Source organism: Lepidochelys kempii, chromosome 13 (assembly GCF_965140285.1).
Source record: "Lepidochelys kempii isolate rLepKem1 chromosome 13, rLepKem1.hap1, whole genome shotgun sequence".
Taxonomy (NCBI): Eukaryota; Metazoa; Chordata; order Testudines; family Cheloniidae; genus Lepidochelys; species Lepidochelys kempii.
In genome coordinates, this window is record NC_136392.1 from 18,264,813 (window position 1) to 19,418,245 (window position 1,153,433).

General features: G+C 42.1%; 9 protein-coding genes, 2 long non-coding RNA genes, 1 pseudogene and 1 gene segment (V, D, J or C); 9 read left to right on the forward strand and 4 right to left on the reverse strand.

The window, feature by feature from the left end:
• Positions 1-28,451: 28,451 nt before the first annotated feature.
• On the forward strand, positions 28,452-276,767 carry SULF2 (sulfatase 2). Of its 3 annotated transcripts, XM_073309507.2 has the most exons (22): positions 28,452-28,695; positions 97,692-97,801; positions 172,440-172,684; positions 186,457-186,696; positions 204,833-204,984; positions 209,242-209,411; positions 214,057-214,207; positions 217,238-217,413; positions 223,705-223,833; positions 224,777-224,833; positions 225,834-225,963; positions 236,906-237,113; positions 246,486-246,729; positions 249,263-249,359; positions 250,778-250,872; positions 254,985-255,044; positions 256,750-256,919; positions 259,127-259,269; positions 260,106-260,229; positions 262,634-262,664; positions 262,945-263,001; positions 264,744-267,502. In XM_073309507.2, the coding sequence occupies exons 3-22, from the start codon at positions 172,510-172,512 to the stop codon at positions 264,772-264,774; spliced, it is 2,640 nt and encodes an 879-aa protein (XP_073165608.1). In that variant the 5' UTR covers positions 28,452-28,695; positions 97,692-97,801; positions 172,440-172,509; the 3' UTR covers positions 264,775-267,502. The 3 variants fall into 3 exon arrangements, with proteins under 3 accessions (XP_073165608.1, XP_078704301.1, XP_078704300.1); XM_078848175.1 differs by lacking the exons at positions 28,452-28,695; positions 97,692-97,801; positions 264,744-267,502 and adding exons at positions 163,743-163,841; positions 276,716-276,767; XM_078848174.1 differs by lacking the exons at positions 28,452-28,695; positions 97,692-97,801 and adding an exon at positions 163,744-163,841.
• NCOA3 (nuclear receptor coactivator 3) lies at positions 265,410-435,594 on the reverse strand. Of its 16 annotated transcripts, none has more exons than XM_073309497.2 (28): positions 435,421-435,591; positions 430,549-430,594; positions 420,788-420,861; positions 373,773-373,814; positions 371,627-371,821; positions 371,366-371,421; positions 324,963-325,038; positions 305,431-305,557; positions 303,386-303,558; positions 301,364-301,464; positions 299,027-299,201; positions 297,163-297,351; positions 296,826-296,927; positions 295,889-296,029; positions 291,463-291,610; positions 290,391-290,779; positions 289,136-290,016; positions 287,188-287,323; positions 285,375-285,569; positions 284,606-284,842; positions 281,217-281,343; positions 280,243-280,414; positions 278,786-279,082; positions 277,114-277,218; positions 276,384-276,612; positions 274,392-274,566; positions 271,692-271,833; positions 265,410-270,358 (listed from the first exon to the last, which is right to left on the reverse strand). In XM_073309497.2, exons 8-28 carry the CDS (start codon positions 305,517-305,519, stop codon positions 270,347-270,349), a joined length of 4,215 nt encoding a protein of 1,404 aa, XP_073165598.1. In that variant the 5' UTR covers positions 305,520-305,557; positions 324,963-325,038; positions 371,366-371,421; positions 371,627-371,821; positions 373,773-373,814; positions 420,788-420,861; positions 430,549-430,594; positions 435,421-435,591; the 3' UTR covers positions 265,410-270,346. The 16 variants fall into 16 exon arrangements, with proteins under 16 accessions (XP_073165598.1, XP_078704295.1, XP_073165599.1 ...); XM_078848169.1 differs by having other exon boundaries at positions 371,366-371,459; XM_073309498.2 differs by lacking the exon at positions 373,773-373,814.
• Positions 435,595-436,034: 440 nt separating this feature from the next.
• On the forward strand, positions 436,035-455,374 carry LOC140897145 (uncharacterized). The gene is made up of 3 exons (XR_012154687.2): positions 436,035-436,444; positions 454,056-454,168; positions 455,034-455,374. It is a non-coding gene; the product is annotated as an uncharacterized LOC140897145 (long non-coding RNA).
• Positions 445,465-494,736, reverse strand: LOC140897144 (translocating chain-associated membrane protein 1). Of its 6 annotated transcripts, XM_073309510.2 has the most exons (11): positions 494,504-494,736; positions 475,792-475,852; positions 468,341-468,459; positions 467,087-467,203; positions 466,939-466,997; positions 466,231-466,315; positions 465,923-465,993; positions 461,443-461,547; positions 458,331-458,474; positions 450,871-451,031; positions 445,465-448,960 (listed from the first exon to the last, which is right to left on the reverse strand). In XM_073309510.2, the coding sequence occupies exons 1-11, from the start codon at positions 494,621-494,623 to the stop codon at positions 448,887-448,889; spliced, it is 1,116 nt and encodes a 371-aa protein (XP_073165611.1). In that variant the 5' UTR covers positions 494,624-494,736; the 3' UTR covers positions 445,465-448,886. The 6 variants fall into 6 exon arrangements, with proteins under 6 accessions (XP_073165611.1, XP_073165613.1, XP_073165615.1 ...); XM_073309512.2 differs by lacking the exon at positions 475,792-475,852 and having other exon boundaries at positions 468,341-468,452; XM_073309514.2 differs by lacking the exon at positions 468,341-468,459.
• A 370-nt stretch (positions 494,737-495,106) lies between these two features.
• Positions 495,107-615,422, forward strand: ZMYND8 (zinc finger MYND-type containing 8). 8 transcript variants are annotated; one of them, XM_073309526.2, is made up of 23 exons: positions 495,107-496,071; positions 499,125-499,216; positions 532,747-532,817; positions 552,837-552,985; positions 558,008-558,226; positions 559,110-559,223; positions 562,281-562,373; positions 563,468-563,555; positions 564,239-564,294; positions 565,323-565,400; positions 566,623-566,738; positions 567,969-568,447; positions 583,665-583,805; positions 590,071-590,223; positions 591,173-591,679; positions 594,140-594,511; positions 598,559-598,749; positions 600,955-601,035; positions 602,725-602,803; positions 608,147-608,386; positions 608,546-608,703; positions 610,044-610,133; positions 613,965-615,422. In XM_073309526.2, the coding sequence occupies exons 1-23, from the start codon at positions 496,009-496,011 to the stop codon at positions 614,064-614,066; spliced, it is 3,732 nt and encodes a 1,243-aa protein (XP_073165627.1). In that variant the 5' UTR covers positions 495,107-496,008; the 3' UTR covers positions 614,067-615,422. The 8 variants fall into 8 exon arrangements, with proteins under 8 accessions (XP_073165627.1, XP_073165628.1, XP_073165629.1 ...); XM_073309530.2 differs by lacking the exons at positions 495,107-496,071; positions 499,125-499,216 and adding exons at positions 522,108-522,189; positions 522,371-522,593; XM_073309527.2 differs by lacking the exon at positions 610,044-610,133.
• A 9,494-nt stretch (positions 615,423-624,916) lies between these two features.
• On the reverse strand, positions 624,917-779,899 carry EYA2 (EYA transcriptional coactivator and phosphatase 2). Of its 8 annotated transcripts, none has more exons than XM_073309539.2 (17): positions 779,755-779,899; positions 719,712-719,830; positions 717,715-717,756; positions 714,154-714,199; positions 713,026-713,168; positions 709,227-709,343; positions 687,126-687,193; positions 683,565-683,742; positions 681,646-681,773; positions 681,048-681,131; positions 650,533-650,622; positions 641,293-641,351; positions 637,325-637,485; positions 635,033-635,147; positions 634,282-634,403; positions 631,154-631,254; positions 624,917-625,676 (listed from the first exon to the last, which is right to left on the reverse strand). In XM_073309539.2, exons 2-17 carry the CDS (start codon positions 719,818-719,820, stop codon positions 625,596-625,598), a joined length of 1,644 nt encoding a protein of 547 aa, XP_073165640.2. In that variant the 5' UTR covers positions 719,821-719,830; positions 779,755-779,899; the 3' UTR covers positions 624,917-625,595. The 8 variants fall into 8 exon arrangements, with proteins under 8 accessions (XP_073165640.2, XP_073165636.2, XP_073165641.2 ...); XM_073309535.2 differs by lacking the exon at positions 779,755-779,899 and adding an exon at positions 779,522-779,676; XM_073309540.2 differs by lacking the exon at positions 779,755-779,899 and adding an exon at positions 778,948-779,122.
• A 144,656-nt stretch (positions 779,900-924,555) lies between these two features.
• On the reverse strand, positions 924,556-936,699 carry SLC2A10 (solute carrier family 2 member 10). Its single transcript, XM_073308998.1, has 5 exons — positions 936,156-936,699; positions 929,505-930,887; positions 927,187-927,309; positions 926,282-926,417; positions 924,556-925,004 (listed from the first exon to the last, which is right to left on the reverse strand). Exons 1-5 carry the CDS (start codon positions 936,157-936,159, stop codon positions 924,908-924,910), a joined length of 1,743 nt encoding a protein of 580 aa, XP_073165099.1. The 5' UTR covers positions 936,160-936,699; the 3' UTR covers positions 924,556-924,907.
• Positions 936,700-940,849: 4,150 nt separating this feature from the next.
• Positions 940,850-944,534, forward strand: LOC140897160 (uncharacterized). Its single transcript, XR_012154688.1, has 2 exons — positions 940,850-941,378; positions 943,006-944,534. It is a non-coding gene; the product is annotated as an uncharacterized LOC140897160 (long non-coding RNA).
• Positions 944,535-955,646: 11,112 nt separating this feature from the next.
• On the forward strand, positions 955,647-960,304 carry TP53RK (TP53 regulating kinase). Its single transcript, XM_073309554.2, has 2 exons — positions 955,647-955,925; positions 959,672-960,304. The coding sequence occupies exons 1-2, from the start codon at positions 955,688-955,690 to the stop codon at positions 960,148-960,150; spliced, it is 717 nt and encodes a 238-aa protein (XP_073165655.1). The 5' UTR covers positions 955,647-955,687; the 3' UTR covers positions 960,151-960,304.
• A 5,735-nt stretch (positions 960,305-966,039) lies between these two features.
• LOC140897164 (Ig mu chain C region-like) lies at positions 966,040-987,243 on the forward strand. The segment is given in 8 exon segments: positions 966,040-966,503; positions 973,609-973,950; positions 974,902-975,231; positions 976,524-976,643; positions 977,536-977,895; positions 978,026-978,334; positions 979,266-979,580; positions 980,522-987,243. Coding segments are annotated over 8 exon segments (1,824 nt in total).
• Positions 987,244-995,069: 7,826 nt separating this feature from the next.
• Positions 995,070-1,037,542, forward strand: SLC13A3 (solute carrier family 13 member 3). 4 transcript variants are annotated; one of them, XM_073309550.2, is made up of 13 exons: positions 995,070-995,235; positions 1,007,060-1,007,325; positions 1,007,798-1,007,961; positions 1,014,647-1,014,713; positions 1,015,490-1,015,675; positions 1,019,226-1,019,351; positions 1,022,826-1,022,921; positions 1,025,630-1,025,734; positions 1,026,859-1,026,956; positions 1,027,855-1,027,967; positions 1,028,305-1,028,466; positions 1,031,233-1,031,370; positions 1,035,834-1,037,542. In XM_073309550.2, exons 1-13 carry the CDS (start codon positions 995,125-995,127, stop codon positions 1,036,017-1,036,019), a joined length of 1,818 nt encoding a protein of 605 aa, XP_073165651.1. In that variant the 5' UTR covers positions 995,070-995,124; the 3' UTR covers positions 1,036,020-1,037,542. The 4 variants fall into 4 exon arrangements, with proteins under 4 accessions (XP_073165651.1, XP_073165652.1, XP_073165654.1 ...); XM_073309553.2 differs by lacking the exon at positions 995,070-995,235 and adding an exon at positions 997,225-997,317; XM_073309552.2 differs by lacking the exon at positions 995,070-995,235 and adding an exon at positions 1,001,648-1,001,741.
• Positions 1,037,543-1,058,355: 20,813 nt separating this feature from the next.
• On the forward strand, positions 1,058,356-1,064,202 carry OCSTAMP (osteoclast stimulatory transmembrane protein). The gene is made up of 2 exons (XM_073309547.1): positions 1,058,356-1,059,459; positions 1,063,834-1,064,202. Exons 1-2 carry the CDS (start codon positions 1,058,356-1,058,358, stop codon positions 1,064,200-1,064,202), a joined length of 1,473 nt encoding a protein of 490 aa, XP_073165648.1.
• Positions 1,064,203-1,136,168: 71,966 nt separating this feature from the next.
• The window catches only part of LOC140897049 (thyrotropin-releasing hormone receptor-like), a 22,424-nt pseudogene continuing 5,159 nt past the window's right edge, over positions 1,136,169-1,153,433 (forward strand).

A 1,153,433-nucleotide genomic window follows, 5' to 3' on the forward strand; every position in this document is an offset into this window, starting at 1 on the left:
GGGAGAGCAAATATCTATAACATTTACTTAATGAAAAATTTAGAGATGTAGAATTTAGATTTAAATATTAAGAACTGTAAACTGGTATTGGCATTAAATCAGAACAACTTTCTCCCTGGAGACAAAGCAAAATTTGGTCAGTTACAGCTGGAGAAGAGAGCTCTTGCAATTAAAGCAATGAAAGACTGGTGGGACACAGCATCATGATTTCAACAATTTCCATCCCACCATCAACCTCAGCCTGGTCCAATCCACACAAGAGATCCACTTCCTGGACACTACAGTGCTAATAAATGATGGTCACATAAACACCACCCTATACCGGAAATCTACTGACCGCTATTCCTACCTACATGCCTCCAGCTTTCACCCTGACCACACCACACGATCCATCGTCTACAGCCAAGCTCTGCGATACAACCGCATTTGCTCCAACCCCTCAGACAGAGACAAACACCTACAAGATCTCCATCAAGCATTCTTACAACTACAGTACCCACCTGCTGAAGTGAAGAAACAGATTGATAGAGCCAGAAGAGTTCCCAGAAGTCACCTACTACAGGACAGGCCTAACAAAGAAAATAACAGAATGCCACTAGCCGTCACCTTCAGCCCCCAATTAAAACCCCTCCAACGCATTATTAAGGATCTACAACCTACCCTGAAGGATGACCCATCACTCTCACAAATCTTGGGAGACAGGCCAGTCGTTGCCTACAGACAGCCCCCCAACCTGAAGCAAATACTCACCAGCAACCACATACCACACAACAGAACCACTAACCCAGGAACCTATCCTTGCAACAAAGCCCGTTGCCAACTGTGCCCACATATCTATTCAGGAGACACCATCACAGGGCCTAATAACATCAGCCACACTATCAGCAGCTCATTCACCTGCACATCCACCAATGTGATATATGCCATCATGTGCCAGCAATGCCCCTCTGCCATGTACATTGGTCAAACTGGACAGTCTCTACGTAAAAGAATAAATGGACACAAATCAGATGTCAAGAATTATAACATTCATAAACCAGTCAGAGAACGCTTCAATCTCTCTGGTCACGTGCTTACAGACATGAAAGTTGCGATATTACAACAAAAAAACTTCAAATCCAGACTCCAGCAAGAGACTGTTGAATTGGAATTCATTTGCAAATTGGATACAATTAACTTAGGCTTGAATAGAGACTGGGAGTGGCTAAGTCATTATGCAAGGTAACCTATTTCCCCTTGTTTTTTTTTACCCCCCCCCCCCCAGGCGTTCTTGTTAAACCCTGGATTTATGCTGGAAATGGCCCACCTTGATTATCATACACATTGTAAGGAGAGTGATCACTTTAGATAAGCTATTACCAACAGGAGAGTGGGTTTGGGGGGAGGGGAGAAAACCTGGATTTGTGCTGGAAATGGCCCAACTTGATTATCATACACATTGTAAGGAGAGTCATCACTTTAGATAAGCTATTACCAGCAGGAGAGTGGGGTGGGGGAGAGAAAACCTTTTGTAGTGGTAAACACCCATTTTTTCATGCTTTGTGTGTATAAAAAGATCTTCTGTACTTTCCACAGTATGCATCCCATGAAGTGAGCTGTAGCTCACGAAAGCTTATGCTCAAATAAATTGGTTAGTCTCTAAGGTGCCACAAGTACTCCTTTTCTTTTTGCGAATACAGACTAACACGGCTGTTACTCTGAAATGTGTCCTTATGAAGAATCTGTCCCTGAAAAGGCCACAACCCAGAAACCCATCAGATCCATGGTCAGCATTCCACCACTTGAGTTAAACACAAATCTCCCCATAAGCAGTTGGTAGCAGCAGCATCTATGTCAGTCTTTTAGGCCTCTAGTCCCTAATACAGCATGAAGATACTAACTTGGACAAGTCATCTTGCTCCACTGAAAACCTGAGCAACAAATAATGGAAAGGTCATGAGTCATGTATTGATCACATCTGATTTCAGTGGTGGAAGAAGTCACTGAAACCTATAAAGGGCTTCAAGAGTGTAGTAGTAAAATAGTGTCAATTTTCTAGTAGTAAGCAAGGTACAGTGAAGATCAAACTCTGAAGGACTGAACCAACTTGTAAAGTGAATCCAAGATACAGCAGCAGCAGCTCAGAGGCAGAGACTACCAGAGGACTCGGAACTCCAGAACAAGTGCTGAAACTTTGCAGCACTGTGAAAATGAAAGCTTTGAGGAAGTGGGGTGCGGGAAGGAATACAAACTTCTGGGCATCCCTAGTAATTGCCGTTGCTGATATTCTGCCCATGAAAAGGAAACCAATGAAATAAAGTACGGCAAGCACAGCACCTAGCACAATGGGGCCCAACCTGGTTGTGGCCATTAGGCAATACCACAGTATAAATGACAATGCCTGGGAGTAGGCTGACGGTTGAGAGCAAACAAGATGGTAAACATCAAGGAAGTAATAAAACAGGGCGGGTAAAGATGTGAAACAAGTTACCAGACAGGGAAGTAACTGGACAATAACCACAGTCAAAGGTGGAGCGGGGGAATTGAAATGATAAACCATAAATCAGATGACCAAGAACAGATTGAAAAGTTAATGACTTCAGAGGCTCCTAGTTAATCAGACAATCAACCATCCTAATAGTTGACAGAGAATAAAGAATATTGTTTTGACCTAATTCTAAACTCTCCACTTTGTACTGTAGACATAACATCATTGGCCATTATATGATCTGAAGTGAATAATCATCCATCAAGAGAAACTGCAGAATTGTAGTAAGGAGGACATTGGGACACACCAACTAGTATACGATTACTGACAGAGTCAAACATCTTAAACCACAGGACAAAGGGTTAATCTTATCATTTAAAGACAGGTTTCAGAGTAGCAGCCGTGTTAAGTCTGTATTCGCAAAAAGAAAAGGAGTACCAGTGGCACCTTAGATACTAACCAATTTATTTGAGCATAAGCTTTCGTTCGTCTCTAAGGTGCCACTAGTACTCCTTTTCTTATCATTTAAATGACCCAAAGAGAAGAGAAGCTATAAAAACGTGTTATAACTGGTGAAAGGTAGGACTTTTGCTATGTTCCCCTCCATCCTTCTTTGTAGCAAAATGACAAATAAGGAACCCAGAGAAGAGGAAGCTGTATTTAGGACATTCAAATAGGGAGAAATATTACAGAAGAAAATTTAGAATGGGACAAAGACCAACATGTGACTAAGAGAAAGCATTTGACAGCATTAGTTGAAATTTATTTTGGACAATTTGTGACGGGTCATGTAATCCTTCCAAGATCATTCTCCTTTAAGGAGTAGCATGAAGTATGGTTTGATGATGGCTCTGAGTGTTTCAACATTACCGATGTATTTGGACAAGGATGCTTTCTCAGTCGAAGCCTACTATATATAGCCTGGGCTGTAAACTTGGTAATAAATTTAACCATGGGAAAACATTAAAACCACAGATTCAGATGGGAGAGGGGCACATTTTTGTTATACCTTTTGCTTTTCTGCTACACGATTCCAGTGCCTAATATTCAAAACTGAGTCAAATCCCAGCCACTTTACTCATGCAAATAGCCCCAGTCAGGTCATAGTATGGCATGCAGGGCTAGATTGTGTTATGGACTACATGTAATATAGCAACGGACTACATCTCTGAGCAGTCCACCTGGACCTTGCATCCAGTCAAGTAGCAATAAACAAGGTCACTGTGTCTGCATACTACCCATGCGGCAGGTGATTTGAGGATTGGGAGGGATGGGTGGAGCATTTGATCCAACGTTCCCTTACTGCTGGCCAGTGCAGTGGAGTCACCGTGCGGAGGAGGAGTGTTGTAACTTCCTGCCTGTAGAGGCACAGAACAGATAGCTACCCACACTCCATCCCCACCCTCAAACCAAGAAGGAAGCAAAGGGGAAGGATTATGACACAGAGGGGCCCAGTGTTGACAAGTCTGTCTCTTTTATCACAAGTTTCACATTTGGCATTTTTCTTAAGTCTTGTGATTATATGTGACTCTCTCACCTTACACACCCACTTGAACACCTCATAACTGCAGAGAAGTTTGAAAACATGAACCCTAAAGGCGCAAACACCAAAAGTGAAACGTAACACCAAATTTACTATTTTTTAAAAACTTTTTTTTTTAAATGTTTGGGATTGGCAATACTGGAGATACAGCCAAGTCAGAATGGGTCCCAGAGCCCCTCCTGGGCTGGTTTCTTTATTATTTCTTCCTCAGACCTGTGCCTAAAGTAACAATCTAGCTCTGTATGAGCAAAGAGAATAGCATTTGGTCCTAAGTAGTTTTGTTTTAAAATTCTATAACTGGCCTCAAAATTGACACCAAATTATTTAGGGGCAGATCCTGCCACCCTGGCTCACTCTGTTTAATACCAACTTATTCCTCAGGTAGATCTACTGAAATGAATGGAACTACTTGAAGGATAAGCTGGTATTAAAACAAGCAGGGTGGCAGGATCTGCCTCTGTGTGGCAATAAATTAAGATGACTTCCCCAAAATGCTACCAACGCTTTGCCAAAGGACCATGACTGTTTCACTTTCTGTGCATTCTCAATGTAGAGCAATAAGGGCTCTAAAAAGGAGGGTACAAGGAATGCATCTTAAAAGCAAGGGCAGCCTTGCCATCATTTAAAAGATTTTTTTGAAAAATCAGCAGAGACATTTATCAGCAAAATCACTATTAATAATGTAAGCTACAAGTCCTCCTTAATAATCAAATAAGAATGGGCATATAGGGTCAGACCAATGGTCCATCTAACCCAGTATCCTGTCTTCTGACAGTGGCCAATACCAGGTGCTTCAGAGGGAATGAACAGAACAGGTTATCATCAAGTTATCCATCTCCTGTCACCCATTCCCAGCTTCTTGCAAACAGAGGCTAGGGACACTTCAGAGCATGGTTTTACATCCCTGCCCATCTGGCTAATAGCCATTTATGGACCTATCTAGTTCTTTTTTTGAATCCTGTTATAGTCTTGGCCTTCACAACATACTCTGGCAAAGAGCTCCACAGGTTGACTGTGCATTGTATGAAGAAATACTTCCTTTTGTTTGTTTTTAAACCTGCTGCCTATAAATTTTATTTGGTGATCCCTAGTTCTTGTGTTATGAGGAGTACATAACACTTCCTTATTTACTTTTTCCACACCAGTCATGATTTTATAGACCTCTATCATATCCCCCCTTAGCCGTCTCTTTTCCAAGCTGAAAAGTCCCAGTCCTATTAATCTCTCCTTATATGGCAGCTGTTCCATACCCCTAATCATTTTTATTGCCCTTTTCTAAACCTTTTCTGAGTCCAGTATATCTTTTTTTGAGATGGGGCTATCAAATCTGCACTCAGTTTTCAAGATGTGGGCGTACCATGGATTTATATAGATGCAATATATTTTGTCTTATCTATCCCTTTCCTAATGATTCCCAACATTCTGGTCACTTTTTTGACTACTGCTGCATATTGAGTGCATGTTTTCAGAGAACTATCCACATTGACTCCAAAATCTTTCTTAAGTGATAACAGCTAATTTAGACCCCATCATTTTATATGTATAGTTGGGATTATGTTTTCCAATGTTAATTATTTTGTATTTATCAACATTGAATTTAATCTGCCATTTTGTTGCCCAGTCACCCAGTTTTGTGTGTTCCCTTTGTAGCTCTTCACAGTCTGCTTTGGACTTAACTATCTTGCGTAGTTTTGTGTCATCTGCAAATTTTGCCACCTCACTGTTTATCCCTTTTTCCAGATCATTTATGAATATGTTGAATAGTACTTGTCTGAGTATAGACCCTTGGGGGACACCACTGTTTGTGTCTCTCCATTTTGAAAACTGACCATTTATTCCTACTCTTTGTTTCCTATCTTTTAACCAGTTACTGATCCATGAGTGGACCTTCCTTCTTAACCCTGCAAATTTATCACAGTGCTACTGGTAGGAAAAATATTTGCCTTATATGACTATTCCACTCCCTGGATGAACATTAAACTCAGTTTATTCTTTCAGGTAAGAAACAGTAAAACTGATATGTTTGCAAGGCAATTAGTGGATTATTCAATTTTAATTGAATTCCAGCTTGAAATCTCAGTCTTTGGGGTGTTTATTTTGTAATCCTAGGCTGAGATTCTGTTTTATCTGATCTTTCCTATGCTGGAATGTTGCAATCTTGGCTTCCACATTCCCAGCCCATTAAAAGATCTAAACAGATGATATGAATGTTTGTCCCTTTTTTGAAAAAAGAGATACAAGTTGTGATCTGTATTTCCAACTTTTATGCTTTCAGAAAAATTAATAGTTAAATTAATGTATTGAATTTACTGTTTTAAAAACAATTCTCAAAGCAGAATGATATGTAGCAAAACAGACCTTGTTTATTACTTCATTATTATTCACTGAAGGCAGACAATGTGCTCAGTGTTACACAAACACACAGCGAAACAGGATTCCTGCCCTAAGGAGATGATGATTGTGTAAAGAAGTTAACAAGAGTGTAGACACATAGGTCCTAATTCTGATTTCACTTACCTCTGATTTATAGATGTTGAATCAGAATCAAAGCTAGTCGGTTCTATAGTTCATAGTTTATTAAAACTGATATTTTACACTTCTTAAAAAGTATTGAACTATTCTATAGTAGATCCAAATCACTACAGTTTAAAACAATGATACTGCACTGTTTGGGGCTATCACTGTATGATGCTGTTGAGATTTCTTTTGCAGCAGGCGGCGGAGAGGTGAAGTGAAGGGGCAAAGTGTTTTTTGAAGGTTACCCAGTTGAATGGGGAAGCTGTGGCAATGTCTCAAAAGTAGATAAGCTGGCAGATGTGATTATGATGATGATCCTGGCTTCTTTCCAATACTGCTTCCGATTTTTCTTTTACAAGCTATAATTTTACTCATATGATTTTCTCCAGTACCAGTAAAAGTGCTAAAGTGTCATTTAATGTTATAAATTGAAGTATGTCAGCTGGTATCAAAAGGGACCCTAAAAATAATGTAAGGGAAAATGGATCCTCTGATATAAATTCCAAGAGAGTTTCAAGCTACATAACATCATATTGGCAATTTCTCTAGACAGTTTATAGTCTTCTCAATATGATTTACATTCTAATATTCCTTTTTATGTTGCAAAATATGCTTACTGCTTACCTTCTCCCGACATTGACCTGTCTGTTTTGCAATTTCCAATTAATTTCAAACCCGAGATTGATACGTTCCTCTGCAATGAGTCACTAGAATGGGAACAGCAAAACTTGCAACTAGACCACAGATATTTGGTCCTGAACTGCTAGCAAAACAGTGGAACTCAGCACATTCTTAAAGAGATTTGAAAGAGTCACATATATACCAAATAAATCTTAAATCCGTTCAAAGACATTACCAATATTTAATGTCTCATCTTTCCCCTGCTACTTTCACTAAGTTATAAAAGTCTGTCTTGATTTCCACTAAGATTCTTCTACCCCCAGCTCACCTAAGCCAGACACTCCTGTTATAGCCCGAGTTTGCTCTTATTTAACTACTTTTTTAAAAATTTAGCTGTGTGATCTCCCATTGATGTTGATCCTGTCAAAGGGATATGGGCATTCGTTCTACAAATGCAATTTGTCACATACATTATACTGCCCATAAATTTAGCCACAGATGGGAAGAAGTTGGTGAATAATTTATTAACAAATGCCCTAAGAAACATCTGAACAAACTAGAAAGCCCCTTAGAGCCAGTCTGGGTCATGCACTTGCAACAATAACTAAACGTACAAACATGTATTTGCACACATAAAATGGATATTTGAACTGCAAATGTACAAATTCTTGTGTTGTGCATACTAACATGTTTTACATGTAAATTCCTCTTTACAACTGCACCCATTTTTAGGATGCCATTTACATACCAATTTAAAAAACATGGCTCACTTTATATGTTTAGTATCTGATTTGCAGCACCCATCTATGTGCTCCACAATGCAAAAACAATTGGGATCACCAGAGCACAGTAATCTCTAGCTATGCCCTCCTCATTCACCCACCATGCCCCTAACATAAGAATGGCCATCATCACAGCAATGCCTGTCATACAATCCCCCTCATAAACTTGTTTCACAAATTCATAGTAGAGAGGGGATCAACATTACAAAAAGTACCACCACAATTACAGCTCATTAATGCCCTTACCGGCAGTCTCCACAAAGAGGTCAAGGATTCAGTGAGTCATTGAGTTTGAATTCTAGTGATCCTTCCAGCTCAGAGTTCAGGCACATTCCAATGCCTTGCTCTATCGCTGCGTGGTTTGAGCATTGGCCTGCTAAACCCAGGGTTGTGAGTTCAATCCTTGAGGGGCCATTTAGGGATCTGGGGCAAAAATTGGGGATTGGTCCTGCTTTGAGCAGGTGGTTAGACTAGATGACCTCCTGAGGTCCCTTCCAACCTGACTATCGCTGCTTGTATTGTAACTAGAGTAACTGGGCAGAAAACAGTTTTCACATGAGAATTTTCAAGATTGTGAATTTTTCCCCCATACTAAATCGGGATGAAAAATCAAAATCTTGTACATTTTATCCAACTGACAATCCAAAATGTTTCTTGGATCAGTCCAACTGAAATGCTGTTCTGATCGTTTTAAAATGTTAACTTTTTTAGTATAAATTAAACTAAAATTTCTAAAGGAAGAAATGGTACATTTTGACATCAAAACTTTTTATTCAAAAAATTCACAAATGGAAGGATTTATCAAAACTGACCATTTACTGCAAACAGTTTTGGTCTTGACTAATTAGCATTTTCCAATCAAAAATCATTTCCAATCATTGGAAAACTTCTGACCAATTCTAGGTGTACCTGTTCTACAGATAAACAGAAGACTTCATCCTCCAGACCTGTCAATCCAGCACCTTTCAAAGGCAATATAAACATTCTTCCTTAACAAACAAATCCATCCTATCAGTTTTACATTATTTTCATGGAAGGCTCTATCTGCACCTGAGAAAGCTGTAGGATAAAAATGTCTTTGCACCAGAAATCTTTTCAGTACATATGTAGTAGATGAAATCACAAATCATTCTATAATTAGTATTAGTTCCTCTCAGCATGTGATGGAATTGATGAACTAAAATGGTCAGCAGGAAAATCTTTGACAGTGGGCAAGATTCCCAGATATAAATCTGGACTTACACCCATTTGCAGCAGAGGAGTGTGTGACCCCACGTATTTATGTGGAGTAAGTGTTTAAAACACGCCCCTTCTGCAGGTTCCCTTCCCCACCACTCTAAAGCTATCCACAGTACAAATTCATTTATCCAGATAAAAACTTAGCAATAATGTCACAAGATATAGAAGTCTGTAAGATAACACATTTTGAGTTAGTTCATTTCTCAACAGCCTGGCCAGACTGGTCACTGGAGAGCAAAAGCAGTATAACTAAATGGGTCACTTAAGAGTACTGAAAGGTTAGTGGTAAACCACTAACCCAAACCTACAAACTAGGTTAAAGTACAATAGTGCCAAAGGCTAAACACAGAAGGAAGAAGCTTTGATTAAATCCACTTGGCCAAATTCATCTCTAACGTAACTGCACTGACCAAATTCAATTTTGGTATAAATGCATTGCCAATGCAGTTACAACAGGATTAAGTTGGCTCCGAATCTTTTTTATATATGGACATTAAGCTATAGCAGAACACTCATGTTTCTATTTTTCAGCATCACACTAGTTTGGACTGTAGAATGTTCCAGAAAGCTAGAAGTACTGTAGGTAAAACTATTTTCTATTACTAATTCCTCTTCCACATTGGAATGTGGCACAGAACTAGACGTGCATCTCCAACAAATTATTTTTGTTTATATTACAATCACATCTAAAATGTGCTAGGGGTTATGCATTGTACAGGCACACAGGAAGACACAGTCCCTGCCCTGAAAAGCTCAAACACTATAAACATATGAAGGGATATAAGCAGAGTGGCACATCTTGTTCATTCCATGGGGTATTATTTTTACTAAGAGAAGGGCAGTGATGACTGTAAGTAAAAATAAAAAAGTTGATGTTGACCAGTTTTTTGCAGGTGACAGGATAGAAATCAGTCGCCAGCAGGTATTTCAACAAGAAGGCATTGCCCCTTAGATAATGAAGGGCATATCAAGCACAGTATGGATAAAGCACAGAGAGGTTTGTTGGAGAAGCAGACTGCAACAGCCATCCACCACAGAGAATATGGGAACACAAGAGGGAGCCCTACAAAAGGGTTCGTGCAGTAACATATATTTGTTAAATAAAACAAAACCCTTATTGGATTCCACAAAGTTCTCTATGGGCGAAAGAAAAAAGTAGAACCAACTGCAGGGTTAGCTCTTCTGGTCCCCCTTCTAATTGCCCTTATCTTAAAAAAAATAAAAAAGACTCGCCTTGGTGAATTGTTTGTGGTGTGATCTTTCCTCTGGAGCCAGGGGAGGCCAAGCCATAGCATTGACTGCTGCCTGTGAGATTCCATTTTGCGTCACTTGTACAGACACTGCTCTTTATACCGCACCATCTGGTGTTAGAAAAGTAATATTGCAAGGGAGGCAGCACTGTAGCTTCCCACTAAAACGGTCTTGAGTAAGGTGAATGGGCTGATTGGCTAAAACCAATAAGGGGTGGAGCCTAAGAATTATAAAACTGGTCATTAGGCATAGGAATGTGCTGTAGTCTAATGGAAAAAATGAGTTTACTCTAGCCTAGAAAGGATCTGACCCAGCTGCTGTCTTGCCCTTTAACCTGAAAGTGAGAGTTATGTACCCTTATCAGCTCCTGGAGCTCCACAGTGAGTGTCTAGGGGATCCTACCACCAGTACTACAATGATAATGGCTGCCAAAGCCCTGTGGCTGAATTCTCAGCATGCTTAGAATCAGGGATGGGGACAGAACAAAGTACAAGCCTGACTGAGGCCAACAGGAAAGCTTCAGCATGAGGTGATCTGCCCTGAGTATGTACCTGTGGTCTCGAATGCGATCATACTCTGGATAGCTAGCCTCTTTCACTGCTTGCATTACCATAGGTATGCTTCCATTTTTGGCATTCTAGCTTGATCAGAATTAGTGCAGGTATGTCTCATTGAGCTGGAATTTACACTTTCCAGCTCCTCATGTAGACATATCTTATAACTCACAACAGCCTACAACTGTAGTGTGATTCATGTGGATGGGTTATCAAGACTTGCAAGTATACATCTGGGATCTAAGTAAAGCCAGTAACAAGTATCTAAGGCCTGGGCTACACTGGGGGGATTCGAACTAAGATACGCAACTTCAGCACGCTATTTGCGTAGCTGAAGTCGAAGTATCTTAGTTCGACTTACCTGGCTGACCTCACAGCGGCGAGTCGATCACAGCAGTTCCCCCGTTGACTCTGCTTACTCCTCCTGCCGAGGTGGAGTACAGGCATCGATTCAGGGATCGATTTATCATGTCTAGACGAGATGCGATAAATCAATCCCTGATAGATCTATGACTACCTGCTGATCCGGTGAGTAGTGAAGACGTACCCTAAGCATTGGAAAAGAATTAGCTGTTCCTATGGGTGCCCACACAAGGACTCATTACTGAGTTAAACATTCATCTACAGAAGAGGAAATAAGCAATCACTTCAGAAGTGTGAATGTGTAAAATGTGAAGTACTGGGGAGGTCCTAGCAGACTGTGTCCTGTTCCTCTGTACCAGATACGGACTATTCACAGAACTTGCTTATCTACACCACCATGGGTGGTGGGTATCATAGGCCAGGAAAAGCTAAGCCTCCCTTAACCCAGGCCATGGCTCTGCCTCATGGCCCTCCCTTGCTTGCCCTCTCCCCTGAAGTTGGCAGGGGCTCAGCTCCAGCCAGTGGTCTGGAGCTCAGGGCTCGGGCCAGTGGCCAAGGATGGCTCGGGCCAGCAGCCCAGGCTAGCCTCCCCGAATGAGGGGTTCATCCACCACCCATGCACACCAGATGTCTTTATCATAAGATTCTTTAATGCACTGCTAGGTATAGCTGAGGTTCAGTTAAATAAGGTATTTTATACACAGTGCCACCTAGTGTCTGAACAGTATAATATAGTTTAGCATCCATTACATCTCCCCCTTTAAGTTCTACATTCCTACCATTTATAATATTTACACTATCATGCTGTCTTTGAAATTCAGTACGTATCAGTTTGTTAAGAGTCTCTGAATCATTTTCTAATTACACTACCCTAACATGTAACAACTTGGTCATCTAGCTGTTCATTAGTTGCAAAGACTGACTGTGGTTGGTCTGGAATCCTTGAGTTGTTCTTATTCTGCAACTGCCATCCATAGAGTTTGCTCTGTTGATTGTTTTTTCTGAGGAACAAACAGTAGAGGTTGATGGTTTCTGTTGAACTCTCCACATTCGGTCTTGATCACATATGATCAGGGTTCTGAATTCTTTCTCTTTTATGACAGCTGGAGTTGTCCGTCCTTTTTCCTCCATCCAATTTGACATGAACACAGTCACCAGGTTCTAGACCCAGCAGTTCATTAACTAAGCGACATCTGTTATAAAAGGGTTCATAAGCTCTTTTAGCTTTTCTGTCCGATTTGGCTACTCTCTTCATGTCTGGCCACTTTGGAGATAGATGCTTTTCCAAACTTGGAACAGTAGATCTGAGTTGTCTTCCTATCAGGACTATATCCAGTAGCTCAGTGGTGGGCAACCTGCAGCCCATGGGCCGCACGCAGCCTGTCAGGGTAATCCACTGGTGGGCTGCGAGACAGTTTGTTTACATCGACTGTCCTCAGGCACAGCCGCCTGCAGCTCCCAGTGGCCACAGTTTGCCGTTCCCGCCAATGGGAGCTGTGGGAAGTGGCACGGGCCGGCCACTGCTTCCCGCAGCTCCTATTGGCAGGGAATGGTGAACCACGGCCACTGGGAGTTGCGGACGGTTGATGTAAACAAACTATCTCGCGGCCCGCCAGTGGATTACCCTAATGGGCCGTGTGTGGGCCACAGGCGGCAGGTTGCCCATCACTGCAGTAGCTCCTATTGGTGTTGATCTGTAACTCAGAAGAGCAAGGAATGGATCTTCCTATTGTAGGATTCTCTTAGCTGTCTCTACAGCTCTCTCAGCCTCTCCGTTTACTTGTGGGTAATGTGGGCTGTTAGTAATATGATCAATATCATATTTCATTCTAATTGTGGCCTGTTCTCCATCACTTGTTGCTCTGGAATACAAAGTCAGAAAAAACACACTGCAACATTTTGTTTTTCAAATATATTATTTCTATATACCTGGAAAAAGAATCCATAGTCACCAGTGATGTCTTTTGTATTTGCATAAATCTGCAGCTAGTGTCTTCCAAAGTCTCTCTGGTAGAGGTGCTTGTACACTGTATGGGCTCATCATTGTGTCTTAAGTTGATTTGTACTGGATCTCCTTTCAAAAGTCCAATATCGTCAAATCCTTCATCATGTTCTTCTAGTCCCATCCTGGCTGCCATGCTGCAGCTGAGGAAGTTGCTGGTCTTTGATCCTTTGATCACATGCACTCTGAATGCATAGCTTTTGTCTTCTGTAAGTTGTTTCTGTGGCCCATGCAGTTCAGAATACCTCCAGTCCTAGTCAGAGCTGTGTCAGGTGATTTCAGCTCTGGGAAGGGTTGAAAAAGGGCGATTGTAAATCCCTTCTTAGATGACCATGACAAGAGCTCTTGAGTCAATTTTCAAGTCCATAGTCTTGACATGAATATTTAATTTCATTCTTCAGGCAGGCTGTATGTCAATGGTTCTCAAACTTTTGTACTGGTGACCCCTTTCACATAGCAAGCCTGAGTGAGACCCCCCCTTATAAATTAAAAACACTTTTTTATATATTTAACACCATTATAAATGCTAGAGGCAAAGCGGGTTTTGGGGTGGAGGCTAACAGCTCGTGACCCCCCATGTAATAACCTTGCAACCCTGAGGGGTCCTGACCCCCAGTTTGAGAACCCCTGCTCTATGTCATCATAAGTGATAGATCCCAGAAATAATGGCTCTTAATTGCCTGTAATATGAGTCAACTGCTTGACTGCTTTGGTGCAGCAAACAGCTGCAAAATGTCCATATTTCATGCATTTATTTTACTGTGTACCTTTGGCTGGACATGCATCATCTGGGTATGTGACTTTTTTTATATCTTGTGCACATAGGCTGGAATTTGTACCTCTTAGTCTCGGAGTTTTCTCTCTTTGTCTCAGGGTTTTTTTGATAATGACTTTTAACACTCAAGTGTCTGTTTACTGCTTCTAAGTTAGTTTCAGGTTTTTCAAGTTAGTCAAGTTTCTCTAGGTTTTGCTGTTTTACCAGGTCAGATTGTTTTGCAATTCGAATAGCTGTGGCTAGGGTAAAGTCTGTCTTCAGTTGTAGCTTCTGTGAAAAGTTTTTATCTGTTAACACAATAACCTGTCTTCTCTGATATTGTCATGTTTTGCATTCCCAGAATCACAGTTTTCAGCCAATGTATGGAGAACTCTCATAAAACATTAACATTTCCCCCTAGTTCTTCAATTTTCTGATGAAAACATGTTCTTTCATAAATCACATTTCTCTGAGGTATAAAGTATCAAAGTATCAAGTATCTCTGAGGTATCAAACATAGCCAGAACCCTTTCATAGTCATCGTTGTGACTGTCTTCAGTAAAGTCAAAGGCTTTGAAGATATGCTCTTCATGCTTCCCCATTGCATCAATTAAAGAAGATACCTGTATATCTCCAGTTTCTTTATGGAGTTTGTTTGGAATTCAAAACCTTGCAAAATAGTGCTTTCAGTCTGTCCCCTGTGAAGGTTTGTCAAAGCTGAAGTTATTTGGGGCATTGAAGAGTGGCATGTGATTCTATGTTAAACTTTGTTGCAGTTCCTTCTGTCTGCAACCTTTGCTGCTGTTTTCCTTTTGTTTCTGTTCTTAGTTAACACTCCTTACACCTTGTCATGTTCCTCTGTACCAGGTATGGACTGACTACAGAACTTCCTTATCCACACCAGATGTCTTTATCATAAGACTCTTTAATAATGCAATGCCAGCTATGGCTGGGGTGCATTTAAATAAGGTATGTTACACACAGTGCCATCTAGTGGCTGAACAATATAATAGTTTTCCATTACAGATTTGGTAACAGGGCTATAGAAGTCCCCTTAAGTATATGAAAGGTGCAGCAGCACTGTTTGGTGTGGTTGAACAATATGGGTCCTAGTCTACAGTCCTTTTATTTAAATAATCTAAGATTGTTTGTTTGTTTCTAAGGGAGACTCCATTTTAAAAGACAATGGCTGAGATCCTCAGCTGTGTCTGAGCTGGAGGCCAAAGGTGGCTTTAAGCCAGCTCTACACCAGCCAGGGATTCCCTCAGACTGGGAGTACTTGTGGCACCTCAGCTGCCAATTTAGGGAAGCTTTATAGCCCCTTCTCAGTGCAAAGGAGTTGGCACGTGACCCTGAATGTTGCTCAGTATTTTCTTCTAGCTAAAAGAATATTGTGATATGTATTAGAAATAAAAGAATCTTGGTGAAAGGTAGCCAGGCACAAGTTGGAGTTCTATGTACAGGTGAATCATTAGGGGTCTAATAATCCCTTCTCTTGAACTTTTTATAATATTTTACATCTGTGTGTAATGGACACAGAATGCTACTATTTTGATTAGCACTTCACTTACCCTTTGTGCTAACTTTGAGCTCGTGCAAGTCAGCAAAGAATCCAGATTAAAATATTTACTTTAACAAGAAATTTTATTTTTCCTCTTCTTTCTTCTTGTTTTTATCACCCTTGCTATCTTTTCACTCTCCTCTTTCCTGTTTTCATTGTGTGCTGCTTTTGTTCACAGTCTCACCTAAGCTAAATGCAAACCCAACACAGTTACACTATCAGTGGAATGGAACCCTTTAGGTTAAATGGAATCAAATTAAGTCTGTCCACTCTGGAAAGAACTATGTCCAGCCCTCCTCTGATGGAATTAGAAAATCCTTCAGGAAAATCCTGAAGGAGGCTGATAATTTGTTCACAGCATAAACATACAGATCAGGACTTCTCTGGTTATGATATTAGATCAGGTGTATATTGTTCACAAACACAGATTTATGGCCAGCAACAAGATCCTGTTGCAAGTTAAAGGGGCAACAAAAAACATGCCGTGTTACCATTAAAGAAGAGAATGGAGGGAAAAATTACATGAGCTCTGGAATGGAATGATCAAGTACTTTTGGTGCCATTGGGATTTCTCCTTTAACCTTATATGTTCTTTACATGAGCAAGACTTTATTATACGGAATAAATAAGAGGGAAATGAAGCCACTGCACATGGGCTTGGATTGACCTGAAGAGCCTACCTCATGTCAAACCTCAGGAAGCTTGGAGAAGAGATTTTCGGCAGTCAGTTACACTGACACAGTGTCCTGCTGCTATAAAAAGACAGTATTTTAAAAAAATCGTAGCGCACCAGAGCATAGAGAAGCTGAAAGCTCAGACACCTGAACTCCAGAGTACAATTGACTTGGCTATAGTGACTTGGTGGTGCCTAACGTTTCAAATGCCATCTGGAAAAATCTTTGGATTATGTTACTTTATATTATCCAGCACTGAGGTACCACAGTGGATGTGGCATAAGAAATAAAAGATATCTAGGCTTTTAAAACCACATTTTCAAAAGAGAATCCAATAGATGCAGCTCAAAAATGCACATGTACCCACTGAGTATGTTCAGCCAACCATTGTCAACGTATATTTGCGGGTTTTTACAGGTGTGCTAATTGCACATAGATTTTTGCAGGCACACCTTTTGTACCCTGATTTTAACAGTAATTGTTTAAGAATTGATGATCATGACTTTGGAATTCTAATGATTAAAGAGAAGCAAGTGTGGGAATGGGGCAATTAGCTTTTTAAGTCACTCTTTCCCATGTTATATTTTTGCCTGTCACCCACAGAAAATACAGAGGCAAGCAATGTAATATACCTGACTGAAATATAATGCAATATTGTTTAGATGCAATTCACCATTGTGTGTTCTCTTATGCATGGTTCTCTGAAACAGTTAAAAGAAACCTGTATCCAGGCTGGTCAGGCATAAGGCTGAAAATTCAAAAAAATAAGAAGTACTTGGCAGAAATAAAATATTATTGGAAACTTATTTTTAATTACTATTGTATGCTGTATTGTGCAGTTTTCCTTCAAACTGCCTGTCACAAATCAAAATGCTTCATTTATGTAACCTTGTGATTTAGTGTTTACACACCCAAAAATAGTCCAGAAGGTGTCACAAGCCTGTATGAGATCCCTGAATAATGGATTTGGCATTTGTGTCTCTTCAATAGCTGAAAAACATATAAAATCACATGTAACTAGATAGCTTCCTATAGGCTACACATCTGAGAAGGCTCAAAATCAGGGCATGTTAGGAATGAACTTAAATCCCCCTTCCAGTTGCTCCTAAAAACTTGTTGCTTTGTTTGGCCAACCTTCCAGAAGTATATTATGAATTGGGTAGTATCCTTTAAATAGTTTGTAAGCCATCTAGGGGCCCTCTCTGTCTTCTGTGTTTCAGAAGTCACCTTAACCCTGCCAGAGCAGTACTGTATGTATGTAGCTAGGCCTTGCATGTTGTATGTAATTAATAACCATAATTATTTGGCCCAGCTGTGCCCATGTGGTTCATTCATATTACATATTTGTTGTGTAACAAAAAAAAGAAACAGCACTTATGTGGCTGACCTCCACCCCAACCTTCTTTCCAGACACTGTCTACGAAGAGTAATACGTTACATTTAGTTTTATTTTAAAAATTTACAATATAAAAATAACCAGATCTGTATGTTATCACAAACACATCCCATGACTCAACAGTGCTGCAACTCCCTGGTTCTCCCTTACTCTTCCTCATTCTTTTTTGTTATTGCTGTTATTGTTATCATACATTGCTGTCTTTTGTCTTATTTTAGGGACCAATCCTGAATATGTGGACTCCAGTACAAGCAATGGGAGCTCCTGTCTGAAAGGACGCTCAGCACATTGAATGATGGCCCCTTGTATTGTAATTTCCATCTGGTAAGGACTGTAATTTTCTGTTTGTCTGTAAAGCCCTACATGCTGCTATAGCACTAAGGAGATAAATACGCATTATTACAAATCATTAACTGCTTTAGGTTCTGCCAGGTTGTGTTGGCTACATAGGAAGAACTTAAGAGTTATTTTTAAAGGTAAAAAGCAAAATTTTAGCCAAGTTATGCTTCCTATAGGTGCTGTGTTAGTGCAGAGAATGTGCGGAACTAACTCTCGCTGTGTAACTTTTGGAGGATGGCAGAATACTATTCAATAGACTATGCAGTATGTTTATGACTATAATATTTTAAAAAGGATCCCATGTAGTAAATAATGATTGAGGAAGTAGCTGAACTGGGAAATACAGCAGAAATTTGTAAGTTTGCAGGATGTGCTAGACAAAGTGACATTTACCTGCTTCAAACCCAGATTTTGCTCTGGGAAACTTCCACCTATTTCAGTGGGATTTTGCTTGGGTGAGGAATGAGTTAAAACTGAACAATGTCCGAGGCATTTAGCCCACAATGCAGTTTCTTTCATAACAACCATATAATGGAAACCTCCGGGTGGTTTCTCATTTGCAGCTCCTTCTTTCTAGAAGCAGCACTGCTAAGCCTCTTCTCCCCTTCCCCCCACATTTGTAGACTTGTCTTCCTGCCAATACAACATTAAAACAATGCTTTAAAATTCATACGGTTAAGGCCTATAGCATGTGATGTCACTGCAGTGGGAGCAGAATTCTTTTATTATCATCTCTTTAAACGAGAAGAAAGCTATTAAAATCTTTGATCATTTTCTGATTCTGCACATCAACATGCCATGCAGCAAGAAGAGCCCAGCATGGGATTGTACACTTACATTCTGCCTAAAGAAGAACGTACACAAAAGAGGGCATGTTATTATGGTGTCTCATTTGTGCCAGATATTTGTTTTACACTTGGGAATCTGACTTATATCCAAAGCTGGCTTGACATAAACCCAACACTTGCCCATACTTTTAAAAGACATGTTTATATGGAGACATATTCATTAACATAAGAACTGTTAACAATATTTGCATTTATACTATCTATCTATATCTATCTATCTAAAGGCCTTAAAATCCATACCAGAGTATCCACCTGTTTTTAACTTCTGGCCCCTACCAAACAAAAAACAATTTAAATACCCCCCAGCCTAGGAGATTCAAAGTTTGGATCCCTATATACAGTAGAGATGTGCCTAAGATACACAGTTCAGGTGTGGATCCTGATTTTAAGCCCACACATGTTGTGGATGGGTGATTTTTTTACTTGAGTTTTTGGATTGCTAGGGGCCAGCAGCTAAACACAGATGTGATCCTAGTTTGCATTTCAAGCCCCTTAAATCTCAGGGGGTGTCTGGATTTAGGGTTTTGGTTTAGGCTCACTGCTAACAAATGCACCTGAAGTATATAAGCAGGATATGCCTTGGTAACACAGGAGGCATAATCTTATTTATTCTTGTTTAAAAGTTTAAACTCAGTTTGAGTTAGGGCAGCTAAAAATAGGAGCTTACTGATGGTGGGCAGGAAGTTTGGCATTAAACACAAATTGCCCTCTTTATGCTGATGACTCCAGGTTCTATCCAAACGTAAACCTTCTATCTAAAATTTGGTCTGTCTCTGTCATGTCCTTCTGAATATCTAGCCATCAGCTCAAGCCCAACATGGCTAAAACAGATTTCCTAATCTCTCACACACCCCAAGCCCTTCCTGCTACCTCCATTCTCGATTTCTGTGGACACTACCACCATTTTGTCAGTCACTCTGGCCTGTAATCTGAGTGTCATCCTTGACTGTGGCATCCCTCCAAGTCCTCAGATCCAGGTTATATCTAAATCTTGCAAATTCTTTCTGCATAACTTCTCTAACATATGACCTTTCTTATCCAGACACACAGCTAGAACTCTTGTCCAAGCTCTCATCATCTTGCACCTCAGTTACTGCAGCATCCTTCTCTCTGGCCTTGACAAATGCAATCTTGCCCCACTTATATTCGTTCAGAATGCTGCTACAAAGATAATGTTCATAGTCCATCGCTTTGACCACGTCATCCCTCTTTGCATCAATCCACAGGCTATCACATCAAACATAAGCTGTTTATATTTACTTCCAAGGTCCTTCACAGTCAATCTCCACCCTGCCTATCATCTCTCATTCTCTGACAAGTTGTCGACTCCTGCCTCCGATTAGCCTATAATACCAGCCTCTGTTGCCCACTTCTTAAATATTCAAACAAGCACCTTCATGCTTTCTCCCATGCTTCCCCTGACAGTTGGATGGTGCTCCCCTTAAAGATTCACAAAACTTCCAGTCCCTCCTTAAAACACTCCTTTTCAGTGATGCCTACAAAAATACTTGACAACCATCAGGCTGCTACTGTGCTGAGACCACTGTCTATCATGCTGGTCAGTATTGTCTCATTGTTTCCTTGGGCTCCCCCATCTGTCTGTCTCTAACCTCTTGTCTTAGACTGTAAGCTCTTTGGGGCAGGGACTGTCTCTTTGTTCCTGTGTTTGTATAGCCCCTGGCACAATGAGGTCCTGGTTTATAACTAGAGCTTCTAGTAATACAATAAATAATAATAAAAGATGAGGAATATGTTGTTTACTTTAGTACATTTGCAGATTGCATTCTATTGGTGAATATATCAGGTGTAACTGTAATGGCATCAGAGTTGTGGCAGAAGACTTATAGGTTAAATGAGAAAGTTTCCCTATCTAAGACCCAATCCTGCATGCCCTCTGAGCACAAAAATCCCATTGAAGTCTGCATATTGAATACTGCAAGATTGGTGCCACTGTGGAAATAGCCAAATAGTGGGCAAGATACATGAATTTGTAACATACAGATATACTCCGTGCATATCCAATAAATGCTGTACATATACACATAGGTATATATAGCGGGTGAATTAGAGTAATTTCACAAAAAGAAAAGGAGTACTTGTGGCACCTTAGAGACTAACCAATTTCTCATGCAGTAATTTCACAATTACTGCATGAGACCGCAGTAAATCTTGTGATATGGTTTGACAAGACTATTTCAGTCACCTTGTGCAAAAGGAAGTCATCAATCATGAGATTTTAAGATTTTGTGGCAAATTTCAAGGTGTTATTTGACCTTTCTCATAAAAACCACAATTGAAGCATGTCACTCCTGCATGCACGTTGTGTATGTGCACAGAGATATGATCTATTGGTACTATCATAACTTTGTGACTCTGGTGAAATTACAGAACATCATTAGAATGAAGGAGACAGTGCTGAGTGTTTTTTCAGTCTTTAGGGGTTCATTTATGCTGTAATAAATTCCATATTGCCATCTGAAAGGTGGAATCTAAACACTGTAATACAGTAATATTGAAGTATTTGTTTTGCTTCCTTTTTTCCTTGGCTGAAATGCCAGCAAGGGAGTATTTTTCTGCTTGGCAGGCAGCCAGCAGTTTCCCAGTAAATAATATGAACCCTGTCCTGCAGACTAAAGCTGTACATCACTTCAGAAAACGTTCAGGCCCCTGGAGAGCTCAAGGAACCCTGGCTTACAAAGTGTGTCTGGAGAAGATTCTTTTCCCAGCAACTTGCCACATTTTAAAACTGTGTAAGGTTTGCTTTCCTCACCTCTTTCTTCCCTCGCCCAAAAATGATTCCTTATGCGCCTCATCCTTACTAATCATTGTGATCTTTTCCCTCCTCTTCCAGTGTGAAGACAGAAAAAGATTGGCCACTAAGACCCAGAAAAAGAACCCTCAGTAGCTGCATCCCAGCAAGGCTGGGCCAAATCTAACCCCCATCCACATTCACGTTGGTACCTGTCTCTTGTGGTGACAGGTACCAACTTAGTAGCTGCAGGCAGCCTGCCTACCCACCTGCTCAGTCAGTCTCAGACAGTGACATCGGCAGGGACTGGTTGCAGTTGATGTAGTTATTTTGGGTTTTGGTAATTGTGGTGTCATGAGTAGACTCCTAACATATCTGAGAAAGTCTTCATCATTCAGATCATTCAGATCATTCAGGCCATTCCTCTGCAAAGGCAGGGTAGAGTCCTTCAGCAGAGGGTATACGAGTACTAAATTGATATCAGAGCAACACTAAAGGTAAGGACATGAAAGCAATCGATTCTAAACCTCTATCCCTTACAAGATGAAATATATATATATATTGATATCAAGGCTGACAATCCAAGTGGCTACTTACATAAATATGTGGATGCCCTGGGCAGGAAAAGGGAACTCCTACACCATGAAGGTCACAGTTACGTGTGACTTACGCTGCCTTCTGTTTGAAAACTGACAAAAGAAGCTTCAAGTTTAAGATGGACAGAAGTGGACAGATCCTGTCTGCTTCTACACAGGTGCAAAAGTGGGGAGGGGAAGAGTGGTGGTGTATGTGCAGGGGGCAGCAAGAAGAAGCCTGGTGCTTGTGCTCCTTGTTTGCAAGCTGTAGGGGAGCAATAATTTTGGCCAGATAGGCAATACACCTCAAAGAGAGTTGGGCTTATTGAGGTAGATAATCAGGCTGATATTCACCTCTGGCACCTCCAAAAAGATTTAAGAGCCACTCCTAAGTCTATTCTCTGCAATTTCCCAGGCAAAATGCTTCCAGCAGCTGCTGCTTCAGTGTTGCACCTCTCCACACATTCCCAACCCACAGCATAGCTCAGACTTTAAAAGCCACAAAAGAGCCCAACTGTTTAGTGAAAGGATTGCATGCTTGCATGGACTTGAACACAGAATAGATTAATTAATCAATGTTTGCAAAGCCCTTTGAAACTGAAAAGTGCTGTAGGAGTTACGGATTGTTATTACTGAACACTTCCCAGTTAGCACTGAAGTTACAATGCCTTTCCCCATACATGTTCCCAAGAACTAGATGGGAAACATGAGGCTGCAGTTGCTGACAATCACAATCATCAAAGGATATGTGAGGGCAGAAAGTGTCCTATAGCTGTCCTTACAAGGAAAGACTTATCTTGAAGTCAAGTTGGCAACTGTCTTATCCTCCAAGGTCTGTAGACAGCTGCTTCCTCATGTACTTGTAACATGTTGTTGTTTTTTTCAGCTCGCATACAGTTACCAGTTGCCAGAAAGTGATGTGGCCCTATGGGGGGAACACAACAGTTCACTTATCTACTGGCACTTTCAGCAGTTAGCACTGTCCATCAAGCATTTTTGCCTTCTCAAGGGTGTCAGGACCCAAATGGCATCCCATGTTGTTTCCATTCTGCTTTCTCTGAGAATGAATTTGCTTCCTTAAGTAAACTTACTACACTAGCTAAATCTAGGCTAGGGTCTTGCAACACACCAAACACCTTCACTTTCTTTAACAGTCATTACTAGTGTGAAAGGAAACTTTGTTTCCCAGTTTACAAAAGGCATTAGGTTTCCATAAATCTGCCTTATCTTCACAACAGAAGCATAGTTCTCTTAGAATTGGGGTGTTTTTCTGATGATCAGTATACTAGGTTTTGCATTTGTTCTTCTCTCTCTATTTATACAGAAAAGCCTGAGCTGCAATAGTCATACATCTTCTTCCCTCACAAAAAAGTCTGGAAATGTTCAGATCTGGTGTTTTAGGTTGGCTCAACCTAAAAAAAGCCCGCTGTAAAATTCAGAACTGAATCCAAGTTTAGATTCCAAAATGCCCCCAAATTTGGTGGGGCATTTGGATCTGGGTTTTTGGTTTGGGTTCACTGCTAATACCCAGTTTCTGTAACTTGATAGTATATGGTCAAGGCAGTTGGCAGGTACAATCATATGTGAAGACTTTAGAAAAACATTTGATTGATATAGCTGATGCATATCAATAATTCTCTTCAAATTTACAGAGAAGTCATCAGTATCTTTCTTTGCATTTCTGTGAACTCTGTATGAACTTGAGATAGGGGAACTTGTACAATGACTACATAAAACACACACACGAATCCCTGTTGCTGCTACTGACTTTCAAATGCCCGCTAAAAACAAAATTCCAAATGCTAAGATTTTGTGTGTGAATGTGTGCATGAATGGCAAGAGGTGTTCTGTTCCTGATGACTGGGTCTTGCAGAACATCTGCCGCACATGGAAACAACACCAAAATAACACTTGCTTGAATAGTTTTCTTTGGAGATTTCAGACTCTGTTCTCTATAAGATGCTATTAATTAGGCACAGAACTCTTTTGAATGAACAAAATATAAAGCTTTTCATCGATACATTGCTCTTTACTCTGAATACCGGGGAGGACTGTTTATTCTTGCTGCACAGTCTTTGGTCTCATGAACTGTAATTGCTTACAGCTTTACCTCTGTGCTTACTGATAATGCATTGCTTGACCAATTAGTGAAATCAGCTCATTCTTCACTCTAAGAGACTTTCAGATAGGATCTTAGATGTGTCTTTGAAGATTTTGAGATGTTTGTTAAGAACGAGGATCATGTTTAACATCCCTTTTAACTCTCTGTATGATGGCTTAATCAGAGCTTTTAAATAATATTGATTATCAAGTGTTTGCTGCCCACAATGAATCAGGAGATAATTAATATAAATTATGATTAACAATGATTAGTGATGTATGAAGAGATTATTTACTAGTGCATATATGTCTAAATACATTAACAAGATTATTAATAATACTTTGCACTTATATGCACTTTTTCATTTAAATAGTTCTATTTCCAGTTTCACAGATAGGAAACTGATGCACAGACAGGTTAAGTAACTTACCCAAGGTCACAGCAGTCTAACAGAAGAGATTAGCCACTGCATCAAAGAGCTCTAGTTTTACTCTGCCTAGCATGGTGATGTTGTGAGTTCTCCATGCCTGGACTGCATTAATACAATATGTGATACTGATGAATTATGCAGGGAGAAAGTTCATATTTCTTCATGCCACATGTTTTCAATCTTTAAAACTAAAGAGCTGTAGAAACCTAAGTAAATGATCATGGGGAAAGAACGTACACTGAAAACAAGCTAAGAAACTAACTTTGCAACAAGCATTTTACTTGCTTGGTGTATGGCTTTTTAGAGAAAAAGTTTAAGTCATTAAGCAAAAAGCTTAATAGAACAGTAGATTTGTGGGTAAAACAGTGGATTGGGACTCTACATATCTACTACAGACTTCCTGTGTATGACTTTTGGCAAGTCATATCTCATACTGTCTGTATCTCAGTGCCCAGTCTTCTGCTTGTATGTTCTATCCTTTTCTTCCCTCCTTTGTCTGTTTTGTCTATTTAGAATGCAAACAATTCAGGATGGTGAGTATTTCTTACCGTGTGCATATCAGTACTTAGCCCAATGGGGCTCTGACACAGTAGTAATAGTAAAAGCTATAGAGTGGTAAGACAGACTATGGCACCACATCGGCGCAGCTGCACCACTGTAGCGCATCTGGTGAAGATGCACTATGCCAGTGGGAGAGCATCTCCCATCGACATAGTGCCAGTGTGGATAGTGCTTAAGTTGATGTAACTTGCATTTCTCAGGGGGATGTCTCTTTCATACCCCTGAGCAACATAAGTTACATCAACTTAAGCGGTAGTGTAGACCAGCCCCATGTCTCACAAGATAAGAAGAGGTTAGGTAAGAGAGGTATATGGGAATAATGAACAATTGGGAGGGGGCTTGCAAACTGCATGGAAGACATTGATATTTTGTAATTTTACTAACATAATACAAAGCCAATTTCTGTTCTCAACTGCCAAAAAATCAACAGGAATTTGCCATGCATATCTGAGGACAGAATTTCGACATTCGGAGTCTCACCAAATAAACGCAATCTATTTAGTGTCTCTCAAAATCACAAAGGTATTAGTAAACTTCTAAATGTAATGTCTGCTGAGACCTTAAGAACATAAGAATGGCCATACTGGATCAGACCAAAGATCTATCTTGCCCAGTATTCTGTATTCTCACAGTGGCCAATGCCAGATGCTTCATAAAAAATGAACAGAACAGGTAATCAAGTGACCTTTTATAGCAGTGGTTTTCAATCTGTGGTCCGTGGAACCCTGGGAGTCTGCAGACTAAGATCTCCAAAGGGATCCACACCTCCATTCAAGTTTTTCAGGAGTCTGCAAATGAAAAGAGGTTGAAAACCACTGTTTTATAGCAATGTTTCAGCCCTCAGTAGGTAACAGGTACATGCCACTTTGAGAAAGTGCCTGCCGACCAGTAATAAAATATTATGCCTATTACTATAAACATTTCTGCAGTAGAGTGAGGATTGAGTAAACCATTTGGCTTAGTTTCAGTCATGATACTTTTTCTGCTAAACAGGACTGAAACCTGTTGGTCTTCTAGACAGAGTGCAGGCAAGAGCTGGGATAATGTGGGTGTCAGTGAGAGTGAACCAGCTTTAAGATGTAGACTGGTGTCACTAGTACAGGACAAAAAAGCATTTTAAAAAAAAGAAGGGGGGACATTTTTGTATGCGATTTGGATCTCACTTGTTCTGGTTGTAAAATTTAAAACCAGAGTCAAAGTCAATTAAGTTGCTCTGGATTTCCACTGCTATAAGTGAGATCAGAATCTGGCCCTTTGTTTTTAAACATTGCACCCAGGACTCAATATCTTTTGGTAGTTGTGTAACATTTATAATATATATTTATTTGTTTTGCTTAATTCCACAACAGGCATCACAAGGAAATACAAGCCTGTTTTATTATCTTTAAATTGTTCAAAGCTGCAAAGAATTTGCATAATTCTCTTGACCGTTCTTTTGTAAATAACTGAACCTAGTCCTGTGTAAGGGCAAAATTCACTGCCCAGATCCCATGGGTTCTGTGTGGAGAAGCAGATGGAATGTAGGGAATGGCATGAAAAAAAATCAAAAGAAGTAAAGCCCCCCAAACTGGGGCAGGCCCCTTAAAGTAAAACTTACTTAAAGACAAAATTTTAAAAGATCCATTTTTCTTTGTGTATGTTTTCTTCTTCTCCCAGTCCTCATACAGTTAATTTCTGTAAGGAGCATGCATTAAAACAAATGAGAAGCCAAAGAGGAACTAACAAGGGAGAGGGCTTACATACACACTTGATATCTGAACCTGCCACTGCACTGATCAAGACAAAAACCCAAAATGAGGGACTCTACATAAATTATGCAGCCAGCTTTTTTTTAAATGGAGGATTTGTCTTCTAAAAAGTAACACTTTCTCTGGACTCACTTTTCATCTCTCCAATAGAATTAATTTGCAATTAGGGATGATAGTAAATATGGACTGACTGGACCTTTGCTCAAAACTTTTGAGGTTAAAAAATGCAGAAACCCTTAATGCTTTGTGAAAGGTACTCTTGAAGCAATTTTACCAGTACTGCAGAATCCTGAGATTTTGGGAGCATCCTCTCCACATGAAATTTCCCACACCAAAGAAGTCTAGTTATGTTTAGATAAACTTTTGCTGTGTGCTTATTCAAACCTAGGGTAAATCTCTGCTCACTCTAATACCAGGTGTTGGTCTTTGACACATGATATGGGGCCCCATGGTTTTTCAGGGGTAGGGAATTTAATTAGTTCAGGGCCTGGTTCTTGTTCTCTCTGGAGTAGAGGGGGTGAGGCGCAAGATACAATTCTTGTTTAGTCCCTTTCCCCCTCCCTGCCCTACACAAGGCTAAACACTAGACTAGCAGAACAAGTGATCACAGGAGGCAGTGCAATTAGGCCAGCTGACACTAGTGAGGACTATGATTTCATTGGCCATTCCTTCAGGTGATTGCAGTTACTAGGTGCATATTAGCACAGGTTTCAGAGTAACAGCCCTGTTAGTCTGTACTCGCAAAAAGAAAAGGAGTACTTGTGGCACCTTAGAGACTAACCAATTTATTTGAGCATAAGCTGTAGCTCAGGAAAGCTCATGCTCAAATAAATTGGTTAGTCTCTAAGGTGCCACAAGTACTCTTTTTCTTTTTGCATATTAGCACAGGCTTCCTCGTACTTTTCATTGCCCTTCCACCTGCTAGGCTTCTTCTTCAGTCCTCTGTCCCTCATGTATGTGCATGTTCAGAAAAGTTCCTACCCCAAAGCATCCCGGGGAGGAGAAAGAAGGGTGATAAATGGGAAGGGGAAGTAGACACCAAGTAGGGTAGGAAAACAGGGTGTAATGGGGGGGCAGAGTGGAACTCGGGCGTAATGGGGGGACGGGAGTGGAAGCGGAGCAGCTGAGGGAAGAGACGTCTGGGATAATGAATAGGGGAGGAAAAGCCGGCGACAATGGGGGGGAAACGGGGGGTCCTAATTCTACAGCCCCGCCCATGCCCTCTCCCCGCTGCTGCAGGCCGGCCGGGCGCTAGGCTGGGGGGCCGGGGGCGGGGATGTGGCCTCAGCACCCCGGGCGGGGAGGCAGCGCTTGGAGGAGGCGCCTTGCAACAGATGGGTAAAGCCGGCTCCTCACTGAGTCCCGCATTGGCCGGCGGCGGCGGCCGAGCGAGGCGCGTGGGAGCCCCTCGCAGGGAGGGAAGAAGGCGAGCGCGGCAGCTGTGTGGTCCTGCAGGCAGGCAGCGGCGCGGACCACCCCCAAGCCCGGCTCGGGGAGGTGAGGAGGCTGCCTGCCCCCAAGGTCCGGGGGAAGCTGGAGGTCGCTGTTCGCTGCCCTTGCTGCTGCTGTGTCCCTGAGCCGCTCGGGGCCATCGCTGGCCGTCTCTCCTCCCCCGGTGCAGTAAGTAACCTCTTCGCCTGCGGCATTGGGGCCGCAAGGGTGGGAGCGGGGTGAAGAAGTTGACGGGTCTCTCCGCGTCTGGGGACCCGGCTCTTAAACGGCTGCATTTGCCTTCTGCGTGCACTGGAGGCAGAAGAGTCAGGGCGGCTGATTCCTGTGTCCAGCGCTTAGCTGCTTCTGGCGGCGTGACCTGCAAAAACGGGGGAGCAGCAGAGCCCAGTCAGGACCCAAACCAGTGCAGTTCCTTAGGCTGCAAGAGGGTCCCCGTCAAAAGGACGCTGGCTTCTGATTGTGAAGTATCGGTGCCTGTTGTAAGTAATTATTCGCCGTTCTCTTCCTCCAGCGTGCTTAACAGAAAGGGAGGGAGGTTTCTCACATGGGGAAACTGAGATGCAGTGAAGGGACTCACCCAAGGTCACACGGCAAACCCCGGGGGTTGAGCTGGATTAGGTGCTCAGGTAGAGTAATGTGGACTGTATTGAAAACTTTGATTCCCAGTTCTGTGCTCTAACTGTTAAACCACACTGTGAGATGACTGCTGGAAGAATACATTTTTGTGAGGTAGTTTTCTTAAGCATTGTGTATAGGCATGAAACCATGGACAGAGTGCAATGCCAGTTCTGTGGCTCATCTCCTCAAGGTTTGCTCTTTTTACTGTCTGGTGGTAAGTATTAGGCTCCATAAACAGGGACACAAGCCACTGAAGAAAGAACCAATGTTTTTTCTTTCTTACTCACTATCACCAGGCATTTTAGTGCCTCTTATACTGAATGTTTTTTCCCCAAACATTTTAAAATACCCTAGAATTTAATACAACCAGGAATTCAAAGACCATTACAAATGACAATAGTTTCCTGTTGTTCATAGCTCCCTGGCCATTTGCACAGTAATTCAGACAAGCCTAAACTACAATTCCTTAATCCTGAATCTAGCTATTTTATGTCCTCAAGCTGCCAATTTCTGATCTCCTCAGTTAGCATTTACTCTTGGTATGTAACCTCGTCCTTGGCTTCGGTTTGGACCCTTGTCACATGGAAGCAAAGCTGAGCCCTACTGACGCTTGGAAGAGTGGTGTCTCCTTTTGTTGAAACTTGCTGTCATGGGCACTCAGGCCAGTTTGTGACTCTAAATGTCCAGGCTAAAGTGGCTACCTGCCAGAGCCCAAGTTAAAGATGCTATGGCTCAGTTGATGATGCTGGATGCTTCAGAGATAGGAGGAAAAAACAACACAAGACAACTGCAAAGGCTTTTAACATGAGGGAGAAAATATTCCTTTCAGATCTTCAAAGGTGGTGATGCAACACACTGGAGCATGAGATTCACTTGCCTTTTTAGCAGTCTTAGCTTGCATAATGGCCACGACTGCAAATTTCATTCTTGTCCTTAACAGAATCCAGCCATTACCCTTTATTTCATGTTGTGGGATAAAAAGCATCTAATAAGATTTCATTATATTCATTATTTTGTATACCTCAAAGTTTCCTCTGACTCCGCCCTTATTCAGGCTAAATAATCCTAGTCTACACTATATAAGAACCCCTACCCCCCCCCCAAACTTCTAACTGGCCTTTCCCTTTATCTAGTAGTAATTATTTATCTGTCACAGTAGATAGGTAAAAGATGGCTTGTACAACGAACCTTACTTTTATAATATAGAATATATTTTCATAGAATTTTGTGGAATTCTTTTAATGTATATTCTCCTTTTGTCAAAATTTCTTGAAATAATTCACACACTCCCTTTACCTAGCACTAGGGTTCTCAGGTACTTCCCATCTACATCTAGTGGGTAAAATCTGGCTCTAGAGGGTCGCATACTGTTCTCCGATCACTGCCTAGCTACTATTTGCACCTTATGGTTGGCATGTGTAACCTCAATGGTGCAAGAACAAGAGCTATTTTTGTTTTCTTATTTCTCAACTTTGCTTCCCCCAACTCCTCAGGAAGCCGTTGCTTGCACACAAAAAACAATGCCAGAGCTAGTATACAAAGAGCAGAGAAGTCACCACCATCACCTCATCAGCTTATGTTCCTGGTACAGAAGAGAATGGGCAATACAGAATGGCATGCTCATTTAAGTAAGGGCATTAAGTTACTTACAGAACCAAGGGGGAAGAGAATTTTGCTCAAGTGTGCTGGGGAAACCCATGGTTATGAAAAGTGCTCCCTGTGACTTTTAATGACTTCTACATTCTCATCTGCAGTATCTTTAATTGTAGAGATAGGAACTTTTTGAAATACGTTCATAGAAATATTCAGTTACATCAACACCAAAACATTTTGCAAAGATATCCATTTCAATTAAGGTTTTGTCAGGACAGTTTCAGGTCCCGTGTAGACTTTTTTTGCGGGGGTGGTGGAGAGAAGACTGACCTGTTTGATCTGAAAACAGACGTTTTGACACTTTAGTTTCCCAAAAACCTTCTAATGGAATGGAATGAAAATGAATTTTGAAACCGTGAAAGTTGTTGTGAAAAGGATTTGTTCTCCTGCCAGCACTACTTAATAGATTTGAAATAGTTCTTGTTTTTAAAGTGTAGCAGTTTCCAGTGTTCTTTGGTCTCCTAGTGTGCAGAAAACATAGTGTATAGAGAAACCTGCAGAGATGAGGCAGGTTTGATAAGAGAGCATTGAAGATAACTGTCAACTAATAGTCAGTCTTTGTATGGGGGGAGAAGATGTAATTTGAGGTGATTTATTTTACAATCTGAGTTGCTTAAATAAAATGTTACCCCTTGAAATTAGCTTCAGACTTGTATTGTTAGTTTCAAAACTTTTCTGCAAAGACTGATATTAAAGTTATGTAAGTCTGAACAACAATTGAGAAAAGAATTATTGCATTCACTTCTGAATAAACAGGAAGGTGTTTGCTCCTATTATAGTTTGGTAAATTAGAGATTTTATTACAATTTCTTGTAAGGAATCATGCCTAACTTCCAGTGCTCACAAAGGCACATGAAAAATCTATGCACATTTTGAGTGGTCCCAAGTGGATGCCTGTTTGGGATCCTGATCTGTGTGCACTGATGCCTACATTTATGTGTATGTTGCCATAGTCATTTGGAGCTTTGGAGACTCATCTTGTTACAAGATCACAAAATAGAATCATGTGAGTGGCACTGAAATTGTGCCCTAGATGTCAATTGAACAGCTTAACTACTCAACCCCGAATAAAACTTTTATGTACTTAAACAAACAACATCCCACCAAATATCTGGTCCAGATAAAAGTTACTTTTCATTTGCTAAGCCCCAGTGAACAGGATTTTCTGTAATGATAAATATTGATGAGCTTGCACCTCACCAGTCTGGAACAGTGGCTGGCTTCTCTGTGGGTTGGTTCTGATGTGAATTTGGTTTTGATGCCTAGCAGGAATATGTGTGAGGGGAAGAAAAATAAATAACAGTACTACAAAAGATCTAACTACAGATCCTGCTTGTAGGGAACATAAGGATAGAGGGAACTCTGTTTAAAGCAGGTTGAAAGTTATGAAGCTATTATTTGCTTATATTTTTGGTACAGCTCCCAAAAGTGTGCATGGTGCCATTGTAGTACAGATAGACAGTTCCTGCCCTGGCTTTAATCTAATTTTAATTTTTAATCTAATTTTAGACATGAACAACCAATTGGAGTAACAGAACGGTAAGTGGCAGGAGATATTAGTATATTGATGTCTCTGCACTGAAATTTCAGTTATAACCACAAAGACATTCTGTGGGAGATGCAAAGAGTCTCTAGTAACATTCTCTTGTTAGTAATGAGTTTGTTTAAATTTTGTTGCTGTTGGGGGATGAGGGGAGCAATGGAAAGAGATGGATGCTCCTTTGCTAAAAATAGGGAGCAAGAATCTCCAAAGGGAGACAGGAGTGACCATACTGCACTCGTCTCCCCAACCCACTTGCAGTGCTCCTTTGTAGAAACTCTGGGCAGTTAAGACTATATGGGTTTTAGAGTGGGGAGCAGCTGGTCTGAGTGACTTCCTGCTCTGGCCAACCGGGGATTTCCAAGTGGGAATCCATTCAGTAGTTAATATCTGTTCATTTGTACATTAACTATCCATAGCTTCCCCCCTCTGTAGGCATTCTAACCACTCTCATGAGCCAATTTGCCATGGATTAAAGGAGGGTTAATGAGAAGCAGAGTGGGGCATGCAATCTGCCTGGACTCCCCAAGATCTGTTAGGTAGGGATGAGTTTTCCCTGGGAATTCTCTGGCTCATCACAGTGAGAGTGCCACAGTCCTCTACTCGCTTTGTATGGGTACATACCCCTCCTGAAGGGGATTCCATCAGGTTCTTTGCACAGCCACCTAGGCAGAGTTCTCCCTGTATGTATGTATGCAGCTTTTTCCATAGAATGGTAGAATCGAGGCCAAAGTGATCAATAGTTCACGTTAATATGCCAGTAAGATTTTTATACTCCACATCTTTCAGCTTTATTATTGGCAACCCTCCCCAGCACAATCCGGTGGGTGGGCATGAATGGTATAAGAGGTGTGGTTGTTGTCGCAGAACTGCAGCTTGCCCCTAGGAAAGCTTTAATGCTTCAAAACCAGGAAGCACAAGATGCGGAGTTAGGGATTGGGCACTAATGTGTTTAGTCCTAAAGGACCCAATTCACTGCTGACCTGTGGTCTCTTTGCACCACTTGGTGACTTCCCCCTATTAGTTGTACAAGGTGTTTGCGGGTGGAATGGGGCAGAGGAAGGAGGTGGGGTGGATCTGAGGCAGGTGGAGGCATGATGGGATGGATCTATGATCCAGCAGTTATGTACTCCTACCATAGGCCATATGGGTCGCTGAAGCTGGGCTGTAATTTTGAACAGTCCTCAGGAGTGCTTTACTCACAGCCGGCCCTGAATAGGGGAGGAGGAGAGCCTCTCTCTCTCTGCTGTTGGTTCTGGCCCAGAGACTCAAGTGGAAGTACTCAGAGGAATGAGGGTGGTAGGATCAGGATCTTATTTTGCTAGAGCACTGAACTAAAACTCCTCTTTATCCCTTCCCTTGCACCCTGTTTCCCCCTACCCAAACTAAGTTAACATATTAATGTTGGTTTATCTCTATAACAAGGTGTGGATTTTTAATTATGGTGCTGGAATCTATTTAAAATAAGAGGACTCATAAAATGTAAATTGAGAGAAGGATTTTTTTCATAGATTTAGTTACACAGCCTCTGATCTGCATTTGAGGATAGTCATTTTGCAGGAGTGCATGAGGCTTGGGATAGGACAGAATTTGCCTCACTAGTCCTTGTATATTTGTGTTGCTATATGCTCTCCAGTGTGATTAAATATTCCACTGTCTATTGTCTCCTAGATGATACATCCACAAGCAAAGCTGTAGGTATCCCTAAACTATGATTAATTTCTTCATCATTTCAATGTCCCCCCCACCCCTCACTTAGCACATATTGGATTTAAATAAAATTGCTCACTTATCTGCCTTGCAGGTTGAGTATTGTGTGCCTACCTCCTAACTGGTTAATGGGGACCATTCATAAATGGATCTAGTATGTGTGTTTAAAATCTCATATTCTTGAAAGTGCAGCCATGGTCTGAAATATGTCTTGTCCCCAAGATTCCATTTTTTGTGTATTAGGTGTTCGTAACACCAGTGTCAAAATAAATTGTGAAGTAAAGATTTTTGGGTCAAATTCTGGCCTCCGTTTTGCACCTGCAACCCAATGATTCTGCAAGGAGGACACTGCCTGGAGCATGAAGTATAACCGAATGGCAAATTTTGCCTGTGGTGTAGCAAGTTCCTTTCTTTTCTCTCATAATTGCATAGGTATTTCTGTCAATTGTTTGTGCATACTTTTTTCTTTTTCCCCATCTTGGATCAGTTACACTGGGCAAAGAGATGCATTCCACATTGATTCCTGGAATTGTCCTAAAATGACTCCCTTTGGGTTTAATAATATCAAATTTTAGTTTTTGTATTAAGCTATCTAGTTTAACACTATTATACATTGTGATCTGCGTATTTGTTGACATATATGAACTAAACTTTAAAAGTGGAAAACTTTTTTTTTCTTTCTTCAGCTTGTTTCTTTTGCCTAAAGTCTCTTGGGGGCATGAAGATCTATATTTAAGGCATAAGGAGTAGTCACTCTTCCTTTGGAGCAAATTGAGTGTTTCTCAAGATGCAAATAGTTTCTAGATTGCTCTATGCCAGGCAGATTGTTGTTCTTTCATTAGCCTGGGGTTTGAAATCCTTTTAGTACCGCAGATCTGACTGTGCCAGGTGCATGGTATGTGCCTTGAGGTTACACTGTTGGGAAGACAGATTTGTTAATGCAGGAAAGATAAAGCTCTGTTTCATATATGGGTGGGCTGGGGTGGGTGACAAGAACAGACTAATACAAAACTAGATGGATTATCCAATGAGACATTTAGTTCCTTTGGCGCAGACTTCAATACTGGATGTCTGGAATGAAGTCAGTGGGATTCTTTCAACTTCAATGGGTGCTGGATCAAGCCCTGAATAACTGCCACCGCTCAGCAAAAGCTTTGGCGCATGAAGACTTTCCTTTGTGATTTGTGAGAAAAAATGGGTTCTGATGTATACATTTGGTCCTAAAATAATGCAGAATTTGATCCAGAATGGTTTATGTTCTTTTCAACACTATTGAGATAAACAGAATAGCGCAAGTTGTAAATTAGGATAGAATTTGGCCCTTTAAATACAAATGTCATTATTCAAGTGGGGTCGGGGAAGGAGAGGAAGCAGATATCAAGGTCACTAATTGTAACATACTACTTTAGTATCACCAACTTGTTTGTCTTACAAACAAATATATTGCAGGTATTTCTGTTAGTGATCAAGATGCTGTTCATATCCAGCTGTGAACGGTTGTTAGTTCCCATTGCTGCAAGAAAAGAGTGGGATTTTTCCTCTCTAATTTTGTGCAACAGCTAGTTGCATACATTAATAACTATACATTCCCACAGAGTTGGGTGTGCATATCATTAACATTTTTTAAATAGATGTGTTTAGTTCATTTCTTTGGGCAGAATTAAAAAGAAATTTTATTTTTCCAAACTGTTTTGTTCAGTAAATAATAAAGCCTTTGTCACAGCACTAGCAGCATTAGAATGAGGGACTTCAACAAAGATTTGGTTCTACTACATCACTCTTTGTTCCAGGTGAGAAATAGTACAAGACTTCAGGGTTTTGTGGAAAAATTACACAGTATTAATACCTAGAAAAGTTTCACAGCTGGCAAGCGTGTTTCAGATATCACTCATTATTACATGGCAATTTCCATTTGAAGCATATCTCAAAATTTGGATGGAAGGGTGAAAATACATCGCTGGCACTGGTGGTGACTTTGCAAACTTACACTTTAGCCATGTGTATCATCTGGTACATCTGTGAATTCCACTGTATCTCCAGAAAGTAAAACAGAACTAAAATATTTAGGGCTGTCAAGTGATTAAAAAAATTAATCGTGATTAATCGCACTATTAAACAATAATGGAATACCATTTATTTAAATATTTGTGTGTGTTTTCTACATTTTCAAATATATTGATTTCAATTACAACACAGAATACAAAGTGTACAGTTCTCACTTTATATTTTTGATTAAAAGTATTTGCACTGTAAAAAACTAAAATAGTATTTTTGAATTCACCTAATACAAGTACTGTAATGCAATCTCTTTACATTTGTAAGTTCAACTTTCATGATAGAATTATATACAAAAAACCTGCATTCAAAAATAAAACAATGCAAAATTTTAGAGTCTGCAAGTCCACTTTTTGTTCAGCCAATCAGTCAGACAAGTGAGAACACGCATTCTCATGGCACTGTTGTAGCTGGCATTGCAAGATATTTACTTGCCAGATACACAAAAGATTCACATGTCCCTTCGTGCTTCAATCACTGTTCCAGAAGATATGCACCCATACTGATGATGACTTCTGCTCGATAACAGTCCAAAGCAGTGCAGACAGACGCATGTTCATTTTCATTATCTGAGTCAGATGCCACCAGCAGAAAGTTGATTTTCTTTTTTGGTGGTTAGGGTTCTGTAGTTTCCGAATCAGTGTTGCTCTTAAGACTTCTGAAAGCAAGCTCCACACCTTGTCCCTCTTAGATTTTGGAAGGCACTTCAGATTCTTAAACCTTGGGTCGAGTGCTGTAGCTATCTTTAGAAATCTCACATTGGTACCTTCTTTGCGTTTTGTCAGATCTGCAGTGAAAGTATTCTTAAAATGAACAACGTGTGCTGGGTCATCATCTGAGACTGCTATAACATCAAATATATGGCAGAATGCGGGTAAAACAGAGCAGGGGACATACAATTCTGTCACAAGGAGTTCAGTCAGAAATTTAATTAAAGTTTGTTTTTTTTTAATGAGCATCATCTGCATGGAATCATGTCCTCTGGAATGGTGGCCAAAGCATGAAAGGGCATATGAATGTTTAGCATATCTGGCACATAAATACCTTGCAGTGCCAGCTACAAAAATGCCATGCAAATGTCTGTTCTCACTTTCTGGTGACATTGTAAATAAGAGAGCAACATTATCTCCCTTAAATGTGAACAAACTTGTTTGTCTTAGAGATTGGCTGAACAAGAAGTAGGACTGAGTGGACTTGTAGGGGTGGGCAAACTTTTTGGCCTGAGGGCCACATCAGCATTGCGAAACTGTATGGAGGGCCAGGTAGGAAAGGTTGTGCCTCCCCAAACAGCCTGGACCCCACCCCCTATCCAACACCCCCGTCCTGTGACTGCACTGACCCCTATCCACACCCCTGCCCCCCCCACCGAACCTCTTCCCCATCCAACCGTCCCAGGAACCCTCTGCCCCTTATCCAACCCCCCCTTCTGCCACCTTACCATGCTGCTCAGAGCAGCAGAAGCTGGCACCCCCGCCGCCTGGCTGCAGCCAGCTATGCCACCCGTGCTGCCCAGCAAGAGTGGTGTGCCATGCCACCAGTGCTTTGGCCCGTTGAGGCTGCTGGGTAGGGGGGACAACAGGGTCAGGGCAGGGGGCTAGCCTCCCCGGCAGGGAGCTCTGAGGCTGAGCATGACGGTCCCGCGGGCCATAGTTTGCCCACTTCTTCTCTAAAGATTTACATGGTTTTGTTTTTGAGCACAGTCATGTAACAAAAAAAAAAATTGACATTTGAAAGTTGCACATTCATGACAGAGATTGCACTACAATACTTGTATGAGGTGACCTGAAAAATACTATTTTTTATGATTTTTACAGTGCAAATATTTGTAAGCAAAAATATACACTTTGATTTCAATTACAACACAAAATACAACGTGTATGAAAAAGTAGAAAAATATCCAAAATATGTAATTTCAATTGGTATTCTATTATTTTAAAGTGCAATTAAAACTGTGATTAATAGCGATTAATTTTTTTGAGTTGATTGCATGAGTTAACTGTGATTAATAGACAGCCCTAAAAATATTATTCTATGATTCTGTGATCTTCCAGAGGGATATATCAGGGTTGGAAGGGACCTCACGAGGTCATCTAGTCCAACCCCCTGCTCAAAGCAGGACCAATCCCCAATTAAATCATCCCAGCCAGGGCTTTGTCAAGCCTGACCTTAAAAACTGCTAAGGAAGGAGATTCTACCACCTCCCTAGGTAACGCATTCCAGTGTTTCACCACCCTCCTAGTGAAAAAGGTTTTCCTAATATCCAACCTAAACCTCCCCCACTGCAACTTGAGACCATTACTCCTTGTCCTGTCATCTTCTACCACTGAGAATAGTCTAGAACCATCCTCTTTGGAACCACCTCTCAGGTAGTTGAAAGCAGCTATCAAATCCCCCCCCCCCCCCTCATTCTTCTCTTCTGCAGACTAAACAATCCCAGTTCCCTCAGCCTCTCCTCATAAGTCATGTGTTCCAGACCCCTAATCATTTTTGTTGCCTTTCGCTGGACTCTCTCCAATTTTTCCACATCCTTCTTGTTGTATGGGGCCCAAAACTGGACACAGTACTCCAGATGAGGCCTCACCAATGTCGAATAGAGGGGAACGATTACGTCCCTCGATCTGCTGGCTATGCCCCTACTTATACATCCCAAAATGCCATTGGCCTTCTTGGCAACAAGGGCACCCTGTTGACTCATATCCAGCTTCTCGTCCACTGTCACCCCTAGGTCCTTTTCCGCAGAACTGCTGCCTAGCCATTCGGTCCCCAGTCTGTAGCGGTGCATTGGATTCTTCCGTCCTAAGTGCAGGACCCTGCACTTATCCTTATTGAACCTCATCGGATTTCTCTTGGCCCAATCCTCCAATTTGTCTAGATGAAATGATGAAAACAATTTTGATGCAATTTACTCAAATTTTCTTATTGAGCCAAATGTTGGTAAACTGATAAAAATGGAGGCAACTACAAGAGGGCTTGATAATTAGCAGATCTAAATGATCAGGTTTTGGTCACACTAGGTACTTACCCAGTAGTCTAGATATGGAATAAAAACATCCTTTTTAATCTCATATTAATTTGCTTGTGTGAGATATTTTATGGGTTATCTTGTCTTCAGAAATCTCTGCTGGGTAACAAATTTGCAACCAGTGGAGCTCAGTTATGATGTAAGATACTGTAGCTTTTGTAGATCTTCACAGTGTGACATTAATGGTATTAGATTAGCAGCATCAGCAGTATTAACTAATTTCCTCATTGAAACCATGACATTTGTTTGGTAAAAGGATCATTAAACATATGCAAACATTCCCTGTGCCGTATAAGGTCTTTTGGCCCTGACAAATGATAAATGAGAAAATTATAGGTTGCAGGAAAATGTAAATATCATTCTTGGTAAATCTGTCCCCTGGCAAGAGAGAAATGTTCCCTTCCAAGCAGTGAAGCGTTCATTATATTCTTTTCACATCAGTGAAGAATGCCCAGACTATTTTACATATTTATACATATCTTGATTTGCCTCTTACTTTCTTTTGAGCACTGCTGTTGTATTGGGATTTGTCTTGGTTTTGTTAAGCAAGTACTCCAGCAGTGCACTGCAGAAAGAAGTACCCTGGCTTCAATTAACTCCTTCCATAATCTTTTGAGCAATCCAAGGGTCATCTCATTATGTTTTTCTTATTAACAGTCATGAGTCATTCATCAAACATGCCATTAAAGAATTACACACTGGATTAAACTGTAAACTCACATTGTGGTTACTTTTCCATCAGATGACTATACATAACTACAAACTTACGTTGATAGACACCTTTATCATGAGGAAATTTAGTTAAGTCTAGCTCCATTAAGAAAAAGTCACTATAGCTCTTTCATTTGAAAGTGTAATGTCCAGCCACTGATACATAGAATTTGCAATACCAGATCACAACATTAATGCCTCAAAATCTAGTGGTTCAAAGACACCAACATCGTAGCATTCCTGCGGTAGCTGATTGTCTAGTGCTGTCCATGGGCAGGGTTTTCTTTCTAACCTTTATAGTGATCACCTGACACCTTGAAGCATGACACAGTACTCCAGTTTAATGTCATTCAGCTCATTATAACTGCGGCTAATATTTGTGATGTTATCACATAATCAAGCATCAATTGTGATTTCTCTGATTTTTTTTTTAATACCTGCAGTTTCAAAACAACTTGAGCTGAAACTTATAAATGAAACAAAGTGATTTCATTTATAAAGTTTTCAGATGACTTCAGATACTTTTGCCAAACTCTACAGGAAAAACTGTTTTATGCAAGCAAATTTTTCAGGACGTTAATCCCTAAAACGGACCTTTATAACAATTGACACACACATCTTGGAACGGCTGAGATACTTAACTTTGCATATTAGCTACGGAGCATATTTCTCTTCCCTTCCTCCAAAATAATTATCATTGCTAACAGCATCCCCATTGTAGTGAATGTAAAAGAGGGGAGAGAACCCTAATCTTTCCAAAAGGGTACCATCAATTATATTGCCTAGAATGCCTGCCACTTCTGATCTTGATGAGCACACAGTCTTGATACTTGCTTATGTTTATCTTCTAGGATATAACTTTTTTAAGTAAGCCAGGCTTGTAGTATGCACAACTATCATGATTGATCAAAAATAGGTAATAGTGTGCTTAACTAGGTATGGACTTGCACTATCTCATGTGGTTAGCTGATCTGTGTGTGCAGTCTAGCAGGAATCCTAGGTAAATAATGCTGCCCACAACTTGTTTGAAAATGAGGAAATAGAATCATTTATCTGAGCAAGGGAACTAGGATCTTTTCTAAAAGTCCCATGAAATATTTAACTTCCAAACTGTCACTTCCTAGACTAAAGGTGATAAGGGGCTGGAAAGGAACCTCCGTTTAATATCTCCTCTAATGGTGCAACACCAATCTCCTGGTGTGGCACTGTAGCATCAGTGCTGAATTAGAGTTAAAGGAACAGGGATGAAATCCTTGCCTAACTTAGGTCAATGGCAAAACTCTCTAGACTTTGATAGAGCAGGATTTCTCCTTAGGTGACCACCAAAAATCTATCCCGAAGTTGAATTTACATATTCCTGTGCAAGAGTTAGGAGTGCTATTAACGAAGCTAGATTGGCACTTCCGTAGTTGCATGCAGAAAGTCTGTTTTGTTAGCATCTTGCATTGAAAATTCCTGATAGCATGACATTTTTAATTAAAATTTACTGTTGTCTATAATTTTTTATCTTTCTGTCAGCATCAAAGCAGTTTAAGAAACAATAGTAATATATATTTGTGGCGCGGTTGCCAGGTCCTGTACATTTTGCAAATTGTGGACTAAATTACACCCTCTTACACTTGTGCAATCCAGTGACAGGCAATAAAATTGCACTGGTATGATTAAAGGAAAAATTTAGCCCTTTATGTTGTGATTGCTTCAACACGTTTTAGAAATGCATCTATATGTGGGGTGGAACCAAATATCAGTTCTATGACTGCAACGCAACAGTATTTAATGAGGGGAAGTGAAGAACAATGTATCCATTTAAATGTTTGAGACTATAAGTTACCGGAATTCAATTACAAGAGAGTCATTATGTTTACAGAAAAGTTATTCTTTCACTAGATTTCTGCAAATAACTCTTTGTATGACTGTTCCCTTGGAGTCATTTTTAATAAATATCTTTACCTGTGCTGGTTACATAATGATGTATAATTTAATTTATTTCCAGTTACAAGCATGAAAAGGGGTTTTACACTTTGAAATTGCATATGGTTTTTACTGAATGTGACATTTGAACCCATCCTGAGTTCCTCTGCCTCAGTTGTAGCCATTTTTCTGAGAATGCCACTTCTAATTATTTTAATCCAAAGATGGAACTTCGGTGGTTATTTTTGTTATTTTATAGCATTTTAGGAGGAATGAAACTCTGGTGTTACTCCCTCCCTTTAATATGTATAAAGATAACTATTTTACAGAATTTCATGTAGATTATTCTCCTCTAAATTTTCCTTAATATTGCTATATTTAAAAAAAAATAGAAATCAAGCTTCAGAAAAAAGTGCTTAAATCGTACAGAGAACAGTAATTCTGTCTAATTCTGAGTTAGGTACTCTTAGAGAGGTTTATTTACCCATCATAATTTTAATATCAGAAATGTCTGAGCATCTAAAAATATTAGTTGAATTCAATCAATGTATTAGAAGGTTTTTTGTTTGCTTGGGTATGTTTAAATGAGGTGCCGAAGGACTGAATTCTCAATTGGAAATTCCCCCTAGCTTCCAAAGGGTGCTTTTTACCCTCATGTCATTTTTGTTGAATAAAGGAAGTATGAGGGTGACTCATTTTCATATACTGCCAAAAACACAGTATAACATTCTCTGATAATAGATTGTATTGCATGGGCAGATTTTTAATTTATTTTATTAAAGCATCCTGTTGTCGCTTACAACCTTAAAATAAGGTGATCAGTTTCTTAATTAATGATATTCTAATGTCTGATGATTGGGCGTCATGGTGGAAATTATCATTGTTTTCTTTGTCATCTGTGTGTTGAACTCTGCTTATCTGTCTGTGTCCGAGGCTGCTGGGAGCTGTAGTTTCTCTTGTCTTCACTTCTATTAACCTTGGTACATGAGCCTATCTACTTTCAGCAGAAACAGCTCTTTTCTTGAGTGTGCACTTGCAATTGGTACAGGATGCTTATGGCTTGATAGGAGATGAAGGAGAACGGCATCTCAAGATCTCTTCCTCGGGGCCTCATCTTAATACTCAATAAGAGTCTTGTCTGAATGCCAAGTAACTGGGAGTTTTGCCTGTGAGATGGAGACTGCTAGATGGAGTCCTGAAAAGTGAAGAAGAATATCATCATTGGTTTAATATAGCTAAAAGCTACATAAGGCTATGAAAAGAGCTAACTCTGGGATTTTTCATGGTCTTATTGCTGTTATGGTTAAAGTTAAGTGAGATCTTTCAACTCTAAACCGTTGCTATTTCCTTAATAATGGCAAAAACCCCTTTTTGGCTCTAATTTCTGTTTATCAAACGCTAGACAAACAGATTAATTGTAACGGATACAAAAAGATAGATGTAAAGCATAAACTATCATCTCTCCAAAGTTATTCTGACATTTATTTATTCTAAACTTTGCGGAACGATTTAGCACACTAGAGTAACTTAAAAGTCCGTTGGCATTAAACGGTTATGCTGAAAAGATGCCTTATAGGCCTACTTTTAATACTGCTGTGGCATTTAACACACATTTATGGTTTTGCAGGTAGTGGTCCTTTCAAATACACTTTAGATCTTGGTGCGGGGAACCTCTTTTTTGTTTTATAAACATTAAGTAATTGGCATATCTAGACCACTCCTCTGACGGAGCTTGAAACAGGATACAACGTGTAGCAATAATCTGGGTTTTTTTTAACCACACTTTATGGGAACAGCATCATCAACACACAAAACCCCACACATTTACTGTAACTCTCCATGAACTGATTGCCTGGAAAAGTGCAGATCTGGGGAGAGGCTTGTGTTTGAAAAGACAACTGCAAAATTTCATAAAATAAACAAGAATGTTTAGATAAAACTCAAGATTTTTTTCATTATGCAAGTGCTGTACAAACATTAGCTAATCCATCTTCACAACAACTGTGGGAGCTAAATAAACATTTTTAGCTCTATTTTACAGATGGTGATTGAAGGCATGGCGGGTAAGCCAAAATTTTTTCTAATGTGGCACCTAACTCTGTTTATAGGCCCCATTCTCCCTATGGTGAAATCCATGTGGGTGGACCCTTACCACCCACTGGGTCCCATTGTTTTCAGTGTAGCTACAAATGGGTCTGTTTGCCTGTATGCATCTGATTGCAGGATACGGGTCTAAGGCATATATGTAAAAGTGGCCTGATTTTTTCAGATGTGCTGAGCACTTCCAACTCCTGAAGTTGATGGGATGCACAAATACGTTCCTGTGGGAGTTGCAGATGCTCAGCTCCTCTGAAAAATCAGGCAACCTTACAAGTCTGGAATCTGTGGCGTGTGCCTCTCTTAAGGGCATGGAAAGGTGCCAGTGTCAGAGCTGGAACTAAGACTCAAGCGTCCTAGTTGTCAGTATTGTGCTTGGACCATGGAAAACCGTCCTCCGCAAGCTATCGTTGAAGTTAGTGAGAGACGCAAGCGCTCATCACCTTTTGGGATACGGCAGTCTCTTCTTTTTTGAAGATCCCACTTTGATAACAATATGCAGATCCGCTGCCTCTCACTTCATCCCACGTTGCAAATTTGGGACACGCAAGTCTTGCATCGCTTTCATTCCTCCATAACATCTGTCCATTTCCCCATTCCCGGTATGCTCATGGTTTGTTTTTTGTCTAGGGTGCCCCATACTTGTTGCTGTGCAGTGATTTCTTAAATAACATTAAGGCAGAAATTGCCTCTATTCATTTTAAACTTGCTTAAAATGTGAAACTGTAATGAACTTAAAATAAAATAATTAAAATAAAATCTTAAGTATGAAGTGGCCTGAGTATAGCTTGTGGAAGAAGGGCCTATATTTATCCCTTTACAGAACCTTTGAGTGTTCAGTTTGGAGAGGGAGCTCACATAATACCTAATGACAGACAACAAAGGTTGCTATACAAAAAAGAGAAATCAATAGTATGGGGAGTAGAGCTACTGGGGAATGTTATCAGGGAAGATGAAAAGAGAACTTGATGCACTGTACTCAGATCTTAAAGATGGCAGCTGACGTCATAAAGGACCATAATAGAGACAGTTGGTCTTAAACATCCTATCTCTTTTTCTTTTATTGTAAGGTTGCCGCTTACCAGCTAGCTATTTTGAGGATAATAATGACATGATGTGGTGGATGTTGACTTTCCAAGTAAGCTGTTCATTTCTCCCCCCCTCCCCATATGTTTTCACTGTTCACAGTAGAATGTTTTGTATGAATCAATTTAGAGATATTACCAACCAACTCTTCTGCTTTTCAAATAATGGCAGAATGAAAGAACTGTACAGAAAAAAATTATCTGATTTCATATTAAGAATTTACAAAATGGGATTGCTAAATATAAGTTGCTTAATAACTGTTGGATATTTTCTACAAAACCAAACATATGCATGATGGCTTAATTAAAAGAAATAACTGGAACTTAGTAATAGTTGAATGCCTCTGTATGTCTTTATTTTTAAAACACATTTACATTAATACAAATAGTGCTATTCTGTGAGCCATTTCTGCCTCACATATACCCATATAATTCCCAGTTTGCCTTACTTTTGGTCCTGTGGGTTTATGTGCAGCAGAATTTTGGTCTATGTATCTCAAAAATCTCAAGTTTTCTTTAAGTTAAGTGAGTTGTGTTCAGGTGATGATTTTTTTCTTATTATTCATATTTTAATTTGCATCAGTGGCCTTTAAATGGAGGGATATGGTATAACATTACCTGTTTCTTTATATAATTTTCCTCTTCAGCCCAGTAATGCCAATGTGCTTTCCTATTTTGCAAGGAGTGGAGATGGATATGGAGGTGGATATGTATATATTTTAGCATTTGCTAGATTAGCGAGGTAATGTAATCCAATGGATAGAGCACTGGATTGGGAGTTAGGAGACTTCGGGTGAGATCTGGGCCCCAACAAAGTCAATAGAAAAACTCCTATTAATATAATCTGGGTGAAGATTTCACTCCATTCTATTCCTTGTTTTGCCACTAAATCATGGAGTGTGACTGTCAATATATCACTTAACATCTCTCTGCTTTATCTTAAAAATGGGAACAATGACCTTCACCATATTTGCAAACATAATGTATGTTATATATGATTTTTATTTATATATAAAAATAGCATCAATACTAGATAGAATCTTTTATAAGACCATATTGTGTAGGCTTGATTATTTTGGGGATGATCTATAATGCTATTTTCACCCATCCTTGGATAGCCAGTCACAAGAATCCAGATTGATATTCAGATTTTCCTAGTAAAATTGCATCTCAGAATCTGTAGCTACCCTACAGCTGTGCCTGAAGACATTGTTCTGTAGTTTATCTTTACAATTAGTTTGAGAGTTGGTGCTAGATCACACCATCCTGCTATTCTCAGCCCTATCTCTGTTGAACAGTCCTGACCCTGGAGAGGTTTGTCTTTAGTCTGTCAGAAGGTGCAAAGTGAATGCCCTGTAACAGTTCCAGGGAATGAGCAAAGTGATAGTTGGTTCTTTCCCCCTCTTTTTTGTACGGATTCTTATATCTTGGTCTTTAGAAAGAACTACTCAACTTTTCAAATGCTAAATGGTCCAGAACTGAAAAGGAGGTGATTAATACTGACTAATACAGAAGAGTTTTTTAAGTGCAGATGATCCCTGTTAGGTTTAACCGAACATGCTTAGAGTGCTTTGCTTTTAATGTTAAGAGGCACACAGCACTTGTTTATAGCATCCCGTTATTCACCTTCACCTGGAGATTACCTTTAAATTGATTAAAAACTACAGAACAGTGCTAATGTATTTCTAGACAGGGAAAATAAGTAGAATTATGGACATGCAGCACCATGTGATTTACTGTCCCCATTTTGTGATTATAAAAAATCTTGCATCTTGAAAATTAAAAATTGTGACAGAAAACCAAAAATTTCAATGTCTATAACTCAAAGTGCAAAAAAGAGAGACATTGATAGTTCAGATTTTTTTTAAGTAATAAGGCAGAAGTTGTAATTCTACAAATAGAGTACAACCCGAATGGGTCTATTGGGAATTATTCATGTATCAAGAGGAGATGACTCTCCCACTGACGTTTGTGGTAGTTCTACTCCAGGCTTCAACAGGAGCAGATCAGGTGCTGGATCCCCTAGTCTTTAGTGACAGACAAGAACCAATGATGCTTTCCTAGGATATTCAAAGCCTGCAGGGCCTTAAACATCCACTTCTTCCTATTTAGCAACTAATTACTTCATTTCATAAAGGTTCAAGTCTCCAGTTTGGAAAAAACAATTAAAAAGGGGCTTAAGTCATACTGACATCAGTGGGTCTTAAGCAGGTACTTAAATACTTAGACGAATTGAAGTCCTACATTTTAAAACTTTGGCAGTTAGGTTGATTCTGCATTATGGCCTCCATTCAGTCAGGTACCTACCTTTAGCCACGTGAGTGGTCCCATTTACTTCAGTCAGCCTAAAGTTAGGCATATATTTTATTTCTTGCAGAGCATATATACATACATACCTGTTTTGCATGTGTCTGTGTGCAAACGAGGTCTTACATGGTCTTGCAGGTCTGCTCTTGGGTAGATCTTGCTTTGTGTATGCAGCTCCCTGGTTCTATGTGAATACGTTGGCTTCAGTTTTCAGCCAGGACTCACGTAGTTTTGCAAGAAATTTGCACCTGCCTCCTCCACTCCCCAAAAAGCACGTTGACATATTGTGCCTTCATTTTATATGCCTGCAATACGTATTGAGTGAAATTCACTATTTTGCAGAGAGCCAGTACAATGCCTACATGACACATAAGTGTGCTAAATTTCACCATTGGCAGTTTTCTGCCTAAGTCCTAATATTATCTAACTACATGATTTGCTGGGAGGCTGGTTTTCTGAAAATGCAGGTGCAGCTTGTGAGCTTGGAAAATTTGGACCTGAAACTTCTAAAGTGGAAGTCTCCACTTCCCTATGCTTTAAGCTTTGTATGATGAATAATCACATGTTCCTCTTTTTTAAATTCTTCCTGTCACTGGTATTTTAACTGAGACTTGTCTTGGGGGGTGGGGGGGTTTCACTGCCAGAAGCAGAGCTTGATGGAATGAGGAGAGACAGGCACCTGATTTTTGCGGAGATTCTAGTGTTTAAATATTTCTAAAATAATTACCACTAGACCAGATCCTCTGCTTTTTTTGTCCCATTTCTGCCACTCCTTGTGTTAACATAAGGCAGCAGGTAAGGAGACCCCTAATAAAGAAATATCCCTAGCATAGGTCTGGCATCACTAACCCAATACCAAACACCCCTCTTCCTTTTCCCCCTTCTTTCCCCCACCCCCACACTGGCAATCCAACCTAGGTGATGGTCTGGAATAGGCCGGGCTGTCTATGGGATGGGGCCAGCATGCAGTCTGCTCTGGTGATGCTGACTGGTAGAGAGACCCCTGCTGGAGCTTAAGGCTGTGCTTCCTTGCATGGGGGTCAGTTTGGCCCAGATAGTCCCAGGATCAGGTAGATGGAAAGGAGGCATAAAAGCACCGCCCACACTATTCCTTCCCCAAATGTGTTCCTGGTGCACCTAGGGATCTACTCCTCATAATTTTTTTTACTGCTAGAAGTTGGATGCTACAACTGGAAGGTCCAATAGAGCAGTTAACGACAAGGTTGCAACTAGGATAGATATCGCAAAAGCTCTTTGGGTTTTCAGAGGGGGGAAAATGGCAATAATCTGCAATGAAATCTTCTGAGTTCACTGGTTGCTGCTGGGTGCCCAACACCTCTAAAAATTGGGCCATTTATTTAGGTGCTTAAATGTGGATATAGATGCTGAACTTCAGGCACACCAGTTTGAAAATGTTGGCTTTAACTTCTTTATCTTTCTTTCCTCATATTTAAAATAGGAGTTATTACGGATTGCCTCCTGCGCCAGGGTGCCACCTGATGTACTGGGGTACCACTGAGCCCACCTGTTCCATTACCCTGGGCTTTTTTACACTCTCCTGCTGAGCCAGGCCCTTAAGCATCCTCCAGCACACACACACAGGAAGGGACACACCCAGCCACAGTAAGACACAGACACTGAATCAGCTCTGCATGGGAAGACTCCGCTAGGGAACTGCCCAGCCTGCAAGTGCACACCCCCTCTGAGTGTAAACCCACAATTGTATTGTCTTGTGCTGCACAGAGAACTGTACAGTGTAAGCTCATAAAATTCTCCCCCTCCCTCAGGGTGGAGGAAGATGTGCATGGCTTTTTGCCCCCCAGTTATTATTTCTACAAACTGGTTTTAGAGAAGACAAAAACAAGTTAGATTTTAAGTGATTATAAGGTTTAGCAAACAGATCAAAGCCGATTACCCAGCAAACGAAACAAACACTCAAGCTAAGCTTAATACTAAAGAAACTGGTTACAAGTAGTAATTTCTCATCCTAAATGTTGTTTTAGGCAGATTGCAGAGTTTCTTGAAGGCAAACTGCTCTTGCTTGCAGCTCAAAACTCCAGGTATTTTTCATAGCCCAGGCACCTTCCCAGCTCAGACTCAGTCCTTCTCCCCGTTTTGTCTTTGTTTCTTAGATGTTTCCAGCAGTCATCCTGGGTGGGGATTCTGTGAAGAACGAATCCTGATTATCTCACTCCCCAGCCTTAAATAGAATTTACATGTGGCAGGAATCCTTTGTCTTTCAGTGTGATTCCAACCCCCCTCAGTGGAAAAATACTGGTATTCTATCATGGAGTCCAGTGCCAGGTGACATGATCACATGCCCCTGCAATGTCAAAGCAGCCATGAGTCAAAGGCCGTCTGTAGCATCCCAGGAAGGTTGAAGAGTAGCATCTTCAAAGACTTACTGATTTGTCCCCAGCTAACCAGCCAGACTGGTTGCGTTTTGTTTGGTGGGAGTTCGCCAGGTGCAAACGCTTTTGTAGTACAGATGAATAGTCAATATTCCTAACTTGAGATACAAAAATGATACATACATACAAATAGGATAATCATATTCAGTAAATCATAACCTTTTCAATTATATCTCACATCACCCATCTTGCATCAAATACATCTTAGATATGGTATAATCATATTATAACAATATTTCTATGAAGAATATGGGGAGTAGTGTCACAGGAGTAATTACTACTAACCTCCCAAGAGAGGGCAATGAGGCTTATTTAAGTAATGTAATGTTTATAAAGTATTCTGAAAATAAGCAATATAATTTCCTTAATACTCCTGTAAATGCCACTCTAAAAGAAATCTTTGTTGAGTCGAAGTGACAGGTTAAAGTCCATTGACTTAAAACTGAGTTGCTCCAGATTTTCACCTGCATAACTAAAGACAGAAATGAGCCCCTTCTATCACTATAGTGAAGAAGCTAGCTAATCATTATGTAACAGATGATGTAATGTTATAATGGTTAATTATTAGACCCTCGTTTACATTCCTAAGGTTTTTTTTCCTACCAGAAATAATTGGCCATGGTAGCTTTTAACAAGTGAGTGATAGGACAGGATCCAGGCTGAAAGAGCAAGTGGGGAGAATGATAGATCTCAGAGCTCAAGGAATGTTTTTAGTACATTCAGGAATTACCTGAAGAAAGAGATAACAATGGGCTGTGCATGTTATTGCCCTCTAGAAATTAAAATTGTGAATTAACTTTTAATCTATTCAAAACCCAAAAGTATCTATGGAATGCGGAAAGAAAATGGAGGCAAGCAGAGATATGGAGGGTTCGGATTTCTGTTCTGTTACTGAAATCCGAAGTAATTTCACTGATGCTCTGAGTTAGTCTGGATTTGCAGTGAGTACAGGTTCATGCCCTGGAATACCAGCATAGGGGAGACTTGATCGTTTTATCTAATTTAGTAATTTGCCTAGAAGGCTTTGTTGTTTTCCACCCCTCCCTCCAGAAAAGGCAAAAATGTGTGTTTAACAACACATCATTCAAAGTTAAAGAAGTTCATTAGGAACGTCAATTTCCTATCCTATTGCCATAAAGTACAATATTAATTTGGCAATTCTTTAGCAGAGTTGAGTAAATAGTTTGTTGTGGGTAATTTTTATAGAAACAGGCTCTGCTACTTTCTTCTTGCTCTCGCTTGGAAGTCTTTGAGATTCCCAAACCACTCCCATTCCCTTGTGGTTTATGGAAAGTTCCTGTTCGTGGAAAACCTTAAAGGGTGGTACATCCTTCCCTGATGTGTCTCTTAGAATTTTTCATTACACCAACATGCAACAGAACCACAGGAAAAGAAAAGAAGGGTCTCCTCTTTTCCTTTTATGTTGGTTCTATTAAAATAGAAATACTGCATGAATGGCTAAACTATCATTTATATTTCAGTAGTGCCCCAAAGCCCTGATTAGGCCTTGGGCCTTATTTGTGCTAATTACTGTACTAACATTAAGGGAGACACAGTCCCATGTCATTAGGGGCTTACAGTCCAGCCTGAGTTCATATTTGCAGCATTTTTGACCGATCATTATGGAAGGAGGGAGCATGGCTTGCAACTTTGCAATCAGGTTCAGGTGGTGTGCCTGATTTCTAAAAAGGGACTATGGATTAGCATGCATAGGAGCAACAGAATCACTCTGCAGACATGTAATTGGCTAGGATACCAGGCCAAGTACTGGAATAAGGTCTGGATGCCAGGGTGTCGCTAAGCTCCCCCCCCCCACAGGGTACAGGATGTTCAAGACCTGCTGCATGTACCCACAAAGACTTTGGAGAAAGATCTGTGTATAATATAGATGATTTAGTCAATATTCCTTTACAGGCCCAAAGAGGTTGGGGTGACACTCAGGACCACTGTCTCTCTGCCCAGACCCCTTCTACATCAGTGGCCCAAATAGCCAAGTGGGGCTTCTGTGGGATTGGAGAGAGAGTGAGTGTGTGAACCCTGATGCAAAGCCCAGTAACATCAGTAAGAGTGCTTTCATTGAATAGGTTTGAATCAGGCCCCTGTTTCTAAAACTGAAGCCCCGTACAACAAATTCCAGTATTTTACAATCTGACATGCATGTTCTGATTTTAATTTTCTTTATAGCATGATCCAACCCTTGATTTTTCTCTACTTGAAAGTTTTTGTACTTTTTAAAAGCTTTGGTGCCTATTTAGACATGTTATCTGCTTTATCTTTTTAAAGTAGATATTCAGCTGTACAAATAGCTGTGATATATGTTCCTGGAATTGAATATCCTCTTACTTAAAATGTTATGTACACAGTAACTTGGTAAAATATATAAAATTTCTTAATTAAATGAAGAGCGTGCCTGATTCAAAACCCTTGTTTCACGCTGAATGTATTCTCAGGTTTGCTTCTATTTAAAAACCACTTTAACACAGATTCCTCTGGCAGTCTCTAAAAACAAATGCACTCAAAAGTATTTCATCACTGACAACAGCAAAAATGTTTCAGAAGTAAATTAATGTAATAGATTAAGAAGTAAAGGGATCATAGACGAGGATCATAGATTTAAAATTCCCTAGCTGCCCTTAAGAAGACCATAGCATCTTAAAAGTGGAAGAATGTAAAGTATAGTACTTTGTTTTTCACCACTTGTGTTGATGCATAAGGGCATTTTACACCCATTTTGTACACATATAAACAGTGACATGGGATGCCAGGCAGTGGAGAATTGGCCCCATATTGTTCTCTGTGAACGGTGTGCCATATCTTTTAAAATTCCTGATGAACAATTCCTAGGAGAAAAGAGTCCTGACCAAAATTCTGGAGAATGGTGGACTTTAGACAAGCTTGTAGCCAGTGAAATATCCAAATTCAGATGCTAATTTCTTCCTCTATGACTGGCAGATCTCAGATGTGAATCCAACATATTTGGAAACCAGAAGGAACCTGTTTTTTATAAGAGCATGTTTGAGAGAGAGAGTCTACCAGTTTTTAGATTTTCAGTTTCCCTTTTTTTTTCTTTGCATACGGGGGGCGGGGAAAAAGAGCTCTGTCTCCCCTGAGCTGGTTTGTATTGCGTAAAATAAGCTTGTTAAATCCTAGCCAATTACGATGAAATGTCTGAGCATCTGTCAGCTTCCCAGAATAATTTTATTGTGTAATCCACCATTTCACTGTTCTGACTGGCTATAGAAGTCTGACTCCTTCATTAGAAGCAATCAGATGAATCATCTTTTACGTAAGTCAAAAGTAAAATGAACGAGAAGTCATGTTTTTGTCTAAATTGGGTTTGAAACTTCCTGTCCATAAATTAAAATAATATCTCTTGGTACCGTAAAACAATGGCTAAGAGCCTCCCACTGTTAACAGCTAAAGGAGTTACTCCCTTAGTTGCATGAGCTTTTGGTCCCAGATTCACTTTCTTCTGATTAATCTTGGCAAGAGTTGTTACAATTTCACTTACAGTAGTCTTAAGAAAAGGAATTGTTCATAGTAAAATACAAGAGTTTTCATGTTGCCTTTATATTTTGTGATAATCCTCCCAAGTTTTCTTTATATAAAGTTGTCAAAGTTAAAATTTAGATGTTTGAAAAAGATGCCAGCAATTGTTTGAGAGTTGATATTGCTTTTCGATGAACTGGACTAACTTCAGATGTACTTTAAATGTGTTCCACTAAATTGTGTCCCATTTACACTAGATATAAATTTGGCCCATTATCTCTTACATGGAACTTAATCATTAGACGTTTTAGTAACCAGGTTTTAGTTAAATCAGTGCATGGGTTGATATCTTTAGTACAGAAATGTAGAATATGCAGTTTTTTTGGACAGAATCAAAATTATTTCACATGCAACATGGTTCACTGCAAGTTCATCTGAAACATTAACATTTGGGCTTTGAATTGTGTTTAAACCTCTTCACTCAGCTTTGATCTTTTGTAGCACTTTTTATCTTTCATTGTTGATAAGCTTTTCAACTTTGCCACAGAAGGGCATGCCAAGGAGTGACAAAAACCCAGGGAATTAGCTATAACATTACTTACTCTGTGGCTATTCAGCCAAGACAGGAAAAGCTACCCATTCATGCCATAATGTTTCACTAAAGATGGTGGAGTTGGCTGTATTGTACATTCTACTGACTGTAAACTACACTATCAGTTTTTATTTGCCATATAATGACCATGACCAGCAGTGGCTTCAAAACTTTTTATGTTTCTGGGCTCTTTCAGTATGCATGTTCTGTTTGACTTGGGCCAAAATTTGATCAAATTCAAGATGATGTCAAAACTCCCCTTGATACTGATACCAACATTTGGCCTACAATGGCCTATTGTTACAAAGGAAAGCATATGTCTGCTCTACATTCTCCATGGGAAATAACTTGTCATATTTTGCTTATTTCTGATACTAGTCTACTCCAAGGTGGACTGGGTAGGAAATTCAAATGTAAAAACAGAATCAGAACCACAGAAGATGGGGGAAAATACTTATCTAGTAGTGAGTCTAGGCCCCTTCAAAACAAGCTGTTGTCCATCAAAAGAGGATGTATTCAATCCCCTATTTTCCTTTACTGCCTCTGTACCATACTGTGTGTGTGCGAGAGAGAGAGAGAAATTGGCATTGGGGGCGTGGGGGGGGGTTTCCATGTTCATTGACTTTCATGGATTTCACAGAATTTAAGAACAAAAGGAACCATTAGATCATCTGGTCTGACTGCTTTGGTATTACAGGCCATTAGATTTCATCCAGTTACTCCTATATTGAACCTAATAACTTGTCTGAGTAAAGTATAACTTGTGTCTAGTTAAAGGACATCCGATGAAGTGAGCTGTAGCTCACAAAAGCTTATACTCTAATAAATTTGTTAGTCTCTAAGGTGCCACAAGTACTCCTTTTGTTTTTAGCTTCCAGAAAGACATCCAGTCTTGATATCAGTGATACCATTTCAAATTTAGTCAGTTCAACAATTCCACTGGGGATGCATGGGCCAAAAGAGAATCCCAGTTCATTCTGGGTATCCCTAGTTCTGCAGTGGGAACAAGTGTTGTTCTTTTTTTTAAAAAGATAGTAAACTTGTTTTTGCCTGTAAAGTAGCATCTATGACTCAGAATAAACTCTGAAAGCTGATGTGTTGATGTAAGTAGGTGCTATTTTTATGTGGCCAATTTGCTGGCTTTAACAGGACTTAATTTGAAGTATGAGAAATTAGTGATTGGTACAGCAGGGGAAGAAACCAGATGCCATTAGGGCAAGATGACTGTGGTGTAGAAAAAAGGAATGTCACAAAGAGGAGGAGGAGGAGAAATTGCTTTCTTTAGGCAGCAATGTTAAGTCAAAAGTTAATCAATTTACAAAAAACCAAGAAATATTTGTATACTTAGAATTTCTTTTAATTTGTAAGAATGACAAGGGATTCAGAATCAATTTTCAAATTGGCAGTATAATAATAATTTCTTAATTTGGGGTCATAGCAAGCATCTGTTGGTAATGATAGAGATGCTTTTGCTTCACAGAGAGACAAACAACACAGTGGGACATGGATTACATAATTTCCAGGCCTATTATTTCTATGATTTTTGGAGGATTCATAGTGACTGATGCTCAAGATTATTAATGGATTTTCCTTGAAACTGTGGAGCGTAGACCATCTTAATAGTAGATGTTGACTAAATCAATGGTAGTAATCAACAGATAATCTTTCCAAAGCAATGTGCAGTAATGGCAAGTCAGTATGATCTAGGTGACCAAATATGAGAGCAAATTTCAACTTAATCGAAGTGTTACTTCAGACTGCACATCTTAGACAATGAACCTGCTTTCAAAAAACAGAAGATGAATTTAAAACACAAGATGGGGAAACTATTGTATATTTTAATGTGTGGGGAAGATTCAGCTGGTGGCAGTGCTGGTGGATTACATGCTGTTGTTTCATACATATTCTGCTCTAGGCACCACTTCACTCTTTCTACCAAGGAGTCTGAATCTTCATATGGTAAGAAGGGAGGAATGAACATCATGCCCTCTAAAGGCTAGTACAGAATGAAACTAAGAACTAGAAGTTTTTCAGTTTCTGTATTGGAGTTTTGATGCGAGTGTCAACACAGGAAAACATAGATGAGCTTGAAACAAGGCTCTGAGCTGCATTACTGCTCTGTAGTATTGCAAGAAGTGATTCAGGACAATTCTGGCTCCCAGCTTCTAACGAATGGGTCCTATTTCTGTCCAGGAAAATTTAGCACTCAAATTAGGTTATATTTAAAAAATAATCTTGGTGGGGAAAGTAACTGTAGGTGAATTTAAAATTATTTTAATGGAATCTTAAAACGGCTGTGTCAATTTTGTGTATCCTATTTGGTCCAATTTTCAAATCTTTAATTTAGTGTACCAGGCTGAAGCAAAAATACAGTATTGCCATACCCACACATTTAGAAAATCAGGAGTCCCCTCCTCCTGCCTCCCCCAATCATTAGTTTGGCTTAAAAACTGAGACTTTTAAAAAATGAATGGGGTTCTTTTTATTTGCCTCCTATCTTTGAGCCTTTAGGATTTACGTTTTCAAGCTTTTTTTCCCCACAACCATGTTGGCTAGAAATTTATTTAAAATTTTGTGTATATATACTTATTTAATTTTAAATACATTTTCTAGCCCACGTGTTGTGGAGAAAAAGGCTTGTTATATACACATAGATTCTCACATAACTTGGCTCCAGGAGTTGGAGCTTTAAGAAAAGTATCAACTATTCTAAGGTTTGGCTCCACTGACACCTTTAATTGTAACATTGTGACTGCTATTGCTGATAGTTAATGCTGGCATACACCTTGGCCCCTGCTCTCCAGTGATGTTCTGCATCCCTTGATAAATTGGGTGTGCAGAAATTTTACTATACAAAAAAACCCAATGAGAAGCCTGAGGCATGTACAAGCAATTTTTTTTCTTAACAAACTGCACCTTCGGTTTTTGTCTTCCAGTGTGTACAGCTTACTGTTCTATTCATGACCACAGGAAAGCTTTAAGTAGAACGTGCCATTTGTGCCCCTCATGAATCATGCATTCATCAATGTGTGAGATACATTATTAATCTCTAATCTGAGGAATTCAAGTGTTGTCACTGAGAGCATGCATCTGAACATATTTTAGCAATTCTAAGGTAGGAAAAATGCTTAAAACATTAATTACACTCATTTTTCATATCAGTGGTTTAGATGGAAGTCCAATCATTCTGTTCATGTATTTAAAGCTTATTTACTGGGACCTAGCTAAACAAATAATATTTAGCTGGGGGGGAAAACAGACACCAGCATATTATCAGTGCTATTCTGATTTTTAGAAATGCATACTATTTGCTAAAGCTTGTGCTCACAGAGCAAGCATTTTATTCCCTTTGGTCAATACAGCACAGTCAGCTTTACAGAGGGACAAAGAATACATCCGGATGTCGGAGGGACAGAAGAATACAGTGTCGTCTTGTGGTGTACTAAGAAAACCATCAGTAACACTAATTAATTGATATTTCCATACTTACCATAATTCGGTAAAGAGCGAAGGTCCTGAAAAAGGAAAGCTTAAAACCTACAAAATTCCGGTAGGCTTTTCAAATGAAATGGACCCTTCTCCCTGATTTTTAACTACGACCCTTTTCTACCCGTCCCCACTAGCTGCATGCTGGTCTTCAGAATTGCTGTGTATAGTTACTTCTATTACAACTGTACTGGTTGGTTGGCCTGAAAACCTGGTAATTTATACTTCTGGGTTATGTGGGCTGGAGGTTGAACTTTCTAATTCAAGTTAGCTTTAACTGCAATTCTGCAATTCTTTATTTTATATTGGTGTTTAGAGGGCAACTTAACCCCCACCCCCATGTTACATAGTCCAAGAAACTCTATTCATGGCTCATAAGGAGACTACAGAAAAAAATTGTGTTTGTAGCTGAGAGCAGTGACATATGGTCCAGTCCTGAAAAGTGCCAAACTCCTCCTGTAAGCTGCTCCTGCTGATGTGGTGAGTGTTAGTTGAGATGCCTCACTCAGCAACTTGCAGGAGGAACCCAACAGTCTGCAAGATTGGGCCAATAGAAGAAATCTACATCGCAGTTTGAGAACTAAGAATAACTTTTGAGAATCGGAACTTATTGCAGAATGCAAGTGATGGAAGATCACAGTGGATCTTGATGTATGGAGCTAGTCTTCTGCCATAGGGCCCACATTAGTGGGGGATGGAGGTCAGTCACCAGGCTACTGGAGGCACAATGGTGAGATGCCCAAAAGGTGATGGTGTCAGAACTTGAAACTCAAGACCTGGACATGGCCTACACTAGTAAGATATTGGACTCTGAATTGGCATGATATGTTTTTAATCTGCCTTTCTACATGCAGGCAACATGAAGACTACAGGGTGGGCGAATTATGATGGTACAGGCTCACAGCAGTGGGAAATGTCCACCAGCATTCTGAGCAAGCGGTGACACAGAGGAGCTCTCCTTGTCCATGCTCTGTGAAAGGGGTAGTGCAAAAATTGTACCTTGTTTTTATAACTGCTGTTATAAAATAAGGGCTCAGCTTGCACAGATTGTGTTAAGTGTGTGTGTGATGGGGATGGGATAGCTTTTCCTCATCCAACAGCGCAGGAAAGGGCATGTCCAAAAGTGAGACCAAGATTTCTAATCTGATTTTACCTCCTCCAAAAGAAATCCCCTCAAGAAGCAGGGGTACAGAAGAGGAAATGTTCAAAGTCTGAGCATTTCTACTTTCCTGGGGCTCAAGGTGAGGTAGCTCCAACACCTCTAGGTGGCAGGGTTGTCATCCAGAGTAAGGACAAGCTTGAAGGGTCTATGGAACAAGAGAGATGAGAGAGATCATCTGAGGATACTCCACCTTTATGTTTTAGAAATGATCTTGCCAAGAGTCCTGAGATCTGTGTTGAATCAGACTGGATAGATCCTTGAGTGACGCTGCTTTTCAAATCCATGGGAGATGAGTCCTTCTGTATTGCCAACCAGACGACATTTTGAGACCCCCTAGATTGCCAAAGCAGCAATCCATGGTCACTTGCATCAAAAACTGCTGAGAAGTCCCAAATGGTTCTCATCTAAAACCAGCAGAAAACCATTCATGATCCTTGCAAACATGGAGCCAAACCGGAGCCAGACCCACCCAGGATGTCACTGGCATACAGATGTACTTAGATGTACCTTGAATATTCTCTGCATTCCTAAGCATCTTCCCCAGAAAGAGGAAGTTTAAAACAGGATGACGAAGGGTAAGCACTCCCATACCAAGAGATGATTCCATTTTGAGGAAGGGCCATACCTCTGCTTGTTTAATTATAATCAGTGCTAAGTAGGGCATTGATACTGCCTGCCAGTAGCAGTGCTGAAGACATACTGCTTGCTATAAGTAGCTAAGAGGCAAAACTGTGGATGGCAGGCCTCAGGGAATCTGGAAGGTCATGGATAACCTGCTGATAAACCACTGGAAGAAAATCCTTCAGAAGCCTACAGTTTTCACACACTAAAGTGGCCTAGAGAGACCAGAAGATCAATCTTGTCCATGAAGACTAACAAATTTGTCATAGTGACCTCTGGAAGGAACTCCTGAGTGAGTGAGGCTACTTCAAAGTGTTCCACTAGACAAGTTCCTGGTAGTGTCTGTGGCTGACAAGTAATATCTATCCATAGGTTCCATATACACCTGAATAAATCATCGTACAGACTCCAGGAAATCTCCTCTCTCAACCTGTGTCCTATCTGCTGCAGCTTCTGGAGATCACTGTTTAACTGCAGTGGCTTCCAAATGCAAGACACAGCCAAAGTGCTGGAATGAAAAGTCCCCTTTTTAACAGCTGATTAAAGCTATTGGTGAGCTGGAAAAATCTCCTTGTTGGAAAGAAAACATATATGCCTCGGCACCAATAAGGGCACCACAAAAATCCATAGGATTCAATAGTCTCTGAGGCTGTGCAGAAACAGACCAGCTCTTGCTGTAGATATAGATGTAGAATAGATCTAATGTAAGATGTAAGAGATGTTGATTGGAACATGTCTGTTATTCTGTTTCTTTGATTATTGGTTGACTAAAGAGGAGTACCATTTCCGTTGAAAAAATGTTGCTATGTCACTTTGAAGAAGTAGGGACCAAATGGCCTGGCACTTGAACAGCAGCACTGTTCATTCCCATGACTAGGGCAGCCAGATCACACACTCTTTATCTGTAAAGAATCTCTGAGAAAACTTGTCCCCCTCCAATTCCAACCTCTTTATCCAACTGAACGGTGAGAGCAGAAATGGCCAGAAGATTTGCTGTTGAGCAATAGGAGATGCTCTGAATGACGAGATTTTTGTGTAGCTCAACCTCTTGTGCAAGCCCAAGAACTGAATCTAGGTTTTCTGCAAAGTGTCTTACTTGCCACTGGTTAACTTGAACAAACCATTTGTGTGCAATGCTTTTAAAATACGGGTTTATCTTTTGTTTTAGCCCTAATGATCCATTACTTAAATCCAGATTAGTACCATAAAAATATGGTTATAATTTAGCCATTTCAGTATAGTTGAAATATGTACAGTTAATGCATCAGGCCAAATTGTTCAATTTTCAGTTGTGAAGAGATGTGATTCCCATTACTTGAGAAATATCAAATGAAACTGGACAAAGAATATGCACCAGGGGACCATTGGATGCGGGGTGAGCTAGATGAACTAGAGCTTCAATCTCCAGTTTCTCTGAGAACTAGCTATTTTGTGTCTTGGTAACAATCACATCCTGTTATGCATTAGCATAACCTGCATTTTAAAAGGCGAATCAAATACACCTGTTTAAATTTGGTGTAATGCCAGTAATGTTAATTTGCTTGCTTTACTCGTAATACTAAATTGTAATGAAAAATAAATAAAAAAAGTTGTGTGTCCAGTTCTCTGCTCTGCTAGGGACTCATTTCACAAGTCTCTCTAAAACCAGAGGATCTGCCGCTCCATAATTCCCTTCTACCCCCTCTCTTCCCTGTGTATTGGAGTTATCCGATAGATGTCCTAACAATTTTTGCATCACTGACCTAACTTTCTGTATACGGGAAGTATCCTGGGGAAAGGATTCCTGTCTGCAGGGTCCCTATGCCCTAGCAATCCCTAACTCCTGAGAGTCTGCCAGCTATATAGTGAATGTTACTGCTGCAAGAAAAAGAAATGTAGTAAAGTTTCAACAAGATGAACTGAGCCTCTAAGTGTGTTTCAAGTCTTGGAGTGCTTGTCTGCCTCCCAGATTATAGGACAACCACAAAGCCTTCAGGGGGAGGAAGTGGGAATAAAAGCCAAGCCCCTTTCTCAGTGCGGAAGGAGTCACAGCCTGCTGTTGTGGATTTCCAGAGGGAAGGTAACTGTGGTTTGGGAAGGGTCTGCACTGGGATTCCCAGCTGAAAGGGGCCCGGGAATGGAACTATTGGAGAGCATGCAAAGTAAGGCAGGGAACACCCCTGGGTAAAGCAGAATAATGAAGATGGAATTGATGGTGGCTGCTCTTCTCAGGGCACAGGACAGAGGGAAGGACAAGGCTCCCCTGTACCTCAGTTCCACCACCAGAAGTTGGTGAACAGATGCCAAGCCCTGGATAGCAGGGAAGGGACTGCTTGGAACACTTGCAGTCAAGGGGGCAAAGAAGATGATTCAGATGATGGCTTTCCCTAGCAAGGAAGACTTCTGTTCTTGACGATAGGACTCAAAGCAGCATATTGCTCATTTGCTAAGCAACCAACTTCCTGAGCTGAGGGGGAATGGAGACAGTGACTGCACCTGACACTAGACTAAATAGGTGGACTTGGCTTCTGTCTGGCACGTTAATTTTTTAGTGCAATACATAGTTTAAGAAAAATTAGATGTCAGCTTGAAGCTGGCTGAAAATTTATATCTAAATGACTCCACTGGTGAAAGGCTCCCAAATGGGTATGGTTGAGCTTGACAGTAGTAAAGGATGCTACAAATAGCTTGTTATATTTTTGTGGCATTACAATACCATAGTTTTGAGTGGACAGCATTTCATAAGTTAAGTTTTTCTCATTCTATCTGCCTTCTCCCCATATTTAATAAACAAATTGCTTATTTTAACAGATGAAACTATGTTCGCTCTATTATTCCCTCAATTCAAGCTGATTAGCCATATGCAGATATAAAACTATAATTCGCTGCAGTCATGGAATACTGTAGCTCTGGTTACACTATGAGCATTCTCAAGAAATCAGTGTCTGGAAAGAAATGTCTGGCTTACAATACATGTTACTGTAGTATGAATTACTTGGTAGGAACTCAGATCAGCTAGAGCAGCTCTAAGATACAACCGCATTTGCTCCAACCCCTCAGACAGAGACAAACACCTACAAGATCTTATCAAGCATTCTTACAACTACAATACCCACCTGCTGAAGTGAAGAAACAGATTGACAGAGCCAGAAGAGTACCCAGAAGTCACCTACTACAGGACAGGCCCAACAAAGAAAGCAACAGAACGCCACTAGCCGTCCCCTTCAGCCCCCAACTAAAATCTCTCCAACGCATCATCAAGGATCTACAACCTATCCTGAAGGACAATCCCTCACTCTCACAGATCTTGGGAGACAGGCCAGTCCTTGCTTACAGACAGCCCCCCAACCTGAAGCAAATACTCACCAGCAACCACATACCACACAACAGAATCACTAACCCAGGAACCTATCCTCGCAACAAAGCCCGTTGCCAACTGTGTCCACATATCTATTCAGGGGACACCATCATAGGGCCTAATCACATCAGCCACACTATCAGAGGCTCGTTCACCTGCACATCTGCCAATGTGATATATGCCATCATGTGCCAGCAATGCCCCTCTGCCATGTACATTGGCCAAACTGGACAGTCTCTACGTAAAAGAATAAATGGACAAAAATCAGACATCCAGAATTATAATATTCAAAAACCAGTCAGAGAACACGTCAATCTTCCTGGTCACTCAATTACAGACCTAAAAGTGACAATACTACAACAAAAAAACTTCAAAAACAAACTCTAACGAGAAACTGCTGAATTGGAATTAATTTGCAAACTGGACACCATTAAATTAGGCTTGAATAAAGACTGGGAGTGGATGTGTCATTACACAAAGTAAAAGTATTTCCCCATGCTTATTTTTCCCCCTACGGTTACTCTCACCTTCTTGTCAACTGTTGAAAATGGGCCATCCTGATTATCGCTACAGAAGCTTTTTTTCTCCTGTGGATGATCACTCTTATTATAGTGTGTATGGCAACACCCATTGTTTTCATTGTGTATGTATATATAACCTTCCAACTGTATTTTCCACTACATGCATCCGATGAAGTGGGTTTTAGCCCGCGAAAGCTTATGCTCAAATAAATTTGATAGTCTCTAAAGTGCCACAAGTACTCCTCGTTCTTTCTGCTGTTTCAGACTAACACGGCTACCACACTGAAACCAGCTAGAACAGTGGTTCTCAACCCATGGCCCAATTAGCACAAAGCTGTGGCCCAGCTATGTGCTAAAAAAAATTCAAAATTTACCACTCTGGTCTGGCAGGGGGTAGGCAGCCCTGCTGGAGTGCTCCTGCCAGCAGCAGGCTGATGAGTGCCACAGGGTGGGCAAGATGCAGGAGACTGGGTCTCTGGGGAGGTTTTTTTTTTGGGGGGGGCCTCTGGGCAGTGAGGGGGTGGGGGGTACTAGGCAGCATAGGTGCAGGAACTAGGGGTGTACAGAGGTGCTGCAGCACCCCCAGGTTTTATGTTGGCTTCTGCTCCTGGCCCCATTCAGTGGAGGGGTCTCTGGGCGGGAGGTGCTGGGCATCGGGGGTGATGAAGGATTTTAGCGGGGGGGAGGAGAGGGAGCTCTGTGGTCTTCAAACTCTGGCCTATGTAATACATTGTGGGCCTCATATGTGGCCCACAATTATCCATAGATTGAGAACCACTGAGCTAGAGTCTAGATAGCCACTGGCACCAGCAGGAGAGTGAATTTGTGTGGGGGGGTGGAGGGTGAGAAAACCTGGATTTGTGCTGGAAATCACTTTAGATAAGCTATTACCAGCAGGACAGTGGGGTGGGAATAGGTATTGTTTCATATTCTCTGTGTATATATAAAGCCTGCTGCAGTTTCCACGATATGCATCTGAGGAAGTGAGCTGTAGCTCACGAAAGCTTATGCTCTAATAAATTCGTTAGTCTCTAAGGTGCCACAAGTCCTCCTTTTCTTTTTGCGAATACAGACTAACACGGCTGTTACTCTGAAACCTGTACAAATACAGTACATCTGCTGCTGAACTAGGGCAATTTGCCAGATGCTTAGTTCTTTAGCCAACATACCGGCTTATTAATAATGTGGTCTCTTCTGTCTAGTTTTGGGGTTTAGAATGCTGAGTAAGAATTTGTCATTGTTTCTAGCCCAGTACTTGCTTGTAGTTTTTAGCTGAAAAAGGATGTGGTGGGTTTTTTTTGTTTTTTTTTTAACAAACTAGTTAAAGGGACACAGTAAACGTAAATCTTCTTCTGCCTCGGAGGAAGTGTTACCTATTAATGTAAGTTACATTTTTTCCTTCTGCTTTGTCTATTTTGTTCAGTTTGTTTACTTTGTGTGTTTAACAGCGCTCTTGATATAGTCCCTTTCACTATTTACCTCATAGTGAGTTAATTTTCTCTGTTGGGTGTGGGTCTCTTAACCAGAGTGAAGAGACAAGCACTTCTAAGAAATAGGATAATAGGACAGATTGGCATGGGGACTAAGAGACATGTAGTACCTGAAACTGTTTGACTCATTTTGTAGTTGACTAGACTTTGAGTTGACAGTCCCTTTTAATTAGATGTACCAGAAAGCTTGCTTTTTATTTGTGTGTGTGGTGATATAACTCACGTAATCTTCTTGTTTTGTTGTCTGAGTCTCCATCTTTAGTTCACTTTTTATTGAAATGAAATATAAACTGAAACCATTGATAAGATACCAATCATAACGGTTCAGTTCAATTAATTCTGTTGATTCCTTCAGTATTTGTAAGGGTTGGTATTGGGCTCTTCCCTCTACAGCTGTTCAATTTTGGTCACATTTTGTTTTATGAAGAAAAGTTACAATATATAAAATTCTCTTGGAGCAATACTTACACAATTTGTCATTTAGGAACTGGTAAAAGCTTATATTTAAACCAATAGGAGTCAATTCAGCTATGTAGTTCATAGATAATTTCTGTTAATGGTTTTCTGGTTAAATATGTACCATCATCTGGTTTTGGTCATAAAATATATACCATAAACGGTATACAAATGCAGGATGTGCAGTTTGCTATAAGAATCTTAACATTTGCAGATCCTAACATATTTTATTTGACCTGTCTAATATAATGATGCATTTATGTCATTTTTAAAACTTTTTATTTTCTTATTTTGAGGGAGAAAGGAAGGAATTGCCTGTGCATAAATATATTAATAGGCATGCTATGTGCTGTGGAATATATTGCATATTGTATTGAATGCATATATGTATCTTCATGTTTGCATACAAATTACCTTTGAATGTGTGTACCCGTGCATGCACATGTTTATATACTATACAACTTTGCATCAGAACAATGTCAAAGGAGTTAAAGGTGGTATGAATCATAATGACAGGCTTGATGCCTGGTATCCAAGATACTTTAACATGCTGATAAGTTACTTGTTTCCCTGCTGTGAGAACTGGTTGCTGTATTTGATTCTTTGGTTGAATACAAACTAAATTAAATCTGCAGTGACCTGTATTGTGCTCCAGTTAATGACCCAGTCAACCTCTGGTTAATTTTCTGTCTCTTGGTGTCCTGGGAACAGGGACATGTTTATCTCAGTTGTGAAGAACCTTTAGAAATGTGCCACTGGCATTTATTATTCTAGAGCAGTGTGTTTTTAACAGAAATTAGCTAATGGGCCATGGGGATCTGCAGAAGTTGCAGACTGCCAGTGGGGGGCTGTCTTTCTGTTTTCCTCCACCCTGATTTACATGACTAAGCTGCTTGATTTTTTTTGTTTGTTTGATTATTGATCTCTCTCTCGTGCAGGAAACAAATGGTTTGCTTAACGTGCAGGACGTTAAAATCGGCAGCTTCCCAGAATCTGCCCCTCTGCAAACTGAAATTAAACAAGAATCATGCAGATATTGTCAGAGAGGGTTGCAACGGCAATGAATGTGATCATTACAGGGTTGTGATATGTAAATAAACCTGGATTTAATCATAAAATAATGTTGACCTTGGCAAAGGGTGGACCTCCTTAACAAGGAATAACCTCTCTCTCCAATGGGAATTTGATTCCGCTCTAGCTGGGAGGGCCTATATGTGACAGTTTGACTTCTTCGGGAAATGACAATGGACTCTGTGCCAAGCACAGTAGACAGGGGAATGGGGTGGGGATTTCCCAGATATATACACTCGTGTATGCTGAAAGTGCTCATCCTTAACCCTCCATAGCCTTCATCATACTTAGATCGTAAACAACTCAAGGAAGGGATTGGCCCTGTTTCTGTATTCCTGTGCCCTGTAGCAGAGAGGGGCATTGAGATCTTTCTCACTTCTCAGTCCCCAGTGTAAGTTATAGCTGCATTAGAGACTGGTAACAGCCCCTTAGAGACCATAAGCAGTCAAGAGTAGTTGAAGTACCTTGTGTCTCTGCTATGCTCTCTTCCCATCCCCAGCCCACCTCCTACCCACTCCAGGTATAGTCCTATGCTGAAGTCTGTAAGGCAGCAGAGTAGAACCGTTCCACCAACTGGCAGCCCCGGTGCTAGGAGTATTTGTCTCCAGTTTCCTATGGCCTATTTACTTTCTTGTACAAGCTGAATCAGAACATCAGTTATTGCACACCCTATACAGCTACAGTTCTGACCCAGAAGGGTTGCTGTCTAAATTTCCCCAGGTCACCTCTTCTGTCTGGCTCAGTACTCTGTTAGATCTTCCTGAACGCACCCGTGCTGTTTTACTCCTGCTTACCCATTACTGTAATATGTTAGTGATTCATTCTCAAACTGTGGCCTACGAGCAATTGGAGGTTTGTGAAGTGCATGCTGATGGCCTGTGGAGTGCTGGTTAGTCACATGGTGCTGAGTCTTTTTCCAGCTGCTAAACTGTATTAAAATAACTAACTTTTAACAGAGCTTACATGCTCTCTTAATGTTACATTTCCACATAGGCAATTGCTGTAGATGGCACAGGGATGTTTTCCAGTGGTGAATGGGAAGGGTCTGCACAGTCATGAATTGGTGGTGAGGTGTCCATGAAACAGTCTCCTTATTAAGCCCATGGTCCCCTCTATTTAAAAGTTTGAGACCCTTTGAATTGGAGACTTAAACTCACTCTTGAATTCTGTATTATTAGACTTGGGCTGGATTCAAACACACACTTAACTTGGGAAAGGGCTGGATCTAGATCTGAACTTTGCAACTATCACCTCTCTCTGTAATATGTAAAACGTAATCCTTAGGTCTGCACTGACTAGCACTGAACTCTCAGGGAATTTGAGTTTGGTTCTGGAACTGACCTTTGCAGTTTAGGCTGATAAGCTACAAACAGAACTGCTCAGAACTGTTCATAATCTCACTGTAAAGTTTTTCCAGAATTGTTTCAAACTGTAGTAGCTGCAAGGTTAATTTTTAGGTCTGTCTTGAGGTTGTTCCTTAAGGATCCCAGAGAAATAGACAGTAAAGTATACATGCAATAGTTTTTCATCCAATGTTCAATTCAGCAAAAGTCCACCTTCTCCAAATGTTTTAGCATTCAATTTTCAGAACAATCTTGCTGTCTGAATGGACGTATCTAATTGCAGTGAGCCCCTTACTCAGCCTGTTTTGTCAAGGATCTGTTGAAAATAAAACACTTCCCTGAAACAGCCAAACGTTGGCAGCATGTGGGTCACTTAATGGTTACAAATTGAGGCTCTGGGACACCGCTGTCCCAGAGCTGATCCTTTCTGTCATTAACACATTGCCCGTCCACTGTAGTTCTTACCTTTGGGGGTGAAATGCTCCATTATTTTTGCTTTGCCCAAGGCAACAACAGGAATAAGTGCAAGCAGCAGCTTGTGTGCTCAATCGTTCTGCAGCGGTATAGCTGCTGTGCAGATAATGGCATGTGGAAACATTTTTATAGCAGAGTTTAGTTCTGTGCTGGCCACACAGACAAGGACTACACTTGGGTTTAGGGCAGAACTTTAGCCACTCATGTGCAAAACTGTAGGACACCAGTTGAGAGGTCAATTTTTAGACCTAAGAAATTGAGCTTTAAAGCAACATTCACTCCCTCCATATCCCCCTCTACTCTCAATCTCTGTGAGCATTGCCTCCTAGAGTTTGTTCTATGGCATTTTCACCCCATGCAGAATGGGCCATGGGGCTGACCCCAAAACGCACAGATCCTGCGGGTTGCTGAGGAGGCAAGGGTAATCTTCACTAGCTCTGGAGCCTTGGGATTCCCTGCCCCAATTCCCTGACCTGTCTGATCCCATTCCCCGTATTTAGAGGGGTTCCACATTGTATAGGGATATCCTTGGAACTGGACTGTGTATTCTTTCACAGATAATCTCCATAGTCCTACCTGCACCCAAGCAGGGCTGTGCATGTGTTCTCTACCCTTGTCGGGCCCAGGCTCAACTTCTCTGTTGATTTCCCCATTGGGGGGGGTTGGTGCCAAAAGGGCACAATATGGCCCTACAAAATTATTAACCATCGCCATATGGGAAGTACATTCACTGACTGTGTAAAAGCATCTGTGAAGCCTTACGTGAGTTAAAATAATAAAAGGTGTCCTGAAATTTACCTGTTTTAAAAGAGGAAAAAAAACCTAGTTTTTATTTTGTTTTAGTGTTTCTGAAATACTGTTTATCAGAAAATAAATTGTGTAACAATCTATAAATTGCAAAAGTAATTAAGTCCCAAGATATTAAATCTCTTCCGCTTTACCAGCTGGAGTATCTTGAAAACAGGAGCTTTTTTCTGTCAGTCATCAGAATACAGGGAATTCTGCATATGAAGGCAGCTACAGTACCCCACAGCTAAGTCCCTAGTCTTTTCTGTGTATGAGCTTATTCTGTCAGGGTCTGTTAGTTTTGGTATTGTTAGAGGTTTAACAGGATTTCAGACTTCTTGGTGGTCTCCATGGGTCCTTTGCCAATTTCACCTCTCAGTATTCCTTCTGCTGGTGGGGGGAAAAGTAACTGTGACTGAGAAGATTTGAATTACACAGGGTGTAATTCCTTTATCCATAAATTTATAAGGGATTGCTTCTCTCTTGGTTAGTGGTTTAGAGAAAAAAGACCCAAATTCTAAGGTTTTGTCAGAAAGAGAAGATAGACTTCAGAATTTGCAATATGAGATTGGTATTTGGTGCCTCTTCATTTTATTGGTTTTTAACAGACAACCTAATAAAATATGTATATTTGTATGTGAATGTGGTACATTAGTAAAACATAGTACTATACAATATCATATACATGTTAATAATTTTGTGCACACACTTATGACCCATGTTACATATCCACAGAACTGAGCTGGTATGGAGGGCAAAGATATCTCTGTCAGAAAGGGCTAGCACAAATTACTTCCAAGAACAAGGGAGGGCCATATTGTGACCAACTGTAGAATCCCTGGTGAGCGCCTGAGGCAGTGCAATTATGCACTGTGCATCTTACTTAAGACTCATGATGAAACCACAATCTAGCCTTTGTTAAAGGTAGGGGCAGTAGATGAATTCTGTTGTCTGGGATTATATGTATCCAACCAAGGAGGCTGTTCTAAAGAAATTTGAAGATGACTAGGGATGGCTCACTCAGCTATGGCCTCCCCTTTTAAAAAAAAAAAAAAATGCGCGTGAGGGAAAAGTGACATCTCAAGATGTATGAAGATGTGACTGAATACCGGATTTTTTTCCAAAATGATTTCTGGATGTGAATTAAGGGAAGTTGATGCTGCTGGCAAGAACAAAAATTAAGCTTATGGAATATGATGTTGGCAAAGATTCTTGCAAATCCCCTGGATGGGGAAAAAAAGATGAATGCCTACGTTAGAAATATTATTGGAGGGGAGCAGGCCCTGATGTTGGAAATCAGCAGTTGCAACTGTATGTACTTGGGTCACATCAGGCACGGAGATGGAAATAACCTTGAGAATGTTATTGGGGAAGGTGGTTGTCATAGGAGATGATCAGCAAGAATATGGATGGATGGTGTGTGGCAGATCATTGCGGAGTGTTCAAAGTTAGCCAGGGGTCATGAAGGCTTTAAAAAACTGTTCTATAATGTTACCGATACTGAGACATGAGTAAATGGATTGACTGACTTTACTTAAGAGTGTGTGACTGACTGACTTATGTACTGGCATAGTTCCTAGCACATCGGCACCTTGCTCCATGACTGGGGCTCCAAGGCTCTGCTGCAAATAACTAACAATAATAAATTAAAATAAAAAATATCAATAAATAAAAATTTGTCATTCCTGATTGACACTGACCCATCAAATCATGTACTGGCCAATACCTGATGCTTCATAAAGAGATTAAAGAAAACATGAGACAGCTTTTCAGAAATCTTACTCCCTGAAGCATGGGGCTTGATTATCTTTATTGTTAGCTTGCATAATTACATGTCTGATTTATGGTTTTGATTTTATTTAAAACAGTGTGGTAAATTACTACAAATAAAAGAATATTTCCTGAGATACCCAGTGCTCACCTTCGTAAATCACACTTTCAAGATGTTTTTGATTTAGGTAAAACAATATAATTCTCTTCCTAATATTTAAGTTCTGCAAGGCCACTACTCTTTCTGCATTTAATTTCCTCCCAGAGATGCACTTCTCTGGTAACCCAAGAAACTAACTAAGAAACTAGCTGATTATGTCTAAGTTGTAAGTACTGGGGAACAATTTCTGTATATTTACAAAAAAATAGACTTTTATCTCCTCATAAATGACTGAACACATTTTGTTTTGACTTTTCAGAACAGTTCATCTTGGTACTGAGGATTTCATCCCAAAATGTGAATGTCTGGGAAAGTTATGACTACATTAAAACACGAGAGGGCAAAGGTTCATATTTAATTTTTTTGTAGTTTCGAAATCAAATGTATAAATTGGGGATTAGAACCTGATCCTGAAGTAGTTCCATTGACTAAGATCATAAGTCCAATTATTCTTTTGTACCAACAGAGCAATATATATATTTAAACCAAAACTTGAAACTGAGCTGTTTTTCAACTTTAACTGTATAGTGGATACAACTGACTAATAATGCCTGTTGTAATAGGCTCAGATTTAGATACCCTTATTTGCACTGAGTAGCACATTACTCCACTAAGTGAGAGCATCAGTATGTCCTTCCACATAATGTAAATCTCCCCAATATATTTCCTTGTTTATAGTATGTTTTCATGACTATACTATTCTAAAATTTTGTTCATGTGTGAATACGTAGTAACGAGTGATACAAAAGCAATATTTTATTCAGAATACTTACAGAAGAATGTTAAGCATGACTTGCATCAAATTTTCAAAGTTTCAATCCTTGAATATAAATCAAGTGGTTTTCTTTTTTCCTGCAGGTTACTCAAAAAGCCTGACATGTCACCTTTATCATGACACCTCTCTGTCCAGGTGAAACACAATACTGGCAAATACAGTACATGCAAATTTTCCTTTTAAATTAACATGAAAGTGAAGGAAATTCCTCATTTGGACATAGGATAGCCACAAACCCAGCCAAGTCCACTCATGCAGCTCACATTGGGCTGTATTACAATCTCATGCAGATATTAATTTGAAATAACTCAATTGATTTCAGTCAGTGTAACAGAGGAAAAACTGGGCCCTTTTATGTATTTTTTTTCCTTTCTTTATTTAGACTACTACTAGTTCAATAGGGTCCTTTTTACACCATCAGAGAGGTGTTTGCAATATTAAAAAAAACAACTTGCTGGGTCATCATTCGAGACTGCTATAACAGGAAATATATGGCAGAGTGCAGGTAAAACAGAGCAGGGGACATACAATTCTGCCTCAAGGAGTTCAGTCAGAAATTTAATTAATGCTTTTTTTTTATTGACCATCATCTGCATGGAAACATGTCCTCTGGAATGGTGGCCAAAGCATGAAGGGGCATACAAATGTTTAGCATATCTGGCACATAAATACCTTGCAATGCCGGCTACAAAAGTGCCATGCAAATGCCTGTTCTCACTTTCTGGTAACGTAAATAAGAAGAGGGCTACATTATCTCCCTTAAATGTGAACAAACTTGTTTGTCTTAGAGATTGGCTGAACAAGAAATAGGACTGAGTGGACTTGTAGGCTCTGAAGTTTTACATTGTTTTGTTTTTGAATGCAGTCATGTAACCCAAAAAATTCTACATTTGTATGTTGCACTTTCAGGACAGAGATTGCACTACAGCACTTGTCTGAGGTAAATTGAAAAATACGATTTCTTGTTTTTACAGTGCAAATGTTTGTAATCAAAAATAATACACTTTGATTTCAGTTACAACACAAAGTACAATATATATGAAAATGTAGAAAAACATCCAAAATATTTAATTTCAATTGGTTATCTAACAGTTCAATTAAAACTGTGATTAATCACGCATGAGCTAACTGTGATTGACAGCCCTAATATAAACATAATGAAGTGCTTTGAAATTCACTGATGAAAAATTCCAGTATTGAAATACTAAATTAACATACAACCTTATAAACTCTTAGAAGACAGAACTGAGACTACAAAATGCTTATTACTGACCTACACACTTCTTGCATTTCATATTTTAACCCCAGTCTTGTATTCTATCTCTTTTCTGACACTTATAGTAAGTAGAGCATGAAGGATTTTCTATATTTTGAAAAAATTAAAGATTTTTATTAGACTTCAGGCATAACAAACTTTCCCAGAGCTTAAGTTCAGATATGACCTGGGCATGCCTTAGGTATTAGATACACATCAGTAGAGAGAGAAAGGAGCCATGTTCAATATAAATGTAAAAAAGCTTTAGACACATGTGATTATCTGTCGCTTTGCCTGAATAACTACAGCAGCTTGCAAATAGGAAGAATTTGGCAGGGAGACCAAAATTGCAAATCCTTTGCAAAAGCACTATGCTGAGATTAAGTTCCTGTGAAATATTTTCTCAGTCGCTCCAGGGACGGAACTGTGAACAGTTTACAGCATATAAATCTCATTTTAATAACTGCTTCCTTGAGCCTTATTTTTTGGGATAGTCATTACCTTTTTTGATAAGAAAATGTTTAATTCTTTTACAGTAAATGTAGTAGAGATTGTTAATCTTTTATTTTATAATTGTAGACATTCTGTGGTAATTTTGGAGAACGTTGGGAGAGTGAGGCTTGGTACATCATATTCCCTATTTACATAATTTTCCAACGGTGCAGGTTCTTTTACTGCAGTTATGCACAGGAATAGAACGTGGAGTATCTTAACATCTGTTTTGCCTTTACTCAGAAAATAATACTTGGCTTTTCAGGGCATTTTGTATGTGAATGGGAAAGGATACAAAATAACGTATTTGAAACCTGAAGCACACCATATGAATCATTACATAATAAATGGGCACTGCGGGCCAGCTTCTGTTCTTATTTACACCAACACAACTATGATTGGAATCTGGCCTAAAATTTAGTAAGTGAAATTATGCTCAAAATTAAGATTATGAATTGCTCAACAAACGTAGCCTTAAAATTGAGAAAAATACAGTAATTTCAAGACCAGAAACATGAATCATAAATTAAAATTGGAGTTGGAGAAAGCTTAAAAAAAAATTTGTTTTGGAGGGTGTGAAAGGGAGAAGGTTTGTTTGTTCTTATGGACCTGAATTCATTTATTTCACTTCTCCCTATTGGAAACGCAGTACTGTGTCCTCCCCAAGGGCAATGCTGAGACTTTCCTGCTGATATCTGATGATTTAGAGCTGACGTCGACAGATGAGAAGCATTGTTTCTTAGAGAGAATCCATTTCCTTGCTTCATTCTCAACCCTGCTTCTGGGAAAACTTGTAAAACAACGCTCCTAGGGGAAGTGGGTAGATTGCCACATGCAGTGTTGCAGCTTTTTACTGGGGTTGAAAGAAAGCTGCCACTTTTTAAATGAAAGCCCACCTTGATTATCAGATTGCCCTGAACATCAGCTCTCTAATAGTAATTATGAAATGATATTACTTTGCACTTCATTGGCAACACTTATCTGAGACTGTTGAGCACTTTGGAAACATTTAGGTAGTGAAGCTTGGCAGTACCCTTGAGAGGTAGGTAATCTCATCGTTCTCATTTTCCAGACTGGGAAGGTTGAGGCGGTGAGAGATGAAGTTGCCCAAGGTTACAGAGGAACGTGGTGGTAGAACTGAAAATAAAACTCAATAGTCAAAACTTTCAAAGCAGTTCATGGTAATTTAGCATTAATTTTTAATATACAGTGGGTAGCTAAATTCCCCTACACAGCTTTCAAAATCTCAAGCAGGAGTTTCTAACTGCACGTGACCTGCGTAGACAACACTCTCTCTGAACATTTTCACTGTTGAGAAGAAATTGGAGAGGGGAGTTATTCTTTCTTTCCAAAGCAGAGAGCAGGCAAGGGATTTTTCTAAAGCTGGTTTTATTAAGGGCCACTGGCACTCCGTAAAACTGAACCTGTAAAATTGAAGCGAATTAATTAAAATATGGCATTTTCCTTTTAAGCCAGTTGCTTTTTTAAAATAATACTTGTGACAGAAATGAAGGCAAGGAGCTTGAGGAATGTAAGAGTGAAAGTAAAATTCCAACTTGATTCCTAACTCATCTAGTTGTGCTCCTCTAGTAAAAAGTTTTTTGGATTGCTGCATGGCTTGAGCCAGGTCTATACTACTCCAGTGGTACATGGGGCCCATAACCAGACCCACTGTGCAGAGGAACCCTCAGGAAGGTCCCTAGATGATCTAGAGCTGATTTAGTGGCTACACAGTCTTTTCCCCTCTCCTCTTGTCTCCAGTGCAGGGAATGTGGCCGTGGGGACAAAAGGTATAGTACTTAGGTCCCAGCAATCCCTAGCTGTTGGAAGAGCCTTCTGATGCTATATGCAGCTGATTTGCAGTGAAGATCAAACTAGCTCCCAGTCTCCAGGTTTCATATTTGGGGAGCTGAAAAGGTGGCAGAAGGGTGATGTAGCAGGACAGGCCAGAAAATCTGGCTGTTTTATGTGCAGTAGTTTGGAGCAACAACTGGGGGGAGTTCAGAGTGGAATGGCAGTATGGCCTTTTGGCTTTGACTTCAAATTTGCTGACTTTGGTGGTGGTGGTGGTGGGGGTGTTTATCATTACCTGAACATTGTTAATATGCCAACTTTTAAAACAGAATTTTCAGTCTATTAAGAATATTACCAGAAAATATCACTGGGAACGATACAGCATAATGAAGCTCATATTTTTTTGAGAGATGTGGTCCCTAAATCTGTACTCTGTTATAATGCATGGGTGATAAATTTTAATGTTACTTCTATTAGCAGCTGTTAAACAGAAAAAAGTGTCATAGAGAACTGCACATTACAGTAGAGCTTTTAAGGTTTACCACTGAGCATGACAATAACCTAAAGAAGGATTTATTCTAGACTCCTCAGTCTCATGTTTGCATTTTTATAAACATGGATGTTAAATTGATGGGGCGGGGGGAGGGAAATGTACTAAAGTGAAGAGACTCTGTCTGTAAAAGGACACGGATAAAAGCATGACTGGTCCAGAAATGAGGCACAAAATGAATGCAAGACCAGACTTGGTCAGGATAATGTAACTTCTGACTATCCTACTGGAGAACTGACCCAAAGAGATAAAAATTAGAAGTATGAATGCCCAGGCAAACAAGTTAATTTTAAGCACGTTCTAGACTCAATAGCAAATTTTTTACACTGAACAACTTCATGTAAATAACCACCTAATACCAGATGTGATACAAAAGCAGAGGCAAGGTAAGTTTTAAAACTATTGTATCTTTTATCAAAACAGTGGCAAATATTGAGAACCTTTCTTTGAGCAAAAGAAGGTGTTTATAGGTAGGGCTTAAGGAAAATGTTTATTGGAATGTTTACTGTGAGGGATACCCTAAGTACTCTTTGTTTTGCTCCTAAGTAAGCAAGCATTCACCTTTTCTGCATTACAAATTTAAAAAAAATTATTTCTAGATTATTTTCAGGGAGTGTCATTTCATGTGAGTGTCTTGTGAGGATAAGGAGACCTGTATAGTGATTGTATTTATCCTGCTCTCCATTAAGAACTAGGCTTTCAAAGTTGTCTGACATGTTCGTGCAATTGCAGGCAATGTACTACTCCTTATGTTACTTTGCTCATCATCAACATTTGTGGTGTTAAACACTCCTCATATGATGGGAGTCTGGCTAGTCAGGGCAACCCTGTTCTGTGACAGCTGTTTTTTTTTTTTCCCCTCTCTGGGCAGATCACTCATTTTATGGAATTAAAATATCTTAACTCTGTAAAGATGGCCACACTGTAGTCTCTTCCGCATCAAGAGACACCAGGCGTAGATGATGATTACAAAAACGTAGCATAAGAGTTGCAAGATATTTTCATGGTGACATTTGAAATACACTTAAGCTAGTTTCATTTGGAAAAACAGACCATACATGCTTTACTTCAAAGCTCTACTAAGAAACAAAGGATAATAAAAACAAATGGGCAAACTAGAAAAAAGAAAGCAAATGTATATTTTAAACTTGCAAACATGTTAAGGGCATACTTTAAAATTTGCAGATATGTTCAGGCTCAAAAGATGGGGAGAAATGGTGTACAACATAGGAATTATATTTAAAATGTAAAATAAATTCCTGTGTTGCACACCATTTCTGCCTTTCTTTTTGGCCTGAAGGTGTAATGTCTGTTTTAGGTCATATGCTCATTGAAGAAGGGTAGTGTTGCCGACTCTTGTGGTTTTATTGTGAGTTTGATGCTATTTGATTGCTTTTCTTAAACCCGTAGAAACTAAAATCATGTATACATAAGGATTTCAGCTTTTTTTTTAAATGAAAGTGTCTAGCCCTCATTGTTGCAGAGAGAAGCTTGAAAATGTGACCCCCTCAAGGTGCAAAAGCCAGAAAGCAAATAGAAGAATTATAAATGCATTTTTTAAATACAACGATTTTTGGGAGGTTGAGGGGATGGCACAGACTCCTAATTTTTGAATGTTTGAGGTTTGGCAGTACTGGGAAACAGTTCTCCTATTGGTCACTATATTGGCTCACCTGATGATTAAATGCTTCCTAAAGGCATAGAAAACACTCATCCCACAGTAAGAAACCCTACTCCCGCGTGGGACCTCAACCTTGTTCTGCGCGGACTTATGGGAAAACTGTTTCAACCCCTTGCAATTTGCTCTTTGTTGCACTTATCCATGAAGGTTGCTTGCCTCGTTGCCATTATGTCTGCAAGATGGGTGGGAGAATTAGGTGTCCTAATGGCACACCCACCTTATACAACATTCTTTAAAAATAAAGTAATACTATGACCAAATTCTAAGTTCATACCCAAGGTCGCCTCACCATTTCATTTAAATCAATCCATTTACTTACTTACTTTTTTTTTTTTCGAAGCCATATGTGGACGAGAGGGAGGCCTCACTCCACATGCTGGACGTTTGCAGAGCATTTTCTTTCTACACTGAAAGAACAAAAACATTTAGAAAATCACCTAAACTATTTGTTTCCATAACAGAATGCTCAGTGGGTCAAACCATCTCAAAACAGAGACTGTCCAAATGGATATCTAGATATATCCATTTGTGCTACCAAAACAACAATCTACAACCTCCACTGAGAGTTCACACACACTCCACCAGAGCGCTGGCAGCATCTGTGACCTATCATTGACATTTGCAGAGCAGTTACCTGAGCATCAGTCCATACTTTCACTAAATACTATGCTTTAGAACAACAATCAGCAGCAGATGCTCACTTTGGACTTAGTGTTATCCACTATCAATAGACCAACTCTGAAGCCCGTCCACTCCACTGAGGGGCACTGCTCAATAGTCTCCAAAAGTGGAGCACGCACAGGGAAACTCCTTGAAGAAGAAGAGAAGGTTACTTCCCTTGTGCAGTAACTGAGGTTCTTTGAGATGGTTGTCCCTGTGGGTGCTTCACAACCCTCCCTCCCTCTTGCCCTCTACTTCAGCATTTCAGGCAGTTTTTCTGAGGTAGAGAAGGAACTGGGGGACGGTTCTCTGTGCACCACTTTGTAAACACTCAGAGCGGCGCAAGACAGCTACTGCGTATGTGCGGCCCAACCAAGCACTGCTACCACAAATCTCCAATTTACAAGCACAGGGCATCAAGATACCTAAAGTGGAGCACCCACAGGGACAACCATCTCAAAGAACCTCAGTTACTACACAAGGTGAGTAACTGTCTCTTACAGGGCTGGCAGTTACAGAACCCCTTACTGGTCTGAATGATCCACAAACATGTCATAGTCAAGTCCAGCCCCCTGTGCTAAGCAGACCAAGTAAACCTAGACCATTCCTATCAGGTCCAATATGTTCTTAAAAACCTCCAATGATGAGGATTCCACAACCTCCTTTGGGAGCCTGTTCCAGAGTTTAACTACCCTTGTAGTTAGAAAGTTTTTCCTAATATCTAACCTTAAAACGTCCTTACTGCAGATTAAGCCCACTATATCTCATCCTAGCTTCAGTGGACATGGAGAGCAATTGATCTCCATCCTCTCTATAACAGCCCTTAACATATTTGAAAACTGTTAACGGGTTCCTACCGTGGTTGTCTTTTCTCAAGACTAAACACACCCAGGTTTTTTTAAATGTTTCTTCATATATAAGGTTTTCTAAACCTTTATCATTTTGTTGGTCTTTTCTGGACTCTCTCCAGTTTGTTCACATCTTTCCTAAAGTGTGGCACCCAGAATTAGACACAATGCTCCACTTGAAGCCTCACCAGTGCCGAGCAGAGTAAGACTGTTACCGCCTATGTCTTGTATATGACACACCTGTACAAATAAAGGTGATCTGTCTCTAAGAATTGAGAGAACTTATGCCATGAATTAATGTGAGTATTTCATTTGAAATTATCTGTCTTTATTTAGAGGAAGAGACCTTTCTCCTGTTAAAAAGTAGAAATAATTTCTGGTTCCAGGCATGAAACAAGTGTAATTGCCACTCACAGATCAGCAACAATGCTGTGAAAGCTATGTTAATGAGAGACCATATTCGGAATGACCTTGGTCCCATGTGCAGCTCCATTGTAGAATACTGCCAGTAGGAGTACGGTAATTTGCTGAGGGGAGGGCTGCAGGAGGTTAGATGAGAATGTGAACATACTGATTGTCACTCTGACCACAGACCTGACCTGGAATTTACTGGTATTTCAGCAACCTTGCAGAGTGAGTCCTCTGAGAGTAGTGTGGTGAGGTTTTTTTAATGGGACCAGGGGTTCGGTGTGGTCGGTTTTTACCCTGTGGATCCTGCCCTGCTCATAGCTTTACAGTCATATGAGATGTGTCCTGGACTTAGTTTTTCCTTTTAAGATGACTTACACTGAGAAAATGATCCTCAGTAAGGTGGCCCAACTACAAGAAACCCACAGCTCTTTATGCATAGGGACATTGTAGGCCTGTCCTCTTTCATGGCAGCATCCCTTCACGTTCCATGTGGGTTACCCTCAGGTGAGCCCACAGGGGGCTAGATTTAACACAAATTCCTACTAGGAGTGCTGCAGACAGGATTCCTGCCTGTGACATAAGAATTGCCATACTGGTTCAGACACGGTGGAGAGGGAACATCTGGCTCAGTATCCTGTCTGTAACAGCAGCTATCACCAGCTGCTTCAGAAGAAGGAACCCTGCAACAGACAGTTATAAAGTAACCTGCCTCCAGGGAAAGATTCCTTCTGACTCCCACCCAATAGTTAAAAGTTGACATACCACAAGAAATGAGGGTTTGTATTCCTCTGCCTTGAGTAGCTAGGAGAAGAGTGCAACACAGGTATGTATACTCTGTTATGAGCATGCATGCCTCTGTCACAAGTGCAGTGCCAATAGCTGATGGGTTGCCCATTTGAATAGCTGCAATTTTAATACTGTTGTAGCCTTTAAAGGGACAATTTTAATGGGGTTTGTTTATTAAATTGTCCTAGGGGTAATGGAGAGTTATGCTCATGTTGGACAGTGATGCTCTATCTTAAATTACTAATATAAATTTATAATAGGCCTAACAATGGGTTAAAATAACTTTTTATAATCTAAATTATATTCCATAACACCCAGACTCTAAAATTGCATGTAAAATGTATGTCCATTTTGTTTGCCACATTTGCATATGCTGTTACTCTGCCTCCCCACCTAAATGCAGTAGGTAATTACACATACAGAAGAACAGAAGCATATCTAATTTGCCATCTGTGTGTGAAGCTACCACATTTGTGAACTCTCAAAGTTATTTGTCCTGTTTAACAGCCATGGATGCAATTATCCCCTGCAAAAAGAAAACCCACCTATAGGGCAGAAATCATGTGACAATTTCACCTTGTAGCGATTTATTCCTATTTGTTTCTTCAGAGAGCACATCGTGACCGTTTTGACTTCTCCTCTCCAAAAGGTGCCACAAGTACTCCTTTTCATGTTAGTGTAGTGGTTTTCAACCTATGGTCCCCAGACCCCTGGGGATCCGCAGACTATGCCTAAGATTTCCAAAGGGGTTCACACCTCTATTTGAAATTTTGTAGGGGTCTGAAAACGAAAAAAGAATGAAAACCATTGTGTTAGTGGAGATGAGAACATGGCCCAGTCTGTATGGTGATATTGAAATGTATAAAGCATTGTCTGACAGGAAACAATGACATATTGGTTTCCAGTTTCAAACAAAAAGCTAAGAAGAATGGTATTTACTTCTTCCTTTAGTAAAAGCCTGAAGCAAATTCCATCTGTAAATTTGTGATGACACGATATAATAAAAGAAGCTTCCGTGACATGTCTGCACCAGAGCCCCTATCGGATTTTTCATGTTAATTTTGCATATTGTTCCAAACCTTACCCAACAGGTGTCTTTCATGCTGGGTTATGAATGTGCATATGATCTGCTTCCTGTAATTCTTATTTATTTAATCAAACACACAGAAACGTAAAAGGGGAAATGTTTTCTCGGTGACCATAACTCTTCAGAGTTCCCCCTGGGCTTTTTAATATCACACAGATATTTAAAACAATCACAGACAAAACTGAATAGACTAAACTGGAAATAATTGACTTAAAGACTTTCTAAGGTTGCAAATTAAATTAGTCCCCAGAGAAGAAAAGCAGCAATTTTCTATATCTTAATTAAAAGATAAATAGAAAATAATTAGAGATTGGCATTAAACGCATTTTTGTTTGTGTTTTTAAAACGTGAACAATATACAGTAAAATATAACCAAATGAAGGCACTTAAAAATGTATTGTAAAGAGGTCAGAGAGTAGTCTGTTTCAAAGCTTTAAATTTGTTTTCTTAAATTGGGTTTTGGCTGTCCCCTACAGTGAATGGTGGGTTGTGTACTATAACTTTCAATGGCTTCATAAAAAAAAAAAAAAACTGGACTAAAACTTTGAGATGATCTGATCTATAACAGCAATAAAATGTGGTTAGCAGATTTGGGGGGAAAACACCTTAACTACTTAATTTAAAAAAATTCTTTAAAAAAATCTGTCTTCTATAGCATCAAACTCCATAATATCCCCAATCTCCATCAGGAATTATCAACTATTTTTACTAATGCTAGGGGAACAAAACTAAACAAAGTGTGTGCCGAGTTGTCAGAGAAGTAGTAAAAGCCCACTGATGGGGTCATATTTAACAGAACTGGATGAAACCCTGGAGCATAGTTCTGCATTGGGTAGTGGTGGAATAGGTGATAGATTTTTCCATGGAAATGATTATGCATATGGACAGTGATGAGCTGCCAAAATCTTTACAACCAGTTCCCTCCTCACCCCACGAGGGGGTCGTGGCCCACCCCCGCTCCCGGGGACTCCTGCCCCATCCAACCCCCCCATGTTCCTTCATGTCCCCTGCTCCTGGAACCCCTGCCCTATCCACCCCCCTCCCCTGACTGCCCCCAGAACTGGGCAGGAGGGTCTCATGGGCCACTGTAGTGGGTGCCCACCCTGCCTCTAAGAGCCAGAGGGACCTGCCGGAGGGCGAGGTGGGGAGTCCTGGTGGTGCTTACCTGGGGCAGCTCCCAGGAAGCATCCGACAGGTCCCTCTGGCTCCTAGGGGCGAGGGAGCGTAGCTGGGGGGGGAGCAGAGGGTGCGGCTGCTCCCCCTACTGATCACATCAAAAGTGGTGCCTTAGGTGCCGACTTCATGGGTGCTCCGGGGCTGGAGCACCCACGGGGAAAATTTGGTGGGTGCAGAGCTCCCACTGGCAGCTCTCCGCACCGCACCCAGCCCTAGCTCACCTCCGCTCCGCTTCCGCCTCCTCCCCTGAATGCACCGCCCCGCTCTGCTTCTCTGCCCCTCTCCTCCCCTCCCCCCCAGGCTTCCCGCGAGTCAGCTCGCGGGAAGCCTGGGAGGGCTGAGAAGCAAGCAGCGGCTTCATGCTCAGGCCCAGAGAGGAGGAGGTGAGCTGGGGCGGGGAGCCATTCCCTTGCATGCCCCCCTCCCGGGTCACCTGCTGCAGCACGGGCAGCCCTCCTCGCGCCCCCCGCCCTAGCTCACCTCTGCTCCACCTCTGCCTCCCTGGGCCTGAGCACGAAGCTGCAGCCTGCTTCTCAGCTCTCCCAGGCTTCCCATGTGAACAGCTGATTCGCGGGAAGCCAGGGTGGGAGGGGAGGTGGAGAAGCAAAGCGGGGCGGCGTGCTCAGGGGAGGAGGTGAGCTGGGGCAGGGCGGGGAGCTGCCGGTGGGTGCTCTGCACCTATCAAATTTTCCACGTGGGTGCTCCAGCCCTGGAGCACCCACGGAGTCGGCGCCTGAGGTGCCACTTTTGGCCGGTTGTTAAATTTAGAAGCCCTTTTAGAACCGGTTGTCCCTCAGGGGACAACCGGTTCTAAAAGGGCTTCTAAATTTAACAACCTGTTCAAGCAAACCTGTGCGAACCGGCTCCAGCTCACCACTGCATATGGAAATACAATATTGCTACTAAACAGGATGAGACTGTTTGATTGTTATACTTTGGGAGCCCTTAATTTATGTTCATTTCTTGGGACTGATGGAAATTTTTTGTATTGTATGAAATCTTTTATATATTGATTTATGCATTACATAACACAGTAGGTGGTTTTCATTCCACAAGATTAAACATGCTGGCAGTTCTTTAACTGGTGAAAAAGTAACTCTCTCTTCCCCCCCCCCCCTGCCCCCAACCCCAAACTATTTTTAATATCATACACTTGTAGATTAAACTTAAAATGCAAAACATCATGGCATCTAGCCTCAACATTTAAAAAAACCCACCAGAGTTAATTATCTACTGGAATCCTACAGAGCTACAGAGTTGTTCCTACAGAGTTGTTGGAAGTGTGGAGCCCACCATGAGATTTTGTCTGTTCCCTTAAAGTTATACAAATACTTAGTACTTTTTGTAGTCTGCTGTTAACATTGACATGTTTTTCCACCGATAGCTATGTAAATAGGGGAAAAGTCTATCAATCTGGGGGGGGAGGGGCGACATTCAGGGGGGCACAGTGTGGCCTGTGCCAGCCCCCTGGGGAATAGGAAGGGAGCACCACCAGCTCCACTTCGGTGCTGCCCCCAGCCCCAGCCTACGGCACCACTCCCAACCACAACTGGAGCACCGCTCCCAAGGGCGGGGGTGACTTAAGTTTGGGGATCTTTGATATAAATTGATGTAATGACCTTTTGACTAAAAAGCTTTTCATCATAATTCATCAACTCCCCACCTCGCCCTCCGGTAGGTCCCTCTTTCATGGTCAAACTATAAGCAGTCCTTGTAAGAGATAAGGCCCTTCTGGAGCATTATAGGACTGCCCTGTCAATTTTCTCCAACCATCTCTACTTTTAAACATAGGCATCTCTCAGTCTTGCTGCTTTTTTGGTTCTTTTGAGAGATGCTTTGAGAGGTAGGAGATCGCAGCAGGTTATAAAACTGGCAAGCGTGGAACTCTTCTGCAACATATATAAGAAACTGTTCTAGACTCATGAGCTTCTGGTAGAGAAGGCTCCACTTCCTACTCCCTGAAGTGTACATGGTGCTCTATTATTCTTAGTGTCTCAAGATGGGTCCGTGAAGGAAAGGTGGTCTTTGAGATGGTTTGGCCTGATCCCATTCCAGGCTTTGTTAAGCTAATATAAAAAGTGGAAATGGATCTGGTAGTCAACTGAAGCCAGTTTAGGCTGCGGGACACCATAATAATGTGTATTCGTTGGCTTGTCCTAGTGCAGAGAAGGTGCTATGTTGTGAATCACCTGAGAGGAGTGGATTAAATCATCTTGTCTGAGGTAGATGAAAAGAAAATACTTCATGTGATTTGATGTCTGGGTTTCAAGGATGATGATGAAACTAACATGAACCCAAGGCTGTGCACTTTCATGACTGTGGTGAGGCAGATGCCTTCAACTGAGGATGTGATGGTGGTAGTGTGTCAGTTCCTAGAAAGGCTTACTTTTTCCAGTTGGCTTTGCTTCAGTTTTTTCCTGGTTCAGTTTGAGTCAGCTGTTCTTCATCCAAGCAACTTTTTACGCTGGGCTAATATACACATGGAATGTATTTCATCACTGGCTGCAAAAAATAGATATCTACTATAGAAAATGTGGTTGACAAAAATTAAAGAATGAAGAGAAATGGTGCGACTTTCTTCCTGTACTAGATTATCAACTGAGAAGAGGTTCAGTGAGATTAACTGGTTTAAAAAAAAATCACTTTCAGAACTTCTTATAATGGCTTGCATACATTTTGTAATCCATGACTTATTCTCGCTGACTCTGCTGTGTTCCCAGTCTTGTGTATATTTGCATCCCCTCCCATTTTTTTTTTTTACTGTTTATTACATAACTAGAAACAACTGTTACATATAATGCCATGCAAACACCTGTTCTCACTTTCAGGTGACACTGGAAATAAGAAGTGGGCAGCACTATCTTCTGTAAATTGTTTGTCTTAGCGATTGGCTGAACAAGAAGTAGGACTGAGTGGATTAGTAGGATCTAAAGTTTTACATTTTGTTTTTGAGTGCAGATATGTTAAAAAAAATTGTAAGTTGCATTTTCATGATAGATTGCACTACAGTATTTGTATGAGGTTAATTGAAAAATACTATTTCTTTTGTTTTTTACAATGCAAATATTTGTAATACTCCAAAGTGAGTGTATTCTGTGTTGTAATTTAAATCAATATATTTTTAAAATGTAGAAAAATATGCAAAAAGTTATAATAAATTTAAATTGGTATTCTATTATTGATTAACAGTGCAATTAAAACGGTTTAATTGTGACTATTTTTAATCTAGTTAATTTGTTTTGTGTTAATCTCTTGAGTTAACTGTGATTGACAGCCCTACACAGAATATAAACATTTTCTTAAGTTGTAATCACAATTACTGTTGTACAGAGGAGCTGCTTGGTAAAAGTAGATATGCATGTGCTAATGTCTTTGATACCATTACATAATGCTAAAAGAATGTTGAAAAGTAAGCAAATTTGTGAAAGGTTTTCACAAAAGCAATATTATACTCCATAATTGTACATAGATGTCAAAATCAATATGCAAAGCATGTGATCAAATGTCAACTGTGCTTGTCTTTTAAACATCAGTTTTAATTGAGGCTGCTCCTACATTCCGTATGCTACAAGGCAATTTAATGGTGGTGTTGCAACCCTTCAAGAAAAATTAATTATCCCTGCTGATTCCCAGTCCCTATACTTCCTTCCTAACCCTGCACTCTTGTACGCTAGCAGGTTTGGAGTGCAACTGTTTACACATACAGAATATTTCATTGCCTAGAGCAGGGTGTGGGCATTTAAAAATTTACCAGCTGTTTCAGGTCATTTACAGCATAGCCATCTCTTTCCTTTTGAATGATTTATTTAGATGGCCTCTCATTGGGTTGTCAAGGGTCTGCAGAGACTAACCATATGAAGAAAGGTTTCAGAGGAACAGCCGTGTTAGTCTGTATTCGCAAAAAGAAAAGGAGTACTTGTGGCACCTTAGAGACTAACCAATTTATTTGAGCATGAGCTTTCGTGAGCTACAGCTCACTTCATCAGATGTTTACCGTGGAAACTGCAGCAGACTTTATATACACACAGAAATCATGAAACAATACCTCCTCCCACCCCACTGTCCTGCTGGTAATAGCTTATCTAAAGTGATCAACAGGTGGGCCATTTCCAGCACAAATCCAGGTTTTCTCACGATCCCAATCTGTCAGCTCAAGAGAAGGGGAGTTGTTTGTAGTCAGAGGGAGAAGGGAATTAGTTCATTTTTTGAGTGTGACATGTAGGTTCTCCCCAGGTGCAATACAGAAAGAAGGATGGTTGTCAGCCAGGCATTTCCTGATTAGAGATGGAAGGGAGATGAAGAAAGAGTGAATGTGACACATTAGGAGAAGGCAGCAGAGATTGGAATAGTTTTTCTTTTGTGTTCAGCAAGACATGTGAAATTGTGTGTGCAGAGATGTGTGCATGCTCTGTGCTTCTGAGAGGGGAAACTAGTGGAAGTTGTCAGAACTAAGAACATAGATGAACAGGAGAAGTGATGGGACTCGTAGCCTGCCCCATGGCCTAAGTAAAAGAGGACACTTGATGAAATGAAAGAGAAGTAAAATTAGAATGATAAAGGGAAACATCACTTTATACACCTCATAGTCAACCCACCAGCCGTAGCAATTCGTGGTCACAGGAAATTACTGAGACACATCATGCAGCTGATTTTTAATTTAAAAAAAAAAGTGAGATCAGGTTATGACCATTAACAACATTGCAGATAATATGAGGGAAATCTCATGCTTCAGGGTAGAAGTTGATCATCTGCAGAGATCAGAAGGGGTTGGCATGTAAATTTCTGCACAATTGGCTGAATGCAATATCGGGAGAGGAAGGGATTTCACCTTCCTCTGAAGCATTAAATCTTGGCGACTGGAGGGGGAAGGTTAAAAGATTGGCTACAATATCAGACAATCTGCTAAACCTAATTCGGTGTTACCTTTTAAAAGATTAAATGGGTGTGATTATCTATGCGTTCAAAAACAACCACAAAAAGTTGACACACTGGAGTTGGCAACTTTTTGAAGGTATCCCTTTTAATAATGATGTACAATTCTATATTTAAGTAGTGAGTCAAATTCTGTTTTCATTTGCAGCAGTGTAAATCTGAAGCATCACCACTCTAGTTAGTTTTTGGTACACTTTGTAATCTAAAATAATTTTTCCACTGTAATAATATGAGGTATATGTCTGTAGTTAGCTTGTTTAAAACATTGCTATTTAATTCTGTACAGTACTTGCTATTTACGATTTTTGCTTTGATCAGTAATAGAATTTAATTTTTCAAACAGAGCTTTTCATACAAGTATCTCAAAATGTTCAAAATAAATGGCTTCTCTTTTGAAATTTGTGGGGTATAAAAAGCACAGTATGAAATCAAATTCTCTACTCCCCTGTTATGGAAAGACATGGTAAGTTTTTAGCTATTTGAATACATTGTAAACACTATTTTATTGGATGTCAAAAGATCCAGATTTTTTTTTTACTTATTGATCTAAAGTTTCAAAAATTGGTTTTGAATTTGTACTGCACAAACTTTATGCACATGAAAAACTCCCCATTGATATTTACAAATGGCATTGAGGGGAATAGAATGGGTAGAAATCTAAAACCTGATCTAGCAGATGCTGTTTATAGTACAAAAGTGTTTTTTTATAAAAACAGAATTGCTTGACACATTTCTTTTAAAAAGCAGGAATTTCAGGTTTTTTAAGAGACTTGGGTCACTTAATGTCCATCTATGCTTATAATGGTATGTGAACACCTACTAGCATGGGTTAATTATGAGAACTGATAATTTATGTACAGTAACTTGAGACTATTAAAATATAGAGCCTGTTTTTAAAATTATCTCATGCTCATTGTGTTGTCTGTGATCTGTATGGGGTCCTGAAAATATGGTATTTCTACATCTCAGAAAAAAGACAGTTGCTGAACTTGAACTATATTCTAGGCCTTCTTTAAAATAGCCAGTAATTAAATCAGTCAACTAGGTGTTAATATACCATAGTCTTATATAAACCTTTATTCTTTAGTGTGATGCTTGAATATATATTCAGCTGATCATGTCGCTGCCATAAATCATCTTTTGGTCTCTTTAGAGGTTTCCCCTTTCTTCTGTTCAGTCTGTAATCTGTTTCTGTAATAGAGTTCTACTCAGCATGTGCACTGTATGTTTACAAAATAGATTTCCAAAACCAAAAAGGTCCTGTAGGCTCCTATTAATGGGTATTTTTTGGCTTACAACAGGAAGATGCTAATATAAGTAGTAATATAGCCAATTGTTTTCCATCAAGGTGATTGAAAGCTTTCAGAGTTATTTTCTTTTGCCTGTAGGGAGCATGTAGGAAACTCCATCAGTCACCATCAGGTGTTTGAGCATCATACGCTTCTCTGGATGTTAACCCTTCATGGGTGAATAAGAACTGGATGGTGCTTCATTCCTGAACTCTGCACAGAATCATAGTATATTTGCATAATCATAGGAATTCAATGAGGTTGTAGAGTGGTTAGGCACTCATCAGTGAAAAGGTTTTTACAGTATACAGGTGCACAAACAACTTATCTGAATTGCTATTGATTTACATGTTTGTTGGCAGCCTTGGCATGGAGGTCAGGAATCAAACGGGCTATGAAGAGCTGACTTACTCTTTTCCCCCTGGGGTGCTCTCCCTTGTTCTTCCAAGACTGGTGCTCTTAATCACTACTAAATTCACCTTAAAAATAAAGACACAGACTTTCGAAATTGCACTCATGCAAAAATGTGCATGCATGTGCACTTCCCTATCCCTCCTTCTGCCTCACCAGAAAAAAACCCCACTTTTTGGGACACAATAGCCCTTGTTTGTTGACCTTGGCAGTGTGTTGCGATGCACATCTCTGTCGGGCGTTTGAGAGAATTAAGCTTTGGATAGAGTGGTTCAGGTGGTTGGATTTGGATTGGGGAAGAGATGAGGGGTTTGTGCAAGCTGACATGGGAAAGAGTGCGGTGATTTTATTATTATTATTTATTATTATTTTTTAATGGATTTTTTGGCGCAGATAAAGGCTGGTGGTTTGTTACTGCTGTCTTTTGTTATAACTGGAATTGTATTTTAATTATGTTTGACCTGGGATAGGAGTTCTTTTTAGGTTTTGCTGGACGGTATCAAAATAGATAAAATAGTTTGCTTGTGCAGTGACTGTGACTGACTGCATGAGAACATGTGATGGAAGCATACAGAGATGGCAGCTAAACATTGAACTGCTTGCATGCATTTGTTGCAGTTGTGCATTTAGTCATTGTAACTACACATGTAGCTGAAGACCATAAATGAAGCTTTGACAACCTGGGCCAGAACATTTAGAAAACATACTATGTTTTTGTAACAGCCAGCAAGAAATGGTTTTATTTACTGTACTTATCTCATCCGTGATACAGGACAAGGTGCCTGTTACAAGGCATGTAGATACTACCTGATGAAAAGACAGAACAAAACATCCTTCCAGATACAATGTAGAACAAAAGCAGTGGCCCTCAGGCAACCCCACCCACCATGTCTCCCTACATAATTAGGTGGGAAAATACAATGGTCTCTCTCTCTCACTTGCACGCAAATATAAAAGGGCGAGGGATTTCCAAAACACTCAGGCCAGCAGAAATCAATGGCTGGCAGTGGGCCTTGTTATTAATTTAGAAAGCCTTGAAAGACTTGGGCTTTGGCTTATCCTGACCAGTTTCTTTCCCTGTGTTCCACCATTTCATTTGAAATCAGCTGAGCCTTTTGTTTGCTGTCATTGCATTTGAACATCTGGTTCGTTGAGGTGCTAAATAAGAGGGCCCTTTGCTATGAAATTAGGTGCTCTTCTTAGTTCTCTAGAGCGGTTGACTGTCAGGCCTGGTGTACTGCCTGTCCTTTCTCCTTGTGAGAAGGAGTGTTTCACTGTAGTCTTGTTTTGTGCAGGGGTGGGAGGAACATTTTTATTCAGGTAGTTGTGTTTATAGTTTGATACAGCATGCTGTGACTTTGTGTTGGGCACTTCCATAAAAAATAAAATAATCAGCAAGGGACTGCTATGAGCTCACTGAGAGGCCTCAGCAGCCAAAACAAATAAAGATCTTTCTGGTCCATATTTAAGGAAAAGACCAAAAGCAAACTAGCCTTAGTCAAGGTCACCTGCCAGGCAAGGACAAGTGTGTGTAGAATTTAACTGTGCAGAGTTTTAAGTTGTCTTTAGCTCTTATATTTGTCCATGCATAACAAACTCTGAAGTAAAGCTTTTGAGTGTAACTACTATATGGAGATTGCTGCTTTCTGAAACAACCATGCATTTGTTTTTGTTCCCATTAGAGTAGAGGTCTTTTCTAGTCTTTTTGTAATAGGTTGCTCTTTGGTGGAGCTGCTCTGGAGTAAAGAAAAAAATAAACTGAAAGATAAATAACAGTTTACAGCCAAACCAGTCTAGAAACTGCTACATATCTGTCTTAATCCACATCAGAAAGGGAAGGGAAATTAGAACTGTAATATATAGAGAGAGAATATGAAGTGTGTTACTCTTCATATCTTGTATTTTTTTGAAAGCCACAGTTCAACTTGATGGTAGTTAGAGTGACCAGGCAACTCTCTTTAGCTGTTCTCCTGAGCAAATTGCTGTGTGGGTCTCCAGCCTGGGGCATAGTCTGTACCATGCTAGCTGGTCGTTGGAGGTGCCAAGCTTCAGAGCACAGAGAAGACTCCTTTGTGAATTCTTTAAAAATTGGCTGTGACTAGTCTGTGATTTTTCCAGATATTCACCATAATAAAAGCCACTGCTCCAGTGAAATGGGAGTGACATTATGGGCCCAGTCCTGCTCACCTTACATGCACAGCTCCCAGAGGGGGTTTCAAAGAAGTAAAAGGAGAGGAGGATTTTATTCTGTGGACGTGCACTGTAATGGAGAATCACCTGGCCCAAACCATGACAGAGAAATGGCTACGTGTGTGTGTTACACTTAGTCTTTATCTACAATTATTTTATTAGAGCAATTCTTGTGCACAGAGCAAATATCTCTTTTCAGTTGTTTTAGCTAAATTTTGAAATGCCATAAAACCCATCGCCATACAGGATTGCCAACTTTCTAATCGTACAAAACCAAACACCCCTGCCCCTTCTCTAAGGCCCTGCCCTGCGCTCTCCATCCACCCTCCCTCCGTCGCTCGCTCTCCCACAGCCTCACTCACTCGCTAATTTTCACCAGGCTGAGGCAGGGGGTTGAGGTGCAGGAGGGGGTGCAGGCTCTGGGGTGGGGCCAGAATGAGGGGTTTGGGGTGTGGGAGGAAGCTCTGGGCTGGGATAGGGGGTTCGGGTGTGGGAGGAGGTGAGGGCTCTGGCTGGGGGTGCTGGCCCTGGGGTGGGGCCAGGGATGAGGGTTCAAGGTGCAGGAGCAGGCTCCGGGCTGGGGCAGAGGGTTGGAGAACAGGAGAGGGTTTGGGGTGTGGGCTCCCTACCTGGCTCCCCACAGCTCCTGGGAAGCATCTGGCATGTCCCTCTGGCTCCTAGGTGGAGGTGTGGCCAGGCGGCTCTGGATGTGATTCCCAGGCAATGGGAGCGGCAGGGACGGCGCGCATAGCCTCTGTGGCCATCCCTATTCCTAGGACCTGGAGGGATATGCCAGATGCTTCCCAGGAGCCAGGTAGGTTCCCAGCACCAACCGGACTTTTAACGGCCCGGTCAGCCCTAGCAACCCTATTGCCATGCTGTGTATGTAGACCATAAGAAAAGCATTGAGCTTATCGTTTTATATTGACTTTATGCTAAATTATAGGGCTTTCCTGGTCTTGGAATAATACTGTAGTGAGATTTATCATGTTAAGATTTTTCCCTTCTAATGTCCTACCACTTCCTAGTTTTGTTCTTTGTTTAGTGGGCTGTTGACCTCTTCTTGTATTCCAGAAAATTGGTTTTAAATTTTACTTTAAATGTATCCTTGTCCATAGTCTCCCTACCCAGCCAGACCCAGTTCATCTACTCTTAGCATCTCAAACAATCTCTCTTCTTCCCACCTCTGGCCTCCAGTCACCCCACTGTCTTCCTTCTTATTCTACCTGCTATGAAATGGAGGAAGGCATACAGGTTAGTCTTTGAGAAAAATAAAACAATATATTTTAAAAACCCCTAGAGTTAATTTACCTCTGTATCAATGAAAGGGAAATCATGAATAATTCCTCTGAAGTCTATATAGTTACACCACCACAAGACAGAGAAGAATCAGATTCACATTCTAGGATAGTGGCCCTTAAATTTTTATCATTCCCCATTTCACTCAGAACCTTCTGGGAGGAAATCACAATTTCTGGATTTGCTAATCAGTTCCTCCAAGGTTAAGAAATTGTCTCTAGGGGAGCATTTAGAGTTGTCTTCTACCTTCTCAATCTCAAAAAGGAATCTAATTCTCTGAACTAGAATTTATAAAGCGAAGGATCTGAAACAGAATGATCCACATACTAGAACAATTCCTCTACAGTTCTAAAGGGATTTCTCAAAAGTGTAACATTTTGTCTGAAGAGCCACAACAGATTGTGACTGATGAGAGTGAGGAAAACAGAGCTTGCCCCAACAAGGGAACTAAACAATTTATTTTTAAAACCTCACCAATTTATTGCTTTGGTTGGCTTCAAAGCATTGAAAAATGTTAGATGAAACAACAAAACTGATAGTGGCTAGGGCTAGACTGTAACTTCCCCATGTGCCCTGAATAAGAGGTAGCGCATAGCAGGAGCAGAGCAGAGAAGGAACTGATGTCAGGATAGATTTACTCTGCACTCACGGGATGCAACTGCAGCTCCTGTAGACATACCTGAGCTAGCTTTACCCATGCTAGCATGGTGAAAAATAGCAACGTAGATGTGGCAGGATGGGCTTCAGTGTGGGCTCTATAAGCCTGTTGGGGACACACTCGCGTTGCTGAAGCCAAAGCTGCTGCATCTACAGTGCTGTCTGTAGCTGTTCTAGCTGTCCCTCATGTGACAGTGGAGGGAAGCAGGCAGAACCGGGGCTCCCCGTTCCATTTTCTCCTCACTTGCACGCAGCAAGGGGCACTAGGCAAGTAGCACCATATGCCCCTCACTGCAGCAGGAGTCACAATGTAGCCAAGAAGAGCAAAGACGGGAAGCTCTACTGCCCTGCTTGGCCAAGTGTGGCCTGTGACAATCTAGCCCACAGAGAATGAACACAATAACCAGTGCACAAGTCTTCTCTGGCCTTATCATCCCCCCCGCCTCTTTGGGTGGCGGGGATAAAAACACAGTATACTGCCTCCACCACATCATTCCCCCCCTCCCTTGTCTCAAGGAAAGTGTCTATTTTTAGTTCAGGCTGAATAGAAGGACTTCAGTGGGATTAATTATTGTAGTACCTTGTACATGTTTGCTTGATTCAAGCTCATTGACTTCAATAAGAATTTTGCCTTAACAACAACTAAGTAAAAACAGTTTTGTGTAAATACTTTTAAACACACACAGTCTAACTTGGGGTTCTCTCTGACTTCACTATGTCCCCCTTTTACATCCAATACATTAAAAAAATCCATCTTACAAAAATTTACACTTTTACAACATTCAAGGGGGACCCTTCCCAATGCCAGTTGACTAGAGAACATCAATTCTCTATGTAAAAATATTACATCTGTCTCAAACACCAATTTTGTTTCCTTGCTAGAGGTCTCAATACAGAGAGAGAATCTAATCAACATTTTTCTTTTGTAAAATGGGGATAATACCATCTCCATCTCCTCAACCTACATGTTGTGAATATAAAGTAATTGAATATTTGTGAAACATTCTGATATAGTGATGATGAGCAGCATAGAAAAGCCATGAGGAAATTAATAATACTGTTGCAGGGTTGGAGTATTGTGCAGTAAATAAGGCATGAGGCCACACATTGAATGAGGAGGAGCGGAGAAACAAAATACTTAATGAGCAGCTATTCAATAAGCACCATTTATTCTGTGCACTCCATAAGGCAGTGGTCCTGTGGGGGGAAAAATAGTATATGATTGTGTAATTAAAAACTGCATTAGAATGTGTGTGCATGAGAGGGCCAAATTAAGGTGGAACTGGCAAACTTAATTCTGATATTTCCTAACTTTTGAGTGCTTGACTTTGCAGCCTTAATAGTGTTTGTTTAATGTAAATTATGTGCGTAATATAAATATATGGAATATTTGGAGTTTTAAATAACATTTTATTGCTCTTTGTCTTGCTCCTAAATATGAACTTTTCAAAAAGCATAGGGAAAGTTTGTATAGCCTCTTTCAGTCATAAGGATGTCTTATGCTCTGTAATATGTTAATTACTGATTTACGGCACTCTTAATGTGCTCACTAAAATATTTACTGGTATTTCAAATGCATGTCCATGAAGTAATTATTATATGCAAATAGCCTGGGAAGCTTTAAAAACAGTCTGCATTCTCTTTAAAGCCATCCCAAGACACACTTTCCATTTTGTTTTACAATGGAGCCTCTCTAATTTTCTATTTACTAAATTGCAAAACCAATAATACTCACAAATAAACCGTTTTGTAGTCCCATTCTCATGAAAGATTTAAGAGCAGATGACAGATGTTATTTCTATGGCATTAATACTTTATCAAATCTACTATTGTACTTTTGCCAGTACTGTACTGCTATAGTTTGAGCTCTAATTAAAATCAAACTACTTTTTGCAAAATAAATTAATATAGCACATTTCATAATGTGGCATCTTTGATTATTTTTGATCATTTTACTCATTTAGTTGCTAATTTGTAAAGAATCTCCCATTTATTAGTGTGAATTAGTGAAGTTCTCCTGCAGCAGCTGGCATAACAAAAAAATGGCTTCACGTCAAGATGTTTTAACATCTGCCGAATAATAATCAATAAGACATTCTAAGCCTGACATCTGGTAATCACAATGGTCCAACCTTTTTACGCCCAAAATTACTTTTTGAATTTAAGGGCAACCCAGGATCTACCCCGCCCCACTCACTCTATCCCCCCCCTTTCTCCATCACTCGCTCTCACTCACTTTCACTGGGCTGGGTTAGGGGTTCAGGAGGGGGTATGGGCTCTGTGCTGGAGCCGAGGGGTTTGCAGTGTGGGAGGGGGCTCTGGGTTGAGCCTGGGGGAAAGGGTTGGGGTGCAGGAGGGGGTGAGGGCTCTAAGCTCTGGGAGGGAGTTTGGCTGTAGGAGGGGGCTCCGGGCTGGGGCAGTGTTGGGGTGCAGGAGGGGGTGTGGGCTCTGGGAGGAGGCTCAGGGCTGGAGCAGAGTGTTGGGTGCAGAAGGGGGGTCAGGCCTGGGTCTTGGGGTGCAGGAGGGGGTATCGGGTGCTGGCTCTCAGAGGTGGGTCAGGGCTGGGGCTTGGGGTGCAGGAGCAGCTATGGGGTGCTGGCTCTGGGAGGGGGCTCAGGGATGGGGGTTGGGGTTCGGCCTCCCTTTGGGCAGCACTTGCCTCCGGCGGCTCCCAGTCGGTGGTGAAGCGTCACAGCCGCTAAGGCAGGCTCCCTGCCTAACCTGGCCCCATTGCTGCTCCTGAAAGAAGTCGATGTGACCCGGCAGGGGCGGGTTGCACATGGCTCCTCGTGCTCCCTCTCTCTGCAAGCACCACCCCTGAAGCTCCCATTGGTCACATCTCCCCATTCCCAGCCAATGGGAGCTGCGGGGGGCGGCGCTTGTAGGCAGGAGCAACGCATGGAGAGAGACCCCTGCTCCCCACCCTGGCCGTGCTGGCCGCTTCCGGGAGCGGTGTGGGGACGGGGCAGGCAGGAAGTCTGTCTTAGCAGCAGCCTTGCTGTGCCGCCAGAGATCACGATGGATGGGTTGGTGACCACTGATCTAGACCTAGTCAGCCATTTATAACTGTGAAGAACAATATGTGCAAGCATTTGGCAATTGATAACCCATTTTGGCAGCGGTAGGAAGTAGTAGTATTTGTGTATCTGAATGATATAAATTCTTCCGCATGTCAAATTACAGAATTGGAGAATGAATGCAATAATTGTAATTAAACATATTATTTATAATTCTGTTTTCCACACGTTGCTGTCAATGTATTGCAGCTTGTAAAGAAAAAGATATTAAATATTTATTTTGCTGCAACTTGTTACTCTGTCTACATAAATACTCAGTGAAGAGATTCTGGGGAAAGACACTTGAAAATGTGGTGAATGTTGCTGAGGTTTAATTTTTGGGATGACTATGTACAGGGAATAATTCTGAATTGTGCTTCACATTTCCCAAAGGCTTACACTTGTGACCACATAAGTGGCAGAAACATTTGTCATATGCAGGCCTTACTTCCACAGGAACTAATCACAGAAGTTTGGAAGAAAATATGCATTTATTTTTCAAATATGCAATTTCTTTTTCTAACAACACCTCTTTTAAAAGGTAGCTGGAATCTTAAAGTAAAATTCTTAACAATGTACATGAGACACTTTCTAGTCACTGGAAAACCCATGGCCATACAAACATGATCAAGAGTTTGTTTTATTTCCCCAGTTCTGCACCTATCACTCCACTGGCTGGGAGATTTATCAAGTTGTATCCAAGCTGGAAAAGTTAGCATTGTGTTCCCTGTTCATCACAGGTGTTATCTGCATAGATTACATACGACACATTGCAAACCATCTATCTATGGGATTAATGTACTGTGCTGTGCAGTCCTAAAGCAATCAACTACTGTAATTCAATTATTGGCTGCTAAATTTTTCATATTTCTGAAAATCTTAGCCATATATTCAGATTTTTTATTTCTCAATACCATAGCTCATTCACATAGCAGTAGGTGTATTGAATGATGGACAGTTGATCGACATGAATTAAAGCAAGATACCTTGTAAGCCCCAGAGCTTTAAAATTTATAAACAGATGCTAAGCAAGACTAGGTTGCCATGGAGAGATGATGGACCAATGCCAGTATTTTACTCCAAGGACTTTCAGCATTCCTCTGATTAGCAGGATTAACCAAGTCTTGGCTGTGAGGCAGAAGGGTTGACCATCCTGCTGCCAGGTTGATGTTTTAATGATGCTTGTTTTTATTTATTTTTTGCATCAGTGTCTCCAAAATTTATTCCATCAGCTTTAAATCTCAGTAAAGCTATCAGAATGCGAATGACAACCTTTTAGCATGCACGAGTGCAAGGTGGTTTCTGACTTAACAGTGGAAACCTGTCTGATCAAGGTCCAGGCTAAGGTGTAAATAACACTCTCTCAAAGATAAGCTTAATGGTTCACTTGAGTGATCAGATGCTAGAGAGGGATAATTATATATTTGAAAGAGAAGGCTTTTTTGATGCCATGCCTTTTGACCTTTGTGATAGGCTAAGGAGAATCAAGAATGTTATTCAAAACAATGTTTTCTCAACCTCCATGTCTGAGTGTACTCACAAAAACTTAACACAAAAAATAGTACCAGTTAAATGTGTGGGCTAATGCAGAAACGTGCTTTAAGCAATATGCTTGAATTTGAATTTGCTGGAATTAATGGAGGGTTGAGCAAATCTCCTCTTTCATGAAAGTTACCAGAAACCCATGATGTGGTCAACAAGGCCTTCAAGAACGTTGATCCTTAACAGGCCATCCTCTGAGACTGCAGAACAAATGAATGCAGCTCATGTCCTTATTTTTTCCATTGTGTTGAAGTTTTACTTTCCCGGTTTAGATAGTGGGGGGAAATAAGAACTTGACCTATAATTTGCAAATCTTGTGCTCCCACGTTTGGGGTGGTGGATATCAAAATTTATATTCTGGGTTTCACACACTTTGTGGTTTGTTTCCTTTTCAGGCTCTGCCTTCCACCTCGAGCTCCTATCTCAACCTGGAAACAGAAGTTAAGACCCTTGTCTTTTCCTGCCTTCATGCCAGCCAAGCTACACCAGGGTACTCCTTTCTTGAGTGAGTTGAGGGTATGTAAGGATAACAAAACCTGTACCAGATGAAAAAGAAAAGGGACCTTCTGTGTTAGAGGATGTTTGTTTTGTCTTATGACAGCATGCAGTGTTGCTTGGAAGTGTTTTGGATGGGGTGGGAATAAAATCCTTCTACTTTGTTAGCTGGGGGGATTAGTAAATTAGTGGTGGGATTGACAGCAAAAAGCAACAGGTTCAGTAAAGGCGTGATCTAATTTGGGATTTAGAATGTGGCAGTTTACCATACTGTTCCTGATTCACACTTTTACCTGACTGGGCTTACTCAATATATACATATTCTATTGTCCAATATATTGAGAGGTAGCAGATCTTTCTTCTGAAAATGGCTGCTTGCCTCCTTTCACGGCTGGACTGAAGGTCTGAATGAACCTGGCTATAGGAGCTATCTGGAAAGGGTAAGAATATAATAGAAATTATGGACTGAAAATACCAATTAAGTCACCTAATTCATTACCTTGCTCGGGTTCCAATCAACCCCCTGATTACAGTCAATTTTCCTAGTGCTTTGTCTAGCGTAAAGTAGTTTCAAATGTCTCAGGTGATAGGGTTTCCATTTGAGGGGTCTTTTCCACATTGTGCCCTGATATTCAGCCTAAAATTCCTATTCCTTGATTCCCTCTCTTCATAGGTCAGAGATGGATCCTGCACCCCATTAAAGCCAGTCACGGTTTTTGTCAGTGTTTTCAGACAGAGCAGGAGGTGGTCCTTGGAGCTTTAAGGAGAGCAATGACTGATTCCTGGCCAGGCTGTCTTCTCTGTAAGGAAGCAGAAAGTTCCTTGTGCCCTCTCTCTCACCACTTTGGGCACTTGTACAGAGCCAGCCATGGTCTGGGCCTAAGTCTAATCAGCTCCATTGATTGCCTTAATCACCTTTTTAATTACCATGCTAAGGTAGTTAGTCACTTTGTAAAGAACAGATGAATTGTCCTGCTGAAATTTGAGATTACTCATGTGAGTAAACTACTCATCAGTATGTGTAAGGAGTTCATAATTTAGCCAACTGGTATTAATGATTTCAGTGGATACCAATGATATAGAGCCAACAGGACTCTACCTGCCACAAATACCAAACATAAAAATGCACATACCTGCCTGTTGCAAATTTTATCTCCTGCTTTGCTCTCATAGCTGAAGTTAAATTGGAGCAAAGGGTTTCCAGGTTTGTTTCAGAAGGTGAATTAGAAACTCTGCTACACTTGTATAAGATGGAAAGTCTATAAAACATTCCTCCTAGCTATTGATAAATCTATTAGCAAGGGAGAACCATGGAAAACTCTGCTTTTGGATTAGAGTAAGCTGTCAAAAAATAAATAAAAGCTGCAAATACGCTGATGCTAACACTCCAAAAGAGCCCTGATGTGTGAAGCTGATGAGAATTTTTGCTACACTCCTGGTCTAGCAGTGGCTTAGGGGATAACCAATTACTGTAGAGTATACTGGTGTGGGAGTCTTGCACTGAATAAACAAAACACCAAGGCTGGAGTGAACCACAGTATTCTAGATAATTCGCTGGGGAGAGAAGTAGTATCACTGTGGTGTGGGCAGCCAATTTGCTTCAGCTGTAACTTGTATTGAAAGTGAACTAAACAATAGCCTATATAAACATGCTTTGAGCATCCTGAGAAAAATGTCTGTTTACCAAGTGCTGGCTTCAAAATGTTATCTGGACCAAATCCCTTTTTTGGAAGAATTGTTTGAGAAGTAGATTACTCAATAGATTTTTTTTTTTTTTGCCAGCACCGATACCATCACTTTGAAAATTCTGCTTTCACTTAGGGTTATCAGACACTGCTTAATTTCTGTTTGTATTATTTCATTTGTGAATGACTGGAAATGCTCTTTACATCTAGCAGAGATCATTTCTAGGTCTCTCATTTCTTCAAACAGCCTGATTTCTGTGCTGCACTGTACAATATGTCTCTTCAGTAAGAGCATGTTACACGCTGTGAAACCAGAAAGTGAATGCAACGTCCTGACTGGAGTTTGTTTTGTTGCAGACTTGGATGAAAATGAAAAACACACCTGTTACAGTGGATACATAGACTTCATGTGGTTGAACCCTTTGTTGAACTCAGTCTTGCAGTACTGGCTTTTCATAGGATATTTATTGCAACCTACGAACAAACTTACCAAACATCCTAATTCATTGTAGTCAAACACTTGAAAAACCACAAAACCTACCTCTGAAGAGTAGTCATTAAGGGACTGACCCTGCAAACTGAGCACTCTCCATTCTCATTGAATTCAGTACTCATTCCCTTGCAGGATCAAGACCTCATTGCCTAATAGTGAAAGGGCAAATATATAACCATCCTAAATGTTTAGTACAATAGGTTAATAAACCACTTACTTCAGAACAAGACTATTCATTTTAAAGTTTTCAGCATCTTCGTATATTCACTAGGCTGCTTTCTCATGGCATCTGTTTCCATTGTACTAGCATTTGAAATACAGTTTGTTGTCCTGAGTTGGATGGTAAAAGCACACTGATATAGATAACACTCTTAACATCACATTGAATAAATTATCTGTTCTTGGAAAAATGTAATGGATTTTATATTTTAGCATATTTGATGTCTTTTAACCAGAGTTTTCTTTAAAATTATCTCCCACTTGTACGCACAATTTAATTTATTTGTAACATTGTAATAGAGTTTGAAAGTGAGTTCATCATACATATTGTGTTAGAGGCACAAATATATAGTGCCTGATACTCAGGTGCTCTAGTGGAATGGAAATTAGAACTAAAAAGTGTGTATTCTAGTATGAAAACAAAAGATAAGTGGATGTGAAAAATGCCAGAAAGGTACATTAGACAGCACTTGCTGCCACCCACCAATTCACCCTTGTTCTGTTCCGGAGGAAATAGAAGACAAATCCTATCAAACAATGATGAAATTACTATTGGTATAGCATCACTGAGAACGTTTTCTGACAGCTACGGTTGCTCCTGTTAGTAGCCAAGAACAGATGGGATGGGTCCAAATAGATCTTCTCCTTTCTTTAATTCCTATGATTCTGTGGCGCAGTGTAAAAAACAAGAAAACACCATTACAGCAGATAGGTTTAAAAAATCTTTCCTTTTCTAAGTTTATAATCTCAAATTGGGAATGGAGCACACATAAATAAAATTTAAATCAAAGGTTTTGAGAAACTTTATCTCCCTTGCAGGGTTGGTTGCATGTTTCCATGAGCAGTTGATAGTATTATACATCTTGTTTCCCCTGCACTATTTAAGTATTGGAGCTCCCAAACAAATGTGACACCTGAACTAAGGACTTATTAGTGAAAGAGGAGCTGATGTGAGACCATTCTTAGGGTTGCATAAGAATTTTTTCTATTTTACAGGGTCCCTACAACAGTGCTTTATGTTTTTCAGAGTCCTTCTTTGTAAATATGCCACGGGGAATTTGAACCAAATTCCAGCCACTAATTTAATGTGTATGTGAAATGATCTCCAAAATGATTTTATGTTGTTGGTTTTTTTAGGAATTTTGGAAAGACTGGAATGTCCAAAAAAAAAAAAAAAAAAAAAGCTTGATTTTCCTAGTTTTACCCCATGCACGTTTACTGCCCCTGCAGCTGCTCTGCAGAAATATTGTGACATGAGAGCTAATCAGCCACTCATCACGCCCTCCTTCCATTTCATTTGCATACTTGGGGAGAGTCACTATTGCCAGTTCTCATGGCAGCAGCTGCCTGAGACTAGGTTATAAGAAGGGTCACGAGGAACTGTAATGAAATCATACTGTTTTGATAAACTCCTTCTGTGGTCCTTTAGATCTGTCTGTAGTAAGTTATACTGTTCCTTTTCAAATGGTAATTGTTACCTTCCTGAAGTGTTATGGGAAAATAAGATATAATTTTGTATTGTTAGGTGCTTCTTACAAATAGGGGACTGTGGCTTTCTGAAAATTTACCTTTTTAAAAAAGCAAGAATTTATAGATGAGTCCCTACTCAAGTTTTCTGTTATACAGTTTTTAAAAGAGAGTCATTTAGAAGCTCCAGTAAAATTGAAGTTACAGGGAAAAAACACACAAACCATGTTTTGTCTTAGTACAGTTTAGTTTAATTACTGTCAATATATTGGTCAACATGACACTGAGTGGTGAAATATGGCATTTCACAAACAGAATAGAGAATAGGTATGTTTTCTGTAGACATCTGCCTCATTTGCTGCAGAAGTTGGAAGGTTTGTAGTGAATGAAACCGGACTGCAGGAAGAGAAAGTATGGTCTTGTGATTAGGACAGTTGAATGCCTTGCCCTGGAGTCTAGAATTCTATCCCTGCTTCTGTCACCGATTTCCTCTGTGTTGCTGGGCAAGTCACGTACACCAAACTTTTTTCAGGTAATCACTTCTGCGTGTAATTAAGTGCTGTATCATAAATGCATACACACAAGAAGGCCAAATTAAGGTTGAATGGGCGCTGTTCATTCTGGTGTTTCCTAACTTGAGTGCTTGACTTTGCAACCTTTTAATCCTTAACTTTGTATTGCCTTGTCAAGGTTCCTCCCCCACTCTGAACTCCTAGGGTACAGATGTGGGGACCTGCATGAAAAACCTCCTAAGCTTATCTTTACCAGCTTAGGTCAAAACTTCCCCAAGGTACAAAGTATTCCACCCGTTGTCCTTGGACTGGCCGCTACCACCACCAAACTAATACTGGTTACTGGGGAAGAGCTGTTTGGACGCCTCCTTCCCGCCAAAATACTTCCCAAAACCTTGCACCCCACTTCCTGGACAAGGTTTGGTAAAAAGCCTCACCAATTTGCCTAGGTGACTACAGACCCAGACCCTTGGATCTTAAGAACAATGAACAATCCTCCCAACACTTGCACCCCCCCTTTCCTGGGAAATGTTGGATAAAAAGCCTCACCAATTTGCATAGGTGACCACAGACCCAAACCCTTGGATCTGAGAATAATGAAAAAGCATTCAGTTTTCTTACAAGAAGACTTTTAATAAAAATAGAAGTAAATAGAAATAAAGAAATCCCCCCTGTAAAATCAGGATGGTAGATACCTTACAGGGTAATTAGATTCAAAAACATAGAGAACCCCTCTAGGCAAAACCTTAAGTTACAAAAAAGATACACAGACAGAAATAGTTATTCTATTCAGCACAATTCTTTTCTCAGCCATTTAAAGAAATCATAATCTAACACGTACCTAGCTAGATTACTTACTAAAAGTTCTAAGACTTCATTCCTGGTCTATCCCCGGCAAAGACAGACTATAGACAGACACACAGACCCTTTGTTTCTCTCCCTCCTCCCAGCTTTTGAAAGTATCTTGTCTCCTCATTGGTCATTTTGGTCAGGTGCCAATGAGGTTACCTTTAGCTTCTTAACCCTTTACAGGTGAGAGGAGCTTTCCCCTGGCCAGGAAGGATTTCAAAGGGGTTTTCCCTTCCCTTTATATTTATGACATGCCTATTTTTTTATTTTATGGGTGAGTTTATTGTTGAGAGCAACCTTAACTAACACCAAATGAAGCTCTTTGTCTGTGGATTGTATTAAAATGCATTTGCAATTTTGAGGCATGATTTCAAGGAAGCCTCTACCAAAGCACCCATAGATACCCCCAGTGAGCCCAGTCATATCATCTTCATACACCAAAAACTCCCATTAAAGCCAACAGACCTGAGCCAAATGTTTAGGAACCAACCTATTAGGGCGTGGAGTATGAAAACCTATCAACCAAGAAGTCATTTCACAGATGTGAAAAATGCCAGGCAGCCTTTGCTTATATATTAGAATTTCCTCATTTAAACATATTTGCCCTCGATTTCTGCCAGCCTCAGATGAAGAGGTTTGCCAAATATGTATCTTAAGCTTTATTTTCAAAGTGCAGCCTTTAAAAAGATCTTTTCCTAAATACTTCCCAGGCCAGCTTTTAATAAATGTAATCTTGTCAATGGATCAACATAATTAGTTCTTGATAACACTTCAGAATGACCTCTCCCATGCAACAGAAACAAGTTGGATTTAATAATCACAAATAGACTATGCTCTTGGGCTGTGGCACTGGAAATCTCCTGGACATGTTTGCATAATTTATGCTACTGTGAATAGTAATTCTGGAGGGGTGGAGGGAAGGAATGATACCAATCAATGGCCAGAAACCTAATGAAATTAGACCCTCTATTGTGCTTAAAGGTTATTTATAAATATTATTTATACAACTTCATATCTTTATCTGGAATGGAGGAAAAAGCTTGATAACCAATTACTCTTAATACTGAAAATGTTTAACAATGATTGAGTTTCTGCTGAACTTTGTGTTGCAAGTCACTAGCAATCAGTATGGATATCAGCACAATTAGACTATCTATAGATCAGAAACTATCCAGTGTGATATTGCTACACACAAAGAGGAAACTGACCTAGAAAAATGGAACAGTCAGAAATCATTACCTCAAAAGCAGAGGGGCAGGTGTGTGGGGTGGGGGCGGGGGGAGAGACTATTCTTCCACTGTTACAAGAAACCGAAATTAAAGAGAAACACTATAGGTTTAGCTGGGAAAGTTCATCCCTACATAACTTAAACTAAGAGAAGTAGTCATGGTCACAGAGATTATTCTTTCATACTAAGATTTTTCTGAAATCCTAGGATTAAGAGTTAGGATTTTCCCTAAATTAGCAGTCATTGCTACAAAGCTTAAAAAATTCTGAAATAAAGCAAACTATGACCACTTGGGGGGAGCAGAGGGAGGCAAGGCATAGCAACAGGTTTATTTTACATTTGGGTTTAGTAATGGAATTTAGGGTGATTAACTAGAACCTGAACAAAACCCATTTTGCCTGGGCTTGTGTATGTGAGCGCATCAAGGAAGCTTATTGACATTTAAATGTAGCTCTGCATACACAGTATCAAGGCAGCATAGAAAAAGGAAGTCGGTGAAAACCAATTAACTACAGGCTGATTAGAAAGTGCTTTTCTGCTAGAGAAGTATAAAGATGTAGTTAACCATTCAGTACATTTTAAATTTGTGTTGACCTTCATTGCAGTTAAATAGAAAACTGTATTTTTCTCAAAAAGAAAAGGAGGACTTGTGGCACCTTAGAGACTAACCAATTTATTTGAGCATGAGCTTTCGTGAGCTACAGCTAATTGGTTAGTCTCTAAGGTGCCGCAACTACTCCTTTTCTTTTTGCGCATAGAGACTAACACGGCTGTTACTCTGAAACCTGTATTTTTCTCATCTAATAGTTTTTCTGCTCTAAGTCTGTTCTCAGTAAGTGTATTCAACTTCCTCATTTGTGTTCCTCTTTCAGTTTATAAATTTGTGGAAGTATTCTTGGTCAGACAGATGCATGCTCTAGTCTGTATCTGTAACATGCTTGCTATCAATGTTGGAGATGGAACATGGAGGCTCAGATGGAAAGTTTCACTCTGATATAAAAGGCACCTTTTTAATGTGTCTTTGATATAAAAGAAAGCTCTGAGGACCTGAGAAATAAGAGGGTTAGAATTGGTCTTAATTACATTAACACTGATTGAATGTTAATTCTTCAGAGTCTTCAGATCTCCCTGTATCTTCTGATGGTAAATGCTGCTAAGAAATATCAATTTTATCCTCTAAGCTCTTTCTTGCGAACAAAACTAAGGGTTTTTAATGCTGGGAACAAGTTAAAGAACATAAACAAAATTTGTAAGTGTGCTTAAGTAATAAGTTGTTCTTGCGTGTAAAATCTGCTTGCCAGAATTATCTATTATGTTTTTACCAAAAAAAAAAAAAAAAAGTTACAGTATCCTTGGTTTTTTCATTTGCCAAAATAATTTAGCCTCCTTAGCTCGTATGTTGTTGACTGTGTACACTACATTTGTTTATCTACATTTGCCTTGCCACAAAACAACTATTAATCTTCTAAGGAGATTGTCCTTTTTTTAAAAATCTTGTCCTAGACCAGCTGCAGTTTCTGTAGATAAGGGCCAATGATGCACAGTAAAAGCAAAATCTTAGACCTCGTTCATCAGGTGCAATATATTGTTCATCAGGGGTGTCACCTCAGTAGACTCAGGAATGTGCAGTCTCTCCTGGGAGTAAAAGACAAAAGGAACAAATATTTAGAAAGCTGTTTTGCTTACAGTTCCCCTTTCCAATTTGCTGGGTTTGTTTCTCAAAGCATGTTGCAAAATATAATTTAAATGTTTTTAAAGCAATACTTTGCTGACATTAGTAATCTCTTAGGGTGAAATTCACCCCTGTGCTGAGAACTAGTACAAGACCTATGCACTACTGAAATCCCACTTCAAACCATCCTTTGAGGAAGTAAGGGATGCATGGGCCATGTGCTGATTCTATGCACAGGGCAAATTTCACCATTAGTGCTCACCAGGTTTCAAAAGCAAAGTAGATTGAGATCCAGCCAGTACTGGGATGGAGACCTCCAATAATACTGTAAGAAGTCGCTTTGATCCAGCAACTGATGCAGTCAGTATTGAGTTGGTGGCTATGTTCGATGCCAAAGACCACTATGTTTCTGCAGATGCAGCTTTGGGAGTAGCATGTTAACCTATGGCTCTGGCAACTTAGAGTAATTTAAAACTTGATAGGTTTCAGAGTAGCAGCTCTGTTAGTCTGTATTTGCAAAAAGAAAAGGAGTACTTGTGGCACCTTAGAGACTAACAAAAGCTCAAATAAATTTGTTAGTCTCTAAGGTGCCACAAGTACTCCTTTTTTTTAAAAAAAAAACTTGACACTTTTCACATGAATTAGAGAGTGGGTCTTGATGTCCTGGCTCAGTTAGAATTGGTTGATTACATGATGCTGTCTAAAATTCCACTCTATTTTCCTTTGAATGTGGTATTCATCTCTTGTCCTGAACTATTGTCACTTTGCTATGATGTGTTAAATTACTGACCTTGAAATGGCAAGGAAAACAGGAAAAGAAATTTTGATAATTTTCCCCTTATGTTTTAAATCCATTGTAGCTGCTACCTGTCATCCAAAAAGTGACTGCAATTCAGCAGTGAGTGAAGTGATCCAGACATGTAGGAAGCCCACCCCTTCCTATTCCTACCCTGTCCCTGCAACACTGTTGGTGCTGTGGTTTGTAAAGGGGTACTCAAAAGACAGTCTGTGTCTGTCTTTGACACTTGCTTTGCTGGGAAATTCTCATCTGGCCAGATTTGGGGTTTTAGGTCCCCTTGATGCTGCTCTGACCCTTTTGCTTGGTGTTCAGGGGCTGAAGCGGGGATGAGAACCTCAGTCTTTCAGACTTCCTATCAAATACTCTAGTAAATATGGTAAAGTACCCTACTCTAGATACAATGCCTACATAATCAGGATACCTGAACACTGGCAGTTTCCTGTGTACCTGAACTGAGGCATGACTTTTATTTTAGGTTAACTGAAGAATACACATCAGGAAAGAGAAAATGTGCTTAACGCTTATTTCTGGTGATCATTAACGTTTACAAGGTTGCTTTATTATCCTATGCTAATTCTCCTACACTGGAGAGGAATGATAAATACAATAAACAGGCTTAATCCATGAACTGAAGAATTTATGGAACACTAACAGTCATGAGCATCAATGGCAAAGCCCACCCCTTGCCCGATGGAATTTATTGTCTTAGTACGTGCTGCATAAGATAGCCCATTTGTAAGCTATCTGCTACATCTTTAAAATAGTAAATGAATAAACATCCTTCTGCTTTACTGAGTTTTATGGAAAGCTCCATAAAGTGGTAGCAATCCACAAAGAATATAATAATGAAATATATGTATAGATTATTACCATTATCTCACTGTTACCTAAAAGCCACACTTCCCCTCCCAGTTGTGGAATGAGAAACTATAGGAAATTCTTCATTACATGTGACTTCACTGAGGGAAACCCTGGCTTCATGAAAGTCATTAGTTTTGCCATTGACCTCAGTGGCAGACCTCAGTGTTTGTCCCTTAGAGAGTTCAGGAAGAGGAGAAAGAAATGTCCCTTCATAATCAGACCAAAGCAATAGCCTTTAAACCAGCGACCAAAGATGCAGCTCAGTGAGATTGCAGGTATCTTTTGCAGCATACTCTGGCTTTTTAAGTACTGTTTTCACCATAACTTTTTCAGAAAGAGAGTGGGAAAGACTTGTCCCATCTCCAGAGCTTTAATTTAGTTAGGCTAAAACCACCCTATGCCATCCAGAGACTTCTCATTTCAGGACAGTTAAACTTTTTAGCACACTTACCTTTTAAAGGTGTGTGTCTTCTAGATTTGCAAGTTGGTAACCAGAGTTATGAATATATAAATTGCTTTATGCAGTGCATAATTACCTGGACTGAGACCGGTAAATACTTTCCTCATAAATTGAGTCTAAACTCTCATCCAAGAAAAGCAAATGCTAGTTTGCCTTGTGAAGTGCAGGGAAATTCAAAATGCTGATTGAATTTAGATTACATTACTAGGGTTGTTGAAGCATTGTAAATTTTAAAATAAATAGGTAATAGCCAGGGCTTTCTTTCCTATGCCTCATTAAAAAAAAAAAAGAAATCACCTCCTCTTACAGGCTTTAGTGTATCTCAGGATATGAAAAGGACCATAATTTACTTTGGGTGTTCCGTATAATAAATATTGTTTACATTAGGAACTGTAGATTCTGTTCCACTATGTCTAGACAGCATGTATAGTACTGTAATTGTACTTATTAAAATCATGAGTTGGCATTTTCATTGTCATGCTATAAAACTTTCAGTCCATCTCCCTATTATAAAATACACTTTTCTTTAACTTGTCTGACACCAAACTGAGGTTTTTTATAGAAACAGTGGAAGATTTCTGTACTTCTGTGTTTGCCATTCTTTTATTGGGATAGCAGACTTATCACTGTTACTTCGTATTATAAGAACTAGATGAATGGGAAGGCCTGTGAAGAATAAGTCATTCTAAACTAAATATTTAAAAAAACAAACAAAAACCTGCCATGCACCTTGTTTTGTTGTTCACATCCCCTCTACACAAGTGTCAGATACTGCCCAATTAGCATGGCAATATTTAATCCCATTTTCTGCTCATTTCACATAGATGCAAATGATTTCTTATCTGTATGTTGCACCTACATGTCCATGTAGGTCAAGCCCCATTGTGTAAGCGGTATACAGAGTAAGACAGTTCCTGCTCCCAAGAGCTTAAATTCTGAAGGATACAAGATGCAAGACAGTGGGGAATCAGCCCATGATTATGCTAAATATAAAGTACTATAGTATAGGATCTGTTTTAAGACTTTCCCTTCCATAGTATTTTTTGAAAACAGATGATTTTAATGAGTCATAAGGTAACATTTTCCATAGCACTAAACTGATTAGGTGCCCCTCCCCCAAAGCTTGACAACGCTTTGCCCTGTCCCAGTTCTGTCTCCTCTTCACTCTGGGCTCCTTGTCCCAGTCCTATTCTTGCTGTCCCAGTCCTAGGCTTGCTGTCAGAGTCCCAATCTATCCCCCCTCCCCATACCCAGTCTCTTTGCCCAGTCAGTTCCAGTTGCCCCTTCCTGGCTCCTTGATGATGTCTGTCCCCTGCCACCCTCTTCCCCTCCCTCCCCTGCCCCCTGGATCCCATCCTAGTCTCTCTTCCCAGGCTCTTATTTCCATCTCATTCTTTCCCCCTACTTCTTCCCTGGCTCCTTGCCTCGATCTCCTCCATTCTGGCTATTTGTTCCAATCTTTGTCCAGCTAATTCAAATTCTCCCCTCATACGCTAGCTTCTTGTCTGATCTATCTCTTCTCTCCTCTCTCCCCCCCCCCCCGCCCCATATTTTCCCAAATACTGATTCCTAGTTCCAGTCTCCTTGTCCAGCCAATCCCAGTCTTCCCACCCTTTCCCCCCAGTCTTCCCTCCCTCATCCAATCTCAGTGTTCCCCCACCCACCCAGGCAACTGGTTTCCAGTCTGCTTCCCATCTTTTCCCTTACTGATTCCTGGTCCCAGTCTCCTTGCCAAGCCACAATTTCTCTCTCCTTTCTCCTTACAGTCCCAGTCTCACCAGACTCCTTATCCCAAATTCCTCTTTTTCCCTCTCCCCAAGTCCAATTTTTGTCCCCTCTGCATTGGAATGAGAGAGCTTCCTCTGCTGCACTGAACGGGTGGAGGTCATGGAGAGAGGCTCCCTGATATCAGTTCCAATGCATATGGCTCATGTGCAGTCCTGTCATGTATAGGAGCTGTGAGGGTTTGGAGCTTGTTCAGTTACTGTTGGGATAGCACATGCACAGCCTAGTCAGCACTAAGAGCTGTGAGAAGTTCAAGGGTGCTCAGTGAGGATGGTATCTTCAGAGATTTTTAAGCTGCTAAAATCGAAGTCTCTATTGAGCATGTGTGAACTGGAACTTTTAAGGCTTATAACTTGGCCAAATTTTGGGGGATATTCATGAGGACTACCAAAGGCACACATCTCAGACAAAGGCACCTCCTGTCAAATTCCAAGCCCCTACTCCAAAGGATGGGGACAGTGGAGCTTTCAAATGAAAGATCAATGGAATTTTTAACGTGGGCAAAACAATGCATTTTTCTCCAGCCTGGTTCTTGGAAACGGCTGAACCATTTTGGTTGCACTCTTCTTTTAAAAAAAATAAATAAAATGTTTAAAAAACCCACCTACAACATATCAACCTGAGTCAGACACCAAGCATGGAACTTTTCAGCCAAATGATAAAAGTTTGGCAAAGTTATAAACAACTGAAAACATGGTCTTATAATGGGAAGTGTCACACAGCCTCAATAATAGGCAGTATTGTCAGCCTTGCCTATAATAAAACTTCATCCACTGTAGTGCCTTGCCACACTGGGTTCAGAGTGCTTCTAATAACTGAAGAAAAGAAAGAGGCCATATAACTCCTAGTCGCTTCTTCTGCCTATGGGCTAGATTGTCACAGCCCTTATTTAATCTGTGCAGGAGAGAGAGGGTGGATAAACCCCGTCCCTCCTCTCTCAATTATTCCCTTGTTTGGCCCTGCTCAGATTATGACTTTACCTGGTGTATGGAGAACAAGGCCTGCTCACCCCACTGTGAGCAACTGGTAGGGAGTGGAGGTCAGAGGGTCAAGGGACTGGGAATAGCTCTTATTCCACATTATTCTCTTCTCCATCCCACAGCAAGAGGGGAACAGGGAAGAAATTGACTCTGACCATTCATTCTCTCTCAGCTCTTGAGGGAGTGCAGCTAGGGACCTCCTCTTACTCAGGGCAGGTGGTAAAGTTACAGCCTAGCCCTGTGTGTCTAATGTTTGCATCTTGTAATGGTTTTTTTTTTTTTTTTTTACTGTAGCAGCTTAGCAGCTGTAAAAAAGAGCGAAACCTCAACGCTAGGCAAAAATGGAAATTGGTGTTTATTGGCTAATCAGTTTACATATTTTGTATCATTGTAAGAAAATTGCTGGATATAATTTATCAAATTGCTCATAAAAAGCAACATGGACACAGTAAAACCAGGAGAGAGAGAGAGGGCTAGTAAAGTGAAAGCCAGGAGTGAGCTGTAAACTGTTTACATCCTCCTCTGATTGCTCAGACCAATTACTTAGTGTAGTAGTTAATTTTTATGGCTTGCAGCCATGTTGCCTCAGCCTGTGATCTTGTCAGATCTCAAAAGCTAAACAGTGGTTGGCCTGGTCAGCCCAGTGCTGAGGTCACTGCTGCAGAAAGTAGCATCTTTGAGGAAGAGATGCATAACAGAGGGCTTGTCCACTTGGTGTTCATTTAAAGTCCCATGACTCTCTTCACTAGAGTAGGGATGTTAGCACTGTTGTTGTGGCCAGATTCCAAAAAGATTAATTATATTCTGTCTCCTTAAATTCCCCCTCTGGTTTAACTGAACACATTATTCATCCCTTGTCCTGAACTGTTGCTGTTACGTTGTGCAGAAGTTCTTGCTGAGAGAATGTTTACTGTCTCTGTAAATTCTTTAGGTCCTTTTAGGATATAAGGTTCCATATAAATAAGATTACTAGTAAATAATGAAATTTTCTTTCCCTAGAAACTGCCATCACATGTAGTTCACATAATTAATTGTTTTCTTTTGGAAGCATTGTTGTGAAATAAGTGAGAAAGCTGCTGATGTATTTTTACTATAAAATTTAACTCACTCAAACATTCCAGTTGAGTGAGTTTTTACATATATGGTTCATGCTTTGCAGCACATAAGAAGCACCGTCAATTGATGACTCTGCAAGTGCAACATAGTTTAATCAGGATGAACAAAATGTAATTCATATAGGAAGCATGCAGTTTTTGGATAATTATGCTGACTTGAATCACTTGTGAATTAAACCATTTAATACACAAAAAGGAAAAAGGCCTTTTTGAATGAGGCATGAAATGGGATCTGTGATACTGCCTGAAGTCTGAAGAGGTTAGCATGGCTTGGTTCCAAGATTTTTTTTTAGGAGATATTAGAAGATTTGCAGTAGTTGCATGCCTTGGGGTGTGGCTGTCATAATTTTCTGCAAAATAACAATGTATACCTGAAAACATCTCCCATAGTCTCAGTGAAAGTCTTCGAAGCTGAAGTCCTTTTTGAAAGTGCTATTGAAACATGTCTCTTTGCAAACATACTATGTACTTGGCCAGAAGGAATCACTTTTAAGTAGAAGCCCAAGGCAGTCAATTCACTATGTTCAGTGTCTGTAGTCACAGCTCTTTCTTCAGCAAAGACTGGCAAATGCTCACTCAGGTTCAGAACTCATCTCTGCTCTAAAAGAGACTTCAGTGAAAATAGTAGCTCAGTAGATTATATACAGTTTCTATTTCTGTGGCGAGAAATTCCCATTATTTCAGCAAATGAGAACTGTTGAGGTGAGCTGTAAAACTTTCATGAAATAAATACATATTGTTTTAAGATCCTAAACTAGGGACAAAACAAATGCAATGGACATAGAATCATAGAAGACTAGGGTTGGAAGAGACCTCAGGAGGTCATCTAGTCCAACCCCTTGGTCAAAGCAGAACCAACACCAACTAAATCATCCCAGCAAGGGCTTTGTCAAGCTGGGCCTTAAAAATCTCTAAGGATGGAGATTCCACCACCTCCCTAGGTAACCCATTCCAGTGCTTCACCACCCTCCTATTGAAATACTGTTTCCTAATATCCAACCTAGACCTCCCGCACTGCAACTTGAGACCATTGCTCCTTTGTCTGTCATCTGCCACCACTGAGAACAGCGGAGCTCCATCCTCTTTGGAACCCCCCTTCAGGTAGTTGAAGGCTGCTATCAAATCCCCCCTCACTCTTCTCTTCTGAGTGACAAGCCCAGTTCCCTCAGCCTCTCCTTGTAAGTCACGTGACCCAGCCCCCTGATCATTTTTGTTGCCCTCTGCTGGACTCTCTCCAATTTGTCCACATCCTTTATGTAGTTTGGAGCCCAAAACTGGATGCAATATTCCAGATGTGGCCTCACCAGTGCCAAATAGAGGGGAATAATCACTTCCCTTGTTCTGCTGGCAAGGCTCCCCAATATGCCATTAGCCTTCTTGGCAACAAGAGCACACTGCTAACTCATCCAGCTTCTCATCCACTGTAATCCCCAGGTCCTTTTCTGCAGAATTGCTGCTTAGCCAGTCGGTCCCCAGCCTGTAGCAGTGCACAGGATTCTTCCTTCCTAAGTGCAGGAGTTTGCACTTATCCTTGTTGAACCTCATCAGATTTCTTTTGGCCCAATCCTCCAATTTGTCTAGGTCACTCTGGACCCTATCCCTACCCTCCAGCATATCTACCTCTCCCCCCAGCTTAGTGTCATCCGTGAACTTGCTGAGGCTGCCATCTATCCCATCATCCAGATCATTAATAAACTTACATAACTTACAAGACATCAAACACCTGGTTTGCCATGTTGATCTCCTATGCAACACTAAATTAAACCCCCTTTCCCCCACATTACATGACTTATCTGTAATAATCTTCTCACATAATTGATACTTCTGTTGTGTTCCTTAAAACTGTATTTGTAGCATTTTAAATCTTTTGCCTTTTCCAATGCCCCTCAAAAAGAGAAAATGTTTTTCACAATTACAACTGTTCATTTTCACAGAAGTTAGTTGCTCTGTGGTGACTTGGTTTAAACCTACAAACTGGATCAAAGTCGGTGAATCATAGTCACAGTAGCCACTGTGAACTGTGAACACAATTTTCTGTAGTGCTGATCACTTGTATTCCAATTCCTCATCTGCATTTGTGGGTGCTCAGTACTTTCGAAAAGTACACTCCAAAAGCACAACTCTCAGTGCTGGAATCAGTGTCCGCATACACAATGCTATGATGCTAGCACTGGTGTCACAGTGGCCTAGTTTGGTCTATTGCTCCCTGAAAGTGTACACCTGCAACACCAGTGACACTGTTCTCAAGAGTAACAGTGAGATCTTCTCAACCCTCTATGCTTGTTCTGCAGGAGCAGCAGGATTTGGAAAAGCTATCCTGGTATCACATCTGGTGATTACCCCAGTGGGAATAGTAGAGAAGTAAGGAGTACGAACCCAGTTTCAGGAAGACTTTATGAATTAAAGCAATTGTGTTATGATTCATTGGTGTGTGCCTACAAAAATAGGCGAGACTGCACATGTCCAATCTAGAGTGCAAACTTTCTTTGGCAAAGAATCTCACTTATTTTTTTTCTTTTAACTTGTATAAACAACTAGTACAATGGGGCCCTGATCTCTGTTTGGGGGTTCTAAGCACTGCCATGATTCAAATTATAGTGCCTAGTTACTGTGCTGAGTGCTGGTTAACTGTGAAAGTGGACAGTGCTGACCGCCAGTCCCTCCATCATGCAGAACCCATCTGACATGCATGTCTTACACATGTTGCATAACAGGCAGTTAACTTGTACTGTGAACTAATTTTTCTTGGTGTTTTGAGGGGGGAAAGTGTGCTTTAGGGCTCAAGGTAATAAGCAACCTTTTAAAACGATCTAAAATGGGGGAAGAGAGGGGGATTGTTCCTGAACAGTTTTATTCCCATCTTTTTCACTGAAACTTAAGCCCCCCCCAAAAAAGTCTAATTGCACAGAGATTTTATCAGCTCTAGTTAATGCCTGTATGGGAGTTGTTCCTGCAGGTGCTGTGCAAAATGCCGCTGGTGATTCCATGGATGGAATTCTTCCATTGGAGTCAGGACTGAATCAGTGTCTCCACATGGCAGAACTGCTCTTTTTTGGACAAGACATAAAACTAAGACTTGTCACCTAGGACCTGATTTTCATAACTGAACTTAGGCGTCTATATGTGCATATAAGGACAATTACAGTTGCTCTCAGAATGCTTAACATTCATGCTTATGAAAAACACATTCTTAAAGCTCTAGTGGCCATTTCTATAAGAGTAGGGGTGATAAGTGGCAAAATTCCAAGTTGGGCAATTACCTAAAATCCTTTTGCACTTTCAGGAAGAGAAAAATATTTTTCATTTGTTGTCCTAAAATGTTATGCCGCTGTCTGATGCTAAACAGGTGCTGTTGCACCCCAAAGGGGAAAGCCTTTTGTTGCTGAGTGAAATCCTTGTTTTAACTTGTAAAGCAGCTTCTGCAGTGTTTTGGGATGAAATATGCAATGCAAATGCAAAATCATCATACCAGTGTAAAGGATTTGAGGAATAAGTAAAGACTGTGTACACCCCGACCCCGTTAGAGCATATGCTTTCTCCTTATAGTTTATTTTTGGTAATATTTTACAGCTGTTGCTGTTGGATTCTTGTCCATTGCGCTTTTTGGTGTTGGTCTATAGAAGACCAATTGCTGATCTTTGTGAGTACAGAAACCTCTTGTACTATGTTAATTGGCACTTGTTTGCTGCTAAGGATCAGATTCTCAGCTGGTGCAAATTAATGTAGCTTTACTGAACTCAATAGATCTATGCCTATTTACCCCAGCTGACAATCTAGCCAAAATTGTTTTTTATATTGGGAAAAAATATTTCAAATAAGAGAGATAATTCATTGATATTGTAGCTTTTTGTAAAATGGTAACAAACTGTCATTTCTGGACTATGTGAAATTAGGAGTTAAGGAAATAGTACAACCTTCTGTGAGCCAGCTACAAGTGTCAATGCTATACCTTTCCCACCATGAGGCCAGCCAACAGCAATTCCAGGCCCCAGGGCCAGGGCTGTCCCTAAGTGGGTGTGGGCCCTGGGGCAGAAGTGATGAATCCATCACTTCCAGGACTGACTGCGCTGGCCAATCATGCTGGCTCATGAAAGATGCAATGTCAGCTTGTACTTTGAATTTGTCTGGGTTTTGTTTGGTTGTTGGGGTTGGTATGGGGGGAGGGAGGTATCCCCACATTAGGGTATAAAAATTATTCTCTCAAAACTATTTTATCGTACAGTTAGTAACCAGATATGTGTTGGATTCTGATTTCAGTTATTCCAGTGCAAGTTCATTGATATCCATGGAGTTGCTTAATATTTACACTGAAGTGAACTGGGAGCAGAATTTGAATTCTGTATTTAGAAATCATCTTCACCTTCCCTTGCCTTCTGCATCCTGAGATCATGGCTTTGTTTTCTCTGTGACAGGTGACGATATTCAAACAGCTAACACGAGGAATGTTCTCAAGACTTCTATCCATTTTCCCACCTCACTTGAAGTCTCTTGCAGTCTGGGGCCATCCATCACAGAAAACCAATCCCAAAACAATACCCCTTTTCCACCAACATTAGTCTTTATTACCTGCCTACCTCCTCAGATTCTTGAGTAAGTAAATCAGCTATGCCGTGTGCTGTGAAGGTCGACAAATTCAGGCTGTTTTGAGCGAGGATGGGAGTAGATTACAAAGCTTGCCATGCATGCCTTTTTTTTTTTTTTTTTTTTTTGAATGAGCTCCAGTTTGGGCATCTTGGCTGATTGCAGCTGTGGTGGTATGAGATGTCGATAAAGGTCACCAAGTTTCGGCTGTTAGCCATCCCAGTGGGACTGCCAATGTGCAGCACCTCCTTCCAATCTGCTTTTTTTATTTCTTTAAACAAATTTTGCCTCCTTGCAGAGAAACTTGTCTATGTAGCAGGGTGGGATGGACAATTCTGTAATGGACCATTTTTTCTATTCTTTGTAGATTAGCCTTGAAATTAGAGTTTGTGACAGTAATGACATTTATTGTCATCAGTACTATGATTGCAACAAAACATTTTTGTCATTGGAAACTTCAGGGGGAGGCTAGCTGGAATATCTAACTGTAGATGACCAGGCCCGTTGAACAGTTTGCATTAATATTTTGATTAGGGCCATGTGGGTTATGACAATAAATAATGAAGAGTTTTGAAATTGTGCCTTTGGTGACTTCAATGCAAAATGTTATGAAAACTCATTTTATAGATGCAAAGTACATGAAAATTTACATTTTCACATGTTTCAATACACAAGGTAATCTTTTTATAAAGTATTTCAGTCCAAAAGAGGATCTTTTTCTTTGACAAATTATTTAATACAAAAAAAAACTCTACCATATTGTTGTGAAAGTTATTTTGCTCAACTTTTTTCATAAAATTGGGCTAATTTCACAAAATGGAACAGAATGAGGAAACTTCAACTTCTAAGGCTTTCACCTTTCAGTGTGAATATTTTGCACAACAAGAATTGTTATGCTGGAGCTCAAGGAAGGCAGTTACACAGCCACTGAGCTCACTCTTAATCAGATTCAGAGCAAATGCCAAGCACTGCAAAACTTGCTAATCAAAATAAAATGATTTACAATGCTAACAGCTGATAGTAAGAGAAGCTGAGAGTTCCTTTTATTGCTGTTCCGGCATAAGGAATTTGGAGCGTGTAAGACTCGGTTTTGCTATGGCTACAGGCTTTGGCAATATTGTAGAGATCGTGCTCAGTCTTTCAGAAACTAAAGAAATAGAAAGCAGTTTTTGACATAAAACAATGTTAAGTGTTTTCCTCGGGTGAAGTACTTATTATTGACCCTAACGCTGATGGAGGGGAAGAAAAAAAAATCATTGCTTAGTAACTCACCATTGTTTAGAGAGAGAGCTAATGTGGGTTTAATTTTAAATGATTCAGAGGCACAACTCCACTGACCTTCCCATTGCATGTGACTTTCAATAGAATTGCACTTTTTGTCATGATTGTTTCCTCAGCTGCCCTAGGAGCCTGCTTCCCTCTCTCTTTCTACAGAGCTTTAATGGAAGTCAGTGGTACATTTGGCTCTGGTTCTTGGCTCTTCTCCAGCTGTAAGTGCTCTTAGCTGGCGCTACCATTGTGGAGTGTGGCATGAGCAAATTTAGCACCATTTTTGGTAATATATAAAACTTTTCTAGCAAATGTAAATATTCTGTTCTTATTCACTGAAAAGTCAATGGTTATCCTAGAAAAGATTGTGATAAGTTTCATGGGGAACTGATTGGCTTGGGGCGGGGGGCGTTAATGGTGTATGCTAACTTTTATGTCTGGGTTACCGGTTTGAATTTGGGCTCCTGGAAGTCATTAACATCTCATGGTCTTTAACAACCAACATACAATTATATTAAAAAAACAAACAAAAAAAAAAAAACACCAAACCTACATGAACAGAATGTTCTGCTTGTAAAATCAAGTTAAAAACACCCTCATTAAGGTAGTCCAGGCAACTGTGCGTATGCATTATGACAGCCTTTAATGACATGCTTACATACTATTTTGTTTTCACAAACACCCTTCCTCATTCAGTGCACAGGATGGATGGTGCAGATGATAGTTATTAAATATTTCTTTTTATTCTCCTCATTCAATATGTGACTATAGGCCTTATTTATCATACACCATCCAAATCATGTGCTTAATGCAGAATTATCAGTGTTTTCATGTTTTTTTGGTCACTCATCGCTATAGCACCTGAATGCTTCAAAAACACTAATGAATTCATCTTCACAATAAGTGAGGTGGTATTACTAAACCCATTTCAAAGATGGAAAATTGAGGCATGAAGAAATTAAGGTCAGAAGTGTCAGTTAATTTTGGTGCCCAACTTAAGACTTCTAGGACTTGATTTTTAGAGTACTTGGTATTTTTTAGCACTTCACATGTTCAAAGCATGGTTGTCATTGACTTCACTTTCAGATAAGTGTGCTGAGCACTTCTGTAGATCAGGCCCCAGTTGTCTCAAGCTGAGCACTGGAAAATGAGGATGACTTAATTAGTGGCAAAATGTGAAAAATATGGCTTAAAGTGTCTTGTCCAGCATCACGTAGGAACTCTGTGGCAGAGGCAGAGTTAGAATCCAATTTTTCAGGACAATATTAAACTATCGTAACTAGGAGGCCATCCTTTCTGTTCCTGCAACCCCCTGCTTCATCACTACACACATTCCAACTTCTGAAAGAAACAAGGCAGAGCGTGTACTGACAATAGTCCCCTTCACTACACAACCTTGATTCCTTCCCAAAGCACCAACTATCCTGTGCACTGAACAAGGCAAGGGTTCGGGGGGGATGTACTTGTGTAATTAAAGACTGTATAATAACGAATATGAACAAGGGGGCTGAATTAAGTTGCACTGTGATTTCTAACTTTTCAATACTTTATGAACACTAAGGGTGTGAAATTTGACCTATATTTTTCTTAATGTAATTTCATAGGTTTTTTTAAAATAGTGGACTGGAAAAAACAGAAATTCCATATTGACTTGCATATGGATTATTAGCAGAGTTGGAACCTTTAGATCCAGAGCACTACCTACTTCCTGAGCTAACCCATCAGTGGGTTTCACAGGTATTTGCTGACGGGAGAGAACTGTTGGGACTTAAGAATTCTGGGTTCAATTCCAAGTTCTGGAGTGGCGTGTGAACTAGTGGTTACAGAACCTTCTATCCCTCTGCCCTCCTATACCCCACACCTCTTATTCCTCTTTGTTCCTTGTGGCTTCCTAGTGGTGATTAACAGCATAACAAACTAAAGCTTCACTCCTGATGGAGATCAAACAGGTTAAAGAAGTGCACTGTTTCGGCTCAGTGCCAGTAAATTTATGGAGCATTTCAGATCAGTTCTGAGGGTAGCATATAACATATAGTTCACTAGAGACTAGTTAAAGATCTGTACTATTTTAAAGCTTCATTAGTAGGCACTTGGAGGTTGAATGATGATAGATGCATTGCAAGCCACAATTGGAGTTGGTTTTCCTTCCCTTTCTTTTTATTTGCTACTACTGTATATCCTTAGAAAACCATGTCATGATTAAAGAAAAGTAGTTAACTAATTGAAGATTGTTAGATTGAAATGCATCCTCAGTTGCACTTGTGCAGGCCATGTCAATTTCAGCGTAATGGAGAGCAGATCCGTATCTTCAGCGATGACCATTATTTCTATGGAACTAAAGTGTCAGAGGTTAACAATTATTACTGTTTCTGTGCAGTCCAAATCTCTCCCCACCCCCCATTTCTCTCTTGCGCGCACACACATTAACTTCACGTCATTAGAAGAAATGCTAAAATGTAAGGTCTAGTTCTTCAAACACATCCAATTTACATCCTTGAACATAAGGGAAGTTAGGTAGCGTTCAATTAATACCTAACAGGGCTATGTCCTGCTACAGCTCCACACATGTTACTCTGTTTGTAATTAGTGGGAATTTGCTACTCAGATAGCAGCCAAGATTTGGTCCTAATTCCTTTTTTAAAGGTGCATTTGTTTGTTGCACAGCAGTTTCTGACAAACTGTTTTAATGGCCTCTTAATCTCAATTGTGTTGAATCTGGAACCTTTGGGAGGGGAAATGTAAATTTAGATCTGGACAATATCAGTTATTAAAAAAGGAATATTTATGAATATTGGTAATTTGTTGGACAGACAGTATCCTTTGTACTGTACAGAATAAAGAAGATACATAATCCCTGCCCCAAGGAGTCTACAATGTAAATTATCAAACAAGACAGAACATCTAGAATATGCAGAATGTAATTAGATGGCGTAAATGTTGTAACAGGATGCAGAGTAAGAAGCTTTTTTTTTTTAAATAACACTTCTGTGTGCGGAGGACAAAGAATAGTAGGCTTATGGACAAAGTGTGTTTTGAGGAGAAATGTGAAGAAAACCAGGGGAGAAGCATGATATGCTGAGCCAGGAAGATATTCCTAGGAAGAAGGAGCTCCATGGAAGAATGATGGAAACAAGAATGGGTGAACTTTGCCCAGATGCCAGCAAGCCTGTTGTGTGCTCCACGTCGTCGTCCAACTTGTCCTTCTCGTCCACAACTTCGTCCTTGGAGTTGGGTCCACTGTCCACCACCTCCAGTGCCACTGAAGTATCCACGGGGCTCTTGGTGAGTGAGGTGGAGTCACCGCTAAGGATGCCATCCAGCTCCTTGTAGAAGCAGGAGGTCTTTGGTGCAGCACCAGAGCAATGGTTTGCCTTCCTTGCCTTCTGGTATGCCTGCCTCAGCTCCTTTATCTTCTATGTGTGTACCATTCATAGCCCTTATCCATCAAGCCACGAGAAATCTAACTGTTGGTATTGAAGTTCCTATGGCTGGAGCAGAGCTGGTACTGTACAGTCTTCTCTTCCCACAGTGCCAGCAGATCCTACAACTCAGGTGTGCTCCAAGTGGGAGAGTGTTTGCAGCATGGAGCTGCCATCGTCAACTGAGAAGATGCAATGTGAGCTGTCCACGCTGAGCAAACAGGAAGTGGAATTTCAAAAATTCCCGGGCCTTTGCCGTAAATGTCTCTCGTCGAGGTGGTTTTGTTTTGTTAGCAAAGTAAGAGTTTTGTTGGCAGAAGGAGCATTGCAGTGTGTACAACTGTTTTGTTGGCAAAAACTGACTTTTGTCGACAAAACTGTGTAGCGAAAACAAGGCTTGAGTAGCGCCATGAAGACAAATAAAAGCTGGACTGAATGAAGCACTAGACAGTGTGTTCTATAGAGCAATCCTCCATTGCCAGGAGAATGCATTGGGTGACCTAGTAGCATAGATAAATTAAGGCAGCTGGGGCCTTAGACATAATTTAGATGGGGCATCCCTGGATGGGGAGCAAGTTTCAGAGTTGAGTAGATGGGGCAGTTCACACCTCCTTTGGGCTTGTTGTTTCAGACTGCAGACTCAGGCAGGTATCAGTTATACTTGGGTTGTACTTTTTCAAGATTTTCTTTGTATCCATGACTTCTGGAAACATGTTATCTTTTTCAAAGAAAGCTAAAGTTCTGTTTTCATGTGACATCAAATCTGAAGCTCAAGGCATGAAACTATAGTGCTTTGCCTTAATCCACCTCTGCATGGTAGGTATGTATTTTCATATAGAATTATGGGCCTGTAGTTGGTCATGTACTGCAGAAGCTCTCTAGTTGTTAATTTGAGATTGATTTTTCCTATCTTCGCTTACTCAACTGTTAGGTTTAGGGGAATATCAATAAAGTGCTGTTTCTGTAGCTCTGAAGTTCTAATTAATTGCCAAAGCACTAATGATGAGGTCCATTCTGTTTCAGAACATAAAAACAAACTGTTTGTTACCTGTAATGTCATGGCTTGTTTCCTTGAACAGTAATTGATGTCAATTGCAGATGATGTCCATGAACTTGGAATTGTGTTGTTTACTTGCTAGGGACCTTGAGTGTGTGATCTTCTAACTCAGTCACAGCAGTATAGATTACATGGGTCGTGCAAGTATTGTCAAGGGACATAAATTACAGCAATTAAAATTAGCTAGAGGAGAGAGAATGATGCATTATTAATTGCTGTGGTCATTAAAGGGCTGCACAGAACCTAAAAGAAATGCAATGTCAATACTCCAGCACCAGAAGTGACAGACTGTGTGCACAAAGACCAACGATTGTATTTGGAGCCTGAGGTCATTAAGATATGGACAATTATACAGAGCTTTATGACTCTGTGGGTGGAGTGAAACTCATTCCAACATAGTAACAATATGTTGAAATGGAAATTTTATTATTTTTCAATAACAGTTATTTTCAGATGCCTACTCCCAGGGCCTGAATAGTACAATTTATTTTCTCCGAAAGAACATTTAGATTTTTTTTTTCTAAAGAAGTTTAAAAAAAAAAAAAAACCAGCAACAACCAAGAAATATCCCCCACACATCCCCTACAAGCAATCTGGCTAATTTAAGCAGAAAATGAACATTTCATAGAGTAAATATTACAAAGTTTACAGTAACGTGAGCCTATATAAACAAGAATAAATCTTCCCATATTGAAGAATGAAGATTTAAATAAGAGACTCTTTATACTAGAGAAACAAAGCCAATATTGTGCTGAGAAATGACAATCTGAACCGTAAGAGTCTCGTGGTAATATAGCTGTACATCACCCACTTAATTATTCATAAACATGCTTGTGAGTGAATTTCAGTGCTTCACTTATTACAAGTGAGTTCTTTTTATTCCCAATATTGTTTGTCTTATCTAATAAATAGTGAATTCATTGTGCCATAAATGTAGATAAAACACTGAAAAGGAAATGTCTTACGTCAGAGAGAAGTTTAATAATTGATTCACAAAGCAAAATAAATTGTAAGTTCCAAAGGTTTTAGGGCAAGGACATGTGTGTTTTGACACATAATGGAAAAATGTACATATGGTAGTACTGACTAGTGAATTAAAATTCCTAAGCAGCTGTTTGCTTTTTCTCAGTGCTAAATAACACCGAGGATTTTTTTTCAGGGCTTACAAATACTTTTGCCATTATAGTTTCCAAGAGTTTAGATTTCCAATTAATCTCATTCCCCTCCCCCAAAACGTCCAGCCCCGGAAGTTTAAGCACTGTATGTGATTAGCTTTGCTGTGCAGTTCCCAAGGTGAATAGTGTCTGTAGCTTCAGAGAAGCTGAGTAATGTCAGAGTTCAATTACTGTGTTTTCATTAAGGCCTCTTACTGCCAAAGGGTCTCCTCTCTTAGCTGGTTTATTTTCTGGGGGGAGGGAGGGCAGGAAATGTGCCAAATTCTGGATCAACATGCAGTTGCCTCAAAATGAGCATATATGCATAAACACTGAAAAAGCAGCATAAATGTGCTTCTATGTTTAGCTAGAAGCAGCCACCTACACGCTAGTCCTTCTGCAGGTAAATAAGGGTTATCATTTATATGCCTCTATTTGGCTTTGTTATATTCTTGTTTGTTTAGCTAAACCCCTGTGACAAGCAAGTGCCCTTCTGGGAAAATTAACGTATCTGAGAAAAAATATCCAACCTTATACCCCACTTTCATTTATGCTTGGAAGACCTAAGGCAAAAGTCTGTGATATAAGATAACCATTCTCCCATTGGGTCAAAGGTTCCCTATCCTATATGTCAGTGGGAGAATAGTCCCTCTAATCTTGTTGAAAGACAAAGAGCAACACAGAAGAACCAGAAGGTCAATTCACAAGGGAGATATGTTCCCATCATCTCTGAGATAGTTCACTCTGATCCTTTTATCTCAGTTTCTCTGGGTCACTATGTAATATTAAATCAAGCACTTAAAAGACAAGATAAAAGGTTTTGCCATCTTTTTTTTCTCAAGTAGTCCAGGTGAGCTGGCTCCACTGACATTTGCTGCTTTTAGTAGTATGAACACTGAACATTTGTGTTCATAATTATCTTGCTCTTACATTTAATAAATTGACTAAATGCTCTTCTTTTGCAGCAGAGTGTACCTCATGACTTCTGATTGCAACAGAATCAAAGAGCATCACTACAGTAACAGAAAAGCAGCTATCATAAAGAAAATGGTTGTCTCTTAGTTTTCCAAAGTTGCCTCCTCTTCCACTGTGAAGATGCAAAATCATTTAGAGCATGAATGTGGGGTTCTGAAATACGGAATTGTAATGGTACACCCAAATAATTTTTTCATTTTAAAATTAAATCTCTAAAATTCAGGAATTTACAACTGTTTGTCCAGAAACATCCATTTTTGAAAATGAGGAAAAAATCTTAGTAAATGGTGCAAAATTCTCTGTGCTTATGCCTCACCTACCGCTCAGTAGAAGAATAGCCATGTGGCAGCGTTGTGTACAGCAATGGAGTCAAAACTGTTTATCTCCACACAGTCTCTATGCTGGAGCAAGTTGCAGCAGCACTGTCAGTCAGTTGGAATATAGACACTCCAAGTGAGATGCTGTCATAAATATAAAGGGAAGGGTAAACCCCTTTGAAATCCCTCCTGGCCAGGGGAAAGCTCCTCTCACCTGTAAAGGGTTAAGAAGCTAAAGGTAACCTCGCTGGCACCTGACCAAAATGACCAATGAGGAGACAAGATACTTTCAAAAGCTGGGAGGAGGGAGAGAAACAAAGGGTCTGTGTGTCTGTCTATATTCTGTCTTTGCCGGGGATAGATCAGGAATGGAGTCTTAGAACTTTTAGTAAGTAATCTAGCTAGGTATGTGTTAGATTATGATTTCTTTAAATGGCTGAGAAAAGAACTGTGCTGAATAGAATAACTATTTCTGTCTGTGTATCTTTTTTGTAACTTAAGGTTTTGCCTAGAGGGGTTCTCTGTTTTGAATCTAATTACCCTGTAAGGTATCTACCATCCTGATTTTACAGGGGGGATTCCTTTATTTCTATTTACTTCTATTTTTATTAAAAGTCTTCTTGTAAGAAAACTGAATGCTTTTTCATTATTCTCAGATCTAAGGGTTTGGGTCTGTGGTCACCTATGCAAATTGGTGAGGCTTTTTATCCAACATTTCCCAGGAAAGGGGGGGTGCGAGTGTTGGGAGGATTGTTCATTGTTCTTAAGATCCAAGGGTCTGGGTCTGTAGTCACCTAGGCAAATTGGTGAGGCTTTTTACCAAACCTTGTCCAGGAAGTGGGGTGCAAGGTTTTGGGAAGTATTTTGGGGGGAAAGACGTGTCCAAACAGCTCTTCCCCAGTAACCAGTATTAGTTTGGTGGTGGTAGCGGCCAATCCAAGGACAAAGGGTGGAATATTTTGTACCTTGGGGAAGTTTTGACCTAAGCTGGTAAAGATAACCTTAGGAGGTTTTTCATGCAGGTCTCCACATCTGTACCCTAGAGTTCAGAGTGGGGGAGGAACCTTGACAGATGCCTGTCAGAGCCAATGTCCGTTTGCATTGAGAGTGTTCCATCCTCTCTCAGCCCCTCGGTACCGACTGGACTGCACATGTGCTCCCCACAGAGAGACCGACTCTGGCCCATCTCAGGGCAACAGGGTTTGAGCAGGACTTTCCTGCAATTGCTTCCCTCGCTGCTGGGGGCCACTGTGGAGCTAGGCACCAGAGCTGAGAACAGGGGTACAATGGTCTCTCCTGTGCTCTCAATATTCCTCCTCTTGGAAGCCAGGCAGTGTGGAGGAGGAAGCAGTTCAACTGAAATGCAGAGGGATGAGAAATGGATGTGTGTGGGGGGAATACTTGAAGTAGAATGAGAGGGCATGGGGGGATCACATGGAAGGGAGGCAAATAGTATGAGGTTGTATTATTAGAGACAATATCATAATGCATACGCACAAGGAGTCTGAATTAAGATTACACAGGCATATAATTCTGGTACTTCCTAACTTTTGACTTTGCAACCTCAGCATTCCTCTACTGTAGGGCTGTTATTTAAATGTAATTACTAATATAACCTGGTTGGTGATCATGGCAACAGTAAATAAAATAATAATGCTCCTGCCCAGAGCAGCTCACAGTCTAGTCCACCACAGTGTGAGTGACTGACAGCAGAAAGAGAAAATGTAGGGGTAAGCATCCAAGACTTTAGAAAATGACTAATGATTTTAGGTGCCGCAGTTCTGATGTGCTCAACTTCTGGTGCCTTTTAAAGGAAGCCTGACTTTCAGAAAGTGTTGAGCACCCACTCTCTGAAAATTGAGCTCTCCCCTCCACACCATGTATATGTATCTAAAGATTCATCATTGCTGATCTCCCCTTCCTAAATATCTGTGTCGTATATCAAATTTTAAAAGATAAGAGCCTTCTGTGTACAGAACTTGGCTATGATCTTCATTTCATTATGTAGCTTTATTGTTCCCCAGTAACATCCCCACCCTTTATCTTGAAATTTTTGTTTTCTCTTTCTTTTTGTCTTCCCTGCATCCCTAGAGCCAATTTTTCGGCTGCTCTGTGGCTGACACACCTTCATTTATTCACTCCCATCTCAAATGTGGAACTTTGTCAGAAATGTTTGTCATTCTAAATAATTTGCAGTTGAGTTCTGCCAAAATATTTTAATCTCCAATTGGAGACGTCAAAATGGGCTCTGGCAGATGACATGAATTTCCTCCAGCAGATTAAATCTAGAATAAACAGCCGTTGACAGATAATTGGTGTAGACTAGTACACTTGACTGAAACATTATGGGTAAAAATTAGTGACTCACACTTTCCCGCCCTAACCGGAGGTAATTTTTGCAGTTTCAAGAATAGATTTTTTTCTATACCCTGAAATATCCAGTGATTAGTAGGGTTTTTTTTCCCCTGTTTGTTTTGGCAGTTGAGGATAAGAGCTGATGGGGAGTTGATGTACTAAACAATAAGATGGGTTGTTATTGGAACTATCCAGCAGCATTGCATTGCATAGCAAAGCATGTGCTGCTGAATTAGTGGCTTGGTTTATGTCCATAGTTCTTGTTTGATTGCAGGCAAAATATGTTGAGTTGAAGCAAAGTTATTGGACCTGATTCTCCACTGCATCATAGCAGTTTTACACTAGCGTGTTGCTTTTGTCAGTGGAGTCACCCCATTGTAGAACTAATGTAACACAGTGGTGTATTAGGCCCATTGCCTGTCTCCCATTTTACAAGCTGAGAACACACTATGTTATCTGTCTTGGTAGTAAGAACTCTGCAAAACTTAAGACCTAAGCAGGCCCCAGATAGAGAAGATGCTGAGAAGGAGAAATATCATTGTACTTCAGTGTTGGGAGAGGTGTGTGTGCGTGGGAGGGGGTGAGATGTAATAGTGTTTTCTCTCCCAAGTTCCGAAAAATGTAGAGCAGTGCTTCATTGAATTAGGACAGAGATAGAGGGCATACCCTCAACTGGTGTGAACTGTCATAGTTCCATTGAACTCTCTTCAGTGGAGCTTATGTCAGTTCACATCAGCTGAGAATCTGCCTCATGAGGTTGAAGGAGAAATCTCAAGCTCTAAGTTTTTGGAAGGAGTTCTGTCTTTATTCTTGTTTTCTTAATATTTGGAAATGATCCATTATTTCATTGCAAGAAAACAATCTTTCAAAGGAATAGCAGTAGTAGTAATATTTAGGCTTAATAAAGCAGTTCACATCTTCAGTTGCTGCACAAACAATTCAGTAGGTGATTATTATTGTCCTTATTTTGCAGATGGGGAAGCTGAGATAGACAGGTCAGTGGCTGATTTTTCAGAGATGTGGTGTTATCTTCAAATTCAACTGAGTTTAGTGGAGTTCTTAGCACACCTGAAACTCAGGCCATGAATACCCAAGATAACAGAAGGAGTTGGTATTAGGTCAAGACTAGCATTCAAAACTTCTGGCTTCCAGACCTTCCTTTCTGTGTAAAAGTAGGTCCTTTAATCATTATTTTATTAACTATTTTTGAATTCCTCAGTGTGCTAGTCCCCAAAAGGTGCTATTTTGCTCACTGTCGTTGTGGTCGTCTTTTCTTTTCTATTATTTTATGCATTGTTACTGTGTTCACAGCTGTACTATGCCAATGAAAATTTAAAAGTAAGCTGGCCAGAGAACATGTCCTTATTTCCTTTTTAATGAGAGAAATATCAAGAGCTCCTTCTTTTGAGTTCAGGTCATTTGAAAACTGCAGCTAAAAAGAGCATGGGTACCACTATGGGCAATAAGGATGGGCTAACTTTGTCCCAAGTAATGAGAATATGAAGCGACTCAGAGAAAAGTGCTGGCAATGATTTAATTATCTGTTGGTGTGAATGTTTAACCTTGTTTAACTTTGTTCAAGAATTTGTCATAGTTGCGGTCAGGTGGCTCATTCAAGCCAAGCTCTATCAATAAGAAAGTAATTTAAAGGTGCTTGTTTGAGGCGATTGTTCCTCCCTTTGCCTGGTCTGAACTGTGGCTAATTGGATGACTACGGTGATAAGGGTTATATGCTAAAAATGTGTCCAGTGGGACCAAAGATGATATGGGTACCTGAGACCATGGGATTATCAATGGAGCTATTTTTAAAACAATTGAAGCCAGTGCAAGTGAGATGGACTAAAAGGTGACCATTGTACCAGCAGCACCAGTGCTGTGCACACAGATTACTCTTACTGGGTGGGAAGAGATGAGCATGATTTAGGGAACTGAAACCTACAGAGTGAACTCACTCATTGCATCATAATTACAGGCAGACCTGTGCTACATTTCTTTGTGGTAACCCACTGAAAAACCATAGAATAGACAGATTTCTCATTTTGTGCCTGGGAATGTTCAGCGGATCCACAGTGAGCTACAGAACCTCTTTGGTAACTGGTTCAAGAACTTCAGAAAAGGGCTTTGTGAATGTTGTCTGTAAGGCACATCTGCCTCACTTCTAGCTTTTGATCTGTTTCTCCATTGCTTCTGACAAGGGGCCACATTCTATCAGTTATGCTGCTATACTCTGCTGAAGTCAACAGAATAATACTGGTCTAACTGAAGGCAACAGCAGCTAAGCAATAACAAGGCAAAGGTTATTCAGCTGGCAAAGAAAGGGTAGTGAGGATTCTAGGAAAGAATTATATAAACAAGTTGGGTCCCTTTTTATAATTTGAAAGTCAACAAGTCTCTCCTTTTTTGCCTTTTGGGGAAAAAAAACTTGCATAACTGCAAAAAAATTGGACATATTTAGCTACTGTTGGATATATTTTCACTTTTTTCCTTCTGTGTTGTATGAAGTGATATGCGAGTGGTATTGCTGTGTAACACATTGATTTGGGGTTGAATGTGTAGTATGCAGGTTTGTCATAAATAAAGGGAAGGGTAAACCCCTTTGAAATCCCTCCTGGCCAGGGGAAAGCTCCTCTCACCTGTAAAGGGTTAAGAAGCTAAAGGTAACCTCGCTGGCACCTGACCAAAATGACCAATGAGGAGACAAGATACTTTCAAAAGCTGGGAGGAGGGAGAGAAACAAAGGGTCTGTGGTCTGTCTATATGCTGGTTTCTGCCGGGGATAGACCAGGAATGGAGTCTTAGAACTTTTAGTAAGTAATCTAGCTAGGTATGTGTTAGATTATGATTTCTTTAAATGGCTGAGAAAAGAATTGTGCTGATAGAATAACTATTTCTGTCTGTGTAGCTTTTTTGTAACTTAAGGTTTTGCCTAGAGGGGTTCTCTGTTTTGAATCTAATTACCCTGTAAGGTATCTACCATCCTGATTTTACAGGGGGGATTTCTTTATTTCTATTTACTTCTATTTTTATTAAAAGTCTTCTTGTAAGAAAACTGAATGCTTTTTCATTGTTCTCAGATCCAAGGGTTTGGGTCTGTGGTCACCTATGCAAATTGGTGAGGCTTTTTTATCCAACATTTCCCAGGAAAGGGGGGGGTGCAAGTGTTGGGAGGATTGTTCATTGTTCTTAAGATCCAAGGGTCTGGGTCTGTAGTCACCTAGGCAAATTGGTGAGGCTTTTTACCAAACCTTGTCCAGGAAGTGGGGTGCAAGGTTTTGGGAAGTATTTTTGGGGGAAAGACGTGTCCAAACAGCTCTTCCCCAGTAACCAGTATTAGTTTGGTGGTGGTAGCGGCCAATCCAAGGACAAAGGGTGGAATATTTTGTACCTTGGGAAAGTTTTGACCTAAGCTGGTAAAGATAAGCTTAGGAGGTTTTTCATGCAGGTCCCCACATCTGTACCCTAGAGTTCAGAGTGGGGGAGGAACCTTGACAAGGTTTATGGTAGAATGCTTTGCTTTACCAGGTGTCATGTCAGAAGTTACGGGAAAATTATAATTTTAGTTCCTTCTCTCCCTCCCACCCCCACCCTCCCCACCCATATTTTTTGGACCCAAGAACAAAGGCCAGAATTGTTTGATTTTTATCTACATTATTGGATTATAAGAGACAAGCCTGTTTGTTAAAACATGACAATATGTGCTGCCTTATTTACATAGGTTTGCCTATTGAAATGCTACAGTGAAACCCTTTATTTTGGGTGAAAATTAATTGTAGACAAACAAGAATACATTTCAGTTTGAATTAAATTGTCTAACACTCCATTGGCAGAAAATGCCTTCCATTTTTCTTGTTGAAGTTTGAATTTGTAAAACTCCCTCCATCACCTCAGTCTCATCTTTCCCAGAAACATTTGTTGCTAAGCAGAGCACTGCTTCTTATTTTATGGTCTCCCAGGGGTATCCACTTTAATTTTCAGTTTATTATAATTTGCTTTCTTTGTTGACTTTTCGTTTAATCATAACTTGGTTCACTGTCTGGCTATTTCCCAAGGTCTGCAGCCCCCCTGCCCTGTGCATGTCACTTTTGATTAAGCAGTTACAAAGCCCTTTACCCACCTTCTAAAGGGTAAAAGTCAAAAATCAATAATGTGCCGGTCCTTCCCAAGTGCAGTAGCAGTCAGAGGTAAATGAATGATTAAACATGATGAATAACAGTGTAATGGAAGACGCAAAGTAGGGAAAAGTGCTCACTTTAGCCTAAACTCTGAGATTTATTGCTGAGTACTACAAATAATGGAATCATCAATCTTCCAAGGACTAAAAAAGGCATCCACTGCAGCAAGTTTAAAAAGCAGAGTAAGAAATCTCATCTTCTCATCCTTACCTGCTGTGGTCCAGTTACTCTGCAATATTGCAGTACCCATTGCATAAGTAACCAGTGTGTAAGCTTTGAAGTGAAAACAGAATGCTGTTTATACCATTTCCCTAGATAGGTGGTAAGGGGATTTCTAGCTGCAAACAGGGTTTTTTCCCCCGATATTTTTCTTAAATATTTGTGTTTCAATTTAACTTGTACTTCTCTGCTTTAAGTTCATTAGTTTTTTAGACCGCACAAAGGCCAGTGGCTGCTGTTTTGCCCTCTATTATAACGAACACTAAATAGACAGCATTTAAAATACAACACCTAATTTATATAAGTATATTTAGCAAAACTGCATATTGAAAAAAATACCAATAATTTGTAGACTCTCGTTCTTCACTTTTGCTCTGTGGCTGATTTAAGGGGTCACAGTGCAGTATGCCATCTGTGGCATGGCAGGGAGGGGTTCACAATAGGTGCAATAAAATGGAATAAAAAAACCCATAGTGTTTCCACAGTCCAGTTTTTATTTTCTAATTCCAGGGTATTTAATGCACACTGACTTTTCTCACTTTTGCTGCTGTAGTTCTGTTACACTGGTGTGACACTTTTGAATTCAATGGAGTAAGTGAGGAGAGAATTGGGCCCATTATGGGTTGAATTCTGATCTGTTATCCTTGCCTAAATTCAGAATTCCACATAAGACTTCAAAGGATTTACTCTGATTTTAGCCCGCGGTAACTGAGATCATAATCTGTCTTAATGAAATTTAGTTTAAAACTAAATTGCTATGAGTCTATTCTTATGTGCAGCTTGTACGGATATTATTCATGGGAAAATATTATTAATAAAAATATTTCAGTTCAAGTGCATGTTCAGAGTATGTTCGTTGGGGTAGAAGAAGTTAATATAAATGAAAATGCATAAAGGACCTGGAGATATGCAAAAGGCATGAGTGATACCAAATGGCAAGCATAGAGTAGCTCTTGAACATGAGGCTGAGGCAGGGTAATATATATATTGTATACGTCAAAGCAGAGAAGAAATTGAAGATTGCCCAGGAAGTAAAGACAAGGCATTTTTCAAGGCTGTATTGTGTAGAATATCATTTAAAAAATTAGCAGAGCCTCTAAGAGATAGTGGGAGTAATTTAGTAATAGAAGTGCTAGACATTACTGAACATCTAAATTAATTCTCTGCTTGACTTTTCACGAGGGAGGATGGAAGACTATTACCAGAGACAGAAATATGTTTTCTGAAAAAGAAAAAAAAACCCTGAAGAAACTGAGAATGTCAAGAATGCATGATAAATAAGATTTGTTGAAGACTGTAGACATAGCACTTCAGGCTGAGATCTCCTCAAATCTCTATAGTCAAACACTGTCTGTGCTGGGATGGAAGACTTCCCAGGAGTACCAGCTGCTACAGGAAATGCTGTTGAGGTAAAAAAAAGGCACAACAGAGAACTCACAACCCAGGAGGAGAAGTGTCTAAAGTGGCTTTAAGCTGACCTGGGGGCCTGTCTGTTACAGCAGCCTGTTCCTGACCACCCATAGGGCACGGTGCTGGCCAGAATCTCCACAGCTCTGTGGACCCCACACCCTTTCTGCCCCAGCCACCCTTCCCACCATGCCAGAGCTTGAAAGGGAGCCTCAGGCTGTCTTTTGTAGCCCCGACACTGGGGGAATTCTTCCCTGGCCAGATCCAGGATTTTTCAAGCCTCTTCATGCTGCTTCCATCTCTTTTACTGGCTCCTCCCCTTCAGTCAGTTAAAAACGAATAACCAGCATTGTTCTAGGGATCACTGTGCTTCTTCCTGGAGTTGTTTTTTGGATGAAAACTAAAATCGCAGTTCCCTACCACTCTTAATCATTAAAGAGTCCATGGCACTTTTTGATAGTGATGTCATGTTAGTTTCTGCTTCCTAGTCAATTTCTGGCTTGGGCACTTGAATCTTGTCTGCTTAAATTCTCCCTGCACTTTTAATTGGATACAGCATTATTATGTAGGTACTTGTTACTTCCATCCCCATGTCTCCTCTCTAGAGACCACTCAACCCCTTACATCTTCCACATGGAAACCCTTTCACCCCAAGGTCCTGTTATCCTTGTCTCTCCTGACCTATTAGCCCCTTGTGAACATCTCTGTAGTGATCCATTAATTCTGTTTCCCCCTCAGCACCTTTATGGAGTCCTATTACCTTTTTCATATCTCATCTGCAGTACTCTTGTCTCTTCTGTGAGGTTTAGGAGATAGGCTATACATTTAATTTTGTGCCATGGTTCTCTCAGTTTAAATCTGTTTCTCCGAGAGGTCAGAGAGCTAGTACAGCAGTGGGCTATGGTCTGTTCTCTAGGTCTCTCGCACAGTAACATTTCCCAACAATCTGGTAAGGACTTCTGCCATTTATTGCACATGCTATTAATTTGCCTTGGATTCTGGTATGGATCCTCCAGTCCCATTAAACACAGCTGTTTTTATCCCCTGCTCCTGGAAGAACAGAACAGGATCCTGAAGTATTTTCCAATTACTGCCTAGTGGCTAATCTACCCTTTCTTGCTAATGTGCATGAGAGGGCTGTAGTCCTACAAACATCTCACCACTTTCCTGATAAGTCTGTCAGGATGGCTTTCCAGTGTTGGAGAAGGTTGTGAATGACTTAGCTCTTAAAGCTGCAGAGTGGGTGTTTATCTATTATGTTACTGGTCAATCCAGTTATGTTTGATACGATCAGTCAGGCTGCATTGTTGAAATTTTAGGTCAGTGTGATTGGATAGAAACTGCTTTGGATTAGTTTTAGATTATATGCAGTCTGTTGTTTCTTGTTGGCTTTCATTCTGTACCTGATTCTTCCATCCTTTCTGGTCACCAGTGGCCTATGCCAGCTGTTGTTAAGCATTTACATGAGAAGTGATCAGAACTCATGGATTTATATTTCCAGTCTTACATACATAGACAATATAGATTTATATGATGATTAACTGTTCCTCCACTTCTGACATTTCAGAATATCTCTGCGACAAATATGTTCTAGCAACTTCAACCCTGCTTTAGCTTTGTTGCAGTAAGTGCAGTAACACCAGACATAAACGTGACCTATGTTTCTAAAAAAATAAAATAAAATGCAGCTAAATCTGAACTCTTAATTACCAGGCAACAACTTCTGTTTCCTTTCTTGCTACACTGCTTCTTTCCTCATTCATCACTAAAGGATAATGCCCTCCACTTCTGGAATTTGGAGGTGGTCAAGTGTTATTGCTGGAGGCTCCACCCTTCTGCTCAGACCACCAGATTTTTCTGCCTCGGGTGGTGGTACAAGTTAGCAGTTCAGTTTCTCTCGACCATTTTGCTTTATAGCTTTATTTGTTGTCATGCAATTGTGACAGATCAGATAAGCTCCTCTCCCTCTCTCCCGAGGTGAGGAATCATTGGGACATTGAAGCTCTACCCCTCTAGCTCCTCCAGTACAGCTCACTTCAAGCAGGACTCCCTCTGCCCCTTGCTGCAGTACCCAAGAAACCCTGAGCCAAGTCAGAGGTGCTATAGGTGGTTTTCCAGGAGCCTCGGAGGGTGAGAGAGGCCCTGCTGCCACCAGCTGCATACTCTCACTCTGCTACAGTATGGGACTTGAGAGGGTGAGCTATATACCCCGCTGCTGCAAGCTGCTAACCTTTGATCTGCCAAGGCATGGGCTCAATTGGACGGGGTAGAGGGCTACAATGGCACTATGGGAGGCTCAGGGGCACGAGGAGTCCCACGGAGAGGAGAACTCCTCACAGTCTGCTCAGGGGTAAGTCTTGCAAGCTCCAGAGACTCCGGGTGCCATAAAGACCAAAAGCAAGCGTCACCTTCATAAGGCAGCGATCCATATTGTTAATGAGCAAGTGGTGTAAAAAGGGTGTTTAAACCCTTTCTCCTTTGCCTTGCCACCCAGTGGGAAGTGTTCCCTGCAGCTTTTCTCCTCACAGAGGCTCTTTTGCTATGCTCTGTATCAGGATCACTGCATCTCACCCACCTTGCCATATGTCTGGGCAAACGGGGGAGCCTGTCTCTCCTGTGCAGCTCTGCCTCTGGCTGCAGTGTAATGGGAACTGGCTGACTTTCAGCTCGTAGAGCCTTGCTCTGTCAGGAAAAGAGTCTCAAACTCTGAATGTCGGGGGTAAGGTGTCTCTACCCTTCCCCCTCTCCATGCACTGGCTCCACATTAAAACATAAGGAGCAGTTCAGGCAGTCTGTGGCCAGACCAGAGGCACACAAGGATTTCATTCCCCGCACAGCTGCACCATCATGGGATTACAGAGGGGTATGTTCAAAGTGACACCTTACTTACTGAGTAAAGCGCTGAGTGGTACTAGGTCACTCCTTAAGCACTAACGTGGGTGCTGGCCAGCCTGGGGGAGCAAGGAGGCATCCTTTCAGGCTCCTAGGCACAACTAGCCCATTATTCCCACAGTCAGGATATTTGGTCCGGTACCCCTGCTTGGTTAAGTGCTCCCCAGGCCAGGACTAATAGCCTGCTGCCTCTGTCCTGTAAACAACCACAGGAAGTACCCTACATACACCACCAAAACTTGCTCCCAAACCTTCCAGGACAGGATTTGAGTGGATTGCAAGAAACTCATTAGTATTCATAAAATATCTTCACTGTCAATCATGATTAGATATGTGGCTTTCCATAGACACCTCCTTAGAGGACATCTGAAAATCCGGTGTAGACTTTTGATTCAAGCCATCTAAAATGTTGTGAAATTTCTTTGTTTTTTCATATAAGTTTGGGGAGCCTAAGGTTGGTGCAGAAGTGGTCCAACCAGTGAAAGAAATAGTCACACCTTAGAAGGAGACTCCCAACAGATCCTGTACCATGGGAATGAGGAGACACTGCACAATGGTTCAAAGCCTCAGATATAGTCACTCAGATGAAAAAACTTTCTTATATTTAGTAAAGGAAAAACTTGGTGAGAAGCATGTGGCTCATCTTGGGGTATGATCCTTGCTTGGAGTGAGGCGTCTCAGTTCTAACCTGGTCAGATCCTGGGTATGATTTCTGACGATCAACGGCTCCTAACTCAGTGCCTACAAGGATGCTGTGTTACACCCTTGAGTAGCAAACAATAATCCTAAACCAATACCTTGTTCATTCAAATTACCGGGTCAGAGACTTAAGAGAAATTAGTAGCTGACATTACAGAGCGGTGTTGAGCCCTCACTATCAAACTCAGCATAGCAATCCATTGGTTGCTATTAATACCAAAGGTGTTTGATAAGAGACTGTTTCCTCAGCAGAGGGGAAAATTTGGAAAAGCTTCCAAGGACACCTAGATACATTTTCTTTCTAAACCCACAAAGTCTTTAGTATGACAAAAACAAAATGAGCATTTGTGTATGAGAGCTTACAATTCCTGTACAAGAATCTTCTTTTTGATTTACCCTCTGCACCCAGAGTCCTAAGATATGGCTGACAGTCATAGTAAGGCAGATGTTGGAAGTTATGTATCTGTACCCATGCATAAACCATATACCAATTCATACCCACAGTTCTTCAAAATCAAGAAGAACTTTTAAATCCAGTGGAGAGAATTGTTCACTCAAGGGTCAAAAACTGGCATGGCTCTGGCCATAATTTTACCAACCTGGTAAAGATCCAAAACTTCATTGCATCAGTTATTTCCTGACAGCAGTCATCAGTAGCCAATTATCTCCAATGACAAGGATTGCTGGAGCTGAGCATTAGTTGGATTTCTCAAAATGTGCCCCCAGAAATTTCTTCTCAGGATGTGGAATCACACACCTGATGTAATGCAAAATTAGATTAGTACACCTGGAAGATAAATTTTAGTTTACTTTGACAGCTCAAGCAGTGGTGTGTCTGAACAAAATCATAGATATGACCATATGGAATCAGACAGTGGTCCACAGAATCCAGTATCCTATCTGACAGTGGCCAGCGTCAACTGCTTCAGAAGGAACAAGCAGGTAGAAGGCAATTATGGCGCTCACGGGAAGTTTCTCCTCCTACTTCCCGTCAGAGGTTGGCTTGTGACGGAAGCATGGGTGCTTATATTCATTCCAAAACCACAGAGTTAACAGAGGTCAGAGTTTCTTTGTGGCAGCACAAGTAATGTTCTAGGCAGAGAAGAATCTGCTTCCTGTCAAGACCGTTCACATAAAGGACATAAAACAGAGAGAAAGGGAGAGTTAAAGTCCTCCTCCTACTTCTCCACTGGCCCAGATTAGTGGTACTTTAGATTTGGTAGACAGCTAAGGAACGGTCTCCGGTGCACCTGCAAAAAAGACGAGAAGTGTAGATCAGTAAGGATTCTCCACAAACCTCATTGATGCATTTTGGCATCCAAACCGCACTCAATCACTACATTTCATTCACTGAGCTGGTCAAATTACATTTCTGGTGTGAGCGAAAATGGAGAGCTCGCTACTCCAGGGACTGTGTCTTTACTTGTACATTGCCCAACACAGTGGAATCCAGGTCTCTAGATGCTATAATACAAATAATAATCACAAAGTTCCAGTGATATCAACTACATTAAAGTTTCTCCAGGATGGTTGATTGGAGTCCTACAATCAAGCACCATAGAAAAGTGGGTACTAGCCCTAACAGTCTTCTTTAGGCAGGCATATTGGTCTCCCCATCTGAGAACCACCCAGTGTCAAGAGTAGTCAGAATGGCAGATAAGACAAGCCTGTGGCTGGCTTTTGTCATCATACCTACAAAAGACAGGGCTTGGAATTAGTCCTTTATCTATGCAAGAACCACAGTGATGTTGTAATGAGGAAAAGGTTATTCTTCTAGTTCCAGAAACATTTCTGTTCAAATTAAGTTCTTTCCACAAATCCTGGGAAGTCATTCTCCCATCATTTTGTTCTAATCTCCGCTTGAAGCTTGTGACATAATTGAGGCATTCATAGTACTCCAAAGATACATCCCAAGCACATGGAGTGCACATGCCAGTTGTACCTTGTCCATCTCATTCCATCCAAAATGCCGGGTCCTCAGACTTGCTGCAGGTAAGAAATTAAAATCCTGCATCAGTTGGCATGCTAGGCATCTGGAAAACTTTCTGTGAAGTAGGAATCAAGGCTCCCTTTACAAGATCCCTAGTGGTGGTGTGGGGAAAAGTGTACGAGCCACATCTGAGGAAGATTTGCAAAGGAAGGTTCCATTCTTCTGCAAAGGCATCCTTTTGGTAGGACTGTTCTAGTGGGTTGGTTCTTGCATAACTTAAATTACAAAACTCCTTTATTTTGGGGGAAACTTCCATTTTCTGCCTATTATTCTGCTATAATAATTAAAACTCTACTCCTACTCTGCCCCATACTTCTGTGGTTCACTGCTTGATAGTTCCCATTAGTGATAAATGAAGAGAGAAACTGTGCAACAGAATGAGAAATTTCTTATCTGATAATTTTCTTTCTGTTAGCAGCTTCTCTCCTCTTTCAACCCATCCTAGTAGCCTGGTCATTTACCAGAATACAATTTGTAACATTTTTCTCTCTCTATGGAGCTTTAGACATATAATTGCCTTAAGATTAATATAGTATATCAAGTTGTGTTAATTCTAATAACCAGTGTTGTTACAGCTTCAGAAGAACTCTACTCGTGACTTGAGCTGAAAGTGAGGGCTTAGCCCAGCAGCATTTGACTGCATCCAAGTTCCACAAGTGGGAACGTTCTCCATTAATGATGAATGAAGAGAGAAACTAGTAAGAGGAAAAATTAAAAGGTAACAAATTTCTCATTCTCCCTACCTGGCACTGATATAGTCATCTGTGTAAAGGTTCTTGAAGTTATGATTGATTCAGGCATTATTTTCACATCTATCTCTATATAAGTGAAATCAAAATTTTTATTACCTGATAAACATGAGCAAAATTCAGCCTCTCCTTTCCTGATACAAAGATCGCTACCTATATCCTTTTCTTCTACTAAATAGATTACTGCAATCCCAACATATGACAGGAATCTTGCTACAGATACTCATTGCCAACCAAATTTCATTTCTGTATGTTTTTATATTGATTTACAAAGTCCTTCACAAACAGGAACAGAGTTACTTCTTCCTCTGCTGAATACCAGTTGTAGTTACCAATATGTCTCCTTGTGTCTTCCTGGCTGCTGCAGTAGTTTGTAGGATTTAGTTGATTTTGTTCAGCCTGACCTCAGGTGCATAACACTTTAGAATAGATGTTGTTGTTTCAGAATTCCTTCATGATGACTGCACTTCTGCACGAATGCAAGGTCCTTTAATCCTGAGATGAATGTCATCTCAACACCAAGGACTTGGAAAACATGGTCATGCATCTTCTTCATCATTTATTTGTCAATATGCTTGTGTGTGCCAACACCAGTGGATTTTACCAGACGCTCATCAGGATACCTCTGCATATGGGAGGGGAAAGCTCTGTTTCTAAACATTTTAGTTATGGATACATAGTGGTTTATCATTAAGTTAGCTTGACAGGTTCATTATTCTTTCCACAGAAATATAGACAAAAAGAGTTAGGGGTTCTGATCCTTTGAGCTGTATTTAGTGAGTGCTTAATTCATGTTAAGATATTTCAAAAGTGTGCTTCTGAGAGCTTAAATAATTAAGGAAAATCATTTTAACACACACCTATTGACGTTCCAGCTACTACCAAATGACTTGAAATAAATAAATCATTAAAACTGTCTGATACTTCACAACGGTGTGTGTGTATTGACAAACACGGTGCAAATTAATTCAATTAGGGTAGCAATGAGCAATATTGGGTTTGACAGCTATGTGCAGAAATGCACCCTACCACATTGTAGAATCTGCCAAAATAAAATATCAGTACATTTCAAAGGGCCTTTGGCATGGACTCCCAGCTCACAGGTGTACCATTTATGGCTGTTACTGTGATTTTTACACAGTTCTGTTCTCCAAATGATGATCATGTATATTTCAGTAGAGCCAAAGAGGCTCCAATTGTGAATGGGGTTCCATGATGCTAAGTGCTGTACAAATACACAGGAAGACATGGTTCTTGCCTGGGTCTACCTGATGAAAGATAAACATAGGGGTCATGAATCAACCAGTGAAGGCTGAATTTTAATTACTTTTTGTTAGTGCTCGCTGTCTGCTATACATACCCAACAAAGCTTCTGATGAGGTATTTGCTAACCAATATTTTTAAGGGAACAATGCCTCTAATTACAGATGCACCAAGGAAGGAAGGGAAGCTGAATCCATATGTGAAAAGGATTTGCTACATAAGCCCAAGTGTGGGAAATAGTCTATCATGTAGGGCTTCAGAGTTCCCTCTAAAGGCCAATACATATACACACTGTTATGCTTGTGCACAGCAGGATGGTTTATATGAATCTAAACAGATTAGTGTTTTCTCTGTAAAATAACTGGCATGTGTTTGCTATACAAATCTCTGGGGTGCCTCATAAATATGCAGTATCAGGCACGTTTCTTAAAGAAACATTGGCATTAATTCAGTGCCTTTTTGAAATTAAAAAATCTTTCCCTTTAAGCTGTTTTTCAAAAATGCTGTTAGTTTTTTTTTAAACTTGTTTCCCTCCTCCTCACTATTCTATGGCTTGTGCCTCTTGTCCTTGACTCTATTTATGTATTTATTTTAGAAATTAACAATTTTACTAAAGGTTTCAGTTCTTTTCCAGCTGGAATTTTCTAAGCTAGAGTTTCACAGAACCTCTTGCATATAAACTTTGGCTCATTTATTGAGCTTATCAGGGCATATTTCCTTTGAAAGCTCCAAAAGGGCTTGCAGATGCCATATTTCTCCTTCAGACAGAGCAGTATGTGATGACATTTGTTCCTGGAGAGGTTCACTGGACAAGCCATGGCTCACTTTGTGTAGATTCTAAGCTCTTGTTTTTCACAAGAGGTGTACAAGATGGTGAAATGTGTTTTAACTCTTATTTTACATAAGTCCAGTCACAGACCATGTACGCTTTTATGTCATGCTGCTTCTGAAGTAGAACAGTGTTACAATCCATACACACATTCATCCATCCAGCTGCTTATGGCTCCATGTGATGTTCCAGAATAGAACAAACAACCTGGGGCTGTGAAAACACAATGCTCGACCCTGTGACCTAAATGAGCAGCTGAACTAACTGAGACAGCAGACGAAACTGATACACGCTTGCAGTAGAGTTTCTCGGTTGGGTTTATGGCAAAAATGCTGCAGGTGCCTAACACCTAATCCAGGCGTTAATCTTCATTGGTAATAGGTACAGTAACACCCCACTTATTGAATATAATCTAGTCATCCTGGACACCATTTAAAAAAATAGAATAACCCTCTCTAGATGCTCACCTTGCTCAGCTGAATTTCTACTGGGTCCTTGGGTAAACTCCTATTGAATCAAGATTGTAAACTGAATTTAAACTGAGTTAGTACCTGAGATTTTTGGCTTGTAGAAACATTGTTATTTTTAATTTTGGTCTTTCTAAATCTGTGCTTAAAAGGGACTGGTCTGCTATATCCTATTGCTGTTCATGTTAGTGTGGCTTTCTTTACACCTCTCTAGTGGCTGTACTATTCTGCAGCAGCAGATATTTAGGTGAGCAGATTCCTGTCTGCACTCAATCTTTATATCTGATTTGATCCTACAGTGCTTAGAATAAAATACTAATTATAGCCTTAGTACTTGCAATCTGTTATGTGCTAAAAATATGCTGTTTTACATTTTCTCTCATCCACAGGTGCTACTTAGTCTGGAAAATAAATGGTGGGCTTTTTTTTTAAAGCCATAGTGTGAGTTATAGAAAAGGTTTGAAAGTACTCAGTTGTGAGAAATAATGGCTATTAATGAAAAGGCTTGATATTCAGTAACAATTTATGTAATCAATAAACATGTTTTATACTCAACTAATGGTAAAAAAAGAAGTGTTTTGTAATGGTTAGAGCATCTTAGAGTGCTGAACAATAGACATGCTTGTTAGATCAGTGGCAACCAAATCTTTTTAAACTGTAACCTAGCGGCTTCCTAAGATGCTGCAGTTTTAAATCAAAGCCCTACTGGAATGCAGAATAGGAGCTAAATAAACTTGGTCTGTGAATATGGAACGGACATGGTCTTTTTTACATGGAAGCTCACAGAGCAAGCTGAATGAATCTCAGGTATTTGCAGAACTCTTCTGTAGCATACAGCACATGTAGGAGAATAAGGGGACTGAATGGAAGAGAAGAATGGAGAAGAAATGTAAAGGTACATAACTAGGATACAAATGAATTCCTGCTGTGAGGGTATTGTGATAAGGGTATCGCCTTGTGAATGGAAAGGGTGAGGGAAAGCAGGGTGAAGCTGAGTAGATCTGGCATCTCCACAAAACAAGAGGGGTCCCAAAATAAGTTATGCTATAAACTTGTTTCTTGACTTATTAGAAGAGTAGAGCAGGTATGTTGGAAAGACACTGTGATGTACTCACTTGTGCGTCACATCTGTAACAAATATGGCAGCGCTCTGGCTTTGCTGGCAGTGGATCCACCCAACTGAGGAGCTAGGATTTTAAGTGTTGCAACCAGACTAACCCTATTCCTGTTTCAGTTGTTATACCACCTGCATCATTGTATTAGTTAAGCGCCTTCCAGTAGCGTGGGTAAGCAACATAAGTAACATCTTTTATGTGTAGTTGATTCTGCCTGTCATCCTCTCCCCAGGTAGAGAATTGTTTGTGTAGTGCAGAAGTTTATTTTGGTGGGATTTTGTTTTGAGGTGGCTGTTTTAATGTACACGTAGCTTTATATTTTAGAAAAGGCAAGGTGAAAGAAGTGTACCTTCCACTCTGAGCAGAAGGTGGTGATGTTTGTGATGGGTCTAGTGAGAAGTGCTGTCTGGAGAAATATGGTGCAATGGATGGAGTCTGGGACAAGGAGTCAGGAATTCTTGGATCTGGTCGTTCATTGCCCTGCACCTTGTATAATTATTTACACCACTGCATAGCTAGTGTAAAATGCTGCTATTCTGATTTTACGCTGACTTTTCACCGGTATAAATAACTACTCAAGGTGCAGGGAAAGTTCTTTTGCTACATCCTGGCATTGACTTCATCTGTGTCTCAGATTTCCCATCTGTACAAAGGGGATAATAGTAACTTGCCTTCATCCTGCGGGTGTCCCGTGGATTGATGGTTAAGGTTTGTAAAGTAATTTGAGAATGAACAGAAACTATGTAAATTATAATTTTGGAGACAAAGGCTAAAATTGTCAAACTTGAGCACTCTGTCCATATTTAGGCACCCAAACAAGAGGTTTGGATAGGGGAACCTAACTTACTCGGGTTTGATAATTTTGGCCCAAGGGATTTTTTTTCCCCTCTTTGTTATCGGTGATGATGATTAGTAAAACTAGGTTCAGTGAAAGTGTAAGCTTTGTTGGGACAATGTTTCTTAAATGATTTTGCTGCTGTAGTCAGTGGAACTTGGCAGCCTCCATTTAGGTACCAATGTGCAGCACTGGCATTTTAGTGGTGTCCTACCAGATAAGCTGGGGCAGCATTAGTGAAGGTGTGAGGGAAAAAACTGGTGTTTTTCCCTCACTGGTGGTGAGGGAAAAAACAGAGTAATAAAGACAAATAAGAATCAGGATGTTGTTTTAATATACCCATCCACCTTTCCCTTAGGCTCAGTGCTCAGGTTAAAAACATTTGAGTATATTCTTGGTTCTGAATCTATTAACTGAATCTTCCCCTTAGCAGAGAACTTGGATTTCAATGTAATATGACTTCTTTCCTCCTTTCTGCTTTACTCGTATTTGCTGATGTCCCCTTGACTGGCTAAATTCCAAGCATTTGGGGAAATATAAATATTTCCTGAATATATGCCTGACAGGAGGATTGGTTTTCTAGCCTCTAGTTTTCTAGGCTGCATTTCTTGCCTGTGCTGTTCCAGTTGGCTCTACCTCTCCCCTTCTGGGAGTGCGCCTTTCTTTCCAAACTGGCCTTCCCATTGCATCCGCCTCTCCCAACAGGCTGCAAACCAGGACTGGAGCAAGGATCAGACAGTCAAGCTGCATTAGTGCAGCTCAAGGAAGACAAATATGCAAATTTTGAAGTAACATCTGGGAACATCCTCTCTGACACTGAAACCACTGAGTGCCACACAATGGGAAAGTCGAGTGGAAGCGATAAAACCTATCAAACACCAAACTGGGAAGATAGATGATGCCATAGTTGCCATTATGGAGGATAATGCTATGACAGGAATGGTTTGTGGGAGAACAGTGGCAGAGGGAAATGGAATCACCAGAAACATACATAACTTCACATTTCTGTGTGGCTTAGTGTTGTGGCATGATATACTGTTTGAAATAAATGTTGTAAGCAAGGGATTCCAAAGTGTTGACCTTGATATATCTAGAGCAATGGAACAACTGGACAAAGCAAAGTCATACCTACAGTCTTACCAGTCAGAAGAGGGATTTCAAAACGTTCTGAAGAGTGCACAGAAGTTGGCAGAGGAACTTCACACTGAAGCTATTTTCCCACCCATTCAAGAATACAAGAGTCACCAAAGAAGACGTCATTTTGATTACGAGGCACGGGATAATCCCATAAGAGACCCCAAACAACAATTCAAAGTTGAATTCTTTAACCAGGTGCTAGATTGTGAAATACAGTCAGTTGAACATTTCATGCAGCTCAAGGAACACAGCAGTATATTTGGACTCTTGTATGATATTCCAAAACTCCTCACTATACCAGAAGACCTACACCAGCAATGTTGGCACTAGAGACAATGTTAACACATGACATGTGCGATATTGATACGAGTGATTTAGTGATTTATGAGTGATGAACTGAAAGCCCTTTCAAGATACATTTCAGCAGGATCAACTCCAAAGGCTGTTCTGGAATATATGTGCACAAATAAGATGACCACCCTCTTTCCAAATGCTTTTGTTGCTCTGCTCCTACTTCTAACACTTCCTGTAACAGTTGCCAGTGGAGAACACAGCTTCTCCAAGCTGAAGTTAATAAAAGCACATCTATGTTCCACAATGACACAGGAGAGGCTGGTCGTCCTTGCAACCATCTCAATAAAGTGTGAGCTGGCCCAGACTGTGGACCTTCAGGAAGCAGTTCAAAACTTTGCAGCCAAGAAGGCACGGAAAGCACCACTTGGATTATTCAAACAGATAAAAGTGCCAGTGTTTGCTATGCAGACAAGAAAAGTTACGTTCGCTGTTCAGGAGTTTGAAAGTTAAGTGTTACTTAAAATTTTTGAACAAGGCATTTTAAGTTTAGTTCTCCTTTACTGGGGTAGGTAGCAGAGCAGTACCATTAGAGGAGTAAAACAGGAAGAAGGCAGAATTGAGACCTTTAGAAGTTTTGGCCCAAGCGAGGGGGCATGGGGGCATCATTTGAGCTCCCTGCCTCAGGTGCCAAAATGTTGTGGGCCAGCCCTGGGGCTGAGCCCTGGCACCTTTAGACTTGGCATTTCATAGCCCCAGCACTTCTTGGCTTGCCACATCAGTTCTGAAAGTGTAAAGATTGCTTGACCCCTGGCACCTCTTTCATTACAAATTAAGCACTGCACTCACTCCTTTGCTTTAAGGGGGCACAGTGGGTTCTTGATACAAATTAAGACTGGTCTGAAGTATTCTAAATCTGTTGACTACCATACATGCTACAAGACTCATCTTTTTAAGGAAGCATTTGGAGATGAAGATGTTGTTTGACGTTTGATGCTTAGTGAAGGATGGGGGTTTTCCTTTTTATTTTAATGTCTGGTCCTGCTTCCATTGAAGTCTGTGGGAGAACTTTTATTGATCTCAAAAGTGCAGGATCAGAATCCTGGTTCCCATTATACTTTGTGGGTTTGGTGCTAGTTCTCTTCCATTTGTATTGACTGTATATTTAATGAATTGTCGGGGTGCCTAGAGTGAGAGAAGTGTCTCTTGAGGTCTTAAAAACCTGAAGTTATATTTAAAACTCTTAAATATTCAGCACACCTAACTAGAAGATGGCCTCTATAAGCTGTCAACAAGCCACCCGCCCCTATTTCACCCAGCTTTCCCAAAACTATAGTTAACTTAATAACCCACTTGACCATTACACACATGGTAAGACAGTTCCCATGTGTACAATTAAGTCAAAGTAGATAAAGAGAAATATTTAATAAAGCTGTAGAAATCAACGGTGTTGGACAGTGCTTATAGGGTTTTGATGATGCATCACAGTTGATTTATGAAGCTATTAAAACTTAGTACTTGCCATGTAAACACAATGTTGTCCAAGTTTGTGAAAATCACAGCCTTATTGAAATCAAGGTAGCAAGAGATACGAGGACTCTCCGTGCTTATGTCAACTAACTTTGTATGTGTACAATATTGCAAGAGGGTATTGTCTGAATATTTTGGTTTTCTAGGAAAGCACAAGATGATGCAAGTTTCACAAGATACAAATTTTAATTGCATTTGAAGGATTTATAATGCTGTATGTAATTTGTCAATTATATCAATCTTTAGAACAGACAGTGCTGCAAAGCTATTTGTCATTTATTTTTAGCACTAGGTCAGCAAGAGGACTTCTGTTACCCAGCTGTAGCAGAGATAGAGGTGGTATGCTTTATTGTAGCTACCAACATCAATCTCATATGCAGCTAATATTATGCTCCTAGGAATAGCCATCTTTGCTGTAATCCTCAGACTTTGATTGTGTGTGAGGATGAGAGCAAAATACTTCAATGTTTAAATTACGCAAGGAAGCTTCTTATAAACACAGATGTAGAATGACCTGTGAGACTATTTTTAAATGCAGTACATTTCAGGTTGTAAAAACTACTGAGCCTGATTATTCTTATCTTTCTTTATTATGCCACTAAACATAACCCATCGTTTCATGAGCATTGCCCGAGACCAATGTAAATGGAGCTTATAGGTTGCGCAATATATTTTAACAAAGGTCGTGTAGTGTGCTGGCAAATGCAAAGATAAATGGGCTGCTTCAAGCTCACAGGTTATTAGGATATTCATGCAGAAAGTATCTGGAGAGTTGTCTAAAAATACAGTGAAAAGAACCTAGATGCCATAGGCCCAAAAATCTAACTTTAGTAACTACTACTAGGCATGTGCTATAAGTTCTTTGCCATAGCATTTTAGTTTTTCCTCTCCATTTATATTGATCAAACACCTCTCAAGTTCCGAACTCGCTTTGGTTAAGCACCACTGAAATCACTGGAGGAATTCTGATTAACTTTCTTTTCTGAGTTCATGTTTGTCTTAACTTATGTAGGGACTAGATTTGTTGCATGTATCTGGGCCCAGTATAATGCTTCCAGAATACAGGGGGGAAATAGGAAAATAAAAAAGAATTGAAATGTTATTTAGCTTTATCCTTTCTGAGAGGCTTGAAGTGCTATTTAAAAAAAAACACAAAAAACTATGGCTGAACTTAGTTACACTATCCTTTGTCTAACACCAAAAGAAATTGAAATCGTGTTTTTCTCTAAATGTATAGAGGTTCTCACAGAGACAGACACAGTAAGTACTGAAGGTATAACCGCAACAACAGGTTAAGTCCTGTAAGCAAATGCCAACTGTGCCACTCCCTTGAGCCACCCCAAAGGCAGAGAGAATGTTAAGACTGTCTACAGCAAAGGTTTGCCTCCCCTTGTGTCGGAATTATACCATAGAACTTGTCAACCAAACTGATTGCAAGGGAAAGTGCACCAGCTACCCCTCTGTTGACACCCGCCCCAAAAAAAAAATTAGTCAAGATTTTTGAGAAAGTAAGAAAAAAATGTGTTGAATTAAAGAAGAGAAGCAAGATGAGGTTTAAAACAAGAATAAAATGTGTTTACAAAAGTCAGTGCAAGCTCTTGAGATTTTTTTATCTTTAATGTTGATCACCAGGTAAAAAAAAATGTACAGAAGTTGACAACTTTCATTAGCTGCTGTTAGCAACAGTGGCATTTCTAGAGTACTTGATAAAAGGCTCCTGACACTTAGGCATCAAAACATCCTCAGGACATTTGGTTGTCAGGCAAAATTTGTGTGTAGGTATGCAAATTTCAGTGAGTTGTCGCCACTCCCTCTTAGCAGCAGCACAACAGACAAATCTGCATTATGTTTAAGTTTAATAAATGTTTTATAGTCTGTCTCTTAGGAGCTGGTAAAATGAAGATGCTAATTACAGACTAGCACTAAAGGAGTTCAATGAGTGAGAACATGGTGATTCTTCCTTCTATACCTTGAGAGCCAAACTGTAAATTCTTTTCTTATGTCTGTTCTTTGTTCTTGGACTTGAATAGCCCCCATGATCCTTAATAGATCAAGGCAGATACACTGGTGATTGATTGGTATAATAAGAACCTCAGTCACACGTTTCCATCTGAAATGTGTCTTTTCATAATTGCCTTCTTTGTAAGATGGACAGGGCTGGAATAAGACATAGATAGCATATGCCTATGCCCCCAGGTCCTAGAGTCAAGTGATTACATCAGAATCTCAGCTTTCATTTAAAAAAAAAAAAAGTCTAGCTCTGGTGATTGTGAAGAAAAACCTTGAAAAAGTGACCAGAGTGTCACCACTGTGGTGATATCTGCCTGAGTCTGCAAGCAACCTAGAATAATAAGTCTGGGAAGTGTGAACTACTCCAAGGGTATGTCTATGCTGCCACTGGGGAGGGTGTGATTCCCAGCACAATTCCCAGACCTGTGTTAGCTTGGCTCGAGCTAGCACACTAGAAACAGCAGCATGGACGTTGCAGCATGAGCAGCAGCTGTGTACCTTTGCTGGAAATGACACTTCTCAGTTGCAGAGTAGACACACCCTCAGTAGTGTGTTAACTCCAAGACCCACTGTTTTTGGTCAGGTTCCCTTTCAACCTAACCCCAGCAGGGGACTCTGCATAGCAAGACGGGAAGATGTAGTGGGCCCTGCCACCTACCCAGCCAAACAGATGCACCCTGGCTACTGGAGTAAATTCTGGGGAGCCCCCTCCCTCTGTTTGCCCCCATTCCCTTTCCAGGGTGGAGGGAAGCCTCAACAGTCACTTCTGTTGTGGAGGAGAGCCTCAGACCTCTGTCTCTGCTTCTCTGGGAAGAAAGGGTGGGGGGCCCTTCCACCACCCCTCCAAACAGCGCGCCTAGCTCTGGGTTGCCTTAATCTAGCTTTGCTCATGGATTTTTATCCTGTTCTGTTATGCCAGTTATTTAGACAGGTGAATATTGTATGGAACATAAGGAGCTGTATTCTTATCAAGAAGTGCTGAACCAAAAGACATTTTCTATGCTAGGATTTGAAGGGGTGATGTTGACACACAACAGTTTCTTTAATATATGCTAATTTGGCGGAGTTGAAGTCAAAAACATACTCATGGGACTTATAGACTTTAAGGCCAGAACGGACCATCACGATCATCTAGTCTGACCTACTGCACATTGCAGACCACAGAACCTCACCCACCCACTCCTGTAATAGACCTCTGGATGAGTTACTGAAGTTCTCAAATCATGATTTAAAGATTTCAAGTTACAGAGAATCTGCTGTTTTACACAGGTTTAAACCTGCAAGTGAAGCTGCAGAGAAAAGCAAAAAGCCCCCAGGTTCGCTGCCAATCTGACCTGGGGAAAATTCCTTCCTGACCCCAAATATGGCAGTCAGTTGGACCCGAAGCATTTTGGCAAGACCCAACAGCCAGGCACCAGGGAAATAATTCTCTGTAGTAACTCAGAGCCCTTCCCATCTAGTGTTCCATCACTAGCCGTTGAAGATATTGGCTACTAACAGTCACAGATTGGCTACCTACCATCGTGGGCAGTCTCATCATACTCCATAAATTTAGCAAACTCAGTCTTGAAGACCGTTAAGCTTTTTGTCCCACTGGTCCTCTTGGAAAGCTGTTCCAAACTTCACTCTAATAGTTAGAAGTCTTCATCTAATTTCAAGCCTAAACTTGATGGCAAGTTTATATCCATTTGTTCTTGTGTCAACATTGGCGCTTAACTTAAGTAACTCCTCTCCCTCCCCGGTACTTATTCCTCTGATGTATTTATAGAGAGGAATCATATCTCCCATCAGCCTTCCTTTGGTTAGGCTAAACAAGACAAGCTCTTTGAGTCTCCTCTCATAAGGTAGGTTTTCCATTCCTCTAATCATCCTCGTAGCCTTTTCCTGCACCTGTTCCAGGTTAAATTCATCTTTCTTAAACACGGGAGACAAGAATCGCACACCATATTCCATTGTAACACCATGTCCTTAAATCCTAGTCTAGACAAAGCCAAAGATTTTCGGGTTTAAATTAAGGCTGTCAATTAATTGCAGTTAACTCATGCGATTAACTCAAAAATTAATCACTATTAATTGCAGATTTAATCACACTGTTAAACAATAGACTACCTATTGAAATTTAATTTTTGGATTTTTTTTACATTTTTCAAATATATTTCAATTACAACACGGAATATAAAGTGTACAGTGCTCACTTTATATTTTTGCTTACAAATATTTGCACTGTAAAAATGATAAAAGAAATGGTATTTTTCAGTTCCTCACACAAGTACTGTAGTGCAATCTCTTTATCATGAAAGTGTAACTTACAAATATTTTTAATGCTACATAACTACACTCAAAAACAAAACAATGTAAAACTTTAGAGCCTACAAGTCCACTCAGTCCTACTTCTTTCTTGTTCAGCAGTCGCTCAGACAAACAAGTTTGTTTACATTTGCAGGAGATAATGCTGTCCGCTTCTTATTTACAATGTCACCTGAAAGTGAGAACAGGCATTTGTATGCCAGTTTTGTAGCCGGCATTGCAAGATATTTACATGCCAGATATGGTAAAGATTCATATGTCCCTTCATTCTTCGACCACCATTCCAGAGGACAGGCTTCCATGCTGATGATGCTCATTTAAAAAAAAAAATGTGTTAATTAAATTTGTGACTGAACTCCTTGGGGGAGAATTGTACGACTCCTGCTCTGTATTACCCACATTCTGCCATATCTTTCATGTGATCGCAGTCTTGGAGGATGACCCAGCACATGTTGTTCGTTTTAAGAACACTTTCACGACAGATTTGACAAAATGCAAAGAAGGTACCAATGTGAGATTTCTAAAAATAGTTACAACACTCAACCCAAGGTTTAAGAATCTGAAGTGCCTTCCAAAATCTGAGAGGGACGAGGTGTGGAGAATGCTTTCAGAAGTCTTAAAAGAACAACAGTCTGATGTGGAAACTACAAAACCCGAATCACCAAAAAAGAAAGTCAACTTTCTGCTGATGGCATCTGACTCAGATGATGAAAATGAACATGCGTCTGTCTGCACTGCTTTGGATCATTACCGAGCAGAACCTGTCACCAGCATGCACACGTGTCCTCTGGAATGGTGGTCGAAGAATGAAGGGACATATGAATCTTTAGGACATCTGGCATGTAAATATTTTGCAATGCTGGCTACAACAGTGCCATGCAAATGGCTGTTCTCACTTTCAGGTGACGTAAACAAGAAGTGGGCAGCATCATCTCTTGCAAATGTAAACTTGTTTGAGCGATTGGCTGAACAAGAAGTAGGACGGAGTGGACTTGTAGGCTCTAAAGTTTTACATTTTTATTTTTGAATGCAGTTATTTTTTGTACATAACTCTACATTTGTAAGTTCAACTTTCATGATAGAGATTGCACTACAGTACTTGTAATGGGTGAATTGAAAAATACTGTTTTTGTTTTTTACAGTGCAAATATTTGTAATAAAAATAAATATAAAATGAGCACCCTACACTTTATATTCTGTATTGTAATTGAAATCAATATATTTGAAAATGTAGAAAACATCCAAATATGTAAATAAATTGTATTATTGTTTACCAGCGTGATTAATCGTGATTAATTTTTTTAATTGCTTGACAGCCTAGTTTAAATTGACCACAAAGTTCAGTGATCCCAAATTTGAACTGCATTGCAATCTGATAATATAATGTCCTGATGTAAATGTCATCCTCTTGCAATGTCAATTGAACACTCTGGTTCATTTGGATTGCAAGAGCAGGTCAGCTGTATGGGGAAGTGCCTGGCCATATGCTCCTTACGCTCTTGAATGTCAGTCCAGAGCAGCAACTGAGTCTTCAGAATCCAAATTCAAGACATTTGGGTTCACTTGGCAGATCTGACCAGGGCATGTTCCAAAAGACTGAGATTTATTTTTGTGAGGCATTCACACACTCTTTACTCCAATCCTTTAACTTTGTCTATAAATAAGAGATGGGCTCAAATCAAAACCCTGGGTCTGAACTATGGGACTGAATCAAAACTTCCAATTCCTTTGACTGCAGAAGAAGGAATTGTAGATCTGAACAATACTGATCTTGGGATGTTGAATCCCAAATCAAACCTTTGTCATGGTTCGAGGTGTTTTGGAATTGGCCTGTTTTAGAAAAAGTTTTGAGCTGCAAACTCTGCCCCAAACCCAGCTGGAGCTCAGATCCAAGGTTTTGTTTCAGGTCCATTTGTTATCTATGGTGGAGGAAGAAGGGGGAGTTACCTGTAGGTGTTGGGGCACGCCTTTGTGCTTTTTGAAAATCTTCTCCACAATAAATACAATTAATGTGTGGTGTTAATCTCTGGTTTGATGTTGTTTCTTGTACTGACATCTAGGTTTTATTTTCAAAACCCCTTTTAGGAGAACAGTTTGTATCCACAGTTGAATTGTGGGTACAGATTTAGGTACACATGCCACTAACTGCATATCTAAAGGTGCATACCCAAGGCAAGTACCTAGAGGCACAAGTTGCTCCTGTAAGAAGGGAAGCTGATACTCAGCAGTCTGAAAATATACCCCATGAAGAGCATGAGATAAGTGTAAAATGACACCAAAGGCTTTCACATCCATTTCAAATGATAACATAATGTGGGGTCATAGTCATTCTTTTTGAGGTTTTTAAAACACTGTGCTGAAAATAAATGCACTGTATAGGTGTATAATTTGAAAGGAAGATAATAGATCCACTCTTGCTTTTCATCAATGTTTAATATGGGTCCAATAAACATGGATTTTATGGCATGCTTTTACTGTATTGTGGTAAACTATTAATATCCACAAAAATGTAATTCTTTACTTTCCTCCGTTGTTGGCATATGAAGTATCAGTAACTTCTTTTCAGCAGATTACATACTACTTTAAAATTTAAACGTCTACTAACTTATACAGCATTTAAAAACAAACATTCTGGACAGGTAGTACCTGATATAATTCATTGTGCTTCTGACTCAGTCAACTAGAGATTAGGACATTATTTGCATATATTTCTCTATCTAGCATGTAGAAATGAGACCTGTATGTTGTGCCCCACATTGTTTTTTAAAAAATTTAAAATTGCTTTAAGCATTTTATAGGTTTTTAAATCATAAAACTGGACTCAATCTTGAATATATTCTCATTTATAGAAAGAGAGAGCAGGAATCACGGTATTTTAGTGAAATGCATACTTCACTGTTCGAAACACTTTATTTTTGGAACGTGTACTAGGGTAATGTAGTTACTCTGGATTTACCATGGTGTAAGTGGAAACAAAATTTGGCCCATCTTTCTTTTGTGCACCTTAGGTATGCAAGCCAAAAATCTGGAAATTTCTGGTTAAATTACATATTGCCACATAGCAACATTCATGTAAAATGTTCCACATAGGCTCCCCAAAGAGGCTTTATCACCCTCTATTTAGATGAAAACTGTAATTTTTTGAAATTTGTCTTGACCAGTTTCTGTGCAGAGAGATCAACCAAATGAGCCTCCATTTTCCAACTCATGACTGTACTTTCTGCTGTACCATAATACTTTACAAAACAACCTTTAAGCAACACTCAAATAGCAACAATAACATAACAATCCTAAACTTAATTTATGTAACCTTTAGATAATTGCTTGATGGTGTTTTCGCTTTGGTTATTGCTTACCAAACCTATAGGCCAAATCTTCAAAACCAGATTCTCAAAACGGCATTCTCCCATGATTTGTACCTACAGATCAGGCTGAAGAAAGAGGCATGTCTGGCCGGGACTTGCTTCAACCAAAAGTATCAACCCAGCCATGTCTGGTAGCAATGAGAAAATCTCCCTCATCCCTAAATTATAGGAACCCAGTTTCCACAGGTCATAATTGTAATCAAGTAGGAAAGTGATAAAGATGAAAGGAGGAGTCAAGCTAGCTGAAGCGAAAGATATAAGAATGTGTAGGGCCAGATTTGAAAAAAGCTCAACTATTTAGGCACCTAAACTGAAGTGGGTAGATTTTCAAAACTGTTCCAAGTGGGTGGTGAGCATCTGTCCATCTGTTCATTTTGGTGTCTAAATGGGACCTGAGTGTATTTGAAAAGTCTGGCTCAGAATTGAACAGATTTCACAGGGAACGCACAAGACTTTTTAGTGATAGAAATATGGGCTCTGATCCTGCTCCCATTGACTTCAATAGTGCAAGATCAGATTCATGGTTCTCAAGTAATAACTGGAATCTGAAATAAGACCTATTGCAAGCCAGGAAGGGCAGTCGTGGTATAGAATAAAATTTAGAAATCAGCAAAATCATGTTTGAAAGGACTAATCAATCTCATTTTTTGGCCAAATACAGTTGCAGTCATTGATGTTCCCTCTAATGATGATGAGTTACATTTTTTAAATAGGCAAATAAGGAGACTGCTCATAAATCTAGAGAAATGACTTAGAGCTGAGTATCACCTTATCGAATGAAAAGAGAAATTATCACTACAAATAACTCAGTGACAATGTAGAATAACAAAAGGGCTCAGTTGGAGTCTGTAATGTTCCACACATTAAGAAAACCCAGTTAGCTATAAATCACCCAAATGGGTCATTATGCAATAAAAATAATAAAAGGTTGGAAATAAGATAATTAATTACATGGAGGATCAGGATCTTAGTCAAGGCAGAGTATAGGAATCTGTATGACTGACTATTGTCACATATGAAAGAAAGATCTAACAGTATAGGTGATAATGCTGTACCCTGATCAGAGAAGGTGCCCGAAGACTTCTTTTTAGTGCTTTGGACAGTTTTATAACCAAACTGAAATTGCTTGTGAAAGATTAAAAAAACGCTCATTCACATGACCATCTCAAGCTGCTGCTTCTTCCTTTTCTGTTTAAAAAAAAAAAAAAGGGGGGGGGGGTTGGGGGAGAGATCAGGTTTACAATTAAAATGTCAGAGATCACCAAAGGAATGAATACTTTATTAAATAATAATGTAATCATAGCATGTCATCTTTATTAAAAAGCAAACAACCTTCGTGATCACCTCCCAGCATAAGGAAGTAAAAGTGTGATTACCCTAGTTAGTGGTTTCCAAGAAGGTGGAAATGAGTGCAGAACTCCAGCCTAATGTCTTCAGGCTTTTTAAAAGATGATACAGAGGTGCTCCAAAGCTCCTCAGGATCCAAAAGAATGTCCCAGAGCAGAATCAAAACGATTACTCTTTTGTAAGGCCAAAAATACCAAATATAGTTTGTGGGCCAGGGTTTTGAAAATGTTAATGTGCAATTGTATAGCTACCTTTGCTGAATAATTACACATTACTATGTACTAAGAGCTGTGTAATTGCCATGATTGTGTGTGCAATTTTATGGTAACTGCGCAAGAAAATAGCTTGACCAGATTTGTGCACACAAGAATTTGTGCGCACACTTCCCTAGAGTTTGTTAGTTTGGTGCTTTAAAGTCCAACTAAAAGCTGTAAACCTTTAAACAGGCCAGAATGTCCATCTCTGTTGCTGTAGAAGGAAGGTATGAAGTATCCTTTAACTTTTTGGGGAGCAGGAAAAGGAGAAGGGACAGTTAACTTGATCAGAACACATGAGGGTAGGCTATGAGTAAATAAGAAGACATAGCTTTCCTCATTTGAACAGAAAGAAGACTCCAATTATATGTTTGTTTAGGGCTAATTACATAAGAAATCTCAGCACTTGTCTACATCACGCAGCTTTTAGTGACAAGGCTGTGTTGACACGCTCTTTGTCGGTATTTTTTCGGCACTTTTGCTGACAAAATACTTCCAGCCCTGCGAGCGGCATTAGCTTTGTCGGCAGGAGAGTGCTCCTGCTGAAAAAGCCGCGTTCACACTGCTGCTTGTGTCAGCAAAACTTTTATCTTTCGGGGGGGAGGGGAAGCGGGGTTTAAGTACCTGCGGAAGGCCAAAGTTTTGTCGACAACTTCACAGTGTAGACATACCCTCAGAGAAATGTAGAAAGAGAAGTGAGGATCAAATGTTGTCAGTGGCTTACGCTGGCAAGTGAAGATGTTAAAAAGCATGTTGGAATGTGGTTTTGCCGTTACTTGAACAGATCAAGGAGATGAAGTCTTGTATGCAAAATTGTATATTGCTTTAGTGTGTGATGATTGAGTCCCCCTCCCCCAATGGGAAGGGTTTTGGTCAAAACAGCAGGGATGAGACAGTGCCCAGAAGAGAGGGTGATGTGAGAACTCATGCTTGGCAATGAAGGAGCTGGGCCCCTCCTCCTCCTTGGACCCTCTGCCCCCCTTTGGTCCGTCTAGGGGGACTGGTTGGGCTGATTGGCTCTCATATATTCCCTTCTTCCATCTATTTACATTCTTCCCCAGGTTTCTGAAGGGCCTCTTGCCCATTTAGCTGCCCAGCCTCCATCCTCTTAGTTGTAGTATAGGAGATGTTTTTTTCAAGATTTTGTGGGTCTGACTGATTACCTGTTTTGGGATCAGGAAGGAATTTTTCCCATTGTGCAAACGGGCTGAGGTCAGATGGGTTTCCTTGCAGCATCATGGAGGCATAGTTGGGTTAAATAGAATAGGACTTGAAAGTTTAATATGAGGAACGATAAGACTGCTTAGCTTGTCCTAACTTGTGGCTGATGTCTAGTGAAGATAAAGGCTAAAATGGTCAGTTTCCAGAAGTGTTTCAGTAAGAGACGGGGAGACCTGAAGTCTTTGCAGACTGAAGACTCTCCTTAGTTCACTCTATCACCCCACCACCACCATCTCCTGCAGCAGGAAGGTGAGAGGATTCAGAAGTGAGGAGAGTTGTAGGCTTAGTCTGAACAGGCTCTGCTCTGAGTTATTGGTTGTATGGTGGGAGCTCTGTAACCCTGCACTGGACCCAGTTAAATGCCTAGTATGTGAGAGTGGAGGGTGGACACAGAGTGCCTCTACCCAGTGTTAGTTAATAAAGCTGTGGACTGCTGCTTAAATCCATCCCTGGTTCTGTCATTCATTCAACTATGTGTCCTGATTAATTCAAATCAGTCTGACACTTGGTATCAGAGGAGTGCAGAGCAGTGTTGCACTAAGAATTATTTATTATAATTTTACGTAATTTGCATGCTTAAATAAAGGTGCCATTATGGGCCTCTCTATTGCACTTACTCTAACAAAACATCCTTCTCTTAAATGCTCCTACATCTTGCAGTCATATGCCACCAAGTGACGAAGCAAGGAATTGCAACTAATCATTGCCCATCCATTAAATGGTTTCAGAGTAGCGGTCGTGTTAGTCTGTATTCGCAAAAAGAAAAGGAGTACTTGTGACTAAGTCTCTAAGGTGCCACAAGTACTCCTTTTCTTTTTGCATCCGTTAAATGACACATCCATTAAACACTCTTGGTCCACTGTTCCATATTTGCAGCATCCAAATGTCAAAATAATAGGTAGAATTTGCACCCCGCTGGATTGTGTTAAAAATAAAATTGGATTCAGCATTTACAAGAAAATCTCCGTTTCTTTATCAAATCATCACATGTTAGCTAGCCTGAAAATGACTCTTAAGACAATTTGCAAAGGAAAAGGAAAACAGTACATACACAGAGAGATCACTTTTTTGCAAATGAAATACCCCCTTTTTTTCCCTTTAATGAAGCTATTGGACCACCAACAGCTCACTGAATCTACATTCTATGTAAAAATTGAGTATGAAACTGATCAATATGGCTCAGAGGTGTATCTGTAAATTTAATGTGTGTGTGTGTATACCAATGTTTTTGTATTTAATCACAGTAATGTTTTACATTTTTTATTGGATTTCTAGAAAAGATTTATCACTGATTTGTTAAGCAGCTAGATGAATTGTCATTTTATCTATGTTCTTAGTGATTATAGCTTTTATTGTGATTATGGTCTTCCCCAACACCTTCACTATCTGATTATGATTAATCATCAACATTCCTTGGAGTAACCTATGCATTATTGTGGGTTATCAGCATTTATATTTGCTTAATTATGGCTTTTACCTTGCAAACTAAAAATATATTAATGGAAATGTTTTCGGTATCAATATCTGAATTGTACTATATAATTTGCAATTAAGTAAAAATATTAACAGTATATAATTTCTATGTATGTAGAAGATAGGAATGCATTATGTCAGAGTGCTAAATCGGTAGAGCAATGTGAAACTTTTTCCTTTACTCTTGTTGGCTGTTTTGGTTTTCCATTTTCATAATACCTCAAGACATATAAACAGATTTTTTTCCCTAATATGATTGCATTTCTACAAACAGCACAATCTCAGTCTAAATGATAATACTAGAGCAATTGACCACAAAATTATATGTAGTGGGATGATCTTAGTCCACAGTCTAAAGCATATGTAACACGTGGGATCAAGGAGCTGAGCAATTAGCTCTCAACTCATTTTATTTTTCTTTGTAAAAGCATTCTGACTTGCCAAGCTTCTGATTTATATTAAAGCAATGTTTATACTTGCAGACCACATATACATTGTATTCATTAGAAAAAAAGTAAAACTCTATACAGGACCTGATTCTGATCTCACTGATTCTAGTGTAAATCAAGAATAATTTCATTGAAGTCAATGAAACGACACTGGTATAAAACAGGTGTGAGATCAGAATCAGGCCCCAGTGTTAGTTTTTTAGTGCAAGAAACAGAGGGGAGCCTGTAAAGGTATAGAGAAGGGTGACCAAAATAGCTAATTGTTCATTGGGTTTATGTATGATGAGTGGATAGCAAAGAGAGGGTAGATCACCCAAGATGGAGAAAGATTAGAAGGGAATTGACTGAGGTTTTTAAAATGTGGAGGTCAACCCTTACATTCTATCTTCTTACATAATGTGAGAAGGCAACATTCAATGCATTTAAAGAGTAACAAATTTGTGAACAATGAAAAGTAGATGCTTTGTATCAGGGATTCCCCTTCCTCACTTGCTGTCCATCCTTTGTTTGTATGACTTCATAGTTTTTTGGTTCTCCTCTTACTTCCCTGCTGATGCTTCTCCATCTCCTTGGATCCTCGGCTCGCTCACATGGTTCCAACTGTTGTCTCTATGCCGATGTCCAAGAGAGAGGGCAGTTCTATCTCAGGTACTTACGTTAGTATCTGAGCATCTCTCAAAATTTAATGCATTTACCCTCACTGGTGAAATAAGGTGTCACAGAGAGAATTAGGGACAGATTGCTAGAAGTGTTTGGGTTCCGAAAAAATGCTGATAGCCTACTAGGTTCCTATGTAAAAGCTCATATTGATTTCATTAGGAGATAGACACCTAGGTATGTCTGAAAACCCACCATACTTGTATCTGCATCTTTAGATGTCTAAGTATCTTTTGAAAAACTGGCCTTAAGTGGCTTGCCCAAGGTCACAAAGTGTATAGCAGAACAGGGAACTAACCACTGAACTATCCTTCCTCTCCCGTAGGAGAGGCTTTTTCACCGCCAGTACCACCCTTGTCTAGTGTTTCATCTTCACAGAGATGTCCTACTATCTTCTTAAATATAGAGGCAAGAGAGCCTTCTCATTCTAACCTTCTCTACTCCCTTCTCCTCCTTCACTGTTGAAAACCCCACCATCTGACCCGTCACCCAAACAGGGGTATCCCATTTGAGTGTTTCCTGTCTTCCAGGATCTTGCTAAAAGTCTTACTTGTTCTTTCATTATAGGACAGCTGAAGTTTAGATTTCCCTTTCTCCTTTCCCACAACAGCCCCTCTGTCCATGCCTTGACATCTCTCTTGTGGACTGTTGTAACCTCCCACTTTCTGGGTTACTCACATCTCATCATGCAGCCTTCAACTTCAAATGTACTTCTGCTGCTGAAAATGGCTCTGTCACTCCCCTCTTTGAATCCTCTTCCTTGCTCCTTCTCACATTCAGGTCTCTCATCCTAATCATCAAGTCCTTGTACAAAACTGCCACTACCTATATTTCTAATTTCAGTTAATTTCTTTCCTCAGCTCCTGCTGCCTATACACTACTCCTGTGCCTCCAATGCTGTGGGTATAGTTTATAATGGACTAAATAATTTTTAGATAATTAGTAACTTGCAGCTAGTCAAGCTACAGTAAAATAATGACAGGCAGTCTAATTAGAGACTCAAGTTAGGTGGGGTAATATCTTTTATTGGACCAACTTCTGTTGGTTGGAGAGACAAGCTTTCAAGTTTCAGAGCTAGAAAGCTTGTCTCTCTCTCACCAACAGAAGTTGGTCCAATAAAAAGATGATATACACACACCTTGCCTCTCTGGTATCCTGGGACCAGCAGAGCTACACAATGCTGCAAACAGTGTAATGGCATACTACACGAAGTAAGTCAAATCTTTTTATTCTGTCCAGTGTTCCACAATGAGATTAGGTGCATTATGGGAGCAGGTGTAGGAGATGTTGCTCTTTTATTTTTTGAACCATCAAGTATTGGCTACTTTTGGAGGTAGTATAATACCAAAGTAGCTGGATGAGGGTCTGATCGAGTGTGACCATTCTAAATCACCATGAACTATCTTCTCCAATTGGTAAATGGAGAGAAATTCTTCCACTTAAAAAAATGTGTATAATTTCTTCCCCTGTGCACCTGTATGATAATAGAGACCATTGTTTTACCAAGTATGTGGACTTTTTGTTCCTCGAAACTCCTGATAAACCGTTCTAAATTCCTTTAAAACCTTAAAACAATCTAAGCTCTTTTTGGCAATGAAAAAAATAATTGAAATCACCAAAATGTTTAACTTTGGAAAACTGTCCAGTCTGCACGTAGCTTTTCCATTGTGGTTTGTAACAGTGCCAACACAAACTCCTTTTGAAATATGAGATGGAAGCACGATCCACTTCAGGGTTGTCACAAACCAGAGGATATATTATTCTCTTAATGCACTTTCATAACTCCCAATAACATTAATGGGAATTACATGCAATCACTGCGAGGAAAATATGCCCTTTTGTTAAATTGGGAGATCCATTATGACAGATTTTCTGATGATGTTAGATCACATTCAGATTATATTCACATCATCACTTTATTATTATCCTTATTATTTTGAACCTCTTTATTGGTCACCATTCTATTTTAATGAAAATTCCCCTCATGAGCAACTTCCCTATGTAAGATAGGGCAAACTATTATTAAAAATAATAAAGTTGGTTTAACGTCAGCCTAGTCTACACACAGTTTTAGTATCTGCATAACTGGTGGTTAGGGGAATGATTTTTGTTATTAATTGATATAATTATACCAGTACAACCCCTAGTATGGATTCAGTTATGCTGGTTATAAAGGTGCCTGCACTGGCATAGCTTAGTCCCCTTCCTGTATGAGCATTAGCTATATTACATTTACAGCAATATAACTACATCTACAGGAGGATTGTACCACTTTAACTGTACCAATATAGGAAAATGATATCCTGTCCATTTTCAGCTCTACTGGTATAGCTTAAAGCAGATCAACATCCTGTAACAGAAGGGGCGTGTATCTATTAAGCCTACCAAATAAAGTCTGAGTTAAGGCTGTCACCAGGTTAGTGGGTTGGTGTTTGGGGTTGGGGGGAGGCAATGCATTTGGTTTATGTACGGTTTGAACATGAATCTCTTGTTAAAACCCTACATGGCTTTAAAAATATTTGATCATCTCAGTCTCTAGTTCTTTCTGTGTCTCAGGGTTTTGAATGGCCAGCTATCACCATAGTATTTTGAGCACTTTCTATATAGAATAGATTGGCACTAGTGAAGTTCTTGGTAGACTTCATGGAATGTATGGGTTAGTACTACCTAGACATTTTCTTTGAGACATTTGTAGGAAATATCACTGTTTTCTCTCAGCTTGATCCTGCTTCCATTTAAATTAATGCATGTTTTGCCATTGATTCAGTGGGAATAAGATAGGGTCGTCTTGCTCTAACCTGTTACTTATTCCTGTTCTTTCATTAATTGTTCTCTTTGAACAGGAAAATTATATCGTGCCCATTTTCAACCACATAAAAATCGTAAATGTAGCACTATTTTATGGGAAAAGTATGGTAGCATGTTAAAAATGAACACAGAATGTCATTTTATTTTCAGATGCATATATTTGATGCAGTTTTCAGCTATGAATGCCAGTTTAAGATAGTGAAAATTTATTCACATATAGGTTTGAGTTTCGGGTCTGGTCTCATTTGCAGTGAGTTCAGGATGAGATTAAGTAGCAAATGCTATATTGTTTTGAGATAAACATATAACTGTATACATTGCAGCATAGGGATGCTTGAAGGCCACTTTGAAAACAGATTAAAAGAACATTTATTAACACAGCGGATCTATAGTTAAGAACAATTCATCATGGGATATACAGCATATCCAGTAAAAACTATTTAATATTTGTCACAGTAGCGTCCAGATATTCTTATCAGAATAGTGTTTTCAGTGTTCATACAGTGCCTGCTGCATATACTATCCTACCTGAACTATTTTACTCAGGATTTTTAAAAATTTACAAACATTGTTGGGTACCTTAATTTTTACATTCCCAAAATGAGACGCTCCAGAAAGGCCTGAATTTCAGAAGGTACTCTTTGAAAATCAGGCCTCTTTCAAAGGGCAATTTAGGCATCCTAAAGTGCTAGTCATTTTGGAATATTTTAGACTAAGGGTTCTGATCTGGGAAATACTTACTCCTGTGGGTATACGGCCGTGAGCAGTCCACTGAACTTAACTACTCACGTGAGTAAAATTAGACGCATGGCTGTTTGCGGGATCAAACCGTACCTAGTACATTTTTGAAACACAAAGCAGATAAAAGTAGGGCAACGTGTTTAAATAGCCTCTATCTTTTTTGTGCAGTACCATTATCCCTGGGTGCCAGACCCAATAAACTCCATCAGTGCTTCGACTACTCGACTTGTGCTAAAGGCTTTGTCTGGGGTGCTGCATTAACGCCCTCCCACCTCTCTCCTTCCGAATGGAAAACGTCTCTGTTTAAACTCTAATTCGGCCGCGTGGGTGGGTGTCCGTGCAGAGAAACGGAGACCGAGCGAGCAATCGTGTCTGTTGGGTGAGACGAAGCCAAGTCCGACAGAGCTGTGAGCGGCTGGACTTTGAACAAGTGCTGGCGGAACAGGTTTCCTCCCCCTCTGAGCCGCTCGGCGATTGCGTCAGTGCGGGGAGGAGGATTCTGGAGCTAAATGAACTTTTTAAATAATTTAAAAAAAACAAAACACCCCACCCGCGCCTCTTCCCCTCAAAGGTTGGTTTGGACATGGGCTCTAGCTGCTGCCCTGTGCCGGGGTTAATCACCTTCTCCCTAGCCCTGCTCAGCACCGCCAGGGCCGTGGCAGGAGGACAGAGCTGGCTGCCGCGCCGGGGACCTGGCTCTGCTGCGTGTGATATTTAAAGCCGGCTCTGTGCAGCAGCCTGGAGCGTAGCTCAGCCGAGCAGCCGCCCCGCATCCGGCGCAGCGCGTGTGTGTGCGCGCGCGGTCTGGGGGGAGCAGGCAGGAGGCAGCACCGGCGTGGGGGGTGGAAGGAGCCTAACCTCCGGCGGCTGGGGGAGGCCATGCCCGGCACTGGGGGCTCCTGGCGGCCGAGCCCAGCTGCTGCGGCGGGGGGGCTGAGCTGCTCCTGAGGCGGAGGAGGCGCGGGAAGGGAAGGGGACATGCAGCACCCAGCCGCCAGCTGCTGCGGCGTTTTCACTGCCCGGGTAAGTGGGGCAGGGGGGTGGGTGAGGGGGAGCTGCCCAGAGCCTCCCTTCAGAGCCGGGGAGGGGGCGAGCCCAAAGTTTAGCGGAGCTGCGGGGGGGTGGGGGAGTAGAGGGTTGGAGGATGGAATGGGGAGCTTGGGGACAGGGAGGAGATGAGAGCAGGGGTTGGGTGGGGGATAGGGGAGGAGATGGGAGGGTTGGAGAATGGGGCAGGGCGGAGATGGGAGCAAGGGGTCAGGGTGGGGAAGGAAATGGAAGCAGTTGTGGGGTGAAGGGACGGGAGGGGGGAGGCTGGGAGGTACTGCCAACCCTCCAGGATTGTCCTGGAGTCTCCAGGAATTAAAGATTAATCTTTTAATTAAAGATTATGTCCTGTTGAAAGCTCCAGGAATATATCCAGTCTATATTGGCAACCTTAAGGGGGAAGATGAGATATAGGGGTAGGGTGATGACGGATGGGCTAGAAGACAGGTAGAGGCTGGCAGGTGAGTCAGACTGGGTAGGCAGGGAGCAGCCTGGGCACTTGACCCCAGCCTAATGGGGGCAAGAAGAGATGCTGCTCTGCCTCCTTCGGCAGGGTGCATCGGCTTCCCAAGGGCTGGGGGTCTTGTGCCCTGTAGAGCAGGGGTCTGGAGCTGTGGGCTCTCTGCACAGCCGGAGGGCACCTGGCTAGCGCTGTTGGGATGCCTGTCACCCTGCTCAGTGCGGGTGGAGTGTGGTTAGCTGCACGTGGCAGTGATGGGACATACTTAATCTGATCTGCCCTTGATATGGCCCTGCTGGGCTTTTATAAAAGCCTAGTGTCCTCAGTGATTAAAACTTGTACTGAAAGGGGGCTGCACAGCGTGCAGGTCTGCATCCTCAACACTGGGGAACGGCTGGGGCGGCAGGAAGCCGGGCAGTTTGTTTGCGCTGTATTTATCTAAAGATTCCACGTTTAAACCTTCCCTGGTTTGGGATGAAATACCAGATGTTGGGAGGTATCTGTGCAAGAAACAGTTGTTTGTAAAACAGCTGATGCCTTGACACTTAGTTTTTCATTTAATAAATTCACATGTGCCTTGGGGTTTAAAAAACCAACCTTGCATTGAAAATCTAATTTTTCTGTATACAGTAATATAAAATCTTTAGTCACTGAATAGATTTGTCTCTGTATGTTTGTTTAGTTTTTTAGACTATATTTTTTGTGGCATACTGGTTCTATATTCGTTCACTCTTCCCTTGTGGTATTTTCAAATCTCCCGTTAGCTGCAGTAAATATTAATTTTTTAAATTTATTCTTAAAAATCAGCCTAAAGTTGTACTTAATAAATATGCAAATATGGGTGTATTTAGGGGAGAAATAATACTCATCCTCTCTGTTAATTTGTTCTTGGGACAGAAGTGAATGTGCTGTAGAAAAATGTTTATTATAATGGACTTCAGTGGACAGGGGAGCAAAATAAAACTCTAACCTTATATGAGGACTAGCTCATAACAGAGAACCTTAGTGTGAGTTCTTTATATTGTAGCTCTACTGAATACTAATATAGAATAATGTGGTATTTAACAGTAAAGCACTTCTTACAAAAAATGTAACTGAACATTAGAGTCACAGGAAATTTTTATTTAAAATAAAGGTTAGTGTGTGGAGAAAGATTTCCCCTTGTTAAATGCTTAGCAGTTTGAGCCCTGGTTGCCATGCTCACCAGCAGAACAAAAGTAATTCAAAACAATCTGTTTAAATATGTAATTTAATGTTCTAATAAGCATTTGGAGCTGTGACAATGTCCTGGCTCTCTAAGGAAATGTTTTCACAGAGAGGTCAGATATAGAGCGATCAATCAGTCCTCATCCTCAAAGTAAACCTGCACAAAACTTTCAAAAGCCGAGCCTGGGAGCTTAAATTCATAACTTTGCTAGACACTAAAAATCATGGTCTTAATAAAAAGAAAAGGAGGACTTGTGGCACCTTAGACTAACCAATTCATTTGAGCATAAACTTTTGTGAGCTACAGCTCACTTCGTTGGATGCATCCAATGAAGTGAGCTGTAGCTCATGAAAGCTTATGCTCAAATAAATTGGTTAGTCTCTAAGGTGCCACAAGTCCTCCTTTTCTTTTTGTGGATACAGACTAACACGGCTGCTACTCTGAAACCGGTCTTAATAAAGAGATGATTTATAGTTTATTACAACAATCTGCAACCCACTAACCCCCCTGTTTGTCCTATGACTACAGGTGTGTTAGTGGGCCACTTCACCTTGAGTGGTCCCTTAGTTTAGAATACGTGTTAAGGACTTACGCTATCTGTTCAACCTTGTATTTAGCTGCATTTCCTTTCCCAGACCTCTGTGTAACTCAAAAGCTTGGTCTGTCTCATGAAGAGAAGTTACCTCACCCACCTTGTCTCAGGAAATGTTAGACATGTAGCCATAGTTCATGCATGTGCTATTGATGTAACCTTCAACAGTCAAGGTTAGCACTGGGTTTGGGCTTTGGCTTTTTGTACCCTCTTTTAAATTTAAATTCATGACTTTTTGAAAAAATATTTAGAAAATGTGAATCTTAAAAAAAAAAAAAAAAGGTAGTCTGATGTGTTGTGAGATTACAGCACAAATCATGATTCGGTAGGATTTTTTTTTTTTTCCGGAGCCTATTTGAATGCAAACAAGAATCCTCCCTGTCTAAGTGTAAAATGGAATTTTATATGTAGGTGATATAACTTGCAAAACATGGTCTTAAATAAAAATTGTAGCTGATTGAAGGCATCAGTGAGAAAGAGTTGTTCTGCATGAATGCAAGGATCTGCAACAGTGGTCCAAGAGTTAATAGACCAGAGGTACAGTTGAAACCATTTAAATGGCAACCTGATAAACAACATGCTTATTTAATTGGGAAGGCAGGTAGGGAATGGATCCCACACAATGCATTTCCATGACTCTAAACACTGAATAATGGAACACTTAAGTCTGCTTAAATAACATACCTGGTGTTGGCTCCAGACACATTCAGAACAGTTATCAAGTGTAAGTTACTGTTTGCTAGCATATTTTTCCCATTATGCAGCTACTCTTTGTTCCTTACACGCTGTTTCCCTGTTTATGGCTGCTAAATGAGTCAAACATGCCTTAGCTGCTTTTTTTTTAATTACTGTTTTGCATTATGCTCATTTTTAAAGCAGTCTAATAAATAAAAGTGAATCTGAGATGCAGTTACTTTATAAATCTGCTTCTAGTTATATGTCAAATTAATGGCATTATAAGCTCAAAGAATGGTTGACATGTATTGTTTCTTTTTTCATAACAAAATAATTTGTTCCATGTTGTATATTATGTCTTTGGCAGTACAACATGAGCCAGATTCTGTTCTTAGTTGTGATGGGGGTAAATCCAGATTTGTGTTTGGTTTTTTTGTGGGGTGTTTTTGGTTTTTACTTTACTGGAGTTACAATAGTGTAATAGAGTATTTATGCTAGGTACAGTTGAAATATTTCCCCCCTGTCTCTAAGGCTGGTTCAGTTGCACCATTGGTAACTGCATAGAGAGTGCTAGGTGCATATAGCCCAGAATTATCCACTACAGTTTTCAGCAGAGTAGCTGTTAGACTTTTGCAAAGTAATTTTAGTCAACGTGGTATAAAAAAACCCAGCATTTGAAGTCAGAGTTAATACTGGTGCTCTCAGGACTGCCGGGTTGATGATTGTGGTGGAGGGACATTTTTCAGAAATTTCTCTAGTGGAGGCAGCCCTCAAGAGCAGAATTTGGATCTGTGTTCTGTTAATAGAATAAACACACTAAAAGAGCCCCTTCCTGTCAACATTTATAAATGTGACTTAGTGCAGGTTCTCAACCTTTGTCTTTTTGAGGCTCCCACAACATGCTATAAAAACTCCTGGGCCCACCTGTGCCACAATAACTGGTTTTCTGGATGTAAAAGCGAGGATCGGCAGCAAGGGGTAGCAAGCCGGGCAATTGCTGGGGGCCCCATGCCACAGGGACCCCCACAAAGCTACATTGCTCAGGCTTAAGCTTCAGCCTGGGTAGCAGGACTCAGGGCCCTGGGCTTCAGTCCTATGCAGTGGGGCTTCAACTTTCTACTCTGGGCCCCAGTGAGTCTAATGCTGGCCGTGCTTGGTGGCCCCCCTGAAACCTGCTCGTGGCCCCCCAGGGGGTCCTGGACATCTGGTTAAGAACCACTGACTTAGTGGTAACATTCTGCATTTCCAGACGGGAGAACTGAGTTTGCCTGTAATCTTGCTCCCCAACTGGCAGGATCTTAAGAACAAGGGAGGCATCTGTATCCAATTCAGTCTATGAAGGGAGGGAGTGATTTGTTACTGCAAATAGGGTGGTGGTGAGGGGAGAACATTCTTCTTCTTTTCTTTTCTTTTCTTTTCCCCCCTGGGCCTCTCTGTGTTGGAGATGCTCACAGACTTACAACAGCTCAGTTAGCTATCTCTTCTGAAAGAAAAACTTTTAGGATTTTGATGGTACTTGCCTATAAACAGAGCTGATCAAACTTTGCTACATTTGGATGGGTAATTTAGGAGAAACTAGGAGGCACACCTAATTTCATAAGAAACAACACAGATTAGAGCTGTCCCCATCTGTTACATGGAAATGTGGCCTGCAGCGGCTACAGGTCTCAGCACATAGAGAACCAGAACACCTGGGCTGTTGAAATAAAAATGAATCGCTACACATAGATGCACCATATTAATGATGAAGGCAGACATGGCAGATGAAGGCAGACATTGTAGAATTCCGTGGGCCCCTCTTTGGCCAACATTGATACACACAGTAAACCAAACCTCCAAACAGGAATGGGAAAGAATTTTAATAACTTGCCTTTGCCTTTGACATATTGTTTCTTTTACCAAGTTCACTAATAATTGAAGAGACATTCTCAACTGTGACACTTTGCTAAGTATTGTCACAACTCAAAGACTACATCTGACCACTATGAATGTGAGACACTTCTGCTGCCATTTTATAAGCTACTTAAAGCTGTTCACGCCACACTTTCTGTGAAATCTAATTAGCAGTGGCCTATCTGTCTTGTATGAATACACACATTTCAGAAAATAGAGGATTATTTTGTAAATTGCTTTAATTTTTTTACCCTGTTATGAATATGAGTTTTGGACATAATGGTATACTTTGAATTGGTTCCAGGGGGTATCTATGAGGAATTCTTATCCTGATAACAACAGGGACATAACCTATGAGAATAGTTTAAACATCTGGAGCAGAGAGGGGCAAAGATGAAAAGAATTATTTTGGTAGAGATTGCCTGCTGAACTTAATATGCAGTATTTTTCATATCTTCTTGGAGATAAGGGTAACTTTATAACTGTCAATACATTTTTGTAGCTAGAAAAGTTGTGGAGACACCTCTGTATTGGTTTTTTTTCTCCCAGGGTCCCAAAATATACTAAGAATTTTATAGGAAGACATAGTTCCTGGCCCAAAGGGCTTACTGTCTCATTTTAGAGGTGATGCAATGAATGAGGGTAATAAATAGTAGGGAGGAAATGGGCTGGGGAGTGGAGGAGGGAAGAGGGTACAACAACGAGGTCATATGGTTATTCCCATGCATTTGTTTTAACGAAAAAAGAAAATGCAAGATACACTTGTGTATAAATCCCATATCCAGTTACGGGGGAAAGGGAAGCATGGTCAGATACAATAGTAACAGACAGCCTTCAGTTGGCTAGTCCCAAGGAAAAAATGAAATGATCCCTTGTAAATCCCATGTCTTCAGAAAAACACTGGCTGTATAATGGGAATGGACAGATCATCAGTTTTGTTGTGGGGGTTTTAATACACATTTCTGTTTGTTAGAATTTTTATGTGTCTTCAGGAGGGAATATCTCTACTAATGTGCACCTCCCAACCTTTTGATTCCTCCTCCCCAGTGAACAGCTCTAGGGTCTGCCTCTATCACTGCTCTTGACTTTCCCAAGTAGTAGCTGCACAGTGAAACTGGCATGATTCTTGCCTGTTTCACTGCTGCAGCAGAATTCTGAACATGAGCAACGAAAACTGACAAGAATGGTCAGTGTGTACTCTCATAGCTTGGCAAAGCTCTGCGTGGAGCCAAGGTACTAGAGCTGTCAGCCTGCAGTTTTAGAAGACTTCCCCCCTCCCCCCCCCACCACATGGGCTAGAATTTGTTCTTTTAAATAAAATCTTAGATTCTGCAGAAATTGATTTTAATTCACTCATAAATCCGTAAAGAAACTTGCTGGGGTGAATAATTAGGTTGACTTTTCAATCCTGGTCTATGTATATGAATTGGGAAATAGCCCTTGCTAAATATTGCATCAAAGTACAACTAGATATCTGCTGGTTTAAATATAAGAATCTTGTGCTTTCTCTCCCCCGCCCCCCGAATATAAAAACTGTGTGTAATTTCTCAGACCAGTGGTTTTGTCATGGCTTGAGAACAGTCTTAATCAAGGTTTATCCCAAGAAACAAATTCTGGTAGTGATGACTTGATGATATTGCTATGCAATAATCTGCTCGGAGGGACAATTTCTAACTTGCTTTATGGACAGAACATTAAGCTTCTTTCATTGAGTAAAGCATACTGTGCTGGGCTTTCTCTACTCAGCCACTTCTGGTCTTTACAAAAGGCAGATAGTTTCTCATGTGTTACTTTTAATTGATTTCCACTGCATTATGTGAACTCACTGGCACAAGTCCAGAGAAAGCCAGTACATAGGGAATTAATCAAAAATTGACTCATTGATCACTTGATGGGATGAAATAATTAGCTCTTAATATTCTCTGTATAGTTTCTTATGGGTGCTTTGACTTCCATTAGCAAAAGAAAATTCCTTTAGGCCAGAAGATTATCAACCAGCATTGAAATTTAAGAAATGTCTCAATGTTCATTCATCTAGGGCAGTGATTCTCAAAGCCAGTCGACTGCTTGTTCAGGGAAAGCCCGCTTCCCGCAGCCCCCACTGGCCTAGAGCGGCAAACCACGGCCAGTGGGAGCCGCAATCGGCTGAACCTGAGGATGCGGCAGGTAAACAAACCGTCCGGCGTGCCAGGGGCTTTCCCTGAACAAGCGGCGGACCAGCTTTGAGAGCCGCTGATCTAGGGCATGCCCCTGCTTGCTTAGAAATCAATGGGAACTGTGCTGTTGATTCCAGTGGGAGCAGGATCAGGGTCTTAGGAACCAATCCTGTAAACAGTTTACCTCTGGGCATAATCCTTACTGCGTGCCATGAACAGTTCTAGGCAATAGGACAATTCTCAGTGTGTCTAGTGATAAGAGTTTGCGGGACTAGGCCCTTAAATTGTAAATACAGAACATGCTTGTTTAGTACTTTAACAGAAAAACAACAATGGCAACAAATTTCTGTAAAACCTCCATATCCATTTTGAAATAACACGACTGCCACCCACAAAGCCAGGAAGTTCAGAGTTAGTGCTGAAACACTAGCCTGAAATCATCCTGTCATTTCTAGGCACATGCAGCCAAATTCAGCCCTGGTATAAAGGGACATGCTTTCCAGTTGAAATCTGTGAGTTGCAGCAACTTGTGCCAGATCTGAATTTGGCTTGTAGATCATGACTTCACAAGACAAACTTATTGTTCACTCAATAGGTTTTACTACAATCTTGGTAAAAATCTCTATTTAGATAAATTGTTCCTTTAAAGGTGGTTTTTTTTGACTCAGTAAATAAAATTACATCAGTCAAAAGTACCCAGGGGCCTTAAATTTACATTAGGGATAAGTACCCTGCACTGTTGTAGCTCCCAGATCCAGTACTCTCTGTATATCGTTTTAATTTCTGATTAGTTGCACCTGGCTAAAACATTTTTAAATGATTTTGTTTAAAAAAAAAATGTTCTTTCCCTTCTGGGTTCCTTGAACTTTTTGACAACTTTCAGCACTCAGCAAAATGTCTCAAGAAATTTAGATAAACTCTTGAAAATTGTGAATGTTTCTACTTCTAACAGGTACCAAGGTGAAAAACTGCAAGTAACTTGTTTCTCATTTAGAGGGTTTAGGGTATTTTAGGTATATGTGGCTTAGCCTTTTAAAAGGAACCTCCTTGTTCATTTGAAAGATTTTGATAAATGGGAACATTTTTTTTATTTTATTTTTTGCATAAATGCTTACCTGCTTTCCCTCTTCCCATGTTAGATCTGCAAGTAAAGAGGAAATAGAAGACATTAACCCACCTGGTTTGGAGAGAACGCAAAATCAGCACAATATGGCACAGTCTAGCATTGTCCTTGGATTATTCATAATGACTGTTTTATCAATGCTGGATGGAAGTTCAGCTTTCCTATTAAATCAGCGTCTGAAGGGAAGATTTCAAAGGGACCGCAGAAACATCCGTCCAAACATCATTCTCATTCTTACTGATGATCAGGATGTAGAACTTGGTAAGAGCCAAACAAAGGGTATTTTAGTTCACAAATATGGCATTGGTTTTGCTTGGGGCTAGATTCTGCTCTCAGACACTCTAGTGTAAATAGAAAAGGAGTACTTGTGGTACCTTAGAGACTAACCAATTTATTTGAGCATAAGCTTTTGTGAGCTACAGCATCCGATGAAGTGAGCTGTAGCTCATGAAAGCTTATGCTCAAATAAATTGGTTAGTCTCTAAGGTGCCACAAGTCCTCCTTTTCTTTTTGCGGATACAGACTAACACGGCTGCTGCTCTGAAACCTGTCTAGTGTAAATGTACATTTTGACCAGTGCAGCAGAGAACAGGATATAATCCCTAACCTGCAGATGAATTTTTTTCTCTGTGAAATGTACAATAGAAGGAACAAGTGGTGAAATATTGTGAAAATGTGTGTGTATATGTAATATGCTAACTCATTGACAGCAAATGTAACATCAGTTTAAGATTTGATACATTCTGTCTCTGGGGTTATATCCTGCTTTGGTGGGGAAACAAATCTCTGATTTTTAATGTTTATCTTCAGTTTGCTTATTACAGTTCTGTGCACAAGCTGGGAAGTTGCACACAAAGATGGTAGGTTTAAATACATAACTGGCTATTCATGTAATTACCCAATTTCCTTGTGAAACTGCAGTATTTGGAGTTTTTTTAAATCTCTAAATTCCATTATTAAATAGTATTACAAGAAATTAAAACTAATTTAGGGATTTTTCCCATGAAGATAAAGTATTTGATTACTGCCAAGATCATTTAGAATCATAAGAGTCTACTCTCTTATTCAGCTCTGATCATCTGTTCCACTAGTTGAAGTTGTAATTGTTGAGGAAAGAAGATTAAGCAAAGAAAGTTTGTTTAATCTTAATGATTTGGAATAACGATTAAGTTGAGAAGCTTGCTGAAAAATTAACCTATATCTTTGCAGAATCTTGTGTATAGTGAGAAGCAATTACCAGAAAGGAGTTTTATATGAGTAGTTTTTTAGGTACATTTAAAAAAGGGTTTATAAAGCCCATATCTGTTTAAAAATTGAGGGGATAGAATCTGTTTTATGTTTCTTTGAGCACCATTAAAGCAAATTTCCAGTATAGTAGACTAGAAAACAAATTGTGGGGAAAAGGTGGAGCATCATAGTAAAATGAAGGAGCTTTGATTTATGCAGGGACAGCTGCTGTTCTAAACCAAAAGCGTATGATGGCATAATGACAACGCTTTTATAGATACTTTCTTTTTATCTGTGTTTCTGCATGTCATAAGCTATATTCCCAATTGTCACTTGGTTCAAAAGGTAACTAGAAAGTTTTCCGGTGTGACAGGATAAGAAATAAAATATTAGTTTTAAGTGAGGCAGGTTCAGAAGTTTGTTTGTTTGTTTGTTTGGAGTGATGGTTATGTTTTTCACAATTAGACAGACCAGTTTCAATAATGCATATCCAAAAAAGCCAAGTACATTATCTCTCAGTCTCATGTGACCAAAATCCAGAGGGTCGTCCTAAAAAATTTATCACTTTCTATTTTATGCTCGCCTGCCCGTCTCTGATGCAATTGTTAATGTCCTCTGGGCAGTATACTTCTTTTCTCAGGTAATCTGATGTCTCTTTCCAATTTCAAGCACAGTGGGCAGCTGTCCACACAAATTAGGGTTGGGCTGGAGAAAATGCATTTGATGAAGCTGAGATTTGATATTTATCATATTCCAGTTAATGGCTTCATGAGACCATATGTATGTTTGAGGTCATTTCTTATTCTTAAATTGGCCAACTTTATCTATCCAAACTGCTGTTTGTGAGTATTGGAGTTAATGCATTCAGGAACATGGAAACAAGATGTCAGTTGCAGTTTGGTCTACACATTGCAAATGCAAGCTAACAAAAATTTGAAAATTTTTAGAAGTGCAGTTTAGAAAACTGAGCACTGCAAAAATTACCAGTATTTCTGAGGAAATTCAGAAGGAAGCTGTGCTTTTGGTGGGCAGAGCTGGCATGTGACTTCTCATTTTGTTTTTCTGCTGAGATTGTTTTGTGGCTATTTCTGATGTGAAAGGAGAGAGGATACAATCTCAGGCTCTCTAACAGCCCTCCCCTTATTTTAACCTAAGGTGAGTTTAACAATATAGCAATAACAGGTGTGGATGCATAGCATTCAGGAAAGAGGCTTCACTTCCCTTTTATTTGTTCTGCTGTTAATCATGAATTTTACTCAGGAAACCAAACCCTAACCATGGATTGAAACAAGGGAGGATCTGATAAAAAGACTGCCCGATGCTTGGGTCAAAGGAGTTGGAGTGTGCTGTGCTGGATATAAACGAGGAAAGATAACTGCTTTCTTCTGACCTCTCTTTACCTGAAGACCAAGAAGAAGTTTAGTCAGCTATTGGAACAGGCATGCTTAGTGGCTTGTCTTCCTAATTATGAGAATTGTACTGAGTAGTGAACAAGTTGGTACATGAGTAAGAAGAGGCAAAATATACTGATGGTAGAAAAGACTTAAATTACACCCAGAGATTAATTTTCCAATTAGATTAATGAGAATCCAAGCTGTCCTAGTGCTGATGTCCAATGCATTATAAATCCCAGCATCTCCAGTTTAAATTGGACTGAAGTTTGGATATCCTATTACTGTAGTTACAGTAGGTCAGCGGTTCTCAACCTGCGGGCTGCTTGTGGCCCAATTAGCACACAGCGGTGGCCCATGTGATATCCTCAGGGCCATAAATGGGGTGGGGCAGGAGGCCAGGGTGATTAGTACCTTTCACCCTGCAGGATCATGGATCTAGTGACCTCCACTGGAGCAGGCTCCCCGGCACTAGGACTGCAGTGGCAGGCAGGCAGGCAGGGTAGGTTGCATACCTAGATTCATAGATTCATAGATATTTAGGTCAGAAGGGACCATTATGATCATCTAGTCTGACCTCCTGCACAATGCAGGCCACAGAATTTCACCCACCACTCCTAAAAAAGACCTCACACCTATATCTGTGCTATTGAAGTCCTCAAATTGTAGTTTGAAGACCTCAAGGAGCAGAGAATCCTCCAGCAAGTGACCCGTGCCCCATGCTACAGAGGAAGGCGAAAAACCTCCAGGGCCTTCCAATCTGCCCTGGAGGAAAATTCCTTCCCGACCCCAAATATGGCGATCAGCTAAACCCTGAGCATATGGGCAAGATTCATCAGCCAGATACTACAGAAAATTCTTTCCCGGGTAACTTGGATCTTACCCCATCTAAAAACCCATCACAGGCCATTGGGCCTATTTACCATGAATATTTAATTACCAAAACCATGTTATCCCATCATACCATCTCCTCCATAAACTTATCGAGTTTAATCTTAAAGCAAGATAGATCTTTTGCCCCCACTACTTCCCTCGGAAGGCTATTCCAAAACTTCACTCCTCTGATGGTTAGAAACCTTCGTCTAATTTCTAATCTAAATTTCCTAGTGGCCAGTTTATATCCATTTGTTCTTGTGTCCACATTGGTATTGAGTTTAAATAATTCCTCTCCCTCTCTGGTATTTATCCCTCTGATATATTTATAGAGAGCAATCATATCTCCCCTCAACCTTCTTTTAGTTAGGCTAAACAAGCCAAGCTCCCTGAGTCTCCTTTCATAAGACAAGTTTTCCATTCCTCGGATCATCCTAGTAGCCCTTCTCTGTACCTGTTCCAGTTTGAATTCATCCTTCTTAAACATGGGAGACCAGAACTGCACACAGTATTCCAGGTGAGGTCTCACCAGTGCCTTATATAACGGTACTAAAACCTCCTTATCCCTACTGGAAATACCTCTCCTGATGCATCCCAAGACGACATTAGCTTTTTTCACAGCCATATCACATTGGCAGCTCATAGTCAACCTATGATCAACCAATACTCCAAGGTCCTTTTCCTCCTCCGTTACTTCTAGTTGATGCGTCCCTAGCTTATAACTAAAATTCTTGTTATTAATCCCTAAATGCATGACCTTACACTTCTCACTATTAAATTTCATCCTATTCCTATTACTCCAGTTTACAAGGTCATCCAGATCCTCCTGTAGGGTATCCCTGTCCTTCTCTAAATTAGCAATACCTCCCAGCTTTGTATCATCTGCAAACTTTATTAGCACACTCCCACTTTTTGTGCCCAGGTCAGTAATAAAAAGATTAAATAAGATTGGTCCCAAAACTGATCCTTGAGGAACTCCACTGGTAACCTCCCTCCAACTTGACAGTTCACCTTTCAGTAGGACCCGTTGTAGTCTCCCCTTTAACCAATTCCCTATCCACCTTTCAATTTTCCTATTGATGCCCATCTTATCCAATTTAACTAATAATTCCCCATGTGGCACAGTATCAAACGCCTTACTAAAATCTAAATAAATTAGATCCACTGCGTTTCCTTTATCTAAAAAATCTGTTACTCTCTCAAAGAAGGAAATCAGGTTGGTTTGGCACGATCTACCTTTTGTAAAACCATGTTGTATTTTGTCCCATTTACCATTGACTTCAATGTCCTTAACTACCTTCTCCTTCAAAAATTTTTCCAAGACCTTGCATACTACAGATGTCAAACTAACAGGCCTATAATTACTTGGATCACTTTTTTTCCCTTTCTTAAAAATAGGAACTATGTTAGCAATTCTCCAATCATATGGTACAACCCCTGAATTTACAGATTCATTAAAAATTCTTGCTAATGGGCTTGCAATTTCTTGTGCCAATTCTTTTAATATTCTTGGATGAAGATTATCTGGGCCCCCCGATTTAGCCCCATTAAGCTGTTTGAGTTTCGCTTCTACCTCAGATATGGTGATGTCTACCTCCATATCCTCATTCCCATTTATCATGCTACCATTATCCCTAAGATCCTCTTTAGTCTTATTAAAGACTGAGGCAAAGTATTTGTTTAGATATTGGGCCATGCCTAGATTATCCTTGACCTCCACTCCATCCTCAGTTTTTAGCGGTCCCACTTCTTCTTTCTTTGTTTTTTTCCTATTTATATGACTATAGAACCTTTTACTATTGGTTTTAATTCCCTTTGCAAGGTCCAACTCTACTTGACTTTTAGCCTGTCTCACTTTATCCCTACATATTCTGACCTCAATAAGGTAGCTTTCCTTACTGATCCCTCCCTTCTTCCACTCCCTATATGCTTTCTGCTTTTTCTTAATTACCTCTCTAAGATGCTTGCTCATCCAGCTTGGTCTACAACTCCTGCCTATGAATTTTTTCCCCTTTCTTGGGATGCAGGCTTCCGATAGCTTCTGCAGCTTTAATTTAAAATAATCCCAGGCCTCCTCTACCTTTAAACCCATAAATTCTTCAGTCCAATCCACTTCCCTAACTAATTTCCTTAATTTTTGAAAGTCAGCCCTTTTGAAATCAAAAACCCTAGTTGCAGATTTATTTTTGTTAATCCTTCCATTCAGTTTGAACTGAATTAGCTCATGATCACTTGAGCCAAGATTATCCCCTACAACCATTTCCTCTATGAGATCCTCATTACTCGCCAAGACCAGATCTAAAATGGCATCCCCTCTAGTCGGTTCAGCAACTACTTGTTGAAGGAATCCATCAGCTATCGCATCTAGGAAAATCTGAGCCCTATTATTATTACTAGCACTCATCCTCCAGTCTATATCTGGGAAGTTAAAGTCTCCCATGATCACACAGTTTCCATTAGTATTTACTTTATTAAAAACATTAAAAAGGGCTCTATCCATATCCAAATTAGATCCCGGTGGTCTATAGCACACCCCAAGCACTATCCTAGGGGAGGCTCTAATAGTTTTCCTGAGCTACCTGCAGCCGAGGTAGGAAGCCACGGCGAAGGGGGTGCAGCCAGTGCATGGGGGACAGACTCTAGGTGGATGGCTGGGGGCAGTGCCTGGATGGGGAGCTAGGTACTGGGGCATAATCCCTGGATGGGGGGGGTTGAATGCTGGAGGGGGGGCTGTTATTGGAGTAGGCTGGGCGGGGAGGGGGGGACCAGTCCCTCCGGGAAGAGAGTTCTGATCTGGACAGAGCACCCTGTCTCTGCAGGACAGGCACCATGAGTGATATGTAATGGAAGCGGCAGGAGGCTCAGGGGGAGCCGGAATGGGGTGGGGCTGCTGGGAAAGGGCAGAATGGGGAGGGGCCATGGGCGGAACAGGGGAGAGGTTCCAGGTTCACCGCTCCAGCCAGGGCCACACCCCACATGGCCTTGGGTTTGGCTGGAAGAGGTGGGACAGGAGGCTAGCCTCGCTAAGAGGAAGCTTCATGTGCTGCCCGTGGCAGGCACGTGTGCCAACCCAGTGTTGGGGTGGTCTGGATGCTGCAGGGGACAGTCCCAGCGGGGTTGGGTGATGGGGTTGACATTTCCTGGCTGGGGGACAGTCTGGGGAGACGCTTGGGGGCAGCCCCTGGGTGCAGATGCTGAGTGCATGGGGGACGGTCCCTGGCTGGGTGCATGGTGGTGCTGAGTGTATGTGGGATAGTTCCTGGCTGGGGGGCACCCCACACCAGGCAGGGCTTCCCATCTTTTCAGGCAGGCTCCATAGCCACGTTCTCTGGGCGCTCAGCCCAGCTGCACTGCCAGCAGCAACGCGGAAGTGATGGTGGCAATACACCATGCCAATCCACCCTTACAGTAAATTAATTAATTTTTAACAGTAATGTTTTGACTTATTTTGCTAATTTAAAATGCTCTTGGTAGACATTTGCTAGTGTTGAAATGAAAGGTAGTATATCGATTTGAATCATATTGCTGCCGTATAACAAATACTAAACCTTATTTTTGTGTGTGTGTGTGTAGAGTGTGGCTATGGCCCACGTAACACATAGCTGCATATGTGGCTCACAATGGTAAATAGGTTGAGAACTAGAGCCCTGCACAGATACAGATTTATATCTGTGGTTATAAATCGGTATCCATGGGACTGCAGCAGTGAAAGGAGAGAAACGTGGGGCCGTCTCTCCCAGGAGCCAGCACTGTACCGCCCCAAGCCCTGCCCCATCCCTTCCATGTAGCTGTCTGGGTCTCCTGTCTGGGGAGCGGTGTCGCTGGAACACAAGAGCACAACCAGGGACAACTGCCAGTGATCCTGGTGCCCGCCCCGTGGGCAGGGCTGGGGGCGGTACAGCCGCGCTGGAGGAGCTGCCGGCGTGGGACGCTGGCTCCTGGAAGCTGCGGCCCCACGTTCTGCTCCTTTCGCCACTGCAGTACCACAGGTATGGATTTATATCCACGGATATAAATTTGTATTCATGCAGGACTCTGTTGAGAACCACTGCAGTAAGTCATTCGGGTCAGCTTACATAACTATCTCATTCATAGACAGAAGTGACCTAGCTGCCTGGGAGATGCTTCATTTATGTTAGTGAGATCGGAGTAACCTGTTGATATATGATCCATTGAATAAGTACAAATCTGGAGCAAGAAGACAATGTGCTTGGCAGTTTTCCTACATAGAGAGGTGACCTGTTAGCAGCTTTTAAAAGAAAGAAGTACAAAGAGGGAAAATTGGGGAAAAATAGTATGTAAGATAGAAATAGAAAGCAAGCATAGTGTTTATGAGAGCATTCATTAACATTCCAGAGGTTGAATAGACATGTCCACCTACAGGTATCTCTCAAATTTAACTTCAAAACAGGTGAAGTCACTTGGGGATTAATTCAAGCTCTTTAACAAGTGGAACTGCCAAAAACTGATGTTAACTGCATGATCTCTGACAATAAAATGCTAGTTAATGAAACATTCAATATTAGATCTTCAAACAGCTGCTATAAGTTATTTATTTATGTTGAGCAAGTTTCTACTATTGACTTATACTGAAGAATTCACAATAAATCCTGCTCCTGCAGACAACTATTTAAATTCACAACCAGGATTTTTATATTTCTCTTTTCAATATTTATATATTTTAAAGATGTTAATATATTTTAACACGTAAAGTGAAATCTAATCTTTAACATTACACACCATTATTGTTTAGCTGGAGAGACTTGACAGGATCTCACTATCATAGTACAGGAAAATAGTTTCTTATGCACTAATATTTGAATTCTTGTATGGCATACTCTGTTTTTGTACGGTGATCAGATCTTTTGCAAAATGTGATCACAGAGATAAACTTTGCAATCGGTATGTAATAGTGAATGTACTTGGACAAGTCTCTAGAAGGTGGTCCAGTCATAGTGTGAATATTTAATAAATACAAGCAAGCAGGGGATGTGTGGGAAACAGTATGCAGTGGGGCATATTTTTAAGGCGTGGCAAAAGGTGTTCACAAAAACGTGTGCAGTTGTATGCACAAAAAGCCTGCGTTTGCGTGTTTTAATCTCTTATAACTACCTGTCTTTTCTATAGTCTTCAGGCTTGTGCACAAATGCCAGTTGTCATAGGAAATGTGAGGTTTTAAGAAGCACCTGTTACAGCCTGCTCAGTTATTGTTTCAATACAACAAAGCACTCTTTCTTAATATGCTGTGTCATGGAGTAGTGTTTGAAGAACTTTTGATAAATGTCCTACATGCACACTCCTGGGATTTAGTGCTTCTGTCGGCTTTACCCTATATACTTCCTTTGCACTTTTCCTCATAATCTTTGGATGGATAATAGAGCCCTTCTGTGACATGCATTTCTCAGATTCATTATATCCCTGAAAGATGCTGCAGGGCTCATCATAAGACCACCATCTACTCTGAATGTTAAATTGTGCTGCTGAAAATTCCTACAACTGTCATCTTAACATATACATTTCCTGGTGCCTGGGATGTCTGCATCTCTGTTCTGACCACAATAGCTCTTCTGTCCTCCATTTATAGTGGAGGAGAAGATGAGGGACTCTCTGACACACAATGCAGGGAAAGCTTCCTTCTCAGATGGTAGGGGATAATTATTAGTACACAAACAGAGTTGTAAAAAGGAATGACTTCTCAGTGTCTGCCACAGAGCTTGCACAGTTTCACAGTGTTTCCTCAATGTCAAGGCCTCACTCAAAGTCTGTAGAGAGTTTGTCTGTGAATTTTCCACATTATAATATCAGTCTAAACAGTGACAGCAGCAGTAGAATAAACTCTGAAGAGAGATCAAGCAAAACAACTTGTTGCAGCTGATGTCACATGAAGTCCAAACAGAACTTCAGCTTAGTGCTATATATCTTTTATGCTTCTCTTTGTCTACCGAACAGCTGAATGCATCAAACAGATAACTCTCAGCAAATCTTCACCATAGATTTTCTTACAGTTCTCCAAAAAGCACAGAGTTACAAATAAGGCAACTTTAATATCTATGATTTTAGACTTGTAACAGAGACCTTTTTCTGAATAAAATGTTGACACTTCAAAGTATAACCTCTCTTAGCACATCAGAATCTAACTAAAAAAATCCTGGAAGGTTTGCCCACTTGAGAGAAGATGGTTTGCAGAGATTCAAATCCCTGATTAACACATAAGTGATGTTCTGCCATAGAAGAATATAATTTCTATTTTCCTTTAATGTCACCAAGTTTGTGTTGGAGGCAGGATGAAGAAAATAAGTTTTGGTTGGCTGGCTCAGTGTTGTTCTAAAATATTTAAAGCTGGCCTACTTAAGATTGCATGGAAGGGTATGCTTGGTTTTTGCCTTCCACTGATCTGTCACTCTGCATTAGTTCTCAAGATGGGGAAGCAGATTAGATCATATGTTTTTGTATTAAAGACTGTTGATATATAGGCTCTTGTCATTACAGCAGTTTTATTAAAGAAGGTTACTGTCCCCAAGGGGAGACTTAACATGTAGGGTTATTTATGCAGATATGCCTCTGTCATTTAAAGGGGTTGTTAAAATTGTATTTTAATAGTGGAATGACAAAACTTTCCTTCAGCCTGCTTTATTTATTTTTGAATTAGCTCATAAGACAGAGCAGTGCTAACATTTGCAATTTTTGAGTCCACCTACAGTAAAATTGGCTGTAATAATTGTAAGTGAAGTTAGAGGCTTTGAAGAGGGATGCTGCTCCCAAAGTACAAACTTTTCTATTTTGTGATTCTAAAAAAGGTCTTGTCTATTTTTTTTACGATACTACTTTTTAGTATGTGCGATATAACAGGTTCTTTTACAGGGGAGTCAGTCTTACAAATGGCGTTTCGTTCCTGTGATGAAGAATTACAAAGAGGATTTCTGATTAGCTTAAAAGGTTCCTAACAAAATGATCTCAAGAAATCTAATGCCATGGTAATTTTAAGATGAAAAGACTTGCAGTAGAAATTCTCCTTCAGGAACCAGGGAGTCCGATTTCCTACATGGATTTCAACCATTCTCACCACCCTGTAGATTTTGAGTCATGGTTGTATCAATGTGCCCTGTATCAAATCAACTCACTGTTGCAATTTCATAATGAAGTCCATTCCTAAAGAGCTTAGAAGAAACCTAAACCCATTATTGACAGAAACAACGTACAGTTTGTGCCAGATGGTTGCAGCATACATTGATTAAAGCTGAACTATTAATCCAACTCAACCTTGGGTAAGTTAGTCCCAGCTCCACTCCAGCATGAAACCTTATGCTAATCCTGATACTGTCTGTAAGGTACTTTGCTCCCATTCATAACAGGATGAGTTTGATGATATGTAAAGTTTTGTATTTATTTGGGATTTTTTTAAATGCATGTCATGCTAGTGGCAGGTGCTAATTAAACTTCCTTCTAGATCAGGTATAGTCCAAGCAGTTTTACAAGTTTTCCCCATCAATATGCTTTAATTCTAATCTAGAGGGACCACCTTTACGAGTCAGAGGGAAACTCATTCTCCATGTCTTTTCAATCCTTGATTTCTCTGCACAGAGAGACGATGAGTGCCAATTGTGATGGTGGCTTCTTCGAAGTGGATGCCTCCCCACCAGGAACTGGGTTGAGTCCAGAGGAATATGTCACCTAGGAAACAGGGTAGCCATTGATAACAGTGGCTTTTGGTCATTGTTGACCTTGGTTGTATTTGAACCATTGAAGGAAGGAATGAGAGCAGCAGAATAAGGACAATTGACTTCAAAAAAACAGACTTTAACAAACTCTGAGAACTGGTAGGTAAGGTCCCATGAGAACAAAATCTAAGGGAAAAAAAGAGTTCAGGAGAGTTGACAGTTTCTTAAAGAGACTATATAAAAGGCAAAAATGCAAACTATCCGCGTGTGAAGGAAAGATAGGAAAAATAGTAAGAGTCCAATAGTAAGGCTCCATCAGGAGTTCTTTAATGACCTCGAAAAGGAATCCTACCAAAAAGTGGAAACATGGATGAATTGCTAAGGAGTAATACAAAAGAATAGCTCAAGAATATAGGGACAAAATCAGAAAGGCTAAAGCATAAAATGAGTTACCCCTAGGAAGGAACATAAAAGAGGTAATAAGAGGTTCTTTAAATACATTAGGAGAAAGAGAAAAACAAGGGGAAGTGTAGGTCCTCTACTTAGCAGAAAAGGAGGGTGACATCAAGAAATCAGAAAAGTGATGACCTCAAGAATGCTGAGGTGTTTAATATCTGATTTGCTTCAGTCTTCACTAAAAAGATTAATGGTGGCCAGATGCTTAACACAATTAATATTAACAACAAAGGAAAAGGAGTGCAAGTCAAAATAGGGCAAGAACAGATTGAAGATAATTTAGTTAAATTAGATATATTCAAGGTGGCAGGACTTGCTGAAATTCATCCTAGGCTATTTAAGGAACTAGCTGAAGCAATCTCAGAACCATTAGCAATTCTCTTCGAGACCTCATGGAGGTAAGGTAAAGTCCTAGAGGACTGGAGAAGGGCAAACATAGTACCTGTCTTTAAAAAGGGGAACAAAGAGGGTCTGGGGAACTATAGACCAGTCAGCCTAACTTTGATACCTGGAAAAATACTGGAACAAATTATTAAACAATCAGTTTGAAAGCACCTAAAGGATAATAGGGTTATAAGGAATAGCCAGCATGGATTTGTCAAGAACAAATCATGCTGAACCAACCTATTTTCTTTCTTTGACAGGGTTACAGGCTTAGTGGATGGGGGGGAAGCGGTAGATGTGATGTATTTTGATACAGTCCCACATGACGTTCTCATAAGCAAACTAGGGAAATGTAATCTAGATGTAATTAGTATAAGGTGGCTGCATAACTGGTTGAAGGAACGTACTCAAAAAGTAGTTATCAATGGTTCATTGTCAGACTGGGTGTCCCACAGGGGTTGGTCCTAGGTCTGATACTAGTCAATAATTTCATTAATGACTTGGATTAGTGAAGTGAGCTGGGTGGGGTAGCAAGCACTTTGGATGAGAGGATTGGAATTCAAAATGACCTTGACGAATTGGAGAATTGGTCTGAAACCAACAATACAAAATTCAGTTGTACGTGCGAAGTACTTCACTTAGGAAGGAAAAATTGAATGCACAACTACAAATGGAGAATAACTGGCTAGGCGGTAATGCTGCTGAAAAGGATATAGATTACTGTGGATCCCAAATTGAATAGGAGTCAACAATATGGTGTAGTTGCGAAAAAGGTTATCATCATTCAGAGGTGGATTAACAGGAGTGTCACGTAAGATGCAGGAGTAAGTTATCCCACTTTACTCGTCATTGATGAGCTCTCACCTGGAGTTCTGTGTTCAGTTCTGGGCACAATGTTTTAGAAAATTGGAGAGAGTGCAGTAGAGAGCAATAAAAATGATCAAAAGTTTAGAGAAACTGACCTATGAGAGGTTTCAGAGTAGCAGCCGTGTTAGTCTGTATTCACAAAAAGAAAAGGAGTACTTGTGGCACCTTAGAGACTAACAAATTTATTTGAGCAAAGCTTTCGTGAGCTACAGCTCACTTCATTGGACTGAATGCATCCGATGAAGTGAGCTGTAGCTCATGAAAGCTTATGCTCCAATAAATTTGTTAGTCTCTAAGGTGCCACAAGTACTCCTTTTCTTTTGACCTATGAGAAAAGGTTAAAAAAAAAAACCTGGGCATGATTTAGTTTTTAGAAAAGACTGATAACAGTCTTCAAATGTGTTAAAGGGTTGCTATAAAGAAGACCATGATAAGTTGTTCTCCACGGTCACTGAAGGTAGGACAAGAAGTAATTGGCTTAATCTGCAGCAAGGGAGATTTAGGTTAGATATTAGGAAAGTTTTTCTAACTATAAGGATAGTTGAGCTCTGGAATAGGCTTCCAAGGGAGGTTGTGGATTCCCCGTCATTAAGAACATAAGAACAGCCATACTAGGTCGAACCAAAGATCCATCTATCCCAGTATCCTGTATTCCAACAGTGGCCAATGCCAGGTGCCCCTGAGGGAATGAACAGAACAGGTAATCATCAAGTGATCCATCCCGTCGCCCATTCCCAGCTTCTAGCAAACAGAGGCTAGGAACACCATCCCTGTCCATCCTGGCTAATAGCCATTGATGGACCTATCCTCCATGAACTTATTTAGTTCTTTTTTGAAGGTCTTTAAGAACAGATTGAACAAACACCTGCCAGGGATGGTCTAGGTCTATTTGGTCCTGCCTCAGTGCAAGGGGCTGGACTTGATGACTTCTCAAGGTCCCTTCCAGCCCTACGTTTATAATCTTCTAGTAAGAATCTATAATCTGTAATATTGTATTCAGAAATCTTGCATTCCTTATTGGGCTTGTTTTGTCTAATAGATGTCCTTGCCCACTTGCAATTTGTTTTCTCCTCCTCTGCCTGACACTGGTAGACTTAGCACGTGAGCTTGTGGCTTGTTCTTTTAACTGAAAACAAGAAAACCCTTTTGTAAGCTGCTGATGGTTTTCTTCTTTTAGGTTCTATGCAAGTGATGAATAAGACGAGGCGGATCATGGAACAGGGAGGCGCTCACTTCATCAATGCCTTTGTGACAACCCCAATGTGCTGCCCATCCCGCTCCTCTATTCTCACAGGGAAATATGTTCACAACCACAACACCTACACCAACAATGAGAACTGCTCCTCTCCATCCTGGCAAGCTCAGCATGAAATACGTACCTTTGCAATATACCTGAATAACACAGGATACAGGACAGGTAAGACCCATGTACCTAACCATCTCTCCGGCTGCTGACTTGTGAACAAAAAACACCAGGCACAGACCTCGCAGCAAATAGAGAATCCAATGTCCTATCTCTTAGTTTATTCTTGCAAAAAGCCACAGTTTAGCAGGTTGGGGAGTTAGAAATAGGAGGACTCACTCCAGGAACAGCATATCTTTTGGCATGGAACTGAACCCAGGACATGACATACCACATACAGCGCTTACTTACTGTACTGGTAAATGATACTTTGCTCCTAAGGTGGATAAGGCAGAACCTTCAGTGAAGAGGAAAGAAACTGCGAGAGCGCCAGGGCCTAGACTGAGGGAAGATGGAGTTCCTCTTAAAACAGATAAGTAAGTTTAGTAAAACTAGGGAAAGAAGAGAAGAAACATCACCTTGGTCAGTGTGTGTGTGTGTGTGTGGATTAGGGTGGGGTGACTGGTTACTATGGAGATGATTTTCCAAATAGAGGATTAAGAAAAAATTTGAGTTGAGGACTAGGCAGCAGGAGCAGATGAGCTCTTGAGAAACAAAAGATCCTGTTTGCATGCAAATTTAAAGAGCCTGGGAAGAGGAATGCAGAAAGTATGAGATGTTGCATCCAGCCCATTTCCTTCTGGTGTCCCCAAACCCTGCAGTGCAAGACCTCGCCTATTACTTTGAGTTTACTAGCACTGAACTGCTCATTAGCATCTGGTAGGTCAGGAAGCATGATTTCATACAAAATCCTAGGCCAGCATACATTAACGTAGCTCTTTGGGTCAGGGACTGTTGTTTACCGTATGTATGTATAGTACCTCGCACAGTAGATTCTTGATCTGGTTGACGCTGCTGGGCACTTCTGCAATATTAATGTTAAATAGTAGCCATGATATTTTCTAACCACTCACATGGGCGCTTGGTGCTCAGACAGCAGGGAGCGGTCTTCAAACAAACTGGGTATTTCCTTGCTTTGTTTTGCTCAGATAAAGGCTTGAATTAGTCTTGAAATTGGGGAAGTGTGGCTGCCTAATTACTCGATAGAATTTCCTTTTATTTATCACTCCTGGCATTAACATCTATGACCCTACAAAATGCACATGAAGCTAAGGTCATGCTTTTCTCTTTATAATGCATTTGTCCTTTGTTTGCTGCTATTTGATCATTGTAATTGTTGTTATAATATTCAACGGCCAAATCATGAACACTTGCCGTTCTTATTGACTTCAGTAAGAATCACAGATATTCATCTCTTAGGATTTGGACTGACATTTAAATAGGAAGTTCAAGTAAAAATAGTCAGTTTTAAAATACAGTAGACCTAGACACAGTTTTCAAGCTGTTCCCTGGTACAAGCCAAATTTATTGTAACATCTGTTGACAAGCAAAACTTACCACTTTTGTGAATGCAAATAGAACAACTGTGTGGCTGACTTTCTGGTATGAATGAAATCCCCATTTATGCAGATAAATGCAGGGTTTTGTTCATAGAAGCAAATTCGACAGTGGCCACTAACGAAGGCTGGCTGAAACTCTAGACCATGCTGTTCATTTATGATTGCTGGCTTGAATTTACTGATAAGGAGATGTATCTGCTGTGTGGCAGTGCGTTTTACCTGCTTCTTCCAGAGATCTTACCAGATTTATCTGCTTCACTAACTCATCTCAAGGATTCACATTTTAGAAGCTTTGCTATCACGCTCATTATCTCACATTTCAAGAAGAAGCTGCTTAGGAGGGTATTTTCAGCTGTGACGAGTAAAATTTTACTGCTGAAATGTGAGGTCCTGTTTGAAAATGGCTGCAGCCCTGAACAAAGGCCCTGATTCAGGAAAGGCTCCCTGTTAAAGAAATCATGTAAGCACATGCATAAATCTCATTGAAGTCAAAGGCAGTAACACTGATTTGCTCTGAGACTATATGATTTTCGTTTCATGTTAGACTTTTCATTTGAGGGGGGACCTTAAGGAAGGAAGTTCTCGTACATTCACTTTCAAATGGGGAGATTCAAAACTTTAAGGGGAGGTTTTATTTTAAATATTTTATTTATTTTTGTAGTTCCTTTTAGCTCCCAGTCCAGTCTTTCTCTCTTTTCTTTATAATTTCTTCCCTCCTTTCTCTTCTTCACCCTCTTCTCTCCTTTACCCTTCCTTCATTTCCCTGCCTCTCCCCTTTTCCACCTCTCTAGTTTCTGTATGACTTTGGCCCTCCCCATTGTGGTTTCAGTGTCTGTCCCTGCATTATGTCCCTGTTGCAGACTAGGGTTCTCACCATTCTGTGGGATCTTCTCTGACCTGCACTGTGGTATTTTCCAGGGGCAATAGAAGCAGTGGTTTGGAATTGTTCAGACTCATGCAGTTCCAGACAGATTTATGCAGCTGCTGCCGACACCCCTGGAACAGTGCCACTTAAGTGCAGACAGGAGAACCAGCATGACGCAGGATTCTCCCACACTAGATCGAGTGAAAAAAGTGTAGGAGGGCAAGAGAACAGCATGATAGTCCCACAATCACTTCCTGAGGTTCGGTCTTTGTTTGTAGTTTTTAAACTCTCTACCAATCTATCGTATTTATAGAGCACCAATCAACATTGCTTGAACGCCATAAACAAGACAGTGAAATCCAGGCTGTATTGAAGTCAATGGGTGGGTGTTTTGTTACCGAATTCAGTAGAGGCAGATTTCACTCAGAGTGATAAGATTCAGGACTGAGCTGTGTTTCACCCTTCTGTGAATCAGTTAAAATAAGCACTGGGACGGTACAGAGCTTGGCTTTTCCTTTCCTTCTGCCACCAAGCATGTAGCAACTAAGACTATATATGTGTGTCATCATGAGCATTAATTTGGCTTGCAGTCTGGAAAATGCTGGTGTCATGAGGGGTAACTATAAAGGCTGCCTTGTTCTGTCTGTGCATCTCATCCATGCAGACAGTGAGTTCCTGCTCTCTGTACATCAAACAGTCCAACTCAAGAGCTTCTCATATCATTGCCTTATTACACATTGTGGGAAATTATACAGGAAGGACAATTTAGGTAAACACATTAAGTCAGTTGAAGATTCATTTGTGGAAAAGCATGGTGAAAGCTGTGGTGCCTGAATCATCATGATGTGAAATAGTGGGCACTGAGGCTCAGACCCTGAGCAGGAGACGTCTAGAATGGAGGGAAAACAAAGAGATCTTGTGATAAACATTTCTGAGTGTCTGAGAATTGACTGCCAAAGATTCCGTGTATAAACATTTACAGAAAGAAGGTTCTGTTTTCCATGAATACACACATCTCTTTCAAGGAAGCGGCACTTAAAATGCAGGATCCACTGTGGTGGAGGTGTTTTTTTTTTCCTAGTAACAAATACCAAGGTATTTGATTGTAACGCTAACCTAAATTTTTTCTCTAGACATTAATGAAAAACGTTTTTTTTTTGTTTTTGTTTGTTTGTTTGTTTGTCTTACCGATTAGGTCTTAACATTGGTGACTCATTCCAGAATATTATAGGTTTTTGCAGTCTCCTCTACAGCCAGGAAATGAAAAGGCTTGTGTATCTAATTAAATTCATCAGAGATAGGGACAGTGGGCCAAATTCAGCTCTGGTGGAAGTGGGTATTGGCTTCAGTGGGAGTTACGTTCACTTACATCAGCATTTAACTTGGTCCAAAATGCAGGAGGTGCAACACCCATTTATGTATATGGGCCAGATCAGGGTATCCTCATTCATGTTAAGTAGTAAACTACTGCACATGTAGCCCCGTGTTTTAAGTGGGGCTATTCACACAATAAAAGGATACTCATTTTGAGTCAGGATGGCAGAATCCGGCCTAGTGACATTAGGCTCATACTTGAATTCTACAAAAAAATTAATAAATACCAGTTTACATCATTCATTTTTTATGAACTTAAGAGAAATATCATTTTAGGAGGCCTGGCTCTGCTATTATTTGAGGTTTCCTGGGAATAAAAGTAATAATCATACTTAGCGCTTTCGCAGGCCTTTACAATAATTAACTAATTAATTCATTAAAATTCAGCCACAATGTTCCATTTCCTCCGTTAGTATTAGACTAAACAGATACAGTAACTGACTGCATTCAAATAATTATTTTTCTGCATCACTATCTGAGGCTTTGACATTTCAAAATAACTTTAACATAAATTTAATTCTTAGAAATAGAAGAAATGCTATTGGTAAATGTTTATTATGGGAGGAATGAACCCAGAAAAAATGACTGGATTATAAAGGCAAAATTTTCAGATTCTCAGCTCATCCCTGCAGCATCCTGCTTTCCAGTGTTGTTATTTATTACTTCTATTATAGTAATACTTGGAGACCCCAACTGAGATTATACAGTGCCTGGCACAGTGGGGTCACAAATGCGTAGTAAGATACAGCCTGTGCCTTGAGGAGCTTATAGACAAGACAGACAAAGTTGGGAGGAAAAACAGATGTCAAGTGATGATGTGACTCGCCCAAGGTCACTCAGCAGGTCACTGGCAAAGCTGAGAGCAGAAGCAAGGTTTTCTAGCTTGCAGTCTGGTGCCCTAGCCACTAGACCATGCTTCCTCCCACTGGGAGTTCTATGCATGTTGGGAAAGAATGTATCCCAACTCAGATAACTCCCTGAACCCAGGAAAGCAGAATTTTGTACTAGATGAGGAACTTGGATTAAAATTTTCAATAGTGCCTAAGTCACGCAGGTGCCTAAATTCCATTCTCAGATGTCACTTAGGCACTTAAGTTCCTAAATCCATTGACTTTCAATGACTTTCAACTACTATTTGCCTAAGTCACATTACTCTCTGTTTTGAAACATCCTAGCAGGGGCTGTCAGACCAATAATACCCCATTTGTAGGCAGTTTTGGAGACCTCTATGCTTGAAAATAACTTGGATGGAGGATTTTTGCATATAAAATTTACTATGGTAGCAGTTATTGCAGGGAGCAACTGGGTGCCATGTTAAAAGGAACAGAAGTGAAGGGCAGATCTATAGCCCATAATCCGCTGCCTCTAACTACGTTATCTTCTCTGGCAGGCAGGGCCTGTAGCAGTGCAGTACAGGGAGAAATTTCTGCAGGGAAGTTAGGGAGAACAAAATCTTCTGGGAACAGGCTCTTGGATTTCTGGTCTTCTGTGTATTGGAGTCAGGAGAGTGGCTCCAACTCTCGCCTTATGTAACTGATTAGTGCGGAATCTGGCCTCCTCCACAATGTATATCGACAGGGCTCTGAGCATTTGTAACTTATTATGTAAATGTACTGTGAGCTCTTATGGAATTAAGAGGGAACATGCTATCTGGAACTCTGTTTCCCTGGCTCCTCCCCCTGACTGAATGTCCGAACCACAGCTGGGCTTCATGCAGAGGCTGCAGAAATGAGGCATCTGTACACTAGAGAGGATTCCACTGCATAGCCACCTGTCCCCTCTGGCTACCTCCTATGACTTAGTCTACAGGCTTCCCTAAGCATTCTGTAGAAGAGAGGAGCATATGCCCTTCTATAAATATCTTTCTAACTTAGATCCACAGTGTAGTCAGGGTCCAACAATGCTTGTCTCTGTACCTGACATGAAAACATCCATGGCTGTAGAAGTAAACCAAAAAAAGTATCTGTGGTTTCCTTTTGCCTAGCCACATATCACTGGCACCTCTCCCTCTCCCTTTCGCCTGACTGTATCTGTTTTCAGCATTAGATATTTTAGATTGTCAGAAACACCTCATCTTTTTTCCAGTAATTTACTCTTATGATAGGATGCCAATTCTAGCATTTAAAGTATAATGGCTTTGTCATATTGATTTATCATTTCTGCCAAGTAGCAATTTTTTGTGTGTTATTTCTTAAAAATAGGATTCTTATCTCATAGCCTTCAAAACAGCAAAATGCTAAATAGAATATTTGCACAGTATCAAAATGCTTTCAAAATCCATGTTACATCATTTAGGACCATAGTATTTACAGATTGAAAAGACCTATCAGATTGTTGTGTCTAACAGAGCATGCACCAGATATTAGGCAGGATCTTAGCCAAAAGATTGAGCAGAGATTTTCCCTGTATTGCTTAGGATCTCTGTCCATCTAGGCATGTATTTCACACCCCTCATTATGATAACTGAGTACTTTCTTTCTAATGGTATTCTCCAGAACTCTGTCTTTTGCAGAACTGTCATTCAGCTTTTCAAAATCATATTGATGCACAACATCTCTAAGACACCCTTATTTTTTATGACTGCAGAGGCTAATCCACAGAGTGGTAAGGTTACAATCAAACTCCAAGCAACAACTCTAATGCAGCTTCTAAAGACGGCTTTTCTAAGTGCTCAGACTGATTGTATGTGGCCCATACTGTTTACAGACTCATCTAGCACAGCAGCAACATGTGGTTTGGTAGGGTAGTGGGAAAGTTTGACTTGTATCCAGCTCAAAGACAAAGCAATAGATTTTTTTGAAATCTCTTAATGGAAGAGTCTAGCAGAACAGAACATGGTACAGTAACTCCTCACTTAAAGTCGTCCCGGTTAACCTGGTTTTGTTGTTAGGTTGCTGATCAATTAGGGAACATGCTCGTTTAAAGTTGTGCAATGCTCCCTTATAACGTTATTTGGCAGCTGCCTGCTTTGTTCACTGCTTGCAGGAAGGGCAGCCTGTTGGAGCGAGCTGGTAGGGGCTTGGAAACAGAGTGGACCAGCAGCCCCCCTATCAGCTCCCCACTCCCCTAAGTTCCCTGTAAGGCAGCCGCCCATCAGGCTATCAATTGCCAGCAGTTCAGCTGTCCTTCCCCCCACTGCCATGTGCTGCTCCTGCCCTCTGCCTTGGAGCTGCTTCCGGGAGCCTCCTGCTTGCTGTGAAGGGGAGGGGAGAAGAGGGGGGGCTAATTTCAGGGTGTCCCCTTGCCCCCTACTCCTGCCTGCCCCTCCCCCCCACTTACCCCTTCTCTATATAGAGCAAGATGGGCACAGGACAGAGAGAGATTAATGGTGCAGCTGGTATCTCAACTTCCTGATCTTTTTAAAGGCAATGTACTTAGAATGGTGTCAGGGGCAATGCACATCTCTCTCTCTCTCTCTCTCACTATTTCACATCATGATGATTCAGGCATCACAGCTTTCACCATGCAAAGAGGAAATGTTACATCTGAAGACTGGAGGATAAATCCTAAGAATGTGATTCTTTTTGGGCTTGTGTTGCAAAAAGAGGTAGTAATGCCATGTGGTCAGTTTCTAATGTACTATGCTTTGAGGAGTTTGGGGAGGAGGGCAGAGGGGGAAGCATTCTGGGAAAGTAGCAAACTAGAATAGTCACAGCTGGCCGTCAAGATCTGTAAAGGTTTGAGTGGACTGACCTAGTGGCAGGGCATTGCATTGCTAAATTGAGTTCTGAATTACATTTCCAATGTTACTGCTTTTCACCTCTGGCATCAACTGAGGGAAACAATGTAGTCATGTTTCAGAGTAACAGCCATGTTAGTCTGTATTCGCAAAAAGAAAAGGAGTACTTGTGGCACCTTAGAGACTAACCAATTTATTTGAGCATAAGCTTGAAAGCTCATGCTCAAATAAATTGGTTAGTCTCTAAGGTGCCACAAGTACTCCTTTTCTTTTTGCGAATGTAGTCATGACATTCTTGGCAGTCTCCTATCTAATCTTAAAACAAACCATTTTGAGAATATGGCTGATAGGGCTTTTCTCCATTCAGCACGTGCTGGCTTATTTCAGGAAAAGGGATCTGGGCCTTACAAATGTAATCTTGCTTCCTTTACTTGAATAGTCCCATTGGTTTTAATGGGAGCACACTCTGTCCCATTGTTTCCATTGGGCCTACCTACCTGAGAAAGACAAACAGGAGTTGGCTTATTATCTGCATTCTTCTGTTTTAATTCCTTATTGACCACTTCAAAATATTTTGGTAAAATTCTTCTCTTTTAGTTGGCTCCACTCACCGCCCCCATCAGCCAGCCTGAGCCAGTAAATAACCACTGGGACTGAGCCTTGGTTGCAGCTGAGGAATGTGCATTACAGACTCAGGAGGGTGCACAAAGATATTGTAAAACGTACCTTTATGTTCCCTTAGGTGTGTACCAGACCCATCCCCTGGCATAAATTAGAGCAGTCTAGTGGCTGCTGTAATTGCACTGGCTGCCGATGGCCCCCTAGGTTTTTTAGAGCAATCAGGAATCAGCGGATCATCGGGATATCCTTTTTCACTCCAGCCCCAAATTCTAAATCAACTTCTGGGAGAAGGGGATGGGTATGGGTCCTGACCCCTACTCAAACTCTAAGCCAGTAGAGGTTTCTCTGCAGTGATGGGCGGGGTACACAAGCTTTAGGGCAGCTTTGTGCCGACAGCACACTGTAATGCACAGTGTGCAACAGACTTTTTAAAGAATGCACCTAATACTTCTCTTTCTTTAATTCTAGCTGACTGTTAAGTTCCTCAAAGATTTCATCATTTTCAAGGACTATGTGGCAGATGCACTAAATCTCTGATTTCCAGCAAACATTTCCTGGTTTTAAAAAAAAAATCCCTGTGAGCCAAGCTGTGCCATTGCTTGTACCCAAGAATCAATGGAGTTGGATGGGGTTTGAGGTGCAAAATGTGGCCCTAAACTCTCCTTTTCATCTTTCAAAAAGGATTTTGTGTATAAGAACCTATTGTATATTTTCTATGGCTCATAAGATTTATAACTATTACTGAGCTAATAATACTTATGGCCAATATTTTAACTTTTTGCGGCAGAGCTACAATTCCTATTATTACTAAATGCTAAGGGTCAGATTTTCAACTGGTCAGTTCAACACAATTTTCAGAAGAGCTCAGGAGCTCAGCTTCCATTTAGGCACCTAATTGAAGGCCAGATTTTCAGTAGCGCTACCTAATGTACTGAGGTCTTTTGAAAATCTGTCCTTTTATTTTGGTGCCTAACAGAGCTGAGCTCTTCTGAAAAACTGTCCCTGAGGGACAGATTTTATACTGACTACCATTGGAGTAAATGGCCACATTCTTAACTGAGATCTATCAATGTTACACCACTTTAAATCCATTCACTTTGTTGGACTTAATCCTAGAGTACACTACCAGTGTGAGTGCAGAATTCGGTCCGATGTGAGTTCTGAACTTGACCTTGAGAGTTTGTGCTTGTTAGTCCACATAAATACCTTGCCTTGCTGAAAACTCTCTCACTTAGAATCATAGAATATCAGGGTTGGAAGGGACCTCAGGAGGTCATCTAGTCCAACCCCCTGCTCAAAAGCAGGACCCATACCCAATTAAATCTTACACGTGATTTTGTCTGAATGCCTTTTACAAAGCAAGAAAGTATTACAAAATAATTTTGGCTAGATACATAATAGGAATCAGAGCAGAAATGCTGCTTTTCCATTCAAAATTGAATAGTTGCAAATTTTAGTTCAAACACTTGACCTGGAAAAATTAGAAACAGAAATTCAGAGGAATAAACAAACTCATATGGCAAACTTTCAGATTGGCAGCTAAAAACCTTAACAAATGGTTGGAAAGACGGCTACTAAAAATATATCAGAATGAACACAAAGTTCTACAAAGTACTTGACACATGATATCCAATTTGGAATGTAGAAGGTTAATGGTTATGGCACAGAGGTTTGAAGTTAATTACTGCAGGTGTATGCAGTTTAACAGGGTGTTAACTGGGTAGCAGGTGGATATAAATAAGTAGCACAGGGGGTATATAAAGAGTTTTGAGGGGAAGAAGTAATAGTATAAACTCTTAGCTCTTGTACCCCGTAATAAGGAGAAACCTGACTTTGCTTTTCTGAGGTTCAGTCTTCATTGCACTATTTTGTTAACAAAACTATTTAGAAATATAAATCTGTATGCTAAAATTTGGGAATCATGTAAATTAAATTGGAGATGAGAGAGCCCTATTAGGCTGTTTCTAGGTCATTCAACCCAGGGCAAGAATGCTGCTTATAATATATTTTTCTAGTGCATAATCCCACTGTAGGCTTAAATATCATAAGAGATTTAGCTTCCACTGCTTCTCATGGGGGAAACTATTCCATAATGTAACATATCACCGTCAGGATGTTATTAATGATATTCCCCCTGTGCATTTGTTTCTTAATTTCATCCTGTTACCTATTTTAAAGGAACATAAGCACTCTGATTTTATGGTTAAACTGAAGTGCATAAAGATTCTTGATCCCTAGTTAACAAAAACTTATCTAAATAAAAAAGAAACTATGATTATATAGCACTAAATATGACTTGAACTCCATTGTCAAGGCGAATGAGTGAAGAGAAGTAACTGTGGCCTTGATTCTGTCTCTCACCAATTTTACATTCATGAAACTCCATTGATGTCTGCAGAATTACTCCCAATCTAAACTGGAATAAGTGAGATTAGACTCAGGGTAAATCTACACTACGAAATTAGGTTGATATTATAGAAGTTGATTTTTAGAAATCGATTTTGTACAGTCCACACTAAACGCATTAAGTCGGCGGAATGCATCCTCACTACTGTGGTTAGCATTGACTTACGGAGCGGTGCTCTGTGGGTAGCTATCCCACAGTTCCCGCAGTCTCTGCCACCCATTGGAATTCTGGGTTAAGCTCCCAATGCCTGATGGGGCAAAAACATTGTCGTGGGTGGTTTTGGGTACATGTCGTCAGTCTCCTCTCGCTCCATGAAAACAACGGCAGACAGTCGTTTCGCGACTTTTTTCTGCGCAGACACCATACCATGGCAAACGTGCAGCCCGCTCAGCTCAGCTCACCGACACAGCTGCTGTTGTGTCCTGGGTGCTGCTGGCAGCAGACGGTGCAGTAGGTCTGCTAACCATTGTCATTCACCGCTTCCGCTGCAACTCTGCTCTCCTGCAGTTCGGGGGGTCTGTTCTGGTCCTCCTGGGTACTGCTAACGGTCGTCATACACTGCTTCCGCTGCAACTCTGCTCTCCTGCAGACGCCATAACACAGCAAGCATGGAGCCCATTCAGATCATCGTGGCAGTTATGAGCTTTGTAAACACCTTGCACATTATCCTGCAGTATATGCAGAATCAGAACCTGAAAAAGCAGGTGAGGAGGCGACGGCAGCGTGGTGACAAGAGTGATGAGGACATGGACACAGACTTCTCTCAAAGCACGGGCCCCGGCAGTTTGGCCATCCTGGTGGCAATGGGGCAGGCTCATGCCGTGGAACGCTGATTCTGGGCCTGTGAAACAAGCACAGACTGGTGGGACCGCATACTGTTGCAGGTCTGGGATGATTCCCAGTGGCTACGAAAATTTTGCATGCGTAAGGGCACTTTCATGGAACTTTGTGACTTGCTTTCCCCTGCCATGAAGCACAAAAATAAATAAACACGCTTGCTTTTAAACCATGTATTATATTTACAAAGGCACACTCACCAGAGGTGCCTTCTCTGGCTTCATGGTCCAGGAGCCCGTGTTGGGAGGGTATTGGCTCCAGGGTGATAAACAGTTCCTGGCTGTCGGGAAGAATGGTTTCTCCACTTGCCTGCTATGCGCTATCATCGTTGTCCTCCTCCTTCTCATCCCCAAAATCCTCATGCCTGCTGCGTGAGAGTCCCCGCTTGCAGGTGTCCACAGAAAGGGTGAGGTAATAGTAGGAGTTGCATGCAGTTCATCATAGAAGCGGCATGTGTGGGGCTCTGACCCAGAGCGGCCATTTGCCTCTTTGGTTTTTTGGTAGGCTTGCCTGAGCTCCTTAATTTTCATACAGCATTGCTGCGGATCCCTGTTGTAGCCTCTGTCTATCATGCCCTTGGAGATTTTGGCAAATATATTGGCCTTTCGTCTTTTGGAACGGAGTTCTGATAGCACGAATTTGTCTCCCCGTACAGTGATCAGATCCAGTACCTCCCGTTCGGTCCATGCTGGAGCTCTTTTGCGATTCTGGGACTGCATGGTCACCTGTGCTGATGAGCTCGCCACACTGGCCAAACAGGAAATGAAATTCAGAAGTTCCCAGGACTTTTCCTCTGTACCTGGCTAGTGCATCTGAGTTGAAAGTGCTGTCCAGAGTAGTCACAATGGAGCACTCTGGGATAGCTCCTGGAGGCCAATACCATCGAATTGCATCCACACTACCCCCAAACTTGACCCGGCGATGTCGATTTCAGTGCTAATCCCCTCATTGGGGAGGAGTACAGAAATCGATTTTAAGAGCCCTTTAAGTCTACAAAAATGGCTTCGTCTTGTGGATGGGTACAGGGATAAATCGATCTAACGCTGCTAAATTGGACCTAAACTTGTAGTGTAGACCAGGGCTAAGTCCCTTTATCCTTAATTCCCAGTGTTGCGCCTTGGCATCACAGCCCAGGTGGGATGAAATGAGATGAATAATTTCCCCCATCATTCTAATGATCCAGCTAGGAACAGCCTCTTAATTTCCACTTGAATTTAGAGCCATGGAAAGAGATTTGAATATCCTTTCTGTTGTAACATTTCATTTTTTGGAAATGTATCCTTAAAATCTAAAAATGATCATAAAAAAGCCTTGTAAGAATGGGTAGGGAGGAGCATTGACTTGAGAGTTTGCCATGATCGTAAATGCACTCTTTTAGATCATTTTCAAACTGAGAAGTCTGTTCTTTTGGTTTTGCTCTGTAGACTGCTTGTTGTCAGGCCAGATTAACTTTTTAAACCATGAATTTGGGGATCTAATATATTTATAAATTAATTGTTATCAAAAGAAATCTTTATATCACAACAAGCAGCAAATTATTACGTGCTCTGTTCTTGTTTTTTATCCTTCAGCAAAATGTTTCTTCAAACTCTTGCTGCAACTCCAACATGCACTGAAAGCTGTTCCAGGTGGTTGGGAGTGGTGGAAACTTTGGGGAGCCGAGAACTTGGTGGGGTCATAAAATCTGGCAGGAGAGGTTACCTTGTATACAGGACTTGTCATTTAGTTTCATCCTATCTGCCGTAGACCCTGCTTCACCTATTCATGGGAGAGACTATGTTGTGTAGTCGTTTTTTTAAACCCACTTTATTATTACATGTATAAAAAGCATTTAAAACCATCTGGATATATTTTTACAGTTACTTCATAGACTGGATGTTGGAACACAGCTGTGCATATATAGCTGTGGTCCCTGAAAATGTTTGCTAATGAAATCCTGGAGCAGTCTTGAGCTGGATGCACTGAAGGCTTGCATTCTCCACTGAGCAGCTGTCTATTTTGATGGGCTGGACTGAAGCAGAAAAAGAAAATTGTGTTAGACAGAAGCTTTACGCTATGAAAGCAAAATCTTCCCCAGCAGAAAAAGAGCTTTACTGTAGCTCCATATTCTGTAGCACAAAGGAGCAACGTTCGGAAGAGTTTAAATAATGAGCTTTTTAAGGTTCTTGAGAGGAAGGAACGGAGAAAGAGAGATGTGAAATGGAAGGTTAGAAACAGTAGAGAAAATTACTTTGACATCCATGAAAGATTATAAAGCTGTCCTGAACATACAATGGTGGATATGCAAAAGGTGCTGGAAGGAACTTCCCTCCGACTTTCCTTTAATGCCTCTGCTGAATGACAATGAAGTAATTCTTTGCAGAGTCCTGCTTTCCTGCGTTCTTTAGCTGGCTCAGCCAAAGGCTTGAGGAACTGACTGGTAAACTGGAAACTGGGCTTCCATGAATGGGGTGAGGAGCGGTGCCAAATTACTCTGTTTGGATATAATATATGGGTGAGGCACAAAAGCCTTTAGACTGCCTTGTACATACCTGTCACGGTAGACAACAGTCAATATCTCAATCCATTATCCTCTGATACTGGGCCAAAACAAAACAAAATCTCCTGCTCTGTTTAGTTACCCACATATCATTGTGGTTTGCCTTTCACTTTCTAAATATTGGATGTTGCTCAGAAAGCAAAGTCATTTGAGAAAGTATTTGTGCTGTACAACCCTCTAAAACAGAGGTGGGCTAAACTAAGGCCCTCAGGCCCCATCTGGCCTGCGGGAACATCCTGCCTGGCCCCTAAGCTCCCAGCCAAGGAGGCTAGCCCTCGGCCCCTTCCCTGTTGTCCTCCCTCCCCCGCAGTCACGCTGCCGTGCGGGCAGCACTTTGGGCAGCGGGGCTGTGCGCTGCTGCAGGGCAGCGTGGCAGCATGTCTGGCTCCAGCTGGGTGGCGCGGCTGCCAGACATGCTGCTCTGAGCAGCATGGTGAGGGGGCCGGGACGGGGGGTCCCAGGAGACAGTCGGGACGGGGACCGGGGGGATTGGATAAGCATGGGAGTTCTGGGGTGCCTTTCGGGGACGGGGGTGTGGATAGGGTTGGGGGGGCAGTCAGGGGACATGGAATGGGGGGTTGGAGAGGGGGTGGAGTCCTGGGGGGGCCGGTTTGGGGAGTGGGGTACCAGGAGGGGGCGGTCAGGGGACAAGGAGCAGGGTGGGTTGGATGGGTCAGAAGTTCTGAGGGGGGCAGTCGGGTCAGGAAGTCGGAGGGGTTGAATAGGGGGCGGGGGGCAGGCTGTTTGGGGAGGCACAGCCTTCCCTACCTGGCCCTCCATACAGTTTTGCAACCCCAATGTGGCCCTTGGGTCAAAAAGTTTGCCCACCCCTGCTCTAAGAGGACGTGACAATTTTTATCCATTTACAGTAAAGTGGATTTTGCTTTGCTAGTTGCTGTCATCTTAGTTTGTCTGATTTTTGTGACTGTGGTCTCATTAAAGTGGGAAGTGTCATCTGTTAATTAGAACAGGGGAACTAGAATTCTTCACAATGCTGCTGACTCGGTCACAGACTTACAAGAGAGAAGGTGGGTGAGGTAATATCTTTCACTGGACCAACTTCTGTTGGTGAGGGAGACGAGCTTTTGAGTTTATACAGCCCTCTTCGGCAGTTCTGGGAAATATAGGGCTTGTATTCACCTACAGAACTACAGCAGTGCAGCTGCACCACTGTAGCACTTTAGGGACGACACATTTATGCCAGCAGGAGAGCTTCTCCCATTGGTGTAGTTAATCCACCTCCCTCAGAGACGGTAGGTATGTCGACAGGAGAAGCTATCCCATTGATGTAGCTCTGTTTACACAGCGGGTTAGGTTGGTATAACTGAGTTGCTCAGGGGTGTGGATTTTTCACACCCCTGAATGATGTGTGTATATATACCTATACAGATCTATGGTGTAGACCAGGCCTCACTCATGTCACAGCTAAATACAAAATAGAACAGATTGTTTAGCATAAATAACTAACACACATTTCAAGGGCCCATTCAAGGTGAAGTGGCCCATTAACACCCTTGGAGAGAAGAGGAAGTGGGGAGGAAAAGCAGAGGGGCATGGTGGGGTTGCTGTAATAAGGCATGAATCCAGAGTCACTAGTCAGTCCATGACTTCTGGTGTCTAGCAAAGTTATGGATTTAAGCTCCCAGGCTTGCCTTTTGAAAGTGTTGTGCTGGTTTCCTTTGAGGATGACAACTTATAAGTCTGATATAGAGTGATCGCTTTGTGAAAAGTGTTCATCCACAGGTAATGTGATTTTTTTTTTTTGTCTTTTATCATTTTCCTATGTGAGTTCATTCAAGAGCTCAGTGATTGTCTGGTTTCACCCACATAGTTGCTATCGGGGCATTTAGTGCACTGGATGAGGTACACCGCGTGTTGTGATAGGCATGTGTAGGACCCATGGATCTTGAAAAATGTGTTGTGGAAGTTGTTGATCACTGTAGTAGTGGAGATATGACTGCAGGTTTTGTGCTGTGTCTGGTACTGCATTGAGTTGGTGTGTCTTGGTCTGTGAGGAGCTTGCTTCTGATGATGAGCTTGGAGAGGCTGGGGGGTTGTTTGAAGGCAAGAAGAGGGGAGTCAGAAAAGATTTCTTTCAGGATGGGGTCACCCACCTTTCCTGTAATATTCTGGGATCAACATGGCTACGACACTGCATACAGACTTACAAATCAGTTAACCCACCTGTGGCTCAGTTATTCATCTGTAAAATAACAAAAACGATGTTAACCCACGTTTGAAAAGTTGTTTAAGCTCCTAGGATGACTTGCAAAATATTTACTGTATTTATTCATTCATGTCTCTTCAATGGATCTTCTATTTCCACATACTGTCTTCTGTATATTAGACCATAATTCTTTCAGCACTTACATCCGTTTTAAAAGATCTCAGATTTTGACTCCATTAGTCATGGCTAGGGAGACACATTACTTGACCACCTTAATTTTCTGTTGAAGAGGATGATGGATAAGCTTTTTCCAATTACATTTTGAAATTCTGCTGTAGCTCTTCAGGTCGGTCCTTATTCACTAAATGTCCCTGGGAAGTTGTCCATTTATTCACTGCTTTGAAATATTTCCATCTTTATTGCTAGTCCCGTGTTCCCCATAGTGCTAGTTCCACTGAGCTTTTGGGTCAGATTCTCAGCTGGTGAAGTCAGTGGAGCAATGTCAAGTTATGCCACCTGATGATCTGTCCCTTTGTCCTCAGGTACATTTTACCCATTATTTTTTTTATCATATCTAGATTGTGCACTTTAACTTTGCATCCGATGAAGTGAGCTGTAGCTCACGAAAGCTCATGCTCAAATAAATTGGTTAGTCTCTAAGGTGCCACAAGTACTCCTTTTCTTTTTGCGAATACAGACTAACACGGCTGTTACTCTGAAACTTTAACTTCTGTGTCTTATCCAGTAGGAACTGTGCTATTGGTGGATGATAAGGGGATCTCTCTCACATTGACTTAATTCACTTTGGGAGAAATCCTTAGATGGTGCAAAAAAGCATATTTCTATTGACTTCATTGTAGCTGTAGCCATTTGCACCAGCTGAGAATCTGGCCCACCAATTTCATGAAAATCCTCCAGATATGCACAAATGTAAGGGAGGTCAGAATCAGGCACTATTGCTAAGATTTTCAAAACTGCCTGAGGAATAGGGAATCCAATTCCCAATAAAAATGTATGGGAATTGTGTGTCCAAATCCCTTAGTCTCCTTTGAAAATCTCAATCTACAGCTTTAGGGGAAAATGCTGATCTCAGATCACTCTACTGCAATCTTCTGCTCTCTCTGCATACACATACATGTCAATTGACAAGAGCATCATCGTGAGTTGCCACATTCATTGTTGAATTCTGGGTTAAAAATCTGTAGAATCTAAAGAGGAACGAGTGATAGCTCTGCTCTAGCCCACTGTGGGTGTCTTTATTCATATAGCAAAGCATTAACAGTTGAGATCCATGGGAGTTGAGTATGAAAAGTGAGTGGGACGTCATTGTCAAGATCCACTCTGCAGATTTGACAGGAGAATATTGCCATAGACCTTATCAGAGTGGATAGAACATTCGTGCATTTCAGCACAGCAACCTTACATTTGTGTAGTAATTAGACAATATGTAAATTATTTAGTGAAAATTGTGTGCTGTTAACTTTTAACATATAAAAACTGCTGTACCAGGATAGCATCACTGGGGGTATTATAACATCCTGGTGAATTTGAGCTTTTTCTGTATAATATTAATATTTTGTATTTTTCTCCTCCATTTTCTGTTAAGTAATTTGTGTCAGTGTATCTGAGGCTTACAGGAGACTGGTCAGTCTAAATAGCCATTCCAGGAGGAAGACTCTCACACCTGCATAGCTTTCTTTAGTGTCTCTTATACTCTTCATTTCTTCTGCCAAACAGGCTGCTGGTCCATTTCTTTTAAGCCTTTGGTTTGAAATTTCATCACTTTGTGAACCGCCTCATTTGTTGTTGGGTCTCCCACACCAGCCTGATGCTGCTGAGCGCTCACTTAGCTGGAGATTGCTTAAATGTGTGTAACCAATAAGAAGAGGGCAGCTAAATTGGGTTGTTCAGGATAGGATGAGGTAAAGTGGCAATTGACATTATTTGAGACATGTTATGCTCAGTTTCACTGACCCTGAATGTGTCAACCACTGTTATAGGTACTTTAAATGCAGTTTCAGTTATTCATTTGGTCTGGTTTATTTCTTATACAAGTGGTGTGTAAATGCAAATGACCTATAATGTTAGAGAGCTCTGAAATTCAGGGAAGGCTGTACAGAGAATTTTGTAAGACATCTCACTATGTGCAGTCCATGTTAAACGTACCTGGATGAAGACAAAAACTGAAGTGTGTGGTAAAATGTGGTCTCTGAGGTGCTTGTATTATACCTACTTATTCTAGCTCTCCTTTCTCTCCTCCAGCTTTCTTTGGGAAGTACCTTAATGAATACAATGGTTCCTATGTGCCTCCTGGCTGGAAAGAATGGGTTGGATTACTTAAAAACTCTCGCTTTTACAACTACACACTCTGTAGAAATGGCGTGAAGGAGAAGCATGGATTTGACTACTCTAGGGTAGGTCCTATTGATTTATTTTGTATTTTTTCCTTTTGGACATGATTGCAAGAAGAATACAAACACTTTATGGATTCAGTCTAAATTAAAGTATTCTTTTCATAATTGAAAGACAGTGTACATTCTTTTCATAATTGAAAGACAGTGCTAGTCCATGTACACGTCCTAAGGCTGTAAAAACTTCTATATGTCTTACAAGCTGAGAAATGGATTTAATTGCATCAAGACTGGTAAATTCCACTGCTCTGCACTTCAGTTAACACTCATGGGGCCGGCCTCTGGCCTGTTAGTGGTGTACAGCTGGAGAAATAAAACTGACTTCAGTGGGGTTTCACAAGTGTAAATGAAATTAGTATCTGTTTCTTTCTGCTTAGGGTGGGTGGGTGGATTGGTTTGTTTGTAAGTCGAGTGACTTACCGGTACTCTGGGGCCAGCGCCTAGGGCGGAAGGGGCGGTGTTGAGGGGGTCAGAGCCAGCCCCAGCCCACCTTGTAAGGTAAGTCCCCCCCCCCCCCCACCGGGGTAGCAGCAGCTGCCCGGGACTCCGGGGGCTATTTAAAGGGCCCATGGCTCCCCTCTTCTACTGCTCTGGCCCTTTAAATTGTCGCCGGAGCCCTGGGGAATTGGTGGGGTTCCAGCGGCTATTTAAAGGACCGGGGCAGCAGAGGCAGCTGGAGCCCCGGCCCTTTAAATAGCCCCCGGAGCCCCCGCTACCCCAGGGCTCTGGGGGCTATTTAAAGGGCCCGCGGCTCCCCTGCTTCTACCGCCCCGGTCCTTTAAATAGCCGTCGGAGCCCTGGAGTAGCGGCGGTGGGGCTCCAGCGGCTATTTAAAGGGCCTGGGCGGTAGAAGCAGGGGAGCCCCAGGCTCTTTAAATAGCTGCCGGAGCCCTGCAGTCGCTACCCCAGAGCTCCAGCAGCGGGGCTCTGGAGGCAATTTAAAGGGCCTGGGGTTCCAGCCACCGGGGTGTACTGGCTTACTTTCACCTCTGTTTGTATGTGTGTATTTATTAAGTGAAAGCCTGTTTCATGGTCACAGTATGATAATTTTGGGGAGTCCATAGTGCATCACACATTAAAACCACACCACCAATCCACACATTAAAACTGTCCTTGTTATGTGAATGCTGTGGATGTGTAACTGTTACATATATCTCTTTCTAAAGTACTTGAGGATACTCTACCTTGACTTAGCTCACTAAAATGTTCAGCACCCATCTCCCCAGCACAGGCCCCACCACTTCCCTTTCTCATCTCACGCTGTATAATGTCTACTAACAAGGAGAATGTTTACTTGAGCAAAATGCATGCATTTGTCAAAGCCGCCAGCTTGTGTGATTTCCTAAAGTGGGTTGCAGAATCTCTGATTTATGGCTGTAAATAATTTATTGGTAAACTCCTTTGGTTAGAAAAACTGGAACCTGAAGGAAACAGTTCAAGAGTGAAACAGGGCATTGTTTGAAGGAGGGGGGAAAAGCAAATGGTTGCTAAGTGACATCATGTGGTTCTGGATTTAGAAGTAAAAGGTTATAATTATAGTTAACTATAACTATAATTAATTCTCTCTGTAAGATCATAATCATTTGTAAGATAGTGGTGGATTGATCAGTATTGGAAACATGCTACTGTATGTTTCCTTCCCTCCTTTTATGTTTTTCTTTTAATAACTAAATTGTCCACTAAGAGACAAGTTGAAGTAACGTGACTTCAGAGAGATTGTTTTAATGACTCTTCCACATCATAAAACAAATACCTTTTTGTTTCTAACATCTCTGCCCCACTGGCACATAAGTTAGCAAAGCCCAGTTTAGTGCTTCCTTGAGCTATTGACCTCTTAGTTGTACAAATTAAATATTTGAGATCCTAATTAAATACAAAGTTCATATTAAAGGATAACTGTCATGTTAAGAATTATATTTTTAAAACAGATATCCTTATTAAAAATACCGTTAAAGAAAAAATCTCATTTTTAATATTATTATGTTAGTTTACTTTTTGTTAACTCTTATTTTAGACAATTAAGACCACAATTTTCAAAAGTGAGTATTGGGCACTGTTCCCTCTAAGCTGTGTGCGTGTGTGCGCACGCACACAGATCCTAAACCCCGCGCACATGGCGAAACACCGTGCGCACAAAAATTTACACAGAAGCATAACAATTTGCACAGAAGAATTTTTTTGCGCACACAGCCTGTCAAAAATTAGAGGGAACATTGGTAGTGGGTACATGCTCTCTGAAAATCAGGCCCATTAAAAATATTTCAAGCTTGGCACCCTACAAATTGATGCAAACAAAATCATTATTAACTTTTTACAATCTAAATATTAGCCAGAAAATGTACTAGTCAGTTACACTTTTCCTATCAGTTTCTTATCTATTTAACTTTGTATGCATTAGCATAATTTCCCATATTTAGGTTTTTTAAAACATTGCATTTAATTTTTGAAATCTCTCTTAAGTGGAGGCTTAAATAAAAAATAAATTCATGGCAATATTTCCATTTGGTCTTAGGTTTTGCAAATGCTTATTTTTACAAAATTTTAATTTGAGGGCAATTTTCCATATTCTCTTCACAGGCCAGACCCAAGAACAAAAGGTCTTTCTGTCTTCATTATGTCTTACAGCAGGCTTAGAAAACACATGTATGTTTTAGTTAAATGTGAGTATATTATTACTCCAGGGTTCCCTTTTAGAATGTTGACTTTCAGTTCCTTAATGGACATAAAGAAGAGTTTTTCAGATATAGAGGGTCAGGTCCTCAGCAGATAGGCCTGTGGTTTTTTTGGTGGAGTTATGCTTATCTACACAGGCTTTCATAATTGAAATGAGTTGGTGGTGTCTGCTTTGTTCTCTGTAGATAGTTACTCATATCACGAATACACCACATAATTCAGAACAGAAGGCAGACTTGGATAGGGTACACCAAGGATTGGAATAGCAGGAATGCTTCAAGTCAGGACTGATATGCAAAGGTATATATTGGAGACTGGTCAGCCTGGTTCTGGGAGAGGCAGCAAGCAGTTGTGCTAAGTTTGAACAAAGAAATCAAGTGAGAGAGGCCCCTTTTGAGTAATGAAAGCTGACTTTCTCTTGCACCTCCATGGCAGGGGTGAAGAAGATTGAGAAGGCACTGACTGTACTGTACTTGATTTGTTATATAGCAAAACAGAGTAGTTCAGTCTCCAGGACTGTCAGTCTGACGCCTTTGCATTTCCTTTACTCTATAAAAGGGAGGTGCACTGGGAAGCAAGGGACTGGGCTGATGAAAGAAAGCTGTGCTTGAAGGGAAAACCAGGGAGGTATTCCATCCTCTGTGATGTGAACCACACTCATACTTGGTGACTTGACAAAAGCAAGACACTGCATGTGGTTTTATTTTGCAGGTGAAAAGCCAGTCTCTTTTGTGCTTGTGTTGTTTTACAATAAATAATACCATGCTGGTGTCTGAAACTTATGTTGGTGTATAGAGTTTTCTTGATATGCAGGGAGTGTCACAAAGACGCTGTCTTCAATCCACATGCTTCCAGTATCACAACATGTACTTGATATTTTATAGGATCACCAAGGATGTTCAGTTTGTTTTCCCAGGGGACTCTACTGAGTTTTCAGATTTGTTTTTTAATGGAGACGTCTACCTACCTACCTTTACATTCTTATGCTGCACCCATCATTATGGTATCTGAGTACCGCTCTTATATCTGCCATGCTGAGTCAGACTATTGGTCCAACTAGTCCGGTATCTGGCTGCTAGCCTTAGTAACTGCCTGATGCTTCAGAGGAAGGCAAAAAAGAACCCCCACAAATCAGTTGAGATTTCCAGAGCATTCTTTCAATAGACAATGTGCCTAAATCCTCTTGCATGCTTTGAAAATCTCAACCTCAGAACACAAACAATCCTGTAATTATACATTACCTTTAAAAAATCTAGCCATGCTGTTTGACTGACCCTCTGAACTAGTGAGTTCCCCAGTTTGGTTAGACAAGTGTGAAGAAGCTTTCCTAGTTTTTCTAAATTTAGCTGCCCTTAATATCTTGGAGGGGCCTGTTGTTTTTTCCATACCATTGGATAGAGAGGAAGGAATGTTCTGTTTTTTTTTTATTTATTGTTCATAATTTTAACAACTTAAACTTAGTCTCTCATTACTCTTCCTTTCCAGACTAAATAAGCTGGTTTCCCCTGTCTCTAGTGATACCCAAGACTATCTAGGACTCTAATTGGCTGTTGGAATATTTTATTCAACTTTTTTCTTCTCTTCCAGGATTATCTGACTGACCTGATCACCAATGACAGTATCAGCTTCTTCAGAATCTCAAAGAAGATGTATCCCCATAGGCCAGTATTGATGGTTCTCAGCCACGCTGCTCCTCATGGTCCTGAAGATTCAGCTCCTCAGTATTCACAACTCTTTCCCAACGCTTCACAACACATGTAAGGAAAAATAAAATCCCTGTATTTCCAGGCACAAGAAAAAAGAACTGGGTACATCTGCTGGAAAAACATACTTTGGAGTCCTTAGACTCTTGGCATGTGTTTATCACAGTTAGTAAGAACAGAAGAGTTGGGAATTTTTATATGCATATTCAGAATACTGTAAGCACCTTCAGAGTAGAGACCATATCAGTGGGCCTGAACCAAAGCTGCTTGAAGTCAGTTGAAAGATTCACATTGATGTCATTGAGCTTTGTGTCAAATTCTGTGGCCCTGATTCTCTAAAGTCCTTTTACACTGCTCTGGCCGTGTGTATCTACACAGCCTGTGACAGTGAGCATCCCATCCTGGGTCGAGAGACTCAGGTTTGCAGGGCTTGTGCTAGCAGTCTAAAAATAGCTCTGTAAACCATGCTTTGGAGTTGCAGCTGGGGCTGGAGCTTAGGTTCTGAAACTTAGGGAAGGGGGTGGGCTTCAGAGCACTATCATCAACCCCGCAAGCTCAAGTCAGTTGACCCAGGCTGGGAGGCTCGCTGCTGTGGCTGTGTAGACATACCCCAAGTGGGTGTAAATTTGACTTCAGTGAGACTACTTGGGAGGTATGGTGCTATTCAATGTGTTTTAAGGTGAATCAGAACATGTCCCTTAAATTGTAAGCTCTTCAGGGCTTCAAACTTTACCTCTCTGTGTACATGTGCAGTGCCTAGCATTTTGTGGGTGTTACCATAATACAAATAATAAGTAATGTTTATTATTATCCCCGTTTAACATTCATACTGTCAGCATCTCAGTTTCCCCGTATGACTTGCCAAAGTCACACAGGAAGTTTTCAGCAAAGCTGACAAATAATTTAGATCTCTTGATCTCTAGCCTTGTGCTGTAAACAAAATTCAGCTTTCTTCCTGTGTGGTCAGATAACATAGTGATTTTAGATTAAAACTAGTTTGGCCCACTTAGCTTTTAGGGGCAGAGTAGTTCATTTCAGCTTTGTGGAGGAGGCAAGGATTGACTCTGTAAGCTGATCATCAAACAGCAGTGGAGGACACCTACCTCCTTGCAGGATTGGGCTTTGGAACAGACTCTGTGAGAGACAGGGTTTTCTTTGTTTTAGTTTCTGGTTATTAGAAAGCTAAGAATTGTATATTTCGTTCTGCCGCACTGTGCCACTAAAGAGAATCTCTCTCTCGGGCCTGAAGCAACACAGTATTTCATGTTTAAGTTGTTTGCAATCCCATGCTCAATGTTTTTCCTTTGAAATGAAAATTACATAAGCTCAAAATGAATAGTGTCTGCTATTGCTCGTACACAGAGTTGACCTCAACCTTATTAGGAATGCTTATGGAAGACACTCTTATCTCAAAGATATAATCATTTTCCACACAATCCTCTACAGCAATTTAATTATGATGATGCAAAAGAGAAAGGGGTGAAGGGATCTGGGGAAGGAAGGGGATGAAATGCATCTCTGTATGGTTTTTTCTCTTTCACACTGTTTACTTTTTCCCCCCACCCCAGTCTAGTTTATTTTGCTGACTGGAAGATCTTTTTTATGGAAATTGCTGCAGGATTTTATATCAGCAGTGAATTTCATTATTACTATTATTAATAATAATAATCTATTAATTTATAGACAATAGTACTTTGCAAGAAATTTATTAGTTCATAAAAGATTACATTATCTCAATAAATTAAGCATTTTTTTCTTGTTTTAGATGTGCATATTAAGTAGCCTGCATTATGTGTATTTATGCAGAGAAACTGTCTTCGGTTATTTTAAACACTTTTTATAGCACAATATGAAACTTAAGCTGTTAATAAAAAGGAACACCAAGCAAAGTGTTGCTTTCAGAAATGCATCAGTATCTCAACAGAGCCAATCTGCTATTAATGCATTTACATTTATTAAATTTTTAGATATTTATAGAATATCTGTGTATTGTATTGAGTATGTATGGCCTGATTTCCAAATTAAAGTTACATACATTTGCTTGTCTAATTGGAGTGCACAGTCCCCACAGCTGCACATGCAAATCAGGTAACTGCACATACAAATTAGTCATCTTGTTTCACATTCCCTCCCTCTGACCTCCCAAGCTACCTGGGAGTTCGCAATCCCTGGGTATTGTAGTGTCATCATAGCTGTTCCTGTGCCATCCCTGGGACACGGTCAGTGAAAAGGTGAGATATGGCTGAAGCACTACTGTGCAGCTTGAACCAGCCTCGAAGCCGCTTTAAGTTGCACTGGGGATTGAACTCAGTCCTTCTCTAGTCCTAGAATCAGGAGCAACATATGCCCCCAGCTTCCTCCTGCAGCTGTGTCAGCTGAAGCACTAGAACAGCTGAGGATCTGGCTCTTAGTGTGCAGTTGCAGTCTTATTTTAATTGAAAATCTGTCCCATAATTTCCCCCTGCCCCATCCTCCCAGCAAATCACTGAACTACATTAATAGTTTCCCTTTTCTTCTCCTAGACTGATAGTTAAACAGGATGGAACAGCTGGGCAATTTCATATTGGCCTCTAATTTTATTTCTGTAAAGAGTACATGTTTTATCATGACTGTTTTCCAAGGTCAAATACAATCAGGATTTGTAGAGCAATCAAGGTAGCTTTCCCCCCATCCCTGACCCCCCTCCTTTTGAATGGAATGTGAAGGGGTTATTTTGTCCAGCTTCCAAGGATGTTATATCTTGTGTATTTGGCTAGGAGAGAAATAAATCTGTTAAGTGTAAGAGGGTTACATTTGTAGTAATCAAAGAAAATCATGGGCTTCAGGTGGATTAAACAGCAGGAGATTTCAAATCAGCCAGGAGATCACAAAGCAAGCTGAAAAGGAGTTTGCCATTCTAGGCATTACATAGCAACAGTTTCCATAACTGTCAGCATATTCATAGGAGCAATGTCATTATTTCAGCCACAACAACATTCTGAAATTCAAGAGACTATTAGCAATGCACAGAGAATAAACAGAGCAGCCTCTCTTCCCCAAACAGAGAAGCTCGCTTCCCTGTCTAAGTGCATTTTTCAAATAGGCTCCCACATAAAACTTTCCATTGAAAAAATTGTGGAAATCCAGTTATTATTTTCATGTTTATTTCAAACGTGAATTAAACTTTTAGGAGCATTTAGCACCAATGACATTCAAAGATACGCTGGGTACATTTCAAGGAGGAAAGTTTTCAATTTATGTTACTATTATTTATCCTAATGATTTAAGTTACCCTGCTGCTCTGTTGTGTGCACAAGGCTAGTAGTGGCTTTTGTCAAGACGTAGGTATAATTAGCTGGAGATTGAATATTGGGATTTAGAAAGTAACTTGAGCAAAGTCTGCAGCTCTTTGCTGTCACAAGGCCACCATCTTGGGTTTTACAGGAAACTTGTGACGTGTTAAACATTAGCACTGATCTAATATTTTGAACAGAAAGAAAAATCTGAAGAAATCTTTCATTTGGGTGAAAAAAATCTCTATTTGTGAAACTATGCATGGTTTGTACCAAGCCAATGTACCAGCTAATGCTTAAAAACAATAAAAAAGGGCCCTTAGTCTTAAATGGTGATAAGATAGATAAATAAAACAATAGCTTCTCTTGAAAATGTAAGACAAAGACATACGTAAAGCGTACCAACCATATTATAATATAGAAAAGCAAGTCCATTGTGGGCTTTAGCTCCAGTTAGCGTGGAGCAATGTAGTTATGAACAAAAAAGCAAGCTCCATAACTCCCAAACAAAATGAAATAAAGGACCATCAATGATGTCCCTGCTCATTGTTAACACTGATACTTTAATGGAACTACAAGATCATTAGGAATTAAAGGGGCACTGATGCTTCACAAGGTCATCAAATCCAGCTCTTGACTTCTTTGTCAGGGTCCTAAATTCTCTTTCCATAATGTGCATTCATCAGAGTGTAATGTGAAGGTTTCTAATGCTCTCAGAAGAGTTAAGGCTAGAAAGTACCCAAGTCCCATTTCCCCCCACCTCTGCTTTTTTTTTTTTTTTTGGGCAGGTCTTTAAAATGCAGCTTTGTATCCATTTCTGCTTGCCATGAGCTCACATGCAATTTAATACCACCAGGTAGGGTACCTGTGCTCTCCTGGGTATGTGAGTGCTGCAATATTAACGTGGCCGGTCATGCTGAATTCAACACAATTGTTAAATAATCTAGTGGAATCTTTTCAGCAAGCTGGACATTTATTATTAAGAGCCTGATCACGCTGTAAGAGCCTGTGTTAGTATGAGCAAAATGAAAGTGGAGCAGTTACATCAGTGGAAACTCAAGGGCATATGTTCTTGGTTCAAATAATGCTTCCCAATTATGGTGGTAGACTTCTAAGGCTAATCTGGTGGCATTGAAATGTATCCCTACTAGTCTGGAGGATACCGTTAAACTAATACGGCTGCTACTCTGAAACCTGTTAAAAACAATGTATATTTACTCTTTCAAATAAGATTTTACTTCCAACAGAGTTATTTCCATGCTCCCACATTTCATATAAAGCATAAATGAAATTACAAATGTAATTTTTCTTACATACCACAGAAAGTTAGTCTTGCAGTGGTGGTCAAATAAAGTTTATTGGCATGCACTAGTTTATTATTTTTTCATAATAATGTGGTGGTCTCCGTTTCCCTTATTGCTCCTTAGCACTCCCAGTTATAACTACGCTCCCAACCCAGACAAGCACTGGATAATGAGGTATACGGGTCCCATGAAACCTATTCACATGGAGTTCACGAACATGCTACAGAGAAAGCGCCTACAGACACTCATGTCTGTGGATGACTCCATGGAGACGGTAAGATTGGTGGTCCTTTTTTCAAGCCAAACAGGTACTTGTTTCTTGAGTTAAACTCCAAAATGTTTGCGCATTTAAAAAAAAATAGTATATTCCTACTCTGCATATAAGCTAAGCACTGCCAAGCTAAACATGGCTTCTTTTACCACTACCTCCGAACTGACAGCTCTCCCAGATTCTCTGGGTTTGTGGCATTGTTGTTCCAAGTGAAAAAGGAACATAATGTAAATTCCAAAAGCTAGCAGAATGTTTCCAGATACCTACTGTTGTCCAGTTAAAGAAAGAAAAATGAAACATGGGGGGAAAAAAATTGTAAAGCATGAATTTGATTTGAATTAAAAAGCGTCAACTCTCACCATGTACTAGTTGGAAATTAATAATCCGAACTGCAGGCATAGTGCACTTCTGCGTTACTGCCTCTTTGTCCAAAAAGTTCCAGTAAAATTAATGGGGTTACATCGGTGGGGAACCTGAGTAACTAGAGTATCTCAAAAGGACTTAGGTGCCCAGCTGCCACTTTAGGTGCATAAACCCAGAATCAGGCCCCACTGAGATTCAGAAAGACCCCTCTCACTGGCAGCAAACCTCAGATGTGGGGCTTCTTCAATTGCTCATGTTGAATTGTTTCATTGTGAATAAATCATGAACAAGTCACTGGGGCCAGAGAGAGCAGGCAAGCCTGAGACTGACTCTGCAGCCTTATGGTTAGAGCACTCACTTGGGAGGTGGGAGACGCCCAGAATCTAGCCCCCCTCCTTCAATGACTTTTTAAATTGTTTATCCAAAGTGGAACAGTTTTTACTTCCAAGACTGAAGGAGCCCCACATCAGAATATCCTGCAGCTCAATGGGTAGGGCACTCAAATGAGAGGTGGTACAGCCCTGTTCAAATCCCTTCTTCCCCTCAGGCAGAGGGAGGCTTTGAGCTGGATCCCAGGTGAGTACCCTAACCACTGGGCTGAAAGTTATGGGGGAGCTCGTCTTCCTCCTGTCCCCTCCACCCCCCATTTAGGTACTGAACGCTCTGAGAGGGGTGTGGCTTATGCATTCCCCCCTCCCCCTCTTGGCATCTTTCGTTGACTAGCTTAGGTGGGGAGCTGACTCGCATGCTGGCTTTGTGAATCCCATTCTGAGGTGCCTGTTTCTCCGCATTCATTGTACAGGGAACCTAAGTGCTTAACTCAGGCTTTGTGATTTTTTAAGTGCCTAAAAGTTAGGCATGGTGACACAGCATTTCCACAGCCAAGTTCCTTTGTGAGTCTAGCCCACAGTGGCACATTGATTACACATATTTTAAAAAACACAGGCAGACTTTCTATATTGCCTGCATTGTGTAACAATAAGATTCCAGAAACCTCACAGTGCAAGCTGTGTGTCAGTGGGCCTTGAAAAGGAACCCATGGATCAGCTGGCTGCTACTGTGGGGAAAGGATGGGTTTATTTCAAAGTGCAGAAAGGCTAATCTTGAAGCAACTGCTTCATGTCACCTGGAAATCTTATCCACAAAAGATAACAATAAGGGGAGTCCAATAAGGCAAGGATGAGACTTATCTGTTAGTAATGTATTATAATTACTAATACTTAATTGGGCATAATAACCCAGGAAAATATGCTCGCTCCTGGTTGCTAACAAATATGCTTTGGTGGGTCAGACACCAGTTTTAGAGAAGCCATGTCACAGAGTCACCTGCTAGCACCAATGCATTCAGGGTGTGCTAGTTAGCAAGGTGGTTTCACTCCTGATGATTTTACTGGGTGTACATTTCACTCCAGACTGAAACTTAATCTTTTGTAGTTTTAACCACAATTTTTAATGAAATTGTACGTACCTAACATCCCTTAAAATGTCTGTTCGTATTTTGAGCGCATGGCAGATACCAGTGGCTCTAAGAGGTCACTGTGGCTTATTTAAACAGATTGCAGTCAAAACGTTTATATGAATTTGTCATTATGTGAGTCTATACCATTTCCTCATGGAACATCAGACACATTGATTCAGGCTACATCTCAAAAAGGGAGTCACATTTTATCTTTAACATTTTGTCCATATTATCACATACTATACTGGTCTGACTTCATTTACTCTGGGTTCACACTGATGAAACTACCTTGACTCCAGTGCAATTTTTCCTGATACACACAAGTTTGAGAACAGAATCTGGCCCATATTTTCTAATAACAGTTCTCACGTGCGGGACAGGGAGTGATATTACCATACAGAAAATCTGCTGTAGAACCACATTGCTAAATCCTCATGAGATGATAGAAACTGACTAAACCTTGAAGATGAAACATCAGGTGATAACCGGTCATTACTGCTGTGCATTGATACACTTCCGTATTCACTTAAAGAGGCCCATTTAACCCCCCTAAGAACAATAGGATTCAGAGTTAAGGTTGAAACACTTACTTTACCAGATAGCAAGAGTGAATGGCAGTATCTGCTGTTTAGTTGGGAGAGTTTGCAAACATTCTATGTAAATGGGACTCATTTGAATGGTCGAGTGGCATTTAACCAAGTATTAAATAGGTGTGAAATTCTAAATGGTGTCATTTTGTTAAGAAAGTTTGCCAAATACAAATTTAAAGAAGATAAAGGGCTAGAATTTCAAAAGAGCTCAGTATGCAACAGCTCCCAATTAGGCATCTAAATAAGTGGCCAGAGTTTGAAATTTCCAATGGAAAATGTCAGGTGCAAAGTACTTTTGAAAATCTGTCAACTCAAATTAGATCCCTACATAGGAACTGAGCTTTTTGAAAGTCTGTCCTGAAATGTGTAGTCGCTATTTTCATTCAGTAAAGTATTATTCTACTGCATTTTAAGTATTTATAGATGGTTCTTTCAAAGAAAATGGCTTCTTCTTTTAATCAGGATAGTTGCTTAGTGAGGGTGCTTGGATGTCTATTGGGATTTCCTAGTTAAGAACATCCAACTCTGTTATACGGTATATATGTGTACACTTTTATGCACAGAATTATTTCAAATATTATTTATACTGTTATTTAGTGCAAAAATGTTCTTTTTTTTCAGATTTATAATACATTGGTTGAAACAGGTGAACTAGACAATACCTATATAATATATACAGCAGACCATGGCTATCATATTGGGCAGTTTGGACTGGTGAAAGGGAAGTCCATGCCTTATGAGTTTGATATCCGAGTTCCTTTTTATGTGCGAGGTCCGAATGTGGAGGCCGGCTCCTTGTAAGTCTTTGTTTTTCAGCTCCTGAATTGCTTTTGGTTTATTGGTCTGATAATCATGATTGATATGCACAGGAATGTGACGTCAGTGGCCTTGTACCAGGGGCTTAAAAACACATGCAATGAAGTACAACTGTGCAATCAGATTTAAAAATGTGCTGAATTTGAGACAAAGAAAGATAGAACCTTTGTTTTTTGTCAGCTCATTGGGCTGGATAGTTAGGGGAGTGTGTAGTTCACTTCCTTTGAGTACACCAATGCGAGCTTTGCATGGACATAAGAGATTGTGACATTAGGCACATCCCTGATCATTGGGTAGCTCAGAAACTGCACTGCCCAAGGAGGCATTGTGACTCAAAGGCTAGGTCTCCATTTCTGCAGGCATAGCTATGTCAGTCAGTCAGGTGTGATCCTGAAGGTGCAGTTGTGCCAACAAAAGCCCCAAGTATTGATGCAGCCATACCAGCGAAACTGTACACTTTTACTAGTATAACTTATAGTACTGTCTACTGGCAAAGCGCTCCTAGTGTAGACCTGGCCTAAGAGAAATTCCTGCATCGCAGTCCCTCTCCTGCTTCCTTCTTGCCCTGTGGATGTAGTAATTTGCTGTTGTCTGTACCAACTGTGAATTGACATCCCCTGCACTCTCTCAGCTGCACTGGCGTGTGAGTGGGGAGATGGAAGGTTCTGCCCTTCCTCATCCACTCCCTGGTCACCTCCTACATGATTCAAGGACCGGTAGCCCATTCTAGTATATAACCGGGTTTTTACAAACTCTGGTCCCTTGCCCAGGTGAGTGGTCCAAGTCGCTGTGTAGCCCTTTGGCTGACATCCAGTCCAAGTTCGGTGTGATATTGCATGGAAATGCCTAGTCATTTCTTCTGTTCATTTCAGTCAGTTTCTAGGCCATGATGTTTGCCAGGTAGCCTTATTTTATATGTTCACTGCCACTGTAGATAGTTATCAGAGATTAATTAATTGATAGAATAGAATCACTATGCTCTCCTGTTGCAGCTTGTAAAGAAAAATGAACGTAATATTTTCCATATATGACCTCTACAGAAACTTTTCCTTTGTTTATCCTTTGGGATTACACAGTTAAGCTGTTTGTCCATGACACACGAGAATGCAGCATATGACTGTTAATTAAAAAGGTAGCTTTGATCAGCTAAGAAATTATGTAAATATACTTTCTAAGCAATTATTTTAATAGCAGATATTTTCACTGAAGTAATATTTTGGGACAGAGTGTCATAATTTTCTGCCTTTTATTTATATCAATGTGCATGTTTTAGCATAATTACCACATATAAAATCTTCCTCCCACAAGTTTTTTTCCCTTCTACTACAGAGGAAATGCTATAAGCAACTAATATTAAGAATGTAATAGAGTAGCAAGTCTCTTTAAAAATATCTTAAAGGTTTTATTTAGTTTGCTGATTAATTCATAGTATGAGAAAAAAGGTAAGAAAGTTTTAAATATTCTAGGTGTCATGCCAAAATTCCTTGACATGGAATTATTACTTATTTCTGCAGTAGTTGTGCGTGGTCCCTGTCCCAAAGAGCTCCTAGTATAATTTAGAGATTATTTGAAAGTTAGTACTTCAATAGCAACACAGTGGCCTGATTTTCAGAGGTGCTAGGCAGACAACTCTGTGAAAGAAATGGGTTTTAAGAAGAGATCTGGTGGAGTGATATGTCTGTGGAGCAGGGTCACAACCACAATTTGCATAAGGAAGGGGACCAGAGCTCTTCCCCACCACACCCTTTCCCCACTGCCCCCATGCCCAGTCTCTAGTGTTCCCCCTTTTGCTCCCAGGCCTAAGCTCTTGCACGTTGCTTCCACTCTCAGCCACATGCTCTTCTCTCCCCACCACCACTGCCCCGCACCCAGCTCTGAGCTCTCCTCCCTGTACAGAGCATTTACCCAAGGAGCTGTTCAGACTGAAGAGCACCATCCCCACCAGGGGCCAGGCTGTTCTGGGAGCCCCAGATCCCATTCGCCTTCTACATCTCTGCTCCCCCAGGAATCACCAAAAGCCCAAATCCAATCTCCGCCCCCCTCCCCCTGCTGACTGGGCATTCTGGTGCCCCCGCTCCACTTCTCTCTGGGGATGCTGGAAGGACTGCAAAGGTGGAGGGCATTTGGACCAGCTGCCCTTCCATCAGGGTGGGGTGGCTGGGTCAAATTTCCAGCTCCGGTCAGTAGCTAAGGTGGGGTTCTCCCTTCCCCCCTCCCAGTTGTTCCCCTGCTGTAACGAAGGAGGGGAGGATGAATGGGGAAATAGAAAGCTCTTCCAAGCTTTTGAGATGGTATGAAGGAAGAGGTGTGAGGCCATGAGTGTGGGGAGGAGACCAAAGGAGCAGTTAGGGGAGACAGGCTTGAGAAGAATGTAAAGCACAGGAAGAAGAGTGGGTATGAAATGAGAGATGAGGATCCAGAGACTCCATGAAGTGCGTTAGGGACTTTGCTGTTGATTATATGTGTAAGGTGCTTAGATAGTACAGTGCTGGAGGATGGGGTGTAAAAACCATAAGATAGATAGAGGAAGCCAAGCCCTGTATCACTTGGAGCATTGACTGGAGAGTTGGCTGTGTTAAGATTGCGCAGCCTTTTTCCACATTAAACAGGGCAGGCCTCAGCACACTGCTGCTTACATACATTGGGATGTTAGCTGGCACCACTTCCTCTCTACTATTAAGCCCTTTCCTTACCATTCCAGGGGAGGACCCTTTATTGTGTTATACTGGGCTCCACAATAGGTTATCTAGGTAGTAGGGTTAGTATGTCTTGAAGCTGCCTTTGGCTCTGATAATTAGGTAGGAAGGGGGGAGGATATGTGGCTTGCCTCAGTCTTAATACTGCTATTTCCTTTTGAACTTCCTTTTAGTCTGGTGATACAGATGCATTTTAAATCACCAGTGAATGACACTTCACAGAACCTTCTTCCCATTGGGTTTTCTGTTTGAATACCTTTTGATGATGGAAAATATTTTTATTAGGAACACAGGAATCAGACACTGAAAAGACTTAATAGAGCAGAGTTCATCCCCCTAAAAGAGAAAAATGAAGTCCCATGGAGAGAGGCTGTATTAGATAGGAAATTGATGCTGTCATTGAGCCTGTATTTCCATATATAGTAGAACTTTTTTAATCTACACTTTGCTAATGAATACATATTATTTTTTACAACATAATTGCATTCTCTCCCCTCCCTTATCAGCAAAGTTTAATAGCAGTCACTGTAGCAAGGTGTCATTACTAAGCCTTCATTACTACCACCAAGTATCCTACACAATATTTACTAGTAATTAATATAAAATGACATGTATCAAGAAAATGAACAAATGCAACATCCTTACTCTTGTCATTGTCTTTTCTTTTGCTAACTCTCAAAATTCAGTAATTCTCAAGTGGTCTCTCATTCACTCGTGTGAATTATCAAGGTTCTGCTGTCCTTTATTTTAAGCTAGAAATCTACTCCAAGCCTTGTAGCTGCCTTTATGGTACTATCCTTATTGTATTTTGTCTGCAAAGCATGGGGACAGCAATTCCTGGTCCTCAAAGTCACAAAAATAAATTTTCTGCATAAAAGCATTTTTGCTTTTTTTCCACTTTTTTGTAGTCTCTCCATTTATTTTTTTAAAGTGATGCCAAGTGTACATAAGAATAAGAAATGATGGGAAAGCAGCAAACAGTACATGCTTTCATGATATTGTAATTGTAACAAAAGTGGGTCTTAAATGTATTTAAAATAAAAGTTTATTTTCTGAGGTGTGGCACCATTCAGTTAGTGAGAAGCACTCTAGTGATGCCTACAGAACCAGGTTGAAAGTAAGAACCTAAGAACGGCTATACTGGATCTAGCCCAGTACACGGTCTTCCGACCGTGGTCAGTGCCAGCTGCTTTAGAGGAAATGATCAGAACAGCACGATTATCGAATGATGCATCCCCTGTTGGCCACTCCCAGCTTCTGGAAGTTTGAGGCTTAGGACACCCAGAGCATGGGGCTGTGTCCCTGCCCATGTTAGCTAATAGCCATTGATGGACCTCTCCTCCATGAACTTACCTAATTCTTTTTTGAACCCGGTTATAGTTTTGACCTTCGCAACATCCTCTGGTAACGAGTTCCACAGGTTGACTGTGCAGTTTGTGAACTAGTAGTTCCTTTTGTTTGTTTTAAACCCGCTGCCTATTAATTTCACTGGGTGACCCCTGGTTCTTGTGTTATGTGAAGGGGTAAATAGCACATCCCAATTCACTTTCTCCACTCCAGTCATGATTTTTAGACCTTGATCACATCCCCCCTTAATAGTCTCTTTTCCAAGCTGACCACTCCCAGTCTTTTTAATCTCTCCTCACACGGAAGCTGTTCCATCCCCCTTGTCATTTTTGTTGCCCTTCTCTGGACCTTTTCCAATTCTAAGATACATTTTTTTGAAATGGGGCAACCAGAACTAAATGCAGTATTCAAGGTGTAGGCGTACCATGGATTTATATAACGGCATTATGATATTTTTTGTCTTATCTATCGGTTTTCTAATAGTTCCTAACTTTATTAGCTTTTTGGACTGCCACTGCACGTTGAGCAGGTGTTTTCCACAGTTATTCAAAGATCTCTTTCTTGAGTGGTAACAGCTAATTTAGACCCCATCATCTTGTATGAACAATTGGGATTGTTTTCCAGTTGTTACCCAGGGTTTTCAGAACCCACAGCAGTGGTATCTTAACTGTTTCACTCCAAGGGATGTCAGGAATGACTTAATGGGAACAAGTAAGCGTGCTCTTATCTAAAACTACAGTTTATTAGATTTAAGCACACACAGATGCATGCAGTAGGTTTAGAACATCCCATATATTTATCTAAATTCTGGGACGGTATTGAGTAATTGACAGCAGGTCTGCAATGGCCAGTTGCTTACCCGCCGGGGAGAAAAGGTGTCGAAAAAAGTGTCTCTTAGGATAGCTTCAGAGGACTTCTCCAAAGCACACTATATTATCTAGTCCTTTTTATAACTAACTATTACAAAACACAAAAATCATAGTGACCCCTACTGGGTCATCACTTTTCCTACCTTTCAATAAACTATTTATCAACAAACATTCCTAACAATCTTAGTCATAATAAACTTTTATATCAAAGGCACCCAAATTCAAGGTTCTTGTCCACTTATCCTCTTTCAGTCTCAATTGTTGACTTTTTCTCTTCCCTCCTCCCAGTCTGTTGAGCGGAAACTGCAGCTGGTTTTGACCTTGCCTCCAGAAACCCTGCTTTTAAATTAACCATTAACTATGTGGTGTTCTATTTTATTAATTCATGGTGGCTGAGTGTACATAATATGATTGCAATTGGCTTAATCACATTCTGGGGTACATGCACCCCTCAAATCCAGGATGAACACAATATGCTTTACTTTGCATTTATCAACATTGAATTTCATCTGCCAGTTTGTTGCCCAGTCTCCCAGTTTAGTGAGATCCCTTTGTAACTCTTTTCAATCTGCTTTTGGAGTGAGATGAAGGGGTACATTACTAAATAGTTTAACTGCCCTAGTGACACTGGATGCCTGGCTGTATCAGTACTTTGCGGAATGGAGAGGCTGGTATATAGGATGACTCTGCTATTACATTTCACAGTTGGAGTTATTCTGCTGTATTTTCCTTTTGCCTCCATCTTATCTATCTTTTGTCTCTCCCTCCCTCTCACACACTCTTAATTATAATAACCAACCCTTTAGCTGTTCCTTTTGGGTAGTGAGACAGGATATTTCTTCTCTCCACTCTTTCTGTGTAACAAACATTTTGGTGCCATAGGCCCAGATATTTGTTTTTGTGATATATGTTGAAATAGACAAAATGTGTTCTATTTGCCAGGCTTTATTTTTAATAAAATCATCACCTTAGACAACTTACACATTAATTCTCTAAGAATTAGTTATGTGCTTTTTCACATTTCAGAATAGTGTTGAACCCTTCCTTTTACTCATTAACTTATTTTGCCTTATAAACCTTTTTTCATATTCAGTCTGAAATGCTTTTGCTTTAGAACTAAATCTTCACACTCTCTTGGGGTTATGCATCTGGGGGTAATTTAAATATTGTAATATTGTATATGTTAATCCGTTTCAATACCCCGACTTGATTGGATAATATTTCCCTTTGTTCTGTGCTGATGTCACAGATTAAGCTTTTTTTCAGATCCCATATCCTCTGTGGAGGGGCTGGGGTTAAGATGGTAGTTCACAATTTCCACAAAGATTCTCTAAGCAGGGTCTTTATATATTTCTTTCAGGAATCCTCACATTGTATTGAACATTGATCTTGCTCCTACAATTCTAGATATTGCAGGCTTGGACATTCCACCTGACATGGATGGTAAATCCATTCTAAAACTTCTGGATTCTGACAGACCAGTTAATAGGTAAAGAAAAGAAGTTTGTGTCTCTGTGTGTATCTGTGTGTCTGTGTTCAGCCATCTGCAGATAAATTTAAGAGGAAACCAAATGAATTACAGATATAGACTAGACACGTTTCACAGAAAAATCTACAGACCTGTTCAGCGCTATTTAACTGACTTCAGTTTTTTAGTTGGCCAGATCAATCTATTAGCTATATAGTATTTGCCTTTCTGATAGCAAAATATAATGTGTGTGAGTGTGAACTGGCCTTTGGTCATGGGGATATTTCTGTTTTGCATGAGTTACAGATTTTAAATGTGTCTGTAGCATCATTTATAGCTATGTCTTTTAAACAAAGCCTTTATTATTGTTTAAACTGTAAAAAGTAATCATACATTGATGCTTTATATAAAGTCAGATTCTGTGTTGTTGATATCGTTATATTGGAAATACATAATTATTTTCTGAGACATACCCTCAACACCTCCACCTGAAAAAGCTGGGGGAGAAGATTCACATGGGTGCTTGTGACAGACAATAGTCTGAGGAAAAAGCAACTGGAGGAGGAGAGAGGGAGTGGGGAAATGTGCGCTTGTGGTGGAGGAAAGCATTTGGGTAAGGAAAGGGCTTTCGTCAGGGCAGGAGGTTGGTTTTGCAAGTAAGGCACTGACCTGGGATCCAGAAAATCTAAATTTAATTACACACTTCCTTTGTGACCTTGGGCAAATCACTTAATCTGTCAGTGCCTCAGTGGTTTTTGTATAGAAACCGTGACAATAGTCTGTGGCTCCATTGTGGATTTTGTTCCCATGAGAACAAATCCGTCACACATTCCTTCGTGATTAGCACTGATGACACACATCTGTCTGTTTTGTACAGTTACACGTTCCTGCGGGAGAAGTGGGTTGTGTTTCTGGGGGAGGAAGGGAGGAGAGGCTGGTTTTCATGAGAATTTTGTTTTTATAGGTTCCATTTTAAAAAAAAGATGAAGGTGTGGAGAGACTCATTCCTTGTGGAGAGAGGGTAAGGAAAGAGTTAATCACAGAGCCAAGTTGCTCTAAATAGGAGAATCCTGCATGGCTGGAGCCTCCTGTGAAAGCCCATAGCTATGATCACATCCCTGCAATGTTAGTGGCATTGCTGTCATACACCTAATGCCAATGAGTCTATGATAGGAGAGACTGTATGGTGGCTTTGTGCTAGCCCTGGTCCCTGCACACAGCCGGCATAAGTGTGCTGTGCATAGAGGGGTTTGGTGCCAGTTCTGGGGTGAAGAGGAATGAATCCTTGCCCTCCTCCCTCCCTGCAAGCCACAGAGTGGGAGCAGCTCCATGACTGATATCCCACACCCTGCATGCAAAGAGGGTGTAAGATGATTGATCTTCCTAGTTGCAGATCGACTAGCCCTGCCCCCACATCGGTCCTGCCCCCAACTTCTGTGTTCACGTACAAGGATGTACACCTAGCACTTGCAGAGTGTAGCTCCATGGTACCCAGGAGGGTATGGTCGCCTTGTATGGATTCCCTGCACCCACCTTGCAGTGAAACAGTACCTCTGCAAATCAGGCTTTTGTGGTCAGCTGGGTGTTTGAAAGGACTGCATCATTTTATTAACACTCCTAGCTAGAGAGAGGCATGAACCAAGCTTCTGCTCTGCGTTTGGGGTCTGGATTTTGAAACTCCTCCTTCCACAAAGTGTGGGGATATTCTGATTTTAGGGTTCTTCCGTGCACCCAGCTCTGTTAACTCTTGTAGTTATGTATGCTCTTACTGGGTTAATCAAATCTCCCACTTGAGGAGGCAGCATGGTCTCACCTTCCCACATTTGCAGGATAGCTCTAGTAGCCTGGTGCATTTTCAAAGCAAATGGGAGAAGTGGAGTGGATTCAGTTGCTTCTGGAGCATTAGATTTTGGCCACTGGGAGACGCAGGACACCGACAGGGATGGTCTGAGCCACTCCGGCAGACCCTGTGTAGTATTTCAAATGAGTCTTAATGGAATGCACTGTTTCTTCCCCTCCAGTAAATTACTGCATAAGAGAGAGAATGAGAAGGTGGATGCTCAGGAAGAAAACTTCCTGCCCAAATATCAGCGTGTGAAAGACCTCTGCCAGCGAGCCGAGTATCAGACCGCCTGTGAACAGCTTGGGCAGGTGAGGCATATTTAGCACACAGTGCAAGAAGTTAGATCAAGAGCTAAGTTTAACACCACTTGCAAACTGTGATAACGTCCTTCACCTCATTCTCAATGCCGGCTTATAAATCAAGTGACTCATTTTTGTGGCCTTTGCTCAGAACTGTATTACAGCATTTATGAGATTGACTGGCAGTCAGGAAATTGCTTATTCAGGTGCCTATGTATCGATTCCCAGCTACTGTAAAAGAACGGCCTTGATTATTTTAACGTTCTGTTCCCCAAACGGAATGAAGTTCAAGATACATTAGTGTTGAGAATTCACATTGAGCACCACAGGAAAAATTATTCCAAATGTACATAGGTCCCTTTGCTATGATCTCGTATGTATTTTTCTAATTATTTGAATTTAAATATACTAACATAAATTCTAATCTGAGTTCCATGTGCCCCTGTCACTAATACAAATATACAATGAAAACCATAGTTTGCATACACAGTTACCACGACTGCATGTGTTAACTGTGTGTGAGAATGAACGCTTAGCTGTCTGATTGGTCAATTGTGTCTGTGGTTTCTATGACTGTTACGTAGCTCTGCTATACAAATATGAAAATGTCCACGGCCCAGACCCAAATTACATAGGAGAAGCTCGGCAAATGATTATAGTATACCACTAGGAACAGAAGGCATATCCTCAGCCCCATATAAAGTTGCTTTGTGCCCACAGAGTGGTGCAAAGGTACCACAAGCCTGTCCTAAATAGGATTCCTCCTGGTGTGGAAGCCAGAAGGGGGTGCTCCCAGGGCTAGGATGCACTGTTTCTAGTAACAGGTTTAGTAAGTTTCACCCGAGTAATGGCCACTAGGGGGCCAGTATGAGTTGGTACATGTTACATCAGCCCTGTGGATGCTTTAACTTGTGCCAGGGGGCAGTCCTAGGATCAGGAAGGACAGTAAAATGTAGTGTAAAGCCACCCTTAGCCACCTCCTGCCCTACTGCCAGCTGCACCAATCTTATGCTCAGTGCACCTGTGAATTGACCCACAGTTTCCCAGCTGTTTGGATCTGACTCAGATGATCAGACACGTTCAGTAAGAACCTTTCCCAGAGCTGATTTTCCAGGCTTCCTTTTCCTCCTGTGGCTTTATTTTTAGGTCTAACTGCACGAGAGGTCATATTCCTCTCTTTTTCAAAGTCCAAAGTACTGAAGTCTCACTGGTATGAACTTTGGTGCAGCGGATTATTGCCATCATTTCTTTTGAGCTGGCACTCCACATGAATAGGAACAAACAGTAGATATTTAAAGTTGTCAGGCTCTTGAAGAAGTCAGAGGAAATGTTAGCTATTTCTGTTACAAAGTTTCTGGGGAAACTTATCTGTTCTGTTCCCATCACTATGTATCCTGCGAGGGCTGTTTCAACTTCTTTCTTATACTATTCTCTTCCCTGTGGCTTGGAACTTTGTAGTAGGGATTGAAGGGTCAAGATTTTTCACATAGGTTCAGATAGACACTGGAACTGTCTCCTTGTAAGAGGTTACATAGCTGCATGCAGGGCTTTTTTCCCTGAAATTACTGCATGTCACGGTCCTTGGGGGGGGGGGTGGTCAGTCTCTGTACGGTAACACATATGCATGTGCACACACTTACATTTTTGTGAATAGTAAAATACTTCTGACATCAAGCAAAAGTGAGAAAAGGGGTCAGATCTCTACCCAGAATTCTTGGTAAATTGAGAGGAGAGGTGTGATACTGGGAGATGGAAGGAAAATAATTGTTTTCTGCATTTCAGTAAGATGTAATTGGAAGTAATGGGATGATATTGAGCAAAAGAGAAATTAAGTTGGACATCAGGAAAAATTGCCTGACAGCCAAGTCTTTTAGACCCTGGGATGCTTTCCCCAGGGAATTTCAATCCAGTTAGCCCTTGCTATAGAGAACACGCCCTAGTGCTCTGTCTAGACAGAAAGTGCAATGGGAGATGAATGTGTTGTCTATGGGCAGAATTTGTCCCTAAATATGGGTGCATCTAAATGACTTCAGAATGAAGCAAGACAAACCTTGAAGGGGGCATATTATTATTTGTTTGGGGCTGTTGATCTAGACAGCCCTACACGATAGGTAAAATATGCCAAATGCATAACAAATCCCAGTCCTGAGAAGTTTAAAGTGTAGGTGCAGTAGTTACAGTACAAACACAGGGCTCTTCTACACAAACAATTAGTTTGCAGCAAGCTGGGGTGTGAATCTACCCAGTACTAGCTTGCTGCAGACCAGCTGTCCATGTGGACCCTGCTGCCGTGCATTAACCATTCATTTAGTTTGCTTTGATCCAGTCGTCTTTGATCTGGGACTAGATCAAAGTGAAGAGGACTAGATCAAAGCAAACTAATGAATTGTTAGTGTGTGGCAGCAGGGTCCACATGGACAGTGAGTCCACAGCAGGCTAGTGCTGGATAGATTCACACCCCAGCTTGTTGTGAACTAAATGCTCATGTAGATACGCCCATGGTCCTGGTCCCATAAGGTGGATTCCCAACGAGAGGTTGAGGGCATTTAATACTAAGCAGCTCCTAGTAGCCAGAGTGCTTCATAGAATAGGTGGATTTTTTCAGATCCTATTATAAAGGATGGAGGATATAGCTTGGTCAGGATTAGGGCCTTGGCCAAAGCCCACTGAAGTCATTGGGAGTCTTTCACTGAGTTTTGGACCAGGCTGTTAATAAGAGAGATGCTCCAAGCACAGAGGATAGTAGGAAAGCTGGTAGGAAGTCTTGAGTAGGAGAAGGAGACAAAAGAAAAGCTAGAAGAGAGGCACAAGCAGATCATCAGGACGAGGCAGGAGGCGTACAAGAGGAGGAGGATGGAGATCTGGATGGAGGGGAGGTAAGGAGAGTGTTGAATGCAAAGTGGAGAGCTTATAATTCTCCTTTGTATACACAGCTACCATCACTACAAACAGCACTTCCCGCCAGTCCCTGCAACCCTGAACTGTTAAGTCATTTCTCCCCCTTACAAAATTCTCCTTGAACTGTAATCAGGTTAATAAGAGGGCACTGAGACCATTTGTGCTGTTAAAACCCTTGATACAAAGTCTCTCTTGGGGGTGGGTCAGGTTGGGTTGGGTTGACTTGACACTAGTGAATGCAAATACCCACAGAGTGTTATGGGAACGTGTGTAGCAGCCTTCCAGGTTTTCTTTTGCAGCTAGTGTTGCATTAGTTACATCCAACAAAGGACAACTGTAGCCCCAGATGAAAGAACAATTCAGAATTCATATTCGGAGATCTAAAGGGGGGATGAGCTCTTCCTTCCCGCATGAAATAAAACACATTTATCCTAACACCTAATGGCTTACACACAATTTCTTTCTCTTCTTTGCAATTCGGCCTTACGTTCTATATTGACTTGGTAAGCGGAAGCTGACCCACTTTTATCTACCAGCCTGCATTAATATGCTTTTGTGGAAGCCAATTATGATATCAGGATTGCTCTGTGGAGTAATCACAGCAACTCCTCAGTATCATCATAACAGTTGCACAAAGGACTCCATTTGAGTAATTACACACATTTGCTTAGCGTGTTTCACCCACTCAGCTAGAAGATCACTAGAGTGAATCTAGTCCATGCCTTTAAAAAATAGCACATTTCCTTTTTAAATAATGTGATGTGGGATAATTGTGTTTAGCCATTTGCTAAGAAAAACAGATGTCTGAGTTGGCAGTATTTCCTCTTCATCCCCTGCTCTTTCTTTGTTGTGCTACTTGTTATGGCTCAAAATGTCTTTGTGTAGGGTTAAAAAGCTTCCTTTTGCACTGCCGTTTTCTCCAGGAGAATTTAGAGTCCATCTCCAGTTCCCTCCCACATAACAGTTCTGCATGTGGAAGGCTAGTTGCTCATCCCTCCCTCTGGCTGTTTTGTGCTATGCAGTGGGTGCTTTAGATTCCCCTCTTGCAGAGGTTCTCAAACTTCATTGCACCGTGACCCCCTTCTTACAACAAAAATTACTATACGACCCCATGAGGGGGGACTGAAGTCTGAGTCCAAGGGTTTCAGCCCCAGTCAGTGGGCTTTGACCCGGGCAGTGGGGCTTGGGCTTCAGCTTGGCCCCAGGCTTTGGCTTCAGCCCTGGGCCCCAGAAAGTCTAAGGTAGCCCATTAAAATGGGGTCCCGACCCACAGCTTGAGAACCGCTGCCTATTGTAAGGAAATACTCAGGTGGCATAAAGGTGACCAGAACATGCTGTAGTAAGATGATCCATGGCTGGCAGAGCACTCCCTAGGGTTTTATTCCTGTCAGCATAATTATTATGTTGGAGGCTGAACTGGCCCCTGACTGGCCCCAGGATTAGGGAAGTAGAAAGGTGGCTTAGACCTCCCTTTTTCCCTCTGTCCGGTGGTTCCTGCACCCTGGGCAGAGCACATCTTGGCTAGACTTGGGAACTGGACCATAGTGCACAACACTCTCCTTCAGTAGCTGGAAAGAGTATACACAGTAAGGCATCTATTTGTCTGCCTTTGTGATGCTCTGGCTCGCGGAGATGAATCCTGGAAGTTACTCAGGAATCTAGCATCTGTAGCAGTATGGCATGTGCGACCAAGTGAGCTATCAAGCCAGCCGGAATCTCCTCTGAAGAGTTTCCGAGATCCATGGTGCTCAATGCCTCATAGGATCTGGACCTTAATATGTGATTAAAACCAGAAATAATTTGTTCAGACATTAAAAATAATGAGGCATTGTTGATTGTTTCCAGTCCCTTATTGAAAATTAAAATCACAGAGATTTCCTAAATGTTGTTTTCAAGGATTATTTATCTATTTCTGATTGCAGTATATGATTAGTGGGGTTGGGAGGAATTATCCCCCGGGTCAGATTGGCAGAGACCCTGGAGGTTTATCGCCTTCCTCTGCAGCATGGGGCACGGGTCACTTGCAGGTTTAAACTAGTGTAAATGATGAATTCTCTGTAACTCCAAGTCTTTAAACCATGATTTGAGGACTTCACTAACTCAGCTGGAGGTTAGGGGTCTATTACAGGAGTCGGTAGGTGAGGTTCTATGGCCTGCAATGTGCAGGAGGTCAGACTAGACAGTCATGATGGTCCCTTCTGACCTTAAAGTCTATGAATCTTTTCTGTTTAGCCAGAAATAGCCCATAATGATATATCCTCTGTTGATAACCATTATATTACTTGTATTGGGTTTTATTGTTGAGCTTAACTGCTTCATGGAACCTAGATAACATTTGTACCTCCTGTTAATTATGGGATGTGTTTTTGAATCCCTTTCAGTAAAGATAACAGGAGCAAGTTACTGGCTGAAGTCAATATAATTCAGCAACAACAAAACCCAAATACCCTGACACAAATAGCAGTGTGGTGCAGTGGACAGCACGTTGAGCTTGAAAGTCAGGCGATGAGGGTTCTAACCTCAGCTCCATCACTTGCCTGCTGTGTGACCTGAGACATGCCACCTCACCTCCCTCTGCCTGTTTCCTCTCCTACCCTTGGTCTTGTCTATTTAGATTGTAAGGTCTTTTGCTTAGGGGTTCTCCTTCATTGTGTTTGTCCAGCACCTAGTTCAATGGGAGCCAGTTGCATTTGGGGCTTCTTGACATTACCATAGTACAAATACTAATAGTCTTAATAAATTAATTATAGAACGACAATATTTAAGTTCAGACAGAGTTAAATTTTCATTCATGGTCATGTGTTGATATAGCTGACTGTAGCTAACGGCTGTTTCATTGTTATGCCAAGAAGCATCCTAAATTTCATCTTCCTATCTGTAAGTTTCCCTTCATTCATCTTGTAATTTTAAGGTTTGAATTATATGCAGTGCTTGATGAAGCTGAATTTGAGCTCAGAGGCTACTGGTCAGGAGTTTCACAAGTTGTCAACCAGTGTAAGGGAATAGAAGCCAAACGGAATGAAGAGCAGGAAGTATTATTTCTGTACTGATGATTTGGAGGAAAGGAAACTCGATTCATCCTTTGCTGATAGAGAAACTGGTGGGAGTGCACAGGAGAGCAACAGAGATAAAAGGTTTGGAAAATAAGACCTGTGAGGAAAGGTTAAGGAACTGGACGTGTTCAGTCTAGAGAAAAGATGGCTGAGGGAAGAGATAACTGTCAACAAGTATCTAAATAGATGCTGTACACAAGACAAACCAATTATTTTCAATCAGCAAGCACAGAAGAAGAGAGAGAGCAGGAAAAATTCATTTTAAGTATTAGGGGAAGCTTGGTAGCACTTGGGCAACAGAACAAAGTGCCAGTAGAGGCTGTAGAATTACTTACATTGGAGATATTCAAGTGAAAACTAGAGCTGTACGGATTGTGCATGATTTAGGAATCATTAAATCAGTCCTGCACAGGAGGGTGGACTAGGTGACTCATTCCCGTCTAGCCAGAGGATTTTGCCATATTATCCTGATTAGTCCAACCAACCAGGGCGGAAGGCTTGTGGCTATCTAACTGATCAGAGCTGGAGCTGCACTTTTCACTTTACTGCCTACTGGGATTTCATCCCTTCCTTCAGCAAAAGAAGAAACCCCTGAGACACACAATGCTGACTTGAGGCTTAGTCCTGGAATCCATGGGCTTCAGGGAGAGTCTCACGTGATCAGCCCCTTTTTCCAAAATAAAAACATTGTAAATTGAAAGAGAGATTCACTGAGGAAATAAGCAAGCTGCATGAAAAAACCTACTGTGAAGGTCACAGTTATTTATTTCTGATTGGAGCCCCAAGTAATGACTTTGAATTAACACCTGTAATTGCTCTAGTGGCAGGAAAGCTCTGAAGCACAATAATGCAAAACCACTTGATGGTGGTAGGGAATGGGATGGAAATTAAGACTTCTTGATATGAATACAAAATACAACATGCATCTGCCAGTAGGGGTTACGTACATGTTAAAAGAGGATAGCTTCACTGAAGAAATCCAAGACATTATTGTCTGCATGCGTCAAGGAAAAGTATCTGTTCCTTATACATCTGCTGCTAGATTTGTGTTTTAGTGCCCAGCTATTTCTACGTGTAGGAGATACTTTGGGCCTTTGTGAAGGGATATTCTAGGATCACTTTTCCATAACACTGAAGTTGCCCATTCAACTGTGGGCTCGGTTTCTCCAAATCATGACTGCTGTGATTAGTACATGTCGGGGAGGGGCTGAGAGCACTTGAGTATGCCTAGCTAAATAGGTGGCAGTGGGCACCGACGGAGCTGGTTAACTGGCACTGTTGCCCTATGTGGACAATAGGAATTCCTCTACTAGAGCAATATGAAATGAGAAGTATGAAGAGTTGTTAACTTGATGGCTTTCAGGCCACACTGCAAAAGCCTCTTATTTGAATGTGTGTTCTGTGGGAGTGCACCCTCACTGACCTCACGTTAACTAACTCCTAGTAAGTAACGTGAGCTTAAAATCCTAGTGAAGACAGGTCAGTTTGCAGGGTTAACAAGTATCAGGTCATTGTAAACCTTAGGCTCCTGCACAGCAGGTTGGGATAGACTGTAGGGGAGCCTAGTGTTCACAATGACCTGCTAATGTTGGTTAAAACTACAAACTGCCCATCTTCAGTAAGGTTTTTAAGATGTTAGTTACCATGAGTTAGGTCATATGAGTTAAGAACATGCCGGATTTTTCCTCATGAAGACAAAAAAGAGGGAGTGGTAAAAGGAGGTGTTTTGCTGCTTGGATTTATTGGCTAGCTGCATTAACCCATTATTTGTAAATCATTATATTTTGTTGCTGGGTGGTCATCATTTGTGACTGTGAGCCTAATTAATTGTCAGGGCACCTGGCGCTCTTTGGGTAGTTTGAATTGTTTAAATCGCCCTCCACTCAAATACAGAAAGTTGTACTCATTTCCCTCAGTGTGAACGTGCTCTACAGCAGACAGGAATGATGGCAGCTGCTATTATTCCTTGACAAAATGGGTGTTAATGCTTAGAAGCAGGCTCAGGGTGCATTGCAGGATCCATGGGGAGCATGCCCCTGAGTACGCACACACATCTTTGGAAAAAATAGAAGTAAACTATTTCTGAGCATTTCTGGTTTGTTCTGAACTTCTCTCTTTGGTGCAATTGTCCAATGTATGTTTCTAAAGAGTTTTGCTCAGTATCTTTGTGCATTTATTCAGCAGATAGGCCTATTGATTACAAACATGCTTTTGTAACAAAGCCTTCCAGTGACTTTCACAACAGCTCAGAACTCCTCTGTGAAGATTTTTAAATGCACCAAATTAATGTAATTCTCCCAGTTCACATGGAAGGAGAAAGTTGGGCATTTCTTGCTTTCTTGATGAGAGATGAAGGAAGAAGAGAATAAATTGTATTGGGGCACTTATATACAGCAGTTACCATCTTGTCATATTAACTTCCTCATTGCTGAATCTATGAAAAAGGCTCTCTTTACTGATACATCATTTTTCTATGGCTGAGTTCTACTAAGCAGGAAATGTAGCTGGTCTGTATATTTTCCAAAACAAGGTTCAGATGAATCAAAATTATTCAAAAATATAGCTTTCTCCAATATAAGAGCTGGTATTAAGCAAACAGATTTCTTAATTTAAACTCGGGTAGTTACATTTTATCACATTAAGTAATTTTAAAAATACTTACCTGGTGATTTAATCTTCAGAGCTTTTTTCCTCACACACCCTGGAAGGTAAATTTATCCCACTTTAACAGAGGAGGAAACTAAGGACCCAACCCTGCAAATGCCTAACTTTCAAATCTGAGGAGTCCCATGGGATTCTACATGTGCTTAATGCTAAGCAGGTGCGTAAATCTGAGTAAGACTGGGGCCTAGGACACACACACAACTTGTCCAAATCCACAAAAGGTGTCTGTGTCCAGGCCATAATTACAATTCAGGAGTCCGTAGCTCCCAGTCCACCAGACATGCAACAAAGTCTTGAACTCTTAAAAAAAAAAAAAAAAAAAAAAAAAATTAAAGCATATGTTGAATGTGGAGAAACAAGCTCTGGTTGGCCAGGACTGTGCAAGATCTCTAAACTAAGGTGCCACAAGTACTCCTTTTCTTTAAACTGCCTCTGCAATACAAGCACTGGGTTGCTGTTTTCTGCTTCGCTGTTGTGCAAATAGTGGTATAAATTTCAAAGGAAAATGAAAGCTTTGTTCCCAAGCTCCAGAAGCATCTCTCTGTGGGAACTGAGTTATTCTTCCTCATAGAGCGGCAAGTTGGTTGTAGAATATTCTTTCACTTGAGAGCTGCTGCTGGTTTGTGGGTTGTTTTTTGTTTGTTGTTCCTTTTGAAAATGTCCCAAAGTTCTGGTGAGGCCTGGAGGCTCAGATCTAGAGAACCTGTAATAGAGAAAAAGTGGAATTTTTCTCAAGAAAAACTACAAGATGAATGGGGGTTTTCCAGTGATGGTAGATTTGGGACAGTAACAGACACCTTTCCATGTTTTAAAAATGAGCCCTTTTCTTTTGCTTTATTGCAAGTTTGTTGTATTTCCCCCCCCCTCCCCCGATACCTAATTCAGTGGTACCAAAAGGCTCTACAGGTCAATTTTTTACAATTTGAAAATACACAAGGGCTTAAATAGAGATTGGATGGCATGAGATTGTATCCGTCTTGGGTGGAAATTATGGCTCTCACTTTATGGTTGTCCAGCCCAGCTCCATTGACTTCAGTGGGAGGTAGATCAAGCCTAAAAGGTGCAGTTGAACACGTTTTCATGATCTTCCTCCAGTGCCAGAGGTCTGAGAGAAGTATTCCTTAAAAAGCTACTGAGATACATGCTTGGTCAGGGTGTGCCTACACTGCAAAGAAAAACCGTCTGTGTCCTATCTCAGTTGACTTGGGTTCAGGGGGCTTCGGCTGTGGAACTAAAAATAGCAGTGTAAATGTTCCTACTTGGGCTCTGAATCCGTCAAACTTGGAATCCAGGCTGTAGCCCAAGCGGGAACATCTACATTGATATTTTAAGCCCTACAAGCCCAAGACTATTGGCCTAGGCTCTGAGATTCGGTGCCTCAGGATTTTTTTTTTTTGTAGTGTAGACATATCCACAGGTGCATAGACTGTGGGAAGGGAGGTGGAGGTCTCAAATAAGTTGCTTCTCCCCTTGTATTGTGTGGGGTGGGGCTATGATTACACACAGGTTGCCCTCCTGGACTGATGAAGTAGTATTCTGTCAGGCTGGAGAATGCTGTGATTCGTAGGAAGGGAGAGCATTAAAGGAAATAACTTGCCAGTCTTTTAAAGTTGGGACTAAACTTCGCTCCTCCATTGCCACGGTCCCAAGATTTGTTCTCTCATTTCTGGGACTGGTCTCCCTGTTGTGGGTTATTTTGTGTAAAGTCCACAAGGAAACGGGCAGCAGGCTAGAAATTAGGGAGTCCCTCTGCCAGACCTGATAGACTGTGCATTCCAGGTGTAAAGGACAATCGTATGGAAGGCAACTGGCCAGTTAAAAAAGACTTCTAAATCTTTGATTTATAACTGTGATTGTTTTGTTACATTACAGTAATAAGCCAACTGTCCTCAAGCTAAATAAAGTGCATAGAAAATATGGCAACTCCCTTCATTCTACTCACCCAAAAAGCTTGCGTACAAGCAAAATCAAATGCAAAAACAGAATAAAGAAGATATGCGTTGAAAATGAGAAGGTTGCAACAACCAGTGTATTTTGAGTGTAGATAATTTAACGAAGTGGCGATTTATCCTGGGCTGTTTTTAGCTTTTTGGTGAGTCTGGTAAACCTGTGTTGCAGACATGTTGTACTTTTGCATTTGTTCAGATGTTGCTACAGACCCAGCCTTTTGCAGATACACTTATATGGAGCTTTATACTTTTGGTAAGACCCTCAGCGACTGCAGTGATGGGCACAGTATTGAAAGATAGTTTTCGCTAATGACTAGCTCTGTCTGTCTCTTTGTATCCTGTCTGTGGCATGGTGGCAGTGTTCTAACAACCAAATGTAACTTACAGAAATGGCAGTGTATAGAAGATGCCAGCGGGAAGCTCAAGCTGCACAAGTGCAAAGGGGTGGCTCACCTGGCAGCTGCGAGCAGCAGCAAGGGGCTCTCCAATCTCATGCCCAAGTATTACAGCAGGAAAAGTGAAGACTGCAACTGTGAGGAAAACGAATACAAGCTGAGCCCTATTGGACAGAGAACGAAACTCTTCTCTAAGAAACGTAAGTGACCGCGCTGCCTCTTCTGTCTCTGTGTCATAGAAAAAAGGCTTGCTCTTTGCTCATAGAACATTCTCAAGCTTGGGTGCCTGATGTTAAAGAACCTGGATCTGTATGTAGGCACCCGAATAAGTGATCTGATTTTCAGAGGTGCTGAGTGCCTGCAGCTGTCACTGAAAATCAGGCCACTGATCTGTACAAATACAGATTTAGGTGTTTAACATTAGACACCCAAATTTGAAAATGTCCTCAACCTGTGGAACACAAGGATTATTTGGGAGTAGAATGTTTTGATGCTTTGCCATCCAAAGCAGGACAATACGGTGTCTTCAGTGGGACCAGGAATTGCCCCTCAGCATTTAGTGACTGTGAATTTGTTTGATCATCCTGTCTGGGTGGAGCATGTATTTTATGTACGTCCAGAAGCTTCTCTTAGGGATGTGGTTATGGCTATCCGCTCCTTGGATACATATTGTGGCATGAGAGAAGCCTAATGGGTCTGTTTCCCCACTGCCTTCAACTTGTTTAGTCACTTACACCCATACAAATGGAGTGTAAAGCACAGCCATTTGGATTCAGCAGGGTTTGTACCTTGTTTGCTCAGGTGCAAAGCCTATACGAGGTGTAAGTCTGTGATGATTCAGGCCCATTGCCTGTAGCCTGTACATTTACACTTCAGAAAAAACCTTCAAAAAAAGACCAAGACTGAGCCTGGGTCAACTGCTCACAGAGCATGTATTATGGGACTAAAAATAGTGGTGTAGATGTTCCTGCTCAGGTTGAAGCCAGGGCTATGAAACCTGGCGAGGAGGGTGGGTCTCAGAGCCCAGGTTTTGGCCCGAGTGGGAATGTCTACACTGCTGTCTTTAGCCCCATAGTGCAAGCCACCAGCCCGGGTTTACAATGGTGCCATGGAGCCAGGCTCATGCTCAGAAAGGGCCTTGGTCTGCTCCAGTTGGATTGCGCCCCCCTCCCCCAATCACTTGCTCCTCTCTTCCTGCCAGCCTGCCAATGACTCCTCTCCGACCCCTGGCTGGACCCCAGTGCACCTCCAGCTCCGGGCAGTCTCTGCTTCCCACCACCTGTGGGGCCCTGCCTGTCTCCCCAGAGCTGAGCCACTTGGGACTGGTGCAGAAGCCTGGCCAGTCTCACCAGTTGGGGTGGGGCTGGGGGGGCTTAGCTGGGCCCCTCCAGGCAAGTGGATCCTAAGGAAGCCCAGCTGGGGCCGGCTCTGGCCTGGCTGACCGTGCCACTCCCAAGGGGCTGGAGCAATTCCCCGCCCCGGGACCAGCCCTGGCTGCGCTGCTGGTGTAGTATATTAAACTGCTCACCGTAGGAATGTGCTGCTACTGGTAGCAGTTGCTGATACACGAGATTGTAAGAAACTGCTATTGTACAAAACTGCTGCCTGAAGTAGCGAATGCCTACAGGTAGCAGTTTCTTGCACTACAGTATGTGTGAAATTGCTACACTAGCCCAGCCCGGCAGATACAGCAGGGCAGGTGAGTGCAGCCGGGGGGCAAGGTGTGGGGGAGTGGGTCTCTGAGGGGTCTGGGGGGGTGCTGGGCTGTGAGGGGGCAGAGAAGATGTGTGCTGGGGCACTAGGGATTAGGGGGTTCTGTATGGGGTGCTGGGCAGTTGTGAGCTGGGGGGCGGTGGGTAGGAGTGGTGTTGTGCAGGGCACTGTGCATTTGTGGAGGGGATGGGATGGGCATAGCAGGTCTGGGGGGGCTCTGACCATAGGGACTCGGGGGGGTGTTCGTGTTGGGCAGGGGGGAGCTGTGTGGCACAGCAGGGGCCCACCCCTGAGGGGAACGGGCATGCTGGCAGCAGAGGGTCAGGTGGGCCACTGTGTATCTGGCAACTGCCAGTTTGTAAATAGTGCCCTTGCACTGGGTTGGGTGGAGTGGGACTGCCCGTGCCATGTCATGCACCATTGCCCCTGGCTGGCTCCTCACTCTGGGGCCTGGCCTCCCCATGCCATGGTCCATTGCCTCCATGGGGGCACACAAATATGTTTGGAGCCAGGCCCACAAAAGGTAAATCCATCTATGCAAGCCACGTGAGCCTAAGTCAGTTGACCTGAACTCTGAGATGTAGAGCTGTGGGTAGTTTTTGGCAATGTAGGCGTACCCTCAGAATGACTGTCAGTAATACACCCATCATTGTGTCTCCTTTTGATGCCTGAGCTGGTGCTGCAGGGAAAATATCTGTTTTTAATCCATTTTTTAAAAAGAATTGTTGTACTAGTGAAGGCACTGTCCTCACAGCTATGGGGAATAAAATTCTTTATTTATGCACCAGCCAAGAAAGGCACTCGACGCTCATGTGCCTGAGGACCAGCAGGGAGAACTGCTTTGTGCTTCTCTGCAGTCAGGCCTCCTGACCCTACTCTGATGAGAGCACCTCCAGGTCCTGTCCCCTCTTGATCTCTCTGCAGCCACTGCTAATTAGTTCTAATTGTTTGTGCTTTTAGTGATGAGGACACATGTCCCAGTGGAGATTTGCACTGCAACCACTTTGTTGATTTTTATCATTCTTTTGAAAAATACAGTAGTTTAAAAAAGAAAAAAGAAAAAATAGAAAAGAAAAGAAAACATTCAGCTAATCCATTGAACATCAGAGCGACTGTGCCTCAGGGCCTATGCATTTTCAAATGGCATCCATGATGCTGTACCATATGTTTTCTTTACTACATAAACTTTTTCAGGGAAAAAGTATGTGTAATGACCCCCACTCTCTTCTACCTCTGCCATGGGTTACCAACGGAGAATGAACCTGGGACCTTCAGCATTAAAAGCCTGGGCCTTTACCACTTGAACTAAAGGAGTAACTCTGTTAGCAGTAGTAGGCTTTTATCCTCTTCTGTACAATAGTTACTGCAGTAATTTATTTTTAATAAGGGTGTGTATCTTCTTCGTTCCAGAAGCTGCTTGCATCTAATGTCTTTTCCTCACGCTCAACCAGTGGTGCCAGGGTTGACTCTTAACCAGAAATTGAATCCAAAGGGGGTGATTCCATTTCTGGTTTCTTTGGCACAGATCAGGTGCTTTTCCACAAAGCCCATTCACTGGCTCTGGTTTAAACCTGAGTCAGACTAATATATATATTTGAAGTACATAGTCTAATTATAGATTAGAGGGAAACGGCAGCTCAGAATTATTATTCATCTGTAATGTTGCTTTTGTCTCACTCCACAAATGCAGTGCCTTAATTATTTAGCAGATTAGTCTTTCTGTATAATGACCTGCTTCAAACAGAGAGTTTGAATTGATTTTCTCCCATTATATTTGGCTTGCAAGATAGTTAGTAACTACTAAGCTGATTTTTAGGTGAATGAAATTATTGGTTCCAGGATGAAATTACACAGCTACACTTGCTGTTTAAGTATGTGGCACAGCAGATAATCTTTAAATAATACTAGAAGTTGCAGCTCAATTAACTTTTTAAAGGCACAGAAAAGAAAGAGTTCAGTTACAGGGACAGGTTGAAGGCTCTTAATATGGAGAACAAAACAATTCTATTTAAGTGGGGACAACATAATACTATTAAGTACATCTGCACAGTACTTCATAGACATTAACTAATCTTCACAACATCCCTATACGCTGGTTAAGTGTATAATTATATCTCTTTTACCGATGAGAAAGACAAAGGCAAACAAGTTAAGTAAGGTTAGGGTAGAAGGGAAGTTGGTGTTAGCCCTGGGATTCGAACACTGGAGTTCTGGTTCCCAATGATATGCTCAGAAGAGGGAGAGTTTTTACTAGATGTTGAGTGATAAGACATGAAATTAAAGTTAAAAAAGGAGAAATTTTAGCTTGCTAACAGAAAACACACTTACCTACACAGGTCTGAAAAATGTATTACAGTTCTTAGGAGGTGCTCAGAATGAGATGGATAAACTCATAGAAGGAGTAGAGTACAATCTTCCTAGTGCAAATGAGATGATGGACAAGTTGAAGCTAATTAGATCACCTCTGAGTCAAGAGGACATATTGAACTTCTTTGTTAGCCCAGTGTGTCCAGGCATAGGATATAGAATCTAAGTTTAGGAACATAGGCCCCAAGGCAGCAAAGCACTTTAGTATCTGCTTAGGGCAATAATTCGTGATTTCCTCCCCCCAAATCCTTCTCTTTATTTAAAAAAAGAAACCCCACATGACTTTAAGTTCAGGTATAGTCATAGTCCGGTATAGTCATTGTTTGAAAAATGAATTGTTAATACAAAGGATTTTTTTTTTTTAAAAAGTGGAGTGGGATTGTGGAAGTGGAGACTCTAGTGACTTCTCAAGTAAATGGGATCATTTGCAATTGTAAGGCCATTTACACTACTGTAGGCCTCAGTAGGGAAGCACAGTGACTATGTTTTCAAAATAATCAGCCTAGGGAGACTAACTGGAGTATAATGATCAAGTTATCACTTCTTGTTTCTTGAGTAAAACAACCGGGCTCCGATGCTTTACATTTCCCACAGCCAGTCTTAGCAGGGCATGATGTTCAATGGAACGGGTGAGCTAGGGTCAGTTGACATGGACTGTCTGGAATGGCATCAGGAATTCTTGCACATGCTGTCACAGTGTGATTTATTAGGTAATTAATGTGTGAGCGGGCACAAAGTGACACAGGCCAATGTAACTTTCCAGTTTGTTATTTTAAACAGCCCAAGTGGAAAGCTGGCTCATTGGATTGAAAATGGTTAGGGCAGGAGAAAATGGTATAATCGAAAATTGAGCCTTTTTCTCCTCCAAATTGGTAAAATGCTGCAAAAAGTGTGATCCAGATGCTAGTGTTGGGTACTTGGATTTTTATGGCATATTTCATGTTTCTTAGGATGGGAACTGGAAAGAATATGTACTCTTTGACACACTGGGCTGGGTAGAACGTTAAATCATGAGGAACAATTTCATCTGATGAAGAACATGTACAGAACTATTGGGTGCCCAGGGCATGCAGGATCAGGCTCCAAGCCCATTCCAGTGCCTAGCAAATGCTGCTCACTAAAACAGAGAACACAAGTTAAAAATTAAAACAACAATTCCAAACTGAATTAGACACCTGACTTACCCTGTCATCAAGAGCGAGTATATTCTGGGTTGGTGATACTCAGCTGCTAGGCCTAAAATCAGTCTGGGGGCACCTATACATTTATAGCTAACCTGAAATTCCTTCGTATATTGGGAGCAAGGAAAAAGGACTTTCAGCAGGGTGTGTTCTCTGAGTGTACCTGCTTTTTAGTGTAAGTCGGGATGTTCTTTGAATAATTTGTATTTCTCTGTCCTCTTAATTTCCTTTGAGTTTTAGATGGCTTGTGATTTTGTATTAAGAAATATGAAACAAAGCTTTCTGGAAGTAAGAACATTTAAACAATAGTGAGACTATAATAAGCAATATTACACAATTGTCTTATGATGTATAATGTTACTCTGTATAACAAATGTGGTATAGATCTGCCCCTACTGTGATGCTGAAATGCATATGAATAATGGCAGTTACAAATATGCATGGTCTACTTCCACTTTTCTGCCTATAACTTACTAAACAGGAAGGAAAGAGCGTTGTACAAAACATTAGTGTATTTTCATTGTAACTTCCATGAGATTTGTTTTGCTTAAAGGTCAGATTCCACTGCTGTGGCAAAATCCCAGTGTTTTAAGACAGTCTGATATTATTAGGAAAAAAAAACACCTGAACATCAATTACTTAGAGACAAAAGATTTGGGGTAAAATTTTCAAAAGCACCTAAGTCACTCGGGGCCAGATTTTAAGATATTTTGGCCCTTAAAGATGCAAATAGATGCTTTTGAAAATTCTACTAAGCACCTAATTTCCCATGGAAAATCTCAGTAGGCATCTAACTACAACTTTAGATACCTAAATAGTTTTAAAAATCTGGCTCTAAGAGTCTAAGGCACTTTGACAGGTTTCAGAGTAGTAGCGTGTTAGTCTGTATCCGCAAAAAGAAAAGGAGGACTTGTGGCACCTTAGAGACTAACAAAGTTATTTGAGCATGAGCTTTCGTGCGCTACAGCTCACTTCATCGGATCCACTACATGCATCCGATGAAGTGAGCTGTAGCTCAGGAAAGCTTATGCTCAAATAACTTTGTTAGTCTCTAAGGTGCCACAAGTACTCCTTTTCTTTTTAAGGCACTCTGGTACTTTTTAAAATTGTACCTTTCTCCAAAACTCTGTTAAAATATATTGATAGTAATAGGAAACATTGAGCTGGCATCAGATTTTTTTTTTCCTTATGGGCCATTCAAATAAAATAAATTCCCCATGGTTAGAATCCATTAGCAGAATACTTGCTCATAGTAATAACCTAAAAGACTTTTTCCATGGTCATTTAGGAAATGGAAAATACATCAGATCCAAACTACCGATGCAGAACGGGTAGCAGCAGGGAAGTGCAAGTGCTTTCGCCCTTTCACTAATGCCTCTGCTATGTAGCTGGGCTTCTGCTTTGGAGAAGTTGCCACATACAGCAGATACAGTACGCAGTTATCCTTGAGAGAACTATCATTCCGAAGTGATCTCAGTGCTAAATCATGACTTTGGCAGGTGGAAACTAGTAATAAGGCTTGAATGATGGCTTGAGGGAAGATAATATAAAGCTGAAGGCTGTGCGTGCTTATGCCAGATATGAAGTTTATGGTTTTATAATAAAACATTACCTCATTTCTTTATGGAATTGAATAATTATTCCAGGTGCTGCAGTACATGCTCACCTCCCATTGCTGAAATCTTAGATGCTGCTACTTTTTGCTACCAAAAAATAACTCATGAAAGAGTCGACTGGTTTAGTCTTCAGTCTGGCTGAGGCAGACCTAGCTGGAGTTTTGTACCTGCCCCCGAGAGAGAGAGACAGACCCATGCTGAGGGACACAAGAAGAGAAGGATAGCTGTTGTGGAGAGAGGGTGCAATGATGAGGGATTAGCTTCCTTTAGCATAGATCGATTTTCTCCAAACTCGGTTTCTAGATTCAGCTTTGAGGATGTAACCATATAATAATACAGGCAAGATATCAGCCAGCTTCTGAGGAACAGAGAAGGAGAAAGAGGTGTGAGATTCCTGGGCCTTCCTGGAGCAGAGGCTGCGAAACCTGGTAAGAAAATTATGATGACAAGGGATTGTAGGCATTTAAGGACTAATAGTCAGAGGCCCTGCACTCACGTGTGTGTGTGTGTGTATACAGGCAAATGAATTGGAGAGCAAAACTTGGAAGTTGTGGGAGCAAATCAGGTGGTTAGACATGTAACTATCAGAATTTGTGCTCACAATTTGCTTTGCAAACAGGGAGGCCCAGCTGAAAATTCATCACTTAAAATATTTTAACCATTCCTCTTGGAATAGATGGCATTTGGAACAAATCACAGTATTAAATGCTCTGGTCCAGCACTGTGGATAGTGAATGACAAAAACATGACTTGATTTGTGAGCTCTCTCATACCAGATTGGTGAAGAATGACTCAGGTGAGACTGGGAATGGCTGCAATGGAGAAGTTCTCTCCTGCATTCTGAGTGTAAGAGGATTCTTCAGGGATATGTGTAGGCTGTGGTTCCCTGCAACTGCATGCTAAAGGCCAGTGCACCAGGTTGGGTACATGAAGTTCACAGGGACTAGAAACTCTTGACTGGCAGAGAATAACAAGATGAAATAAGAGAGCAACTAAAAAAAGAAGAGTTTGCATTTTGAGTCTAATCATTAGGGTGTAGCTTTTTGGAACATCCTTCTGGTACTGAAAAGATGGGAGTTTCCTCCTCTTATTCAAACATTTCCTGAATTAGAGCCTAAATTGTTTTTTTTTTTCTGCTATGATTCACCTGGCTCAATATCAGGAATACATTTTGAGCCCCAGGTGTAAAAAAGTGCAGAGCTAGATCATCCAGCTGGTATTCTGCTTTCTGTAGCACATCAACTGGAATTAAATGCCAGAAACCAAAGGTTAGCACTGGGAGGAGAGAGACGTTTCTCTTGCTGTTGAATGCCCACCAAGATTCGTGAATGGGTCCTGAACCTCCTGACCAACTTCACCAGGAAATCCAAGATGGGCCCCCAAAACAGGTCCTGTGTCAATTATAGGACATAACTCATTTGAACAGTCCACCTTTTTGGTGAGACAACACACTGGTGAATGTTTCCCGTTTTTTTTTTTCTCCTCTTCTGTATGGGGGTTTCCCCTGTTGAAAGGTCTGTTTTGAGCATGTGGGGCTAGTTTCTTTTCATGCCACAGCAGCATATCTCTCTTCATCAGACTGAAAAACAAAAGTCTCATTCTTGTGGGGCGCACTCTGCTAGCCTTCAGCTTTGGACAGAGAGGAGGAATCCAGAAGAGACTTGATTCCGGTGAGTCCTGAGACAACCATGAGTCCCTTGATGCTCAGGAAAGGATCAGGCACCAGCAAGGAGAGGGGCCTTTCCGTGGTGGCTTCCAGTCAGGTTGTGCTTCTGTCATCCTTTTTTCTGCAAGGGCAGGATCTGGATGTAAAACTTGGATCCATCTCTAGAATCCCTTGGGTTTTGAGCAGGGAAGAAGAATCTTGGAAAGCAGCAGTACCAAACAGACTGACAAGTGATTGTGGGCAGTTCATAGTGCTCAATGGTAACCGTGTGAGTTTGGGCTGCGTACGGAAAGACAGTGTGTTATAAGGGACTACGTGGCACTGGAGAGACTGTAGAAGAGGCAGTCAGCTGTGGGCACCTCAGCATCAGAAAGATACTGGCAAACAAGGGAATTTAGGGACAAGGAATAGAAATGAGGAAGGGCCAGGCGGGATTGATTGCAGGGAGAGATTAAAAACTAAAATAGCTTGTCTGGGAGGGAAAAAGGTGAAATTGAGACAAAGGGTCAGTCTGAATGCTGGGAAACCTTTCTGAGCTCCGTCAAAATAGTCTCTGTGGGATGTAATGGGAGTTCAGTTGCCTGGGAACTTTAACATAGACCGGACAAAGCCCAGGAGCGCGTGCTGAAGGGAAAAGCTGTCGTGGCCTGCGCAGGAATGACCTAGTACAGTGCAGCTCTTCCATTTCTACTGATCCGGGTTATTTTTTGAGCTTTTGCTGCCACCTGGTGACTCTCCCAGTAAAAACAATTTTTAAAAATGAACTATGTTCTCGCTAAACCATACTGCAGATCTTCCTCCCCCCGCCTTCTCTGTGCCCATCTGCCCTCACTCTCTCCTGCTCCCAGTTACCCGTCTGCCCAGGAAAGTGCGAGTGAGACAACGGCTCTGAGGACAGCTGCAGCAAACACCAAACCTGGAAGATGGGCCAGTTAATTCCAAATGTCACAGTCTGGCTGGTGTCTGAGGAAGGACCCTGGCTCAAGCAAGATCAGATTATAGCACACATTCTCTCTCCCTGTCTTCCAGAATACAAGCCAAACTATGTCCGGAATCGCTCTGTTCGCTCTGTGTCCATTGAGCTGGATGGAGAGGTTTATAATTTGGGCTTAGAAGATGGCTACCATCCTGTCTTACCAAGGAATATCACCAAAAGACACAAGACAGAGGGGGAGGCTGCAGGAGCAGAGGAGGATAAGGACATCGGAGAATACAGTGGCACAGGCGGCATCGCAGAGTATATGGCCCCTAATTTAATCAAAGTGACTCACAGGTGAGTGCGTACAGTGTGTGACATTTGCCCTTGTCACCCATGGGCAGGTTGAGAAAGAATGGGTGCATTTCTTTTGGTGAACTAGTAATTTGGATGCTGACACCTGGCCTCCGACTTTCCAGCTTGGCAGAGTGAAACTGCTGCAGAAACCGTTTATTTGGGGAGGAGGGAAAGAGCAGGAGAGGAAAACTGCCTGGGTTCAGCCAGTGTCCCTGCAGAGTGAGGGCTCGGAGGTGAGAATTTTCCAAAACTCTCAACATTGGCCTAGCTTTGCTCCCATTGAAGTCAGTGGTATAACTCACATTGATTTCAGTGGGCGCTGAGTTACACCTTTTGAAAATCCCATTCTGATGGTACATTTAAGTCCCTCTTTCTCCCTTCTCTGAAGTCCCCATCCTTACCCTTAGTAGCATTAGCTTTTCACAGTGGATGATTTGCCATCACACAGGGAATGGTGTGTGGCTGCAGAGGGCTGTCCCATGCTCTAAGCTTTGTCTGCACTGGAGACTTGCCGTCATTTCACCCATCAGTGATTAGCCAATTCAGACCTCTAGTGTAAACAAGCACAACTACTGTTTGCACCAGGAATGCTCATCCTTATTTGAGACCAGGATAAGCTGTACAGTGGAACTCATAGTGATTCACCTGGTCTGTGAAAGGGGGTTGGCTGTAACTGGGGCAAGGCCCTAGTTGAGTGTAACTGCTTATTCCAAGAACGCAATTGGAGTTCTAGGGGAAGCAGCCGCCTTTCGCACCTCCCTCTTGCCAATTTTGGGAACGTGAATGCTGGACTGAGGGAAGAGAAGCATTGAGAGGTGGAGCCTTGGAGGGTGGGGAGAGGGAATTATCTGGGCTGTGAAGACACCGTAACACCGCTGGGAAGAAAGAAAGAAATCTGCTCCTGTGTGTGTAAACTCTAGAGCTGTTTGCAGCTAAATTTGTGTTTGATTAGCTTAGTCACGGTCTTCTTATGAACTTTCCTCAGACAGACATCCGTTATCAGTGTGTTCGTTATTTTGAATTGTTCACTGATTAGCTCATGTAAGCACGCTTCAGTTCCTGCTTCTAGGGCTAGCTCCTCCGCTGGTGTAAGGCGGCATGGCTCCATTGAAGGTAGAGCGGTTGAGGATCCCTATCTTTGTGGTCATGAGTCAGAATGTGCTGTGTGAGTGGCCTCCTGAATCAAAGGGTATTCATCCTGCTCCCTGATTAGGTGGCTCCCAAGTCCACGCGAATTGCTGGTTGTGCAAACACTGCTGCAGACATGTACCTTCCTGAGGAGTCCTACTGCTTCCTTATCCACAGACTTTCCTGTGAAAGCTGTGGCAGGGAGTTCACAGCTTTTTGTCAAATGACATTTCAAAAATACCCATCTGTGGTATTTACTAAGCTCCTAGTGTAAAATTTTCAAAAATGCCTAAATCCCATTTTTAACAGTGACTTGGGATTCTAAATCTCATTAAAAGTCAATGGGACTTAGAAGCCTAAGTCACTCCTGAAAATGAGACTTAGGCTCATAAGTCACTTACGTGTTTTTGAATTTTATCCCGTTGTAAAAGCTGTAAACGTTTCTTCTCTTTGAAGCCTGACAGTTTTTCTGGGGAATCTCTCGTCTCTTTCATAGATCATTCAGTTAAGTGTTAACGGATTACTGCTTCCGAGAAGCTTTTAGAATTCGTTACATGCTTGATAAGTAATGTAACGACATGCTACATGCTTGATAAGTAACTTAGAAGTCTGTGTAGCCCAGTCTAAGAGCAGCATTAGGAAATAGCCAGTATATGATAGTTTACAAGCAGGGCTGGCTCTAGGCACCAGGTAAGCAAGCTGGTGCCTGGGGCGGTGCTGTTGAGGGGGCGACACTCCGGCAGCAGCCCCAGCGGCAATTTGGCGGCAGCTCCTCTTCATTGTTTCCCGCAGCAGCAATTCGGCGGCGACTCTTTTGACTTGGGTTTTGCCATCGGCGGCAATTCGGCAGGTGTTTTTTTGCTGTGTGGGGCAGCAAAAAACATAGAGCCGGCCCTGCTTACAAGGATATTCAAAGTGATTGATTGTTTATTACCCTCCAGTTAGTTTTCACATTGGCTGAATGTTATCATGGTAAATTTGTAACAAATCCCCCCCACCCCCAGTAGATTATTTAATGTTGTTGAATTGGTATCATTTGCTTTTTGGGGCTTTAGAACTCAGGCCTTGTCTACACTACCGCGGTAAGTCGACCTAAGTTACGCTACTCCTGCTGCATGAATAATGTAGCTGGAGTCTGCGTAGCTTAGATGGATTTACTGCAGTGTCTATACTGCGCTGTGTTGATGGGAGATGTCTCCCATTGACTTACCTTACTCCTCTCATTCTAATGGAGTACCGGAGTCCATGGGAGAGCGCTCTTCATTAGACCTGCTAAATCGACTCCCACTGAATCAATTGCAGCAGCATCGAACCCGGTAAGTGTAGAGATGGCCTCAGAGTTATCAAAAGCAGATGTTTCTGATGCTGGCTCCTCTGTAATAAAATTTTATTCTCCTGTGGACAGATGCTATATCCTGGAGAATGATACTGTTCAGTGTGACACAGATCTGTACAAGTCACTGCAGGCTTGGAAGGACCATAAACTTCATATTGACCATGAGGTTAGTGATCTTGACAGCTGTATGTGTGTAATATGCTGCTTTATTTTGTTATTTTTAACTTTTGCATTTGGGAATTGGATTAGTTTTTCCTTGGTTTGTGGAGATGAGGGATTTGGAAGAGAAGTTGTCATATGAGGTCTCCCTGCAGGCCCATGCATTCAGGCCAGTGAATATTTAGCCAGTCATTGGGGCACAGGGAGATGTTGGGGAGAAAAAGCTGAAACCCAAAAACATCGCAGAGTACAGGGAAAGGAGCTTTTGTAATCACTCAGCAAATCATATCTGGGAATGCTTTTACACTGCAAATCTTGCACAGGCCATGGGAGATACTGAAGACCATATTAGCTTTGGTAGTACACTAAGGGGCAAGCTAAAGTCAAGCTTCTTCAGTATCGTCTTGTTCCAGCTCTGTTTTTTAACAAGCATGTGCAATATGGAATGCAGAAGAAAATTGCCTCGTCTCTTCTCTCTCCTGTCTCCTCTATTTCTTGTATAGGGTCACAGGGCAGGATCCTTTGTGTACTCCTCTTGAGTTCTGGGTCCACCACATGTATGCCAGCCTGTCATGATGCAGCTGCTATTTAGTGGTGGTGGGGTAGTAACCTTTTGCTCAATCCTGGATGATATGTTTACATTGTCTCCCCATGTAAAGAGCCAAGGTGGGAGCCCTAGACCCATCTCTTGAGCATTTATGTGCACTGCCAGCTAGAGCGAACAGTACCAATATACTAGCAACGTTACTGCCTTCAATTACAGGGAAAGAAGCAGATAATGGTCTGGCACTTCGCTCCTCTCCCACAAATGCATATGCCAACGCAATCAAACTAACCACTGTCCTGTGTTCCATGCAGCCAGAGGTTTCAAATGATTGTAATGTAAAATGGTGGAGACCTGTCACTTCCTCTTGCAATCCTAAAAGGAGGGAAATCTGTTCCTGTTTCAAATTCACAATGGGCCATACCTCTCCAAAAGGCTTCAGTTGGACTTGTTCCTTTTGCTAGGTAACATCCAGCCTTTTTCAAATCTGAATGATGGGAGGAAGTTGTATGCAAATCAGAACATAGCCATATCTTTCCCCTACTAGAGCTCAGTATGGTGGTTAAGACCTGCCCTAAGTAGGTCATGGCTGGTATTTTGGGAATAGAAAGACTGACTTTCCTATAGCTCCACGCTCAGGTTTCCATCCTAGGCAGCCAGAAGAAGGTTTGCTCCTGGGCTGTAGCAGGGGGAGTAGTTTTAGTAATTTTGATCCTTTGGCAGAAGCCTAGAAAAGTATGTACAGGTGCATCAGAGGAGCCACTGCAGTCTGCGTGGGGTAGGAGCAAGGTAAGAGTGGGGAAAGAAAATTTTTTATTGGACTAGAATGGATGGGAGAAGATAGGAACCCAACCAATTCATTCTGTGATTTTTGTTGTTAGATTGAAACACTGCAAAATAAAATAAAAAACTTAAGGGAGGTCAGAGGTCATCTAAAGAAGAAGCGACCAGAGGAGTGTGACTGTAACAAGATAAGGTATCTCCACACATACATTAAAGTAGCAAGTTGTAATATGCAACGGTGGCTGATATGAGTCTTGGCAGGCAGGGTAAGAATCTGTTTTACCAGAGTTTATGCTGATGATGCTAACAGGAGCTCTTAATCCAGTGCCCAGTTTAGCAGAGGCTTCCCTCTCACCTTTCTGTTACACAGGAATGGTTATGAATCTGAGATAGTCAAAGTGACGCTCAGGGAAGCACATTTTAAAGCTGGTCACTAAAGCAAAAGGTGGGGACTTGTTTTACAAGGCGATAGGTCTTGTCTCTGGCCTCCTTCAGTCCCTTTACTCCAACACTTGTAGTGTTCGACTGGGGATGTCCTGCTCGTAAGAACTCACTTCTCTTACAGTGCAGAGCTAGCAGAACTCAGGCATCTCTGTTTCTCATGAATTAATTCAGGACTAATTAATGCCATTTAAAATGATGGACAAGGTCAAGCTTCTAACTAGCTTTTAAACTGCCCCTGTGGTCTAGTGTTGGTGACCTAAGGTCATGGGTGAGGCTCCGTGTTTGTCACAGATTCTGTGACTTCGTGTGACCTCCGTGACTTCTGCAGCGGCTGGTGTGGCTGACCCCAGGGCTGCGCGAGCAGCTGCCCTGAGGATAGCCACACTGGCTGTTGCCGGAGCAGCTCTGAAGCCAGCCACTTGGACAGCCCCATCAGTCACTGCTCTGGCAGCCCGCCCTAGGGACCGCCTGAGCAGCGGCTGATGTGGCTGGCCCCGGGGACCGCTTGAGCAGCAGCCCTGTGGGTGGTGGGAGCAGCCACAGCTCAGCGGCTCCCAACAGTGATCCGGGGCGGCTGAGCAACGCCTGGCCATGGGCTCCCCGCCCCCACCCCATGGCAGCTGGAGCAGCCGCTGGCCTCCTGGGGTTTCCCTCCCTGCCCAGCAGGGGCGGTGGGAGCAGCAGTGGGCCCCCAGGCACCCCCCACCCCAATTCAATCAGAGTATAAGTCATGGACAGGTCACGGGCCCCTGATTTTTTGTTTCTTGCCCGTGATCTGTCCATGACTTTTACTAAAAATACCCATGATTAAATCTTAGCCTTCGTCATGGGTTCAAATCCAGCTGATCAGATATAACTCTGTGCTCAGATGCAGTGGTGGTGGGGTCATCTGAGAACAGAGATGATTTATTAAGCACATTGTTCTTACTTTAGACTTGCTTTTCCAAAGGGAAGCAGTGTCACTTTCTCTGCTTTCAATAAGTATACTGCACAAATGGAATAATACAAAGGTCAGATGAGAGCAAATTGCTCCTCCTTCAGTTTAATCATGGGCATCGTAATCCATTTCCTCAGACACCAGCAGTAAAACATACAGCAACTGACAGGTTTCAGAGTAACAGCCATGTTAGTCTGTATTCGCAAAAAGAAAAGGAGTCCTTGTGGCACCTTAGAGACTAACCAATTTATTTGAGCATGAGCTTTCGTGAGGTACAGCTCACTTCATCGGATGCATTCTGTGGAAAGTGTTTGTGCTGGAAATGGCCCACCTGGATTATCATACACATTGTAAGGAGAGTGATCACTTTAGATAAGCTATTACCAGCAGGAGAGTGGGGTGGGGGGAGGTATTTTTTCATGCTTTGTGTGTATAAAAAGATCTTCTACACTTTCCACAGTATGCATCTGATGAAGTGAGCTGTAGCTCATGAAAGCTCATGCTCAGATAAATGGGTTAGTCTCTAAGGTGCCACAAGTCCTCCTTTTCATATAGCAGCTGCTAGCTGGAAGAAACAGGCATTTTCCAGCTAGTCAGGAGCACCTGTAGCTGTATAGCCAGCGCTGGTTTAAACGTACCCAAACTTTTCTTACTAACTGAATTCTAAGTGCAGTAGTTCAATGTCAAAACCTTGATTGTGCGTCAGGGACTCTGCACAGTTAGCTTTCAATGTGCCCAAGAATTTCCAAAAGAATTGTAAGGCAGCACACACCTTGCATAGGGAGAGCATTTAAGAGCTTCCTGAGGGCTTCAGGCAAACAAGCATAGCAGAGAATCTTGTAAAATCAGTTGTTAAAGTACTTGAATAAAATTTGCTTTCAAGAAAGCTGCTCAGCAAAGCAACTTAAGAGTGCCAGAAACAGCTGATAATACGGCTACTGTTGAGTTTGCCAATGAGCCAGGTGTCACCATGGGAATATCAGCCATAGATCTGCGGTGTTATTGTGTGTGCTCTACAGAGCAGATGGAGCAGGCCTGTATATTTAGAGAAACCAGACAGAAATCCCACCTCCCATTAATTAAAGTAGCTCAAAAAAGGTTTTTCAAAGGTTATTAAAAGAAAAAATACTGTGAGATGTGCCCTATAGAGGCCTTCGGGGGGGGGGGGGGGAGTTCTTGCTATTATGATGAACAGGCATCTCTGCCCGAAGAGATAGGCAGGTTTGACACATCCCCTCTCTCAGTTGCTTCTACAGGATGAGCTGTTCAGAATACACCCTTCAGCTCCCTGGGTTCACATTATCTGCTAGCTAACAACTGTGAAGTGCACGGTCTGCATAGCGTTTGTTAGCTGGTGACTCTGCCGTGCAGTGGCTTGTAGCTGAAACTATACAACAAATGTAGCACCGTTGTTTAATATTCCCTGGTGTCACCAAATAGTACGTACAAGTGTGGCATACAGTAGGAACCTATGTAATGCTGAATGAAGAATGAGATTTGTGTGTAATCTGATATATAGTGATGTAATTCTAAGCGGTACAAACACTCCCTCTTATATGTGTAATATTTTCCAAAACACAGTATGAGCCCGTGAAAGCTTACATAGCCCTATAAAATCACTGGTTTCAAAGAGTTACATTTTAAAAACTACTGTGAAGGACAGATTTTCTTTTTAACATTTACGGATGAACTTGTTTATGTGCAGAATGTTCACACGCTTCTGCTCTGCAAGCATTTACACAAGTGCATATGGGATCCCACTGAAGTCAATGGGACTACCCATATGAGTAAAGTTTCAATTATGTAAAGCTACAATTCTACAATAAGAAAATTTATCGATTAAGAATTAGATACATACTTTGTGTGTGAAACGTAAGCTTGCAGAATCAGACTAGTTATTTGATAGTAATAGTTACCTTATGTTGACAATTAGCCTTTTTAAAGCTCTGTGGCACTCAAAGATATATTCTAACATTTTATTTGAATTACATTACTTTTTTTATTTGTCTGTTGAAGAGTCTATTAGAACCTGCACAAGTCTGACAGAATTCAGTCTGCTACACTATTTAGATTAAATTGCAAAACTTTTTAAATTAGCTTCTGATTTGCAAGGCTGCTAATGGAGGGCATGACAATCGCCAATAGTGTTACAATTAACTGAGCTTTTATTCATTTTAAAAAATTGTTTTATTTTGTAATTTGTGTATGCAAAAATCACAAAGATCACCTTGCAAAAACTTGAATAGCCCTAATTTTTTATAACACAGGAAAGGGAGTTCCAAAAAGAGATCTAAACAGTAGACTAACTTGTTTAAAACCCAACACACACTTGCCAGAATCCAGTTGAGTACACAGAGCTCCAGAATAAATTAGACACTGGTAGAAGCCAGAATGTTTGTTACAACGCTACCTTTTATCTATTTCCCAGGCACTGCTAGTCCGTAACAATACAGCAGGCACCTACCAGTCCATTTATATTGATATATATATATATTTTTAACTACAAGGGAGGAAAGATTATAGGCATCTGGCAACTCTCCTATTATCAAAATAAGTTCATAAAAATTTACATGAAGAAAGTACTAAAAGTGGAAATCTAATTGTTTTAGCTGACATGTATAATTTTGGCTCTCATATGCACAGAACAGGTAACGTTGAAGCTGCAGTATCTGAAATCACTTGCAGATACATGTTGCAACACACCACAAGATGTCCCTGTCCTCCCATGATTTTGTGGAGACAGCAGAAAATGCAGAAAAATGCTTAGAAGGGTAGATTCCAGTCCAGCTAGGTTGCGTATTGATAGTGAATAACTCAGCAGAAGAGGTGACATTTTCTATTTGAATGCAGTGTGCAAATTCTGTATAAACAGAAGCAATTGTCTTTTGATGTTCTTGATTGTGAATGTGTGGTTTTTTTCCCAGTTACCATTCCAAACACAAGGGCAAACTGAGGCACAAAGGATCTAGTCTCCATCCTTTCAAGTAAGTGCAGGCCTCCTTCTTTGGAAGAAAAATGCAAGATGCTCACAGGTTAAACTTCGATGAACACACACTAGCCAAGAAGTAGTCAAACACAACAATACTGCATCTCTTCTATATTTAAAAAACATTTTACATCTAAAGAAAGGGCGGTGAATAAGAGAGTGGGGGTCTAGTGGATCAAGCATGGGACTAGGAGCTAGCAGATTCTGAGATCTAATTCCCGCTCTAAAAAGGACTCTGAGACTTTAGGCCAGGCAATTAACCTCACTGGCTGTTTCGTCTTCAGTAAAATGAAGTATTCTTGCCAGCAAGTTAAAGAAGTATGGGCTAGATGAATGGACTATAAGGTGGATAGAAAGTTGGCTAGATTGTCGGGCTCAACAGGTAGTGATCAATAGCTCCATGTCTAGCTGGCAGCTGGTATCAAGTGGAGTGCCCCAAGGGTCGGTCCTCGGGCCGGTTTTGTTCAATAACTTCATAAATGATCTGGAGGATGGTGTGGATTGCACCCTCAGCAAGTTTGCAGATGAAACTAAACTGGGAGGAGAGGTAGATACGCTGGAGGGTAGGGATAGGATACAGGGGGACCTTGACAAATTAGAGGAGTGGGTCAAAAGAAATCTGATGAGGTTCAGCAAGGACAAGTGCAGAGTCCTGCACTTAGGATGGAAGAATCCCAATCACCATTACAGACTAGGGACCGAGTGGCTAGGCAGCAGTTCTGCAGAAAAGGACCTAGGGCTTACAGTGGACGAAAAGCTGGATATGAGTCAACAGGGTGCTCTTGTTGCCAAGAAGGCCAATGGCATTTTGGGATGTATAAGTAGGGGCATTGCCCCAGCAGATCGAGGGACGTGATTGTTCCCCTCTATTCGACATTGTGAGGCCTCATCTGGAGTACTGTGTCCAGTTTTGGGCCCCACACTACAAGAAGGATGTGGAAAAATTGGAAAGCGTCCAGCGGAGGGCAACAAAAATGATTAGGGGACTGGAACACATGACTTATGAGGAGAGGCTGAGGGAACTGGGATTGTTTAGTCTGCAGAAGAGAAGAATGAGGGGGGATTTGATAGCTGCTTTCAACTACCTGAAAGGGGGTTCCAAAGAGGATGGATCTAGACTGTTCTCAGTGGTAGCAGATGACAGAACAAGGAGTAATGGTCTCAAGTTGCAGTAGGGGAGGTTTAGGTTGGATATTAGGAAAAACTTTTTCACTAGGAGGGTGGTGAAACACTGGAATGCATTACCTAGGGAGGTGGTAGAATCTCCTTCCTTAGAGGTTTTTAAGGTCAGGCTTGACAAAGCCCTGGCTGGGATGATTTAGTTGGGGATTGGTCCTGCTTTGAGCAGGGGGTTGACCTAGATGACCTCCTGAGGTCCCTTCCAACCCTGGTATTCTATGATTCTATGAAAATGGGGTAATAGAACCCACCTACTTCCTGAGCTGTGATAAGGAATGAGTAGATCATGTCTCAACTGTTTTGAACAAGAACAGGGCTGTAATTACCAAGTATTGTCTCAGCAGGGCCTTTTGGAAGGAAGGCTGTTTCTTTAACAATATGAATGATTCATTTTCCTTCCAGTTTATGAAGCAAAGCCCATCAATTTTGTAAGCGACTTTTAAGTCCACACCGCCTCCCCCCCTTTTTTTTTTTATTTAAGAGTTGGGTGCATTGTCCTAACTTTTCTTGTCTCTTGGCTGTAGGAAAGCCCTGCAGGAAAAGGACAAGCTGTGGCTGCTTAGAGAACAGAGGCGAAAGAAGAAGCTGCGCAAACTGCTGAAGAGAATAAAAAACAATGATACATGCAGCATGCCTGGCCTGACCTGCTTCACCCATGACAACCAGCACTGGCAGACTGCCCCCTTGTGGACATGTAAGGATCCCAGTGACTGAGCAATAACCAGGAAGGTGCAGGTCACTGCCTGGGACAGGATTCTGTCCACCAGGCAATGCCCTGCTCCCTCATTGTTAGCATCAGTCCTGTAGACAGCACTTTATAGTATATGGTGTATTGACCAAGGTGTCAGGAATTTCCTCATAATATACAGCAATGCATTTATGGTTGGTATTACCAATCCAACAGGATGGGGAAAAGAACACCACCTTTTTCTGAAAAGGGAGTTAAAAGTGGAGGCTAAAAATAATCTGTTTAAATCAAATGGGTGTTTTTTACCAAGGTTTTCAGATAATGGGTCCACTTTCGCATACGAACCTCAAATAGAATTTGGTGTTCTTTAAGTATTTGCCTTACATGAATAACTAATCCTTAGGAAACTGGCCAGTTTGTAGTGGCCTGGCACATGGGGATTTGCTCATTTCCACGGTTGGGGGAGAGGTGAGAATATAGGTGGGCCAATTATTTATTTCATTTTAATTATTGCAAATAGCACATTTGCCAAAAATGCAGTTTGATTGACTGAAGCTGCAAATTCAAGCTGAACTCAGGAAATAGTTTCAGCTGCAAAAAAGTCAATGCTTTTTCATTTCAAAGAGACATTTAGTTTTGAAATTTAGCTAGATTTAACTTCAAAACAAAAGTGTGAAAAAAAGGGGGGGGATAAAAACCACTGAAAGCCAAAACAACCCATTTCATTTCAGCCAAAATGAGGGGTATTTTTGGTTTTTCATTTCACTCAGGAAAAAAAAATTCCAGATTTTTTCAGTTGTCAATGAATTAAAAAAAAAAAAATTATACACCCAGCTCTCATTGACACTGCCCTCTATAAGAAGATCCTCTTCTTGGCGAACAGAAGGGCCCCTCTCAAGAACTATAGTATGGCAGGGAACATAGAGAAGCTGTCTGGGAACATTCACATTCTACAGGTGGAAAAGGCAGGACAGAATAGAACAGAGCATGTGCACAAGTTTCAGATTGCTAGCTGTGCCCTCTGCCTAATTTTTGCATAGGGCAACAATATTCCTGAAGTGAGGCAGAAGGAATGCTACCTGAACACACAATTTAGAATAGTGTCTCACCAAGCTGCCATAGAATTTTGCTATAAGCTGGAGCACAGAGAAGGAGAAAGACCTGGTCGAGGACTATGAGCCACCAATATGATCCAGTTTTGAGAAAGCCTAATGCAATACTAGGATGCATCAGGTATTTTCAGTAGGGATAGGGAAGTGTTATTACCATTATACAAGGCACTGGTGAGATTAAATCTGGAATACTGTGTGCAGTCCCATGTTAAGAAAGGTGAATTCAAACTGGAACAGGTACAGAGAAGGGCTACTAGGATGATCAAAGGAATGGAGAACCTACTTTACAAGAGGAGAGCTTGGCTTGCATAGCCTAACCAAATGAAGGCTGAGGGGAGATATGGGTGCTTTCTATAAATACATCCAAGGGATAAACACCAGGGATGGAGAGGAGTTATTTACAATAAGCTCCAATAGAACAAATAGATATAAACTGACCAAGTTTAGGTTTGAAATCAGGTAAAGGTTTCTAACCGTTGGAGGAGTGAAGTTCTAGAACAGCCTCCCAAGGAGAGCAGTGGGGGCAAAATATCTAACTGGTTTCAAGACTAAGCTTGATAAGTTTATGGAAGGGATGGTATGATGAGATTGCCTACAATGCCATGTGGCCTGTCCATAACTGATAGCAAATATGTCCAATGCCTGGAGATGGGACACTAGATGGGGAGGGCTCTGAGTTACTACAGTGAATTCTTTCCCAGGTGTCTTGCTGTTGGGTCTCACCAAAATGTTCAGGATCTAACTGATCACCATATTTGGGGTTGGTGGAATTTTCCCCTGGGTCAGATTGGCAGAGGCCCTGGAGTTTTTCACCTTCCTCTGTAGCATGGGGCACAGCTGGTTTGAACTAGAATAAATAATGGATTATCTGTAACTTGAAGTCTTTAAAACATGATTTGAGGATTTCAGTAACTACAAGGTTATGGGGTCTGTTACAGGAGTGGGTGGGTGAGGGTCTGTGGCCTGCAATATGCAGGAGGTCAGACTAGATGATCATGATAGTCCATTCTGACCTTAAAGTTTATGAGAATAGTGAAATGCATGCCTAACACTGGCTGAATGCTTCTTATGGTTTTAAGTATCTCAACCTTTCATTTGCAGTGGGTCCTTTCTGTGCCTGTACCAGTGCCAACAACAACACATACTGGTGTATGAGGACAATCAATGAGACACACAACTTCCTGTTTTGTGAGTTTGCTACTGGCTTCCTGGAGTATTTTGATCTCAACACTGACCCATATCAGGTACCTGAACAGAGAGCAGAAATGGAAATACTAAAAACAGACTAGTAAACTCTTTTCCCCTTTCAATATGAAATTACTTCTTTTGAATTGCTAAATAAGTAGCTTTTCATCAAACAATGCACATTTGAAAGAAGTCTCCTGGTATACACTAAAACAGTGATATAAGGCAGTGACTTGATTAGGAGCTAATAATTCACATCATAGCAAGGCAGTCTTTGTTCAAGAAAAATATTGCACTTTCCTGGTTAAAAGTGCAAGTGGCATTGAAGCAGACAATTGTTTTCTGGGGCAAGTAAAAGTAGGGGAGGGGGGTGCCTTCTTCCTGCCTTAAGGGACTAGAGCTGGCTCTGCACTGACGACATTCTCTCACATCTGGTCACAGATCAGAAATAGGGATGAAAAGCTTCGTCTTATGTCTGAGTCCTTTGTCTCACCCTGGTGTAAGCACCACTAGTGCCAACCCCTACCATAGATACATTGAACTGCCTTAAGCCATGACTTCCACCCGTACAGTTTACCCTGGTTTTGAACCTCTCTTCTGTATTTAAATATCTGTTTGTAGAGAGAATGGCTATAATTGATTGTGTGGAGCTGGGTGCCAGGAAGCCCAAGTTGAGCCACGTCGTTGCAAAGTGCAGCTTATACGTTCTAGGATTGCACGGCTGAAGCAGTGCTGGTATAAAACAAGAGCTACTTCATTTGACCTGAGCAGCTTTTCCTTGGTTTGTTTACTTTTGGAAACAAATCATGTGTGTTCTTTGTGTGAAGCTCTCTCAACTTTTTTAAGAACACCAACAACCCATCCGTTGTTAACAAGAACCTTTATTTATCCTTAGTTGATTAATGCAGTGAACACACTAGATAGAGACATTCTCAACCAACTGCACATCCAACTCATGGAATTAAGAAGCTGCAAAGGATATAAACAGTGCAACCCAAGAACTAGGAACATGGATCTGGGTAAGAGTCTTCTACTTACATTCTCCAAATCCCCAAGTGAAAAGGGGTTCCAGTATACCAGTACTAATTTTACACAATTGCAAATGGATTTCTAATATTATGACTAGTCGCCCAAAAAGTTAATATCCTGTTAATTGTGGACTCTCTTTAGGTTCATGGTTGCATGCATTGGATTGTGTCTCAATTTGCTGTACTTACAGCGTTTAAAGAACTATCCATTTCTGTGAATTTCATAGACATCGAGTTAGTGTACTGAGCAAATGTAAAGCTGTTTTGTTTACTTTCCTAACATATTAAGTAGTAGATATTTGAGGGGAAAACTGAGCAAAACAGTAGAAGAGTACAATACTAAACTTAAAGAAGCTAAAGATCTCACGAGTTGAACTGTCTTGTAGAAATGTATAATATCCCATGTGTGTTTAGGATCCTCAGTGTAAGTCTTGTATTACTTTATTCCCCTTTTACCTATACAATCTTTAAAAGAAACAAACAGTTGTTCCCAACCCCCACAGCACATGCTCTGGTACCACAGAGAAAACTAGCTGGAAATTTTCCAACAAAATATTTTTCCACTGGAAAATGTTGATTAATTAAAATCTACAGGCTCTCAGGCTCTGTGGCAGTCTGCCAGGTGGGCTACCATGGAGCCAAGTGCCTGGGAGACAGGACTTCCAAGCTGCTGAGTTGCCAGATACCTGGGAGCTGTAGTGAGGATGTGCTCCCAAACTTCCTGGCAGCTTGTTTGTAGGGATGACACTATCTTAGGGACCTAGGGCTCCCAAGCAACCTGGGGAGCACATTTCATTTAGGGAGTGTTCCTAGTGTGTCTAAAATGAAATATTGCGGATTTCCAGTTTTGGGAAATTTTGAGTATTCATCCTAAATCAGTATGGCGAACTTTCCAAAAACGCCAAAAATTTTGAGGAACTGGAAGTTGGTTTCCTAGCCAGCTGTTATAACAGGACACAATAGATTGGAGAGCCATTTATCCTAGTGGGAGTTTTTAAAATGTGGTGAAGAGTTCTAGACTGATAGTACTGGAGACTTTTGTCTATTAGTTATCAGAAGAAAAGGTCCACCCCAGGAGTGCCCTGCTAGAGAGGAAAAGGAAAGTGCAGTCTCCTGTGTCATTCAGACTTTGCCCCCTCTTTTGCTACAATGAGCATGAGAGCCAGATAATGATATGCACAAAACTGATTAAGAACTGGAAAGCAATAAGCAGCCATCTGTTAATGGTTTTATCCCCACCATAGTGCTGGTAGCAAAAGCTTCTGTACCCATTTCAATTCACCCACTTCCCTGGATTAGCAATCTTGTATTGTTGCTACTGAGATGACTTGTCTTATTCTAGATGACCATTATCTTCATCAGCTTCTATTGCTTACATTGTCTGATTTACTGAGAAAACTCAGCGTTCCCCACAACTGCATTTCAAATTAAAAAAAAAATTATATATATATATAAATATATATAAAAGACAAGTGTGTTTAATTCCTGCTTGTGTTTTTCAATAAAAAATTCAGGTCTTGTTCCCTCTAGAATGCACTCAAGCTATTATATGAGTAAGCTAGTGAAATCTCAGCAGTTGAGAAGGAAAGGGTTTTTACACCTCAGAGAAAACAAATTTCATTATATAATAGGAAAATTATTTCATTAGTGGTAGGCTTTTACACCCATGATTGTTAAACAAGTGTTAACCAAAGCATTATCGGAGTCTGCTGCAGTAGTAGTTGTGAAAAGTTTCAACTGCCCAGTCACTGCACTGAGGTATACATTTGAAACCTAATATTGACACTTTTTCAAAATATTTCTGCCACGTACCAGCAGTACCATAACTGAAAATGTGTTTATCCTAAACTTCATCCCACTCTCCTGGTGTGGGGGATTAAAAATAGCATAGGGGCTTCTATACTGATTGTGTATTTAATTAATTGATATTTCTACTACATTTATTTAAATGAACCTGCCTGTGAATTACCACGGTGCTGCAAACTCTAGTTCTGTGTTGATGTAAAGTAGAAAATGCTTTGATTCTGGATAATGATAACAGATCAGAGTACACACTACCTAATTTGAACTTTGTTACATAACCCCAAAAATGGCTTGTGAATTAAGGTTAGCACGGGGTTCTCAAACTGGGGCTTGCGAGCTGTCAACCACCACTGCCGAATCCCGCTTTGCCTTCAGCATTTATAATAGTGTTAAATATAAAAAATTGTGGTTTTAATTTATAAGGGAGGGGGTTGCACTCTGTGTGAAAGGGTCACCCGTATAAAAGTTTGAGAACCACTGGGTTAGTAGGTAGAAGGTTCTGAGACATCACAATTTTTTGCATTGTGCATTACCCAATACCTTATTCTTTTGCAGGCATCAGTTGATAACTCTTTTTTTTTTTCTTATTTAGGGCTTAAAGATGGAAGCTACGAGCAGTTCAGGTACATTTTTATCAGGACACACTAAGCAATGAGGAATCTGGGGTTGGGAAAGCAGAGGAGGGACTTACCTGTCTGTCAGGGATACCTTTAATGCAAACTCTCCCTCCAGCCCTGTTAATTTGAATTTCTGTAGTATTCCTATTTATTCACGGGCAGAGCATGTTCTATTTCCTGTCATTCAGATTCAAGCTAAAATAGTTTCCCATCTTTCAGACCATAGTGCCGGTGGTTTTCTTGGTGATGGTTAACTCTTTTTCTCCTTTTGCTGCTTGATAATTAGGCAGTTTCAGCGTCGAAGGTGGCCAGAAATGAAGAGACCTTCATCTTCCAAGTCGCTGTGAGTTGGGAGTTAGTTCATGAAAAGCTTTAGCTTAACGTTTATTTTTCTCTCTCCTTTTTGCATGCAGCATCTATTCTCACTGTTTTCAAATAGGGGATCCTCACTCTTAAAGATAGTAGTATGGTTCTGTTAGTTTAAGTCAGCATTGTGTTCAATTTAGGGTTATTCTAAAATAGCTGCAGTGAAGGAGGTTAAACATTCAAACTAGCAACATTATTTTCTACTATGCGCACTTGAAATGAAGGTACACAACTTTCACCAAAAATCTTCAGACTTCTGCCTCCTTTCAGTTAACCTAGGGAACTAACTCAATATTTGCACTAAGAGAAAGGTGCTCTATGACGAGCCTAGCACCCAAACCATTTAAAAGGTTAAAGCAAGCACCGTAAATTACATTTAGAAAGAAATTAGAAGGCACTGCAGAGCACAAATGTAACACACTCCCAGTAAGAAATGCCACTGACCAAGAGGGCAGCCCTATTCTGTACCAGCATGTTTCTGAATAGTTTCAGTTTGCAGCCCCATAAACCACATGCAGTTTTTCAGTCTTGAGGTGACACAGATGCGGTTCACAGCTCTAAACTCTGAATCCCAGATGAAGGACTGCAACCTTTTTGCCAAACACAGATACCTAAAATCCCTTAGTCACAGCTGCCTTCTGGGCATCCAGAAGCAGCCAAGGATAGCAGAATTGCAAACATAAGCATATGAAGACAGGCTAATTCTCTCAGTTGAAGGATCAGATTTTTTTCCCCTGGTACTAGCATAATCTCAGTCTTGTCTAAATTAAGTCTCAGCAGCTCGCTCACTCTCTAAGCCATAAACTCAGACTGGCCCTGGGCAAGCCTGTCAACCACATGAACTGGATCTGACAAAGCAGTGGCTGACGTGGGCAAAAAAAACCCCTATGTCTCAGGAGCCGGTACAATCTTACTATTCCCCCAGTGGCCTCATGCATACTATGAGCCGGAGGGGTCAAGACTGAATTACCCAAACTATTCAGGAAAAATAACTTAAATATATTCTGACATTCTGCTAGAGCCCAGGGTTTTCTTTTTGTTGAATGCATCTTTCTCCATTAATGCAGTACTGTCAAACCTCTCAATCTACCAGAGTCTGAAAGTGGGGACTGATCTGCAAGAAAATTTAAAATAGCATGAGGTTTCTGTATGACCTTGGGCAAGTCACATAGCCTTTCTAACTCAGCTCCCCATCTGGGAAGGAAATAGCGATAATAGCACTTCCCGACCTTGCAGGGATGTGAAGATGATAAAGCCCTTAAAAACTGTGAGGCACTCAGATACTATGGCAGTACGTTCGATAGATCGGGTTAATTCCTAACTCTACCCTTAGTTTTGTGATACTTTGTCACCATTTTTTTAATTGCAAGTTAATTACATCAGAAATAATCAGCTTTTGAACTACAAGGAGTAACAAGTGTTGAAATAAGGGCCAACTAAGAGTACTTTGATGAAGAATGTTTCAAACTTAAGCTTCAATTTAAGGGTAGATGATCAATATGACACTTTATTTTAGCTAACAATTTTTGGGCCTCGTTTTAAGAGGCTATTTAGCTATACTATGTTCTCCACATAACTGATTTTAGGTGGTCCACAGATAAGTAGCTCCACTATCTTTCCTGCATGGCACTACTGAGAAGCAAACTTACATTTGCAAATACTTCACATCCCAGCATATGAGAAGACACATACACTAAAATATGTTTATTTTATTTAAAGAGGACAACTGTGGGAAGGATGGGAAGGCTAACCTCCTCCAACTGCTGGACCTCAATGAGGAATCAAACCATCCAGAACTTGAATCCTTGTACAGACTTAATGAAAATGTATATGATTTCAGAAAATTATAATGTTAGTGTGGAGGACTGGATGAACTTTGAGGTTGAAGTAGATAGAATGTTTGCACTGTTGAGTGAATTAAATAGATAGTGAATTTTGGGGAACTACTGTCAGGAATATAGGTCCCTTTTTGAAGTCCACAGTTGCACCTGCTTTTGCTTTGGATTATACTTCACAAAGTCACCACTAACACTGTTCAAGGGACTGATGGGAAAGAAAATGTGACTGACACCTCAAAGCACAGAGCACCCACAAAACTATTTCAGTGGGAACAAATTAAAAACCTCTCTTCGCCTCACCATTGAATGTCGTTAGAACAGATGCAAAGTTTAAACAATATGGAAATTTTTGCTTTTGACTGGGGCAAATTAAATGAGGACCGTGGTAGAAAATTATTATTTAGAGATTCAGGAATTCAAGCCAGCAGCACTGAAGAAGCAGCAGCTGAAAATGCTCAACAGCACAATACTACTTTTCCTCTAAGGATATCATTTTAGTTCACTGTCTACATAGTCAAGATTTTTCTTACGGGTGGCAATAGGGTGGCTAACAAAAAAGCAGATTGACTGAGTGGTTCTGTAAATACTCAATGTCTTGTTCAAAAGAAATTCCTTCAAGGTGTGAAGAATTCTGTTAATAAAAATTGTGGAATGCCCAACTCTCATTTCTCAGAATGGTCCCTTGTTACTTAAACATTACGTAATAAATTTCAGAATTCATCCATTTTTAAAAGCACTACAAAATTTCAGTTAATGTATGTCTTGAATTTTAACGAAATCAGATTTGTATGAAGTCTTTTTATGTGGTAAAATGATATTGTATGTTCAAAATGAAAACAGTTTGTTTGAGAAAGCACATGTTCGCTTAGTGGTATAACTTTTACATTTGTAAAAAGCAACAATCTTGGCCAATAAAAAAAAGTTATAGCTCAGTGTACAGGAAACTAGAACTTTTGATTTAATGTCTATAATCTGCAGTAAGTATTAGGAAGGGAAAGCCCCAATCATTTACTAAGTAATTTAAGTATCTGTGAATATTTTCATAAAGAGGAGGTTATTAAATACACTCCAAACAGGATCTGCAAATGCACTAAAGGTTAGTTTTCATGTTAATCATATACAAAACTTGAAATGGGATGCTCACCATAATAGATGCCGTGTGTTGAGTATAAAATCAAGTGGACGACCAACAGAAGGAAAAATCTGAATTTGTTTAGTAATTCTTCATTCTGACTACCCGAGATTTTCAAAACAAATTTGCTTATTATGTTTAGGGGGCCAGCTGTGCAAAGTATGTGGGCACTTTTAAAAAAACTAATAGGAAGCTTCAACAGAGATTATTCAGTTATCATATAATGTCTGTGCCCCAGCAAGTAAAGTATTGGTGAATGTGGAAAGAGACTCTCTCAAGGGTGACACTAGTCTGTTGCTGTATGTTTTCAGTGAAGCTAGGAAAAGCAAATTTGGTTTAAGCCTGTATTCATCTCATCCCTGGTCAGATTTAATATATTGTCCAAAACAGTCTTGTCAGTTTTGCATTTCAGAAGTAGAGTATATGTGCTGGGCTAGGAAATGCAATCAGATATTAGCTTATACTGAGTTTAAAAACATTCGTAGATTCACCAGCAAGAAAAGACAATTATAAGTAACTGGCAAATGGTCTCTCTGCAGAATGTGTGTTTTCACTGTTTTCCAAACCTTTCCCAAAGAAGAAAGCGTATGTATCTGTATACAATTCCCATTTGGGAGAAGAAGGGGTTGTACTTAACGTTTTTCTGTCAGCTGGCAGCAACCTTTGCAGATGGGAGAATGTGAAAGATGGAATCCTGGAAGGCCAACTAATGTTAATAATGCTGCTCTATATCCATCTGAATATACGTTTCAGGAAAAAATGGCAAAGTATATTTTCAAAATGTTATACAAAAGTTGCTTCAGCCTGTGGTTCTTCCCTATGACAGAAGGTATATATTATAGCAAGAAAACTTCTGTCCCAAACCTTTGGTTATTCCCAAATTCTTTTTATTTCCCCATCCTTTCTTCTAGTTGTCGGTTGTGTGTCAGAACACTATTTTTAAAGCCAGAACGATTTTGTATCAACTGCAAAGTTGCCTATATCTTCAGCCCCTGAGACATACCTAAACCCAGAAAACCAAGAGTTCTTAAATCATTCCCCAAATCTAGTCTCTCTCACATAATAGTGTTATGTTATCACATCTCTCAAGAGTGGCTATATTTTGGTTTGGTGGGGAAATGCTAGATTCCTGGCCTTGTTAGAATATAAGTGGCACCCTTCAGAGCTTAAACAGCTGACATACTAAATCACCACATTCTGGTTTTAAATAGAAACCTTTATTTACATTATTATTAACATCAAAACACAAAAATCAGGAGAGCAGTAATACTTTATAACCAACCCTTTTATAAATCAGCCCACATGGTTTTTTGTTTTTGCAGTGTAAAGATACACACATTTCAAGCGGTACTTAATGTAAACTAAATTTAAATGCTATTCTCAGTACTGTATGCCTTCTCCTGAGAATTTTTTTAAAATATTGCTCTCAGAATTATATGGTTTCATACTTGCTGTATCATTCTATCAGTCTGCACTTAAAATCTAAAATAAAAAGTGTGCTAATTGGTGCAACATTCAAATGGTTTTGTTTATAGCTTTAAAAAATGTTCCTGAATTCCTCACGTTAAAAGCACAAATTTAGGATGAGATTGAATAAAAGACTGCTTATGGATTTTATAACACATGGTTTCTATAAACAACAGGAAACCTGGCAGGCATGTAGTGAGACTGTGTCTGCAATGCAGTAATGATGCAACTGGTTATATTAGTAAACTGTGATCGTACTGTCAAAACCAGTCATACAGCTTCTTGAATCATTCAAAAAACACAGTTATTGGAGATATCAAATACCACCAAAATCAAAGGACTATTTCGTTTAGTAAATTAAATATTTCACCTAGGTGAAATATTTAGATTGTTGCCTTTAAAGGTTTCAATAACAACTAATTTAAAAAGGTTTATCTTTTTATCATATTTTAATTAAAACAAATCTTTGGATTCAGCAAGAAGTAATTTCTGGAAAAAACCAACATTCTAAAAGCAGATGAGGGAAGAAGGATCCTTTGTAACATCCATCAGGTACCACATTTTAGAAGTATAAATAGAATCATTCAAAAAAAAAAGTTAAAGGGCAAAAAGCATAAAGTAGTACTTATCCTGAAGATGTCACTAGTCAAAGCAATCAAGGTTTGCAGCTTCCATCAATATAATGACAACTACAAGATATAAAATCATTCTATTCTGATTTAATATAAAAAGCAAAGGATTGTTGCCTTTCAACTCCATTACGTTGCACTGACTCAACCAGCAGGTGGATTCTAAAAAGCAAGAAAGGGTAAAACAGTTCCTTATGCTTTTAAATGTCATGCATTACAACACAGATGAACCAGACTGAGGAGTGGAAACAACTAAATTACTACAGCCAAATCTATGTTCTCAGTGCTGATTCTACAGACTGGGCTGTATAAGAAGCAGATTTTTATTGCACCTACCTGCCTTGTGGAGTAGGACTGTGGCTGTACATTTAGGATGAAAGTTATGGGAATTTTTGCACTGAAAATTATTTTCATTAAGATGGAAGTTCCTTCAAGTTACTGCAAAACAAAATATGACTTTCTAGTTATAGTACCAAAAAGAAAAGATCATAATCACTGATTTTCACTCACTCAGGAGAAGTCCGTTTTCCATTATACAGTGAACAACAGAACAAAAATACCACATGCCTTAAACATTTCTGGTTCACACCCTTATGGAAGTTTCCAGGTTTCAATCGCCATCTGTCTGAAAGTGGATAATCTGGAATAGCATCTTCGTTTTATGGACAAAAAAATACAACCTGTCAACTGATAAAGATGAATAGACTTGTAACTTAACATGAATACGGATAGTAGACACACTTGTTTGGAAAATACATTCATTACAATAGAATAATCCTCAGAGGTGCAGAGATTTGGTTAAACGGTGGTTTAATATCCATAAAGATTTCTGGATGTCATGTGCCAACAAATGAGTTGCTTGCTGTAAGATGTGATGGTAGTGAAGTAAATAACAAGAAATACTTAGCAATAGGCATCTTCTCTATAAAAACCATATGAACTGTTATGACAAGTAATGACAGTTTACAATTTTTTGTCAAATTGCCCTATATAAAAAATGAAATGTAACAAAGTGCTCACTTAATGTGGAGAAAGCATTAACCAATTGCTTAACCCTAAAGAAATGATCTTTTAAAAAAGTTATATTAAAGATATAAAATAAGTGGCAAAGAAGAAAAAGATATGGGCCAAAGTCACCCAACTCCAAGGTCATTAAATTAAAAAAAAAAAATTGAAAGGTCTTCTATCTAGACCTCAACTAAGATGAGTTTACAGAAATCAACTGTGTTAAATATTTAGCTTCACAAACTCTGCAAAAATGAGTTAGTGACCTACAAAAGTCATATATATAATACAATTCTTAAAGATCATATTTACAAAATTTATTCACACAAAAAAAAAAACTGCAAAATTCTGATTCAGACTGCAGTGCCTTGCCTTGATTTTTCTGAAGGTTTTTTTCCCCCCAAAAACCATGAAGGATTATTGCTCTAATTTCCAACAACATAAAACATTACAGTACACAGTCTTTTCAATCAACAATTCTTAAAAGATTGGATTTGAAAAAGAACATGAGTACACCCTACCTTTCGGTTTATTAAATCCTTATCAAAGATATTGCATTAATCCATTATATAGCCTTTTATAAAGTGCACTCAGCTGCACATCAAAATTTAAATATTAGTCAAGATTATGTTTAAATAATTTTAATTTATTTTCTCTGTAACCCCCCTTGGCATCAATGGGCAGGATTTTGGAATATTACATGCCAATTCATTCTGCATTGCCACTATACTTGGAAATACTGACTCCTGGGGATAAGAGGTTAAAAGCAGCATTCGTATTCAGGAATTAATATAAAAGAGTCAAGGCTAGGAACTACATTCTCTGTCAGATATTCTTACTAGAGAAATCAGAATTCTTATCCACCATGACTTCTCCAGGCACTTTGGCCTGCCTGTAGTTAAAGGGCTTTGGATAGCTACAGTAAATAGAAGTGGTATACATAGAGTCTATCCATCATATTTACTAAAATGCCATTCCCAAATTCACATTTCTAGAGGCAGAGTGCCAAAAATATTTATGACCATTGTTTTGTACACCACAATATACAGTAATACAGAGACTCTGCGTCTACTAAAAAAAGTCTTTTTTGTATGAAGTCACTTGGGACATCTTGGTGATCAGCTGGAAAAATCAGTTATTTCCATAAGGCCAGTACTAGTTGCCACGAAGAATATGTAGCTTTTCTTTGTAATACTAGTGCATCGTCATTAATAGAGATCACTCTACTTTGGGAGATCACAGTTTTAAGTGTCAGCAGTATTTCTGTTAAACAAAAAAAGAACACGTATCAGAAAAACACCAGGATGGAATCACAAGGGGCACTAAGGAACTTATGTCTCACCATATCGTCACTGCTGGCATTCACAAAACTCCTGCTCAGCTGCCACATAACCCTGTAGGCATCTAAGTTTCCACCATTAAAGTCCTGAAGTTGCCTAAATATTAGATGGCTGTGTGCTTGTCCAGCCAGCAAGTTCTGATGCTGCTTAGCAGCTAGAGGCCTAACTCATGCCTAAGGCCCAGCAGGATTCACAAACTAGGTGTTCCCCTGCCTACTTACCATCAGGGCCCAATCCAGTGGCATGCTCAAAGCAAGTCTAAACCCACACAAAATGGGGGAAGGAGAAGATGGTGGTGCTTTTATTCCATTAGTTAGAGCACTCACCCAGGATGTGGAAGACCCAGATTCAGTTCCTCCCTCTGCCTGATGTGAAGCAGGGATTTGAACTTGGTTCTCCCACTTCTCAGGAAAATGCCCTAACCACTGGGATGTGGGGTATTCTAGGGCCAGGTCTCTCTCAGTGTCTCCTGATGGAGCTGCTCCGTTGTGGATAAATATTCATTGGAGCAAACGTACTGGAACCTGGGTCTCCCACCACCCAGGGGAATGCCGTAAACACTGAGCTATTGAGGCATTTTCACACACTGTCTGGCGCAGTGTGTATTTTGAAGATTAAAGTATTAAGACAATCCATTTTTAGGGAGAAGAGTGGCCTTTATTGGACTCCGTCTAAAAGATCATAAGAACTAGCACTTCTATTGCACAACCCTTTTTGTCTCCAAACACTTGCTTTACAAGTGTTAACTGCTTAATCCTCACAGTTGGTCAGTTTAGTCTAGTTGAAACCTTTGTTCTTAGACGTAAGATGGTCTTGCAGACAACTTGCAAAATCTCAGAAGATATAGTTGCCCCTTTCAAGTATTTTGGTCTCTGGAATTTCCCCAAGCTCAATAAAACTTTAAGTGACCCTTGTGTCTCTTGAGCCACAATCATGAGATACCTGAAGAGAAACAGCTAACCTAGAAGCAGACTGCCAGGCTTCAAAATGGATTTGGTGAAATATCAGCAAAGCTAGACAGAACCTATTGGAGCAAAATGAAAGCTTTATCCTCAAATGGCTTAGGGGACAGCAAGAGCTGAAAACCGGTGCATGAGAGGAAGTCGGCCATCTTGAGAACCGATTGTACTCAATAGGAAAAGAGAAGCTACGGACCTATAAAAGGATCTTATAATTACCCAGACATTTAGGGCTAACGAAGCCTCTGAATCTCTACAGAACTGTTCATCACTGGAGTGAATTGTTAGTTATCTTACCTGGTCTGGACCCATAGGCATGCCTGACATAGGCATGGTGTTAATATTCATTTGTCCAATATGACCACTGCTGCCATTCATATGCATCAGATTATAAGTTGTAGGGCTCCCTTGATGACTGAACTGCTGCTGTGGAAAAGAACTAGAGCACACAAGAACAAATAAAGTTACCTTCCATAAAGTTTGACTGATATTTTAATGCACTGCCATCCTTATACAAGCCATAAGTGATTGATATGACAGAAAGAAAAGAAATAGATTTACATCTTTACATAATTACCAGAACCAGAAGGTACCCCATGTGTTATTTTTACACATTGGATAGACAATATAGAAATACCGGAACTCTGATCAGTTTTAATTTTTATCTGAAATTTACAAATCAATTTACTTTTCAGGAATCTGATAAGTGTTCTTACTAATTAATGGATATAAGCTCTCTCTTGTAGCCCTTTTAGAGATTCCAGTGATCACAATAGTCCATCATCATATTGTTGTGCACAATTAAATTTCTTCCAAGGTATTTTGTCAATATTCCTAGACTAAATCTGATTTCTAATTATAAAGATATTAACTCTCGAATGTTAGGTGAAAAATCTATTCAGTCATCTATTCATACCTAGCCAGGACAGGATCAAGGGCATAACAGACACTAATTACTACAAGGACATGATATCTCCTATTTGTTGGTTAGAAACTCAAATGTTCAGTTTATCTTCAACAAAATCCAATCCTTTTCTGCTGCAAAATGTAAGACATAGATTTTACATTCAGGTGCAATGAAAAGCAATTTCTGGGTCATGAATAAGAAAATGCTGTAGCAGAAGTAAGAACATGTAGCCATTTGTAGTTCACGTTCCCAGAATTCAAAGCTGGTTGAAGCAGAATACAAAAGACAAAGCCATGCAGTGGATTTATATTCCCAGTAGATGTCCCTCTAGATGATTTACATTGAAAGAATCATTGCCAAAATTCCAAATGGAAGACAATTTCACGTTGACTGGTGTACTGGTGAAACGTATACTTTATCTTTCCTTTCTCACCACTGCTAATTAATAAGAAGTGTGTATGTGTATTTAAGTCATGGAAAACAACACAAAAAACAACAAGAAAGCTTTGAAACACTGGTAAAAAGCCCACCAAATACACTAAGGCCTTGTCTACACTACAGAGAAAAATCTATCTAAGCTACGCAATTTGAGTTACGTGAATAGCATAAGTCAAATCAACGTAGCTTAGATCTACTTACCGCGTGATCCACACTACGCAATGTCAACGGGAGACGCTCTCCCGTCAACTCCCCCTACTCTTCTCCATCCGGTAGAGTACAGGAGTCAACAGGAGAGCGAGCTGCGGTTGATTTAGCGGGTCTTCACTAGACCTGCTAAATCGCCCGGCGATGCATCCATCACCACCCATGGATCCCCCGGTAAGTGTAGACAAGCCCTAAGAATTATAAAGACTTTGCAGATGAGAAAAATGATAGAAAGTTAAGCTTACTGGCCTAAATACTGTTCCTTAAAGATTCCCATGAAACCTTTAATCTTAGCATTGAGGGGACAAGGGATTCATGGAAACCTTAAGTCAGAATCTCCTTGCCTGTGCATCTTTGGGTTAGAACAGGGGTGGGCAAACTTTTTGGCCCAAGGGACACATCTGGGTATGGAAATTGTATGGCGGGCCATGAATGCTAATGTAATTGGGGGTTGGAGGGTGGGTGGGCTCCAGCTGGGTATGCGAGCTCTGGAGTGGGGCTGGAACCAAGGGATTCGGAGGGCAGGAGGGGGATCGGGCTGGGGCGGGGATTGGAGCATGGGAGGCATTATGGGGGGCTGGCTTCGGGCAGCACTTACCTCGAGCAGCTGCCAGAAACAGCAGCACGTCCCCCCTCCGGCTCCTATGTGAAGGTGCGGCGAGGTGGCTCTGTGCGCTGCCCTGTTCGCAGGTGCCACCCCTGCAGCTCCCATTGGCTGCAGTTCCCCAATGGGATCTGCAGGGCTTGGGGCGGGGGCAGCGTATGGAGCCCTCTGGCTGCCCCTATGCGAAGGAGCCGGAGATGGGACATGCTTCTGCTTCCGGGAGCCATGCGGAGTGGGGCAAGACCCCGACCCTGCTCCCTGGCTGGAGCGCCAGAGTGGGGTAAGCCCCGAACCCCGCTTCCCAGTGGGAGTTCAAGAGCTGATAAAAATGTCTGGATGGCCGGATGTGGCCCCTGGGCCATAGTTTGCCCACCACTGGGTTAGAACCTTAATGTTATTTTTACTATGTGTGGGCATGCATGTACACACATACCTTTCATTACAAATGTGTGTGTGTAAACCACTAACATCTATTGCGTTGACTAACATGAATATAGGTTTTGATTACTTAGCTTTTTTTTACCACATACACTTAGAGATTCTGCGTGTTTATTTAAGAAATATGGTAATGATTTTGTAAAGCAACTAGTGATTTTTGGTGTTCAACTTCAGAGAGTTTAAAAGAGACCTGGGGTGACATCCTGGCTGCACTGAAATCAATGGCAAAACTCCTATTGATTTTAATGGAGCCAAGATTTCATCCAGGATTTTCAGAAAGTGCTAAGCATCCACCCTCTGAAAATCAGGTCTCTTTGAAGTGTTTTAATTTGGCACTTAAACTGGGACACCCAAAATCACAGGTCACACTTGAAAAACACTGACCTAAGTCTTTCCTGCTCACCTGCTCCTGGCCATGTTTCCTGATGACCAGCCTTTCATCTCAGGGGACTGGTACATTGCTGCTGTCTGAGAGTGCTGCATCATGGGATTTTGGGAGGCTCCAATTCTTGATGACATCATTGGGTTGGGAGGGCTTGCTACTCTACTGAATGTGGGATCAGGTTGTTGGCTTATTCCTTACAAGACAAAGAACAAACAAAGCAGATGCTCATTGTCATCTTTAAGCATTTTTAGTCTATCTCCTTGCAATGGAGGATGAAAAATGTCTCATCACATTAACAAGCGTGATGAGTCCTGAACCCTCAGGAATTTACAATTGTTCTTAAACACTAGTCTGCATTTCCCTTACATGCACATTAGATTTGTATGTGCTCACATGCACATTTAAAACTTCATTCGCTTCTGCAGCTTATTGCCCATCTGAACTCAGAATTCTTTCCACAGCAACTAGCTGTGATATCAAATTATAACTCAATGTGACAAATAAGCAGCATGAGCAAACAAACATTTTAGCAATAAAATCCTGTTTTTGCAAATAGTCTCAGTAATATTGCAAAAGGGAAGGGCAAAGACACATATAGGTTATATCAGCAAAATGATTTATAACAAGATATTTTTGGTTTTCCTTAAGTTTTCAGCAGTGTTTCAAAAGTTTTTCCTCCAATACTTGAAATAGGAGCTATTTACATTTTCCTCATAATTCATGTGTGAAAAAAAACAGAAGATATTTTCCTCCTTGGTATACAGTATCATAGGTGTGTATGAGACAAATTAGCTAACAAATAAGGAGTTAATATAATATGCAATATCCATCTTGGTAATTTAATCATTTAATTGTATCAGGAATGTCTCATATTCTAATAAAATATCTGCATTTAAGAGAATGCTGCAGAACGCTAGTCACATAAATTGCTGTAGTGTTCTGTAGCAAACAGGTTAGGGAATTTACTTGGGATTATGTATCTGGATTCACAATAATGACTTTTCTCTGTCAAAACTGGATTTTGACGGAAGCCAGATAGTAGGTACATATAGATGCTGCATGAATTCAAATAAATATTCATTGCTTTCTATGAATGAACTACTGAACAGCTCTATGGAAATCATGACAGTATGGAATGATCCAGGCAAGAAAGTTATCAAAACAGAAAGGGGGGAGGGGAGGAAAAGTAATAGAATCTGTTACATCAGGAAACAATATATCGATAAACTAATTATATAGTAAACAAACAGGAAGCTCATTGGCAGCACATTTAACAGTGTTTTAATTTTTTATTATTTTATATGGTAATAACCATTTCCTGGGCTGAATAAATGCTGAAACCTAAAACAAAAATTCTAAGGAATTTTTTACCCCAGGATGGAAACAAGCTACACAGGTTAACAGCTTTCCCTACACTCTCCTCTCATCCCTGCACTCTGTATACTGGAGATCACTGTGCTTAGACTGTCTATAACCAACAAAGGTTTAGCCATCCTAATCCTCTCCATTTCCTTTAACTTTCACTAGCTTTAATATATCTGCAGGAAGGGGAAGCTGAAGCAGCCATTTTTATTATGGGCAGCATATGGCAAATTCTGGAAGCAGCAGCCAGAAAGCTTTGCATAACAATTGTATAGATACTGGAAAATAACCAAACAATGATAATGTAAATTCTTGGGTTCTCATTGTTTATACTGTATCTTCACAAATAGAAATGACTTGCATGTATATTTGATGAAATCATGGCTAGTATGGGAAATAAATGTTCAACTATGGATAAATAATTGTATAGCCTCCCTGCACTCTGACAGAGAGAGTTCCATTTAATAATATTTGGTTACACAGCGTGTTCAGGATCTCTGAAAACCCCTCATCCACCCACCCACCCACTTATAAGAATTTTTTATCCCAAGCCTCACTGTGATCTGGAATATTTAGGTAGATGAGATAAATGGAAGAAAGGGAAAATGGAGTGAGGGAGAGACAGAGTTGAAATGTTAGCATCAGTACCATAATTAGGCGGATATGGGAATTGCTGTGAAGGAACTTGAGCCATTGGGGGACCTGCCAGAGAACTGTCCATGCTTCCTGAGGCAGTCACATTTGGTGGTGGACTGAAGGTCTGAGGTTGTTGCTGTTGCTGCTGTATCATCATTGCCATCCTCTGCTGTCTGATATGATGACTTATTAGCTCCCTGTTGCGCTGAGCCACCATCTGAGCATTAAGAAAACCTTGCTGCTACCCCACAAACAAACAAAAAAAAATGTATTGGATGATATTTAACAAGTAAAATTAAAGGCATGCCAGAGAATCAATCCATGTAAATATTTTGTACCCACAGGACCCAGCACATCAAGGGCTAGCAATGGAATTCACATTAATGAAAGCCAGCCAGCAGTGTTAAGTTTGTATTAAACTATCTTATTCATGCTAAAAGCTAATGCAGGATGTTCTTTTCTTACCACTCATTTCGTATGGGTAAAATACTACTTACACTCTGCAACTGTAGCATATCATAACAGACCACAGGTACCAGTGCCCACAAGTCTGCAATTTCAGAATTGTGGGGGTTATACCCACTTGATAAGGAGGATCATTCTTGAGCCACCAAAGAAAATAAATATACCCTGTGGAACTATGAGAGAAGGCCTGAATTCTATAATTCGTGTGTTTGACATGTTTGTTCCCTGCTGTTTTACAACATGCTATTTCAGAAGGGTGAGTGCGATGATTACTCACCTGTGACCCCACTTGTGTCTGCATGACTGGCCTCATGACTGGGGCACCACCAGTACCTGGGTTTTCCATTTTCATCTCAAGTGCTTGACGGGTCTGATTCAAAAACTTAGGGAAAGACGATTAACAGTGTGTAAGTGGGCTGTATTAATCTGCTTCAAATAGGAATCTTCAAAAACACCAGGCTACAACAACCAAACCAAATAACAGCTAAACTGTTTATGTGGGGGGAAAAAGAAAAAGAAACCACCTTTCTGCAAATGTAATTTTTTTTTCCATCTAGAATCCAGAGATTAGTGTTTTTACCTAGTTAGATACATAAAAGCTTAATCTTTAAACTTGAACATGAACAGTTGTTATTCACACATTCAGATTAAGTGGCCTGGCATTAAAAGGCTTTACTATCTCATAAAATATTTTATAACCAAACTTATTTGAAGCACAGTATAGTAGACCAACGCTTATACTCTTAAGTTCCAAAATATAATTAACTACAGGTTTCAACTCTGTTTCAAGGGTGGATACTGTTAAAGCTACTATTATAAAAAGACATGACAGTTGCTCCATAAAGCCATAGCCTGATTCAATGTCATGGCACAGCCAAGAAGAAAGGTATAGGGTGGGAAGTGCTGAATACTACACTCTTTTATAGTATAAACCACTACATTAATTCTCCCAGCCTCTATCATCTTACACTCCCTATTATCCAGAACTTGGTCACAACCCTTTACATTTATTACAATAAAAATTTCATCTGCTATCAGATACTTTTGTTATTCAAAACATAGTCAGGGTTCCCCAATGACTTATGGATAATAAAGGTTTTACTCGACTGAGGCATACAAATTACATTTCTTAACAGAATATTTCAATTTAAATCAAAACGGTGAGACAACAGATAACCTTTTTAAACCAGCACTTCTTCGGCACAGTGTTAAAATCTATCTAGTTTCTTATACTGTGCCTATCACCATAACATCAGGGTATCTAAAATGGATCAGATTCATAAGGGAGAACAAACAATACTTTAAAAAAGTACCACCACCATTCACTTATATTTTATTTAACACAATCAGATCAAGTGATATCTGAATACCTCTATTCATAGAGGGAGTGACTGGTAGATAATAGCACATTTTAATATTTGTGAAGTCATTGTTTTGAAACAATAAAAGTTAAAGTTAAAAAGGTATTTATGCCTTAAAAAACAAAACCCAGATATATTTACTGCGGAACTCACTGGGGCCAAGTGCTTAACAAGACTCTGAATAAAGATTGGACATTTGCATGGATAATGAGATCATCCAGAGTTATATTAAATAGGATTATTTTTAAAAGAACAAAAATGTGGATGTAATATAAGCCTTTGTACTGCAGGGCCAAACCAACCTCTAACTGGGAGGTTCTAGGAAGAGACATCTCCTATAGGCAACTTATTCCATCGTTGACCAAATTGAGGTTCTTGCACTTTCTTCTAGAGTCTAAAGTATCCGGTACTGGCCACTGTCAGACAGGATGTTTGACTAGACAACTCTCATGTGAACGGATATGGCAATTTCTATGTTCCCTTTATTCTTCTGAAGCAATATAATTCACTATACCTCTCTCTCCACTGCAACAAAGTTTTCTATCTTTTGGAATAAGACAAAAGTGAAAGCACAAAAGCAATGATTACCTGCTGCCCCTGAAGCCTCTGCTGGAGTTGCATTCTGAGCTGCTTTGGTGTATTGGTTCGGGGTCTCATTACACTTGCTCTAGGATGCATACTTTGCAGCGGAAAATTACTCTGTTGGCTCATCTGATTCATCATTGAATTAAAGGATTGTTGTTGTCCCTGCATGTTAGTAAAACCCCCTGGCATTGCTGCCCCTTGCCCCTGATAGGGCTGACCATATAATGGAGGCTTCTGGTCAATCATAACTGCAGATTCCGGACCTTGAAATGAATCTTGCTTCGGTTCCAAAGTTTGCCCCTTTAACAGACAAAGAATATATCACAAGTAGTAAATGCTGAAGTAATCATAAAATTAATACATCAAATGATCCAGCAAAAAAGACTGTGATCATTGTTGAACAGAAAATGTGGCATTTGTAGAATGCTATTTGCCTTGGTTTTCACTTCCTGCAGTCTTATCTGTCTGAAGTGATGATTATAGTTAATAAAAAATGACTTTTCAAAACACTTTTGAAGAGCCCAACACACAGAATAGTTACAAAGGCTGCTCCTTTTGTCATAGGTGCTGACTCCATGGCTGCTCCAGCCCCATACTAGCTCCCCCACAACCCCAGTGCCTCCCACCCGCCAGCAGGCCCCGCGGATCAGCGCTGCATCTTCCGCCCACCACAATCAACTGTTGCGCACCGTGGAGGAGGCTGAAGGGAAAGGAGCAAGAACGCAGTGCATTCGGGGAGGGGGCGGAACTGTGTGGGAAGAAGCAGGGCAGAGGTGGAGTGGGGGCAGGCCCTGGGGCAGAGCCAGGGTTTGAACCCCCACCTCCCAGCACTTTGGAAAGTCGATGCCTGTGCCTTTGTAGTTTAAAGTGTAATTTTGCTTTGAAAAACGACTTTGTAAAAAGGACAGTACAGGGTTCTGTTTCTGAATGATTTCCAGATCAAGTGTGCTCATTCTACAAGATTTTTAAAAATATTTTTTATATTTTTAACAGCCAGCCATGCAAACTCAGTCTGGGATCTGAAAGCCATACTGAGTTCTTTTGTACTTGCACATCATTGCCACTAAAGTATTCTCCAATCTGAACTCTGTAGATGATGCATGAATCACAAGAATCCAATTCACTCTCCCACAGCTGTGCTACTTCTGCAGTGCTAACAGGAATAAATAGTAATATATAATTGTTTGTGTTAATATTGTAAGTAGTCAGGAATTGGAATATATCCATGTCTGTTATGCTAAAATGGCACCTTCTTACGTGTAATATTTTTTGAAAAACATAAAACAAGTTATTTTGGTATAATGTTTAAGGAATACTGGTTAGTATTTTTCATCAAAGAGGGATTCATGAAGCAGATTTTAAAAGGTTGAGATGTTATGCTTTTTTTTAGTCACTTTCCAAGTACCAAGATCATACAGAAAGCAGGAAAATAAATGGTTAAAAACCTCTTGGTTACTTACTTGATTTACAAGATCAGGAATTCCTAATGCTCTGTCAATTTCCTCCAGTCCTGTGACATCTGTGTTACTCAGCAACGTGTGCAGCTGATCTAAAAGAGCCCTTTCATCACTCTGGCCTTCCATGTTAGGAGGTGGACATAAGAAATCATCCAAAGAACTTCTAACTAATTGTCTATAAAGCAACAAGTTTAAAACCATTAATTATAAAAACATGTGGCATATATCACCTGCAGAGAGCAAACAACTTTACAGAAATGGGTAAGTATTACCCATATTACAGAAGGGTAAACTAAGGCATAAAGGTTAACAGATACAGGCAATGTCCCAGTAGCAGAGCTGGAAACAAAAACTAACGGCTTGTCTACACAAATACATAGTTCATGGCAAGCTGAGGTAGTAAGCTAGAGCACGGTAGATTTACAGCCTAGCTTGCCATGAACTGCTAATGTAGACAAGCCTGAAGTCTTTACTCCCAAGTCCATTAATGCATGCACTAAAATGGAAAAGACCTATCAAATCCAACTATTATCAGTTTACGAATCCATGATAGCAAGAGAGATGAGAAATTTTCAGAGTTAGAAAAGAACTTTCAAAGTTCACTTCTAGGAACTTATGTGGCACTGCCATATATTTTCATATTATATACATGTATGTGTTTATAAAAATGTATTTAAAACAATTAAAACACAGCTTAAAATTATCCTCAAAGCTGTTAAACCAGGTTATTTTAACATCGGCTGTAAGCCATATTGGTGGTGGTGTTAGTGTTCTGTTAGGGCACAGGCCCATTTTTTGATGAATCTTCTGTGTCAGCTGGTGCCCACTGCTCATGGAACAAAGGGCTCTGCAAGCACTTAATGGGTTCAGAAAGTCATATAACAGAACAAATACTATTCCAATTTTTAAACTCTTCTTGTAGCAGTGATTAGTCATATTCAATGTATGCAGCTTTCGTCAGCCATTCTAAACCCTACCTGTTTTGTGACCCTCGAGGTCCTTGCTCCATGGAGAGCATGCTGTCAGGCCATGATCCTGGCTGGTTAGATGGTCCTGGTTGCCCGTAAGGATTACCTCCCATACCCATATTAATCTCAGTAGGCCCTGTGAAGTAAAATTAATTTTTTTATTTTTTGAAAACAAAGGTAAAATTTAACATCCTGCTTTACATGGGAAATAAAAGTTTGTGATTCTACAGATTGTGTGTTATGCTGGTAACTTCAATATGTTAACAGTCTAATTAGAACTAAATACTTTAAACAGCATGTACACACGTACACACACACACACGATATGAAGGACTAGAGCTATTGCTCTCTACATGATAGGATTTTGATTTCTAAAATCAGTCCCAAATAGGAACAATAAGAATGCAGTAACCTTATAAAATTCAAAAGTGATTTTTCAGGGTGGGTTCATTTAAATCAAAGATTTAAATCCCCATTTTATTCATGATTTAAATCAGCAAGCAGGAAACCTTATTTTAAATAATCAATTTTAATCTCATTTTGCATTTGAATTTTTTAGTTATTTTCCTAAAGAAATGTTAACTGTCACTGGTTGGTAACCATTAAAACATGTTGATTTGCAACTAAATCTAGCCTTTACACTAAATTTGGTGCTACTTCTTGCTAACCAGGAGAATACACTATATCTAAGCACATTTATGTAAGCAATTATCTAGCTTAATTTACATTTATTCAGATTTTTAATGTTTACACTTTTATTATGGTAGAAAATGGTGAATTAGTCATTTATTTACTAAAATATTAATTTTTTACTTGTGATTTGTGTCAAGCTCTATTTGGATGAAAATTAAAGTTCAATTAAACATGAAAAAAAAACAGCATTTTAAAATGGTATTTTTATTAGTTAAATAAAACTACCTTAAATATGCTGATACATGAGAAAATATGTTTGGCGTTTAAAACTGATTAATTAACCAAAGGAAGCATTGTTTGTAGATAGTGAACTAAACTGATTGTTTATAGTTACCATGACCTTCAAGATTTTAGAACTAGTAGACCTCATCCTCTCAGACCCAGATTTTATTAATAGATTGGAAGAGGAAAAGGATAACAAGCTTTCCTGCTTTTGCAACTCACATTTCGCTTCTTAACTTTGAGCTAATATTGAACTGAACTAGTTGAATAAACTGAAATTAAGAAGATATTTTCTCTGCATCTGTAGAAGAGGCTACTGCTGTCAAAAGCTGGTTTAGCACATCAACAAATTCTGGTTCCACCACACTGTGACTTCCACCAGCTCAGTGGTTTGACTTTCTTTAAAACTTGGCAACAAACAAGTACTGCTTAATATTACTCATATAATTAATTTAAATTTTAATATATTATAAAAGTTTAGGCCTTAACATAGATTGTCATAATTTCAAATTTAATTTTGAATAGTTTAGATTTTATTGCAATAACCTGTATTCAATTTAAATTAAAAACTGATTTAAATTAAAAAACTTTTTTTATTTAAAAAACAAACCAATTTTTATCCAACCCGCTCTTCTTGCCAATGAAGTCAGGACACTATCAATCATGCACTGTAATAGTGACATGAACACGTGACATTCCAAAGACAAGTACAAAATAAGTTACTTATCAGCAACTGGTTATTTGAGTGTGTTGCTTCTGCCTTACCCATTCACCTTTCCCTCTTACCAGAAGTTCTACTCTCATCGAATTCTGGTTTTTAACAGAAAGAACTGAGACGGCTGGGGAAATCACATCACCATTTAACATCTCCAAACACACAGTGCAGTGTGGGGGCATTTGTGCTGTCCCAACAAGCAATACTTTTCCCAAAACTCCGCAGTATTCTGCATATTTCCACTTACAAGAATTCACTAGAAATACAATTTCCAGCAAGATGTTCTAATTAAACAAGAACTGCAGAACTGTCCTCCCAAATTGAGCATCACATCCCAATGTCAAGCTGAGACAGTAGGGCTGAAAAAAAGGTGCACACAAAACTTCAGGCAGTACGTTTCTATGATGGAAATGTTAGAGAAATGCCACTGATCCTGCCTTAGCCCTGGTGGTGTGAGCCCTCAGACCCTTGGGTACTAACCCTCGCTGAAGTATAGCAAGTTTGAGGGTCCAGTCCAATTGACTTTGAGAGGTGCAATGTGGAAATGGCATTTCCTTTACACTGACCCCAAAATGCTACAAAAATCATGGAAGTTTTCTTTAATGGTTGAGTTCTATCTTAATTAAAACTTAAGGCACACTTAACATTTTGGGCATGAAGCTTAGTTTCTGTCATATGAGCATCATGTTTTAAAAAGAAAAAAAGGGCATTAATAGTCTTGTTCACATGAAACTCAGACACTACTTTTGATAAAAAATCTGGATGCAAATGCAGGGCAATTCTGCCCTGTGGGAAACAGCGATGAGAGGATCAGGTACCAAGTGGTTAAGAACCAATATGGGTCAAGTTTAAAGAAGCATCTTCTGAACACTGTTTATGATTTCTTCTTGGATCAGCTAGTTTTAGGATGACAAAAGGGCATGAGATCACCATTTAAATCTGGTCTTTCTCGTATAGGTCTTTAGGTGCTATATGAGACATGACACCCTCGAAAATAGCCATAGTAGGTCCAAGAACTTAAGTGCATGATAGTGCAGAAAATTTAAAAAAAAAAAAGCTTTTTACAATTACCTTTGATAACCTGAAAAGCTATCTACATACTAGTAAAACCAATTTCAGAGTGGTAGCTGTGTTAGGCTGCGTCAGCAAAAACAACGAGGAGTCCTTGTGGCACCTTAGAGACTAACAAATAAATAAACGCCCAAATAAATTTGTTAGTCTCTAAGGTGCCACAAGGACTCCTCTTTTTTTTTTTTAGTAAAACCAATAACTATTACTAATTAAAATAGTAGTTTGTTTTAACCTAGATTTCCTAAAACTCCTGATACAGAGTCCCTACACCTGCAGCTAACTATAGAGCAGTTCCTAGAACTTTGCATTTCACCGGCGGGAATATGTAGAAGCCATCTCCAACAAGAATATAGAGCTAGATTATCAATATATGAACTCTTTTTTTTTTTTTTTTGCGTGATAGGAAAAACAACACCTCCAATTGGAAATATAAGCAAACATATGGACAAATGAATTAATTAATTTAACTAATATGGAATTCCTTAGTCTGAAATTATTCATTAAGATTAAGGAACTTCCTACAGTGTGCCTGGCACTTTCCAAGCACAAGAGGAAATATGGAGCTTGCCTCAAGGAATTAACTGTCTTTGAATGTAAATCCTGGCATTCAGAATAAAGATCCTTTTAATTTCAGTACCTGATCAACAAACAACTATGCATTTTATTAAATAGGTTTATACAAATGTAAAGAACTTACTCATATGAATCATTTGCTGTTGTAGCATTGGTCTTGTACCAGTTATGCTATTTGACCGGATGGGCAAACCAGGCATGGAGCCACCCACTGTAGGTCTGGGAAGCGATGGGTTATAATCTGGTCCTGGTCTCACCATTGAACCAGAATTTGTAGGTTCCAGTCTGTTAACCTTTGAGCTTGGCAAAACCCAGTCTCCTGCTGAATGCTGATTCATAGCCATATTTCTGTTGGGTCCACCTAGTACAATGAAGAGTATATAAAAGATTATTTCTCCTATAGAACTTATGATAAGTTTTGTTATTGGAACCATTTCTATTTTCTCCCTAATTACACTGACAACAGCCAATGAGCAGAGAACAGATTACTGAACTCCTATTAAATCTGGCCATGGCAGGCTTCATTACTTCTTACAAGTATATTAATTTAGCCAAAATTAAGAATATTAAATTTTTTGACTGGCTGCTCTCACAAACTGATCTGGTCAACCACACATTAAAAAGACACTTCAGTATTTCAAAACAGTTTTTTTTTTTAATAATTCAGCTAAAACAAAGTCCCAGTAGAACAGATGACTAGATATAACTATAACCTAATAACTCCAGCTATGGGCAATAATAGTTACTTAAAATCAGTTTAATGATTTAGATGGTAAATGTTAAAGATTAACATGCCTCATTCTTATATATTCACATTTTAACTAATTTCAAACACATAAAATTTTACAATATTTTCAATTATAATGAGATCTCTTTGTATGTAATCAACAAACCCATGTTTGATCCAAAATTTTCCTGGTTCTCAATCATTCTTGGATTCCCACCCATCATGTTTTGCTTTTGTAACATGGAGAATGCATTGACACTCCTCACTGGAGGGCTTGAACCCACAGGTATAGGGCTGTCTAAAGACATGGCTCTGTTGAAAGGAGGACGGGTAGTCTGCACAGACTGGGGACTTCTCATACCTGTTAAAGAATTAAAAGATGTTTTCAACTGTACCTCTTTAAACAAGAAACAGAATGTCCTACTGATGATTTATACAAGTTATATCTATTTTTGAGCAACTACACTACACATTTAACAAGCCATGAATAGTTATTTTTATTTAGGCATTTGTCCCTGCAGATGAGCCATGACTGGAAAATACGGTTAGTTGAACTTTCTCCAGACAAACAAGTTCTTGGACCCTAAGTGTAATATGATCAAACATTTTAAACTACTATCTAGGACTCTTTGTCTAGGTGTTCTCCTGGCATATACTGTATTACAATTTCATGATCACTGTGCATGCCTCTTGATATATTGGTGTTGGTCTTCAGTTCTTATTTTATACATCGTATATTCTCACAAAACTTGGTGTGTGTCTGGAAAGTACTGTCCTTCCAAAGTAAGTGTACAATTCACCTTTCGTAATAATCTTAACTGTAAGCAAGGTTCTATTCTTCACCCTTAGAAAGTTACAATTCTCTCAAGCATCTTAATCCCATTGGGCTCTCCAGCCTTATTCACATTCAGGTTACATCTCTTTTGCTAACACACCCTTATCCTACTGTGTAATACCTGGAACCAACTTGCTCTATCAAAACCCATACTGGTTCCTACTCTTTGGTTTGCCCATGATATATATACCAGTTACATACATTGAAATGCACGAATTATTGCCTCAAAGCAAACAGAAAGACCCACAAGGTCCACCTCCAGTATGAAATTTGGTCATCTCTGACACTCCTCAGGAGAGCTTGAAAAATATACTAGACATCTACTAGCCATAGGAGTAAACTTACTTGCCAGGAGATATCTGTTTTAAGCTTTTGTAATGTGCTTATCACTATAGTATCTATGCATTGAGACAGATATAGAACACAGCGATGGTGGTAATGATGTCATCCCACAAGTAACATTAACCTTCCCTCCCACTCCCCCTACTGGTAGGGGTGGTCAGCCCTTTAGAAATAAAATTTGGAGTATTCATTAGATGGTGCAGGCCTGAAGGTATCTGGGTAGCGCAGTGGCAAATCAGAAGCTTGCCACTCATCCTTCAGTCTTTCCCTGGCCTTCTGCAAGCTTCTTTTAATCTGCAATTGCCCCAATTCATAACAATATATTTTCCCACTGTCTTTGATATGTGGATTTCTAGAGTGCAACATTAGAGAAGTGCAAGGAGGACCATAAGATGGTAAGTGAAGAGAAGTTAACTTTGCTCAACATTTGTAGGGAACACAAAGTTCTTGAAGCCGCTCTTTGTAATGCTAGAGTCTGGACATGCCATTGGCAGGGCCCACAATTCAGATACACAGCTCTGTATCAATTTTTATAATTTAGTATAAATCAGATGCTGGCTGAAAAGGGATTTTCATTGTCCTCTGATATTTCATAATACTTCTTCATGCTAATTATATAAATACAATCTACCAATGGATAACTAGCCCTGCACATGACTTATTCCTGTAGACTGATTTCCTAGCAAATCAGAAACAAAACATTCACCAAGCAAAGAAGGAGTTAAATGTACATTACATTGAAAGCAAATCACACAATAACCCCTAACTTTACAGAAAAGTGGAATTAAGTGAACTTTCTTACCCAATGGGGCATTTCCTTGAAATGATGTTTGCTTAGTTCCAAGATTACTCCCATTTGTAGACACAGCATTATTGTAAAAATCAGAACTAGTCAGATCACCCAGTATTGCATCCAAATTATCCAAGTCTCCACTCATCTAAGAGGAAAAAACAAACAATACTACTCTCACATTGTTCATCCTTTAACTTTCCATTTAGCCCCTCACAAGTCTTAACAACCCTTAGCAACATATACACTCAAATGCTTTAGTTCAGTTATGACATTTCAGGACTTAATGCTGACTTCCAAAGAATTCTTCAGACATCATTCAACTATTTAGTTAATGCATTTTGCTTTGTTGGTTTTGGGAAAGCAAAACCTCAGGGAAAAAGTAGATACACAAAAAATTCACCTGAATGCAAATATTTTTAGCATCTCAAATTTGAGAGACTTCTCTGCATTAGTCTCAAAAGTTTGAATGGTAAAGCAAAGCACTACGGGCATGACTTTATTTCATAGTCACAATTATTATAATTGTACATGCCAATACCAGTGCACCTAATTGATAATTTGTGCACACAAATCACAGTAACCACATGTGCAAATTAGGCACATCTTTTGCAGGGTAATTGCATGGCTACCTTTCTTTGAAAATTTGTCCCTGAATCACACCGTTTGAACAAAATAGATCTATGTTAGTTTGCTAGATGATAACCTCACCATACAGGTGTTCCATAATTCTCAGAGATTTAAAGAGCACATGTATATATAAGCTACATAGCAGTTGTCTTCATATATGGTACAGAAAACTCCAATGGCAATAAAGTGTTTAGTTTGCATCGACCTTTAGTAAGTGGTCACTAAGAAATGTAAAACATTTTTTAAGATGTTCGAATGATTATTGAAAAACCGCCCTATGAATAATCAACATTATTTATATTGCAGTAGTTCCCAAAATGTGCTAGACACTGTACAGAAATACACAGTCCTTCCCTGAAGAGCTTTACAAGGCCCCTGTGCCTACCAAGAGCACCACTGACTTCAATAAGGAGCCAGCCCAGGCAGAGCAGTTGCAGGATCACGGCCTAAATTCAACTGCTGTTGATTATGAAAGCATCTATTCAGATATATTTAAACACAGTTGAACACTTTCAAATAGTGTTTTAAATTGTGATAAGTAGTAACATTTGAAGACCAAATGGGTCTCCGTTCAGGCATAGGGGTCTGCCTGTACGGAACATTTTAAAGAATCAGCTTTGGCTATTGTATGTACATGTAACTCAAGTTGTTTGATGGCACTTCCTCCCCAACTTCCCGAAGATTTTTTTAAACATCTCAAGTACTGAAAAGCAGAAGTCACATAATATATATTCAGTTATAGACTTCCTTTACAGGATTCACTGGCATTATTCTCACGTTTACACCAATGTAATCAAGGGCAACGTCACTGGAATCATCTCTGTGTAAATCCAGTGTGAGAAACTAGCACCCCACATTTTTAAACTGAATTGCATATAGAAAATGGATAGTTTCCACTTATGTTCATTTTCTTTTACTTCCTACTGTAGCACTCACAACTAATTTATTGAGTCAGCTGGCAGCTTCATTTCCAAATGACCCATGAAAATAAATATATGCTATGTAAAAATTGCCAATTTTAAAGATTTAATTTTAAATAAAATAAACGAAATATACTTTGCCTTAATTGTTTGATAGCTCAACACTAATATTATTCAAAGAACTCCAGTATAGCACATTTTGTTACAATACATACTCTTGTTCAAGTTAAATGTAGTTTGTTAACTATCATAAAACTAAATATATGTTTTTATGCTGTGGTTACACAGTACTGTTTTGGAAATAATCATACACAAAAATTGAATGGTCTCCTTTTTTGGTTGTTAACTCTAATAAGAAAAATATTGGTGAGTTCAACAACAAAACTCCTGTACAAGGTTAAATACTCTACCTCTTCAGAAGGTTCTGTTTTTATTTTAATCTCTTTTTCTTGACTTGAAGTAGGAATAGTGGAGCTACTGCATTGTCCCATTTTATTGTCCAGACCGTCTACCTTAGGTTTCATTTCTTTTGATAGTGGATCCTTTATATCATCCTTGTCTAGTAGGTATCTGAGTAGAGCATTGTTTTCCTTCTTCTTAGGACTCAGTTGTTCCTGTTTGATAGTTCCTTCTACACAGGGGGCTGTATTGCTGGAATCATGGTACGTATCTTTACCAGTAGCTTCAGCTGTGATCTTTGCTACTTCTGCTGGAGAATTACCATTCTGCAACAATTTATGCAAAATCCTGTGCTTTTCTTGTAGCAGGGACCCATGCACGTTTGATGAGGAAGAGACCCCTCCAGATGTAGAAGAGGAGACTCCTGAGGGACTTGTAACATTGGTAGAAGATTCTTTACAACCAGACTCCAATGGTGAGTTTAACAATGCAGAATGCCCTCTCTCATCTGAGGAGCATGTGAGTAACTGAAGGAGCTTTTTATGACCTTTGCTTTCATTTGGTCCCCTCTGACTCTCAGACCCTTCCAGATTTCCTTCTTTACTGTCTTTGTCACTAAGGAGGTCCCTGTTGTTTGACTGGCACATAGAACTCTCCACTTGACTTTGTTCACAATACAAGCCAGAAGGACTCTTTGAGTCCGGGTTCCCCATTTTACTTTGCTGAGCTATATTCATATTTGGGGAATTATCCAATTTTGGACCCGGTGAGGAAAGCGTTGATAGAAGGGAAGTTCCAACCCCCTCGCTAATGGCTTGAAGGGCACTAAGGGAACTGCTAGAGAAGCTGTTGTTGCCAGTGTTGCTAGCAGGTCCCATTGGGGAGTGCATACCTGTATCAGAGTTATTTTGTTAGAGTTATTATATAACAGAAGTAATATCTACATTTGATTTTTTATTTGCCAGGTAACCATTACATACTGAATAAGTCTATTTAAGCATGCACATTAAGAAATGAAATACAGATAGCAGAAACAAGAAATACTGTACCACTAATTACTGTACCTTTAAATATATCCTCATCATAAAATTAGCACTAATTACTGTACCTTTAAATATATCCTCATCATAAAATTAGGTATTTTACACTTACGGTATAGTAGTTCAGATGTTATAAGACCATAATATATTAAAAAGAACAAAAAATTAAGATAAAAAGGGGCAAAAAGCAAACCCTAGAGAAAAGTTTATACCAAAAATAAAATACCTGCAACTGGAGAAAACTGGTGTGAACCCATTTTTGGACTTCCACGATTCCTAGGAGAAATCATTAAGTTCTGTTGGCTGGAAGTCAAGCTGGGACTACCATGTGGTGGACTACTCATAGTTAACCCATAATTGCTGTTCTGATAAGGAGAGGACTGCATTCCTGGTCCAGAGTTAATGGTTCCAATATTACCAGGACCTATGTATCTAATGCCGCTCATCTGTCCCATCGCACTGGGATCTCCCATGCCATAGTTCCTGTTCTGCATTGGCATGCTTTGACCTGGTGACATGTTCATAATAGCACCAACAGAATTTGTGCTTCCAGCTGTAGATGCTCTGATGTTTTGTCCCACTGGGTTGGGATTTTGTCGGTATCCATTCTGTTCTCTGCAAATTCAGCATCCCGCCACCCCACCCCACAGAAAAATATTTAAAACTTTATAGGAATCAAGTTCCACATAAAGATAATTGATAACATTATCAAATAATCACTGAAAAAAATTAGCAAGATATGTACAAGCTCCATCCACAAAGGTCACACTAAACTTGAGTCATCTAGTGGCAATACTGCTCATTCATTCACATAGTATAAAGGAGTAAAGGTCATTTAATTTATGGGGGAACTCAATCTTATCCCATTAAAGCATTTTATATCTCTGGCCGTTATTTAGATTTATGCATTTATCATTTTGAACATCACCCTTCTTGTATCACTTTCTTCCCCGAGTCAATGAATGACAGCACTCCACTCGTCACAGAAGAAACAGTTTAGTATTGCCATCAACAATCTCAACTGCTCATTGACCAGAAGCTGGGAGCACTTCTCCAGTGACAGGCACAGACTACTTCCAAAGTGCCTTTCAATTAGTCTTGCAATCAACAGGACAAGTCACAGGAAGTGGCCAAACTGTGGCTCGTTAGCCATACATAGCTCTTTTACAGTTAAAGTGAAGATTATTGTATGCAGCTTGGAAGTTCAATAAGTTTGGCAACTCCTGTTATATAGCATCAAATATCAATACAAAAAGCTACAATATTTAAATCTGCCAGATGAACATTGTTAATTTCACCTTTGAAGGAAGTGGGTGGAGACAAATCCATGACGGTCATTAGTTACTGAACTTCGTAACAGTTTACTCTTTGTTTGTGCTGTCACTATAGTACCATCTGCTAAGGAGAACCGATACAGTGGAGTTTCAGCATGGCCTTGCATATAAGCTGTGAGGAAAAACAATTGCACAGTGGTAATCCAGTTGTATTTCAGATCCCAAAGAGCAAGTAATTTATGTAAACTTTACTATAATGGTTGAACAAAATACTCAACAGATTAATATGCTGAAAAACAACATTAAAAGCAGACATAAAACAGACATGGGTATCCAAAGACTTGGAACATACTGCTACAGTTCCCAAAGACTAAAGCGGGGGAGGCGGAGAGACAGCAAATCAAAATATAGACTCTCAGAAGTTTAGGTCTGGAAGGGGGACCTCAACAGGTCATCTAGTGTGGTCCCATGCACTCAAGGCAGGACTAAGTATTATCTAGACCATACCTGACAGGTGTTTGTCTAACCTCCTCTTTAAAATCCCCAATGATGGGGATTCCAAAACATCCCTAGGCAATTTCTTCCAGTGCTTAACTACCCTGACAGTTAGGAAGTTTTTCCTAATGTCCAACCTAAACATCTCTTGCTGTAATTTATGCCCATTGTTTCTTGTCCTATTCTCAGAGATTAACAATAACAATTTTTTACCCTTCTCCTCGTAACCACCTTTTATTTACCTGAAAAATCCCCCCACCCCCCCTGTCTTCTCTTCTCCAAACTAATTGAACCCAATAGTTTCAATCTTTCCTTGCAGGTCATGTTTTCTAGACATTACTAATTTTTGTTGTTCTCCTCTGGCCTTCTGCAGTTTGTCACATCTTTCCTGAAATGCGGTGCCCAGAACAGGACACAATACTTCAGTTGAGATCTTGTCAGCCAGGAGTAGAGTGGAAGCATTACTTCACGTATCTTGCTTACAACTTTCCTGCTACTACATCCCAGAATGATGTTCACTTTTTTTTGCAACACAGTGGTACACTGTTGACTCATTTAGCTTGTGATCCACATAACCCCCAGATGCCCTTCTGCAGTATTCCTTCCGAAGCGGTCATTTATCATTTTGATGTGTGCAATTGATTTTTCCTTCCTAAACTGAGTACTTTGCATTTGTCCTTATTGAATTTCATTGAATTTCATCCTATTTACTTTAGACCATTTCTCCAGTTTGTCCAGATCATTTTGAATTTTAATTCTATCCTCAAAAGCGCTTGCAACTCCTCCCAGCTTGGTATTATCCACAACTTTGTAAGGGCTTGGCTACACTTGAGAGTTACAGCGTAATAAAGGAGCCCCGGGCGCACTAGCTCACTACCCATCCACACTGGCAAGGCACGTAGAGTGCTCTGACTCCGTGGCTACAGCGCTGCTGGTACTCCACCTCGGTGAGTGGAATAACGTTTGCTGCCCCCTGCTGGAGCGTCGCAGCGCCAGTGTGAACGAGGTGTTGCATTACTGCGCTCTGATAAGCCTCCGGAAATGTCCCATAATCTCCTTAAGTCAAGTGGCCACCCTTGCCATTGTTTTTGAATCGCTGCAGGAATGCGGATATGGCCTTTGAAAGCTCCGTTTCTGACAGCTGGCTGCTTATCTGCTCCGAGACAAAGCAAGCTATTAGTGTGGAATGCTGTGGGGGGGGGAGGGGGGAAGGGTCTGTAATGTCTGAACTTACAAAACAGCATGCTGACATGCTCTCAGCCCCCCCCAACCCACTCTCTCTCCCCCCACATACACACAACACACTCCCTGTCACACTCCACCCCACCCACCATTTGAAAAGCATGTTGCAGTCACTTGCATGCTGGGATAGCTGCCCATAATGCACCGCTCCCAATGCCGCTGCAAGTGCCGCAAATGTGGCCACGCCAGCGTGCTTGAAGCTGTCAGTGTGGACAGACTGCAGCACTTTCCCTATTGCGCTCTCCGAAGGCTGGTTTAACTCAAAGCGCTCTACATCTGCAAGTGTAGCCATGCCCTTAATGTACTCTCTATGCCATTGTCTAAGTCATTGATGAAAATATTGAACAGAACTGGACTCAGGACCGGTCTCTGAGGGATCCCACTCAATATGCACTTTCAGCTTTACTGTGAACCACTGATAAACTACTCTCTGGGAATGGTTTTCCAACCTTCCTTATAGTAGCTCCATTTAGACTATATTTCCCTGGTTTGTTATGAGAAGATCATGTGAGACAATATCAAAAGCCTTACTCAAGTCAAGGTATACCACATCTACTGCTTCCCCTATCCACAAGGCTTGTTACCCTGACAAAGAAAGCTATTAGGTTGGTTTGACATAATTTGTTCTTGACAAATCCATACTGACTGTTACTTATTACCTTATCTTCTAGGTGTTTCCAAATTTATTGCTTATTGCTCCATTATCTTTCTGGGTACTGAAGTTAAACTGACTGGTGTGTAATTCCCCAGATTATCCTTATTTCCCTTTTTATAGATTGGCACTATATTTGCCCTCTTTCAATCCTCTGGAATTTCTCCGGTCTTCCATGAGTTTTCAAAGACAATCGCTAATGGCTCAGATATCTCCTCAGTCGGCGATTTTTTAATAAAGTTTTTGCTGCAGTTTTTTGTGCTGACTGCACAGAACTGTCAGAACTCTAAAGATGCTGATGCATTTATCAATAGTTTGCTTTGATTCCAAGAAAGAGGTTTAGACATTTCAATCTTCAAATCACCTTCAAATGTGATGCAATAATTAGTATCTATCAGAGATAGTACACATTTTTCCAATAAAACAACTTTCATCGAAAAATTCAAATGTTTCATGGGAACTTACTGATTTAATAGAAATTTTCAATAGGAAATTATCTAAACAGTTCATTTTAATGAGGTTGAAACATCTGATTTTGACTGTTTTATAGTAAATTATAATGTAATGTATAAATCAAAACAAAATGTTTCTAATAAGGTCATCTCATGAAAATTCCAAGATTTTGATGTTTTGTCCCAAATTTGGTCTCAGAATTTCCTGAAGGGTGGAAATTCCATTTTTTTCAGCCAACTCTAGTATTTAGCTATTTAAAATTGCTTGCGTCTCTGAGAATTCCCCAGACAAAGTTGGGTAAACATATAATTAATTCTCTTCGCCCCATTAAAGTTAAAATTTTCAAAAGGACAGACTCCCTTTTGCAGTGACAAGTTGTATTGGCAGTTGAACTGAGAGTCCAAATCCAAGTACTTGGGCTTCATATATCTCACTATAGGTACAGTTTACAGCTACAGAAACGGAGACTGGGCAACAACCTACTGAAACAAACTCCTACATTTTTATTCTATAAACACACATGCTTTATGCATGTTTACATCTTTGCTTTGTTCACATAAATAGATTTTTATTCTCTCTATAGAATTAAACTTGCTGTGTGTCATACACAATACAGTCACTCTAAAAATTGTGTGGAAACTCAGTCCCTTCATAGTCTGCATCACAGAGATCCTAGCTCTCAGTGTTTAGAACTGGGCATGAGGCTAGGACTCAAGAGACTTGGGTTCTATTCCCAACTCTGTCATTGTCCTGCTGTGTGGCTTTGGGCAAGTCACTTTACACCTCTGTGCATCAGTTTCCTATCTGTAAAATGTGGATACTGATATTTAATTCCTTTGTAATATGCTGTACAACACTGTGAACTCTATAATCAAAGTAGGAACTAGGTATTTTTATTATTAAACAGATTATTTGGCATGGAGGGGAAAAGGTTTAAATGTGATCTTTCATCTGTAGCTCTCATATGAATGGGACAAAGGTAATTAGTGACCAAAAGACATTACCAACTAAGGGCTATTCATAGAACTAGATAAAATGACTTGATGTCATAGACACAAAGTATGTGTGGTAATATCTTTTATTGGACCAAGTTCTCTTGATGAGAGACAAACTTTCAAACTTACACAGAGCTCTTCTTCAGGTCACAGTCTATTTCATAATAGGCACATCGCCCTTCTTGACAAAAGCTAACAAATGAACTACTGTATGCTTTTTTTTGCTAAAAGTGGACCCCTCCAATCTATGTACAGCCATGCTAGCAGCTCATTAAGGAAGCATGGCTTAATACGCTGCTTTCCAGCTGTACCTGTCTTGTGGACAAACAGGTAAGGTAATCTACAGGAATGTCTGTCATATATTTCATAAAAACTGTCAAACACCGATGGACATACTTGAACAACAAGGCAGCTGCTACACCAGACATTCCTTACTAGAGATCTCATCATCCTTCAGTTTATAAATATAAAAAGAACGTTTTCCAATGGTTCAAGACATGGAAAAGCATGTACAATCGCAGAGTTTAGTGTTTTTCTCTCTCTCCCTCACACACACACACAAAATTGCAACTAGCAAGAGACACAGTATACTGAACGCTGCAATCTGAGCTACCTTCTTGATAGTGGCGTTTGTTTGACCAGGACTGTCCATCATTATGGCATAAAAACCTTTGAATACACCGACGGATTGTATCTTCAAAGCCAGGTCTCATAGAAGACCGTAATGAGTTTGTATCTATGTTTACGAGTTTACCTGTTACAGGAAAGAAAAACTTAAGATAGTCATAGAGTCCCTATCATTTAAAATGTAATCCTAATATTCAAAATACAGAATAGTATTTCAGAAGTCACCAAATAAAGTCTATATTATGTTTTTATAATGTACCCATCACTGTAGCATCTAAGCACTGAAGTAGTTTTCTAAGCATCCATCTAAACTTTTTACTTACACAAAGCCTCCCATGCAAAAATCTCAAAGTGCTTTATGAACATAAATTCTGAACTCCCCAGTGAGCTAAGTTATTACCATATCATTTTTACATATAAAGAAATAGAGGCACCCAGAGGTTAATGCCAGAATTCTCAAAAGCATATAACAATTTTGGGTTTCCCTGGTTTTAGGCAACCGAAAGGAGATGCCGAGGGCATGGTTTGCACAGATTATAACAAACTACACCTGAAATCAATAGTTGCTGCAGGTGATTGGCATCTGAAAGAAAAAACAACTGCCCAAAAATGTGTTTAAATATTTAAACACAGCAGACTATAAAGGTTTCATGATGTTACAGAAGGAAAGGAGAAATTATCTCAATGAATCTTCATTAACTTGATATATGATTAGAAGTATTTCTAAAGTGTTTATTAGAGGAAGATGTAATGTAAATAATTTGAAATATTACCTAGTTAAAAGAAGAGAGGCAACAATATAAGTAGTACTAGTTATTTCACGTATTAAAGCTTATTTGCAACAATTTACTTTATACAAAACAAAATAAAAACAACAACAAAGAAGAGCCATCCATTACCTTCACCTCAAGTATATTTCTCACCTGAAAGGTCATGTCTCGTAATAAAGCTTTCTGGGTTTGCTGGAAATACCCTTTCCACTGTAGTGATACGACGTGCCACACAAATCATACAGGACTGCAAATCTGCAATGAAAGAGTTATTTTCCTCTGTGTCCTATTTATTCTATTATTACATTTCTTATAAAGGAGCAGGACTCTTGCAATATTAAGATAAAGGCATAATATGGGGGACAAGATTTGAGGATTTTGCATTTAATGCCTAAATTATTCAAAATATGAATTCTGAAACCCCAGGCTTCATACTATAGTTACTTACTACTTAACATATATTAACAGGATTTTCCTGTAGAAAAATTACCTTCCCCTTCTTCCATCATAGCTCTTGGCTGAGATAAAGCAAAACACTGCATGGTTTCATATCTCTGACGTGAATCCTGGTTGCCGCCCACATCATCCAAAAGATCATGAGATGTTTTTACCATCATGCGGCAATTAAACGTATGGCTCTTCTGTCTAGGTGTTTCATTGGTCCAAGCAACTCCATTAACTAAAAGAAAATAATCATAAAAGTTCACAAAGATTTTAAAATAAAATTAATTCTTAACTGCCTGATTTCTGAAATATGCAGTGTTGTTGTATGTGTCCATCCCAGGATATTAGAGAGAGAAAGTGAGTGAGGTAAGATATTAACTCACCCACCCGGTCTCTTATTTTTGAAGCTCAGATACCATAACATTTTTAAAAGATTTGTTAAAGGTCATCATATTGATATTTTGGGGATAGTGTTCTTCATGGCCAGTTGAAAGAACACCATCCCCTCTAAGGTATGTTCAGCCTCAGTCAAAAGGGAGTGGAAAAGTCATTCTGTTGTCAAAAAAAAAAAAAAAAAAAAGAGCAGGTAGTTCCCATACTGATCCTCTGAAATCATAAACATTTGTTAAGATTTGTTCACTGACTTCAAACCTCAGCTGTCTAGCAACACAGTTATAAGATATTAATTGAAACCATTCTATCAGCTTTTTGCTTAAAACTACAGTATTTACACAATTCAGGAAGGCAGCTTCCGCATGAAATGCAAAAGGTCTAAAGAACCTAATCATTCTGCTTCAAAATGGGGAGACACACTTCAAAGTTGAATTGTTAACAGATTCCCAGAACGTCATCAGGATGTGGAGAGAATTTGTGTAACATTATTTTAGGGCTTATCTTCACGAGGAATTCTGGAATAGCTATTCCTGATTAGAGTATCTTATTCTGAAGTAGTTTACTTGAAGTGTATTAAGCAATTCCAGAATAAATCACTCTTATTCCAGAATAAGCATGTCCACCCCCAGAGTTATTCAGGAATAGTTTATCCATGAAAGTCACACTTCACTTTATTCTTGATAAATTTTCATGTATAATTAAAGCTATCTTTTAGTCCTGGGTATTTTTAGTAAAAGTCATGGATAGGTCACAGACAGTAAACAAAAAGTTCAGGACCTGTGACCTATCCATGACTTGTACTATATACCCGACTAAATCTTGCTCTGGGGCAGGGGGCAGCCCAGGACCACAGCTAGTATGGGGCGGGGGGAGGCAGGGGCAGACTGAAACCGTTGCTGCTTTTGGGTGGGGGCGGTGTCTCAAGACTGACCCAGTAGTGGCCTGTGCAGCTATCCCTGGGGTCAGCAATTCTGGCTGCTGCAGAAGTCACAGGGGTCCTGGAAAGACACGGAATCAGTCACTTCCATGACAGACTCAAGGCCTTAATGTATAATCAATCCCTTAGAAACAGACAAGCCAACCTCAAATGTCCATCCCTCTTTCACTTTATCAGAGCATAGAAACATGCAACTACATAAACCTAGGTATTTGTTTGCTACAACCACAGACCATGAATATCTGCACCTAAGTTCTGTTAGTTTACATAATTTCTAGTTTGAAAGTAACATTTTAAATACTTAGATCAAGAGGATATAGATTTAAATGGGAGTCCTGGTGATGGAATTTTGTTTTCATTCTTCTGCTCAACTGCTAACAGCAAAGAATGCATAATCAATTTCACAATATTCCCATTAATTTAATGTTAAAAGTTAATATAAGAGTCTTATCCTAAAACTCAAGACAAGCTGCACCATAAGAAAAAGATTTGTTTTGCAAGGTTATTAATTTTGGAGTTTTTTAGGTTTTTTTTTTTTTTTTTTAAAGAAGTCTGAGAACCTAAGTGAAGACCCTATTACCTGCAGATTTAGGTAAGTTTTTAAGGAAGTCCTTCCGGTCCTCTTCATGCAAGATGCTGTAGACACTTGTATTAACCAAATCCTCTTGTTTATACTGCAGATATTGTGTGACATTTTCTGATACAAATACAATGTTCCCATCTCGATTTACTACAAACAGGAAACCATCCAATGCCTAAAAATACATTGCAACGACACATTATAAACACACACACACAATTCTAGACCTGCTAAAACAGGTCATTTTAAAAAATAAGTGGGTGATACAGTGTTGAAGTTTAGGAGAAGAATCATTTAACTTTTCTGGTAGAAGAACTAAGGTTTCAAGATTTCCCTAAAAGAGAAACTTTTATAGTAAGGAAAGTTTCAAGTATCAGAAACCTGCTGTTCATTTGTTCTTCCAATATTGATCTTAACATGGTGATAATCAAACATTTGGTTTTTAACTCTTTTAGCCTGGAAACATGGCGCTGAATCTCTGACATCTCAATAACTTCTATAACAATACAATGAAGTCAAAGTTAGGATTATAAATTCGCCACAAGACCTTTAAGAAGTAGAAGTGGAGTGTGAGGGAAATAGCCTTCTTAAGAATATATTTTCAATAGCAATGAAGGACAAAAAAAAAAAAAAAAAGAGAGAGACTATCCACTTTTTGAAAACAAATGTACTCATTCCCAAATCAGAAACAGCATTAGAATATCTAAGACAATTAGGTTGGAAAGTACTTCAAAAACTGACTCAAAATAGCAGCCTACAACATACTGAACTACTTTGTGTACTAAGCAATAGGACTGGTTTCCTGGTTGTTAAAACTCCTAATAAATGTTACCTAAAGTGATTCTTATGTAATTTGGAGTCTCAACACATGAGGGCAGCAGCACAACTGATTTACTGCATACAGCAGTGGTCATCAAATGGTTGATTATGATTGACTGGTCGGTGGCTGCTGCTAAGGCAGACTCCCTGCCTACCCTGGCCCCACACCGCTCCTGGAAGCGGCCAGCACAACTGTGTGGCCCTGGGGATGCAGGGGTCTCCCTCCACACGGTGCTCCTGCCAGCGAGCACTGCTCCTGCAGCTCCCATTGGCCTGAAGAGCTGCGGGGACGATGCTTGCAGAGCGGGGCAGCATGCAGAGCCATGTGCCCCCAGACCCCCGCACCTCGCAGGGGCATGTTGGCCCCTCCAAGAATGGTGTGGGGCTGGCGCAGGCAGGGAGCCTGCCTTAGCCTTGCTGCACCCACTGCCTACTGGGAGCCGCCAGAGGTAAGTGCTACCTGGTGGGAGGCCGCACCCCAATCAGTCCCCTTCCCTGAGCCCCCTCCTGGAGTCAGCACCCCATACCCCCTCCTACATCCCAAGCCCCAGCCCTGAGTCCCCTCCCGGAGCCAGTATCCCATACCTCCTTCTGCACCCCAAGTCCCAGCCCTGACCTTTCAGAGCCAGCACCCTGTACCCCCTCCTGCACCCCAACGCCCTGCCCGATCCCTGACTCCTCTCCCAGAGCCCGCACCCTGCACCCCATCACTCTGCGCCAGCCCAGAGCACCCAAACTCCCTCCTAGAGCTTGTACCTGTTGCCCCCTCCTGTACTCCAATCCCCTGCCCCAGGCTCAGCCCAAAGCCCCCACCCCTCCCAAACCTCTGACCCAGCCCAGTGAAAGTGAGTGAGGGTGGAGGAGAGCAAGTGATGGAAGAGGTGGGGATGGTGTGTGGAGTGAGTGGGGCTTTGGGAAAGGGGCAGGGCCTCAGGGAAGGGGCGAGGTAGATGCTGGGTTGTCCTTAGATTCAAAAAGTGATCTTGGGCTTAAAAAGGTTGGAGACCACTGGAATACTGGAACTGATCTTAAGAAGCACCATGCTGCACCTGTAATTTCCTCTTAAGACAATGGGAATTCAGGTGCTCATTGCTTCCCAGAATCAGACCCCCGGTCTTACAGACCATCATAAAGCCACAAAAGTGGCCCAAAGTCCTTCATGGTCATTTCCTGAGGTAAAGAGGGGGAAAAAATCTTGAATGTGGAGTCTAGTTAATGTAATCTTATTAGCCATTTATTGGGACTACTACTACAAAAAAAAGGAACAGCATGCTAAGGCACACCCAAATGACACGTGATTTTGAATCCTTCTAGACTGCTTCAGCAGAGTTGAGAAAACAACGATGGATTTTCTTTTTTGTCCTTTTATAAGAATTTTCTCCATTGCCCTTGCATGCTAGTTTTTGTTGTAGGACTGCTGGCATTTCTCAGTGTTGTAATCCTGTCACATAACCTATTGCTTAAGAATATGCAATATCAAATCCCATTTGGTTTTACAAGGGCATCATTTACACTTGCCTGTAGTAAAAGAGGTCCCAATGAATCCTTATCAATAACCCCTTGACCTGTAGAAGATACGTCAGCCTTCTGTACATCATCATCACTGGATGCTGTTTTTCCTAAAATGAAGAAGACAAGTTTTCAAAAAGGCACCATTTTGTGTTTGGAAGCCTAGAAATATATTTTTGAAGTTATGTGCTGCATTCCAGGAAGCCTGAGAATAAGCAATGAAGCTGTAATTATAGGATTCCATTTTATGTTACAATTATATACACAGAGGGAGCACACTTTTTTTTATACGGCAGAACTTCAGGGCAGGGATTGTGTCTTCCTGTGTGTTTTGAAAGCACCTAGCAAATTTTGGATTCTGCCATACCACCACCACAAACAGTTTCCATGACAAAACTTCTTCCACTGGGAAGATGATTACTTTATGAAATGACTGTCCTTTGGTCACTTTTGGCTGGCCAGCACAAACTTTTCAATAAAAGGAAAAGCTTCCTAATTCTTCTCTTCTTCCTTTACAACCGTGTGGAAGATAAACATTTTAAATCATGTTAAGACTTAATTTGGGCTTTAGTCTAGAAAGCAATCCAATTTAACATGCAGAATGTACAGTTTGCTCATTTAATTGTGTTCTTGGATCCAAATCAAAATACAAGACTGGAAACAAATTCTCACTTGGCCTTCTGCACATTATTTAATATCTGATTCCAATAATTAAAACACTTTTTCAGTATTTTACCTAAAATATACACTGAATAAAAAGTAAACGTTTGTTACAAAGAAAAAAAAATAAAAATAAAACCATGCAGTAAAGGAATGGAAAACAAGCAGTAATCCCTATTACTGTGGCACCTGCTGGCTGTTTAAGCAGACCACAACAGGAGTTTAATGTACCAAAGGAAGATTATCAACCAGTGAAGTGCACAATGAAGTGACAATAATGCCACCAGGAAAGTACTTCTAAAATAGCAATTAAGTGCTACTTTAAAAATAGAAACACGTTCCAACATGGCAGACAAAGCAGAATTTGGAAGTTTACCACTCCAGGTAAAGTGTGTGATATATTCCAGCAGGCTTCTAACATAATTTACTATTGAGTGGAAATTCACTGAACTGGCATATACCTGATGTGTAATCTATTCTAATTTTTCTGAAGTCACTTCTACCAGCACATGCCTCACAATTATCAGAGATTTAGGGGAAAACAGCAAATTTAACAATTATATTTGCCTGATTTGTTTAAAAAACTACTATTGTTACAAGTAAAACCTAAAAACCATACTATAATTAAAGTATTAGCAAAATAGATGTTCCTCTATATTTTCCCCAGTTTATTCTGCACTTGATTACATTCTGTGTACAGTTAATGGCACTTTTTAATTGGTTACATGGCCAGCTAATTGCAGTCTGACTGTATTGGACCCCACTTATTTTCCCTTGCTAGAAAGGCTCTCAAACATCAAAACAGGAGCAGAAAAGACAGAAAAAATTAAAAATAATTTAAAAATTCAGGACATAACACTGAAAGGATGCTCTATAAGAAACTGGGCTTCTTTTATAAATTAGTTTCAAACAATCCACGGTAGCAGGGAACCTTTAATTGATAGGCAGTAGATGGACTTCTTTACTCCAGTGGGCAACTAGTCCATCTGTATTTTGAAGAACAACTGCTTTATGACCTATTTTAAGCTTTTATTGCTTGTTTAAGTAGTCTAAAAAAGCTAATAAGAAATGGTGTACTTTGAATGCCCTAGTACTTTAGGCCCTGATTCAGGGAAGCTTCCCAATTAATAAAGGGTGTTAAGCACTTGCTTAACTTTAAGCATTATATTTAAATCCCATGAAGCACATGCTGGGAATAAGCCCTGAACAGGGATGGATTTAAGCATGTGCTTAAGCGCTTTCCTAAATCAGGGCCTATTGTATGAAAATTTCATTGTATTGTCTCAACAACTAAGTATTGTTTTGGAGAGAAACTGCCTCCTGACAGAAAACCAAATATTCTTCCTTATGATTTAAGAGAGAAATCCTTACCTTGTTCCTTTATCTGCCGGATCTGTCTTACAGTTTCCTTTAAAATTGCACATTTATCTGGTTTGACATTGAAATTGTCAATGTCACTCAGATTAGCAGATATCAGCTCAGCTAGCTCCTCAATATATTTACTTTCCTGTTCACGTCGGCGTTTCTCACCACTACACATCAGACTAGGAACAAGAAGCAGCATTTAATGTACATAAATTTCAGCATAAACAAGAACTATGATCACACTGTCATCTTTGATGCACTTCAGATACCACTTATCACATAAGTTTAGCTTGTGGACATTCATCTTGTCAATTTACACCTGTAGATTTTTACAGAACCATAAAAAGGAATGTAACTTCGGAGATTATGACAAGATTATTATTCCAAGAATAACTGTTGTAGTTATTTTCTTATGGAATTTAATGAAAATTCCAACTATTATAAAACTAATGTATTTGTACTATATAGGCATTTTAAGGTGGAAAAAGCTGCAGCACTGTTTTGCTTGGCCAATAAGCTATAAACAAAGTTTTACATCTAATTCAATAGCATTTCTCTGTCAGTAATACAATAACTTTGCACCACTGCACCCATCAATTCCAGAATTTGAGAAAATGTTCTAGATATCAGTGGGCACAAGTATATTGATTTTAAGGCAGATCAGAACACCAGAAAAGCTTATTTCACGGGAAAATCAGGCCTCCCAGAGTGACCGATGTTGCAGGCAGAAGAATCTCTCTGCTGTCCCTGGTGGCTGTCTACACATACCAGAGGCAGCATCTTAACTGGCTGCATAGGGACAGCCTGTAGTTTGGATCATCACAGAAATAAGAAAGCCTTACAAGTAGCAGAGAGGACCTAGGTGGCTGGGGGTGGAAGTAGGAATCTAGGGGGCAATGGAGACGGGGAGGGAAAAGCAGGGATCCAGGGAAAAGTGGAAAATGGGAACAGCGGGGAGGGGTCTGTGTCAGCAACCTGGAGAAGGAGGAGTGGACATGAGTAGGACCCTACCAAATTCATGGCCCATTTTGGTCAATTTCATGGTCATAGAATTTTTAAAAGTGTAAATTTCATTATTTCAGATATTTAAATCTGAAATTTCATGGTGTTGTAATTGTAGAAATCCTGACCCCAAAGGAGGTTGTTGGGGGCGGGTGAGGGGGGGTTGTCACAAGGTTATTTTAGGGGGATTGCGGTATTGCCACCCTTACTTCTGCACTGCTTTCAGAGAGTGGTGGCTGCCGGCCGGGAGCCCAGCTCTGAAGGCAGAGCCGCTGCTATCAGCAGCAGCACAGAAGTAAGGATGGCATGATATGGTATTGCCACCCTTACTTCTGCACTGCTTCCTTTAAGAGCTGGGCCCTCGGTCAGCAGCCACCTCTCTCCAGTCAGCCAGCTCTGAAGGCAGCAGCACAGAAGTAAGGGTGGCAATACCACAATTCCCCTAAAATAACCTTGTAAAAGTACACAAAAGACCAGATTTCGGGTGTGTGTGTGTGGGGGGGGGGGGACGACCAGATTTCCGTGATGCGTTTTTCATGGTTGGGAATCTGGTAGCGCTATGGGGGAAAATACAGAAACCCTACATGAGGGGAAGGGAGGAGGCACACAGAGAATCCGGCATGGGGTAGACAATGCAAGACTTTGGTATGGGGGCAAACACTGAGACCCAGGCATGGGAGGAAAAGGGGGAATGGAGGTGCACACAGAGCCTCTGCCACGGGGGGAAGGATATGGGCACACAAAGAGCCCCTAATATGGGGAGGGTGAATAGGGGTCAGTGGTATGGGGGGCGGGGGAGGAGAAGAGAACATGGCGTACACAGAGCACCTAGGCATATGGAAGACGGGACTATGGGGGACATTCAGAGCTTCTGGCATGAGGGTTAGGGAGTCCCTGAAAGGATTTTATCAACTGAGTATAAATGAATGGCAAAACTCTGTTAATATTCATTTCAATTAAAAGCTAAAAACAAAACACCACACTGCACTATTTATAATTTTATTATGAAAAATCTAATAAAAACAGTGAGGAAAATGTGTTTACTGTACCCTGGTCCTGGGGCATCACAGGGCAATGGCTTGCGTTTCCTTGACTCATTGGTCAAGCTGTCCAAGGAGTTTTCTCCCAATCCACTCATCTTGCTTGAGCATCAGCTAACTGAGTTTACATGAGCAACTGAAGTGTTAAAAATAATATAAAAAAAGAATCACAAACTGATGATGCTCTCTCAAGATATTTCAAACAATTAAAATAAATTGTTTTACAGTATTCTTTATCCATTTTACCGTGAGACTATCCAGATAAGTACTAAATAATAATTTATAGCAGCCTTGCAAAATTTTAGTCACCCCAGGATGCATGATATTTTTGGGACCAATGTGTAATATATTGCTTTAACTATCAGTTACCACTTACTGCTCTACATGATACAAGAACTTGGAGGATCAAAGCTTGAGGAACTCAAAGAATATCATGTGGTTAAATTATTGCTAAGGAAAAAATACTGTAGATTACTGCACATGTTCAGATGCAACATACTTTCTAAGCACTATATAACCAGAGCAGTATACACAATCCATATTTTAAAAAAAAATATCTCCCAGATCTGTACCACTTGCTGGAAAAATCTACGATATAAAAACATATTGAGCAGAATTAACAGCTTCTTCTGCAACAGATACATAAAATATCACTGTCAAGACAGAAATGTTACCACAATTGTTACGCACTGACTTTGGCCATTGAATCACCATCTTAGTTAATGAGTTTTTTCCAGGGAGCATTAAGGAAGTTACACTCAGTGCTAACTAAGAAGTGCCTTTAGATAAAAAGTAATTTTTGACTCATAAAACACTGGATCATTAAACATCTATGCAAACCACAGGCACAGAGCATGTTTTTTAAATATTCTCCAAAACAATTCTCATGTCTGTCAACAAATCACAAATTCTTGCAATCACATACTATAAAAATGTTTACTTACCTGTACAGTAACTGTTGCTCTTCAAGATGTGTTGTGCACATAGACATTTCACTGCAGGTGCTTGCGTGCCCAGAGCATTCGAGTTGGAGACATTTCTCTCCAGTACCACTAGGCAGTGCATGCTCTCCTCATGCTGTCAGCATAAAAAGGAGCGTGGTTGCTGCCTCCCTCCCCATTACTTTGCAATGCTATATGTGATGTCTGAAGCAGCGGGAAAAGTGGGAGGGTCAGGGAATGTATATGTGCATAATACATCTCAAAAAACAAGACAGGTAAGTAAACTTCCCCCCCCTTTGAGTGATTGTGCACATATAGCCCTGGTCTACACTACGAGTTTAGGTCGAATTTAGCAGCGTTAGATCAATTTAACCCTGCACCCGTCCACACAACGAAGCCATTTTTGTCCAATTACTTGATATCTGTGCTCCTCCCCAATGAGGGGATTAGCACTGAAATAGACATCGCCAGGTCGAATTTGGGTTAGTGTGGATGCAATTCGATGGTACTGGCCTCTGGGAGCTACCCCACAGTGCTCCATTGTGACCGTTCTAGACAGTGCTCTCAACTTGGATGCACTGCCCAGGTAGACAGGAAAAGCCCTGCAAACTTTTGAATTTCATTTCCTGTTTGGCCACCATGGCGTGACCATGCAGAGCTCATCAGCAGAGATGACCATGGAGTCCCAGAATTGCAAAAGAGCTCCAGCATGGACTGGATCTGATCACTGTATGGGGAGACGAAACTTTGCTATCAGAACTCCGTTCCACAAGACGAAATGCCAAAATATTTGAAAAAAATCTCCAAGGGCATGAAGGACAGAGGCTATCACAGGGACCTGCAGCAGTGCCGTGTGAAACTTAAGGAGCTCAGGGAAGCCTACCAAAAAACTCAAGAGGCAAATGCCTGCTCAGGATCAGAGCCCTAGACATGCTGCTTCTATAATGAGCTGCATGCAATTCTAGGGGGTGCCCCTACAACTACCCCACACCTGTACGTGGACTCCTGCAAGGGAGTCTCAAGCAACAGGGATGAGGATTTTGAGGACAAGGAAGATGATGAGGAGGGGGAACTTGAAGGTAGCGCAAACCAGGCAAGCGTAGAAACCGTTCTCCCCAACAGCCAGGAACTGTTTATCACCCTCCCAACCTGGGGTCTCGGACCTTGAAGGCGGAGAAGGCACCTCTGGTGAGAGTGTACCTTTGTAAATATAATACACAGTTTAATTTGCCCTGAAGACTTGGGATGCATTCGCTGCCAGTACAGCTACTGGAAGAGTCTGTTAACGTGTCTGGGGATGGAGCGGAAATCCTCCAGGGACAGCTCAATGAAGCTGTCCTGGAGGTACTCTCAAAGCCTTTGCAAAAGGTTTCTGGGGAGGGCAGCCTTATTGCGTCCTCCATGGTAGGACACTTTACCACGTCAGGCCAGTAGCACGTACTCTAGAATCATTGCATAAGAAAGCATGGCAGCGTGTGGTCCCAGTGTTTGCTGGCATTCAAGCAACATACATTCTTTATCTCCCTGTGATATCCTCAGGAGACTGATATCATTCATGGTCACCTGGTTGAAATAGGGGAATTTTATTAAGGGGACATTCAGAGGTGGCCATTCCAGATGGGCTGTTTGCCTGTGGCTGAAAAGAAATCATCCCCGCTGTTAGCCACGCGGTGGTGGGAGGGGTGAAGCGATCATCCCAGAGAATTGGGGTGTGTGTGTGGGGGGGGTGATTACTTCGGTTTGTGCTGCATGTTAACTCGAAAACATCAGCACCTCCTTTTAAATGGCCAATGTGTCTTTTTCAATTTTACTCTCCCTTTTTTTCCTCCCGCAGCTGCAAATGTTTCAATGCTGCCACTAGCATCTCTGTCCCAGTAGCTAGTGCAGATAAGGCAGCGAAAAAAAATGCACTTGCAATGAAATGTTCGCTGAGCTCATGCAGTCCACCCAAACTGAAAAAGCCCAGCAGAATGTGTGGAGGCAGACAATGGCAGAGTCCAGGAAACCACAAAATGAGCGCGAGGACAAGAGGGATGTGCGAGAGGACAGGTGGTGGGAGCAACAGGAGAGGTGGCGGGATCAAGAGGAAAGGTGGTGGCAGCATGATGAAAGGAGGCAGGATGCACTGCTGAGGCTACTGGAGGATCACACTGATATGCTCCAGCATATGGTTGAGGTGCAGGAAAGGCACAGACTGCCACTGCAGCCCCTATGTAACCAACCGCCCTCCTCCCCAAGTTCCATAGCCTCCTCACCCAGACGCCCAAGAACATGGAGGGCGGGGCGGGGCGGGGGAGGCGCCTTCCGGGCACCCAACCACTCCACCCCAGAGGATTGCCCAAGCAACAGAAGACTGGCATTCAATAAGTTTTGAAGTGCAGTGTGACCTTGTCCTTCCCTCCTCCCCTCATCCACCACCCCATCTGGTGCTTCCCTCCTCACCCACCCCTCCCAGGCTACCTTGGCAGTTATCCCCCTATTTGTGTGACAAATTAATAAAGAATGCATGAATTTGAAACAACAATGACTTGATTGCCTCTGCAAGCAGTGATCAAAGGGAGGTAGGGGAGGGCCGTTGGCTAACAGGGAAGTAGAGTGAACCAAGGGGGCAGGTTTTCATCAAGGAGAAACAAACAGAACTGTCACACCGTAGCCTGTCACGAAAGTCACCGTAGTCAGCCACGAAACTGGTTTTCAAAGCTTCTCTGATGCGCAGCGCGCCCTGCTGTGCTCTTCTAACCGCCCTGGTGTCTGGCTGCGCATAATCAGTGGCCAGGAGATTTGCCTCAACCTCCCACCCTGCCATAAATGTCTCCCCCTTACTCTCACAGATATTGCGGAGCACAAAGCAAGCAGTAATAACAATGGGAATACTGGTTTTGCTGAGGTCTGAGTCAGTAAACTGAGCCAGCACACTTTTAAACATCCAAATGCACATTCTACCACCATTCTGCACTTGCTCAGCCTATAGCTGAACTGCTCCTTACTACTGTCCAGGCTGCCTGTGTATTGCTTCATAAGCCATGTCATTAAGGGGTAGGCTGGGACCCCAAGGATAACTATAGGCATTTCAACATCCCCAACAGTAATTTTCTGGTCTGGAAAGTAAGTCCCTTGCAGCAGCTGTACATACAGACCAGAGTTCCTGAAGATGCGAATGTCATGTACCTTTCCCGGCCATCCCACATCAATGCTGGTGAAATGTCCCTTGTGATCCACCAGTGCTTGCAGCACCATTGAAAAATACCCCTTTTGGTTTATGTACTGGCTTCCTTGGTGGTCTGGACCCAAGATATGCATTCAGTCTATTGCACGCAGTTAGGGAATCCCATTTCAGCAAAGCCATCCACTATGACCTGTACATTTCCCAGAGTTACTACCCTTGATAGCAGCAGCTCAGTGATTGCGTTGGCTACTCGGATCACAGCAGCCCCCACGGTAGATTTGTCCACTCCAAATTGATTCCCGACTGACCGGTAGCTGTCTGGCGTTGCAAGCTTTCAGAGGGCTATCGCCACTCGCTTCTGAACTGTGAGGGCTGCTCTCATCTTGGTATTCTTGCGCTTCAGGGCAGGGGAAAGCAAGTCAAAGTTCCATGAAAGTGCCCTTATGCATGCAAAATTTTCGCAGCCACTGGGAATCATCCCAGACCTGCAACACTATGCGGTCCCACCAGCCTGTGCTTGTTTCACGGGCCCAGAATCAGCATCCCACGGCATGAGCCTGCCCCATTGCCACCAGGATGGCCAAACTGCTGAGGTCCGTGCTTTGTGAGAAGTCTGTGTCCATGTCCTCATCACTCTCGTCACCGCGCTGCCGTCGCCTCCTCGCCTGCTTTTGCAGGTTCTAGTTCTGCATATACTGCATGATAACGCGTGAGGTGTTTACAATGCTCATAACTGCTGCAGTGATCTGAGCGGGCTCCATGCTTGCTGTGGTATGGCATCTGCAGGAGAGCAGAGTTGCAGGGGAAGCGGTGGTTGGATGACCAGTTTTGCAGACCTACTGCACCGTCTGCTGCCAGGACACAACAGCTGACCGGTCTGCATGCTTGCTGTGGTATGGCGAGACAAGAGCAGCTGAGCAGAGTAATAGCGAAAGCGGCCCTGCGAGACCACCAGGAGAGCAGAGTGCCAACGGAAGCAGTGGATGATGACGATGGTTTGCAGACTTACTGCACCGGCTGCTGAAAGCAGTGTGGCGCCCACATGGAAAAAAAGGCGCAAAACGATTGTCTGCCGTTGCTTTCATGGAGGGAGGGGCGACTGACGACGTGTACCCAAAACAACCCGCGACAATGTTTTTGCCCCATCAGGCATTGGGAGCTTAACCCAGAACTCCAATGGGCGGCAGAGACTGCTGGAACTGTGGGATAGCTACCCACAGTGCAACGCTCTGAAAATCGATGCTAGCCTCGGTACTGTGGACGCACTCTGACAACTTAATGTGCTTAGTGCAGCTGTTTTTCTTGGTGGAAGAGAGACTTAGCAAGATTGTAGCAGCGCTTACTGCAGTTAAAAATTCAGAGCAAAATTCACTGAGATGACACTGATAGAATTATGGGTCACTCATCATAGACTACAAAAAGCCTGGGGGTAGTCTCGAGTCATCCAGTTAGATTGCCAAAGCTCTACAAACATCCAAGGTCTGAAGCGTTTCTTCATCTTCAGAAGAATGGGGTTTTGGGAAAAAACAAACAAAAAAAACAAACAAACAGAAAATGAATATTTGATTCAGGTGGAAAGCTGATATTACCTCAGGCATAAATTTAGGGTGTGGCCTAAAGGAAATCTTTTCTTTATGGAAAACTGTGAAAGGAGGATCACCCAGGAGAGCCTGAAGCTCTGAAAACCTCCTAGCACAAGTGATTGCCACCAGAAAAGCTGTTTTTGTAGACAATAACAATAGTGAGGCGGAATCCATAGGGTCGAAGGTGGGCCCTAGGAGTTTGGAGAGAATTCAGTTGAGATTCCATACAGATGCAGGATCAGACACAGGAGGGTAAACGTTGAGCAGATCTTACAAGAGTCTCAGAAAAAGAGAAGATGAGAGAAAGACGGAAAACTCATCTACTGGTGGATGCAGTGCAGAAAACAGAAGCCACATGACCCCTCTTGGAACTAACTGAAAGGCATGATGATTTCAGATGCAACAGATACCTCAGTGTGACACTACGCCCCATATTCTTCATGGGGATATTGCTGTGATATGAATATGGTCTAACTAAGATACGTTTTACGTATGGTGAGTGATGTGAGATATCATTGGAAAAGTTATGATTTACTGAATATGATTATCCTATTTGTATGCATGTATAATTTCTGTATCTGAAGTTAGAATATTGACTATGTATTGATTGCAAAAGTGCTTGCACCTGGGGAATGCCGATCAGATAGTAGGCAATCAGCCTGGATGGGTCATTAGACAAGATAATAGGACTTTGAAGTTACTAATCTCCCGCCTTCCTGAGAAGCTTCCTGGGATGCTGCTTTGACACTGCAGGGTCATGTGATCATGTCACCTGGTACTGGACCCCATCTTAAGCCTGCTAGTATTTTTCCAAAAAAGGGGTGGAGACCAAACTGGGCAACGAAGGATTCCTGCCATATGTAAATCCTATTTAAGGCAGGGAAGTGAGTTAATCAGGGTTCTGTCTTCACTGAATCCCATCCCCGCCCAGGATGACTGCTGGAAAATTTAAGAAACAAGGACTAAGGGAGGGAGAAGAGCTGAGCCCGGGGCCAGAAAAGGTGTCTGGCCTGTGAAAGAAAGACCTAAAACAACATTTAGGGTGAGAAATTACTACTTGTAACCAGTTTCTTTAGTGTACCGAGCTTAGTTTGCACGTGTGTTTTATTTGCTCAGTAATCTGCTTTGATCTGTTTGCTAACCCTTAAAATCACTTAAAATCTATCCTTTGTAGTTAATAAACTGGTTTTGTTTTCTTTAATCCAGTTTGTGCAATTAATAACCGGGGGTGGAGGGGGGAGGAAGCTGGGCATATCTTCCTCCACACTGAGGGATTTTCATGAGGTTACACTGTATAGATTTCTTTGCCGTGCAAGACAATACAATTTTGGGTTTACACTCCAGAGGGGGTGTGCACTTAAGTCCTGGGCAACTCCTGAGTGGAGTCTTCCCACGCAGAGCTGATTTTCAGTGTCAGTGTCTTTCTGCAGATGCGTGTGTCCCCACGTGTGTGTGCGTGCGCACGCGCACTGGAGGAGGCTTGAGGACCCTGGCTCAGCAGGATGGGGTACCGGGACTTCCCTGTAGGAAGACCAGTCCTGACCTTTAGGTCTTGTAACAAAGATCAGCAAGATGATCTAAAGGATCTCAAAGGTGAGACAGGTTCCTCCCTTTCTGAGTCTGAAGAAGAAATGTAAGCTTCCTCAAAATAGGGAGAAGCAGTTCCTGTTGGGATTCTATGTGGCCTGGGTTTTTGGAAACACATTAGGATCCAAAGGAAGTAAGGGTTACGGTGTGCAGAAAGCCAGAGACGTGATCAGTGCTGGCGTAATTGGTAAGAAAGATGACTAACAGAGATGAAACAGAAGGTTCATTGACAGTGCTGGTGGAACCAAAACACACTGAATCTACTGAAGGGAGGAGGATGATTCAGCATGGGTGAAGACACTTGTCTCAACAGCACAAAGGAGCCAGAGTCGATGGTGCTGCCTCAGAGGGGACTGATGAGCGCTTAGATTTGTGAAGCCTTGAACCAATATTAGAGGATTTACCAGAAGATTTTCTGGGAGAAGTCCGAGACATAGTGGTCTTGTCTGGGTCAGAATGCTTGGGAAAAACTTTTAAGCTGACAGAGAAGATGAAGCGTGACATTTGCTTGTACTTCAAATCAGAAGCAGTGTGTGTGTGGCAGACTTCTGGTTGATTTTGAGATCAGGGCCTGGCTCTAATGCAGGTTCCACTGCCTCTTTCATGAGATGAAAGTCCTGATGGGGAAGGAAATACAAATAGGATATTTGTCTCTCGCACAGCCCTCACCCAGAAAAATCAAACAAATATCGAGTCCCAGCTCAGGAGGAAAGCATTGTTCTAGGAGACTGGACTGAGACCTCCTCAGGAGCAGAACAGCTGACATTTCTTGTTTTCTCTCATGACTAACAGGTTAATTGTCAGAATGCCCCAAACTGCAAAGATGAGCCATAGGATGCTGGGATTCAGAGATCACTCGTAAGTCAGGGAGAAATTCCTGCTGAGGTGACCTGCCAGGTTGTTGTGGGTCCCAGATAAGTGATCGGCCATGGGGGGAATGTTTTCCTGAATGCAACCTGATTGCCTCCCAACAAAGCACACTGGCATATGCTCCTACATGTCTGTTCATATACTATATCATGGTGGTATTATCAGTGTGTATGAGAACCCCTGAGCCCCTGATGTGACTCTGAATGGCCTGAGAGGCACTGTAGATGGCAGGACGCTTCAAGACTTTAATATGAAGAGAAACTTCTCATTCTGACCACAGGCCTTGAACTTGCAGCAAGTCCAGATGTACTTCCCAACCTATTAAGGAGGCAACAGTGACTACAGTCCTGGTTGGTGAAGGCCAATCACACATCTGAAGAGGACGCAGGCACCACCTGGTATACTGAATTACCTGTGTGCATGCAGGCATATGGCCTAGCAACCTCAGGCATACTCAGTCTGTGGTTAAGACTACAGCTCCAGACATAGGTGGTGGATTGCCTGGAATCACTTAGTCTGTAAAAATGCTCTTGAATTTGTGGAGTCTATCACGGCCCCAATGAACTCAATTCTTTGAGTTGGAACCCAGTGTTGACTTTCCACTGGTTAGGATGAAACTTAGACAATTGAGCAGGTGTAGCGTGAAAGGAATGAGAGAGAAGACTTGCACTCTGGAGTTGGCCCTCAGTAACCAATCACCCTGATATGGGAAGATATGAATTCCCTTCTTCCTGAGGTATTCTGTTACCACAATCATACACTAAATCATTGCTAAAAACCTGGTGGGACAGAAGATAGGCCAAAAGGCAGCTCAGTGTACTGGTAGTGCTGGCCAGCCATGATAAATTTAATGAGAAGTGTCCCTGAAAAGGGATGCGGCACAGAGGTGGGGAGAAGGGACAGAGAGGAACTTCATGGCATAATCCAATCTGATGGCGCTTAGGATTATAATCGAGACCCAAACATTGTAAAAGTGGGCCAGCCTATACCTGAACATGGAGGACAGAGGAGAGGTTACTACTGAATCGCTGTCCTGAACACAAGAGTCAAAATGGGCGCTTGGCTAAGGGTGGCCAGCTGGTTAAATCCAGAATCAGAGGAACTTCTCCTTTGGGATCTGTGGCTCTTTCTGGAGTATTCCGGCTGTCACACAGGATGGGAGGATTGTCTGAAAGAATGCTGTGAATGGTATTGCTGTTGTGGCTGCTGACTGCTAGAGTGGCATCTATTTATGGCCAGAGCATATACTCCTAAAGCATGCAAAGTAGCTCCTGAGTCTTTAAAAGAATGCAAGGTCTTATCAGTATTTTCTGAAAACAAAACCCAGCCATCAAACCTGAAGTCCTCAATAGTCTGCTGCATATTGGGCGCAATGCCCAAATTCTGCAGCTATGCTCTCCTCATGGTCACAGCCAATACCATAATTCTGGTCACAAGTTCTGCCACATGCAGAGCTGACTGCAATGAGGTCTTGGCTATCATATGGCCTTCCAAAATGAATGCCATAAACACTTCCCTAGAGGGTTCTGGCATCCTATCTGCGAATTTAGACATGGCCTATCAATTGACAGTCATATTGAGAGCAACATCTGCTAGTTCGTTAGCAAGGCATATTTGCAGAGAAGAGGAGGTATAAATCTTCCTCCCCATTTAGACCATTCTTTTGGATTCTTTGTCCTTCAGGGTGGATTTATATCTGCCCTTTTCAGCATTTGGTTTTGCTGTAGTCACTTCCAGGGAGTTCGGGGGCTGAGTGTGAGTAGAAACCCTCCAACCCTTGCCTGGGAATGAAGTATAATTTCTCCCAATGCTTTGGTGTAGGGGACAATGACATTTGGGTATTCTACAGGGCTTTTGCAGGCTCCAGGAGAGCCTCATTTATCAGGAGAGTTAATCCCCCTGGAGCTGATGGTTGGAGAATATCCAGCAGTGTGTGTGTGTGTATTTTCCTGCAGGAATTCCTCCTGGTAGTTGCCATATGTCTCAAGAGGTCCTGATGCACCTTAAAGTACTTGGGCACTGAGGGAGAGAAAGATTTGGGCACAGTATATTCACCAGGGTGGACAAAGCGGCGTTTTGCACCACATGGTCGATTGGGAAAAAAACCGTAAGTCCAAGAGGAAGGGACTCAGTGGTTACTTGCAGTTGACATGGTGTGGGAGTGGGAGGGGGGGTCACCGTTGGGACCAGTGATCTTACTCTGGAGTGGGTCGAGAAGCAGGACGTCAGGGACAGAGAAGCATCCCAGGGATTCCAAGGAGGCCACAGGGTACATGGATAAAGCAAGAGTAGCCTGTAGGCACAGGGCCAAAAGCCCTTGTCCCAACTGTGGGACAGATGCCAATTTCAGCACCAAGAGTGATCCGAGGATCTGGTGCTTATCGGACCAGAACGATGACCCTGACCTGGATCTTGAGGAAAACCAAAGTTCTCTGGTGACAAAGAGAGTCAGCCCTGATGGGGCAAACAACTACTTAGACTTCTCTGAACCTCAATAAGGGGGCGGCATTAATGCCAAAGAGAAGTGGGGAGTTGCACAAGAGGCACTGAATGAGACACACTCCTACCCAGTACCAGGAGAGGCATCAGCACCGAGGCTGGTACCAAACTCTATGATGGATCTGTCACCAAAACAATGCCTGTGCTGAAGTATGCACCAGGACTGAGGGGGTTTTCAGTGCCAGGTCTAGCCTCAGCTCCATAGTCTGCAGACCAGGTGGTGTGAGCTGCAGTGCTGACAGAGCCATTGGCTTTGCAACATGGTCAGAAGGTGCCAATGGCACAACAGAGGATGAGTCAGTAGAAGGCATAGCATCAGAGAACTCCTGAAGAAACAGATAGTCCAGGATCGAGAGAAAAAGCAGGTCTGATGCTGCCTCATATGCCATCAGCATGGATACGGTTGATGCTGGTGCCGACATCACAGGTACCGGACTCAGGAGACACCAGAGTTGACAATACGGGCCCTCATTGCTCTCGGCGTGGTACTGAGGAGCGGTTGGACAGACCTGCTCCATCCTGCATGCCGGATGAAGAATGGTGCCAGTCAGCACTCCTCCTAGAAGAGGAAGAGGAGTCTCCCCAAGCCCTGGAATGGTCCTGACTCATTTTATGGGACCTCTTCTTCATCGCACTAGAGGAGGGTGAACAACTCCTCTTCCTCTTGGGGGAAACATCAGAGTCCAAGCACAGGGTGGCATCACTTGTGGATCCGAAGACAACTGCTGATCAGAGGGCTTAGGTGCCAAAGCAGGCCTCAAGGCCTGCTCCAGAAGGTACTGCTTCAACCCCAAGTCTCTTCCCACCTGAGTCCTCTTGGGGAACGACTTGCACATGGAGCACCTCTCCTTAATGTGTCCCTCACCAAGACACAAGTAGCATCTTGTGTGGGGATTGCTGTTGGGGATAGCCACCATACATGACAGACAATGCTTGAACTCTGGTGAAGGCATCACACAGGGCATCCAGTCACTCTACTACCACAAACTAAACCTAAGGTACTACTACGATATACAAGAAAAGTTCTCAGAAAACAGAGAAAGTGTGAGGTGAAGATGCCACACAGAGCTCTGACTCTAGCCACAGGTGGTGAGAAGGAACTCAGGGGGTTAGGGTGGTACTGCCCTTCTACGGCCCAGGAAGGAGCTATGGTCGTAGGGCATGAGTGCTACCCCTATGGTTACTTCTAGGCAAAAGTTCTCTGGCTCTGGTGCATGCACACACTCACATGGAATACACAGCTGCATCTACTCAAAGAACTAAATTAAGTTACTACCACTAAATAATAACTATATACGAACTATAAAGTTCTGAAATCGGGCTATCCGAAGCAAATGCTACAGGGAGCTCCAACTCTCACCACAGGCAATGAGAATGAACTGAGAGGGAGGCAACCACCACATCCCTTTTATGCCTTTGAGTGACAGCACTGGGGCACATGCACCATCTATTGACACTGCAAGCAAAAGTCTCTAACTCAAGTGCACTGGACACACAAACACCGGCAGTGGAATGTATATAAGCACAGTCACTTGAAGGAGAATTAGCATATACCATCAAAGTGAGTGTTTAACAGTTAATTGTCTATCCTCCAACAATAATAGGTTTCTATGCATCCTTTGGGTCCTCTCACATTTCTGTTCTGCAAAGGAAACTTTTAGATGGAAAGTGTCACATGGCGGGAGGAGAAGCATTAGGGTAAGGGGTTTAGTATAACTTCTGGTGATTTAATGGAAATGGCACAGTAAAATTTGTGTATCTCTTTCAAATTTTACCCCATAGTGTCAGATCTCTGAATCAATTATTTTATTCAAGTATCAAAACAGGACAAACTATTAAAGCCAATATTTCATGTTATATCTGGTATCCTGCTTCTAGCCTCGAGGGCAAATAAAACATCTACCTCAACATCTATTCCTTTCTTTGGACTGGCTTTACTTTCTGGCATATTTCTCTTCCAGCAAAGGTCAAACCAAAGTCTGCTTAAAGAAATGGAGTCATTTCACTAACTCTTGCAAGACAGTTTGGATCTGTGCAGTTTTGTGCGCCTCAAATCAATACATTTATTTGATTTAAAGCTTGTATTACTGAAATTGCACCTATAGCATAATGAACTGTGTTCACTATTGAGTTCCCAGTCCAACATCATGTATTATATCAGAATGAAGTCAGTAAATATTGTAGTTCATGGCCATATTATTTAGCCAAAACATTCTCATTGTATAGGCACTATTCGCATTGCACAAGATATGACAAGAAATTACATTACTACCAACATACACAGAAGAATGGTAAGGTTTACATGCAGAAGGATGGCAATGTTAAAGAGCACATATATCAGAAACACAAACCACTAAGGACATGTCTACAAAGCCCAGGGAAGCCTGGGTCGACAGACTAAGGCTAGTGGGGCTTGGGCTACCGCTCTAAAAATAGACAGCGCTTTGAAGTTACAGCTCAGGCTGGAGCTCAGCCTCAGAATCCTCCCACACCCCGGCTTCAGAATCTGAGCCACAACTTCACAGTGCCATCTACACAGCTATTTTTAAAGCACTCACATGAGCCCCGCTACAGTTAAAACTTCTGCGTACTCTAAGTACTATAGACCCTAAGAACCCACATTTTGTTCTTTAATCTTATTTGTTTTGACTATGTTCTTCAAGGACAGGAACCATGAATGAAAATTTGCATTTTACTTCAATGGATCAGGATTTCATCCCATGTCTTTATTTGTTATAGAACTGAAAATTACTTACTGGTAATGCTGTTTCTTGGGGCTTGTCTTCACTACTGGGGAGATTGATGCTGCTGCAATCGATGCAGTGGGTGTCTATTTAGCGGGTCTAGTGAAGACCCACTAAATTGATGGCAGAGTGCTCTCCGGTCAACCCCAGTACTCCAGCTCCCTGAGAAGATTGAGGCCTGTCGACCAGAGAGAGTCTCCCGTCCACGCAGCACAGTGAAGACACCAGGGTAGGTCGACCTAAGCTATGCTGACTCCAGCTACATTAGTCACATAGCTGGAGTAGCGTAACTTAGGTCGACTTACCCCGGCAGTGAAGACAAGCCCTTGTAGTCCTCCCTTTTTCCATCCTGTCCAGAAACAGTCATTACAGTCAGCATTATGGCTCCATCTCAAAGCACCAAAGAGGTAAAAGATCTCTCAATCAATGCCAGAATATAAGTCAATTTTCCCATTTCATTTCCAGTGAGAGACTTTCAGAGCAAAGGAATAAAGAAGATAAAAGGGAAAAAAAAAAATCAAATGACACTTCCTGAGGGGGACCTAGGAGGGACGTAGGATGGGAGAAGTGAAAACTACAAAAAACAGAAAGACCATTAAGTAATTGTCCTTTGCTGTATGTCCCAAATTTTCCATTGCTGTATGGCCAACAACTGTCAGCAGTCAAGGACAAATTAAAATGGTAATGCAGAAAAAGCTGTGAAGCAATAACTAGGTCCATATGAATTTAAAGAAGGTGATGCTTCCTCGCTCTGAGCCCAGGAAGTTTCCATGTCTCTTCCAAAATGGAACTTTATATGCAGCAATTTGGCTTGTTCAGAGGTTAATAGAGTACAATCCTTAAACCAACAACATGCCACTGTAACCTTGATGACCTAACGTCTCTTGTTATAACCTTCAAAACTGACAAACGTAGCTTTTTAAAGCTATGAATTGAAGGTAGGTAAACATTTCAGAACTCAATGTTACTTCTGCTGCAACAAAGATCTGGACACAACTTGGGCAAAACACCTTTGTGAAATTCCAAGAATGCTGAACAAAGATGGATTACATATTCACCTCTTTCTTTTTCAAAGAGGGGAAGTAAAGTGTGTTAAAACTGAGAAAAGGAGCGAGACATCAACCATACCCTGCTATGTTACACAAACAATAACCTCCTTGGAAAAAACTTTGGTTACACATCTGCACTGCTCTGTCCAAATGCTGCTAAAACCAAAGTGTTCTAGGTTGAAGGACAGGATTGTAGCTGAGAGAGGAGATCCAGTCCAATAGAAATGTGGCACAGTTAGGCTCATTATGTACTAGAATCAAGGAGGGCAGGCCCACTTCAGGTCAGAAAGGTTGTCTCCACGTCTATCCTTTTTTCAGGATTTTCCAAATTAGGGGTGGGGTGGGAAGCAAAAATTCAGTTCTCTGTCCCAGTGCTACAAGAATGTATGTTACAAGAATTGGTGTCAAAGGATCAGGAGCAGAAACAGGATAGTTATGCCAACTGGCTGGACGCAAACTATTCTATCAAATCACAGAGCCCAGATGCTGGCAAATCTCCTGGGGAAAAAATGGGTCTGAAGACTCCATTTGCCAAGAACCACTATTTGTGTTGAGCCAATCCACCAGCAGTCCAGTTTTCACACAAGTGCAAGCCACTGATACAAAGGTTTCTAGGGCTGAAGGATCAAAGCTGCAGGAGGTTTATGGTATGGCTGCAAAGTCAACACTATTGGAAATGAAGGGGGACAGAGACCTGGGAGAGACTAGCTGTGAAGTCCCTGCAGCTAGGGATTTCTCCTTGATGCCCTTCCTCTCCCTTTTCACACACCATACCCTACCCCTAACATCATCCACACTTCTTATTCTCTTGCAACTGGATTTTTTCTTAAGATTTAGGAGATGAAAGAGAAAAGATAGAATGGGAACCAAGAACTGAGTCATCATGAGACTACACTAAATGCTTCCGGGACAAGAGGCCAAAAAAAAAAAAAAAAAGTGGGTGGATTGCTTCTGATGTACTAACCTTGACTGACTTGTCTTTTGCTTTTTGCTTCTGGAAAACCACAACACTGTCTGTTCTCGCTCTTGCTAGCTAAATTGAGAGGACAGGGATACACAACAAAATTATTGTGTGGAGCAGTTGCTATTATGTTAGGATGTTGGTTGTGGATGGAGAGTTCAAAAGGTCATTCTTCACACAGCAAGGCAGATCTCTAATGATTGCTGCTCAGAACAGAGAACTACTTGGCTCAAACCAGGAGCACACTCTGGATTGCTGTGAACTCACTGTAAAGTTAAAAAATATATACATCTGTTTACACACACACTCTCCATGTGTTAATATGAACACTACCACACTGTTTAACACACTTATAAAATAATATAGTAAAGTAATATTTACAAACACCACCACCAATTGATGCATTAGTTTTGACTGGAAAGGGATTACTTCAAAACTAGATAGCAGATTAGTACAGTATTTAAAAAAATTAAAGGGCAGTGAAAAAAGATCAATACAAATGTAGTATAGCTCAAAATAAAACTATTCTCAAAAGATGTCTAAACATACAAATGTAGCCAAAGACTCCACTGACAATAAGCCAGGAAACATTTATGCTCCAAATTCTGATTCAAAATACAGTAACTTCTCACTTAAAGTTGTCTCAGGAGCCTCCTGCTTGCTGTGTGGGGGGGGAGGGGGGGCACAACAGGGCTCAAGAAGGAGGGAGCTTGCTAGTAGCAGCTGCTGATTCAACTTTCTGATCTAAAAAGGCAGTGTACTTAGAGTGGGGTCAGCATACTTAAAGGGGCAATGCGCATCTCTCTCTCTCTCAAACACAGGGTGTGTGTCTCTGTCTGCCATGCTGTCTCCCCTCCCTCCATTTATGCTGCTTTGTACAGTATGAGGCTACATTAACAACAATGTGTTAACCCTTGAGGGCTCAGCTGAGTTCTAGTTCATCATTTAGCAGTAAGGCATTCCCTGGGAAATATCCCACCCGCTTCCACGCTCCGACTTCATCATCTCAACCAAGCTTCGCAATCATCATTGCTGTGTACAGTATTAAATTATTTGTTTAAAACTTATACTGTGTATAAGTGTATAATATAATCTTTTGTATGGTGAAAAAAATTTCCCTGGAACCTAACCCCCCACTATTTACATTAATTCCTATGGGGAAACTGGATTCGCTTAACATTGTTTCGCTTAAACACGCATTTTACAGGAACATAATTACAACGTTAAGCGAGGAGTTACTGTAGTTTATAACTACCTATTTGACATACCATGTCAAATTAGTGGAGGCAAATCCCAATGTTTGACGACTGTGGAAAAGCAAACATGAGGAAAGTCATCCTTTTTTAAACCAGATGTTCGTTTATGGTACATTCATAAAATATAATACATTTAAAACAGTGACAACTTATATGTGCCCAAGAAAAACAAATGATGAGTTGTCCAATTGCCACTAGATGGCAGAATATCATCAAATACCTGCATGAGTAGTATTTACTTCAGCTAAATTGCAGATTAAAAAAAATGTTAGGAAGTTAGTTCAGCTCATCTGAAAAAAAAGAAGCTTCAAATTTTAAAAAGTAATTTATGTAAACAGTATGATCATGCAAAAATCTAGGATTAGAGTTATCTGAAGGTTACACTCAACACTCACACTCATAAAGTCCTAGGTCTATAACCCACATAGCTACGAAAGAATCAAGTGTTGTTGAGCAGGTGACACATATACACACTAGGTTTGGTGCTGTTCTCCCAGCAACTGCATTCCAAGGCAGAAACATACCGCTGCAATGCTAGAAGCTGCTATGGAAAGAGAGAGGAAGTGCTTAAAATAAGATAAAGGGTTGAGGATAGCTCAGGAAGGGTGTGGGCACAACAAACATGTCAGAAGCACAGTGCACATTTCTTAATTTAAAAGAAGCTACCAAAACAGTTTAAAATATTTTAAATTGCTGAACATAGCCTGGATATAAAATGTGAAATTTCAGTGTGATGCAGTTTAGAACGTGACATGCTAACAGGATTGAATTTAGCAATTTAGAATTTATACTAGAAATATCATTTGATTTCAGTATTACTTAAAGTAGCATATACCCATGTTGCTAAAAATGAAAGCTAGTAATTTAATTAAATAGAAAAATATACAGACTTTATATGTTATCTGAAAAACCTAAAGAATTAGAGTATGTAACACTATGTCTATTCGGGTAGTTTTAAAAAGGGAGGATTTTTTCTTAAGCTACAATGCTTGGGTTATTGGGGGGAGGAAGAAAGAAGAGCAGAGAATTGTTTAAGCAGAGCTCCCCACCTCCTTATTATAGCATATCTATCAATTATTTGGGGGCCATAAAGATTGTGGCAACTTCTCCAGACATAAGCCTGAATCAATCGCCTGTGTATGACTTTTTCTTTCCCTACCAATATTACCATCACCCCTAAGGAGGCTTGGAAAAACATGTAATGCCTAAGAAGGCTTTGCAGTTTCTTAACCAAGCAAGCCCACAGAGGCTGTATAGGGACCTACCATGCAAACTCTTAATAGCTACCCTGCACTATTCCTCAAGCTACAAGAGACCTTAGCAACAGAACCAATTATCCAGTGAGTTATTAATGTTAAAATCACAAATTAAAAACACAGCAATAATGCTGTTTATCCAACAAATATGAAGGTTCAATTACTACAGGTGCTTCATGTTTTTCTAAAAAGAAACTGGATATTTTATTGAAGTGAGGCACTACTTGGAAAAGTGTCTCTGAAAAAATGACATTGTGAGTTCCAAATTTGTGTCTCTGAACAGAAATCAAAACTTCCTCAGTTTACTAGTAAAATAAAGTTTGCAAGTGCCGGCCAGTCCTGTAAACTCAACCTGTGAGCTAAAACGTGATAGCTTCTTTCTGGCGCATGCTTCAGTAGTGCTAACCAGTAGGATTCCACAGGGAAAATTCTTCCCTCAGTTGCACCTGTGCAACCCCATTGCCTTCAGTGGGCCATTTTTCAAAAAACCACCAGGCTTGAACATTCTTTGGCTTATGGTTTGTTAGAATTAAGAAACATTTCATTAAATATATTACTAAAACATATAAGATAACTTTCCCTAACTTCGTGCATAGTACATTTACAATACAATTAACAGAATAGCACCCCTGCACCCCCAAAAGCAATATGATATACAGAAATTAAAAGGTTAAAACAACATGGTAGTTTTCAATGAACAGGAGTACAAAAATGTTGTGCTTGGTAGTTTCAGCTTTATTTATTTATTTATTTTGTAGTCATGCAACTTACAATAACTACTGAGGAACATATTTTCAAGCCAAAAAATTGTAAATGGCTTTGTTATAAAGGTTTAACTTGTGCAGGAAAGTGGTTACTTATGCACACAAAATTGCAACTTTAATATTAATTTTAAAATTCTTATCCATCTATAAACACTTTACTGGAAATATGGATTTGTAGCATATAGTGTTATAGTAAGTAGACTGTTCTAACATTTAAAAAATTCAGAGTGAAGAAGGCACAGCAAGGCTATCACCATTCCCGTTATGGCCAATTATGAAGAATCACATGGATACTTTTCATCCAATCTCTAGGAAGACCATCTTATTTTTAATTTTTATACCAATAAAAATATTAAACAATTCACTCTCTAAAAAACCATGATATAACTCAGACTAGCCCATTAATATCTAAATTGTAAGATTTCAGTTTGTTTAAAAAAAACAACCCACAATCTCATAAGTCACCTCTTTCAACTTTGATTTAATAATCTAATATAGAGAGAACCATTGGGAAGTCCATTAAGAAATTTCATTCCTTGTTATCCACTTCCTTTGAAAACAAGTATGGGTAAATAATAGCACCACAGTTTTCCAATGACACTGACTAAAAACATTATTCATATAACAGAAAACAATTTGTATAGTTTTGGATAGCCATAGATACAGATGATGTTCTATTTATTTGGATAAGATTCTATAGGAAATTGCACTTAGAGGACACTTTCTGGCAGCAGTCAAGTGGTTAAATACTGTGAATACAACTTTTATGGTCTTTGTAGTTACACTTGAATTTAATAGCTTTAAATGAGGAAGGAGGAGTCATTTTTCAGCTGGATATAGCCAGGATTTAAAAGCAGTCACTTACTTGTCCTTAACACACATTCAAGCAGAGAAGAGTTTTCAGTGGACCATCAGGATCAGTAATCATTGTAAATCACCTCCTGGAAAAGAAAACCTATGCATAAATATTGCTTTTTTTATTTTATAGTTAATATTAAAGTTAAACATGAAGTGTTTAAAATTTTAAAAAACCTTTTATTTATTCTAATCTGGAGATTTCCAGTTTGAAACCTGCTTCACAGCTGTTGCTATTCTTTACTGTAATTGTTGGACAAGATCACATTGTTATTGGAACATTTAATTTTCCAATTCCAAAGTTTATGTTGCATCTCTAATAGTACATTAAGATAAGTTACGTTTTACTTTTTCCTCCTTTACATTTTTTAAAAAGGAAAAGAAAGAAGCCATCTGTGATGCTCTCTTCATAAATCCACAGGTTTTCGACTCTACCACTTACTATATACACAAAATAACAAAGCGATGTTACAACTGTTTACAACTACATCATTTTAAAAATGTATTCAATTCTCGTACATACGAAGGTCTAGTCACTTGTGAAGTTTGTAATTTTAAAAGTTCATCCTTTAGAACTATCAGTGTACACAAGAAGTCTTAAATTCCTTTTAAAAGTTGAAATATTTTCTTTTCCTTCATTCAGAAAAGATAATTGCTACAGCCAGTTTTTCAGTTTTAATTCTCCTTCAAAACACACATCCAAGACCAAGCATGGAAAGTTCCAGGTCAAAATGAGAATTTTTGTAACATTATGACCAGCCAGTAAAAACTGAGCCTGCAGACACATCTTCCCTGTACATGAGCACACTGCCATGTGCATCATGCAAGAACAGCAAACTGTTTTCAAAGCAGAAGGAAAAAATGTAGATTGTCAAGTTCCTACTGCCTAGTTTTCCTGTGAAGTTCTGAGAATAAATATTCCATTTTGTGGTGCATATTGTACAAGGTATGATTAAGTGTACTAATTAGTGAGCATTTCTGGGTCTCTATTCAGAATTACAGTAACTTAAGGAAAAGTTTCAAACAACAGCTGCGTGATTGAATTGATTTATTGAAAACTGCTTGAAGCACTATGTAAAGCAGAGGCTGTTCAAGCTAATTAGAAAAACAAATTGCTCTTGGGAAATATTTATGAGGCATTCACATGTAAAAGTACACACTATAGTCCTATCCAAAATCAAGAGTTTCAAAATTGATACTTCTACTCAGACTACTTAGTAGATAATCACTAGTAGTCAGGTGAAGAGCTTTATCCAAGCAGATCATTCTTAAGAAATTAAACTGAAGCCTTTCAGATCAACTGGGTGTGTATGAAGTCATCTGCTGTTTTAACCACTTCTTTGACAATACTGACTATAGCTTTATTCATATGAACAGACTTACCAATTAGAGGGGTGATTGACAACGTGGTCACATAAGAATAAGCATCAGGAGTAAACTGTCTCCTAATTAAACACCTTTGTAATAGTGTTTTATGCTAAATCAACCTCCACAAATCACAGAAACTAGAATGAAGACCAAAAAAAGTGAAAAAAATAATTCATAATAGTGCTAAGCACTATTTGCTCCATCAAAACCCCTTAATTACATTTGGACGTTACAGAAAATGAAGCCCTTCAGATGGGTATCTCAGTAAAAACTCAAATCAGCCTTATTACTGACCAATTACTGACTATATTCAATCTTCAATGGCATGATATTACCTCCAAAAGGGCTACAGAGACCACTTATAGAAGTTCTCTACTGAAGAGACCGTAGGAAGAAAACGAGAAGTGAAATTTGCCTGCAGATGACCAAATAGGTTTATCAAGACATCATTAATTATTTTAGAGATTAATATTAAAATTTCTAAATTTTAAGTCAAGTTTTGATTTTGTTAAGTGATTGTGAAGTCACCATAGTCATCAATCTCAAATCAGTTTGGAAAACCTGTTGGAACTAAACACTGTCCAGCAGTGTCCATTCTTCTTCAGAATCCTGCAATAACTGATTTTCTTGCAGGCAAATCCGTGCAAGTACCGATACAGTTTGCCTAATCACCAAAAGAAATCCCAGTGAACATCTGAACCACTGACACGGACTGGACAGGGTTGACAGAGAGTCACTTACAGAAGAAGTCATCTTATGGAAGAGATTTGAGATCTCAAAACATGTTCTAAAAAAATGAATAGTTTTGAAATGTTCAACTTCTCAGGCACATTAAGACAGCTAAAGTGTTAAATACTTTGCACATATTAATTTTCCATTTAAGCAACTATTGCAATTACCATACAGCTGTTATGAGATTGAAAATGGAAAAACTGAAAATGTATTAAGTAGTGGTCCACACTATGAAAAAGTTTGAAAACTCTGACATGTAAATTGCTTACAATTAATTCTAGATAATTTTAGATTAAATTTGAAGCTTTGGTGACTTTTGTTCATAACTGCTATTCACGCAACAGCCCCAGCTGTCACAAAACAAGTTAAAAGCTTTAAGGGTAAACTGTGTCTAGATTAACCAATGTTCAGTCAGTGTCTATCTACCATTCCCATTTTCAGCATATTCACAACATTAGTGATATGGGCGAGTCAAGACAGAATATACCAATTTAGCAACATTTATGCTTCATTCACTAATTATAGTTTAAAAGAATTTAATACACAGTCATCTATGAGCTATTTCTGTAACTATGCCCCATCCTGTCTGTCATTACTGATAACCAGGAAGAAATAGGTGGTTGATAGGTGGGCTGAAAGAGAAAACAGTCACATAGCCCAAAGACTGGTTTAGATAGCCCAAAGACTGGTTTAAGCTGACTTCCAGGCTGCTGTGTTGCAAGTATAGGTACAATAAAGAAATATATTTTGGTAACAATCATTGTCATTTTTTGGTAGGGAAGCAGGTTTATAAATCCTGTTTGTAGGCAGAGGGTGCACTGTATGAAATATCAAATCCACTGCATCACAGAGAAAAATTAAAAAAAGAACGCCTATATATATCAAAGTTATTGGGCACAGCAACTTTGGCAGTATGCCTGAGGGTTAGTGACTGGTTTGGTTGTAGCACCAGTCTGCGCTTTCCAATTCTGCCCAAGTAGACTACGAACTAGAATGTAAACACATGACCCGTTTAAAAGGGAAGATGGAATATAGTTTCTGAAAGAAGTCTAGTGGTGCAGAATAACTACAGTTTTTGATAAATCCTACAGGAAGGTCTTTCCAGTGTAAAAACTAGATTAGTATTTTCATTAATTTGCTCTGGCCAGAAACCTTACAGGACCACCTTTCCTGAATGACAACTTGGAATGGTCTTTACTAAGGCACTGTAAGTCCTACTGCATGGAGAAGAGCTAGAGTAATGTAAAAAACTAACAGAAATGGAAATTTTGGTTGATAAACGAAAGCAAATATATAATCAAACTGAATATGGTAAAATATTACCACATATCAAAAGGGAGTGAGCACATTATAACTCAGGTCAGTATTACTCTATGTTTATGTGAAAAATTTTTTAGCTGATATAATAAAGCTATTAAATAGTGACTTCATCATTTCAGACTTTTCACTGAATTATATACCTTTCCTTTCACTAAAACCTGGCTATTCTCATGCTATTGAAAACCTACACTGTCACATCCTGCAAAGTGCAATTCCATTATTCCTATCCTAAAACCAGAGGCTTCCTCTTCTGATCAGAGCAAGGCCATTGCACTGTGCACCATCTGAAAAGTTGCAAGTTTATTTCTTGATGATCATCTAGTGTATTAGTGTGCTTTATTACAGACACTATAAAACTAAGCTAATTACTGCACGTAACAGGGTGACTCGCCCCTGATTACAGAATGAGCCACACATGGTAGAGATCAGGGTTAATGTCCTATAAAGAGCAGCAGGAGCCTACAGTTAAGGGAAAGGGAGTGGAGACAAAGGAACCTCAGTAAACTGTGGAAGGGTCTGACAAGAGTGAGGAAAGCTCTCCAAGCAGGGAGGCCTGGGAGCACAGGCACCGACTTTCCAAAGTGCCAAGGGGTGCTCAACCCCTGGCTCTGCCCCAGGCCCTGCCCCCACTCCACCCCTTCCTCCAAGGTCCCACCCCTGCCCCGCCTCTTCCTGCCCAATTCCGCTCCCTCCCTCAAGTGCCCCACATCCTCACTCCTCCCTCCTCTGCCTCCCACTTGCCAAAATACAGCTGATTGCGGTGGTTGGGAGGTGCGGGGAGGTGCTGATCTGCAGGGCCCGCTGGCAGGCGGGAGGCACTGGGGGTGCTGAGGGGGCGCTGATAGAGGGCTGCCGTTGGGTGCTCAGCACCTACCATTTTTTTCCCCCGTGGATGCTCCAGCCCCACAGCGCTCATGGAGTCGGTGCCTATGCCTGGGAGACATCCTGACCATGCAAAGCTCCCTGGAAGTCTTTGGAGGAAGAAGAGAAACCTTGTGTTGTGTGGACTTAGGAACAGATTGGTTCTGGGATTTTGAGTTTTTTTTGGCAGCTTATTTTATATTAATAAACCTAGCCTGCAAGGAGGGGTATTTTTGACCCAAAAAAAAGACTTGGTGAATTTTTATTTGAATACTCCAAAAAGGGAAACTGAGGTTGGTTGCTGGTAGCGTGACCAGTGCTTAATTTGCTCCAGAGCTTGCTAGGACTGAGCCCTGGCACCTCTAGGCTTTGCAGTTCATAGTCCCAGCACCTCTGGGCTTGCTGCATCCATTATGAATATAAAAAAAAAAAAAAAGTGCTTGAGCCCCGGCACCTCTTTCATCACAAATTAAGCACTGAGCGTGACCGTAGGCTATTAAAAGAGGCACACAGGAGGTACCTGGCAGAACAGAGAACTCAATCCCAGCACAACCCCAATTCTCAAAACTTGGTATCTGAGTCTCTACAATCAATGTCTCTGCTAAGTCTCAACACCAATAGCACCTTCATCATATGAGTCTTCCATTTCCTGTCTACAAAGTATCTGTGTTCAACAGTAAAGCAAGACTGTTTACACAGTCTGGTATTCACTTATATAGGAAGATCTTTATGTGTGCTTTCATCTAATTACACTTCTTGACACACTTACATTCAGTAGATTGCCCTGCTTTAGCTACAGAAATAATGAATTTATACCCTACAGTAACAAGTCCTATTCCATTACCTACAAACCTCAGTTTATATATCTCAATTATCAAATGTAAGACCACAGTCAGTATTCAGTCATAAGATAGAAGAAAACTTTTTAAAAATGCTAAAGCAAAGAAACTTTCTTTAGAGCTAAAGATGGAATGGTTAAATGAGGAGGACATAATATAAAGCCTGGTCTCAGAATTCACAAGCAACAGAAGACAACCTTGCTGGAGTTCTTATGTGAGCTCAGATAAATAAAAGATACAAAATGATTAATTTAAGTTACCTCCAGGAGCAAATACAAGTGATCACATCACCTGACAGGTGGGATGTAACCATCATATTCAACATATGTGGGAAGTGAGTAGCCAATTTCAAAGAAATGGGGAAATGGTCAAAACCACAGCAATATACTCATGGAAGAAGAAAGTTGGTCATGAATCTGGAGCAGAAATGGTGGTAGCAGCTGAAGGATAAACTTCAGTCACATCAGTCTTAGAGATGAGATAAAATTGAGAGGTTACCAACTTAGATACAGTTTTAATAGAACAGGTAAGACTGTTAACCAGCTACAGTATTGTTCGTGGCATAGACAGCAGCTATATGAAATTTGACTAGAACTGGATGGACTGTTTTAGAAATAAAAAAAAAAAATTCATAGCAAATGAACCAATGTATGTTAAATCCAAATTAGATACCAATTTTTTTTTGTAATTATATAGATCGGCAAAAATACATAAAACCCTTTTCATCTCCTGCTTTAAAGATAGCTAATAAGGCATTTAAGAAGACAATAAAATACAAGATAAATGCTAATCTTTAGACCAATGCAAATTAGAACAGCTTAGTTCTAAATCCCTGAAAAAAAAAAAAAGGGGAGCATGCAGTGAAACTACCACTGAAGCCTTAACTATAGCTTTGTGGATATGACAGTATGCTATGTCAAAGCTATGCAAATAGGTAACAGAAAATAGGTAATTACTATGGGCTTTAATAGAGCACTTTGGTGCAATATAACAAACTGTTTTGTACCAGAAAGGTGCAATATATCTTTTGAGACTAATGTATCTGTCCTTGCATCTCAAGGGGAGAAACAATACATTTTGCCAGTTGTACTTACACAGCATTATCCTAATTTTCTTGCACATCAGTCAATAAAGTAACTCTTTAACATAAGACTCTTTCAAAATATACAAATTTAGTTTACTTCCCCTCCCTCAAGCTATTCAGCAGTTAAATTATATAGATTAAAGGGGCAGGGGGAGGAGAAGCCTAGTAATACAATTCACTGAAACGGGGCTGTCACTAAAAGTAATGTGGACAGAGGTTTTAGAATCTTGAACTCCAGCAATGTACCCCTTGTTGCAACATGTTAAATACTCCTAACCCAACACACATCCTTATTGTATTCGCAAAAAGAAAAGGAGTACTTGTGGCACCTTAGAGACTAACAAATTTATTTGAGCATAAGCTTTTGTATTATTGTATTATCACACATCCCGTTTTAGGGAGACGATGGATTTTGTACTGGTCTTGTCAGGCTCCATTTACCAATTTCCCAGCAATGTTTAGTAAACACTATGCACATGACGCTGCTATTTTTCAGATATGACAATTAACTTGCTTCTTGTTCACTTTGCATATATTAAAATGACAGGACAGCATTAAAAAAAAACTGTATGCATTAGAATGTTTTGAATATTTCTTCCCTTCCCCTAATGTGTCATTTGTGTTCCCTATTTCTGGAAGCTTCTCTCTCTCTCTTTCACAGTGTGTGTCAGTGTGCGTGTGTGCACAAACACACACATGAGAATGACTACATAGCCTGGTGGTTAGAGCACTGACCTGGGAGGTGGGAGACCTAGGATCCAGTCACCCTGCTTCAATGAGTAATAATTTATCCAGAGTGCAACAGCTTTGACAATAGAGAGACTGAGGGAAGCCCCACATCAGAATATCCCACAGTCGAATGGTTAGAACACTCAACTAACAGGTGACAAATCCCAATTCAGATCCCTTCAGTGGAGGGGCGACCAGCCACACCCCAAGTGAGTATCCAAAACACTGAGCTAAAAGTTATGAGGGATGTCCTCCTCCAACCCACCCCCAGCTGTTTTGTGTGAACTTACCTGATAGGCTCGATCCAGTAGGCGGCCTCTGAGCATGCCTACCGGATCAGTCTCACACACAACTTTAAGCAGCTTCCTCTGTTTTGTGAATCACTCTGGGGTTTAGGTGCCCAGGTGCCTAGAGGTAGGAAGCAATGTGCATGCTCAGAGGCAGAAACTTAGGTGCCTAGGGAACTTTTACTGCAAAATCTTGGGTGCCAAGCAAGTTAGGTGCCGACAGGCTTCAGTGGGAGTTTTATGCATCACAGTGGTCCCAAAATTTGGACTTAGGCTCCTAACTCTTTTTGAGCATTCAGGCGCTAGACTTCCTGGACAATTAAATGCATAATTCTTTTTAAAAAAAATACATATTTTTCAAGAAAACTTTCCTACTTCAAACACCAAAATACAGGATGTGCTGTCTAGGCCAGTATAAAGGGAATTGATAAACCAGATTAACTGGTAAGAAACCACTGCTCACCAACATCCTTTTATATCAGTCCAGATAGTTCAACAGCAGCATCTACCCTCAGAAAAGACAGTAATAGACTGCAGCATGTCGGGCTGCCTGCTCAGATACTACTAAATCAGTGTCTAATAAGAGTCTACAAAGGAGCACCTCCTTTCATCTCACACTGAGAAATAGTGATGATTATTGTTGAATTAGCTTTGGTACAACATCTTAACTACAAGCAGTGTAAGCTTCCTCAGTGCAGTCCCAACCACAATATGACTCAAAACTTGCACATTCTGGTTTGTAAACTGATCACATGCTATATAAAAGTCACTAACGTAGCTTAAAGATGAAACAAGATGTCATTTTTACAGTCACTTTTGTGACTAAAAATACACTTAAATACAATGTTCTCTGACCATTTGACACACATTGCTTCATAAGCCACAATGTAGCAAGAAAGAATACAGGCTCAGTAGTACAAATCTACATAATACATTCGACATAATAAATATTACTAAATCAATAACGTAGTACAACTCATAATAGGGATGCACACAAGCTTGAAAGTTTAACTTCATGTCATTAATCCTAGCTGCAATATGGATATAAAATTCAGAAGAATGTAACAATTAGTGCCAGAGTACAAAAACAATTTATGTTCATACAGATTTAAATTCAAAACCTGAAAATACTGCCATATGACTTGTGTTTTGTTTCCTTAGTTAAATGTTTATTACTTTTAATTACTTCTAGCTCTGTTTTTATTTAACTAGTCACACCCAACTTGGTTGATAAGAAGGTTCATTTTATACCTTTGGAATTTTTAAGACATCCATCTTCATGCCAACCATGAGCACCGCCTTAGCCTTTGCAGTGATTTGATGTCTTTCACGATATATGCTGTAGTCACTGTCACATTACACAGAACAAGTCCCACTTCAGATTACTAGCTCTAAGGACCAGTCACACAAATTAAGTGACCATCACTTTAGCTGCATCTGAAGGGTGACAAATAATATTTACACATACTAGATAGGATCCATGGCACCACAGTGGAATGTCAATTTATACGAGGGATGATTATAATTTTAAATTAAAGGAAACAGTAAATTATATCAAGCTTCAAAATGAATGAAATCTCATTAAAAGAACTGAGTTAAGCTTAAAAAAAAAAGCAAACATGGTAAATACAAAGATAACTTTTAAAAGAAAGTCATTTTTCTTTTACCCACATCATAAGTTTCAATGGATTGACATTTCTCCCTACTACAGTGGAATCTATTGGCTTTCATGCTACCCAAATAGGTGTCCAACATAAGTACTTGGACATTATAGACAAAATTAGACCGTGTTATATGATTATGTCAATGGTATGTCATTACCATTGTTGTAGACTGACACAGAAGACAAGACAACAGTATTTACAACAGCGTAAGTCCAGTTAGATCAGTGTAGTCAAAACAGGACAGAAATTACATTTACATGATTTATTTACTTACAATAACTACATACAGGATAATTTGTTTTTAATATAAATGACCTGTGTTAAAATTTGTATTCTATGTAAGAGAAATATAGGTTTTAATATATAATTTTCAGATTTGACAATTCTGGACATAAAGAGCTTTGAAACACCTATTTTCGAGAAATATAGATTAATCTGTGATTTACATTCTAAGTGTTTACTTGCATTTCACTCCCACATGGGAATTAGAGTTGGGACTCTCAGCTGTCAAAGGTTGGAAGCTCTGCCGAGACAAGTCTTTGTCCAAAATACACATATGTGCCTAATGGGGATTTTTGAGGGAAAGAATAAATGGTAAAAGTAATGTGGATTCCTGGTCCCCCACCCTCAGCTGTACAAGTTTTATTTTAATATTTGATACTGATATTAATAATTTGATCTTGCTTTCAAATAGCCAACTGAATTGTTTAAAAAAACCCAACAGAATCATCTACCGTTTCTTTTCATAACTTTAATGTGGATAAAGACACCACTTGAATTAGTATGCAAATGTATGCCAAATGATGGAACATTTTAAAGTTTGAATTAAAAACATTAAATATATAACTGGAGATTTGTTTTAAAAATTCAGTCTTCACAAGTTTTCATTTTTTTCCTTTTACTTGTGCAAAAAGTTCGCAAATCTTCTAAAATTGAAGTTTATGGGAAGACAAACAATGAAGATTACTGTCATTATGCACAGCAGATGCTTTGTTCTTATTCCTGAAATTTTGATAACTAGATCTTTAAAACAATGTAATTTTATTCATTTGTACATTCCTGACAAAATGTTTAATATCAGAATAGGCATACAATAAACACCAAAACCTTAATACTGCTCCATTAATGAAAGCTGATGCAAATTAAGTGATTACCATATTTTCATTATCTTCTCACACAATCCATTAGTTCCTGTAAGACATTGTTCTTGACAGAGACATTTTTCTACATGCAAGCTGATACAGATATGAGAGCTCTTACCTTTTAACCAATCAGCTAGGGAAATATTTTTCCCTTAAAAGGGAGGAGGCAATCTTCCAAATATACAGTTTCAGTACAGTTAGAGCTCAGTCTGCCAGTTTTCAACAGCAACCATTATCACTTTCTTCTTGGAGACAGCAACATACCATCTAACACTTACAAAAACTGAGAGCACTCATCAAGTTCCTGGTGAAAACAGGAAATATAATCAACTAAACTCATCAGTTTGTTTCACTAAATACACGTGATCCCTGCCCAGTCATCAGCAAGTCCATTCCCCCTCCTGAAACTCTGAAGATGTCAGAATGTATATTTTTGTTCTGCAATTCCACTCCGCCAAATGTCTCGAGGGACCTAAGGAAGCTAGGATCCAACATACCCTGATAGATTGCTTCTTAGATCTCCTGAGAATGGCAGGTTCAGCATTACCACAGCATTATAATTAGCATTAACTCCTTCCAGTCCTACTGCATTGTTATAACTGAATCACTTGAAGATGCCAAATGGACTCATTACATGCAGACTACAGCATTATATAAATACGTGGTTAGATTTTCAACTGATCTCATTCTAAGTTTTCCATTTTGGTAAGGATTATAAAACAGGGAAAATTTAAGAAATGTTTTTAAAAGCTTGTCACCCACATGTTTAGAATCAGTGATTAAAAAAACAAAAACAACCCTCCTCCCAAGAGCTGCATTTAGTACCGGTTTTAGATTAAACAAACAAACCTGCAACAGAGGTCCTGGGGGAAAACTGACTGCTATGTTCAAAATGAAACTTACTTTACACACGTGATCTGTGTCAGGCAGCCAACAAATTTCAGAGCTAGCTTTTAAACTTGTCCAAAAATAGCTTTCAGTAAAAACATTCCAAGAAATATATGTTCAAATGATAGGCATTCCATTTTCTGCATGTAATATCATCAAAAGTCAGGATGTTCAAAAACATATCAACTAAATCTTTAAACTTTAGTTTAAGCTTTGTATCAATTAAATCTCAGAATTTATGTACAGTTAGGGGCAATGGAACGAATGGGTGGGGGGGTGGGAGAGGGCTAGTGCCCTTGCAATGGAAATATTCGGGGGATGCAAATCTATGTTTCTGCCCTCACTGCTCTTAGAGGCAAGAAGTAGGAGCCAGAGATAAAAGCAGGACCCAGAGGAGGGACTGGATTGATTGCCATGGCACAGAAGATTGAGCCAGCCGCTAGGGAGCAAGTAGGACTTGGAGCACCCACGGAAAAAAAATTAGGGGGTGCTTAGCACCCATCAGCAGCCACCTGCTCCCCTGCCCCCAGTGCCTCCCATCTGCCAGTGCCCACTCCCACCATCAACTCCTTCCCCTCCCTCCCAGTGCCTCCCTCCCACCTGCTGCTATCAGCTGTTTGCAGCGTACAGGAGATGCTGGTGGGAAGGGGGGAGGAGTGCGGATGGAGCATGCTCAGAGGATGGGGTGGAACTGGGCTGGAAGGGGCAGAGCAGGGGTGGGAAGAAGCAGGGCGGCGGTGGGACCTGGGGGAAAAGGGTCGGGTAGGGGTGGCTCCTCGGGCGGAGCAGAGGGTTGAGCACCCCTAGGGCCCAAAGAAAGCTGGCGCCTGTGATACCCACTATTTAAAAAGTGAGTCTCTTTCAATCAACATATAGGAAACCTAGCCTTTTTACAATAGTGACCCATATACCTTGGTCACAGCTTTGTCTCTCCATTCTACTTTTGCCATCAGTTCTCAAAAGCTGAGATCTAACTGATGAAGGCACAAAGAAAAGGAGTACTTGTGGCACCTTAGAGACTAACCAATTTATTTGAGCATAAGCTTTCGTGAGCTACAGCTCACTTCATCGGATGCATGCAGTGGAAAACACATATCTCTTACAACAGCTCAATCAGCCCATGCAACCAGGACATCAGACTCATCACTTCCTCCTCCTCTCTCTAGTGCTTGAATAATAACATTATAAACATATATAGTGTTATCAGCTGGAAACTGTGGCAAACTCCAGCAAAGAGCTGTATTTGTACAGAATACTCAAATCACCTATCCTTTGTGTCTCATTTCCCTATGTATAAAAGTATTACCTTACCCAGTACTATTCAATGGTGTCCTGACACTAATATTGGTAAAGCTTTTTCATATTCTCAAAAGAAATGCACAAGAGAAGTACACAATATTCTTACTTTCACCATATATAATTCTCCAATGGGGATTCTGTAAATTTATCTTAAGGATTTAAATTTTGTTATTGTTGCTGATGTCTGGAGAAAACAATTTCACCATTACTGCCTGATCAAAGCAAGCCTTACACTCAACCTGATGGCATTTCTCAGTCTTTCTGTAATGTGATAACTTTTGAGCATCACATTTGATCAATTCCAAAATTTCAGGGAATATTCTAGGCATCAATGCACAGAATCCTATTGACTCTACTGAAAATTGTAAAATCTAGTTTCCGCTGGTGTGAGAGGAGAATCAGGCACACCCATTTGGTGCTGCAGGCATAGGAATGTTATTGTCTACACATATTGCAGGCAGCAGTTTAATATTCTGCTCTCTCTCTCACTGGGTGTACAGTTTGGTTTACATAAGTAACAAAATAGTTTCTCATCTTAACTTGAAAAATTGCAGTCTCTGGAGAGTCTTACTGCACAAATACTTGCAAAACACAACAACACAGGTACTGCTAAAGGAGACTATAACACAGTAGAAGGACTAGAAGCTAAGTTGTATGGTGAAAACAAATTTGTGGGCAGGAAGAGGACTAGTCAATAGCACTTTTCGCACAATGACCAGCAAAGTATATGAACAAGGGGCCAGAGCATAAATCAATGGACGATATGCCTGCAGTAGTTTGTGTATTATTTCATAAATACACAGGCCTTTAGAAAATATAGTACCCATACCACAAACTACCTGGTGCTGGAAGACAGTTTGCTCTAGTAGGCAATTTCTTTTGATTTTGTCTTGGGCTGTGACTATTCCTAAATTGCAGAGTCTCACATGATTAAAAGTTGTTAAAAGTTTTCAACGGGCCCAAACTTTTAAGGGGATTATATCTGATCCTAGATTCAATTACCAATTGTATTTGTATTACCAATACAAAATATAAAAAATATGAAACTGAAATAACAAAAAAAAGAGCATCTTAGATGACAATTTAGGTTAAATGGCTATGTGCTGTAAAATTGCTAGAGGTTATAAACCATCCACAGAATCTCACTATATATGTTCTTTTTGGAAAAAGTGAAAAGCCATTTGCACTTAAAAAGTTGTATAGCACACAGAGCTGAGCCTACATAAGCAACAAAGTATATTTTACATGCCACATTAGTTTTAACTGGAAAACCCAGTAGACATCCATAAAAGGGTATGTATGATACAGTTCAGGGCTATTAAGGGAGGGCATACAAAATAGTTTCCTGTTTTTGTAGATATCTGATCTTTCTACACTTAAATGGCTTGTCCAATGGGTGTGTAATTAAGAAACTGTTGATATCTGATATTAAAGATTTTTTTTAATATAAAATGTTGCCGAATACAAGAGAGTACTATTTCTACTCACACATACACATGCATGTGTGACTATTTACTTTTTTTACCTTACTACAAAAATGTAATTATGTAGTAGTCAATTGATATATTTCTCTGAATTCCACTAGTTCCTCTGCTATCTGAATTTTCTCTTGAAAAATATCCATCTTGAAGAAGATACAGTGCCAAAATAAATACCTGTATGTTTAAAGTGCAGTCTGAACTTTCTAAACCTTCTTGCTCTTTAAAGAGGTAGCATGAGGACATGTCCTGTGTGTACACTTTATGTACCGGATACCCAAACACCTAGAGATGCATCTCGGATAAAACAGAGAATGAGAACTATTTTTGTAATATTCTGTATCATTAAAGTGTTTTCAGATCTATTTTATATAATAAACACAATATTTTAATATTTACCTATCTTAAAATGAGAAAAACCACTGAAAATAAAAGGACTTTTTTTTAAACTCAAACTTTATGAGGCATTCTTGGTACGTTGACGGTATATTACTGGTACAGGTAGACAGAAAAACAACCAGCCATCTTTTACTCTACAGCTTTAGTTAAAGTATTAAAGCTATACCTATCACTTTATCAACTGCACACTTCTGCTTCTCCAGACTAAAAATTTACACTGCTATTGTTGTAGAGTCAAGCCTATCATAATTTTTTATAGAACTGGTAGAATAATATTTGTCTCAATTTTGCCATATTTTTAATACATTTAATGAATAATTTTTAAAAAATCAGCCAGTTTTCCTCCTCTAGCTCAAGCAGAATACACTTAAGTTATTTGTGACCTAAATTCCTTTTTGTGTAGCCTACTGCAGCTTGCCTGAGAAGGGAATCAAAGGAGCAATGGCCATAATAGCTTGAAGACAGAAAAGAATTCAGAAGAGCATACACATCTGTGACATCTCAATATGAATGGAAACAATAGACCCCCCCCTCCGCCCCATAAAGCTATTATGGGAGTGGAAGGGCAAACCTTTTTTGACTGCAATATGAAGGATATGGATAATGATCTTGAATGCAGTTAGGAGGCATGGTGAAGTGGCATTACAAAAACTGGTTTCATTTCTTGCTGAATATGATGGTGAATGCAGGGAAAATGTTAGATGAGAGCCAAGAGACATTAAGGACAAATACAGGGAAAGAGAAACAGGCAAAGAAGAGGAGAGAAGAAAAATGGTCTTCACGGAAGGAAGAATCACCAGCAAGGTATGATGAACTCATTTTTTACAAAAGCCGTCAACTAAAAGCATATTCATAGAGCACACAAAGCCTACCATTTTATATGGACCTCAAAACACACCATTGTCTGGGCAACAAGGAAGATAGAAAGGTAGAGTTCCTTATTTCACTTTTGCTGAAGCTCAGCAGATGCAGACAACAGATTAAAAATTAGATGTTTTGATTTAATTTTGCATTTGAAATAGCCAAAAGGTCTCTCTACATGACCAGAAAAAATGCTATTTAAAATTAGAGTTAGCTAATATGATTTGAATACATCTACATTAAATGTTAAGGGGCGTTTCAAATCAAGTTAGCTGGTGATGGGGGTTATTAATCATACATACAGAGTAAGAGATCGGCAAAGGTGTTAGCTCTCAAGAAAGCCAGTTACTGGTAATCTCAGCTAGAAGAAAAACGTCAAAGTGTGCTAGTGAAGAAATACAAAAATGACAGCAGAGTGCTAAGCCAGTTCAGTGACAGGAACAGACATCTGATACTGCACTGCAACAGAACTTTGGAACAAAGCAGTTTTACTATTCTTCAAGAGCAGATTGGGTAAGTCTGCCAACTCACCCACATTTTGTAGAAAATGCCAACAAGTTCAGTCTTCCACAAACTTACCATTCACACTTTACTCATCCTCCATTTTGAAGTGTTTTGGGATTTTATTTTATTTTTTAAGGGATGATCTGAACACATCCATGCTCCAAATTAAGTCTTCTGCCCAAGGAAGAAAGGGTTTAGTCACTTTCTCTTTTCACAGACCTACAAAAAGTCCTGACTATTGTTCTTACATCCGGAATTGCAGATACCCCAGCTGTCTTAATCTTTGCCAACTTGAAGTGCGGGCTTGCTGATTCTCACATGGCATTAATATTCCCTGCAGCAGAAGTAATACACAGAATTCCAAGGTGGCAGTGCTTCCTCCTCCTGCAGGTACAAGTCTGTGAATGAAGCAAACCTTTGCCATATTATTCTCTTTTCTCCTATAGTTTCTTTCTTGCTCGCTACAGAAACCAGCGTAAGAACAAAGTGATGGGAAAAGAGGGTACTGGGAGAAGAGAGAAGACTGAAGGCCTGCTCCCCATAACCACTCTCTTTGGATGCTATGCTACACATCACCCTCCTCTTCTTGATAAATTGACAAGTATAGGTAAGAATGGTTAGGTTTCCAATGACAAATGAACTAACCTTGCCTCCATCTGATAAGGCAAAAATGTAGACGACTCTTATTGTGTCCATGCTGTACACAGTGGAAACTAATTCCCGCATGATAAGATTGAGTCACATTTGTACAGTGAATATTTCAATCTCAAATAAGTATTTCATAGGCAAATACTAAATCAATCTCCCCTTCACTGTCAACATGTTCATCATAGGGTTACTAGAGACATTCAAAGCTAGATCTCTCAACAGAAATGTGAAAATTGGTGTGGGAGACACACCAGACATGTTTCTGATATCTTCCATAGCACATCTTTTTTCATACTGTTTTTTTTTCCCCCTTCATTTTTTGGGGGAGAGACAATACAAGTTGTCTGAAATCCAGGTTTCTGTCATGAGCCAAATAAATCCTTGGTAATACTACACTGAAGTCAGTGAAACTACATCAGGAATTAATTTGCCCAACTGTTCATATACATGGTATATAATGAAGGTAAACTTAAAAGAATGTAATTATTTCAATAACCCCATCTAATATCGGCATAAAGTTCAGACTACACTAATTTCATTTAAACTCTGTAGTTTGAGCATTTCTGATTAATCAGATTTACTGAAGTGACACCTTGCTATAATACCAACATCATCTACAGATTTAAAACAGTCAATTGATTCCATGAATACATTAAAAGGAAACAAAGACAATTCCTGCTCAGCATACAACTTTATCTTCACAGTTTGTTCTTCTCATCCAAATAACAAATAGTGTTATGGTGGAGAGGGAGAAAATTAAATTGTATCCAATTAAAGTATTTCCTGGGAAAAAATAAAAATTTTCATGTTGAAAAATAGGTTCTAAAAAACAGTTACCAACCTTTTCATAATTGTTGTTCTTCAAGATGTGTTGCTCATGTCCATTCTAGGTGTGCGCGCGCCCACATGCACAGTTGGAGATTTTTGCCTTAGCAGTATCTGTAGGGTCAGCTATGGCGCCCCCTTCAGTGCTGTGCTCATGTGTCGGTACATTAGGTGCTGCCAGCCCTATGCCCTCTCAGTTCGTTCTTGCCGGCAACTCCGACAGAGGGGCAGGAGGGCAGGTAATGGAATGGACATGAGCAACATATCTCGAAAAACAAGAGTTATGAAAAGATAGGTAACAGTTTTTTTTCTTTGAGTGCTTGCTCATGTCGATTCCATTCTAGGTGACTCAAGCAGTATCCTTGGAGGTGGGCTCAGAGTTCACGGTCTTCTTGCTCGTAACACTGCTCTACTGAAGCCAACATCATCCTGGGCCTGCTGGATAAGCACGTAATGGGACACGAATGTGTGGACAGACAACCAGGTGGCTGCCCTATAGATGTCCTGGATCAGCACTTAGGCTAAGAAAGCTGCTGAACAGGCTTGCGCACTGCTTCAATGGGCGATTACGATTGCTGAGGTGGCACCTTTGCCTGATGGTAGCAGCAGCGAATGTAGGCAGTGATCCAAGAAGAAATTATTTGAGCAGATACTGGACAATCTTTCGTCCTGTCAGCTATAGCGATAAACAATTGCATTGATTTACGGAATGGCTTGGTCCTTTCTACGTAGAAGGCTAGTGCCGTTCTGATGTTTAGGGAATGCAGCTGATGCTCCTCCTGTGATACAGCTTTGGAAAAAAACCAAGTAAATATATATCCTCAGTCCCCGGAAAAATCATGGAGCAGAGCCTCAAAGAATCAATTCTGAAGCACTTAGAGGAGAGGAAAGTGATCAGGAACAGTCAGCATGGATTCACCAAGGGCAAGTCATGCCTGACTTATCTAATTGTCTTCTATGATGAGATAACTGGCTCTGTGGATGGGGGAAAGCAGTGGACGTGTTGTTCCTTGACTTTAGCAAAGTTTTTGACACGGTCTCGCACAGTATTCTTGCCAGCAAGTTAAAGAAGTATGGGCTGGATGAACGGACTATAAGGTGGATAGAAAGTTGGCTAGATACTTGAGCTCGACGGGTAGTGATCAATGGCTCCATGTCTAGTTGGCAGCCGGTATCAAGTGGAGTGCCCCAAGGGTTGGTCCTCGGGCCGGTTTTGTTCAATATCTTCATAAATGATCTGGAGGATGGTGTGGATTGTACCCTCAGCAAGTTTTCAGATGACACTAAACTGGGAGGAGAGGTAGATATGCTGGAGGGTAGGGATAGGATACAGAGGGACCTAGACAAATTAGAGGATTGGGCCAAAAGAAATTTGATGAGGTTCAACAAGGACAAGTGCAGAGTCCTGCACTTAAGATGGAAGAATCCCCCATGCACTGCTACAGACTAGGGACCGAATGGCTAGGCAGCAGTTCTACAGAAAAGGACCTAGGGGTTACAGTGGACGAGAAGCTGGATATGAGTCAACAGTGTGCCGTTGTTGCCAAGAAGGCCAATGGCATTTTGGGGTGTATAAGTAGGGGCATTGCCAGCAGATCGAGGGATGTGATCGTTCCCCTCTATTCGACATTGGTGAGGCCACATCTGGAGTACTGTGTCCAGTTTTGGGCCCCACACTACAAGAAGGATGTGGAAAAATTGGAAAGAGTCCAGCAAAGGGCAACAAAAATTATTAGGGGATTGGAACACATGACTTATGAGGGGAGGCTGAAGCAACTGGGATGTTTAGTCTGCAGAAGAGAAGAAAGAAGGAGGATTGGATAGCTGCTTTCAACTACCTGAAAGGGGGTTCCAAAGAGGATGGCTCTAGACTGTTCTCAGTGGTAGCAGATGACAGAACAAGGAGTAATGGTCTCAAGTTGCAGTGGGGGAGGTTTAGGTTGGATATTAGGAAAAACTTTTTCATTCGGAGGGTGGTGAAACACTGGAATGCGTTACCTAGAGAGGTGGTGGAATCTCCTTCCTTAGAAGTTTTTAAGGTCAGGCTTAACAAAGCCCTGGCTGGGATGATTTAGTTGGCGATTGGTCCTGCTTTGAGCAGGGGGTTGGACTAGATGACCTCCTGAGGTCCCTTCCAACCCTGATATTCTATGATTCTATGATCTTGGCCCATGTGAAACTGAAACCACCTTGGACAGGAAGGCCGGGTGTGGCTGCAGCTTGACCGTGTCCTTGTAAAAGACTGTATAGTGCAGTTCTGAGGTAAGCGCCCTAATCTCAGAGACTCTGCAGGCTGAAGTTATTACAACCAAGAACGTGATCTTCCAGGAATGGAGGAGGACGAGGAGGAGGAGGGAGCAGAAAGCCAGAGGCTCGAAGGGGATCCTGGACAACACAAGATTCAGGTCCCACTGAGGGACAGGGTCCCTGAGGGGCTGGTAGAGGTGCTCGAGGCCCTTGAGAAACCTGACAGTCATCTCTTGGGTGAAAACTGACCTGCCCTTGAGTAGTAGATAGAAGGCCGAAACAGCAGCCAAACGGACCTTACTAGATGAAAGGGATAGGCCTTGGAGCTTGAGATGCAGAAGGTAGTCCAGGATCAACTGCAGCAAGACCCACTCAGGTTGAACCGCTTCCATTTGGCCAGGTAGGTTGCCCTGGTGGAGGGCTTTTTCCTGCCCAACAGGACCTGGTGGACGTTGGCCAAGCACTCCTGCTCCTTCGCATTCAACCATACAGCAGCCAAGCTGTAAGGTGCAGCGCTGCAAGGTTCGGGTGCTGCACACTGCCGTGGTTCTGGAACAGCGGGTCTTGCCAGAGTGGTAGCTGTAATGGAGCAGCCACCGAGAGGTCCAGCAGAGTGCCGAACCATTGTTGGCGCAGGCAGGCCGATGCTATGAGGATCACCTTCGCCCCTGTCCTGCTTGATCTTCATGAGGACTCTGTGGATCAATGGAACTGGAGGGAAGGCATACATCAGAGCCCTCAACCACAGGAGCAGGAAAGCATCTGACAGGGAGCCTCTGTCGAGCCCCCGAATGGAGTAGAAAAAGTGGCACTTCCTGTTCTACCTGGACACAAGCAGGTTCACCTGGGGAGTCCCCCCACTTTTGGAAGATGATGCAGACCACCTCCGGATAGAGGGACCACTAGAGGTGAGACAAGACAGTCCTGCGGAGGCAATCTGCCAAAGCATTCCTGGCCCCGGGGAAGTGAGCGGCCAGGAGATGGATGTCATGTTGTACGCAGAAGTCCCATAGCCTTAGGGCTTCTTGGTAAAGGGGAGACGATCTGGCTCCACCTTGTTTGTTCATATAGAACATCACCACTGTATTGTCCATCAGGACCTGGACCACCCTGTTTTTTATGTGACATAGGAAGGTGTGGCAGGCCAGGCAAACCATTTTGAGCTCCCTGATGTATAGGGAGCAAATAGAGACTTGACCAATGACCTTGCGTGCTGAGATCGCCCAGGTGGGCTCCCCATCCCAGGTCAGAAGCATCAGAGACAAGGCCAACCAATGGGGGCAAGGCCGGAAATGGAACTCTCTTCAACACTGACGCAGGATTTTTCCACCAGGCGGTGGTCCAGGATCTTGACTACACAGTTCATGCTGTGTCTCTTGGAGATGTAGACTGATGCCAGCCACACCTGTAGCTGCCTGAGGTGGAGTTGTGTGTGCTGGACTATGTAAGTACAGGCTGCCATGTGGTCCATGAACCACAGGTATGTGTGAGCAGTGGTGAGAGAGTGGGCTTGCATGCACAAGAGTAGGTCTGCCATGGCTCGGAACTGGGTCTCGGGAAGGAAGGCCCTGGCTTGAGTAGAGTCAAGGACTGCTCCAATGAACTCTACATGCTACACTGGAACTAAGGTTGACTTTTTCTGATGTATTTTATTGCCAGCCCCAGGTCGCGGCAGGTGGAGCAAACCAGGTTGAGATGACGCCATACCTGATCCCGGGATCGGCCTTTTATTACCCAATTGTCACAGTATGGATAAATTTGTACACCTCAGAGCCTCAGGTAAGTGGTCATTGGCGCTATGGACTTTGTGAACACTCTCACAGCTGACGAGAGACCGAAGGGCAGCGCCGGGAACTGAAAATGGCAGTGGCCCAACATAAAACGGAGATTATGCCTGTGCCCAAGGAAAATAGAAATAAGTGTCCTTACAGTCGAGGGCGCCATACCAGTGTCCCGGATCCAGGGAGAGGATAATAGAGGCCAAGGAGACCATGCAAAATTTAAACTCCTTGAGAGACTCTTTGAGGTGGTGCAGGTCCAGAATGGGTCTGAGGCCTCCCTTTGCTTTTGGGATTAGGAAGTAGCAGGAGTAGAACCCTTTACCTTTCATGTCCCGAGGGACCTCCTCCACTACCCCAGGTACAGGAGATTCTCAATCTCTTAAACGAGGAGTTGCTTGTGAGACGGGTCCCTGAAGAGGGACAGGGAAGGGAGTTGGGTGGGAGGGTCGGCCAGGGTTTAGCCCAAAGATGATATGTCAAGCACCCAATGGTCTGAGTTCAGCTGCGACCAGGCAACCGGAAGGGGCGCAGGCAGTTGAGGAAAGAGTAGGAGGGTGGATCCTGAGAAGTGAACAGGGTGCTGTTCTAGGGCACACTCTCAAAATGCCTACTTCTGGCTTCCTTGGCTTCTGGAAGAACCAGGCTGGGCAGAGGAATGGGAAGATGAAGGGTACTGCCACTTAAACCCCCTGTCTTTGTCCTTTTTCCTGTAGGTGCTTGTTCAGGGGATGCCCTAGGAACTCAGCTGAGGAGACAGAGAATGGAACAGCTTCCTACCCTGCTGAGGAGTGTGCAGGCCCAAGGAAAGGAGGGTGGCAAGGGAGTCTTTAAGGCCGTGGAGCAGTGCATCAGTAAGTTCAGGGAAGAGCCCTGTTCCCTCAAATGGGAGGTCCTGCAGAGTGGTTTGCATCTCCTGGGATAGCCCAGAGGACTGTAACCAGGAGCTGCACCCCATGACCAGTGCAGAGGCGACCACCTGGCCAGAGTCTGTAGCATCTCAGGCCATTTAGAGGGCGCCTCTCACTACTGCTCTGCCTTCCTCCACTAAAGCGGCGAATTCTTGGACTTGGTTATGTGGAATGGCCTCCTTGAACTTTCTGATGGAATCCCACAGGTTGAAATTGTACCTGCCTAGTAGGGCCTGATGGTAAGACACCCGAAATTGCAGGCTGGCAGTCGAATAAATTTTCCTGCCAAACAAGTCCAGCCTCTTGGTGTCTTTATTTTTTGGTGTGCCACTCAGCTGGCCCTGCCTTTCCCTCTCATTGACGGCAGACACGACCAAGGATGCTGCTGGAAGGTGAGTGTACAGGTATTCAAATCCCTTTGCAGGGATGTAGTACTTCTTTTCCACCTTCTTGGAGGTGGGCACAATGGAAGAGGGGGTCTGCCATACTGATTTGGCAATTTTAAGGACCCCTGCTTGGAGTGCACCAGAGTTGTTGGATCTGCTAGGTCTGTGGAGAGAGGAGACTGTGCAGTCCCAGCTCTACTCCAGCTGAAGGAACTTCGATACCTACAGTCAGATTACTTCTGGCAGGTTGGATAAAGGCTAAGAACAGGACATGAAGCAGTGCCGTGTGAAGATAAAGGAGCTGAGGCAAGCGTACCAGAAGGCAAGTGCTGCAGCAAAGACCTGCCACTTCTATATAAGGAGCTGGACACCATCCTTGGTGGCAACCCCACCTCCACAAGCCCCATGGATACTTCGTGGGGGGAGAGAGAGAGAGAGAGAGAGAGACCGGTGCGGGCTGGAGCCAGCAGACTCAACACCAAGGACAAATTGGTGGACGAGGTGGTGGAGCTGGACGATGAGATGGGACAGGCAACAGGGTCATCTGGTAACATGACGAGCCAGGACCCCTTCTCCACCACAGAGGGTTTCAGCCAGTCCCAGAATTCAGTCTCTGGTGTGCACGATGAAGAAGGGTGCTCTGGGAAGTGCTCATTTTGAGTGGATACTGCTCAGTTACATGAGGTAGAGCTGTCCTTTGCTTTGTTATATGCCAGAGGCGGATTGAGGGATAGAAACGTACAAAGACTAGCTGTGTTTGCATCTGCATCACGTTCTCCTGGGCAGCTATGCAGTAGGGGCCCTGCAGAACAGTGTGTTAATGCAAATCAAGATTTCACGGGAATCCTTCAGAGAGATCTTGAGGAAGTCAATCCTCTGCAAAGGGCTCCTTGGCAGAGTTGCTTTGTTCCTTCCCCCGTTGCAGGAAACTTTCCCATGCCAACTGGCAATCATTGGTGCAGGGATCAAAGCAGCACACAGGTGAGCAGCATAGGGACCGTGTCTGAAGCCACATGCATGCAAGAGATGCACCCTTGAATCCTTGCTTATCCTCAGGAGTGAGATATTTGCTTCAATGACCCCCCCGCCTCTGGAAAATGGTGGCAGAATTTACAATATTGTCCCTATTTGCTCGCAGTGATCCCCTTAAAAAAATCACCAAGAGCCTTTGCCCCATCCTGAACACCACTCTTCACCCCAATTTACCATGTTTAGGGCATTTGCTGAGCTGTGTGCTTGCCAAGTGACAGTGAGAAAGAGGTGTATTTAACTATTATTATTTGATGATGTTCGTGCACTAACAATATGCTTCTGTTTATTGTTTCCTGTGCTTCTGCAGATGTGGTCTTCAGAGCATCACCCTACACACCAGTGCAACACCTCTGCCAGATAAGGAAGCAACTGAGGAGGAGCAAGGGGGACATGTTTTAGGAGTTGCTCCAATCCTCTAATGCTGCAAGAACACAGGGGATGGAGAGAGATACTTAGTGAACATTTAAAAACAGATAGGCATGAGAGGAATCAGGAGCAGGAGTGGATGATAAAAGTGATGGAGGAGCAAATGGAGATGCTGAAGTCTCTAATCGCATTGCAGGCATAACACATGCATGCTCGCCCCTGCTGCAGCCCATGCAGAACTGTTTGCTATGCCCTCTCCAAACTTCTCCCACACGTTCCTTGCATCTTCCAGGCCCAATCACTCCACCACTTTGCAAATGAGAGCTGGAGTTACACACAGCTATAAGCCTCTATCAGGAGAGTGCCCTTCTAAGTGTTATGTTCCTTTCAACAATGCATTTTTCTGTGTGTTTATTGATATTTAATAAACAAACACTCTCTGAAACCATAATCAATCTTTATTTGTCTCCTATACACTGTGGTTGCTGCTGGAATTAATACACAGTGGCAACTGGCACATTTGCAGACTACAAATCATGGTCAGGAAACAAATCATCAAAATTTCGTGCAATGCAGCAAGTTAACAAAGTATGGAAGAATGCTTTATAGAAATGCTCCTGGGGGAATTCTGCGCCACTGCACATGCAGAACTTGTGGAGAAGTTAGTATTTTTTGTGCAGAATTTCTTTTTCCTCCACAGAAATGGGCTGTAGAGCCACTGGCTGCCACTAGGGGCTGCTGGAGCCAGCAGAGCACAGCTTGCAAGTAGAAGACACTGCTGGGGAGAGGAGGAAGAAGCTGGAGAATTCCCGGCAGCTGCAGTTCTCAGCACACCCTGAAGTAAGGAGGCAGTGTGCAGGAATTTACACACACTGCCCAGGACCTAGCATCAGGCTGTTTCTCCTTCTGGATCCCTGGGCTCTGAGGAGAAGGGGGTGAGAGTATCTGGGTTGGGTGGGGGCCTGCGAGTTTCTAGGGGGGGGCATGCATCTGGGGCCTGGGAGCAAGGGAGTGTGGGTGTCTGGTGTAGGGGGCACCCTGCAGCTGGTTTCTGAGAAATGGAGGGTAGGGTGCGGGTGCACGAGTGTCTGAACTGGGGGGCCCTGCAGCTGGGCTCTAGTGGAGAAGGGTGCGTGAGAGTGTTTGGCCTTGGGGGTACCCTTGCAGCTTGGCTCTGGTGAGAAGGGGTGCGGATGTGGGTGTGGATGTGGGCTCTGGGGAGGAGGGGGAAGAGAAACAGGAACTGGGTTGTCATAGGATTTCCTTACCTCTCTACTCCTGGAGGAATTTTTTTGTCTCTGTGTATTGTTAGAGACATAGTTGCTGATAGATATTTTGAAATAAATTACCAAAAGAATTTAAACAGGCGTGGTTATACAGTGTCATTTTGACAAATATAATATGCAGAATTTAAAAATATTGTGCACAGAATTTTTAATTTTTTGGTGCAGAATTCCCCCAGAAGTAATAGAAAGACACATTACTGGTGCTCATTGTTAAGATGTTGCCTCAAAGCCTCCCTGATTTGAATAGCCCCCAGTAAGCCCTGATAGCTGGCTGCTCAAAATCAGCCGCCAGGCAGTCCACCTCCACCCCATGGAAACTTTTCACCTTTAGCCTCCCAAATATTATGACAGGTTTCAGAGTAGCAGCCATGTTAGTCTGTATTCGCAAAAAGAAAATGAGTACGTGTGGCACCTTAGAGACTAACAAATTTATTACAAGTGAGCTGTAGCTCACGAAAGCTTATACTCAAATAAATTTGTTAGTCTCTAAGGTGCCACAAGTACTGCTTTTTGTTTTCCAAATATTATGGAGTGCGCAGCAGGCTTCTATGACGATGGGAATATTTTCCTCATTTACGTCTAATGTGCCATAAAGGCAGTGCCAACAAGCTTTTAATTTGCCACACGCACATTCAATGATCATTGTGCACCTGCTCAGCCTATTGTCGAAGTGCTTTTTGCTGCTGTCCAGGTTTCCCATGTAAGGCTTCATGAGCCATGGGAGTAAGGGGTATGCTTGGTCTCCCAGGGTCACTGTGGACACTTCAACATCCCCCATTGGAATCTTCAGGTCTGGAAAGAAAGTCCCTGCTTGCAGCTTTCTGAACAGACCAGTGTCCCTGAAGAGGCATGCGTCATGCACCTTCCCTGACCACCTTGCGTTGATAGTAGTGGAACTACCCTGGTGATCCACAAGCACCTGCAATACCATAGAAAAGTACCCCTTTCTACTGATGTACTCCATCGCAAGATGGTCCGGGGATATGCGTGTCATCTATTGCCCTGCTGCAGTTAAGGAATCACATTGCCACAATGCCATCTACTATTTCACACACATTTCCAAGAGTCACAGTCCTTCATAGCAGGATGTGATTAATGGCTCTGCACACTTGAGTGAATGCAACCCCACGGTGGCCTTCCCAACTCCAAACTGATTTGCGACTAACTGCTAGCAATCTGGAGTTGCCAGCTTTCACACAGTGATTGCCCCTGCTTCTCCACTGAGAGGCCAGCTCTAATTTTGGTGTCCTTGCACCACAGGGCTGTGGCGAGCTCCAAACAGAGTTCCAGGAAGGTGGCTTTGAGCATCCAAAAGTCCTACAGCCACTGCTCCTCATCCCAGACCAGCATAGCGATGCGATCCCACCACTCAGTGCTTGTTTCCCAAGCCCAATAGCGATGGTCCACTGTGTGCAGCTGCTCCGTGAATGCCAAAAGTAACCTGATATGGTTTCTTTCCATGGCACACAGCAGGGCAGGCACCACAGATTCTTGTTCAGATTTGGAGCTCATGATATAATGCAGATTCAGCTGCGTTGTGTTCATAACACTGACCACAACAATACAGAGCAGTGCAGGATCCACCCTCTCAGGCAGAGATGGCGGGCGCACAGTAAACAGGGGCTATGGAAAAATGGTGCAAAACAGTCAGCATACCATGAAACGATGGGACAGAAAAATTGCATCATGGGGCTTTGAGCCTGCAACCATGATGCACTGCGATCCACAACTCCTAGCTGCAGAAGGTGGCAAGTTCCACAGTGGAACAGCTACCCACAGTGCACTCCTCTCACTGTCGATAGAGCACCAACTGTGTACACACTCCGCCGACAGAAGGAGCATTGTATGAACATGCACAAGCAATGTAATTATAGAGATTTATGATCATCGGCATGACTTGAGTCGACTTAACTCTGTAGTGTAGACATAGCCTAAGTTAAACAGACAGATTATGGTCTAGTCTACACTTAGACCTTTTTCCACAATAGCAATGTTGGTTATAGGTGTGACTTTTTAAAACAAAACAAAAAACCCTATATTTTTATACCAGCAAAAGCCTTAGCGCAGACAGAGTTATACAGGCAAAAAAATGGGGGGCATGGATCAGTGTTCACATCTTACTCCCTGTCAGTACCTGGCCCGGGCTGGGGAAACTTATGATCCAACCAGGGGACCAAATTTGGTGATGAATCCTGGTCACGTGAGAGCTGAGGCACGTTGCACATATGCTAAGAAGGCAAAAAAGTCCTTTTGCAAGTATAAGCTGCATCTAGACTGGGAGAGTTTGCCAGTGTGGCTATACATTGTGCATAGCTATACTGGCAAACTTTTTCTTGTGTAGACTAGGACTAAGAAACCCCCAGTCAGGAGGTTAAATGTCTAATATTAGAACTTGATGAATTTACCAGACAGTCCTAGACAAAGCCCAACATAAAAAAGGGAAAGAACACAGCAGCGAGGTCCTGGTACCAAAAATTCATAGCAGGGGGCTGTTCCTGTACTCTGCTCCACTTTTTATATCATCCCTTTTCTAGTAGGTATGGTAAACTCAAAGCTCACACTTCTTGTCCTACTTTAAAAAGGAATGAGGTTTCTATTTTCACTGCAAACAATGAGCTTGATGATCTGCAATGGGGGAAAATCCCCTCTATCCTCCACCACCTGAAGTTTTTGACTCTCCTACAATATGAACAGCTCAGTGCCTTCTTCTATTAGTGCTCATCATTTTCCCTACTGGAAGAATACATCTCAGTTTCAGTACTTCCCATAGGGTTCCAAATAGCAACAGCAGAACTTCTCAGTTTCCCTCTGAGGAAAAGCTTTGAGCAACAGCCCAAATTCTGGAACCCTATGCAGACTCATGGAAAACAGCACAGCAACACTCCATTGTTTTGAGAAGTTGCCTTTGTAACCATAAGAACTAGATTTTTTTTTTTAAATAAAAGCTTAACTTCTGCAAAATTATATGGCTTAAGTAAACTGCCACCACCAAGAAAGGAATCCTAATCACCACTGGTGAAGAAACTGGTCAAGCCATGACAGAACCAGTTAGTGAAAAGCCTGTAAAAGGGTCATCTTGCAACATGTTCCGCACATAGTGGGAATGAATTCCAGAAACTACTTAGAATGCTCTACTTCCAACTCCTGCAAGCTTAACTCTTGGGACAGCTACTGTAGCTTAGGTATTTCAGAAACACAGGTGGTACAGAACATAAGAATAGGAGAGGCAGACTCTAAGGCCTGGTCTACACATGGGGGTGGGGAGAGCTAAGTCGGTCTAAGACCACATCTACACTACCCGCCGGATAGGCGGGCAGTGATTGATCTATCGGGGATCGATTTATCGTGTCTAGTGTAGACGCGATAAATCGATCCCTGATCGCTCTGCCTTTGACTCCGGAACTCCACCAGGGTGAAAGGCAGAAGCAGAGTCGACGGGGGAGTGGCGGCCGTCGATCCTGAGCCACGAGGACGCGAAGTAAGGGATTCTAAGTCGATCTAAGATACGTCGACTTCAGCTACGCTATTCTCGTAGCTAAAGTTGCATAACTTAGATCGATCCCCTGCCTCTAGTGTAGACCAGGAATAAGTTACGCAACTTCAGCTACGAAAATAGAGTAGCTGAAGTTGATGTACTTAGAGCTACTTAATGTGGTGTCTTCACTGCGGTAGGTCGACTGCTGATGCTCCCCCATTGACTCTGCCTATGCTTCTTACTCTGGTAGAGTACTGGAGTCGATGGGAGAGCTCTCGGTGGTCGATTTATTGTGTCTTCACTTCAAGCAGTAGATGGCACAGCAACAGGTTTCATTACAGCATACTAGCCTAACTGTGCTCTGTGCTGTATAATTTGTTGCTTGGTGCCAGTGATCTGTGTTGATAAAAGGATAGTTTGGTGGGCCCTTTTACTTCTGTGTAATGCTTCTCTATACAGTGGCTTCATAAGGCTCTATTCATTATCCAGCATTTAAGTTTTAGACGATATGGCTTAGAGCACTTAAAAAAAAGGGGGGGGGGGGAGGCGGGTGCAAAGGAATTATTATAAGTTTTATGGGGAGAATTATACATTGTTTACAAAATAAATGTGAGCATATATACAAAAAAGTCTTACAATGTTAAACAGGGTAATAAGTTTAAAATTTAGTCAGATGGTAATGTTCTTGCCAGATCTTCACTTCAGGGACTTTCTTTCTTTCTACATTTGCAAAGCACCTACTATACCATGGGCAGTACTTCAGCATTACCGTACAGAATGTGAATTTCAAATATTCTCATTACAGTATATAGCACAAAAATTGAATTATTTCAGCATTTCTGAACTGAAGACAATCGCAAATAATTATTGTCCTCAGCAGTTTATTCTTGCTGATTCTTCTAGGACCAAAAAACACTATCCGCTATAGCATCAAGGTAATTAATAGCAGGTGTCTGTCTTGTGTACTGCTTTGGATATTTATGTTACTGCTTTGGAAATTTATGTCTCAGTAATGTAACCCAGTCATAAGCAAGGCAGACCAAGAAACAAGTTGGATGGGCAGACTTCATTTCATTGCAATGAAGGGTCTTGTTGTCCAACTTCGATACTGAACCCTAATTAGCCAATGCAAAGAAAAATCACCATGAATTCAGGCAGAGATTTCCTAAGTTACTACATTAAAAAAAGATAATACAGTGCTTGAAGATTTTTTGTTTGTCTGTGTTTTACATATGAGACCTGGTAGCTACTCAGAGAAGGAAAACATCAAATAGACACAGGATGAACACAGAATAATGTAATGTGATAAGGGGGAAAAAGTTAAACTTAAACCAGACACATTTGCCAGGGTTCCATATACAGTACAGTAGACAAATGATTGGCATACCAATTCTTAAATAGAAAACTAAACTGAAGACATCTTTATGGGCCTTCTGAATGAACTGTAATGCACAGACTTTTCACAGATAATTAAAAAGGACGGTATTGCCCCAAATATTCTAATCACTTTCCCTTCTCATTCCTTTTCCATTTCACAAAGTAGAACACAATACAGCACAACTTGTCTGTGAGACCAAACTTAAAACTGTAGCTTGATGTCCTGCTAAGTGTGTTCAAGGTGCTATGTATGTAATGTTAAAAAAATATTAACTTCTGCTCTTACTTCAACATTTTCAAAATATGTAAAACATAAGAACACATGAGCAGCCATACTGGGTCATTTAGCCCAGTATTTTGTCTTCTGACAGTGGCTAATGACAGGTTCCCCAGAGGGAATGAACAGAACAGGTAATCATCAAGTGATCCATCCTGTCACCCATTCCCAGCTTCTGGCAAACGGAGGCTAGGGACATGATCCCTGCCCATCCTGGCTAACAGCCATTGATGTACCTATCCTCCATGAACTTATCTAGTTCTTTTTTGAAACCTGTGATCGTCCTGGCCTTCACAACTTCCTCTGGCAAAAGAGTTCCACAAACTAACTGACATACTAAATCAGGATTATTTCATTTGCAAAACTGCTAAAACAAAATATAAACATATATGCATAGGAATATGCCTTTCCCCAGGTAAATAATTTGTTTTATCCTGTTAAATACAATTTTAGAGAGTGATAATACTGTTTATTTCTATTCAGACAAAACAGCACAGGTTGCACAAACAAATCATCATTAAAACACTATGAGCTAACAAAATGTTCAGGGGAAACCTGGATATTTACGAAGGAAATACTTTTTAAATGCTTAATTTTATGTGCGCGCACACACACGCACATACTTCCCAGTCACTCAGATCAGGCTGGCATCTATGAAAATAGAGTTGGGAAGAATCCCGGAGATGATCCCTTCAGAGTTTGACCTGTTCATCCACCGGACCAGAAATGTTTTTTATTGCAGACGGAATTGAGATGCTTTGTTCCAGATACTCTCTAGAACAGGGGTGGGCAAACTATTGCCCGCGGGCCACATCTGGCCCACCAGCCGATTTAATCTGACTCTCAAGTTCCCGCTGGGAAGCGGGGTCTGGAGCTTGGCCCCTCCCGTGTGGTCAGGGGCTGCTCCACGTGTGCATGCTGCAGCTCCTGGAAGCAATGGCATGTCCCCACTCCAGCTCCTATGTTCAGGGGCAGCCAGAGGGCTCCGCACGCTGCCCGTTCACAGGCGCCACTCCCACAGCTCCCATTGGCCAGGAACTGCAGCCAATGGGAGCTGCACGGGAGGTGCCTGCGGACAGGGCAGCACGCAGAGATGCCTGGCCATACCTCCGCATAGGAGCCGGAGATAGGACATGCTGCTGCTTCTGGGAGCTGCTTGAGGTAAGCACTGCCTGGAGCCTACACATCTGACCCCACTCCTGTGCCTCAACCCCCTGCCCCAGCCCTGATCCCCCTCCTGCTCTCCGAACCCATCAGTCCCAGCCCGGAATCCCTCATCCCCAGCTCCACTCCAGAACCCGTACCCCCAGCCGAAACCCTCCCACCCCCGCACTCTAACCCCGTGCCCCAGCCTAGAGCCCCTTTTGCACCCTGAACTCCTCTTTTCTGGCCCCACCCTAGAGCCCTCACCTCCACCTGAACCCGAACCCCAATTTTGTGAGCATTCATGGCCCGCCATACAATTTCCATACTGAGATGTGGCCCTTTGGCCAAAAAGTTTGCCCACATCTACTCTAGAAGGATGAAAGGAAGGTTGTAGACACTGCTGGAGAGCCTGGAAGTGGAATTGGGCCCAGGGCACCAGACTCTGGAAGGACACCAAATTTCCTAAAAGGGACATTGGGGGGAGGGATAGCTCAGTGGTTTGAGCACTGGCCTGCTAAACCCAGGGTTGTGAGTTCAATCCTTGAGGGGGCCATTTAGGGATCTGGGGCAAAAATTGGGGATTGGTCCTGCTTTGAGCAGGGGGTTGGACTAGATGACCTCCTGAGGTCCCTTCCAACCCTGATATTCTATGATTCTATGATTCTATGACATGCAGTACTTGATGGACATGGTTTTGTTGGACTGGCAGGTCTGGAACAGAGAGTGGAGCTTTTAGATCTTTTAAGGACAAATAAGTTTTCCTAACTTTCTGTCCACGACCACTTCAAGATGCAGGCACTCCTAGATAGAGGTCAGAGAATTCTTGGTCTGATCTATCACCAGACCCTTTGCCTTTAACAGGCAATTTGCACAAGTGGCTTCCTGAAATGACTGGACTCAGATGAGTCAGTTTTTCAGGTACAAAAATAGATACAGTAGAACCTTAGAGTTCCAAACACCTTGGGAATGGAGGTTGTTCGTAACTCTGAACAAAATACTATAGTTTTCTTTCAAAGTTTACAACTGAACGTTGATTTATTACAGCTTTGAAAACTTTACTATGCAGAAGAAAAATGCTGTTTTTAAACCATCAATTCAAATTAACGAACACAGAAACAGGTTTCCTTCCCTTGTCATATTTTTTTTTAAACTTTCTTCCCTTTTTGAGTAGTTTACATTTAACATAGTACTGTACTGTATTTGCCTTTTTTTTCTTTTTCCCCTGCCTCTGCTGCTGCCCAATTGTGTACTTCCAGTTCCAAATGAGGTGTGTTGTTGACTGGTCAGTTCATAATTCTGGTGTTTGGAATTCTGAGGTTCTACTGTAGGAGATAATCTACCTGGGGGCAGCTGCAAACACAACCACAATTTTAGCTGAAGCCAACCCCAAACTGTTGTGGAAATACAGTAAAAGTACAGAAATCTCTTATGGGCAGGAGTCAATGTAAGTAAGAGTTTTTGAGATTAATAGATGCTAAAAAATCTCCTCTGACTGCTGTTCAAGTGGAGCAAAGAGACTATGTCTTTATGCTAATATTTCATGAGGACCACAAAATCTCTCTTTGTCTGGGAAGAGCGGAACAATGACTCTGAACTTGACCAAGTGTGAGAGCGTGTTGCAGCTAAGTTGGAGGTCTCCTGTTCTGCCACAACTGAGAGGGAGAGAGAGAAGTAACAAGGGACGGAATTTATGCAATGGCCAGTTCGACTATGGCTGTGCCTTCACTAGAAAAATAGGTATGTTTTCTTGAGTTAACCAACTCAAGGCAAAATCCTAGTGACAATAAGGCAGTTTTCATACAAGTTAAAGGTTGAGTTAAAGACCAGGGTCCCGCAGATCTATAAAGCTGTTGAAAGGGAGACAGGTACTGGAAAATGGTAATTCCCATATACAGTCCTCAGCAACTTCCACAATGAGTGGCTCTGAAGAAAGTTCTTCTTTGGGCTGAAGGTGACCTGAGGCTATGCTAGCCTGTAGCAATGGAGAAACAGCCTGGTGTTTGATCTGCTGCCAGAGACCACTGCTGTCTGTTGGACCTAGGCTAGTGTCCTGGCAGGACCAGAAGAAATCCACCACAGTGCACAACAGATTTCCTCTGATCTTCAGTGATGCAGAAGAGTTGGGGAACCAAAGGGAATGAGGGAGATAATCAAAAGTGTAGATATCCCATTTACCAGCCTGCCTGGTTTGAAGAGGAAGACCTGCCTATTGACTGTGTACCTTGTGACGTTGGCACATCAGGTACCAGCTCATGCTGAAGCCCCAGGCCAATTCATTTGTGTATTAATATAGATCAAAGTGATTGTTAAATGTATAAGAGTATTTGGTGTTTAAACTTCATGAAAACTAATGGGATGTTATGTGCATTATTTTCATCTGCATCCTGTTATAATATACTAGTAAACATTTACATCATGTATACTCCTGTATCTAAATAACCCATCAAAGGAGAAAGAAGTCTTGTAGAATGCAAATGAAGAACTCTAAGAGAAAAGAGCTAATTTCAAAGCAAATGGTCATTTTGAGTGATCAGAGGTCAAAGACTCAAAATGCATTCCTCACTCTGTCATCAAAGGAAAACCCCATGTGGGTAGTGACTCTGTCAGCTTGTTTTCGGTGATAAGAAGCTACAAGTACGGACCAGGGAAAGATCTTTCATCTCTGGACTGTTTGGAAGTGCAAGTGCAACTTCTTATAGGGAAGTACAACAGATGCAAAGTGGAGTTCCCCACAGACAATCTGGTGACCCTGAAAAGACTTTTGGGAAACTGGCAGTTTATTACATCACTGCCACTATTTGGAATTACAGACTTAGGTAATAAACCTTCAGTTACTTTACTACGGAGTTGGCTGCCAGTGTTGTCTTTGGTGCAAGTTCTAGAGTACCAATTGATCGGGGGGAAATAACTGGTCTCTTGGAACTGGGAGCAATCTGATGTAGTGTGATTTCTGGTTTAAGTGACCTTTTATCATAAAGTCCAGTTTGTCTGGGTGGCAAGATAGACTCTCCAGTCTAAGGGGATTGTCTATGACTCTATGGTAAGACCGGTATAGTGATCCAGGAGTTCACATTTGTTACTGGGTTGGTGAAATCTAATTATAGAACACCATCAGTTTGTGGTGCCTGCCCTGTTTTCTGACTGTCTGTCCCGAGTTAGGCACTCACTGTGTGACATACCTATTATTAAAATTGCAATAGCATTCAGAGGCCCAAATCAGGAGCAGTGCCAGATTGTACGAGGCTCCATGCAAAGCAATAATTGCCCAATAATTTACTACCTAAGAAGTGTAACTGGTCATAACTGGGTCTTAGATTTATCTTGAGAATATAGCTTATTTAAAAGGACACTGATAAAAAGAATAAAGGAAAATATAAGAACCATTTGCAAATTACTCTGATATTAAATTATGTATTCCATATTTTACCTATTTTCCCTTGACATAAAAGTTGCCAAATTGTAGCTCATGGACCACCGATGGCCAAAGATGAACTACGGTGCGAGCATCTCTTCCATTTTAGATGAACTATATTTTATTAGATGACAGCTAAAAATACATTAAATAAATCCTTTCCTACTATTGTTTTTCCATGTAGCCAGTTACTGGAGTTGCTTGAAATAAAAGTTATACAAGACCTCAGACAAGAAGAGGTGATTTTACGTGACTGCAAATAGTGAAGTGGATTTCCATCAGGCAATCTTTGCATTCAAATGTGATCCATACTGAAAAAAAAAAGTTTGACATACACTGGGCTTAAATCTATGAGGAATTTTATGCCATTAAGAAATAGTTCTCTTTTGTGAAATTTGATTAGTTAGTACACAAAATATAAAAAGTTCCTAGTTCGGCTCCAGCTTTGGTTTTTAATTGTAGAATCACAGTTTGCATCATAAGCACGTTAATGACAGAAAAAAGGTAAATAATAGAAGGGGGAGATTTGGGATTAAAAAGTAACAAATGGGAGCACAAAATGAGGGGCAGATTAATATCCTCAGGACATCTTATATTCAGCGTTCAGGTCTCAATGCTTACATGAATGTTGATGTGGTTAAATAAACTTGCAGGAGGCTTTTTACATGATTGCTAGGTGGTCAAGGAATTTTAAAGTTATCTCATGGCAGCTTTTAAACAAATAAACCAATAGATAATGGCTATCTTCTACATTTAATTATTTGACTTTTCATTTTTAGTAAAGCCCTACAAAAAGCTTTACATTGTCCCATATGCTGTCCTTACTAATCTCACAAACATTCATTTAGCCTGTGCTTTAAATGGAACTGAAACTTTTTGTTTGCTTGGTACACTGCAACAACTTACATTTGCATTTTATTATACTAAAATCAAACACTAAAGTTCCCCCCCCCCAATCAACAGTTGCTGCTTTCTTTAGAAGGAGCAGAGAAACACCACCTATCCTGTTTAATCATGGCCAGCATTTGAAAAAGACTCTGATCACAACTGTACTTCTCTCATTTATCTTTACCAGTCACCTAGAGCTTCCGGTTACCTTGCATCAAGTCAGTGTGCTCTGCCTATCAATACATTAAGTTACTGCAGTAATAGGAAATTGCTACCCTAAAAAACAGTCAAGTTACAATGAAGTAATTACTTCTGCCAGATAATTTTAAGGGAAATATTCGGCAAGAGCAAACACATAATTTCTACTATTATAATAAAATCAAATTGGTGATTGAGGATTTTTATTTCACATATGTAGTTTTGGCTGTTTACAGATAAAATAGGAAATAAATTATAGCCAAATTTCTGAAACCGTATCAGACATTCAACATATTTCAGTTATTGTACAGGTATGCTTTGTACTGTCAGAGCTTATTAAAACAAAAACAAACATTTGCTATGGAAGAGATTTTTTAAAAGCTTTGAATGTTTCATGTTGCTCTTTATATTTTGTATCAGTTTACATAAAATTAATACTGTGCACAAGTTCGATGCATGAGGCTCATTAAAGTTTTATACTTTAGTCCCTTGTGTTAATGAGCCAATATACTTCAGAACAAAATGTTCAAAGCTTAGACACATATGTTGAACATGTGTGCACACACAAAGATTTTGAAAGCTGCTTAAAAATGTGCAAATGAGTAAAGCACCCGTTACGCTTGATAAATGTCAGCTGTCATGCAACGTAGCCCAATACACACTATTTTTCACAAACCGCAGCCCCAGAAAAGGCAATTTTGATTTCACCAGCTGTATGTAATACATTATACATGGTAATATCTACCCAAGGTCAAGAATTTAGAGGTTTTCAAATTTTAACTTCTAAATGGTCAAAGCTACAATGTTCGAGTCACATGCAGTAAAATGTTACTCCTGGGAGTAATCCCACTGAAGTCAATGTGAGTATTCTGGAAAATAAGGGTTTACAAAAATTGGTCCTTAATTAAATATTATATCCTAAAAATATACTCTGTTACATAAAAGGACCCATTCAATTTGAAATCCAGTCAATTAAAAGACAGAAAGAAAGAAACAAATAAGAGATAAGCTAAACTTGCTCTTTATTTCCCCTGCCAATTTCTGTGGTTTTTACAGTTATATTTTCAAACACATGCACACCATGCTCTTCCCTTTTGATGAGTGGAAGGCCCCACACCATCAGTAGGGGAAACTGTTATTATTTGGAGGAAAAAATGTTAACCTGACTATTCAAAAGAGCCTAAGTAAATAAATCAAAAAATATTCTCTCCCCTCCTAGGAGATTTATTTATAGTAATCTTAGGTAAAATGTTTTTAGACGTGGCATTATGTTTTACACTTGCGCAGGTAAAAATTCCCACTGTAGTAAATCACTAATTGCAAACCTCTGGTTGCATCCAATGGAAGTTTAGTTAAGTAAAGCATGCTGAACAGGGTCCTTAAACATTAATTTGTATTCTGGTGTTTAGAAAGATCAGACTATCTCCATCAGCAGCTTTTCACTGAGAGTTATTTACAAAAATGATATAAATAAGCTATCCATATCTACAGTGCACTTTAGTTTTAAAGCTGCTAATTCGCCATGCCCTCCATCCGAGACCAGATACAGTTTATGATTGTGTATGTATGAAATATGATTACTTAGCTACTATTACTGAGCCAGAAAAGGAAATGTGTTAAAAGTTTTCACTGTAACTGTCACAACAGGCAGGTTTCTTTTCCTGAAAGCTGAATGTAAGAGGCTATTATAGTCTTTTGTGGATTTTTAATCACAGAAGATGAGTGGTAGCTAGTTTCACTTAGCAGATCAAACTCAACGTTGAAATTGGCAAAATACTTCTCATGTTAGCCAAGACTTTTCCAAGTCCTCAATGTTTATGAATTGAGCATTTTAAACCACTGTAACTTAATATACTTAGGTTGGGATTTTCAAAAGCATTTAGTATTGGCCTAACTCTGCTCCCACTGATTTCAGTGGGACTTTTACCACTGACTACAATGGAAGCAATTAGGTAAACAGTGAGCATTTTTGAAAATCCCATCTTTTAGGGTGCAAAATCTCTGTCATGCTTCAGAGTTTACCTGAAAAGAACATATGAAGGGCCAGCCCAGTGACTTCGCTCTGCCCTGTCAAGGACATCTTGTTTTTATTCCCTCTTGATTGTTCATTAGGCTAGTTGGGAATAGAAGCACTGCAGAAGTAGTGTACTCACTGCCAAGTAAAACCAATAAAATGTCTCCTGTGGCTCTACAGCCACCTCTCTGGCATGTATCTGTACAATGATTCATGTTAAAACCGGATTCCTGTAACTGTATAAAATTGTGTAGCCTGCCTTAAGGTATTCTGTACTCCATGTTACGCTCTCTGTTCTGTAAAAATATTCATAACAAAATTTAAAAAATGGAAATTAAGTACAGCAGCAGTAGTCACCTTCTACCAGTAAAACCACAATGATAACAGTTTCTAGAGGAAAAAAGTCAGACCACAGAAAAATTGAGTATGGAACTGAAATTTTTATATTTAATAGGTGCAATTCAAGTAACTTTCTCATCTCTCATGTGAAGAACTACACAGTAGTTTGAAGATTCTAAGCACTAACTTTATTGGAAACAACAGTAACAAATTTACTAACTGGAGTTATTACAAACTGAAGTATTTATAACAATGTAAATACCACAGCTATGTCCTTGGTTGAGTAGGTGGTTACAAGTCAACTGCCAGGTTTCAGCACAATATACTAACTCAACTTCAAGATCTCCTAACCTCTGCAGAATGGGAAAGATGAAAGGAAAAAAGTGATCTTGCACCTGTGATATTCTAGGACTTGGTCCTACACCTGTGAAAATGGTATTGGTGCTGCTCTGTTATAACTGAACTTAAGGCAGAAAGACTAGTGGAAAAATAGAAACTTAAAATAAACTAGGTTGCACACTTTGCACCTACTGTAAGCCAATCTCATTTCACACAGTAGGGGCTCCTTGCATCCCTCCATTTCTCTCCTTATGTGCCACCCTCCCATTCCTCTCTATTTCAGGGACTTTCTGCAATTCCCCACATCCCTTCCCTCATGACAGGTGTTCTGTCTGCCCCCCATTCTCTCTTCCATGCCAGAGGCTGAGAAAGCCAACATGCTCCACTTTTCCTCCCCAAGTTCCCCATACCAGGGTCTCCTCCATTTCCTCTTTCCACCCTATACCAATGTATCCCATTCCCCCCAACGAGGGGTCTGCATACATACCCATTCCCCCTCAAACCAGAGTTCCACATTCTCCCCCCTCTTCCCTAATTATTATTTTTTTCTTATCTGGGAGATAAGTAATTCAGAGTGTCATCATGTCATCTACTGGGAGGATGGGCAGAGAGGAGACTGGGGTACTCATGTTGGAAGGTGTTAACTGGTGTCAACTACTAGTTCTTTGATCTACAGACAATTGCAGAGGTGCTTGAAACCTTGGTTCTGCTAAACAGATGGCAGGGGCTCAGAGTGTCCCCTATTTCCCCCAATATCTATGAAGTTCTGCTCACTGATGCCTGGAACATTCCCTGATATTTTGGAATTGACTGAATGTGACATTTAAACATTATTGCATGACATCCAAACAGAAATGCTATTCAGTGGAGTGGAAAGCCTTGCAAGCTCAGCCAATAAACTACCAAAACTAAAATATCAAATACCATAATCACAAATGCTTAACAAACACGCCACTGTCACCAACTTAACTTACTGTGAGATAACCATTGCCAGCTAGGAGATAGCGCATTTACCTTCAAATTATAGTGTATTTCAATACATCAGTGGACATTGTAAGCAATGTTTGTCTCATTCTCCTATATAGAAATACCCCTTTCAAACCTTCTGCATTATTATTATTAAACTAGAATACATACACTGAGAAATCTGGCACAGAGTTTCAAGAGTTTTTGGTGCAACATTTTTAGTACTATTTTTTAAAAGATATAGAAGTAGAAAATAATTTGTAGAACATATTACCATTTCATACTTCATAATGCTGTACACATCATCCTACCAATAACTCAGAACAGGGGACAGCTACCTTGAAAGTGAAGAGTAACTAAATATCTCCACATATTCCTTCTTCATATGCCTGAGAAAACTTCTAAAATAGGGGTAAGTAGGAACTGCAAGAATCGTCAGAAATTCAACAGAACACACACACAAGATAGAATGTCACAGTATAAACTAAACATACAAGTAGCATTCACTGGGAAAAATAAGCTGTGGAGTTGAGAGGTAGAATAGTTAATGCAGTTTAGTTATAACAATCTGACTCTGAAGCCTTTAAGAGTTACAAGAAGATGTAATGTTACAGTGGAGAATTTTGCAATTTTTTTTTCTTGTTCTTCAAACAGACGTTCTCATTTCCCCTTTATCCTAAAAATGCTTAGAAAAGTGGCTTGATGATATCTTTTCTATAAAATGGGATTTGTGTTTTTGTCTCTTAACAGTCATAAAAGGAGCACAATTGACAAAAATGCTTTAGTTCTTTCTAAGAGTAAAGCATTAAAGCAGAGTATCCCTCTGGTCTTTTAAATGTCAGCCCCAATCTCAAAGAGATGCAATTTGAAAAACAATTTTTGTTTAAAACCATCTTTCAACCCCAAAAGCAGTGTTAAGTTTTTGGCTTTGGACATGTCGACACAAAAATGCTTTGCCGGTATTGCAATACCAGCAGAGCTCCCTGGTGTAGACACAGCATAAGCTGACAGAAGGACTTGCCAGCATAACTAAATCATCTCCCCAAATTACATTACAAGGCATAGTTGTGTCTAAACCAGGGGTTTTGAAGTATAGTTCTGTTAGCTAGAGGGCATAATTTTTTCACACTCCTAGCTGACACAGGCCAGCAAAACTTGGTAGTGCATACTAAGCCTTTATCTCACCCCTCCATCCTAACAAACTGACTTTGCCTTATACAATTGGTCCAATATGACAACGTCATTCCTCTTTCCAATTTAAAATGCTAACCTAAAGTTTGGTGACTGAAAAATTCCATGGTCAGATTTAAAGCAGCAGTTCTGTATTATGTACAAGGGTGGGACAATTTTTAATTTGTTCTGTATTTCTGTGAGAAAAATTTATGTGGCTGTAATTTGGGGTATATGGACTGAACTGAAAGTATACAGTTGACTGGCATGAGTGTAAAGCAGGCAAAAGTCATAATGTAGCCTAGCCTCTTAGGATACTGTTCTTCCAACAGCAGAAACAGAACTTTCTGCCAAGTGATTTATTCTTATAGAAAAACAGAGGTATACACTGAGATTCAGGGACGAACCTTGTCATGGAATGTTACAAAAGAGCATTTCAGAGGAGACAATTCAGCAGTTAAATCAGTCAAACTTCAGGTTATTTATCTAATTGCTTGCAGTTATGATTTCAAGGCACATGGGGAAAATGTTATGTGCAGAGTTAACTTTACTCAGTGAAAAGTAGTGTAGACCCAATGACTCTTGCAAAAAAGCAAGTCCTCAGTTTTCTGGAATTAAAGAGTTAAATTCCAAGAACTGTGAATGAGATCATGGCCTTGGAGTCTGAAAAGGCAGGAATGCTGGAATTTTGCAATGAGCACAGAATAGTTATTTTTACTGCCATAGGAATAGCAAAATTTTCCAAGTGCTTTAAAATTCGGAGGCCCCTGCCTGAGACACTATCATAAACCTTTTATTAGGTCTACCAGTCCCCAAAACAGAAAATCCCTTCAGAAATAACAAGCCCCAAGACAACAGATAATGAAATGTGTTAAAATGTATAGAATATTTCTCTAAGTTTCCCATAGGCAAAATCCCTAACTTCCTGTAGTTTTGCAGCCATGTAGACTATGTTGAAAGTTAATAAAGAAGAATTGCAACTTTCGGTATTTTGCTTTTGGAAACATATGAAGCGGCCTTTCTGATCCAAAAGAGCCACAATAGATGGTTAACGTGACGCCCAAGACAGAGCAGAAAAAGAGAAGTGTTATTTCATTTAAACAATGCTGCTGCCGCTGCCACAAGCTTTTTAGAATTAAGATGTGTTTGTCACAGGAACACAGAAATTGCCATTCTAGAGGCCCATCTTGTCCAATACCAGAGGGAGGTACAAAAACCATAGTATACAAATTATAGAATAATCTGCTGAAGGAAAGTTTCTTTCTACCTGTCCCAAATGAGCTAATGACTAGTTTAGGCCCTACTTATAAAGGTTTACATCTAGGGCTGTCAAGCGATTAAAAAAATTAATCGTGAGCAATCGCGCTGTTAAACCATAATAGAATACCATTTAAATATTTTTGTATGTTTTCTACATTTTCAAATATATTGATTTCAATTACAACACAGAATAAAAAAGGGTACAGTGCTCACTTTATATTTATTTTTTACAAATATTTGCACTGCAAAAAACAAAAGAAATGTATTAAGAGAACTGAAAAATACTAACTACTGCAGTGCAATCTCGTTATGAAAGTTGAACTTACAAAACGTAGAATTATGTACAAAAAAACTGCATTCAAAACCAAAAGAATGTAAAACTTTAGAGTCTACAAGTCTATTCAGTCCTACTTCTTGTTCAGCTAATCGCTCAAAGTTTTGTTTACATTTGAAGGAAATAATGCTGCCCACTTCTTGTTTACAATGATACCTGAAAGTGAGAACAGGCGTTCTCATGGCACTGCTGTAGACGGTGTTGCAAAATATTTACGTGCCAGATGCGATAAAGATTCATGTGTCCCTTTATGCTTCAAGCACCATTCCAGAGGACATGCACCAGGCTAATGACAGGTTCTGCTTGATAACAATCCAAAGCAGTGCGGACCGATGTATGTTCATTTTTCTCATCTGAGTCAGATGCCACTTGCAAAAGGTTGATTTTCTTTTTTGGTGGTTTGGGTTCTCTACCTTCCGCATTGGAGTGTTGCTCTTTTAAGACTTTTGAAAGCATGCTGCACACCTCATCCCTCTCAGATTTTGGAAGGCACTTCAGATTCTAAAACCTTGGTTCGACTGCTGTAGCTATCTTTAGAAATCTCACATAGGTATCTTCTTTGCGCTTTGTCAAATCTGCAGTGAAAGTGTTCTTAAAACGAACAACATGTGCTGGGTCATCATCCGAGACTGCTATAACATGAAATATATGGCAGAATATGGGTAAAACAGAGCAGGTGACATAGAATTCTCCCCCAAAGAGTTCAGTCACTAAGTAATTAATGCATTATTTTTTTAACAAGCATCATCATCAGCATGGAAGCATGTCCTCTGGAATGGTGGCGGAAGCATGAAGGGGCATATGAATAATTGGCTTTGAAAATATCTTGTAATACAGGCTACAAAAGTCCCATGCGAACACCTGTTCTCACTTTCTGGTGACACTGTAAATAAGAAGCAGGCAGCATTATCTCGTAAATGTAAACAAAACTTTGAGCAATTGGCTGAACAAGAAATAGGACTGAGTGGACTTGTAGGCTCTAAAGCAGTGGTCCTCAACTGATTACATATTGTGGGCCACATATGCAGTCCATAGTGTGTTACCTGGGCCGCAGGGGTCAGGTGGCAGGACAGCAGCAGCCCCGACCCTTGCTGCACAGGGCAGCTGGCACCCGCCCAGGACCGGGACCTCATTGGTCGGCCAACTGTCTGCCCTGGACCCCGGCATGCAGCTGTCTGCCCCAACCCTGGACCTCGTGGGGCCAGCCCAGTGCCCCGGACCCAGGAGCTTGCAGGGGGTCTGAGGCAGCGGGCTGGCCCTGAACCCCGGAGCTTGTGGGCCTGGGCAGCTACCCAAATCCCTACCACGTGGGACGAGCTGGTGGACCCGGACCCGAACCCCTGACCCTGTGGGGCCCCGCCACCCTGAACCCAGACTCCCTCCGCGGCGTGGCAGCCAGACCGCACCCCTCCGCACTGGGCAGCTGAGAACCAGGGACCCCACGTTTAGCACACACCTGAGGTGGGCTGCAGCTGTGTACTGATTGGGCCGCATGCAGCCCGTAAGTTGAGAACTGCTGTGCAAAACTTTTACCTTGTTTTGGTTTTGAGTTAAATTGTGTAACAACAAAAATCTAGATTTGTAAATTGCACTGTCACGATAAAGAGATCGCACTACAGTACTTGTATACGGTGAACTGAAAAATACTATTTCTTTTGTTTATCATTCTTACAGTGCAAATATTTGTAATAAAAAATAATATAAAGTGAGCACGGTACACTTTGTATTCTGTGTTGTAACTGAAATCAATATATTTGAAAATGTAGAAAAACATCCAAAAATATTTTATAAAATCTCAATTGGTATTCTACTGTTTAACAGTGCGATTAAAACTGTAATTAATTGTGATTAATTTTTGTTAATCACATGAGTTAACTGCAATTAAATCGACACCCCTATTTATATCCCTTAAACATTTACCTATCTAGCATAACTGCAGATGCTTCCATAGCCATATAAATGAATAATTTTTTTAATCCTGCTAAGTTCTTGACCTCAAAATCTTGTAGCAGTAAGTTCCACATGTTAATAATGCATTGTATAAAAGTATTTTCTTTGATCAATTTCAAATTTGTTGCCTTTAAATCTAAGGTCTACCTTTAATTCCTGTACTATGAGAAAGGGTACCTAGGAGCATCTATTTGTTATTCTGACTACTTTTATCATGTCCTTTTACAAAACAACATCTCTCTAAACTGAACAGTCCCAGTATTTTTACTCTCTTCTCATAAGCCCCCCTCTGACTATTATGGTACTCTTAAGATGGTTCCGAAGTGAGTCTTGGGATTATAAAGTTTTCTCACTTTTGACTTGAGGGTCCTTTTACACTAAACTAGATTCTTCATGGTTTTGAACTCCCCAGTTTTGGATTCATAGCACTTTAAGGCCAGAAGGGACCATTGTGATCTAGTCTGACCTCCTGCATATCACAGGCCAGAGAACCTCACCCATCCACTCCTGTAATAGACCCATAAACTCTGGCTGATTTATTCAAGTCCTCAAATCCCGATTTACAGACATCAAGTTATAGAAAATCCACCATTTACTTTAGCTCATATGAGCAAGTGACCCATACTGCAGAGGAAAGCCCAAAAACCACAGTGCCTCTGCCAATCTGACCTGTGGGAAAATTTCTTTCCAATCGCAAGTATGGTGATCAGTAAGACGCACCAGCCACACACCTTTATAAGTGCTGGATATAGGGGTGCTGCCGCACCCACTGGCTTGAAGTCGTTTCCATCATATACAGGGTTTACAGTTTGGTTCAATGGCTCTCAGCACCCACATGATACAATTTGTTCCAGCACCCCTGGACACCTGGGAAAGAATTCTCTGTAGTACCTCAGAGCCCTCACTGCCTAGTGTCCCATCTTCTACTGTGTGTCACAATAACACAGTGACCCAATTAACATAATAAGATCCAAGATGTTGATATTAAATGTGCTAGGAAAGCAAGATGGAAAGATGGGGGATTTAAAACAGAGGCTGACTGCACCTTCCCTGCCTTTTCAGTACTTGCCCAGTGAGGCAAAAGAGGGTTAATCACTACTAAACAAGACAACTTTCTCTCTCAGCACTAATTTTTTTTCATGACTTTCATTTGACATTAAGTCATGAAAGAACTTTCTCAGTTTCAGATGTTGCACAGCTTTTTCCCAACAATGTTATAATTTAAGGCCAGAATCTAAACTGGCATAAATTCTTGGAAAAAGACTACAGTGTTTGAAATAAATTAGATAAACCTTAAGTATGGGAGGCAAAGAAGAAATGTCACTACATTTGTCTTTTGAAATTTTTACCTACTCTCTACATGTCTGCAAATATATTTTTTAAAATATTCATTCAGAATATCCAAAATCCTTTAACAGACAAGAGTAGTAAGAAAAATTATCTGTGTTTATCTGAACATTTCCTTTCTATGGGTAACAAGCTACATAGATCTGTTACAATGGGTACTTCATCCTGCTTGCAGGTTGGGTATAGACTCAGATCTGTCAGTCACCAGCAGCGGGGAGTAACCCTTCTTCTGAAGTCCGTCTGTCTTGTCCCTTCTTTCCCACTCTCCCCACATTGAGACAACTTTCACAGCAAGGAAAACTCAATTCTACTTTCCTTGCTGTGAAAGTTGTTCTATGGTCCACAGATCTGTTGCAATTGGATTTTCACAGCAGAGCGATTTTCCAGGATGGTAATCAGGATCATCCTTTAAATATGGATATCCAAAACAAGATACATTATGTATCCTTCAACTTCCCCTGGGCACTAAGACATGCAGAAGATTTCTGCCCAAAAATGACTTTGGCTAAAGACTGGATAACTGACAGGTAGAATATTAGTGAATTTATCTTTTGATGACCATGTGGCTGCCTAGTAGATCTCAATACGAAAGATACAAGTTCTCTGCCTTCTCCTAAGAAAAAGCTCTGTGTACACTCAAAAGCTTGGGTCTGTCACCAACAGAAATTGGTCCAATAAGAGATATGACCTTACTCACCTTGTTTCTCTAATGCTCCTAAGGACTGGGCTTTGACACTTAACAGAAAGAAAAATATTTCTTGAATTTACTTTGGGAATGTATGTTATGACAGATGTAAGGACTATTCGTTTGAGTTAGAAGTACAAAACTGGATCTCCTCTGAGACAGCTCAACTTCAAATTTTATCTGATTGAAGATAGTAGCTACCGTGAGGTATGCTTTACAGGATACAAGGCAAAATGACATCTGCAGCTGTTCAGTCTGGATAGTACTGAACCAAAATTAGGTGCCAAGAGGTCTCTTACTACCTGCTTGTTCTTCCACATCTGGGCCGCTGTCCCTCTCATCAGTCCATGGCCAGTTGCTGGGGGGGAAGAGGAGATGCTTGTGAGACATGGCAGTCTGCAACAGAAGCTGGGTATAACAAACTGGTCATTAAGACATGGTGACCTTCAGTGGCAGCTAGGAATGACAACCCAATAGGGCATGATGACCTGAAGCAGCATCTAACAATCACAATCTGATATTTCTTTTAGATGGGGGCAGGAGATCCCCAACCACTCTATTACCTGCAATTCCCAGGGAGAATGATGGGAGATTTACAGATATAGCTTGTGCAGGGCAGCCGCAGACGTCCTAATCATAGTTCCACAGTACTCAGTATTCTGCCTGGAATACAAGCCTCCAGGATGTTTCTTTGTTATTTTGTTGTTTCTTCTTCTCCTCCTCCTTTATGCTGGTTTCAGAGTAACAGCCGTGTTAGTCTGTATTCGTAAAAAGAAAAGGAGGACTTGTGGCACCTTAGAGACTAACCAATTTATTTGAGCATAAGCTTTCGTGAGCTACAGCTCACTTCATGATGAAGTATGCATCTGATGAAGTGAGCTGTAGCTCACGAAATCTTATGCTCAAATAAATTGGTTAGTCTCTAAGGTGCCACAAGTACTTCTTTCCTTTATGCTGCTTTTCCTGGTGAGGATCATGGCAGCGGCATGGAGAATAGGGAAGACCAGACCTCCCTTTCCTCCCGCAACAGGTTCAAGCTCCTCCTGAGGGATTCCCAAATGTTCCCAGGCCAGCCAGGAGATATAAACCCTCCAGCACAGAATTTTGTTTCTAATATATAAAATTAAAAATATACACTTTATATTTTGATGCCCTAACTCCTGATTTGGTCGGCTGGTCTTCCTCCTCTAAGGAGGAAGAATTCCCTTTGGCATGCGTGCACGCTTTAGAGAATCACCGCATCTGGGGCTTGGCCTCTTCTGTATTGATCTGCTGAATTCCACGAGGTGAGCAGGTGAAAATGGACTAATTTTATTTATTTATTTCCCCTTTGGGAATTTGTCTGCAAAATACTGCTTTAGAGGAGGAAGTGAAACAGGGCTTGGGTTCAAAGGATGGACTCCTCAAAATCTCTACCCCTCTCTAGCTGGCCCATGTTTACCTGAGGCTGTAGCTCTGTCTCACCCTTTGAAGTCCCACCTTGGAACATCAATAATGAACCTGGGAGGCCTGTTACAGAAGTGGCAGGAGAGGAAAGGAGCGAGGCTAGAAAGCCCCTTACCACAATATCTGCTGTTGATGGTATCTATTTTGTGCAGTACTCTCCATCCACAGCCTGAAGGGTGGCAGAGGGAAGACAGACAGATATGCTCTGCAATCAGGAACTCAGCCTCTTAGTGTAGGCTCTAGGGAGTCAGGCATGATCTTGCATCTGGCATACTGTCCTTCTAGCATTGTCCCCTCATGAATAGGGGTGGGGGTGGGGGGGCTGAGTGTACTGCTTGCCCCAGAGACATTTTCCAATTCTGCCTGCCTCCTTTTTTCTGACTGGTGAGGGTAGAGGCGAGTGCTCCCTGCCCAGACTGGTCTATATGAAGGGGGGGACTGCATTTTCCCCACAGAGTCCACTAGCTCTTGAATTAGATACTCCATAAGGGGATAAAGTAGTAGATGCAAAAAAATATCTCTTTTACTGCTGGCTTTTCCAAGCCCAGCTCTCTTCTTGAAGCCTACAATAGCATCAGCTGGTGAAAACACCTCAGAAGATGGAACTGAGGTGACGATCTCTCCAGAAGACAAGTGCAGCCATGAGAAAATGCTGGGAATTAGGTGGATTGTTGTGCCAAAACGTTAGAGACAAATTTCAAATAAAGTTTGGAATTTCCTTCAGAAAGCTCTGCAGCAGGGACAGTTGGATGAGCCAGTAGTTGCTGTGCAAGCTGAAAAAAGTGGAGGGAACTCCAGGGAGAGTGCATTCTCCTGCTGCCAACGACTGACAGGTATGGATCTGTCCCCAAGCTGCAACCAGACTACGGACCCATTGTAACAAATCTCTGGGCCTCAGAGTGATGGAGAAAGTATTTGTAAATAGTTTCTTCAGTTTATATGTAAAACCCTGCATGCTATTTTAAGGTTAGAGATTGCACTAACACTAAACACATGCTACTGTTTAAGAAAGCAAAGTAAAAGAAAAAAAGAGTCTAAAAGTTAAGAGTTTTTTACACAAACTATTAATGATGGGCATCTTTAAGTTCAACTATTTTCAAGTGGTTATATACTTCTCATTAGCAGCAGTATTTGCAACTCCAAGTGTTTAAAAAAAACAAACAAACCCCAACAGGAATCAGGTCCCAAAAAAATAATAAAATCTCATGATTTCTAAGACTAATACATTTTGGGAATTTTTGTACTTGAGCCTTTAGTACTCACATTTTCATGTCTTTCTTCACTCCCACAAGGGCCAGAAACTCGCTTTTTTTAAAAAGAAAAAAAATGAAAAACAGATTCTCACATAGTCACAGATTACAAGTGTTGGGAGGTTCAGAAAAGTAATAGGAGCCTTATAACAAAGCTGCAAGATTTAGCAGAACTGAAGTTGCTACTGCAGCTTTAAGTTTTAGCAATATCTAAGTATTCTCCTATCTTATTGTTGGTACACTGCAATATTTCTAAAGATTATCTCTTTTCCTGAAATTTTCACTACCATTTGATATACATTTTCTTAAAAGCTAGAACACAAAATGTTAGACTAATGCTGAAAATAGAAGTTTAGAGCTTCTTTGAAAAGAAATCGTTCAGATGAAGTCCCCCAAGAGTTAAAGTTACCCAACTGACAAACAAATATTGTTTGCAGTATTGTTGCACCTGTATTGGTTGCAAGACATTAGACAGACAAGGTGGGTGAGATAATGTATTTTATTGGACCAACTTCTGTTGGTAAAAGAGACAAGGTTTTGAGCTTACTCAGATTCATAGATTCATAGATTCATAGATATTTAGGTCAGAAGGGACCATTATGATCATCTAGTCTGACCTCCTGCACAATGCAGGCCACAGAATTTCACCCACCACTCCTAAAAAAGACCTCACACCTATATCTGTGCTATTGAAGTCCTCAAATTGTAGTTTGAAGACCTCAAGGAGCAGAGAATCCTCCAGCAAGTGACCCGTGCCCCATGCTACAGAGGAAGGCGAAAAACCTCCAGGGCCTTCCAATCTGCCCTGGAGGAAAATTCCTTCCCGACCCCAAATATGGCGATCAGCTAAACCCTGAGCATATGGGCAAGATTCATCAGCCAGATACTACAGAAAATTCTTTCCCGGGTAACTTGGATCTTACCCCATCTAAAAACCCATCACAGGCCATTGGGCCTATTTACCATGAATATTTAATTACCAAAACCATGTTATCCCATCATACCATCTCCTCCATAAACTTATCGAGTTTAATCTTAAAGCAAGATAGATCTTTTGCCCCCACTACTTCCCTCGGAAGGCTATTCCAAAACTTCACTCCTCTGATGGTTAGAAACCTTCGTCTAATTTCTAATCTAAATTTCCTAGTGGCCAGTTTATATCCATTTGTTCTTGTGTCCACATTGGTATTGAGTTTAAATAATTCCTCTCCCTCTCTGGTATTTATCCCTCTGATATATTTATAGAGAGCAATCATATCTCCCCTCAACCTTCTTTTAGTTAGGCTAAACAAGCCAAGCTCCCTGAGTCTCCTTTCATAAGACAAGTTTTCCATTCCTCGGATCATCCTAGTAGCCCTTCTCTGTACCTGTTCCAGTTTGAATTCATCCTTCTTAAACATGGGAGACCAGAACTGCACACAGTATTCCAGGTGAGGTCTCACCAGTGCCTTATATAACGGTACTAAAACCTCCTTATCCCTACTGGAAATACCTCTCCTGATGCATCCCAAGACGACATTAGCTTTTTTCACAGCCATATCACATTGGCAGCTCATAGTCAACCTATGATCAACCAATACTCCAAGGTCCTTTTCCTCCTCCGTTACTTCTAGTTGATGCGTCCCTAGCTTATAACTAAAATTCTTGTTATTAATCCCTAAATGCATGACCTTACACTTCTCACTATTAAATTTCATCCTATTCCTATTACTCCAGTTTACAAGGTCATCCAGATCCTCCTGTAGGGTATCCCTGTCCTTCTCTAAATTAGCAATACCTCCCAGCTTTGTATCATCTGCAAACTTTATTAGCACACTCCCACTTTTTGTGCCCAGGTCAGTAATAAAAAGATTAAATAAGATTGGTCCCAAAACTGATCCTTGAGGAACTCCACTGGTAACCTCCCTCCAACTTGACAGTTCACCTTTCAGTAGGACCCGTTGTAGTCTCCCCTTTAACCAATTCCCTATCCACCTTTCAATTTTCCTATTGATGCCCATCTTATCCAATTTAACTAATAATTCCCCATGTGGGGGAATCTTCTTGAGGTGTGGGAAAGGTACTCACAGTGTCACAGCTAATTACAACAAGGTGGAACAGATTGTAAGAAACTATAACTACTTATGTTAAATAATCTGTTCCCCCTTGTAATTTATGTGACACAATGAGTACCTTTCCCAGACCAGAAGAAGAGCTCTGGGTAAGCTCAAAGCTTGTCTTTTTCACCAACAGAAGTTAGTCCAGTAAAAGATATTACCTCACCCACCTTGACTCTCTAAACTTAAATATGTATTGTATGAGCAAGGATGCAGACACAAAGCATATGAGGAAAACATTTTACAATAACTGAAATTACACTCTTCATGCGTTTCTTAAATGCTGCTGCTCAATTATAAAAAAAGCTTTTGCTCATTTAAATCATTGTCATGATCTTAAGCACCATATATCCTTTTAATAAGAGAAAGGTATTTACTCCATTTATTCTGCTTGAAACTTTCTCTCTAATAGTGACAAAAACATTGTGGCATTGATTTGTGGATAAAAGTTTATTTCTTCAGAGTTGTTAGTAGCTGGCTTGCGTGTAGAATTCTACACAATTTCAATCTGTTTCCCTTATTAAAAGGGATTACCCAGAGTCTCTCTTTTCCATACAAGGCCCTGATGTGTGGTATGATTTGCGTACAAACCAGAGAAAAATCTTATGAACAATGAAAATAGCCAACACACATACAAGCATAGAACAAAGAATCAAGTGAAAAAAATAATCAAATTATATAATAGCTGCTCTGCTTGGGAACACTGACTGGAACAAGAGGCCACTGAATATCATTATGAATGTGTTTTTCTAAAGCTACTGCAAGGGGAATTGCACACAAGAGGGGGCAGGGACTCTGCTATTAATCATATTATATTCATTGTTCCTTTGATGTTGCTGGCAATGCTTCAGGGGACTCCCTGCTCAATTCCCAGATAAAACTGTAGAGAGGAAACAAGGGTCTTTGAAGCAGAGATCTGTACCCACAAACCTTCACAATGTTACTCCACCATGCCAGCCCTAGAGAACTACTGAGTGTTGAACCCATTTCTGACACATTTAGAGCTGCTTATTAAGCCCATGTTAAAAATCCTTTTCATACTAATATTCTGCTGGGGTTTATTTAAGAAAGTTCTTTTATTACATAATATACTCTATTTTAAATCTCAGACAGAAAAGTGTTCTCAAGAGCAGGCTAATAAGATAATCAGAACGTGATCATCCAGTAGTTAGGTTTCAAGTTTTGAATTTGTGTTTCCTTTGGGCAGGCAAGAATTGTGAATGCCATCTTTAACTATACAATTTACTGAATCTTTGATTTTAAAGTAACATCTAAGAATGTTCAGTAAACCATGCCTCTCAATTAGAATATTGAGTCAAACACGTCCAGCGCAGGGGGCGGGGAGAGAGGAGATATCAGCTGATGCACTGTCAGGGTGAGCAAAAATAGTTTAAAGGGAAAAAAAAAAAAAGCCTGTACCAAGAATGCCAATCTTTATTTTGCATTAAAGAAAGTAATGCTGATAGTTCTAGTTTACCTCATGGCATCACTTAAACTCCCACTGTAAGAGCATGTCATCAAATGCAGTTAGCCTGTAAGACCATGGAACGAAGGTGAATTTTTAAAGAACATCAAAGTTAAAGTCCTGGTTTTCCTCCCACTTAACACCAATGTAAATCTCTTGAAAACAGAGTTACACCAGTGTAAAATCTGTGAGAGATGAGAATCATGCCCTAAATTCACTCCACTAATGTAACCAGCAACCAGTTCACAAACTAGATTGTGGCTGTCATTGTGCACCACCTGCAAATCGCAGAAGAACCAGATTGAACTGGGATCACTTTATTTCCATACTCAAACACACAGAGATAGGTTCAAAATTTATATTCCTCCTCCCTCTAAGAAGAAACAGAGACAAAAATAAGATAATTACAGTTGTGGGTCTCAGCTAGTTGGAATGCTGTTAGAAACACCACAACCTTGTGAATGGAGAAAATAAATTCTATTTATTATTAAGTGCATCTCTGGAAGGCTTTTCATACAGACAACAGAAGCCACTTCAATCTTTGAAGAAAAAAAACTTTATTATTAGTTTAGTTCCTAAAACAAAGAATTAAAACATTTTAGCATGCCAGCATCCAACTGATGACTCATCCTTGGAGTCCCGACCCTGTTTCTAATTAATAGCAGTACTCAGCCTTCATTTGGACTTTTTACATACAAAGGAATATCTTGGGGGGTGGGATGGGGGGGAGCACAATTCCTACTTGTTTACAGAACAAAAAAAATTAAAAACAGTTGGTGTTGCTAAGAAAAAAAATTCAACTTTGCCATTACTGGAACATGCAAACTACTTGCTTGTGCTTGTTCTCCTTCTCTCCCTCCTCCCCCTCTCTTGGAAAAGCTGCATGCAGCACTGCACGATCACATAGAATAAAGACAGGACAGGAAAAAACCTCTGGTCTCTGCAAGTGGTAGGCGTTCCACAAGAACTGCTACAGGGTCAAAAGTTTACAGTGGTTTCAATTTCACCTTTTAGCAGCCAATCAGAAAACAGAGGTTCCAGACAGCTCTTCAGGCTGCAAATGAAAGTTAACTCGTTGAGTACCAGATTTCTATCCATACACTAACTTTTTAAATTAAAAAAATCCTAGATAACGGCCACATTTCCCACCCATCAGAACTTTGAATTTTTTTTTAAATCTTCATCTATATTTTTGTTATTTTATATTTACTTAAATCAAACAAGCTGGAGTGCAATCTTGTTTTTTCCTGTCTTCTCCTTCCTGTCTTCCTCTTCAAAGATTTCCTTTGCAATATTTTATAGGTGTTTATCATTCTTTTTAGCATGAAAATAAAACAGAAAAACAACTTTTCTGATGAAGATGAGCATCTTTTATACGAACTGTACCACAAAATGCTTCACAGCGTTAAAACGATAACAGCAGAAGTAGAGAGCAATTACAAGGCATAAACAGGGGGAAAGAGCTGTTTTCTAATTTCAGCTGAAAGCAGAATTCAAAGTGGTAGCAGTTGCAGAGGAGAAACTTCAATCAACAGTGCTGTATAAAGGGACAGACGAGAGGTTTTTAAGACAAGAGGGCAGAGAGAGATTCTCCCAAAAGGAGCAGTCCAGAGGTAGACATGGTTAAGATAGTTTTAAACCACTTCTGTGCCACCTGGATTCTTGTCCAGCAAGGAAACCCCTGGCACATATGAGAGCACCCCTATGGGTTGCTCTAATTTACAGCAGGCTTACTCGGGCTGTCTATACATTGTGTTGCAGCCCAGAATCTTTGTACCACTCAGCCCTGCAGAAAGTGCTATTAATTACCCTACAGCAATTGTGGTTCATTGAGATATGACAGTCAGTGTGGATAGCAGCGTAGTTCACAGGCACCTTATCCAAGGTAGATCAGATTTTTTTGAATAGCGGGATCCATTGGGACCAAACATGCACCCTATGCCTGCTCATGCTCTTGTGCATGGACATAAAGGGCAGAGTGGCTGTGACCCTCCCTCAATTCCCTCATAATTCAAAGCCCATGGTAGCTGAGGATTCTAAAAAGCTGGGACAGAGGGTGGGCTAAGAAATCCGCATGCATCAGCAATCCCTTGAGGTCGAGTATGATCTCTTTCACAGGTTTTATTTTTCATGAGTCCTTTGGTGACTGAGAATACCGATCCTTGAGCCACAGGCTTGTTGGCAGACATTGCAGGTGGTGTTAGAAGATAGGGTTGAGCCGCAATTGCTGCGTGACATTTGTCTCTCTTATCTTTTCTGGCTTTTTTCTGAGACCAGAACAAGGCAAAGATCCACACTAACAATATCTCAAAGAATCAGTTACTGTAGTAGGGTATGCAACCATTCTTTCTTCTTTGTGTATATGTCAGTGCAGGTCCTACAACAAGTGACAGGCAAGCGGTATGCCCCCAGGATGGTCAGAATAAGAACTTTAAGCTGCAAATGACAGCGATTGTAGTAATGCGCCCGTGAACTTGGCATCTGACCTAGCAACTAAATCCAAGGCATGGTATTTGACAAAGGTCAGTAGGTCACTCCACATTGCCATCTTACAGATCTCCAATACAGGCACATTGCTGAAGCAGGCAGATGCTGCTGATTGTGCTCTGGTGGAGTAAGACTTGATGTTCAGTGTGAGAGGTACACCAAGCAGCTGATTACATAATGAGATATTCCGTGTTATTGATTTGGATATCCTCTATGAAGAGATGGTTTGACCTTTACAACAATATCTATTACAATAAACAAAGGGGGGTGATAGTTCAAATGGTTTGGTCCTCTCAATATAATAAAGCACGTCCTGGAAACGTCAAGTATGCTTAAAGTTTATTTTCTCGCAGTGTTGAGTGTGGTTCTGGAAAGATGACAAGTAGGTTGATTAACTGGTTTATACAGAAATCTGAGACCACCTTAGGAATGAACTTCGGGTGAGGTGTCAGTACAACCGTTTCTGTATGGAATGTTGGATAGGGGGCTTCAACCATAAATACTGGCAGCTGATTCTTCTGGATTAAGTAATAGCTACCAGGAAGACTGACTTCAGAGTCAGGTGATGTAGGGAACATTCAGAGAGCAGCATCAATGGAGGTTCAAGGAAGGTACAGGTTCCCTGACCAGTGGATAAGCGTGCAAGAGGTCCTTGTGAAACTTCAACCGTGGGGAGAAAAAAGACCAGGTATTGTTGTACAGGTAGGTGGCAAGCTACAATTGTCAATAATTTACAATTTAATACAGCAAAATGTAAGTCTGGGCTGTTTCAGAGAGTCGACAATCATCTATGTTGAGGATTAGACTGGGTCCAGACCATGCTGGGCTGCCTATATATTTAGAACCTCTTCCATTAGGTAATTATGGATGTCTGGTAGATATTTTCCTAAACTTATCCAAAATTTCCTGGATCTGTAGGGAGTAGTCTATCTGTGGTATTTAACCAGCCAACAGTCATGCCATCAGGTGCAGCAACTCTGGGTATGGATGAAATATCTGGCCATGGTGCTATGAGATCAGGTCCAAATGGTCAAGGAGCTAGCAAGGAGGCTGAACAGACATTTGTAATAGATCTGTCAGCCAAAAGTCCCTCAGCCAATAAGGGACAACAAGAATGACCACCACTTAGTCTCCCCTGATCTTTGAGATACCCTGGAAATCAGGGCAAATCAGTAGAAAGCCATAGACCAGCCTCTGTTCCTCTGTAGGAGGAAGGTATCAGATCAAGATTTATTCTGGGTTCAGTCTTCTGGAGTAAAAATTCTGACACAGAGCGTTATCCTTGGTGGCAAACACATCTACTGGAAGAATATCGAAAGGTGGAACATCTATCCCATGACCATTCATCGTTGGTCACAGATTGCTTGGGAAGTATGCCTAGCTATGTCTGACTCCCTGGAAGTTAAGAACCTTCAGGGACACGACACTCTGATGGCACCAACTCCAGCACTTAAGCGCCTTTAGGAATGAAGAGTGGGTGCCTCCTTGATTGTTTACGTAGTGTACAGCAGTCATGCTGTCTGTGAAGATTTGCACTAGTGAATTCCAGAGAACAGGGTGGAACATCAAACTGGTCAGTCTGATAGCTCTGAGCTCCAAGACATTCATATGTAACTCCATATCATCTGAACGTCAGGTCCCTTGAATCTGTAGGCTGTACAAGGGAGCTTCTCAATCTGTCCCTGATGCATCCATAATCAATCAGTCCAATCCATAATCAGTTCTTCAGAACAAGGAAATATCGGTAAAAGACATCTCTTCCCTGTAGGGATCCAGTGAACTCAGGGTGGCCCTGGTGTCCTTTAAGGAGTGGAATATTTCATCAGTTATTTTCCTGAAGAGATCCCTCACCTTGAGCAGAAGGTTTTGTATGGTGTACTGGACCTCTTCCATATTGCTGTCAACCAGGAGGCCTGTCTGATGGTCACAGCCATGGCCATCGACCTTGCAGCTATGTCAGATGCTTACGCTGTTCTAAGCTTAAGCTGTTCTAGCCACCATCTGGCCTATTCTCATGATCTCCTTTAATTCCTCCCTAGCATCCTGTGGCACTTTTGCCAGAAAGGGAGTTACCTTCTTCCATGTCAGGAAATTATAATTTGGCAACCAATGCCTGGTAGTTTGCCAAATGGAGTTTCAGTGATGCAGACAAATAAAACTTGTGCCTGAACAGGGCTAGTCCGGTAGGGTCCTTGGGTGTGCCTTTTTTCCTGTGTAGGCTGGATGGTAGCTAAGGTTTGCCAGAGCTCCTTGGATGGTTTCCATGTGCCTTTTTTATAGGAAACGTAATTCCGACTGGCGCTGATGTGGTCAGGATGTCAAAGAGTTTGTGTGACCATCATTTTGATATCCTGGGTCTCCACTATGTGAGCTAGGAAAGCCTGAAAAGCCTTAAGGTCACCAACTGTTGGGGCAGAGGCTGGTGTCTCATGGTGCCTCATCAGGCACACATGAAAATTCCTTTGGCGGATACTGGGGATGCTGTTGTTTCTCCAGCGTTCCCACATTTTGGTAGCCAACCTCTGGCTCCAGCGTAAGTGGTCTAAACAGTGATGCCACTGGGGAGCCCAATCTCATCCTCTTCCTGGACGTATAAGAGGGACACTTTTGATCACAGTCCTCAGTATGGCCAGTACAGCCAGAGTGGCATAGTACATGCGTACTGGCCTGGTTGCTGCTGGTCAGCCCAATGCTGCTCATCTTCTCTGTGGTAAAGTGCCCTGTGAGAGGTATCTCTTATCGGCTCTAGGATTGTGCTCAGACAGTAATGATGAGGCATCCCTGCCTGCTCCATGCTAGAGAGATGGCGGAGTATGGTGATGGTCAGGAGGAGTACTATTCCTTGAATTGTGGTGCTGAGGGATGATATCTTGGCTCCAATTCCAGAGTCCAGTGCCACCCTGATATCTCCAGAAGGGATTTTGACTGTTCTGAGAGGGCATATCTCATTCTTGTAACTGGTAATTTTGAGCTGGAACCAACGGAGCCACTTGAAGATGGTGATAACGTAGCTATAAGTATTATTTACATTACACAGACAGCGGGAGAGAGAGAGAGACAGACTGACAGAAAACAACATCCCCTCTCCCCCACAAAAAATATTAAAGTAATTGATACTAAAGGTGCAGCTCCACAATTGGTAGCAATATGGCAAGCATTAGTGTAGACACTGCACAGGTACTTTTACTGTCTATGGTGATAAGAATGCATGACCCCTGTCTCCATTAGCAGTTTAGCACCCATACTGCTGCATCATTGTTGGCTATTTTGGGACTACGTTTATTAGTTTTTCTAACATGTAGAATGAGAAGGCAGGCAGCATTTAGTGCACCATAGAGAAGAGCTGCAATGGTTAAGAAAAGAGGGATGAGAGCATAAATGAAGAATTCAAAGGTGTAATGGAGTCAGAGTGATATGTGTTACCAATATTGGGAGTGAGCGATGACTGATATCAAAAGTAATCTCAAGTCTGTCCCCTTAGATGGCTGCGTTACTGTGTGATCTTTCACTGTATGATCATAACACTAGATAGTTATTTATTCAGCTTTGATTTTGTGCTAGGCACTGCACAAAACAAAGATATGGTCCCCCTGCTCAGGGGACTAGCAATTTGTAAGGTTAATATTTTTAAGGTTAACATTTTTAAGGTTAATCTTTACAGATGTCAGAAAAAGAAAGAAATTTAAAAGTAAAAGTTTTGATCTGAAAGCACAGTTCTGCACCAAGAGGAGTACTTTGTGAGAGCAGAATCATGGATCATGCCAGCCATTATTTTATCATGGAGCATGGCCCTTGTTTAAATTAACTCTTTGTACTTTAATGGGATAATGACTGGATTTTTACCAATGTGGGTCAGCACTGGTGAGCTTCTATAAAGAAAACAATATGGGGCAATATAAATGAAAAGTACTCAGGTATCTGGCTCACTCACAAACTGAGTTCCAGGCTATGAGGCAGAATAAAAGAGGGTATGAAAGTAAAGAGAGACAGATAAAGGTACGGGGAAGTTTGATTCCCTGGAATAAGGAAGGCAGCAAGAGAACAGTAAGAGGAGAAATGTAGGAAGGGGTATAGTTATGTAGTGCATCAGAGGTGGATGATGAGCAGCTTTAACTTGATACTAAATGTAAGAGAAAGCTAATGAATACATTTGAAAAGGAAGACAAGTTGATGCATTTGATCAGTGTTGCAGACAAGGAAGATGAGTGATGGCTAGGACAGAGTGCATTGGTTCAAGGATGCCAGAGAGGAGGAGGAGGTTTACTCCTGAGGGAATTCTGCACCAAAAAATTAAAAATTCTTCACACAATATTTTAAATTTTTGCAAAATTTTGCATATTTTGTCAACAAATAATGTGGAGCCTCCAGCATTGCAGTGGGGAGCACAGGCCACTGTGCTCACGGAGGTGGGAAATCACCCTGCAACTACCCCCCCCAGACATAAACTCGGCAGTGAGGCTGCATCCAACCCTGACACAGCGCAAGGGCCGTGCCTGCCACAACCATCACTACCACCCCAGGCTCAGTGGGGAGAGGGATAATGGTGGGGTGGATGGGACTTAGCGGGGGGGAGTCTGGGTACAAGGGGAGTTCCAGATGCAAGGGGTGAGGATCGGTGGGGAGGTCTGGATGCAAGGGGGTTGGGTAGATGGTGGAGCAGTCACCCCTTCCTGCCCCCACAACTGAGGAGCAATGGGGGCAAGAAGTGAGGGAGGGAAAATGCGGAGCTTCCTGCAGTCGGGGGAGGTTTCTGGTAGCAGGTCTGACATGACCCCGGCCGTTCCTTGCAGGGAAAGTGGAAGTCCCATCCTCCCCTGCCCCCCATCCCAGCTGGAACTAGCATCTGAGCAGGGTAGGAACCACAGGCCAGTGCTTTCCCCCTGCAGTGATTTACCTCTCCACTGGCTGCTCTGGATGCCTGAAATGATATGCCCACGCTGCTGGGGAGGGGCACATGACTGCTCGTGGCTTTCCTTTGCTTCTCCATCAGAAATCATTTTTCCCCGGGGAAGCAAAGAAATTGGCGGGAGACATGAATTCTACACTTGCGCAGTGATGCAGAATTCCCCAGGAGCAGAAGTTGCAGTGTTCAAGGCAACAGATAACTAAAAACATGAAAAGTAGGAAAAGTGAGATTTCTGACCTATACTGTGGGGAAAATACGATAGGGTCTAATGAAAGCCTGGATGTGTGAGGAGAAGACAGGAGTAAAAAAAAAATGCCACCAAAGTGGGGAAGGTCCTGGTGCTGTAAATAGCAAGTGAGAACACAAAATCAATTTTTTCCATGTTAAAACTGAGCTGATGGCAAGATGTCCAGGATAGTATACACAACTGGACAGAAGGGAAAAGTATTATTTGAATCATAAGCATGGAGAGGTCTGGTGAACCCATGTTAAATGAAAGAGATTATCCAAGGACAGAGAGATTGCAGGTCCTGGCAGGAGCATGGGCACTAGCCGCTGGCCCCAGGGTGGGGGCAGAGGGATCAGCACATAGGGCACCAGCCACAGAGGTGGGAAGCACAGGTACCAGGCACTAGCCTTCCAGGAATCGTAGTAGGAACTACCAGAAGTGCACTTCTGAGTCTAGAGCCGGCTACTTGCTCCCACCCTCCCCAAGTCTCAGTAGCTCTCCTTGCTCCCCCTTGGCTCCCTCTATTCACAGGGAGCTTTTGCTTTCCTCTCCACCATGAGAGGAAGTCCAAGAGAAGGACAATACAATCTGCTAGTAAACAAATACCACAACGCAAGTAAGGCCATGTCTACAAAGCGAGTTTACAGTGGCACAGGTGTACCAGTGCAGCTGTGCTGCTCTAAGATCGCTTGCGTAGCTGCTCATGCTGGCCGAAGAGAATTGTCTTCCATTGTCATAATAAAAGCACCTCCATGAGTGGTGGTAGCTATATCGGCAGGAGAAGCTGTCCCACCGACACAGTGCTGTCCACAAAGGCGCTTCTGTCTGTGTAATTTAGGTCACGCAGGGGTGTGTCTTTTTCATGTCCCTGAGCGACAGAAGTTAAATGGACAAAAGTGGTAGCGTAGACATGGCCTAAGACTTTCCTATACTCCAGTAAGAATGTAATTAAGATTAACAGTGTACTGCTTTGTTTAAATTGCACCTTTTCCCATAACCTTAGTTGCACATGCAGCATCTTGTATGGACTACTGCACATACTGCTGTATGTGGAAGATCTATATATAAATCTGGAAGCCAGGAAGAAGGTCTATCTCCAGCCCTTCTGCATAATTCCTATATGACTGTGGGCAAGTCTCTTGTTCACTCTGCTTCAAGTTTCTTAATCTGTGAAAATGGTGATAACATCACTTGGCTCACAAGGCTATTATGAGATTAGATTAACCACTGTTCATAATGTGTGTTGAGATCCATGGACAAAAAGATGCAATAAATTATTAAATGATTATAAAATATATGGAAAATCAGAATACTAAAGATGGTATATGAATCTTACCTCTGAATTTGATACAGTTTAAATCTCAATTACCCTGCATTTTTTTCTTTTAATAATGCTATCGCAGAAGTGAAAATCAATGGTGAAAGAGAATACAAATTGAAAAAGCTTTTTGTCTATTTGTAACTATTAGGATTTTATTTGTTATTCTAAAATGTAAGTTTGCTAGTAATAATTCGTAAGTCTTAGTTACCTGCACAAAAAAAAAAAACACACACAAAACAACCAAAATGTTACTTCCATTCACATACACTACATTAAGATGGCTTAGTTATTTTAACTTCTCTAAATATTGTGTATGTTTACTGAAATTATTTTAAATTGAGATGTCACTTAATATATTCTCTTTTTATAAGATGGCCTCATTTTAAAGAGAAAATGGATGCTATAAAATTTTACATCAAGTCAGCATGTTACCAAGAAGCTTTTCTGTGTGTTCTGAATTTGATTAATACAAGCCAAGGTCACTTCCTGAAAGATGCCTACCACTGCAGTTGCAAGCAAACCAGGCTCCTCTGAGCTCTAAGACTGGGGGATGGGAATGGGCACTGGATATTTCTAATACCAAGATAGGTCCCAAAGTATACTATACGCAAACCCTGCTTGATATCTAAAAGGCAAAATAAATAAGTCCATCAGCACATATACAAAATGAGCAAACCATTCTGTCACACAAGCATTAAATAAAAACCTAATTCTGTGCAACAATCATATATGTTCTCATGCACAAAAAAACAATGCCACAGAGAGACTTTAAAAAGATACATTCTGGTAAGTTATAGTGAGATAATACAATAATGGTTATCTACCTGAACCCTTTTTAAAAATTCTCTTGAAATAAACACAGAATACAGACAACCATGTATGCTTTTTATGCAGCTCATAAAGCTCAGAGAGGCTCCCCTTGAATTAACAGCATGCCTCAATCCTTCAGAGACACTGAAGCCCATCCCATCTACAGTGTCTTCTCTGAAACCATTTTTTAAAAATTCATATTAAATGGGGTTAGCTAGCAAGGTTTTGCCACAGCATGGACCAGGCATAAATTCTTTCAAGTTTCTGAAAAGTGTCCAAGATTACCTACAGGTTTACAAAATCCATTAAAAATAAGTTACACTCATTGACATATTTACAATATTTTTATGAATAATTTCAAAACATGGTACATTTGCATCACATGAGGCCAGGCACAGATATAAAATCTTCCTTAATTCCAGGCACAATTAAAATGTTCAAGTAATGAAAGTAAGTCCAATACTCTGTACCATCCAAAATTGCCGAATGCTCAATTTTTGCTTCATGAACATATAAGCAATACAGATCTAAATAACTTTGAGCTTAGAAGTTGGTGGTTTCCTGCAGCATTGTGTTCACAAGCACTTCTACAGTTACCACCACAAGTGGAGCCAAACTGTGGGATTTGAAAAGAAAAAGAAAAAAAAGGCTATTATAGACAACCTCATAAAACGTCTTGCTTTACAGGGAAAGGGTATCCCCAAAGTTTTTTATTTTTTAAACGCTAAACATTCTTTAAAAAATTATTTTTAAAATAAATACTTTGTATGCCACATGATGTGATATGGACATGTCTTAGCATTTATTTTGGATGACCTACATAACAATTAAAATTATTATTAGTTTCTGGAAGAACCCACAATATGCTAAGCACTTTTCAAATGGCAAAGGAGAAATTGTCCCTGTCCCAAGAAGCTGACAATCTGAATCTCTCAAATTCACAGATATTTATAAATAAGCTTTTGTACTATGGCACCCAGTCATATGTTCCATATCAAAGGCAGGGAAGGTAAGTTGAGGTTGCCTAACACTTTTCATTAAAAGACCTTATGTTCAGTTGTTCTTGACTTTGCCACATACAATGGTTGGGATGAAGTTTTCCATGCCAGATGTCTGGCTCAGGCTGCCTTTTGTTGGAAACTTTCAGGGTTCAGTCATGTCTAAAACCGAAGTTGGCCAAAACAATGTTCTTCTCCCTATCTTAAAAAGAGAAGGAGTACTAGTGGCACCTCAGAGACTAACCAAGGTATTTGAACATAAGCTTATTTGGTACATAAACTACAGCTCACTTCATCGGATCCATATTAAAAAAATGCATCTTAAAAAATCCCTACACTGTTTATGAAGCTCGGACATCTCCATGCTTCGGAGCAGGGACTTGATATTTAGCAGATGTCAGGGATGAACTTTTCCATGTCCCTGTGAAAAAATCTGCCCAAATCTGGCCAATTTATAAGCCTCTGAACAATTTCATTTTACACATGCTCAGAGTTTTGTTAAAGGTTGGCAGCTAAATTCTCCAAAGATTCCATGAGCACAGAGCATGCTTTGTCCCCACACAGCAAGCACCTCCATGCTGACTGGACTGAGCAAGAGTCATTTTGAGAGAGTGACTGAACGTGATCCATCACAGCATGGTAGAGATTGAGGAGGACTTCCCTGCAATCACTCCTTCCAGCTGCTGGGTGCTGCTGTGGTGCCTGGCACTGTAACTGAGAATAAAGAGGCTTTCTTCTGTGCTCTTGATGCTCTGTCCACCCAAAAGACCACACACACACACCCCGCTAGCACCCATGCTACACGGAGGAGAAGGAGTAGGGTCAGGAGGCAGCACATGGATACTACCAAAGGGAGACAGAGTGTGGATGGAGACTAGAGCACACTCCTCTACAGAACTCCTAATTGAACCCAGCATTCCCGAGTTCGCTGTCTCTTCTGCTACCAGACAATAGTTCTCAAGAGTATGTGTCTCAACCCTCTCTAGTAGCTGGTGCACACAGACAGGATAACAGCATACTACTAACAGGTTTCAGAGTAACAGCCGTGTTAGTCTGTATTCGCAAAAAAAAAAAAAGAGTACTTGTGGCACCTTAGAGACTAACCAATTTATTTGAGCATGAGCTTTCGTGAGCTACAGCTCACTTCATCAGATGCATCCGATGAAGTGAGCTGTAGCTCACGAAAGCTCATGCTCAAATAAATTGGTTAGTCTCTAAGGTGCCACAAGTACTCCTTTTCTTTATACTACTAACAGTCACTTCATGTGCTCAAGCGGTAGAGGTCTGTTCTATGGAATTAAATGTCCCAACCTTGACGACTCATGTGGGGAGTCAATATGATTCCACATGATAGAAGTTTTTTTTCTTTAAGCAAATTGAAAAAACAAATTACATTCAAAACCCTATGTTAAAAGAACAGGAGTACTTGTGGCACCTTAGAGACTAAAATTTATTTAAGCATAAGCTTTCATGTTTTGTTGGTCTCTAAGGTGCCAGAAGTACTCCTTTTCTTTTTGCAAATACAGACTAACTTGGCTGCTACTCTGAAACCTGTTAAAAGAATGTTAATGTTTGCAAACTCAAATACGCATAAACCAGGAAATTCCAGAATGAAGGCTGATGGTGAAAACTTAATTCAGCGCCACTGTACATATGCATGATGATTAAGGCTAAGATTTTGTCAAGGATATTTTTAGTAAAAGTCACGGACAGGTCACGGCTTTTGTGAATTTTTCTTTATTACCTGTGACCTGTCCGTGACTTTTACTAAAAATATCCTTGACAAAAACGGGGATCTACGGTTCCCCACACAGCCTGCAGTGGGGCAGTTCTGTGGCACTGCCAGGGCCAAGAGCTGCGGGGGTTCCTCCGCCACCCACAGGGGCCGCCAGAGGTGGCAGGGATACCTTGCAGTTCCCAGCCCCCACAGGCTGAAGTCATGGAGGTCACTGGAAGTCACGGATTCCATGACTTCCGTGACTAAATTGTAGCCTTAATTATGATACAGTCTTTAAATAAATGATCATATACTATATTTTCCATAGGATTCCTGCCTCAGGTAGTGCACAGAATGGACCTGTTCTGGGAATTAATCAAGATTGTGTAATGGACGAAGTCATTGTCTGTATGACTTGCATCATTTTTGCAGAAGTTGAAAGCTATGTAGTGAATGCAGCAAGTGAAAGGATGGTCTTGAGGTTTAGGGAGTTGAATGCTGCCCTGGAGAACTGGATTCTATCCCTGCCTCTGCCACAGTTCATACAGGATACCTGGCAGGTCACTTCAACCTAAATTTTCACAGGAAGGCACTAATAGATTTTTTCTTCATTTTACTGGTGCCCAACTTAAAACCCTGGGGCCAAATTTCCAGAAGTCAAGTCCTCAGAATTGTAACTGGACCTATGTTTGAACATATAAAGTGATGTAAAAATGCTAAGAACTCTTTGGGGAAAAAATCAGGCCCTACAAGCCCTCAAGTTGTGAATCCAAAATTAGTAGATACTTTTGAGAATTTTAGCCTGCAAAATGGAAATGGTGAAACCACCACCTCATCTGACAGGTTTATTGCAATGGTAAATTCAATACAATTTGTGAATCACTCAAATATTAGACTGAGAGCACCAAAAAAAAAAAAAGCCAATGGGGAAATTAATAATTTTATATTCAGCTCAAGGCAATAAAGATGGCATATGGTAAAAAAGATCTGGATCAACACAATGAATAATGAAGATAAAAAGAAATATTGAACACCTCCCTATTCAGAGAAAACTGTTCAACTTGTGCACTGAATGAGGTGGGGATGCCGTGGAGAAAAAAGTTATTATGATCATGACATTTAAGGTTGTATCATAATGCACATAGACAAGGTGGCTGAATTATGGTTACAGTAGCAATGTTAATTCTGGCATTTCCTAAGTTTTGCACCTAAATATGTTTAATATATTTTTGTCACAGGAAGAGCTGATAACGATGCCTATAATTAAGGTTGCCTAAAAGTTTCCACTGTAAGCCCCTGTTTTCAGTTTCTTAATAGCTTTGCCAAATTTTAATCATTTGCACTGAAATTTTCCATGCTTTCTTTCTGCCTCTGCTGTAAAAGTTTGCTGTTTTTTTTTTAAGAATCAGCTAAACTGTTTAGCTGTTTCAAAAAATGAAATTGGGGAAAACATTTTTAAAGCATTGGCAAAAGTTTAGTCGGAGAGTTGCCTTCTGAAACAATTAAACATTTGGAACAGTCAGTCTTTGAACTTCACTATTTGCATATGCTCAGTATAGCTTCAGAGGTTTGCTACTAAAATCTCTGAACATTCCATCTGCAATGAGCCTGCTCCCAGTGTCCTACAAGAACTCTGTACATACCAGGTACACTGAGGCCCCAACTTCTTTGTTAGGCACAGATATAGAGCTTGAGATATAAATAATGTACAGGCTAGGGAGACTGAAGGAACCCATACATTCTAGTCTCAGCTCTTCCACTGACTACTGGATAGGTTCCCAGGCTGTAGGTCATGATCCCAAATGGGGTTGCACCATCAGCAGATGGGTTTGTGGGTCTAACGGACCAGGTCCAGACCATGAGACTATGCTGTCTGCCCCCAAATGTCTCCAGATTTGCTCCACTAATGCCACATCAGAAAAGCCCCATTTTGATCTACAAATGCCTTTTTTCAATAAAATTTAAAGTCTTATTATATTTTTCAAACAGACCATTGGACATTGAAAAGCTAGAAGTAACAGGCCTGGCCTACACACAAAAATCTGCTCAGTAGTTATGCTACTCAGGGCTGTGAAAAATGTCTTGCACACCGTAATTAGATCGACCAACCCCTCAAAAAAGTCAAAGGAACACATAGAATACATACTAATTACTTATGCTAAACTATCTGTTTGATCTTGTATTTACTGTGATACCCTTGTACCTTTCCCAGACCTGAAGGAGAACTCTGTGTAGCTCAAAAGCTTGTCTCTCTCACCAACAGAAGTTGGTCCAATAAAACATTATATCATCCACCTTGTCTTGCTAAAATCCTGGGATTGACACACAGCTACAACACCACTACATATATACTTATTTCTGGCATTTCTTAACTTTAAATTGCTTGAACTTGCATCATTAATGTTCTTTCAAAAGTAATTTTCTAAATGTAATATTACATATAAGAACTCTGTCGAAAAGCTCTCTATGAATAAATCACATTCTGGACAGTCCATGAAGTCTTACAAATGAACACTAATCTTTACTTTTCCCAATTACATATTTTGTGGGAAATCTGTGTCCAAAACCCTTTTTTTCAAATCTGTTGTCATAAATTATTACATTTTCAATAATAAAAGAGTACAAAGGCTATTAGATTATCTTCAGCTGCATTGCTGCTCCCCAAAAAGAAGGCCAAATTGGATCATCATAATCAAGTAAAGATGGTACTAGTTTCTCTCTCCACGGTACATTAACAGAATATTTTAAATAATTTCTTGAGATAAAGAACTATTTCTGGTTTAAAAATTCCCCTACTACAGAATGATAATTACAGTATTTACCAAGTATATAGTCTGCTAAAATGTATGAAGTAAGAACACAAAAGCCTTAAAATAGATACAATTTTGTTTTGCATAGTGACAGGTTTCAGAGTAGCAGCCGTGTTAGTCTGTATTCGCAAAAAGAAAAACAGTACTTGTGGCACCTTAGAGACTAACAAATTTATTTAAGCATAAGCTTCTGTGAGCTACAGCTCACTTCATAGGATACATTCAGTGGAAAATACAGTGGGGAGATTTATATACATAGAGAACATGAAACAATGGGTGTTACCATACACACTGTAAGGAGAGTGATCAGGTAAGGTGAGCTATTACCAGTAGGAGAGCGGTGGGGGGAGAGGGGGAGCGGAACCTTTTGGAGCGATAATCAAGGTGGGCCATTTCCAGCAGTTGACAAGAACGTCTGAGGAACAGTGGGGGGTGGGCAGGGGAATAAACGTGGGGAAATAGTTTTACTTTGTGTAATGACACATCCACTCCCAGTCTCTATTCAAGCCTAAATTAATTGTATCCAGTTTGCAAATTAATTCCAATTCAGCAATCTCTTGTTGGAGTCTGTTTTTGAAGTTTTTTTGTTGAAGAATTGCAACTTTTAGGTCTGTAATCGAGTGACCAAAGAGATTGAAGTGTTCTCCAACCGGTTTATGAATGTTATAATTCTTGATGTCTGATGTGTGTCCATTTATTCTTTTACGTAGAGACTGTCCAGTTTGACCAATGTACATGGCAGAGGGGCATTGCTGGCACATATCACATTGGTAGATGTGCAGGTGAACAAGCCTCTGATAGTGACATATCTATTCAGGGGACACCATCATAGGGCCTAATCACATCAGCCACACTATCAGCATTTATAACAGCGTTAAATTTTTTAAAAATGGGTTTTTTTTTAATGGGAGGGGAGTTTGCACTCAGAGGCTTGCTGTGTAAAAGGGATCAGCAATACAAAAGTTTGAGAACCACTGAACTAGGATAATGGAAGAAATCTTCCATTGACGTAGCTACCGGGGCAGTGGATGGTGGTGGTTAACCTAACCTACCATGATCAGGACATGATAGTTTTCACAGCCCTGAGCAACATAGCTAGGTTCACCAAATTTTTAAATGTACTTTTACTTCTAGCTTTTCTATGTCCAATGGTCTGTTTGTAAAATTTATTGGGCACTTTAATATAACAAAATCTGAGACCAGAAGCTTAATATTAAGAATCCTACAATGGACACAGTATAATAAAAACTGCTTAAACAACCACTGGGGGGTGGGGGAGAATCCATGGACAAAAAGTGGTCATAAAAATAACAATGGCACTATTCAAACACTGGTGTTTGTCTTCAAAACCTTTCAAAAATTACACTATCCATGATTATTAGTACAGAAATTTCATGCCATTTTAAGAGGATTTGGGGTCATACTGGAAGTAAGTACAAGAGGTCAATGGCTGCTGAATGGGTCACATCCTTCCTCTACCAAATGCCAGAAATGTTTGTAATGTTTTGTTCCAGACCCAGTTGTTTCCTTATTTGTATATAAATGGCTAAATAGTTACATAATTTGACAACATTAGGAAGCAATTTTATACATTTTTATAAACTCTGCAGAAGAAGTGTCAGGACAGAGCTACTGATTATTTTTTATTCACTGCATCTTTAATACTATACAAATGTGTCAGCTAAACTGCATTTTAGGTTAAACAAAACCCTTAGGTGAGGAACAGACTGTTAGCAAATGAAACATATGTTATAATAAATGTTCATGGAAGAGTTAGTCATCACAAATTTAAACAAATACTGTCTCCTTTTGTTAGATCTGGTATATCAAGCAGAGTTTCCACTTTGAAACTGAAGATTAACATCACTATCTCGTCACATGTTATATCTAAAAACAGGTTATATATATTCAATTTCGGTGTTTCCTAGTCATGCTAATTATCAATTTAACATCATATTAGAATCACAGGGCAATTCGCTGAAAACATACAATACTGATTGTGCACTAGTGTCATTCATAAATGTTTCTCCATGCCACAACAGTTAAAGTACCTCAGTGTGGATTACAATTCCTCATGTGACTTTTTCTAATTTGTCATTAGTATACTGTATTCAGTTAATTAAATAAACATCTGCCAATATGGTGCTTTACAAGGAGAATAGGATGACAGGATTCCTACCCTAAGGATCTCACATTGTCTGGCCCCATCAACACAAGGGAGTTTTAGCAAAAAAACTAATTTCCACTAATGCTACCACTGGTTCAGCTGCACTGGTGGGAGATCTAGCAAACGCATAGCTGTAGCAGCTTCAGGTCTTTTTGTTGCATTGTCAGTTAAGACTGATTTAGCTAACACTGTGATAAAAATGGTATAAGCCACTGGAGCCTTTTACTCTAGGGCTCCAGCCAGTGGGCTTTTGTTTTGTTTTTTAAACTTCCTTGCAAAGATACAGGCTATAAATAATAGGGTATGCAAATGTTGGTGTGGGTGAATGTAGAAGGGAGAAGAGAACGAGAAATCTATTAAGACAGAGACAAGTTTTAATTTATTAAACTACTTATCAGGTACGCTAAAACTCCTGAATTAAAAGTTATGGAGCCGACAGTCTCAAGTCTTGTTGCAATTTTTTATATTTTCTAGGAAATGGTTTCTAATTTTTCCACTCCAAGTAGCTGTCATAATGTGATTAAGCATACTGTTTTCCTGTTAAACCAGCCAGGCAGAAAAATGTCTCCAGCCAAACAATAGCAGCAAAAAAGGTGTGAACTATATACCCCTCTTCCCCACTACACACAATTTGCCTCACTGTGGTTTTAAACTTCAAAGCATAGTTGTAACCATTTCAGTGCTAAATTACTGAGAAACTACCAAGTCAAAGCATTTTTAAAATATTCCTTTTATGCTCAAACACTTCACCCAAATCACAAATTACTCCATGATGGCTGTTTGCTGAATATTTTCCGAGACACATTGGATCATTCTGTATATGCTGGAAGAAGACTGAAATTTTCCTTGTCCATTTAGCCTTGGCATTTTCTCATTTTGTTTCACAACCTCCCCTTCCTCTCTGTCCATGTCTACACTACCAGTTTTTGTTGGCAAAAGTAATGGCGACACCCAAAAATCGCAATCTCATGTTCACACTTGCTCCCTCTGTCAGCAGATTGCATCCACAGTGGGGGCACCATCATCGACAGTGTGAGCATTTCACTGTGGGTACCTATCCCATAGTCCAGCTTGACACCTTCTGTCGCTAGCTGTTGTGGGAAGGTGGAGCGGATCGCGGTGCATCTTGGGACCTGGCTAAATGTCCTGTGATGCATTGCTTTGTGACCCAATAGTCCATGGGCTTCTGGCTTTCTTTCATGGCGTTTTTGCAACAGCTATTCTCTGCTGTGCAAACCGGCATCTTTGTGGGAAAGGATGGATCCTGCACTGCTCTCCTATGCTCTGTTAACGGTCATGAAGACATCACAGATGGCAGTGCAGTTAATCGTCAAGTTCCTAACGGAAGACGACGTTCAGGCACCAGGCATTTTGTGTGACATGGATAGGAGCAACTTTAGATTGCTTTTGGCATTCACAGAGCACCTGCATAGGGTACACTGTCGCTTTCTGGTTTGCAAAACAAGCACTGAATAGTGGGATCGCATCATTATACAGGTGTGGAATGAAGAGCAGTGGCTATAGAACTTTCGGATGCGGAAAGCCACCTTCCTGTAACTGTATGCGGAGCTTGCCCCAGACCTGCTGCGCAAGGACACCAGAATGAATTCGCAAAAAGAAAAGGAGTACTTGTGGCACCTTAGAGACTAAAAAATTGATTTGAGCATAAGCTTTCGTGAGCTACAGCTCACTTCATCGGATGCATTCAGTGAATACATTGAATGCATCCGATGAAGTGAGCTGTAGCTCACGAAAGTTTATGCGCAAATAAATTTTTTAGTCTCTAAGGTGCCACAAGTACTCCTTTTCCTCTTGGTAGAGAAGCACATGGCAATTGCTGTGTGGAAGCTGGCGACTCCAGACTGCTACTAGTCAGTCATGAATCAATTTGAAATGGAGAAGACCACCGCTGGGGCTGCATTAATGCAAGTGTGCAGGACAACTAATCACATCTTGCTACGAAGGACCATGACTCTGGGAAATGTGACTGAAACAGCAGACTGTTTTGCAGAAATGGGGTTCCCTAATTGTGGAGGAGCAATAGTTGGAACACTTATTTCAATTTTGGCACCAGATGACCTTGCGACAGAGTACATCAATAGGAAGGGGTACTTCTCCATGGTGTTGCAGGCGCTTGTGGATCACAGAGGGCGTTTCACTGACATCAACGCATGATGATCCGGGAAGGTGCATGATGCACACATGTTCAGGAACACTGGCCTGTATAGAAAGCTACAAGCAGAGACTCTCTTTCCAAACCAGATGATTACAGTGGGGGATGTTGAAATGCCCATTGTGATCCTGGGAGACCTGGTGTACCCCTTACAGCCTTGGCTCATGAAACCTTACACGGGACACCTGGACGGCAGTAAGGAGCAGTTCAACAACAGGCCGAGTAGGTGCCAGATGACAGTTGAATATGCCTTTGGCAGATTAAAGGCATGCTGGTGATGGCCTTTATGGCAGACTAAGCCTTAATGAGGATAATATTCCCATGGTCCTAGCTGCGTGCTGTATGTCACATAATCTCTGTGACACTAAGGGTGAAAAGTTTGCTCAGAGGTGGAGCGCTGAGGCAGACCGCTTGGCCGCTGATTTTGAGCAGACACGTGAGGAAATGAGCACACACTGTCCCCGGGGGGCAGTGGGGGGGAAGAAGGAGGGCAGGGAGACTGTGCCACATGAGGAAATGAGCACACACTGTCTCGGGGTGCAGCATTCTATGGGGGGGAAAAATCTAAAATTCTCCCCCACTTTTCCACAGGTGGAAGTTATTCTAGCAGACCTCTCACTGCAAAGGGTAAGCAGGGAAACGAGGGTACATCTACTCCATGCTTGTGGCTTCCGCCCTGCTCCCTATGCTGCTCACCTATGTGCTGCTTTGGTCCCTGCACAAGTGATTGCCGAATGGTGTGGGAAAGTTTCCTACAGTGGGGGAAGGAACAAAGCTGCTCTGCCATGGAACCTTCGGCAGAGGATTGCCGAGTACCCCCAGGAAACTTTTTTCAACTTAACTGATTTCCAATGAACTCACGTTAGTTCACGTTTGTAAACATTAGTCTGGACCGCCCACCCAGGGCTGACAGCTGGAGCTCTTTAAGAAAATAAAATAAAAAGTCACATAGCTCGCACCTCCATTGACACATTCCTGTGTCTTCCTTAGGAGACCTGCCCCATAGTTTGAGAATTGCTGCTCTGGAGGGACAGTTGCCCCCCAAATCTCAAGTATACATAAAGGGGCAGGGAGGAGGGCTGAGATGCTCCTGAGGGATAAGAGCCTCCCCAGATTGCAGCACATATGGGAGGAGAGCAGACATGACATGCAGGGAGAGCACGTGGGATCATGTGCCACCCCCCCCCCAGTTGCTGATTGGCTTGTACTGACTATGCTCGCACAGACTGAGCATGCTCAGTAACATCTACTGAAGGCACTGCCCTCACTCTGCCTCCCATCCCCCACTATTGGCAGGTACAGGTAGTCTCTGGAGGGAGAATGTGGGGCTGACAGGTACCTCTGCCTCTAATCCCTTCCATTTAGCCTGCTATCCACCTCCTTGTCACCCCTCCCAGTGTCCCACTCTCATTCCTTGTCCTGACCAGAGCCCCCAACTACTTTGACTTCCCCACCATACATCTCCATTTCTCCCCCCTGCCCAGAATTTTCTCTTCCCTCCCAGCAAGCATTGGTATGTGTGGTTAATTTTCTTTTCAAAAATAGTTTGAGCGCCTTCTGGATTTTCTGCCTGACTAAGATTACATTTCTCCTAAATAGCCCCCACCCCAAAACAAAGACCTTTGGCAGAAGCAGGGTATAGCAACATGCCTATTTTTTCCCCCCTGATTTTTGCCAGTGTCCAATTTACAGCACCTGTATGTAGGGTTGCCAACTTTCTAATTTCTGAAAAACAGACACTACAATAGGAGCTCTGGAACTCCCCCCCAGCTCACTCGCTGCTCTCCCCCCTTCCCTTTCCTCATTGTCACTTGATCCTCCCCACCCAGGTTTCATGAATGCCAAAGAAGCCTATTTAACATACAGAATGCTATGGTATGGTGAGGTATGAACCACACAGTGTGCAAAACAATTAGAGAGTTTAAAAAAGTTTTTCTGGTATTACTTTAGTAAACTTCCACTTTTAAAAAAGCCTTATACCAGGGTGTACACTACAGACCTATACGTTGCTCAGGACTGTGAAAAATCCACACCCGAGTGACAGTTATACAGACCTAACCCCCTCAACCTCTCCCCAGGTAGACAGTGCTACGTTGATGGGAGAATTTCTCCATCGACTTACCTACCACCTGTCGGGAAGGTAAATTAACTGCACCAACAGGAGAAACTCTCCCATTGGCATAATAGTGTCTTCACTAGTGCAGCTACACCACTGTAACACTAAAAAGAACGAGGAGTACTTGTGGCACCTTAGAGACTAACAAATTTATTGTAACACTGTACACGAAGACAAGCTCTTAGTTAAAAGTCCAACTGCACAGACCTCAGAGAATTAACTAATATATTTGATTTCTGAACTCCTAATCACATGTTTTATTCCCCAGGAGCAATGTAATATTTGATGAGAGATTAAAGATCAATAAGTTATTTCAGCTAAATAAATCAATTCTATAGTTTCTGTATTAAATGCTAGTATTTATTCACAACAGGAACTTTAGCTAAACTATTCAGTTACCCAAAACTCTGACCAAGTATGTGAATAAAATTAATATTTTAGAATATAACACTCTTACTATCTATGAAATCAACCATTTTTGTACTAAATATTTTAAGCATGCAAATAAAAAATCCCTGTTCACTAAGTAGCAATTGCTATCTAATTTGCAACTAAAGAGCATGAAACAACAAATAAAAAGTTACATGGTACTCATGCAGCCTCAAGGCCTGAGGATACAGGTCAAACCTCCCAAATAAAAGATTTAGACTCCCCCTTGGTTGAGATTACAAGAAAAGAGACCAAAGATGAAATTAAGATACTCTTGGAATTCAGAGTTTCCCCTGTACCACTGAACTAAGTGCATGACTCCACTAGCAATCCTGCTGTAAATTCTGAACACCTTCTGGGGACTTGAGAAAACTCCTGCACAGACATCTGTTCTGAGAAGTATTTGACTTGGATGAGCACTTCACTAGCCCACACCAGTCAAAGTGGTAAACGACAAACCTTCCAGACATCTTAATGCTCCAGATAAGCATAGAAAAAAATTAGGTCTTGAGAGAGTAGAGCAAACACTTAGTATAGAGGTGAGAAAGGTCATTTGTAGAACTTTACACACACACAAAATCAATCTCAGTACATAAACAGAACAAACCTAAAGATTCAGTGATCCAGCATTGACAGATGGTAGCGCAGCAGACGCCCAGAAACCTAGATGTCTTAAGACAATAGCAACCTTGGTATCTTCTAAGTCTTAGACATTTTCAGAGCCAACAAGTGGTACAGCAATGAATATAATTCAGTATGCACTCAGGGGTGACTGTTAATATAAGCCTCGGAATGCTCTTCCAAGGTCTCAGTGCTCAGGGTATCTCAGCAGCCAAGGGCATCTGTGTTAGGAATTCAGAGCCAAATGAGGTTGTTCTAGGTTCTATTGGGCCTAAATTAAATATCCACAAATTCTGGGCGTAAAACTATAGCTAGATATCACTTTTCAGTCATGTTATGAGATCAGGCTAAGAGGCACAGATCTAAGAGTATCAACTCGGGATATCCCAAAAGATCAGGACGCTATGGTGCCATTTATTTTAAAAAAAAACACACCCACACAGAATGAATGACGCTTGGCTCCCAAAGAGATCCAGGGATCCCTCCATTGCTTCAATTGTGCTGGGACCTAAGCACCAAATCCAGATTGATCCAACAGTACCTAAGGACCTTGTGCCAGACTAGGACTGCAGCACAGCATCAGCAGTGCCAGAACTGCAGTGCCAAATGAGGCTGACCTGGAGGATCCAGAAACTTCAGTACTAAATAAGTCTACCCAGACCAATATAGGGACCTCAGCACTAAATTTGGTCAAGTTACTTCAACAGTGCCAAGATCTCCGTGCAGAATCAGGTCATTCTGGGGGCCTCTGACCTGAATCAGGTTGATACAATGACCTCAGTGTCACTCTATTGATGCCAGGACATTGACACCACATTGGGTTCCTTTGGTCTGCCTAAAGCCCTTGGCACTGGATTCACACAGAGAGAATGTGGCTTTCTCTGGGCAAAAAGCAACTTAGGCTAGTGGATATCAAAAGTTAATCCTGGACAATTAAACAGCCCAAGCCCTGCGAGCCTTAAGCCAGTTGGCACACGCCAGCTGTAGGTGTCTAGCTGCTGTGTAGACATACCCTCAAAGAACTTTAGCTGTCCAGAGTGATAACCAGGTGTGTTATTTCCTACCAAGAGAGAGAAGTCACCCCCTGTAGGACTGTTGCATGGTTGAAATGGCAGACACCTAGAATGGAGAACAGGCACCATTTTGTTTATAAATAAAATTAAAATAAACCAAGCACCACCCATGCCAAAATTCACGTATAACTCATAATCTCTCCATATCCAAAGCATTCTGGCTAAATAAGGCATTCAGTCTTCTTCCAGTGTTCAGCTTATGCCTTTAAACTAGTTTATAGCTTAATGTTAACTTAAACAGCACCATATAGCCAGTCCTCAAACCAGAAGAACAGCAGATGTCCAAACAATTTTGCCATTTCTCCCTCTCTCAATCCTGCAGGTGTTTTAGTCCTATTAAAAAACAAATTGAGTTTTGCCCAGCTGCTTGTATTGACTGGTAGAAAGGAGGCCATGCAAGCAGATATTAAGGGAAGAACTGCATAAATCTGTCTCTAATATTTTCTTTTGAAGTATGCTCTTTTAAATATCCTTGGTTTTACAAATGCAACACCACATATGCTTCACTTGCACAGTCACCTAGATATTGTACTTCAGCATTTGCTGGTATGTCTGTATTTTTATTATTTATAACCTGAAACATCAAGAAAGCCACCTAAAGCATGAGGGCAACTGCAGACCAAAAGTTTCTGCTATGTTATTAACTCTTTGTTACTGAAACACTAGAAGTTCACAATCAAGAGTGGAAATGAATGCTCTTTCTACTAATGGAGGTATTACATCTAAGAAATTCCAGTTCACAATCTTGTCTCTCTCTGGTTAGGGTTGTCAGGCATCCGGTTTTCAACTAGAATGTCCATTCAGAAAGGGAACCTGGCAGCTCCGGCCACTAGAAGTCCAGTTGACAGCACAGCGGGGCGAAGGCAGGCTCCCTGCCTGCCCTGGCTCTGCACAGGTCCCGGAAGCCGCTGGCATGCCCGGCTTCTAGGTGCATGGGCGGCCATAGGTGCTCCACACACTGCCCCCACCCGAGTGCCTGCTCCCAGCTCCCATTGGTCAGGAACCACAGCCAATGGGAGCTGCAGGAGCAACACCTGTGCGCACAGGCAGCGTGCAGAGTCCCCTTGGCCCTCCACCTCAGAGCTGGACATGCCAGCCGCTTCTGGGAGCCGCCTGAGGGTGGGAGCCGCCTGACTGGAGCCTGCAGCCCAAACCCCAACCCAACCCCTCCCAGAACCCACACGCCAACTTCCTGCCCCAGCCCTGAGCCCCCTCCCACACCTAAACTCCCTCCCAGAGCCTGCAACACATATCCCCTCCCACATCCCAAAACCCTGCCCAGCTTTGAGCTCCATCCCAAGCCCCTGCCCCAGCCCTGAGCCCACCCCCCTTTGTGGCCACACCGAGCCCTCACCCCCTCGCACACCCCAACCTCCTGTCCCATCCCAATGAAAGTGAGTGAGAACAAGTAACAGAGAAAGGGGGATGGAGTGAATGGGGGCAGGGCCTGTGAGAAGGGCAGTAGGACAAGGGTGTTCAGTTCTGTGCCATTAAAAAGTTGCCAACCTTATCTCTGGTAGCTATACTTCAAACTGAATAGGCACAGAGGTGTAAAATCAAAGGGAACTGAGAAGTATAGCGAGCAGGAGGGGACAATTATCTTCCTTCACCAAATACAAAATTTGTTCTAAGTCTTTCATAGACTAAAAGTTAAGTATTAGGAGAGATGGTTATATCTTGCCATTTAGTATTAAGTTGAATTGTTATAGTGAATTTAATAATCAGTGTTCATGAAGTTATATAGCTTGGTAAGGGACACGCTGAACAATTAGTCTGGAAAAGGGGAGCATTGTGCCAGTTTGTGTAAAGCAATATGCACTAGTAAACTTCTATACCAGCTCCCAATATTCACTTTAAGTGAGAAGGGGTAAGAAGAATATTTATTAAAAGCAAATTAGAATTCAGGTAAACACTGAAAAAGAAACACACCTAATATGAAGTCAGTCCACCTTCACTTAAAGATACCACACAACCTATTGTATCAAAAGAAAAACATGGCTATGAAACTAACACTTTTATTACAGTACAGGAACCCCAAAGATAATAGGTCTCTTCCACAATGGAGTACTAAATTAGGTAAATGCTGTGCAATAGGATGCTTTAGGACCTTGCATGGAAGACCAATCATTTCTTAACTCATGCTGATCAGTGGGAGCATATTCACTCCAATGTAGCAAGGTAGTAAGCTACGTAACAAATATGAGAACTAGACAGAAGGGAAAAAAGGTTTTGTTTTTAAAGAGAATAGGCCCTAAAAGTGACTACTTGGTGTGAAAGTTGAAACATACAACTACTCCGGTCTCAGCTGTGTTTGTTTTTAAATCAGAGCTGTCTGAGAGGAATGTGTTAAAGAAATTGCAACAGCCAAAATTTTTAAACTCAAGTCTTTATATAGGCACCTGCCGATTTTCCACAGTCTTCAACAAAGTCTTCACCCGCCCCCTCCCACTTTTGAATGTTAGCTAAATTAAGGCTCTTATTGAACAACTTTATTTTAGGCACAATATAGAAGCAAAGTCGATCAAAAGTACTTCCTGGGAGTTGAGAGTACTCACCACTTTGCAAAGAAAGTCAGGGCCTAAACTTATGTGTAAAAATATAAATATATCAGTACAGGTAGAAGAATGGGGGCCCAAGCCTATCAGGTTTAAGGCCTATAGCTATACATGCCAAATTTAGTTTATAACCGTTACATCAAGAATCTAGCAATGCAATCCAGCCTCAATACATTTCTTTTCACTGAGGGGTTTTCCTTCCTTGGAGACAGCATATACCCAATATGAACACTTAACTGGCACTTCATGCAGTGTAGTAGTATTTTGGCTGTTTTAACATCTGATCTTGACAGCATGTTAGAGTGAGCAACATGAGAGAGGAAGAATTCCTAGAAATAGTCCAGAGATCCAAAGCATCTTTTTTTTTTTGGGGGGGGGGGGGGGGGGGGGAGGAAGGACAGGGCACGCCACAAATGTTACATGATGAACCATGAACTGATGCGGGTTAGGAAGAAGTCTCAGAAGTTATTTCATTCCAGGGTTCTGTCACCTCCCTCTAAAACATGTGGAACTAAGATACAGACTATTTCCCCACCCCCCACTATGGCAACTTTAGTTAAATGAATTTTTCAGTGTAGAGAGCATGCTAAATATATAAAAAAGGGTACTTTAACTTCGTATGGAGTAACCTGGTCTGCACTAAGTAGATGTTAATTATACTCCAATATAGATAACAGCTGTCAAAGAAATTTCCCACATATAAGCAGGAAGTTCCCAGAACTATAGTCCATGGAACACTGGTTGGCAGTCAGCTGAGAAAGTGTAGGTGCCGTAGTACTAGCTGCTCTCCATTTCCAGATTAACCAGGATAGGGTTGAGCTTTTCCTTCCCTGTGCGCTCTGTGTGTGAGAGAAATTAAGAGCAAGAGGAAGTAGTCTAAACTGTTTCCATAAGCAACATTTATTGCATTACAACCAGCTAAAGAAATACTACTTTCCTGTGTAAGCAATTGCTAGAGCAGACAGATAGTTGTCATAAGTCTCACAGCAGGAGGAAAGGTAGCCCAAAGTCTTTATATTAAGACCTGACCGACAGAGAAGAGTGAGAATGCCCACTGCTGATCTCATGTTCTGCTTAAAGTATTTTTTTCTAATGGATCTGTCAGCCAGTCAGTAAAAGAGGGCAGATTAGATAATAGCCAAATGGTAATATTGCAACAATTCAGGTTTCAAAGTTTAGTTTTAACAAATGGCCCCTATTCTAGGCATACAGCCAGGCTTAACCCACAATATAGGGGTGTAAAAAGCAGAGAAAAAATGGCACATAGCTACAAATAGTAATGACATGAGAATTCCTAGAAATCTGAAAGAAAAATGTGTTCAGATAATAGTGTGATTGTATCAATACCCATAGCACAGGATCAGCTTAACAGAACAGTAGGAAAACCTTTATTCACAGATATCTTGTGTTTTGTGCATGTGACTTAAGAGCCAGTTCTATATAGTCAGGTTAACCAAATGTTAAACAGGGAAACAGAAATAAGTTGTCTTTTTTTTTGCAATTAAATATCTATTGTATTGCTCTAGTTTAGTAAAATCTGCAGCTGTTGAACATTTAAAAAAAGACTCCATTAAAAATGTTAACTACCTGTACAACAGAGAAGCAAATACAGCTTCTGTCTGGTTTGTCAAGCCTACCATGAGAGGCCAGCATTCCCTTTAGAAGAGTTCTGGGTTTGCCAAGTGATTTTAGCTTAGTCTTTCTCCAGGAATGTTTTGTTAAGCCAGGTTAAAAAGATGTTATGCCTTTGTATAAGCAGTCAAAGTAGTTTAAATTGTGACACACCAACCTTTCCTAGTCTAGATATCTCAGAAGTGTTCCAGCTCACTGTATTATTTTCAAATTATTTAGACTACAGGATAGATTAATCATCACTTACCCCTAAATAAGGACATGCTTCCCTCTGAAAGTATCAGAAGTTGGTGGATAGTTGCTTCTACAGAAGTAGGTGATTTTGTTTTTAAAGAGCAGCATAATTGCTTGTTAAACTACACTGGTAGGAAAACCAATGTTATTCTAGCAAGTTAAGTGTGTATTTTTAATCCTTTAAACATCTATACCAAGTAATTTACCATAAACTTAGTGTTGTTGCTTCCTTGTGTTAGCAGAGAATCAGGTACACAGCCAAGATAACCAAAATGGTCTTGTCACATTTCTCTCGGAGGATTTGATTTTCAGCCTAATGGCCAATACATTTTCCTCAGAGATTTTGTTGTGGGTCTCCTCTGCTCCAGTACTCCATAAAAGGTGATGGTTGGACTAACAGATCATCTTCACAGGTACTAAAGAAAAAAGTGATCCCTGACCAAATGTGAGGGGGAAACATATTTTAGCAGAGCAGACAGTTTAAGATCTACATTCCCAATTAAGTGCTCAACATTAGACAGAAAAGTCTGTTAAGACCCACTCTTTCCTCTTCCATTATCGAGTGATGAAACTTCTACTCCATTCTCTAATCCCACTCACAGGAGGCCTCCAGCAGAATTTAGAAGAGACTATATTTCTGCTATTTAAGGCAGACCAAAATTGTCATTATATCCTGTTTCTTTCAAAAACTTCTAAACACCTTTTCAAAAGATCTTGCCAGCTAACAGGCCAGACATTTGTAGTAGAACAAGTCTCATCTTCCAGGGTTTGTTGGGAGGACTTCTTGGGGCTGACATACTCTGTAGCTTTACTGAAGTTGTGGTTGTGCGGTCTCTAACAGAGGCCTTTTCTTTTTTCAAAAATTTGTTCAAGTATTAGAATTAGACCCAGAAGTTTGGACTAAAATCTGAATAAAAATTCCCTCCTCCCAACAATGCATTTTCACTAATAAGGTTGTTCAGGCCTTGTTATTTCTGAAAATTTCGCATGGTTTTTGTATAGAAACTAGGGCTGTTCAATCAGAGTTAACTCACATGTTTAACTCAAAACTAACTGCAATTAAATTTAATCACGATTAATTGCACTGTTAAACAATACCAATTGACTTAAATATTTTTTTCTACATTTTCAAATATATTGATTTCAATTACAACAGTATTTTTGATTACAAATATTTGCACTGTAAAAAAAATTGTATTATTCTATTCACCTCATACAAGTACACTATCATGAAAGTTGAACTTACAAATGTAGATTGTGTGTGTTTGTTACATAACTGCACTCAAAAACAAAAAAGTCCACTCAGTTCTACTTCAGCCAATTGCTCAGACAAGCAAGTTTGGTTACAATTTGCATGAGATAATGCTGCCTGCTTCTTGTTTACAATGTCACCTGAAAGCGAGAACAGGCATTTGCATGGCACTGTTGTAGTGGGTGACACAAGATGTTTACACGCCAGATGCATGAAAGATTATGTCCCTTTGTGCTTCAAGCACTATTCCAGAGAACATGGGTCCATGCTGATGACTTGTTCTGTTAGAGAACGATCCAAAACAGTGCGGATCCGACGCATATTCATTTTCATCATATGAGTCAGATGCAGCCAGCAGAAGGTTGATTTTCTGTTTTTGGTGGTTTGGGTTTTGTAGTTTCCACATCCGAATGTTCCTCTTAAGATTTCTGAAAGCATGCTCCACGTCTTGTCCCTCTCAGATTTTGGATGGCACTTCAGACTCTTAAACCTTGGGTCGAGTGCTGTGGCTATTTTAGAAATCTCACATTGGTACTTTCTTTGCGTTTTGTCAAATCTGCTGTGACAGCACTCTTAAAGCTAACACATGCTGGGTCATCTGAGACTGCTATAACGTGAAATATATCTGGCAGAAAGTGGGTAAAACAGAACAGAAAACATACAGTTCTCCCCCAAGGAGTTCAGTCACAAATTTAATTAACGTGCATCAACAGCGTGGAAGCATGTCCTGTGGAATGGTGGCCGAAGCATGAAGGAGTATATGAATGTTTAGCGTATCTGGCACAAATACCTTGCATCACTGGCTACAAAAGTGCCACACAAACACCTGTTCTCACTTTCAAGCGACATTGTAAATAAGCAGACAACAGTATCTCCTGTAAATGTAAACAAACTTGTCTGAGCAATTGGCTGAAATAGGACTGAGTGGACATGTAGGCTCTAAAGTTTTACATTGTTTTGTTTGAGTGCAGTTACGTAACAAAAAAAGGTACATTTTTAAGTTCAACTTTCATGATAAAGTGATTGCACTACAGTACTTGTACGAGGTGAACTGAGTACTATTTATCATTTTTACTGTACAAATATTTGTAATACAAACAGTGAGCACTGTACACTGTTGTAATTGAAATCAATATATTTGAAAATGTAGAAAAACATCCATAATACTAATAGTATTCTATTATTAACAGTGTGATTAAGTGCCCAATTAATTTTTTAATTGTTTGATAGCCCTAATAGAAACAATTTTGCAAAAGAGACTTATTTGAATAGTTCTAGTCAATCATTCCCAGTCACCAATGTCTAAACATGTATTTCTAGAACAGGAAAAACTGCCAACCATTTCAGGTCTTTATACACCAGAAAATTTATGTCACTGATTCTGCTTTAACATAGCTCTACAGCAAGTTTGATTAGTTAGAGGGAAAAAAGCCATCTTTAACAAACTTCTTACTAACTTCTGCTTTGTACCTCCCACCCGCAGAAAGATATTCTGAAATGAGGAACTGCAGCAATAAAACTGTCAGTTACCAGTGTATGAATTGGAATATAGCTCTCTGCTGATATTAGCATAGAATAAGTAAGCAAACACTATAGGGAATATGCCACAATGACCATGTTAACAAGGTGCAGTTTTTATCCAAGTCAATATTTTTTTTTAAATAGCCTTACTTTTTACTAAATGTTTAACTAGATTTTTGCAACGCTAATGTTTGCAGGTTAGGGTTGTTTTTGTTGGGTTTTTTTCTTTAAGAGTCTCCTAGCCATTTCATTCTCAATTAAGAAACTTCCAGAATAATAAATCTCAACCCTTCACAAAACTCTTCATTCAGTTGGCCATTCTGAGAATTCTCCTCCTTTAGTTGCCTCTGAATCTCTTGTGCACTGTTCAAGTTTTACAGGTCTTCCTCTGACTAGTAAGTTTCAAGATTTAATCCTCTGAACTAGAATATAAGAGCAGCAGTGTCTGTTTACACAAGTTTCACATATACAACTGTATTGTTGATATTCTGTAGCTAGAGAAACTATTGTGTATATTGAAATTTCACACAAAACATCTCGCTCATATACTGCAGTGGTGTTCAGAAGAAAGATACAAAGCTGCTTTAAACCATCAGTTTCCTTCCCATTTCTCATATGGAATCACTTTGACAAGAGACACTTATTAGCTGATATAGTAGGTTTTCTGGAAAAAATATCAACTTGGGTTCTTGATGCAACACTGCGGAAAGAATGAATTATACTATTTGACATTTCTCCTCTATTACTTTTCCTTGGCTGTTCTCCTGGCACAGTCTCCACAGACAATAAGAACTGCTAGAACATCTGCTCCCTCTCTCTGCCTGGTTTACCCAGCATACGAAATACACACTTGAAACACCTAAATTTGACAAAACTAGAGAGACAGCAGCAGAAAGGCTAGAAAGAATTCAGGAACAGAACAAGAATCAGATAAATCAATAAAGAATACTCAAGAATAGGTGGAGAATGAAGTAAATTTGGGTAAGCAAGAGATAGTGATGCTTAAGAATTAGGATCTACTGTTCAGCAACTAGTTTAGAATAATTTAAGTATTTAGATCCACACAGATTTGACTGATCAGAAGAATTGTAAACCCTTTCTGGGGAAAAAGGTTAGTTTCTGACAGTGTCTCAGCCATTTTTATTGTTTTGTCTAAAGGGGGATATGATAGCTATCAGAAAATAGTTAATTTTATTACTTGCAACATAACATAATGCTGATGTGAATATTTACTAAAGGAGCAGGAGAATGGTGGAAGTGAGTTTGTTCTCAGACAGACCAGCATACATTTTATATATTCCATGCAGTCAATGACATGGAAATCCACCACCATAATAAATGGGCTAAATTATGGAATTCAGGTAAAATATTCCATATTTGTGCCATTTTTTTTAAATTTCACGGAATCAGGATGTGTATAAAGCTGGTGATCTTCAAGAATTATAATACAAAACTGCCCCTTGTAGTCAAAGGGGGATGTAATAGAGTTTAAGTGAAGAGTCTTAGAAATATGGCATAATAAGTATAATACCAAGTGACTAGACAGTCTACAGACTTGCAAAATTTTATCTGCCTAGCAACAGTGATTTCTGATGAAAAAGTACACAAGTTTTTCATTCAGTAGTCCTCACCAACCCTGTACTAGTACATTTTGTAAATGTTCAGCTATATATACTTATCACTTACTGCTTGTGCAGACTACCACTTATGTCAGTATAACTTATGTCCCTCAGGAGTGTGAATAATTGCCCCTCCCCCACAAACGATGTAAGTTACACCAACCTAAACATCAGTGTGGACTGTGCTATACTGGCAGAAGAGCTTCTCCCACCGACATAGCTGCTGCCTCTTGCAGAGGTGGTTTTATTATGTGGATGAGAAAGCTCCCTCCATCAGCATAAAGTGCTTTCACCAGCTGTGGCACTTCTAGTGTAAACTAGCCCTTAGTCTTCTATGCTGTAAGGACAGGTATAGAAGTGTTTGTTATTCAAAGTAGTCACATTGGTTACCTGCCACAATTACTAGCTCTAAAAATAGAATAAATGGCTGTTACTGAGAACATGCTGCTGCCTCACTTCCCTCCATCATCCCAGAAATGAGAAATGTGCTGTCAAGTCTGAAAGCAAATTTTGAGAGCTGCTAATTACAGAAGTTTAATGGTTTACAAGCAGCTTGAGATGTAGTCTTCTTCTGCTGCTGCTGCTTCTTTTATCACTGTCCTCACTGCCTCAGGAATGTGGGCAGTGGGGCATTTATAGGGGAAGTTTTGTAAGGTGAAGCCATTACCTATTGTTAACGCCAAAGCATTCAGAGGCTCCAAGCAAGATGAGGGCCCCACTGCACTAGACAATGTACACACACTGCCTACCTGGAAGGCCTTACAATCGCTGAGCACATCTAAACAAAAAACCAGCAAGACTCCAACCCAAGTGGGAACATCTACATTGCTATATTGAATCAGTTGACTCAGGCTGAGACTTGCTGCTGTGGCCTTCTCCACCCCCAAAGAGCAGATGAACCCTAAAACAATAACAGATGGATTTAACTATTCCTCTCTGCCTGCTCCTGCTATGTGTTTACCTACATTTGCAATTTTTAGAAATTATCTAGACCAAGTGTCAAATTCCATCTCCCATTCAAGCCATTGCTAACTGGCTGATTTCTTACAAAATTGACAGACATGGTCTTGTGATGAGGTATGAAGCAGAGAATAGCAGTTATTCAGATTAACTAGGGCAGGCAGTTAGTTCTAGGAGTAGGAGCAACATAGAAAATGGCACAGAAGTATGACCATGACAGATATGGTAGTACTGGAGAAATGGTGGAGGTTGGAATGACAATAAGAGCAGACACCTAGCGATGGACAATCATGAAAGGGTTTGCTGCTGAAGACAAAAGGCTTCAATATAGTAAGAGGAAGGAGTTAAATGGGGTTTATATGATCAGAAAAATGGGCAAGGCAGATTTTAGCAGCTGTGCTTAGTATGGAATTGTTGGGGGCAATTAAGCAATCTAGACAGAAGATGAGGGCCAGGGTGAAAGTTTGGATGCCTGGACAGAAAAGAGATCTTACAAGCTGGGGGAGGGAGGGAAGTAAAGGAAGAGTTCTAGGATATGGCTACTGCTTGAGCATGTGAGGCTAGACACACATCACTCCCCCCCCCCCCCCACACACACTTATTTTCAACACCTATCCAGAGTACTCAATATGCATCTGGGGAACAAATGAGACAGATGAACAATTATAGTAGGTCAGATGTTACAGGATATCACTATTTAACTTATTTCTAAGGGAAAAAAGTCTCCATGGAATTCCCATCAGGATTCATGAGGGAGACAGAAACAAAAAGGGCATGTATCAAAGTCCACTGAATGCATCCAATGAAGTGAGCTGTAGCTCACAAAAGCTTATGCTCAAATAAATGTGTTAGTCTCTAAGGTGCCACAAGGACTCCTTTTCTTTTTGTGAGTACTTAAATCTTTACAGTCTTGTCTTTTTCTGAGATTTGAACTGTATAACGTGGCTTACTAGGTCATATGTATGACACAAACTTTAGGTGACCAGTTTACTCCTACCTGTAGAATAGACATTAAATTGTGACAGTTATTTTAAGATGAATAGTCAATCTCTTCCACTGAAAAAATTCCAAAGTCTGATATTCCTTTTTAAAAGTATATTCTGAGTAAGTTTGGCAGAGAGTCTGATTAAATACTCAAGCCCTCAATATTTGGATATTTAAGGAACACTAAATGCCTTTCTCCACATATTACACTATATGTATCGGTTGCTGTTCTCCTTTCTAGAATACAGACTACTCACAGCTATTTACAAGTTAGCCCATGCTTCTATGTACTTTATTCATATTTTTATCACTATTTTATTGGTCAAAGAAGTTTACTAAAATTAGTGATTCGGTGACTTGGAAACTATTTGAAAGTATTAGAAGGAAAACATTTAGTTTATGTTGAGTAAAGGAATCTGTTTGCTTATGCCTGATAGTGGTTACCTCCGATTTAATTATAAAAAAAGACTTTTTCCTATAGTTCTCTAAATTTGAGAACTTTGTATTAATGTGTTCACATCTGGCATGATTAGTGAGATTAGCCTTCTAAGAAAATTATGCATCATTTCAAGTTGCACTGTTGCTAAATTAAGTGATATCTAAATATAATTACTTTTAATCCATAGTTTTCTTCATGTATCTAGTCTAACAAATAAAGTTTGTATAAAGCAGCAAAATGATCATTAACTGTATTATCTGTTGGGCACTGATCTTTTGTTTAACAAAATCCACACTAAGCTATGACTGATGAGTGACCTTGAAGCAGCTGCAGAAGGCAGTTGCCATAGCAACACACCACAAAAGTGGTTCATCCTCAGGGAAAGCACCAAGTTGGTGCATAGTGTTACTGATACAACAAACAGGTATACAGTAGCTCTACTGATGCATTAATACACAGTAGGTAATATTTTAAGATAGCCATTACTTATGTTTTAATCACTTTGTTCCACCCACGGAGAATGGAAATGAATGCTATTGGAAGTAACTACTTCCATCAAGATAGTGGGAAGTGGGTGGCCAAATGACTAAAGTCAGGTTATTCTGGGGTGCAACACAAGGAACGGAATCTGTCCCAAGCAGATGCCTTACTTCCCAGGGTCATCAGGTGCCAAAAACATTCCAGAGGTAGCATATCACCACTTCTGAATGAATTGCTTTAGCCAATGAACCTGGAGTATCCTTAGACAGAAGCTGAACTAATGAAAGGCCTTTGAAAAGGGAAACCATCTCCCCACCTATTCCTCAGCCCCTTAAATAAAGCCAGCATGACCAACTTGTTTTGAATATTAGAGTCATAAAACCACTTTTCCTCTTCTGCCATATAGTGAAGTTACCACCTTTTCCCCTGTATACGGTTTAGTCCTGAGACCTTTCTAGAAGAAATCTCAACCACTAGAGCAGAGGTGGATAAACTATGGCCCGTGGGACCATCCTGCCTGGCCCGAGCTCCTGGCCAGGAAGGCTAGCCCCTAGTCCCTCCCCCAGTCTCAGTGCACCATGTTGCCGGTGTAGTGTATTAAACTGCTCCGCATAGGAATGTGCTACTGGTAGCAGTTACAGAGAGAAATTTATTACACTACACTGGTGCAACACTCTGGGCGGCATGGCTGTAGTGGTGCCAGCCACTGGTGCTCTGTGCTGTGTGGTGGTAAGGAGGCAGAGGGGTTGGATAGAGGGCAGGGCAGTTTGTGGTGGTGGTGTGGTTGTGGATGAGAAGCAAGGGGGAGGTGGATAGGGGGCAGGGGCACAGCCTCCCCTAACTGGCCCTCCATATAATTTCTGAAACCCGATGTGGTCCTCAGACCAAAAAGTTTGCCTGCCCCTGCACTAGAGGATCACATGTTAATGTTTCATAGAAGATATAGAATCTTCTATTGTGGTATGCAAACCAGTGCATTTTTGTGAAATAGTAAAAAACCTATTTACATTGTGTTAGGGTAATATGATTTAACACAACATGAGACTGAGTATAAGTATTTCAGTTTAGAAAAAAACACTGAAGGATCTACTCTGAAGAATGAGTCTGCTGAAGTGGCATTCTGAGGTTCCATGTTTGTCTGATTCCAGATCAATTCTGCTCATTTTAACGGTTTTTCTAACCATCAACCCTACAAACTCCCTGTGGGACTTGGGCATCAATTTGTGCTACGTCACTTCTTAGTAAGAAATTCTGCAGGTCAGAAGATCGTGTTATACCTGTGCAATCCTATTGTCCTGAGTGGAGTTTCACAAGCGTAACTGTCAAAATTCTACTTGGAACTGAACAAGTCTGTTGAGGCACAAACACAGAAGAAACTCCTCCTAGCTTTTGTGAGCCCTGCAAGAGGATAAAAATAGTAAGACTGTTACCAACATCCTCAGATACAGGATACTCCCGTTTATCCAAATCCCATTATCTGAATCCCTTCCTTGTCTCCCACCATGTGACATAGCACATTATGTTCCAATTAGCACATTAGCGGCATTTTTTAAAAAAAATGCCTACTCCGTAATTGCTGATTAGCAGCTACTTAGGAACAGCATAAAAATCAAGCAGTTAAATTCATGGATTCAGAAATGTGCCTTAAAGTTGACAAAACACAAACACCCCATGCTCAATAATGAGCAGAAGCCAAGAATATTAATGTGCCTTGACAACAGGGAGTGGATTGTAGATATGGCCCATCAGTTCTGCATCAGCAATGCCACAGTGCACAAGAAGTTGAGAGTATGCCCTCTACTATGGATTGCCCGGATGGTTCTGGTCACTGCAAGAACATGAGGGGCAAAGACGAGGCACTTAGTTTATTCAAAATAGGTCCACAAACAGGTGTTCCGTTAGATACTATATTAAAGCAAAAAGCTATTTCCATCAAAATATTAATGTGGATGCTGCTTTTGGTGGTAGTGAGGAATGGCTAAGTCATTTCAAGAAGCAGCATGATACAAGTCTGTTGCTGATTAACTGTTGTCTTCCTGCACAGCAAACATTGCCCCATTTAGAAAAAGGTAAGTCTATGAATGCAGTTAAAGAGGGTCTGAAGCTGACTAGACCTATAATGAGGTCAAAGCAGACATTCTGGAAAATGCTTCCAGAATGCACTTGCATGTTCGTCTGAGAAGTTCATCCCTGGTTTGAAAAAAGAACAGACTTAATGTGTTGTTGTACAAATGACACAGCAATACATGGTCTAAAGTGGTTTGTGATCAGCAAGTCCAGGTGTCCCCAATGCTTCAGATGCAGATATTTCCTGTGTCCCACACTGCACAAAGTGAATGCCACCATTTCTAAAATATTGGTTCCACTCCAACTTTATGCTAGCTGTCCAAATGGGTTTGTGGTCTTTAGACCTCCCACAGCATAATATTCTTTTTATAGACAATGATTCTGATCAGCTCACTGAAGCTGATTGTGTCTAGTGTTTATTTTTGCCTACTTACACATCAAAACTCCAAACTATGGATCAAGGAACATTTGCAATCCTTAAATATTTGTACAGGGCTAATCTGTTGGCTAATGTCCTCACTGCACACATGCTACTGACCCTCACAGATTAAATTAAGATGTTAACAATAAAAGGTGACTGCTATCTATTAGGTGGATTGTGATCCAGGCTTCAGCAGGAAAAAACTGCCAGTGTTGGGGGAGAAGAAAAGGTCTTACATGAACCCAAAGTGGAGCTGGTTAGAGTATCCCAGGAAATTGAGGATACAAGATGCCCTTCATGCAATTGCTGAGCAGACAAGTTGGGAAATAGAGGATGTCCAGGAATAGGAGGGCTGTGATACTTAAGATGTGAATATTCCTAAGATCAACAGAATTCATGACACAGCTGAAGAGGATAAGGAGGAGTTGACAAAGGTAGCAGCACCTTCGGATCAGGTACTGACAGCCTCTGAACCAGTTGCTGCGTTTAACAGGTTTTTACTTGGGATGGAGAGAGAGTCAGGAGAACACTGACTACATGCACACCTTGCTTCTCCGAAAGTTATGCATGCAGGCAGCAGAAAATTAAATAGCACAAAAAAAGAAAGCTGCTATAACCAACTTCTTTGCCATATTATAGCAGATTACTGTGACTGCTTTGTGCAAGCTAGCATTCTCTAGTAAAGTTCATGTTTGTCTACTTTTCAATAAATGTAGATTTTACAATAAAATACTGTGATAGTCTGACATCTTACTTTTGTTTCCCATGCTCCTTATTCAATTCCCTTTTCATTATCCAACTAAAATCCATGCCTTGCCATGCTATTTGGATAAATGGGAGTATACTGGATATCTGTTGAGTTATGTTGTACCCTGGTTACCTAGTCTCTTTCTAGAGCAGAACTGAATTCTTAAGCAAGACTAATGGAAAGAATCAGGTTTCATTTTGTCTGTTTAAAAATCATATGCTCATTTAATAAGTTTTGTAAAGTGTTTTGGTTTTTTCTTTGTTTTAAAACAGCACTTGCAGAAAGACCTCCCTATCTTTCTCCAATCTGAAACAAGGAAGACTATTACATTCATCAGCTGTCAGTTTTATCTAAACAGCATGAAAATAGTGATAAAAACCCTAATTTTAGCAGCAGCATTAACGTAGTGTTTCTGGAATCAATTCAATTTCAGTAATTCTCATTTATATGAATTAACAGAATTACCCACCTGTTTTCATCCTACAGTAATCTCATGCACAGACAGGTTTAATTGTGTTAGTGCCAAAAATATATTTACTGTCACAGCCAAACTTGGTTACTAAGAAAAGTAAGGTTTGCTAGTCCATCCACTGAGAGATTTTTAAATGCTAATATTTTAGTGAAGCCATAAGGTGTCTCATTCTTACAATTTCTAAAGCATGCTGTAGAAGTTGAGAAATTTCAAGGCCATTATAGGCATTAGTAATTCACATTGCCATGTTGTAATCCCAGTGATTCTCAGTCCCAGCCTCTTGGGGGGGGGGGGGGGGAGGGATAGCTCAGTGGTTTGAGCATTGGCCTGCTAAACCCAGGGTTGTGAGTTCAATCCTTGAGGGGGCCATTTAGGGATCTGGGCCAAAAATTGGGGATTGGTCCTGCTTTGAGCAGGGGGTTGGACTAGATGACCTCCTGAGGTCCCTTCCAACCCTGATATTCTATGATTCTATGAACCAGAGACTGGTGGGCCTGGGTGTGTTGGAAGTAACTCCATCTCTTTCCCTCTACCTAAGAGGGTAGAGTATGTATCCTCATGTTGCTCCAGAGCAAGCTCAGCTGATTAACTTGCATTGACATGATTTAACATGAGTCCTATCCATTCTGTAGCTAGGACAGTAGCTGAAACCTGGGATTTAAAACTGATGATTGTGTAGCAAGAGAACACTAGGGGGTTGAAGGAGGTCGAATACAATGTAGAACTCCAAAATTCCTTCCAGGGTAAGAAAAGCCTCAATACGATTTGACAGTAGAGTTGCAACCCATTCTTTAAAGTTAGATTGAAGCATATACCTCAAATATGAACCACCACTACTGTCAGGATTCCTTTCAAACATGGGACTCTTCAGATACCCAATGTAGTTAGTGGTTTTTGCATCTTAATTCTACCCATTTTATTCCCTAATCTTATAAAATAGGTCTTGAAAAAGAGTTACCTGAGCGATACAAGCAAGAGGACTTCAACAGAAAGCTGTAGTGCCTGCATCGTTGTTCATAGCTCTGTTGGACTCAAAATGACACCTGCTTTCTCCAGGCAACCTTAATTCTGGTATTTACTAACTCGAGTGCTGACTTGGCAAACAACCTTCTTTTAATGTTGGAATTTGTGTAATACATGTCAGCTCAGCTGCACTTAACATTCAGGTGATTGCCTTTGACTGAAGATATCTGCATGAAGGCTGGAGTGACTATTCCTTGCAACTTTCTCTGCCCTTTACTTTTTAGAAGCAAGGACCATCATCTGTTCATCTGAGGGTTTAACTTTAAAATAACTTGGAGTTCTCTGAAGTACCAGTACCACTGAAAGGAACAATCAAATGATAAAGTCTGCTCAACTGAAAGCTTACTATTTCTCTTAAAGGTATACCACCACAAATGAGAGACCCACCATAATCCCACAGCTGAGCTCATTCATTGATAAGCAGACACTCCTGGACAAGTACAGAGAAAAGTAAACTAGTACTCACATTTAAATAAAAAAAGCGATTTAGCATAATTAAGCTACCCATAAGTGCCAGGTCATCCTCAAAACTTGAAAATAGATGCCATTCACTACCATTTGCTCTCTGTTCAGACCAATTTTATTTCAAGTCTCACTAGTAAGTTATTTTCTGGGAATTCACTTCATTACTTTAAAAAAAAGACTGGTATTCAACAGCACAACATTTGCTATCAGAAGCCTACTGAAAATTCATTTTGGAAGGAAGAATTTTTTCCTCAAAGCCAAAAACTACTTAGAATCATGTACATAGCTTGCTTGTGGAAAAGAAAAATAGGACTTCCAAATAGAATTAGAAGTTAATTTGTGAGGAAAATACTGTCCCCAAATCCACAATTAACTTGTTAGAAGTGTTTTAAACTAATATTTACACTGCAAAAAAGCAAGCTATGCAAAACAATTCTTGAGGGACAAAAAATGCTGTCTCCTAAAATAGGATTTGGCAAGCTAGTATGGTTAATCTAGGCACACACTGCTATTTTAAGTACTAGAACACAAAATTAGTGCTGTTGTAAAAGTTGAAAGAGCTGTTAATATTGTACGTGTGCTCTTCTCATACATCCATCCTGCTTTGAGACACTGGATAGCTAATTTAGACCTCACAAATTAAATGATTTTTTCAGTATAAAAGCTCAATGAACAAACCACTGAGGACTTTTCTACAGTAGAATTTAGCAACTGTCAAACATGTTTGTACATGCAAGTCTGAACCACAAGTGTTTACACTGTATAACTCTTAGGACAAAAAGTCTGGACACTGCACATATTTGGCTTATCCTAGGAACTTGGAGGTCTGGACCAACATATAGAAGCGTATTAGCTAAATCTAGTGAAGACACACCTGTTGGGTCTTGTCTTCACTAGGAAGAGGAGTTGTTTTCTTACCATACGTTACCTATCACAGCAACTAAGATAGTAAAATCCTAGTGAAGGCAAAGCAGTTTGTAGTTTCAATATGTGTTTGCAGATAACCTATAGGCTCCACTGGTACAGCAGAACAATTGACCCAGAGAACACCCTATAATAAGGTTGCCTCAACTGGGTGCCCCCTGCAGAACACGTGTGCCCTATTTCAGTTTTCCCTTGGTCTAGCCAAGAACACAATCTCTCAAGTCAAAGACCCACCTATGGGCATGACTTATTCATGCAGGTGTGCAGTAATCTAAAAAAACTAATGATCAAACCCAAATTTTCCATTACTGCAGTAAACATTAAGACAGCAATTTTCCATATCCCTCTCCAAAGGGATCTTCCAGAACACCCACCCATGAGTCCACCAGCATTTGGTTCTCAGTTCCTTTCTGTGCTTGTTCTAGGACTCTGTTCTCCAGGCCATCCATCTGAGTAACCAGTCTCTACTTCTATCCAAACAGTCCAGCCTGCCAGCACAGGCTCTCTGGTTTTTCCAGCCTTCAGCAGTTGCTCAGGATGATCAGTAAGCTAACCTGCCCCCTCGATCTCCTAGCAATGCCTCACTATTTGTAATGAGGTCCTGCAGATGTTCCCACTCTCTGCAGCTTCCCTGTCTATCGCAGGCAGCTCTCACCCAATCCCTTCTTTACTGGCTGGCTCACCCAGCCTCCTCCACTGTAGGATTCATGTGCCTTCTTCTAAGCCCACTTAGGAGGCAACTAATCAACCACAGGTGCACTAGACCAAGTTCCCTCTTAAAGAAGCCAGTTACACTGTGACCTCAACTAATCCAACAGCCCCTCCAACCCAAAATGTTAAGCATTTAGCCTTCAGATAGGTAAAAAAGTAATGAATAAAGTAATTCCTAAAATTAGCACAGGTTTAAATATTTAAGGGGAACAAGAAGTCCTTGGAAACAGTGGCTTCATATAAAGTTTCAGTTCAACATGCGCATGTTACAATATTACGTTCATGACCATTTACTTGGGTAATGGGAAATTATGAAAGCTTCTACAATTATCTTGCCAGTCAAAAGTTGCTTTGTTAGGGTAAGGACTTCTCTATATGTGAAAGCTGCATAGTTGACATAAGGACCGATTTCAAAACCAATTTGGTTGAACTAGTGAAGGTGGTCATGTGGACTATTCTCAGTTTAAAGACAGGATTGTTTCAATTTGGCTTAAGTCAATTAGGAACAGTTTTAAGCTGAACACAAATAAGCATCTAAAGATGGGTTTACACCAGTTTATTTTTAAATTTAAAAGTTGTTAAAACTAATGCACTTTATATTTAGTCAAGTGCTAAAAGAAGGATGTATGAGAGAACACATTATGCCTTTATCATCTTTTACTCAGTGAAATGCTATCAGCAAAGACTAGGCACTTATATGAAGCCTGGTGTTCACTTCACACAATTACTCTATATGGGGCTGTCACCTTGGGAATATGATGGGCCTTGTAACTCAGGAAGTGTTAGGATGCTCTGGAATAGAACATGGAAAGGACATTAAGAAAGTGGGAGGTGGAGAGGCTGTTGACAGCTTAGGGTGGGTGTGGACAAACCCTTTTCACTGAAGCTTGGTGAGACTGCTCTATAAGGTCTCATTAAGATTGAATAAAGTTGTAGTCACTCCTCACTGGTCCACTTCCTCATATTTTACAAGGCATCATGTAAGTTTCCATTGGTCTGTTAGATTCCCTCTTCAAAAAGGGCATTAAGAATATCTGCTTGCTCACTTACAGTTACACAGACATACATACACTGGAATTAGTGTTTCAGACACAGAACTTTACCTGCTTTTTTGGTGTTCAGAAATAGTGTAGTGGTAGCTTTCTAACTTGTCTTCTCAAAATACTTTTCATGAGTGCTGAAACAAACCAGAAAGACAACCTTTAGTATTCCAAGCCAGCCAGAAGTTTTATTTTGAAGGACAGACCAGCACAGCAAAGGCTTACTCAGCTCCAGAGCATATTTTTAAAATGGGGCTATTAGGAATTCATTTCTAAGCAACACAAAAGTGAAATTTACTAAAAAAAGTATTTTATGCAGAACTACTGAAGAAATTCAGTTTTCTATACATTTCAAATGGTCTGATTTCTTAAATGTTCTGCAGTATTCTAGTAAATATAGAATTGAAGTGAAATTCAAATAGGAATTTTCATTCAAATGAGGAGTTATTTTTCAGTAACTCTTACATACCTTAACTTTGATATATAGTTTAGCATTTTAGGATTACTACTACATTTAAAGAAAAATTGAAGAATATTAAATACCACAAGATAGAGAGCTCTACAAACAGTTTCACATGATAAAACAGGAAAGAAACCTAGGTGTTATACACACACCTCAATGAGTCTTGCTCCAGAAGCAGATGAAGCCACTCTACTTTTGGAGTACAAGTCTGTTCTAGATATGGCCAGACTTTGATTGCATTTATCAACTGTAGAACATTTGCTCTCACCACCAATCTACACTTATGCAGTTTATATCTGGCTTTTAGTGCTGAGTAAACTCAATGTTTTCTAGCCAACACTGGCCCTCCCAGGCAGTTACAGTCTCACCTTATACAGCTGGCCATATATTGGATCTAGCAGACTTATAACTTCCAAACCTGTGTCATGGACTGACCATTACCTCCTGCATTTTGAGGTTGGGGTTTTGAGAGCTTGTTCTTTGAGGCTAATGTAAGCAGATTGTCAGAGCCTTCTAGAACACGAATTTTGTTTTGACAGACTGACTATTCTTGACTTGGTGGATTACAAGATGTTTATGCACTAGGTGGCCCTTAAGCATCCTCTTCTCTGGGCTTTTGTTCTCATAAAGCACCTTCACATGTAAATAACCTGCGACAAGTTAAACAAGATGGTAGATGAGAGTCAGTGGAGGAAATCTTGTGCTGAGGCAGATCAGTTGCAGAATAAAGTTCTCTTATATTGTGGCTGCACAAAAGGAAAATAAAAACCTCTTGCAGACAGCTCAATAGCAACCTCTGCTCAATGCACAGTTGTGGTCAAATAAAGGAAAAAAGCTGTTCAGTTATACAAGGAATGGGCTAGTGAATAATAGAGAATATGAAAATGCTGTTATATAAAGTTAATGTTGTGGCCTGATCTGGAAAACTGTGGGCAGTACTGCTCACCCTGTTTCAGAAAGGACACTGCAGAATTTAAGATGAGAGGGTAGACTAGGAACTTCTGTTCTCCCTGTCTCAAAAGGGGAGAAGGGACATTCAGTGAAATTAAAGTGTGAAATTCATCAGGTAAGAAAAGAATACTTTTTCCATACAATGTGTAATTAATCTGTGGAACTCATTTAGGTTAAGAACTTAATATTCAAAAAGGAACTGGACATTTAGTGGGAATATCAACATCCAGAGTGATCATTAATGACAAAAATTACATAAAATTTATTCTCTTCTACTACAGTATTTAAAACAGTATTATTAGAGATCTGGATGAGGCCTAATATGGCATCCTCCAAAGCCTCTCGTGCTTTCTGATGGATCTTAGGCCACGTCTACACTACCCGCCGGATAGCGATCGATCTATTGGGGATTGATTATCTCGTCTAGTGTAGACACGATAAATTGATCCCCAATCGCTCTGCTGTCAACTCTGGAACTCTACCACTGCAAGAGGCGGAAGCGGAGTCGACGGGGGAGCAGTGGCCGTTGATCCCGCGCCACGAGGACGCAAAGTAAGTGATTTTAAGTCAGTCAATCCAAGATATGTCGACTTCAGCTACGCTATTCTTGTAGCTGAAGTTGCATATCTTAGATCGATCCCCACCCCCAGTGTAGATCAGGCCTTAGGTCTATTCAGTATGGAAATTCCTTCTTTTCTGACACAATATTGGGCAGCAGATTTGTTCTGGGTCAGATTAACCCATGAGTTAAGCCAAACTACTTTTGCTCAGTAGCTTGTCCTTTCCTTCCTTGAACATATTACAGAACTGCCAATCAAATTTCCAGCGATGCAATTTAAAACATGAAGGATTTTATATTAGAGCTTAGATTGAAAATCTGGATGTCAAAAGGAAGAGAAAAAGGGGTAACCCCAAAGATGGGTATTTACACTCTGCACAGATCCAATACTACTTTGATTTTGTGTGATTATAATTTATTTCACCTATTAATTACAAGCATTGTTACATAGGAACTTAGTGTTAACTAGGAAGTGTAAATGTATTTATGCCTTGCACTCTGTAAAGCTCTGGCCAATCATTTCATCACTGACTGAGAAGCTTGAATTTCTACTCAGTGGAACTGCTGACCACAATACCAATAGCATAAGCATGCCTGCATGTTAAAGGAACTAGTGGAAAATTTCACAGGCTGACATCCAGAATGTCTGTGGTTCCTTTTCCTATCTCTCTTCCTATAAAGTATTAGGAGACCAGGACCTCAAATCTATTCTTTGTGAATCTTGGAAATTTCCACTGCTTCAGAGATCTATAAAAAATTCTCAAAACTAAAGCCCAACCAACTCTAGAGTTCTGACTTGACAGAACCCATAATTTAAACAAGTTTTTTTGGGATAAAAGCATCGCCAATAGCAATAAAAATCCAGAGAACTGAACCAGAATGAGAGAAGTGTTACATAGCCATTTTGAAACACATGCCACATTGGGGAGGGAGATAGTAAATTAATTTGAAATCCAGATAAGTATGTATATTTTGAAGGGACTTTCAAAATGATATAGAACCCTTGGAAGCTCACCTAGTACAGCTGTGTACACAAAACTAGATCGAATAAAGCAAACTGCTCAATACAATATAAGTCTACTAGTTCAGCCTTGAATATCCTTCTTTCCCTTAATAAGGACATTCTTTATATTTATTAAAGAGAAGAGGGTAACTTTGTAAAGTGCTGTTTTGGACTTCATTTCCCTGATTTAGAGCCATGTTTTATCAATAAGATCCAGGCCAACAAATGATATTTATATTTATATTAGACCAAATTTTAAAAAAATCCTTAATTATGTTCTTAAGAAAGCTGTTTCAGATGAGAAGTTTTAATTACAAACCAAGGCTTTTAAACAAGCTTGAACATAAATAGCTGTATGTCATTGGTTTACAAATGAAGAAAGCAGTATACCAGTGCATGATGCCATGTAATGTTCCTAGCATCTAAACAAGATTTTTAGGTTATGTTTCCTCCCTTTATACTTTGTTTTAAAAATGTTACCTATTTTAAACAAGACTAATTTTAGCCTGCTCAAAATTATACATCTGCAATTATAGATTTTAAAAACTGATTCTGATTAAAGTAGAAAGTTTTAAAATTAGAGGATTGCAAATATAGTAATCACCAAGTTATGTACATGCCAACACCAGTTACTGAAAAATACTCAAAGTAGAATCTCTTTATTTTGCAGACTTCATAAACTGCATAAAAGTTGATGACCTCACCTCCCAGATATTAGATACAGTAAGAGCTGCATTAAGATTTTGTATTTTGTTAAAAACACCATATTGAATGTAGGCCTATAGTTCCTATACAAAGTGCACTATACTGAATGTAGTAGTATACTCTGATGGCCGAAGTTGGACAGCAATTGACAGTTACATCGTGATGCTGTCTTTGCTTTTGTACTGTGTTTGAATTCAGTTTGAAGAGTAAGGCCACAATTGTTCTCCCCAGCCATTCCATTGTGTTGGAAGGATAAATGCATTGGGGGCAGGGGAGAAGATCAGAAGAGAAAGGACGCAGAATATTCAACATACATAACAGCAATGCATTTGTACCATCTACTTAAAAAAAAGTTAAGGCTAGAAAGGACCTCACGAAGCTTTACCTCTGAATTGGACAAAGCCTTCTGTATTACTACTCCAATATGCAAGCACTACAGAGAATGTGTCTCCCTGGTGTGGAAAGACTGTCCAAAAGTACATCCCCAGAGGTATCAGACACACATACATGGCTTTCACAACAGACAAGCCAACAAGATTAAAATTATTTGATTTGGATCCCTTTGGTGAAAAAAAGCTATTAGACTCAGCAAAATGCTTATGAGAGATTGGAAAGGAGCAGCTGGAGAGAGAGAGAGCTGACAAACAAACCCTGTGCCATAACAGCAAACAAAAAAACATGACAGTCCCTCTTCCCTCCCACCCCATCCCTGGTCACAAACTGATGCATTATAGCCCAAGTACATTCCCATAGTCTCTCCCAACCAAGTCACATACCAACTCATTCTAAACAGTAAACCACAAAATAAAGAATAGAACGAAACAAGCAAAACTTTGCATACTCCCTAGAGAGGGCAAAGTCCACAATGAGCAGCTTAACACTGAAGAACTGAACATAGCCATAAAAACCCTAATTGTGGGAAGCAACTACTATGTATCTAATGAACTATTACCACACTTATTTTTTTTTGGGGGGGGGGGGGGGAGGGGGAGGAGTACCACAGAAGTGGTTTCTTGACTTTAACTCTAGGATGGAGACAATGAAACACTCAGGCGCACCAAAGTGGTTGCTCTGCTCAATTCCAGAGTTACCATCCAACATCTTTACTCTGCTTAACCTACTAGCTATGTGAGCAGGTGATAATGGTAGCCTAGCACCAATATTAGAAGGGCAGCTGATGACCAAGCCAATTTCTGCCCAGGATATTCACGTGGTCAAGTTGTAAGCTTAAGTCAATTTATTGAAGATGGCTTCAGAACCAGCACAAATACATGGGCTGTGTTTGTTAATCTATGGATTGCCTAGAACAGAAAACCTTAGAATATCGATAGAAATAAACAATGATTTTTGAGAAATGGCAAGATGGTCCAAGGTATTTCCTCCCTGCTCAAGAATCTATTTGTAGACTTGTCTGACCATCCATCCTGACAACATACTCAATTGAATGGACTGATCCAAGGCTGTTTAATGTCTACGCAAGTTAACCAGAATCTAACATGTAAAGATTAAATTTATGCAGATAATCAAATCTTTGAGGACACTGAGCACACTTAACTAGCTCCCCGAGTATACTTGGAAAATACCATTGCACTTCATACCTGAATGTCAACCCTTGCAACATAAGCAAGCCAAGCAAAAACTTCAAATAGCACAGGTTGGTACAATCCTTGTACTACAGTCATCTGTTGTATCATAGGGTCACATTAAATAGAACACTGACATTCAAAGAGCATGTCAAGAAGCTGAAAAAGAAAGTGAACTCCAGGAATTATATACTTCAGCAACTGACCAATACAAAATGGGGAGATGATCCCAAAACACAGAGCAACCAGTCATGCCCCGTGTTACTCAGTTGCAGAGTACTGTGCCCCTATATGGTCAAACTCAAGCCAGGTACACAAAACTGATATTGAAATCAATCCTGCAGGGCTATCAGAGGGAAGCCAACTCCCACATCACCACTATAGTACTTGGCTGGGATTGCGCCTCCATCAGCAAGGGAGGATGCCTTCAGTTTAAGACAAAAACAGGTACATGAGCCAATACATCCACTGTGTGGACACATTCCACCATCTGAGAGAAGGAAGTCCAGAAAGTACTTCACCTCAGTAAAGTCTTTGTAGCTTTCCACATTGTATTTTGAGGAAAGCTGCAGAGTAACAAAATGGTGAGAAATCATCCTGGAGAACCTGGTTCCTTCAGAACAATTCCCTGCAAGCACTGAACTCTAACGAAAACACTACTGTACTCTAAATCAAGCAAGAGCCGCAGTGTCAAAGACTGAGGACGATGAGACCAAGAGAAAGCTGAGGAACCCCAAATATGAATGTGGAAAGCTTAAGTAAACATTTGAATGTTGTTTGATGCAGTGCCTCTAACATCCTGAGCTCTAAAAGAACTATTGGAGGTGAGCGACAGCACCAGGTCTTGGCTGCAGTTTTGGAGCAATAAGCTAGGATGATCTATAGTCCAACTCCCTGCACTTAGAGCCAAGTACACCTAGATCATCCCTGACAACAAGTTTCTTTTGAGAACTGGACAGTTAATAAAGTATGCAGTGTGATTTGTTTATACTCTGCTACCTACACCTACCACCCAGGGAAAGGAGAAAACTTTTAACTAACAGTTTACCACCAATTACAGTGGGAAGTTTAAAATACTGATGACAGAGCACTTACTGTTATCTAATTTAAGATTAGTACCTCTACAGTTAGCAGACTATTAAAAATGCTGCATAGCAGTACTACTTTGTGGTGTATACAGTCTCAATTTTAATTTTTTCAATATTCATATTATACCCTTCCTGACATTGACTACATTTCTGCAATCACTAAATAAATGTGCAAAAAGAAAAGGAGTACTTGTGGCACCTTAGAGACTATCAAATTTGAGCATAAGCTTTCGTGAGCTACAGCTCACTTCATTGGATGCATGCAGTGGAAAATACAGTGGGAAGATTTATATATACACAGAGAACATGAAACAATGGGTGTTACCATACACACTGTAACGAGAGTGATCAGGTAAGGTGAGCTATTACCAGCAGAGGAGAGAGAGAGAGAACCCCCCCCCCCACCACCACCTTTTGTAGTGATAATCAAGGTGAGCCATTTCCAGCAGTTGACAAGAACATGTGAGGAAGGGGGGGGGGGGGGAGGAGAGGAGAAACATATGGAAATAGAATTTAGTAGTCTCTTGGAGTCTGTTTTTGAAGCTTTTTTGTTGTAATATTGCTGCTTTTAGGTCTGCAATCGAGTGACCAGAGAGAGATTGAAGTGTTCTTTGACTGGTTTTTTTAAAAAGGTTCTAATTCTTGACATCCGATTTGTGTTCATTTATTTTTACGTACAGAGACTCTCCAGTTTGGCCAATGTACATGGCAGAGGAGCATTGCTGGCACATGATGGTGCATATCACATTGGTAGATGTGCAGGTGAATGAGCCTCTGATAGTGTGGCTGATGTTATTAGGCCCTATGATGGTGTCCCCTAAATAGATATGTGGGCACAGTTGGCAATGGGCTTTGTTGCAACGGCTAGTGGTGTTCTGTTGTTTTCTTTGTTGGGCCTGTCCTGTAGTAGGTGACTTCTGGGTACTCTTCTGGCTCTGTCAATCTGTTTCTTCACTTCAGCAGGTGGATACTGTAGTTGTAAGAATGCTTGATAGAGATCTTGTCCGTGTTTGTCTCTGCCTGAGGGGTTGGAGCAAATGTGGTTTTATTGCAGAGTTTGGCTGTACACAATGGATTGTGTGGTCTGGTTGAAAGCTGGAGGCATGTAGGTAAGTATAGTGGTCAGTAGGTTTCTGTTATAGGGTGGTGGTTATGTGACCGTCACTTATTAGCACAGTAGTGTCCAGGAAGCGGATCTCTTGTGTGGTCTGGTCAAGTCTGAGGTTGATGGGGGGGAATGGAAATTGTTGAAATCATGGGGACAGGCTCAACAAAGAAAACAGAATGCCACTAGCCGTCACCTTCAGCCCCCAACTAAAACCTCTCCAACACATCAAAGACCTACAGCCTATCCTAAAGGACGACCCATCACGCTCACAGATCTGGGGAGACAGGCTAGTCCTTGCTTACAGGCAGCTCCCCACCAACCTGAAGCAAATACTCACCAGCAACCACACACCAACAACACTAACCCAGGAACCTATCCTTGCAACAAAGCCTGTTGCCAACTGTGTCCACATATCTATTTAGGGGACACCATCATAGGGCCTAATCGCAGAGGCTCATTCACCTGCACATCCACCAATGTGATATGTGCCATCATGTGCCAACAATGCCCCTCTGCCATGTACACCGGCTAAACCGGAGAGTCTCTATGCAAAAATAAATGGACACAAATCAGACATCAAGAATTATAACATTTAAAAAACCAGTCGAAGAACACTTCAATCTCTCTGGTCACTTGATTACAGACCTAAAAGCAGCAACATTACAACAAACAAACTTCAAAAACAGACTCCAGTGAGAGACTGCTAAATCAGAATTAATTTGCAAACTGGACACCATTAACTTAGGCTTGAATAAAGACTGGGAGTGGATGTGTCATTACACAAAGTAAAACTATTGCCCCATGCTTATTCCCCTCCCCCCCCTTACTGTTCCTCACATGTTCTTGTCAACTGCTGGAAATGGCCCACCTTGATCACCACTACAAAAAGTGGGGGGTTTTGTGTTTTCCCCTCTCTCGATCTCTCCCTCCTCCCCTACCCCCTGCTGATAATAGCTCACCTTACAGTGTGTATGGTAACACCCATTGTTTCATGTTCTCTGTGTATATAAAATCTCCCCACTGTTTTTCCACTGCATGCATCTGATGAAGTGAGCTGTAGCTCATGAAAGCTTATGCTCAAATAAATTTGTTAGTCTCTAAGGTGCCACAAGAACTCCTTTTCTTTTTGCGAATACAGACTAACACAGCTGCTACTCTGAAATCTGTCATAAAATAAATGTGATTTGTCTCTATTAACAAGAGCCCTCCAAAAAGAATTACCAAATATTTTCCTCAAATCCTTGTCAGCTCAATTATTGAGTCAGAGATAGCATTAGGGAGACAGTGTTTTTGACTAGTACTGGCAGTCATAAAAGTTAAACAAGAAGTGTGTCAATCAACTTTCTATCAAGTTAGTTCACAAGCCATCTTGTCACCAGGCTTTTGGGGCTGAATCAGCACTGGAAGCTGCACTTGACTTTACACCATTATCTGAATGTAAACAGCTAAGCTCATTCAATATTTGGCCAATGGAACTGAATAACAGAGCTTTAGACCCAGGTAGTGTTTAGACTCCTCTCCAGACCTCAAGTGCTATTTGACAAGCAGTTCTTGGGGCAGTTTTCCCCCTCAATTTAAAGTTTCTAAAAAAGAAAATCTGCTTTTGACACATGCAGATCTTAAAGAAATTTAGGAAGACCATTATTGTGTCTACATATATTAGGAGAAGTCATAGCATGACCATATTGTTTTAGAATTTAAAAATATATTACATGGTCCTGCAGTAGTGTTCGCTACTGCATTTGCAGGAGTATCAATTACACTTAATTAGAATTACTTGTTTTCAGTAGCTTATGAACAGATATAAAACTATCCACAGTAGTGATGTGGTGGATGCTTTACGTTTTAAGCAAGTAAAATTAAAAGCAATAACAACCTGATACTAATGGCCATAGAGCTCCCCGCTTCCCTGACACAGCTTCTACATTTGTTTATATTACTATTTTCCGATTTGTAAGCACTAAAATACAACTGCAAGCTTCCTGCCCACTACTTTAGACACAATTCTCAGGATTTTTGTTTGTTTTCAGTTGTAAATTTAAGTATTCATTCTGTATGTATATAACAAAGTTACTGTAACTACAAAGTCCAAGTGGATAACACCATCTATCCTATGTCAACAGCTACAGATATGGGCAATCCAGAGAGCTCCTCTGCAGTTTTTACTTGGATTTAAATTTTTAGAAACCTTCAGAACTCAGTGTTCATTCTTCTTAGGATTGATAAACTTTCAGAACAGTGCTTGAACTGCCTTGAAATTCCCTCTCAGATTTTCCCTTCATGGAAAAACTACCTTAAAAGAATGATTTCCAAAGTGACTTGTTAAAACACCATATCCAATGATAATCTCTAGTGTTTACTAACCATTCTCAGAATTGCTGCCTCTTAAGTCTCAGGGAAAGGTTTTCACCTAGGGAAGAAAAGTATCCCATTACAAGGACATCTTAATGAGACAAAATGTGTTCTGCAATTTGTACAAGTTTAGAGCAGGGAAACAGTTTCATGATAAAATCATGAGAGCTGACAATGCTACATTTAAGTGTCTCAGTTTGGTGTTTTTCTTAAAAGAAAGCTGCTAGAAGCATCATCGGAGAATGCCAGATTTCATTAAAAACAATAAATTGTAACCCTCCTGGTTGCAGAAACAAGCTTGAGCACATGAATCCTAAAGTCTCAACACAAGACAAATCTTTTTTTAAAAATGCTTGGGTTTAGCAATACTGGATATTTTCTAGATGTTTTGACATATTGAAACATTGAGAGGAGTTTAGTTGGAATTCTCCACAAATGGACAATATTTTATATTTTGTAGATGTTGCTATCCCTTGCCCACTTATGCCCCTTCAAATAAGCTTTAGAGCAGGGGTGGGCACACTACATCCTGGGGGCTGCATCCAGCCCTCAAGCTTCTGCTGGGAAACGGAGTCAGAGGCTTGTGCTTGGCAGCTCCTGGAAGCAGCGGCACATCCCCCCTCCAGCGCCTATGCGTTTGGGCCATCAGGGGGCTCCGCACACTGCCCCCACCCCAAGAGCTGCTCCCACAGCTCCCATCGGCCAGCAAACAGGGCCAATGGGAGCTGCAGGGGCGGTACCTGAAGGGGCAGTATGCAGAGCCACCTGGCCATGCCTCCGTGTAGGAGCCAGAGGGAGGACATGCTGCTGCTTCTGGGAGCTGCCTGAGGTAAGCACCGCTTGGAGCCTGCGCCTTGACCCCCTCTTGTGCCCCAACCCTTTTCCCCACCCCTTCTCCCATCAGCATAGGTACCTCACCTACCTGAGAGACGGTCGCAAGATCAACAGGAAAATTCACTGGAGGTTAGGAGGGATGCATTCTAGTTTGGACCTATCAGCTTAGGTAGCTTCTTCACTGAAGTTCTACGGCAGCACAGCTACACTGCAGCAGCATTTTGGTTTAACTGCCTTTAACGTAATCTAATTGCTGGTTTAGACAGCACTAGGTTGATGGGAGAATTCTCTCATTGATCTAGCTACCGCCTCTTGGAGAGGTGTATCATGGATGTTGATGGGAGAATCCCTCCCATTGGTATAGTTAGTGTCTTCACTAAAGTGCTGCTGCAGCATTTTAAGCTTAGATAAACCCCAAGTTTAAGCACATTAAGACTCAAACTCCAGCAAACCAAGACCACTTCACTCCTGAATTAAGCATGTTAATCTCCCTTGTGGATGCTCTAATTTCACATCTTTAGTTAACATCTTAACTTTCCTGAGTGCCCCATCAGATATGGCCTCAGCAGAGTTAAGCAGACTGTCACAGACTGGTGAAAAGATTGTTCAAAGATATGGGAACATAAGAAACTGGTCAAACTCTTTCGTCTTTCCCTATGCTTTTTCAGTCATTGATCCCCAACATGCCTCTGGTAAAGTCAGGGCAAAGCTGCCATATAGTTTAGACACTTAGACAAATCCCGCTGGAGACTTATTTAGGACAACTCCTTTCTCATGATCTAGACCAACCTGAACCCAAATCTTTGTTTAGCAGATTAAAAATATTAAAGATTTTCAGAGCAAGGATTGAATTTAGCATTTTTAAGATTGGGAAAAAAAACACTTTTAAAACTAAATTTAAGACCACTGGAAGAGTTAAGTCATGCCACTACCTGTGCTTAAAGTGATATTCTCTAAGGCAATCCATTAAGTAGGCTTTACAGAAGGGTAACACTGTGCAAGTTAGTGAGAATGGTTTCACAAACAAGTTAATAGTATTGACTAGTAGAATAGTTCCTTAAAGGTTTCTTGAATTTAGTAGGCATATGAAAAAGCATGAAATGTTCTCTTCTGCATTGTGAAATGTCAATATTAAAACCATCAGTAGTCATTTTGTATGTTTAACAAAGAATTTCTTTAACACTACACTAATTAGATTGAAATCAAGTTCATTTAATTTTGTCTACCTTTTAAAAAGTCAGTTTATTGATAACTGTTGTCAAATTACATAAAAGTAAATCCATTCTTGAAACTCTTCCATTTTAAATTAAGCAAGATATTTGGAGAGAATTGCATAAGCTTTCCATTTTTTAAGTGGGGGAAAAAGCCATTCAACGCACCTTTGTTTAGTTATTTGGAATATAATCTGTAGCAGACATTTGATGTACAAGATGAAATTGAGAATTTACATATAATGATAGTTTTCAGAGTTGCACCTCAATACAGTATTCAAGTTGAAATCAATAGATTTAAAAAGTGTAAAAATGAACAGGCGGGTCTTATCAATAGGCATTGTCTCCAGAAATCAGCTTTAAGGACTCCCTTCCATTCTCTTATATACTCTATGTCCATTATTTTTCTAGTTTAAACCATTTCGTTTCCCTCCTTAGGCCTTGGTCATTTTTTATTTTTTTTTTAAATCTCTGCAATGAAATTTCTCCTGCAGCTTATACCAACACAAGGTGCGATGCAGGATATTTTGCAATCATAACATCTTTGATTACTGTTCATTTAAACGCAGAACCCGAAGCAACCTCCAGTGTCAGACTACAGTTTCCTATATCATCTTACATAGAAAATTTAGGTAGCCTGAGTGTCTTCCTTTGCTGAAGCCTCAGTTTGTTTTCTCATACAGCAGTAACACAAAAATCAGTAAGATAAAGGTTTGTCTTGTAAAGTGCTCCTCTAGTTCAGCATGACTATAAAAAGGCATAGGACTCTAAGAGAGAATATTCTATTGTGGTCAAGCTCTTTCTTCTCCCATCCTGACTTTTCTCTTAGCTGTACAGTGGGTGCCAGATAAGTGATATGCACTGATGAAGTGAGCTGTAGCTCACGAAAGCTTATGCTCAAATAAATTTGTTAGTCTAAGGTGTCACAAGTACTACTTTTCTTTTTGCAAATACAGACTAACATGGCTGCTGCTCTGAACCTGAAAACATTAATATACATTAATATAGCCACAGACAGTATATGTTATATCTTCCTATTAAAAAATAGGAACCTAGACTTCAAGATAAAGCAAGGCTGGAAGCAGCACTTTTGCACTAAGTAGTTGCTTGTTGTTCAATACTGCATATTTCTCAGGTGTGGTGGTTGAGAGAGTTTCTTGGTGGAATTTTTTTTTTTTAATTAGTCTACCACCACTCTCACCTTTAACCTCATATTCCTGCAGCAAAGGTGCTGGTATTTACCTTCCTGTTTATTTACATTAACAGGAGAACAATGTTAACTGTAGCAATGAGGGGCTGAATGATATGCAGAAGCTAAAGCTTATGCTCAGATAAATTTGTTAGCCTCTAAGGTGCCACAAGTACTCCTTTTCTTTTTGCGGATATAGACTAATACAGCTGCTACTCTGAAATCCATCACTAGTTATTGACTATTAAGGAGTACTGTAATGTTCATATCAGACACTTTCTAGTGAAAGTCTTGTTTGTTTTTCGCACCCTCTAAACACAATATATTACACATTGTGGCTATCTGCAGTACCAAAGAAAACCCAAACCCAGAATGAAAGCATCTTTGTGTCATGTACAGCAAAGACACCATCAATACTAAGTACACTTCATATTAAAATGTATGATTTAACAAATTTAAAAAAAATTCTATTTGAAGTTTTTGGGGCTGAGCAGTACTATAAAATGGACAAGTGTCTATACAGTTTTGTCTAAAGATCCACTTCAATTTTAGCCAGGATACCATTTTCTTTCTGTATTAACTTTTAGACAAAAGTATGCATACATTAAATTGAACTTCCTTCTAACAGTTTAAAAGGGAAGGAGGAGCCATCTGAATGAACAAAAATAGCTTTAAAGGCTATTTTAATTGATGGAGTTGGCAGAGTAAAGTGCGGAGCTTTAGGAAGCAACAGCTTCCACCACACTGAAAAGCAGCAGCAAGACTAAGCAAGCACAGAATGAATAGGGCACTGGAATTATTTCAGCCTCAGACAGCACCGCACAGAGCCAAGCACACCAGTAGCCCACCACCACCACCCTTAGCCTTCTAGCCATTACACTGTTACCTCACGACACCGGAAGCTGCTTCTTGCCTCCATCTCCCAACACCATACACTCACCACGGTTATGAGGCAGAAGAGGACAAGACAGACACGGAAATCACCTCAAATTGCCAATCCCTCCCATCCATTCCAGTGTTTCCCGAGGGAGACGACAACGACTAGACGCCACGCTTGAAACTTACCAAAACAACAAGGGCTTTGAAATCATCTCACATCCAGACGGGCCCCCGGCCCCCACCCACCGAGCCCTATTCATCCCAGTTTACCTCAAGTAATTCACCGCCCCCCACTCAGCGGAGACGAGCAGAGAAATCCCCGAGCACTCCTGTAGTTTCGGCTGTCCCCAAAAGGGGCCCTCACCCAAATTGCCAGGGCGTGTACTGATCAGGGACAGGGATTTGGGGAGTCCCTCTATCTCCGGGCCCCACAGCCTCTACTGCGGGCTAAGGGAGCGCCCTCCCTGCCACACAAACACACCCCTCAAACTTCTCCTGGCAAGGGGAGGGAGAGCGCGCTCGGACCCGCGGGTTTAGCAATCCCTCAGCCCCCCAAAACGAGAAGCGCCCTCCACCCCAGCCACCAAGGGAAGCACGCCCAGCACAGGGGCTAGAGGCGCCCCGCAGCCCCTCGCCCCCACACTGTTACCTCCCCTCCCAAGCAACAGTCCTGCCCTGCCACCGGCCCCCCAGATCTGGAAGCGGAGGAGAAAGAGCGAGGACTCAACCCCCCACCCCTGCTGTGACCTTTCGCCCCCGCGCCGTACCCACCAGGGAAGGGAGCCAGAGCTCGCTAGCGTCTCCTTCTCCCTAAGCCCCCCGCACTCAGCTCCTCGCCGCCATTTTCCTCCTTGCCTGAGTTTAAATAGGAACCAGCCTCTCCGAGAGCCGCCGCCAGCCACAGCCGGACTCAGCCCGGCCACCGCGGTGCATTATGGGATGTGTAGTTCCGACGCGCGCCGGATACCACGGGACCTGTAGTCCTGACGCGACCCTGCCCCTTCACTGCGACTCACCATGGAATCTGTAGTCCTCCACCGAGCCACACACCCTTTTAAACTTCTTCTCCCAGTGGCCTCCGCGGCTCCCCGCCAATCGGTGGCCTCGATGGGGATTTTTTTTCCCTTAAATCATTCTGTTTCCGGCATCTGACTTCCTGGTTCTGGGGCGTTAAATAAGAACACCGGTACCGGGGCGGGAAAATAACGTTGTGTGAGCGGTGTGCCCCCCCCCCCGTCCCGCCAGTGGGACCTTGTCTCGTACACACACACCCCCCCTTAACCCTAGCTGAGACCACCGCACAGAGGCCGGGCAGCCCTCCCAAAGGAAAAGGGACGTGCCGGCACGCAGGCTGCCTAGCTGGCCCGAGCGCCTCAGCCCTGCCCAGGGTGCGGGGGGAGCCGTGTGGGAGGGCCCGGCGGCGTACAGCCCTCTTGTAGGAGGGCCCCCTTTGACAAGCAGCCAGCTTTTGTCTGTCTCTTGGGGGTTCTCTTCAGGTTCGCGTCGGTATCTGTGTTACTAGGACTGTGGCTCGCTTGATGGCCACAAGGGGCTCAACGGCCTGATAAGGCGCCGACCCTGCCAGGGCGCCCCCACGGCTCGCAGGGACCCAGTTAAACAGAGGCGTACGTGTTCGCCGGGCTGGCGCTGAAGAAAGTCACTCACCCCTGGAGAGCTTTTCTTTTGGGGTCAAGGAACTGAAGGTGGGAGGGGGCTCATCCAGCATTTCTACAGAATTCAAACTGGCGTTTCAGACAATCACCCAAACAGCTCAGAGGCGTTGCTATTGTGAGTGGTGAGTGTCGCCCCGCGCTGCGGGAAGAGGGCTTTGCAAGTGGCCATCGCCTCTGCGGTTACCTCAGCGCTGTTTGCTGCATCTCTTGGAGTAGGTCAGATGCGTAGTGGATTATCAAGGGCTGCCCCTTGCTACGTGAAGGGTTATAGCAAAGAATGTGGACAGCTTCATGGGGGAGAAAAGCAGCAGCCACCATCTCGTTTTTATAACGTAGAAATGCAGTGATTTAAGTTACAACATGATTTGAGTGCATTAGTACAGGGACCAGATCTGCCCTAGCTCACTCAGTTTTAGGATTCATGTTAAGGCACTGTTGTGTTGAGGGAGAGTTTCCCCCCAAACACACACTGTGCAAATATTGACATGAAAAAGTGATTTTATGGCAGGTGATCTGCCCTCTTATTTGTTCCTTAGCAGTTTCCTGATTGAGATTAAGGCAGGGCACTTGTGCTCCCTTATCTGGGGAAAAAGGTCAGACTATACTCAGAAGGTTAAAAAACAGGGAAAAATGATCCAAATTAATTAAAAATTAAGACTGTGTATATGCAGGGGAAAGGAAAACCAACTTTTTTCATTAAATGCAGCTACAGCAATCACAAAATCACAATTATTAACACTGGAACAATTTATGTTATTTAGAAGAAATAGCATGTGGCATGTAAGTTAAGTCCTACATCTGTCTATTACCAAACTTACTTTTATCTCTGAATTTCAATTAACTATGCATAGACAAATACAATCTTGTATATTTATATTACAGTAGTTCAAGATATGGAAATTATATGCATCTTGTACTTGAAGATAAGCCTTCTACAATACGCAAGGCAGTTCTACAAGTTAAATCTTATTAGTATATGATGGAAAAGAGTAAATTCCACTTCTAAATTTGTATCAGCGTAAATTGGTAATAAACCATTTACCTAATTAAAAAAAAAACTTTTCAAATTGAAATTTTTAGAACACTTAGAGCAACTGATGACTGTATTCTAGTTAGAAACAATTCTATTTAACTACTGAAAAGTAGCTACATATGATAAATCTGGACTACCAATGAGAAGATTGGAAAGTGCTTAACACCCAGCTTCTGGGATTCAGACCAATTTAAATTGTCTCAGGTTAGAAACCCAGAAATATCCAAAATCACTAATTTTTTTTAAAAATAGGTCTAAATATGGAATGGTTTATACATTCTTGAGGAGGATAGATCCATTTGTCAATATTGTAAGGGTAAGAAGCCTTACTGCAGTAGGACCTACTAGATTATAACACTAATTTGGACAGCAAATCTGCATAATGTTATAAATAATATATGTATTTGAATTCACATTCTGGTTGAGGATAATTCAGATGCTGTAGAAATATAATTGAGAATTCAAAATGCAGTGTAACTATTGTAGATGTATTTTAGAGACTTTCACTGTTTAGAGGTGAAATATGTAAAATCTAAATATTGATGTTTATCAATATTAATCCTATCACCAGCAGGAGAGTGAATTTGTTGGGGGGGGGGGGGTGGAGGGTGAGAAAACCTGGATTTGTACTGGAAATGGCCCACCTGATGATCACTTTAGATAAGCTATTACCAGCAGGACAGTGGGGTGGGAGGAGGTATTGTTTCATATTCTCTGTGTATATATAAAGTCTGCTGCAGTTTCCACGGTATGCATCCGATGAAGTGAGCTGTAGCTCACGAAAGCTCATGCTCAAATAAATTGGTTAGTCTCTAAGGTGCCACAAGTACTCCTTTTCTTTTTGCGAATACAGACTAACACGGCTGTTACTCTGAATATTAATCCTGTAATTTACAACAAATGAGCAGAATTTCACCTACATGGAGCTCCATGGAAGACGGAGGGGCTGCATGTAAATGTAGAAGACTATCCACACCGTATAGCTTGCCTTAGATTCAGAGAGGGGCATTAACTCTTTATTTTTATGCATCTTTAAGTCCTAATTGCTTATATGTTCTGATTAAGGAATATATACCTGAAGGCAAAAAGAAAAGGAGTACTTGTGGCACCTTAGAGACTAACCAATTTATTTGAGCATGAGCTTTCGTGAGCTACAGCTCACTTCATCGGATGCATACCGTGGAAACAGACATTATATACACACAGAGATCATGAAACAATACCTCCTCCCACCCCACTGTCCTACTGGTAATAGCTTATCTAAAGTGATCATCAGGTTGGGCCATTTCCAGCACAAATCCAGGTTTTCTCACCCTCCCCCCCCCCCACACACACAAACTCACTCTCCTGCTGGTAATAGCCCATGCAAAGTGGTCACTTGATGATCACTTTAGATAAGCTATTACCAGCAGGACAGTGGGGTGGGAGGAGGTATTGTTTCATGGTCTCTGTGTGTATATAATGTCTTCTGCAATTTCCACGGGATGCATCCGATGAAGTGAGCTGTAGCTCACGAAAGCTCATGCTCAAATAAATTGGTTAGTCTCTAAGGTGCCACAAGTACTCCTTTTCTTTTTGCGAATACAGACTAACACGGCTGTTACTCTGATATCTGTAGGCATATTCCTGGGAATAATGTATACTCCAAATATAAATGTCAATAAAAAAAACCAACACATTTATGCCTCAGCATTACTTGATGAAGCTACAAACTTAGCTTGACAACACCAGCCAAATTGCTGCCTCAAGAGCATGTTAGAGACATCCTTTTCAGAAACAGAGTAAGACTCCGTGCAGCCAGATGAATTAAGGAATGAGAGTTTCATTTGAAGTACTTTCCAATTCCATGATTGGAAGTAAGTAGAGCCCCACCCTAACTACTTTTCAGGAGGTAAAAGGATGCATAAAAGTAATTACTAAAAAAAGAAAAACAAGATGTCTTTTCAATGATTTATGGTCCTATGGATAAAGTTACTGAACTCTTGTATATTAAACGCCCTCAAATACAAGAAAATGGGCTCTCCTTGCCTCGGCTACCAGCAAGGACTGGGCAGACAGGTCATGAGCCCTTTACACACTTTCAGTAATTGTATACATTCATCACCTGATAGTGGTAGACCAAATAAGTATCCAGTTCTTAGCTGGAAGTTGATTCCTTTGTCAGAACCCCAATTGGTCAGAAATAAAGTAATTATGAGTTACAGTAATCAGTAGCCTGATCACTGTTTAGCACCTTCCAAAAGACATGTTTGCCTACTAGGGTAGTGCTTACTCAGATGAAGTTATCCTTCATAGAATCAGCTCTGGCTCAGGTGCGTCAACCAAGGACTATCCACATACACATACTTTACAAGGGATGATACTTTATGCTCCTAGAGGCCTGACATTTTGCTCAAAGTTCTGTCAAATGTTAATTAGCAGCTGTATTTATAAATACTATTACACGTTAGCTATTTTAGTATCTAATTTTCCAGAGCTTCAGGAAGGCTCCTGGGAAAAATATTTGTTTCAGCTTAAGAGGCAGATCAAATAGGAATCTAGAAAAAGTTCTAGAACTCCACAGGTCCCAGTAATAAAACCTGCATCTACCCTTCCCTCCTCTATTCCTAAAACATGAGATTTAATTCCCCCCCAGACTGCACATTTCCTTAATGTTGCATGGAGGATTCTCCTTTAGTTGACTCCACATCCATTTTTAATGTACTACTTAACATGCTTTCTGCAATTTAGAGGGGTGTTTTCTTTCCTGGAATCAAACATAATTTTCTAAATTTGAAGAAATGACTAAGTGCAGTTTTGTTGTGAAAAATGATGTTTGTTCACTCTACTTTGCAGTCGATTTTAGTTGGGCTCATGCATTATTGACAAAATTTTACTATGTTCTTCCTGCAAATTCTATAGTTAGTGCTGCATGAGCAAAAAAGAACCAAATAGATTTCAGGTGGAAGATGGGATTTTCAAAAAAGCCTATGAGCACAATTACAATTGAAAGTCAACGGGTCAGGCTCTTTTTTTTTTTTTTGGGGGGGGGGGGGGGAGGTCTCACCATGCATATACTACACTGAGTTAACATTTGCAAAGCACTGTATATATAGTATTATTTGCATATAGTAATTGGGAAGATGGCACCCCTTTGCATTGGAGTTAGAATTCTTGGAGAGCCTACAGTTGTCATGCAGGCATAATGTAGATGCAGCCTATGCTGATGGAACTTTTTCTGTAGGTTTAGGAACAACACATCCCCAAACATTACCTATGTAGACAGAAGCACTCTTCTATCAACATCACTGCATCTACCCTGGGGCTTTTGTTGGTATAGGTATGTCAGGCAGGGATATGGTTTTTCCCCTACATATTTGCATGGGTCAGACATAACTTTTAAGTGTAAACAAAGCCTAAATATAGACATGCTGCACAGCTGTAAAAATTGCAACTTACCTGCTTTATATTGGTGCAAGTGTCTACGTAAGGGCTTAGCAGCAATACATTTGTGTAGCTGCACTTCTGGGGGGTGGTGTGTGGGGAAGAGGAGAATCAAATCTAATGTAGAAAATTCCTCATAACCACTGTCTGGACCAGCATAGAAGGATCATTATGTGTACCATGGAGACAGAAGAAAGAGGTGCCTCCTGTCAGCAGGCACTAAGCAAAGATTATCACCAGGAAAGAGATAAAATGTTGGAAAATGGGAATAAACCCAGATGCACTTTGCATGGTTATGTGCACACTTGGTATAATACTTTCTCCATAGGCACTGTTAGTGCTTTTCAGATGGCTTGACTACTTAATTGACCAAACTACAAAAAGCAACTGATTTAGTGTAGTAATAAAACATGGATTTAATGGCAACAAAAAAAATTAAAATTACAGAATTATAAAAGTATCATAAATACATTTCAGAAACAGTTACAGAATACCAGCAAAAAACTTTCTATGGAGCAAGGTCTCCTATTAGACATTTTACCAAGCAAATGAATAATCACTAGTTTACATACATCAGAAAACATAGCTTTTGTGCTATGTTTTACAAACAAACAAAAACAAACAAACAACCAATTACATAAACTTTACAGGGGGTCAAAAGTAAAATAACTGATGGTGTTTTAGCACAATTTTAGCCTATATAGTGGTGGATAAAGAGATGTTTTAAACAGAGTAATTTTTCTTGATGCATTAGAAAAAGCAATGCATTTCAGCACTCAAGTAGATTAACTGGAAGAGAACAGACAAATCAGTTAAATTAAACGGAAAGTACAGTTTAACATCAATTAAAAAAACAAGCTTCCATATTTGTTGCAATCAGACAGTTCCACATTAATCATGGTTCATGAGCAATATAATATGGAGTACATTGCTGGTTTAAGTGTAGAGTCAACTCTACATAAGAATTTTACTGGATAATTGTAAAAAAATGTTAAGACACTATTACAGTTTGTAAACATTACTCTCTTGTTTATGATAGTTAAATCCATAGTTTCAACTTCTGAGGCTTAAAACTAGTAACAAAGAGAGGTTTAATATTTATAACTTTACCATTTACAGTATTGAGGTCCTTTTTAGCCAACAGTTCTCAGTACTAGCATATATTACGTTTTGGGGGGAAGGGGTGGGGAAGCAGCCAACATTCAGACAGATTAATGATTGCATCAGAGAGTGTATTCCAAGTAGCAATGTACCTCCAACTTAACTAGATATAGCAGCCATTCCAATAGGTAACGTTGGGAGACAATCAGATGTAGATGTAGTTGCATCCGATGAAGTGAGCTGTAGCTCACAAAAGCTCATGCTCAAATAAATTGGTTAGTCTCCTACCACAAGTACTCCTTTTCTTTTTGCGAATATAGACTAACACGGCTGTTACTCTGAAAGATGTAGATGATACATTTATAAAAATCATAGTTCATTGCTCCCTCTGCCAAATCATCTAATAGGAAATCCAATTAAATAAATAAATTTATAGCATGTGAAGTACCACTGCTTCATTATTTGACAATATTGTACATTTAGAAGTTTTTCTCATATACATCTTGGAGCTAGAGTGAAGCAAACTCTGAAAGAAAATATGTACCATTAGGGCCTGATCCAACTCCTGTTGGGGGTCTTTTTGTTGACTTTAATAGTTGGATCAGGCCCTAGTTGAAGTACTGCCACAAAAACAGCATCAGTAAATCTGTACAGTGGTTTTAAATAACAGTTCAAAATTTAAAAAATACAAGTTTCATGTTCTGAGGGTTAAAATAAGAGGATCCAATTTTGGTTTCACAATAAGTTATTTGCACAGTAAGTTTTTTCTATTTGAAACTGATAAGAGCTTTTGTCAGGTGACTTTACTATGCATGCTCCCCTCCCCCAAATAAACCTTACCTCTGAAGGACTCCTGACGTGCAACTGAAGTCTAAAACTATACAGGACAGGACAGAACAGAAAATTGACTGAAATGACTAAAAGATTTATGATTTAAGTAAAATGCTTATACAAATTAATAGGAGTATTCATAGAGTTGTTACAGCACTAGAGAGTTTTTGCCTCAGATTTTGCACTGAGATCTCATACAACCTCAGCTAAGTCAATGGGGCTGAAGGAAACATAGATGCAGAACTTGGCCTTTAATGTATTTGAAGTTTATAATACTATTAAAATGAAAAATATCAAACTAGTTTTGTGAAGGTCTGACAAACCTACAAAAACAAGGAAATTCATTACTTGTGATAAAATACATGTTGTTAGTGTATGATCTTAAACACTTTGGGTAATATTTCCAGAAGTGCCTAAGATCCAGATTTTTAAAGGTATTTAGACATTTAACTCCCACTGAAATCAGTGGGAATTAGGCACCTAAATACTTTTAAAAGTTTGGGCTTATTTTATTTAGAAATACAAGGCCCAGATCCTCAAAGATATTTAGGCCTCTAATGCCCCTTGATTCCAAAGGCAGTTTGGGTCCTAAATACCTTTGGGTCTCTGGGCACAAGTCCTAAGTGCTCTTAAGACATTTAGGCACTCTGAGAATTCCACCCTTGACACCAATGTGCTTTAAAGATGAAGAGGCAGTATGCACTCCCAACCGTAATCCTGAATTAAATATATTTGAGTTAGGCCCCAATGTAGCAAAGCACTTATACACATCAGTCTCATTGAAATCAATGAGAGTTAAGTATGCTTTGCAGAATTAGGGTTTTGTTATAGCTTCAGAGATATAGATTAGTTTAGTATTTTGGTTGTTGTTTCAAAGATGGTAGAAGAGGTTGTTGGACAATATTTCCAAATGTACAAAATTTTAAAAAATCAATGGTCAATCACTTGGAAATTTGTAATTGCTGACCCCTCTTTCATAGCTTCCTCCTAAGTATTGTGCTTAATACAAGTACATGAGTCCTGAACATGTCACAAAGTTTCTTCCCACCATGGAACAAAACAAAGTGTGAAATTTTATTTGGCAGTATAAAATGAATTCAAGACAGGCTGCAGTGTACAGAGATTGGGTTCTTATTTTTGAAGATTGTTAAAATTTAGTCTTTCAAATACAATAAAAATTATTATTAGGTGGGTTCAGGGCTTTGTACTCATAATCAAAAGGGAACATTAGTACAGTTATTTATTAGTCTTACTAGTATCCTAACTTCTACATCCCTAACCCATAATCTTCCCTTCCCCCTTACATGTTATTGTCACCCACGCTCAAATCAGGTAGAAAAAACCAACAACCCACCTCTCCAAAAAACAAACAGCAACAAAAACTGAAAACAGAAATAATCAGTCTACATATTAACCTACAGGGAATTTTGAACAATAAGATCAAGTTACTCACAAGTCTTGGGAGACAGGCCAGTCCTTGCCTACAGACAGCCCCGCAACCTGAAGCAAATACTCACCAACAACCACATACCACACAACAGAACCACTAACCCAGGAACTTATCCTTGCAACAAAGCCCGTTGCCAATTGTGCCCACATATCTATTCAGGGGACACCATCACAGGGCCTAATAACATCAGCCACACTATCAGAGGCTCGTTCACCTGCACATCCACCAATGTGATCTATGCCATCATGTGCCAGCAATGCCCCTCTGCCATGTACATTGGTCAAACTGGACAGTCTCTACGTAAAAGAATAAATGGACACAAATCAGATGTCAAGAATTATAACATTCATAAACCAGTCGGAGAACACTTCAATCTCTCTGGTCACGCAATCACAGACATGAAGGTCGCTATCTTAAAACAAAAAAACTTCAAATCCAGACTCCAGCGAGAAACTGCTGAATTGGAATTCATTTGCAAATTGGATACTATTAATTTAGGCTTAAATAGAGACTGGGAGTGGCTAAGTCATTATGCAAGGTAGCCTGTTTCCTCTTGTTTTTTCCTACCCCCCCCCCCCAGATGTTCTGGTTTAACTTGGATTTAAACCTGGAGAATGGTCAGTTTAGATGAGCTATTACCAGCAGGAGAGTGAGTTTGTGTGTGTATGGGGGTGGGGGGGATGTGAGAAAACCTTGATCTATGCAGGAAATAGCCCGACTTGATTATGTAAAGAGTTGTCACTTTGGATGGGCTAGCACCAGCAGGAGAGTGAATTTGTGTGGGGGGGTGGAGGGTGAGAAAACCTGGATTTGTGCTGGAAATGGCCCACCTGTTGATCACTTTAGATAAGCTATTACCAGCAGGACAGTGGGGTGGGAGGAGGTATTGTTTCATGATTTCTGTGTGTATATAAAGTCTGCTGCAGTTTCCACGGTAAACATCTGATGAAGTGAGCTGTAGCTCACGAAAGCTCATGCTCAAATAAATTGGTTAGTCTCTAAGGTGCCACAAGTACTCCTTTTCTTTTTGCGAATACAGACTAACACGGCTGTTCCTCTGAAACCTGTCATTACTATTTTTAGTCATTACCACTTCCAGTCATCACACAAAAGTCCCTGCCTCAGAACAGCCAGCTCAGAGTCTGCTCCCTAATGCAAGTCACACTTGCTTTGTGTGAATAAGCCACATCCGTCCCATCTCCAACTTTCCATCTTCCATTATTTGATATTCCAAACAGTCACTGAAACATATGTAGAATTACACTGTAAAGTTGTCAAAACACATTGCATTAAGTGCAAAGAACTTTTTTTTTTTTGCTGCAAGTTGTTTAAAGTTTACTGAAATGTCTTAATATTAAGGCACAGACCTAGTTCATTTCATGCATTTTGATATTCCACAGTGAGCATCCAAAAATGCAACAGAATGACAAAAAACAATGATTTTTACCTTTAAAAGAAATAGTGGGAGTTTCTCTTGTGCTACAAGACTGAGATTCCTATCTTTATTTTTACAGATGTTGTACGTGCGTATACACACAATAATTATATGCCAAGGACACTTCAAATGTTTCACTTAAATTATTTGACTTCAGAAGTGTAGATTCCTTAAAGTGTCCATTATGTATGACATGCAACAAGAATAGCATTCAAGTACATTTTGTTCAGTGAATTCATAAGCAGGGTGCTAGAAATGTACTTTTCCATAATATTAAAGGAAAAAAGATTGGGGCTAAAATTTTGAAAAAAACAGGACCCTAAAATCAAGTTACCACTTAGGCTCCTAAATAAGTGGCCAGAGTTTGAAGAGTGTTGAATACTCTGCAGTGTCCATTCTGGGAATCTGGCTACTTAATTGTAACTGCTGGGGGTTCCATGCTTTGGAAAATCTGTCCCCTTTTTAGGTGCATAGGTATAGATGTAGCCTAATTTTAGTCTCCCCCCCCCTTTTTTTTCCCCCGGAAAATCTTGGTCTGAATGTTTTTGCGATGGATGGAGGAAAAGGAAAAAATTCTTATTTAAGAAAATATTTGCATCTGTAATGTAAAAGCAATATAACTTTTATCCTGTATTCACAGTGTCCTTAGTGTAGGAATTCCCTTCTCGGGGTAAAAGATTTTACCTATATAATAACTAGTTTTTGGCCATTTCAGCTGGAAAGTGGCCCAAAACCTAAATGTATGGTATACTTACAGTTGCAGTTACTTATCAGAGAAAGCATTGTCTTGTGAGCAGTATGGTAGAGAGACTAAGCAGGTCACACCAAAACTGCTCATAAGATGATACTTTCATCAAATGAGGCATTCATGATTATACAAATACATTTATTAAAATTGTTAAAAAAATATATATTTTAGTTCCATGGTAAACATTTTTAGTAGAAATGTACAGGTTTATGAGAAATCACACATGATACTCCTACATACCATTTGCACATGGGAACAGTTAGGGCAAATTAGAAAATGGGTTCATAAGACTTAAATAGCATTAGATATACCAGTCATGACAATGTAGGTAACTTACAAAAATATCAGTTATCATAGTCAAACAAGCGCTTAGATCAACGTGGCAACACCTAAGATTAAGAAATCGGATGGCTCCAGGGATTGGTAATACAATATGGAACCTTCAGTCTCTCACTCGCTTGCTTTTCACAGAAGTGTGGTCAGCAGTCAGGTGTGATTCATTCACTGGACTAGGAATTAGGAATCCTGATTTCTACTCCCAGCAGAGGCAATGATCCTCACTGTGTCCTTGGACAAGTCACTTAATCTGTCAGTTTCTTATATACTGAGAACACTGCTATTTACCTGCCTCACTGGAGGGTTATGAGGATTTATGCTTGTAAAGTGCTCTGAACATGCTGTGTGATAAGTGGCAAATACTTATATTTAATGGAGTGTAGCTTAGGTGAACATGCCAAAAAACTGTTTCTACTGTATGTGAATGCATGGGTCAATCTGAAATGAATAGGTGGTCTATAGCCAGTTTCTAGTGGGAGAAATTGGGTAGATACAGCTGAACTTTTTACAAGTGGCCCCTCAACAGTCCTACTAGATTCTGCTTCACTTCACTAAAAAACTAAAAGACACTGCACTGCTTCAAGGAACACAAGATAGGGTACGAGAAAGAACCTGGTCAGCCAGTGAAGGGAGGGAGGGGAGAAATAGTATTAAAGAAAAACCTACATATGGATAAATTTTAAATAACTATTCTTTCAAGAAAGTTGTATATATGATATTTTGTGGCATTAATACTTAAGGAACTGTAAACCTTCTTCCTAAATCTTAACCACAACAGACACTTCAGAACATGTGACAGTGTAATTTAACGCACATCTCTAGTGTTTTATGCACCCAAGGCATATATTATAAAGTCAGCTCTACTGCATAAGTCAACTGTTTTCTGAACAGAATTTTGTGTGCTGGAGAAATAGGATCCAATTGGCTGAAAGGATGGCAAGTAGTACAAGAATCCATACAAAACCGATGCCATTGGTTGGGGATAAGAGGCCTATAATGCAGTGTTTACTAGACCACTTAATTATACCAGCATCAGACTTTAGTATTCTGAAATGGTCTACAGATTTAAATATAAATCATATCTAAAACAGTGTTTAAGTAATGAGCTATGGAGATATAAAAACTTAAATCTGAATTTGAAACCAAAACAAGTGGCAGCCTAATGTAAGTAATTAAAAATCTTAGCACCTTAAAAAAAAAAAATTGCAGTTACAGAAAGTACATTTCCTGAACTCAATTTCATAGTCTTTATGAAAAAGCCACATGTAACTTTCAAACAGGTCAGTGCCAAAATTAAAGAAAAATTACCAGGGAACATTTTCACAAAATTTGGCCATAGGGTAAAATGCTGGCCTCACTAAAATCTATGACAGCTTTTCTTCTTATTTCAGTGGCACCAGGATTTCACCCTAGATGTTTAATTGGCAACTTGTTTCCAAACAAGACATTACAATCTATTTCAAAACTCCCTATGTACACTGGCAATTCTGCAAGGCGACTGCATCCAATAATCTGTGTGTCTACCGAAAATATCACAATCACCTAAGAGGAAGTTAGGTATATTAAGTCAGAACTTGATGAACAGGTTATATAAATCAAGTTTTATATATTCTTTGAAGGGAAGTAGATGTCATTCACTTTTTTTTTTTTTTTTTGCCATGCTAACATGTATTTCAGACATACTATCTCTTACTCCAATATCAGAATGTGATAAAAAGAAGAGTCTGTTGTGCAAAAGTTTAAAGTTAAACGTACATGGTCAGATATTTTTGGCCCAGAATTTAGGTTTTGTAAAACCACCAGTTTTCTAAACCGTAATATTAATGAAAATGTTTCCAAGTTGTTTTTTTTTTAAATTTCAAACAAACAGATTGTTTAGACTGAAATATCCCCTGAAATGTCTGTCACTCAAACATTGCAGAATTGTGCTACTAAGAGCCAGAAAGTGCAAGTGATTTGTCTATTTTCATTGTCCAAGTTGAGTGAAACTGAAAGAGGCAAACACTAATTGTAAAGTAAATTAGATTAAAAAGTGACCAGTTTTCATAAGTTATGTATTAATAAAAATGTGTTTAAAATATATTTTAACTTGATAGTGTCCATTTAAATCATAACAAGACAGACAAATAGCCTATGATTCTGCAGTGACAGATATTTTTTAATCACAGTCTTCTGTCAATATTCATCTTCCGATTTCAGCTTCCATCTCATAATACTTTTGATTTTCTGGTTCTGGGCGATGCTCCATCTTCTAATTTTACTGCTCCATTGACAAAGTTAGCTGAAATTTTAAAACAGGGAAAGCTAAAGTACAGGTAAAATGCTATTTGCCTCTGTAGAACAAAAAGTTGATATGCAAACCTAAAAACATCAGATGACAATATTCAACACTAAATTTAGGCAAAGTTCTGGGGTCTTCCAGTAGAGAGGTGGAACAAGGTAATGTTTTGAAGGACTTATAGAATACTTACCTACTAACTCTCCCTATCATTCCTTTTGCCAGTGGAGGATGGAACCTGAAGATTTTGTTTTACTATAGTTGTGTGTGAACTATCAATGCTAACACAATAAAAGTCTATGGTAACCTACGATATTTGTCCCATAGTATTAAAATCTTGTGCAGTCACTGCGAATCAACCTGTATGAGTTAACTTCAAGCTAGCCTGGATCCCTCTATTCAGAGCTTGAAAAATCCACTCACTCTAAGCAAGTGGGAAGCTTGGCCTGGGGATTTAGGGGACCACCACCATCAACTTCAGCAGAATCAGATTTAAACAAACCAAAACAAAAACAAACCAAAACAACCCTCCCCCACCCCACATTTCTAGCCCTTATGATTGCAAGGGTAAGGGTAAGTGTAAACCAATGCAGTGTTGTCCTCCTGCACCTACAGACGTTCAACCTCTCCTGGTCATTGATTTTCCCACCTACAGCAGAGTGTGAAGTCCACAAGATTACAGTTTCACTGTTGCTATTTAAAATACTGTGGGCAGCTGTGAAGCTCAAGAATAGTGTCAATTTCATGCTTCTGTATGGAAAAACAATAAAGAGCAGCAGTGTAGTTATACATAGGAAAAAAAGAGAAGGATCCACAAGGCTGGAGGAGAAGTAGAGAAGCAGACACACTTCTTTTACAGCAGCTTGAAGGCTCTGAATGGTAGTGGAGAGTAAAAGCTGCTTCTCCGACACCCATTAAGATCAATGGGAGTATTTCCATTGACTTCCAGGGGCACTAGAGTATGTGCTTAGTAGTGTATCTAAATCTGAAGTACCACAGCCTCTTAGGTACAGAAAGATATGAACAAGGGAGCTCCCAAAAAGGGTCCAGAGACAGCATCCTGGTAGAAATTCCAGCAACTGGTAATAGGCTTCTCATGAGAGCACTGTACTGGATCTTACAGGTGAAGACTCCCAGCCTACTTCTGCCAAATAGGGTTAGTTCTCCTACTAGATGTAATTTTCTTCCAAATCTTGCCTATGCACTATAATAGGAAATCTTTGTTCATTACAGGTCCCCTAGTGATTACAATTTAATTTCACAGTAGTTTTTTTTTTTAAAGGGTCCAATTGTCACTATAAAAAGAAGTCTCTGTAATTTGGTGTTGAATTTAGAAGAATAAGTGACAGCAATTTGTTAATTACCTAAAATTAAATAAAAGTAGAATTTATGGTCATCGAGAAAAAAACGGCCACCTTAAAAGCCTCACTAATCAGGATAAAATAGACAACATACAGTTTTTATTTGTAAGCATTCAAAAAGATGTATTCTAAAGTTGTAATAGAACTTTTAAGACTAATTTTTTTAAACTTTTCAACCTGGCAATATGCAGAATTTGTGGAATCTGTATCTGTGCAGAGTTCACTAAAGGACATCAACTCTAGAAAGAACATTAGCTCTATGGGCTTTTGTTAATTTAGGTTTTTATTATAGTGCAGTATTGTCTTTCTGCTGGCTCGAGTTAGCAACATGCAATACAGCGTACCATGAGTAAGTATATTTTGAAGGAAACTATTTTCTAACTTTGAGGAACTGAAAAATTACATCTATTTTCACCATATAATAAGAAATGGACCACATGTTAGCTTCCTTGGGAACTGATACAAGGAAAATACAAAAAGATTTCAAGAACAAATCAAGCATAAAAATATTTATAGTATATATCTGAAGTGAATTAAAAAAACCCTACTGACCTCTGTTTGGTTCTTTTTTTGTTGATTTACTCTTTGTGTAAGTTATTTTTTTCTTAGGAATCTGGTTCTGGATATGCTCTCTCCATTTCTTTAGCTGGAAATTTATAAATTTCCACATCATCCAGGCCTGTGTTAGACAAATTGCAGCCAAGCAACTAATCCTAGAAAGTTTCAGATTAAAATAAGAAGTTAGATAAAAGTTTCAACTATACATTGTTACACAACAAAGCAACACCAAATGTCCATCTTAAAAAGTTGCTGATCACTCCTAGAAAAGACAGTTACCTTTTCCGTAACTGGTGTTCTTCAAGATGTGTTACTTACAGCCATTCAACTTAGGTGTGTGTACTCGCCACATGCACCAGTGCCAGAAGTTCTTCCCTCAGCAGTATACATAGGGGACTGGCTCCAGCACCCCCTGGAGTGGCGCACACGTGCTGCGGTATATAGGGTGCCACCAGTTCCCCCCACCCTCAGTTCCTTCTTGCCGGAAACTCCTATAGTGGGGAAGGAGGGCGGGTTGTGGAATGGACGTAAGCAACACATCTCGAAGAACACCAGTTATGGAAAAGTTAATGGTCTTTTCTGCTTCGAGTGCTTGCTCATGTCCATTCAACTACGGTGACTCCCAACCAGTACCCCTCGGAGGTGGGTAGGAGTTCATGGACGTGTAGATTGCAGCACAGCTCTGCCGAACCCAGCGTTGTCCCTGGCCTGCTGAGTGATGGCGTAGTGGGCCGTGAACATGTGTACCAAGGACCACGTCATGGCTCGACAGATGTCCTGGATCGGGAAGTGTGCCAGGAAGGCTGCCGAAGATGCCTGCACTGTGGTTGAGTGGGCTTGGACGATTTGTGGCAGAGAGACTCATGCCAACTCATAGCAGGTCTGAATGCCAGAGGTGATCCAGTTAGAAATCCTCTGTGTGGAGACCGGGAGGCCCTTCATCCTATCAGCTGTAGAGAAGAAAAGCTTACAAAAAGGCTTTGTCCGATCTAGTTAGAAAGCCAGGGCCCTTCTTACGTCCAAAGCATGAAGGTGTCTCTCTTCACTAGTCTCATGGGGCTTAGGGGAGAAGACCGGAAGGAAGATGTCCTGGCTCATGTGGAAAGTAGACACCACTTTGGGAAGGAAGGCCAGGTGGGGCCGGAGTTGGACCTTGTCCTTATAGAAGGCTGTGTATGGCAGTTCTAAAGGTCAGGGCTTGCAGCTTGGAGACTCGCTTCACCACGAAAGCTACCATCCACAATAGGTGAGACAGAGGGCATGAGGCCAGAGGCTCAAAGGGTGCACCCATGAGCCTGGACAGAACCAAGTTGAGATCCCCCCCCTGAGAGGCCAGGCACCGAACTTGAGGAAAAAGTCTCGAGGCATCTGAGGCACCTGACCGTCATGTCATGGGAGAACACTGTCTCCCCTGGATTGGAAGATGAAAGGTAGAAATGACCACCAGATGCACCCTGATAGAGGAGTGTGCTGGGCCCTGGTTCCTCAAATGAAGCAGGTAGTTTAAGATTGCATTCTTTGGTGCAGTCACAGGGGAGATGCCCTATTGGGCTGTCCAACAGGAGAACCTCGTCCACTTTGCCAGGTACGTCTGTTTAGTTGAGGGCTTTCTACTCTTGAGGAGGACCTTTTGGACACCTTTCAAACAGGCCGGTTCCTCGGGGTTCAGCCATGCAACATCCACACCACGAGGTGGAGGGACGCGAGATTGGGATGCAAGAGTCGACCATGATCCTGTGACAGCAGGTCCGGTCAGTTCGGCAGGGGCCATGGAGGGATCGCTGACAAGCTTGATAGCGTCCCAAACCAGTGCTGGTGAGGCCATGCTAGGGCGATAATGATAACCTCTCTTGATTTTTGCTAGGACCTTGCTGATCAGTGGAATCAGAGGGAATGCATACATCAGGCTTCCTGCCCACAGCAGGAAAAAGGCATTGGAGAGGGAACCCTTGCCCAGACACCAACTGGAGCAAAACCCGTGGCACCTCCTGTTCTGCCTGGTGGTGAACAAATCCACTTGGGGAGTTCCCCACCTCTGGAAGATCATGCCGGCTACCTCTGGGTGGAAAACCCACTCATGGTGAGAGGAGAAGTCCCTGCTTAGGTGATCTGCTTGCATGTTCTTGGCACCTGGAAGGCGACACGCTTCTATATGGATTCTGTGGCCGATGCAGAAGTCACAGAGACAGAGTTCCTCTTGGCAGAGGGCTGAGAATTGTGCTCCCCCTTGTCTGTTGACGTAGAACATCAAGGCTGTGTTGTTTGTCAGGACTGACTACTCTGCCCAGGTGAGGTAGGAAGACCGCGCACACTCTGCGCACCACCCTGAGCTCTTGGATGTTTATGTGTAGTGTCATTTCCTCTGGGGACCACATACCTTGGGTTTGGAGGGTGCCGAGGTGTGCCCCCCAGCCAAGGTCCGAGGCGTCCAAAACCAACTTGACCACAGGTGCCAACTTTTGTTGGTGCTGGTGGGTGCTCGTGGACCCCCCCGGCCCCACCCCAGCCCCGACTCTGCACCCTCCCTGCCCCTATTGGATCCCTCCCCAAATCCCCACTCTGGCCCTGCCTCTTCCCCAAGCACACCATGTTCCCCTTCTTCCCAGGCTTGCAGCACGAAACAGCTGTTTCGCGGTGCAAGCACTGGGAGGGAGGGGGGAGAAGCAGGACACGTCAGCCCACTCAGGGGAGGCTGAGCAGAGGCGGTGGTGAGCTAGGCTGGGGAGCTGTTGATGGGTGCTCCGCACCCACCAATTTTTCCTTGTGGGTGCTCCAGCTGAGAGAGGAGTACTGATGAAGGGAACTCCTTCCAGGACTTTCCTGGGGTTGGTCCACCATCGCAGCGAGGTAAGTACCATCAACAGAATGGGAACAACCTTTTCCAGGAGGTCCCTGGACTAGGAGTAGACTGTCAGCAGCCATTGCTACAGGGGTCACATCCGGAGCATGGTGTGGTGCACCACATAGGTACATGCTGCCATGTGACCTAGTAGGCACAGGCAAACCCTGGCCATGGTCAGGGGAAATGTGGAGACTTTTGCAATGAGGTCTGTCAGTGCCCTGAATCTTTCCAGCAGCAGGAACACCTTGGCGCAGATCAAGTCGAGCACCGCTCCGATGAACTCTATCCTCTGTACTGAAACTAATGTGGATTTTTTTTGTCATTTTTTTGTCAACAGGCCAAGACGATGGCAGGTGGCTAATAACTTCGCAACATCCCTTTGGATCTGGAGCTGCCCTTGACTAGCCAGTCGTCGAGGTATGCGTAGATCTGGACACCCCAACATCTGAGGTAAGCAGCCACCATCGACATACACTTGGTAAATGCCCGCAGTGCCAAATGGAGGACCGCAAACTGATAGTGTTTGGGACCTACTGTAAACTGGAGGAAGCGTCTGTGTCCCTCAAAGATGGCGATGTGAAAGTATGTATCTTTCAGATCACGGGCTGTGTACCAGTCTCCTGGATCCAGGGAGGGGATGATGGAGGCCAGGGAGACTATGCGGAACTTCACCTTCGCTAGGCAGCAGTTCAAGTCTTGCAGGTCCAGGATAGGTCGCAGACTGCCTTTGGCCCTCGGGATTAAAAAGTAGTAGGAATTGAACCCCTTGTTCCCTGTACTCTGGAGGAACGACCTCCACCGCACCTAGCTGCAGTAACCCCTCTACCTCCTGCGCAAGGAGACTCTCGTGAGAAGGGTCCCTGAAGAGGGAAGGGGAAAGAGGGTTGGGAAGGAGGAATAGAAAGTAACTGAAGGTGTAACCCCACTCCACTGTACTGAGGACCCATCGGTTCAATGTTATAGATGCCGACACAGGGAGGAAAGCAGAAAGGCGCCTGGCAAAAATAGGTGAGGAAGGATACTGGGAATAGTCCGGTAGGTTGCCCTTGGGCATATCCTCAAAACGAGCGCTTGCCACCGGATTGAGGATTGAGCTTGACTGAGAGGCCTGCAAAGGCTGTTGGCTAGGATGCCGCTTGTAGCCTCTGGATTTCTTACAGGGAGGCTCCAGGTGAGGGTGGCTTGCCTGGCTCTGAGGTTGCTGCAGCTTAAACCGCTTGCGGGCAGGGCCAGAAACATACAGGCCCAGCGTTTTAAGGGTAATGCGGGAGTCCTTTAGGTCATGGAGCTTACTGTCTGTCTGTTCCACAAACAGGGCTTTCCCATCGAAGGGAAGATCTTGCATCAACTGATGAGCCTCCGTGGACAAGCGAGAAAGGAGCAGCCAGGATGCCCGGCGCATGGCGATGGCCGAGGCCATGGTTTGGGAGGCAGTGTCTGCCACATCCGATGCTGCCTGGAGCTTTGCCCTGGCTGCAGTCGTGCCCTCCTCCATAATTGCCTGGAACTCCTTCCTAGAAGCCTGAGGAAGAGAGCCCTCGAACTGGCCACATGTTAAAATGATAGTGTCCCAGGAGGGCTTGATGGTTGGCCACCCTCCACTGGAGACTAGAGGACAAATAAATCTTATGCCCAAACAAGTCTAGTGTCTTGGAGTCTGTTCTTAGGGGTAGCCCCGGGTTGACCTTGTCGCTCCCTGTGGTTAACCGCTTCTACCACTAGGGAGTTGGGAGCAGGGTGGATGTACAGGTACTCATGGCCTTTGGATGGCATAAAGTACTTGTGGTCAGCCCCCTTGGAGATGTGTGGCAGGGAGGAGGAACTTTGCCATAGGGCATTATTGATCTTAGAGGCCTCATCATGAAGGGGTAGAGCCACCCTGGCCGATGCTGTGGAGCAGAGAACATCAAAGAGAGAGTCTGAGGGGTCCTCTAGGCTCCTCCACCTGAAGACCCAGGTTGGCAGCGACCCTCTTCAGTAGTTCCTGGTGCACTTTAACGTCATCCAGAGGAACTGAGGGAGGGGGCCCTGTTATAGCCTCGTCTGGTGCCGTAGGGTCCCCCAAAACCACTGGTGGCCCAGTGGCTTGTTCCCCTGCTCCCTCTTGGGCCTGCAGGGTCCTCGCGCCCAAGGCTTTGTGCACTGGAGGGGGTGGGGGGAAGACAGAGAGGCAGCTGGTCTCTCTCAGGCTCCCAACACCAAGTGGGTGGACTGGGAGAACCCCGCAGGTTCCCTGGGTACCATGGCACTGGCCACTGCCTAAAACCACGGGGCCGGTTTCAGTGCTGACAACGTAGCCGTACTGCTGGTATCGGAGCTTGTCCCACCATCAGGGAACCTCACTCCGAACCAGGGCTGGATCCTGAGCAGTCGCTCCCAGGTGACCAGGACAGAGCGGAACAGTGGCTCTGTCCCGACTGATGCCGGTCACTCCACCTGGAGTCTCATCTGGAGCGGGGTCTTAGGGACCAAGTGGTGCTTGATGGATCCGTGACAGCTTGTCTCACGCTTGACAAGCGGTACCAGGATGAGGAGCAGGACCGGGAGTTGGAAAGGGCCCAGTGCCGGGAAGCACCTGCACGCAGTGATACCCTCCTAGGGGGATTGGCAACGGTCCGAGGATCGGTTACATTGATCCATTGACAGGTCCCTGGAGCGGTACCGCGGTCTTGGAGATACCAGGTGCCGGGACCGGTACTCCTGCCGGGGGGCGCATGCCTCTAAAGGTATGTGGCTGGCGACCTGCACCTTGAGCCTCTCTACCCAAGGTTCATGGACCAAATGGGGCTGCACTGCATCTGCCTTTTGCAGTCAGATGCATGGTGGCTACTGGAGGGCAAGCATTTGCAGGACATCCCCCACAATGGGGAATGGTGCTGCTGACGTGGGGACCGAAGCAGTCTGAATGCAGGTTTACCCCATGACCGGAGAACTGTAGGAGCCGGTGTGGGCAGCACATGGAGGGACATGATCTCCTGTGCTGCCTGCAGTGCCTCTGGCGTGGACAGCACCCGGAGCTGACGGAGGCCTCTGCTGCTATCTGGGGTAGCTGGCGGAGTGCAGGTTGGGCTACATCGCTCCACCAGAGCTTGGGCCTGAGATCCTGACGTCAGTGAAGAGTTGCCCGGCCTTGGACCTTGATCGCACCCAGTCTTATCCTTTCCCTTGCGGGAGGTTGGAGACCAACCTCGCACCACCTTCTTGGGCTTCTTGGTAGGAGCCATGGATGGGGACCAGTGCCGGTCAGTGGATGGTCCCGGTGGGGTGCTGTGTACTGAGGTCACTGTACTTGGTGCCTAGTTGGAGTGTTACTCCAGTGCTGGGGTGAGGGCCGACTCCATAAGGAGTGCTCTTAAACGAATATCGCACTCCTTCTTAGTCCTTGGCTTGAAGGACTTGCAAATTTTGCACTTCTCACTAATGTGCCCTTCACCCACGCAACGCAGACAACTGCTGTGTGATCACTAATGGGTATGGGCCTCTTGCAGTGATCACAGGCTTAAAGCCTAGGGACCAGGGCATGCCCCGTCCCGAGAAAAAGTCCCATTTGGGACCTACAAAGTCTCTAACTATAGCTAATGGATTTATAAACACTAAATAGAAAACCATATACACTACAATACAAGAGATAACTAGTTTGTACGAACAAGCAGCAACAGCACTAGCTGAAGCAGCAACAATTCCAGCACCATCACTGGCATCAAGAAGGAACTGAAGGGGGGGAAACTGGCGGTGCCCTATATACCCTGGCATGTGCGCACCACTCCAGGGAGCGCCAGAGCCGGTCCCCTATGGATACTGCTGAAGGAAAAACTTCCAGCACTTATGGAATGGACATGACCAAGCACTTGAAGAAGAATTTAAACCTCTCACACTGATGGAAACCAGATCTGGCCAAGGAGCACATCGAAGACAGGGCATATAGTCTGCATTAAATAAATGGGAGCTCCAGGTAAATACACCAGGGGAAAGTACCCAGGCTTATCAAGGAAATATAACAGACAGCCTTCAGTGGCTGGTACCAAATTGTACAATTGCAGCCTCCTCTACCTTAGATCTAAGTGATCTAAGAATGAGATTTGATGATGACAAAGCATACAAATTCAATTTCCTTTCCACCTACTGAATGAACAGATTGTTGGGATACAGGTTAAACAGTGGAGCTCCCAGTGAAAATTAATGTAACTTCAAAAATGAGCAAGCAAGAACGAGCATATTAGAAGATTGCTTGGGTTTTTCTAAAGAGTCGTTGATCAAAAGTGAAGCAATTGATATCTCAAAATTACAGTATGTTCATAATGACCCCAGGGAAAGTTTAAAGCAAAAAGCTCACACGATGTTATGCAGGATCTTTTGCACGGTAGTCATATCAATTCAATTATAAAAACACTGATAAAGAAAAGCAAAGAGATTTCTTATGTTTAGCACGTATTTTGTAATAGCAGTCCCTGCTTTGTGGAAAAGATAAAATTCTTCCACCCCAAAAGCCTGGGAAAAAAGCCACCCAGGAAAATTCTCCATCAAAAAGCTCTACCATCTTGGAGAGGTATATTGAAAGCATTCTGAAAGTGTCACTTTACTCAAACATGAATGTCTACTAGCTTTATTATACCTCACAGTGAGTACATTGAAGTTTCCGTCTGCTATGGAAAAACCTGGATTCTCTACTCTTGCCAGACCAAATCCAAATGTGAGAACAGATAAGGTTAGGGTCAAAAGACGAGCCATTACAAACAGTAAAGCCCAAAAGGTAAATCTGAAAAGGAAATAATAAAATTAATGCGTCTTCCCCCTTGGTTAACTGTACAAAGCTGCCTTCTATTAAGCTTCCTTGAGCACTGAAATTTAAGATGAAAAGGAAAGGTATATTGAGATGAACAACAATTACAGGAATTCTACATCTAGTTCTCCACCCACAACAGTGAATTCTGCCACCCATCCATATACACTCAATTATGCCTCCAATAAAACTTCCCCCCCCCCAATATAGAAGTTAAATTTTATTTTCAAATGCGTGCTTAGAAATTTCCAAATGTGGGGTCTATAATGGCAATTACACGTATTGCCACATGAAATGCACGTAGAATGCACTACCTTTCTACTTTGTAGGTAACTTAGAGCAAAGTGACATCATTTTAATATCCAAGCTTGCAGAGAACACAAAATTTGGTGGATAAACATTGAAAAAGACAATGAAAAGTTACAGGCATCTATTATGAATTCCCCAACTATTTTTCTTTTTAAATGTTAGTTGGCTGTAAGATAAGATCTCCATTATTTTAAAACATTAGCATATTTCAGTTAAAAACACAAAATAAAAAAGTTAGATAACTAACTAAACTTTAAAGTCTTCCTCATCAACCCTCATCCTATATTCTGGAGATCTTCAAGATAGCCATCACTAGAGACACTGCTGAAGCCAAGAGCTGGAACCAGAGGCACGCCCAAAGGGAAAAAAAAGACACTACCATTGCTTGTCCCACATCCCTGCCAGTAGCCAGGATCAAGAATTTGAGGTCCTCCAACATGCAGCAATTTGGGGAGGTAAATAGAGATTACTGACTGATTTGATTTACATTCTGAACGCTGCTGTCTCAGTGAGGATTGATCAGACCTCTCACAGAAGTCAGTAAGGGAGAAATTCATCTGTTACCAATTTGGAGAGCAAAAGCTTTGGTTCTAACCAGTTGAACAGGACGTGGCCTACTGATATGGTGACGCTTAATCTAGGAGAATACCATGAGAACTATAGAAAGCAGTTCTAAAAGATTTCAGCAGTACAGAAGTTTTTACATCATGCCACTTAAATTATTATTGGATAAAAAACTGGAACTATTTTCAAAATGAAAAGTGCATTCAGAATCTCAATTCAAACACAGCTTGTTCAATAAATCTCAAACTTAAAAAGAAAAATACCCAACACTCCTATACTCAGCCTGTGACAGCTCAAGCAGAAGTTGTTGGGTTTTTTTCCTCCTAGGAAAATAAGCCAGGGTTTTTGGAAAGCTATGAGAGTGGGAATTTATAACCTTAAATACGAAGTTACTAATAGCCTGGAAGCCCGCATGGAGAAATGGCTCTTGATGGTTTATTGTTCAAGATTATTTTTATTATAAACAGCAACATTTTAGTTCTCCTAAAACACTCAAAATGCTTCTCTAACTCATCTTTTAAGGCAATAAATAAAAATAAGGAATGGAAACCTAAGATTAGGGTAGCACACAAAGAATGGTAGTGTTTCCTAATCCAAGGAAGCCTGTCCCTATCCTGAAGAACACATTGTTTGATCAGGCAGAACGGGGAATACAACATAGTATTTGTATTACAGTAGTGGCCAGATGTCCTGATCAGTACTGCAGTCCTGTTACATTGGGTGCTACACAAATAAAAGTAGATAGGGTCCCTGGTCTGGAGAACTTACAGCCTAAGATGAACAACTTAAAAAAAATGGGAGAAAGAGTTGTTTGTTTGTTTTTACTTTATTTGCATTAATACATATTGACTTTCTCCAAATGACCTTCAGCCTAATTATTTAAATGCTGGTGTTAGGAGTTGAGACAGAAACAGGTCTTGGGTAGAGATATGGAGAAGAGAGTAGTAGCCTTACAGATTAGTTCAAAGAGGACTGTGTATGCATAAGAGGCTGTGTGGAAGAAAGCAAGATGACATTTGTAGAAGTCTCACATGAGTAGGCAGTCAAGTCTTGCACAGCTAGGAGCGTGGAGGGAGACACTACAAGAGATATGAGTGGAAAAGTGGAGCAGAATTGCAAACAGACATGAAGGTTAGGATTTGAGTAAAAAGTGTTCAGATTGATGCAGAGCATCCCTCTTATTAGTTACTTACTTCTTTCTTGTAAGTTTCATCTTCCTCCCCTTTGCTCTCACACAAAGTTCATTTCCTCCACCCTCATTCTACAAACCAGTCCTCTTGTCTTTCCCCTTCCCAGCTTTCCCAGCTTTCATGCAAGTGTCCTTATAACTCTACATCTCAAAATAAGTGAGCAATTCACTCAAGATACAGAACAATTTTACTTTATATGCTGTTTGAAACTGTTGCCTTCCATAAATTATAAGTATTTTACTTTCACTTCCTGTCCACCCCTTGCAAAGAAAGAGCAGAATATAAAACTGATAATGCAAAGACTGATTTTCTTCCTATCATAAAAGTAATACACATTGTTTAGACTGTCTGTGCATTTATTACTATAAAATACTGGTATAATTCTGTCAGTTCTTTTGTTTACAATATTGGTTTACAATAATGAACAAAGTTCAAAAACACAAATAGATTCTGAGAGAAGTGTAGTGATTTTGGTGTCCATGTTACTTTTATTCTAAGGTGCACTTGTTTTTAAAACAAAGATCTCCATAAATATACTTGCAATGAAAAATATATTGGAGCAGGTAGGCATTTACAACAGAGATGGCTAATATGTACCCTAGACACGATTTTAACAAATATTACTTGAAAAATTATTATGATCATGAAGTGACAGATCTGTTTCCTTGATTCTACATGACGACACTGGAACTCTCATGGAACTCCAACCAAATAGTAATACTGGGATCACAGATATAGCTTAGGATGTGTGATGTCCTAACATTTGCTTTTTGTGTTACATGCACACAAACATGTTTATGCCAATAGAAATCGCAATAAAGCTCTGAAAATTAAACACAGAGGTAGTAAAATAAAAATAAGATAGTACATGCAAAAATTACCCTTTCTGCTTGTTTTCATCACTGAAGTAGAAAAGACGTGAGGCATGAAAAATGAGCTCCACTAGATAGTGAGATACCAGCAAAATTAGCCCCAGACGTTGAAGGCTGTAATGGAAAATGAAGGTTACTTATTTGTAACAGAGATTCTTCAAGATGGCCCTGTATATTCACACTTGTGGGTACTGTGCTGCCTTATCGTAAAGCCTTCTTTTAGAAGTGCCAGCTTCAATGCTCCCACTCCTACTCCTACCCCCCTCCTCAGCATCACAACATACCCAAGATGAACATAGGAGATAGAGCACCCTCATCAACTCAATTCCTTCCACCACAAAGCCAGAGATACAGAATAAACAAATATTCTGACAGAGAGGGGAAGGCGATAGGAAATGTGAATAGGCAGAGCTCTTTTGAAGAACCTTGATTACAAGTAAATAACCTTCATTTTTTCATTTGAGCAGCTCTGCATATTCCCATTTATGGAACAGACTGATAAACAGTGCTGAGACTAACCTAGAGGTGGACCCAGAGTCCTAGTTGAATGGAGACAAGCACTGCCTTGCCAAATCCAGTGTTTGCCCTAGAAGCCGAGTCCAGAGCATAGCATTTAGTGAAAGTTTCCATCAAAGTCCAGATTGTAGCTTGCAACTTTCAGCAACAGACACCTACCTAAGACAAGCAAAGGAGGTAGCCACACTTGTCTAATGGTCTAATTGCAGCAGACACAAGAATTTTTGCCAGTAGGTAGCATTCAGTAATACATTGTTTAACCCTCTGAGAAATAGTTTGGGAAGAAATCATATACCCCTTATCATTCTTGGCATAAGACATAACCAATCTAGATGATATACAAAAAATTTAGTTCTTTCTAGGTAATAAGCCAGGGTCCTTCTGACATCCAAAGTATGTAGGACAGATTCTCACTGAGTAGAGTGCAGCTGCAGGGGGGAAACCTGGCAAATTAATGGTCTGCTTGATGTGGAAATGAGACACCATGTTAATCAAGAATCTGGGATCAGGTCTGAGAACTACTTATCCTTATGAAAAGACGTGAAAGGTGGATCAGCCATAAGGACATTCAACTCACTCCCCTTGCTGATGTGATAGCAATAAGAGAAGACATTTTGATAGATAAATAGTAGAACACTCAACCAGGGGTTCAAAAGTCAATTTTACCAGCATGACAAACACCAAATTCAGGTTCCAAGAAGAGACAGGATTTCTAACTGGGGGATACACATTTGATAAGACCTTCATAAATCTTTTAACTGAACAAACAAAACAGCAATCTACTAGACAGAGTATGATACGCTGAGATGGCTGCCAAATTAACTTTTAATGATAAGCTAGATAATGTACTTAAAGAATCAGGGGTTAAATACTCCAGAACACAAGGAATGGAAGCCAATGCAGGGGAATCAGATCTTCCCTTCATGCAAGTCTGAAATCTAGAAGCTGATGCTGCTTAAAATGGACCTGTAGACTGTATTCAAGAGTTAATTAGTATATCCTGTACAGATGAAAAACATGACTGCTCAAGAGTAAAGTCAAAGTCTGAATGCCCACACTATTTGGTGAAGTGATTGTGGGTCTGAATGAAAGATCCTGTCCTCCTGCTGGGACAGAGGAAAACACAGGAAGACTTCCAGGGAGTTAAAGGAGATTGGTAAACCACTGCTGACATGGCCAAACTGGGACAATGAGTATCATCTTTGCCATGCCCTGACAGCTCTCTCACTACCTTCTGGATCAATGGAAAACAAGAGGAAAGCATACAGCAACCTCTTTTCCCAGTGCAGAAGGAAGGCATCTGACAGGGGCTGACTGTTCCTGCATGCTCTTGAACAGAAGAGAAATCTTTTGTTGAACTTTGTTGCAAACAGGTCTACATCTGGTTGACCCCAACTGGAGAACACAGTCTGGACTAACTGATCCTTTAGCAACCACTTGTGCACCCAAGATCTGTCTCTGCTTAGATAATCTGTGAATTCATTGTTTTCCTCTGCCAGAGGTAGAGCAATGGGATAAACTTTGTGACTAATACACCAATCCCATAGACCTATAACCTCTGCACACAGGAGAGTGGAGTGAGCACCTCTTGCTTGCTGAGGTAATACATCACTGATATATTGTCCCTGACCTGGCTGCACAACCCTCCCCTGAAAGGTGAGGAAGAAACAATCTGAGAGCCAGATGAATAGCCCACTAATACGCTCATGTGCAGGTGTAACACTGAGAGACCCGGTCATCAGCGGGCGCGATTGAACCGGGGACCTCTGAAGCTTAATACATGAGCCTCTACCACATGAGCTACAAGCCAGCTGGCTCTTAGCTAAGGCTGTAGAGCAGATTCATTTTAACACACACACACACACACGATGGAACAGAATACCACACCCAGAAGGTGTGCGCGTTACACAGGGGTCTCTCCTGCACAGACCAGTGCCCTTGAACTGTCAAATGGAGATGCTCCACCTAACCTTTGTTTGATGTAGCTGAAGTTACTGTCAGGGATAACTGGAGCACAGAACTGTACACCTCTGAGCATATTCACCCTTACAGACCACCGTTATAGAGAGACTATAACATTCTGAGTCATGGTGATCAACATCTGAAGGCTGTTCTGGCTTGGTCTGTAGACATGAGATATCCAGTGATGCAGTCTCATTATCAGACAAGCAAATGGAGTCACAAAATGTAGCAGCTGCCATAAAGACCACAAGACCCAAGAAGAATTTCGTTCTCTGAGAGGAACACTGTCAAATATTTTACATATGCTTGCTCATTTTGAGAAATCTGTCCTCTGGGAGAAAAGCTCTTCCTTCCACAGAGTGCACTATGGACCCTATAAAGACAATCATTTTAAAGGGGCAGAGAATTGACTTTGGGCAGTAGAAAAGAAGCCTGAGGTCTGAAAAGAGATTGATTGTGAAGACAATATGATTTAACAGGTCTTCATGCACAATGCCCCTCAGTAGCCAATTATCCACATAGGGATAATGAAAATACCCTGATTGCTCAGATGATCCCCTATCACAGAGAGGCATTTTGTAAATACCTTGGGCATCATGGAGAGGCAAAATGGAAGCATCTTGTACTGGAAATGATGCCCAGCCACTATAAATCAAAGTACTTGGGATAATTGTGATTAACAGAAATATAAAAATACACATCCTTTAGATAGAGAGAGTTGTGAACCAATCCATGAGCAACAGTGAAGGGATTTATGGAGGCCAAAGTCAACACCTGGAAATGAAGCCTTTGAGCATATTTGTTCAAGTCCCTTCATCTAGTATCCAATTAAACCCCCACATCCTTCTTTTGAACCAGAAAATAAAAGGAATAAAAGCTCTGACCCCTTAAGTCAGGAGCCTCCTCGACTGCTCCTAAAAGAAGCAACTTTTCCACTTCAAGAAGAATCGCCTCATGAGAGGGGGGTCCCTAAAGAGTGAGAGGTAGGAGAGATGGGGGGGCAGCTATTTGAACTGCATGGCATACCAGGGGTAGTCAATTGGCAGACTGTGGGCCAAAACCGGACTGCCAGACGCCTCAGTTTGGACACACCAATGAAATCCATCTTCCTGGAGCCAAAAGTGAACACTGAATCTGATCCTAGCCCTGTAGCACAGGAATTCGACAGGATCAGTCAGTTGCAAATCATGAAGTATGGCACCAATGATGGTGGCCAAAATCTCTCTCGACTACTCCACCAGAGTCAAGACAGCTGGAGCCAAGTGCATGGCCCTTGGTTCAAACACATGTAGCCTTGGGAGCTTGACTTCGGGGGCATCCAGCCCCAACATAGGGTGTGGATTCTTGGAACCCTTCAGTCCTTTCAAACTACTGGAAACCAAGACTGGCCTCTTAGAACTTGGTTCTGAGGACTGTTCAGATCCAGAGGGTCTGGCCACGAGAGCTTTCTTGAAAAGGAGGAGCTGTAAGCAAGTCTCTGGGACTAAAGGTCCAGCAGATCAAACACCTAGAAAAGGAATGAGTTTCTCCCAAGTACTTGAGGCCCTGAACATAGTCGTGAGATGCTGGGAAGATAGCCAGGCAGGAAATGTACCTTTTGAAACCCAGGTTCTTCTGTTTCTTCAATTCTGCCATAATGCAGAACTGGAAAGAACTGCTAACTAAACTACATACCAACAACATTAACTACATCAAGAAAAGAGGCTCTGGTTCCAAAAAGACCAGAGTGGTTCACATCTGTCCAGGCATGTGGAAGGATCTGAGGTGGTGAGGTTGCTCCGACCCCTATATAGCCTTTGCTTAGTATGTCCTGATGTGAGGGGAGCGGGAAAGATCATGAGAGCGATCTAACGGACACTGCTATTAGAAGGTTTTACCGTAAAGCACCACAAGGCGGCACAGTACCCATAAGTGGGAATATGCAGCGCCACATGAAAAATAGTAAAAAAAAAATTGATATTGGAATAATGAAGTAAAGCTTTTCAGTTAGTAACAATTTACAGATACTTACTTCAATACATAGGCACCACATATGTGAGCAATGTAAAGGCAGATATAGTATAGCTGTCTTGGTATATCTTCCTAAAATTAAGAGAAAACTTAAAGTTAAATTTTAGCTAACCTGCTTTAAAACCCACCATACTGAAATGTGTCAACCTTCCTTATCTTCCTCACTGCTGTACTTCTCTCTGTAAGGCAAAGGAATTCTATTTGAAGTGTGCACCCCATTTAAGTTTCCCACCAAGATTACATTACCAAACAAATCAAGCAATTCAAAATGTATTTTTAAAGTAAAGTAGCAAAGCTTTCAATTCATACCTTTCGAATCTTTTGAAAGTACAATTCTGGGAGTGCATGAAGCCAATAGGCAATCTGGCAGACATAGAAGAATTTTACCTGAAAACTAAACAATAATTTAGAAGGGAAGAAGTTTAGGATGTTAAGTGTTTAGGTTTTTAAAGGATACAATATTTTACCTCATTCCCTCAGAATAAGAAATGCTGACCTATAATACGCTATCCTATATATCAAAGGAATTGCAAACAGAAACTGCTTTATCAGATACTATCAAGTCAAGAAGTAATTTCTTGAATAAGTGTTTACAAATTTCCTTCCTATTTGCAAGTTCTAGATCACCTTTTGGATCATTTTTTTTGTTTTTGTTTGCAGAGTGGAGGAACACGCACCTACCCACCCAGTTCCTTCAGTGGAAGACAGACAGGTTTAGTAATACTGAGTCAGGCAATAATCCTCTAAACACTTCTGCATATGCTTAACTTTACACTCATCGAAATCTGTGTGGCTACTCACATGGTAAAGTTAAACACTGGTACAAGTATTTCCAGGATGGGAGCCTAACACCCCCCCTCCCTCACGCACACTCACACTTGGAATACAGAACAAAGGATTTTCAGCTATTGGTCACTAATACAAATGAAAATGGTCTACATTGTTTATATTACCAAAACAAATTTCTGGTAGCCAACTGTCAAACAGTTAGAAAAAAAGAGAATAAAAAACACTTACAACATGCGAGAATGGGGATAGTCTTTCCATAACAAAGTAGGGTTTGTCATGAATTCTTCCTGGAAAAAAAGTTGTCATTTAAGAACTTTCATAATATTTTAGATGTGTATTTTTAAAACAAATACAGATAGCAATTTGACTTACTTACTGCAGTCAAAATACTTGCTCCCCAGGCAAATGAAAACAAATAGAAAAATGCTAGCTGCCCCGATTCATTGAATTTGCTGTGCTTCGTTTTTGACAAATGGAGACGTCTATTAATTTTCTGAAAACAAGGAACACATTTGGGGGTATAAAATACAGATTAATATTTTACTTTATTGTTATTGGTAGAGGAAAAAAAAGCAAGCTACTTGGCACTTAGCCCTCAATTAAGTAGCCATTACCTCCAAGATCTTCCATTCCTCATGTTAGGCTCTGATCCTGAAAAATATTACATGGGTGCTTAACTTTGTGTGTGAGAAGTCATACTGATGCCTATATGAGAAGTGCTTATGTACTTAAATTTAGTCATGTATTTTTTTTTTCAGGATGAGAGCCTTATTACTTAGTTAGGGTCTGATGCTGTAGGTGTCATTGTAAGGCCAGATTGACCAGGCCCTTTATATTTCATATTTCCAGGTAATGGAGCTCTAGCATACATATACAACAATGAAAATACCGGAACCTTAAGCAAGTCACAAATCTGAGAAGTTATTTGGCAAAGAGGCAAAAAATGAAAACCCAGAAGTTTACAGTCAAAACCTAACTCTGTAGATTTACAGCGATTGCAGAGGAATGTCAATGGTCACCATTAAAGACTGAGGTTAAAAAAAATTGCGTGGAAAACAAAACTGAAAAAATTCACTAGTTAAAGAAATTCTTATGTTCTGCTTTTTTTCTCCCCCCGCCCGCCCCCAGCTTTAGATAAAAGGAAGAGTGGAAAGTACATTTAGATATTAATTCATATTAAATCAAAACATTTCCAATAAAGCAAAATGGAGGAAGGGGGACAGCATTTTTTATTTATTTATTTATTTTTAATTTAAACAGTTTCTATACTGACTTCCAATTTAAAATTTTAGGGACACGAAGGTTCAATGTAGTAGACAAACTCCTGTTTTTTCCATCCACTTACTAATGGAGAATACTAGAAGAGTCAGAGAAACTGTGATTAAATATTATTTCATTAAATATATTGTTATATAGACACATTTCCAGAATCTAATAATATTTATATCGAATGACAAAGGAACCACCAGCATGTAATGCGTAAATACACCTACATGGTTTTATTTTATTTTGCAACATGACTTATACAAGTGCTGGTGTTATCTTATGTAAGACTAGCAGAACAAACGTGTAAAAAACAGCCTAAATAAATAATTTACATAAGTAAATTATATTCCCATGGTTAACTTACATCTAATATGTATTCTTGGATCACAGCATGCAGAATAATGGCTATAAGCATGTAGAAGAAGATGGTGGCAATGTCTTTTGGACCATATTCATAGAAATGAATGGGTTCACTCCTGTCATCTGAAACAAAGTTTTAATTACTCCAAAAATATCTATTTGAATAGAACGCATTTACTTATGAAATGTTCTATGCAACAGAGAAAGGATAAATACCTTATCTACTTGTTCTCTGGCACATAGTATCCTATGTATCCAAATTCTTGCATCTTTGGCAAATTAATTCTGATCCCCCCTCAAATAGTTTGGAGTATTCCCCACCCCAAATGCAAACAAAACTATAATTGTAAGACTGGAAGGGAAATGCTGTGGGTAGTACCATTGTGTGTCAGCCTCTATTAGTTCTTTCTGGCCTACGCCATAGAAAATATAGAGACCCAGCAAAATTCCATCTCAAGAAGTGTAGCTGTATGGAGAAAGGATATTACCATCAATGTATGGATCTATGTAGCTCAGCTTCATGGATCAATTATAAGTAAGTAATTTACCCTCTCTCTAAAAAGGGCATCTTACATATCCACTGAAATTTAAAAACCTGTTCCATACTTTCCCCACCCATACCCAACAACCCTCGAAGTTCACACGCAGGCTCTTTCCCAGCAATTCACTTCCCTCTCCCTCAGCTTCTCCATTAACCCTAACTTCCCCAAGCCTTTGCACTGCTTCTGAGGGGTGCGGGAATTACGGTTCTGTATTGTAATTTAAATGAATTATTACTCAGAGTTCTGTATTAATATGCCTAGTAAGGAACCTATTTGTCAAAAAACATTTCCTGAATCTTTTGTGTTGTCTGTATTGTTACAGACATACTTGTTGACATGTATTTTGAAATAAATGACAGAAAATAATTGAAACTGATGTGCTTATATTGTGTTATTTTGAGAAATAAAATATACAAAATTTTGCAGAATTTTAAAGTATTGTGTGCAGAATTTTTAATTTTTTGGCACAGAATTCCCTCAGGCATAAGTTTAGTGAAAGAATAAAGCAGAATCCCATTGCTTACAGCAGAGCACATTTATTCCCCCCCCCCCTTTTGGGGGAGGGAAAGAGCATCTGCCTACAATTCAATGGTTCTCAAACGTTTGTACTGTTGACCCTTTCACATACCAAGCCTCTGAGTGCGACCCCCCTTATAAATTAAAAACATTTTTTATATAGTTTAACACCATTATAAATGCTGGAGGCAAAGCGGGGTTTGGGGTGAGGCTGACAGCTCATGACCCCCCAATGTAATAACCTCGTGATCCCCTGAGGGGTCCTGACCCACAATTTGAGAACCCCTGACCTACATATTCCATATCCATCACTGCTTGCAAACAGTAATGTATGAAAAAATTAGCTGGGGGTTTCTGCTAATCAATGAAGCAAGGTTGGTGAGGTAATATTCAATTAAAAGCATAAAGGCTTTTGCCCAAAAAGATAATGAGCATAGTTGTTTTGTTTTTCCTAGACTTGGAATATTTTGTTTTCTGTAAAAACAGCAAATTTAGTAAACACAATATGAAAACATTACGTAAAGAAATACTGAATGCACAGGGAGGGTGAAGAGAACAAGTGTAAGGTCCTTTCAGCACAGGCGCCGACTTTTGAAAGTGCCAGGGAGTGCTTGACCCCCGGCTCCGCCCCCACTCCACCCCTTCCCCCAAGGCCCCACTCCTGCCCGCCTCTTCCCGTCCCTGCTCCACCACCCTGCCTCTTCCCACCCCCTTCTGTCCCCTCCCCTGAGAGGGCCGTGTCCTTGCTCCTCTCCCCTTCCTCACCAGAGCCTCCTGCCTGCACGCCACGAAACAGTGGATTGCGGCGGGAGGGAGGGAGGAGGAATTGATTCATGGGGCCCGCCGGTGGGCAGGAGGCTCTGGGGAGGGCCGGGGGGGGGGAGCTGACTGGGGGGCTGCCAGTACCATTTTTTCCCCGTGGGTGTTCCAGCCCCAGAGCACCCACGGAGTCGGCACTTATGCCTTTCAGGCATAGACAGGTTATTCTTATTATAGGCAATGCATGTAGCAAAACCTGTAGTTAAGATTGTCTGACACTTACCATTTAAAGAGCCTGTGTTCAGTTGCTTATTACTGTGTTTCCAGACTTTAACTGTTCAGGCTGAAGTTTCCCATGGCAGGTACCTGCCTCAAGCTGATTCCCCCCCACCCCAGTGTTTCAGATAAAGTGGTTCAGTGATTTTTAAGGATGAGATTAGGGAAGTATGCTATTTTGTTCAAATTAAATAAATCTTATAACCATTTTGTTGAGAAGCTCTAGTGTTTCGATGCATCGGAGATGTGGGTGCAGACATGTATTCAACTCAGCTGTCCGCACACCCAAGTCAGGGTAGGATGGTGCTCGTCCTCTCCCCTCATAACCCCTCTCATGGCTACATAAGGGCAGCACTGCCCGGACCCTCCATAGTTCCTTTGAACTCCGTAGTTCTTCCCAGCTGGAGACTCCGATGTGGAGGGGCAGAGCATGGGTCATGCCATACATATCTGCACCCACATCTTGAAGAGCAACAGTTACAATACAGGTAAGCAACAGTCTCTTCTTCGACTGCTTGCAGAGTTGTATTCCACTCAGGTGACTCACAAGCTGTTCCAGCAGGAGGTGGGCTCAGAGTCTTTAATCAGTGCGCAGAAGTGCATTCCAAAAATTTACGTCCAATCTTGATGCCATGGTGATAGTGAAATGCCTAGCAAAAGTATCCACAGAAGACCATTCAGCTCTGCAGATATCCACTGCTGAGACATCACTAAGCAGCACAGCAGATGTCCACTAAGCTCTGGTTCAATTAACCTGCAATGATTGTAGAGGTGTCACCTGAGCCACTACATAAGCGGTGGTAATGCAGAGAGTAATCCCCTTGGATATGGTCTGCATGGAAACAGACCTGCATGGCCTTCATTTGCTCAGCATAGGACACAAAGATTCAAGGTGATAAACGAAATGGCTTATTTCTCTCTAAATAAAACGCTAAACACCACCTGACATCTAAGTTATGTAGATGCTGCTCCTTTGCACTTGAATGTGGTTTGGGAAAAAAATATAAGTAAATAACCTGATTAAAGTGAAACACAGATTCCACTTTAGACAAAAAATTGGGTGTAGTCTTAAAGCACTGCCTTGTCCTTGAAGTATACAGAGGATCTTGAAGTGTACAGAGGATCTGCCATTAAGGACTGCAACTCACTAACTCTTCCTGTAGGTGTTATAACCACAAGGAAGGCCATTTTCGGAGAGAGGAGAGCATGTGAACATGTTGCTGCTGACTTAAATAGTGGACTCATCAGCGCTGCCAGGACTGTATTAAAGTCCACAATGGTACTGTTTTTTTCACAGGTGGGAAAAAATGGATAACACCCTTAAAAAAAAATTCTCACCATCACAGGGTGTAAGAATATCAACTTCACTTGAATAGGAGAATGGAAAGAGGAATCGCCACCAAGCGAACCTTCAAGTAGCTCAGTGAGAGACCTGAAGATTTCAAATGCAGCAAATAATCCTAAAAGTGTCCTGAATCTGCACTAATGTGGGCTGAATGTCTTTGGATGTTGCCCAAATCAAAAACTGTTGTCCACTTAGACAAATAGGTAGAGTTTGTAGTTGGTTTTCTACTATTAAGCAGAAAATCTCTAACTACCTCCAAGCATTGCTCCTTCCTTTGATCTAGCCAGGCAGCCTCCACACATTAAGGTGCAGACTACTCAATGCTCGATACACATTCTGGCCATGACGTTGAGTGAGAGGTTTGGGAGGTCAAGCTGACAGAGAGGGGAGGTCAGAAAACCAACGCTGCCTCAGCCCTGGGAAGAATAGCAGCCAGGGTAATCATGCAGAATCTCATGTACTTGCTTATGTTTGTGGAGAGCGTGGAGACTGAGGATAGGTCTCATTCCTCCCTTGAATCTGGGGGATCAGGAAGTATTGGGAACAAAACCCCTTTCCATAAAGATAAGGAACCTCCTCTATAGTTCCTAGAGTACACAGGGTTTGTACCTGCTGTAACAGCAGTGACTCAAGATAGGGGTTCCTCTAGAGGGACAGGAAGATTGGAGGGTGGAATGGATAGGAACTAATGGTATAACCCAATCCCACAGCGTTTAAGACCCATCTGTCCATATTTATTGTCTCCCAAGCACTGTAGAAGTGAGACAGCCTATCCCCAAATATTTGGAGCATGGATATGACATTGACAACAATGGTGCTGCTCTCGAAACGCCACTCAAATAGACTGTCTAGCTGAAGAAGGAAGAGGACAGACCATTTGACTAAAACTAGACCAAGAAGGTTTCCTCCTCCATGATTTGTGCCCCTTTCTAAGGAAATCTTGCTGCCTCATGGGGTAGGCAGACTGATGAAAATATCAGTGAGAACAATATTGCCATTGTTGGTTCCCAAAATGCAGTCTCTTTGCGGCTTGGTTATAAATCTCCAATGAGCGTAGCATGGCCTGCAAGTCCTTGAAACGATGTACTGTCTCAGCAGTTGCCTCCGAGGATAGGAGATAGGATAGCTGCCCCACAAGAAGGGCAATGTTTAAACCCCAGTCAGGGCATCCCACAGGGAGAAACCATCTAAGTAAGGGTACTAAACTATAAATATGTACAAAAAGTTACAAAGAGCTGTGAAGACAAGTGTGAAGAAAGATCACACTAAGCGCTGCAACTTTAGCTGGGGGCAGTGAGAAGGAACTGAGAGGGGGTCAGGCAGCACCACCCTTATATAGCCATGGGAGGGATTATGAAAGGAGGAGCATAAGTGCTGCCCCTACTGATACTGGTAGGCAAAATTCTCCAACTTTGATGTGCTAGGCACACACGCGCCTGAGTGGAATACATGTCTTAAACTACTCAAAGAACACTGTCTTGCCTGTGCTCTCACTGCTTCTGTTACTGGCTTCCAGGCAGCATGGAGGAAAAGGAGGAAGTCTAACAGGAATGCAGAAGGGTGAGAAAGGAATGTTGGGGTGGGAATGGGAGCATGAGGGTGGAAAGAGGATTACAGAGGTCTATAACCACTAAAAAAAACCACTCCCCTTCAGAATATGGAATTAAACCCAAGACTTGAGTCTCTATATTCCTCTGCTCTATATTCATCTTCACTTTGCCCTATTGATAAACTGTGCGAATCGTCCCCTGCTTGTGGCTGGCCCACATGGAGATAACAGTCTCTTACTGCTACCAATTACTCTGTTAGTTCAAGTGGTGTATATCTGTAGAGTGGACATAAATGTCTGAGCCTTGCTGGTGACAAACTAGGGTCAAATTCTGCTTTTTCAGTGTTGTGGGGTTGTTGGATTATTTTATTTATTTATTACACCCAAAATACACTATGCTGAAGGAATGTTAAGATTGCAAAATTAAGTACTGAAGGGTGCCAGAATTAAGGGTGCCCATAAAACCATAGTTCAACCTCCTGCTGTGTATACATTATAATACAGTCTTTAATTACATGACCATATGCTATTTTTTCCCACAGCACCTCTGCCTCTGTCAGTGCAGAGAAAGGACAGTGCTGTAGGAATGAATCAGAGTTGTACAGTGTATGAGGCTGTTGTCTACAGGACTGCTGCCTCATTTGTTGCAGGAGTTGGAAGATGTGAGGTGTCTCATAGATACAGAGAGAGGAAAATGTGATTACACCTACAAAAATTGGTAACAAGACTCAAGGGCAGGTGTAGTTCCTGAAGTTATTTTTTAAATATATATTGGATAGATTTCAAGTCAATTGTGTAATTTTAAAATAAATTTATCTTATGGGACGTGAAGCGAGAAGTATTCTTGTCAGCAGGTTAAAGAAGTATGGGCTGGATGAATGCACTATAAGGTGGGTAGAAAGTTGGCTAGATTGTCGGGCTCAACGGGTAGTGATCAATGGCTCCATGTCTAGTTGGCAGCCGGTGTCAAGTGGAGTGCCCCGGGGTCGGTCCTGGGGCCGGTTTTGTTCAATATCTTCATAAATGATCTGGAGGATGGAGTGGATTGCACTCTCAGCAAATTTGCGGATGACACTAAACTGGGAGGAGTGGTAGATATGCTGGAGGGCAGGGATAGGATACAGAGGGACCTAGACAAATTGGAGGATTGGGCCAAAAGAAATCTGATGAGGTTCAATAAGGATAAGTGCAGGGTCCTGCACTTAGGACGGAAGAACCCAAGGCACAGCTACAGACTAGGGACCGAATGGCTAGGCAGCAGTTCTGCGGAAAAGGACCTAGGGGTGACAGTGGACGAGAAGCTGGATATGAGTCAGCAGTGTGCCCTTGTTGCCAAGAAGGCCAATGGCATTTTGGGATGTATAAGTAGGGGCATAGCGAGCAGATCGAGGGACGTGATCGTCCCCCTCTATTCGACATTGGTGAGGCCTCATCTGGAGTACTGTGTCCAGTTTTGGGCCCCACACTATAAGAAGGATGTGGATAAATTGGAGAGAGTCCAGCAAAAGGCAACAAAAATGATTAGGGGTCTGGAACACATGACTTATGAGGAGAGGCTGAGGGAACTGGGATTGTTTAGTCTGCAGAAGAGAAGAATGAGGGGGGATTTGATAGCTGCTTTCAACTACCTGAGAGGTGGTTCCAGAGAGGATGGTTCTAGACTATTCTCAGTGGTAGAAGAGGACAGGACAAGGAGTAATGGTCTCAAGTTGCAGTGGGGGAGGTTTAGGTTGGATATTAGGAAAAACTTTTTCACTAGGAGGGTGGTGAAACACTGGAATGCGTTACCTAGGGAGGTGGTGGAATCTCCTTCCTTAGAAGTTTTTAAGGTCAGGCTTGAGAAAGCCCTGGCTGGGATGATTTAATTGGGGATTGGTCCTGCTTTGAGCAGGGGGTTGGACTAGATGACCTCCTGAGGTCCCTTCCAACCCTGATATTCTATGATTCTAAGTATGTGAGTCAGACCTCTGATATATTATGCCATTATTCAGGATCTAGCTATTTTAGATAGTCATCCCTGAAGTAATGTCTGTAACTTTTAAAGACAAAAATAAATTAATCCATTTAAGAACATAAGACAATGTGTGATTAAAAATGGGAAACATTTAGGAAACCACGTTCAGAGTTACAAAATATTCTACTTGGTATGAAAAGCACCAAGTTATAAAAAGCAAGTGGAAGGCACACCATGCCTAATCAAGTGAAGCTGTGGTGCAATAGCAGTATTAACTATAGCAAAAAAAATCAAAAGTGGTAATTGCTTATCACTAGTGAAGAACTAGGAGCTTAGGTGTTATAATGGTGAGAACATTAGAAATCCCCAAGACAAAAAAGAAATAAGAAAGATTCTGTGAAATACAAGTGAAATGAGTTAGCAGTAAGACCATTATTATTTATAAATGGAGAACTTTTTATAATTGGGTTGTTATGCTATAGAGAAATAGACGGTGGATTTGCTTTATTCTTACCAGTGGTGTACGTAACGTTGTACTGCACAGTAATAAAGATGATGACATACTTGGCTGTGACCTGAAATTTAAAAAAAAAAAAAAAAAAGAGAGAGAGAGAGAGGAAAAATAGAAAAATTGGCCACATTAACATTCAAAGTTTTAAACCCACACTAAACTACAAGCATAGTAATTCCAGAGCCCCTAAACGCTCCTTCTCAGATGAAGTCTATAAGGAAGAATATGAAATCAATTAAAATAAATTTTGAGGGAACACAGTTACTTTAATGCAAACAGTTATTAATATTTAAATATATTTATGAAGCAGAAACATATAAAGTTAAAGTAACTGGAACTTGGCAAAGAAAGTGGGGATGGGTCCCACTCAGCCAGTCTTGGTTAAAGTTTATACTACTTGCTGATAGTTGATACCATCCACCATTAATGATTTCACACACTCACATCCACTTTTCAAATAAATCATTTAACATGTGTGTCTATGCTATATGGGGCCATGACTTTACTTCTGTGCAGGTGGTCAGACTAGATCATCATGACAGTGCCTTCTGGCATTAAAATCTATGAGTCTATTTTAGCTTAAGGCTCAATGTCATCCTTCTCACACCACTTTACAAAATATTTTAAATGTTGTTTTCAGTACAGAACAGAAGGTACAGAAATTAAAATGACTTTCATTTTCTCCAAAAGTAAAATAGATTCTTTAAATCCTATTAATATTAGTCAAATGAGTAAGTCCAGCAGACTTTTAAAACTAGATTTTTATACCATGCCCATCACTGTAGCATCCAAGTACCTAGGCCTCCCATAGCAAATAGATCTATCTGAATGTATGTATTCAAATTCCTGGGACATAAAGCCAGAGATGGATACCCACGAATCACTTGTGAATTTGAATGAGAGAGAAGCACACACACTGTTGTAACATGCACAAAGTGTAATCCACTGTACGCTCTCTTTTAAATTGACCGGCATTGGAAAGATTTATAAGGAAATATGAGTCATACCAGAAAAAGCTTTTCTCATGTATTATGAAATCTATAATTTCTAGTAACATGGATATAAGGATGCACAGAAATATACAGTTATGTAAAATATACACAAACTCAACTAGCACTGAGGAAGCTGCAGTGGCATAACAAATTTTTTAAAAAGTAAACATCCAAATTTAACGAATGGGTCAAAACTGCACATGAATCCCTTGTGTGAATAATTAAGTTATACTGTTTGGGGTACATACATGTGAACCTCCTATACCAGAAGACCTAGAACGTAAAGGAACTCTCTTTTAAAAACAGTTCTCAATGGGAAAAAGGAGTTCTGTCTTTTTCTCTTGTGAAATGATAGTTTGACTTGTCTCCCTGCTGTGGGAATGGCAGCCAAGTGTCTGCTACCAAAAGACAAGTAAGAAGAATATATTGCCATGTAGATGCAAGTGCCAACAATACCAAATTAAAAGGAAAGAGGCTAGCAGAGCCCTCCCATGCCCCTTAGTGAGCCAGGCATGGGCCATGACCAAAACACCATCTGTTCCAGATCACTACATAGGCTGCAGCACTGTAATTCCCAGAGGGTGGTACCTCCCCTTCACCTGCAGCAACACCAGAAGGCAGCTCCTTTACAGCCAAAGGGAATACTGAAGACGTCAGCAGTTCTGACATTTGCATGTGGTTCTGTGGGGTTGGCGTACTGACTGTTGGGTGGGGGAGAAGTCTGGGCACTGGGCTTCAACTGCCACATTCCTTCATTTTCAGTTTTTACCAATTTTCCCCCAATTTTTTTCAAGTTTTTAAATAAAACCCAATAAATTCCTGGGAAATAATTAAAAATCAAAAACAAAGGGCCTTATCCATAGTTGAGTTCTGCACTTCCAGGGATTCAGCCTTTTAGGTATGAGAGTGTGAAATATAGCTTATCCTTCCCCAAGTTACAGCATGTAAGAGTGGAATCCACAAAGCAACTTAGGCTCCTGACTCCAATGGAAGTTAAGAGCCTAAGTTGCTTTGTGGGTTCAACTCTTAAGGCCTGTCTACACTTCGAGGTGCTACGGTGGCACTGCTATAGCACTTCAGTGAAGACACTACCTATGCCAACAGGAGGACTTCTGTTGGCATAGGCAATCCACCTCCCCAAGAGGCGGTAGCTAGGTTCCGTCAACCTACTGCTGTCTAAACCAGAGGTTAGGTCAGTTTAAATGCATTGTTCAGGGGTGTGGATTTTTCACACCCCTGAGTGACAGTTATAGTGATCTAATTTCCTAGTGTAAACCAGGCCCTTGATCTCTTTGTACAGAAAAAAAATGGTCTGAGAACTTACATGTAAATTGGTTAGAGTTAAAGTTTTCAAATGGGTCCTTTAAGAAATTTAGCACTGTCTGCCAAACCATTCCACACCCACAGCCCCCACAAATGATTTAATTGCAGGCACTGTCTATCTACACTAACAATTGTCCAGTAATGTAAATTTTGGGTAGATCTGGTAAAATGTAGTTTTTTAAAGGATTTAGGAATAGTAGTCATTTTTTCCCTTCTTTGTAACTGGAAGTTTTTCCTTCAAAAGAAACTGAAGAATAGTGTTCTTAAGAAAGCTTCAGAGGAGAATTTACCTCTTTCAAAATGGCTGCTATCTCATACTGCCCTCAAAAGGGACTGAAGCCACAGGCTTTCCTTAGTAAAGATGTCAACTGACTCTATTCATCTACTCTTTTTTGCCTTCTGACTTCATAAGAAAATTCTATCTTCTCTGAATGTAACTTGTCTTCACCTTTGCCCTTCAGGCCAGAGATGGTCTTTTTCTTTCTTTGCAGAGCACCCAGCACAATGGGACTGCCGTCCTCCTAATTTGAGCCTCCATAATATAAATATTGACTACTGTTAAATGCAGCCAGTGGCCTCAGTCCCATTAAGAACAAATGGTGATGGAAGGTATGAGTTTCTCTGAAGAAGATTTTATATGCCAGCCTACGCTGAAGGATGAATCTTTTGGTTATAAATATTGGCAAAAAAGGAGGACAAAAAAAAACAAACCAAAAAAAACCCCAAAACAAAAATAAAAACAAAACCCCCCCACACCTTAATTTTAAAAGTTTCTTTAAAAAAATTATATATATATGAATACACACACACACACGTTGCACTGTATCTACTCAAACAGGCGGGGTAGGAGTATGACACTGGGGTGTGTGCACACAGGGAAGTGTTATGAAAGATGTGAGAGCAGGAGTGAGTGATGGGAAAAAAGAATGGTTACTTACCCTACAGAAATTGTGGGGTTTTGAAATGTTATAGTTAGTATGGATCCCACTGAAGGTGCCCATGTGCCTCGTGTGTGAGATCAGATATTTTTCAATAGCAATCTCTGTCAAGGCCACACATGCAGCCTGTGCCTCCCCATGCTCCGATATGAGGGCATAAAAGGCTGTGACCCTCCCTCAGTTCCCTTATAATTCAAAGCCCATGTTGCAAAGAACTTCAAAAAGCAGGAATAAAGGGTGGGTCATGGAGCCACATTGACTACATCATCTCAAAAAACAAAACAAAAAAAACCCATCACACAGTTACCACAGAGAAGTAACTTCATTCTTCTTTTTTCAGAGTAACAGCCGTATTAGTCTGTATTCGCAAAAAGAAAAGGAGTACTTGTGGCACCTTAGAGACTAACCAATTTATTTGAGCATAAGCTTTCGTGAGCTACAGCTCACTTCATCGGAGCTGTAGCTCACGAAAGCTTATGCTCAAATAAATTGGTTAGTCTCTAAGGTGCCACAAGTGCTCCTATTCTTCTTTTTGTGTCAGTTTGGATCCCACAGTAGGTGACTGGTAAGCAGTATCCCCACCCGGATGCTGGACTCGAGGAGTGACAGCAATATCAGTCAAATAATAATTGAAGTTGTTCCAAATTTGGCATCAGACTTAACCACGGTGTCAAGGGCATAATGACAAGTCAGTGGGCTGTTCCTTGTTGCTGTTTCACATATCTTAGATATCAGCATATTTCTGAAGCATGCTGAAGATGATACAAGTGCCCTGGTGGAGTCTGCTCCAACATTTGATGAGGAATATCAATATGTTGAATGCAAGACTAAGTACAATTGTATTGGCGCATAACCTGCTGATATTGCTGCAAGGTGAATTTTGCAAGAACTAAACGCTTATAGTTGAGGATCTGTGGTATGAGAGTCTCAACTGGGTCCAGATTATGTCAGCCTACCAATATGAAGAACCATTTCCATTTCAAGAAGTTCTTCCTACTAGTGGCTTTCTGCTCAGTACGTGGTTTCCTTGCACTTGTCGAGAAGAGCCTTTGTCAGCCATGCTCATCCAGGATGCCAGCTGCAATGACTGCAGATGTGGGTGCAACATCTGGTCGTGGTTCTGTGAAAACACCCCCACGTCTGGGCAAATCAGGACATAGATGGGAGACCAAACTGACATGTGCAAGAGATCTGATGGCCACAATTACCTCGGAAGCTGTCAGAATCAGTATGGTTTTGTCCCACCTGATTTTAGATATCATCTTGGAGGACCAGGAAAATCAAAAAGTCATATAGGAAGGTTGGAGATCATTGTTATAGAAAGGCATCTGGTAACTATCATGGGCTTGTGCCTCCTCTACAACAGATCTATTGAGGGAATTTCGCATTGGCAAAATATTGACTCTATAATGGATCTCTGCAGCATGCGCTTATGGTTAGTTACCATGTGCCTGCTTGGGAAGCGTGCCAGATCATTGATAGTGCCTGGAAAGTGTAAGGCCAGTGAGGTTACCCTGTGGTGACACCAAGTCCATGATCTGAAGGCTTCCTGGCACAGAAGGGATGATTATGCATCACCCTGCTTATTAATGTAACGTATTGTGGACATGTGGTGTGTCAACATCTGCACCATAGAGCACTTCAGGACAGACAGCAATGCCACACAGGCCAGTCAGATGGCCCTGCACTTCAGAACATTCAGATGCAGTTTCAAATCATCACCAGATGCCCTTCATCTGTAGATGCTTCAGGTGGGCACCCCAACCTGCCCCAATGCACCTGTGATGAGAGTCACAGAAGGGGGTCAACTACAAGATAACCCTATTTCATAAATTCTTTGAGTCCAGCCACCAAGTGAATTCTTGCAGAACCTGGGGTGGAACCCTGACTCACTTTAGCACATGTTGCTTGGACAGGGCGTGCACAGATCTCAAGCAACTGAGGGAGGGTTGGCATTGCCCCACCCTTTATGCCCATGTACCAGAACATGAGGCGACACAAAGGCATTTGTGCAGCCTGGATAGACACTGCTTTCCAAAAATATCCAGTTGCACATGCCTGAGATGCCATGTGCACCTTAAGTGGGATCCACACTGACACCTACGTAGAGAAGAACTGAAATGTACAACTCTGGTTTCTTAATGTTTCTCTGGTGACACAAAGCAGTTGTAAACCCAGGTTAAACTAGCACTGATGCTTTAGCAGTCTGGCTCTGCCCCAGAGTGGCATAAAGCACTTAGAGTGTACTAGTGAATCCAGCCCTAAAAAAAAAGTTGATACTACATATCTTCAAATCATTAGGAATGTCACACTGTAGTATTTTCTTTAGGTTTCTCCTTTAGTATTCACCTATAATTTTTTTAAGAGCTTAAAAGTTAAAAAAAAATCTTAGACAAAAACCATAGAAGAAATATAATATGTCAAGATATGGAAATGTGTTGTTAGACCAACAAACAATATTAATTCTTACCTGCAGTGACACCACTACGGGGAAAAAGTGTCTTTAGAAATCCGTTTAATCTAATCTAATCTAGGACCACAAACACCAGAATGCATTAGAGTACTCATAAATGAATTCCTCATCATTACCAGTGAACATTAAGGTTGTTTACATGCCTTAATCGTGCATTTACAAGCCTTACGTTTGGATTTCTTTTAAGTTTAAACTTACCACTGAATTTGTGGGCTTGTAATTACCTCAGAAATAAGCATTATAACGTCCCTGTTATGGTTTTGCCCTGAATTAAAAGATATGTACTCTCAACCCTAACTCTACTTAAACAATTTGTGTCTCAGAATTATTCATTTAGATTTATAATAAAAGCGTGGGGGGGGGGGGAATCAGGTGGCAGTCATCTAGAAGGTTGCAGTCCAGCACTGCAAACAGTCAGTTCAAGGCTGGAAAATCCACAATGGAGACAGTTTTCATATGAAGATGCAAGAATATTAAGCATATCCTGCTGCACAGGATTGAGACTCAGGGCACTGTCCAAGAAATAGAGGGATTTCAAGCAAGGGGCTTCCTGAATTGAGGTGGGGTGATTGATGGGATGCGTATCCTGATTCTGACCTTGCCACTAAGAATGTGATGGGAAAGGGTTACTCTTCAACGCTTATACAATCACAGCTGGATCACCAGGAACATTTTTCTGACATTGGCTGGTCAGGGAAGAGCATATTTAGGCATACAAGATTTTTGCAAAAGATGAGGCAGGGACAGTCTTCCCTAACTGGCATATTCACATTGATGGCTTGAAATGCCAGTAGTGATTCCAGAGGACCCGGCCCATCCTTTGTTTCTTTGGCTCACTAAAGCTTACACTGGACACCCAGACAGCACCAGGATGACTGCTGAATGTGCAAAGGATGCTGACAATGCCTCATAACTAGGCTGGATCTCAGCCAGGCAAATATTTTTGTATATTATTGCTGCATGTTGTGTATTACACATTTGTGAAAGCAAAGGAGGAAACATTACCGGCAGCATGGAGGGGTGAAATGGAAAGACTGCCTATTTTGAACAGCCAGACATAAGGGCAGTTACAAGAGCCTACAAAGGAACTGTATGGCTCAGGAAGGCCTTAAAAGAGTGTGTCATGGTATTGCAGTTTGCCATAGTATATCAGCATGCTGCTTTTGTGTACTTTGTATATTTGGCTTCAGTGGCAATATTTATAAATTCCTGCTGTGAATCTGGTGAGAGGGGAGTGGTGTTTTGGCCTATGTCATTTCTGTTTGGGGACACCAATACAAATACTGTTATTTTTTAAAAAGACTGAGTGCAAAAAACAAACAGTAAACTCAAATAAAACCTTTATTACATGCATGAAAGCAAAGTTGTAATCAGAAGTCATATTAGTCATAGTTTTTATTTTCCACGGGTATTCAACGAAAGGGATAAAGTTATGCCGGAGTCTTTTTTGGGGGGACTGGGATGTGTATATGGTCCTGTGTGTATATAGAGTTGTCCATGGAGTGCACCTGCTGATGGGTGGTGGTATTTGGGCATTTTGCTCCAGATTATTGTGCAACACCTGTGTCTGGTGCTTGAACAGAATCATAACATTTCTTGGAATATTTCTTGGGACACTTCTTGGTCCTTCTGCTTTTGCTCGGTCTCGATAATGCCATCTGTCCAATGCCTATTCTCCCCATCAGCAACATATGAGGACTGGTTAGGCTCAGGATCAGAGTATCTCCTAGAAAATGTCTCTTTTGTCCTCTGTAACAATTTCAATGACATCATCTGTGTACAGTTCAACAAAATTCTCCACAAGGGAAGAAGGGCTTTCCCCACTGCCTAGTTCTGCAAGCTAAAGAAAAGTGAGCCCCCTGAGCAATGAACACTTCCTCCACACCGCAGGATGATTTGTTTTGTTGGACTGGGAAATCAGACTTAAAACCAAATCACTGTCCTCTGCAATGTTTACATTATATGTGTACTGTACAAGTGTATGCTTAAAAAGCAGGTATTCCAACTGGACAGTCACCGATTGCTTTTTAGGCTCAGATATCAGTGTTGGTATCTTTCTGTTCATTTGCAATGACTTGATATGTAGTGTTTTATAAAAAAATTTCAGCCATCTTGGTATCAAAACATGTTGACTACTAAGCTATTAATTAAAAAAAAAAACCTGGCTATTGTAAAAGCCAATTCCTTTGTTCTCTGATTGTACACTAATGGCTGCCATTTTGAAAGGGGAGAAGAGGGCCTTGGAGGTTTTGGGCACCATGAAGAGGGGTTGGGAGGGAAGAGTCATGCATAAAAAAAAAAAAAAAAAAAAAAAAAAAGTGCAGCAATACACCTAAGCTCCTTTTCCCTTCCTACACAGGCTCATCTGGGATTGTCAGGGTCTGGCCCATTTCCAGCTGTATTTTGAAGAGCTGGTCATTCTCTGAAGGGTCTGCATGCTCCTTCCTATTCCCCTTCTTGCTGGGCACTGTAGGGGTTTCCTCCTCTGGATCTTGAAGTGTGTCCACTGTCACTTTTGGGGTGATGGTGGTGTCTCTGCCACATGTGGAATGCAGCTCAATGTAGAACTGGCAGAACTGTGGAGAGGTCTATGCCACCTATGAAATGGAACTCATTTTAGAAGTGGCAGATTTATGGGTGGACCCAATTTTTTGTTCTGCTCCCTTGCCTTCTAGTACAACTGGTGAAGGTCCTTCACCCAGCATTGCTTCTTTCCCTGTTGTAGCCCAGGGCTTGCTTTCGCTCTTCAATGTCTGCATACTAAGCCCTATTCCTCTGGTTGCCCTGTAGCTGGACTTGTACAGCCCTGTCTCCCTGCATGCAAAGAAGATTCAGGACCTTCTTTTCCTGATCCAGACAGGAGAACAAGATTTAGGTGATGCTCTATCTTTGCACTGAGCCATGCTCTCTGTTCAAAAAAAGGTGGGTTACTGGGTGTGCCTGCAAAGGTAAGGTAACAGGAAAAAAGGTATTTCCAAAACACACTGGGAATTTTAAAGCGGTCAGGTTTCTGGTCACTGTGACTCCTGGGCAGTGAGTTCAAAATTGTGACTGGTGTGGTCACTGTCGCAGACAGAGGGCATCATGGGACTGTTGCTGGGGAACTCCTAACTGACACAGGCAATGCAGTATCCACACTGGCATTTTGACCGCTGAATTATGTCTGCTGAGGACTTTCATTTGCAGAAGTGGTTTTATTTGGGCAACAGAAAGGCTGGGTTTTGTCAATTTACATCAAATTTGGGTGTGGATGCATGCAAACCTGCGGCAAAAAAGGCAGCTTCTGTTGACAAAAACTTAGACCAGGACAAAAATTGCCTTTTTGTGGTTTAGGATAATCCAAGGCACTCTTAATGCGGAATAAAAATGACCATGTGCAGAGTAGATATTGTACTTAAATTTCACACTAATTTCTCTAAATGTCCCATGTAGACAAGCCCTTAGTAACAATTCCTACATACATAAAATACAGTACTTCTGAATATTAGGATGCTTTTTCACTTGATAAATAATGATCAACTTTCTAGAAAGATATTTCTATCTTAGCAGCTACTTTCAAAAATACAGATTAATCAGGAACTCTTTTTGAGTTTCTTTGCTACACTTGGCTATAAACCACTGAGTATGTTAATACTTCAAAATTCTCAACACTAACTTCTTTCATCAATAAAGATGCAGCACTGACTGGATCCAAATAGATTCCAAGGCCAGAAGGGACCACTATGATCACCTAGTCTGCCCTCCTGTGTAACAAAGGCCTTTGAACTTCCCCAAAATAATTCCTAGAGCACATCTTTTAGAAAAACATCCAATCTTGATTTTAAACTTAACAGTGAGAGAATCCACCACAACCCTTGGTAAACTGTTCGATTAGTTAATTGCTCTCACCATTAAAAATTTATGCCTTATTTCCAGTCTGAATTTGTCTAGCTTCAACTTCCAGCCATTGGATCATGTTATACCTTTCCCTGCTAGAAGAGCCCACTATCAAATATTTGTTAGACTTATAGACTGTAATCAAGTCATCCCTTAACCTTCTCTTTGAAATAGACTCAGGGAGCTCAATCTATCACTATAAGGCATGTTTTCTAATCCTTTAATCATTCTTGTGGCCCTTCTCAGAGCCCTCTCCAATAGTCCTTTCACAGTTATCCTGCAATCAACATCCTTCTTGAATTGTTGACATCAGAACTGGACACAGTATTCCAGCAGCAGTAACATCCTCTGTGCTAAATATAGAGGTAAAATAACCTCTTTACTCCTACACAAAAATCCCCTGTTTATGCATCCCAGGATGGCACTAGATCTTTTGGCCACAGCGTCTCACCAGGCAGTTAAGTGCAGCTGATTATCTACTACAACCACAACTACGAGACTTTTTCAGAGTCACTCCTTCCCAGGATAGAGTCCCCCATGATGGAAGTATGGCCTACGTTCTTTATTCCTAGATGTATACCTTTACTTTCGGCATATTAAAAATGCATATTGGTTGTTTGTTCCCAGTTTACCAAGCAATCCAGATCGCGCTGAATCAGTGACCTCTTCTCTTCATTATTTATAACACCCTCAATTTTGGGATCATCTGCAAATTTTATCAGTAATGATTTTGTGTTTTCTTCCAGATCACTGACAAATATCATAGGGCCAAGAACCAATCCATGTGGGATGCTACAAGAAAAATCCTCTTAATAACCATTTCCCATTTACAATTATATTTTGAGACCCATGAGTTAGCCAATTTTCAATACACTTACCATGTGCCATGTTAATTTTATATTGTTCTGGTGTTTTTTTAAAAAAATCAAAATGTCACGCAGTACCAAACACTTTACAGAAGTCAAAATGTATTACATCAAACCCTGTCACCTTTAATCAACCAAACTTGTAATCTCATGAAAAAAGCTATCAAGTTAGTCTGACAGGATCTATTTTCCTTAAACCCTTGCTGATTTGCATTACCGTTCTTTAATTCTTTATTAATAATTTCTCATGTGGGCAACTCCACTATCTTGCCCTGGATAATGTCAGGCTGACAGGCCCATAATTACATGGGTCATCCATTTATCCTTTTTAAGGACTGGCACATTATCTGTCTTCCAGTCTTCTGAAACTTTCCCAATGCTCTAAGACTTATTGAAAAATCAACCTTAACAGTCCAGTGAGCTCCTCAGCCAGCTCTTTTAAACTTCTTGGATCCAAGTTATCTGGACATCCTGATTTTAAAAAACTTTAGCAGCTTCTGTTTAACATCCACCAGAGTTATTCATGGAATGGAAAGAGTATATCATCACCATATGATGGATGAGACTATATCATCTGTTTTTTTTCCCCAAATACATAACAAAAATATTTGAGTGCTTTGCTTTTTCTGCATTATTATTGATAATTCTATCATTTCCAAGTAGTAATTCTACAACTAGTAATCCATCTAGAATCCTAGAGCTATACTCTGTTTTAGTGGAAAGGACCATAACCTATTTGAGAAGTGGAAAACGTGGACAAACCAAAACAAAATATTTGTTGAAGTTCTCATGATCATTCCATTCCATCAGAAAAGGGAAAACAATACAATTACAGTAGGAAATCTTAGCTAGAGAAGAAGAGCTTGATAGAGTGCTGTTCTGATGTATAAGAGAACTGTCCTTTGATATTACGTGAAAAGTTTTCCAAGTCTATGGCAAGAACTCCTCTCCTTAATGGTATATTTAGAACAGGGTTTAGACTGTAAAGCATGTATATGCAGCTGGTAGTGACACCTAGAGTTAAGGTTACCTAATACTTTCCATTACAAGACCTTATTTTGAATTTAAACTTTCATCCAGGCTTTTCCCATATCAGTCCTCTGCTGCATATTAACTTTTTTAAACAACAATAATTGTCTATGCAAAAAATATTCAACAGTTTCTCAGGATGAGGTAAGGGAAAAATATGTTGTTGTACCCATGTTTAAAAATTCTTATGACTGTTTTGTTGAGAAGCTCTAGCACCTCCATGCTTTGAAGCAGAGACTTAACATTTGGCAATTGGACAGGACATCACATTAGTGTCAAGGATGTGCCTTTTGGTTATCTCCATCAAAATCCACCCAAATATGGCCAAGTTAAAAGCCGCAGAAAAGTCAGAGTTTTCACATGTTCAGTAGAGGCTTCTTAGTTTGACAGATAAATTCTCCAAAGATTCTGACTGTACTGGGCATGCTCCAGCACAACAGTCCAGAGGCTAAGCAGGACTTCCCCTACAGTTGCTTCTCCTGATTGCCAGGGACTGATGACAGAGGCATAGCCAAGCTTCAGGGGTATGTGCTGGGGAAGAGGCAGAAGGGGTACAGAGGATGGAGAGGTAAAGAAGGGTCTACAGCAGGGGTGGGAGGGAAACCTTTTTTCTATCGGGGGTCACTGACCCACAGAAAAGGAAAAAAAAAACAAAAACTCAGTCACGGGCCGCACACAGCCCTGCAGGGGGGCATGGAGCTTCTCCCAGACTCCACAGTGGGGCCAGAAATGAGGGGTTCAGGGTGCAGGAGGGGGCTGTGGGCGGGGGCTGAGGGGTTTGAAGTGTGGGAGTGGGCTCAGGGTTGGGGTGGGGGCTCTGGGAGGGTGTTGGGGTGCGGAAGGGGGCTCATGGCTAGGGCAGGGGGTTGGGTGCGGGATGCAGGCTCTGGCCAGGCGCTGCTTATCTCACGCAACTCCTGGTCAGCTGTGCAGTGGGGCTAAGGCAGGCTCCCCCCGGCCCTGGCTCTGCGCTGCTCCCGGAAGCTGCCACGATGTGGCCAGGCAGCTCTGCGTGGTATGCGCTGCCTGTGCCCAGAGCCACCGCCCCCGCAGCTCCCATTGGCCACAGTTCCCGGCCAATGGGAGTGTGGGGGCGGCACCTGCAGGCGTAGGTAGGTGCACGCGGACTTCGAGCTTTCTTGATCGCCCCTGCGCCTAGGGGCTGCAGGGGCATCCAACCAACTGGCCTGGCACCCTAGCTTCCCCCCGCAGCAGGTCCAGCCAGAGTTCATGTCTCCAGGCCCACGGGGAGCGGGGGGGGGGCACCAAAGCTCAGGGCTTTCAGCCCACAGCGTGGAGACTTGCCGTGGGACAGATGAAATTAAGCAGGGGGCCCCCACGGGCCAGAGGTTCCCCACCCCTCTTCTATAGCCACTAGAGAACTCTGTTTTCCAGAGCCTGGAATAGACCGATGAGTCTTGAGTCTCAACATTCCTGTGCTGTCTAGCAAATAGTTGTGAAACCCACTGGCAAAGTGTGTATTTTATTCCCCGCAGGGGCTGGTTCACAGAGGATAAACAGCCTTTTACTGCCACCAGTTATGCTGTTAGCTCAAGTGTCAGAGATGTGTGCTGTGGATCTAAAGGTTTCTATCTTGCTGATGACTCATGGGAGGGGGGAGGGAGGGGAGGAGTCCATATAGTTGCACATGATGTATTAGGTCCTAAGTTTAACAAAAAACAAAACAAAACAAAAAACCCAAAACATTACATTCAAAAGCACTGTATTAAAAGAAAATTAGGGTTGCAAAGTCAAGCAAAGGTTGCAAAGTCAGATGTCATGAAATGCCAGAATTAAGGCTGCTTCCGAAATGCATTATGATAATCTTTAACTACAGTATCATACACTATTTTTTCTCCACAGGATCCCTGCCTCACTCAGTACACAAGATGGGCAGTACTCAGGGAATTAATCCAGTTTATGTAGTAAATCAGAATTGTCTATGGGACCCCTGCCCCATTTGTTGCAGAAAATGAAAGATGCACTGTGAGGCAGGGGACTGCAGGAAGACAAAGGATGGCCTTATGGTTATGACAACTGAATGACACTGTGAATAATTAGATTTTATCCCTGTCTCTCCCACAAAGTTCTTATATGATGCTGGGCAAGTGGCCCTCTGCAAAGTGGTCCTCTGCAAAGTTTTTGTTTGTGTGTTCCTTATTTTATTAGTGCCCAACTTGAGAAACTTGGGGGTAGATTTACCAAAGGGCACTCACAGAGCATTCAGTTGCAGCTGAAGTCAAAGATAAATGTGCATAGAACATATCTAGTGCTATAAAAATGCTAGGGACTCTGAAAAAATAACAGGCCCTAGGTGTCTCAGGTTGGACACCCAAAATTGACACTTTGTTTCTTTGTGCCTCGTTCCTCATCCACACTTCAAAGGATATGTTATGAAGATAAGTTTATGGTACTGAGTGCTTCATGATCAGTACCACAGAAAAGCCCATGAGGAAATCAACAGTTCTGTATTGAGGGCAGGGTTTGGATGCTGTGCAGTAAATATGGCATGGAGGACATACACCAAATAATGAGAACAAAGAGAATAGATAACCATTCAGCAAGCACTGTCCACACTGTGCAATGAATAGGGCAACTGTCCTATTAAAAATAGTACATGGTCCTGTAATTTAAGATTGTACATATATTTTATGGTACAGTGTATGAGCAACCTTAATTCTGGCATTTTCCAACTTTTGAGTGCTTGACTTTGCATCCTTAACATTTTTAACATACGTTTTACATGGGATCTAATAGAGAAATATGCTCTTAATTTTCTGTAAAAGTGCTGGATGTGAACAGGAGTTTTATCTGTCTGACAGAAGAAAATTTGGTACACCCAGTATGTTTCAAACCCTTTTGTTTGAAGGCATCTAAAGTTCTACAATTACAGTGTTAACAACTTAGCTTTGACAGACCATGCAGATGACCATACTTCTCTTTGCAGCATTAATATAATACAAACTTTACAAAATGGCCCTCCATTCCTTCAGAAGGCTGGAAAGAGGTAGCATAGATATCTGAAAACCAAGTTACTATAAATAGCAGTCAGGACTCTGCCAATAAATTCTCAAGCAGGTCAAACTAACATTAGTTTTCTAAAACTCGTATTTCCTTCTAATTAGCAGGATGGATTTCACATCTTCAACAGTTATTTGAATCAATTAAAGGTAAATATAAAATGTAATGAGGCAAGAAACAAATGGGCCTTTCACAGTTATCCTGCAATAAACACTTAAGCAGCCTAATCTCCCATTACATAAGAAGCATGCACTTTGATAAGAGTTTCCTTGAGAATGCAAATACAAGTAGACATTTTACTTTTGTAGCAACCACAGATTGTAAGAACATAAGAATGGCCATACTGGGTCAGATCAAAGGTCCCTCCAGCCCAGTATCCTGTCTACTGACAGTGGCCAATGCCAGGTGCCCCAGAGGGCGTGAACCTAACAGGTAATGATCTAGTGATCTCTCTCCTGCCATCCATCTCCACCCTCTGACAAACAGAGGCTAGGGACACCATTCCTTACTAATAGCCTGGCTAATACCATTAATGGACTTAACCTCCATGAATTTATCCAGTTCTCTTTTAAACCCTGTTATAGTCCTAGCCTTCACAACCTCCTAGGCAAGGAGTTCTACAAGTTGACTGTGCACTGAGTGAAGAAGAACCTGTGTTTTATAAAATTATAAGGAACACATGTCCTCAAAGCAATGAGAGATAAGACTAACTCACACTTCCAGTTCTGTCATTAATATTTAGGGTGGTTGTTGTTTTTTTAAAAAAGTCAATCAGTGGGCTTTAAATAAGTGAAATACAATCTATTTCTACCAAATACATTACTGAAGAGACTAAAGACAGTAGTTATTTTTTCATGGCACTTTAAGATACATGCAAAATTCAGAGACCATAACAGGAAATACTGTCTGTAAAAAAAACTTTCTAAGGACACTTATGCAGGGAGATCCCTGAGGCAGCAGCGCAAGCATGAGAGGGAATTTGAGGAAATTGAATTGAGGCAATTTTGTTGATTCAATTCTGCAGCTGCCTACCTTCAGACTCAGGAAGAGGACACTACTGTTTTACAATCAGAATGCTACCTTCTGAATTATAAGGGCTAGAAACGTAAGCATTCATTTGAAATTCAATTAGTAAATTGTTAGCATATATTTCCTTACCCATCAGGGCCAGTTCTCATTTTCCTGGATGAATAGATTTTTCAAACCACAATCTCATCAACAACTGTGGAGGTCTAAGCACCATCAAAACAATCAAGCGACCCTGATCTGAAATCTTCAGATCTTCCATGACATTGACAAGCATAGCCCACTCCAACTGAAGGCCAGAGTGGATCCTACAATAATGTTTGTTCATGGTCATCAGGAACCAAGTAGTTACAGGTTTCTCAATCAACTTTCCCCAAAATTATCTTGCTACATAAGATCATTGTATCTTTGCCTATGTTGTATAATTTGAACTGACTGCAGACAGGAGGACATATCAGAAAATATTCGCAAAAAGAAAAGGAGTACTTGTGGCACCTTAGAGACTAACCAATTTATTTGAGCATGAGCTTTCGTGAGCTACAGCTCATTCATCGGATGCATACCGTGGAAACAGACATTATATACACACAGAGATCATGAAACAATACCTCCTCCCACCCCACTGTCCTGCTGGTAATAGCTTATCTAAAGTGATCATCAAGTTGGGCCATTTCCAGCACAAATCCAGGTTTTCTCACCCTCCACCCCCCCCACACACAAACTCACTTTCCTGCTGGTAATAGCCCATCCAAAGTGACAACTCTCTTCACAATGTGTATGATAATCAAGGTGGGCCATTTCCAGCACAAATCCAGGTTTTCTCACCCCCCCACCCCCAGGTAGCCTATTTCCCCTTGTTTTTTCCTACCCCCCCCAGACGTACTGGTTAAACTTGGATTTAAACTTGGAGAGTGGTCAGTTTGGATGAGCTATTACCAGCAGGAGAGTGAGTTTGTGCGTGTATGGGGGTGGGGGGGTGAGAAAACCTGGATTTATGCTGGAAATGGCCCACCTTGATTATCATGCACATTGTGAAGAGAGTTGTCACTTTGGATGGGCTATTACCAGCAGGAGAGTGAGTTTGTGTGTGTGGGGGCGGGGGCGGAGGGTGAGAAAACCTGGATTTGTGCTGGAAATGGCCCAACTTGATGATCACTTTAGATAAGCTATTACCAGCAGGACAGTGGGGTGGGAGGAGGTATTGTTTCATGATCTCTGTGTGTATATAATGTCTGTTTCCACGGTATGCATCCGATGAAGTGAGCTGTAGCTCACGAAAGCTCATGCTCAAATAAATTGGTTAGTCTCTAAGGTGCCACAAGTACTCCTTTTCTTTTGACCAATGCATCCACTTTATCTCATACTACTGGGATTCACATTAAAAAAAAATCCCATTAGTCCTTATAGGCAAATCAAAGTTTTTCCATCTGAACTATCCTTCTCTTTCCCCACCTCCAGCCTTCTCTTGTAAGTACTGATTCTCTACAACTGCACTTTCTATCCCAGCGTTCAAGTTCTGCATCATATAGCCCCTTTAATTTGTACCACTTCTGATGCAGCAGACAACACTATCACCCAACTTAGCATCTGTCATTTATTTGGAGGAACATTATTTGATGATCAGGACTCCATTCTCCACCCTCTTCCAACATAATAATGCCCTGAAGTCTACAGGACTAGCACAGCAGTAAAGAAGAATGAACCCTTAAAGAGAATATTACTTAGCAGTATATAGTACCTTTCAACCAAGTATTTCAAAGTGTTTTCTCATCTTTAAAAAGTTTCATTTTAAATCTTGCTCAAGTGATGAGTGATGTTGAGATTGTTTCAGTAAGATACTTACCACCTCTCCCAGACACCAGTTGTCACAGTTTGGAAAACTATGTCTCCCTCCACAGCCCTGCCAACTCCCCTTCCCACCTATCTCCATAAAACTCCAAACAAAAGGCAAGCAATCTGCCTTATCTGTTTCACTGAGTAGTCCCATTCTTGAGAGAGACAGTAAAATCAAACTAACCATCTTCCAGGTTGACACAAGGTACACATACAACAACATGACACAACAATTTTATCCCAGAGAACAAAGCCTAGAAGATTCAACCAAGGCACCAAAAGAGGTTGATGAAAGGGTGACACCTTCATTTAATTAGCAAAAAGAAAAGGAGGACTTGTGGCACCTTAGAGACTAACCAATTTATTAGAGCATAAGCTTTCGTGAGCTACAGCTCTAATAAATTGGTTAGTCTCTAAGGTGCCACAAGTCCTCCTTTTCTTTTTGCGAATACAGACTAACACGGCTGTTACTCTGAAACCTGTCATTTAATTAGGAAATCTAACTTTATTAACAGAACTCTAAAATATATAAGAGAGGAGGGATTTGGAGACAAGCCTAAGGCAGTGTCTACACTAGCATTTTTCTTCAGATTCCCCATCATTAGTAGACCTGAGTCAGTGAGAGCAACAGAAGCAGCAATAATAGAGGTGGACTGCCAGTAGCCTTTTAACTGCAATGTCATCCAACTCTGCTCAGAACAGGTCAAGACAATATGGTGGTTAAAACAGCAGTGTCCACCTGGAGCTCTGTCTCCAATAGCACTCTTACCCATGTTTCCACCACTGGAAAGTTTTTAAGAAAAAGTACAAACCAAGCAGAAAAGAAAGGGCAGATCTGGCTCCAGGAGAATCGATGGGAATGAGGGGCTTGTTGGGAAGGAATACGGGTGAAGAAGATAGAAAAGGGGGCCGGCAAAAAAAGTTGTGTGGCAGTGGGGATCCAGGAGAGCAGGGCGAGGACTAGGGGAGGAGAGTCAGATGGAATTGGGGCGTATGATGTGGGGTCTGGCAGATGGAGCAGAGGGAACGAGCGAGCATGGAGGATCCAGAGGGGGAGAGACAACAATGACAGTGCCCCACTCTGGGGGAAGTGAAGGTGGGAGATGAGAGCCGGGGTGAGTCACAAGGTGAGGCGCTGGGAAGGCAGGAGAAGCAGGGGCGTGATTCAGCCCGAAAGGCAGGGGAAGAGTAAGAGGAGAGCGGGGAAGACAAGACAGGGTCGGTCGGTCGCTGCTCGGAGAACTGCAGGGGTGGGGCAGGTCGGAAGTGCCGGAACGGCTCGGTTGGGGCGGGTGATCGGCGCTCGGCAGCCGCAGGCAAAGCCCCCAACCCCCGTACCTCGAACATAAGCCCCAGCAGGAGGCCCATAGCCAGGCAAGACACGGCGTCCGCATGGTTCTGGATCACGAATTCATGGCTTAGCACGGGCGGGCTCTTGTTCTTCCTCCGGAGCCCCATGGTAGTGGTAGCCCCCGAGGGCCTAGGCAGTGGTCCCGGTCCAGAAAAGAGGCGGTGGCTCTTTCTCAACAGCCTCCTCACCTCACGCACAGTAAACACCGCTGTCCCCCACCCCCCCCAACTACCCACCCACAACCCAGACTCAGCCAGTCACATTCCAGGAGCTCTATGATTGACAGCTTTACCGGTTAATCGCTGTGCCACCTGGAGGTGTGGCTTCCAGGGGGAGCGGGGCATAAAACGCCGTTAGATGCTCGGAACGGCTGTCAGGGTCCCCGTGAGTGACATTGACTCTAGCTAATGAAATGAGTCAGGGGGCGGGACCTGTGGGACTCCACCTGCAGTGGGTGGGGCTTACAGAAGACAACTAAAGGCGACCCTTCGGGGGAGGGGTTGGAGCGGTCGCTAAGGGTTGCCTCCTTCTTGTGGGTGGAGCTCTGTGCGCGCGCTGCTCTACACTGTCCTTGTGTCGGTGTGGCTGCAGCAGGCCTCAGTGCGCTGCTTCACCTCAGTCCTAGCAGCCGGTGGCTCCATGGAGGCGACAGGTCCTAGTAGGCAACGCTCCATCTTGATCCCTATGTTGGGGTGCCCCTTCTGGAGCTGACAGACCCATCCCAGTGGGAGGCGGCTCCATGGAGAAGGCAGGTTTCACTGTGCACTGAGCTATCGTAATCGCAGCCGGGTGGGGCCACCTCAGAGGCCGGGTGGCTCTCGGGCTGCGTGACACTCATGAGCTGAGTGGGCTAGGTCTCTTCCTTACCGTGGGAGGTACGCCGACGCAGAGCTCGGGTCCCAGCCAGCAATGCTCTGTCTTAAAACAAGCAGCACCGCAGCCACTACAAAAATACAACAGCTTGTTCCAGCCTGCAGCTCTTCCTGTCTGGGCTAAGCGGCTGGGCTTCCATCGCTGGTGCTGTTGTTGACAGACAGACCTGATTGAAAAATGGGGCTGCTGGGTGTCTGAATTGTGAAACTCTACTTTTCTCAAATGTGAGGAGGAACTTTCATTTAGATGTCAGGCTTTTTTCCAACTAGTCAAAAATTCATTGAAACTTTTGAAGAGTTTTCAAGGGCTGTAGTGTTGGACAATAGCTCAGAGGGAATGTTCTGGAACTTCCCATATTGAACTAAGGAAAACCATTGTCAGTTGACTGAGAAGCAAACAATGGAGTCTTGAAAGGGCATCCTAGAGAAAGGCTTGAGTGAAGGATACTTCATCAGTATTGTGAAATAATTCAGGCCATGGGGAAATAAAAGATTTTTGGCCCCATCCTAAAATGAAATAAAGGGTGGAGCCTTTCAAACCATGCTGAACTTGAACTGACTTCAGTGAACCTGTGTGGCAGCACCAGGCTCCACTCACATGAATCCAATAGTGAATCTAAATGGGAAGTGAAAATTTTCAAACAAGTATTTGTAGAGGAGAAAATCTCTTCAGCAGTCCTAAAGTTAGTATCTCTTTTTCCATCATTTATTACTTATCAAATGTTACATACATTCCAATTAATATAAAAGTACTTATTTTGGGTCCCTGAAATTCCTTATTACTAAATCTGAGTGATATTTCTGTGAATATTCAGCTGCATTTTTAAATAAATTCAGTTTGGACATGTTCATGCCTCATTTTTGGTCCGTGTCTAAGTTTCAGGCATATGTAGCCAGATAAGCTTAATTTTATATTTACACTCACAGGTATGCGCTTCACAAGTACTTGTATGCCCATTTGTTTGGGAAGTAGAAACAGTGTTACTTGTCTCAAAAACCCAAAATCAGTCCAATATCAAGTACTCTCAGTGAACTGTTTATAAATCATGATCAATTTACAGTGAAAAATATTTGCAAACTTTTGTTGTGTTTACCAGTTCTTGTAATTTAATCACAAGTCTTGTGATATTTGGTAAAAAGAAAAGGAGTACTTGTGGCACCTTAGAGACTAACCAATTTATTTGAGCATAAGCTTTCGTGAGCTACAGCTCACTTCATCGGATGCATACTGTGGAAAGTGCTCAAATAAATTGGTTAGTCTCTAAGGTGCCACAAGTACTCCTTTTCTTTTTGCAAATACAGACTAACACAGCTGTTACTCTGAAACCTGTGATATTTGGTCTTTTTCTTAAAGACCCAGCTCCTTCAGGTGTAAGAATCTCTGGTTTCATGGAGGTTTTTTTAATCTTCTGTGATTATGGAGAAAAAGTTGGAAAAGGTGAACTCCTATGACTCAAACAAAGAAAGCAAATAAAAAGACCTAATATTTATTATTTTAAAATGGTTAAGTTAAAATAATTAATTTTGGGGGGCTTAAATTATGATTTTTGAGCGCTTGAGTCTGGGAGTACTGAATATATCTGAAGAAAAGTGATCCACTTGCAGGTTTTCTGGTAATGGAAGAAGAGGCTGAACTTTTGCAGTATATTATTTATTACAAATTATTTGTTCAGCTATACTGAATACAGTAACTATTTTAAAGTGTCTTTTGAAAGTAATTAATTTTTAGCATCAAAAGCAACTAGTAGATTGGCTTAAAAATAAAGTTCTTGTTTCTGGTCTGAGCAGAGGTGAGGTTGCTATTATTACCATAGTATGCAGAATGAGCACAGTCTTTCTGAGACACTTTTACTTGATACAATAGCAATTGGTCATATTCTGCTATGAGTAAGCAGAAAGGACTAATACTGAAATTGTTCTGACCTAGGAAAACAATCAGTGACATTTTCCCTTGCTAAATTATGTCATGGGATTCTGTATGCTTTCTGTCATTGGATCTAGTTTACAAATAAAAAGATGGATTTTTCTAACTGCCAAGTACTGCAAATTTAAAATAAGATCTAAATATCCATTCACATACAACACTATCTGCCTCTGGCATTATCCCTATTAATAAAGAATGCATTAGCAGAATTTAACTGACAATTTGCTAGATGGTGCTTGAGACAGAATAGAATATATATTGCTCTTTGTTAGTTGTATTGGTTCTAAAAAGAAAAACAGGAAAAGAAACCTGTATTTTTCTTTAATGTATATGCTGATATTTGACAGATAAAGGAATCAGATGATTAAGAAGGAGACATTTTTACAAACATAGGCCTGCTGCTTCAGCATACTCAAGTCTGTACAGTGGCATGAAGACTAACTGATTTCACTCGGTCCTGTGCCAGCTCAGGGTCTACCCTGGCAGAATTTTTTCCAGCATTGGAGCCTAACTTTTCTGACCATCTTCACATTTGAATAACCTTGTACTTAATTTAAGCCATGCAGAACTACAGTGTTATCATTAACATTTATACAGTTATCTTTTATTATCATAGACATTGTGCAATCAAATATGATAAGAAAGCTACATGAAACTGATATTCTTCATTTATCTTAATATCTTCCACCTATTAGTTTTCCTGACATTTGTGAATGAGAAGTGGCATAAGCCCGAAACCTGCAAACACTTAATCACACATGTAACCATTCACATGAGCAGCAATACTGAGCTCTACTGGAGTATTTATGTGGGAGTTAAGTTACACATGTCCGCAAGCATTTGCAGAATGGGGCTCTAGATTTTTCTTCCTAATTATCTATCTATCTGTCTATCCTGATAAATGTTAATTCTATGCCCTTTTCTGTGCTTCTTGGAGACAACTGCAAGAGGATTAAGATCCTTTTTAACATTTCTCAAGTAACATTTTCAAAGACAATCGAATCGTATAGTTAAAACTATGTGTACGGTCACTTTTTTTTAAAGGGAGAGTGTTTTTTAAGTTAGTTTATATGTGGCCCAATATTTTAATGACATAGGCCCCAATCAGATCCTCACAGGACTTGGACAAATGTTCAGTCACATGGATCCAGTTTCAGGAGCTAGTGTAAAAAAATTTACAGCGGGGACAGAGAGATATCAAATTAATGTTTAGATTCAGGACAGTTTCCGGTGGAGTCCCCATTTCTCAACCCAGCATGACAATTGGTCCCCCTATTGGTAGTTTCAGTAAAGGCCTAAAATGGAATTGGTATTGAAAATGAACAACCTCATATGTACTTACAGAGGTTACAAGTGGATTAGTGGAAGAGCAAGGTTCCCCCTCTTCCCTTAATATGCTTTAATTGTGACATGCAGTACCAATTCAGTCTTAGACTCTATGTTGAGACTGCCACTAAAAGGGCCAGTTATGATCCTGGTTTGTGATACAGAAATTTATCCACTAGAAAATAGATTGAGACTACAAATTCATTTAATGGAGGTAACAAACAGGAATGAAATTTTTAGCAGTTAAAATTCTGGTCTGCATTTGAACCAGTAACCTATATGTGAAAGCCTCTTAAAGTCATTCCTAGTCCTTGAGTCATCTGCTCTCCTTTGAAAAATCCAGTTTTAATGGATCAGACTGAGAAACTGGTATATTAAATACACCAATATGGTTTCACAGAAGTAAGAAATGAATGAGGCCTGTTAAAAGATTTTGTTCACCCTTCCCTACTGTGCAGGATTATTTTCTAGTTGTTTTTGTTTCAGAAAACAAGAATTAGCATCCAACATATCTCAAGATACAGCTACCGGAGGAATCTGGGAACAGACCTATTCAGTATCATTTTATCAGAAATTCAGTAAGTAATGGCAATTTCTAATATTATATCTTTGGTTTGCAAATAATAACTAGTGAGGCACTGCAGGATCTTGGCTTTTAACTATCAGTTTTTCACTGTTGCTATATATAGTTCTTGCTATACTCTTCCAGAATAAGAGATATTTTGCGAGGTTTAAGGGCTGGAATCAGTGAAAATCTGTTACTCCTGCATTTATAATATCTTGCCAGAAAGAAGATCAGGAATGAGTCCTGAGATAGTTTGTACCAGGTGTGAAAGACAGTGGACTAGGAGGTGAGTGTTATAGTTCAAAGTGTTGTCTTCCTCCCCTTCCACTTTTATAGGAGATGGAGCATGTTGCTTCTGCACTGTGCTCAGAGCACATTCCTAGAGGATCTGGAAGTTAACCTTTGAGGTAAAGGAACAGGTTCTTGGCTATCACTTCTCTTCCCCTACGGGAATTGATGCATATTACACCTGTAGTGAGCTCAGTGAACATTGCTAGGGGCGTGGACAAAAGTGGATCCCAAAGTGGGTGGGAGTGTGGAAATTAGCAATACTGAGAAATGCTAATTTAAGGACATGATTTTTGCAAGTTAGGAGACACTCACGTGATGTAAATACATACAATTTCTCATTCATTTGCAGTAAAGAGTGGATAGGATTTCCATTGGTTAGGAAGATGAAGATTTTCTGGGGGTGTAGGCTATCAGCAGTTCAGGATGAGGCAGGAAGGGGCTAAGTTATTGTGCTGTATTTGGATGGCTCCTTCTTTCCAGCTGAATTTAAAGGAACTATAATTAAAAGGTTCAAAATGTCTGGGTTCTACTGAGAATTTAGCTGGAGTTTATGTTACAGATGAGATTGAGATACAGTTAACTTGAGTTATTTATTGCTCCTTCCTCCACTCCCACTTCTCCCAAAAAAGTACTACTCCAGTTTGCTCTTTTACTCTGAAACTGAGCCAGAGCAATTTGGTAGCAAGTAGCCTTTATCACTCATCCAGCCACATTTGCCTTTATCCATTCACTGGGAGTTAGACTACTTGACATATCTTCCTTCTGAATTATGATATTACTCTGGTTATCTTTTGCACAGGTTTACATTAACGCTTGGTGGGCATTGCCTGAGACCAGCTCAGTGCTTTACAGTACTGTCAAACAAGGTGGATCTACCTGTTTCAAGAAATAACCAGTGCATTATACTTTTCTAGTCACTGTAACTGTACCAATTTTAATTTCTAAGTAACATAAAGGTATGTGCTGCATGCACAGTAGAAGACGGCATTTGCCCAAATTGAGTTTGTGTTTAATTAGCAATATTTCTGTACTCAGAATTCCATGGAAACACTATACACATGTTATACCAATAAAATAAAAACCAGCAGGATCTTATTAAAGGGAAAAAGGCAAAATACCACATTTATTGTGAATACAGAAAGAATCATAGTAAGCAGTTAGTTATAGCTATAACATTCCATTCAATCTCATATTTATTCACACATTCATTCATACAAACACACACACACACACACCCACACACACAGGTTCTGCAAGGTTGTTATCATAGTTACCAGCCTTAGAGTTGCTCATGCCAAGCCACTGGCCAGGTGGCCTGGACATGAGGAGGGAGCAGGGCCTTGTCAGATGCTCATCTGATGCTCCTGGAAGTTGGTTTGCAGAATCAGACCCCAAAGTTCTCACTTTTTAGAGTCTATTTTTATAGGAATTTCTTCCTATGCCAGTCTATGGGAATTGCTTCATCATGCTGTTGCTGAATCAATCAGCAGATAGCACATTCCTGACGGCTCTAAGATGTTATCTTGTTCTTTGGTTCTCCCATTCTTGAGGCTGTTGGGTGGATTCCAGTCTGCCCTCCGGGTGGGGTCCTCTGGTTATTTCCACTTGATGCCTTCTTCAGCCGATGGACACTAGATTCTTAGGCTGGCACCTCCCTGATCATTCAGTTATTATCCACACCAAGCATCCATCCACATACATCCTCTATCTCTATTTTAATCACAATGGTTAATACAACAAAAGGGTGGGGAGTCTCTGGGTGCTGTTTCTGTTGTTAGAGTATTGCTTTGAGTCTCTCTCTCTGTGAATTGCTTTGAGAACAGACTCTGTCTTAGAATGTACTAACACAATTAGCAGCTTGCAAGTTTCACACATAGAGGGAGAGAAACAGTACCAAAAACCAAGAGACCTCTTAATTAGTAATACCCTGGAATTTAAACTCTGGGGAATCAAACTCATTTGTGATTTTAATACAGAACTTCTTTAATATGATCCAACACACATGTGTAAGGCATGTAAAAAGAGAAAAATAAAGAAAAGATAATAAAAGACAAACAAGATGGTGGGTTTGTTGTGGTAGAAGTGAAACTGCAGAAGGCTTATTTACCTGCTATACAACTTGACTGCAAGATTCTGTTTCCCCTCCAGCAGCTGACAGTGATATCATTATGCTCAGGGAAGGGAAGTGCAATGACCGTCTCTTCCCATTCTGTATATAGTCTGGTCTTACAGGAAAACCCTAGAGACCTGAACTAAATCTTGGCAGGTAAATAAAGGAGAAAATTATTTGCAACTATCTTGTTATAAAACATGTATTTATTTGTATCACAGTAGTGCCTAGAGGCCTCAGCCGTATTGTTCAAGACGTAATAAATATTAACAAATAAGAGACAATACCTGCCCCAAAGAACTCAATTTTATTTAGTTATTGATTTGGGAATCACTCCGGTTAAGTGTTTAGAGTTGTATGCTTGGACTAATTGCATGGGGCTGCTTAACCATATCCTAATTACCTTTTGGTTAACCTTTTCTTTGCTTCTTCCTTTATAATTTTATAACTCTGTAATTTAAATTGTTTCTTTGTTGTCAGTTGAATATCTGGCCCCATCTCAGAAGTGAAGCAAAAACAACAACAAAAATCTTAGCCCTTGATTCTGCAGCTACTGTTTTATCCTGGGTCTCCTCTAAATGGTGACTATGGCAGTGCCTCTTTTTTTTTGTAAAGCGGACAGAAGTTAATTCTTCTGTATCACCAACTTCAGAACTGTTCCGTGAGTTGGTTAACAGAGTAGGAATGGAATGCTCTGATGTTTTCTTTCATTCCCGCTCACAGGCCCAAGCTCATCATCTTTACAGTAAAGGCCCTGTCTCTACATGGCTCACAACAATGTTTAACAATCACATATTATCTTATGTTAAGACCCAGGCTAGAATTTATTTTACAGTACAACCTGAGTATAACACAAAACTAGGATCACACAGCCTGGCTGATGAAACTTTGTTATTACCCAGTTCAGCCAGTATGGTCAGGAGTTCTATGTAATGAGTTGCTAATATGATATCTAAATAGATAACCCTGGTCTACAAAGACTAATATATCATCCTATATTATATGCTCTGCTATGGAGAAACTGATGCGCAGAAATGCTTGAGACTGTGAACTAGATCTTTTTTAAATTTGATTTTTTTCTTTTATTTCGGTGGAATTTAATGTCATGCAGATCCCTTAATTTTTAGGTTACTAAAGATTGTTCCAGCCAAATCAAAATTTATAGGTACACTTAATCCTCTCTGTCATTTGTTTTGTTTTGCTGCAGGTTTGCTAGTATCCATGTATCGACAGTTCAACATATTGCATTTAATGTTGTTTAGTTATGAAATCCATTGGTAATGACTTCATAGTTCAGGTTGCAATCTAAAATGGTCTTACAATGGGGCATAAATTAATGTTTTTCTCTAAAAATAGGTGACCATTTGATGTCCAGTTTAACTCGGGGCTAGTTTGTATGCTCTTTGATTTTATGTGTAGTTATTGTCTGGTTTCTCTTCATAAATTTGAATTTGGGCTGACTTTTTTGAGGCGGGAGGGAGAGGGCAGGAATCCATTGTTGATCCATACTCCTTTAAAAAAAATTATATATCTGGATAAAACACTGGCCCCTGCTGCTGCATGAGTGCACCTCAGTCTTATTCTACAACAGTTCCTTCTAAACTAGGTCTTTCTGGTAAGTGTCTTAACTAATCTACTGGAATTAGAAGATGCAACTTTATAAGCAGGTAAACTTGGCTGCGCTATTGGACTACAAAACTGAGTAATTCTCTTCGGCTTGATCAGCATAGCTATATTGGTCAGGGGTGTGAATAGAACACACCACTGAACAATGTAGCTATGCCAACATAACCTCCAATATAAATGCAGCTCTGTCGATGGAAGAGTGTTTCTGTATAACTAACATTATTTGTGGAGGTTGTGTTACAACACTGACAGAAAAATCTCTTCTGGTGGAGTAGGCTGTGTCTGCACTCAGAGATGTGGGTGTATAGCTATGCCAATATAGTCTCTGAAGTATAGACATACCCTTCGGACTTGTCTACATAAGGGGGTGCTGCACACTGCAGGGGTGTGAATTCTAAAGTGCACTTACATGTTGTGCATTAATTGGTCTGTTAAGAGCAGTAATACTCAGACCTCAGTGGTTCAGGAGCCAAATTAGTGATTAGCATTACCCAAAAGAGTCACAATAGAGTGAATTAATTGTTCATTTACTATTTATAAATTATTCTCAGAACAAAGTGACTGACCAAGTATTATTTTATCAACTACAATTGGTTAATAACATAGTAAAAGAATCCCAATAGGGTAATAACTTAGATTGGTTAATAATTAAATCACATAGTGTTTTAATGTCATGTACTGCAAAGAGCTGCAGGAGATACATTAATGAGCCACTTGCGACTCGCGAGCCTCAATCTGAGTATCACTTGTGTAGACCCTACTGGTGTGCACTAAAAGTTCCCTGTACATTAAAGTGCACTAGAGAACTTTTATTGTGCAGCAGAGGGTCTCCACAGACCAATTACTGCACACCAAGTTAGTACGCATTACTCCACTGTGTATACAAGCCCTTATGCTGCCTGACCTGTGTCTATGGAAACTGTAAGAGCCTATGTTCACTGCCTTGTTAATTTGAGCTAATTCAAATTTTGCCCCTAACCCAACTCCTGTCCACAAATCACTAGCTTGAGTTAAGTGGTGCTTTAAACTCAACTAGTTGGCGTGTGTGGGGTTGGTTAAAGCTCAAGTGCCGCTGATGATCAAGCTAGTAATGCAGTAGCTCAAGTGACAACAGCTCAACTGTTAATCTGATCACTGTGATGTTAACCAAATCACTTTGTTTAGTGGGAGTGGTGTTTTGCAGTATATTCACTCTCTCGAGGTAGGCTAGCTAGAGTGCAATAGCTTGAGTGTACTAACTCAGGGCTAAACTGTTGCAGTGAAGACAAGCCGTTAAGTAGTTTACAGACTACTTAGGAAGCACTTCTAGTAGTGTAGTCAGAAGTGTCACTTAAATCTACTTTATGAGTGTAATTGTTACATCAGTTCAGCTGCCAAAGCAACACAATCATGCAGAAAGAAAAGGAGTACTTGTGGCACCTTAGAGACTAACCAATTTATTTGAGCATAAGCTTTTGTGAGCTACAGCTCACTTCATCGGATGCATACTGTGGAAACTGCAGAAGACATTATATACACAGAGACCATGAAACAATACCTCCTCCCACCCCACTCTCCTGCTGGTAATAGCTTATCTAAAGTGATCACTCTCCTTACAATGTGTATGATAATCAGGTTGGGCCATTTCCAGCACAAATCCAGGTTTTCTCACCCTCCCCCCCCACACACACACAAACTCTCTCTCCTGCTCACTTCATTGGATGCATTCAGTGGAAAATACAGTGGGGAGATTTATATACACAGAGAACATGAAACAGTGGGTGTTACCATACACACTGTAAGGAGAGTGATCAGGTAAGGTGATCTATTACCAGCAGGGGGAGGGGGGACAGGATGACCTTTTGTAGTGATAATCAAGGTGGGCCATTTCCAGCAGTTGACAAGAACGTCTGAGGAACAGTGCGGGGTGGGGGAGGGGGAATAAACATGGGGAAATAGTGTTAGGCTTGAATAAAGACTGGGAGTGGATGGGTCATTACACTCCCATGTGAGTTCGGATCACTATTTGGTTGGCTACACAAAAGTGGTACATTCTGGGAAGTGAACCACTCTGTCCTCACCTGGCTGTCTCGCTGCATTAGAATAGTACAGTTGCAACAAAATCTGTAAGAAACTAAGTGTTTTATCTTTACTGGGATTTGTGTGCACACTTTCAACTTTGGTCAGACTGTGTTCATACTTCTCCAGTTCCACCCTCCTGGTCAGTTCTAACAAAATATAAATCTAAAATCATAACTCAGGGGGGTTGGGGACCAGCTGAGTTTTACCTAGTTTCATATCAAAACCATGGATTTAACATTACTTAGATTCAAAACCATAAAATCAATTACTATGCTTATTCAGAAGTTAGTTAACGTTAGCAAATCTTTGGATTAACTTGGTCTTAGTTTTTAATGATATCGGGGGTGGTTCTTTGAGGGCCTCTGTGCATTGGCACTCTTCAGACAGTGTCTCAGAATCTTGAGCTTGTACATCCTTCTTGAAAGCTATTCATTGGGGCTTCATGAATACCCCCTTGTGGTGTCAAACATTTGGTGTCCCAGACACTATTAGGCACTTAGAGGCCTCAAGGGCTCCCCTTGATGCCAGAGCCATGTCTGGACTGAGATCCAGAAGAGATTTTAAATGCTGTGCAGAGAAAGCATGGAGGGCAACAGCACAGCCTTCTGCTTGTTCCATGACAGGTCCAGAACAGCTAGTGTTGGCAGCAAAGCCACAGTTCTCTCTGCTGTAGACTCTGTCCTCAGGATTTGCACCAACCTTTAGATGGGGCTCAAATGCAGGGTCTTCAAAGGCATTGACTCACTCCTATCGTTCCTGACGTAATACAGAGGCGTGAGGTGCCTCTTGCACAGAAGCCTTATCTTAAGACTCCAGAAGGGTCCATGCCAGCCCCCTTGTATGAATACATAGAAGCAACTCTCAGATAATCTCAGTTACTGGGCAGTAACCCTTCTTTTTGTGTTTTGTTGTGAACATTTTACACAGCATTTCGACAGGTTTCAGAGTAACAGCCGTGTTAGTCTGTATTCGCAAAAAGAAAAGGAGTACTTGTGGCACCTTAGAGACTAACCAATTTATTTGAGCATAAGCTTTCGTGAGTTACAGCTCACTTCATCGGATGCATACTGTGGAAACTGCAGAAGACCTTATATACACAGAGACCAAATGTAACTCAGTTCCTACATCAGAGTTCTTACTCTGATGCAAAAACTCTCCTGGGTAGCATTCTCTATATGCGCATTTATATAAACCTGTTCTATATGTCAAACAGACATTCAGCAGGCTCAGTTTGAATAGATATTGCCCCATATGAGGATGGGCAAAACTTTCTTGATTTCAAATTGATATCAATGCACTGCTTCTTAAAAGAACACTAGAGGGTGCTGCATTTCTATTCAAGTTAGGAAAAGATGCAGACAAAATGTTAAATTATTAAACTCGTGCTCTGCTGCTCCCTTCTACACATACAGGGGCAAGAATATGTTTTGATAATTAGTACAGTAGCAGTAACAAATTATAGTGTAACTGGGAGGATGGAGGAGGCTTACTTTTCAATTTTCAGTGCTTGTCTAATAGAATTCCTGTGTCAGAAAAAGTCCTTATTTCTATTTAAGGATACACCTGAAGTTGTATTTTTCATTCCTTTTTAATATTTATATTATAGTAATGGTCAGGATCAGGGCCCATTCTGGTAGGTGCCATGGAAGCACATATGAAGACATGGTCCACATGCTACAAAAAGCTTGTAGTTTAAGGACCCAAACTTCTTGCAAACCACTCTGAGGCCTAAAGAGGAGCATTTATGGGGAGAGACTGGTGCTTATTCAGCAAATATTGCTCTGCCTTTTAATAACTTCCCTAGATTTACGGGTACTTATGAAAGTTGTGCACAACAGACAGAAATCTGGAGATTTAGTTGGACAATTATGTAAAATTTCATCCTCTTTTCACTGTGCCCAAAATCAAATAACTCTAACAAATATGTGGGAGGTAAGCATTTTTTTGTTTGTTTGTTTTGTTTTTTAGTTTAAGTTCCTTAAATAATTAAGAAGGAAACAGGAAATGGCATATGAAGAATTTGCTAAGAAGAATTGAAAAAATAAGCTTTGCCAGTAAAAACCATTGGAAAACAGATATTTTGTAAGGTAAATTTTATAAATATGGTAAAGGTGTAAGATTAAACAATATGGTAATTTTTTTTAATGCAGTTATATACTGGTTAGTGGTTTTATGGTGGTTTTTTTAAATTGCATTTGGGGTTATTTAGCTCTTTATACTATTGTAACAAACACTGGAGCTTACCTTCAGTGTGAATTTAGTAGTAAAGAAATGTGCCACACTGTAGCCAAAATCTGCCATTTGTAGAACAGGTATGCCACAGACAGTTACATTACAAACTTCCATTCCTTACCCCTCAGGATACATGAACACTATTGTGGATTAAACAAGAATGCAGTCTTCATGACCCATTCGATCCTTGCACTCTAGACAAGGCATCTCCAAACTTTATGAGACGAGGGCCATATTAGATTTTTGAAGGGGCTTTGTGGGCCGAAGCAACTGTGAAAGAAATTAAATATATGCAAAATTGTTAAAAAAAAAACACTACTGTGTCAGTGTTGCGTTACATTCTAAATCAGGTATAAAAGTTAATCGATGCAGGTACTGTAAGTTGGCTCCCCTTTTTGGGTCTGCTCTGCCCCGGGCCTGCTCCCTTCACCCTGTGCCTGCTAGGCGTGCCTGCTCTGCTGAAGAAAATGACAAAGGATTGAAAGTTTGGCTGTACTTTGGTAAGAGAAGCTCCAGGTTCCCATTGTTGGTTGAGACTGTTTAGTTCTATTAGTGCTGTAGTTAAAATTTAACCATTATGAAATTGTTAATTTCCATCTTCTTTACTACATTTATTGGAGATGTAATTAAGCATCTGGCTTGTATTTTTACTCTAAGGCAGGGGTCCGTGCCTGCTCGGCTGCAGCAGCAACTCTTCCCTAAGTTGGCTCCCCTTTTGGGGGGACACTGGCTCCCAGGGGCACTCACCCCACTGCACAGCTCAGCTGAGCTACCCCTTTCCCCCCGGCCCCGCATGAGCTGCTGCCAACGGCCCCTCCCTCTGCCTGCTCGAAGTGCCTACTCAGCTGTTTGCTTCTCCCCTGTTGGTTGGAGGGCCAGATAAATGGAAGCCCCGGGCCGAATCCAGCCCATGGACCGTAGTTTGGAGACTCCTGCTCTAGACTGCTCGCAAGGGTGTTAATACCAATTGCAGGGAGCAGATTGAGACTGTTGGTGGTGGCACTCCATGCTACCCTTCTTTCTGTTTTCATTGGCTTCTAAGCTTTCATTAACATATCCAAAAGATTCTAGTTGCAAGTATTTTGTTTTGAAAGTGAACTGATGCATTGCTGACCCTAGCAGAGTGAAACAATAGTTGTAAGGGCCAAATGCTGAAATGCTCCCCACCCTCATGATAGGAATGGAAAGTCTGAAGCCTAGCCAAACCATCATGGATGAGCAGAGCAGGCCATATAGGAAGACTTAACCTAGAGGATTCTGGTGGCAAACCAGGAAAAGTACAAAGGAATGGCCAGTACTAGTAATTTTTATGTCATGGCAGTGTCCAAAGGCCTCAGTCAGGATCTGAGTTACATATGCATATGAACACATGATCCCTGTCTTGAAGAGTCTTCAGTCTAGGACAGTGGTTCCCAAACTTGTTCCGCTGCTTGTGCCAATTTGGTTACCTGCCTAGTCCACAGGTTCAGCCGATCGCGGCTCCCAGTGGCTGTGGTTCGCTGCTCCAAGACAATGGGAGCTGCTGGAAGTGGCGCGGGCCGAGGGACATACTGGCCGCCACTTCCAGCAGCTCCCATTGGCCTGGAGCAGCGAACCACTCTGCCACAGGTCCTGCCCCAACTCCATCCCTTCCCACCCCCTTCCCTCAGCCTGCACTGGCCTTGCTCCTCCCTACCCCCCCAGAGCCTCCTGCCCTCCACAAAACAGCTGATCGGGAGGTGTGGGGAGGGAGTGGGAGGTGGTGATCGGCAGGGCTGCCGGTAGGTGAGAGGCGCTGGGAGCGGGTTGTGGGAGCTGATGGGGGGCTGCAGACATATTATTGTGGCTCTTTGGCAATGTACATTGGTAAATTCTGGCTCCTTCTCAGGCTCAGGTTGGCCACCCCGGTCTAGCTGGTGCCATTGCAGCCCCCTGGTGGTCAGAAGATGCACCTACAGCCCAGTTTGAATGAGTGATGTTTGAGCTAGGCTACAGGGATGCATGAGAGGGCTGACAAATGCATGTCATGTGAGTTGTGTGATCCTTGGCTGCCATGACTCAGTCCGGAGAGGGAGCATAAGCAGCTCCCATTAATCTCGGTGGAACGTTAACTCTGAAACATAAGAGTGAGAATTTTAAATTCAGCATTGTTTTTTCACAGTTTATCATTTTAGCAGAAGTATCCAGCTACTTCGGAGTTTTGTGTGAATTTGAGGATTGGGGAGTGCATGAGAAGAGTACCTCTGATTTTCTGTCTGAGCAATTATGATGATTTATGTTCTTCCTGTCCTCTAGGAACTGAGATAACTATTGCCATTAAAAGGTTTTTTTTAAATGTTCAAATTCAAAACAATTAATGTAGCTACATTGGCAGTCCTTGACTGTTGGTGTAATTTTTTTTCTACATTTTAAATAGGTCTCTACCATAATATAGTTGTAGGGGGAAGTGGACACAGTAGCATTCATTTGCATTACTTAGTAGTAATGAAATTCAGATAATAGTATTTGCCTGGATCATGTTTATGTAGGATTACAATGTTTGGAGAAATCCAATATCCAGGATGAGCTAGATGTTATCTAATTACCTTTTTGCATTCCATGCAGGAGAGCCAATTATGGTTCTCCTGAGGGCATTCCACAAAGACACAGGAGGAATTTCACAACAAGGGCAAAATGCAGGGGGAGGAGCTGAGCTGGAATGGAGAGGTGTAGGTCAAAGATAACTTGCATGACAAAAGTGAAAACTGAATTAAATGCTAGTTTCTGTGCTAAACTCATCCTTTACCAGCCTGTGGACAAATGCTGCATAAAAGTGGTTTTGACTTTTTGTTTTGTTTTAAATGAGTCCCCCTTCCCTTCCCCCGCTTGTGAAATCCTCTTGGTACTTCCAATGAAGTGAGCTGTAGCTCATGAAAGCTTATGCTCAAATAAATTTGTTAGTCTCTAAGGTGCCACAAGTACTCCTTTTTGCGAATACAGACTAACATGGCTGCTACTCTGAAACTTGGTACTTCCTGATTCACTGACTAAAACCCAGAATGTATCATCTTCTGTCCTCACAGATAGCATGGTTTCAATAAGCCTTCTAGCAGTTGGTATGTTGCATTCTAGGATCTCTTCAGAAACTGGGAAGTATCAAGAGTGTTACACAGAGGAGAAAACAATTCTTTACAAAAACCAAAAATCAACACCACAGGTAAACTCACACATGCGTCTGAATGTCCCACAAAGCCTGATATATGGGACTTCGTACAGAAATCTGCTGAATTCAGTTTTAATTTTTGCTTTGCAGCTCTTTGTACAGTTACAATGTTGTATACAATGCAACTACTCCTATGGACCCAATAGAGTCTCTGGCCCTTCCCCACCCTATGTGACTTGTAGAATTATGTAAGCATATTGCAGTTATAAGAACAAAGTCAAATGCATTGAATAAAAGAGCTTGAATACTAATCGCACAATTCAAGATTGCTACTTATGTAGTCTAACTAATGAAGGTAATCATTCTGAGCTACTGCTCTTGTTACCTTATTAACAGATAGCACTGTTGATACAACTCAGTTCACCCCCTGTTCTCTTCTCCCTACTTTTGTGCCTCCACCGTTTTAGAACAATGGCCTTGATAAGGACATAAACACCTTCACAGCAAGCCCAGCTCTGACTTTTTTCACTGGGGCCTTGTCTACACTGCCACTTTACAACGCTGCAACTTTCTTGCTCAGGGGTGTGAAGAAACACCCCCCTAAGCACAGCAAGTTTCAGTGCTGTAAAGCGCCAGTGTAGACAGTGCACCAGCGCTGGGAGTTGCATCCCTTGGTCCCGGCGCTGGGAGTTACTCTCCTCGTGGAGGTGGGTTGTTTTTTTTTTTCAGAGCAGTGAGAGAGCTCTCTCCCAGCACTCAGCCACTAAACAAGCCACAGCAACACTTTAACATTGCCAGTGTAGACTAGCCCTGGGTTGAGCTCAGGAAAGCATTTCATCATAGTCACCAGGTACCAATTAGTAGTAAGAAAGTTTAACAAACATTGAGTACGTATCAGACAGTGCAAGAAAAGAGTATATCACCATCTTCTGCAAAAAGAAACTCCATAGGTACTGAAATGAATATAATTGTGTGTGTACATGCTAGTTAATGAGAATGAAATGCATGCTAATGGCAGGCCAGCCTTCTACTTCTGTTGTGAAGCCAGGTCTCCTGTATCAGGGAAAGGCCACAAGTAGAACAAGTGGTGCTTGTTCTCAGTTTTATATTGCAAACTCATTATCTTCTTCAGTCCATCCACAAACATGAAAAAGACAAGGTCCCAGCCCCAAGGATTTTAGTGTCGGTTAGGCATGTGCAATACATTACAAAGGCCGGAAAGCATGGAAACATTGATGGAGATATCGGAAACTTTGTGAAAGTGGTTTTATGATATATTTGATGGAGGAGAGGTAGAATGATTGGCACACAGGGCATAAGAGGCTGTTCCAAGTGTAGTGGTGGCAAGAGGAAAGTTGTACAGCCCAGAGTGGGAGAAGGAGACAAGGAAAGTAATTAGGAGAGAGGATTGGGAATAATATAGAATGAAGAGGAGGAACTGCAGGTGTGAAAAGCCTTGAAAGTCACACCATAGCTACATTTACCATGCAAAACAAGGAGTTGGTGACGAGATTAAAACTGGGGATGAGCTGGTCATGATTTGTAGAGGTGAGTGGTGATGAAGTCAGAGATTGGAAGAGGGAAGATTATGGTAGCAGCAGATATTTTCCATTACCAATCCTTGTAATTTTTTATTACATTGCTTATGATATTTTAGTGTGCTTCTTAAAGACGCCGGCTCCTGCAGTCTTTTGAATACATGAGAATCTCCACTTTTATTTAAAAAAAGAAAAAGTAAGTTTATGGCTTCTCATGGTTCCAGAGAAATGCTTGAAAACATGTAGCCTGAAGGATCAAAAATTACAAGGTAGATGAAAATAATCCAAAATGTATCTTATTTAATTTATAAATTTAAAAACAAAAGCCAATCTCATGATTGTTGGTGACCCTGATTCATGATTTTTGAATGTTATTGCAGTACTGTATTTTGGATAGACTTGGAGCGGGAAGTCCAGAAAGGAGGTGGTTACAGAAGTCAAGACAAGGTTTAGCCAACACAGAACGTGGTTTAGCAGTAGAACTGGAAAGGAAAGGAAAGGACAGGACATTTAGAAAGGTTCTCATGCAAAAAAATCCCCAAATGTCCAAAGACATGGTTGAGGTGTTTGTTCGTTTGTTTGCTTGTTTTTTTAACATAGAAATCTTGGAACCAAGATCTGTGGATAAACTGGAGCCTTAATCACCAGCATATAAAATAATTAATTGTAAAACATTGTCAAGAGAGATGTCAGCTTTTCTTGGAAGGACCCACCCAGTATTCTAACACCTACATGGGCTAATGGAAAATAAAATCAGATGTGCCCTCACACATAGACTAATGATGCGCTGGTATAATAGCATTGGAGCCAGAGTGTTCACTCACACTCAGTCAGTCCCAAACCACTCTTTTCTGCCTGGGGAGTTTCTCCCCAACTTGGATATTCCTGTTTCTGCACAAAATATCCTATTACGTACAGGACAAGTCCTCCACGGGGCCTCAGAATCCTTTACACTGGCTGCTGCAGCACCTTCTTTAAAACACCACTGCAGCTAGGAATCTAGCATGCTTTGGAGATTTAAGTATGTCTTTGGCAAATGACTGAGCATGAACAGAGACATTCTTTAAGAGGAGGACATGCATATTATTTCAACATATGAAAATTTCTGCTGAGAACTATTATTCTCTTATGCCCTGCTTTAATAACATGGCAAATACTTTTAACACCTATTACAAATAAATAAATAAAATCAGCCTCTCCAGTCTGCATACTTAATCTACAGTGAGACAAGGAAGAATCAGTATGAGCCATAACAAACAAACCAAACCAGAAGTGTTACAAAAATATTGTCCAGATAGACAAGTGAATGTACATCTGGCCACTACAGAATGTACATCTCTCTAGCTTGGTGGCAAATCAGCTCATCTCAGTCACGTGGCCTAGGCAGACTCTCTTTGTGGGCCTCTGACAAAAGTACCAGCTCCTCCAGCAGGTCAAATAGCTGAGCCTCTGGCAGTAATTCTAGAAATGCAGGAGCTCTAGAGTCACCTCTAGACCCATTTAGTGAGATGTTTAAAACAGGAGCTCCAGGGTGGGGACAATTTGGAAACTGCTGCTTAGATTGCAAATCTCTAGCTCTAGCCATGATCTATAGGCAGTTACTGGCACTGCGGCTTGTTCAGAATAAAATGGGGAAGGGGAACAATCTCTGTCAAGGGAAGACACTGAATTAGTGTTTAGAATTCCATGTTCAGAAGACAGGCCTCTTGCTCAGAGACTTAGAAACCCCAAGTCAGTCTACAAGCCTTTTAATGCTAGAGAAATGTAATTTCCTCCCTCTCCCCTTTCTGCTTTTCCATCAGGAATGTGACTCCTCTTCCATTGTGTGTGTTTGTCTCTCTCTCTCACACACACACATGCACACACGCAGGACTGTGACCTGTCTGTCACCCGCTGGACTGTCTCTCCTTTCCTTGTGGGTTTTTAATCCATTAGGCTTCTCTTCTGAGGCTGTGAACAACCCACTTATTTCCTTATGGAGTGTATATTCTCCCCCTCCCCCCTTCAAACACCTCTTCCCTATTGGCTCTCTTTTACTTTTATTTCCAATTGTATTTCTCATTGTATGTTGGGAGATTGGAGACCTGTCTCGGGCTGCTGCAGTTTTCTCTGCTTGAATGAGACCTCTGCCAGTGTTAGACAGAAGGTGTGGTGTTTGGGGCTATCCAGGAAACACTCCTCTTGCCCATAGTGAGCAGTGGGCAGAGTTTCTGGAGGTCTCTGGAGGATGGCACTCCCTGTCTTTGGTAGGTGCCTCCAATGGTCCTCTTAGGACGGGGTGGGCAAACTTAATGGCCTGAGGGCTACGTCTGGGTGGGGAAATTGCATGCAGGGCCATGAATGTAGGGCTGGGGCAAGGGGTTGGGGTGTGAGAGGGGGTGCAGTGGGCAGGAAGGGGCTCGGGGCAAGTGGTTGGGGCGGAGGAGGGGTTCAGGATGTATGAGGGGGCTCAGGGCAGGGAGTTGGGGTGCAGGAGGGGGTGTGGAGTGTGGGAGGGGGCTCAGGGCAGGGGGTTGGGCTGCGGCAGGAAGCTCAGGGCAAGGGGTTGGGGTGCAGGAGGAGGGCGGGGTGCAGCAAGGGGCTCAGTGCAGGGGGTTGGGGTGCAGCAGAGGTTTGGGGTGCAGGCTCCAGCCCGGCGCCGCTTACCTGGAGTGGCTCTGGGGTGGCAGCGGCATGCGCTGAGGCCAGGGCAGGCTCCCTGCCTGCCTGCCCTGGCCTGTGCCACTCCTGGAACTGGCTGGTACCACATTCCTCTGGCCCCAGAGGGCTCCACGCGCTGCCCTTGCCTGCTGGTACCTCCCTCAAAGCCGTAATGGGCTGGATCCAGCCCGCGGACCATAGTTTGCCCACCCCTGTCTTAAGAAATGGTGCCTCCTACCTGTAGTGAATGGTGGGGCGCAGTTTTGGCACTCTTGATGGATGGCGTATCCTGACTAGAGCTGTCGGGGTGGGGGGGGGGATAGCTTCTTGCTTCTGGCAGGTGGGGGTGAAGTTTGTGCAGGATGAACTCTGCCTTTCTTATTTTTCTCCTTTTCCCGCATCTCCTCTTCTCCCTTCCATCTACATATGAATGGCCATACTGGGTCAGACCAAAGGTCCGTCCAGCCCAGTATCCTGTCTACTGACAATGGCCAATGCAAGGTGCCCCAGAGGGAGTGAACCTAACAGGTAATGATCTAGTGATCTCTCTCCTGCCATCCATCTCCACCCTCTGACAAATAGGCTAGAGACACCATTCCTTACCCATCCTGGCTAATAGCCGTTAATGGACTTAACCTCCATGAATTTATCCAGTTCTCTTTTAAACCCTGTTTTTGTCCTAGTCTTCATAACCTCCTCAGGCAAGGAGTTCCACAGGTTGACTGTGCGCTGAGTGAAGAACTTCATTTTATTTGTTTTAAACCTGCTACCCATTAATTTCATTTGGTGACCCCTAGTTCTTATATTATGGGAACAAGTAAATAACTTTTCCTTATTCACTTTCTCCACACCACTCATGATTTTATATACCTCTATCATATCCCCCCTTAGTCTCCTCTTTTCCAAGCTGAAAAGTCCTAGCCTCTTTAATCTCTCCTCATATGGGACCCATTCCAAACCCCTAGTCATTTTAGTTGTCCTTTTCTGAACCTTTTCTAATGCCAGTGTATCTTTTTTGAGATGAAGGGACCACATCTGTATGCAGTATTCAAGATGTGGGCATACCATGGATTTATATAAGAGCAATAAGATATTCTCCGTCTTATTCTCTATCCCCTTTTTAATGATTCCTAACATCCCATTTGCTTTTTTGACTGCCGCTGCACACTGTGTGGACGTCTTCAGAGAACTGTCCACGATGGCTCCAAGATCTTTCTCCTGATTAGTTGTAGCTAAATTAGCCCCCATCATATTGTAGGTGTGGTTGGGGTTATTTTTTCCAATGTACATTACTTTACATTTATCCACATTAAATTTCATTTGCCATTTTGTTGCCCAATCACTTAGTTTTCTGAGATCTTTTTGAAGTTCTTCACAATCTGCTTTCGTCTTAACTATCTTGAACAGTTTAGTATCATCTGCCACCTCACTGTTTAATCCTTTCTCCCAATCATTTATGAATAAGTTGAATAGGATCGGTCCTACGACTGATCCTTGGGGAATACCACTGGTTACCCCTCTCCATTCTGAAAATTTACCATTTATTCCTACCCTTTGTTCCCTGTATTTTAACCAGTTGTCAATCCATGAAAGGATCTTCCCTCTTATCCCATGACAACTTAATTTATGTAAGAGCCTTTGGTGAGGCTTTCTGGAAATCTAAGTACACTATGTCCACTGCATCCCCCTTGTGCACGTGTTTGTTGACCCCCTCAAAGAACTCTAATAGATTAGTAAGACACGATCTCCCTTTACAGAAACCATGTTGACTTTTGCGCAACAATTTATGTTTTTCTATGTGTCTGACAATTTTATTCTTTACTGTTGTTTTCAGCTAATTTGCCCAGTACTGACGTTAGACTTACCGGTCTATAATTCCAGGATCACCTCTAGAGCCCTTCTTAAATATTGGCATTACATTAACTATCTTCCAGTCATTGGGTACAGTAAAGGATTTAAAGGACAGGTTACAAATCATAGTTAATAGTTCTGCAATTTCACATTTGAGTTCTTTCAGAACTCTTGGGTGAATGCCACCTGGTCCCGGTGACTTGTTACTGTTAAGTTTCTCAGTTAATTCCAAAACCTCCTCTAGCGACACTTCAATCTGTGACAGTTCCTCAGATTTGTCACCTACAAAAGACGGCTCAGGTTTAGGAATCTCCCTAACATCTTCAGCCGTGAAGACTGAAGCAAAGAATTCATTTAGTTTCTCCGCAATGACTTTATCATCTTTAAGTGCTCTTTTTGTATCTCGATCGTCCAGGGTCCCCACTGGTTGTTTAGCAGGCTTCCTGCTTCTGATGTACTTAAAAAACATTTTGTTATTACCTTTTGAGTTTTTGGCTAGCTGTTCTTCAAACTCCTTTTTGGCTTTTCTTATTACATTTTTACATTTAATTTGGCAGTGTTTATGCTCCTTTCTATTTACCTCACTAGGATGTGACTTCCACTTTTTAAAAGATGCCTTTTTATCTCTCACTGCTTCTTTTACATGGTTGTTAAGCCACGGTGGCTCTTTTTTAGTTCTTTTACTGTGTTTTTTAATTTGGGGTATACATTTAAGTTGAGCCTCTGTTATGGTGTCTTTGAAAAGTGTCCATGCAGCTTGCAGGGATTTCACTCTAGTCACTGTACCTTTTTAATTTCTGTTTAACTAACCTCCTCATTTTTGCATAGTTCCCCTTTCTGAAATTAAATGCCACAGTGTTGGGCTGTTGAGGTGTTCTTCCCACTACAGGAATGTTAAATGTTATTATATTATGGTCACTATTTCCAAGCGGTCCTGTTATAGTTTCTTTCTTGGACCAGATCCTGCGCTGCACTCAGGACTAGATCAAGAATTGCCTCTTCCCTTGTGGGTTCCTGTACCAGCTGCTCCAAGAAGCAGTCATTTAAAGTATCGAGAAATTTTGTCTCTGCATTTCATCCTGAGGTGAAATGTACCCAGTCAGTATGGGGATAATTGAAATCTCCCACTATTATTGAGTTTTTTATTTTGATAGCCTCTCTAATCTCCCTTAGCATTTCATCGTCACTATCACTGTCCTGATCAGGTGGTCGATAACAGATCCCTACTGTTATATTCTTATTAGAGCATGGAATTACTATCCATAGAGATTCTATGGAACATGTGGATTCATTAAAGATTTTTTATTTCATTTGATCCTACATTTTCTTTCACATATCGTGCCACTCTCCCCCCCCCCCCACCTGACCTGTTCTGTCCTTCCGATATATCTCTTTCACTTGTTTTTCTTTCTCTTCCTGCTCTCATCCTTTCCCCCCACCCCTACCCACTTCCCCATTGTCTCGTAATATCTTACCTCTTCAAAGCATTGTACTGCCCAAATGCTAGCTCAGGGGTGCCTAGGGTGACCAGATGTCCTAATTTTATGGGGACAGTCCCCATATTTGGTGCTTTGTCTTATATAGGTGCCTATTACCCCCCACCCCTGTCCCGATTTTTCACATTTGCTGTCTGGAGGCCCAACATATGGCTTGCGGGTTGTACACGGCCCATCAGTGAATTTCATAAGGCCCACGGCCTGCTTCAACACACTATACTAATGGCTGATTCATTATCATTTTGTTGTCATGTGTCTCTCGCTTTGAGACAAACTTCAGCAAACTGGTTTCTGAGAAACAACCTCAGACTTTTAACTCAGAAAATAAACTCTTTATTTGTGATTAGGGAGAAGGTTATGTGTGTTTTCCTGTTTTTCCCCCTGTGTTCTTTAATTCTTATACACGTTTTATGCACTGATTTCTTTGTTTTTAAATAAACAATACTATACATAGAAACAACCTTTCTAAATACATACGAAACAAGAAGAAAAGGAGTACTTGTGGCACCTTAGAGACTAACCAATTTATTTGAGCATAAGCTTTCGTGAGCTACAGCTCACTTCACGAAAGCTTATGCTCAAATAAATTGGTTAGTCTCTAAGGTGCCACAAGTACTCCTTTTCTTTTTGCGAATACAGACTAACACGGCTGTTACTCTGATACAAAACAAGCGGAACTTAAAATATAAATCAATACAGGGTGACTTTAAATCTTATTTAAAAACGTAGAATCTGTTTAGCCCACACAAGGATGTGCTTAGGTTTCTGAGGCCCTCCTGTGTAATAACGTTGTGCACCTTTGTACTAGCTAATTTTATCTCTGCAACCGCTCTCTCTCTCTCTCACCTTAACAAAGCTCTTTGATTTCTTCCCCTCTTCTTTTTTTTCTTTGCTCTTCCCCACCCAAAACATTCACAACTCCCATGAAAGAGAATTGGTCAAGCAGCAGTAGGAATTGTCTTTTGTTACAGGATAACAGACATCATTTACTGATTGCACCCCTGATTCCTGTAACTCCTTAATTTGAGCTTCCATCTACTGTAGTAAAATGTGTCTAACAGGGCCAAAAAAACAGAGAAGCATTCTCCTTCCTGATTTCATATTTTTAAAATAATGGACAAACCCCAATTCTGAGCAGTACACCCTTTCTGGGTTTTGTTCTTGTTTTACTGGCTTATGACCAAAGACAAATAGACCAGTCTTTCTAGTCAGGCCTTGAATAAAAAGGGTAGAACTTTAGGCCTCCTCTAAGGCTGTTGCTGTTGCCACTCTGTGCATCAGCCAATAAGTTACTGTCTCCTGTGTGGCCGATCTTCTCCCTAAGGACGAGTGTGTCATCTTGGCGATGTGCCCAGGCCCAGCCACCATCAGCACCATTGCTTTCACAGAGCCACGTCTTGCTTAGCAGAGAGCATTGACAAATACTATGGTCAGTTTTATTCGTTCATTGCACTTCATAGGGAGTTAAGTTTTTTGTTTGTAATGTGAATGATATCAGAGCCACACAGATTGTTGTCTGTCTAATGAGAATACATTTTAGTAGTTGATAATTCCCTTTCTCTTATAGCTACTGCATGGAAAAAACCAACACCTGCATATTTATGCATCAGAGGAAATAATCCTTTGCTGCACAGTGTTTTAGGCACACAGTGAGAAAGAAACCTGCTTTGAAGGGCTTGAGCTATTAATAGAATACTGCTGCAAATGCTCACTTGAATGTCATGCATTTCCAATGTTTTGTTGCTGCTGTAGTGGGCTGTACGTTTCCCTTAATAGAGGCATTCTGTTTCTGCTACATTCCTAAAACAGAACTAAACTGCCCATGTAATCCGTGAGCCTTCCTGATCTCTGCCCTGAAAAATATTGCCAGGGTTAAAAGGGAAAACGCTTCCAGCAGAGACTCCATAATTGGTTAGGAAATAAGTGAGCATTGCACTTGGGGCTTTCAGTCTGCTGGTACAGCCTAAAATGCAAGTGCACTGAAAAATATACGCTGTTTTGTGACATGGTGGGTTGGGATTTCCTCTTAAAAGGTGCTTGTTGTCTCAGAAACTACTTTAATTCAGCATGCAACACTACAGCCTAGGATTATTTTTTGTATTGAATTGCACATATGTGAGTCAGCAGATTCACAATGGAAAAGCATTTATACTCCGTGTGGTAAACTGATTCTGTCCTTTCAGGTGGTGTGGTGGGGTTTATTAGCTTTATTTGTAGAGGTTGTTTTAGGAATCAATAACTCTTAAGGGCAAAGTAGGAAGTCTTGTGCAGGCTTCACTGGCAACTAGACTTCCTCCTAATTTCAGGGAGAGGCTTTTTACTGCCTGCTTTTGTACAATCCTGTGTTCTGCATCAAATCCCAATTCAGTATTGTAAGAATGTTTAGCTTTGCTTTGGTTATTTTAGTTCATTTTCTATTTAATGTTTAAATCTTAAATCTGTCCCGTCCCTTCCCTTCCCTCCTCCCTCTTTGTTTATGCAAAAAAAGTTTGTTTAATAAAAGGTCACATTTTCATAATCAGTCTCTTTTTGTCTATAACGTCCATGAGCACTGTAATTTGCAGGTGCCTATACAATTTTTTTGCTTCCCAGTTTTTCAGGTGCAATATTTTGAGTACAAATGTAAAGACTAGGCCGAGGCCTTTGTGAAAGTTTGGCCCTTAACATCTCCATCTGATTGTGCCTTTCCCTCTCTTGGCATAGTGAGAAATCTGCTACTCCTCTACATTCTGCAGTAAGAAAGAGAATTGAATCACAGGATATTTGGAAGAGGATGAACGCTCATTTTATTTTAGTAAAGTGATTGAGAAATGGCTCTAAATCAAACTGATTGTTTAAATGGATTGCATTTTAACTCAAATCATATTCTATTTTTTTCAAATTCCTTCATTCTGCAAAGTCTTAATCTAGGGTAAAAACCAAAGTAAAAAGTTGTAAAATCTAGAGAGTTGTGCTGATGTTCATGCTTCCATCTGAAAGCAGACTGGTATTTTTCCACATGCTGAAACCCATATCTTCTTCAGACCTACATCTTAAAAAGTACTGAATCTGACAGGGTTAATAGACAGGAAGCGGCAGCTGCAGCCGACTAATACGGAAGTCAGATTTTTGTTTAACTGACAGATTTGGAAGGCCTGAGGGGTGGGGGAGGGGGAATTGGAGAACATAGTATCTGGTGTGATATTGACAATTTGTATTATTTTCTGCAGCATTTTGTTTTTAAATTAGGAGAAAGGTAGATGTGTGTGTAATGAGCTCCCTACTCTATAATCTGAAATACATTATACAATAATTTTTGTAGAAATCAAACATTAACTATACTGTTTACACTAAGTATTTAATGGAATTGTGCTCTGTGTATCTGACTAGTGGGTGGGGGTTTGGGTTTTTAAAATGTAATAAATGATTCCTCCTGATCCTTCAGTATTTGTTTAATTTTGTTCCCTCCCATGCATGTTCTGTTTCTAGATGCGCTCCTCCCTTTTCTAATCATGGCTTTCACTAGGTGGGCAACACTTCAGAACGGCAGCAAAGTGAATTTAGCTTTTCTCTTAGAAAGAATAGCTTTTGTGACCTGGATGAACCTTCGCTTCTGCAGGTTTAAAATATCTGAGTGCAGTCAGCATTGCTAGTTTGAGGCACACTGCTTTATTTGAGCAAGCAGTTAGTGATCACTTTCCTCTGTTTGAAAATCTGACTGTTTTGTACCAAGGTTCATGTATAGGACCTCTTTTTAAGTTTCTTTGCTGAAATAGGCCTAGCTTAGCCTGTCTTCTCTATGCACAGGATGGCTCCTGCTTGCCAGAGCTGCACAAAGATAATCGCTCAGGAAGTGTTTCAGCCAATCCCCTGAAGCTTTACATTCAGATTTACCAAAGTAGCCAATCCAGGATTAGCTTTTATTAGGAAGACAGATCATCAAGCTGAAGTGCCAAGCCCTTTCTGTCTGAATACTGAGAGCCTGTCCTCCATGTTTTATAAGTATTGACATAACACTGTGTTAACAATGCATCCACAGAGGTAAGCTTTACTTTTTACATTTTTTTTTCTCTAAGACCTATGAGTTGTGGGTTAACAGTGTGATTCTCTGTGATTTGTTGCGCAAAACAGACACCACTGCACTTTATTAAGTTGAAACTGTTTAAATTTGCTTTCTTGGGTCACATGGTTAGTAGCCATTAGCCATAGCTTTATTTTGCAGACTGGCAAAACCTTGGCATACCTACTTCTTCACAGGAGGATGGTGTTTTTAGACTTTATCAAGATCCTGGTATTCCAAAGAAGCTTTCTGGCTCTGAGCAGTTTGCCAGCACTATTGTCTGTTGTGTCACATGCCTGCTGAAGAGAAAATGGAAGCTAGGGAGCAGATGCATTTAACTGCCCTACAGGGAGTCAAGCAGGGATAATGGCAGACAGCAGAACAGGCAAGTTTACCTTTCTAAACAGTGAATGGAATAGCGAAGCTAAGTTATCTCTGAGAAAATATGGGATTTTAAAAAACCTGGACATCAGCAAAAAGTGCTAATGGCAGATTGTAGATATTGGGCCTAGGTGGTATTGTGCTGTTGCATCATGTTTTTTATGCAGCTTATCTTTACTTGAAATGGATATTGAACTTTTTTCTTACAGGAGTAGTTAATACAATGTGTTTCTCTTTCTGAAGGACAATGTATGGTTAACATTTTGTTCCTTTAAAAGAAGTTTCTCAAACTGCAGGTTTTAGATTTAGTTTTTTGGTCAATAAAATGCAGCAGTACATCTGTTTAAATTCCTAATTCTTCAAAGAAAAAATATTTTTCGACTCTTAGCTTCGTTCTCTTGCATAGTTAAAATAAATTTATGTACCTTTTATCTGTGCTTTTTTGTTTTACTCTGTAGCAGCCTCAGTTCTGTGTTGTGGAGTCCAGGAGATATAAAATCATGTCTGGTTCTTAACAGTATTACATGTTGTTCATTTTTGGTTATAGTCTTCTTTTGGGGGGGAGGGGGTCTTTATTTTGATTTTGGTTTATTGCTACGTAATTGTTTCAAAAATTTCCCTTTTGATCAATTCCCAAATCTGCCAGCCTGTTGTATCTTCTTAACTGTGGAAAAATGAGATGGTTGCTTGAACAGTTGGTAAGTAAGCAGTGTGCTGCTCTCTGAACATTTTTAATAGTTTAACAATTTTTGGTTTTAACAGGGGGCCACTAGTCCAGCAGATGAAGTACTGTCAGTGGCTAGTCATGTAAAAAAATTGGAGCTTTGATCAGTATCTATTTTAAATGACTTGTTCAAGTAAGCTGTGTTCCCTTTTGAATGTACTGTTTTTGTGATAATATGCTGCTAAACTTGAAGCTTAAGCTTCCTGTTTACCTGTGGCCAGTGAAAATTTTTTTACTTACGCTTTGTTCCTAGATCCTTAATTAACATGTTTGGAGGCTAGAGCTCCGTTTGGTTGTTCCTCAGGCTTTTGAAGTGTAATGAAAGTGCTAGTACTCAGCAGTACTTTACTCAGTACTTTACACAGTTAAAGGGATATTTCTTCTTAAGTCTGTGTTTTTGAGATTACATGAAATATCACCTAAAATCAGATTTTGTTTGATTTATTACTAATTTTGAACACCTCGTGCCTTTGTTTCATAGTTGAGATGTAACACTTGTATGGATATCTTAAGTTGCTTTTCACTGCACATTTTCTCATAGCAATGTAATTATCAGAAACATCTTATTTGGTGCTTTTGATCTAATTTTTGCAGTTTTATAGTAGTCCAGACCATACAGTGTTAAGAATGGACACAAATCTAATGTGGATCTAGAAATGATTATACCTAGTCATTGTAACTTTTATAGAAGGGTCCCATAGATTGATAACATACTGTAACATAGCCATTTAACTCTGGTTACTTCTTTGCCTTTTCTTGAAAATGGAAAAACCCATAAGATTATTATATGGTAAAAAATGCTTAATGCAGATCACAATCTAAACCATTGCTGAAGTGTACTGTTGCTTCATGTTTTTATAGTACTTACATATGACAATATATTTTTCAGCATACGCAAAGGTGATAATGCACCTAAGAAATAATGAGTTTATGCTGTTTTTATTCTGTGATTGCTAAAACGAGAAATTGCATTTGGGCATAGTTTTCCTAATAACAGTATATACACATTAGCAATTTGGTTTGGAGTCTTAAACATTGCATAATATTATATTTAATATGAGGAAGCAGGAATAAGTGAGCTGCAATCAAAAAGCTTGCATTAAAATGGCTCCCACAGGTTTTGTTAAACATGGATCTGTTTCAAATCTGCACCTCCTGACACATTGTTGACAGTGAAGTATATTTGTATAAGCTGCCCTTGTGCATGTAATGAAACATAGCATTGTGAATCTAAGTTCGCTATTTTTAATCACTCAAATATAATTCTTTTATAGTTCACAAAAAATAAATGTCTGCATTGCAGCAAGATGTCTGAGGCAAGGTAGAGACAGCAGTGTTGTTTTACAGATCAGCCCAATCACGCTGCTCCATGGAGTCCTTGAGCCAATAGAAACAGAGTGTAGGTTAAAGATTGACAATTGCAGTGGCAAGACTGAGAAAGGCCTTCTGGAAATTTCTACCATCTTTGTTCCATCTAAGTAGAGCAAATTCAGCTAAGCTGAAGAATTTCATGTATTTTTGGTGCTTTGTCAAGGTATGATGCGATCACTCACTGTTATAGACTGCATAATAGGAAACACTGTGTGCTGTTTTTCTAATGTTCAGGCCAGATGGGGTGTGGGGTTTTGTTTAAGTGACGGAGACAGGGAAAAAAGCATGTATTCCTTGTAGCCAAAGATTTTACAGGGCTGATTCTTGTTCATTTCACAATTACACTGAACGTGCATGAAGCAATGTAGTTGAGGTATATACCATTTGTAGAAGGTGGCCATTGTTCTGGTGTAACTAGGATTTAATCGTATAATTGCTCTTTACATTTTTTAGCAACTAAAGAGTTATTTTACTTGTCCAGGGTGAATATGATTAGCCATTATTATTTAGTGGCAACATCCAGTTACTTTTGTAATTAGCTATACAAAGAATGTAATGGGGAGAAACAGAAGAGTGATCTGGATTATAAATAAGGATGAAAACAATAGCTTTTTAAAAGCCACATGTCCCTTTCATACTTCGTAGGCAAACTATTTTAGCTGGGAGTTAAGTAGTGCTAGGGAAAAATTAGTGACTTTTTGAAACTGGTGACAATATGTAGTATACCCATAAGGAAATGATGCAAAGTACAAATAACTTCAAATCTGATTTCTTTTCCTCTCTCCTTCAGGCGTCTGAGTAAAAATAGGCTTCCCCCTCACTTCATTGACCTTGGAAGAAGCATATGCTAAAGGGACTTTCACCTTCACAGTACAAAAATTAGTATGTAAAATTAGCTCCTCCATGTTAGTGTCCACTGGCTTCATTTACCTTTTCTCTCTGGGCTGCTTGCCAGTGAATAATCCCACTTCTTTCTTGCTTTCTTTCATTTTTCTTAAACCTTGGACCATGTTTACACTACAAAATTATGTCGGCATACAGCCGCCACATTTATTAAATTGCTTGTATGCGTACACACTTGACTCCTTGTGTCAGCAATGTGCATCCTCACCAGAAGCGCTTGTATCAATTGTATTGTCAGTTGAGGCAATACAACTGGGTGGCTCCTGAAAGCCAGTAATAGTTGATATAAGCAACGCAGTCTCTACACTGACACTGCGTCAACCTAATTACATCGAGCATGACTGTACACGGCTCAGGGAGGTGGTGTTATTAAATGGGGGTAGAGATACACTTACATCAGCAGGAGCCAAATGTAAGTGAAGACACTTCCACAGTTAGGTCGACACATGGCAGCTTACATTGATCTAACCCTGTAGTTTAGATCAGGCTTTAGTAGCCATGTTCGTCCAACAGGTGGGACGTGATAGAGCAAGGCACCTTAAGACTGGTGCCATCCAGAATCATCAACAAGGAGGTGATAAGTCTCAGTAAAGACTGCATCCTGTTTCTTTTTCCACATGGAACGCTTTGTATCACTTTGGAGCCCCAGATGGCACCTTGAGGTTTCTGAAGTTGCACCCAAACATGGGCACTCATGTAGCAGTGCATAGTATTATCCATTAGGCCAGTGATCCCCAAACAGTGATCTCCAGTGATCCATTAGGCATGCCCCCCAGGGGGATGTGAAGGAATGTTTTATGGGGGGCGTGGGGCCTTGGCCAGTCCCCTGCGGAGGGCAGGGAGGGAGCGCCACCCAGCCCTGCTCTGCCCCCAGACCAGCTCCGGCCCTAACTGGAACTCCACTCTTCCCCCAGATCTGCCCTGATTCCCTCAACCCCAAGGCCAGCTCCGCCTCTAGCCCCAATTCCACCCTTATCCCCAGTTCTGCCCCCCGCTCCTCCTTCAGCCCAAGCTTCTTTGCCAAGGACACCTTGGCTGTGCAGTAATGGAGGTGGGATGCAGACAGAGTCAATTACTGGTAAGGGGGCTGTGATAAGAAAAGTTTGTGCACCACTGCACGAAGCCATTAGCCTGACCTCTCAAACTGGATTTAGAAAATATTTCTATTGTTAATAGAAATCATGTGTCCACTTTCATATCCAATTTGGAAGTGTAGTGCATAGAGCTGAGTTTCATATACTTTGCCACAGACTGAAGTTGTCAGTCTTATAACTATTGCCAATTGTCATAGTATCTGTGTGTCTCACAGTGAGATTAAAAGTGTGTGATAAGCATTATACTAGCAGCATTAATATAGATAGCACTGATCTTTATTTACAAACATTACCAAACTGTGCCTGTATGTTTTGGAGGTCTAAGCCTATAAATATCCTATTTATATTGATTGGGCCTCAGCTGTTTATCTCCCATTTTGAGAGAGATTTGAATGATACCACATCTTTTTTACTTGTTTTTTTTCTCCTTTGTGCTAAGCTATTTTAAATGCATATTGTATAGGACAGATTTTTTTAGAATATCCTAAATGTGTGAAATAAAATAAAAATCGGGTATTGCATTTTGGCATAGGTACCTAGCCTAATTGTTGCCCTATCTATACAGTTGAACAAGCACTATTTACATTATTTCAATTACTTAATACAAGGTGGGCATTTTGCAGGGGACTCAGCATAATAAAACATCAAATCTGTGAGATTCACACTGAAGACTGAATCTGAAATTGAACAATTTCCTTAGTAACCTGTGACTTCACAAAACTCCCAATCTTGTGCATTGCTAGTTAAACATTTGGATGTCAGGTGTCCCTTTGTCATCCTTTACCATTTCTGATATTTAGATGATTGCTTCGAAAATAGCACTGCTGTTTAAACAAGAGATATAGTTATTGAATAAACTGCTACCATTTTAGCTACAGTACAGGAATGAGGCAGTGCAGTGCTGCCAGACGCCATTTTAAGAATCCTGCATAAATAGCATAGCTACCGATGAGTAAGAGACTGTTATAGGTGAGTGCTTATACAAAGCTGCTATTTATTCAGCAATGGCATGCTAATATTTTTTTCCAATTTTTATTGAATGCAGTTTTTTTGAAATCATGATTTATATTTGCTACAAACAAGTGTGATCTAGAGGAAACAGGAATTATCTTTAGGATAAAATTTAATTTTAGTCCTTCTGGTCTTAAAGCAGTATTTGTTTTAATTAAAGGGGAAAAAAGACTTCCATAAATGTATGGTTCTTGGGCTTAAAATAATTCCCATACCTATACTGAGAATATTGTGCATGTTGGCATGGGCTGTTCTAGGTGGTTTTCCATATCCATCAGATTTTCTTGGTTAAATGTCAAGGTGCAGTAGTTCATCTGCAACTTTTTAATTATTCTCTGTAGTTACCATAGGTTAAGCCCAGATGTAGATATTTTTACATATGTACATTTTGAGATAAATATTACTAATAAAAGGAAGATCTTCCTTTGTAGAACAGTTTTTTTAATTGTATGAAATTAACAATTTGAATTGCATAAGTGAATAACTCTTATATATTAATAAAGGAAAGCATTATTCAGTTAACTTAATAATGCATTTTTCTGTTAGGTAGAAATAAGTTGTATTTGTAACCTTCCCTTTTTTCCTCCTCTCCTCCAGCTTCTCCCCAAGAAAGAGAACCTGAGCCCCAAACCCCCCCGTAATCACACGTTTAAAAATAGTTTGTGTGAAATGAGTTTGGTTTTCTTTTAACATTTTTGGTGACTGAATTTCATTTTTATAGCAACCCTGTCAATACAGGTATGGCAGGTCTTAAATGAGTAATACATGTTTTTGCCAATTTTATTGTTAATTGACTAAGCGTATATTTCAGTTACTAGTTTTTTATAATATGTTCTGTTTGTTTTGTCAAGGAAATAAGAATTAGTTGCAGAATGACTAAGATAAATATTGTACTCAGCTATCTACTTAATGGAGTATATGCCACTATCATTTCTGATACGAAACCCCAAACTATCATATTCTTAGTTATACATAATAGTAATGCATCTGATTGGAACAAAAATGAAATAACAAAAGCAATCAGTACTGTAGAAATGAGGTCTTTTCAAAATGTGATGTGTCTATATGATGGTCTAGTCTCATCTCCTAGTTACTGTGTGTTCCTTCAGAACTTGCTCTTTGTTTGCATTTATACTGATGCAAAGATTTTTCTTTTCCTCCCTTTTTTGCTATGGGAAACAGTAGGATACTTGTCACTAGGAGCTTGCAGTCATTGAATTATTGCACTTGAAATCCTTTTCTGAGGAAAAGCTGATGGTGAGATTACTGAGATTGGAAGGTTATGATGCTTAAAGCACGTTCAGAATATTGCTTGTTGCAGTGGAAGAGAAAAAGCTTAAAAGATGCATAAATCCTGGGAAAAGTTACCCTAAACTAGCTGTAAATATTCACATACACCCCAGCCAGCAGAGTGATTGTCTATGTGAGCTGTAATGTCCTGCAACAAGCCAAATAATGCAAGACATCTCTGAAGTAATTTCATTATTGTGAATCTTTAAATGTCTTTTAATACATTTATATTTCGTTTCTGTTTTCCTCATACTTTGAATTTTGTTCAGCAGCAAGTCAGTGTTTTCTTCATTGCTCAGGATCTTGTGAGTTTTTATTTAAATTTTAGTATTTTGGGTGCTTCTTATTGAGAGGGATGAATTGTTAGTGTACATTGTGGGGAAAAAAATACATTCTATTCTCTAGGGCTCGACCATACATAATTTCATTTCTGCCACCAGTCCATGTATGATGCAGCAGGTATCTGTTAAAGTTTGTTTTCAGTTAGAGTAAAATAGAAGTATAAATATATCTAACAAAAATGCAAAACGATTCTATCAAGTAGTGAATTCATTTCAGCATTCAGAATGTTCTATTGATCTTCAGATCTTAAGAGAGAAACTGTCATCAGACATCACCTTTATAGTACACAAAAGAGACATGTCAAGTCAAGATATTTTGTTCTACTTGGAAACATTTAGGAAGAATATTTTTCTTGGTTTTATTGATGCATGAAAACTTTCAGGCTGTGTCTACACTGGAGAGCTTACAGTGGCACAACTATACCAATGCATCTGCGCCACTGTAAGATCTCTCGTGTAGCCACTCTATGCCGACAGGAGAGAGCTCTCCCGTCGACATAATTAATCCACCCCCAACAAGCAGCAGTAGCTATGTTGGCAGGAGAAGCACTGTGCACAGTACCACTTATGCCGGCGTAAATTATGTTGCTCAGGAGGATGGTTTTTTCACACCCCTGAGCGACAGCATTTTGTAGGCAAAACTTGTAGCGTAGACATGGCCTTTCACCTTTTTAAAAGGGTACAAAGAGCTTATGTGAAGTTAGTGACCTTTCAGTTTTCATGAATGTAAAAAACTTGATAGCATTAGCTAGAGACAGCCATGTTTAGATGAGAGCTGAGCAGATCTCACCTATTGGAACTTCTATACATGCCAGTACTGACCAACAGTACCCTTGCTGTTGCAGTCATTGGTCCACATATGCCAATACATCTCAATTCTGACAGGGACAGTCAGGGACATATATAATAAGCCTTTGCTCATATATCTTTATATTGACTTCCAACATCTGTTTTTCTAGTTGACTCATACACAGTTCCTCTATATTCTTTATTATTATTTATATTATCATGGCACCTAGGATCCCTAGTCTTGGACAAGAACACTATTGTGCTAAGGGTTGTACAAACAAAACAAAAAGCCAGTCCCTGCCCCAAGCCACTTACAGTCTAAGACAATAGATGGATGCGACGGACTGATGGGAGAGTACAATGAAACAAAGAGACCGTACTTGTCACCATGGTAGGCAGTGACTTCAGTGCAACTGTTGTCTAACCATTGTCAAAGTTTTTTTGTAGGCATTGTGTAAAAAGATGGTTTTAAGGAAGGATTTGAAGGAGGATAATGAGGTAGCTTTGCAGATGTTTATGGGAAGCTCCTCCCAGTCCTGAGGAGCAGCGTGGGAGAAAGCATGAAGGTGCATGTTTGAACATTTAACATGTGGGTAATGGAAGCTACTATTATGGGCCAATCAGAGGAGACAGCTGACATTTCAGTATTGAAAGAGATGATGATAGGTAGGGTGGGGTAGGGTGTGAGTGATGGGCCTTGAAAGTGAAGACGAATAACTTCTGTTTGATGTGGTAGAGAAGTAGGGGCAGGTGAAATGATGCAAAGAGAGGAGTGATGCAGTCAAAGTGATGGGCTAGGAAAATGATCTTCGCAACAACATTTTGAGGATATGAATGGGCAAGATTGCACTTGGCAAGGCCCGAGAAAAGGATATTTAAGTAATTTAGATGCAATATGACGAGAGCCTGGATGAGAGGTTTTCGCTGTGTGAATGGACTTGAAAGGCCTTTTCTTAGAGACATTAGGCAGAAAGAATTGTCAAGATTGAGACATAGCCTGGATATGATGACCTAGAGAGAGGTCTGAGTTTAATAAGATGTGCAGATTACAGGCCTGAGTGACATACAAGATGGTGGTGGTGTCTACAGTGATGGAGAAAGAAGGTAGTAGAGCGGGTTGGTAGTGCGGGGTGAGAATTAAGTGCTCTGTTTAAGCCACGTTAAGCTTGAGCTGATGTCTAGATAGCTACTAATCAGAGAGACAAGCTGAGATTTTAGTGTGGACAGAAAGAGACAGGTCTGACCTACAGTGGCCCCCACTGCCTTTCTTTTTTCCTGTTTCACCAAATTGTATGTAGTTTTGTGATCTGGACAAATGCCCATTGGAAATTTGACTGAGACTATTAAAGATTCCCATGGCCCAATCCAAATGTGAACCTGGATCTACCTTTTTGAAAGCACAGATCACCACCGTATTCCCATACTGGCAAACCACCACTAAATTGGACTAAGAAGCATATTGTATATAATAATGTGAAGTGCTATTTCTGTCACTATTATCTTTACATTATTATGTACTATATACTCTTTATTCCAGTTTGGTGGGGGCACTTTAAAAGATTAACCTTATTACAAAGAGAGAGAGAAAAAAACAAATATAGCATTTCCTACAGAAAAACAAAGCAAAGCACATGTACCACCCATGATGGTAGTAGTACACAGCATTGTTGTCAGTGCTAGATGGATTTAAATGAGCACAGTTTTCAAAATCTTGGATGATGTGTTAGTCTGCTGACTTCCAGCTGCACAACAATATCTTGAAAATGTATTTATTAGGATTTTTCCTTAGTTTGTCTGTACACAACAGCCAAATCTCAAAACCTTTGTGCAGCTGGACAGTCTTATTAATTACATTCCTTCTACCTCCCTTCCACAGCTTCATCTAAACCGGTAAAATTTAGATCCATATTTCTTCATTTAGTGATACCAACGTGGAAGTTATAATGCAGGCAGGTCAGAGGTGTTTGTACTACCTTGTCATCTAATCTTACTCTGAATACTGTAGAAGTGCCTGGGTAGGGATGAATGACATGGTGGTAAAAACACCTGTGTTCAGTCTACACTATATCTCCTGCCATTGCTATTATTGGTGGAGTTGCATGGAGGTGAATTACACAATTGATTTTTTTCAGATTGTAGAGCCTAATTTTAAAATCCTAAATTTTAACCCTTGTCTGTAAAATTACATGTTAGGCCCTAATCCTGCAAACTGTTCTGCAGAGGAAGATCTCTTCACTCTGTGAAGTTAGTAAGGTGCTAACATATGCAGGAGTCTGTCCATACAGTTTGTAGGATTTGGACCGTAGATTATAAACTCTTTGGGACGGGAACCCTGTCACCTACTTGTCTATCAAGTATCATGCATATTTATGGTTCTATATAAATAATCTCCCATAGATGTTGGAAGACTAACTCACATTAAAATTAATGAGTGAAATTTGGGTAAATACCCTGTGTATCAAAGGCAAGATAAATTCCCTCTCTGTTCAGATAGCATACATTCCACTTGAGAATGGACCTTTAAAGTTATATTAGATTTCTGGCCGTAAGTATTTGACAGTGTCACTTCAAGCTTTTGTGAATGAACCTAAATATGAAAATAATATATTCTAAATTTCTTTCTAACTCCTGTAGTTTGGCTGAAGAGGAAATAAAAGCAGAGCAGGAGGTGGTGGAGGGGATGGATATCTCCACTCGATCCAAAGGTGAGTGAGGAAAAGTGTACTTTATCTGTATTCCAGAGCACAGGAGGAAATTGGAATTCTTTGTTTAAAATCAGCAGTGCAATGGTGATCTGTAATGCAACTAACTAGACTGAAAACATGAATTCTTAAATGCATATTGGCTTAATTAATGGAAAAATCTCCTTTCTCTAATTCTTTGGGTTTTTTTAATATTGTATTTGAATTAGGCTATGGATTATCCCTTGGTTTTATCAGGTATAATACTCTGAATACATTGTATCTGAGAACATCAATTTCTTTTTGACGTATAATCTTCCAGTAATCAAAATTTGATCCATACTCTCAAGATGTGTCAGCTTCTTGTGGTCTTCCCTACTCACCATGCCTGGTTTTCCTTGGAAGTCATCTTAAATTTGGAATGGCAAAAAGGGATTAAAAAAGAAAAGATGTCACCATGTCCCAAAAACACAAAAATGCTTAATCATAACTTCACTAAAAGTAACAGGGAATATGAAATTTTCCCTGTCCACAAAAATTGGTCTCATGAGCACGAATAATTTCAAGAACCCCTGCAGTATGCATTGATTATCCTGACAGGAAGCCAGGGCAGGCTGCAGAATTCTAGAGAACTGAAAATCTCCATCCCTGTAGTGTCTGACTGTCCTATGGATTTTGAACTGGATTTTGAAACCCTGGCTCAGGCCATCCATATTCTTTATATATATATATATATAATTGGGAGTTTGGATGGGCCAACGTGATTCTACAGCTGAGATAGCTGTAGTGTTAGGCCCTGTCTGCACTAGTGAACTTTCCTAATTTTTGTTTCTTTTCGTTGCTGCTAACAGTTCAGCTTTTGGAGAGCAGTAGGGTCAGGATTTTTAAGGAGTTCAGGACCTAAATAGTGTACTTTTAAAAAAAAAAAAATTTGGATCTGGTGTATATGGGGTGTGCCCACATTTTAAACACTGTCATCTAACTGCTGCTCAAATCAGGTCTGCAGTACTTAAAACAGTGGCCACAGTCAATGACCTGTCTCCACTAGGGTTCCCAATGTTGTTAACACCAGTGGGGCTGCACTGAACAGGCCTTTGTGAACAGTTATCACGTATAGGGAAAGATAAGCCTGGTGCAAGACAAACTGTTAGGAGTGTCCACAGAGAGATTTACATCTGCTTAACTAAAGTAGTTTATGAACCAGTTGAAGTTAAACTGTACCTTCTGTGTGTAGTCAAGCCCTTTGTGGCTGTGTCTTCTGGTGTGGTTTTTTTATAATGAGAGGACTAATATGCATTATTTATCTTGCTGTAAAAACACACCTTTTTGCCAGTGAAGACATAGCCTGTGAAGAAACCATGAGACTGTTTGTAAGTTAACCTTTTGCATTCCATGATTTTTTAATGATTTAACTGCAGAAATTTAATGTTGAATTAGCCTTGTCTTGCTGCGTTTAAAAAAACAAACAAATTAAAAACAAAGAAAAAGAAAAATAGCCAGCAGAAATATCCGCTGCTTAATAATATTGACATTTAAATTCTTTGTCCCTGATGGTCACACCTCATTAAGATGAGTGGGGTAAGAGTATGGCAAGTTCCCACTTTCCAGGCTGCTATTATTTGGTTGAAGATTGTTTCTTTGTCATTTCACGTGACAGCTGTATTTTCACAATAGAAAAGATGACTAAATTAATAAAACCCTTAGCATTTGAGAAAGCAGCAAAAATTGTGACGAGATTCTAGAACTGCTGGGTGGTCTTGTTTGTTTTTAGCTTGTTTTCTCTACTTATTATTTTCTACTGTTCTGATGTTAATCTTACAGAGAATTTGGCTTTATGTTTTAGTGCCTATCTAATTTGGGAGATTGACCAGCTGTTATTCCATTACAGCTATGCCGGTCAATTTCCCTTGGTGTCACAGTTAGGCCATGACAACCCTAGTACTTTTGTGGGTATAACTTACTTTGCTTAGGTGTGTGGAAAAAAAACAACCCTCTGAGCGGCATAAGTTACACCCACAGAAGCACCAGTGTGAACAGTGCTATGTTGGCAGGAGACGTTCTCCGTACGACATAGCTACCACCATTCTTTGGAGGTAGGTTAATTATGTTGATGGTAGAGCTCTCTCCTATCGGCATGGAGCGTCTGCATGAGCAATCTTACAGCCAGCTGCATCAGTACAGTGGTTTAATTACAGCGGTGGCTGTAGGTTAGTGTAACTTGCATTGACAAAACTCTGTAGTGTAGACAGGATCTACTCTATGAACAGTTTTTCTGGTATAAGGTGCATCCATACTAGGAGAGGTTTGCTGGTATAGTATACAGGTATACTTGTATTTGAAACAGGGATGTGTGCAAGTGGGGGGCAGTCGTTGGGGGCACAGAACTTCTCTGGCCCTAGGGTCGTGGAGGAAGGGAAGATCAAGCGACGAGCTCCTGCCGGGGCTGGCGCTGGGTGGAGGGAGGGAAGATCAAGCTCCTGCCGGGGCCCAGTGGAGAGAGGGGCAGGGAACTTCTGTGCCCCCACCAAAAGGTGTCCAATTTAAATTCCTGCACATGCCCCTGATTGGCAAGGCACTGGTAGTTTAGACCTGCCTAAGAATGGTTTATTTTGATTTAGCATAATCTAAGGCCTTGTCTAAACTGCCACTTTATAGCACTGCAACTTTCTCGCTCATGGGTGTGAAAAAACACCCCTTTGGGTGCTGCAAGTTTCAGCGCTGTAAAGTGGCAATGTAGACAGTGCGCCAGCCTGGGAGCTACTCCCCTCATGGGGGTGGGTTTTTTACAGCACTGGGAGAGCTCTCTTCCAGCACTGGTGCTGTGACTACACAGCTACGTTAAAGCGCTGCTGCGGCAGGTAGTGAAGACACACCCTAAATCAGTTCACGCTAAACTGAAATAAAACTGGTTTAAACCAAAATAAGAGTGTCCACACAGCCTTTTACACTGGTTTAAGGGTTTGTCTACATGAGGAGTTAATCTGGAATAGCTATTCCTGGTTAAGACCAGTAAAACTATTCTGGAATAAGAATGCCAACATGGGGAATTAATCAGGGATAGTTGTTCTGCTTTAAATTCACTGCCTACCTAAATTCGAATTTACTTTCCTGTGTAGACAAATCCTGTGACCCTATATGACATCACACCTTTAAATCCCAGAATAGACAAGTTACCTAGCTCTATCTCAGTAAAATCTTCTTTGGCCATGCGTACACTTACAAGCTTACAGTGTCACAGCTGTGCGACTTTAAGAGCGCTCATATAGCTATGTTATGCCAACGGGAGACAGTTATGTCAGTCAGTGGGGGAGTTTCACACCTCTGAGCAACAAAAGTTTTGCTGACCTAAGTGCTAGTGTAGACATAATCTAAAAGACAAACCAATTGTACTTTTGAATGTGCTAACCTGGTCAAGTTTTGGCTCTAAAGTATTACTGTTTTGTCCTGACTAGTGTGGGGAGGTGAGCTGGAGGAGGAGATGGGGAACAGCCAAGTGTGAAGAAGTTGAGAGGTGGGGAATAATGGAGCCAGGGCCCCTCCACATTTGACAGGGGCCCTGCCCCCTTCACCTCCTCTTCTCCCCAAAGGCCCCAGCCACCCACCCCTGGCCAGGTCGGCTGCTGGAGCCAGGTTAGGGGAGCCCAGACAGTTGTGGGTCACCGTGAACCCTCCACCTGCCCGGGGTTGGGGGGTCAAGAGCAGCCCCCGGCCTGTGTCCCCACCCTGCAGGGGCTCCCCATCGCCATCCAGGGCAGGAGGGTTCACGGCACCCCAAAGCTACTCGCGCGCAGCTGTTACATGGACCCGGTTCTGGCTGGGGAACCGCAGCCCAGCCATGGTAAGAGCCGTGCGGGGAGCTGTGGGGAGTTGCAGACCCTCCTGCCCTGGGTGGGGCCACAGGCCAGGGACTGCTCTTGGTCCCCCCACCACAGACAGGTGGAGGATCTGCGGCTCCCGGACTGCTTCAGCTTCCGGCTTGGCTGGGGGTGGGGCCTCAGGCAGAAGAGGAGGGGCAGGGGGCCTTGGCCGCCCTTGGCTAAAAGAACTTCCTTCCAAAAGAGATGAGAATAACCACAGCCTCCCCACTTTTAGAACTAAATGTAAGACTTCTTTCTTAGACTTAACCAGCAGAGCGGCGGTACCTTTGGGGTAAATTGAGTGCAGTATTTGTATTGCATGCAAAGATACAACAATATGGTAATTGGCCCCAAATATTAATTAGTGCAGAAAATGTGTTATTGTTATATTTAAACAAAAATACCTTTGAACAGTAATGCTACTTTTATGTAGAAGACTAAAGTAGCTGATGTTTGCAGTGGAAGGTCTAGTTAGGAGGGTATACTTACCTATCTATTATTGCTAAATATAAATATCAGAAAACTTTATCAGGAAACCAAACCAAACCAAATTTTTCGGTGAGAACTTAATGGATATTTGTAGTAAATGTATTTAAAAATGTAATATCAACTTTGTGTAGAACACACTTTCTCTTTGTAACAAAGAGTTTTGATGTGAAATGGAAACTACTGATAACAAATCAGTAGTTCTTGGCAGTATTAGCTAATTTAAAGAGTGTTGTCTAACTGGACAAGATTTCCTTGTGTTTTGAAGGGTCTGTAGTGACTTTTTCAGGCTACTTAGCAAATGATAGAAGCAATCTAAGATCCAGCTTCCAGATATTATAGTGATGGGCACTGAAACGATGTAGACAGACAAGCTAATTGAGATGAGAAAACACTCCACAAATTACTCCTTGGGGAATTCTGCACTACTGCGCATGGGCAGAATTTATGTCCCCCCAGATTTCTTTGCTTCCCCACAGAAAATGATTTTCTGACAGGGAAGCAAAAGGAAGCCACAAGAGTGGTCATGCAACCCTCCCCAGCAGTATGTTTCAGGTGCCCAGGGCAGCCAGCAGAGAGGTAAATGACTGTGGGGCAGAGGGCAGGATTGGGGAAGACCCGGCTTGTGGCTCCTACCCTGCGCCAAACTCAGATGCTAGTCCCGGCTGGGCTGGGGAGGACGGGACTTCCTCTTCCCCTGCACGGCATCTGGGGCTGGATCAGACCCATCCCCAGCTTTACCCCCCAGCTGCTGGAAGCTCTGCAAACTCCCCCCACCCACTTCTTGCACCCATCACTCCTCAGCTACAGGGGGAGGGATCCCTGTACAGGGAGCTGCTCCCCCTTCTGCCCAGCTCCCATGCATCCAGACCCCCCTCATACTCAGACCCTCCCATGAAGCCTCACAGCCCTTTGCACTCAGAATCCCACATCCCCTGATGAGCCCCACTCCTCCTGCACCACCCCAGCAAGCCACCCGGATCCCCACCCCACTGAGCCCCAACCAGCTGCATCTGGGTCTCCACCCCACTAAGCCCCACTCCCCCAGCATCTGGACCACCTACTGAGCCACCCCCCACAACCAGACCTCCCCTACTGAGCCCCAACCAGTTTCCCCTGGGCCCCCCTGCAGAGTTCCATTACTGTTGCACCCAGAACCCCCCAACAACCACTGTGCATCCAGATCCCCCCCTGCACCCAGATCCTCCACTGAGCTGCGTGCACGCAGATTGCCCCACACAGAAGCCTCTCAACCCACACCTGGATCCCCCCACACTAAACCCCTCCACATTTGAATCCTGCCTTGCTGAGCCTGCCTGCCAACACCTGGTGTACCTGGTACGGAGGGGTGGAGCCCTGGGGTTTTTCTGGGGCAGGCCTGGACCTTGTGCTGTGTCACAGTTGGGTGCAGCCTCACCGCTGAGTCCATGTCCCAGGGTGGGAGCTGCATAGTTAGCTCCCATCTCTGTGCAGCCAGTGGCTTGTGCTCCCCAGTGCCATGCTGGAGCCTCCACATTTATTTGACAAAATTTGCAGAATTTCAAAATATTGTGTGCAGAATTTTTAATTTTTTGGCACAGAGTGCCCTCAGGAATAACAAATACTTATGTGTCTTTGAGCAGTTCATTATAACATTTGGTCCTGTTTATTCAGTGGCCTCAGCCTCTGCTAGTAGTCTTAAGTAGTAAAGGAGTTAAACTCTGTCAGTAATTTAGTGTAGGGGAAATGTAATGTCATCAAGATAAGTGTTTTTAAATGAGCAGTAAGGTCCTGGATGCTGAGAGATCTTGACCCTTATTCTTCCACTGCAAAATACAAGGCACTTTGATTAAAGTTGTTGTAATCTGTCAGGGAAATTACCTTTTGAACCCAGCCACATGAGGATTTGAATCCACAAGCTCTAGCATCATCTAGATCCCTACACTACTGAGCCATCTGTTCCTTATAGGAAGGACTGTGCTAGTTAAGCATGAGGCTTCATTACAATAGCTGAATGGCTCCTCAAGGATCAGAACCATTGCCAAGCATCAGGCCAGACCTGTGACACCCCTGGCCTAAATTGAAGAGACCCTTATAATATAGTCTCTAAGGTGCCACAAGTACTCCTTTTCTTTTTGCGAATGCAGACCCGAAACATGGCACTTTATGTATTCACAAGCATGCAATGTTTGTGAGAAATCCAAGGAACTAGACTCTCATGACATGCTTTGTATTTTACAAAGGCAAAATTAAATTTTCTGATCCTTACCAATTCAACATTTAGAGGAGGATTAAATGCGCATACAACCTGAACTACCTCTTTACCTGTAAGAGGGTTCTCTCAGTGTTAGGATAAAGCGTGGGGGAGCTTGAGTTAATGTTGCTTATAGTGTGTTTGTTTTGTGAACAGAGGACTTCCATGTCCAGGATTCTTAAGATAGCATCTTTCACTGATGAGAGCACACCCAAAATTAGATGGAATTCAGAGAAGAATGGAAATGATCGAAGAATTGATTTTAGTCAGATAACTAATTTATAGATTATTTTTCTGAAGTAGCAATAACTACTACTCGCCCATAATTTCTCTGTATGTATGTGAAAATCTATATAGGCTAGTATTAGGGAAGAAATTTCTATTGAGAGAGCTCATCTGGTTTTCCAGGTGGTTTTTGGGAGGGATGAGAGAAAGTGACAAAACGCTTTCGTAACATTACAACCACTATCTGCAGTATAATTATAAGTGTCTAGAAAAAGTGTCTAAAACTTGGCAAACTAGTCGTTTTCCTTCCCACTTCCCATTCTAACTATCTTTCCCTCTCAGTTGCTCTACTTTCGTTCTCTTGGTGATTTAATTTCACTGATTCTCTGACAACTAGAGATTCTTCCAGGTGACCAAACCTGAATTTCCTGGTTTAAAAAGCAGTTGGGAGAGAGAACTGATCCTTCCACAACCTTTCTCACTTTCTCACACACAAACAATTACATAAACCAAATTTTGACTATTTGCTGGTCACCTTTAAGTCTGGGAGAATTGTCCACTCTTAAATTCATTCAGTACATAAAATGGAGGCATACCGCTAACTGAGTTTCTCCTTGTGATCCCCATCACTGTAATATCTGAGCACCTCACAATCTTTCATGTATTTATCCTCACAATACCCTTGAATAGGGCAGTGCTATTGTTCCCATTTCACCAGTAAGGAACTGAGACACAGGGAGACTGGGCCAATATTTTTAAAAAAAGAAAAGCAGTACTTGTGGCACCTTAGAGACTAACCAATATATTTGAGCATAAGCTTTCGTGAGCTACAGCTCACTTCATCGGATGCATACTTCATGACAGTATGCATCATGACATAGGATGTCACTTCATGACAGTATGCATCTGATGAAGTGAGCTGTAGCTCACAAAAGCTTATGCTCAAATAAATTGGTTAGTCTCTAAGGTGCCACAAGTACTCCTTTTCTTTATGCGAATACAGACTAACACGGCTGTTACTCTGAAACCTGTCCATATTTTTAAAGATATTTAGATGTAGTTTTGTTCAGCATTGCAGTGCCTAACTGATATAGGAGCCTAAATATAATTTTTAAAGGGATTTAGGCACTTGGGAGGCAAAATCCCGTTGAGGGTCAAGCATAGCCATCCCTAAATACCCTCAAAATCAGGCCCTAAGTAACTTGCCCAAGCAAGTCTCCCAAGTCTCCCAAGTATTGGGCTAGCCACTAGTTCCTTCACCATTTTACCATCCTTTCTCTAAGACCAGTATGATGTCTGTGAAGTAACTGAATTATCCTCTTGATCATTATAAAATTGTATATATTAGGTACATAAATGTGTAAAAAGGGCAGCTTTCTTCATGTAGAACAGTAAGACATTCCCATTTTATTGTAAGTATTCTAGCCTGTTCAGCTTGTTCTTGGCTGCAGATTTATGTTGAAGGCTTTTGTCTTAGGGAGATGTTGTCACATTTGGAAGATAGCAGTAAACTTCTGAAAATATTTTGAATGTGAAAGTGAAGTGACTAGTGAAACAGGATTTCCAGAATAGAAGATACATTTTGTGACTGTTGCTTAGCAGTACGCTGTGTATGTACTGATCATGCAGTGATACCAAGTACTTAATTACAAAGAGATGATTAAATTCTCACCTCTGTGTTAAAACGTATGAGATGAGGCCTAAAACATATGAGAATGCAGTAGCAAGAGTATCTGCAGCCTGGGGCTGCTGTCCCCCATGGAGAGGCCTTGTCACTAAGGGTATGTCTTCACTACCAGCATTAAAGCGCTTTAATGTGCAGTAGCAGCACCAGCACTGGGAGATAACAAAAGGGAAATATACATCACAAAGCTGTGATGTATATTCTGCTTGGATATTGCAGGTGGTATAATTGGGAGGTCCCCTATTTTTGATATCCAGATCTGTTACATGTTTCTTCAAGTCTGCTCTGCCAAATCAAACTTTGATGATATTGGCACTGGAGTCATAACTGCATCTTTCTCTTCTACAGTTCTTATCTTATAATAGAATTGTAAGACTGAAAGGGACCTCGAGAGGTCTCCTTGTTTAGTCCTCTGCACCCAAGGCAGGACTAAGTATTTTCAAGACCAGTGGTTCCCAAACTTGTTCCACCGCTTGTGCAGGGAAAGCCCCTGGTGGGCCGGGCCGGTTTGTTTACCTGCCGCGTCCGCAGGTTCGGCCGATCGCTGCTCCCATTGGCCGCAGTTCGCTGCACCAGGCCAATGGGAGCTGCTGGAAGCGGCGGCCAGTACATCACTCGGCCTGCGCCGCTTCCAGCAGCTCCCATTGGCCTAGAGCAGCGAACTGCGGCCAGTGGGAGCAGCGATCCACCGAACCTGCAGACGCAGCAGGTAAACAAACTGGCCTGGCCCGCCAGGGGCTTTCCCTGCACAAGCGGCGGAACAAGTTTGGGAACTACTGTTCTAGACCATCCCTGACAGGTGTTTGTCTAACCTGCTCTTAAAAATCCCCAATGACAGAGATTCCACAGCCTCCATAGGCAATTTATTCCAGTGCTTAACTAGCCTGACAGGAAGTTTTTCCTAATGTCCAAGCTAAACCGCCCTTGCTGCAGTTTAAGCCCATTGCTTCTTGTCCTATCCTCAGAGGTTAAAGAGAATGATTTTTCTCTCTCATCGTTGTAACAATATTTTATATACCTGAAAAATGTTATCATGTCCCTCCTCAGTCTTCTCTTCTCCAGACTAAACAAACTCAGTTTTTTTCAATCTTCCCTCATAGGTCGTGTTTTTTAGACCTTTAATTATTTTTGTTGCTTTTCTCTGGACTTTCCCGTTTGTCCACATCTTTTCTGAAATGTGGCACCAACACAGTACTCCAGTTGAGGAGCACAGAGTAGATCGGAAGAATTGCTTCCCGTGTCTTGCTAACAATACTCCTGCTAATACATCCCAGAATGATGATTGGGGTTTTTTGCAACAGTGTTACACTGTTGACTCATATTTAGCTTGTGATCCACTATGGCCCCAGATCCCTCTCCGCAGTACTTCTTTCTACGGAGTCATTTCCCCTTTTGTATGAGTGCAACTGATTGTTCTTTCCTAAGTGGAATACTTTGCATTTGTCCTTATTGAATTTCATTCTATTTACTTCAGACCATTTCTCCAGTTTGTCCAGATCATTTTGAATTTTAATCTGATCCACCAAAGCACTTGCAACCCCTCTCAGCTTGGTATTGTCCACAGACTTTATACATGTACTGTCTATGCCATTATCTAAATCATTAATGAAGATATTGAACAGAACTGGACCCAGAACTGATCCCTGCAGGATCCCACTTGATATGCCTTTCCAGCTTGACTGTGAACCACTGATAACTACTCTCTGGGAATGGTTTTCCAACCAGTTATGCACCCATCTTATAGTAGCTCTATCTAGGTTGCATTTCCCTAGTTTGTTTATGAGAAAGTCATGTAAGATGGTATCAAAAGCCTTACTAAAGTCAAGATATATCACATCTACTGCCTGCCCCCCTCCCCCCCACCCAAGGAAAAAAAAAAAAAAAGGCTTGTTACCCTGTCAGTGAAAGCTATTAGGTTGGTTGCTGACTGTTACTTAGCACCTTTTTATCTTCTAGGTGTCTGCAAATTGATTGATTAATTATTTGCTTATTATCTTTTTGGATACTGAAGTTAAGCTGACTGGTCTGTAATTCCCCAGGTTGTCTTTATTTCCCTTCTTAAAAATTAGCACTATATTTGTCCGCATATCTATTCAGGAGATACCATCATAGGGCCTAATCACATCAGCCACACTGTCAGAGGCTCGTTCACCTGCACATCTACCAATGTGATATATACCATCATGTGCCAACAATGCCCCTCTGCCATGTACATTGGACAAACCGGACAGTCTCTACGTAAAAGCTACTCACCAGCAACCACATACACACCACACAAAAAAAACACTAACTCAAAAGGGGGTTTTTTTGTTTGTTTTCCCCCCCCTCTCCTGCTGGTAATAGCTCACCTTACCTGATCACTCTCGTTACAGTGTGTATGGTAACACCCATTGTTTCATGTTCTCTGTATATATAAAATCGCCCCACTGTATTTTCTACTGCATGGATCCAGTGAAGTGAACTGTAGCTCACAAAAGCTTATGCTCAGATAAATATGTTAGTTCTCAAAGGTGCCACGAGTACTCTGAAACTAATGGCTCAGATATCTCCTCAGTCAACTCCTTGAGTATTCTAAGATGTATTTCATCAGGCCCTGGTGACTTGAAGACATCTAATTTGTCTAATTTCTAACTTCTTCTTTCCCTATTTTAGCCTCTGATCCTACCTCATTTTCAGTGGCATTCATTGTTAGATGTCCAATTGCTACTAAACTTTTTGGTGAAAACTGAAACAAAGAAGTCTTTTAGCACTTCTCTCGTTTTCACATTTTCTGTTGCCCTTTATGTCTCTATCTAGTTTAATCTTGTTTGTGCCTTGGCCTTTTTAATTTTGTCCCTACATGCTTGGATTGTTTATTTATATTCATCCTTTGAAATTTGACCTAGTTTTGACTTTTTGTAGGATTCTTTTTTGAGTTTCAGATCATTGAAGATCTCCTGGCCAAGCCATGGTTGTGTCTTGCCATACTTCCTATCTTTCCTGCGCAGTGGGAGAGTTTGCGCTTGTGCCCTTAATAATGTGTTTTTGAAAAACTGCCAACTCTCTTGAGCTGTTTTTCCCCTTAGACTTGTTTCCTATGGGATTTTACCTACCTCCCTGAGTTTGCTAAAGTCTGCCTTCTTGGAATCCATTATCTTTATTGTGCTTTACTATTTATTTATTCTTCTCTTCCTCTGATTTCCTTTTTTAAATAGGTACTCCCAAACTTTTGTAGAGGGGGAGAAGAGAAAGTAGGAGGAGGGAAATTTCATACTCTTAATTTTTTGCTTTCTATTCTTTGTAATATCCTACTTAGAAGTGTGAAAATAACTTCATATTGAGCAAACATGAATTTCTACTCCTGACTTCCTTTTAGGGGTAAACCATTTTTGTTTTATAAACAGTGGATGTTGTCACTTTTGTTCTTACATTTCATGTTATCAGTGGTGGATTTAAAATGGAAGGAAGACAGAGTTCCCTAGAATTTAGAGGACTGGGATTCCCCATTCAAGTATAGAAAGTTTAGGATAGTTGGTTAGATTATAGGTCATAATACTCTTCCTTTTTATTCCCAGCATTTTAATTTAATTTATAAAAATGCATTCTTCCTTCCAGCCCCATTTTTAAAAAGGATAATTATTTAATAAAAGTCTGGAGTTCCATCAACTCCAGACTTTGGAACTCTTTTTTTCTGTTGCTCTTTTTCTAGGGATAGTTTAGAAAATCATGAAATATAATCAAATCAACTTGTCCTTGCTTTTCCTAATCTGTTTGCTTCTCATCTCACTGACATTAACTGAGGCCATGTCTGTATATACACTTGCACCAATGTAATTAGAATGGTTTAGTTAAACCAATGAAACCTGTGTGGACACTTTTATTTCAGTTTAAGAGTTGCTTATTTCAGGTTAGTTTAAACATGTTTCTAAAAAAATAAAGCCCGGTCTACCTTTACACGTTTTACAGGCAGAGCTAAGTCTCTTACGGGTGTAATATTTTTTTCAAAAAAGCTATGCCTTTAAAAGCAAAGACAGTTATACCTGTATAAAACCGTATAGCTTATTTTGCTTCCCTGAATTGGAATAAGTTATACTGATATAAGCACTTTTTTATACCAGTATAACTGTGCCTATACTAGGGAGATTTTACTGTTTTTACTATGCTGACATAGTTGAAATGGCAAACTTTTCAGTGTAGACAAGGCCTAAGCTAAATCCAAAGAAGCCAGGTTTAAAGGAAAATAAGAATGTCCATCCCAGCCTTTTGCACTAGCTTAAGTAAATCATTTTAAAAATCACATCTTAAGTTAAACTGGTGCAACTCTGTGATGCATCCACTAGGAAAAAGTTGGGGTTTTTTAACCATGTGTAATATAGACCCTCTTTATCAGTGGTTCTTGACCCGCAGGCCGTTTGCGGCCCAATTAGCACACAGCTGTGGCCCATGAGACATCCTCAGGGCCATACAGGTAGCATATATATTGTGTGGATGTGGCCCACATAACACATAGGGATCTGCATATGTGGCCCACGCTGGTAAATGGGTTGAGAACCACTGCTCTATGTAGACAAGTCCTGACATCTTTAGTGCTGAGCAGGTCATGGTGTGTTCCCTGGTCATGTGACTTGTTTGTGTCACCTGACTAGTTTTTTGGGTGAGCATCATTGGAGAACCAAGAAGAAATTACATGTTTTTTACATCGGCACTTGCTCACATTGAGGTCAGCTGGGCTTCTATTATTGACTTCAGTTGGAGCTGGATGATTATTGTTGAGTGATGGCAGTGTGTGTATGCTTAGTGATGTACAGAACACAGAGGAAAACATGATAACTTCCTCTGAAACTTTACAGTGCAAGAAGATCAGATCTGTGGAATGTAATTGGAAGGATATTCTGTTCTTCTGTTTTATAATCTAGTTCCCTGCACTGTTTAAACCATATTACCGTACCATCATAACTTGTCCACTCGAGCTGGATTACTGTTATATAAAATTGGGCACCTAAGTAATCATAAACTGTGAAGATTAGGTTGCTTCAGGGTTAAGTATGTTTTGTTCTGTCTCATGGGGGCACAAGTTACTGCTCCTTCAGCCACATGATTACATGTGGAACTAATGGTTTTAACCTTTAGGTATAAGCAGTTTGATTTCAGTCATTCCCCGGTGGATGATTGAGGAGAAATTTGTAGGCGCCCATGTCAGCACAGGCAGCATTAGGGAGTAGTTAATAATAACCCAATGAAAAACAAGAAGTGGGTTTAATAGGAGAATTTAGAAGGGTGCACGGCAGTGTCTATTCTAAGTCTCATCTGAAAAAAACTGTGTTAAAAGAACGTTAAGATTGTGAAGTCAAGCACTCAGAAGTTAAGAAATCCCAGAATTAGGTTTGCCTGTGCAACCATAATTTGACATCCTCTCCCCGCTCCATATGTGTGATGACACAGTCTTTAATTACATGTTCACTTACTGTTTTCTCCACAAGACCCTTTCCTCATTCAGTGCACAGGATGGATGGTGTTAACTGAATGGGAAGCCATTCAGTGTTTCTTTTCACACTTATCATTTGTGTAGCCATATGGCTCATTTACTGCTTACTATTTAAACCCTACATTGAATGCAGACATATTAATTTCTTCATGGGTTTTTCTGATCATGGGCACTCATTATAAACCCTAATAAATTTATCATTACACCATCCCTCTTTTACAGATGGGCAAACTAAAGCACAGAGAAATTTAAGGCCAAAATTGTCAAAAGTTTTCTTCTGATATTTGGTGTCCAACTTGAAAAACCTAGCTTCTGAGTACTCAGCATTATTATAGTACTTTGTATGTTCAGAGCATAGCTGGCATTGATTTCACTTGCAATTCTGAGTGCTCAGCACATCTGCAGATCAGACCCCAGGTATCTCAAGTTAGGCATCCAGCAAATGAAAAGCACACAAATTGATGGCCACACATGAAAAGTTTGGTTCAAGTGATTTGCCCAGCATGACAAGAACTTTGTGGGAGAGTCAGGGATAGAATCCTGGTCTCCAGCATATTAAATTGCCTCAAATTTGAGACCATCCTTTCTCTGTCTGCAGTACCTTGACTCATGCACTATAAATCTTTCAGTTTCATCAACAAATAAGGAAGGGGTTCTACAGACTACAGCTTCCTTCCCAAAACACCCCTGAGTCATTCGCTGAGCATGGTCCATCTATCCTGTGCACTGAATGAATGAAGCATAGGTCCTGTGGAAAAAATAGTATGTGATTATGTAATTAAAGACTATATCATAATGCATATGCACAGGCATTCTTAATTCTGGCATTTGGAAATGTTTGCGTGTTTGACTTTGCAATCATACTTTTCACATTTTTTGTTAAAATGCCATCTTCTGAATTTTCAAATCAGCCAACTGAAAAAGCAGAATTTTTAGAATGTGGAACCATACTGATTCCCATGTGTATCATCAGCTGGTTTGGGGCCTTTAGATCCACAGCACAGATCTCTGCTACTTCAACTAATGGACTGACTGGTAGCAGTAATCAGCTGTTAGTGTCTATCTGGGCCAGTAGGGAATGAAACATATTTGGCCAATGGGTTTTACATCAGAGGACTGTAGAGACTCCAGAATCCTGGATTCCATTCCCAGTTCTGGAGGGGAATGTGCTCTAGCGGTTTCAGAACCTTCTGCCCCTGTCTCTTGGCCTTCCCCAAGCCTGACCCCTTCTATATCTTGTTTCCCTCAGTCTGTCCCAACCTTACCCCTCTACCCATCTTGCCCTGACTCCTGTATTTTTCTCCCCATCTTTTCCCTCCCTCCCCAAACTCAGTATCCTCACAGTTTTGTTCTTGGAATTGGTTTTGTTGAAACTATTCAAAAACATTCAGGGTGAAGTTGACATGACATGTAAAATTTTAGAATAAAATTATTAAAGTTTGGGAAAATTGTAAGGAACTGAAAACAAGCACTTTTTGTGGTAGGTCTCAGGCAGCCTTAACTATAGATGTCACCATCAGCTCTGCTTATAAACAGTTTCTACATAGACCTCAGTTTTGTTTCAGTGGCAATCAGTTGCTCTAAATTATATTGATATATATGTGGTGGGAGCGTGTTTACTGCTTGGAGGCGCCCAGTCTGTTCCTGACTCTGACTTGCTCAGTTGCTTCAGGCAAGTCCCTCTGTGCCTCCATTTTTTCATTGTCAAATGAAAATTATAATGCAGCATTTACGTACCTTATGTGATGGTTGTGAGATATCATTAATGTTTCCACAGGGCAGAGGCACCACCTTTCCAAAGTACCGGGGGGTTCTCAGTGAAACCCGGCTCTGCCCTAGGGCCCACCCCCACCCTTCCACTAAGGCCCCACCCTCACCCCGCCTCTACCCTCCCCACCCCCACCTAGCCTCTTCCTGCCCAGTTCTGCCCGCTCCCCCAAGCACCCCGTGTTCTTGCCCCTTTCCCCCTGCCCAGTCTTCTGCACACTGCAAAATAGCTGTTTGCAGCGGGTGGGAGGGGGAGAGAGAGGGAGGGGGAGGCAGTGATCTGTGGGGCCTGCCAGGAGGCACTGGAAGGAGTGGGGGGCATCTGATGGGGGGGCTGCTGTTGGTGCTCAGCACCCACCATTTTTTCCCTGTGGGTGCTCCAGCCCCGGAGCACCCACGGAGTCGGCACCTATGCTTCAAGACACTTCTCAGTATTCACTAAAGAATATTCTCAGGTGTTGTGTACACAAGAAAGTTGCACTGGTTTAAATTAAATTGATTTTTAAAACAGTTTAGTTAAACCAGTGCAAACCCTTGTGTGGTCATTCTTATTTTGCTGATTAAGAGTTAACTTAACCCTATTCTTAGGCAGTTTAAACCAGTTTTATTTAGTTTTTTGTTTAAATAGACTAGGAATCTATTTAAACTAAACCAAAATAAACCACTCTTAAATCAAAAGTGATCACACAGCCTTTTGCACTAGTTTAAAAGAATATCTTTAATTAAACCAGTGCAACTTTCTGATGTAGGTAGGGCCTCAGATGAATAGTCCTTTGAACGTGCCTTTTCTTGGTTGTACCTTCCTCCATCTGATTTTCTTGTTTTTGCATGTGGTGGTTTTATTTTAAATGGTTATTTTATTTCATCATGTTGTTGATTGATAGTCACTGGCCAGAGATCTGCTACAGCGCTTGTGGGCCTCCTGGGAGATGCCACACAGCACTGTACCTGTCCTGGGAAATAACTGCCCTGTCTAGAAAATTCCAGATAATCACTTTCTGCTGTACTGCCTCTAACATTAGAAGACATATTTAGTTCCAACAATTAACTCCCACCATCCTCTTCGTTCTCAGTTAATCAGCCTATCATAATTACTGTTGTTTGATTGACCCCGGCTGAGAAGAGTTCATTGCTAATTGGGATAGATTCTGTTGGTGTTTTCATAAATATGTTTGGGCTAGCACAAGCACCTTCTTAGCCAACAGTTTCTCTTTTCCATAGTTGTTTATATTCTTCTCCAAGTCTGTGATTTGTGTGCATTATCCAAATACATCCCAATATCATAGACATACTTTCTGACATACTTTCTGCCGGTAGTACAATCCTTGCTGGAGCATTTCCTGAACTTGCACAATGAGCAAACTTAATTGCTTCAGCCTCTCAGTATTTATTTTCTCAAGCTGTTGGTTTCCTGAGACCAGCAGCTGTGTTAAGATTCTGCACGTATTTGTGACTGGGCTTGTGGCCAAGAATGTTCAGTTACATGAGCAACTGTCTGTAACTGTCTGGGGCACATGACTTTTGTAGCTGGTTGGACACCATTCTACTTTTTCTAGCTAGTCTGATTGCTCATGGCTGTATAAAACACACAATCTCTGTCAATGACATTTAGAAAATTAAATATGCAGACATACGTTAGTCTTTTGACAATGATCTGCACAGTTGTGGCAGACCAAGATTTAATTCCCAGTGTCACACTTAGGCCTTAATGTCTCGATGAGACTTTTTTACACTGCTGTAAGTTCATCAGTGCAAATCACCTAGTCTATACATGCTGCACCAGAGTAGTGCAGCTACACTAGTTCAGTGAAACCCAGCATATTATTACTGTGATTTTATTGCCATAGTGCATAGGAACCCCATGCATACTCCAGGACCCCATTGTGCTAGGCACTCTACTAGCACAGAACAAAAAGACTGTCCTGGACAAGGTGTTAAGCACTGATAGTGAGAGAATAGGCTAGTCCATTCTGCCTCAGGTTGTGAGAGAAAGAGAATGCCTTGTGTCTGAACAGGTTACATCTTTAGAAATGTAAAGGTAGATATTGATGAACTAGGAAGAAGATCTTACCTTTCCCTTGGAGGAGGGCGGCTGCCACACATACCCTTGTTTACGCTAGCTGTACTGGCAAATCTTCATCATGGAGATTTGGCTTATACTGGCAAAAATATTTTTTAAGAATGGCAAACTTTTTTAGACTAGACTAGGCCTTACGGGGGTGGATGTTAAGGGAGTGTGTGTGTGGTCTGTGTGCATATGTGATGCAGGAAGAGGATGGATGGACTTGCTGATGAACAGTAAATGTTACTCTAGAGTTCATTTTGTCCTGCCATTTCAGTATGAACTCTGTGACATGATGTGCAATATCATATGAATCTATGTAATTCTGTTGCATCCCTCTGGATCTAAACAGGTCTCACAATACAGTTTAGTTAAGAGTGCTACATCTTTTGGGATGTTTTGTAAATCAGCAAAATTGCTTCATGTTAGAAATGGTTAGTGTTAGGCCATGTCTACACTACAGCCACAGCTGTGGTGCATAATGTAGACCCTTCCTAAGTTTTTCTGTTGATATAGTTAATCTACCTCTCTGAGAGGTGGTACCTAGGTCAATGGAAGAATTCTTCGTTCGACCTTCTCGCATCTACACCAGGGGTTACGTCAACCTAACCGCAGTAATCAAGACACAACATTTTTCACAGCCCTGATTTTTAAGTGTAGACCTGTTTCAGTTTGGCAGGCATTTGTATGAAGGGGAGAAGTGACTGAAGAGACCCATTGGAAAAGTCTCCCAAACTTTTTTTTAACCTGTTTTGTTTCAGACTTTTACTGCTCTGTTTGTTCATTTAAAAAGTTTAAGGAAAATTTAAGCCAGTGTTAAATTAAGCCTGTTAAGTAATTTGACAAACCAAAGGTGAATGCTAGACTTATTCAGTAAGAGCTGATTGTCTACTACAGCTGATCACTTAATTGTACCTTCTAAAGTATGGCAGTAAATTCTTTGTAACCCAGCCAAACTTTCCGTGTTCATTAGAAATCAGTTCAATTTGGTAACAAGGAAAAAAAATCAAAAATCCTCATATATTGTGTTTCCACCAGTATCTTTTGACTCACTGTCAGTCCTTTCTCACAAGAGACAGTTTAAATAGAGGTTAACCTTTTCTTGACCATAAATAATTCCTCTTAAAGATCTTAATCAAACACAAAAATCGAGGCCAAGAATAAAAACGGTAATAAATTCAAAATTTATAATAGGTCCTTTGAGGATCTCAAACCTATTACTTAATTTTTCAGTGGGGAACAGATAATGCTTAAAATCCTGGTTGGAGGCTTCATTTGTTGGTAGCTGGTTAGTTTGTTTTTTAATGTGAGAAAGAAGGCTCACTTGATGGGTGTTCATTGAAGCAAGCTGGTCAGGTTGTTTTAGGGGGCTGAATCTTTCTTCCCGGTCCCTTCACATTTTTGCTTGGTTTTCACAGATACAGTTATAAGCAGTTTGAAGGAGAATGTTAGTAGGAGGAACTTTGTTTGAGAGACGGTGTAGTCTAGTGGTTAGAGCAGTTAGGATTCTATAGTTGGTTCTGCCACAAACTTGCATGATGTTGGACAAGTTACTTCATCGCTTAGTTGTGGCTTATTTAGTAGATACTTCAACAGGGATCTTATGATGTTAAAAATTCATGTTTGAAAAAGTTTTGAGATCTTGAAATGATATGTGCCATAAATGTACAAATATTACTGTTTTGGGGACATATGTATGATATCTTTGGGACCAAAGAAACAAGTGAAATTTTCCTAGATCAAAAATGTCAAAGGTTTATTGAAATAAAGGGAAGAAAATCTGGACTACTCATTTACCACGTATTAATTTGTGACTCCTATATTCCCCTTCTTCAGCTTTATAGCCTCTGGTTCCCACTGTGTTACTTGACCTATTGCTATCAAGAATTACAAATATCGGTGTATCTTTGCTTCTTAAACTTAAGGTATAACTCTAGTAAAGAACTATTCACTGCTACGCATCATCATTGTATCCCGTATGCTTCAGAATTACTCATGAAAACAAGAAAAGTTTATTTTAAATTTAAACCTGAGTGTAAGCTGAGAGCTTTCTAACAGCAAGTATGAGCATTGCATAGCTATGTCCCAGCTACCAATTTTATCAACTACTTGTAGAAGAGAGATTGAGAAATAGTGCTCTATTCAGTGAAACAGTAAAGAAATGCAAACTGCAGAGCTATGTAGGTCTTGATTGGATGCATTTTCAGCAGACATTTCAGGAAGTATATTATGGACTCTTTAAATGTGTTAATGTATTCGTTATAGATCCTGGCTCTGCCGAACGCACAGCACAAAAGAGGAAGTTTCCCAGCCCTCCACACTCTTCCAATGGCCATTCCCCGCAAGATGCATCTACGAGCCCTATTAAAAAGAAAAAGAAACCTGGCCTATTGAACAGTAACAATAAAGAGCAGGTAACGGAACTCATTGTCTTAATGCGATAATAGCATATGAAATAATTAAAGGCTGTGATGAGAATGAACCTGGAGCTTTCTCCTCTTTACTCAGTTTCATTTTGTACTGCAGATCTCCATTAGCTGATTGTGGTGAATGTACAAGATAGCTAATAGGCCTTTGTCTTCCCTAATATATGTGGAAACAAGGGGCACGCTGTGAAGCCAAAACCCAGGAAATTTAAACCCAATCAAATGAAATGCTATTTTTCTTAGCATATTGCCAACACGTGGACTTCTGAGCAAAAGAAGTTATTGAGGAATATATTATAAATTAATTAATTTAGCTGGATCTTTTAAAAGGACAAAATATATTCATAACAATATTTGTCATCATTAATATGGAAATAGTATCAGGAAAATCACAACCCAGGTCTGAGAAGGATTTCCTCTCCCCCCTTAGCTCTGTTACAAGCATTGACAAGTATCCAGGTGCTTTTCCCCTGAATTCCCCTGGAATTTTTCCCCGAATCACTGGATAGTGGCCATTGCCTAAATCAAACCAGATGAATCAAAGGGTCACCCTCATTGTGGGTATTTTTATTTTCTGTGTCCAGGTGAAATTACAGGTGCACCATATGATACTGTTCAGAGTTTACCTGATCTGCTGGAACAAATTCAGAAGCTGGTTTGTGTGTCCTCTGAAAACTGGGCTTCTGTGCACTATCTCCTTATTAAAGTTTCATGAAGGCTGTAAATTAATGGCAGTTAATTCAAGTGATTAATGGAAAACAAATTAACTAGATTAAAAAAATTAGTCACGATTAATCACAGTTTTAACCACACTGTTAAAAAATAATAGAATACCAATTTAAATTTATTTTAAATATTTTTGGATGTTTTTCTACATTTTCAAATATATTGATTTCATTTACAACACAGAATACAAAGTGTACAGTGCTCACTTTATATTACTATTTTTATTACCAATATTTGGACTGTAAAAAAGGTAAAAGAAATCCACTCAATCTACAAGTCCACTCAGACCTACTTCTTGTTCAGCTAATCACTAAGACAAACAAGTTTGTTTACATTTGTGGGAGATAATGTTGCTTGCTTCTTATTTACAATGTCACCTGAAAGTGAGAACAGGCATTCTCATGGCACTGTTGTAGCCAGCATGGCAAGATATTTACATGCCAGATATGCTAAACATTTATATGCCCCTTCATGCTTCTGCCACCATTCTAGGGGATATGCTTCCATGCAGATGATGCTGGTTAAAAAAAATGTGTTCATTAAATTTGTTACTGAACAACTTGGGGGAGAATTGTTTGTCTCTTGCTCCGTGATTTTATGCGGATTCTGACATATATTTCGTATTAGGGAAATCTTGGATGATGACCCAGCATATGTTGTTTGATTTAAGAACACTTTCACTGCAGATTTGACAAACGCAAAGAAGGTACCAATATGAGATTTCTAAAGATAGCTACAGCACTCAACCCAAGGTTTAAGAATCTCAAGTGCCTTCCAAAATCGGAGAGGTACAAGATGTGGAACATGCTGTCAGAAGTCTTAAAAGAGCAACTTCGATGTGGAAACTACAGAACATGACCCACCGAAAAAGAGTATCAACCTTCTGTTGATGGCATCTGACTCATGATGATGAAAATGAACTTGCAATGATCCACACTGATTTGGATCATTATTGAGCACAACCCGTCATCAGTACTGTACACTTTGTATTCTGTGTTGTAATGGAAATCAACATATTTGAAAATATAGAAAACACACAAAAATATTTAAATAAATAGTATTCTGTTATTGTTTAACAGTATGATTTAAAATTGCAATTAGGACTTTTTTTTAAACTTGCGATTGATCATGTTGAAATTTTTTAATCATTTCACAGCCCTAAGTTCCATTTTAAATATTAGATGCTTTATTCTTTAATTTTTACTTTCTCGTGCCAAATAATCACTTCACATTTATCTGCAAGCAACTAATGAGAAATTTTTTTTCTAAAGCAGTGGAGTCCAAAAGTCACCCTGAAATTAATGGGCATTCTTGATTTCTTTCTTGTTTTTGATAAGACAAAACTGGGGATTTGTAGTGAATCTGTTGGTCTTATTGCTGAGCCACTCTGAAAGTGAACTGTTTACCATGTAAATTGACCGCCTGTCCTATTAACCCTTAAAGGTAATCTGAAGACTGGTGTAGAAATTTGTTTTATACCCTTTTTGCTGCTTTATAATGTACAAAGAAGGCTGAGAGTATGTTGAATTTTAAGTGGTCCATTTCTGCTTGATGCCAATGTTAGAATTGTTAGAATAAAACATATGGAATATTCTGTTTTTCTGAAAGATAACATGCTAGAAATTATTTTGGGAAAGTTTTATGGCCTGTGTTATGCAAGAGGTCAGACTAGATGATCCTAGTGGTCCCTTCTGGCCATGAAATCTGTGAATCTGTAACCAAAGAGTTATGGAGTCAGAGAACATGTATAAAACAGGTTGAAAAATTAGAGCTCTTAACTAGACAGTTATCACATAAGCCTTCTTGGCTGCAGCTCATTTTTCTAGCTAGCAATAACTCTTTTTCACACAACTGGGTAAAGCATCATATTGATTTTTCCAAATCAGTTTGTAAATATTACTGTAGTTTTCTTTAGTTTTTCTATTTTATTAGTCAGCTCATGTTAACTTAATATAAATACAGACTGTAGGCAATAAGCAAGCCCCTTTTAAAACCAAGAGACTAGGTACTCGAGCCTGACTTGACTAGCTGGGAGAGCGTGGAAAGCTGCTGCTTTAACTCATAGAGAAAACAAGTTTTTCGAGAGGAGGGTTACTACTATGTTCAATGCTGAATTTTAATATATTAGAACATTTTGCTATGGTCAGAAACCAAGTGTGCGGATATCTTTTTTTTAGGCAAATGAGTCTGTCACTTTCAGTCCTTCAGGCTCTTTTTTTGAGCCCCATGAATGTATCTCACTGGTCAGCTCAGCTGCTCAGCCTGGCTCAAAGGAAGGGAGGTGATGAATGTTTAAAAGATGCAAGCACCATCATGTTAACACTTAGTTGCCCATGACTTCTAGAAAACTGAAACTTCTATTTAGAAACAAGAAAAGGAGTACTGGTGGCACCTTAGAGACTAACAAATTTATTTGAGCATAAGCTTTCGTGAGCTACAGCTCACTTCATCGGATGCATTGAGTGCATGCATCCGATGAAGTGAGCTGTAGCTCACGAAAGCTTGTGCTCAAATAAATTGGTTAGTCTCTAAGGTGCCATCAGTACTCCTTTTTTTTTTGCGAATACAGACTAACACGGCTGCTACTCTGAAACCTATTTAGAAACAGTTATGACAATTTTCTTATGTCTGTCTTGGGTGTGGATTTCTAAGGAAGTTTTTATGAAAACAGTATCTTTGCTCAGGAAATTTATCTGCTGCTTATTCCCCAAGTGAAGTCATAAGGTATTTTAAATTACATTGGGAATTTGCACTTATTTCAGCTGTTGGTGATCTGTACTCAGAGTAGCTGGATGGGTGAAAACCCCAAGTGTACTCTAGGAAAACTAATTTGCACCCATGCGCCCTTGCTCAAGTACTAAGTATGTTTTAGCAGTGCAAATTACAGCTTTCCCTTTGCACTTGGGGTTTTCACTCTCACAGCTACATTTGTAGTTTGTTACAATTTCAACAACTGACAGCCAATTCCTAGTGTATATAATGCCTTCTACAGTATCTCTAATCCCACGATTTCAGAAGTCTTTACTAGTATATGTATTATATATGCATAACCTCTAATGTTATATTACTGTATATAAAAGCATGTGAGCAGGGGGAGCCACTTAACCCATCTCTATGGTGGAAACACACAGTACCTGTTTAGTAGTGCACAACAGTGCTGCATATCACTTAAGGATAGAAAGAGATGAGTACTACCAGATTTAATTGAAATCTCAGGTGAATATAATATCAGCCATACTGGAAATTGACTAGGATAGTATTGTTAAAACCTCTACCCTTGCCAAAAGTGCTGTGGGATATTTAGAGGCTAAAAGTGATCTGTCTACATCTCTGGAAAAAAAAAGCACCTTCAGCTGGAATGATACAGAGGGAAGAGTATTACTTCCTGCACCACCTACTTTGTCCTCTGTTCAGCTGTGTAGCTTTAGAAATCTAACAAGATCACAATCTGAGTTGATGAGACTGATGGCCTTTGTGATATTAGTCATGTCCAGAGCAACCAGTTATGATGTCACACACAATATTATGGTTTGACTTTAAATGAGGAATAATAGTGAATAAACTTTGTCTAAAATTAGGATAACTTTTTTCAAATTATCCCTAATAATTAATGAAGGTGGAAAAGAATAGAAAATTAAGTGCCATCAGTGGAATAATTCCAAATGGAATATTCTTTTCAATTTCCCAGGGCATGTTAGCAGCTCTTCAACAAAGGACTAGTAAATTTAGGGAGCGTGGGGTCAGTTTGGCCCTGTCAGGCATGCTTTTTGAAATGTTATTGATGGTGATTTTGCCGTGACCTATGCCAGCACTGAACTACTTTCATTTATAGTTAAGGGGATTTTTGTGCAAACAGTTACCGCAACAGTGCCAATTCCTGCTGTAAGGAAAGTTGTGGAGACTGCAAGTCTTAGCTTGCATTGCTCCTTATTGGGAGACCTGTCACCTCTAAAGGGCACATCTCTGTATTGAATATGAGGGTATCTACAAGTCTTGTTACTGGATTATATCTCCTACACGCTGTATCCTTGTTTCCCTCTATCTCCCCAATTTGTTTTCAGTCATAAATTCAGTGTGAGCCATTAGTTTGCATATCAGTAGAGAGTAAACCTATTTACAAATATCCATTCTGCATTTAATGAGATAATGTACCTGCACAAATGCTAAACGAGCTCTGTAAACTGCTGTTTGTTTTTTATTATGAATATTGTTGTTTATTTATTACTTACTTGAAAATACAGATTTGTTTTGAAACCAAACCTGTCTTTCTTGCCTACATTTCAGTCAGAACTAAGACATGGTCCGTTTTACTATATGAAGCAGCCACTCACCACAGACCCTGTTGATGTTGTACCACAGGATGGACGGAATGATTTCTATTGCTGGGTTTGTCATCGGGAAGGCCAGGTCCTCTGCTGTGAACTCTGTCCTCGGGTTTATCATGCTAAGTGTCTGAAACTGACAGCGGAACCAGAGGGTGATTGGTTTTGCCCAGAGTGTGAGGTTAGTTGGATATAAGGACCTGTGTATGTGTCTCGTGTTCTTGAGATTCGAGGGAAATTGTCACACAATCAGAATTAGTTCTCCTTTTACTCTGTTTGGACTTCTGTTATTGTGAGTGCACCTTGGAAAAGGTAGTAGAAGGGGTAGTACGAAGACCCTTCTGTTGTCTTGAGTATCTAGATAACTTTTGTTTTCTAACCTGAATCTTCAGCTTCCTTTGTTTTCCCGTCTGGAGAGAAGCTACATTTCAAAGAATTATCACTTTGTCAAGTACCTCTAATTCTGCAGAGTTTGGCTAATTTAACTTCTGCTCCCTCCGTTAGTGAGCAGATCAGCTCTACAGCAATGCATAAAAAATTGCTCTGTTGGGCCTACAAAACAGTGGGTATTAATATTATTTTTTCTTGAGAGGAATAAGTAAACATTTACTCATACTTTTTCAGTGATTCTTGGGAACAGAACTGTACATTGTCTCATTATTTCAATATTAGTAAATCCCACATACCAATTTGAGCATTTATTGGGTTAGAACCTAGATAATTTTCTTAAGTATTCATATCATAATTCCATAGTCAAATTTGGGAATTGAAGTACTCCATATTCACTTTAATAATAATAATTAATTAATAATGTAGTAGAAATGGATATAATTTTCTTGTCTTTTTAAAATTTTTCTGATATATTCAGCTTATATGTTGTGTAAAAGAAATTTCTGAGAAATAAGTTATATTTGTTGTGTTACACTGTCAGCACTGTTGTAGTTTCATGGGATGGCTCTTACCACCCACTTGAATAATGAAGGGACATTTTAATGTAAAATAGTCATGAAAAACAGTCATCAAGAAGTTTTTTCTGATTAAATATTTGTAATCTTAATTTGTAGAAAATTACTGTAGCAGAATGCATAGAAACGCAGAGTAAAGCTATGACAATGCTCACCATTGAACAGCTATCATACTTGCTCAAGTTTGCACTACAGAAAATGAAACAGCCAGGGGTAAGGAGAATATTTTTTACATTAGACTTGCATGTATAATTTAATTCTGCATAGTTTATTTCCTTTTATTGATCTTGATTATGGCATAGCTTATTGTATATTTGATTTTGAGCTAGTTAGTCACCCACATATATCTGTAGTTGTTGATGGTAAACAGCAATGTAATTTATTATGGTGATGGGTAATCTGTTGGTATGCATGTAAAATGAAAGATTTCCTGGTATCAGTGTAGACAGCATCAGTATTAGCACAGCTTTGGATGATAATGTTGTTCTTCTGCTTAAGTATTTTATTTATAGTCTTTGATATTCACCATAGAGTCTGAATGATCAAAAACCTCACTCTATGTGTAAGGTGTAGGCCCAATTTTATAGATGGAGGAACTGAGGCTCAGAGTGCTTATGTGACTGTTCCCAGATCACCCAGGAAGCCTGTGATTGAACTGGGTACAGAACCTAAATCTCATGAGTCCCAGTCAAGTTCAGCAGTCCTAAAGTTTTTCAGTTGCTGTATGAGATCCAGGGATTAATTGAGGAATAAATTGAAGGAAGAATTAAGCTAGCAGTTTAACAATATTTAGAGTAGATATAGTGAAACTACAAAATAGAATTCAACACTTCCCACTCAACAAAGGTGAATGGGAAATGAGGGCCTAAGCCATCAATTTCTACACAGTCAAAGCTTGCTGCTGCTTTTTTTGAGCAGCAAAATCGTGTGCTTGAATGTTTCTCCAGGGCTTAAGGGAAGGAATCCTTTCTAGCTATTCACTAGCGGCATTGCTGCTCGGTGGCTACAACTGTAGGCATGGCCTAACCACAAAGTTGCATTGATTTAATTAAAAGGGTGGTGGTACATTGGTTTATATCTGCTTTGTATTGGTTTAGTTTGCAACTTTTCTGTACATGTGCAAGATAAATTTAGGGTCTAGAGTAGTCTCCGCAGAGGGCATGTTTCTACACAATCTTGCACTTGTTTAGTTAAACCAGTGTGGATCCCCGTGTGGACAGACGTATATCAGTTTAAAACTGTTTTATCAGTTTAGCTTGCTCCCGTAAATTTACAGAGGAATCTGAGATTGGGGAGTGGTATGGAGCAGACTTGTTATGTCATGCTTAATCTTTGCCTGATCCTGGGTCTGGCCAGGGGATGATTCAGAAACTGACAGAACTCAAAGCAGCTTTAAAATTGTGCTTGGCTGCCTTTGGCTCCAAGGAGCTACTCTAACAGCCAGAGATTATCAAATTGCAAGTGTGGTCCAGCCATGACCCCGTTTTCCTAGCAATTTCTTCTGTTCTAAGCCAGCAGTACACCACCTGCTGACGGAATCCTCAGAAGGCTGGTTAAGGTGGCTCTGACATACAGGAGTCTGTCTCGGCGTCTTAGTTTTATCCCTCAATTGCCTTAGGTCTGGAACTTTTAGGAGGCTTCAATTGTCACCTTCATCCCACTCTCCCTCTGCAAGCCTGTGCGGATTTCAAGGACTAGTGATAAAGAAGTAAATTTGACTAGGATCTTCTAGATGATTTGTCAAGGATTGTTTCAAATCCTTTGTTAATAAACTGCTTTCCATTCCCATTCCTACACAGACGATATTATAGAACCGGAAACTCAGAAAATGACTGTGGGTCCACAGTATTACAGTAAGAAGTAAGGTTATGAAAACAAGAGTTTGAGTCATTGGCTCTTACCAGTTCTGATCTCTTTTATATAAATACTTTAGCAAAACAATAACAGCAGTTTCTAGGAAGACCATCATCTTGAGTATTGTTGAGTTTTGTCCTTTGAAAATCTTCTAACTCTGGTGTTGTAAATCTCGTGCTATTATAATGAGCTATTAGAAATTATAACTGCTGCTTTTCAGAAGCAAAATTACATTGTTCGTTTACAAAAGAGTATGCCAAGAATTATTATCTATGCATTTTGAAAATGCAGCTAGAAAGATTTTGCTTAATGAATATATTTGGGGTATTTCCTCCTTCAGGCTTGTGACTAACACCTGTCAATCAAGATATAGTATTTTTAAATTGAAGCTGATTATCTCTGGAGTATTATAGTCCATATATTCTATAAAAATATGGTACTGTGTGCCTTTTATTTGTTAGGATTTTTATTATTTATATCCTGAAATATAAAATAGATGGTACAACAAAATGCTCACTCGCTCTCTCCGTGTGTGTGTGTGTGCGTGCGTGCGTGCAATAGGATCCTCCTAATCAGGATGACCCAGTCTAGAGAGTTTTGCCCTTATTAAGCAGAATTCAGTGTTAAAATAAAATGCTACTTTATATTGGTTCCCTGTTTCTGTAATTCAGTCACAGGAAACCAGTTGGTTCATGAAATAATTAAGGTAACGCAAATCTGTCTGAATTTCTCCCTCTTCCCTGCAAACTAGGATAAAATTTGGCAGCTGGAGAAATACAGAGCCATCAAGTTTCTGAGGGATTTTGTGGTACTGGGAGATTGAAGTGGGCTAGCTGTAAACAGCATCTAATAAGGGAGAATTAAAACAGTTCTGCTTTGTTAAGCCACCTTTGATAAAGGTATTCTGAGGAGAAATGAGGCACTGTCAGGGTGTGAGTGTCAGAAAGACCAGAAATCTTTCAGGTATCTCAGCTGAGCAGAATTACTGTCCTAGTTGTGCAACAATCCTTATATTGGGTTAAATTTGTTTCTCCCCCCTTAAGTGGTTTGTACTGTACATAACATCAGTCTATCCCAAAAAAGCCTGATGGAAAAATACAATATCTGATACTTCCTAATTGTTTTTAGAAAAGTGTAAGTTGGAGGCCTTATAGCTGTTTCTAAAAAAATGATTTAAATCCAGGCCTGTGGCTACCAGAGGCTGAACATACCATGAAATGAACCCCCTTTGGTCCATTCTGTTCTGTTGTAGCCTTTTTCTTCTTCATTAATTGTATTATCGGTAGTTCCAAAGAAGTACTTTTGCTCAGACCTCCCAGTTAGAAGTAGGTTTAGGGCAGGAATTGCAAATGTTGGGCTGGTGAAGCTGTTTGGTATTGGTAATATGTGGTTTGCTTGTTTTTTTCTTTTTAACAGACAGAGCCATTTCAAAAGCCAGTTTCACTGGATCAACACCCAGATTATGCAGAATATATCTTTCATCCAATGGACCTTTGTACATTAGAAAAGGTTGGTTTGCATTTAGGGGAAGAAGCTTTATTTTAAAGTTCAGTTACTTTAGTTGGGATTGTTTTGGTTTTTTATACTGTTTGTAAGTATTTTGGTACTGATTTGTGTTAATGATACCTGTTTCTAAAATCAGTGTAATACCATTTTACTATTTAATTAATCCTCCTGCCCTTACTGGGTCCTTGTCTCACTTTTGTGGGTAAATCTGCAGATACTTACTGCATAGTCTTTACTGTATCTGAGCTCAGCTTGCTCCCAGGGGAGAAGGAAGGCTGACAAAGAATCAGTCATGACCCCCTGATTCTCAGTCAGTTGGCCCCATCATAAGTTACAGTTTCAGAAGGTCAGCTTTAATTTATGCCACAGAGGTGGGATTCCTCAAAGTTTTTACACCAGTATAGAATTGAACATGGCAGAGGCCGCTCCACCATGCCCTTTCTTTGCTATGACACACTCCCTCCCTTCCTGCTGGGAGTGAGGTAGTGGTTTTCTGGCTCAGAGGGCGGTAGATCTACTTCCAATGATGATCTGTAGGCAGACGTTTCCCCCTATACATGGTGAATTCTGCAGCACACATCTTTGTCTGCTTTAATTTCACTTTGTACCATGGGTGGACCAGGGAATCCAAACCACTGTATTGTATTAGGTATGCTATAACATGGCCCCATCTTTTAAAACTCTCTTGACCCATTAACCCAGTAATTGCAGGTAATGTAAAGTGAAAATTGGGGAGTAGAAGAAACTGGAGACTGAATTTACTGCATACAGATGTATACCATATACACATCATACCAGGGAATTACCTATTTTTTAAAATTTGAAATAATTATTGAATGCCTCTTATACATTTTTTTAATTATGTGAAGTACATTTTGATAGTGAATGTCCTTTTGGAGTAGTAAAAAAGTACCTGGGGCATGTTCTGATTCTGAAAACAGTTCTTGCATATTTAACAACCACATGATTAATTGTGTTCACTAACATTTATTAATTGGGTGGTTGATAGGAAAAATAGTTTATAAAAAGGGGGGACGTGCTTTGCATTGGTAAATTATCTCTGCTTCCTCATATATTTCTGATTTTCTTCTTTGCAGAATGTTAAAAAGAAAATGTATGGTTGCACTGAAGCATTTTTGGCTGATGCCAAATGGATTTTGCACAATTGCATTATTTACAATGGGGGTAAGTGTGTGCTTGCTTCCAGGAAATTAAAATTGTGAAAAGAACTGTAATAGTAGAGCAGTTTCTAGATTCATAGTTGGTGAATGCTGAAAATATCTACCTGTTAACTACTCTAGTGCCTAAAGAAATAGAGTTATGTTTGGAGAACTGTCACAAGAGCAAATACTATCTGTGCTCATTATCTCACCAACAGTCCCAACTTAAAATGTGTGTTCTTCAGGGGCATGCAGAATGTGGGGTGCTTTGTAAAAGCTTATTTGAGGAAACTTTATATTTCATGTATCAGTTAAAAGAAGCGCCTCAACAATACAGTTGCACTGCTATTTAACAATCTCCATGCAAATGCTGGAACAGACGAGAGAGAATTCCAGACTGAAACATGACTCTGAATGGTACCCCTCAGAATCATCCCAATGCAAACTGACTGGGAGGGGGTGTTTAGAGAAAACCTTTCACATAGCTGTTGCCATGTTATGCATGGATTAAGGAGGAAATGATATCATATTGCTTTCACACGCACTACATTTATACAGACTTTAAAATGCTTTTTTAGATGTTTTTCCTTTCAAATGGATCTCATTTACCTGAATATTTAACTTTTTTTAGAAGGAAAATGTAAACTTTAATCTAATTTTAGGACAACAGTCATTTTAGTTGATCCTCTTTCCTTATCATTCCCTTAGGAAATCACAAATTGACACAAACAGCAAAAGTCATAATCAAAATCTGTGAACATGAGGTATGTGTTCCCCAGTTAACTTAATTTTTCTGGCTATATCAATTAAAATGGAAAGAACATTTTTATAGATTCATGTGTGAAGTATAAAATGTTTTATTTAATCATAGTTTCAGTCTTTAAGTATGATAGTCTTAAACTTGCTGAATTAAATTTGCTAGTCTTAACTAGTCAGATGTGTAAATGGTCATTTGCAATTGCATTAACGCAATGGCAGTTCTGAAAGTCGGCCTGAGCATTTGGCACTAGAAAGTTAAAACTGAATTTTGTAAACGTAATTTATTTGACCCACAGCAGTTGCAAATTGTCTAATGATCTGACCCTTTGTATCTAAACTCACCGATTTCTACACCTCTGGGTCATCCCATCAATGCCCCCAATTCTTATAAAGAAGTTCTGAAAACTTGGTGATTCTGAATAATACAAATTAAAAGCATGGTGTCTGATCTTCTTGAAATTCTCCATTTGTTTATTTAAAAAAACCTTTTACATGAGGAATAAAATATTTTATATCTGATTATGAATGAAGTGTCTTCTCTCCTTCTCAAACTAAGATTTTATTTTTGTCACTGGGACACATGGCAGTGATAAAATATAATCTGAAGAGTGATCTATGATATGACAGTTTATTTTATCAACTCTCGGGTCCACCTATGATGCGTAGAGAAGTATTACATTTTACTTTAACAATGGTAAATTTTTCTTAGTTTTAGTTTAAAAAGAAGTATATGGAGCTTAATCATGCTGATTCATCTGTCCTGAATAATACCTCATCAGAATCCTTCAGTGTATCTTTTACATGTAAAATGTTCTGTATGATGTTCCCGTAACCAAATATGGGGAAGAGCAAATGCTTCTCAAAACCATGTTGTAATGACTTGGCAAAAAGTATAATTATCTACTGAGTGATCTGTGGCTGCACATTTTCCTCCTAACGATAGCAGGATCCTAGAAAGAATAGAATAATAATGTTTTAATCACAGCTTAGATTGTTTTGAACTCTGCAGTAGCTGCTCACCTTCTTGTTGCAGATGAATGAAATCGAAGTGTGTCCAGAATGTTATTTAGCTGCTTGCCAAAAACGAGAGAACTGGTTTTGTGAGCCTTGTGTAAGTCAAAGATTTTTGTAGTTTAACACTTTTCTTAAGCAAAAAAGTTACCATTAAGTGTGTATGAATATATTGTTTCGTGTGCCCCTCGTTTTAAATCAGTGAGTGGTTATGGATCTGGACCAAGGGGAAAAGTTTAAAAAGCTGCTTATTGTGGCTGCAATGGATATGAAAAGTTGAAAGTTGAGTTACTTGTGCTCTTTTGCACATCCGTACTCTTCATAGTGGGTCCAAATGGATTTCTCAGTTCTGGGGAACAAACACAGAAGTTAGGGATTTTGCTAAACATATCTTAATCTTATCAGAGATGTTTGACTGTCGTACTGTGCACTGTTACAAAGGATATGTACAGTCTGATGATTACAGGTGGTGTTGACATCCAGTACTGGATGATGGAAATGTTTTAAAATTGACTTTTCTCCTGCCTGTTCCCTTGGCCGCCAAAGAATATATCCTTATTCTTGGGTCATCTGTGCTTACACGTGACACTTGGAGGCAGGGCAGGATTTTTAATATGTGAATATGCATTTCTGGCCTTGAAAATGTAGCTTGCATGTCTTCTGATGATGACATTTTAAATATTACACCAGGTATGCATAACCTATAACAGACACAAATTAAGACACAACTTCTCAAGGAGAAACCTATAGTCCAAGAGCCTGACACTTCAAGCCTTCTGCATGCAGAATTCTCTTGGCTTGAGGGAAAATGAGAGCTTGCAGGACCGGCTCATACTTAGACAGAGTGCAACAAACATTTAGGACAGGGAAAGGAAAAAAGATATCAGAATATCCAATTTGAATGTGTAGAAGTGCTGGTGCTGTTTCAAAGAATTGCTGCTTACATTATTTTGATGAGTTTACTGTGATTTCTCATAAGTACATATTATATTTGGTTGACATTTTTGATTTTTAAAAATTATAATTACAATTATTATAAAGGCTCATTTCTAATTGCTGGGATATGCATAAACCTAAAAGCTGCATAATAATATACAGTTTCCAGAATAGTGATTGGTTAATTAATGGAAATAATCATTGGGTAATAAGCTCTTCCAGACAGGGATCTATCTTCCTTCTTATTTGGAAAGTGCTTGTGCATTGTGGGCCTTGTTGCAATCTAAATAATGAATAAAATGAAAAACCACTCTGTGTGTCAGAAATTGGAAAATAATATATTGCTTACAATATTTTCTCACTGTGTGCTGTGCATCTTCTTCTAGAGCAATCCCCACCCTTTGGTCTGGGCTAAACTCAAAGGCTTTCCATTCTGGCCTGCTAAAGCACTGAGGGATAAAGATGGGCAAGTTGATGCCCGTTTCTTTGGCCAACATGACAGGTGGGAATTCAATTAAAATATGTGTGAATTGGCTGTGCTTTCTAAATTGTTGTGATAATTCTGCACTGTCAGAAGTTGTTTACACTATCCTGTCTTTGAATGTTTGATGGTAATAGCCGGAACAGTACTATTTAATGTATTTATCTGATCTAATCTATCTAAATGTTTTTAAATTAAGATTTTGTCACATACTAAAATTAGGAGATATCTTTCATATCCATGTCCTTAGTAAATCGTTAAGATGATGGTTTTGTATGGCTGAAAAATCATGGATGTTAGAGATGGAAAAGGCCTTTTAAGTGTCTGTGTCCATTCTCTGCCCAGTGTAAGAATAAATGCATCATTTTGGATGAAAAACTCACATTGTAAAATGTAGTATCCTCATTTGAAATGCCAGTTTTGCTCCAGAGAGAGTTTGGTTATTTCATTTTGCTTAGCCTGGTCAGAGCTCTACTAGATAGAGGATACAGTGACCACTAACAGTGGGTTTAGCAAGAATTGAAAAACATGAATCTACAGGGCTGTATGAGGCCGTGCATTTATATAGTCTTTATGGCTATGGAATAATTAAGTCAGAGCTCCTGGAATTTTACAGTCACCTGTGGGTTTGGTGGGTCTGGAGTTGAATAGCTACATGAAATCATGCAAAATAAAATAAATTCTCCAAACCTCTCTACTGCACCTGTCCTGTTAGAACTTCAGAGTATACTACACAGTATTCAGAGTAGCAGTAGAAATTGGTTAGTCTCTAAGGTGCCACAAGTACTCCTTTTCTTTTTACTACACAGTATGTATACAGTTTTACACTGTAAAGAATGTGCATGCCACAACTGCTAAACAGTCCTTTTAAAACAAACTCTCTGATAGGCTTTTCTGCTTTGTCCCTAACCCCAGCTAGTCTAGATCTGAAGATTGTTTTTTAGGGGATCTTTTTACAGACTTAATGAATTATCTAGGTAAGGAGTCATTTCACTGGTTGTGTTTCTGAGTCAAAAAATACATTAGTGGTAATCTAAAACACAAATTATTTACCAAAAAACCCTACTAACTATGCAAGATTAATTAAAGTAAGAGGACATTCAAGAAGATACATTGTGTGCTGGTCTTCGGATGTTTTGATATTAAAACAAATTAATCTGGGCTAAAAACTAGCAATTTCAAATAAACAATGCAGAATTTAATTTTATACCTTTCCTTTTTTCTTTTTGTTTTTTACTGTTTTGTATGTAGGGCCTGGGTTCCAATAAATAATTGCTACCTCATGTCTAAAGAAATTCCTTTTTCTGTGAAAAAGACTAAAAGCATCTTCAACAGTGCAATGCAAGAGATGGAGGTTTATGTGGAGAATATTCGTAGAAAGTTTGGAGTATTTAATTACGCACCTTTCCGGACACCGTATACTCCCAACAACCAATACCAAATGTTATTAGACCCTACAAACCCAGCAGCTGGAACTGCAAAGACAGACAAACAAGAGAAAATCAAACTTAACTTCGACATGACAGCATCACCCAAGATTCTAATGAGCAAATCTATGCTGAGCAACACTGGTCGAAGGATTTCCTTGACAGATATGCCACGGTCACCAATGAGTACAAACTCCTCAGTTCACACTGGATCCGATGTTGAACAGGATGCAGAGAAAAAAGCAACCTCCAGTCATTGTAGTGCAAGTGAAGAGTCCATGGACTTCATTGACAAGAGTTCAGGTAAAAGCTAGGGAAAGAGGGATGCTGCATTTGGTTTAAAACATTTTTTTTTCTTAAATGTAATTAATAAAAACAAGCTTTTTTGCCTGGCAGTTTACAAGGAAGTTGTAGATGAAGGGAGCAGTTTAATTTTATCCATCAAAAGACACAGAAAAGAAATAATAGAATTAAATTGCATCAAGAAACATTTATTTTAAATAGCAGGATATTTTTGTAACTGTCAGAATGAGAGCTTATGCACTCACCATCACTGGAGGTATTCAAGTTGAAACTTGACAGACAATTTTTAGGACAAATTTAAGAATAATAACGTGTACACTACTGTGTGCCTGATTCACCAATACATTACTCCATTGAAGTCAGTGGAGTTACACCAGTGTAAAGCCCTACAGTGCCAGGAGGCAGACTGGATAAGAGGAATCCTGATCAAGTGCAAGGGTCAGCAACCTTCAGCACACAGCCCATCAGGGTAATCCGCTAGCAGGCTGCGAGATATTTTGTTTATGTTGACCGTCCACAGGCACTGTCCCCTGCAGCTCCCAGTGGCTGAGATTCACCATTCCCAGCCACTGGGAGCTGCGGGGGATATGCCTGCGGATTACCCTGATGTGGCATGTGCTGAAGGTTGCCAACCCCTGGTCTAGTGGTTAAAGCTCAGGACTGGGGATTAGCAGGTCTTTATTCTGTTTCCAGCTGTGCCACAGAGTTGAGCAAATCACTTAACCTGGATTTTTTTCTTCCATAAAGTGGGGTAGATCACATGCACCTCACGGAAGTGTTATTGAAATTGATAATTAATGATTGTAAAGTTCTTTGTGATTCTTGGAAAAAAGCAAAAATCATCTTTGCATCAAAGCAGCTGCTGCTGCAATTGTTGGCTAAGATTTTCAAAAGTGACGAGTAGTTTGGGATGCCCAGTATTTGGGTCATTAACTTCAGACACCTTGAAAATTGCTTGCTTTTCAGAGAGGACCTTCTTAAAGAATCATTTAAATACTGGCACTAAGACTAGGTGTAATTTCAAGGGAGCTAATAACTTTAGTTTTTAAGGGTGGGGGAAATGACCTATCTAAACGATATTCAAAAAGCAGTGTAAAGGATTTCATATAAAAATTTGGAAACTGTGGAAAAACTAGATAACACAGCTTTAGGTATAATAGTAAAATGGAGTGAATTCTCAAATGTTGCTCATCTTAAACACAGAACTTAATTCAAGAAACTACCATTCATGTTTCTCAATCAAAAGAGGAGCCAAGCGTATGGGAAATAAATACATGAAATATTTTTTCCTTGTCCTTAGATTTGTTTAAATTTCTGAGTTGCTCTTCTGCCTCCCTGTAGAGACTTTTATCTTGGATAGACATGTGAGAATTCCATTTCCTTCAAAATAACGTCTATTGAACCTGTAAAAACCTTTCTTAAACCAGTTTGTATGTTGTCAGAGGGACTCAGCTTTTTCAGTGTCTGTGTGATTGCACTGATAATATACACCTTTCTGAATCTCGTATTGTTTAGTGATGAACTCTAGTAGAACATCTGCTAGTGCATATCATGAACAAGAAGGAGGAACTTCTGTACTAGCTGCCTTTTGTTTTAGAGAGCAGGGTTGCTGATAGCAGAGTCAGAGCTTATAAAGACTGGGAGTGGATGTGTCATTACACAAAGTAAAACTATTTCCCCATGTTTATTCCCCCCCACCACTGTTCCTCACACGTTCTTGTCAACTGCTGGAAATAGTCCACCTTGATTATCACTACAAAAGGTCCCGTCGTCGTGACCCCCCACGCTCTCCTGCTGGTAATAGCTCACCTTACCTGATCACTCTTGTTACAGGGTGTATGGTAACACCCATTGTTTCATGTTCTCTGTGTATATAATTCTCCCCACTGTATTTTCCATTGCATGCATCCGATGAAGTGAGCTGTAGCTCACGAAAGCTTATGCTCAAATAAATTTGTTAGTCTCTAAGGTGCCACAAATACTCCTTTTCTTTTCACTGGTAGAGTGTTCATCATCTTGTGAATTGCCACTCTCCTTTGAAGTCCCTGAGTATAAGGAATTGTAACGCGAGTCCTGTTTATTTCTCTTTTTTTGGGGGGGGTTCACTTTTTGGGAAGTATTTCTCTTCATGGAGAAACATTAGTTTGTATTTTACAATCACTTTTTTTAAATTGAGGAGTATTTGGATCTTCTTGCTAGTCGTGCCACCGTATAAGTGACATTGAGTCCCAGTCTTGCTCCTATTGATTTAGTGAGATTAGGATTGGGCCATTTATTTGCAACTCTGCCAGTTATAGCTACAGTGTCAGAAACAATAATCCAGTTTCCAACCTACTTTAAGCACTTCAAAAGGAAATTTTTAATTATTGAACAAAATCTTTACTATATAAACTCTTCGCTGGTATGCTCTGCTCTTCCTGTAAACTCAGCAGAGTCAAAACATTCAGAAGCATAAACAGAAGTCCAGGATTTTTAATTTATTGATGTTGCATAACTCCACCTGATCACTTGATGTCTTCAGACATGATGTGTTAAGCTATTGTGTCAAGGCACCTCCTTTCTCTTACCAGCCCTAGCGCTTCCCCCTCTGGCGATGGTGGGCCTGGGGTAATCAGCCCCACTCAGACAGGGTTTGCGTTCTCCCTTCTGTGCTCCCTTGGTTGTATTTTCAGGGTAGGCCTGAGGGGTGATCCTCCACCAAACAAAACGGAAACAGTCTTCTAAACAAAATCTGTGGGGGCGGAGGGGGAGGGGTACCTTAGGTGTCAGTTCTTCTCTTAGCAAGCACTCAGGTTTGGCTGTTTTGCCCTTTGGGAAGGAGCACAGCCTCTCACCCTAGAGCAGCCTATTTCCCTGCTGTCACTAGTCTGGCAGCAGCTTGTCTTTCTCTCCTCCCCTTCCCCCAGCCCCGCAGGGGTTTTTAAAGGCCTCAGGCAGCCCTTAATTGGATTCAGGTGTCCCTGATTGACTTGAGGTAACCCCTTCTCAGCTGCTAAAAAAAGGGCTAATATATCGATCTTCCAGGACCCTATTGCTGCCGTCTGGCCTGACTTTGTCACACTATATAATAATTTTATTAAGATGATGTTGAAGTAAAAAGAAAACGGTACAGAGTTTAAGCATAGAAGTTTCTGGTTATCAGGGAATAAGGTACAGATTATCAAGGGGTGCGAAATTCGGTTTAGGAACGGGTGGCGTAAGGAATACATAATCTGCAATCTTCTCGATTGGGGGTAAAAGTTTAATAGGTCAAAGTACAGACATTGAGATATGGGGGTATGTTGTTCATATAATGGCTATGTTCAGGTGTGGAGTATAATGAGTGGATACGATGATGAGAAAGGATTTACCGTCATTTGGTGGGATTTAATGTTCATTGAGTTTAAATGTACATGCTAAGTGTCCTATAGTTACCAGGCCCTTAAAGGTTAAATATCATAGGGCAACAGAAAACCTCTCTCTCGTGCTACTTTACATTAAGTCGTCATCAGGGCTTCAGTTGCCTTTGAGTGGGAGGATCCAGTTACAACACAGTTCCAGTTTGTGGAATAAACAGACTCTTAAGTGTTTAGAACCAACCCAGATTTGGTTGGAATGCTATCAGGGATCGTTCTGCACTATAAAAGGAAATGGTGCTGAACCTGGTTCTTCTTTGAGGAGTGTCCCTATGGGTGTTCTGCTTTAGGTAACTGTGCGCCGTGTGACTCTAGTCAGAGAGTTTTGACAGCATTACCTGTGCTGTGCATGCACTCTCCCCGTCTTGCGCCTGTGTCGGCACTTGACTAGCACTGCGCGGCCACCTCCCCTCTCAGTTCCCTCTCTACTGCCCTTGATCCAAGTCAGAGCCCTAGCAGAGCGCTCACCTTTTTACCTCAGAATTAGTTTAGATAGATTAGTCACGTAGTTTTAGAGTAGTTAGGTTAGTTGATTCCCTTTTCTTCATTTTCTCCCCACTTAAAAAAAAAATCCTTAAGTGACGTTGTTTTCCCTCAAAATGCCAGCGTCTCCTGGCTTTAAATGCTGCATTTCCTGTCGGGAGGCAATTCCAATTTCTGACTGACACTCACAGTGTGTCCAGTGCCTGGGGGAAATTCATGTGCCCCAAAAGTCCAAAAATTCTATAGTCTCACGGCCAGATCAAGAAAAGCCAGAGACCTTAAGCTGAAACTCCTCTTAATGGAGAAGTCCCTCTGTCCCGCTTCAGACCTGGGTTTGCAGACTTCTCCGGCAGCCCTGTCACCACATGCAGCTTCTGACAGACACCCCTCCTCCACCCCACAGGGAGGGGACCTGTCTTCTAAAGGATGTGGAAAGAGGAGAGCTAACACTCCCCCCTGAAGACCACGCCAAAGAAGAAGTGTCTCTCGACTCCATCTGCCGCTTCGGTACCAACCACGCTGCGGCGTAGTACCTTTGAGTCGGCAGGGACCTCCGGCACTGGCAGTGCCTTTCAAGCCGCGGACCCTAAGCTGGCAGGCTCTAAGAAGGAGGGAAGGGGGAAGACCGCCTTCTCTACCTCAGGACCGACAACACACAAAAAGCGCTCAGTACCGAGTGACTCTGTACAACAAGCAACACTGCCACCTCCTGATATTATGCTGTATTGCACAGATACAGCACCGCAGATCCCCGCGCTGTCCTCGGTGCAATCTATGCAGGCTCTGTTCCTTCCGACACAGCAAGGTCCCCTAGTACTGCCACAATTCTCGGTACTGGTATCTCCATCAGTACCACAACAATTTCTTGCTCCAGAAGACTTGACAGTTTCCCCGGTACCAAATCACCTCTCTTTGGTAGTTTCGCTGCCGCTCACTCCAACGACAAGAGCTGCTAGTCCTGAGGATGTGGAAGGAGAGGCTTTCTCCTCCAACAGTCTTTACCCATGCCAGCCAGTGTTCGGTCTGCACTTCAGGAGCACCCCAACCTCCGACTCAGCCTGATTTTCAAGAGTGGTATGGTCATCCGTGGGGACCCCTGCCTGTGCCCTTCCCACCTCAGTGGGCATTCTGAGACCTGTGGGCAGCTTATAGATAGTTTTACTCTTAACACCACAACTGCCACCATGGAGATACACAGACACGCTATACCAAAATCCACAGTTCCACCAGATGCACCTCCCAAACAGAATTCTGAGGAGGCGGAAGAAATCTTAGATCAGGAGGCAGCTCCTGCTACCTTCACCTGACTCTCACCAGATCAAACTGTTATGCCTTCTACACCTACTGCTGGAGATGATCACAGGAGCTTCCAGGATCTCTTCAGACGGATTGCTGACACGCTCCAGATAACCCTCGAGAAGGTCTCCAAATCATGACACGAGCTCTTGGATATACTCCACACATCCACCTCCTCTAAGATTGCCCTCCTGATTAATTCAGTGCTCATGGAACCTGCTAAGAACATATGGCTGACCCCCACTACCATCCCTCCCACATCTAAGAAAGCAGGCAAAAAATTCTACATCCCTTAAAAAGGGATGGAATTTGTATTCACACATTCTCAGCCAAATTCATTGGTAGTTGATGCAGTTAATGAAAAGGGCAAACAACATTCCTCCAGAACCACCCCTTCTGATAAGGAGTGGAAATGACTTGACTTCCTTGGCCGCAAGGCCTACATGCCAGAGGACAAAAGGGAGCAGTTGCTCATTTCTGAGGGTCATCTCTTGGCTAGGACAGCCCTCCAGGCATCTTTGGACTCTGCTGACAGGGTGGCAAGGACCATCACAACCGCTGTAGTAATGCGCCAGGCATCCTGGCTTCACCTGTCAGGATTCCCCAAGGAAGTCCAAGCCACGGTAGCGGACCTTCTGTTCAAGGGTCCAAAACTGTTCTCCAGCAAGACTAATGAGTCACTTCAGCTGTTGAAAGACTTGAGCCACTCTCAGATGTCTTGGCATTTATATGTCTGCAATAAAACATAAGCAAGACCGGTATTATACATTGCAGCAACCCAAACAAATCCCATACACACAGCAACCGAGACAATATGCTAACCAACGGAGTAGACAGAGACCGACCAGACGCGGCCCAAACTCCTCCCAATCTACCATCTCTCAACAATCAACATCCAAACAGCAGATTTGAAGGTTTGGTCCAGGGCTTGTCCGACCTCTCTCATCTACTGCTGCCATCATTACATCCCATCAACCATCCCTTCACCAAACACCTGATGCCATTCTGTCCAACCTGGTGAACCATCACTTCTGGCAGACAGATTCTGGAAATCATCAAGACTGGCTACGCCATCCAGTTCTCTCCATCCCATCTACCCACCCTCCCTCCCCATCCCTCTTCAGGGACCTCTCTCACAAGCCTATCCTGAAACAGGAAGTGGCGCATCTCCCATAACTGGGAGCCAGTTCTGGTACATCACAGAGGGAATTCTCTTTATATTTTAACACGAAAGAAATCTGGAAGATGGAGACCTATCCTTGATCTCAGGACATTAAACAAATTCATCAGAATGCAACAATTCACGATGGTTACATTATCCACAATTGTTCCAGCACTGGAACAGGGGGATTGGTTTGCAGCCCTCGACCTGCAAGATGCATATTTTCACATTACCATACGCCCAATGCACATGAAATTTCTTCAGTTTGTACTGGGATAGGATCATTTCCAATATACATTACTACCCTTTGGCCTTTCCATGGCCCCCCGGATATTTTCTGAACTTCTTGCTGTGGCAGAAGCTCATCTTCGCAAGCATGGGGTCATGATATGTCCCTACTTAGACAACTGTCTAATCAAGGCTCACACTCAGGAAGAAGCTGGCGCAGTCACGCAGCAGACTGTATCATTTTTTACCAGTCTAGGTCTACAAATAAACCTCCAAAAGTCCACATTAACACCAGTTCAGTAACTGGACTTTATCGGCACACACCTAAATTCTAGGGAAGCAGTAGTATCATTACCTCCTGAGAGATTTACCGTTTTAATGAACATCATCGATACTTCGGTGCACAGATCCAGGATATCCGCTAGGATATGTCTCCAGCTACTAGGTCACATGGCGGCGACCACATATGTGGTAAAACACGCCAGGCTGCACATGCATTGCTTGCAGGGTTGACTCAAGACGATGTTCACACCACACAAGCGCAACTTCAACAAACTTCTAAGCATACCAGTGTAGCCTGCATGTTCCACATAAACAGGGAGGTGCGAGGTCACATAAAAATGTGGACATGGTGTATACATCACAGCATCACCATATCAGCCACATATCTACCAGGGTCTCAGAATGTCATTGCCAATGCCCTAAGCCAGAAGTTCTCGAACGATCACGAGATCCAAAGCATATTCCACCAATGGGGGTTCCCCGCATTAGATTTGTTCACCACGAAAAAAAAACAGCAAATGCACAGTCTTTTGCTCCAGAGCAGGTCTGGGATCAGGATCCAGAGGTGATGCATTCTTCATTCCCTGGGACTCATCCCTTCTTTATGCCTTTCCTCCCACCCCATTGCTGTCCAGGGTCCTGCACAAGATCAGAATTGATCAAGTCAAAGTCATCCTGATAGCACCAGCATGGCCCAGACAAACATGATACCTATACCTGAAACAGATGTCCTCATCCCTTACCCCCTTCCCCCGGCATCTCCTCACATTTCTTCCCGATCTCCTCTCTCAAGATGTGGGCCAGACTCTGCATCCAGGTTCCAGGGTGAGGATATAACTTGTTCTGACGACATTAAAGACATCCTGCTAAACAGCAGGAGGCCCGCTACACGGGCTACGTACTTACATAAATGGAAGAGATTCCACATGTGGTGCCTAAACAAACAAATCAACACCACCACCTCAACTATACCAGTGGTCCTGGACTACATGCTCTACCTTAAGAAATGCAGCCTTTCATTGAGTTCACTGCGGGTGCATCTGGCAGCCATTACAGCATTCCACTAGAAAGTGGATGGTGTTTTTGTCTTTGCTCACCCAATTACCAAAAGGTTCCTCCAGGGAGTGCGCGACCTCTACCCAGAACCCAGAGTCCCAATGGCACCATGGGACCTGACTTTACTGCTTCAGTCTCTCACAACTGCACATTCGAACCCCTGGCCACATGTTCCCTTCTACATCTTTCCATGAAAGTGGCCTTCCTAGTTGCCATCATGTCTGTGAGACGCATGGGAGAAATTGGTGCTCTTATGGCTGGACCACCCTATACAGTTTTCCTCAAAAATAGGGTCACTCTCAGACCTCACCCCAAATTTTTGCCTAAAGTTCCTTCTTTCTTCCACATCAACCAGCCTATCCATCTTCCCGCATTCTTCCCTAAACCTCACAAGAACAGACAAGAAGCGATTTTCCACACACTAGACGTCAGAAAGATGCTAGCCTTTTATTTCGAATGGACTAAATCACTTAGGAAAACGCCTAAATTGTTCCTGTCCACCATGGAATGCTCTAAAGGCAAACCCATCTCTAAACAGAGATTTTTCCAGATGGATTTCAGATTGTATCCAGGTCTGTTACCAACAACATGACCTGCAACCCCCCTCACGGGTCCAAACACACTCCACAAGATCAATAGCCACATCGGTTGCCTTCTTACACAACATGCCTATTACTGACATATGCAATGCAGCTACTTGGACACCGCCACATACATTCATTCAACACTACATCATTGATCAGGCCTACCCATAAGGGATATGGGTATCCTTATGGGAGGCTACCCATAAGAAGGGGAGGTCTTTGGAGGGGGAGGGATAGCTCAGTGGTTTGAGCATTGGCCTGCTAAACCCAGGGTTGTGAGTTCAATCCTTGGGGAGGTTATTTAGGGATCTGGGGCAACTATGGGGGATTGGTCCTGCTTTGAGCAGGGGGTTGGACTAGATGACCTCCCTTCCAACCCTGATGTTCTATGATATTCAAAACTGCCTAGCAGACATGTTTACCATTTGTAGAAGTCAGCCCACTTATTTAGGAGGCTAAATCAGGATTTCAGAATCTAAATTTGGGGGGAGGGATAGCTCAGTGGTTTGAGCATTGGCCTGCTAAACCCAGGGTTGTGAGTTCAATCCTTGAGGGGGCCATTTAGGGATTTGGGGCAAAAATTGGGGATTGGTCCTGCTTTGAGCAGGGGGTTGGACTAGATGGCCTCCAGAGGTCCCTTCCAACCCTGATATTCTATAATTCTAAGATTTACAGTCTCTGAAGACTCAACCTCTCAGTTTGGTACTGTTGAGTCAAGGGACTCCTTCTCCGGTACCGGTAGAGCTGGAAGGCCCTGGAGCTTGAGGGAGAGACCTGGCTCTGACAGTGTTTCAGTACCCTGTACCAGGGACAAGGAGGGCAAGTATAAGCACCCCGATCTAGTACCATCAAGCTCAGTCGTGCCATTTGAACGTATCTGTTTGACACCCTCGGTCCCGAGCAAACAATGGCACCAGAGTCCATTGACATCTACATCAATATGCCTGCCATCAACAGTACTGTCATTTTCGGTTACCACATCGGTAGTGATTCCCTACTCAGTACCAGAAGAGTTTAGATATGTGAGGAACCTGTCCATAACAGATGAGCTGGAATTTCTGCTCCTCATGAGTACTGAGTGTCTTTCGGTACCGAGACCTTGGTCTCCAGACTGCTACCATTCCTAAGTACCATAAAACTCTCCAACCTTTTCTATGGAGGCTCCTGCATTGGACGATGTTGAGTAGGATGAAGGGGACTTCCAATCAGTCTCTTCTATTTCAGTCTAGGGTTTCCCATCATATCCTGTCAGTAACCCATTCTTTCACAGTCACAGGGAAGATCGTGACTGTCATCAAGGATGGTGGAACCAACCCTGCATGCCACCCACACTCCCATGTGTCTGCCCCCCCCCTCCCCCGGTGGCCATACAGGGATCCCTGGGCTGCTTACCAACAACAGTTCTCCACCGGTACCATCTCAAGGGGAAACTAGGCTTGTTCAGTTCTCTCCTCCCCAAAACATCCTGACCCTTCACCCCTCCCCTCCCACCCCCAGAGGAGAAGACGTTTGAGGAATAGGAAGGCAGGGCAGATACATGGGCCACCTCTCAAACACCCATTTCATCCTCATTTCCAGATGAAGCAGTTACCCCTCCACCACCTTCCAAGGCTGACAATTTTCAGCAATTTTAAGACCTCATGAAGAGGGTAGCTGATACTCTTCAAATTCCACTCATAGAGGTCAGAGATTCACAACACAAGATTTGGATGTTCTGCGGTCAGCAACAACCTCCAGGGGTGGCATTACCCGTCAGTGAGGCACTCCTGGGTCCAGCTAAGACTGTATGGTAAACACCTGCTACTAGTCCACCAACATGTAAAAGAGCAGATAAAAAGTATTACAACCCCCCTAAGAATTTTGATTTCTTGTTCTCTCACCCCCCACCTAACTCCCTTGTAATGGATGCGGTAAACGAGTGGAACAGGCAGCACTTCTCCTGGTCTGCTCCACATGACAAGGACCAAAAGAGACTGGATCTGTTTGGCTGGAAGTCCTATTCCTCAGTGACCCTGCAGGTCAGGTTGATGGACTATCAGGCTGTTTTGGCCAAATACATTTTCACAAACTGTAATAGTTTCCACTGAATGCATCCGATGAAGTGAGCTGTAGCTCACGAAAGCTTATGTTCTAATAAATTTGTTAGTCTCTAAGGTGCCACAAGTCCTCCTTTTCTTTTTGTAATAGATTGATGGCCCATATTGAACACCTGCCACAGGAACATAGGGAGCAATTCCAGGCCCTCATTTCAATTATTAGCCAGAACCACTCTTCAAGCATCCATGGATGCTGCAGACACTGCCACCAGGTCCATGTCCAGAGCTGTAATTATGTGCAGAGTATCCTGGCTCCAGCTCTTGTGGTTTCAGAGAGAAGTACAGTACACTGTTGAGGACCTCCCTTTCGATGGTTGTAGGCTTTTTTGGAGACCACAGATGAGTCATTGCATATGCTGGAGGACTCTAGAGCCAGTTTATATTTCCTGGGCATATATACACCTAGAAATAAGAGATTGTTTAGTAGGCCACAGATTGCCTAGAGATCATGTCCTGCTCAGTTCTCTGGATTCCATAGATCCACTCAACACCACCACCCCCTAAGACATAAGTTTCAAAGAAAGAGGGCTGCCCACCCACCCTCCACGACTACCAAACCGTCTCCTAAGCAGCAGTTTTGACAGGCAGGTTAAGGGTTTGAATCCTTCTGCACCTCTGATTTTACAGCTGCACCCATTTGTTCACCACCTTTATGGACCTCCTTTCCCATTTCCAGCATGTCTGGAGGTGGAGTACTACAAATAAGGAGGTCATAACATCAGGCTGTCATTCCAACCCTTCAGCTCCCTTCTTGAGCTTGTATTAAGATAGGAGGTGAACACTCCTCCAGTTAGGCGCAATAGAGTTGGTCCCTTCCTCTCACGTAGGTGTAAGGGGTTGTATTTGTAGTATTTCCTTAGATCAAAGAAGGAAAGAGAATAGAGACTGATCTTAGATCTAATATTTCCAAACAAGTTTGTAAAACCTGAAAAGTTCAGGATGGTGACTCTGGTAGCTATAATTTATTCACAGGAGATGGGGGGATTGGTTTTTGGCCCTTAACCGACAAGATGCCTATTTTCATATGCTCTTTGGACAGGAAATATATACAATTCATTATAGCCAGGATCATTTCCAATACCTAGTGCTTCCCTTTGGTCTCTCCTCTGCCCCAAGGGTGTTCTCCAAAGTTCTGGCAATAGTGGCTGCTTACCTCTGAGAGGAGGCTAATCCTGGTTTTCCTGTACCTAGACGTCTGGGTGCTCAAGGGCCGTTTTTTACAAAGTAGTGCTATCTTCCATCGGGACAGCCCTTGCTCTGTTCCAAGAATTGTGATTCAGAGACTGAAATAGTAATATAGTTTGGTTTTCATAGCGCTTCTCATTTTAATGGTGTTTTGCAGAGCTATAAGGTAGATACTGCTAGTATGTTAACAGTGTAGGCAATGGAGCAGCCATTATATGCTAACAGATAACTTGTATGCAGTCCTTGTGTCTTCTTCTTACTTCTAGTAAACCAGATTTGTTTTTCCTAATGTTAGTTAGATGTGTGTTTCACTTAGAGAATCACCAGAGAAGAGAACTTTTTAAACCTCTTCTTAACATCTAACCATATCATACTCCCTTACCTCTTCCCAACTACTGTACTTCAGTGTCAGCACAGGGTATGTAACCGAGTTGTGGTATAGAAGTCAAATTCAGAATTTCCTGTCCCACTTCTAAAAATGATGACAAGTTAACCATGAGAATTTTAAGTGATTTTGAAATTAATGAATTTACCAGTAAAATCAGTGAATTTGCCAATAGGGCAGAGTGGTTCTCAAACTTTTGTACTGGTGACCCCTTTCACACAGCAAACCTCTGAGTGCGACCCCCCTTTATAAATTAAAAACACTTTTTATATATTTAACACCATTATAAATGCTGGATGCAAAGCGGGGTTTGGGGTGGAGGCTGACAGCTCGTGACCGCCGCATGTAATAACCTTGTGACCCCCTGAGGGATCCTGACCCCCAGCTTGAGAACCCCTGCAATAGGGGAAAAGTGCTTGTAGAAATAGTCCACTTAACAGTTATTACTTTCAATCCAGTACAATTTAAAAAATAGAAGCAAATTGAAGGTCATAGAATTTCCATCGATTTCCTGAGCATCTTGCACAGCCCCCAGGACAAATGCTTGCAATTTTAGTAGAGCTGTCAACTGATTAAAAAAATTAATTGTGATTAATTAATCATGCCATTAAAAAAATTAATGGCATGATTAAACAATAATAGAATACCATTTATTTAAATATTTTTAGGTGTTTTCTACGTTTGATTTCAGTTACAACACAGAATACAGAGTGTATAGTGCTCACTTTATATTTATTTTTTATTACAAATATTTGCACTGTAAAAAACAAAAGAAATAGTATTTTTCGATTCACCTAATACAAGTACTGTAATGCAATCTGTTTATCATGAAAATCGAACTTACAAATGTAGAATTACGTACCAAAAATACCTGCATTCAAAAACAAAACAATGTAAAACTTTAGAGCCTACAAGTTCACTCAGTCCTACTTCTTGTTCAGCCAAATGCTCAGACAAACAAGTTGTTTACATTTACAGGAGATAATACTGCCCACTTCTTTTCCACAATGTCACCTGAAAGAAAGAACAGGCATTCACATGGCACTGGTGTAGCCGGCGTAACAAGATACGTACATGCCAGATGTGCTAAAGATTCATATGTCTCTTCATGTTTCAACCACCATTCCAGAGGACTTACACCCATGCTGATTATGGGTTCTGCTCGATAACAATCCAAAGCAGTGCAGACCGACGCATGTTCATTTTCATCGTCTGAGTCAGATGCCACCAGCAGAAGGTTGATTCTTTTTTTTTGCAAAAAGAAAAGGAGTACTTGTGGCACCTTAGAGACTAACCAATTTATTAGAGCATAAGCTTTCAGTGTTGCTCTTTTAAGACTTCTGAAAGCATGCTCCACATCTCGTCCCTCTCAGATTTTGGAAGGCACTTCAGATTCTTAAATCTTGGGTCGAGTATTGTAGCTATCTTTAGAAATGTCACATTGGTACCTTCTCTCTGTTTTGTCAAATCTGCAGTGAAAGTATTCTTAAAATGAACAGCGTGCTGAGTCATCATCCAAGACTACTATAACATGAAATATATGGCAGAATGCGGGTAAAATAGAGTCGGAGACATACAATTCTCCCCCAAGGAATTCAGTCACAAATTTAATTAATGCATTCTTCTTTTAATGAGCGTCATCAGCATGGAAGCATGTCCTGTGGAATGGTGGCCGAATATTTATTAAGTATATTTTAAAATATAAAGACATTATATAAATAATATTTAATACATTTCAATTGGTATTCTATTGTTTAACAATGCCATGAAAACTGATTAATTGGGATTAATTTTTTTAATCAAAATTAATTTTTTTGTTAATCATGTGAGTTAACTGCGATTAATCGACAGCCCTAAATTTGAGTAAAGTTTGCCACGCTTTTTTATTTATAGTTGATAGAATTTGATATATGATAGTCCAGCTGTAAGTTGCTGTTACCTATTTAAAATGATTCTTTCAGGGTGGATTTGAGGTAAATTAAATTGATTTAAATCACTAGTTAGGAAGACTTGATTTAATCATGGTTTTCGACATAAAAGTGCATTCTTGTTGGTTGTTATAACCTTAATACATATTCTTCACAACTCAGATATAGATGTAGGTTTCATTTTTCGAAGGTACACACTATACATTTTTAAACAGTGATTTATTTTGAAAACTTTTCAGATTAGTTTTACAGCTATATCAGAAAATGAATTATTGATTATTTCATTTACATTTCATTTATTTAAATAAACATGATTGTACCTTAACATACATTCTCTCCCAGTTTTGCTACCTTTTAGGAATGTCAGGATGCTCTATATTTCTTACGGAAGAGCTATGAACTATACCCTTATTAATATTCAATAGTGTGTGTAAGTGGTGTATTTTCAAAGCATTAAGCAGAGATTTAATCAGATATCTCTCATTGAGAATCCTGAGTCTCATATGTAATGTCCTATATATGCTTCCTTTCCCAACCTATCTCCCTATCCCCAAAAAGTGGTGGTTTTTGAAACATTTAATTCACAGATAGAATGAAGCCTCTCAGAGCATGCAATTCCACATACTCCAGAGATATATGGGAATGTCTTGTTATCTTGTGCTAGGGGAATTGATCTGCTACTGCTGTGCCGCTTTTGTTGTGAATTGTGCTTTTAATTCACCTTTAATACTCGTAGAGCCTGGAACAGGCATCTTTTTATACTTGCTTCTAAATAAATAAAATTAGATGCCAATTCAGTTTGTCAAGATCTTATTAATATCTAAAATACACAGAATCTTGACATCTAGAAACACCCAATAACTTGTATCAGAGTTTGTTATCAGAGCCAAAATAATTATTTGATTTAAAAGAACTGAATCACAAGTAAATTATTTATTTTAGGATTTCTTATTTAATTAGCTAAATGAAAGGGTTGTTATAGCTTTAACAGAACTGTAACTTGCACTGGCAGCTATTAAAAACCTCTCCCTGCCCCTACTTATGTTAGTTGAAATGAAAAGCCATTTCACCACCCCCTGCTTTATTCTGGCTCATTTTGTTTTTAAATATTTCTCTACCAATTCTGTACTTTTTCAGCTTCTCCAGCACCAGCAAGGACGGGCCAAACAGGGAGCTTATCAGGCAGCCCAAAACCTTTCTCTCCTCAAGCCTCAACACCTATTGCTGCTAAGCAAGAAAGAACTTCCACTCCAGGAAGCATTCTGAACCTTAACCTTGGTTAGTTCTAACTTTTGAAAGTCTAATACTGTTATAATAATGTAAATTACAGTAGAATGGATGTGAGAGAGTAGCAAATTGCATGTATGTGTATTTAAATGACCATAGTACTGAAGCACGTGTCACCATTGTTTCATCAGCAGAGCTATGCTATATTGTTTGAAAAGCTGGAAATGAAAGGTACATTTTTAAAAACACTTTTTTTCTTACTGATGAAAGGTAATAGTTAGTAGATTATATTTAGCTGGACTCTCAGAAGGCTAAACGAACCCTTAGTGTCAAGGCTGTCAGTACTGAGCTTCTCTTCTACAGTAGTGGATCTGCTTATTGTAGCTACAGTGTACTTCAGCCAAACAGACAATTAACCATAAGAAATAGTTTCTGTAATAGTGGAATAGAGTATGTGCTAAAGGTGAGAGTCAATAGCTGGAGTGTGGTAAATTACTTAAGCCAGATGGCTTGGATTCTTAGAAGGTGAGGTTAAGGGTTATGTAGGGAGTTTTAAATGAAATGCTTGGCTGCCTATAGTTCTTGTTGATACAGATGGAATTTTAAATCTGACAGTGCTTTCTGATTGACCTTTTAACATAGTTGTCTGAAGCTTTTTAGCTGGAACATCAATTATCTCTTCAGAGTTAGGAAAATGTACCTTTGTTAAAATGTCAGTTTTGCCAAGAGTGAAAACAATGGATGGACTTTTTGTGATAGCATCAACTGTGCCAGATACGGATTACATTCCATCCTGAATACAGTAGTCTTCAGATGTGACTCATTAGGTCATATTGCCTTGTTTGAAGCATTGTGAGAATAGGGATTCTCTCCAACATGACTGAATGAAAGGCAAGAGAACGGCAGCAATTCATATGTTTCATGCAGAGAGCCATGTGGTAGTTCTTCCTTTTAAGCACTATGTTCACCTGCTTAGTCAGAGGAAATCTACTGAAGATAAGTCAACTATAGATACTCCTAGGTTGGCTGAAGTTATACTGCCAGTCAAGGATGGGGAATAATGAGCAAAACTGTTTATTGATGTTCTCAGAGCAGAGATCCTTGGAATCAAAATTGGAACTACCTTTAACAGATTGTATGTCTGAGGGAGAAAAGAGGAGACCCTTGTCTTACCTTGTTTTACGTGATCTTTGCCTGCGCTTACATCTTGTCATGTCCAAATAATGTTATTTGTCTATGGGTAAAATTATTGCAGCAGAGTTTTAGTGATTAGTTTTCTTTAACATATTTAGGGTCCAATTTTCAAAAGTTCAGCACCCCGCTGAACAATGGGAGTTCCTGGGTGCTCGCCATAGTAGTAATGTGTTACTTAATTCCTTCATTCTGGTCATCCATTACATGATCCTGCATACAGTGCAGTGGTGTTCCATAAATCAGTGCAGTACTGGGGTACATAGTGAAACTTTCTGTCTGTGTGTACTTAGAACATTTAAGATTAGTCAAGTGATTGATTACATAAAGGTGTTCTTGGGGCATTACTCTTTCTAGCTGCAGAACAGTAATGGAAAAACAGAGGAAAGTTAATTGTCCAAAGAGCTATACACTGTACTGCATTAAACTTACTTTTTTTTTAACACATACTTAGACCTTGGTGACTTATTTATATTTTTACCAAAGCTGAAAAAGAGCATCCATCCAAAGCTCTCGACACCCCGGCAATCTTTTAAATTACAGAGTTATGCAAACAAATATGCTTCCTTGATAACTTCTTAAAAGCAATACCTCTATCACAGCAAAATTTAAGTCCACCAACAGAGTCCCTCCATAATGCAGCCTCACCAGTGTAAAAGCCAAGGACAAGAGATAAGCATTTCAGTTTACCCTGAAGGCCCAGAAACCAAAGCTGTTTTGATCATGGGGAGGGGACTAAATTCCAAAGCTGACCAGTCCTCCCAGAGAACATCTGTCACTTCCCTTTCTTACACCTGGAGGGTTCCAGCTCCAGAGCCTCCACTTGAGTGCAACTCTGACACTGTGGCTCAGGGACAGAAGCAATCCCTGAGAGGCTGTAATACGTGTTTTGGTAAGAGCAAATTAACATCTTTTCTGGGAGAAGTTCAACATCTCCTAAATGTAATTTTGCTTCAGCACATCTTTGAGTATTACTGTTTTAATAGAAGCTCAGATTTCTAGACACGATTTGTGTGTTTCTCGGTTAAATGTACTAGGTGAAGATGATGATTTTTCCAGGAACTGTATATTGTACTCTATTTTGGTTATTTATATCCTTATTCTGTTCTGTGTCAAAATAATTATGTAAAAAAGCATAAATATAAATTTTGAATTTGTAACAGATGTGGATTTGGGTCCACTTCTCTGTTGAGCACACTGCAACGGTTACTGGTGGGGAGATAGAATAGATGTAAAAAGTTAAGAGATAGGCATTGCAATATGCCCTGAACACCCAAAACCCAAGCTGTTTTGACCAAGGGAAGAGGGACAGTTTTAGAATTTTTCAGTATACTTTAACTATTTTGTTGTTGCTTTTTGTGCTGCGTGTGCAACATAGATTTCTTTAGCCTTGTCAGGGTTTTCCCCCCATACACGCTGAACTCTGGGGTACAGATGTGGGGACCCACATGAAAGACCCCCCAAGCTTATATTTTACCAGCTTAGGTTAAAACTTTTCCAAGGCACAAATCCCTTTCCTTGTCCTTGGACTGGTATTGCTGCCACCACCAGGTGATTTAGACAAAATATTTAGGGAAGGGTCACTTGGAATCCTTATTCCCCCAAGCCCCTTTACCCCCTTTCCTGGGAAGGCTTGTGAATAATATACCTACCAGTTGCCTTAGCAATGTGAGCACAGACCAGACCCTTTGCCTTCAGGACACTGAAATCAATCAGGTTCTTAAAAGAAGAACTTTATTATAAAGAAAAAAGTAAAAGAATCACACCTGCAAAATCAGGATGGAAGGTAACTTTACAGGCTAATAAAAGATTTAAAACACAGAGGATTCCTCTCTGGGCTCAGCTTCACAGTTACAAAAACAGGAATGAAACTACCTCAATAGCACAGGAAAAATTCACAAGCCAAAACAAAAGATAACCTAACACATTTCCTTGCCCTACTTACAATTTCTGTGGTTTTAGATGGATTATTCCAGGTACATTTCAGGAGACATTGTACCTGCTTGGCTTCTCCCTCCATCCGGAGAGGGAACAACAAAAGAGAGCCACAAACAAATCCTTCCCCCCCAGATTTGAAAGTATCTTCTTTCCTCATTGGTGCTTCAGGTACCAACTAGGTTAATTGAACTACTTAACCCCTTACAGGTAAAGCAATCCAATACAACTGCCAAGGAGGGATTTTATGCTACTGCATACATAAAGGTTGCTGTCCTTCCCTCTATATTCATGACAGGTCCATATCATGAAATTGCCACTTGGTGACTATGAAAGCAAGTCTCCTTGCTGAATTTTAATGGAAAGCTTTTTCTGAAATCCTAGAAAGAGATTCAAGGTAATGATTTTCATATTAATCAGTAACAATCAAACTGAGTAACTGAAAACCAGCAGGCAGGGGGGCAATGTCAGTCATCTGAATAATATTCTCCATGTGGTTCATTGTCAAGTTGCTACTGCCTTTGTCTGGCTCCAATAGTGTTATCTAGTCTGGTTTCTTACAAAATCTATGTTTCACATAATTTTTTTGAATTGGATTGGTGTTTTCAACTCTCATTGATCCTGCTTAGACTAATTGGCTATCGAGTGCCATTTCTTGATGCAGCTAAATCCATTAGGGCTGTCCATGTTCTCATAATTAGTTCACTTTACCAGTAGAACCCCTCCTAAAACATTATTAAATGTTAAGAAACCAGTGATAGCAACAAAGTTCTTGCCACAGAATAATTGGTATGGTCCCCTTTTACAAATTCACTGTTCCTATACTGTGTATTATCCATAGCAGTAGGGATATATTACAGACTACCTGACCAGGATGTTGATAGTGACTGAAATGGTCAGGAAGATTAGAGAGGCTATTAAAATAAAAAACTCAATAATAATGGGGGATTTCAACTATCCCCATATTGAGTGGGTACACATAACCTCAGGACGGGATGCAGAGATAAAGTTTCTTGACACCTTAAATGACTGCTTCTTGGAGCAGCTAGTCCTGGAACCCACAAGAGGAGAGGCAATTCTTGATTTAGTCCTAAGTGGAGCACAGGATCAGGTCCAAGAGATGAATATAGCTGGACCGCTTGGTAATAGTGACCATAATATATTTAAGTTTAACATCCCTGTGGTGGGGAAAACACTACAGCGGCCCAATATTGTAGCATTTAATTTCAGAAAGGCAAACTTGACAAAAATGAGATTAGTGAAACAGAAATTAAAAGGTACAGCACCAAAAGTAAAATCCCTGCAAGCTGCATGGAAACTTTTAAAGACACCATAATAGAGGCTCAAGTTAAGTGTATATCCCAAATTAAAAAACATAGTAAGAGAACCAAAAAAGAGCCACCATGGCTAAACAACAAAGTAAAAGAAGCAGTGAGAGGCAAAAAGGCATCCTTTAAAAGTGGAAGTTAAATCCTAATGAGGAAAATAGAAAGGAGCATAAACTCTGGCAAATGAAGTGTAAAAATATAATTAGGAAGGCCAGAAAAGAATTTGAAGAACAGCTAGCCTAGCCAAAGACTCAAAAAGTAATAGCAAAAATTTTTTTAAGTAAGTACATCAGAATCAGGAAGCCTGCTAAACAACCAGTGGGGCCACTGGATGATTGAGAATGCTAAAGGAGCACTAAAGGATGATAAGGCCATTGCAGATAAACTAAATTAATTATTTGCATCGGTTTTCATGGTTGAGGATGTGAGGGAGATTCCCAGACCTGAGCCGTTCTTTTTAAGTGACAAATCTGAGGAACTGTCCCAGATTGAGGTGTCATTAGAGGAGGTTTTGGAACACATTGATAAACTAAGCAGTAATGAGTCACCAGGACCAGATGGTATTCACCCAAGAGTTCTGAAGGCCATTGAAGTTAGCTGGGATATTTCATACTCCAGAGCTAAACTCTGGCCTCGGTCACACCCGTGCATGGCTAGAGATGAACATGAGCGGTGACTTGAAATAAACAAAGCTCTGAAACACCAAATGTCGTCTGTAACCTATCATTTAAATCAGTGTCAGTACCAAATGACTGGAGGATAGCTAATGTGATGCTAATTTTTAAAAAGGACTCCAGAGGTGACCCTGGCAATTACAGGCCAGTAAGCCTGACTTCAGTACCGGGCAAACTGGTTGAAACTATAGTAAAGAACAAAATTCTCAGACACATAGATGAACATAATTTGTTGGGGAATAGTCAACGTGGTTTTTATAAAGAGAAATCATGCCTCACCAATCTACTAGAATTCTTTGAGGGGATCAACAACCATGTTGACAAGGGGATCCAGTGGATATAGTGTATTTAGATTTTCAGAAAGCCTTTGACAAGGTCCCTCCCCAAAGCCTCTTAAGCAAAGTAAGCAGTCATGGGATAAGAGGGAAGCTTCTCTCATGGATTGGTAACTGGTTAAAAGAGAGGAAACAAAGGGTAGGAATAAATGGTCAGTTTTCAGAATGGAGAGAGGTAAATAGTAGTGTCCCCTAGTGGGCTGTATTGGGCCCAGTCCTATTCAACATATTCATAAATGATCTGGGAAAAGGGGTAAACTGTGAGGTGGCAAAATTTGCAGATGATACAAAACTAATCAAGATAGTTAAGTCCCAAGCAGACTGCGAAGAGCTACAAAAGGATCTCACAAAACTGGGTGTCTGGGCAACAAAATGGCAGATGAAATTCAATGTTGATATATGCAAAGTAATGCACATTGAAAAACATAATCCCAACTGTACATATAAAATGATGGGGTCTAAATTAGCTGTTACCACTCAAGAAAGAGATCTTGGAGCCATTGTGGATAGTTCTCTGAAAACATCCACTCAATGTGCAGCGGCAGTCAAAAAAACTAACAGAATTTTGGGAATCATTAAGAAAGGGATAGACAATAAGACAGAAAATATCATGTTTGCCTCTATATAAATCCCTGGTAAGTCCATATCTTGAATACTGCGTGCAGATGTGGTCACCCCATCTCAAAAAAGATATATTGGAATTGGAAAAGGTTCAGTTAGTCTGCATTTTCATTTCATTTTAAAATTAAGTAATTTTTCTACAAAATTTTCATTTATGAGGACAGTGGTGGTTCCCCTCGCCCCTTAAAGTATCTTTCTTAATTAAAGAATTCTTTTTATAATGTCTTTTTAGATCGCAGCAAAGCTGAGATGGATCTGAAAGAACTGAGTGAATCAGTCCAGCAGCAGTCCACACCTGTGCCGCTAATTTCACCAAAACGACAGATTCGCAGCAGGTTCCAACTTAATCTTGACAAGACAATAGAGAGTTGTAAAGCACAGTTAGGTATGCCCAACGTCCATTAAATAAGAGGAGCATGAAACCTAAACTCAAAGGAAACTTTGATTTAAGGGTTGATTTTGTTTACAAACTTAAAAAGTATTTTTCCATGTTGTAAAACCTTAAACACTTTATACCCTAAAATGTAAAATCAGATGATGATGTTTGAATACTTAAGGGAATACATTTTGAATGTGTTAAGCTGGAACAATCTAACGTATAATAGAACCTGCTGTTACGAATCTCTCTTAAGAGCTTGCACGTTTTAACCTATGTTCTTTGCACCTTTCTGACCTAGATTAATATACTTATTTTTGTGGTCTTATTTTTCCTTGTAACATGAAAAATTAAAGAACTGTAACTAGTTCACTAAACACTACCTGGTATTAACATATCCAGTTACACATGGTAAGGGGTGGTGACACTATTAAATATTTGAATTGCACTATTGCTTTGCATGGCACTTCATAGTGATTTAAAAAACGGCACCACTTCTCCTTGGAAAATCATCCTGTCTAAGGTCCTGATTTGCAAACATGCATGTAAGTAACTTTAGTCACATGGGTGGTCCCATTGATTCTAATGTGATTACTTTTGTAGTTAAAGTTACACATATGCATGTTAGCCAGATTGGCCCTAGGTTAGACAAATTTAGAACACGAAGATAACTGATAAACGAGTAGGCAGGGAAAGAGGGCCAAGGGTTAAATCCAGTAAAAGTGTAAATCAGATTATAGAGAGTGACATTCTGACATTCTGAAATTCTTAAATAGAGAGTGTGGTAGGACACAAGAGGAGGAGGATGTAGCTTAGGAATGGAAGTCAAGGTAGTAATACAAATGTACTTTCCAGTGTATAGAATCATGCAAAATATTTTATTTTTCTATCAAATCACAAAGTCACTATCCAGTTTATGTGGAATAGAGTACATTTGTTTTGTGTTTTTCTGTTTTAGGAATCAATGAAATCTCTGAAGATGTTTATAACGCAGTAGAACATAGTGACTCTGAGGATTCTGAAAAATCAGACACTAGTGACAGTGAATATATCAGTGATGATGAACAGAAATCAAAGAATGATCAGGAAGATGGAGAGGACAAAGAAAGTGGAAAAAGTGACAGAGAGTCACTGACCATGAAAAAAAAACCTAAACCCTCAGCTCCAGCTGAAGTCAAAGAGGAACTTAAAAGCACAAGTCCGGGAGTGGAGAAAACAGATGTCCCTGTCAAAGAAAAGGCGAATACAGACTCTGAGAAAGACTTTTCTGAAAAGGGAAAAAATTTGCAGCATCCTGCAAAAGAAAAACTGAAAGGTAAAGATGAGACAGACTCTCCAACTGTGCATCTGGGTCTGGACTCTGATTCAGAAAGTGAACTTGTCATTGATCTGGGGGAAGATCCTTGTGGGCGTGAGGGACGGAAAAACAAGAAAGAATCTAAAGAACCACCTCCTAAGCAAGATGGTAGGTTTAATTTATTTTCTTCTTTCATTTATGTGACAGACATAAAAGCAATGAACCCATAGTTTTCAATAATTGCTGGTCTCAGTGAATGATCGTTCACAGGAGATAGGTGCCTTTCACTAGTGCTCAGTATTGTAGCACATATACTGTACAACCTTGCATGAATTTGGAATTTAATTTGCAAGTTTTTCAAGATTTTTGAATTTCAGCCATAACCATCACTCTTCTGTGAGCCCCGCAACAACATAATGATCTGGGAGATATTAGACTTGATCAATCACTCCCAAATGTGGGTAATCCCACTAAAGTCAATTTAACTGCTCCCATTAGTAAAAGTCATAAGAGCAGGTCTATTATGTACAATGTAAGTTCATGTTATCCATGTGTTAATTATGGTAATTGTAAATTGCAATTAGCCATTAAGAAAAGTACTTTTCGCTAGCTGTGCTCGGCATTATAGCTGTTAGATAAAAAAATATTTGTCTAGACCAGTCAGTATTGTGGTAAGATGTGTGGTATATAAACCTATCTAGATCTTATATTTAAGTTCTTTATTTCCTCTTTGATTTTCTATCTTTTTACATAGTTTAGTAGCATGTTGAATCAAGCATCCTATCTAATGAAAGCTCTATAAGTGTTTTCATTCAGATTGCTAAGTATGGTCGAGAAGATGGATGCTTATTTGGTTCTTTTGGACTTTGAATCTTAAGACATGGACTATAATAGATAATTGTCACTATTAGCAAATCAGGGAAGCTGAGAATGTGTGTTGAGCTAGAAAGCAGTATATGATACACTTTCAGATGTGGATTTAATTTTTGGACTGTTTATTAGTTACCAACGTTCTTGTTTAATTGAACAGTGGTTACTCATGGCACAGATTTATTAACTTCAGAACAGTTATTGAGTTATATATTAGTTAATACATTAGAAAAAGTTATCAGTAAAATGACTAATACTGAAAAGCTATAATTTTTCTTATAGATGCAAATTATATTTAACATTATTGAATTGAACATTTTTGCTGATTTAAAAATAATGTAGTATACAAAAAGTATATAAACAGCAAATAATTGACTTATGAATTGTTTACTATTTGTAACAATTCTGACATACTTCCATCTGCAGGTGATTCAAAGATTAGATTCACAACTTTTTTAGTCAGGATAGAGTGGGGCTTTCTTTTACTTCAGTGCCTGGGAAAATTTGCTTTTTGCCAGTCCTTTAATGAATGGATCATAATCCATGAATGGGTGACATCCTTCTGTTCTTCTTTTGATTGAACAGAGATCTCACACAGTGGTTGCCTGTATTGTATTGCCTTTACTATTTGCTCTTGCTATAGAGCTCCTGCCCAGAGTAGGAAACCACACATAAATATTGAATGATGTCAGAATTAGTCTGCAAAATGTAGATTATCAGACTGGGCCTCACAGTAAATCTTTTCTGGTCCTGCTATTTATGATTTGGTGACCAAAGGAACCATTATTTTGTTTGGGACTGACTTTTGCCGTTGCATCAGTAAAACGTCTGACTTAACAATTCCAACCATTGTATGTAAGAATGGGATATCCTGTTCCAGTTCTGGGCTTTTGACACTACACTTCTAAATAAAGATAAGTCTTCCTCTCTCAGTCCATCTGTAAACACAGTGGTCTTCTGATGACATGTTTTCTGATAGGATGCCACTCTCTTCTTTCTGACTGGTTGGCTTAAGATGGAGTTACCAATTGCAATTAGATTAGGGAGGACATTTTTAAAGTAAAGTAATTGGTCATGTCAAAGCAATCTGTGTAAGGGCATGCATGTCGGAAACCTGAATAAGCAATGATGGTGGTGAAGAGTTTATTGCTTTCTTAAATTAGTGTTAGTTTTTCTGTGTCAGACTGCAGAAGAAAGCAGTCTCTTCTCCCCTAAGAGAGTAGACGGATTTCTTAGTGTCATTATTGTCAAAGATTCATAGTATCTGCATAAAAACTGTTGTGATCCAATAAGAAGTTGTGGGAGATTTCCAATGTATGTTGAACCCATAAATCTCCAATGTGCTGTACACAATACATTAACTTAGAGAATTGACAGTCCACTTTTGATTCAGGTGTTTTCTGAATACCTTATTCTTTCATTTCTTTGGCTTTGCCTGTCTTCAGAAAGTATTCTGTGGGGTAAAGTTGCATTCCCTTTAGTTGATATTTAGATTACCACCTACATCCTAGCAGAGGCTAACTTGTCACATTTCTATCATAGTGAAGGCAAGAGATGTTTTATAAAATGTCTAATAGTTGTGAGTTGACTCAAAATACAGGTATGTGGGAAAATGCTTGGGGATGTGAATTTCACATACAGGAAAATAATTTGTTTTATTGGAATATGCATGTGTGTCTCTTCTTTTCCAAAACTGTGGCTAGAAATAAATAGACCAGAAATCTCAGTGAAAAGTCAATATTACATTTTATTTTTAAGTTGTAGGTAAAGTTCCACCGTCTTCCAGTGCAAGCAGTCAGCCTCCACCTGAAACTCCTGTGCTTACCCGGTCTGCAGCCCAAACTCCACCAGCTGGAGTCACAGCTACTACCAGTGCTACTTCTACTGTCACTGCTCCTGCAGCAGCCACAGGGAGCCCTGTGAAAAAGCAGAGGCCACTTCTACCTAAGGAAACAGCCCCTGCTGTGCAGCGAGTAGTGTGGAATTCTTCAAATAAATTTCAAACGTCGTCTCAGAAATGGCACATGCAAAAGGTACAGAGGCAACAGCAGCAGAGCCAGCAGTCTCAACAGTCACAACAACCTCAGTCTTCTCAAGGGACAAGATATCAGACAAGACAGGCAGTAAAAGGTAACACTTGTAACAATGTGTCCATGGTGCCCTAATTGCCTAGGTAGTGTTCATGGTGATCCAAGCCCTTCTAACCAGGAATTCTACCATGAAAACCAATATCTCAAAGTATGGCTCCACTCTGAAAAGTGACTCTTTAAAAAGGTAACAGCTTACTAAACTTATTAGCTTCCTGTGGTATGTCTTTAGAATCATTAACCCTTACTTTAATTACAATAAGTTTGCATACTTGTGCCATTGTCAACCATCACAGCTCTAGAAGAGTGAACTGAATTATTTTCTGGATCATAGAATCATAGAACTATAGGGCTGGAAGGGACCTCAAGAAGTCATCAAGTCCAGCCCCCTGTGCTGAGGCAGCCATCAGCACCAAGTACACCTAGACCAGCGATACTCAGACTGAGGCTCGGGAACTGCAAGTGGCTCTTTAATGTGTCTCCTGCGGCTCTTTGCAGCTCATGATATTAAAACATTGTGTGATTTCATTATTAACCAATCTAAGTTATTACCCTGTCAGGATTCTTTTACTATGTTATTAAACAGCTGTAGTTGATAAAATAATACTTGTTCAGAATAACCAAGACTATCTAGATAGGCAGTAGAAAATGAAATAATGAATTCACACTACTGTGGCTCTTTTGGGTAATGTTATTCACTAATGTGGCTCTTGAACCACTGAGGTCTGAGTATCACTGACCTAGACCATACCTGAAAGGTGTTCGTCAACCTGTTTTTGATAACCTCCCCTGATGGGGATTTCACAACTTCAGTGGAAGCCTATTTCAGAGCTTAATCACCCTTGTAGTTAGGAAGCTTTTCCTAGTATCTAACCTAAATCTCCCTTGCTGTAGATTAAATCCATTACTTCCTTTCCTACCTTCTGTGGGAAGCGGCGCCTACAGGCGAAGGGGCTGCAGGGACGCTGCTTCCCACAGCTCCCATTAGCCAGGAGCAGAGAACCGCAGCCACTGGGAGTTGCGGGGGGGGTGCCTGCAGAAGGTCAACGTCAGCAAAATGTCTACCGGCCCTCAATCAGATTACCCTGATGGGCCGCATGTGTGCCGCAGGTTGCCCACCACTGCTTTAACATATTTGAAGATTGTAATCAAGTCCCCCTTCAGTCTTTTCTCCAGACTAAACATGCCCAGTTTTTAATCTTTCGTCATAGGTGAGGTTTTCTAAACCTTTTATTATTGTTGTTGCTCTCCTGGACTCTCTCCCAATTTGTCCACCTCTTTCCTGAAGTGTGGCACTCAGAATTGGACACATGATTCCAGCTTGAGGCCTCACCAGTGCCGAGTAGAGCAGGACAGTTACCTCCTATGTCTTACATGTTACATTCTTCTTAATACACCCCAAAATGATACTTGTTTTTTCACAGCTGCATCACATTATTGACTCTTGTTCAATTTGTAATCCCCTGTAACTCCCTGTAACGCCTCTGTAACTTTTCATTGGTGCTACCACTTAACCAATTATTCCCCATTTTGTAGCTGTGCATTTGATTTTTTCCTTCCTAAATGAAGTACTTTGTATTTGTCTTTATTGAATTTCATCTTGTTGATTTGAGACCAATTTTTCAAGGTAATTTTGAATTCTAATCCAGTCTTCCCAAGTGCTTTCAGTCCTGCCCAGTTTGGTGTCATCCACAAATTTATAATATATTCTCCACTCCATTATCCAAGTCATTACTGAAAATATAGAAGAGTACTGGACCCAGAACTAATCCCTGAGGTACACAAGATACATTCTCCCATTTTGACAGCAAACCATCTATTATTACTCTTTTGAGTACAGTCTTTCAAGTTGTTGTACATCCACTTTATGATGATTTCGTCTAGACTACATTTCCCTAGTTTGTTTATAAGAATGTCAGGTGGGACTGGATCAAAAGCCTTACTAAAATTAAGATATATTACTTCTACTGTTTCCCCCCATCCAGTAGGCCAGCAGCCCTGTCAAAAAGGGAAATTAGGTTGGGTCTGCATTATTTATTTACAAATTCATGTTGGCTATTCCTTATAACTTTGTTATCTTCCAGGTGCATACAAATTGATTGTTTAATAATTTGCTCCAGTATCTTTTCAGGTATCACATTAAGATGACTGATCTATAATTCCCTAGGTCCTCTTTGTTTCCCTTTTTTAAGTGTGTTTGCCCTTCTCCAGTCCTCTGGTATCTCCCCCAACCGTCAGGAGTTATCAAAGATAATTGCTAATGGTTCCGAGATTGCTTCAGCTAGTTTCTTAAGTACTTTAGGGTAAATTTCATCAGGCCCTGCCAAATTGAATACATCGAACTTGTCTAAATATTCTTTAAGCTGTTCATTCCCTATTTTGGAGAAATATTTTCCCTATATGTGAACAGAATTGTCAACTATATGTTCCAGTTGCATGACTCCCTTTGTGTCCCCTTTGTCTTCAAATTGGGCCTCAGTTACACCTGGACAAGCCACAGAAGGCTGAGTCACACATATGTAAATACATGTTGCACATATGTAATTTGAGGATATGATTGCACAGGTGTTAAAAAGGCAGCATTTGGTTTGTGGAATCATTTTTGCTGGCAATGATACATGAGCCAGGAAGAACCCAACTTAAATCTCAGATCCCAGGCTGAGTTCGTGACACCGTCAATTAAAAATGTGAAACAGAAATAACTTTTTACTTGTAAACTGAGCAAATTTGATACAGAAAATTCACTGAGAAAAATAAGTATGGAACCCCTGTGAAATCCTTATTTTTTAATAAAGAGTAGAATCATACTTAAAAATTAGTGCTTAATGCCTAGATTAAGTTTTAATAATCAGCATATTTGGACAAGATCACAAATTATACCCAAACTATTTTTGTTCCATTTTACATATCCTGTGTTAGAAGTATATTGGACTGGAAATTATTTTTGGTATACTAATTTTGATGTATATGAAATTGGCACAGGTAAAAGAATGCTGCACAGAGAAAACTTGGCAAACTTCTTTCAGTTGTAATGGTTACATTTTAAACAACGTAGGGGTCCTTCATATCAGCAGTTGTTTTGAAAAAAAATTAGGTTAGAAAACTTTGTCTTAACAAAAAGGATTGAAGCATCTTAATCAGCAGGGATCAAATTGTGATACCCTTATTCACATTGACGAGTACTTATTCCTGAAGAAGCCCCATACTAACAAGCATGAGCAAGGGTATCTCAAGTCTGGCTCTAGGTTTACGGTATAGAAATTAGCAATTTTGTGTTTAATTCAGTTACATCTGACATCACAATCCCCACTGTTCAAGCAGTTGATGGCCAAACTAGCTCACTGTTGATTTGGACTTAGATATGGCAAAAATCCCTCATGAAGGGGTACTTAAAACTAACTGCTGTGATGATGGTGGCATTAATTACAAAGGAATGGAAGTAATGTCAGGAAATGAGACCAAAGCGTGCTTGAGAACGTGCTGTATGATGGCTCAGAGAACATGTTTTCAAAGGCAAAAAAATCCTGTCAGTCAGCATTTCTGAGGCAGTTTACTGTGGCTAACAAAGCCTTGTACCAGAGACAAATGGATACTAGAGCGTGCAAACTTCAGGCACCCTTTACAGTGATTCCAAGATGGAACTTTCATATTGTATATATGGTGGTAGCTGCTGGAAGCACAGCAGGCTGGAAATCTAGTAATTGGGCCTCTGAGAAGCAGGTTGAGGGAGTCCTGGAAACTCAAGTGGGACACAGATTCACAGGAAAGAATTGTACTGTGACCAGAATTGAAAGTGGCAAGCCTCTAAGCTGTGTCTGCATATTTAACTATAGGTCACATATAAGAACCGAGCAAATGATTAATAAGGGCACTGGAGCATTATTTCATGAATATTACAGTTTTATAAATAATAGTAGCAAAAGCATTCATAACTTAGATTAGTGAAATGGCTAGATGCATCCATTTACTTAAGGATGCCTATCATCAGCAAGCTAATAACCAGTTTTTTAGCTGTTTGCCTATTAATTAACTTATTTAAGTGGTTAATGTATACAGTGATTTAGTTTATTTGTATGTTTTATTTTCTTAGCTGTACAGCAAAAAGAGATCACCCAGAGCACTTCCACATCAACTATCACCTTAGTTACAAGTACTCAGCCTGTTTCTATGGTTACCAGTTCTGGATCTTCAAGTACACTTTCTTCTTCAATTAATACAGATTTGCCAATAGCAACAGCTTCAGCTGATGTGGCAGCAGATATTGCAAAGTACACTAGCAAAGTAAGTTCTTGAGCAGGGTTTTCTTCAGAAAATTATTTTGAAATAATTTGTGTCTCAACAGATTGTGAGGGCCTTATTAAAAGTGCTATAATTTGCTGAAATTCAGAAGAATGATTTATTATCTATTTCGGCTGGTATTAATAAGGTCACAAACTAAAATCATCAATCGTACTCAGAAAGATGAATTTCAAACGAAGGTTTTATTTTAAGCATGGTGAGTTATGTCATATCATTCCCCCCCTTGAACTCTCAGGACACTGATCTAAGCAATATGGACCAGGTTTAATTTAAAAAAAAAATGGGAGAGAGAACAAGGTCCACTAAAGATTTATTCCTTTTTGTTCTTCAGAGGCCAAATTCTGGTTTTGTTGACTTCAGTGGGACCAAAATTTAAGCCTAAAAAGCTTGTCTCCAGTGCAACTAAAAGTCAGCAACTTTCACCAGAGGTCTTAATACAGTCCTTTACCATATGGCTAAAAACCATGTGTTAAGTCTTTGAGTCTGATTTGCCCCTCCTGCATTTCTCTTTTGTGGGACTACTCTTGTGCGTTCTAAAGAGGGGACAGATTAATCAGTAACAGAGAGCATCATGATCCAGTGGCTAGGGTACTGAACTGGAAGTTAGGAGACCCCAGTTCTATTCCTGGCTCTGCCGTTGACATGTATGACTATGGGCAAGTGAATTCAGTGTTCTGTCCCACATTCCCTATCTGTAAAATGGGCACATTTTGCTTCTAGTTTGGTTCAGCAATCTGTAAATTTTAGCCACAGGTCATATACACTGTACACTACAGTTATTTGACTACCACACTACTATTACAGTAGTGTCTCCTCCCATATCCCCCCATAACTACTCTCCTTTGTTAAATGATAGGCAATCTAGACCATATTTTTTATATTTCTTCATAGAAGAGTAAATCTATAATCAATCTTAAGAAATAATTCTCATTAACACTGTGGAATTGACTTTCTATAGATCTCTGTTAAATAAATAAATATGTTCCTATTTTAAAACAATGTGTATTTTCATCATATGGAAACTTCATTCAAGGTATAGGTTGGACATTGCTCAAAGAATGAAGGAGTTATGAGTATGTGTGCGGCCTTATTTGGATGTAATTTATGTATACAGTAGAGGTTTGTACATACGATTGGTTTGATTTGATGAAGAACAAAGTTTCTCTTCTAAAAGAAGCATGAGACTAGAGCTTCACATATATTAGTTGAGAAGAAGTGCAGTATTTTATATATTCAACATTATTTCTTATCTTGGGACTAATACATATGATAATGCATAGAGATTGACTTAATTTTAACTACAATGTAAAATGCAGTTAATATATACACTGTACTTGCGGATTTCTTTCATGTTATTCGGGAATCAGTGCCTCTAGTTACTTGCCAAGATGAAACCTCAGGGCTCTATGGCATTCTTACAACATGTTACCACCAAAGCTGTTCTATTCATAATTAGGCTTCCCATCTCCACTTCTCTGCCTTTCAGGTCCATTCTGCTGAGTGCATTAAAGAGCACGATTTTTATATACTTCTGTATCCTGCCTTTTTGTAAGAAAGGAGCCAGCAGTCAGTATGGGGTGTGGTGTGATGTGATACACTTGTTGTCATAAAGAAACCAAGCTCACGATGGCATTTTGTTGGCTGATTGTCCAACAGAGCGGTAATGATGCCATCACTACTACAGCCATCCTTTTTAAGAAACTGATGGATATTGCAGGTTTCAGAGTAACAGCTGTGTTAGTCTGTAGTCGCAAAAAGAAAAGGAGTACTTGTGGCACCTTAGAGACTAACCAATTTATTTGAGCATAAGCTTCCAATGAAGTGAGCTGTAGCTCACGAAAGCTTATGCTCAAATAAATTGGTTAGTCTCTAAGGTGCCACAGTACTCCTTTTCTTTTTATGGATATTGCAGAATCAGTTGGACAGTTAAAAATACTGTATTTCAGCCTTTTTAAAATCTGGGCTCAGTTTTATATCCCTTGGAAAATCATTTCAAAATCATGATCCAAAATCTCTTCATAATCCTAACTAGAAGTTTTTTTAAATGTACTCTGATAAATGTATATAAAGATATGTGGCATTGTTGACAGCAGTATAAGTTCATTCATGCAAGGGAAAAAACGAGTAAAATGAATGTATTGGTCATTAAAAAATAGACTTTGGAAAAAAGTGATTTCTCTTTTTCAGATGATGGATGCAATAAAAGGAACAATGACTGAAATATATAATGATCTTTCCAAAAATACCACTGGAAGTACAATAGCTGAGGTCAGTATTGCTTTCATCAGAGCATATTGCTTTTTTTACATCTTAGATAATCATCAAACATTTAAAAAAAATCCTTTATTTAAATAATAGGGAAAACTTGGCCTGTATCTATACCTAAAAGAAATTTTGAACTAAGGCTGCCTTTGGACCCTAACTTCTTTGCTGTCAAATCTATAACTTTTGTCACAGATACAAGTACCTTTGTTGTTGTTCTGTGGTAGCACCTAGGCTTCCTTGTTAGAGACCATACCACATTATGCTAGGGACTGTACAAACACAGAACATTACCATAAAAAAGTTGAGCACTTCAGCCTAGCTCAAGAGGAGATTTTTTTTCTTTTTTGGCTGATTTAAGTCCAAAACTACTCTCTATTGTAATGTAGCATTTTATGTTTAGTTTCATTTTGTTTTAGACACTTGCACTTTCCCATGATCACATTGTAGAAACCGCAGTGTAGCTTTGATATTTCTCTCCAAAGACTCCTGATTATTTTATCATCATTCATCGTTTATTACATCGGATTTTTCTGTTGCAGTGTAAAACTCTGGATTTATTAGATGAAAGGATTGTATTTTGTGTTAACTGCTACGGTTAGTAGTTATTTTCAGAGGTGATATCTCACTGCTTTTATGTGTTTTCTTTTAAAAATTGAACAAACTTTATTATGTAATGCAAACTGCCTTAGAACATAAGCAAGAGAAAACTCTGGATCAGGAGTGACTTCTTTTAACCCAGAAGTGGAGGAGTATGTCTACACAACAACAACAGAAAAGCCCAAGGCGGTGAATCTCAGAGCCCAGTCAATGGACTCAGGCTCGTACTTCGGGGCTAAAAGTAGGAGTATAGATGTTCGGGTTTCAGTGGGACCCCGGGCTCTGAGACCCTTTCCCCTCATTGGTTTTTGGCTGGAACCTGGGCTCCAACCCAAGCCTGAATGTCTAAACTGCTGTTGTTAGCCAGCTAGGGCAAGCCCCAGTCAGTTGACAAGGGGTTCTGAGACTTGCTGCCACTGATCTTTTATTTTTTGCTGTGTAAAAAACATATCCAAAATCATCCATTTGAGTGATTATGTCCCCAGTCTCTATGCTTCTTAAATTAATAAGAAGCATACTTTAGAATACTTGGGCCATTTAAAAAAAATTATAAGACATAAATAACTACAGTCTAAACTGAGGGATGTGGCTTAGGTTCAGATCAGATACATTTGAAGCCTGACAAATTTTAGTCCAACAGTTTTTAGAGATAAGGTGCCTGATACTCCATTTTCTTACATTTGTGTAAATTGGGAATGACTCCATTGTTGTCAATAGAGTTATGTTGGTGTAAAAATAATGGAAATAAGAGAAGAATAAGACCCAAGTTGAGCAGCACTGTTTTGAGTTTTAAAACAAGTCTCGCCCTTGTTTATGGTAGGAAACACCCGCAAGCAAGAGTTTGCTTTGTATCTCTCTTATTGATGCTTATGGATATTCTGGAACCTTGGTTAATTGGTCAGAATGCTTTGGGCCTAATTCTCATTTACACTTAAGATCTCTTTGCCAGAACAATGTAAAAGAGGCCTTAGTGTAAATGAGAATCAGGCCCTTTGTCTCTAAGCCCAATTTTTCTAAATGATTAGGTAGCTATGTTTTATATACACCAAATTTGTATTTTCCATTTTATTAAATCTTATCTCTTCGATATTTCAGATTCGTCGTTTGAGAATCGAAATAGAGAAACTTCAATGGTTACATCAGCAGGAACTCTCAGAAATGAAACACAATCTTGGTATGAAAAGTACAGCCTAAAATAATATGATTTCAAGAACTCTGGTGTATGTTTGGTTCATTTATGCAACAGTACAAATTGTCCATGTGTGAAGGGTTAGAAAATAGAACAGAATGTGCTGTGCTGATGTTACTGGGCATGTACCCAGTAATTTAGACAGTTGCTGTTTTAGTGAAAACAGCAGTTAAAAACACTTTTGAGTTTAACCAGTGAAACAGAGTTAAGCTTGGGAAAAGGTTTCTGAGAAAGAGTATGTAACCTGGTCCTCACCATGTGGATCATTGGATAACCTCTGTTAAGAGACCTAACTTATTAATGAATGTTTTGACCTATTTATTTTGGGCTATCTGTTCACAGACACAGTACTAACAGTAATTAGAGCTATGCAAAAAAATTTCAGCAAATAATTCACCAAACAGGCGCTTTTGGTGAACTCAAAACCATTTGCGTATTGGTGTTGAATTAGCTGAATTGTTTCAACTGGACCAAAAAAATTGAAATATTTCAGAAATATAAAAACAAAATGTTTTGTTTTGACCTGACTCAAACTATTTCATTTTGATGAAAGGAGAGGAAACTAGATTCACAAAATGGCCAGGAGTGGGGAAAGGGCCTCCCCTATAACTTTTAGCTGAGTGGTTAGGGAACTCACCTGGGAGAGACCATGGTTCTGTTCCTCTCTCTGCCTAATGTGGAAAAGGGATTTCAGCACTGGAGGTGAGTTCCCTAACCACTAGATTATCGGCTATTTGGGTCTTTCTCAGTATCTCCTGTGGACACTGTTCCACTTTGTATAAATATAAATAGTTACTGGTTCAAGGACTTGAACTTGGGTCTCCCACATTCTAAGTGAGGATCTCATTTTCAGCCAGCCTCCACTAATGTACCCACAAGGTTTGGGCCTGCTCCCAATGAAATTGGTGTGTGTGGGGTTATTGGTGACTTCAGATTCTTTTTTGACTCAGTGTAACTGACTCTGCATGCATTCGATGAAGTGAGCTGTAGCTCATGAAAGCTTATACTGAAATAAATTTGTTAGTCTCTAAGGTGCCACAAGTACTCCTTTTCTTTAGACTCTAGGACAGTGTTTCTCAAATATGGCCACCAGGGGCTTTTCTTGCAGCCACAGCCTCCTGGGTGGTGTGGGGGTGAAAGCAGTGGTTTGGGCCCTGGCCACTTCTGGAGACCGAAAAGCTGGAGGAGCAGACAGCCAGTATGTGTTCCCCACCTTCCCAGGGGTGTGGAGTTGGACTTCAGCCCAGGGGTGGTGGGTGGCAGGCTCCACCCGTGGGCCTTTGGGCTCCATCCTCAGGCATGGGGTTTTGGGCTCCATTCCCTGGCTGTGAGGTGATGGGCTCTGGCCCTGAGCTCAGCCTCTCCAATCACCCTTGGCCTGAGTGCCTGTCCCAGTGCTGCACTGCCTCCGTAACCACTTCCTTATTCAGGGCTTAATTTGTCTCTGGGCTTGCTGGGACTGAATAAGTCTGCTGTGAAAAGTGATATTTGTATTATGGCTGTTGATTAACCACAGTTAACTCACACAATTAACTAAAAAAAATTAATTGTGATTAAAAAAATTAATTGCGATTAACCGCAGTTTTAATCGCACTGTTAAACAATAGAGTACCAATTGAAATTTATTAAATATTTTGGATATTTTACTACATATTCATATATGTTGTATTCTGTGTTGTAATTGAAATCAAAGTGTATATTATTTTTGCTTACAAATATTTGCACTGTAAAAAACAAAAGAAATCGTATTTTTCAATTCACCTCATACAAGTACTGTAGTACAGTCTCTTTGTCATGAAAGTGCAACTTACAAATGTAGAATTATGTACAAAAACCCTGCATTCAAAAATAAAACAATGTAAAAATAAAACAATGTAAAATTTTAGAGCTTGCAAGTCTACTCAGTTCTACTTCTTGTTCAGCCAATCGCTAAGACAAACAAGTGTATTTACATTTGCAGGAGATAATGCTGTCCTCTTCTTATTTACAATGCCACCAGAAAGTGAGAACAGGCAATTGCATGGCCAGGTATTCAAAACATTTGTATGCCCGTTCATGCTTCGGCCACCATTCCAGAGGACATGCTTCCATGCTGATGACGCTCATTAAAAAAAGAATGCATTAATTACATTTGTGACTGAACTCCTTGGTGGAGACTTGTATGTCCCGTGCTCTGTTTTACCAACTTTCTGCCATATATTTCATGTTATAGCAGTCTCAGATGATGACCCAGCACATGTTGTCCATTTTATACTGCTGGCGGAATTTTGCACCAAAACATTAAAAATTCTGCATCAAAAAATTAAAATTTCTGCACATGATATTATAAAATTCTGCAAAATTCTTCATACTTTATTTGTCAAAATAACACAATATAATCACTCTGGTTTCAATTATTTTGGTAATTTATTTAGACTACTATAAAGTGGATGGAGAATGGAGGTGGGGCGCATTGGAAGAAATTCCGAAACCCCCTTGCCTAACAGTAATGTAACTAGGTTTGACTCTTTATCTCTAGTTATTAGTCAACAAATATATGCATCCATATTGTCAGTGTTACATCATAGTCAACTGAAGACCAAGGAGGGCTGGGGAATCAAACTCACATTGCAGTTCAAAAATTTAGACCAATTCTAATCACTAAAGCACAGTCAGCATTTATAAGGCCATCCTGTCCTTTACACCACTCTGGCAATGTAAAGGAGCTTTAAAACTTTTACACCTATTTTATACTCCTGGGGGAATTCACAAAGAGAATGGGAGCAATTCACTAAGAAGGCAGGTTGCTATATCCTGCTCTGCCTGAGGGGACAGTGCCTGTCCCACACCTACCTCTTCAGAAACACTCCGAAGCCCTGCCCCTCCACACCAAATGTGCTGCAATAGCGAGCAAGAGGGACAGAGTATCTCTCTCTCTCACACACACACACACGACTGCACAGCCCCCCTGGGTGGTGATTTACATCTCTACTGGCTGCTTGGAGTGCCCGAACCAACCTGCCTGTGCTGTCTGGGAAAGGGCGCATGACTGTTTTTGCGACTTCCCATTGCTTCCCCATCAGAAGTCATTTTTCTGCGGAGAAGCAAAGAAATCTGCAGGGGACATGAATTCTGTGCATGCGCAGTGATACAGAATTCCCCCAGGAGTAACAATTTTAAGAACACTTTCATTGCAGATTTCACAAAATGCAAAGAAGGTATCAATGTGAGATTTCTAAAGATAGCCTCAGCACTCGACCCAAGGTTTAAGAATCTGAAGTGCCTTCCAAAATCTGAGAGGGATGAGGTGTGGAGCATGCTTTCAGAAGTCTTAAAAGAGCAACACTCTGATGCGGAAACTACAGAACCCGAACCACCAAAAAAGAAAATAAACCTTCTGCTAGTGGCATCTGACTCAGATAATAAAAATGAACATGTGTTGGTCCACACTGCTTTGGCTTGTTATCGAGCAGAACCTGTCATCAGCATGGACACATGTCCCCTGGAATGGTGGTTAAAGGATGAAGGGACATATGAATCTTCAGCGCATCTGGCACGTAAATATCTTGCTACACTGGCTACAACGGTGCCACGAGAACGTCCGTTCTCACTTTCAGGTAACATTGTAAACAAGCGGGTAGCATTATCTCCTGCAAATGTAAACAAACTTGTTTGTCTGAGCGATTGGCTAAACAAGAAGTAGAACTGAGTGGACTTGCAAGCTCTAAAATTTTACATTGTTTTATTTTTGAATGCAGGGTTTTTGTACATAATTCTACATTTGTAAGTTCAACTTTCATGACAAAGAAATTGCACTACAATACTTGTATTAGGTGAATTGCAAAATACTATTCTGTTTTTTATAGTGCGAATACTTGTAATGAAAAATAAATATAAAGTGAGCACTGTACACTCTGTATTCTGTGTTGTAATTGAAATCAATATATTTGAAAATGTAGAAAACATACAAAAATATTTAAATGATATCCTATTATTGTTTAACAGTGCAATTAATTGTGATTATTTTTTTAATTGCTTGACAGCCCTAATTTGTATGTTTGTTAATATCACTTTTCCCAGCAGACTTACTAGCTAGAAAGTCTTAAAAAAAAAAAAAAACCACAACCAGGAAAAAAAAGCAAAAGAAACAATAAGAAAAAAGAAAAGAATGTACAAAGCACCTTGTGTTTCTATTCTGTTCAGGATCAGCAAAGAATAGAGACAACTGTACATTATTTTTATTACTGAGTCTGCAAAAAGAAAACCCTCCCTAAATAAATTATAATGATTTGGACATGTATATGTGCATATTTATTTGTTTTTCCTAAAGTTAATTAAGTATTTTAGGAAAAAATGTCAGAGCAGCCGCTAGCAAGAGTTGGTAGCTGCACTCTGAGACCACCAAAAATTTGTTGAAAACCCTTGCTCCAGGATAAAACATTTATTTTAAAAACTGACAGATACTCATCTCTTTATGCTACTCTGGCATTACAAAGGGGCCAAAACACTGACTTAAACCAGCAGTTGAGGATTCCGCATCATGGGAGATTTTCAGTAAGAACGGAACCAGCATAGCTGGCTATAGGACACCTCTTCCCAGTCCCCACATCTCCACCACCATGTAGTCCAGGAAATGAGGGCATGGTTAAAGTACTGCTGTACTTCAGTGATCATTGGCTGATGTAATGATTCCTGGGGGAAACTTGCAGCAAAGCACAAGTTACGGAATTCCTGAATCCCTTTTAAATAACATGTGGTGTTGAACTGGCCTGAGGTCCAGGGGACAAAGTTGTGTAATAGTATCTTATTTCATCCCTTTGTGTCCTGTGAAGCTGTGCTGGAAATAAAGGTTGGGGGATTGAATTTTGGCAGATACATAATTCTGTGTGTTTATCTCATTTTATTCATCGAAGTAAATATGACTTTCAAAGCTTTCTGGAATCATTTTGGCTTTGGAACTTTAACCCTTGTTACAGTTATGTCCTGGGAGAGCCATGTTTGTGAAGACATTCAGACTCTTCTGTCTAAAGGAGCCAGGATACAGAATTGATGGATTTGTGTTTCTGGGAGGGAAGAGTGTGATCCATGGTCCTGTTTATTTGTTGAAAACTAGTTCACAGAGCAGTATTGAACTCTTGGCTTCTGAGGCCAAAGGCTGTGCAAGGCAGCTGCAGCAGGTGGGGAGTACATCTTTATACCACATGCAGCACAATTGAGGCACCAAGGAGCTAACTGTAATAGAAATAATAAATAATAGAGGGTAAAAATGATGGCCCAAAGATTGAGCCTGGTAATTTGCACCTTACCGATGGAGAAATATACACTCATCTTTCTTTGTGTCTCAACTAGAATTGACAATGGCAGAGATGCGGCAAAGTCTCGAGCAGGAGCGTGATCGTTTGATTGCTGAAGTAAAGAAGCAGCTGGAGTTGGAGAAGCAGCAAGCTGTGGATGAAACCAAGAAGAAGCAGTGGTGTGCCAACTGCAAGAAAGAAGCCATCTTCTACTGCTGCTGGAATACCAGCTACTGTGACTACCCCTGCCAGCAAGCTCACTGGCCTGAGCATATGAAATCCTGCACACAGTCAGGTAATCTGCCTCTGGGAAGCCTACCTCTCAGCTGCTCAGAGTGATGAAATATGGGGCAGTGGAATTGGTGTCCGTTTATGTGTGCACAGATGTGCCAGTGGGGAGGGGTGAATGTGGATTCCAATGGCTATATTGTATAAAACTTTTTTTTTATTTTAGCTACTGCAACACAACAAGAAACAGATACAGAAATGAACTCAGAAACATTAAATAAATCGTCCCAGCCCAGCTCCAGTGCACAGCCTCCATCCACAGAAACAGCCAGCACCCCAAAGGAAAAGGACAGTGCAGCTGATAAAAACAAAGACTGTGTTACAGTGAGTATCACTGCAGTCACTTCAGCCTAAGAATGTGTCTGATTTCTCTTAAACCTGAGGCTAAGGCATCCTTGGGACATCAATAATTTTTGGCCCCTTGTACATTTCTAGAGGGTCATTTTGTGAGTGAGATAGGAAATAGTATTTTTCCTCCATCTTGACAAAACTATTACATTTGGAGGGAGAGAAGCAGGATGTCCTCCAGGATCACCCCTTCCCCTCCACTCATCCCCAGTAAGACCTTACGTTGACTTGACATCCTTCCAGCCAAGGGGGACTGGACCTGTCTTCCTCCAGGGCCCATCAGTGTTGCTTCTGGTCTGGATCTTTCAAACACAATACAAATTGCCTTCTGGGCTGAGCAATACTGACTGCAGCACTCACAAACACTGCTGGATCTACAGTTAAGAGAACAGCGTGCAAGCATGAAATCCTCCTTGCCATCAACTCTGACAGTGTTCCGCAGGCAAGGGTGAGCAGGTACTCTGATGCAAAGGGCCCCATCACTGTATATACAAAATAAATGTCTATAATAAGGATTCCACTTTATAGGCGGGTTTTGACTAATAACCATTTCAACAGTAATGCTCTTCCTCCCTGCCAAGAAAAGGCTATTAAAGCAACAACTTTATTGGGGGCTGGCCCCTCACAATATCTCCCCCCACCCATTCCCCCACTTCAATGTATATCTCATTGACAATGTCTGAAAATGTTACAAACAGAAAATATTATGTTGTAAAGTACTGTGATTCCAGCATGATATCTCATTGAGCTAGTCCTCTAGAGTGGGAAGTGTGGTGCACTAGAGAACCTGTGTTCATTTCTGGCATCATTGGTAACATCTGGAATTAGATCTCCAGGTTTGATGTGGTTTCTAAGGGAGTAACTTGGGGTGGAACCATATTTGAGGAGAGAAAAAGGCAGTGTGTGTTTCACTTGAATGCACTAGTAAAACTGGTGAACTCTATTGAGCTTCACTGGCTCAGTTGATGTCCGTACACATTGTTTGTGTCAATACAAACTTCTTTATCATGCGGTGTTATTGCGGGGGAGGGAGGGAGAAAAGTCATTTACCTAAGACTTCTGCCATGGAATGTTTCATTTTTTAAATTTAGAATTTCTTTCACATAGTTGTTCTACCTGAAATATCATGCTGTGTACATTGATCATGTTCATAATTTGAATTTTGTTTTAACAAAAGTAACCTGTGAATTCATTAAGATGCAAATTTTTAACACAACATCCAACATAAATTTCATATTATAATAGTAATAATAAATTAGGTGGAATTTATGTAAAAGCTGAGACTTTTACTGAGGTTACCTGTGCTGTCTCTGCAGATAGCAACAGGTGTGACAAGCAACCAGCCTATAAAACTGGTCCAGGTACCGCAGACCACCACCTATATTCCAACTACTCAGCCCACAATTGTAAGTACATCATCATCATTTAAAGTCTGCAATAGAACTGCTCCTGGCATTAAAATAGCTCAATATCTTTTGGGGGTTGTTTCCTGTCTGTTGCTGTATCAGGATATGAATTCACTGGTATCAAGTCTCAATTTGCAGTGCAAAATGCCTTATTTTGCTGTGCAACATTCCATCTTTCTCATGCCTTCCATTTTCATCATTTGGTTATTACAAGGAACTGGGAAAAGCCACTGGGCATATATACTTAAGGCACTGAAGATAGTCAGACCATCGTCTGCATTAGAATGTTAATGTTGTTTACCCTTTTGATTTTGGTTATTTGACCAAGACATCATGGTAAATATAGCATTTATTTTATGTAGCATCTTTTCCTGTGGTATCCTAAAGAGCTTTGTATAATATTGCTATATTAGAGTTCTAGCCTTATGTTGCAGTAACTATGAAGGCAGAAGGAGCAGCTAATCTGCATTCATCAGTATTGTGTCTCAAATGTGTGTCATCAGGACCTGTGTAACTGAGAGAATGATGGCTATGTCACTGGGATTATCCCCACTTTTCTTTTTTCCACTCCAAATGTGCCAAAGGCACTTTAATCTTCTCCCGGTGCACCCACCAGAGATGAGACAGAATTGAGCTCCATTTAATGTTTAAAGCTCCCTAACATAGCACTTTAAATTCCATGTAATGCTCCCTAATGCTGCACTTTGATTTCAATGTGGAATCTGAGCTGAAGTTCATCATACCAACAGGGAAAAATGCTAGTGTCTCACTGACACTTAGCATCATATATTCCCCATTTTTGGGTGGTGGACAGTAAAAGTAACTCAGCCAGTGTTCATATAGCTGGTTTAGTTCATTTTCATACTGTGATCTTAATGGTTGCTTTGTTATAGAAGTTATTTGTGTTTTTTCATACAGTGTTGCACAACCATCGTGTCCCATCCATTAATTCTGTCATTCTGAGGATATTCTTGCTGGATGTCATGATTTACAAAAACAGAAACCCCTTTCCAACATCTGTTTCATTAATTTAATCACAACTGAGGGCACTCAGCACCTCTTAAGAAAGTACTTAGCACTATTGCAAGGTTGGCCCTATATTGCCCTGACAGACTCCCAGAACCAGTGAGAAGCCATGATAACTGTTCTGAAATCAGACTGCAGGCATCAAACCAAGTTAGTTTCTTTGTGAAAAATGCCAATGCTCCAATATCCTAAATTGGCCTCTTCGACCATTCAGGAAATGGCAGTAACTTCCACAATTGACCTACTGAATATGGAGTGTGTATGTGACTTGAATAAAAAGGAATCTGAAAACCCTAAAAGGTTTTAGGTTCTTGCTTGTACGTGCACATACTTGCATCTGCTCTGCACAGCTGCAAACAACTTGTGTGTGCTAATACAGCCACGTATCCTTTAAATAGTCTAATGCCTGAGCATGCACAAATGTGTACTTTTGTGGAGAGGCTTTGCTGAAAATTTAACTCTGAGGAAATAACCACAATACATTTAAGGAGTCTTAACACATACCACACCTTGATCAGTAAAATAGGGATTAAAAATTAGAACTATTCCCATCTGAATATGTGTTTTTAAAAGATCCAGATAGCAAATTTAAGTTCCTTACTTTTACTACTAATAGACACTTTTCTAGGGGCGTTCTCAACTTGCTCCAGAATTTATAAATCACGTCAACATAGCTGCATCCATCAGGGGTGTGAAAGAACCCACACCCTCACCAACGTAGCTATGCCGACCTAAACCCTAGTGCAGCTATGTCATTGGAAGAATGTTTCCATCAATGTGGCTAACTTCATTCAGGGATGTGGTTGGTGTTTCTACACTGATGGACAAACTCCTTCCATCGATATAGGCTGTGTCCATGCTACAGGTTAAGCCAGCATATGCTGGCGCAGGCTATGTCTACACTTGCACTTTTGTTGGTCAGTGGTGTGAAAAAACACACTCCTGCCAACATAGCTACTGTCACTCATTGGGGGTGGTTTAATTATGCTGATGGGAGAGCTACACGGAAGACCTTACAGTGGTGTAGCAGCAGCAGTACAGCTGTGCCACTATAAGATCTCTAGTGTAGACATAGCCATAGTCTCTGTAGCATAGACACGGTCTCACTTTCTAGTTCTCTAACTACCAATTGGTTTCCCACTTTAGGGTCCTTACTCTGAACGGCTTCCAATAAACCTTTGCACATCTAAAGTCATCCTGATTACTAAATGGCTTTAGTCTTGAGTTTACTTAGCAAATTTACTCCATGTTTGGTTTTTTATTCTTCTTGGAATCAAAACAGTGCTAAATCTGTCATCTTTCCATTTCTGCGGAAATGTTGCAGCTTCTGCAATGAACTGAATTTATCACAAATATTCCAGCTTTTGAAGTCCTACCTAGCCAGGACAATAGCTACATTTGCTGAATACTACCAAGTCACCAGTATAAAACACTGTGGAAAATGTGCATTTCTTTTTCTGTCTTCTGTGGAGTTTTATATCCCATGTCAGAGGGAAGACTTGTGCATCCCTTTCAGTTCCCCAAAAAGCCTTTGCTCCTTGTTTCTTTCTCTTTAAAGCCTTCTGAACTGAAACTGATACAGCTATTTGATCAGCTGTTGGGCTTCAGGAGAAGTGTGTCAGAACATACTTTACAGATTGCTCAGTACTGCAGCTTCCAAACTGACTTACATTTCTGGAGGAAGGTTAAAGTACAGAGATCTGGTTCCCAGGTCTGCCAGAGATTTGGTGTGACCTTGAGCAAGTCATTTAACCTTTTTGTGCCTCTGTGTGTCTAGCTATAGAATAAAATACCTACCAGACAGGGTATCATGAGACTCAATTTGCAAATGTGTATAAAGCACTTTGACACCTTCAGTTGGAAACCGTGACAGAAGTTCAAAGTTTTATTCTAAATTAATGTATTTACTGAGCTGTGTCTACACTATGGACCGTTCAGCGGCACAGCTGTACCACTACAGCTCTGCCGCTGTAAGGTCTCCTGTGTAGCCGCTCTTTGCCGGCAGGAGAGAGCTCTCCTGCCGGTATAATTAAACCACCCTCAACGAGCAGCCTTAGCTGTGTTAGCAGGAGACACTCTCCTGCCTACATAGCGCTAGCCACACCAGCACTTTTGCTGGTGAAAGTTATGTTGGTACAGGGGTGTGGTTTTTTAACAAAAGTTTTACCGACAAAAGTGGTAGTATAGACAAAGCCTAAGAGTGGCAAAAGGCAATTCCCAATAATAGTAGGGTTTTGTTATTAATTGATCTGTGCAAAGTATGTTTGCAGTATTATAAATGCTATTGTTTTTATCCAAACATATATTTTTCATTCTCACCTGTGTGTAAGCGCACACGGGGAGGATCTTTTCTGGGGAGAACAGTATTAATGTAACTGTGAAACCCTAAATGCACCTGTAAACTCGTATGTTTTGTATTCCAATTCGATTAGTTACAAATATGTTTTTCCAGGTAACAAAGGATTTTCACAGTCCCCTTCTGTATTAGTTTCGGGAAATGTACCACTGGATGGGCTAACTACTGAGAACTGAATTCTTCAAGAACAGGCAGAATACTTACAGTACCCATAGGAACCACCTGTCCCTGTATCTGTGTATAGTATAATAATTGGCTGTAGGGAAGTTGAGGAGATGTTACACTCTGCCTTTTGGTGGGGCAAAAACGTGGTAAGAAAAGGTGATAAATCCTAAATAAAAGATCCTACTTCTAGTTTTTCACTGGAAAATAATGGGCTCTATTTCTGTGGTGGTGTGAATGTGACCTTTAATATAACAATATGTGTTTTGCTTGGTTTTAATCCACAGACCATTCCTGTAGTGGTAAGTCCTTCTGCTGGGACAGTGGCAATGAGAACTGGAGTTCAGTATGTTCAGACCACAATGCCAGTCCAAGTACGAAGAGTCTAACTACTAACAAGAAGCCCAGGCGACTGTTGGAATAAATAACTAATAAAAATCTGTCTAATAGAAATGTGAAATAAACACAGTTCTTTGGATTAACCTCAAAGGTTCAGACTTTAGCTTTGTATATGTGTACAAAGCATTAACTACACTACATTAATGTAAAGCATTAGCGCTGGCTTTAAAAAGCTGAGGACAGGTAAGATCCATGTTAAATCTATGCTTCGGTTGTAAATAATGTACAATTTGTGGATGTCATTAAAGTTAGAGTACCATCTCCTTTTTATATTTGTATTGACTTTAACTTATAAAGAGTGTTTGAAGTTGGTAAAGGAAAGACTAAAACAGCCTTATCATGAATGAACATTGAAAACTGGACTTAAGGAACTGCAGTTGCACATAAAATCACTTACTTTTTAGTTATCAAGAGAGAATCTGATCATCTTAATTTGCATTTGGTAATTAAAACAATTGTGCACTTTGAAACTCAATTAAAATTTCTTTTTGTGCAACTAAAGTTAAAAATGTACCTTTTAAAAATTCATTTTATTAGGCAAATTATGAAATTTCCAATCTGTGGACCTGAAGTACACAAAGAGGGTATTTTTTGTTTTTTACAGTGACCAGACTGTTAAAAATTATATTGTTTACAGGAAACCAGCTTAAATTTCATTCAGCCTAACAGCAGAAGAGTAGAAATAATAATACCAACTAGTTGGTAACATGATTTCTGATCAGTAGTATCAGATGTGAGAAAGGTGGATTTTTTTCTTATGGTTCATAGTTCAGTTTTTTTTAAAATCCTCTATAAAGAACTTTGAAATGCTTTTCAAATGGAACAAGAACTTTGATTTGGAGAAGACTATGTATCAGGAAACATGGGCAAAGGACTTTTGATGCTGGGCTAGAGCATGTATTATTTATATGATGGAATTTATGTTTTTATGTAAGCATGAAACAGTACAGTATGAGAGAAAGTAACCCATGAAAATTCTGTCTGTTACACTTATACTGTAGTATCATTTTGTATGTTGTGTAAAACGAAAGCATTGAACAAAGCAAAGGTGATGTATGTATATGAGAAAATTAATTGTATTATATCATTCCAGTACATTTTGTTGTACATTTTAGTCATGTTGATTTCTCCCATTGTTTATAAAAGGATGCAGTTTGTACAGTCTCCAGCTAGTTACCCACATTAGAGGAAGAAAATAATGGAGAACAGAATATTCGTGAATTGCAGTTGTGTCAAAAATAGCCTAGCTGGCCTTATTTGTGAAGCATAATTGCTTTTAGCATATGGAAGTATTTTTTCACATTTTCTTTGTATAAAATTTGTATTAAACTTAAATATCTTTTTGATTATTGTGTTTCTTTGTGACTGAGACAGGTGACATACTCTATGCTTTGGGTTTCCCCAGTTTTTCAGGAATCGTCACAATTTTTTATTAAACTGTTTTAGAAAAATGGTTTGTGTTCCTAGATCTCCGGTTTCCTTCTATCTGGATGAATGTTTATTTCTGCAGTGTCCAGATCATGAAAATTTTCTTCATGTAGGATCTTCAGATTGAGAAATTCGGCAGCTTGACCAATGACCAAGTCTAGTCCAGGATGAGAACAAACAAAGCTATGTTTGCAATTTGTCCAGTGAACAAGGGGCCACTATGCATAAAATGTGCAGTCACCTTCATTTTTAATAGAGGTGCATACCAGGGAGACTACAGGCCCCAGCATTAATTGTTCTAACACCTGATCACTTGGATCAAGGCTAAGCATCACATGCCATTTATTGTCTCCACAAATTGTATCCATATGTTTAAAAATGAGGGTGGCTGTTGGTTATATTGCAGAACTTGTAGGGGAAGCTGTATTTTGGCAACCCAGCTTTACAGACTTAATGTGCTCACTAATTGCCATGTCCCAAATTAATATATTAAAAGAGCTGCAATGAAACTGAATATAATTAAGAGAAACAGTCTTACCAACTCATGATTTTGTGAGTCGCACAGTATTTGTTGTCTGTTTAAAAGCACCAGTTTCTGGAGTGATATTACACAAGAATGTCAGCTTACTTTTTAAAATAAGTGTCTAGTCCTCATGGTCTCAAAGAAAAGCGTAAAAGCGTTTAAAAAAGTGAACCCTAAAGGCTCAAAAATCAGAAGGCAAATGCCAATCCTTCTCCCCCCCCCCATTACTATTTTAAAAATCACATTACTTTGAAGCCAATTTCATGTTTTGGGGCTTGTCTCATGATTTTTAATTGCTTAAGATGGATAATACTGTAAAGTTGAAAGAGTTCCAGAAAGAGGAATGCATTAGCAGGTATATTCTAGGCTCCCACACAGTTTTAACTTAACCTGGTAACATTTTAAAACTACAAACTTCCTTGTCTTCACTAAGATTTTAGCTCGTTAGTTAATATGAGGTAGTTAAAAATCAGAGCTATCCTTCACTCGGAAAAAAGGTATGTTCCTATTACTGAACAAAGTCATTATGTTGCCTTGTACTAATGTGTGAGAAGGAGAAGGTTGGGCCAGTCTACACTGCAAAGTTGTGTTGGCATAATCATGTCGGTCAGGGGTATGAAGAAAAAACCCCACTCTTCCTAGCTGACATAACTGTGTCAGCAAAACCCTCGCTGTAGACACAATTGTGCTGGCAGAAGAGTGCATCTGTCAGCACAGCTAATACCATTTGGGGAGGTGGTTTACTATGCCCAGTCAAAAATGGACCCTCAGCACTGCTGACCAGGTCATTAAAACTCCAGTCTCAGCAGGGCTAAATGGCTATGCATGGCTCCCAGAAATGGCTGGAATGTCCAGCTTCTAGGCACAGGAGCAGCCAGGGGGGTTCTGTGCACTGCACCCACCTTGAGCGCAAGCTCTGCAGCTCCAATTGGCTGGGAACCACAGCACCTGCATGCATGGACAGCGTGTAGAGCCCCTTGGTCCCTCTGCCTAGGAGCCAGACATGCTGGCTGCTTCTGGGAGCTGCCTGAGGTAAGTGCCACCCAGCTGGAACCCAAACCCCCTCCTGTACCACATTCCAGGTGAGAACCCCCTCCTGCACCCAAACTCCCTCCCAGAGACTGCACCTCAGCCCTTCACCCCCTCCTGCACCCCAACCCCCTGTCCCAGGTCAGAACCCCCTCCCACACCCTAACCCCCTCCCAGAGCCATCACACCCCCCACACCCTAACCGCTGCCAAGTCCCCTCCAGCACCCAAACTCCCTCCCAGCACCCACACCCTTCCCCCCGACACACACACGCTGTAACCCCCAGCCCTTCACCCCCTCCTGCAGCCCAAACTCCTGCCCCAGCCAGACTAAAGTGAGGGAAGAGGGAGTGGGCGGCGCCTCCGAGAAGGGGCGGGGAAAGGGTGTTCCGTTTTGTCTGGGGTGAGAAAGTTGGCAAGCGTCGGGCCCGCCCCTCAGGGGGTCGCTCTTACCTCCGCACTGGCCCGCTGGGGGGCACCAAGTCCACGTACAGTAAGTGGGTTTTGCTGGTGAACTCGCCAGGGCCGGGCCAGGCCAGGGCTGTCAACCCGGGCAGCTGCAAGGCGCTTTGTCCCGCCAGAGAACGCTACCACCCCCCGGACTGCGACCCCGGAGCGGGTGAGGCGCGGCCACCCCGGCAGACGAAGCTCGGACGGGCCTCGAGTTAAACACCGCCCGCCCCCGGCGTTTCCCGGCTGCCCTCGGGGCAAAGCGCTCCCACGAGCGGGCCCTCAGTCGAGCCGGGCCCAACCGAGGCCGCCCGCCCCCGGCGTTTCCCGGCTGCCCTCGGGGCAAAGCGCTCCCACGAGCGGGCCCTCAGTCGAGCCGGGCCCAACCGAGGCCGCCCGCTCCCACGGCGGGGGAGGGGGGCCACGACTGGGCGCGTGAAGGTGGCGGCGGCGGCGGCACGCGCCTTCCCAGGTGCTCCCCTCCGCCCGTCCGGGAGTGCTCCTGCCCCGCCCACCCAGCCGCCTTGATGGGCTTGCGGGGGGGGGGGGGGGTTAAGAGCGGATTGGGCGATTGCCCTGGTTGGTTGGCGGGAGGGCGGCCCCGGCTCGTTAGCGGCCCCTGCGCGCGCGGTGGCTGCCCTGCGGCAGCCTGTCAAGTGCTCCGCCAGTCCCTCGGCATCCTTCGCGCGGCGGCAACGGCGCCAAGCTGGGCGTTTGCCTGCGGCGCACCGGGGCGCCAGGGAGCGGCCGGGTAGGGCCCCTCCCTGCAGGGGCCCGGCTGCCTGGCCGGGGGGGGTTTCACACGGCGGGGCTAATGGTGGTGTTTTGTTGCCATCATGTGGCTGCATGGGGGAACTAAACTAAAGTAAAAGCGCGGCCAAAACAAAAAAACACACAAAACCTTTATAAGGGAGAGATGGAAGGCAACAACAGCCTAAAACTGGCGTAAATCCAGGGAACGCCCTTTGCACATTTTTTATTTTTTTTGCAAAGCATTAGTTAGCTCAAAAGAAGCAATTTTGTATATCGACATAAGAATGGCCATACTGGGTCAGACCAAAGGTCCATCCAGCCCACTATCCTGTCTACTGACAGTGGCCAATGCCAGGTGCCCCAGAGGGCGTGAACCTAACAGGTAATGATCTAGTGATCTCTCTCCTGCCATCCATCTCCACCCTCTGACAAACAGAGAATAGGGACACCATTCTTTACCCATCCTGGATAATAGCTATGAATGGACTTAACCTCCATGAATTTATCCAGTTCTCTTTTAAACCCTGTTATAGTGCTAGCCTTCACAATCTCCTCAGGCAAGGAGTTTCACAGGCTGGCTGTGTGCTGAGTGAAGAAGAACTTCCTTTTATTTGTTTTAACCTGCTACCCATTAATTTCATTTGGTGGCCCCTAGTTCTTATGGGAACAAGTAAATAACTTTTCCTTATTCATTTTCTCCACACCACTCATGATTTTATATACCTCTATCATATCCCCCCTTAGTCTCCTCTTTTCCAAGCTGAAAAGTCCTAGCCTCTTTTAATCTCTCCTCATATGGGACCTGTTCCAAACATCTAATCAGTTTAGTTGCCCTTTTCTGAACCTTTTCTAATGCCAGTGTATCTTTTTTGAGATGAGGGGACCACGTCTGTACACAGTATTCAAGATATGGGCGTACCATGGATTTATATAAGGGCAATAAGATAGTCTCCATTTTATTCTCTATCCTTTGTTAATGATTCCTAACATCCCATTTGCTTTTTTGACTGCCTCTGCACACTGTGTGGATGTCTTCAGAGAACTATCCACGATGATGCCAAGATCTTTCTCCTGAGGAGTTGTAGCTAAATTAGCCCCCATCATATTGTATGTATAGTTGGGGTTATTTTATCCAATGTGCATTACTTTACATTTATCCACATTAAATTTCATTCATCAGTATTCTGAATTAAATTTGTGTTGAGATTATTCACATGCTGGTGATGGGCCACAGTTTGGTTTCACAAAATCAAAAGCAGAGGTGGTTCAGCTCTAGATTAGGTTTTAATTGAATGATTAGCAACTTGTGGAGAGAGAGCTAATACATATTTCTGGTTTTGATACCTCTTGCCCAACTGTTATATGTGATTTAAGCACTATTGCTTGGCCCTATACAATACGCAAAGCGTTTGCTTGCTGCCTAAAAGATGCAGTTAAGTGAAGATGTATGGATAGACCCTGAGGATGATGTCAGTTTAGGAAAACTAGGTGTTGCGTGCATTTGAGTGTTCCTGAGGCTCACAGAAGAAGTGGCTCTTTAAAAGGGATTTGAATAAGAGGGTTGGGGGCTTTCGGTACTGGGGTTAGGAGATAATTCTGTGTATAAACAACATGGAAGGAGGTGTAAAAAATGGAAGTGGGAGAAGAAAATAAAGGTGATGGAGGGGATGGTGTCACCAGTTGAGCAAAGGAGACAAGAAGGGGAATACAGTAAGAAACTGATACGTAAGCCAGGGTGGAGCTTTGTAGGGTCTTGAAGCTGAGAACTTAAAATTTGATGGACTGGCAAAAGGAAAAGCAGGGGAGATATTGGAAGAGTAATGACAATGGCTGTTTTGTGCTGAATTACACTGTAGCCAAAGGCAGTGTTTGCAAGGAGGAGGTGGGGAACCAGGCTTTTCTGCTTATGGTCCCTCTCCTCCACCCAACAGAAAAACTACCTGAAACTTGGCTCTTGGGGACCACATGGATTCCAGCCTGGCCTGGAGCCATGCTGAGCTGAGAATCCCCCTACAGCTCTGGCACTTTTAGCTGCACTTTTATCATCCATAATTCTGAAGACAAGGTGCCACTTTACACTGGCGACAGTTTGGCCAGTTACTTTGCATTGTTGGGGGTAACAGATGTGCTCAGAGCTACTCTTACTGCTACTTTTACTCATTTTTCCAAAGAAAATATTAATAAATACCCAATGGGACAAGGTTTGGGTTTTTTTTACATTCATTTACACAAAATGCCCTAACATACACAATACACTTGTTATATAACTTAGCATCTTTGTTTTTAAATACTACTACTATTCATGTTTAGAGTCATGGCATGCAGGTAAACACCAGAGTAAACAATGGTAGAAAAGATATCTATGTCATTTATTACTGTAGTGAAAGTCTGTGCACAATTATTGTAGTGAATCTTTTGCATGATGTCCCATGTGTCTGTTGAATACCTGAGGTGAAGACCAGTGCCCTATTGAAGTTAGTAGAAGTTTTGCCACTGACTTAAAGAATGAAATCCTGGTTCCTCTGAAGTCTGTAGAATGTGGACATAAGAACAATTAAGTAAAGACAGTCCCAGCAGCCAGAAAGGATATGGGGGTGAACGAGGCATAAATTATCAGCCAGAAAGGAAGGAAAGCACTAATAAAATAATACTTTGGCACTCATTTTTTGAAGCAGAAAGAATTAATCCAGCCCTAGCAATCTGCCTTTTAGGATGACAAGCTGTAACGTATCTGTCAAAAGTAATTTATTTCATTTTAATTACAGTGTTTCCCAAGTCTGTTACAGTCCTGCAGCACCTGTGCTGCTCTGGTAGGCAACAGATTCAGCAAAACACCTACAATAAATCAGCATTTACAACCTTCATCCCACCCAAACTATGTAACAGCTGAATGATTGCCCTTAATTGCAGTAGCATCATAATACAAGTTCGAACTGGATCACAGAGTTTTCTTCGCAAGACCTCTGAGAAGCTTAATGAGGCTTGAAGTAAGGGACCTACTACTCTGCATCACCCACAGTCATCATTTGCTTACAAACACTTATTTCTGTGTTAAAAATGCTTACAGCAGTGGCCCCCAAGCCCAACAGTAACAGTGTTGTGAGGATATAGCATGTTGGTCAATAGCTCTAGAAGACTGTAGTATATTCTTATAAAGTCTGCATCCAGTTTAAAATCAAGCTGACAGTAATGATCAGACATAATCGCAATTTGTGGATAAAAAAGTATTCATCAAGAACTTTTTTCATTGTTAAAAATATATTTTGGTACTTACGCAAATGCCTTGGCTCCTGAGTCTACGGAGAAAGTAACTTTTTAGAGGCATGAAGCATAACCCACTGAAGTCCGTGGGAATTTCTCCATGGCCTTCCACAGGCTTTGGGTCAGGCCCTTTGTGCATGTATGTTTATTTGAAAGGAGTAAATTGACAGCTTATACAGCTAACTATTCCTGCTTGTTATATAACACCTATGTTTAATAGCATGTTATCGCAATCTCAACTATAAATGGTGCTATCACTCCACTTAAATAACCCTGATAGGTGGTTTAAATGCCTGTGGCTTCTTTGAATTTAAAATATGGATATATATTGCTCACTTCTTGACTTCTGGGAGCAGGTTCCTCAGCCCTGCTGTTTTGCTGCAGTGGGAATGATTAAACTTCTTTGGGAGTTCCCATGACATAAGTGCACTGAGCTAGAGGAAGGGCGGCAGGGGTGGGGGGTTAGTTTAGTAATTACTTAGCCTATTAGCCAAGATAATGGTTTAAGGCCCAGTTTGCAGCTGGCATAAATAAATGTATAACCCTGAAGTTAATGGAGTTTGCCTACTTACTCCAGCAGTCAAGTTGGCCCTATAGGCTTCATTTCATGACTGACACTTGAGAAGGGCTCTCCACTTCCCTTACAAGATATTTTAAACTTTGAAGGAGAAAGTAATTTTCAAGCTTGTGCTGTGGAGTGAAGGTCAATATAAAAGGATTATTTACTCAACAATAGATGGGAAGATACAAATTCTTCTAAATACAGTGCTACACAGTAAAATAGGAACACAGCCTGTGCCTAAATAATGGAACAAATGGTTTCTCTGGAAATGCAAGCCAGTGACTAAACAAGACACAGTTTAGTGCAGCTTGTTTTTCTCTATGTTTGGAAAGGTATTTTGCTCCCTGAAGTGTTACCAAGTAAGTGGCAACAGCGTTTGCTATATTCTGCAACTCTTATAGTCCTATTCAAGTTTTAAGAGGCCGGAATATAATCTACCATATAGGATAGCTATCTTTCACTGCCTCGGTTTTACTTAAGAGGATGGTTCAGAGGGAGGAGTGCTGACCCTCTGTAAGTGGAGAGGCTCTGATTATTAGCAGTCCTATATTAGTAATGTCATCAGTATGTCTGTTAGGCAAGGCTCGGTTTAATCACCCAGGGCTGAGAGGTGGCCTACATTACACTTGACTCAAGGGTCTTGGTCACCTCATAGCTGCCACTCACCTGGTTGCTAGTGTAGTTTAGAAAGGCTGCAACAATGTTTGAAAATATTTTTAAACATGACAATAAACAATAGTCTGGACTGTGCCTGGGGTATGGGTATTCCCAACTGCTAACCCAGGACTGATGTATATTTGCCTGTAGCCAGCTATTTGCAGAACAAAATGTTCCTAGATTCCCTCAGACAGGGAAGACTAAGGCCACGCTTTTTAGTGAAAAGAGGACACCTGTCACTCCGCGTCTGGAAGCTGGTGCATGCCAGGTCTGCAGTACATCATTGCTCTTGCTGGCATATGCCACTCAATGTTACTGGGGCACAGAAGAGATGGACACAGCCAACTAGGAGAGCAATGAATGACTATGGAGAGAGCATATGCAGCAATACACAGGGGAGAGTAAGGGTGTGTGTGTACACATATGAGAGAGACAAAGCCCTAGAACTCTGTTGGGGTGGGGGTTTGGGGGTGATGGAGGTTGCAGGAAAGGAAAACCACAAGCACATAAGTGAGCCTGAGAATGTCTGAACATGTTCAGAAAGCAGAGTCTCTTAACTCGCTTCAGAAAGAATGAGCTATTGGGTAAAATGAGACAGCCAATGCCTCTGAATTCCGTGAGAAACAATTAGTTGATTGGCAAGTTCCTAAAAGCTGCAGCTTCGCTGTCTGTCAGTGGCCTACAATTCCCCAGAGTCACTGCCTTTTGAAGGTTTTACTCACACGTGTGTTTATCTCATGGGAACCTGTCTGTCAGTCAGACTTTCCCTCTGCCCCCAATTTCTCTGATTTCTTGTGCTAGTTTTGTGGTCAAATTTAATCTCTATTTATGCCAGCCAAACCTATTGCAGAAAGACTTTGCTTTGTCCTAGATTCCCTCTCTCAGCAGGCCATAAGGCTAGAGACTCCTCTGCTGGAGAACCACCCTTTGTTTTTGTTTTGTGCTGTGCCCAGACCCGAAACAGATTTTTTTCCCCCTCCTGCCTGCTGTAGGGGAGTGTGGATAACTTACTTTGCAGATGCTGAGTGGCTGATACTTTTAAGCCAGATGCTGAGATTAAATTACTCTGTGGTCAATACTCCACGCTCGCCCTGCAGGAAACTCTCTCGCTCAGAGCTGGCAATGGATCTTTATTTCCTGAACTGGCTGTTTTGAGATTCTCATCAAAGGCTTTATAGCCGTAGCTGTTGTATCTTTAAAACCTATTTAGCTTCACACCTGTGTGCAAACAGTAAATATGCAGCATTGGTACTGAGGCCAATACATTGTCACACTGTCTCTCTTTTGGGGAAATGCCCATTTAATATCTCCCATACCTCCTTCCTCTAAACCTTCCTCTGCTGTGAAATCTACATATTACTCCCATCTGGCATTGGGTAGGCAAGGGGCAAACCTTGACTTCTGTTGATCTGCTAAACTTTGTTTTATTGTTACTATCTCCTCCCAATCAGCATCCACCCAATTTGTCTGTTTTGTACACCAGTGGCGTCCTGTATGACATGTAGATTGTGGCCTCTCTGGGGTTGGGGTTGTTTTACTTATCATATGTCTGTAGAGTGCCTGGCTCCATGAAGTCCTGATCCTTGACTGGGGTTTCAAGGTGCTACTGTAATAGAAATAAATAATAATAAAATCTGTATAGAGAATTAGAGATTTATCCAAGCCCAGGGAGCCAAAATGTTTGACATTGAGGGTTGCCAAGGCAGCTCAGCAGGAGCTTGTAGGCTGAATCTAATTTGCATATGCATTTATTTACATAAATATTTTTGTCAAAAATAAATGTGCCGAGCTGTAATATTTGCTTGCACTTTATCTTCCCTTGATAGATGAACAGATGTTGTTTGCTGGCCAAGTTCTCTGGCACTTAACATTCAGGTGATTGTCTTTGCTCCTCACACTGCCATCACAGGGAGCTCCCACAGACTTTAATCTTTGCATCTCCAATTTAAGTTCTCCTAGTCCATCTCTAGCTCAGAGGGAAAGCAAGAATTCTACACATCTGCTAGGCCCAACAATGCATGGAGAGAAGAGAAGGCAGGTGTTCTATTTCCCCAAAATGTAAACGTAGTTTTATTTAATGCCTTTCATTCATCACAAGCTACTTCTCCCACCCACCGAAGAAAAGATGGCAGCATAAGGCACGGTTTAGACACATGCACAGTCCACATACCATCTAGATCAGATTTAAAAAACATAGCTATAATTCTTACCAACAGTCCCAAATGTCCTCAATACTAATGTACACAATATGATTGTCCACAGAGTTTATCGTGGAGAAAAGAACTATTAAATTAGAATTGTAGGACCCTCTGCCCTCCCCCCAAAAAGAAGATAAAAACAGATACAGAGCTTAATACCAGAGTAATAGGATTAGTTCATAAATTAAAAAAATACAAAAACCCCCAACTATTTCACTCTTATTTTCAGAAAGTCCCACATAATGTAATGAAGAGTCCAGTGAGCATGCCCAAAATTCCATACTGTGTCCTTTCCCCCCCTTTCAAAGCAAGAAAACTGACAAGTAGACCCAGGACTTCTAGTCTTTTGTGTGCTTCAAAGATATTCACATGGCAATAAAACAGTCAAGAGTCCAGTATCAGCTCTAAGAATCCATTTTAGCCATAAAACTGCAGGATCCCCACTGGGTGATTTGAAGGTTTTTCCCTCCATCCAATGGAAGAAGGATGTGATACATTGCTTTCCTGATGCAGATTCTTAAAGGCTTCCATACAATGGGTTCCCCTTGAAGAAAGATTACTGCAATTGTTGTAGGATCAGTTATATAAAATACCAAAGAATACGTTGAGCTGATGTCTCTCTGAGTGAAGCTTGCCCAGCGCTGAGGCATTGGGGTCTGCTACAAGTACTCAAGTTCCAGGGCGTGCCTGAGAGCCTCCAGGTCAGCATGACAGGAGATTCTCCAGAATGGCATGTTGTGCTGGAATGAAACCAAAATATATTTTTTAAACACAAGGATCAAAAGATCTTTCATAGTTTGCACCCTGAACAATGGAACGTTACACCCTTAGCCGTGAACTCACAATATTGCTACAGAGATAAAGGATCATCTTAGAAATTAAAAGAGGGGGGTTTGGTGTCCCCTCTGCAGTTATGTGTGTGTGCGTCTGTAGAGACTAAAGGCAAGTTTCTGGATGCCTGCAAAGATTTTGTATTGTTATACACGAAAAACTTTACTTCCCATTTTGCCATTGGGTTTAGTGTGAATGTTTCTAGAATACTAATGTTCTTGAAAACAAAATCTTGCTGCTCCTTCCTGATGCCTAAAATCTATTGCAATAGGTGCCTTAGCAACATGACAGACAAGTGCTATGAGATTCTGCACCCAGCTCTGCAATCCTTTCCTATAACACATGCTCCAGGCCATGAAAACTACCTTTGAGTTGCCACCTCCCCATAGACTAGGAAGTTATGCAATAAAATGAAGTTGTTTACATAATCAAAAGCATGAACCATAAAGCAGTTGGTTTTATAACAATTACAGTTCACTCTGCAGGAAAAACAAACCCCACAGCAATCCGTAGGTACATAGGAATTGCCATAATAGATCAGGCCGGGGTCCATCTAACCCACTACCAGCTGTTTTAGAGGAAGATGCAAGAAACCTTGCACCAGGCAGTTATAGGATAACCTCTTGGCATATACCAATGAAGTGCTCCTCGTGGACCAGGACCCAGGAGACCTGGCATAGGTGGAGACTTGCCAAGCCATCTATTCAGCAGCCTCCTCCACCCCAAGTCTACTGGGTCAAGAGCTCTGGCCTGATGGTTGGGGAGAGGTGCCAGACTGGCTTCCTCCCACTCGCGCACCAGATCATCCAATGGAGGTACGGGTCCACTGTTCTATCTTGATGTGTACCTGTCTGCCACTGATCCCTTCTCACTAGAGAATTGGATCGATCTGGAGGCCAGGGTGTCTGACCAGCTGTGGAGATGGACAGGGCTGCTCTGGTGCCTTTTCCTTTGAAGGAGACTCCAGTGCTTGTAGTTTGGCATGGAGCGTGCTCACATACATCTTCCTCCACTACCTCTGAGGGTGTCAAAATAACCAGCAGCAACTCTCTCTTCACCTGAGAGGTCTCCCTCCCGACCTCTTTGAGCTGCCAGTCTTTTATCAGGTCCTCCTCAGGTCCTGGAAGCTACTCTCAGCAGCCAGGTCTGCAGCGCACACTGAGGGGGGAAGATTTCCTAACAGACCCCTGCTATACAACCCACACCTTCATATGCAGGTAGTAGAGTCTCAGTGCACCAAAGAATGGTCCTGGCTGAGGACACCAGAATCTGAGACCTCCTGGACTACAGTAAAGAGGACTCTGCAACGCTTGGCTAGCACATGGGGTTGCCCACTCTGCATGTCCCCCCTAGTGTGCTCCAGAAGGAGCAGGCAGCCTTGCCCCCAGCTTCTCTCACCTTTCTCAAGCGAGTCTTGCAGGAAGGTACTCCCTGCCCACCCCTGGCCCTCTGGAGCTCATCATTGGCCTCTGCCCCACAAACCTCTCCAGTCCCCCCCCAACACAAACCACCTGAGTTGGCTGAATGACATCTACTGGGCCTGTCTCCAAACTGCACCGAGAAAACACCTGTACACACTTGTACTTCATACCATCTACTTCCTCGCCCTGACATCCTGCCCCAACTCCAACCAGTGGAGACCTGCTGTTCCACGGCCTACCAGAGGTATTAGTTGGTGGTTCCTTCATGGAGCTGTGAGCAGGGCCTTGTAGGTGGTGCAATTCATGGAATCTCCCAGCACCTGCCCTTTCTGCAAAGAGAGGAAGACCCTGGCACATGTCTATGTAACATGTCTCAAGTTGTAGCTCCTATTCTAGAACTGCCTTCTGAGGTTCTGGCTGCACTTCGCTCTCCCCCCTCCTCACTTATGCACACCCCATTCATGGCCCCATGAAGTCATGAGACCACCTCCTCCTGGCACTGGCTAAGATGGCCATCCATCACACCAGGAGGAGGAAGCTGGATGGGGGTTGCTCTGCAACTGTGAGGCCTACTTCTGATCCCTTGTTATGTCATGCCTCTGAGTGGAGGTCTTCTGGGTGGTATCCACTGACTCTTTAGACACTTTTGAGGCGCAGTGGGTGCTGTCGGGGGATTCTTGGCTTGGTGTGCCCTTCCGGTGCCCTGCTTTTTTAACCTTTGACTCTCACTCCGTTCCTGTTTTTTCATTTATTTGTCGTCTGGGTTCAGTGGTTGAAGGGGCAAACTTTAGTTCTGGGCAGGCTTAGGCCTGCCCATCCCACTACCCGTAATAGGTACAGGATAACCCATCCCCAAGGAAGCTTCCTCCTGACTCCCATTTGTCAGAGGTTGGCTTATGCCCTAAAGCATGAAAATCTGAATCCTTTTCCAAACCCCTTGATTATTTTTTAGTATTTACTATTATTACTCTAAATATGTTTGTTCTCCATACAATTATCTAAGTCCTCGCTGGTCCTTCTCTATTGAAATATCCCATTTAAAAATACAGTAGAACCTCAGAGTTATGAACTGATCAGTCAACCACACACCTCATTTGGAACCAGAGGTACACAATCAGGAAGCAGCAGAGATAAAAACATTAAAAGAAGGCAAATACGGTACAGTACACTACTGTGTTAAAAGTAAACTACTAAAAAAATAAAGGGAAAAGCAGCATTTTTTTTCTGCATAGTACAGTTTCAAAGCTGCATGAAGTCAATGTTCAGTTGTAAACTTTTGAAAGAACACTCATAACGTTTTGTTCAGAATTACAATATTTCCGAGTTACGAACAATCTCCATTCGCAAGGTCTTCGTAATTCTGAGGTTCTACTGGATTCAGCTAAAATGATGTGACCTTCTTGCAGTCACCTTATTTTATTATGTCTCATTTAAAATAATGGAAACTATGCTTATGCTCTTTTGAAAGCCAGATTTATGTTTCCAAAAGAAAAAAATGCCAACTATTTGTGGGTGCCAGTAAACAAGTGATGTTCAAACACCAGGTGGGTCTGGTTAATATTCTGATAACTCTGTAGGTACAGTTTTGACAGTTGCGACCTGTGTTTAGTATTCTCTGTAGTTTTTATGGTCACTTCAGTTGAAAGGGGTGAATCTCAGAAGATCTGGAAGTTACATTCAGATCTTTATCCAAACTTCTTTGATTTGCTCTGTGTGGCTGAAGGTTTGAGTCGGTCCTTTTCTTAGCCAAACCAGTTCACTCATCCTAAGTTTGTACCAAAGACTGAGGCCTGGTCTACATGCACATTTTGTATAATGTGGTGAATACTGGTTTAATGGGCATACTGATATAATGATGTCAGTTAATGCCAAAATAGTGATACCGCTACAGTCCCCAGCTTGGGTTATAGAAGTATGAGCCTGCCTTAACTGGTTTAGCTTACTCCCCTTCCCATATAGGAATAAGTTTAACTGTGTCACTAAGGGGATTGGACCACTTTAACTGCACCCATACAGATAAAGCGGTCCAACTTGTGTGTCTAGCTAAAGCCTTCATCTGGTTTCTTAACATTACACATTCTCATTTCCCAAGCAGACAAAATAGTTGAAGGAAGAGGATCCTTCCTAGGGCTACTACCTGCTTAGGACACTGTAGTGAAACCAGATGTTCATTTTACATGGTGTCTATTTACACTCCTCTCTACTTAAATACAGTTCAAGCTCCTCTCTGCTATGTTGCCTATCAGTAAAAAAAAAAATCTTCCCTTGATGCTATTTATCACTTTGTTTGTTCACTACACACAGCAAGCAAACACAGGGGCATCTGAAGTGACTACAATGCATTGCTCTGCAATTTCACTTTATAGGGGAAAAGTTATTTCCTCTCCCCCTCCCTCAGACCCCTGGTGGATATAAAATCCCTTCCACTTAAATTATCTACCTTCCTTTCTTTAAAAAGAGGAAAACTTGGACACTCAGCCACACCTGCTGTTCAGCTCTTGCAGATTTATCATTTGTGGATAGGTGAAGAAAAACGACTCACTAAAACTGAGATATTATCAGTGCTGCCAGCAAAACAGTGAAAGGCTCTCTGCCCACCCCGTTTTTTGTATAAAGTCAGGTGTGTAGCTAGCAGCCCTGACTAATGATTGTCATCAATCAAAGGCTGTGACAGCTCCAGCAAAGAATGTGTTCTCCTAATGGGAGAGTTGATTAAACTAGGAGACACTAGCAAGAGGCCTCTTGAAACCCTGCCTGTAGAAGGCTGCTGAACCTTCCTGTTGCTTCATACTCCCATGGAGCCTGGCAGCCTTTGATGCAGTCATGTGCACTGACCCACTACCTTTGAAGTCTAGTGCAGGGCTGTCAAAAGGGCAGGCTATTATCACTTCACTTTCAGTCCATGCATTTTGGGTTCTTCATGGAGGGATTCTTAACCCTTAAGGAACCAGCTAAACACCTGGAATCTGGCTAATTTCCAGAGTTTTTTTTGTTGGTGACAGGAATTGATGTGCCATGGTGGAAAAGGTTTTCTGGCTGCTTCAAGGCAGGACTGGGTTGAGACCCTGGGGACAGAGCAAGTGCTGACCCACCTTGTACCTGCTGGGATCCCCTCCTCCCTGAGCCTGTGCTTCCAATGTGAACAGCCTCGCCTGGCTGCTGCTTCCTCATTCAGCCTAGGAACCAGCCAGGGAAAGTTGGGTTACATAGGATGGTCATGCATGGAGCACAAGAGTCTTAGATGGAGCTGCAGGGGGAAGCAGGAAGACACCCTGAAAAAGATGTGATCTAATGGTGTTTCTGGCCATGTTGAAACCAAAACAGTGGCATTTTTCCCATCACGTTTCTACCCCACAGAAAGTTCAGGACACCTCCTGACTCAGGGGTTCTTCTCTGAACTGTTCAGGGACTCCAACCTCCACTAACAGCCAGAAACCCTCAGAGGCAGTAATCCAAAGATTTGCAGTTTGATTTCCCTTGTCTGTCAACAGCTCCACCATCCTCACCCAAACTTACACAGCCTTAGTGAGTGGCATCCATGACTCTTCCCCCCTGTGCCCGAAGTTTCTGACTATGCCCTGCCATATTTTCTTATTTATCTTAGTTTTTTTCTACTGTGAAAGTCACTGTAGTATCCTCAGCCTCACCTCCAAATCTATCCTTCCTCATCACCATAAACCTGGCATGTGTCTAATGCCATCTTTATTAATCAGGAACTGTTCCTGGAACATGTAATAGAAACTAGCAGTGCTTGAGACCACCTGAAAGGCTGCAATGGTTGCCAGGGCTATGGAAGTGGGATTTGCAGTAGGAAATTGCTCAGGATGCTGTGAGGATTTGCAAACGGGGGAAAGAGCCTAGCTGTAAACAACGTGGAGGGGAAGAAGTTTCATTTAATGCTTAGTTAAATAAAGAGCCATTGAACTGAAAACTCGAAGAACCCGGAATTGTACATACAACTGTACCTTTTTTGCTCCTTGTTCCTCTTCAACACCATCTCCTATTACAACATACACGGCTTTCCTTCCAAACCTCTGCATTATCCGTTCAAAACAGCTCTCTTTCCCTGAGCAACAAAAAAGAAAATGTGTTAGTTATCTAAGAGAACTGGGCAGTCGGGCTTTGAGGGCTGGGACAGGGCCTGATTTAATTTGTTTCTTTGTATTTGTAATCTGGTTCTCAAATTAAGATTTAGGCAACATTCTCTGAGTTGCCATTACACAAGTTGCAGCACCTTCTTTACCCACCTAGTGTTGCCAGCTCCCTTGTGTTTACAACAAGTCTTGTGATTTTTGGTGTATTTCTTAAAGCCCCTGCTGCTGGAGACATGCGATTCTCTGAGAATCTCAGGGCTTGTCTATACAGTGAGGTTATGTGCACTACGGGGGGGGGGGTGATTTCTAAAGTGCACTAACATGTTTTGCATTAATTGGTCTGTACAGACCATGCTGGTGTGCACTAAAGCTTCCATAGTGCACATTAATATATCTGTACTATGTTAAAGTGCACTAGGGAATCTTTAGTGCACACCAGCAGGGTGTACACAAATCAATTAATGCACAACATGTTAGTCCACTTTAGAAATCACACCCCTGCCTCCCTGTAGTGCACATTACCCCACCATGAAGACAAGTCCTCAGCTTTAATTTTAAAAATAAAGTTTCTAGTGCTCATGGTTGCAGAGAAAAGCTTGAAAATCTGAACCAAAAAGGCTCAAACATTAGACTGCAAATAAAAATAACCCAACATTTATCATTTTTAAGTCTCTTGATTTTTAAACCAATTTAGTGTTTTGTGAATACTTGGTGTTGGCAACATGGCAAACATGCTTTAGGGTTTAAGTCCAACAACCTAGGACAACTGTGAGCTATCCAGTAGGGCTGGCCAAAAAATTTCCACCTAAACTTTCTACTACACAGAATTTTTCATGAAAAATATCTGCTTTCTGCAGAAACATTTCAATTTTTGTCAAAAAGTATTCACCCAAAAAACTTTCAGCTTTTGATCATAATTTTTTTTTAAATTAACACTTTTTTGTTTGTTTGGGGTTTTTAATTGTTGTTGACATTTTCTACTTTCAGCCTTCCTTGCAAGCTAGTGCTGTTGGGGTGGGACAGAAATGTCATTTTGAGGGAGTGCAAGAATCTAAGAGGTGCTAGCCACAAGGGTATGTCAGAGTTTCAGGGAGCTTCTGGGTATCTATGCACCACAATATAAAAATAATTAATAATATCACAAAAGGGCAAGAAGAAGGGATGTACAGCCTCTGGAGGAGGTTAGGGATTTTTGGATATTAGGCCTTGTGTAGTTCTTTTTGGCTGGATGGTAGTGTGGAGTTGTGAGAAGCTGAAATTCACATTCTTATCCATATTTTTATCCACAAAGGGAAAGCAAATTGGACCATCTGGTCATTCCTGATATGGCAATATGATATACTAGTGCTGCTTAACATACATTTACAAAACAAATTAGAAACATTAATCTTCACAGCACCATGGGAAGTAAAGAATGATCATCACCTCTTTACATACAGGGAAACAGGGACCCCCAGAGATTAAGGCCAACATTCTCAAACTTTTTTAAAAATTTTAAAAGTTTTAATTTAATTGATCTGGCCACGGTCACACAGTGAGTCACAATGGCAGAGAGAGGATGAGATCTTGGGAGTTCCTGGTTCTTAGTCACATACTCAGAACACTAGACCATCCTGCTTTCTCTATAATCTCTGCATCTTTTTACTGCTGGTCACTGTAAGAATGTCCTCACCAGACTCCTGACCAAAACTTTGGAACAATCAAAGAAGTCTCCCCCCAGAAAATCCATCACAGGTTTTATATTGAGCCTGGTGTATGCAGGGGGAGTTTAGTGGGTACAGCAGGTATACTAGTGTGGTGCAGATGTGATCCATGAAATTCATAGTTTTGTATCTCAGCACTGAGTCCATATGCTTTGATTTAAAGGAGCTCCCAGTCAGCTATCACACAACATTAAATATTCTATTCTGCACCTTCAGAGCTTCTCTTTATTTTATTTATAGGCATTTCTTTTGGTGCTCACCAAGTGTCTCAGCCTTACAAACAATAAGCTTAAATGTCCAGCACTGCTGTGAGGTAGGTGAGTATTATTAGCCCCAGTTTAGCGATGGGAAGCTGAACCACAGAAAGCCTAAGTGACTTGCCCTGGATCATACAGAAATTCTATGGTAGAGTCAGAAATTGAGCCCAGATCTCCTGTTTCTCAGTCCAATGCCTGAACCAAAAGACCATCATCCTTCCTTCCTTCGGCCCTGTGTACATTCAAAGATTGTAACCAGGTATAGCTGTAAACCTGGTCGTGTTAGCAAACAAGATTGTTAATACCTGTTAGGTTTCAGAGTAACAGCCGTGTTAGTCTGTATTCGCAAAAAAGAAAAGGAGTACTTGTGGCACCTTAGAGACTAACCAATTTATTTGAGCATGAGCTTTCGTGAGCTACAGCTCACTTCATCCGTGAGCTGTAGCTCACGAAAGCTCATGCTCAAATAAATTAGCTCACGAAAGCTCATGCTCAAATAAATTGGTTAGTCTCTAAGGTGCCACAAGTACTCCTTTTCTTTTTGCGAATACCTGTTATCAATCACAGCACATAACCATGGCTTTTCTATCTTGATTCACGGTTGCTTTTCTGTAACTGGTCCAGTTCACTGTCCAGCCCAGCCCCCCAGTGTAAACAGGTCCTTTAGCCATGTTTATGTAACAGGTTCGATTAGCATTCCTTCCTCTCAGATATGTGAGATAGGGTGTTCCAGAACATATGGCCCACAGGCTGCTAATGCTGTTGGGCGTGCATGTCTCCTAGGCACTGTATCGCCTACTGAGGTACTGTGGGAGAGCTACCTTGATTCTTCCTATGCTGCACTGATACAAACATGGGCAGTTAGTATGTTAGATGTGGAGGCACCAACAGGAGGATCATGTGATTCTATTGTGAATAAAGCTGCTGCAGGAACACAATTCAACCGTGCTTGCTGTAAGTGGGTCAGATGCGAGGGCCACAACCTGGTCACAAACAGCCAATTGCACTTTAGACGAGGCCTTAGCTGCATTGCTCTTACCTGTCTTTGTTGCACTATAGATGTTTTCAATGGGGAAGACTGTGCCCAGTCCATATAGCAGCACTTTAGCAAGAGCTGGTATGAGCTGAGTTGTGGTGACCAACACGTTTACACAGTTGGACCTAGAAAACAAAGTGGTTAGTTGAAATTGCAGTGAGTGAGGCAATCTGTGTCCTTTTCTCCTGATAGCCTCTGAGCTGGGAGCACAGGGCAGGAGACAACCCGAAAAAGCTCCGGAGAAGTTGGTGACTATGTGATGGAAGGTGACTGAGGTTTTTTGTACACTCTCTTTATGAATTTATGAGAAATGAAATAATTTAAAACAAACCAGTGACAGTGACAAAGACAGAGACTTTGCATATCGCAACCAACCACGAAGGTGCTTTAAATGGTGGTAAATCTCCAATGTCATTTACACTGTGTCCCTTGGGTGAACTAAGTCAGGGCTAGTAGTGCTTCTATTTCCCCTTACTTGCAAATCTGTTTAGTACCTTCCTGGGAATGCTACAAATGAGATATCCAGCAGCAAGGCAGGAAAACCAGCTGATTTTCTTTTGTTTGGTCCTTTGTATCAGATTGAGCTCACCCCTACCCTGGATAATACAAATCTGGAAAACATGTGCAGATGGGCCTCCCACATATTTGGCCAGCAAAATCCTATAAACGTGCCCTGGTTTGTTTGGAGGAAAAGAAGAGAAGCAAAAGAAACTCTTGGATCTCATATGTAGGTGATTCCTTAAGCTGTTCTTACCGGGAATGTATCAAATTCAGAGCCTTGAGAGCATGAGTGAGCCAGAGATCAGTCAGAGCTTCCAGTTCTGCTCTTAACTGAAGCCAGGTTTCTCTCTTAGGAGCTCCTATTAAACCTGCAAGCAGGGAAATTAAGCAACATTATTTGTAGCTGCACGGAAAGGGAATGACTTGCACAGCTTAGTACACAGTACACTAAATGGCCTCCTGCTCTCTCCTGGCCATGTTTGAATCCTATCCTACCTCAGTCGAGCTGCTCCTCTTTCATTCCTAGTGGAGACTTCTTTTAATCCTGCTGCTATAGAGTGTATCAAGGCTCTGCCCTGAGTCACCTTCCCTTCTCCCTCTGGAACCTGCTGCTAGCATTCTTTTTGGACATCGCTTCAAAGTAGATGATGCCCTGAATGCTCCCAATATTTCTCACTCCTATTCATCCACTTCCCTCATTCCGCCTCCTGTCTTGACCCCAGTCTCTTTTGCAGAAGTCACAGTTGAGGGACTTTAATCTGTCACTGGTCTCTGCTTCAACCCACTGAACCTCTAGATGGCTGCTGTGCAAAGTGTTTCACGACTAAGGCCCTGTTGTATGGAGAAACCTTCTCTGAAATACATTAACTGGTGTGGTAGTTAGCACTGGCATTTTAGCCAGTATTTTGCTCAGCTCCGTCTCAGTAGTTAGCAATTTGCATGGCTCAGTTAGAATACTTTTCTGAAATTTCCCATAGAGTTTATGTACAAACTAAGCAATAATGATTGAGGCACCGGGCATTTCCTGAGAATTAACGACCAGTGCGGAGGAGATAGAGGTCAGAGCAGAAGCAGAAGACTGTTGGGTCCTGCTGGTCATTAATCCCCCTGAAAATCTGTTCACAAGGTCGTTATTCCTAGTATATATGGGAAGTAAAAGGCAAATATTTAAAATACCTTTAGGAATATTATTATTTTTGGTTATATGTTATTCTGGCTCTAGCTCTGGGACACCTGTGCTGACAAAATCCCACCCCAGCCTAAGAGAGAAACTAGCTTAGCTAAATTGGATGCTGTGAGATCAAGGAGGCTAGAACATCCCATTGTCTTGTGATATCGTTTTGATGGGATGTGGGATAGGGAACTGTGACTCAGGAATACTCTTTCCTTCCATATACACAAGAGCTCATCTATGCATTCCTCTGTGTGAGACTCGAGATATTGGTTTTAGGTTGTTTGAAGGGTGCGTGTGTGTGTTTTATTTATTGTATGTTTGGGGAGGTGATGAACGTAATGTTTTCTGCACCAGCTCTGGTGATAATTTATTGGGTCACACAGCTTTCTTTTGGCAAAGATATGTGGTTTTAATTGTATTTGTTAGGGATCCCATGGACTTTGGAGATGGGGTGCCCTTTAACGAGGTGCACAAATATCAGCGTGAATGAAATGTATATTTTAAAAATATTTGTTTTTTTTATTAACCTATTGCCAGGTTCATCACATGGATAGGGAATTAGTGCCTAGACCATTATTATTTGAGTGCTGAGTGTGCTAGGCTCTGTACAATAGAGAACAGAAATTAGCCACTCCTGAAAGACCTTACAATAATTTCTGAGCCTCATTTAGAGTAGACATAAGGCTCTTGAAGCAGGGCTTGATTTCTCCTCTCGTGTACAGGGGAACAGGCATGGGGAACACAGAACTTTACAGAGCCCTCTTAGGAGCAGTAATATTTCATTTCCTGCTAATTAGAGATAGACCTGAACTACAACCTCTTGTCTGATCAACTCCTGACCTTGAGAAGGGTGTGTAAAATCTAGATCCAGATTTTGTAGCTTGGTCCACTATCTCTAATGCCTTTCCCGGGACCTCAGAGCACTTGGCAAAAGCTAACCAAGCCTCACAACACATCCATGTGAGCTAGGTATTAGCCCCAGTCTGCACATGGGAAAACTCTGGTGTAGACAGGCTGCAACTTACCCATCCTGTTACAATGTGTCAGAGATGGGAATAGGGTACAGGAGCAGTCTTGATTCCCTTGCTCTAACAATTAGACTGCATTTCTCCCTATAACAAATGAGTTTGCGCCTTGTTTTTGGAGTGCCTGGCTATTCTGTCATGACCATTGTTATTTAAGGATAACACTGCTTAATTCTGCTGAAACACTTGCCTAGCAGTTCAGTTCTCCAAAGATCAAGGTACACTGCTCGCTATAGTACCTAAGTACACTGCTTGCTATACACCTACCTTGTAGTGTTTATCCTGCTGAACAGAGAGAGTTTTTATGAAAGATGAAAGAGGCCATTCCCTTGCTGGAGACACTCACCTCCTACATTGTTTTTGTAGGTATTGTACATCTCTTTCACCCGCCGGTAGCGGAATGCTAATTTCCTCATCCAGTCAACTCCCCCGTGAACTCCAGAGCCCAGACACAGATTTGCACCGGCAGTTGAACTGTGAAAGCCATCTGCTGAGAAGTTATATGTGCTGGTGGGGGGGAAGCAGGGGAAAGAGGAGGAGGAAGAAACAGGAAAGAGTGTTAGTGCAATTATATAATACAAGGTTCCTTCCAACAGGGTGTGGAAACAAGTGAAGGGGGCAGAGGAAGAGGGACACCAGATGTTGCTGGAGAGTAATGGAGGCAGCTGGTAAAGCACAGGGGGAGGAGGAATAAATCTCTTCTTGCCCCTACCAGTGTTTCTGCTAATACCTATCAATTTGTGGTGTGCTAATTTATTTGTTGGGCTAAATCTTCAGTCAATTTTCATTACCACTCCTGCTGAATTTGTGGGTACACCTATTTGCATGCACAACTCTTCCCCCAGCCCTCCAACACATACTTATAAAAGCAAATTAGGCAGACTGACAATTTTTTATACAAATGCGGGTATGTAATTGCATGTGCATTTTACACACAATTGTGCATCTGACGGTGTTAAACATCTGGCGCGATAATGACAGATATGTACAATAAAAGATATGGTTTTCCATGTGCAACTGGATACAACTACTGATCCTATAGGGGGATTAATGGGGTAAACATTTTGGCCCATTCATTTTGACAAGAAAAACCTATTTTCAGGCATGAGGAACCAACAAGATTGCCAGAGGTGTGGAGCCCAGCGCTGCTCCCCTATCTTCACGTGTCTAGTTTCTACACATCTCTGAAAACAATGAGGAATTTATGGGGCACAAATGGTGAAATGCCTTCTCATGAAGACATCATACATGTTGGTTACTACCACGCATTCATTGTGAGAGTCTTAGAACTACCTTAAACACAGAGAAAAACAGGACTGTCCTCTACATGAAAATCACAACTGGGCACCGAATCACTACGCATGCCTGGCTTACTGAAACACAGCTGCTAATGCAACTATCTGTCTGCATAAATACTCAAATCCTAAAGAAGGTAATTCTGATGTAGACCTTTCCGATTGTTTGGCATTGTATGTTAATACCGGGCTTTGAGCCTGTTTTAGAACAAGAAAAGAATTAACAGTGGAAGGAAAGGGCAGTGACTGCTTACAACATGGTCATAAACATTCTGCACCAAAATCCCTTTTATGCTGCCCAAGCAGAGCCCAGAAGAAGAGAATAAAATGGATATGGCATATAGGAAAGATGACAAAGGCTTTGTCTATGAAGGAAGTTAAGTCAAATCAACTAAAGGTGAGAATTTAAAGCAGGTTAAACTCCTGTGTGGATGCTCTCATTCAGAAATAAAGTGACATTTTATTTCAATTTAGCTTAATTCACTTCCCAAAATTATTTTGGCTTAATTTCCCTAAGCATATGAGAAGTTTTTGAAAAGCAACAGAGATCTTTTGGGCTGGGGCTTGTTGCAGGATGAAAAGAGATGCTGTTAGCAGATTGCTTTCCCACATACTCTCAGAACAGGATTATTTGCACTAATTTACTTAAGGTAAAATCCAGTTTATCATTTATATATGTCTGCACTCACACCTGGATTTGCTGTGTAGTAGAGTCTGCTTACAGACTAATAAAACAGCCTGAAAGTCTCCCATTCTTTCAATGCTTTGCAAAGCACAAACTACAATCCTAAATGACGTGAGACCTCCTCGCCAGGGCCGGATTACTTTAGGAGCTTTAGGGGCTGCAGCTCAGGGCCTCGGGCTAAGGGGGGCCCTGCAGGCCCACAGGTCAGATGCGGCCCGCTGCTTCTTTTCATCCAGCCTGCGGCAAGTCTCACCAGACATCAGTCCCTGAGCCTCAACGCCTCCCCTGGGGCTAGCGCCACAAGCGCCAGCTCGCTGATGTGCCCCTGTGGCCCCTAGGCGAGGGCATTCAGGGAATCTCTGCACACTGCCCCCACTCCCAGCGCCGGCTCCACAGCTCCCATTGGCCAGGGACCGTGGCCAATGGGAGCTGTGGGGCAGCGCTTGCAGGCATGGGTAGCATGCACCGTGCAGAGCGGCCTGGTCCCTCTGCCTAGGGGCTGGACGTGTCGGCCACCTTGGGGAGAAGAGCAGCGCAGAGCCAGGGCAGGCAAGAATCCTGCCTTAGCCTTGCTGCGCCGTCAACCAGGAGCTACCTGAGGTAAGCGCCTCCCAGCCAGAGCCTGCACCCCATCCCCCCCCTCCTGTACCCCAAGCTCCTACCCCAGCCCAAAGCCCCTCCTGCACCCAAATTCACTCCCAGACCCCGCGCCCCCTCCTGTGCCCAAACTCCCACCCAGAGCGCACACCCTGAACCTCCTGCTGCATCCCAATCTCCCTTGTCACAGCCCTGGCCCCACCCCAGAGCCCACCCCTACATCTGGAGCTGCACCCCCTCCCACATCCCAATCCCCTTCCCCAGCCCTGAGCCCACTCCTGCACTCCAAACGCCCAGGGACCCCAGAAAATCTAATAGCACCTGGCCCACAGGAGAGTTAATCTGGCCCTGCTCCTCTGAGTGAAGCTTTTCTGTGTGGGGAAAACTGCCTTTCCTATGAGGCTTCCACAGTACTCTGTACTGAGTAGCTACATCCATTTATCATACAAACAATCCATTGGAAAACAACTGAGTGTAAGCACAGGTCCCGGTTACCACACAATGTAGGTGAACAACTGCACACCCAATTTGTACACACAATTACTGTGAATGTACATGCACACTTGGCAAATGCACATGCAAATTTATTGTGTGCATGATTACCTGATTTACACAGTATTGGTGTTTGCAAATCTGGAGTAATATTTCCATGACAAAGCCAATTTTTATTGGTCTACCTGCCATTCACAATGTAAGATTGCTGGACACTAACAATCACTCCTTTAAATCAAAGAAGACATTTTATTGTGACACTGAGTTCTGGCTGTACCATTTTGTGCTCTGTGATGGGTGACAGATAAGCCTAAATTGCAGGGTTGTTTCCCTGAGGAATATGTCTAACACCATCATGAGTTTCTGGTAGCATTGATCAAAGGTACCACTTTTTTGGGAATACTATTCAGTGCAGCATGAGTCTAAAACGCAGGACTAAATTTTCAAAGTACTGCACAGTTCTTAGCCATGAAGTTCATGTCGGGCGTAATCAATGCTGTGACCATGGAGTTGTCAACATATCCCACATAAAGAAATGTCACGTGGAAAATAAGTAGCTGGGATGCATAGCTGTTACAATCAGAGGACAATGCATTGAGGCAATTAATTCTCAAATTATATAGCAAGTAGAATAGGGTGATGTGTTAATAGTACAGTTGCCAGAGTAACCTTGAGATCTTACAATAAATAACAATACTCTAACCAGGAGTCAATTCCAGTGGAAAATATGATAATTATATTGTAACCCATAACCATACAATTTCCTTTTAATACCACAGAATATGGGGATACATATAGGACCGTCAGCTGCAAAAGTGGGAACTCTCCCATTAGTTTTGGCAAAACTCCTGGGAATTCTGGGCCTGAGTTTCATACAGTCCAGACACAACACTGCACAAGTCTAAGGCTCAAGAATGGTTTTGAAATGGTTTGGTCCAATCTACGTTGGCTGGCCAAACCATATTTGAAACTGGTGTAGCTGAGCTGAGTTCAACCCATTTTCAAACTTGTTTTCCAGTATTGTTTAAAGCTTAATACGGACAGGGCGTGAGAGTAAGGCCTGGGCATATTAGTGTGGGAAAGAGGAGTTTTGTGCTCCCATGCGTTGATGAATGCAAGGAGTATGGAAGGGGAAAACAGCAAGATCAAGAATGTTATTTATATTATACCATTGCTCATCCTCAAGCCATTTCCAAGGAACTGTGGAATGTTTGAGCTGGAGATTCCAGTCCAGAGATTACCTACCTTAGATCTTGTCCATTGTCATCTGATGATACATCATCTATGTGTATTTGGTCACAATCCTGCAAAGCATAAACAAACGAAAACAAAAAAACCCAAATGAGTCAGAAAATGACATTGCCTTGGAATAACAAATTTGAAGGAAGAATTTTATCATTGAATAATCATAGAATCATAGGACTGGAAGGGACCTCAAGAGGTCATCTAGTCCAGTCCCTGCACTCATGGAAGGACTAAGTATCATGAAGTGAAAAACACATTAAGGGCAGATATTAAGGTAAAATCAGGTCCCCCATGTATTGCTAATACTTTCAACAAATTCCAGTCAATTAATTAGATTATAAGCCAATTTCAGATGCTGCTTGGCCACAACATGAATAGAATTACTGTGCATAAGCAAGAACTGTCTGAGATCACAATAGTTCTTGAATTGCACATTAAGGTGCTTCCTGGTCATACAGAAATGCGTAAAGCTCATGCAAAGGAACTTGTTTGTCTCTTGACCAGTAAAACAGAGAAACATTAGTAGTTTACATGCATTGTGTGGTATCAGAATCAGCAGCCTTCCCCCCTTAAAGAGCATTACTGTACCAGTAAGAAAAGGAGTACTTGTGGCACCTTAGAAACTAACAAATTTATTTGAGCATAAGCTTTCGTGAGCTACAGATCACTTCATCGGGGGGGGGGGGGGAGGAAGAGAGGGGAGGAGAGGGGAGGGGAGGGGGAAACCTTTTGTAGTGATAATCAAGGTGGGCCATTTCCAGCAGTTGACAAGAACATCTGAGGAACAGTGGGGGGCGGGGAGGGAAATAGTTTTACTTTGTGTAATTACCCATCCACTCCCAGTCTTGTCTACAGCCAAGCTCTACGATACAATCGCATTTGCTCCAACCCCTCACACAGAGACAAACACCTACAAGATCTGTATCAAGCATTCTTACAACTACAATACCCACCTGCTGAAGTGAAGAAACATATTGACAGAGCCAGAAGAGTAGCCAGAAGTTACCTACTACAGGACAGGCCCAACAAAGAAAATAACAGAACGCCACTAGCCATCACCTTCAGCCCCCAACTAAAACCTCTCCAACGCATCATCAAGGATCTACAATCTATCCTGAAGGACGACCCATCATTCTCACAGATCTTGGAAGACAGGCCAGTCCTTGCTTACAGACAGCCCCCCAGCCTGAAGCAAAAACTCACCAGCAACCACACACCACACAACAGAACCACTAACCCAGGAACCTATCCTTGCAACAAAGCCCGTTGCCAACTGTGTCCACATATCTATTCAGGGGACATCATCATAGGGCCTAATAACATCAGCCACACTATCAGAGGCTCATTCACCTGCACATCTACCAACATGATATATGCCATCATGTGCCAGCAATGCCCCTCTGCCATGTACATTGGCCAAACTGGACAGTCTCTATGTAAAAGAATAAATGGACACAAATCAGACATCAAGAATTATAACATTAAAAAACCAGTCGGAGAACACTTCAATCTCTTTGGTCACTCGATTACAGACCTAAAAGTGGCAATTCTTCAACAAAAAAACTTCAAAAACAGACTCCAACGAGAGACTGCTGAATTGGAATTAATTTGCAAACTGGATACAATTAACTTAGGCTTGAATAAAGACTGGGAGTGGATGGGTCATTACACAAAGTGAAACTATTTCCCCCTGTTTATTCCCCTCCCCCGCCCCTGCTGTTCCTTAGACATTCTTGTCAACTGCTGGAAATGGCCCACCTTGATTATCACTACAAAAGGTTACCCCCCCGTCCCCCCCCACTCTCCTGCTGGTAATAGCTCACCTTACCCGATCACTCTCATTACAGTGTGTATGGTAACACCCATTGTTTCATGTTCTCTGTGTATATAAATCTTCCCACTGTATTTTCCACTGAATGCATCTGATGAAGTGAGCTGCAGCTCACGAAAGCTTATGCTCAAATAAATTTGTTAGTCTCTAAGGTGCCACAAGTCCTCCTTTTCTTTTTGCGGATACAGACTAACATGGCTGCTACTCTGAAACCTGTACCAATAAGAATATTCAGGCTTAATTTAAGGAAAAGAAGAAAACCCCTTTTTCTAGCTCTTTCCACAGAAATTTCTTGTCTGAGACATGTCTTGCTCCTATAGTGTTTCCCCAGTGCTTGCTGGGGCTTTACCCTGTCCTGCCCATGCACCAAGAGGAGAAGGGACCCTTTCATATCCCCAATCCACAGACAGAGTTAAGAAATAATGCACATAAGTAATAAGGAAATCAATACACAGGAAATTTAAACTGAATAGATTATGCACTTGGAGCATGAAATATGCACTCTAGATCATATCATCTAAATTCTTCATTGTTCGAGTGGTGACGGCTTTACCTCAAAATCTCAATAAATGTTATTTCTATGGTTTCTTTCTCTGACTTGACACTGTGATTAAAAAGGGGATGGGAAGAAAGTCAGGAAGCCCTTTTCTCTCTCTTCTTTGACTCTAGCAGGGAAGGGACAATGTATCTTGCAAAGGCCCTTGGAAGTCAGCAGATATTGTTCTGGTTTTTTGGCTGATCTAGTCACTCTTTGTTATCTACCCTATGAAGCTTGTAGTAATCTCTCTACACAGCCAAAGATGTTCTATGAGCGAATTAAATCCACCTCTTCTGCCCACACACACAAAATCTTGTCGCTAGATTTCCAAAGGGTGGACATCACAGACGTGCCTTCAGAAATGCATGTGAGACAGTTCTGTTCACAAATCCTACATTTCTGCAGATTGGGTAAAAATTTCAAAATCACTTAAGTGACTGAGGCCATTTTGAAAGTATAACTTAGGCTCCTAAGTCCCATTTCAAAAGTGATTAAATCACTCCTGTGCTTTTGAAAATTTTACCCACCATCCCTATCAGGAGGACAGAGTTTCCTGAGCTGCAAATGCACTTGAGGGTTGTAATGCGATAGAAGTACATATAATTTTGTGCACACACTTTCCTTTGAAAATGTAGCCCTAAAATTTCAAGAACCATCATGTCAGAGATGTATTAATCCTGCTTCCCTTATGGTATAATGCTGGATCCCTTATGATACAATTCCTGACTTTTGCTGAGTAGGGGTTTCTAAAGTATCTAATCCAATCCACTTCCTATCTCCTCTGTTTCTTGCTTTATAATTGACGCCAGTATTTTCAAGTGAGCGCCGACTCTACAAATGAGAGCTGAGAAAATAAATTAATAACAGATCTCTGCTGGCACACACCCCCATTCTAAAATTAAAAAAACATTCCCAACAGTGGTTGTGAGCTGTGAAAGCATGCTGGAATAATATTGTCATAGCCCACTCAGCTACAGTTGCATTGTGCTGTGCATTATGTAAGGGGAAAGGTATTTGTGGGGGATCTGCTTTTCTCATTTACGAATGAATTGTTCTGTACACTGAAGTGTGACAACAGTAGCTATCACATTTCTGACTTAATAAAATACCATGACACTTGGTGAGACGCTACCTCATAGTCCACCAGCCGACCTATCATGTTACTGGGTAAAACACAGAGAAGCTGAACAAGGCAAGAATGTAGACTGTGCTTTACTACTTGGTTACCAGACTAATTTTTCATTCTCACTGAATTTACTTGAGATCTTAGTGAGAGAGGAAGGAGGACAGGAATATCTGGGCAGCTAAACAGAAGATCCAGATTGTTTGAATGAAAGTCAGCAATGAGGACATTTCCGAACCCTAGTTTTCACATCTGTTGGCTTTTTTTAAATGGTTCTCTGGGATCTCATAGAGCTACATGATTAGTGTGGTGCATACAATATACCTGATTCAGGAAATATAAGGCCCCAACCGCCTCTGAGAACCAAACCTTTTCTGAAGTTCTGAAACGTTTGGACCATTCTTTTATTTACTTCTGCATACAGGTGGGACTTGATGCAGACAAGTTAAAGTAACAGGAAATAGTTTGTGTTCATGGTATGTCCACATTTTACAAAAGGCTCAAGAGGTGATATTTAGGATATCCTTGGTTACACAAACAGCTATCCCTCACTGTGGCAACAGGGCCACTGAACAACACTCAGAATGCTTAGCCGCCAGGGATGGCTTCAAAAGGTAGGTTTATAAACACTGTACTAATCTCTCTGACACCTGTTTTTCTGTTTAGCATTTTCTAGACTGCCCACCAAACAAATGTGGAAGAGAGGGATGCATATCTTTCTAGATAGAGATGCACAGGGAGCCAGCAGGGTCTAGTGAAATAAGCATGGAACTTGAAGCCCAAGACACCCAAGATCTAATTCTGCTCCTACCTCATTATATTGCTTTGAACAGTCACTTATCCTCTCTACTCTTCCATCTAATAAAATGGAGAATGGATAATACTTGCCTCTCAATGGGGGTGTGAGAATTAGTTCATGTGTGTGCAGTGTTTTGAAGAGGTAAAATGCTATATGAGGCCTATATATACACAATATACTGTGTCGCCTCCATTTTTAGACTGCAGGCATATAAACACGGGCACCCAATTTGTGTGCATCACAGTAACTGTGTGTGCGGATGATTAGTTACACATCTAACCAGAGAGACAAGGTGGGTGAGGTAATATATTTTATTGAACCAACTTCTGTTGGGGAAAGAGACAAGCTTTCGAGCTACAGGTCTGAAGACATGAAAAAGAGCTCAGTGTAGCCTGAAAGCTTGACTCTTTCACCAACAGAAGTTGGTCCAATAAGAGCCCACCACCCCAGCTGGAGCTGCATCCCCTTCTGCACCCCAATCTCCTGCCCCAGTCCTGAGCCCAACTCCAAACACCCCGGGGCCCCACAAAATCTAATAGCCTTGGGCCCACAGGAGAATTAATCCGGCCCTGCTCCTGGAAAACCACTAGTAAACTAGTAAAAAGACCTTGTATAGATTAATCAAAAAACTCCTGAAGTCCAGTGGGGTAACTCCCAACTTCCGAATGACAAACTGGCCTCCACCCATTGGGCAGAGGTCTGGTTTGCTGCTGCTTCCTATCTCCTGGTCAGCTGCACATGGTAAAAGCTTCAGAACTTGGAGCACTCTAGCCTCCATGCCTGACTGTGTGAGAATAGACTCAGCTGCTATAGCAGCATATAATGCGTGCAATTGTTTGGAAGGTGAGCACAGCAGCAGCATTTGGAGGCTCAGCACTCATCCTGAACTGCTAGTTCAATATAAAGCTAGGCAGGAAGGTTGTAGATGGAGGAGACCTTTGTGCAAGGGGAAAATGGGAGACAAGGAAAGTACCCAGCATCAAAAAACCCCGGAGGGGCTATTACAGATACATTCACCAACAGCTGGGAACCACTGTTCTAATGAACTCACCTTGCCAGGAAAGAGGATGGGGTGAGTGTATACAGCACACTAGTCTGAATTCTCTCTCTGTGATCTGATAATATCTGTGGTTCCAGTACAACATCCATATGCAAGTCCTGCAGCTGACTGCAGGGAAAATAGGGCAATCAGAAGCTTTGCTGTGCCATTGCCTTCCTGGAAATAAATAGATGCTCTTTGTGGACATTGTACTACCACTAATAAGCTCCCTCAGTTTCTTCATTTGCCTTAGGGCTGGCTCAAATAAATGGTTAGTTTCTGTTCCTCTGGCCTTTTTCAGCTGTGCAGAAATGAAGGCACCTGTGCTTAAAATGGCTGGCCTGAACACAAGTTCTCTTGCTCTGGGGCTTAACAGTATCAGATGTCACATTCACCTGTTCCCTGCAGTTTTCTTGTTCCTTAATACAAGCTCTCACTTTGCCTTTCTTCTGTACATGCCTGAATGCAGGGCAGCTCCACGGGCAGTTTCAGCATTGTAGCATGGTGTGGATTGAGCTTACTGAGCCCTGGTCAAGTCATCATTACGCCACTTGGTGGGGCTGCTGTATACTGTAATCTCAGCAGATCTAAACCTGAGTCAGTCTCTCTGGGCTTGTTTTTGTGTGTGTCTCTCTCTCTCTTTTTTTTTTTTTTTTTTTTTTTTACAGACTATTGTTCATTGTATCTCCTTCAAGCCCAACAGTTGGTGCCCATACAATGCTCACCTATCACTCTGCAAATCCTCTGGCCTGAAAGTCATTACTTTATCAGGAGCGGCATGGCTAGTGAATAAAGACACTAAAGTTGAATAAAGTTCAATAAAGTTGAAATTTTTGTGTTGCTTTTTGAGGCGTGGGAGGAGTACGGCAAGGCAAACATTTTTGTCAAAAGTTTTCATTTCTTCTGAAAATTTCGGTTTTTCGATGAACAGTCTAATGCTCCCTCTTCTCCCCCCCCCCAAAACGGAGGTTGTTTTCATTTTAGAAAACTGGGGAAATTCTGCAAAAAAGTTACGGGAAGAAAATAAAATTTCATGGAAAACACCTACTGCTTTCCAACCGGCTGTAGGACTGATATTTGTTGACAATAATCTTCAAAGTTGTCTGATAAGCCTGTCTCTCACCTCAAATCCTCTTTGGGTAGTTAAGGTTAGCTAGGGAGTAACTGTTCTCAGAACTGGGTTCTGAACAATTCATGTCCTGCAGTCAGACCTTCGATGCTGAAGGCTCTTGTACTGCTATTCACTCCCACTGACAGATACATCAAAGCCATGATGCAGTTTTTTATTTTGTTGTTCTTATGTGTTACACTTCTGAAATAACACAGTCAGACTGACAAGTGCTATAGAAATCAGTAAAAGCATTTATTTTCACCAGCACACCTGGATCCCATACTCCCACAACTTTGCTACGGATGCGCCAAACTGGCTCAGATAAAATAAAGTTACTCCACAAGCCCAAGAATCAAGCTGAAAGTTTTTAACAGCACAGGTCTGCTGCTCCAGTGGGCTTGGACTGTTTGGAGAGGGAAGTAGCTGGAGCCTTTGCGCATTTCTTCATACCAAATCGGACCTTTTTGAGGTTTATGCATCAACATGGAAAGTGACAAAAAAAAAAAACAGAATACTTCACTCTTTGTGAATTTAACCTGGAGCCAACAGCTTGTGACTAATGTGGACAAACTTAACAGTGACAGAACAGTACTCAGGGGAATGGTTTTAATTAGGCCTGGTCTACACTGAAAAGTTATATTGACATAACTACATCAGTCAGTGGCGTGAAAAAACACACACCCCTGACTGAGGTAGCTATGCTAACATAACCCCCTTTGTGTAGACACAGCTATGTTGATGGGAGTGGCGTTCCAGCAACATAGTTAACTTCTTTTGGGGAAGTGGTGTTTCTACACCCTTCTGTTGGTGTAGGCTGCGTCTATGCTACGGCGCTACGCCAGTGTAGCTACGGCGGTATCGTCTCCATAGTGCAGATGTAATCTTAGCACTTACGTAGTCCTCTCCACCTTCACAGGGATTATGGAGATATTAATTAATTACTCACAGTGCCTGTCTGAGGTAGAAGGGTGCCATCATCATCATGATCTCCATTTACAGATGGGAAAACTGAGGCAGAGAGGGGCAGAGACTTACCCACTAGGTCACACAGTGCATCAGGTCTTGCAAGGGCTACAGACCAATTCTAGAAGTTTTATAGCCCTTCATTAAGGCACCAGAAGCTAAGACTGGAAATCTCAAATGCTGGGTCACTTTAAATAAAATATTTACCTTTTTCCAGTAGTTATAGGTGAATTTAAGAATTTTTCACCTGCCAAGACCTGACCTAAGGATTCTGTTCTGCTTGCAGCAGCTGAAATCCTCAGGGACATTTGTAACTGTAGTGGCAGTGACATTCCTCACCCTGCTCTGAGGTGCTTGGCAAACCATCAACTGAATTCAGGTCTTGAAAGATAAGTAAAACAAGGGGGGAAATGTTTTCAAATGTAATGATGTGCAAGTTTTAATCTTTCACAGCTGTGGTACAGGTCTAGTGGAATGAGCATGGTGCTGCTGCAGTGCGAGCTTGGACAAATTGCTTCCTCCGGCCTCAGTTTCCACACATGTGAAATGGAGTTAACACCATCTACCCACCTCAGATGAAGAGTGTTGGGTATGTGCTAAATATTATCACTTTTTACTTAGTGCCTTAAATAGTTTCTTCCTCTTTTTCTCTATGAAAGATTTTCACTTCACACTTTATGTATCCCCATCACTAAACACTTCTTTGGAAAGCTGGGAGAGGAAGGAAATGTCAGTTCAGGTGCTACAGACCATTTGTCTTTCAAGGGAAATGAAAATTCTTAGCAAGTGAAGTCCCAAATTCTATAGAGAGCCGTACAAGGAAAGTTTTTAACTCCTTGTAACCCACATAGCAATTCAATATAGCTGAGAAGTGAAGGACAAAGGAATTAGAAGCCCTCATGGGGCCCATTTCACGCAAGCTCTGGAACAGTTAAATTCTTACTTTTCCAAATGAATAAACAGACTGAGGAGGGATCTCTGCCTATGGGATGCAGGCACAGAACTGATGTTTTTTCCCCTAGACCATTCCAAGCAATTTCCTGAGTGTATTGTGCCCAAAGCACCTGAAGAGAATTCTAACTCATTCCTTTCAAGGACATGTCGTCCGGCCTTAGAAAACCCTGAACAAAATTATGTAACTCATTTAGGCCCATTCCTTATGATGGGCTGGTTACAAGCTCAAAAAGCTTTTCATCGACACTGCATAGCTAGTTGCTCAGCTGTATATACGCTATCTTTTCTTGGGCTTCAGCACCTGTTCTAAATGACCTTTGGTGTGTTTTACATCAGTGATGGTATATTTTTACCGGATGCTTCATCATCAGAACTGGCATTCCCTCAGTTAGGGAAGACTTTCTGGCGTTAGTGCAAAGATGCACACATGCTCTCATTCGTGCCATGAGTCTGACAGTCAGGAGCTCTTCACTTTACCTTTTGTGTGTGCAGAATAGAGATTGTAGAGGAACAGAGACCCTTTCAACCGCTTCTGTATTGGCTCAGAACTAACTGTAAACCTGCCCCCATAAGATCTGTGCTAATTTAGTTTAATGAAATTATTAAATAGCAAATTTCAGAAGGACAAAGCAACATTGTCCTCATTGTTACATTTAGTAAAACTACCAACAGACATCACTGTTACTCTGTTGTTGTTTTTTTTAAAGCTTTAGCAAAGCAAAGATGTCAGAGAGATGCGGCAAGGTTTGCTTCCAATAAGCCATCTTAGGCCCACTTCTTTGGGTCAGTAATGAAAGTTTCAGGACCAGAAAACCAAGGGTTTCTAAATCAGATGCAGATGATTAAATAGGAAGATGTTAAATAAAATATGCGGTTACATACCTCCAGGTCATTAAAGAACAGATGTGTATCTGCAAGGTTGAAAATCATTTCTTCCATCATAAGACCTATCCGCACAGACGTGGTGGTGTCCTGTTCGACAGAAAAAATGTGTACAGTCTTTAGTGATTTTAATCATCCTCTTTCCCTGATTTCTGGCTATTGGGAGTGAATTTGGGACCTGTCCTACTCATGCAGCCACTGATGTAATTTACTTCTCAAATATATTTATCATAGGTTTCTACTCTCGAATTTTACTCTGATATACGGTTGAACTCTGTTCTCTGGTGATGCATGCAGCTCCCTTTGAACATTAACACCCTGTACTTAGCACATTTCAGATGAGGACAACAGGAAGCTTTAAAAACTTTAAGCTTCCAGGCTCACAAGGGAGGTCAGTATTGTTCCTCATTTTACTTGTAAATGTGACTTATCTAAGGTCAAATAATAAGTCAGTGAACAGAACCCAGGAGTTCTGACTTCCAGCCCCCCTGCTCTAACCATAAAGTCAGACTCCTTTCTCTACAGGGCATAGTCACATCATTCAATCAACAAAATGTCTTCACTGCACAGTTAACCTGGGTGATAGGCACCTGAGTTAGGCTAGCCTGGATATGAGCATCCCCACAGCAAAGCCAGACCTGCATCACTATGTCCTCACTGTTTCTATATTTACTCATGTGTGTCTGAGGGCATATCCCATGGTTCTTTGCTGAGGTACTCTAAAATTCTTTCCCAGTCAATTGTGTAGGAGAACTTGTTTGTCGTTTGGAGGAATTGTGGGAAGGGCACTGGAGGACTTTCTGCACTTGAGTAATTTAACCTGCATTCTCACTACAAAGTGGGTGGGTTCTAGCCTGAGTTAAAGGGTAGCCTGGGTTTTAATTCACACCTCCAGCCAGGTCAAGGCACCTCCAAATCTGAGTAAACGGTTTGTGCGCGTGGATGGGGAGAAAGAGGGGAAAGGGGGGCTAAAACATGGTAAAAGCCAAGGTTAACTCTGAAGTGAAGATATACCCTTAGTTCTATTCTTGAAATTCCCACCAACTGCAATGGGGATCTGGTGGTCAGACTAAGTGTTTCTTTTAGCCCTCATCTACACACAACAGTTGAACTACTTTAACTATCCAAGTACAGTTAAACCCCCTAGTGCAGAGAGAGTTATATCAGTGTAAGTGTGCTTCTGGATAGAGTTATTCCCATACAGCAGTGGTTCCCAAACTAGGGGAGCTGCTTGTTCAGGGAAAGCCCCCGGCAGGCCGGGCCAGTTTGTTTACCTGCCGCATCTGCAGGTTTGGCTGATCGCGGTTCCCACTGGCTGCGGTTCGCCACTCCAGACCAATGGGGGCTGCGGGAAGGGCAGCCAGCACGTCCCTCGGCCTGTGTCGCTTCCCACAGCCCCCATTGGCCGAGAACAACAAACCGCAGCCACCGGGAGCCGTGATCGGCCGAAACAAACTAGCCCAGCCCACCACAGGCTTTCCCTGAACAAGTAGTGCCCCTAGTTTGGGAACCACTGCCATACAGAAAGCATCTTTCTACTGCTATATCTGCATCCACACTACAGTCTGTACTGGCCTAACTATAAAAACACATGTGTAAACCAGACTGGTTATGCTGTGTGTTAGAAATAGCAATATGCCTCGGACACTGCATACTCAAGTTTGACCAACCCTAAGATGTTTTTTTTTCCGGATAACTTCAAATATCAGTAGTACCACTAACAGTAATGCTTAGCTCTTGTACAGCACTTTCACCTGCAGATCTCAAAGTGCTTTACAGAGGAGAGGCTCAAGTTCCCTAGCCACAGGTCACGATGCCTCCAGCTTTTAAAAACAAATTTATATCAGTGAAAATTACACACAGAGAGTTATCAAGAAGTCCACATAAACATACATACCCCAGGCCCTGATCCTGCCACCAATGAAACCAGTGGTAAAACCTCCACTGAGTTCAACTACAGCAGAACTGTGCCTCCTCTGGCACTATTATAACCTTCATCCTCCCAGTTCCCCAACTTTGTTTGTTGCTTTCGTTCATTGCATCATATCAACCCTTAGATCGTGAACTCCTAGGGGCAGGGATCGTGTCTATTTTCTTCCTGTGCAGTGCGTTGTACAATCAGAGCACTGTATACATCAGAGAAAAATTCCTCCTGGTCACACCATTCTACCACTTGGAAAACAGTAAATGTTACCAAAACAAAATTAAATTAAATAAGATAATCACTGATTTTTTGTATAATTAATTTTAAACCAGCCTTGGAAGGAAGCTCCTCTCATCAGGTAAGCAGTCCCACAGTATGGGACCTGCTGTCCATTTGTTGGGAATGTATAACTCCTGATAACCACTTAGTTTATTAGTTCAAAACTGACAAACAAGCACCTGACACAGCCTCTTCTGTGATTTGTTGCTCCACATGGCTCCTTAGGAATCTGCTGTGACCTATACCTCAACCTAGCTCTCCAGAATATTAAATACAATTCTGTCATTTTCCATGTCACACCTTCCCACACACAGAGCTTCAGCCCCAAATAATTAACTTGCTGCTCCAAGCCCAGTGTGAAATAATAGGAACACACATGATGTAGCAGAGTCTTAAGTGCTATTCAGGTGAAAATTATTTTCTTAATCACTAAATAAATATTTCTACAACACAAACAAAAATACTGTTGTTAATTTGGTAAACACCCTCCTAGCTCAAATGGATTTTGCCTGATCAAGTTAAACAGAAACAGAAAGCTTGAAAAAGGAGAGCTTCCACAACAGGCTTTCATTTGTAATTCATCTTTATTAGGTCAGGGATCTCTCATCTTTGTGTGCCTTGAGTGTACGTGTGTGGTTTTCTCCCACTGAAGTTACAAGTCCTGCTATGACAGTACAGATTTATATGTGGACTTTGCCCTAATTTTCTGCAGATTTCTGTGGAGTCATGTTATTGCATGGTGAGGTCAGTAATGAATTAGTTTGGGAGGTCTACCAGGGAACACAATGTTTGGAGGCTATGTTTCAATCAACCTTTGTGGCAGATGCTGTTGACACGGATGGTGTATCACACAGTAACCTAATTATTATGTATTCTTGGTGTAGCTCTTTAATTAGAGAACAATGGTTGTGGTTTCAGCTTTATGGATGACTCATAGGAACTGCACTAAACTAGAGAAAAGCTCTGTCACTCATGCTTGAACATGCTTACCACTGCCCTAGAGAGAACGGCACTTTCTCCTATTGGGTGGAAAGTAAAAAATCAAAAGCTTCTCCTTAAACACTCCTGATCCAAAATGTTGTCATCAGAAGTCTAAGTCACTCACCTGCAACATCTTACTTTTTTAAGTATTTGTTTATTTCATGTCAGTGCAACAATTTCTCTCTGAGAATATTTATGTATGGGGATCAAGGATCAGAGTAAGAGCCAGGTCTATGCTGGTGATTTCAGCTATTGGAGTAGCTGCCAGCAGGTGAAATCCTAACAGAGACTAGCAAACCTGCTGTTAGTGACCAGGATATAGGTGGTCTGACCTAGTGGTCAGAGCAGGAGTCAGGTCTCATGCGTGCGGGAGGCATCCAGGGAACAGAGTTGAGGATTAACACCAGAACCAACTGCTGATTGCCAAAGTCAGAACCAGGAATCAAAGCTGAGGGTCAGAACTGGGATTAGATACCAGGAGTCAAGCCAGAGTCAGAAGTCAGAGCCAGGACTGGTAAATGATTGGCAGAAGTGAGGCATAAAGGCAGGAACCAGAGGAGAAGAAAGGATCAGACATGGAGCAGCAGCACAGTGGGAAACAGGAGCAAGAGCAGGGGTAAGGAGCAGAGTAGGAATCAGGAACAAGATTGAATGCAGGCACCAGTAGGATCCAACACAGCAGCAACAGGCAATCACCAAGTTGCTCAGACAATTTCCTGTGCCTCCCTCTGTCTTAAATAGCATTGCTGGACCAATTGGTGAAGCCAGGCAATCCTCCAGTCAGGACTCCTGTGGGTGGTACCTTGTCTGAGGCTGTAGTTCTGCTAGCTCATTGGCCCACGAAGTTTCAGCAGACATCAGGTGGTGGCCAAGATGCGGTGGCTCTCTGGGAACTCCTAAGCCTGGGTTTGAGGACTGGGACATCACACCTGCTATGAGTTGTGATCTGCGCCAGTGCAACTTTACCTCTGCTTGAAACTGGGGTAAGACGCACTGTTGCAAAACGTGTCTTAAAAAGGGCATTGCCTGCCTACTCTAGGAGTTCACATCAATGCACCTACCTATGTCAGTACCATCAATGGTTGAAATCAGAGCAAATCATCAGCGTACATGGCACCATCACATAGTGACACAAGTTAGAGCACATTAATTCTCTTAAGCACACTGGGTGCTTGGGAGGCTTTACTTAATATTCTGTGCATGTGTTTTGGCTATCATAAAAGCTCTACATGAATAACACTGAACTGAATTTTATTATACAAATGAAGTTACTGTCATGGACTAGCACATAGGCAGCCATATCTGGTGGTCATGCCTAGTGGTCAGAGCAGGAGACAGGTGCCTGGAACCAGAGGCAGGGGTCGGAGACAGAGTCAGGAGTCAAGCTAAGGGTCAGATCTGGAGTCAGCAGCCAGGGGTGGAGGTGTAGAACCAGGGATCTGGTACAAAGCAGGAACCAGGAGTAGGGCAGGAAGGCAGGAGTCAGACAAGGTCCAACATAGCAGCTAGGCAGGAATTCATCTAGGTCCTCAGATAACTTCTTCTGCCTCCTTCTAGCTTAAATAGTGAGTCTGAGCCAATTGAAGAGGCCGGATGTCTCTTCCAATCAGGAGCTTCATGGGTAGTGCCTCCATTTTGAACTACAATCCATCAGCCCACACTCCATGTTGGTACCAACAAGCTGCTAGGTGATGGCTGCATCTGGGGCAGGGGTGCCGGATCCTTCATGAAAGTGGGGGGCCATGAGGCCATGCCCCCTCCATGGTCCTGCCTCTCCTCTTCCCTCTGAGGCCCCACCCCCAGGTCAGAAGCCGGAGCCTGGCCAGGATAACAGCTGCCCAGGCAGCTATGGGGAGCCCTGGACCCTCCACCTGCCCTGAGTGGGGGGCCCGAGAGCAGCCCCCAGCCCATGTCCCCATCTTCCAGGGCCCCCCATGGTAGGTGGAGAGTTCGGGGCTCGCCACAGCTGCCTGGGTTCCCTGGGTAGCTCTTACCTTGGCCCGACTCCATCTTCTGGCCTGGATGGGGCAGAGCCTCAGGGGCCGAAGAGCAGCAGACGGACTGAGGTAAGAGAGCCTGGGGGGCCTGGGCTACTGTGGGGAACCCTGGACCCTCCGCCTGCCCTGAGGGGTGGGGACATGTACTGGGGCTGCTCTTGAGACCCCCACCTAGGTCAGATGGAGGGTCCAGAGCGCCACACAGCTGTCCAGGCCCCCAGCCAGTTCTTATCTCAGCCTGGCTCCGGCTTCCGACCTGGTCAGGGGGTGGGGAGGGCACTCAGACAGAAGAGGAGGGGTAGGGGACCAGGGCCTGTCCTGAGAAGTGGACAGGCCAGGCCCTCCCATTTTCAAAAGGCCTGGGTTCAAGACACACAATCCCTCAAAGTTACATCAAGGGAGCTGTTTTGGAAGAAAGACGTTGCTAGGAAGTAATCAATTTTTTGTTTTAATGAAGCAATTTATTTCTTCTATACACCAAGGGCCACTGCCTTTTAAACCTCTTCTAGCATATCTTGTTCAGTATCTTTCATTTGGTTCTTTTATTTGGGTCTGTTTGCAGCTTTACTGGTATCAATAGCCAAATTGGAGTGGGGAATGTTTGTTCAGAGCAGTGTATGAAGTTCACTTTCTCTTAAACCAAAACAATATGTAGATTAAACTGCAGAGGAGAAAAAATCTTTCCCTTGAGATAGAGAGTGTGATGGAATGAAAATAAAAACAGAAAAATGGGGAAGTCATTTGGGGAAATAATTTGGCACTAATGCATAGGTCTGTATGGACACTTCCTCTACAGTGGGATTCTTTTCCAAGTCTTAAACAGCCTGACAAAGTAAAACAGGAAAATCAGCACTCCCAGTATCATTTATTATATGTGTTTGTGCCCAGAAGCACCAGTCAAGGCTTATTGTTTTTACATGTAGATGCATGGATTTGAATTCACACAGAAATAAGGCCGTTCAATATCTGAAGACAGGACAAACTCTGTCCTCCTCTCTGGGAGGACTTGAGTTTCTGGAAGATCACTTTGAACAAGTTGGAAGCACTGTCAGCTCAGTATCAAGCAGATACGTCTAGGGTAGGACACAAAATCGGTGTCCAGATACAATTGTTTGAGACCCATGTAAGCCTATGTAAAGAGTTTGAAGCTGATGTCAATATAGGTATCGGGACACAAAGACAGACTTAAGGCCCATAGTAATTGTCATATGGAGACTTTGCTCCACAGCCAGCTTTCTCTTTGCACTCCCTTCCTACCAGGACAGGCTGAGAACTGGACTCAGTCCCAGGCCTGCTCTCCTTTTATGTTGGCTGGCACTGAGCCTAAAGAGCTGTTTCAGCAGCCAGTAATCGGCCAGGCATAAGGGAGCACTGGGTTTTGGGAGAGCAGGTATCATAGAAGCCGTTACAGTGGCTCTGCGTTACCTGAGGTTCCCCGTACGCTCTAGTAGGTGGCTAAGCCAGCTTTCGGGCAGCTTTGTATCAGCAGAGGAGTGCAAAGTTGCCCTAATACTCTGGAATGCTGAACTCTATAACTCTCAGGGATCTTTTACTTCCCCAGTGTGTTATGCTCATGTGCCCTGAGAACAATTAATCCAAATTGCTCAGTTCTAAGTGATACTTTCACTTTGCACAGGAACTCACTGGGGAGACTGGGCCCTCAGACTCCTAGAAAATGAATCTCCTCCCATCAACCAGACCTCACACTGAAAATGAATTAAGCGGGAAATACAAGCCCTGAGTGTTTGTTTAGTAACATTAGACGAGTGAAGTCCTACCTTTTTACTAATCTACTGGTTATGCTTTAGCAAAGAAGAACAATGAGAAGGTGGGATAGAAAACAAGAAATAAATCCCTTATAAAACCTAGGCGATCACAATCCATCCCTGAATGTGTCACCTCACCTCAGACATGCACAGCTGCTGGAGCTTCCTAACATGGTAAAATTAAGCAGCCTCACTCAATTTTTTTGGAGGGGGGTGAGGGGGTGAGAGAACCTGGATTTGTGCAGGAAGTGGCCCATCTTGATTATCATGCACATTGTGTAGAGAGTTGTCACTTTGGATGGGCTATTACCAGCAGGAGAGTGAGTTTGTGTGGGGGGGGGGTGGAGGATGAGAAAACCTGGATTTGTGCTGGAATGGCCCAACTTGATGATCACTTTAGATAAGCTATTACCAGCAGGACAGTGGGGTGGGAGGAGGTATTGTTTCATGATCTCTGTGTGTATATAAAGTCTGCTGCAGTTTCCACGGTATGCATCCGATGAAGTGAGCTGTAGCTCACGAAAGCTCATGCTCAAATAAATTGGTTAGTCTCTAAGGTGCCACAAGTACTCCTTTTCTTTTTACTCAATTACCTGTGAGGCTCGGTTGTGGCACTAGGAGATGATCCAGGAGCCCCTAGGGATGTCAGCTGCTGTGCCACCATTGGATGTAACACCTGCTCCTTCCCATGGGATTGGAGCCGCTAGCCACAAAGCAGCATCAGTCTGGAACAGTCTCTTGTGCACTGGGGAGTATAATACAAGGACTGAAACTGTGCCCATCTAATGCAGGAGGAAAGACCCTTGCACTCTTACCTCATCTTCCTCTCCTGCCTGGGGCTGGGCACCTGAGCGCTTAGCTTGTAAAGAATAGGGAGGTTAATTACACACTCCCACTGTCAAACACTCTGCTTCAGTGTATTTCTCAATGGGCAGGAAAATCTCCAACTCCTTCTCTATGAGCAAGGTGGGCTCCCAAAAATGGAAAGACACAACTTTTTTTACAACAATTTGGACTGGTAGTATTTGAACTGGTAAGTGTATTAAAACTGTCTCCTTGTGATGTGCTCAGCCATCGCTGTTATTTCTAGCCAAGGAGGGCTTCAGGATTACATGCTATTGCACAGTTCAAGTCAGGTGTCTGATGCTGTGAGATGCCTTGCATCCGCTATTCCTATTGGACTAAAGGCATCCAGACCCTCCTAGGATCTGGCTCCATTGCTCTGGGGGAATGATGTTTTGTTCTCTTGCTATAAGAGCAGCCATACTGGAGGAGACCAATGATCTATCCAGTTCCAGGGCTAGCACAGCTTCAGAGGAAGGCAAATAATGCTCAGTCCATCAGGATGAAGTTTCTTCTTGATCCCACTTAGTGATTGTGGTGTTATTGTGACTTTATGAGAATGAACAGACTCTTCAGGGAGTGGAAGCTGATAATCTGAGGAGGCAGCTGGTTTTAGGTTAGACTGATAGATTGACCTGTATATATGTTATGTTAACAACAGACTTTATTAGATATATAGTTAAGTTACTAGCAATTAATTATTATTAAGACTAGTGAATTACTTGAATATAAAACAATACTGATCAGCTAATGCAGCTACAGAGGTTGGGGGGTTGTTTGAAGCTACCAGCAGACCAGGACACACCACCTCAAAGCGGCACCAAATCCAGCCAGAACAATAGATGCAAAACCTGTAGACATAGCTCCACAGCTCCGATGATCAACACACCCCGCCACAACTCACCTTTCAAGACGCAGGGGACCCACTCATGCCCTATCACAACGCACGGTGTACCTCATCCAGTGCACTGAATGCCCCAATAACAACTATGTGGGTGAAACCGGACAATCACTAGGTTCTTGAATGCATTTACACAGGAAAATGATAAAAGACAAAAAACACCATATCACCTATGGGTGAACGCTTTTCACAAAACGATCACTCTATATCTGACCTCTCAGTCCTCATCCTCAAAGGAAAACTGCACAACACCTTCAAAAGATGAGCCCGGGGGGTTAAATTCCTATAATTTTGCTAGACACTAAAAATCCTGGAATGAATAGACACACTGGATTTACTGTTTACTACAATCTGTAACCTACTTAAACTACCTCCCCAGCTTTTTTTTTTTTTTTTGCCTTTCCCTCCTATGACTGGAGAGGTGTTAATGGGCCATTTCACCTTGAATGCTCCCTTGAATATGTGTTAACTACTTATGCTAAATTGACAGGTTTCAGAGTAACAGCCGTGTTAGTCTGTATTCACAAAAAGAAAAGGAGGACTTGTGGCACCTTAGAGACTAACCAATTTATTTGAGCATAAGCTTTCGTGAGCTACAGCTGTAGCTCAGGAAAGCTTATGCTCAAATAAATTGGTTAGTCGCTAAGGTGCCACAAGTACTCCTTTTCTTTTTACTTAGGCTAAACAATCTGTTCCACCTTGTATTTAACTGCGACACTAAGTATCTTTCCCAGATCTGAAGAAGAGCTCTGTGTAAGCTCAAAAGCTTGCCTCTCTCACCAATAAAAGTTGGTCCAATAAAAGATATTACCTCACACACCTTGCCCTAAAGTATGCATTAAAAATTCATGTATTTGTTACCACCTGCAGCTACTACCCTTCCAGTTGGCTGGCCCATCAGAGCCAGTTACCTTCTACTTTAAAGCTCTTGGTGATATTGTAAAAGGAAGTGAGTAGGCAGTTTTATCTCTGGCAATCTCTCAAGTGTAAGTCATTCTCTCCTCGGTTTCTGGTTCCAAAACACTCTAGTTCCAAGCTTCTGTCTTGCAGGTAAATTGTTCAGACTTGCATGCCATTAGCAAAGGAGCAGAGTTGGCTGCTTTGATAACACATCCAGGATAACACATTGAGGCAGCTTGTTGTCTGAGTTTGTCTCTGTTTAGATATGTGCCAATTAACCTGACACTCTGGATGTTAGGACAATGTAATTCTGAGCCCACATTTTGAATTCAGATTTTTTTTCCTTAAATAAAAAAACCCAAACCCTAGTATTTAAAACCAATCAGACTTTAACCTCCTGCCAAATACCTGTTTATGCTGTGAACAAATAATTACTTTTCTACAAGGAAGAAAGTATTAATTAAGAGTATTCATCAGACTCCTATTCTGTGAGGTTTATCTGATGGAGGTGTCAGCCAGAGGTGAGAGATGGATTAGTACACAATCAAGGACTTTCCAAGTTAAATCTCCTCCTTGTGGTTAGCTGTTAATAATGAAGTTGTCACTAAAAGAAAGAATTTAATGGTTTTAATTGGGTTTAATTACTTGGAAACTCCTGGAAAATGGACCAGTTTGTTTGATTGCAATATATAAAAAAGTGAAGGTTGTAAAGAGCGAGAGAGAGAGAGAGGGATGGGCCACATGTTTGAACAAAGACAGGTTGTAAGAATCATTTATTTTTTGGCTATTGAGTTGCATGCCCTGATCAGAACGTGACGGATGGATGTGGCTTTCTCATCCATGAGTAACCAGCAGGGGTGTGCATGGGTTCTGTTATTTCTAGTGCAAGTAGGTGTGATTTTTTTGTATTGGGCTTTGTGCGGGGGGGTATCCTTCAATTTTTTCCATGGCAATTTTTTTTTTAAGTCCGGGGGGGGAGGGGGCATTTATAGAGCTAGACTAATGCTAGATGTAGTCTTCTCCAAGCCTTTCGGTTCCTAGATGGTAGAGCTATGATAAGATGGGGGTAAAATTTTCAAAAGTGCTTAAGTGACTTAGGAGTCAAGTCGCATTTCCAAGTGATTTAGGAGCCTAACTCTTATTGAAAGTCAATGGAACTTATTGAAAATGGGACTTAGTCACTTAAAAATTTCACTCCAGATATACAGTAATAAGTCACCAGGACCAGGTACTCCAGGTACTCGCTCAAGAGTTTTGAAAGAACTCAAATGTGAAATTGCAGAACTACTAACTGTAGTTTGTAACCTATCATTTCAATCAGCTTCTGTACCAAATGACTGGAGGATAGCTAACATGACACCAATTTTTAAAAAGGGCTTCAGATGTGATCCCAGCAATTACAGGCCAGTAAGCCTGACTTCAGTACCGGGCAAACTGGTTGAAACAATAGTAAGAATAAAATTGTCAGACACATAGAAGAACATAATTTTTGGGGAAGAATCAACATGTTTTTTGTACAGGGAAATCATGCCTCACCAATTCTTTGAGGGGGTCAACAAGCATGTGGACAACGAGGATCCAGTGGGTACAGTGTACATAGATTTTCAGAAAGCCTTTGACAAGGTCCCTCACCATAGGCCCTTAAGCATAGTGACCTGTCATGAGATAAGAGGGAAGGTTCCTCTCATGGATTGGCAACTGGTTAAAAGATAGGAAACAAAGGGTAGGAATAAAGGGTCAGTTTTCAGAGTGGAGAGAGGTAAATAGTGGTGTCCCCCAGGGGTCTGTACTGGGCCCAGTCCTATTCAACATATTCATAAATGATCTGGAAAAAGGGGTAAACTGTGAGGTGGCAAAATTTGCAGATGATACAAAACTACTCAAGATAGTTAAGTCCCAAGCAGACTGCGAAGAGCTACAAAAGGATCTCACCAAACTGGGTGTCTGGGCAACAAAATGGCAGATGCAATTCAATGTTGATATATGCAAAGTAATGCACACTGGAAAACATAATCCCAACTATACATATAAAATGATGGAGTCTAAATTAGCTGTTACCACTCAAGAAAGAGATCTGGGAGCCATTGTGGATAGTTCTCTGAAAACATCCACTTAGTGTTTGGAGGGGAGAGATAGCTCAGTGGTTTGAGCATTGGCCTGCTAAACCCAGGGTTGTGAGTTCAATCCTTGAGGGGACCATTAAGGGATCTGGGACAAAAACTGGGGATTGGTCCTGCTTTGAGCAGGGGTTTGGACTAGATGACCTCCTGAGGTCCCTTCCAATCCTGATATTCTATGAATGTGCAGCGGCAGTCAAAAAAACTAACAGAATGTTGGGAATTCTTAAGAAAGGGATAGATAATAAGACAGAAAATATCATATTGCCTCTGTATAAATCTCTGGTACACCCACATCTTGAATACTGCATGCAGATGTGGTCACCCCTTCTCAAAAAAGATATATTGGAATTGGAAAAGGTTCAGAAAAGGGCAACAGAAATTATTAGGGGTATGGAACGGCTGCCATATGAGGAGAGATTAGTAAAACTGGAACTTTTCAGCTTGGAAAAGAGACGACTAAGGTGGGGATGTGATAGAGGTCTACAAAATCATGACTGGTGTGGAGAAAGTAAATGAGGAACTTCTCATAACACAAGAACTAGGGGTCACCAAATGAAATTAATAGGCAGCAGATTTAAAACAAACAAAAGGAAGTATTTTTTTACACAATGCACAGTCAACCTGTGGAACTCCTTGTCAGAGGATGTTGTGAAGGCCAAGACTACAACAGGTTAAAAAAGGACTAAAGTTCATGGAGGATAGGTCCATCAGTGGCTATTAGCCAGGATGGGCAGGGATGGTGTCCCTAGCCTCTGTTTGCCAGAAGCTGGGAATGGGCAACAGGGTATGGATCACTTGATGATTACCTGTTCTGTTCATTCCCTCTGGGGCACCTGGCTTTGGTCACTGTCAGAAGACAGGATACTGGGGTGATTTGGGAAGTAACAAAACAAACCCTGACAGGTTTCAGAGTAACAGCCGTGTTAGTCTGTATTTGCAAAAAGAAAAGGAGGACTTGTGGCACCTTAGAGACTAACCAATTTATTTGAGCATAAGCTTTCGTGAGCTACAGCTCACTTCATCGGATGCATACTGTGGAAAGTGTAAAAGATCTTTTTATATACACACAAAGCATGAAAAAATACCTCCTCCCACCCCACTCTCCTGCTGCTAATAGCTTATCTAAAGTAATCACTCTCCTTACAATGTGTATGATAATCAAGTTGGGCCATTTCCAGCACAAATCCAGGTTTTCTCACCCCCCCCACAAACCCACTCTCCTGCTGGTAATAGCTTATCTAAAGTGACCACTCTCCTTACAATGTGTATGATAATCAAGGTGGGCCATTTCCAGCATAAATCCAGGGTTTAACAAGAACATCTGAGGGGGGAGGGTAGGAAAAAACAAGGGGAAATAGGTTACCTTGCATAATGACTTAGCTACTCCCAGTCTCTATTCAAGCCTAAGTTAATTGTATCAAATTTGCAAATGAATTCCAATTCAACAGTTTCTCGCTGGAGTCTGGATTTGAAGGGGTTTTTTTTATTATCATACACATTGTAAGGAGAGTGGTCACTTTAGATAAGCTATTACCAGCAGGAGAGTGGGTTTGTGGGGGGGGGACGGGGTGGTGTGCGAAAACCTGGATTTGTGCTGGAAATGGCCCAACTTGATTATCATACACATTGTAAGGAGAGTGATCACTTTAGATAAGCTATTAGCAGCTGGAGAGTGGGGTGGGAGGAGGTATTTTTTCATGCTTTGTGTGTATATAAAAAGATCTTCTACACTTTCCACAGTATGCATCTGATGAAGTGAGCTGTAGCTCACGAAAGCTCATGCTCAAATAAATTGGTTAGTCTCTAAGGTGCCACAAGTCCTCCTTTTCTTTTTAAAACAAACCCTGCTAACATCATCCAGGGCACCTGACAGGTACCTAAATACCAGCAGTAAATCCCAAGGCAGCACTGAATTAAATAAGATGAGATGTTCTTTTTGATCTGTTTCATACAATTGACTTGGCTCCTAAAATCTTTTTCTACGGTGAATGTCTAATGGAAAGTTAGTACAGTACTAAAAATAGTAAGATTTTTTCAAATTCATTTTAACAGAGTTGCCCATAGTACAAGCCAATCTTTATGTCTGTATCTTGAAGCACTGCTGAAGTGCTTCTTGTGCGGATTTATTCCAGTCCAGCCTCTACTGCTTTTCTTCACGGAACTTAGAGTAAGAACAGCAAAGAACAATTTTGGGTAGAGATCGGCTTCGTTTTAAACACCGCTTTGTCACAGACAGTCCTGATGTCCCCACGAACGTTCCACAACCTGCAAGTTTGGCTTGCAAGGTATAAAATAAACATCTTCAAACATCTTTGGGGCTGAACTGACATTGTGATGTCTTGACACTGAGTTGCAATAGGATGATGCCGATGCCAATGCCAAGATATCACAACACCAGAACACAACATGGTGATGTGGTGACTTTGCCCGAAGAGGCAATGTTCTAAAGATCAATTGATTATTTGTATTACAGTAATGGCTAGAGGCCCTGACCAAATTCAGGGCTCCACTGCTAGATAGGTGTGCACACACACACAGGCCTTTACTAGACTAATACTTTCTAACTAACATAACTGCAAAGTCTTGGGTAGACAAGGCAAGCAGCCTTTAACATGTGCTAAGCTGATGGGGTTAGCTGGGGATAGGGCAGCCTAGACTTTAACTTGACCATCTTAGCATACATTACAGTATGCACTGCCTTGTCTACACTGCAATTTTTCAAACACGTTAGCTAACATTGTAACATCAAACCTTTAAATCCTAGTGTAGACAAGGCCACAGTGAAAGTCACTAACCACCCCAAGGAGCTTGCAGTCTAAACAGACAAGACTGTAAGGGTAGGAGGAAAAAGTAGCATTATTATCCCCGTTTTACAAATGGAGAACTGAGGCACAGAAAGACTTAGAGACCTAGTGACTTGCCCAAGGTCACAAAGGACATCTATGGCAGATCAGGGAACTGAATTCAGATCTCTTGCCTCTCAGTTCAGTGACTTATCCACTAGACCATACTGCCTCTCCTGAAGGTATCCTCCTTAGTCTGTCATCACTAACTGTAATACAGAGAATGTCCTATCGAACATTAGAAAATCACTGATTTCTGGTTGCAGTCCATTTACAGGTCTCTTACTGTTGGATCCCCCATTCACAGCTTATTCAGCATATGATGCAATTCAGGTGAGCCTTCAGAGGAACTGATCAGCTTGTCTGGCACAATTCTGCTGTGTTCTTTTCATATGGAGTTTTGCTGGCTGGAGACTGCTCGTCAGAATGTAAATAAAGCTGGTGCTTCCCTAAGACTTGCATCTGGCCCCAATGCTGTTTTGGTTATACACATTACTGCTCCGATTCTCTCATGTTGCATTATTTGTTTTCACTATGATCTTGACAACAAACATTGTGAAGGATCCATTCCTTGTAGGGCTTAAAAACTGGACCCTCCGATTAAAAAAAGTCCTGCATACCTTTTTTACATAAAGGAGAATCTTCAATATTGGTCAGCAGTAATGTGGAATCCTGCCTCTAGGCTCTGGCCACTGGAGGGCAAACCTGCTGGAATCCTGATTTCTCTTGCTTGGCTAGCAGCCTCCTCAGTCTTCTGTGCCATCCTCAGTATACCTCAAAGGTGATAATATGGATATTTTCACATTGTTCAAAAGCAAATTCTGAAAAGACTCCAAATTACTGATGTTCCTGGATTTGTGTTTGACAAATATTTCCCATTGGAGATAAAACAAGAAAATACACTGTGCAGTTATACTTTGCTGCCAGAGTAAGATATCTAAAGGGGCAATTATAGATCCAAAAATAAATCTGGAGCCTCGTATTCAAGAGGTGATTACATCTGCCTCCTATAAACTGTAGGGCAAAACCAAAGTGCATGCTCTCTTTTATCAGGCAGCTGGGTGCACTGAAATTCCCATTTGCTAAGTCTTCAATACCAGCATGCCTTTCTTCGTCGCCTTCAGACTGCAGTTTGTGGAGAGCATAGTAACCCTTGCTGGCCACACATTGAGGAATAATGTAGGATGCATTATAAAATATTAATTGCTTTCAGAATCCACCAAAGGCTCATTTCAGGGTACTATCGCCATGTTGTATCCCTATGTCTCTGTCCTGCACCATTTTAATTTGTTTCAAAATAATTTCCAAGTGCCAGATGCAGAGCCATGGACATGAGACCTCCTACCAGAAGACAGGTGTATTTAAGGTCAAGTGACTTGGGCCAGGAAATAAAGTTCAATCTCTTACCAGCGGACTTGTGTGTCACATGTTTATTGGAGGTATGACCAGAGATGGGTGAGAGCATCTTCTCAGCGGGCAAAACTGTTGAAGCTGCCAAGAGAAATCCCTCCTTCTCATCTTGGCAAAACTGAGGCCTGGTCTACACTAGGAGTTTAGGTCGAATTTAGCAGCGTTATCTCGATTTAACCCTGCACCCGTCCACACGACGAAGCCCTTTTTTTCGACTTAAAGGGCTCTTAAAATTGATTTCTTTACTCCACCCCCGACGAGGGGATTAGCGCTGAAATCGGCCTTGCCAGGTCGAATTTGGGGTACTGTGGATGCAATTCGACGGTATTGGCCTCTGGGAGCTATCCCAGCGTGCTCAGTTGTGACTGCTCTGGACAGCGCTCTCAACTCAGATGCACTGGCCACGTAGACAGAAAAAGGCCCACAAACTTTTTAATTTCATTTCCTGTTTGGCCAGCGAGGCGAGCTCACCTGCACAGGTCACCATGCAGAGCTCATCATCACAGGAGACCATGCAGTCCCAGAATTGCCAAAGAGCTCCAGCATGGACTGAATGGGAGGTACAGGATCTGATTGCTGTATGGGGAGATGAATCCGTGCTGGCAGAACTCCATTCGAAAAGACAAAATGCCAAAATATTTGAAAAAATCTCCAATGGCATGAAGGACAGAGGCTATAACAGGGACCAGCAGCAGTGCCGTGTGAAAATTAAGGAGCTCAGGCAAGCCTACCAAAAAACCAGAGAGGCAAATGGCCACTCCGGTTCAGAGCCCCAGGCATGCCGCTTCTATGATGAGCTTCTTGCCATTCTAGCGGGTGCAGCCACCACTACCCCAACCCTGTGCTTTGATTCTATCCAAGGACTGGCAGGCAACACGGAAGCGGGTTTTGGGGGTGAGGAAGATGATGAGGAGGAGGTGGTTGTAGATAGATCATAGCAAGGAAGTGGAGAAACCGGTTTCCCCAACAGCCAGGATCTGTTTCTCACCCTGGATCTGGAGCCAGTACCCCCCGAACCCACACAAGGTGGGCTCCCAGACCCTGAAGGCAGAGAAGGGACCTCTGGTGAGTGTACCTTTGTAAATATTATACATAGTTTAAAAGAAAGCGTGTTTAATGATTAATTTGCCCTGGCATTCGCGGCCAGTACAGCTACTGGAAAAGTCTGTTAACGTGTCTGGGGCTGGAGCGGAAATCCTCCAGGGACATCTCCATAAAGGTCTCCTGGATGTACTCCCAAAGCCTTTGAAAAAGGTTTCTGGGGAGGGCAGCCTTATTCCGTTCTCTTTGGTAGGACACTTTACCACGCCAGGCCAGTAGTATGTAGTAAGGAATCATTGAGGAACAAAGCATTGCAGCGTATGGTCCCAGTGTTTGCTGGCATTCAAACAACATCCGTTCTTTATCTCTGTGTTACCCTCAGGAGAGTGATATCATTCATGGTCACCTGGTTGAAACAGGGTGGTTTTAGTAAGTGGACATCCAGAGGTGCCCGTTCCTGCTGGGCTGTTTGCCTGTGGTTGCACAGAAATCTTCCCCGCTGTTAGCCAGGCAGTGGGGGGAGGGGTGAAGCCATCATCCCAGAGAATTGGGGGTGGGGGTGGGGGGGCGGGGTTAGTTGGGTTTCTGTTGCACGTGAACCCGGAAACCGCAGCCCCTCCTTTTAAATTGCCAACCCATTTTTAATGGGCAACCCAACAGCTACTTTGTATGGGAAATGAGGGCACTGCTGTTTGAAGCCATTCCCACATGTTATGAAGGTTAACAAAGCCAAAAGACTGTGGCTTACCATGGCTGCCTGCAAGCCAAATTCTGCTGCCCGGCCCTGCGTGAGTGATCTCTCACACCAAACCGGCATACCCTCAATAAGAGGCAAAATGCGACCTTGTAATGAAAGCACATGTGCTATGTAATGTTAACAGCGAGGTTTACCGTGAAAGAGTGTACCCATTGTTCTATAAAATGTGTCTTTTTAACTACCACTCTCCTTTTTTTTTTCCTCCACCAGCTGGATATGTTTCTCCTTCCCAGAGACTAGTGAAGATTAGAAGGAGAAAAAAAAGCACTCATGATGAAATGTTCTCTGACCTCATGCTGTCCTCCCACACTGACAGAGCACAGCAAAATATGTGGAGGCAAACAATCTCAGAGTACAGGAAAACACAATATGACTGCGAGGAGAGGTAGTGGGCTGAAGATGGTAGGTGGCGTCAGCTTGCTGAAAGAAGGCAGGAGTCAATACTCAGGCTGCTGGAGGATCAAACTCATATGCTCCAGTGTATGGTTGAGCTGCAGGAAAGATAGCAGGAGAACAGACCGCCGCTACAGCCCCTGTGTAACCAACCGCCCTCCTCCCCAAGTTCCATAGCCTCCTCACCCACACACCCAAGAATGCGGTATGGGGGCCTCCGGCCACCCAGCCTCTCCACCCCAGAGGATTGCTCAAGCAACAGAAGGCTGGCATTCAATAAGTTTTAAAGTGCTGTGTGGCCTTACCCTTCCCTCCTCCACCACCCCTCCCGGGCTACCCTGGCAGTTATCCCCCTATTTGTGTGATGAATAAATAAAGAATGCATGAATATGAAGCAACAATGACTTTAGTGCCTCTGCAAGCAGTGATCGAAGGGGGGAGGGGAGGGTGCTTAGCTTACAGGAAAGTAGAGTGAAACCGGGGCGGGGGGGCGGTGTTCCACCAAGAAGAGACAAACAGAACTTTCATACCGTAGCCTGGCCAGTCATGAAACTGGTTTTCAAAACTTCTCTGATACGCACCACACCCTTCTGTACTCTTCTAACCACCCTGGTGTCTGGCTGCATGTAATCAGAGGCCAGGCAATTTGCCTCAAACTCCCACCCCGCCATAAACGTCTCCCCCTTACTCTCACAGATATTGTGGAGCACACAGCAAGCAGTAATAACAATGGGAATATTGGTTTCGCTGAGGTCTAACCGAGTCAGTAAACTGCGCCAGCGCACTTTTAAACATCCAAATGCACATTCTACCACCAGTCTGCACTTGCTCAGCCTATAGTTGAACAGCTCCTGACTACTCTCCAGGGTGCCTGTGTATGGCTTCATAAGCCATGGCATTAAGGGGTAGGCTGGGTCCCCAAGGATAACTATAGGCATTTCAACATTCCCAACAGTAATTTTCTGGTCTGGAAAGTAAGTCCCTTGCTGCAGCTTTTGAAACAGACCAGAGTTCCTGAAGATGCGAGCGTCATGTACCTTTCCCCGCCATCCCACATTGATGCTGGTGAAACATCCCTTGTGATCCACCACTGCTTGCAGCACCATTGAAAAGTACCCCTTGTGGTTTATGCACTCGCTGCCTTGGTGCTCCGGTGCCAAGATAGGGATATGGGTTCCGTCTATTGCCCCACCACAGTTAGGGAATCCCATTGCAGCAAAGCCATCCACTATGATCTGCACATTTCCCAGAGTCACTACCCTTGATATCAGCAGCTCAGTAATAGCGTTGGCTACTTGCATCACAGCAGCCCCCATAGATTTGCCCACTCCAAATTGATTCCCGACTGACCAGTAGCTGTCTGGCGTTGCAAGCTTCCACAGGGCTATCACAGCTTGCTTCTGAACTGTGAGGGCTGCTCTCATCTTGGTATTCTTGTGCTTCAGGGCAGGGGAAAGCAAGTCACAAAGTTCCATGAAAGTGCCCTTACGAAAGTTTTGCAGCCACTGGAAATCGTCCCAGACCCGCAACACTATGCGGTCCCACCACTCTGTGCTTGTTTCCCGGGCCCAGAATTGGCGTTCCATGCCATAAACCTGCCCATTTGACACCATGATGTGCACATTGCAGGGGCCCGTACTTTGTGAGAAATCTTTGTCCATGTCCTCATCACTCTCGTCACTACACTGCAGTCGCCTGCTCCTCGCCTGGTTTCGCTTTTCTTGCAGGTTATAGTCCTGCATATCCTGCTGGATAACGCACGGAGTGTTTATAGTGCTCATAATTGCCGCAGTGATCTGAGCGGGCTCCATGTTCCCAGTGCTATGGTGTCTGCGCTGAAAAAAGGTGTGAAACGATTGTCTGCCGTTGCTCTGACGGAGGGAGGGGCGACTGACAACATGGTTTATAGGGTTGGCTTACAGGGAATTAAAATCAACAAAGGGGGTGGCTTTGCATCAAGGAGAAACAGAATGGCACCCTCAAGGATAGAACTCAAAACCCTGGGTTTAGCAGGCCGTTGATTTCACAGAGGGAGGGAGGAGAAAATGAATACAAAACAAATCTGGTCTATTTCTTGTTTTGATCCACTTCATCTATCTTTATACATCTTGCTGGCAGAAGACGGTGCAGTATGACTGCTGGCCATCATCGTCTCCTGGCTGCTCATTAAAACACAGTGCAGTAGGACTGCCGGCAGGACTGAATCGCCATGAGACAAAACTTAAAAGGGTAATGACCTGGCTGAGTCATTCCCATGTTTGCCCAGGCGCCCGACCTCACCGAGGTCGTTTAAAAGAACACTCTGGAGTACGTCAACGATGGCTACCAGTCATACTGCACTGTCTGCCGCAAAAGGCAATGAATGGCTGCTGTATAGCAATGCAGTACCGTGTCTGCCAACACCCAGGAGACATACAGTGACGGTGAGCTGAGCAGGCTCCATGCTTGCCTTGGTTTGGTGTCCACTCGGGTAACCCAGGAAAAAAGGCGCGAAACAATTGTCTGCTGTTGCTTTCATGGAGGGAGGGAGGAAGGGAAAGGGGAGCCTGACGATATGTACCCAGAACCACCCGCGACAATGATTTTGCCCCATCAGGCATTGGGATTTCTACCCAGAATTCAAATGGGCGGCGGAAACTGCGGGAACAGTGGGATAGCTACCGACAGTGCAACGCTCCGGAAGTCAACGGTTGCCTCGGTACTGTGGATACACTCCACAGACTAAATGCTGGATAAATGGACTAAGACCATTTCTGTGGGGACACACACAATCATCTGTATAAAAACGCTTTCTATAAATTCGACGTAACTTCGTAGTGTAGACATAGCCAAAGTGAAACCTCTTTTTTCCTTGTGTGTGTGTGTGTGTGTGCACGCATGGCAGTGGTGAAACCAAAAGGCAGTTTCTTTAGATGAAAAACTCTTTTTTGCTCTTTTGTTATCCAAGCAGCAGATTTAATTTGGACACGTGGAGGTCAGATTGAAAATGGCAGTATCGTGCTATCCATCCTGTGTCACTTTTCACACAGCAGCAGTATGTTAAGTCCAGTGCAGCACTACATGTTAGGTATTAATCGCATTTATTACAGTAGCACCTGAGGGCCAACCAAGAATAGGGTCCCATTGTGCTAGGTGCTGTACAGACACTGAGTAGTAGATGGTCCCTGCCCCGTAGAGCTTTCCATCTAAATAGACAAGACGGACACAGGGTAGGGAAAGGGACAGAACACACGGGCAGGTGCGGAGCGAAGATGAGGCAAAGAGACAGTGGAGGAGGGAGAGGGCGAAGATGGGAGCAAACGGTCACTCAGCACAGGGCAGAAAAACTCCAGCCAAAATGATGGAAAGTTCTCTGAATGTCCAGAGGTCCCTGCTTGTGCTGCTTCTGGTCCTTCTGTCTGGCTCCTCTCCTGCAGTTTTCCCCACAGGCCACATTGTGGGAGTGGCATGGGAAGACACCCTCTGGTTCCTTGTACCCACAGATTGGAAGGGTCTCCCCAACCCAGATCTGGATCCAGGACATGCTTGGGGGAGGATGGGCCCCAGCTGGACTCCATTTTGCCCCCTGCTCCCCAGTGGAGCAGTCCCTTCTTTGACTGCTTCTGGTCCCACTGGCTGGAGTCTTACATAAGAGAATCCTATCTTTATAAGCGGGTACCTGTCCAGATATAGTTGGGGACAATGCCTTGAAGCTGTTCTACTTTTTATCAGAAGATGGATAAAGTTCATTCATTGAGCAGATAGAGCAAAAGCGGATGGACTACTGGGCCTGTCAACAATAGCCCCAAATATGTTCCTGCTTTAAATGTGCAGCTTATGACACGGCGACAAGAATTTCATGGTAATTCAAAGGATCTCTGAGCAAAACCCCAGGAGTCTATTGATCAGAAAAGAATCTATCCTCAGAACTGCAGAGGCAAATGGCTCTTAAGCGCGATAGGAAATAATTCCTGTTATTAAGGTATATGAACGGCTTATGCCCACAGGTTTTGTCAGTCTACAATTTATTTCTCATCACCCTCCCTTCTCCCTCATCAGGAATGTAAAATAATTCTCATCCAAATCCCCGCACAAAGAAAAGGGCCACATTTTCTCAAGCAAGCCCCTAAAGGTCACATGCAAAACAGTGTGCACCTGGATGGAGACAGGTAATAATGGACACCAAACATTTACAACAGGTGTATTACATATAGAATTACCTGTTTGTGCCTGCATTTTACCTGAGGAAGTTAAGGTTTTTAGTACCTGCCCCTAAAATATCAGAAGAAAACAAAATGTCATGATTTAGAGATGCTCAGGAGCAGGCAGGGCCAGCCCTAGCCATTTGGGTGCCCTACGCACACACACACCCCCGGCCTCCTCCCAGGGTCTCGGAGGCAGGAGCTGTGGGGGGGACTTCTGGGGGCCCCACAGGCCCAGAGTCGCCCAAGGGATTAGTGTGGGGCCAGGCCCAGCCATGTCGATTGGGGGAAGGGATCCCCCCGGCAGTCACCGGCAGTGGTGGGAAGTGGAGCAGCCTGGCCCCAGCCACCTCTACTCTGCCAGCTCCCAGCCGCGTCAGTCCGCTTTCCACCGTCAGTGAGTGCGGGGAGGTTGGGGAAAGGATGCCTGCTGCACTCCCTGGCGGCGGGAAGCGGAGCGATGCAGCCCCAGCCCGCTCCGCTTCCCTTGCCCCGGCCCCAGCCGTTTCGCTCTGGGATAGCGGGGGGGTAGGGAAAGGTTCCCCCGCCCCCTCACGGCAGCGGGAAGCAGAGTGCTGTGGCTCCAGTCAGCTCTACTCCACCAGCTCTCAGGGCGCGGGACTCCACTTCCTGCCACCGGATGGGGGGGAACCTTTATCAAGGTGCCCCAAATTTCATGGTGCCCTACGCAGCTGCGTATGCCTAAGGACAGCCCTGGGAGCAGGCCTCCTTAGCTAGCACTGGTTTGACAATCAAGCACCATTTGTGAAATGTATTTTATGATAGAAATAATCCTTTAATACTCCTGGATGCCACATGTGCACTCTGCTTGGAAAATCCCTGGTTTACGTAAACTCTTCAACAAGAGATTAAATCTATAAAAGTTCTTCAGAATGTCTCCTGTGCCCATTTTTCAAACTGTCATGGGTCTGTCTTCCCTGTTTTGTATTCCTGCCTCCCATCAGCAGAAATTATTAATGTAGAAGTTTGCTCCCGAAATACACATTAGAAAATAATTGAATCACTGCGATTATTTATCCTTATATAGTCTGCCCTCCCCCCAATAATGAACTAATAATTGATACAATGACATGTCTAAAATAACAGACTCCTTATTACCTGAAATGACTGAATGCTTTTCTTATTTAACTTTAAAAGGGCATTAAATACAAAGTTTAGCCTCCAGTGGGTAAAAAAAACTCTTCAACTTCCTCAGAAAATCCTTCCCAAATTGTATTCATCTTGACTTAATCCAGGATCTACTGAGTGAATTAGGTTGTATTTGTTTTGAAAATCTATTTTATAGAGTTCCAGGGACTCTGTTTTCCTTAGGAAGGGCTGATTCTGCCTTTTTGACCAGGATGCCTGCTAGCAGGCTCTAGCCTAGGTCTCTGCAGGTTGTTAATGTCGCGAGGTACCCAGCACATGTGACTAACAAAATGAAAATAAACACAGCTGAGCCAGGGAGAAATTGGAAGGTTTTCTCATTAAAGAAATAAAATAAACAGATGTCCTTAAGCACTTTGGCTCATGTTTGTCAAAGGAACGGAAAACTCTTAGATGTTTGAACAGCAGCAGTGATATAGGGCCACATCTCAAGCAAAAGAAGACGAATGTGGGGGGAGCCCTTGGCACTTTGAATTAACTAATAGTCCTCAAGGGAGAGTGCTTTTGATTTGAACCTTAGCAACTTCTACAAATAGTTTTTAACTGCTAAGTAATAAAATGGCTTTTTATTCCTTCTCAGTTTGTAAAGTAGTAAAGGACAGATCCAGCCATTAGAACCATGAATCACCATCAGATTTGATTAAATCCCTATGGTGTTTCAATTGGATAGTAGCTTTGGGGGCCTGTCTGAGCACATGGCAATGCACAGCACATTAGGCATAAAAGTGAAGGCAGAAAGAAAATCAGGGCTGGGATTTTGAAAGGGCCTTGTGTGCAACTGGTCGGAAGTTCTTTAATGAAATATTTTTTGTCTGAAAATGCCAATTCCCTTTTGTCAGGAAGGTTTCTTAGGTCCAGGATGGAATTTCTGGACAAAACAAGAGACACCCACCCACCCCAGGATAGCCAATAGCCCAGTGGCTAGGGTACTCACATGGGATGTGGGAGGACACCCACGTTAAACTCTTGCTCCAAATCAGGCAGAGCAGGAATCTAAACACGGGTCTCCCACATCCCAGATGAATGGATTACTTGCTACTCTGGGGGAGGTCTCTCTCCCTTGTTTTTCTGTGAAAAATTTTAAAAGATCTCAAGCTTGTCCCAATATGAAACCAAATGTCAAAACCTGGAAATTCTCTGTGAAACAGAATTTGTGTTTTCTGGCCAGACTTAGTCATGAGAGAGCTAGGCATCTAATTCCCATGGAAAGTCAATGGAATTGGGCACCTAATTCCCCAAGGTCCCACTGAAAATTCCTTAAAGCTGGTGTTGGAGTATAAATCTCAAAAGTCAATCAAGCACACAAGAGACTAGGAAAACCCAGAAATATACTGTAAGGGGTGTTGAAACTCTGGTTCAGGTTCTCCCTCAGACTTGAACCTGTCACTAATGAGGTTACACAGAGCAGAGACTATGTGGATACAGAGGATTATTCCCCACAGTATATTTCCCTAGTGCTTTTCCCAGGCTAGTTTTAAAGTGTCCCAGTGACGGAGCTTTCACCACTTTCCTCAGAAAGTTTATTCCACAGTCGAATAATGCTCACCAGGAAGACACTTTTCCTTTCAGAGTGCTGGAATTCTCCGTTTGTGCAGTGTTCCTAAGCGAAGCTGTACCAAACATGCATAGTTAAGCTGCAAACCACTTAGTTTCAGGGTTTTATTTTAACTGGAAATCTGGCCACGTTTATCAAGATGTGATGAATCTATGCTCAGTTTTGGGCAAACTTGAGCCAATGTATAGTTTTGGGTGGAAGCTATATAAAACTCAGTAGGTTTAACCTCACTTCAACTTGAACCTGGTGATTCCAGATGAATTTCACTGTGAAATACAGGGATCATTGTTTGAACCAAAAACACAGAGCAAGACAGCCAACCTTGCCTGTGTTATCTCATAAGATTAGCTGAAATGGATTCATTTCCGCAAAACACAAGTTTGACAGATTGACATTTTCCAATGGAAAAACATTCAATTAGAAAATTTCCAACCAGCTTTAGTATGTGCAGTGGTACAGATTACACCTGCTTAAAACTGGGGTAAATTCCACTGTGCTTTCCTTGCCTACCATATGCTTTGTACTGCTGGCTGCTGGCCACTGATGGCTGAAATTCAGATAAATCCCCCAGACAGATAAGACCTGTGATGGTATAGTATAAGAAAGATAGCTAATTTTAAATTCTCACATTCTAAAGAAACTCACATCCAGAAAATGAGTGTAAGAGCATAACTGTTTCTAAGTTTTTTTGTTTAAAAATTAGACACAATGTGCTCTGTTATGCATTTGCAATGGTGTCTGTTAAAATCCAGTCAATAGGAGATGCTGACTAATTCCAGAAGGCGATGTGTATCTTACGTTCAAATTTACAGATCAAAACCCCTTGTCGACAATATTAAAGGGTTGATGAAGATCCACCAAAATTCCATGTTCTGGTAGCAATGTCAGCTGTTTTTTGACATTTTCAGTTTTGTAATTCAGTGCTAAAACTAAATCCATTCCATTTCCCCCCAAGACTTGTTATATGGAAGGAGTAATTATAATACTAGATGTAGTTCACTAGTCACTACTAGATGTAGTTCACTAGTCACTTCTTTTATTATAGTAGCACTCAGAGACCCCACCTAAGATTAGGGCACCATTGTGCTAGGCACTATACTAGCAGAGTAGGAGACATTACCTGCCCTGAAGAACTTAGTCTAAATATACAAAACAGAAAAAGTGTGGGAGTAAGGAAGTATTATTATCCCCTACTTAACATACCAGCAGCTGGGGAAAAAAAAAAAAACTTTAGTGTCTCTCTTTTTCTCTTTACCATTCATTAAAAAAGTGTTAGAGTGAACTATCAAATAATTGTGTTTCACTGCTACTGGGAAGGAATGCAGAAAAGACCCCTAACAACTGGAACGTGCAAATTAAAAAATCTGTTGACAATTAAGGTTATAGAAGCTATGAAGAATGGGTTTAGAAATTTCCCAAAATTTGGGCATAGGAAGAGGAGAATAGGTTGATGAATTCTCCTGACAAGAGTATTTGCTATTTCCTTTACCAAGTATTAAATTAACAGCACGTAAAGAGGCACTTTTCTGCCCTGCATCTGGTTATTTCAAACCAAAACTTGGAACGAGAGGCCAAACCTGGTAACGTACCATCCTCCTGTCGGAGACCTCTGCACTAAATTCAGCTAAAGCTCTAGTAACATTGCAATTGGTTTTAACTCACTTATTTCCCCTTGTGTTTTCCTCAGAGGCCAGTACTTCGGTGTTCAGTTCTTTACAGACCTAATAAAGAGTGCAATCATCCTTTCGATTGCATGGAAGCTCTCTTTAATATGTGCATGAAGGGATTATATTAAGGGTGTATATTAAGCCATAAAAATGAACTGCTATGTCTATTGAGCATTCTAGTCTCACAACAAATACTCTACACCCATACTGTAAGCGGAAGCCTGTGGAACAGGTTTCTAAACTCTACTGAACACAATATTCAGGGTTAATTGGATATAGCGGTGGAACCTTGTTTTGCTCTGCATCCAGGGGCCTCCTGCTGAGAGGCAAGGGGGTGGAGAAATTTTCTCCCCCTTGCCAGCTTCTCTACCACATTCAGATAGATCAAAAACTCACTTTACCTGCTCATGGAAGATATTTTGTTATTTTGATAGCTATTCCACTTCACAATGGGAACAGCAATGGCACATCCCCTTAATCACAAGCATGGCAACTGAGGACCAACCTCTGTCCTGACAGGCTCAGCTGGGAATTGTACCCTCAGCATATAAGGCTATCTTTTGACTTCCAGGATGACATGCTGACCCCTCACAATACAGACACAACTCATAGGTTTCCATTGTACTGCAAGTCTCACCTTTTCTACAGCCCTCTCTCTAAGGCATAGGAAGCACTTCTTTTAAAAACTTTATCCCACCTGTTGACATTTGTTTGTGAAAAAATACCGGGAAAGAAAAGAAAGGGAGACTTGGAGCTCACAGGCCACTTTTGATTTCCAACAGAGGGGATATGTTGCATGGACTGCATGGGAAACCCATTAAGATTAAATATCAGGAGGCTGTATAGTCTGCTGCCCAGAGCAGAGGACTGAGGCTGGGAGATAAGTACAAGCAGAAGTCCAGGCTCAGCCATTAACATGCTGTTTAACCATGGGCAAGTGATCAGTCCACCCTGTGCTGCAATTATGATTATTATTTATTGGTGCTCCTTGCTCAGTGCTTTCCAAACACTTCCAGAGGACAGTCTCTGCTCCAAGGAGCTCATTAGCTAAGGAATGGCCTGGCTTTGAGTGGGATGTTCCCGCCTTATAGTTGTGACTTGGAGAAAATAACTAGGAGCTCCAGCACTAGACGTGGTCAGAAAATTTCAACCAAAACAAAGTTTTGATGAAACCTGAAAAATACTGTGAATTTTTAATTATTTATTTTGCAAAAGAGGTTTTGATCAGCTCTACCCTACTAGTATTGTCAGTGAGGTACTGCTGGTAGAAGTGTGCGCTTTTGGAGGTGAGAGACCCAGGGTTCTAATCCCAGCTGCCCCAGTAAAAGAGGGAGATTTAATTAGTAATGTGTCTGTCTAATTAGAGGCATGTGTATCTTTAATATCAATTATGGATAAAGAGAATATATTTTAGGCCTGGATATCTGAGATTAATACTTTCTGTATTATTCAGGTATGAAATTTTGGAGCTCTATTCAACTCTGACTTGGCTGCTTCTCTCATATTTGTGAATTCAACTTGCTTAAACACTTCTGGATTGGGTTTATTATTTAATGGTTCCCATGACAGAAGTTTGGTGTGTGTTCCATTTCCCTTTTGACTTAAATTGATTTTGGATCAGGCTCTATTTCAATATGGGTCTTTAGATCAAAACCTTGGTTTATCATCGTTTTAGTTTGGAGCCATTTTCCTTATAGAAAAGTTCTATGGAATTCAATAGAGATGAAACCGGTAGGATCTGTTGAAATTCAATGGGGTTCTATAAAAGTTATTCAAAAAATCTTTTAGAACTTAATAACAAAGGAGAGCCTTTCTAACGATATTTTTAACCACCCCTTCAAATTCTATAATTCTCTATTCTACAGAATGCTTAAGAACTACCCTATGGAAAGGTTCTCACTTTATTTTCCATAGAGCTTTTTCATACTGGACAGCCATGTGTGTTTTCGTTTTCCTATTTTCTCCTCTCAATCCCTTATGCAAGTAGGTTTTCAAAAGTGCTCAGGATTAGCCTACCTCTGCTTCCATTGAAGTGAAAGGTAAGATTCCCACTGAAATCAACATGAGTTTTACCACTGAAGTCAATGGGAATAGTTATGTCCATGGTAAGTGCTTTTGAAAATCTTAGCCTAAAGTTCACTTTCTCGGTTCTCCCTAACCTTCGCATATGCTCTTTCAGAATACGCAGCCTATGTTCACACAGCCTCAGTTACAGCTCCCTGATCCAGAGACCAGTCTATGTTGGCCCCAGTGCGGTAGGCTCCAAGTCATCTAATCTTAGTAGAGGATCTGTACAGTGTAACTGAGCTCAACCACCACCATTGAATTACCTTGCCCCGACATACTTCCTGTACCCAGGATGGCTAGCACAGGAGCTGACTTTGCACCAGCATGGAGTTGCCCTCCATTAGGGAAACTCTCCATCAGCCGTTTACCACCAAAACTCAATCCTCAGTATGATTGCACAAGTTTATTTTTCTCTATCTTGCCTGTTCCTTTTCTATTTTTTGCATGCAGCCAGGTGAGAACTTACACAATGTCTGCTGCAAATTGTCTCATTCATTACATTCAGTGGGAAAAGAAACTATTCCAATTACCTGGTACAACATAGGCCTGAAAAATCCCTGTTCGGAAATCTGTGCTTGATTTTCAGAAGGTGCTGCTAGAAGTGTTAGTGGCATTCCAAATGCTGCAGTGGATTTCTGCACCACGAACACCATTTTATATCCTTTACAAGTGTGCACATCTAACAGCGGACAATAAATCTATCTCACTAATTACACATCCAGGTTGTTATAACCATCATAAATCAAGTACAGCTGGTAAAGCCATAAAATGATGTCAAATCATATTTCTAGTTTCTAAAGAGAAATAGGATTATTTGCCAGTCTCTCAATGAAGCTGCAACGTTAAAAGTCATATGCAGAAACAGTTGTCAGATAGGTTATCCACCTTTAATTAGGTAATGATATTGTCTTTTTCTCTCTCCTCATTTAAAAATGCTTGACATTATGTAAGTCAGTCATTTGAACAAGAATTTATAATAGGAAAACTCCCATACAAATAAATGAGGCATAAGTACTATTATTATTAAGTACCTGCTGTTTCAGAATTCCTTAGCAGCTAAGTTCAGTATATTTGAAAGCTTCCTCTATTAATTACAGATAGGGTTTGCTAAATAAATGCCGTCATCAGCTTAAACACCAGATGGTATTTATGTACCCGGAAGATGTTGACTGGGGGGTAGTAGGCCCTAAGCACTTTTGAGAATCCTACTATGTGCCTAAATACCTTTAAAAAAATCTAGCCTTAAGTGGCCATCTGAGCTCATTAGTGGGAAGATGCAATGCTACACTTGGAAGGAACTTGGGTTAATCAATATAAAAAGTCTCTTAAAAAAAAGAAATCATTTGTCTGAGATTCTTATGAAAACAATAGACAAGCAGAAAATATTACTGTGTGCAGGCTAGAGTTACTATTTTCTGGCTGCTGGATAAGTTATTTCTCCTAGGAGAAAGGCCTTGAAAGAACAACAGCTCAGTGTCCTATCTAGCAGCAAATGAACAATGCAAGCTTTTGAAGAAGAAGGGCTACATACAATATGACGGGAAACTAAATTAAATTTTCACATGTTTGAGGGAAATATCACTGGACTTATTTATAACAAAATCTGTCTGAACAAAACGGGCAGCATCTGTTAGAAAAGCTGCCTTATTAACTGCCCCCACAATTCCCAATGCAATTTTGCGTGACAGACAATAATGTTAAAAAAATATGATTTAAATTTTACCTTCCCGTATCTGGATGCAAAGGTTCCCGTGAGTAAGGAGTGAAAAATAATTATCGTCTCATCCAAATCCCACACAAACACCCGCTGTGGTGAAAGACAAAGGGGAGGGAAAGAGACAAATACATTCACACGTTAAGCATTTTCAGGAGTGAATTTAATTAGAAAAAAATATTATGCGGCTACATATTTTTTAAGGTAACAAAATCACTTTAAGCATTGATCATAGCTGCCTTTTTAAGGTTGGTAAAAAAAACAAACAAAAAACCCCAAACTCTGCTCTCCGATTCCATATCTGGTCTGACAATCTGCTATCCCAATATGCATAGAAATCCCAGGAGGATATTATGTCAGGAGAGCAAAATAACAGACTCCAATGCTGCCTTAAAAGCCAGAGTACCGAATTTTGCCTATGACGATTATACTGAGACAACAATCATTTTTCTTTTAAAACTACATCAGCCGTGGTGGCGAGGTCTCAAACATCTTGCCTATGTTTTGGCTCATACCACTCTCTGGTCTAACAGTGGATTATTTGCAAATCAATGTAGCAATTTCTCTTGGCTGGATTTATGATCAGAAAAGGAATTAATATTGTTACCTCAATCTCATTGTCAACTGTAGGGGAAGGATCGTTGCTTCTTTTTGATCGGCCTCGTAACTTTCCATCAGACCCTCTGTGTTGCCTGTCTGTTTCTGTATCTTTTACTGGTGTGGTTGCATATTCCCCTATTGAGAGAAAAAGGGATCTCGCTGAAAGCCTAAATTTTGCAGTGTATTTCTTTTCACATGTGTTTCTTGCGATACTTTTATGTTATCCAAGAAGTATCTTTTAGCAAAGGCGTGACAACTGCTTTGGTATTTGGTACTTAGTTATTGCACAAGCCTCTTAAAAAAAAAAAAAGTTTGTTCCAAAGGTTAGTGTTTGAGTGGGTCAAACAATAGAAACATTTCACAAACATTTAAGAAAATATATTTTAAAGTTTAAAAAAAAAAAACCAACAGATTTCATTTTTTTGAAAATTTTCATACTTTTTAAAATCAGGGGTTTTTTTTAGTATTCTGGGGTTTCCTTTCTCCCTTTTTTTATTGGAAATGGGGAAGTAAAAAAGCAAAATTTCAAAACATGAATTTTTTTCAGTGAATTTTCATGATTAAAAAGGCCATTTTTCAACAACAAAAAATTGTTTACAAAACCCAGCTCTAGAATATTCCCAAATACATGTGTGTTTTAATCCAGTTTAGCTGTTTATCAGAGGACAGAAGATACAGCAGTTTAGAAACACTTGAGAATAATAAACCAAAGGTGAAGGTCACTGTGTAAAGCATCAATTGATAGGATTCACTTTCATAAAACTCTCTAGATATCACTTACGTTAAATTACAAATCCTTTTCAAACATTTTTCTTTTCACCTTGCTAACTTGTAGCCTCTCAATCCTCCTGGTAGGGACGCACTCTTCTTAAGGAGAGTTTGGGTTGTTCCTAAGAAGTCTCTTTGAAATCACTGTTTCTCAAGTAGACTGAGATAAGATCTAAGGAATAGAAAATCCTCCAACTGCTTTTAGAGCAATCTGCGATCACTTTTTAAAAGCAATAGTAGTTTATTTTTCTTTTTGAACAACCACAGATGTTCGGATTTGTTCCATAAGTCAGCAGACCATACAATGGGCGTATATTGTGATCATCCACAAATTATGTGGTATTTTATATAAATGTTATTGCATGCCAATGAAAACTTTAGTGGAAAAGTGACATCTGAAAGCTGTATTCAGACAGTACATAGGAGGATAATGATCTGTCAGTAATTCCATAGACTGCTTGAGCCCTCAGAGTCTCAAAAGTAAGCACTCCAGGAGAGTCGAGATAATTTCAAAGGTATTGATGCCATATGTGGAATTCATAATTGACATTTAACACAACCTGTTTTCTCTTGATTTTTTTTTAAGAGAGAATCACTTGAATTCCTTTTAACATACTTACGAAGTCGGATGTTATGTTTAGTGGCTAGAAATTAGCTAAAAACTAGAAGGAGGCTGCAAAGGTAGGAACTTTTTAGATTTTGCGTGAGTTTGGATATAGATTTTGGGTTGGGCTCATCACTAATAAAAACTATCTGTTAACACACTAGCCTGTTTAAAAGTCGTGATTAATAACATTTTCCCTTTCTAAACCATCTTTTATTTGAAGGTGTGAGACCACTCACACCAGGAACACATTTGGGCTATAGGAAGCAATTAAGAAATACTCATGAAAAGAACATGGCTTATACAGCACTTACATTTTCTGAATTGTTCTCTGAATTTGTGCCTGCAGTTGTAATGTCATCGGCCTTTGCCCCCACAAAGGACATATGCAAAATTGCTGGTGTAAGTAACAGAACTTTGCCATGAACTTTAATTTGTTGGTGTAAATTTATACGCTCACAAATCAGACAGCAAAGTTGTATTATTTGTGTCCACAGATGATTGAGCCTGTAAAACAGTGAACTGGTTTTACGTAATATAATGTATCCACCTACCGGACAGTGATTCTGTGCTTTGACTGGTGATGTTGTGTGAAGACTCTTGGAGAGAGTATGTGGATGTCGGGATGGCTGATGGACTGATGCTATTCGCCGATACATAAGGAGAGTTGTAGGAAGAGGTGTAATACTGAGAGTACTGGCTTTGAGGAAAGCTTGGATAGGACGAGTATTCCTTTGGGGGAAAAGAGACATGAGTAATCCTCCTGCATCACAGGCTTTTACTACACGGACAAGTGGGTAAGGTAAAGCACATGGCAGATACCTTCAAGAGTTGTGGGATCTGGGCACACTTTTTCCAAAGACTCTTGTTCAGGCCACTCTGGTAGGTATTTCTGCTTCGCCCATGTCTAGTTCTGCTTCATTTGCATCAGCAGAATTTACAAGGAGAGAAGAGTCATAACAAGCCCTGCCTTTTTCTGTGGGATTTGTTCACCATGGCTGGCCCTTTCTGAGCACAGGGTACAGCAATTTTATGCAGGGGAGTGATGTGAACTACTGTTTCCAAAGGGACTGAGATGCAACAGATGGCCACCGTAAGCAGTTCTAAGCACAAAAGTGACTAAAAGAACAGGTGAAAAATACAGAGCGGGGAAATCACAAAAATATTTGCAATTTTCCTCTACCTGTTATCAACATTTTTGATCAGCTGTAGAACGGCTGACAAAATGAAAAAAATAATACTCCGCTTTATAGAGCACTTTTATCAGTAAATCTCTAAGCACTTTACAAAGGAGGGTGCCATTATTATCCCCATTTTACAGATGGGGAAACTGAGGCACAGAGGTGATGTGATTTGCCCAAGTTTACCAAACAGGCCAGGGGCAGAGCCAGGAATAGAGCCCAGGGCTCCTGAGTCCCAGTCTAGTGTTCTATCCACTAAGCCACACAGAAATGTCTAGAAAATATTTTGAAGTGTTTCCCAAACGGTTTAGTTAGTGAATGAATCCCTAAACAATCTCCCCTTCCCAAAGGTAAGTTAACTACATAAGAGGTTTCAGAGTAACAGCCGTGTTAGTCTGTATTTGCAAAAAGAAAAGGAGTACTTGTGGCACCTTAGAGACTAACCAATTTATTTGAGCGTAAGCTTTCGTGAGCTACAGCTCACTTCATTGGATGCATACTGTGGAAAATACAGAAGACGTTTTTATACACACAAACCATGAAAAAATGGGTGATTATCACTACAAATAATCACCCATTTTTTCATGGTTTGTGTATATAAAAACGTCTTCTGTATTTTCCACAATACGCATCCGATGAAGTGAGCTGTAGCTCACGAAAGCTCACGCTCAAATAAATTGGTTAGTCTCTAAGGTGCCACAAGTACTCCTTTTCTTTTTACATAAGAGGTGCAGATGATCTTTGCTGGGGCGGGAGGCGGGGGGACAAGAGGATTAATCCCAAAACACCTCACTGGAACTCAATTCCTGGGAGAAACATTTTAAGCAATCTTAGGCCTGAAGTTAATGGGAAGTGTCCATTGACTGATTCAGTAGGAGCTGGATCAGGCCCATCACAAAAGTATCACAATAATAAGTCCCTTTGCTGAGTTCAGCATACAGCACATTTCTAGGCTCTCCACTAAAGTTGCAGGGCCTCTCTGTGAGGGATGAGTGTACTGTATGCTACTTACCACACTCTAGGATTTAATAAGACATATAAATTAATTAAATGGACAGCATCAAGGCCAGGAGATCTAAAATAATACCCCCAGCTGTGTTTTGCTTTTCAGGAGCACACATGCCCTTCATAGCCTCCCTCCATTCTGCCTATCTCCTCCTTTCCTGTGAGGAGGTGGGATATTGAAATACACAAGATTATTCCTCTCTGGGCACTTCAAAACATGATATTTTGTTGCTGTTGTAAATTTCAGAGCCTAGCATATTCACATCAATTGATCAGAATGGCATGACAAAGCAGTCTGCATGCACTTATGGTACGGGGATGCAGATACCAGTGACGTCCAAGCCACAGTCTAACACACTGGGGTGGTTGCTGGTAGTGTTTGACCGTTTATCGCCGCTGTAGCCCTCATGTTGGGAGAGCTGATGAGGGTTCCAAACTCAGGTAAAGCTATTTAAAAACACCATACTTTTATTTTTAATTTAAACAATAGTTCTGCTTTGGGTATTTCAACCCTGAAAAAACAAATCACAGGATCAAGGTGGCATACCAAGGTTTTTTTTAAAAAAACTTCAAGTCTTTGCCCATTTTTGCTTCTTCATGACATATAACGAAAGGTGGAATTTTTTTGTTTTAAATATTTGTCAAAAAAATAATTTTTTTTTTACTTCAGAAATAGCAAGAATATCAAACCCCATCTTCTCTGGCTGTTGTGCAGGACAGGGTAAGGGTCTCAGATGTATATTGTGAGCTCTCACTCTTTAACATAAGGGGAGGAATACTGAATTTTTAACAAAGAGGCTTTCTCAGAAATGTTCACGTGACATTGATTTTAAATAGGTGTTAACCAAAAATCCCTCCCTCCCTCAACTAATCGTGTTTTAGGCTGATGTGATAATTCCACTAGTTCTCAGTCACCTGAGAGTCCTCAAGGGCAAACAGACCTGAGTTTCAAATACAAAATAAAGTTGAAAAGAAAACTAAGGCTTTTTTCCTTTTTCTTAACGTCTTTTTTATCCCATAATTAAAAAAAGAAGACACGAGCCCAATTATTTTTCCCTTTTGCATGTCACCTTCAAACTTCAATCAGGTGCATGTCTCTGGGCCTTTACTGACCATACTGTCTTTCAGCAGAATATGAAACAAAGAAACAACCCACTATTGTTTTCAGAAATACAAGAGCCACTATCAACTCCTTGTGGGGAGGAAATTGGAATTTACTGTTCCTTGGTCTTGCAAGGTGACTTGCTAAGCACAATGCCTTCATGTTTGGTCCAGACAAACTGAGCAACTGGCTATTAAGCAGCCTGAATTTTCCTATTGTGGCTGTGCCTTATATAATACACACACACTATATAAAGGTGCCAACAAATGTGAAGTGTGAAGCTCACAGACAGGTGTACACTCAGATAAGGAAGAGTATGGATGGCTTAGATAGCTCAGTATTCACCAGAGTCTGTGTATGACTCTTTCAGATTGTTTATTCATATTTATTACCTAAAGCCAAGAGACCAGAGGAAAGGGTACAAAGGGGGCGCTCTCTATAGCTGATGGAAAGACACTGCTTTTAAGAAAGCTATCATATGATACCATGGGCTCCCCATAAGAATTCTGAAATGCTTTCAGCATTGCAGCCCAACAACTGCCCAGGTCAGAGAACGGCAGCGGAGAGACATACAGTTTTGGCAGGGCTCTGTTGCAAAGATCCCTGCTGAGCCTTTGCTGTGCATATATGTATCCATTTATTTAAAACACAAAAGGCCAGATGTTAGGTCAATCACCAGGCCAGGTATCCATGGAAATAGGTGGTTTCTGTGACTACATATACTATTAGCCTCCTTAAATACATGTGAAAATTGTGGCAGTCTCTCTAATCTGGAAGATCTTGGTCTTTAAAATAAGGGACATTGGAAATAACTACTGAGGCTGTACCTGATGAACAGTGCTGAATCCTGCAGAATTGGTCAGGCCATTGGCTCCTTGGTAAATCCCTGATGTGCCTGTGAAAAATAATATCACATTTACATATAACAGATTTCCTAAATATCAATGTAACAGAATATGCTTACATCGACAGTCACACAACGGTAGGAATAATACATTTATCCTACAAAACAGTATGTGGCAAGTCAAGAAAGCTAGGGAATTGCTTCTAATGCCAAGATTTGGGCCACTGCTGAATTCAAAGGTAACCACAAAATCCATTTTAAAAATATGTAATGGAGCCAGGAAGTAGCCACACGCTAAAGCTGGAAAAGTTGGCTGAAAACAAGCTTGCAACATGGGTCCTTGTGAAACATGATTTGTATTTTTCAAGATACATTAGCACAGAACTTTCCAAATGTTTTCCTACACTGTGCCTCTAGAGTTTACATCTTTTCATCCACGTAAATACCGGCAATTGTACATCCCATCAGTTGTTTGTGCAAACGAAGACTTCAGGTGCAAGCCATATGCCCTGCAAATATATGTTTTGGTAAACCATGTTCACATGAAGTTTGAAAATTTGGACCTACATGCCTCTTTCCAGGGTTAGAATTTCATTGTCAAGTTTCCTGGCAATGCAGGGACTGGAAGCATTGGCACTGCTTAGTCCTGATGTTATTAAGAAGAGGGATGGATGCTTCATATCACCCTTGCATAGTTTCCTCAGGTTGATATTTGCATCTGCTTCTGGGGGGAAGAGCTACTGCATCAGCACTGCAGGACATTGTGTGCAGGAATGGGGTGAGGGGAGGATTGAGAATTCACAGCACAAGGACAGGAGGGGGAATTGGTCGTGGTGCAGAAACAGAATATTCTGAAGCTTCCCATCCCCTAGATCCTCCCTCCTGGAAATGCCTAGACTGTTATATTAACTGCAGTCTACAAAGTTTCAGCTTCAAGAGTTCCCTCTTCAAACGATTGGAGAACCACTTCCTGAAAGCTCTTCTTCCTTCAGCTTGTGTAGTGCGACAGTAGCTCAGAACCATGTGTTTTGTCCCCTAATTTGTGAAGCAGTGCTTGCTCCCAGAGCTGGGCCCAATTCTGCTTGTAAACTACCCTCCTATCTAACACAGAGAGGCAATCTAAAGAACATATAGTGCTCCATCTTGATGGAAACCTCCAGCCAGCCTCCACAAAAGCATTACCTTTTGTGACCTATTATCTCTGTGGCAGCCTCAACTTCATATTAGTGGTGAGGGCAGCTGTGATCTGTAAGCTAGATGTTATTTTGTGCTCCTGGCAGCTTGTCACTGTGGTCCTTGGCTGGGCATCATTCAATCACCCCCTTTGTTTTATTAGACTAGAACCTGAGGACCCTAATTGCAGATACACATAAGAGCGTCATTTTTCGTACTCTGGCTAGTGCCATGTGAATTTCTCTCTCATATATATATATATGCCCAGTGCTGCTCTAACCAGAAGTTGGAAACAAATGCCTCTCAGTGTCTTCACGTGGTGTCCTTTCTCCAAAGATTGACTTATTTGTTTTTATTTTAAGACCCTAGATTAGCTGAGGAATGGACAGCTGAACAAACTGCAGCCCGCCAAGTGCAGTCACAAAAGCACATGCAGTGAGAAATAAATCTCATGCCAAAAAGAAACAAGGAGGAGGATCTGTCTTCAGAACTAATTTGTCGCCACATGTAGCCTTTAAAAGCCTTACAAAAAAAAGTGGGAGGAGGAGGGGAGGGAGGATGGGCTGATCATGAGCTGAAGTTTTCTTCCAGTGCAGCCCCCTGTAGAATGCCAGACTCTGTCATTACACACACACACCAGAGGGTTCAGATGCCAGAGAAATACATCAAAAAGAACCTGCAGATATTAACAGCTTTTTTTGTATTCTGGTGAAACAGGTCTACCCCTACCCAGAAAGAATGTCACTGGGTAAATCAAAATCCAAGAGATTAATAGGCCAGGCCTGGTTTTCAAACAAGCAGTGCTGGTAATTGTGTGGGTCCTTGGATACACTCAGTGGTCCAGATCCTCAGTTTTTGTAAATGCTCCATGTCCACTGCTGGGATCTGAGCCAGAGAGTCATGCTCTGGTGGCATTAGAAGAGGAAGCGTCACATGAGCAAATTTCACCTGCTACTAGTGGTTTTGGAGGATGTGACAACTCACTGTCCGATCCTTCCCTCCCAAAATGATCAAGCCAGCCCTTCTGTAGCAGCCTGGAAGAGCATTTCTATACTACAGCACCCTCAGCTAGACATTCATCCCACACTCAGTTTTGTCATTTCTTCTTTGCACACTTTTTAAAAACAGGATGAATAGATCCCCCTAGTAACTAAGCATCTCTGAACAAAGTGTGAAAGAGAGTAATAGATCCCCAATGCTTACAGGCAAATACAACTTTCACAGAACACAAAACAGCTCTTGTACACCAGAGCTCAAAACAATACAGGAGGGAATGTTTGATCTTCCTCAGCTGTCAGTTTAAAACAATCCATCATCCTTTATTAAAGCTGTCAGGAGGGGGATGAGTTAGCTCAAGGGACTCATGCTCCATATGTAAATTGTGATGAGAACATGTTTATTGCTGTGCTACTTGCAGATGATACTGTATCTTTCTGGTTTTCCAAATGATTAGAGGTAATTAAAAGTCAATATGTAATATGGGAATGAACTTGCATTGAACTTTGCACCTGCTGTGTAATCGAAGTGTGTGTTTGTGCGTGTATCTGGAGGGGAATTGCAGTAGTGTGTGGGAGGGTTGAGCTTTGTAGCCTCCTATCAAATTCAAGACTGGATTCTACACTATCGATTAAACTACTCCAAAAACAGTATAGTGCAAAAAGAAAAGTGGTGGAGAGTTAATGCCCCTTTGAGGAAATCTGTGCTCAAAACCACAAAAATATTCTGCACACAAGAGTATCTTAACAAGCTCTCTTCCCAGATGTGTACAATGCTGCTCCTTTTCCCATGGGATTTTAAAAGGGAAAACTTGAAAGGAAAACACACTTTCTAATTCTGTAATTTTATCATTCAGTGAATTTAGGGAAGGCAGAAAGATGCTACATTGACAAATCTGGAGAAATGAATGCAGGGTAGAGGCAATGGACACTTCCCACATACATACACTGTCTCTTGTCAATGTGTCCCAACCGTGACTAGAAGCATCCACCTCTTGGAGAAAGGAGTTCAGTCTCCATTAACCATTCAATACTCAGCCTCTTCACTGAGACTGCCAACAAAGGCAGTGTGGCAAATTGCCAGTAGGATTACGATGGGTCCCGTGCTTCCTCTTCTTGGGTGGGGGTTCAGGGCACAGTTTCCTGCCCCTGAACTAGGATATTTACTGTCCCACTAGTAATCCAGAGAAGGGTAGTGGAGAGGGAGGGACCCGGGCCCGCCCTCTATTCCGGGTCCCAGGCCAGGGGCCCTAGGGATAGTGGTAAACCACTTGAACTAGTGCTTCCTTTCCCTGGGCTACTTCGCTCTCCTGCTCTTCAGCTTGTGGGGCTTCCTGCCCTCTCTCTCTCTGCACAAGCCGGGTGTCTCTTTACCTAGGGTCTTGGTCTTCTAGCCAGTCACGGCACTTCTCCAAACTCTCCTCTGCTCCAATTCCTTCAAACTGCTCTCTGCTCCAACTCCTGTTTTTTGGTTGATTGAAGCAGGGGGGGTTTATCAGGTGACTAGCTTCAGGTGCTTTTAATTAATCTATAGAAACCTTTCTTTCCTCTACAAGGAATAAGGCTTCTCCTCATCCAGGGACTTACACATCTCTCCTATATCACTCTCCTGCTGCCTTCTGGCCATGCTGTATCACAGGCAGTTACTGCCAATTGTTGAGGAGGCAGAATTGACACCTGTCTACTGGGAACTGGACCAAGACTCATCATCTCATTGCACATATGCCACCAAACAGATTTTCACTGGGTGGTGTCTTTCAGTCAGTGGGCTGGATTTGAACCAGCGAATTAGCTCTGTATTCCATTCCTAAACTCTTGCGCATCGTTGTCTTAATTAGACCAAAGTTAACCATCCTGCTTCCTCTCCTATCATGCGTATCACGCTGTACGGGTAAAGCACCCAGTGGGTGCTCTGCAGATGCCCACTGAGCAGGGTCTTCTCCTGACACCCTACAAGTGGGGCTGCAGAAAGAGCTGGCTCCATCATTAGACACACCTGGCAATGCTCTTGTGACCAGTGCTAACAAAAAAATAAATAATCAAAATTTCCATTCCGCTGATTCACAATAAAGACTTGAAATATCAAAAACGTTTATGAAATGGAAAGTTCTCAAAGATTTGGATAAAAAATGTAGACACATTTAATTTCAGCTTGGTTCAACATTACTCTGTGTTCTTCTAAGCTGCTGTGGGAGTTGTAGTTCAAATGGCTCCCGCTCCCATTCTCACCTATGGGCTGGGCTCTCTAGCCAGACTACATTTCCCATAATTTTTTTTTGGTGGTTTTCTTTCTGGTTAAACTGTTGTGCTGCACCATGGAAGATATAGTCTGGCCAGAGAGCCCAGCCCAGCGAGGAGATGGAGGGCAGTGGGCACAAGGCACTGCAGCGGTTCACAAGAACACAGACTAATGGTGAACCCAACCCCAAATATTTTGTTTCAGTTTTTCCTGACTGAAAACTGAAAAAGTTCAGTAAAATCAAACATTTGCCACAGATAGTTTTGATTTTGTGGAAACTTCATTTTCCACAAAAAAAAGTCAAAAAATTCTCAAAAAGTTTCAGCAGTGACACTGTCAAATGACACCCCTTCACCCAGCCTTTATCAAGCACCTCCCTTCCATTCCTGTTGTTTCCTGCCACCTGTCCACTTATGTCAAACTCTTTCCCAGGTAGTAGGATGTGCTTCGATAACCAGCGATGGGCTTGAGCAGCTTCTGAAAAGTTTAGGTTGTGTGTGTGTGGGCGGAGAAAGGGGAGGTCTCTGGAGTCCTTGGGATGTGTCCCATATTTGCAATGCCTGGGCTCTCTCATCTCTGAACTGATGCTGCCCTGATGTGTAGGACTATTGCTTTTAGATGCTCCTAATGGATGGCATAACATCCCAACCTTGAGCTAATGGCAATTGGCTGATCTTTAATAGTGTACTTGAAAGTAACCAAGATGGGCCCAAATCAAAAATCTGGAGCCAAACTCCCCCAAGTTGTGACATTGTGAAATTCGAGCCAAACTCTATAGCTCCAGCCCATCTATAGGAAATACCAAGAGGAGGCACTTCCAGAAGCTGTATTAAAACACCAAAGCTTTCCTATGACTCCTTAGTCCTCCAGTACCTGATTTACTAAGGTCTAGGATTGCTATATGGTGGAGGAAGGGAGTAATACAGCAAGTCATGTTGTACACTGAAATCCTCAGCCATTCCTAATAATAATACTACCATTCTATAACACGGAAACACAAATAATTAAAAGGAGTACTTGTGGCACCTTAGAGACTAACCAATTTATTTGAGCATGAGCTTTAATAATAATTAATAATTAAGTACCCATTTATTCAGTACTTCTCCCTTTCAGAGTTTCTCTCTCCCTTAATGGATACATTTACTGTATCACGGATGAGTGAGTGAGCAACATTTATCTACCTTGCTGGATCCGTGTCTCCCAGCTTGCGTTCGAACTCCCCACTTTTAAATCAGAAACACAGCCCAGAATCTCGCCCTTGGCATCTTCTCCATATGGAGTGTAGTTCACATCTGTGTTCAATCAAATCAGTTGCTAAATGTCACAATGCCCTCATTCACAGGTCGCTTAAAGAACATTTAGCTGGTAATAAAACAACCTGGATTCTAGAAGAGAACACTTCTTCAGACGTACTGTACAGTAAATGTTCCCACCGAGTACATCCAGCACAAGCGAACACAAATGCAAAGACACCATACAACAGCTGTGCATGCTCTGTAAAAAAAAAAAATCTCTCCGTAGATCCAGTGCCATAGACTTTCTTGTGATGGGGAGAAGAGGGATACATTGGAGTGCACAAGGGCAACACTCAAAGTGAAACTTTAGTGAGTTTATTAATGTTATAGCCTGTCCCTCAGGGTAAATGGATTCCCTTTGCTATTCCTCTACTCTTTTTTTAAAAAATTAAAATAGATTTAAAAAATGTGGGCCATGTTCAGAAACAATTTCATTTGTGCCTGAGCCGGATCGGGGCTGCAAGTAGCTGCTGAGAAAAAGCTTTCATACTGAGCATTCAGGCCTCAAGCTGACAGGGCAACTTGCAGGCCTGCCAGGTGTCCCGTACCTCATGCGACACTCACGCAGCAGAAATCCCCACGCATTCCCACAGACTGAATGTCACACATGCAGCTGGATTGCAGAAATAGTCTACCGTTGGGGTTGCTGGGGGCACCTGCTGAGCACGCACACAAGTGGCTTCTGTCTTGCTGCGCCCCTTATAAGAAATAAGTGGGGAAAGAGCAGCTGGGAGGGCAGCCAGGTGGCAGCAACAGCAAGTGGAGACAGGGACAGGTGGCGAGGAGCACCCAGTACTGGCCCCACGCTCCCTCCCACAGCCACCAATTTGACCCCTTCAGCAAGTCCCAGATTCCATCCAGCCCACAGCCACCCCACCCAGCTACCCCCATCTTCCCAGGTACCCCCTTAGACCCAGCTGTCTCCAGCTTCTCACCCAGCCATCCAGCTCCCTCCCTAGACATCCCACAAACCCCACCTACCTCTTCCCAGCTTCCCCAGACACCCTGAACAACCCCCCAAATTTAACTCTAGGCAGCTTCTCCCTCCCACAGTCTCTAGTCCCAGCCACTGAGCTTGTCTCTTCTCCCCCCAGCCCTGCCAACACTCACAAATCCAGTTTCCCCCTCCAGTTACACCCACAGATCTAACTACCCTAGAGCTATCTCCCAGCCCTCATGGATATTACACAAGCGCAGCTATTCTGGTACTCCCCCGTCCTCTGAAAGCTCTCACCAATGCCCACCTACTCCCCAGACATCCTTCAGGACCTGCTAGGTTTTGTCCTTCCCGCACCAGCATCTGGGGCAGGGAACAATGACTTTAAGCTGAAGTTTATGGTCAGTTACAAACATGTAAATTTTAATGAGTAATTTGCATGCTTGCAAATAAATACGCACAAAATGTCCCATATGAATCTGCACAAAACTTGGCAGCTGTGAACTTGCAAAAAAAAAAAAAAAGTAAGGCCCTCCAGTAGTAATCCTTTAGCTCTCCCTTTCAGCCATTAATGGATTCAGCCATAGGCTTTGAGAAGTTAATTGTGGCCTTTGCCCCTCAAGAGAGCCCCAACAAGGTTTCAGACAGGCTGTCAGTGGGCCCTGCCCATACACCTCTTCTGCTGCTTTGGTCCTCTTTGGAAAGTCTGCCGGTAACCAGCTGCCCTGCATTGATCCCTGTGGAGAGAAATGCAGTCCTTGGACCCAATTTACTACTGCATTCATCTAATTTCTATTTCAATAAAACCACCAGCAATATTGTTTATTTTCCTATGCTTTCTTCACTTATAAAATGTCTCCATTCTTCTCTCCTGTGCCTAACTCCTCACCTCCTTACCTCCAATAGCTTCTTGAAATCCAAAGACCACAGTAAACTGCCCAATCTTTTATGCAATCTCTCTATACTGCACTCCTGGTAGTGCTGGAATGCCTAACAAATTCTATGTGTTAGATGTTACAAAGTTCTCAGTTTCTCTCCCCATCTCATCTCCTTAATGGTGGGTTTTTTCCATCCCTTTTCCACTCGGGAAAGTAAGGATGACAAAGCAAGTTTGGCAATGAGATTGATGGCTGTTCTCAATGTTTTCGGGAGTGAGTTCCACCCAGGCACTATCAAGAAAACTCTGTCTCTGCACTTACATGGCTCACTCATGCTGCTGAGAGTTCCATTGTTTCAGAGGAATGTAGCTGTCATGGGATGCTACAGTTATTGTAAATGATGTGACCTGTTGGGTAATGTGGGGCAGTCCCACAGACGGTTCTGAAGATTAGGGCTATGACCTTGAATTTGACAATCTGTGGGGACCAACGTAGGGAGGAGAGCACCATGGAGATGTTTTCTCGGTGGGCTCTGTTGGTGAGTACGTGAGCTGCTACACTCAGAACTAACAGGAGCTTTTTCTAGGTCATGCTTTCATTCTAGAACTGAATACACTGAAACAATCAAGTGTCACAAGAATGTAGATGGCCAAGTCTGAAGAGATGTTAAGTGTGGAACACGGCATTTTTCACAGACTTAACTATTTTGGTATACAGTAGCAGTGAGGAGTCCAAGAACACCCAAAGGGTGCACAATATCTAGAGTACCCGTGGCCGCCTTGAGTGGTGGCTGATGTTATGGTGGTGACAACTTGCAGAAGTGGTTGAAAAGATATAACAAAATGATGATCCACTGATTCTTCCAGTTCACAAATGATCAGTTCCAATGAAAGATCTCTGAAAGGATTATTTTTTATAATCTCCTAATACTAATAAACTAAATGTCCCATGAAATGGTGACACACCAGGTTTTATAACCCTGCACAATGTGGCATGGGCTGTTCTACACAGTACATGTTGTTCAGACTTACATTAAAAAGCTGTTGCTCCTACAGGGAACAGTACTGGCAGTCAGCGATGCAAGGAAAAGTACCAGAATAACTCCCAGTAGTGTTTGCATTACTCTATTCTATGGCCAACATCTGGCTGGTGACTTCGGTGGTCATTCAGAAGGTTTTTTACAGCATTTAACCTCTCTGACAATCTAATGTTTCCTGCAGTAAATATTGCCTTCTCCAAGCTGATACTTTTTTAGATAGAGGTTAAGCACCTGTCAAAATTACCCCCCACCAACAATACTCCAGTGCCTTGTAAGATTCTAAATCCTATGACATCTGCCTGCATTTATTGGGCAAGGAATCTCATAAAATGTTACACTGCTGTCAGCTGGGAAGGTATTTCAAGTGAGTATCTGACCCGCTAAAGGAGAAGATAAACTCAGCCCATATGTACGCTGTGTCATACTGCTCAACTGTTTGCCATTAGGCATAATGATTCCTTCCACCAAACAGCCTGCCCTGTAATTCCATCTGGAAGGACTTGGATACTACTGAGAAGAACACATTGTACAAACCTATATGGAAAGAGTGGCTCTGCACAATAGCACTGTGGCATTTTACTGCAGTAGCTTCTGCTAAAGCATACTACTCTTTTAGAAACACAATGAATCTTGCACCAACAAATACCTCCTGTAGAATACCCTGTTTTACGCCACCAATTTAAAATATACCCATGGGATTTCCACTATGATTTTGTTCAACCTTTGGTTTAGAAACCATCTCTACTAGGCTGACTGATTTTTGCTGGTCACTTGGGTGACTATTTAGGACATATTTCATTGTACAACGTTTCTGGACCAAAATCTCCTTCTTATGCTGCTTTGGGTCTGTGACCCATAATTCATTACTCACCCATGGCTGTAAAGCATGATGAACAAGACTGCTGTAAGGGTTTGGCTTTTATCTTCCTTTTCCTTTTTATAGGTGACCTGCTCCACATGACTCAATTCATTTTAAAGGTTTGAAAGTTCCTAGATTGCCTGTATTCACTCACTCTCTGGTGCTGAGAAAGTGTCCCCTATATTATTTCTGAGAAACCGTTCACTCTAACCAGCTTTATAGGTGGCCGGCGCAGGTACCATAGGAAACAAAGTTACATTTTCTTTAAAAATGCATCACAAGGAAACTTTTTGAGCAAGTAGTAGACAATGCTGCAAAAAAACTTAGCTGAATTCAGTACAATTCCACATCACAATCTCCACCATCAAAGACCTCTTGTTGGACATCTCAGCAGAGAGACCAAATACTAAATAACCCTTTCATCCTAGTGGTGGTCCCTTGCATGGTCAAGTTTAGTAGGACAACATGAAATAAACATGTATTGCCACTAACTGTGCTGTACCTGTCTTGTGGTGAGAAGCCCTCAGTTTCAAGGGCTCTCTATCAGATACCTTTAGCTGGCACTAAAATCTAGTTACACCATCTAAACTTTATGTGGTGCATAATAGGCATGAATGTTATCCAGGAGCTGGTAACAAACTCTATATTTAGGTTGCCCACCATTTTCTGGGGGCACCACATGGGATTAGAACCTAGCCAGGCGCCCTGCAAACACAAGATTGTACCCAATGGCCCCTTCCCCTTGGGGGCACCACATGGAGTAGGAGTTCCCCTAATTTATCGGGGCAAGGAGGAGAAGAAAGTGAGCACAGGCTCTCCCACCCCTGGACTCAGCACCTGGACCTAGTGGGCCATCCTCCTTCTAGGATAACAGTCTTCTCTTTCTATCAGCGAGTGTAGTTAATCCTATAGGTCAAGTGGTAGCAGTCTGTGCTTCAGTGCTGAAGTTTAAGGTTCAAATGCTGCTGATAAATCTATCATGGGATTGGAATGAGGTATGTTATAGTGGTATATAATGTAGTTAGTTTTTATCTTTTTCCTTTAAAAAACGCTCCAGAAAATTACATTATTTTCCCTCTTTAAAAAAAAAAAAGACCTAAAAGAACGTTATTTCGGTTGCAGCATTTGAAAGTTAGGAAATAGCAGATTTACTTGTTTGTACAAACACATGTTGAGCCCCTTTGTCCAGATGCGGTGTGATAGCCTATAATCACACGATAACATCTTTTCCCACAGGATCCCTGCCTCATTCAGTACGCAGAATGGACGGATGCACAAGAGGGAAGAATTAAGATTACACAGGCCACCGTAAGTCTGGCATTTTCTAACTTGAGTACATGACCTTGCAACCTTAATGTTTCTTAATGTAGTTTTTTATATATAATTTTATCTAGACTATGTTAAAATTCCCTTTACTTGATAAACATTTTTATGAAAACATTGTTAGGGTTCCAAGTCAAGTATTCAATGAACCTTGTGTAACTTTTAGAATATTCTATGCAAGCCTAAAATTAAGGTGAGTAACCAAGAAAAGCTTCCTTATCTTCATTATCTTTCTCCTCTTTCTTCCCTCCCACTAAGTTATTTTTGGTACACAACATACTCTGTTGCAAAAAACAACCCCACCCCCCAAACAAAACAATGCTCTCCACCCCCAAAGCATATACCATCACTCCCATCTTAAACCTCACTATAAACTTAGTCGAAGTCAGGAACACCTCGTGAAGGAATTCTGATTGCAGATGAACTTGCAGTAAGATCTTTGGAATACCAAAAGTCCTCATGCATAATGCCTGCAGAGCTACAGAGTTTCATGGCTTACAACTCTGTCTTCTGCTTCTGTTGCATCACTTTGTACCACGTGCTTGTAGACTGGCTTAATGATGCAAGTGTGGACTAAACACTGTTTTCTACTGTGATGTCAAATGCACATGAAAGAATAATCGATAATTTCAAAACTAGATGCCCATTCTTCATTCAGGTATTGATAATATATTCTGATTTGTTTTTCTTTTTTGGCAAATGACCCAAGAGGTGCAAGATACTCCATGTAATTTAATTCTGCCACCAGAAATTAAATTTTGGAATTTGAGTAACAACTCTTAAAATCCTGCAGTTTGGTGTCTTTTCAAGCTGTAATATGAATTTTGGATGTGAGCTGATTCAAGTATGTATTCACCTCTTAGCATTAAATATATTTCTATTAGCCCTTGGAAAAAATGCCCTTTTCCTGGCCTTCTTTTTATCAGTTATACATAGTTCCATTGCTCACTAGAAATGGGGAATTGAGACCTAAGATCTTCTGGAAGTAAAGATGTATTATTTCCTTTAGGGCATATGAAATAATTTGGTTTGTAATTCAGATTGCAATAGAAACAATAGTATAGATTCATAGAAAGGAATCTCAGCATAAATCTTTGAAGTGCTATATACCTTAGAATTCTTCCAATTTCTTTTTAATTTTAAAGCTGCATATATATGCAAGAGTAAATATGGATGGTCAATACAGAATTCTATTGCTTTGGTCCAATGAATTAACAGCATTTTTAATCTAAATCCTGGGAAATTCGAACTATATCTGCATTTCTAAAGTACTCATTGGTTATGGTGCCTAGGCAGTCAACATGCCTTGTAATCAGGTGTAGGGGCTTCCAGACACTTTTCTCTGCATTAGAAACTGCTTTGTGATGGGAAGAATTAAGTGAACTGGGCTGCCTGGGTCCTGATGATCGAGGGGAAGTAAGTCAGATGTCCCTTTAATGGCACTTGCCAACTAAAACCAAATCTTAAAGTTGAAAATAAAAAGGTGAGCATAACACAAACTGACAAGAGCCTGGAAACTCAGAAGTAAGGTGGGTTCCCAACCTTTGCCTATGCTATTGACAGGAAGAAACTGAACAGGTGCTGAGGATCAAGTGCCAACTTGGACTTCAAACATCCAGGACTTCAATGTGTCAAGCCAACACTATTTTGCATGTGTAGATCCCTGTTCTAATAATTGTCTATTGTCAACAGTTTCCTGGAAAACGAAGAATTTAAACACCACATTCCCCTGTAATATATAAACCAAATTCTTATCTAGGAGTGTTACATTCTGAGATGCCATAAGCAACACAGTAGTTAGGTTCTAGTACACCAAATACCAGGTTTTCAAACTAGCCTCAGACAAGCCTTTCTTTTTGCAAGAGCAAATGTAACCACTTGGAGAACTGATGACCGAATCTGTGCTTGCAAATCAGTGAACAGTCCACATGCTAGTATTTATAGCCACAATTCATCTCAGTCACAGAAAAAAATACAGGCATTTTTTAATATTGAAATTAGTATAGGAGAAGTCATGTACAAAGACTTACTACATCTAGTTGCACTTCAACTTTATACAGTGAAATTCTATTGTTCCTATTCCAGGATTCAGCATTTTTGGAAAATATCTTCTTGTTTCTCAGTCTAAATTAACTCCTAAGTCATGGAGGATGGTGAGACTTCTGAATTCCATTTGTATATTGTCAGAACAGCTTTTTCTGATTTCCACCAGGGAATGAGACGCAAGAAATAAGAATATAAAGATCTATAAAGAACAGAAGTTTCTGTTTGCGATAAGCAGAGTCATCTTCTGGAGGGTTCCCGAGGAGAACAATCCTTTGATTCACTGAAGAATCCACATTCTGTTCCAACCATTTATTCAATATTTGTTGTATATTTTCCCAGGATTATTGAAGTTTCACACAATTCATAGCATATTTATGAAGTTTGCCGGTGCAATTTTTCCAGGCCAAACTGTGCCTGCAAAAAGACAAAGGGCTGTCTTTTGAAAATCTGGACCTTACGTCTTAAGCTTAAGATATACAAACAGCAGCCTCCAGCTGAAATTAGTTTTGGATGGTTCTTACTGCTCAGCCAGCGGCTGGTTCCTCTTATCTCTCAACAGAGCTGCTGCCCAAAGCCTACAAAGATCCTAATTAGTTATCTCATCACAGATACCATGTTATCTCATCACAGATACCATGCAGGACTTGTGCTCAGCAAGTCCAGCTACTGAATATGGGCTCAACTAACATGTCCACTCTGTGCCGCTGTCTGCTCCTCAGCTAGCAGACTAGATATAGGATTTTCCATAATTTCACACATTTTTAGGCCAGAAGAAACCATTAGATCTTCTAGACTGACTTCCGGTATAACACAGGCCATGGAATTTCATCCAGTTACTCCTGTACTGAGCCAAATAACTCATGTTTGACTAAAGCATATCTTCCAGAAAGGCCTCTAGTCTTTTTTGAGAGGAGGGTAGATATTTTTAAAGCATAAAGAATCAAGCTAAGTGAATTTCCATTTTTATTGCATCTTACTTAGTGTACAGACAATATAGTGACAACAGCCATTCATATATAGACGGGCTTGGAAGATTCCTCCTCTAACCTTGTCTCTGGAGGGATTCCTCTTATCTTCTCCGGAACATTTCAACGGATGATACCTCAGCCACCACCCGCAGCAAATATTCATCTTCAAAATTTATGACTATTTCTGGTTGTAGAAATTCTAAGACCAACAAAAACTGTTATTTTTAAATTTAACTTAGTTTTTGGCAGTGGGGTTTTCCCTGTTCTCCATTGAGCCTTGAGAATCTGCTCCCATCCAATCCCAAACTTGAAATCTCATCCATTGACCCTGGTGCCCACCACAGATCATCCTTCCAGCCACTGGTCAGGACAGGTGGGATGGGTGTTCCAAACCATTTTTTTAAATTAATATCTGATTTAAAAAGAGTCTCGAAATTATGATCACCCATCTGTATGTCTATCTTTTCCCCTCCCCTCTATACCCAATCACATCTCCCTCCCAAGTTCATGAAGACCTCATTTAATAAAGGCTTAAGAGTACACTTTTGTGGCCAAGTTACAACAAACAACAACAACAAAAAACATGAATGTGAATGCAAATGTCAACAACAGTGTCTCTACAGCAGCAAACCATGGCAGAGCTAAAGTGGGGGTTTCTCCCTAGGTAGCAGTAGCACAGATCCCCTTGCAACATATAGTGCAGCATTGTCAACACCTTTCTCTCCCCCACCATTACCCCCCTCTGCCACAAAAATGCCTGGTTTTAAAACAAAGTAAATTTAGCACGGTCTGCATTTGGTGTTTTGAAACGTTTGAAAGGAAGACTGTGCTGCTATTCATGGGGAACTTGTATTTATACTGTAAAAAGTGAGGTCTGACCCCTTCTGATGAGAGGCCTCTCCCCCCTGAACTCACTGTGATATGGGGCACAGCTCTGCCGCCATAGTCTTAGACTGCGACTAATGCGAACCAGCTGGTGGAGCAGAAGACTTGAAAGGGGCTACTCATTTTCTAGGGAGGTTTTAATTTTATGAAGCTAAAGCATCTTAGTGACAGTTTGCTGAGAACATTCTCTCCCTCTCTTTCATTTTGGGAGACTTCAGATGGATTTATTGTCTACATTCTATAGTGTAACTCACATTACTCAAGTGAGAGCTTAAATTACCTCACCATATACTTGTATATTTCATCACTAAGCATTTAAGATGCTAGATTTTCAAATATTAGCACTCAGTTCCTCCTTGTTAAACACACATATGCACACCACTAATCACTTGTTACATGGGTCCACAAGCACCTATTTTGTACATGTGCAAGCGTTACATAAGTTTACTAGCAATTTAGGCATCCATTTTAAAATGTAGAAAATATTATCTATGTTGTACCTAAATCATGAGCTAAAAATGTTCCCTTCAGTAGAAAACCCACATCTGCCTACTAAATATATATTGAGTTTTGTTTTGTTTTTTTGGGGGGAGGGTGTTTAAGGTAGGGCAATATTTCATATCACAAATATAGGTAATATATGCAGTTAAGTCCAATGCAAGTCATCATTGCAGATATGAAATCTACTTATCTGTTAATTCGTTATGATATCTGCTATCTGTACATGGAAGCTACATTCTCAGCAGTAACAAAGAATTCCCATTTATAGGTTTTTGGCCCCAAATATATGTGCACAGAACTCAATACTGCCCTGTACTCTCATGGCAAAGACAAGTTATCATAGTTATGTAACTGAACCTTTCTTTATACTATACAAAGTATTCTGTGACTAAAGGGATTTGGATTTTTTTGTTTTTTAAATGGTGGGCAAACACTTTCCTGCCCAAATAAAACATGTGGAATGGTCTTTGGCTGCAGTTTAAGTGTTGTGCAATTTCATTAGCACATAGTTTCAAACCAGCATTTGTTTAAACAATAATAATTGAAGAGCAGGGCATTTCCTGGGGATTAAGGACCAGCTGGGAGGAGATGGCCTGAGGTGCAATTAAGGGACCACACCCGCTCACTAATCCACAGGAAATGCCCTGCAGCCTGGTCCTTATTGCTGTTTCCACACAGCTGATGCATTGTATGTTAGTCAGCGTGGCTGCTGGAGTTGTTTCTCAGTATTCCACTCAGCTGATCAAATGACAATCTTGTCTTGTTGCGAAAGTCTCTTAAGAGTAAGGAGTGACAATTTTGCTTTTACAGAGGACCAGATTTTGTTCTGTTACATCAGTGAAAATCCAGAGGAAACTCCACTGGTGGAGTGACAACAGTGCCAAAATCCACAGTAACTGAGGGTGAAGCCAGACACAGAGTTCCTTTCTCTCTCTCACACACAGACATGCACATGAAGGGGCACCCACAGCAGTTGGCCCCAGGAAAAGGAAAGGTGGCACCAAAAGATACAAGAACAACCAAACGGCAGAAAGGGGGATGGAAGAGGGATGGAAATGAGAAGGGACACGCAAGACTTGTTAATACACTTGGTAGAGCTGCGTACAGCATGGAGTGTTAGTGTTGCTAAGAGGGGCCGCCCTCATGTATTGGACGCCAGTGGCCTAATGGCTGTCAAATGTGGGGATGGATTCTGCAACAAAATGCATATAAGATCTGCTCAAAATTTTCCAAGTTTCAATCTTTTAAACATTTTGTCAAAATTCTGAATTTCAACAAAGGGGATGAATTAAAAAAAAAAAAATAAAGTAATGGAAAATTTCTCCCATATTCTGACCAGCTACCATATTAGAGCTGGATGGAAAATTTGTTGAAATCTTGAATTTTGGGGGCGAGGGGAAGGGAAACATTTTTCCTATTTTTTTGATCAGCTCTAATGGCTAGAAGAAGATAGGAAGGAAATGTCCAAGATTTATTTTATTTTTTTGGAAAAATTCCCTCTGCTAGGATTGGTGGAACGTTCTTTTTTTCCCCTCCCTTGCTAATGGAACACCAAGGGTCAGATTTTTTAATTTTATTTATTTATTTATTGGCCAGATTAGGAACCTAAATGCATGCACTACTGTGCACCTAATTTGTATATGCAATTACCACAGTTGCAGGCAAAACAGGTAACTGCCAATCGGACGCATTTAGGGATTTGCTCATCTGATGTCTGCACTCAGTTTTTGTAACTGCCCTTTTAGATTGTTTTGGGCATGGACTGAATTTAATCTGTGTGTCTTGCATCATGTTATCTGTGCTAAATAAATGATAATTTCATAAGCAAATTAGCACATCATTGTTCTTCTAAAGGGTTTGAAGATTTGGCCCTAGAAGTAGTTTGTTAAAAGGGCACAATAACTCTTTTCTATTACCTAGTCTAGGATGTCATCTTTCTGGGAAAAGCTGGAAAGCTTGTCTCCCTCACCAACAGAAGTTGTTCCAATAAAAGAGATTATCCCACCCAGCCCTGTCTCTCTAATCTTTCTGGGAGTCAGTACCGAAGGTGTGTGCCTATGCAGGTCCACTGAGGGAATGGTATAGGCCTAAGGCAATGTTTCCTTCATGCATAAACACCTTAATTAGAGATTTCAATTAGTGAGCACTAGGGCACATTACCTTGAAAGTAAAAGGGTCTAAAGCAAGGCGCTCCCTCCTCTTTTCATTTGAAATTGCCCTGGGAGCAACTGGTACCCCCAAATCAGTCACATATCCTGGTCTCTCCCATTTTCCTATCTGTGTGTTCTTGAATTTCCTTCATCATGAAAAACATTTTATTTTCACAAAGATATTTGTTGCATGTAAATTTATATGCCAGTTACATAAATTCACTATTTTAGAACAAATATAAAGTTTCAGGGTGTAGCCATATAATTCAAAGATTGATCACACATTAAGATCGATTTTTTTACAGTGCAATTACATTAAAAGAGATTTCAGTTTAAAATATCTTTGTTATATATTTCATTTTATGCCATATGTTTGCAAGATGTGAAACTGCTTAGTCCTATCCCCTATGTTTTACATATATGTGTCACACTGTATCAGATATTTAGCATATGGATACTGGCACCACATTAGGGTTATTTTCATGTCAGGGGCCAGGCCCACCTTTTCTATTACATTGGGTTTCCCCCACTATATCTTCAGAATAGTGTCCCTCTTATTCTGCATATCTTTAGTGACCAAAATTATTTTTTTACTCCTACTAGCACATCATGCACACAATTGGCATCTGGAGTTCCAAACGAAAAGTCAAATTCTGCCCTATAACAATGTCTAATGAGATTGCACAGGGAGAGCAGATTTTGGCTTCAAGAATCCTTATTACTTATAATGATGGACAAGGAGGAGAGATTCTGGCTTGCTTCTCATTATCCCAGGCTGAGGCTGTGCTGGCATTTGGGAAAAAAAACCCAAAATTTTAACTTGGGACCTGAGAAAATGTGATCTAGAGTCACGGTAAGACAAAGCATATGGAGCTCATGATGGCATTTTTTACAATCTTGATTGGCACAATACATCCATGGTATGCTCCTATTCCCTGGTTGGATGTGTGTAATTCTTAGAACCAGTGTTATGGTGTCAATTCTGCACGATTTGCTTAGAGTTCATGGTTTCACCAAACACTCCTGCTCACAAACTCATTTGCTAAAATATTAATGGGAAGTCAGCCCTAAATCCGGGAAATCACAGTTGAAGCTAATTCATTTACACATTTGCACTATATATATTTCAGTAATTTTACATCTTTTCCCAGGAGAACTATTTTTCTCACAAATTAAAATGCAGAACTGTCCAACATGGGGTGCTGTAAGAACCTTTCCTGATCATAGTCGTGCATGTGTCACTGTCTTTGAAGAGCCCTTTTCTCTTTTAAAATGATGTAAAATACTTTGTCCTTGATGCAGAGTTGAGAGTTTGACTTTTAAAGCCCTCCTGAGCTTTGGCTTTATAAAAAGTAAATAAATAAATTGTACTTTCAGCTGTTTTAGCCCATCACCCTGACTCACTCTGTGGGCTCAACAGCAGGGTGACCAGCGGGACTGATCTGAGCTGGGAAGAGATCCAATAAGGTCCTGGAGACAGAGTGAGCGTGGAAAGTCACTTGTTAATGTCAGGGAGAGAAAACAATCTGCCCTCACCCCCTCCCTCCCAGGAGCACTAGCGTGGGAAAGCGTGGAGTGCACATTCCTCAGTAGCAATTGGGGTAGGAAGGCTCAGAGCATCCCAGCCAAACCTTTCACCAGCACTCAGGAAAGGTAAATAAACTTTAGGTTAAAGCCCTTGTGCTCCTGAGCAGCTAGGACAAGGGGAAACAGCTTATTTATTCCTGGACAGTTTTACTGGGGACCAGCACCTGCCACTATAAAAACTCTTTTTACAGTACCGGCTTTAAGAGGCTGCCTGAAATTGTCCAACTGGGGACACCAATAAAGCATTGTGAAACGATCTAACTGTACAGCATTGACACAGTGGACACTTGAAAGACTTCTGTGTGTGCAAACAAGCATGAAGTTCTTTCCAATTCATTTTAAGTATAATTTACACTATTTGCCTGTGTCAGTAGTTTTGGACAAGTAGCATCCAGTATTTGCATTCACAAGTGATAGTGCACAAGATTCATACAAATCTCCAGATTGCACAAAGAGAGGCCATCTTTGAAAATCTTGGTCCCAAGTGAGTAACAAGTACCTTCCAAAACAACTCAGATTTTTGTAGCTAATACAAAGCACATGTGCAGACCCTCTAAAAGGTCTGAGGAAACAAAAAGTGGGCAGGAATATTACCCGCCTTACGAGACACCATTGGAAAATGCCTGTACTTTGTCAATAGCAGTTTTACAGCCATTAGCATTAAATCTCACTGAAGTTAATTGGGACACAGTACAGCTGCTACTGCTGCAAGGGGACATCAGACCCAGCATTTCCTGACCCAGATGAAGCTGCACTCTGCCCACGACATTCCCATATCTAGAGCTGATGGTAAGAACAAAGGGATGCTTTTCCAACGATACACAGAAAGAAGGGTCCTTATTGCAGAACAGCATGCTTATTGTTAAGAGTTATTTTAAGACTGAGATGCAGAAAGGAGAAAGTGGAAGCAACCATTAATCCAGTGACAAGGATGGTCAGGAAGAATCCTTTACATTTCAGGGCAGAATAAATATATAGCTTTCAGGGATGTGATTAGCAGTTGATAACTTCATTCTGGATTCCTCCAAATGCCCCAGTGTGAACCTAATCCAGAGTTTGCTTGAGTCAATGGGAGTCTTTCCGTTGATTCAGTGGGCTCTGGGTCAAGTACTAGATGAGGCTGATGTTTACAGCCAGTTCCCCCAGTGCTCCTGTATGTCCTGCCAGTGCTACTGTGGTTAAGGATTCATCAGTTTCTGCTGGCCCCCATACTCTAAGGGGTGTAGTAGCACCCTACAATGAAAACTGGCTCTGATAATCTTAGCATATGACATCTGAGCCCAGGATCACCTCTCCCTTCCCAACTTCCGTAGATTATTACTATATCTAAATTTTAAAAAAAATCTGTTTACGGTTATATGTCTATTTAGGGTTTGATTTTTTTAAATTTAAAAAGAAAAATAAAGCAGACCAGAGGACAAGTTATACTCAGTGTGTCCGTCCACCCCTTCACGGATGGGCAGGAAAACAATTCCCTTCCTCTTTCTTTGCAGCATGTCCGTGGGTAGTTTAGCTGTAAACAGAAAAGGGCATTGTGGCCACAACAAGGCCATAGTCTAGAGATCAAAAGAAAGGACTGGAAGACAAAAGATGTGGGTTCTCTTTCCTCTCCACCACTAACTGATTATGTGACCTTGGGAAAGTCACTTAACTTTTCTGTGGTTAAGTTTCTAAAATGTGTTGAGACTCTCAGATAAAGGGGCAAGATAAGTGCAAATCATTATCATCCTTTGTATTTTGCTTTCCCTCTCCCAGTTGAATCCTGGAGTGGTTTGTTCTGACTCTCTAAATGCTTATCCTTTCCCTTCTATAACTCAGCCTCCCACAGAGCCCACACCCTTGGCTTTTTGAAGCTTGCACAGGCTAAGAAACAGCAGAAATATTTTGCATATAGATCACAAGTCCTCTCAGCATCAGTCCCTTAATGTTCATTAGTTTCATTTAGTCCCAATTCTTCACATCACAGAGAAGTCACTGGCACTGTAAAATGTAGGTGCACTGAAGTCTAGTGAAGGACAAAATTCCAGGAGAGGAGGAGAAAATACTTTTTTTCATCCTGTCCAATTCAGTGCAACCTTCATATTGGACTCAAACTGGTGTGTCACTACTCTAAGTGAAAATGAAGCTACTCTCCCCTTGGATATTTTAGATTACTTCATGTGTAGGAATGAAATGACCCACTTTATATCAGCAACACACTAATCAGTTCCTACACCCTATGCCCCTCACTGTAAAAAGCAACAGCGCACTGGTACATAGAACAGGAAATATGCCACAATAATTTCACTCTCCAGCTGCCAGTACATTAGATCTAATCACCACTGCCTGCAATGTTTTCTGGGCAAGCACTTTTAGATCCAGATTATTAGAGCTATTGCATAACCCAAACTGTAGTGCAGATTGCCCTCCTCCACATTTTTTTGCTTCCTGTAAGGATTTTGAAAATGAGAACACATCCCCCATCCTCTTGGTGAATGACACAAGGAAGTATTAGAAAATTAATACTATTCACTAAGGTCAGGGGCTGCAAATGCCACAGCATAAAGCAGACAGAATATATAAAGTATCAAGAAAGATACTGGAAGTGCACCACTTCCAATTCAGGTATCTGACTGATAGCACCAAGATGTTCAGCAAAAATCAAATTCCACTTCATCAAAAAAATGGGCTAACAAAAAAATCACAAATTAAATTCCAATATTTTAATGTACTTTATGAGTCTTAGGACTCCACATTGAAACCAACAAATAAAAAGCAGTGTTACCAACCCTTGTGAGTCTTATGATACCTGGAAGTCTCATGATATCTGGTGTTTCTCTAAAAGCCCCTGCTCCAGGAGTCAAAGTGATTAGGTTGAAACTCAGGTTTTACTGGGTGTGTGGGAGTGGAGTAAATTTCTGGCCCTCCCCTCATAATTGTCAAGAAAAGCTTGAAAATGTGACCCAAAGCTGTGTAAAAATCTCAAGCTTTTAAAGCCAATCTCATTATTTGATTTTTGGAGCCTGACTCATCATCCATGAACACTTGGGGTTGTCAATATTGAAAATGGTTCTTCCACACTCAGCATATTTCAGATCAAAATAACAGCAATTTGGTACTCTCCTGTTTTTCTTCATACTTCCAACAGATTAAACCTGATTTTACTGCCTGGTGCTTGGAGCTGCAGGCCTTAGTAGACTATAAACTGCAAGAAAATTAGCCCTACTGACCATGCATCTGGTAGGTGTACGGTGCTTGTCCTGTTGTTGGGGTACTGAAGGTGGATCCATAGCTAAGAAACCCACTCTGTCCTGGAGAATGGCTCAGACTATCTTCTGTTTTGATGCCTTTGGAGGATATAAAAGGAATCAAACGCACAATGTTAGGGTTCTGCTTGATCTCATCATATACAGGTATAACAAAAAATTTCAATGCCTTTGACATTTTAGCTAGAGTTGACACTGATCAAACTATTGTTTTTAATATTCAGTTTGGATTTAACCTTTTTTATTAGGTAACAAATCCCAATTTTTTAAAACATTTTCATTATTCACTAGTAGCATTAGCCAAATATTTTTCTGAAATAACGTATGGCCTATATGTTCACCACAAACTATTTGTGTTAACTATACTAAGTAGTCATTATTGGGTGATTGGTTGCCATGATACAGTTTCTGTTCTCTGAATGGATGACTAACTTAAAGACAGGAAAATAACAAGTAATCCACTTTCCAGAAAGATTTTTTGGACAACTAAACACTTGCGCCAAACTTCATTAAACTTTTGCAGTTGTGAACATACTGAGGGGTTCTCAGAATGCTGGTAATTGCTAACAACATGATCGCATGAATTATAGTAAACTAAACTCAGTTACTTCTATTCACGTAAACATTCATGATTGAAAGATTTTTTTAAATTAAATTATTTCATCAGCTCTATTTAGAATGAGATAACGCAATATTTGTCAGCAAGTCATATTGGAGGGATATCAGTTAGGTGTGAACACTAGATAGTCACATATAGTTAATAATTGTAAAGCTGAGCAATGCACAAATCCCTAGTCAAAATCTCCTTGGTACTAAAATCAGGCAATTAAAATGCATGTCAAATCACAGAAGGAGCAGCACTAACTGAATTTAACATTGCAAGATGGAACCTTCGCAGGCAGTGAAAGGGTCTGATATTTTATCACCCGGGCCTGCTGAGATCATGCTGCTGTATTTTTAAAGTAAATAGCTGAAAGGTGTGTCTTTTTTACAAACCTTTTGGGTCTGGTCCTCTGCCTCTTTGCATGTGTATTTGCACAAAACAAAATATGGTCACAAAACACACCCTGAGCGCCATGGTTAAACAAAGAGACTATTGATGGTCTGCTCTTGGATTTATGAGCTGCCCAGGTTGCTGCCATTTTTGTGCACTTCTGGGCAAACCATCCAAAGCAACATCACATTAATTTGGCTTCAGCCAACCAAGTTGTTGCTGTCTATCTTGGCCAATTCCTTCAATGTGAGAAAGCACAGTGAGTCTGCACTCGCTGAGGGTGGGAGTAAATTTTACTGAATAGCTTCTCCTGGGACAAAGTCACGTATTTCTAAGGAGAAACAATCAATGTTAGATGAAATGCATGCAATTTAAATGCAGATTACCAATGGGATAACAACATTCCATACTGAAACCCAGGAAATTTGTTTGGACAATGAGCAAGTGCGGGCTGTGGTAGGTGTCAGGCTCCCTTATTGCTGGTAGAGCCTGTCTGCTAGGGGGTTTGCGGGTGTGCGCAAAGAGAAACTGTTTTTCATAACATCACATTTGTTTTTCAATTACATCAGCACCATGCATGTGAACACTCAACCTATTACAGCCCTGATCACAATTAATCTTCAGTGACTGGGCCTTTCTGGAAGTCTAAAAATTGTTGTCAGACAGCGAAATAACTTAGCACCAAATTAATTTCCACACAATGCTCTGTTTTGTCTAGAAACTGGCCTAGTTTTACTTTTTGTGTCTAAAAACAATACTGCTTCATTGTTCTTGGTCGTCAGCCAGGTGGGATTTCTCATATACAGTATCATATATATTATTGAGGGTGGGGGCAAGGGAGGAAAACTACTCTTCAAGGATGGTAATAGGTAATCTACAGGATTTATAAGCAGTATGCGGGCCTGACATGTGTGTGCCCTAAAGACGCTAGCCAGTAGCAAATGGCCATATTTTCACCTGCTCTAACAGGGACAACTGTTCAGAGTTTGCCTTGGAAACCATCCAGCTGATACATTTGTGTTTGTAATTCCAGAAAATCAACTCAAAACATTCCTCTAATCGTCATGATAGATTTTACTTTCCTAAGCCTGTTACCCAGACCTTTCACAGATTGTTAGGTTGGAGTTTTCCTGAACTAAAAACTTTGTCAATAGCTGTGTAACAGGTTTGTGTTTTTATGACTATATGTTGGGAAGCAATACTGTACTTACCAAATAAACAAGGGCATGGGAGCTCAAAGACTGTCAAAACTGACTGTAGGATTGGAAACAAAACCACACAGCAGTTTTGGGTAGTACTGAATGACCCAAAAGGGGCTCACGGTTTCAGCTGGGGATAAGCATCCACAAGACTGGATGTCCACCGTTTCCAAGCCATAGCTAAATGACATGAACCTCTTTGGTCTACAAAACTGCGTAAGAAGTTTCCTTGGAAGAATCTTTCCCTGAAGGATTTTAGGGATTTCCACAGGGGGCTATGAAAACCAGTTTTGTGAAAAATATATTTGAACCTCAAAAACATATTTGGGTGATGGTTCACCCTTGGTTCTAATTTTATCCAACCTGAATTACTAACCCAGACTTTGGTTGTTTAGGCACCTCTATCATTTTGTCTTATTTACAGTCAACTCTGAGTATGCTATAAGCATGTGAATAGCACAATTCCAGTAGCAAGTAGATCTACTGAAGCTTTATAGTGTGACTGAAAATAATCAAACCCACTAAATAGATCTCACATGACATCAATTTACACAGAATGGAGACTGGCTCCCCTACAATTTGCATACACAGAGGAGGTGGAACAGATTCTTAGATGTTGAAATGGTAAGACAGCCTCAGGAAAAAATCTGCTTTCCATTATCTTTACTATACTGTATGTCTGAAAACATTTATTGTATTTACATTTAGAATATATATGCAATATTTAATAATAATACCTTGCAAATGTATTAGTATCTCTAATCACAAAGCATTGTGTAGTACAGAGATCATTTCACCCACCACTTGTTAAATTTACTCATCTGCAGTGTAACAACCATTCTGTATCATCAGTGATACACACAAGTTTTTAGGAAGGAAATGAAGACTGGCCCATGTAACTGAAACTGCAAAGGGAACGTAGGGAGACAAAGCACAGTTTACAAAAGTAGATTTTTTTTACCACCCCACCTTCCCTCCCAATCTTGCAAGCCTGGACATACAGGTCTAGATCCTCTGCTGATGTAAAGCAGCATAGCTCCCACTGCAGTCCAGTGAGGCTATGCCAGTTTGTGCCAGTTGAGGATTTACCCCAAGGTCTCTAATGGTCACAAGTGGTCAGAGCCTTATTACAAAGATGGTACCTCCAAGAGAAAAGCACTTTCTAGGAGGCTGGGCTCAGTACTGAGTCACAGGAAACTTCACCAGCTACTGACTCCCTACTGTCATGCTTTGCAGCACCTGGATTTTTCCAGGATATCTCCTATTCTGCTGCTGCCCTGGTCCAACCCTACTTAGTTTATAGGATTATAACTCAGGCTAGTATGTGCCTTTCCACTTGAGCTGAATATCTGGAGAGTACAGAGGAAAGTCTTTCTAAAACTTTTGACAAATCTGAATTTTTCTCCAAGCCACAAAAGAAAAGGAAAAAACCCCAGCCACTATAGAATTAAAGAGTTTTTGACTGGAAGGTTTAATCATTAAGTATGTTCTTTTTGGGTCAGAAGAATAAGACATTCTCTAGTGAAAGCAGAAGCTCTTAGAGATAACCTAACAAAGTAAGATTACTCACTGTAGGAGGGTATTCCATAAGGTTGTCCTGGTGGAGGGTATGCAGCGTAAGTAGCGGCTTGCTGGATTCCTGCACTGTACTGGGTCTGTCCATAGGTTGCCATTGTTGGAAAAGATGGGACTGTCACTATATGGGGATGATGTCTGTTCAGAACAAGAAAACAGGCTGTCTATGGCAATACTAATCGTATATGGTTTTCCAGAGTAATCTCACTAATCTGGCTGCAAAATCTTCCAGTGACATATTTGACTAGAATGGCTACACGTGGTGTTATGCTACATATTATAGGCATATAAAATATGCCACACTGGGTCAGACTATTTGCTCAAGTACCTCACTTCTGGCAGTGGGCTACAGAGATATCACTAAGTGAGAGGGCACAATGCCATCCTAATGCTTGGTCAGTGCTATAACCTCGGGCTGCACAAAATATTTGTCACTTTTTAAAATTGTTGCAATCTGTGATTTTCAGGTTTCATTTCAAAGTCACAAAAATAATCCAGTTTCCTGGAACACCTTTGAAATGTCACATTTTCCTCTGTAGTCACTTATAAATGATCCTATGTTCAAAATGATAAGATCTGCTTTCCCGGGGTAGAAATGAGTTGTATGGAGAACCTCCAAGTCTCTTTGACTCCCTGTCCAACTTGATTAAGAAATGGTTTTCTGGGGCTAACACCAGGTCTACTCTACAAACGTTTGAAGGCACAGCTGTATTGGTCAGGGGTGTGGTGAGGAGTTCTCTGACTGACATAGCTGTGCTGGCAAAAGCCCCTAATACAGCATCTTGCTAAAACTGTACTTTTGTTTGTATAGTTTATTTGGCTCGGGGGGTGGGGTGCGTGTGGAGGGAAATAAGCTATACTGGCAAAAGCACAAGAAGCTTCACCGGTATAACAGCATCTACACTAGGGGTGATTTTGCTGGGATAGGATACCAGTATAGCTATGCCAGCCAGGGCTCCTAGGGCAGATCTGGCCTGCGACTTGCAGTAGAACAGGTGCAAAGGCTGAAGGATCATGTTCTTCAGGCTTTTCAAGGTTGCAGGGGCAATGGTTAATCAAAATGGTTAATCAGCAAAACAAAGTTTATAATCTACAGTACTTGAACGCTGTCAGACACACTCACTCTGTGGAGTAGAGATGGAGAGGACACTGTGATGCTGCTTTGTTACCTGAAAAACAAAATTAAAGTGTCTCTGGTTTTCAGTAATATTCTGTTATATGGCTAAGTTGATGCCACTGTTCTGATCATTGCTAGACACAGAAATGTATACAATAACTAGACGAATATTTGTATTGAAATCCTCACAGACTTTTAAGGCAATTATGAGAAACTACATGGTAACTTTCCATTTTAATGCTAATTAATAAAATCAGCTTTATGTGCACCCAGGAACCTATCAATTGATTGACTAATCTACCGGGTTTTTCTTGATGTAAGTATGGAGCCACATAATGATGGTGGGCCCAGTTCTGCAGCCATCAGCAGTCCCAGTGATTTCACTACCACTACCCATGTTGACTACTCAGCAATGCATGATATCAATAGGACTACTCATGTGACAAGGGTTGCAAAAGCAACCTCTTTAGTTGTGAAATGACATTTACACAACACACCATATTCTGTCTTTAAAATTTCTTTTGTATTCCCACCATTCGGTGTCCCACTTTTTTAAAATGTATCAGGACAAAGGTTCTTTAAGTTTTCATCTCTCCTTGTACTGGATCTTGGAAGACAATTATTGCCTAGCCCGTTGATTACAATATTAGCATAGCACTGAAAACTGGTAACACAAATGAACACACATAGGTTGCCTTCCCACGCACCATATGTTTATATCCAGGAAAATCAATAAAATCTCTTTTAGAGGCAAATTTAGGTTTAATTAAGACTAAAAAAAAACCTGTTAGGTTAACTTCTGAGTTGCCTGATGCCACAGGCATGCATTCAGCAGGACACACAACAGTGTGTCCTGCTATACCAGACACACATGCATTGGGGTGCACTCACAATGCCACCTTGTGTACTAAGCAGAATGCTTCAACAATGCCATCCAACGTGCTAGGTCCCAATTCCTAATTGAGGCCTTCAGATGTTACAGCACTATAAACAATAAATCATAATCAGTAATGTCAGGCAGGACACGTCTACCATGTTCCTGATGTCAACAGTGCTATCCAACATGCCAGGCTAACTGCACACTGTGCCAGGGAGTGCACATCTAATGTCATATAGCCCAGCGTCATTTAACGTGTCAGGGAGAACACGCATGACCATTACATTACAGGGGCAGCCCCAGTGCTGGCATTACTATGCGATTTGCTATGCAGGATTCATAATTCACCCAACTTGTCAGGCAGAACAGAACGCACCTGCACTGCAGGCCCCACAAACCAGAGAGGGGGCACCTGCAGCGCCTCCCAGTGCATGCAAGTTGCCATGTGACACAGGAGGCAGGAAGCATCTGCAGCACAATCCAATGCATCAGCTAGGACACACCCGCAATGCTACAAGAGAATTATCCTCATTAGGAAGTCACCTAAAATTATACGACTTCAGTGTGCTCAGTGATGCATAAATTAGTGAATTAAACATTTTAAACATGTTTTATTTAATGAAATATGGAAATATGTATAAACTCTAAATATATGGAAATAATCCTATGGGCTCAAGTAACTTGTCATTCCATTAATCTAGAGAGAACATTTCCAAAATATACAGCATGCTGTTATATAAAAGATTCATCTTTCCCAGTCCCCTCTCCAGCTCTCTCCTGGAAATTAAATTATCCCCCCCCCCCCCCTCGCCGCCAGCTTTTTTCATGGTGGTTTATGTGGTTTTATCATTCTTGTTCTAAAATTCGGATTAAATTGAGGTATTAAGAAAAAAGACATTAAACCCAATGGAATTTTTTAATTACAGACTTAATTAAAAATTATTTGTATCTATTGTAATTTTTCTGTTTCCTTGTTTATGGGGAGCCATGAACATGTTAGCAGTGGAATGGGTACTTGAAAAACAAAATTATTATTAATAGTAATTAAAAGGGAAATTATTCTCTTTCTAAATTTTAAATGTGTATATTCTCCTTCAATAACATTATTACTACAAATGATTAAACAGATGCATTTCCTGAAAAATAATTATTTATTAGAGCTGCTCAAAAGATGGGAACATTTCTATGAACATTTTTGTGAACAATTCATTCCTTTTTTGGTCAAAGTTTCGAATAGTCTAAGAAAAGTTTACTCAGAAAAGTCAACATTCACAAAATGTATACAAATTATTTATTATTTACTTATCTGTCTATTTATGTAGTTGTGTCAATGTTTTTATAGAGGTTAGAAGTCAACTACTTTAGAACTTAAGTGACTGTACTTAAATCCTTATTGCCATATTTAGGCATCTAAAGGAAAGGTGCCTCTTTCCAGAGATGCTAGGGAAACACCCCCTAGTCTTCTCATTTGCTGTCACAACGCCCTATCATTCAGGCCCGAAACCTGAAGTCATCTTTGACTGCTCTCTCTCTCTTGCCCCACACATTGAAGACATGCCCAGATTCTCCCACTTCCCTCCCACACAATGTCTATGACACATCTTTTTTTCCCTATGTCTTTCAACCCCCCAATTTGATTCCTGTAACCTCTTTCCTTCTGGTTTCCTGACACATCACCTGCCCTCTCCACCATCCAGGACATAACAAGCATAGCTACTGAGATCATATTCCTTGCTAATTGCTCAGACCGTATCACCTCCCTCTTTGAATCCCTACTCCACTATGTGCCACTTTCTCCCCAACCTCTTCAGCATCTAATTCAGCTTCTTGTCCTTCCCTTCAGAGCCATTCCTGATTCCACTCCTCCCTACAATCCTCCACACCTCCCCTAACCCTCTTCCTTCTGCCAGTTATGTCACCCTTGACACAGTGAGTGAAATCCTGACTCCATTGAAGTCAATGGCAAAACTACCATTCACTTCAATGGGGCCAGGATTTCACCCCACTCTTAGTTCAGTGCCCCCACAGCCATCTGCATCCAAGCTATCTGCTACATATGGAAAGCTCTTCCTGTGGTAACCCACAGACACTACCCTCTCCACATCCAAATCCACCCTAAAGGACCAGTTCTACCATGATGTCTAGGAGAAACTTGTCAGCTGATAATGGCAAGGTAACTGTCGACTCAGGTCCTATGCCTTTTAAAAAGGAAAAACCATTGGGCTACCTGACATTGTATTTAATGATGCATCTTTTTGTCCTACCCCTCATTAGACTGCCTGTACCTCTCATATTTTAGACTGTAATGTTTTCCAGGCAGGGTATAGCACATTATCTGTTTGTACAGCACATACTGCATGGGGCGGTATTGATGGAAACAAAATAACAGTAATAACTCCTCCAATGGCCTTGGACAAATCGTTTAGGTTAAGGTGGGATTCTCACAGCAACCTAAAGGAATCGGACATCCCCCTTGGAGTTGAGCACCTAAATCCCTGAGGCTTTTTTGAACATCCCAGCCCTCACCTCTCTGCCTCAGTTTCTCCATCTGTAATATGAGGATGATACTTACCTACCACACTGGGGTGTGACTGTAAGGATTATTTCATTTTTGTAAAACATTGTAAAAAAGATGTATTAGTGACAAGGAGATATAGGAGAAAGATTCTGTTTAAAAAAGTAGGGCTTACCTGATTCAACGATTTCACTATGAGCAATTTGCTTGGACTTACCTGCAAGAAAGTTTTTAATACAATTAGATTTTAGATTTTGAAAATAAATTCTTACTCTTTCTATAGCCTAGACCCTTTTTCCCCTAATAACACTGTATTTTTGTAAAATACATCCTTTCTGTTTTTCATTTTTTAATGCCTTTGTGTTTGAAAATGGTAGGAGAACTAACAGCCCAACAGCAGCAGGTTTGTTTTATTGCTGCATATTTTTTAACATTAAAAGCAGGCTCAGGGCTGAATATGTATTCAATACATTCTTTCAGAATGAGAAATAGGCACTTATTCTGGGGGTATGCATGTCCATGTATAATGTGTTACTACACTGTTTTGGACCATTACTTTAGAATACTGTCCTTTTTTAATAGGATACTTTTATTACTTGTACTTTGTGTCCTAAAGGAAAATGTAAGGTCAATTAAAATATAAACATTTTGATCCAAATATTCAGGATTTCATACTCTGGGTGAATCTGCATGTACAATTACTATGATGTCACATCCAGTGACAGCAATTGCACACGAAAATGACCACAAAGACAGCTAAGTGGACGTCTGCACGCACAAGCATTGCAACTGAACTTGCAGCTGTGACAATTCCATGTGAAACTCAAGCACATAAATTTGTATCCATTTTTGCAGATGAAACTCTGGAAATCTGCACCCTAACGTTTGCACAAATATTTTCATTTCCCCCAAATCAATAAGTAACATTTTCAAGTGAAAGAATATAACATACAATGTTGTTTCGGGGTGCTTCTCATAACATGCAAAAAGAAATAGCTACAATATTTCTGGTAGAAATCCATTAACATTAGCTGTCACTAGCACAACGGTGTTCAAGTGCAGAGCTTTTCCTGCAATGACTCTTATATAGCACAATAAAAGTTGGTAACACTTTACAGACATATGAGAAGAAAATGTCTTTGCCCCAAGGAGTCTGTAAGTTTTAGCTCCAGCATTTCTATAAATATATACATTTTAAAGGTATTTCCTATAGATTCTGATCCTTCCAACAAAGCTTTTGAATTGGTGGTCATGCTATACATGCTTCGATCCAACTTAATTCCTAAAGGCTCAACAAACACAGATACAACATGTGGCTTCTTACACACGCAGCCAACATACAGTGGCTTCTAACACCCTGCAAATAAAGAGTTAAACACGATAGTTAAACATAATAGTCAGTGCCTTTTGCTAACTCTGCTCCAACAGGAAGGCTGAGGGATCCTGACCACAGCAAACAATAGCTGGAACTGTACTGGCGAGAACTAGTTTGGCTGCATCATTTGCCAATAATTTTAAAAACAGATTTAACATTCTTCTGTTTCCTTCACTTGAACAGTATAATGGGAGAGATGGCGGGGGGAGGGGAGGAGAAGGAGGAGGGCAGATAAGTTTCCATCATAGCCTCAACCACTGAAAGAATTTGCCCCTTGAAACTCCATACCACAGATCTGGGGACTGACTGTTCAGAAATGACAGCAATGATCTCAGCTCGACATGAAGTGTGGCACAGCAACCGCTTTGGTAAAATGTTCCTATTTGCATTCTGGGCGATTAGGAATGGCAGCCTCTGTGCTTTCACCCTTCTCTCCTCCGAACAGCAACACGACTACTAGGACTCGGGGTTCAAATTAATGCTACCCTTAGGGGCTGATGGATTGGTGGGGGCCAAAATAAAACAGCCAACGATGATTTAAAATACACTTTTATACACACATTATTCTGATGTGCATGTATGTCTATAATTTCATTTCTAATTGCATTCAAATCAGATTCAAACATCACCGGACTTGTTACAAAAACATCAAATAGAAATTTTAACTGCTTCTTGCATCAAAGGACTAATTCTTACAAGCACAGACCTCATACCTGGTCAGTTCCTTTTGTTGTTGTATATACCCCTGATGCTAACAGTCTAAAGTTAATAAACCGTAAGCAGAAGAGGCAGCCTACCTTCTATGTCATCTGGAGCTGTGGCATAAATGTTAGAAAGGTTAAGCTTCAGTCTGTCGGGACACTGTCTGTTTACAGTCAGGCTGGGTGATATCACTAGATCTAGCATTTCCTTATACCTGAAGGAAAACAAAGGAAAATATAATTTATTCATTAATTATGCATGCTTACTAATGATTCCATTTTATCCCTAAGAGAATAAATATTAAAGCTGATTACCTAAACCCAAGCTTCATATAAATTCTACATAATAACGTTCACTAAAGTTTTCATCAAAGGGAAATGCTGAATTAAAATGAAGTATTTGTTTCCTTGGAGATTATACCCATTTGATTAATGTTTCTCTCTCTTCCTGGATTTTGCCATCACAAAATTAAATTTCTGAATCTCTTAAATGCCGTCAGAACAAGCAATATATTTAAGTATTAACCACACCTCCTTATGTGTGCAGTGGTATCTGATAAGGCTCTGGGAATAAGAATTAAGGGCTGAATATTGAAGTTGAGGGCAGTTAACAATATTATCCAGCCTTAAGATATAACAAGAAGAAAGTTATTACTTGTGATGGGAGAGGTTCGAAGATCCAGGTTAATCCTGATAACTTTTGGATGTTTCTCCAAAAGCCACTCCAAACCTCTCTGTTCTGACCATCAGGTGGCAAAGTTACACAAGAACAGTCTCTCTCGTGAAAGTCACCTGATTTTGGTTAAGCTGGAAATGCCACAGGAGCAATTGCTGTCATGTGGGATTTAAGTTTTCAGATGAAACCAGATATATGTGTATATAAAACATCCACACAATGGTAATATAATACATGATAACAACAGATCAGATAAACTAGTGCAGATAAAATAAGGACCACCACCAGGAACATTACTCAAAACTCAACACACACAGAGTACATGTGTGAATACCAACCTAAACACTACATTTCAAACTTAACTTCAAACCCTACGCTTTCAGAAGTGCTCCCAAGACCTCCCTTTGAACTACAGTTGCTCGCCACCTTTGGAATTTCAGGCTTCTTATTTATGGGTTTAGGTGCTTAACTTTGGGCACCTAAGTTTGAAAATTTTGGTCACTGTGATCGGGGTAGACACAACTAGGGACCCATGTGTCACTTTAGAAAGGTGCAGGCAGTTTTACATAAAATAAGTTTCATAGACATCAATCTCCTACAAAGATGGGCAGTAGGAATAAGTCACTTGTTTCCTGTGCGTACATGGAAACCTCCCTTAAGTTTTGAACTTTGAAGAAATCCAGTGGCCTACAAGGGAAACCCAGTGGCCTTAAAAATTCCAGAGCTAAATGGGTAAAGATGAACTGTTTACAAAAACAGATCGAAGGATTCAAAGACACTGCACTATTTTTTTCCCTTTGCGCTTCGCAGCCATACAAGCAGCTTGCACCATTTGTCAGGCTTGTCCTCACTCCAGTCCCCCTGAGGCTATTGCATTAAGAGAAAGCATGATTCTGCTTTTAGAGAAGCGTTCCAGAGCAGGGACAGGGAGCAGAACCTGGGAGATGACAGCTGTGGGGATAGGCAGTGGGGGGAGGGGAGGAGAGGTACTTCAAAAGGCTCCCACTGCTGTGAATGGATCAGAAGCATACGGAGGGTCCCAAGTCAGGGTCTGAACCAGCTCACCTTTCTATTTACCGCTGAACACATTGTTCAGCTAACTCAGCTGCGGACTACTCCCTGCTCCACGATAACAATCTGTCTATTCAGTAGTATAAAGGCAGCAGACGGCGTGGCAGTGACTGGGGAGCTGGTATTAAAATGCATAGTACAGTACATTTAAAATGGCATGACGTTAAAACTTAGCACCATACAAATCTGAAGCCTGGACACTGTACTTCTGTTAAACTAGCCTAGGCACTTCCATTTGGTCTACTGTATTTTCTTTTCTTTTTTGCTTAAGGGAAAATATCAGTATGTAAAGTGACCAGCATGGAGAGATCAAGAACAATAAACTATGTACTTTTCATCTGAGCATTTCCAACCACTTTACAAACAGCACAAGCCCCCTGGGAGGTAGGTTAGTATCATTATACGCTGGGGTAAGCTAGGCACAGAGAGGCGAAGTGTGTTGCCCAAGATCAAACAGCTGAGACTGAAACAGAATTCAGGAGTTCTGACTTCAAACTCCTCACTCTAACTACGTAGCAACTGCTCCCCATCAATTCATCAAATCTATCCATTAGGGATGTGCACAAGGCCAACAATGGATACCAGATAGCTTGAATATCTGCATGGGATTTGGATACCAAAAATGTTCACCTGCATCAACTCCATCTTCACAGCCCCTTCTCCCTTTTCTTCCTCCAACGTAACACCTTTGGCTTCCCCTCATCTGCCTCCCTGGACTGCCCATGCACACACGGATACCATTACCTTCTAGTACAGTACCCCACGCGCAGAATCAAATCTTGTGCTTCAGCGAAGCCACCTAACTGTGCACAAACTGGGTGAACTAAAATCAGCAGAAACTGGCCAAATCTGTATGTTCCCTGCTCCATAACTGCAGTGTCTTACAGACAATCTCATTAAAAGGAAAACCTCCCATGTATCAATATTTTGCATTCGGATAGCCCCTTTCACTTGAGGACCTCAAAGCATTTTACACAGCCTCAGAACGGCTGGGCAACCAAAGTTAAGTGCTATTCTTGTTTTACAGATGAGGAAACTGAAGCACAGCGAGACAAAAATCAGAAGGTGTGTGGGGGGGGGAGCTTTTAATTACACCCACAAATACTTGTCTGTGCAGTCAATTGCATTTAGATTTATCTAGCTATCTGAGTTATACGTGGGTGCAAAACTGGCCTCTGGCTTTAAAAATCTCTCCCTACGTGTCTTGTCCTAGGTCACACAGTGAGTCAACAGCAGAGCTGGAAATGGAAGCCACCAGTCCTGACTCTCTAACCTACACAATCCAGCGAACTATCCCTACAAAGTCAAACAGCACACTTTGAAGAAACAGTGAAATATACCCTGGTTCTGCCATTCTTAACAATAATAATCCCATACTGTATAACAGGAGAGCCAGTTACGTTTTTGCATGACACATACAAGATTTTACATTTTCCTTTGGTTAGCAGTGTGCTGATCTGCTGGATTGTATTGCATTCACTTGCACAAACTCAAGAGCAAAGGCAAACATGGGTTCCCTCGCTGCTTATGATACGAAACATTCGTTTTACTGCTTTTCATAACAATAGTGCAAGCTCCCTCTGTGCCACTCCAGCAACTTAAAGGGAGGGGAGATTTCCTGTGATTCCCCCAGTTGGGGATTTCCTTAGTGGGAGAAACCTTAGCAGTTGGAGAGCTGGTATAGCTAGCACATATACTTCTATCCTGGCAATCTCTAGTCCAGAGGGCATGCCCAGGTGGGTAGGAGAACTAGCCAGAGTGTGATAGGCTCTATCTCCAGAAAGATGGCAAACCATTGGGAACTGTTGTCATCTTGTGCAAGTTAGAGCAGCTCCTAGGACTTAGGGAGCTTGTAACTGACTTTCTTGCAGACCACTCCACTCTGCTGTGCCCAGTACAATACAGAATCTGTCCCTGAGTATTTTAAGAATGCCAGTGACCAGGAGGCAGAGTCCTGAAATGTACTGGATAAGTTTAAAATATTGAAAGTGCATCCATTAGACAAATCTGCAGGCAAAGCCTTTAGGTTACTGTATGTTGGTCAGGCTTTCTATTCCATTGTGAAGTGACATCCAACTGTCTCATTTATAGTTTAAAATCTCTACAACCGAATTGGGAAGGGGGAAAAAATATTTAGTTCCAGATCCCTGCCAAGATTGGGATGCTCTATACAATTTCTCAAATAACACGCACCCTTCAATGAACTCCAAAATCCCATTATTCATGACACTGCCCAGATTGTTGCCAAGTGAATGGGAGCAGATGTTTAAGGGGGGGGGGTGGATCTTTTATAATGATTAATGCACTCTAATTACATCATTGTTCAGGGATTTCATTAGCCATTGCCTGATTGATGATTTTTCTATTGTTTTTCCCCTGCTCGCTTTTGTAACACCAAAGTCATATCCCACTTCCCAGTATGTGCTCTTTAACTTTTTTCCAAATGTTTCAACTCCTGTTTTTCTTTAAATTGTATATTTTGGCATGTGCAAAAGGTAACTGCATGTAAAATGTGTATATGTGTGTGCAAGTTTACGCTTTTGAGTACTATTACCTCTCTCACACACAGTTACCAACAAGTGTATCTTGCTAAAACAACATCTAAATTTTGAAAATTTTATACCAACTATCTAAAGAAAATATTCAGTAAAACCGGGGAGCCTGGATGAACTTGGGCTCAGCAAAATGACATCTGAGGGTGCAATCTGTGAAATGATGGGTTTTATTTATTTATTTAATACTGCAGACAACAGTTTCTGGGTTGAGTAACATACAGGAGAATCAGCAGTAATGGTTGCTGAATCTGCTTTGATTAAAACCATCAATGGTAGCATGTTCGGCTGAGACACATCTGGAAGAGCTTTTGGTTTTTATAATCTTTTAAAAAAAGAACCATGTGTGAATTTGGTGCTCAGCTTTTCCATTAGAATCCCCTTCTCAAAAAGCAATATTTTGCCCCGAAAGTTGGCCCACAGTATCTCGGCCAAGAAGCAGAAACTTTTCTTTTACTAATGTTTAGAAAAAAAATCTTTTCGGTCATTTTGAAGTTAGAGAAGCCAAATTAAACATTTTAAGGTTTCAGATTCTTGGCTGAGGTGCCAGGGTAACTTACAAATCACATTTTCTTTTACAATGATGTTTGAAGGCTGCAAACCCAGGCCCCAATTCAAGACATTCAAAAACGTGCCTAAGATTAAGTAAGTGAGTAATCCTATCGCTACTCAGCAGAGCACTTAAACTTGTGCTTAAGTGCTTTGCTGAATTGGGGCCACAGTGTGCAGATCGAGCCAGACAAGCACTCTACTACTATGGTACTGAGGATCAGATATATAGTATTCTGAAAAGGGGAAACCAAAACCCAGCCTATATATTGCAGGTCAGATCCAATTGCACCACAGCTCTGCTTAGCACTGCCGAAAGGGAGGTGTGTGGAGGAGGGTTGTGGTTCTTTTGCACTCCTTGGATCCCTTGGATTTGTTTGACCCTGGCATAACTTAGAGCAGCCCTCAAGATATTTTAAAAGTTCCACTGATTTTAACACCTGAAGCACCACTAAGTGAGGTTGGGGATGAGGGAGAGCTAGCGAGGCATTCCTATCCCTCCCAGGAGAATATTTGGCTGCCTGTTTGTGCAAAGGAGCTGGAAAAGGGGACAGGATCTGGCTGTATGTGTCTGCAAACTTCACTTGCCTCTGAAATGCAGCTCTTTCAGGAGCGAGAATATAGCAGCGATTCTAGGCCAGCAGCTCAAAACAAAATAAGTTTAAAAGCAAGTCTGCAGAGTTACCGGGGTTTTATTTTTTACAAGACAAACAGGATTTTGGATCCACCACAAGCAAGCGGGAGAGCAGTAGGGGGCCACGTTTTCACTGGGATGTTAGCAGTGACCAGGACAATAGGCTAAGAGCAGTGGCCCAGCTGCCCAGTGAGTATCGCACAGCATGAAGGGGTAAAGAAGGGCTGTCAACTGGTCGGCTTTACTATAGGTGCTTCTGTACCAGGGGGTCTTTAGGAGATCTGAATAAGGAGAGGCTCCTGGACCAGCTCAGGAAGGATATTCCATGGATACAGGGCAGCATGGAAGAAAATGCTGAGATGGTTGTGAGGGAAGTGGGGTATCAAAGGTGCTGTCAGTGGGTGAGCGGATGAGGTGGGGACAAGACAGAAGGGAAGGAAGGAAGAAAGGTGGATCATTAGCTCTTTGAAAAAGTCAGCAAGATCCTGCAGAGAGACGGAGGAGGGCACTGGAGCAGGGACAGGTTTTTAGGAGAGCCAAAGGTTGCAGAAGAAGCGATGTGAATGGTGGAGAAAGGCCTGCCAAGAGATAGCAAAAACCGTATGTGGGGATCCCCTCAAGAAATCTTAATTTTCTCTGGCTAGAGGCCAAATCCAAGCTGAAACCACCAGATTTGCCTAACTCCGTGCATGTGCCAGCAGGAAGCCCTGGGCAGGATCAGCACGTATCTAGTCCTTTGCTTTGGCTTGGCTTGGGAGGGGAGGAATAGAGACAGAAGGAACATTTTTGTCTTTCTGCCCTGATTTTGTCTGGTTTTACTAACCTCGCTGATAAGTTTCACCTTCCCGCTCCTCCCGAACTGGGGAAAGGAGACTCGGCAGACAGTTACTAGCTGAGGACTACAGACTCGCAAGAGTTTGCATTATAACAACCCAGAGAGCTTGATCTTCTGTCTTGCTGGTTTCAGAGGGAAACATACTCTTGCTTGAAATGCCCTGCAAAGAGTCCCTCTGATTTCCAGACCAGAAGTTCGCAGCAGCTGAAGCAGAGGCAGTCCCCTCCAAAATACACCCACACAGGTTTTTTACAAGACTCAGCATGTATCATCACAGGACAACTGGGAAAACTTGTCCGTATTTATTATATATATTGAAACGAGCATGGTGTGCTGTATGCTATACAGAAGAATACGGACCTCCAGCCAGGCCAAATGCTGTAACGATGCTGGATGCCTTAAAAACATCTAAAACAGGGATCTCAAACTCAAATCACCACAAGGACCACATGAGGACTAGTATATTGGCTCAAGGGAGGCATCACTGACACCTTTTCATATAAAGGTACAAAAGCACCCCCACTTCCATGAGGCCCCGCCCCTGCCCCACCTCTTCCCACCCCTTCTCTGCCCCCATTCCAACCCCTTCCCCAAAGTCCCCACTCCAACTCTGCCCCCTCCCTGCCCCTATTCCAACCTCTTCCCCAAATCCCCACCCCTGTCCCGCCTCTTCTCCACCTCCTCCCCTGAGTGCGTGGCTCCCCTCTCCTCCCCCCTCCCTCCTGGAAAGCGCTAAGCGCCACCAAGGAAGTGCCTGGAGGGAGACAGAGGAGTGGGGACACAACGCACTCGGGGCAAGGGAGGGCGACAGGTGAAGGGAGCTAGGCAGGTGGCAGCAAATAACTCCACGGGCCGCCTTGTGTTTGAGACCCCTGATCTAAAAGGTGACATGCAAAAAAAGAAGAAAAATGGATCTCTGCTTCTTTATGATATATAAGAAGGCCTGAAAAGATTTTGTCCTTCAAAGAAAAAAAAGGCCAGAGGATCCACTTTCTTTTCCTTTCTTAAAAAAAAGTCTTGGTTAAATTTTTCAAAAACGCCTAAATGATTTCGGAACCAAAGTTTTATTTGTAAAATTGACTTAAGCATTGAGGCCCATATCTTCAAAGGTATTTAGGCACCTGAATCCCACTGATTTCAATGAGACAGGTTCCTAAATCACTTGTGAAAATGGGACTTAGCACTTATGAACATTTTCCCTCATCTATACTGGGGGATTCTATGGTAGCTGGAGACCTGGTGAAATTACACCACCACAAAAAATTAAAATCTGAAAAGTTGAAAGAGGAAGAATTTTTTCAGACAGACTTTAAAATTTTTGTTGCCTGTTTTTGTTAATGTATATTTAACTCCAATGCCCAATTAACTCTTGGGAGAAAGCGACATCTTTGGTAGAGATTCAACATCCTTCACCTTCGTTTAGGTGGGAGAGTTCACTGTACACATCCTCTGAGGCCCTCCCCATGAATTCCTCCAGCAAAACCAGGAGAGGGAAATATGGCTATTGCTGAGCATTTCCAAGGTAAGAATGAAAACAAGAAAAAATAGCTGTAAATGCAAAAGAAGTATTCAGGCCTTTTTTCTGAATAGAAAAGCAGAGTAAAAAAGGGGTTCAGGCTCAGTTTTTATGTTTCCTTTCAAGCTCCCATTTCTTACAGAATTTTAGTTCATTAATAAAAGGCTCCCAGGAATCCAGGCGCAGGCATCACTCACTGACCACTACATGCATCACCATACAGCTCTCACATGCTTCTTTTAAATGCTTTGCTTCTTTGGATGACGCTGCAGCTCAGACAGCTTTTCTGGCAGGAACTGCCTTCCTAAGAGCTTGTAAAATTATCACACAGCTTGCAGCTTCTATGCAGTTGCCAAATTTCAGCTCCTCTTCTCCACATCCTCCCACGCCAAACAAAAGTCACCAGCAGGGAAAATCACCATTCCCCCTAAGACATCAGCGATGGGAGGAATCCCAATTCCCCTCTACCTGGACACATCACAAAAGGGAGAATCTCCATGATCTCAAGCCCACCTCCCAAGTTATCACCAGAGGGAATTCCCAGTACTGAAGGTATTGGCTTCTCACTTCCACACACACCAAGTGGAGGTGAGCAATCCTGTTTCCCTTGTTGCTATGTTCAATTATGCATCACTCTAATAGTTGCTCTCTCTGTAATAGACTCTCTGCTCCTTCTGCATCAGGCACTCAGCACTTCTGCAGGTGAAAGCATCTCTCTCTCTCTCTCTCTCTCTCTCTCTCATATATATGAATCGGAGGATCCCGTGATGGAAAAAGACCTATTAGCTCACGAAGTCCATCCCCCGATACAGCAGATAAATCCATGCACTAAACACCTGAACAAGCATAAATTTAAACCTGAGCTGGCATAAATGCTTCTTCTGCAAGACTGACAATAAGCTGTGATGACGAGATATCATTTCAAGGTGACCTTGAGGGCACTGCAGCTTGGGCTGTTTTTATTCCTGAGAGATAGCTATTTTCTACTGTCATTATCAAACTTAATGCAGTTGCAGATTTTTTCATCTGATAATTTCCTGCACCATTCCAAGTAGTAAAAGCAGAGGTGCTCAGAGAAGCTTCTGACTATTCTGTCAGAACACAGATATGAAATTGCAGAACTACTAATTCTGATATGAACCTGTTGCTTAAATCATCCTCTGTACCAGAGTACTGGAGGGAAGCTAATGTGATACTGATGTTTAAAAAAGGCTCCAGAGGCGATCCTGGCAACTACAGGCCAGTAAACCTAACTTCAGTACCACACAAATTGGCTGAAACTATAGTAAAGAACAGAATTATCAGACATACAGACAAACAAGATATGTTGGGAAAGAGTCAGCACAACTTTTGTAAAGGGAAATCATGCCTCACAAATCTGCTGGAATTCTCTGAGGGTGTCAACAAGCATGTGGACAAGGATGAACAAGACAATATCGTGTACTTGGACTTTCAGAAAGCCTTTGACAAGGTCCCTCGCCAAAGGCTCTTAAGCAAACTAAGCAGTCATGAGACAAAAGGGAAGATCCTCTCATGGATCAGAAAGAAAGGGTAGGAATAAATGGTCAGTTTTCACAAGGGAAAGAGTTAAATAGCAGCGTCCCCCAAAGATCTGAACTGGGACCACTGCTGTTCAACATATTCACAAATGATCTGGAAAAGGGGGTTAACAGCGAGGTGGCAAAATGTGCAGACGATACAAAATTACTCAAGATAGTTTAGTCCAAAACTGACTATGAAGAGTTACAACGGGATCTCGTTAAAGTAGGTGACTGGGCAACCAAAATGGCAGATTAAAGTCAATGTTGATATATGCAAAGTAATGCACATTGGAAAAAATAATCCCAACTATACATACAAAATGATGGGGTCCATATTAGCTGTTGCCACTCAAGAAAGAGATATTGGAGTCACTGTGGATAGTTTCCTGAAAATATCTGCTCAATGTGCAGCAACAGTCAAAAAAGGCTAAAAGAATGTTAGGAACTATTAGGAAAAGGATAGATAATAAAACAGAAAATAGCATAATGCTACTATTTAAATACATGGCATGCCCACACCTTGAATACTGTGTGCAATTCTGATCTTCCCATCTCAAAAAAGATATATTGGAATTGTAAGAGGTACAGAGAAGGGCAACAAAAATGATTAGAGGAATGGAACTGCTTCTATATGTGGAGAGATTAAAAAATCTGGGACTGTTCATCTTGGAAAAGATGACTAAGGGGGGTACGATAGAGGTCTATAAAGTCATGAATGGTGTGGAAAAAGTGAATAAGGAAGTGTTATTTACTCCTTCATATAATACAAGAACTAGGAGTCACCAGATTTACAATAAACAAAAGGAAGTACTTCTCCACACAATGCACAGTCAACCTGTGGAACTCATTGCTGGAAGATGTTCTGAAGGCCAGAAGTATAAATGGGTTCAAAAAAGAATTAGATAAATTCATGGAGGATAGGTCCATCGATGGCTACTAGTCAAGATAGTCAGGGATGCAACTCCATGCTCTGGGTGTCCCTAAACATCTGACTGCCAGAAGCTGGGACTGTATCACAGGGAATGGATCACTTGATAATTGCCCAGTTCTATTCATTCCCTTTGAAGCATCTGGCATTGACCACTGCCAGAAGACAGGATACTTGGCTAGGTGGATCACTGGTCTGATCCAGTATGGTCGTTCTTATGTTCTCTCTCTTCCACGGCACAAAGCCAGGGCCTTGAGTAACTCTGTTGTGCACCACTAGTCTTTCAGCCACTCAAGCATTCTTCTCTGGGCTATGCCAGTCCTAGCTTCACCTTGCAGGTTAACAATAGGTGCACCCCAATCCCTGAGCCCCCCTTGAATTGTTCTCCTGTGATATCCAGCCCTTGACACTGGACACTCACAGAAATTCCAGATCCCCTGCACACAAAGGGGCAGTGTACCATAGTTTACCAGTTTTACCTTAAACCACTGCTCCTGTAAACCACACCAAACTTGTGAGCACTTATAATAAAACAAAATAAGGTTTATTAAAGGAAGAATACAGATTTAATTAGAAATAAGAGAGTATAGTGGAAACAAGCCATTACAATACAAAACAAAACATCAGTCGCAAACCTTGGTCTATATCTTTCCTATCTAATAAAGTAGATTCTCCCCTGAAAGTTCAGTTAGTTGCAGGGCTGGCTCATTTCCTAATAACCAGGATCCAAAAGTTCATGGACATTCCCCACTCCTCTACAGGTTTCCTCAGTGAACAGATCCAGAGTGTCTTTCCCTACACTCTGCTATACTGAAATCAATATTTTGTTTCTATTCACAGACAGTGCAAAGCTCTGTCTGGTGTAATGTTCCTCTCAGAAGTTTTGATTGTTTGGTGGTGCCTTTGATGGTTTTCCACTGATAGTTTTGGGAGGGAGCAAGGCTGCTCAGTCGAGCCTTGCATTATCTCACTGGCTGATAAGAAAGGAGTGACAACTCCCTCTTGCTTGGATGGGCCACCCCGGAGGCACATTACTTCTTGGTGATTGATTTCTACTCGTAGTCCACAGAGCATATTTTCAATATAAATACTTTGTTCCTTATATATTACCTGTACATAAATCTTGCAATGAAAATTTTAAAGCCCTGTGTGATGTAATTAGCCTGACCTAAGCCCCACGGTAGACACAGTTTGGTTGACAGAAGAATTATTCCATCAACCTAGCTACTGCCTCTCGGAGAGGTGGACTTACTTCAGGGATGGAAGAACCCCTTCTGTCACTGCAGCGTCTATGGTACAATGGAGCAGCTGCTTCCCTTTCTCTCCCTGTATCTCTCTTCTATTTCTTTCCTCCACAACAGAGGAAGGCTAGAGACAGCTTCCTCTGAGGCCAGTTGATCCTGTTTTTAAATCAGTTTGGGGCAGGGGGGTACCTGAGAGTAATACAGAGTGCTCCTACCACACATCCAGGATGAGGTGCACTGCTTCTGCCCCATTCTGAACTCCTACCACCCACGGACTGCAGGACATCATGCACCCAGTTCACTGACAGGCCAGCACAATGACTTCTGCCAATACAAGTACAATTATGATGCCAATGGCAGCGTTTGTTAATAGCTTTCCTATTAAACAATTAAGTCAAGTACCCAGACAAAGTACATTCACCTGCAAAAAAAACCCCAAAACAAAAACCAGTACACCTGTCCAATGTTTTCGAATATTAACATTTGATAAGCATGTCTGGTCTGTTAAATATGATTAGGCAGAGATTTCACTCTTTCTAATAAAAACAATAAAAGTAATAGAGATGTTATAACAATGCTCCAAAGGTGACACTGTGCTAAATAGAAAGAATGACTCTATTCCTGTATAATGCCTCTTTAAACAAAAGCTCACTCTTGTAATGATTGTTTTGTTTCTGATATTTACATGACAAGAATTTATAAACTTGTTAGAACTTCCTAAATAAATAAATGTTTTTTAAATAATCAAGTTCCTACGGACTAAATCAAGAAAAGAATCCACATGAAAGTCTGTCAGTGCCCTCTGAATTCATCCCAGTGGGCCCAGATATTGGAGGGCATCCAATACAACAGGAAACAGCTCCCACTGCTCTCAGACATTTTCAACACCCAAGTATTCAGACAACGGAGTGCAGGTCTGCATTTTTGTAACTGGCCTAATATTCATGTTTGGCCTTATTTTAACACTGATTTAAATATTTATTTGTAGTCAAACTCTTCAGGGCAGGGGACCATCTTTTATTTTGTCATGTACTTTACTGAGCACATTACTTTAATATTTATAATAATACTACTTCTGAAATTTCACAGTCAGAAGGAACATTTCACATTTCAACCGGAACAGAATGATAAACGGACAGCCTATGATTTAATATACCACAGCGTTACTAACCCTTTCTATAGACAAACTAATATTTTACAGTACTGCCAAATCATGCGATTTTATCACCAGTCTTGTGACATTTGGGTATTTTTGTTAAAGCCCCTGTTCTTGGAATAATGTGACTGTGAGAATCTCATCTTTCATTTTAATAAAACTGTACTTTTCTAGCCCTCATGTGAGTGGAGAAAAGCATCAGAACAAACTTCAAGGGCTTAAAAGCCCAAAGGCAAATAAAAAGAATCAAAGATTATCTAAAAGTCTAGTCATTTATAAGCCAATCTCATGATTTTTGAATGGCTGGGGTTGGAAAAACCTGACCGTACACGTCCCACCATAAGTTCTGAATTTCCTGAAGCGCTGGCTTGTTTGCCTTAGTCACCTCCTACGATTCCAGACCACCTCCCTACGTTTACGAACATCCTGTTGCTTCTTGCCTCAGGCCTGTAGGTTAAACAAGATGGACAGTTTTTTGTGTAAATAAAATGCCCATCTTTCTTTCAGCAAAGCTACCTGGCACCCCTTCTTTCTATACACCCTCCCCAAAACTCTCAATCCCCACACCTGCCTTGTGGTCAGACAGAGCAAAATGGGGGTGGCCATTCATTAACAGAGGCCATAACTGGGCAATGGTCCTCTGTACACTGCCTGCAATTAACGTGGGAAAGAGATTGGAGGAAGATAGACCAGAGGATGCATCAGCACTTTCTGGTCGATTAGTCCAAGGTATGTTTGGGACTAAACATCCCAAGAAAATGTAGTGTATATAAAACAAACAAGCCAACCCAGCCAACTCTGAATGTTTGTTACAAAGTACAGGGAAAACCCCTTTAGGAGACACAGTCTGAGGTTTGAAAGGCAACTTGGAAGTAAGAGAAGAGCTGATCCTAGGGCCTTGTTCTCCCACTGAGTGTAGTGAAGTACCACTTGAAAGAGACTGGACTTGAAATGAAACAAACAAAAAAGTGTGGTTTGAAAGAAAAAAGAAAAAAAAGTGTTTCTTTTAAAATGTTGTGAAATGCTGTACTGCAGTATGCAACACTAACAGCATTTTAAACACTGAATGTCACAATTCAACATAATAATAAAGGCACACCTGCAGGGATACACAGGGAGGTGAATGCTTGGAGCCCTTCAAAACAAAGATAACATTCTCCTTAGACACTCACACAGAGGCTCTGTCTTCAAATATCCTGTTCTCCATATGTGCACCAAAACGCTGCATCCAACCTCAAGCACTCAAAAATCATGAGATTTAAAATAAAAAATAAATAAATTTTGGATTATTTGCCTTCTGTTTTTTTACTCTTTAAGGTTCATGTTATCTGGTTTTTCTACATGCTTATTTACAATAAAACACCTAAAAATCTCACAAAATAACATGACTCCAGGAGTTAGTGCATTAAGAAAAACACCAAGTGCCATGAGATTTGCAAAATACCCTGAGAAGTGGCAACACTGATACATGCACCAAAGCACTCCATCTCATGCTGCGTCAATCTGCAGAGGATTTCATCCCAAAAATCATCTGTTACTCTTATATCATTACTATTTTATCTAGTACTTAATGAATATTAGAAGGTGAATAATACTTTGAGAAGCTAATCCAGCTACCAGATCTTCATAGTTTAAGTGGTCATAGATTTCACTGGGATACAAAATTCAAAGTAGAACAAAAACCGCATCCCATGAAGAGTTTCTGCTCATTCAGAAAGGTCAGCTTTGTTTCACTTGTGGGAGTGGACAGTAGAAAGAATCAGCTATGGTAACACTGCATTCCTATACGCAGAGGACCTTCTATTCAAAGACTGTTGAAGGAGAAAGTTCTCTCATCTATCAGACTCTATGGAAAACTAATGTCTTGTCTACGCACAAGTTGTACAATAGTTAAAGTGCTGCAACTCCCTACTGTGGATGCGGACACTGTAAAGGTGTCATTCATTATAAAGGTGTTTTATACCAGTACAGTTATTCCCATAGCCCTGGTCTACACTTCGAGTTTAGGTCGAATTTAGCAGTGTTAGGTCGATTTAACCCTGCACCCGTCCACACGACCAAGCCTGTTTTGTCGACTTAAAGGGCTCTAAGGGAATAGCGCTAAAATTGACCTCACTGGGTCGAATATGGGGTAGTGTGGATGCAATTCAATGGTATTGGCATCCGGGAGCTATTCCAGAGTGCTCCATTGTGATCTCTCTGGACAGCACTCTCAACTCAGATGGACTGGCCAGGTAGACAAGAAAAGACCCAGGAACTTTTGAATTTCATTTCCTGTTTGGCCAGAGTGGTGATCTGATCAGCACAGGTGACCATGGAGTCCCAGAATCGCAAAAGAGCTCCAGCATGGACCGAACGGGATATTTCAAATATGGGAAATTTGTTTAAGGGGACATTCAGAGGTGCCCGTTCCTGCTGGACTGTTTGCCTTTGGCTGAAAAGAAATTATCCCTACTGATAGCCAAGCGGTGAGGGGAGGCCCGTTCATGCTGAGCTGTTCGCATTTGGCTGACAGGGATCATCCCAGAGAACTGTGGGGGGGTTGGGTTGTGCTGCACATTCACCCTAAAACCGCAGCCCCTCCTTTTAAATGGCCAACCGAATGGGCTTTGCTTGGTATGGGAAAGGAGGACGCTGCTGTTTGAAACCGTTCCCACATGTTATGAAGGTTGAAGAAGCCGAAACCCTTTGCTTTACCATGGCTGCCTGCAAGCCAAATTCTGTTGCCCAGCCGAGTGTGTGTGATGTCTCACACCAAACCGGCAGGCACTCAATATAAGAGGCAAAATGCGACCTTGTACCAAAAGCACATGTGCTATGAAATGTGAATCGCTTGATTCAGTGTGAAATACTCTTTCCTTTGTTCTCTAAAATGTATCTTTTTAAATACTACTCTCCCTTTTTTCCTCCCACAGCTGCAAATGTTTCTGCACTCCCCCTATCATCTTCGTTCCAGAGGCTAGTGCAGATTAGAAGGCGAAAAAAACTGCACTCACGATGAAATGTTCTCAGAGCTCATGCAGTCCTCCTGCACTGAAAGAGCTCAGCAGAATGCACGGAGGCAAACATGGCAGAGACCAGGAAAGCATTAAATGAACGCGATGAGAGGAGGGAGGAACGCAAAGAGAGTAGGGAGGAGCACGATGAAAGGAGGCAGGATACAATGCTGAGTCTAATGGGGGAGCAAACTGACATGCTCAGGCATCTGGTGGAGCTGTAGGAAAGGCAGCAGGAGCACAGACTGCAGAATTCAATAAGTTTTGAACTGTAGTGTGGCCTTGTCCTTCCCTCCTCCCCTCATCCACCACCCCACCCGGTGCTTCCCTCCTCACCCACCCCTCCCGAGCTACCTTGTGAGTTTTCCGACTATTTTTGTGATGAATTAATAAAGAATGCATGATTTTGAAACAATAATGACTTTATTGCCCCTGAAAGCGGTGATTGAAGGGGGGAGGTCGGTTGGCATACAGGGAAGTAGAGTCAACCAAGGGGGCAGGTTTTCATCAAGGAGAAACAAACAGAATTGTCACACCGTAGCCTGGCCTGTCGTGAAACTGGTTTTCAAAGCTTCTCTGATGTGAAGGGCGCCCAGCTGTGCTCTTCTAATCGCCCTGGTGTCAGGCTGCACGTAATTGGCCGCCAGACAATTTGCCTCAACCTCCCACCCTGCCATAAGCGTCTCCCCCTTCCTCTCACAGATATTGTGGAGCACACAGCAAGCAGCAATAACAGTGGAAATATTGGTTTCGCTGAGGTCTAACCTAGTCAGTAAACTGCGCCACTGAGCTTTTAAACGTCCAAATGCACATTCTACCACCATTCTGCACTTGCTTAGCTTACAGTTGAACTGCTCCTTACTACTCGAGTACTGGAGTATCTGGAGTACTGTGTCCAGTTTTGGGCTCCACACTATAAGAAGGATGTGGATAAATTGGAGAGAGTCCAGCAAAGGGCAACAAAAATGATTAGAGGTCTGGAACACATGAGTTATGAGGAGAGGCTGAGGGAACTGGGATTGTTTAGTCTGCAGAAGAGAAGAATGAGGGGGGATTTGATAGCTGCTTTCAACTACCTGAGAGGTAGTTCCAGGGAGGATGGTTCTAGACTATTCTCAGTGGTGGAAGAGGACAGGACAAGAAGTAATGGTCTCAAGTTGCAGTGGGGGCGGTTTAGGTTGGATATTAGGAAAAACTTTTTCACTAGGAGGGTGGTGAAACACTGGAATGCGTTGCCTAGGGAGGTGGTGGAATCTCCTTCCTTAGAAGTTTTTAAGGTCAGGCTTGACAAAGCCCTGGCTGGGATGATTTAATTGGGTATGGGTCCTGCTTTTGAGCAGGGGGTTGGACTAGATGACCTCCTGAGGTCCCTTCCAACCCTGATATTCTATGATTCTATGATTCTATGATACTGTCCAGGGTGCCTGTGTATGGCTTTATAAGCCATGGCATTAAGGGGTAGGCTGCATCCCCAAGGATAGCTATAGGCATTTCAACATCTCCAACGGTAATTTTCTGGTCTGGGAAGTAAGTTCCTTCCTGCAGCTGTTCAAACAGACCAGAGTTCCTGAAGATGCGGGCGTCATGCACCTTTCCCGGCCATCCCACGTTGATGTCAGTGAAACGTCCCTTGTGATCCACCAGTGCTTGCAGCACCATTGAAAACTACGCCTTGCAGTTTACGTACTGGCTGCCAAGGTGGTCCGGTCCCAAGATAGGGATATGCGTTCCGTCTATCACCCCACCACAGTTAAGGGAACCCCATTGCAGCAAAGCCATCCACCATGACCTGCACATTTCCCAGAGTCACTACCCTTGATAGCAGCAGCTCAGTGATTGCGTTGGCTACTTGGATCACAGCAGTCCCCACAGTAGATTGACCCACTCCAAATTGATTTCCGACTGACCGGTGTTGCAAGCTTCCAGAGGGCTATCGCCACTCACTTCTCAGCTGTGAGGGCTGCTCTCATCTTGGTATTCTTGAGCTTCAGGGCAGGGGAAAGCAAGTCACAAAGTTCCATGAAAGTGTCCTTATGCATGCGAAAGTTTCGCAGCCACTGGGAATCATCCCAGACCTGCAACACTATGTGGTCCCACCAGTCTGTGCTTGTTTCCCAAGCCCAGAATCAGTGTTCCACAGCATGAACCAGCCCCATTACCACCATGATGTCCAAATTGCCAGTGCTTTGTGAGAAAGTCTGTGTCCACGTCCTCATCACTATCGTGATCGCGCTGTCGCCGCCTCCTCCCCTGCTTTTGCAGGTTCTGCACATACTGCAGGATAATGCGTGAGGTGTTTGCAATGCTCACAACAGCAGCGGTGAGCTGAGCGGGCTCCATGCTTGCTGTGGTATGGTGTCTGCAGGAGAGCAGAGTTGCAGCAGAAGTGGTGGACGACGACGGATGCCACAAAAATAGATATTTATACAGAACAACGAGAGTACCTGCGAGGTGGATTCATGGCACCAGGAGAGCAGGAGAGCAGAGTTGCTGCGGAAGCAGTGCGGGATGACGGTTAGCACCGCGCACATTTCCGGAGGAAAAACTCAAGTTCCCGGGAGAACATGACAGACAACATGGAGAAATTCGCTATTGAGACAATAACAGCAGAGCAGAATTGCAGGGGAAGTGGTGGATGACAACAATGGTTAGCAGTCCTGCTGCACCATCTGCTGACAGCAGTATGGCGTCTGCATGGAAAAAAGGCACGAAATGATTGTCTGCCATTGCTTTCACGGAGGGAGGGGCGACTGACAACATGTACCCAAAACCACCCACGACAATGTTTTTGCCCCATCAGGCATTGGGAACTCAACCCAGAATTCCAGTGGGCTGTGGAGACTGTGGGAACTGTGGGATAGCTACCCACAGTGCAACACTCCGAAAGCCGATGCTAGCCACAGTACTGTGGACGCACTCCGCCGACTTAATGCGCTTAGTGTGGACATATGCAATCAACTGTATAAAATTGATTTCTGAAAATCAACTTCTATAAGATCGACCTAATTTAGTAGCGTAGACATAGCCATACAAGGCATAGGAATAAACTATGCTGGCATAAATCACCTTTATTCCAGCATAACTGTGTCCACACTACGGCTTTTACTAGTATGACTTTTTGATTTTTTTTTTAAACTGAAATAATTAGAGCCCCTAACTGAAACAGTTATACTGGTAAAACTTTTAAGTGTAAACCAGGCTTAAAAGCCACTGACAGAGCAGAGCAGAAAATGGGAAAATGTTCTGCTAAAGTTTTCAGACCTTTTTTTGTCAAAATTTCAAACTTTCCCAGCTACTGAACTTGTTTTCAAACAGAAAGAAACATGTCTACCTTCACAGATACCAAGGTTGGGGGAGAGTGAGCGTGTTGGCAGATTGTCTCTAAATTCAGACAGCTCCTGCCTGTCTGCCTCTGTGTTCGTCGTGTGGGAGACAGCACAGCACCATTCCACGTTAATGATTTGCTCTTTGTTGCCAGAGTTGAGCAGCATGCTTTGCTGTCAGAACTTTCCGGACCTTTGAAATGGGAGGGATGCATGCCTGTGTAGCAGGAATGCAGGGCAGCCGAGTTCAAAACAGTGAGTACAGCAGTCACGGCGGACATTGTGGGATACTGGGAGAGGCCTGTTAACGGCAGTATAACGAACAGCAGCCCCTACACTGACACTTTGTCACTTTAGGTTTGTGGCAAAAAGCTTTATGCCCCTTGTCGAGGTGCTTTTATTTTGTCGCCAAAACTGAAGAGTTTTGTTGCCATAAGTGGCACTGCAGTGTGTACAGCTCCACTGTTTCATTGCCGAAAGCTGCCTTTTGACAACAAAACTCGGCAGTGCAGACAAGGCCCTTCCTATTGCAGGCACATGTTCTTCACTGGGCATCCCATGTTGTCTAAACCTGCATTTGTGACTGTGTGAAGAGGACTCTGTCTCTGTTTCCTCTTCATTTCTTTAATTTAGGGTTGGCAACTTTCTAATCTCAGAAAACAAAACACCCTTGGCCCCACCCTCTGCCCCGTCCCTTCTCTGAGGCCTCACCTCGCTTCCAGCAGCTCCCATTGGCCTGGAGTAGTGAACCGTGGCCACTGGGAACTGCGATTGGCTGAACCTGCAGATGCGGCAGGTAAACCGGCCCGGCCCGCCAGGGGCTTTCCCTGCACAAGCAGCGGAACAAGTTTGGGAACCACTGGTCTCGACAATTAAACCTGCGATTTCAAGAGCATACCTCCATTTCAAACACAAGTGAACTCAGCCAGTGCAAATCACAAATATCCTTGTCTATGGTTGGGGGTTTGTTTGCACCAGCACAGTGATACTTGTGTCTGAGTCCCAAAGCTAGACAAGGCCTTATACAAATCTCATCTGCAAATATGCTAAAATAAAGAGTTAATAGAGACAGAAAGGCATAGAAAAGCTGTTCGAGATGGCAGACTGTGCAGTGAAGAAAGCTCTTGCAGCAACAATACAGAGACTGTGTAAAGATACAGAAAAGAAGCCAGCACTAGACAAGCAGAGGGAAGAGAGAGCTGATGAGAGAGCCAAAGGTCCGTAAGGTTGGCTGCACAAAATCCACAGAGGAAGGATAAATGGATGGAGCAGCCTTTTCATTTTTGGGAATTTAGGCACATTATTTGTGCAGACAGAACCCATTTCCAGCTCTGTGCTTGTTCTAGGAGGTCTGAGTTTTTGTTTGCAAACAGAACAATAGTAGTGCAACGTCAGTTTTCCTTTGGCTACTTTGGCAGTAGAGGGTAGGAGGAGCGGTGCTGGATGGTTTCTGAGCACCAAGAGGAATGAAGAATGTGTAACTCAGGCCATTAGGTGGAACAAATGCCAAAGTGAAACATTTTCCAGGAAGTTTGGTGTCAGAATGTTTTACCTTGGGGAGGGGAGGCCCGCTGCAAGGAGTGCTGGAGGCTGCCTTTCTTCTCAGATGGATGGCTTAGGTTTGTTGTGGGTTTGAATGTGCTTGGTTACCCATAAACATTCATACCACCCAGCTCCAAAGGGACAACTCTTGATTCACATGGTCATGATGCATCATTTATGCAGATTTCCTATGGCAGTTTGCACTGAAAAAGGAAAGCAGCAGAACACACTTGCTCAAAATAGAGAGCACCTCTGTTCATCATCAACCCACAGAAAAGAATGCATGTGAGAAAGGGAGGTGTTCCCAACTAAACACAAGACAGGTTTATTCTTATACAAGAGAGAGTATATAATAACTTTCAGTAGGAAACAGTGTAGTCCAGTGGCTCATGCACTGGACTGGGACCCAAGAAACTTGGGTTCTATTCCCTACTATGCCACTGATTAGCCATGTGATAGTGGACAAGTTCTTCACCTCTATTATCCTTTCTTCTCATTTGTGTGGCTTGTTTATTTGGATTGTAGATCCCTTGGACAAGCACCATCTCTTACACAGGCATGTGCACAAGCAGCCCCCAATCTCAGCTGGGGCCTCTAGTTCCCACTCTAGTACAAACAAAAATAAAGAAAAAGAGCCACATTCCCCTAAAGGCTGCAGTGTATCTTTAACCTAATCCAAGGCAGGTTCATTTGTATTCTTGCAATCTACCTGCTTCTACAGAACTATTTACCATGCTGTTTAATAAACACAAGTATTTGCTGCAACAATATTGGGGAAGGTGTGGTACCATGCTGTCAGTCCAATACAGAGGAGCTGCATAAGAAGCACACTCAATAATTATTGCAAAAAACGCGTGCTTTCAAGCGAGCATTCCGTTGAGTGCTTCTCAGGAACAGTGCTCTACTAGGAACAGTGCTTTTCCATTCACACAACACAGCTTGATGGAGGAAGGCAATTGTGTGGCTAAAGTGAATAAGTGGGCTTCAAGATAAGTAGGTTCTGAAACAGGCTCTCTGTGTGACCCTGGCTAAGTCACATCACCTTTCTGTACTGCAGTTTCCTGTTCTGTAAAATGGAGGTAATATTTCCCTGAATTACAGGGATGCTGGAAGGGTTACTTGTTTGTAAAGCACTTGGATGACTCTTGGATGAAAGATGCTACAGAAATGCAAACACCACTTTGTTTTGAATAATCCTTGATGCTGTGCCTGTCAAATTGCCTTAGTGAAATTAAGGGTGGAAGATCTTACATAGCCGAAGTTATAGAAAACTATGGTATAAATATATTGAATGTTAAATAAATATGAAGAGTTAAAGAAAGTCAGTGGCATACCATGCAGTAGCACAGATAGGCTGCTGCCAGCATTTTAACCACCATAGCTGAGCTTTTCAAAGGAGTCAAAGGGAATTTCAGTGGGAGCTGAGGAAAAAACTCCCTTCAGATTCTTTGAAAACCTCAGCCTGTTTGTCTAGATGTGCTTTAAGACATCTGTGGCTAGTCTGTGGGGGCAGACCTACTAGGGGTAGTAATGGTGGGTTATTTTAGGGGAAAATGCTAGAGTAGATAACCTCTCCAGGTATAGTTACTGCTCTTGGTGCTTACTGGGACAAATCAGGAACGCAGGCGGTTTGGCATGTTCAGTGGCGGATTAGCCACTGGACCAACGGGGCCCGTGCCCATGGGCCCCAGCTAATTGTGGTAACCCAGAAAAATGGGTGCTTCCATGCCCCAACGCATTCCACCCACGAGCTGCTCCTGCTGGGGAGCAGGGTTGGGGCGCAGGGGTTTGCACCGTTCTGCCCGCCTGCTGCTCCTGCTGGGCAGCGGGGTTGGACCGTGGGGGCTTCCCCGCAATTTATGATGCCTTCTGTCTTTGTTTAGGGGCCCCAAGGCCAGAGCTTCTGGAGAAGGTGGGAGAAAGTCTCCCTTATTCCCTTGCTACAAAGGAGGAGACCAGGACAGGCCCTCAGGGTGAAAGACTGTTGTGCCTGGGAAGGGCTGTTTGTTTGGTTTGGACTCATCCTTGCGCTGGAAAGGGTGTGTGATGGGGTATACTTGCCCCGCACTGGACGGGGGAGGGTTAACCCTACACTGTGGGTTGAGGAAGCCACACCCCCTTTACCCTACTGGGCATGCTCCAGCTGCACTGGTATAAGAGGGAGCAGCTCATCTCAGTTGGGGCTGACTGCTGGTGAGAAAGGATGTGCTCTGTTGGCGCTAGTTGAAGATTGCCTGAAGCTGGAGATGCTGTAACCCAAGCAGGTGCTAAGGCACCTACTGGGACACCGCTGTGTCAGGAGTCACTGGGGACGGCGCAGAGCAGAGATGCCCAGACCACAGCAATGGGCACTACAGTAGGAAGCAGCCCAGGGTAATTAGATAGTGGCCCAGTTAGTGAGCTGGTGTTTTGAGTCAGTGTGTTTTGGTTGGAACCTCCCAGCTGACTCAGCAACGCATGTCCCTGCCACTACCTGGGCTTGGGTCCAGTGGAGAGGAAGGGCCTGGACCCCTCCTACCAGGACTGCCACTCCCTCTCCTTGTGTGTGGCAGCCAGCTTCCTGATGGACTTTGACTGCTAGGCCTTACTGCCCTGTCTTCTTGAGGTGAATGTACTGATTGTGGCTAGTAGGCCTTACTGTCCCACTAAGAGGGGCAAGCTTATTGACTTTGGCCATTGGGCTGAACTGCCCAGCTGTTAGGGGTGAATACATGGACTCTAGCTGTTATGCCTCACTGCCCTGTTGAGAAGAGCAAATATATAGACTTTAGTGGCTAGGCCTTACAGTCCTGCCAACTGTGGCAAATCTATTCATGTTAGGCAGTGGGCCCCACTGCCCTGCAAACTGGGGTGGATGTACTGACTTTAGCCACTATGCCTCACTGCCCCACTAAGAAGGGCGACTCTATGGACTGACTACTAGACCTTACTGCCTTGCTAAGAGGGGTGAACCTATTGACTTTGGCCATTGGGCTGTACTGCCCTGCTCTTGGGGGAGGGGGGTGAGTACATTGACTCTAACCATGAGGCCTCATTGCCCTGCCAAGAAGGGTGAACCCATAGACTCTGGCCACTAAACCTTACTGCCCTGTCTCTCGGGGGCAATTGTACTGATTGTAGCTACTAGGTCATTCTACCCCGCAAAGAGGGGCAAATCTATTGATGCTAGCCATTGGGCTGCATTGCCCTGTCTCACTGGGGCTAACTTGCTGACTCTAGCAGCTGAGCCTTACCGCACTCCCCTGCTAAGAATGGAGAATATATTGACTGGGGTTTAGGAGTGTGAGGGGGTGCACTTGCCCCACACTGGATGGGGTCATCCCCAACCCTGTCACCGGAGGACTTCAGTTTGGTGAGAGGGCTGAGTTGTCCTACCAACCTGGGGAAGACTGTCTTGAAGGGCAACCTGAAGCAGTGGATTCATCTGTGCCAGAGAGGTAAGATGTACCAATGTACTTACTAATACTCTACTTTGGCTAAGGACACCCCTTATGCTAGCCTTGCAATCCCTGCTGTAGGTGATATCCTGTACATCCAAGGGGAATGCCAAAAACGGTAGTGCCTTTAAAACTGAGTTGCATTCATGGACAGCAAGTACAATCTACTACATTTTAATAGGTTTCAGAGTAACAGCTGTGTTAGTCTTCCTTTGCAAAAAGAAAAGGAGTACTTGTGGCACCTTACAGAGACTAACCAATTTATTTGAGCATGAGCTTTCGTGAGCTACAGCTCACTTCATCAGATGCATACTGTGGAAACTGCAGTAGACATTATATACACACAGACCATGAAACAATACCCCCTCCCACCTCACTGTCCTGCTGGTAATAGCTTATCTAAAGTGATCATCATTACCAGCAGGACAGTGGGGTGGGAGGGGGTATTGTTTCATGGTCTGTGTGTATATAATGTCTACTGCAGTTTCCACAGTATGCATCTGATGAAGTGAGCTGTAGCTCACGAAAGCTCATGCTCAAATAAATTGGTTAGTCTCTAAGGTGCCACAAGTACTCCTTTTCTTTTTACATTTTAATAGTGTCTGAAGACCCTGTACTGTTTTGACTGAGCATAGGAGTCTGGAATTTATACACCTTCTCAACCATCCCTCAGTTCTTCATGTGAAGAAATTGTGGCAGTCCATTAATATATGATGGAATAGCAAGGAGTATAATAAACCCCTAGCTCCCAAAAGTTGGTTCTCCTAATTGCTCATTTTCTGTTAATAGTCTGATTTCCCCCACCCCCGTGGTTTCCTTGCTGTGATCTTTGTTAAAGCACCACTAAATCAGAACTTGTGATTAAAACACATTGAGTAATTCCTGATTAAGCATGTTCATGAGAGCAGTAGAAGGTAAAGTCCTTTTCATAGTTTGAGGATGGTATGGCAGGCAGGGCGATTCTCCTGCAGGCTATTTGTCCTTTGTTTGGAAGGATTCTTTCCTCCCACTTCAAGACTGAAGAAGCCCATTCCACTGACAGTCAAGAAACCTGGACCCCATCCTGGTTCTGCAGATAACTTGCTGTGTAACCTTGGTCAAGTCATTTAGCCTCTCTGTGCCTCATTTTCCCTGCCTGTAAAATGGGCACAATCTTCCACCCATCTTTGTAAATGTTTTGAATGAAATTGCTGTTTTAGTGCTAAGGATTACTGTAATATTGAGGGCACAAAATGTAGATTGGTCTGTGGGGAATCATGGATTTAGTGCTTAGAAAATCTGGTACCATGTCCATTCAAACTGGACAGACCTATTGCCTTGCCTTACATTTCATTCTCTCCCTGCTTTGAACATCCTTAGTCATGACCCTGAGGGGCCAAAGCTCTTTGTATGCTATTTCATAGCAATGGCCATTAAGTCCAATTTGGATACAACTAGTACCATATACTACTCAATAACCTAGCAGCTCCCTCAGAGTGCAAGTCCTGGAGCTAACATTAATCTATCCCTGAATGACAAGCCCTGAAGCCATTCAAATTTTCTTTCACTGTTTTGATTTAAAATATTTGATCTTCACTAAGACCCATGAATCCCAGTCTCAATATATCTAATTCAGAGAACAAAATAGTACTTTTACTGTAAGTGGGCAAGGACTCATTCATCTCCTAGTGTTTCCTGAAATTCAATGAGATTATGTCTCCGTATCTTGTGTATTGGCTTTGTCAGGGCACCAGTTTGGATTCAGCTGAATACCGTGGAAAAATGTTTAAACTTCTAATAAATCCACACTATGAACCTCCAACGTTTCTCTGCCACAACCTTTCTTATTTATTTGAAGAGAGCATGTGGTCTTTGAGTTGGAGAGTGCACCACCCTCTTTTCTTTCTTTTTTTTTTAATAATAAAAACTTCCCTGTGGTCTCCATCCCCTGGGCCAGACAGAAAACTACTTGGTTACCAGAAGTCATGGGAGGGACACGTTACCAAGAGGTTACAGCAGAGATGTTCTCTGGCAGAACAACGCCAAAGTTCTATGCGCAGCTCTGCACCAACTCAGTGGCCCTGTATAAGTAATTTAATCACTTCTTCCTCAATTTGCATATGCCCTACCTCAGAATTGTTGTGATAAATTAGAACCATATATGCAAAAATCACTTGCCTAATTTGCACACTTGAGTGGAATTGTGTGCACAAATTAATGTTGGGTCTTTAGCTGTCCATTTGCACACACAGTTTAGGCATGCATAGTTGCCCGTATTGCATGCTCATCAGGCTTGTAACTTCACAGAAAATTCAGTTGGGCTGCAGATTTGTCATGGCATTTTTATCAAAAGAGTGAAGCAGTCATGGTAACTTTAGTAAAAGTCACAGGTTTAATGACTGCACCATGACTATTGACTTAAACACAAAATGCTCTGAGAGACATTAAACTCTTCAAAATCCTAATAGACAGTCATCCTGCTACACTGCCAGCACCTCCTCACCCTGCTAAGGGGGAAGTGACCACCCACAGCAACACCCTCCACCCCACCACCACAACTCTAATCCCAGCTTGGTGAGAAGGGGAGACCCTTGGGGTGGCAGGGTGGGGCTGGAAAGCAAGCCTGCCCCACACTCTCCCCACAGTGACAGCTGCTTGGTCCCAGGGTTGAGAGCAAGCCTGCCTGCACTCACTTCAGCATTGGCAGTAATGGCTCCTGTGCCCCACAGAGTGTTGGCAGAGCCAAACCTGAGCAATGCTGCAACCCCATGCACCAGGTGGCAATGCCTGGAGTAGGGAGCCAGGCCCAGCCACACAGGAGTTGCCTCTACAGGATGAGTGCATGGTGGGCTTGCTCTCCAACCCCCTCTCCCACAGGGGCCTCCCATCCTCACCAGGCCAGTTGAGTGACCCACCTAGAGTCTTTAGGAATGGAAGTCACAGTATCCATGACTTTTGTCACCATGACAAACCTGCAGCCCTAATCATGAGCCTCTAACCATTCTTATTTTTAAATCAGAACTTCATTACTTAAGTGAATGTCTTGTTGAGAATATGTAGCCATGCAAAAATAAATATTTATTACTGTCAGTATTTTCAGTGGCAGAATTCTGGAGCATGAGTTGGGTGATGGTCACCTGGCATTACAACGGGATGCCTTGATCCGTAGTGGGAGGTGGGAAGACAATGCACTATTTTTTCCCTTTGTAAGCACGCACATGGTGTGTAAGCAGACACAAGCAGAGCATAACACAGCTCTGTGTTGGGGGGAGGAGGGAAGCTCCATTAGACCAATAGCTTCCCCTCGTGCTGTACCTCCCATAGTGACTCACTGGAAGCAGTTTGATTCACGCTGCATCTCTGATGGGCCTTGTACTGATCTCACATCAGTCTCTGGAGCAGCAGCCGAACAAGTTATTTCATTTGCTATGTCTACATTAGAGACCTTATGGCAGCACAGCTGTACCGATGTCCTATCCTAGTAGGAGAGGGCTCTCCCATCAACATAGCACTATGCATGCTGCCACTTATGTCAGTGTAACTTACGTTGCTCAGGGGTGTGTGTGTGTTTTCTCACACCCCCTGGGTGACATAAGTTAAACCGACATAAGTAGTAGTGTTGACATGACCTTAAGCAGGTGTTGGTGAGAGCAGAATCAGGAAGCAGTGAGCTTTGAATTCATTCTCAACATAGGCAGGACTCATCGCTGAGAGCGAGCTCTTGTGACGCAGTCTGCAGTAACGCTACTGCCCTAACCACTGAAATGCCAAAACTCAGCAAGACCCAAAAAGGAGAGGACAAACCTAGAAAAACCAACAACATATTCCAGGCTGGCACAGTTCTCTCACATGAGCCTATTCCTCTCTGTAAAGTCAGTTCTGATAAAGAATGGTGCTTCTGGAAGGTATTATGAAACGAAATCAAACAGGATCTGAATCACCTACCAAAAATTACAGGAATACAAACACCTGAACTGGTTGTTTTCTGTAAGAATTGCGTTTAAATAGCCTTCTTACTCCTTTTTCCATCTTTCCCATGATGTTGGCCTTTTGCAGCAGTTGCAGTACAATGCATCTTACAAACAGAACGCAGAGCAGTAACCAAAATGATGTTTGAAGGGGCTACAGCTCTCAATTACAGTAACAGACAAGGTGCTGGCAGTTTAGCCACTTAGCCTAAGGAGTTTTATTACCAGCTGCTAGGTTTCTTTGACAAGGGTGTTACTATAATATAGGTCACTGGTGAAGTCTAGAGCATAGGAAAACCATCCTTTTGGCAGCAGGTATTCACTCACTTCCACACCAAACTGAAACTACAGAAAGCCTCTAGCTGGCCGTCAGCCAACCAAACCTTTGTGCAGAATCACAATTGACAGTGGATTGCATTTACTCAAAGAAAATACAGATTTGTATGGAACAAAGAGAACGCAGAGGTCTGAATTAGTTGCTCTTTTCAGGCGTTCTTTACAAGGGCGTTTAGTACTACTGGATGGTGCTGAACCAATGGAGACTGATGTCCTTTTAAAAATCCATATAGCATCTTTCGGACTGACAATAATAGTGCAAGTCTTCCAGTCTGCTCTCCAGTATGTCTTATCCCTGACCTAAATGGAGAAGGAGGGGGATTTATTTTCCATGCTCATTGCAGGGGCCTGGGTTGGTGTTTTTTGTGATGTGGACATCTGCTTGGCACAGGACTGATGCCACCAGTTTATTTCACACAACCAGACTGCCATCTGATTACTAGTGAATGAAAGTTATTTATTCTACATTTGCAGCAGGACCCCTAGAATGAAAGCCCCAATTCTCATGTTAGCTCCTAAGGGCTCAAATTCTGGCTGCCTCGTGGAGATGGGCACAAGTCAGACATGGGGGACCGTGGTACAGAAGGCTTTCCACACTGAATGTGGGCTACCATCAAAGCCAGAGTACCAGAGCCTTGCAGGCACGTTCCAAAGCAGGTCCTAGGTATTGAGGCTCAGGCTCATGCACATGTCCGTCTGATCCTCAACGGTAACTATGAAACCCTCCCGTGCTGCTTTGTTTGTACTTGTTGCAGGAATAATCCTTGCAGGCAGCTATTGCTTGTAGGAATACATAAGCACAATAAAAACTCCTTTACAGCATGAGTCGGCACATACTTGCAGGGCATTTCCATGGGCAAGCAGAATTTGTTTTAAACAAATTGACTTATATCAGCTGGTATATGCATCCTAACTCCTTCCGTTGACTCTAATAAACTCACAAAGCACAACTATCAGACCTAGTCGTATGCAAAATTTCAAATAATGACTATAAATGTTTACCTTTAGAGCAGCAGTTCTCAACCAGGGGGGTGGGGGCCCGTGAGTACATTTCAGGGGGGTCCATCAAGCAGGGCTGGCATTAGACTCACTGGGACCCAGGGCAGAAAGCCAGAGCCCCACTGTGCAAGGCTGAATCTGGGGGCCCTGATCCCCCGTCACCTGGGGCTGAAGCCAAAGCCTGAGTAACTTAGCTTTGTGGGGCCCCCTGTGGCATGGGGCCCTGGGCAAATGCCCTGCTTGCTATCTCCTAACACTGGCACTGGCGTTTATATGCAGAAAAACACTTTGTTGTAGCACAGGTGGACCATGGAGGTTTTTATAGCATGTATTGGGGGGCCAGAAAGAAAAGTTGAGAACCCAGGCTTTAGAGCAGAGGTGGGCAAACTACAGCCTGCGGGCCACATCTGGCCCTGCGGGCCACATCTGGCCCTGCGGGACCATCCTACCCAGCCCTTGAGCTCCTGGCCCGGAAGGCTAGCCCCCAGCCAGCCCCTCCCTACTGTCCCCACGCTGCCACGCAACTGGCTCTCATCAGGCAGCAGGGCTGCGAGCTCCTGCCGCTCTGAGCGGCATGGTAAAGGGGCGGGGATGAGTTGGATAAGGGGCAGGGGATTCTGGGGGGGGCAGTTAGGGGACAGGGAGCAGGGTGTGGTTGAATGGGGTGGAGGTCCTGCGGGTGATGGTCAGGGGATGGGGAATGGGTGGGGTTTGGATAGGCATGGGAGTCCCGGGGGGCCTGTCAGGGGGTGGGGTAGTCAGGGGATGGGGAATGGGGGGTTGGGGTCCCAAGAGGTGGGGGTGTGGATAGGGGTTGGGGCAGTCAAGGGATGGGGAACAGGGTGGTTGAATAGGGGGGTGGTTAGGGATGGGGTCCCAGGAGGGGGCGGTCAGGGGACAAGGAGTGGGGGAGGGTTGGATGGGGCGAAGGTTCTGAGGGGGGCAGTCAGGGGACAGGAAGTGGGAGGGGGTGGATGGGGGCCAGTCTGTTTCAGGAGGCACAGCCTTCCCTACCCAGCCCGCCATACAGTTTCGCACCCTGATGTTGCCCTCGGGCCAAAAAGTTTGCCCACCCCCGCTTTAGAGGTTACATTTACAGCTACAATGAAAGAATCCTCATCTCAAAGCCCATTTCTGGTTCTTCAAAGATTCCCCCCAACTACCAATCAATGTAACAGCAATCCTTGGAAACACTTTTTCAGCTTTCAACATCATTTTTGGCAATGAAGCTCATCACCTGTGAGGCCTGCTGTAGCTTACCTGTCAGGGATCCAAGATGCAAGATATCTGGGGTCAGCCATCACTTGCAAACACAAGGCTGAAGGGATTCAAAATCCCCAAAAGACAGCTTCATTCACAAGACTCCAAAGTAGTTGCAAAGAGTTTTCTTGAATTGCAAGTACAGCAAAATGGCAGCTCTCTAGTGTCCAGTCAAATTATTTCAGAAAAAGCCTCATCCTTTATATTCAGTGGGAAACGTGAATGAACAGATAAATGCAAACTAATTTCTCCTTGGCTATTATGAGGGGAAGTTTGCACCATGTGCCACTAGAAATGTAACTTTTCTTTAGACTGTAGATGAAGGGTCTCAAAACCAATAGCATTTTCATGGTGACTGTCCATTTGTGTCTGTGCCTTATTATGTCTTTACAGATGGAGGGGCATACTCCAAATCTGTCTGCCTAAGAGACACACGGAGGCAGAGAAAGATTATAAATTCAGGAGTTCCTAGCTCCTATCTTAGTCCACTAGACTGCATTCCCGTCTCCTCTGCCGCCACTCATAACTGCAAAATTTTCCTCTCAAATCTCCATGTGGCTTTCGTAGTCTGCTTTCCCAACCATTCTGATCTGATGTGTCCAGAATTGACCTTAGAAACGCTGTGCATTTTCCAGCATCAGTAAATTTCTTTCCATGTTGAAAATTAATAGACTTAGAATTAGTGTTGTTTTTTTTAAAACTCAGTAAATGCTGGGAAACATCAATTTCATTGTACACACACAAACCAACAATTTTTTTTCCCCATCATTCTAAATTTACACATAGGCAAAGTAAGAGAAGGGCTGCTTAAGAACCTAGTAGAGTCTGACAAGGATATTTACTTTATATATTTTGTGTTTTACTGGTTATAAAACTTTGTGCATCTCAACATCTACAGTCATTAAATATTTTCCTGCAACTCTGAAAATGTAAATAAATTGGGGGGGAAAAAACCTTAAAAATAAACATGGATATTATCTGTAAAAATTTTAAAATATCAAATTCTGCCAAGCCTAAATATTAAGCATAACCAATGTTTTAACCCCTAGGCCAGCTGCTAGTCTTACATGCTGGTAGCAGGAAGATTATGTAGGTCTGTCTGTAGGTTTCTTATTCCCTGGGAGTCTAGCGAATGATGCATTCATTTCATAGTTGCTTATTTAGGTTTGGAATCCAGATGCTAGAACTAGGGAACTGGTTCCATTTAATGTGAGCTTCTGGTACTGGGTCTCAAGTGACATCTTGAAATCCTGGGTTTGGTTCCTGGCATAATTCCTGAATGTTAATGAATAACATTGGAGGCACATGTTTCAAAATACTGAGAGAGACAATAAGGATTCCCACACGAAGCCTTTCCAACCCAAACAACTCTATTAACAAAAGACCTTCTTGCTCCCCCCTAATTCTGGGCTGGGGAATCCTTTCCCTAAAGCGTGCTGTCAGAGGGAAGCAGAAAACCCTAATCTGACTACAATTATACAGAGATGGTTTTAACCATCTCCCTCTTTAAGACCTCTCCCTAATTATAATTCAACATTGTGGCATGTCTGCGCATTTATCATTATGGGTGGCACATAGACCTTGACATACCTTGAAAAAACAAAACAGAACAACAGTTTATTTACATAACATAAAACCTACCCAAAGCAGCAATAGCTGCATTTCTCTGTCCTCCTACTCTACCATGTACTGCTTGGTCACTAGCCATGTGGTCCATTTGCTTTGAAATGCTCACACCTACCTTGATGATGTGCAATTATAATCAGGAATCTGATTTTAAAAAGAATAGTTTGATGCTGAGGACACTTAAATTTTCCTACGCCAAAAACTTAAGATCAGTGTTTTTTCCATAAAAGAAGCAGAGTCATGGATATTTTTAACTCATTTATTAAGCACAATGCAATACAATTCTAATCCTGCTCTATAAAATGATACCATTGCTATACAAAGCACTAAAACCAGTTTAAGTTTGTAAGTGACAGGGATCCACTGGTACATCATGAGAACTGAAGAAACTAAGCTAACAGCTGGCTTGAAGCAGATTTATGCAGTGGGTTTATGGAGCTGTGTGACTCATCCAAAACATAAATGTGTATTTGGTGGTCTCTGAGCTAATGCAATACATGGCAGCACTTGAAATACCACCTGACTACTCATTACTAAGTTAACTGAATTGTTTTAGTGGAAGGATTAATTATGATTAAGCAAAAGGACCTGTCAAGGGAAAATCCAAGTGTAGGTCTAGTCAATTACAAATCACTTTATCCCATATGTGGATATGAGACTGAATCTCACTATCCATCCCTCTGGTTGAACCACAAACTGTGTTGCAGCACTGAAAAGAACAAACAAAGTGAAATGCTTCTGTAAACCATGAGTGAAACAAGGCAACTTAATCCCTGCAAGAGAGTTAAACATTTGTACTTTGTCTGTGCCTGTACTGCTTATAAAACTACTAAGGAGTTACACAAGAAGGGAAGCAATGTAAACTCATTTCTATTTATATAGCACCTTTCACCCAGCAACACCCCAAAACATTTTATATACACTATAAACCTATATATAGGGGGTCACACTTGAACTCAGCAACTTCTGGAGCAGAACTGTCCCCTCATTTTAACACTGCACGCTGCAACATCTTCAGATCTAAGAACAACTGAGACAAAATTCAATGTCCAACTAAAACTCCAGGGGGAATCTAGATAGGCTGAATGTAATTATCCTGAATTTGGGAAAGACACTGGGATGACTCTTGTGGGTAAGCCCACAGTTCTTTCCACAATTACCTCAAATTTAATTCTCATCCAAAAGTAGATATCTCTGCTGTTCACGCTCAGCCTTGCATCTCTGCTCTTTAATATTTTAATGTAGTTTTGTGAACTTTAATATTCTGCAACTGGTGATCTTGCCCAAGATGTTACAAATTTTGAAGATTATTGAAGCACCAGCAGTGAACGTACACTGTGTCCAGGTTAAGATCTGCAAACAAACAAAAGTCAGTCTGAGCCAAATAATAGTATCCCTCCTCCTAGTCTGACGGCTTCAGAAATGGCTGATTGAGCCAAGCAGCAGAGAGCTTCAGCTGTTACTTTACTTTTTTAAAAAAAAGATTGCAGTCAAGAACAATACTGAGGCAATATGAAGGATAAGATCTGGTTTCCTCTCTTCATTTCCCCTGCACTCCTTCTGTGATGGATTCGGTATAGCAGAGGGAGCATAGACTGTCTTTCATCCTAAAAGCCATAAAATTATTACAGCAGAGTCCTGAAAATTATTAACTTGCTAATGATGTTCGTCTCCAAACAGCACCATTAGCAGCTGTCTGATTTATGAAATGCCAGAGATGGCCCTCTCACAAGTGAGTGTTTTGGGGTGAACTTTCCTGCAATTATTAGAAATAATATGTTCTGGTCTCTGCATCATATCACACACACAAACAAACGGGTCAGTTTCTGAACTCTTATACTTACACATACATTCAACCCAGAGTTTCTCTTGGAATGTCTACCAGACTTTCTGGGTAATTGCTTTACTTGGTATCCTCTCAGTATTTAAAGTGAGTGCGTGAAAGTACTAGCATCTTGAAAGAAACTTTAAAATGCTAGGTACCATGGTTCCCCTCCTCCCATCAACCTCCTGCAGTCATGCTTCTGCAGCCCCATCGTATGTTAATACTGACTCCAAAAACAGTTTCAAATGCCTTGTCATGTCTTTCAGGCACATTCTGTGCAAATTCCCCTATCCACCTCACACCATTCTGCCAAGGCACCATAGACCCAAGCTGTAGCACTCAATGTTATCTTAGCCTTGGTTTCCTCTTGACTAGAAAATGCCCATGATGCTGGGTTGTTGGCCTTAGCTTTAAGAGTTAATGGCTCTGAGCAAATATTTAATACATTTACCTTCCTGTGAAATATCCACAGGCAGACTGCAGTTTCCTCATTTATTTATTCATTCAAATTTATTCAGGCTGAGTTGTCTTTAACTGTAGAATTAACAACTCAGAATATGAGCTGTGTGCTTGGTCATGAGGCACACGGTGTTATTTCTGTTCTCTGACTGGATATCCTTAACGCTGTGAAGAAGACACTGAAGCTTTGAACCTATAAATGAGGAGAGGGGATTAGGGAATTCTAGAAAACTTCTGAAACCTTTTCTTTTCTGGGTCGCACAGTCCTTTTCCAGGGCTTCATTCCTAGAAAACTAGACTACAGTAAAATGTTTTGCCTGAGTGCAGTTTAAATTTAATCTTCTCTTGTCACTTTCTCACAAGAGTGTTTTTCCTGAAGGGTGTGCTCAGATCCATGTCTGGCTTGTTTAATAGCCTCTGTAATACAAGTTTGGGGGGGTTTTGGAATCTTATCCACTTGCTGTCTATAAAATGTACCACATTCTGTGTGAATAGTGAAGTGTGCAATCTTAAAGAATGCTTTCTGGGAGCAGGTGTGTAAGACTAGTTTGTTTCGTGTCTGGGGAAACACCAAGAGCTGCACAGCATGACCCGAGTGACTTATTCAATTCAAGTGATATCATTTCAGGGGACAGCTCCCAGCAGTGGGATGTTAACTGGGCGCTGGCTCAACAGCCAGATGCAAACAGGATCTCCCATATTTTAGCTACTGTGCAAAGCATAATTCTGAAACTGCACAGCATCCTTACCCAGGCTACAGACAACAGGTTTATCTGGTCAGATCTTTGAGATGAAACCAATAGTTTTAAACAACTTGATTTTTCATAATCACCTTTCCTCCCCTATTCCATTGTTTCTCCCCCCGACACACACACACCCCATTTAATATTTTTATTGGGATACTCCAAGGGACCCTACTAGGCAGGGTGCCAGGTGTCTGCTTTTCAAACGGAAAGTCCGGTTGAAAGAGAATCTGTACAGCGTTTGGTCAGATGTACTGACCAGACACCAAAAGTCCAGTTAGCGTGGGGTGGGTGAGAGAAGGGGGGTTGGGGTGGCACCAGGTCATCAATCCATGCCAGCCCCTGCTCAGCTAGGGCTGCCTCCTACCTGCATCTCATGGGCAGACAGACTCCGTGTCAGGGGCTGCAGCTCCATCACAGACCCAGAGCACAGGAAGTCCAGCTGGGGTGTGGGGAGGGGAGGAAGAGTAGAGGAGAAGATTGAGGGACTGGGGAGGGGGAAAGGAGCTAGTCAGGGGAGGAGAAGCATGAGTAGGGGGTCAAGCCTTGGGAGAAAGAGGCAGGGTGGGGGGAGGTTCTAGTGCTCCTGCTGTAGCCTCCGGTTTTCAGAAATTGGAAAGTTGGCAACTGGGCTGACCTCAGCTGTTTCTCCACATCTATTCTCGAAGTGGTCTCCTCCGGCCCTACCACAGCATCTTGGGCCTTATTTATTGCTCTGCAGACTCGGATGTCCCACTGACACTGTCTCAGATCATGACAACTGCTGTCCTAGATGCTCTCGTTACCATGTCAAATATTCTAGGACCATTTTCAAAGCTCAACCTTAGTTTTGTTCTATGTAAATAACAAAATGGTTATTCCATTGAGAAATAAGAGTATAAGGAGGAGAGAGAGACAGCCAGGATGGCTCAAGGGACTGGGAAAGGGGTTTAATTGCTTTTCATCTCTACATGGCTTACAGGTCTGTATCTGAAGTAAAATGATAATCCAAAACAACTGTACATATTCTGTGTCATGTTAGCCTTGATTCCTGTTTGTGGTTGCAGAGAGCTTCAGCTTTATTCATGTGCAACTACTTCTGAATCAATATGTATATGGCATGTTAGTCTGGTATCCAGCAGAAAATGGAGAGTAGAATATGTGATAAAATAGGTATCATAGACTTCTTCACCATATGACAAAATTACATCCTTCCTATCACACACAGATGAATGATGGTTTTTTATATGCTTGTTTAAATAAATTTCAATAAAAACTATACATATGTGAAGTTATGCACCAGTCAGGCAAGTGTGTAACTTGGTGATTTTGTCCCTATAGGGTGAAACAATTTTTGCCATAAAAAGGTGCACTTTGTTAATAGGCCTATTATCTTCATTTTGCACATGTATCCTTACAAAGAGAACAAAGGAATTTGTACAGGATTTTGCCACTACTGGGTTCCTCTATCCGTGAGATATCTAGAATGACCATGACTGTCCACAAATAGGATGCCTAAGAGAAATGTGTCTGAACATTTAAAGCTGCTAAATGTTTCTTTGTGACTCAGAAGTCACTTCGTGCTGGGTGCTCTGTTTCCAGCTCTGAAATGATTTGTAACTTCACTCACAAAACTGAGGCTCTCGGACCACTGCTGCTATGTTCCTAGCAGCAGTAATGCCTGAGCGGAGGTGAAGAGGTCAGATGAGGGCAAAGTCCAAAGTAATTTTAAGTGGTTCAGTTAAGTACAGAGGGCTAATGGGAAGCCATTTTAATTTATTACAGTCATCCCCAGTGAATATAAAGACAACATTTTTCTTGAGCAGCTTGATTACAAAGCATTAAATCCCTTTGTGTGTATATAGAAGAACTATGGACAGTATAGCTCAAATGTCTGGAAAGGACTCTACACACTGTTCTGTGTATTAGAGCGAAGTGTAAATATTGTAGAGTTGGGAATAGATTGGTTTGGTTGTATATATTCATTTTTTCAGTTCTTTTGAGGGTTTCTGGCCCAAGTATTTTATACACACACACACATGCATTTAAAAAAAAAACAAAAAACCAACAACTCCAATTCCTCCCCACACAAAGGTGAGGTGTTGCCATCTTTGCAGAAGACATTATTTCTCCCCACGCTTATCCCCCACCCAATCCCAGCTAGAAATGTGTTCTGGTTTTTCAGAACCCACAAAAACTATCCCTCCACACTCTGCCCCTGCCAAACACACACTTTTGCTTATTTTGCTGGCAGTGAGAGATGTCTACTGTTAATTATTGGCTTTGATAGAATAGCTACAGCATACACAATACTAAACAGACCAAAAGCATGCAGTTTGGGGTAATGAGAGAGCTCCTTTTCTGGGATCCGATAACAATCTAGTTTTCCCTCCATGGGTTAAATACATCCAAACAACCTTCAGGTCCATGAGAGGGTATTCCCTCTGCTTGTACAATCTACAAGGACTGATCCAGAGGAGGGCTAAATACCACCGAAAACAATGAAAGTGGCAGGTGCTCAACCTCATGGGATGAGGCCCTTGGGAAATTAGGATTTGAAGCAGGAACCTGCTTGTAAACTATGGAGCAGCTACTGAGCAAGACCACAGTCATAGAAACTATAGATGAAAGATATACTGGCTCGAGTTATGTTGTCACTTATTATCTATCAGATCATAAACATCTTGCTACCTGGTGTGTCCCTGTCTGTTTGTATTCACCTGTCTCTAGTCTTATGATTGGATGTTAAGCACTCTAGGGTAAGGACTATCTCTACTATGTTTGTACAGTATTAGCACAGTGGGCCTGGGGCCTCTAGGCACTATTGTAGTACTAATTAATAATATGGCCCATAATTTAGTTCAGATTATTTTAGTGTCATTAGGTAATGGTGACTAAGCAACTTTTTTCTACCCTCGCTCCCTTTTGAAAACTCACTATTGTGGCCTTTAATCTGGGACACCGTCTGCACTCAACCTAATCATTAATTGGCTATAATGCATCAGCTAGGCAGATTAGCTCCTTGGGGACCTTCTGTCTTTGCAAATGGCAATGCGCATACATGAGAGGTGGTCAAACTACAGCCCACATCCAGCCCGCAGGATCATCCTGCCCGGCCCCTGAGCTCCCAGCCTAGGAGGCTAGCCCACGGCCCCTCCCCTGCTGTCCCTCCTCCCCCGCAGCCTGAGCGCACCATGCCGCCAGCATGGGAGGGGGCTGCACGGCGGGGGCAGGGGAGAGAGGGAAGGGAGGTCTCATCTGCAGCCACAGGGAAGCAGGCGGGCGGATGGTGGGAGTACGGCGAACGCGTGCGGAGGACTCAGGAGGAGCAGCTGGCGGCCGTGCAGCCGGCCGGAGAGAAGTGGCGCTTTGAAGGGGAAACTGCCGCTTCTCTCTGGCTGTGTGGCTGCCTCCGCTCCCCCTGAGTCCTCCGCCCATGTTCGCAGGGCCGCATTCCAAAGGGGCTTTAGAAGGGGGATCAATAGGGGGTGGGGACCCCAAGGGCCTTTTGAGGGGCAGGGGTGTGGATAGAGGTTGGGGCAGTCAGGGAGCAGGGGGAGTTGGATGGGGGGGTTGGATGGGTCGGGAGTTCTGAGGGGGGCAGTCAGGGGCGGGAAGTGGGAGGGGGGGTTAGGGTTTGGGGAGGCACAGCCTTCCCTACCCAGCCCTCCATACAGTTTTGGAACCCCAATGTAGCCCTCAGGCCAAAAAGTTTGCCCATCCTTGGCATACACAGTGCTAAATTGACTAATGTACAATATACTGCATAAAGAAAAGAGTACTTGTGGCACCTTAGAGACTAACCAATTTATTTGAGCATGAGCTGTCGTGAGCTACAGCTCACTTCATCGGATGCATACTGTGGAAACTGCAGCAGACATTATATACACACAGAGACCATTGTTTCATGGTCTCTGTGTGTATATAATGTCTTCTGCAGTTTCCACGATATGCATCTGATGAAGTGAGCTGTAGCTCACGACAGCTCATGCTCAAATAAATTGGTTAGTCTCTAAGGTGCCACAAGTACTCCTTTTCTTTTTGCGAATACAGACTAACACGGCTGTTACTCTGAAACCTGTCAATATACTGCATGTTATACTAGCACATAATGAAGGCATTGGGCATCCCTTGGACTTCAATATTAAGATCCTTAGGTCACTGACAGTGAATGCTCCTGCTGGCTCAATGCATATATTGGCCCTGCAAAAGGAGAGCACCCCACTACCGTTCCATCAAGCCCGTAACAGTGGCTTGTTCTGTGACCTCTGAAACCCCTTTGACAAAGCTGCTAAAAGCCAACAGGGATTGCTCACAGGACTCGTCCTAGTCATGTGTTTGGTGACTGCTAGTAATTGGAAGGGAGACCACGCTGACTTGAATCTCCTAGGTAGCAGTGCTACTAACCTCTTGAACCACATTTTGGAAAGACAAGTGGTGTTTCCAAAGGACTATCCACACAATAATGTACATTAATTGGAGATTTATTTGTTGTTCGCTGCCAGACAATAAATCCTTGTGTATATGAAAGTACATCCCAGGACACTAGGACTTTTTTTTTTTTCAAATGTAGTTACGGTTTTTGTACTCACTTTTGTCAGATGCAAGTAAGTGCAGGCAAAACTTATATCATTTAAATGTCTAAGTACTTGCCCCAGAAATCACATACATACCTGTCAGAAATACAGATGCAGTTATTTGTGTCCATAATTTCTGGGTTTAAAAATAGATCCATTTAAAGCTGGTTTGAAAACTAGTCTCTAACCGTATGAAAGTGTCTTGACACATGTCAATATATCAAACACAGGTATCAACAACTACTGGTTTTGTGTGGCCCGCTGTAATCCTGTGAGATCTCAAACTAAGGCTATGTCTACACTACAAATCCCATGTCGGCATAGCTATGCTGGCTGACCCCCTAACACATAGGGGTCAGCGTATACTAACAGGAGGAGGAGTTCAGACGGTGCAGGAAAACCACCTCACTGAATGACATTGGTTATGTCAACAAGCCCTCCTTGGTCAGCATAGCTGCTTCTACCATGGGGCTTTTGGCAGCATAGCAGTGTCATATGGGGTTGTTAGGTTGTAGGGTTGTTTTTCTTTCACACCCCTGACCGACATAGCTACATCAGTATAAATTTTAAGTGTAGAGTGTAAATTTTTAAGTGTAAATTTAAGGCTAAAGGAGGAGTAAGCCATTTCAGTTTTTGGATGGAGAAACTTCCAAGGATCACCTATGTAGTGTTGGTGATTCTGCAGGGTTATTTATGTATGGTAGCACCATGTGTACATTGTACTTTAAAGACAACCAAAACCAAGACCTTTCTCTGAGGAGTCTGCACTAGGCACTGAGGAATTTACAGATGTCTCTCTGAGGAAAATATTGTATACTTATACCAGCATAGCATTACGGTTTACAGTGCTGCTGAAAACATGGTTCCATCTCTTAGATAAGTCACAAAACCAACATCTGACTTACTCATGGTTGCTAAAGACCTGACAGGGAGATGTAAGAGTGGTAATTTCAAATCTGGCCAAATTCTTCTCTTGTAGCTATGTTCTGCCTTCCTAAAACTTTCTGGCAGCAAATGTCCTTTCCTAAGAGGTTGTGTAGTGTTCCTGTGCATTGTTAAACAGCAAGTTGGGTTTTATCCCAAAGGTAGCTCCAGTGATCCCTGCATGTAGTCTGAGTCAGTCAAGGGTCAGTTGATCCTTTGGGATGATAGGGTACTACAGAGACTTGGTTGTATTAGTACTGTGAGTATGTTGACAGAGGAGCTAGTTACTGGCACTATATTTCAGTGTGCACTGTGCATTCTATTTGTGGCCGTGTGAACTAATTTCTTCCATGTGCAAATACAGTTCCAAAATTCTACCAAGATTCCTGCTGGTAAAAAGGGAAAGTGCTCATCAGATGAATGGTTTTCAACAATAAAAGAGTAAATGTAATAGATGCATATATGTGTCTGTCTAGCTTGACGTGTACATCATGGACTATTCCTCCAAATAGTTCATAAAAATGCTTAGAACTATTATGTGAGTTTCCCTGAAATTTTTTAGTTGCATGGCTTTGGAAAGGATTCAATAACTAATGGCCTTTGAATGAAACTATATGTTTCTAATATATTGTGCTTCTCCCCAATACTTTAAAAAAAATAAAGTCTGATCCTGATTATTACAAATGAAAAATAATTTGAAATGTTTGTGGATGGCAGCTTTATATGCAAGACAAATATGCTCAGTTTCCTAAATCCAGCTGGAACTAGGTTTTCATTTTTCTTGTTTTAAATAAATGTCATTTATTACAACTGCTCTGTCTTACTAAGGCAGCTGTTGGCAGCAAACTGTGAAATTAAAGTTGGGTTGGTTTCAACCAAGAGCCAAAATATAATACACTTTTTTCAGAGACGTTTTTCTTGTCGATATGTAGTCTATGCTCAGTAATTAAAATAGCTAGTCAATCAATTCTATTAAGTTGGCTTAAGGGAGAATTATTGTCATGTGGACAAGCTGATTAAAATGTAGTTTTCAAAGTGTATAGACAAGGAAAACAAATTTAGGAACTGCTATAACTACATTTGGTAAAACGCATAAGTAGTCAATTTAGTGGTTAGTGCAGGAGCTTGGGTGGGATTCTAATCATAGCCCTACCACTGTCTTGTGATATGACCTTGGGCATGTCACTTAACCTCCAAGTCTCATTTTTCCTATGTGTAATATGAAGAGTATAGACATATTAGAGAGAACTGGTCAGTCTTTAGGTTGACTGGCTCATATCCACTACACCAGGCCCACAAAACTTTTGGAACCCACATTACTTAGTGAAAGAAATCATCAATATTTAAGTCGACATTTCCTCAAAAACAAACAGCGTTCGAGGTTCAGGCATCAGACCAGTTCTATAGATGATGTCAAGGCTGCGTCTTGGACTCTTATTTATTCTGGAGGTTCCTCAGGTTCAGAGGCCTAAGGTCTAGGGAAGAAACATCCAAACCACACAGATTTCCAATTTTATATATTAATCAAACTAAATAAGGAACCAAATAAAATACATGTAAACCATTCAAATTAAGAAAGTGGGTTAATATCAAAACAAACTAATCTAATTACCAGGTTGATAAACCAACAACTCCTTATGTAATTTGGGAAGGCAGCAGTCTTGTTTAGCCATCAGAGTCAAAAAGCAACAAGACATTATCAAGCTTAGTGCTGATCTATATATTTTTTCCAACCAAATATCTGATACGGGGAGGATCAAGTCACTCCCAGGCTGAAGGCAATGTTAAAACTACAAGCACTGATGCCAATTAAGGTAGTCTGCCCAACTTAATGTACTGGTTTGGTGACAGCAAATCCCTTCTCTTTCCCTAGCCCCCAAACATAGGTATTACAATAAAACATTCCCATACAATTAAAGACGATGCAGCTTGTTACATTTTAATATTCAAACGACAAATACAGGTGAAAATAATATGATTTCTTAGGATAAGACATAACTCCTAACCCATGCATAAGCGCTCTTTTAGACAAGAAGCTTGTTTAACCTAGGGTTGTTTTCGGTATTTAAGAAATTATTCTCTAGGCCCTATTCTCAAATGAATTCCGAGAGTTCTAGCCCCACACACTCATGCACACACCCTCACTCCTAGCCATCTGCTGGAATAAAAAACAAGTGTAAATGCTGAGGTAGAGGTGTCCCTCTAGTAAGAAAGGATAGAAAATGCAACAAAACCAAAAAAGGTTACTACTTATGGAGGATGATTGTCATGGCTCTTGTGGCTTTATTCAGTCTCAGGAAGTTGGTACGTGGTTGCAAACGTTAACCAATAGTCTTACTGGCACCAGCGTTTAATGTTGATGGAGTTGCTGGCTGGCTACAAGTTACTTGCTTGTAAATGTCTAATCTTAAATGTTGTATGTTAAACTCCCACTTCTAGGTGGCCAGCATAGCTAGAGGCTAGCAGCCATTACAGGCAAGCAAGCCAAATGCTGCAACAAAAGCTTCTTCCTTTCATTCAATTTTAAGATGGTGCCTGACTGGTTCCTCCCCCTTGGAACTCCTCATAGAAGCTTCTTCGTGAATCAAATAGATTCATAGATACAAAGGTCAAAAGGGACCATTAAGATCATCTAGTCCGACCTCCTGCACAACGCAGGCCACAGAATCTCACCCATCCACTCCTGAGAAAAACCTCTCACCTATGTCTGAGCTATTGAAGTCCTCAAATTGTGGTTTAAAGACTTCAAGCAGCAGAGAATCCTCCAGCAAGTGACCCGTGCCCCATGCTACAGAGGAAGGCAAAAAACCTCCAGGGCCTCTTCCAATCTGCCCTGCCGGAAAATTCCTTCCCAACCCCAAATATGGCGATCAGCTAAACCCTGAGCATATGGGCAAGATTCACCAGCCAGATACCCAGGAAAGAATTCTCTGTAGTAACTCAGATCCCACCCTATATAACAGCCCATCACAGGCCATTGGGCCTATTTACCATGAATATTTAAAGATCAATTAATTGCCAAAATCATGTTATCCCATCATACCATCTCCTCCATAAACTTATCGAGTTTAATCTTAAAGCCAGATAGGTCTTTGGAGCACTCTTCTTCGGAGTTCACTGGCATCACCAAATGGGGCCTGATTAAGTACTTTTATGAAAATGTAGAACCTCCCCGTTTCAGTAATTTCAGGATCAGTAAGTCCATGGATCTAAAGTCAACAGGCCTGTAGGCATCTGAGACCCCAGGTAAGGCCACAGGCATTATCTCAACCATCCAAAACCACAACTCAAAAATAACTTTAAAAAAATACTAGGCAAGCAAGAAGTTGGAACTAAAATCCTCACACCAATCACACATTCATTCAACCATGCCCAGGGAAAGACCATTCCTGTGCTACAGACGGATGCTTGTAGTTCCCCTTATACTTTGATACTCAGCAGCTTGTCTTTGAACAGCACTTCTTACATACAAAATATGGGAGAAAGGTTAGACTATAACTCCGAGTACAAAGTCTTTCCTCCAAAAAAAAAAAAAAATCATAATTGAGGTTATTTTTATATGCACACCTATCTGTCTGCAGTAAAACACTCCTACTATACAGGTTAGATGTGAGGCCTAGTTAGTAGTATTTGTCAAGAGCTCTGAGATCCTTGAGCTCAAAGATCTCAATGAATGCAGATATTACTCTTATAAGACGACTTCCAGGGCCAAATATCCAAGATTGTTGCCATATTTGCATTCTTTTCCTTGCAAATATGACCTGGACAACACCCCATTTGCGTGAGTCGTTATCTAACTTACAGGCACAAATGTGAATTTCTGAGCATGCAAATAGTGCTGTTAAAAATATAAAGAGCACAGGGAAGGGAGCTACTTGAAAATGTTTCTCATAGGCCAAGACCCAACTATTTACTTAATTTCTGATTTGTGGACCACGTTCTGACCGTAAGTCTGGCAAGTGATTTATTTTGTTGAATAATTTGGGGATCTGTAAGGAATTTGATACAGTTCCAGGGCCTGATGTGCAGCTGGCATGCACTGAACTTTAAGAATATACACCATGAGTATTCAATAAACCACCAAAGTTCCCCATGACTGCAGAACCAGCACTTCATTCTCATTACCTGCCATGTTTTCTAGCAATTTTCTTTTCATACTGACCCAAATCCCAGCCACCTTCCTTAGCGAAGAGATCATCCATTTAAAGGAAGCTCAGAGAGGGTTGTGCTGGTAGACTATTATGCGGTTAATAGTGTTGCTGCCTGTGGAAGTGGCCTTAGTAGATTGGGCTTTGGACCAGTCTTTGCAACAGGAGATGTTGGGTGAAAGGGGGAAGAACACATGCCATGCAGAAGCAGGTGTGAATGTCAGCCCTTGGTGAGAGGGAGAGAAATTAGTGTGGCGCTAATACCAGCTGAAGGAGGTGCAGTTCATCACCATATAGGGGGACGACTGCCTGAGTGACTCAAGAAAAACATACTTGTCCGCTTGTAGAGCAGCAGATGATGTCCTGTGGCAGGAATTTAACTTGGCAGGATTGCATGCATAGGAACATTTCCTATAGCTGGTTTTTAGGTTATTGCTATTAAAATGCCTTCACCCAAACCCAAGAGGAAAGTATGTAGGTAGATATTTGGGGGAAGGAGTGAAGGCCAAAAATTTTAAACATGTCTGTACAGCACCTGGAACATTATAATACATCATCTACACTTACAGCTCTGTCATCTGCTATTGGTGAGCTGCTTGATGAGCCATCTCAAGTAAACCCTATTACCCCTCGTAGGGGAGAAAAGAATGCTGCTCTTTGTACCAGGATCTCTGCTGCATATTCCGCACAGTTCCTACGCACACAGCTTCCATAGATATTAATGTTAAGTGCCTTGTTGGGAATTGAGTGCAGGACATACTCCCTTTGCAAGACAAATCAGTTGGGAGAATTCTGCCATAGAAGCTGCATACAGGTTTGGACTTACTTCCAATACTAAGGCTCCATTCCTGGAGACAGTTTGAACTAGACTGGGCAGAACACTAGATAATGCTGATGGGAACAGTTGTGCTGGCCGCTATTGGATGGGTAAGGTCACATACAGAATCTTTTCTATTGCTACATTCTATTTAAAACTGGTTGAAACATTAGGGCAGGAAAATTCTTCCCTGTTTTTAGGTAAGTTACCTTTCCCTCCTCCTCCTCCCCCCCCCTTCCAATTCAACTAGCTCTAGTTCTACAATTCTTTGACAAATGGGAACTTCTGCATCATGGGGAAAATGACTCTACAATCCAGGTAATTGGGAATCCTTAGCATTAAACCATACATGTGTACACTTCTGCAATGAGCACATTATAAAACTAACCAAGCCTGACTGACTTTTCCAACACTGCATCTAAATGTGCCCTGAACTTTGTGTGCATGATCATCTACCTGGAAGACGCTCACACAGCACTTTGCCATCAATTCAGAGCTCTTTGAAAAGGTTTTGGAGATCAGAAACTGTTCCTCATTATCAGACTTGTCTCACATTTCAGAGAAGATGGAAAATAATGTTGTTTCCATAGTTTCCCTTATGAAATACTTTGAAATGGGATGTGCTAGCACTCCAGATCACATAGTCTGATACAAACTTAACAAAATCCTGATTTTTTTTTCCCATATGGGAAAAAAAAGTTTTCATTCATCCATTTATTTTTTCCATGGTATTTTGTCTGAGGAGTTTATTATAATTTCAAGAGGAAAATGTGGCAAAAAGCCAACACTTCCCTTCCAACGATTTGCTGTTGATGGATTATAAGGTTTCTCCCTCCTCCAAATGACCACTGAATGCAGGAGATTTCACATTTGTCTCCAGTGACAAGCTTAGGACTGGATTAGCATCTACTTTCTTTGGAAGAATATACCAGGAAACAATACACACCAGGCAGAGCTAAAAATTTGCAGCGATACACTATCGGAGACGTTTTAAAGATTACATTGACTTTTGAGAACACAAATAGTGAATACTGCAGAAATCCTGAATGTTGCTGGTTCCGCTATATCAGATCATTATTCCCTTCTGTTACATGCAATGGAAATGGGCATGACCACCTGAGAACTCAAGCAAAATCTTGTGTCAAAAAAAAAAAAAAAAAAAATCACTCACTGTCTGCATTATTACATTCATGTCACTTGTGAACATGCACAACATTGCATGGCTATTCATGAGAAAAAAGGAAGAGTTAAGCCCTCAACCCAACACTTCTTGCCACTTTGAAGGCTCAGGCTGCCCTGGATCAGGCCTGAAATACAGGTGCGATCTTAACTCTGTAAGTGTTTTGTCAATAGATGTAGGTATATCCTATGCCTAATTTATTTATTTAAACCACAGCAGAAATCTCCAATCAACCCTTTTTTTAATGGTGGGGCTAAAGTTTAAAAATCCTTAGTTGCTAAAGACACTTTGCAGTTAATGTTTGGTCTCCCTGCAGTACATGCAGCTTTGAGGGCGGCTGAGAATCAATCTCAGTATTAATGCAGGTCAGAATTCTCTCTCTCAAGTGGTATCGGGTGACTTCCCTCCTCAAACACCATATAATTTATTTCATTGAAGTTTGCAGGTAGAATGCTTCTTTGGTCATTTTGCTGGTGACTGATTCACTTAGAATCTTCCTTCATATTGGGTGTATTGCTTTCAAGGTCTTTGTTTCTCTTCTTTGTAAGTGTCTACAATGGAAAATTATACATTGTCTTCTCTCTAACTTTCCTGGAACTGACATATCTGCATTGGTCACCAAGGAACCCCGGCAACAAATTAATCACTGACTAAAGAATATTTTCTTCCTAGTCTAAACCAGGTGGAAGATATTAACATATCCAGAGGCTCTCTCCTTCTGTTTTTAAAAATCAATCAATCAATCAGTGGGAAAATTCCCTCTACGTGACAAACTTTGCTACCTTTACATGATGACCATAAAAATAAAAGCCACAACTGTCTGGATAAGAGAACTTACACCATTATTTGTGATTAAATTTGATCAGGGAAGGCATTTCAATAAACAAGAAAATGTGGGGTACACACTGAATTATTTTGCCTTTTCCGTAGAAACATTCCAGCCTTTAAAATGAATGCTGTCAACTTGGAGGAGATGAGGGGCAAGTTTCTGTCCATCAAAAAAAAATATTGTACCTACTGTGGTGAAAAGTAACTAAGTGTACTACCACTGAAAAGTTAACAAAAACCTGTTTTCCCTTTTTCTTCAGTTAGTTTACTTAGTGCGTGACAGCACTTTGCGAATAGTCAATGTCACTGTTTCATCAGAATAGTCACCAGAAAAGCTTCTTCCTTGCTGAAAAGGCCTTTAAACAGCAGCAGTGGAGCAGGAAAAGCCTCATAAAATTGTAGAGTGAAATCTTGGCCTCGTTGACTTCAACAGCAAAATTTGACTTCATCAGTAATGTCGTGGGTTTTTGTTTTTTAAAATGTCGTCACGGTGTACTGTTTAAAGCATGCTTTATCAAAGTGGATATTTTTGAAATTAAAGTGAACTTAATATTTAAAAAATTTTCTTTAGATATGTAATATTAGTGGGTTTTGCCATTTTTATTAGGAATATAAACTTCCACAGCATCTACTTAATTCCTAATATAGTTGGCTTAATGCAGTGATTTTGAGTTAGCGGACTATGTAAAAAGGGGTCCGTGAAAGGTTGTTGTTGTTACCATAGAACAGTGGTTTTCAACCTGTGGTCCACAGACCCTGGGGAGTCCAGAGACTATGTCTAAGATTTCCAAGAGGGTCTGCACCTCCATTCCAGAATTTTTGGCGTATGCAAATGAAAAAAGGTTGAAAACCACTGGCTTAATGCAGCACTTCTAATCAAAGGACTTCACATACATTAAAGTTCACAGTACCACCAGTTATGCCCGTTTCTCATACTGGCAACAGACACAATGAGTCTAAGAGACTTGCCCAAGGCCACAGAGGGAGTTAGAGTTAGAGCCAGCTAACTGTGTGCTGTGTGTGCTCCAACACACATCCATAGCGAACAACGGACCAAGTCTCATTTCACTGCATCAGACTTCAGTTACACAACAACATTGACTTTTGTGTTTATCATTCTTCTATTCTCTGATTCAAAGGGGAGGGAGGGGGATTTGTATAGTTGACTACGAAGCATGTGTGCAAACATCTTTCTGTATTCCATAGTCACTTGCCTCGGAAAAGCTGTGCAGCTGGAAGTACAACCTTAGCACAGATGTAAAACTGAGACAGGGAACATTTGTGGCCATTTAAAATCCCATGGCACTTCTCACAAGAGTGGGAGCAATAGCCCCTTAATCCTGGCTGAATTCCAGTTCAGGTAATTACATTCTATCTACTCAACCACAACCCCCATACAGTTCAAGTCGGACACTATATTTTTTCACTTCCTGGCCTGCAGTACTGTGAAATGTTGCCATGTGCTGTTAAACAGCTATTGCATCTGTGGCTGAATCACAGTAGTGGGTAAAGTAATCTTGATTATATTCAGTTTAAGAGGATTGGAATCCTTAGGAATGAAATAGTTAAAGAAATTAATTTATGATACTGCCCAGTAGTGCTGGTAAACTTAAGGTTCTATCAATGGTTTAAATTGTACACTGTTTTCCTAGGGTTTATAACTTACTTGTAAAAATTTGATCTACCCAAAGTCTGGCATGAAAGCAGATTTATTTTTATATCAATAAAATATTTTACACAGAAATCATTTTGTTCTATTAGGCTATTTTTTTCCAATCAAAGTATATTAGACTGCTTTCATGGTGTTTTTGTTTTCTTTTGTTTTTTTAAAATAAAGAGAAATCAAATATGACCTAGTGAATAGCCCACAGTGCTCTGGTTATTCTCAAGAATTGCAACCAAAAATTAAAATTCTGGAGGTACTGAACTGAGTTAAACATCTTAAACCCCCCCCCAAAAAAACCAGCAAGTACTTGACACAAACACCCTAGACAGTAAACATTTTAAGGCATGGGACATCTCGTTCTCTTTTGTGAAGGGCTGTGTACACTCTCAACACTATCTGAATGTCCATGTGTTTTTACTCTGCGAACCTGAACTTGCTCCTTAACCCAGAAAGAACTGAAGGTTTTTATAATATATACAGTATCTAAAAGCTTCTCTGTCATTAGGAAAGTTACGTAAAAGTCCTGAAATCCCACAACATAACCCTCTCAACAAAAATAAAACTTTATAATTCTTTTCTGCTCACATCTCTCCTCTGCATCTGTGAGACCTGGACACCATACACATGACATATCAAACAGCTAGGCTTTCCATATGCAGCCTCTGTGCACCATTATGGGGATTCGCAGGCAGGACAAAATTACCAACCTGGAGGTTCTCCAAAAGTCAAATGCCATAAGCATCAAGGCCATGATGATAAAAGCCCAATTACACTGGGTTGGACACATCATTAGGATGCCTGAATATTGACTCCCCTTCTGTGGAGAATTGGCACAAGGACAGTGGAATCAAGGCCACCCCAGAAAGTGCTACAAGGACAGCATCAAACCCAGCACACACTGTGGTGCATTAAAACCAAATGATCTTGAGAAGGCTGCATTAAATAGATCAGCATGACAACACACAGCTTTTCAAACCTTTGAAGAGGACAGAAATAATAGATTGTTAGCTGCAAGGGAAAAGCATCATACTACTGGTATAGCTACCAAGGTGCTCACCAATGATTGTCTGCCCCATCTGCTCACAAGCATGCATGTCACGCCTTGGACTTCAGAGTCACTCCAGAATCCACAAAAAGAGAGAGCATGAAAACTTCATTTTGTCGAACCGACTGACCATACACACACACACATAGAGGATCTACAATACATTTACACAACAGACTATAAAGGTTCCTATGGCCTAGAAGTGAGTCATTCCCCCCGCCCCTTTTCTTAACTAGAAAACGGAATACTCCCTCACAGGCACACAGCCATACCTATGTACCCAAAAGGATTAAATCAAAGGTGATGCTCCTGCTCTAACACACTGCTGTGGGTTAGCATTATAAGGTGAGGTTACTTACACTATCACCAGTGGAGCTATGATACTTACAGGCAAAGCATGTCAATGAATGATAAGGAGCTCATTTCAGCCCTCCATCACCTTTGGATTTGCTGGCTTTTGTTAGCTTGTGTAAAATGAACTTTACAGAGTCAAGAATAATGTGCCCGTTTCTGTGCATTTTGTATTGGTGACGCTGTCCCTCCTTGTAAGTTTACACGATGCGGCTTAAGTCAATAGGTGTTTTGTGCACAATGACTGCAGCATAAGACTAATACAATTACTTTTTGCAGTGAGTGCAAAAGGTTTAAGGATGCTCCAAAAAAAGGGCCCAATCCTGCTCTGACTAAAGTAAATAGCAAAAGTCTCTTACTGCGCTGGGAACAGCATCGGGCCCAAACGCTTCCTACATTTGTCCAAACTTAAGTACTATATGGGAGAAGATGCATGTAAAATAAATTGTATACACTAAGCCCCAGACGTCAGCACTGACTTCCAACCCTATGCCTAGCTCAATGCCTCCAAGCATTTTAACGGTGCTTTCGTTTCATTAAAAAAAAATTTACAGAATAGTTTTGTTTCATTTTCAGTAAGCATGTCAAGATTTTGCCTGCTGCATTCCTAAGGAGTCTTCAAGGATTTAGAATTAAACCTTTTAAAGTTTTAAACTAACTCTCTCTCTCTGTATTTTATTTATTTATATATATAATCAAATGCAAAGGGGGAGGGTCACACAACTGGCTAGATAACTTAGCTCAGTTCTGAATTTAAATCTATTGCAAATTATTTAAGGGGAAAATATAATAAAGGCAAAGAATGGGTTACATAAAAATGCTGCTCAGAAAAGAACTTTCAGAACTGTTTCACAATCTTGTGGAAACCATTGATGGGTGTGTTTGAGTGGTGCAGACACTTGTGAATAACACACAAGCCCCCATAATTGCTTTGCTTACTCAACTAAAAATCCCGCTCTCCCCCCGCCCCCCTCCACCAATGCCTGCTCCACTTTCCCCTTGTTGGTTCTGTTTCTTGTGGGTGCTTGAGTAATACTAGAGGCATTTCCAGTCTTAAAGGCATTTGCTGAGTTTAAGAAATTCTCCCCATCTCCCCTCCCCTTTCCTACTCTGGTTAACTTCTCTGTGGAGTCCACTGTATTCAGCAAGGAGTCTTTATAGTATGGCATCTTAGACTCAGCCAGTAACAACATCACTTTCATTCTCCATTCACTAGGCTGTCCACCTTCTCAAAACTAAGGATCATCAAACAGTTTACAATAAAAGGCTGCAAGTCAAAACCTGTTCTCATGTGCCCTGAAACAGTTTAAAAGTACCAATTTTCCTACAAGTGTTCGTATGACTAAAAATGGGCAAGCAGTCCTCTGGATCATAATTATAAGGGTTCATATGAGTACACAGCAGGGAGCCAAGACCTGTCTTATAGGAATCTCTATGCAGACTGTGGAACTCTGTCCACAGAATGACTGCTCTAAGCCAAAGTTCATTATAACCAGCTTTGTAATATGCATGTTCTGATGCACTGAACACAACCATGCAATAGAATGAAAATTTTGAAGTAAGTGATGTTTGAATGAAGTCAAGTTCAGGTCTCATCATTTTCCTTTCCCAGAAAAAACAAACTTGAGACAAAAAGCTTCCAAAATTGGCATGATGAAACACCCACTAACATTTCATGCTGTGCTCAGGCACAGGAACAGTACACAAAGAAATGTCAGGTTTGTAACCAAATATTTTAACCCCCCGTTTTCTTAAAGGCAAACCAATTCTGTATATACTAGGAATGGACTGTCTAACATCCACAAACTGGCTTCCAGTCAGTCAGTCTCCGTCTTTCAATGGAATAGTCATTTCACCTGCTTTTAGAATGCCTAACCTTGAAACCATATCCAGGGTTTTCACTGCAATTAGCTCCATTTTCAGGCTTTGTATTCCGCTCTGGCATTAACAAACACACAACACCCCAACAAAACACACACTCCACTTCCACCACCACCAGTCAACAAACAGGCACAAATTTCACAATAGCTGAGGTCATTCCCTTTTAGCAATTAGAGTTTGTGGGAGAGCATTGTTAGTGGTTTTAACTTAGGTTTCTGCAATTGCAGTTATGCTTATTTATGCATTTAGAGCATATGATCTAATACACTTAGGTTTAACTACTTTACTCTTTTGACATTCTTTCCAAATTATAAAAGGATTCCTGGGGTTTTCACTCCTTTGGTAAAGAAACAAAATTGCTGTCCAATAACTTCTTCAAAATACAGGGAGGGTAGTTTTTGAAAATAATTCAGGGGAAAACCATAGACATACAGACTCAGATATATAAGCATGGTTCTCAGGAGTCCCCATTCTCCACCAACCTGAATGAATCCTTCGTATTTCTAGAAAAGAAAGTAGTAGCAATATTCTGTGATTACTTTGAGTGTGTATAATAGTTTCTTAATCGGTAACTTTTTAGAAAGAGATGCATTCAGACTTTCACTTTTTCTGAAACGCAACAGCCCTTTTATGCTAAATTTTCTCATCTTCAAGGTGCTTTCCAAATTATGGGCCCAATTCTGCAAGTCCTCAAACAGGGAAAACTCCCGGAGAAGTCAGTGAAAATATTGCCGTAACAAGACAGCAGGATTTGGACTTATTATTCAATGTTCTGTGCACTGTTTACAGTCACTTTATAATGTAGTTCCTTCTGTAACAATTAAAATGTAGCATAGCTCAGTTTGGCCCTGATCCTGTCTCACTGTAGTCAAAAGCAAAACTCCCATTGATTCCAGTGGTATAAAACTAGGCCATTTGACCCCAATTCAACAAAGATAATTCTATGGGACAACCCAGGTTCTCTTTGTAACATTAGGGCTCTTATTCATTTAATTTTTAAAAACATCCTACATAAATTTAACTGTCAGAGTTTTACTTTTACTCCCACTAACTATAATCTTGATTGCCCAGAGCCACTTTTGAGATGTGGGCTTTTTGTTATGAAAAATAAAAACTACAATGCATCAGTCTGTAGGTTGTAAAGTAATATTCATTAGTCTCTCAGTTACAGTCCTCTATTTGTCCTTGCTGAGGAAGAAACAGAGTCTAATGTTTTTTTAAAATTCAAACTAAAAAAGGGCATAAAACATTCCCCTTTCCTCGGAGATAAAAAAAAATAGAGCTTGGGTGGTGAGGGAATTAAGTGACAATTTAAGTGAGAACTGGAAAACTGGGATTCCAAGTAGTTCCTTTGAACACTATGTGTATCTTACTGTGTCTGTGCATTTCTTTTGACTGGCACATTCATAAACAAATCACAATATTTTTCTGAATGTTTTAAGAAATTGCCTTTTCTGTTTTGATCCTGCAAGTCACTTAATCGTGTTTATAATGTACCTGACTATTCTGAATATTTCAATCCAGCACACAAGTTCGAGCATGCCTCCAACCCTGAACAAGTATGCCCACCAAGCCCCAAATAACCTTCATAACAAGACAAAAAAGACCACTTCTGCTACTGTATTGTGGATCCTAAAGCTTCTCTTTTGTTTAAAAAACAAAAAACCAACAACAGCTGTTAGGTGAAAACAGAGATAGTCGAACAACAGGTTCACAGACTACACAATGTGTTGTGTCTAAGAACAAAAGTTTTGTACATCTCAAGCTTATGGTCCTACATCTTCACATTTCTGTAAGATACCATAAATTAGTGTTAAGCTCTACATAGCGGGTGACATAACCAGGTATTACCTGCCTCACCCAAACCTATTACTTTTTCTGTTATTTTTTGGTTCTCCATTTTTTTTAAACCTGCCTTTCCTAACCATTCTCGGACTACATGAATCATCCATAAAATAAAAAACTAGTTTAACATGCTTCACATTAAACTTTACCAGAACTCTGAAGCAGACTTACGGCTTTCTGCAGAGCCTCTGCACATGAATGGAAGATACACTATTTGAATGCAATATGTTTAGTAAGTTTATGGTGATAAAATGGGATGGAAGAGACCATTGAAGATGTCATCTGTATTTCTCAGCTAACAAAAAAAAAAAAAAAAAAAACACCTCTCATATCTCTAGCATTCCACACATGCTATTAAACAGAAATAATTCCTTCTGTGCTAACAAACCATAGACAGGTTTCAGAGTAGTAGCCGTGTTAGTCTGTATTTGCAAAAAGAAAAGGAGTACTTAGAGACTAGCACCTTAGAGACTAGCAAATTTATTTGAGCATAAGCTTTCGTGAGCTATAGCTCACTTCATCGGACCATATATAGTATGACTCAGTAACATAGCTGTTAAATAAACTTGTTTAGATGCTGCTACTCAGTACAAGGAGTTAAGCAGTTACACATTAGATAATTTAGATGGGAAGGGTGATAATCCTGTAGGTGTTTTTTCCCCATTAATTGATACACCATTAGGCTGAGTATTTTTAAATAAGGCATAAAGATACATAACTAAAGCCAGAGTATAATACAGTGGATGAACCAGAGGTCTGATTATTTAAAATGAAAGAAGATGCAGTATGTGTGGCAGTAGATAGAATCCTTTGCCATGATATTTTAGATCTGATTGTTCTCTCATTCTGCTTTTACATCAGTGTAATTTCAGTAGAATTACTTGTGAATTTACAGTAGCCTATCAGAGAGGAGAATCAGACCTTTCTTATTAACCTTAGGTCTAATCAGTGAAAAAAGTTATTTTGCAACCATATGAAGGAAAATTTCCCTTTTTCCTTTAACAAACCACAGCGCCATCAGGTCCTCTGACAAGCGGCAGCTTCTCTGAGCCCCAAGTGACACACACTGGTCACCGAGCTGCAGTTATTTGCCACCTAACTGAGGGGTTTATCCTCACCTGATTAAAGCAGGGTGTTTGTTAAACACCATTACACAAGTTAAAACAATGCCTCATCTTCTTTATTTATAGATCTTAACTCGGTTAAGTTGCCATCACCAATTGTTTTCTGATTGGACCTTTCAGCCAATAACTCCAACAAACAAAAAGCATCTAATAAGGACGGTCTTTCTGTCATTATGGAGGAGGAGGAAAAAAAGGGGATTTTTCTGTTAACTGTTCAGGGATTGCTTAGCTCTATGTCCTATTCTTACTAGGGTGAGCAGTATGTGAAGAGATTTGTTGGACTAGCTCAATCACTACTTTTTCTAAAAACACATTTAAAGTCAAAACACTGAATAGTGATTGTGCATCTAATTTGTTTATGGTCTACATGTGCTAGTTTCACAGTTCCAGTTTTAGATACGCTGTATATTTGGCACATGTTCCTCTGTATTTTTTCTTCCTGCCTTTGTTGCCGTGAAATTTAATGAGAGGTACCAGATTAACAACCCTGGAGACTGACATCCTACATTTACCCACAAAATATAGGCAATGCCAAAACAAGTTTTCCCTACAAAGCCTACCTGACCCGCAGGGAACATTTATTTTTGATTGTCATATTTGAAAACAAGATTCTTTGATTAGGTCAAACACACTATGAACAGAATTTGAATTTGCAACTTAATTTAACCATTTGACCTTAACAGTAAATCCACTCAGGCAAAATTAATTACAAACTATTTTCCTGGTATTTTTGAAAATATCTTTCTATTTTCACTTAGCTTTTAAGTGTTTTTTGACTGCACAAAAAATCCTAACAGTCATTTCAACATATTAAGTATAACAACCTGTGAATTTACTGCAGGAGTTTACTGCAAAGATTAATTAGTCTTCAACACTGTTCTAGTTGGTTACTCCAGCCGAAGACACCTTAAAAACATCTGGCTATTGCAAAGTGTGGCAGAGAGGAAACTAATTTCACTGAAGAGAATTATAACCAATTTCAGATTAACTGTTGTACTACTGCATGAAAAATAGCTGAAAGGTAGCAGAAAATTATGGAAATCTGTTTAATAGATCTCTGTTGAAAGTTCGTTTGTTTATAAATACGTACACAGGTCCTTCAAACAGGCACATACTTTTTAAGCACGAGTAGTCCCATTGACTACAGTGGGACTACTCAAGCTTAAAGTTAAGAAAGTCCATCAGTGTTTGCAGGAATGATATCTATATTAAGCTATTTAATCTTTACCAAAAACTAAAGCGTCAATCACTTATCGAAGCACAATGCAATTGCATTTAGCATGCCCTAAATGACAATATTCTCAATGTCCCTTGTTTCCAGTGTGTATGTCTGAGTTTAACATGTCTGTATAATAGTAGTGTGTCTACACATGTATTGTAGCTTTGTATAGATTCTTAGAGTCCCTCTTCAACAACTAACATTTTATTCCTCCTAAATGAAGCTCTTATAATGAAATTTAAAATTGCAAAGGTTGTGAGATATTTTAAACAGTAGCACATTTAGATAATTTCAACCAAATTATGATATTATTAGCAAGTCATGGGGATCAAGTCTCATTGCAATATTTTAAAACAAAATGGTGGTGAGGGGGAATACAAACTAATGATAAAGTTTAATGGAGAAATATATTACCTGCTGTTCATTCAAATAAATTTGATGCCACATAAATTTTTCCTTAACAATTTGATTTTCATTAAATTTATGACTCAACATGGAATCACGAAGGACACATTTGGCAGTATATTTTTAAATATTTTGTTTTCTGAACAGAGATTAGTTTGTTTTAAAAAAACAATTATCAGCATTATTGGCTTTTATATGCCACTTCAAGTGAATTTTAATTGTGAATTTTAAGAAATTACATTGGAACATATCCAAGGCTATAAATACTTATAACTTTGTAGGACAACCATAATGAAGTCTCTCATATTCACGTTTACAATATTATAGGACCAATCATGCCATCAGTTTTTAAGCAGAAATGGAAATGAATGGAGTTATCTTTAAAAACTGATGGTGCAAGATAGCCTGTCCTGTGTTTTTTAAATCTAAAAGCATCCTGAAAGGAGCTAAGATGTTAGTTTGGAAATAAACAGGTTAAATATCTGCCATCATCTTGGGATCAGCATGCAGGAATGTTCCAATACATATGAATTACAATGTCACATGAAAATAGAAGCACTCAATGTATTTGGAAACTAAGAATAACAAAATCCTCCATGAAAAGCGTTCCAGAGGAGGAAAATTCTCAGTAAACCAGCAAATTCTATTAAGTCTAAACAATAAACTATTCCTGCTAGTTACATTAGGAGCGTTAAGGGATGTGCATGTCTGATACTATACTGAACAAAACGGTTGCTAATAAATTAGATGTAGACCAATAAAAGTTTGATTAACCATATGTATTTCAACAATTAAAATTTCATCCAAGAAGAGTGTATCATTAAATGAATAGATTACATTTGAAATATGGCAGTTGTATACCTGAAATAATTTCCTTTAGAGGCATTCTCTGACTCAAACATTAAATAAACTTTGAGCGTTACCTTTAGTGTGATTTATACACTTAATTTTTCCCCCTATGTTCACTGTGAACAAAATTTTGTATTAATTAATTTTAAGTCTATATTTAAGTTACTCAAATAGTTGTGGTTTGTAAATAAACTTGTTTTAAACTAGTTAAATGACTTGCACAGAGTTTTTTAAAACTACATCAACTAATTTAGATTGACTCAATATATAAAACTTTAAAACTTATGCTCCAGTCAAACTATTACATAACATGAATATTACTACTGCACTTAAAAAAACATTGCAGAATTGATGACAGTGTTTTCGCAAAGCAGTTTTCTGACATTTTTAAGGTTACCTTTTTTGGCACTAAGGTATTCGCTTAGGTATCAAACCTAAGCTAACATTTTACATCCTCAGATTTCATGGTGAAATTTCATTTTCCAATGACTTTATTTTAATATTCTTGTCTCCCTTCACACTTTCTAAGAAGCAGGCTGAAGTGTCTCAGAAACAACTTATTTCAGATTTAAGGCTCCCTAACTATGGTATTTACAGCAATACAAACACAAGGCAATTTATTAGCACTTTGCTTTAAATTAAATATATGCCAATTAAACCAAAATAATGCAATTAATTTATAGGATACAAAATGGCCAAGTGGAAATATAAATAGAAGTCTTAACCATTATTATGAACAACTAACTGTACACTTTTCATTTCCACTCTAAAGCACATCAAATTGCTCTTTACTGAGGGAAAAAATCTCTATTTTTTGCATATTACTAAATTTTACTGTCTGTCCATACACACACACACACACACTTTTCCCACATGGTTCAAAGCTATTACCGTTTAGGGTAAATCATGCCACCATCGATTTAAAGCAAATAACAATTACTCCATGTGTTAACATAACAGAAAACTGAGAAAGCAGAATCAATAGTCACCTACCCAGAATGGCAGGAGGCTTAAAATTAATTCAATAAATCCACTCTCCTGCTTCTATCCCCACGAGCTAACTAGCGTCACTAAAGAAGATTTTACCCACAAAGAACTCCCTCCTACTCTTATCAACATTGTTTAAACCCCCTACTCAGGCTAGTAGATGCACCCTCTGTGTCTTTTTCAAATTGCTCCAGAAACAATACTAAAGCGAGGGGGCGGGGGACTGAAAAAAACACAGCATAATTTAAAGCTAATGAGTTTGGGGGTTTTTTTAACTGCTTAATCAGTGTAAAATGACAAAGATTCTCCTACCAGTCCCTGCTCTCCACTCCACACACAGTGCACCTCGCTGGGGTGGGCAAGGGAAGAGAGAAATTTTGGAGAGACCCAGGCACGCTGCGATAACGTCTCGGAGTTTAGAAAGTGGGGGAAAGAGTTTTTCTCGAGCTCTGCTGCTGCTCGGAAAAAGGAGCGTGTGTCATTACAAAGCGGCCAAGTGAGTGACAGTTTCCTCTTCCTTCCCTGCGATGGGGCAGGTGGAGGGGCACTTGGGCTGGGGGATGCACTAGGCTCCCCCTCCCCAGCCCCCCAAGAAACAGAAGGCAGCCGCAGCATGGGGAGGACCGGAGCCGGGTATTTCATCTCAGCGCCCAAACCCTGTGCAAAGGGCTGCACGTTTCCTTTCAGCTTGGAGCTCTCAGGCAGCCGCCCGGCTGAAATCCCCACTCCCCAGACAAGGGCGTGGGGACCGGTGCCTAAAGCATCCCTCGCTTCTCCCCGCCCCTCGCGGGCAAGGGCCAGTGTCCAAAGCACCCCCAGGTGCCCCTCTGCGTGCCCAGCGGGGCCAGCGCCCCGACTGCGCTGGCAGGGAAGGGGTCGCACTCACCACCGGCTGCGGAAGGCGCTCGCCCCGGGGCTCTCCGCTCCCTGTCCCCGCAGCGCCCGCGAGGGGAGGGAGGCTGGGGCAGCTGCTGCGCGGCTGGGAAGTCTGGAGCCGGTGTAAGAGCAGGCTCTGCCGGGCTTCCCAAGGCGCCCTCCAAACTCCTGACACAGCCCCAGTGAGCATGTGCGGAGTGAGTGCGCACATGCCCGCTGGGGAGGTGAAGCCTCTGCCCTTACCTCGCCCCTTGCCAGGAGTCCGATCGCGAGCCCGGAGCCCGGGGCTGCTGGAAGGGCAGGTGCTGGACAGCGGGGTCGCCGCGCGAGTAGGGAATGGCAGAATTCCGGTCTGCGATGCTGGAGCAAGGAGGAGGGGGGATCCCTACAGCGAAGTCAACGTTGGGGCCAGGCTTAATAAAGCAGCCCCCACCCCCCACCCCCAGAAAAAAAAAATCATGAGATGGGCTTGAAAAATCACCGGAGTTTAAAAAGCCAAAGCCATTTATTTTAATTTGCCTTCTAGCTCTGAGCCTGCAGGGCGCACTAAGGTCCCATTTTCAAGCTCTTCTCCTCAAACGCGAGGGCTAGAAAGTTGAGGGAGAGAATTCTGAGATGGTCCTGGAACCACTTGTCTCCAGAAGCGGAGGTCAGAGGTAAAACACCAGTTACTGCGAAACCTCGCCATAAAATCATCAGGATTGGCAACAGAGATGTTCATGGTGCCTTCACTTCAAGATTTCATAGGGCGAGATGCATGGGGGTTGTTCCAAGTACTTCACGATCCAAGTACATTGTGTAAATAAATCTGCTAATAGGTATATGTTTCACTCTCAATTGTCTTTCAGATTATTCTGAGTTCCTCTTTTATTTATTACCCTCTTTGATTTCTCTTTAATTGGTGCTGGTAGTTGTTTAGCCTGTTTTCCCCTTCTTCTGAATTTATAATGCTTCTTTTGCTGTTATCAAATCTGCCTCCTATTATGACATTTTAATTGTTTTGCTGAAGAAGTACCTTTATAAAATGTGAAAGAATTCATAACAAAAGCCAATAAATGGTTTCAATAATTTGGTAAGGTGTAATAGAATAGTATGCTTTTGTCTGTATTATTAAGAGAAATACGTAGCTATAAAATGGTATAAGTATACATTTAAATATAAAATGTAAAAAAAAAAATTGATGCTGTAACTGATTTAAAGTGGGAAGACGGTTTCCACTCCAGTAAAACAATTGTTTTGTGGTAGTTTCCGTTTATACACATTGCTTCGCAGACTGGTGACTTAGAGTGCTAGGGCCTGATCCTGCAAACGCTTACGTGAGTAAGGTGACTAACCTGTGTTGTCCCGTTGAGCTCATCGATGCACAGGGAGCAGAGCATTTCACAAAGCAGGTGGTGCATGTGCCGCCCCAAGCAGCCTCCTCAGATTCTGCAGTTCCTCTGCCAGGAGACCCATCATGTACACACAGACTAGCTTGATAGATGAGCCACACATATACAAATAGAAACACTCAGATATGTCCCATATATACAGAAAAAGACACATGAGATTCAGAGATACATTCTGATCCTCTCAGTATATACACCTTACTGAATCATACATATCTCCCCACTCCTCCCCCAACCATATATGTACAAGTGCATACTCTGTATATCCACTTCTTTCACATCCACCCCACGTTCTCACACACACAATCCATCCATGCACATTAATACACTCATGGATTTAACTCAAACTTTTGACAATGGAACAAAAACATCATTGCAACTAGACAGCTGGTTTTACTATCAAAATCCCTTGGATCAGCCTGACTGCAAAGTATTCCAACATTTCAAAGGAAATCCAGAGTCCAGCATCAGCTTGGAGCTGGAAAAATTCCTAATATGAACTGCCTTCTATAGCCCCACAAAACCAAAACTCAGTTGTTACTCTCCTTCCTCTCCATAAGTTCATTCACAGCACTAACCCACCATGGGTTTGCTGCAGTTCTGAATTTGTGTCACTCTCACATGTCATATTAACCTAAATCACTAGCCTGGACTACCACTTCTCTGATTCTCTTCACCTACATTTCTGACCCAGTGCTGATCCACATGCTATCCATAAGTAACCATGTCCTTCATGAATAGTCTCTGCAACTTTCCCTCCTTCCTCCAATAACCTAATTGCCCTGTTAGCAGGACTCCTTACCAAGCAGGTAAATACATAATGGTACTTACATACAAAATACACTCAGGCCCTAATTTAACAAAGTATGTTAGCAGCTGCCCAGCTTTATGCATGTGAGCAGTCGTGTTAAACTCAGTAGGATTACTCATGTACTTACAACTAGACACGTGCTTAAGTTATTATTCTTATTTGTATCAGTGCCTAGGACACCCAGTCATGGACCAGTAGTCTCTTGTGCTAGGTGCTGTACAAATGCAGAACAAAAAGACAGTCCCTGCCCCCCAAAGAATTTACAGGCAAAGAAATTATGAATTGGGGCCTGAAGCATTTGTTATGAGCTGATGGATAAACATATTTATATATTTTAGCACGTTTATTATTTATCTGAAGTACTTTAATAATATGTTTAGTAGAGCAGTTTAAAAAGAGGAGGGAATTCACTTTCATTTTTAGTTTCATAATTCAAAATATTTTGACCAGTTCTCATATATAGCACCTTATATAACTTTTCATCTGAAGATCAAGACCATGAGAGCCTAGGCACAAGTGAAACTGTTCTCTACAGCTCGTGCATAAATGTAAGAGTGAAATGGACACCGTTTAGGTGTTCATAGATTTTATTATTTACTAGATTTGTTATTCAAAATGGATTAATGTTCCAGCTAACTGTGGGAACCGTACCTGCTGCTTTATTTTATTGTTATGGTTGTGTCCAACCCTGCAAAATTGCCAGAAACCAGTTTAGTTTATTGGTTTCTTATGCATCTCCAAGAGGGTGGTGGCATTCAATTCAGAACTGGTCCTGTGTCTTCTAGGAACTGAAAAGATAAAAATAGGACACAAAATGCAACTGGAGGAGCAGAGGTATATTCACTAGAGCTGGGCAGGATCCTGAATTTCTATCCCATGGGAAATTTTGCATTTCTGAAAAAAAGTTCCAAAGTGGAACAAAAAGTCAGAAGTGCAAAATTTCCCAAGGAATAGCAAAATTTGAACAATTCTGTTCCAGAAAACTTGAAAGGGAATTTTTTAAACATTTTCTGCTGGCTCCCTGACTACCCAGTGGGGTCCCTGACTGCCCTGCTGGCAAGCTAGTTGTACATCCAGGGGCACTGGGCAGTTCACTCAGCTGCCAGTCAAGCAGCCCAGGGAGCTAGCCAGCTGGGGAGCTGACTGCCCCTGAAGCCTGAGGTGCCCCCGTTCTATGGCAGCCTGTCATGTGGACTACTGAAGAGCTGGAGGCCCCAGATCCACCGCAGCCTATCCTGGTCAGGCTGCTAGGGAGCTGGAGCAGAAATTTTCAGTTTCGTACAAAGAGGTTTTTTTTTCTGTCACAAAATTAATCCAAAGAAAAATTCCCAACCAGCTCTAGTATTCACCCTGACAGGCAAGAAACAAACACTGTTATATCAGGGCAAACAAGGGTTTCCTCAATATAGCAAACCAGGCAACAAAGGAGAAACACTTAATTTAAACTTAACATAGCAGCACCTTTAGCTTTAGCTCTTATGATCCTAAACCAACTTCTGATACGTACCTAGAAAGCTGGAAAGTCATATTGATTCAAATGGGGTTAAAGAAGGATTTGATGGGATACTGATCCAGTATTGCCAACCCTAAGCATCCAAAAATTATGCACAAAGCCGCAAACAATCATGAGATTGACTTAGAAATCATGAGATTTTATAAAAAAATTAGGGTCCTTTTTATTTGTCTTCTGGTGTTTGAGTCTTTAGGGTGCAGAGTTTTTCAAACTTTCCTCTGCAACGATGAAGGCCAATAACTTCCTTCCCCCCCCTGCCTAAAAATGAAAGTTGAGATTCCTGGAAAAAACATGACCCTAAGAGCTAGGTCTATAAGAAAAACTCCAAATTTCATGAGACTTGATATAAAATAGCAAGAGCTGGTGGCACTATGGTCTCATAACAAATGATCTCCTGGACCTCAGTGAAATTTGCCTTCCCAGAACTAATGTATGCTTTCTTATTTTTAAATATTTTTGAATTATTATTGTTCATTATAGAACACCATTAATTTTACATCTGCTTTAAAAACAGAGGAGAGGCACCCTGCCTCAAAGTGATTACAATCTATACAAGACTGAAGTTATCCTAATCTTTACCTTTTATAAAGATAAATATAGTTTAAAAAAAAATCCAGATACTAGGGCTCAGTCCTGCAAGAGACTGAGCACACTGGCCCTGATCCAAAAAGTAGTTTAAGCACATACTTAACTTTAAGCACCCAAGTAGTCTCAAATTGGCCTCAATACAGCAGAACACTTAAGTATTTACATGATTATCCTATAAAACTATTCAGTTGCTCAAAATTAAGCATGAGCTAAGTGCTTCGCTGAATTAGTGACAGCATGCTCACTCAGCACCTTGCTGGACTGAGTCCTCAATAGCTAAGCACATGCTTGAACAAAGACCCCTGTTCTAGCATCTCTTATTTATCATCAGAACTGGAGGCATCCATTTATTATATTTTTTGCATTTGTATTTATTTATAGCAAATAAAAATCAGGTCATAATATTCAACAAATTCTTAGTTGTTTCTTTAGTTCTTGTGAAGGACCAATATTTGTTGCTTTGCCTTCCACTGCTTTCAAGTTCAGAACATTTGTAACTGATAAACAAAGTGCATGTTAGCAATTAAAGCTCAAAATTAGGTAGGCAGTAAAAAGTAATCTGAGAGGAGGACCATAGCTACTGATATTATTGAAGCTGTTCTTGAAACATATGTTTTCCAATCTTTAACACAATGCACAAAAATAAAACCCTGCACCCTGTGAGTGCCTGATCTTTTCATGGCAAAATGATCAAATATGCATGGTTGGTTTTTAGTTTTACAACTCTTTCCTCTTCTGTTTTTAAAAATAGAACTGTGCCATTTTACTTTAGCTCAGGATTTGCCCCAATGGTATCAAGCAGAGATGGGTTTTGTTAATTAATTTGCACTGCTGAATTGACTAGAAAAAATGGAGCTTTTATGTTATTGTTTAATAAAATAAAATTGCAGGTTTGCTTGAAAATTTCCACTCTCTCACAAAACAGGAAATGCCTCTTTTTTGCAATGGAAAAGTTGCTTTCACTGTGAAGATGGTGAAATTTCACAAAAAGAACATGTGTGGAAAAAGCTGTAATTTATTCCAGGGTGGAATATTACCATTCTTTTACTGTGAAAAACCATGTTTGCTGGTAGGAATAACAAAATTTCACCTGTGGCTAGATTTGCCTAAACAATAGCTTTGGAAGTGGAAATGTTTAAGGTAGAAACTGAATCTCATAAACTTTTGATACAAATATTTAAAACAAATGTGGGTCAATTTATCATTTTTGCCCACAGCCTTTTTATTAGATATTTTAATATAACAATGCACAAACACACAGTAACAGGACACATAAATCTTCTGTTGTACTAACTTATTAGCAGGTGTTGGAACATTACATGCAAATACTGACTGATTTCTGCTGACTCACTCTGACAGGTGAAGGTCACTAACCCTTCACAGGATATAAATGAGATGGGAGTGGCTCCCTAGGTAGAGGAAAGGAGGATTTGAAATAGGGAGAGATAGTCTGGAAAGCTGAAGGATAATCTATCTTGGGAAGCAGTCTTAGGTTGAGATTTGTTATCTTATTTCAGTTATCAGTAGCTAATTATCCCAGGATGAGTTTAAGAGTTAGCCCCTTTTTTTGTGTGCAAATGTTTGTTTTGTATTAGTGGTGTTGAGCCTCATCCTGTTTGTATGAGTAGTTAGTAACTATCTAGATTTTGTAATTTTATGTTCTTAAATATGTTTGAGAATCTGTTTTCTTCAATGTTATTTCAAGACATCTCTGCTGGTTTTGTATACTGAACTGTTGCTTTAGCTAACTTCCTTCTAAGTTATATTACACTTGATGGAGAAACTAGGGACCAACTCAGTTGTACTTTCAATGTAATTTAACTACAGCCTAGAAACAGGCTTTCAAAAGGCTGATTTATGAGCGGAACTAAGGCTTACTTAGTACAACATTTTCACAGTAAGAGTTACGTTCCCACAAAAAGGAACACTGTCAGGTACAATGACCATGAGTCAATCCTGCCAGACTAACTGTTCCATTCAGATGAGCAAATCTGGCAGCCCTAAAACTCATTAGAAATATTCTAAGTTTGGGGTTAGAATTCCAGAAATATTCCAAAGCATGTCCTTTTTACTACATATTTGAAAGCTTAGTGATAATTTTCCATGGTGGAAACCAGAATAAATGCATTTTGGAATTCTTACCAGTATTTCTAACTAGTTTGTCATTTTTTTTTCAATAAATGTTAAGTGGCTCATTTAACCTATTAGATAAATGATGGAAGGACAATCTGTTTATTGAAGAATCACAAAACACCCATTTGGGATACCTTCAAAATGCCTAACTCTTATGAAAGAATGCAAGTGACTTCAAGCTGCAGAGATCCAGAGATTCTAGTTTAACCAATTTAGAGGAAAGAGCACAGACATAGATTACAGGTGGAAAGCACCAGTACCTTTAGTCTACTCTCAGTTTTTCTAGCCTGTGGGAATACAGTAGCTGACAGACTGTTTTGATAAAGCTGGAAGATTATTTGCAGGGACTTCTGCATAGGCCACACCTCCATATTGAGGATGAGAGTAGCCCATATCCTTGTGGTACATCACCAAGGGCTGTATTTGGCCTTCAGATGTCTCTTTGGTCACCCCTGTGGGATGTAAAGCAAATAAATCAATGAGATTTATAGTTTAGGACCTATGCTCTACAGAAGATGTTCTACGATCTGTTTCTCCAGGATAACTTAAAAAAATTACTTCTCTGGCAAAATGTTTCCTTTTCATTTGGTGCTCAAGTAGGCAATTTGTCCACATGCCTCCTGATACTCCTAAAAAAAAAATGCAGCTTCTCATGTTTGTTTTTATTTTTTAAATCCTATTTTCAACTTTCACCAATTATTGCTTAATAATGTAGTGAGTGACCAAACAGGAGACCGGGCTTTGTGTATTTCTTCAGTGGAGGGAAAGAAAAAGCAAACATCAGCTCTATACAATACAGTTCAGTCCTGACCCAAGAGATTCACTCATCTACTATTTTATCAGGAGAATAACTTTGGAATTGCTTCTCTTTGAGAGCTGCAATTGCAGGAGGCAGTGTGATAAGATCTCTAGTTGGCTTAGGGCTATTTAAGTACTTTTACTGGCTTGGGATCCTTGTAAATATATGAAATATATTTTTGAGTACAGTATGCTGTCCAAAGAGTAATTGTGTACATATGGCCTGTAAACTCAGTTTAGACCGTTATATTTTACGCTTTACATCTTCAATGTGCTGTACAAATATTAATAAATGTATCTCCAGAATACCTTTATAAGGCTATTATCCCCATTGAACAGATGGAGAAATGAAAGCAGAGAGGTGAAGTGACTTGTCCACTGGCCCCAGCTGACTCTCATATCAATGTTTGTTCTTGTTTGTCTTTATTTCTTCAAGTATATTATAAAACAATATTATCTGGAGATGGATGGATACAGATGGATATAGGTTCTTCCATTAATCCACCTTGTGTTTTGTGCTAGAGATCAGTGAACAAGTCTGAATAAAATAAGAGCAAACCCAAAATGTAGGCTTAAGGCCAGTTTTTCAAAACAGGTGACTGTGTAATTGCACACCTAGTTCAGGTATGCAGACCCAATAATCAAATATGCAAACAGCCAATGTGGGTCTTATGCACGTAACAAAATCACCATATATTTACATGTGCAATTGTGCACTTGGCATGTTTGAAATCTGATCATCAGCATTTTACTGTGGCTCAAAATAGTTTGGTTAACATTTTTTTCTTATTATCAAGAGTCTCTGCTAATTCTTGGCTTGGATCAGAACAGGAAGTGCCAAAATACAATTCTAAAAGTTGTTCTCATAACAGTACTCTACGTCCAGCCTGACTAGGACCTTGAATACTAGAAATCCCACAAGGAAAAAACTGTTCCTGCAAAATTTCTAACTCAATATATTCAACAAAGTAATTATGAGACACACCAATATTTGAATATTTCTCCAAATCAGACAGAGGCCCTGATTTTGCAGACACTTGAAGTCAATACGGTTACTCACCCAAAAATTATACATGTACTTACATGGTTGCAAGGCCCGGGGTTCACATAGCACACTTTTTGACTTTCACCTTTTACTGAACTGTAACCTGGTAAAACACTTCTTGTGCAGTGCCCACTTAACTCTTTTTTTTTTTTTTTTTTGTAATGTATTCACAATTCCAGCTTCTTTTGCTGCCCTTGGGAGTTTATGGAAGATGTTACCCATGTAGCTTATTTAACAGCTCAAACTGGGAGGTCAGCAACGAGATTCTTCAGTCAGATTTCATGAACCACTTTTTAAATATTTCAGATGTTGCTGATTATAATGTAAATTTGCAGGGGCCAAGTGTGCATTGCCCATACAGTATAGATCAGAAATATTGAGGACATTACAAACAGCAGGTTACACTTCAAAACAGTTGGTTCACAGTGTTCAAGACCATTCATCATTTTTATTTTTCGAAAGGACTGGAAGGGCTTAGAAACTTTCCTAGGAAGCAGTATGGATTCTGAACAGCTGCACTACAATTCCTACTCACATAAGATTGTGGATAGAGCATTGATTTGCAGTAAATGTTCTCGGCAGCCAGGAAGTGCTGAAACTGGCAAACCCTCCCTCACAAGATTTTCACTTCTGAAATAAAAAAACATGCTGGTTATTCTGATTTAGATAATCACTGTGGGCCTCATTCACCACTGCATCACACCATAAAACTGGAATATCACAGGGGCATAGTTAATAGGGATCAGACACTATCAGGGTCATTGCAGAGGGCATGCTTGCTATTTATGTAAGGGTTTTTGTGGCTGCATAAATGAGCTTTGTGTAAGAGGAGCAAACTTTTTGTATGTTATCTCTATATATACACTAAACAATGCAATATTTAGGAAAATAGGTGATTGAACATACACACACAAATTTAGATTTTCAGAATAACATGAATAAAATTGCAAAAATGTGCATGTTAGCAGACATAAGTATCACAGTTATGCTAATTGCACATGCAAATGATGCATATATCTTTACATATGTAGTTCTGAAAACAGTTTTAACACTGTATATCCAGAAGGATTACAGAGCATTTTGCCAAAGGTGCATATGCCTCAACATGATATTCAAACTCTACACAGGTCACTGATGAAACACAGCACCCTCTGCTCACAACACTATTCAACAGTTTAGGAAAAGTAGTGAACAGATCTAATTTGAAATTTTCAAAAGAAAAATTTTCTCATGGGAAAATGTACTTTCTTTTTAAATTATATCCACAGGGAAATGTCAATTTCAATTAAATTTTCCAATATACTGATCAGAAATTTCTAACTGAAAAATTTCATTTTGAGTCAATATTTTCCACTGGAAAAGGGGGAAAATAAGAACTTTATTTGCAAGTTGGGAATAATCTACTTTTAACACTTTTTTTACTGAAAACTTTCTTTAGATGAAAAAAAGAGGGAAGTGTTTTTTTTTCCAATACTTTCTCACACACTTTTTACCATCATCACTTTTTTTATTTTAGGGGGGTGAGGGGAGACAGTAAGAGGAGAGAAGAAGGAAAAAAACCCAAATCCCCAAAGCAAAAATGAAAAACCAAAATGTTTCACTTATCAAAAACTGAAATGACATTTAAATTGAAGTGAAATGAAACATCAACATTTTGAAACAAACCATCAACAAAAAATCATTTTCAAAATGTCTTTTGAAGTGAAATGAAATGACATTTTTTGTTTAGTTTCTAAATAAAAATTCTTATGGAAAACCTAATGAATTTTTGGTCAAAATTTTTTGAAAAAATTTTTTCCATGAGAAAAATTTGGGTTTTCCAGATAGCTCTACTAATGAAGTAGAAGGCTTTATCCAACTGAAGTAGGAAGAGAAATTTAGGCCATTTTCATGTAAATTACTCTAGTTGGAAAAATTGAGACATTTTGGGTATTTGACATTTTCAGTTCTGTAAAAATCCCTGTGTGGCAAATATGTGAAGAAAGGTAAATTAAATGAAGCATTTGCTCATAGATTTTTAAGGTCATTTGTCAAATATACAATATAAAAAAGGATCAGATTCCTAAATCAATGAGGCTAAATTCAGTATTGACAAGTGTTGTGATTTAATTGTGTCACAATATTTGATGTTATTCCTATAGCTCCAGCTCTTGGAGTCAGGTTATTCCATGAAAATCTCAGCTTTTATTTAAACAAAAAAAAAAAAAGGTAAAGTAAGTTTCTATCTCTCATAGCTCCAGAAAAAAGCTTTAAAAGGTTAATCCTATAGGCTCAAAGGCCTCAGAAGGCCAAAAAAGATCATTCAAATTTTATTATTTTTAAAATCACATGATTTTTAAGCAAATCTTATTATTTTGGGATGCCTGAATTATCCTGATTTTATACTTGTGGTTAGCAAAACTATAAATGGAATGCAAGACAACAAGCCTGTGTATCTTATGTGTGAAGACACTTAGATGTTTCTCTTCTGTATATGTCCTTGTTGTTTGTATTATGATTGCACTAGAGGCACTAGCTGAGATCAGGGCGGCATAGTTACAGTTGCACTTCAAACACATAGTAAAAAAGAGTCCCTGACGCAAAGATCTTACAGTCTAAATACACAAGACAGACCAAACGCTGGAGGAAGGACAGTGGCATTCGCTCTTGCCTTGTAAGAACTTGGGAAATTAATGCAGAGGATATGAGAGTTCAATGGCCTTTGGGTGTGTTTTTTTCAGACTGCAATTCTTCTGGATTGTACAGAAATACAATTCCCTGCAAAATGCCAATTACAAAATAAACTCACGTCTTGAGAGTTTTCCACCCAGGCATGTATAACCTCCAGAGTTGCTGTTCTTCCGTAACTTTTGGGATGAACTTTACTTTCATCACAGAGGGCTTTCTCCTTTGTATTTTAAAGGCATTCTCTGCCAAGCAAAGTAAGTGGTTTTTCTCAAGTGCAGTTTTCTGAAGGTACTGAGGCATGTTGAATACAGACAAGTAATTTGTTACCTCGGGCTGTATGTGTCCTGTACTAAAAATTACAAGATGGGAATCTGCGGCTGTGATGAGAGTATACTTTGGAAAGGCTGTGCAGTGAGAGGAGAACAGGTTGTGGCTAATCTCATTCATTCACTGCAGATAAGAGAGGCACTGCCCTTTTTTATTTTCTTGGCAGGATCAAATCCTATCTGTCTATCAACAGGAACAATTGTTTCTAAGTTGAGAGTGCTGTGATTAAAAATGATATGGCTGGAAAGGCTGAGGAGAAACGCATAAGAAAAAGGCCCTCATGTGTGAGCTTCTAAGGAGAGACTGTCTGTTCAGCACACAGGCCAGTCAAAATATGCTTTCTGGCAGAGACATTAATAAATAGACCAGCTTCAATAGATGGAGATTTAAGGATAAGAGACTGTAATGTTGTTCTAAAATTCTTTTGGGCTGGAGCTTAAATCCAATTTTAATGAGGTCATAGAAAATAAATTAATGTTCCACTATCTTCCAAACAATATCTTCTTTGTTAAGCATGAAGATTGGAAAGATTTTTTTTTCTTGCTGTGTGCTTAAAACCGTGTAAGAGCCACCTTCTCTTCTCTCATTTCCTGAGTACAACGCCACGTGATATCCCTCACTTGACTACATAAATATATTCATCCAGCATCCACAAGTACTATGTACAATTGACAAGTCTCCACCTTTCTGCTTCCCTTTGTCTCAGATGTCAAGAGTTAAATGAAGGAACCAATTTCTTGGAGAAAATACAGAACTGCTGAGTGACAGCAAAATGAACATAATGGAATCTATAGTGGAATAGTCTCCATTGGAAGCGGTGGAAACCCCATCATTCAAAAAAGTTAGCATTCTTGCCAACTCCCATGATTTTATTGTGAGTCTCACAATATTAGGTGTTTTTCTTAAAGCTCCAGCTCCTGGATTCCGATGATTATGTGGAGATTTCCACTTATACAATATTAAAAAAAATTAACTTTTTTTTTTTTTAAAAAGTCTTTTAGCCCTCCTGGTTGTAGAAAAAAGCTTTAAAACATGAATCCTCAAGACAATAAGACAGATTAATAAAAAGGACCCACAATTAATTATTTTAAAAATCTGATGATTTTTCAATCTTTAAATTTGACAATAGTGAGACAACCCACTAGATAAAACACTGTTAGGAGCACCTCTGGACTGTATGGGATATAGATAGACTGGATAACTGGATAAGTCCTTTGCATTTCTTATGCCTATGATTCTCTGAACATGTGTAGGTGTATGGTGTGCAGCCTCTTAGTCTACACAGTCTTTTGTGTGCAAGTCAGGAAGTGCAAGCTGCATGCAATACCTGCACAAAACTGTTTGTGTAAGCCTTGGCCTATGACCTGAGTGTATGTCTTGGATTCAGATCTATGACCATGTTGTGAATGTCCACTTAGATTTAACCACTCTAGATTGAGTCCAATTCTTCAAGTCCACATTAACTATGACAGCACTGCTCATCAAAAAACGGGTTTGTTTAGCATCCGTGGGCCTAGCAACAGAAGACAGCTGTTTGCACATACTGTCAAACTCTTGTCATGAGGAGGATTAACAACACATTCAAACCTAAAGCTAGACATGTACTGTCCAGACCAGAGAGAGAGTGAAGAGAATGGTTGAGATGATTAGTTCAAAAGAAGAAAACTATGGGGTAGATGTTCTCTGGTGCCTCTCACTTTCAGGGGAACTTGCATTATGTGGAGACAGGTGGTATTTTACTACAAATCCTAATGTTCATCTGAATTCCAAAAGGAAGTAGGTGTGAGAATAAGGTGGATATTGGAGTGAGTTGTCAGAAGAAAGCTGTGGTGTAGTAATGGTGTATTAGATTAGCCAAAATGATGATCCACACAAACATGATCTCACTGTTTATCACCTCTGAATAAATTTCAGTGTGATTTACTGCTATAGACAGGCCTGGTACATTTGTTGTTGATGATTTTTCATTAGCTGCAGCAGTACAGACTTAGTCTAACTCCTTTACTACATGGAAATTTCAAAAGATATAGGAAGTGATTAGAGTCAGCTTTAACAGCTCTTCTGCAAACAAATTCAGCTAATAGTAGCATGGAAACCACTTTCCTGGCAGCTGCCACTAGGGTTGCCCACTTTGGTTGGACGTATTCCTGGAGGTTTCATCAAATGACATAATCTTTAACTCCTGGAGACTCCAGGACAATCCTGGAGGCTTGGCAACTCTAGCTGCAACCAGCTGGGACAAGGGACAAGTGGTTAGCATGTCACTGATTACCTGCTATCTGTGCGAAGCAGAGTGTGTATTAAACTCCATGTGGATGGTGCACCATTCGAGAGCATTTTGTGCAAATTAGAATGCACTTACAAGTAGCTCTGTAAAATTTCACCTTCCAAAGGGCTGACCTAATCCTGCTGGGATACGAACCTGTGATTCCAGGGAACATTTCAAACCTGATGCTTAGCTCACTAAGCCACCATATGCAGTGCCTGCACTAAATAGCAAAGGAGTGTTCTTTATATGTATGCACAATTTAATATCTTTGCCAAACACTTTTACCTCCCTCCCTCCCTCCATCCCTTGACCCATCACCTGCTGGTGCCTGCAGTGTACAAATTTGAGAGTTTTCTTTATGAGTTGCACATAAAATCCACACCTTTGGTCATGCATGAGAAACTGCCAAGAGAGCCTGATTCAGCCCTGAAAGCGTTCAATTTTTTATGGGCAAGACCTTTATGGTGGTGTGTTTTTTCAGAAATATGCAGAGTATGTAATGCCTGACCCCCATAACCACTCATAGGTACTAAATGACACACTTCTGGCAGGGAACCCAACTGACTAATTATCCACGCAAATTACTTATCCATTGACTTCAAAAGAAAACCAGCTAAATGGCCCAAGTTGTCAGCAGAAAATTAAGAAATGCATAGGAGTGTGAAACCCTGTCTGCCCTCTCCTCCACAATAAAATCAACAGTGCTATTCAAGGAAGTGGTGAAGAACCAAAAATAGAAAATTCTTGGAGTTTTCACTTGGGGATACCAGTTTGCTCTGCTGGTCACCAGCATGTACTACACCAGGACTACCACCCTGTATGTTGTAGCTGTTCAATTATCCATTGCCTTGCACATTCTTTTCTTTTTTGTGTGTGTGGGGGGGGAGGGGGGAGAAGGGATTCCTCTATTATTGAGACAGAGAACAAGTCTTCTCTTCAAGTCTGCTTTCAGCTTAAGCCTTCTTTTCCAAAGTGGTGTCTCAAGATTTGCTAGAGTATCAAGTACTGAAAGTTTTCAGAATTCATCGATGGTAGCATCACAGTCTGATAGTCTCATGGCAAATTCCATGGTCATTCAAAATGAATTGAGGACAACTTGATTAAAATGTATGTACTGGATCATTTGAACTATATGGCAGGAAGAGCTACAGCCTATCAAAAAGTTATGCTAGATGAATAGGTCCCATTTTATCTTCATGCTACATACTGCATTCACTGGAGTCACTCTGCTATTCCCTTGAGGAAACAGCAGCATAAGAAGTCCATAGTGAGTATTTGCTCTGGCCTAAACACAGTACAGTTATGTGAATGTTCTGTATCTGTGATCACCATTTCATTCTAATTTTAATCTTCATGTAAAGGGATACTCCATAAATAGTCCTGATGGTTTCAATAGGACTACTTGCAGAGTAAGGTACTATTCAGTCTGAGCAATGGTAGCAGAAGCTGGCCCTTATGCAGAGGTCTAATTGTTAAAGGTTGTTATAGAGGGATTGATATTAATTTTGCAAATCATCAAAGCTAGTTTAATAAGACCTTCCCCATAACTTTGTATTCTGTTACTTAACTTTCATTTGGAAATGACCATTTGATTAAGTAACAAAAGAAGCAAAAGAGAAAACATTTATAACAATAATTATGAGGACCTTTTGGAATTTCTTCTCCCTTTTTTTATTGGAAGGTTTTTAGTACAAATACATATGACCAGATGTTTACAAATTGAGCATGCAATCCTGCATCTAGCTAGAGTGTATGATGGTATGCACAACTCTAGTAAATGCGTATGGAAATGACCATAAGCAGTTATTTGCATACGTAATCTGATAGTTATACATCCATCTTTTTAAAAAGTCCTGTAGAGTGTTGCCTTTAGTCTCTCTGGGGTGTGGATTATAAACAGGACAAAAGTTGGTGCTTGCCTTTTCAAGCCATAGATATCTACCATGAAGGGACTGTGAATTCAGGTTCTGAACTGGGCTTTTTTCACACACCAGACTGGCAGCCTACTCAGTTCCTGCTTACTTTGGAACAGTCCAAGGCCCTCTTCTTCCCATAGGGCTCAATACTTCAGTCAGTATTGCAATGGGTTGGGGTCTCTTGTATAGTCTTCAAGGGACTCCCCGCAAGGTGTCACTCACTGATGTTGATGAACCTCCAAGGGAGGCATACCCAGCCCTCTTCAGAGACAAGCGCCTCATAAAGCAGGATGTAACAGTAGGGGGAAGCTGAGGCTCTCCTCACGGCACCCACACTGTCAGAGTTGCCAGTAAATGTCTTGCGCATTTGATAGTGAGAAACCATTCGCTGCTCACAGTGCTGCTGTCCAGGCAAACATTTGTTTCCTTCTGGTGCCAATAAAATAATTAGAAAAACTTCTTGGGGGAGCATGGGGGAATGATTTCTGGAAACTCGACAGCAAACTGCATTCCCCAAGTCACTACACTTGGTTAGTGTCTTTCACAACACTGCTAAGCTCTAGATGACGGTATGCATAACCCTAAAGAGGAGAAACAGAGAGACAGGAAATTATGGCTGAATGTGTGTTTTCTTAGGGAGTTTGTGCTCACTGTTGGAGTAGTCAATGCCAGATATTGTGCAACACAGTGAGAATTCCCTTTTCAGCTGAATTCTGCTAAAACTCAGCCAGATTGTAGTGAGATGTGAAAATCTCCAGAAGAAATGTCCTTTAATATAGGCATCTGCCTCAGCTTGTGCCATGTTAAGAACCCCAGAGGCCTTACACAGTATTGTCAATCAGAAGTGTTCAAAAACCATGAGGGAATTAAAACCAATAGTAAAAGGTTCTATAGCCATATAAATAAGAAGAAAACAAGGAAAGAAGTGGGACCGCTAAACACTGAGGATGGAGTAGAGGTTAAGGATAATCTAGGCATGGCCCTATATCTAAACAAATACTTTGCCTCAGTCTTTAATGAGGTTAATGAGGAGCTTAGGGATAATTGTAGGATGACAAATGGGAATGAGGATATAGATGTAGATATTACCACATCTGAGGTAGAAGCCAAACTCGAACAGTTTAATGGGACTAAATCGGGGGGGCCGGACAATCTTCATCCAAGAATATTAAAGGCACTGGCACATGAAATTGCAAGCCCATTAGCAAAAAATTTTAATGAATCTGTAAACTCAAGGGTTGTACCATATGACTGGAGAGTTGCTAACATAGTTCCTATTTTTAAGAAAGGAAAAAAAGGTGGTCTGGGTAACTAAAGGCTTATTAGTTTGACATCTGTAGTATTTAAGGTCTTGGAAAAAATTTTGAAGGAGAAAATAATTAAGGACATTGAGGTCAGTGGTAATTGGGACAAAATACAACATGGTTTTACAAAAGGTAGATCATGCCAAACCAACCTGATCTCCTTCTTTGAGAAGGTAACAGATTTTTTAGACAAAGGAAATGATATGGATCTAATTTACCTCAATTTCAGTAAGGCATTTGATACGGTTCCACGTGGGGAATCATTAGTTAAATTGGAAAAGATGGGGATCAATATGAAAATTGAAAGGTGGATAAGGAACTGGTTAAAGGGGAGACTACAACGGGTCATACTGAAAAGTGAACTGTCAGGTTGGAAGGTTATTAGTAGAGTTCCTCAGGGATCGGTTTTGGGACCAATCTTATCTAATCTTTTTGTTACTGACTTTGGCACAAAAAATGGGAGTGTGCTAATAAAGTTTGCGGATGATACAAAGCTGGGAGATATTACCAATACAGAGAAGGACAGGGAAATCATACAGGAAGATCTGGATGACCTTGTAAACTGAAGTAATAGTAATAGGATTAAATTTAATAGTGAAAAGTGCACGGTCATGCATTTAGGGATTAATAACAAGAATTTTAGTTATAAGCTGGGGTCGCATCAGTTGGAAGTAACAAAGGAGGAGAAGGACCCCGGAATATTGGTTGATCACAGGATGACTGAGCCGCCAATGTGATATAGCTGTTGAAAAAGCTAATGTGGTCTTGGGATGCATCAGGCGAGGTATTTCCAGTAGAGATAAGGAGGTGTTTGTACCGTTATACAGGGCACTGGTGAGACCTCATCTGGAATATTGTGTGCAGTTCTGGTCTCCCATGTTTAAGAAGGATGAATTCAAACTGGAACAGATACAGAGAAGGGCTACTAGGATGATCCGAGGAATGGAAAACCTGTCTTATGAAAGGAGACTCAAAGAGCTTGGCTTGTTTAACCTAACCAAAAGAAGGCTGAGGGGAGATATGATTGCTCTCTATAAAGATATCAGAGGGATAAATACCAGGGAGGGAGAGGGAATTATTTAAATTCAGTACCAATGTGAACACAAGAACAAATGGATATAAACTGGCCAGCAGGAAGTTTAGACTTGAAATTAGACGAAGGTTTCTAACCATCAGATGAGTGAAGTTCTGGAACAGCCTTCCAAGGGAAGCAGTGTGGTCAAAAGACATATCTGGCTTCAAGACTAAGCTTGATAAGTTTTATGGAGGGGATGGTATGATGGGATTGCCAAAATTAGGCTATTAATTGATCTTTGACTATTAGCGGTAAATATGCCCAATGGCCTGTGATAGGATGTTAGATGGGGTGCGATCTGAGTTACTACAGAGAATTCTTTCCTGGGTGTCTGGCTGGTGAGTCTTTCCCACATGCTCAGGGTTTAGCTGATTGCCATATTTGGGGTCGGGAAGTAATTTTCCTCCAGGGCAGATTGGCAGAGGCCCTGGAGGTTTTTCGCCTTCCTCTGCAACGTGGGGCACAGGTAACTTGCTGGAGGCTTCTCTGCACCTTGAAGTCTTTAAACCATGATTTGAGGACTTCAATAGCTCATAGGTTAGGGGTTTGTTACAGGAGTGGGTGGGTAAGATTCTCTGCGTTGTGCAGGAGGTCCGACTAGACGATCATAATGGTCCCTTCTGACCTTTAAGTCTATGATTCTATGAGTCAGCCCTTACCACAAATCATGAAAAGATTGTGAAAAAAATAATAAATTACGGGTTCTTCTGGTTTTTGAGCCTTTAGGATTCATGTTTTCAAGCTTCTCTCCACAACCAGGAGGGCTATAAACCTACTTGTAATTTAAATGAAAGCTAAGCTTCCAGGGATTGGGGCTTTATGAAAAATTCCAAATACCACAACACTTGTGAAAAATCACAAGTGTTGCAGTGTCTGGTGCTGTGGTTCTATCTATTATTTGTATTACCATAGCGCCAAGGAACCCTTCATGGACCAAGACCCTGTTGTAGGTGCTGTACAAACACAGAACAAAATGACAGTCCCTGCCCTACAGAGTTTACAAGCTAAGTATCACGTAAGAGACACCAGATGGATACAGGCAGACAGGGGAATACAAGGAAACAATGAGACCATATTGATCAGCATGATAGGCAATGGTCTCTGCACACGAGCAGTCTAACAGTTGTCAAGTTTTTTGTAGGCCTCATGCATGAGGGGAGTTTTCAGGAGGTAGCTTTATGGATGTTTAGGGGGAGCTTCTCCCAGGTGTAAGGACCAGCATGGGAGAAAACAGAGCTACTTGTTTGAAAATACAAAAAGTAGGTGATGGGAGTTGTCCTTTCGATCTGAATGAGAGAAGATAGGTTGGGTGGGGATAAGATGTGAAGGGCCTTGAAAGTGAAAACGCTGGCCTTATGGACTTAATTTTTAAAAGGTCAGAAGTGCATGACAGTGCACATTGATGTGAGCCTAACTTACATGTTTAGTTTCTGTGAGTGTGCAAGCTGGGTATTTATGGACACATATGGCACAGGGTGGGCATGTGATTGTGCATGGATGTTTGCACTCAGCTTTGAGCTTTTGGCTGTATGTACAGAGCAGTAAGACATTTTCTAATGAAACTTGAAGCCAGGGACAACTCGCCTAGTATTGGGTTTCTTTATGAACATGAAATGCAGTAGATGGGTAGTTGCTGAAAGTATGTCAAAGCTTTTTTTTTAAAGGCAGGGGCAGAGGCTTCTCAGGCTAAGGTATGGGATACCCCTTTCTTTTCCCTCCCTCACCCCTCAACATTTCCCTGGATGCTGCCTTGCCTTCTGCTTTCTCTAGGAAACAGGAGGGTTGGCCTGATGGCCTTTCTCCACATGAATTTCTGATCTCTTCAGGAATGGCCAGCTAGGACTATTCAGGACAGGGAAGCATATTTAAACCACTTTTCAAAGGAGACAAGGGAAGGGTAATGAGGGGCGGGGGGCATTATGGTAACAAAACTGGACAGAAAATACTGTTATTGTGCAGTTACAGAGGAAAAAATGTAAAAGGGCTAGACAGATAGCACATTGCCCCATCATATGTATTGACAAAACCTGAACATACAATTTAAAACTCCCCCCACCACCACCCCAACCACCACCACCACCATTTCAATAATTGACTCCACATTCACCACAACACCCAGGTTAGTCACACTGTTCTGCTACAATAAGTCTTCAAGATGACATCTGGATGTGGAAGCAGAGTCTTTTATGGTAAAATGAATGTCTCAAGTAGAAACCAGCTTATCTGAGCTGTGCAAATAAATAATTGACATGACATTTAGAGAGCACCATAAGGAACAGATCCAATTTACAGCTTCACTTACATGGGTTGTCCGTTTATACCTTGCATCACAGACTAGTGGTATCATCGCAGTTTGTATCAGAGCTTTAGACAACTGTCCTGATTTACCATTGCATTCTTTCATTTTTACCCCAGGATAACTCCACTGACATCAGTGCAGTGATTGGAGTACACAGTAGTCTTTATGCCAAAAAAATCAATGCTTCAAGTCTTTGAGTTTCCTGACAAGCTGTCTTTCTTTAGCCCCTCACTTCAGTTCTTTATCCCACTTGGGGATCTTGATGGGTTCACATAGTGTAGAAGATTCTTCTGTTGTCTCAGGGGAGCAAGTTAGGTGCTACAATTAAATACTGAATGCCAGATTTTTCATAGCATGGGAAGAACAAAACAAAACATCTGTCTGAATAATGCTGAAGGAGCAGGAACTAAGCTGCTCTTTAAAAATAAATGCAACACTGAAGATGGTGATTGAGATAAAGTTACAGCCAAAAACTATGCATAATAAGATGCTCAGAAAATGTTATTTTGTTAGTGGTTTGCAAATGTAGGAACAATATATTAAAGTGTTATTTTTATTTGGTTTAAAGTGCAGTTCTACTCTGAAAGATGACCATGTAAAAATGCACCATTTCAATCAAGAGATCTGCTGCTTTACTACATTCAGTCAGATCGACTGATTTTGTAGTGCCTGAAAAAGGATTTTACTGCTTTTTATTCCTGTTAGCCCTGCAGAGACTGAGTTCATTGAAGATTCCACTGTGTGCATCACGGCTTACTAAAATTTACCTCTGTGAGTCCATTAAAACATGGGTGTCACTGAGGGTCTAATTTGGTTTGCAGAACCTTTACTGCTGGTAATATTGGTGCAAGATTGAAGGAACCCACACTTGACTTTCTGAGGTAAGTTGCAGGACAGCAGATATATATATATATATATTTTAAAAGTCATTTTACTTGTAAACATGTAAACTTGTAAACTTTACTTGTAAACTTGATACAGAAATCACCATGAGGAATTATATATGGAGCTCCATGATCACATTTTTTACAAAGCCACTTTTCAGAACAGAAATGCACTTTTTACTCTCACCATACTACCCAGAGGAGCATCATTACAATGCACTTAGCATGGCACTCTGCACAATCTTAATGAACTAATGGCTTATGAAAAGCGCCAGATTGAACACCCCCAGCTTCTGTTTATGTAGAGAAAAGGTATGGCATAATCAGCAGTGGTGGAACCTTTCTACCAGCCTTTGCCAACCTGACTGAGGGTGAGCAGCTCGAGGGCTGACAGTGTAATTCAGTTTCAATTGCACATTTGATCCCAAACTCCGCAAGTGCCACATGTGATGAGTGTTTATCTGATGGGAACACTTTTTCTACCAGGAACTGGAATGAGATCCATCACACATATTTTCCACCATGCATAGCCATGAAGTGGTAATAACTTTTGGTCAGATGCTTCATTAATTAATGCTTATATAGTTGTTTGAGAAAGGCGCTGTATAAGTGCAAAGTATTATGAGGATAAATACTGAAGTCCTTCAGGGACTTCAGGATTTAGCCATTCACTAGCAAAAATATTTTCAATGCAGTAAAATGCTTTATTCTATTTCTAGACATGCCCAAAGCAATCCACAGATCTGATCCAGGCTTTTACATACCTCTCTTCTAAGTCTTGGACTAAATACACAGGTTAAAATGTGTAGTGGCATGTCTGGATACAGCTACAAAGTCAAGCATATTTGAATTGTTTCTTTTCGTTGGAAGGGCAATATGAACAGGAAGAGAGAGGTTTTTCTGGATTTGCCAAAAGTTAAGTCATTACTGATAGAAACAATCTCTCAGGTTACTGTCTGGGTTTAGAAACATTTATGAATTGCTTTGAATTGAACTCTTCAACTCTGAACTTCAATCCCATTTCCCTCCCCGACTGGCACCAAGGGATCCTTTCTATTCTCCACCTTATCTCACTGGGGACACCCTAGAGCTGTGTCATGTATATAGTGGAAGCAGGTTGGAGGCAATGAACTCCTTTGGTGTGAATACTGCTGAAAAACTATTTCATCTGGACCCACAGTGAGTGTTCAGAAGTTATCTATCTTCTGCTTTACTGCAGCTGGATGTGAAGCCAAGTTCCAATGCACATGGTAGGAATTTAGTTGCAGACTAAGTAAACATACAGAAGCAATAGAAAGCGCTTTCCTGATTACGTGCTACTTGCATATTGTTTGGATGGTTTAAAAAAATAGTCCAGGGGCAGGACAGGGATTTTGCACTAAACGTATTCATGTTTTAGACAGTTTAATATTTTACCCTGGTCTATCAAAGTCTCTGAGTCTGGTGAACAAGAACTTCCAACTGTTTGAACTCATTGCTGTGCCCCCACCAACAATTTCCAAGTATACTCTGTATTGCTAGCCTGAAGTGATGGGGTAGGCTTCTGGTGAAATGGCAAGTCTGAAATGGCACCACTGGCTCTGAACCACCAACCATTCAAACTGGAATATGCCCATCATCAGAAACCAACCAGGAGAACAGCAAGAGTAAGAGCGGAAATGAGATCTCTGCTGTCATGGCCTCATTCTACATCAGCTGAACATTAGGCTTTGCCATGTCAACAAGTTAGAGATGCATTATTGGGAGGGCTAAATTCCAAAGCAATGCTTAATAGTCCTTTTGATGATGAGGTTTTGATTACTGTAGAGAGGGGAGGAATTGATTCATTTAGCTATGGATCCGTATGGAACTCTGATGTTTCACCCCACAGGGATTCACGCAGAATACTTCTTTGACTTTTACTCATGAGGGGTGCATGTGCCAATTATCATTCCAACTCTGGTTAGCACAAACCCAGAATCAATGCAGAACTTGGTTGAAATTGTCACATTCCCCTGGTTTTGTGTCTAAAGCATCTGTATCTGACTCTGACTGGCTGACAGTGCAATGCCAGAACGGGGACGAGGTGCACAAATGTTTCAGCAGGCTCAGGGTGGTACTGATTTTTGGAGCTTATAACAAAATACGAAACCATTAACGTAATATTGGGGTACTGAAAACATTTTGAATAGCTGCTAAATACAGCTATACCAAAAGAGCAAGGAAGCAGCATGGAGTTACAGGGCGGTGTGGCAGGAAAGTTATGCTCTGTCCACTGTACATTTGATGTCAGCCCTGAATGCCAGTTCGTCTGCTTATTTCACAATTATCGCTGTAGTGTCTTTCATGCATACTTTGCACTTGACAGCTCTCCCTGAAGTAATCCTTCTCCTTCAAATTCCTCCTCAAGCCCCACTTCTGTTGTGACACCTACAAGAAATGACAACTAATGATTGCCAGGTTTTGTTGCTGCCAGGGATAGTAGATACTACATAAGTATGTTCAAATATTCAGAATTATCCCATTGTACACTGAGTTAACCCCATATCACATCCCCAAAAAACTATATTGAAAGACCATTAAGGTTGCAATATCAAGTATTCGGAAGTTAGGAAATTCCAGAACTAAGTCTGACTGTGCAACTTTAATTCAACCCCGTGTGTGTGTGTGTATCATGACACATTCTTTAATTACACAATAACCTACTGTTTCCCCCCCAGGATCCCTGCTTCATTCAGAGAATGGAAAGTAGTTATTCAATACTTCTTTTTATCCTCTTTCAATTTGTGGACCTAGGCCTTATTTATCACACTTCATGAAAACCCTGCACTGAATTAAAAATTATTAATTTTCTCTACCTTCACAAAAACACTGTGAAATTAGGTGGCATCATCACCCTCATTTTACAGCTAAATGGAGAATTTAGCTGCCCAACTCCCACAAGTCTCAATTGAGCATGTGCAAACTGCCATTTTCTGGATACTTATTACTTGGTCAAATTTGGGAAAATGGCAAAGGCACTTCCCCTGACACCCAGAATGACAATCCTGCCAAATTTCAAGCCCTCACTCAAAAGTATGGAGGTGCTAGAGCATCTTAATAAAATGGTTGTAAATGATTTTTTTAGCATGAGTAAAACATATTTTTCTGCAACCATGTTCTTAGAAATGGATGAATTGTTTTAACTGAAATTTTCCAAAAAAACAAATAATAATAATAATTCAGCCTGGCATGAAAATTTCCTGCCCAAATGATTAAAGTCTGGCAAAGTTATAAGCAATTGAAAACAGGGTCTTATAATGGGAAATATCAGACAACCTTAACTATAGGTAGTACTACCATCTCTACTTCTTAACTCCCACTGTCGGTTACAATCAGTTCTTTTGTATTAGATTGTAAGCTCTTTAGAGACTGACATTTACTGTGTATTTCTCTCTACATTGTCCTGTACAATTGGTCCACAATCCTGACTGGGATCTTTGAGTACTACCCAGAATACATATAATTATGCTAAAGAAAACAAAAATTTAAACCTCATGATGACTGTAAATAGGCTGCAGACAACAGGAGTGCCATTGAGCCAGTGTTTAGAATGAGTGCCTGAAATACACTGCATGGAGCATGTTCTCTCACAATCGTCCCTGTTAACTGTGGTTCAGTTCACTAGGCAGCTGAGCAAGTGATTTTGCTGCATGCATTGGCCTCAGCATATTCCCTCCTCCTCACCTGGGCAAGCACTATTCCTCTCCCAGTTTCTCCCTCTTGTACAGGGCTCTTGTGATCACATGGGCCTTGACTTATCTCTCCAAAACATCTTGTAGCAGCAAGTAACATTTGTCCATTAACACCTGTCTCCCCCTTAGATTGTGATGTACGAGTTTCATTTTCCCTAACCACAAGGGCAAAACTAGTTCTGCTTCTGAGGAACCTCCAGCTGGTTTTGATTCTGACAAAGTCTCATCTATTTTTGCTTCTGATGAAAATATCCTGATCTTGATTGACAAATACAGCTAATCATTCTGCCTTTCTGCAAATCCAAAGAGGAACTGGTCTGACTTTTGGGGTGAAATCCGTTTGCACTGGTCTGACTGGGATATATTGCCAAATTGGGTGGCAGCCAGTTACACGCACATCTGTTTAATCTGTTTTTGAAACTGCAGCACATTTACCTAATTTGAAGCAGCGTTACTATGATATCATGTCTGTCCCATTTGTGAATGGGAAGTGACCAAGATGCTTTCAGTAAAGTGATATGTGCTCTACAGCTACATCTAATAGCTAGACTTGCAAATGTCCATAGGATAATTAAGATCTAATATTTTCAACATACATATGAAGGAAAAGAGAAACTTGGGCCAAATTGCTAGAAGCAGATGAACCTTCATTAATATCAAAATTACATCTTATGCCAACTCTGAATTTTTGTATATTGCCTAAATCAGAGGTTCTCAAACTGTGGTCCATGGACCACGTTCCATTCAGGTGGTCCGCGAATAATTCCCCCGAAGGTGTGGGCCTGGGCGGCTGCACACAAGAGAATGAAGCACCCCTCACCTAATTAGTGGAGCCATGCAGGCGTGGCTCCACTAATTAAGTGCCTGGACCCTGGAGAAGATGCACATGTAAGGAGAGGTGGTGGCCTTGGGTGTAACAGGGGGTAGGTGGGAGGGGGCAGTGGGTTGAGAAGAGGGGGTGTGGGGAATTTGGGACGTTCAGGGTTGTGGCAGCCAGAGAAAGAGGTGACTTTCTCCAGCTCCAGGGCTGTGGCTGCTGGGAGAGACCCCAGGGCTGTGGCTACTGTGGCGGGGGAGAGACCTCCCCTGCTTCCCAGCTCCAGCTCGGGGGCTACTGTGGCAGGGGAGAGAGGGAGAGACCCCTGTCCTTCCCAGCCCAGCACGGTGGCTGCTGTGGTGGGGGAGAGAGGGCACATCCATCGCATTAGAAAGATAAGACTACTGATATTAAAATGAGTTGTGTGCTTTTATTTGTAGAACAAAAGTTGTTTATTAAGACGTAGCTAACGGTACAAACAACATTTGGAAAGATCATTAAGTGGTCCGCTGAGACCCTCAGCAATTTTCAAGTGGTCTGCGGAAAAAAAGTTTGAGAACCACTGGCCTAAATTAAATTGCTTAGATACTACACTACAGTGTAGAGTAGGCCTGTAGCAGGGCTAGCTGCTTCCCAAACACCCCCTAGTGGCCTAGGGTACTTCTGTGGTGTCCTGCTAACAATTCTTCCTTTCTTCACGCATCTACCCTTCATTCACACCAAGCAGCCGCACAGATCCTTCTGACCAGACTTTTATTCTTTTATTTTATTTTCACAGTATAGCAAACCAACACTGAAAACAATGACACCTTCTGGTCTTGAGTTCTGTCCTCAGGGGGTCTCTCTTCCACAGCTTACTGCCAGGCTACCTGCATCTGGGATTCCCAGCACCTCTCACAAGCCCCTTGCACTGCAGCTTCCTGATCCAACCCAGGTATTGGCTCCTTCATAATCAAGGCTGGCTAGCACGAGGCTCTCTACTTCCTAAGGACAAGCCATCCTGTTACATCCTTTCCCTCCCCCACTTCAATACCATGCCCATCCCAGGGGAAGTTCTAGGTTAGGGGATACCTTTTTTTCTCCCTCCCAATTTACCAGTGTCACCGGCCATGTGAATGCACGGTCTGGGCTCAGAGTGCCTCCAGCATCCCTTCCAATTTGTTCATCATAATAATCAGGCAAATCCTTTCCCCTAGAGTCACCTGATGTGCCTCCACTAACTATTCCGGTGTCCCCTGAGAAGGAGTTTGAACTACTCACACTTCCCTTGTTTCCTCAAGGCCCACTGTCTGGGTGCCCACCACCTCCTCCCCTCAGGGTGTTGTGTGGGTGCTGACAGCAACCCCGGAGCACAGTCTGGGTTCCCACTAGCTCTTGATCTGGCACCTGCTTCCCAGGACTCCTCTTCGTCTGAGGCATACCTAACTCTAACTTCTGCAAAGCTTCTACTTCACCTATCTCACACCCTTCCTCTTTGGGTAGTCTGGCTTCAGGTCTAAACTCTCTCCTGTATCTATAGAGTGGACCAGAAGCTTTTTGCCTTTCTGCAGATACATGGGGTTCATAAACTAGTTAACAAATCATACATAACACCAACATTTACCAGACTGTTCTGGAGAACACTTCCCATTGTTGCCAAGATTATTTTTTTCTCACATTTCTCCAACGGACATCCCATATGCCCGTGGTCCCAGTCTTCAAAAGGGTATTCTGCTTATGACCTTCCATCCTGCTTTGGATACATATCTCGGAGGGGATTTTCTTCATCTTAGGAGGGAATAGCCTCTTAGGAGTGGATCCTAGCCTTCCTACATGGCTGAAATAACACCTCACCAAGTCACATCGCATGAGAAGGCAGTTCCTCTGAATGCATCTTGCTTTCCCATAATGAAAACTCGTAGGGGTCTCTCTACCATGCCCTATGGATTTCTTACCAATCAACAAGGATAGAGGAGCTGTTAATCATTCTTCTGAGGCCCATCAACCGGGCTAATCTTAACTTCCCACTGTGGGCTTCCACCTGGTAGGGGTATCTCTGCTACTAGCTTTCCCCCAAAATTGGGTGCTCCTGGTCTGGTCCATTGCGCCAACTGCTTGGCTTTCTCCATCACCAAGTAGGCCTCTGCCTTCTCCACGGCTCCCGCCACTGGTGCCAGCTGAAACTGCTTTACCCACAGTTGAGCTCCTTCAGGCAGGACTCACAAAAATTGTTTAAAGACAATTAAGTCCTTGTCTTTCCCCAGAGAATTCACCTCTGGACTGAGCCATCGGTCCTGCACCCACTGGGCCACCACATGGGGTTGTGTTCTGTGTGGAAATGGCTCAACGAGGACCTTATGCTGGTAAGTTTCTGGCGTTGGCCCCAGCTGATCTAAGACAGCTGCTTTCAGCTTGGGATATGACTTTGACTGTGCCTCAGTCAAAGCTCTATAAATAGCTTGAACCGCCCCACTCGGAAATGACGCCAGCCCGGCTGCCCAAGAGGAGTCTTCGAGCCTGCAGCGGGGCGACTCACTCACAGGTGTGGAGGAAAGTCTTCACCTCATCCTCAGGCCCCAGCTTTGCCCGGGCTGGGCCAGGTCTGCCCTGTCCAAAACCCACCACCACTTCAGGGACCCATTCGCCCACCTGCTGCAAAAGCCGCTCCTGTTGTTGTCATGCAGTATCTTGCCACTACTGTTTGGTGACCAGCTGCACCTCCTGCTGCTTCTATTGATTTTGAAAACATTGCACCAGGAGGGCCTGAGTCTTTTGTTGCTGCTCCGTGAACAAGCAGACAATGTAGCTGCAGTCTGTAGCAGGGTCAGCCGCTTGCCATGCACCCCCTTGTGGCCTGGGGTACCTCTGCAGTCATTGCTAACCATTCCTCCCTTCCTCAGGCTTCTCCCCTTACACTCACACCAAACAAACAGTCTCACAGGCCCTTCTGGCCAGGCTTTAATTCCTTTCCTATTTTCCCAATACAGCAAACCCAAACTGAAAACAACAACACAACAATTACCTGCTGGTATTGAGTTCTGTCCTTAGGGGGTGTCTCTTCTACAGCTTACTGCCAGGCCTCCTGTCTCTGGCAATCTCAGTAACTCTCACAGCCCCCATGCGCACAGCATCTTCCTTGTAGCAGAAACACATCACCCAACCCAGGTGTGGCTCTTTGGTTCTCAGGATTGGCAAGCGCTAGGCTCTTCAGCTCTTAAGGGCAAGCCTCTCTGTTACAAGACCCTATATAGACTAACTACTTTGCATGATAGGCCTTTTATAGTTTTAATTTCTATCAGATCAGCCACTCTTGTTCCATACAGTGCTTTCCCCAGAGCTTTGTCCCAAGTGGTAGGTTACTACAACCATTTGTGCACCTCCCCTAGTGGTAAGTGGGGGTAGAGGGAAGAGGGAAGCACTAGTGTAGACTGGCAGTCAGTGCATTAACCACAGTGTGATCTAATTCTATTCAGAGAAAGTCTAGATGATACAGAAGTTAAGATACTAGGAGCCACATATGCCTTATGGATATGGATCTTGCACCACGGCTGGCCTGGGTCAGCTGACTCAGGCTCGTGGGGCTTGGGCTGTGGGGATAAACATTGCTTTGTAGACATTTGGGCTTGGGCTGGAGCCCAAGCTCTGGGACCTTCCATGCTTGCAGGGTCCCAGAGCTCAGGCTGCAGTCTGAGCCCGAATGTCTACACAGCAGTTTTTCAGGCTCAGAGCCTGAGCCCTGTGAGCCCGAGTCAGTTGACCTTGGGCCAGCTGCGGGTTTTTTATCCCTGTGTAGTTATTTCTTTAATGTAACATCCACTATAGTGCTGCATATTAAGGAGAACACAAGCACTGGAAGGGCATTTACAATGCAGGAACAAAGGCACAGATGACCTCTGACATCATTTAAAGCTACTTTATGCCAAGAACTTCCTCACTTAATAGGGATATTGAAACAAGTCATGGAAATGATGACTGATCCCTACCATATTGGAACAAAGAGATTAGCTGCTAATATGGAAAGTTACCTGGCCAGCTTTTAGTTCAGGCATGAAGGAAGAGAGCAGATTACAGGGAGAACTGCCTAGATCGTGAGGTAATGTAACCACTGGTGAACAATAGGGGAGTTAAAGGACCAGAGGACCAAGAGGGAAGAGGTAAAATGTTTTTATGCAAAAGCCAGAAGTATGTGTAATAAAATGGCTGAATGACAATTCTGCATTAGCGAGGATGTGCTTGATATTACTGGAATAATAAAGATGTGAAACTAACTGAGCAGATTTAAAATGTAAGATAGATGGGGGTGGAGCGGGGAAGGCAATACAAACAAGTAAAGAACAAGGACTAATATAGAAAGCAATGATTGATCAATCCTTAGCAAAATACAAACAAACCATCACAGGAGGAGAATTCAGAGGATTGTGAAAATCATCAGAAACTAGTTTACAAGAGACCTGGAGCATGTCTACACTACAGCGCTGTATTGGCGCAGCTGCACTGATGCAGTTGCTCTGCTGTAGTGCATCTGGTGAAGATGTGCTATCCCAGTGGGAGTGTGTCTCCTGCCAACATACCACTGGTGTGGATAATGTGAAACTTGCATCACTCCGGGGAGGGGCTTTTTCACACCCCTGAGCGATGTAAATTAGATTGACTTAACTGGTAGTGTAGACCTGCCCATTGAGAAGGAAAGAAGAAATGGTGAGTATTGTGGTACAGAAGGAATATTTCATGTGATCACATGGTTGCCAAAAGCTTCAGTGGCTTGATAAGATAGATTGAATGTCTAGCCAGACAATTTTCAAGACCTACCTAGATGTAGATCAAGGTGGCAGTTCATCTGCAAGGAGTCTATCTCCCTTGAGAATTTGCCATGATGATGGTGAATATTGTGTGTGACCAGGTGACTAAACTACATCAGCGGAAGTATGGACTGTGAACCAAATTATAGGTGATGTTACTGTAAAGGGAACTGATTTGACCTTATCTAGACTGTACAGTTTGAGTTTGGCAATTGGTTAATGTTATGAGTACTATTGACTTGAAAAAGGATGAAATATGATAGCCAGGAAAATTAAAGCGTGACACCTTGGCACCCCAATATTCACCATTGTCATGTAATTAGGATATGTTTTGTATAAAGTATGCCTTGTGAGGTATCATTCTAAAAGTCTTGATCTGCTAGACAATATCTTGTTGGATTGTATGTGCTACCGTCATATGTGAAGTTATGAAGTTTTGGCTAGGTATGTGTTGTGAGACATGTTGTGAGGTTGAAAACACCCACAAGCAGCCTTTCAGGTACACCATTAAAAAGGCCAAACAATGCTAATGACTTACTGAGGAAATGCACACAAGCACAAGGATTACCCCAGGAACTGCATGCAATAGAAACCTCTCCGAGATAGCACTACACAATGGGAACTGTTTGACCCAGATCACAGTAAAAGAGTTTTCTAGTAAGTGGGAAGAAGATATAAAAGGGGGACAAATGACATCATGATAGTACCTCACTCTCCCTACAGCAACACACCTGGAAACGCCTGAGGGGCAAGGACTGAACTGTGGGAAATGACGGTCCCAGGCTAGAGGGATTTTTAGCCTCCGTATGAAAACCTGAGAAAGTCAAGATAGCTTGTGCCTTAAGAATCTGCCAGTCTGTTTATTCAGGGTGAGAATTTGCTAATCTATATCCTACCTATCTAGTGTGTTAAGCTTAGTTTACAGACAGCCCTCAGACTTCTGACACAATTGGTTGCTGAAAATTGCATTGTAAGTCAAATCGTTGTAACTTGGAACCACAATCCACTCCATTGCGGGACTGAGCATTTTAAAGTCGAAACCCATTGTTGTAAGTCGAATCAGGGTGTCAATTCAGAAATGTCGTAAGTGCCGTTAGTCGTAAGTTTAATGTCATAAAGTCGAGGACTGCCTCGACTACTAAGGTAATCTGCTTTGATCTGTTTGCTATCCCTTATAATCACTTAAAATCTATCCTTTTGTAGTTATTAAATTTGCTTTTGTTTTGTCTAAAACCAATGTGTGGAAATTTTAACTTGGGGCAGAAAGCTGTAGCATATCTCTCTCCACATTGAGGGAGGGGGCGAATTTTATGAGCTCACGCTGTACAGTTCCCTGTGTAGTACAAGACTGTATAATTTTGGGCTTACACTCCAGAGGAGGGTGTGTGCCTTGGCAACTGGGATTAGCTCAGCCTTCTCATGCAGAGCTGATCTCAGCATCTGTGTGTGTAGATGCAGCTGGCTGTGTCCCTATCTGTGTGTCTGCTGGTGAAAGAGCAAGCTTGGAGAGCTTGGCAACTTATCACAGCACCACAGTGTGAAAAGGAACCCAGACTGATGGGTAAGGCAGGCTCAGTGGTACCCCATTGCCAAGTGGCACTGCGGGGGGAATCCGTCACAGAAAGTTTTAGGGATATTGGTTGACATGGAAAGGCCACAGAGGCAGAGAGAAGGAGAAAATAAAATATTGGGTTGAAACCAATAGTCTTTCTTCACACTTGCGATAATCCTGACAGAATCTTTCTGAGAGTGACCTGAGAGAAGTATTCAAAATGAGAAGGTGCTCACAAGTGTGTTAAGATGGCTAGTGTGTGATAAGATAGAATGAATTAAAGTTGTATTTAGTGGTGAGACCCATGGCACACAATCTAAAAACCAGGAAATTAGGAATTAAAATGGAGTTCAGGAAAAGCCATTGTAATGAAAGTTCAGAGAACACATTGCATGGAATACTATATTTAAGAAGTCATCTCTGTACTTGGTATGTATTACTTTAATGCATAGCTAGATGATGTCTGGCTGTATACCTACCTATCTACCTGGGGTGGAACTTACTTTTGATTAAATCAGATATTGTGAAAGAGTATTTATAGTGAGGTTGCATAAAAGTCCAGGTTTTTCCCCAACTGCATCTCATTGTGCAAATTGGAATTTTTGTTAAATTGAATCTGTGCTTAAAGTGGCACCTTTAAAAACACATTGTTGCCTTAACTATAGGTTCACAGTTTAGATCTCCTAAAGTAGAGAGACCAAGGGAAAATCTGATAAAGAGAGGAGGTGGAACTGAGAAATATAAATGGCATAGACTTGTCTGGCCATGCAGTCACCTTTTCCTTTCTTCTGTTTTTTTCCCCTTTCAAGCCTTAATTTCATGATTTCCTGGACTGTTTCTACCTCCATGCAATGGTTATATACAATGTTATGTATTTTGTTGTCTTAAGTTCTTATGTCACCATCAGAGCTGCCTTCTAGTTCCATTCTTGTCTCTGACCTTGGTGGCTGAAGTTTCTTTCAGTGTCATAAAACCTCAGGTTGTAAAATTCATATTGTAACTTTAACAGCCACATCTGTTTTAAACATTTTTGTTTTAAGAACTCAATGTAAATTTAACGACAAGGCAATAAAAGTAAAAGTTGAAGGAAATTATCACAGATTTGTAAAGCCATAAGATAGGTCTCTGCACTTACGTGACCAATCAAATTACAAAGAAACAAACCAATTGCTTTTATTGTAGCAAATTCTGCTCTTAAACATTTCACATTTTAATCTATTGGCTTGAACTAACGTTTGATTCACATTGGTATTCACAATTGCAATTTTACCCAGATATACAAAATTCTTACCTGCAAAGGTCCCTATGAAATGTTGAGACAAACTATTTTCGCTTAAGAGAGTCTGTTGAGCGTTTGATAGCTGTTAAAAGCTCTTCATAAGTTATTAACATATTTTAGGCATTCTGACTGGGCTTTAGAATCTAGAAAGCAATTTGAAATATATCTTCTTATCTTATTTTGGATAACTTGAGTGCCTCTCTAAAGAGGTAAACAGAAATGAAGGACCCGAACCTCATGGGTTTAAATCAGTATAGCTAGAATGAACTCAAATAGAGCTACCTGAGTTTACACCAGTTGGAGATCTAGCCCAGTTTACATCTCCATCTCGTAAAAAATATATTAGAATTGGAAAAGGTAAAGAGAAGGGCAACAAAAATGATTAGAGGATGGAACAGCTTCCATATCAGGAGAGATTAAAAAGACTGGGACTGTTGAGTTTGGAAAAGAGACGATTAAGGGGGGATAAGATAAAGATCTGTACAATCATTGATGGTGTGGAGAAAGTAAATAAGGAAGTGTTATTTACCACAAGACACCATAACACAAGAACCAAGGGTCACCCAATAAAATTAATAGGCAGCAGGTTTAAGACAAAAGGAAGTACTTCTTCACACAATGCACAGTCAACCTGTGGAACTTGTTGCCAGGGGATGTTGCAAAGGTCAAGAGTATAACTGGGTTCAAAAGAGAATTAGATACGTTCATGGAGGTAGGTCCATCAATGGCTATTAGCCAAGATGATCAGGGATGCTACCCCATGCTGGGTGTCCCTAAGCCTCTGACTGCCAGATGACGGGAATGGATGACATGTGGAAAAATTGGAAAACGTCCAGCGGAGGGCAACAAAAATGATTAGGGGACTGGAACACATGACTTATGAGGAGAGGCTGATGGAACTGGGATGTTTAGTCTGTGGAAGAGAAGAATGAGGGGGCATTTGATAGCTGCTTTCAACTACCTGAAAGAGGGTTCCAAAGAGGATGGATCTAGACTGTTCTCAGTGGTAGCAGATGACAGAACGAGGAGTAATGGTCTCAAGTTGCAGTGGGGAAGGTTTAGGTTGGATATTAGGAAAACCTTTTTGACTAGGAGGGTGGTGAAGCACAGGAATGCATTACCTAGGGAGGTGGTGGAATTGCCTTCCTTAGACGTTTTTAAGGTCAGGCTTGACAAAGCCCTGGCTGGGATGATTTAGTTGCGGATTGGTCCTGCTTTGAGCAGAGGGTTGGACTAGATGACCTCCTGAGGTCCCTTCCAACCCTGGTATTCTATGATTCTATGACATGGGATGGATCACCTGATAATTGCCATGTTCTGTTCATTCCTTCTGCCGCATCTGGTACCAGCCACTGTTGGAAGACAGGATCCTGGGCTAGATGGACCATTGATCTGATCCTGTATGGCTGTTCTTATGTTCAATTATTTAATTGTGAATGGATTGCATATAATGTGACCCTCCTGATTAGGACTTAGTGTCTTAAGGAGCCCTGGGTCTGTCAGTGCCCAACAATGAAACTTCATTAGTTCTTAATAACCTTTTAGGACAACATTTAAAAATGCTGCCACGCAGGCACCCCAGCTGCCTCAGACCTGCCTATTTTTCTTTTGGCTGGGGTCTGTCACCCCTAGAAGCAGGCCCACGTTAGCGTTGATTACAAACCTAATGGGATGTCAGGTGCCAGCATCAAAGAAAATACCTGAAAAAGTGACTTTATGAAGAGAATCAACCAAATACTATCTCTTTAGTATTCACTGCATGAAATAGACTAAGGAGAGCAAGATGTGCCAGGGCATCATCCTGAGTCCAGTAAGCAAAAATTTCCTCTGAACCAGAAAGCAGCGTTTGGGGGCTAACCAGGAGTTAAGACTTCTCTTGTTTCTAGAATGCTACTCCTACCAACTTCCATAAGAAGGTTTCTAAACAACCTCTGAATTTCCAGTAGGGATTCCAACACAGACTCAAAACCAGGCATTATGTTTAATTCTGCTACTGCTGGGAGTAGCCAAACTATTTAACTGACAGCAACAGTATTCTCAAAGGAACTTCCAATAGCACTCCATTGGAAGTAATCAACCTTAGTCTTTATTAGGTGCATCCTTCACTAGATCTCATGATTTATTTGCTTCTGCTCTGTTCTGGGCCCTTTCCCATCTGATATTAGTCTTCTCTGATGAATGGTGACTAAATGCAGAGCTATCAAATCTTTCCAAAGCATACCTTAACATTGCACATGATGGATATCAAATCAGAATTATGTAAACACTTAACGTAAATCAATTATAAAAGAGCAACTATCATTTGGCATTGCCTTTAGTATCATTTTCATACTTAGGCCCTTATGGGCAGACCCTATTAACCTAGTCAATGCAATTAAAATTGTTTATATAACATCCTTTCTAAATGTTCATAAAATATTTTAAATAGAATTACTCCGAAGGGGGAGAGAGAAAGAGGGAAGGCGAGATGTAAAGAAGGTGTCTCAATACCGCAGTGGAATTTCCAGTTGTCTATTCTAATACAGTTTGCCGTGGGCCCCTAGGGTGAGAGGGCCCCCAAACTAGGGTTGCCAACTCTGAGTGAAGTGATTCTGGGAGACTTTTTCTCCCCAACATGACATAATTTCACTTTCTTAAAATATCCTATTAAAGTCTCCCGGATTGCTTTCAACAGTCACCAGGAGATTGATGCCAATTTTGGGAGACTCCAGACCAATCCTGGAGGGTTGACAACCCCACTCCAAACCCATGGAATTTGACTGAGTGATGCTGCAACCTGGCACACATGGTTGCAGTGCCACAAAGGTTTGGCCTGGCTTCTGCATTCGCTGAACCGTGCTGTGACCCCGTGTGCCACTCACTCAAATCCAGCCCATCTGCCCCCTCTGCATCCCCATCACTGTGGAGGGGCAGCCAGGTCAAACCTGAGTAGCACGGCAACCTGTGTACCAGGTCACAATGCCCAGAGCATGGAGCTGGGCCCAGACCCACAGGACAGGAGCCTCTACAGCCGGGTGAATGCAGGGCAGGCTCACTCTCCAAACTTCCCTCCCCGAGAGCCTCAGTTTCAGGGTAGGGAAGGCGGAAGACCTCCGTTTCAGATTTTGCCCCAGGTCCCCAAAAACATCTGTGCAGCCCTGTTCTAATCTATGGACTTGCTAAAATGCCTGTCGCCATGGCATCTAGCTGAGTTTTCGTTTGTCAAGACAATTGCCTTAGATGATTGTCGGTTTTGCTTCTGTGTTAAAGAGACCAATCTAGAGAACTATTTCTAAGATAATGCTTTCTCACAAAAATACAGATGCCATCTCAATGACCGCTATTGCTCGTACAGTGACTTACGAAGGATTTACCATCGAGATGCTACTTCTGCATGCTCGTGGCTCACCCATCCAGTAGTTAAAAGGTTTATTGAAAAAGAACACAATCCCACACAGTGCAGATTTTAAATTACATTGTACTGCAGGTCAAAGATAAGAAAGATAAGTGGTGCTGCAGATTTCAAAAGTAATCTGATCCTGAGAGAGGCAACATTGTTTGTGCTCAGAGAAGTGTGTGTTTCACTGGCAAGTGAGGAGATAAGTTACCATGGTATAATGATTATCATGCTCAGGTCTGTTTGTGTTCGCTTGCTCTGTCGTTTTGAAATAATTACCTTTTGTTAATATATACTACCAAATAGCAAATATGTAAGGGACAGATTTCCACCAGACTTCCTTAACAGTTGAACAAAATTTGCATGCACATAATGGGTAGTTTGATATGAGCAAATTGTCTTTTGCATGTGCAGTTACTCATTTTGTCTGCACAAATCCATGGCTGCAGCTAAGTAGGCTTGCTGAAAGATCGGTCTTAAAAAGCTCATGCTTATATCATGACAACTGATAAATAACTATTGATATTTGTGGAGAGCTTCTCTTCTAAAAAAAATCCTGAGGTGCTCAGCAAACTTTCAAAACTGATTTATAAGTTATGATCCTCACTTGCGTGTGCTTATTTATCTGAGCTGCATAACTTCAGTAACTGGACTGAATGCAAAAATGCATCCAATTAGCCATCTGTGTGCACAGTTACCCAATTTGCATATAACTGTACGTGCATTTGGGATGTGCATTATTAATCTAACTCTTTTGAAGATCTGGCCCTATGCACAATATAGATAGCCACCCCTCAAATATAGCAAAACATTTCCCCCATTTAAATGGTGTCCTACAGCCCTTCATGGCACTGTAGGTTAGAACTTGCAATATACCATATTCAACTGAAACTAAAGGGGGAATTTTAGAATAGTTGAATGAATTTGGCCAGGTTACTGGGGCTAACAACCACTCTCTTATGAAAAGTGTTATGAGATCTTGGTAGTCAGGAGTTGGGTTGTATGTCTCGTATGCCTATAATCTTATAAAGCATAATGTGTAAAAAATATACTCAAAAGGACAGAAGATGCATTAAGAACATTGCCGGAGCCTGACTGGTAGGTTTGTCCTGCAGTAATTGTAGCATACAAACAACAAACATATTTCTATAATCAATAACCCATACAGAAAAAGACTTCCTCTGGAAATTTTCTTACTTGTCTCTTTCTTCCTCAAACCTGAAGATATCAGCTTTGGAAATTTATATATGTATAGAGAAGGTCCTTTCTCTTATGGTATTAACCAAATGTTCATGGTCCTATATTTGCATAGTGCTTCTTCACAGAAATGTAATGTCTGTTTGTGTAATCCAAAACTACCCAATTTACTTTCCCCTCAGAAATTTAGTTTAATAAAGAATGTACCAGTTCAGTCAAGATTTAGGCCAAGTTCATTCTTGGTGAAACTTTGTTTACATCATGAGAGTTAACCCTGAGGTGAATTTGGACTTGAGAGTGAAAAGACCTATACTGTGGATTTCAGATCTGTTTTAACCTTATGACTGTGCGGTGGTAACTGGGATTTGTTTGATAAGTTATTTCCAGGCTCTGTTGGTGGGACTATCACATTCTTTACCACCCTCTGTGTCCATGACTTAGGGAACACCTATTCCTCCTAAGCCTGGTCATGACATCTTATACTTTGACAGGGAAAAAGAAGTGGAGATGTTGGCCGAGTTCCTTGATTTTAATTTAAGCCACAGGATTTTCAGAATGATTGGTCCACTTTGGTCTATTGTATTGTCTGAGGAATAGCCTAAAGGCCACATTTCCCCTCAGTTACACTCATACAAGCCTCCTGACTTCACTAAAGTTTCATTACAGCTGGTTGCAGTTTTTTTAAATTGTGTGTTTTGAAAAAACATGGAGAAAATTATTTAAAAAAACCAACACCCCCCCACCATCCAAAATCTTTGTGACATTTTTTCCTTTCTTTTCCAGCCAGCAGTAGGTTTCATGGAGTGTAAATGAGGCCAGAATTTTGACCTAAATGTGCAGTTTGGCCTCTTACTTCTCTTTTCTGTCATTTTCCACTACAAAGACAGATTTATAGTACATCTTCACTTGCTTAATGCTATTGCTAATTGTTCAGCTAGGACTCCTAGAGCCATCAAGTGTCCATTGATTGTAATCAGCTTGCCTCTGACAAAGTTGGCTCTGGAGCTATAAACTAAGGCCTTTATGTTCTGGCTGGCCATGACTTTCTAGTTTTACTCTTGTATATTTTTATGGTTTCCAGCTACTTTTAGCTACTCAGACCACTGAGGTTAAGTGGGATGTGTTGTCACCTATGAACTCTACACTCTCTCTTTGGCTCTGTTTACCCATGAACATCTTCATTGCATGTTTGTTGTTCATGTGGTATAGCAAATTCACTGTCTGTGCTCAAATGCACAGAGGTTCCAAACTCAAGGGGATGAAAAGTAACAATCTGTTTTTCAGGTGTGCTGAATACTCACCTCAGTTGAAGTCAATGGGAGCTGTGGATGCTTAGCACTTCTGAAAGTTAGGCTCTTGGTCTTTTACTTTGTGACCTGCTCTGAAGGTGGGATTTTTTTTCTGGTCCAGATATGGTATTTACTGTTCTGCTCCAAAACCATCTCAGTTCTTCAGGAACTGAGAGCCAGTTCAATTGCAGATGGCATGATTTTTAGATGGCTCTATGATTGTTTAGTGTATCAGTCAGGTGCTGTTTGGAAAGGGTTGTGCATTTTGACAACCCATGAGAAGGTGTAAAGGGGATCCAAAGCCCCTCCTCAATATCACCCTAACTCTTGGGGAAGGGTATTTAAATAATTCATCCCAAAATTAGAAAGGCTTCTATGTTAAAATACAAAAATGCTTTACAAAGAGAAGAGGAGGTGAGGAAAGGTCTGATCAGCAAGGAATGTTGGAGACGATCCTTTATAAGAGAAAAGAAAATGAAGCAATATATAAGAAGAGGGGCTGAAGAGAATGTGGAAAGGAGATCATATGGAGAGAAAAGTAGGGAGCAACAAAACTGAGGAGTGAAGTGGAGAAGGACAATGGGGATGGATAAAAGGAATGAAAAGAGAAGCATAATTTGGAGTGACAAGTGGAGGAAAGAGGTGGGTTTTCAGTATACACTTATGCCCCTACAGTTCCCTGCCACTGCGTGACTGCCAATCTCATCTGCATCTGGCAATAACAACAAGCCTGGACCCATCACTAGAGTGTTGTTCAGAATAACAAGCAATTGTGGCATTTAATCAGGGTAAACAGGAAGATTGGAGCTCAACACCACAGATAAGTAATACATATAAAAACATGACAACAACATGGTCTGAGATAGGGACAGCTGTGATAGCTACACAGCACATTGCTGCAAGATGACCAGTTCAACGAAATCTCCCCTGCTGGCAGATGTGCCCCATGGGGATAGTCCAGGAGTTTTTATGGTAACACCAGGGTCATACCTTTTTTGTATCTCCTCATTGCTGACCCATGCTCATGTTGTTTTCAAAGGGGCTGTTCAATTCTTTGTCCTCTTTTATTTATGTTGGGGACATCCCCTGTGTAAACTACACCCCCTTGCTATTTCCTTAGGAGGGATTTCCCCCCTCCTGCCTTGTTTTCAATGCAGTCAAAAAATTGTTGTAACACACTGAACTGCCGGATCAGATTTCCTTCAAGTTCTGTGGCCTGCATAGGCTCCAATGAGATGACTTATTGATTCAAAGCACTTAAGTGACCTATTAGACTATGTGTAGTATAGGCGGTTCCTGTGTCAAGGAAATGTTCCATCTGCATGCTCTTTGCTGCACTGAGATAGTGACGGGATCACCCATGTCAAGGTCAAAGTTATGAATTAAGCCTGCAGAGCTAGAGGTCTCAGGCTTTTTGTGCTTTTGTTTCTGGATCTGTATAGAGCATTGTCTGTGGGCTGAGGAGTGGTTCATAATCGGAGAATTGCAGGTCTACACTGAAATTATTTGTTTGAAATGCTTGCATAATTGTAGACTCTGAGTGACTGTGAAGGATGACTTGGAGATATGAATGACGGAGGCTGTGGAGAATGAAAGAGAGCATAATTGCATTTTTACAAACCAGAGGGTAAATTATACCCTGCAACCCAGTTTGGCCCAAAGGGCTAGATTCCTTCTTTCTGGTGGAATTACATTAGGGATGATTTTGGCCCCAAATGCTTGTCAGAGTTGGGCCCAAAGTTTGGATCTTCCCCAAAGTGCAGGGTGTGGTGGGATGACAATATCTGTGGTTACAGAAATAATGGCCAGCTGTAAACGTTTGGATCCAAACTTCCCCAAAGTTTTGAGGTATCTTCTCCAGGAGTTTGGGAGCGGGCCTGTTTGTGAAATCTGGGCCAGGGATCTGCTGATTCATGAGAGAGAACTGATTTTGACAATGAAAAAACTGAAAAAGAAAATGTTTTCTTCGTTTGCTGTGGGCGGGGGTTCTGAGATGTTGATATTTCCTTTCCCAACTAGCCAAGTCTGATTGTGCCTCTTCTTTTTCTAAAGCTGTTTACTGTTAAATCCGGAGTTTATATCTAAACACTAACTCTGTGGGCACCCTCCTCTCCATGTTAGACACTCCACAGCCTCTGATAGCTAAGAAGCATATTTACCATCTGTACAGCACAGGTGTGGGCCTCTGTGCGGCCATACTATACAACCTGATAGACTTAGCACACTACACCTATTGTTCTGCCAGTGTGCCACTAATTCAATGGACAGCTGCTCGGAGACAGCCATCTGTATAATCAAAGCTTATGTGGGGAGGGGCAATTAGAGTGGGAAATAGACAGACTTTACGTTTGAGTAGCAGCCATTCAAGAGCTGACATGAACTAATTTATGAGAAATTGCTTTTAGCAGGTGCTAACCTGTCTCAGCCAGAGATAATAGGATAGTTGCTACTGGGAATCAAACCAAAGAGCCATACAAACTTAATATCATTACCCGGTTTGCCAGAGAACACAGCTGTTGCTTTGTCATCATTACTGTATATTGAAGACACACCGATTCCTGCTGAATTCCAGCCAACTAAAAACCAGGAATAACAGCCACATGGTTGCAGAATAGGAATTGCCTTTACTCAGATATATTAGATAAGTGTGTGTGTTTATCTGCCCACCACCTTCTACCGTCACATAACTATGCAGTTGACACCTGTTGCAAATCTTTGTTTGCCTGTCTGGCCATTGATGGCTATTTCTCTGTTACCTCTTAAATAAAAGGTGAATTTTCTTAGTCTCAATCTTCCTACATGCTCTAGTTAATAGGACTTCTCAAAATTTTGTTAGTTGCGTTCTGTAACCGCTAATAGAATACTCCAGGGATTTTCTTAGTAGCTGGATACAGGATATTATATTTCTTCATTCATTCACTGGAGTAACAGCTTTGTAAAGCTTTGTGGAGCTGTGCTGCAGTTATTTGGAAGGAACAGTAAAGCCAGTTGGGGGCTGGAAAATGAAATATTTCTAAGGTGACCTGCAGAAGAAATGGGTTAAGATCAGCAGGTTAGGCCTGAATTAAAGATTACAAATTGCTGTCTGGAGAGAGTTTGTCAACTGGAACAATGTTAAGTTTATTGAATTTGCTGTGTGAAAAACTGTTGCTCATTCATGCACCATGAACCATACTTCACTGTTAAGTTAGGACTTTTGTCTAGCTTTGAACATTTAATACATTTTTGCTGCAGGATGTTGTTTGTTTGGGAGTGTCTGGAAATTAAAGTTATTTGGCCCTCTTGCTGGCAGTTTTATCAGAGAGGCCATGCACTGAAAGGGCCAGGAGGAATGAACTCCCTTTGCATGCCTAGAGATGATCCCTCTTGAGGCACACTGGTAGGGCTGGACTGGGGAGTTCATATTTCATCCCCAGAAATAATTCATCCAGGTCAGGGTTGGGGCACATTGACACGGTTGGATTGGGAAGCTCATGTTCTTAGTAGCTGTGATATACCTGTTCTGTGCATAATGGACTTTAGTTTTCAGAGTTGTTTAATCTGGTGCCTTTCACTGCCTCTAAATTTGCTTTAAAGAAAAAAAGTTGAAGCCACCTTGAAGTCTTTAAACCATGATTTGAGGACTTCAATAGCTCAGACATAGGTGAGAGGTTTATTGCAGGAGTGGGTGGGTTGTGCAGGAGGTCAGACTAGGTGATCATAATGGTCCCTTTTGACCTTAAAGTCTGAGTCTATGTGGTACAGGATGAATATATGATGGCAGTTCCAGACTGGATTCTCTTTCTTCTCAGTATAAGTAAATCCTCATGACAGCTCCAGACATATTAATTTTCATGTGGTTTCCCCCCTGCCTTTTTTATCGGGGCGGGGTCCTATGCATTACTAGCATGGACTCATTTGCAAGACCTTGCTCTTGTACATATGTGCAAGTTGTTTAATAAGATGAGAAGCAATGTGTAAAATAACAAGAGTGTCGATGTAAAGTTCTCCGATGGCCAGCACTGGCATTAATAGTTAATGAGTTATTGGCACAGAGTATTTATTGATGAGCACCATACAACTCCAATAACCCCAATATGGAGTCATTTCAGGTGACTGTGTCATCTTTCAAAAAAAATTGATCATCAGCTGACTAAGTGAAAAGCATACTGTTGTTTAATGCCTATGAAAGCGTCCTACCGCGGGAATGAGCAACTTTTTATTGGAGGCAATAATAAAAAACAACAACCCCTAGGACGAAATACTGTGACTGAATTTTTAAAAAGAGCCTGATAATATTATTATGACTAATAACTATTTAAGCTGTGCATGATAATTGTGAAAGAACTCCAACTTTGGGCTTCAGGGCACGAGCTGATCAAAAAATCTTTCCCATGCACAGGATTGCACAGCTGTCTGGTTATGTATTTAAAATGCAAATGTTGTGTGTGCAGTCTGTGTGTGCACAGAGAGTGGGGAAGGATTTCACTGTCCTCGGATGCACTAAGTAACAGCTAGTGTTCCAGCGGGAAGAACCAACAGTCTGACCCAAAATGGAACACCCTTGTGACTCAGATCATGCTGTTTACCAGTGGATGTCCTCCAACACTTTGAATATTTCAATAGCTGGGAAGTGAGACAAAACTGGAACTGATGCTTCTGAAAAGAATGAAGCACTCTGTGTCTAGTCTGTGTTCTCTTCTTTCATACTGGCTGCAGTACAGAGCGTGGTTACATGGAAAATAGAGCCTCACTGTGGAGGGAGGGAAACCTCCCATCCCAAGATACATTATGGGTAGGATAAAGCTGCGTCACTGCAGCATCCTCAAATGCCTCCCATGATTAGTGCAGGAATGGGTTCAAGTGTGGTGATGATCAGAAAAAGAAACCTCATTAAAAAGTGTTTTTACTGTGCAGTTCAGGACTGTGTTCAATATCAGATCTGCTACAGTACTGGCTAGAATAAATGTTCAAACGTTTTTACTCTTGTTTCACTCTGGTGGAGCCAATGGACTAGTAGTGGGAGAGTGAGTTGGATTCAATTCCGGCTCATCCCTCATCATCACAACTGCTAATTACATTCCAGCTGCAGAATTGTTAAATCAACACAAACTGAGGCAGACATATCAGCTGCTCTGTAACCACAGTTATTGTAAACCTCAATTGGATCAGGGTTAGGGGGGATTATGCATGAGTTAGAAACAACCCAGCTTCACTGTCAGATCCAAGGTAAGTTTGTAGCAGTGGAGGTTACAACAATCATATTTTTAATTGTAAGGTGTGCAAATTTGGCCTAGGCTTTTTGAGACAAACCTGGAGCATGATAAAGCTATTTGACAGTCACTTTTCAGAGTTGAGCAGAATCTTTTGGCACGTTGTTTCCCTTGAGCAGTTCTTTGTAACAATGCACCATGTGTAGCTTCATAACTAGGAAATGTAAGCACTTCGGACCAGAGTTTGCTCTCAGTTGCACTGGTGTAACTCCACTGAAGTCAATAGAGTTACTTTAAATTTATATCGTGTATGTAAGAGCAGAGTCTGGCCCTTCATATGTCTTCAGTATAGTCTTTGTGCTGTCTACATTACAATATACTGAATGGTCTGATCATGAGGACTCCTGTTGGAACATGTAGGGGATGGGAAGGTCCAGGTTTGAAAACCTCAATGAAAAGCAAAGCTGCAATTAACTCATTTTGATTTTTGGGTTGTCAGGAGCAAAGCAATGTGTAAACACAATAGTCCTCATGCTGTCCTTTTGATAGGTCCAAATGCATCATCCACAGATCTTATGTAAAACCTTGTCTCACTCTGACTGCCCTCCAGCTATCTGTACTACCTTTGTTCTGAGTAAAGACAAAAGCAAAAAAATTCTAGAGAAAGACAAGCTAATATACTGCGGTTGCACATGTGTGCTCATGCCCTGACATGAACAGGCAAACAGCTATGAACACACAGACACAAACACATGCATAGACACAGTCACATACACATCTAAACATGCACGCAGGCACACACACAGATACAGAAACATATATGCACGTATGCACATATAGATATGTATACATAGGTGTGCAGATTCATGCCCAGCCATCCATGTACATACAGACGTGAACATATACCCTTGCACACACAGACACAAAGATATACAGACACACATGTACACAGATGCACACCCTCACAGGTATGCAAACATACACAAATACCATACATAATTTCAGACACCCAGACACATGCACATATGCACTTGCATCTGTTGGTAAGCTCTGGGCAATATATAGGTGATCTGACCTCTAACCCTGAGCAAGTACAATGAAACCTAGAAGTAGCTGGGCTGGGGCTCTTAATGAAGTGAATGGTAAATGAAAAAAGAGAGTTTGAAAGTGCCTGGTGCTGCGATACATAATTGATGAGACTCCAAGCAGGGCTTCAGTGTCTAATAAATTATTAAGCACTGACTCATTAGGGAAAGTTTTCATTATGGGATAATTTAATTAAGTGACAGGCAAAAAGAGGAAAGAGCTTTAAGTGACCAAGTCCTTCCTTCTGTTTGTTCCGCTGTGACACTGATGATTGAAAGATAGAGTGGGCAGAAATGATCTTGGAATGGGGAAAGTTATTGAGTGTGCTTATGGGCCCAACAGGTCTGATTCTTAGCTGCCCGGCATCTTGTCTAGTCATTTCCACCAGCGCAAGGTGGGAGTAAAACATTGTCATACCAATTTCATAGTATTCTACAATACCTGCATTTCACTGGAGTAAATGACTACACAAGTTGCAGGGCAACCAAGAATCAGGCCCCAAGGGATGCGGGGCAGCTTAGTTGTAGCTTGGAGAAAACCTAACTGAGACATCTTGTCTGTGAATTGGCCCGACCGAGGGGACAACTTGTAAAAATTCCAAATGTGTATGGATTAGAACTGATTGCAGTCACCTCCTCTTTCATAAAGAACAGCCCACTGAGATTAGAGATGCCGGTGCTCAATGCTCCACCTAGATCTAGGCACATAGTGGCTTCTGATTCCACCTTAGAATTCTCCTTCATGATCTTAGTGGCCTTAAGCCAAAACAGGCACTTCCCACAAGGCCTGGCAGGGTGGGAGCACTTCCCACAAGGCCTGGCAGGGTGGGAAGTGCCCCTGCCACCTGCATCGGGGCTGCTCTTGGCTGGCCAGTATAGCTCCACTGACCAAGAGGGGTTCTGGTCCAAGTGTTCTGCTTCTTGCAGTGGCCTGTGCTAACCTGGCCAAATGTACAATGTATATAAAGGGAGTCTGTCAGCCAAATAATTCACTTGGAGTAGTCCAAAGGGTCTGTGTGTGAAAAGGAGAGATGGGGCTGAGTTGCAAAGTCCAGAGCAAGGTTCAACCTCCTACAAAGTTTAGGGCATGCTTGGATCCCAGGTTTGATTCTGGCCATTTATTACAACCAAATGATACCATGTAACATGCTCAGATCCTTTAAGACCGAGTCAATGGCACACCAAGATCCTCGACTGAAGATGCTATGGAACAGAATAGGCTGTTCTAGTCAATGATGTATACTCCCTGGCCTTCTGGACCTAAATGATGAAGCCAGGTCCCTAGATTCTGTGGCATCTGTTAGAAATTCTACAGCAACTTTTGATTTTTTTTATTGAGATTTTTATTGGAATAAATATGAAAATAATCATACCATCAGTATAGCAGCCCAGGGTTATTTATTCTGATATTAAATTAAATTTTGTTGTCTCTCCCTCCTCCCATTTCAGTTTTCCATATGCTGCAGATTGTTATTTTTAGGTTTCAGAGCTAACAATCTCTATTAATATGCATGGGGAAGTTTACATCAATCAGCTATTATTTCAAGCTGTCTTCAAATGCACAATGACATCACTGCTTTTGTTTACACTTGGGAGATATTTTCACAATTTTCTCCACCATGGGGATGGTTAGAAACACAATTATAAGCTTAGATTCTGCAGCACAATTCTGTGCAAAGGGGTGAATTCCAAGGCTATGGAATCACAAAATACGCAGGAGCTTAATCATAGGCAGTGATCTCTGGTGAGAAGTGCAGGAGGTAGGGGAAATTGTGATAAGGGGTTGGAGGCCTCTCCTGTATTTCAGAGATGGGGGTTTTCATTTGTCATCTACAACCTTGGGACAAAAGACTTCAGAAAGAGTAACGTTATGGGCAGAACCTGCTTGGTAACTCGAGGATAATTGGTAATATGGTATTTTCTACATCATCATCATCATCTTATTTCAGTCCATTCTGCTCTGGGTTGGTGAAGGTTCAGTACATTTTCTCTCAGTCCTGTTGGTGAAATATCTTGAAAAAACACATAACAGAGTTGCGGAGTTTTGTTTTTTTAAATCTCTTTGCTTCAAACTGTGAACTTATCTGAGTTGTTGACCAGCTGTTCACTTGGTAAGATGAATTTTTCAAGATGAAACAGACAAGGTCAGGTGCATGCAAACTGGTAAATATCAAGACAGGAGCATTCAAAATGACAAGCATAACAGGACCAGAAAATTCTCATTTCCAAGCAGATACATTAAGTATCTGTTTTACTTCTCCATGGAAAGATGCATGCAGCTGTCTAGCATTTGCTCTGTTCTGAATTTTGGGCCTCCTGCCACTTTCTTTAAGCCTTCACAGAACCACGATATGCCTCCTGTGTCTGCAATGCAGATTAAAGTAGGTTTACTTATCAGAGTCTTGCAAACAGGAAGGTATGCCTGAAGGCCCAACAACCTCTATTACGCATCCCAAGATGTACAGGAAAACAGAGATGACACCAGAAGGGAAAGACTTATTCTGGGTTGATAATGTTCATATATTTACAAAGGAAACTATCTGAAAATCATCCAGAAGGGAAAGAGGTGAGGTTATGATGCAGCTACTATACAAAGCCACAGAAGGAGGCACGTTAGAGTGGTATCTCCTTAATTTTGGCTTCAAATGACAATTGTAGTGTGCATAACTTTGTGCTTTCAAATATATTTCTGGCAATGTGATCAAAATAAAATGTGGGACTAGACACGGTTCTTAATCAGTATTTAGTGAGTGGGGAAAATATTCTACTATCTGTCATACTAGGAAATGACTCCTTAATAGAGAGAATACTGTATTTAGTCACAGATCTAATGATGCACTCTTTAGAGTACTTCAAACTACCAACTGCACAAGCTAGAAAATCCAGCCTCCTTTTAGGTGCTTGCTTACTAGTACTTATAGAAAAACAGGAAATGGCTGGTAGTTCACCATAGAACACAAAATTAATTTGAATTTGTCCAGAAATTTGGGCTGCTGTCCAGAAATGCTGATTAACTTTTTTTTTTTTTTTAATTCAAAGATTAGGTGAAGAAAAGAGAGCCAAGAACAATTTTTACCTGCCAGGCCAGGGAGAAATCTGACAGAATCTGTCACTTTAAAATCACCTTAAATTGCCCCAGGGAAAGAAAACCAGTCCAAAACTTGTCAGCAAGTTAAAGAAGTATGGGCTGGATGAATGCACTATAAGGTGGGTAGAAAGTTGGTTAGATTGTCGGGCTCAACAGGTAGTGATCAATGGCTCCATGTCTAGTTGGCAGCCGGTGTCAAGTGGAGTGCCCCAGGGGTCGGTCCTGGGGCTGGTTTTGTTCAATATCTTCATAAATGATCTGGAGGATGGTGTGGATTGCACTCTCAGCAAATTTGCAGATGATACTAAACTGGGAGGAGTGGTAGATACGCTGGAGGGTAGGGATAGGATACAGAGGGACCTAGACAAATTGGAAATTGGAAATTGGGCCCAAAGAAATCTGATGAGGTTCAATAAGGATAAGTGCAGGGTCCTGCACTTAGGACGGAAGAACCCAATGCACAGCTACAGACTAGGGACCGAATGGCTAGGCAGCAGTTCTGCGGAAAAGGACCTAGGGGTGACAGTGGACGAGAAGCTGGATATGAGTCAGCAGTGTGCCCTTGTTGCCAAGAAGGCCAATGGCATTTTGGGATGTATAAGTAGGGGCATAGCGAGCAGATCGAGGGACGTGATCGTTCCCCTCTATTCGACATTGGTGAGGCCTCATCTGGAGTACTGTGTCCAGTTTTGGGCACCACACTACAAGAAGGATGTGGATAAATTGGAGAGAGTCCAGCAAAGGGCTGCAAAACTGATTAGGGGTCTGGAACACATGACTTATGAGGAGAGCCTGAGGGAACTGGGATTGTTTAGTCTGCAGAAGAGAAGAATGAGGGGGGATTTGATAGCTGCTTTCAACTACCTGAGAGGTGGTTCCAGAGAGGATGGTTCTAGACTATTCTCAGTGGTAGAAGAGGACAGGACAAGGAGTAAAGGTCTCAAGTTGCAGTGGGGGAGGTTTAGGCTGGATATTAGGAAAAACTTTTTCACTAGGAGGGTGGTGAAACACTGGAATGTGTTACCTAGGGAGGTGGTAGAATCTCCTTCCTTAGAAGTTTTTAAGGTCAGGCTTGACAAAGCCCTGGCTGGGATGATTTAATTGGGGATTGGTCCTGCTTTGAGCAGGGGGTTGGACTAGATGACCTCCTGAGGTCCCTTCCAACCCTGATATTCTATGATTCTATGATAAAAGCACTTATGAACACTATGGAAAGAGATCATCCTGTCTGGAGCTGACTGTCAGATTTGGGGTCAGTGTCTCCTTAGGTGCATGGCTAACAATGGAAAGAAAATGGTTTAAATAATGGTTCTTTCTGCTGCGTGTGTCCTACCATTCTGTCTTAAAACAAATAATTTAAAAAATGGAATCCGTGATTGAAAGTGCTGATTCCCTGCACTCTGGAAGAAGCTTTTCAGAGGACAGTTTAGAATAGTATGAATGGTCCCACACTGGCAGGATATTGAGGTACTGGAAGAATTCAGATACAGTAGCAGTAGGTGTGAAATAGCTGATGGATGGATAGGGGGTATAAGAAGCAGAAGAAACAATATTCTGAGCTAGCACTGGTTGAAGCTGCTGACTTCGGAGAATGGAGGAATTGAGAGCTTGGTACATTTCTGAAAACACCAAACTTCAGTCGTAGAAATCTTTCCTAGAGGTTGCTTAAAACTAAAGGCTTTGCCTGTTATACACAATGGTTCTCTTTGGCAGGTGACCTGTGTGGCTCACTGTGATGCTTAATTTCCATAATCAAACTGGTAAAAAGGAATTGTGACTTAAAAGAAAAAAAACCTTTTAAAAATATGATAACAATGGATCCTTCCTGTGAATTTCATTGAACATTTACCTGGGCAGTGGTGTTTGCTAGACAGTCTGACGGTTCCTCATCAGTGAGATTCTGAAGTATGGATGGAAACAAATAATTGTGCTGCATATTCAAAGTGCTGCCTGTGGCCATTTCATCTGCGGTTGTGATTTCATCATGTCCCACAAGCCACGAGATGTTGTAAGGCCAATATTTAGATGGGAGATCTCCAAGGAAACCCCAATGGCAAAAGGCCATAATTCAATACATGGTGCTTCTCCAGGGTCCATACTGAGCCAGTGCTAGAAGGCAATCCTGAAAGTATTGTCTTTCATCTGAGATGTAAAACTGGATGCTATAGGAATATGAATAAAAATAGCACTTTCCAAGAACATATGGGTGTTAGTCCTGGTATCATGTCCAATTCCACTGGGGGTAATTACAATCTGCCTACCTACCCAAATTTTATATGATATTCATCAGCCCTTCCTCTCCTAATTTTTTCAGCAGTCTTGCTGTACATTTTTAGACCGTGTTCCACCCTAGAGATGCTTATATTCCTGTGGTGGGTGAAGAAATATGTGTGTATGTCCATTAAAACCTTTAGAATGTCTTTTTGCAAGCAATTAACATGAGTGTCTTTTTGTTCTGTGTTTGTACAGCATCTAGTACAATGTAGTCCCAGTCCATGTCTTGGGCTCATAGCCACTATGGTAATACAGATAATAATTTGTACTATATAGAGATATTCGAGGAGAGAGATTATCTTGGAAGCCATGCCATAAAACTACAAAGACTTTAATTACATCCACTATACAGATATTGAGATACAAAATGTGTTGAAGAGATTTGGGGTGAAAAGCACTAAAGAAATGTAAGGTATTTTCTGTAGAATACAATGGATGAAGAAATATGTTACCACCTTGTTCTCTAGCTTACAGTGGGGCCATATTCTGCCTCAGGTAGCAGTTCTGATATCAATGGGCAATGAGCTATGGCAGCAGCTATAAGACAACATGTGTGGATCCCAGGACGAGATTTTGCCTTACATTACTCTGAGGGAGAGGGGTTACTGAGGTTCTGTGCAGTATATTAAAGCAAAAAACCTAAAGCAAATGTTTACCAGAGAGACTAAAGCAAAGTGAAAATCAACAGTTTAAAGCTACATACATATCTATAAATTACTCTAAACTTGTTTTCTTTCTTACTCTTTTTATTTTAAATCCAGTTTTTGTCAAAAAAAAAATCCTTCTCTAGAAGGGACAAAATGAAACAGGTAAACAAATAAATAAATCTCCCAAGTGACTCCAGAACACAGGCTCAAATCATTCCACTTGCATCAGGCGCACACAAATGTGACCAGGAAATAGTTTGCTATACTATCAGCTGAAGCTTCAAGTCAAGAAACACTTTCAAAATTCCTTGTTGGGGGAATGAATGAGGGGAAGGAAATCGTAAAACCTGAAGTGCTAGAGAAGGGAGGCAAGAGAAAACAGAAATAATTCCATGATTGTGGAGTTATTGCTGTTCTGTCACCTCAACAAACACTCAGGAGGTTTATGATTTTCCATTTAATACTCAGTAGTGAACTTCCTTAACACCCCAAGAAAAAACATGTTCCTAGATGGCAACATGAATTTAAATCAACATCTGTAGTACAGAAGCCAAATGGTGAGGCAGGATTTAGAGAGGTCGTGGCAGCTAGCATAGATCCTCCTATGTGCCAAACATGTGTACTGACCCCTACCACTCACAGGTCTTATCTACACTGGGGATTGTCTGAAATTCTCCTTCTGTTCTTCTAGCTCTCCTGAAACTCTGGCAACTTTAGTGCTGACTGCCCACTAGCATTGTTACCCTGCTCAGAGCAGGACTAGATGACACAGTGGAAGAAACGTCAGCAACCAGGCTCCACTGGTCACACGCTTTAGGAAGACATATGTCCTATACGCTGTCCTCTTCTCATCCTGCTTTTGCGTTTGGAAGCAGCTTTTCATCCTATGACTTCCAATTGCTTTTCAAACAATCGAGAGACCATTGCCTACTATGCTGACCAATATTGTCTCATTGTTTACTTGTACTCTCCCATCTGTATTTTATCTATCTGATGTCCTTGTCTTATAAAGCCCCATGAAGCAGGGGCCATCTTTTTGTTCTGTGTGTACAGTGCCTAGCACACTGAGGTTCAGATCTATGACTGGGGCCCTATAAGTGCTTGGTTATACAAACCATTAATAAATAATAATAATAATAATAATTAATAATTAATAATTAATAACAATTAATTGGTTAAGCCTCACAGCATCTATCTCACAAATGGGTGAAGTAAGACACAGAGAAGTTAAGGTTCACAATAGAAGCTGCTGGCTGCTCAACGTTTTTGAAAAACTGGCCCTTATTTTGGTGCATAAATGGGAGCTGAGCTCTCTTGAAAATCTAGAAAGTCTTGTCTTGTCTTAGGCCACAGGGTCAGGAGAGCTGGGTAAATAATTTGCAGCAAATAACATATTTTGAATTTTTTTGCTGTTCATCAGTTGCTGTGCACAGTTTACAACTTTCTCATGTGTATTCATTACTTGCTAAATATATTCTGTGAATAATTGTTGGGCTCTAACTCATTCTTTAACTTGCTAGTACATAACATTTGAAATTCAAGCTGCATTAGTTACTGTTGATTGGACAGATAGGAATGGGTATGTGTTTTTATTCCCTGAATTGCTGAATTTAGGATAATGTGATCTGTGCATGCATTGCCTTTGTGGACTGAAAATTCACTTTAGACAAGTTTTCTCCCTGGGATGGTGGTATGTAAAATACAGAAGCAGCTCTTCTCCGAGGAACACCTTCCTTTATGAACACCTGATCCCTATTGCAATTCATCAACAGGGTTGCCCTCATAGAAACTTTTCCCCCAGCATTCCTTACTGGTGCTAACCCATTAAATTTGGCAGAGCCAAGTATCAGTGGACATTTTACAACTGGATGCTGCTTGGTGCAGCTCTCTACTTTCAAACTGGCAAGGATCTTCAACTTCTGTTATGCTTCTCCTTTCTTTCTTGTATATAACAAGATGGTGCATTCTTCCACTCCCCACTTTTGCGTAAAATATGGCTTCTGTGATAGTCCTAATTGTTCCCAAGAATGTGTGTGGAAACAAACCAGACATGGGGTGTAAATGTTGCTGTGGCAAACTTGGTTAATAATTCAAATGAATATTCCTGCATTTCCCCCCCAAACACAGTATTTGCTCAGTTCTAATAACAAGTCAGTAGCAGAGAATTTGAAGTCTCCCACTTTCATGCAACCATTAGACCATTTCATGCAACCATTTGGCTCAGTTTGAATGGATGCTTAGAAGATGAGACTCTGTTCCCTACACCTCTTTGGTCTGCAAGAGAGAGCAAGGAATCTTGCAAGGAGAGGCTTTCTTGTTACATTTCCAGGTAGCTCAGAAACACTGGGGGAACAGCTGATGTATATGTGTGTGCAAGATTATAATTTAGAGAGGCTCCCTCATGACGGACAGGATTGTGAATATTGGAATTTTGAGACGTGTCCTGGAAGCAGGGATTGAGAAACACAGTGTTGCTATGTACAGCAGTTCACCGCAGATGCTCTCTAGTTTGTTTTTAATAAAAGTTTTATTCCTTTCTCATTTCTAGTTTGTTGTTTAAGGAACCCCAAGATTATTACAGTGTATCAGCCCTTTCTCTTTCTGTCTGGACTTAGGAAGTGAAGGGATACAGCAATGGAAAATAATGCATTTTGGGGACTGGGGGAGAGGGAATGTTATCCAAACATTATTCAGTTTTTGCAAAACATTAAAATTAAGCTCTGCACTTAGGGACAAATTCTGCTCCCACTTACACCAGTGTAAATCTGGACTAACTCTACCAAAGTCTATTTCTTTTAGAAGCATCTGGCCTATTAACTCCAAAATGATTCTCTCATTGGTAGCCCTCTGGCCCTTCCATTGCTTTTGGATCATTTTCATGAGGCATTTCGCTGCCTTTTGGTTAGGCCTTTAACTTCCCTAACAGTTAAAACAGAATTAACAAGAATGTGCTGGCACGCCTTCCTGAGACTGATAATTGTGAAAATGTTGGCTGAGGGTTTATAGCCTACATTGTTCTTGGCCATCATGATTTCAGTGGATTACTATAGCAAAGCTGGATTTGGCACAAGTCTCCTGAGACTTACTGCAGAGACAGGCTGGCAGGAATGTATGGCACGCCTAGGCTCCCGTGTTCTTGACTGATGTGGAAAGTGTGGCAATTCAGTGTTTTGGCCTATGAGGTTTTTTTCTTCATAATGGAGGTGGTATGCAGATGGATTAATGTATTTGAGATCATCTCCAGTTTGCGCTATGTTCTGATAAAGTTGCTTTCATGTATATATTAACTCTCTAGCCTTTTCTCATTTGGAATATTAGGATACTCCTCTATTCATAATAAAAACAGGTATAAGAGAGTGGTCTAATGGTATCTTTGGTCTAGTGAATAGGGTGCAGCCTTGTGTTTATGGCAGGAGATCTGAGTTTTACTCCTGACTCTACAACAAGTCTGGCTGGGTGACCTTAAGAAGTCATGCCACCTCATGGTGCCTCAGTTTATCCACTATAAAATGGGGATTACAACTCTTACTTCAAAGGGGATTGTGAAATTGCTTGAATGCCTGAAAAGTGCTTGGAGATCCATGGCTGCAAGGAGCCATATAATACAGTGTTTCACTTCTATGGCTCCTTTCATTAAAGGAACTCAGATCTCTATATACACATTTATTAAATCTGACAACCCTGGAAAGCAGGCTGGTAGTATCATAGTAATCATTTGACAGATGGGGAATGTAGACACAGAATGATTAAGGGATTTGCCCAAGGCCATGAAATGAGTCAGTGGCAGAGCCTGAAGAAGAACTCGGCAGTTCTGACTCCTGATTATCTGCACTCTGTGGCAAGTGTGGATGCTTTCTTCATTTAGGTGCTTACTAAACCTCTTATTCTTTGGGGGTTCACCCAGAGTGCTCCCAGGTGCTACGGTAATACAAACAGTGATAATATTTAATAATATGCAGTTTTATATAGCAGAGGTGCACAGAAGAACATCCTGCAAGGAAGCTCTCATGGTTACAGGGTGACCTGCTCTTTAGACCCCTTTTAGTCCTTCTTGAGTGCATCTCTCAGGGGACAGGTTTTGCTACCTTCATTCCTCTGTGGGTGGAGCCCCGAAGTCCTTCCACTCTCTGGGTCTCTGAGCTGCCTCTCCCTTGTTTACCACCCACATTAACACAACAGCTCCAACTGTGTGTGGGACCTGTAAACCCTTTTCCTCCTGGAGCCTGGAGTCAGCAGCTGATCAAAGCAACTCCCTCTTCAAACGAAACTATTTTTCTCTCACCTAACGTGAAAGGGATAAAACAATGAAAGGCCTATATGCCTGGGTCTTGTCTAACTTTATTCTTTCCCTGCAACCTTTGGGTAAGTGCCACTCAGCACAGACACACCCCCGCTCCTAGACTGGGAGTCAGGCAGCTCCGGCCCATTCTCTAAGTGTCTCCCTGTCAGAGACTCATTTCCAGCCACTGCTACCCACTCATTCCCCTTCCTCTCCAGTCTAGAGTCTTTAACCATTTAGTATCTCCTTTCATCCGAGGTTTGGGCCTGGGAGGAATAAACCTTGCTAATTTGGCTTGAGCTAGGCAGTTAACAGCTCCTCCATTGTTTCCTTCAGAGCCCTTGGTGTTCTCTGGTGGTACCTTATCTTTTTCATTGTTATGTTTCTTGTTTATTTTGTTTTTTTCAAACAGCCTCCTTTGATTTTACTCCATGAAGACAGACAGGCTTATATCATGCAGGTTAACTGAGGAACATATGATCTCCATTAAAAAGAAAAAAGCTCTCTCATTCACTACACAAGGGAACAGGGTTCTCAGTGGATACATAGGCAGAATCTTGTAACTAATCTCTGATGTCAATAAGGAGGCTAATCTGGTCAACGTTCCCATATTGCTTCCTGTTACAGAGACAGTGGGGTTTGGTATAATGAGTCTCAAAAAGTGAAGAATGATGTGATCCCAGCCTCCCTCACCCCAGAGAGAGTGAATGTGTCACTTCTGAAAAGAGTCCCAAGCCTCGTCCTCGAGATTGCTTAGAAAACTTCAACCATAGGTTTTTAGTAAATTAAACTGCACAAAGAAAAGTGTAGGAATTAAGTGGTCTAGAACAGTGGACTCCAAACTGGGGTGCACGAGATGATGCCAGGGGGTGCGAGGCAGCAGTAGAGCTGCCGGACGGCACTCCACCATTTTTTTTCCCTTCGGTGGCAGCTCTGCACGTCCACGGCTGGTGTTCCCCTCCAGCGGCCCGCCTGTGGGAAGACTTCCGTTCTTCTTCCATCGGCGGCACGCCTGCAGCTGGTCTTCCGGTCTTCTTCCGTCGGCAGCGCGTTTGCGGCAGGTCACCCTGGGGATGCGCAAGCCAAAAAGTTTGGAGACCACTGGTCTAGAATGCCAGCATGAGGCACCACTTTCATGTTGTGAGTCATACAAAGGTCATTGTTCAACCATGTAGTAAGGACATCAGGTATGAAATGCCTCAGGCCACCTGGAAAAGAACATATGTGACAAGAGTCAGGTATTAAGCTCACACATGTACCTTTATGTGTCTGTATGTACCTTTGTGTCTTGGAGAGTGCTTGGCTGTGCTGATGCACACAGACACAGTAATAAAGTGTTCAGGCTATGTGACAATATAATATACGTGCAGCTTCTGACTTTGAAGCTGATTTGCACAGGATTCACATCAAATCTGATTTGTGCTTTTTGATTTAGATATTTTTGCAGCTTTGTGATGGATAAAGAAGGCTGAACAGGTTTTCTGTCTTTAAGATTTTTTTTTCTGTCTTGGTATTTCTAAGGTAAAAAACAATGGCAACTCTGGTCCTTCCTGGTCTTGCTGGAGGAGTCTTAGGAATCTCTGTGCATGTTTGCTGTGAGCTCCTGTGCCTTATCTGAATGGACAGGGGTATTGAATCTGTAACAAAGAAGTCCTTTTTCCACTGGTCATTGGAGTTACATAAAAAGAACAAGGAGTACTTGTGGTACCTTAGAGACTACAAATTTATTTGAGCATAAGCTTTCCTGGGCTAAAACCCACTTCATCGGATGCATGCAGTGGAAAATACAGTAGGAAGATATAGATATACACAGAGAACATGAAAAAATGGGTGTTAACATAAACAAAATTCAGAGTTTTCAAATTCTGAACAAAGGGTTAGGCCTTCTCTGTGCTACCCTTCACCCCCCAAAACCTTTCCACCATTCGCTACTGCCAGTACACCTCCACTGTGGATGCAATAGTTGCTATGGTAGTGTGGAATGACTGCCACTGGCTGCCTACGTTGTGGATAACCCTTGTATCATCTAGATCTATTGTGATCTCTTCCATTGGCCCAGGATTGCATAGGGTTAGAATACCAATGGCTGGTTTACAATAGCACTTTAACTGTTGCTAGCATTCACTGGTGAGGAATGTCAAGAAAAACAGTCTAAGGAAGAGACAGCATCCTCAACTCATTCTTGAGCCCAGTGCGGAGCTTAAGGAGGTGCAAACGATGCCTCCCCTATCATGGAGTTGCTGGGAACTAGGTCAGCTCCTGGTGCAGGTTAGAGCCCTGAGTGGGCTGTGCCAGTTCTGCACAGAGTAGTGAGAGGGACTTGTAGCTATTTTGTAGCCTCTTTGCAGTGGCTTAGCCATTGCAAAGCGGTCACAGGGCAATGAAGAATTTGACCTATCCTTAGCTGTTCAGCTTCCAGTTTTTTGACTCCTATGATGCCAGAGTTTCTCTAGTTTTCTTCTAATTTTCTAGGGTAGATAATGTCTACATTTCCAATTAAAATCCTGGCAGAGAGGGAAAAAAGCTTTAATATTTCCCAAGAGCTTTCAGCTGCCTTTATCTGTGCTAAGAAGCACAATAAATAAATATATGGCACAAGCCTAATTTTTCAGCCTTTGCTAGTCATCTTTTAAGGTATTTAGCTGTAATATATTTATTGATGATGCTCTCCTCATCTGAAAGGAACGTCTGCAGTGTTTGAGTTAGTCAATGAAGGAGTAAAGGCAGGGCTGAGTTGGGTAGAAAGAATTCAGACTAGAGCCAAGGTAGTTTCATTTCTGGCTCCAAATCACATTTTCCAACCCCTTCTATAGGAGGGACTCTGCCAGTCCTCATTTAACTTCTGAAGTTATTGTGTGTAACACCTGAAATAAAATGTAGAGGCTGCTTTGTTTGTAAGTAGCAAGTCAAGTTTAGAATTATGGCATATAAGAGCCAATGGAAATTTTGTAGATGCTACATTTGGCTCCAGAGCTGCCATTTCCCAACACAGTGGAATATTTCACCCCCATCCAGTGGGTCATGGCAAAGCACGAATGAAGGTGTTAATGAAGAACCCAAAGTCAACAGACTTGTCCCTGATTATGGAGCTGACTCAGCTTTCTAGGAACTTAGGGCTGGATTTGCTAAAGGGATGAAGTTAGAAAAATATTTTTCATTTTTTGAATGTCACACATTTTGTAGGTTTCAGAGTAGCAGCCGTGTTAGTCTGTATTCGCAAAAAGAAAAGGAGTACTTGTGGCACCTTAGAGACTAACCAATTTATTTGAGCGTAAGCTTTCGTGAGCTACAGCTCACTTCATCGGATGCTGAAGTGAGCCGTAGCTCACGAAAGCTTATGCTCAAATAAATTGGTTAGTCTCTAAGGTGCCACAAATACTCCTTTTCTTTTTACAAATTTTGCAAGCGCCATCCATTCCTGTCAGAGACGATTCAGTAGTGCTGCTGCTGAATAGTAATATGAATAGTTATAACAACAGTTATTGACTGAATTGCTATGGGTTCTGAACACAGTGAAACTGTTGTGTAGGGAGGGAGTGAGGCAGGAGGAACCAATGAGCTTGTGCAAGATTTATGGGTCACCTATGTATCACAGAGCACAAATCAATGTAGTGAAATTCTGACTCCATTGAAGTCAGTGCAAAATTCCCATTGACTTCAATGAAGCCAGGATTTCACTGTGTTTTCTTATGCCCCAGGATATATTTGTAGGTTCAGCATGGGAGGGGGATCTACAACTACAAGGATCCACCAGCTATCCTCTTATGCAAAAACTCTATTCAATTTAATAGGGTTAAACTAATTGAGCTCTATAGATAATGAATAGGTTTATGTAGAAATTAGTCTAAATATCTTTGAGAAAGAGATTCTTCAGAATTCTCTATTAAATTTTCATTTTCTATTATTATATGCTATAGGGTATTTCCATCAGGAATATCCCTGGTGGTGCATGGCATTGCAGACCCAGGGGCTAGAGCAGCTTTGAGGCTGCATTAATACCCCATTGAGCAGTTCTACTTCCTGGGAGGGCTGAGAGATTCCTTTCTCTTGTACCCTACAGAGAAGTTTGGTTTACAACCCACTCACTCATGCTGTGCAAAGGACAAGGATTTCCTCCCCTAAATTAAAAGAAATGTTTGAGTCTGTAAGCAGAGTCAGGATGAGCTCTACCCTGACATCTGGTGGCGAGTCATGGTGGGTTGTGGAAAAGAACTTCAGGGGCTGATCTCATTTGCATAGGCACACCCACCCTTCCTAAATGGTCACTTTAGGACTGTAGGAACTTTAGGACTGTAGGAACCCCAGTTTCTCTGTTATTGGGGCAGGAATAAACTATTATCCTGATTATGTGAATCAAGGACAGTGGAACTGTACTTGGCCTTTTGTTATGATGGAGGGACTCACCATCAACTAAGCAGCACTCGCTAGGCAAGGGTCATGGGTTCCAAAACCCAATGAATAGAGAGAGGCTGGGGATAGGTATTAATATTTAGTGGTATGGGCCTCTTGGTTAGGGCCTTACATGCTAATTGCACTTCCTCCTCTTTCTACTGTAGAATATCAGAGCTAATTTTGATTCTATTAGGAGTCTAGTTACAGGCTGCTGAGCTGAATTCACTTTGGGCCAGTGGTGTACTAGCATTGAGGCTCCCCTACTACAAGCTGAAATCACTGAGTGTTGTGTTAAGTAGTGGGGGAGCCTGAAGATATATTGCGGAGCAGTTTGAGGGACGGCTGGTAGAACAGAGCGGCTCTTGGAGCAGAGCTATTTGCAGGACGGCTGGCAGAGCGGAGCGGCTGGTGGAGCAGAGCAGTTTGTCAGATGCCTGGAGCAGCTCATGGGGGCGGCTGGCAGAGCGGAGTGATTCGTGGCACGGCTGGTGAAGTGGAGCGGAGCAGAGCCCCATGGAGAGGTGGGGCAATCAGCTTTGGACCACGTAAGGTGCCCCTTAACCTTTCCCCCCTCCATCTCCACCCAGGTTGGGAGGTAAAACTCTGCAGATAAACTTTTGAACTCTGGGGCTGCCCTGACCAGGGACAGAGACTTTTGAGTTGTTGGACTTTTGGGACTTTGGGTGATTTGGGGTTGCTGGACTCAAGAACCAAAGGGAAAGGGCATGCCCCAATTTGCTTGGGGTGGGGTTTTTGCTCATGGGTTGTGTTATGACTCCTGTTGGTGGTGTTTCCCCAATAATATGCCACATTGTTTCTCTCTGTTATTAAAAGGCTTTTGCTACACTCAGACTCTGTGCTTGCGAGACGGGAAGTATTGCTTCTTGGAGGCACCCAGCGGGGGTGGTATATATTTGTCCCAGGTCACTGGGTGGGGCTCGAGCCAGTTTTGCATTGTGTTAGTGGAATGGAACCCCTAGATACTAAACCTGTCCCTTGTTGCTGCCAACTCTGACGGGCAGAATGGTTACAAGTCCATAAACAGTACATTGATGCTGTATGTGGGGCAATATGTGGGACACATAGTATACACCAATTATTTATGAATATAGAAAACTTTACTATTGAATATCATTAAAACTGATAATTTCGTATTGACCTGCAAACTATAATGTCTAAGGTCCTGCTCCCACAAAAATCAGTAACAAAACCCCCATTGACAAACAGTGCGGGATCAGGCCCTACAATCACCATTTGTTTGCTAAATTCAAATAAATCACTCTGTCTTTTCTTGATTATCTCTTGTTTAACTCCTGCCCTTCGTCCTGTACCAGTTCCCTACACAGCAAGGACGCCTACTCTCATGCACTAGAAAGCAGATAAAGAACGAGAAAGCCAACTAACCAGGAGGTTTTGGAATGAGCATCTGGCCTAAATCTTAGAAATCAGGGGTCCGATCCTATAAGATGCTGAGTGGTTTCAACTCCAGTTGACTCCAGCAGGTGTTGAGGGGATTCAGTATTGGCCACTGCTTGCTGTGTGATCTTGGGTGAGTCGCTCCACCTCTCAGTTCCTTAGCTTCTCCCTCTTAGGGTATGTCTACATCGCAATTAGACACCCACGGCTGGCCTGTGGCAACTGACTCAGGCTTGCAGGGCTTGGGCTAAGGGGTTGTTTAATTGCAGTATAGACATTTGGGCTCTGGCTGCAGCCCAAGCTCTGGGACCCTCCTACCTTCACCTTGCAGGATCCTAGTGCCCAGGCTCCAGCCCAAACAGCTACACGGCAATTAAACAGCCCTACACCCCAAGCACTCTGAGCCTGAGTCGGTTGGCATGGGCCAGCCGTGGGTTTTTAATTGCCGTGTAGACATACTCTTAAACACAGTATTACAGGGAAAGCAGAAGGCTTCTAAATTTTAAACAAATAAAATAAATCCTTTACTGTTGCTGATGCAATTTGAGGTCGTCATGCAAATCCTGATGGAAGTGCAAAGCATTATGGTTATTCTGATTGTGAGCTTTATATTCTTGCTGGGATTATGAAGAGGTGCTCTCTGATGCTGGTATTCTGCATGGACAGGAGGACTCAATTTTTTTAATGGGATACATACTGTTTTGATGATGCTTTTGACACACACATGTCTGAGGGCAGAATTTATACCTAAACAAAGGAGTCAGTGGAAGTGGCAAAGGGTTTGCGCTACTAGCCAGATTCTGATCTGACGTACACCAGTATAAATCCAACCCCACTGATTTCCATCCAGATTGATTAGTAATATTGTGTTTACGCTGTTGTGAGATCACAATCTGGCCTGTAGGTCTAAAATGCTTCTACAGCATTATGCAGAAAATAATTGTGACAGGAACATTTCCCAGCATGGAATGAAGAAAACTCGCCCATGGACTCTTTTTAAGCAACCCACTGTAGTAATAAAGTGAAAGAATTGTGTTCATATCTGAATTCCTGAGAATTCTTTCTGAAAATAGGAAAAGGGTTTTATCTAGTAATTCCCTAATAACCACAACAATTAATAAATGGTTAATACTATAATTATATGATTTCCACCTTAAGGGCTCCCTCCTATTGTTCCATAGGGAGCAAGTCTCTGAATCCCCCAGTTGACTCTCACTCTGATAATACTGTGTAGCTGCTGTAACTTTTACATATTCTTGATGCTCTGACCTCAACATCAGTGAGGAGTTTTCCTTCAATGGCTCCTTCCTCGCCCTTGGTAGCCATCTGCCATGGTGGGTGACCGCAATGTGAAGGTAAAGCCTCACTTTGACATGAACAATGATGAATAGTTTCTATCCTGAAATCTAATCCCTGAAATTGATTGCATAGTCACAGTAAATCCATTACTGAAGCAACCCTCCCTACCAATACCACGTTTCAAATAATTTATTTTAGAATAAAAGGCTTTTTAAAGTATCAGATGAAACTAAAGCTAGTTCTTTGATAGCTGTAAATACTGGAAGTCCTGCTTCAGATGGAAGCGTCACCTCTTTCTTGGAAACAAAATTGTATTTTAATGCAGATAATAGAAATTAGAGATGCGGGGGGGGAGGGGGGAACTATTAGTTAGATGTATCTGTCTGTTTGGGGATAACCAATCCTCCAATTTTTAAAACTCCCCCTTGACGTCACGTTATTCATGTACTACATATTGGCAAAGCCTGCAAGATTAGACTCTTCTATAGCAGCAGAAACACAGAGATGCAACAAAAGTATACAGTGAACCTTGCCTTTATCCAACATTGGTTAGGTTGCAGCTGGAGTACTAGGTATAAAACTAGGCATCATAGTATAGATCAGAGGTGGCTAAACCACAGCCCGTGAGCTACATGAAACTCTTTTACAGTTAAAGTGTGGCTCTTGGAACTCCCTTCCTCCATTCTCCACATTCCAGACTGTTTTGGGGAGCTCGGGGCTTATGCCCTGTGGCAGGGTGGTGGGGCGAAGGGCTTCTGCCCAGCAGGGAGTGGGGTCTCAGCGCTTCAGCCACACAGGTGGCACCTGCTGGGTCTTGTGACTTCAGCAGGAGCGAGGCTGAAGCCCTGAGACCACCATCCCCCACCCCGCATGGCAGAAGCTCCTAGCCCCCCTAACCCACCGTAGGGCTGAAGCCCCAAGCCTGAGCAGGCATGCTCTGGCTCTCAACCCTATGAAGATTGTAGTATGTGTCTCGGGGGGGGGGGGGGGGTTCAGTAAGTTTGGCCATCCCTGCTGCAGATGATATAGGGGGAAATAAAAGGCTGTACTACACGGAGGAGACACTGTTCTCATTAGATAGCAAAGATAAGACCAAAAAATATGAATTATAACAAGAAAAAACAAGGTAAATAGGAGGAATACTCTCAGGGGGAGACTGACTAGGGAAGAGAAACTTTGGGAAGAGGTGGTGGGACATAACATTTGACATTTTGAGGTCTGCGTGACATGGTGGGTCCCAGTTAGAAATGACCTAGTAGTGACATTAGTAAATTCTTTGGGGCAGGGACTGTCTTGTCCTGTGTTTGTACAGCACATAGCACAATGGGGTCCTAGTTCTAGACTGGAGTCCTTAGGCATGATGATAACACACACAAATAATAATTAATATGATTAATTAGTTCCGCAGAAAGAAAAAATGCCTTGTGTAGCTGGAGCAATCTCTGAGTCATCATCCTCTGTCATTATAACCAAGTTCTAACCTTTCAACAAGGTTAGTGGTACCCTCTAGCTTTATTGATGTTTTCCCATAACAGTAACCATTTCGAAACTTGGAGTCTGGTATCTCTCTTGGCAAATATAGTCACAAAGGCCCTGATCCTGCTCCCGCTGAAGTCAATGGCAAAGCTCTGATTTTGAGGAGGAGTCCTTATTCACAAGATCAGTCCCATGAACCTACCTGCTTCTCTTAAGGTATGGCTACACTACAAAATTAGGTCGATTTTATAGAAGTTGATTTTTAGAAATTGATTTTATACAGTCGATTGCATATGTCCACACTAAAGCGCATTAAGTTGGTGGAGTGTGTCCTCACCACCGTGGCTAGCATCGACTTAGGGAGAGGTGCACTGTGGGCAGCTAACCCACAGTTCCCGCAGTCTCCGCCACCCATTAGAATTCTGGGTTAAGCTCCCAATGACTGATGAGGCAAAAACATTGTCATGGGTGGTTTTGGGTACATGTCATCAGTTGCCCCTTCCTCCGTGAAAGCAATGGCAGACAATCGTTTTGCGCCTTTTTTCTGTGCAGACGTCATACCACAGCAAGCATGGAGCCTGCTCAGCTCAGTTCAGCTCAGCTCACCGTCACCGTTGCTGTTGTGTCCTGGGTGCTGCTGTCAGCAGACGGTGCAGTAGGACTCTTAACCGTCGTCATCCACTGCTTCTGCTGCAACTCTGCTCTCCTTCCCTTGTAAATAAGCTCAGTCTCAATAGCAAATTTCTTCATGTTGTTGTCATCCACCACTTCTGCTGCAACTCTGCTCTCCTGGTGCCATGAATCCACCTTGCAGGTCCTTTCATCGTTCAGTATAAATATCTATTATCGTGGCATCCATCGTCATCCACCACTTCCGCTGCAACTCTGCTCCTCCTGCAGATGCCATACCACGGCAAGCATGGAGCCCACTCAGCTCACTGCTGCAGTTGTGAGCATTGTAAACACCTTGTGCATTATCCTGCAGCATGTGCAGAACCTGCAAAAGCAGGCGAGGAGGCGACAACAGCACGATCAAGATAAAGATGAGGACATGGACACAGACTTCTCTCAAAGCATGGGCCCTGGCAATTTGGACATCATGGTGGTAATGGGGCAGGTTCCTGCTGTGGAACACCAATTCTGGGCCCGGGAAACAAGCACAGACTGGTGGGACCGCATAGTGTTGTGGGTCTGGGATGATTCCCAGTGGCTGCGAAACTTTTGCATGAATAAGGGCACTTTCATGGAACTTTGTGACTTGCTTTCCCCTGCCCTGAAGCGCAAGAATACCAAGATGAGAGCAGTCCTCACAGTTCAAAAGCGAGTGGCGATAGCCCTCTGGAAGCTTGCAACGCCAGACAGTTACCAGTCAGTCGGGAATCAATTTGGAGTAAGTAAATCTACTGTGGGGGCTGCTGTGATCCAAGCAGCCAACGCAATCACTGAGCTGCTGCTATCAAGGGTAGTGACTTCAGGAAATGTGCAGGTCCTGGTGATGGCTTTGCTGCAATGGGGTTCCCTAACTGTGGTGGGGCAATAGACAGAACGCATATCCCTATCTTGGGACCGGACCACCTTGGCAGCCAGTACTTAAACCGCAAGGGGTACTTTTCAATGGTGCTGCAAGCACTAGTGGATCACAAGGGATGTTTCACAGACATCAACGTGGGATGGCCGGGAAAGGTGCATGATGCCCGCATCTTCAGGAACAGCTGCAGGAAGGAACTTACTTCCCAGACCAGAAAATTACTGTTGGGGAATTGCCTATAGTTATCCTTGGGGACCCAGCCTACCCCTTAATGCTTTGGCTCATGAAGCCATACGCAGGCACCCTGGACAGTAGTAAGGAGCAGTTCAACTATAGGCTGAGCAAGTGCAGAATGGTGGTAGAATGTGCATTTGGATGTTTAAAAGCTCGCTGGCGCAGTTTACTGACTAGGTTAGACCGCAGCGAAACCAATATTCCGATTGTTATTGCTGCTTGCTGTGTGCTCTACAATATCTGTGAGAGTAAGGGGTAGACATTTATGGTGGGGTGGGAGGTTGAGGCAAATCACTTGGTGGCCAATTACGTGCAGCCTGACACCAGGGTGATTAGAAGAGCACAGCTGGGCGCCCTGCACATCAGAGAAGCTTTGAAAACCAGTTTCATGACTGGCCAGGCTACGGTGTGACAGTTCTGTTTGTTTCTCCTTGATGAAAACCCGCCCCCTTGGTTGACTCTACTTCCCTGTAAGACAACTGATGTCCCCCCTTTCATCACCACTTTCAGAGGCAATAAAGTCATTATTGTTTCAAAATCATGCATTCTTTATTAATTCATCACACAAATAAGGGGAAAACTCACAAGGTAGCCCGGGAAGGGTAGGTGAGGAGGGAAGCACCGGGTGGGGTGGTGGAGGAGGGAAGGACAAGGCCACACTACAGTTCAAAACTTATTGAATGCCAGCCTTCTGTTGCTTGGGCAATCCTCTGGGGTTGAGTGGCTGGGTGCCCGTAGCCTCACCCCCCACCCCCGGTATGTTCTTGGGTGTCTGGGTGAGGAGGATATGGAACTTGGGAAGGAGGGCAGGCGGTTACACAGGAGCTGCAGCTCCACCAGATGCCTGCGCATGTCAGTTTGCTCCCCCATTAGCTTCAGCATTGCATCCTGCCTCCTCTCATTGTGCTCCTCCCTCCTGTCATCGCGTTCATTTAACGCTTTGCTGGATTCTGCCATTGTTTGCCTCCACACATTCTGCTGAGCTCTTTCAGTGTGGGAGGACTGCATGAGCTCTGAGAACATGTCATCGCGAGTGCATTTTTTTTCACCTTCTAATCTGTGCTAGCCTCTGGGATGGAGATGATAGGGGGAGCATAGAAACATTTTCAGCTGTGGGAGGAAAAAAAGGGAGAGTAGTATTTAAAAAGATACATTTTAGAGAACAAAGGGAGGACTATTTCACACTGAATCAAGCGATTCTCATTACATAGCACATGTGCTTTTGGTACAAGGTCGCATTTTGCCTCTTATATTGAGTGTCTGCCGGTTTGGTGCGAGACATCACACATGCTCGGCTGGGCAACTGATACAGTGCTCAGTGTCTACTGGGCATTGCTGAAGGTAAGAGTGAGGTCACACTCTTTATTTTGTGGATCATTTCCCTTGAAATGATATTAACATAATTAGTTTTTCACTGACCTTTCTCTGGTATAAAGTTTGCCCACCTCCTAGCTGGGGATGAATTGAGAATTTGTGGGGCTTTGTGTCTTTTCCTATAAGTGTGTGTCTTACTTGAGATAACGAAATAGCTTGAAGGGAATAGCAGCTCACCATATCTTTCTCATGCACACACAAATTTGTATCGATGATCATAAATTCTGGCACAAAATAGATTCACAAATTACTGAAAATGTGTGCAGACATTTGTGAGATTCTGGTTAGAGCACCATTTGTAACAATAAGCTTTTGGTTATGACAAGATGCATTAACCTAGTGTTATGTTAGTTCTATAACCACAGCTATTAATTTCTTCAATGGTAAGATGCTATATTGCATTCTTCTTCTAGTTAGAACAGCATTGATCTGTTGTAAATGATCAGTGTGATTTTAAAGGCTAATGAAGGATTATGTATTCCCCATGTGACGCCCAGGAGCTATCAGGAATAACAAGTAATTGGAGCTTGTTTTAGGAAGTCTGAAAGTTAAAATGCAAGGAAGGGATATAGTCACATACTTAATAAACATGTAAAATGTTATCCTCCAACTTCTGCCTGTTTACAATACAAATAAAATGAGCTGGCCTGGGTGTGAAATTCCTGGCATTTTTACATCAATTTAACCCTGGAAAAGCCTAATCCTGGTTTAATGGTCTTTTAATAGAAGTGGTCAGTAGTTTGGTAAATGTTTAAGTGACAGGTTGACAGACATGGAGTTAACACTTTAATCTTGGCTGCAGGCCAAATGGCTACCCAAGCGGGTTTCCTTTAAACCTGAGAGTGGAGCATTTATTTCCAAGTCAGCCTCAGGTTAGAGGTGAAGCCTCAGGGAACATGAAGTTTGCTTTGAATGTTTCAAAGTGGGAAATGGCAGTGGCACTGGTTTCTCAAGGGGGTTGGCGGGTGAAGCTTCTCTATAGATATAGCATTTAATAGATAATATCCTTTCAATAGGATTTTTGAACTCATCTAATATAATTTAATAGAGAAGAATCCTATAGGCTGGTTTAAACATTCTATAGAAATGTTATCTTTGTTAAATTCTATGGGAGTTTTTGCCACCAATATAGAGACGTTCCAAATCCAAAATGTTCATCAGAATAAATACTTTACATACTTTACCTAATAATATGTCCATTTCAAAGGCATCTGGGTATGTCTCACACAAAATCAAACAATCACTGGACAAAGGCTTGGCTGGAAAGCTGATTCCTACTCAGAACCCAAACGCGTAGGCCTTCAGCTATCAGACACACCATCCCAAGGTGTAAGTCTGGGAGAGCCTGCCCAGCAGCTCTCAAGATTGCACATCTAGGGGGCTGTCAATGAACATGCTTCCAGTGATGCATGAAGGGGTGGTCTCTAAGGAAGCCAGGTCCCAAATTGTACAAAGCTTTAAAGAATGAAATCAAGCTCTCAGATTGCACTTGGAAGTAAATGGGATGCCAGTGCAGTGCACACAACACTAGCATCATATGCTCACACTGATCTACTCCACTGCCACAGCAGACAGCTGCATACTGACTAGCTGAAGCTCTAAAATGTTCTGCAGGAGTAGCTGCAGCACCATAGGAATAATCCAGATGTCAGAAGCATGGGTAACTATAGTTAGCTTGCAGGGGTGAAAGTAAGGCGGTATGGGCCGGTACGGCATACCGGTCAAAAGTGGCCGCCGGTACCGGCCGGTACCGCTGACTTTAAAGTGCTGCAGAGACCCTGCTTAAAGCACTGCGACTGATGGGGGGGGTAAAAGGAGCAGCTACGTTGGGGCCGCCGATTTAAAAGAACCTGGGGCCAAGGCCCAGACCCAGGCCCTTTAAATTGCCACTGGAGCCCTGGGCAGTGTGGGCAGGCTGTCTGGGGAACGCTGACCTCCCCCAGCCCTGCCCCTTCTGCCTGAGGCCCTGCCCCGTGTGGGGGGGGAGGGGGAAGCTGCAGCCCCCCCGCGCGTACTGGTAAGAGAGAAATTTTACTTTCACCCCTGTTAGGTTGGCATCAGCAAGGAAAGGCCACAATCAGCCTTCTAACTGCCGTTGGAAAAGTTTGCCGTCCATAGTTCTTATGTTGAAAAGTAACCAGGTGTCTATAACATTTATTTATATTGCTACTGGCACATCTCATGGTCCTTTAAGCCTTGTATATGCCATCATTTGATTTAATGCATTTCTTATGCCAATAGTTCTCTGAAAAGGAGTGAAATGGTTTCTTTAATGTTCCAGGATATGCTCTGTTTAGCTCGAAGTTTTAATTTTATGGGAACAGTCTCTCTACTCTTTTTTGGTGGGGGGTCGGGGGGTAGCAGATTCATTACTTGCTACTTACTTGAAAAGCAGTGAATTGGTTTGAACAGACGGCTTGAATATATTTTAACCACTGAAAGAAACTTTATATTTTTCGAATGTATACACCACATATTTAGCTGTGCTGTATTTTTTCCCTTCAGATTGGACTTTGTCCTGCTAAGACATTTTGTTTGAAAAACTCTGTGTGTGTGTGTGTAGTAAGTTTATTCAGTTTGGAATGACTTATTCACAAGGGAATACATTAACAAAATTCTCTACCAGTGATTGACAGTTGCACTCAGACGATGAGGATTATGGGAGATCAACGAGGATTATCTCATTTACTTTCATTAACCCTTGAATTTACTTTACCGGTTTTCTTCCAAATGCCAGTCACTTGAATGTTAACAGTTTCCTTTAACAGTCAATTTTACTGCCAAAATCAAAGCAACTTAAAAAAAACCTTTTTTTAGTATCCCAAACTGGTTAGAGATAAACAGAGACCTTTTAATTTAAATGTCCTTGTGCACTAATTTCTGCTGTGCTAAAAAAAAATCTGTTTTGGAATTAACCCATTTTACCTAATTAACGCTAATCTACTCAGATTATATAAATACACTAATACTTTGAACTTCCATAGCGGCTTTCTTTCTAGGATCTCACAACTCCTTTGTAAAGGAGATAAGAATAAAATGCAACAGCAAATGTCAAGCATTTCCCCCTATCATTTGCAATTTATAACTACCTATTTAGCTAGCTACATGTATCTTGTAACTCCATCTTATTACAAACTTTTAAAAAATCAAATTAATAATAATATAAAAATATTCAAACTAATTTCCTGCTAGTGAAAGATACCGGATGGGCAGCCCTGGAGAAGCACAGACCAGATACAACACTAGTCGATGAGATACAATCTCCTCCCATGCTGTCTACCAATGTGCCTATGACCTGAAGGGAGTCAGGGGTAAGTGGGAAGTACAATTTCCATGGCCTGTTGAAGTCTTTGGCCGTTTTGCTGAAGTTGCTTACAGGTTCTAATTTGTACCAGTGTGATAGCAGTTTTTCTGATGTGGACATCTGTCCTATGTGCACAAGACTGAGACACTCAGATAATCTTGTATGGGCCAGGAAATAGCTATCCAATGGTAAAATTTCTGACAGTTTTCAAACTGTGTTACTAGAAGTTTGGAGACGTAGCTGTTTTTCCATTTAGAGTCTTATTTGCAGGACAGTTTTTTGTTCAAACCTGCAGTGTTGCAGATTTGTGAAAATCATTCTGATCCCAAACATGTGACTTATTAAACTCTTCCTTTTCCCTCTCCAAAAAACAAACAACAAAATAGAGACAGCATGTGAAATCTGAAACTTCCTGGTATCGTGGATTAACTGAGTTCCTTTGCTGATGATTTTGTACCACCACTGTGTATGTGGCTGAATATTACATGAACAATACTAATAACAAAACCTCCAGAGAAAGCTACTTAACACTAGTTGTGCTCCTGTGAGACTATTCTGTGGGAACATCCAAATTCTGAAGACTTGGAACTAAATATAAAATGGATATATAGATTCACCCAGGCTAGACGCTTGTGGACTAAACAGCTAGATATGATTTTGGTCTGCCCACATTGCAAATCTATCTAGTGGATTTCAAATCTTATGTTATCCATTTGCAGATTACAACTGAAATATGCACTTTGATGTGAGTAGACATATGCAAAATTATAAAATGCTCCACCAGCAAAATTGCTTTGCCACTCAAGGCCCAGTTTATGAACTTCATTTGTTTAAATGAGCACTTTAAAAAAATATTTTCTATTGAAGTAAGCATAAGTGCGCAAATTTTAATGCATACATTTACATAGTTCAAAAATGATAAAATAAATATAGAATCGTAGAAATGTAGGGCTGGGAGAGAGGGAGCTTGAGAGGTCATCAAGTCCAAAACTCTGCACAAAGGCTGGACCAAGTAAACCTAGACCATCCCTGACAGGTGTTTGTCCAACCTGTTCTGAAAAACCTCCAATGACGGGGATTCCACAACCTCCCTTGGAAGCCTATTCCAGAGCTTAACTACGCTTAGAGTTAGACAGTTTTTCCTAATATCTAACCTACATCTCCCTCGCTGCAGATTAAGCCCCTTACTTCTCATCCTACCTTCACTGGACATGGAGAGCAATTGATCACCGTCCTCTTTACAATAGTTCTTAACATATTTGAAGACTGCTTCTTTTCTCAGGGCTAAACAGGCCCAGATGTTTTTAACCTTTCCTCATAGGTCAGGTTTTAAAAATATTTTATCATTTTTGTTGCTCTCCTATGGACTTGCTTCAATTTGTCCACATCTAAAGTGTGGTGCCCAGAACTGGAGTATTCCAGTTGAAGCCTCACCAGTGCCAAATAAAGTGTGACCGTTACCTCCTGTGTCTTACATATGACGCTCCTGTTAATACACCCCAGAATGATATTAACCTTTTTCACATTGTGGGCTCATATTCATAGTGTGTGTGTGTGTACACACATACCCAGTGGGATGTGATATTACTAACTAACTGTTAGTAAGGAAGGTATTAATGGTGCAAATACGTATATTAATTATCTCTATATGTAGCTTATAAAAATGTTACCAATCGTAGTCTGAAAGGGACTCAGGAATAAAAATATGCATTTTTAATAGAATCCTACAAATCTATTTTTATGTGTCTAATATGTAACTGGCCCTATGATCTAGTACTCAATCAAGGAATTACCCATATACATTCTTAACCTTATGCATGTGAAGGTACTCAGTGGGACTACTTATGCACATAAAATTAAGCATGCATGTAAATGTTTGCAGGATGAGATCCTTAATATGTATTTTGTCAAATGGGTTCCTGAACAAAATGGTTCCTGAAAGTAGACTTAATAAAAGAATGATGTGTGACTGTGGATCTAACACTTCCTGAGAAACAGAGGTTGCTCCTATTCTATTACGTATCATTGTTTTTTAAATGTTATACATATATCATTAGACAATACCAGTCAGACAGGCATGTTTGGAATTCCCAGGCCTTAGGAATTAAAATACACAAGGCTGACCTTATTTTAAAATCAATTTCCAAATTTATCTCTAATCCTTTGATATTTAAAAAAATATATATATATATATTTCAAGTGATTGCTTTCTTTTGGTTGCTTTTACTTCAAACTCTTCCAGCTGGAATTTGCAACTGCCTGTATCTAGGATCTTAAGTGCAATCTACCAAGGTATATCCTTGATTAAATAAACCAAGAAATGTTTAGCAATGAAAAAACATCTGATGTCAAAGGGAGCTTCATGATCTTGGGGAACATGATGCTAGGTGCCTAAAGGATATTTAAGATAGGACCCATTCCTGTCACTGGGTGAGTGCTCTCCCTACACTTCTGTTAGCAAACTGCTTGATAAGATTAGGTGTCTGTAACTACTCTCTACTGTTAGGAAATAAAAAGCAATTTCACTTTTCACTCTTAGCATGTCATATCTAGTGCAAGATGTAGGATTTTCCTTCAGGTTACACAGCTACTTATTCTGCAGTCAACCAATTAGTGCCAGACAAGGCAATGACATCTGGATTTGATTAGCAGGGCACTGGTCGTTCATTGGGATGTTTTGACTAGACTCTTCAATGGATTTATTGTACTTTATAGTTGTTTATTTTCCAATCAGAGTCAGCCTTTAAGTCAAGATTGCTGCTTCAGCCACTTCTGAGCAAAAGGAAACACAAAGAAATAGCCTCCCCCGTCGCTTAGGAATAAGGTCTCCCATCAGGCTTAAAACATGGCAGGTCAGACAAAGTCAACAGGATGTGCTTACTACACATTGATTAACAAAGGGGAGATGTCAAAATGGGGGGTGATGTATGATTAGCTACTGGCCAGGTATGTTTGGAAATAGACTTGGTACTTTTTCTTTCCAAAAAAATGCAGTTCATCTAGTGCTGGTTAATGGGATCTGCTGCACCCTCTGTTTTTCTACAGACAGGTACTGCACAGGCAGGGTCACTGCAAGCTGGCGCACCCTGAGCTCCCAATGTGCCTCCACTCCAGCCTGGAAGGACTGCACCTCCAGGAGTCAGAGGGAAGTTTCCATGTACATTCAGCCCATGTCTTGTCTGAGACTGCTTCCAAGGATGACAAGCTGTGTCAGTGAGATGGTGGTTGTCTAATGCCAATGACTGTCCACTAAGAAGTGGATGGAACTCCATCAGCTCATTTCACACAGGCCAACAAACAATCATCAGCTGCAAACTGCTCTCAGTCACTTCTGACCTGGGCCAAATTCACAGACCTAGAAGTCAAAGGCTGCCTCTCTTATTACTAGTTTCCAAGCCATCCAATCACAGGGGCGGGTTCTTGGAATCAGACAGAAAGTGAGAAAAATTATTGTGAAAAACACATGAACCTTTTAAATATTAAGATTTAAAATGAAAAGGAAGTATAGAAAATCTGCCAAAAGTAGTAAGGAGCAAGAGACACACATTTCTTAGCTAACTTTCTGGAACATTTTAAGCAAAAGACAAAATATTTCAAAAGCAGGCACTTTAAATCAGGCTCTAAGGGTGAGATTTTCAAAAGCTCCTTAAGTCACTGAGGCGCACAAGTCCTGCTGAAAGGCAGTGGGACTTATGGTCCTTAGTCACTGAGGGTCAGATTTTTCAGAAGCATCTAAGTCTGTATTTAGAAACCAGCTTGATTTTTTCAGAAGTGATGGGCACCCATTAATTTCCATTGCCTTCAATGCTAATGTGGAAGTAGGAGCTGAAAATCTTGGTGAAAATAAATCCCCCGCATCTAAAAAATGATTATTTACAGGGTTGCAAGCCCACTCATATTTCAGAATATAGGATGGGTGTCAAATTCATCTTGGGTTTCCTCTATTAGGAGACAATCTGGCACTTCCTTGACTTGGGGGACAGTTTCCATGTAGAATTGGGGGGCCCCCTTTTGGAATGCAGACCTTCATTGACACATCTATGTGATCACCTTCAATCCATCGCTGCCCTTTGGGAAAACAAATATGATGTTGCTGGGCTCCCAGTTACATTGTGCATGTGGGAGAGAAATGAGGCAGGTTAACTCAGCCAGGCAGATTAGAGGTGTGACCTTGGGGAAACTTCAGCAGGTAAAGCAGGCTGATCTAGAATCCACCTGGTACCCCAGGGAACTATAGGTCCCTGGCAGACCATACACGAAATAAGTGCCGAGGCGGCAGCACGCTTGCACGCCATGGACGTCTGTATTGTGCAAACAATCAACATCCCAGAGCTCCCTGAGGAATAGCTTGTCAGCACACCAGGGAAGTATACCTTGTTTCTAAACTTGTTGACTATCTTTCTCTTCCCTTCTCCTAACCACCACCCCCTCATCAGGAGGCCCGCTTGAGGTCCCTTCGCCAGTGCTTTCCCTCTTTAAGTGAGTCTCAGAAGCTGCAGGAGTCTGTCAGTTAGCTTGGCAGACCTTCAGTCTAATTCATTAAATCTCTGGCCAAAAAATGTTTACTTGCAGACTCACCATGGCTCCCTAGATTCCTCCAGGATAATAACACTCCCAACTCTTTTACGGCTAGGATCTACTCTTTCTGTAATTTTTTATTATATTATCTGGACTGAAATCCACCTATACACTCTGAGTGTTTCTATGCTGGCTACATTTCGGTTCATAATCCTCATTGTTCAGGAGGCTAGCATTTCTTTCTTTTTTTATTTTTATCAGTGTTTCCTTTGGGTTTGCATCTAGCTGCTTCAGTGATATGCAGTCGAGATTAAATGCTTTGCACTTAACATCATTTCAGCTATGTTTTTCCAAAGCGAAGTGTAATTCACCAAGGAATGTATCCTCGAATTATAATTCAGCTGCAGCCTAGCCATCCTTTTTTCTAAACTGATCCTGAAATGAGAGTGCCTTTGAGCTCACAAATGAAAAGCATTATTTAAGATCGGGTATTCAGAGTTTAGTCATCACCTGATATGTTATCCACACTAGAAAAATAACCTAAGCCTGATATTCCTAGGGCATCACATTGGCATTCTAAATTGGTTAATAGATAGGGCGTTTATTTTCCACTTACCACTGTGCTGGTAATTGTTGGTTTTATACCACAAATTTGATCTTATGGAGCACACAGAATTTGACCCCTCCCATTACTTACCGCCAACCACTTGCACATGCTATTCTATTGCGCTGGCATCCCGGGTTCATGTTAAAAGAGACCACATGGAGTGTTTCAGATTATAGGGAGTGTAGGTGATTTTAATTCATTCTGATTTGCTCGTGATTTCAATGTGTGTCTGCAATGTCATCAAGAGCTTCTGGGGGAAACTGCTAACCTTGCAGCCCGTCATTTTTAATGTAGGGAATAACAAGTAAAGTCACCTAATTGTCTACGAACATGAAATGGCAAATTTAAAACGTCTGTGTCATCACATTTGTCTTGAAGTATTTCCTGGCCAAACAAAGCCCCAAACAAATAAGGCTTATTCCAGATTTTTACTAACTATCCTGGCTGTTACATCATAAAGTTGCAATGCTTCTAGACCTACCAGAATCAACTGGGGCTCCTCTATAGTTTGACTGGTAGAAAGGCAGAAAGTATTTAGGCTGATTAAGCCACAAAGCAGTGAGGTGGGTATGTGTACAGTGTAAATTTTATAGATTTTTCTTGGCCACTTTTTGGTTTCTTGCTACTAGCTGCCAGCGTAGCCTCTTCTGCAAGGAAAACTCCTGCCCCCTTTTTAATTCTATTTTAAGATGAAAATCTTTGTATTTAAAATGTTACATTAATCAGACTAACAATAGCATGATATAGGGCCTGTGCTTTTGGAGTTAAAGTAAATATTTCGAAATATTTTATTGACCAATTGTTAGTCCTTAGTAATTCCTTTTAATCATCAAACATCACGTGGGACAAAATCCTTCCTTTGTTTTGACTGGGCTGGCATGGGAGTCTGCTTGAATAGGGACTGAATAAAGACTTCATTATCTATCCTGAGGGCTAAATAAGGGATGTTGCATGGGTGACCCACCCACTCTGTTCTATAATGTGCATTAAAAATGATGTAGGAGATGCTTGGCATCATACAACATCTTCCACAATTTAGAATATCAAAAACTGAAAATGCAGGGATAGCATAAAATGCATTGAGTTTAGTCAGAATCAGCAAAGCAAGGGCCCACTGTACTGGCTGCATTATTCTTTTTCCTATTTAATTATTAAAAGCCTCAAATTTTTTAATGTAAATGCAACTGCCCCTGAATTTCCTTTTGCCATACCAGAGTGTGACAGAAACTTATGGACTTCACAGAATTTAGGTCATACTTGCTGCAAAGTACATGACAGCCTTGCCCATGGCATGGCCTGCCGGCCAAATGCATCCTGAAAAGTCCTAGTATGTGTTCTGCAGCAGCTCTCCAGATCACTGTATCTTAGATACAAAGGTACAGCCCACTGGTAGAATGATTCTTACAGGCTAAAGCCTTAGGCTAAAATTTTCAGAAGCACATCAATGACTAAGGTGTCTAAGTCCTATTTTCAAAGTCTCATTGAAAGTGAATTGGAATCTAAGCTCCTAAGTGCTTCAGTCACTTTTGAACATAGGACGTCGGCAGCTAAGTCACTTAGATGTGTCTGAAAATTTTTACCTCTAGTTTGTCTGACGTCAAGCTGATTTTGCTTCTTATTTTCATTTCTGGCAAACTCCATCAGTTTCCATTGATCTGTTTTGGAAAACAGAAGTAAAAGAAAACATTAATTTGTGGGCATTTATTTCTGATAAAATAACGTAACTGTGTATGAAATGTAGAATGCAGTGTTGTAGCAGTTTCAGTTCCAGGATATTAGAGAGACAAGGTGGGTGACGTAATATCTTTTATTAGACCAACTTCTGTTGGTGAGAGGGAAGCTTTCAAGCTTACAGAGATCTCTCTTCTTCAGTGCAATGTAGATGCAACCCTTGGGCTCCTGAATTAAGAGGTTGTGTAAAGAATGGAAAAAAAGAGCTAACCTACCCAGGTTGAAGAGCAATGACTAAATTAGCCTCCACACCCTTCTACAAAGGTCAGAAGGGGGTTCAGAAGTTTTGGTAACCCAGCAAAAATACAGAGGAGAAAAGGATATTAAGGATTTAGCACTTTAGTCCTCAGTGATGGAAAACTCTGGAATGCACCCCAGTTCACAGGTCATTTTGAGTTCTGCTGTCCAGAAAGAGAGATCCTGTGTAAATTTTGAAGCTGGATGCTTTGCCTACTTAGGTAAGTCACAACCAGTGAGTGAGGAAAAAGACCAGAGTAGGAACAAGGCTGTAAAAATGACCAGTTTCTTAACAGAAGATTTGGAACCCTTAATAAACAAAAGGCTAAATTAATGTTGGGTGCAACTGTGGACATTCTCAATAAAAAAATTAGTAGCAATTTTTTGCTGTAGCACTAAGAGGCCTTTGGGCTGTAGGGAAGTTCATCGGTAGCAGTGCGACATCGTGTGAGAGCTGTTACCAACTCTGCAACGGCAACTCTGCAACCGAAGAAGTTGCTGGAGTTTATCCATTGTCTTTCTTTTGCATACCCAACTCAATGAGAGGCCACAGATCAAACTGTACGCCATTCCTGTTTTTGGTACGCCATTCCTGTTTCTGCCATAGGGCAATGTAGTGTATGTGGCTAGCAGTGTCTGAGTAAACAGGTTGGGGACAGAAAAAGAGCAGGAAGAGGGACCACACCAGAGCAGATGCAAACATACAATTTGCTCAGTATCGACTCTACCACTTTTTGTGTTAAGGTGATAGTGCCTTGAGACAGGAACCCTAGTGGCTCAAGATAGACATATTTGGCCATATTAGCCTGATTTTTTGCTGTCTTGAACAGAAGTCTATACCTGGAAGTTCAGGAACTTACTGCAAAAGTTTTGTCAATATGACTTTGTGGCAATTGATGCTAAGACTCTTCCATCTCTGTTGCCTGGTTGAACAGCATCTCTTTCAAGTGACTAAACTCTGAAGTCCAAGGAAATGCAGTGTAAATTTTCTTAGTTGGCAAATTTCCATGTGTTAATGTTACTTCATAGAACTGAATTGCTTTTCTTAAAGTAATTATAATAAAAACCTTTCACAAGAGAGAAAAAAAAAAGAATAAGGAGGGAAGCAGACTGTCAGAGTAGGACAAGCAAAACTGTTAGGAAAAAAGCAAATTATTGTCATCTTCTTTGTATAGTTGCATGAAGCCTGATAGATATTTGTTGGCTCAAGGAAAAGATGTTGGGTTTTTTTCCCCCTGCTGCTATTTTTCCATACTTGCATATTAAATTGATCTTATTAAACTGTAATGATAATCTCAATGTATAGTACCAATTTGTCGTAACATTTCTCTGGATAGTGTTATGAAGAGACCTTGCAATTTTTTTTAACATGTGTGACTCTACTGCTCACTGAGAAGTTTGATTTTATAACTATTATTGATTAAGATAATAGAATGTTAAGGATTAAAAGGTTGTTGATGGTAAAGTCTCAGACACTGACCCTGAAATCATGAACCATTTTACATATGACATAAGTAAGATATCATGAGGCCTTTCTGACACTACCAGCATCCAGAGAGTCTCCTAAAGGTGCACTAGAATTTTCTGTGTGCGGCCATTAAAATATTTCTTTTGTGAATGATCATTTGGGAAATAAGAACTGACCAAATTCAAGTAGTTATTCCCCACCCTCACGCCACAACCGAGGAGAGCTGTTGTCCTAATTTCTGGCTCCCTCTTTTATGAACAAAAGCATGGGAGAATACGCTGCTTATGTCATGCACTGTCCCTTGTGGGGAAAGCAGCACAGGAGGAGGAAACAGCCAAGTCCTATCAGGGAAGAGGGAGCACAGTGTTGGGTATCTGGACTGCAGCAAAATGGCAGATTGGCAAAAAGCCAAATTCTGTAGACACTTCTGGGACCACGGAATCACAGAGGGCCCTGGTTATACATGTGTTTAGGATATCACAAAATGCTTTCCTAGCTAGTGAGCTACTAGTTGCATATGGTACAGTGACTGTGTAGGTAAAGGGAGAAGCCAGGATGCTGGCAACAGTAGCTACCACATAGCCTGAGACATTAGAACCTGTTGGAATGATCTTCCTGAACTTGAGTTGAACTCCCTCACTGTTAACTTATACCAGAAGAGTTACCAGAGAGAAGCAGGAGTCACCTGTACTTAATATCTCACCCAAAAGATGGTACCTTTGGCAGAATTGTGGTTCTAGACTCCCATTGTTCTTTGTGTGATGGTTCTCTGAGTAGGACTGCTTCCAGGACTCCATAAGAACATAAGAATGGCCATACTGGGTCAGACCAAAAGTCCATCTAGCCCAGTATCCTGTCTTCTGACAATGGCCAATGCCAGGTGCACCAGAGGGAATGAACAGAACAGGTATCATCAATTGATCCATCCCCAGTCTCCCATTCCCAGCTTCAACAACTGGGGCTTAATACTGGGATATCAGGACAGGAGATAAAGCAATGTCTTTAGCAAACCTGGAAATGTTAGTAGCTTAATAAATATTTAGCTTGCCTGCCTCCCAGATGTCTGCTAGATCAGCTTGTGCAAAATGGTTTCCGGAGTAGCCTGGATAATAACTATAGTATTTAGCATTATCACAAATCTGACCATTGCTAGCTTGAATTTCATAATTTTTCTATTTTTCTTGTGCCTTCTCTTATTAGTTCCCCCCCTTGAGAGATCTTAGTCTAGACAGTGACCTGGGAATGCTGGGGGGGGGGGACAGGGGGGGGGTGGAATGGAGAGAGACAGTTTCCTAGTGCATTTGTCTGCATCATCAGTAATCAAAGCTTTGCAAACTTCCTTTCTCGATTTTTTTTTTTCTTAGCCACCACAATCTGTGGCCTCACTGACCCAAGCACCTTGGACAATTTCCCTCCTTTGCAGGGGCCTAAATCTTTCCTTTCATCATTGCAACTCACACCACTCCAACCTCCCCACGTGAATCTAATCCCATTTACTAGCTTCTGCTTAAATCTTCGGATCTGAGAGGGAATTCCAAACAGAGCAGATGACACATCACTCCTTTCCTGTAGTCCCTCATCCTCTTTTTAAAAGTTATTCATTAATTTTAAATAAGCAACAATGGGACACTTCAAGATCAAGGCCTTCCAAAAGTCTGGTTTAAAAGAAGTGAAATACTCATTCGATCATCCAGTCCATCTCCAGGGAGCAATGCAGGACTTCTCCCTAAAGCACAGTTACTAGTTTATTATCCACGTGTATGTAACAAATTTACATGAAACCCTAGGCCTCATCCCTGGAGAGAGAAAAATAAGGAAGTATAAATCAATGGGACACACTTTGTATTTTTAGATAAAAACTACTTTAAACCGGAGTTGACTAAATTTCAGGAATTTAAGGGATAAAAACATTATAGATATGTTGTAACTAGCCCCAAAACACACATTACAAACCCAGAAAATTCAGCATTAAAGTTAAACTTAAAAGAAATTCAAACATGTCGAGGTATGGAAATACAGTTAAGGCACCGAAACAATCTTAACTCCACCTTGTAGTGATGCTATGCAATCAGCATAAAATAGGATTTGTGCATAACAGTGTTTTGTAATCCAAGATTAGATTAAACTGATTTTTAAAGACACATTTGATTTTTTTTTCATTTCTATCCCTACATCCTGCCACGGTGTGGCCACACACAGCCACCCCATACCCATACCCAGATACTTCCCTCTCTTTCCCCTCAAATGCCTCTGAACATGGCACCCCCTGATTTTTCCCGTCTTGCCCTCCTTGACTATATTTGGTGAAACAGGTAGATTGAAAATAATATTTTAGGATTCAAGGACATTTCTGCCATTTTTCTTTATAACTGAAAGTTTTCCATTCAGTAGCTCCTGAAGAATAATGTTCTTCAGCTACGGTTACCACCTGTCCAGGTTTTCCCAGGATTGTTTGCTTTCTGAGATAGCTGTCTGGGGAAATCTGTCCAGGGACACTACCAATTGTGTAGTTTTATTGGGTCGGGATCATCCCAGATCTCCCGTTTTTTTGTATCTCAGAGGTGGTATCTTCAATAGGGAAGTCCAAGAATTGCCTTCTTTCAAAACAAGTGCCCTCAGTTAAAATGGCCTCTTTCAAAATGGCCACTGCCTCCTATTGTTATTGAGAGACAAGGTGCGTGAGGTAATATCTTTTATTGGAGCAACTTGGGTTGGTGAACTAGACAAGCTTTTGAGCTTATATAGAGCTCTTCTTAAGAGGAGTGAAGCTAGGGTGACCAGATGTCCCAATTTTATAGGGACAGTCCCGATATTTGGGGCTTTTTTTATATGGGCTCCTATTACACCCCACCCCCTGTCCGGATTTTTCACACTTGCTATCTGGTCTCCCTAAGCCAAGCTGTACTCAGAAGATGGTGGCCCCTATGTTGTCAAGGACCACCAGAGGGCGGCTGTAGAGCAGATGCTGGGTGGAGGCAATGCCTTATATAGCTCTCTAGTGACCCACTGTGGCCAAAGTCTGTAGTAACTATGACAGGTTACAGCCTTGTCCAACCACTTTACAGCATTCCCTCCAGCTAAAGTGTAGATAGGCCGGAATAACACTTTTCTTCCTAAAACCCGTCCCTATCCTCATTAATTGCAAGGACCCCAATGTCTCCTTCCCACCTGAAGCAATAACATGGAAAGGACCTCACAAAGGAGTTTATAAGGGTTTGTCTCTTTACATCTCCAGTTTCAGCATCTTGGGGATAACCTTGGCCTCCAGTTCTGGCCTCTGACAGCAGAAAAACGTGAACTCAGGAAGCTCCACTCCAGGGTCTCAGATAGGGAAGCTGAGCACTCAAATCAACACTTCAAATTTATTGATGTCTTATACAAATATTTATGGGGCTGTTTCCTCCCCCAGTGGCAGGCAGGGAGCCAGCAAGCCTGGTAATTTATACCACAGCATCTGCTGACAGAAATATATAACTGTTTTATGTTTGTTAAGAACACTGGGCACTGGAGTCTGTGACTCAGGACCCTCAAAAGAGAACTCAGAACTCAGTGGGAAGAAGGGGAAATGCAATGTGCTTAGCCAGAGTACAGAGCAATGTCATTTCCTCAAATGGCAAATTAAAGGCACTGCAGGAACTGTCAAGATTGGGGAAAATGACTTTAATATGCAATCAAATTTTATGGGGGTGTGTGTGGGGGCTGGGGGGGGTAGAGAGCTTCTTAAAAAATGGGAATGAATTGTTTTCTCAGTCCTTCCTTCAGCAAACTCCTATTGAGTTTTACTGAGCAAAGACTGAGGAAACACTGAATGAGGATGGAAGGATTTGGTCCCATGCAATACTTTTAAACCAAAACTAATACCTGCTGTATATATCCGGCATGAACACACACGTTATTTCCTGTAAAGGGGACACTGTCAAGGTTGTTTGATAGAAATATTGATTTATCCTGACAGTTGTCCTCCACTACTGAATTTCTTACTGTCTGGATTCTAGCCAAATTCTCTGCATATTGCAAACGGATTGGGATTATATATTTTAGAAGCACATGTGCAGCATATTGATAGATTCCCAGCCAACTGACAAGTGCCCATGGGCTATCTTCTGTCGCAGCCTGTGTCCTTGTTTACTAAATGGGCTCCTTAGGCCAGCAAAGCACTTAACCATATGCTTACTTTAAGCACATGCTTAAGTGCTTTGCTGTATTGGTGCATTAGTGATGGGAAAACCTCAGAAGGCTCAGAATTTGGAGACCCACACAAATGTTTTGTCACTTAACTGAGGCTTCTGTTCACTACCTTGGGCCAACAAGACTGAGCAAGAACAGCCTTTCTCCTGAGATTTACAGTCCTTGCTGCTTCATAGTATTCAGCCTCTTGCCCTGGCTAGAACCTGGACATACAGAGGAGACACATGAGCATGTTTAACTTCCCCCACCCACCCCCAATTATGTTTCAGGCTTTTTCAGACTTCAAAAAGGTTCAGTTTGTGAAAAAAGTGTTGTGAAGTGTTTTGTGAAAAAGTTTTCATTGAACCTTAGCTTCCTCCAAATCCATTTTCTCTCTTCTGCTCTACCTTCACCGAGGTCGAGTTTCTTTGTTGTGAGACTTAGTTGTACGTCCAATTCCTACTTTTGCAAAAATGTCATGAGTAGCAAAAATTCATTTTTGATATGGAACCTGGACAGTAAGAATTTCATTGTGAGACAACTGTCTAGATTGCACTGCAACAAAGCAACTTTCGGGACTACAACAAGCATCCTTTAGGTATTTTTTAAAATTCACTTTCTCAATGAACTTTTGGCTCTTGCTAAAAATGACTCCAGGACCATAGATTACAGATTTGAGATCTGTGAAAATTAGCAGACTTAGTTTGCAACAGTTGTGTGAACCAAAAAAAGATGAAGGACCTAGACAAATTGGAGGATTGGGCCAAAAGAAATCTGATGAGGTTCAATAAGGATAAGTGCAGGGTCCTACACTTAGGACAGAAGAACCCAATGCACAGCTACAGACTAGGGACCGAATGGCTAGGCAGCAGTTCTGCGGAAAAGGACCTAGGGGTGACAGTGGACGAGAAGCTGGATATGAGTCAGCAGTGTGCCCTTGTTGCCAAGAAGGCCAATGGCATTTTGGGATGTATAAGTAGGGGCATAGCGAGCAGATCGAGGGACGTGATCGTTCCCCTCTATTTGACATTGGTGAGGCCTCATCTGGAGTACTGTGTCCAGTTTTGGGCCCCACACTTCAAGAAGGATGTGGATAAATTGGAGAGAGTCCAGCGAAGGGCAACAAAAATGATTAGGGGACTGGAACACATGAGTTATGAGGAGAGGCTGAGGGAGCTGGGATTGTTTAGCCTGCAGAAGAGAAGAATGAGGGGGGATTTGATAGCTGCTTTCAACTACCTGAAAGGGGGTTCCAAAGAGGATGGCTCTAGACTGTTCTCAATGGTAGCAGATGACAGAACGAGGAGTAATGGTCTCAAGTTGCAGTGAGGGAGGTTTAGATTGGATATTAGGAAAAACTTTTTCACTAAGAGGGTGGTGAAACACTGGAATGCGTTACCTAGGGAGGTGGTAGAATCTCCTTCCTTAGAGGTTTTTAAGGTCAGGCTTGACAAAGCCCTGGCTGGGATTATTTAACTGGGAATTGGTCCTGCTTCGAGCAGGGGGTTGGACTAGATGACCTTCTGGGGTCCCTTCCAACCCTGATATTCTATGATTCTATGAACTGAATTTAAATTGACCCATATTCATTCAAAATGTTGGCCAGGTTTTTCAAAAGTCTTGTGAGCAAAAGCAGCCCTTTTGGATAGGGCACTGGGTTTTATTTCAAAACATTTGGCCCAGTCCAGGCCCATAAAGCTATTACTACTATTGGACAAATTACTACTTGGGAATAAAAATCTCACAAATTGTGACCCTTTTCCCCCCACATGTCACACTGTCTAGGTATCTGTTACCTACAGATAATACAGAAAATATTTTTACAGTTTTTAAAACTGTCTCCTAATATGGGGATAAACTAGTGTAGATGGATAAGGTCTATCATAAAATCGACATGCGAACAATGGGAGTGATTCTTTTCTGTACTATGGCCCTTGTGTGCTGCTGCCCTGGAGTTCAGGCAAAAGCCTCTTAGGCACTGTGTAGCAGTAAATTTTCTCGGGCAAGTGTCCCTTGCAAGCCCTGTCGGACTCATACAGCCCAAGCTGAGGATGCGGCTGGGGCAGAAGGGGAGTAATCCGTATAGCATATGCTGCTATGAGGTTTCTGGACTGCTTTGGGTTACGATAAACTGTCCGGGTGGTTGACAGTGGTGGAATTATAAATTAGAGCAGCTCCTGGCTGCTCTAATTTATACCATTGACTGCATCAGCCCCTAAAGAAACTGCATCCAATGAAGTGAGCTGTAGCTCATGAAAGCGTATGCTCTAATAAATTTGTTAGTCTCTAAGGTGCCACAAGTACTCCTTTTCTTTTTATGGATACAGACTAACACGGCTGCTACTCTGAAACCTAAAGAAACTCAGAATAGGGAGGCTGAAAGGGTAATTTAAAGCTACCTTAGTCCGCCCGCCCTCCATCTAGCTGTACCTTTGGCATGCACTTCTGGGAGACTCAGCCCAGTGCTGGCTTTTTTAAAAAGTGCTGACTTTTAGTCTATTTCTAAACATGAATGAGCTACAAGACACTTAAAAATATAAGGCCTGTAACAGTAGTCTAAAAAATACAACAAAGGAAAAGCATCCTTCCTGTGCCAGAGTTTAACTGGATATTTTAACTAGCTCTGTCACTGGCATGTTTTTTTTAAAGCATTAATTTTAAATAGAAACCATATTACAATAACTCTGTTTATAGTGAGAGTTTCAATTTTAATTTTAGTTCATTATCTTTCCCCCTTATTAAGACAGGTAAATCTGCTTTGTGTTTTCATTATTCCATTAGCTCAAGAAACCTCATCAGTAGCCATGAAAGCTGCCAACATAAATAGCACAATTTTCATATATGAGACAGAATAATTTGCTTAACCACCTATTCAGCAGAGGCCGGAGCGAACAATTAGAGAAAGCAGCATGATTTGAAAATAAGTTACAATTGATTGTGTTTCAGTGGAAATGAAGTTTGGAATGTGCTAATTGGATTTTGCCTAAGTATCTGAGCGGCAGTTAGTCAACATGAGACTTGGGACACTTCAGGAAAGGAGAATCTTCTTTGGAAATCTTCAAAAAATTGCTTAATGTAATATTTAAAACACAATTAAAGCACCATGCTAATGATACCATCACTTTCCAGGGGTGAATGGCAAGCAACATCTTCTTGGATTTGTTTTGGACTCCAAAACTGGAATGTCTTTAAAATGTGCTGCAGAACAAGACTCCACATTCGCTAGAAATTCTTGTGAATATTTTTTGCTTTCAAATTTATATTTTGGAATATCTATCATGTAACCCCAATCTGGCCAAAATGTCTGATTATCCCAATGAATGGGTCTCCTTCATTAATGATGTTTGGAATAAACAGATATTTGATCCAAGAGATACAGGGTAACTTCTGAGGGATTGTTACTAAACTGGACACTAAAATCAGGCGGAATTTTGCCTTCTAAATGGCTGCATGATTCAGGCAGACATTTCAGACTCCTGAAAATGTTCAGGTGAATTTTTGATGCTCACTGACTATCTGGGCCTTTGAAGGGCTATGTTTTCTCAGGGTGCTGTACATTGTTTCTCTTCACCACCTTGTTTTCTCACCCGTGATTGTATTTACATACAAAAATACCAAAGTAATTGCTGGCCACATTCTCCAGAGGAACAGTAAGTACAATTGATAACAAAGCCTGCAAGCTACACACCCTTGGGCTCTTTCAGAATGCCTTACGTAATGTTCTCTTTGATGTGCAATTGTGGTCTGAAAAGTGACATGGTAAGACTGGCTCTTTGGCACTTCAAATTACCAGCTTCTTACAAAGAATATGAATTACCTTCCCACCTTATAGGGGAGCCATCCAGATCAGGTACATAGATAAGAGGCATCAGAGAGTTTGCCCTACCCCTCCCTATGCTGTACCTGCTCTGGGGTTTAATAGAGGATTCAGTGCCAAATTCATTATTAGCCTGTGCCTTGTGTAGTCATTTACACCAGTGCAAAGTGAGTGTAAGATGTTACCAAAGTGGCTTTGTGAATTTAACATGTTAAAGTCTTCACTGTCTTGTCTACCTGAGGGGGCAGAGCCTCAACTGATGTACACTGTCCTAGCTCTGTCAACTTTACAGGAGCGATGACAATTTAAACCAGCTGAGAATCTGCTCCCTAGAGCTTGAGAATGGGTTTGTTAGAGCATATATGCAGTGCTGTTATAGCCATATCAATATCTCAGGATATTGGAGAGACAAGGTGGGTGAGGTAATATCTCCTACTGGACCAACTTATGTTGGCGAGAGAGACAAGCTTTTGAGCTACACAGAGTTCTTCTTCGGGTCTGGGAAAGGTACTCAGAGTGACACAGCTAAATACAAGGTGGAACAGATTGTTTAGCATTATTTACAGACACTGGATTTATGGCTTATTAGAACAGACTATAATCCGCTAAACCTCATCCCCAGCTTTTTTTTCCTCTCCTATGACTGGAGATGTTTTAACGGGCGACTTCACCTTGAATGGTCCCTTGAAATATGTTTTAACTACTTATGCAAAATAATCTGCTCTACCTTCTATTTAGCTGTGACACTGAGTACATTTCCCAGACCTGAAGAAGAGCTCTGTGTAAGCTCAGAAGCTTGTCTCTCTCACCAGTAGAAGTTGGTCCAATAAAAGATATCACCTCACCCACCTTGTCTCTTTACTTGGAGCACGTTAGCTGACATGTTCTAACAATTCATCTTTAAATCCTAATCACTCCCACCTCCTTCTCCATTCCTATCATGTCTGATAAAATGATCAGGGACGAAATAGGTTTCAGAGTGGTAGCCATGTTTAGTCTGTATCAGCAAAAACAACGAGGAGTCCTTGTGGCACCTTAGAGATTAACAGATTTATTTGAGCATAAACTTTCGTGGGCTAAAACCCACTTCATCAGATGCATGGAGTGAAAAATACAGTAAGCAGTACATATATATATTACAGCACATGAAAAAGATGGGAGTTGCCTTACTAAGTGGGAGGTCAGTGCTAACGAGGCCAATTCAATTAAGGTGGCACCAAGACCACTTAGAGAGTTAAATGAGTCTGCTCTACAGCCTTAGCTAACAGCAAGCTGGCTTTTAGCTCATGAGTTAGAGGCTCATGTGCTAAGCTCCAGAGGTCCCCGGTTCGACCCTGCCAGCCGATGACCAGGGATGACCGATGTTGGCGTTACATGTGCACACTTGTCTCCTTGTGTTAGTGGTGCGCATCCACTCCAGGAGCACTTCTATTGTCAGTATGGGATATTCTGAAAGCCAGTAACAACCAAAATAAGCAACACCGCCTCTACACTGCTCGGAGAAGTAGTGTTACTAAATCAGTGTAGAGAGGCACTTGTGTTGATGGAAGCCAAATTTAAGTGAAAACATTTCTACAGCTAGGTCGATGCAAGGCAGGTTGTGTAGACTAGGCCTAAGTGTCACAGAGGTAAAAGGGTATCTGGCTTTGAGTTTTGTAACACGGTATTTTGTTTTAAAATTTTCAGAAGCTGAGCGCTTTAAAGTCTTGACTCATCACTGCATTACTCCAGCTTTAACGCCAGTGTCACCGCCTTGATTTCAATATGGAAAATACAGTGGTGAATCAGGCCCAGCTAGAACAGGGGACTCCAGTACACCAGTGGTTCTCAATCAGGGATCCGGGGCCCCATAAGGGGCCACAAGCAGGTTTCAGGGGGTCCGCCAAGCAGGGCCAGCATCAGAATCATTGGGGCCCATGGGAGAAAGCCAAAGCCTCAACTGCATGGGGCTGAATGCAGGGGCCCTGACCTTGCCACCCGGGGCTGAAGCCGAAGCCTGAGCAATGTAGCTTTGCGGAGGGCCCCAGGCAATTGCCCTACTTGCTACCCCGTAACGCCGACTGCGGAAAACCAGGTATTGAGGCACAGCTGGGCCGTGAAGTTTTTATAGCGTGTTGTGGGGGGCCTCAGAAAGAAAAAGGGTGAGTAGCCCTGCACTACACCATGGAAACTCTGAGTTTGGCTTTTAATGTGAATCTGGATTTCAGTTTAATTGTCCTCTGTGGTAAGTTTCCAGACTGTGGTCACACTGTGTGTATATTTGTGTATGGAGGGAATTGAAAGTTACATAAAAGCAACACTGGATACATTTGTTCCTGAACCAATGACAAAATAGCACTGCTGAACTGGTTGAAAAAGGGCAAGTACGTAAATTCTTTCTCTCCCTCCCTCTCATACGCTCACCAAATTTCATTTTCTCCAAAATTTTTGTGAAAAATTTCATTTTTTTTCTGTTTTAAATGAAAAAATCTGAAAAAATTATTAACTGTTGGCTTTTGAACCCGAATTTTGTTTTTCAGTGTTAGTTTCCCCAGCCTCTTTCTCCCTCCACTTCTCCTTTCCCCTCCATTTTGACACTGAATAAAAGGGTGGGGGAAAGGAGACAAAATGTTCCTTTTTGCTTTTGAAAGCTGTAAAATGTTTAATTGAAAAATCAGAAAAATTGGGAGATTTTTTTTTTTTTTGCTATGAAAATTTTCATTTTAGAAAATGGGCCATTTTCTGTTGAAAGAACATTTAGAACAAAAAATTGCAACCAGCTCATGTAGGACAAATGCTTGGAAAACTGGAAATACCAGCATCCCAAAGGTATGCTCTGTCTGTATTTCCAGCCCTACATATTATATCCCTCTGGTTACCATTTTGCTTTCCACTACTCCCATGGCAACGTGATTATAATGGCCACTATGTAGAGAATCACTAAACCTAGGAACCAATATTTCTTGGTACGCAGAAGCTTGGGATCTCAGCTTGAAAATGCGTACAGCATTAAGGCCTGTTTATGCCTGGTCCCTGTGCGGCACCCACACAACCTGCTGCATAGGGACAAGACACAGTGGGAGCTCTTGCGTTCTGCAGGACTAAGGCTACTTGTGATGCTAATCTTTGCAGTAAGCATGGGGAGTATATGTAAAAGGACTATCCCAGTCAGCGGAGATGGCTTAGTTTTGAAGGGAAGAGGAGCATGTCCTGCAGTACTGGATGGTGTAGCACTACACTTCCTAACACCACTTCCAGTGTCTCCTACGGCAACACAGCTCTGCCCCTCCCAATGTGAGGCAGTGCCTTGCAGGCCCAGTCCTGCCCTTCATCTATACATTGAGTGGTTTTCGAATGATCTGCTGTTAAGTCTTGTTACAGTTAAAGTCAGAAGGGAGAAAGTGCCACAAGTCCTCCTTTTCTTTTTGCGAATACAGACTAACACGGCTGCTACTCTGAAACCTGTTGTTTATTATTGTATCCATGGTTTCAGTTTTGCAACACACACAAGACATAGTTCCTTTCCTTGAGGACCTCCTAGGCTGATTAAGGTCCAGTATGCTACAGTGTGGGGTAGACCATTGTAAATGATTTTAGGAAAAGCAGATGTTTCCTAGGTCTGGTCCTGGACCAGCAAACAGAAAGGAAAACTAAAATCCATAAGTATAGGTATATATTGCATAGGTAATAGAGTATGCATTCTATGCGGTATCTGTGTGTATGCGTTGTCTGTGTATAGATGTGGGTGTCTGTGTGTATAGGTGTAGGGTGTTCCATACAGTGTGTGGTTATTTGTGTGTTCACGGGTGTATATTATGTGTCTGTGTAGTTTCATATGGTTACGGGTATGTACTGTATAAGTATGTGGCTGCCTGTATGGGTGTATAGGTGGGAATGTACTATATGTGTGTGGGGGTGAGCAGGGGAGAGGAAAAATAGTTACATGGAATCCTGATAATTAGTTCAGCTTTCACTCTGGCATCTCCTTCTGGATTTGGCTTGGGAGATTATATAAAATAGAGTGTAAAGATGGAAAAGATATGTTAGTAGTAACTAATCTATATTATCACTGCAGATTTTAAGCAAAGACTGGAAGATCCTCTCCTACACCTTCCCCTGCAGTTGATTAAGGTGGAATATTCTGCAGCTGGATACAACCACAATTAGCTGCTGCATTAATAATATCTTGTTTTCATGATATGTATTGCATTATAATTTCCCAGAAAATATAGAAGAGATCATAAAAGCTATAAAAATATGACAGCATTGCAGATGGCACAGTTAAAGGTTAAAAGCATTACAGAACACAAACACAACAGTGAGAAGGCAAATTACTCCCAGATTGCCAAAGCATTATGGGGAATTTAGGATCCAAGCTAGATAAACTTTGGGATTTGATCATCAGGCAGTGTGCTAGTTTTTGAGAGAGAACTTATATAACAGATCTAAATGTTGGGTTGCCCATGATAGTAAATCCTCACACATACACATGAACTGTTAGATAAATGTTTAGCAAAATATTTTAATCCAGCAACTAAAATGTTAATTATCTCCATCTCTTCATATGGAGTATTTAGAATATTAGGTATATGTTGTATTCCTATAATTCAGAAATCCTTCTGACTAGAAAAAAGATTCATCATTGGTGCAATTAGTATTCTAGCCTGCACCTGTGTTTAGTCTGGAGGTCTAGTCAGAGGGCAATACTGAGAAGGGTGATGCCAGTGAAAAGTTCAACCCTTGGCTTTCTAAGATGGATAGACTGCTGTGGAGATACTTCAAGCATTGGGATAACTTTTCATGTGTTTAGTAAAAATTTAACCTTATTAAGAAAATCCAGGTAGGTTCACTGTGATTTTTTGCTACACAGCATGAACCACACAGTGCTGTAGTTAGCTAACAAGAGAAGATTAAAGATAAGGATTCTGAATTCAATTCAAGGTGTCAATCTGTAACCTCATAACAAATGAAACATTTTTCAATTACTGGTAACGTGAAACAAAATAGTGGGAAATAGAAATGGCAATCTTTTTACGTAACCCGAAGGCCATTTCCAACAGGCACCATGCATTAACAGAGCAGTGAAAATTTTTACTTTACTATTTTCCCCTGTGTCTATAATAGCATAAAATAAAAAGATTTTAGATAAGATTTCATTCAGTGAATCACTTGCAAAACCACACAGTGCCTTAGTGGGCATTCAGTCCTCAATCTAATGGAAATTTTTACGAGGATGTCAATGCTAAGTTGATTCCTATAGCGGAAAGCACATACAAAGGATCCAATTACAGCTGGAAACCTCTCACTCTCTAAAAGATATTATTAACCCCTGACTCTCTGAATGTTCAAGTTAAAAGCCTTCTGAATGACTAAGGGGCTTGTTTATAGCTGATCACTCTTCCTCCTTCAGCACATATTTTCTTTTTCCTTATGTATATACAAGGTCTGATGCCCCTTAAACAGTTGCTTTCATTTATCCTAAAGCCAAAGCAAACCAAACAAATACACACAACCCTAGCAAATGGGTGATTTCAACACATATGCTGCTTCTGTGGTAATCAAAAGCCAGACTGAAGCATGCAATCCATCAATAAATGCATGGGAGCCCAGAAGAAATCCACAGGTCAGGTGAATCTATTTTGGGATGCCAGACATTTGTCAAAAGATTGTAACCCTAAACAAAAGTATAATTCCACTAAAGTGATCCGCAAAGAAAAAAATGTGCTAATTAATGTCAGAATAGAGATATTCAGGCCTGCCTGTAAAGGCCTATACTTTACGAATGTAGGTATATGTTTATCATTTAGCTAGTAATAGAGGTATACAAGAAAGAATCTGTGTAAGGGCCTTCTCTCACTTTGACTGTCTGAGGCCCTGTTCTTAGGCCAATGCCTTTGGCTAAGCAGCAGAGGCAGCCATAAGCTGGGAAGCGACCGGTCACATCCTCACATTCCAAACTAGTCAATATGGGGCGGTTAGGAAGGTGATCCCATCTATCACCTCCAGAGAAAGGGAAGAGCCTACAAGATGTAAAAGGAAATTTAGGTTGATAGTTTTCTGTCTGGTAAGAACTCACTTATCAATAGACACAGCTGGGAAACCCTTATGTCTTTATAGATGTAGCTGTGAAATCCTCACTTCTGTATTGTTTTGTCATTATAGTTCCCACTTTGCTATTGTTTATTTGCATGGTCTCTGTCTGGTTCTGTGATTGTTTCTGTCTGCTGTATAATTAATTTTGCTGGGTGTAAACTAATTAAGGTGGTGGGATATAATTGGTTAGCTAATCATGTAACAATATGTTAGGATTGGTTAGATAAATTTCAGTATAATGATTGGTTAAGGTATAGCTAAGAATATTACTATATAAATTAGGGGCAAACAGGAAGTAAGTTGGGATTCGAAAATAAGGAAAAAGGAACTTGGATTTAAGCTTGCTGGAAGTTCACCCCAATAAACATCGAATTGTTTGCACCTTCGGACTTCGGGTATGGTTGCTCTCTGTTCATGTAAGAAGGACCAGGGAAGTGGGAGAGTGAAGGAATAAGCTCTCTAACAACTAATACTGCACTAGTTAGATTTAAGTATGTTCTGTTCACTTCATGGAGCAGGGCCTAGGACCAGTAGCAACAAGAAGTGGGATACACACAGGCAGGTTGGAAGAAGAGAGGAGGTTCACAGCACTCTCCACAGGCCTCCCTTAATAACTGGTCTGTACTGAAAACATTTTGGGACTCTCCAGTCTCCTCATGGTTAGGGAGGTTATCAATTCCTATTCTAAGTATAACATTCCACTGTGGTTTAATCATAGATCAGGGAATGCCCTGCAGTTAGGAGTTTCTCTTCCATTTAGAAGATGTGCTTGATCAGAAGGAGGTGTAGGAAAGCACTACAGTATCTTGAAAGTAATATGCTTGGATCTTTTAGGGCTGGAATCGTACTATTATCAGTCCATGAAGAGCTTTACTTTAACATTTATATATGTCTCTCTCTGTGGGACAGTACGGGTGCATTAACCCTGTGGCATCTCAAATTCAATGAATCCAGCCATCTTCCAGGCAAACCTCAACTGCCCAGTGGGAGGCAAGCCTCCATTGAACAGATGCATGAACAAAATTGTACTGGAAATTATATGAGGACATTCTGAAGTAATCATCTGTGCCAGGGGTTGTATATCAGAAGGTAGGATCCTCAGTGTCTGCTTCACTGCCAGTTCCAATACTCTGGCCTTTGCAAGGAGCTTTGGCAGAAGGAGCATTTGCATTTCAAGCTCAATTCTGAGCCTATACCGAGTGTCTCCCTGTAGCCCTACCACCTTTTGATCCTTTTTTCCCCTTCTAGAACAACTGCTACTTATACATTCTTTCTAACGTAAGATTGTTTAGGATCTAGGCACTCAGGAAGTTAGCCATTAGGATCGTAACAATGGTCTGGATGTACGTCTGGTTGCCCTGTGAAATATACATATGTGAAACAGTCATTAAAAGTATATTTCACCCCCCAAAATATAAGTAAAAAATATGGTATGGCTGCTTATAGGAACAGGAGGGTCCAATTCTGATCTTCCTTGGTTTCAGGTTTCAGAGTAACAGACGTGTTAGTCTGTATTCGCAAAAAGAAAAGGAGTACTTGTGGCACCTTAGAGGCACCTTAGAGACTAACCAATTTATTTGAGCATAAGCTTTCGTGAGCTACAGCTCACTTTATCGGATGAATACTGTGGAAAGTGTAGAAGATCTTTTTATACACACAAAGCATGAAAAAATACCTCCCCCCACCCATGCTTTGTGTGTATAAAAAGATCTTCTACACTTTCCACAGTGTGCATCCGATGAAGTGAGCTGTAGCTCACGAAAGCTTATGCTCAAATAAATTGGTTAGTCTCTAAGGTGCCACAAGTACTCCTTTTCCTTGGTTTCATTCGAGTTACTCTTGATTCAGACTGGTGTAAAGGAGAGGAATATCAGTCCAAAAACGTTTGTGTACCAAAATCTTAATTACATCCCTGGTAATGGAGTCAAACCACAAGCTTCAGAGCTGGAGCCGGATTTCAAACAACCCAAAGATCAGGAGTGTTTGGATCCAGGGTTTTGTTTTGGGTCCATCTCTCCATCAGAATCCAGGGAAAAGTTAAAAATTATATTTCCCAACATCAGTTCTTTCTAGCTCTGCCAAGGTTGCAGATATGAAAACAAGCCCTACGTGCCCTGAGCAGCCTGGATGAAGACCAAAAGGGAGGTCATCCCTGTGGAAAGGATGAAGAGAGAGCCTGAGCCAGGATGCTTTTTTCCATGTGTGTGGTTTCTTGGTGCTTTAATTTGAACAAAGACAAGAAGAATATGGGGCAGAGGATCTCTTAATCTCCACTGATTTTGTTTGTGTTTAAGCTATGGACATTTGAGACATGTGGGAATGTGAAGAATGCCTTATGGAAGCCAAATTTTCTCACTTAGTCCTTAGATTGTTTCACAGACTTTATCTATGTTTCCAAAGCTAACCTTGCTCCCAGACAGGATGAGAAATGGGAATCAGTTGCTGCTTATTCTCAGCGGTTACAATGGGCTTTGTATTGAGATAGCACCTGGAGGCCATGATTGAGAATCCGGGCCCCATTGTGGTACATGAGAAGGCAGTTCTTACTCCAAAGATCTTACAATCTAAGCAGGAGCCTTTTATTTTCTTACTGTAAGGTCATCTCATCTGTTCTACCTACTCAAACCCTGGAATATGCACAATTTCTCTTTCAGTCCTTTTCCGTTTGGCAAAATAGTGATTCCACCAACACCATCTTCCTTCCCCCAGAATGAGTTGAAATCATCCTGGGTGTCCTTGGAGTTGATCTGGGTTACTTATTTCCTGCTTTGTTCATCAACATCAGCAATAACATCATTAGTAATTCTAGCATGGTTCTAGATACAGGGAATTTTTTTAACAGATACGTTTTCTCCTGCTGGCACTGCACTGCTAAAGTACAAAGGCATTATGGTACAATTTTTTTTTTAATGGTTTCTTATTTTTTTCACCTGCTGACAATGGTAAGTACAAAATGATCTGATTTAGATACGTAACTATCTGTACCAGTAAATCAGTTAGTTAAGTGTTTAACTGCCATCATTTGCACCTGTGGTTTACTGGATGTTCTATTCTGTAGGTGCAAAATTAGAAGCTAGAACAGGGGTCGGCAACTTTTGGCACGCGGGCCATCAGGGTAATCTGCTGGTGGGCTGCGAGACATTTTGTTTACATTGACCGTCCTTAGGCACGGCTCCCCGCAGCTCCCAGTGGCCACGGTTCGCCATTCCCAACCAATGAGAGCTGTGGGAAGCAGTGGCCAGCACGTCCCTGCAGCCTGTGCCACTTCCTGCAGTTCCCATTGGCCGGGAATGGCGAACTGCGGCCACTGGGAACTTCAGGGCGCCCGGCCTGCGGATGGTCAATGTAAACAAAATGTCTCGTGGCCCGCTAGCAGATTACCCTGATGGGCCATGTGCCCAAAGGTTGCCGAACCCTGAGCTAGAAGGTCCTTTGAAAAATTTGGCCCTAAAAGTGCTAATTGAGACAATACTAGTTGCTGGTTTTACATTATTTAGCAAAACAGCTATGGACTATAAGAAGAATAGCTTGATCCTGGTTAAAGATGTGCCCTTTCTCCTTCTTATATTCCCAAAGTTCATTGTTTTTTCCCCAGAGTCAGGATAACTGCCTGTGGTTTAGTCTCCAGTGCCTTCCCATCCCCATTTACTCCTTATGCAGATTTGGCTTCCATTGTGTTGGTTTACAATGCTTAATTTACGTAGCTGACACCAAAACAGCTTTCCTTGTCTGACTCAAAACCTGATTGTCAACCCTGCCTTGAATTAGACAGACATTTAGTATGTAAACACAACTTCTTAGCTATCATCTGTACATACATCCCACAATGATTATGAGGATCAGTGTGAACCTAGCTTTCATTTAAGATATCACAACATTCTTTATAGATAAATACTATGACAGCAGTGTGCTAGGTGTAGTGAGTTTGTCAGGCCTGATAGAAGTTGCTGTTGTAGAACAGTGAACATAAAGATGCTCTCCCCTCCAACATCAAATTAGATCTATTTCAAAGTTTAACCAGATGTTGAACATAGAATCATAGAATCATAGGACTGGAAGGGACCTTGAAAAATCATCTACTTCCATTCCCTGCACTCGGAGCAGGACTAAGTATTATCTAAACCATCCCTCGCAGATGTTTGTCTAACCTGCTCTTAAAAATCTCCAGTGATGGAGATTCCACAACCTCCCTAGTCAATTTATTCCAGTGCTTAGCCAAATTCGTGTGTGTGTGTGTGTGTGTGTTTGCTACCATGCAAAGGGTGAAAAAGGAAGAAGTGCCCCCTAAGGGAGTCAGTCTCTAGAGACTGAATGACAGGTCTGCCAGCTGTCTGCAACTTGGGCACAGGACAGAAAAATACATTTTTCTTGGAGGTAGATGTGTGACTCCCAATGGCCAGCTCTTTGCATTGTGGCCCCACAAAATGTTGGAAACCTTTTGAGTTTACCAGACATAACTAGTTCCATCTACAAGATAGAGTAAGTCAGAATAGAGGTCCAGGGCTTGCTTTGTTTCTCCCTCAGCTGGTCTGCCCTTATTGAGAGGAACCTTGTGAGGGACCACTAGTCTGCCTCCCATGCAGGGATTTTTACATACTATTTCCAAACCTCCCAGTTACTTGCTTTGTCCACTTGTATCAGACACTATAGAGCAGTTTACAGTCACGTGACCAGAAATGATACAACATGCCATACAGTGTAATGCATGCCTATAAACCCAAATAATAGAGTTGCCACTGTGATGGTGTCCTTCATAAGGCTTTATGGAAATATACTTATGAATGTATATATGACATAACTAGAATATGTTTTATGCTACATATGCCATGTAACATATCTCTGTAAAGGTTATGATTTACTGAATCTATTAATCCTAGTTGTATGAACATATTTTTGTATTCGAAGTTATGAATATTGGCTCTGTACTGGCTTGATTTTTAAGTAGCCTTTGTAAAGCATTTGGTCAGCTTCTTGAGAAACAAATGTGCAAATTAAATGCCCAATCAAGAAGCACTTAAGGGACAATGGATCTTGGAATGCTCCAATCCACACAAGAAGTCTACATGAGAATGTTCAAGGTAGCATGTGACCCATGGCTGCTACCTGTAAAAAACTGAGTCATGCATGGACATGTGACTTGCTGAGGTGACTCCAAAACTCCATCTTGGAGCTGGACTTTGCATAGGAAAGAGGAGTAGGTCTCCACCCACAAGAGAGAGTCTATTTAAGCTTATGGGAGACCCCTCCATTTTGTCTTCCGCTGGCTAAGGAGATAGGCTCTCCACCCCCAAGGGTAGCTGAAAGAAACTGGAACAAAGGACAGTAACTACAGGGGGTGGGGGGTGTGAGTGATTGCTGGACCCAGACTAGAAGGAGACTAGTCTGTAAAAGGAAGCTTACTGGAATTCCTCTAAGGGTGAGGTTTTTATCTGTATTCAGTTTTATTACTGTACTAGACTTAGACTTGTGTGTTTTATTTTATTTTGCTTGGTAATTCACTTTGTTCTGTCTGTTACTACTTGGAACCACTTGGATCCTACTTTCTGTATTTAATAAAAACACTTTTTACTTATTAATTAACCTAGAGTATGTATTAATATCTGGGGGGGGGAGCAGCTGTGCATTTCTCTCTATCAGTGTTATAGAGGGTGAACAATTTATGAGTTTACCCTGTATAAGCTTTATACAGGGTAAAATGGATTTATTTGGGGTTTGGACGCCATTGGGGGTTGGGCATCTGAGTGTCAAAGACAGGAACACTTCCTAAGTTGCTTTCAGTTAGTCTGAAGCTTTGGGGCATGTGGTTCAGACCCTGGGTCTGTGTTGGAGCAGACTGGCGTATCTGGCTCAGCAAGACAGGGTGCTGGAGTCCCAAGCTGGCAGGGAAAGCAGGGGCAGAAGTAGTCTTGACACATCAGTTGGCAGTCCCAAGGAGGTTTCTGTGATCCAACCCATCACAGCCACCTTGTCCACCATATTTTCCCATCCCTGTGTTGAGGTAGTTGTCCTGGGGAATCTGTAAGGGTGCTCAGTACACACTACCAGTTGCTCCTTTTTTGAGGTAGCTGTCCAGGGAAGTCTATGAGGGTCCACAGACACACTGCCACCTGTCCAGTTTTATGGGCTCAGAAGCATCCCGGATGTCTCAGTTTTTTGTACCTTAGAGGTGGTAAACCTACCAAAGAATCACACACTTTCTATCTTCTGCCTTTCAAAATATCTTGCTGAGATTTTATACCAAGACTATGATTATGTGGCCGACTTTGCTGTAGTGAATTTAAATAGTTAAATCTTGAGGGCAGGGACTGTCTTTATTTGTGTGCACTGAACAGCACCAAGCTCATTGTCAACACTACACAAATGATGAGTAAAAGAGCACAGAGGCTGCAGGCTTACAAAACATAACCCGTGGTGTTAAACACTGCCAGTGCCCACTGATGTGCTGACTCTTCTATTTATTTTGAGGTGATGTGGCATGTCCCTTTGTGTAAAAGGAAGATGTGCCCTGCCACTAAAAGCAGCTATATTTAGAAGAAGACAAGAGGACTGCAGCAGGCAGTGGGGAATGCTGACTTTTGGCTGTAACTGATACCCCAAAACAGAGGTCAATAGCTTGACCTTTATGCCTGCCAACCAAACAGCTGAGCTTTTTGTTATTCTTTTGGGACAATTGCAACAGCAGATGCATGTTCAGAATTGCTTTAGTTAATTTCCTGTTAGCTGCTAAAAAGGCCTTTACAACAAAGAGCTTAATAACTTAGTAAATTAATAAGATGTTGGGAGGATAAGAGTGTATCTGTTAGAGGGCTACTTTTCAGTGGTAACGGCATGTGAGGCTGTTTGAGTTTAAATCTCCTCTCCCCTTCTTTTCTACTCTTGGGTAGTTTCCTAATCTCTTGTCTCATGATCACATAATCAGCAACTTCCAAATCTTCATTCATGGGCAAGGCCCAAATCCTGAAGTTCTTCAGTGAAAGCCCTCATTGAATGCAGAAGGAGTTGTACCTGAGTAAGGACTGAGTGAAAACTGAGGAAGGACCTCTGTGTTTGGCCCTGGGTTTTCTGATGCACCATAAAATATTCACAAATGAAAAAAAAAATCACCATCGGTCAACTTCCATCTTTACAGCAAAATCATAGTGCTCCATGCAGTCTCTACACATCCAAACAGGCCCTAAAATGCATAACAGTCTGTTCAGAAAAATCACATTATAAGCTGTACAGTCATACTAACTGGATGGAGCTGGAATATTTTCAAACTGGAGGAGTGAATATATTGAAGTAATAATAACAAAATCTTTCTTACCTATAACAGAACCAAAAGTTCTATTGGTTTGTAGAATGGGCTTTGGGACCGCATCACTCACAGCTATTACAAGGAGTATAATATCTTTTAGCAAGCTCCTTTCTAAGGGTACCCTGTACCTACAGAACCCCCTGAATTACAGAGGCAGCATATCTAGTGCTGGTGAAACAGTAATGGGAGACCAAGGACCCAACACTTCTGTTCAATAAGCAGCACTGATCAAAGACATGCTAGTTCACTCAGTCCTTTCCTGTCAGGAATGTCTCCATGGAATATTCTTCAGCATGTATACGCTTTTGGATAACTCCAGTGATGGAGTTTTCATCAGAGCCCTTCAAAAGCTATCCCAGAATCTGACCAGTTCTTTAAGAAATTTTGTCCTAGTGGCCAACCTAAATTTTCCATTTATTCAGTTACATCTCATTATTATACTTAGCTATTTCTTCCTGAACCACCCCAAACCAGTTCTTGATATCCTTCCGATACTCACAGATATTAATCAAATCACTGCTTAGCCAAGATCTACTTTAAAAAAATTCTATCTAATCTATCTATCTATCTAGTCACTGTAGCCTCTGGGCTCCCTTAACACCAAATCATGTCGGAATGAATCAACCTCAGATGATATCTGTACAAGAGTCACAGCAGAAATGTTTTTACTGATCACATTGCGTGTCTAGTAAATGGACATTTTGTGCACACACTGAGTGTGGTTTGGTATTTTGGAGGGCTTGTATATCTAACAGTGTGACCAAGGAACAAAACTAGATATCTCTCCAGATCTCTTTGACTGGCACCCAATGCCACTTCCCTTGTTATTAGTTGCCTCTTTCATGTGTGAGTGGCACCTTGCTGAGCTGCCAAAGATGATAGGATTTAACACAGCTGAGCTATTTTCTTTTCCTACTCTCCTGGAACTAAGCCAAGGAAATGCCATTATCTCCTCATCTGTGGTTTTCCCTTTTAATATCTCTCATTTTACATTAAATCTTACTTTTGCTCCTCAGGAATGGTAAGAATGTTTTGGCTCCAGCTCTGGGAGGAGAAGGATTATGAGAGTGCTTCTTAAAGCCATGTTCATCCAGATGTCCAAGCATCTGAGCATGAGGTGTTCTCCATTTGATCCTCCTCCTCCCTCACAGTGTGACTGCAGAAATCCTAGGGATAATTTCCACCAAAACCAATAGAGTTGTAAACTGCACTTATACAAGCAATGAATTGATCCAGTTCTGTGTGTGTGTATTGCTCACAATCCTCCTGCTTCTGCCCTATAGCAAGCCTGTGAATATCAACAGAAGCCCTAAATTATCCACCAATAATCTGTTTTCCTCCCATGGTGGCAACCATAACTCCCAAGCTTCAGACCTGCTGTTGTGTGACACCAGCAATCCAAAATGTGGGACAACTGTACATTGTCGTGAGCTGCTCCATAATTTACAGATAATGTTTTTTAACTATGAAACCTATTTCTTGGGTTGCTTTCTCACTATGTGAATTAAACAAACCAGTTTTTAATAAAGAAAACTGACAAGTGCAGCCATAAAGTTCTCACAACAAGATCATAACCCCGGCTTTCAGATCCCCACACAGCCATCTATCCCTTGAAGGACAGGAGTAATTGCTATCCTCTCTGTGGACTAGCCACCAGAGGGAGACTTAACATACATCTTGCCAGTGGGATGTACAATGATTTGTTAGGTTTCAGAGTAACAGCCGTGTTAGTCTGTATTTGCAAAAAGAAAAGGAGTACTTGTGGCACCTTAGAGACTAACCAATTTATTAGAGCATAAGCTTTCGTGAGCTACAGCTCACTTCCTCAGATGCATATCATGGAAACTGCAGCAGGCTTTATATATACACAGAGAATATGAAACAATACCTACACCTGGATTTGTGCAGGAAATAGCCCAACTTGATTGTCATGCACATTGTGTAAAGAGTTGTCACTTTGGATGGGCTATCACCAGCAGGAGAGTGAATTTGTGTGGTGGGGTGGAGGGTGAGAAAACCTGGATTTGTGCTGGAAATGGCCCACCTGACGATCACTTTAGATAAGCTATTACCAGCAGGACAGTGGGGTGGGAGTAGGTATTGTTTCATATTCTCTGTGTATATATAAAGCCTGCTGCAGTTTCCATGATATGCATCTGAGGAAGTGAGCTGTAGCTCACGAAAGCTTATGCTCTAATAAATTGGTTAGTCTCTAAGGTGCCACAAGTACTCCTTTTCTTAATGATTTGTTAGACAGTAGTGAGTACTGGAGATCAGAAATACTAGGTTCTCTTCTTTCCCTGCTGTTGGGAGGGGAGCATGGTATAAATAGACAGAGGCTAACCAAAGCACAGATATTTGGCACATTCAATCTGAAATCCAGTGTGTCTATATGAATAAGATGGGGGTGTGCTGTAACAGACATGGTTTCTAGTCCTGTCTCTGCCTGAAGTAACCTTGTGAAGCCTCTTTGTTAAATGGGGGACGAACACCTGAGTGCCTTCTAAGGATGACTCAGGTCTTAGTCAGTAATAAGGGCTATGAAGAGCATGTAAATATCAGTCAGTAGAGGTTAGATTTGAACTCATGGACTCAGCTCGCTTTCGTATAGCCTGCAGGGCTTTGGGTGGGGCTCTCCTCTGTCTCATGTCTGTGGAACACTGCCTGACTTGCTGATGCAGCAGAACAGGGAACCAGCCAAAAAAATTAACATCCCACCCTAGCCAGTACCTCTGAAAGGTCTCGTGGCAATGCTGATTCTCATGCTGATTTTACTGGGATTAGTACTATGTGGCTGGGCAAGACTATGTAGCTGAGTGCTGAGGATATTTGGTTAGATTTTCCTATAACTGTTTATCAAGAAGATACGCACAGTAGGAGCAAAGTGCTGAATGTGCTTGTGCCCAATTCCATAGAGGGCATGTGGGCTGCATGTTTGACACGCCATCTCTTCTAGTGTGTCCTTAAAGTAGGGAGATAAATAACCATTAATGAGAGTTTTTATCCAGGAAAATAGGGGAAATGACAATTACCTGCCTGCTCCTATTCCTTAGGTGAACTTGGTCTACTGACTTAGTGCAAAGAGGTTGACATAGGTTAGCTGGCCATCAGTCATGAAGAATGTTGTGTTCCTATAGATACAGATGAATTGTGTGGTCCGTACGGCATGTAATGGTAACCCCATTCAGGGTATTTCTACACTGCAATTAAAAACTTGCAGCTGGCCCATGCCAGCTGACACAGGCTCACAGGGCTCAGGCTAAGGGGCTGATTCATTGCGGTGTAGGTGTTTGAGCTCAGGCTGCAGCCTAAGCTCTGAGACCCTCCTGCCTCATAGGGTCCTAGAGCCTGGGCTCCAGCGTGAGCCTGAATGTCTACACCACAATTAAACAGCCCTGTGAGCCAGAGTCAGCTGGCATGGGCCAGCCGCCAGTGTCTAATTGCAGTGTAGACATACCCTCAGAGACCAAATCTCAGAGAGGGGTCCAATCTACCGCCAGCGGATAACAAACCCAACTGAAATGAATGGCTGAAATCCCTGGCAGCAGCACGTCCATAGCCAGCAGATTATTATTATTGTTGTTATGTGTTTTATTTGCATAGTATCCAGAGTATGTGAGGTGCTGGGTTTCAGCGGGAGATTATTTTAGTTATTAACAAAATCCACAATTTGCCTCATCCTCACAATATTTTCTGTGATTCTGGCATCAGTATGAACCTGGAACTGGAGGGATCAGAGGTTTTATAAATGCCATGTTCCATGATTCCTCACACACTCAGAGAGAGGTTGCTATCTCAGCATGTATCTTCTCATCAGAAAATTCTAAATCATGAAATGAAGAGCACATGTATCCGAGACCCAAGTTATGTTGTTTAATTCTTAACGCAGAGATCCAGGACTGTGCCAGTCTGAACTTGGGTTTGGAAAGTATTGCTGTACCATGCTGGGTAAATAGACATTTAGATTCCCTTCCTGTTTATGTGCTTTTCTTGGCCCTTGCGACTGTGTCTGCATCTGCATTGTGATTAAAAAGTATTTCATTAGCATACAAACATAAAATTAAAAAGTGTAATAGTTATTGTAAAAATAAAACTGTCGCAAACCACTCAGGCAAACTGTGCCCTGGGGAGCTGGTAAGCTTGGACAAGCTGGAAAAATAAAACTACAACTGTAACAGCTTCTCCCAGAGGAGGTACAACAGGCTAGAAAAATAAAATTCATCTAGTGCAGCCAACAGCCATCCTGAGGACGCTGCGGCAAGAGAAGTGAAACACAGATCCAATGTTCAAGCAAAGAAACCCTCCCTCTGTTCCCTCCCCACCCCACTCCCAAAGACTAGGAGCACAACTAGCCAGAAAACCATTGGGGCTTTTTTTGGAGGTCAAATACCAGAAGATGTGGACAGTGGACCTTCTGCATTGCAAATCTGAGGGTTAATGAATATAAAGCCACAAGGCGTATTCCATTTTGGGATCACTTGCTCCTGTCAGCATTGGGCTGCTCTGGTTAAATGTAGCCTTTCCAAAAAATAAGACAGAAAGATAGTGATAGATCTTGTCATTGTTTTCTAAACCAGCATAATTCGGAGTGTGCAAAAATCACCTTGCTATAACAGCAACGGAGCAGTATTAAGAACCCTGGCACCTGTATTCTACAATCATCAGAAGTTTACTCAGAAATCAAATGCCACAAATTCTCAGAGGTTTGACAGTATACATGTGGAGAGCAATCAGCATCTGATATTATTGTAACAGGTGCATGGCACCATATGCCCTATGACCTATAGTTGAGCAGTTCTGATTCCATCCAATAGAGAGCAGTGACATGCGTAACACTAGCCAGTTTATTGCAGTACATTTAATAAGAGCTGGTATAGTTAAAATCAATTTTAGCTTAGGAACCTCTGCGCTATGAGATGTACTAAAATTGCATATAACATGACAGTTTGAAGCAGATTCTTGGCTTTATCTATGTTCTTACACTTACACACATCCCTGTAGTATCTGAGTTGTTGTTGTCCTGTCTTGCAAGCTTCATTTGCAATAATCATATCGGGCCATGAAATTTGGGAATGAATTTGGCAGCTTGTGCAGGGTCCTTTTGTGACACATGGCTAGAAAGTGTTAAACATCCTGCAAAATAAATAACCCTTAAAAGACATATGGGGAGATAATGGTTGTATTTTTGTGCATTTACATATGTATGAGTAGGGTCCACAATGTAACCAACAGTCCCTGTCTATGTTGTATTCTGATAATTCAGAGGTCAAAAGAACATCCTGTCATTTAAATGAATTGTAAACACAGGATATCTCAGCATTCGTCTCTCTTTGAAATGTACTGTGAATGGTGGAGGAACAAGCAATGGCCCTATGTTCATTCATATAGCTAAGTACTAGTGATGGACCTCCTTCAAAGTCATCCTAATTACCTTTTGTTCCCTGTCAAAAGACATGAACTTGTATAAAGGATCCTTGGGTCCTGAATCTGTCATCTCAGATCTGCTTAGGCTTCATCAGGGGAAGTTTGAGTCACAAGGCTGAGGTCCCAGTTATGCTGGTATGCCCTGAATATATTTGGACATTGGACTATAACCTACAGACTATTTCTGAAAGAACTCTTTGCAACTACAAAGCTCACCACCTCTGCTATGAGTCTGCACCTTAATTAATTGAACTCATGCCTGTATGTATATTGATCTTTTAACCATACTCTCTCTCTTTTGTTTTTTTAATAAATTTTAGTTTAGTTAAGTTTAGTAGTGTGTATTTGGGTAAGATCTGGAATATTCAATAACCTGGGAGGTAATGTGTCCGATCCTTTGGGATTGGTAGAACCTTTTTTTTCATATGATGAAATAAGATTTACAGAAATTTTCATCATATTTGACGTGGATACCTGGATGGAGGCCTCAGGCTGGATCACTTTAAGGAAACTGTGTTGTTTGGACTTCCAGTAAGGTAATAAAGAAGCTGTTTTATGCTGTCTTTGTACATATAAGTATTGGAATATCCACCAGCTTTATGGGGATTATCTGCCTGATTCTTTGCAGTTCACCCTAATTGAGTGACCAGAGCTGGCTCCCCACTAGGACCGCGGTCACACCTTTATAAAGGCTGGATCCAAGGTGTCCAATCTGAAAAGCTTCACTTTCTCTATGATGTAACATTCAAAAGCATGGGCAGGTGTTAAAGCCAGATCCCAAAACATCTTGCCGAGTGGATATATCCTGGTCCCATCTCCACTGATTTTCATTCCTGCAGTGCACTCTGTCCACAGTCTCATGATAGTGGATGTTATTAGTATCTAAATACTTCCCAATTATTTATATAAAAAATTCACCCTTCCTCTTTTCCTTCTCAGGAGATAGGACTAAACTGTTTGAATAGAATTCAAGGGATGCATACAAGAGATAGAGAGGGGCGTAGTGAGGAAACCTTTGTCAAAGAGATGAATTTGGCAATTAGCTCTGAATGCTATGAGGTCTGTGATCATTCTTATCTCTTGTAGAAGTAAGTTCCAGCTTCTTTGAAAGTCCCTTCTCTGATGCTCATGTGTTGCACCTTATTAGATAAAACTTTCATCATTCCATTGGGATGTAGCTGTCACAGGAGGTCATTGGCACAGAGGGAGAGGCGATGTCTCATGTAGTTAGGACTATTCTCCTGGAGGATTTTGACTATCAGGACAGAGACTTTGAGCTGGATTCTGTATTCCGTGGGGAGCCAATACAGAGAGAGGTGCACTGGGGTGATGTGCTAATAGCGACCTGTGCTGCTTAGCAGATGGGCTGTTGCATTTTGCACCAGCTGGAGTTTTTTTCAGGGTGTGTGGTTTCATTTCTAGATATGAACTGAAATAATCACCTCTTGAGGTCACTGATGTGTGGATCACTGTGGTCAGGTCTGTAGCTGATTTGAAGGGCGCAGTCTTCTGACCAGTTACAGAAAAATGGATGAATTTGCTGTCGTCACTACTTGCGTACCTAATAGCACTGAAGAATCCAAAAGGACCACAGGGCTGTGGAGCTGCTTAATGATTAGATGCAGATGCCCTCAGAAGTGGAGGATATGGCAGAGGAGGAAAGTTCTTTCAAGAGTTTCCCTCTTCCTATCAGCATTACTTCTATCATATCCACTTGCTTTTTGTGTTGCCTTTATCTCATTCCTGTATCTACTCTATCTCTACTATTAACATAGTAATTTAAACAACAAAATTTATTTTTTAGGCACTAGATATGTCTTTCCAAATTGCTATAGTCATATTTCTACTTTCCTCAGACAAGTGTAAATTTCTCATGGCCAGTCACTTTTTATGGTTCCCTCCAGTGTTTTTGTGGATTGTAAGATCCTTGGGCCCCAGCCATGAAGATCAGGTTCGCAGCATCTGAATTATTTCCGTGATTAAAGACAGTAAAAGGCTTTGCAGACCTTTTTCAGAGAAATCTCTCTTGGTTGATATTGTCCTGAGCTATGTTGTATTTCACTGTGAACTAAATTGGAATTCGCAGCGAAGGAAAGGGTTCATTTTAAACCCCCAGTAGAATTTTGAATGATGTGATGTAGATTAGGATTTTTTTCTTCCAGTACTATTGATGATCCAGTCTCTCTTCTGCATTCTGGAGCTTGCTTTAGCAGAATTAATGAGAAAATCTCTCCTTTTGAGTGGGGAAACTAAATGCTACAGTTCCAAACTACAGTCCTCTTCTAAGTTGAGAATCTGTCTGTCTATCTATTTCCCACCCATCTTCTTCATGGGACAATAGGTCATATTTCTAATGTCCCCACCCCCAAGGCACCTAGGAAGACTTTATCATCCTGGTCATTATGCCTCTGAGCCCAAAACAAACTGGGTGAGTGAATTGATCTTGATAAAACAAGAACTGTCTTGGACTGTTGCTCAAAACAAAAAACAGAGATTGGAAGATGTTGCTGGAGGATGCAGGTCCCTGCCCATAGAGAAGTGATGGCTGGAAACCTGAGACATAAAGGGGCACTGTTGAGCAGACCATAGAGGGCAAAGAGGTACAGTTAACCTCGGAACTTGTGATTTTTCCTTTGGTTTTCCATTTCTGCAGCCACGGGCATTTTCTGGTCCGATTCCGGAGTTGAAGTAGAAGTGCGCAAACACCGCCTGATAGGTTAGTGTTCTGGGGCCAGCCAAAAGTAGGAAGGGCCAGTATTCTATTCTCTCAAGGCTTTCAGCCTAACATCACAACTGCGGGGATTCAGATAATTTGGAGGTGGTTTAGAACAGCCGCCTTCAAATAGAATTACCTCCAATCTGGACAGGCATTAAATTTGATCTTCACACTTTATACTGCTAGGAAGCTGGGATTTGAGTGCCAATTTCAGTGATGTATGGTGTTTGTTTCTAGCTCTGATAATGTGTAAGATCTTGGCTCTTAAACTGTCACCGATTCATTGGCCTGGGAGTGCTCTGCTAGCACTAGTCCAGCACTGAATTAAGCAAGTTCTGGAACTCAGACCAGTGTAAGTTTTTAGCCATTGACAAATGTGTTCTTCCTTTGCTCCAGACATTTGCTTTGCCTCCGTTCATTCCTTTGTCATTGAAATCTCTATTACTCCTAGTCTGGGCTATTCACAAACCTTTCGGACTTTCTGCAGCCATTTTTGTTTCATGCTGAAAATTTGGCCCAGGCTTATAATTACAGCATTATTAATGTATTTTTATCATCATTAATTATTTTTACATGCTGAAATTGATTCAATATGCTTGGAGCTGCCATACTAGTACATGCCTTGATTAGCTTCCAAGTTGGAGCCCTCACACACCAAACACAAGGAGTTACAATAGTTTTAAATCACTCTAACCTTCAACGACTGATTTAAATTATTGGAAGGTGTTCAAGTTTTTATAAGCCCTTGAATGGGAGCCCTGTTTGGATTTTGGATATGTGCAGTGCAGCAGGATTTAAAATGATTTGAGTGCTTGACATTTTTCCTAAGCCCCTGTATGGCTGGGAAATAATCAGGCTTGTCGGGCAGTGCACTGTGCAGAGACTTTGCATGATAACTATCACATTTTAAAGATACTTCTAATTCTTTTAAATTGAAACATTTCTACTTTATTTAATGGACTTTAAAGGGGCTTTCTGTGCTGCTTGGGGGATTGATAATGGGCTGCAGAGTTTCACCTCTGAGTTGGTGATTTGAATCTAGCCCCAGGTCAATAGTGAATGAAAATCATTATCGCCTGATTGCTGGTCATAGCCCGAAAGGTTTCAAAGTAACAGCCGTGTTAGTCTGTATTCGCAAAAAGAAAAGGAGTACTTGTGGCACTTTAGCGACTAACCAATTTATTTGAGCATGAGCTTTCGTGAGCTACAGCTCACTTCATCGGATGCATACCATGGAAAGAGAATTGATCTCAGCAGAGAGGCCAATAATTGGATGTGCACAGTGACTGAACTCCCCATTGATCTCTAGGAGAGGTCCTAAGTGAAATGAATTGGTGGTATCAATCCAGTTCCTCATGAAGAGGTGCCCATGTCCCAGAACTAGTAGGCATATTTTGTATGATTGCTGGGAGCCTCAGCAGAAAGGTCAAGGGCTGAATAGGCCCCCACTCAGCCCTCTGGGTCTGGGCTGTTGCACATTTGGTATGTTTATACTGCCTTGGACTGCCATGGCCAGCTTGTGCCAGCTGACTTGGGCTTGTGGGGTGTAGGCTGTGGGGCTGATTAATTGTGGTGTAGATGCGCCATCTTGGGCTGCAGCCTGAGCTCTATGACCCTCCCACCTTGCAGGGTCCTGGAGCCCAGGCTCTAGCCAAGTCCGGACATCTGCAATGCAATTAAGCAGCTGCGCAAGACTGAGTTAGTTTTTAATTGGAGTGTAGACATACCCACTGATGAGCTGCTTGCACGGCCGCTGCCTCTGCTGCAGTCATTCAATACAGACAGAAGCTCAGGATCTAGATCCGTCAATCTAGCACCAACACTCACTAAAAACAAAACGAAAAGGAGGACTTGTGGCACCTTAGAGACTAACCAATTTATTTGAGCATAAGCTTTCGTGAGCTACAGCTCACTTCATCATGCATCCGATGAAGTGAACTGTAGCTCATGAAAGCTTATGCTCAAATAAATTGGTTAGTCTCTAAGGTGCCACAAGTACTCCTTTTCTTTTTGCAAATACAGACTAACACGGCTGTTACTCTAAAAACAAAACAAGTTTTAAAATTACTTGGAAGTGCTCCCACAATTGAAAATTGCTTGTGGAAAATGAACTGCTGCGTGGAAGTGCAAGCCATGGCTATAGAAGGTCTATTGTGTTGCCAGATAGATTTAAGACCAGAACAGAATCCACAGTCCTGTGAAATATCTGGATGAGTCAGATGTCAAATAATTTTTTGGACAATTACAAAACGTCTCTAGTGGTAAAACCTTGCGCTTGAAATTAAACCATGACTTGTGAAACAGCAAGCACTACATATGCTCTCATATGCAGCAGCCGAACATATTGTTATAGCTTGAATTCTTACCTCTGAGTTGTTTCATATAATTTTATGTTATTAGATGTGTTGCATGTAAACAGTTGTGAACATGAGAATCTGTGCAGCAAAATGTTCCAAGTTTACGCCCACTACACCAAATTCTGCAGTTCTCACTCAGTCAATAATACATCACTGAGAGTTGTGGGTGTTGAGAATCTGTGAAAATCAGGCAACATTTATTTATGGATTTAACAGTTTAACTTCAGGCACCCAAATTTTAAAATGTTAGTCCTAATGTGATACTGGCCCAAATTCTGCTCTGAGTTACAGAAGGGTTAAATCTGGAGTAACTCCACCGGAGAAAATGGAGTCACTCTGGATTCACCTTCATGTAAATGAGAGCAGAATTAGACTCACTCTATTGTAAATGTCACTTTTTTATAGTGAAAGAAACCATTGTTAGCTTATTAATAATAAGGGCGATTCCTAAAACCAGCTACAGTACATACAAAGAATGGCTTTTTATATTTTAAACAAAGCATAATTCTCCTTAAAACCCCTTTTATTAAGTTTTTAGAACAATATTAGATATATAAACAGCCATGTTAATTAGATTATATAGTTAATGTACATTAGAACTATGACTTATTGCGAAGTTACTGACCATGAAAGCACATTTGGATCATTCCAGTCTGTAATCCCCACTTAATCCATTCCAAGTCTGTCAATCAACGCAATACGGTCAGGATATTTATGATCACATCAGACGAGAGATCTGGAAGAATTTCACAACTTTGCAGAGCTGAATCCAGAAAAAAAGAAGGGGAAAAAATGTTTCCACTGGCAAAATGAAGCATTGCCAGGAAAAACATAATGGTTGACTTGGCCCATGTAATTGAATTTTCTACTCAGAAGTAATTTACAAACCAACAACAGGGAAAAATTATCAATCCTTGGAACTTTCATAATAACAAAACAGAGGAGTTTTACCTGGCACAGCGCATTTCTTAATCACATTTTTTCTTTTCTAAATTTGTTCTGTGGCTTCCTGCCCTCCCACCCCCCACACTTTTTTTTGTTTTTGTTTTTTTTTTGCCTATATAGGTTAATGTAAATCACCAGTGTGGAGCTGAAAGGGATCCCTTCTTAGGCCCCTTTTGCTGCTGGCATGCATTGCAGGCTGGATTTCAGGGGCTGTAACATTCTCCAGAAGAGCTGGTCAGGAATTTTTTGATGCAAAATATTGATTTGTTGAAGCCAACACTTTTTGTGGGGAAGGGTTGATTTTGACCAATTTTTCAAGTCAAACAAACAAACCTGAAAAAAGGTTTTATGTTTCAACATTTTCTAAAAACAACAGTTCAGTTTGCTGGTTCAAAATGATTTTTTGTTTAGAAATTTAAGCTAATTAGGGTAAAAAACATTACATGGTTGACATTGAAACAAAATGTTTTGAAGTGATCAAAACCAAACATTTCAATTGACCTGAACTGAAATTTTTTGGGGGGAGGGGTCAGTTCACACATTTTGGGGGGCTTTTGACTTTTTGTTGAGACTCAGGATGGAAATTTTTTTTAAATATCTCAAAAGTTTTCATGGGACAGGAAAACAATTTCCTGCCTAAGTCTACTCCTCAGTGCAAGGACCATATCTTCCTATGTTTCTGTATATAACAAGGCCCCAATCACCTTTGGGCACCTACACAATTAAAACAACAAAAATCAGTGGGGTGGAATGCTTTTAAATGTCAAGGTCCCATGACAACACTGACATTTCCATATGAGCTGTACAGTACCAAAGACACAGGGTAGCATTGAAGGTGTCTTATACCCTATGTACCCAGCATATTATGCAGCAGAAAAGAGGCACATTTTGAGTTGTCAGAGGTAAATGGTCAGTAATTTTTTAGGGAAGCCAATGGTTGCCTAATAGCATATTTCATTACTCTCCATTTTAAAAAGCATTTTCATAGAAAAAATGTATAAATAGAAATAATTTATGAAGACAACAGTAACAAAAATTAACCAAGTTTGCAAAATCAGATGTGTAAGGACCAGACTGGAGAATAGGATTCTGGACAGAGACTTGGGCAAAACACACGTGTGCATGCACGTGCCCACATGTGCTCTCTCCCAGGGCTCAACCTCTCCCAGCACTCTGCTGTGACTACACAAGCCACGTTAGCCCTAACACACAGGTAAGTGAGACTGGTTTCCAGCTATGCATTTGTAAGTGTTCATTGAGGCCTGGGGCCTTGGCCTGAGTTGTCACCTGGTCTGCCAGCATCTCATTGGCCACTGTCAGAGACAGGATAATGGATGGAGTTGATCCAATGTGATGACTGGTGTGTTCTTGTCCTATTATTAATTCAAAGCACTGAGTGTTCTAGGTACCTTACACATTATATGCATAGACACATTTGCTGCCCTGCAGAATATGTAAACTAATGAAGCAGTGAGGTGATCACTACAAGAAGCACATATTCCTGTTTACTGTCAGGTAAATCTTACTAGCTTGTTGCTGAGGGTTTTTCATTAAAAGACTCTTTCCATTTAAAAATCATAGAATCATAGAATCATAGAATATCAGGGTTGGAAGGGACCCCAGAAGGTCATCTAGTCCAACCCCCTGCTCAAAGCAGGACCAATTCCCAGTTAAATCATCCCAGCCAGGGCTTTGTCAAGCCTGACCTTAAAAACCTCTAAGGAAGGAGATTCTACCACCTCCCTAGGTAACGCATTCCAGTGTTTCACCACCCTCTTAGTGAAAAAGTTTTTCCTAATATCCAATCTAAACCTTCCCCACTGCAACTTGAGACCATTACTCCTCGTTCTGTCATCTGCTACCATTGAGAACAGTCTAGAGCCATCCTCTTTGGAACCCCCTTTCAGGTAGTTGAAAGCAGCTATCAAATCCCCCCTCATTCTTCTCTTCTGCAGGCTAAACAATCCCAGCTCCCTCAGCCTCTCCTCATAACTCATGTGTTCCAGTCCCCTAATCATTTTTGTTGCCCTTCGCTGGACTCTCTCCAATTTATCCACATCCTTCTTGAAGTGTGGGGCCCAAAACTGGACACAGTACTCCAGATGAGGCCTCACCAATGTCGAATAGAGGGGAACGATCACGTCCCTCGATCTGCTCGCTATGCCCCTACTTATACATCCCAAAATGCCATTGGCCTTCTTGGCAAGAAGGGCACACTGCTGACTCATATCCAGCTTCTCGTCCACTGTCACCCCTAGGTCCTTTTCCGCAGAACTGCTGCCTAGCCATTCGGTCCCTAGTCTGTAGCTGTCCATTGGGTTCTTCCGTCCTAAGTGCAGGACCCTGCACTTATCCTTATTGAACCTCATCAGATTTCTTTTGGCCCAATCCTCCAATTTGTCTAGGTCTTTCTGTATCCTATCCCTCCCCTCCAGCGTATCTACCACTCCTCCCAGTTTAGTATCATCCGCAAATTTGCTGAGAGTGCAATCCACACCATCCTCCAGATCATTTATGAAGATATTGAACAAAACCGGCCCCAGGACCGACCCTTGGGGTACTCCACTTGATACCGGCTGCCAACTAGATATGGATCCATTGATCACTACCGTTGAGCCCGACAATCTAGCCAGCTTTCTACCCACCTTGTAGTGCATTCATCCAGCCCATACTTCCTTAACTTGCTGACAAGAATACTGTGGGAGACCGTGTCAAAAGCTTTGCTAAAGTCAAGAAACAATACATCCACTGCTTTCCCTCCATCCACAGAACCAGTAATCTCATCATAAAAGGCAATTAGATTAGTCAGGCATGACCTTCCCTTGGTGAATCCATGCTGGCTGTTCCTGATCACTTTCCTCTCATGCAAGTGCTTCAGGATTGATTCTTTGAGGACCTGCTCCATGATTTTTCCAGGGACTGAAGTGAGGCTGACTGGCCTGTAGTTCCCAGGATCCTCCTTCTTCCCTTTTTTAAAGATTGGCACTACATTAGCCTTTTTCCAGTCATCTGGGACTTCCCCGGTTCGCCACGAGTTTTCAAAGATAATGGCCAATGGCTCTGCAATCACAGCCGCCAATTCCTTCAGCACTCTCGGATGCAACTCGTCCGGCCCCATGGACTTGTGCACGTCCAGCTTTTCTAAATAGTCCCTAACCACCTCTATCTCCACAGAGGGCTGGCCATCTCTTCCCCATTTTGTGATGCCCAGCGCAGCAGTCTGGGAGCTGACCTTGTTAGTGAAAACAGAGGCAAAAAAAGCATTGAGTACATTAGCTTTTTCCACATCCTCTGTCACTAGGTTGCCTCCCTCATTCAGTAAGGGGCCCACACATTCCTTGGCTTTCTTCTTGTTGCCAACATACCTGAAGAAACCCTTCTTGTTACTCTTGACATCTCTGGCTAGCTGCAGCTCCAGGTGCGATTTGGCCCTCCTGATAACATTCCTACATGCCCGAGCAATATTTTTATACTCTTCCCTGGTCATATGTCCAACCTTCCACTTCTTGTAAGCTTCTTTTTTATGTTTAAGATCCGCTAGGATTTCACCATTAAGCCAAGCTGGTCGCCTGCCATATTTACTATTCTTTCGACTCATCGGGATGGTTTGTCCCTGTAACCTCAACAGGGATTCCTTGAAATACAGCCAGCTCTCCTGGACTCCTTTCCCTTTCAAGTTAGTCCCCCAGGGGATCCTGGCCATCCGTTCCCTGAGGGAGTCGAAGTCTGCTTTCCTGAAGTCCAGGGTCCGTATCCTGCTGCTTACCTTTCTTCCCTGCGTCAGGATCCTGAACTCAACCAACTCATGGTCACTGCCTCCCAGATTCCCATCCACTTTTGCTTCCCCCACTAATTCTACCCGGTTTGTGAGCAGCAGGTCAAGAAAAGCGCCCCCCCTAGTTGGCTCCTCTAGCACTTGCGCCAGGAAATTGTCCCCTACGCTTTCCAAAAACTTCCTGGATTGTCTATGCACCGCTGTATTGCTCTCCCAGCAGATATCAGGAAAATTAAAGTCACCCATGAGAATCAGGGCATGCGATCTAGTAGCTTCCGTGAGCTGCCGGAAGAAAGCCTCATCTACCTCATCCTCCTGGTCCGGTGGTCTATAGCAGACTCCCACCACTACATCACTCTTGTTGCACACACTTCTAAACTTAATCCAGAGACACTCAGGTTTTTCTGCAGTTTTTCTGCAGCAAAAAAGAACAATGTCTGTGAAAGGTAAGATCATTTGGGGGCTGATCCTGCGAGGTGTTGTGCATTTTGGCCCTGATCCCACAAAGCATTTAACTTTAAGGGTGTGAGTAATCCTATTGATGTCAATGCTTTGCTGGATCAGAGCCAGAGTGCTCGGCAGAGCACCTGGATGATCAAGCCATTGACTGGCCACCACTGTACATGTACATAAAACTATGCTGTAAAGAAGACAAGAATCAGTTATTCTTGGTGGTTGGTGGGACAGAGCCAGAAATAATGTGTTTAGTAAAGAAAATTCACATCCAACTCTTGTGTCTGGTTGCTCATATCAGCACTTATGTACTTAACAAGGCTATTTACAGACCTAAGTAGTGATTTGAGCAATGTAATAAATGCTTTTGTCCCTTCCAGCTGATGATCAGATCCTCAGTTTGACCGGAGCCAGTTCATGGATTCTCTACCCTCATAGCTGGACTATTATAAGCATAGACTTCATGCTTCCCCACTCAGTTACGCTCGACCTGCGTCTCCTATGTCCTGCAAACAGCACCTCCTGCAGGTGGTTGGGGAAAGACTTTTCCTGACTGGCCTCTACTAATTGGAGCTGTACTGAACTCATTTCATTAGGAAGCTGTTCTTTCAAAATCAAGCTCAAGTTTGGGCTGGTGTTTGGCTAACTCTCCATCTCACGGTTATTGAGTGCACTGGAGATTGCCATAAAAGAACGAGCATGCTGAAACCGCTAGGCCCCACTGTAGACTTTTCTGAGGCCTGTTTTTCACAGATCATTCTTCAGTTACCTCTGACCTAGAAAGCCGAACCTCACGATCCTTCTTAGAACAAGAAATGGACAAAAATGTTTACAATTTTGTTTTTTAATGGAGAAATAAAAAGTAAAGAACAGACAGCAGGACAATCAATGGCCCCTCTGCTTCACCAGCATCCATCTGATAAAGAGATTCAATAAACACCAGTGGTTTGTCTGATAGCAATAAAATCCTTGGAATGGGGCATTGTCACAGGATTAGACTCTTGCTTGTAAAATGTCTTGGCTTTGCCTTAACATTTATTTAGCAGCATGAGGCCATTATCTTATTGACAGTACTGTTTCATTGATACCATCTCTGAATGCATCCGATGAAGTGAGCTGTAGCTCACGAAAGCTTATGCTCAAATAAATTGGTTAGTCTCTAAGGTGCCACAAGTCCTCCTTTTCTTTTTGCGAATACAGACTAACACGGCTGCTACTCTGATCTCTGATATCATAGTTTCTGTACAGCCACCTGTTCTCTTCACTAAGCTTTATTTTTATGACATTTGTTTTTATTTCCTTTTGATGGGTAGAGCACCTGTTGATTACTCTGCAAATTAAACCTGTGAATTGAATTTTAACAGTGTATTTTAAAAAAAATTCTAAATGTAATTGAGAGTTCAGCACCGTTGCGTCCTGGTAGTACCATATCACTCCTCTCTTGAGAAAACCATACCAACCCTCAGTCGTTTGTTTCTATTGGAATAACATGGTGGTTGTGTATGTACTTTCCCAAGAACGTCAGTGCTTCATTGCTTCTGTCCGTGTCCTGAAAAATCAAATATGGCACAAATAAAGTGCAGCAAACGGCTTCATGGAAAGCAGATGTGAGTGGACTCCTACCAAGAGTTTATGGGACTTCAAAGCCTGAAAGAAAGAGCTGATCAAAATATTCAACTCTGCCAGATTGTCACTGCTCTTGATGAAAGAGCAAAAGTGAGGAAGAAAAGGAAAATCTGGCTCCTTGTTTTAATTTTCTGCTGGCCTAAGGCAAGACTTTTGGAAGGAATTAATTACAAGCAAACATGGAGATGGAGAGACTGACGAGACAGAGCCTGACTGCTAACACTGAATAAAAAGAATTCTTCTTGTTCTTTTTTAAGTGAATCTTCAGGTTGAACTGGCTTAACAGAGAACTGAGTTACAAAATATGAGTGGTGGTGTAGCCATGTCAGCCCTAGGATATTGGAGAGTCAGGGTGGGAGAGGTGATATTTTTTATTGGACCACCTTCTGTTGGTGAGAGAGAAGCTTTTGAGCTTACATAGAGCTCTTCTTCAGGTCTGGGAAACTTACTCAGGGCACGTCTACACTTAAAACGCTGCATTAGCATAGCTGCCCCAGTGCAGCTGTGCCGCTGCAGTGCTTTAATGAAGATGCTCTAAGTCTATGGGAGATACCTCTCCCATCAGTGTCATTAACCTACCTGCCTGAGAGGCAGTAGCTGTATCAGCGGGAGACGCTCTCCCAGTGCTGACACAGTGCTGTCTACATGGGGGGTTAGGTAGGTATAACTACATCACTCTGAGTGACGTCCCTATACCAATATAGGTCTGCAAAAAGAAAAGGAGGACTTGTGGCACCTTAGAGACTAACAAATTTATTTGAGCATAAGCTTTCGTGAGCTACAGCTCACTTCATCGGATGCATTCAGTGGAAAATACAGTGGGGAGATTTATATACACAGAGAACATGAAACAATGGGTGTTACCATACACACTGTAATGAGAGTGATCGCGTAAGGTGAGCTATTACCAGCAGGAGAGCGGGGAGGTTGGGAGGGGCAGTGCGGGGGGGGGACTTTTGGTAGTGATAATCAAGGTGGGCCATTTCCAGCAGTTGACAAGAACGTGTGAGGAACAGCGGGGGAGGTGGGGGAATAAACATGGGGAAATAGTTTTACTTTGTGTAATGACCCATCCACTCCCAGTCTTTATTCAAGCCTAAGTTAATTGTATCCAGTTTGCAAATTAATTCCAATTCAGCAGTCTCTCGTTGGAGTCTGTTTTTGAAGTTTTTTTGTTGAAGAATTGCCACTTTTAGGTCTGTAATCGAGTGACCAAAGAGATTGAAGTGTTCTCCGACTGGTTTTTGAATGTTATAATTCTTGACGTCTGATTTGTGTCCATTTATTCTTTTACGGAGAGACTGTCCAGTTTGGCCAATGTACATGGCAGAGGGGCATTGCTGGCACATGATGACATATATCACATTGGTAGATGTGCAGGTGAACGAGCCTCTGATAGTGTGGCTGGTGTGATTAGGTCCTATGATGGTGTCCCCTGAATAGATATGTGGACACAGTTGGCAATGGGCTTTGTTGCAAGGATAGGTTCCTGGGTTAGTGTTTTTGTTGTGTGGTTGCTGGTCAGTATTTGCTTCAGGTTGGGGGCCCAAAATAGTGCTGTCAGTTCTGGGCACCTCAGTACCTGAAAGTGTAGATGAAGTAGAGAGAGTTAAGAGAAAAGCAACCAAAAAATTATTAGATGCCAGATAAATTGACTTATAGGAGGAAAGATTAACAGAGACAAAATATCTCCAGTTTGGCTAAATGGGAGCTAAGTGTCATGATTTTAAGTTCCAGCTATTTCCTTTCTGCTCTGGTTTGGCCAGGGGCAGTATGAGACTTACCTAGAAATATTTAAAGAATGTAAACACCAAGGAGATGAATTACATTGGGTGGTTCAACTAGAATAAGGACAAATACAAGCTGGATCGTCAGGACAAACTTCCTGAGAGTCAGGTGTGAAAGCCTCCCAAGGGACATGGTGGAAGCCTTAGCACTTGGAATTAGACTGGACAAAGCACTAGACAATACACTGCAGGGAATAATTCTGTATTTGAACTAGCTGGGGACTAGGCCTAGAGGACAAAATTAGAGCTGGTCAGAAAATAGGGGGGGAAATCATGAAAAAAATCCAAATAATGTTAATATATCTTGTCAAAAGGTCATTCTTGCTGAAATTTCAAACTGACTGTACCCCTAAAAGATCAATTCCATCTGTAATGTCTTTGATCCTGCCTTTTAATTTCTCTCTCCCTCTGCTCTCATTTAACCCAGTCAATCAAGTTGCACTTGGCTTGTATGGAAGTCACTATACAAAATAAAGTTGTGCTGTGCCATATAGTACCTAAACTACTTACTGTAGTAAATCCCCTTTATAGACAGTGAAGGTATCATGCTTCCCAGCTCTTTCCTCTCAGCTCTGGTTTGGCAAGGGACAGTGTGAGCCATTTATGTGTCATCATGTCCCTAGTCAACACTGGGAATGAGATGCCTGAGAATGCAGCCATTTCGCTCTGTGTTAGGGGTTAACTGCCTGCTGCATAGGATCCATTAGGGATGGGATGAAACATAAATAGCTGTTAATGTTCCAGCTGAGCACAGCCAGAAAGAAATGGGAATATCCCTAAAAGGGGCATGTTCCTGACTGGTTACCTGGCTGATGGACATTCTGAGCCTGCTCTCCTGGGAAGCAGCAGGGCAGCTATTGAGCAATCAGAGCCCCCAAATAAAATTGCTGCACTTTGAAGGTTGTGTCCTGATGTCAGATTCATGGCTGTATATGCCTCCATGGCTCCCAGTCTTTGCACACCCATGCGCAATAGCTGGTTTTCAAAAGTGTCTTTACACTATGAGTCCAGCCTCCATTTCTGCGACTGGCAGGAAGCCCGGAGGTTCTTTCTTCAAGTTTCCCTGTTTTCTGGGGGATCTGAGCTTCAGTTATTTCAGGAAAGTTTTAAGTCTTTTCTTCGTCAGTGTCAAATGTAATTAAATTGTCTCTATGAGTGAGTATATCATATCATAGCTGAGGGCAGAGTTCTGCAGTATTCCGGGGGCTTGAACTTTCATACAAATCTCAGCATTTCATAGAATCAAAGAAATGTCAGGCTGGAAAGGACCTTGAGAAGTCAGCAAGTCCAGCAGCCCTCTGCTCTATGGCAGGACCAAGTAAACCTAGACCATCCCTGGCAGGTATTTGTCCAACCTGTTCTTAAAAACCTCCAGTGACAGGGATTCCACAACCTCCCTTGGAAGCCTATTCTATAGCTTCACTACCCTTAGAGTTAGACAGCTTTTCCTAATATCTAACATAAATTTCCCTTTCTGCAGATTAAGCCCCTTACTTCTTGTCCTACTTCTTGTTATCAGGTTCCTCCCTCCTCTGTCTTCCTTTCTAAAGACTAAACATGCTCACGTTTCAGAGTAGCAGCTGTGTTAGTCTGTATTCGCAAAAAGAAAAGGAGGACTTGTGGCACCTTAGAGACTAACCAATTTATTTGAGCATAAGCTTCCATGAGCTACAGCTCACTTCATTTCCACTGAATGCATCCCGAAAGCTTATGATTAAATAAATTGGTTAGTCTCTAAGGTGCCACTAGTACTCCTCATCTTTCCTAAAGTGTTGCACCCAGAATTGGACACACAACTCCAGCTGAGGCCTCACCAATGCTGAGTAGAGGAGGACAATTACCCTCCCTCCCCCATCTTACATATGACACTCCTATTAGCATAAATCCCTACCCCTATCGCCTTCTGACCGCCAAATACTCTTGTCTCTGCTCTCATGTTCCCCTTTCCCCTGCTAGTTCACCTTCCATATTCTTTCTCCATCCACTAAAGGGCAGGCATATTTGGTTACCATTAATCCTACTGGCCCTGAGTTAAGTGTACAATTACATGCCTGATTCAGGCACACAGTTTTGTAACTGCACATGCAGATCAGATAACTGCCTGCTGAAATCACTAGTTAGTTGCATACCTCGTTTCTGTGAGTGGATTAACTGTGGACATACATATTTTGGGTGTGCAATTGTGTTCCTAGTTTGTTTGTTTTTAAATAAGGCTCACTGAAGCTTGGGCTGGGTTTGCCAAGTGGCCTATGAACCTTGATAAGTCTATTGGTGAACTGAGCCAAGTTTTAGGGGGTAATGATGCCCCAAATGTGGTGAATTTTACCTATTTGGGTTTTTTTGTTAATCATACAGCTGTAAGGGTCAGGTCCCAATCATAAAACTCACTAAGAAGGAAATTAAGTTTAGTGTCCTCAAGGACAAGAAACGGGAGCAACAGAAGTGCCTAGTGCACTGATTAGGAGGATGAAGAGCCAAGTAGAGGAAATTTGGCGCTTGCCATCACTGAGCTGACTTACCCATCCCTTTCACAGCTTTCAGGATGTGTTTGTTTGTTGCTGCCTGATGAAGCCTCTGACCCCGGCTTGCCCTTCTCTCCCAGAGTGCTGACAGTAAGTGGAGAAATGCAGAATTCATTCATCTCCCTGAGTTCCCTTTGATGTCCACCACTAAAAGCTCTATTGTTTTATTAGCTGTTAATGTGGCATTGGGGAATTCTGCAGCTACCTTGAATGGGGTTGGGGCTGCATGCAGGGGAGCCCTTTCCTGGTAAGTTGTCACTTTTAAAAGTATGACACACTTCATTGTGCAAACAGAACTGAAAGCTCTAGTGTTATGGGTTGAGTGCGGAGCTGCTGAACACTCAGAACTCCCATTAAAGTCAATAGGGGTCCTGCAGAATGAGGCCATAGTAAGGTCTGTTTTTTAGCTATACACCTTGGTATTCTCCATGGGTTATTATACGAGGCAGAGGAGCACTGCTGAATTATATAGCATGGACCACTGACTCCTTGAAGAATCCAGCCAGTCAAATTTCCCTGAATTGGTTGGATACTGACCATAAGCAACACGTGCACAGCAGGAGACTTTACAAGCAAACCAACCAACCAAACTCCCTCGTACTCCTGATGTGTTAATTTTGATGATGGATTGATGATTGTCATGGAGTTTGAGGTTTCAAAATGCACTAAACTATTTTAGGGGGTTTGCAGAATTTCCATCTGTCCATACTTGGCATTTTTAACGAGCCCTCCACCATAGCATAGTATAACATTGAGGCATCTAACCTGGGAGTGTGCAAACTATTTTTTCCTTTAAATTAAACCCATTGGCCAGCTTCTCAGATGAGAGATGGGACTACATGGGAGCCAGCTGTGGCATCCTGATCCTGAGGTCATTTTTACTCCAGCCCTGCCCCTGTGTAGGTTAGGAAAGTTTACCAGTGAATCCTGGAGCTGAGCCTGTCTATATCCCTTTCCTGCTCCTTCTTTAATATGCTACCTTTACCAAGGGATGCAAGGGGGGCTGGCTGCTTTCTGTGGACTCTTCGAGTTGGTGAGATCCAGCAGTTTTCTACTCCCTTGGGCTAGAGAATCTAGCCCAAGACTTTTAAGGGCGATTCAGTTATTAAACAGCAACATATTTTTATAACTAAATGGAAACCCTATGCTATAATAATAATAGTCTACTAATATAGTCTTTCAGACTATCAGCTACAGAGGAGAGAGTGTCTTCATCTGCCTTTTTACAGAACTGATCACTTCATCAGTAATTAGCAAACGGTGAACAAATGGACATAACAAATGCTAACATTTAGCATTTACATAACATGTTGCTTTTCAATAATATTTACAAACATTAACTTTGAGAGATAAAAGAACTTCCGCAAAGTTCGTCTGAATTTCATAATTACCTAAGCAGGCCTTTGTAGAGCAACCAAAAATATTAGTGTTGTCTACGTTGCATCCATAGCTTGACGCTGTGATCCTGTCTGAAATCACAGACTAAAGACTTATCTGCACATAAAAATAGTACTGCTTTAACTGTTAAATCAATACAGTCCCTCCCCGCACCCCCTCCACCATGTGGATGTAGTTATACTGGAGCAAATATGCTGTATGGGAAGGGGAATAAGCTAGATCTAGATCAAGGCACATTTATAGTGCTACAACTGTGTCCACACTAGGGGTTGTACCAGGATAACTTTTTCCGTAAAAAAATTACGCCTCCAGCCAACTTAGTTTTACCAATACTCAGAGAAAGGGCACAGCTGAGACCTAGGGTAGCTGAAACCTGTCTGTCTAAACTCACAGCTGCCTACATTGGCCCAATTCCCATTTGCCCTACTTTGAGAATCTTGGCTTCAGTCCACTTCTAAATAAATCCTGGAGAAAGAGTTGTCTGTATGAACCTCATCCTGCATGATTCTGCGTGCTCTCGAAGTCAATGGGAATTAAGAAGACTCAGCACCTTATGAGATCAGGCTCAATTTCTATTAGCTTGGCTATGCAATAATTTTTAATTCAGCTAAAAAAGGAGGGTTGCACATAAAAGTGTCACCAAGGGCAATAAAATTACATAATTACAAGATATTACAACAAGGGCTGTGACTTTAATGAAATTCTTGAGGGTGATACAAACTTTTTTTCCTTCCAACAAAAATATTGGGTGACTCCATAAAAACTGTGAATTGCTCTAGATCAGGGATTGGCAACCTTTGGCCTGCGGCCCGCCAGGGTAAGCCCCCTGGTGGGCCGGGCTTGTTTGTTTCCCTGCTGCGTCTGCAGGTTTGGCTGATCGCGGCTCCCACTGGCCACAGTTCACCGCTCCAGGCCAATGGGGGCTGCAGGAAGCGGAGTGGGCCAAGGGATATGCTGGCTGCTGCTTCCCACAGCCTCCATTGGGAAGCCAGTGGGAGCTGCAATTGGTCGAACCTGCGGACGCAGCAGGTAAACAAACTGCCAGGGGGCTTACCCTGGCGGGCCGTGTGCCAGAGGTTGCCGATCCCTGCTCTAGATTATTTCCAAGGGCTGCATCAACCGTTTATTTAATTAAAAATGAAAATAATGGGGGTAAATAAATAAATAGATAAATAACCAAAAGAGTTATACTGGTACAAAATCTGTGTGGAGACAAAAGCTAAGCTGTGTTGGGCCAGGTCAGTACTTGGATTGGTGACAATCTGAGGATGACCATGGAAGAGTTGATAGAACTCTTGCCTCGGTCTCGGTTATGGGCCACTGCCCCTACCATGGTGTTAGTGTTTCTGTGGTGGCAGCCATACTTTTAATGAAACATGAAGCCATGGTCCTGACCACTTGTGGTCATTAAGGATCCTAGGCCACATTTCTTAAAGAGAGGGGTGTTAGTGAGTAATTGCATTCTGTCTCACAAAGTTCCCCCGTCATTTCATTTCCGGGTGCTTTTCTTCTTCACTTCCTGGCCTATATTGCGATGTAGTACTGCTGTGCGTTGTCAAACACTCTGCTCCCACCTCAGAGGTTGTTGCATTTCAGGGGCGAACAAAGCTTTAAATGTACGGTCAGTGGTCTATTTTGATGATAAAGAAGAAAGAGAAGGAATGTAAAAAAGGAGATCTGAGTCACCAAGAGGGAAGGGAATGCCCAGCCAGCTGTATGCTTTAGGTTTCAATGCCGAAGAGAGAGAAAACATCAGATGCTTTCAGATTTATCATTGTTGCTCTGTAGTGTGTGTCTTATTTCCCATAAGGAGATGTTTTAGTTAGGAATGTCATCTATTCTTTTCAAGTTGGTCTTGATTTGGCATCTCGATTCTTTGATGATGGGCACTCTGTAACTAACCCAGATAGATTAGACAGACAGAAAATTTTGGATTTCCAATACTACCTAGTATATTTATTATGCACTGACTCAGGGCCTGATCTGTGAAGATAGTCTGTTCACTGACAACAGTGGGCTTTGGAAAGGGCCCACTGTATGTACACTAGTAAGTGTGTATGCTAGCTTTGAACAATATATATTCACTTAGGGATGCATTTTTGAAGGACGGGGCCAAAGCTGCAGTCAGCAAACACACATATACCCAGGTAATTGCACACACAACCTGCACTTGTGCAAATAAGATGGGAAATCGAGCAGGGACATGGGTACAAGGATGTGCAATGATACGTTTGTGTGTGTACCTGGAGATAGAGGCACAATTGCCTGGGCGTGCACATACTGGAATCGCCACTCAGTTCTCAGAACTGAGAGTTCTTTGGATATTTGGCCATGATGTGTCCACCTTAAAAAACTAACCTGGCTGACGAGTGGTGCCTGCCTATGGCTGTTTATCAGGTCGCCCTGTTGGCAGATGCAGAGGATCACACTAGAAGTCATCTGTCATCAAACTCTGTTATTTGGCAAGAGCACAATGCAGCCAAGGGCTGGAGGTCTCTCCTGGTAAATATAAACAGGAAGGCAAGCCCAGCCCAGTGACAGATTCCTGCTGCTATCTGCAGGGCAGCATTTTTATTTACCTTACGTCTGTTTGATTTACTCCTCACTAACACAGCTTGATTACTCCATCGTTGCAGCTTTTTTCTCTGCCTGGTTTTCCCAGCTCCTTATTTTCCACCTTAGTCAGAAACTAAGCAAATAGAAACTTAAAGCTTCTATTTTTTTCTTAAACATCTGATGGATCCTATAAGAACTATTTTCCAAAGTAACACAGTGGTTTACAAAACTGGGTGGCTGCATTGTAAAACAAAGCACCTTTCATGATTAAATAATATTTCATTAGGCTGGAGACTGACAGAGCTTCTTCCTCTGACTTAGAACTGGTATTTGTTCTGAAGACCAAGGGAAATAAGTCTCCCAAAATTTTCCAGTGGCAGAAAGGCCATGAGGCACTTGTTCACTAACATCCATAGCACTGAAGCTTGCAACTGATTTGCTGCGAGTGCCCTCACCTCTGGTAACCCTGTCATGCAATCAAGAGCAGCAGTGGGTCAGGGCAGAGGGGAGCCAGAGAGAAGATAAAGGAAAGATCAAAATTTGGTTTTCTATAGCATCTTTTAAAACTCAAATGCCCCTGTAGTACTTACAAAGCAATTAGTAAGGAGTCAAATAGGACGACTCCCCTCATTTTAGGCCTTGATTCAGCAAAGCTTTTAATGGGACCTCAGTGGGACTTAAGCATGTGCTTTAAGTGAAGCTCATGCTTAAGTGCTTTGCTGAACTGGAGCCATCAGCTTGAAAAGTGTGTTGGTACTGGAGTCTTTCCGTGGTTTACGATTCCTGACCTCAGATCTGCTGAGAGGTACGTTTGCTGGACTGTTGATATAGATCTAAGCACAACACATAATGTGCAATAAGCTGTTTCCAAATCTCTATATAACCATGGGGCTTGATTCCACTCAGAATGATGTGAGCATTCCTGTCAGAGTCAATGGTACTCGTCACATGAGTAAGGGTGGCAAGATCTGGTCCAAAGGAAATACTTGTAAGCAGTAAAAATAGCACAATAATATTGTATGGCTGTGATATGAGATGCGCTGACTTCTTAATATTATCATAGAGTTTTTCCAGCATCATAACAATGATGGGACAGATTTTCAGACAAGGTATCTGTACAATTGCACATCTAATTTTCACATGCAGTTCCTGCTGTTGCCTGTGGAAACTGGGTAATTAGTGCAGCATGTGAAATTACCCAATGTGTATTTGCATTTGCTGTAATTGCATGTGCAAATTCAGGGCACATTTTGGGCACACAATTACATATTTGAAAAAGAAAAAGTTGGCCCATTCATTTCATAGCACTGGCATATTCCTCTCCCTTGGGTACAAAGCTGAGAACTTTGCCCCCACTTATCTCTTAGAAAAACATTTCTCTGATGCTCTAATATGGCACTGGCAGGAAAGTCTGTCCCATCATTTTGGTGGCACACCCTGTGTTTTCCGAAACACAACCCATCTTTTGGCACCATCTTATCATGGGAGCTAAATGTGCCCCTGCTACAAGGCTGCTGTTAATGCTGCCCAATTGGCTAGTTAGGATAGTATACACGCTAATGTATGAGGGCATCTCACTTCCATGACATAAACAGTCATCAGCAGCATAGGGATTGAGTCATTCTCGAACCCACTGCTGCTTTCGGTCCCTCCCCCAACCCCTGCCCCGAGGGCAGCAGTGAACTCTCTGTTCAGGTGCCCTTGCAGGAGTGCCTGGATCATTTCCTCAATGTTTACTTTTCCAGAAGTTTGAAAGTCTAGGGTTGAGGCATGTGCCAGATTTCCATTTGACAATTTTTAAATGCTTTGAGTCTAATTTACCCAAAATAATACTCTACAGAACTGTTTGTTTAATCAAATTCATATTAGCCATAGAACAGGTTTAAGTGATTGCTCTCCCACAGGGGTGAAAGGAAAGAGATATTTTCAGCTAGTCAGAATGTTTTATTTCACCTTCGGGAAGCTGGTCAAACCCAAGAGATCAAAGATTAAGCAAAAAATGACTTTTATGTGTTCTAAAATTGCTCTTTGCCTTATTGTCATGTCAGAGGGAATCTGAAACCTTATTTCTAAATATACCATAAACATTTTGCAAAGCACATTGGCAATTCCATGGAGGGGAAAAGTATACGGTGTTTCTCCACAGTGCTAAAACTCAGAGGTAAAAAGTTACATTTATATTTACTATGTAACATCAAGAACTGATAAAAAGGAACTTTTAAAAAAAGAGGTCCAGCAGTTCACACATCTGGCTTTAGGGAGAAAACAGAATAGAGTTATTCTGTGTGTATGTTACCTGCCCAAGCACAGAAAATGCAGCAGAACAGCCTCTTGGTTTCGCCTTTGAAAAATATTCAGACAGTGTGCTCTCTCTCTCTCTCATTTTTTTTAAGTTCTGCAGCTACTGTTTAGGATTTGTGAAGTAAATTGAAGGCAAGCCCAAGTATTTCAAAGGCGAAGGTTAGGTATTTCCTGTGTGCAGCTTAAATTCTAATTACATCAAAAGTATGCATAGAAGGTTTCTCCATGGAGACCGTGACATTGGACTGTATATTTAAGCAAAAGGCAAAGACTGGAATGAGTTCCAGATTTTTTTTGCCTTTCAAAGAAATTGCAGCAAATCAAGGTAATAAAGTTAAAAATGGCCCATGGTTCTGTGAGAAGGTAGCAGTGACTGTAAGAGGTGGGAAATCTGCAGTGTACAGAGCTTGTGTTTACAGATTCTTCCCTCTAATTAACTTTAGACTTATTCATCATAATAAACTTCTCTCTCCTGGGCTAAACTTTCACAAGGGCTAAGTCCAACCTCCATTTTTATGAGTACAAATCCCCTCTGCCAAATCTATACTGGCATGTTTGGGTCTAGAGAGTGAATTGTGCTGAAACGTGCTTCTGGCTACTTGTTTGTATCCACCATCAGGTAGTCAGGGGTGCAAGTACTCAGGCCTGCAACTGGATTGTGGATGCAATTTTCACCAGGAAAAATTATAGCAGGCTCCAGCCCATCTAGAAAATGTGGCCCTTAATATACAATGAAACCACAGTTGCCAACTTTCATGTGGTAAATAAGCACCCCAACTTTCACAATAAACCAAAAATCAAGCTAATCCCATTTCAAAACAAGGCCAAAACAAACCAGTCCCGAAGAACCCCAGCACTCTATGTGACTAGATCCCCCTGGCGTGCAGTCTGGGACTGTGGTGGGCCTGCTGTGCACTTGTGACTCTCTCCCCCACTTGCCCCTGCTTGCCCCTTGCCCCTGCTTGCTGGGAGCTGATCAAAAAAAAAGCTGCAACAAGCTACAAGCCAAACAAACAAGTTACAAGCCAAAAACTAGCCAACAAGCAACTCACAAGCCAATTAAGACAAAAACAAGCCAAATTTCTGCATTTTTTTCGTGGGTTTGGCATGTCTGAATGAAACTGTTCCTAGGAGATAGACAAGAAGGGACTAGTCCTGTGAGGTGCTGAGAGGCTGCAACTGTCATTGAAGTTACGGAGAGTTGGAACTGAGATGCTTAGCACCTCCAGGATTAGACCCTAAGCATCAAATCCCGAAGGCCTTATTTAGGGCTTATACAGGCAAAACTCCTACTGACTTCAATGGGAGATTTGACTGGAGTAAAAACTAAGTAAGGACTTTTCCAGCCCTAAGTGCTCTCATAGTCTCTGAAGTTGTCACAGTTATAATTGGCCATATTTCTGGATAGATAAAATTCCAGAGAAACTGTGATGTATTTGATGCATCTCGAATGATGACAATGGAGGTGCCAACTCCCCCTGTTTAATGCCTTCTTTTAACAGACAAGGTCTCTCTCTTCTTGACCCATTTCACCAACATGTGCATGCTTGTTTCTTTTTCGCTGCATGTCTAGCTGACTTTCCCTTCCTCCCCCACTCACAACCCCCAACTTCTTTCCTGCGGGAAAGATTAGGAAGGATAGGAAGTTGTCTGTGCTAAGAGACACCCCTAGCCAAAATAAACACAGGTCAGAAGATTAGGCTTCATCAGAACTTTAAATCTGACCCAAGCTAAACAAATGAGCTGTCATGCATTGGTAAAAGTTCCTGTATGAGTGAACTGGCATGACTGCAAAAATGGTTAAAGCAGCTAATAGGTTTTGCAATGTGAAAGTTTTAAGTTTTGTTTTTATCGCCGCATTCCTCAAAGTCAGGACTCATATTTAGCTTTGAATGTCATGAATTGTGTGTGGTGGCCTCACTCGCTACTATGCAAACATGCTTCCCTAGGCACAAGGGCAGCAGCAAAACAGCATCCTACTTTGGAGATTCCTTGCGCCACTTAAGAACAAAGCAGGGCATTAAGAAATGCCCTGCCTCAATCTGAACTTTGAATTTCTTGGCTGTTGTGAGTTTGCAACATGCTCTTTGAATTATGGGCCTAGTTTTTAAAACCTTATGGTGTGCAATTACCTACACAAAATGAATGCACCATCGCACAGACAGTGCACACCAGAGCACATGCCAATTAGGTAATTGCTCACGCAGATGGTTAATTATAGTTATTTATGGGGGGAATGACTAATTTGCACAGGATGGGGACAGAGGGTAATTTTACACAGACAGAGAACGAAGAATATGTTTGCTTATGTAGAGAGAAGCATTGTGCTGTGGTCAGATCACAGCACCTGGGACTCCTGGGCTCCATACTTGGCCCTTCCTGTGCCTTGTTTTGTGACTTTGGATATGTCGCTTCACCTTTGTGTACCTCAGCTTCCACATCTGCAAAACTCGGACAATAATTATCTCCCTCACAGAAGTTCTGTGAGCTGTAATTAAAGTTTGTAAAAGTACAGTCAGCTCTGGAAGTGCCAAGTGTTATAATATGGTCAATATTTACTGGAATAATAATTATAAAAAACACAGCAAGGAGTAAAAGTCTTTATGGAACCAAAGCCAGGCCCCTACTATAGTTTTAACATACTTAACGCAACTGTATTTTAGAGCCAAGAATGATCGCTCATAAAAGTGTGTAAGAGTGGAGACAATTTTAAAAACAAAATATTTATCCCAATAGAGACCTTGCAGCTTATTGGGTAACTACAGACTGTATTTAGGCCATTTTTAAAAGGGCATTAAAAGTCTTTTTGACGCATGCTTTATTCCCCCCCAGTAGACACTAACAGCCCCTCTGAGGCCTTCTATTGCCTTATGTGTAAAAAGTAATGGGGTTTGTTTTAAAGAGTGGAATTTGACCCAAGAGAGGCATGAGTACTCAGAGACTATTTAGTATTCACTAATACTTGGGGGCTCTTTAGTATATGGGACACTTTATTACTCATTAGTGCTCAGGGACTCTGTGGTATATTCATTAGTATTTGTTACTGGTTTGTGGAAACCCTGGTCTGTTTAAATGTTGCCATGTTGTAGATAAACATATGGGCCCTGGTGTTTTTGCCTGAGCGCTGGAAACAAATGGCAAGGTCTGGGCCTGCTTGAGTGTGATGGAGTGCATCAGGTTCTCTTTTTAGAGCTGCAGTTCTCAAACTGTGGGTCGGGACCCCAAAGTGGGTTGTGATCCTGTTTTAATGGGGTCGCCAGGGCTGGTGTTGGGCTTGCTGGGACCTGGGGCCGAAGCCAAAACCCGAGCCCCACTGCCCGGGGCCAAAGCTGAAGCCTGAGGGATTCAGCCCTGTGTGATGGGGCTCAGGTTACGGGTCCCCAGCCTGGGGCTGAAGCCCTTGGGCTTTAGTTTTGACCTCCCCCCACCTGGGGTGGAGAGGCTTGGACTTTGGCTCCCCCTGCCCGGGGTGGTGGGGCTTGGGCGGGCTCAGGCTTCGGACCCCCGTCCTGGGGTCATCAGAAGAGGGTCAGAAGAGGGTCACAGTGCAATAAAGTTTGAGAACCTCTGTTTTAGATGTTCTTCAGCCTGTTTTAAAAGCACTCTTTCTTCAGGGAGGACAAAGTATTGGGGAGCTGTTTGGGCCAGATAAATTACAGCTGGGTGTGCCATGCAGCATGTGTTAATGTAACTGGAATGCCACACATGGGAGACTGACAAACACAGTGAAAATGGTGATGTCACACATGTTATTCATACTGGTAATACTCTGCCCTCATGTAGCATTTCCCCAGTTCAAAGCTCTTTACTCACATCACAAACTGCTTAATGATGGTCGATGATAGGACCCCACTCTTGCAGGTTCTTCCTTCTGCCCCAAGCTGGAGAAATAAGGGTTAAAGAACATTGCATGTCATCCACACAGGAAATGAACATCCAATTCTAGCTAAAGCACCAGAGAAGTGTAGAGACGTGACTTCCACGTCATGGCTGTGGTTCCAGCATTGACACTGTTGAGGAAGATGATTAGCATTGGTGATGGAACATCCATTGTCTTCCCGTCTCCAAGAAGACATGGTGAGACCATCAAAAACCCAGCAAGGCCTGTGTACTACATAGGCCTATCTATACCACATGCCATTGGATTGTTGCTTTACAGAAAAAGTGGCTTAGGGTGAGGAGCCATTACACTGCAGATAAGGAATCAGGTTTTTCTTCTGTTATGTAATGGATGTAGGCTCCATTGCACTGGGTACTGTACAAACACAAAACAAAAAGATCGTCTCTGCCCCAGACAGCTTGCAATTCAATTCTTCTCCTGATTGCCACTCTTCTTAACACTCTTGCTTGTCCTTGCTTGTCTCACTTTTATTTTTGCCATTGGCCTAAATTACTCCCAGTCTTGCGAGCTCAGTAATCAAATTTGTTCAGGAAGGCCAGGTTTTCTTCAGCTGTGGCATGGAGCCAAAGCTTCCCAATGGGCAGGAAAAGCTCAGTGAGCAGCTCAGGAGATACCCTTTGTATTCTCCGTTCCAATTCCATCAGGAAGAGAGGCATCTGAAAAAATAATATTTGAGCTGGAAAATACAGTGAGACAAGTCTGAACAAATATGTAAACCATTCCTGAGCTGATATCGGGAAAGAGTCCCAAATATTAGAAAGGAGAAAAGCAGAGTGCAGGGGTGGATGAGCGTCTCTGCCTCTGAAGGGAATATGGAAGGAATTCTTTCATTCTTTTTCCCCATCTTTTTTATCTTTATCTGGCAGTCTGGTTAACTCTCTCTATTTTTCTCATAAATTTGGACCGCAGAGAGAAATTTTCAGAGGTCTCAACCAAGCCATCCATTTTGCACCTGTGGTTTTGCATATGCAAATATAATAATTATGATTTATTATTTGCATTTCAGTAGCACCTAAAAACCCCAGTCATGGACCAAGATCCCATGGTGCTAAGTGCCGCACAAATTCAGAATAAAAAGATGGTCCCTGCCAGAGGTGCCAACTCCGTGGGTGCTCCAGGACTGGAGCACACAAGAAAAAATCAGTGCTAAGCACCCACCAGTAGCCAGCTCCTCTCCTCCCCCACAGTGCCTCCCATCTGCTGGCGGCCCCGCCAATCAACTCCTCCCCATCCCTCCCAGCGCCTCCTGCCCACTGGGGATCAGCTGGTCTGCAGCATGCAGGAGCACTGAGGGGAGAGGGAGGAGTGGGGATGGAGCATGCTTTGGGTCGGGGGTGGACCGGGGGCGGGAAGAGGTGGGGTGGGGGTAGACCATGGGTGGGAAGAGGCAGGGCAGAGGTGGGGGCTTAGGGGAAGGGATGGAGTGGAGGTAGGGCCTGGGGCAGAGAGGAGGTGGGAAGAGGCGGAGCGGGGTGGAAGCTTGAGGGAAGGAGTGGAGTGAGGGCGGAGTCTGGGGCAGAACAGGGGTTGAGCCCCCCGGGGCAAGGAGAAAGCCAGTGCCTATGGTCCCTGCCTCAAAGAGCTTACAATCTATGTAATATTGATGACCACAGAAACACAAATTTGTGTGAATAAATTGGGTAGCTAAGCATCTACAGGCTCAGTTTGGGTGTTCATTTGGGGCTTTTCTAAAGGCAAAAAATAAAATGCTAATTTGGAGGTTAATTTGTGATGCTATTAAAATAATAATAATAATAATTATTCATAATAATGATGCAAAAAAGAATGTTGCAGATGAGCCTGAATCCCAGATTCCTCTTGTGCCTCTGCGACCTTGCCAGCATGGCCGCTCTTGGAGATTGCATGTTTCTCTACAATACCAACTGCATCGTCACCATAGATGAGTTTCTTTTAAATAGTATTTTAAACTGTGCCCATGTTGCACATTCAGGCCCAATACTACATTTCAGTGATAGATTGTTCCTACCCCTCATCATTTGATGGGAGTCTCTGATTCTCTTACCCTCCACTGCAAAGAGGTCATAGTGGAAGTTCTTCAAACTTCATTCCCATCTGCTAGCACAGGTTGGCCAGTGTGTTGCTAGGACTGTTGAGATTGGGTTCTGTGAGCCTCACAGGAATGATTCCCAGCTGGGACTAGTTCAGTATAGCTCCTATTAAGTCAAACAAGGGGAAATGACTTCCAACTGGGACCCACTCAGTGCAGCTTCTATCAGTTTAGCCAAGGGGAGGTGATGCCTAGCTGGGACCAGCTCAGGATGGAAGCCTGCCTATTTAGTGGATCAAATCCAGCAAGGGTATAAGCAGAAGGGTCTCCTACTGAAGTTGACAAGAATTGTGCTTGCTTGTGTCAAAGCAGAATTTGACCCAGTGAGTCCAATGACACAATGATGAACTCTACGTTGCCTAGTACTGGGGCCCTTTTGTGTGTGTAACTCCCACTGAAGTCAGAAGGATCTTGTGTGTTGTGTAAGAGCGGCAGGAAAGTCTAGTATCTGATCTTTAGCTGGTAGCATCCAGAATAGCTTGCTTTACAAACCTTCCACCTGCTGGTGTTTGGGAAGTGGGCAGCCTCGCCGCTGCCCCTTCCTCCCCCTCCAGAGCATGTTCCTTTCTCATTAACATAGAATTCAGCATGGACAATGGGAGCCACCAAATGATGTGGCGTGTTGCCCTAAATAGGCACTAAAATGCTTAAAGAGGGGACAGGAGGAACAAAATAGCCCCTCTGATTAAAAATGACAGCATCCCTCCTTCCGTCAATTTAATAAGCTGAGGCAAAGAGTGAAGGCTGGAAGTGCTGAAGCCAAAGGCAGAAGCAATAGTGAGAAGGCTAGATAGAGACAGGAAGTACAAGGATACAAGCCAAAGATACCAAACACAGGAACCCTAGCAGGAGCCGAGCTGCAGTGTGCAAATGTAGGCTGGCTCACTCCAGCTTGTTGCTGACATATACAGAGAGCTCAGATCTGTCTCTCCTGGAAGGAGTGGCTGAGAAACACAATCAGAGAGCACAGGAAGGAAGGGAGACAGCCAGGAGAAGCAGAAAGCCCATTCCTTCATGCTGGCTTTCAGGGTTAGGCTCCCCTGCTAGAAAACAGTATGATGTGTACAATGCCTAAAGTCAGATGAGGGTAACATAACACATCACAACACACACGCTGTATATTAGATTCTCCTTAGAGTGGGATGGTATCTTTGTTCCAGAACGAGGAGTGGTTTTTGTGCAGCTCCGGGTGTTGCGCTGGATCTGGAGTGTATTAAACATCCCATCTTCTGGTTCATATTTTTTCCAGTTATCATATTTCATTTGTCCCTGCTCATTCCATCCTGGAGTGGGGGCCTAGAGCCTGTACTCCCCATGCAGTGATCAAGTAGGAGCTGATCCCTGGTGTGCTGCCTTCATACACACAAGAATGACACGTACCCCCACCCATTCCCAGTTTTATTTCTTACAGTGGATAGGTAACTGTAATGGGGATTATGAGACCCTTTACTATACTGACCAGTGCTGCAGACACTGAGACAGCGTTACCATGATTATGGCTCTAGGACACAGCAGTGGTCCCAAGTTCCTCTGCCCTTCGGAGCTTTACATTTTTACCTTCAGGATTCAGGCCTGTTTCTGAGGTCGGTTTGGACAGGGTTAACAAACAAATTCAGGGTCACACTTACTTATTTCCATGTATTTATTTGGATTTTTACTATTCTACATGAAAAAAAGTACCCACCAAATACCCTGCCCTCCCAACAGTCTTTGAAAAATTCATGAATAAATAGAGCACTTAAGCCACGCATAACTAAAATTCTGCACATAGTTCCCATGAGTCGATGTACCAACTGGGTATTTGCCTATGTAAATGGCCAGTTCTGGTCATGTGTGTGCAGTCATAGTAACAGCGTGAACAAATGCACAACTGCACGTCTGTCTTCTTTGGAAATCTGTCCCTTCATGTATGGTGATCAAAACATTCCTGGGCACTTTACAAGTAGTTAGAAAGTTTTGAATGAAATAAAAATCCTTTTATTTTTTCTCTAGCTCTGCAATGGCTTTAGAACTAATTGGACCTTTCCAATTGTCACCGAGCCTTTATTCATGTCACTCAGTAGCATCCAGCAAATGGGGCAGACTGATCTTCATGTTATTGGTTATGTATTCACATGCAGGATATCCCTCCAATCCACTCTGCCATGGCAAACTTGCTGTCAATGTCCATGTTTGTGATCCAGACTCTAGGGCAGTAGCTTTAGCCATGATTAGATTTACAGTGCATGGAGCTGGAAGACAGGGACTTGAAAGCTGTGGGATGGTTTTATGTTCAAACAGTGCAGTTTGAGAAGACCTGGAGCTCCTCCCCATGGTAGCAAGAATGTGCTGCAGTGCAGAATGGATAAGTGAGCATCCTAGAATTCCTGGACTGGTCCAATGATCAGTGTTAGTTCTCTCCCTGCTCTTTCACTTCTAGTTTGCTTGGAAATGGAAGCAGGGGAGTCTCCTTTTGGCTGATGGCTGTGCCTTCCCTTTGTAAGATGTGCAAAGAGTGACCCAACTGCAACCAGCTCCGGGCAGCTCCCAGTAGCCTAGCCAGGGGCAGGTTCTGTGCTAGGTTCATCTGCTAGTGGTGCAGCCCACAAGACCCCCACCTCCAGGGTTTCTGAGTCGCTGCTCTCGTAACACACAGGAAGCACATAGCTGGTCTGGCTAGTTCTAAATGACTGCAGTCCTAGAGAGCAGCATGACAAATGCATAGCGCTCCTTCCAGAATCCCTACACCTGGGAAGCCAGAGGGATTTAATTGGAAACCTTCATGAAGTCGCCTTTCTGTGTCTCCTGCTATTGTGGGTTTGAATGCAAGCATATGCTGCTGGATCCTGTGTTCAGAAAAATGGGACCAAAATCCCTGCAACCCTGAGCAATGTTTCCCCCAACTCTTAGTTGGCCCCATGATCCATGTCTACAAAATGCAACATCAGAAAGATCCAGTGCCACTTACGAGCTTTATCCCTCCACATGAGACAGGCACATGTCACCCTCTCCTCCACTCCAATAGCCCAGCCTTGTCAGACAAGGAGCACAATGGCTTCAAGATGGGCTGCCCAGATCACTCGGGAAACTGCCAAGGGCTGCATGTCACTTTCCTGGACATAAATGATAGACACAAGCAGCAGCCTGTTCTTCAGACTAGAGAGCGCGAGCGAGTGAGAGAACAGGTTAAATTAATCCCTGATTTAAATTTACTCCACTGACTTCCAGTCTACTTTAATTTACACCCCCCACTTACTGCTTTTCTTGCTACACCCCACTTGGCCCTTCCACCCTAGAACTTGCACCCTCTCAACCGATGCCAAATCAGTACAAGTTATGCTATTTCCCCACTTCTAGGCCCATTTGCACCCCACACATAATGTACACCAGAGCGTGAGCCGGGGGGGGGGGGTTCTAGTCCAGAGGCTCTGCTGGAGTTGTACCGGGTTTACCATGGATGACTTTGGCCCTCAGCTCTGAAATCAGCCTGAGGCCTGGATTCTCCTCTAGCAGGTGCAATTTACATCCACATACTGTGAGAAGCACGTCAGAGTACCATGCAGCTGATTTCCCCCCACACTCGATAGTGAGAGGTAGCCAGATGTGTGGGGATAAAACGACAAGTGCAAATCTTGCAGATGCAGATTGTGTCCTCAGCAGAGAGCCTGCCCATTTGGAACTGTGGCCCATAAAGCTCAGGTGTGAATCTCCAGAGCTTGTATCCATTTGACCAGTGTTCCTATCATCCGCCATGACAACCCACACCCTCATGGCTTTTTCATAGCAAGACACGACCTCAAACAGCCATATTCCTGGTGGCATCCATGCCGTCCAATGGCAGTGTCCTCCGCTTAATTAATTCCGGAGGACCCTTCCATCCCTTCCTCTTTGGCAGACTTTTCTTAAATTCTCTCTTGCCAATTTGGACGAGCAGGTGTTAGCTGTAAGTGGCCTGGCAGAATTCTCACTACCTAAATATTATCCAGCAGTGACCTCTGGGGCAGGGAGACTATTTACGCCCCACGCCCCACTGCTGGATGAGCACCCTGATTATCTGAGCACTGCTTCTTATACTGGGATCATACACACTCATCCAGACAGCTGGTGCTTACACTATGCTATGAAAGCTCATGGCAGAGGCATTCGTGGCTTAAACCTGTCTCTGCTATAGCCTGTCCATGCAATGGAAAAAAAGAAATGATAGTGCAAGTGAGGAGAGCAAACGAGGGATTGTTTGGGGGTGAAGATGGAGTAGGGTGGCTACTAAAACCTCACAAGTCGTTCCCACAAGGGGATTTGGCTTGACATCAAAACCCCTTAACAGTGTGTTACTTCAGCCCCTGAAGTGGACAGATGTTGAGCTGCAGCGCAAAGGAAGTCAGAAATCTTTCCTTAGGAAATATTTGGCTCGGATACTAAAGAAAATATTGTGAAAGTAAAGGAAGCAAAACCCCACTGAAGATTTATCACAACCTCAAGCATTTCTGGATTCCCCAGTCTTACAAGGTCTTTGCCTCAGCAGAAAGGGGAAGAAAAACAGCCTGCCTCTGTGCTAATAGGCCACAAATTTAGAGAGGGGACTCGTTTGTCTAGGTAGAAGATTATGGAGGAAACTAGTTTGGCATGGCCTGGAAACGCTTCAGTTCCTTTCTGCTAATACAGAAAATCATTTTCTGCCCTGGCTCCCTCCTATAAGGGAGCTGCAGGGGAAGTGAGCTGAGTTATTGCTTATTAATCAATTGAGGGATAAAACCACAGCATCCGCTCTAATTTCACTACCCCGTGGAGGAGTTGGACTAGAAGTCCCAGGACAGAGCTCAGAGGGAGCAGGAGCTGGTTCTGAGCACAATGTTCACAGGGACAGGAGCCAAGTCCTTGTCCCTTATTCTACAGCAGACTCTCACTTTCACAATAATTCCTTCTTCTCAACAATATGGCGTTCAGGTTCATGGCCATTAATTGCTAGAGCTGGTCAAAATATTGCCAATTCCCTGCCGCCCACCTCATTTTTCATAGAAATTTACAACTGGCAACTTTCCCCACCAGGCTACACTGAGCACAACAAATGAGGAGACAGAAAGGGGGAGCAAGGAACAAGTGTCCCCTCCCTTGTTTTAGGGCTTGACCCATTCTGGATCTGCCTGAGACAGAATCGATCTCTGGTCAGAGAATGGGAAGAGCACTGGCTTTCTGGTTGGGGCTAGTTGACATTTTTCACTGGTGCCCTGACAGTGTGTGATGGACCAGTCCAATTTTAACCTATCTGCAAGAGAAATAAAGCTAAACACAGATGAAGCAATTAGCACAGTGTGTCTCAAATGTGGCCACCATGGCCGCATGCGGCCACCAGGGGCTTTTCTTGCGGCCGCAACCCCCTGGGCTGTGATGGGGGGAGGGCAAAGTAGCGGCCTCTCCCCCTCCGTGTTGCTCCTGGATGCACCACCTTGGTGTTGGTTGCTGGGGCCGCCAGCAGGGGTTGGGCCCTGCCCCGATCTGGAGACACCAGGGGCACAACGCTGGAGGAGCAGGCAGCCAGTGAGTTCCCCACCTTCCCAGGGGCGGTGGGGCTCAGGCTTTGGGCTTCAGCCCTGGCAGTGGGGCTTCAGGCTCCAGCCCCACACTCCCTCTCCTAACCCCCCCATTCAGGGCTTAATTTGTCCCCAGGCTTGCCAAGTCTGCGTTAAGTCTGCTGTGAAAAGTGATACTTGTGTGTTTGTTAATATAATTTTTCACAACAGACTTACTAGCTAGCAATAAATAAATTGCAATGATTTGGAACGTGTCTATGTGCACATTTATTTGTTTTTCCTAAAGCTAAGTAAGTATTTTAGGAAAAAGTGTGAGAGTGGCCACCAGTAAGAGTTGGTGGCCATACTCTGAGGCCACCAAAAATGTGTCCTGAGAACCCCTAGCGCCAGACGAAGCAAACCAGAGTATAATGTTGCTTCCAGGACAAACAGAAAGGCTTCATCCCAATCCCAGGGCTCTATCTAGTGGTAGAAAGTAAATAATGCACTTTATTCCCTTCAGGTAAGACACGCAGGAGAGCTGCTTCCTTTGGGGAACTGTTGACCAGACTGTGGGCTTGGCTAAGCATGGCATGGCTGAAGTGGGTGCAGCTCTGCTCCCCAATCAGTATTAGATTGGAGGAGGTAACAGGGCTACACAGAGCCATTTCCCATGCAGGTGCAACACTGCACAACTACCTAGATGCTGCACTCTGGAGACTTTCCTTCCTCCCCTCCCCCCATCTTCTGAAAAATAAAGTACTTGCCACCTGGGAAGCAAGATACCAGGCTTGGTGGGATGATGGTCTAATGGGCTATGGGCTGTGTTCCTAGCTGGGGTTGAGAGGCTGGGTTGCTGAGTGCTCTGGAGGTGCAAAGAGATAGTTATGTGTGTCTAGCTGCGGTATGAGATCCTTGTAGGCCCCAAGACCCTGCTGAAAAGGCAGACAAGTGCCACTGGCAAATCACAAACTACCCTTCTGTGACCTTGGGGTATTTTTCCTGTTTAACTCCAACCTTTACCCCTTCGCCTCCGAATTCTTTGCTACCCCATGCAAAATGAACCATGAACCTTTGTGATTTACCTCAGATCCTTCTCCTCTTCCCTTTATAATGTTCACTAAGCACCCATCTTCCCACCATGGGTGGTGAAGTTTCTTGAATTTATAATTATAGCAGGGAAAAGCCCATCTTCTGTACCCCAAACCTTGCTCCTTGCCCATCATGCACTGGACTGGGTCAGAGTTCTCAGACTTCCAGACCCATATGTGCTAATCACAGCTCCGAGGTGGTGATGGTCCAACTATCACAACACAGGCTCATTTACCTTCCAGAGAAGGGCAATAAGTCACTTTGTTACCATGAGGCACATGGCATTTTCCTGTTCCCTGCTCCGAATCACTTTAGGATTTATCACTGCCTGGGATAAATCATTGTGGTGCACATTGCTGAGGCCTACCCAGCAGCAGTGTCAGAATGTGATGTGCTACTGTGTGGGGGCAGGTATGAGACACCTTTTCCAGCTTTGGCCAGTTCATGGGCGTTAGCATTCCTTCCTCAGAGGTTATCCTGAAGATAATGTCATGGGACAGGGCCAATCCAATATTACCTATTCCCTATGGGGGACTCAATCTATGGCATCTTTTGAGTAAATTCCTATCAAATATTATTTAATTACGGTAGTTCCTAGGGGCCACCAATCAGGGCCACACTGTGTTGTGTTGTACACCCATTTAAGGATAGTCCTTTCCCCTATCTGAGTATAAAATGAGAGACAATTGGTGAATACAACACACAGATGGAGTGGAGGCGGTGCAAGGTCGACAGTTTTGGCTAGAGCAATAAGCTGCAGTCTGTGCACTCCAGCTGCCTAAAATATCGTTAAGTGTTTTGTAGGTGTCATGGCAGAGGTGGAAGGCGTTTGGAAGAAGCACAGTGTGGTGGCTTTCCTGATGTTTATAGTGAGCTCCTCCCATGTACACAGGGTGGTATGGGAGAAGGCAGACAGGTGCTGGTTGGAATATTGAACAAACAGACAACCCAGTCTGGTGGTGTTGGTGGAGCAGAAGAGATGGGTGATGTCTCAGTTGTGTATAAGGCTGTCTACACTACCATTTATGTTGGTATAACTTATGTCACTCAGGAGTGTGAGCAACATAAGTTACACTGACCTAAGCACCAGTGTGGACAGCACTACGTCGGCTGCTGCCGACTCATTGAGGGTGGATTAATTAAGTCGACAGGAGAGCTCTCTTCCGTCGGTTTAGAGCGGCTACACTAGAGAGCTTACAGCTGCACCACTGTCAGCTCTCTAGTATAGCCATATCTCAGAGCTAAAAGGAAATGAGCCACGCTGGAGTTAAATGAGTTTAACCTCACAACACCCTGCAGAGACAGGGAAGAATTATCCTCATTCTACACATGTGGAAAATGAGGCACAGGGACAACGGTCATATAGGAAATCAGTGCCAGAGCCACAAACTTGAACCCAGCTCTCCTGAATCTCAGGCTAGTTTCTTAACCACCGGGCTAGCCTTCCCATCTAGGCTACGCAAATGCAGTCAGTTTAGAAGACAAGACGTGCCCTGCAGGGCTGGCAGTGTAACCTGTTCATAGTGTCAGAATAAACATTTAAAAAATATGAAAGCCTAATGAGCTCACAGGAGCTGCGGCTGTGTTTGTACCATGGGGAATGGTGACTGAAAAGGGGGAGTTTCAGCAAGTGGCCTGACATCTCACTACTTTATGCCCATTTTTTCTCTGACGCAGGGAAGATTCCTCATCCCCTTTGTCTGCACTGCAAAGTCTTTACAGTGATTTTGGTACATCACATTCAGCATGAAATCAAGGTGGTGGTTTACCAAGTAAAACAGTGTGTCACCCTCCCCCACAAACCCCTTGTAATCCCAGCCCAGAGACTCAGTGAAAGACTTTCCCTTTCCATGACTCATCAGGGGCTGTGTGTGGTAACTGGAACTCACATTGGTAATAGGGGCTCTAGGACACAGGTGTGTGTATAGGAGGGACTCTAAGGAAGAGCAGCAGACATCTATAACCATTATCTGACCAGCTGCACTCAATAGTTTTAGAAAATAAAGTCCCTAGTTCCAAGCCTGGATATGGGGAGATGTTCTCGCTAGGAAGACTCTATCCTCCAAAGCCTTTGAGTTCAGGAGGATCTCGGTTGCTGGGAGACCCTGCTTCTGTCCTACTTTGCTGTGGCTTTCATAGAGGATGACTAGTTTGTCTTCATTAGCACTTCAGCGTGCTAGGTGCTTCCCAAACATAAGGCCCTTTCCCTGCCCCCAAAGAATTTACAACCTAGAATAGAAGCAGGCAGCCACTGGGATGGAGGTTTAGGGAAGAGGCATGGCATGCAAATGAGCCAGAAACCCTGAGAGTGATGGGCTTTGTCTTGATAGTACAAAGTATTTATAATCCAGAGTGGGGGTGAGGTTTTGTCAGCAAAGAGACAGATGGATGATCCCCAGTAACTCCACAATCATGGTATCAGCCAGCTAGTCTCTGGCAGGCACGGTGAGAGAAGTGGGCTTTCAGGATGGATTTGAATGAGGGACTTTGAATGACAAGGCCACTACGTCAAATGGGGAGAAAGTGACTGCATGAATGATTAATCAGAAAGAGACACTGTGGCTGGAGTCAGAGCCTCCAGTTCCGTGGGGTGGAGCTCTGCTGTGGAGCAAAGGCATATTTCAGAATTCTCTGCACTTGTTCTGCTTCTGCAGTCATCCTGATGGCATTGGGACTTGCTTCCTGTTAGCTGTCTGTTAATGATGATGGACAGAGCAAAGGAAAGTGAACTGAAGTGTCATCACTGAACTACGTCCCCCCCAGGCAGTGTCAGGGTTGAAATTACTGTCTGATCAACACAAGATGAAAGGAGGATGTGAAAGTCTGAAATAATGAAGCATTCCTATTGACAAGGGAGGTCACTTGGGGAAGGGGAATGGTACAATCAATGAAGGAATTCCAGCTAGAGGTAGGAAAGGAGGTCATTAACCATGGCCCATGTGACCCTTCCCCTCTCTGCAGAGACACTCAAGAGGAGCAGCAACTGTGTGGGCAGTTTTGCTGTTGTGGCCACCTCTCCACTGGCAGCTGCACTCAGACTCATTTCATATAGGCTGTCAAACAATTGGCAGATGGTAACAATACATTAGTCACTATGGAGCTGCCTAGTGGTTTTCATTCTCAGCACTGAAACTTGGGACTTGCTTCCTCCACTGCTCCAACAGAGCCCAAGACACTGGCTTTTGCCTGAGGAGGTGATTGTGGTATCAATTAATGGTGTCATTTTGAATGACATACATGTGCTTAGGAGACTATTTGAGAGGGGCTCATTTTAGAAAATTTTGCATAAAATGAACAAGCAAAAACAGGATTTGGGGCCAAATTTTCAAAAAAGTGCCTGAAAACAGCACACCCACAACCTTTTGTGCAAGCAAAACCCGTGTCCATGCATGCAAAAGAACCTCTGTGTGTGCAAAATGGGGAAATGTGTGTAACGCTGACAGATCCCGGTCATTGTCGTTTGGTATCAACCCAGGGACCTCAGGAGCTTAGTGCATGAGCCTCTACTGCATGAGCTAAAAGCCAGCTGGCCGTTAGCTAAGGCTGTAGAACAGACTCATTTTCTCTCTCTCTCTCTGTAACTGGTCTCGGTGCCACTAGATGGGACAGAACACCACACCCAGGAGGTGTGCAAACAAATACCTGATGAAGTGAGCTGTAGCTCACGAAAGCTCATGCTCAAATAAATTGGTTAGTCTCTAAGGTGCCACAAGTACTCCTTTTCTTTTTGCGAATACAGACTAACACGGCTGTTACTCTGAAACAAATACCTGTTTGTGTAGGTGAAAAAATCTTGTGGAATCAGTTAGGAGGAGGCTACATAGAACATTTGGCCGCTACGTTTTGGAACATATTGCCCCATAGCCCTGTGGACTAGCATTGGCTGCATAATTCTCTCTGTTCAATCAGGGCAGTTATTTAGATTGTTTATTACCTGGCAGACTCCATGGCACTGCTCAAAAGTTAAAAAACGAAGAATATATAATACAAATTGTTAAATCTTCGACATGCTCATGGAACAGCCAGTGCATCAGTAATGAAGCAAGCAGGTCTCTTAACTAGGACAATAAATATTCTGTGCACAGATAGTGCAGAGAGACAGAATCCGGACTTCTTGGCAAAAGTTGTGCTTTATTTCTCAAATACAAAAAACATCAACAAACAGTGGGAGGTTCCAACCTCTGAAATAATAAAAGATACCAAAGCAATGAGAGGGTCCCTCTTCAGAGTCCAGAACGCTACTGTCTATTCATACAGCACATATATATAGGGATACAATCTACAGCATCGCTAACATCTGTGTCTCAAGATTCAAGGCACTGCAATGAGTTCAGCCCGCTGGCTTATTGTGCCAGGGCTTTTCCCTCAAGCCAGTGACTGCCTTATGTTGAAGTTATCCAGAATAAATCTCTTGTTGTCACAGACCCTGTTTGTTTCCTGACATTGACACTCGCTGCAGGTGGCTTGTTTCAGGAGGCGCTGGAGTGCTCCACCCTTTGGTACTGAGCATGTGCAAAGTTTCCCCTTCTTCCAAATCTTCGCCTGAATGTGTTTCCTTTCAACAACCTGCCGGACAATGACTAAGGTCAGCCAGGAGCAGCTGCTGTTATCAGTGTTTTAGTGTTTACTTTTCTTCCCCTCTCAACTCATGGTGGGCACAGAATCCATCCTTGGCATCTTCCTAAAACACATGCTCTATCTCAACCAGAAGTTATGGGCTTGATGCAGGAAGTACTGGGCAAAAAGCTATGGCCTGTATTATATTGGAGGACAGACTAGATAGTCCCTTGTGGCTTAAAAATCCATGACTCTACTAATTTATGAGGGTGTAAATGGCAGACTAAAGTCCTTCCTCTGCATCTCCTGCAATGCCCTTCAATCCTGATCTGTGATGCCCCCTAGTCCAGTCCTGACTCCCCACATAGCTTGGCTAAGAGTACACCTCAATGCTGACCTGCAGCAACCCCTGCAATTTTCTCCCCAATTCCCCCCAGGTCTGTTAATGCACCTCAGCCCTGACCTGTCGCTACTGCAATAGTGTCTGAGAATAAGAATGTGAAACTGTCCAGTCTAGACTCATTCTCCAGGATGAATCAAGTACAAATAAATAAACAGCACAAATCAATCTTCCTCACCACTGATGAGACAATTCAGATTTTAGTGATTCATTCACAGACATTTTGCTGACTAGCTATCAATCTAAGGACTTGTCTATACAGGAATGCTCAGGAAAATTAATCCAAACTAATTAGAGGTGTGAATTTAAATTGGATTGGTTAAACTGCATTAAACATCTGTGTGGATGATCTCATTCAGAATTGAGGCCTCGTCTACATAAGCTGCCTTGCGTCGACCTAACTATGGAAGTTTGCTAACACTAAAAGTTTGCTCCTGCTGGTGTAACTGCCCCACTACGCTGACTTAATAACTCTACCTTCACGGGAGACATAGCGTCAATGTCGATGTAGTTAGGTTGATGCAGTATCAGTGTAGACACTGTGTTGCTTACATCTACTGTTACTGGCTTTCAGAAGCCATCCCGCAATACCCCACACTGACAGTTAAATTGGCGTAAGCGCTCCCAGTGAGGACATGCACTACCAAAACAAGGAGCATCGTGTGGACATGCAAAAGTGATTTAATTATTGAGGCGGCTGTATGCCGACATAACTTAGGTCAACATAGTTCTGTAGTGTAGACATGCCCTTAATAACACAGATCAGTTGTTTTTCGGATGAATGACTGGGGGCCTGATCCTTCATGTACTTTATAAAGACCCCCTACTAAAGTAATAGGATAGGGCCCTTTGACCTGGAAAAGAGCCAGCACCACAGTGTACATACCGTTTCCTTGAGAACTGCTGGTCTATCTCCTCTAGAGATTGTCCTTTCGTTTCCGGAACAAAAAGATAAATAAATATAACAGCTGCCACTCCCACTACTCCGTAGAGAAGAAACATCCATGACAAGCCTATGGCATCTACAAAAACAGGTTAAAAAGAGAGAAGGGTTAACAAGAGATCACACCATTTGCACTTAAAGTCCTTTGGCATATGATGCAAGTTGGTATCTTGACGAAACATCAGTTGTGTTGTTTGGGGCCACTGTACGTAGAGAAGCCTGTAAAACATAGCAGAGAAACACACAAGGCCTGGATTGTGAATCAGCCAATGAGAAAGACAGCTCACAACTCCAGAACTCTGAAGTACTGACATCCCAGTCTCTCTGCCTGCCAGAGCTGTGTAAGGAGCAGGGATTAACCTCAGCTCCAGAGGCCAGGCAGTATCTGATGATTTTCTCAGTCTAGTTCATCAGACAGCTCTGCTGGCAAGAAAAGTTGAAGAGCAAAGGGTTCCAAAAGTTGCAAACTTCGTGCTTTCCAGACTGATTCAGATTAGCTGCACTCGGCCAGTACATTTCCATTGCTCACATCACAAAATAACCCAATGTGAAAGAATTAAGCAAAAGCTATGTTGTTTTTATCACTATGGATGACACAGACGCTACAGGGAGCCACTTATAGCAGAGATAAAATCAGCCTGGCTCCTATCAGAGTGACCAAGGAATAGTGCCCTTTTGTCTAGTACCTAACCACCAGTAGCCTGAAATGATGCACAATCCCCACACAGCATCCTGTGGCCAGTGGTGACATTGGCAGCCTGATTGATTCTAGTACCCTGACAGCAGAGAACAGAAGAGTGCTTGGACTGCATTTGGAAAGGCAAACAGGAAATGAGGACGATACATACCAATGAGATCAAGGAATGAGAGGCTGATCAGTAAATTAGCAGCCCAGTTAAAGCTGTTGCAGAAGGAAAAGGCCCTTCCTCTTATTCCAGCAGGATAGATTTCACTGAGGACCAGCCATATCACTGCAGAGAGGAAAGAGGGAAAGACAACAGCATCTTTAGGCACCTTTAGTGTGAAAGAGTGTGGGAAAGTTTTAGGGCTGGATTTTACAAGGGATGAACACTGGCCTATCTCTGCTCCCATTTAATTCAATGTTAAAGCTCCAACTGACTTCAACAGGAGATGCTAAGGCTGAGAGTTTTTTAAAATCCCATCTTTCCTATTTTGTGGAGGAACAAAATACAAATACAGAGACAAACTACATGCAAAGGCCCAGGGAGAGCGACTTAGGAGGAACCTGCAGAAAAGCTCCTAAAAACCCAGTTACATGAAGCTACATTTGGGACATAAACAGGCTCAGTTCTAAACAGCAGGATAAAGGCAGGAGACAGAGCTACATTTTGTCTAAAATCAGAGACACCACTTGTGGAGATGGGAACAGTACACACAGAGAGGGTATCTCTCATGCGCAGGGCGGCCATTTCCAGAAAGATGAGCAGGGATGGCTGCTCCCTTTACACTTGGTGGGACGTATGCAACTCAGTCTTGGAGCATCACACCTAACACTTACCCAGTCGTGTGTCTATTTTACTTCTAGGCAGCTGTTTCTATTACATGCATTTCATTTAAAAATAATAAGAAGAGTACTGGGCCCCTACACCATGCTTTGCAGTCATGGAGCTCATTGCTTTACACAGGTGGATAAGTGGTATTAACTCAGCTTTGCAGATGGGGAAACTGAGGCACTGAGAGGTTAACTGACGTACCCAAGGTTGCACAGAAGTATGTGGCAGAGCTGGGAATAGAATTCAGTTCTCCTAAGCTCCAAGGGACCCCACTACCTGTCACAGAGTGCAGGACATTTCAGTATATAATCTAGGTATGTCCCAGAAATAATTCAGTGTTTTGTGAAACCGTAAGTGATGGCATAAAACAACTTAAAGGTATGCTGTCTAGTTTATGAGGCCTACCGTGGACCTACTGTCTTTTTACTTAGATCTTTTTAACTTCAGTAGATGTTGTTTCCTTTTCCCACAATTAAAAACTTCAATATTATTGAAAACAGAATAAATAAATGCCAGCACGCTAGCACTCACAAGCAGCCCCGCAGTAACAAATCTGGGTGCTCATGCGAGGAATTCAGTCAAAGAGCAGATGTTAGTGGGATACTTTCAAAGGGGTAACTATAAATAACAATAAATAAAAAGCAAAAATGATTCAATTTTAAAATTATTCAAAATATCAATTTAGGCAAGTATAATACAGCTTTCATTGCCTAAAATAAAAGGCAGCTGGGATGAGGATAGGTTGGGTGTGCGATACTTAGGTTTTCAACTGCGGATCACCTATCTAATGTGGTCCAGGCGAGTTATGACTAAAAACCATTGCCAGGTGGCAAGTGTCTGGTAACACCTGTGAAATGAGTTGATAATTTCACTCCAGTTCCTAGTGGATGGGCACCCACACCCCAGTTGGCAGTAATGACTTGTCACCTTTGCTGACTCTCTCAGAAAAGACGCAGAGGGTTGATAGGGCCATGCAGATCCAGGGACCAAATTTTGTGCTGTGAGGCACTGATGTATACTGGCCTTTTGGACAGTGAACAGTAACTATTAAAAAAACACATGAAATTCCAGATGTAGCTTCAAGCCAATGTTCCTTCTCTTATTATGCGCTGTGAGATTTCCAAATATATTTTAAAGCCTAGAGTGGACCTGCCAGCTAGAGTAAGGAAGAAGGGAATGCTGCACTGGACTGGAACTCAGGATATATGGGTTCTTCTCTCAGCTCTGCCACTGACCTCATGTGTGACCTTTGGCAAGTCACTTTGTGCCTCAGTTTCCCATCTGTAAAATGGGGTTAATAATTTTTCCCTGCCTCCCAGGGGTGTTGTGAAGATCAGCTCAATGTTTGTGAGGTACCCAGTTTCTATAGCGATGAGCACCAGAGAAAAAGCTATAAATAAAATAACTCAGGGAAGAGGTAATGTGTATGGGAACCTTATACTGATGCTGTACCGGACCTCCAATATGCAGGGCTGGAGCAGCATGAAATCATTCAGGTAGGCGTGAGTGTGGGGTATTTTTTCAGTTGCAGGACCCTCAGCTGCCTTGTAAAGCAGGTACCATAGCAAATGTTTCCAGAGTATTGTGAAGATCAGTCGTGGTTTTATACTATGGGTTATGGCAGACAGAGCATGTATAAACGCCATACTTACTTGGTCCAAATCCAATTGAGAATGCACTCACAAAGGCCATCATGCTCAGCAAAGTAATCCAATTTAAAACCATATGTTCCCTACTGGGAGTATCACTGAAAGGAGAGCTTGTGCTTTGCACCATCTCTTCATTGGACTGACTTGGCAGGTCCATTTTCTGAGTGCGGGAAGTCTCTGTAATGATCTCTCTGTTTCTAGCACGGGCAAAGGCTTTTGTAAGGCCCTCTGGTCTGGTAAGAGCAAAACCGGGACTCACTTGACTTTCACCAGCAGCTGAAGTCCGTGGGATGTACAACATAGCTGGTTGGGAGGATACTGGCTGCATGGGCTGTGGTGCTATGGTGTACGAAGCATTGGGCTCTGTGGCAGTCTTACAGTCTCTGGCCTTATCCAATGGAACAGTCCAGCTGGTGAGGCCAATAGCAGTGACGGAGACAGACATCACTACACACCCAGCAATCAGTAATACCCTTCTGCCGGCCTTATCTGCAAAAACCATTGCAACTAATGTTGCAATCACCTTCATCACCCCGAGCCCCACAGAAGCCAGGACAGCTGATGAATCATTCTGAAATCCCACGGAGCGGAAGATTTTGGAAGCATAGCACAGCACATTAGGTTGCCCGGTGAACTGCTGAAAGAGCACCAATCCCAGGCCAACCAGAGTCCTGCTTTTCATGTTGTCTCTAGACCTGAAAAGGTCAAGAAAGGAATAATGCTTCTCCTTACATGGCTCTAGCTTTGCTTCCTCTCCATCTTCACTGTTCTTCGGTTGAATGAGGCCCTTCTGAGAGTCACAGTCCCATAGGTTTAATACAACAGGCTTAGTCGGGAGGAGCAGGATACTGAGAAACTGTATGGCAGTCGGTGCAAGAGCCAATCCAAACATATATCTCCATCCCTCAGCCATCTCTGAGAAGATGTAGTTCAGCGCATATGAAAGTAAGATGCCCACGGTGATGCCAGCTTCATAGAGAGACACCAGCAGCCCTCGTTGATGTGCAGCCACCATTTCAGAGACATAGATGCAGCATGCCATGGACGACACAGAGATTGCAAACCCTACAGTCATACGTCCAAATACCAGCCAAATAAATGATCCTGCCAATGTTAGAATGAGGCTGCCACACAACAAGATTAGGTTGCTGACCAGTATCGCCTTCCTCCTTCCGTGACGGTCAATGAAGATCCCACCAACCAAAGAGGCAAGGAGAGCCCCAATGAGCAGGGAACTCACAAGGGTTTCCTGTTCAAAGCAGCTGAGGTGGAAGTCCATCTGCAGTTGCAGTAAGGCACCAGAGATAATCCCCAGCTCATATCCAAACATTAACCCACCCAGGAGAGAGACTGTTGCAGGCAACAGGAGGACCAGCAATGTACGACCTGGAAAGCAAGCAAGCAACAGTGGGATTTCAAAGATTCACTCTGCTGGCTTTATAATGAAAACTCTCTAGTTACACAAAATAGAGAAAGCTGTTCTGATAAAAGGAGGCCCAGGTTTTCAGCATGCACATTCGCACACCTAAGTTACACAAACAGTTACAACAACTGGGTGTACAATTGTGATAATCACACCTATAAACAACCAAGCATTTGTCTGGGTATGTATTTATGGAATTACAATGAGTGTGCATTCAGGCATCACAACTGTGCATGCAGTTTAGTCATGGAAAAAGGGGTGCACATATTTGTGCTCACGGTTCTGAAAATGTGGGCCTGTGTGAACACAGGTAAGACTTAGCTATAATTGGAAGTCACCGATTTATAGTGGAGAAGCCAGGGTAATTCCCCCTTAGACTGTCCAAACTATTTTGTATGTTCAACAACTTCCCAGCCAGGGGATGTAGTTTTCTCCTTTCTGTATTTTTCTGTGGGTTGTGTTACCATTATGATGCTCAGTCCTCAGTTTGCAACTTAGAAGCATCTGTGTGGCTTCTTGTCACCACCTAGGAATTTCACAAATAAATCATCAGAGGAGCAAGTTACTGTTTCTATGTGCTGAATACTGACACCCCTGCCTGTTAACTCTCACACCAGAGAGCCAGAAAGGACTGCTTGGGCCATCCTGTGAGCCCTTTGCTGCTTGTTACCGCATTTCCTCTAACTTCTTACCTAATCCCTCCTTAATTCTCTGCAACGGTCAGGCCTTCCTGGGGAAAATGTATTCCATTCCCCTAAAGTCCAGCATAAACTCTGACTTCCTGAGAAGATCCTTGCTCCTTGTCCAACCATCATATTTTCATTACAAGGGACGTCCAGTATTTTAGACCCAAACTTCCCCATTCCAAAACCTGACTTTACTGTATCTGACTTCTAGTGTGGTAAATTATTTCCATCAGAAATTCTAGGTCAGGGTACTGAGGTTCTAGACAGTGTTATGCTAACACAATATTAAACTAACTGATTTTGTGTCCCCTTTCTTTCCTCTGATCATCTCCATTTTTAAGTCCCTTTACTAATGCTAAGAACAGAGGCAGAGATCTCAAGGACTTCCCTTTAATGTCTCCTCATCAGATAAGTGGTATCATATAGCCAGGCCCCTGTGCATTGCATGATTATGTGTGTGCAGGTAAATTGCTGCAGGAGTGTGGATTATTCTGAAATTGCAGCACAGTTATGCTCCAGAATCTCATTAACTAAAAAGAAGTCTCTAGCTCTTATCACTACAAGAAAGCCAAAGGGAATGCAAAACCAGGTTGGTGGTGTGTGCTCTGAGAGGTGTGAAATGCTCCAGTCACCTTAATTTAAGTCTGAGGCTGATTTAAACTTCAGCATTAACTCTTCGCTGCTGAATATTTTAGAAGGAACATAGAGCTTGTTTTTCATTGCTGAATGCAATGGAAAATGTTCGGGAGTGCATATAGGGGCACACAGCTACTTGCTATCAAAGGCTGCTGGAGTACTGGCTCAATCCCTCTTACCCCCGGATTTAAAACCACCTCTACCTCTGTCCAAAAGGGGGAGGCTAAGAGGAAGTGCAGCCTATCCCCCTACCAAAGGCCTCAGCTGTCCCCTGGTACCAAAAACCGAAGCCACTGCCCACACTTTCCTGGATGCTGAAAAGCTCCAGCTTTGCCATGACAATCTCTACGAGGCCGGTAGGTATGGTCAGTACAGGCAGTTGAACCATACTGAAAATAAAACAGTGGGGCAGCACAAAATAAACTGAGGCCTGGGATAAAATCCTGGCCTGACTGGGAGCTTTCCCACTGACTTCAGTGAAAGCAGACTTTCTTGTGTGGTCTATCCACAGAGTTGCACCATTTTAATTAATGGCATGATTTTACACTGATTGATATGACTCTATACGTGTACTCTCTTATGTCAGTTTAAACTGGGTTTATATCAGTTTCACTTGTGTGGGTAAATGTACAGGAGCAAGTTAAACCAATAAAACGAGCATGAAGACAATATAAGAGAGATCATACACAAAATTTGCACTGGTTTAACTAACCAGATTTCAGTTCAACTTCTGTATCTAGACAAGCCCTGAATTTAATATCAGAATAAATCAGATACACAAAGAATACTAAATGGTTTGGACTAGACTAGTGGAGGGCAGTTAGGAGTAGAGTGCTTGGCCATGCTATATAATCCCTCGGTCCCTGCCACAAAATCCTGGGGCCTCAGTCTCATCATTTAGGTCTAATGCCCCACACAAGATACCAGGCCTTTATATATAGCCTATGAGAGTAAAATTAGGGCAGGAGTGTTCTCCAATGGTTGCAGAAATTAGAACCCCTTCATTCTATTTCTGCCTGTATCACTGATGTGACACATGACCTTGGTCAAGTCTCTTAACTTTTCTGCACCTCATTTTTCCATTTCTGTACAATAGGGATAATGATACAGAGCTACCTTCTTGGAAGAGGTGTTTGTGGGACTTAATTAGTATTTATAAAGTGCTTTGAGAGCCTTGATGAGAGGCACTATATAAGGAAAAAACTATTGTGGGAGAACCTGACAAGTGGAAAATAAGGATGAATTTGGGCAGTGGTATTAAAAGGTATTGGCTTGTAATAGAGAATTAGTTCTCCTGGCCAGTCTTGGGCTCTGCATATTTCTTTGTGACAAAAGCCTTAAGTTCTCTGGGCTAGGGACTGTCACTTCATCTGTGTTTGTACAGCACCTAGCACAATGGGGCCCCAAACCTGATTGGGGTATTTGGGCAACACCAATAATAACAGCACAGATAATGTTCATCACTCCAAATGACCTATTTCTCCTAAATGTTGAGATGCAGTCAGGAGTTTGTTCTGTGATATGCTGTTTTCCAGCATGTGACACTGATGCTTTGTTACTGGTTTTGCTTTAATTTAAAATACTTTAATTTAAATAGACTATGGGAAACAAGTTATGGAAACACCCACTGAAATATGGAAAAGTTTCCTCAACTAGAGCTTTATAAGATGTTTTGCAGTCTGTGCTTTACAGGAAGTGTCTATATTTAGCTTCTAATTACAGTACGCAGTAAAGGTTATTTCTCAGTAAAGGCTATATTTACATTTATATTTATTCTGTAGCATTTTGTCATGCCATTTGTATTCATTATGTCACTCCTGATACATGCCAAAAACCACCCTCCATGCAGTTACCTACACTTAAACACTTCTTGCACACATGTAATATAGATAATTAGAAACAATATTTGCTCAATAAGAACAGAAAGGGGACAGGGCCATTCTACTGTACTTCTCATTATCTTTGTGGGCACTAACGATTTATGACCTTTGATTTAAATCCAGCTTGCTATTCAGTCATTTGCAATGCTGTCAGGGGGGCTTAGCGACATGTGTCCCTGCACTTGGCTTTCACATTTGCACTCTTCTCTTGATTCTTTATTTAATTTCACAAGGGGGGAAAGTTTAGTGAGTCTCACCGATGCCTCTCTGTCAAGTGTGCACTCACTCAGGTCTAGAATAGTAATTGGTGGTGCCAATCAGGATTCAGGTAAACTGACTTTTGTACCGCTAAAGACATTATTTGCATAAGACCAGTGCCAACACTCTCAATCCGTGCAACTTCCTTTAACAAAAAATTTAATAACTAGTCTTAATTCTCAGTTGTTCCAGTCCTGCACTCAGCCCAGGAAGTGGGGCTGGGGGCAAAGTTGGTTTTAAGCCACCTTGTGTGCTCCTTGTATTCTAAGGGCAAGCAGTGGCTTCTGGAGAAAATCATTGCCTCTGAGCAGCTTTAACTGATGCTCTGACTGCAAAGCCCCCTTCTGGGTGTGCTAGGTGTGAGTTGCCAGTGCCCCAGACCTCCATACATGGGGGGCTGGCAGAGAGTGTTCCAGCAGCTTGGTTCAGTGGCTGGGGAACTCTCTTTCACTGGGAGTTCCCCAGGAGTTGTTTCCTCCCCTTCATATCACCAGAGTGGCATTAAGGGGCTAGGGCACAGGGGAGAATTTGGCCTAATAAGTTTGCTACGAGATTTGGTAAAAAGATTTCTAAATTCAAAATTTTGCCAAAAATCAGTTTGAAATGTTCAACAATTTTTGTGTGTGTGAAAATTTCATCCTGTTTTTCGGATCCTTTCTGTTAGCTACGTTTTCATAAGACTTCTGGTCTGGTGCTTCCTGTCCACAAGCAGTTAGCAATAAAAAAAAAAAGACACAGCTACAATTCAGCCCCCTGAGGTACAGCACCCTGCATGCTCATGCCTGACTATAGGGTTCTGGTTCTACAAAGCCTTAAAAATGGTCTGAAACTTACCAATACAAAACAAAATGTGATTTCTATGTTCAAAGGGGGTTAATGATTTTGGATGTCTCTGTTTCTGTGCCTAGATTCTGTGCTTGATTTTCAAAAAGTGCTGAGCACCCACCCTCTGAAAAAAATCAAGCCCTTTTAAGGTGTGTGAAGTTGGCACCCAAAACTAGCCTCTATTGAAAATGGAGACCAGACTGGTGTGCTAGAGTTGACTGTGAGGGTGATATGAGGATTAAGTTAATCTAATTAGCCAGCTGAGAATGAATGACAGTGGTTTTCCGCTACTACAGAAGAGGGAGAGGAGAGGATTTTAGGAAATCCGTGGCAGTGTTGTAAGGAAGGTAGTATCTGGAGTAATCAGTAACAGTTCTCTTAACATCAAGCCTGATATCCCATGAAATCTGGGACATGGGTTGATGGGTCTCAGGCCCCTTCCTAGAGTACAAGAATCCCTGTTACAAAAGCCACCAGCTCCAACCGGTGGCACCCTCAGCAGAGAGCCCAAGGACTGAGAGGGCCACGGAATCTGAACCCTCCGGCTCGGAAGGGGGGAAGCTGCCCTCTCTGCCCCTGTCATTGATTAGGTAACGGAGTGATCCCTCCTCCGGGCTGTGTATGTGTGAATTCAACCCAGCCCCCTTCACAGCACCAAAACTCCAGGGGGGACATCACCCCCAGATCCAGCTCTCCTCCACCCCCACAAATCCGGCCAGGAAGCATCATTCCTTAAACCATTCCCCTCCCGCAGGCGGGCTGCGAAATCCGGGCTGGGGGAGGAGGTCACTGGGGCTGGGAGAGAAGCAGCAGCAAAGCGGGATCCCCAGCGCAGGCGAGTGACAAAGCAATCCCCAGCCCGGCCCCCTGCATTCCGCCCCGAGCCAGCCAGCCCTGCACGCCCCGCTGCGCCCCCAGCCCATCGCCGGGCGGACATGGCACTTACCCATGGCGATGCGAGAGGCCGGGGAGTTCGGCTCAAGTTTGTTTCCAAACAGCCAGGGACAATCCAGCAGGGAGTGGGCAGTAAAACCCAAACCGACTGATTCAGGTCCCTCCGATCATCTGTGCCTGGGGGGGATCCGCCCCCGCTGCAGCACCAGCCCCGAGCAGGGGGGCTCTGACCCAGACCCGGAGAGGAGCGGGGCTCCCCGTCCCTGAACCGGGGATCCACAGCCAGGATCCCCAAGCAGCCAGCCACTAAAGTCCTGCACTCTTCTCGCCTGGGGAGGGGTGCCCCCCGCCCTGTCTGGGTGCCCCAGGCTCGGGCACGCCTCGCCTGCCACGATCCGGCTCGAAACCCTCCAGAAACTCCCGCCCCAGAAACTTTCCCTGCTCCGCCAGCCCCACTCAGCGCCCGGCAGCGCTGAGCCAGGGGGTAGTGCCGCACAGCGCCACGTTGCTACAGCCCTGCCTACTGCCGCTGGGATGGCGGAGCCTGGGCGTTGTAGTCCTGGTTCCCCGGCCCGGGGACAGCTGCCTCGCCAAGGGCTTGGTGGCTGTGCAGAGCCCGGGGCGAGCAGCAGCCGGCAGAGCTCCCAAGAGCTCGCTCCGTACCGCCCCCTCCCCTGTAATGGGATATGCCCTCTCTCCTCCAACACTGAACACACTCTCCGTCGCAGGGAATCATTGTTGATCCTCTTCCTTTTGCGATGAAGGATTTTTGCAAAGTGAGTTCCAAGGAGGCAGCTTAAATCTCATGCATGATCCCGGCCCTCTCTTGTTCCCTAATAATGGGGCGGGGGTGGGGGTGTCTCTGGGGGTGTGGGGCGCAGTGTAATCAGGCTGTGATAATTATGAATATTATGAAGGAGATGTAAGCTGTCTCATCAAAAACAAAAACACAAACCCTTGCAAAGCCGCATGGCACATCCTCACTGTTCCTCTACTGCTGGGATTGTGGTTGTAAGGTCCTTGGGACCTGGATCTTTTCTTCACAGCCCTCTGTAAAGGCCCAAATACATTGGTGATGTTCTAGAACTGGTAGATGAGAAATAAAGTAAACCATAACAGTTGAGCGGAACACCTGACCATGCAGGTTTTCTAGTGCTCCTGCTGAATGTATCAGGACCCCTGACTTGTACTTAAATGCTCAAGTTCTGAAGCTAAGCTTTTATTGGGGCATTTCTAATTGTCCTAAATGCATGGATCCAGGGCAGAGTAAGACTTTCTGCTGGAATTACAGATCTACATCAAACCTCAGCCCTAAATATAGTATATGCTATAAATCATTTTAGCTTGGTGCCTGTGAAATGCTTAGCTGCTCATTGCAGGGGGTCTGGTAGCTCTGACAGGAAGCCTTTGCTTCTAGAGGACTGCTTCAAAACCAGTGCAAGTAACCAGATCAAGTGGAATAACCAGAAGAGATTGGCAAGTGATGGTTCTTTGGTTCTGCTTTGGGTTGGAAAGGGGTGTATATTACAAAAAACAATTCAGCAGGACAGAGATAAGGAAGATTTCAATGTCAAGGGCTGTCACCATTTGCCAGCACTTAGGCCCCATTAGGCAAAGTACTTCAGTGGTGCTTAGCTTTAAGCATAAGCTTAAATTCATCTCTGCTCAGCAAAGTACCTAAGCACATACATAAAGTGAATGTAGTGAAGACAATGGGACATAAGCCGCCGGTTCCTTGAATCAGGGCTTAAACTCACATATCCAAAACCAAAACAAATAAACCCAATCTTTAAACACAGGGTTTTACAAAATCGAATATGTGTTTTCATGATTATTTTAATCCAATGAAAACATTTCCCCTCAATGCTATAAGCTCAAACCATAGAGTATTAGGCTTGTGCATGAGAGTCAGAACATGAAAGTAACTATAAAAAGTGAAACTAACTAGCCAAATTTCATCCCCTCAAAACCGAGAGGACTACAAAAGCAAACAAGTTGGATAACTAATGAAAAATACATTTGATTGTAAAGATGATTTCAATGTTAATAATCTCAGGCGTTATTTACCTTAACAGGGAATTCTAGATAAATATTTAAAAAGCAACCTTTTTATTCAGATAACCATGATGGTACCCAGCTCTTTTTCTGGAAAAAATGTGTTAAATCTCTGCTCCCGAGGAATCCAGTACTGCCAAATCTCATGATTTAACTGTGGGGTTCACAATTTCCCCCTCCTTAAAGTCATAGGTTCCTGGACTCATGTGACTAGACAGAATATCAGCTTTCTCTTTCTTAAAAGGAAGTTTTTAACTTTTGTGGTTGTGGAGTAAACATTGATATCATGAATGCTAAAGGCTCAAAAAACAGCAGGAAACTAAAAAGAATTTCAGATTTACTATTTTAAAATATCTAATGATTTTTAATCCAGTCTCATGGCTTTTGGGGGCCAGATTTAGCATTTTTGTACACTTGAGACTGGCAATATAGGAAATTCTACATCTTTTCAGCACTGGATATGACAACATTTTGGAAAGTAGGTTGTAGGCCATCTGGTTTGAAACTTGAACTTGATCAAAGACTTGTTTTTGTTCCCTCTCAAAGACACAGATCTAGTCTATTTTTAAAAGTGTTTCAAGTCATCCACACATTTTACAGATTAAATATACACTTCCCATTCATCGTCTCTAGTTTCAATTGCAAATTAAGTATTTAAAACTACCACTTTAAAATTTTTGTATCCAGAATAAACTGACAACTGCACAGGGACCTTATGAAATGTAAAGAATGGCTTCAAACACTGAAAATGACCAATAAGATCAACAACATTCAAGGAAGCAGCTTTTCAAAGGGATTAAGGAATGAGAGTTGAAGGATTTGGTAACCATAGCAACTGTTTCAGTGATGCTAATAATCATGCAATTAAGTAATATACTTTAAAAGCCAGACCATAAGTTGTGAGCATTTTAAATCAGCTTTAATCACTGTAGGACAGAAAATCATACAGTTTTACAATATGAAATGTACACACAGCATAAACTTAGCCCAAGTCACTGGGAGATTTTTTTCTTGAAATTAGGATTCTCTTGAGAATGGGTTATCCTGTGTGAAAGTAATCAGGGGAGTAAAATGGGGCTAGGGTCAATGATGCTATGACAATGCAGGAGATCCATGGTTTTCTAATTAATGTTGAAGTACTGTATGTTAAGGGGCTTATGTAAAATTCTGATTGCTCTTATAGCACTCAGAGCCAAAATGTTTTGTTCTAATTGCTAATTAAGTATCTCCTTATCCTGGAGCTGTGTGTGAGACTGATTGACCATTGTGATGTCTATTCTGAACTCTGGGAACACACTGAAAAATTTGGGGTGCTGCTGGTGGATGCCCTGTGATTTTCTCTGTATACTCTGCCATCCAGAATGCAGTCATGAAGCTAACAGGGGTATAGGGGGAGTGCCCCCACTAGATGGCCCTGAGTTGTCTGTGCGGTGCTTTTTCAAGTATATTATGCAATTGACAAAAGGAGGTGTATGACATGGATTTTCACACAGGGCTGGAGAGTGAGCCCGCCCCGCACTCACTTGGCACTGATGGCTCCTGTCCTGTGGGGTTGGGCTGGCGCCCTGTTCCGGCATTGTAACATGGTGCTCTCAGTTGCTTGGTGCTGTGACCCTGTGCACCATGTTGCAATGCCACTCTCAAATTTGGCTTTGGCACCCATCTGTCATGATGGAGGGGTGGCCAGGCCAAACCTGAATGGCCTGGAGTAGGGAACCAAGCCCAGGAGCCGCCACTGCAGGGTGAGCATGGGGTGGTCTTGTCAAGCTGTCTGGAGTGGCTCAAGAGCATGAGCACCAATCTCAGGGCAGACTGTTACAAACCAGAGCACAAACCCCAAACTGGTTGTGAGCTCTATACTGAGATTTTACCAACCAAGCATCAAGTGTGAACTGCTCAAACACTACAACAGCCTTAACATAGAGTCCCCTTGGGTACGCCAATCTATCTTGCCACCTAGGTAAGCTTGCCTTTGCGATAGATGGACTCTTATGCCAAAAATTACAACAATGTTCAGGTTACTTCCAGTCCCAAAGCACCAGCCATTTACTCCAGGTCAATTGTACCTTAGATCTCTCACCAAAGACAATGCTTGTAGCCCACCCTATAACAAACTATCTAAAGATTTATTAACCAAGAAAAAGAAATAGGAGTGATATTTACAAAGTTAAAGCTGGTAAAAATACATTGAGTTATAGTCTTAGATTCCAAAAGGTGGTAGAAGCTTCTATAATAAGCAAGGTCTATATGTCCTGTAGGGCTAACCCAGACAAGCATGGGGATCTTTTGCATATGTTTAGTAATCCTTGCCCCTCAAAGTCATAGCAGCATAAAGATACAGTTTCTTCTTGTCAGGAATTTTGATTCCCTTCCCCCAGAATTCAAGCTGATGGGACAAGTCCTCGTGCATGTCTCCTCTTCATGGGTGTGTGTGTGGAGGGGCAATCAACAAAGTCTTTTGTCCTCTGATGTTTGTCTGGTGTCTATGGGCCTTCTTTTGTTGGGCAGGAGATAACTCCTTATGGCAGAGTGGACTAAGTCCGGAGGCCCCCTGCTGGAGGCCTCGTGGCCCTGCATCACCCTGTCCCAGAATAGAGCAGCGAGAAGTCCTCCAGGCAGCCTAGAGTGGCTGTAGAAGAGTGGCCAATCAGAAGGGCTGCTGGAGTGATCAATAAGGGGCCAGAAGGGCGGGATAAAGGGAAAGTAGCAGTCCAGAGCCTTCAGTTGCTATAAGAAAAGGAGGACTTGTGGCACCTTAGAGACTAACCAATTTATTCGAGCATAAGCTTTCGCGAGCTACAGCTCACGGGCTTGATGGGGGAGGACTGGATGCTTGGCTGGCTAGACGAACAGCAGGACTGCGTATAGCTCACCAGGCAGAACTGAGCCCAGCGAACACTGCCAAAGACCTTGAGGATGGCTGGCTGGATAGAATAGCAGCAGAGCCGTTAAAAGGTCAGTGTGGGCAGGCTGAGCCTGAGGGACTGAGCACAAAACCTGGCCTGACCAGACTGGGGTACTGAGATGGGCCCCGGCTGGGTGTCTGAAGAAGGTAGTGCTTCTGCGAAGAAGCCTAAAAGCTATGGCCCCATACCAGGGCTGTGATAAGAACTTGGGAACATATACCCCGGAAGCAGGGACAGCGTGTGCAGCTTAGCCGGACGGCTGAGCTGCTGAAGACCAGCCGAGAGGACCAGTGGCCGGGGAGTGCTTGCAAAAGGTAGGTGCCACCCTGATGTAAGAACAAAAAAGAAAAGGGAGCCATCCACAAGAGGGGGGGTGTCCCCCCATGAAAAGAACTGTTTATAGGCACTCTTCCCCAGAGAGAAGGGGACATGCAGGAGAGGTGGGTGCTGATGCTGTTACATACCTCCTGTGGCAAATTGTATTTCACACTTGGCAATACTTTCCTGACTGGTAATTTACAGTTATAAAGAAAACACTTTTTTATAAGTGAGATTCATACATTCAGTAATTTACAAGCATTTCATAAAGTCTAAACACAAAACACATTTTTATAACGCTAATACCTATTTTAACACACAGGTAAGTCAGAATGATTACAGTTATACAGGTTTCAGAGTAACAGCTGTGTTAGTCTGTATTCGCAAAAAGAAAAGGAGGACTTGTGGCACCTTAGAGACTAACCAATTTATTAGAGCATAAGCTTTCGTGAGCTACAGCTCACTTCCTCAGATGCATATCGTGGAAACTGCAGCAGGCTTTATATATACACAGAGAATATGAAACAATACCTATTCCCACCCCACTGTCCTGCTGGTAATAGCTTATCTAAAGTGATTTCCAGCACAAATCCAGGTTTTCTCACCCTCCACCCCCCCCCACACAAATTCACTCTCCTGCTGGTGATAGCCCATCCAAAGTGACAACTCTTTACACAATGTGCATGACAATCAAGCTGGGCTATTTCCTGCATAAATCCAGGTTCTCACATCCCCCCCACCCCCATACACACACAAACTCACTCTCCTGCTGGTAATAGCTCATCCAAACTGACCACTCTTCAAGTTAAAATCCAAGTTAAACCAGAACATCTGGGGGGGGGGGGTAGGAAAAAACAAGAGGAAACAGGCTACCTTGCATAAAGGTATACAGTGTACAATTGAGGCCTAGGGGCCTTGGCATGAGCTGGCACCTGGTCTGCCAGCATTATAGGGTTCACTCACCAGCCCTCTTGATCCCAGGGCCTCCCTTGTGCACCAGGCCAGGATTAGGGTTGTGGTGCTGGGACAGAAGGTGCTGCTGTAGGTGTTTGGTGCCCCATCAATGAGGTGAGGAGAACATGGTAGAGAAGTGCACCCATTGAATAGGGAGAATACATCAACACTGAGTTCAGTGGATTATAGTGCATTTAAAACTTTACTTGTGTGCATACAAATCTCTTCAGTTTACTTGTAAATAGCTAGCTACACATTTGTTAGTTCTGTGAGATTTGTAGGCTTAGGCTATCTCAATGGTGAAAGCTAACCTAGATATTAGCTGTGCAGCTTTAGCTGAGTGGGGAATGAAACCAAATGGTCAATTAATTTGAGTACTGGAGAACCACCAGGAGAGTCTTCTGAGTGGGGATGGTTTTAAAAAACTAAATGTAAAGCCAGTAGGTATAATTGAAAATAGTACCACGAACAACCCATTGGCTCTTTGGTTGCAAAACCTGGCTCTGCCACTGCTAGAATAGAGGTAGGGTTCCCTTGAGTTTGGATTCTCTTTGGGGAGCAGTTATAGCACATGCATTTCTTCTGATGGATTCCTGAATTTCTTCTGAGACTTTCTTAAATTATTTCATTGTGTGAAATGGAAATAATGGCTTTTCTGTGTCTTTTCAGCAAACTATTGTCCAGGTATCTGACCTGCCCAGGTATCTGACCTGCCAACACAAACCCGCTCTTAAATATCCTGGAAGGATCCTGTTCTCTGGCAGGGTAATAAAAACATTAACTACCTAAGATAGCCAGAAGGTATGGCTCTGTGGGGGGAAAAATATCTTTATGGTTTGCTTACATAGAGGCAGGTGAGAATACTTCAATATGTTTGGCTAGTGCATCAACTTTTCAGTCAGCTGTATGTCACAACCCTTTCAAACTAAACCGTGAGGAACTGATACAATATTCAGTGGGAATAATTGAAAATGTGTCAAACAATCCTTTGAAAAGCAACCTGAAATGTTTCTTTGCAGTCTGAAGTTATGTAAATAACAAACTTTTGTCTTATACTTGTAAAACCTGTATATTCTGAGCCTGACTCAAAGCCCACTGAAGTCATTGGAAACACTCCTGTGGGCTTTAAATCATACCCTCTTTGTGCAGCTGCTGTAGCACATAACTCCATGAATTAAAGGTTTTGTGTGGTCTTTCATGGAATGGGTCTTTGGGGACCTGGAAGGATCATATCTATAGTGACAAGTCTGTGGCCACTTGCAGACACAGCATTGGTTCCAAAGGATCCTGCAAAGGAAGAGAGGCTCATGCCTCCTGTTCTTTAGCATATTTCTTGTCCTCCTTGCCATGATCTTCCCCTGAGGTGTTTCTTTTGTGATCATCAGGCTGTATGTCTTGGCCAATCCACTTCTCTGTTTGATTCTTATCTCTCTTTTGGCCTGTGGATTTCAAGTGAACGAGGCTGCACTCTAGCTATAGAACCAAATAATAAAAACACCAGGCATAAACCACAAATATGTATTTCTTGAGATGTTTATCATTTAAAATTTAAACTGCAGTTGGTAACAATAACCCAGCTTGAATGTGCTCTACATTGCTGAACTATTCATGAACAGGTTTCAGAGTAGCAGCCGTGTTAGTCTGTGAGCTGTAGCTCACGAAAGCTTATGCTCAAATTTGTTAGTCTCTAAGGTGCCACAAGTCCTCCTTTTCTTTATTCATGAACAGTTGCACTGTGCTTCAAGGCAGTAGCCGCTAGAAACAGACATTACAATCACAAATGAAAACAAGGAGTGGGAATCCATTTAGCAAAGAAGGAATCCCCAGTGATCTAGCAGGTTCTCTCCAACAAGGTGGATAATTTAGCCCCAAATCTGTAATTTGTTCTTTTTTTCACTGTCATTGTAATAAGTAAAATGGTTTAAAATAAGGGCAGAACAGAAGTTAAGCTACCTTGTTTTGTAGTCAGCGATGGGAAGTTTATTAGACGAAATATTTGTTCTTATAACCAAACTCAGCAAGTTCAGGTCATTCTTTGTTTTAGAGATGACAATAGTGCAAAGTGAGTCAGGGTTTGTTTACTCACAACAGTTGTACCATTCTAACTATATGGGAAGCGTTAAAGCACTACAATCCCCCTAGCATGGAGACAGTTATATTGGCATAATGACAGGTTTCAGAGTAACAGCCGTGTTAGTCTGTATTCGCAAAAAGAAAAGGAGTACTTGTGGCACCTTAGAGACTAACCAATTTATTTGAGCATGAGCTTTCGTGAGCTACAGCTCACTTCATCGGATGCATACCGTGGAAACTGCAGCAGACTTTATATACACTCAGAGAATATGAAACAATACCTCCTCCCAGCCCACTGTCCTGCTGGTAATAGCTTATCTAAAGTGATCATCAGGTTGGGCCATTTCCAGTACAAATCCAGGTTTTCTCACCCTCCACCCCCCCCACACAAATTCACTCTCCTGCTGGTGATAGCCCATCCAAAGTGACAACTCTTTACACAATGTGCATGATAATCAAGTTGGGCCATTTCCTGCACAAATCCAGGTTCTCTCACTTTGGATGGGCTATCACCAGCAGGAGAGCGAATTTGTGTGTGGGGGGGTGGAGGGTGAGAGAACCTGGATTTGTACTGGAAATGGCCCAACCTGATGATCACTTTAGATAAGCTGTTACCAGCAGGACAGTGGGGTGGGAGGAGGTATTGTTTCATATTCTCTGTGTGTATATAAAGTCTGCTGCAGTTTCCACGGTATGCATCCGATGAAGTGAGCTGTAGCTCACGAAAGCTCATGCTCAAATAAATTGGTTAGTCTCTAAGGTGCCACAAGTCCTCCTTTTCATATTGGCATAAGTGTGCTTTACAGCAGCATAGCTATTCCCATACAAGAAGAGGAATGCGCTATACTAGTGTAAGCCACCATTACAGTAGTATAACTGCAGCCACACAAGGGGTTGTACCAGGATAACTACTTCAGAAAAAATTACCCCCCAAGCCAACTTAGTTATACGGATACTCAGAGAAGGGCCATGCTGAGGCTTGGGGTAGCTGACTCTGTATAAACTCACAGTTGCCTCAGTTTGCCTAATTCCCATTTGACCAGCTTTGAGAATCTCGGTCTTAGGCCAGGTCCACTGGGAATGCTTTGCCTGTATAGGAATACTGGTGTACTTCTCGGGTGTGTCTACACTATGGAGGCTACAGCAGCACAGCTGCAGCAATGCCACAGTACGAGAGTGTAGATGGGTCCTATGTTGACAGAGGGGGTTTTCTGTTGCTGTAGGTAATCCACCTCTCCAAGAGGCAGTAGCTGGGTTGATGGAAGAATTCTTCTGCCAGTGTAGCTGGGTCTACATCGGGGGTCAGGTCGGCTTAACTACAGTGCTTAGGGGTGTGAATTTTTCACATGCCCTGAGCAATGTAGCTAGAGCGATCTAAATGTTAAGTGTAGACCAGGGCCTCGGTAGACTTATTCCAGCCCCTGCAAGTGGGAAAACAAACAGGTCTGTCAAGCAATTAAAAAAAAATGAATTGCCATTAATTGCACTATTAAACAATAATAGAATACCATTTATTTAAATATTTTTGGGTGTTTTCTACATTTTCAAATATATTGATTTAAATTACAACATGGAATACAAAGTGTACAGTACTCACTTTATATTTTTGATTACAAGTACTTGCACTGTAAAAAAAACAAAAGAATTAGTATTTTTAATTCACCTAATACAAGTATTGTAGTGCAATCTCTTTATCATGCAAGTTGAATTTTATGTTAAAAAAACTGCATTCAAAAATAAAACAATCTAAAATTTTAGAGCCTGCAAGTCCATTCAGTCCTACTTCTTTAGCCAATCGCTCAGACAAACAAGTTAGTTTACATTTGCAGGAGATAATGCTGCCCTCTTCTTAATTACGTCACCAGAAAGTGAGAACAGGCGTTCTCATGGCACTGTTGTAGCCAGCGTTGCAAGATATATGTGTGCCAGATGCACTAAAGATTCATTTGTCTCCATCTTCAACCACCATTCCAGAGGACTTGCGTCCATGCTGATGATAGGTTCTGCTCAATAACAATCCAAACCAGTGCAGACGACACATTTTCACTTTCTGAGTCAGATGCCACCAGCAGAAGGTTGATTTTCTTTTTTGGTGGTTCGGGTTCTGTAGTTTCTGCATCGGAGTGTTGGTCTTAAGACCTCTGCAAGCATGCTCCATACCTCATCCCTCTCAGATTTTGGAAGGCACTTCAGATTCTGAAACCTTGGGTTGAGTGCTGTAGATATCTTTAGAAATCTCACATTGATACTGTCATAACTATAAAGGGAAGGGTAAACACCTTTAAATCCCTCCTGGCCAGAGGAAAAACCCTTTTACCTGTAAAGGGTTAAGAAGCTAAGATAACCTTGCTGGTACCTGACCAAAATGACCAATGAAGAGACAAGATACTTTCAAAGCTGGAGCGGGGGGGACGGGACACAAAGGGTTCTCTCTGTCTGTGTGATGCTTTTGCTGGGATCAGAGAGGAATGCAGGTCAGAACTCCTGTAAAAAGTCAGTAAGCAATCTAGTTATGTGTTAGATTCTGTTTTGTTTAAACGGCTGATAAAATAAGTTGTGCTGAATGGAATGGATATTCCTGTTTTTGTATCTTTTTGTAACTTAAGGTTTTGCCTAGAGGGATTCTCTGTTTTGAATCTGATTACCCTGTAAGGTATTTACCATCCAGATTTTAGAGGTCATTCTTTTACTTAATTAAAATTCTCTTTTAAGAACCTGGTTGTTTTTTCATTGTTCTTAAGATCCAAGGATTTGGGTCTGTGGTCACCTATGGAAATTGGTGAGGATTTTTATAAAGCCTTCCCCAGGAAAGGGGGTGTAGTGCTTGGGGGGGGGAAACGTTTCCAAGTGGGCACTTCCCCTGTTCTTTGTGTAACATTTTGGTGGTGGCAGCTTTTAACCTAAGCTGGCAAGAATAAGCTTAGGGGGTCTTTCATGCAGGTCCCCACATCTGTACCCTAGAGTTCAGAGTGGGGAAGGAACCTTGACAGATATCATCTTTGCGTTTTGTCAAATCTGCAGTGAAAGTGTTCTTAAAATGAACATGTGCTGGGTCATCATCAAAGACTGCTATAACATAAATATATAGGGCAGAATGCAGGTAAAACAGAGCAGGAGACCTACAATTCTCCCCCAAGGAGTTCAGGCACAAATGTAATTAATGCTTTTTTTTAAATTAGCGTGTCCCCTGGAATGGTGGCTGAAGCATGAAGGGGCATATGAATGTTTAACATATCTGGCACATAAATACCTTGCAATGCCAGCTACAAAAGTGCCATGCAAATGCCTGTTCTCACTTTTTGGTGATCTTGTAAATAAGAAGAGGGCAGCATTATTTCCTGTAAATGTAAACCAACTTGTTTGTCTTAGCGATTGGCTGAACAAGAAGTAGGACTAAATGGACTTGCAGGCTCTGAAGTTTTACATTGTTTTGTTTTTGAGTGCACTTTGACAAAGATTGTACTACAGTACTTGTATGAGGTGAATAATATTTTCCAATTTCTTTGGTTTATCCTTTTTACAGTAAAAATATTTGTAATAAATACATTTTAATTTCAATTACAACACAGAATACAATATATATGGAAATAAATTTCAATTAGTATTCTATTGTTTAACAGTGTGATTAAATCTGCAATTAATTAAAAAATGAATTACAATCACTATTAATTTTGAGTTAACTGCAATTAATCGACAGCCCTACAAATAAAATCAGTAAAAGCACAGTTTTGCCAGTATAACTAAGTCTACAGTAGAGGCTTTTGCTGGCACAGATGTCAGTCATAAATCACACCTCATTACACCCCTGACCAACATAATTGTGCTAGCAGAGGTCTGTAGTGTAGACCTCACCCCATTCTTCTAAATAAATCCTGGAAAAAGAGTTGTCTGTATGAACTCCATCCTGCTAGATGCCGAGTGCTCTCAAAGTCAATGGGAATTAAGAGGTTTCAGCCCCTTACAAGATCAGGCTCTATTTCTATTAGCTTGGCCTCCAGTAATTCTTAATTCAATTTGATCATTTATAAAAGGAGGGTTGCACATAACTATGTCAAGGGGAACAAAGTTACACAAGTAAGACATCACAAAGTCCATGCCTCAGTGCAATTCTCCAGAGTGATACAAAGTGTGTTTTGTTCCAATAAAATATTGGGTGATACTATAAACGGCTCCAGATTATTTCCAAAGGCTGCACAACCGTTTATTTTGTTAATGAGAAGAGTAAAATAAAATGGAGAAAATGTTTCCTCTTGAACATTTTGGAAACTCCAGAGGATGATGTTGGTCAGCATGGGATAAATGGCTTAGTTTACTATAATGATTTAATGAAAGGGTTACATGCTGTTTGTGTGTGGGTATGGCCTGGCCTAGGCTATAGAATTAGGACAGAATAACTACGTTGCTCTGGGATGTAAAAAAAAATCTACACCTGAAGCGTCATGGTTAAGATGACCAAGTCCTTGTGTGGACTGTGCTGGGTGGATGAAGAATTCGTCCATTGAACTAGCTAGCGTCTCTTGTGGAGGTGGGTACTTACGTCAGCAGGTGAATCCCTCCTTTCAGTGTAAACACTATCTGTGTTGAGGTGCGATAGCAGCAGAGCTATATATAGTGTACTAACTGTAAACTAGCCCTGCATGCATATGGGCATGCAGGGCTATGTGTGTTAGAGTGCTCACTGTAGGCATAGATCTTGCTGGACATGAATAAATGTGCATAGAGCTTGATTTGAGTGCAAAGTTAAAGTGTGTGTGTGTGTGTGTGGTTTAAAAAAAAAAAGTGTGAGACTGTTTTGGGGCTAGTTGAGATAACTGAACACCCTGAGCTGATCGGCTTGAAATGTACATAAGGTGAGGATACAAGCAATTGGTCCTTACACGATCTGCAAAGCAATTGGTCCTTTATATGATCTGTACCTTGTCCAAACCAATTAGATTCAAGAATAGATGTTTTAGTAGCCTGGAAAAAGTATATAAACTGTATAGTTTGATACAAATGATTTAAAATTATGGTATCACCCTGTACCTAAACCCCTTGAGTCTGAGCCCCTGGTTTGCATGGGCACAGCACTATTATATGCCTAACAAAGTAACCTGAGTGATGAGGTGGAGCTGAACTGAGCTTTTGGATCCCAAGGAACTGGATGAAGTGTTCTCCCAGAACTGGATGAGGGGGTCTGGATTAGTCAATTGGAAGAGATCTTGGAGGGAATCCCAACACATGCATGGGCTTATGTGTGTGTAAACTCTGCCCAGAGCACTATGAAATATCAGAGCTTTTTAAAATAGTATTTGCAAATTGGGACCATGCAAAACAGGAATGCAGATATTTCCTGGCTAAATGCTAGAGCATCCTGTATAAACGGCCTAAGACCAATGGACTTGGGACATAATAAGAGAGGGAAGTACCATGGGGTAGATTTCTTTTATCATCCAAAGCTGTTACTGAAAGCTTGTAAATATTTGTAAATGTAAATATTTCCCCAGCATGACCCCACCACATGAAGCTGAAGTAAGCTATGTGGAATGTGTTAATAAAATAAACATCTGAAACAAACAAATAATGTGGTAGGGAAAACAAGGACAAAATGGACTTGAAACATTTCCAAATGTAACAATCTAATAACTATTTATATGGACTGGAAAAATCTCTTGTACAGCCTGTATTTCCTGAAGAACCTAAAGAATACCCCAGTATGGGCGAATAGCCCAAGGGAGTAGTGGGTTGCATTGTGTGCCATTAAAATTCAGTTGTGGTGTTGAGACCAGGAGCTGTTACAAACTAAGTAGTTGGCTAGATGCCTCCAATGTATTTAAAACATCTGTGAAAGATTAATGAGTCTTGTTCATGCCTCTGTGACCCAACACCTCATATTCTTCATAGATATTGCTATGATATGAATATGGCATAAATAATGTGTTCTATGCAAGATGGGTCATGTCAGGTATCATAGGAAAGGTTATGATTTGCTGAATATGATTATCTATTTGTATGCATGTATCATTTCTGTATCTGATGTTAGGAATATTGACTATGTAACAATTACTGTGTTTACACCTGGGGAACACCCACCAGACAGTAGGCAATCAGCCTGGATAGGCCATTATGAAGAACAATAGGACTCTGAAGATGCTAATCTCCCACTTTCCTGAGAAGCTTCCTGGGATGCTGCTTTGACACTGCAGAGTCATGTTATCATGTCACTGGGTACTGGACCCCATCTTGGCCCAGGATGACTGCTGAGAACATCTAAGAAACAAGGGCGGTGGGGGAGGAGGGGGGAGAAGAAGAGCTGAGCCTGGGCCAGAAAAGGTGTCTGGCCTGTGAAAGAAATGCCTAAACAACATTTAGGGTGAGGAAATTACTACTTGTAACCAGTTTCTTTAATGTATTAAACTTACTTTGCATGTTTTTATTTGCTCAGTAATCTGCTTTAGTCTGTTTGCTATCTCTTATAAACACTTAACCTACCTTTTTGTAGTCAATAAACTTGTTTTTTGTTTTTTCTAAAACATAGCTTGTGGAATTCATAACGGGGGGGGGGGAGGGAAGGCAGGCAAAAAGCTGTGCATATCTTCTGCCACATTTGTTGGAGACCCCAGGGCATGGCCACTAGTTAAGTCAAGGGGATGGAAGGCCATAAGGGTTGAGGAAGTCACCCTGCTGAAAGCCTAAGGGCTTCTTCTTAACCCCCCTTAATAGAATTCAGGCCTGGCTGGTTTGAGTAAGCTCTTTTGCTCTTAAAACAATGTTGCAGCCGCAGATAATGCCTTAGTGTAAGGTTTGCTGACGCCAAGTTAAAAATAATAGGAGATAGTTACAAGGCCAGGCAGGATGTGCTGGTTGTTTAAGTTGCTAGGAATGCTTGTTAGAGGTTGCAGGAAATAAACATTGTTGTAACCCATAAAAGGAAGGCAGAGTATTTGTGCAAAGTTTTAATTGGCTGATGTGTAGTGCAGTAGCATTAAGGAATATAAAAGTGTGTGTAATGACCTGCTCTGGGGTGCAGGATTTGAGATTCTATACTCCCTGTATCTTGTTTGCAGCTGCAAATAAACTTTTCTGCTTCTCCACCCCGTTGTGATTATTGAGTGAAACACACAGGGTAACGAACCCCTGCTGTTGTTTTGCCTCTCAGCACTGGGTACCGGCAACACATTGAAGGAGGGAGCGAATTTCATGAGCTTACGCTATACTGTTTTCTGTGCAGCACAAGACAATACAATTTCAGATTTGCACCCCGGGGCCTGGGACTGAAGCCAAAACCCAAGCCCCACTGCTCAGGGCCACAGCTGAAGCCTGAGCCTCAGCAACTGGGGCTGGAGCCTGAGCCCACAACCTACTTGGGGTAGTGGGGCTCAGGCTTTGGCATTCTCCCAGCCCCCCCCCCCCCCCCCCCCCGCCTGGGGCGGCAGGCACTGGCGGTCTCAGATCTCTCTCCCTCCTTCTGAGGTCATGTAGTAATGTTTGTTGTTGGAAGGGAGTCATGGCACAATGACGTCTGAGAACCCCTGTTCTATGCTCTCTCTCTCTTTCTTCTACTAACACACAAGGCCCTCCTCAGCCAGGAGCTATGTGGGGGTGGCCAACTGAAGATGTCATGTGAGCACTGTTGAGCTGAATCAGCTTACAAGGATGGCAGGATTCCAGAGAATTGATGGCACTTCACTATTGATGATTAACTTTTCTGTAAAGTAACCATTAACTGTCAGCACCGTGAATGATTGACTCTTACTTATTGGGGAGGGGGAGCTGGAACTAAGCTGATAGGGTGGAAAACAAGCACCTTACTTAACCTTAGCTGACATCTCTCCCCATCCACTTCCTCTGTGTCATACCTCCCAGCATCAAGTGTGGTCCTAGCTAACTGAGGCCCTGATCCTGTGAAGGATAAAGCACAGGCACACTGATCGGCCTGCTGAGATCTCCATTGACTTCAGTGAAGCTCTGTGTGCGCACAGCAGAATGCCTCTGCAATATGGATTGCAGGATCAGGGTCCCAGATTGTAAGCTCCTTGTGACAGACGCTGTGCCTTCATTCTCCGGGGATGCCTATGGTACTATACGCAAATGTCACATTCAAGGGCAGTGAATTATACGTTATATGGGCCTGTGGTACCTGGGCTCCAGCAAATTCAGGGCCCAGGGGGCCAGGCTCCACCGATGTTCAGGGCTGGGTCTCTCCCCCAGCTCTGCCACCGTCACATGCATCCTCTGGCCCCACCTGCTGCCTCCACACACCACACCCAAGTGTCCCTGCCTGCCCTGGGCAGCGGGTGGCTGGCCCCCACAGCTCCACACTGCTTCTCTCACTGGCCACTGCTACGTCCAGCTCCACGGTAGCAGCGCTGGGAGCAGGCTGAGGCAGCTGCTGCACTGGAGGAGGGGAGGAGCGCAAGGCAGTCCCCACACCTTGGCAGCTGACTCCAAGTCAACTCTGTGGGAGCAGGGGCTTATCCTGGCTGGACCTCCTGAGCAGCAGCAGCTGGGGTGGCTTGGGTGAGTGTCAGGCCAGGGAGGGAGGGGCTCCCCTCCCCTGGAGCTCACTGCTGCTGGTGGGGAGAGGGCTGCGGGGAGTTGTCCTCTCTGGCCCGCTGCCCCAGCCCCAGGGTAGCCTGCCTGCTGCACCCCAAACTCCTCATCCCTAGCCCAGCCCCACACCGTGCACCCTCTGTCCCAGCCCAGAGCCCATACCCAGCACCCAAACCACCTCCTGCACCCCACCACCCTGTCTCAGCTCAGAGCCTGCACCCAGCACCCAAACTCTCTCCTAGAGCCTGCACCCCAAACCCCCTCCTGCACCCAACCTCCCTCCCAGAGCCTTAGGCAGGTGTGTGTGTGTGTGCATGGGGGGTGAGGGAGACGACTTGGAACCATTCTGGGCACCACCAAAAATTCTCCAAACCTGCCGCCCCGGTCACATTCTATTAATGTAAGGCTGGATAGAGCCTGGCCTTCATGCTGGTGAGCAGTTGGAAGGCTCAGGGTGAGCAGGAGCCTTCCTTCCTCTTTGCATAGCCCATAGGAGAGCCTAGCACAGCTGTTTTCCCTGTGCTCTGGGGAGTGCAGGGACCACCGTGCTCTCCTGTGGGCACAGAAGAGCTCCAAGTGTGTGGGAAGGAGCCAGGGCAATAACTCTGCACACACAGGAATTTGTGCACCTCAGAAAACAGTATAGCAGCAGGGCTACTTCCCCTACTACAGGTTGGAGACCTCTGGGTGGCATTCTGCCTCCTGGAGTTCCCTGCTGGGGTAGTGCAGCAGGACTGTGCCTTGAAGAACTGTAAGCTCTAGGGGTAGGAACCGGCTTCTTGTCTGTGCCTTGTGAAGCATGGAGCATGCTGCCAGCACTTGGAATGACTAATCCTAGCGCCCATTTACCCTCTATTGCGGGTCCCAATCAGCACCTCGTAGCAAGGCTCTCCGTTCTGTACAGAATAATTCATTCCTTTGTGCACACACTTCCTGGCGTGCTCTTCTGCATATCGCATCCAAGAGCTCTCCTGCTCATGGTGACTTCAGTGAGGTGCTGGGGGTCAGGGTCCTGGCAGGGAGCATGGGGGAAGGTGTGGGCACCACGCTTTTATCCCTGATGGGATGGGACAGCAGAGATGCAGGCAGTGCCCCAGCTTTGCAGGCACCTCAGCAGCTGCAGAGTGCTCTGAGTTCCTGAATCCCATTCCTGCAGTGGCAGCAGCAGAAGTTAAAGGAAGTTTCGTTCTCAGGGGGATAAGGCCAAAGGGGAGCTTCTTACAAGGGGAGGCAACCGGAGTGATGATCTATCACATATTAGTTATATACTATTTACTGAGTGCAGCATAGAGAGGGGGGAAGCAGGGTGTAGTGGGGAACGAGGAGGTATATAGTGGAAGGAGGAAATATAGAGAGGGCACACAGACAGAAGGCAGTACAGAGTGTGAGAAGGTGGTATAGACAGGATAGAGTAATACATGCTAGGAGGGTAGTATAGAGGGGCTGAGTGATACATAGCCGGAGGGCATTATACAGGGGATGGTGTGATCTGTGGCGAGAGGGTGGTATAGAGGGGTGGAGTGATAGACCTGAGTAGGGTTGCCAACTTTCTAATCACACAAAACCAAACAATCCCTGCCCTGCCCCTTCTCTGAGGCCCCACCCTGCTCGCTCCATCCCTGCTCCCTCTGTTGCTTGCTCTCCCCCACCCTCAGGAGGCAGGAGGTTGGGGGCCAGGAGGAATTTGGGATGCGGGGTCCCAGTGGTGCTTACCATGGCTCTCAGAAGTGGCCGCCAGGTCTGTGCAGCCCCTAGACACACGGGCAGCTAGGGAGGCTCGGCGTGCTGCCCTCATGCCCGCAGCTCCCAATGGTTGCGGTTTCCGGCCAATGGGATCTGCGGAGCTGGCAGTGAGGTGGGGGCAGCGTGCGGAGCCTCTGTGGCCACCCACATGCGAGGGGCCGCAAGGACCTGGCAGCCGCTTCCAGGAGCTGCACGGAACTAGGGCAAGCAGGGAGCCTGCGTTAGCCTTGGGCCCCTCTGAGCCGCCAGGGTCCGTTTTCAACTGGGCGTTCCAGTCAAAAACTATACGCCTGGCATGCCTAGATCTGAGAGGGCAGGAGGGACCTATAGACGGGAGAAGCAGTAATATAGAGGGGCGGGGTGATTCATAGAGGGAGGGCAGTATAGAGGGGGTGGAGTGACAGGATTGGAGAGTGCTGCCTGGAGGGCCTGTAGAGGGGAGAGGGTGGCATAGAGGGGCGGGGTGATACACAGTGAGGGCGTTATCGCGGGGTGGGGCGAACATGAGGAGGGAGGTAGGGGGCGGGTCAATACACGGCAAGGGCGATACACGAGGAGGGAGGTATGGGGGTGGCGAGATACACGGGGAGGGCGGGGTAGAGGGGCGGGGCAATACACGGGAAGAGCGGTAGAGGGGCGGGGCGATACACAGTGAGGGCGTTATAGAGGGGCAGGGCGATATGCGACGAAGGCGATACAGGGAGCGGGGCGATACACGGGGTGGGGGGTACAGGGGCGGGGCGGTGCCGGTCTGGGTTTGCGGGGTGCCCCGTAGGCCGGTGTAACGCGCAGGAGCCGCGGGCTGACTGGCGGGGCTACAGTCTCCGCCCTTGAACGCTCTCCTGGGCGGTTCGGCTGTTTCCGGGAGCCGAACCCGAAGCTTCCCGAGGGCCGCGGTAAGTCACGTGTTACGGAGGGGGCGGTGTCGTGCTCCTTCCCTCTCACGCAGGTGACGCCGGCCGCGGAGCTGACGTACGCCGGTAGCGTACGGGCTCCATCCATCATGGCCGACGGGGGAGGAGAGGCGGGAGCGAGCGCGGTGTCCCCCCCGCCGCTGCAGGGGCTGCAGCTGGTGCAGCAGGGGGCCGAGGCGCGGCTCTACCGGGGACAGTTCCTGGGCCGGCCGGCTGTGGTCAAGCTCCGCTTCCCCAAGCGCTACCGGCACCCGGCGCTGGAGGAGCGGCTGAGCCGGCGGCGGACGGCGCAGGAGGCCCGCTCCTTGCTGCGCTGCCGCCGGGCAGGTGGGGCTGAGAGATGGGGGGCTAGAAGGGGGCTCTGCAGGGTGGGTCTGGGGGACTCTCTGAAAATGGACGGGAGGGCGGGCTCAGCCTAGGGGCAGAGGGGGGCTCTAGGGGTGGGTCGGGGGGGTCTTAGCTCAGGGGTGGAGGGGGGCTCTGGGGTGGGTGTGAGTCTATGGTGAGATGGGGGTTGCTTGTAGGGCGGGGTGGGGGAGCCTAGGAGGAGGTGGGGGCTCTGTGGTGGGGCTGAGCTGAGGGGGGGTAGAGGACTGAGTCTAGGGAGAGATAGGAGCTGCTTGTATGGCAGGGTCTTGGCACTGTTTGGGGAGGGGTTTGTACCATGAATGGAGCCGTCAGCGCCTTTTTACCCTTTTTCATAACCCCAGGTAATAGGGCTTTTAATGAAATTGAAAGACAACAAAAACCTACACAAAAGGACCTGTTTAAAACCCAGCACACAATTGTCCTGAGTGACGGGCTGCCACAGGATATTGTTTTCCCTGTTGTAGGCATTTCTGTGGTCTTTACTGTAGTATCCGAACATTTCACAATATTAATGTATTCACGGAGGTCAAGGACTTGATAGTATTTAGAAAGAGGCTTTGAGCTTTTTCTGTGTTGGGGAAGTAATGGAAATAGGTGTTTTCCAGTAGGTCCCTGCATGATTATTCTGCGATCTGGTCTACAGTTAGAGTGTAAAAAGAAAAGGAGTACTTGTGGCACCTTAGAGACTAACAAATTTATTTGAGCATAAGCTTTCGTGAACTACAGCTCACTTCATCGGATGAAGCTGTAGCTCACGAAAGCTTAATGTCAAATAAATTTGTTAGTCTGTATCCGCAAAAAGAAAAGAAGTACGTCTGGCACCTTAAAGACTAACACGGCTGCTTCTCTGAAACCAGTTAAAATGTAGAGTGACATATCTTTGTTGCCCAGAAGTAGGAAGAAGTTCACACCTCTGAGTGTAGTAGCTATTCCAACCTGACCTCCAGTGTAAATGTGGCTAGGCTGACAGAAGAATGCTTCCCTTGACCTAGCTACCCGGGCTGGGAGGTGGCTTACCTACAGTGATAGAAAAATCCCTTCTGTTACCGTTGGAAGCCTCTAGTGTATAGCGCTACAGCACTGTAGTTGTGTTGCTGTAGTGTAAACATGCCCATATTCTGAAGTAGTGTCAACACAAGAAGCTATTCTGGAAGCTATTGTGCCCTAAATTCACACTTTATCTTACTCTGAAATAACTTTAAGTGTAGACAAGCTCTTGGATAGATAATAGGGACAGCCTAAATTATAGTGGGGCAAAAGTGAAGCAGGGAGATAAACCCTTGACCTTCAGAGCACCATTCACTAATGCAGGGGTTCTCAAACTTCATTGCACTACCACCCCGTGTTATACCAATAAAATAAAAACCAGCAGGATCTTATTAAAGGGAAAAAGGCAAAATACCACATTTATTGTGAATACAGAAAGAATCATAGTAAGTAGTTAGTTATAGCTATAACATTCCATTCAATCTCATATTTATTCATACATTCATTCATATAAACACACACACACACAGGTTCTGCAAGGTTGTTATCATAGTTACTAGCCTTAGAGTTGCTCATGCCAAGCCACTGGCCAGGTGGCCTGGACACGAGGAGGGAGCAGGGCCTTGTCAGATGCTCATCTGATGCTCCTGGAAGTTGGTTTGCAGAATCAGACCCCAAAGTTCTCACTTGTTAAGAGTCTATTTTTATAGGAATTTCTTCCTATGCCAGTCTATGGGAATTGCTTCATCATGCTGCTGCTGAATCAATCAGCAGATAGCACATTCCTGACTGCTCCGGGCTGCTAGATGTTATCTTGTTCTTTGGTTCTCCCATTCTTGAGGCTGTTGGGTGGATTCCAGTCTGCCCTCCGGGGGTCCTCTGGTTATTTCCACTTGACGTCTTCTTCAGCCGATGGACACTGGATTCTAAGGCTGGCACCTCCCTGATCATTCAGTTATTATCCACACCAAGCATCCATCCACATACATCCTCTATCTCTATTTTAATCACAATTGTTAATACAACAAAAGGGCGGGGAGTCTCTGGGTGCTGTTTTTGTTGTTAGAGTATTGCTTTGAGTCTCTCTCTGTGTGAATTGCTTTGAGAACAGACTCTGTCTTAGAATGTACTAAGACAATTAGCAGCTTGGAAGTTTCACACGTAGAGGGAGAGAAACAGTACCAAAAACCAAGAGACCTCTTAATTAGTAATACCCTGGAATTTAAGCTATGGGGAATCAAACTCATTTGTGATTTTAATACAGAACTTCTTTAATATGATCCAACAGCCCTTCTGACAACAAAAATTACTACACAACCCCAGGATGCGGGGCTGAAGCCTGAGCCTGCTTGAGCCCACTGCCCGGGCTGGAGGGGCCAGAGCCCGAGCCCCACCACCCCAGACAGGGGACATAAAGCCGAAGCCTGAGGGCTTCAGCCCCAGGCAGGGTGCCTGTAACCTGAGCCTTGCTGCACAGGGGTGAAGCTAAAGCCTGACCCTCACTGCCCAGGGCTGAAGCCCTCTGGCTTGAGCTTTCAGCTTTGGCCCCGGGCCCCAGCAAGTCTAAGATAGCTCTGGTGACCCCATTAAAACAGTGTGATATTTATCTTCATCTGCAATTTCAAGATGCTTGTGTGGTAATTTTTTCTTCTCACAAAGAGCAAATAACTGGTGTGTGTCTTTGTCATCTTTCTGATTTATTGTACTTGCTCAGGATCTGCTCAAAATGCTGCCATGCCTAGGACAAAATCCTAGCATATATTTTGCATCTGCCAGACAAATGTGTTTTGGTAGGAGAGGAAGAGTGCTTAATTCTGTATTCCACTGAAAGTGCAGGGGGGATTTAAGGATAGATAATGAAATTTCAGCAGTTGAAATTTAGAGTTTGTCTACATTATGGGGGATCCAATGGCATAGCTACAGTGCCGTAGCCATGTTGCCATAATCCTGTGGTGCAATCCCATTCTAAAGTGATGGAAGGGTTGTGTGGGTTTTTTTGTGTGTGTGGCTATTGGAAAACCACCTCCCTGAGTGATGGTAGGTAGGTGGATGGAAGCATTTTTCTGTCAACCTAGCTGTGTTTTATGCAGTGGGTTAGGCTGGCATAGCTATGGTTGTCAGGTGTGGATTTTTCACACATCTGAGCATCATAGGTCGACAGAGTTATATTCTAAAGCCTGGTCTACACTGGGGGGAGGGATTTATCTAAGGTACACAACTTCAGCTATGTGAATAATGTAGCTGAAGTTGATGTACTTAGATCTACTTACTGTGGTGTCTTCACTGCGGTAAATCGACAGCTGACGCTCTCCCATCGGCTCTGCCTGCACCTCTCGCCCTGGTGGAATACCAGAGTTGAAGGGAGAGCGCTCGGCAGTTGATTTATTGTGTCTAGACTAGATGCAATAAATTGACCCCTGAATATAACCACTGAAATAAATTGACGGTCGCTGCCGGTCGATCCAGCGGGTAATGTAGACAAGCCCTAAATGTAAACCAGGCGCTAGGCAGGGCAGTAAAGCTCAACACGGCTAAACTTGGGCTTGTCAGTGCCCACTAGGGGTCAGGATTTTGAGGTTCTGTCCCAATTCCAGGATAGTGTTGTAAACTTTTAAGGGTGCATTTGATTTATGTAATTATAAATTTTGAATATCATAAAGCAAGCTGAACATTCTTATAAGCTAAAGGCTAGCATTTCATCAACTCTTTTTTAATAGGGATTTCTGCACCAGTGGTTTACTTTGTGGATTATGTCTCCAACTGTATATATCTTGAAGATATCGCAGGATCAACTACAGTTCGGGATTATATAACTTCTGTACAGCAAAGTGGAAATGATACCAGCAACCTCTTTCTCTTAGCAGAAAAGATAGGTGAGGTTTTGGCACGAATGCATGATGATGATCTTATCCATGGAGATCTTACAACTTCCAACATGCTTTTGCGACCACCAGTAGAAGAGCTGGACCTGGTGCTGATAGATTTTGGACTGAGTTTTATTTCTGGTCTTCCTGAGGATAAAGGAGTCGATTTGTATGTTTTGGAGAAAGCTTTTCTGAGTACTCATCCAAACACAGACACTCTGTTTGAAGTCCTGCTGAAGAAGTACTCGACTACATCTAAAAAATCAAGCCCTGTGATCAAAAAGCTGGATGAAGTACGACTAAGAGGAAGAAAGAGATCCATGGTTGGATAGAAGAAAGCAGAGTTTGTGGGAGGGTAGGGGAAATGTAACTTCCTATGGTGTGCAAGTGTGCTTATGTTTATTAATTGTTTGGTCTTATTTAATAATTCACCATTTTGGTAGCCTTCATTGTCTTACAAGTGTACAATAAACCAGTTTAATCCAACATGGTGGTCATCCTTGTACAGCCATCTGACAAGTGGCTCAGAGTAACCAAGTTAAAGATAGGTGATGAGAGTGCAGGAGGGAAAGTAACAGCTGAGGTGGGAACAGTTGCTTTTCTTGTCTCCTAACTATTAGATATCGCTTTTTAAAAAGAAAAATCCAATATTTGTAGTGTGTTTTTGCTGTGCAAACATAGAACTTGTATTGTTTGATCATTAAAAACGTTATATGCTTATTGCAGTAAATTTGGGAAAGTGTAAATTTTGGCTGGCTCTCAGTTTTCAAATCAACTTTGTTTCCTTAAGCCAATAGTCAGTTACATCCGTAATAAAAATGACCAGTTCCTCTGCTGACGATCTTTCGGTTAAACAAAAACGTTGCAACTTTCCATGTAGGGTTTCTGTTAGAAGGAGTGCTTCCATTCTGACTGTTTAAGCCCTCTAAAATTAATCAGTTTTTTATCAGAGTATAGCAACAGCAGAATGCCATAGTGGATCAGAGGTGAGGTCCATGTACTCTGGTATCCTGTTTCTAACTCTGGTCAATATCAGACACTTCAGAGGAAAATGTATTCCTGGGGGAATTTTGCACCAAAAAATTAAAATTCTGCATATTTTATTTGTCAAAACACAATATCATGCCATTTTCAGTTATTTTGGTAATTGATTTCAAAATACCTGTCATCACGTATGTCTGTAATGATACAGATGACAAAAAGGATTCCCCTCAGTAGTAGGGAGTTAAAGAAACCCTAGGACAACCTAGTTCCAGTTTCTCTGTGATGCTTTTGTTGGGTGCCTCACACATGCCAGGGGAAAACTCAGCCCCTCCAGTCTTTTAGTTGATTCTTGTTTTTTTGCCCTCCCCCCATATAGTTACCATATTTCAAGTTCCTAAGTAGAGGATGCTGGCAGGAAGAGGGAGCCGTGGAGCCAGACTCCCACATCCCCTGCCCTCCTGAGTCCAACCGTGGGGCACCTCCCGGCCCAAATGTCCACATCCCCGGAGTCCAGCTGCAGGCTCTACTCTGCAGTTTCATTACTATCCTGCCAGGCAGAGATGACTTATACCTGCTGATAGTGTGTGTGTGTGGGGGGGCACAATTTAAAAGTTTGGCTGTCCCAGAACAACTGGAGTCATACTCCACCCTAGCAGGCCTCACCCCTCCTTACTTAAGTCTCCCTTCCTGCAAAGCAGCAGCTCCTCCCTGCAGCTCCCAGCTTTTGCTTCTGCCTCTTCTGGCAGCTGCTGTGCAGGGAGGAGGTTTGGCCGCGCCATGTGACTAAGCGGGGCCAGCAAACCTGGGAACTGCAGCCTACCCAAGCCTCCTGGGCAGGACACTTAGATCAAGAGAGAGACTTTTCTATTAGCTTTTTTCCCTTCAAGTATCCTATGGTTACCCTATCATCAGTGCTAGCAACCGTGGGGTGTGTAGGTAGCATAGACTGTGGCTCTCAACCTTTTCAGACTACTGTACTCCTTTTAGGGGTCTGCCTTGCATACCCCTAGTTTCACTTCACTCAAAAACTACATGCTTACAAAATCAGACTTAAAAATGCACAAGTGTCACAGCAGACTATTACTGAAAAATTGCAATATAAATAAGTATTTATAAATACAGTATAAATAAGAGCAGTATAAATAAGTCATTGTATAAAATATTAGTTTGTGCTGACTTCGCTAGTGCTTTTTATGTAGCCTGTTGTAAAACTAGGTAAATATCTAGATGAGTTGATGTACCCCCTGGAAGACCTCTGTGTACCACCGGGGTACACGTAACCCTGGTTGAGAACCACTGGCATAGACAAACCAATGTTCTTTTAACCGTTCTGTCACCTAGAAATGCCAGCAGCCACTGTATCCTACAGTACTCCCATCATTACTGAGGATGAAGACAGAAGTTACATGTGCAGTGGTAGGAAATGTGAAGAAAAATATGAGCATAGGTGAAGCCACCTCTCCAATAGTTAAGTGGTCCTTTGCATATAATAGCAAGAGAATGTTCTTTGGTGTTCTCATTCTGTTGACTTTTAAATACCTGACAGTACTGGTGCACGCTCTTGATCATAAGGGACAGCAGGAAGAATTTTGGAGAGATAGCTGAATGATCCAATTCCATATTATGTTGAAACCTCTGGATCAGCTCAAGATCGATCTAAAGCAGGGGTGGGCACACTTTTTGTCCCGAGGGCCATATTGGGGTTGCAAAACTCTATGGAGGGTCGGGTAGGGAAGGCTGCTGCCCCCTATCTGCCCACTCCTACTTCCTGTCCCCTGACTGCCCCCTGCAGAACCACTGAACCATCCAACCCCACCCCTTGTCCCCTGCCTGCCCCCTCCTGGGACCCCCTGCCCCTAACCTCCCCCCCGGACCCCACCTGCTCCCTGTTCCCTGACTGCCCCGGCCCCTATCCACACCCCTGCCCCTGACAGGCCCCCTGGGACTCCCATGCCTATCCAACCCCCCTGACTGCCCCCCCCGGACCCCCTGCCCCTTATCCAACCACCCCCACCCCCTTACCATGCTAGTCAGAGCGGCAGGAGCTTGCAGCCACCTGGCCGGAGCCTGCCCTGCCGCCCAGAGCAGGGGAGGGGCCGGGGGCTAGTCTTCCCGGCCGGGAGCTCAAGGGTTGGGTAGGATGGTCATGTGGGCCGGATGTGGCCTGTGGGCTGTAGTTTGCCCATCTCTGGTCTAAAACCTGGAAATGTATACTTGACTGTCTTTCAAACAAACTTGAGTTGCTTTGTGGTGTGGGTTTTAAGTCTTCTCTGATCTGTGGACCAGTAAAGGTCCCCTGCCACTGTCAGGATGGGGGTTTGGCTAGTGGTGTTCAAAATTCTCTCTTCCCACGCTGTTTCTATTTACTACTTGCTTATCACTCTACCCCAGAGGTGGCTGCATTGCAGTGATAAAGTGTAAAATATCTTAGAAAATTAAGAGATGGGTACATTCCTTTTTGAAGAAAGGAAGGAGAGAGCAGATGTTACAGAAACATTATTATTTATATAACTGGATCCGGATGCTGTTACCTCCAGGTAGCTGCTCTTGTGTAATAAGTTCCTTGCCTGGAAGTGGTTGGGATCACCCTTGGCATTAAAATGAAAAAACAAACAAAAGCATTTATAGGGGTGTCCCGACCTCTGCATTGATTCTGTGCTCAGCAGAGGTGCTGCTTCCTTCCAGTCTTACCTACAAGTATCCATGACAAAATAAAACCTGAGAGGGAACCAAACAAACCACCCATGAAATCAGACCTATGATCTTCCTATGATGTGCAAATGTGCTTATGTTTATTAATTGTTTGGTCTTATTTAATAATTCACCATATTGGTAGCTTTCATTGTCTTACAAGTGTACAGTAAATCAGTTTAATCCAGCATGGTGGTCATCCTTGTACAACCATCTGACAAGTGGTTCAGAGTAACCAAGTTAAAGACAGGTGATGGGAGTGCAGGTGGGAAAGTAACAGCTGAGGGGGGAACAGTTGCTTTTCTTGTCTCCTAACTATCAGATATCCCTTTTTTAAAACAAAATCCAATATTTGTAGTGTGTTTTTGCTGTGCAAACATAGAGCTTGTATTGTTTGATCATTAAAAATGTTATATGCTTATTGCAGTAAATTTGGGAAAGTGTAAATTTCGGCTGGCTCTCAGTTTTCAAATCAACTTTGTTTCCTTAAGCCAATAGTCAGTTACACCTGTAATGAAAATGACCAGTTCCTTTGCTGAAAATGTTGCAACTTTCCATGCAGAATTTCTGTAAGAAGGAGTGCTTCCACTCTGACTGTTTAGGCGCTCTAAAATTAATCAATTTTTTATCAGAGTATAGCAACAGCAGAATGCCATAGTGGATCAGAGGTGAGGTCCATGTACTCTGATATCCTGTTTCCAACTCTGGTCAATATCAGATACTTCAGAGAAAAATGTATTCCTGGGGGAATTCTGCACCAAAAAATTAAAATTCTGCATATTTTATTTGTCAAAACACAATATAATCATGTCATTTTCAATTATGTTGGCAATTGATTTCAAAATACCTGTCATCAAGTATGTCTGTAATGATACAGATGACAAAAAGGATTCCCCTCAGTAGTAGGGAGTTAAAGAAACCCCTAGGACAACCCAGTTCCTGTCTCTCTGTTATGCTTTTGTTGGGTGCCTCACTCTTGGTGTGTCACATATGTCCACATCCCCAGAGTCCAGCCGCAGGCTCTGCTCCGAAGTTTCATTACTATCTGCCAGGCAGAGATGACTCATATGTGCTGATAGTGGGGTGGGGAAGAGGTGCAGGGGGACACAATTTAAAGGTTTGGCTGCCCCTGGTACAGCTTGAGTCATGTTCCCCCCTGGCTGGTCTCACCTCCTCCTTACCAAAGTCTCCCCTCCCGGAAAGCAGCAGCCCCTTCCTGCAGCTCCCAGCTATTGCTTCTGCCTCTTCTGGCAGCTGCTGTACTGGGCTGGGGCCTGGCAGCAGCATGTGACTGGGCGGGGCCAGCAAACCTTGGAACTGTGGCCTGCTCAAGCCTCTTGGGGAGCTGGGCTCTGCCAGACCTTAGCAGTGGGCAGCAGTTTGGCAGTGCCAATTCTGCGGGGGCGAATTAAATTCTGTGCAGAACATTAATTCTGTGCAAACTCTGTGTTGTGCAATGGTGCAGAATTCCCCCAAGAGCCAAAATGTAAGAATTCTGCAGTAGGCAGATGTGGGCTAATCAGCCCCCCGCATCGTGATCACTCACATCTAAGCCCTGAAGCACACATTTGAACATTAATTGGGAATATGTTCTTAGCACTAACTACTATAACTCTGGATATTCTTAAAAAGAAAAGGAGTACTGGTGGCACCTTAGAGACTAACAAATTTATTTGAGCATAAGCTGTAGCTCACGAAAGCTTATGCTCAAATAAATTTGTTAGTCTCTAAGGTGCCACCAGTACTCCTTTTCTTTCTGCAGATACAGACTAACACGGCTGCTACTCTGAAATCTGGATATTCTTGTTGTCTGTATAAATGTCCAATTCCTTCTTGAATGTTGTTAAGTTCTTAGCCTCTGACTTTTGGTGGCAATCAGTTCTACAGTCTAATTATGTATTTATTTCCTGTTATCAGTTTGGAACCTGCCACCTTTGTTCCCTTGTCCTGTGGTATGAAATGGGGAGAAAAGAAACTCCTGATCTACCATCTCTATACCAGACATTATTTTATACTTTTATTCCTTGTTGTAGAATCTGCATCTTTTCAATGTCTCTTCCTATGAATTTTTTCCATGGACAAGTAGTGTAGACAAGCCCTAATCATTCTTGTCACCCTTCTCTGAATCTCTCCTTATTTTGTAATAACCACTGCTGTGAACTAATAACTACTGTCGTTTTATTTTTCCTGTGACCGTTTTGTAACCATGTCTCACCTGCACGCTTTGGGGAAGATGGGTGGTTGTATTATATCTTAGGGAGCCAGCCCTGAGATTGGAGGCAGGCGCCTTGGTCTCTGGCAGCCCCCAGGGCTAGTGGGAGGGAGCATGGTGAGTGTCTTTGTCCCGGGGGAGAGAAAGGGCGCACAAGAGCCCGCCTCGCGCGGTGGTGAAGGAGACGGAACTCCCGTCTGGCTCTATAGAAGCCACTGCTATGCCGGCAATCGGAACAAGGCGCGTACCAAGCAGCTCGGTGGCTCAGCTTTAGCGCCGCAGCTTGAGAACGGGGAGGAGCCGAGTTCGGGGCTGCTACTCCCCGCCCCGTGCAAGCGTCCTAGCGCTTCGGGCTGCCCGTGCCCGGCGCGTATTCACTTCCTTGCCAGAAAAGTTTGCCCGGGTCAAGTGCCCGGTTCCCCCCGCCGTGGGAGCCGGGTTCCACCGGCCAGGGGACAATTTTACCGGGCGGCCTCCTCTGCTCTGAGGAGCCCCGGCGCTGCCGGCGAGGAGAGCGACGCCAGCCGCCCCATGTCCCTAACGCCAGCCGCCCCTTTGCCCCGCAGCGCCAGGCGCCCTACAGGGAAGGAGGTGCCGGGTGCCTGGGCCCAGCGCTTGGCTGCACGGGGGCACCGGTCCTAGCTTTCCCGGCGCGCCTGGGGGGGCGCGGCCGAGGCTACTCCTGACGGCAGTTCAAAGCGCACCTGCTGCGGCCGCGGCTGCTTCCCGGCGCCCTGCCCTGGCCACGCCGGACGATGGAAGCGCTGCTCACGGCGCTGGCGCTCCTCGTGGCTGCAGGTATGGACGCTCCCCGCGGGCTGTGCCTGGTGGGAGGCGGCGCGTGACACAGGCGGCTCCCCCTTGCTGCCCGTCCCGCCTCGCCCGCCGCCTTCGCCGCCCGGTGTGTTGCCAATCCGCGGCCCGTCGCTGCCAGCCTCTGCACAGGACCTTGCTCCTGGAGTGGGGCTGTCCAGCTGGGATTATTCCCGAAGGAAGATCCTGGTCACCGGCAGCGAAGGCGGCAGTGTTGGGCCTTGGGGGATGGGGGATGGGGCGGGGGGTTTCTTCTAAATTAAAGCAGTTGGCCTTGAGGGTGGACACAAACCCCGCGTGTCACCGCAAGGAGAAGGAGGCAAGTACCGAAGTTGGTGGTGGTCTTGTGGTTTATTGAAGCAGCAGGCGAAGTAGGCTTGGAAGGATTAGATTTTTTTCCCCCCAGTAAATGTCAGTTTCATGGTACACACAGGATCTGGCAAAACATTTCCATCAATAGTCACCGAAAGTTACAGCTCGGCAAAGTGAGAGAAAGGCTGCCTGATAACTTCTTAGGGTATGTCTACACTACGGAATAAGGTCGAATTTATAGAAGTCGGTTTTTTAGAAATCGGTTTTATATATTCGAGTGTGCGTCCCCACAGAAAATGCTCTAAGTGCATTAAGTGCATTAACTCGGCGGAGTGCTTCCACAGTACCGAGGCTAGCGTCGACTTCCGGAGCGTTGCACTGTGGGTAGCTATCCCACAGTTTCCGCAGTCTCCGCTGCCCATTGGAATTCTGGGTTGAGATCCCAATGCCTGATGGGGCTAAAACATTGTCGCGGGTGGTTCTGGGTACGTATCGTCAGGCCCCCATTCCCTCCCTCCCTCCCTCCGTGAAAGCAAGGGCAGACAATCATTTTGCGCCTTTTTTCCTGAGTTACCTGTGCAGACGCCATACCACGGCAAGCATGGAGCCCGCTCAGGTAACCGTCACCCTATGTCCCCTGGGTGCTGGCAGACCGGTCAAAGGCGCGCTGGCGCAGTTTATTGACTCGCTTAGACCTCAGCGAAACCAATATTCCCACTGTTATTACTGCTTGCTGTGTGCTCCACAATATCTGTGAGAGTAAGGGGGGGACGTTTATGGCGGGGTGGGAGGTTGAGGCAAATCGCCTGGCTGCTGGTTACGTGCAGCCAGACACCAGGGCGGTTAGAAGAGCACAGGAGGGCGCGGTACACATCAGAGAAGCTTTGAAAACCAGTTTCATGACTGGCCAGGCTACGGTGTGAAAGTTCTGTTTGTTTCTCCTTGATGAAGCCCCCCGCCCCTTGGTTCACTCTACTTCCCTGTAAGCTAACCACCCGCCCCTCCTCCCTTCAATCACCGCTTGCAGAGGCAATAAAGTCATTGTTGCTTCACATTCATGCATTCTTTATTCATTCATCACACAAATAGGGGGATGACTACCAAGGTAGCCCAGGAAGGGTGGTGGAGGAGGGAAGGAAAATGCCACACAGCACTTTAAGCACAGCACTTTAAAAGTTTACAACTTTAAAATTTATTGAATGACAGCCTTCTTTTTTTTGGGCAATCCTCTGTGGTGGAGTGGCTGGTTGGCCGGAGGCCCCCCCACCGCGTTCTTGGGCGTCTGAGTGTGGAGGCTATGGAACTTGGGGAGGAGGGCGGTTGGTTACAGAGGGGCTGCAGTGGCAATCTGTGCTCCAGCTGCCTTTGCTGCAGCTCAACCATACACTGGAGCATACTGGTTTGGTCCTCCAGCAGCCTCAGCATTGAATCCTGCCTCCTCTCATCACGCTGCCGCCACATTTGAGCTTCAGCCCTGTCTTCAGCCCGCCATTTACTCTCTTCAGCCCGCCACTTACTCTCTTCAGCCCGCCACCTATCCTCCCGGTCATTTTGTGCTTTCCTGCACTCTGACATTATTTGCCTCCACGCATTCGTCTGTGCTCTGTCAGTGTGGGAGGACAGCATGAGCTCAGAGAACATTTCATCGCGAGTGCGTTTTTTTTTCTTTCTAAGCTTCACTAGCCTCTGGGAAGGAGAAGATCCTGTGATCATTGAAACACATGCAGCTGGTGGAGAAAAAAAAAGGGACAGCGGTATTTAAAAAGACACATTTTATAAAACAGTGGCTACACTCTTTCAGGGTAAACCTTGCTGTTAACATTACATACATAGCACATGTGCTTTCGTTACAAGGTCGCATTTTGCCTCCTCCCACCGCGTGACTACCCCCTCAACCTTCCCCCCTCCCTGTGGCTAACAGCGGGGAACATTTCTGTTTAGCCACAGGCAAACAGCCCAGCAGGAATGGGCTCCTCTGAGTGTCCCCTGAAGAAAAGCACTCTATTTCAACCAGGTGACCATGAATTAGATCTCACTCTCCTGAGGATAACACAGAGAGATAAAGAACGGATGTTGTTTGAATGCCAGCAAACATACACTGCAATGCTTTGTTCTACAATGATTCCCGAGTACGTGTTACTGGCCTGGAGTGGTAAAGTGTCCTACCATGAAGGACGCAATAAGGCTGCCCTCCCCAGAAACCTTTTGCAAAGGCTTTAGGACTACATCTAGGAGAACCGCAAATGCCAGGGCAAAGTAATCCTTTCACATGCTTGCTTTTAAACCCTGTATAGTATTTTAAAAGGTACACTCACCAGAGGTCCCTTCTCCGCCTGCTGGGTCCAGGAGGCAGCCTTGGGTGGGTTCGGGGGGTACTGGCTTCAGGTCTAGGGTGAGAAACAGTTCCTGGCTGTCGGGAAAACCGGTTTCTCCGCTTGCTTGCTGTGAGCTATCTACAACCTCCTCCTCCTCATCATCTTCTTCGTCCCCAAAACCTGCTTCCATATTGCCTCCATCTCCATTGAAGGAGTCAAACAACACGGCTGGGTAGTGGTGGCTGAACCCCCTAAAATGGCATGCAGCTCATCATAGAAGCGGCATGTTTGGGGCTCTGACCCAGAGCGGCTGTTCGCCTCTCTGGTTTTCTGGTAGGCTTGCCTCAGCTCCTTCAGTTTCACGCGGCACTGCTTCGGGTCCCTGTTATGGCCTCTGTCCTTCATGCCCTGGGAGATTTTGACAAAGGTTTTGGCATTTCGAAAACTGGAACGGAGTTCTGATAGCACGGATTCCTCTCCCCAAACAGCGATCAGATCCCGTACCTCCCGTTCGGTCCATGCTGGAGCTCTTTTGCGATTCTGGGACTCCATCATGGTCACCTGTGCTGATGAGCTTTGCATGGTCACCTGCAGCTTGCCACGCTGGCCAAACAGGAAATGAGATTCAAAAGTTCGCGGTTCTTTTCCTGTCTACCTGGCCAGTGCATCTGAGTTGAGAGTGCTGTCCAGAGCGGTCATAATGGAGCACTCTGGGATAGCTCCCGGAGGCCAATACCATCGAATTGTGTCCACAGTACCCCAAATTCGAGCCGGCAACGTCGATTTAAGCGCTAATCCACTTGTCAGGGGTGGAGTAAGGAAATCGATTTTAAGAGCCCTTTAAGTCGAAATAAAGGGCTTCATTGTGTGGACGGGTGCAGGTTTACATCGATTTAACGCTGCTAAATTCGACCTAAAGTCCTAGTGTAGACCAGGGCTTAGAGTCTAAATCCAGTGATTTAGACTTTGAATCAGGGTTGTCAGAAGTGGACTTAAGTGACTGAGTGGTAAGAACAGGTCAGATTGGTTGATATGAGGATATTTACTTTGGATATTTTGACATGTGATATTGACAGTTTGTGTTTGAATGGTTATAAAGCTTTAACTGTTTGAATTTCAATATCTATTGCCATTCAATAATTGTCTGCCCCCCCTAATTTCCTACAACTGTAAAAATTTAAATAGATAAAAATAGAAAAAAGCTTTAAGCCCCATTTTCTCCTGCAGCTGTTCAAATTTAAATATCGGTTTTATTTTTAAGAATTTTAAAATATTTTTATCAATTTGTTCCATACTGTGTGTGTGTGTGTGTATATATATATATATATATACACACACACAGTTACCAGAAACTTTAAGTGGGCATGCTAGAGGAACCATGGAGGGGGAATACAGGTGCAGTTACCGGAAACTATGAGTTAGGCTTGACAGAAATTGGTTTTTATATATATATATATATATATATATATATATATATATATATATATATATAATAGTTTATGGTAACTACACCTGTATTCCCCCTCCATGGTTCCTCTAGCACACCCACTTGAGCAGAGACCTGCATCTCTCTCACCCTCCTCACAGGGGATTTTAAGACTGCACAGCTACTTGGATAACACTGTGATATCCTCAGCAAGCCAGACTGCCTAAACAGGCCAGCATCTGCATGCTGTTTTCTCCCTGAAGGCTATAGCCCATGTATTGCCCACAGTTAGAAGTTACCACATAGCTCCTTCTAAGCAAATACATTTATTCTTAAGGTAAAAGCAGGACAGAGAAAACAATAAGAGAATCTACACACATGCTAGAATGGTTACTACAGGTCACCCCAAACACCAACCTAGCGCACTGGTAGCTTTCAGTCTTTCAAAACCCACCATTGGATTTTCCCTGTGGTTGAAAGTTCATATCCATCTTAGCTCCAGAACCAGAACAAAGGCTGGGAAGAGCATTAGTTTCTTTATACATCTTAGGCCTTTGATCTTCTACAATGGGTAATCAGCAAAGACCCTCTCCTCTGAATGTAGCTTCAAAAGGCTGGGTTTTTGCATAACCAGAGTTGGTTAATGTGCGTTAACCCTAGGTATCCCCAGGAACTGCAGTTAATGCTTATTGTCCCAAAAGTCTATACCTGTCTGGCATTTTCAATACAGTCTTTTGACCTCCCAGATCCTATATTGGTCATATCTTGCCCCTAGAGAGATTACATGAACTTAATACAATAAGGTCTTTCAGGGATATTGCGACATTGCCATATCTGTAACACATGGCGTTATATGCTAGATAAATGTATGCCAGCTAAATAATAGGTCCCTCCTCAAAAGAGTTTACCTTGCAGAGATATGAGTGGCTATGTTGCAATACAATACAGAGCAAACATAGAGTATCAGGGTAACTAATATTTGGAATGCTTCACAGAACAGGGCTAGAAAAGTATAGTATTTTACACTAATTGTTTGGAATGTGTAACAACTTACATCTAAAATGAAGGCAAATTTGGCCCAAAGTGTCTTCAGTGTCCAAGTTTGAGGGTTTCAGTTTTAAGGGCCAAATTCTGCTCTTGGATGCACCTACACGGCTCCTGTTAATTTCACTGGAGATTCCCGTTTTCAAGTGCATCAAGAACAGAATGTGGCCCGAAGAGCTGCGTTGTAACAATAAATAAATAAATTAAATAAAATAAATCTGAATTCAAAGGAGATAACATGAAAACTATTCTGAACATTTGCCATTTGGGAGGGTTGAAGTGGAGCTGGGGGGGGGGGGGGGGAAGAAAAGGAAACATGTCCATTAAGGGACTGTCCAAATTCCACAAGTCCTCTCCTGACTTGTTCAGTAATAAATAAGGATAGTTTTATTAAAGATATGTTTGAATACAGTGGTATAGTTACAAAAAAAGAAGTCTGATTAATTTCTGAAATCTCTGACACCAAAGAGTGCCGTTGTCTCCCTAACGTGGCTAGGTTTATTTCAGACAGGAATCTGGAACGAACACGTGGAACAATTTCCATAGCAGACCTTTTACAAATTGGGAAGAGATGTTCCACAGGCAGAAATGTATGACAATGACTTAGAAAAGCAAACAGGACCATCAGCTTGAAATCTAGTCAATTAAAAAAAAAATGAATGAAAAGTTGTTTCAGGTCTTATCTTGATCTCTTGAGTCTTGATTGTGATTTTTACAATTACGTTTTCTGGACTCACACAATCGAAAGAGGAAACTGAATAAGATCACGATCCACCATTTGTTTCAGTTGGTGTGAATCCTACACCTGTGCAGGACCCCACTGGCTTCAATGGGGCTGTGCAAGCGTCCAGACATCCTTGCTAGCAGATCTGATTGCAGGTTTGGGACCTGTGTTTGGCATAGTGTGCTGTAAAAGGCATGCAATAAACAAACAAAAAATGAATCCAATTCCCCCCTCTAAGCCTTTTCAGGTGTTACTTGTAACAAGGGTAAGGAAATAAATTTGAGACAGATGTGTGATTTTTATGTTGACTGTGTCCCATTGAGTAAATGATTAAATGTTTGGTGCTCAAAACCATCAATATATTGGTCGCCCCATCTCAAAAAAGATATATTAGAATTGGAAAAGGTCCAGAGAAGGGCAACAAGAATTACTGGGGGTCTGGAACAGCTTCCGTACTGGGAGAGATTAAAAAGACTGGGACAGTTCAGCATGGGTGTGTGTGTGTGTGTGTGTGAGATATAAAGCAGTCTGTAAAATCGTGACTGGTGCGGAGAAAGTGAACGGGGAAGTGTTATTTACCCCTTCACATAGCACAAGAACCAGGGGTCACCCGGTGAAATTGATAGGCAGCAGGTTTGAAACAAAAAAAGGAAGTACTTCACACAATGCACAGAAAACGTATGGAACTCGTCGCAGGGGATGTTGTGAAGGCCAAAAAAATAACTGGGTTGGAAAAAGAATTACATAAGTTCATGTTTATGAACTATAGTGATTAGCCAAGATGGCTATTAGCTGAGATGCTCAGGGATGCAAGCCCATGCTCCAAGTGTACCTAAACCTCCAACCGCTAGAAGCTGGAACTGGATGACAAGGGATGGATCACTTGAAATTGCCCTGTTCTGTTCATTCCCTCTGAAACATCTGGCTCTGGCCTCTGTCAAAAAAGAGGCTACTGGGCTAGATGAACCACTGGTCTGACTCAGTATGGCTGTTCTTATGTTCTATGTTCTTGAAGGGCTCAGTTCCTAAAAATATTAATCCCCTCGGATATGTGTCTGATGGCTTTGATTTATCCACAGGACCGGTACAACCACAGAAGCACAAATATCCCCACCCCAGCACAGTAATGTGACTCCATCCTGATCCTAGACAGGCCCCTAATTAGTGCTGAGAGGGAGAATTCAGTCTCTATAGCCCTTTCACTCCTTTTCCTGTTGCTGAGACTGATAGTGATAGTGCCAATTGCATGTTCATTTGTTTTATTTTTAGCTACATTGGAAATCAAGACAAGCCCTTCCCCAGTATTCTGTCTGGTGGACACACATATTGAGTTGCATTGTAATTTTACAATCTGGAAGAGTGTTAAATTGGAGGATGTGGCCGTGAAATGGACCATAAACAATGAATTTGGAGAGAAGACAGTATACCAGTTTGATGGAAAGCATACATTATATCACCGGAATGGGGCCTTGGTGAATCCTGAATTACTAACCCAGGGCAGCGCATCACTGAACCTGCATAATGTGACATTAGATGACGAAGGGATCTACACATGCACTGTTTTAATAACCCCGCAATATGGAAGTGGGACAATCCGCCTCCAAGTCAGAGGTACTCAGCACTATTCGCTATAAAACAGAAACAACTTGCGACCAATGTGTAACTTTGAGGCCACTCCAAGGGTTGAGTTAAGACATGATGCTGTGATGTGATGTAACGGTAGCCTTATTTTAGCCTTAGAGATTTTCATTTTCAGGAATGCCTAATTGCTTCATAAACTACAGAATTGGGCCAATAGGGTGTCAGATAAATGGGAGTATCCTGTATTAATAAACTCATTTTACAGATGGGGGAAATTGAGGTTTAGAGAATAACTGACCTGCCCAGAATCACACAGTGAGTTCATGATAGAACTGGGCCTAGAACCAAGAGGTCTGATTCCCTATCCCTGGACTGCAGTAACCACTAAACCACATATGGATAGGAAGTGACTTTTTTGGAATAGGAGCACTGAATATTAAGCAAACCCCTATAATTTCTCTTGCCACTGCCTACAGCCAGCTGATCATTCTCCAGTGACTGTTTTGAATTATTTTTAGGTACTTGTTTGAGGATAACTGTAGCAAATGTTTCTTAGAGGATCATCAGGTGCTTGCCAGGTCCTTGTGGTCAGTTTAAAGTTAGCTCCTTTACTTTATCTTTGATGCAATGATTTAGCCACGGTCTGGCTTGTTTACATGTTAACGTTATAAAAGTAAAACTTTTGTAGAAAAGAAACTCTCCCGAGCAATTCTTGCAATGCTTCACTGGTGTGTATCTATCACTCATTTGTGTATTTACAGTCTCCTTTTTATTTTGAACTAAATTTTTGCTAGTGTCCATTAGCGCTCAGTCAGTATTTTGGATCTAGTCTTATTCACTTACTGCCATGTAACTCTCTATTCCCAATTTTAACTATCTACCCAGAAGCAAAATTAGTGTCTGGTGCTAATTAGGAATCTTTTATGGGGAATCATGAGCAATAGGATCTTGTCTGTGCATGACTGTGATTTGTCTTCCCAGCTCAGCCTACAGTGTTGCTGTCACCCCAAAACCCCGAAATTACAGCAGGGGGAGAGAAAACCTTTTCCTGTGATGTTCATCAATTTTACCCTCAAGAAATTGACATCTCGTGGCTGGTTAGGAAGTATGGCAGTAAACACGAGAGGCCTTTAACGCAGGATATCTGCACGGGAGTCCCATTGGCTCACGATAAAAAGGGCATGTTCACTGTGCTGAGCCGGGTGACCCGAGAGGTGTCTGAAGAGGATGATGGATCCTTGTACATCTGTGAAGTCCGACATGAATCCTTGGAAAAGCCGCTGAGAGGAAATACAACCATATTTGTCACGAGTAAGTGGCCCAAGAACAGACTCTGAATAGATCTGGTTGAAAATTTTGTAATGGCTCAATTTTCTTTCCGAAAATGGAATTTTGCTGAAATCAAACTGTTTCATGGAAACATGTTGGTTTGATGACGTTTTCAACAGGAAAGTTTAAATGAATCATTTTTTACTTTCTTTTTAATTTTGATAAAGTCAAAATCAATCATTTTTACCTTATCATGTTGATTAATTTTTGTTTAAACTTTTATATTATACTAAAATATTAGTTTTAATATATTGTATGTATAGATTTAACATGATAGAATATATGCCACAGTTAATATTTTATAGAACAATGTTTTGACATTACTGAAATTAAATGTTTCAATTGTTCCATATCAAACTTCTTCCAAATTTTCATTTTGCAGAAAATTTCAGACTTTCAGCTTTTCAGGTTGATCTGGAACAAAAACAAATTTTAAAATGTTGGGATTTCCCAGCAAATGGAAATTTTACTTTAGGCATTCGGGAAATCCTAAGAAGTGATTGATGGGAGGAATGATTTTAATAGAGGCAAAATCCTGCCTTAACTCCAGAAAGTCCTGAGTGCAGTAAAACCAGTGCCCAGGGGCTCAGGACTCCAGGAGGCTGCACAGGGGTTCTGCATTCTCTTCAGGCTGTGCTCTGTGTTGGCTCAGTGCAACAGCACGCGGAAGAGATTGCAAGTAGGGCGGGGCTGTTGCAGAGCCACCATTCACAGAAGAGGAATGCAGCATTCCCAGAGACTTTTGCAGCCTAGAGGCTTCAATAGCTGCTCCTGAGCTCGGCAGCCTGTATGGGAGATCTGTTTTTTCACCCTTGCAGTTCCCACAAATCTCCCCAGCTCACAACCCCATTTTCTCAGGTTGTAGCTGAAGGCAGGAAATCAAAAAATACTCAAATATACTGTGTATCAGCCTTCTCTAGCAAACTCCTGTTAGCCCTATCCCTGCTTCAATACCCTCATGAACATAACCCTGTACCCAAAATAACAAAGTTACTCCATGGCTCAATCCGCTCCTCTTTCAAGTGTGTTCTTCGTGCACATGCTGTCCAAAAGGCCTATAATCCCTTGTCTTGCCTACAGAGAACTGATCATAGCTTGACCTCTTCATGACTCAGTTTACCATCATGTAAAAGGGGGATAATAACAATAATACAGAAGTGCTTCACTTTCCAGGGCTGATGGGAAGCTTCATTAGTTGTTTGTAAAATGCTTTGAGATCCTTGGGTGGAATTGGATTATTTTAAATTGTTTCTAATGAATACATTTGTTTTCAGCCCCAAGGCAGTATCAGCGGGACATGGGGGTCATTGTTGGAGTGGCTGCTGCTTGTATTGTGATAACTGGAGTGTGTAGTATATTTTTGACCATATTCTATCGGGAACAATATATGAAAGGTAATTATCTTTTTTTAAACATTCCTACCCTTCAGCATCCTTCTAGCTGTGGTAGGCCTCCCATTTATGTACTAATGATGATAATAATAATTAATAACTAATAATAACTTAGCTAAGGGTACGCTCTGCAAAACAATGTGCTTCTTAGTTCATGTTAAAGGAAAGTTGGCCTAAAAATCAGAGCTACAGCTTTCTCTAACCCAGAGTGTTAACAAATATCGTATTTGATTCTGAGCCCCATAGAAGGGAGTTGCTAGCTTCTGTACTTCTATCTGATTTCCTTCAGGATATTTTGTATGTTAGGGCACCTCAATCAGCTGTACGGCCCATGCACAGACCCTTGGGAGGCACCAATAGTAGGTAATCTAGTTTATTTGCCTGCATCGTGGCAGGATTGATTTCATGTCCCTAAATCATCTGTCATGGATTAATTTAGTCTAATCTAATCCAGTCATTACAGGGATGCAAGAGGGTTTTAGCAACTATGGGAGACCAACAGTAGAGATAGGGGCACTAGATTTTAGCAGTCATAGCACTTGTCAGTACTGGAGGGATCAGAAGGGTTTAATCAGCTAGAAAGGGTGGGTTTCAGCAACTGAAAGAGGGGTGGGCCCCCTCAACTCATCGTATTGCAAAAGGCCATGGGGTGGAGGAGGTCCTGGTTGTGTCTGAGCAAGAGTGATGACAAAGCAGGGCTCCCGTCAAAGGTCCAGGGCTCTCTGCAGCTACACTTTGGGTACATGCCTAGAAAAGACCCAATGTGTTGATTTCACTGGGGCCAGTATTTCACTCCTACTGTGAATGTCACTACTTTATATACCCAGGAACCCCCGGTTCTGCTATGCCAGCATCTCACAGAGACTTCTACATCCCAAATTTATCTTCTTTTCAGTGCCACCTCAGGTTTCCTTGATTAACAAACCAGATGTGATCCCGATTAATGAGAAGCTGAAGCTGATGTGCAACATAAATGGGTTTAGACCAAAAGTAATTAGTGTGAAATGGTACCGGAGAACCCCCCAAATGGCATCAAGTGAAGCTCCTGGAGAAGCCTCTTTTCTTCTGGGTCCAAGAGAAGATATTACAGACAAGGCAAGGCAGCCTTTGGAAACCAATGGCAAGTTCTTCAGTGTTCCATCCTGTCTGACCTACATACCCACCATCCGGGATGATGGGGCAGTGTTTGAATGCAGCATTGAGCACAGTGCACTGAAAAGCGCCATATGGATGAGCACCACGCTGAGTGTCACCGGTAAAAGCCCCTTTCTCCCCCTCCACCCGACCCCAGCAGATCTTCTTTTCTTACTAACTCGTTGCCCTGAACAGTAACTTTTTACAAGATTTCCCTAAACACACTCTCTCTCTCTCTGTCTCCCTTTCAGCTCGGCCGGCAAGTCTCTACATCACTAGCTGGCCTCAGGCTCCCACGGTAGGAGAGAAGCTCATTCTGAGTTGCGTAGTAGAGAAATTTTACCCGAAGAATATCACTTTGACTTGGTTTCGAAATGGACAACTTGTTAGCGATGTGACTCAGTTTGGACCTTTCCCTTGTGAAATTGACTATTTCAGTGTCTGGAGCCAGACAGAGTTTATGCTGACCAATGAGGAGGAAGGGGCAGTTTATATCTGTCAGATAAAACACAGCAGCTTTGGAAATATAGAAGAACTCTTCTATGAAGTTAACTTGCAAGGTAAGATGCATGCTGTGAGTCAACAGCTGCAAATGATGCTAGCAGTGAAGCTGCCTTTGAGAGGTTCAGCGGATTTACACCAAGAGGTGCAAAAGATTTGTGGGGTTGAGTTTCAGAGCTTGAAAGGCAGGGTGGTCTATTGGCCTGTGCACAGGGTATAGTGCTAGGAAGTCCTGAGATCTAATCCTGGCTCTACTGCTGACTTGGTATGTGGCTTGGGGCGAGTCAGCCCCTGTTTTTCATCTATAAAATGTAGAGTATAGGGGTATAGTGAACATCAATTCGTTAATATAAAGTGCTATGGAAGTATTAAGTATTTCTAGGTGAGACCGGTTTGATCACCTGGAATCTGAATGAGGCCTTTGGGTTAAAGAGTGTGGAGGAAGCTAAGGAGCAGCTGAGTTCCTCCTAACCCAGCCTAGTAGAGTGATTGCTGAATGGGCCTTCTGTTTTCTTGTCTTAGCCCCATTTCACTCACCGATCTTTAGCGATGGCGCTAAGTGGAACCGGCCCAGGTAATGCCCAAGGTCTGGGATGAGGAAGAAGAGCTGTGGTAGCTGTGGCTGAGTAGAGAGAGACCTTATTCAGCACAGTGCACTGGGAGAGCCTGGGGATGCGATGGGGGCCATGAGCTATCAGTACAGGGGAAAGAATGTGGCACACATAATGTTGGGCCAAGGTCAAAGCTATAGTCACACCCAAAAATTCCTACTGCCAGACCCACAACATGCCATATACAATCAAACCAGGAACAATTTGCAGCAGCTCTCTCACTGTGCGAGCTGTAAGCTCCCACATTCTCATGACTGTCATAAATAATTCACCACTCCCATTGGTACTGTTATGCGTCTTGGCCATTTGCTCTCTTCTTGACATTGGAGGCGACTCATCTGACCATCTGTCCTGCTGTGTGTTCTTTCCGTTTGAACAGGGACACCCCCTGAAGTTCTCTGGATCACCACAGACCCTTCTGTTCCTGTGCTGGGAGAGGAGCTGAGGCTGAACTGCAGGATCAATAACTTCTCCCCTAACGTGATCACTGTGAACTGGTTCCGAGATGGGCACCTCCTGCAAGCGGGAGTCTGCCATTCAGTCTCCATAATGGGAGCCAATGGTTTGCACTCCATCTGGAGTGTTTTGAGAGTCACGCCTGGAAGGGAAGAGGAAGGAGCAGTGTTTACATGTCGGGTGACACATGCTGCTTTAAGGGACTCTGTAGAAAGATCATACACTCTGCAGCTGCCTGGTACGTCCTGTACTGTGTGTTTGATTGCATAGTTAATACACTGCCTGAGCAATGGAGATTAGCTGAAAGCAAAGTGTGGTCAAGGGGCCAAATGAGGCCTGTAGAGTGCCAGAGGGAGGCCTAAAGTGATGTTGTGAGCCGATGGCTGTGAGCTAGGAACTTAATGAGACCTGGTCTCAGCTCTGACATGGACTCCCAGCATGCTTAATCTCTCCGCCTAAGAGCCCCCATCTGTACAAACACTCACTTACGTAAGGGTGGAGCGAGGATGGCTGTGTTTGTAAAGCGCCTCATTTTTAATGATTGTTATGTTATTAAAATGCAGCCTGTGGCTGCTCTCTGCATGTCATCGTAGGACAGGAACAAAGCTGATCAACTGCGGGTTTTTAGGGCTGGTGAAATGTTATGAAACACAGAGCCTCTGAGTAGGCTCTAAAGTCATCCTAGCCCCTCCTGCATCCCAACAGCTAGAGGTGAGCACTGCACCAGGGGTGCCCCCCCCCATCCCGCCTCCTCTTTTGTATTGGTCTCTGGCTACCAGATTTAGTCCTTTGGCTAGTCGATGTCTATTACATTTTTCCAAGCCCTGCCCAAAGTACTGTACTCATGTATGGGATCCTCGCTGTGGTCAGAGAATGCAACTTTCTGCATCACAAATGGCAACATTTCACCCAGGATAAATAAGGTGAATTTTGTTTATGAATTTGCTCCATATGGAAATATGTCATTTTTATTGAGACATTAAAAAAAAACAAACAAAACCCTGCAGACTATGGGTAGTGAGAACCCAAAATGTTTTACTCTGTTGCAAACTGATTAACTTCCCCCCCCACCATTTGGCACGTGATTTTTTTTTTTTTTTTTTGTTTATGTCGGTGTAACAAAGCACACATCAGCAGTTACTGCTGGCTGAGCTGACAATTCTGACTTTTTCTTTATAGATTGACTTGGTGAAGGCTTAACAGACTGTCCAGGGTGGGAAAGAAAGAGCAGAAGGTACACTTCCAGCACCGTGAAAGTTCTCTGGAAATGAAACTTACTAAACACTGAAGAGTTGATTCTACATCTCTCCCACTTCATCTCCTGGCTTTCACATTCTCCTTGTAAAGGGATCCTAACTGTTCCTTCCCATCCTACAGTGTAAGGACTGTGTCTGGTTATACGCCACACTCGTGGCAGCTGCTCGCTGCCTTTCTGAATGAGAAGCACCAGTTCATCAGCTGGTTTGTAGAGCAGAGAGAATTTTTTGTTCTTTAGCTTCACCTTTGGTTAAAGGATGGTCTAGCTTCCTGCATTTGTTGGGTTGTACAGAATTGCTAAATGTCACGTGAGCAACACTATAGAATCAGTATTATTAATAAAATACTTTTTCTTAGTATTATTAACACCTAGGATTTATCTCCCAAGGGCATTAACTAAGTACTGGGGCTAGGGTAGCTAGGGCATAGTTATTAACTTGTTTAACAGAGGGAGAAACGGAGACACAAAGTAGTGAAAATTATTTACCCAAGGTTACGTAGGGAGCTGTGGAATTATTTTCACAGCTACTAAGGGGTTCATTGGCTTTCAGGTACATTGAAATGATCCTACCTGACTCCTACATAGAAATGGGCAAGGTCACGAAGAAAAGAGAGGACCTATCCTGTATTTTACCACTGGGTGTCTCTCTTTACCTCATCACTGGAGGTAGAAATGAAAAATGTAAAGACAACTCTGCAGTCTGGCCTGTGGTGACCAGAGTGTGTTACCTAGCCCAGTGTGAATGGAGAGAAAGCTTTGCCTTTCTTTTCTTAATTCTTTTCACAATCAAGTATTTGCAAATTCATTTATTAAACAGAAAATTGACACTCCTCCTACACTTTTTACACAATGGATTGACTCCAGCTGCTTTGAGGAATAAATTCCCTTTCTCAGCGGGCCAACTTAGATCTGCTGTAAATGGATGCCATTCCAGTGATTTCAGTGGCGATGTACCTGCTTACAACAGGTTTGAATTAAGTTCAGTGTGCAATGACATCAAACCATGGGGAAAGGGGATATAAGGAATTAGGGAATGATAAAACAAGGGGAGAGAGAGAAGTTATTTTAGGATAGCTTTGGGATAGCTTCTTTTGGAGAGGGATGTTGGTTATCAACTGAATTGTCTTAATTTGTTACATTCTTTTTTTTATTGTTGTAACTCAGTGGCTCTCAAGCTTTCCAGACTTCCCTTTCAGGAATCTGATTTGTCTTGCATACCTCCAAGTTTCACCTCACTTAAAAACTACTTGCTTACAAATCAGAGATAAAAATACAAAAGGGTCATAGCACACTATTACTGAAAAATTGCTGACTTTCTCCTTTTTATCATATAATTAAATAAATCAATTGGAATATTAATATTGAAATAATATTAATATGGAATTATTAATATTAATATGTTAACATTTCAATATATAGAGCAGTATAAATAAGTCATTGTCCGTATGATATTTTAGTTTGCACTGACTTCGCTAGTGGTTTTTATGTAACCTGTTATAAAACTAGGCAAATATCTAGATGAGTTGATGTAACTCCTGGAAGACCTCTGCGTACCCCCAAGGGTACATGAACCACTGTTGTAAGGGACTTCTATCATAAGCAGGGGGCAAAGAGCAGCAAGTGCCTAGGTGTAGATTACTAGAAGTAATAATATTAAGGACCGCTTTGGCCATTGAGTTGATTGGGAGTAGAATCCAGCCCCTCTGTAAGAGGAAATGAAGGAGGAAAGTGTGGTTGCTTGGCCAACAAGGAACACAAAGATACAAATAAATGTGAAATCTAATATATATGTTTAAAAACCAATAAACATGGCTGCTGGTACAAGTGTGTGAGCAAGAATACACATGTATAATCTGTAGCTTGTGCTCAGTTACCATGACTGCATGTGAAAAGGACCAGAGTCTCACTGTCCCTTTGCATGTTCAGTTACTGTGATTCTGCATGAAAACTGTGTGTACAAATTGTGCATGTGCACTTTTGAGTGGGAATTTTTGAAACTCTAGGCCTCAGTAGCTGCAGGAATTTGGAATCTGCCTGCTTTGCAAAATGCAGAGCATTACTAACCTCCTGCAAACACCGTATGGGTGCTGATAGGAAAATAAGTCAAACAGTACAATAAAAGCTCATTGGTAAAACAAAGGTCAGTATGTGAGGGTCACTAATGATAAATACAGCCTCTCCCCAGTCAGAACACAAGCCCAGAGTCTCAGGCTGTCCCTTAGTGCCATATCTACCAGCTCTCCCTTTTGCATGAACAGTGAGTGGATTTAAATGTAGTGGAACCGGTGATACAGAAAGTGTTGGGTTGGCATCAACCATCCTTCCTTCCATGCCCATTAACAGAGAGATAAAAATCTAGTTACAGCAGGAAATAATTAATATGGGGGAAAAATGAAGGAAAGAAGCATATGGGCCTTTGCTAATGCTGGTGCAGGAAGTGTTGATTGTAGGTGTTTACAGGGGTGCTGGAACAATTTGTATAGTGGGGGTGCTGAGAGCCATTGAACCAAACTGAACCCTATATGTAATTGAAACCACTTCAAGCCAGCACCTCTAGTTCCAGTGTCTATGGGCATTTACATAATTAAGAAGATGCAAAGAGGTTAGGGTTTAAATCTTAATCACATTCAAAATACTGGAACTCTAAGCAAATCAGTATGTCACCACTAGCACAGTAAACCTCAGTAAGAGACAGGCCCCTGTCCTATGAGTGCTGAGCAGTATGTTTATGATACTGAACTGATAGGGGCTGCATTAAGAGAATTGAATAGAATTAAACAGGCACAAATGTGAATCGAGTAAGGAAATGCCTTCCCTTTGTTTCTCACTGTTAGAAGCCTAAAAGAAAAGGAGGACTTGTGGCACCTAAGAGACTAACAAATTTATTTGAGCATAAGCTTTCGTGAGCTACAGCTCACTTCATCGGATGCATTCAGTCATGTTAGAAACCTGTATCACTATAAGAGAAATGGCAGATTTCTGCACTGGCCACCAGATAAACACTCTTTCTCTTCTAAGATCTCGTGGTGTTCTTGTATAGTTGATTTTTAAGAGAGGGGTTTGTGGGGCTTCTGTGGCTACAGCATAGAAGCAGAGTATATTGTCTGGTGACTTGGGCTCCTTTTAAGTAATTGTAGTGTTTTATGACTTGAGAAGTTTACTGTTGGGTCCTCAGCTTCTTTATCTGCTCATCCTTTGTCATCACACATGGAATGTTACCTAAGTGATCAGGTTGTGGGGGTTACAAACCCCCCACCATTTGAGTCATGTTCACGGGTGATGCGCAAGCTCCCTTTTCTTTCTCTTTCCTTCTTGCTGTTAATTATGGGCCTGATACTGCAATCCTTACCCTTATGGCTAACTCACGTACGTGTGTAGCCATTGGCTTCAATGGGAGCAGGAGCAGACCCAGGACAGTTCTCCTGGGACTAGTCACAGGAGTAAGGGCAGCAGATTCAGGCCTTGTATTCGTGGTCTGAAAATGTGAAATCCACCCCATTGTTTCCTGATTTCTACCTGTGTCAAAATGATCCCTGGTAACCCTGGAGCCTAGAAAATCAGTTCAAATCAAAGCTGCCCTATCAAAGGATGGGAAATTGAAACAGGATCAGGCTAACAAAAGGAGCCCAACTAAAATGCAACCTGCTTTAGCCATGTGCGTCTCTGCTGCTTTAGAGAACTCTGGTATTGGAAAATCCTGGAACAATGAATAGCACTGGGTTTGGTGGGGCTCACCCAACAATATTATGGTCTTGGTTGTGTTTCAGTCCTTTGCTTCCAGGATGTTTCATCTTTTCATTGGGGTTGGTTTGTTTGTTCTGGCTAGAGCTTCATTCCCTAATTGCCACAGATCATTTAGTTTCTGTCTTATTTGGTCATTTTTGGTGTAGGCATGAAGCGCTCATTTTCCTTTAGCTCCGCAGTTGCTCTGTAATTAACATCTTAAATGCTGTTTACGCTCACTGAAAACAGATTCTTTTCAGTGTATCAGGCTGGCATAAGAAGGCATTGGAAGGCTGCACAGTTGCCTGTCGTTGGTTTTGAAGTTTGACTTTGCCCCTTCTGGGTTTGGATCTGCAGGTTGTGTGTGGAGAGAGAAATGCAATTAGTCTGATTGAATAAGGTCTCGGTGGCTGCTTTGTTTGTAAAGGATTAAAGCTTATGCAGTGCTCGAGAGTTATTCCGCATCTTTTTTCATGCGATAACTTTTTATTCATGTCTCTCAATGGCAAAATATGAAACTTGCAGAAAGGGCTGAAACATACACATGCCTTTTTCTCTTCCAACCAATTCTTTACTTAAATGGAGAACCACACAGTATCACTAGGAGGAAATAAGCAGGAAAGGAGTTATGTATGCCAGCATGGACTGAGCAGGGGGCTGGGAGCTAGGAACATCCTGAATTCTAGCTCTGCCACTGGTTCTTTGGGTGGCCTTGAGCAAGTCATTTAACTTATATCAGTTTCCCCATTTGAAAACTGGGGATGATGATGATAATAATAATATCCATTTATCCACCTCAAAGGGTTGATAGGGTGATTAATTGATTTGTTATTATTTGCATAGTATTCTGAAGCTATAAAGTGCTATTGGAGAGGAGGGAGAAACTATATCACATGGACCAGGATCTGCTCAGAAAAGATGCAAACCAGTCTCTAAAACGTACTGTACCAACAAGCTCTGTCGCTATATACTCCACCTCTTTTCCACCAGGCCAGTGATTTATGGTTCTTATTAGCCAGGGGATGGTTTTCTTCTTTGGAATCTGTTTTGTACTTTCTTGCTACTCATTTGACTCTGTTAGAAACTATGACTTTCCTGACACATTGGGAATGACCTATCTAGTATCGCTAATTCCCCTGATGGCTAATTGGCTGTGAAGGGGAAAGGGCTTGTTTGCCTAATAATAATTCTATATCTCCTAGTACATTGTGGGGCTGAATTCATCAACATCCATAATGCACTTTGAGCTAGTCAGTCAGAGGTGCTGTAGAAGTGCAAAGTGAGATCAGGTTATTATGCTGCTTGTCTTTTCTGCTCACTCTCTGGTTTTATTCAGACTGGTTGTTCCATTCGCTGTACTCCAGACACAGCAACAAAACAGAGAGAAAGTCCAGCCCGCACTTGACTTTATCCTCCCATCTTTTCCCCCTTTGATCTGTTCCTCAATTTGATTATAAAGTTTGAACTGTCGTCTGTATCTTCTGCCCCTGGGATTCTCTGAGGCTGTGGCCGATTTTACTTTTTTCTTCTTATGTGGCATTTCCATTCCTGAAGGTTTGCACTTATGGTAGCCCATTCTGTACGATCCTCTGCTTATCTCTTTGTGGATGAACAGTCCTTTTGGTCCACCCAGGATACTACACTGCATTGACTGAGTTCAAGGGCATCGGAACCTTTGTAGAAGGTTGCGGGGAGGACAAGGCCAGAGTGGTGGGGGAATTAAAGTGCTGCTTAAATATCCCACAGAGTACAACGGTAATAGAAATACCCAGAATACAAAATGTAGCCAGATTATAATGTTTAAGGCATAATTATAGTATGAACAAACAAACAAAAATAAGACAACTTTAATTCTAAACATCAGGATTGCATTTTATTTTTGCACTTCGTGTATTGTACTTCACTTGCATTTATCATTTTATTGCATATACTCCACTGTTAATACTTCATTATTATTGTTTTTTTACTATTGAACTGTAACTTGCAATTCTGTAACATGACAATCAAATTGTCCTTCTTTATATATAATGTATATTTTAACAATTATAACACTCCATTGTAAATCTCCTTAGAATAAGGCATCAGCAAAATTAATAATAATAACAACAAACAACTTTGAAGGAAGGTGAACATGTCCCCATAGAAGAGGTACCATATAACATGATTTTTTTCTATGTTTTATAAAAAATAAAATAAAATAAAAATATCTTTTATATTTTTAGAAAACCTAACAAGCACCATGAACAGGTTGTAGCAGATAGAAGCAATACAGGATCTATTAAGCAAAAACTGTATACTTAATGCAGTGTTGCTCACACGATTATCTAGGATTGCAGTGGATATCTAGGAATGCATCTGATCTCCTAGTGCTTCTTGGTCTCTAGGAGTACAGTCATTTTTTTTTTGCACAGTGTATACATTTCTTTTGTTAAAAAGTGGGGAGGCATGGTTCCTTGGCCCTCCCCCCAGTTCCAGTGGCTGAGTTCCAATCATCTCTAATACTTTTTTGGTTGGTTATGCGGTCTATCCAGGATATTTTCAGAATTCTTCTGTAACATTATAATAGGGTGACCAGATGTCCTGATTTTATAAGGACAGTCCCAATTTTTGGGTCTTTTTCTTATATAGGCTCCTATTACCGTCCCCCCTACCCCCGTCCCGATTTTTCACATTTGCTGTCTGGTCACCCTACATTAAAATTTGAAGGACTGTAGTTTATCATCAATTTTTTGAATGTCCATGTTGGATTTTACTTTGTTCGTTCAATAAAATAATCCTCTCCTTGCCCTTTATCCTGTCTTTTTTTGCTGTTTGATAAAGAGGAAAAGAGCTATCCTGCCTGTGCTGATCGGGAATTTATTTTGCAGGGGTTTTTGAGGTCAGGTGTGAAAAGCCAGTCATTTGGAGTTATAATTCTGGTGTGGGCATTTTCTGTACTTCCTCTATGACCTGTTTATAAAGCATCTTTTCCTAACAGGCTTAGCCTTTGCTTGGATTAATGTATCTGGGCCACATTCACGTGTTAGTTTTTGCTTGCTCAGCATCTGTGTGCAAAGTGGGGAAATGTCTTTAGTCTTGCTAAGATTAGAATGATACAAAGCAGAATATTGCAGAGGGCCTGGACCAAAACTCTTGAGCTGAGCACCTGCAAACTTTGAGAAAGTCTGGAACTGACGGTTGTCCTTTGTCTTGGGTCTGCTGTGATTAGCTCTTACCTTTACATTGGTTTCCTCCTAGCAGTGTAGAGAACTTGTCAAAATTCTTTTAAAAAACCCTGTGTTGTTGTCAAGTGGAGTTGGAAAAGCAACTCCCTGCGTTGTCATTTTTGGCTTCTCCATAATGTGTGTTTGTGTTTGATTTCTGTGTACGGGGAAGAAATATGATACTGGATTCCAGACTGAGCATTTGAACAAATATTTAAGCATGTGGATTTTCAGTGTTTTTTAGCACGTCAGATGTAAGCACCTTTTCCCCCTTTGTATTTGAGATGTATTTAATGTAGTTGTTGGACTCAGTACAGGGGTAACAGGCTGAAATTCTCTGTGTTATGCAGGAGGCCAGACAAGATAATCTAGTTGTCCCTTCTGGCCTTAACATTTAAGATTTTATTTTGAAATGCATGACCTGCTAACTCCCTCTGATAACAAATGGCATGAAGCAAGGTACTCTGCAGTGTGGAAGATCTTGAGGAGAGAGAAGATGCCTGTGTCCCTTTTCTGAGAATAGAGATGGAAAAGAAGTAGGGTCACCCCGCCTTACACCCATTTTACTGTCTTGGTGTAATGCCATTAGCAGCAGAGCTGCACTAGTGTAAAATTAGAATAACACAGTGGTCCCCTGGAAAACAAAACAGAAACCAACACAAACAAGCACATACCCACTTCAGGCAAATAGCAGCGTAGTCCTGTGATTTTAAAAAGACCACTAAAGCTGGTATGCTGTGAAAAAGGACACTTTAGATTTGGCTGCATTTAAAAAGATATGGGCAACCACTGTTTTTTGTTGTTGCTAGATTTGCAATAGAGTTGTATACAACTAATACACGTCTTGTTAGATATGATACTGCTGGCCCTCAAGTTAAAAAGAGTTGGGTTAGTTCTGCTAGGAAATCCCAGGAAGTGATAATGGCGAACCGACTGATACTAGCGCTGGGTGAAAGAACGTTGGTGTCCTGTGCAAATTGGGCTGCCCCCACCTTCCTCGTTACCACGGCAGGGCAGCTGGGCCAAACCTGAGTGGCATTACAACCCCACTCTCGCTGCACTCCAGCTGCTACCAGCCCTGCAGAGCATGAACAGGAGCTGCACAGCACCCCAGCCCACCCCGCCCCACAGCCCTCTGCCTGCCCCCACTTATCCTGACATCCCCTACACATCCCAGAAGCCCTGACATACATCCTGCTCACCTCAGCCCCCGGCATCTCAGCCCCACTGGCAGAGCCCCCAACATGCCCCACTCACCTCAACATCCCAGCCCCCAGCTGCACCACCGTCCAAAATCCTCCATTCCCCCCACAACTCACCCCACCACCTCCTAACATCCCCCAGTGCCCCCAACCCCTCACCCTGCAACACTCCCCACCAACCCTTAGTCCACCAACAACTGAGGTCCCCGCCCCTCATCCACCACCACCCCATGAACCTTCCTGCCCACCGCACCACCTGGCTCCGTGCTTGCTCCAGTTCGGGGCAAGGGCAGCTCCTCACGATCCCGGCTGTGGCTCTTGTTGCTCCCCTCACCTGCCCTGCACTCTCACTGCAAGGACCAAATTTGCGTGGGTGGTATTGCCAGGTCACAACACCACTCATTCAAATTTGGCCCGTGGTGGGGACAGCCAGGCTAAATTAGAGTGAGTGGCGTTGTCATCTCATGTGTCTGGTCGCCGCACCTCTCAGGTTTGGCCCGTCGTCACAATGCTACCCACCCAAATCTGGTGGTCGAGCTTGCTCGTGAGATGGGCGCCCTGTGCAAACGCCCTGAGTGCATGTTAGTTAACTCAGGCCTGGTTGGCACCCTTATTACTTAATACTCTGCCGCTGCCTCAGCATGGTGCTAGGAGGTGCTGTACTGCAGAGAGTGCTGGTGATTCAATAGTTACTCTTTCCTCTGTCATTACTGAACCAATGCCTCAGCAAGGTGCTTGCTCTTTTGCTGGATACACCGTCTTTTGGATAAGATGTGCCAACTGTAGTCATGAAAGGTTCCCACAAGAGTAGGGGTATTAACTGGGGTATCCTGACCAAATTCCAGCTTTACCTTCTTTACTACACTTGCCCCTGGACTTTCAATTGCATTAGTTACTCTTCAACTTCTATAAATATGATGGCAGTGTGTTACTGGTGCAGCATGAGTGCTGCATTTCCATCCCAGAGGCAGCTGCTTTTCAGTGGTGGGCTAAATGATCCCCATACACACAGGGTCCAGTTTTCATACTTGTCACCTAAGTGAGGGCACTAACTGTGCATTCGGGTGCTCAGATTGACAACTGGGTGCCCAAGTTTGAAAGGTGGGCTCCCCATCTGCAAATTGCTTTGGAGTCTGTTGCAGCTGAAGATGCTGTAGGGTATTGGTATGATTTTGGTCTTTTCCTTACTTTGGAGACAGCTCTACACTTGATACCAATTAGGATTCAGAAGCCTATCGTCACCAGATATGTTTGTATGGGGCTTGGGATAGGGTTTTTTCAGCGGAGGCCATTCAGCTCTGGAATAAATTGGCCCCTGTGGTCTGAAGAAACCCAGATGTGCTGGTCTTCAAAGCATGTTGCAAGAAATCTCTATTCTCCTAGGCTTTTTCTGAGGGGGGAGTGACTAGGGCTGAGTGGCGATGGCAGGAAGATGGGCTTGTGTTGCTGGGGAAGGGAGTTCAGTGATTGTTATATGTTGACAGCGAGTCAGTTTTTACTTTGACAGGTTTCAGAGTAGCAGCTGTGTTAGTCTGTATTTGTAAAAAGAAAAGGAGTACTTGTGGCACCTTAGAGACTAACCAATTTATTTGAGCATAAGCTTTCGTGAGCTACAGCTCACTTCATCGGATGCATTCAGTGGAAAATAAGTTTTTACTTTGTGTGTGTGTATTTTTAAACTGCCTTGTACTAGCACCTGGAGCGTTAAGCACATTTTACACTTTAAATAAATAGACAAAAGTAAATAAATGTTAATTAACCAAGTAATCTTAATGAGACAGTGACACTGCTCATATGAACAATGTCTGTTCAACCCCATAGATTGGGTTGATTTGTTTGCAGGTCACTCTGTATCCCTTAATCAGCTGATTAAGTGTAACTCGCTAACAAAGTCGTCAATTGGTTTCTTTAATTCTTAGTTACTGTGAAAGGAGATCAATCAACATGATGTGTGTGGCTCTCTTCCATCTTCTTTCCTTTGTCTGGGCTCTTCCTAATCTCAGTGCCCTTCTAGTGGAGACGGGAACATGTAGTGGGAAAAGCCTTACCTCTCTCAACCAGCCCAGTCTGCCCATTCCATTTGTTTTATCTGAGTCAGGTTTGACCTGCATTCTACTGTGAGAAGGAATAACTTCTAGTTATTTATAAGAACCTTTTAGTTACCTTGTTACTGGAGAAGTCATCTCTGGAAACATGCTCCTTCCACTGACAGCTATTTCACAGCTGTGCTGGCTGGTGTCTGAGTTCTGGGGACAATAGATTTGGAGCTGTTGGCTGTCATTACGCTGAGTTGTATTCTGTGATTCTGCAATCCAGAACGTAGAATTTTTCACTTTTGTCCCATGTATGTGTCTGAACAATATCTAAATAAAATATGCTCTAAATTATGGAGGAAGATGTAACGGGGAATGGGGAGCACAAAGAAAGCAAGAATCTAAGCTAAGCAGATCTGCAGCATTACCTTCCGCTATTGGACCATATCCTGACATCCTTTCTCAGGCAAAACTCCACTGATCTCAGTGAGAACTTTGCCTATATATTCACTTCTGGATTGTAATCCTATAGACCAGTGGGTCTCAACCCTTTTCACACGGGGTCTCCTATTCCATCTAGCTGGGGATCTCCTCCTATTTAGCAGTGTGGGAAAGATGAGGTGGTTATGACCCTAGGTCTGGAATTTTATTCCATAGATATCTGGATTGAAATGTAAATTTCATTCATGGGGCCAGATTTTCAAAGCATAGTGCAATGGCTACACCTATAACTATACAATCATACCTACCACACCTGCGGCCAACGAGAGCTTTTGCAGATGCCCTTTGAAATGCAGCCCTCCCACATCTTGTAAACATCGCAAACTGAGGAGCCCTGGATTTTTTATTTCCCTCTACCCTTCCCCTTCCTCTCCCACTTTTTCTTTAAAAAGCTCTAGACATTAACTGCAAAAACCTAATTCTAAGACTTCACGGCAGAGAATGCATTTGCTTGTGCAATTAGGCCTTGATCCCAGCTGAAGCCTCTCTGGGTGTTACTGTAATATAAATGTTAAATAATAATGAAGGTTACACAGTTAATGTTTCTGATGGAATCTTAACTTTACATTTCCTGCCTTTTGTAGCTTAACTGTGCAAAATTTAAAGTTACATGACATTTTTTGAATTGATTTCTATACTGAAGCTTTGCTTTAGATTTCTTAGTCTGGCAAAACCTCTATCTTTTAAAAATAAGGGCCTTATTTTCCAATGCCTTCTCCCTTGCAACTATGTAAGCAGGTGAGATCTCCCAAATCAGATTACTCCACACACACCTATGGGAATGCTTATCATTTTTGCACAAGCGTCAATGATGATATAAGGTGCAAGGCAATTGAGAATCGAGACTAGACTAAACTATCACAAAATGAAAATGAGAGCCTTGGAGTCTCGGGTGCACTGTGTATCCCACTACTTCATTTGTGCTAGGTTTACAGTGGTGCCATGGAGCCGGGCCCATGCTCAGAAGGGGCCCTGGCCTGCTCTGCTTGCATTATGCCCTGAGACCCCGCCAGCCCGCTGGCTTCCCCCAACCCCACCCACCACTTGCTCTCTCAGCTAACCTGCCGGTCAGCCGATGGCTCCTCTCCACCCCGTGGCCTCAACCCGCCTGCTTCTCTCTGCCCCCTGGCCAGACCCCAGTGCACCTCCAGCTCCAGACAGTCTCTCCTTCCCACCACCTGTGGGGCCCTGCCTGTCTTCCTAGAGCTGATCCACCTGGGACTGATGCAGAAGCCTGGCCAGTTGTGGTGGAAGACAGTGTGGGGTGCTTGGCTGGGTCCCTCCAGGCAAGTGGGTCCTGACGGAGCCTGGGTGGGGCAGGCCCTGGCCTGGCTGATCTCACCACTCTCAAAGGGCTGGAGCGATTCCCCACCCTGGTACCTGCCCTGGTAGCTCATCCTGGCAGACACAGTCATATCCCAGCAGGGCCGGTGAGTGGGCTGGGTGGCAGGGTGTGGGGCAGTGGGTCTCTGGAGGGCCAGTGGGGGGTGCTGGGCTGTGAGGGGGCAGGGTAGATCTCTGTGTGTTGGGGCACTAGGGAACGGGGTTCTGTGTGGGGTGCTGGGCAGGGGTGGTGGTGTGTTGTGCATTTGTGGCAGGGTCTGGGGAGGTGCTGGGCATAGCGGGTCAGGGGAGGGGAGGGAGCGGGCTCTGGCCATAGGGAATCGTGGGGGTGTTCTGGTGTTGGGCAGGGGGGCTGTGTGACATGGCATGGGTCCACCCCCGAGGGAAGGGGCTGGCTGGCAGGCAGGCAGCACAGAGCTGGGCGGGCCATTATGCGTGGGGCAACTGCTGGTTTGTAAATAGTGCCCTCGCCGTGGGCTGGGTGAAGCGGGGCCGCCCCTGCCATGCCATGCCCCATTGTCCCCATGGGGGCCCACAAATATGTTTGGGGCCAGGACCACAAAAGGTTAATTTGGCCCTGTACTTCATGGTCTCTGGACCATTTGTTGAAGCTCATTCTCATACTGGGCCTTGGTATTCCCTGTAAAAGGCTTACATTACATTTAGGGGAGAAGCTGCCATTACCGTCCTTCTAAAGGCGACCAACTGCAGCATCACAAACACAGTGTTTCTTCATATTAGATACCCAAGGATAACAAAACATACACTGCTTGTGCTCACTAAACACTAGGGCCAGCCCAGAATCATCCCTGGTGTAACTACTGGTTTCAGTCCTGTTGAACCAGGAGTAAATTTGCTCCAAGGACAACACACTTCTAAAATGACTGAAAGGAAACACTATGGCAGGGGCTGCCAGCTTCTCTGTAATGTTTAAATGACTTGGCCTTGAGCTCATATTACTATATTATTTATTATTATTAAACTCTGAACTGTTTAACTTGGATGTTGCATATAAGCCCCCCAATACAGCAACTGTCCCTATTTCTCCTCACTTACAGCAATGCCAACTGGCAGAATAACTTGGGACTGCCAGCTCCACCTTGTAAAACGAGGGAAGTGGCTGCAGAAAGGCAGGCCCAGGCCCTACATCATCATGGCTAGTGTACTACTTGTGAAGCAAGTGTGATTAGTTTACAGCTGGATTCACTCTGAGTAGCCCTGTCATAGATGCAATCAGGCGCTTTTCAGTGATGAGGCTTTGAAGAGAGGGATCTGGTGTTTGATAACTGAGAAAACACTTCAGGATAGCTCCCTGTTGGCTGTAGAAAGGAGTCGGTGGCACCAGTGATTAATGCGGAGCTGTCTCCACCCCTATGGCACTCAGGGAGCCTAATTCATACCCAGAACACATGCAGCCAATGGCCCCTCGTGCTTCTGACTCCAGGCAGCACATTCCCGCGTGACCTACCATCTGCTGGGCGGAGACCCATGAAGGGGGGAAGCCGCCATGACGGCAGGAAGCAGCAGCATCCGAGCAGGCTCAAGAGAGGGGGTTGCACTTCCCTGACATTCAAGCCAAAGGGCGGGGGGGGGGAATGATGAGCAGCAGCGAGTCCCATGAGGCATGGGCAGCAGTAAGGACCGCGCTTCCTGCAGAAGGGTGGAGGCTAGGGAGAGCTGGTAGGGACCCTATTTCTGCACCCTCCGCTAGCAGGCCAGCTCTTCTTCCGCCAACTCTGGCTGGCCAGCTTAGGGAGCGCTCCAAGACTGGCGTGCCAGCAACCCGTGGGAGCTGGCTGTGGGACCCACAAGGGATGGGTCGTGCCCCCAGGATACTGAGCGATGGCTTCTGAGAGACCTGGGTGCAAAACCCCTCTTCCTTGCCCCCGCCCTGTCCCCAGCCTTGGGGCGGTTAGGGATTTCTAAGGCGCCCATCACGGTGGTATCTAGCCAGACTGGACAAGATCGCGCAGCCTAGTTCGCCGGAGTTCACCGCTCACCAGCTCCGTGGGGTTGCTTTGCACATCATGCGCCCTTCAGCTTGGGGAGGGGAAGCTGTTCTCTGTATCAAACAGCTCCCTCTCCTCCAGGCAACAGACAGGTGTCCTCTGCCGGGGACCCGCGCCGGCCTCTGGACTCCAGCTCCCGGGGCAGCGTGCGGGGGGCCTGCGGGTGGGGTGGCCGGAGCCTGGACAAGGCGGGATGGGGCTGGATGCGGGACCGGGGGTGGAAGGAATGAGGAGCGGGGTTGTCATGCGGGTGCGTGTGTGTGTGTGTATGTCCGGACGTGGGGGGCAGGGGAGGGGTGTCCGGAGCCGGGGTGTGTGTGTGCCCCGGGTAGAGGGGCGGGGTGTCCGAGGGAGGGGGCTGAAGGCCAGCAGCAGTGGCCCCGTGCTCTGTGCCGCCCCCAGGTAAGAGCCCTCCCTTCCTCCCCCCGGAGTAACTCTCCTCCCCCCGGGATAAAGCGGCGGCCCCTGCGCCCGGGCGCACTCGGGTCCAGCTGGGTGTCTGTCGGGCTATGGCAGCGATCGGAGCCCTAGTGAAGAAAGTGTGGAGTATCCGCCGGTTCCTGGTGTTACTCTGCACCCCGCTGGTGCTGCTGCCCATCATCATCAGCCTGCCCCCCAAGGTAACCCCTTCTCTTGCCCCCCCGCCCTTGGAGCCCCACAGGGGATCCCTCCCGCCTGCCCCCAGGGAATCCCGATTCCCCTGCTTGTCTCCAAGAGACACCTCCAGACCTGGCCCCCTAGCAACCCCCCTCCCTCCATCCCAGGGAGCCCCGCCCGCCGTGCTCGCTGCCCCGAGGGGAGCCCCTGCCCTGCCTGCCATGCTCCCTCCCCACATCTCTTCTGTCCCCTTTCGCAGGGCAAGTCACCTACCTGCCCCCTAGCCACTCCCCGCTGCCCTGCCTGCTCTGGGCCAGGTGCTCCCGCCCTGGAGCGCCCCAGCTGGAACCGATCCGCCACCGGCCCAGCGCCTCGTCTGCCCCTGGGGCCTCCCCCGGGCCGGGGCTGTCTCGCGGTCCCGGCGGAGCCCGGCCTTGGCGCCTTTGGATGCAGCAGGGACCGCAGCCAGCGAGCTGGTGTCCAACTCTTAGAACTTTCCGCCGGGTCTCTCGGCGCCAAGCGCCGGCTTCTCAGAGCCGCGTTTCGCTGGCACGGGGCGCCCGGCAGCGGGGACCCACAGCCAGCCCCGACTCCACGTGCGATGTATGCCCCGCTCCTGCGCTCCCTTCCCCGCTCTGCGCCCGGCCAGGGCACTGCGGAAAGGCTGCGCCCGTGCCCGGCTCCAAGTGCCCCCCTCCAGCCCGTCGGCACTCGCCGCACCTGGTACATGAGCGTGTTTTCCAGACCCTTTCCAGTCAAGTCATTGGCGACACTGGGGCTGGCTTCCATGCGGGTCTGAATCCCCTCCCCGGACAGCCTGCCCTCCCTGCTGACTGCCTGGGGAGAGCTTTCCCTCACCCACCAGAAGAAGACAAGGGAACCAGCCGCACTATGCCCTGAAGGAGCATTTCAAGTCAGGAGACCTCATGAACCTTCCCACCCCAGCTTTCCCCACCCGATCCTCAGTGTTTGCTTGATAAATGATAAATACCTGATGGAAACGGTGCCTCCAGCTCCATAGAGGGTAGAATGGCATTGGATTCCTGAGCCTGGGAAAACTGCACTGCACAGGGCCCCCTGCACAGATGGGGCCACACATCTCACAGGGGGAAAGAGAGAAGGCAGAGGGAATTAGATCTATGGTCCATACCCGCCAGAGTACACTACGGGTCAGACTCTACAGCATGGCATTAAGCCCCTGGCACGGTGAGCAGAGTCTGGCCTGAGGGTGAAAATAAGGCCGGATGACTGTGAGCCTATGACTGTGAGTTGCGCTGGCTGCTTAGCCATTACCCTGCGTGGTTTTATCCCTAACTGGTTTGGGCCGTGGCTACTCTGGCTCTCTTCCCCTGTTGTGCTACCACAGCTGTGGATAGCGTAGTTTCTTGAGCTAGATTCCTGCTTGGTTTAACTGCCAGGAAGGCGTTTTCTGAGGAGCGGTCCCTGTCGGGACACTGGAAGTCCATCATTTTTTACTCTGGGGGACTTGGGGTGGAAGTGAGTTCAGGGGCAGGGCCTGTGCTTAGTTTAACTCTTTTGATGTCTTGGTGAAAAGCTGCTTTGTTGTAGGATGCAGATACAGTGATGTTAACTGTGATGTGTATTTATATATTTGTGAAAGTGCCTAGAGATTTGGTGGGGCGGGGAGAGGGCAGCGATAGCTCCAAACAAACCAATCCAACCCAGGGTGGTGGGAATATTGACTAATGCAGAACTAAGCAAGAAGGGTCTCAGAACTGGCTACAATTAAGTGGAATATGCTAAGATCTGGCACTAACTAGTATGGGATTCTACTCTTTCAACCTTCCTAGGATACTGAGTACTTAGAATGTTTTTCATCAGTAGATCTCAAAGGGAAACTTAGGTACAGAGAGATGAAGTGACATGGCCAAGGTTACCCAGCAGGCCAGTAGAGCTACTAACCCAGGATTCCAGAGTCCCAGCATAGTGTTCTATCTACTAGGTACACTGCCTCCCCAACTGTAAGGCAATCCCAAGATCTACACCCAAGAACAGCTTTCTCAGGAGAGCCAAAAGTTGCAGGTTTGGTGTTAGCATTGTGGCTGGATTCTCAATAAAGTGATGCATGGACCACAATATGCCCAGTGAGTATTACATGGTTTCAATGGCTTGTTATCATTCCCTCTTACAAGCAGTGTTGCGAAATATGGCATTTTGCAGGTGTGGGATGTGCTTGTAAACAGGCAACCTTTGTTATCATGACTGACGAAGCTTCTTGAGTGAATATTTGGATTATTTTGTACAAGCTGTTTTTAGTTTAGGATTTGGGCTTGGGGACTGTGTGTTAGACAGCAGAGCAAGTGACATGTCTTTACAGTGAATGCTGAAAACCTTCTTGGGGAAATACAGGATTTTTACAAATCACACAGAGTTTGGCTAGATGTCTAGAATGACTTGTATTTCCTCTCAGGAGACTTGGGGTATTTCACCCCAATGATTGGGAAGTTTTTTGCCACTGACTTAAATGGGGCCAGGATTTCACCCTTGAATTCACATCATGACTCAGATCCACTTGAAAATGAATTTGTTCCTGTCAGCAAAAATTGGGCACAGTTCAGTATGTTTGGCAGTCTCTTCTCAAGAGAAGCTCTGGACTGGAACAACCATGGCTATAGCAGGTCATGATTCACGTGCATTCGCAGAGCTGTGTTGGGGACACCTGTGTAGTCTACTGACTTTGTGCATGGCTCTAGTCAGATAAAACCTACACATCCAAAGTCACAACATGAATCCCTGAAATAAAAAAGAAAGAAGAAGAAGAGGCAGGAACATTGTTTTAGTTGATGTCACCACACAGTAGCAGTGAGAATTCCTTTATGGAATTAAAATCCATAGTTTCCATTTTGCATAACTGTTGTTTTGGATGATGTCTTACTAAGTGCACATGAAATCTTTTGATTGTTTCAAAGGGCAGAAATAAGATTACATAACAGGTATCTAATTCCTTCTGCAGACTTGTAAATAGCTCATTATATTAGCTTGTGCATTCATTTTCTGTGGCTGAACAAGTGACTAAAACTTTTAATGGTTTCCCTTTTGAAGCTGACACTGATGTAGGTCCAGGCATACAATCTGTGGTAGAAGAAGCATGCTGTGTGTTAAATGCAGACTCTTGTCTTGGGGTATGTCTACACTACAAACTTAGGTCACCTTGCAGCCACCACAGTAATTACTGCAGTAGTGCCTGTCTACACTACTCTCCTTGAGTCGGTAGTGCGTGTCTTCACCAGGAGCACTTCCATTGACCTAAGAGGGACAGTGTGGGGAGCTGAGAGCCTGGTCTCTCAGCTCTACTGGCAGCTCCCTGCCAGGACCCTGGCTGCCCCACAGGCTCCTGGGGTCCTGGTGGGCTACCTCCCATTCTGCTCCCTGTTCCCCACCGGGAGAGGGGAAGTTGCCCAGGGCTTCCTGCCTGCCCCTTCCCTGCCAGGTGTGGGGAGGAAGTCACCCCAGCTTCTTGCCCTGGCTCCCAGCTGGGATCCGAGTCCAAAGTCCCCTGGGCTTCTCACCCTGGTTCCCAGCTGGGAGCAGGGTCCACCTGCCCAGCTCTCTGAGGGAGCAGGGCTTTCTTGTCATAAGCTGCCTTATGTCGACCTAACTTTGTAGTATAGACCAGCCCTTGGAAGCCCAGACTCAGCAGTTCTAATATACTGGTAGCTCACTCCTCATGTGCACGTCCACACAGTTCAGCATGATTTGCACTTTTTTGCTCTAGAAAGACCCAATATTTAGAAGAGTGGAGGGGATTGCAGCTCAGAACTGGGCATTGTGTGCGGGGGGTGCTGCAGATCAGTGTTTCGGCACATTGTGGGGTACAGTGCGGAGAGCCAAGGACTGGAATAGCAGTAGCGGCTGCAGGTCAGGTTACAGAGGCGTTGGCAGAGTTGCATGTGGCAAACTTTCACCGTGTCTGACTGAGCTATGTTAGCAATTAGTCTTTAATTTTCATGAGCTCTAAATTCAGTCTCAATTTTAAAAATTGCTGCTTCACTGCCATTACTATCTGTATTACTTTAAAGCCAAATTCCTGGTGTAGTGACTATAAATCAGGGCAGAATTTGGCCCTGCATGTTTAAAACAAATCTGAGCGGCAATTTCACTATCTGAACCATGCCGTCCTCCTTAAGTTTAGAGTATGGATGAGTCTACAGCTGGAAGTCACTCTTGCAGAGTGTCATTTGTTCACATTCGAGGTAAAACCTCGGGTGTCAAAATATAAATTGACTCATTTTTCTTGAGCAAGCAAAGAACCTTACTTAGGTATCCACGTGGGATTAAATTCTGAGGTCTGGAACTGTGTTTAACCTGTCCTGCACAGCCTCAGCAGCAGGCTGGGAAATGAAGGACACCGGTTACATATATAACAATGTTCACCAAGAGGCTTGAACAGGCAGTCTCAGCAGGTGAGGGGAGCCCATGTGGTGGCGTAGCAGATGGCATAGTGGCTTGTAAAAGGAACGTGTGGTGGCTGTGGAACATATGCCATTAACTGCCTGGCTGAAGTTAAATGACTGACTTAGAACGGACAGCTGCTAGAAACCTCATTGATTTGGGGGTTTCTCAAACCAGCTTCTTATGATCCAGGCCCTCAGTGAAGGTAATAAAGCTAGATCAGGTGCAAGTCCATGCATTGATTTAATATATAATCTATCTGTTGGCATAGTAGCTAAACCCTGATAAATATATATGATGAACACCCTGGGCCAGTACCTCAGCCCCCCGTCCTGGAAGCTTTGAGCAGCATAAAGCAGTTGGAAAGTTGCCCTAAGGCAAGCCCTGATTGTAGAGGAATCCCTTGGTAATAAGAAGCCACAGTAGCTAGCTCTATGCAGCCCATTCCCCACACCCTTAGGCAGGAGGGAGCACGACAGAGTTGGGTGGAGGGCAGAGTTCACTGTGCTCTGGTGAGCTATGCCAGTGTAATTGCCTCGAGGGGGGTATTAACAGTCAGTGGAAGTTAGATCTGGTGGGTATTGGTCCAGCTGTGCATTGTAGTGTTCAGTGATCACTCGGTGCTTAATGTGCTTTATTCTGTGTCCTGTTCCAACTAGCTAAGCAGCTTCACAGCACCCCTCACAGACTCTCTGCCTTGGAAGCTCAGCCCTTAAAGGCCCAGATCCTAATGTCACAGGTGGCCCCCACATCCACCCCTACCTTATGTACTGGAACCACACCAGTTCTGCTGCCAAAGGGCCCTCCACAGCCATGAAGGAGAGGCTGGATTTTGGCCATAACACAATACACTTCTTAATATCTTTTAAAGGGGACTGGAGATGTGGGGCCTAATGTACAGCATTTAAACAGAACCGTTATCTTAGGTCTCAGTTTGGCCTAAGCACTGAGCACTATGAGCACTATGGGGGCTGGGTGTGGGAGGTGGGGTTGAGTTATTCAAGGTCTTCAGGGTTTTTTAACTCTACTCCGTAAAAGCTCCACTGGAATTGTGAAGGCCAATTAATGTAAATGACAGATCCCCTGGAAAGCCAAACCAGCTGACCCAATTTCCATTCACAAGGGATGGATGACCCCCTCTGCATTGTGGGTCAAAGGGCAAAGATTCATCCGGACTTGCACTGGAACTGCAAGAAACCACAAACTTAACACGAGGAAAATCCTAAGTGGGCCAAGGCTTCCTGAAAAGATTTGAACTCCTCAGTGAACCTTTCAGTGGACATGATCCGAGTGTGCACCCAGGTGACATTCACCTGGCTAGGAGTTTCCTTATGAACAGTGGCACAGGGTGTTTCTCCGATTTTTGATAGCTTTGGGTGTCAGAGGATTGAAAGTCCACCAGTCAAGTTGGGGCCCTTCCATTGCTGCTCATCCCCCACCCCTCCATCCATACTGAGGGGACGCTGTTAAGAAAACTTCACCATTAGCCCCCTGCAGTGCAGCGACAGCTCCGGTTGTAAGCAGAGATACCACATAAAGAGGGCTGTGCGAGTACATACATTGGCAGACAGACTGCAGGATCCTGGCATGCTGACATTTGAATGGCACCTCCTGCATTTGTCAATGCTCTCTGAGGGAGTCACATCCTTGACGGAGGAGACCCTGGGGAAACTGGCATCATCTGTACTTCCACCTGCCTCTCTCACAGGTGGGACAGAGAAAGTCCTACCTCAGAGGCAGGTTTGGCTGGATTCCAGCACGTGCTCCCTCAGTGGGAGCTGAAACAATGAAAGGGCAATGTGTCAGACTATGCATTAAGTGCCACTGTCATAAATATAAAGGGAAGAGCGACCACCTTTCTGTATACAGTGCTATAAAATCTCTCCTGGCCAGAGGCAACATCCTGTTACCTGTAAAGAGTTAAGAAGCTCAGCTAACCCAGCTGGCACCTGACCCAAAGGACCAATAAGGGGACAACATACTTTCAAGTCTTGGGGGAGGCTTTTGTTGTGCTCTTTGTTTATGTGGTGGTTCTCTCTTGGGACTGAGAGAGGCCAGACAGAAATCCATCTCCTCCAACCCATCCTAATCCAAGTCAATATTGCAACCAGTATAGGTAAGCCAGGCAAGGCAGATTAGTTTATCTTTTGTTTTATCTGAATTTTCCCTGTGTTAAGAGGGAGGTTTATTCCTGTTTTCTGTAACTTTAAGGTTTTGCCCAGAGTGGGATCCTCTGTGTTTTAAGTCTGAATACCCTGTAAAGTATTTTCCGTCCTGATTTTACAGAGATGATTTTTACCTTTCTTTTTTTTAATAAAATCCTTCTTTTAAGAACCTGACTGATTTTTTCCATTGTTCCAAGATCCAGGGGTTTGGGTCTTTGATGATTTTGTAACAAATTGGTTAGGATATTATTCTCAAGCCTCCTCCAGAAAGGGGGTGTGTAGGGGTGAGGGAGATATTTTGGGGGAAGTCTTCTCCAAGTGGTCTCTTTCCCTGTTCTTTGTTTAAAACGCTTCTTGGTGGCAGCATACTGTTCAAGGACAAGGCAAAGTTTGTACCTTGGGGAAGTTTTTAACCTAAGCTGGTAAGAATAAGCTTAGGAGGTCTTTCATGTGGGTCCCCACATCTGTATCCTAGAGTTCAGAGTGGGGAAGGAACCTTGTCAGCCACAATGCAAGGTTTCCTGAGGAAGTGCATCTCCCTTACCACACTTTGCACCAAGGCCCCTCGGGTCACCCCCACCTCTCTGGCTGCTGCTGAAATTCTTGAATATCTAACCCAAGAACTGGAGGGGGAGTTGTGAACTTTGGGCATAGGGGGCACTTTTAATGAGCTGTGCAAAGTGCTTGTTACAACTGCTTCTAATGAACTCAGGGTCTACAGTCCCCTGGCTTGGCAGCATCTGCTGTAGCCAGGCCTGCTACCAGGGGCTCTAATCAAGTGTTTAATGCCCAATGCTGTCTAAAAACACAGGTTCAATCCCTTAATGAACACAGGTCAACTTAGAACTAACTCAGAAGCAAGATATAGGAGCTGGCAGGCTTGGAAGCAATGGATATCTCCTGCCTGGAGTAAGGAAACTTAACGGCTCCCAGGAAAAGGTTACAGCTCTCACATTTAAAAGCAATGAGCAGGAACTACTTTCAAACTATGTAGTAATAGTGGGTGTCTGAGGCTGACTGGAGATGATGGGTGGTGTCCATAGAGCCCAGTGGGCTAGCAGCATCAAGGTTGCGAGAGGAAGTGATTGCAAGAATGGGGTATGGTGCACTGGTGAGAAGGCATGTGCAGAATGAAAAGCAGTGATATCTATTGCTTAGAGTGGGGGCCTGGGAGTTAGGGCTTCTGGGTTCTATCTCTGCTTCTGGGAAGGGAGTGTAGTCTAGCCGGTGAGAACACAGAATTGGGATCCAAGCTCTGCCATTGATTTGCAGCGTGACCTTGGGTAAGTCATTTAACCTCTGTTTGCTAGCCAGAATGTTTGCAGACAAGGCATGTTTTACATGATGATTTACAGAATAATTGCAAGAAGCGAGTATTCTGAGTGGAAACCTGCTTGTGGTCACCCACTCCGTGATTAGACCATGTGACCAATCAAAACAATATGAATGTCAAATTGTGAACAGTTTGCAAGCAACCTGGAGGTTGATAGGTATTTGTATGCCAGATAATGGTGATCAAAGGTGAAATCCTCACCTCTGCTATGACCCCTTTACACTGGGCAGAAGGGCCAGAGTGTTGAATGGCGATCTAAAGGTTCTGGCCCGGGGAGGAATCCCCTGTCACAAGAACTGAGTAAGGTCCTCTCCCACCTTGGCTTTCCTGGCATAGGTGTGTGTGGCTGAGGGCCTCAGGGGTGTATTGGTTGTGGGGCTGTAGTACACAGCATGGCAGCCCAAGGAGGCTGTTGTAATTTGGAGAGGCCCTTTGATGCTATCCAAATTCTGCCAGGGGACTGTGACTATCACCAAGCCGCAGCATGGTTCCTCATTGTGGAGGCAGAGAAAGGGAGTTCTGAGTACCAGTAGCAGGTACAAGAGCTTAAGGTATCAATATGTGTGTATAGAAGTGGTTGCAAACTGTTAGCCTTACTGATTCTTCTCCCTAGCCTGTGACAAATGGCAGGGAGGGCTTAAGCAGCCAATGGGCTGATGAATGTGCATTGCCCAGCAAATTTTGTCTGACCAAGAAAGTCTTCCAATAGCTCCCATAACACTGTCCCTCCAAGTCCCTGAAGTCCCTCCAAGATGTCAGCTCATGCCTTTTGATGGGTTGTTCCTGTCCCCTCCTTCAAGCTGCCAGGCAGTGGAAGTCTGTCTTCTGCAGTAACACTTGCTAGGTGAGGCTTGGCTTCCTCTGCCATTGCAGAGTTCGCAGTAGGTACCATAGTATGAAAAATCCCGGATTCATCAGTGGAACAAAGGTATTTCTTGGGCACAGTGGAGCAGAGGCCATTCTCTAACGAGCCAGTTTTGTCTCTGGTAAAACTGGAAGCAGCTCCGGGGCAGTGCAGGGTTGCCCAAGACTTCCCTAGCAATCATTAAATGGTTAAAAATTAACCCAATCACAAGACCCACTTGAAAGTTTGCATTTGCTACCAAAAATTATCTGAACTTTAATTGAGCTAGAGACTTATTTATTCCCCAAATCCCTACGCTGCATGGGAGGGCGGGGGGAAGCAGAGTGGTGCTGGTATGCAACGGCTCTGCAGAGTGGGATATAGTATGATGGGCAGAAGGAACACATTGCTACATATTCCCTGGGTGATGCATGCTGCACAGACAGTATATGCATTGGATGTGGGGGACCTGACCACCCCACCAACTAGCAAAGCAGTTACCCTGGCCAAAGAACACTGGCTACGATGGCAGGCAAACATCAGTTGAATGTAGACACCTAACTCCCTTAATGCTTACTAACCAACCTCCCAGGGGCTGGGAGCACTAGTTCATTAACATTTGCAGAGTGCTTTGATCATTCAAAATGTTCAGTTTCATTAAGGACTTTTAGAGGCTGTGGGTGTTGTTCTTGGGGATCCTTACTCCTAATCAAAATTTGGGTGGGTGCTGTTGAAGATACACTCCTTGTTTTAAATGAAAACTTTTCTTTGGTTGGGGTCCAACCACTTTTTGTTCTGAACTAAGTTACATCAAGAAAATGACAGTTCTGTCAAAAATACCACATTGGCTATTTTTGTTATTGATTAATAGATGACACCACAAAATTGCAACGAGACACTTCAGAATGATGGTACAATTCTTCACGCCTGGTTGTGTCTGTAAACCTTGGCTTTTGATTCTGCACTGCAAGTAAATTATTAGACTACAAGTTGTATCCCATTGAGTTGAATTGCTTAATTCATATGTAGAAATTGTCAGTGTTCTTTTTGGAAAATAAAAACTCTTGTCTTTACAACTAGCCCTCTGAATTGTGCTTTTATCTAACCTGATCAGTTGAGAGCTTCGTTGATGGAGCTCTTGCACTGGGATGCTGACAAACAGCTTAAATCACTGGTACAAGAGACAGAACATGACACCTGAGTTGAAATTCATTTTGGTGAAACTTTCCTTTCTGGAAGCTGAAGAGGATTGGGCAATAGGGAAAAAAGGTCATTTGATCTTGCAAAGTTTCTGGAACTTGGACTGAGGGCAAAAAAATATTTGCATTACAGTCTGTAAACTCTGTTGGAAAACCCAGGGTGTTAGCAACCTTCATCTCATCTGAGCAGCATTGTAGGCAGAAGATTAACAACATAATTAGTCAAGTGGATCATTTCTCTGTTTCCTTTATTGCCGGCTCTCCCCACAATCACTCTCAAGGGCATAGAGGGGTCTCAGTGCAAAAGTTAATGCAGTCCCTGGAGGATTTATTGTTGCTGGTGTCTGGAAGGATCAATGCACATTTCCCTTCCCATTCCAGCCAGGTTTTGCTCCTCCTGCTCCCATCCCTGTGCAGATCCGTAGGCGTAAGGAATGGGAGGAAAAAATAGTGCATGAAGACAACTGACTTTCCTCTCGGTGACAAGGGAGATGTACCCACCCCTAATGTGGAGGCACAGAGCCTCCATACACATATCCCAATGCCCATGGCAAAGCCCCTGAGATGTGCATGGATATTAAGGAGTCCTTAGGTTCTAGGTCCTGAACCCTCCCTTCATTCCACAGAAGGAAAACTAGGGAAATGTGATCTAGATGAAATTACTGTAAGGTGTGTGCACAACTTGTTGAAAGACCATACTCAAAAAGCAGGTATCAAGGATTCACTGTCAAACTTGGAGGATTTATCTAGTGGGGTTATACAAGGGTCAGTGCTGGATCAAGTGTTGTTCAATATTTTCATTAATGACTTGGATAATGAAGTGGAGGGCATGCTTATAAAATTTGCAGATGACACCAAACTGGGAGGGGTTGCACACTTTTGGAGGACAGAATTAGAATTAAAAATTACCTTGATAAATTGGAGAATTGGTCTGAAATCTACAAAATGAAATTCAGTAAAGATGTGCAAAGTGCACTTGGGAAGGAAAAATCAAAGCACAACTACAAAATGGGAAATAACTGGCTACGTCGTAGTACTTTAGAAAAGGATTTGGGGGATACAGTGGATCACAAATTGAACATGAGCCAACAATGTGATGTAGTTGTGAAAAGGCAAATATTCCTGCATGTATGTGTAGAAATGTTGTATGCCAGGCAAAGGAGGTAATTGTTTTGCTCGCTTGGCACTGGTGAGGCCTCAGCTGGAGTACTGTGTCCGTTTTTGGGTGCTGCATTTTAAGAAAGATCTAGACAATTTGGACAGAGTCCAGAGAAGAGCAACAAAAATGCTAAAAGGTTTAGAAAACTTGACTTATGAGAAAAGGTTAAAAAAAACACTGGGCTTGCTTAGTCTTGAGAACAGAAGACTGAGGTGGACCTGATAATAGTCTTCAGATATATTAATGGCTGTTATAATGAGGATGGAGAGCAATTGCTCTCCACTGGAGGTAGGACAGGAAGTAATGGGCTTAATCTGCAGCAAGGGAGATTTAGGGTAGACATTAGGAAAAACTCTCTAACTATAAGGATAGTGACATACTGGACTAGACTTCCAAGGGTGGTTGTGGAATCCCTGTTATTGAAAGTTTTAAGAACAGGTTGAAGCAGCATGTGTCAGGGATGTTTTAGGTATGATCAGCCCTGGACTAGATGACATTTTGAGGTCCCTTCCAGCCCTGCATTTCTATGATTTTAATCCTGCCCCAATGGAATGATCTGGGGAAAATTCTACATAGATGAGGGGTGAGACCCTCCTATGCTCTCCCTACCCCTGCACACTGGTGGTAAGTGGCTGCATTTTACTTGTTCATGGTAAGTGTACCAATGTGCGAAGGCTTGTTTGTAACTCCAGAGCCGTCAGCTTCTCTCTCTCCATTTCCTTTTGCCTTTTCAGGAGGGAAAATGCCTCTATGTGATCCTCGTGATGGCCGTGTACTGGTGCACAGAAGCCCTGCCTCTGGCTGTGACTGCTCTGCTGCCAATCACCTTGTTTCCATTTCTGGGGATTCTCCCTTCGAACAAAGTTTGCCCACAGTATTTTTTAGACACCAACTTCCTCTTTCTCAGTGGTTTAATCATGGCGTCGGCCATCGAAGAGTGGAACCTGCACCGCAGGATTGCCCTGAAGGTTCTCATGCTAGTGGGAGTCAAGCCTGCAAGGTAACCTACAGACCAATGGTGATTGCTTCGTGCCCTAATTCCCCAGGCTCACGCTCTGGTGATTTCAACACGTGAGCTGAGCTGCAGATTGGCCAAGAAAACAGTACCACAAATAGTGAATAGTGCACACTAGTAAGAGCATTGCACACACCCCTGTTGTCTTCACACACACACACACACACACACACACACACACCCACACACCTTTTTCAGAGCTTGCTGATTTCATTAAGCTCAGGTTGTTTTCATTCCTTTGTTGGCTTGTAATGAAGCAGAGGAGAAATGTAACTACTTCAGCCTTGTCCTATTAGCACTTAACCCTGTAATACATGCTCTGGCATATTATAGGATAACCATAGCCAGCTTTGTTCTTGTTAATGTTATGAGACTGTGGCATGGGATTTTCTCTGCTGGAATCTAAAATTGACCTTGCAAAACACAGATTGTTAAACTTAATTTTTCTGCCTTCCAGGCTGATCTTAGGAATGATGTTGACAACTTCTTTCCTGTCCATGTGGTTAAGCAATACAGCCTCCACCGCTATGATGCTTCCAATCGCAAATGCGATTCTGAAGAGCCTCTTTGGAGAGAAAGAAGCATCTAAAGCTCTCAACAGAGAAAATGAAGAAAATCCAGGTAGCTCACATAGTGCAATAGATTGCACAATCTGGGGACAGTCCTGTTCCCAGTGAGCTCTGTGACTAAATTTCCATTGACTTCGATGGGGACAAAAGCAGGCCTGTTAGCTGGAGTTTAATATATATTGGAATGCCCTTTTTAATAGAATATGTTTCATTATGGAGGTGAAAGGGCATTGGAATGTTACCCTCTCTCAACACTCCCCTTCATCCTGGCTCCTCCGCCTGCCATGCGGATCAGAATAGATTCCTGTGAGCCACGGTTAACCTCGATACCGGTTGGGAGCCGTGAGCTATTGAATAAGACATTTCACCGGACAAACCTGGTGAGGTGGAGCATTTGATTTGCAAATATGTCCTGGGGCAAAAAGGGAAAGGGTGGGTGATACATAGCAAAGTAATGGCGCAAATAAAACACATCCAGATGCAATGGTGATGAGACTCATAGAATCATAGAATATCAGGGTTGGAAGGGACCCCAGAAGGTCATCTAGTCCAACCCCCTGCTCAAAGCAGGACCAATTCCCAGTTAAATCATCCCAGCCAGGGCTTTGTCAAGCCTGACCTTAAAAACCTCTAAGGAAGGAGATTCTACCACCTCCCTAGGTAACGCATTCCAGTGTTTCACCACCCTCTTAGTGAAAAAGTTTTTCCTAATATCCAATCTAAACCTCCCCCACTGCAACTTGAGACCATTACTCCTCGTTCTGTCATCTGCTACCATTGAGAACAGTCTAGAGCCATCCTCTTTGGAACCCCCTTTCAGGTAGTTGAAAGCAGCTATCAAATCCCCCCTCATTCTTCTCTTCTGCAGGCTAAACAATCCCAGCTCCCTCAGCCTCTCCTCATAACTCATGTGTTCCAGACCCCTAATCATTTTTGTTGTCCTTCGCTGGACTCTCTCCAATTTATCCACATCCTTCTTGTAGTGTGGGGCCCAAAACTGGACACAGTACTCCAGATGAGGCCTCACCAATGTCGAATAGAGGGGAACGATCACGTCCCTCGATCTGCTCGCTATGCCCCTACTTATACATCCCAAAATGCCATTGGCCTTCTTGGCAACAAGGGCACACTGCTGACTCATATCCAGCTTCTCGTCCACTGTCACCCCTAGGTCCTTTTCTGCAGAACTGCTGCCTAGCCATTCGGTCCCTAGTCTGTAGCTGTAGACTCATATTGATACCTAGACAGGTAGAGAGACACAGCCAATACCTCTTTTAAACAATAACTTTTTGCAGTTAGTGGCCCTATCTGCAGGCTCCGGGTAAGACAGTCACTGCTCTTTAGGCCCTGATCCTGCACCACTAAAGTGGATGAGAGCTATGCCATTGTCTACCGTGGGTTTAGGATCAAGCCTTTACAGCACACAACCTTTTTCAGTGGGGGTGTGATTGGAGCAAGGGATTGGAGTCAGGATTCGCTGTCACTGACTTGCTGTGTGATCCTGGGAAAGTCATTTCTCCTCTCTGTTCCTCTCTTTTCCCAACTGTAAAATGGAGATAACAAGGTGGGGGAGGGGGGTTAGAGGGTTAAATGAGGCTTATAAACCATTGAGATATCTTCAGGAGTAGTGCTGTAGAAATGCTAAGGATTATTAATAAACAGCTATTGCACAAGGTTCAATCAGGGAGCTTAGTAATTGGGAAAAAAATCTTCCCCAGTAGCTTGATTGTTCACAAAATAATTTCCAGGGAGGTTGCTTTTCTGGCAGACAGTGATGAAAAACAGCAAAATAGAAATGAAATCCCCGCTGAAGCTATTAATGATGGTTAGGGTAGTAGTAGTTTCTCTCTCTTACGTCTCCTAATTGCCTTTGTGAACTGCAGAAACGGAAGTAGCACTTACTAAGTAATGGCTTTTTGGTTGCTGCTGATTCCTGAAATGTAGAAAACTGAATTCAAGCATACACATGTTCTTACAGAGTTGTAATTAATCAGTCACAATCAGTGCAGGACAATCATGAGATACTTTTGATCCAAGCCATTTTGTTGCTTTCTCTCTACGAATTTTTAATCCTGCACATTTTTAGTCTACTACAAATGGTCACTCTTTTTTGTGATCTTTCAGAATTAGAGCATTTAGTGAATTTGATCTTTAACTTTCTTTAACCCTGTCCTATGAGCTGATTTTATTATTTATTTACAATGTTTATTATGTTAGTGCCTGAGGAACAACTAATACTGGGGCCCGATGGTAGCCCATTGTGCTAGGTACTGTACATACTGTCCCTGTCCCAAGGAACTTACAATCTAAACAAGCAAGACAGTCAGGTCAGTGGAAAGGGCTATAACATACAAACAGAATCAACAGAGTGATGGTTTGCAGATATGTTAGCTGCATCATTGTCATTTTTGTTATTTATTTGGAAGTTGAGATTTGCCAGTACAGTAGGTAGAAGTGAAAGAGAAATTCACAACTGAAATATAGGGTGTCAAAATGCAGATATCCTAGTATCTCTTTGTCTGGGAGAAAGGTTGACATCAGTAACAGTGGAGCCTACTTTGGCTCTAATATGAATGCCAAGACACACTTGCCCTTTTCTCTTATCCTCATTGTATTTAGAAATTAGAATGGGAGCTTCAGCTGTGATCTGGACAATGCAAGCTGAATTTCTTGAATGAACCCCAAATCTTGAAGCAATTTCTCAGTCAAGAACAATGAATTTGGTTTGTGTCTAGAAAGATGATGAGAACTGTGAACCAGGTTTTTCCTTAAGGTTTTATCTGTTATCAAAACTTGGCTTAACACCAGGATTGGTGTCACAACTAGGTTTAGGTTTTGTTGCCCAACTTTTGCACAGCTTGCATGAAACGAACAATTTACTTGCTACCTTTGGAAAGAGCTACATTCATTTTAAACGTCCAAGATATAATCATATACATTACAAAAAATTAGATGAGCAAGAATATTGCAAAATGGGCTCCATTTTGAGCTGCTTTTAAGAATGACATCTGATGATGTGCATGTGCAAATCTGCATGGGTACATTTAAAAACAATTAGGAGGCTAGAAAATTAGTCTAGTTGTTGGAAAAAACATTTTAGCTGGGAAAATATATTAAAAGAATTTGTACCGTTCGAGTGCATTTGTCTTTCAGAATGAACCTCAAAGGCTAAGAAATTACCTGAATAATTAGCTAAATAATTTAAATTACTGTATATCACTGACAAACTGATCATATATATATGTATATATATAATGGTCTGCAAAAATTGATGAGAAAAGCCTTGAGCCTGGAAACACTTAATCTTTGCTCATGTGAATGAACTAATACAGATATGTAAGTAAGTGTTTGTGGAATCGAGGTCATAGATTGCTGAGGGCATTGACTAGTGTTCACCCACAGAAGATACCACATTTATGGGTACCTTTATAAGAAACTAGGTAAATCGTAAATGATAGTTGAAGTTTGAATGACTCACTTGGGTTTAACAGTGTTTGGATAATTGTCCTTCCATGAAATATCCAACTGTCCTTGATTTTCAGAGTTGGGATAGAAACCCGCTGAGAACAGGGTTTCATGTGACTTCCGGAATTTTCTATTTTGAGGCTGGCTATAAATTCCTTAGGCACAACCTTAATTAATTTGCCTTATATTCTGACACTTCCACATATATACCCCATGACATCCACATGATCAACTGCAGAGCCAAGTGATAACAAATGTATCCTGCACCTTTGACCACCTCATCTCTCTGCCCGCTAATCCATCTCTGCCAATATTTCATTCCTCTGAGCAGCTTTAAACAGCTATTTAAAAATTTTTCCTCCTGAATGTAGATTTTCTTCTGCAGAATCACATGGGGCATGTCCTGCAGTCCAACAAGGCTAGGAACAGAAGCTTCATATCGTTAGAAAGTTATGAATTCATAGCTCCGCCCCTCCTTTTGTAATCTTCTTGGCAGGTTGCGAGATATCAGCTCTCAGCATGTTACATTTTTAGGGATGGAAAAGTTATTTTTAATATATTTTAGAAACCTCTAAAAGTTCATAGTGATGATCTTCTTCCACCATGCCTGAAGAGTTGGGTTCATGTTATTAAGTCACCTTGTCTTTACTGGCCAAGGGAGTCTAATAAGAGTACAATAGTGTTAAACCTAAACTTTATCTAAAGCAGTCTTCCTGTAAAGTATGTAGCCTACAGATTGTATGATAATACAGCACTGGATGATGGGTTTATTGGCACACGTTTGGGATAACCTGCATAACTCACGACTTCATCAATCACTGGGAATGTCAAGCTTCAGAGGTGTAGCCGTGTTAGTCTGGATCTGTAAAAGCGGCAAAGAGTCCTGTGGCACCTTATAGACTAACAGATGTATTGGAGCATGAGCTTTCATGGGTGAATACCCACTTCGTCGGATGTATGTAGTGGAAGTTTCCAGAGGCAGGTATAAATATGCAAGCAAGAATCAGGCAAGGGATAATGAGGTTAGTCCAGCGAGATTGAAGTGTTCTCCTGTAGGTTTTTGTATATTGCCATTCCTAATGTCTGATTTGTGTCCATTTATGTAGGAGAACACTTCAATCTCGCTGGACACACACTAGCAGATTTAAAGGTAGCCATCCTGCAGCAAAAAAAATTCAGGACCAGACTTCAAAGAGACACTGCTGAGCATCAGTTTTTTGCAAATTTGACACTATCAGCTCAGGATTAAACAAAGACTGTGACTGGCTTGCCAGCTACAAAAGCAGTTTCTCCTCCCTTGGTGTCCACACCTCAACTGCTCGACGAGGGCCTCATCCTCCCTGATTGAACTAACCTCGTTATCCCGAGCCTGATTCTTGCTTGCATATTTATACCTGCCTCTGGAAACTTCCACTACATACATCCGATGAAGTGGGTATTCACCCACGAAAGCTCATGCTCCAATACGTCTGTTAGTGTATAAGGTGCCACAGGACGCTTTGCCGCACTGGGAATGTGGCCATCATGCAGTGTCTTTTTTTCTCTCTCTCTGCTTAAAAAAAAAAAAAAGAGTTCTCAGCCTTGGGAGTGCAATGCCCCAGGAGGCCTGTGAACAGGTGTCAAGGGGTGGATCCTTCCCATATTGCTATATGGGAGAGGGTTTGGGCCCAGTATGAAAGACATTGAGAACATCTAAAATAGACAAAATGAAATTTACACTCTAGTTTAAAAGGCCAGCACAAGGCTTAAGTGGGATTTAAATGGTGCATAGGCTTTGGTTTGGCCCTCTATTCCAAAGTTGACATTTACCCCTAGAGAGAGAGAAAGTTCTCATTCACCAATGGGTTAATTTTCTTCCTTCCAATTACATCCCTTTATTATAGCTTCCTTGGAATCAAAGCTCAGCTTTCCAAGAGAATTAACTCTGATTCCACACATTAGCAATGTGTAAAACATGACATTGCAAAGTTCCCTGGTTCACTGAGCTTGATCTCTTCAGTGTACGAGTAAACAGGTCCAAAGACTTTGACCATTGTGTCCTCTCCCCATAGTTCACTACATTTTCTTGAAGGTAAGAGAAGGCAATGTTTGTGGATGAAGTATGTGCAGGGAAAGCTGGGAGGAAAATAGCACTGAGTCCATGCCCATGATGATCAGCAGGGCATTTTGATTGTTAGTAACCCTAACCCTAGGCCTCTGAATCCTAAAACGTACAACAACATGGCAAGGGTAGCAAGGTTCAGCAACACAGCAAACATCAAGTGTAATGAAGGACTGTGCTTCTGGCTTAAATCTAATAAAATTCACTATCTCCCTAAGACCAAGGTAAAAATCTGGGGAATGGGGTTTTATAAAAATGTATTGCCCAAATGTGCCATTTTACTCAGAACTGCATGCAGAAGCGGCTTGTCAGATCCAAAGTCCCCCCATGCTTTCTTAGGACTTATGCCCTGGGGTTGGCCTTCAGAGGATTATGCTCTACTTTGGGAGTGTTCAGCCTTTGGAATGTGTGGCTTTCAGAGGGCTGATAGGCTCTGAAAATTGCCTGTGCTCTCTGGGTGAAATTAACCCATGTGAAGATGACCTGGGATAATGCCTCATCACCACTATGTCCTACTCTAGCCTTCAAAATGGGATTGGAGGTGGGAGCGAAGTGGTGCGTGGGCTTTGGACTGGTTTTCTGCATGGGGCTGAAATTTCACCCTCTTAGAGCTTATCCTTTGGGGGAAAGTGATTTTGGGACAGGGACAATCTTGATGTCATTCAAGGCCAAACAATTTTTAAAAATTCCGATAAAATTATTTGGAGTCCTAAAAACAAACCACAGTTTACCGAAAAATAAACACCAAATACCCAAGAGGTTAAATTACGAAGTGGAAATACAGTCTGCATTAGAATATCCATGTCACTAGAGATGTAAAAAAACTCTGGATCAGATGTAGCCTGGCCTGGTTGCACAGGAGGAGCTGAGTTTGTCAAGGTGCGGGAGAGGCTTCCAGAGATTGTTGGAGCAATGCTATACACAGTGTCCTACAGTGCACCGTGGTGGCCGTGGGGAGTGGGCCGTACTGCTGCCTGTGCCCTGGCCTCAGATCAGCAGGAATGTATTTTACTTCTTCTGCCTCCTTGCGCTTCATCCGCAGAGAACTCTCTGTGTGTGGAGGGAATTTTCCGCTCTGAAAATGGCTGCCCTTTCCGTTCCATTGTCTGGGTCAGGGAGAGTTTTTCTAGATGATTTAAACTGTTTTAAAGTCCTAATCTTTCTTTTTCAGCCTCTTTACAGCAGAATAAACTTTACACTGTATCAACTGAGCTGCAGTTTCTGGCAAGTACGGAGGAGTAAGTTAACTATAAAGTTTGTATTGGAGAGTTGAGTGAGGAAATTATCCCCTCAGATAGAAACAGCCTTAGGAGTGTGAAATTCAATCAATGAAACTCTTTTGATTCTACCTGTTACTCCATTTCCCAACTACCAACAGCCTGACCAGAGAAATCCCTCTCCAGTATATTCAACAAGACAGCACAGGGCCAAATTTTCAGGCCATTTTGAAAATGTGATGGGAGGTGTCTGCTGCTGGGGAAGTGTCTGCATTGCTTTTTTGAGAACAATTAATGTGTCAGGCGGCAGGTTTAAATCACCAAGATTTACATCTCTCTGATGGTCCAGGTTTGATATGTAAATGATGTAGAAATAAATATCTTCCCCAGGAATAGACTCTTCTTGCCACTCCGTAGCTTGAGATCATCAAAGGCCTTTTCACATTTTAACATGAAGAGTATTGACTTTTTGTTAAGTTTTTTTTGACGGCCTGATCTTACAAAGTGCTGAGTGGCTCCTGGGAGGTGTGAGCACCTTTAACTCCTCTTGAGGGCAGTCAAGGGTGCTCAGAGTTTCGTGGGACCAGTCCAGTACAGAGTGATTCTCAATCATCAGCTGAATAATGAGGATGTTAAGCAGGCCCCATGTGTTGCAATATTCTGCATAGACGTCCCTTGGGATATTGCTAATCTCGTTGCTAAAAGATGAGAGTTTTCCTTTTGTCTAGGTTCTGAATTGGTTACACCTGTATTTAAACCAGGGCTTTCAATGGAGTCTCTTTTGGAATGTTTTAAAGCAAAGATCTGATGGAGGAGAAGGAAGTTGCCACTGAAGTTCCCATGGATTTAAAGAAAGAGGACGAATACAGGGCAAACGTATGGAAAGGTTTCCTCATTTCAATCCCTTATGCAGCCAGCATTGGAGGTACAGCAACGCTGACAGGAACGGCACCAAATCTCATCCTTCTAGGACAGCTAAAGAGGTATGGGAGGAAATCCTTAGGAAGCCAGGTCCCTAGGAGTACAATCGGTTTATGAAATTTCTGCTGATCTGCACTTTCTATTAGAGGGAATTCTACAAAATTAAGACATCACATGTTTGCTATAGGAAATTCACCTTTGGGCAGAGGCCAGGTATGTGAAGTTCCTGCCCTCAGAAGCAAGTTTTGGAAAAAGCAAGTGGCAGTAGGGATTCAAAAGGAAATGGCTCCTTCAATCTTAGTTACAATACGTGGGTTGTCACCCTAATGCTATTGGTCCTGATCTGCAAAACACTATACATATGTTCTTGGGACTTAACCATATGCTTAAAATCAAGCACTTAGAATCACAGAAGTGTAGGACTGGAAGGCACCTCAGTCTTATGGACCCATAATCCAGTCCCTTGCATTCAAGGCAGGACTATGTAATAACTAGACCATTCCTGACTGGTATTTATCTCACCTGTTCTTAAAAACCTCCAATGACACAACCTCTCTAGGCAATTTGTTCCAGTTCTTACCCACCCTGACAGTTAGGATGTTGTCCTTAATGTCCAACCTAAACCTCCCTTCCAGCAATTTAAGCCCATTGCTTCTTGTCCTATCCTTAGAGGTTAAGAAGAAGAATTTTTCTTCTCCTTTTAAAAGCCTTTTATGTACTTGAAAACGGTTATCATGTCCACTCTCAGTCTTCTCTTTTTCAGACTAAACAAACCCAGTTTCTTCAGTCTTTCCTCATAGGTCATGTTTTCTACACCTTTAATAATTTTTGTTGCTCTCCTCTGTACTTTCTATAATTTATCCACATCTTTTCTGAAATGTGGCAACAAGAACTAGACACAATACTCCAGTTGAGGCTTTATCAGTGCTGACTACAGGGGAAGAATTACTTCTCATGTCCTGCTTATAATACTCATGTTGATACATCTCAGCATGATGTTTGCTTTTTTGGCAACAGTGTTACACTGTTGACTCATATTTAGCTTGTGATCCATTATTATCCCTAAATCTCTTTCCACATTACTCCTTCCTAGGCAGTCATTTCCCATTTTGTATGTGTTCACTAATTGTTCCTTCCTAAGTGGAGTACTTTGCATTTGTCCTTATTGAATTTCATCCTATTTATTTCAGACCATTTCTCCAGTTTATTCGGATCATTTTGAATTTCAATCCTATCCTCCAAAGCACTTGCAACCTCTTCCAACTTGGTATCATCCACAAATTTTATAAGTGTACTCTCTATGCCATTATCTAAGTAATTTATGAAGCTATTGAACAGAACTGGATCCAGAACCAGTTCCTGCAGGACCCCTCTTGATGTGCCCTTCCAGCTTCACTGTGAACCATGGATAACTACTCTCCGGGAATGGTTTTCCCGGAAGTTATGCAACCACCTTATAATAGCTCCATCTAGGCTATATTTCTCTAGTTAGTTTATGAACAGGTCATGTGAGACAGTATCAAAAGCCTTACTAAAGTCAGATATACCATATCTACCACTTCCCCCCATCCACAAGGCTTGTTACCACGTCAAAGAAAGCTATTAGGTTGGTTTGACATGATTTGTTCTTAACCAATCCGAAGTGAGCTGTAGCTCATGAAAGCTTATGCTCAAATAAATTGGTTAGTCTCTAAGGTGCCACAAGTACTCCTTTTCTTTTTGCGAATACAGACTAACACGGCTGTTACTCTGAAACCTGCCATGTTGACTGTTACTGATGATGTTATCTTCTCTGTGTTTGCAAATTGATTGCTTGATTATTTGCTCCATTATCTTTCCGGGTACTGAAGCATATGACAAGCTGGCAGACTGGTCTGTAATTTCCCGGATTCTCCTTATTCCCCTTTTTATAGATTGGCACTATATTTGCCCTCTTCCAGTCCTCTGGAATCTCTCCTGTCTTCTATGAGTTTTCAAAGATAATCGCTAGTGGCTCAGATATTTCCTCAGTCAGCTCCTTGAATATATTGCATCAGGCCTTAATGACTTAGAATCATAGAATACCATGGTTGGAAGGGACCTCAGGAGGTCATCTAGTCCAACCCCCTGCTCAAAGCAGGACCAATCCCCAATTTTTGCCCGAAATGGCTCCCTCAAGGATTAAATTTATAACCCTGGGTTTAGCAGGCCAATGCTCAAACCACTAAGCTATCCCTCCCCCAGGGGACGTGAAAACATCTAGCTTGTCTAAGTAATTTTTAACTTGTTCTTTCCCCATTTTAGCCCCAGATCCTATGTCATTTTCACTGACGTTCACTATGTTAGACGTCCAAACACTAATAACCTTTTGGGTGAAAACTGAAACAAAAAAGGCATTTAACACTTCTGCTATTTCCACAAGTTCTGTGATTGTCTTTTCCCCCCTCATTGAGTAATGAGCACACCCTCTCCTTGGTCTTCCCCTTGCTTCTAAGGTATTTTTTCTTGGTACCCTTTATGTCTCTAGCTAGTTAATCTCATTTTGTGCCTTGGCCTTTCTAATTTTGTCCCTACATGCTTATGTTGTTTTATTTATATTCATGCGTCATAATGTGACCAAGTTTCTACTTTTGTTAGGACTCTTTTTTTTGAGTTTCAGATCACTGAAGATCTCCTGGGTAAGCCAGGGTGGTCTCTTGCCATACTTCCTGTTTTTCCTATGCAGTGGGATAGTTTGCTCGTGTGCCCTTAATAATGCCTCTTTGAAAAACTGCCCGCTCTTTTGAACTGTTTTTCCCTTTAGACTTGCTTCCCATGGTTAAATGTTTTGGTGAACCAGGGCAACAGTGAGCACTTTATAAGTTGTCCATTATGTGGTGAAAAAGGAAAACAAGGCACACACTATTTCTGTCCTGGATGGCAGTGTTGCCTAGTGGCTAGATCACTAGACTGGAACCCAGTAGACTCTGCCGCTGGGTGAATGTGGACAAGTTCTTTGTGCCTCAGTTTCTCCATCTATCAAATACAGATGATACTGACATCTTTTGTAAAGTGCTTTGATTATTATTAAACACTAAGAGGCTCCCCTATCTGAAAAAGTAGACATAGTGTTGCCAATGTAAACCTGCAGTTATGTCTCAACCATGCAGTGATCTACATAGAAGGTTCTTCCTAGACATGGATGAAAGTGGTTCTGTTTGTGTAGAGCTCTTCTGTAAGGTTCACGTTCAGGCACTCTTACGGTGGGTTCTACCATGAATTAGGATTAGTTAGTTAATTTCTATAAAGTGCTAAATATTGCGTGGTGTTGTTATTTGGGAATTCCTGCAAATTTAGAGAGCTACATTTTCAAGATGTCTGTTCCAAAATGCCATTTCAAATTGTCCATTTAAATTCTTTGAAGCAGGGACTCTTTCTTACTACATACTTGTACAACTCCTAGCACAATAGGGTCCCAATCTCAGTTGGTGCTGGTTGGCACTATTGAGATATAAATAATCACCTTTTTAAAACCTGTGCAGCTGGAAAGTTTGCATGACATTTTGATCTTGATTTCAGATGTTTGTTCCCCTTCATTTCATGTGAAAGGGGTGTTCCACTCCTCAGATTAATTAGCTTTCCCCATTTTTGAAGTTTTTTTCCAGAGTGTGATGTGGTGAACTTTGGATCCTGGTTTGTATTTGCATTTCCTTTAATGCTGCTTTTCCTTTTCCTGGGATGGCTGTGGATCAGTTTCCTGTATGGGGGAATTAACCTAAGGTACTTTTATATCTAATCTATTTGTATGCTTTAATCTCATTATGACTACAGTGTAAATAAGCAGTTTATCTGGTCCTGTTCCAAAGCCCAGTGAAATCAATGGGAATCTTGGTTCAGGCCCTTAAACATTTCATCTGTACATGTTGTAATAACTCAGTCCAAATTTGTTCTGCACGAAGTTAGATGTATATCATTCATGTTCAGCTAAAAGCTCCTATTTGAGTAAATTCAGTGTGATGAATAATGAAAGTGTCCTATAAGTGATGAATGCAGAGCCCATAATTATAATATTATTTTGTATTCTGATCAGAAAGTTCATGGGAGAGATTTCGAAGGGTAGACCTGGTCAGAAAAAATTGATGAAGCACATTTTTGGAGAAAAACTTTATGCACTTTTGAAAATCTCACCCAAGGCTCTCAGTTTACAGCTCGCTTTAACTAGCCTGCACATCTGATCCTGCAAATGTTGGGCACACAGTCGTTTGGAGGTGCACATGGGCATTTGTGTGCACAGATCTGGCAGTTAGGTAGTTGGCCATCCAACTGACATGCACAGTAATGTGATCTGCATGTGCAGTCAGTGAACATAGAGTTTGCAGGCTCTATTTACTGCCTGATCCTGTGCCCAGGGAAGTTAGTGGCAAAGCTCCTATTTACTTCAGTGCAGAAGCATATACAGTTTCTAAGAGATGCTTTTGAATTTGTTTTTTGTTAAAATGTTTATTGGTTTTTAACTTCAGGAGAAAAAAAGAAAAGGAAAAAAAAAACCAGGTGCACGTTACCCAAGTATATAATTATACCAGTGACACAGAAAACAGAAATTACTAGGGAACTTTTTCAATGCAATAGGAAATAACCAGTGTAAGTCCCTGATCCTTCAAACATGAAAGCATGTACGTAACTTTGTTCGTCTGATTCAGCAATGCACTTAAGCATGTGCTTAATTTTGAGTCTGTGTTCAAATCCCATTGATTTCAATAAGAGTTAATAATTGCCTTGCTGAACTGGGGCTTTAAGTAATCCCACTGAAGTCATGTATTTAAGGATTCTCTGTACTAAAAAAGTTATACTAGTGTAACTATGTTGGTTAGGGGTGTGGTGTTTTTTTTAACCAATATAATTATACTGATCTAAACCCTAGTGCGGAGGTAGTTATACCAGTATAACAATGCCTTACACACCACCTGGAACTGGAATAAATTATACCAGTATAGACACTTGTTTGTGTCAACACTAGGATTATTTTGCTGCTCTAACTATACCAGTACAATTAAACTTTCTAGTGTAGACAAGTCTTAAGTGTTGGCAGGGTCAGGGCCTAGAAAAATCAAGCTAAAGAAACACAAACAGAAATTGTGCAGCCTATTAAAGAATCCAGATTTTGACCTGGTCTACACTTAAAACTTAGGCCAACATAGGTATGGCATGCAAGGATTTGAAAAATCTAACTCCTGAATGCTGCAGCTATGCGAACCTAAATCTCCAGTGTAGACACAGTTTTTATCACGGCTTTGGAGCGGAGCCCGGAGCTGGAGCGCGGAGCAGCTCCGGAGCAATGGAGCTGCAGGTTTTTGTTTGGAGCTGGAGCGGAGCCGGAGCACAGCTCCAAAGCCCTGTTTTTTATAGGTCGCCAGAAGAATGTTTCTGTTGACATAGTACCATCACTCAGGGAGGTGCAGCAAAAGCATTTATTCAAAAGCATTTTAGATAACAAGGGGTTGTCTTGATGTCCTTGGGTAAAACTGCAGCTACTAAAAGAATCAGAGTACTGTGTAAGGGGCTGTCCATAAATTACGTAATGCATTAGGGGGTAAGTGGGTTCTTAATCTTGTGTTTGTTTCAGTGTTAGTGTTACAAAGGGTGGGTGGGTCTTTAACATCACCAATAAATGTGTTATGCAATTTATGGACATCCCCAATATCTATTTGAGAATCAGGAATTTTTGGATGGTCAAACATGCATCTTTATAAAGGATCTAACCATTGGACATCCATTTAAAACAACAAATGAATTAATCAGTCTTAGTATCACAGAATCGGATATCTAATGGTGTAAGTCTGGCTTTTCAAATGTAATCAAGGTCCCAGGAAGTATTAGAAATGTATTTTAATCACATGACGCTGATGGGACACGAAGCAGCTGGTGATGAATATATCATTCATATGCACACGTACTGTCTAAGAGTAGGCTGTGTACTAGTCCAGGGTTCCCTGCTTAAAAGGCTTAGCCTGGCTAATGAAGAGAAGCATATTAAAATGCCAGTCCCTGTTGTTAAAAATTCCTCACATATTTGTTCATCATCAGCGAGTGCTTTGCATAAATTAGAGATTGCCCAGAAAGTTGTTGGTGACTTGAGAAGGTGGGGGAGGGGAGGGGAGATCCTTATTTCCCACCTTGCTTTCTTTTCGATCAAGTGGCTGATGCAGTCATCTGCTAAAAGTGATGAAATCTGCAAATCTGACAACTTCACTCTCATTTACATTCTGAACAGTCTCTGTGAACACAGGCTGTGATTACCACAAATAAGCTTCTTTAATGCAGGGGCCAAAGTCTCCTTTGCATAATCCTGGGGAGAAAGGCAACACAAAGTAGGATAAATATTGGTCTTGTTTACAGTAGAGAATATTACCACCAGTGAGAGCCGTAGTGTAGATAAGGCTCCTGTGGCTTCCTCTGTTTTTACCACTGCATCAATGAAACCTGCCCTGAGCAGGACCTGTCTAGTCTACCTCAAGGGACACATCTTGCTCCCCACCCTGAGTACTAATGAAATTTACATACTCATAACCCAGGGAGAATTCAGCCCAAGGGTTTCTAGGCAGCACCAGAGCTTTTCTGTTGGTAACTAGAGCCACGTTTCTGGCAGGCATCAAAAAGCGCCTGCTCAGAACTTGCAAGTGCTTGTCTCTTTGCATGTGCCTCAGCCCATCTGTGCTTGCCACATGGACAATTGGATGCATTAATGTCTGTTTGTGCACATAAATGAATGTGCTCATAGATTCTGCAAGCACATTTGTGTCTTGTCATGAGCGGGTGGGACTATCAAGCTATAATATCCACTGTCCAACACATTAATGGCTAGATTTTGCCCCCTTTACTCACACTGAGTGCCATATTACTACATGAGTAGTCCCACTGATGTTTACAAGGCTATAGGCCAGGTGAGGTACGACTCAGTATGAGTAAGGGTGCCATGAACATTATTTGTGGCATTATGCATAACTTGTCTGAGAGATGGGAAGTCTATTTAAGAGATTGGAAGTATTTACTATACTATGAAATGGATCCATATGATACTGGTTTTCTGAAATCACTGGTCCATGCTGTACCCTTTATTCTCCTAAACCTTCCCTGTAGCCACCCTGTGCATGCCCTGTATGGGTGTGTGCAGGAATAGTAAACATGAACATCAATGTTTGAGTTCCATTATGAACCTGCAAAAATGAGTGGTGTTTGTTATTTCTGTGTTGGTAGGCATTGCAGAAAGAAAAAGTCAGAAATAAGAGTGGATGCAGAAGACCGAGCCCGAGCAGTCATAAAGGAAGATTATCAGAAACTGGGGCCAATGAAGTGAGTCGCGAAAAGAGAACAAAAATGACACAGAAATCAACCAGGCTGGAAACAACATTTCTGGGGAGGGAAACTGAGGATATTTGTCAGAGTTTGTCAGTGAATTTCCATTTGTTAGTATTTGTGACCATTTTGAGTTTGTTTTCCTCAAACATTCAGTTGCTCTGTCTTTGCTAATGCAGATAATTGCAGATAACAAACATGTAGCTCCAATATTCCACAAATGCCAATTTTCAATTGTAGATGACAATTCATGCTGTGTTAATTACACATTGTAAGTCTTTTAATCAGGAAACAGAAACAATATCATGTGACTTATGTAACTAGCCAATACAGTGTGAATTTTTAATATTCACAGAAAGCTGTTTATGAATGGTCTGCAGAGCACGTATTATTTGCTGAAGAGATTCATGATGAATATAAAGAATATAATTCAATTATTTTATGATCTGTTTGTGGGCAATTTGTGAACAGAAAATCAGATGAATTTTTGTGGAATATATTATTGATTGTGAATTATTCTCTGAGATCTATTAATCAGTCATGTGAAGAGAAAACAAGATGCGTTCGAGTTGCTTTTTGACCTGAAATGGATTATTTTTGGTTTTGTTGTTGAATTTTTGGTGGTTCTCACCCTTATAAAAGAAGATAAATATAGCTATATTTTGAAACAAAAAGTCTAAGGGCTTGTCTAGGCAAACAGCTGGCAAGCAGCCAGCTGGGGTATAAATGCACTTTCTGTGTTGACCCTGCTGCAGCTCACTAAAGGTTCGCTAGCGCTCTTTTACCTACACCACCTTGACGCAGGTGTAGATGCAAGCAAACTACGGCACTTTTAGTGAGTGGCAGCAGAGTGCGTGTGGATAGTTCCAGTGTGGCAGGCCAGCGCACTGTAGATTTCCACACCAGCTTGCTGCACAGTAACTCTTGGTCTAGACAAGCCCTCAATGATTTGTTTCAAAATAGTCAAAAAGAACCATTTTGACTCTTGGAGGGGTGGGATGGGGGGAAAATCCATTTTTTCTGCCAAAAGTATGGGCTGAATTTGACCTGAATTAACTAATAGTTTCAGTGTCCCCCAAAATGCATTTTTAAAAATGAATTTACTGTTTGCCAAAAATAAATAAATCGCCCAGCTTTACTCACAGAGATATTGCGAGGGTTCACTGATGTAGGTAGCGCAGTACAAACAAACATTCTAATTATTATTCTTGTGTGCTCTAAATGAAAGAAATTGGTTTATTTTTTTCCCTTCAGTACATTATGGACCAGCCTGCAAAATGTCATTGTAAGAATCAAAGTCCCACTTTGAGTTTTAGGAGCAGAGAAAGCCCATTAAGCCATGTGCTACAAATTTGATTAGCTTAAATTCAACCCAAGTGATTTCTTTTCAGTGGTTTAAGTATCCCTCCTTCCTTGTGTCTTTGAGAGGTTTTAAGGCAATATTTTGGATGTGTCTTGGTCAAATCCTAGCTCCACTGACGTCAATGGGAGTTATGTCACTGACTTCATTCAGGTCAGGATTTTACCCCCTGGTCCTTACTAGAAATATTAACACTAGCAGATGTTACTGCAATTGTAAGACCTCACGTGGAATACTGTGTGCAGTTCTGGTCTCCCATGTTTAAGAAGGATGAATTCAAACTGGAACAGGTACAGAGAAGGGCTACTAGGATGATCCGAGGAATGGAAAACTTGTCTTATGAAAGGAGACTCAAGGAGCTTGGCTTGTTTAGCCTAACTAAAAGAAGGTTGAGGGGAGATATGATTGCTCTCTATAAATATATCAGAGAGATAAATACCGGAGAGGGAGAGGAATTATTTAAGCTCAGTACCAATGTGGACACAAGAACAAATGGATATAAACTGGCCACCGAGAAGTTTAGACTTGAAATTAGACGAAGGTTTCTAACCATCAGAGGAGTGAAGTTTTGGAATAGCCTTCTAAGGGAAGCAGTGGGGGGAAAAAGATCTATCTAGCTTTAAGATTAAACTCGATAAGTTTATGGAGGAGATGGTATGATGGGATAACATGATTTTGGTAATGAATTGATCTGTAAATATTCATGGTAAATAGGCCTAATGGCCTGTGATGGGATGTTAGATGGAGTGGGATCTGAGTTACCCCGGAAAGAATTTTCTGTAGTATCTGGCTGGTGAATCTTACCCATATGCTCAAGGTTTAGCTGATCGCCATATTTGGGGTCAGGAAGGAATTTTCTTCCAGGGCAGATTGGAAGAGGCCCTGGAGGTTTTTCACCTTCCTCTGTAGCATGGGGCACGGGTCACTTGCTGGAGGATTCTCTGCTCCTTGAAGTCTTTAAACCACGATTTGAGGACTTCAATAGCTCAGACATAGGGGAAAGGTTTTTCGCAGGAGTGGGTGGGTGAAATTCTGTGGCCTGCGTTGTGCAGGAGGTCAGACTAGATGATCATAATGGTCCCTTCTGACCTTAGTATCTATGAATCTCCTCCCTTATCAGCTCTCAGTTATTCACACCGTCAGTAGGGAATGCAGTCTACATTCTGCTCTCAGAGATGGAAAGTCCCCATGTGTCATGTGTGAAGTTTAGTGTTATTCACCTTTCTAAACTAAGGCTTGAAATGCAGTGAAATCATCACTAGCAGTTAAAGGTGACCTGGGAAAGGTAACTTGTGTTCACTTCATTAGCATGACTGGTTTTTAATTGCATCTCCTTAAACCTTAGGTTTGCAGAACAGGCAGTTCTCTTCCTCTTCTGCTTGTTTGCAATCCTGCTGTTCTCCAGGGACCCAAAATTCATCCCAGGTTGGGCAAGTTTCTTCACTCCTGGGTAAGATTCTATTTTCAATCTGTTGTAACATTTTTCAATAGTATTTCCAGGCTTTTGAGATCCCTGTGTTTTCTATTGTCCTTGTTTATACTGTTGTCCAGGTTTCATGGAATAAATGGAACTGAGCCTTATGTATCTCTCTAGAACCATTTTAATTGTTTATGTTTCTAAGAGGAGGTAGTGGAAGCCTTGTGGGATGTTAGTATTGAAAATGCTCACACCTATTTCCTGACAGCCCTACGGCCTGAGCTCTGGGAATGTTGTCTATTGATACATTTAGGGCCAAGTCCTGAACCCTTTGAGCAGGCCATTGATTTCAGTGTGGGTTTGGACTGAATCAAAGCTGCAGGAGTTCACCCCTTAGTGCTTTTTCTCTTTGGTTTGCAACCTTTTCTCTGTTGTGACATCCAGACCTTTCTTATGTGAAGACAAAGATTAAGAACAATGAAGGCAATAATAATAATACTCACAGAGTGAGAGCAAGTTGTTTCTGCACAGAAAAGAGACCCGCTCTATTTCTCTAGGGACACAGTTCAACAGACTATTCATATTCAGAAAAGGAGTTCACTACATGCTTGGCTTTAATGGGAATCAAGTACATGCTTCACAGATTAATTTTGTTCTCAATAGTTAACAGTTACTTAAAGTTAAAGTTTAAATGCTTTGCTGAATTGGGGCCTAGAGTTTTTATATCATGCTCTTCACTTCAGAAGCTGAGCATTTTACAGAGATCATAACCAAAACAGGCCAGTGGTCTGATTTTCCTACTTCCCTGCAACCAGCTTAGGCAATCTCCCCAGACCTCCATAATCAGTATTCTTCTCACACTCTCTAACAGACTGAAAGTGATTCAGTCATTCGAGCAGCCAGCACTGCCAACCCCTCCCTATTCTTTTTAAAACTAGGTTTTTGTGTTTTCAGTGTCTCTGATCAGTTTTCTAAAGGAGTCACAGCCAATCTTAGAAATGTAGCTCAGAGGGGAATTAAAAAAAAAAAAAAAGAATCATGACCAATGAGTGTTGTTGATGTAAAATCCTAATCCTCTTTGGTAAATCCCAAGTTTTATAAACTTTACAAATCTCAAGACTTTTGCTGCTTACAAGTGTTTCTGCTCCTCTGGTCAGGTTTGTCTCAGATGCGGTTACTGGAGTCGCCATAGTGACCATACTGTTCTTCTTCCCTTCACAAAGACCATCCTGTAAATGGTGGTTTGACTTAAAAGGTAGGTTGTAAGCCCTCGGGGTAGGGACTCTGTCCCCTTCTTCTGTGTTCTCTATAGGGTGAGCACACTGCAGGAGCTCAGCACATAATAGTAAGGCAGGGTACTCGGTCAGCAGGTCTGGGGTAACATTTTGAAAAGCACCTATGTCCCATTGACTTTCAATGAGACTTCAGCACCTAAGTGCCTGAGTCACTTATGAAAATTTTACCCATATGGCTCTGGCCACCTTCATCTTTAATTGGAGATGCAGCCTGTGCAGCCCATGGGCTCAGCTCACAGCAAAGCAGCACTTGCTCTGGCCTAATGTCACCAAACGAAAGCCACTGCCATGACGTCATTTCATGCAGATTAGGGGTTGCTTTCAGGCTCCCGGAGGTTGCTCCTATGACCCCCACTGGATGTAATGTGGGTGTCCTTAGTTCACAGAACATGAAAGCCCTACTAGTTTACCTTTCCATATGACACAACAATTGAGTTCTCATTCAGAAGTGACCTTCTGGGGGGAGACACAGCAATTTCCTTGCTAGAAAGCTCCTACCACTTTGAGCTGCAAGTAGAAAATTAATACGGTGATGAACTTGCCCACAAAAATTACAAATGTCAGAAAACTTCCTCCTGCCAGAATCTGCCAGATGTCAGAGAGAAGAATATCTAAGTCTATTACACCAAGGAAATTGTCCTTTATGTTAATAAAAAAACAAGCTGAGAAAAAGCCCAAGAAAACCGTGACTGCTAGAACTTTTTGCTGCCTGTTTAATTGAAATTGAAATATCCATGTGTTTGTTATTAAGTGATTATCAGCTAACTTTGACACAAGTGAGTAATGTAGATATTTTATCAGATAACAAGTTATTTGTTAATCTGTGTGTGTGTGTTTGGTGGGGATCTCTTTGTCTAGCATCAAACACTGAGAATGTGCCTTTGCTGTCTTGGAGAAGGGCCCAAGAGACTGTACCCTGGAACATTATCTTGCTGCTCGGTGGCGGATTTGCCATGGCAAAAGGATGTGAGGTAGTATTTGGAGTGCTGCCCATCATTGATGTTACCTTACTGTCATTCAGCCCTATGCCCCTGGTTTTTAAAAGGGTATCAGTTTGGTTTGCTCCTGCGATTTTGCTCCTGCGATTTTGCACCTGCAGTGTATGGCAGTTAAGACATTGAGTGACTGGATCTGACATCTAAGGGCTATAACATGCACCCCTGCCCCAAGGTGGCTGCGTTTCAGAAGTGGGTGGGCGAAGTGATCCCTATTTATATGTAGTTTGCAATTCTGTGAAATGATCTGAGTCTTGCGTGGAAATGCAGGAACTCAAATATAAAACCTGCTGCATTTTCTCTCCTGCTGCAGGAGTCAGGCTTGTCTGTCTGGATCGGAGGCCACCTGCATCCCCTGGAGAGCGTGCCACCGGCAGTGGCTGTCGTGCTTATCACAATAGTGATCGCCTTATTCACAGAGTTTGCCAGCAACACGGCCACAATTATAATCTTCCTGCCTATCCTGGCAGAACTGGTAAGATACATTACCATGACGGGGCCAGCTCTGACCCCTCTGTGGTCTCTCTCAGTGCACCCCCTTAGGTGTTACGCCTCGTGTCTTTACCTTATCTGGGATGGAATCCCAGAATTCTCCCATTATCAGACCAGGCCCTGCACTACAGAACCCTGTGTACCCGTGTGATGGCTCAGCAGGCCTGACTAGGTTCAGCCCCTGCAGTTCTTCCTTGTGGGGGCTTGTGCCCTGTGGTGGCCACAGTGACAGACAGCCTTGTCTGAATAGTAGGAACAAAGCATAACATAAGAGAACAAGGATTTGAACATGACAAAAGATCTTCTGCATGTCTATCTTACCCTAAGCCCTACCAGCCTGTGGGTGTGGGCCAGGCAGGTTTTGCTTCATCTGACCCCCTAGCTGGAGTCTCTCTCTGTGTCACTCTGTTCCCCACCAACAGCTCCCTCCAGTTGCCTATCCCCTCTCTCCAGAGAGTGACTTTTTAACTGCTTAGTGTCCTTTTAGTGTTTAGGTGCCCAGCCTTGGCAAAACAAGTCTGGTAACTTTGATTGGAGCAAAAAAAAAAAAAACGAGGAGTACTTGTGGCTCCTGAGAGACTAACACATTTATTTGGGCTGAATTTGTCTGGAGCGTGGATGTAGCATCTTCACAGTTAAATAGCCCCAGGCATCGTCTCTTAATGATCCCTCTGTGTTATGTATCTAGAGCCATAGTGTTGTCTTCCTATTAGTTTCCTAACAACCCTGCTATTAACCAATAACCCAATACAGCCATGCTGTAACTATCCCAATAACCACATCACATACAGTATTTACAAATTATTACAGTCAGCCCCATGTCCTTCACAGTTTAGGTACCCTGTGAAAACATTTCTCTCTATTGGAGCAGCCTGGCCTCCATCAGCTGCAGAAGACGCACTAATCATCTGGGCAGCCATGGGTCACCTCACTCTTCTGCATACGAGGCCCAATAGTCTCCAGGATCTCAGCTGGCCCATCCAGCTGTATGGGGTTGTGACCATGGTCACTGGAGGGGCTATACTGAGATTGCTCATTCAAGGCAAATCGCAAAGAATAGGTCAGACGATCCCCCAAACTGGTGGTTTATTCTATAATTAGATTTCACCAAGCCAGTAACCAAACAGCTCCTGTAATACCTTACTGATTACCAAGAAGCCAAAATACATTTCCCTTTAAGCACTCCAGCCTTTGGCTCCCACGCAGACAGCCTACTCTAATATAGTGAGGGTTACTAAAAATCTTATTCACCGTATATAAAGTTCTACCAAGAAATCAGACACATTAACCACCAGGTCAATGAATATTTCAGATCTCACCCAAATACATACTTATGGCCAATCCTTATTAATTAAGATTTATCAATAAAAAGAAAAGACAGAGAGTTGCCGTGGTTAAAAGATCATTTGATGTACAGATATGAATAAAGTTCTTAGGTCACTTTTAATAGCAGAGATGGTGAGCTTGCTTTGTAAAAAGCCTTCTGGAATCAATTAAAAAGGCTATAGTCCAATAGGCAGTTCTTGTGCAGAGTTTGTTCAAGTTCTTCCATGAAAAGTACAAGGTTAATCCAGAGTAGACCTGGAGACCTCAGTTTCTCAAGCTTAGACTTTCCCTGTCAAAGTTTAAGCAGATCTGAGATAGCAAGCATCAGACGTGAAACTTCCTTTATAGCTTGAAGCAAGCTGTGTTCACAGCAGGGCTTGCTTGGTTGAAGAATAGGTAATGTATATTGTTGCTTCGAAGCTAATCCCTCATTCCTAGGCATACCCTGGTAGCTAGTTGCATTCATTAGTATAGGGAAATTAACCATCAAAGAGCTTACAGGTAGTTTACTACAAATTTCAAAGATAAATGAAACAATAATATTATTGCACCGCAAGTCCCATGTAAATGGGAATATCCCCTTTTGACCTCTGAATCAATAGAATACCATAATGAATCATTAAAGAGAGGAACAGAATTTTGGCATCTACAAGCTAATTAGATCACGTTGTTAAACTTCTAACAAGGTAAACACAGAAAAATACAACTGGGATCTATTCTTGATTCTCTAACAATACAGGCCTCCATTTCAAGGACTGTAGTCTATTTAACATGCCTGTGCTAACAATCTGTAAGGAATGGACCTGTATACAATTTCAATACTCTTCTAATATGTCCTTAAGGGTTGGTTTTGGGTCACTCTGCCTGCTGGTTGCTTAACCCTCACTGGCTCAGCCTCACAGGGGTCTACATTCCCCCTGAGGCCATGTAAAGAGACCTCAGGATTTAGTCAACCAGTAGTTTTGCTGATGGTGTGATGGCAGGACTGGGTATGGTGTATTTAAGTGGTTAGAACAGGCAACCAGGAGCCAGAATTCTTGGTGTCCATTTCTAGCTCTGCCACTGACCTGCTGTATGACCCTGGGCAAGTCACTTCCCCTCTCTGTGCCTCAGTTTCCCTATCTATGAAATGGGGATAACAACACCTGCGCATTTCAAAGGGAGCTTATATGGCCTGCTTAATATATTGGAGTGTTTGGAAACAAGATGCTAAGGAGCATAAGTACATGCTGCACAACATGCATAATAATAATTTTTAAAAATGTTATTAGCAATAGAACAGCAGGATATGCTATTATAAATCATAGATCACTGAGTTCTGCTAGGCACAGTGCTGTAATTATTTGCATTCTTGGATGTATTTCCATTGTAGCTCAGAACCCCTAATGTATAGTGTTTTTTTTTTAAATTTTGTTCTTTCAAGGCAATTCGTCTGAAAGTAAATCCCCTGTATTTAATGATACCAGGAACTATAGGATGCTCATATGCTTTCATGCTGCCAGTCTCCACGCCCCCTAACTCAATTGCGTTTTCTTCTGGACACTTGATGGTCAAGGATATGGTAAGTTGTTTTATGTACAAAAATCACTGAAGACACAATCATCTAGATGAAGAGTTTTTAAGACAATCATTTTGAGATATGCTACCAAATCAGCGTTTTGTAAAATAAAATCACAAAGGTCAGTTTCTGTTATGAGCAGTGTTTGAATGCAAAGTACTTCATTCATGATTGGTCATATCTAGCTGCCTTAGAAAGTGTTATTTAGGTAAAAATGGGCCAGATTCTGCCCCTGATTAAACCCATGTAAATCCATAGTAATTCAACTGCCTTCAGTGGAGTTACTCCCAAATTTCTTCTGAGAGCTGAGTCTGACCTTTAACTAATTGAAAAGTGGATCCAGGAACTAGAAAAATAATCCATTTTCTGTCTCCCCCTTTAGATATTAAACTAATATATTGTAACAAGGGGATGCTTATCTCCCTGCTGTCCATTTTGCTGAGTTTGAGCTCAGACCTGTCACAAGGATCTCTGCTCTCCACTTTGGGAGAGTGAACACGAGTCCTTTAAATGACTCTTGCGGAAGTGTCTTTGACCTTTTCTTCTTCACATTCTATTACTGTGCTTCCCCTTTGCTAACTAAGTTTACATGGCATTCACAGGTTCCAGTGAAAAATAACCTTTGGCATCTCTTGGTCATAACTAGTTCTGCAGTTGTTTGTGACCTAGGGTTCTTTGCACTGATTTATCTTTTAGATCATGAATAAAATATCAAGCCATGAAGTTACTGAGCATCCCAACTAAATTTCCCAGTAGACCTTGGTCAAGTCACCATCTCTATGTGAAGTGCATGTTACTACTTTCCTTTGGATTGGTTAAGTGGATATACTGCCAGTGGTATCTGATGTAGATGCTGTCTGAATCAACTGCACTAGAATATTTCAGTCTTTTCTGCTCTGGAAGGAATTATTTGACATAATATGCTTGGAGCAATCACCCAGGCAATTCCCATTCAGGAAGATGATAAAGGGAAACAGAGAAAGGAAAGACAGACTAGTTTAGGAAAGCCAGAATGCTACAATATGAAGCTCTCTAAGTGAGCAGCAAAATTAATGTCTCTCAAAACTCAACAGGAAACACATATATGAATTCTCAAATGTGCTGTCAAGTTCTCTGTAGAGATTACATTTACAGTCTGTGTAACAATTACCCTCGCTAATGAACAGACATGCTATTTCCTAAACAAAGAGTCACTAAGAAAAGAAGAGCTACTTCTCCTTTTGATTTTACTATTAAGTTTGTTTTGTTTTCCTGTCTGATATATTCTTGTCAGCATTTTTTAAAAAAAGACTTCTTATTAAGGCAAAGTTATAATAAAGTGTTTACATTCGACACTATACATTACTATTAGTTTTTTAATGTAGATCCTTACATTAAAGAGCACAAAAGCAACATTTTCAATTCACTGGGCAGAAGAGATTGATCACAAAACTCCTATGAATGTCCATGGCGGTCAACTTAGTACATCTCTGTACTCCAGACAGAGTATTTGTCCCCTTATATAACACCTCACCTGTGTCTGTGGCCCCCTAATGGTGAACCAAGCCCTTTTTGGTGACTTGCAGAATAAAACATTTTTAGAAGCAATGGCTGAGGAGTGGAGATGGTCACATAGGGGAAAGGATCTCCTTCTTATAAGTGCAACCATTCAGAGCTGGTTAGAATTCACATGAAGATGGCTCAGATGTTCTCCCCCAGGCTGTAGCGTTTACGTTGCGAAAGTGACTTTCAGACCATTTTCATACTGTTCTCACACTCTTATCCTCAAGGCCGGTGAACATGAGCAGAAATCACTAGATCTGTTCGGTAGGAACCTAGTCTTATGTGGTTCCATAGTATAGTAGGTTGGTTAGGAGATCGCTGGTACTAGCTGCTAAGTTGGTTTGGTTACCTAGTGCCTCAGCCCACAACTCGGTGCTTCTCAGCATTTGCACAAACACCCAGTAAATGAGGAAGTGAGAACTGGGGAGAAAAGAGCAGGCCTGTTTTCAGTTTCCTTCAGAAGAGAAGGGTGCCTGGAAACGCATAGGAAGGGGATTGAATATTACAAAACACCTTGGTGTGCGGAAGGGCAAGGAGAACACTCAGTGAAAAGCAAGGAGGTGATGAGGAATTGGGTAGGCTTCTCTCAAGATTCCTCCCAATTTTCCTCTCCTTACATCTTACCCCAGAGTTGCAGTTACTCCCCTCCAGGAAGAGGGCTAGACACAGCTACTTCCAAAGCCCATCTGCATTTTGTGCATCAGCCGGAGGGGCTTGCTGGAGAGTGACCCGAGGCATTCCCTCTCCTACAGGCTGAGCTTTACAGCCTTTGCCAGCCTGAGAAGTGAGAATCGGAGACTGGGACCGGAACCCAGTTTGCCAAGTTGGAAGCCCAAGCATTGCCAGGAATCCTGCCCTGAGTGAGTGAAATCCAGACACTATGGGGTTTAGTACTTCAGCAACTCAGTCTCTTCTCTGGCCTTGGTGCTCAGACAGCAGCACTCATTAATACAGGGTTGGGTCCTCTGTGTCCCCCACATCTTGGTCAGCAAATTTTACCTTGTGGTTATATGTGCCACACTCTGTTCTGTAAAGGATCAATCTTTAAGGCTCTGCAACAGTGGCTGCTGCATGCAATGAGATAAGGTTCATTTTTTCTATTGGAAACCATGGGAATCTAGCCGCCTGGATTAGCCTTTCGCAAGGGAGCCAGAGGGTGAAGGGCTAGTGCCAAAGTGGTTAAAGAAGAGGAACTTCAGAGATCAAAAGATTCATGTTGATGAGCAGGGATCTGATCTCACACTATGTTTAAATATGCTGCTTACACACCAAACAGCGGGCAGTTGGAATAAGAGGAAGCCAAGGTTATGTGCATGCACCCAGGTCTATGGCTCAGCTGAGAAGCTGGGATTTTATCTATGGGAGGGGCTGATAGTTATTTTTAGGGTTGGCTTAGTTTAGAGACTGTCACCCTTAATCACATCCCCTTTAACTTAATGTGAAATGATAGAAAACCCAGTTTGGTTCCATTCTTGTTGACAGGTCAGCTGGCCTGGATGTCAGCTTGTTTCCCAAGCTTGTGTTCTGCCCTTGGCTGGCCCCAGGAAGAAGCAAGTTTCATGACTTTGCTCTGATGTTCTGTGACTATGGAATGAAAGTGTAATTTGTGAAAGTCCCTTTCAGTGGCACAGGCTTACCCCATAACTTCAACGTGCTTAGCCCAATGGAGTTCAGCATTCCTTCACATCCTCTAATTTCCTTTCACCCCCACTCTACCCCAGACACCTTACAGTTAAAAGTGTGATGACATGCCTTCTTCTGGAGCTGCTACAATAGCATTCAGCCATTCAAGCCTGTTCTCTCTCTCCCTTTGTACACCCACCGGTTGTCCTGGTTTAGACTGAAGTTTACCAGTTGCCATGGTTGTATGAATTTGTGCCTTTGCATTGAGGGAAGTGAGAGTCAGTTGCTTTGGAAACAGTGAGCCAAGTCCTGATATTCCTTTTCAGTTTTACTCAGGCTCAAGCCAATGGGACTTTTGCCTGAGTGAAAACTGAGCAAAGGCTTTGGGAGAAAGCACAACTCCTTTTGAAATTCAGCTGTTTATCAGCTCAAATTCCTGTTGGCTTTACATATTGGTAAGGGGCTCTGGTGGTTTTCTTTCTGTTACATTAGGTAAGAATCGCACACCTAGCCTTTGATTATTAATTTTACTCAGCTTTTACTCTTTGCCTCCATATTGCTGTAGCTTTACAGAACTGCTTGTTCATATTAATTGGTTAAAAATGTCTGTGGTTTCATTCATTCCCTGAACATGGACACTGATTGTATTACAGAGAGGGGTGTTTTTCTAGGAGGAAAATAAAACAGGAGCTTAAAGACAGAAAGTGCTTTTTAATCCACAGACTCTTTAAGTTGGATTCTCAGTTCCCTGATGCTCAGCTGACTTGTAAGAGAATCCTTTCCTTCTGCAGAAATGAATCTTAAAACAAACACATACATACTCCATTCACTGGGATGTTAGAGATGCTTTTCTAAAGTCTGATCCTGAAAAGTTTTGAACACCCACTGCTCTTAGTGAAGACAGCAATGGAAGCTGCATGTACTCCATGGCTCTCCGGCCCTGATCCTGCACCAACAATGACTAAACTTTCATTTATACCACTGGCACAGGATCAGGCCCTAATTCAGCAATGTGTTTGAGCGTGTGTTAAGCATGAGAACAGTTTTGTTGACTACTTAAAGTGCTTAAAGTTAACCATGTGCTAAAGCACTTTGATGGCTGAGGACCTAACTCAGCATTTGGGAGTGGGGGGGTCCCTGACTTGAGAAAATCCTGCTGAAATGTTAATTAAACCCCTCTTTGTTGAAATGTTCGTTCATGTGCAGTCAGTCCTCAGGGCTGGCCAGCTTGGTTCCTTGTGTCACATGCCCAGGATTTCCAGGCTAAACCCTAGTATAATGTATCTGCATTTCTTTCACAGGCAAGAACTGGGCTGCTCATGAATCTTATGGGTGTTCTGCTCCTTAGCTTGGCTATAAACACATGGGCCAAGAGCATCTTCCAGCTGGGCACCTTCCCTGAGTGGGCCAACATCCATGGAGAGAACATCACATCCCTCTTGCCGGATGTGAAGAATGTTACTTTAAGCTCGCTAAATAAAATATGAACAAAGCCAGGTCATAGGTGGGACTCACTCGCTTAGGACTGGGGCAGAGGAATCGCCAGAGTGTACTCACAGGACAAAGGCTGGATTGCTGCTCATGTTGCACAGGACTTTCCATTCATTTTATTTTATTTTTATAAATATTATTCATTGTCACTACATAATTTTTGGGGTGGGGATCTTGGAAGATTTATCTCCGCCTCCCCACAGATACCTATCAAACAGTTTTAGAAAACTTTGTTCTTCATTAGTAGAGGGTATTAAATGGTGACCAAGTAAGTCTCTAACATTTCCAGGGTAAATGCCACTCCTGGTGAAATCTATGGGAGTTTTCCTGTTAACTTCAATGTGCTAATTTCGGATACCCTAACTCATGCTGGCTGGTATCCTTATTCCCATGAGTGAAGTCAATGGGACCATTTCAGGTGCTACTCAACTTGAGTCAGGGTATCAGAACCAGGCCCAGTGTGGGGGCCATGCTTGAGCCCTGTGATTCTAGAACACTTGTTAGGGGGGTCAAGATTTCACAAGTAATTGTGTCATGTAGTATGAAGACTATTTCTTTAGCTTCTTATGAAAGGATAATTCAGGAGACTATGACTGAGTCTAGCCAGAATTTGACGTATTGCTCCACAGTGGGAGTTTGGTAACAGTAGGTTTCCAAACACATTCATTAGCTTGGGAATTATTTTAAAACTCAAGACAATAATTTTCACCCACATTTTTGTACTGACTGGAAAGGTAGAGATTTGTGGCCATATTCACTCCTGGTGTAACTCTGTGTCTATCAGGGGCATGACACCAGTGGTTTATGTGGCTAGTCTTAAGTTGGTGAACGTCCTTTAACTGAGGTTTGAGGTTGACCTACTCATGACAGTGCAGCTCAGTCACAAGTCAGTAGACTGTTCGCAGAGGAATGTTGACCTTTTTTTCGAAACAGAGTTTGAGTCTTTTATCTGATTGCTTGGGTCCTTGCAATGAAAGGATTTGCAAATTGAGCATGATTTTCATCACCATTTTATCTAAACACATGCATTTTGTTTGTGTAAGACTCTGACTATTTAATTAAAGATCAGTGTTTGAAACAGACAAGTTGAAAGATGAGGAGTCTGATACAGTGCTTTGGGGAGGGTTAGCGAGGGAATCCTTGCACTGATACAGATGTTGGACTCAACTGGACCAGATTCCCAGCTGGTGTAAGGTGGCATAATGCCAGTGGTGTCGATGGAAGTAAACTGATTTACACCAGCTGATGGTCTGGCTCAGTTTTCCCTTGAGTTACTCAAAAGATTCAGTGTCAGCTTCGAGAGCAGACAGGGTAATTTATCCATCAGACCCAATTCTCTCTGTAATCTCAGCTGCTGCTGCTGCTGCTGCTGTGAACCCTATATTGATTACATCACAGTATGAACGTTTCCAAAGAGGTCAAGCTGAAACCAAACTGCCCGACTGTGGAAGTCAGCTGATGTTGAGACAAAATCCTCGCGATTAGGGAACTTGTACAATAAAATGCATTCATTAGCATGCCACTGTGTTATGTTTTATCTGTGAAGCCAGGGGAGAAAGGTAGGGTCTGAGGCTCTTCTCGCTTGCACCAGTCTCACTCCATTGGCTTCAATGGAGCTGCTCCTCACGTACACTGGGGTGAGTGAGAAAAGAGTCTGGTTCGCTGATGCTCTGCCTGTGTTGCCTTCATTCTAGTCAGGCCAGGGACCCTGCAGCCTCAACGGCAATGTCATCCATTTAAGAGTGTGATTAAAGTGAGGCATGAGCTTGTTGGGCCAGTTCCTGGCTCTCCCAGCCTGAGGTCGATGGTGGCAGTGGGGGCCCAGAGCAGCAGAGGCGGGAGCCAGTCTGCCTGGGCAGCGGTGGGGCGATGCCTTTTGTGTCGCAGGCACGACACCACCTGGGCACGTAACGGGGTGCCCCATATGCTGCCCTCAGGGCTGGCGGCAGGTGCCACGCTTCCAGGTTGCCTGGCCCTGGCCTTTTGGGGGCATACGGTGCTAGCTGGGCCTTGCTTGTGTTCAGGGAGAGCTGTCAACCGCACTGTGGCTGCCTCCCAGCTGCCATTGCACCCGCCCTGGAGGAAGCCCAATGCAGCCACTAGTCACTAAAGTGTCACTTCCTGTAGGCTTGGCCACATTCACCTCAGCAGGAGCCTAGAGTCCTAGCAAACTGCTTCGTACAGGTCTGGATTGTCTGCGTCGCTTGGCCTATGGCTCAACACTTATACTGTACCGTGTTCCTGACCAAGTTTAAGAGGCCTGATGCTGGCTGAGCTGGTGACTCAGCGTCTCTGAGCTCAGCAACTAGGCTTCAAAAATTAATCCAAGGGCTCTGGCTTTGGAGCCGTTATGCTGCTGATATGGTCATCCTGGGGCCTGTAAGTATGTGGGATGAACTGCAAAGTGAAAATAGCTCCCTTCTTACAGTTCTGCCCATCATCCTATGGAGTGTTGATCCCACAGTAGAGGAAGTGATTACAGTGAATGTAGTTTATCCCTACGGCAGGAGCCCAGCCTGCATGGCACAGACAGTACTGACTGCCACAATAGTAGCTGCAATATTCAGAAATGGCATTAACATCCCATCAATGCAGAATGGCAAGGCTGATCACAGGGGCACAATTCCGGTCTCTCTCTCTATAGCCTGCAACCCGGGGGAATCAAATCAGTTAGCAAATCTCTTGCTGGGCTGAAACTGGAGCAAAATAACCTAGCGCCACCATGAATTTGGGGATTGAGGAAGGGTGTTCAGATTTAGATTCCTGGATCCAAACTCTCCCCCTTTGGTTCTAGTTGTCTTCAAAATTGGATGAGGCCTTGTTTCTAGACTTAACTTGGAGGTAGCGCAAGCTGCTAAACATCTCATGAGAGCAACTCACAGAATTTGGGCACTTTTATAGCGCTTTCCATTTGAGGATCTCAAAGTGCTTCACAAATGCATCCCATCTGGGGTGGTTGGGAAGTATTATTAACCCCATGTTACAGATGGGGAAACTGAAGCACAGACAGGCTAAGTGACGTATCCAAGGTCACTCAGTGGGTTTGTGGCAGAACTGGAAACCAAAAGTAGATGTCCTGCCTCCGAGTCCTGTACTTTAGCCACAGACCATGCTCCCTTCTCTCTGTATCGCTATAATCAGGATACTGCTTTCAGAGCCCCAAAATGCGTGCATCCTGGTTCAAAGCACTCTTGGGAATATAGGATTAGATAACTCTGCTCCTTTGTATCCATGTGTGCACTGATCCTAGAGTAATTGCTCTCTCCTAAAGTCTTATTTCATGGTTTTAAGAGTATCACTTACCATGCAACCCTCTCTTACTTACACTTGTTGCTAGCACCAAAAATCACAATGACACTGCATTATACAATTGTATGCACCAACTTGCCTCTTCCCAAACCCTGCAGGCTGCATCACTGCCTTGTTAGCTGCTAAAAGACTGAGGCCTACCTTATCACATTTGTATATCATCCATCCTGAATTTTAGCTCTTAAGCCTTCATGTTCATCACTTTCTAAGGCTGATCAGGCCACTGGCAGTTAAGTCCCTTGTAGTTCTCAAGGCTCCTGTTATGTTATGTGACTGAATTGTCATCATATTTTCTTTTCTTCGTAAGCGATTTTCCAGGACCATCATGATCAGTTGACGTAGATGGTCCACATGTTGGACTTGATGAAACACTAGCGGGTGTCGAACATTTGTTTTCTCGGTTCTTTACACTTTCAATTTTCAGCCACTTGTCCATATTGAGTGTACAACAGTGCAAATAAAAATAACACACTAAGAACGGGAACAAATGAACCAATGAGTAAATGAGACGATTCACTCATCTCTCATTGGAGCAAAATGGCATGCTACAGAGAATGACTGAGTAGGGACTAACTGTGGGTCGTTACCACCAATTGGCTACAATGACCTTGGTTCCATTTGACGCGCAAACACTTTTTCTTTCACCATCTGGGGGATGCAGGGCTAGGGACAAATTAGCCTGGACGGCCCCACCAGGTACAGCGTGGCTACCCATCCCACTCTGCCCCTCATGCCGTCCAACTTCCTGGCTGCAGCCCCGCACTCCTGGGTCTCCGCTGCTGCCCCCCCGCCACACCGGGGGTCCTTAGGGATGGCTCTGTCTGCCATTACAGAATTTTTTCTGAGAACCCCCTGATACATTTCACAAACCCCCAAGGGTTCAAGAACCCCAATTTGGGAACCACTGGTCTACCAGCTCATAGTAACACTACATGGCGCTTAGAACAGAAATTGAAGAAGAATCCTGTAAACAACAGGGAAAATTTTGGGGAGTCAGTGTACAGATTCCTGAGCTGGAATTTGTCAGGACAGCAGGTTTAAGATGTTCCAATTCTATGCCATGGGCTCTTTAAGTACACAACCTGGTAAAAGCCTCAGCCAAAAGACAGTACCTTTGGCAGCATGGTGGCTCCTTAATGTCATCATGGAGCATTGGTTCAGCAATGACTCAGGCCTTGTCTACACTATGAAATTAGGTTGAATTTATAGAAGTCGGTTTTGTAGAAAGCTTTTTATACAGTTGATTGTGTTTGTCCCCACACAAATGCTCTAAGTGCATATAGTCGGCGGAGTGTGTCCACAGTACCGAGGCAACTGTTGACTTCCGGAGTGTTGCACTGTGGGTAGCTAGCCCACAGTTCCCGCAGTCTCTGCCACCCATTGGAATTCTGGGTAGAAATCCCAGTACCTGATGGGGTTAAAACATTGTCACGGGTGGTTCTGGGTACATATCGTCAGCCCCCCCCCTTTCCCTCCCTCCCTCCGTGAAAGTAAGGGCAGACAATCGTTTTGCGCCTTTTTTCCTGAGTTACCTGTGCAGACGCCATACCACGGCAAGCATGGAGCCCGCTCAGCTAACCGTCACCGTATCTCTCCTGGGTGCTGGCAGACGCGGTACTATATTGCTACACAGCAGCAGTTTATTGCCTTTTGGCAGCAGATAGTGCAGTATGACTGGTAGCCATGGTTGACATAGTCCAGGGTCCTCTTTTAACTGACCTCGATGAGGTCAGGGGCGCCTGGGCAAACATGGGAGTGACTCAGCCAGGTCATTTCCCTTTTAAGTTTCATCTCATGGCTATTCAGTCCTATCAGCAGTGCGCTGTCTTTTAATCAGCAGCCAGGAGAAGACGGTGGCCAGCAGTCATACTGCACCATCTTCTGCTGAGCACCCAGGAGATGACAATGGCCAGCGGTTGTACTGCACAGTCTGCCTCCAGCAAGATTTATAAAGATAGATGTAGTGGATCAAAACAAGAAATAGACCAGATTTATTTTGTATTCATTTTCTCCTCCCTCCCTCCGTGAAATCAACGGCCTGCTAAACCCAGTTTTGAGTTCTATTCTTGAGGTTTTGAGTTCTCTCCTTGAGGGGACCATTCTGTTTCTCACAAAGCCACTCCCTTTGTTGATTTTAATTCCCTGTAAGCCAACCCTGTAAGGCATGTTGTCAGTCGCCCCTCCCTCCATCAGAGCAACAGCAAACAATCGTTTTGTGCCCTTTTCCCTGGATTGCCTGAGCAGAAGCAGATGCCATAGCACAGCAAGCATGGAGCATGGAGCTCACCGCAGTAGTTATGACCATTGTAAACACCTTGTGCATTATTGTGCAGTGTATGCAGAACAAACACCTGAAAAACTAGGTGAGGAGGCGACAGCAGCGCGGTGATGAGGACATGAACACACTTTTCTCTAAAACCGCTTTCCCCCGCAATTTGGAACTCATGGTGTTAATGGGGCAGGCTCATGCTGTGGAACGCCAATTCTGGGCCCAGGAAACAAGCATAGAGTGGTGGGACCGCATAGTGTTGCAGGTCTGGGATGATTCCCAGTGGCTCCGAAACGTTTGCATGCATTTCATGGAACTTTGTGACTTGCTTTCCCCTGCCCTGAAGCGCAAGAATACCAAGATGAGAGTAGCCCTCACAGTTCACAAGCGAGGGCAATAGCCCTGTGGAAGCTTGCAATTCCAGACAGCTACTGGTCAGTCAGTAATCAATTTGGAGTGGGCAAATCTACTGTGAGGGTTGCTGTGATGCAAGTAGCCAGCGCAATCATTGAGCTGCTGCTATCAAAGGTTGTGACTCTGAGAAATGTGCAGGTCATACTAGATGGCTTTGCTGCAATGGGATTCCCTAACTGTGGTGGGGCTAGAGACGGAACGCAAAGCCCTATCTTGGGACCAGACCGTCAGGGCAGCCAGTATATAAACCGCAAGGGGTACTTTTCAATGGTGCTACAAGCACTGGTGGATCACAAGGGACGTTTCACCAACACCAACGTGGGATGGCTGGGAAAGGTTCATGATGCTCCCTTCTTCACGAACTCTGGTCTGTTTAAATGGCTGCAGGAAGGGATTTACTTCCCAGACCAGAAAATAACTGTTGGGGATGTTGAAATGCCGATAGTTATCCTTGGGGAACCAGCCTACCCCTTAATGCCCTTAATGCCCATATACAGGCACCCTGGACAGTAGTCAGGAGCTGTTCAGCTATAGGCTGGGCAAGTGCAGACTGGCAGTAGAGCGTGCATTTGGACGTTTAAAGGGTCGCTGGCGCAGTTTACTGACTCGCTCAGACCTCAGCGAAACCAATATTCCCATTGTTATTGCTGCTTGCTGTGTGCGCCACAATCTCTGTGAGAGTAAGGGGGAGACGTTTATGGAGGGGTGGGAGGTTGATGCAAATCACCTGGCTGCTGAATACGCTCAGCCAGACACCAGGGCAGTTAGAAGAGCACAGCAGGAAGCGATGCGCATCAGAGAAGCTTTGAAAACCAGTTTCATGACTGGCCAGGGTACTGTGTGACACTTCTGTTTGTTTCTCCTTGATGAAAATCCACCCCCTTGGTTGCCTCTAAATTCCCTGTAAGCCAGCCGCCCTCCCACCTTCACTCACAGCTTGCTTGCAAAGGAAATAAAGTCACCATCATTTAAAAAACATGTATTCTTTATTAATTGATTATAAAAATAGGGAGATAATTCACAAGGTAGCCCGGGTGAGGTGTGGGAGGAGGGTAGGAGGGAAGGAAAAGGCCACTTCAAAACTTGTTGAATGCCAACCTTCTGTTGCTTGGGCTGTCCCCTGGGGTGGAGTGGTTGGGTGCCTGGAGCCTCCCACCCCGCGTTCTTGGGACGTCTGGGTGGGGAGGCTATGGAACTTGGGGAGGATGGAGGGCGGTTAAGCAGGGGCTGCAGCGGCAGTCTGTGATCCTGCTGCCGTCCATGAACCTCCACCAGACGCCGGAGCATGTCCGTTTGATCCCACAGTAGCCCCAGCATGTCCTCATGCCTCCTCTGATCTTCCTGCCACCACCTCTCCTCACGTTCATCGGCCACGGTCCTGTACTCTGCTATTGTGTCCCTCCACACAGCTCTGTCAGTGCCAGATGACTGCATGAGCTCAGAGAACATTTCATCGCGCATGTGTTTTTTTCACTGCCTTATCTGAGATAGCCTTTGGGACGGAGGAGGGAGGCTTGAAACATTTGCAGTTGTTGGAGGAAAAAAAGGGAGTGAAGTATTTTAAAAAGATACATTTTACAGAACAATGGCTATACTCTTTCACGGTGAACAACGCTATTCACATTACATGGCACGTGTGATTTTGGTGCAAGGTCGCATTTTGCATCTTATATTGAGTGCCTGTGTTAGTGTTAGAGATCACACGCGCAGGGCTGGGCAACAGAATTCGGCTTGCAGGCTGCCATGGTAAGCCATAGTCTTTCGGCTTCTGCAACCTTCATAACAGCAGCCCCCTCCTTTCCCATACCAAGCAAAGCCCGTTGAGTTGGCCATTTACTGCTGCAGTTTTCCCGTTAACGTGCAGCTGCAGAAACCAAACTAACCCCCTCCCCACCATCCAATTCTCTGGGATGTCGCTTTTCCCCTCCCCCCACCACCTGCCTGGTATCAGGGAAGATCCCTGCTAGCCAAACGCGAACAGCTCAGCACCAGTGGCCCCCCTCCCACCGCGTGGCTAACTGTGGGGAGGATTTCTTTTCAGCCACAGGCAAACAGCCCAGTAGGAACAGGCACCTCTGAATGTCCCCTTAATCAAATTCCCCTATTTCAAGCAGGTTACCTCCTTATATCACTCTAATATCACTCTCCTGAGGATAACACAGGGAGATAAAGAATGGATGTTGCTTGAATGCCAGCAAACACCGGGACCATACGCTGCCAGGCTTTGTCATGCAATGATACCAGATTACTTGCTACTAGCATGGTGTGATAAAGTGTCCCACCATGGAGGATGGAATAAGGCTGCTCTCCCCAGAAACCTTCTGTAAAGGCTTTTAGAGTACCTCCAGGAGAGCTTCATGGAGATGTCCCTGAAGGATTTCCGCTCCATCCCCAGACATGTTAACAGACTTTTCCAGTAGCAGTACTGGCCATGAATGCATCCCAAGTCCTCAGGGCTACTTAATCATTAAAAAATGCTTGCTTTTATAACATGTATTATATTTAAAAAGGTACACTCACCAGAGGTCCCTTCTCCGGCTTTGTTGGGTTGGGAGGGTATTTCAGTCAGGGTGATAAAAAGATCCTGGCTGTCGGGGAGACCGGTGTGCTGTGTGCTTTCCTCAAGCTCATCCTCCTCCTCCTCCTCATCTTCCCCATTTGCAAAATCCTCAGGCATGGCGGAGAGTACCCCATCATCGGAGTCCACGGACAGGGGTGGGTAGTGGTGGAGGCCCTCCCTAGAATTGCATACAGCTCAGCGTAGAAGCTGCATGTCTAGGGCTCTGTCCCAGAGTGTTTGTTTGATTCTTTGGTTTTCTGGTACGCTTGTCTGAGCTCCTTAAGTTTCACGCGGTGCTGTGTTGAGTCCCTGATGTAGCCTCTGTCCCTCTTGGCCTCTGAGATTTTTTGAAATGTTTTGGCATTTAGTCTTTTGGAACGTAGTTCTGATAGCACGGATTCCTCTCCCCATACAGCGATCAGATCCAGTACCTCCCGTTCGGTCCATGCTGGGGCTCTTTTTCGACTCTGGGACTGCATGGTCACCTGTGCTGATGAGCTCTGCATGGTCACCTGTGCTGATGAGCTCGCCTGGCCAAACAGGAAATGAGATTCAAAAGTTCCCAGGGCTTTTCCTATACACCTGGCCAGTGCATCCAAGTTCAGAGTGCTGTCCAGAGCGATCACAATGGTGCACTGTGGGATAGCTCCCAGAGGCCAATACCTTCGAATGGCGTCCACACTAACCCTAATTCGAAATGGCGATGTCGATTTCAGCGCTGATCCCCTTGTTGGGGAGGAGTACAGAAATCGGTTTTAAGAGCCCTTTATGTCAAAAAAATGGCTTCGTTGTGTGGACGGGTGCAGGGTTAATTTGGATTTAACGCTGCTAAGTCCGACATAAACTCGTAGTGTAGACCAGCCCCCAGAGAGCAGAGCAACATTTACTGAATCACCATGCTTGATACTTCCTGCACTACTTAGCTTTTCCTCTTCCATCCAGACACAGACCTGATTAGCCTGGGAGATCAAACACATTTGAACCCTGAAGTGACATGGCAGCATCTGACCACAAGAGGTCACAGTTGCTTCAGATAGATGAGAAAGACCCCACAACTAGTACTAAAATTCATTGCCATGAAGGAAGCTCTTGAATTATGCATTGGGAAAGGTTAGGAAAAGTCTGACAGTCATGTTTCAGGCTCATTTTTCAGAGAATATAGAACAGGCGTATATAGAAGAGGAAGGAAATCTCAGGTTTAAAATCTGCCCCTTAGCCTTCCTACAGTTATCCCTGCTGGAACTTAGATGTATGTCTAGATTTATCCATGAATTTTTGCATGTGCATTAAGAGATCCAGTTATACAACAGTAGGAGAAGAGACAATCCATATACCAACTTTAGATCAGACACACACTGGGAGCACAAAGAATCAGTTAAGTGAGAGAAGCGTCATATTTACAGAAGGGAGTTATCACAATTTGGTATCACAGACTATTAATTTATTTTGCTTATGGTCCCTGTTTGACAGAATCTCTTGGGTCCGGTAATGTAACTCCTGGTTTATTCTGGGCCTGAGCCTGCCTCTGTTACTCAGTTACTCTGTGCAGCTAATGAGTAAAATTTGTCATTAGTGCTTTAATTTTCCAGGAGACAAATACAGAAAGTGCACAGAAACTATCTACCTATTTTGGGACTGCTCATGTGAGTGCAGGCTGCAGGATTAGTTCCTTTGTTACCATTGGGACCAGGTTATAGAATTTCTGCTGCCTTCCACAATCCAGCAAGTATTCACCTTCCCCGGTCCACAGGCATCTGCCACACACAAAGTTGCTGAATAATTTTCTGCTCCAGAAAACTGCCTGTCCAGCTTGTAAGACAGGTTTAGCCCAGGTCAGTATAGTGGCCTAATGCTAATATTAGTTAGTATTCAAATAAAGAGAGAAAGTAGGTAATTTTAAAATAGTTCATAATGAGACCTTAATTGATTCTACAGGAGACAACTGTTGGATCTTTGTTCAATCCTTTTATGTTCTGGAAATTGAATTCAGATCCTCATGCAAGCAATTCTGAAGGAAGCGCAAAATAAATAACAGCTTCTTTTGTTCTGCCCTGATGGTCTTCCCTTCACAGACAGAACAGCTGTATTAATTCTGTATGCTGCATTTGCTGGCTGGTTTATGCTGTTCACATAATGTCTGAAGCATTGCTAGGAAACCTTTGTGTTACCAGCCGACTGGGGAGCATAATTACTATAACTACAGTGCAGAACCGCTGGGGTGTAGCTACTAAAGCCGAAAACGCCCAATTTGTGATCCCCAGCAAGGGCTCATTGGCTTCATTATGCTTTGTAACATTTGCTTGTGCTTTATAGAGGTTGTGGGTGGGCCTGTCTTGAGAGAGGTCTAATGTGCAGCCACTTGAAGCTAGCATTACTTTAGTTCTCTCTGCATGGTGACAGTAAAGATGATTTTGTCTCAAGTTCTGCACAAATCTATAATCACAGCCACACCGGAGCTTCTTAGGGCTAGTCTGCTGGCCCAAGTGGCTGCAGACCTGGAAGATGTGGGCTATGGACAAGTCCCCCTGCATGGGAGAATCCTCTGAATGGCATAAAGCCTCAATAACTCTACTCCACCTGCCACACCCCAGGGTCCTAGCACAGGGGGCCATGCCCAGAGAGAAGGAGGCTTGGTCTGGAGGCCATTACAACTAGCTCATCTCCAGCTGCCAGACAACTGATGGCAGCTGTTATAAAATACAATAGCTTTAGGCTGCTCTAAATTATACTGGGGACTGGGTTGGTTCCCTTCTGACCGTGGAAGCATGAAGAGTGATTTTAGCCACCATTGCACTCCTCCTTGTATTTCGGCACTAAGCACAACACAGATAGATTGGAGTCTCTGAATCGGAGCTGTTAATAGCTCCTGGCAGTCACTGTGAATTTATTCCAGATCTTGCTTTCCTTGATATCTCTATGGCATCGGCCGCTGCGGGCTCTAGGAGGCTGAATTCCGTTTACACCAGTGCCCTCTGAAAACAGCCGGGGAGCAGGTGGTACAGGAGAGCACACATCAAACGGAAAGAGTTTAACTTAGCCTGGCACAGCAGGGCAGAGAGCATGTGCAAATTAAACAGCAATTCACTATTAAAAACATTTTTAATGAGATTTACCAGTTCGGTGAGCGATCTGTAATTAGCCCAAATCACTTCACACAGCAGCAGCATTTTAATGTGAAACTATCCAGCTGTGATGTATGTTTGCCAGGAAACAGAAATGGCTCCATCAAACATACAAGCGCTGTATCAAGCCTGGTGACAATCAGTTCAGGTGTGTCAAGAACCACAGAGAAATTTCACAGAGTTTGTGCATTGGCCTGTATCTACTCTACCAACTGACTAGGGTTTGCTATAGAAACGTCACCGTAGCACCTGTGGGAATTCTCTGTCCCTTGAAATCTTTCAGTCAAGCCTGGATGTCTTTCTAAAAAGTCCTCTTTAACTCAACCATAAATTATTGGACTTGATGTAGAAATCACTGGGTGAAATTCTATGACCTGTGTTCTGTGGGAGGTCAGACTAGATCAGTGGTTTTCAAACTTTTTTTCCTGGGGAACCAGTTGAAGAAAATTGTTGATGCCTGCAACCCAATGGAGCTAGGGATGAGGGGTTTTGGGTGTGGGAGGGGCTCTGGGCTGGGGCAGGGGGTTGGGGTGCGGGAAGGGGGTCAGGACTTTGGGCTGGGGCCAGGGATGAGGGGTTTGGGGTGCAGGAAGGGGTTCCAGTTTTGGGGGGGGGCTCAGGGCTGGGAGAGGGGGTTGGGGTGCAGGCTTACCTCTGGCGGCTCCCGGTCAGCAGCACAGTGGGGGTGCACCGTGGACTGCGCTGTGCCCCAGAAGTGGCCAGCAGAAGGTCTAGCTCCTAGGTGGAGGCATGCAAGTGGCTCTGCGCGACTCTCACCCGCAGGCATCGCTCCCCCACCAGTTCCCATTGGTCAGGAACTGGGAGTGCGGAGCCGGTGCTTGGGGAAGGGGTAGTGCGCAGAGCCCCATGGCCCCCCTGCCTAGAAGCCGGACCCACTGCTGGCCGCTTCTGGGGTGCAGCACGGTGTCAGAAAAAGTGGGCACTAGCCTGCCTTAGCTGGGCAGCACTGCCGACGGGACTTTTAACGTCCCGGTCAGTGGTGCTGACCAGAGCAAGGCAACCCAGTGCCTTACATGCCACCACCCAGTAGTGGATCATGACCCATGGTTTGAAAAATGGACTAGATGATCACACTGGGCCATCCTGGCCTTAAAATCTATTCACCTAAATGCTTTACAGGTATTAGGTTGGATATTAGGAAAAACTTTTTCACTCGGAGGGTGGTGAAGCACTGGAATGGGTTACCTCGAGAGGTGGTGGAATCTCCTTCCTTAGAGGTTTTTAAGGTCAGGCTTGACAAAGCCCTGGCTGGGATGATTTAGTTGGGGATGGGTCCTGCTTTGAGCAGGGGGTTGGACTAGATGACCTCCTGAGGTCCCTTCCAACCCTGATATTCTATGATTCTATTCTAAATTACATCTGCACTGTAAGATCCCATGGCACTTCAAGGGATCACTGCTCTTCACCCTCCCCTGGTTTTAGGAGGCCGTCCTTGGGCTAGGTGTACAGTGTGGGTGTCCAGCAAGGCCGAGGGCAGAGAGAGATGGATGATGTTGCTGTGTGGCAGAAATCCCTGTAGAAGTGAATGCTGCTCCTTCTATTGTGCAAATTCTAACCCCCCTTGAAGGGGTAAGAACGTGGAGTTGCAGAATTATGAGTTACTAATACAGCTGTGCTGCTGGGGCAAGGACTTTGTGCCTAAGCTTGAGTTCAGCAGAGGTGGGACCCTCTTGCAGATGTCTTCTTCCCAAACGTGGCTGTGAGGCTGTGCCTCCCATCATTCCACTTTTCCTCCAGACCTGTTTGGAGGAAGGGGATGCATAAGGCCTGTTGTTATTTGGAGTCATCAGTAGGTTTTCTGGGTTGTTTTTTTTGGCATGGATGATGATTGCAGCTCTAAAGAAGCAGATGACAGTGGAATCTAGCTATAACCATTTCCTTAAAAATTGTTGATACCTTAAACTTCTGCAGGAGCGCAGATACAGAAGGTTGTGTGGGAGCTATTTATTTCTGGCCAGTTTTTTAGTGACAGCAATCACTGCAGTATCTCAGCACTGAAGAGCTGCCCAAGGAAAGTTCAAATCAGGTTTTATGAGTGTCTTCTTTTCAAATTAGATGGAGTCAGCTAATCAGACTGCAACTAAGGAATTGGTCAGCCTATTAAGGACCTGTAATGTATTGGGTCATATCCTGTTAAATAGCTTATAAGACCCCTTGTGGAACGCTGTCTTCCATATTTCAGAAGCTCTTCACCCAGAAACCTGCCAGAGCGGCAGCATATATATGTACCTAGGTCTTCCCTGTTGTATATCATTAGTAAACACAGTTATTTGGACTCCACGTACCGTCTTCATAATACAATGGTGTAAAGAGCAAAAGACTCAACAGCGTCATTTCCAAGGGAGTAGCCGTGTGCTCCAGGGAGTGACTAGATGTGGAAGTTGAGAGCACGAGTAACAGAAGAATCCACCTAGTGCTTCATCTTCTCCCCACAGCTGGAGTATTACTCTCATACTCTGATGAGAGCTAAAACAGAAAGATAAGAAACGAGGTGACAAGTAATAAAGAAACTGGAAAGTTTCCCTCTGAAGCATTGTCATTGGACACTGTTGGAAGACAGGATACTGGGCTAGATGGACCATTGGTCTGACCCAGTATGGCTGTTCCTATGCTCTTAAAGTCTCATCCTTTCTGGGGCGATAAAGTAAACATTCAGCTTTACCTCTCTGGGACCTCCTACCAATGTTCCCTGGAGTGTGAGTGTAGCTAGGAGGAAATCAGCTGGGCTAGGAAGGGAACTAATGATTTCCTAATACATTGTGATTATGGTTGGAAAAATGACCATGTGACTAATTTTCCATCTTACTCAGTGTTGTATTTACTTGTCATCTGTCTTTGTCTCTTATCTGCGAAAATGCCTGACAAAAACAAGCTTTTATACTAAAGTTAATGCAACTACAGCAAGAGATAAATACATACACAGTGCTCATGTAGTGTGTGTTACTGACAAACATGAGTGGAGTCTCACAACAGCCCTCTGAATTTGGGAGGGTAGCACTAGTATCCCCACTTCACAGAGCAGGAACCTGACACACAGAGAAATGAGTTAACCAAGGCCACAGAGTGTGTCATTGGCATGACTGGAACTAAGAATCAGGACTTGTTGACTCCCAGACTCATGCTGTAACAGCTAGCCCTCCTGTCCTCCTGAAATATTTCCTATAGCAGGCAGTAAGTGACAAATTCTGGGCTTTTATGAGAACAGCGGTAACCAATGTGATTTTATTTTGCTCATCAATAGAGCTGCTCAGAAAAAAAAAAAGAAGTTGTGGGTGGGGGGAAACCAAGCATCCAAAATTGGACATTTTTTCATTTTTGTTTCACTTTGGATTTTTTCATTGAAAAAAATGTAGAACCATTTCCATGAAAAAATTCAAGTGAAAAACCCTTTTTGACATTTTCCACAGAAATAAAAGTAGCTTTTTATTTACCAGCTCAATTCTATTCTGTTCTGGCCTGATTCTTATACTGCCCTCATCACTGCACTCTGTGAGCACCTTCCAACAGTGCATTGAGCAACGTGGCTCACATCTGCCGTGCCTGGGTTCTCAGCCTCTCCCCAGGGTGGGACTGGTGTGTGCAATGGAGTGGTTTTGTTTTCGTTTTCAAATGGTCACGCTGCGCCACGTTTATCATTCATGGAGAAGGAACGTCAAAGACGAGCACTTTGTGCTTGAGAAGATTTGTGATGCTTCCCAGTTCCTGTGGGGGTTAATTCCACAGACTCAGATCAGCCCCAGAGGAAGCTCTGTTCTCCTGCGCTGATTTCTTAGAGCCTCTCACACCCCTTATTGGCATTAGCAGCTATGTTATGAGGCACAGGAGGTGCATTAGGAAACAGACCGCACCATTTGCTGCTGTAGTGGTACAGATCCATCCTGCCCTGCACTCCCCCGGAGTGTGCTTTACATTGCTTAACAAACGCAGAGTAACTTTTAAAAAACACAGCCAAATTAACAACACAGTACAATTACCCAAGACAAGACAACATATACAGGGAGAAGGCCGTACAGGGAAATAAAAGGACATACTGTGGCCATGAAGGTCAGCAGTGGCCATAATGAAACCACCTTTGTAAAGTGTTCGAGGCTGATGGAAAGTGACGGATAGGCAGCATTCTGTGTGGCAGGGGGTGAATTCTGCATGCTAGTGCCTATCCTAGCTAAGGCAAAACCACCTGACAGCCTACAGTGAGACGGTGGGATCCCTCCAAAGCAGGTGTTGTCAGGAACAGAGCATAATTAGCAAGAGGAAACGGAGCCAAAGAGAGCAGTTACATTGGCATGGAACAGAATGGTACTTTCAGGCTTGTAAGGGGGTATTTCAGAGTTGCAGTACAGTAATATACTGACTGGGGAATATTTTCAAGAATAAAAGCACTGAGGCTCGGTTTGCTACATATGATTCACAGGGCCATTATTTGGTTGGTCACTAGGACTTTATAAAAATGTTCACAGATCCTGAAAACGTTGTAAATTTTAGCATCAATTATTATTTGGCTGAAAATGCCCACCATAAGTAAATCATGTTATTCAGTGTTCTCCTTTTTAAAAAGCTTAATTAAGCCAATCAAGCAACAGAAACAATGCAAATAGCAGATTGTCAATGCAAGCAATCCCTGAGGCTGAAAATTATCTGCCCAACCTCTCTTGCAAGCCTTTCTGAATATCAAGTACATTGGAAGGAAATGACAATCAGCTGACGAGCAATTCACTAACTAGAATCAAAGGGTTTGCATTCAGCAACAAACATGATTCAGAGTGACCAGCTCTACCACAGACTAGTAATTGATGACACCTACTTGGTTCTTTTCAGAAAACGGACACTTCTGCTTTCTGTGGGCAAAATTGTGCAACCCCCTGTGTGCCTTTTAGACAAGCAATCTAGAATCCAGCAGAGGTTCCTCAAGAAAGAGGCACTAAACTTGTTCTGCATCTGATAGTGTGATTGCTATCTGGGGCTCTTAGTAACACGGAGCTCACCTTTTTGGGGCCAGGCTTGCCACATTTGGCATCACCAGCCTTCACTAGTCTGAACCATTTTAATGTCCATTCATTGAAATCTACCCCTCTAGTCCCAGCTGGTCACTTCTCCTAGTTCATCTGTCTGTGCCTTTTGGGAGCTATACTTGAGGTTTCTTTCTGAGTGGAATAAGTGGCAAGAAACTTTCCTGAAGCATGGAGCATTTACCAGAGAGCACAAGGCCTCTTCGCAGAGCTGGGTATGTAGAATTCACTTTCCTCTGCATCTCACTCTCCCCGCCTTTGTGCCTATGATATTGACGTTTTATCTGTGGAAAATCCAAGGAACAATTGTTCCAGAATTGCTTTTTTCAATCGTCTCCTCAAAGAATAATGGTGGGTGCTCTGGTTTGGTTTGAGTCATGGGAAGACAGGATACTGGGCTAGGTTGACCTTGGGTCTGAGCCAGTCTGGCAATGTCTGTTTCCAGTCGTGGTCAGCACCAGATGCTTCAGGGGAAGGTGTAAGAATCCTACAATGGGACACTAGGTCTCATCCTGATTTCTAATGGTTAGCGATTGACTTAAAACCTCAAGCATGAAGGTTTAATATCCCTTCTCAAATGTTTATCATCATTAACTATTATAACTCAAAATAGTCGTAGTATGCATAGAAATGTCCAATCATTCTTTTTAGGAATCTTTTAAAATTCTTAGTCTTAATAGCTTCCTGTGGCAAGGAGTTCATGTTGTGTGAAACAGTATTTCCTTTTATCAGTTTGCAATTTCCCCCCTTTTAATTTCATTGAATGTCCCCTTGTTCTTGTATTATGAGACAGAGAAAACAGAAGCTCCCAGTCCGCCTTCTCTATACCATGGTCAAATATCTACTACTGGAGGAGATTAATCTATTTATATTAATCATAATAACTGTAGAGTTGATATTATTATAGCTATTATTATTTGTATTATCGTACTGCCTAGGTCCCACAGTGCAAGGTACTGCACATATTCAGAACAAAAAGACAGGTTTCAGAGTAACAGCCGTGTTAGTCTGTATTCGCAAAAAGAAAAGGAGTACTCGTGGTACCTTAGAGACTAACCAATTTATTTGAGCATAAACTTTGATGAGCTAAAGCTCACTTCATCGGATGCATACTGTGGAAAATACAGAAGATGTTCTTATACATACAAACCATGAAAAAATGGGTGTTTACCACTACAAAAGGTTTTCTCTCCCACCACCCCACTCTCCTGCTGGTAATAGCTTATCTAAAGTGATCACTCTCCTTACAATGTGTATGATAATCAAGGTGGGCCATTTCCAGCACCAATCCAGGGTTTAACAAGAACGTCTGAGGAATGGAGGGGGGATAGGAAAAAACAAGGGGAAATAGGTTACCTTGCATAATGACTTAGCCACTCCCAGTCTCTGTTCAAGCCTAAGTTAATTGTATCCAATTTGCAAATGAATTCCAATTCAACAGTCTCTCGCTGGAGTCTGGTTTTGAAGTTTTTCTGTTGTAATATCGCAACTTTCATGTCTGTAATCGCGTGACCAGAGAGATTGAAGTGTTCTCCGACTGGTTTATGAATGTTATAATTCTTGACATCCGATTTGTGTCCATTTATTCTTTTATGTAGAGACTGTCCAGTTTGACCAATGTACATGGCAGAGGGGCATTGCTGGCACATGATGGCATATATCATATTGGTAGATGTGCAGGTGAACGAGCCTTTGATAGTGTGGCTGATGTTATTTGGCCCTGTGATGGTGTCCCCTGAATAGATATGTGGGCACAGTTGGTCTCTTGGTTTTTGGTACTGTTTCTCTCCCTCTATGTGTGAAACTTTCACGCTGCTAATTGTCTTAGTACATTCTAAGACAGAGTCTGTTCTCAAAGCAATTCACAGACAGAGAGACTCAAAGCAATACTCTAACAACAGAAACAGCACCCAGAGACTACCCGCCCTTTTGTTGTATTAACAATTGTGATTAAAATAGAGATAGAGGATGTATGTGGATGGATGCTTGGTGTGGATAATAACTGAATGATCAGGGAGGTGCCAGCCTAAGAATCCAGTGCCCATCGGATGAAGAAGGCATCAAGTGCAAATAACCAGAGGACCCCCGGAGGGCAGACTGGAATCCACCCAACAGCCTCAAGAATGGGAGAACCGAAGAACAAGATAACATCTAGCAGCACAGAGCCGTCAGGAAGGTGCTATTTGCTGATTGATTCAGCAACAGCATGATGAAGCAATTCCCATAGACTGGCATAGGAAGAAATTCCTATAAAAATAGACTCTAAAAAGTGAAAACTTTGGGGTCTGATTCTGCAAACCAACTTCCAGGAGCATCAGATGAGCATCTGACAAGGCCCTGCTCCCTCCTCATGTCCAGGCCACCTGGCCAGTGGCTTGGCATGAGCAACTCTAAGGCTGGTAACTATGATAACAACCTTGCAGAACCTGTGTGTGTGTGTTTGTATGAATGAATGTGTGAATATATATGAGAATGAATGGAATGTTATAGCTGTAACTAACTGCTTACTATGATTCTTTCTGTATTCACAATAAATGTGGTATTTTGCCTTTTTCCCTTTAATAAGATCCTGCTGGTTTTTAATGTATTGGTATAACGCTTCAGGATAGGTTGTAGAGCCTTAATAATACGTAGGAGGGGTTTTAGTTGGGGGCTGAAGGTGATGGCTAATGGCGTTCTGTTATTTTCTTTGTTAGGCCTGTCCTGTAGTAGGTGACTTCTGGGAACTCTTCCTGGCTCTATCAATCTGTTTCTTCACTTCCGCAGGTGGGTACTGTAATTGTAAGAATGCTTGATAGAGATCTTGTAGGTGTTTGTCTCTGTTTGAGGGGTTGGAGCAAATGCGGTTGTATCGCAGAGCTTGGCTGTAGACAATGGATCGTGTGGTGTGGTCAGGGTGAAAGCTGGAGGCATGTAGGTAGGAATAGTGGTCAGTAGGTTTCCGGTATAGGGTGGTGTTTATGTGACCATCGTTTATTAGCACTGTAGTGTCCAGAAAGTGGATCTCTTGTGTGGAATGGACCAGGCTGAGGTTGATGGTGGGATGGAAATTGTTGAAATCATGATGGAATTCCTCAAGGGCTTCTTTTCCATGTGTCCATATGATGAAGATGTCATCAATATAGTGCAAGTAGAGTAGGGGCGTTAGGGGACGAGAGCTGAGGAAGCGTTGTTCTAAGTCAGCCATAAAAATGTTGGCATACTGTGGGGCCATGCGGGTACCCATAGCAGTGCCGCTGATTTGAAGGTATACATTGTCCCCAAATGTAAAATAGTTATGGGTAAGGACAAAGTCACAAAGTTCAGCCACCAGGTTAGCCGTGACATTATCGGGGATAGTGTTCTTGATGGCTTGTAGTCCATCTTTGTGTGGAATGTTGGTGTAGAGGGCTTCTACATCCATAGTGGCCAGGACGGTGTTATCAGGAAGATCACCGATGGATTGTAGTTTCCTCAGGAAGTCCGTGGTGTTTTGAAGGTAGGTGGGAGTGCTGGTAGCGTAGGGCCTGAAGAGGGAGTCTACATAGCCAGACAATCCTGCTGTCAGGGTGCCAATGCCTGAGATGATGGGGCGCCCAGGATTTCCAGGTTTATGGATCTTGGGTAGTAGATAGAATATTCCAGGTCGGGGTTCCAGGGGTGTGTCTGTGCGGATTTGATCTTGTGCTCTTTCAGGGAGTTTCTTGAGCAAATGCTGTAGTTTCTTTTGGTAACTCTCAGTGGGATCAGAGAGTAATGGCTTCTAGAAAGTGGTGTTGGAGAGCTGCCGAGCAGCCTCTTGTTCATATTCCGACCTATTCATGATGACAACAGCACCTCCTTTGTCAGCCTTTTTGATTATGATATCAGAGTTGTTTCTGAGACTGTGGATGGCATTGTGTTCTTCACGGCTGAGGTTGTGGGGCAAGTGATGCTGCTTTTCCACAATTTCAGCCCGTGAACGTCGGTGGAAGCACTCTATGTAGAAGTCCAGTCTGCTGTCTCAACCTTCAGGAGGAGTCCACCTAGAATCCTTCTTTTTGTAGTGTTGGTAGGGAGGTCTCTGTGGATTAGTATGTTGTTCAGAGGTGCGTTGGAAATATTCCTTGAGTCGGAGACGTCGAAAATAAGATTCTAGGTCACCACAGAACTGTATCATGTTTGTGGTGACCAAACGCCACTAGCCGTCACCTTCAGCCCCCAACTAAAACCCCTCCAATGCATTATTAAGGATCTACAACCTATCCTGAAGGATGACCCAACACTCTCACAAATCTTGGGAAACAGGCCAGTCCTTGCCTACAGACAGCCCCCCAACCTGAAGCGAATACTCACCAGCAACCACATACCACACAACAGAACCACTAACCCAGGAACCTATCCTTGCAACAAAGCCCGTTGCCAACTGTGCCCACATATCTATTCAGGGGACACAAACACAGGGCTGAATAACATCAGCCACACAATCAGAGGCTCATTCACCTGCACATCTACCAATATGATATATGCCATCATGTGCCAGCAATGCCCCTCTGCCATGTACATTGGTCAAACTGAACAGTCTCTACGTAAAAGAATAAATGGACACAAATCAGATGTCAAGAATTATAACATTCATAAACCAGTCGGAGAACACTTCAATCTCTCTGGTCACGCGATTACAGACATGAAAGTTGCGATATTACAACAGAAAAACTTCAAAACCAGACTCCAGCAAGAGACTGTTGAATTGGAATTCATTTGCAAATTGGATACAATTAACTTAGGCTTGAATAGAGACTGGGAGTGGCTAAGTCATTATGCAAGGTAACCTATTTCCCCTTGTTTTTTCCTACCCCCTCCTACCCGCCGCCCCCGCCCCCCCGTTCCTCAGACGTTCTTGTTAAACCCTGGATTTGTGCTGGAAATGGCCCAACTTGATTATCATACACATTGTAAGGAGAGTGATCGCTTTAGATAAGCTATTACCAGCAGGAGAGTGGGGGTGGAGGGAGAGAAAATCTTTTGTAGTGGTAAACACCCATTTTTTCATGGTTTGTATGTATGAGAACATCTTCTGTATTTTCCACAGTATGCATCCGATGAAATGAGCTGTAGCTCACGAAAGCTTATGCTCAAATAAATTGGTTAGTCTCTAAGGTACCACGAGTACTCCTTTTCTTTTTTCAGAACAAAAAGATTATCCATGCCACAAGAGCTGAATGTTATTCAACATTACATTTGAGGATGAGCAACTGACCTTCGATTATTAATTTAGAACTTTCAAGAAATACCTAGAAATTGCCTGTTCTTCATTATTTGAAGGAAATTCTACCCAGTCCCACATATGTAGTTCAGCAAAGCCAGTACAGAGGAACAGAAGTGAGAGACAAGATGTGTTCAGGAAAGGAAGCACATAAAAAAGACCTGTTAGTGCATCACCCCTGAAAGAAGCCACCTGCTAGTAGCCACCCCAACAGAGATCATCCTTATATATTATAATGCCCATGAAAAATAACGAAAAGACATTACACCAGTCGGACAGTCCTTTCTTCATGTCCCATTTCTATTAGTAACTTTATGGTATATTAGAAGCAGCTTTCACAGCTTGGTGGAGGTCACTCTGCTTCATCTGACAGTCACTGTTTTGGCATAAACTTTTGGCTCATATCAATGCATTTCTATATTGACTCTGCTCAACACAGCATTGCTTTTTCTTGGTATAGGTTAAGAGTCCAGATCTATTGCCAGGAAAATCTGTTTCCAAAGATACAAGAAGTCGTGTTAGATGCATGGTCTGCCTACTCGAAGCCGGTGCCTTCAAGCTGCAGTGAGCTCCTGACTTTGTTTCTTCAGTGCTGCTGCATTGCCTTGCTGACAGGTGGCCTCCTCTACAACTGGATGTTCTCCTCACTAGAGTATCCATTTCACCTCTCCTTTGCAACTGCGGTTTCCTTCAGTCTGCTACTTCTACTGATCCTCTTCTTGGTGCATCCTATCCGCTGCATGTTCACCATAATCATACCTACGTTGGGCACTAAACAAGGCCGGAGGCTGCTCTTGTCCACCTGTTTCATGATCGTGGCAGTTAATATCTTACCAAACATCATGGACAACATTAAAACCATACTGCAGGTTATTAAATGCATTTGCAAGGATTCCTCAGACAGCCTTTTGAACTCAACAACCCTGCTGGGAAAAGCTTCCATGCAGTTTGGTCACCAGATCAAAGAAGTCACTGACAAAATGGCAGATAACTCTCTGAAGCCCAGGAATGGACATTTTCAGTATGCTGTGAATCACAGTAGTTCCTTGGTGAGGGACCAAGTGCTAATTGCTAGTCAGAAGATCAAGGATGATTTCTCTGCTGTCGAATTGCTGGTCAAACAGGCATTGCTGGTAGCCAACAGGGTGGCTGCTGGCTTCTTCCTGTTCTATCTCCTTTTTGAGTCCGCTTGGTATTTGAAAAGCTATCTCACCAACCTCCAATTTGACAATATTTACATCACCAAAAAGCTGGAGGACTTGGCTGTGGACAAGAAAGCAGCCCATCTGCTGACATGCTCACCCAAAAAACTGATCAGATCCACAGGCTTGAAGCTGTCCCGGGAGGAAAAGATGGTGTGCCTGGTGCGCATGATGCTCCTCACTTTGGTCCTGATGCTGACAGCGGTGATCATAGCAACGGACTACATCGCCTTCCACTTGGCAGATACAGCAATGAATGAGGTGGCTCAGTTTCCCAGGGTGCCCATAACGCTCAACATTAAATATGATGTAAGTAGCAGAGTCCCTAGCCTGGCCCTTTAAATAAAGGAATGCCCAGCTTTTCTCACCAGCCAAAGCTACATTTGTCTGAGCTGTTCTATTGCCAGCTGCACAGATAGAATGGATGCAGGACAGGGACATATGTGCTCTCACAGCCTGCCTCCAGCACATATAGTTATAGGGTGAGGAGACAGCAACTGTGAAAAAACGGGACAGGGGGTGGGGGGTAATAGGCACCTATATAAGAAAAAGTCCCCCAAAATGGGACTGTCCCTTTAAAAATGGGACATCTGGTCACCATATATAGTTATAGAAGGCAACATTATGATCAGGGCCGTCCTTAGGCATAGGCAGCATAGCGGCTGCGAAGGGCACCCGAAAATTTGGGGCACCCCTGGGTCTTAGTGTCCACCCTTCCTGCAGGCTCCCACAGCTGGCTGCTGCAGCCTGGTGACTCTTACTCTGGAGGGGATCTAGTAACTTAAAAGCGGAAAAGCCTTCCAGCCTGCCAGACCTATTAGCACTACACTGAAACTGTTAAAGAGCCATTTAAGTGGTAATGAAGCCATTTAACAGGCATTTGCCAACCCCCAGGTATATACTGTCAGTTTCTGAATTTACTGATAAAAACAGTTGTGCATTACTGTAATATTTACTCAGAACATGTTAGTCTACAGGACCTTAATTTAAAATTTGCTTTAAATATATTTCACTAGTGTGTTGCTGAAGGTGATAAAATCACATCTCTAAAAAATCCTTGCATAGATTTTTAGATGCACAGTCTTGAGTATTGATCTTTAGCCTTAAATGCTTGGATCTTCAGACATATAGTTTTTTAAATAAATCATTCAAAGGACCACCCTTATCTAAAATACACATTTTAATTTTAATAACTGTAGTACAAAAAACTTGCTTCCAAAATCTTCCTGTCCTTTCTGTCCATCCCTTTCTCCCTTCGCACCCCTGTTGAAGAGAGCCCTTAAAGAGACAACATCCTTTCCTGCCAGATAGCTGGACAAACGAGTTTCCCTTTCTTTACTTCTGACTATTTGATGAACGAGTTTTAAGAGAACCCTATAGCAAAATCAGTACCTTAGTAAGATATAACATCCTTTGTTATGCCTAAAATCTTTGGAAACATATTTTTTGAAGTTGGTGAAGTTTCATGAACATGTCTATTGTTATGGAGATCACACAAAGTAATCTTAGTGTTCCCTGTTTCTAAAAGCGGCGAACATTGTTATGAACACACTAAATCGCTGTGACTGATTAATTTAAAATAATGTCTTTGTTTCAGTGAGTTAAATATGTAGTAATCTGGAATGATTACTTTATGAAGGCTTAAGAGTACATTTAAAATATAAAATCAGCTCAGGAATTCTGATTAAAAAAATGTAAAACAGAGAAGAGCTGCATCATGTATTCCATAACATTTAATGTTGTAGTCAGCAGGGCAGCTGACTTGCCCTTACTACAAAGTTTTTGCAAATAAATCTCTGACAAACTTCAGGGCATATCAAAAAACCCATGCCTGACATTTTTTATTCCCAAGCTTAGTGCTTTTAATTAGGTACCTTCTGCATGTCCAGTCTTCACCTTCTGGCAGGCAGTGGAAAATATGCTCCATTTTCTTTAGAAAGAAATTGCAGAAGAGTGTTTTTTTCAAATGTCATTTGCTTTGTTTGAGTTCAGGGATTTGGCTGGTAGGGGGTGATCAGGGAGGGGGAGAGAAGAGAGGAGGGAGACAGTGGGGAGAGGGCGGGGCCTGGGCAGAGTAGGGGCGGGACGTGGAGCGGAGCAGGGGTGGAGTTTGGGCGGGGCCACAGGCAGAAGAGGTGGGCTGGGGAGCTAGCCTCCCCAAGTGGTAGCTTCTCCTGCTGCCCATGACAGCAGGTAAGAGCAGGTCGGTTCCCGCACACCCAGTGAGCACTGCAGTGTCCTTAGGCAGGGGCCGTATTCACAGAGCCGAATGCACCAGCGCCGCGCATTCTGCATGAGGGAGAGGGTATGGGGGTCTCTGCAGGGAACTGTGAATCTCTGCTGCCATGAGACGGGCCGGGCATCTCGGTATCCTTTGCTGCCTCCCCCCTCTTCCCTGGGCTGTGAGCCTGGGCTGCTGTCGGCTGGCCGTAGGGGCACCAGTTTAATAATACTGTGTAGGGTCCCACAAAGCCTAAGGTTGGCCCTGATTGTGATCTCTCCTGTGCCCTCAACTCCCACTAGTATCAGTGGTAGCTGAAGACAGCCAACAACCTGAAAGAGCAGGGTTTCTAGTACAACCACTCCCGCTGTAGAGATCACTGCTGAATCACATGTGGTGCATTAACAAATAAAGGACAAAACTAGCCCAGCGTTTGTGTTTAACCCCATAGGACAAGTGAGGAAGTCACTGATCAAGCAGCTGATGTGGAGATGAAAACTTTCACTTTGAAAGCATATGTTCTTGTAGGGATTGCCCTTAAGGGTCTTTTCGGGGATTCTGGGGTAGTACAGGGGGAGGGGTGAAGCAAAATCCAAGAGAATCAGTCATGTGGTGTCAGTCATTCAGGGCAGGAGCATCTCTTGCCCTCATGCCAGTACAGGAGAGTCAGGCAAACACTTTGCACCTCTTTACTCTCCTCTGTGCAAGTAGGATGACCAAATAGCAAGACAGAGCCTGATAATATTGGGACGTCCGGTCCCCCTATGTGCAAGGCTACCTGTATTGTGAGTCATAGAGCAGGGAAGGAGGGAAAGCAGTGTCTGTGGGGTCAGTAACCCCACTCCTGTGCAGGTGGGCAAGGGATGGGTGAGTGGGAGGCATGGAATGGGCACACCTTTGGTCCCTGTCCCACCAAATGCTCTGGGGGCCAGTGTGTATAGAACAGTAGCAAGGAGGGGACCAGGGAGCAAACTGTGATTCCGACTGTAAGATACAATCTAGCCCTTAGAAAGCATCGTGGATACTCTGCAGTGAAATGAGGTGCTGGAATGCCACCCTGCGTCCTCTACATCCTGCCTCTAGTCTGGGACAAGTGGGCTCTCGGTGACGGGAAGAAAGAACAGTTTATTAGAAAGAGGAATGGGGCCCTTCCCACCTCTTCCCTGAGTTGTGATTGCACTGACTGAATCATAGCTCCAGAGACCCACTCGTATGACAGCGGGGAAAGTTTTACCAGGAGACATTTACATGATAATAATTGTGGGGATCTACCACTTAGGAATATGGGAGTCACCAAAGCAGAGCAGATCAATGGTTCATGTAGTCCAGTGCTCTGTCTCAGAGAGTGGCTAGCATTGGATTCATAGGAATTGTGATTTATTATTTATACAATGCCCAGAGTTTGTTAGACACTTTTACAATCACACAGGCCAAGAGCATGACCCCTAGCTCTCAGCAGCAGTCTCACTGGAACTGCTCCCCACTCTGAGTAAGGGATTCACAAACTGGGATAGACAGAACAGCCCTCAATGTACAGAGACACCAGAAAATCAAGGAGGAGGGTCGGGGGATGGGATGCAAAACCAGATTTGGTTTTAAGCAGTTCTGTTTTCAGTTTTAAAATGTATTTTTCCTTTTTCTTTATTAACCCTTTCCTGTTCTGTGTTTAAATTCATGCCCAGTTGCTTTTTAATGGTCAGTCAGGACACAGGCAAACAAACCCTTTTGGGCCCTCTCCAGTTTCAATATATTTTTTATTCCTCTACCTATTTTCATTTTTTCTTGTTTTTTAGCTTTCCTGTTTTAATTATTCCCCCCCCCTTTCCTTTTTTGGGATGCTCCAGTCGCCGGTGTAATCCTCCCATCACACACTTAACTGGGCAAGTCTACATTTCTTCCCTAGCCACCACTGGCAAGCAATTTATAGCCAGAAACCTGTGGACTGAGAAACTAGTTAACCTTCATGCTAGAGGGTGTGACTGCACATGCCATTCTTTGCTATAAGAGTTTAATTTTTTTATGACAGGTTTCAGAGTAACAGCCGTGTTAGTCTGTATTCGCAAAAAGAAAAGGAGTACTTGTGGCACCTTAGAGACTAACCAATTTATTTGAGCATGAGCTTTCAAATAAATTGGTTAGTCTCTAAGGTGCCACAAGTACTCCTTTTAATTTTTTTATGACTCTTATCACCTCAAACAGTTTACTGCTATTATAATTATTGTGGCAGCAGCTAAGACCTCAGGCAGGATCCTACTGCATTGTGCTAAACAGCGTACGCCCATGTAAGCATATTATCTAGTCACAGCCTGAAACCTACTTGCATTTTTAGCTCCCAATCTTACCAAACGTGTACAAAATTTAATTGTGATTCTTACATTGCCGAGTTGCTATTTTTGTACTTGCCAGAGTGTGGTTGGGTTTTTTCCATCTTCCCGTTGAATCTATTATTTTGTTTGTTTCAGGCTAAAATAAACATTCTGCCCTTTATCTGGAAAATTTTCAATGGAGTCACTTCTGGAGAACAATCCATTGTGAACTTCGAAAGAACTTACCAGCAGAATCTGACCTTCATCTCTGCCGATTGCACAATAAAACGGCCAAGCCCCCCCAACAACTTTGTGGCCCTTGCTGTCGGAATGCTCTATTGCATCATCTATGCCATGATCTTTCTGGAAACGTACGCACAACGTTTGTGCCGAAAAATCTCTGCCTCCTTCTTTGAAAGACAAGAAGAGCAGAGAGTCCAGCACCTTTACAGAGAGCTATTAAGGAAACACAAGAAGAAGGAGCAGCAACTGAAGCAGGGGATTTGTAAATCTCTGGCATGCTAGCATTCCTGGGATGCTATGACAGGAGATGACAAGGACGCTTTAGGCGCTATGCCATGACAATCTTTTTTTGGATAGTTCAGCCTGGGTTTTGTCTTCAAAGTCAGGGGTAGGGAATATAGGGAATATGGGCACAAAACTACAAACATCCCAAAATCTGAGGGTTTTGTATTTTGCTTTAGTGTTGCAAAAATGGCCAAGTTTTATGGTTACTTTTTTTTTTTTTGCTCAGCTCCAGGACCATTTTACAACAAAATTGGTTCTATTATAAGCAAAAAACCCCAACATGTTCAAGATTTCAAATTTTAGTCTGATGCAGAGCAAATTTGGCCTCAAAACATGCAAAAATGAAAACAATTTTGCATATTTTTATGCAAAAACCATAAAGTCACAAAAATGTCAAGAAAAGCACAATTTGACTCTAATAAAATGTCCTGGAATTAAATTTTGCGAAAAGATCTTGCTGTTTTTGCCCAGCCCTAACCAGAATGTATTTGTGTAAAGTGATAGTCTGTTTCACTTGTGCTATGTTAAATATTTATACATTTTGAGAGAGAAATTGCTTAAAACTTTATTGATCTATGGAGAGAAATATGTAACTTCCTATCCAATGATTGGCATTGGCATGGAATGTCCTGGTTATTGTCTATTCTTCACTAGGGGTGATGTAACCCACAGCCACTCAGCGTCTCCTCCTAGTGGTGACTGGGCCACATACAGAAGTTGATGAGCCTGTTGCAGCCTCAGTTAACACATTTCGCTCAGGCAATAGAAGCTTACGCTTTTAGATCCAGAGATCCCAGATGCAGACACACCCAGAGAGATGTCATAACACTGACACTAAATGAAAATGGGGTTTCAACAACTGACCTGCCGTTATCAAGCACTATAGGGTATGTCTATGCTGCATTTTGGAGCGAGCCTCCCAGTGCAGGTTGACAGACTCCGGGTAGCGGGGCTCAGGCTGTGAAGCCCACGCCCCCGGCTTCAGAGCCTGAACTCCTGCCTGAGTCGCAGCTTCCCAGCTTTGTCTACATTGCTATGTTTAGCGCACTAGTGCAAGCTCCTCTAGCCTGAGTCTGTTGACCCAGGCTGGGAGGGACTACCCCCGGGTATTCACACCTCCACACTATCGTAATAATTTTTGTACAAAGTATGCCTCGCAAGGATGTCGTTGGCAAACTCAATTTACTGGTCGGTATTGGCCTAATAAAATATGTGTGACAAAGTTGCAAGATCTCCCTGTATAAAGTTATTAGCACATGTTTCAAACCCTACAGCCCTGCACAGACAGAGGTTGACAAACAGGTCTGTCTTAGGCAGAGGAATATGTGCTCTGCTTAATTTGCATTTAAGCAGTAAACAGTGTCGTCAAGCAAGAAGGGAAACAAACAAAGCTCAAACAGGTGAGAAAAAGCTGGCAAGGAACCTCCTCCCTCATAGACTCTTTATTTCCTAGTGCCGAGCCAGAAATGTTTTTTTCAAGAGGGGGACTGAAACTGTAAAAAGGAAGGACAAACTCTCCCAAGTACCCCCTCTCTCCATCCATCCCTTTCACTGCACCTGAAGCAACAAAGGAAGCATTCCCTGGACTCTGGGGGAGGGTCCAGGCCTACAGAGATTGATCAGTAAGACTGATGAAAGCCTGTGGTGCGAAACTTTGCTTGAATCTGATATAGTTTGTCAAGTTAGGTGTTAGCAAACATTCAATCTTTATTAACTACAAAGAGAGAGATTTTAAGTGACTACAAGTACTGAGGCATAAAAGTCAAAATGGGTACAAGAAAAATAACCTTGTTTTACTGTTTTATCTAATGCAGTATGTTTAAATTGGAGTGTCTGAATAACTAGTTGTGATAATAAAATGGCATATTATTCCCTTTAAATATTTTGTACTGTCGAGGAGAGAGCTGAGCAGTACAAGACATACATTTATGGGGGGGAGATCTGGGGCTGGAAGTGAGTTGGGGTCACCCTGCAGTATAACTCAGGCTGGTGAGAGCCAGAGTGTAACCCAAGTGTGGCGGGCAGGCTGCAGTTACACACAGACACTCAGGGTGTAGCTTGCATGCTGGAAGGCTGTTTGTGAGTGGCCCAGGTGGGAACTATGTCAGCAAGGCATTGTAAGGTACCCATAGATGCAGGACAGGGGTGACACATCTACTCATTAGTCTGGATTGTACCCTGGCATGTCGTCACAGAGGCTCACGCCAAAATGCTGTGTAGACATAGAGTACTCCAAGGGCTTGTCTACACTAGAGTTAATTTGGATTAAATTAAATTAAATTCCTGGTAAAAGTGGTTTCAAATAATTTGGAATAAGGCACTCTTAATCTGGAATAAGAGCATCCACACAGGGAGATAATCAGAAATAGGTCAACTAGAATAACTCCCCATGTAGACAAGCTCTAATATGGCCTGCAGCTACAAAAGGAGGCTGGCTGCTATTTCAGGGCTTTGGTCTATAGTGTAATATGAACTTCTAAGATCAGGTTGGGTCTACTGAATTTAGGAGATAAAACCAAAAGAATGGGAAGTAGATTCAAAATAGCTAATAAATGAGCTACCCAAGGTTAAGTGTCATGGCAGAGGTGTGAGAATCCCTGAACATTTTCCATGTGAGGTGGCAACTCTTGCTGTTCACACCAGATCTCTCACTGGAAAAGCACCAGAAAGATTTTAACAATATCATCACCAGCAGAAGTGAAATCCATAACTGAATGGCCCCCATATATGCACTGTGATAGGGGAAAGAGAAGAGCACAGAATGGGTCAGTCAGACCATGACATCTTCCCTGAGCTGAATGATTAAGTCTGACACCTGTGCCCTTCCCCTTCTGAGCTTTGCATTCTCTGTCATTAAGAAAGTAAGGGAAAGAGTGGAAGTGGAGGAAGATACCACACATTGGTGGCTATTCAAAACTCCCATTCCCCTGGCTACCCATTTGGGAACCTCTGGTGCACGTACTATAAGTTATCTAGCAGCGTGCACAGCTAGAAATTAATCTAACCCTCTTGCAGTTCTTGCCTGAGTATTTTGCCGAGAATGAATTAGCCTGACGGAATTTTTTGCTAGCAAGTTCAGTATTTCTCTAATGTGTAGAATTGTATCCATATAGTGTGAGCATTAGGCATCCTCAGACATTGCTAGCCTGTGGCTACACATTCAGCAACTATCAGCTGGAAAATGTTGTCATGGGAATATTGTGTGATAAATGGAATGAGTTATTGCTTTGCTGAAGACATACATTTAGTCCATATAAAAATCCTGGCTTTCTGCTCCCTGCACCATAAAAATATCCTAAAAATGTGACTGAGTGAGATCTCTCCCTCCAAAAATTTCCAAAGCCATAATATACAGTTAATTTCTTACACTATTGCCCCTGCGAGGATACATCAGCACTGGACTACATCTCACTCCTAAAAGGGCTAGGCTATCTATTAGGTTGTGTCTATTTTGACAATCGTAGTAATTATGTTATAACTAGATTTTAAATCTTTTCTCAGTGATGACAGCTGAGTACACCATCTTACTCTGGAAAATTATCTTAGCCCCTTCTCACATAGCTGGATAAGTCTCTTCCACTCGTCCCCTAATGAGAGACTTGGAAAAAAAGAAAACACGGAGCAGAAGAGCAATCCAACATTGCAAAATAAAAAGGGATTTAGCACTATCTGGGAAGAGGGCACTTGATGGTTTGTTATGTATATATATTTTTAAAGGACCTAAGGGCCTCTAATCTTCTGTTTCAGTTCAGACTAAGATTTTGCTGACTCTTTTCATCAAGCTGCTGGGGAGGTGAGAAGATTCAGTGTGAGGGATTGAAAATGCAGAGTGGGAGGCCAATATGAGAGGCAGATGACAATGAGGAGCAATTAAGTGTCAGGGCTGAATGATGCCAGGTGGGCAGATTCTGTTGTTTCCATGGGGCAGGTTTGTAGAGCATCAGAAAATGCCTGTGAGCAGGAGCTCCGAGTGTCAGTTGGGAAAATGTACCAACGCGTGACATTTCAAGGAGAGGTTTTAAAAATACCTATCTCCCACTGAACCATTGTGGAGAGAGGGCGCTTCAAAGCCGATCCTGTCAGCAAGATCATCAAGGTATCACTAGCAATCTGAAACATGTACATGGTTTTACCCTCCCATGGGTAATATTATATACAGACAGACACTCCTGGGGTGTGTGTTGTGTAGAGGAATGGGGTAGTCTCTTTAAGTAGTCTGTGATCCCTCCTAGTAGTGCTCACTGTGTTCTATGTTTTAGAAGCTGCTAGAAACCAGCCAGAGCAGTACAGACCTCGGTGTGACATTTTTGTGTGTATTTAGTAAATATGGTTATTTGGACCCCACTGTGCTGATGTGATGTTTTCCTATTATATTTCTTGTGTAAAGAGCAAAAGACACAACAGAGGACATTTCCAAGGCACAGATATCAGTTAGGTGGTTAATGCCCAATGGCTTTCAATGGAGATTAGGCACCTAACTCATTTGTGCCTTTGCAAATCTCATCTATAATCCCCACAGGATACTTATGCCCCATAACAGAGTCAGTAGCACAGCTGGGGCTGCTAGAGAGATGAAGCAGGGTGTGAAAAAGAAAAACAAATTTTCAAGCATGACAAGTAGTTTTGGCATCTAAAACTGAGCCCACAATTCGGTGGCCACAAGTTTAGTGGGTATCTTGTTTTCACCATTAGTTTTTGTGAAGGTGGAAAGATGGATTGGCACATGCAAATTGGGTAGGATTATATGCACAAATGGTGATTCCGTGCACTAATCCTTGATTACCTATACAAAAATTAATGGCATGCCAGACGAAAAATTTCAGGTGCAAAATTTTAGGTGCCATTTTACTGGCTGTTTTTCAAAATTTGGCTCAGATAGTCCATTTTATTTCCTACTGGGCTCCTGTATGAGTCCCATTAGTGTGGTTTGTAATTAAGAAGAGATTTCAGGCTAGCAGGTGATTTGGGAGAGTGATCAATTCTTATTATAATGTTTCCCACTCTGAAACACCACCGACTCTTGAAACTGGAATAATATGGCAACCATTAGTGCTCTGGTTTTAGAGTATGCTAGTCACTTCTACTTGTGTTGCCAAATCCAGTGTTTTTCAGACTTTTTAGGCTGCATACCCCTTTCCAAATAATGGAGTCTACAGTGTACCCTCATCTGAGACAGGGTCATCATATACCTGTGTCATAAATATAAAGGGAAGGGTAAATCCCTTTGAAATCCCTCCTGGCCAGGGGAAAGCTCCTCTCACCTGTAAAGGGTTAAGAAGCTAAAGGTAACCTCACTGGCACCTGACCAAAATGACCAATGAGGAGACAAGATACTTTCAAAAGTTGGGAGGAGGGAGAGAAACAAAGGGTCTGTGTGTCTGTCTATAGTCTGTCTTTGTCGGGGATAGACCAGGAATGGAGTCTTAGAACTTTTAGTAAGTAATCTAGCTAGGTACGTGTTAGATTATGATTTCTTTAAATGGCTGAGAAAAGAACTGTGCCGAATAGAATAACTATTTCTGTCTGTGTATCTTTTTTGTAACTTAAGGTTTTGCCTAGAGGGGTTCTCTATGTTTTGAATCTAATTACCCTGTAAGGTATCTACCATCCTGATTTTACAGGGGGGATTTTTTTATTTCTATTTACTTCTATTTTTATTAAAAGTCTTCTTGTAAGAAAACTGAATGCTTTTTCATTGTTCTCAGATCCAAGGGTTTGGGTCTGTGGTCACCTATGCAAATTGGTGAGGCTTTTTATCCAACATTTCCCAGGAAAGGGGGGGTGCAAGTGTTGGGAGGATTGTTCATTGTTCTTAAGATCCAAGGGTCTGGATCTGTAGTCACCTAGGCAAATTGGTGAGGCTTTTTACCAAACCTTGTCCAGGAAGTGGGGTGCAAGGTTTTGGGAAGTATTTTGGGGGGAAAGACGCATCCAAACAGCTCTTCCCCAGTAACCAGTATTAGTTTGGTGGTGGTAGCGGCCAATCCAAGGACGACGGGTGGAATATTTTGTACCTTGGGGAAGTTTTGACCTAAGCTGGTAAAGAGAAGCTCAGGAGGTTTTTCATGCAGGTCCCCACATCTGTACCCTAGAGTTCAGAGTGGGGGAGGAACCTTGACAACCTGTGATTAGATTGCCAAGTCTTGCTAAATAAAATGCAGTGTCCACCATTACAGGATTTTTTCTCATGTACACCCAATGAGAGCTCGCTTATCCCTAAGGGTGCTCATACCCCTGTTTGAAAACCACTAATATATCCATCTAGGTTTTTATATGATACCCATTGCCATTATATTTGTGTGCATCTCAAAATTACGAAGTGTACGTACATATATGCATTGCTCTCTCTCTAGCTCACTCAGTCAGAAGTGGCTGGATTTTTGGGGGTTGGTTTACTGTTTAATTTTCAGGAAGGCTTCCTCTCTCTCTGTGGGGGTGTAATTGGGGATAGGCTATTAAAAGTGGGTTTTGCATTTGGCTGTCAAAGTTCTGAGGCCCACAAACAACTTGATTTCTCCCAGCACTTAGCTCCAGATTCATGAGCCAGTCACTAATAAAAGTTCTTGTGCTGAGGTGGGTGTTCCCTGCTTCCTGTGGAACACAGCTGCAATGGGAGGTCATTATCACTCAGGGAGAGGGGGTCACCTAGGTCATTTAGATCAGATCCTTAAAGGGCTTCTGAAGATGAGGACCAAGCTTTTGAATATAATTCAGTACTACATGGGAGCTGGTGCAGCGAGCAGAGCAGTGGTGTGACAGTGTCTCAGTTGCCTGTGTTGCTGAGCAGATGAACTGAAGTGCTCTGAACCAATTGCTGCTTTTTCAAGCTTGACAGTTTCAAACCTAAGTTCAGAGAATTGCAATACTCTAGCTCAGTGGTCCCACAGGCACAGATCACTGCGGCTAAATCTGAATCTACGAGGCGGCACATCAGCCCCCCCTTTGTTCTGAGCAGACTGCACCAGAGGATGAAGCAGGGGGAGAATCAGTTAAATTACCGAGCTCAGTTATAATGGCAAAACTATGCAGCCTCCCTTTCTTCAGTGTGTCTTGACTCTTTCCCTCACTTCTCCCATCCAAGTCTTCATTAAGGTACTGTAATTATTTGCCATAATGGACCTTATGAGATTAAATTCAGAAGTGAAGAGGCAGCTGGAGCCGGATGCATCAGACTCTTTCAGCTTCTGAGGTATTTGGAACAAAAGAGTGTGGGTTTTTTTTTTTTTTATTTAGTAGCTACCTAAGGAAACAGTGGCTGTAACTGTCTCACTGAGTTTCCTGGCGCCACAATGTTACCTTGTTTAATACAAGTGCCTTTCTGACGCTGGAACAATCAAGGACTTTGAGCCTGGTGTTTCTTTAGAAAATGCTTTAAACTCTCCTGCATTTGTGAACCAAAGAGACTTCCACGCTCCCTTTGAGTAGCTGAACCTATCTGGAACCAATGACTGGAGCAGTGGGGAAGAGAAGAGAAGATTTCTTTCAAACTAGAAACCATCCCCATTAGCATACGGAGTTCTGATAAGCACTTTTCATTGTAGTCACTGAAGTAGATGGCTTAATTTTTCAGAATGGACCCTACTCTTTTTAGTCAATGCCTCACAATGGTACATTTCACACAATCCAAGTTCTTTTTGTACCATATCCTTAATATGAAACAAACTTCCAGTTCCTGTCTCTATCCCCCAACACAAGGAGGAGTGGTTACAATATGACCTGAAGGGAAGATTTCTGTAGAAGGAGTGGAGTGGAAGATGAAGATGGCTGCAATGGTCAGTTCAGAGGGTGAATAGCAAGGGGAAAGTGGAAGCACAGGGTTGGGGATTTATTACATTTAGAGATGGGCACAAGTCTTGAAATTCAGATGTGGATTTTGACACACACCTGACACAAAGCCAGGGGGATGTTTAGGTCTGGGTTTCTGAGTTGGCCTTATCTGTGCGGAGAGAGGACAGGGCCCATGGGAGTCAGGAAGTCAGTTGGCAAGGCAGCTCTTCTAGAGGACAGTGGGAGCAGATATTAAAATGCTACATTGCAGCCGAAGAATCTTAACAGACGATAACAGAACATAAAATGCAAATAAAGAATTAGATCTCCCTTTCGTACTGAGGGGTTGGAGTTTCTGTTCAGAAACACAGTGCATTACAAAGGGTGGGGCGCTCAGCTAACTAAAGGCATAAAATACATTTATATTTGTGTGAATCAACTTCATTTGTCTTTGCTGAAGTTACATTGAGTTGCTGGGAAGCAACAAAATCAGAAAATAAATAACATCTTTAAAAGGTCTTGCAAAATTTCAGCCAGCATGTTTAACAGGCTGGCTTTTAAAGAAAGATTCAGGCCCTGCTGCTGTAATCTAAAGCAGCTCCACTGACCTCAAGGAAGCTGCACCAGTTTCTACTGGCAGAAAGTCTCAACCCCAACATCTGCATAAAGCTGACCTTCCTTCCTGTTATGTAAAAGACGGCTACTGTCACTCGGCCAATCAGTGACAGCTGAAGCAGCAAGTTCTGTTTTTTTCTGCCACTAAATTAGGGATGGGAGAGACCTCAAACCCAACCCACAATGTTTTTGTTTGTTTCAAACCTATGTGGTTCATTTTCCCCCCTTGGATTTTATTTATCTTCCTTTGTGTTAAATGACACCTACCAAACAGCAACATTAATTTTCATTTTTGTCTTGACTAAAATCCAGTATAACCTCTTTGAGCCAAAAACTATGCCAGTAATTATATGGATGAAGATAAGTATGCATGCACACACTCTATAATCTATCTGGGCATAGAATCATACCAAGGAAATCAGTGAGAGTTTTAGCTGTGTAAGGACTGCAATATCCAGCTCACATTCTTGCAGGGAAATGCCATTAGCTGAATGCATCCATTTTGCTCCATCATTACACAGCTGCCCTGTTCATTTTTCACTGATGTGCCTCAATTTCACTGAAATTGCACTGTGCATCAACCGGAAATATTCAGAAATGCCTGGACTTCTTGGGTGTTTGCTAAATCCTATAAGATCCTGTCTCCTTCATTTTTTTAACAGAAATCCCCACTTCCTTTGGCTGTAATTCCCTAGGCCCTGTGAGAGAAGACTCAGTGATTACCTTGTTCATTCAATCAGGTTAGTAGGGCTTTCCTCTGACACCTAACAATGACACCTGTCCATCACGACCGTCCCTAATGCAATGAATGTCTTAACATCTTTAAAGGTTCTTTTGGTTCACAATAACCTTTCTCCACTAAGGACTAACCCTAAGAACGCTATAGGAATTCAACAGAGCATCAAGATTGATTTGGCTAACCAAATCTTTTAACTGTTATCTAAAAGGATATAACATATCTTAGGCACCCCAATTACCATAGTTTCTGAACCTCTCACAGTCTTCAACACATTTATCCTCACAACACCCCTGCATTTTAGAGCAGTGCCATTATCTCAGCTTATAGATGGGGAACTGAGACACAGCGAGAATAAGTGACTTGAGCAACATACACAAGAAGTCCCCTGCAGATCAGGGTCTTGAACCCAGATCACCCAGATCACAGACTAGTGCAGCGAACGTGGACCCATGAAACCAGCCCGTATGAGAGGTTTCTGTATCACAGGAAAACTCCATCTTGCAAGAGATCAACTACAGATAATAGCCAGCAGCAGAGCAGTCACATGATTATTGCCTTTAACTAGCACAGCCACAAGCTGTAACCTTCTTTACTTGTAGTTGAGTGGCATTTGCAAAAGGGAGAGATTCTTTCCTGTTTTTTGAAACCATCCAGGAGTATCAAATGCATCTCTTTCTGTCTGATCCTTACAACCTAAATTCCTCACTGACCAGTCAGGGTCGGTGGCGATACACACCAGTTGCAAATGGCTTTTGGAAAGTGACTTGAACCTTACAGCTGAAAGATGGTGCTAAGTGAAGATCAAAAACAAAATTCCCCTATATGCAAAGCCCTGATTTCCTTCCAGAGAAGCAAAGAGAAGAATCTGTGGTTGAGTTTAACCAATCCGCTCCCCACCCATCTTGTGCAGCTTAATTGCACAACATTTTATGTGACGTTTGATTAACAAGCAGATTCTCCTAAGGTTTGGCCAATATTTCCACATTCCCACAATGGCAGTGACTCAGAGTCAGGGTGGGATAAGAGTTATCACAGGATGATCAGGATGTTCTGAGTCAAGGGAAAAAGGCCTGAGTAAGCCAGTGGAACACATAGACTGCAAAGACCTAGTAATAGCTGGACAACTTCTTGTAGCCAGGCAGTTGTTTCCTCTCAGAGCCAGCTGACACAAGATCCCTTTCCTACCGATAAGAAATAAGAATTCCACAAGGGGCCTGAAAGCTGAGATTTCTCCCTGACAATCACTGGGATTTATTTATTTATTAACTTTGGGGCAGCTACTCTGTCGGGTGTAACTCGGCAAAGCTCCACTGAAATCAATGGAGCCACACCAGTTTACAACAGCAAAGGATCTCCCTTTCTTGAAACTATCACATCCATAGTGCTTTTCAAGCACTGTACAGTCAGTGACACACACACACACCGCCTGGCAGGTGTAATTCCCATTTCACAGACAGGGAGACACAAAAGGGTGAGGTGGCTTGCCAAGGTCACACTGCAGGGCTGGACCTAGAACAGACTGAAAGAACAAGGATCACACGATCGCTGCACAGAGAGGGTGAAATCCCCCCGTTCTGAGGGCTTACACCTCTTAATTACCCTCACGGGTTTACAGGGTGTATAAGCTCTGTGTGGTAGTCTCCACACAGGAGATAGTGTCACCTCAAGAGAACAGTGAGGGGGAATTTGACCAGCAGCATATGTCTTCCTTTTTAATAGAATGTTAACAAACGAGTGGTATCCCTGCTCATTCCAGCGCAGGAGACAATAGCAACACGTGCATGAGGTGCTATTTCTCTGTCAGTGCAGTTTGTGTGTGTCCCCCCCTTGTTGGATTCCTAAAAACACTCTCTGCCTCGAAAGTGCCTGATCCAGTGCATCCTGTGACATGTTAATCAATTCTCCCCTATTCCCCCCTCTAACACACACTCGAGTTCTGAGGTCAGAAGCAAATGGTCTATTCTCTTGCAATGTCTGTACCAGTCAGGTGACTCAGTACTGCCGGAGCATTTTGGCTCTTTTGTGGGTAGTTTAAAGGCCTGCAAATGCAAAGAATCAGTTTGGGCAGAAGCAGGAGGCAGGGATTTCTGTTTTTGAACCTTTCCTTTCTGAAGACCTGTGAACAACAGCCCCATGTGGAGGGAGTGAGAGCGCTGTTTGTCCATGGGGAGCACATTCCAATCACCGAAGAGCTCCAGATGGGCTTTGCGTGAGGCACATCGGTGATCTTCCTGATAACACCATCCTGGCCCCTATGGATGTAGAAGCCCTCTACACCAACATTCCACACAAAGATGGACTACAAGCCGTCAGGAACAGTATCCCCGATAATGTCACGGCAAACGTGGTGGCTGACCTTTGTGACTTTGTCCTCACCCGTAACTATTTCACATTTGGGGACAATAGATACCTTCAAGTCAGCAGCACTGCTATGGGTACCCGAATGGCCCCACAATATGCCAACATTTTTATGACTGACTTAGAACAACGCTTCCTTAGCTCTCGTCCCCTAATGCCCCTACTCTACTTGCACTACATTGATGACATCTTCAGCATCTGGACCCATGGAAAAGAAGCCCTTGAGGAATTCCACCATGATTTCAACAATTTCCATCCCACCATCAACCTCAGCCTAGAACAGTCCACGCAAGCGGTCCATTTCCTGGATACTACTGTGCTAATAAACGATGGTCACATAAACACCACCCTATACCGGAAACCTACTGACCACTATACTTACCTACCTGCCTCCAGCTTCCATCCAGGACACACCACACGATCCACTGTCTACAGCCAAGCTCTAAGATACAACCCACATTTGCTCCAATTCCTCAGACAGAGACAAACACCTACAAGATCTCTATCAAGCATTCTTAAAACTACAATACCCACCTGCTGAAGTGAAAAAACAGATAGACAAAGCCAGAAGAATACCCAGAAGTCACCTACTACAGGACAGGCCCAACAAAGAAAATAACAGAACGCCACTAGCCGTCACCTTCAGCCCCCAACTAAAACCTCTCCAGCGCATCAACAAAGATTTACAACCTATCCTGAAAAATGATCCCTCATTCTCACAGATCTTGGGAGACAGACCAGTCCTCGCTTACAGACAGCCCCCCAACCTGAAGCAAATACTCTCCAGCAACCACACACCACACAACAAAAACACTAACCCAGGGACCTATCCTTGCAACAAAGCCCGTTGCCAACTCTGTCCACTTATTTATTCAAGGTTTCAGAGTAACAGCCGTGTTAGTCTGTATTCGCAAAAAGAAAAGGAGTACTTGTGGCACCTTAGAGACTAACCAATTTATTTGAACATGAGCTTTCGTGAGCTACAGCTCACTTCATCGGATGCATACTGTGGAAACTGCAGAAGAAAACCTAGATTTGTGCTGGAAATGGCCCACCTTGATTATCATACACATTTTAAAGAGAGTGGTCACTTTGGATGGGCTATTACCAGCAGGAGAGTGAGTCTGTGTGTGTGTGGGGGGGGGGCGGAGGGTGAGAAAACCTGGATTTGTGCTGGAAATGGCCCAACTTGATGATCACTTTAGATAAGCTATTACCAGCAGGAGAGTGGGGTGGGAGGAGGTATTGTTTCATGGTCTCTGTGTATATACTGTCTTCTGCAGTTTCCACAGTATGCATCTGATGAAGTGAGCTGTAGCTCACGAAAGCTCATGTTCAAATAAATTGGTTAGTCTCTAAGGTGCCACAAGTACTCCTTTTCTCCTTACAATGTGTATTGATTCAAGTGACACCATCATAGGACCTAATCACATTAGCCATGCCATCAGGGGCTTGTTCACCTGCACATCTACCAATGTGATATATGCCATCATGTGCCAGCAATGCCCCTCTGCCATGTACATTGGCCAGACTGGACAGTCTCTATGCAAAAGAATAAATGGACACAAATCTGACATCAGGAATCATAATATTCAAAAACCGGTTGGAGAACACTTCAACCTCTCTGGCCACTCAGTGAAAGACTTAAAGGGTGGCAATTTTGCAACAGAAAAGCTTCAAAAACAGACTCCAGTGAGAAACTGCTGAGCTTGAATTAATATGCAAACTAGATACCATTAACGTGGATTTGAATAGAGACAGGGAGTGGCTGGGTCATTACACATATTGAATCTATTTCCCCATGTTAATTATCCTCACACCTTCTTGTCAACTGTCTAAATGGGCCATCTTGATTATCACTACAAAAGTTTTTTTCTCCTGCTGATAATAGCTCATCTTAATTAATTAGCCTCTTACAGTTTGTGTGGCAACTTCCACCTTCTATGTATGTATGTATATATATCTTTTTACTATATGTTCCATTCTATGCATCCGATGAAGTGGGCTGTAGCCCACAAAAGCTTATACTCAAATAAATTTGTTCGTCTCTAAGGTGCCACAAGTCCTCCTGTTCTTTTTACAGCTGCAATGGTTTACTAGCCTGCAGGAAACATGCCATCGGAAAGGATTTCTACTTCGGCTGATAACATACCCCCAGCCCACGAGATGTCATTTTATTGCAAGTAATTTGCTGTTCAGCTGCTACTAAATGTTTTAAAATCCTCACAAAATTCAGTCTACTGGGTCTGGAAACCTTCATCTTAAGCAGCATGTCTATTTATAGCTACAGTAAGTCTAATTTTCCTTGAAGTTGGGTTTTTTGTCTCATGTGGCACATTTCAGCAGCAGAACTAAAAGTGAGCTAATAACTGAAAATGTCTTAAAACTTATGCTTTGCCCTTAGCACCTTCTACGTGAGGATCGCAAAGCACTTTGCGATTAATTAATCCTCATGACACTCTGGGAGGTAGGGCAGTTGTTATCTCTATTTTGCCTCTGATGGGGTGAATATCACTAACTGCTTTAAAATGGCAGGACTCCTGGGTTCTATTCACAACTCTACCAGTGACTTGCTGTGAAGCCTTGGTTAAGTCGTTTTTCACCACTTTGTGTCTCATTTTCCCCTTCTGCAAAATAGGGATAACAACTGCCCTACCTCCAGAGCAAGACAGATACACTGTGTGATGTGTTTTGTTAATTACACATCATCGCATAAACTGTCATAATAGAAATATATTTGTGGCAGAAAGTATATTTTAGAACAAACACATTATAATTAAAAACACAAAGAGGAGCACAATGTGATTTCTTTATTATTATCATCACTGTCAATCTGTTTTAGGGACTAACGCTAGCTTAATAAAGCAAAGCACTTATTCAAATGTAAATTGCATTCAGGAACAACACAGTATTTTTAGGTTTATGAATCATCAGCTGTTGATTAGACGATTGTTTCTCCAGCCACATTATTCTCCACCAAAAAATGCTGTGATGCAAATCACTTCACACAGTGGATTGTGTCCAAAGTCCACTTATTGATTTTTAAATTACCGTATTTTTCTCATGCAACTTTTCCATGTACAGTATTTGCAGCTCATGCTCAGCGCTGACAATAAAAGGCCCAGTCCTATTAGAACAGAGCCAGTGGTCTAACATATGTTAAACTGACCACATTATAATAACCAATAATATTTCTCTTGCACTATAGGTAAGAGATTTAAAGGTACTTAGGTGCCTAAAGATGCAGACAGGTGCTTAACACGATTTTCATAATTGACTAGACGCCTAACTCCCACTAAAATAGATATGAGACGGATGCCTAGGCACTTCTAGAATTTCTACTAGGCACCCAGCTGCACCATTAGACACCTAAATACCTTTAAAAATCTGGCCCTTTGCATTTAGGGACCTGAAAAGATATAGCAAGTCCCCTGCAGCTGTGCGGCACCAGAGGGAAGTGGCTTGTTCCAGTGCAAACCCCCTAAAGATTTACAAACATAGACATAAAGGCCAGGTCTGGAGATGGGTTCGTCATGGGAAGGTCAGGGGTCCACATGACAAATTGATAAGAGGACTTAACAAAACCCTTCAATCTCTCTGCTTCAAAGACTCCAACCCAGTGACTCTAGTTACCATCGGATGGCTGTTTGGTGCCTCAGCTCTCCATGGACAAGCCACAAAAACACTCATCCCTGGAAAAAGCACTATAGCTGACAGTGTCAGGAGATAGGCCAAGGCCTGACTGAGCCATGGAGACTGAGTGCAGGTTGCATTGGAACCATGTCTGAGGGGAAGTCTGAACTGTCACTGCCCGTTGCTATACCTCATCTATAGGTAAAAGGAAGGACTTCATCCTCTAGCCCTCTCAGTCTTGAGGCTCAGAGCTGCCCTGCAAATTACTATTATTTGTACAGCACCAGCAGTGTGGTAGGTACTTCACAGACCAATGTGACGACATGCTCCTTACTGCCCTCCCCCATCCCCATTTGACTGGCCAGCTCTGTGGGCTGATTAAATGATGGCACTGGGCTTAATTAAGTGACCCTGCCCGCCACATGCCTTTTGGGGTGGTTTGCTCTCCCTGGAGCAGTCCCAGTTGTGGGGGCTGTGATAGTCTCTGACACTTATGCAAAGTTTGCAGCGTAAGGTACATTCTTTGCAATGTCCCACAAAGTCACATGAGAGCCAGGGAGAATCTAGAGCAAAACGAAGGGGGAAAGAGACACCCAATCCTTTCAAATTAGCTGGAATGTTCTGATCATTGTAAGGGGTGGAGAGGTGCAGGGAGATAACATTAGGTAAGGACATAAAAGGCAACAAAACACATTTTACAAATACATTAAAAGCACGAAGACGACCAAGGACATCGTAGGCCCATTACTCAATGAGGAGAAAAAGACAATAACAGAAAATGCAGCAATGTCTGAAGTGTTAAATGCCATTTTTCAGTTTTCACCAAAAAGGTTAGCAGTGACTGGACGACCAGCACAGTGAACATCAGTGTACACGGGAAGGATCTGAGGCTAATATAGGGAAAGAACAAGTTAAGACTTACTTAGGGCAGATTTATACTTAAAACATTGCATTGGCGCAGCTGCACTGGTGTAGCACTTAAGGGCACGTCTTCACTTGTGTAGTTGCGGCACAGTGCTGGGAGAGAGCTGTCCCAGCACTCTAAAAAAACCACCTCCACAAGGGGCATAGCTCCCAGCACTGTGCACTGTCCATACTGGCGATTTACAGCTCTGAAACTTGCAGCGCTCAGGGGGGTGTTTTTTCACACCCCTGAGTGAGAAAGTTGCAGCACTGTAAAGTGCCAGTGTAGACAAGCCCTAAGTGAAGACGCTCCTAAGGCGACGGGAGAAGCTCTCCTGTTGACATAGTGCTGTCTACATGGGGAGTTAGGTTGGTATACCTATGTTGCTTGGGATGTGGGTTTTGCATACCCCTGAGTGATGCAGTTACACAGATATAGGTCTGAAGGGTAGACCTGGCCTTAGATGTCTTCAAGTCATCAGGTCCTGATAAAATATATCCTAGAATATTTAAGGAACTGGCTGAAGAGATCTCTGAACCATTAGCAATTATCTTTGAGAACTTCTGGAGGACAGGAGAGATCCCAGAGGACTGGAAAAGGGTAAGTACCTATTTATAAAAAGGGAATAAGGGCAACCCAGGGAATTATAGACCAATCCGCTTAACTTTGGTACCCAGAAAGATAATGGAGCAAATAATCAAACAATCAGTTTTTAAGTAATTAGAAGATAATAAGGTGATAAGTAACAGTCAACAAGGATTTGTCAAGAACAAATAATTAAATCAACCTAATATCCTTTTTGATAGAATAGACTTGTGGCTAGGGAAGAAGTAGTAGATGTGATATACTTTGGGTATGTCTACACTACAAAATTAGGTCGATTTCATTTAAGTCAACATTGAGTCGCTGATTTAAGCATTGAGTCGCTGATTCTGCACGTCCCCACTATGCACATTGTGTCAATAAAGCGCATCCTCACTAGCAGGGCTTGCATCGACTCATGGAGCGCTGCACTGTGGGTAGGTATCCCACAGTGCATGGAGCCATTCAATGCCTCATGGAACCAAAACATTTGTGTGGGTGGTTATGGGAACATGGCATTAGCCTCCCATGATGCACTTACCTCCCTCCCTCCCTGAAATCCATGGCAAACCAACCAAGCCTTTTTCACACCTTTGTTCCTAAGCCTGGGTTACCCGTGCAGACGTCATAGCATGGAAAGCATGGACCCCACTCAGCTGTACACTGTTGCTGTGAGCATTTCAAACACCTCGCGCCTTATCCTGCAGTATTTGCTCAACTGAAGCAAGAGCTGCTGCGCAGAACAGTGTGATGCCATGCAAGCAGCCCTGCTGGAAGCCATGGAGTGGAACAATTTGCATGCTGGCGACAGTCGCGCATCACCTTGACATGATGGAGCGCTGCTTCTGGGCCCAAGAAAAAAAGCACTGACTAGTGGGACTGCATCGTTATGCAGCTATGGGATGATGAGTAGTGGCTGCAGAACTTTCGAATGCACAAGGCCACTTTCATGGAACTGTGCAAAAAGCTTTCCCCCAGCCCTGACGTGCAGCAATACTAAAATGAGAGTTGCTCTGACAGTTGAGAAGCGAGTGGCAATAGCTCTGTGGAAGCTTGTAATGCCAGACTGCTACTGGTCAGTGGGGAATCAATTCGGAATGGGTAAATCTACCAGGGGGTCTGCTGTGATCCAAGTTGCCAGGAAAATCAATAGACTTCTGCTAGGAAAGGTAGTGACTCTGGGAAATGTGCAGGACTTACTTGATGGTTTTGCTGCGATGGGGCTCCCTAACTGTGGTGGGGGGATAGACGGAACACATATCCCTATCTTGGCATCAGATCACCTTGCCAAAGAGAACATAAATCAAAAGGGGTACTTCTCAATGGTGTTGCAACTGCTGGTGGATCACAGGGTCCCTTTCACCAACATCAATGTGCGATGGTCAGAAAAGGTGCATGACGCGCGCATCTTTAGGAACTCCAGTCTGTTCAGAAAGCTGCAAGCAGGAACTTTCTTTCCAGACTGCAAAATAACCATTGGTGATGTTTAAATGCCAATCGTGATCCTGGGAGACCCAGCCTACCCTTGCTCCCATGGCTCATGAAGCCATACACTGGCACCTGGACAGCAGTAAGGAGTGGTTCAACCATAAGTTGAGCAAGTGCAGAATGGTGGTGGAATGTGCCTTTGGACGTTTAAAAGCCCGCTGGTGTAGTTTGCTTACTAGGTTAGACCTCAGTGAAAGCAATATCCCCATTGTTGTTGCTGTGTGCTGCGTCCTCCATAATATCTGTGAAACAAAGGGAGAAAAGTTTACGGCAGGCCAGGGATTGGAGGCAGATCACCTGGCAGCCACTTTTGAGCAACCAGACACCAGGGCAATAAGAAGAGCACATCGAGGCGTGCTTTGTCTCCGTGAGGCTTTGAGAACTAGTTTCATCAATGACCCACAGTAATGTGACACTTATGTGTGTTGTTCCTTACCTAGCTGTCCCCTTCATTGCATATACTCCCCTGTAAACTACACCCCACTAACCACTGTGTGCTGAATGAATAAAGAGCCTTTTCTCCTCAATCCGTTAATTTTTATTACGTTCACAACCACAACCAGGGAACGCTCAGGAAAGTGTGATTGTGTGACCCAGAATTCACCAAACAGGAGTGGATTACTTATCAAATTGTTTGCAGTTTAAGAGCTAGTATTTAAAACTTCCCCCATTTCCCTTAGGTGACCATATGCGATATCACTCTCCTGCATGATTTTGGCATAGATGTTAATGTTTCTTCTGCTGGTTCAGAGCTCTGCTTGCACAGACTCTTCTCCCCACACACCAATAAGATCCACTACCTCCTGTGTGCTCCATGATGGGGCACGTTTGCGGTCTTGAGCATCCATAGTCAGCTGTGCTGATGAGCTCTCTATGTTGATCAAAGAGGAAGTTCCTGGGGCTTTAACGGGGGAAGGGGGAGGCTGTTTCCTGTGTACCTGGCTGAAGTGCAGTGGAGTTGAAAGTGCTCTCCAGAGCAGTCACAGTGGAGCACTGTGGGACACCTCCTGGAAGCCAATTCATTCGAATTACATAGCGCAGTGTCTACACTATCCCCATGTCAACGCGTGGCTTCGACTGAAGCGCTATGCCTTTCACGGTGGAGGAGTACAGAAGTTGACTTTACAAGTCCTTTAGGTTGGCAGAAGGGACTTAGTTGTATAGACACATACATTATTAACTCGAGCTAATGCGGCATTTGTCACTCTAACTTTGTAGTGTAGACCAGGCCTTTGACTTTAGAAATGCTGTTGATACTGTCTCACATGACCTTATGAGCAAACTAGGGAAATATAGCCTAGATGAACCTACAATAAGGTGAGTGCACAACTGGCTGGAAAACCATACTCAAAGAGTAGTTATCAATGGTTCACAGTCAAGATGAAAGGACATATTGAGAAGGGTCCACAGGGATCTGTCCTGGGTCCTGATCTGTTCAATATCTTATTAAATTTGATTTGGATAAGGAATACACTTATGAAATTTGCAGACAGTACTAAGCTGGGTGGGTTGCAAGCACATTGGAGAACAGGATTAGAATTCAAAATGATCTCAACAAACTGAAGAAATGGTCTGAAATAAACAGGATGAAATTCAATAAGGACAAATGCAAAATACTCCAGTTAGGATAGAATAATCAATTGCAGAAACACAAAATGAGAAATGATGGACTAGGAAGGAGTGCTGCAGAAAAGGATCTGGGGGTTAGAGTGGATTACATGCTAAATATGAGTCAACAGTGTAACACTGTTGCAAAAAAAGAGGACATTATTCTGGGATGCATTATCAGGAGTGTTGTAAGCAAGACCAGAGGTGAAAGTAAGCCAGTACTGTCCGGTACGGCGTATCGACAAGAGCTGGTACGCCGTGCTGGACTGGACCAGCTTTCCTGCCAGTGATTTAAAGGGCACAAGGCTCCAGCTGCTGTGGGGAGCCCTGGGCTCTTTAAATCACCGCCAGAGCTCCAGCAGCCAGGCTTGGGTGGGGATTTAAAGGGCCTGGAGCTCTACGGTGGCCAGAGCCCCAGGCCCTTTAATTTGCCCCTGAGTCCCGGGGCTCCCCGCCGCCTCTGTAGCTGGTATCTCGGGGGTGATTTAAAGGCCCAGGGGCTCCCAGTCACAGCCGGAGCCCCAGGGCCTTTAAATCTTGAAAGGCCCCACCTCTTCCAGTTGAGGCCCCGCCTCTTCCGGTTGAGGCCCCGCCCCTGCTCAGGACTCCCGCATACCAGTAAATCCTTTAAGTTACTTTCACCCCTGAGCAAGACACAAGTAGTAATTTTTCCACTCTACTCAGCACGGACAAGGTCCCAACTAGAGTATTGTGTCCAGTTCTGGGAAAGACAAATTGGAGAAGATCCAGAGATGAGCAACAATAATAATTACAGGTCTAAAAAAACATGACCTCTGAGGAAGGATTGAAAAAATTGGGTTTGTTAAGTTTGGAGAAGAGAAGAGACTGAGAAGGGACATGATAACAGACTTCAAGTGTGTAAAAGATTGTTATCAAGAGAGGTGTGATAAATTGTTCTCCTTATCCACTGAGGACAGGACAAGAAGCAATGGGCTCAAACTGCAGCAAGGAAGATTTAGGTTGGACATTAGGAAAAACTTTCTAACTGTCAGTGTAGTTAAGCGCTAGAACAAATTACTAGGGAGGTTGTGGAATCTCCATCACTGGAGGTTATTAACAATGCCTGTCAGGGATAATACTTAATCCTGTCTCAGTGCAGGGGTCTGGACTAGCTGACCTTTCGAGGTCCCTTCCTGTCTTACATTTCTGATTATAATGGAGGTGAAGATGAAAAAGGGAGGGCAAAAGGTTAACCAAGCTAATAACCAGACAGCAGCTCCAATTACGTTCACTGCTGTTTGACACATCCCCTGGGCCAACCATCCAGGCTGAACGGTGTATTAGTGATATGATGGGTTAATATCCACTAACCACTGGTTGGGAGAAACAGACCAATCCTTGTGGGCAGGCTAGCACATAAATCAGGAGCAGCGGACTGTAGCACATTAAAGCAGCAGAGGTAATTACAGCACTTCCAAATGCAGCATTCTGGGACCTGATTATTCAGGAGTTTGTTTCTTGTTCCTTGCTAATGTGGACAGGATTTTTAATTTCAAGAGATCAGGTGCAGGTAGTTTGTAGCAGAGGAAATCTCTGGGAAAGACTCCTTGAGTGGCCACCCCTGCAAGGTTTGACAGAGAAGTTATGGCTGCATAATTGATGCAAGCATCTACTGTGCATATAAAAGATGCAGTATAAGCCAGTGGATCGGGCACTGGACTGGGACTCGGGACACCTGGAGTTCTGTTCCTGGTTGCCAATGACCCGGTGTGTGACCCTGGGCATGTCACTTTCCCCCTCAATTTCCTGACTCTTTCCCTTAATCTGAAGGAGATGGCAAGGCTTATGATGCTCCGTAGGCATGACTGCCTAACCTGCATTTTGCCCACTAATCTCTCTCCTCTAGGACTGTTTCTAGTATTCCAGATACCTGAGTAGCTGCAGAGAGCCATTTATATTATTTTTTATATATACACATGCACACATAAAATTCGAACCATTAATTTGGATAGCAGTCTGGAACATGCCAATAGTTTTAAAGATGTCCAGGAACCTGATTCATTCTAAATTGTATCTTGTTTGTATTCTGGGACTTAATTTGATGGTGAAACATCCTAAAATGTTCATATTAAGGCTGCCCCCATAATGAGCTACACTGATTGACATCTTGCTTTGTGTTGAGTTCCGCTTGATATGCACACGACACATACAAAGCAGATGCTGAAATCCGTATGCATCAGTTTCAACAAAAGCATTCACATCTAAGAGGTAGAATGTGCATCCACTCTCAAATTAGATGCAAACTCCTTTATAGTCCTTCTGTATTCATAGAGCCATTATGTGCATCACTTATAAAACTGGGACAGTGAAATTGTGTCCTAAGAGCTCAAAGCAAAAGATACAGGAGTCCAGTATGTCATTTAATTAGTCCAGAGAATCAGCACAAAAACAGGCAGAGGAAACAGCCAATTAGTCAGGCCAGTATTAATCACAGAGAACAAGAATTCATTAATCTAATTGCAACCAGACTAATTTCAAAGTATATAATTATAATTATATACCAAGGAAGTAGAGAATCTACTGTGTCACATGTTATGATATCCACACAAATATAGACATTCAGCAGTTTTGCTTTTACTGTGTCAGTGGGAGCAGGAAAGATGTATCTGAGGAAATGACAGCTGATCTGCTTGGCAACCCATAATGTGGCCTGATGTTCCTGCTGAAAAGAGTCAGAGTTGTTAGCACGGAGAGATGTATGAATCTCTCTATGAAGCAACTTCCTAAACTATTAACTTTACAGAAAGAAGGCGGGACTGTTGGGATGGAGGCTGGCTATTTTCTATGGGGGATCTTTTCCACCAGGTGTTGTGTCAGCAGTATGTACTATCTTATCTTGCTCAGAAATCTATCCCATTACTTTCTCCTATTGCAATGCTGGAGGGTAGGCTGGCTTTCCACTCTTTACTTAATGGTAGAGCAGTGAAATATTTCACAAGCTTACCCACTGGGCAAATCCAATATATCTGCACCGGTTTATAAAGTGGGATCAATACAAAGGCTTCATTAAGTACTAAGGAATTTCCGTTAATTTATTTCACATTCATCTTTCCATTTGTGCGCCTGCCGAACTCTTGCCAATTCCTACCCTCTGCTTTGTTATTATTCAGCACTGATCTTTCTGTCTCATACACAGAAAATAATTTGGAAAGGAGAGTCAGATTATGATTATACCTTTGATTGCTTTCGGCTCCTGCCACATGATATGCCAGCAAACAAACAGATACCAGATTGGGAGGAGGGGTGAAGAGAGAAAAGGGTTCCTTAAGAGTTGTCAAACAAAATAATATTTACCAGTAGGATATTAAATTTAGAGCTGGGAAAAAGGAGCCATCCTGGCCCAGATCTTGGTCTTTAAAACTTTTGTTGATCAGGGTCACAGTATTTAGCTCTTTTAATCTTTTCCTCCTAACTTAGTCCCTCCAGAAGTAATAGATGGAAAAGTAGTTTCTCCTTCTTCTTCAGTGAACTCCCTCTATCCAGTTAATATCTTTCTGTTACACTATGCCAAGAACTGAAGTGCATCTGGGAGCTACTTTAATACTGCTCTCAGTGGAGAGGACAACATTGTCAACTTTCTGTTAATGACAGGTTTCAGAGTAACAGCCGTGTTAGTCTGTATTTGCAAAAAGAAAAGGAGTACTTGTGGCACCTTAGAGACTAACCAATTTATTAGAGCATAAGCTTTCGTGAGCTACAGCTCACTTCATCAGATGCATATCGTGGAAACTGCAGCAGACTTTATATATACACAGAGAATATGAAACAATACCTGGATTACTTGGATTTAAACTTGAAGAGTGGTCAGTTTGGATGAGCTATTACCAGCAGGAGAGTGAGTTTGTGTGTGTATGGGGGTGGGGGGGGATGTGAGAAAACCTGGATTTGTGCAGGAAATAGCCCAACTTGATTGTCATGCACATTGTGTAAAGAGTTGTCACTTTGGATGGGCTATCACCAGCAGGAGAGTGAATTTGTGTTGGGGGGTGGAAGGTGAGAAAACCTGGATTTGTGCTGGAAATGGCCCACCTGATGATCACTTTAGATAAGCTATTACCAGCAGGACAGTGGGGTGGGAGGAGGTATTGTTTCATATTCTCTGTGTATATATAAAGTCTGCTGCAGTTTCCACGATATGCATCCGATGAAGTGAGCTGTAGCTCACGAAAGCTTATGCTCTAATAAATTGGTTAGTCTCTAAGGTGCCACAAGTACTCCTTTTCTTTCTGTTAATGTACAATTAAAATTCAGTTAAATGTACCACAAATGATGGTACAAGTTGCTCATGCTGTCTGCAGTTGTCCATTGATTGGCATCTCTACGGTGCTCATCACCATCGTGACTGCTCAGAAACCAAATAGTGTTGTTAAAGTGGCATCACTTGCAGTGATGTAGCATTCATTATGTGGCATATGTTAGCCGTGTAGCTGGAAGGAGAAGCTGTCAATCTCTTTTCTGTGTCCTGGCACCTTTTAAATGCAGAACAGTTTCCGTGCCTGTCTGCAATGGAAGCAGCTATGAGGCAACTGCCATTTTGTGTTACAATTCACATGCAGAATGTTACAGCACAAGTCACTGCGATTGCTCTCTCTCACAGGATAAAGTTTCCATTCCGCTGAGTCAGCTTGATGCCATGGGGAGCAAAATGGACTTAAAGCATCCAGAGATGGTCAGCAGAGAGTTTCCCCTGTGCAGGGAGGGCTCTGGACTAGTGATGGCTGGTGGAAGTAGCTCCTCTGCCTCTTACACCTGCCCCACCCCCAGCCCAAGGAGGGCAAAGGGACCTGTCAGGACATTGCTTTGCAGGGGCAGAGTAAGGCAGCGAGGGGGTGGATATGTGTTGTGCTACGCCTGATGCTCCATTGGTGTACATCAGACTTTCCTTTCAGCACTAGCTTTCAGCAGGGCAAGAGGTAGTGCAGGATCAGGGAACCACAATGAGCTCCCTGATGACCCCCATTTCACAGGATGGAGCTCTCACACATTTGAGCATTGGCCCTGAAGACTCTAGAGCTGATTCTTCTGTGCTTGCACCTCATGCCTGTGCAAAGAGAGTGGAAATGGGTATAAAATTGCCACTGTTGGTACAGTATTCTCCTGCTATAGAAAGCTGTTGCACGGTAATGAAGGACCCTGATGTACTGAGATGCAAATTTGTACACAAACAGAGCCTCTTAGGCAAGGTGTAATTGACAGCCCTAATCCTCAATCTACCAGAGAAAACTCATTTTAATATTTTCCCAGGAAATAGAGTCACTAGCAATTTTAAATCCAGAACACTTTTGGGGGGGCTTTTCATTCCATCTAAGTTATACGTACTGTAAAAAAAAAATATGATTGGCATCGTACATTATTTTAAAAATACATCTCAATATTTAATAGCATTTTGCACATTTTTTCCAAGACCTCCTCTATTCCCATTCATGTGTAATGGGCTCTGCTGCTAAAATACTTCTTCTAGAGAAGTCTGTCCTCAGAAACCTGCCTTCTGACCGTAAAGAATTAATGTGGCCAGCACCTTTTTGTACAGATGACAGCTGAGTTATTAATAAGCTATGTGCTTTGTTGATGGGATTTACCTGGGAGACCATAGACAGAGCTACATGCCAGGAGGAGGAAGGAGCTCACTGATATGGTGAGGGAAGCTAAATGGAGATAATTATATCACTGAAGATAAGAGAACAGTTAACTTCTGCACTCACAGATCTTCATTCTTCCACTCTCCTGGCTTTTGAAAACTGAATTAATTGGGCTGTCATGTCATCAACACTGAAGAGGGAAAATAATGTCACTGAGAATGAGACTTTCTATCTAAAGGCTGTTTCGGTGACTTATGTGTAATGAGTTGATGGGTCTCAGTCCAGTTCCAAGTAGACAGTTCTCTGTGTCACACACTCCCTCCCCACCAATCACAACACGTATATCAGTGTAGCCATTCTTAGGAGAATGCAAGATTTACTTCTCTCCTTTATCACCAGAGATCATCCTTCCAGGGCAGGAGTGGGGCATCCATAGGTAATATTTGCATTACAACTGCCATGCTATCTGAATTCCAGTAATAGATAACACTGATCTTCTAGGTTTTCAGTCAGCACTATCATTCCTTTAAACGAACAAGCCAAGATAGTGAAGTCATGGAGCATTGCCAAAGCCTGATGCCTGTGAAGTCTGGGAGCTGCTGGAATTTCCTGGCAGCTGGAGTGGGGATTTGATTAATTTGCTGCAGATTTTCCAGATTCACGTGAGTCTGAGATTCTGACAGACCATGTAGCTGGCAGCCTTCCTTTTGCTGCTGCATCTAGAGCAAGGTTTATGCCCTAGCCAAAAGTGCCCAAATTGCTGCCAATCCCATTTTAGTGGATAACCTTAATTAAAAGAGGAAAGTGGAAAATACTTGTGAAAAATCTCTCTCTCTCTCTGTCACCTGAGGAGCCCACGGACACTTACCACGAGAAGAAACTCACTAGGGCCAGACCACTCAGCAAGAACCTGCTTTTACTTACACCTAAATTGTTCATTAACATAATTCTACTGGATGAAAACCAATAGACAGAACTAAAACTAAACCAAAACCATCATAAAAAATACACTACAGTGAGCAGCAGGATTGGTTAGATATAAAATAATTGTATATCCGATCCGTAACGTCTATAAATATACGAAGATCTCCACTGAAGCAATAAGATGGCCTAAAAAGAGAATTGTTATTACCATTAGCTATACTAAAACAGCACCAAGGAAGTGCAATTGCAAAGTGCTCTGTATAGACAGGCAACAAATTGTAATATTTTATCAGCTCTGTTTCAGTTAAAGCTTCAACCTAAAGACTGTTTATTATGTGCATTATGGTAGCATCTAGAGGCTCAGTACTATACTGAGAAACAGCCTTTTCTCTGAAGAGACAAGACAGACAAAGGGTAGGAGCTGAAACAGACACACAAAGAGGGAAAGTGACTGGCCCGAAGTCTCACAGCAGGTCAGTAGCAAAGCTAGGACTAGAACACAGGTCTTCTGACTCCTAGCCTGGTGTCCGCTTCACCACTCTGCTCTCTGAAACCCTTTGCTGCTGATTAGCTTTTCTACAGGACTGATCTAAGAGCTGAAAACCAAAGATGCACTTTGAAGATGTTTCAACAGTTCAGGGCTAAGGTGTCAAAACCTCCAGAGAAGGTCATTAAAGAAACTGCGGACTTGAGACAATAACACAGAACAGGTGTCAACACTGTACTGTCCTTTGATGCCCTTCATCCCTTCATGAGTTCTGCTCTAATGGAAAATTAAGGTCTATCCATTGGCAGATTATGAGAATGAGGTTCTATAAACAGGTAAGTTTTAGACTGAAAGAGACTTGGTAATGTGTGCTAAGGCTGCACTGGATCTCCTGACAGGAGCAATAGCCCAGCACATTATACTCTTCTAACAGCATCCCTAGGGTGGTGTGTCAGGCACAAAGCTGAAGGCCCAGCTCTTAAAGACAAGAAGAGCAGCATCTGAGCTCAGAACACATGCTGAGATAGCAAGACCAGTTTAAGGCTGGGTGAATCTGCTGCAGCCCAGCAGCAAAGCAGTTGGGTATGACAATTCTTGTCATTAGTTTGTGAGATTATTCCTGATTCACAGTGAATAGCACAAGTCTGCTGAGTCAGGTATAATATCTGTCTGTCTCAGTTCCTTGGAGAAATGAGGCCTAAACAGACTGAGTGAAATCAGTGCTGATAAAGATCTGCTAGGTCACTGGGTGTTATACTTTTCCAATTACAGACTCCTTCTTAATTGAACTAATACTGATCTATACAATATGATTGGAAAGGTGCCTCTCCATGGTTCTGGGTTAAGAGTGCAATCAAGAGTATCTACAAATTCAGCAGCAAAACCTTGCCCCTTTAAACCAGCATAATCCTCCGAAGAGAGACCAAATCCACTACACTCCCCCAAATGTTCATAAAAACAGAGAGGCTTCACAGCATGCTAGCTACAAAGGGGAACAGATTCAAGCTACTTCAGACCAAGGTGGTGGGGATCATTAATTCCAGACCTGGTGGTGGTGGTGAAGGGGATGTCTATAGAGAACATCCTACTGTCTCTTAGACCATGGTTGTGCCAGCTTCATCATCTCTGCAGATTGTAACTGTGGCTGGATGAGACAGGGAGAGAGGCACATCTCAGGTAGGGAGATACCAGAGTCAAAGCCAACACACTTGAGACTTTACCCAGAAACCAGCCGACAGCCAGGGGAAATCACAGAGCATTGATGCAACACACTCACAACAGAATACCCCACTTTAACAAGTGGGCTATTGCATTTTGCACTGGCTTCAGCTTCCAAGTGCATTCAAACTCTAGTCCCATGTCAACTGCACCGCACTTGTCAAAGCTAGCAGTGACAAATCTTGGATTGCTGGCAATGTCCTCGCATCCCTGAGGAACAGTCACATGCTTCTGGCTAGATGTAGATGGACAAAAGCTATCTTGGCCACTCCTGCTATTTGATCTTCCAGCAGCTGCCGTGGATTTAACCAGGCCACCAGGGAACACATGACCTCCACCAGAAGGGCAGATATAACTTTGCCATTTGCTTTCCATGAACTTGTGTTCATTGAAACTGACCACATGACATGGAAAGGGAACACAGAGGGGATCGAAGTGTGGCTGATGGGAATACATTTTAAAATGTCACTGAATATGGAACAAAGCTCTCCGTGATTCTACGTGCTCTACAGGGACAGCTCTTATTGGATAAAGAAATAGTGAGTGTCCTCCCAGTCCTGAAAAGGTACTCAAACATCTGTGAGCTTGTTTGGCTTTTCATTGCTCTTTAACTGCAAACATGTGCAGTGTTGCTAACCTGAAAAATTCAAAGTCAAGCTCCCCTCTCCCCCTCCCAAAATCATGAGATTGGCTTAAAAAGATCAGGAGACTTAAAAAAAAAAATCATTTTGGATTCCTAGTTACCTTCTGGTTTTTGATCCTTTATGGTTCACATTTTCAGACTTCTCTCCCCAGCCACGGGGACTAGAAATGTATTTTTTTTTTTTGTCAATGAAAGCTGAGATGTTCACATAAGCACAAAGAAAAGGAGTACTTGTGGCACCTTAGAGACTAACCAATTTATTTGAGCAAAAGCTTTCGTGAGCTACAGCTCACTTCATTGGATGCACATCATTCCAGCAGCTGGGGCTTTAAGAAAAACACTAAATATCATGAGATTCATGTTACCATTGTGAGAGTTGGCAGCATTATGGGTAGCTTTAAGAGTCTTATTCTGGACACTTTTTTTTAAAAGACTGATCTTCTAACTATTTCCAATGGGGAAAAGTTTTAATGTCAGATTGAGTGCTCAGGCAGCTGCACTGAGAATAGGATCAATTTGCATTTCACGAACAGAACAGTCCCTGTCACTGCAGTTCTTTTGAACTAAGATTTCTATTTGAACTTTGATGTTTGAGTGTTGTGTAACTGAAAGCTAGGTCTGGGCTCTGGCCAGTGGCGATGCATAATGTGTATATCCTTTTGACCTTCTGAGTCAATGAGAAGAAGATAAATAATAACACACAGGTCATGACACAATTTTTGGTAGTGAACCTGGTCAGTTTTTTCAAAAAAAGGAGGCTAAAGTTAGATGCTAATCACATATTTAGGTGCCTAAATAAGTAGCTTAATTGTCAAAAGCTTAGCACTCAGCAGCTCCCATTGACTAGAGTAGGAGTTCTTTGTGCTGAGACTTTTTGAAAACCAGGCCACTCTCTAGGTGCCTAGATAAGGATTGAGGAGTCTAACCCTAGGCACCCAGTTTTTAAAATCGTGGCCCTGATCAGCTGTCACAGCACCAGAGTACACCAGGGACCTAAAATCTGCTGATCTGAGATTATAAACTACTGTGCAGTGTGGCCATGGGCTATTTTACAAGACCCTTTGATGAATTATGAACGATTAATGAAATCTTGATTGAACTGAGTCAATTAGACATTGCTTTGCAGCACAGCAACAAAGCAGTCAATCTTATTTGCAGAGAGAGAGAAAGAGACTAAACAGATTGGAGTAAGATCAAGGTTGTTCTCTTCATTGGTCCTGAACTGAAGAGAAAATATACATGCAAATATATAATGCCCCCCCCACACTTATTCATATGCTGTTACAGTCTAAACCTTTGGTATTAATGCCTCATTTTACACATAAATCACAGGCAGAATATGCCCTATCACTCAAGGGAGAACAATTTCTCAGGGAAGATAGAAAGCAGCTCTGTAGATTTGTTTTCCCACAGAGATTCTGAAAAGATAATTTAATTCAAATTCAAGGGAAAATTACACTTGAAAACACAACTAAACTTCCCACAAGGGAGTCGGGGAAATGCAGGTAAATTCTAGAGGAGAATTGAAAACCAAGGTACTGGAGGAGAATATCCACCATCACCCAGTTCCCTTCACTTGTGTTCCAGTCACGTCTTAGCCACAATAATATGGCCCGATGAAAGGTTATATTTAACTGGAAGATGATCAGCATCTATAATGTCAGTTTATCCTTTGAAGTGATCCAGAAACTGAAATGACCAAGTTCAAAAGCTGAAAGTTTCTCTTGCATTAGCTTAAAATACATTGCAGCTATTAATTCAATAAACCAGGGACATGGCAAATTGCAGTAAGGACCAAATCCTTTGTCATGGCACAGCAGCTTGAGGACTGAAGAAAGCATGGCAAATGAGGGGTTCATTTGTGGTTTTCCTTTAATAGGGAAGCGTCTCCTTGCTTGACCCATTGTACACATAGTATATTCAGCACTGCAGACTGTGTAGCTGTAGGATGAGTAGGTGAGCAGGCAGGAGTTGTAGCCCGAAATGCCCATGCTCTAAAGAACAAATCTTGAAGGAGTCTACTGGGCAGGGTTCAGAGGTAGCAACAGTGCTTTGGAACATTAGCGCAGAAAGAGCGCAAAGCACTAATTGGGGTGAGGGATTTGTCCTATGGACCTCACCCAGCGTCGTGTCAGAATGTGGAGTACCCAGCTGCCCTGGTGGCAAAGGGGGAAAGTGTGGCTCTCGTGCCTATCAGAACCCATAGTCCTCATGTTTGTTAATGGCTATTGCATGCATTCAGTATGGTCTACTGCGGGTGACCCTAAGGAGCTCAGAAGAGCAACCAAGGTTTGAAAATTTAGCATCTGTCTAAGAAACTAATGGTCCCCATTGTCATAGTGTCTGAGCAGCTAACAATTAATATATTTATCCTCACAGCATCCCCGAGGTAAGGAAGTACTATTGGTCCCATTTCACAGATGGGAACTGAGGCACAGAGGGGGAAGGTCACTGACTCATGCTCAGACAGGAAGTCTGTGGTGGAGCAGGGACTTGAATCCAGGCCTTCTCAGTCCTAAGCTAGTTCTGTAACCACTGTAAGAACAGCCTCTCTTGTAAGATTCTTGGTACTTTCTACTTCTGGATGGAGAAAAAATACCAGAGGAAGACCCTTTTGCCTAAGGTATTGCTGCATTTCCAAGTCCTGATCCTGGCTGGATTCTGGAAGGGCAGAGCCCACCATGAAAATAAAAAATAACCAAACCCAAGAGTGAGTCAAAACTTTTTCAAAATTTCTAAAAAGTTTGAGGTGAACGCTCCATGGTGGATTCTATTTTAGTTTAACTCCTTTGAACATCCCTAACTGAAAGGACTGTTTCTTTACATCCACTTGTGGCATTGCACTCTATATGATTTTATGAAAATATGCTAATGAGTGTGAATATAATGTATAATGTGCTGGCAAGTGGGTAATGAAATCTTACAGTAACATGTGATCATGTCAGCTGAACTGGAATCCATCTTTAACTTGGTGCTTTTCCATTTAGAAGGAGGGGTGGGAACCCAGAGAGAGACAAAGGATTCCCACTTTGTGCAAAAGGTATATATAGAACAAAGGGGGCTGCAGTCATGAGAAATCCTCTAGCTACCACCTGAGCTGGAACAAGGGCTGTACCAGAGGAAAGAATTGTGCCCAGACTAGGAAGGCGTCCAGTCTGTGATAGAAGCTTATTGAAACATCTCTGAGGGTGAGATTTTATCTGTATTCAGTTTTCTTACTCTATTAGGCTTAGACTTGCGTGTTTTATTTTATTTTGCTTGGTAATTCACTTTGTTCTGTCTGTTATTACTTGGAACCACTTAAACCCTACTTTTTGTATTTAATAAAATCACTTTTTACTTATTAATTAACCCAGAGTATGTATTAATACCTGGGGGGGGGGGAATAGTTGTGCATCTCTCTCTATCAGTGTTATAGAGGACAAACAATTTATGGGTTTATCCTGTATAAGCTTTATACAGGGTAAAACGGATTTATTTGGGGTTTGGACCCCATTGGGAATTGGGTATCTGAGTGCTGGAGACAGGAGCACTTCTTAATCTCTCAGGGTATGTCTACACTACGGAATAAGGTCGAATTTATAGAAGTCAGTTTTTTAGAAATCTGTTTTATATATTCGAGTGTGTGTGTTCCCACAGAAAATGCTCTAAGTGCATTAAGTGCATTAACTCAGCGGAGCGCTTCCACAGTACCGAGGCTAGAGTCGACTTCCGGAGCGTTGCACTGTGGGTAGCTATCCCGCAGTCTCCGCTGCCCATTGGAATTCTGGGTTGAGATCCCAATGCCTGATGGGGCTAAAACATTGTCGCGGGTGGTTCTGGGTACGTATCGTCAGGCCCCCGTTCCCTCCCTCCCTTCGTGAAAGCAAGGGCAGACAATCATTTTGCGCCTTTTTTCCTGAGTTACCTGTGCAGACGCCATACCACGGCAAGCATGGAGCCCGCTCAGGTAACCGTCACCCTATGTCTCCTGGGTGCTGGCAGACGCGGTACAGCATTGCTACACAGTAGCAGCAACCCCTTGCCTTGTGGTAGCAGACGGTACAGTACGACTGGTAGCCGTCATCGTCATGTCCGAGGTGCTCCTGGTCGCCTCTGTGAGGTCGATCAGGAGCGCCTGGGCAGACATGGGCGCAGGGACTAAATTTGGAGTGACTTGACCAGGTCATTCTCTTTAGTCCTGCAGTCAGTCCTATTGAACCGTCTTATGGTGAGCGGGCAGGCGATACGGACTGCTAGCAGTCCTATTGCACCATCTTCTGCCGAGCAGCCATGAGATGTGGATGGCATGCAGTCCTTCTGCACTGTCTGCTGCCAGCCAAAGATGTAAAAGATAGATGGAGTGGATCAAAACAAGAAATAGACCAGATTTGTTTTGTACTCATTTGCTTCCCCCCGCTCCCCTGTCTAGGGAACTCATTCTTCTAGGTCACACTGCAGTCACTCACAGAGAAGGTGCAGCGAGGTAAATCTAGCCATGTATCAATCAGAGGTCAGGCTAACCTTCTTGTTCCAATAAGAACGATAACTTAGGTGCACCATTTCTTATTGGAACCCTCCGTGAAGTCCTGCCTGAAATACTCCTTGATGTAAAGACACCCCCTTTGTTGATTTTAGCTCCCTGAAGCCAACCCTGTAAGCCGTGTCCTCAGTCGCCCCTCCCAGCGTCAGAGCAACGGCAAACAATCGGGCATCTGAGAGTGCTGTCCAGAGCAGTCACAATGGAGCACTCTCATGGGGCTAAAACATTGTCGCGGGTGGTTCTGGGTACGTATCGTCAGGCCCCCGTTCCCTCCCTCCCTCCCTCTGTGAAAGCAAGGGCAGACAATCATTTCGCGCCTTTTTTCCTGAGTAACCTGTGCAGACGCCATACCACGGCAAGCATGGAGCCCGCTCAGGTAACCGTCACCCTATGTCTCCTGGGTGCTGGCAGACACGGTACGGCATTGCTAAATAGTAGCAGCAACCCATTGCCTTCTGGCAGCAGACGGTGCAATACGACTGGTAGTCGTCCTCGTTGTGTCCGAGGTGCTCCTGGCCACGTCGACTGGGAGCGCCTGGGCAGACATGGGCGCAGGGACTAAATTTGGAGTGACTTGACCAGGTCATTCTCTTTAGTCCTGCAGTCAGTCCTATTGAACCGTCTTATGGTGAGCGGGCAGGCGATACGGACTGCTAGCAGTCGTACTGTACCATCTTCTGCCAGGCAGGCAAGAGATGAGGATTGCTAGTAGTCGTATTGTACCATCTTCTGCCAGGCAGGCAAGAGATGAGGATGGCTAGCAGTCGTACTGTACCATCTTCTGCCGAGCAGCCATGAGATGTGGATGGCATGCAGTCCTTCTGCACCGTCTGCTGCCAGCCAAAGATGTAAAAGATAGATGGTGTGGGTCAAAACAAGAAATAGACCAGATTTGTTTTGTACTCATTTGCCTCCTCCCCTGTCTAGGGGACTCATTCCTCTAGGTCACACTGCAATCACTCACAGAGAAGGTGCAGCGAGGTAAATCTAGCCATGTATCAATCAGAGGCCAGGCTAACCTCCTTGTTCCAATAAGAACGATAACTTAGGTGCACCATTTCTTATTGGAACCCTCCGTGAAGTCCTGCCTGAAATACTCCTTGATGTAAAGACACCCCCTTTGTTGATTTTAGCTCCCTGAAGCCAACCCTGTAAGCCGTGTCGTCAGTCGCCCCTCCCTCCGTCAGAGCAACGGCAGACAATCGTTCTGCACCTTTTTTCTGTGCGGACGCCATACCAAGGCAAGCATGGAGGCCGCTCAGCTCACTTTGGCAATTAGGAGCACATTAAACACCACACGCATTATCCAGCAGTATATGCGGCACCAGAACCTGGCAAAGCGATACCGGGCGAGGAGGCGATGTCAGCGCGGTCACGTGAGTGATCAGGACATGGACACAGATTTCTCTGAAAGCATGGGCCCTGCCAATGCATGCATCATGGTGCTAATGGGGCAGGTTCATGCTGTGGAACGCCGATTCTGGGCTCGGGAAACAAGCACAGACTGGTGGGACCGCATAGTGTTGCGGGTCTGGGACGATTCCCAGTGGCTGCGAAACTTTCGCATGCGTAAGGGCACTTTCATGGAACTTTGTGACTTGCTTTCCCCTGCCCTGAGGCGCATGAATACCAAGATGAGAGCAACCCTCACAGTTGAGAAGCGAGTGGCGATAGCCCTGTGGAAGCTTGCAATGCCAGACAGCTACCGGTCAGTTGGGAATCAATTTGGAGCGGGCAAATCTACTGTGGGGGCTGCTGTGATGCAAGTAGCCCACGCAATCAAAGATCTGCTGATATCAAGGGTAGTGACCCTGGGAAATGTGAAGGTCATAGTGGATGGCTTTGCTGCAATGGGATTCCCTAACTGTGGTGGGGCTATAGACGGAACCCATATCCCTATCTTGGCACCGGAGCACCAAGCCACCACGTACATAAACCGCAAGGGGTACTTTTCAATAGTGCTGCAAGCTCTAGTGGATCACAAGGGACGTTTCACCAACATCAACGTGGGATGGCCGGGAAAGGTGCATGATGCTCGCATCTTCAGGAACTCTGGTCTGTTTCAAAAGCTGCAGGAAGGGACTTTATTCCCAGACCAGAAAATAACTGTTGGGGATGTTGAAATGCCTATATGTATCCTTGGGGACCCAGCCTACCCCTTAATGCCATGGCTCATGAAGCCGTACAGCCTGGACAGTAGTCAGGAGCTGTTCAACTACAGGCTGAGCAAGTGCAGAATGGTGGTAGAATGTGCATTTGGATGTTTAAAGGCACGCTGGCGCAGTTTACTGACTTGCTTAGACCACAGCGAAACCAATATTCCCCACTGTTATTGCTGCTTGCTGTGTGCTCCACAATATCTGTGAGAGTAAGGGGGAGACGTTTATGGCGGGGTGGGAGGTTGAGGCAAATCGCCTGGCTGCTGGTTACGCGCAGCCAGACACCAGGGTGGTTAGAAGAGCACAGGAGGGCGCGGTACGCATCAGAGAAGCTTTGAAAACCAGTTTCATGACTGGCCAGGCTACGGTGTGAAAGTTCTGTTTGTTTCTCCTTGATGAAGCCCCCCACCCCTTGGTTCACTCTACTTCCCTGTAAGCTAACCACCCGCCCCTCCTCCCTTCAATCACCGCTTGCAGAGGCAATAAAGTCATTGTTGCTTCACATTCATGCATTCTTTATTCATTCATCACACAAATAGGGGGATGACTACCAAGGTAGCCCAGGAGGGGTGGTGGAGGAGGGAAGGAAAATGCCACACAGCACTTTAAGCACAGCACTTTAAAAGTTTACAACTTTAAAATTTATTGAATGACAGCCTTCTTTTTTTGGGGCAATCCTCTGTGGTGGAGTGGCTGGTTGGCCGGAGGTCCCCCCACCGTGTTCTTGGGCATCTGGGTGTGGAGGCTATGGAACTTGGGGAGGAGGGCAGTTGGTTACAGAGGGGCTGCAGTGGCAGTCTGTGCTCCAGCTGCCTTTGCTGCAGCTCAACCATACACTGGAGCATACTGGTTTGGTCCTGCAGCAGCCTCAGCATTGAATCCCGCCTCCTCTCATCACGCTGCTGCCACATTTGAGCTTCAGCCCTGTCTTCAGCCCGCCACTTACTCTCTTCAGCCCGCCACTTACTCTCTTCAGCCCGCCACCTCTCCTCCCGGTCATTTTGTGCTTTCCTGCACTCTGACATTATTTGCCTCCACGCATTCGTCTGTGCTCTGTCAGTGTGGGAGGACAGCATGAGCTCGGAGAACATTTCATCGCGAGTGCGTTTTTTTTTCTTTCTAAGCTTCACTAGTCTCTGAGAAGGAGAAGATCCTGTGATCACTGAAACACATGCAGCTGGTGGAGAAAAAAAAAAGGAACAGCGGTATTTAAAAAGACACATTTTATAAAACAGTGGCTACACTCTTTCAGGGTAAACCTTGCTGTTAACATTACATACATAGCACATGTGCTTTCGTTACAAGGTCGCATTTTGCCTCCTCCCACCGCGTGACTACCCCCTCAACCTTCCCCCCTCCCTGTGGCTAACAGCGGGGAACATTTCTGTTTTGCCACAGGCAAACAGCCCAGCAGGAATGGGCTCCTCTGAGTGTCCCCTGAAGAAAAGCACTCTATTTCAACCAGGTGATCATGAATTATATCTCACTCTCCTGAGGATAACACAGAGAGATAAAGAACGGATGTTGTTTGAATGCCAGCAAACATACACTGCAATGCTTTGTTCTACAATGATTCCCAAGTACGTGTTACTGGCCTGGAGTGGTAAAGTGTCCTACCATGAAGGACGCAATAAGGCTGCCCTCCCCAGAAACCTTTTGCAAAGGCTTTAGGACTACATCTAGGAGAACCGCAAATGCCAGGGCAAAGTAATCCTTTCACATGCTTGCTTTTAAACCCTGTATAGTATTTTAAAAGGTACACTCACCAGAGGTCCCTTCTCCGCCTGCTGGGTCCAGGAGGCAGCCTTGGGTGGGTTCGGGGGTACTGGCTCCAGGTCTAGGGTGAGAAACAGTTCCTGGCTGTCGGGAAAACCGGTTTCTCCGCTTGCTTGCTGTGAGCTATCTTCTTCGTCCCCAAAACCTGCTTCCGTATTGCCTCCATCTCCATTGAAGGAGTCAAACAACACGGCTGGGGTAGTGATGGCTGAACCCCCTAAAATAGCATGCAGCTCATCATAGAAGCGGCATGTTTGGGGCTCTGACCCAGAGCGGCTGTTTACCTCTCTGGTTTTCTGGTAGGCTTGCCTCAGCTCCTTCAGTTTCACGCGGCACTGCTTCGGGTCCCTGTTATGGCCTCTGTCCTTCATGCCCAGGGAGATTTTGACAAAGGTTTTGGCATTTCGAAAACTGGAACGGAGTTCTGATAGCACGGATTCCTCTCCCCAAACAGCGATCAGATCCCGTACCTCCCGTTCGGTCCATGCTGGAGCTCTTTTGCGATTCTGGGACTCCATCATGGTCACCTGTGCTGATGAGCTCTGCATGGTCACCTGCAGCTTGCCACGCTGGCCAAACAGGAAATGAGATTCAAAAGTTCGCGGTTCTTTTCCTGTCTACCTGGCCAGTGCATCTGAGTTGAGAGTGCTGTCCAGAGCGGTCATAATGGAGCACTCTGGGATAGCTCCCGGAGGCCAATACCATCGAATTGTGTCCACAGTACCCCAAATTCGAGCCGGCAACGTCGATTTAAGTGCTAATCCACTTGTCAGGGGTGGAGTAAGGAAATCGATTTTAAGAGCCCTTTAAGTCGAAATAAAGGGCTTCATTGTGTGGACGGGTGCAGGTTTACATCGATTTAACGCTGCTAAATTCGACCTAAAGTCCTAGTGTAGACCAGGGCTTAGTTAAGCCTGCAGCTTTTGGGGGATGTGGTTCAGACCTGCGTCTGTGTTTGTTGCAGGCTAGCGTGTCTGACACAACCAGGCAGGGCACTGAAGTCCTAAGCTGCCAGGGAAAACCAGCTCAAAGGTAGTCCCAGCACATCAGGTGGCAGTTCCCCAGGGGGTTTCTGTGATCCAAACAGTCACACCACTGTTCTTCCATCCTCTACTTGTCCTCAGTGAGCAGCAGTAACTATGTCAAAAGAGACAGAGTGGGAGCAGGGGGAAGAGAGGTGACCAAGATTCAGGATTGGTGAGAATTAATTAGTCTGGGGTTCGGTGACCTTCCCAATATGGGTTTACGTTTATGAACCTTCCCGCCCCCTTTTCTCCTGTACTTTAAATCCATGTGATTCAATTCACATTGGGCTAGAAAAAGGGCAGTCTGTGCTGTGTATTACAGACAAATGATCCTCCCAGACATTTGGCTAGCACAATTGCAAGCCTTATAAATGGTCTGTAGTCTGGGGCCAGCTCTCCCCTGCCCCTCTGCAAGGTGAGTGCAGAATGTTACCATCTGATCTGGTCATATTTTACACCCCTTCTACACAGTGTAAATGACGACACATGAGTTGCATGGCAATAGGGGAACCAGACCCTCTGCATTTTTTTTTTTTACCCCATTTAGAGGTTCTTTTCTCTCCTTCCCACAGCTCTTTTGTTCACGGTGCTGGAAATATTCTTGCTCTCTCTGCCTATTTTCAGTCTCTTCTAAGTGGCATGTGAATCCATCACATTTGGGTTCAAGTGGGCTTAAAGTTAAAGAAAGCAGCAGGGTTGCTCCCTCAGTCAGTAGGGTAGATAGATTTCAACAAGCACTGTAGTACAGCAGGTGTGGACTGGAAAGTGAACCGAGCAGAATTAGCCCCATCTGCTGGTGATAAATCTGCAAGTTTGCTGGAAGCTGTGAAAAGTCATTGATTTTTAAGATCCAGGGCATGATTCACCCCTGCTAGTGCATAGCATGCAAATGACACTACGCACACCGGCAAGGGCCTGCCCAACAGGATTTGATTCACTGAAGGGGAGGCCATGCAGTGTTAGCACCCTCCTTCCCCAGGTATTCAATTGCAAATTAAAGCTGTTTCTTGCAGTGGGAGGTCTATGGAAGCCTTATCACCCAGAGGTCATTAAGTGCACTTTGTGAGTGTCCCAGCTATGCTCTCTCCACAGCCACCACCACCCACTTTTGGGGCTGTTTGGCCTAGCTTCAGGATCCCATCCAGAGTAGGGATTGTGAGCACCTTGTACTGTAACCTGTGTGACACTGCACCCCATATTCTTCATAGTGATATTATTATATGATTATAGCATAATTAAGATGTATTTTATGCAAGATAAGTCATTGGAAGAGTTATGATTTGCTGTACATAATTATTCTATTCCTATGCATGTATCATTTTTGTATCTGAAGTTATTAATGTGACGTTACACTCCATATTCTTTATGGAAATATGCTTATGATATGGATATGACATAACTGAGATATACTTTATGCAAGATGGGTCTTGTAAGGTATCATTGGAAAGGTTATGATTTACTGAATGTGATTATCCAATATTTGTATTCATGTATCATTTCTGTATATAAAGTTAGGAACATGGACTATGTAATAATTACAGCTGGGTGTGAATTGGGAAGACACCCACCAGAAGACAGGCCATCAGATTTGATGGGCCATTAGGAAGGAACAACAAGACCATGAAGATACTAATCTCTCTCCCTCCTGGAAGGCATCTGGGGATACAACTGTGACACAACAAGGTCAGGTGGTCTTGTCACCTGATATTAAACATTGTCTTGGACTTGTAACTTTCCTCTAAAAGGGAAGTGGGGTCAAGTTTAGGAAACAAAGGATTCCCACCTTATGTAAATATTATTTAAAGGTGGGGAGGAAGGCAAACAGGACTCCTCTCCATGGCCAGTCTGCCCAAGAAGAAAGACTTCTAAAGACACCTGAAGGGAAGGCAAGGGGGGAGTCCAGACTGAGACAGGGGTCCAGTCTGAAAAGAAATATAACTGGAACTCTAAACTACAAAAACTTTGCAACCTGCCTAAAATAACATTTAGGGTAAGAAATTACATTTTGTAACCTGTTTATTAAGTATATTGAGCTTATCTTGCATATTTTGTTTTATTTTTCTCAGTAATCTGCTTTGTTCTGTCTGTTATCTCTTATAGTCACTTAAAATTCACATTTTGTACTTAATAAACTTATATAACCCTGTTTGTACAATTCATAATGGGGGAGGGGGTGAGAGGCTGTGCATACCTTCCTCCACATTGTGGGAGGACACAGATTTCATAATATACCTTTGGGTCTGCACTCCAAGAGAGGTGTACACCTGAGTGCTGGGGCAAGTCCCTTAAGCTGGGTCTTCCCAGAACTGATCTCAGTGTCTGTGTCGTTCTGCATTTGGGTGTGGCCCTGCCTGTGTATGTGCTGGAGGAGGCATAATAGCCTGGCTCAGCAAGACAGGTAAAAAGGGTGCCCAGGCTGGCATAACAGGTAGGCTCAGTGGTATCTCAGCATATCAGGTGGCATCCTAAGGGGGGCAACCTATCACAATAAATATTGATTATGTATCTGTATTTCAAATAGAATCATAGAATATCAGGGTTGGAAGGGACCTCAGGAGGTCATCTAGTCCAACCCCCTCCTCAAAGCAGGACTAATCCCCAATTTTTGCCCTAGATCCCTAAATGGCCCCCTCAAGGATTGAACCCACTAGACAAGATGCTTTCAGTCTAGATAGCTGGTTGGGAAGGGCCTATTAAGGGCAATGAGCCATTACGGAAAACAATAGGCCTTAGAAAAAGCTTATCTCCCACCTGATGAGCCTTCCTAAGAACACTCCAAACAGCCTGTAAGTAATGGCTGCTATGACCCCACAAGGACATGTGACCAGGCCACATGCTGCTGGACTCCATCTTGGAATGTCAGTATTTTTCCACAGACTGGTCTGGGAACCAAGCTTTGGAACAAAGGTTTCCCGCCATATGCAAAAGGTGTATAAGGCAGGGGGTGACATCATCTGGGGTTCTTCACTTCCCACACATGAAGACTCCTGGAAACACCTAAGGAACAAAGACTGAACTGGGGGATTATGCTGGACCCAGGCTAAAGGGATTTCTAGCCTGTGTAAAACACCTGGGATTGCAAGCTGTAAAGCAAGTGCAGCTTGCCCCTTAAGAATCTGCAGCCTGCTTGTATCATCTGTTAGGGTGAGACTGCTATTCACATCCAATCTATGTATTATATTAGGCTTCGTTTGCGATTTTTGTTTATTTGCTAGGTAATCTGCTTTGATCTATTTACTATCCCTTATAATCTATATTTTGTAACTAATAAATTTATTTTTGTTTTAATCTAAACCAGCGAGCTTTGACTGGAGTGCTTGGGGAAAATCTCTGCTTGGTTACCACAAGTGTGCATTGTTCTCTTCACATTGAGGGAGAGGCAGACCGGGTATTAAACCCATATACCGGACAGATCAATATTGCTCTGGGGTCCCAGGCTAGGAAGCTGGTGGTTAGAGAGCCTGCACGTAACTGCAGCTGGGTGTGTCCCTACCTGTATGAATGCAGGTGAAAGTGCAGGCTGGAGGGCTTTGTAGATTGTCACAGCAGTACAGTGTGAGAGGGAACACAGGCTGGTGTGTCAGGGGGCTCAGTGATACCCCAGTTCCAGGTGGCACCCCGGGGGGAACCCATCACAACTCATCTCCTACCAGATAATCAAACAATGGAGGCCCCATTCTGAGGTTACATTGAATGGCACCCCAGGTGTGTTCACAGTGCATCTTTCAACATTGTGCCAAAAATTCAGTCAGGCCCCTGCCTTGCCTCCACTTGTGCACATATAAAATTGTGTGGGTACTGTGACGGGGGCAGGACTCACCACCGCTGGCGTCCCCCGCTGGTTGCTCCAGGGAATTAGTGCTTCCAGGCCACGGATCGCCCTCTGCAGGCCAGTGTCCCGCTGCCACTGGCCCCTTGTCCCTCTGGGTCCCCGGTGCCTTTTTCCCTGGGGATCTGCCCCAGCAGGACCCCTGCTCTCGGTCTCTCCTCCCAGGGAGCCCCCAACCCTCTAGACCTACCTTGCTTCAGTGGCTACTGCCAGCCAACAGCTAGCTCCCGTTCACTGGGGCAGACTGCAGTGTACTGGCCACTCATCATCGGCAAGGGGATAGGACCTGCTGCCTTTGCCTATCCTCAGGCTGCCCCTCTGCAGCTCCTGTGCCTCTGTAGGCCTTCACCAAGGCCTGCAGCCTGGGAGTTTATCAGGCTGGAGCTCCCCAACTCCCTTTGCCTTTGCCCTTCCCCTGCACCGCTCTGCCACCCTGTTCCCAGGCAGCTAGTCCATCCCACTCCAGGGCTAGAGTGGGATTCCTCCAGCTGCTGGCCCTCAGCCCTCTTCTGGGCCCTGATTAAGATAGCCACACCTGTGGTCAGCTTCCCCCAGCTGTTCTTAATCCCTTTCCCTGCTGCAGGGCTGCTTTTAACCCCTTCAGGGCCTGAGCAGGGTAACCACCCTGCTACAGTACCCCTGCTTTGGGAGCACAAAGGCCTACACACACATATGTGCACACACACCGCTGCAAAACCCATTTGGATAAATGTTCAAATGTGTGCCTAAGTGCTTGCCCCAGCAACTCGTGGATGCGTGTATGCAAGTGTGCATTTGTGTAGGTGTGTATAGTGAGGCCACTGGCTGAAAATCAGGCCCTTGAAATGTCAACCCAGTCTAGACATTCAGTAACTTTTAAATGCATATGATGGATGCATTTTCATTTCCAACCCAGTTAGCGGTATACGTGGGTTTTACTTAAGCAAAAATGCAAAGGATTAGGGCTTGGAATTACTGGTACCCTTGAAGTCAGCTACAAATTTTTAGTGACAGATTTTTTATAAAACTAAAGCACTTACTATTGAGATTTCAGACTCTTAGCTTTCTCCCTTAAAAATTATTTGAGATGGGCAAAGGGGTTTGGCTGGGCACTGCGGAGCACTGGGGTGGGTGGAGAGGGCGTGGCTTGTGTTGCGTGACCAGGAATTTGGTTTTTTTTTTTTTTGCCCATGACACCATGGTGAAGACCACTTGGAAATAGCACTCCTGTGAGCGTCTCTTCTGGATGGGAAGGCATGGGGGTGCAGAGGGGCTTTGCCTGGGGCATGCAGTTCTTAGTGGGCATTTTGATTCTATCATATCTCTGCTAATGGAATTTATTGTCTGTAGCATCTAACATGTAGAGTCTAATCTTGTGAGGTGCCAAGTGTTCTGACCTCCCACCGAAGACATGGACAGGTGAAAGCGCTCAGCACCTCATAAATTCAGCTGCTACCAGGGAGGATGCACATTTAGCATTGTGGATGGACAGTTAAAAGCCAGACAGATCATCTCTGTATCCATCAGAAGCACTCATTTGTAACGGATGCTGGCATTTTCCTTCGGATGCCATCTCTAGCCTGAATTGTGTGTGACAGCCGAAGTTGTGTGTTCAATTCTAGATTCTAATATGAGCCAGAGCAAAGAAATAGCAGCTGTGAGTTCACCTTCCTCAGCTGTGATATTAATCAGCTGTGGGTGTGGTATTATTGTACCTAAGTGCTTGTTGTAATAGCGTTAAAAGATTGACACATTACAGGAACTGAAATCACCCATAATTACAATCTTTTTATTGTGCCAGGGTTTTCTTCTCTTGGGATATTGTATTTCATCCTTGCATTAACCCTCCTATTATCCCTTCAGGATGCCAGTCTCATAACTCAAACTGGTTGAGTTACTTCAGGCTGGTTACTATTTTCAGGAGCTGACTATTCCTGGCCCCAAACCACTATATTTTGACTTCGCCAATGCATTCTCCTCCAGGACAGGAGCAGGGTTAGGTAATCTACTTCATATACAATACATCCAGCCTGAACCATTGTCCTAAAGATGAATCCCATGAACATAATGTGCTTAAAACTTTATTGAAGTTTGTAAAAGCTTGGCTAGCTATTTAAAAATGTATTGTAGGCACCATAAGCCTCTGTACCTCCTCCATTTGGCTGGGACCAGAAGCAGAAATACACCAGGAAAAGGTGATTTCTATTGTATTTCTTGTCCTGGGCAAAAACAAGGGAGCGTTGAAAGGTTACAAGAGAGGCTGTCCTCATACAAATTCCACTTTGATTCCCTGGCCACTGTGGTTGGGATAAATTTGCATGAACTTCAGAGAAGCCACTGGATGAATCTTTTGAGCTTTGCCCATCACCCATTTGTCAGCCTCTTCTCTGGAATGTATACATGGTCTCTGGAGTTGGCTACATTTCCACTAGACTTCAGCCAGTCCAATGCTTTGAGAATTTAACTGTGTTACAAAGAGATCAAACACAATCCCCCACACTCTTCCTTCCCAGCACCATCGACTCTGGACATAAGTTGCTGGAAGTTTCTCTTAACCAAGGTTCCACAAACAGGACATTGACTGGACCTCTGCATATTATTTCATTAGCCATTCATAATTCATCTGGGATACCAACTCTGATTGTCATTTGTCGGGACCATTTCTAGGGATTTGATGGAGCAAAATAGAGCTGTTCGTAGAGAAATGAATTGGATGCATCAGCTCTGCCAACAGTTACCGATGAATCCCTGCTGTTATATCACATGTTAATTGTTTAATAAGTGATCCAGCAAGCAGAAAAAAAAAAAAAAAAAAAAAGAGAGAGATGGAGTGTGCCCCACACTCCCATTACAGACCAGTTCTTTTCAGGGACTTGCAGCATTGCATTCAATACAGGATGGGGGTTCATCATGTTTTCTGCCAAGTACAAGTTCTGCTGCTTACTTAAGTGTGCCAAATCTAAAGCAGATTCTTGGTTGATGAAGCTCCACAGACAGTGATGAGAGCAGTCTGAGGAATTGGCTTAATTTCCCTGGGGGGGAGATTTTCAGTAATAGGCCTCGCTGGACAACACTGCCACATCAGAATGGAAATGTGCCTCTGTTTTATATACCATGGAGGCAGAGCGCTGAAATTCCCTAAGTGAAGGAGAAGAGTGTGAAACTTTCCTAATCAATATTAAAGCAGGTGAAACTCATGTGTTTTAGCTATAATTGTGAAACACAAGCAGAAAATGTACCAAGTATGATCTTAAATCTTGCTAAATAGGACCATAGCTTCGGTTTGCTTAACGTTCTGGGGCCTGGTTCTCATTTACACTGAGGCCTTGCACTTTGGCTATGTAACAGGTAAGGAAGAATCAGGCTCTGGACGCTTGTTTAAACCTCATGTTGAATGGAGCTAGGTAACAGTTTTGTATGAGCCCAAAGCAAACCAGATCCCTGGTTTTACAAGACTTCTAGGTATCAGGCCTGGCCATTGCACTCACAGCATTAATGGCCTGACTCGGGGGGGGGGGAGTGAGGGACCAAAACCAAGTGCATGCTACTGTACACCTGAAATGTGCTCCTAAATCTGGCACTTGTGCATGTCTGTGATCAGCTCTCTCTATCCCTGATGTTTCTAGAGTGCCCATCATTATAGCACCATGTGCCTGTAAATGGCTGCTTGTAAGTGCCAATCTCCAGTATGTGCATACACAACTGCAGTCTCAAACTGGGACATCAAAATGTACTTGGTTTCCAAGAGGGACCCACGACAGCACAGATCCCGATGATACGTCTGCTTCAAGCCTGCACTTCTTTCAAAATAGCTGCAGTCTTATGTTTTTCCAAGCACTGAGAGCAACTGCTTGCTTTCAGCCTGAATAGTTTTTATTTTAGATTAAAAGAAAAAGCAAAACATGAAAGAACAGGGGCAGAGGGAAAGTAAGCAAGTATAGTGTGAAGCGCCTCAGTAACATGGTGTACCAATTCTGTGTCACAAAAGTAAGATGAAAGTAAGTCATAACAAGTAGTCTGTAGAGCGCTAGTCTTCCTGCTTTTTGCAAGGAAGCAAGGTTGTGATGGGAAGTTATAAATTGGTGGCAATAAATATTTTTCTTTTAAAGATGTCTTCACATTTGTAACACTATCTATTCAGTTTCCACTCACAGATCCTCAGACTGAAGATTGACCAGACACACGGTGCAATATCTGTACAGCTATTTGTTCTCTTGCTGCAAAACAGGGTTTGCCAACAGCTACAGGGCATCTTTCTTGGAAACAGGGGCAATTGGGTGGGTTTCTACTATAACAATTACCCCAGCCAGCCGCTCGGGGAGGACAGAAGTGTGTAACTTGTTCTCTCTGCCAACTGGTGACTAGGCATTAAAGCACACAGGACCCATGACCAATTAATAATTATAGGTGCTTTTTATCAGTAGACCCCTTAATCTGCTGTGAGTGTATCTACATGTGACTGCAAACTGAGACCTTGCGATCTTTAAGTGACAATTCTACCAAACATTAGACGGTCCCAAAACACATCTCCACTCACTCTGTGAGTAAGTTCAGATCTGAAGACAAACGTCTCTAATCTTGACTGGAAATCCAGTCTTTCTTGGAATTACATGTGGAAACTGTTCCCTTCCTCTTCACCAGTAGTTGTGTTCACTGACCAGTAACCAGGCACTGTCTGAAACAGATGTCACAGCTAGCAGAGTCCTCCATATAGTGGGCATGTGATGCTGGTAGACCAGGTGCCAGCTCAAGCCAAGGCCCCTAGGTCTCAACAGAACACTGACCAATACCATAGGCACCGACTCCGTGGTTGCTCCAGGGTTGGAGCACAAATAGAAAAAAAATAGTGGGTACTCAGCACCCACCAGCCAAAGCTGTTTGGCAGCGCCCCCAATCAGCTGTTTGGCAGCACCCCCGATTAGCTGATCAGGGTGCCATCAAACAGCTGATTGGAGGCTGGGGGAGGAGCTTGGGGGAAGTCAGAGAGCAGTGAGTGGGCAGGGGCCTCAGGGAGGGGGCAGAGTGGAGCGGGACAAGGCAGAGCAAGGGCATGGCCTGGGGGTAGCGGAGCGAGGGAGGGGTCTTGGGGAAGGGGCAGAATGAGGCCAGGGCCTTGGGAGGAGGGGAGGAGTGGGGGCAGGGCCTTGGGGCAGAGTGGGGGTGGAGCACCCCTGGGGAAAAGAAAAACTCAGCGCCTATGACCAATACATATCTGGAACCAATCTGGCTCACCTGTGCAGTAGTATCATCAAAATAGATACAAGTGTTATAAAAATGTGCTTACTGTTTATACTTTAATGCTTGTAAATTGCTGCATGCATTACCCTCACTTATATAATATGTATCCCATGGTATAAAGTAATATTTAAGTGTTTGTTCTGTAATTGTACAGAGAGAGAAGCTTTACCAAGTGTTAATAACGGGAGGTGTTACACCTTGCCCAACAAAGAAGGCTCATCGACACCAGAGAACAAAAGACTTTGTTGATTGCTCCCCCCGCCCCATGAAGAGGAATTCCTCCCATCAGCTGAACTGACAGCTCAGCGAATGGGAATGGGATAAAACCCATAACAAGAAGAAACTGGATCTCTGTGCTGCTTGGACTCTTCAGGGCAAGGTTTTCTAGGCATAAGCAAGGGATCCTCAGCGATTACCATGGATTAGCCCCTCTGGGGCATATAGAGCTTGCTTATTGTAGCAGTTTCTATTACCTGTAGAAACTTAAGATTGTGACTCATTTGTTTGTGTGTTTATCCTCTTTAACCTTGTAAATAACTGTCTTATTTCCTTTTCCTTATTAATAAATGTTTTAGATAGTTTATGATAGGATTGGCTACAGAGTTGTCTTTGGTATGAGATCTAAGGGGCAATTGACTTGCGGTAAGCAACTGGTCCTTTGTGACTAAGTAACCTGGATATTGCTGTGATCTTTGATGGAAGGGACCATCTATCAAAAAGGCAAGCTTGTCTAGGTGACAAGATAGATGAGTGTACCCAAGGGGATGGTTTGTGACTCCGTGGTTAGGCTGTTACAGGGCCTGAGGAGTTTGTACTTGATAATTGGTTGGTGAAATCTAAGTAGAGAGCTCACAGCCCATTTGGGGATTATGCTCTGCTTCTTAACAGTCTGCCCGGAAGTAGGTAATGACACGCTTGAGCCACTGCAGGGCAGCTTGACAGGGCAGGCTCCCCATTGGACATCAGCCTGAGCCCAGAAGAATCAATGAAACATCATGAGCAAAGGACAAAATTTCCAAGCTCACTGAAGCCAGGAAGAATCAGAAATCTCCAAAAAAAGCCTGTGCCAATAAGACTGTCCCATCAGACATGATGATTAGTGACTGAGCACAGACTCTGGGGCTTGGTACAACCATAGAAGGTCCCTTTCCCAAGGAGTTTGAGGTAACAGGTACCCCTCTCCTGAGCTGACTGCTTGGGCTGAACTCTGAGGTGCTTCCCATCCCTAGTTAGAAAATGCTTCTGGCTATTTTCACTGTTTTTTAAAAAATTTGCATAAGGCATTTTTAAGACTCAAGCTGAGAACTGGTAGTTTGGTAGCTGCCAATCAAATTTCCAACAACAATGGCTTTTCATCTCCTCTGGTTCCATTAGAAAGGTGGAAACAATGTGTGTTGGGCCGTTCTCCTACATGGCTGGACATGTCAATTTGGCCCCAGCTAGTCTAGAGCCAAAATTGATGGAAAATACAGAAGAAAGGAGGGGAGCTCTCTGAACAGAAGATGCCAAAGCTAACGCGCAAACGTCTGATTTAACTAGGTTGTAAAGATGCATTGTACACAGTCTGCTTAGCTCTTAAACTGTATGGAGATGGAAATTATAGGTATTGGAAAGAGGAAATTGGTATCCATAGAGCTACATAATGCATCCTCGTTCCTGAAGGTTATTCTGTTCAGAGCTGCATCAATCCCAGTGTTTCAATTCATTGTGCTTATAAAACCAGTCTATAAAACCAGTATATAATATAATAGGATCTCAGTCATTCCAGAAGCTGGTCAGAATGGATTCCAAAATGTGCACAGATTATAACTGTCATATGGAGGATCGATATATTCAAAGGCAGAGAAAAATAGTTTAATTTCTGGATGCTCCTGGATATAGGAGGCTGCATCAGTGATGAATTAGTGATTTCAATGTCTGCAGTGGATAGAGAATATGAGAAAGTAGGGGGAAGAGGGACATCTGTCTGAAAGTTCTATTTAAAGCACAAAAAAAGAAAAAAGAAAACCAGGATAAGTAATTTTTAATGGCGAAAAAAGAAATTATCAATCACCCTGGAGCCAGCCTTCTCCTGTTTTGTGTCAGATTAACAGCTGCTACCTTCTACCATTAGAGCAAGATTTCTATTAAAAATGGATTCAGAGCGAAATCTCACTACTGTCTGGAATGAGCACAATGTGGTCAAATAGTACGAAGGGTTGATTTGGTGCATTGCTGCTGTGGCCTGCAGGGAGGAATGAAACTGCTGTGGTGTTGCAGTTTTAAGGAAAAAATATCAGCAACAACATTTATTTTCTATTTGGCTGATAATTTATGCTTAAATCCTGCTGTCCTTACTTGGGAAAAATTCTCATTCAACTAAAGTAGTGATGATTTCCATTACTTGTTATTATGGTAGCACACCATAGTAGTAGAGGACCCAACTGAGATAGGGGTTAATGCCAGGCACGATGCACATACATAGTAAGAGACAGTTTGGGTGAAAAACCTAATTGGCTTCAAGATTGAGCCTGATAAACTTATGGAGGGAATGGCATGATGGGACTGCCTACAATGGCATGTAGCCGATCTGTGACTGCTAGCAGCAAATATCTCCAAAGGCCAGTGATGGGGAGGGCTCTGAGTTACTACAGAGAATTCATTCCCATGTGTCTGGCTGGTGGGTCTTGCCCAAATGCTCAAGGTCTCACTGATTGCCATATTTGGGGTGAGGAAGGAATTATCCCCCAGGTCAGTTTGGCAGAGTTCCTGGGGTGCTTTTTTTTTTACCTTCCTCTGCAGCATGGGCCACAGGTCACTTGCAGGTTTAAATTAGTATAAATGGTGGATTCTCTGTAACTTGAAGTCTTTAAATCATGATTTGAGAACTTCAGAAACACAGCCAGAGGTTTTGGGTCTATTACAGGAGCAGGTGGACTAGGTTCTGTGGCCTGCAATGTACAGGAGGTCAGACTAGATGATCATGATAGTCTCTTCTGACCTTAAAGTCTATGAGTTGGCTCCTGCCCAAAAAGCTTACAGTCTAAATTGACGAGTGTAGGAGAAAGGAAATATTGTTATCCCCATTGTACAGATGAGCAACTGAGACACAAAAGGTGAAATCCTGGCCCCATTGTCAAGTCAAAACTTCTATTGACACCATGATTTTTCCTAGAGAGATTAAGTGACTTGCTTAAGGTCCTACAGGAAATCATCAACAAAGCTAGGATATGAACCCAGGTCTCTGAGTCCCGATCTGCTGCCTTAACCACAAGACCATCTTTCCCGGTTCTTATTGCCCTGTAATTAGAAGTGTCAAGTCTGCCCCCTAGTTTGTCGTGGCAACACTGCTTTCAGTTAGGCACACAGTATAATGATACATTGACTACCCTTTCTATTCTTCTGCTACTTGGCTGAAAGAGCATGAAGGGACCTATTAGTGCTGGGTATTACTTTAGTAAAATCAGACGCACTGCGCTTTCAAAATCCAAAATGGCTGGTTCAGCAACTGTGCTCCAAGTGAGACTTCCACCGGCTTTATGTTAAATGAACAAAAGTGTAATCATTGTCTTTAAAAAGCAATGACTTTAGCTATGGAAATTGACACCCTGACTTCGGAAGTATGTATTCTTGATGGGGAAATAAATCACAATCTTGGAAAGTTTTTTGTAACCCTCATGTGCTGTTTTGCTCCTGCTCCCCTCCAAACCAGTCACCTTTAACACCAGAAAGGACTGCAGAAGGCAAAGTGACTGAAAGCAAGCACCTGCTCGCTCATTTGCATTTGACTGACAAGTGGAACTGGCTCAAAAACATCACCTGTACTCTGACTTTAGCTTCCCAGGCATCTCTTGTGAGATATACTAGGGATAGCTCAATGGTTTGAGCATTGGCCTGCTAAACCCAGGGTTCTGAGCTCAATCCTTGAAGGGGCCATTGAGGGATCTGGGGCAAAATTGGGGATTGGTCCTGCTCTGAGCAGGGGGTTGGACTTGATGACCTCCTGAGGTCCCTGCCGACCCTGGTAGTCTGTGATTGTGCCTGTAGCGTGTTGCCATTCACGCTGCAGAGAGACACTGCCCTGCTCCAGAAAGGCTGAGTCTCCTCAGCAGCACCCTCCATTTGCTTGTGAAGATCCTTCCATGCTGGTTTTCAACATTCACATTCTAGAAATGGCAGCCAGCAGCCTAGCTTTGGAAATAGACCTGCTTTAAAAACCCCACCACAGCCTTATTTTCACATCCTCTACTTTATATTCCCACTGGGTTGTAAGGCAAAAGTCAACACATTCGTTCAACCTGGAGATTCTCTCTGCTAGAGCCTTCGACAAGTAGTACTTGTAAAGTTGGTCATATCGGTACTTGGTTGTCTGTGATGCATGAGTCATGGATACAGAACATTCATAGGTATCAGAGTAGCAGCCGTGTTAGTCTGTATTCGCAAAAAGAAAAGGAGGACTTGTGGCACCTTAGAGACTAACACATTTATTTGAGCATAAGCTTCCGTGAGCTACAGCTCACTTCCACTGAATGCATCCACGGAAGCTTATGCTCAAATAAATTTGTTAGTCTCTAAGGTGCCACAAGTCCTCCTTTTCTTTTTGAGAACATTCATAAAGGACAAAGAGTAGGTCATGGGTACCTGTTTGTGTAGCCTGGCATATGTGATGCATTGTTCAGACACACTGGGCATCACATCAATACAACCTTGATAAATAGGCTTACTTCAGAGAATTAATAGGAGGAAGAAACCAACTGGATCAGGAAGTGTTGGTCTCATGCATCATTTCCCCCTTCATTTTTAATTGGTGATGTGTGAGTGATGGAGTACGTGACCCCCCACAGGAGTACCAGACCAATCCTCTAACAGATGTTCATACTGATGAATGCTGGCTGAGCCCAAAGTTGGGGTCTGAGCACTTAATATGGGCCCATTCTGGCTACAGAACCAATAGGAGCCTTCTACCAAATAACAGCCTTGCGGGTTATTGCTTCTTAAAGAAGGATTCTCTAACCCACTTTCTCAATATCCTGCTCCACCAGCTAGCACAGCTTGTGTCAGTGGTCCTACTACCACTTAGAATATGCCCAAGGCCACTCAGGGAGATATCGTCAGAACAAGGACTAGAATCCATGACCCCTGACTCTCACTTTGTGTCCTATCCATGTTGGATCATATTAAAGAAGTTCTGTATTAAAGTCACAAATGAGTTTGATTCCCCATAGTTTAAATTCCAGGGTGTTACTAATTAAGAGGTCTCTTGGTTTTTGGTACTGTTTCTCTCCCTCTATGTGTGAAACTTGCAAGCTGCTAATTGTCTTAGTACATTCTAAGACAGAGTCTGTTCTCAAAGCAATTCACAGAGAGAGACTCAAAGCAATACTCTAACAGGAACCAGCACCCAGAGACTCCCCACCCTTTTGTTGTATTAACAATTGTGATTAAAATAGAGATAGAGGATGTATGTGGATGGATGCTTGGTGTGGATAATAACTGAATGATCAGGGAGGTGTCAGCCTAAGAATCCAGTGTCCATCGGCTGAAGAAGGTATCAAGTGGAAATAACCAGAGGACCCCCGGAGGGCAGACTGGAATCCACCCAACAGCCTCAAGAATGGGAGAACCAAAGAATAAGATAACATCTAGCAGCATGGAGCCGTCAAGAATGTGCTATCTGCTGATTTTTCAGCAACAGCATGATGAAGCAATTCCCATAGACTGGCATAGGAAGAAATTCCTATAAAAATAGACTCTAAAAAGTGAAAACTTTGGGGTCTGATTCTGCAAACCAACTTCCAGGAGCATCCGATGAGCATCTGACAAGGCCCTGCTCCCTCCTCATGTCCAGGCCACCTGGCTAGTGGCTTGGCATGAGCAACTCTAAGGCTGGTAACTATGATAACAACCTTGCAGAACCTGTGTGTGTCTGTGTATGAATGAATGTGTGAATAAATATGAGATTGAATGGAATGTTATAGCTGTAAGTGCTTACTATGATTCTTTCTGTATTCACAATAAATGTGGTATTTTGCCTTTTTCCCTTTAATAAGATCCTGCTGGTTTTTAATTTATTGGTATAACATTTACTGGCTCATGCTGCCTGATTGCCTTGCCCTACTCTGGTGCGATAAATAAGTCAGCTTCTTCTGTTTGCTGCTCAATAGTCTTTCAGAAGGTAAAGCACTGTGCTTTTGGAATGGCAAGCCTTCCTGTGTGCTGTGCCCTATTACCTCTGTCTGTAGTAGGCTGGTATGTAAGGGGAGCATATGGTTACGTATTAATGATTTAGTTAGTGATTTATACAATGTATCCATCGCACATTCTCCAAGTGCAAGAATAAAAGTTTAAAACAATTATGATTTATTGGCAAATGGCACTTTTGAAGGCTCCTGCCATAAATAATACTTGATACATTCCCCACCACCCCTGCTCCCCACTCAAGTAAAAGCCTACTTCAACATATGGGCCCTGATGTCAACACCCACAAGATAAAATGGGAACAAGCCCGCACTGGCCCCAGGACACTGACTGGATGATATAACAGGTTTTTTTCTTTCTCTGCCTTCACTAGGAAAATGAAAATTCTCTTCATCTAACTAGGAAATTGCGGCTCTTTCACATCAGTGGGAGGAAGTGAATTCCAAAATAGAACACCCTGACCTGAGACTTCGCTGTCTCCCAGTATGCAAACACAGGGAGTAAAAGAGAGATTTCCTCTCCCCCTCACTGATCCCTGCTCTTGTGATTCTCAGGGAGAGAGCACAGAGCTAGGTAATCTAAGCAAACCTCTAGAGAAACAGGGGCATCATGTCAGACAAATTTCGAGTGGGGTGGAGTTATGTCAGCAAATAGAACATTATAAGTGATTCTGTTATATCCTGCAAAGTCAGTGGTTGGGGGGGACAAAAATGGAGAATATAGATATATGAAAAGTTGTGAGGGGGTTGGGACTCACCACCACAGCACCTCCTATTGGTCACTCTGGGAATTAGCTCAGTCCACGTGGAGCGCCCTCCGCTGGTGGTGTCCCATCCGTCTCTCACCCCCTGTTGGCATCTGGACCCATGTTGCTCCCTTCTCACGGCGTCCTCTTCAGGACACTGCCCTCCGGCAGTGCCCCCTAGTCCACACTCACCCCCTTCTGGGGGAAGAGGGGATGTTTTCAGCAGTTATTCTCCTCGCCCCAGCCACAATGGCCAACCACACCCCTAAGTCTAACCCCTTTTGGCAGGGGTCTGGTGCAGTCCATGATGGCCACTCCTAACAGCCAGGTGTAAGTGCAAGGAGGGGTCCCAACCCAGGGACCCTTTGGTGGCAGCCTTCCTGCCCTCCTTCCCTCCCTTTATCTGTCTCTCCTTTGGCCACTTTGCACCAGCTAGGCCCTTTCCTCAGGGCCTGCAGCCTGGCAGGTACCAGGCTAGAGCTCCCTTCTGCTCCCCCGGCCTCCCCAGTACTGCACTGTCCCTGGTGCTAGTCTCCTCACACAGGAGACAGACCTTCACCCTCTAAAGGCCTGGCAGAGATTCCCTGCCTCTTGCCTGGGCAGCCTTTATATAGGGCCTAGCCTGGCCCTGATTGGCTGCCTCTTGCTCAGCCCTGATTGGCTCTCTAACAGGCCCTCCCTGATTGGCTGCTGTCTTGCGCAGGAGTGGCCATCACGGCCTGGCCTGCCATAACCCAATCTGGCCTGGGGGTGGGGCACCACCCCACCACAGGGACCAAGATCGGGAAGGAGCAACTGCCCCCCTTATCCCATAGCAAATGACACCTCTGCAGAGAAACAAAAAGTTGCAAGGTAAAACCGTAACTTTCTTTTGTATAATTGTTAGATCAATATTGAAGCAGGAGGGAAAAAATGAATCACAGTCTCTGACACTGGGCTGATCGCATACTGATTGAGCCATAAACTTTCAGGTCCTTAGCACCAGCAAGAGGCTCAGAATTGCCTATTCTAATTATATACTTCATTTTGAAAAGACATTTCCCAGTTTATTCCGGGAAAGAAGTTTTTCATTTGAGAGCTTGAGGGGTGTGAAAAATAGCCTGAAGGGGAAATGGAAATCAATTGTTTTAATTTACTGTTGTAGCAGTAGTCTTCTATGGGTTTCTTAGACAGAGCAGCTGAAAGCTATTAAAGAAAAGAAAACATCCACATGCAGCCAGTTCCTCTTTTGTTTTTATGAAGTCGTGAAACTCCTGTGGTTGGGGAGAGGGGCAATGGCACACAGAGGCGTAGAAGCAGCTGCGGGGTCACTGGAATAGATTATGCCATGTCATATATATAGAAGTGATAATAGAAACCAGACAATGACATAAAGGAGTCGGAGAACCTAGGTACTGGTAGGGAAGTCAGTGAAGAGAGCGTTTGGAAGGGGAATTGCCTAGCTATGCCCAACAAATAAATCACTGGCTTGATCCTTCACCCACTGAAGTCAATGGGAGTTTTGCCAGTTTCACCCCCTGCCTTTGTTCTGCACCCCTGAAGTCAAGGTTAAAGCTGCAATGGGTGTCAGTCGTTCAGGATCAGGCACGTAGGACCTGATCAAAGGAGGATCAAAGCTCACCAAAGTGAATGGGAGGCTTTCCATTGATTTAAATGGGCATAGGATCAGGGGCTAGGTCCCCCTGGATATCCCAGATCCTAGATGGGACTGCACACCAATCCCCTTTTGTGGAAGCAAGGGCCCAGTCCTATTCAACATATTTACAAATAATCTGGAAAAAGGGGTAAATAGCGAGGTGGCAAAATTTGAAGATGATAAAGTTAAGTCCCAGGAAGACTACGAAGAGCTACAAGAGGATCTCTCAAAACTGGGTGACTGGGCAACAAAATGGCAGATGAAATTCAATGTTGATAAATGCAAAGTAATGCACATTGGAAAACATAATCCCAACTATACATATCAAATGATGGGGTCTAAATTAGCTGTGACCACTCAAAAAAAGAGATCTTGGACTCATTGTGGATAGTTCTCTGAAAACATCCATTCAATGTGCAGCAGCAATCTAAAAAGAGAACAGAATGTTGGGAATATTAAGAAAGAGATAGATAATAAGACAGAAAATATCATATCGCCTCTTTCTAAATCCATGGTATGCTCACATCTTGAATACTGGACTTGGAAAAGGTTCAGAAAAGGGCAACAAAATGACTAGGGATATGGAACGGCTGCTGTCTGAGAAGAGATTAATAAGACTGGGACTTTTCAGCTAGGAAAAGAGACGACTAAGGGGGGATATGATAGAGGTCTGTAAAATCATGACTGGTGTGGAAAAAGTAAATAAGGAAGTGTTATTTACTCCTTCTCATAACACAAGAACTAGGGGCCACCAAATGAAATTAATAGGAAATAAGGCCAACCTGGTAGCAGGTTTAAAACAAACAAAAGGAAGTATTTTTTCACACAACACACAATCAACCTGTAGAACTCCTTACCAGAGGATGTTGTGAAGGTCAAGACTATAACAGGGTTCAAAAAAGAACTAGATACATTATGGAGGATAGGTCCATCAGTGGCTATTAGCCAGGATGGGAAGGGATGGTGTCCCTAGCCTCTGTTTGCCAGAAGATGGGAATGGGTGACAGGGGATGGATCACTTGATGATTACCTATTCTGTTCATTCCTCTGGGGCACCTGGCATTGGCCAATGTCAGAAGACAGGATACTGGGCTAGATGGACCTTTGGTCTGACCCACTATGACGGTTCTTATGAAATTAGGTCAAATTACAAAGGATGAATATAAACAAATAACACAAGTATGTAGGGACAAAATTAGGAAGGCCAAGGCACAAAACAATAACAAACTAGCTAGAGACATAAAGGGTAACAAGAAAACATTCTACAAATACATTAGAAGCAAGAGGAAGACCAAGGATAGGATAGGCCCATTACTCAATGGAGGGGGGCAGGGAATAACAACAGAAAATGTGGAAATTGCAGAGGTGCTTAATGACTTCTTTGATTCGGTTTTCACCAAGAAGGTTGGTGGTGATCGGATGTCTAACATAGTGAATGCCAGTGAAAATGAGGTAGGATCAGAGGCTAAAATAGGAAAAGAACAAGTTTAAAATTACTTAGACAAGTTAGATGTCTTTGAGTCACCAGGACTAGATGAAATGCATCCTAGAATATTCAAGGAGCTGACTGAGGAGATATCTGAGCCATTAGCAATTATCTTTTAAAAGTCATGGAAGACAAGAGACATTCCAGAAGACTGGAAAAGGGCAAATATCATGCCCATCTACAAAAAGGAAAATAAGGACAACCCGGGGAATTACAGAGCAGTCAGCTCAACTTCTGTACCCAGAAAGATAATGGAGCAAGTAATTAAGCAATCAATTTGCAAACATCTAGAACAGGGGTTCTCAAACTGGGGGTCGGGACCCCTCAAGGGGCCGTGAGGTTATTATGTGGAGGATCACGAGCTGTCAGCCTCCAGCCCAAGCCTTGCTTTGCCTCCAGCATTTATAATTGTGTTAAATATATTTAAAAGTGTTTTTAATTTATAAGGGGGGTCACACTCAGAGGCTTGCTATGTGAAAGGGGTCGCCAGTACAAAAGTTTGAGAAACACTGATCTAGAAGATAATAAGGTGATAAGTTACAATCAGCATGGATTTGTCAAGAACAAATTGTGTTAGACCAACCTGATAGCTTTCTTTGACAGGGTAACAAGCCTTGTGGATAGGGAGGAAGCAGTAAATGTGGTATATCTTGACTTTAGTAAAGCTTTTGATACTGTCTCGCATGACCTCATAAACAAATTAGCGGAATGCAACCTAGGTGGAGCTACTATAAGATGGGTGCAAAACTGCTTGGAAAACCATTCCCAGACAGTGGTTATCAGTGGTTCAGAGTCATGCTGGAAGGGCATAATGAGTGGGGTCCGTCAGGGATCAGTTCTGGGACCAGTTGTGTTCAATATCTTCATCAATTATTGAGGTAATACTATAGAGTGTACACTTATAAAGTTTATAGACAATACCAAGATGGGAGGGGTTGCAAGTGCTTTGGAGGATAGGATTAAAATTCAAAATGATCTGGACAAACTGGAGAAATGGTCTGAAGTAAACAGGATGAAATTCAACAAGGACAAATGCATAGTAATCCATTTAGGAAGGAACAATCAGTTTCACACATACAAAATGGGAAATGACTGCCTAGGAAGGAGTACTGCTGAAAGGGATCTGGGGGTCATAGTGGACCATAAGCTAAATATGAATCAACAGTGTAACACTGTTGCAAAAAAAAGCGAACATCATTCTGGGATGTATTAGCAGGAGTGCTGGAAGCAAGACATGAGAAATAATTCTTCCCCTCTACTCTGTGCTGATTAGGCCTCAACTGGAGTATTGGGTCCGGTTCTGGGCGCCACATTTCAGGAAAGATGTGGACAAATTGGAGAAAGTCCAGAGAAGAGTAACAAAAATTATTAAAGGTCTAAAAAACTTGACCTATGAAGGAAGATTGAAAAAATTAGGTTTGTTTAGTCTGGAAAAGAGAAGACTGAGAGGGGACATGATCACAGTTTTCAAGTACATAAAAGGTTGTTACAAGGAGGAGGGAGAAAAATTGTTCTTCTTAACCGCTGAGGATAGGACAAGAAGAAATGGGCTTAAACTGCAGCAAGGAAGGTTTAGATTGGAAATTAGGAAAAACTTCCTAACAGTCAGGGTGGGTTAAGTACTGGAATAAATTGCCTAGGGAGGTTGTGCGATCTCCATCATTGGAGATTTTAAAGAGCAAGTTAGACAAACACCTGTCAGGAATAGTCTAGATAATACTTAGTCCTGCCTTCAGTCCAGGGGACTGGACTAGATGATCTCTCGAGGTCTCTTTCAGTTCTATGACTCTATGATTTTACATTTGACCATATTTAAACACACATTATTTCTTGCACCCAATTTACCAAGTGATCCAGATTGCTCTGTATCAATCACCTGTCTTCTTCATTGTTTACCACTCCCAGTCTTTGTGTCATTGGCAAACTTTAGCAATGATGATTTTATGTTGTCTCCCAGGTCACTGATAAAAATGTTAAATAGCATAGGGCCAAGAGTCGATCCCTGTGGGACCCCACTAGAAACAATAATGATTCTTCACTTGTGCTTACATTTTCAGACCTATCAGCTAGCCAGTTTTTAATCCATTTAATGTGTGTATCTTTTGGGGGCATCTAGTAAAATGTTCTTAAATAGTTCCCAATTATTGTTCACCTTTTTCTGTTTAATTTTTTTCTCCTAATTGATTTGGCTCAAAATTGTTTTCATCTTTGTGAAATTAGCACTTTTAATGTCCCAAATATCTATATTACGGGTCTGGGCTTTATTCTGTTTGCACATAGAAGATGTACTCAAGTCAGGATCATTTGTATCTCAACTACCACTAATTTTTAGTTCTCTGATCAATTCCTCTTTATCTGTCAAGGTGAGGTCAAATGGAATTCCTCCTTGTCAAATGTAACACCTTTTGAGCTAGGAAATTGTCATGTATAATTTTTAGAAATTTCAAGGATGTTTTCGTATTGGCAGCCTGAGGCCTCCAGCATATGTCACTCAGATTGAAATTGCTCACAATAATGCAGCTTTATTCCCTACACATTATAGATATGTGCTTAAGGAACTGGTCATCCTATTCCCTAGTGTGATTTTGGTGGCCTGTAAGAGACACCAATTAATACCCCATCTTGTGTTTTATCTGTTCGATGTGTGGGCGTTCAAGGCCATTTGTCAGTGACTCGGAAGCAGGTAATGGCAGTTTTGACAGTGCTACTCCCCCTTCCCTTCCCTTTGCCCACTCAATCCTTCCTAAATAGGTTATACCAATTGAGTTTAACATTCCAATCATGCAAATCTTTCCACCAGGTTTCAGTAATACCAAGTAGGCTGAATTTATGCTCATGAGTGAGCAATTCCAATTCCTCTTATTATCCAGGCTCCTAGCATCGGTATATAGACAATTAAAGAATTCCAATATCCCTGAAAAGCTTTACTCTGCAATGCTCCTGTCAAGAGGTTTAATATCTCACTGAATAGACAGACCAAAAAGAAAAGGAGGACTTGTGGCACCTTAGAGACTAACCAATTTATTTGAGCATGAGCTTTCGTGAGCTACAGCTCACTTCATCGGATGCATAAAGTGGAAAATACAGTGAGGAGATTTATATTACACATAGACCATGCAAAAATGCACAATGTAAGGAGAGTGATCACTTAAGATGAACTATTACCAGCAGGAGAGTGGGGTGGGGGGAGAGAAAACCTTTTGAAGTGATAATCAAGGTGGGCCATTTCCAGCACATTTCCAGGAGTTAACAAGAACGTCTGAGGAACAGTGGGGGGGGGGGGGGGGGGGAGGGGAAGGAGAGGGAGGAAGGAATAAACAAGGGGAAATAGTTTTTCAGACGTTCTTGTTAACTCCTGGAAATGTGCTGGAAATGGCCCACCTTGATTGTCACCTTCAATGGATTTTCTCTCCCCCCCACCCCACTTTCCTGCTGGTAATAGCTCATCTTAAGTGATCACTCTCCTTACAATGTGCATTTTTGCATGGTCTGTGTGTATATAAATCTCCTCATGGTATTTTCCACTTTATGCTTCCGATGAAGTGAGCTGTAGCTCACGAAAGCTTATGCTCAAATAAATTGGTTAGTCTCTAACGTGCCACAAGTCCTCCTTTTCTTTTTGCGAATACAGACTAACACGGCTGCTGCTCTGAAACTAGACAGACCAAGACACATAAATAGGGCTCCACCAAATTCATGACTGTGAAAAATATGTCATGGACCATGAAATCTGGTCTCTCCTGTGAAATCTGGTCTTTTCTGTACTTTTACCCTATATTACACATATTTCACAGGGGAGACCAGCATTTCTCAAACTGGGAGTCCCAACCCAAAAGGGACTTCCTGGGGGGATCACAAGGTTATTGTATGGTGGTTGTGGTATTGCCACCCTTACTTTTGCGCTATCTTCAGAGCTGGGCGGCTGGGGAGCAGCGGCTGCTGGCCGAGCTCTGAAGGCAGCACCCCACCCGCAGCAGCGCAGAAGTAAGGGTGGCAATACCAGACCATGCCACCCTTACTTCTGCGCTGCTGCCTTCAGAGCTGGGCGGCTGGGGAGTGGCGGCTGCTGACCGAGGGCCCTGCTTTGCAGACAGCAGCGCAGACGGAAGGGTGGCCATATCATACCATACCATGCCAGCCTTCCGTCTGTGCTGCTGCTGGCGAAGGTGTTGCCTTCAGAGCTGGGATCCTGGCTAGCAGGCGCTGCTCTCTGGCCACCCAATTCTGAAGGCAGCACCATCGCCAGCACCAGCGCAGAAGTAAGGGGGGCAATACCATGAACCTCCCCATCTCCTTTTGGGTCAGGACCCTACAGTTACAACACCATGAAATTTCTGATTTAAATATCTGAAATCATGAAATTTACAATTTAAAAAATTCTGTGACTGTGAAATTGACCAAAATGGACTGTGAATTTGGTAGGGCCCTACATATAAACATAACAAGCCAAGTTCATTCCTGGTGTAGATAGGGTAGAGTAAAATACAGCGAGCGAGCTAACTTTCCATACTATACCCCTCTCCCTGCAATCTGAGTGTCCCTACCATGAAAATATCTGGTAGGATAGCAAAATGGACACAGAAACACTCTCTTGTTTGGTCAAATTTGCTTCCTCATGAAAGTCCCTCATTGTGGCACCCCCTGGTCTCTGTGAACCCCACCAGTGTCTTTCATAGTGTGCTTTAGACACAGCATAAATCCACCAGCTTTCAGTCTAATTTCATAAGATTAATGGTTTTAATATTTTTAGTGTACCCAGCCCCACAGAGAACAGAAAGATGCTCATCCAAAGTTTGGACACGTGGATAAACTCTCCCCCCCACCCCACCCTTTGTTTATTAAATATGTTAAAACCTCATAGGTCTTTCTGTCCATGGAGCTAATCAAATTGCTCACTGAGGCCATATTAGAGGAATGAGTTTTTTAGAGGTTATTAAAAAAACAGGAGAGTAAAGATGTTTATTGTCCATGTGAGATGTAACCTTATTAGCTCCTCAGCACAGGGATACAGAGCTGTTGCAGTGGGAAATAACATACTATGCGAAGTATTGAGCACTGTGGGAATGTCGGCCTTTAGGTGGCCTGAGTATGTTTGCTTAATTATTTTTATTACAGTATTACAGTAGTGGCTTGAGGCCTCTATTGAGATCAGGGTCCCATTGTTCTATACGCTGTACAAACAGACAAAACAGATATTGGGATGGGAGGGCAAACAATGCCCTCGTGTCCCCCAGTGTGTATGTGGCAGGGTCTCCACTTCACAGTTCAGGACCCATTTTACTCTTTTCCTTCAGTGCTGTAGTCTCTGCTTTGGCTGCTTCTGCAGCTGCTCCTACCAGTTATCTCCCAAGGCTACCAAACCGGAGGCTAGCTACTGCCACTTGCAATGGTAGCTTTTACATTGTGGATATTTGTCCTTTACAAACTGGACTGAGATCCCTCCCTCCCGCCAAACTCATCTCACAGAGGCCATTGAACAGCTGTCAGATGATCACATTTGTTTTTTAAGGACTTGAGCTAAACTTTAGCATGTGTCCAACTGCAAAGGAGAAAGCCCATTGCCTGAGCTATTCAGCCTCCACCCCAGCTCCGTTCCATTTGCAAACCTCCGTTCTGACCCTTCCAGGTGTCCAAGCAGATAGCATGCTCACACATCACATTTTAATTATACGAGAGTGGGGTCATCCCTCACTTACTCTTCTCTGATTGATTTGTATAGACTGTCGGAGCTCTCTCTCTCTTCCTGACACCAGCATCTTTTGCTTGGCTTTTGCATCCTCTGCCACCAATGGACATGATGGACAGCCAGGTGTGAGAAAATTAACGCTGACTGTATTCATGGTGGTTCAGTGATAGCAGAATGAATTCCTATACATGCTGTGCTCTCTTCATTACTGTCATTCACTGGACTCCACAAGACAAAGCCAATGACAGACCATCAAGAGTCATGAGGCAGAGATAACTCACCAGAGAATTCAACTGCAAATTAATTTTAGTTTCATTACTTGTCCTGCTGAATTACATTAATTAAGGAGGAAAGGAGAAACACGTTTGCTCAGCTATTTTCACTGTCCGGTTACAGAAAACTAATACTCTGTGCCCAACCTGTCCAAAGAAATTAGCGAACGAGAGGGAAAAGTGGCAGGAGGTGGAGTGGGAGGGGGCGACACCATAATCTGTAGCCCAGCTGAACAGTATGCAAATCCATTAGCAGAGGGAGACATGCTCTTCCTAGCAATAGCAGTTGCTTGTAAATAGAGCCAGAAGTCATTGAAACCATTCAGGGCTGGATTTTCAACTATGTCTAAGAAGAGTTCAGATGCAGGGGGTAGAAGTAATCATGACACCAGTTTGAATCTCTGATGCTGCATCACTGGCCCTGGTGTAAGGTCCCTCCAGGAGCGAGCCTGAGTGGTGCAAAGTGGATGAAGCAGACCAGAGACTCTGATCCTCTAGTCTAGATGCTTCTGTCACAGTTCAGTGCAATTGCACCTATATTTCCCCCTCCATGGTCCAGCAAGGGCACCCACTCTCACACGTTCAGCTTCCCAGCTGCCTCTGCACACTAGGGTGGAGACCCATGTCTCTTTCTCCCTCCTGGCCAGGGTATTTCCCTGCCTACACTGTGAATTCCTTAGCAAAGCCAGACTGCCTCAGCAGCTTGCTCTGCTTTTCTCCTCAGAGCCTATAAACAGCATATTACTCATGGTTAAGTTACCACACAGCTCTTTCTAAGCAAGCATATTTATTCTTAAGATAAAAGTATTACAGAGAAAATATATTCCAAACAATAAAAGAACCTTGTCACATGCTAATAAATTTACCAGAGATCACCACACCCCTCCATCTCCACCAGAGCTCTCGTTGGTGTCAGTCCTTCTACGGATTAGGGCCATTCCCCTTGGACAGAAGGTTCTGTCCATTTGCTGGATCAGAATGAAGGCAAATAACTCAGGTTATTTGTCCAAAAGTACTTTGTTTGTCTGCTGGTCTCTGGAGAATCCCGTTTGAACTAGTATATGCAAGTATCTCCAGGTGGTGGTGCCTCTTTGGAGGTGTTACAACCTGAGTATACTTGTGTAGTCACCTCTCACTGTTCTTGGTTCTTCGTGTGCTGTGGTTCTTCTCCTCCATGGAACTTCATATAATCCCTGGTCCACAGTGATACATAAACTTAATACCATTATTTTTTCCCAAAGATTTTGCAGGAAATTGCCATGTGTGTCAGAGCTTCTCTGAATTTACCTGACCAGCTCTGGTTTGGACAATGGGGACTAAGCATCTCAGCAGATCAGACATTCTTTCAAGAGTTCAGTTTCTCCTTCCTGGTTTTAGTCAGGCTCAGAAAAATCCACAGAGAATTTCTCTGTCGTGATATAAATACTTTTGCTTCTGTGTGATACTAGCAAGTGCAGAAGTACTTTATGTGGAAATGTCAATGACAAATAAAAATTAGTCAAGCTTCAAAACACACATACCTTTTGGATTTTATTCAAATTTGGAGTAAATATTTAGGTACATTCTTATTTAATGCTCATTGGTTGGCCAGGTCTTATTTATAAACACCTCATTATACTGTTATTTTTTTAATGCCTGAAAGGTTAAAGTTTGTCTGAATTATAAGCAACTGAAAACAGGGAGTTACAAAGGAAATTGTTAGGTAATCTTAATAATAAGTGTTGCTACTGCACTGCTTATAATCTTATGTATGTGCATTATGCTTGTGTGTGTGTATACACACATTTTATGTGCACTTCCTCCGGCATTAAGGCAAAAGGTGAGTTGATCGTTTGGGATCTATTGGTGTGATCTGGTGCCATTATTATTATGGTTATCATTATCATCATGATTACTAGGGGGTTATTTATTGTTGGATGGGCAGTTCTGTAAGTAAACTGAAATGTGGTTTGTTGTATGAGGGAAAACAGTCAAAAATGATGATCCCACAAACGGTTTCCTATTTGATGTGAAATAGAAACAATATGTTTTATTACTTTATTTTTCTGTCCTGGTTGCAGCCACTGGCTCTTGGAATGTGTTTGAGAAACCAGTCAAATCTGGAACCACTCTCTGTGCTTTCTGTCAGTGTTATGATCTGCCTTCCTCTCAGCCCACTCTCACACACTTTACCACCCAGCCTCCATCTCTCTCTCTCTCTCTCTCTTTCTGTATTTTGCAATGCAAGCAACATGTCACGAATAAATTATAGACACATCCAGATTAGGAGGACATGTGAATAACATTGTGTCCACTTCTTCCACATAGCCTATTTCAGGAAGTAGTGCTGGTTTGGCTGATGACAATGCTCAGCATAGATTTTTTGCTGCATTTTTAACACCCTGGATTGTTTTGCATCAGATTCTTGATTCGGTACATCTGCTGAGCTGCATTGCCATATGATCCAGCAGAACGCCACATGTTTTGTCACATGAAACATATGGAAAAAGAAAGGGGAAGTCTGGTACAGTGGTTAAAGGACAGAAGAGATGCTAGAGGTTCTATTTCTGACCTGGCCACAGGCTAGCTGTGTGAATTTAGGCATATCGCTTTGAAAATCTTACCCTAAGGCACAAAAGGCAGTTAGGCATCCAACTCTCAATGAAAATCAAATGGAATTGGGTACCTAAGTCCTATTTGTGCCTTTGAAAATCTCCACCTGTATCTCTCTGGGCATCGTTTTCTCCATCTGAGGAATATAGTAGGGATGGGAGTACTCACTACGGTAGGGGATGATGTTTGCCTACCTGACAGTGGTGTTGTGAAGGTTAATTCATTAATGTTTGTATAACCCTTTGGGATTCTTGAAAGGAAATTGCTCTATAAGTGCAGAGTACTATTTTCTTCATGAGTTCCTCAACCAAGAGACAAACTCATCTGTTATTGCAGGACAACGGAAGATACAAAAAGATGCAAGTGACTCTTCCAAGAATGCCATGGTTACATTGGTGCCTCCCTCTGTACTGTAGTGTGCTGCAATGGCTCCTTAGTCCAGCTGGGAACATGGGATGTTCTATTGTGGTTTTAATGTTCATGTGGTGCTCTTCTACCCCTAGGCTTATAAACTTTACGGTCAGAAGGGACCATCATGATCATCTAGTCTGACCTCCTGCACATTGCAGGCCACAGAACCTCACCCACCCACTCTTGCAAATAGACTCCTAATGTCTGGCTGAGTTACTGAAGTCCTCAAATCATGATTTAAGGACTTCAAGTTACAGAGAACCCACCATCTACACGAGTTAAAACCTGCAAGTGACCCTAACCCACACTGCAGAGGAAGGAGAAAAAACCCCAGGATCTCTTACAATCTGACCTGGGGGGAAAATTCCTTCCCATTCCCAAATATGGCGATCAGTTAGACCCTGAGCATGTGGGCAAGACCCACCAGCCAGACACCTGGAAAAGAATTCTCTATAGTAACTGAGAGCCCTCACCATTTATTGTCCCATCACTGGCCTTTGGAGATATTGCCTGCTAACAGTTGCAAATCGGCTACCTGCAATTGTAGGCAGTCTTATTATATCATTCCCTCCATAAACTTATCAAGCTCAGTCTTGAAGCCAGTTAGTTTTTTTGCTCCCACTGGAATGTCTGTTCCAGAACTTCACTCCTCTGATGGTTAGAAACCTTCATCTAATTTCAAGCCTAAACTTGCTGATGACCAGTTTACATCCCATTTTTTCTTGTGTCCACATTGGCGCTTAATTTAAATAACTCCGCTCCCTCCCTGGTTTTTATCCCTCTGATATATTTATAGAGAGAAATCATATCTCCTCTCAGCCTTCATTTGGTTAGGCTAAACAAGCCAAGCTCTTTGAGTCTCATCTCACAAGGTAGGTTTTCCATTCCTCTGATCATCCTAGTAGCCCTTCTCTGCACTTGTTCCAGTCTGAATTCATCTTTCTTAAACATGGGAGACCAGAATTTCACACAGTATTCCAGATGAGGTCTCACCAGTGCCTTGAATAATGGTACTATTAACACTCCCATGTCTCTACTGGAAATACCTCACCTGATGCATCCAAAGACTGCATTAGCCCTTTTAATGGTCGCATCACATTTGCAGCTTATAGTCATCCTGTGATCAACAAAGACAACCAGGTCTTTCTCCTGCTCTGTTGCTTCCGACTGATAAGTCCCTAGCTTATAGCAAAAATTCTTGTTGTTAGTCCCTATTAAATTTCATCCCATTTCTATTACTCCAGTTTTCAAGGTTGTTCAGATCGTCTTGTATGATATTCTGGTCTACCTCCATATTGGCAATACCTCCCAACTTTGTGTCATCTGCAAATTTTATTATGCCAAGGTCATTAATAAAAATATTAAATAAGATTGGCCCCGAGACCGATCCCTAAGGAACTCTACTAGTGATCTCCCTCCAGCCTGACATTCACCTTGCAGTATGACCCATTGTAGCCTCCCCTTTAACCAGTTCCTTACCCACCTTTCAATTCTCATATTAATTCCCAACATCTCTAGTTTAACTAATAATTTTCCATGTGGAACTGTATCAAATGCCTTACTGAAATCCAGGTAAATCTACTGCATTTCCTTTGTCTCAAAAATCAGTTATCTTCTCAAAGAAGGAGATCAGGTTGGCCTGGCATGATCTCCACCTTTTGTAAAACCATGCTGTATTTTATCCCAAATACCATTTACCTCTATGTCCTTAATGACTTTCTCTTTCAAAATTTGGTCCAAGACCTTACATACAATTGAGGTTACACTACTAGGCCTGCAGTTTCCTGGATCATTTTTTCCCTCTTTCTTACAAATAGGAACTATATTAGCAATTCTCCAGTCATAGGATATGATCCCCCAGTTTACAGTTTCATTAAAAATTCTTGCTATTCAGCTTGTAATTTTTTGTGTCAGTTACTTTAATACTCTTGGATGGAGATTGTTGTAATGTATAGTGCACAGTAACTACTGAGCCTATTCTTCTGATGTCCTGGTGCCCTTTTTTTCTGTACCTTTTTCCTGCATCTGCCTCAAAAGTATGTGACAGTTTTTATCACAATAGATTTCTGTTTTGAAGGAGGACATTTTAATTACCAAACAAAAGACCAGGAGTGCAAAATTACACCGCTGCACAGCAATGTGGTGTCAGCTAATAACATAAAAAGAAAAGGACTTCTAGTGGCACCTTAGAGACTAACTAATTTATTTGAGCATCAGCTTTCGTGAGCTACAGCTCACTTGCATCCGATGAAGTGAGCTGTAGCTCACGAAAGCTCATGCTCAAATAAATTGATTAGTCTCTAAGGTGCCACAAGTACTCCTTTTCTTTTTGCGAATACAGACTAACACGGCTGCTACTCTGAAACCAGCTAATAACATCCCTGTCTAACAGCAGACCCTCTGGTATTGTTAAGATAGAGCAGTGTATTGATGAACAGCAGCAACCATATTGACATTGCAGTCACTCTGTTTAGAATAATGACTTGTGTCAACCCTTGAACACCATGACCGAAATGCTTGCACACACACAAACACACACACACTCCAAGGGACCCCACTTAGCAGACCAGAAAGAATCCAATTCATGGATTTCACTTGGAAGTAGCTTATGGAGAAAAATCATAAGACAACACTAAGGCCTTGTCTACACTGGGAATTTGTCTCATTTTAGCCATCAGCAGCTAGCCACTGATTTCTACCCCCCCATTTCAAGCAGGGGTAAGTTCCACTGGGAAAATTGCAGCTTTCCTTCTTTACATTAGGGGTTTGCACCTGTGCTGGCTTACTAGTTTCTGGCTACTAATGGCTGAAATTGAGACATATTCCCATTGTAGATATGCCTAATCCAGTGGTTCTCAAAGTTTTATATTGGTGATCCCTTTCACACAGCAAGCCTCTGAGTGTGACCCTCTTTATAAATTAAAACACTTCTTTTTATATTTAACACCATTATAAATGCTGGAGGTAAAGTGGGGATGGAGGCTGACAGCTCATGACCCCCCATGTAATAACTTTGTGACCTCCTGAGGGAGTCACGACCCCCAGTTTGAGAAACCCTGGCCTAATTGATGGACTACACTTCAGGTTAGCGCAGTGCCAAATATGGGGCTGAATTCAGCAGATTGCAGTATCCAACAACGTCAAGCACTCAGTGGAAAAGGATTATGTAATGAATGGTGATCAAGAAGTTCACTGGAAACCTTGGTCAGCATAAGGGAAGGGATAGGGTGGAGGTCATGATGGAGAAAAGCAAGAAGTGCGTGGCCACATTCACTGCCTGCAGATCTGTGGCTTTTATATTAAGAGGTTCTTTAGGTGGGAAGCTGAAAGTTATTATATTAACACAAAATGAATGAGGAGTTTGCTGAATCTGACAGCATTGGATGAAAAATGCCACTGAGCAAATGCTGAATAGTAAGAGGTAGAATTAAATCATCAAACAATTAGAAAATAATTAAGTAATGATATGTGCTATTAAGCAATAAACTCTAAGTCCTGGTTCAGTGGTGAAGACATGGGTTCCTGACATCATAAATTCCAGATCTGGACAGTTACCATATAGTAGTATCCTGCTGTGGGAGCTGATGATGATATCAGCTATTATTTCTGTAGAAAATAAGGGTGGGTGGTAGACCCACAAGGAAAAGTAATAGGAAGAGAATGTTTATTATGGCTGGAGCAGCTCCAAGAAAGAAGAAAGTGGAGCAACAGTGCTGCATTCAGGGGGGAACAATGCACTGCAACCCTGCTAATGATGCCAAGCAACAAGTAACCAGGAATGCTGTGAATCTATAATGAATGTGCCGTGTTCTTGCCCATATACCAGAGGGCAGCAATAATGATGATAATAATTATTATGACTACCATTTCACTAACTAGAAAAGTATTCTACAAACATTGCAAAGCAATTTAGAAAATATATATAGAATAATACATATTTATATACATATATGTGGGTGTGTTTATTATCTAAATATAAAACATAACAAAATGTGTTAGAGAATGTTGTTTACGTTGTAAAGTCAAGAATTCAAAAGTCAGGAAGTATGATGTGTGTGGTTGTCTGCACCCCCCAACCTTGTCTGTCTGTTCTGTGCACTGGCTGAGGTGGTGTGTGGGGGGGTCGACCTGTGGAAAAATAGTATTTCATTATGTGCTTAACTAGTTATAATGCATACATACAAAGAGGCATGACTAAGTTTGCCTGGGCAACCATAAATCTGGCATTCCCTAACTTTCAAATACTTGGCTTTGCAATTAAACAACATTCCTTCGATGTATTTTTTGTGTATAATTTCTTAGGGTTTTTTTAAGGGGAAAAACAAATTCTATTATGTGCAGGTTTACCGGGGAAGGTGAGCCTGCCCTTTTCACTCCCTTTACAGCTGCACTGGCAGCTCCCTGGTGTTCTCAGTGCAGTGCCTACTGTTGCTGCTGCTTTGGCAGTGGTGTGAGCCCAGCCTCGGAATGGTCAGTGATTTTGGCAGGCTCCCAACATTTCCATAAGAAAAGCAAGTGGGAGAAGAGAAAGGGTGATTTTTCAGTATCTTGATGTTAGAGCCAAACTGAATGGAATTTCATGAGACAAAATAAAAATCAAAATCTGTAGCCTAAAAGGATTGCCCTTGCTGCATATCAAAGGCCTGCTGCAAATGATGGTGACATGAGAGATCTGCAAAAAAAACAAAAAACGTAGCAAGAATCATAGAATCCTAGGACTGGAGGGACCTCAAGAGATCATCAAATCCAGTCCTCTGCATCCAAGCAGGACTAAGTATTATCTGACCATCCCTGACAGGTGTCTGTCTAACCTGCTCTTAAAAATCTCCAGTGATGGAGATTCCACAGTCTCCCTAGGGAATTTATTCCAGCGCTTAACTACCCTGACAGGAAGTTTTTCCTAATGTCCATCCTAAACCTCCCTTGCTGCAATTTAAGCCCATTGCTTCCTGTCCTATCCTCAGAGGTTAAGGAGAACAATTTTTCTCCCTCTGCCTTATAACAACCTTTTATGTACTTGTAGGTATATCCTTTATTATGGAAAGTGTTACACCACTTTATGCAGCCCTGACTGTACATGCTCAGGGTTTGTGTGTCTCCTTCTTCATACAGAGAAGCAAGAATTGATAATTGATGTGCCCCCAGGAAAAGCTCAGAAGGATTATCACGAGGGTCAGGAGCTGAAGATTCAAGGGGAGGTTTGGGGACTGAAATGTAGGGCAGAGTGGCGTTTGAAAACGTGGACGGTTCAAATCGAATTGGCTCTGAGCGACCGGCGCAACCCGGATCCCCAAGGGAGAGGAGAAGTCCCCAGGAGCGTGAGTGAACTGCCGAGGTGGGCTCATCGCCACGCTGAAGCTAAGCCCGGTTGCACAACCCCCCAGGAGTCAGGAGTGGGTAGCTGCGGGACAAGCACTCGTGCAAGTGCCTCCAGAGGAGGAAGCGGAGGGGGAATGAGGAGGGCTGCAGAAGGGGGGCGGGGAGTTGAACACGGAGCGGCGGCCCCGTGCTGGGGGGAGGACTAGTCACTAGCGCCCTGTTCCCCTGGGCTTTGCCCTCCGGCTCCGCGGGCCAGGGGGGCGCTAGGACCCTGCCCCAGACGGCAGCTGGGAATCCCCCCGGGGGGGCAGGTAGAGGCTGCCGGCGGCTCAGCAGAGAGCCGCAGCTCCAGCCGCGCGGGAGAGAGCCGGCCGGCGGGCACGGCAGCGCGGAGCCCAGCCCCAGCGCCTCTGGCCGCCCCGCCCGGCTAGGGAGCTCCGAGCGGGTGAAGTTCGCCCGGCTCGGCCCGGCCCGGCCCGGCCCGGCCCCTCTCTCCGGCTTAGAGGCAAGAGGGGTTCAGGCAAAGGAGCGCTCGGGCGGGGTGAATGCTGCGGCGCCGGGGCTGCGAAGCGATGGCAGGCGCCGAAAGTTTGGGCCAGCGGGACACCTGTCTGTGCCGCGGGTTTGCGGTCTCCTAGCCCAGAATCGCTGCTGCTGCTGGGGTGTCTGGGGGTGTGTTGAGGGGATGCTGCGGTGTGTGTGAGGGGGTGTCTCTGGGTGCTGTGGTATGGGTGTGTGTGTGTGTGTTGGGGTCTGAGTGTGTGTTGCGGGGATGCTGGGGTGTGTGTGCTGGGGTGTCTAGGTATGTGCTGTGGTATGGGGGTGTGTTGAGGTGTGTGTGAGGGGGTGTCTCTGGGTGCTGTGGTATGGGGGTGTGTTGAGGTGTGTGTGAGGGGGTGTCTCTGGGTGCTGTGGTATGGGGGTGTGTGTGTGTTGGGGTCTGAGTGTGTGTTGCGGGGATGCTGGGGTGTGTGTGAGGGGGTGTCTCTGGGTGCTGTGGTATGGGGGTGTGTTGAGGTGTGTGTTGGGGTCTGAGTGTGTGTTGCGGGGATGCTGGGGTGTGTGTGCTGGGGTGTCTAGGTATGTGCTGTGGTATGGGGGTGTGTTGAGGTGTGTGTGAGGGGGTGTCTCTGGGTGCTGTGGTATGGGGGTGTGTTGAGGTGTGTGTGAGGGGGTGTCTCTGGGTGCTGTGGTATGGGTGTGTGTGTGTGTGTGTTGGGGTCTGAGTGTGTGTTGCGGGGATGCTGGGGTGTGTGTGCTGGGGTGTCTAGGTATGTGCTGTGGTATGGGGGTGTGTTGAGGTGTGTGTGAGGGGGTGTCTCTGGGTGCTGTGGTATGGGGGTGTGTTGAGGGGATGCTGGGGTGTGTGCTGGGGTGTCTGGGTGTGTGCTGTGGTATGGGTGGGTGTGCACTGTGGTATGGGTGTGTGTTGGGGTCTGGGTATGTGCTGAGGGGTTGCTAGGGTGTGCGTGCTGGGGTGTGTGAAGGGGTGCTGGGTGTGTGTGCTGGGGTGCCTGGGTGTGTGCTGTGGTATGGGTGTGTGTTGAGGGGGTGCTGGGGTGTCTGTGTGTTGGGATGTATGAGGGGGTGCTGGCTGTGTGTGTGTGCTGGAGTATGGGTGTATGTTGGGCTCTGTGAGGGGTTGCCAGGGTGTGTGTGTGAGAGGGGTGCTGGGGGGGGGGTGCATGTGTGTGTGCTGGGGCAGGGAGGACCTTTACATGTAAAACAAAACCCTTCCTAACTCTTGAGCAGCGCAATCAAAGGGCCCCTGGTGTTTTGGGGGAAGACGCCGGAAGTAACTGGGAGGAGGGGTGATTGCCTGATGGGGAGTGCAAGGGAGAGATCAGGGCGGTTCCTTTGAACCAACTGACTTTCCCTGTCTCTCCTTGCTCAGGACTCCTGAAGTGCAGCCAGGGAGCTGGTGAGAGCATCTGGGGAGCTCGGGGGACCAGCAGGAGATCTCCCAAGCAAGGCCACATGGAGAACGAGACCTTGGCCTTTGGACCCCCTCTGGGCAACAGCAGGGTCAACCAGACCCTAGGGAAGATGCCCCAGCACCCTCTGGAGCTGCAGGTGGTGACCATCCTGCTGGTGCTGCTGATCTGTGGGGTGGGCATCGCGGGGAACATCATGGTGGTACTGGTGGTGCTGCGCACCAAGCACATGGTGACCCCCACCAACTGCTACCTGGTGAGCCTGGCCGTGGCAGACCTGATTGTGCTGCTGGCCGCAGGGCTGCCCAACATATCGGAGGTGGTGGCCTCCTGGGTATACGGCTATGCCGGCTGCCTGTGCATCACCTACCTGCAGTACCTGGGCATCAACATCTCAGCATGCTCCATCACCGCCTTTACGGTGGAGCGCTACATCGCCATCTGCCACTCCATCAAAGCGCAGCTGCTCTGCACCGTGGCCCGGGCCAAGCGCATCATTGCTTGTGTCTGGCTCTTCACCTCCCTCTACTGCATGATGTGGTTCTTCCTGGTGGACACTGCCCAGGCGACCTTCTCAGACGGGGTGCAGGTCAGCTGTGGCTACAGGGTCTCCAGGAACCTATACCTGCCCATCTATTTCCTGGACTTCACTGCCTTCTATGTCATCCCGCTGGGGCTGGCCACTGTCCTGTATGGCCTCATTGCCCGCATCCTCTTCATGAGCCCCCTGCCTGCCAGCCCCCAGGACTCCGGCAGGCTCAGCTTCATGCACCAGGGCAAGCCGCCCAGCTCCAGCTCAATGAAGCTCTCCTGCCAGGGCAACAATGGGGCTCTGAGCTCCAGGAAACAGGTACATCCTGAAAGCCGGTGTGCTGCCCCCCTCCTGCTGCACCTGAGAGGGGGTGGCATTGGGAGGATGGGGGGGCACAAGACAGGTGCGGTGGGGCAGGGACTGGAGGTATGAGAGAGGTGGTGTTCCTGTGTTCCTAAAGAAGTCTTCACTCTGTCTCTCACGTGTTATAAAGACTGGGAATTGGTCTGAATGGCATTTTTTTCTTGGCGTTTCCAGGTGACATCCTGGAAAGGGTATGGGCGACTTAGTGCATTACCCCCATTATGGTCAGGATGCATTAAAGGAACCCGTCTGGTGGCTGCTTAGAAAGTCATCATCTCTCTAAACAGACAAGCCTGCGGAGTTGCCTTACTTTGAGGGTTGGCAGCAAAGGACTTCTCTGTGGGGCAAAATCTTTTAGAACTGCAACTCTGATCCCTGACTTGGCAGGGGCCCTGGAATGCCATCTAATCACTTACACCTGATGGGTGCTTAGGGATCCTTTTCTCCTGGAACACCCCCCAAAGCTGGCAGGCTTCACAACAGAGCCCAGAGCTTCTTGGATTTAAAAGAGTGATCGTCCCACTCACAGAAGACAGCGAGGTTGTGTGGGGGGAATGGGGCTGAGCAGAGGAATAGTGCTATTGCCTTTATTGCTATTTCCGGGTTTTCTTTCCCTTCCCTGTGTAATGAAATCGTCAGGGGTAAGAGGAGAAAAGGAGTGAAAGCTGATAAAAGGCTGAATTCTTTTAAAAGGCCCCTGACTACACAGGGCATTGGTTCCCCACAGTCCCTGTCTCAGCAGAGAAGGCTGAGAAGCGACTGCCTTGTGCTACACACACCACAAGAAAGGGAAGCATTCTGCAGGAATGGAGCAGTCCTGGCTAGAGGCGGATATTCTTGCAGGCTAGCTATTAATTCGCTCCATGATTAGTAAGGTGTTCGATTACCATAATGTGACCTGAGCTTCACTCCCAAACTGGAATCATGATTAATTAACCCTTCCAGTTTAAAATCACCAAGGAAGAGGAGATCTGATGAGACACACCTCAGACAGGAGCACCATTACCCAAACTCCCATCCCTTCCCTCTGAACTCCTTTCTGAGCCAATGGCATATGAATTAATTCTAGGGAGCAAACTCGCCTTGAGTAAAAAGAGGAGCTGTCGTCCAGCAGGGGGAGACGTTTCCCTTTTCTTTGCTGGTTAGTCCGTGTTTGGCTGGTTCGTTCCTGTTAGCGTTCATCATTCTGTCTGGATGTGATTTCATCCTCTGCCTAACCCACACTTTAGCGGGACAATAACTATCTGAAACCTTATTATCCTCCTTCCCTTAGCGGACAATCTCAGTGTCCAGATGTGGGACCTCTATTTTTACATCTGCACTTTTACTTTATTGTGTATTAGTTAACTTTTCCATTGGTGCAGGGAGGCAGGAGAGGTGCCATTTCTAGAGCTGCCTAGCGAATCCAAGCAAGGAGTGAGTCATTACATCTCAGTGAGGAGAAAATTTTGAAATACCAGGTGCAATAGAATAGAGCTCTGTACTTGGATCTCTTAAGCTGTCCATGTGTGTGTGTGTTTCTAGTCTTTCTCCTTTAACTCTTGGTCTCTTCTCTTCCCATGGAAAGGTTTAGATCACATACTGAATCCTTGTAAAATAACTGGGTGAAAAGTTAGCATTTGAAATAAAGGATCTGGAGTGGTTTAGACGTGTAAATAATAGGCAAGTGAGGCCCTTTGGGATTATGCTTGATAATTTACAGCAGAAATGGACAGGCAGAGGATTTAGATGTGGATTTGGAGACTGCAGTTTGCAAGGCCAGTTCTAGCCTGGTGTAAGTGGGTGAAACTCCCTTGACTTTAAGGGCTTAAACCTGGGCTGACTTTGGCCCATAGTGTCTACAAATTGTAAGGATCATATACTCTTGAGGCATGGATGCACTGATACTGATAAGTGCTGTGTAAAGGCTGGTTGGGAAATGGGACTCTCTTTTGGTGTCCCCTTTTTTCCATCAGAAAATTTCAAAATTTGAATTTTTTCAACCAGTTCTAGTGCTGTGTGTGTAGTGAGGGAAGGTATACGACTTGGCATGCTGCAGACAGCCTATTGTATCTTCAAAGCCCTGGGCTGACATTAACTAGTTCTCCTAGCACCCTTGTAAGAAAGAGGAATATGATCAACGTTTCACGCCAGCTCAGCATTTATGTTAAGGGCTGTTATAAAGAGGACTGGGATCAATTCTTCTCCATCATGTCCACTGAAGGTAGGGCAAGAAGTAATGGGCTTAATCTGCAGCAAGGAAGATTTGGTAAATTATTAGGAAAAACTTCCTATCTATAAGGGTAGTGAAGCTCTGGAATAGGCTTCTAAGGAAGGTTGTGGAATCCCCATCATTGGAAGCTTTTAAGAACAGGCTGGACAAACACCTGCCAGGGATAGTCTAAGTTTCCTTGGTCCTGCCTCAGTGCAGAGGGCTGAACTAGATGACCTCTTAAAGTCCCTTCCAGCCCAACATTTCTATGATGCTATAAATACCAACTTAAATACCTTAGAGGAAAAATACTGACTGGAAAGAAATACCAGAAACCCCCATTTCAAGGTTCTGTATGTGAACTGTGTTCAATATATCGGAACTCCAAATACTTATGTTCTCTATATCACATTGATTAGGAGTTCCTGCAATCACACCACCTAGGTTGTGATCTTGCAATTAAGTAGAGTCAGTACAAGGATGAGAGATTTCCGTGGCTGACTCCAGTCCGTAGGAAAAGTGAGGTTTGTAAGTAAACAGTAAAGCTAATACTGTACAGGTGCCCCAGTGGCAAAGCCTTCCTTATGGAAGGGACTACTGAGAAGATGAGCTATATAGCCCTGTAAGGGTGAAAAACATTTGGTGGGGAGGCAGTGGAAATGCCTCTTCTGTATCTGAAAGTTTGGTACAGGCAAGAATATATAACATAGCTGGCCTCTGATTGTTCTGCTAATCTCTCTCTGTCCTGCATTGCATAAGGGCACATCTCAGGAGTGAGAAAGGATGCAGGTTTTGTGATAATTTATTTCCAGATGTTCATTTGTGTAAAGGACACAATCAACCTCAGAATGTTTTCTGTGCCATTTTCTCACAGATGATTCTGTTTGTCATGGAAAAGGAGAGAGGACAGATATATGCAGGAGGCTCTTTATCTGGAAATATTTTCTTATGCCACGGCTTGCCGAACATTGTATTTCATGTGGATTCCTGATGCACTTTGTTAGATGTGTCCTGCTGAGTCCAGACAAACAGCGTTTGAAAGGGGTCTGTTTAAAGAGACACTGATGGAAAGGAAGCAGGCTAGCTACACTATTAGCTCAGTTATCAAACAACTGTCTGAGAAGCCTTCTAGTTAGGCACTCCAGGCTCATTAATGCCTGCTTCAGAAATATATTAGTAACCACAGTCTTAAGGGTGAGACATAAAGCCAAAGCTTATGGTCATTAAACATCCCCTTGCATCAGAATAAGGGTGCTAATCTGAATGTCATGGCTGAGTTTCCACTCTCTTCATTGCCCAGGCAATTTCAGCTGGATCCAGAATTCTTCTTAATTTCCTGATCCAAACACTCGTATTGTTGTGCACCGTTAACCAGTTGCTATGTTCCACCCCAAAGGTGGTTGCACTTCAGTAGTAGGGTAAGTAAGCCCAATTTCTCTGAAAAAACCTTCACTGATTTTTAGGACTAAACTCAGATGGAACCATTAAGGTTTTGAGGTGATACTTTTGTTTTTTCTGCTTCCCAGATAGGGTCAGAATTATCGAAGGCAAGGCTATTCTCACAGTAGTTTCATGTGTGGACAGAAGTGCCCTCAAATCTCATGCAAAATCTTGCTCACCCAAGCTTGCCAACCCAGGTCTGGAGACCCACATGGTACAGAGAGTACTGAGAAGTGCACACATTTCTGGAGACTTATCTGCACCAAACTTGAACTTAACAATTTTTGAGGTCCATTCAGCACTCAGACAATGAGTCTAGCATAAATACACATCAACATTCTGAGTTCAATCAGTAGGACAAGAAATTATGCCTCTAGGCTTAATTGATATGCAACTTCCCACTTCATAGGAATATACATAGGAAATGCCATACTGGATTAGAGCAGTGGTCCACCTAGTCCAGTATCATGATTTTAACAGTTGTTGGCACACAAGCTTAAGAGGAAAGTGCAAGAAACCCTACTCTAGGCAGTCATGGAATAACTTCCTCCCAGAGGAAGTGTCTTCTTAACCTCCACTAGTTAGTTTTGCTTATGCCCTGAAGCATGTGTGTTTATGTCCCTAATTCACTTAGGTCCTGATCCTGCACCACTGAAATGAATGGGAGTTTCATCATTAGCTTCAATGGGAAGAGGATCAGGTCCCTATGTCAGAAACAAAGTAACCGTCTCCTGTCTGGAAGGCAATGATCTTTATGGGGTTCCAGGGAACAGGCTGCCATGTAATTTGAATGTAAGTGCTGCTTAGTATGTGTTTCACACTGTACTTGGTGGTATTGAGACAAGTGATATGAGGTGAAACTAAATGGGCAGTCAGCTTTTCCTTGAATTGCAGCATATGTTTTCAAGTACCGGTTTTTCTTCTATAACAATGAAGGGATCAAAATGCCACTGCCTTTTTCCTATCTATTTTTATACTCCTCATCCAAAGATCTCAAAGTGCTCTAACTGCTTGAAATAAGTGTCACAAACCCACGTGATTTATGAAAGGATCATCACACCCATTTTATGTATGGCTGATTTGAGTCACAGAGAAGCTTAATGACAGGTTTCAGAGTAACAGCTGTGTTAGTCTGTATTCGCAAAAAGAAAAGGAGTACTTGTGGCACCTTAGAGACTAACCAATTTATTTGCGCATGAGCTTTCGTGAGCTACAGCTCACTTCATCAGATGTATGCCATGGAAACTGCAGCAGACTTTATATATACACAGAGAATATGAAAAAATACCTCCTCCTACCCCATTGTCCAGCTGGTAATAGCTTATCTAAAGTGATCATCAGGTGGGCCATTTCCAGCACAAATCCCGGTTTTCTCACCCTCCACCCTCCCACACAAATTCACTCTCCTGCTGGTGATAGCCCATCCAAAGTGACAACTCTTTACACAATGTGCATGATAATAAAGTTGGGCCATTTCCTGCACAAATGAGGGGGTGAGAGAACCTGGATTTGTGCAGGAAATGGCCCAACTTTATTATCATGCACATTGTGTAAAGAGTTGTCACTTTGGATGGGCTATCACCAGCAGGAGAGTGAATTTGTGTGGGAGGGTGGAGGGTGAGAAAACCGGGATTTGTGCTGGAAATGGCCCACCTGATGATCACTTTAGATAAGCTATTACCAGCTGGACAATGGGGTAGGAGGAGGTATTTTTTCATATTCTCTGTGTATATATAAAGTCTGCTGCAGTTTCCACGGCATACATCTGATGAAGTGAGCTGTAGCTCACGAAAGCTCATGCTCAAATAAATTGGTTAGTCTCTAAGGTGCCACAAGTACTCCTTTTCTTTTTTAGAGAAGCTTAAATGGCTTGCCCAGTTTCACATACCGAGTGAAAAAAAGAGCCAAGAACAGAACCCAGGAGTTCAACTCCCTGTCCTTTACTGTACCCACTAGAGTCATTGTGAAACTATTTAACTGTGTGCTGTTATCCTTAACAGTAAATTATCTATGCACCAAAATCACGCCAGATAAATCACATAGCTATTTTGATGCAGCTGCAGAAGGAATAAACAGAAAGAGTGCTCTGACTATCATAAATCTTGGCTTTAGTAGAGCATCTAACAATGCCATCTGAAAGCTAACTGGATAAATTTGATCTAGATGGAAATTCTGTGAACTGGATTGAAGAACAGCTAATAGATCATTCATAAACTGTGGTGATTCATGATGCTCCATCCACTTGTGAGGTGTCATAAACATACAGCTAAGGATAGCATAAAATCCCTCCTTTACCTGTAAAGGGTTAATCAGTTCCATTAACCTAGTTGGCACCTGACCAGAAGGACCAATGGGGAAAGAAGATACTTTCAAATTGGTGGGGGGGGGTGGGAAGGGGGAGGTTTTTGTTTGTGCTTTTGTTGTTCTCTCCGGAGACAAAGAGAGAGCCCAAGCAAGTAATCCAGCTCCTACTGAATGATACATCTAAAATTACAGAAATAGTAAGTAATAGCAAGGAAATGCGTTAGAGTATCTTTTGTTTTAGCTTGTGAATTTTCCCTAAGCTAAGAGGAAGGTTTATTCCTGTTTTTTTGTAACTTTAAAGTTTTGCCTAGAGAGGCATCCTCTGTGTTTTAAATCTTATTACCCCTGTAAAATTATCTTCCATCATGATTTTACATAGGTGTTTCTTTTACTTTCTTTTTCTTTATAATAAAAGTTCTGTTTTTAAGAATCTGATCGGGGTTTTTAGTGTCCTAAAAACCCAAGGGTCTGGTCTGTGCTACCTTTTTTACTCTGAAGCCTCCCCAGGAAAGGTGGTGAAGGGACTTGGGGGGATATTTTGGGGAAACAGGAACTCCAAATGGTCCTTTTCCTAAATCTTTGTCTAACTCACTTGGAGGTGGCAGCGATACTCTTCCAGGGACAAGGAAGAATTTGTGCCTTGGGGAAGTTTTTAACATAAGAAATGGGGGCATGAAATGGTTTAAAAGAAAATGCAAGCTAGACTGCAGGAACAGGTAGTTGCATTGGTCTGTGGGAAACTCTCCCAAGGAACATCAGAGAAGCTCCCACTACTGGAGTTCTTCAAACTGAGGCTGGATTTGCCCCTTTGGGTAGTGCAGTAAAGGCTGATCTTGCCCATGGCAATACTGGAATACTCCACCCAACAGGTCTGTTCCATCCCTAATAATTGTGCTACCATCAAGTAGTGACTGACTAGCATGACAGCCTTGGCTTTGCCTCAAGAACCCAGTCTCCAGGCTCCCTTTCTGTGGAATAGGTTGAATCACTAGCACTGAGAGATGTCAGGTGACATTCCATCTCTTTCCAACCACAAGACAACCCAGATGGCTTTAGGAGCATTCGTCTCTTGAATAGCACCATACAATGCTGCTTCACAAGTGATACTGGTTCAAAACCTGTGACAGCTCATTTACTTATGAATCATTTGTTGTTGGTGTGGATTATTTGCCTTCTGCCATTCATGCTTTCCATAGGCTGGCCAGAAGCACTGGCAGCTTTTTGAAAATGTCACAGAAAATATTCCTGGTGGCCTTCAGAAAGCTACCCTGTCATTTGTGTCAGAAACTTTGAATAGCACCAGAAGCTGTATTATAATTAAAGAATCATAGAATATCAGGGTTGGAAGGGACCTCAGGAGGTCATCTAGTCCAACCCCCTGCTCAAAGCAGGACCAATCCCCAATTAAATCATCCCAGCCAGGGCTTTGTCAAGCCTGACCTTAAAAATATCTAAGGAAGGAGATTCCACCAGCTCCCTAGGTAACGCATTCCAGTGTTTCTCCACCCTCCTAGTGAAAAAGTTTTTCCTAATATCCAACTTAAACCTCCCCCACTGCAACTTGAGACTGTTACTCCTTGTTCTGTCATCAGCTACCACTGAGAACAGTCTAGATCCATCCTCTTTGGAACCCCCTTTCAGGTAGTTGAAAGCAGCTATCAAATGCCCCCTCATTCTTCTCTTCCGCAGACTAAACAATCCCAGTTCCCTCAGCCTCTCCTCATAAGTCATGTGTTCCAGTCCCCTAATCATTTTTGTTGCCCTCCGCTGGACGTTTTTCAATTTTTCCACATCCTTCTTATAGTGTGGGGCCCAAAACTGGACACAGTACTCCAGATGAGGCCTCACCAATGTCAAATAGAGGGGAGCGATCACGACCCTCGATCTGCTGGCGATGCCTCTACGTATACATCCCAAAATGCCATTGGCCTTCTTGGCAACAAGGGCACACTGTTGACTCATATCCAGCTTCTCATCCACTGTAACCTCTAGGTCCTTTTCTGCAGAACTGCTGCCTAGCCATTCGGTCCCTAGTCTGTAGCGGTGCATGGGATTCTTCCATCCTAAGTGCAGGACTCTGCACTTGTCCTTGTTGAACGTCATCAGATTTCTTTTGGCCCAATCCTCTAATTTGTCTAGGTCCCTCTGTATCCTATCCCTACCCTCCAGCATATCTACCTCTCCTCCCAGTTTAGTGTCATCTGCAAACTTGCTGAGGGTGCAATCCACACCATCCTCCAGATCATTTATGAAGATATTGAACAAAACCGGTCCAAGGACCAACCCTTGGGGCACTCCACTTGATACTGGCTGACAACTAGACATGGAGCCATTGATCACTACCCGTTGAGCCCGACAATCTAGCCAACTTTCTATCCACCTTATAGTCCATTCATCCAGCCCATACTTCTTTAACTTGCTGGCAAGAATACTGTGGGAGACCGTGTCAAAAGCTTTGCTAAAGTCAAGGAACAAAACATCCACTGCTTTCCCTTCATCCACAGAGTCAGTTATCTCGTCATATGGGGAGAGGTGTCTTATCTGGAATGGTAAATACTAGGATAACCTCCCCCCTTCCCCCCCCCGTAGACATGCTAATAATGAGACTTCTCTGCGTCAATACAGGAGCTTGTTTAAAAGCACAATTGCCAAGTAGGTACAAACACAAGGGAGGCACCTAGAAATCAGCAGATTTTCTAATACAAATGTGCTTTTGCAGGTGCTAACATAGCAATAAATATTATTATATTTGTTATCTCCTACTGTTCACAGGTATGCTGGGCATCTCACAGGAAACAAATAGAAGGCAGATCCCTGCTCTGAGGAGCTTACACATTCTAAGACCTGGATCCTGCAAACACTCATGGATGTTTGAATTAAAGAACATAGGAATGGCCATACTGGGTCAGACCAAAGGTCCATCTAGTCCAGTATCCTATCTTCTGACGGCAGCCAATGCGAGGTGCCCCAGGGGGAATGAACAGAATAGGCAATCACCAAGTAATCCATTCCCTGCACCCACTCCCAGCCTCTGGCAAACAGAGGCTAGGGACACCATTCCTGCCCCTCTTGGCTAATAGTCATTGATGGACCTATCCTCCATGAATTTATCTATTTAGTCTATAGGCCTACTCATGTGTGTAAGCATTTTCAGGATTAGGGCCTATGTGACTAACATGACAGACAGGAGCGGATACAACATGCCCCAGCTATTTGATCTTGCAGCAGTCCAGTGGATGGAAGTGAGACAGATTCAGACCAGAAATAAGGTACACCTTTGCATCAGAGATCTGGCAGTAAATATAAAATCACTGCTGATAAAACTTTCAGATGACACATGGATATGCACAGTAGTAAACGATGAGGACAAGGCAATCATACAGAGCAATCTGTATGGTAACCTGGGCCCATTCAAACAAAATATGTTTTAATACAGCCAAATGCAGTTATACATGTAGGAACAAGGAATGCAGGCCATACCTACAGAATGGGGACTGTATGCTAGAAAGTAGTGACTCTGAGAAGGGCTTAGGGGTGATAGTGCACAAGCAATGTAGCATGAGCTGCCAGTGTGATGCTGTGGCCAAGGGTGCTCATGCGATCCTTGGATGCACAAACAGCGGGGTAATGAACAGAAGTAGGGAGATGATTTTACCTCTATGTATGGCTCTGGTGAGACTGATCCTGGAATACTGCATCCAGTTTTGGTGTCCATATTTTAAAAAAGTTGTTGAAAAAGTGGGGAGTGTGCAGAGAAAGAGCCACAAAAATGATTTGAGGGCTGGAGAAAATGCCTGACAGTTAGAGACTTAAAGAGCTCAATTTGTTTAGCTTTTCAAAAAGAAAATTAAGCAGTGACTTGATTACAGTCTATAAGTATCTTCACAGGGAGAAAATACCAGGTACTAAAGATAAAGCCAGACAAAATCAAATTAGAAATTAGGCACAAGTTTTTAACAGTGAGAGTGATTAACCATTGGAACAAAACTACCAAAAGAAGTGGTGGGTTCTCCATCTCATAATGTCTTCAAGTCAGGACTGGATGCTTTTCTGGAAGATATGCTTCAGCAAAACACAAGTAATGTGTTAGTCAAACAAGTTATTGGGCTCCATACAGCAGTTATGGCCAATTTAATGGCCTGTGATGTACAGGAGGTCATACTAGATGATCTAATGGTCTTGTCTGCCCTTAAACGCTATGAATCTATGAATTATTAATAAGTTAAAAAAACATTTGGAGCATACTTAGAGAAACCTGAAATCTTTAAATCAAGACTTGATATCTTTCTGAAAGAGATGTTGTAGCTCATACAGAAATTTTGGGCTTGATGCAGAAATTATGGGGTGAGATCCCCAGGCCACCTTTAAACAGGAGCTCAGATAAAATTATCGTAATGGTCCCTTCTGGCTTTAAAATCTATGAATCTATGAAACCTGGGAGGGGAGGGACAAGAGAGGATATGTGTTACAGCCAGTTTCTCCAGCCAATTTAGGCTGCACATGTCCGAGTGGTTCAAGTGGTGCAATTGGTTAGTTTTTCAAATGTAATGTGTGAACAAGCTCATTTACCTAAGATGATCTGTGTGAATTCCACAGACACAGAGCAGGGATTAGTGTGACTTTCATAAGGGAGGCTATTTTGCAAGGTTTATGTTGGAAACAATGTGCTTAGGGATAACTGCCTGATAAATAAAAATGTTACATGATTTTATCTGATAATAAATAACCACCAGTGGGCAGCAGAGATGTTCTTTAAACCACTGTGGCCAGGACTAAGAGGCTACAGGGATGGCCACATGAAGTGGGGCTGAAGGTGTGTTGGAATGGTAGGACAAAAATAAGGCAGGGGAGAAGGTGTGCAAGGGGAAGTGAGAGGGTGTGGAAACTGGAGAACAGCAGCAGGGACTCAAAAGCAGCTGCCTAAAGTGAGACTGTAGCAGATGGAAGGGGTGATAGAAAGCATACAGCCTAAGGAACTCACTAAGGCCAGATGTAAGAAGCAGGGATGGAGATACTGAGTGGGACTGCAAAACAGCAGCCATCTCCTAAATGACTAAAATGAGCTGGGAGGACTGTAACTCCAGTAAGCTCTGTACAGTGGGAGCGATGAACTCAGACACAGTGGAAATGCATTCACAGTGATGGAGGATGAAAGGCCCCCAAAAATGTATTGCAACACAAGGTGCCACTCTCATCACGAGGTCTTGGCTTCGAGTGAAGTTGTTCTGTGGATTAAAACTGACTTCACTCCCAGAGCTTTTGAGTGTAACTCATTCTGTCCCCCTTCCCACGGCACAGTGTTCAAAGAGATGCTTGTGGAGGTGATTGTGCTCATTACAGCAAACAGCTCTCATTGCTCCAAGAAGTTAGAGTTAGCAGTTATGGCTGGCGTGTTTAACTGCTTTGAAAGACTTCCCTTTGCTGAGTTTGTGCTTTAGTGAGAGACTTGCGAGTTGGTTCCATTTTGTGACTTTTCCGTGTGGAGCTGTGTGGAATGAAATGAGCGCGTCACACTGAGAAAAACCTTGTTAGGGGAACAGGATGAAGACAGAGATGCAGAAGGCATTTGTTGAGAGAGATTTTTGAGAAGAAAGCTGCTTCCCACACACATGCAGTCACACGCCCTGGCATAATCATTAGCAGCCAGCATGGATTTACTAAGAACAAATCATGCAAACCAACTAGATTTCCTTCTTTGATAGGTTAACGGATTTGATGGATAAGGGGAATGCAGTGGACATTAACCTGAACTTCAGCAAGACTTTTGACACAGTCCCACATGGCATTCTGTTAAGTAAGGTGGAGAAATGTGGGCTTGGCAGAGCTACAATTAAATGGATACATAATTGGTTAAACAACTGCAAACAAAGAGTAACTATTAATGGAATAATGTCAGATTGGAGGGAGGTCTCAAGTGGGGTTCCACACGCATTCTGGGTCTGGCATTGTTTAACATCTTTATTAATGGCCTGGATGTCAGAACAGAGATCATACTGATCAGATTTGCAGATGAGATAAAGCTAGGGGGGATTAGCATAGAGCTAAAATTCAGAGGGATCTTGATAGACTGGAGAACTGGGCTATAGACAACAAAATGAGATTCAGCAATACAAATGTAAGGTGCTACACTTAGGGAAGAAAAACCAAATCCACAAATACAGAATGGGGGACAACTGGCTTGGCAGCAGCACTGCTGAGAAGATTCTGGGAGTTGCGGTGGATCACAGCCTCAACATGAGTCAGCAATGTGATGCTGTTGGAAAAAAAGCAAATGCAATTGTAGGTTGCATTAACAGAGGCATAGCATGCAAGTCACAGAAGGTGATAGTACCACTCTACTCAACACTGGCTAGGCTTCAGCTGGAGTACTGTGCCCAATTTTGGTCACCAGTGTATAGAAAGGATGTAGAAAAACTGGAAAGGATCCAGAGGCAATTGACAAAGATGATCAAAGGGATGGAATGCAAGCCATATGAGCAAAGGCTGGAGGAACTGAGTATGTTTAGTTTGGAAAAGAGATTAAGGGGAGACATTATAGTGGTCTTCAAATACTTGAAAGGCTGCCAAAAAAAAGATGGAGAAAAGTTGTTCTCTCTTGCCAGGACAAGAGGGCAGGACAAGAGGCAATGGGTTCAAACTACAGCATAGCAGATTTAGATTAAATCTCAGGAAAAACTTCCTAACTATAAGAAAATTAGGACAATGGGACAGACCCCTAGGGACGTTGTGGTAGCTCCTTCACTGGAGGTTTTCAAAAGGAGACTGGATAGCCATCTGTCTTGGATGGTTAGACACAACAAATCCTGCAACCTGGCAGGGGGCTAGACTAGAAGATGAAGCTTGCAGTCCCTTCTAGCCCTATGATTCTATGACCAGGCTCAGTAAGTTGAGCGCTTGGAGACAACTATAAGTATTTGTTCCCATTTCTGAGGCCCTTTACATTTCTCCTCAATACTTTTAAATGGCTTTGCATGCTCAATTATTTTGCTAATGCAAAGTAAGCAGCTGTAAGATAAATCACAGAGTGTGTCGGGGAGGTGACTATACTGGAATTAGACACCTGTGGCTGGCTGGCTCATGCCAGCTGACTCGGGCTCGTGGGGCTCAGGCAAAGGGGCTGTTTAACTGTGGTGTAGGCATTCAGGCTTGGGTTGGAGCATGAGCTCTGAGGCCCCAGGGTCCTAGAGTCCAGGCTCCAGCCCAGGACAAGGAGCTGATACTGTAACTGAGATTCTTCCCTTCAGGGGCAGGGAGATGACTTTCATCTGAATTTCTTCTTTTGAGAAGTTATAACTTACGCTATGAGCTATCATTATGAATGAGCAGGTGGGATCAGAAGGATGACATGCAAACCCTGAACTGTTCATTTCTCTCTCTCTCAGCTCTAGCTTTTAATCGCCCAGCATCTTTTATTTTTGAAATAATAAAACAAAAACCAAGATGCCAGCGAATGCCTAAGATCTGTGAGGGAAAGGTGCCTGGACAGAAATCTTTATCCACAAAGCTTAGTGCCTTTGGCTTTAGCCGGATGTTTAGTGGAGTGTCTGGAAGCCATGGATTAGTTCAGCCAAGCCGGTTGAATAAAAAAGGCCCTAACTCATCAGACGTTTTATTTGATCTCTCCCTCCTTGTCTGCCCCTGCCTCTTTCCACTTTATCTGAGATCTGACACAATAATTGTTTTGCAAGACTTTTGAAGCTGCTGCTAGCCCAGGTCCCTAGAAACCCCTGCTGATCTTGCTGCTTGCATTGCTATGGCTCCCCAGCCTTCACCTTCCAGGGCAGGGGGAAAGCACCTTTGCTGGGAAGAGGCTGTAACAAGGAACAGCTTTTATACCGAGATTCCTCAGTGTCCTTCAGAGCGCTCTCTCTTTAGCAGATACCAACAGCTGTCTCCCCAGGGGGATAATGTCCCCATTTATGTTTTAGTTTCTCGCTTTTAAGTTGCGTGTGTTTTAAATATCATGTAGGGCCCTCAAGTGGGGATGAATTTTTACAAACATGCCCCCAGGACCACATATACACACCCACCCCACATAGCTGCTTGGGCTAGTTTTTCATTGAAATACAGTGAGGAGCCTTTAGAAGGCTAGAAAGCCTTCGAGGATGCTGATGTCACTTCTCACTTTGCCATGTCTTCTTGTACTCGGCAGGGTAGCTCATTTACTACAGTCTTGTACTTTGTAGTCACTGTAGGAACAGATTCTCTCTTCCCCTGTTAGTCTGGAAAAGTGGGTAACTTTGACATCCTCTCTGATGTTTCCACTGGTGTCGCCCCAGCCCCCCCCCCTTTTTATTATTAAGCAATGAACTAGTGATTCTTTGTAGTCTAGTTTTTCCTCAGGAGGATGGATGAAAGGAGGATCACGGGTAGTGATCAATGGCTCCATGTCTAGTTGGCAGCCGGTGTCAAGTGGAGTGCCCCAGGGGTCGGTCCTGGGGCCGGTTTTGTTCAATATCTTCATAAATGATCTGGAGGATGGTGTGGATTGCACTCTCAGCAAATTTGCGGATGATACTAAACTGGGAGGAGTGGTAGATACGCTGGAGGGCAGGGATAGGATACAGAGGGACCTAGACAAATTGGAGGATTGGGCCAAAAGAAATCTGATGAGGTTCAATAAGGATAAGTGCAGGGTCCTGCACTTAGGACGGAAGAACCCAAGGCACAGCTACAGACTAGGGACTGAATGGCTAGGCAACAGTTCTGCGGAAAAGGACCTAGGGGTGACAGTGGACGAGAAGCTGGATATGAGTCAGCAGTGTGCCCTTGTTGCCAAGAAGGCCAATGGCATTTTGGGATGTATAAGTAGGGGCATTGCCAGCAGATCGAGGGATGTGATCGTCCCCCTCTATTCGACATTGGTGAGGCCTCATCTGGAGTACTGTGTCCAGTTTTGGGCCCCACACTACAAGAAGGATGTGGATAAATTGGAAAGAGTCCAGCGGAGGGCAACAAAAATGATTAGGGGTCTGGAACACATGACTTATGAGGAGAGGCTGAGGGAACTGGGATTGTTTAGTCTGCAGAAGAGAAGAATGAGGGG

Bases quoted from the DNA above. Each gene is read 5' to 3' on its own strand.
- SULF2 (XM_078848174.1), top strand. From the start codon at position 163,780: ATGAACTTTTTAAATAATTTAAAAAAAACAAAACACCCCACCCGCGCC. The intron at 217,414-223,704 runs GTAAGTCTTTGT...TATTTCTTTCAG, and splicing joins AATGTGGAGGCCGGCTCCTT to GAATCCTCACATTGTATTGA. The intron at 237,114-246,485 runs GTAAGTGACCGC...CCTGTCTTCCAG, and splicing joins GAAACTCTTCTCTAAGAAAC to AATACAAGCCAAACTATGTC.
- NCOA3 (XM_078848171.1), bottom strand. From the start codon at position 305,519: ATGAGTGGATTGGGAGAAAACTCCTTGGACAGCTTGACCAATGAGTCA. The intron at 290,780-291,462 runs GTGAAATTAACA...CTGAATTTGCAG, and splicing joins TCCACCCACTTCCTTCAAAG to AGAACAGAATGGATACCGAC. The intron at 274,567-276,383 runs GTACTGATGCTA...TTGTCTTGTAAG, and splicing joins CCCATATCCGCCTAATTATG to GAATAAGCCAACAACCTGAT.
- LOC140897144 (XM_073309510.2), bottom strand. From the start codon at position 494,623: ATGGGGCTCCGGAGGAAGAACAAGAGCCCGCCCGTGCTAAGCCATGAA. The intron at 467,204-468,340 runs GTAAGTTAACCA...CCTTGTTTTCAG, and splicing joins TCCAAGAATACATATTAGAT to AAAATTAATAGACGTCTCCA. The intron at 465,994-466,230 runs GTATGAATTGAA...TCTTAATTTTAG, and splicing joins ACTTTCAAAAGATTCGAAAG to GAAGATATACCAAGACAGCT.
- ZMYND8 (XM_073309526.2), top strand. From the start codon at position 496,009: ATGGGAAGTGAAAATTTTCAAACAAGTATTTGTAGAGGAGAAAATCTC. The intron at 496,072-499,124 runs GTTAGTATCTCT...TTTTTGTTTCAG, and splicing joins ATCTCTTCAGCAGTCCTAAA to AAAACAAGAATTAGCATCCA. The intron at 602,804-608,146 runs GTATGAAAAGTA...TGTCTCAACTAG, and splicing joins AGAAATGAAACACAATCTTG to AATTGACAATGGCAGAGATG.
- EYA2 (XM_073309539.2), bottom strand. From the start codon at position 719,820: ATGCTAGATCTAGTGATATCACCCAGCCTGACTGTAAACAGACAGTGT. The intron at 709,344-713,025 runs GTGAGTAATCTT...TATCCTCCAAAG, and splicing joins TTATGGAATACCCTCCTACA to GCATCAAAACAGAAGATAGT. The intron at 635,148-637,324 runs GTGAGTGTCTCC...CCCTGCTTGCAG, and splicing joins CTACAAAAACAATGTAGGAG to GTTTAATAGGAGCTCCTAAG.
- SLC2A10 (XM_073308998.1), bottom strand. The intron at 926,418-927,186 runs GTATGTATCGTC...CTGTTTTTGTAG, and splicing joins CTCATTCCTTGATCTCATTG to ATGCCATAGGCTTGTCATGG. The intron at 925,005-926,281 runs GTATGTACACTG...ATTGTCCGGCAG, and splicing joins CAGCAGTTCTCAAGGAAACG to GTTGTTGAAAGGAAACACAT.
- TP53RK (XM_073309554.2), top strand. From the start codon at position 955,688: ATGGCCGACGGGGGAGGAGAGGCGGGAGCGAGCGCGGTGTCCCCCCCG. The intron at 955,926-959,671 runs GTGGGGCTGAGA...CTTTTTTAATAG, and splicing joins GCTGCGCTGCCGCCGGGCAG to GGATTTCTGCACCAGTGGTT.
- SLC13A3 (XM_073309550.2), top strand. From the start codon at position 995,125: ATGGCAGCGATCGGAGCCCTAGTGAAGAAAGTGTGGAGTATCCGCCGG. The intron at 1,025,735-1,026,858 runs GTAAGATTCTAT...TCCTCTGGTCAG, and splicing joins GCAAGTTTCTTCACTCCTGG to GTTTGTCTCAGATGCGGTTA. The intron at 1,026,957-1,027,854 runs GTAGGTTGTAAG...CTCTTTGTCTAG, and splicing joins ATGGTGGTTTGACTTAAAAG to CATCAAACACTGAGAATGTG.
- OCSTAMP (XM_073309547.1), top strand. From the start codon at position 1,058,356: ATGCATTTCTATATTGACTCTGCTCAACACAGCATTGCTTTTTCTTGG. The intron at 1,059,460-1,063,833 runs GTAAGTAGCAGA...TGTTTGTTTCAG, and splicing joins CGCTCAACATTAAATATGAT to GCTAAAATAAACATTCTGCC.